Raw genomic sequence first — 1,033,998 nt, 5'->3', positions numbered from 1 at the left:
GGGTCACTATTAACCAGTAAAATGGGCAAGTCAAAAAAATTTTTAATGTTTTATTTATATATTCATGAGAGTCAGAGAGAGAAAGAGAGGCAGAGGGAGAAGCAGGCTCCCCATCTAGCAGAGAACCTGATGCAGGACTCGATCCCAGGACTCTGGGATCATGACCTGAGCCGAAGGCAGACGCCTAACCATCTGAGCCACCCATGTGCCCCAGCAAGCCAAATTTTAAGAGCAAGCCAAAGGGAGGAAAGAACAGAGAGAAATAAAAGGACCATAGGCAAGAGAAGAGAGAAGGAGGAGGGACATCCTTTCCTTTGCCTGCGTCTCAAGGGGAAAGATCTTTTTATCTGTTAAGAAATACAAAAAAAAAAAATTCAAAAGTATGTGAAATCCTCTAACTAAATTGTGAAATTGAAGCCATAGTTTTATTTTTATTATATTAGTGTAAAAACAGTAATATTTTGTTAAGACAGAAAACAAAACCTGCATCTAAGCAATCTGTGCAACCCCCCCCACCCATCATGTTTGTTCTGCAGCAGCTTTGGATGAGGTGGAGGCTGGGAGGTCACACGTTTTGATAACGAAGGCAAGTTCACTACCTCTCCCTCAGGCAGGGAAGCATTCGTGCAGGAAGTGAACTTTCAAAGACTTTCAAAAACAAATTCAATAAAGGAAGTGAGAGAGGGGGGTATACATGCAACTTTCAAGGAATAGGTGATTTTTCAGAAATTCCAAGGAGGGGATGAAATGGTGGTTCTAAGGAAGGGAATCACAGCTAACGTTTTAATGTTTACTCAGGCAAGGTGACTCCAGCGTCCAAGCTCTTTAGCCCATGCTGGTAAGCACTTGGAAGTGGAGGAGGTTAGACCATCCGATCTAAATATGGCAGGCTGGAGAATAAAAGGTGAGGGGAAAGGAACTCTGGGTGCTTTTTTAAATGATCTGCGGAAGATAGGAGGCTCTTGAGCCTGAAGCTTAAGGCCAAGTCTAAAGAAATGAGTGAAGGGGGTCAAAGGGTAAAACAACAACAACTACAACAAAACAAAAATCTGTTGAATGAAAGAATATATTGGCTGAACTGAAATCTACCTGAATCATCTCATAAAGCAAGAATAAAAAATTGACTTTACACATTCAACTTTCATTCAATAAATATTATTTAGTATTTTAATCTAGCATTTTTATCATAATGTATACATACAGCTCTTGAATGAATAAACATAAAGTTAAGCATATTGAGACAAAATGGTAACTCTCATTCTACATTTTTTTTTGTTGAAAGCAAGTTCAGCTCTGATGCTCAGCGATTGAAGTATCATAATTTTTTTCAAATTACCTTCTCTAAGGGGAACCCTCCTACACTGTTGGTGGGAATGCAAGCTGGTGCAGCCACTCTGGAAAATTGTATGGAGGTTCCTCAAAAAGTTGAAAATAGAGCTACCCTACGACCCAGCAATTGCACTTCTGGGTATTTACCCCAAAGATACAAATGTAGCGATCCAAAGGGACACATGCACCCCAGTGTTTATAGCAGCAATGTCCACAATAGCCAAACTATGGAAAGAGCCTCGATGTCCATCAACAGATGAATGGATAAAGTATATATATATATATATATATATATATATATATATATATACACACACACACCACATCATCTATACTCATCTTGCGGCCACCCGAGACAAGCTTGAAAGTAGGTTCCTTCCCTTATTAAATCTGCTACCTACAAATCGGGAGTGGTTGGCCTCTTTGCTTTTCCCTGCCCTCCATATATAACGGGCCAGTTTGTGAACTAACACTACCATAGCTGGAATTTTAACAGAATCTCTCTGAAGTATTGTCAGGTTAAGCAGACAATAATAGTAAGGATATAGGAGTTTTGAAAAAAATAATTAACAGGCTTGATCTACCAGATGTACATTCAAAAATAAATAAATAAATAAAGCAAATTTATTCCCTAAACCCAGATTGAGAGAACAGCTCTCTTTAGTTACCTATCTGGTTAGGACAACCCTCATCTCCTCATCACATTTCACAGGCATGTCCAGTAGTCCTCAACTTACAATACAGTATCTGAGTTATGTATGGTTGGCACAGTTGTGCACTCTACATGATACCTGCTCCCCCCACCCCAACTACCTTTCATACACCAAATTCCATTCTGGGCCATCATCTGCTGAGAGATGACACTAACTACTGAGTGACTGGAGCGCTATCAACTGCTTACCAAAAGGTCAGGCTTTGGGGGGAAGCCTGAGTTGTGCTGGGGGCTTATGGCCCCAATGCCCACTACCCTATACCAAATGACAGTGTTCTGAACCTCTGCCTGCCCACAGACGGCATCTTGAAGGAGGCTAGGGAGTCATGTTCCAGTGCCCAGAACCTACTCTACCCAGCGGGTGGTGAGGTAGTTCTGACAGTCAGCCTCTGTCCAGTATGACATCTTCAACTCCGGTCCCCTCTTCTGTTCCGACTACACAGCCTAGCATGACCCTGGGAGCCAGGTTTAATCTCCCTAGATGCCCAGGACAAGGGGTAGCCCGACACCAGCAATGTCCCTATCTCCCGGCTTGGCATTGCTGGGTGGGGGTGGGGGGGTGGGGAGGCTCTAACTCCCACTTGCTTCCCAGGCTGGGCTCAGGCTTAAAGAAGCCAGGGCTTACTGAAACCCTAATGAGGAATTTTGTAATCATTTCTTTGTTGTAGTAATGAGAGCCATTTATAACATTTACAGTTTTCCTTTCCTTATACATTTGCCTTTTGAACACATTTCCAGGAACTCATTAGTTAACAATATAAGGGACTGTCTTAGCCAATACATTACTCCAAGGATATAGATTTCTCTTCTCACACCACAACCTCCTGTTCTGCCCCTCCCTGTCTTGCTTCCTTTTTTTTTCTTAATTTCTTTATGACCTTTAATCCCTAGAACCCGTTCCTATTTTCTCAGTCCATTATCTCCATTCTGACTTCCCTTAGCTCCCAACCCAGTGGAGGTAGTTGTGTGTGTGTGTATGTGTGTGTGTGTGTGTTGTGTTTTTTTTTTAAGATTTTATTTATTTATTTGAGAGAGAGAGAGAATGAGAGATAGAAAGCACGAGAGGGAAGAGGGTCAGAGGGAGAAGCAGACTCCCTGCTGAGCAGGGAGCCCGATGTGGGACTCGATCCCGGGACTCCAGGATCATGACCTGAGCCGAAGGCAGTCGCTTAACCAACTGAGCCACCCAGGCGCCCTGTGTGTTGTGTTTTTAACATTTTTTTAGTGCACGTTTCCTTACCAGCAGCAGACTCTCCATTCCCTAGACCTCCCTCCATTCCCCGACATCCGGAGTCTCTCCCCATCTACTTTCATTGCTACTTTCCCAAATTGTTACATGTTACTAGAACATCAGAAGAGTACGTGGATTGGATCCATGGTGAATTCATATGATCTGAGAAGAGCACCTCTCCCTTCTTAGCATCTTTTCATCCTCTTCCCAGCATGCCCTTTTCCAGCATGCTCTTCCTCGGTCCTAAACCTTTTCCATCCAAGACCTTTGTTGATGCCCCTCCTCACTGTCCACAGACACGATTGCCTTCAAGTAGAAAAGTACTCCCTCCACCCCCAGAGCTTCCACAGATATTCTTGCATCTTTCCATTCTTTATCTTTCTTCTTTCTGAGAAACAATTCCTCCCTGCAAAAGCTAATCCCTGTGCCTGAAACCTCAAACCCTCAACTTCTCCAAGATTGGATTCTATCAGTTGTCACCTTTTACTTGTGTTTTCAAAGTCCTCCACTTTGTTGGCTCTTGGGTCTCTGTCTTCAAGCTGAGGCCTTGATTAGCCTTTAAATAATAATTATTAATATTAATATAAAATTTCCCACCAGCTCTGCTATTCCCTTTAACCATTGACTTGTCTCTATGTTCCCTTAGCATCAAACTTTATGAATGAGTGTCCATTCTCATTCCCTCAGATTCTGGCCCTTACCCTTTGTGGAACGCCTTAGAACAGCACACCACCACCTATACCCCAGAGTCTGGGCTTCCCAACCATTCTACTTTGCCTCCTTCCTTAGAAATCAATAATCAGATCCACTTGGCTCAGTCTTAGCATTATTCATTTCTCTGAACCATTTACCAGGTTGACCTGTCCTTCCTCCTTCACACTTTCTTCCCAAAAGCTTTTTTTTCCCCTAAGAAATTTAGAGGATTTTTTTTTTATTGGCTATATGACAACACTTGATGTTACCCTTATTTAGAGGTATTGGTTCCTTTGGTAGTCCATCAGGTTGAACACTTTAAAAAAGCCAGACTCCTGGGCATTCCATGCCATAGATCAATATTCTAAAATGATGTAGATTTTATATGCTTTTTTTATTTTTTAAGATTTTATTTATTCATTTGAGACAGAGAGATACAGAGAGAGAGAGCGCATGAGCAGGGGAGAGGCAGAGGGAGAAGCAGGCTCCCTGCTGAGCCAGGAGCCAGACGTGGGGCTTGATCCCAGGACCCCGGGACTGTGACCTGAGCCGAAAGCAGACGCTTAACCGACTGAGCCACCCAGACGCCCCTATATGCTTTTTTTTTTTAAGATTTTATTTATTTGACAGAGAGAGAGAGAGAACAAGCGAGCAGAAACACAAGCAGGGGGAGAGGGAGAGGGAGAAGCAGGCTTCCCGCTGAGCAGGGAGACCTAACGCAGGGCTCGATCCCATGACCCTGGGACCATGACCTGAACCGAAGGCAGACGCTTAACGACTGAGCCACCCAGGCGCCCCTTATATGCTCTTTCAATATTCTCTATCTACAGACTTTCTGGGGAGAGGAAGGAGGAGTTGTAAATAGGCCCAAGGAAATAGCTAACAGCTGTAAGTGAGGCAAAGCAATTATCAAGAAGCTGAAGGAAATCCTACATGAAATGATCTGTCTGTCCAAAGCTATTAGCTCCATACTGAGGAAAAGATGCCAACCCTGGAAGAAAACAATTCCTCACTTAGCTTCTGTGATTCTGAATGTCCTGGTTCTCCAAACACTTCTTTATCTCCATCCTTTTCCCTCGTCCTGAATGTAGGTAGTCCTCCAATGTTCTAGCTTTGAATCTTTTTCTTTTTCTGTAATCTCTTACTCTCCTTTCTGCTTGTGTTCTGAATAAGCTTATTATAAACCACTTGTAGGCACACAAATTCCAAATCTCTAGCCCTGAACGATCCTGAGTCATCTTCCCCTCAGATCCCACCTGTCCTAACTCAGCATTCCAACCTGAACTTAGTATTATGTCACTATAACTAGTTTCATATTTCAATTTTTGTAATAACAGCACTGCCAATTTCCTAGACAACCAGATTTGAAACCTCAGTGCAGTTTTTGCTTCTTCCCTGTTCCTTCTCTCTCATTTCATACTTCTTAAGTTCTATCAAAAGTGCACTTAGAATAAACTTGGCGTATATAGCCTCATGATACCTATCTTTGTCTTGAAGTACAGTATGCGACAATTGTAAGAGAAAAATCTGTAAGAAGAAATTTATTTATTTATTTTAAAGATTTTTATTTATTTGACAGAGAGAGAGAGAGAGCACAAGTAGGCAGAGTGGCGCAGAGGGAAAGGGAAAAGCAGGCTCTCTGCTGAGCAGGGAGCCCGACGTGAGGCTCGATCCCAGGACCCTGGGACCATGACCTGAGCCGAAGGCAGCCACCTAACTGATTGAGCCACCCAGGTGCCCCTGTAAGAAGAAATTTAAATAGTATTATTCAGATACTTTAAGTTAATATCAATGATATTCACTCTGCAAAAATATTATTTATGGCAAGTACAAGATGTAAAACTCAACTTCTACCTTTAAAATTTAATTTCAATGGTGTAAAATTACATGCAGTTGAATTATTTTTACTTACTAGAAAAAATTAGTAATAGTTTAAAGCTACATATCAGTCATTTTACAAGGTAACTTAATTTCTTTATGTGTTAAGGACTGAATTACGTTCACTCAAAATTCCTATGTTGAAGCCTTAACCCCCAAAGTGACTGTATTTGAAAATAGGGCCTTTAAAGAGGTAAAGGAAAATGAAGTCTTAAGTGTGGAGCTCTAATCCAATCGGACAGGTATCTTAATAAGAAAAGGAAGAGACGCCAGAGATGCACGTACACAGAAAAAAGGCCATGTGAGGACACAGGGAGAAGGTACTATCTGCAAGCCAGGAAGAAATCCTCACCAGAGACCAGCCTTGATCTTGGATTTCCAGCCTCCAGAACAGTGAGAAAATAAATTTCTGAAGGATCATAGGGGAAGGGAGGGAAAAAGAAAACAAGACGAAATCAGAGAGGGAGACAAACCATTAAGAGACTCTTAATCTCAGGAACCAAACTGAGGGTTGCTGGAGGAGAGGGGATGGGGGATGGGTAACTGCGTGATGGCCATTAAGGAGGGCACGTGATGTAATGTGCCCTGGGCGTTATATAAGACTGATGAATCACTGAACTCTACCTCTGAAACCAGTAATACACTATATGTTAATTAATTGAATTTAAATTTAAAAAATAGTAAGTAAATAAATAAATTTCTGTTGTTTAAGCCACCCAATCTGTGAATTTTTTGTTATGGCAGCTCTGGCAGACGAATACATTATGAAAATTTTAAATACACAAAGAAGAAAAAATAGTAAAATGATCTCCCCCCCCAAAAAAAATCATTGCTAAAACTTAATAATTACCAAGATTTGGCCATATGCATATCACATATATTTTTTCTTTTCTTTCTTTTGCTGACGTATTTAAAGCAAACCCAGACGTCAGCTTACTTCATCCTTTCTTACTTCACGATGCACCTCTTACACAATATCAATACCATTGTCACACTGACATAATCAATGATAACTTGGAATTGTATAAAACCCAGGTCACATTCAAACCCTCAGATGTCTCAACAATGTGTTTTCACAACTGTTTCTTGTATTGTTTTGTTTCGTTTTAATCAAGATCTACACAAGTTCCACCCACTACATTTGATTATCATGTCTCCCCAGTTCTAGTTAATCTTTTTATTTTCCATGTCATTGATTTGTGGAAGAAACCAGGTCTATAATGTCTGAATGGTCCACATTCTGCGTTTGGATGTTTACTTCCCTCCTAGTGGTACTGGTTCCTCTATCCCCATATTTCCTGCAAACATATGCCAATTTTTTTTTTACACTTCGTATTTTTTTTCTATCTTATGGGTCATTCACAAAAAGACATGTGTTTCAGAGATGCCTTTTTTTCTGAATGCATTTCTGTTGGTTTTTAATGTTTCATTCAGTAGGCACCAATTGTGGTAAGTTAGTCATGTTCTAGTTTTCTTCTCCAAGATTAGAATGATGATATATGTAGGATTTGAAGATATATCAACAGGAGTTAAATAAAAGAAAATTATTTTAGAAGAAATTCCAGAAACAGTTATCACTGTTTTATAGAGCTATGTTCATTGATTCAGTATGCTCTACTATAAGAATATTCTCTCTTCAAAAATTTACCTATTTTAAAGGAAATAAAATTTTCCCATATATCAGTTATCTTTCTTGATTATGAGGGCTACATTTTTAAATGTATAGAAGCAATTATTTTTAAATTACTGGAGGGATTCAGCTTATATGTGTGCAGACATGCTATTTTTAGTAGTATAGATGGGGAATCTTGTGTTTCATAGATTAAAAACCAGAGCTCAGTGAGTTTCAGTGTCCTTCCCAAGTAAATATAGATATTACAGTTAAGTATTTTATCATGTATGTATAACTTTTTAATAAGTATATGGGTTTTAAATATTTTCTCTAGACTTGATAATTCTTCAATGTTATGGAAATTTTATAAAAGATACACTGGCACAAAATTATAATTACTCACATTTTTGGGTACCTACAAATGTGCCAGGTATTAGTTTATGCTCATTATGTGTAATAAAACATTTTGACTTCACAACAACCCTGTAAGTAGGTTTTAGAATTATTCCTGTTTAATGGATGAGGAATCAGTCACAAACCAATGAGGTTTCTTTCCAAGTTTTTTCTCATAGCCAGTAAGTGGCAGAGACAGGATTTGAATCTAGGCAGCTTAACCCCCTGATCCTTAGAGACCTGATCCTGAGCCTTAGATCCTTACCCTCCATGCTGTGCAAAGCCTGTATTAAAGTGGTCTAAGCAGGAAGGAGGAGGAAGTCACTAATTAGTTCTCCGCGTATACAGGCCAGTGCCCAATTTCCTCGTGGCTCCGGGGGACTTCTCCAGTTTCAGAGGGGCTTCAGGGAATCCCCATCCAAATAAAGCGGTGTGGGATATATCTGAGCACACTCTTGAAGAGCAGCGGAAAGCCCCAGCCATGGAGAGACTTGAAAGAGTCCAGCAATTTCCCTCCCTGTCTCTTCTGACAGAACTAGTAGTCGGAGTTAGCTTACAGAGACTGCAGCAGGTCAAGAAAGAAGTGGATGTCAGTGCCTTTGGGAGAATGCTGAGCTAGTCTTTGTAAGGCCATGTTGCCTCGATCCATCATGTCTTCCAAGAACATGCAGGAGGAGGAAGTTCACATTTTGAAGATCAGTTCTGAGCCAACTGACTTAGGTGAAAAGTTGCTTGTCATACATGCCTTTTTATCCTTCATGCTGAGTACCTCACTTGAGATCTTCAAAAACTTCTGTAAAGAAAATCTTTCTAGCATAAAAAGACATTGTATTAAAAATGCAGTTGATATGGGAAGGTTCTGTTTTGTTTTGTTGCAAACCTCCCTCTGTATATCTGAAACTTAAGTGTTCTAAAGTTTATATTTTTACTCCCCCCACCACGTTTTATGTTTTTGATGTCACAGTTTATATCTTTTTATCTTGTGTACCCCTTCCCTTAGCAAATTAATATAGTTATTTTTACCACATTCATCTTTTAACCTACATACTAGCTTTATAAGTGATCTATTAGCCCATTACGACATTAGATTATTCTGAATTTTACTGTATATTCACCTCTACCAGTGAGATTTATACTTTCGTATGTTTTCCTGTTACTAATTAGTGCCCTTTCATTTTGGCTTAAAGAAGTCCTTTTAACATTTCTTGTAAAGCCAGTCTAGTGGTGAGGAACTCCTTTAGCTTTTGCCTGTATGGAAAACCCTTTGTCTCTCCTTCAATTCCGAATGATAATTTTGCTTGGTAGCGTATTCTTGGTTGGCAGTTTCTTTTTTAGGCACTTTGAATATATCATGCTACTCTCTTCTGGCCTGCTATGTTTCTGCTGAAAAAATCCGCTGGTAGTCTTATGGGGTTCCCTTGTACTTAACGAGTTCTTTTTCTCCTGCTGCTAAGAGTCTTTCCTTGTCTTTAAGTTTTGACACTTTAATTATAGTGTGTCTTGGTGTGGGTTCTTCGGGTTCATCTTATTTGGCACTTGCTGGATCTGGATGTCTGTTTCCTTCCCCAGGCTAGGGAAGTTTTCAGCCATTATTTCATCAAAGAAGTTTTCAGCCCCTTCCTCTCTCTCCTCTCTGGAACCTGGTAAGGCTAATGTTGTTCTGCTTGATGTCATCCTTTAAGCCTCATAGGCTGTCCTCACTCTTTTTTTGTTCGTTTTGCCTTTTGCTGCTCTGATTGGGTGAATTCTACTGTCCTGTGTTAAGTTTACATCGAGTGTGCTGTTGAACTCCTCTGGTGTATTTTTCAGCTCTGTGATTTCTCTTTGGTACTTTCTTATATTTTTTATCTCTGTTGAAATTCTGACTTTCTTCATCCATCCTTCTTCTAAGCTCAGGGTACATACTGATGACCAGTTTGAACTCTTTGCTTTTCTCCCCTGAGAGAGAGAGAGAGAGAGATTGGGGGAGCGGGGGCAGAGAGAGAGAATCTTAAGCAGGCTCCACGTCCAGTGCAGAGCCTGACACAAGGCTCATCTCATGACCCTGAGATCATGACCTGAGCCAAAATCAAGAGTCCGATGCTGCTCTCAGCCTTAGCTCCATCTTCTTGGAAACCTCTGTGCCATGAGAACCAAGTGGAGAAAGAAGCGAATGTGCAGGCTAAAGTGTAAAAGAAGAAAGATGAGGCAGAGGTCCGAGTAAACTGCTAGCTTGTGCACCCATGGAGCCACGGGAGCAGAAATAAGGAAAGCCAGAGGCCAGGGATGCTGGTACCAATTATTGGACTGCATGCCTACTTTCTAGAACTTAATTCAGTGGAACTAGACCACCCACTGCCATCTGATCACAATGACCACCTTTGAGAGACCTGCCATGTTCATACCAAAACAGTCCCTTTTGGTCCTTTGCCCTGGACCTGTGGCTTTGAGGACTAATTCTGTTTTCATTTGTGGCTGAATGTAACACGTGTACAATAAATGATCTCTTCTGCTGTTTTAGCTGAAATAAAAAAAAAGGAGTCTGATGCTTAGCCAACTGAGCCCTCCAGGCACCCCTTGAACTCTTTATCGGGTAAATCACTTACCTCCATTTCATAAGGTATTTTTCTGGAGTTTTATCTTGTCCTTTCATCTGGAACGTATTCCTCCCTTTATTCATTTTCCTTGGCTCCTTTTGTTGGTTACTATGCATTAGATAAAACAGCCACTTTTCCCAGTCTTGAAGGAGTGGCCTCGTGTAGGAGATAAACCTTATTGTTCAACCCTGTCCTCGCTCTTGGCTATCTCTCTTTGTGATTGTCCCAGCAGCCTACTTTATTTTTAGTAGCTCCCAGTATTTGAGGGTGCACCAAGACCTGTTAGTGTCCCAAAGGTGAAGAGCTCAGTCAGCATCGATTCAGGCTCCTTAGAATCCAGACCTTCTGCCAGCAGCTTTTAACATATGCAAATATGCCTCTTCCCAGGGAAGACTGGGGCAGGAGGGTTTCTGTCGGCTCCCTTTGTACTGAGCCCAGGGGGTAATAGCCAGGTGAGAACTGCTTCTTTCTTTGCGGCTATCCTGTTGAACCCATGAACATAAACCTCACTTGCACCAGAGCCAGGCTATCAAGGGATGTGTCCTCTGGGTGGTAGACCCAAACTCTGGGGCATCAGATGTGCACACAGACTCTTCTCTTGGAGATACTGATCACCTGGAGCATAGCAGAGAGATAGCATAATGACAGCATCGCAGGCCTCCCTGGTCCTTGGATTGGATTGTGATCAGCCCTGGATGTGTGTCTAATCCTTCCCTCAGGCCACAGCCATGAAGGCAAGTTAACAGACCTCTTTTGCAAGAAAGACTAGGGGTGTGTTTTAATCTGCTGTCTCATTGCTGTGCTCTGGGTAGAGGGTAGCTGGTTGAGAAATATTTCTCCTTTTTTTTTAAAGATTTTATTTATTTATTTGACAGAGAGAGACACAGCGAGAGAAGGAACACAGGCATGGGGAGAGGGAGAGGGAAAAGCAGGCTTCCTGCTGAGCAGAGAGCCCGACATGGGGCTAGATCCCAGGACCCTGGAATCACGACCTGAGCCGAAGGCAGACGCTTAACGGTGGAGCCACCCAGGTGCCGCAAGTAACAGTCCACAAAATCCACAAGCATAAGCCCTGCTGGCCACCAGGGCCATGAGATTAAGAAGTGTCCCCAAGCCCAGCCCTGGAAGATACTAGCAACCAAGAGTGAAGCAGAGGGAGAGCACAAAGATGGTACCACTGGCCTTCATCCCCAGGGAGCACCTCAGTAGGTTTCTTGGTGCGTGCCAACCCAGAAGCCTGCCCCTCATGCTGAAGTTCCAAGACAAGCAAATAGGTATCTTTCACAGAAAGACCTGGGGTGTGTTTCAGTTTGCTGTTCTCTGCACTACGCTCTGTGGGTGGGGGCCAGCCAAGAACTATCTGTCCATTTGTTACAGTTCCACAGGACCCCCAAATGCATGCCCCACTGGCCACCAGAGCCAGGCAATAAAGGGCAATCTCTGAGATGGAAGCCACAGAAACCAGGGCACCAGACACATGTAGAAGCTCTACTCTGGGAGATACCAGTGCTCAGAAGAAGCAAGGCAGAAGGAAAGCTCAAAGCTAGCACCAGCCCTCTGAGGTCTCTGGAGAGCATTGAGTCGGGGCTCTTAGATGTGTGTTTAATTGGAAGCCTGCCCTTCAGGCCACAGCTATGAAGATAAGCTAATAGGCCTCTATCACAGCAAGACTGGGTGCCTCAGTTTGTGGTTGCCTCTCTGCTGTGCCCTGGGGGTGATAGCTGTTTAAGAACTCTTTCTCAGTTTTTCTAGTCCTGTGGGATCCATGACAATAAGCCCCGCAGTCATGAGAGCCTAGCAATCTAGAGGTGTCCCCTGGACTGCAGCAACAAAAATCAGGGCACCAAACAAATGTATAAACTGGAGCGAGGCCAAGGGAGAGAGTAAAGATGGCACCCACTGGCTTCTATCTTTGGAGAGTGTATCCGTAGGCCCCTAGATGTGCACTAAATTACATGCCTGCCCCTCAGGCAGACACCTTAAGATAAGCAAATAAGTCTCTTTCACAGAAAGTTTGGATGCTTTTCAGTCAGCTGCCTCTGTGCTGGGCCTCAGGTTGGGATGTCTGTGAGAGCCCATTAAGGACTGCTTTTCAGCTCACTACAGTCTTGTGGATCTTGTGGATGCAAGCCCTGTTGGCTTTCAAAGCTAGATATTTGGGGCACTTGGCCCTCAGGTGCAGGTCTTAAAAGTTGGGGTGCCAGATGTAGGGTCAAACCCTACACTCCTCAGGGAGAAGCCTGGGTTGTGAGTTCCTCCTGATTGTGTGTTGACACACCAGGGGGTGAAGTTTGTGGTAAGATTGTGTCTCAGCCTCTCCTTCCCACTTCAGTGTGGGTTTTTTCTTGTTTACCCAATCTGTAGGCATTGCTCAGTTACTTTTTGTTTTGTTTTGTTTTTTTTCCAGGGGAAATTTTTCCATATGTAGCTATAGATTCAGTGTGCCCATGGGAGGAGGTAAGTTCAAAATCCTCCTACATTGCCATCTTGAAATGGACCTGCTCTTCTTTTATTATTTTGATCTCTATTTCTTTCTCAGAGTATTTTCTCTGTCTTCATCCTCCAATGATAGATGATGACAGAACTCTGTCCTCCATTTTGTACCCTGCCCCTTCTATTTCCTTTACCCCTTTTCTCTCTACCCAGTCCTTTATTCATATTGATTCCAGGCTCATCTTCAAACAGAGTAACTTTGAACAAGTAAATCTCTGCTCAGAAATCCCCATTACCTCACTACTCATAATATGGAGCCCAGACTCCTTTGTTTGGGATTTGGGGGGTCTTTCACAGTCTAGCCTCCAACTAGTGAAAACCTTCCTCTCTTGACTTTCCCTGAATGACTCATTCTGGCCAGGGGCATCTTTCCTCATAAAGTACACATTTTTACCTCCAATTTTTTTCTTGCCAACTATTATGTTCCTTCTAGAACAACCTCTCTCTTCTTACTTTTTGTTTACCTGAGTCAGAACCTTACTGAAGTGCCAAGTCCAAGACCCACTTCTTTCAGAAGAGGGTCTCTGATTACATGATACAACCCAATTGCAGAGACATAAAAATGTGGTAAGATGTACATTTTAAAAATAAATAAAATACAGGGACTCCTGGGTGGCTCAGTCGTTAAGTGTCTGCCTTTGGCTCGGGTCATGATCCCAGGGTCCTGGGATGGAGCCCAGCATCGGGCTCCCTGCTCAGCGAGGAGCCTGCTTCTCCCTCTCCCTCTGCTGCTCCCCCCACCGCCCCCGGCTTGTGCTCTCTCTCTCTCTCTCTCTCTCTGACAAATAAATAAGAAAATCTTTAAAAAATAAATAAAATACAATATGTAGCATGTAGTCGGCTAACTATTTAACAGCCTTAGTGTAAGCATCAGTAGAGGATAACCGTGGTTTATTTTTGTTCAGCGTCCATTCAATCTTCTCCCGATAACTGTCCCCCTATTGCTCTCAATGGGTCCACCCCTTTGCCTGCTGTGAGATCAGGTACCTCTGGAAGCAGTGAATCCACATACAATCCAGGGATGGAACACCTGACCAAGGCTAAATTAGTCCATGTACTAATACCCCTGACCAGAATGATTGGTTTAGGGAAAATCGGGGATTTGAACTCGAAATCCTGGAGGTACTGGCAGCCGTCAGGAAATGGAGGCAGCACCAAGGAATCAGAAATAAGAAATTAAGAGAGAAAGAGAGAAACAAAGTTCTGATCACATGTTTCACGTGTTCGAGTCTTGGATCATAAAGCACCAAGACAGCAGCACCCAGACTGGTCATGACATGAGTCCCTATGTTCTCTTTTTGCCTCAGATGGTGGATCTCAACACCTTCTTTTGCAATTAAAATAATCCTGACTTAGAAAAGAAGACAAATCCTTAGCTATAAAGACACATTTAACAAATATTTACTGCATGCCTATCATATACCAGCACTGTGCTAAAAGTAAGTAAAATGTCTCCATTTAAGCTCCTTTTAGGTAGGAAGGGAAAAGCCTCCACCAATCTTGCCCAGGTCAGTGTGGCATTCTCCTTGGATTCTTTAGTACACCCTGAACAGAATAAATACAATTTCACGTGAGTGGCTTCATCAGGAAGAATTGCTATAAGTATACCATATAACAGATAAAATTTGGACTTTATTAACCACATATTTGTGGTAAACTCTATCCTTTTGAAAACCATAATCTCTCATTACAAAAAATTAAGACATGACACCATTTTAAAATAGAGATTTAACATTATCTCTTAAAACCAGCAGGCTGTTTCAAGGAAGCTGTTACTAAAGATACTCACATAGAAATTAGAGAGTAGTTGGAATTAAATCCTTTTTAGGTTTATGTGCCATGCACTACTGATATTCAAGGTTCAGTTACTTGGTGGAAATGTGGAAGAGAAAATATTCAGTGGATTAGGCTGAGGAACAAAGAGAAGGTGTACATTCAAGTGTACAGCACTTGGTGCCCAGATAAATGTCCTATTCATTTCAACGCTTAACATGGCAGAGAGAAGCCAACTGATGTTGGTTATTAACATGCTGGGCATATAAAGTTACATTTTAGCATTCCCACAACTAGTCTGACACCAAAAATGTCAGCAATTTAGAGATAGAAGAAAGTATACAGCTTAAAGCTCATAAAATCAATATTATCACATGCATACTTAAAAAAATAAGGTGGTTATTATTAATACTGATTGGAATTTTAAAACTCAAAGCCTAAGTGAAAACAGAGCTTCTGCAGAGATCTACACATATATTATTATTCGAAACTTAAAAATGGACGTGCACACACAGTGAGAGTCAATTTTTACCTTGGTAATTGACTAGGGCCTTGTGTTTGAGGCAATAGTAGGCTTTTATATAAATTAAAAATGATACATTAGTATTGAAAGAGACCTTAAAGTTCTTTAAAGTTACCTAGATGTAGAGCAAACTCCTCATTTAGAGAGGAAGGGTAAATTGAATACCTACGAATATAACTTTCATGAAGGCACAAGGCAGCCCTAATTTTGCAAAGAACAAGTTTGGGGCAACAGGCTTTGAATAGCAAAAAAAACTTTCTGTAAGGTGAAATCTACACCTAGGTAACTATACCTCTATCTATCTATCTATCTATCCGAAAAATAATTCTTCCAGAAATACAGAACCATTACCTCCAAACACTGACATTCCAAAAGGTGGCTGTTGGGAGAAACACTGGCCTCTCACTGCTCACACGATACTTTAGCAAAGCCATGCCCTTTGGATGGCTCTCTGGTAACAGCTTCTAGACAGTTGCATCCACTTTCCCGCTAGGAAATATTTCCAGGAGTCCTGGCCTGGGTAGCGTTATAGTCTGTTTCTCATTATTGCATTAGCAATGAGCAAATTTACTGGCTTAATTAGTGAATATGCTCTCATTCAAAAAATACTTTTGCTAAATAAATTCATCACCCTTAAATTTTTTTCAGAGATTTGACATAGAAGCATGAAAAACCAGCTCCAATATAATTAGCACATTAAACATACGCAAGTGCTCCTAATACAAATGAATAACCCCTCTTATCTTCTGTACAGACCCATAAAAGTATATAAATATTATTAAACATTCTATTTTCCATTAATAGTGCTTATTTTATAAAAATAAATGTTTGTTATCAAACTATGGACTCCTTCACAGAAATATGTCTTATTTACTATCTTAAAAGAATTGTGCCTCTATGACACAAACTTCAGAGCGTGTGAAATTTAATTAGCACCACTTGTTTTCATATGCGAATTCTAAAGAAGTTCTAGGGCTGAGAGAAAAGGTTAAAGATGTATTGGCTTCACTACACTAATTATCTGTTAATTATCTTATCACAGAACTGCAAGAATCAAGAGATGTAAATAGGACAGGAGATAGAACAAAAGCCAGAGAGAACGCTGAAGGCAGAGAGAAAAAAATGAATGTCAAATCAGCTTACAACCTCGAGTGTAAATATATTAACTTTTCATAATTTAGATTCTAATAATTACAGGTCCATTTAAATTAACTGGAAGACAAGGCACCTATTTAGTTTGTGCTACCCCATTATATTCATCAATCCCAAAGCAGGTCCTCACTGAGGTATATTTATCTCAGATTTCATTTTCCATAAATCAATATCTATTTTCTACTACATATTGGAGATATTTTATTTTTAGCAAAATACGCTTTCCCCAAGAAATTAAGCAAGAACTCCCATGTAATTCTATAAAAATGGATATTGTGAACTTGCTTATTCAATCAAAAATGTATTTTGAGATTTACTTTGCTTAAGACTTTCATTTTATATGTAATTGTCCAGTTATTTGGGTATTTGATATTTTTCACATATGTCAAGTGGTAGGAACAAGTGTGCATTTCTTTGAAAGATGTTGAGGCTGGGGGGATAACCCTATCTTGCTTATCATACTTGATAAGACTAAAATCATTTGGGTGAGGTTTTTAACACATCACAACACATCAGGGTTCTGTTTTGAGCCTTAAGGGTGGCAAGATACGTAATAAATCTGTGTTTAAGTCCATCTCAACTTTACCCAATCCCCATTGCTTTTTGTGTATTTGTTCATTCACTCACTCATCGTTCAACAAAGAAATTTATCAAGTGCCTACAGTTCTAGAACCTGGAGATCCATGGGTGCACTATGTTTTCCTTGTTAATTGTGACCTTATTTTTATCATCTTTTCATCTGTTCAGTGTCTAGGACTGTGCTTCATATGGTCTGATGATAAACCCTACTAGTGTTGATGGTCAACAAATATTAAAGCATCTATAGTGTGCTGGATGCTAAGCTACATGGTGGACAATATCAGCTAAAATCATTGTCCAACGTTAATACCTTATCGCTCAAAGTTCGAGTTAACCTAGTAGGAAGACAAAAGTTATAAGAGAAGGTCAAATCCTAAATTTCGTAGGAAATATACACTATTCTTTTTAACTCATTTTAGAAAAATTTCTTCCATGGCTTATATTCTTTTTTTCTTTTTTCAAGATGGGATGGAGTAGGTAAGGGTAAAAGAAGGGCTCTTGGCATAGGGAATATATTCAATAGCATTGTAATCCCTTTGGTGACAGATGGTAACTAGATGCATCGTGGGGATGGTGGAGATCGGGGATCCCTTTGTAATGTGTAAAACTATCGAATCACCGTGATGTACACCTGAAACTAGTAAGATATTGTATGCCAATTATACTTTCATAAAAAATTTTGAGATATATTTTATTTTTTACTTTTTTAAAGATTTTATTTATTCATTAGAGAGCATGCATGTGAGTGGGGGAGGGGCAGAGGGAGAGGGAGAGAGGGAATCTCAAGCAGACTCCCCGCTGAGATTGGAGCCCATCGCTGGGCTCTCACCAGCCTGAGATCATGACCTGAGGCGAAACCAAGTGTTGGTCGCTTAACCAACTGAGCCACCAGGTGCCCTGAATAGATATATGTCTCTTATATTTCATGATTAAAGTTCAAACAAACAAACAAAAAAGCAATTCTCTTTCAAGAGGTTGGGATGCCAAAAACCTGTATGTCGGAGTGGGGGCTAGATAGCAAATGAAAATAGTGGGAGGGAAAGGGGGTGCATGAAGGAAGGAAGAGGGAGAAGCTGAGGTGGGCACAGATGACAACTATGGAGTGGGAACTCTCATAGAGACTGACGTGCTCAAGAGTCTGTCACTCCTGATTCTAACCAATTGGTTGCTTCTTCCCCACAGACTGTGAGATCCACAAAGGCTGTGACCCTCTTTGCCTTGGTGCAGGTTCAATAAACATTCATTAAATGAATGGCTAATAGTAAAGGTTCTGAACATGAGAACTCCACACTTACATAATACCTTTCAAAACACATGATACACATTTGTGTCCCGACTAGGACACCCTGCCCACACCTGAGGGGACATATGTGAGGATGTTCCACTGTTTGAATCAGTCTAAGCCCTTAATTAGGGAACAGATATATAAATTGTGGTATATTCCCATCATGTAGCATTAAAAAAAAAACTACATATCTGTATCTCTCAATCAGGATAGATCTCAAAAATATAATGTGTGTAAAAAGCATTGAATTATATGTACAATATAAGACTATATATATGCACACACACAGCAAATATACAGACACAACTTTATCAAGACGTAATTCACATATCATACAATTCACTCATTTAAAGTGTACGATTCAGGGGCCCCTGGGTGGTGCAGTTGGTTGGGTGTCTGACGTTTGGTTTCAGCTGGGGTCGTGATTTTAGGGTCGTGGGATCGAGCCCTGCACTGGGTTCTGAGCTCAGTGAGGCGTCTGCTCAAGTTTCTCTTTCCCTCTGCCCCTCCCTGCACTTGCTCTCTCTCCCCCTCTCTCTAAAATAAATAAATAAACCTTAAAGAAAATGTACAACTCAATGGTTTTGATGTTAAATTTTAAAATTATAGTAAAATACCTATAACATAAAATTTGCCATTTTAATAATTTTTAAGTGCACAATTCACTGGCATTAACTATATTCACAGTATTGTGTAGTCATTACCACTATGTTTTCCAAAACTGTTTCATTACGTGAAACAAAAATTCTGTAACTATTAAACAATAACTCACCCTTGTGCCTCCCCACAACCTCTGGTAATCACTAATCAACTTTCAGTCTGTGAATTTACCTATTCTAGATACCTCAAATAAATGGAATCATACAATATTTGTCTTTTTGTGTCTTGCTTATTTCATATAGTATAATGTCTTCAAGATTCATCTATGTTGTAGCATGTACCAGAACTTCATTACTTTTTATGGTTGAATGATATTCCGTCGTATATACTACAAACCATATTTTGTCTATTCATTCGTCTGTTGATGGACACTTAGATTGTTTTTACCTTTTGGCTGTTCTGATAATGATGCATCAAAATTGGTCTACAAATATCTGTTTGAGTCCTTGCTTTCGGTTCTTTTGGGTATATACCTAGAAATGGCATTGCTGGATCATATGTAATTATGTCTGGCTTTTTGAGGAATTGCCAAATCTTTTCATTGGTATATTTTTATTTTTTTTATTTTTTTTTATTTTTTTAAGATTTTATTTATTTATTTGACAGAGACACAGCGAGAGAAGGCACACAAGCAGGGGGAGTGGGAGAGGGAGAAGCAGGCCTCCCGAGGGCAGGGAGCCCGATGCGGGGCTCGATCCCAGGACTTTGGGACCATGACCTGAGCCGAAGGCAGACGCTTAACCATCTGAGCCACCCAGGCGCCCCTCATTGGTATATTTTTAAAAAAAAAACACTAAACACTTTGATAGCTGTTGGATGATAGACAATAGAGAGAGATATATGTTTGGTCTAATGCATATACTGGAAGAACACTCATAGAAGTTACTGTTTTGGTGGCAGGGATGGGATGCACATATGGGAAGAGGAAAAACTAGGCAAGGAGTGGTCAAGGGAGACAGTCTTATCTGTAATGCTTTTTATTTTTTAGAAGGGCTACGTATACATACATTATTTGTAGAATTATCTTAAAAATAGTTGAGAAAAGAACATTTGATACAATATAAACAGTTGTTAATCTGAGGTAGAAGGAATATCCATGTTATTCTTTGTACCTTTCTTATTTTTTTAATTAGCAAAAGACAATTTTTTTCTAAAAAGTACCTATCACCTGATCCTCATATCAAAATTGATGAAGGAGATAGGACTGTGATATTATCCTCATTGCAAAGGCAGAATTCTGAAATGGACAGTGGTGGACCAGAACCAGAGACTCGGGCTCTGGGCTGCTAGTTGGAGGGTTCGGTGAGGAGATGGAGGCTGAGGAGGTGGGCACCCTAAACTCTTTGATGCTGTGTACCACAACCCCTAAATATACCTTCTCAATGTTTCCCCCTTCTCAATGGTATGATGATATTTCTGTTTCAAAAGCCATCACTTTTGTGGGGAGACGTGAAGGAAGAAAGGATAAGGTTCAGTAAAGCAGGAGGCTAGCATGATAAGAGGGGAGGCTGGGGGACAAAGTCACAACTCACAATGGTGGCTAGGAAATGAGGGAAGTGGAGAAAAGGAGGGATTCTGAGGTCATGCAGATCAAAGAGACAGGGGTTCAAAGGGCCATTTGTAGCCGACCATTTGTGCTGTGTGAGAGATGACATGGATTCTTCTGTGTCCTGGCGTCTGGCCCGCACCCCTCACCCCTTCCCAGTTTTCACTACTTCTGTGCTAAGTGATTGAGCGGGCAGGTATGTGTGATGTGCGTACTGCAGGTTAGGAAAATGAAATGATGGGGAGCCTGAAGGGAATGTGGGATGTGAGATAAAAAGCCAGTTAAGAACAAATTATCATCTCTCTGAAATACAACTAACTGTCAGCTGCCAGGTCATTCACTACTGATCCCTTGTCAGTATACATCTTCTAGAACAAATAAAATGAGTGAACAAAAATGTCCAAATTCCTCAATAACATTGCTTTTTTTATGCCCTTGCCCTGGGAAAAAACCTTAATAGCTTTGTCACTAATTCGTACAGTTTAAGTCTCCTCTTTTTCTGACATCTTCAAGTTGCTAGTTTCAGATGAAAAGAATTGGAGCTGAGAACAAGGAACGCTTCACTCACAAAGGTGAGGGAATTACAGTCTAAGAAGGAAAGCAAAGTTATCTGCGGGGATGAGCTCCACCTACACATTGCCACCAGATTTATTTTCCTCAAGCCCAGGGTTGAATACATTTACTCCATTCAAATTTCTTTCCTTGCCAAAAGCAGTAGCCCCCAAAAGTATTTCTCAAAATCATCTTGGTAAGTGTTTCTTGAGGAAAGAAACTCCAAGATCACATAAGTTTAGGAAGGGATGAGTTAAATGCAGAATTTTAAAAAACTAAAAACTAGGGGCGCCTGGGTGCCTCAGTCGTTAAGCGTCTGCCTTCAGCTCAGGTCATGATCCCGGGGTCCTGGGATCGAGCCCCACATCGGGCTCCCTCCTCCGCAGGAAGCCTGCTTCTCCCTCTCCCACTCCCCCTGCTTGTGCTCTCTCCCTGTCAAATAAATAAATACATAAATAAATACATAAATAAACAACTAAACTAAAAACTAAGTGTGAACCTCCAAACTGTGGGGGTATTTCTGAAACTTATTTGACCAAGATAGTCCCTTCTCTTTATCCCCCACTCCCTAACCCCAATCTGTAACTTTTCGTGGAATTAGAATTCTGAGAAACACAGTTTTGGAAACTTTGACCCACCCTCTAAAGCCTGGATGCTGGAAATCAGATCTGAGTGTAAGTTCCTACCTTAACACTTAACTAGCTGAGTGATCGTAGGCAAACAATTTTAAGTTTTCCTACGTCTGTTTGCTTGTGGGTATAATGGGATAATAACCTTCCCAGGGTTGGTGTGAAGACTGATTGAGATAACTTATGAAAGTGTTTGGCACGTAGTGAGTACTCAGTAAACGGTAGCTGTTACCTCATTGTTACTCTAGGATTTGAACCTTAACTTGCTTTTCCAGCCTTATGAAAAAAGCAGGAGCCTGAGGGTGGGGAATCTTATAACCCACCAGACGTTAATGAAAGTAATGGAAAGGTTTTAAATGGAAACGAGTGGTTTGAATTCTGCCCACCTTGCTGTGACAGCTGGTATTATCTCCAGAGGCTCATCCTGCTTTGCCATTGTCTTAACCCGTATACATCCTACTTATCACTCAAGGCCCTCCTTATCACTCAAGACTTGAGATCTGAACAAGGTCCTCATTCACTCCCTCACTGGCAGTTTGCAATAATCTCTTCTTGTACACTTTATAAAGGCTTTTCTTCCTATATCTTTCGCTAGCACTTACCACTTGCAACTACGATCGTTATTTATGTGCTGCTGTATTTATTTCCCTAAGTGGCATCCTTTAAAGGGCAGGGTCCACATCTCGTCCCATGTTTGTAAGCATAATACAGGGATTTGTAGCATTCGCTACGTATTTATCAAATGAAAAATATGCTATCACTTTATAGTTCAGAGTGGCTTTCTAATGACAAAACCAGTGTAAATGAATATAGAGTTGATTTTCTCCAATTAGCAGAAATCTGCAAGTATGGACCTCTTTCCAAAAGTAATTTCTATCAGAGCATCATCTGCTGCCCTCCTGTGTTTGATACGAATATTATTTTATACCAGAACAAAAAAAGAATAACTGGCTCAATTAAATTTATTTCGACTGCATTTTGTTTACTTTCAGATCCTCGAATCAATTTTTCCCATACAAATTAGTTGTTTTCCTTGAAGTGATGTCCCCTTTCCTTCATTTCTTGGGAAAATGCCTACCAAATACTCCAGTCTAAATAGCCACAGTTTAAGTTTTTTCAAGCAAAAATGATGGGGAAGGAATTTCAGGGAATCTGTGAACTTAACACTATTTTCATAATAAGAAGATTTGCCATTTTTAGCTGTTTTAGCATTTGTACAGATGATACAAAAGCAACAGAGTAAACGAGCACTTAGCATGAATCAAGGTAGTGGCACCAAACTACTAGTGGTCTTTGTATTTTCCACTGGCAGGCACTCTCAATAAAAACAAACAAAACCAAAAAGTTAACTCAGTTTCACTTAAAAATGTCCTTTATGCAGTAAAAAGTAGTAATTTTATGAAATCTTAGCCCTTGACGGCACGTTTTTAAATATTTTGTGTGACAAAATTGGTAGTATGCATAAAGCATTTCTGCTGCTGCCAAAGTTTTGGTTTTAAGGAAAAGCACTTATTATTTGAGTTGCAAACTGGCTTTTTTTTTTTTTTCTCAAGGAACACCATTTGTACTTGAACAATTGACAAACTATAGTTACTCAGAATTGGGTATTTGGCAGACATTTTCTTGAAAATGAACCAAGAAGGCCTGTCACTTCGAGGAAAACAAAACAGTATTTGCTACCAGTGATCAAATTGAATCTATCAAGCAAAACTTAAAATTGTGGAACACTCATACAATCACTGTGAGTTTTTCAGCTTCCCAATACTGTAAGACTTCCCTGATGAGATCAGTGGTGATATTAGTAAGTGTGATTTTTTGATATGTATAATGAGATGTGTCAAGACTGGAAGGCCTCTATTACTCAGGGAGCCAATACTTTCCAAATGAGGGAGACATGTTACAAAATCATGTCTGGGAAAAAGATTCTTTCCAAGTTCCAGATAGATGAATGAATTCTAATGTAACAGAATGAAAGTTCATTGATCAGAGTCCTGATCTGATCTGTTATAACTAAGTTTTAAGAAATTACCACTTGTTGGAATTTTGGTAGAGAATTAAAGATTATCCACAATTATTTGAAAAGGCTGTTAGAATATTCCTCCCTTACCACCTATTTTTGTGAAGAGGATTTTTCAAACTTCAACCAAAACTTCATATCACAATAGTTCAAGTATAGAAGCAGATAGAAGAGTCCAGCTGTTTTCTATTAAACCTGACATTGAAGACATCCGCAAAACTTAAAAACAAACAAACCCCAAAACATTCTTCTCACTAAATTGCTTTTGGAAAAAGTTATTTTTCATAAAGTTTTTTTGCTAATATGTGATGGTTTTGTTATTGTTATCTTTACACGATTTACTAAATACTTTAAAATTTCGTTTTAATTTCTAGTTTGATGAATATCAACAGCTATCACCCTCATAAACAGACTCTGTGCGGTCTTCAAGAATTTTTAAGAATGTAATGAAGTCCCAAGGCTAAAATATCTGAGAGTTACTGATCTAATATATGTCAGATCACATTACTGAATAAAACCGTTACTTCCAATGGTTCCCTATTTCCCTCAGGATAAGTCACAAGTTCTCGCACTGGCCTACCAGGCTCTACTCTTATCTGTTCCTCCGCCATTACCTATCCCTCTACTCTGACCCTTGCTCAGTCTCTCCGGCCACATTTGCCTTTCTGGTGTTTCTCCAATAAGCCAGACACAATTCCAGTATTAGCACCATTGTCCTGGCAGTTCCCTCTGCCTGGAAAACAATTCCCCCAGTTTTCCCCCAAGGCTATTTCCTTCCCTTCCTTAAAGTCTTTGCTCAAGTGTAATCATCTCAATAGTCTAACAGAAGCATCTTGTACCGCAAACGTACTGCTACTCCCATCCTGCACAACACCTTCTACTACTTGCTTGTTCATGCCTACAATGTGTGCGGCCTCCCCCGCCCCCAAGTATAACATAAGCTCCAAAAGCGCGGCAAAAATGCCCGCCAGATAGAACTCAACAAATATTTGTTGAATGTTGAATGAATGAAAGAACTCGTTTGTCATTTTTCAGGGATGTGTCCAGAGTCCCAAGATTTAAGAGAGGATGCAACTTACATAGAGAGGAGTGGACAATGCTAGCCAAGATTTTTTGAATGGAAGAAAACGAAGGAGGGATACAGTGATCACAAACCTCAATAGAAGGCGTTATGGGCCTGAAAAAATGTCTTGGGAGAGTGTGCAAGGCGGATCTAAGTGTCTGGCAATGAACGCTGGCCTTGTGCTTAACTCGCCCACCTCCCGCCTCTTCCGTCTATGAACCCAAAATCCCAGAGCCTTCCCTGGACTCCCTCCACCCGAACACAAGTAGTCCACACCAAAGAGACTGAAAAATTTCTAAACTTTATGGAAAAAGCAACGACGACAATCAACTAGCCAAAAAGGAGCTTCCAAATCCCGTCTCATTCCGGTGCCTCCGCCCCTCTCTTGTTGGCTTTAGGACGTCTCCACCGTCTCAGTTCTCGGGGGTCCTGATGGTCTCCCAACGCTGTGTTCCGAAGGGTCCACAGGAAGGCAGGTCAGGCGGGACGCCCCCAGGTAAGCACTTCTGTACAAGGAAGGCACGAGAAACGGGGGCAATGGAGAATCGGTCCACTTGGGGAAGGAACACGCGGGAATGACGGCAAACGGGGGGAACTCAGAAGAGGCTCCCGCACAGCAGTGACAGCACCGGGGTCTCAGTTCTCCTCCGGCTTGTCGGCTGGCGGTCCGCAAGGCTGCAGCATCTTCTCCATCAAGTTGAAGCGGACTCGGGCTTTGCTCTCATTCTCCGCAATGGCGAAGTAGTTGAGAAGGTCGAAGTGGCCCATGTAGGAGCAGTAAGAGTCGCGGTGCTGGTTGACCAGCCACTCCCACTTGGTGGTGTCGGCGTGGCCCGTGCCGATGTACTTGGACTGCAGGTGCTCCAGCTGGCTGTGGATGGTGTAGCGGTCAGTCATCTCGCCGCTTTCTCTTTGCTCCCAGGTCAGAGGCCACAGAGAAGGAGCTGCCCTAGGTTTTCACGCGGGAGAGAGGCCCACGGTACGGAACCTCCGGGCCGCTCAGTCGCAGGCGAATGACGCCACAGCCACGAAGCTGCCTGGACTCGCGGTCCTAGGGCTCAGAGGCGGAAGCGGAAGTGTATTCTGTCACGGAATTGGAGTTGCCTAGGCGACGCTACAAGTCGGCCTCCCTCCATAGAGAGCCCCTCCCCCCTCGTAGAGCGTTGCATTATGGTTCACTTAGTGGTTTTTTTTCTAACCGGGAGCTTTGCATGCCGGGATCTGTGGTCTCCGAGGGTTCGTGCACGCCCGCCCACTTTTGGGACCCGTCGTCGCCGTTTAAGAGCCCGCCGGCTGCCTAATGGAGCGTGGTGTCGGGGAGACTGGGAGCGTCCTTGGGAGGTTGAAAGCTGAGAAGAAATGGGAAGCTCATGTAGGACAGGGCTACAGGCAACCGTGAAAGTGAACTCGGTATAATTTTGATTTCGGAGCGAATGTGACAGCCTGGATGGATCACCCTGAAAATCAGTAGACGCAAGGTCTGGTCCCAACTATGGGTCTTATAAGCTGTGGAAAGTGAACGTTATTTCAACGCTCGCAGGGCCGCCGTTTCCTGCCTGCTGACTCAAGTACTGTACTAGTTCTGACACGTTCCGGCTCCCACACCAAGCCCCTCCTTCCTCTCCGGCTTCTTCATTTGATAGCCTCCCTCCAAGTCCTCGCCCCACCCTACACACCCCAGCCTGTATTTCTCAACATTCCGTGCAGCTCGCCTCTCCAGTTCTTTGTACTAGATGTTCCCTGCGCTTGGAATGCTTTTGTTCCCTTGGCAAACAGCTTCTCTCTTTAAGTCAGCTCAAAAGCATCTCCTTGAAATCGGCTTTGGCCACACCAGACAGATGTAAATTCTCTTCCTTTTTTGCTTCTTGTACATCTCTTCATTATTATCGCTTTATACCCTACTTTTTGGTTTAAGAACTTCCTCGTGTGAATTCAAACTACTTGAGAAAAGTAATTTGTACTTTTTTGATACTGTCTTTTATCATATGCTTCTTTTATGATATCTTTTTATGATATCCTCATGGCCCAGCAGAGTTTGTATTCTCAAAAAACATTTGATGAATGGGTGAACAACTGTCTGGCAGCCAAATAGAAGGAACTCTTTACTGGGAGAAAGATAACTTTAAAATAGTTTTATTCTGACACAAAGTTGCAGTTATGTACAGATGAATAAGTCTAGAGATCTAATGTACAGCATGATGACTAAAGTTAATATTGTGTTGAGTATTAGAAATTTGCCAACAGAGCAGATTTCAGGTGCTCTGACCACACACACACACAAAGGTAACTGTGAGGAGAGGGATGTGTTAATTAGCTTGACTGTTAGTAATCATCTCATTATGTACATATATCAAATCATGTTGCACACCTAAAACAATTTTTATTTTTTAAAAAAAGATTGAAAGGAAAGAAAATGACCCCCCAAAAATATTCCTTATGGGATCAAATGCCTGTACCAAAAACAAAACAAAAGTCTTATTCTTTGGTTTAAACCATGTTATAACAAACATTTCATCCCTAAAATGTAGAGACTATTATAAGACCTACCTGTGGATTCACCATCCAGATATATCAAAGCTTGCAATTTTGCCATTGTTGTTTCCAACTTTGTTATGTTGGTTTTGGTTTTGGTTTTCAAAGGAATAAAACTATACAAATAAAGTTGAAGTTCTCTGTGTTCCCTTCCCTAATCTATTTACTTCAGGAAACCAGCTTGAATTTAGAGTTAATCATACCTGAGTCTGGTTGGGTTTTTTTGTTTTTGTTTTTGTTTTTGTTTTTGATTGCTGAAAGTTTGTGTATCCAAGGGGTTATTGTTACGCATGTTTTGAAGCTTTACATAAATGACAGCCTGTGGGGGCGACTGGGTGGCTCAGTCGTGAAGTGTTCAGCGGGGAGCCTGCTTCCCATCTCTCTCTGCCGCTCCCCCTGCTTGTGCTCCCCACCCCCCACCCCTCCCCGTGTCAAATAAATAAACCTTTAAAAAAAACAGAAATGACACCCTGTATTTTCCCTAATCAGAGTCCATGTTGATATATGTAGTTTTAGTTCATTTTTCCTGTTGTGTAGTATGCTGTTGAATTAATATACCATAATACGTCCATTATCTCAATAATGGACATTTAATTTCACATCTTTGCCATAAGAAACAATGCTGCAATAAATACTCTTGCATATATATATTCTTATACACATGAAGGAGTTTCTTTAGGGCATAGATATAGGTAAAAACTTGTTGAGACATAGGAATGACTATCTTCAAGTTTTGCTAGTTGTTGCCAAATTGCTCTCCAAACTGGTTATACCAATTGGTTTTCCCAGCAAGAGAATTGAGAATTCTTTTTGATCCACATCCTTCCCAAAACTGTGTTCTCAGACATTTAAAATTTTTTTCTAATTCAATGGGTGGAATAGAACTTCACTGTGTCTTTAATTTGCGATCCCTGCTTACTAGGGAGACTGGGCATGTTTTTAATTTTTATTTATTTATTTTTAAAAGATTTTATTGAGTTATTTGAGAGAGAGAGAGAGAGAGAGAGCATGGGGGTGGGGTGGCAGAGGGAAAGCAGACTCTCACCAAGCAAGTAGCCCGACATGGGGCTTGATCCAGGACCCTGGGATCATGACTTGAGCTGAAGGCAGCTGCTTAACTGACTGAGCCACCCAGGCACCTCTGGGCATGTTTTTTATGAGTTTATTGGTCCATTATATTTCTGATTGGTGAATTGCATATTCATATTCTTTGACAATTTTTTAAATTGGGATGCTTGTCTTTTTCTTACTAATTTTTTAGGAGATCTTTATATATTCAGAATACCCGGCTTGCTAGTTATATGCAATGAAAGTACTTTTTTTCCAGTTTGTGATACATCTTTACACTTTCTCTATGGTATCGTGTACAGAAGTTAAATTTAAAGTAGTGAGATGTATCAGCCTTCCTTTATGGTTGGTGCTTCTTGCAACTGGATTAAAAAAGTGAAATCAAGCATAACTCTTTTTTTACCCTAGGGCCATAAAAAAGTTTCCTTTACTTTGTTCTAAAAGTTTTATAATTTTGACTTTTTATATTTAGAAATTTAATCTACTTGGAAGTTTTTGTTTTGATTTGTTTGGCTTTAAGGATCTAATTTTCAAACATTTTCCTATTTGGCTGACTAGTCCCCGGTGATAAGGATAATTCATTAAATAGTACAACCTTTCCCTACTCATCTTTAATCCTTTTGTTGTATATGCATAGATCTGTTTCTGGGTATTCTGTTCCATTAGTCTCTTTGTCTATACATGCATCGGTAACACAAGATGTTAATTATTATTTTAAAAAATTTGTTAAGATGTTAATTATTATACCTTTATAATAAGTCTTGATATCTGACAGGGTGAAAGCCCATACAATTTCCTTCTTTTGGAAATATCTTTACAATTCTTTTTTTTTTTTAAGATTCTATTTATTTATTTGACAGAGAGAGAGCACAAGCAGGAGGAGCAGGAGAGGGAGAAGCAGGCTCCCTGCTGATGATGAGGGCTTGACCCCAGGACCCTGGGATCATGACCTGAGCTGAAGGCAGATGCTTAACCAACTGAGCCACCCAGGCGTCCCAACAATTCTTGATCCTTTGCCCTTCCACATGAATTTAGAGTTGTCAGTAAAATCCTCATGGAAGTTGTGATTACATAGTCAAAGCCAGGGAAACTAATAATTCCATATCATTAAGAATTATTCTAAGGATATGAGAGAATTCCTCAAATTCAAAGGCCTTTAGAACTAGATGGAAAATACATTTACATGTAGTAATTAAGAGCTAAGGTGTATTAGTTTGCTGGGGCTGCCCAAACAGAGTACCACAGACTGGGTGCCTTAAACAATAGAAATTTATTCCCTCATAGTTCTGGAGGCCAGAAGTCCAGGATCGAAGTGATGGCAGAGTTGGTTTCATTCTGAGGCTTCTCTCCTTGATTTGCTGATGGCCATCTTCCCTCTGTGTCCCTCTGTATGCCTGTGTCCTAATCTCCTCTTCTTATAAAAAGTCAATCATATTGTATTAAGGTCCATTCATATGACCTCATTTTACCTAAAGGGCCTCCATTCAAATGCAACCACATTGAGTTACTGGGAGTTAAGACCTCATCATGAATTTTGGGGGGACACAATTTAGTGGTAATGGTTTTATACAGTAATGAGGAATATATAAGAAAACTTGTGTCTTTTTACATATTTGTAAATTTAATTAGATTTGTGAACACAGTTTAAGTACATGAAAACTTTATTTGTAAGTCAGACAATTGCAATACTTAGAAGGAAAATGCAACATATTACATTAATAAGTGTGGTTTAAAATGTTTTTAGAGTAAAAATTTGGAGTGGAACTAAATTTTATCCAAAGTCCTCTTAAGAGTGATTGTGAAATTTTGCTAGACTTATGAATAGTTTAGAATTTTTAACTGAACTTACAAGCTTACGGAAAAAAGGAAAAGAAAAAAATATATTTTAGACAGAAAATTATATTTTGTCTTGTCTATTTTTTAAGTCTGGAAATGCAAGGTAACATTTTCTTTTTTCATTATTCTTGTTCTTGTGCTGATGGCTTCAAATTTTTTAAAAGTCATTTCATATTTTGTTGTTGTTCTTTCTTTTTTTTTTTTTTAAGTAGGTTCTATGCGCGGCGTGAAGCCCAACGTAGGGCTTGAATTCATGACACTGAGATCAAGAACGGAGCTGAGATCAAGAGCAGGATGCTCAGCTGACTGAACCACCCAGGCGCCCCAAAAGTCATTTAATAATCTGATAGTCAAGGTGTCATTCAAAAACAAAAGAAGCGTACAGAGGAATGCAGTTTCTAACACCTGTCCATTTCCCACCCCACCCCCAGTAGGTAACCGTGGTTATATGTATCTTGTGCATCCTTCCGGAGACTTTTTTAGTGGATGTGTATAGGCAAACACAAATAGATATGACATTTTACTCCTTTTAAAATGAATCTTTTATTTTCCTTGACATATCATGGAGATCATCCCAGAGGAGTACATGAAGAGCTTTCTCATTCTCTTTTTTTCAGTCTTGTTTAATAGTTGTATAATATTTCATTGTGTGGATGTATCGTACTCGAAGTAACCACCCTCTTATTGTCAAATGTCTTCTGTATCCAGAAATTGTATTTACATCTTATTATTATTGCAGAAAAATATGAACTTCAAATGGACATAAACTAAAGTCACATTTCCTTTGGTGGAAGATTATTTCAGGTATCATTTTTTGTCTGTAAGCAAGTTTTAAAATGTAGTGATTTTCAACATGTGCAAGTGTTGATACCATGTTTCACACTAGGGGACGCCAAAACAGTATTTAACGCCAACACATAGCCTGGTGGTTGAGAACATTTTATAGGGAGGCACCTGGAGTTTCTCAACCACAGTAAGCAGGAACGGTCCATGTGGCGGAGCTGCTGAAGACAAAACTTCAGTCTGCTGTATTTTTAAAGGCACGAAAACTCTGATAATTTAGGAGGAAAGCAAGTAGTCCTTCTCTTCTTTTCATGCAAATTTTACTTTGGGGTTTTATATTTAGTTGGATTAAAGAGTGATGTGGAATTTAGGTGATATAGAATTTAGGTGATATAGAATTTAGGGAAATTTTAAAAAGAGGTTTGCTAGACATGAGCTTATGCTCCTGTGATTAAAAATGTCTTTAGCTTCAGCTTTTCTTTCCTGGATATCCTGGGTTTCATATATCTGAGCAGATCTAGAACTCTATTTTTGAAGAGTTTTGCCTCTAATTGGGCATATGTTTTGAAAGAATAAAGAGTTCTGTATCAATTTTATAATTGCTCCTGGGGAAAATATGATTGCCGCGGACATGCATTCTATAACTCTTCATTTGAAATTTAATAGGCTGTCCCTCTCTGATCTTTAGTGATTACATTAAAACACAGGCTGGTGTAATTTTTGAACAAAAATTTCTCTGGAGAAGTTTCACAAAGGAACTTTGAAGTATTGTATACATTTTCTATTCATTGCAGTGATATGAAATCCTGCAGCACTAAGATTAATGATTGACATATCACAGGTATTATATTAATATTTACTGAATAAATTAATGAATGAATGTTTATGACAATGTCTTGCGTGACAGCAAAGGATTGAAAACAACTTTACTGCCAACAAGAAAGGAATAATTACATAAATTATGGTGTAATCTGGATACATATGACATATCTCACTTAAATGTAAGTTCTTTTGAAATATGTAACTTTTTTCTCCATTATATTAGCATAATGGTTTACCCATTGCTGGCACTCCATAAATACTTGTTGAATTAGAATACTGTTCTCATGCTGGATTAGTCAGGGAGATACTCAAAATCTCACAGCATCCCCCAGGAGTTGGGACTAGCCACCACAAAGTTGCCACCATTCTTAACCCTAAGCTTAAGAGATGTAAATTGGAGGGGAACAATTTTTTCAATGGAGTTAAAGGGAGAAAAAAAGACCTATGATAAGGCTTTACAAAATTGTGACTATACTAAATTTTAACTATTATAGAGTTGCTTCAATGAGTTATCCAAAAGGACCATGAGGAACAATTTTTCATTAGCTGAGCCAGGTGCTTGAACATCAGTAATCAGAAATTAGAGGATGGAATCTAAGAACAAGAAGTGAAATGGATAGGACTGACTTTCTATGCAACATTTCAAGTACCCAATTAAACATGGTTCATTACAGTCTACCTAGAGTAAAAGTTGCAGGTGAAACTGGAAGAAAGGAGCTGAGTTTAGACTTTCCTTTGATTTGAATTGGAGCAAGTGTAAGATTTGTCCAGTTCCTAGGGAAGATTTAATGCCTCTTGGTTTTATTGTTTTGTTTTGTTTTAAGTAGGCTCCATGCCCAATGTGGGCCTTGAACTCACAACCCTGAGATGAAGAGTCTCATGCTCTACTGACTGAGCCAGCCAGGCAACCCAATGCCTCTTGGTTTTAAATCAACACAGGGAAATTGTTTCATTTTGATTTTTTAGAATAGGTATGTGTACAAAAGAGAACTGATGACATCCTTTTCAAAGTATGATTTCTTTCACTTTCCACAAGTTGCACTTAACTTCCATGTATCAAACAGACCATGTTTCAAAATCTCTGTGTGAATTTTTGTGATTTTCTTCATTTGTAGTGTATCTCCTTCATATGTCACCTACGAGTGTTTCCTTAGAAATCCCAAAGGGGGCGCCTGGGTGGCTCAGTTGGTTAAGCAACTGCCTTCGCCTCCGGTCATGATCCTGGAGTCCCGGGATCGAGTCCCGCATCGGGCTCCCTGCTCAGCGGGGAGTCTGCTTCTCCCTCTGACCCTCTTCCCTCTCATGCTCTCTATCTCTCTTTCTCTCTCTCTCAAATAAATAAATAAAATCTTAAAAAAAAAAAAAAAAAGAAATCCCAAAGGATCTGTGCTAATATGGCCCAAAAAGAAAATGACATAAAAGGGCACCTGGGTGGCTCAGTCGGTTAAGCATCTGCCTTCAGCTCAGGTCATGATCCCAAGGTCCTGGGATCAAGCCCCACATCGAGCCCTGCATCAGGCTCCCTGCTCAGTGGGGAGCCTGCTTCTCCCTCTCCCTCTGCCTGCAGCTCCCCCTGCTTGTGCGCTTTCTCTCTCTCTCTGTCAAATAAATAAATAAAATCTTAAAAAAAATAAATAAGAAAATGACATAAAAGCAAGCCTCAAATTTTTAATGCTGTTAATTTGGCTATAGTAGCTTAAAGCCAAAAAGGAATCTGGGGGTGGGACAGATTAACACATGCAGCCATGGCAAAGGACCAGTGGTACGATTTGCCCACCCATTTTTTCTCACTTTTTCTTCAATTTACATAAACCACTCTGCAAATGCAGTTTCAAGTCTCTCCTCTTCCAAGTAGTTATTTGCCTCTAAGTCTCTCTTGTCTTACATCCTTTAAATTTTACCATTACAGCCACCAAGAACTGCTCTAATCATACATTTCAGTAAGTTAAATGCTTTAGTTGTTTGAGGAACTGATTTGTTCTTTAGAGATATAAAAATATTTCCAAAGTCCCTTCTTTGGAGCCCTCAAGATAGCTAAATGCTGCTGGCATACTTTTTTTTTTAAGATTTTTTTTTTATTTTTAAGTAATCTCCACACCCAACATGGGGCTCAAAACCACAACCCTGAGATCAAGAGTCACATGCTCCACTGACTGACTGAGCCAGCCAAGCACCCCTGGCATACCTTTTCATTTCTATGTTTCTGTCCCTTGATTTGCTAGGATAATCTTTGTATTTGGCTTAATGGCTTTACTTAAAAAGGTCAGAAAAGCACCTGCAGTTCTGTCCCAGTTTTAGTGCAGTTCTGCCCTGAGACCAAGAAAAGAGTGGGCCTTGCCTTGGGCCCCCTCACTGCAGAGGGTCTTGGTTGGCTTTCCCCTAGCTACACCCTCCCAACAACAGAAAAGTCCGTGGGTCAAGGAAACATACTCATCCATGCTCCCACTCCCCCAATCCCTGACTCAAGCACACACAGACTAAGCTTTGAAACACAAATTCCAAGTACAAATGGCCCCAAGCTCACTTCCAGGACCTGTGCAGGCTTCTTCCCTGAGTCTGTCCTCCCCAAGGCTGACCTTGCTGCTGATGTGCATACCTCTTGCTGCAGTGTGCCCAAGGAATGGCTGTCTATTCGCTGGGATGTTTACTTTGTGAACTCAGAGAGGCAGGTTGAGAAATCCCATCTGAAGAGTTTGGGCTTGGAGGCCATGTAACTTAGAGATGATTTTTAGGACTTGGGAGCAACTTGTAGATTATCCTGTACTTAAACTTCCTCCAGGTCCCCATCCAGTCTCAAATTCCTTGCTGGCAAGTAATCTTACCATCATAAATGGTATACTTAGTAACAATGACTTGTTCCAGGGGGTAACCTCAGCTCTCCTGAAATGAAGCTTCTTATCACCTTCAATGTTAAAGCTGCTTCATTTAGAAGGTGAGGGACTTTTCAATCAGAGGAAGATTTTAATACAAGGATGATAAATTAAATCATATTATTAGAATTAATATGTTAGATTGAGGAATAGCCTGTTTATGTAGTTAAAATGTAATACTTAAAGAACTTTGGCATTTTAGACTGACAGATTAATGCTGTGATTCTATTTATTTAAAATGTGTAATTGACTTATAATTTCAAATTAAAAAAAGAATGTCACCAAGTTTGTAAGTGGTATTCTAATATTTAAGAGAAATGGCTTTACCAAATATATAAGTTAAATTTCGATTTATAAGAGCCTTTGAGATGCTTTGGAATATTTTTCTTACTAGGAGATGTGCTTGCTTGGTCAGACATTTGAAATGCTTAAAAGTAAATTGAACATATGAAACCCATTAATGCAGTTAAGGGAAGTTGATGGATACAAAGTCAATATAAAAAAGTAACATTGTTTCTATATTTCAGTAAGAAGAAAATAAAATGGTCCCTGCACAAATGGATACTTGATATATGACAGAGGTATATTTCAGGGAGGTGGGAGAAAAGATAGTATTTCTAATAATAGTATCATATGCTTTCACTCATATATGGAATTAAGGAATAGGGCAGAGGATCATAGGAGCAGGAAGGGAAAACTGAACGGGAAGAAATCAGAGAGGGAGACAAACCATGAGAAACTCTTGACTTTGGGAAAGAAACTGAGGGTTGTGGAAAGGGAGGTATGTGGGGGGGGATGGGGTAACTGGGTGATGGGCATTAAAGAGGGCATGTGATGGGTGTTATATGCAACTAATGAATCATTGAACTTTACATCAAAAACTAACGATGTGTTATATGTTGGCTAATTGAATTTAAATTAAAAATGAGAAAAAAACAGTGATAGTACAACTGTGCACCATGTAAGGAAAAAAAATGAAATTGGACTCCTAATTTACACTATACACAACAGTCAATTCCAAGTGCATATGAGATCTAATACAGTGCCAATTATAAAGTTATTCAGTGATTAATATAGAAGAATATCTTCATGACTTTGGGGTAGAGAAGGATTTCTTAAATGAGACACAAAACGCACTAACCATAAAAGTTAGGATTAGGAGGGCTGAGGGAGTTGCCTTCAGCAGAAGGCAACATATTCAAGGCCTAGAAAGAGTGGCTGGCTAGCTCCAGGGTCATGAAGCCTCCAGGAGGAGAATCGAGCAATTATTTGGTAAGTCCAGAGGACGCTCTTCCTTCAAACAGACCCAACAGAAAATTATCTAATATTTTTGGACCAATTGAAGAACCTCAGGACATACCTAAAAGGACAAAACCTCCTGGAAGGAGAAGTTGTATTTTTGACAAATCAGTGGTGTCTGAACCCATCTGGTGGGAAGACCAGTGATGTTTCTGTGTCCTCAATCACTGTCATTTCACCCTTGGCACACCAAACAAATCCAAGGATCATGTTTTCTTATGTGAAGGAGAAGACGCCCAAAGAAAAAATTCAATTTTGATAGAAACATTCTGTTATTTTTATAAAGTGGAATTGACTATAACAGTTGAATTAAACTTAGCAATCATGTACTCAAAAAAAGAGTCAAGATTAGTGCATTTAATTACATAAAAATGAAACATTTTTGTTCTAAAAATACCGTTAAAAGAATAAAAATACAAGCCATAGACTGAGAGAAGACATCCACAGTCTATGTAACCAAACACCACCACCACCAACAACAACAACAAACTTGTTTCCAAATATACAAAGAACTCTTTAAATTTGATTATTTAAAACAGGCAAAATCTAATAGAAAAACAGATAAATGACCTGATTATGCATTGCACAACAGAGATTATCCAAATGGCTAGTAAACTTTGAAAAGTTGAATAAACAGAGAAAGGTTGATTAAGCCAATGAGATGTCACTGCACACCTACCATATTAGCAAACTTTTAAGTTTTAGAATGCCAAGTATTGGTGAGTAATTCTAACTTTTGGTGGTGATGTAGTACAACCACTTTAGAAAAGCAGTTTGGGATTATCAAAATTGAAGATATTTTATACCCTATGTCCAAGCAGTTCCCCTCCTGGATATATTCCTGAGAGAAGTGGTTCTCAAAGTAGAGTCCTTGGATCAGCAGTATTAGCGTCATCTAGGAACACTTAGAAATGAAAATTCTTGGGCCCTACCCCAGGCCTACTGAACCTACTGATCTACTGGGGATGGGGTCCAGCCATCAATGTTTTAACAAGACCTCTAGATGAGTCTGATGCATTGTGTACATGTATATATAGCAATATGTCAACAAGAGAGTTCATAGCAGCATTATTCATAATAGATCCCTAAAAGGAAACAGACTAAATGTCCACTGTTAGTAGAAAGGTAAGTTCATTTTTAATTTGGGAACAAAGGAAGTATCTTTATATACTAAGAGTCAGAAACAAATGGGAGAGCAAAGGCAGGAGTTAAAGGAGAAAATAATTTGATGGAATAAGTTAAAAATCAGATTAAATCTAATTGGGGAGGTTATTTGAGGTGAAAAAGAAAAGTCTGAGAGACTAGAGAAGGAATGCAGAATTTTACTGAGGGTGGGAGAACAGGAGGAATTGAAGAAGTTTTTTCATCCATGAGAGCATTTATTTTATTTGTTAGGAATCAGGGTCCTCTGCAGAGGGGAGGGGATGGGCTGGGTGGCATGAGGAGAGTTATGAAGGTTTGAAATATCTTAGGAGCAGACTGGGGTAAGATGTGGAGCAGCCCAGTTCTAACTGCACATTTGGAACCTGTTACAGTGGGCCTAGGAATGATAAAATTGCACAGAACTGCCTTATCGTTTCTGTTATCTCTCTGACACATTCTTCATCCAATCTCTGTGAACTAGTCATTTCAAGTAATTGCTTCTGTTGAAGAAGCAAACCACATCTCAAATACTTTTTTTTTTTTTTTTTTTTAGAGGGACAGGGTTTGGGGAGGGGCAGAGGGAGAGAGAGAATCTCAAGCAGGCTCCACATCTAGCATGGAGTCTGATGCAGGGCTTGATCTCACGACACTGAGATCATAACCTGAGCCCGAGTCAAGAGTTGGATGCTTAACTGACTGAGCCACCCAGATGCCCCTCAAACACTCTTAATACAGTATTCTGTAACAGCTGCTCAATAAAAAAAATTAAATCAGTGATGGAGGGTTAGAGAATGGTGGTGGATAGCATACCAGAGTGAGTGTGACTTAGTGAAAGAGGAAAGTTTTTGGAGATGAACAAATTATATGTATATATATATATATTAAATTATATTATATATTAAATTATATTATATATTTTATAATTATGTAAATTTATATTTATAGTATATATTATATACATTTATAATTAAATATATAATTATAATTTAGAATTATAATTTAGAATATGAATTTATATTTATACTATATATTATATAAATTTATATTTTATAATTATATAAAATATGTAATTATATAATTTATATAAATATAAATTTATATTTATAATTATATATTTAATATACAAATATTAAATATATTAAATAAATATTTATATTTATATATTTAAAATAATAGTGACTCTGCAACTTAATAGCTGTTCTGATCCTAGGAAATGTGCAGTTCTCAAGACAAGTCCCCTAGAAGCACAGCCTGACATGGGGATTCTTGGCTAAGTGATTTGTTGAGGGAGTAGTCTCAGAAGAAGGGAAGGAAAAGGCAAGTTAAGGCAGGAAGAATAAGTTCAGCTTCTCCTGATCCCACAGGAGGTGATGGAGCTCAGATTGCCCACAGAGCTCATCTCACCTTAAAGCAGGAGTGTCCACAGTCAGTATCTCCAAGTCACTCAGTTATTGGAACGGGCTATCCGCCCTAGGGGAGATAAGTTCCCAGGCAAGGGGACTTGTGCTTAGCCAAGGTCAATTCTCTAGAAAAGGAGGCAGTTGTGGGCCTTTAGAACTCAAAATTCCCAGCATCCTGGGAGTTAGTGCATTGACCTGGTTAAGGATATAGGACAAAAAACAGCATCCACTACAATTCACCCCTTGTATCCACTTAGCTCAAATTCCTTCTTACCAGGTTTTTGGTTGATCACAGTTTCTGGGAAAAACTAACAGGAGAAAGATTAGTGGACCAAATGTAGCTTCTCGCTGTTGCAGTTGGTCTCAAGTTTGTAACTGATATTTATCATCTCCCTTCATCACCACACACTCCAGATTCCCCTCCCCTCCAGTTATCACCTAGGTTGGTCCAGGTGGCTTTCCGGTTAGGCTGAGGCAGACTCTCATCTCATTCAGGTTACCTCTAGGTTACCCTACTATTATTGGGCTGTGGGTGCTGAACTTCTGGGTATAAGATAACCAAGGGACACTCTAGTAGATGATGTGTCAAATATATCATCTTCTTGTGATGATAAGGATCAAGCAACCCTAACAATATGGTAACTCCTTTCTTTGATGGCTCATTTATAACAGCCATAGCTTTAAGTTTAGTTGTTTTCTTACTATGTTCTTTGGTGGAAACATCCCCTTCTGAGAACCAGGACTTTTAGAACCACAGAGCCTAAAATTGTGAGAATAAGAAACATAATTTCTTCAAAGAGTCACAGGAAGTAATGGTGGGACCATTCTGACTTTTATTTGTTGGATCCCGTTGGACCCATGTAATCTACTGAATGAGGACACAGCCATATAGTGGCTGATGGCTTAAGATATACTCTGCATCCTGAAGGATAGTGCCCTGTCCTTTGCAAGGTATCACCAGGCTTGTGCTTTGGCTGTCCCTTCAGGATGCTATTGCACTATTCTTTCAGGCTGACAGTTTCTGGATGGGGCATATAGATGATGTGAAATCGTATGCTTATTGCCATACTTCCTTTACTACAAAGAAGGTCCCTTGGTCCAAAGATGATGTTAGGTGTGACCCTATGCCAGGATATCATATGCTTTATGAACCTTCACATAGTGGTGATAGCTGAGGCGTAACAGGCATGAAAGGCCAATCCATATCTGGAGTAAGTGTCAATCCCATTCAAAATAAAAAGGCAAGGGGGGACCTGTAATATGTCATCCATTTAGAGAACCAAAAGGAAGTTCTATGGAAATTCCAGATGGCCTGGATCCCTTTGGGCCCTCATGGCAAAGAATTAATAGAGAATTAATATAGCATTGGGGCAAGACCATGAATGTATACTATTATCCACCCTATATGATGGCAAACTCTTTCTAATTCTCATTCTGATAGATATAAGATAAATAGATGTAGACATCCCTGCAAACCATACAGCAGAGGCTGTGGTGATCTGTTAGAGTAAATATACTACATCTAATATAGCAGATGCAGATGAGGCAACTACTTGGATAAGTTTGTAGTAACTCAATGTCATGCTCTCTGATTCACCCGTTAAGCCAGAATGGTGGATTAAATGGGGGATATTGTGAGACCCATCACCCCTACATCCTAAACTCTGCCATTGCTCTCCTGAGATTTAAGTTGTTTTTGATTTATAGTCTTGGCTGAGAGTTGAGGGTGTATTTGCAGGGACTTCTACTTGCCTTTCTTACTACAACAACTCTTATTCTACAAATCAAGGAACTAACATGAAGATTCTGTAAAGGTTCCCAACTCTATAATTTATAGTTAGTCTTACCCCACAATTCTCAAACCACAGAAATAGTGCACTAGCTGGTGCAGCTCTTTCCCTTCATAGCCTATCAAATTCACTACAAGTGAAAGTGTTAGCAATCTCATCTCTATGGCATGCCAGGGGCTACCAGTACTTTACCTACTAGAGGTGACCGCCAGCTGACCAGTGAATGAATCAACTCCAGAACCACATCCAAGAATCCACTTCTTAGGATTACTTTCAGTTACCTTAGGTTGAAAGTCCAAGTAGCAGAACTTGAGGAAAAACAAAAAGTATATTTGTTGTTGTTGTTGTTCATAGTAGTTTCCCTTTTAAAAATAAAGATTTAATTAATTAATTTATTTGAGAGAGAGAGAGAGCAGGCTTGCACGTGTGCATGCATGAGGAAGGGTAGGGGCAGAGGGGGAGGGAGAGGGACAAGCAGCCTTCGCACTAAGTAGGAATCTGACCTCACCACCCTGAGATCATGACCTGAGCAGAAACCAAGAGTCAGACACTTAACCTACTGAGCCACCCAGGTGCCCCAGCAGTGTTCTTGTTTAATTTATTATTATTATTAATTTTTTAAATTCTAGTAAGGTTAACATACAGTATTATATTAATTTCGGGTATACAATATAGTGACTCAACAATTCATCACCAAGTGCTTATCACAAAAAGTGCACTCTTAGTCCCCTTCACCTGTCTCACTCATCCCCCCACCCACTTCCCCTCTGGTCACCAGTAATTTGTTCTCTATATTTAAGAGTGTGGTTTTTTGTTTGTTTCTTTTTTTTTCCTCTTTCTTTTATTTCTTAAATTCCACATGTGAGCAAAATCATATGGTATTTGTCTTTCACTGACTGACTTATTCCGCTTAGCATTATATCCATGTTGTTGCAAATGGCAAGATTTCATTCTTTTTATGGCTAAGTAATATTCCATTGTATATATATATATACCACTCTTCTTCATTCATCTATTGACAGACACTTGGGTTGCTTTCATTGTTTGGTTATTGTAAATAATGCTGCAATAAACATAAAGGTGCATATATCTTTTCAAATTAGTGTTTTCATATTCTTTGGGTATTCCCTAGTGGTGGAATTACTGGATCACTTGATACTTCTATTTTTAACTTTTTGAGGAAATTCCATACTATTTTCCAAAGTGGCTGCACCAATTTGCATTTCCCCCAACAGTGTACAAGAGTCTTTCTCCACATCCTTGCCAATGCTTCTTATTTTTTTGATTTTAGCCATTCTGACAGGTGTGAAGTGTTATCCATACATTGTGGTTTTAATTCAAATTTCCCTGATGATTCGTGATATTGGGCATCTTTTCATGTTTCTGTTGGCCATTTATATATCTTCTTCAGAGAGATGTCTGTTCATGTTTTCTGCACATTTTAATTGGATTATTTATTTTTTGGGTGTTGGGTTGTATAAGTTCTTTATATATTATGGATATTAACCAGAATATTCTAGATATTAACCCTTAGTGGATATATCATTTATAAATATCTTCTCCCATTCAATAAGTTATTTTTTGTTCTGTTGATTATTTTCCTCACTTTGCAGAAGCTTTTAATTTTGATATAGTCCCAGTTGTTTATTTTTGCTTTTGTTTCCCTTGCCTCAGGTGACATATCTAGAAAACTGTGGCTACAGCAGATGCCAGAGAAATTACTGCCTGTGTTCTTTTCTAGGATTTTTATGGTTTCAGGTCTCACATTTAGGTCTTTAATCCATTTTGAGTTTATTTTTGTGCATGGTGTAAGCAAGTGGTCCAGTTTCATTCTTTTGCATGTGACTATCCAGTTTTCCCAGCACCATTTGTTGAAGAGACTGTCTTTTTCCCATTGGATATTCTTTCCTGCTTTCTCAAAGATTAATTGACCCATATAATTGTGGGTTTATTTCTCGGTTCTCTATTCTGTTCTATTGATCTATGTGTCTATTTTTGTGCAAGTACCATATTGTTTTGATTACTACAGTTTTGTAATATATCTTGAAATCTGGGATTGTGATACCTCCAGCTTTGCTTTTCTTTTTCAAGATTGCCCTGGCTTATTGGGGTCTTTTGTGGTTCATACAAATTTTAGGATTATTTGATCTACTTCCATGAAAAATGCTGATGGTATTTTGATAGGGATTACATTAAATGTGTAGATTGCTTTGGGTACAATGGACTTTTTAACAATATTCATTCTCCCAATCCATGAGCACAGACTATCTTTCCGTTTGTTTGCATTATCTTCAATTTCTTTCATCAGTGTTTTATAGTTTTCAGAGTACAGGTCTTTTTACCTCTTTGGTTAAATTTATTCCTAGGTATTTTATTATTTTTGTTGCAATTGTAAATGGGATTGTTTTCTTAATTTCTCTTTCTGCTACATCATTATTAGTGTATAGAAATCCAGAAAACTGCTGTATGTTGATTTTGTATCCTATGACTTTACTAAATTCATTTATCAGTTCTAGTAGTTTCTTTGTGAAGTCTTTAGAATTTTCTATATATAGTGTCATGTCATCTGCAAAAAGTGAGAGTTTTACTTCTTGCTTACCAATCTGGATGCTTTTTTTTTTTTTTTCCTGATTGCTGTGGCTAAGACTTCCAATACTATGTCGAATAAAAGTGAGAGTGGACATACTTGCTTGTTCCTGATCTTAGAGGGAAAGCTCACAATTTTTCCTTATTGAATATGATGTCTACTGTTGGTTTTTAATAAAAGGGCTTAGTTATGTTTATATACATTCCCTCTAAACCTACATTGTTGAGGGTTTTTTATCATGAATAGATGTTGTACTTTGTCAAATCTTTTTCTGCATTTATTGAAATGATCATATAGTTTTATCTTTTCTCTTGTCAGTGTATTATGTTGATTGATTTGTGAATATTAAACCAACCTTGCCTCCCAAGAATAATCCCACTTGATTGTAGTGAATGACTTTTTTTAATGTATTGTTTGTTTTGCTAATATTTTGTTGAGGATATTAGCATCTATGTTCATCAGAGATATTGGCCTGTAGTTCTCTCTCTCTCTCTCTCTCTCTTTTTGTAATGTTTTTATCTGGTTTTGATATCAGGATAATGCTGGCCTCATACAATGAATTTGGAAGATTTCCTTCCTCTTCTATTTTTGCATAGTTTGAAAAGAATAGGTATTAGTTCTTCTTTAAGTGTATGGTGGAATTCATCTGTGAGGCCATCTGGTCTTGGACTTTTGTTCTTTGGGAGGTTTTTGATTACTGAATTCAATTTCATTGTTGGTAATTGCCCTGCTCAAATTTTCTATTTCTTCCGGATTCCATTTTGGGAGGTTATATGTTTCTAGGAATTTATCCATTTCTTCCAGGTTGTCCAATTTGTTGGTATATAATTTTTCATAATATTCTCTTATAATCCTTTGTATTTCTCTGGTATTGGTTGTTATGTCTCCTCTTTCATTTCTGATTTTGATTATCTGAGTCATCTCTCCACAAAAAGAGTATTTTACTAAAAACTCTAACATGTTGGAAATGAGGAACATAGCTCAGAAACTCATCTAAACAAGTCTTGCCCATGAATGAGGGTGGGGAGTGAGACAATTCCTTCCCACTTCACAGCAGAACATCAACAGCTTTGTCATCTCGAGGGCTTCACTGTCTCCACTGTGGTAGAGACAGCTATGCTGGGAAGACCTGTCAGTAGATAGCACTGTGATTCTGCAGGATGGTGGCAGCAAGTAACGTGTGCAGACATTCATGAGTATATGTGTGAACCCTCTGGGAACTCTCAAGCATTCTCTAGAATCGCCTACTCTATCAGGCTGATAGAGCCTAGGGAAGCTTGGTTACAGCTCTGGCATTACTAGAACACTCAGCCAAGTACAAACACCTAGCAGATTCTCAATCCATTTTCCACTCATCCCTCCCCAATTCAGTGCCTTGACCCTGCTGCCTTTCTGTCACCAAGGAGGCAACCCTGAATACACGTTTTGAGTATATTGTCAGTTTGAGGAATATATATATATTTTATATACATATATATATGTATATATATGTCAGTTTGAGGAACCTTTGCTTCCGGACACACCCTTGCATTCAATGACAGTATCTGTGAAAATCTGTTACTTTTTTATTAAATTCCAAAATGGCAACTATTTTTTCAAAGTGGGTGGAGGAATCAATAACCTAGAAAATATAGTATTCAAAACTAGCTTTTGCGAAAAGATACTGTTTTGTTTTTCTTGTTGTTATGCTTTGTTTTGTACCTTAATGATTCCATGAGTCACTGCCTGAATGATTTGTCTTTTCTTTTGTTTTCCTTGCCCTAGAAAGTTAACTGACTTTCCATGTATTAAAAAAACCCTCAAAATTGGATAAAGGTTAGAAGTAAAAATATTAACCTTATAGTTTATTTTCATTCTGTCCATACACTTTCCTAAGCCTTCTTCTAGCTCAGGATTCAGCTGGAGTGATATGTCATCCTGAGCTCTGATTGGTGTCCCAACTCCTCCCATACAAGTAGGATTAATACGAAGTGCATGAAATAGTTTTAATCAGATCAGAAACAAGAACTATGGACACAAAAAGAGGTCAGAGAGGGTACAGAAGAGGGATAGACAGAGGGACAAATAATATAAAATTACAAAAAGGTTAATATGAAATCCTATTTTTCAGGAAGAGGTGTCCTTATAAGGCCAATATGGGGTTCATTTTCATATAATTTATTAATTTTAATTGGGAGTTTATTGTTTATTTCAAATTCTATAGCTATATTTTCCTGTCTGAATCTAATACACAGAGAACTAATTGAGAAATTGGCCAACATGGACAAAAGATTAATATTAAATAGGTCTATGGTCATATTTAACAGGCAATTCAATGTTGAAATTATTTTCACTTCCACCTGCTGTCACAAGACAATTAGCAGCAATCAAACTATAATTTTATTTTTTTATTATTTCTGAATAGGCCTGAGAGTTAAAATAGAAAGTAAAGTAACACAAGTGACAAACTGAATGACCTAGCAAGTGTTTGACTGAGATAAGTTACAACACTTCTGCTAAAAATTGAAAAACCATCACTTCCTTGTTAGAGCTGAAAATAGCTCTTACAAGTTGTTCTTTCTGATGCAAATCCATATTAAGCTTTGTATATTAACACAAATCACTCAAAACAATTCCACATAAAGTACATATAGACTTAGAATTATGTAGTAAATAATACTAGATTGTTGATAAAGCATTTAATGTAGTTTAAATGAGTATTTTATCCAAAGAGAGCTGACTTGAGATTTTTCTCTTTCCTTCTATAAATTTAGTGGTTACATACTAATTCCATTTAATAAATATGTATTGTGCAGCTGTTAGGTAAAAATTCAGAGACTAGGTGCTCCCAGGACTGCAAAGATGAGTAATATGTAGTGAATACTATGTAATTCACAATATAATCATGGTTATGAATATGTAAATTTATAACTTATTATAATGGAAGGCAGCATAAATACAGTGGCCGTTCTGAGAATGGGTAAGTTATTTTTCACAGAAGTGATGAAAAATGAGCTTATAAAAGTAATATCATTTGAGATAGAGTTGGAATTCTGTGCAGTGTTTCAAAGGCTGGTGATGGGCTTTTAGGGAGCTCATTCTGGTGGAGGGTCTGTCATGATCAAAGTTATGGAGAAGTGAAAGCTCATGGTATATTCAGGGAATGGCCAGTTGAGGGGATAAAGAAGGGTAGGAAAGAAGAGGGAGATCAAATTGAAATGGTATTATGGAGGATATTAATATCATATTAAGTAAAAGGGTTTAGACTTAATCTACAAATAGTAGGGACCCAATGAAGATTATGGGACAAGAGAGTAATGTAATTAAACCTGTGCTTTGAATTCATGACTAAGGACAGCGACCTAGGAGACTTTGCAAGTGCAGGCAGTAGACTAGTTAGGTGAATATAATAAAGGTGGAAGAGGAGGTCACATTTGGAAGAGCCTTGTAATGTTAGGTACTCATGACAAGGACAGTTTTTTGTCTTCCAATAATCTTTTTCCCCATCTTCCTTTGAATAAAGATTAATCCTTGCCTCTCTTGCAGTTAGATGGGTCCATGTGTCTAAGGTCTGGCCAATGGATGAGGAGGAAACCATGCAATTTCTGTGGAATTATATCAAAGGAAGAGGTTTCCTCTTTATCTTTTCTCCTTTCTGACGGTTAGATTATAGTGCTATAGACTAAATGCTTGTGTCCTCCCAAATCCCTATGTTAAACCCTAATTCTTTTTTTTTTTTCCTTTGAGAGAGAGAAAGCATACAAGCATGCAAGTGGGAGAAGGGCAGAGGGAGAAGGAGTAGGAGAATCCCAAGCAGGCTCACCACTGACTGCAGAGCCCAACACGGGGGCTCCATCCTGCCACCTGAGATCACAACTAGAGTGGAAATCAAAAGTCAGACTCTTAACCCACTGAGCCATCCAGGAGCCCCTTAATTCTTCATTTTGATGAAATATTTTGTTTATGTCTTTGCCTGTTTTATAACTAGATTGTTTACCATTGAGTTTTGAGAGTGCTTTATATATTGTAGATATAAAGCCTTTGTCAGATCTGTGGCTTGCAAATCCTGCATTCTCTTTACAAGGTCTTTCACAACACAGAAGTTTTTAATTTTGGTAGATTATTAATTTCTTCTTTTACGGATCATGCTTTTGGTTCTTGTCTACAAACTCCTTGCCTAGCCCTGTCCCAAAGAATTAAAAAAACAAAAACAAAAACAAAGAGGGCACATCAACCTGTTTGAAGTTAGTGATGCAGAGAAAGATCTTAAAAGGAGCTAAGAGGGGCACCTGGGTGGCTCAGTTGTTTTGCGTCTGCCTTCGGCTCAGGTCATGATCCCAGGGTCCTGGGATTGAGCCCCGCATCGGGCTCCCTGCTCAGCGGGGAGCCTGCTTCTCCCTCTCCCACTCCCCCTGCTTGTGTTCCTGCTCTCACTATCTCTCTCTCTGTCAAATAAATAAATGAAATCTTAAAAAAAAACAAAAATAAAAGGAGCTAAGAAAAAAAGACACGTTAAATACAGTCTTCATAATGCTGGAAGAGAAGGTACAAAAGGAATGATTAATATTTTAATTTCATATATCTATTTATCTGTCTATCCATTCTCTCTCTCTCTCTCTCTCTCACACACACACACACCCCCCCCCCCACACACACACGGAAGTGTCGTTACACAGCTGGATAAGCAAACTCTGTAAGGCTCATATCTGAGCTTAAAGACCAGAGCACAGGTGGACAGGAAAGCAAGATGCATGTAAATTGGGGAAGAGCAAGAACAAGCTGGAGCTTACAAAGACAGACTGAAATCCTTATCAGTTCTCATTGCCCCAAATCTTGATGGTATGAGTGTCCTGCAGAACCTGAGGCCCCTCAGGATGGAACTAATCACACACACACACACACACACACACACACACACACACAAACACACACACACACACATCTGGCCTAGGAGTCAGACAAGGTAAAGGAGGATCCTGGGGGAGACGGAATAGTCAGAAGCCTGGCTGCAGCCTTGCACCAATGAGGTCATCCAGCAGATAAACAACCATATGCATGAGCTAAAAAAATTTCCCCCAAATCTCAGACTCTATCCTATGGCCCTCCCTACACAGAAACATATAGGCAGGGGAATTCTGGGAAGTATAATTTAGCCTCGCTACCACATGTGATGTTTTGGTTTATTCTAGAACAATTTTAATAAAGTGAACATAAAGATACCTGAAAAACATTTGGAAAAAAGAGTGCGTTTGTTTGGTAGATTGAGATCTAGTTTGTTGTGGGATCCATACCCCAGAAAGTTCATAAACTTTGCTTAATGGAGAATATATCTGGCTTGGCTCCAACAAAAAACAAGTTTTTTTTAGGTGAGATTTTGATGAGATTCTGCCAAATTTATCTAAATGAAGAGAACCAAGAAGGAAAACTGAGGTCTCTAGAACAGCACTGGCAGGAAGACTTTCCTTCCCCATAGCTCCAGTAGGCTGAACTCCACTGGAGCTGTGGTGGTCAGGAGCAGGGACAGCCAGAACCTCAGCATCACCTAGAGAAGAACAAAAGAAATAGGGGTGCCTGGATGTCTCAGTCCATTTAAGTCTCTGACTCTTGATCTCAGGTTTGTGAGATGGAGCCCCATGTCTGGCTATGCGCTCAGCTCGAAATCTGCTTGAGATTCTCTCTCTCCCTCTTCCTCTGCCCCTCCTCCTGCTCACATGTGCTCCCTCTCTGTCCCTCTCTAAAATAAATAAATAAAAATTTAAAAACACCCCCCCAAAAAATACCCTAACTCCATCTCATCTTTTGGGTCTCCTGCTAAAGCCTCCTAGGACTCAGAGCAGCATATAGAATGGCTCAAAATGGGTCTGGGACGCACACAGAGAAGAGGTAGCTCAGTGAATGATATCTAATTCAGCCAAACTTCCTAACATTTACCAAAGAGCCTGGAATAGTTATGATGATAAATAATATGGTGTAGGGTTTACATTTTTTGTGAAACTTGTTCTTTCCCACTGGTGTTGAAACATATTCATCATCATCTTTACGAATGCCATTAATTTTCATTTTTCCTCAAATGGAACAGTGCCCTATAAATTATTTTCATAGCAAAGAGTGACTCAACTCTCAATAAAAGTGATTTATGGCAATCTGCCATGTTCTCACTCTGTGACTCATAAATTTTCTGCATGTAGTCAAACTTCTTTAAGTGTTCTGAGTCACAATAACTCATGGTCAGGCACTGAAGTGCAATTCAACTATTTGAAAGGTGAACACAAATAATGGGTTGGTATGTCATCCAAGTAATAACGTAAGAAAGCGAGCAGCTCAACAAAGTCAAAGCACTCAATGAACTTAGTTCAAAAAGTTGGTGGATTTAAACTCATAAAGTCAATGCCATAACAAAATACTCCTCTAGTGCACTCTCACTTTAAGTATAAGTTTAAAAAGTCAAGCATAAATCTCTGGCTATTTCTTTGAAGTTCATTCAGGGCTCACCCTCCCTCCCGCCCTCCTTTCTTTCCTCCTCTCTAATTTCAAGCACTTCCAGGTACACCATCTTATTTACCCCTGAATAGAGGTATTATCCCCATAATGCAGATGATGAAACTGAAACCCAGGAAGTTTAAGTAACTTGCTCACTCTATCCAGCCAGGAAAGCTAACACCCCACAAATTAAAAGCAAGTAACTTGCTTCCAAACACTCCAACTTTAATAAAATACTTTATAATATTTTTAAAAGGCCATTTATCTGCTTGCTGACTCTGTAACCTATACTTTCTGTGACCTGTCATCCTAAAAATCAGTTTTTGACTTCACTCTTATGAAGGCCCTACCTTGTGAGGAGAAAGTGTTAGTACAGCCTTATAGAAAAAAGCCTTTTAAAAATTTTAAAATTTCTTTGCAAACTTATCAGGTCTACAGTAGTTAAAAATGAATACACAAACAAAACCAACTCAAGTGGTAGTAGTGACCTTTGAAAGCCACTCTTTAGGTCAAGAGACAATAAGTTGACTATAAAAAGAGAAGTCATCAAATGCATCAGAAACACAAATAGCCAGTTCAAAATCAGCTCAAAAAAGAAACGCTGCCAAAAGCTTGTGTTTGTTTATTTAATCTTCTTCAACAAGCATTGGAGAACACAGGGTAGTGTGGAGGGTTTTCTCAGACATGTATTTTCAGGGAAGTCTACTCTTACCTGCCACTTTTCTTCCATTCATAATGATAATATTAATAGCATTTATTGAATTCTTACTTATGTGTCAAGAACCCTCAGATCTTTATAGAGTAAACTCACTAATCCTCATGTAGACCCTGTGACATAGGTGCCCTATTTATCTTGACTTTCAGATAACAAAGCAAGCAGAGGGAGGTGAAGTAAATTGGCCCAGATCACCCAGCCACTATGGATAGAGCCAGGCTCTGAGCCCAGATGGTCTTAATCTCTGCATTGTATTGCCCTCCAGCCTAGGCCTTCATCAGGTCCCTTAGATGCATTCCTGTTCACCTGAAATCTCCTTCCAGAGCAGGAGCCATCTGTACCAGTAGAGCGCACAGTACTATGATTGCTCAAAAAAGTTTATTGTAATTGATAGATTGAATGAAGGAAGGAGGAATGAAAGAATGAGTATACAAATGTGTTCTGAGTAGTTGCAAAAAGAAGAGACTATTTTAGAATAGGTAGGGTTGGAAGAAAAGGTTCCATCAAGAAGCCTTGAACAATGGTAGAATTTCAGTAGGCAGAGATAAAGAAAAGGGAATTTCAGGTGGAAAAATTATATAAATTTGGAGACATTGGAAAGCCTAGAGATACATTCAGAGAACAGCAAGTTGCACCAATTGGCAGAGGCTTGGGCTACATGAATGAAGGCAATGCAAGGAGAGGTCTGATCCGGTTAACTTGAGGTTAGTTTGCTGAACTTTTTTTTACCTTAATATTTTTTTTAAAAGATTTTATTTATTTATTTGAGAGAGAGAGTTAGCAAGTGAGAGCACAAGTGGAGGGCAGGGACAGGGTGAGGGAGAAGCAGACTCCCCGCTGAGCAGGGAGCCCAATATGGGGCTCGATTTCAGGACCCTGGGATCATGATCTGAGCTGAAGGCAGATGCTTAACCGACTGAGCCACCCAGGTGCCCCTCATCCTAACAGTTCTTATTTAAAGTCATATATAAGATTACTTTATTCCTGCATCTTCTCAATTGTTTCTTCTTATATTTGCCCTTTTCCTTTCTTACTTGGTGAGATTTGGCTTTATATTCAAGGATCTTTTCATGGCTGTTGTCCTCTGGTAGTCTAGTGATAACCACCTTGCTAAGGTGAATGGCCACACGGACAGTTGTGCCATTTGCCTTCTCTCGCTGTACTCGCTCAATGTAGATGACAGATTTCTTCCTGTAAACCTGGACGACTTTGCCAATTTGCTGATCTTTATAGTGTTCTTGCACAACCTGTACATCATCATCCTCTTGGATGGGCATGGATCAAACATTGTACTTCTGTCTCAGCTCTCTGGAAATAGGGGAAGACATAATCTTCCTGTGAATGTGGGAAGGTGCATTGAAATGCCTTCTATGGTTCTTGCTCTGGTCAAAAGTCACAAAGGGATTGAACTTCATTTTGGCTGCTGGTGCTTCAGCAAAAGGAAAGAAGTGCTGAATGTTTTAAATAGCAGCCTGAAGGAATTACTACTTAAGGAACTGGACATCTCTGGAGGAGTATGAAAGAAGATGTAAGAGGATGAAAATCTTGGGACTGTGCTTTCAGGAAACTGAGCAGTAATTGTCAGAAATTCAAAGCAGGGGCTGCTGCCCTCTAATGAATGAATACCTGGATGAGTCTTAAGAAAGTCGGTGAATCCCTGAAAGACACACAGAATTTTGTCTGTATTTGTGTATGTACACATTTCTATTGAGACTGTCTACAATCTCTCAATGATTTTCAAAAATTGTGATACCCTGCCCCAAACAGGACTGCCCTAAGGCAAGCATCCAAATTGATGCCACCATTCCATAGATCTAAATATCTTAAGATTATAAATGAAGTTAAACTGTTAAATAAAATCTGTTCTTTATCCTATCTTGGCAAATATAACCTCACACTATATAGTATAGTAATGATATTCAAATTTTACTTTGAATTTACTCTTATCAAAAATGTAAATTAATGTAAATGTTCAAACCCTCAAAATATTAAACAATATATTATTAGAAATTATCTATTAAAACTAAAAAGCAATTAAAATAAGAATTAGATACTACTACACACCTATTAGAATGACTAAAATCCAAAACAACAACAACACCAAATACTGGTGAGGATGTGGAGAAACAGAAGCTCTCATTTACTGATGGTGGGAATGTAAAATGGTACAGCCACTTTGGAAGACAGTTGGACAGTTTCTAAAAAACTAAACATACTGTTATCATATGATCTGGCAATCCTGCCTTTCAGTTGGTGAGTGGATAAACAAACTGAGCATATCCAAACAATGGTATATTATTCAACAACAAAAAAGAAATGAGCTATCAACCCACAAAAAGACACAGAGGAAGTTTAAATGCACCTTATCTAGTGGAAGAAGCCATTCTAAAAAAAAAAAATACTGTACAATTCCAACTATATGACATTTTGGAAAAGGCAAGACTGTAGAGACAATAAAAAGATTAGTGGGTTACCAGGGGTAGGGGAGGCAGGATGAATAGGTGGAACACAGGAATTTTTTTTTAAGCAGTGAAACTATTTAGCATGATACATGTGGATACATTTGTCAAAACCCAATTCAAGAAAAATCACACACACACACACACACACACACACACACACACATGCACGCACACACACTCCAGAGAATGTACAATACAAAGAGCGACTCCTAATACAAACCATGGACTTTAGTTAATAATGTATCAACAGTGGCTCATCAATTGTAACAAATGTATCCCACTAATGAAAAAGGAAGTTTGGAGGGGGTTGGTACTCTGTAGTTTCTACTCAGTATTTCTTGTAAACTAAAACTGCCCTACAAACTAAAGTTTATTAATTAAAAATTAAAAGGAAAAATACAAATTATAATGAATATAAAAACTTGAGAATTGTTTAAATACACCAGAATTGTATTAATTTATTAATTTGTGCATTTGGAAGCTGATATTGATACATAAACCTAAGATTATTTCTTCCTGATTAATTGATCTCTTTACCTTATGAAATTACTTCCTTTATCACTACTATTTCTGCTCTGAAATGTATATTTTTTAAAAGATTATATTTATTTATTTAATTGACAAAGAGAGAGAGACAACAAGAGAGGGAACACAAGCGGGGTGGGGGGAGTGGGAAAGGGAGAAGCAGGCTTCCCACCGAGCAGGGATCCTGATGTGGGGCTCGATCCCAGGACCCCAGAATCATGACCTGAGCCAAAGGCAGTTGTTTAACCAACTGAGCCACCCAGGCGTCCCTCTGCAATGTATTTTGTCTGACATTAATGGAACCACTCTTGCTTTCTTTTGATTTGTGCTAGCATGCTGTATCTTTTTTCCATTCTTTGCTTTTACTCTGTTTCTCTTGACATTTAATAAGTGATTTTCTTGTAGGCAGCATATTGTGCTTTGATTTTTATCCAATCTGACCATCTCTGCCTTTTAATTGGAGTGATTAGACCGCTTACATTTAATGTGATTATTATGTATTAGATTGAAATCTAATCTTGCTATTTGTTTTCTATTTTTTCCATCTTTGTTCTCTTTTCCCTCTTTCTGCTTTCTTTTGGATCAATTGAGCATTTTAATGATTCCATTTTTTTCTCTTTTGCGGGCATGTTAGTTATTTTGTCATTTTAGTTGCTTTAGGTTTATAGTATCCTTCATTCACGTATCTCAGTTTACTTTTGAGGGGTATTATACCACTTTACAAATAGTTTAAGAACCAGTTTTAAGGTTCTATTATTGTCATACATTATTATTAACATATTTTATAAATCCCACAGTACATTTTTATTATTTTTGTTTAAACAGTTAATTATCTTTTAAAGATATTTAATAATAAGAAAAAAATCTTATATATTTATTTATGTAGTTACCATTTCTGGTATTCTCCATTTTTCTGTTTGTAGATTTCCATATTTCCATTTAGCATCATTTTCTTTTTGCCTGAAAGGTTTCCTTTTACATATCTTATAATCTGCTGATAATAAATTCTTCCAGTTTTTATATGTCTGAGAAAATCTTTATTTCACCTTCATTTGTGAAAGATACATTCACTGGATATACAATGATAGGTTGACAGGTTTTTCCCTTAATATTTTTTCTTTTAGTCTTCCATTGTTTCCTCGTATATTATCTCTGGTGTGAAATTTATTATTATACTAATCTTTTTTATCTTTTTTCCTCTCTACATAATGTGTTTTTTCCTCTGGCTGCTTTTAAGATATTCTCTTTATCATTGGTTTTGAGTAATTTAGTTATGTTATGCTTTGGTATACTTCATGTTTCTTGTGCTTGAGTTCACTGAGCTTCTTGGATCTGTGGGTTTATAGGTTACATCAAATCTGGAAAAGTTTTGGACATTATTTCTTCAAATATTTTTTCCATCTCTCTTTTCCTTTAGGGGACTCCAATTTTGTGTGTGTGTGTGTGTATAGAGTTTTCCTACTCTTAAAGAGTAGGAAGAGTAGATTATGTCTTATACCTTGTTGGGTGCTAGGTATTTTTGAATTCCCATAAGTGTTCTTGAACTTTGTTAAATTACTTGGAAACAGTTTGATCCTACTGAGAAAAAAATTTTCTGACCACTCCTTCCAGTAAATTATGAGGTTTTTCAGTCTGGTTTGTGAAAATAGGCACCATTTCTGGCCTTGTGTAAGCAGCAGTTACTGCTTCCTCCAATCCTTTTACCTGGTTTTGCCCCCAGCCCCAGGTAGTTTTCTGATATGCATTAACTGATAAATCCTCTGCTGAATACTCCAGGGGGATCTTGTGCAAATCTGCTGGGATCTCTCTATACTCAACTCTCTCTCCCCAGTCCTCTATCCTGTGAACTTTAGTCAGCTTGGTCTCCCTGGACATTCAGATTCATCTCCTCAACTCAGGAAATCTGCTTGGCTTCTTCTCTGTACCATGTGCTGGAAACTCTTTCAAAGCAGCAAACTGGGACAAGCAGGGCTTACCTTGTATGTTTTCCACATCTTGGGGATCACAGTCCTTCATTATTTAATGTTTAATATCTTGGAAATTGGTGTTTATATATTTTGTTTCTACTTGTTATTCAGTTGGGAGGGTAAATCTGGTCCCTGTTACTCCATCATGTTTGGAAGCAGAAGTCAATGTATAAGTATTAACTAAATAGTCTACTATTTAGTAGATTTAGTAATTTAGTAATTTAGTAATTAATTTAGTAATTTAGTATTAGCAGTATCTAGGCTCATTTTCTTCAGTCGGGGGCAGAAAAATGACTGTTAATAATCAGGACTTACAGTGCAATTCCACGAGTTGCTGGATTTATTATAAACTTTTAGAATTAGGAAGATATACAAAAATTATCTGGTCTAAAAGGATATAATGCCTGGGAATAGTCTAGGGTAGAAAGCATTAGAATGAAGGATTATACTGACCATGACCTAATAAATATTTCAGCTTAGGGATTAACTATTCTAGAGACTTTTGTACAGACCCAACATTTGCCATAATAAAAAGTTTAAAAAATTATCCAATCCAAAGAAAAAAAAACAAAAAAAAATTATCCAATCCAACTATTTGATTTTACAGTTAGGAAAACCTATGTGGCTGTGTTGGGGCTAGCATAATGATGATAATGATGATGATGATGATGATGATTACTACACTCAGCAAAGTACTTTCTTATTTCATCCTGCACAAAACAAAGAAATAAAAGAAGCAATGAGTGTTTGCAGAAAGGAGAGTAGGTCTGATTTATTGTGATGGAAATTTGTGGTTGTTCCAAATAAAGCTGAAAAGTGATGATGATGATGATGATTATAACAGCTTACTACTTTCTAGGCACTATTATAAGTAGTTTGCATGAGTTATCTCATTAAATTCTCATAATTTCCATATATAAGATAGTCTGCAATTCATATTTTTTCACATTTTGACATTTCTGAAGTCAGGATGGATCTTTTGACTGTTGGTATAGTACAGTTACTGTCAATCTGGATAGTGTAGTATTTTCAGAGAGAGGGTGTACCTTTGTTTCAGCCAGTAGTCTGGTGGCATAATTAAACTAGTCCACTGTAAACTATCTGAGGCCTTTTGCCCCACACAGGTAATATGAATTCAGACTTCAAATTTCCATGACTATCAACTGCATACAATTCTCAGGGGAGATTTAACTCCCCTACATCTAGTGTCAAATTGAGATACCAGTAGGACCTGGATTAAGATAAGATGGTGGGGCTGCAATGAAGAGTTGTTGAAGGATAAAAATTGGTATGACTAGAAGCAGATTTTAAAAGCAACTTCTATCAACATATTTTTTTCCACTATACCTGACTAGCATCTTAGTTCTCTATGGCAGTAGCAACAGTAAAATAGGCCATATTAAACAGGACTATCTTGAAAATTTTATTTCCAATTCCAAATGGAGCTTTATATTGTGTTTGCCCTAAATTTATTTATTCTTCTCTTCCAGATGACTATAAATGCAAAGTAGAGCTTATTTTGACACTTTCAACAATGGACAGATCATCCACACAGAAAATCAATACGGAAACATGGACTTATACTATGTTTTAGAACAGACAAACTTAACAGACGTTTAGAGAATATTCCATCCAACAGTAGCAGAATGCACATCTTCTCAAATGCACATGGAATGTTCTCCAGGATACATCATTTGTTAGGCCACAAAACATCTCTTAATAAATTTAAAAATATTGAAATCATATTAAGTACCTTTTTCAGCCATAATGCTATAAAACTAGAAATCAGTTACAAGAAAACTAGAAAATTCACAAATATGTGGAGAGCAAACAACATGCTACTGAACAACCAATATGTTAAAGAAGAAATCAAAAGAGAATTAAAAATTTCTCGAGACGAATATGGAACCACAACCTACCAAAACTAATGGGATGGAGCAAAAGCAGTTCTAAGAGGGAAGTCCATAGCAATAAATGTCTAATGATAATGAAAAAAAAAACCTGTTTAAATAAACAACTTTACACCACAAAGAAATAGGAAAAGAAGAACAAACTAAGCTTAAAGTTAGCATAAGGAGGAAAATAACAAAGACGAGAGTGGAAATAAAGGAAGTCAAGATTATAAAGACAATTGAAAAGATCAATTAAAGTAATAGGAGATTTTTTTGGAAAAGGTAAGCAAAATTGATAAACCTTTATCTAAACTTACCAAGAAGAAAAGAAAGAAGACTCAAATAAATAAAGTTAGAAACAAAGGAGGAGATGTTACAACTGATACCACAGAAATACAAAGGATCATGAGAGACTAAAACAAATAATTATATGCCAGCAAATTGGACCACCTAGAAGAAATGGAAAATTCCTAGAAACATACAACCTACCAAGACTAAATCATGAAGAAATACAAAATCTGAACAGACCCCTTACAAATAAAGTAATTAAATCAGTAATAAAAACCCTCCCAACAAACAAAAGTCTAGGGCCAAATGGCTTCACTGGTGAATTCTACTAAATATTTTAAGAATCAGTACCTGGGGTGCCTGGGTGGCTCATTCAGTTAAGTGCCTGACTTCAGCTCAGGTCATGATCCCAGGGTCCTGGGATTGAGCCCCGCATTGGGCTCCCTGCTGAGCAGGGAGCCTGCTTCTCCCTCTCCCGCTCTTCCTGCCTGTGCTCTCTCCCTCTGTGTCAAATAAATAAATAAAATCTTAAAAAAAAAAAAAGAATGAGTACCAATCCTCAAACTCTTCCAAAAAAATAGAAGCGGACAGAACACTTTTGAACTCATTTTACAAGGTCAGCATTACACTGATACCAAATCCAATCAAGGACAACTACAAGAAAACAAAATTACAGGCCAATATCCCTGATGAACATAGATGCAAAAATCCTCAACAAAATATTAGCAAACTAAATTCAACAATATATTAAAAAGATTGTATACCACGATCAAGTGGGATTTATTTCAGGGATGCAAGAATGGTTCGACATCCGCAGATCAATCAATGCAATACACCACATTAACAAAGTGAAGGCTAAAAATCTCGCAATCATCTCAATAGATGCAGAAAAAGCATCTGACAAGGTTCAACATAGATTCATGATAAAGTCTTGTAATAAACCAGATATGGAGTGAACATACTTTAACATAATAAAGGCTACATATGACAAGCCCACAGCTGTCATCATGCTCAATGGTGAAAAGCTGAAAGCTTTTCTTCTAAGATCAGGAACAAGACAAAGATGCCTACTCTTGTCACTTTTATTTAACTTAGTATTAGAAGTTCTAGCCAGAGCAGTTAGGCAGGAAAAAGAAATAAAAGCCATCCAAATCAAAAAGGAAGACGTAAAAATTTCTCTATTTGCAGATTACACTAACAGATAGAAAACTCTAAAAACTACCCCCAAAATTTTTAGAATAAAAAAATTCAGTAAAGTTGAAGGATACAAAATCAATACACAAAAATCAGTTGTGTTTCTATACCATGACAATGAACTATCAGTAAGAGAAAATAAGTAACCAATCTATTTACAATTGCATAAAAATGAATAATACACAAAGAATAAATTTAACTGAGGAGGAGAAAGATCTATACACTGAGAACTATAAGACTTTGATGAAAGAAATTGATGAAGACAAAAATAAATGGAAAAATTCTGTGTTCATGGATTAGAAAAATTAATATTATTAAAATATCCATATTACCCAAAGCAGTTTTATAAGGATTCAGTACAATTCCTATCAAAATTCCAATGGCATTTTTTCAAAGAAATAGTATGGTATTGGCATAAATACAGACACATAAATCAATGGAACATAATAAAGAGCCCAGAAATAAATCCATGCATATGTGGTCAATTAGTTTTCCATAAAGAAGCCAATAATATACAATGGAGAAAAGATAGTCTCTTCAATAAATGGTGTTGGGAAAACTGGACAGTCAAATACAAAAGAATGAAATTAGACCTCTGTCTTACACCATACACAAAAATCAACTCAAAATGGATGAAATACTTGAATGTAAAACATAAAACCACAAAATTCCTGGAAGAAAACATAGGGGGTAAGGTCCTTGACATCAATTTTGGCAGTGATTTTTTTTGGGGGGGGTTTGACACCAAAAGCAAAGATAATAAAAACAAAATAAACAAGTGAACCTACATCAAATAAAAAGCTTTTGCATAGGAAACTATCAACAAAAAGAAAAGACAACATACCAAATGGGAGAACATATTTACAAACCATGTATCTTATAAGGGGTTACTGTCCAAGACATATGAAGAACTCATACAACTCAATAGCAAAAACAAAAACAAAACAAAACATTTTAAAAATGGGCAGAGGAACTGAACAGACATTTCTCCAAAGAAGACATACAAATGGCCAACAGGTATATGAAAAAGTGCTCAACATCACTAATCATCAGGGAAATGTAAATCAAAAGAACAATGAGATATCACCTTCCACCTGTTAGAGTGGCTGTCATCAAAAAGACAAGAGATAACAAGCTGGAAAGGATATGAAAAAAAGGGACACCCTGTGCATCATTGGTGGGAATGTAAATTGGTGCAGCACGTATGGAAAACAGTATGAAAACTCCTCCAAAAATTATGGGGCGCCTGGGTGGCTCAGCCAGTTAAGCATCTGCCTTCGGCTCAGGTCATGATCCCAGGGTCCTGGGATCAAGACCCGAGTGGCTCCCTGCTCAGCAGGGAGCCTGCTTCTCCCTCTCCCTCTGCTGCTCCCCCTGCTTGTGCTTTCTCTCTCTCTCTCAAGTAAATAAATTCTTAAAAAAAAGAAAGAAAATTCCTCAAAAAATTAAAAATGGAACTACCATATGATCTAGCAATCCCAGTTCTGGGAATAAATCCAAAGGAAATGAAAATAGGATAGTGAAGAGATATCTGCACTCCCATGGTGCCTTGCAGCATTATTCACAATAGCCAAGATACAGAAACAACCAAAGTGCCCATCAATGGATGAACGGATAAAGTAGATGTGGTATATATATACAATGGGATATTATTCAGTCATGAGAAAGAAGGAAATCTTGCCATTGGTGACAACATGGATGGACCTCATGGGCATTATGCTAAGTTAAACCAGCCAGACAGAAAAAGGCAAATACTGCGTGGTATCACTTACATGTGGAAACTTAAAAACAACAACAACAACAAAAAAGTCAAACTCATGGAAACAGAGAGTAGAAAAGTGGTTTTCAAGGGCTAGGGGTCGAGAGAAATAGGGAAGGTTGGTAAAAGGGTACAAACTTTCAGTTATGAGATGAATGAGGTTTGAGGATTTAATGTAAAACACGGTGACTATAATTCATAACACTATAAGTTTATATAATTGAAATTTACTAAGAGAATAGAACTTTTTGTTTCATCAAAACAACATAAATCAATGCTGTTTATTTTAATATTATAATTTTATACTTTTAATATGTAGATTTTTTCAAATTTTTTAAAGTTTTTTATTTTAATTCCAGTATAGTTAACATACAATGCCATATTAATTTCAGGTGTACTATAACATAGTGATTCAACACTTCTGTACATTACTCAGTGCTCATCACAGTAAGTGCACCCTTCATCCCCATCACCTATTTCACCCATCCCCCCACCCACTCCCATCTGGTAACCATCAGTTTGTTCTCTATAGTCAAGAGTCTAGGAGTACCTGGGGGGTTCAGTCGGTTAAATGTCTGACTCTTGATCTCAGCTCCAGTCTTGATCTCAGGGTCCTGAGTTAAAGTCCTGTGTTGAGCTCCACACTGGGGGTGGAGTCTCCTTAAAAAAAAAAAAGTTAAAGCATCTGTATCTTGGTTTGTCACCTCTTTTTTTTTCCTTTGTTCGTTTGTTTCTTAAATTCCACATATGACGTTTGAATTTTATAGTTTTCTAATAAGTCTGTAACCATAAGGAATTTATACCATGTTTATGTAAGTAACATTGTATTTATATTATATTCAAGTAATTTGTCAACACTGAGTGTCATATATTTTTTTCCTTGAAGAGGGGTCTACTCACTACTTAAGTTGGAGACAAGATGTCCTAGGACCCTGAAAAAAATAAGGCATGAATAGATTATATACTGCACCCACATTTGCATTGTAATCAATCATGAATTCCAGTTTGCCTGGGGGCATTTGTTTTGTAAATGTTTCTTTGTGACTAGGGATGTAGAATTGTGGCAAAATTTCCTGTTTCATAATTGACTATGCCTATCACCACCTTGTAGAAAATAGGGTTTAAAGAAATCAGCTAGAGTGGCCTGCTTTCAACACTGAGACTTAGTGATGCAAGTCCACGTCAGCTCCTACCAAAGATTCCTATTCACGCTCTGGGCCCATATGTAAGGTAAGGAGCTGCAGACTGAGAGGAACATCTATCAGCTTCCCCAAGATCTCATCAACAAGATCATCATCCCAAGAGCAGGCACCTGCAAGAAGACTGTCCCCTGAATCTGTGAGTTTACTGCTGAGACTTCAATCTGTTTTCACTGTGTCACTTTTAGTAAGCTCATCTTTAAAACGTATTCATCATTTGAAACCCGTTTGTCTTTTGTGGTGCCAATATTGTACTTTTACATTTTCCTTAGGGTCATGGAAGGATGCTGGCCATGGTCCATGCACTCACAGAAATTATGAACCATTTCTAAGGAAGGACTCAGTCCTTTTGAAGATTGTGTTAAAGGGAAAAGTAAGACAAAGTCATGGAGCTGCAAGAAGAGGATGAAATGGATAAAGAAAAAGAGAAGAAAATCATGTCTCAGCCCCAAAGTAAGGCTTTGTGGTGTAGAAATACATAGTTTCTAAATGAGTGGCACGAATTCATCTAAATGAACAAAATATGGATTATAAAAATGTTTAGTCTGTGAAAATTATGCTTGTTGAGAACAAATTTAATTATTCCAATTCAAAGCCAATATTTAAAGGCTCATGATGAAACCATTACTTTATTATTAAAAGGCTTGGCTTTTTTGTTAGATTCTATTTATGCTTTTCTGTTTCACTTTTATCAGTTCCGCAGGACAGGGCAATGGTGCAAAAAGGGGTTTACAAGAAGTGAGTATTGAGAAAGTCTCATCTTAAAATAGTTTTGCAACTTGTTATGCAAAATCACAGACGCAGAAAAATCATTAAGAGCCGTTAAGCAGATCAATTATACTATCTCTAGACCTGATATTTTTTAGCTCATTCTCTTTCACAGAGAGTGTTCTATTTGTATGCATAGAACAGCTGTACATGCTCACCTTCAAGCCTCTTGCAAGTACGCCAATATATCAGAGGGAAGTTTTCACTTAATTGCAATTTGGGTTAAAATAAAAATACAGCCATGTCACTTCAGGAATTGTAGGCAGGAATAAGATTTAACTAATACCAAAACAGTACATTTTCATCACTGATTTTCTACTCCTTGTGTACCATGTACAGAAAAATAAGCTTACTGCACAATAAGAAATTTGTTTTTCTATGAGTTATTGTTGCATTCTTTTCTTTCTTTCTTTTTAGTTTTTTCTAAGCTTTTTAGTTTTTTCTTAGCTTTTTCTAAGCTTATTTAGATTTAGACATCATTCTTTGAGTGTAGGTAACAGGATAAGAGAAATCATTTGCTTCAGATAGTCCTTATTTTTTGGTTCTTCTGTGATCTTTAATTCTGTTCTTGGATTCTTAATTGGTGGTTAAGAACATGGACTTTCGTGTTGGATACGAGGATTTGAATCTAGGATCCTTTGCTTGCTGGTGTTGGGACAGTGGACAGGAGATTTTAAGGCTCATTTCCTCCTCTGTCAAATGGGGTTGAGTTGTACATGCCTTATAAATTTGTAATGAGAATTAAACAATATACAAAAGTGTTAGCATAGTGGTTGCCACATTGTAACTGAGCAATAAGTATCAGTTATCTTTATTTTATTTTTTAAAAATATTTTATTTATTTATTTGTCAGAGAGAGAGAGCATAAGCAGGGGGAGTGGCAGGCAGAGGGAGAAGCAGGCTCCCCACGGAGCAAGGAGCCCGATGCGGGACTCGATCCCAGGACCCTGGGATCATGACCTGAGCCGAAGGCAGACGCTTAACTGACCCAGCCACCCAGGTATCCCCAGTTCTCTTTAATATAGGTATTAGCATTATGGGGCTTATGTATTTTTAAATGAGCTGATGTCTGCTAATAATTGTACATTTAAATATTGAGCTTCAAAGGGTGTCTTAGTCCATGTAGGCTATATGCTATAGCAAAATTACTCTAGACTTTATGGCTTTTAAATAGCAGAAGTTTATTTGTCATAGTTCTGGAGGCTGGGAAGTCCTAAGATCAAGGTGCCAACAGATTTGGTGTCTGGTGAGACCCTAATTCCTGGTTCGTAGACGGCCATCTACTTGCTGTGTTCTCACATGATGAAGGGGCAAGAGAGCTCTCTGGGGCCTCTTTTATAAGAACATGAATTCCATTCATGATCTTATCACCTTCCAAGGCCCCACCTCCTAATATCATTGGGGATTAGGTTACAACATAGGAATTTTTGGCAGACACAAACATTCAGTGTGTAGGGAAAGGTTAGGAACTGTGTTCTCTGGTAAACTGTGTATACTGAGTCATGATGGTTTGTTTGCAGTACTGAGGTACAGATTTTCTCACATTTAGAAGTAATTTAAAGCTTATTAGATATTAAGATATTTAATATCTTAAACATAACCTAAGATGTTTAATATCTTAAACATAAACCTATTCTTTATATATTTCCATAAATAATATTTTATGTAGAGAAGCTATATGCAAGAAGATTTGCCTATGAATTAGAATATTTTTCTAGTCTGAGTGTACTGGAGAAAAATTTATATTATATGACATACAACATGGTTTCTTCATAAAGCTAACCAGTAGATTGAAATAAGGAGATGCTAATATTATCATTTTTGTTAAGGACTGTAGGTATAAAATTTTCAGAGCAGGGATTTAGACAGTACGGTATAGCTGATTAAGGATGGCTGTTCAAGGTCCCAACATGAAACAGATGGTACATTCAAATTAGAATAATTCGATGAAGGTTTATAAATAAAGGTAATATTATAAAGGTATAGGCAGAATGGAAACTATAGGGACTCCCAGGAGGTGATACTCCAGGCCTGAGAGCCATGAGCAGGGACAGGTAATCAGAACCAGGAAGGAGAGGGAATCATACAGAACAGACCATCTTAGAGGAACAGTGACCTTCTGTTGAGGAACACAGATAGTCCTCTGCTTGGAATAAATTCCCTGACCTCATTCTGCTCTCCTGCTAGATCTCCCTATTGGCTAAGCCCAACAGGATTGCCTGTTGCAATCATCCATTAAGATCAACCATCCAGGGTAGACAGCAGAATGGAGGGAGGTAGAAAGTAAATCTGAAGGGGCAAACAGAAGGTGTCCTCACACATGCTGACATTATTAAAACCTAGAATTTGTTTCTTCTTGTTATTATATTCATTGGTGGCCAGTGTTTATAAAAGAGTTGAAGCTTTATAAACATGTACTAGACAAGATCCTTACAGGAATTAAGTTTTAAGCTATTTTTTGAACAATGAGAGAAAAGAACATGGCTTAAAATCCATGTTTTGTTAAAAAAAAAAAACAGTGCTAGATCCATATTCCTAAATCTCATTACACCTGGGTGCCACCCTGTAAAATGTTATCTCAGTGCCCTGAGCTCCCAAGTTCTGCTCAGTGCTTACTTTTGTCATTCATTCACTCATCATTCAACAAATATTTATTGAGAGTCTCCAATATCCTAGGTATCATGTTAGGCTTTGGGTATAAAGTAGTAAGTAGAAACATAATTTCCAATCTGAATCTAAAAATATTTTTTTGAAACCAATGGTTTAGTAAAGAACTGTTTTGAGTGATATAGAGAAAGGCTTACCTAGTTTAGCAAATCTGTGTTCATAAAGGTAATCATCGAGAGCAATAGAACCATATAATCACTGAAAGTCCAAATCTAATATATAAACATAAAAATTTGAGACTTTGTGTGGCAGCCATTTATGTACTAAGGGCCATAGACTTTTTAGGTAGCATATTTCCTCCCTCCTAAAAGAAAGAACTTTATCTTAAATTTTAAGCTGTCCAACTCTGGAAAAGCTTATCCAAATATGATTTGTGAGACAAAGCACAGGGCCCTCGCAGGATCTAGAAAGCACTGCCCAATATAGTAACCAAAGAACTGGTAATGTTCGCAGTGATGTTCTAGTCTGCACACTCCGATGTAGTGGACACTAATAACCACTGGTTATGATGGCTCTTGTGCACTGAAAATGTCACTGAGCTGAACAACTAATTTAAAATTTTGCTTAATCTTAATTAATTTAAATTTAAATAGCTACCTGTGGCTACAATAGTGGACAGTGCGAATCTAGAACAAGATGTGCAAGATGGGGCTTGCTAATTCATTTAATCTCATTTCCCTTTTCAACAGGGTTAACAACAGCTGTTCGTTCACTCATACTACATCATGTGCCTAGCAGCATGTCAGGTAGAGAGCAAATCAGAGCTAGGTTATAAGAAGTAACAAGTGTTGGGCGCCTGGGTGGCTCAGTTGGTTGGGCGGCTGCCTTCGGCTCGGGTCATGGTCCTGGAGTCCCGGGATCGAGTCTCGCATCGGGCTCCCTGCTCAGCAGGGAGTCTGCTTCTCCCTCTGACCCTCTTCCCTCTCGTGCTCTCTGGCTCTCATTCTCTCTCTCTCAAATAAATAAATAAAATCTTAAAAAAAAAAGAAGTAACAAGTGTTGGCAAGGAGGTGGAGACATCAGAACTCTTGTGCGTTGCTAGTATAAATGTAAAACGGTGCAGCTTCTGTGAAAAATGTGTGATGATACCACAAAAAAATTACACAGAGAATTACCATATGATCCAGCAATTCCACTTCTGGGTATACACACCAGAAAAATGAAAGCAATGACTGAAAAAGAAATATTATTCAGCCTTTAAAAGGAAAAAGATTCGGACACACATGCTATAACATAGATAAACCTTGAAGCCATTATGCCGAGTGAAACAAGCCAGTTACAAAAGGATACACATTGTTCCATCCTACTTATATGGGGCGCCTGGGTGGCTCAGCCGTTAAGTGTCTGCCTTCGGCTCAGGTCATGATCCCAGGGTCCTGGGATCAAGCCCCGCATCAGGCTCCCTGCTCGGCGGGAAGCCTGCTTCTCCCTCTCCCACTCCCCCTGCTTGTGTTCCCTCTCGCTGTGTCTCTCTCTGTCAAATAAATAAAATATGTCAAATAAATAAAAATAAATAAAAAAATATACGAATGTCTAGAATAGTCAAATTCACAGAGACAGAACATAGAGTGGTGGCTGCCAGGGGCTGGGGAGTGGGGGATTGGAGAATTAAGTGTTTAACGGGTACAGAGTTGTCAGTTGGGGATAGATAAAAAATTCTAGAAATGGATGGTGAGGATTGCATAACAATGTGAATGTACTTATGGAGCTGAACTTTACATTTTAAAATTGTGACAATGGTAAGTTTTATGTCATAAATATTGTATCACACACAAAAAAGACAGGTTAAACTAATATGTCCTCAAGGAGTTTGCAAACTAGCATGGCAAAGAGAAATGATGGTTGGTGGTTACTACACGGTGTGGGGATAAAAAATGACTATTTACTGAGGGTGATGGAGGAGTTATATGTGAGAGGGGTGGCTGGGGTAGATGACCCTCCAATCCTGGGATTCAGTGGGTTTATGAGCCCTTCAAATTTGGGATGGCAGTAGGATACAAGATGGTGTATACAGAGGACAAGACTTCATTTCATGTAGCAGATATCCCCCTCTCCAAATGCTTGTCCTGCTTTAGCTGGGTTTATCCTAAAGTCCTCATCCATACTCATGGTTCAGAAAACCCAGACTGGAGGTGAGGGCCAACCTCTCCAGAAAAAATGTATAAAACATAGGAGACCAACCTGGGAGCCTAGAAGGGGGTGGGCACATCAATTGCAGAAAGCCCACGTCAGTCTAGACTTTGTCATTTTCAACATCTTCAGCCCTTCATCATCTAAGTCTCAAAGATCCCACTCTCTGATAACCAACTTGCATTTTTCCAACTGAATCTCTCTAATCCCCCACTGCACAATTCCTTGACATCCTGGAGCCTCCAATCCATTAACCTAACACCTTTTCACTTTCCTCAGCACCATCATTTATGTCCTCTTTTCTCTCCTTCCTTGGTTTAAGTGCCATGGTCCTTCCTTATAATCATTCCCTTGCATAGATGCTCCATGCTCTTGTCCCTCGCTCCTCCAACATATTCAGCTGGCAACTCCAAACTCTGGTTGTATCTGGACTTCTGCCTAGCATTATTTCTACCCAAATAGGCAAATGAGGCTGGTGAGAATACACAACTATACCAACTGGCCTCCCTTTATATCTTGGTCCCTGACTTCAAACAAACCCTTAGTGTTATCCAGCACTCTGACTATATTTTCAGAGTCTATTTACTCTCTCACTGTCCCTGGATGATATTTCATACTTTCTATCCTCTTCTCAAACTTCCTTTCTTTCCACTGATAACCTTGTTTCTTCACCGATAAAACATTCTGCCTCCACATTTACCAGCATCTGTGCCCATAAGTTCTGCCTCCCCTCCAGCTATCAGAAAAGAATTCTATTTTCTCTATCTTCTCCATTTAACCCCAACATTCCTTCTGTGCTTTGGATCCCACCCCTGCTCATCTACTTAAGAACATTGCTACAGCAATGATCTTCACTCTTCTGCATCCTCACTTTTTCCTTCTCTTTTGGCTCATGGCCATGAGCATACAAACAGGCATATCTTCTAATTAAAAATAAAAACCTCTCTCTTGACCATATATTTCTTCCAGCTATTGCCCCATTTTTCTGTCTCCATTTATTCTTTTTTCGTTCTCTCTGGGCCCAATCCAGACGGGTTTGATCACTGCACACCACCAAAATTCTTCTTATCAAGTGTGCCATTGACCTCCAGGTGGCCAAGCCCATTGCTGTTTTCAGTTCTAATTTTACCCACTTTAGCAGCATTTGATAGAGTTAATTCTTGAAACATTGTTTTAATTTGGCTTCTGGAACACCACTGTTTGTTAGTCTAACTCCTATATCACTGATTATACCTTCTCATTCTCCCTTTTTGATTCTTCATCTTCCTGATCTCTGACCTTTGGAGTGCCCCAGGACTCAGACTTCACTAAATTCTATCTGCATATCACCTATATGCTAAGGACTCCCAATTAATAGCATTATCCCAGACTCATCTATCTAAATGTCTTCTTGACAACTCAAAACTTAAAGTGTCCAAAATCGAACTCTTAATCCCCAGCAACCCTTCCCTCCCCTCCCCCAGGCCCACAACTTGCTTCTCAAGCAGTCTTGCCTGCTTAGCATAAGGAACCTCTTTTCTTTTAATTGCTCCAAGTAAAAACCTTGACTCATCCTGATTCCTTTTACTCTGTCATGTCCTACATCCAATTAATCAGCCAGTCCTGTCAGCTTCTCCTTGGGAATATATCCAGAACCTGCCCACTTCTTACCAGCTCTACTGCTAGGGTTTTGAATCAGTGAGGGTTGTCAGAGAAACAGAACCATGTATATATGAATGAAACATATGTATTATGGAGGCTGAGAATTTCTATGATCTGTAGTCGGCAAGATAGAGACCCAGGAAAATTGGTGGTATAATTCCTGTTTAAGTCCAAAGGCCTGAGAAGCAGGAGAGTAAATGGTGTAACTTTCAGTTTGAGGCCAAGTCTGAAGGCAGGAAAAAATTGATGTCCCAGTTCAAAGATAGGCCCAGAGAGGACAAATTCTCCCTTTTCCGGGGAGAATTGTTCTATTCAGGCCTTCAACAGATTGGATGAGGCCCACCCATACTGGGGAGGGCAATTTACTTTACTCATTCTATAGATTCAATCAATAATGGTGTAGAGGAGATAAATCTCCCCTGCAGAAGAATTTGTAAAATTGGCCTTCTTCCATCCTCTCCCCTAATTTGTCAACACAACAGAAAAAAAAAAAAGCCATATCAGGTCACTCCTCTACTAAAAATTCTTCGATGTCTTCCTTTCTCAATCAGGGTAAAATATTAAGACTATCATGACCACCTAGGCCCTACATACTCTGTTGTCCACCCCTAGCTCCACCACCCATTGCCTTTCCCCCCACTCATTCTGTTCCACCCACACTGATACTATTCTTAGAAGCCAAGCATGCGCCTGCCTCAGGGCCTTTACATCTGCAGATCTCTCTGCTGGAAATGGTCATAACCCAAATATCCACATTGCTTCCTCCCTCAAACTGTTTTCTTATCTTAGAGGCCTTTGAAATAAACCCCCCTTTTTTGTTTTTAGTTAATTATAACACCCCTCATCTCTCTTATTTTACTTAACTTTTAAAATAAACTTCATTTTTTAGAACAGTTTTAATTTACAGAAAAATTGCAAGGATAGTATAGAGGGTTCTCATAAACATTCCCATTTTCCCCTATTACTACCATCTCACAATTAGTATGGTACATCATCATAACTAATGAACCAATCTTGATACTATACTGCTAATGAAAGTCCATACTTTATTCAGAATTTCTTAGTTTTTAAAAAAGATTTATTTATTTATTTGAGAGAGAGCAAGAGCACGAGAATGGGGGGAAGGGGTATAGGGAGAGGGAGAATCTCAAGCAGACTCCCCACTGAGTGGGGAGCCCTCTAACTTTCGATCTCACAACGCTGATATCATGATCTGAAAGGAAATCAAGAGGCTGACTCTTAACCGAATCAGCCACCAAGGTAACCCCTCCTTAGTTTTTACCTAATGGCCTTTTTCTGTTGCAGGATCCCATTCAGGATACCACAAACATTTAAGTGTAATGTTTCCTTAGGCTCCTCTAGGCTGTGGCAGTTTTTCAGACTTTCCTTGTTTTTGATGACATTGACAGGGTATTTTGTAGGATGTCCCTCTGTTGGAATTTGTCTGATGTTTTTCTTTCTTTCTTTCTTTTTCTTTTTTTAAAGATTTTATTTATTTGACAGAGAGAGACACAGTGAGAGAGGGAACACAAGCAGGGGGAGAGGGGGAGGGAGAAGCAGGCTTCCTGCGGAGCAGGGAGCAGGATGCGGGTCTCGATCCCAGGACCCTGGGATCACGACCTGAGCCGAAGGCAGACGCTTAACGACTGAGCCACCCAGGCGCCCCTTTTTTTACTTTGATTGCAGTCTACTACCACTATTTATTTTGTTGCTCAAATTGTTCTAGCTTCAGCCATTGGGAACTCTTTCAGTTGGCTTCTGCATTTCTCTGAAAAGTCCCCATCAATGAGGGATTTTGTTTTTGTTTTTGTTTTGAGCATTTCCTAACTTTTGAGCCTCAATCTTATTTTTCAAGATACTTACCACCATTTCGCATAATATACCCTTTATCCGTTTATCTTTCCGCACTGGAATGCCAGGTCTTCGAGGGCAGGGTCTTGGAGCTATTTTTAACCAGGGTAGTATCCTCAGTCCTTGAGTGGACGCTCAGTTGGTCCTGAATGAATGAATGTACCCGGCTGGGGCTCAGGGCTACTTGAGAGGGGTGAGTCGGAGGGGGCTCTGGCAGGACGGTGCTCAGCCTCCCTGCCCGCCTCCTGGCGTGTCCCATCGGGTGCAGGGCCGGCCCCAGCCTCTCGCACTCACACCCACACTCAGAACCGGCTGCACGGGTCCGGCCGGCAAATGTCACCAGCGCCAGGGGGATTCCCGGGGAAAGTCCGGGGCCTCCGGCCGCCCTCCCCGCGGGGGGGTCGGGGAGCGAGCGAGGGGCCTCGGGCAGCACGCGGAGAGCGCCTCTGGGCGCCCAGGAGAGGGGAGGCGGCTGGAGTGGACCCGCAGGGCCCGCCCGCTCTCGGGGCGCACGGACTCCGGGCGGGGCGGGGACGGGGACCGGCGCGCGCGCGGCCGGCGCAGTCGTCTCGGGGCGGGGCCTGCTCCCCCAGCTGTGGGCGCTGCCGACACCAGGGGCTGGGCCGGCGGCGTCCAGATGCGGCGGCGGCGGCGCGGAGCTCGGGCCGCTGAGGAAGAGCCCAGTCCGGGCCGCGGGAGGCGCCGGGAGCCTCGCCGCCAGGAGTCGCGCGACAGGTTTCCTTCCTTCTCACGACTCCCAGCGTGGGACGGGCGCCCGCGCAGGACAGGGCTTCCCGGTTCGCGCGCTCGGTCCTGTTCCTGGTTCGTTTTTTCCCTTTGTACCTCTTTGTCTCTCCCTAAGTGGCCCAGGAGCGAGGATGCGCCCCGCTAGGCTGTGCGCGGAGAGCCGCGGGGGGCGCCAGGGTGGCCTCGCTGGCTGGGCTTCGAGGGATGTCTCTGGGGGGATCCCGGGTCTGGCCGCGGTGCTCACGCCGCCGCCTCGCGCCTCAGCGAACTCGGCCCTGGGTTTCTCATGTACAGCGGAGTGACTTTTTTTCTCTCTCAGTGGGCAAGGGACTACGCATTTAGGGCTGCACTGAAATTACCTCGGGTACCTGTTGATAGGATTCCCTTACAAAGTATGCACCTAAGACTACTTTGGTCTTAAGTCGAGAGGCTGAAGTTCTTTTGAATTACCGGGGACATTACTTCGGTGTGATCGCCTGTTCACTTCCTATTTTATTTTTATTAATTAATTAATTTATTTATCAACTTATTTATGAGAGAGTGGGCGGGGGGGGGGGCGGAGAGAGAGAGAGAATCTCAAGCAGGCTCCACGCTCAGCGCAGAGCCCGACAGGGACCTTGATCTCAGGACACTGAGATTATGACTTGAGCCGAAATCAAGAGTGTGCCGCTTAACCAACTGAGCCACCCAGGTGCTGTTCACTCCCTATTTTAGGTTGCACTTTCTCAAAAACACCAGAATGGGTACTTCTTGACTTGAACTTGACAATATGATTCAGGAGCCAGGAAATACGGAGAAATTGATATTGCCTTGAGATAGTTCCTTCCAAGCCCACATAAAAAAACTATTTTAGAAATAGTGGTAAGGTGACTGCCAGAGCCACACAGCCCTGAGAGGGAATTCTAGACTCCTCTGACAATAGCTGAGATGTGTATTACTTCCTGTGGTTCTCATGCACTTGTTGAAGCCGTTTCTCAGCAAAGGGAGGAGTTGTTATTTCCACACGGGTATCCAAAAATGACTCACAGGGCTGCTCTTTTAATTGTGAGACTTTGTTAATGAACTTTTGAAAAGTGAGGTTCACTCTGGGTGTGTGTAAAGTAAGACTAAGATATAAAGTGCGTGCACTGCTAAACTGGGGCTGGTGGTATAGGAAGTAACAGTTCAAGTTTTGAGTTTCCTAAAACACCTGATGGTACAGCCTACCAGCTAGGGTCACTAGGCTGATGTAAGAGAACCATTCAAATCATGTGCTTTGCTGCAGAGGCCCAAGAGAAAATTAAGTTCATTGTTCAATAACCAAGTGTTATTACTTTCACTGGTATGGTATGGTAGAAATATGTCATTTTACATAGTGATTGAATGTCACTCTCTGAATCCAAATATTTTGGACAGTTTGTCTTTAGTAAATTAGTGCGATATGAAAATATTTGAAGACGGTGGATACCTGTTGGAGGTGAGATATTAACATATTTAAGCTGATAGGTCCCATTGCAGCTGGGTAGTGGCTCTTGGGAAAGGACTGTGCACTGTCTCAACACACAGTAGAGAAGGGGACAGCATCTCTGTTGGAGCTGAGTTGAGCTGAGGTCAACCCAGCAAACAGTTATCAGGCACCTTCTCTGTGCCAGGCTTTTCACAGAGCTCTGGTTATACAATCGTAAATAAGACAGGATGCTGCTGAAAGGGGCCATAAACACTAGTGTGGAAGGTTGGAAAATCCAATGAAGGAGATGGGCACTATGACAAATCTGTGTCCACAGTAAAGCTTCTGTCTTGATATATTTCTACAGATCTGGGATTTTGAATGAACTGTGTCATCATTGCTGGAAGAATGAGGAAAGTTTTGAGTTTGATCACCTACTTGTCTTTGTAGATAGCCTGTTGTGCTTATTCAGTAAGCATTTCATTCAATGAGTGATTTAACAATGTATTAATTAGAAAGGAATGATTCTTAAAGTGTTTGAATTAACCATATTTCATATTATTTATAACCATGTAAAAAGAAACTCAGCCTGTTATTACCCCTAGACAATTGCAGGCACTTAGAGTTACTTACCTTTTAAAAACAGAGTGGCCAGTTAATGGCCTATAACTTTATGACACCATATTGAAACAACTTTCTGATCATTGTTTTTTTATAGTTCAAATTAATCTTTTCCAACACATCATGGCTGTACAAGTCAAAATGACTAAATCTACTGCGTCACAGTTTATTGTTGAGATTGAAGTCTGCTGAGGTACTTTTTTTTTTTTAAGATTTTATTTATTTATTTGAGAGAGAGAGAATGAGAGCCAGAGAGCATGAGAGGGAAGAGGGTCAGAGGGAGAAGCAGACTCCCTGCCAAGCAGGGAACCCGATGTGGGACTCGATCCCAGGACTCCAGGATCATGACCTGAGCCGAAGGCAGTCGCTTAACCAACTGAGCCACCCAGGCGCCCTGCTGAGGTACTTTTGGACTTGATGCCAAAATATATTCAATTTCTACAATTCCATAAGGTATTCCAACTAGTGGGGGAAACAATGCTAAACTTGAGACAACTCAATCTCAATTTCCATATTTCATTTCTCCCTCAAGGGCCTCAAAGTTACTTAGTTACTTTTTCTATGAGAAAGAAAGGATTGAGTGTGTTCTTCATCATTGTACTCCCTGACCTTGGTACAGGCATTACTCATGGCAGGTGTTAGGAAGCATTTATTGATTAAATAAGGAGCCTCAGTCTAAGAGGAGGAGCTGTCGGGCAGATGGAGAGATAGTTGACCCAGCGGAAGGATCAGCACTGTACTGTCAGGGAACTCCAGCCTGGTTAGTATGGGCACAGGGTGAGGGCTGGGGAGACAGATTGGGCAAAGTCCCATGTGCCATGTTGGACCTGTGACTTTATCCTATAGAAGACTTCAGCAGGTGAATGATATTGTCAGATATGTGTTTTGGAAAGACAATTTAGAATCAAGATGGAGAATAGATTGGATGAGCACAACACCGGCCTTAGGGAGACACACAGGAGATTACTGTAATATCTGAGAAGAGAAATTGGAGAAAGCTTGAGTCAGGCAGTGATAGTGAGGAGTGGAAAAGAGGGAAGGAGCTGACATGTCTAATAGGCAGAACTTGGCCACATCTTTAGGGGTGGGCAGTGAGGGAGAGGAAGGAGTTTAGGATGACTCCTACATTCCTAGTTAATGACTAGGATGGGAACCTAAGTAGAAGAATAGGTTTGTGCTAAAGGACCATGAGGCCCTTATACAGTGCTTGGCACATAATCAGTGCTCATTAAAATTTTTGAATGAATAATAATAGCTAAAATGTATAGAGTGCTTATTAGTGCCAGGCACAATTCTAGGCTCATTATGTAACTTCAGTCTTTTACTTTTCATTGCATCCCTGTGAGTTAGGTACTACAATTGACTGCTTTTGACAGGTGAAGTAAGTGTAATGTTAATAACTGATAGAGCTAGCAATTGATCCCATGCACTTGGTTTCAGAGCTTACATTCTGAACCACATTGCTTTGATACGGTATCTCTAAGAATGAATGAATAAATGAATGAATGAATGAGTGAGTGAATGAGTAAGTGAATGAATGAATGAATGAAGTCTCAGACACTGTGGTATACTCAAATTGGAGTCATTGTCTTTTTTTTAACTTTTTTTTTAAAGATTTTATTTATTTGACAGAGAGAGATAGCGAGAGCAGGAACACAAGCAGGGGGAGTGGGAGAGGGAGAAGCAGGCTTCCCGCGGAGCAGGGAGCCTGATGTGGGGCTCGATCCCAGACCCTGAGATCATGACCCGAGCCAAAGGCAGACGCTTAACGACTGAGCCACCCAGGCGCCCCTGGAGTCATTGTCTTGATGCCAACAATTCTTTCTTGTCCAGGGATGGCCCAATATATAAGATGGGCCCTCAGTGGCCCTATTGTGCTGCATGGCATCACCTCCCCTACCTTCACCCCTAAATATATTTGGTTGATCTAGGAATAAGCCTAAGATAACTTCCCTTATCTTTACTCCCCCCCACCCTGAATTATTTAATCAGTTGCTCCTCACAGGCTGGGGAAAGCAGCTTTTTCTGCCCAAGGGTCCTGTCTCCATGCTTTAATAAAACCACCATTTTGAACTAAAAAACAAAAAACAAAACAAACAAATAAACAAACAAACCCAGAAGGAATAAGCCTAGAATAATCAGAAAAATTCTCCTGGGAATTTGAAACACTTTTATGGAGACACACTCTGGCTGTGAGTTTCCAGAACTTTAACAAATGTGTCTTTAGAGCTGCCTTGATTACCACTCTCCCCAAACGCTGAATGTTCACTGCTTTGCATTTCTTAGATGTAGTCAATGATCTGTTGCAGAAATCTGTAGTATCCCTCTTGTGGGGAAACAGAGAGTTTGGCCAGGGGATATTAATCTACAGAGCAGGGTCCAATGGTAGAGGAATTGCTAACAAATTCAAGCAGGCGCATAACTCTAAATCTTACACTGCCGGTTTGTGATCTACCTTCTGGGGCCTGTTTTATTCTGGTTTTACCCCGAAGCAGGTCTTGCCTCTAACTTCCAGAATCTTACTAAGTGAAGCTGGCCTGCAGTGTCCCCTGTCCTCTTGATTATAACTAGGCAAAATGACTCAGATTTCTAGGGGTTGGGACCTATTTTTCTATTTTTAGTATCCAGGTAGATTCCTTTGATCCCAATAAAGGTATTTTTGACAAACAAGCCCAGCTCCCCACTTCCCCCTGAAATCTGGCCTCAGCTCTTCACTGTTCTCATTATTTCATGAGTTAGATTAAGATTTTGATATTTGTTCAGCAAGCAGGGTCTAATTATCTTTTTCTCAAAAACCTCTACTTTGAACTATTTAAGGATTATAAATACTGAATTAATGTTCTACCTAAACTGAATCAGCAAACTCATCTTAAGTTTGAAGTTTTAAAATATTTTCTCCATGCATGAAGGAAATGTTTCATTCAGGAGCTCTTCAGGCTTAACAGGAAAACAAGGTATTTATAGCTTCCCACTATATGGGAAGACACTATATGGGGAGACATATCTTCCCACTATATGGGAGACACGAAGCCTTCCTTCTGGAATGATCCAGCCCAAATGATCACCCCTTGTTCTGAATTCCTGTATGCCTATCTGTAATTCATTCAGTACTCAAATAATAAGAAAGGGAAGGATTTTGGTTAATATTTCATGTGGGTTTGTCTTGCCTCTTCTTTTTAACTGTGGTTTCTCTGAGAGCAGAGAATCACTGAAGTTGGGGACTTTCATAAGTCTTTCAGCTTCCTTCCAGTTATAATCATTCTGTGACTTTTGCTGATAATAAAGCCATCTGTCAGATTAAGTTGTTCATTAGCCACTCCTTCTGAGTCTGTGAATACCAGACATTATTTATACATCTCATTTAAGTTCTTGGTAAGGCTCAGTAATTTGGTAATTTTTAATATAAAGCATAGTTTTAGAATTGATAACTTCCACTTATTCTTCTTGAACTAAGTCAGTGTTTTCAACTTAATTTGTGTATTGTTTTTTTCTTTTCTTTTCTTTTTAGTGGATACAGTGTCAAGGTAATCCAGAAAATACTTAGTTGCCTGGAAAAGTATTCCTCATTTTATATACTTGTTTCTCTGTTCAAAGATGTAAGAGATATTCCATTACTCATTGCATAACTTATTGGGTAAAAATGTGAATTCTGACTTTACAGAGGAGTGGAAATTGCTCTGTTGCTGTCTTCGTATGGAAACAGAGTGAACAAATATTGTTCTGTCTTCTCTTTCAGTTTCAGGATTACGGTAGTGCACATCTGACCTCCTGGTTTTATTTCTAATTTTTTTTATTTTGTGCCTAGCTGTATTGATCAGTAACACAAACACAAGGCTATTTGTGTTACTAATAGCATCCAGTGTGTAAGCTGAATGGTATCATATTGGTAGATATCCTACATTCTCCTTCCTTCTTCCTTGATTACTGCACGGTAAACCAGGATATAGAGATGTTAGCTGATAGTATGATGTAGCTCTTCATTAGTTACAAAGTACTCTCATATATGTTTTCTCTTTTAATTCTCATAAAAACCTGGCAAAACAGAAATGGTAAGTATTATTGTTGTCTGTATTCGAACTCTATACTTGAGGAAGGACACACTTGGAGAAATTAAGTGACCACCGGATTACCCAAGAAGTCAGGTACAGAGGCCCACTACACTGTGCTGTCAGTGCTTGACTGAAAAAGGCAAGTTCAGCAACTTCGGTCACATTCCCTGCAAATGGACTGTGAGGTTTGCATACAGGAGGTTTATCGGAAGATGCTGTGGGAACAGCACTTGTCAGGGAGAGAGAGCCTCAGGATTATGCAGAGGGAGAAACTGAACTTCAGTGCATGTACAATGGGGGCCTCAATGACAGGAAACTTTGGAGCAGGAATGGCCCTTCAGAATTGTTCCGCAAGCAGGGGAGCTAGCCATCTGCATTCCCTGCATTGACGAGTCACTGGATATGGGCTACAGCCAGGCATGAGGTGCAGTCGTGGACTAAGCAGCTTCCTTCAGTCAAAGGCAATTCCTGGAGCTCTGAGCCTTCAGTAGCCAACATTTCTGGCAATTGGGGGAATGAGGGCCTTGGTCCTGAAGGGGATCAGAATATCACATCATCCACAACCATTGTATGGCAGAAAGCACTCTCCTCTGCTGCAGCCTTGTTTGTGTCTTTCTGATCCAGACTGTTGCCCTGCTGAGTGGAGCCCAGAAAGTTGGCATTTTTTCCAAGGCCCTTAAGGATTTAGAATAGCTGACCAGATAGCAAGAAGACAAAGGAGGCTTAATCCTAGGAAGATGAGGAGCAGACGGGGAACCCAGTGAGGAAAGGCTGGGATGAGTGGCGTGTAGGTGCCTCATAGAACACTAACTTCTGATCCCACCGCTAACAAAAAGCCCTTGGCTGTCCAGACCCAGAACGAATGTGTAATGCATACTGGCCTTTGCTGTGATTCTGGGCTTAACATTGTTGAATGGCAAACAATTTTGTGATATTAGCCTACATGTTCTCTCTCTTCTCCCTTCTTCCGTCTCTCATCTTTCTACACCTTTGAAAAGCCCCAGACCAGTCCAGTGACTCTCAATATGTAGCCTGTAGATTATAATCATCAGAATAACGTGGGATCTTTAAAAATAACCCCCAAACCAAACAACAACAACAAAGAAAACAGAAAGTCCAGGCCCACATTTGATATCTATTGAAACAGAATCTTTAAGAGTGGAGCCTATGAACGGATATTTTCAAAAAATTTTCTACAGATGACTTTTATACATACTGTAGTTTGAGAACCACTTACCTAAGTTGTTATGCTTTTGATGGTGACCAAGCCTAGTGGGATTCTTCAAATAAGAAGCTATGAAAACTGTGGAACAACAGAGGAACACACGAGCCTTAATCCCAGCAGGTTTGATTGAGCAACATTTACCGCTTGTCTTTCATAGCATATCTCTGGTGTGGCCATGAGAGACTGTCCCAAATTCATTGGCTGGTTTTGCCCCAGATTGCTGGAAAGAGAGAGGGATCAGTCTGACTTGGCCTTTTACTAGCTGGGTGAGAGAGGCCAAATTCCTCGAATAGTCATAGGGGACAAGTCAGTGAATTTATAGGAATCAGTAAACTTTCTGGGAGAATAAGAAGGTTCTAAGAAATTTTATCTCAGATGAAGCTTTGAGGGGCTATCTTATACCTTTAAATGACCATCCAATAGGATGAGAGAGAGAACTATGACAAGAAAATATATTATCTTATTCATTGAAATAAGGAATAATTACTGTTCTTCAAAGGGAAAGGCACTTTTAAACCTACCAATTCTGAGTCTGGTCATTGCAGGAAGTATTAGTCACCTAAAGAAGAGTCTGATAAACTCCTAAGACATTTTGATGCTGTATGCTGGGTGCTCTGGGGTACATGGCAAACACAACAGGTACAGCGCCTGTGGAAGTTATGGGTAAGCAGAGAGGATGGGGAGTCAAACAGTTAACAATAGCATATAGTGAATACAGGAAAGAGGAAGTGCCAGAAAGTGTGAGGTCATAGAGCCAGTCATCCAGCTTAGTCTAAGGTTAGAGTGTTTCCCATTCTCCTGAAACGTATAAAAATAGAAGCTACAAAGCTGGCTTTGGTTCTAAGACAAAGGGCCGCTTTGTAACAAAGGAAAATCTTTTGGTCTATCTAGTTTAAAACTGACCAATCCTTCGTGTGTGTGTGTGTGTGTGTGTGTGTGTGTGTGTGTGTGTGTGTGTGTGTGTGTGTGTTTGTGTCTGTCCGGTATGTAAGCACACACTTTGGCAAAAAGAGGTCAAGAACATGACTCTTTCATTTAATGAGGGAAATAGCAAGGAGCAGAGAAGGAAGTCTTTTGCATCTCATTCGATGTGCCATTGCTTGAAGTTAATTAATGTTTTAACATGTAATATATAGTAAAAGAAAATACATGTAAAGCTCTGAAAATCATGGGCTTATATCCCAATTTTTTAAAAGTTAATTTTAACTCATTGAACGCTGGGCTAGATCACCAGACAGCTGAATTCTCCTCAAGCCGAGCCAGGCCCACACAAAAGCAACCATGTCTAAGGGACCTGCGGTTGGCATTGATCTTGGCACCACCTACTCTTGCGTGGGTGTCTTCCAACACGGGAAAGTGGAAATAATTGCCAATGATCAGGGAAACCAAACCACTCCAAGTTATGTCGCCTTCACTGACACCGAACGATTGATCGATGATGCTGCAAAGAATCAAGTTGCGATGAACCCCACCAACACAGTTTTTGATGCCAAACGCCTGATTGGACGTAGATTTGATGATGCTGTTGTCCAATCTGATATGAAGCATTGGCCTTTTATGGTGGTGAATGATGCTGGTAGGCCTAAGGTCCAAGTAGAATACAAGGGAGAGACAAAAAGTTTCTAGCCAGAGGAGATGTCCTCTATGGTTTTGACAAAGATGAAGGAAATTGCAGAGGCCTACCTTGGGAAGACTGTTACCAATACAGTTGACACGGTACCTGCATACTTCAATGACTCTCAGTGTCAGGCTACCAAAGATGCTGGAACTATTGCTGGTTTCAGTGTACTTCGAATCATCAACGAGCCAACTGCTGCTGCTATTGCTTATGGCTTAGACAAGAAGGTTGGTGCTGAAAGGAATGTGCTGATCTTTGACTTAGGAGGTGGCACTTTTGATGTGTCAATCCTTACTATTGAAGATGGGATCTTTGAGGTCAAATCCACAGCTGGAGACACCCACTTAGGTGGAGAAGACTTTGACAACAGGATGGTCAACCATTTTATTGCAGAGTTCAAGCGCAAACATAAGAAGGACATCAGTGAAAACAAGAGGGCAGTTCGTCGTCTCCGTACTGCTTGTGAACGTGCTAAGTGCACACTTTCTTCCAGCACGCAGGCCAGTATTGAGATTGATTCTCTAAATGAAGGAATTGACTTCTATACCTCTATTACTCGTGCCTGGTTTGAAGAATTAAATGATCTGTTCCGTGGCACCCTGGACCCTGTAGAGAAATCCCTTCGGGATGCCAAACTAGACAAGTCTCAAATCCACGATATTGTCCTGGTGGGTGGTTCTACCTGTATCCCCAAGATTCAGAAACTTCTACAAGATTTCTTCAACGGGAAAGAACTGAATAAGAGCATCAACCCTGATGAGGCTGTTGCTTACGGTGCAGCTGTCCAGGCAGCCATCCTTTCTGGAGACAAATCTGAAAATGTTCAAGATTTGCTGCTGTTGGATGTCACTCCACTTTCTCTTGGCATTGAAACTGCTGGAGGAGTCATGACTGTTCTTATCAAGCGTTAATACTACCATTCCTACCAAACAGACACAGACCTTCACTACCTACTCTGACAACCAGCCTGGTGTGCTCATTCAGGTGTATGAAGGGGAGCGTGCCATGACCAAGGATAACAACCTATTTGGCAAGTTCGAACTCACAGGCATCCCTCCTGCCCCTCGTGGCGTTCCTCAGATTGAAGTCACTTTTGATATTGATGCTAACGGTATCCTCAACGTCTCTGCTGTGGATAAGAGCGCAGGGAAAGAGAACAAGATCCCCATCACTAATGACAAGGGCCGCTTGAGCAAGGAAGACATTGAGCGCATGGTCCAGGAACCTGAGAAGTACAAAGCTGAAGATGAGAAACGGCGGGACAAGGTGTCTTCCAAGAATTCACTTGAGTCTTATGCATTCAACATGAAAGCAACTGTTGAAGATGAAAAACTTCAGGGCAAGATCAACGATGAGGACAAACAGAAGATTCTTGACAAGTGCAATGAAATCATCAATTGGCTTGGTAACCAGACTGCAGAGAAGGAAGAATTTGAACACCAGCAGAAAGAGCTGGAGAAAGTCTGCAATCCTATCATTACCAAACTGTACCAGAGTGCAGGGGGCATGCCAGGAGGAATGCCTGGAGGCTTCCCTGGTGGTGGAGCTCCTCCCTCTGGTGGTGCCTCCTCTGGACCCACCATCGAAGAGGTTGATTAAGCCAACCTGAGAATAGGTCTAGCATTGTTCCACACAAAATATTCGAAGGACCCAAATTTGTAGCAAATTCCATGGCAGTTTTAATGTTGAGCTGCTATAGTAAATAAACTGGGCATTCTTGATATTTGAATATGAAATACGTGCACAGGGAAAGGAAATGAACATTGCACTTTGTAAGCACTGTATTGTTAAGTGGAAAATGCAATGTCTTAAATAAAACTGTATTTAATTGGCACAAAAAAAGTTAATTTTAAGAATCTGATGACTCTGGCCTTGGAAGGTACTTGACAGCTTTGCCTCCAGGCTCTGTTACAGATCAAGTTTGAAGCACATTTTCTCAGAGGTCAGTGTCTGTTCTCGCTCCTCATCTGCCCGCTTCACATTCTTGGCCCTGGTGAGAGAGGATTCAGCAATGGTGCTGAAGTTTGGAGCCTCCGCCTGTCCTGGCAGCCCACGCTGGGCCCTTGTTCTCCTTTTCTGGTCAGTTTTTGCTTTTTTAGTATTTCTGTATCAGCTTCTTTTTCCCCATAAATTATAAACTTCGTCAAGGGCAGGGATTGTGATCTCTGGATTTTTAAATCTTTGAATCTGCAGCAGCTCTTCTGTTATACTTTATTACATTAAATAAATAACCTAAAATATAGTATCTGAATTAAGAGGTGCTCCCTGGGTTGAGAAAGTAATTAAATTAGTTCTCCATTGAGGATATATTTCTTGTTTAACCTGCTATCACAAAGCAAATATGCCAAGTGCTAATATGTGCATATTTATCCTGTGAATGTCTACTTTAATTACTAAAAATACCATCCACTTGGCTGAGTGTAGGGAAGGGAGGATTAAGTCATCATGGAGCAGCACTTATTAGGTGTAGATGGAGGTATGGGTCTCGCTTAAGTCACCTTAGACATATGTTCACACCATAACATTGGAATAACATTGATACTAAAAATTAGAATTAAAAACCATAGTGCAGGGGCGCCTGGGTGGCTCAGTTGGTTAAGCATCTGCCTTCGGCCAGGTCATGATCCCAGGGTCCTGGGATCGAGTTCTGCATCAGTCTCTGCTCAGTGAGGAGTCTGCTTCTCCCCCTCCTTCTGCCCCTCCTGCTTGCTCTCTCTCAAATAAATAAATAAATAAAATCTTAAAAAAAAAACATAGTGCAAGTGAAAACATAACTCAGGCTTAAAGTGTGACTTTCAGTGAACAGACATGTGATGTCCTATTATGACCATTTACTGTGTTTTCTTAGATCTTTCTTCCCATGCTTTGGCATGTTCCTTGCTTTATTTCAAGTATGAGTCAATTTACGCTCTAATTTTTTGGTCTTGCTTTTACTGTAAATACTGTGTATATTGAGTACATGAATGGTTAGGAAATCATTCTCGACATTTTTTCTTCTACTTTCTCTTTTGTGTAGTTCAAACTTGACTTATTACTGAAGTACAGGTTATGAGTTAGGCCACTGTGAATCTGGTTGGATACTTCGTTAATTGTAAATTAGTTCAACTTTGATATTTTCATTAAGAATTGGAATTTTTTAATAAAAGTCTATGTTGGTAAAATGAAATATTTTCTCCTTTTGAAAACTCTTTAGAAGATGGAGTTTGTTCCCTAAAGAATCAAAATGCTGGTAGTGTCAACTCATCTGAAAGAGGAAAATCCCAGTTAGTCAGTATATTTTTGTTGTTTAATTGGAAAATTTGTCAAGTTATTAATTGCCTTCTGTTGAAACTTAGAGTGCTAGGGACACTTTCTCCTTTCTGTTGACATCTACATACCTATACTCACCACTGATAACACCATGAACACAGAATAAGGATTTTTTAAAATTTATTGAAGCATAGTATATAAATATTGTATTAGTTTTAGGTGTACAGCATAGTGATTTGACATTTATATACATTACAAAATGCTCACCACAATAAATATAGTTACCATCTGCTACCATGCAACATTATTACAATATTATTGGCTGTATTCCCTATGCTATACTTTACATTCCTGGTGACTTATATATTTTATAACTAGAAGTTTGTGCTTCTTAATCACTTTCACCTACTTCTTCCATCCAATCACCTCCCATGCCTCTGGCACCACCAATTTGCTCTCTGTACTTATGAGTCTGTTTCTGTTTTGTTTTTTCATTTGTTTTGAAATCATGTGATATTTGTCTTTGTCTGACTTATTTCACTTAGCTTACTTAGTACCCTCTGTGTCCATCCATGTACACAAAATATGTTTTTATTTTGTATTCTTTCCATCTAGTCCTAGTAACTAAAGCATAGACAAATCTTATATTCTGATTTCCTCACTCATTTTTGGCTAAGATAATAAGTCTAAACTAATGTATTATTTTTAATTTGTATTTATTTGCTAAATAGTAGATGATAATTTCATATTTTTATTAAGAATATTTTGGTCTCCTGTGAAATTCCTTTCTACATAGTTTGCTCAATAATTTATTGTCATGTTATTTTTTTACCAGTTGGGATTGTCTCTGCACATAACATTGAGTACCTACACAATGTTTATTATGTTTTGTGCAAATATTTTCTTCCAGTCTCTTGCTTTAATCCTTAATATTTGTTATTCTTTTTTTTTTGCATTTCTTGCATAGCCTCACATCTTACAGAAAGTTATTTTCCCAGAATACTGATGTTCAACTTTACTTTCTATTAGCATTTCTGTTACTGATTCTGCATTTTTAATTCTTTGATGTCCCTGAGGCATAAAAGGATTAGAGAGGAATAAATTCTTGCTACTCAATTATACCAGCCTAGTTGCTTAATATTCTTTTCCTTCACTATTACTTTTTGATGGTATGCCTTTTCACATACTAACATTTTATGTATAATTGATCTATTCCTCAATGTTGTGTTCATGTCCATTAATCTAATTTTTATGTTTGCAAAATTATTATGCTTTTAATTATTGTCTTATGACAAGTGGTAATATCTGCTAGGGCGCTCCCCATTTCACAAGTGCTATTTTCTTTTCAATTTATAAAAAAACTTAATCACTTATTATTTGAGTTTTATTTAAGGATCATTTTCTTTTTTAGAATTTTTTTTTTAACCCTGGCAGGAATTTTGGATTTAGTTCAGTCAAAAAAATTAACTTGGGGGAGAATTCCAGATTCCATTTATAAATGCATCTAAGTGTTCATTTTTCTGAAGTGGAATCTGTAAAGAGACGGTTATCTGAGAAAGAGAGAGAGAAAGAAGTAAGCAGGCAAGTTGGAGAGCTTCTGGTTACCCCTCAGCCAAAATTTACAGCATTGCCCTTTTAGCTAGTGTTTTTCATTTCCGAAAGCCTATTTTGTTCTTTTTTCCTGCTTGCTTCTCTCTCTCTCCTTCTCTCTCTCTCTCTCCCTTCCTTGCTTTCCTTTCTCTAGTTTTTAATATTATCAGACATTCATACATAATTAAAGATTCAACTAGTTCTATAAAACTAATGAACAATGAAAGTCTAATGAAAAAGGTTCAGGGGCGCCTGGGTGGCTCAGTTAGTTAAGCGTCTGCCTTTGGGCTCAGGTCATGATCTCAGGGTCCTGGGATCCAGCCCCGCATGGGGCTCCCTGCTCCGTGTAGAGTCTGCTTCTCCCTCTCCCTCTGCCTCTGCTCCCACTGCTTGTACTTTCTCTCTGTCAAATAAATAAATAAAATCTTAAAAAGAAAAAAGGTCTCTTTCTATTTCATCTCCCTCTCCCCCAAGGCACATATGTTTACTCTACTTTTTCTTTATTGTGTTTACTCTGTTTACTGATTCTTTTGGTATTTATATTTATATCTCTAAATAACATGCTTCTATTACTCTTTCTTGGTTTTTCCATTTTGGGTATTATTTGTTGATTTCCCTGTACAGAAGATGATGATTTAGCTCATTTTAGCCCTCACTGCCAGAGATATGCACCTCTCCTGTTCCTTCATCCCATCTTCCCAATACAGCAGAATCCTAGTTTGAGTTAGATCAGTATTTAATAATTATATGATTATGATTATGAGCGTGCCAATCACAGGAGATCCATGTTTTATATCCGGGTTACTCTCCTATAACCACATAATCTTTTTACTCTCCTGGAGGTTAATTGTCTGGGTTTGTTGCTGTTGTTGTTGTTAGTTTAGTTTTATTTATACTTACAACCTATTCAATCCCAAATTGTCTAAATCTCCTCCCAAGAAATTTTGACCCATCAGTAATTCTGAGTTTCATCTTTCTGAAGAAATCTCTCGTGTCTCCTACTCACCTAATCTAGACAGATGGTCTTTCCAGTCAAGTGCCCCGCTCTCATCTTAGAGCTTCCCTTTGCCATCATCCTGGGTTGCTCTCTGCCTCTCTCCTCTGTTGGATTTCAGGTTAAGATTCTATAGTCTGTGTCTTTTTTGCTTCACTTCCTTGTTTTGTTGGAATGCATTCCCCAGTCTCTTCCCAAGAAAGAACATAGGAATTTTTTTTGAGACTTTGTCTATCCGAACATGTTTTTATTCTACTTCATATTTGGTTGATGGTTGGCTGAGTTGGCTGAATTCTGGGTTGAAAATACATTTTCCTCAAAAGTTTAAAGGTATTGTGCCATTATTTTTTAGTTTTCAGTATTGCCATTTAGAAGTCCAAAGCGTATTGACTCTTGATGCTTTGTAGGTGATCTGTTTCTTTATTCACCCCACCACCACCATATGATGTGTTCTCTCTGAAATTCTTGTTATTCAGAATTTGAATTTAAAGTACTGGACCTCCAAATTCCTCATCATGTCTTTATTATTATTATTTTTAAAGATTTTATTAATTTAGGGGACCTGGGTGGCTCAGATGGCTCAGGACCTAAGTGTCTGCCTTTGACTCAGGTCATGATCTCAGGGTCCTGGGATCGAGTCTTGCATTGGGCTCCCTGTTCAGTGGGGAGTCTGCTTCTCCCTCTCCCACTCCCCCTGCTTGTGTTCCCTCTCTCGCTGTCTCTCTCTCTCTCTGTCAAATAAATAAATAAAATCTTAAAAAAATAATTGTTTAAAAAATAAAAATAAAATATCTGCTAGGTTAGTTATCTCTCATCCACTTGCTTCACAGCTTCCAGAATTTTATTGTTGCTATCTTCTCTCTGCTCTTTCTCCCTGTCAGCTTATGCCTTTGTGAAAGTTCTTTTAGTAGGATTTTGGAAGGGAGCAGAAATACTGTTTAATTTACCATTTTATCCAGAATATAGAGGTCATCTTTAAAAATACAAATGTGTTTTCTAGAATAAGTGGTAAATTAAGCTACAAGCACATAAGAACAGATATACTCATCAAAATAGCTATTACTGCCTTAAAAAGTAGAGACTGAACATAGGACTGGGATGTTTAAGTGGACAAGTTTGGATTTGCCTGAGGAGTAGGGAGGGGTGAGGGTCATCTCTGCTTGGAGGGCATGTCTAGAAGGAGGGCAGGATAAAATGGCCATAGTGGAGTTTCTTTAGGCTAAGATAGACTGAGGGCAGTAAGTAAAAAGCAAATAACTCAACTATTATCTACAAATTTTCTGTTGATGTTCATGGAAACTGTGTATGTTTACCATCAGGAGTAAAACCGTTAAGTATGCATTTGTTGAGAATTCACTCACTGTGTGTCAGGCACCTTGCTGAGCACCCCTTGAGGTTGGTAGTGTTATTCCAATTTGTTCAGAGCAAATTGGGAGTTCAATGCAGGTTTATTAGACTTTGCTTCCTCTTTTAAATACTAAACTATTATATCTTTGTGTCATAGTTGACAACAGTTGTTGAAACTAAGAAACTTTTTGTCATTGCACAGAAAACCGAAGAGGTAGCTCCCTCATTATCTTCATAGTTCTGTCTTTAAGTGTGTCGAAAATCAGGAAGTTACATAAGTCGGTTTTGGTTTCAGCTCTGTCTGTACTTTAAGTATATCAGAAGCCTATTTGACATTTCTAAATTTGCATTTTTTTCTTTAAAAGTGCTTTCTGTAAGCTTTTTTTTTTTTCTGTTGTTGCTTATCTAAAAAAATACTTTGAAGAGACCGAGACCACATCTGTTTTGCTCATTGAGCTAACCTTATCCTCTTTTTTTTTTAAGGTTTTATTTATTTATTTGAGAGAGAGAATGCGAGGGGAGAGAGAGAGAGAGAGAGAGAGAGAGAGCATGAGAGGGGAGAGGGTCAGAGGGAGAAGCAGACTCCCTGCCGAGCAGGGAGCCCGATGCGGGACTCGATCCCGGGACTCCAGGATCATGACCTGAGCCGAAGGCAGTTGCTTAACCAACTGAGCCACCCAGGCGCCCTAACCTTATCCTCTTATATTGCCTGGCACATGGTAGGTACTCACCAAATACCTGTTGAATAAACACATAAAAGTCTCTCTCATAGTAGCCCAGGCAAACACATGCATCCTGAAAGATATGCACAGGAACAGCAATCCCATAGCTTATTTTATGAATGTTACTTAAAATCTAGTTAACAGGGTGCTCAACTTGGTTTATAAAAATAAAATAAACCTAACATGCCATCATTTCTATGCTGTTATAAATATTTTAGCTAATAAAATTGAGATATTTAATATAATGCTAAAATCTAATAAATACTCAACAGAAAGTTATGGTGCTTAAAATTATATGCATTTTATGGTTGTTGGAATTAATCTACAGGGATATTGACAGTCTGTGCATGGGGGAATAGATAAAATTATTCTTTAGCTAGAGAATTTTCTGCAATTTTGGACAGATAGGAATTTTTTTAAAGATTTTATTTGTTTATTTGAGAGAGAGTGGGTGAGAGAGAAAGAGAGAGAGAACAAACAAAGGGAGTGGCAGGGAGAGGGAGAAGGAGAAGCAGACTCCCTGCTGAACAGGGAGCCCGATGTGGGACTCAATCCCAGGACCCTGAGATCATGACCTGAGCTGAAGGCAGATGCTTAACCAACTGAGCCACCCAGGCACCTGACAGATAGGAATTATCTATTGATTCCAATTATGAATGTTACCAATACCTCTGTAAAGATGCAACTTCCCTTTTATCCAAAATAGAAGCTCCCACGTAAGGGAAATTGTAAATTCTATTAATATTAAAACGTCTGTTAAGATTACTTCTCAGCACCTAAAGGTGTTGATTCTACATAGCACTAAACAGCACAACTGCTACGTGGAACGGTTTTTATTGGGGTAAATGTGTAAGAAGTTTGGTCAGCTCCTGCTTTCTAGTTTGTTACTTTTGTTTTGCAAGGAGCTGTTGTTTGTCTTCTTCGACAGGGATAATGTGAGATATTCACTTTGAAATAAAAGTTTTCATTTTAAAGGAGTTTGTTCCCTTGGCCCTCCTTCATACAGTAAATGAAAAACTTCAACTCCTACTTTGCTGTGGTTCTGAGTGAATATAGGGCATTAATATTCTGTCCCCTGAGTAGTTTAATAATATAAAAACTGGTAATAGAATAGTTGTGTGGTGTTGGAGGATCATTTTAGATCACATGGTCTGTACATGTTTCTTAAGGGGTAGTACTTGTAGTATTTTGAATAAACTACCTAGAGAAGTAAACTGATGATGGATGGCAATGGTACAACATAATAATTCCTAATACCATGTTTGTAAAATACTTTCAGATATATAGAGTGCTTTTACGAGCATTACTTACATCATTTAATGATCTCCTCCACCCCTACCTTCCCCCCAAAAGACCCTTATAAGATAGGTAGTGTCATTACCATTTTACAGGTGAGGAACCTGCCACTCCAAGTCATGAGAAGTTTTGCTCGACTTTATACAGCTGGAGATGGAAGTGAGGATAAGTCCTCTGATGGCTAGATGAGCACCCTCTCTCCTACACCACATTTCCTTTCAGGACTCATGTCAGCTAGCTGAGGGACAAGACTTCTTCCCTCCATGGTCCTGTATCCAACTGGAAAGCAAAACAAAGCCTACCACTACTAACAACAAAACTTTACTTACTACTGGGGTGGGGAATAGGGCTTACTTTTTGTGAGACATGTATGAGGGAGATGTTCAGTGGATGTTTACTGAATTAAAATTATTAATCTTCTCCCCAAAGAAAACCTGGTCACTGACTTTATAAACACTGAATCTTGAAGATAGCAGTCCTCAGACTGACAGAGCCCCTTAAGACTCTTCTACCGTCTCTGGGATGTGTGGATTTGGGATCACCATTTTGAGATTCTTAAACATGAAAGCAAAAAAGAAGGATTCTATTCCTTTTTAGAATTTCCTTCCCCTTTCCAGGTTGTTTTCATTGTTCCTGATTTCACCTGCACAAAAATGTTGGTGGTAGAAAATACAGAGGGATGTGCCCTACAGGCCTGCTTCCCTGAGGGATGCCTCTGGCAGGAAGAAACCCCAGAGAACTCCTATGGTTTACTGTGGAACCATTCCGTATTTCCCAGTGTCAGGATCAGTTCTGAATGTTGTCTCTTAAGTATTCACAACCTTGTAAGATAGAAAAGAGTCTGGATTGGTTGTTTTATGTATAGTTATTATATATAGTAGTATTAGATGATGTGACATTTTTACTTTCCAAGTGAAACAATTCTGTTTTTTTGTTTTTTGGGTTTTTTTCCCCTTTTCTTTAAAAAAGAGCATGTGTTGGGACACCTGGTGGCTCAGTCAGTTAAGCATCTGCCTTCTGCTCAGGTCATGATCCCAGGGTCCTGGGAGGGAGTCCTGCATCAGGCTCCTTGCTCAGCGGAGAGCCTGCTTCTCCCTCTCCCACTCCCCCTGCTGTGTTCTCTCTCTCTCTGACAAATAAATAAAATCTTTTAAAAAAATAAAAATAAAGAAGAGCATGTGTTGCTTTTGTACTCAGAAAAGATTTATAATAAGGGCATTAAAACAAAAATTATTTAAACCCAAATATGAGGGTTCACTTATGACTATAGGTGAGATGGGTAATAAACTGTTGGTAATATATTAGCAAATGCACTATTTATACTAATATTTATACAATTATAGTTGCTGAATATTCTTTGCCTTTTTAAGTGAATTAAAAATCACGAAGAGACAATAACAGCATATAAGAGAGCTTACTCTGCCAGGCACTCTTCAAAGACCTGTACGTGGATTATCTCATTTCATTCTGTCCACAGTCCCATGCAGAAGGTATTTATACTTGGGGAAGATAAGGTAGAGAGAAGAAATGTGGCGTAAGCAGAGGTTTGAAAAGCACTCATCTATTAAGCATTGCCCTGTCTTACTGCTGGGAACCCTGAAAGCAAAGCAGTCTGGGCTAGACCCAGTGGTGGCAGAGCTGGCTCAACACTTAGCCACTCTCTTAACATTTCCCTGAGCATATGAGCGAAATAAGTCAATCAGAGAAAGACATGTATCATATGACCTCACTGATAGGAGGAATTCTTAATCTCAGGAAACAAACTGAGGGTTGCTGGAGTTGGGGGGGTGGGAGGGCTGGGGTGGCTGGGTGATAGACATTGGGGAGGGTATGTGCTATGGTGAGCGCTGTGAATTGTGTGAGACTGTTGAATCACAGATCTGTATCTCTGAAGCAAATAATACATTATATGTTAAAAAAAAAAAAAGGAAGAAGAAGAAGATAGCAGGAGGGGAAGAATGAAGGGGGGGGAATCGGAGGGGGAGACGAACCGTGAGAGATTATAGACTCTGAGAAACGAACTGAGGGTTCTAGAGGGGAGGGGGTGGGGGGATGGGTTAGCCCAGTGATGGGTATTAAAAGGGCATGTTCTGCATGGAGCACTGGGTGTTATATGCAAACAATGAATCATGGAACACTGCATCAAAAACTAATGATGTAATGTATGGTGATTAACATAACATAATAAAAAAAAAACCACATTTCCCTGAGCATATGCGGAATCCTAAGGAGAGTATTCAACTGTGAAAAGAAGTACCCTGATTGCCTTTAACGATCTGAGAGTTTAATAGGGCCATAATCAATTTCTGATGTTTCTTCGAAACCTAGTTCACATCCCTCTAATTTTTATTTTTTTTAGTATGATAGCAAGAAACGTCTCTGGTCATCTGGAACATGACAGTGGACATGTTTAGAGGTTGCATTTTTGTCTACCCAGTGTTCTTTATTTTGGCAATCTGAACGACAGACTTATGATACACTTGAAACCGTCTACCTCCATTTCAAAACTGGCTCTTCAAGTTCTCAGAACCTCTTATCAGACTGAAACCCAACCAAGGTTAAAAGTGCTGTGTCTTTGTGCTGTCCTACCCCCACCGCTCAAGCACTCTTACTTAGCACGCTGCATTACTAAACAGTTTCTGGTCTTTCTTGTGGATGTTGCTTGTGTGTGAGATAATCTTTTTTTAGCATCGTTTTTTTTTTTCTCTCTCTTTACTATGATTATGACCACGATCTTCAAAAGGAAAGGAAGGCTGTCCTCAGACATGTTAAGAAACACATACTCCTTTTTTGTGTATTATTAATGTTTGCATACAATATGAACAGAATATTGTAAATGTACACTGCATTAAAATCCAAGTATGCAAGTGAACCATGATCAAGTAGGTGACATATAGCATCATGACAGTCATTTGGTACATGCTGCTTATGTTTGTGTTTTTATTTTTTTACTTCCCTCCCAAAATCAGTTTTATTACTTTATTTTTTAAAAATTTAAATTCAATTAATTAACATATAATGTATTATTTGTTTCAGGGGTACAGGTCTGTGATTCATCAGTCTTATATAACACCCAGTGCTCATTACATCATGTGCCCTCCTTAATGCCCATCGCCCAGTTACCCCATCCCCCCACCCCCCACCCCCTCCAGCAACCCTCAGTTTGTTTCCTAAGATTAAGAGTCTCTTATAGTTTGTCTCCCTCTCTGGTTTCATCTTGTTTCATTTTTTCCTTTCTTCTGCCTTGTTTCTTAAATTCCACATATCAGTGAGATCATGTGATAATTGTCTTTCTCTGATTGACTTATTTTGCTTGGCATAATACCCACTAGTTCCATCCACATTGTTGCAAATGGCAAGATTTCATTTTTTTGATGGCTGCGTAATATTCCTGTGTGTGTGTGTGTGTGTGTGTGTGTGTGTGTGTGTGTGTGTGTGTACCACATCTTCTTCATCCATTCATTTGTCGAAGGACATCTGGGCTCTTTCCATAGTTTGGCTATTGTGGACATTGCTGTTATAAACATTGGGGTGCCAGTGTCCCTTTGGATCACTACATTTATATCTTTGGGGTAAATACCCAGTTGTGCAATTGCTGGGTCGTAGGGTGGCTTTATTTGCAACTTCTTTGGGAACCTCCATACTGTTTTCCAGAGTGGCTGCACCAGCTTGCATTCCCACCAACAGTGTAGGAGGGTTCCCCTTTCTCCACATCCTTGCCAACATCTGTTGTTTCCTGACTTGTTAATTTTAGCCATTCTGGCTGGTGTGAGATGGTATCTCATTGTGGTTTTGATTTGTATTTCCCTGATGCCGAGTGTGATGTTGAGTACTTTCTCATGTGTCAGTTGTCTTTTGGTTTTGTTGACATGCAAAAACTTTTTATCTTGATGAAGTCCCAATACTTCATTTTTGCCCTTGCATACCTCGCCTTTGGAGACATGTCTAGCAAGAAGTTGCTTCGGTCAAAGTCGAAGAGGTTACTGCCTGTGTTCTCCTCAAGGATTCTGATGGATTCCTGTCTCACATTTAGGTCTTTCATCCATTTTGAGTTTATCTTTGTGTGTGATGTAAGGAAATGGTTCAGTTTCATTCTTCTGCATGTGGCTGTCCAATTTTCCCAACATCATTTGTTGAAGAGACTGTCTTTTTGCCATTGGACATTTTTTCCTGCTTTGTTGAAGATTAGTTGACCATAGAGTTGAGGGTCCATTTCTGGGCTCTCCATTCTGTTCCATTGATCTGTGTGTCTGTTTTTGTGCCAGTACCATACTGTCTTGATGATTACAGCTTTGTAATAGAGCTTGAGGTCTAGAATTATGATGCCACCAGCTTTGGTTTTCTTTTTCAACATTCCCCTGGCTAATGGGGTCTTATCATTTGTTCCAGTTCTGTGAAAAACGTTGATGGTATTTTGATAGGGATTTCTATGTTTGTGTTTTTAAATCACAAATGAAAAACTTACATTCTAAATGCCTGAGCATTTACTTTAAAAATTATGATTTATCCATGATTCATGTCATTTTCTTAGTTCCTCTTTAAAGAAGGATACTTACCATGGGGTATAGAGAAACCTAAAGAGGGAAATGTCAATCAGCTTTGTCAGGATAACAAACGACTCCCCAAATCATACTGTTATTCCTCACAGTTATGAGGATTAAATGAGGTAATTCATATAAATCTTCTACAACAGTATGTGGTGGAGAGTAAGTACTGGGTGTTTCTTGTCCTTGGCTCAGCTGAACTCAGTCATCCAGCTGCAGTGGTGGGTGACCGGGGCTGCCGCTGTCTCCATGTGGTCCTCATCCTCCAGGAGGCTAGCCTGAGCCTCCACGTAGTGGTTTCAGTGTTCCCAGCAATAAGAGAGGGTAAGCCCCAGTGTGCTGTGCTCTTCCAGGCATCCACTTGCATCATGATTTCTATTGTCTTCTTGGTCAAAGCAAGTCTCCTGGCCAAGCCCAGATTCAGAGGGTGGAGAAATTGACACAACTTCTTGCTCATAGGTACAGCTGAGAATTTGTGGCCCTTTTTGTGCAATTAAATATAGTCTGCCTCCAGCAAAGTGTATTCACATTTCTCTCATGTTCCCCCTCATCTTGGGATTCTCGGGAGTCTCATTATGGCATCAGCTTCTAGGTCCAGAGGCTCATCCATGACCTGCATCACTTCTGGATACTTCTGGGACTTCTCAGACCCAGCTCTTTGCATGTGGATCCTCTTGATCTTGAGACTATGAAAAACAACAACAAAAAAACCCAGTTATCTCCCCATACACACCCAACATAAAATGATGAAACAGGGAAAGAATAAACAAAAGACATAATCCATTAAAGTAAAAACACATTCACAGGATACAAATAACCATCACAGTTCCATGGCAATTGTATCCAGGTCCATGTTGCTGGTACCCCTGCTCCTGGGCCAGGGGGTGATTGATTAGGACCCAGTTCTGTGTCTCAGGACTGGTTCACGGGTACCTATTTCTCCACTGCTCCTGGCTCCACCTTCTGAAACATTCCTCTTTTCCTGTAAGAAATGGCTTATTTCTGCTTCTAAATAGCTTTGTTAGCCTACTTCCTGCTCATAGGAAAGCAGGCATCCTGAGGCCTCTTTTCCTCTGAATTTTGTCTTGCCTTTGTGCTTATCAGGAAAACTCTCCGTAAAACCTTGTGGATTTCCTAAGAATCCCAGAGAGTCCCCGCCCCTAAAACTCAAGTCCACACTTTTTTTCAAGACGAATCTCTCTCTACTTTGGGCCGAGTGTCACGCTGCCGTGAAATCACACGTTTAGGCGTCTCAGAGTCCCTTTTGCCCTGCTGAGAAGGTCTACGAGGCATCCCATTAAATTTTACCAAGGTCTTTATTCTGAGGCCATTTTTTCCTATACAAATCTTTTCTTCCAATTGAAGAGACTGAAGGTAAACGGTTTTATTTTCCAATCTCGTGAATTCTGGCTCTTCTCTCTTTTCTCTACATAATGCTTATTAAGTAAATCATTCAGGTTTTAGCACCCCTCTCTCTTGCAGAACCTTATATGCAGCTAGAAGCACTCAATGAACACTCTCAGCCTTCAGCCTGGAGACCTCTGCAGCTGGATCCAGCCTTCACTGTGTGTGTTTTCAGTCTTCTGTGCTGCCAAAGACACTGTCTGGCTGCTACTTAATATGGGTTGCCTTTCCCCCTACGGCTGCATAGTTTCCTCATCCCTCTTTCCATCAACACTCACATTTTGCATGCCATTTTCCCAGTTTTTGCTATAAATGGAAATATCTATTCCATAAGAGTTTTCCCCCTTACTAATAGCCATCTCTTTACCATTATTTGTAGGGTACTTAAACATAATGAGCTTCTCTTTCCTCATCTTTAGAATTAAGGCATGGGTGCAAGATAATCACTAGTCTTCCTGCTTCTCTGAATTTACTTGACATAATTATTGGGTTGATTGAAAAGGGAATGCAATAAATAACTTCCCCTTACCCATCTGATTTCCATACCCATTGAAATAGAAGGATAAAACAGTCAGAGGCCGAAGTGTTACCTTTGTTACCAATAAAGACAAGGTTGGAGGAAGTGGCTTCATTGATGGGGAACTGTGCTTTATGTCACTGAACCTAAAGTTAGATGGACGTGCCCTCCCCATCAGCTGACCTCTCCACTCCCACCCATGAGCACAGCGGGGGAAAGCACGGGTTCTCGGTGGTAAGCCGTCTTTCAAAAGGAAGAGGGAAGAAGAGGCTGGGCTATCCTGGGCAATTTCTCCTTCCACATTCACCAGTCAGATAAGCAACTCTGTGCCCTTTGGCAGGAGGAAGTGGCGAGAGATGTCTACAGGGAGGGAAATGTCAGAGTGGTGACAAATGTTTCTTCTTAGCAATACTTATACCACATACCCTCAACTCTTCACACAGCTTCCACGCAAGATTGAGTGGACAGAACATGAATGTAGGATCTGGAGAGATGTGGGCTTAAATCCCAGCCTACTCACTTCCTCAGAGACTGGCTCATATTGGACACTCAGTTTGTCACTGACATTAGCTTTTCCTTCCTTGCTTTACTTAGTACATTTGATTCCAGAGGGTTGTTGACCCACAGGTAGTTTACCATGATTCAATGCTTGGCTTTTATCTAATTTCCTACTAACTTCTGCTACAACCTGTAAAAGGGAATGAGAAGAATATCCGTAGCTGGGAATAACTGAGGTAAGGTTTGACATTTTAACCCCGAGGCAAGAGAAACGTTTGAAAACAAAGTATATCCCCATACTGTTCAGAGATGTTAATAATGAAAATCTGAGTCAGCAATAAATTGTATCCAAAGTCTTCTCTTTAAGGAAGGAAATACATCAGTGCATTTTAGAAGAAAATTTTCAACAAAAATGAGTGAACCCCTTTCCTCTTTGAAGGGAGAAAATTCAGTTAGGTAAAGGTCACTTACATGGAAAAACCCGCAGTGATGATGTTGGATAACTAAGATTTTTCTGCACTCATGTAAAAATTGTCAGCTAGAAATAATAATTTGTTTCCTTGAAGAATTGAAGAGAAGTAAGCAGCCAACAGGATCAGAATCAGTGGCTCACAGGACTTTGTCTCAGAGAAAAAGGAACAGGAAAGAAATATCTACAGATTCTGTGGGATGGTCCTTAACTGGTATTATGAGTTGGGAAAGAAATGGTCATTTACGATTCTTGAAAACTCTACTGATTTCCCCTTTTTAAGAAAGTACCCTGTGGAGGGCGCCGGGTGGCTCAGTTGGTTAAGCAACTGCCTTCGGCTCAGGTCATGATCCCGGAGTCCTGGGATCGAGTCCCACATCGGGCTCCCCCTTCTCTGTGGGGAGCCTGCTTCTCCCTCTGCCTCTGCCTGCCACTCCCCCTGCTTGTGCTCACTCTGTCTCTCTCTCTCTATGTCAAATAAATAAATAAAATCTTAAAAAAAAAGAAAGTACCCTGTGGAATACTTATAAAATATGAAAGTTTAATCAAAGACATACTGGACTGAACATTTTTATTCCCCATGATGTTTTTTTCCTCCAAAGATTTCTTCTATATTTCTCAGTCACAGGTTTGTTTCACATTCCAGGGCCAAAGCCAAATCAGATGTAGAATACAGCAACTGGTTTTTTTTGTAAATCCTCATACAGATAAGAGTGGAAAAACTTGTACAGATGATTCGAACCTTGACCCTGGAAGTCTATTGTCTTTACTCTCTCCCTTACCAAGTTCATTCATTAGCCTTTCCTCTGTTATCACTTCCACACTCCTGACTGTAAAATTTCTATTCCCAAGTATCAGTGCTTGGTTATTTCAATAGTTGAGTCAATCCTAAATACAGTGAATCTTTGTTATAAGAGAATTATCTATGAACATTATTTCTGTGGACTTTTGGCAAGTTGTGATGAGTTATTTCTGTCTGATAGAGTAACAGAGGCTCTAATAATGAAAGCATTGCAGTGTTGGGGAAACTCTGATGTGAGGAAATTATTTGAGAAAGAAGGTAATTGCTCTAATGGTGCCATGGTTTTCATGTGTTCTTTCATATCTGGGTTATTAGATGCTAATAATTGTTGCAGATATAAAACCTCGATTGGGGAAGGGTATGGTGTGAATGCTTGGGTCCTTCAAAATTCACATGTTGAAATCCTAACCCCCAACAGGTCTTTGGAAGGCAATTAAGTCATGAGGTGGGGGCCTCATGAATGGGAGTAGTGCCTTACAAAAGAGGCCCCAGAAAGCTTGCTTGTTCCTACTGCATTGTGAGGACACAGGGAGCAGGCCACCACCAGACGCAGAACCCAACCATGCTGGCATCCTGATCTCAGACTTCTGGCCTCCGGAGCTATGAGAAATAAATTTGTTGTTTATTTATTTATTTTTTAAAAGATTTTATTTACTTATTTGTGAGAGAGAATGAGAGACAGAGAGCATGAGAGGGAGGAGGGTCAGAAGGAGAAACAGACTCCCTGTTGAGCAGGGGGCCCGATGCGGGACTCGATCCCGGGACTCCAGGTTCATGACCTGAGCCGAAGGCAGTCGCTTAACCAGCTGAGCCACCCAGGCGCCCAGATTTCTGTTGTTTATAAGCCACCCTGCTTGTGGTATGTTATAGCAACTCAAATGCACTCAGACAGGGAATTGTTCCCTAGAAGATTAAAGAATTCTTCCTTTTTTTTCTTTTTTCTTTTCAAATTTTGACTTAAATTCTAGGTAGTTAGTATACAGTGCAATATTGGTTTCAGGAGTAGAACTCAGCAATTCATTGCTTACATACAACACCCAGGGCTCATCGCAACATGTGCCCTCCTTAACACCTCCCTCCATCAGCCCTCAGTTTGTTCTCTATCTTTAAGAGTCTCTTATGGTTTGTTTCCCTCTCTCTTTTTTCTTCTTCTCCCCTCTCATGTGTTCATCTGTTTTGTTTCTTAAATTCCACATGAGTGAAATCATATGGTATTTGTCTTTCTCTGACTTATTTTGCTTAGCACATGATATACTCTAGTTCCATCCACATCATTGCAAATGGCAAGATTTTATTCTTTTTGATGTCTGAGTAATATTCCATTATATATACATATGACACATATACCTGTGTATGGAATATATATATTATATATATGGAATATAATGGAATATTATATGTATTAATATATGTTTAATATATAAAAATATATCAAGGAAGATTAAAGATTTCAAAGCCTTTATCAAGGAGTCTCTGGAAAAAGAAGCTAATGTAGCTTTGTGGTTTATAGATGGGCTCTCAAGTCAGTTTTTCTGGATTCAGGCCTCAGCTCCACATTGATTTAGAGTGTGACTTTAGGCAAGTTACTTAACTCATTAGGCCTCAAGTTTCCTCTCCTGTAAAACAGGGATGACAGTAGGGCCTCATAGAGACCACACAGTCCTTAGCACTGTGTTGGACACTCTACAAATACTGATACAGCTGATAAATGTCAGCTATAGAGCAGAATGTATGGACTTTGATTTACAGTGCGTATCTGTAGAATGCATCTGAAAGCATATTGCTGTAAGTAAAATCCCTCCTGCCCACTGGTGATCTACTGGCCATGCATACTGGACTGCCTTCTCTTCAAACGTTGGCTGAGAAGTCTGATTGAGGGAACTGAAAAGTGAAAGTTTCAGGAAGCAGCAAATGAATAGAGTGATTAAAAAGTGGAGACTACCTGCTTTTTTAGATTAGATTCCCCAGAAATGCTTTGGAAAAACTCCTGGCTTTGTTTTAATGAAGAGGGGAAGTAAGAAACATGTATTATTATTTCTTCTAGCCTCAGATTTTATAATTAGAATCCATTTCGGATAATACTCCTCAGACTCTCAAGTTATGCTTTGAGTGAACCACAAAAAATTAAACAATTAAATGTGTTCTTGCCAGTGCACTTTGGATCCAACACAACTTCTGTTTTTTTTTTTTTTTTTAATTAACCTTTAGAGCAGTAAGAAGATAAGTCTTTTTAGAGACTCTTTCTATTTTAGCCTATAATTTTCAGAAGTTCAAAGAAGGATTTTTACCTCTTAGATGTGTCATTTTTTTAAATCAAGAAATAGAGCAGAATGCCAGGTTTTACTCGTTTGAGTAAAATTATTATTTGTGGACCTGAATCATCCTGTTTGGGAAAGTACATTTGTTGCCCGCTAAGCGTTGTGTTCCTGTGTTGTGTCCTGGAGGGTAACTGCTAACTTACCATGACATAGGATCCATGGGACTTCCTGGCCCCACCCATTGGGCAGGAAGGTCAAGAAGGGAGCACACAGGGCAACCACACGGGGCTGTGCAGACTGCCCAGTACAAGGGTGACTTGCCACAAAGATGAGAGAGACTGGAAATCCATCCTGTGCCGTTTGCCAGATGCTTTGCCCTGGTTCAGGGCTGTATCACTCAGAGAAAGGGGCACCCTTCTAGCATTCATGAGGATGTCATAGGGTCCTACACAAGGGCTCATTAAAATGCCATATGGACCAGTGGTGGACTTAGACATAAAGACACATTCTGATTTGTAATCGTCATTTTTTGTTTGCAAGACTTAAAATATTGCTATAAAATCAGGACCTAGGAGATATAGATTATACGTCCTGAAAATCAGAACATGGACCCTTCATAATTGAAGTAAGGGAATCATTACTCAAAAGTCCTTATTTGGAACTATCTATCATGGGGCAGGATCTTTTTAGTTTCATTAATAGCTGATAACTTTATACAAAGCCTATGCACACGTGTGTGTGTGTGTCTCTCTCTCTAAATGTGTTTTTTTAGTTCCCATTGAAACAAGAATCTGGAACTTCCTGAACTCAAGAAGAATAAAGTCTCTAAAAACATTTCTTTGTCATAAATACAGAAAGGAAAGTCCTTCTGTGTTTTTGGATTTGTTCCCCTTCTGTAATCTACAAGTTGATTTTTGTAATAAACCTCACATGATTGGCACATTGCCTTGCATTGAACTGTGTATCCCCAAGTCTGAAGTTTCTCACTACTTGTAAAAATACTTTAACATATTGCTGTGAAACAAGGAAAGGTTTTGTTTTCTGGGAATAGGCAAAATTTGCTTAATGTATGCATTGCTTAATGTATAATAATATAGAGATTATATAAAGAACTCCTTTTAAGTTAATTCCCTCTTTAAAGACCTTATCTCCAATTGCATTCTGAGGTGCTGGGGTTAGGGCTTCAATATATGAATTTGGCTGGGTGATATAATTTAGCCCGTAACAACGTATGAACAGTTTTGTTCTTGTTCTCCTTAGAGTAAGTAGGCAAAACATTTCTGTTGTATGATCAGAGATGTGACCTTGTGTTCTGTTTACAACTGGTTCCCTTAGAAGCAAGTAGGAACTTTCATAGTTGTTCTTTGTAGCATCCAGTATATGGGTTATTTGTGTATTATAACCCCCACTCATTGACCTTCTGAGGTATGTCCAAACCTGCCTTCTGAATCTTTCTTTTCCTGTCTTTCTGAATCTTTCCCTATCAAGTTTGTTTATCACCCAACCATGAAGACTATTATAAGTGGTCCAGAACTGCATTATGCTTATGAATCAGAAGCTGTCATGATCATTATCTATGGAATGGGTCACAAAGTTCAAGTGTGCCCTGGAATCACCTGAAGGTCATCTTAGAAGTACTGAGTCAGAAACTCTAGGGGCCCAAGCATCTGTAGTGTTTGCAGCTCTCCAGAAGATTCTGTTGCCTCCTAAAGTATGAGAACCTCTGAGCTACCATCACTTCTCTGTTCCTATATGTTTTTTGTACATAAAATGTAATTGCCCAATGAAAGAAGGATTACACAATTTCCCCTTTCTTCCCTGTGGGACCTTGTTTTCAGGACACATGATATGCATGCCTGAAAAGGAAATTAAAAGACAGAAGCAGATTTCTGGTAGTTGGTCATGAAATTTTGGTTGAATTCTTCATCTCCACATGACTCAAAGCAGGATTTATTTTAGCAACTTTATAAATACAATTTACCAAAATGTATTACATTATTCTTTATCATAGTGAGACAGGCTGGTCAATAGAATTGTTTAGTTTTTGGGGGCACCTGGGTGGCTCAGTTGTTAAGCATCTGCCTTCGGCTCAGGTCATGATCCCAGGGTCCTGGGATCGAGCCCCACATCAGGCTCCCTGCTCTGCATGCAGCCTGCTTCTCCCTCTCCCACTCCCCCTGCTTGTGTTCCCTCTCTCGCTGTGTCTCTCTCTGTCAAATAAATAAGATCTTTAAAAAAAAAAAGAATTGTTTAATTTTTCTTTCTCATTTATCATAGTTTCCTTTTTAAGATCTCACAGTTCAGAATCAAGCTACTGGATGTGTAGGTTAATTTGATGTTCTTTCAGTGCCTGCATCTATATTTTGGTATAACTACAGCAAGGAATACAACCTTTTGGGCCACATTCTTAGAAATAGCAGCTTCATGATTGACTTTTTTTTCCTCTTTTTTTTAATTTATATTTTATTTTTAAATTTGCCCCCCAACTTTTTATTCAAATTCCAGTCAGTTAACATACAGTGTAATGTGAGTTTCAGATGTAGAATTTATTGATTCATCACTTACATACAACACCCACTGCTCATCACAAGTGTCCTCCTTAATATCCATCACCAATTTAACCCACCCCACTGCCCACCTCCCCTCCAGCAACTCTCACTTTGTTCTCTATAGTTAAGGGTCTATTTCCTGGGAGCACCTGGGTGGCTCAGTTGGTTGAGTGTCTGACTCTTGATTCTGGCTCAGGTCATGATCTCAGGGTCCTGGGATTGAGCCCTGCATGGAGTCCTGCATTGGGCTTCCTGCTCAGTGGGGAGTCTGCTTCTCCTTTTCCCTTTCCCTCTGCCCCTCTCCCCTGCCTGCAATGCTCTATCTCTCTCTAAAATAAATAAAATCTTTAAAAATAGTTCTTTATGTATTTTGGATACTAACCCTTTATCAGATATGTCATTTGCAAATATCTTCTCACATTGCATAGGTTGCCTTTTAGTTTTGTTGGTTGTTTCCTTCTCTGTGCAGAAACATTTTTATTTTGATCAAGTCCCAATAGTTCATTTTTGCTTTTGTTTCCCTTGCCTCAGGAGACATATCAAAGTAGAAGTTGCTATGCCTGATGTTAGAGAGAGTTACTGCCTGTGTTCTCCTCCAGGATTTTGATGGTTTCCTCTCTTTGGTTGACTTTCTAAGATTTTTTATTTTTATTTTTATTTATTCATGAGAGACAGAGAGAGAGAGAGGCAGAGGGAGAAGCAGGCTCCCAAGGAGCAGGGAGCCCAATGTGGGGCTCGATCTCAGGACCCTGGGATCATGACCTGAGCTGAAGGCAGATGCTTAACCATCTGAGCCACCCAGGCCCCCTTTGGTTGACTTTCTGTTGTAGTTTTCCTAATGCTTGCTCCCTGGCAACCAGAAGACCTCTGGATCAGTGGGACCGACTCAGTCTGGGGTGGGTTGGGCCAGGCAAGGTAAAGGCCACCATCTCCTCTACACCTCCATAGAGAATCTTTAATTCCCACACTGTTCCTTTCGCTCTCCTTACCTGGTTACGGACTTCAGCCTTCAAATGAGCTTAGGCCTTCACTTGATTTAGGGTCCATGCCTTTATGGCTTTTAGGTCTTAAGAAGGAATGATTATCTCTGAACATCTTCTTCCAAGGCCATTATCTGTATGATTGAAGTGTTTTTCTGCTCATAATATGAATGAGATGATTCCCCCAAATAGCTTTTTTGTGGCTTTAGGAGAACAATACAGAGCATGGGACGCGTCTAAGACCAGTGGAAGACCAACAAACAGGTTCCTAATATTGTGGTGTGTGGTGTTTTACCTTAACCACCCATTCATTACCTTCCATTGTAGTGCCTCCTAAGTCTTGGCCAAGAAGCAAGGATGGCACCTATTCTTACCTGGTTCATCAAATATAACCATTCTCTCTACCATCTACCTGTTGCATGGTAGAATATATTGGATACTAACTTAGGCAGATAGATACAGCTCAACTCCATACCAGCTAACTGTAATGTACTTTGTCCAGGTCACATAAGGTGTTAACTGATTGCAATGCGTATGTCTTAAAGAAGGACCTTAAGAAATTAGTCCTTTAAGCAAATAATCTTTACAGTTTTGTGGGATTTTATTTAATTATAAAATCTACCTGGGCATCATATTCCAAAAAATTTTTGGAAAATACAGAAAAGCACAAGGAAGTAATTAAAATCATTTATAATTCCACAATTCAAAGAAACCAACTATTAACATTTTGATGCATATTGTTCAAGTCCTTGTTGCAGGATGTATGTGTGGTAGCGCTACACATCCTCTTCTCTTTACCTAGTTTTTCTACGTAAGATGTTTTTTTATACTTTACTACCATTAGATAGCCTTCTAAACTGCAATGATTTAGCAGCCAATACCTCATTTTTGCACATTTAAAGTATTTCTGAATTTCCGTAAAAACAGCATGATGATAGAAATATTTACAGCAATGGGCTTCACACACTGTTGCATAAATTTTTAGAATAAATGTACATGGGGCAAAACAAATACACATTTTAAAAGCTTTTGATACATATTGCTAACCTCCCCCCACAAAGATTCTATCAATTTGCTCTCCTACCAGCATTTTTTCAGAGTTCCCAGAATCCTCACCAATTTTTAAACATTATTATTATTATTATTATTTTAAATCCTGGCAACTTGGTGGGGGAAGAAAATCGCACTGCTTAAATTTGCACTTCCTTGTTTAGTAGTGAAGTCCTTCATGACTCCCTTCTATATGTTTACTGAAGAAGTTAATGTAGTGGTTAAGTAGGGCTGCTCTAGGGCCCAAGTGTTCACTTCCTGGCAACCGTGGGTAAGTTCCTTAATCTCCCTATGCTCGGGTACCAGCTCTGATAATGACAATACTTACTTCATGGAATCTGTGTGAAGATTAAAGAGGGTATCACATGACAAGTGCCTAGAAAGCACTTGGTATTACAGTAAGCACCTGATACATATCAGCTACTCCTATGTTCTCTAGCATTTAGATTTCTTCATATATGAGTTGCCTTTTCATTGTCTTTGTTTGGGCAAGTGGTTTTGTTTATTTTGTTTTGGCAGGAGGTTTTAGTATATTAAGTATGTTAACCCATTACATGCATATATTGCAATTTCCCCCAATTTGTGGTTTGCCTTTAAGTTTTGTTCAAAGTGAGGAAATTTGGGGGTATCAGGAGACTCAGACTAGGGGATGGTGTAGTTTTGGTTCAGCCTGGGTCTTTTTTCTGCCTCTCAGTCCTGCCTCTAGAAGAGTCACTTCCTTATCATTGGGAAGGTCTGGTATTGATTCTTGTCACCAGATAGCAAAAATGGCATTTTAAGCAGGGTATTAAAAATCATCACCTTGGAATAAAACTTCTGCTTAATTTATGTAAATAATGATCATAGCAGATGAGAGGCCATGGTTAATATTTCACCATTTCCCATTTATCACTAAATCCAACTTGTCAGCATTCTTTGGTGAAATAAAATTAATTACTTCAACTTGAGAGAAGCTTTTAATTTGAGATCAAGATCCCTCATAGATTGAGTGTCCATTAAGTGCTACTACATTTTCCTTCTTTGCTGCAAATTATACAGTAGGAAGAGAATCTTTGTAGCCACAAAATCTTGTGCACAAGGGAACATGTTCATTATTTTGACATTTATACATGCTACTAAAAATGAACGTTTTTCACTTCCCTGGAAAAAATGTGGACGCAGAGAACATTATTTTACCTTGCTATGTAGCAATGAATTAGAACCACCCTTATGAAAACATGGAAATTCTGCTTGAGCTGCCAACTTGTTTCAAAAAGTCATGAGATTGCAGATCTCATGCAGATATTGCATATATTGCAGGTAACACTTGGAGGTGTACACAGATGCACAATTCCAATATAAAAGTAGCATCCATGTTCATCTGTGTGTGTCTGTTCCAGATCCAGTTTATACTCCTCCCTGATTTGCTCAGTCTCAACTACCCTCTAGTTCTTTGCTGTCCGATCAGTGAAGAACCAAGAACCCAGCTGTTTGCTCTGTCACCTCATCCCCTAACACTACCATCTGTCTCACCCTCCCCCGAGGACCAGACCTTGGCAAGGCCTCTGTAATGTGTGCTGTGATGGTAGCCACATCAGCTCCACTGTGTGGGGGTGACCCAATGCATCCACAGAGGCTTAGGTGCCGTCATGCCTGGTTTCACAGCAGCACCCAGTCATGGGCATAGGACTTGGTTTCCCCAGTGGCTGCCCTGAGGATGTGGATAACACAACCTGGAAGAGTAGAGGAATTTTAATGTCCACTGGCTGAATATTGACCAAGAAGAGACAGGAGACAGGAAGGAACCAATAAATAAATGACTCCCTCTTTCTCCTTTTCATGGACTGTTCCAGGTGCCACGACTCCATGTAGTGTTTCTGGAGACTTCTAGTTGACTAAGCAACTGGCTGTGTTGTTTTGTGAAGCTGTAGCCAGCTGGGTATTTGTCTCTGTTCTTTCCCACCTCACTTCCCTTCTCCCCCTCACCCTGGGGGCCCTGGGATTGTATCACGAGCAATATGTTGGCACATAAAATTTGCTTCAGACTGCTTTCTTGGGAACCTGGGGTAAGGCAGCATCTGAGAGCTTTCATATACATTTAAATGAATATTTTATATTTAGGTACTGTGTTTAGCATTCAGATGTGAATAAAATACCAGCATGTGCATAACAACAATAACAACAACAAAAGTACAAATATTGCTAATATGTGATGGTTAAATGGGGTAAATGAGAGTGTGCTTTATTACTGCTACTAGGGTTATGTATGGTTGAAATTTTCCACATAAAAAATTTTTCAAATAGTTTTGTTAAAGATGCTTACCACTAGGGACCTTGGGAAAAACTGAACATCTTTTGTTTCTGACATTTCATCTGGTTATGCTATGTGATTGCCGCCTAGAAGGGTATCTTCTTTCTGCCCACCTCTCCTACTTATTTTAAAATCACATTAAACACTTTCTTATCTCTTTCACTTTTAATATCTTCCAACAAAATATATTTTCAGATGTCACCCCCCCCAAACAGGCACTCAAACTGAAGTCTGTATCAGTGATAATGAACAGAGGAGCAAGGAAATTTCAATGTCCAAATTATATACTTCCTCATTAGATTTTTGTCTTTATTTTGTTGTTTTACTTCAAGCATGTTTTACTTTTAAAACATTTTTAAGAGAACACATTTTAAACCATGATTTATATGGTAACTGTTTTGAGAACTGATAGGTTGCTTAGGACCAGGCATGCTCAGCAGTTGCTGAAATAGACAAAAAACAGCACTTAGAGCTGGCCCTACAGCCCTGGAAGTACATTGATTGTCCTTATTTAAAAATCTCTATCCTTCCAAATATTTTTTTCTTTTTCCTTTTTCTGTGCCTGTTTTGATTTGCAACTATTGGAAAACATAAAGCAAGAAAAAGTGATTGGTTCCTAATGCAATCTGAAATTTTATTTTATTTTTTTAAATTTTATTTTATTATGTTATGTTAGTCACCATACATTACATCTTTAGTTTTTGATGTAGTGATCCACGATTCATTGTCTTCGTATAACACCCAGTGCTCTATGTAGTGCGTGCCCTCCTTAGTACCCATCACCGGGCTAACCCATCCCCCCCAACCCCCTTCCCTCTAAAACCCTCAGTTTGTCTCTCAGAGTCCACAGTCTCTCATGGTTCATCTCTCCCTCTGATCCCCCCCCCCCTCATTTTTCCCTTCCTTCTCCTAATGTCCTCCATACTATTCCTTATGTTCCAATAAGTGAAACCATATGATAATTGACTTTCTCTGCTTGACTTACTTCACTTAGCATAATCTCCTCCAGTCCCATCCATGTTGATGTAAAAGTTGGATATTCATCCTTTCTGATGGCTGAGTAATATATTCCATTGTATATAAGGACCCCATCTTCTTTATCCATTCATCTGTTGAAGGGCATCTCGGCTCTTCCCACAGTTTGGCTGTTGCGGACATTGCTGCTATGAACACTGGGGCGCATATGGCCCTTCTTTTCACTACATTTGTGTCTTTGGGGTAAATACCCAGGAGCGCAATTGCTGGGACATAGGGTAGTTCTATTTTTAACTTTTTGAGGCAAACTGAAATTTTAAATTGCTGATTGAGTTCCGAGCTGCAGAGGCCTTATGGGCTATGACGTAGGGCTGTGTTCACGCCTCTCGGTCACGTTAGTCCTTTCCTTGTGAGCCAAATGTCCTAGAATATTTGGCTCCTTTAGTGTATTTGTTGCCTACACCCGGGAATAAAGAATTGGGAGCGCTGTGCAGAAGTTTCTTGATTTTGGGCGTCAGTGTTCTCAATGCAAGTATTTGACTCGCTGCAGGAGTTTAACCCCAGTCTGTACTTGCAGGCAAGATGAAGGACCGGCTAGCCGAACTTGTGGAGTTAACCAAGAACTATGACCAGCAGTTCCCAGACGGGGACGATGACTTGGACTCGCCCCACGAGGACATAGTGTTCGAGACGGACCACATCCTGGAGTCCTTGTACAGAGACATCCAGGACCTTCAGAATGAAAACCAGCAGCTGATGACCGACGTGAAGCGGCTGGGAAAGCAGAACGCCCGCTTCCTCACGTCCATGCGGCGCCTCAGCAGCATCAAGCGCGACACCAACTCGATTGCCAAGGACATCAAGGCCCGGGGAGAGAACATCCACCGCAAGCTGCGGGCCATGAAGGCGCTGAGCGAGGAGGCGGAGGCCCGGCACGGCCCCAACTCGGCGGTGGCGCGCATCTGGCAGGCGCAGTTCAGCGCGCTCACCCGCACCTTCCAGAGCGCCATGCACCAGTACAACCAGGCCGAGATGAAGCAGCGCCACAACTGCAAGATCCGCATCCAGCGCCAGCTGGAGATCATGGGCAAGGACGTGTCGGGCGAGCAGATCGAGGACATGTTCGAGCAGGGCAAGTGGGACGTGTTCTCTGAGAACTTGCTAGCCGACGTGAAGGGCGCGCGGGCGGCCCTCAACGAGATCGAGAGCCGCCACCGCGAGCTGCTGCGGCTGGAGAGCCGCATCCGCGACGTGCACGAGCTCTTCCTGCAGATGGCGGTGCTGCTGGAGGAGCAGGCAGACCCGCTGAACGTCATCGAGCTCAATGTGAAGAGGACCCTCGACTACACCGGCCAGGCCAAGGCGCAGGTGCGCAAGGCGGTGCAGTACAAGAAGAACCCCTGCCGGACCCTCTGCGGCTGCTGCTGCCCCTGCCTCAACTAGCAGGTCGGCCCCGGCCGCGAAACACCCCGGGGAAGATCTGGGGGGCCGCGGCACAGGGGTGAGTTTCCCCAAGTCCTAGGGGCTTCTTAGAGAAAGAAGAATTTTCAGGTGCGAGAATTCCCACCCCGCTTGTGTTTGGGAAGGGGGTCTCATGCCAACCCGTCCTTCTCCGGTAAGGACAGATAGCCAGGGCGGTTGTGGGAGGGCATTATATGGCACGTGGCACCCTTTCCCTCTTAACCGAAGCCCAACAAAGAACTGACGTTGTGGCTGACTGTGCCGTAAATGTCCAGGGCATGCTTCCTAACGAATCTTTAGGCGGAAGTCGGTTCTGCACTGGCTGATAGTATGAACTCATTATCAAAACTTAAATTCCTTTACCTTATCCTGAAAGCCCCTTGGTTCTGCTCAATTTCACATGACATGGATCTTGAGAAAAACTGTACATCTTTCATCTCTGAGTCTTATCTGCCTTATCCGGTGTGATCCCTGCCTAGAAGTACACCTTCTTTCTGCCCACTTCCCCTACTTATTAAAATCACGCTTAACACTCATTATTTCCTCATCTCTTTCGCTTTTAGTACCTGCCATCAGAATATCTGTTGGATTTTTTCCGAATATTTTTAAGCACTGAGTTTTGAACACGTACTCAAATTGAAGTATGTTATCAGTCATATTTTATATATTTTTCATAAATAATTTAAAATTTATCTTTTTACTTGGTAATATAAATGCACATAAATACGTAAATATAAAGTACTAATATTAAGACATGTACATGATGACCAATTGGTTTAACTTGACTTTTGTAAATATGGTCTATAAATATCAAGAGCAACACTCTTACTGGTCACTGGTGTTGGTTTGCTTGTTTTGAGTTTATCTCACTCCCATGTCCATAGTCACAATTCTGTTTTGAACCACTCTGTGTCGGTTGTGGTGGTAGAGACAGATGTCAAAGGCGAAAATCCATACAGAACTGGAGATAATAAAATAACATTCTTGGAAATACTACTTTTGTTTTACTGTGGACCATTCTTTTCATGTACTGAAATGGAGTAATTTAAAATAAAATTTAGCTTAATAAACATTACACTATAACATCCCCTTTGTGTATTTTTATCTTGGCCATTTAAATCTTAGTTTGCTTTTTCAATTATTATTCTTAAAAATTCTTCTACTAGCTGCATGAGGCTGCAACATCTGGATGGAACTCTTGACTAGAAGGAAAAAGGATGAAACAGAATTCCCTTGTGGGTGTCCTGCTTTCTCTCCTGAGTTACTTCTAATAGTTTAGCAAATCATGTTTTAGAGATTTGGTTTTGTTTGCAAACTTTGTAATGCCCTCATCCACGTTTACCATACTTCCTGTCTTTCTTCTGAGTCAACTCTTAACTTTTTTTACTCGTTATTACTAAATGAACAAGTTTACTCAGCAGTCAAAATTCTCAGGTCTTTCAGACAGATTTTAAAAAGGAGTAGAATGAAGAGCATGTGAACTCTTTGGAACTCACCAACGAACCTCCTTATGCCCATGAAAAAATCCAGCCCTGTACCTAATTTTAATTTCATGGTTAAATATGAGAATTCTGGAAACCAAGTTCCACTGGGCTCCTCTCAGATTTCTCCCGATTTCTTTCTCAGTTAACCCCACCGATATGTTTCACTTTTGACCGAATTACCTTTCCCTAAAAACAAAACAAAACAAAAACAAACAAAAAATGTCTTCACATAGCTCCATTGCTATGTCTTCCATTGTAGAGAAGTGAAACTGTGAATATAGACCACCAGCTAGTTTCCCTGAGAGAGAATGGTTCATGAATTCGACTTCTTTTAAACCCATAAATCATTTTCTTTGCCTAGAACCAGCCATAAAAGTAAATGAGTTTGCAGGCTCTGTGTATTCTTTAATTCCCCACATTTCACATTAGAGAATTAAGTAAAAACTGCACTTTCATTTACTAAGTGATTAGTGAACTGTTGCCTATGACAAGGTAAGAATTTTTCTTCCTGCTTTTTAGTAACTTTCTGAGTGTTCACATAGTAGTTAAGAGCACTGATTCATTACCTCACTCTCTTGGTTTAAATCCTAACTCTGCCCCATACTAAACATATGATTTGGGCACATTACTTAACCTGTTTGTGCCTCAGTTTCCTTATCTGTAAAATGGACATCATAAGGCCTACTTCATTGAGCTGTTGTAAGAAGTAAAAGCTATCTATGTTCATTATTGTTATTATATAGCTTTCTGGTAGACTGAGAAAGCTGTTACTAATTTAGTAAATTAATAGTTATTAACTTCCGAGGAAAAAGAAATGTTTATTTTTCTGTTGATAGTCTTTAATAAAATGGAATAAAGAAACCAAGACCTATCTTCTTTGAATATTAGGGCTTTTTTTTTCCTACCACACACACACCAAAAAAACCCATTTTTACAATGGCATTTCTATTCCTAATTATATCCAAACATGTTCTGGAAGAGTATTAGATTTTCCGCTCAGAATGAACAGTTAAGCAGGAAGCAGGTGTTCTGTTCAATTTGGCAAGTATATTCCCCTGATCTTCCCAAGCTTTGAGTCAGAAAATCCCAGAAAGTGTTCAGTTGTGGAGTCCAGGTCACAACAGACTAAAGAGAACAGTTGGCTTTTCCTACATCCTGCCCTGTTTCCCTGAAGCCCTTCCTGGCTCTGAGTGCCGTGCCAAACAATGTGTGAGATGCTGGCGTTTTCCTCTGGAAAGGCTACTCCGGTGCCCCCAAGAGGTGTGATAGAGGTTGGTTTTACCCAACACCACGATGCTCTCTTGGCAAACTCTGAAAGTTGACCTTGGGCAAGAAGAGGAAAACTTTGTGGCAAAGCTACTAATTTCATACACTAACATCATTTAATGTACAAAATGAAAGACCCAATCACAAAGAACAATAGATCCTTCAGGGGCAGAAGGTGGAAATCTATTCCTAAAGCTATTTTCATATATGCAGTGACTCCTTCTAACTAGCCAAACACCAAACCTTACAGTCACAGCCACAGATTATAGGCGGTGACTCCAGAAAGATCAGAAATAAGAGAGATGCTCACCAACAACGCGTCAGTATCCAGGACAACATGAGTTCAAATTTTTTAAAAGCAGATCAATGATTCAAAAGGGTTTGAACTCTGACATCATGGGACTGAGTTTATGGCCTTTCAAGATAATGACTTTGAAAGAAAACAGCGTTCTTCTTGTGCTTCCTATTGATTTAAAAATAGTCCCAATGCTTTATAGTTGAATGTCATATGCACGTATTTTTCAGGCTCTACAATGTAAAATTCCTATCTTGACAGGAACCTGTGGAAGATTGTGTACAGCTTAAAAATAGTAAAATAGGGTAACTGTCATCTTGGATGTTATGTATAAATCCCACCATTCTATCTTCCATCATCAGACAAGTTTCCACTCCTCTCTTCGAAATATGCACGGTATTTCTAATGCAGCATGCAGTTCACTCATTTGTAATCTGGACAATAGCTTGAAACATCCATTGCCGTCAAAGTAACAGTTGAGATGACTTGCTTTTGATAGCAAGAATTGAAAATCCTTGCAGTTAATAAAATGGGGCTATTAGAAGCAGAAAATGAATAGGATCTAGAATGCAACCTCACCACCATATAAATATTGGGCATCTTTATTACCATGTGCTATAAAGGAAAGATGAGATGGCCTTATACACTGGAAACTTCTGTTGTGAAGATTATATATATATTGGTAAGAAAGAAGGCTTTCTGACCTGAAGGTCTAGGTGAGACTACATAGGATGCTTTTAAACCAGTGATATCCTAAAAACTGAGGAGTGAGAACTCCCCAACGCTATCATTTTCTAATTCTTTTTTTTTTTTTTTTTAAGTAGGCTCCATGCTGAGTGTGGATGCAGGGCTTGAACTCGACCATGAGATCGAGACCTGAGCCGAGATCAAAAGTCAGACACTTAACCGACTGAGCCACCCAGGTGCCCCTCTAATTCTTGATATTTAGTTTGAAAGTATTTTTGTACCCCTTTTTAATTGTAAGCATCTTTAAGCTACTCTTGAACCTCTCCCATTTTTTCCTGATCTGTATCTCTACATTTGCAAGGTATTATAGGCTATTCTCTGGACATACCCTTCTCTCTGTAGCCAGGTATCCCATAATATTCTGTAGTGGATACAAATAACAGAGCATGAAAATTATATATATATATATATATATATATATATATATATATATATGTATATCTCCTTATCTCTCTGTTTTCAGGTGGGCCCAGCTATGTGCACATGCTTAGGTTTGCTATCCCAAACAGAAAAGCCCTCAGAGCCATTTAACAGGAACATACATGTAATGCATGTGTTTCTAAATTTCTGTGTCAGGATCTTTGCCCTGCCCCATCAGTGTGCTCTCCAGTTATGTGCCCCCTTTCCCTGATACCTCCTGCACATCCTGTATTCACACTTGGGGATTGCTCTGAGCCACCATAAATCTATTATGGAACAAGGTAGGGAAAGAAGAAGGAATGAGGAAGTACCCACATCTATCACAACTCACTGGCTGAGGCTGAGTAGTACTTGTTTTCCAAGTGTTCTTGGAGACAGATGGTGCCTCATAGCTGCTCTACACTCATCCCCCCTGTTTCCTTGTTTTGTTTACTGTGGATTTGACACCTCGCCTAACTCTTCACTATTCACGTATTCCTGATGGTCTAGTTTCTTTTTTTTTTTTAATGAGTGTTTGTTCTTTTTTTTTTTTAAGATTTTTTATTTATTTGACAGAGAGAGATAGCGAGAGCAGGAACACAAGCAGGGGGAGTGGGAGAGGGAGAAGCAGGCTTCCCGCGGAGCAGGGAGCCCGATGTGGGACTCGATCCCAGGACCCTGGGATCATGACCTGAGCCGAAGGCAGACGCTTAACGACTGAGCCACCCAGGCGCCCTGATGGTCTAGTTTCTGTTCAACGGCTTGCCCTGACTCTGCAACCTGACTGCTATCCGTCTGCAAGTCTTCCTGGCTGTTTTTTGTCCCCCTGACCTTCCTCTTACGTACACTGCTGGCGCTACCCTGAATCTGACCCCACTTCGCTCAAAAGTCATCCCATCCCACAACAGATAGACGTAATAATACCCATTGGTAGAACACCTTTCAGTTTACAGGGTGCTTTGATCTCAATTTTTTTTCATGATAATCCTGTGAAGTAATATTACCATGTCATTTTTTCAAGGAGGGGGGAACTGAGAATGCAGTCCTCTAATACTTGGCAAAATTATGTATTTGTGAGTGTCTATTTCTTACGCTCGTATTACTAAGCTGCTCTCTGCATGTTCACGTCAACATCAGTCTAGAAGCATAAACTGCATGACGAGAATACGCATTTTCCTTGACTGATCTCTATAACATTAGTAAAACCAGCTCTTCCCTTGGCCTTCTGGCTCTGCATTTCTTTCTCCTACCTTTGGCTCCCCGTTCTTAGTCTCCTTTACAGGTGACTCCTTCCCAGCTTTCACTGCGGAGCCTGCATCCATGGCCAACTTCCCTGAGCTATTTCTTTCACTCTGAGGGTTTCAAATACCACCTTTCTAAGCACTAGTCGTTTCCAGATCTGTACCTCCAGCCCTGACTTTCCAGCTGAGACCTGAGTCTGTACGTCCAACCACCTAGCAAACATTTACAATTAGACATCCCACCGGAGCTGCTGCTGTTTTTTTTTTTTTTTTTAAGATTTTATTTATTTATTTGACAGAGAGAGACACAGGGAGAGAGGGAACACAAGCAGGGGGAGTGGGAGAGGGAGAAACAGGCTTCCCGCGGAGCAGGGGGCCCGATGCGATGTGGGGCTCGATCCCAGGACCCCGGGATCATGACCTGAGCCGAAGACAGTGACCCAACGACTAAGCCCCCCAGGCCCCCCACCAGAGTTTCTAATGCTGATGCTGCGTCCGGACCCTGCCATCTCCCCCACTCCCAGCTCCTCCTGTTCTTCATATCCTGCAGGCGTCATCAATCACTTTCTACCCCACTGAGCAAACCAGTGCCCTTGCTGCAGGCTCCTCTCTCCCACTTTGCCTCCCCGGAAATTCACGCACTTCTCTTCACACACAGCCCTTTGCCCAGGTCAGACAGTTGTCTCCTCCTGCCTCGGTCACTTCAGCAGCTTCTAACTGGTCTCTGGCTTCTCGTCTTGCCTTTTTAATTCAATCTCTATATTACAGCCATAGTACTTTTTCTTTGTTTTCTTTTTTTTTTTTTTTTTGGTTATTACTCTACTATGTTGGAATTTTTTTAATTGTGGTAAAGTGTATATATAACCTAAAATTTACCATTTTAGCCATTTTAAAGTATGCGGTTCAGTGGTGCAAAGTACACTTATGTTGTTGTGCCCTTAATCTCCAGAACCTTCTCATCTTGCAAAACCGAAATTCTGTACCCGTTAAACAACACCTCCCCATCCCCCCCTCCCCTCAGCCCCTGGCAACGACGGGTTTACTTTCTGTCCCTGAGTTTTGACTACTCCATGCACCTCATGTAGGTGGAATCATACAGTATTTGTCTTTCTGTGACTGGATGATTTCACTTAGCCTAACGTCCTCAAGGTTAATCCATGCTGTAGCCTGTCTCAGAATTTCTCTCCTTTTTATGGCTGAATAAGACTCCAGTGTGTATGTCGGCCCCCTTGGGTTTCGTCGTTCATCGGTTCATGTCCTCGGTCTGCTTGGAGCTCTGATGGTGGGCCCTTACTGTTGGGATAAGGATGCAGGCTGCTGGGACGCCTGGGTGGCTCAGTCGGTTAAGCGTCTGCCTTTGGCTCAGGTCGTGATCCCAGGGTCCTGGGATCGAGAACCACATTGGGCTCCCTGCTGAGCAAGGAGCCGGCTTCTCCCTCTGCCTGCCTCTGTCTCTCTCTCTCTCTCTCTGATAAATAAATAAAATCTTTAAAAAAAAAAAAAAGGATGCAGGCCGCACCTGCTTCTGCAGCCTCCGCTGCCCCTGTTCGTGACCCCAGTCCCTTCCCCAGCTCTGGTCACACGGTCCCGTGCGCTCTTTCTCTGCCTGGGTCGCGGCCCAGCATTTCTCCCCGGTGTTAGTCCGGTGGCTCTGAGAAGCCGACTCCAGGAGGGGATTCAACATGCCAAACTTTTATTCGGGGAAACGTGTTAGAGAGACGCTGAGAGAACATCACAGCTCCCTTAGTGTCCCTGCCGCGCTCAGTCACGGAGGGCGGAGAGGGCCTCGGTGGAGACGGATGGATCCCAGCGCCCACCCGCCAGCGCGCTGGGGCAGCCAGTGAGGTGAGTTCTTCTCGCCAACGCGGCCCTTCTCGTCGCCAAGCAACCTGTGCTTCCTCTGCGGGGCTGCTTTTTGATTTTTAAGGGCAGACAATATCATCTTATGTGGTTTTTTTTTTTTTAAGATTTTATTTATTAGAGAGAGAGAGAGCGGGCACATGAGAGGGGGAGGGTCAGAGGGAGAAGCAGATTTCCTGCTGAGCAGGGACCCCGATGCGGGACTGGATCCCCAGACTCCAGGACCACGACCTGAGCCAAAGGCAGTCGCCCAACCAACTGAGCCACCCAGGCGTCCTTATGTGGTTTTTGATCTTAGCATTTTGCATAGTATCTCTGGCTTCATAGTACTCAAATGTTTGTGGTCTGAATGCAGAAATAGAAATATTCAGAATTTCCTTTCTGTTATGAACGACTTTGTGTATACCTTTAAAAAATGTGTTGGGGCGCCTGAGTGGCTCAGTCCGTTGAGCAGCGGACTCTTGGTTTCCGCTCAGGTCATGATCTCAGGGTGCTGGGATGGAGCCCTGAGTCAGGCTCCACACTCAGCAGGGAGTCTGCCTGAGGATTTTCTCTCTCCCTCTCCTTCTACCCCTCCCCCTGCTCACACTCGCACGCTCTCTCTCTCTAAAATAAATAAATAAATCTTTTTAAAAAATTAGGTTAAAAATGTGTTTATTTTATAGCATAAAGCCCAATATCTAGTCCCTGCCCAGTGGAGGGTCTGTGTGGGGTGCTGGGCCCACGGGGGTGGGAGGCAGTGTCCTGGGAGTAGGGGTAGGACTTGGTGAGGGGCGGGAGGTGGATTTGGAAAAAACTGCATGGGAGGAAGGCACTCATCCAAGAGAATGGTCAATCTGAAAGGGCTGTGCAGAGAGAGAATGAAGGTCTGAGTCACGAGGGAAGCCTGCAGAACTGGGGGGCAAGCCATGGCCGGGAAGGAATGTTTCCAGGCAGGGCCTTATTAAAGGTACAGACTCTGGTTGGATGCAAAGAAACTTGTAAAACGATGTTCTAATCTGGAAGGACTTACTTTCTTTTTATTCTTTCAGCCATATAAAACAAAGATTATTTTTTAAATTGGGGGACACAATGTATTGGCTTGAGTTTCCGCTATACACATTCCTCTCTACTGTGGCTGGGTAATTCACGCAAAATACCTTGTTCTTTGCTCCTGGGCAGAAAAGGCTGTTTTAGGCTGATGGCTTTGGACGTCAGTCCTGAACTGTCCTCAGTCACTGAGGTCTCTGAATAGATGAGGATGCCCTGCCATGCCTCAGCCCATTCTCCTAAGTCTTTCGGGAGACCTATACATACAGACTCCTTAGAGATCTATATAATGCTTATTCAGTACAAAAATGTTCAGCTGCACGTGTACTCTGAGAAAAATAACTGCAAGACCCCTCCTTTCCTTGCAGGAGCTGAAGACCAAGGAGACACTGCAATACCCTAAACTGCCCTTCCTTTTATCTGGCGCTCAGCTGGGCTGCAAGGCTGCAGTGGGCCTGGCAGATCTACTGTTGCGGGGCCTGAGGTGCCTTCCAGCTAAGAGCAGCTGGTGTTTCAGCTCTTTCAAACCACAGCTTAGGACCAAATCACGACAGGAATCTCCAAGGGTAGAGAGGATATACAAGGAATGTCACCCCTCGATAAAAAGAAATGATTTAGCCTCCATGTGACACAGATAGGAATTTCACTTGCAGTGAGGAATGTTTAACTAGTTCATTCTTTTGTCCTGCCCTGTGGTTTACCCTGGTCTAATGCACCCTTAAAAGGGCAGAGATGAGGTAACACGGTTTCTCTTCATAATCTCCATCCCTATTTTGTAATCCAAGAAACCTGTCAAACAAGAAATGTTCCTAAGTGGCAAGATGTTAAAACATGCACTTCCCCAGGAGAAAGTAAAACTGTCTGGGAAAGGGAAGAAAGTGCCTGCTCTTTTCACGTTGTAACTCATCCCTAGGGGAGCTTCTTGTGTTTGGCACCCCGCATTGGCCATTATCAATATTTGAAGTAACTCTGCCACAAGTTCTCATTTCCAAAAAGCTTCATTAGCAAAAGTTGCGCTCTTCATGCCGCTAAGAGTCTCAGTGCTACGTGGAAAATGGACCTGCAGAAGAACACACTGGAGGATGTGCACACGGTGATGAGCAGCCCTTTCCTTCTTGATAAGAGACAAGAGGCTTATAGGAAATATTTTTGGAAGGAATAATCTAGTAGCAGGAATGAACTTTAGATTTAAAATAAAAAGAAAGGGAGAAAGGATGACTTCTTCCTAAGATAAAAGGTGGGTCAGAAAGCAAGAGAACCCCAGGCATCCAGAAGTGCAGAGTGGAATTGGGGAGTGTGTCAAAAGTGGACCAGAAATTAGAAAGGGAAGCTGAAAATACACAAAGTAGATTTTCCTGTGACCTAACCCAATTAATTTCCATCAATGTACTAACAAAGAGAAATTGTGCGCCAAGCACTAGAGGTTGGTAAGCTTTCTTTTTTTTCTCCGTAGGCCTTGTGAGCACAGCTTGGTAAAACTGTGTATTGTATTCTCTAAAAAATTTGTTTGGGCTTAAATTCAATGTGGTAAGTGGAATGAAAAATTTGGAAATTTCTCCTAACACCTAAAGGTCTTTGTAGATTTATGATAATCCAACGCCTTTATATTCATTTGCATATTAATTTCTCTTCCTGTTACTTTTTTAAAAAAAATGAAAAATGTCTTCCTGTTCTTACAGTTTGATGGAATATAATTGCCAACCGTCTCTTCATCCTACTATTGCATTGTTCTTTAACAAAAAATAAAACCGAGCGAGAAGGATACTATTAAAGCCATTTAGTTTAGTATTTCTTTGCTTGGTCTGCTTTTTTACTCAGAAAAAAATTTAAAATACATATTTCCATTTTCGAAATTTTCACAGTCTTAAAAACAAAGTTGGACTTGCACTTTCTCCCTCAAATGGAAACTCGTAATTCAAGGTACCTCACACAGCAACTGAACAACTCAATTACCTCCTTAAACCATACTGCAAAAACAAAAGGAAAAATTCATGCATTTAGATTTCTATTACCAACTCCTTTGACTTACTCGACAGGAGAAAGAAGCAATAATTGGCCAAAGGCCACACCCCCTGTGTGGGCTGGTTGACGGGATTTGCCTTCTCCACGGCAGCACCTGCACACCACCCAGCCTTAATAAACCATAGCATGTGCTTAAGGCCACTAAGAAAAAGGGGGAGGAGGGTAATTGGTGCTCCCCAGTGCTCAGCAGCACAAAAACACAGTTGCCTCATATCTGTTTCAGGATATTGGGTCAAATGGGTTAGCCCACACGCTGACATGAGAAATGGCCCAGACTTCTGCCCTTGACTCTCTCTTCTCTGTACACTCTTTGTGGGCAGTCTCATCCGTCCCCAGGCTTTGCTCTCTCGTGGTGGTAATTTCTAAGCCTCTGTGGAGAGAAGACTGACCACCGATGGCTCCAGCAGCTCCCTTCGGTGTGCCTAACGGTCTCAGCTTCACCGAGGGCCCCCAGCGCTGTCAGCGTAAGTAGGCAACCTCCCTGACACCCAAGCTAGACTCTTTTCCATCTGCTTGCGACACTGCTCTTATTCTCACCTTTGAAAAGCACTGTTTTGAGCAGTAGGGCTCAGCTCAAAATGTATCCATCCAGCTGGATATATAGTATAGTAGTATAGTATAGCAAAGTATAGCATGGGTTGATGCAAGAGGACACGGGCATCAGGGTGGGGCCGCCCCTCTGCCTGCAATTCCCGCCTGCCCTGGGTGACGCTGTGGCATTTGTCTAAGCCATTCACTCAATAATCTTTATCTTTTGCCTGGATCTGTCCCCTGAGCTCCAGATTTTAATACCCTATTGTCTGCTTGCCCTCCCTTCTCGAATGCCCCATGGGTTCCTGAGACTCAGCATTTTGTCCTTCCTCTATGGACCTCCTTCACTTAATGGAATCATTACCTTCCCAGATCTAGAGGCAAAACATCAGAATCACCTTCACTGTCCACAGCCTAATGAAATGAAATTTAAATTGTTGCTGATATTAAAAAAAGAGAGGGGGCGCCTGGGTGGCTCAGTTGTTAAGCGTCTGCCTTCAGCTCAGGTCATGATTCCAGGCCCTGGAATCGAGTCTCGCATCGGGCTCCCTGCTCCGCGGGAAGCCTGCTTCTCCCTCTCCCACTCCCCCTGCTTGTGTTCCCTCTCTCGCTGTGTCTCTCTCTGTCAAATGAATAAATTAAAATCTTTTAAAAAATAATTAAAAAATAAAAAGAGAGAGAGAGATTAATATTTGTGGACTATTTTGTGGTTAGCATAATCCGAAACGCATACCAGGTACTTGAGGTGCGGTGTGAAGGCTGCTACAGTTTCCTGTCTGGACTTTCTTAATTGACCCAGCATGAAAGTGTTTCATGGATCAGGAATTGTATTTTGATTTACATTTAAATTGATATAATCCTTCATGTTAATGTAGTTGATCATTCAATAAATGTCTATGGGCACCTGGGTGGCTCAGTTGGTTAAGCATCTGACTCTTGGTTTCGGCTCAGGTTGCGATCTCATGGGTCCAGAGATCAAGCCCCAGTGGGACTCCCTGCTCAGTGGGGGGCCTGCCTGAGATTCTCTCCCTCCCCCCCTCCCCCAGACTCACTCTCATGCTCTCTCTCGCTTTCAAATAAATAAATAAATCTTTAAAAAAACGAATGAATACCAGGTGCCAGATCTGGTACTAATTCATTTGGGTTTAAACTTTCACACATATTTCTTTTACATAGGTAAGCTACCCAGGACAGCTTCTGGTATCCCTGCATCATGTTTAATGGCTCCTTTTCTCATTTTCACAAGTTTGTGTTTGGATGGCAAATTATATGGTCACCCAACATATATCTGATATATATAATCTGGATGTCCCCTTGTTTGACATTTTCTAAGCTGACCCTGCCCTTTAATATCTAATCAGTTTAGGGGTGCTTGGGGGGCTCAGTGAGTTAAGCATCTGACTTTGGCTCAGGTCATAATCTCAGGATCCTGGGATGGAGCCCGCTGTCCAGGTCCCAACTCAGTGGAGAGTCTGCCTGTTTCCCTCCCTGTCTCTCTCCTCTCCCCTCCCATTCCCCCTGCTTTTGTGCCTACGGGCGCTCTCTCTCAAATAAATAAATAAAATATTTTTTAAAAATTAAAATGAAATCCAACAAGTTTAGTCTGGGCCCCCATTCTGAGTGGCTGCAGAAAGACCCTGCCTTTTGTTAGATTGTCCCTCTCCCTGGTGTGAAGCACGTGGAGACTGATGTTGTGGTCTTTCTTTCCTCACTGCCTCTTCCCGAGGCCATATTTCTTACTAGCCAAAAACGCAAAGTAAAATAAATATCCCTAAGGACAAATGAAAAGTTTAAAGTAAAATATCACAAGGAAGGGAGAAAATTAAGAGAAACTAAAATGTAGAAATTAAAATATAAGGGTTAAACTACAAATGTAGTGAAAACAAGCTGTCACAAGATCCAATGATCCCATTTAATTATAAGATAAAAATTAAAAGCTACCACACGTAAAATAAAATAAAAACACGAATACAGATTTAAAAAATCCTCAACTATACTGGGAATAAGCAAAAATTCAAAAGGATAAAAAAGCAAGAATATTTTTAATGGAAATAAAAAGGCGATGTAAGGGAAACAAGATAGAGGCCGAACACTCGAAGAATGAAGAACTGCAACAGGAATGGGGGAAATTAGATAAAATGAATGAAGTGAGATAACACATGTAAAATGCTTCTCACAGTGAAGTGACGTTGCCACAGCGCTCCATAAAACAAAATTTGTCTCTAATAAAACTGGAAAACAAAAGATGAGGTGGGAAAGAGGGGAGCAGGGAGTAAAGAGCCCCACTGGAAGCAAGCCAAGTGTCCCTGGCAAAATGCCCACCGAGACTTCTCAGTACTTGGCTCCCCGAGAGCTGGGGGATAGAAGGCAGAGGCATTACAAGCTCCCTTCCCCTGCGCTTTGTCCCATGTCCCATGTCCCCTCACATGTCTTTGTGGTATCTATGACCCACAGCTGTCTGAAAGAGCCTCACCACAAACAATTTTGGGAGAGAGTCAGCGTTGGTTAACTTCACACATGCTCAGCCACCAGCTCTGTTCTTTGAAATCCAGAAGAATGGCATGCTCAGGTATCTAAAAGTGTCTGGCAAAAAAAAAAGGGGGGGGCGTGAGGGGCTCCTGGGTGGCTCCGTCAGTTAAGCGTCAGCCTTGGGCTCAGGTCATGATCCCAGAGTCCTAGGATCGAGTCCCACATGGGGCTCCCTGCTCAGCAGGGAGTCTGCTTCTCTCTCTCCCCCTTCACCCCACTCGTGCTCTCTCAAGTAAATAAATAAAATCTTTAAAAAATAAAATAAAAAATAAAAGTGTCTGGCAAGTATTTGGTAATCCCCAATGTAAGCACACAGATGGCTTTTCATTCTCACCTTCAGATGAAAAAATATATCCTAGTGTTGATGGTGTTTAGTGATAATATGATCACTAATTTAAATAATGAAAATCTATGCTATATTTCTTCATAATATAATAGAGATAAAGAATGGGTTTTAAAGTAACCTGGATGTTGAAGCATTTAACTGATGTTGAAACAAAAGGGTGTTAGAATAATGTTGTAGTAATCAAAACAGTACGGTAATGGCACAAAAATAGACACATAGATGCATGGAACAGAATAGAGAGCCCAGAAATAAACCCCTGCCTATATGGTCAGTTAATCTATGGCAAAGGAGGCAAGAGTATGCAATGGGGAAAAGACAGTCTCTTCAACAAATGGTGCTGGGAAAACTGGACAGCAACATGCAAAAGAATGAAACTGGACCACTTTCTTACACCATACATGACAATAAACTCAAAACGGGTTAGAGAATTTATAAAACTCCTAGAAGAAAACACAGGCAATCATTTCTCTGACATCAGCACTAGAAACATTTTTTTAGATATGTCTTCTCAGGCAAGGGAAACAGAAGCAAAATTAAACTGTGTGACTATACCAAAATTAAAAGCTTTTGCACAGTGACAAGGCAATCTACTGAATGGGAGAAGATATTTGTAAATGATATAGTCAATAAGGGGTTATATCCAAAATATATAAAGAACTTCTACAACTCAACACCAAAAAAACTCAAATAATCGATGAGAAATGGGCAGAAGACCTGAACAGACATTTTTCCAAAGAAGACCTACAGATGGCCAACAGACAAATGAAAAGTTGTGCAACATCACTCATAATCAGGGAAATGCAAGTCCAAAGCACAAGGAGATATCACTTCACACCTGTCAGAATGACTAAAATCTAAAAGATAAGAAACGACATTTTACTGAGGATGTGGAGAAAAAGGAATCCGTGTGTGCTGTTAGTGGGAATGCAAACTGGTGCAGTCACTGTGGAAAACAGGATGGAGTTTCCTCAAAAAATTAAAAATAGAACTGCCCTATGATCCAGTAATTTCACTACTGGGTAGTCACCCAAAGAATAGGAAAACACTAATTTGAAGTTATATACACAGCCCTATGTTTATTGCAGCATGACTTACAATGGCCAAGATACAAGAGCAATCCATAGATGACTGGCTACAGATGTGGTATATAGACACAACGGAATATCACTCAGCCATTAAAGAGAATGACATCTTGCCACTTGTAACAACATGGATGGATCTAGAGGGTATAATGCTAAGTGAAATAAGTCAGACAGAGAAAGACAAACACCATATGATTTCACTCATATGTGGAATTTAAGAAACAAACAAATGAACAAAGAAATTAAAAAAGGGACAAACAAAAAAACAGACTCCTAAGTATGGAGAACAAACTGGTGGTTGCCAGAGGGGAGGGGGGTGGGGGATGAGTGGCATAGGTGAAGGAGATCAACAGTACACTTACCTTGAGCACTGAGTAATGTACAGAATTGTTGAATCATTATACTGTATACCTGAAACTAATATCACTGCATGTTAATTATACTTCAATAGAAAATAAAATAAAAAAAGATAAAAGAAAATAAAGAAAAGGAAAAAAATGGGTTTAAAAGTAACCTGGACTTTGAAGCATTCAAGTGATGTTGAAATAAAAGGGTGTTAGAATGATGCTAGGAAGTGAAAGATTTCTGGTAAAGTGAAAGTAAAGATTCTTTTCAGGACAAGGCACACCTTAGGAGGAGGCAGTTTCAGGGTTCCACACAATAATTGATATGCCTCTTTAAATACAAGAAGACAACACGTATACCCTCAGGAGATAGACAGGCTTACCTAAGAGAAAGAGGTAAGTGTTAAGAAATCAAGCCAAAGGTAGGGAATCAATGGAGGAAGAGACTTTGCAGGAATCCTGTAGAGCCCTTCATGCATGCCACACATACTGTAGAAGCCCTTGGGAATGCTTTGGGTCAGGAATGCTTTGGCAGAAACCCTACTGTGATAACTGAGACTCTAAAACCTGGGTCTGCCTCAGATCACCCAACTCAAGTGTGCATTCAAGAAGGTGGGGTGGGGCTCGAGAATTTGCATTTCCAACAAATTCCGAGGTGTTCTGGACACTCTGAGAGCCACTGGCTTCTATTTAAAGACATGTTCCTTTTCTTGCGTAAGAAGCAGATTGGAGGTGTGTGGTTTCTGGTTGGCTGTGGCTCACTAAGGTCTTTAAGGGCAAGGTCTCTCTCTAATGTACCCTTCTGATACCTTTGGGCATTAGCTGATTATCCCTAGGCTTGTCCCCTCATGGTCACAGGATGGTTAACACAGTTCCAATAATTTCACCTTCACATCATCTCATTGAAGGCAAGGAGAAAAAAGGAATAGTACAAACTTTTCATTCCCTAGGCTTTGTTTTTTTATCCAGAAAGAACATCTTTTTCAGAACCCCCAACCAACTTTCCTTATCTCTCATTGGCCAGAACTGGATCACTTATTCCTGCCCAAACTCATTACTGGCATAATGGATGACGTGATAATCACTGCCTTAGACCAATAATAATTTGTCCCCTGGGACAGGGAGAGGTATCTACCTTGCCTGAAATCAAAACAGGAATGGCTGTTCAAAAAGTAACAAACATTGGGGCACCTGGGTGGCCCAGTGGGTTGAATGTCAGATTCTTGATTTCGGCTCATGTCATGATCTCAGGGTCGTGGGATCACTAGCATCAGTCTCGGAGTTCAGCAAGGAGTCTGCTTGAGATTCTCTCTCCTTCCTCCTCTGTCCCTCCCCACCCACCTCCCTTTCTCTGAAATAAATAATAAATAAAATCTTTTAAAAAAAAGTAACAAATATTGACTATCACCTCAACAGGAGCCTACCTCCGGCCAACCACCCAGCTAGATATTTTGCATACATTAACTCACTGAATTCTCACATTTCTTTGAAGTAGACATTATTATTCTCATTTTACAGGTGAGGAAACTGAGACTTGAGGAAGTTAAGTATTTTGCTCACACAGCTAGGAAAAATTTGGAATTTGAACTAGGTCTATGATTCCACAGTCTAAACAGTACCCTTACATTACGATCTCCTGCTGCCTCTTGTTTTAGCTATCGCTCAGAGAAATCGTTGCTGTCATAAATGACGGCCCTTGATTATGGACAAAAAGGCTGCTTTATATTCTGCTTACTATACAGGATATATGTGTGCTACATCTCACAAGATTTGATACAAAAATTTAAATCTATGAGCACTTAAACAGAACATCCCGTCACCAAGAATAATATATTCTTAATGATATGACATAGCTTAATTTTTATTATGATAAACAAGATCTGGCAGAGTGAGAATGATGCTTCTAAAAGTGTAATTTGGAACTTCCCGAGTTTTGTACACTCATATTTTCAGGAAAGTCTAACTTATACTTACTCATTTCACTTTACAATTAGATGTGCGGTGGGAAGGGAGGATTTATGTGGAGTCTTGGAGAATTAGGCGGATAAAAGCAGCATGGGACATCGACAGATGAACGGATAAAGAAGCTGTGGTTCATACATACAATGGAATATTACTCAGCCATCAGAAAGGATGAATATTTACCATTTACATCGACATGGATGGAACTGGAGGGGATTATGCTGAGTGAAATAAGTCAGTCAGAAATTGATTCATGAGATTATTCATTCATATGCGGAACATAAGAAAACAGCGCAGAGGATCATAGGGGAAGGGAGGGAAACTGAATGGGAAGAAATCAGAGAGACAACCATGAGAGACTCTTAATCTTAGGAAACAAACTGAGGGTTCGTGGAGGGGAAGTGGGTGGGGGGATGGGGTAACTGGGTGATGGACATTAGGGAGGGCATATGATGTGATGAGCCCTGGGTGTTATACGCAACTGATGAATTACAGAACACTACATCTGAAACTAATGATGTACTATGTGTTGGCTAGTTGAATTTAAATTTAAAAAAATGAGAAAAAAAAAGGCAGCATAGGAAAGGCAGAGGAGAGACAGAAAATGGCTTAGTATCTTCAAGGGACAAGCGGTTCCCAACTTGTATGACTGGGATTTCAGGGGTTGTGGAAAGGGGTTACTCATGCTACTTTAACTTTTAATGTGAATCTGTTTTAGGAAAGATATTTTCATTCTGAAAAAATAAAGAGAGAGAGAGAGAAGTCAGTGTAGAAGCCACACATCAGAGGATTCTGGGGGAAAAACTGAAAGTAAATGGGTAATCCATTCAAGAGTTGGAGAGCAAATGGGAAAAGGAACGTTGGATGTTTGCAAAGGGGTCAGCAAGATTATTCTTTTAAAATCTATATGTGAAAACAAAATATATGCTCATGAATATATCATCCAAGCTAGAAAAACTAGTTGGTATGTGTACTAGTCATCTATAGCTGCATAAAAATAGCATAAAACTTAGCAGCTTAAAATAATAAATATTATCTTACATAGTTTCTGAGGGTCAGGAAATCAGAGCTTGGCTGTGATTCCGGTTCAGGGTCTCTTATAAGGTTGTAGTCAAGATGTTGGCCAGGGCTACAGTTATCAGAAGGTTCCACTGGGCAGGAGGATCCATTACCAAGTTTGCTCATCCGGGACCTCAGTTCCTTGCTGGGTGCTCTTCACCACATGGGCCTCTCAAAGGGCTGCTCATGAAATGACCGTTGGTTTCTGCCAGAGGGAAAGATCCAAGGGAGAGAAACCAAGACATTAGCAGCACTGATAACCTAGTCTCTGAGGTTGTGTATCACCTCTTCTGTTTTATTCTATTCGTTAGCAGTGAGTCGTTGGATTCAGCCCACATTGCAAGGGAAGCTCCATCTCTTAAAGGGAGGACTGTCAAAGCATTCGTGAACACATTTTTAAATCACCAAAAAAGTGCAGAAAGACTATCACGGCTTAAATAAACACACACACAGTGAAAAATACTTTAAATAGAGTAAAACATTTGCCCATAAGAAGTATGTCAAATGCAATTTCCTGAACGTGAAGCCATTTCAGTATTGCGAAATTTGTCTTAATATTGTCACTTGCTTCCTAATATTGTCAGTTATAACAAATGTCACTGCATAGTGCTTTTCACATTTTGTTCCAACACTCAAGTGGACATTTGTCATGCCTTGCAGTTGCCAGCACCTTTTGAACACCCTTCTGATGTTTGGGGAATGCCTGCTTCCTAAGGTAGAAAAGCCAGGACTTTGCTTCCTAACCCCCCTGTGGCTAGGACCTCGGGATACAACTTGTGATCCTCCACCCAGAGAGTCCCAGGAAGGATGTCAGTTTGGAAAAGGGCAGCATGGCCTAGGATCTGGTTGCCAATAAGGAGGAGGGGAAGAACTCCAGTGATGGACTCACACTTGGACTCTTCATCTCAGGATGCTGCTTTCCCTTGTTGGCTTTCATATCAGAGAGCCTGTTTCTATAGAACATTCTGCTCCCTGACTGAGGAACTCCAGTACACTATCCCAGTTTATCTGTCTCAGAGTTTTCATTAACTGTTGTTTCATTAAAAACAAAACAAAACAAAACCAAAACAAAACTTAGTGGCACAAAAAAATATATATATAATATTTTTATTCTGCCCATAGAGTCTGTGAGTTAGAAATTGGAAAAGGATACTGTAGCTTGTCCCTGTTCCATGATCTGGGGACTTAGCTGGAAAGATTCAACAGCTGGGTCACTTGATGGCGATGTGCTAGATTCAACTGAAGGCTCATTCACTTATATTTGCAGCAATTAATATTGACTGTTGGTTGGGGCTGTTGGCTGGCAAAAGTACATGTGGCTAGTTGGGCTTTGTCACGGTTTGGTGGCTGGGTTCCCAGAGCAAGAATCCCAAGAGAACAAGGGGAATGACCTCAGAAGACACAGAGCGCCCCTCTGCCACAGACCCAAGGCTTCCCAGTTTCAGGGAGGAAGAACACACACTCTATGTTTTGACGGTATGGGTGTCAAAATCACAGTGGAAGAAGATGAAGTCACACGTGGGGTGGGAGATATTGTTGTGGTCCTCTTCGGAAAAATATAGTCAGCCACGCAGCAGACCGAAATTTTGTCTTCTGCAATAGCTCAGTTACCTGCATCTCTGACTAGACTAACCTGTGTTCCTTCCCATCCTTGAACAGCGGCCGAAGAAATTTAATACATCTCAAGGCCACCGAAGAGGAACTTGGGTACCCTATGGTGTGGCAGTGTTGTTCAGAACTGGTTTATACCAGAGGCTTTTTGGAGGCTAAGGCTGGGGTTAAATAAAACTATCATTCAGATAGTATATTGCCATGTTCCAGAAGATCATGGAGGATTTGATGGCTGGATGGTGGGGAAGGTCTGTAATGGCCTTGAGGTGCAGGCAGCATGTCTAGGAGGCATCTTCTTATATTTGGGTGAGTTTGTAACTGGGCTTCTAAACCTGAACATGGTGATATAAACACTTGCTATACAGGCTTGTTAAAAAAAAAAATCAGATTAGATAATATACGTAAAGAGCTTAGAGCAACGATCGCCACAGAGTGATACTTAGTACGTTCTTTTATTATTACCATTTTAAGTACTCTGAAAGCCCAATTTTATGAAATCTGATGCTTCTTGACGATTTGCTGCGGTAAAATGGAGATGGCAGTAGGAGGACGTGATCCTGTGTCATCACCCCATGGATGTCTCTAGACCCCCCGCAAAATCTAAGTGCCCCTTCTTTTCTCGGCAGAGCCGGCCAGGTCTAACGCTCTGGTCGGCGTGCTCGGGTGGGCCAGGCCTCGCGCTCAGTAGAGGGGATATGGCTGAGGCTGGGAGGCAGACGCACGCCACTGGTACCTCACAGTGTTAGGTGGCCAAGTGAGTAGGGGCAATTCCACCGGCTGCTGCCCCGAAGAGGGGCCGTCCATGTTCTTAGCTGGAACTCCGAGGCTGAGTGACAGCCTCCCCAGATCAGGGCAATATTTCCCCGGGTCACAGAAGTTCGAGGAGGGAGCCCGGCAGTGGGTTTCTTACCACGTGACCCAGCGGGGGAAGAGCCAGTAGGTGAGGTCCCACAGACTAAGGTGAAATTGTGCAGTCTCCCGGATGATACAAGTTCTTGGTCAAAGGCAGCCGCCTACGCTGTAGGAACCAGGGCGTGACCGCCAGATTGCGCTCAGGCCCCAGGCTCCCCGACTGCGGAACACCTGAGCCCTGGCTCTGTGGTAGGTTCGAGGTCCTGGGTGGCGGGGAACGCAGTGGCAGTCCTGGGAAAGGAGGTGACAGGACAAACGGAATCTCCTGTGCACAGAACGGAGGGAGAGCATTGCAGAACAATGAAGAGAACCTAAACTTCCAAGTGCACGACTGGGTCGTGGGAACAAGGCCCTCACTGCCCCTGAGGCCGTGCAGCAAGCAGGTGTGGTGCCCGCAGCCAGCAGGGAGGGCCACTTGTGCCACGCTCCCTGCATGTGGCGTGGCGCAGTACAGACACGAATTTCTACATACTTCCTTCCTGTGTGAGTTGTGAGGAAGAAAAGCGGTGCCGCTGCCCCCGCCACTCGTTCCTTGAAGTTTATTCTATTTAGAATAAATCCAACCAAACCCCACCCTCTGGGCTCCGTCCCGGCACCCCCATTCCGGCGCGCCTCCAAAACGTGCCACTAGGAATCCCGAAGTTTACGAGTGTGTTTGTTTCCCGCGCCCGCGCCCCTCGAAACCGAAAGCACAACGGGCTGCGCCGGAGTCCCGCCCGGAGCGAGCAGCCGAGCGCCGCCGCCACCAGCGCGCCGAACTCGGCTGCAGTTGCCTTCGCGGCCGCGGCGGGCCGGGGGCAACAGTGAGCTGCGGCGGCGGCGGCGGCGGCGGGAAACGGAGGCTCTGGCGGGGAGGTCGCTCCAGCTCGGAATGGGAAAACCGGGAAAGCGGCAGCGAAGGATCCTCAGAAATTCTTGAGGGAGGGTGCGAGGACGATGGAATACAGCTTGTAGGAAGAGTGAAAAGCAGACCGTTCGCCTGAACCAGGATGGCCGAGTGGTTAAGGCGTTGGACTTAAGATCCAATGGACAATGTCCGCGTGGGTTCGAACCCCACTCCTGGTAGATGTCTGCTTTTTGCTTTTTCTTTTACTTAAACATTTTATTTATTTGTTAAACAAATTTCACCGAGCACACCATGCCTTGGGCCCAAGAATTCCGTCTTCTGGCTGGGAGAGACGCACCCTTCCCCACTCCTCCCAACACACACGTCGCGCGGCCTCGCTTCCTGCCGGCGGGAGACGACGCGGCGAGCGAGTTGGGCGAGGGCCGGCGGGCCGGGGGCTGGCTGGCGGGCGGGCGTGGGGCCGGCGGGCCGGGGGGCTAGCTGGCGGGCGGGCCGGGGGTGGGGGGGAGCGGGCGGGCGTCCGGCGGGCGTAGGGCTGGCGGGCCGGCCGGCGGGGGGGCGCGGGCGGGCGTCCGGCGGGCGGGGAGGCGGGGGGCGCGGGCGGGCGTCCGGCGGGCGTCTCCCCGGCCGGGGCTGCGCGGCGTCAGCGGCTCGCTGGGCCGAGCCGGGGTGGGGACTCGGCGGCGCAGCCGGGCTCGGGTTCCCGGCTGCAGAGCGAGAGCCGGCCGGGCGGGGGCGGGCGCCTCTGCTGTGAAAGCTTAGTTAGAAAGCTGCCCCTGCAGAAAAGTCAGAGGTAAATCTCTACCATTTTCCTTTTAACAAAATTGTGTGCACGCAGTTCTTCCATTAGCTCCTTGAAGGCGGAGATAGTATGCATCACAGCTCTAAAATCTTAGGACTCTAACTTGCATTCGGCTTAGAATTTTAAAATACTAACGGCATGGTCTACTTTGTTTTTTAATACTTTTGAAATATGAAAGTAATCTAAAACCTAGAGGAAAAAGTTGCAACTACAGTGCAAAGAACACTTAAAAAATCATTTGACAATAAGATACCGACGAGATGCTCCAATACAACCATTAAAATCAGGAAATTAACATTGATAATTTACTACAGCTAGTGCCCAAACCGCATTCAATCACCGATTGTCGTTTGTAGTAAAAAGCTCCTGTTCAGAATAACGTATTGCATTTCCTGTCACATCTCCTTAGGCTTCTTCAATCTGTAACAATTCCTCGGTGTTTCTGACTTTCATGATCAGGACACTCGTGAAGACGACAGGCCAATCATTTTGTAGAATGTCCCTTTGTCAGTTTGGATTTGTCTGATTAGATTCAGGTTGTGTTTCTGTAGCAAGAGAATCACAGAAGTTATCACATTGCATCCTCTAGGTGGAGTGATTTTGATGTGTCCTGTTAACTGAACTTAATTCGCTTGATTAAGCTTTTGCCGGGCTTCACCACTATAAATTCACTCTTTTTCCCTTTGTGATTAATACATATTTTGGGGGGAAGTGCTTTGAACCTATATAAATATCCTATTACTCATCAAACTTTCCATTTTATTCAGGTATTTATGGAATCATAAGTAATCTAAGTATGCACTTATGGTATCCTATTTGAATAAATGGTTACAATCCATTCAATATTTGTTTGATGCTCCTGGTGTCCCAGATTTGGCCAGTGGGAATCCATTTAAGCTGACTTTTGACATGTCTTCGTCATTCTTTAGCACTTCCTTACTTCCTAGTCCAAAATATTCCAGGCTTACCTTGTATTTTCTATAACCCAGCCCTAGAATCAGCCATTTTCAAAAGATCCTTGGTTCTCTTTAGCAGAGAATGGTAATTAGAAACCAAGACCTCAGTCTAGATGTGCCCATTCTTTTGATGTGTTACTGATCCTAGGCCATCTGAGTGAACAGAATTAGGGACTGTGTATGTATGTGTGGTGTGTGTGTGTGTGTGCACGCACATATTTATATTTATCTACTCTCTACTTATATTTATATCCAGGAGTTTATACCAACACCTCCAATTCTGATGCACCATGGTAGATTTTGTTTTAGTTTTTCTATCCATATTTGTAATTCCCTAAGCTTGCCAATGTAAAATTTACCTTGCTTGAGCCTATCTAATGGCTTTAGAATTGAATTGTTCAAGAAGGGAAGGAAAGAGGAAAAGAAAGAGTGTCTAAGTAGTTTGGAAATGAGCATCCTGCCAGCATCTGAGAACCGGCAATGAGCCAGTCACTGTTAGACACTTGGGATGTGCAGATAAAAAACCCAGCATCTGTCTCACAGAGCTCAGTTAGTGAGGGATAGATTTTAATGAGCCACATTTATAACGACAAAATATGAATTATGTCCAAGATGCTAAAGGAGCAGTGTGGGAAGCCCTCTTTCCCAGAGTGTCAGCTTTAGTTGGGAATGAAAGGAAGAGAAGTAGGGCTCTGGGAGGGAGGGAGAGAGGGACAGGTGGGGTAAGCCATCTTGAAACCATGCTAAGTATGGTCTCTGAAGTCCACTACAGAATTCAAAACAAGAAGCAACCTGGTTAGTGTTGCATGTGGAAGTTTCCCTATCGACATTGAAACTCTTGGTCTGTCTGTATAGGTTTGGAAGAGGGGGGCATATTGAATTGGAAGGAAATATTTTTGAGTGAAGATTACTTAATTCAGTCCATAGCCAATTCAGCTGAGCTCAGTGTCCCTCTCCCTTTCTCCTTAAAGGCCAAGCAAGAGAAAAAAAAACCATATTGATTTGAAGCCTTTCCAGCCTGAGCATAGGGGCTTGTACAAATTTAAGTGTTCGTCTTACTATGTTCAAGTGCAATATGGAACAGTACTACCAAGAATAGGGAAAGAGTAGTATGGAGTTTTACTTTGTTTCTTTGAAACTATATTGTAAGTCAAGCTTCTAGTTTGTATTAACCAGTTACTGTGCATTAGCAGAGATGGTAAAAGACTCATGAGTATTCTTCTTAAGATTGTTGAAATTCTGCCACATTACTCTGAGATGCCACAAAGAGGGATGAAATGATGTCTGAAGACTGCTGGTCTAGAAACAAGAGAATCTATTAGATAGATCCTAGGGCACTGAATCACAAGTTTTCTATTGATTAGTATGTAGGGCCAACTTAACCACAATCTTCACACACTAATTTAGGTGGAATCTTTTACTTTACTATTTCCTTCTCTGCATAATGTTTTATCACTGGTTTTCTCTGATTAGCAGGATTCTCTAACTGAATTTTGATTTACCGCAGCAAACACGAAGAATACAATTCAATTTATAAACGTTCAAATCACATGGTGACTCAGTAGAAAGAACCCAGGCTTTCGGGTAAGACAGATTTTCCAATTTTCTCAGGCTACTAGTCTGCCTTTTCCCATTTGCAAATAGGAAAATAATACTTACCCCACTGAGTGTTTGTAAAGCTAAATGAACTATAATAATGCCTTCTTAATGATAATAATAAAAACAAGCATTATTAATATTATTAATTTATATCGTTTGCATAATAATGTCTTCTCACAGAAGTAGGTGTTTCATACCTCTCAGTTCTCTTCCCTTTTCTGGAGCCATTCTGTGTGGGAAGTACAGAAGAACCACACTGTGCAAGTGGGGAGAATTCTTACCTTGCATGTAAAGACCACTTTGCAATTTTTCAAAAACACTTTTACATTCACGATCTCCCTGGACAGACAAGTTCATACAAGACTCATTGTACATAGGTGGTGGATAGAATTATACACCCCCATCTTCTTCTATACATGTAAAACGTTTTCTTTCATTCAAAATTATATACAGAGAGCTAGAGAACATCAATAGTTCTTAAAAATTGAAATCCTGTCCTAAAATGTAGCAGCATCTTTACTTTCCCATGAAAAGTAGGCCTGTTATATTAGACTCTTTGTTTTTAAAAATTCGTAAAAGATTTTGAATTTAAATTTGAATCATTTGTGGGTATACCACCGCTAAGTTTATAATTATTTTAACAATAAGAAATTAAGTCACTACTTAATTTGAATTACAAATTATGAGTATGGGTTTGTAAGCATTCTCTATGTGGGTTTGAACAAGTTGTAAGTTATTCAAAAGTGTTTGATTCTTTTCTGTTGAGCTTCCTTACATAGAACTTGTTGTGGGTGCCTGGGTGGCTCAGATGGTTAAGTGTCTGCCTTCGGCCCAGGTCATGATCCCAGAGTCCTGGGATCGAGTCCCGCATCGGGCTCCCTGCTCTTTGGGAGCCTGCTTCTCCCTCTGCCTCTCTCTCTCTCTCTCTCTCTCTCTGTCTCTCATGAATAAATAAATAAAAATCTTTAAAAAAAAAACTCGTTGGAAGGCTGTTGCCGATACATTTAAACAGTGACACCTAACTGGTTAATTGGAGGCAAATTTATGTGTTAAATTCTGCTTAATACGGACTATAAATCCTGATAAATTGTTGTTCCACAGTAACTGTGTTTAGGAGCACATTAAGGCTATTGTCTTATCCAGCCAGTATTTTGACTTTCTTTTTTCTGTTTCAATCATTGATGATAAATCTGCCGTTGAAAAAAATTCCCAAATCATTGACCCAATTTGCATGAGCCATTATTTTAATTGTATGCACAGGGGCTTTATCTCATCCTATCCATCATCTTTGTTTCAGTGTATTTTTTTCAAACTCAGAAACTATGAGATTGAAGATGAATAGATATTTAGGCTAGCCCTGACTTTAAAACACAGAAGCCATGCTCAATTTGGGGAATCCTGAACAAGAAGCTTTCTTTGTCCTCAGTACCAAGTTGGAATTTGGAGATCTTAATTAACCCCCTTGTGTTACATCTTGCTTTTAAGTAACCATTGCAGCTAATTAATGAACAACTTGAATGCACGTCACACATTTGCCAATTGTTCAAATGAGATAAATGATAATACCTCCAGCTTTCATGAGTTTGTTCAGGTACAAAAATGCCATGGAGGAGCCAGGGAACATAATTCCAGGTTCCCTGCATCCACACCACCGCTGGAGAGAAGGCCATGATGAACTACTTGATTTCATTTTCATGTAGATAGATTCTGATGTCTCTGAACCACTTACCAGAATATCCGGGAGAGAGGGAGTGATTGTGCTGGGAACTTACCGGGAAACTGTGCCTAGCAGAGTGTCTCCAGCACATATGCGTTGTAAAAATGCCTGTGGAACGAATGAACGGCCTTGAAACCCACTGAGTAGACTTCGTAGTTCATCAATTTATTGTACACATATTAATTCTCATTTAGGATGTGTGTTTTAAAATGTACCCCAGATTTGTTTTAATCAAGTATGGTAAGATACACGGACACAGAAATGATGATATAAAGGAATAACATTCTTATATCCACACATCCTTAGAACGGGCGTCCTGGCGTGCTGTGGAGGGGCGCACAGGGAAGCACCAGGGCGAGTCAAGAAGCAGAGGAAGCGAGGGGAAAGGAGGGAAAAACCTTCATTGTGGTTTTCACGGGAAGGAATGGGTGAGGCAGGGTAAGTGGGCTTAGGATTTGGGAGTTTGAATAATGTCAGCAGGCTCTGGGGTGTAGGGACTGTTCTGAGGTATCTGGCATCTCTAGAAATGAGCTAACCCTGATCAGCAAGGGCCCAGATGCCAGAAATGTCAGAAATACAGAAAATAGGAACATATAGTTAATTTAGTATGGGTTCAGACATTCTTACACTTCTTTTTTCTTCTCTTTCTCCTTCTTCTTTTGTAGCTAGGGTGGGCCTTCTCTGATTAGAAGAATCAGGATCCAGAAGCCCAAGGAGGCAAACACGTAAGTGGTTTTTCAATCATTTCCATTTGGGTAGGCCATGCATGGTACTTGTGCAATTCATATCTCAAATTCATCTTTGGGGTTAGATTGTCTTCTCAGCCATTTCAGTCATGGTTATAGGATAGTGATGCTCACAAGTGACTGAAAAGGGTAATTTTTTTAAAATTGCATTGAAAAGATGGATCATTAAAAAGTGTTGAGTATTTGTCTCAATTCTACAATCTCCTTTGTACATAAACGCAGAAGTATGTATATTTGTGAAATACACTGCATAGGTCCGAAGAGGCAGCGCAGAACTGTGGCTAGAAGTCAGTGAGCCCAAATTTTAGTCCCAGCTCCAACTCTGATTAGCACTGTGACTTTGGACTGGTTATTCAGCTTCACCAAGTCTTTGTTTTCTCATCTGTAAAATGGGGGTGTTAATAGAAGTACCTATCAAATGATTTCTCGTGAGAGTGAAATGTGCTGTTGACAAAATGCTTAGAAATTGCCTGGCATTTGGATGATCAATAGATTAAACTACGGCTATACTTCAGTGATTTTTATAAAGTGTACCAATAGATTGACTATAAGACCAATTTTGCTACAAAGGTAAAAGTTGTTCATGGAATTGATTCTGCTGTTGGATATACATTGTATTTGCTATAGCAGTTGCAGTAAAATGAGACCATTAGCAAAAGATACAATTTTTTAAAAGATTTTATTTATTTATTTGAGAGAGAGAGAGAGAGAGAGAGCATGAGCAGGGGGGAGGGGCAGAGGGAGAGGGAGAAACAGACTCTCCGCTGAGCAGGGAGCCGAGGTGGGGCTCGAACCCAGGACCCTGCAGATGCTTAACCAACTGAGCCATCCAGGTGCCCCCCCCAATTTTTTTTTTTTTTTTTGAGAGAGACAGTATGGGCACGTGTATGCAGTGGGGTGGGGCAGAGTGAGAGGGAGGGAGAGAATTCTAAGCAGGCTCTATTCCCAGCCCCGAGCCTGACTCAGGGCTCAATCTCACGAACCTGAGATCATGACCTGAGCCGAAATCGAGAGTCAGATGCTTAATCAACTGCACCACCCAGGCACCACAAAAGACACTATTTTTAAAAGACATGACATTTGGGAGAGGGGCATAGATTGCATTTTTCTGATTTGTTCACTAAACTTTTTTCCATTTAAAAATGGAAATGCCTAACTTTCCATCTACAATCTTTTCTTAAATAAAACGGGTAATTCCTTGAAAAATTTTTATGTTAAAAAAATAGCACAGAGTTCTAAACTCTAACTTTTCAAACTCATGATAAGTGAGCGTATTGTTTTCCTCTGGGTGTCACACCCACTGGGTTAGTCACAAACAGCTATATTAAGGATGTTGTTCACATTTTTTAAACATTAGCATTCTGGCCCACCCAGTTCTGCTCTGATTTTAAATGCAACCTGACTTAATTTTTTTAATTTCACATAAAGAAAAATAAAAGACCCCTATGACCTGGAAGATGTTTAGAATAATACGTAATGCCATGCTTTTAAGTGTGGCAAAGTGCTTCCTAGAGTGTAGACTGGCCTTAGAGTCTGTGATGATGCAAAAGGACCCTTTTACTATGACTCAGTGCAATGTCTAATTCTATTAGTGCACTACAAAGAACAACATATAGAAGGATACATAGAACCAAAATGAAATTTTAAAGTGGCTTAGTGAGTTGAAATGACCTCAGTAATATACTAATTGAATCAATTAGCCAATTTCTTTAATGCTGATTTTGGTCTCCCGTGAGGATTCCTCAGACCAAAGGAAGGTGAGGATGAACTTGGATAATTCTGGGTGGAGAAGCCCCTTGGGTAGATCTGGAGTGAAGAGGATGTTTTCCACTGGATTTCTCTATTTTGCTTCTACATCTCTGCACCATAAGCCAGTCTGATGCCTGCTTAGAAAACACACAGCTTCTGCTGCCTTTTGCCCATGTTTTCAAAATGTCTAGGGAAGTCTTGTAGAGAAACACCAGCATGGAAAGGTGGGCGACCTCTAGTTCCAACTGGACAGTTCATTCATTATTTTTTAAGTGACTAGAATGGGCAATGCCATGCTGGTTGCTCAGATATGGCAATGAATAAGAAAGACAAGGTCTTGTCCTCATAGATCTTACATTTAGGGAATAGAGGCACTAAACAACTACTCATAATGTTAATTCTTTCCCGTTCCTAGTTTTCTCCTAGACGTGGGGGCATAGTTTGGCGCAGGAGAGGAGAGGCGGAGGCCTTTCACAGAACAGAGAGAATGTGAATGGACAGTAGCTGTCTGCCCATCACCAGGAGAGACCCTCATTCAGCCCAAAGAGAGAGAGAGAGAGAGAGGGCGAAAGGGAGGGAAAAGAAGAGGGGAGGAAGAAAAAAAGAGAGAAAGAGAGGGACAGACAGACAACAGACAGACAGAACCCCAAGGCCTCACCAAATTCCCGGAGCAAGCTGTTCTGCAATCAGCTCCACCCTTGTATTTCCAAGTTAAGACCGTGAATGCCTCCTTGGTGCGTGGCTTCTCATTTGGAGCTAAAAGAGGCCTGTCCTGAATAACATAGCTTTTAAGTATTGGCATAAAGTTGAGTATCTTCTTGAATAGCAAAGGAGTTTAAAAAAAAAAATAAACCTGTAATATTTCAGAAGGAGAACAAGTGATGGCTTCATGAGATTTAATCATGGGCTTGTTGACTGTTATGGTTGGAAGGGATTTACTTAGACAAAGCTTCCAATAAAGGAGAAATAACCCACTGACCACTCCTGGCAGAGGTGAACCAATCTCTAAACTAGTGGTCATCAATAGTGCTAACACTGGCCTTGGGGAGCATTCTGGAGGAAGGTGGGGGCATTTGGGGCTTGACATAATAATTTGGAGGGAGGTTACTGCCGTGAGGGAGGGATCTGGGATGCTGGGCATGCTGCAGTGTCTGGGAGTCCCACATAATCAAGAATGATCCTTCATCCTACAAGAGTTTGGACTGTGCAGCAGAACATTCCTGTAGGTTAAAAGCCTGTTTGACTGCGCTTTTTCAAAATGTCTAGGGAAGTCTTGTAGAGAAACACCAGCACTGAAAGGTGGGCGACCTCTAGTTCCAAATGAACAATTTCCATGCGCTTTCCATGTTAAACACAACCTAACTGCGCTTTCCATGTTAAACACAAGATATTTTTGCAAGCTTTCAAAATGCAGTGAATTTTCCAAGTACCCAACTACCATGTAAATCAAGGAAACATTGTACTTCATTTTATTTAGAATTTCATCAAGAGCTAGTTTCCATGTTAGAAAACACATCACTCACAGCAGCAGGACGAGTTGAGTATTTGGTATTTGATTCACTAGTTCAACACACGTGCCTACATTTGTTGCTATTGTATTCCTGATGATTTGATGGGTTCTGTCTTCTGTGGTATGGCCATGCCCTAGCACCTATATATTGAGATATCCTAGAGAACCAGATGTCTTTGACTTCTTCACTCATCAAGCTGGGCCTTTCATCCAACTCTGGCTCATTTGTTCTTTTGCTGACATAGGCACAGCCTGCCTGCTCGTGCCTCTTCTTGAAACGTCTGCTTCCCACATTCTCCTGAGGCCAAGTAGGCAGGATTACATCACCCCAACCTCCTTGCCTCAGTTGACTAGCCAGGGGTGGGTACCTGACTCAACTGGGCCAATTATGTTCTCTCTCAACCATTTGCAAGGATACATAAGGTCATTTTCTGCTGTGTGCACAGAGAAGCAAGACCATCTGATGTGCAGAGAGAGAGATGGAGGAAGCCGATGCAGAGAAAAGCAGAGGTGAGTGACCATGTAGCCAAAGAGAGAAATAGACACCAGTGAGCAGCTGCTTTGGTCCTCAGAGCATTTCCTAATGCAAGTTTCTGACTTCGGGAAGCCTGGCTGACTACTCTACTGCTTATACTTGTCGTCGAATGGTGCCTGAAACGAAAGGTCGCCTTTGACTTGGCCAGATGGGTGCGGCAACTCTTCAAGACCTGAGAGTCAGGTAGAATGAGTCTTAAGCTACTCTCAGGTTGCATTTCTCCTCTAACACTTTGCTAGTTCATGTGTCTCAGTTGAACTTATGTAAGTGATTTTTAAAAACTTTTATTTGAAATTATTTAAAACTTTCTGAAAAGCTGTAGAAACAATACACCCTTTACTTGGATTCCCTAATTGTTACCATTTTACCTCATTTGTTTCATCCTTTTCCCATTCTCACTATCTCTAATTCGCTAAATAATTTGAGAGTAAGTTATGGTTATGACACCCATTACTCCTACACATTTCCCAAAACACAAGGATACTCTCCTATATTACTACAGTATAATAATCAAAATTAGGATGCTGATATCAATATAATATTAGCACCCAATACACAAATCCCGTTCAAATTTTGTTGATTTCCCCAATGGCATTCTTAATAAACACTTTTTCCTTTTTGGTTCATGTCTCTAGTCTAGGCTTTTCAATCTGGAATAGTTCCTCCTTCCTTTTTTCACCTTTGTGACAGTGACTGATCAGTTATTTTGATAGAATTTCCCTCAATTTATATTTGTCTTCCATTTCCTCATGATTAGATCCCAGTTGTTAACTTTTGACAGGAATGCCATGTATGTGATGCCATGTTCCTCTTAGTACATCATATCAGGAGGCACATGACGTCAATTTGTCCTATTTCTGGTGATACTGACTTTTAAACTTAAATGAAATGGACAGGTTTCTCCACTGTGAAGTTAATTACTAAGTATTGTGTACTTCCACCCACCAGTATTAACTTCCATTGATGATTTTTAATCTGAATCAATTATCACTATGATTTTTACCAAATGGTGATTTTTTTCTATGTCCATCATTCCATCTACACTTCTTACTTAGCATTCTACTATAACGTAGACTTTCCTCCCCCACATATTCATTCAAAATACTCAATATAAGCTCATGGATTCTTTTTTTTATTCAACTGGTTATAACCCATACAGTCATTAAGATTTGGCTGTTCAAATTTTCCCAGCTTTGGCCAATGGAACCCCTTTCAAGCAGGTCATCTTGTCTCCCTGACTCTCTCCAAACATACCAGCCAAGAGAGTCCTGTGTACTTCCTCTGGTCATGCTGACCTGACACCATCCCCAACCCTGTACCATACCCATATGCCAGGTAGCTATGAATCTAAATGCTGAACTCCACACAGCTTTTAATAGCCTTTATTTCAGCTACTCTTTTAGGTTATTGAGATCATTTTTGAATTTTGATTCTGTCATCTGTGCATTCGCTGTTCCTCCTGCTCTTAAGCTACCCAGGCTTTTAATACATTTTTATTCACATTGTTGAGAAAATCTTGAATACAACAGGGGCCAAGACTTTTCTACTATCAGAGACACTTTTTCCAGGTGGAATTGATACATTAATACATACTTTTGTATGTTGTTGTTCAACCAGCTCCAAACTTAGATTTAATGACTATCCAGTTTGCAGTTATGCACTGTGACCACAAGCATGTCTTGAAATTTTTCTCTAATAGTGTGCCAAAATTAAAATGCATTCTGTCTACTCATAGTGTAGTGACCTTATAAAAAATAAAATTGTTAGTTTGACCTAAGATACAGTAAATGAACCCATGCTGACTTTTACTGCTCATTGCCTTCTTATCAGAGGGGCTAAGTAACTTGCTCAAAGTATAGCTAAGTGAAGACCTGGAATTTGAACCCAGGCTGGTATATCTATCTCTAAAGCTTTGCTTCTTTCACAATGCCTCTGTCACTTTACATGGGGATGGAGAAGGACCTCCTCTTTCTCTTTTTACATTTTTTTAAAGATTTTATTATTTATTCATAGGACAGAGAGAGAGGCAGAGGGAAAAGCAGGCTCCCCACTGAGCAGGGAGCCCGATGCGGCACTTGATCCCAGGACGCTGGGATCATGACCTGAGCCAAAGGCAGAAGCTTAACCATCTGAGCCACACAGGTGCCCCATCTCTTTTTATATTTTGTGTTACTTTAAGGAGACATTGTCGGAGTGCAAGTCTTGGCACTTAGGTGTGCTGAAGGGCAAGTCAAAGTTTACCCTGGAGGAGCTCAGGAGTTACCATTACCTCAGTTCTCTGGGAGTAGACAGGCAGCCATTCTTCACAGTTTCTTGAGTCCTTCCCAAAATGTCCTACTGCATTGCCCATTTGATGTGTAGATTGAAACCTAACTTAGAAAAGCAGATAGTGAGTCTCTTTGACTAAGAGCAAAGCGTTTCTAAAACACAATTATGAAATGAAATTATTTGTACATGTGAAATATTTACCCAACATTATTTTATCTCTCAGAACACCAGTATTTCAAGAATTATGCAGCTGTTTAGTTCAGGGAAAGTTAAAAATTTTGTTGTTGTTGTTGCCTTCTTTTTTAAGCCCTTTAATCTAAGGCTCACTACAGCTTGGAAATGCCACAAAAGCCAGGAAAGCTATCCCCACTCAATGAAGGTGGCTTTGCCAGACAAAGAAAGAAGAGGAAACAAACAGAAATCTCCTTAAGTACTAGGAATGGCCCCTTGAGGCTGTTTTGCTGGATTTGGTGAATGTTGTGTGCAAAGATCACAGTCTTGTGGTTGTGGTCGTGTTGAAGGGATAAGAACCCAGGAAGAAGAAAGATTCTGAACAAAGGAAGATTGAAGTTCACTAGCAGGGAGAAGAGTCCCCACAGAGGAGTCTGTAAATTCAAGAGAAGTGGTGGGAGTCCTCATTTCAATGCTTAGAGATGAACTGCACAAAATAACAGAGGCACTTGTGTGGGGAGCAATCCCAAGCTGGTGGCTGCTCAGACAAGTCCACCCGCCAGGATTTGGCCACTTACGGCTCTACAGCTTTATAAGCTTCTGGGATAAGGGCTCCCTGCTTCCCACCTCTCAGGAAAATGGCCCGTGGGCCCCAAAGCCCACCTATCCTGTGATGCACCTGACGCTGAGTGAGCCTGCGGGCCCTTGAAAAGAACCCTGCAAGTGCACTGATTTTTTTCCATACAAATATCTCTTTTTCTCTACAGGATCTTCATGAAGAAGTAGCATTTCCATCACCTGTTGTCATCAAACAAATCGAGATATTTTCTCCTGGTTTCATTCATTGTTTGAACACAATATTGTTGAGACTTCTGGTGGCCCACCTTCCCCCATCTATTCTCCACTTCAACCAAAGTAGTTGAAGCACAATGTTTGGCAGGGACACATTGCTGCCTGGAATAAAGACCACATTGGACAACTTTTCTCTTAGCTGCAGGCAGCAGAGTGTGTAAGATTTGGCCAGTGACATAGGTAGAAGTGCTACTGGAAAACTTCCAAGAAAACATCCTTAAAGGACTGTGTGAGCATGCCCTTTGTCTGCTCCTGAGAACATGGATATGATGACTGGTCACGCTGGGCCACGGGGAAGGAGACCACAGCCTGGGGTTGGGAGAAAAGAAAGCTAAAAGGAGCTTTTACTTGAGGTCTTATCTTAGTAAAACCACCATCACAGTTCAGGACTACTGAAATTCAGATGTCCATGAAGACTGGAATAAACTGTTATTTGGGGAATCCAAATTTCTTTTATCTGCAGCTACTCGTCCTACTTGATAGTAGCACAAATCAGTATAAATATTAATATTAGTATAAGCAATACTAGAAAGAAGTCACTGACCATGCTCTATACTGACACTTCAGCTTTTTCTTTTCTTTTAAGATTTCATTCATTTATTTCACAGAGAGAGAGAGAGAGAGAGGGTGCACACAAGCAGGGAGAGCGGCAGCAGAGGGAGAAAAAGAAGCAGACTCCCCGCTGAGCAGGGAGCCCGATGTGAGACTCAATCCCAGGACTCCGGGATCATGACCTGAGCCAAAGGCAGATGCTTAACCGACTGAGCCACCCAGGTGCCCTAGCTTTTTCTTTTTATCACATGTCCTTTCAGTCTTGCCCTGAAATACTGACATATAATTTAAGGGAATTGTCAAATTTCCAACCTGCCTACCTGAATATTAACATAGAAAAAAATGGTCACATGATTAATTTTTTTTTTTTAAGCGAAATTGCAGCCAATGATACCAACATTAAGATGTCAGGCAAAGCAGACAGCTGACTCTACATACTTCTTTTTTTTCTTTTTAAGTTTAGGACACTAAAGGAGCAACAGAGTTTCTGAAACTGAAGGCTCTGGTCCCGTGTATGTGTTCCTTCTCTCTGAATCCCTCCATTCTCTGTCTCTCCAGAGATTAAAACTTAGGAGAGAGATGGGTGGCTCAGTTGGTTGACCATCTGGCTCTCGGTTTTGGCTCAGGTCACGATCTCATGGGTCGTGACATCAAGACCCACACTGGGCTCTGCATTCAACTCAGAGTCTGCTTGGGATTCTTTCTATCTTCCTCTCCACCGCCCGCCCCGTCTTCCACTCCCCCCGGGCTCACGTGTGTGTGTGTGTGTGTGTGTGTGCGCGCGTGCGCGCGCACGCTCGCTCTCTCTCTCTCTCTCAAATAAACCTAAAAAAAAAAAAAAAACTCAGGAGAGAGATAGACTAGAGATATAAGATGGGAATCATCAATCTAAAGGTGACAATGAAAGCAAGGGAATGAAAAAAAATCACACAGGAGTAAGGAGATGAGTAAGAAGAGAGTCCCTGATGGATTTCTGCAGAAAGTTCACATTTAAGTAACGCATAGAGAAAGAGATCTTCCTAATGAAGACTGTGAGGGAGTGGTTAGAGACGCTGAAGAAAAACAAAACATTATCAATGTCTTCTATTGATCAACTGATAAACAGCATCAACTTTCTGTGATCTGGAAAATAAGACATGAATTGATAGATGGTCACTTGGATCTAGCAAGTAGGAGGCCATCAGTGATGACCAACACACGAGCGGTTTCAGGTGGCAGGAATGGGGCCTGGGGAGAGGTTCAGGCAAAAGGTGGGGCAGGGCAAGATTCTGTGCATAGATATATCTAAGACTATTTCCAGCACACAAACTATTGGGCTGCTCTTTGTTTGCATTCAATGGCAAAGTCAGTTAAAAAGTCAGTTGTTTGACTGAGTGGGCCTTCCAAGTCCTTTGAAGCAAATTAATATTTGTGTGCAAACCTAGTCTATGGTAAAAGAAAGAGAAAACTGGAAAGCAGCCTTTCTTGGAGGCTAAAAATCTCCTTTATGGCACCACAGTCCTGCCAAAGTGCCTCTCAGGGGCATCTGGAAACGGAATGGAAGCCACCACTTGCTTGAATAGTCACATTAGCCTTGAAAGGCATTAGACATCTCAGCAAATGCTCTACTGCTTCCAGAATTAAGCACTTACCACACGGAGGGAGGCTGAAAAGTTAGAAAGAAGAAACCCGGGCAAAGAGCCTGAGAAACTGACCTGCCTTTTGAGAGCTAGAATTAGGATGGAAATTTGGAACTTGGAAGACTTTCTGGTTTTTCCCACTGTTTCTATTTTCTGTAATTATTTCCTTTTCGTAAAAGCTTGCTATTTTGTAAAGTTCTCTGATATGTAAAGACAGTTTCTTATTATCTCTGTTTCTCAGTGCTTTGTGTTATCGTGTGCTAAATATATTTCACCATTTCATTTACTTCGGGCTGAAGTACTGACACCATTATGTGACTTCTCCACATCCAACTCCGAGCTGCACATTTCAAAGATAAATCACTGTAATTATTTATCCTCTTCAGCAGCAGGAGGTGTAAAAGCCAAGCTAATATGCACCTTTAGCCCATTTGAATGAGTCTTTGAAAACAAATTGCTCAGAACTCTTAACTTTGACTCTGTATTTCTAGAACCCCTAATAGTATGAGATAATTGAGGTTTGTGGAATGAGTTGGGAAATTTTACTTATTTTTCAAAGACTCCCAACCATAGCTTCATATTTATTAGGATTCTTATTGAGTCCTACAGGGTCAGTCTTCAGGGTTGGTCAGTCCTCACCAACAACCTCAGAAAGAACCTGAAAACTAGAGGTTTGGAATTCAGAGTGAACACTTTCGAAGCTAGGGCTTGAGAAGTTTCTTTTTGGTTGCTTTGGTTTATTTTTAGAAGGCAATTCTTGTCTCCCTAGCACTTTTCTTAGGTAACTTAAAATGCAATCATTATCACAAATTCGAATTTCTTTCTCTTCCTGATGGCAGAAAATGAAGTTTGCTAAAATTTATTTCCTATTCCACTCTGAGGTGGAAAGAGAAGTTTTCTGAAAAATTCTTTCCTTAAGTGGGTGGACAAAAAATTGCCCATATTGTAACTTGACCTGACTTTGAAAGGGTTATATGCATAAAGGCAATCACTATTTTTATTCGGGAAATGTACCATCAGGGCCTTCATGTCAAATGCAACCTCTTACCGCAACAGAGTTGCCAAGTTCTACTAATTTATTTTATTTTATTTTTTTTCCCTGCTGGACAAATTTCTTGGTTCATTGTTAGAAAGTTCCTGCCAGGTTCTTGGGAAAAACTTTGGCTGGTCAGAAGTGGTTCACGGCTTCCTTCTCTCTACCTCTGCCTTTTTTATTTTAAATACTTTCAAAATGCAATCTCTTAATCACATGCTATACAAGGAAATCTTGATGGAAAATACTAGGGTTTAAAATTTCTCACATAAGCAAATTTTTTTAGATGATGGAAGTTAATCAAAGCAGAAGCCAAGAATATAATTTGCGGAATTCCAATTTGTTGAAGGCTAGTTTTCCAAAAGCTGATTTATAGAATATTCCAATAAATCACATTTATGTGAATATTGTAAATTTTTAAAAATATTCAATTTCTCAAAATTTAGCATGTTCTATGGGAATCCATCATACTTTTTCTTAATATACAGGATCATTTTAGGTAAAATCTGATTCATTTTAGATGGTTTTAAACTTGAAATAAAAATTTAAAGCTGATAGAGATGTGACAATATTCCTGTTAAAGCTAACAAATATGTCTGAAATACCAATAAATCTGCTAAGTTGTTTGTTCAGTAAATTTGCCTGATGCTAATTTAATGTGTGGTGACTAGATTAAGACATGTCTACCCTGTATAGTACAGTATGTACCCTGCATATATTCAGGGCATTATTCACATGAACTATGTTGTGAATGGGTCCACTCACAGTTGTGCAGCACAGAGACCCTAGACCTAAGATAGATCATAACCCTAACCCTAACCCTAGCCCCAACCAAGTAGCAAGTTGGGAGCTCCATTAACCAGACCAACAATTCTAATCTAATTTGGAGGAACACACATATCCTAGAAGTTCAAATTAAGAGGATAAAGTGAGACCAGAAGCATAGCTTGTAGGATAAGTTAGAATTATCTGGAGGAGATTTTAAAAATTCTTATATCCAAGTTGTGCCCCAGACCAATTAGTTCTTGGTAGGATCCAAGCATGAACTTTTTTTTTAAAGATTTTATTTATTAAAAAAAAAAAAAAAGATTTTATTTATTTATTTATTTATTTATTTATTTATTTGAGAGCAAGAAAGAGTGTGCGTGCATGAGCAGGGGGAGGGGGGAGGGGGAGAGGGAGAATCTCAAGCAGACTCGCAGGGCTGGATCTCACAACCATGAGATCATGACCTGAGCCGAAATCAAGAGAGTTGAACCCTTAACTGACTGAGCCACCCAGGTATGAACTTTTTTTTTTTTATTAACATATAATGTATTATTTGTTTCAGGGGTACAGGTCTATGATTCATCAGTCTTACACAATTCACAGTGCTCACCATAGTACATACCCTCCCCAAGTTCCATCACCCAGTCACCCCATCCCTCCCACCCCCACTCCAGCAACCCTGTTTGTTTCCTGAGATTAAGAGTCTCTTTTGGTTTATCTCCCTCTCTAGTTTCATCTTGTTTAATTTTTCCCTCCCTTCCCCTATGATCCTCTGTCTTGTTTCTCAAATTCCTCATATTAGTGAGATCATATGATACTTGTCTTTCTCTGATTGATTTATTTCGCTTAGCACCATCCATGTCATTGCGAATAGCAAGATTTCATTTTTTATGGCTGCATAATATTCCATTGTATATATATAACCACATCTTCTTTATCCATTCATCTGTTGATGGAAATCTAGGCTCTTTCCATAGTTTGGCTATTGTGGACACTGCTGCTATAAACATTGGAGTGCATGTGTCCCTTCGGATCACTACATTTGTATCTTTGGGGTAAATATCCAGTAGTGCAGTTGCTGGATCATAGGGTAGCTCTATTTTCAACTTTTTGAGGAACCTCCATACTGGTTTCCAGAGTGGCTGCACCAGCTTGCATTCCCACCAACAGTGTAGGAGGGTTCCCCTTTCTCCACATCCTCCCCAACATCTGCGTTTCCTGACTTGTTAATTCTAGCCATTCTGACTGGTGTGAGGTGGTATCTCATTGAGGTTTTGATTTGTATTTCCCTGATGCCGAGTGATGTTGAGCACTTTTTCATGTGTCTGTTGGCCATTTGGATGTCTTCTTTGCAGAAATGTCTGTTCATGTCTTCTGCCCATTTCTTGATAGGCATGAACATTTTTAAAAGCTTCCTGAGTGATTGTAATATGCAAATGTTATATAATAAATAATTGGATTGGCATTTGTCCCTGGTCCTTAGGGAGGAGAGAAACTCCAATTTCTTGGAATTCCTCCAGTGATAAGAGTGTCTTTGTTTTTCCATAGTGAGCCCTTGGACCACACCTGAATTTATGCTAAGTAGATGACTCAAATCGGGGGCTGGTCATGCCTGAAAGACCAACCATTGGATTAAAAGTCTTGAGCCATAGTGATATTAGCATAAACTTTCAACTTCCAAGGAGGTGAGAAAGGCTAGAGATTGAGTTCAATCATGTAGCCAATGATTCCATCAATTATGCCTACATAATGAAACTTCAATAAAAACTCTGGGCACTGTGGCTTGGTGAACACATAGATATGCTAGGAGGGTGATGGGTCCTGATTCCATGGGGAGAAGGCATGGAAACTCTTTATGTGAGACCTCCAGACCTCACTCTATGTGACTCTTCATTTGACTGGTCCTGATTTGTATCATTTACAAAAAAACTGACAATCAGATGTGTAGCACTTTCCTGAGTTCTGTAAGTCATTCTAGAATATTATCAAACCTGAAAGAGTAGTACAACCTCCAAATTTGCAACTAGTTGATCGGAGATTGGAAGTGCAGGTGGCCTGGGGACCCTGAACTTGCAGCTGGTACCTGAAGTGAGGGCAGTCTTAAACCTGTGGAGTCTGATGCTAACTGTAGGTGATTCACATCAGAATTGAAGAGTGGCATTATAAAGATTTTATTTTATTAGTCAGAGAGAGAGAGGCAGGCAGAGGGAGAAGCAGGCTTCCCCACTGAGCAAGGAATCCAATGATGTGAGGCTTGATCCCAGGACCCTGGGATCATGACTTGAGCCAAAGGCAGATGCTTAACAGACTGAGCCACCCAGGCGTCCCCAAATAGTAGTACTATAGCAACAAAGTTGAGAACCACTCTTCTAGGAAAAGATGCTTCAGAGCATTAAGAGAGTGCCAAAATCAAATTGTCCATCCAGGTCAAGGCAGGGACATTATCAGGGTCCAATTAGCATGGGGTAGTGTGGAAGGAGTATGAGGGCAGGCAGGAATGAGATAGAGGTGCTTGGCCTCAAAGTTCCATCTGGGAATAAGAGTAGAAATTATAAACCAGGACATAAGGTCAGTCATGAAAAGTACCTATATGTTGTGGGACACTAGAGCTCAGTGCTCAAACAGATAAGCTCCATTGTCCCCAGAGGCAGGCACATTGTCCCCCAGAGGCTTTGACACACAGCCACAGACTCTTGGTGGTGGAGCATCACCCCCAGCAAAAGTCGTTGGATGGAAGCTCTCTATTTCACCAGGGCTGGTTTCATGAGTAAGGTGGGGTTGAAATGGCTAGTCCTGGAATTATGGTCATTATGGCTGGATGGATCTGGAGTCAGTAAATATAAGATTTAAATAATCTAAATTCTTCCCATAAGTGGCTTCTTAAAAAAAATATGCTGAACATACAATAATTTGAATATATCTTGTGTCTTGCATTTCTTGATATGGAAAGCTGAATGAGAAGCTCTTGTCAAGGGTGGGATGTCACCAAGCAAGGTCAGGTGACTGGCTGACTTCCAAGAAGCGGCATTCATCCTCAAGAATCTGCCACAGTCTGGAGTCTTTCTCAGCTTTCCAGGTGCATCATTTTCATCTTGCTACCACTCTAAAGTTGATTCTTCTTGGACAAGCTGATTCACACTGAAGTAAGCCTCGCGTGTCTGAAGTGTATAACCCAAATGTGTGTGAATTCATAATACATCAGTAGGAATGGGCTTTCTCTATACAAAGAACTGCTTGGGAAAAAAAAAAATGTGGGGTGAGCATGCAGTTAGAACAAGACGAATCTGTTGTACCACACTTAGAACGTCTGATGCTCTGAAGCCCTGTGAGACAGATGGCAGCCATCTCCACCGTGGGGTGGGCACACCCACTCTCTGACTAGACTTCCGCCTCCCTGCGTGGCATCAGTCAGACCCTGCAAAGCTTGCCTCTGCAACTGTCCCTTTGTTTTGCTTTCTTTATTGATCAATGCTTTCTGCTGATTGATTCATCTTTTCTTTAGATGTGTTATTAACTGTAATTGGGTCACTGCCAAATCTCGCAGGCCCGATAGCCATTTTGTCTCTTTATCAAGGTGACTTTACATGGTTCTCTGCTGGCCCATCATGGAGTGATTTGACTCTCAGAGTACAATTTTCCAAATTTTCTCCTGATTTAAAAACACATTTTTAACTGAAAATATATAAAAATATAAACATCCTTCATAATTCTACCACCTCATTGGAACATAATTATATTCTCTTTACTTACAAAGTTTTTTTCTGGGTTTCTGTGAGTATTCTGTTTTATTTATTTATTTGTTTATTTATTTAATCTACTAAGAGATAATTTGCATATAAAATCCACCTCTTTTAAGTGTAGAATTCATTGATCGTTTTTAAATACATGGAGTTGTATAGTGATCATCACAATCCAAGTTCAGAACATTTCTGTCAGTTCAAATTGATTTGCAATCTCCATTCCTTGCTCCAGTTCCAACAACCACTAATCTATATTCTGAATCTACAGATTTGCCTTTCTGGACATTTCATAGAAATGGAATCATGTGATCTTTTGTTACTTAGCATAATGGTTACTTAGTTCTTCGATGTTGCAGCATGTATTTGCAATCTGTTCCTTTTTACTGCATAATAGACTTCCATTGTGTGGATATGCCACATTTTATTTATCCATTCACTGCTTGATGGAAGTTTGAATGGTTTCCACTTTTCGGTTATCATGGATGATGATGCTTTGAGCATTTATGTGCAAGTCTTTGTATGGACATATGTCTTCATTTCTCTTGGGTAGATACCTAGAAGTGAAATTGCTGCACTATATGGTAAATTTATGTTTAGCATTTTAAAAGACTGTCAAATTCTTTTCTAAAGTGGTCGTGCCATTTTGACTTACCACCAGCAAAGCATAAAGTTTCCAGCTTCTTCACATCATTGCCAACACTTGGTATTATCTGATTTTTTGAATATAGCCATTTTAAGTAGGTATGAAGCAGTATCTCACTGTGGTATTGATTTGCATTTTCCTAATAACTAATGATATTACATGTCTTTTCATGTGCTTATTAGCCACTTGTATATCTTCTTTGGTGAAATGTTCATCAAGCCTTTTGTCTCTTTTTTTAAGTCCAGTTGTTTGTCTTATTATTGATTTGAAAGTGTTCTTCATATATTCTAGATACTAGTCCTTTATCAGATACATGATTTGCAAACATTCTCTTTCTATAACTTATCCTTTCATTTCTTAATGGTGTCTTTTGAAGTACAAAAGGTTTTAATTTTGATGCAGTCAAATTTAGCATCCTTTTACAACTTGCTCTATGATCTATTTTGAATTACTTTTGTGTGTATGATGTGAGAGGTTAAGGATCTAAATTCATCTTTCTGCATGTGCGTATCTAATTATTCCAGCACTATTTGCTGAAAACACAATTCACATTGAATTTTCCTTACCCTTTTCCAAAAATCAATTGACCATAAATATTTCTAGACTCTAAATTCTGTTCCATCAATTTATATGTTTTTTTATATCAGTACCACAGTGTCTTGATTACTGTGGTTCTATACTGAGTTTTGAAATTAGAAAATTTGTTCTTCTTCTTGGCAATTCTACTCTGCTTTTTGAGTTATAGTCACCACTTGGTATGGTTTTTCTCTTACCTCTCTTGCTGTTGTTCCCACACCTGGTTGCTGTCAGGGTATCTGATACTAGAACACTCTCCTTCTTCTCTGCCTCCTCCTCCTTCTTTTTCTTCTTGTTCTTTTCACCACTTCCTTTAATTGTATGCTTTGGTCTGGAAATGAAAGAACACTGTCTTATATTGATGCCATGCTTTCTATTTCTCCCACCATGCATGGGTCCCCAGCACAGAGAGGACTGGGAAATCATAGCCCCTGGTATAGTTTCAGAATGGAGTACACTCTCTCACTCACTCCTATATTGACACATGAAGCTTATAATAAAAGGAGGCAATTGTCCAACTGTATTCACTAGTTTTACTTTACCCAGGGAACTGAGTTCATATCTGGACACACAATATGAGTTTTTCCAGTAAATACAATTTGTTTCCCCTCTGAGACATCAACTTTTTCCTCACCTAAGGCCATGCACTTCCAGTCAAGTCTTTATTTCTTAATCCTCCTGAGCAGCATATTGCACTCTTTTGGTAACAGTGGTGAGTTCAGAAGAAAGCATGTGACACATTCAGAGCTATTAACATACAACGAAACTTTTTCTGGATTTCTGAAAGATTCCCATTCGGCCTACTAGACTTGAGATTGCAGAAAGGTAAGGCTGTATTTTTTTTTTAACCATGTTGCTCTTCTGAGGGAAAAGCCTCCCTGGATTTCTTTCTTAGAGAAATGGAGCTGGGAAATGAGAGAGAGAGTGAATCCTGATTCTGGCCATGTTCTGTGAGCCCCTGTTCCAAACCATGCCTTGAATGAAACTTACTCTGGAGTTTTTTAATTATGTGAGCCAATAAGGTTTCCTTTTTGCCAAAGCTAACTGGGTTTTGTTTTTGTTTTTTGCTACATGCAACCAAAATACTTTTTACTGATTCAGTTTAAGAGAGACACTGATAATTTAGAATAAACCCAGAGAAGAATTGCCAGGGGAGGTGAGTGTGACCAGAACTGTGTCAAAGGGGAAGAAAGGGAAGAGTTTGACTTGAAGAAAGAAGGTCTGGTGTGTATGTGTCGCAGGAGAAGAAGGATGTTAACGGTATGGGGGAGGAAACTAAAGAAAGAGAAATATCTCCAAATATTTAATTAGAATTATTGATAAGAAGGTCCTGGGAAACATATTTCAACTCAAACTGTTAAAATTTTAACAACTTAATGTGTCTATAAATGGAATGAATTACACTGACAATGTTTGCTATGTCCAGAAGGGTTTTAAATGATTTACCAGAGATCTTGTAGAGTGAATTCAAGTAACCCAATGGATGGTGTTTTTTTAGAACTTAGTCATTTGAGTATCATCTTTATAATTTTTGCCATATGAGAAAGGTACAACTTGTACCATCTTTTGTTCAGGAATTTCCTTACATCAACTCCTTATTCTTGTCTAAATAAGTTTATTTTAGAATGAAACTTGAATTCACTTCAATAAATTAAAAAAAAAAGAATCAGTGGCCAAAAATAAATATAATAAAACAAAACAGTGTTATTAAATCCTAACTAGAATTTGCCTGGCCAAAGCTCTGTGTCTGTGATCTGGGCTCTCTTTGTGAAAAGGAAAATTAATAGTTGAAGATATGATAACACCAAACTGATCATTTATCTTTCTCTAGTCAGAAGGATTAAACAAGAATTGAATAGGAAAGTTTTTTTCTCACTAAGCAATTCAGTGTTTTTAATGGCATGCCTGTGTGCCACCTAAAATCATCTATCTATTCATACATTTGGAAAGCCTCCAGCCTGGGTGTAATTCACACAAGAGCTTCCCAGTCTTTTCACAACTTGTCACACACAGAGAACAATATTATGTGGCACACTGGGGTAAACTAAGTCAGCTGCTCACCACCTGAGACGACTAGCCCAGGGGAGCTGACTCTGGCCCAGGCAGCACACCACCCCCACCGTTGGGGTGGAGGAGATGAATATATTGACACACAAGTAACTCTTTTTTGTTTTAATTTTTTATTGTTATGTTAATCACCATACATTATATCATTAGTTTTTGATGTAGTGTTCCATGATTCATTGTTTGTGGATAACACCCAGTGTTCCATGCAGAGCGTGCCCTCTTTAATACCCATCACCAGGCTAACGCATCCCCCCACCCCCCTCCCTTCTAGAACCCTCAGTTTGTTTTTCAGAGTCCATCGTCTCTCATGGTTCATCTCCCGCTCCGTATTCCCCCCCTTCATTCTTCTTCTTTTTTTTCTTAACATATATTACATTATTTGTTTCAGAGATACAGATCTGTGATTCAACAGTCCTACACAATTCACAGTGCTCACCATAGCACATACCCTCCCCAATGTCTATCACCCAGCCACCCCCCACCCCCCCAACCCCCACTCCAGCAACCCTCAGTTTGTTTCCCTGAGATTAAGAATTCCTCATATCAGTGAGGTCATATGATACATGTCTTTCTCTGATTGACTTATTTCGCTCAGCATAACACCCTCCAGTTCCATCCACATCGTTGCAAATGGCAAGATCTCATTTCTTTTGATGGCTGCATAATATTCCATTGTATATATATATATACCACCTCTTCTTTATCCATTCATCTGTCAATGGACATCTTGGCTCCTTCCACAGTTTGGCTATTGTGGACATTGCTGCTATAAACATTGGGGTACGTACCCCCTTCGGATCACTGCATTTGTATCTTTGGGGTAAACATCCAGTAGTGCAATTGCTGGATCACAGGGTAGCTCTATTTTCAACTTTTTGAGGAACGTCCATACTGTTTTCCAGAGTGGCTGCACCAGCTTGTATTCCCACCAACAGTGTAGGAGGGTTCCCCTTTCTCTGCATCCTCCTCAACATCTGTCATTTCCTGACTTGTTAATTTTAGCCATTCTAACTGGTGTGAGGTGGTATCTCATTGAGGTTTTGATTTGGATTTCCCTGATGCTGAGCAATGTTGAGCACTTTTTCTTGTGTCTGTTGGCCATTTGGATGTCTTCTTTGGAAAAATATCTGTTCATGTCTTCTGCCCATTTCTTGATTGGATTATTTGTTCTTTGGGTGTTGAGTTTGATAAGTTCTTTATAGATTTTGGATACTAGACCTTTATCTGATATGTCATTTGCAAATATCTTCTCCCATTCTGTCAGTTGTCTTTTGGTTTTGTTGACCGTTTCTTTTGCTGTGCAAAAGCTTTTTATCTTGATGAAGTCCCAATAGTTCATCTTTGCCCTTGCTTCCCTTGCCTTTGGCGATGTTTCTAGGAAGAAGTTGCTGCGGCTGAGGTCGAAGAGGTTGCTGCCTGTGTTCTCCTTTAGGATTTTGAAGGACTCCTATCTCACAATGAGGTCTTTCAACCATTTGGAGTCTATTTTTGTGTGTGGTGTAAGGAAATGGTCCAGTTTCATTCTTCTGCTTGTGGCTGTCCAATTTTCCCAACACCATTTGTTGAAGAGACTGTCTTTTTTCCATTGGACATTCTTTCCTGCTTTGTCGAAGATTAGTTGACCATAGAGTTGAGGGTCCATTTCTGGGCTCTCTATTCTGTTCCATTGATCTATGTGTCTGTTTTTGTGCCCGTACCATACTGTCTTGATGATGACAGCTTTGTAATAGAGCTGGAAGTCCGGAATTGTGATGCCGCCAGCTTTGCTTTTCTTTTTCAACATTTCTCTGGCTATTCGGGGTCTTTTCTGGTTCCATACAAATTTTAGGATTATTTGTTCCATTTCTTTGAAAAAAGTGGATGGTACTTTGATGGAGATTGCACTGAATGTGTAGATTGCTCTAGGTAACATTGACATCTTCAAAATATTTGTTCTTCCAATCCATGAGCATGGATGTTTTTCCATTTCTTTGTGTCTTCCTCAATTTCTTTCATGAGTATTCTAGAGTTTTCTGCATACAGATCCTTTGCCTCTTTGGTTAGATTTATTCCTAGGTATCTTATGGTTTTGGGTGCAATTGTAAATGGGATCGACTCCTTAATTTCTCTTTCTTCTGTCTTGTTGGTGTATCAGAATGCCACTGATTTCTGTGTATTGATTTTATAACCTACCACTTTACTGAATTCCTGTATGAATTCTAGCAGTTTTGGGGTGGAGTCTTTTGGGTTTTCCACATAAAGTATCATATCATCTGCAAAGAGTGAGAGTTTGACTTCTTCTTTGCTGATTTGGATGCCTTTTATTTCTTTTTGTTGTCTGATTGCTGTGGCTAGGACTTCTAATACTATGTTGAATAGCAGTGGTGATAGTGGACATCCCTGCCGCGTTCCTGACCTTAGGGGGAAAGCTCTCAGTTTTTCCCCATTGAGAATGATATTCACTGTAGGTTTTTCATAGATGGCTTTTATGATATTGAGGTATGTACCCTCTATCCCTATACTCTGAAGAGTTTTGATCAAGAAAGGATGCTGTACTTTGTCAAATGCTTTTTCTGTATCTATTGAGAGGATCATATGATTCTTGTTCTTTCTTTTGTTAATGTATTGTATCTCATTGATTGATTTGCAGATGTACCAACCTTGCAGCCCAGGGATAAATCCCACTTGGTCATGGTGAATAATCCTTTTAATGTACTGTTGGATCCTATTGGCTAGTATTTTGGTGAGAATTTTTGCACCCATGTTCATCGAGGATATTGGTCTGTAATTCTCCTTTTTGATGGGATCTTTGTCTGGTTTTGGAATCAAGGTAATGGTGGCCTCATAAAAAGAGTTTGGAAGTTTTCCTTCCATTTCTATTTTTTGGAACAGTTTCAGAAGAATAGGTATTAATTCTTCTTTAAATGTCTGATAGAATTCCCCTGGGAAGCCATCTGGCCCTGGGCTTTTTTTTGGGGTGGGGGGAGATTTTTGATGACTGCTTCAATTTCCTTAGTTGTTATAGGTCTGTTCAGGTTTTCTATTTCTTCCTGGTTCAGTTTTGGTAGTTGATACATCTCTAGGAATGCATCCATTTCTTCCAGGTTATCTAATTTGCTGGCATAGAGTTGCTCATAATATGTTCTTATAATTGTTTGTATTTCTTTGGTGTTGGTTGTGATCTCTCCTCTTTCATTCATGATTTTGTTGATTTGGGTCATTTCTCTTTTCTTTTTGATAAGTCTGGCCAGGGGTTTATCAATCTTGTTAATTCTTTCAAAGAACCAGCTCCTAGTTTCGTTGATCTGTTCTACTGTTCTTTTGGTTTCTATTTCATTGATTTCTGCTCTGATCTTTATTATTTATCTTCTCCTGCTGAGTTTAGGCTTTATTTGCTGTTTTTACTCTAGCTCCTTTAGGTGGACACACAAGTAACTCTTGTAGTTAGCATTCTATTAAGAGTTCTTGCCAGGACGCCTGGCTGGCTCAGTCATTAACAGTCTGCCTTTGGGTCGGGTCATGATCCCAGGGTCCTGTGATCGAGCCCCGCATTGGGCTCCCTGCTCCATGGGAAGCCTGCTTTTCCCTCTCCCACTCCACCTGCTTGTGTTCCCTCTCTCGCTGTGTCTCTCTCTGTCAAATAAATAAATAAATAATCTTAAAAAATAGAGTTCTTGCCAGGAGTCTGTAATTCTATACTATTTACTCTTTAAATTTCTGGAATCCAAAAATTCAGCTTGAAGTAGTCACTTTTTATTTGTATGTCTGAGAGCTGACAGGCTGGGTAAAGATCATCTCTACACCTTCTGGAAAATTCTCTCGTCGGATATTTGGCATCTCCCTTTGTGCATATAACAGAGGAGCAACACTGAAATCAAGTTCTGTGTTTCAGTGGGAAAACATATCCCCCTAGCTCCCTGACCACTAAATGAAACCACAGCCAACATCTCTTCTTGGATTTATACTACCCTTTTCTCCAACTGGTACGTTGGAAAGTCTGACTCAGTAAAAATGTGGTGTGTGTGTGTGTGTGTGTGTGTGTTTAAAGAAACCTCCACAATCCTTCTAGTCTTACGTGTATAAATGCACTTTAGTGCTGACAACAATCAGTTCATTCTACACCAAATAGACAATCAGGTAAGAGGAAATCATCTTTAAGAGCATAGCTTTTGGCTGGGGCTACCTTATTTGGAAGAATTTGAAATGTTGTTACGGCTTGCCAGGCTCTGTGGCTGGAGAACATCTGATACCAGTTTAAGATTCCATGGTTCATTAAAGGATTTTGGTCTGTTCCCTACTCTTTTAGTATTTCCTTAAAACAGACTTTAGGATTTTTCTAATGGACAGATTATTATCTCTGAGTTTATTTCTGTTTTTCCCTGCATTGTCTTTTTTCCTAATTGTGGGGATTTACTGTCACTGGTGGTTTCCTTTTGAGTTCTTTGAGTCCGGGTGGGAGATCATTTTTGGCTTCAGACTGGAATGTCCCAGAATAACTGCTGTTTAACAGGCTACTTGTGTGTTGCAATTTTAAGGAACTCCCATGGTTGAGGCTGAGACTATCTATAGGCACCAAATAGAGTGGGAATATTTATATTTCTGATTTCTGTTCTAAGACTCCCATCACTTCAAAGTACATTTAGCCCAACTCTTTACTCAGACCTGGAAGAAGCAAAGCAGTGTGTGGACATCAGAGAATATACTATAGACTGAGTGTTGGTGTCACCCAAAATTCATGTGTTGAGACTGGTTCTGGGTAGTTTTGCTGTAAGCATCTTTGCCACAAATGTTTTTGCTACATAACTAATTGGTTGTCAGGTAATTTTGCCATAAAAGACAAATCACGAACAATAAAAGAGAGCTATTCATTAAAAAGGATGTAACAAAACATGAAAAATGAATGACAAAATTTAAAAGACTGTATTGCAGAATGCAAAACATTGGAATGTATCCGAAATATATAGCATAGGTTCATGGCAATATTGCCCAGATAGCTGGTTTTTATTTTGTGAATTGTACCTAAGTATTTGTCTTCAAAATCTTTAATAAAAAAAAAACCCCAAAACCAAAAACAAAATCTTTCATCGTAGCATTATACATTTTTTTTGCTTGTTGACACGTCTCCCTGTTTAGCATCATTGCTTTATCTTTTTTCACTAAAATTTCTTCCTTCATTAAGAGAGGTATCTAGTTTCTAAATACTAGGATGCATGTTTGTAGATGTGCTTTGTATTGAGCTTGTGAAAGCCTTTCACATTGTTCTTTGTTTTTGGCATATTGTTCCATCTCCATTTATAGATGTTCCAAAATTCCATGGGGAATGGGGATTAAAACTCTCTGCCACTGTATAGACCATTATGAAGGCTAAGGTTTATATAATATATATCTACAATATAAAAATGGATCTCTGCATTAATGGAAAAATGAAACCAAACTATCAACAAGTTTTTTTTTTAATCATTTACAGCAAAATTGCTGCATGGCCAATTAGTTGTGCAGTGAACATGCTTGCAGCAGCTGTTTACAACAAGGATACTTACAGCCGAAATACCTGACAAAGTTTCAACTTCAAGCCCAGATGTGATGGTATTTGGAAGTAGAGGTTTGGGGAGGTAAGTAGGTCATGAATGGGACTCATACCCTTACTGAAAAAAAAAGGTCCAGAGGGCTCCCTTTCCCCTTCTGCTACGTGAAGACACAGCGAGAAGACAACTGTCTGTGAACCAGATAGCGAATCTGCCGGCACCTTGATCTTGGCCTTTGCAGACTCCAAAACTGCAAGAAATAAGTGCATGTGGTTTAAGTCACCCCGGCTATGGTATTTTTGTTATAGCAGCCCAAACACATTAAGACTAAATGTAATAGTGGGGCACCTGGGTGGCTCAGTCATTTAAGCATCTGCCTTCTGCTCAGGTCCTGATCTCAGGGTCCTGTGACTGAGTCCCTCATCCGGCTCCCTGCTCGGTGGGGAGCCTGCTTCTCCCTCTCCCCCCTGCTGTGCTCTCTCGCTGTTTCTGTCTCTCCCTCAAATAAATAAATAAATAAAATCTTAAAAAAAAAAAGACTAAATGTTATAGTAAGAGGCAGGATTTTAATTCTAAGTGCTTTTCAATTATCCTGGGACCTTGTTAAAAGACAGATTCTGAATCAGTAGGTCTGTGGTGGGGACCAAGCCGTTGCCTTTCTGACAAAGTCCTGGATGCTGCTGCTGCGGCTGGTGTAGGCACCATATTTTAAGAACCCTTGGTCTGAACTATTTCCCAAATTTGCCACCAGAGGTGGCTGTTAGATATACCGGACACTGAATCTTTCTCTTAATATTGATTAGCAGGGCGCCTGTGTGGCTCAGTTGGTTAAGTGTCCAATTCTTGATCTCAGCTGGGGTCTTGATCTCATGGTCTTAATCTCAGGGTCGTGAGTTCAAGTCCTGCATTGGGGCTTAAAATATATCTATATCTATATAGATATATCTCTATATCCATATATATAACTTAAAAGATAGATAGATGATAGACTGATTGATCCAGAGGTCCTGCATTGGGATCTTTAGCCTGCCCCTTTCAAGAGCCCCTTCATGCTCTGGTTCCAGACTACCTCTTCACCTGATATAGTAGGACTCTTCTACTGCTCCGTTCATTCATTTTCCTCTCACCCTTTCAATCTGTCTCTTTCTCTCCCCTCCCTCCTTTCTTCCCACATATATTTGCTGAGCATCTCCTTGGGATATAGATCTGAATAAGACAGAGAGACTCTGCCTTTACAGACAATAGATAAGTAAACAGATAAGTAAATAGGAGAATTACAGTTTGTGACACAAGCTAAAAAGGAAATAAATATGGTGATATGATGCAAAGGGGTAAAGCCGAGGTAGGAAACAATTTAAGCCAAGGTTGTGAAGGGTGTTCTCTAAGGAAGATAGTTAATCTAAAATTCATATCCGACCCTCCAATCTAAGCCATACTACTTGCTGAATGTGCCTGTGTTTTGGGGACACATTGCCTGTGTTCATGCTGTTTCTTTCACCACGAATGCCTTCTCACCAATTCCATCTACCAATTAAAAACCAACGTAAATGCCACCACCTTCATCCAGGTTCCCCAGCCATATGTGAGATCTCACCCCTCTGAGCTCCCGAAGCACCTGCTATACTTCTGATCTTGTCTTGATTTTTCTGCCTTAAATTGTAGTTGTTTTGTAATAATAATCGCTGCATTTTGTGAAAGCACACTATTAATTTACATACATTATCTAAATTATTCAACAACATTGGGAGCTGATCTTATTATCTCCATGTCATAAATAAAGAAACTGTAACTTCGGAGAGTCTAGGTAACTTGCCCAAAGTCTCACAACAAATGAGTGACAGAGCTGAGATTCAAATATGCCCTCCCAGTTGATCTGTCCTATCTCCTGTAGCAAATCTTAAGCAACACAGAAGTGACTACTTTGTCTTTATATCCTTCAATTAAACAAACAAAAAAATCAAGTTGCAGAAGAGCTGTAACATTTGTGAAACACAAAGAGAAAAAAGAAGAGAACAGAATTCCCCTCCCAAATTATATTAGTTTGCTAGGCTGCTGTAACAGAGTACCACATACTGAATGGCTTGAACAATGGAAATTTATTGTCTCACAGCTCTGGAGGGTAGAAGTCTGAGATGAAGAGGTCAATAGGAACATACTGCCTCTGAGGGTGCCTGGGAAGTATTTGATCCAGGTCTTTCTCCTAGCTTACAGTAGTTCCTTGGCTTATGGAAGCATAGCTCCAACTAATGTGCACATGGTGTTCTCCCCATGTGTGAATCTCTGTGCCTGAATTTCCCCTTGTTATTAGGATACCAGTCATATGGAATTAGGGGCCCATCCTACTGACCTTGATTTAACTTAACTAATTACATGTGCAACAATCCCAGTTTCAAATAAGGTCAGATTTTTAGGTAGGGGGCTTAAGACTTCAATATACGAACTTTTAGGGGACACAGTTCAACCCACAATGCAATTCTACCACGTACCCTCCATCACAATGCTGATCCCTTAGCCAGACACCCTGACATGGTTGTTATAGTTGTCCTTTCTTAAAACCAACATTACAGAGGGGTCACATGATCAATTTAGACAAGTTTTATTGCACTCACATGGAACCTGGTTTTAGCTTTGGTCTTCGAAAGATTCTGTCAATCTGACATCAGTATTAGCTTTTCACATAAGCAAAAAGGTCATCTACTTAGTACCAAAAGCTTGGTCTACTTGAAGCTACTCTTACCTGTGATTCCTTCTGCCTCTCACGAAAGGGCTGAGTCAATTTCTGTATATAACATTACAATACCTACAAGTTATGTTTGATGGTGCTTAAAAATGCTTAAATTTTATTCAAAATGGCTTTAGCTTAGTGAGTTTTCACTAAGTTTCAGCGGTAAAAGGAAATGAAATATTAATATCAAGAACTATTCCCATCAAGAAAGAAGTTGGGCTGGTAATTTAGGAAGCCCTCATGGGAAATGATCTCTACACAGTACATCATAATGCAAAATAGGTGAGAATGTTGCAAAGTCAAAAATTAAATGTAAAGTTCAACCAAGCACAAATTGCAGGGGCATGTAAATGTGGAGAATATTGAAGAGGCCAAGTGTAGCATTTTGCTTAAGGGACTGCAGAATTCCTGAGGACAGGGACTCTCTCCTCTGACTCAGCTTTGCTCCCCATCGGTGCCTAGCCCAGGGCATTACACAGAATCACTTTAATACGTTTAAGTTGAATGAAGTGTTTTTTTGTTTTTTTTCAAAGTATCTTATCCCCTCTTAATAGAGATAGGAAGCATTCACACTTACACTGTAGAAGTTAAATAAAGATGGGTAGTGTTTCTATATGCCAGGAACTGTTTTAAGTACAAGCAGGGAATGAGGTTGGCTCTATATCTCCACCCTAAAGCTAAGGGAACAGAGAGATGAAATAGCTCACACAACTAGGAAATGGTAGCCATGGGAATTCACACATAGGCTGTTTACATTGAAAGCCACATTTGTACATTGTACAATATGTCCATTAAACACCACTGGTGAGTAGCCAGACAGCTTTTTTTTTTCCTCAAAGAATTCTTCAATTGAGATGTTTACTGTCAGCTAATCAGTGTGTTACTCCTGTTGAATTTAACAAATTCAGTGTGGTGACTAAGCATTCCATCTTTGATAGTTCTCTAGACCTAAGTTTAAGCCCTGGCTTTGGTATAGCTTGGCTATGTAACCCCTGTGTTACAAACTTTTCCAAGACTCCATTTCATCATCTGGAAAATAAGGCCAATGATTCCTACCTCATAAAGTTGTGATTACATGTTTAAAGCATTAGACACAGTGCTTGATACGTAATAAAAACTCAAATGATATCTAAAATGTATACCTATTTTATAAGTAGTATTTCATTTGTATGGATATACACAATTTGATTATTCACTGTTAATACATATTTGGATTGTTACTAGCTTTTAAACTATTACAAATAAAAGCTACTATGAACATTCTTTTTTTTTTTAAAGATTTTATTTATTTATTTGACAGAGAAAGACACAGCAAGAGAGGGAGCACAAGCAGGTGGAGTGGGAGAGGGAGAAGCAGGCCTCCCGCCGAGCAGGGAGCCCGATGCGGGGCCCGATCCCAGGGACCCCGGGACCATGACCCGAGCCGAAGGCAGACGCTTAATGACTGAGCACCCAGGCACCCCTACTATGAACATTCTTATATAAGTCTGCCAAAGGAGTTTAAGAACTTTCCAAAGGAGTTGTACCATTTGATATTCCCACTAGCCATGTATGAGAATTCCAGTCCCTACACATTCTTGTCAGTGCTTGGTATGGTCAGTTTTATTTATGTATTTATAGAATTTGTTTTACTGTAGTAAAAAATCATAGAATTTACCATCACTATTTTTGAGACACAGATATATATATATATATAGAGAGAGAGCATGAGCAGGGGAAGAGGCAGAGGGAGAAGCAGGCTTCCCGCTGAGCCAGGAGCCCGATGTGGGGCTGGATCCCAGGACGCTGGGATCATGATCTGAGCCAAAGGCAGACGCTTAACCATCTGAGCCACCCAGGCATCCCACCATCACTATTTTTAAGCGTACAGTTCAGTAGTGTTAAGTATATTTGCTCTGTTGTGAAATATTGTACATAATGTTGCCGTGAAACATCCCCAGAAACTTTTTTCATTTTGCAGAACTGAAACGCTGTACCGATTGAACAACCCCCCACCCCCCCTCACCTTGCCCCTGCCAACCAGCATTCTACTTTCTGTCTCTTTGAATCTGACTACTTTAGATACCTCATATAAGGGAAATCATACAGTATTTGTCCTTTTGTGACTGGATAATTTCAGTTAGCATGATGTCCTCAAGATTCATCCATGTTATAACACGTGATAAGATTTGTTTCCTTTTTAAGGTGGTATAGTATTCCTTTGTATGTATAGACCCCATTTTGTTTATCCATTCGTCTGCCAATGACATTTGTGTTTCTTCCACCTCTAGTTATTGTGAATAGTACCACTATGAACATGGAGGTACAGACATCTCCTAGACCATGCTTTTATTTCTTTGGGATATATATCCAGAAGTGGGATTGCTAAATCATATGGCAGTTCTACTTAAATTAAAATAATATGACTAATTAAATTAGTAATTAATTTAAGGTAATTAATTAAATGAGCAATTAAAGTAGTATTGGGGGGCCCCTGGGTGGCTCTGTTGGTTAAGCATCTGCCTTTGGCTCAGGTCATGATCCTGGGGTCCTGGGATTGAGCCCCACATCGGGCTCCCTGCTCAGCGGAAGCCGGCTTCTCCCTCTGCCCCTCCCCCTGCTTGCACTCTCTCCCTAAAAGAAAATAAAATAAAGTAAAATAAAATAAAATTGTATGAGGAACTGCCATACTATTTTCCAAGGTGGTTGCACCATTTAAAAATCCCACCAACAATGCTCCGACTTTTCCACATCCCTGTCAACACTTGTTTTTCCCTTTCCTTTCCTTTCCTTTCCTTTCCTTTCCTTTCCTTTCCTTTCCCTTTCCCTTTCCCTTTCCCTTTCCCTTCCCTTCCCTTCTTTCTCTTTCTTTCTTTCTTTCTCTTTCTTTCTTTCTTTCTTTCTTTCTTTCTTTCTTTCTTTCTTTCTTTCTTTTTCTTTCTTTCTTTCTTTCTTTCTTCTTTTCTTTCTTTCTTTCTTTCTTTCTTTCTTCCTTCCTTCCTTCCTTCCTTCCTTCCTTCCTTCCTTCCTTCTTTCTTTCTTTCTTTCTTTCTTTCTTTCTTTCTTTCCTTCCTTCCTTCCTTCCTTCCTTCTTTCTTTCTTTCTTTCTTTCTTTCTTTCTTTCTTTCTTTCTTTCTCTTTCTTTCTTCTTTCTTTCTTTCTCTTTTCTTTCTTTCTTTCTTTCTTTCTTTCTTTTCTTTTCTTTCTTTCTTTCTTTCTCTTTTCTTTCTTTCCTTCCTTCCTTCCTTCCTTCCTTCCTTCCTTCCTTCCTTCCTTCTTCTTTCTTTCTTTTTTTTCTTTCTTTTTTCTTTCTTTCTTTCTTTCTTTCTTTCTTTCCTTCCTCCTTCCTTCCTTCCTTCTTTCTTTCTTTCTTTCTTTCTTTTTTTCTTTCTTTCTTTTTTTTTCTTTCTTTCTTTTTCTTTCTTCTTTTTTTTTCTTTCTTTCTTTCTTTCTTTTCCTTTCTTTCTCTTTTCTCTTTCTTTCTTTCTTTTCTTTCTTTCTTTTTTCTTTCTTTCTTTCTTTCTTTCTTTCTTTTTTCTTTTCTTTCTTTCTTTCTCTTTCTTCTTTCCTTCCTTCCTTCCTTCCTCCCTCCCTTCCTTCCTTCCTTCTTTTCTTCTTTCTTTCTTTCTTTCTTTCTTTCTTTCTTTCTTTCTTTCTTTCTTTCTTTCTTTCCTTCCTTCCTTCCTTCCTTCCTTCCTTCCTTCCTTCTTTCTTTCTTTCTTTCTTCTTTCTTTCTTTCTTTCTCTTTCTTTTTCTTTCTTTCTTTCTTTCTCTTTCTTTTTCTTTCTTTCTTTCTTTCTTTCTTTCTTTCTTTCTTTCTTTCTTTCTTTCTTTCTTTCTTTCTTTCTTTCTTTCTTTCTTTCTCTTTCTCTTTCTTCTTATAGTAGCCATCCTAATGAGTATGTGATATCTCATTGTAGTTTTGATTTGCATTTCTCTGATGATTAGTGATACTAAGCATTTTTTTCATGTTTATTGGCCATAAGTTGAACCATCCAAGAATAAATTCTACTTTGTGGTGGTGTATAATCCTTTTAATGTGCTATTGAATTCAGTTTGCTAGTATTTTGTTGAGGAGTTTTGCATCAGTATTCCTTGGGGATATTGGTCTGGAGTTTTTTTGTAGTGTGTTTATCTGGCTTTGGTATCAGCATAATACTCATAGAAGGAATTTGGATGTGTTCCCTCTTCAATGCTTTACAAGAGTTTGAGAGGGATTGTAGTTAATGCTTCCTTAAATATTTGGTAGAATTTTCCAGTGACACTATCTGGTCTTGGGCTTTTCTTTTTTAGGAGGTATATATATTTTAATCCTTGTCCTTAGAAACTAGAGAGACTATACATGATTTGGAAATGAGACTACCAAATAATAGCCAAAGAAGAATAATCAATCCATTCTCTGCCTTCTCTTTTGTCTGGTCACCCAGAAGTGTATTACCTGTTATAATGACCATTGCCTGTAACTTGGAATTATTTTTATCTGTGCATTCACCTGAACCTACTTTCCCTTGCACATCAATTAAAGACCCCTTTTCACCTACTGGTACTCCAAGTCTCTGAGGCCTGGCTATAATATTGATATTCTGTGCCATGTTGTCTTTTGACTGACATTGCCCATTTGGTATACCCCACTTTCCTCTCTGATCGCCACATCTCATTTCTGGTAGAGAAAATATTGTTGCTGGATTTTTTTCCTTCCACCTGTATCATGACAGAGCCCTGACCAACTTTCCCAAGTAACTGCACACAATTTAGAGATCTTTTGAGAACCAAACAGCTAGCTATTTGAGACTCATGTCTTGCAAACTGATGAATACCTGTAATTCGGGTCTTTAAAACATGGCTTCTGCATTTTCTTACAATCTAATCTTCAGTCTTTTCCTGATGCTCTAGCCCAGACATCTATGAGCCGGGGGAATCTGTTGGGAGGTTTTTGTTTACTGATGCAATCTTCTTAGGAGTTATGGTCTGTTCAGATTTTCTTTTTCTATTGATTCAGTCTCCGTAGGTTGTCTGCTTCTAGGAATTTTTCCATATCTTTTAAGTTATCCAATTTGTTGGTATGTAATTGTTCATAGCAGTCTCTTCTAATCCTTTTTATTTCCATAGCATTGGTAGAAATGTCCCCTCTTTCATTTCTGATTTTAGTTATTTGAGTTTTTTTCTCCTTTTTGCTTAGTGAATCTAAGGGTTTCTCAATTTTTTTGATCTTTTCAAAAAGCAACTCTTAGCTTTGTTGATTTTTTTCTATTCTCAATTTCACTAATCTCTGCTTTAATCCTTGTTATATCCTTAAGATAATAAATTTATGTTATTTTTAAATCACAATTAAATATTTTTTCATTAAAAAAAGAAAGGAAGATGGGGCACCTGGCTGGCTCAGTCAGTAGAACATGCAACTCTTAATCTCAGGGTCATGAGTTCAAGCCCCGCATAGAGCTTACTTAAAAATAAAGAAAGAAAGAAGAAAGTAAGCAAGCATATCAGTTTGCTTGGGGTAAGGAATGGGAGGAGGAATTATCAAGGGTCATGAGGAAACTTTTGAAGCTAATGGATTTATTTGATTGTGGTGATGGTTTCACAAATATAAATATATGTCAAAACTCATCATATTGTACACTTTACATATATGCTGTTTATTGTATGTCATTATACCTCAATAAAGCTGCCAAATTACAGATTTTCTAAAAACAAATCATATTTAAATTTTTAGATATACATTACTACAAGTGATTTTTTCCTAAGTGTAGTCTATTCAAAATTCCTTAACTAAAAAGTCAATATGAGTATATTTGTCTCCTTTACATTTTCATAGCTCTCCAATTTTGATTCTGATCTGCTGTTACAATTCTGAGTCCATTTGTCTCAGTTTTCTTCAGAAGAGGTAGTACCTCCAAGGATTGAAGTTCAACAGAGATACACTTGCAACCATTTTTCAATTAGGCTTTCATCATGATGTCTTCCGATAGCTATTCATCCCATCAAAAGAGGTTGTATCAATGAGATGATATTGTTTTCTTAATTTTTTAAAGCATATAGCATTTATGACATTATTGCAGACATTTCATATATTTAACTTAGAAGGTTTTTTTATTTTTAAAAAATATTTTATTTATTTACTTAGAGAAAGAGTGAGAGAGCATAAGCAGGGGTAAGGGCAGAGGGAGAGGAGAAGCAGGAAGCCCACTGAGCGGGAACCTGCCATTGGGGCTTAATCCCAGGACCCTGGGATCATGATCTGAGCCAAAGGCAGATGCTTAACCGACTGAGCCACCCAGGTGCCCCAGAAGTTTATTTTTCTTTTTTTTTTTTTTAAAAGATTTTATTTATTTATTGAGAGAGAGAGAATGGTAGAGAGAAACCATGAGAGGGAAGAAGGTCAGAGGGAGAAGCAGACTCCCCGCTGAGCAGGGAGCCTGATGCGGGACTCGATCCTGGGGACTCCAGGATCATGACCTGAGCCGAAGGCAGTCCCTTAACCAACTGAGCCACCCAGGCACCCCAGAAGTTTATTTTTCAAGAGCTTTATTTATCAACAACAAAACCAGCAATGATGTTATATTACCCCAGATGGCTTTAAGATGCTAACTGTGTTGAAGAATTTATACAGTTTAAACCGCAAATATGACTACTTTTACACTATTGCCTTTAAATAAATCTGAAGCCCCTCTTTGTTAAAAACATAAAACACTAGTATGTGCTATATAATAAATGATTTTATTTTTTTAATAGTATTTTAAATACTATTTATTTATTTATTTTTTTTAAAGTAGGCTCTACGCCCATGATGGAGCCCAATGCGGAAACCCAAACTCATGACCATGAGATCAAGACCTGAGCTGAGGTCGAGTCAGTTGCTCAATCAGCTGAGCCACTCAAGCAGCCCGAGATGAAACATGTTTTAAGGTAGCCAGACCTAGGTGCAACTGGGCATTTTTTTCTTTGATTCTTAATGATGACCAACGTAATCACACCAGGTTCAATGCAGTCGAAAGATTTCTTCTCCGCTTTTGTCTTCAAAACTAGAAATTTGCCCTCTTCGTCTAATTAATTCCATTATATACTCCACATACAGCAACTTCAACTCCACATAGTGGCTTCATCTGCAATTTAAATCTTACTAGTTCCAATCACCCTTGTGGAAGGCTGTGGCTTCTATGTAATTTATTCAGCATTTTGTTCAAAAGATATTTATTGAGCGTCAAACTATGTGCCAGGGCTCTCTACCAGAGACACACACAGTAGCAAAAAGAAAAAACATGGTCACTCTCATGGAATTTATAGTCTAATTGGAAGACAGATATCGAACAAGCAATTATAAGATTGATGAGTGTTACAATAAACGAAGTACAGGATGTTTGCTATGAGAACATTTCTTTTTTTCCTCTGGGCTTCAGGAGGAAAAACCACCAGGTTAAAAAAAAAATGATGGTGTGCCCTCCAGCCCCCTGCTCCTGGCAATCCAAAGGAATGATTCCACATAGGGAGTATCTGTATCAAGAACTAGAAACAAGCCCCTGTAAGTATTTTTTTTCCTTCCTTTTTAGGAATGTAGAAGCATCCTTCTTAGCAATTGGCATGTTTCCAGCTTAGCTGCTGACGGCATGAGACTAGGTATCTATAACAATTCTTTTGGTTTTCTCTTGGCGACTCCAGTTGTTCCCGTTTTCTTAGCTATCCCTGCCTGGGAGATACAGAGAAACAGCCCTCAAAAAGAGATTGCGTTCCTATGTTTTGAAACAATGGCTGAGGCAGTGGTTTGACAGCATCTGCAAATCGGTTTCAGGAGAGCCTTGAAGAGATTTTTCTTTTTCCCTTAGGTCTTAGATTTCTTGAAATACCTGGGAGTTCTCAGAGAAAAGCCTCTGCGGATTTTTAAGGCCCCATTTACAAGTCAATGGTATTTTTGCTATGAAAACCATTTGGTGGATCTATGCGCACAGTTAAGCTTGTCTGGGAGGAAGTAAATGAGCAACTTGGGTCTTCTGCAGGATCCGTGGGTTCAGCCTCACCTCCAGTGTCAGCAGCAGCCAAAACAGCAGAAAAAAAGAGGGTTGCATCTGGTTAAGAATACAAAAGAGAGAGAAGGCTAACCTAGGATTATTTTTCAAACCAGGGCTAAGCCAATAGAAGATAAATGACATGTTTACATGTAGAGTCCTATAGAATTTAGGCTAGGCCAAGAATGCAAGCCTGCTCAAGTGAGTTCCCTTTTCTCCATGATCTGTCACCCTAGCTCACGGAGGAGGGGACAGGAGCTCTGGGGCTCCCCGGCCACAGCAGGTCTTGCCGCCTCCCTCAGCTTCCTAACAGCCCTGGTATGCAGGAGGAGGGGGTGCAGGTCTGTGAGACTAGTTCAGCATTTCTCATGAGTCTCTACTTCTTTTGGCTGGCGAGGATGAAAAATTGTCCCTGGCAATGGACCAGGGATGATCAGGCAGCCCCTCTGTGTGAATGTTAACACCTTGGGTAGAAAGAGCCCTGAGCTTTGGGAAAATCATGCAACCTCTCTGGGTCTCATTTTTTCCTCATTTTAAAAGGGGCTAGGTTAGAAGGCTGCGCAGCTGAATTGTGTGGGATACTTGTTAAAAGTGGGTATTTCTGGCCCACCCCTGCAGATTCTGATTAGTGGTCGGATGTGGGGGTAGGAGGTGAGAGTGGGGGGAGGGGTGGGAGGATGGGTTGTGGTCTGTTTTTGAGAAGCTCTGTGGCCGATTCTGCTGGTGACCAGTATGGTTCTGGTCTAAAATCCCTCAGGGATGGTTTGGGGAAACCACAAAGTTAATATTCCACAAGGAATTCACAAGGGATGGTTTTGGGAAACTAGGGAATACACCTAATATTGTACTAGGTAAAGTCTCACAATCTATGGTGAAAAGAATGTATTTGTTGCTCTTCCTCCCATCTCCCAAAGAGGAATCTGGGTTGATCCCAAGGTTATAGATATAACAATAATAACAATAATAGAAAATTTACTACACACCAGCCACTGTTCTAAACATTTCATATGTCTCCATAAAATTCTCTCAACAACACTGTGAGGTAGAGTATTACTATTATCCCCATTTTACAGGTGAAGAAAGCAAGGCATAGAAAAGTCAAGTAACATACATGTGGTAACACAGCAAAGTGTCCTGGCTGGATTCAGGCTGGCTCAGGGGAACTTTCTGTTTGGAGAAACTCAAGTAGTGTCCCTTTTCCTTTGGGTGGCAGTGGCGTTTTTGTGGAAAAAGCCCAGGGTTTGGCATAAAACACTTAGCCAAATTCTGGTGCAACTACTTACCAGCTGTGTGATCTTGGGTGACCTTACTCAGCCTTGCTAAGTGTCTTAGTCAGCTCAGCCTGCGGTAACAAAATACCATAGACTGGCTGACTTGAACAACAAACATCTATTTTTCACAGATCTGGAGACTGGGAAGTCCCTGATCAAGGTGCCAGCCAGTTTCATTCCTGGGGAGAGGCCTCTTCGTGGTTTGCAGAAAGCCATCTCCTCGTTGCACCCTCACCCTGCGGGGGTGGGGGGGAGTCCCAGTCTCCGCTCTTCTTAGAATGGCCCTGATTCCACCATGGGGGCTTCATCTTTATGGCTTCTTTTAAATCTAATTAATGTTCGAAGGTTCTACCTTCAAATTCCATCACATTGGGAGTTAGAGTTTCAACATAGGAATTTTGGGAGGGACATAAACATTCAGTCCATAGCACTAAGCTTCAATTTCTTTATCTGCAAAATATATATCACACCTATTTGTAAGGTTTAACAATGAAATAAGATTTTTATAAGGCCTTAGCTCAGTCTCATAATAAAAACAAAGTATTCAAACTTTTCCTGACTATGTATCATGTACTGTTTGAAGAAAATCTAAAGAATAATAACGATTTATGGAATGCCATTCTTTCAGAACTATGCTAAATGCCTTTATGCATTGTATTCACTGGATCCTTCATAACACCCTGCAAGTATCATTAGTAAGTATTGCTATCACTATTTTATAGATAGGAAAACTGAGAGGCTAAATATTTTCCTGAAGTCACAGTTGGTGACTAGCAGAACTGGGAATGAAAACACATTGTGTGCTCTGAGTTCTAGGATATTAGCCTCTTCTGTTTTTTATGAGAATATATGAAACTCATTATTTAAAATGGTCATGAAATAAATATTAAATGAATATTTTTTACCTAAGAGTTCTTGAGGTTGCAAGAAATGTTTACCATGAGCCTCACAAGGAGAGAATTCAACTCTTTCATCTTAACAATGACTTTATTTGCTGACTAAAAATAAGAATACATGGGGAGGGGGACTTGGGAAGATATTAGTCAAAGGGGCGTACGCTTTCAGTTACCCAAGACTACGAGGTCCTAGAGATTCACTGCACAGCATAGTGCATATAATTAACACACTGTATTGTATACTTAAAAAACTGGTTAAGAGAGTAGATCTTATATTAAAGTTTTTTTTTTTTAAAAAAAGAGGGAGGGTGGGAACTTTCATGGGGGATGGTTATTGCATTGTTTATAGTGACAGTTTCTTTTTTAAAAAGTTTTTATTTATTTATTTGGCAGAGAGAGAGTACAAGCAGGGGGAGTGGCAGGCAGAGGGAGAGGGAGAAGCAGGCTCCCCGCTGAGCAGGGGGGAGCCCGATGCGGGACTAGATCATGGACCCCCGAGATCCTGACCTGAGTCAAAGGGCAGTTGCTTAGCCAACTGAGCCACCCAGGTGCCCTACAGTGACAGTTTCATGGTGTATGCTTATCTTCAAACTCACCAAGGTGTAAACATTAAATATGTACAGCTTTTTTTGTATGTCAGTCATACCTCAAAAATATATATATATAAAGACACATGATCGTACAATGGGACAAAATGGCCAAAAAGGAATACAGTAGCCCTGATCTCTGTTTTGCCTCTCCTCCTCCCACCTCCACTCTTGACATCTATTACCAAAGGCCAACTTCAAGGGAGAGAAATATAGCTCTGAAATCACTGAGCCTGAGGGAAACGTTCTTTTCTAGAATTCTTTAGTGTGTGAGCTGTCACCCAGCCCCTAGTTTTCTGTTTCTGACTCATCAAGGGGTGTAGAAACATTTATACTCTCTCCTTTGGAAGAATTCTTCTGTGACCTTTTCCACCTCCAGCCCAGCCTGCAGGCTGAACATGTTGGTTAAAGACAGAAAAAACTCAATTTTTAGAGAAACCGATAAACAAACTGGGATTGAGTTTCCTTTTTAGGAAAATCTTCTAGATTAAAAAAAATCAGTATTACTTTTAATATTGAAAAAATGAGTTGGTTATGAAATTCTTGGGAAAAAGTATCATCGTAGTATTGAAATTTTTTGAAGAAACTGCAGTATATCACAAAACCACACAACTGGTATTAGAAACAAAGGCACTGACAGAACAACCTCTTTTCCAACATAACCGGAAAAATGATTATAACCACCAAATCTCTGTCAAGTCCAGGGAAATGCCAGAGTAACCACACTATTCATCTCACCAACCGCAGATAGTTAATCAATCACAAAGACAGAAAAATGAACAGTGAGGACTTCTAGAATTTAAAGAAGTTAACCCTGGGAATCTTGGCACCGTTGATGCAATGGCCCCTCAAGTTAATATTGAACAAACCATAACCATTAGCCGAAGAAAGATAAGCAAAATATGTGGGGTTCTGGTGCAGCTGGATTGAGCCACTTGTGGGACTAGGTCTCACAGAAGGTTCTAGTAGGAGTGGCCTGGTAATAAATAACATTTTGTGATAATTAAACAAGGATTGTTATAAGAATTGTGGCCAAGAAATAAGCCAAAATTTATTCATGTTTTTGTGTTTTAATTTTGTTGCTGACCTTATCTTTCCAACTTGTAATTTTGATATGGTCCAACTTTCCTCATCTACTTAGTTTCAATTTTATTTAATCATTATAGAAATAAGCTTAAGTCCCTAGAGAAATCTGTAAGCCACTCGATAGTTAAATACTTATTAAGACAATGACAGCAAGAAAATTCTCTTTTCTCCTCCTCTCTCTTTTTTAAACAAAGATTGGTGGAGAATCGGGTGATCTCAGGCCTAAAGTATTTGGCTTTCCCCTTTGTTCAGGACTCTGGTAAAGCAGGGGTGGCCTGGTGATCTACAATTAAGATGACAATCTACCCCCCCCTTCCGCCCCCGTCTTTTGCCCCAAGCTTTGCATGTATAAATTAAGCCTTTGGGGTTTTACAAGATGCTAGTACTTTTAAAGACTGTTGATATTATTGTCATTTGATTAACAGATTTGTAGTGATTGTAATTAACGTCAGCCAAAAGATGAACTAGAGATTTTTGCGAATTTGAACAAAATCTACTAGTATTACTTTTAAAAACAAAAAACAAATGAAATAACTCCGCTTCCATAATTATTTCAAAGGACAACCATCAAAACGGTAGTCTTCCCCAAAGAGTGGGGAAATCTTTTAAATATGTATTTTAAAGGATTTTGCAACTGCAAAACAGACAAAAGTCCCTCCACTTAAAATTTGAAGCTAATAACTGCTCAGAAATCTTGCTAAGCCTAATGAATGAGACCCGTTTCCTCAAGCTGTCCCTGATAACGTTGTAGTTGAGGGAAGAAAAAAGCTCCTTTTCCTACCGCTCTGCCATGGGAAGAGCTGGAGCTAGAGGCTTGCTAAGAGACCACACCTAAGGGAGGGGTTTATCCCTGCCCGGTGAGCCTGGGTCCAGTAAGCCCCGCTAAGACAGGATGCAGGTTGAGTACAAGTCTGGCTGGAATTCCCCAAAAAAGAGGCACAGCCAGGGTGGGGCAGAAGCACAGTCCTCCAGATCCACAGCTGCTATCAGTTTCCCAAACTGTTTTTAGAATCCTCAGGGCTGGGGAGTGGAATAGGTCGTGCTCACTCCAGATGGTTTGGTTTGCAAATCTGGGAAGAGAGCCAGATAGACCATTTTCTTCCATAATTCTGGAGATGATGTGTGCTCTCCAGAGATGTAAAGTCATAGACTTATAGAACTGGGGCCTTTGGAGATTATGTAGTGAATCCATCTACTCATTTTACAGACCAGGCGATGAAGGCATTAAAAGTTAAGAACTTTGGGCCGGTGGGTGGCTCAGTCAGTTAAGCATCTGACTTGGGCTCAGGTCATGATCCCGGGGTTCTGGGATCCAGCCCCTCGTAGGGCTCCCCTGCTGAGCGGGGAGTCTGCTTCTCCCTCTCTCTCTCTCTTCCTCCCTCCCTCATGCTCTGTCTTTCAATAAATAAATAAATAAATAGATAGATCTTTAAAAAAAAAAAGTTAACTTGCCCGAGGTCATTACATAGTTGGTCTCTGGTAGAGCTAAGAGTTGAACCCAGTGTTTTCTTCCAAATCATTCATATTTGATAAACTAAGTAGATAGTACATTAAAAGTTTAGATATAATTTGAAGATAAATAAAACATGAACTTCGATATATATAATATATATATAAATTTCATGTCATGTATATTTTATTACAATTAAAATTATGTATATTATATATATAAAACGTATAAAGTGGACAGTTCAGTGGTATTAAGTACATTCACATTTTTACAATGCCCTCTTTTCTACATGGAAATGGAAGAACTTAACCAAAAATATTTTCCCTTAATAGTTAACTACTAAATGGACACATACTGTGTGACCAATACCATGGTAGGATCAGACAGACTCTAGACCCTCAAAGAGCTTTTAATTTGTTCAGGCAACAAGATACAGAAATAAAGAGGCTATAACTAACCATAAAAAAGCAGTATATGATATGTTTTAAATGAGTGTACTGACAACAAAATGTTAAGACTCCAAAGGACGCAATCATTATGGGATGAGTACTTAGGAAAAGCTTCCAAGAGAAGATGGGCTTGAGCCACATTAATAAAAGGGAAGGAGAAGCCATGAGAGGACATTCCAGAAGAAAGAACAGAGTGACCAAAGGCATGGGGGTGCTCTACAAAGGACTTTTTGACAAAACGTGGATTAAGAAGTCTGAGAATACCGAGAGTAGTTTGCTACTAAACAGAAATGACCAATTTTTTCCCATAGGCAATGCGAGCTCTTTAAGATTTTTGAACATCATGATCACCATGCTAACAAGTTGCTGTGATGGGAAACTGCAGGGATGGATTGAAGGAGGAAGAGCTGGATGAGTGAGTCCAGTTAGGAGTCCATGACGGAAGTTTGGGTACAGAGAAGAGACGGGGTAATCGGTTAGGGAATGCGTAATGCAAATGGGTGAAATAATGCAAAGGAAGAGTCAATAGAGTTTACTAATCCATACTGAGAATGGGGAGGAGAGGCAAGAATACTAGGTTCGAGCTAGGATTAAGCTACAGAGACCAGAATTGTACCAATTGAATGGACTGAGTAAGTCAAGAGAGGGAGAGAATACTAAAGAGAAGCTCCATTCTGGATATGCTGAAATAGAAATGGTAGAAAGACATCGAAGTAGAAAAGAGAAAGTACCCAGAGAAATGTATAAAGTTGCACAACTGCGAGGTATTATTGAAAAGATTTTTTTAAAGCAATTCTCTTAGTTTTTACCTGCATCTTTGGGAACAAAGTGTTGATCTCAACCTAACCAATTGAAATGGGAAGATTAAGCTGATCACAATGTATGATATAATCTTCATATGGATGTATGAAGATTGTAACTCAAAGGCAAATATCAGGTTCACTTCATAATAATGGAGAAAGAATTGGAGACATAAAAGCCTTTTAATATTGTATATAGTTGAGAATAACCCTATGGAAAATTGAAAATATATCCAGCAACTTCAATTCTGGTTTACATTAAACTGCTGGTTCAAGTATTCCAACATGGTATTATTGTTATGAAATAAGTTTAGAAAAAAGAGAAAACATTGTGTAAAATGGTTTTGTACTAACGGTACAGAGCAAATAAAGGGGGATCAGAGCAAATAAAGCTTTATTGTTTATGAAGTCATTTAATTTGGCATCATTCTGACCTAGAAATTTTGATTCCCAGCAAAGGGAACTTTGTTACTTATAGAGAAAACATAAATCTGTGTTTTCCTCCTTTCTTTTTCCTGCAGGGAGGATTTATTCAGTAGGCACAGTGCTTAGGGTCAATGATATTTTTAGAGAGCCCATGAAATTTTATTGAATTTTGCCTAAGAAGAAAAAAACCTTGAAGTATTTTAAGTTATACCAAATAATTTAAATATTGATATTATAGTGGGAGGGGCCCACAAAGTCAAAAGTGCCTAGGGCCCATGAAAGTCATAATATATCCTGCCTCCTGTACTTAGATCTGGGTCTCTGGTACTAACCATAAACCACTGCTCTTTGTACTATTTTGCATGAACTTAGAAATTCTGTGAGCTTGTTATTTTTATGAAAGTGAAATGTGCACATAATTTTAAGAATCAGCTAGTTCTACAAAGTTTGCAAAGACAAATAGTCTCCAACCCTTTTTCTCCATATCTCTTTTCCCAGAGGCATCTTCCTTGATCTTTTAAAGATACTTCTTCTTAGGCATCTGCCTTTGGCTCGGGTCATGATCCTGGGGTCCTGGGATCGAGCCCCGTGTGGGGCTCCCTGCTTGGGGAGCCCGCTTCTCTCTCTCTTCCTCTGCCTCTCCCCTGGCTTGTGCTCTCTCTCTTTCTCAAATAAATAAATAAAATCTTAAAAAAAAATAAAGACACTTCTTTTGTTGATGGACACTTAGGTCAATAGACAAATGGATAGGGAAAATGTGGCATATATATATATATATATATATATATATGATGGGATATTACACAGTCACAAAAAGTATGAGATTGTGCCATATGAGACGTTTGGGTGGACCTAGAGGGTATTTTGCTAAGTGAAATAAGTCAGACTGAGAAAAGCAAATTCCATATGATTCCACTCATAAGTGGAATCTAAATAAATAAACAAAAAGCAGAATTAGACAATACAGATGACAAACTGATAGTTGCCAGAAGGGAAGGGGGAGGTTGGGCAAGATTGATGAAGGGGAGTGGGAGATCCAGGCTTCCAGTTATGGAATGAATAAGTTACAGGAATAAAAGTCACAGCATTGGGGCGGGGTGGGGGGCTGGGGGAAGCACTACTTCTGTTATTACCTGCATAGCTCTAAGTACCAAGCTTGTGATATTACTTCGTGTTTTTTTTCAGCTTTAGATATTACCTATTGACTTCCTGTCATGAAGATGAGGATTTAGATATCTTGTCTCTTTTACTCTTACCAAACCCAGTCATAAACACTTTTCAGCTGTTCATCCTGCAGATTGAGATTCATTGTAATTTTGATTGACTCAATGTTCAGGGTTACATTTTTATGACTCTGTAGGCTACTCTGTGTTGAGTCATATAGAAAACTGTGATTACTTCTTCTTTACTGCTCAACTTGTAGTTTTCTCTCAGTTAAGAATTGTCTTGTTTTCTCATTTGCCTAGTTTTCTATGTACACACTTACTTCTATGCACACATGTCTACCAGATGTTGAAATATCTTCTTGATACATTAATGTGTGTTGGGTATTATATCGATTTTATTTTTTTTTAAATCTCTTCTGAAGCATGTGGGCCTGTATAAGTCCAGATGTGTTGCCCTCATGCTTGGTGCATCATCCTGGGTATATGATAATTCCTTTGCATTTTTTCCTGTTTTGGATCTTTTATCCTGTAAAGCATGGCTTCCTTTTTCTTGGTTTACTTCCTTGTTTTGGTTGCACATATTCTTTGGAAACTCTCTTAGAAGAGGGGTGTGTGTGTGTGTGTGTATGTGTGTGAAGTGGAGGTAGTTTTTCACTGAAAAATCTTCACCCTCACACTTAGTTGAGAAGTTATTAGATATCTAATATTAGTTAGATTTAATTTCCCTTCAGAATTTTGAGTGCATTGCTCTATTTTCTTCTAACTTCCTGTGTTGCTGTTGAGAACTGCAGAATTATTTGGATTCCTGTTACTTTGTATGTGAACTTTTCCCCTTCACCTTTCTGAAAACCTACAGCATCTTCTCATTGACCCCTATGTTCTAAAATATCTCTGATGTGTCTTGGTGTGGGTCTGTTTTCATTGCTGGACACTGGGTAAGCCCTTTCACAGTGAAAATGCATATCCTGAAATTTTCAGAAATCTTAAAGTATTTCATTGAGAAAATAATTGTTTTCCCTAGTCTCTCTTTGAGGGACTTCTCTTGGACTGGGGTCTTTTAATTTGCTTATACTTTCCCTCCAATTTTTCATGATTTTTTCTTTTTGTTTTCTTTCTGCAAGATTTATTCTACTTTATCTTCTGGTCTATTGAGTTTTCATTTCTACAACCATGTTTACATTTTTTGTTGTTGCTGTTCTCTGTGTCTTTATTTTTTGGAGCTTCCTATTATTTTATTAATTGAAAACCTTCTATTATCTTCTGTAGACACTAAATTTTTTTTCCTTGCCAGCCTAGTCATTGTTTCTTTCAAATTGCCTTTTTCTGTTTATGTATTTTATGCCAACATTTATGTGAGGGTTTATATCCTCAGATGTCTGACAATTCTTTTTTTTTTTTTTTTTTAGGAAGGAAGAGAGAGATGGGGGAAGAGGGAGAGAGAGAATCCCAAGCAGGCTCCACACCCAGCGTGGAGCCTGACGTGGGGCTTGATCTCACCACCGTAAGATCATGACCTGAGCCGTAATCAGGAGTTGGATGCTTAACCAACTGAATCCCCCGGGTGCCCCAGATGCCTGATAATTCTTAATTGTGCAAGCATGATTAAGGGTGTTCAAATAAAAAGCTGTGATGTAGGTAATGGGGCAGCTGTTTGTCTTAGAGCCTCTATTGTCTATCTTTAAATGTTTCTTCTTAGGCTGTTCAGAATGTGCTTCTAGTCTCCTATGTGGAGGGTAAATGCCTGTCTGCCATTATTCTGGGAGTGAGACTGGGAGGGGAGGCTGGGGATGTCAGCTTTGAATATGCGTACTCAATCCCCCTGGTTCTGGGCACAGTTCCCCTGCCCTTGACTTGGTTTCCCAGTACAGAGATTCCTTGGTTTCTCTGAAAGTTGCTCAACTGTATAAGGAAGGCCAATGACTTGAGAGACCTAACTACTACTTCTTACAACCAATCCTTTTTATCTTCTCCCGGTCACCCACCTCTCCCAGGGACTGCTGCTTAGAGTGAAGCCTTTTCAGGCCTGCAAGTCAGTTTCCACTTGACCACCTATGTACATCCTTCAAAAGTGTTGCTGTCATTGCCATCTTCAACTTGTGGTCTTATGTCTTAAAATAAGCCTCTTTGGTGTAGTTTCAGTGGTATTTTGGAAGAAGCAATATTAGATGATGTTTTCAATCTCCATCTTTATCTGAAAGTCACTGCAATTGACTTCTTGACTATATAGAGTTTGAAGTATTTAGCTTTTATACAAACACAGTGACTTATGGGGGTTTTGATGTTTCTGATACTTTATAAAAATGTATGATCATACCAACTGGTCTTTTTTTTAAGATTTTATTTATTTATTTGAGAGAGCATAAGCACAAGCCCAAGGTGGGGGAGCTATGGGCAGAGGGAGAAGCAGACTCCCCACTGAGCAGGGAGCCTGATGTGGGATGTGGGACTCGATTCCAGGATCCTGGGATCATGACCTGAGCCAAAGGCAGATGCTGAACCACCTGAGCCTCCCAGGCACCCCATACCAACCAGTCTTAACACGGCTATTGTGTTAGCCTAACGCTATGCAAACTTCAGTAATGTTCCAACTCTATTCAGGGAAAAATAAAACCTATGGGCTTCAAGTGCTGAGTTACAGTAATTGTAATATTACTTAAATGTGTACAAATGTAAGTATAGATTATTTATGCTTATAGCTCTTGTGTATTTATATAAGCAAAAGCAAAAAACTAACTTAATAGAAGAAAATCACATATTTAATTCAAATTAACAATATAAATTTAATGTGACTGATGTTATTTTAATGCAACTAAATTGCTACTCTAAATATAAACATGGTACTTACTGCTTTGTCACAGGTTCTTTTAAGTCCACCGTCCATGTGCTACCACGTGTTGCAGGAGGAACAAATTACCCATCTCTCTGAATTTGAAATAAGTACAGGGAAACCTTTTTTTAATTTTTTTTTAATTTTTATTTTTTTAGGGAAACCTTTTTTTTTTTTAGATAGCAAGATTTGTTGTCATATGGGCATCATTTAGCAAGAATGTATCCTCAACCTATTAAGCCTGCATCTGTTCTTTTCATATTAATCTAACAAATAAAGTAGCACTTTATAACGTCAAGACAATCATAAATGCAAACAAGAATTTGGCCCTTATTTTAATTTAGAAGTATCCTCTGAGGAAAGCTCTGGCTGCACACTTGAGTTGAGTGATGACCCCGTAGGGCCTCAGATTTCTGGGACACCTCCTGGGCAGAGGGGACTGCTAAGGAGAACTACAGAAATGGAAAACTCCATCCCAGGGCTCCATCCCAGGGCTCCATCCCAAGGCTCCGTCCCAGGGCTCCATCCCAAGGCTCCGTCCCAGGGCTCCATCCCAAGGCTCCGTCCCAGGGCTCCGTCCCAGGGCTTGGGCTCATGATCTGAGCCGAAGGTAGACGCTCAACCGACTGAGCCACCCAGGCGCCCCTTTTCCTTCCTTTTCTTCTTTCTACATGAATGAAGATGCATGTTGGAAGAAGGGTACATTTGACCTGGTGACATGGTTTCATTCTAGTGGCAGGCAGCCACTAGTTTGAGATCTGGGGTGATTGTAACGATGCCAAAAAGCAGTTTGCCCTAGCTTTGTAAAACAAAACAGTTGCATTTGTTAAAACAATCAATACTTAAAATTTTCTGCATAATACCAATAAACTGCCCAAATATTTTACCCTGATACTGTGATTGGATTTTTGGGCTCTTCCTTGGGGCCACGTGGCCAGAAAGGCCCAATAATCACTACGGAGGCACTGACCAGTGCATCTGGGGCCCCTGCTAGCTCTCCGGGGAAAGGAGGTCACTGCCCTCCAGGCACGCGTTACATAGGATGGTGAAACTATGTGGCAATATGTCTTTTAAAAGCAGGGTAAGAACCCAAAAGAATTTGGTATCCACTTGAAAACAGTAAGAGTGTTTTCTAAATGCAAAGAATGGAGGGCTGGTTGGTTAATTTCATCACTTGATTAGGCTCGGGTTTAAGTCCTGCTGGCCATCTCTCCACAATACAGAGGGGCCACTGCCCAGAGGGAGGAGTCCAGGAAAGGGGGCTGTGGAGACAGTCCGGCCTGTGAAGCTGGTCCCTTTCAAATCAGCCAGCTGGATAATGGAATGTTTGGCTTCCAGAAGAGCATCAGGAACACTGACCTCACCTAATCAAGCCTTCCTGTCTGCAGAGTTGTACTGGAGCATAAAAAGCACACCCCAGTCTGGATTCTCAATGCTAGAGGGCTGCATCTATTTGTAAGTGAACCTGAGGGTGCATCCTGGAGCCTGAAGCCTGGCCCTGGGTAGACAGCAGGCAGACTTGGCTAAGGGTTGGGGCTCTTGCCAAACAGGTTGTGATTTAGGACACATTTCAGCTCCAATATGGGGCACAATCTAGGCAGATGAAATATATGCAAATGGCCTGGAAATCTCCATGGTGATCCCCACCTTACCAGGCTGAGGCAGGGGATGAATTTGGGTTAGCATGTCTAGCATTGTCTCTAGGGAATTGGGGGTGGGTGGGGATATCAAGCAGGACTTCAACAAAAAGAAATGTTCCTCCTGAAACTAAGCACCACACATACAAAACCTGTGTTCTTTCTTATCCTCAAGCCTTCAACTGGACCTCCTCTTTTCCTAGTTACTTTTTACATTAGACCGGGCTTGGGCAGTTGCAAGTGATAGAATTCCAACACAAGCTAACATTCATAAAAGGGTTTATAAAGAGGGAGCTGCCCCTGTGCCTGGAAACCAGGGGCCCTCGCATCCTCAAGACTTTCTCTGTATTTTTTTAGCTCCTCATAAGATGATTTCATTTTCTCCTTTTGCGGGTACAGAACTCCAGCTAGTAGCAGGGGCAGGAAAGGGGCATGGAGGGATTGTGGGATAGTCTCAATTTTATGTTACTCCAGTTATTAATTCCAAAGAGAAAAAAGAGAATTTTCCCTTCCAGTGTTATTCTGGAAATTCCTCTGGAAGGAGATATGTGGGTATAGATCTCCCTTTGTCCCTCTTGGATCAATCACTATGCCTGGGGTTGAGGCCAATGGTTGGCTGTTCTTGAGTCATGATCCTACCCCAAGGCTAGGTGGAGAGGTGATTGACAGCCCCATAAAATTTGATTGGAGCAGGGGAGGAGCAATTACCCAAAGGAAGGGGTCATGTTCCTTTACAAAGAAGGGAAAGATGCTGGGGAGAGGCGAGAGGACAGATGTCCTTTAGGATTCCTATTCATCTGTTAAGGCTTGACTCAGGTGTCTCTCTCCTTCCCCTGTTGGGTTACATGTCCCTCTTCTGTGTCATGTTACATCTTAACGTACTGGTGTATCCACAATAACTTATAATTGTGTAGTTATGTGTTGGTCTCTCTCACTAGACAGCAGCTTTTTGAAGACAACCACCGTGGCTTATTTCTATTGGCACACCCAACCCTTCAGCAGACAATGGGAGTTCCAGAAACGTTTTCAATAAAAAAATAAATGAAGATGATCACAAAATGGCAGCAAATCATCTTGAGTTAAAAAAAGGAGGAAGGAATATAATAGTAAAAAAAAAAAAAAACACCAGATACTGTGATAAATGCTTCATATCAAGTAATTCATTTGATTCTCAAAACATTTGAGGGAGGTATTCTTTCCATTTCAGACAGGAAGCTAAAGGTTAAGTAAGTTCCACAAGTTCATACAGCTAATAACTGTCAATTTAATAATTAGCACTCAGACAACTTAAATCCAGCCTCATTTACTTTCAGCAACTCTGTCTTCTGTTCTCCTCCCGTTCCTTCTGCAGGTTAACAATGAACTTATATAACCTAGGGATGCTCTCTTTACTTCTTAGTGATTTGGACATTTTCCCCCAGTAGATTTTTATTTTACCTAAATGCACTCCCTAGCCTGTTCTGCATCTTTGTCATTTGTTTCTTTAGCCACACAGAGGGTTGAAGGAGAAACTGTAAAATCCCTTCTAGTACCAACATCACAAAACTATACAAAGTAAATGAAACCAACTAAAAGTAACAAGTCTGACAACCCCAACATAGGGTGCTCTTTACTCAGTAGGCTTTTGGTTCTCAGGGGCAGCACACTGTGAAGGGGTGGGTCTAGGTGTACCCCTCCACTCTCCCCTCAACTCTTCCTTCTCTTTTGGGGACTCTTATTCTCTCATTTTGTTCTATCAGTTGTTCTTTTCTCCTCAACTGCTTAGTCTTTTTATTTTGTCCATAGCTTCTTTGGACCCTGCATTTCAACTCCCCTATCTTCAGCACCCTCCCTGCTCTCCTGGTAGCCAACTTCTCTTGCAGAGCATTTGGTCAGGACTGGCCAGGCTCTGTACCATAGGGTAGGCTGAATTGCCCAGAATGCTCCTGAGGTGTTAATGACCCTTGGCAACCTCAAGGGTGATCCACAACTAAACAAAACACTTGCATTCAAATAGATAAGGCTAATTATGGGCATTTTGAAATTATGATCGATCCAGTGGGCAATGTTTTTCTTGTAGGGCAATTTCTCAACTCCCCCAATCATCCAAAGTGGCCTATTTGAGGCCAGCTCCTTAGGGAACAGTGGCTCTAAGTGAGATTCCCCAACTATCCTGATCTAACTTCAAGAATTGTTTGTTAAAACTGCAGCTTCCTGGGCCTCACCAGACCTAGCAAATCAGAATTTCTGGGAGTTAGTAGGTAATTTGAATTTAAAATATTCTCCTTGGTGATTCTTAAGTTCACTCAATTGTGAGAAACTGCCTTCATTCTAATTATTCTCTAAAAGTTTAGTGCATTACTATTAGTTTCCTTAATTGTATCACAAAGAATTTTATTTTATTTATATGTTTTCAACTTGCACAATAAATACTAGATATTTGACTGAAGAATTCAGCAATAATATTTAGCAAATATTCTGTTATCTATTATATATGTCACTTTCTTGACCTGGAAAAGATAAGAAAAGATGAATTCCCTAAAACTTTGTCCCTTCCTTGAATGCTTCCATGTGGGGCTTTATTCATAGTCAACACCAAGGGTGAAGCTGAAGGAGTGCCTTGTTTTTTATACATTATGTATTTCTCTCTATGTTTCTATTGTTTAAAGAGAAATTACATTTATATACTCTTACTGTATATACTATATTCATTATATACAAAGTTAATAAAGTTTTCTTTTCGGCTTGTACATTAGGATGCAGTTCCCTACATATGAACAGTATCTATGTAGAATCATGTCTCTCTATTATACATACATACATATGCATATATTTCTACATCGGAATCTATATATAGTATATATATATAGTGTAAACACTACTCATCATATTTTCTCCTATGTCAAGGGCTTTGTCCCAGTGACATCAGTTCAGTTTTCTTGAATTTTTACTGTTCTGTGGTGACTGTGGAGCAATTCAGAATCTGAGTTAATGGTAGACCCTGGGCCACCTTCCTATCACTTTCTCTAAATGCTCTGCATTGCCCTTTGGGGTGGGGAGACAAAACCCACTGAGTACTGTCATTACAAGCCAACGTCCCTGGTGCATGGACCCCAGCTGGACTGTTGGTTGCAGGTGCACTAACTGCTATCCTCCCTCTGATAGTCTGTTTCCACTTTCCCCACAACTTGATTCCGAGGCTGGGAAGGAAGAGCAGCACACTGTCTGCCCTAAGGAAAAGAAGCCTTCTGTGGTTACAACCTTCCGTTAAATGTGTTTTCTTCCCTTGCAAAGGGAACAGAGAGTAGGACCAGCTTAGGACCTCCTGGTCATTCCAGCAACAGGAAGTTCTTTGTTTGGTCTCTGCCCCTGGCCTACAGAGAACATCAGTCTCTGCAGGCGGGGAGAAGGACTAGAAACAGGGCACAGGTTCCAGGTAATGCACCATCAGCCACTGAAGCTGGGGGTGTGGGTGGAGTCACTCCGTGTACAGATGGCAACTGTATTCTCATGACTCTTTCCTTATGACCTTTGGGGAAGCTTAACTAAACATCCCCTCAGAGTTTCAAAAACTCAGGAATTCTAGGTCCCCAAGCAACTGTGTTTTTCAAAAACTTTGAATTAAATAAAGTAACATTTGTCCAGCACTTTGCAATTTACAAAGTGCTTTTCACTTACATCCTTTCAAGCAAAGAAATCCTTAAATGCTTCAGTGTGGTTTTATTTTAAAGGAGGAATCTGAGTTTCCATCAACTCAACCAGGAGGATACAGTGCATGATGAACAGCTTAGGGGTCTAGGATTACCAGTTAAACTTCAGTCTCCCTGGATACAGAGACTCAAATAGCACTTGATCTGTCCTTTTTTTTAATGGCACTTATCACTGATCTTGCCTATCCTTAATTGTTTACAGGCCTTATCTCACTTGCTAGATTTGACATTCTTTAAGGCAAGATCTGTATCCGATTTTTCTTTGCATCATTCACAGGGCCCAGGGAACTGGCAGGCCATAAATTGGCATTTGCTAAATGAATGAACCAATGAAAGTGAATGAATAAACTATGTCCATTTCAAGTTAATCATCCGGATGTATTGTGGGGTCATATGAAGAAAGTTCCCCAAAGGAAGGAAGCTAAGGTAGAGACTTTATAAAGAACACTATCTTTTGGACCTCCGACCCCTCTAACAGCATTTAGGGACTGGGGAAACGTTCATTTTAACTAGTAAAAAACTAGAGAATTCTTTCTGGAAAAAAAAAAGGCACTTAAATCCCCTAGTGGTTTATCTTTGCTAAATCGTAAATTAACTTTCAAATATTAAACCAGCAATAAGCCAGAGCTGTGTTCACTTATCAGTCATCCTTTCTCTTTTCACGAACTAGGAACTCAGGTTGCTGTCCGCCTCACCCCCAAGTGTGGTGATCCTGTGAAAGAATCATAGGAACACATGAGGAATGAAATATGTTATTCTCCATGTCTGTATGTGTGTATATTGGAAAAACAGAAAAATATGGCCAGCATAGGCACTGTTTGTAGACATGACCGAATATAAAACGAAATGTCAAGTTTTTAATACTTAAAAGCGACACTAAGAAAGCTAAAATAAATACACCCTTGGAACGAGGACCTACAAATCAGCAACGTCAGCAAACGGAGGTGGGGTGAATGGAGGGGCAAATGGAGATTTACCTCTCCAACAAAATCACCCGAACTACCCGGGTTGCCTGGGGTGGGGGCGTGACTCACATTTTCGGGTAATCTGAATAAAGGGGATGGTGTTTGTGCGAGGCATCCATTCTCGCTCCGGGCGCGCCGCACGCACCGGGAACCGCGCGGGGCGCGCAGCCCCAGGCCAGCCGAGCGCCCGGCCAGCCGCTGCCGGAGGGGAGGGCGCGCAGGCCGGGCGCTGATTGACGGGGCGTGCGGTCAGGTGACCCGGGGCGCCACGTTCCCGGAGCCCAGCCCGCTGCGGCCGCCTGGGCCCGGCCCGGGCCGAACCGGAGCCGAGAGGGGCTGCTCTCCCGAAACAAAGTTGCCGGGCTTGCGGCGGCGGGGCCGAGAGCCGAGCAGGAGCGGGAGCGCCGGGGGCGGCACCGGCCCGGGGAGCGGTCCCGCTCGGCCGCCTCCTCCTGGAGAGAGCGAGTCCCGGGGTGCCCGGACGCGAGCCCGTGTCCCCGGGGGCGGCAGGGCGCCCCCGCTCGGTCCCGCGCCCCCTCCCTCTTCAGCCTCCTGCGCCGCTCTCCAACAAAGGGGCAGGCCGGCGGCGGCGGCGGCGGCGGCCGGGGGGGGGGGGGGGGGCGGGGGGGGCGGGTGCGGCGGCGGCGGCGGCGGCGGCGGCGGAGGAGGAGCCGCCGGAGCGAGCGGCTCGCTCGCAAAGTTGTGGAGTCGCCTTTCCTCCCAGGAGGGGAGCAGGCAGCCGCAGCCGGCCGCGGGCTTTCTCCCGCCGAGGGCCGAGGAGGAGCCTCTGGCTTCCAAAGCCGATTGGGGCACCACGGCGAGCGGTGCCTCCTTTCTTTTGGGTCCCTTCTGCAGACGGAAAACTCTAGTGTTTGGCAAACTTGGTTGCCTGCGCGCCCGTTCCAGGTTTGCACTTGGACTGTTTTGTTTTTGTTTTTGGCGGAACTACCGGGGCAGGAAGATTGCACAAGTCGGGGGCGTTGTTTCAACCGGGTGTCAAAAAAAAATTTTTTTTTTCTTTCGGATTTGTCTGGTTCTTCACAATTCCTTTTTAAAACACGTCGCCCCACAGAACTCACGCTCGCACACTCCCCCGCGATTGCTACGACCCAAACACGCCCGGAGGAGCCCTCGGCCCGCGGGTCCCGGGAGCAGGTAAGCCTGTGCAGTGTCTCAGCCTCGGGCAGTGGGATATGACCGCAGCCCCGGGGCAGTGGGGCGTGGGCTGCGGGGAGGATGGACTTTCTGAGGCTCCTACCCTGCGCCCCGGTCTCCTTCTCAAGTCTGAGTCTAAGATGTCACCAACTTTCGCGTGCACTTTCCTCGGAACTTGAGCTCAGCTCCCCTCGGCGGGAGAGAGAGTGCCAGAAACGTGGAGAGCGCTCGGACCCGGAGGTCCTCCCAATCTGTCTAGGAGCGAACGACCCCAGCTCCTCCGACCCCCGGTGCTGTGCAGCCTGGCTCCCCCAGCCCTCCTTCCGCGCTGGGTGAGAGGGTCGCGTGCCTCGAGCTGTGATCTCCAAGAGGGGACGTGGCTTCCTACGAGGGCCTGTGCCGCACACCCCGGCCCCGGGAAGGCGGGGCCCGAGGTGTCCGCCAGGAGAGGGTGGGAAGAGGGTGGCGGTGTGGTGGACGGGCAGGGGAGCGGCTCGCAGCCGTCGGCCTGGCAGGAAACGTGTTCACCCTCCACGCCGTTGCTGCTCCGGGGAGAGGACAGGGGAGGCCAGTTGGTGCTTAGTCCCCACGGAAGCCTCTTCTACTTTCCTGGACTCTTGGCATCACTTGCTGCATCAGGTAAGGTAATTCGTGTCCCCTTTTGGCCCCGGGTCCGAGGCTCTGGTTGCCCAAGGCCACTTATAAAACCAACAAAGCACGAATTTTGGGCTGTGCAACTTTTAGAAAGCACGCTGTTACAGGAGAATTTTTCCCCCCCCAGCCCCAGATAACGAAAGGGACTGTTCCAGGGTTGGTTCAAGGGAAGAAAACGTGCCCGACCTCCAAGACCCTGGGGACCCGCATTTTGTTTTACATTGAACTGCAGAGCCCCAGGTCTAACTTGGGGCGATCGGCTCCGCTTTCTGGGCTGTCCCGGGGCCAGTCTCCTCTTTCCCAGCCTCCAAGTCACCTGGGTCCTCAGGGCCTCGCGGGTCAGTTCTCCATGCCCCGTTTGGGAGGGTCAGTGCACCGGTTGCTGCGGCTGGAACGCACCGACTTTGCGGAATCTTCGATTCCCCGGGACTGGGCTGAGGCCGGGTCTCGGGGCCTCTGGGACCCGCGGCAGCAGCCGCATCCACTCATTTGTAACTCGGGCGGGCCTAGGGAAGTGCGCTTGGCCCCTCCCGGCTGTTGCTGGTGGGCGTGGGGGCCTCGGCCTGCGGGGAGGGCTGCGGGCCAGGCGAGGGCTGGAGGAATGCGAAGCTCGTGGGTGCTTCAGCTTCCCGAGTACCGGCGGCCAGGGCCACGGTTTACGCGGAGTCATTCCCTGCCCCCTCTACCCGAGTTCATGGGACCGATGAGGCACCTCTTTAACTCTCCTTCGGGTGTTTACCTAAAATTTATTGCCCCTGTAAACAGTATTAATCGCCGTAGTACTAACCTTCCCTTGGAGCGTTTCCGAGAGTGAATGGCAGTTCTTGGCACTGGGCGGTTTCTTGTACTCTGTTTCAAGCAGAGCGGCAAATTCTTGGCCCCTTTCGCTTCCCTTTCCACTATCTTCAGCATTCCTAGGTTTTGGTTTCTGGTTTAAATGCATGGATAGTTTCTGCCCAAGGACCTATACCGCATTTCCATCATAATTACACGTTGTGGAACGTATTTGTATTCTTACATTATCTAATTGCCAAATTGTTTTAAAATTGAGACACTGGCTTCACCTTTAAGGCCACCCCCCTACCCTTTCACCCCCAAGTTTATTGCCACACACTGATGGCTTCTGCTCCATATGACAGCCAGACGCGTTCTGAAGAAAGAGTTGCTGAATGCGGAGTTGAGTATCAATTTCAGTGAGAAGGATCTGGCTACACTTTGCAAAACATAATTCTGAGGGAACAGAGATCTGGAGCAGTGGTAACAATAAATGACAATTGTACAGGGCTTAAAGCTTCTAAGGCAATAATATCCCATTCATTTATTCTCAGTTTCTCACCCAGCTTTGTGTGGAAGATGGCCTCTCTTACGTGTCTATAGATGTGCCAGTGGAAGGTCCACACATTGTGAAGAAACCTTGATTCTGTCTCCTGACAACCAGTTATAAATAGCTGCAGCATTTAGTGATTTAGAAGGACGTATCTTTTTCCGTGTGCTACTCAACCTGGGGTCCCCTGACCATTCCTGGCAACAGGTGACAGTCAGTGGCTCTCACCGTTCAAATGGCGTTGTGTAGTTCTCACTCCTTCGCATTCTTTCCTTGTCCTCTGATCCTCTTTCTGCTTTTATAGCATATACGGGATTTTGATGATCAGAAAGAGAAAATTTGAGAAATTATCTTACAGTGGCAAAATATATGATAAATATTCATGTGCAAATGAAGTCAAGTCCCGTGTAAACAGTTTACTTTTCTTTTTTATGGAGTGGGGAAGGTCTTTGGCATGTGTTGAAGTGAAGACCCTTAGCTAAGACTAGTTATGAAGGAGTCAGAATATCTCTTAAAGGGAATAGTTAGTTGCTTTCCAGTAAAGAGAAGTTTTGTTGGACAAACCTGATTTTCCATAATAAAATTTTATATGCATTCTTCTGGACAAAGCTTTACGTTCTTGAATGTATTAAAATGCACTTAAGAACAGCAAATCTTTTATAGGTATGTACCCCCAAAAAGGAACTTAATCACATAATAATCCCTAAAGTCTTAACAGTAGTAGAGCAATATAAAAATGAAAATAAGTGTTTTATACTCAAAATTTAGCAGACTGATGATCTAATTCAAATGGTCCTCTCTATAAGAGAGGAAATTTTTCCTAAATCTTTAGTAGTCCACTGCTTTTCTTCTGCCTCAAACTGTTAAATACTTAAAACAATTTTTTCTAAGGTAAATTTGACCTCTTTATTATTAGAACTCACCCTTTTTCTGACTAGTCAGGAAAAAATATAATTATTTTTGACATATATTTATATCATAAAATAATATGGTATTTCTTTGAATGTTACATATAATTAAACATAATATATAAAATACTATTACATAAGTATGCCAAATGAAGCATTTATAAAATAATACCACATGGTGTGTCCTTGAATTAAATGATTGAGTTGCCTAATCCTAGCTAGCAGTAAACTCTTGTTCTGTTATATGTTGTAATATATGAATTAATGCCCATTATTTGCAGGTTAATATTTGGATGTGTTGACTGTTATATTCCCAATTAAATGATTAATTTATTTAATTGGCATTTGGGGTCCACTTAAGGGACTGTTAGGATACAGCCAAGTTGCTGAACTTAAGATTGAATTCTGATTCTGTTTGGGTTGTAGGGGCAATATATTCCAGGAAGTATTAGGGGCAATGCAGAACTCTCATTATTGACATCCTTAAAGAAAAGGTGGTTTGCCGGGTAGAATCCTCAATTCTTTAAACTCTGAAGACGATTCTAAATAATTACTATAAGATTAAAATTTATTTTATTGCTGGGGCGCCTGGGTGACTCAGTCGGTTAAGCGACGACTCTTGGTTTCTGCTCAGGTCATGATCTCAGGGTTGTGAGATTGAGCCCATCTGGAGCCCCATGTGGGGCTTCTGAGATCAGTGCCGAGCCTGCTTGAGATTCTTTCTTCCTCCCTCTCCTTGCCCCTCTCCTCTCCCTGCTTGGGTGCCCTCTCTTTCTCTTTCTCAATAAATAAATAAATAAATAAAATCTTTAAAACTATTTCATTGAGTGGTAGTTATACTCAGCAGAATTCATATGATGCACCTTCTAGAATAAAATCTGTGTCAAGGGGTATAATGTGTAACTGTCCGGATTTTTATTGAATCCAGACTATTTTTTTTTTTTGAATCCAGACTATTTTTTGAGATTAGACCTATATATCCAACTGTCTTCCTTTGTTATCTGCCCTTATATAACTCAGAGGCACCTCAGACTTAGCAAGTCCAAACCACATTCATGATTTCTTCCGCCAGTGGCTTATCTGCCAGTGTTCCCCAGCTCAGTGAATGACTCACCCTCCCATAGTTGCCCAGACCAAAACTGGACAGTCATTTTGCATCTTAGTATTCTGAACAACTCATATCCAGTCAGTTCCCAAATGCTATTGACCTTCTGTATTTGATACTTAAATATCCCACATATCTACCCGTTTCTTTCCATGTGCCCTTGTTTAGACCACAGTCATTTCCTGCCCGTAATATTATACTAGAAAGAAGAGTAAACACCCATAAGCTTTCTCTGCATTCCCCACTTAACATTTCCAACAGTTGCTTGCTTGCTTTCTCTCTCCCCCTCTCTCCCTGTATGTAGGTATATAGGTAGAGAGATACCTGTACCTAGATAGGCAGGCATATGCTGTCCTGTTTGAATTGAAGTTATTATCACACTTCGTTGGTATAAATATTTCATCAGGTGTTTCCTATAATCAAAGATAGTCACTTGCATAATGACAAAACCATGAACCAATACTAAAGAACTGATAGAATAATATTACTGATAGAATAATATTGTCTGACATATAGCCCCAATTCACATTTTTCATATTATCCCCAAAACATTTATTTTTTAAATTCTAAATTCAGTCAAGGATTATACTTGGTTGTCATGTTTCTTTAGTCTTCTTTAACCCAAAAAGCTTCCCCTCCCTCAGGTGTTTTTGTTTTTCACGATGTTGATAATTTTGAGCAGTCCAGATCGTTTATTTTGAAGACTATCCACAGTCTAGATTTGTCTGTTCATGATAAGCTTCGTGAGGATACTCTATAGATGATGTGGTATATTTCCCATTGTATCACATGATGCCCCATTATTGGTCATACGAAGTCTGATCTCTTGGTTAACGTTAAGAATTATTTTCCCCAAAATTCTGTTATGAAAAAATTTCAAATATACAGAGGAATTGAAAGAAATTTTTATTCAACACCCTTGTTGAACCTAGGCCCATGGCGTAGGTTCTTGAATGAACAATTGCTATATTCTGCCATAGTCTCCATGGCTCCTCAACTCATCCCGACAAACCAGAACCATCTTTTCAGAAGGCAAATCTGATCTTGTTACTTCCCAGCTTAAAACCATCTATTGGATCCCCCTTCCTCTTTAGAGAAAGATCAAGAGCCTTGACCTGTCGCCGGTCCTGTCTACCCACTTCACCTAGTTCGCCAGATTTCTCTCTTCTTGGCTGTTTTCTCTCCAGAGACACTGGCTCAGCCTCTTGAATGCTCCATGATTCTTCCTGTCACTTCACATGGAAGGCTCTTACCTTTTTCTCTTCCCACCTCTTTTTTTTTTTTTGCTAATTAAATTTTTTTCATCATTGAAGGCTTGGCTCAAATGTCACTTCTTCAAGAAAACCGTCTCTAATTGCCCCGGGCAGGTCAGATTCCTCTGCTGTATGCTCATATTACTCTATGCCTCTTTATTTGTACATTTGTAACATATCAGTATTACAATGAAATAATTCATTATATAATTAACAGCTTAATGTCTATAAACTTTGTAATGGCAGAGTCTGGGTCTCTTTTCCAGTCATATCTCCATTGCCCAGATCAGTGCCTTATACATAGAAAGTGCTGAATAGTATTTGCTGAATTTGCTAGTATATATAACTATATGATTATATATATATTAAATAAAAAATGTATGTATACATTTTTTTCCATTCCTTTTCTCTTTAGATATTGATGTTGAGCTGGACCGTGATAGAAAACTGGAAGTCTTAAGAAGCGGATTTAATACAGTCTTTGGATTAAATTGAAACTCAGCAAAGATGGCTAAGTATGGAGAACACGAGGCCAGGCCTGATGATGGGCAGAATGAGTTCAGTGACATCATCAAGTCCAGATCTGGTAGGTAATGGAAGCTTAAGAAGATGATGCATTATTATGTATAAACTACTTAGAAGACATAGGTTTTTTGGCTTGTTTTTGCACTGTTCTTGTCAGACAAACTTTTGAGAAGCACAGTTCTGACAAATGACTATTATATCGTAAAAGGTAATGTACTGTCTCTGAGTATCCAGTCTTACTTGCCAATCCATTATGGTCTTATCATATGTTGATGGGCACTGGTTGGTGAAACTCCTACCTGTGGTTGAATGCTTTGCCTTGATGAGACTACCTCTTTCCACACAGACACACAGCTGAGCAGTTTTTTCTTGTTGGTCTATTTTATGAAGTTGAAGGGATCACGTGTTTAAAATATGAAGTAGCAGTTTCTGGCCAGGTGTGTCTTCCTGAGTTTGCTTCCATTACTGTATATCCTCACCCCTGTCCTTTATGGGGGCCAGGGTTGGGTCAACAGGTACCCTACTTTGCTTTCCTTTTTGGAACTTATTATGAGTGTTCTGAAGGTACAGTTTTCACGTGGGTCCCCCTAAGACAGATTGATGGTTTTCATATGAACATTTGCATTGGGGACCTCAGGATACCCCTCCTTCCCTCAGTCTTTTATATAACTGAGTGCTTTTTGACTCTGGCTGTACAAATGAGTCAACTGGGGAGTTTTTAAAAAATGCAGATGCACTGACTCCACTCCAGACCTGTTGAGTAATTTCTGTATTTTTTAAAACTTCAAATATGATTTTGAGACAGGCTCTAAGGGGAGATTTATTTTTATTTTTATTTTTATTAACATGCAGTATATTATTTGTTTCAGGGGTACAGATCTGTGATTCATAGGTCTTAACACAATTCACAGTGCTCACCATAGCACACACCCTCCCCGATGTCCATCACCCAGCCACCCCATCCCTCCAACCCCCTCCCCTCCAGCAATGCTCAGTTTGTTTCCTGAGATTAAGAGTCTGTTATGGTTTGTCTCCCTCTCTGGTTTCCTCCTGTTTCATTTTTCCGTCTAAGGGGAGATATTTTTGAGCAGGCAAGGCCTTTCTGAGCTTTGGAAATTACACAGAACTCCTCCCTGGGTGTGAACACTATACTTAAGTAGCTCTGAGAGTTACTTTGAGGTATAAAATTACATCCAGTGTCACTTTAAAAATGAAAAAGGAACCCTGTTTTTGCTGTGTGAACCAGCTATTTCTTAATTATTTGAAATTGCAAAAACATGTACTGAAAATAAGCTGTAAATTAATAGAGATACACATTTAAGATACACCTTTCCCTCCATGATACTGGTATCAGTTGATTGGTAAAGATTTTGATTATTACAGTCTTGGCTCTAAATATGTAGCTACTATTGTGTAACTTTAGGGAGCTTTTGGGGGTACAGCTTAATATCCTGTGTTAAAATTCACTCTCAGGATGTTTTTATTCCTCTAAATTTCTTTTTGTTTAAGTGTTTTAGTAGTATAAAGGGCGATGTGGATATAAGGGATCATTAATATCTTCTTTAGAGCACAGAATATATATCCAGAAATATGTAACAAAGAAGAAAATAAAAGACACAACTTAACATATCCATGCTTGTCATGTTCTATAAATTGTGAGGTGGTATATTCTTAGATAGTTTTCTGAGTCAATGTCCATTACAGTAAGACCTTTGGTATTTATAACTATGTATTTTAGCCGTGTCCATAAAGAAGTCATTATATAAGTTTAAAAATATTGGGTATATATGATGAGTACATATAACTTCGAAACTCTCCTTTAAATTAAATATTATCATTTAAAAAGACTGACAATTCTCATACATTATTGGGGGACAGTTGGGCAGAAATTATCACATGTTTTTACCATATGCAAACCAATTGGCTCAATAACTCTATTTTTAGAGTTTTCCCATAGGGAATAAACAGACATGTACAAGCAAGAAGTTGATCCCAGCATTTTTATAATAGAAAAAAACTGGAAACACCATAAAAACCCAGTATTGAGGATTGGTTAAGTCATAATTTCTCAAGGTTTTTGTGAAGGAGCACAAGTTCTGATGTATAATTCAAAAAAGGATGTCATGGACCAATAACTTTAGGAAATAAGTGTTTAACCTATTCTGTTCCTTTAGTGTAGGACCTCTGAACAGATCATAGAGAATCTCAGTGGAGCTAATTAAATTAGGGTATATTCATAAAGTAGAAGGTTGTACATTCACAAAAATGTTATGGATGTGTATAGAAGTACATTCTTGTTATTGTTAAGTAAAATATATGTGCAATATTAAGTCCTAAATGTGGAAAATATTTTTTTCAAGAAGATTTAGCAGAGCATACACTAAAATATTAATAGTGCTCATCTTGGCATTGTGGCATTATTATTTTTCTCTTTTTTGCTTATATGTATTTTCTAAAGTTCTTTAATGAGCCTATATTACTTAGTTCTTATAATTTTAAAGACTCTTAAATTGCTTAGAGAGTTCTAATGCCAAAGCTATGACTGTTACTTTGGAGGCATCTATTTCAAAACACATTGAAAAGCTAGCTGTTGCATAGCTGAGATACGACTCCCATTCTTTTGGCTGGATTATGTTGCAAAAGCCAGTAGATAAATTTGGATTTGAATGGGCCTATTAGTCCCAATCTCGCTTTCTGGAAGGCACTTTCTTGATTATTTTATGGTGAATACTAGTAGACAGTGGTCAGGTCTTATAGTACTCTAAAATTTACATATTGAATAGGGAGTTTTAGTTCATATCATGTCAAAGGCATCATCTACGTATAAAGATCCTCCTTGGATGTGTTCTATGCTGAATTTGTTGCCTTTTCAGTTTTTTTTTAAAGGAATCTTTTCCTATAAGAAAATTTTAATTCTAATCTGTTCCTCAATGTTTCTTCCTTTTGGAGGACTGGATGGGGGGAGAGGGGTAGAGATTGGGTGGGGAAAAAAACTAATGTTGAGAGTATATGGATAAACTTAATCTCTTGGTTTATGAAGATTCTTTTCTTTCCTCCCCAAACTTGAGTTTGGACAGTCTAAAAGCCTGGCATAATAGAAATTTTGTGCATTTAAGTTATTAGGATTGTTTGTATTGCTCTTATCCAGTATTTGTTTTATGCTCTGTGTGAGGTTTAAAATTTTTTTCAAGTCATTTACACCATCTGAACAGATATATGAAATCATCAGGGGTAGGTGATGAAGTAGTGTGGATGTAAAAACTGTACATTTCTTTATGGTTGTAGTACACTTGTCTTGGATTTGAGTGAGTTTTAGAAAAGAACTTGAAAGGATATGACCTTTAATGGTTCAGGATTGGGTAAAAGTAGACCTTTCTGTCCCTGACTGAAAGACACATAAGTCAAGTTTATTGTCAATGACTGCATCTTTGACAGCCTGAATTAGTGAGCTTCAGAAGGCTTAACAAGTTAGTAATGATTTTGAGAGAGTAGGCCAAAAATTAGAGGTGTTTTGTTTTGTTTTGTTTTCTGTTTTTGTGTGTGAAATATATTGCCAATGGGGTCTGTGGTGTGTAAGCTTCTGCTTGGGCTTTTTAAGCATGGAATAATAAAATGGTTTGAGATGCGTATAAAGTCAAAGAATATCCTTGTTGCTATTTCATTCCTACAATAGCTAACATACTTTTAAAGCCAGTAATGGAGAATACATCATCCTTTTCTGTTCTCAGTGCTGTTGTGGTAATTTTTTTTTTTTTTTTTTGGTACAGAGCCTTCCTAACTAGGGTCAACCTCAGGGCTAAAGGCAGGGTGTCAACTAGCTACCTGTGAGGATTTTGGCCATTTGGGGATTCGAATCAATAGACTCTGAGATGGGAAAGGGCCATTTGTTGAATAAATGAGGTGAGCCACACACTGTTGTATGATTCAGTATCCTCTTTAAAAGGTCTTGGCATTAAGCCTGAGTGTAACAATTTTATCATTTCTTCTTTCGCCTTTTCTCTTCTTGCCTAATCCTGGTGTCTAATGGTTGATGGAACCTCAGAGGCCATATAACCTGACCATCCCTGTGGCATGTCTGTACCCAGTCCCTGCTTGGACACGTCCAATGGTGGGATCACTCTGGTGATGGTGATGATGATGATAATTCTGGCAGTTTACATTTGTTGTACATAGACTGTGTGCAGATACGGTGTTATGAGTTTAATCCTAACAACCATGATTTTACAGATGATCAACATGAGTCACATAGAAGTAATTTGCCACACTGGCCTGCCTTCTATTTCTCCAAAGGCCCAGGGCCTTTGCACATCCTCCTTTCCTTGTCTTTGCCTGTTAGGCTCCTTCTTGTCATTGAGATCTAGGCTTAAATGTCATCACTGAGAGGTCTTCCCTGCTGACTTTAGGAGATAGATCTCCCAGTCATTCCTGACTGTATCACTATATTTAAGTTCCCTAACGTTCTTATTGCTATCTGGCATTTTTCTTGGTGTGTTTGTGTGTGTGTGTGTGTGTGTGTGTGTGTGTGTTAATTTCCTTCCAACTAGAATTTAATTCCACAAGAGCAGGAACCAGTACATCCCTGGCATCACCCCCAGGGCCTAGCTCCTAGTAGGTGAGCAATGAATGCTTATTCAGTAAGAAAGGCTACAGAGCTAGAAAGTGCCAGAGCTGGGATTAGAGCTCAGGTGCTCTGACTCCAGAAACTCTAAATTTGACCTCCACATATTGCCGAGTCTCCCAATTTATAAGGTAGTTTATTCCATTGCCGCTGGATGATTCTGCGTTTGTGCCTGAATCTATTGCTTATACATTTTGCCCAGTATTAATTCGGCTTACACAGCCCTCTGCCTCTTCCCTTATATCCACCAGGGTTGGGACCCTGGGCTATGAGGTAGAGCTTCTCTGGGCCTCCTGGAGTCCTAGCCCTGCCAAGGGACGGCCAGTTGTGGGAGATACAGCCTTCTCCCAGACTTGTCCTGGCCTTCCTTGGCTCCAGTCTCTGTCACTTTCTCTAAGAGTTAGCAAAGGGGGAAATACCAGAGGACAGGCAGTCTTCTGGATGGAAGGCAGAGAAACTGATGATTTGTTTCTGACATGAATTCCCTTTTCTTTTTTCCTCCGACTGCTGCTCGAGGCTTTTCACTGGCTGGTGAAATAACGTAGTAGATTTCAAATGCACTGTGATTTGGCACAGTTTAAGCCCTGGTCTGATGCCCAGATGGATATCTCTGGGATTGAAAGAGTTGGTAGCGGTGGGGGACGGGGGAGGGAAGAAAAGAGAGGCCAGTGAAATAAAAATAAAATGAATTATTTAATATGGATTATTATACCTGGTTACATTTATAGCACGTCTCCTGAAAACATGCTGTGTTTGCAATTAAAGTGAACTTGCTTAACAAGATTCAGTTTTATAAAAATTATGAGGAAGATCACCTTATTTGTTTATCTTTCAGGGGCCTTTCTTTAGGAAGGACACTGGTTATGTTGCATTGAGGGAGTCCTTGATCTACTTTCCCTTTCATTTAAAGAAATACCTGTGAGGGGATTTTTCTAAACAGCCTAAAGGACTGTGAAAAATTGTTCTCCCCGCCCCCCTCCCCAAAGCTTTACTTGGCTGGAATACCTCTGCTTTGGAGGGAGCTCTTTGAGCAGGTTTGTTTTTTTCCATGAGCCCTGGGGATTTGTGGGGAGGGATGGTAACCCTGATAGAAATTCAACTCTGACAGAGGAGAGCAGCTATTCTTGTAATGCGTGTAAAAATATTCTCCATGTTGTCGCCTCATTATGCTGAAGTAGTGCAATCGTAGAAAAATTTTCTGTATTAATGCGATTCTCATGACCTGTTACTGTGCTTGTGGAAGCTTTGTAGGTGATCCATTCCCAATCAGGAGACATGAATTGCTGAGAATGTTCTAAGCAATGGAAGTACATTAATTATATGGACAGAGTGGAAAACTCAATTTTATTGAACCTTGCTTGAGGCCAGAAGTTTGAACTAGATGCTGATATGATGATTTTCTGGGAACAAGGGAACATGTGAGATCATTGCAGCAGTTGTAAATATTAGTTAAAATTTAATTGTGAAAGGATATTCAGGTGGTTTCAGATGTATTGGCCAGATTGTTTGTCCCTTAAGCTGTGTGTGGAGGCAGAGGTATTTACTATATTACTATTTTTATATTTTTGTGTGCCTCAATTGTTTAATAATAAATATACTCAAGTCAGTATTTGAAATGTGAGTCATTGTGAGTTTTTAATATATATTTACTCTTGAAATGATGGCTTGTGGACTGAGAAATCTAAGCCAGATCTAGCTCTTTCACTTTTGCTTCCTCTGCCCTTGGATTTGCACATGTCAACTATAGGAGGCCTTGCACTGGGGCCTTTGAACAACCACCCACCTAAGGTTGGTTGGTTGGTTTATTTATTTATTGATTGATTTGTTTTTAAAGATTATTTATTTGAGAGAGAGAGGCACAGTGAGACAGAGAACACAAGCAGGGGGTGGGGCAGAGGGAGAGGGAGAAGCAGGCCCCCCGTCGAGCAGGGAGCCCAATGTGGGCGATGTGGGGCTCAATCCCAGGACCCTGGGATCCTGACCTGAGCCAAAGGCAGACGCTTAACGACTGAGCCACCCAGGCGCCCTGCACCTAAGGTTTATTTAAATCCTGTGGGTCTTCTCTATCAGAAGCTTGTACTCCTGGCCTGGTTCAAATGAGGAGAATTTTTTTTTGAGTGCTCATGTGGCAGCTAAGATTAAGGTTTGGGGTGGACCAGTCTCACATTGGTTTTGAGAACTCAGTTTCTTAAAAAAAAAAAAAAAAAAAAAAAATCAGTTCTATCACAGCTGTTGAGCTCAAAGTGTAAAGTAGTAGAATAATATTTCATAGGTGAATATTTTCAAATGAATTTTTCTTTTGATGGGGAGGCTGGCTGGTTATTATGATTTCTGTCCAGTTCAATAATTTTAGCATTTAATTATGTAACAAAATTTTTTTTTCAAGGAGCAGAAAAAGCACATAATAATACTCTTACATAGCAAAGAAGCCCAATTAAAAATTGACTTTTTATCTCTAAAGTGGTACAACTTTGAAATAAATACATCTGCTGTAGTTTGAAAAGTATTATCCGTTTAGATATTCTTTTTTAATTCCACCGTTTTAATATTTGAGAATTTCATTTCATCTGGGGGATGGGGATAGCATTTTGAGTTGATACTCATGGATTGGTTCTCTTGCTCTTTATAGGCTACGTGTGAGTCATGTTATTTAACATTAATTCAGTAATTACCTAGATGTATATGTATGCTTTTATTTTGAAAGTTGGGTTTTGGGCTCCTCGCATGTGGTACTGTTAACTCAGGCTGCACATCAGAACTACCCTTCTGGATTCAGATTCAGTTGTGTGGGGTGGGGTCTGGGCATCTGGAGTTTTAACAAGCCACACTGCTTTATGGAGAAAGAAGGCCAGTTTAAAAGACTGTTAGAACTAAAGTGAAAATGGTCTGTGCATTTCAGAGGAGTGAGGAGAGCTGTAGTCAAACGTTGAAGATTATTTCAAATAATCTTATATATTAGATTAAATATATTTAATTATTTAATTAAATTTATTTAATTTTATTTAATTAAATAAAAACACTTCCCTTTAAACATTATAAAAAGTAATGGATTCTTGGTATTGGGCATTTTTTCTTTTGCTTTGTCTTTTGAAGAGTTTGGGTTACGTTGAGCAAAGGAAAAAACCATGGGGGTCAGGAGAGTGGTGAAATTTGGTGCATTTCTTATTGTGGCCCCTTAAACCAGAAGATCATAGCAAAATATGCAGCAGCAAAGTATTTCTTCATTGAACTCGTTGGTCTTCAACTCAGTGTACTTAACCTCTTCCTGCTGTAAGTTTAATGTCATATCCTGAAGTCTTACATGAAGTCCTTGCTCAATTCCTTGTAAAAACCTATTGTGTATATTTTCTAAGAAATTGTTTCTAAGAGGTATGTTTTTGACTCGTGGTGGGGAAAAAATTCTCATGTGCAGTCCTGTATGCTAGCTTTTCTTTTTCTTTTTTCTTTTTAGTTAAGTTATAATTTATTCATACAGTGGAATAATTTGAGGTAAAAAATCACAAGTTTTTTTCTGTATCAATATGGGGTGATTTCTAAGATGGGATACAAAGTATGAAACAACTTTTTGCTAGTTTTATTCTTTAAGGTTAGAGACAATATTACATATGTATTTCCCTCCCTGTTTTTGTAATTTTAAATAGGTGACATCTAGTACTTATATTTAATATAACTAAACTTCCTTTTGATACAAAGTAATTTGCCTATCATTTTTTTAAAATACACTCATTTTAAAAGGATAATTGTTTATCATGTCAAAGATGGATTAGGAGTTAAGTGACTTTTGGACCACTCTAGCAAGTTCCTTGAGGATCTGTAAATACACCCCAGAGGTCGTGAGATGTCCTTGCATTTATTTAATTAGACCAAGCCAAACACCAGACTCCCACTCCTAGAGTCCTTGAGTTCTTTGCAGTAGTGTCTTTGAGCTCTAATCTTTAACCTCTTTGAAGATATAGGAAGGGATTTTCATTTCTTCATTAATTAAACAAGCTTTGGGGTGGATAAAAATATGTAATTGCTCTTTTTTTTCTAAAGATACTTATTTATTGGACAGAGAGAGAGAGAAAGCACAAGCAGGGGGAGCGGCAGGCAGAGGGAGAGGGAGAAACAGGCTCCAAGTGAAGCAGGACCCTGGGATCATGACTTGAGCCGAAAGCAGACGCTTCACCAACTGAGCCACCCAGGCGCCCCTGTAATTGCTCTTACACATGTCATGGTGTAGAATTTGAGGCAGGTACGAGATTTACTTGTCCTGCTGCCCCCCAAGGCAAGCCTCATATGTAAGTTTCCTTGCTGATCAAACCTGCCACCTACCAACCTGGAGTGGTCTGCTCTTTTTTTGGGCTCTCCGTGTCTTTTGTACATGGGGGGCCGGTTTCAAATTTTACCTGGGGAACTCTTGAGGTTGTAAACCAACATATGCCTTTATCAGATAATATGATTTACAGTATATTGTCTTTAAACATTTTTTAAGTATTGCAAGTATTGACTCAGAGCTGGGAGAATGAATCTGAGTCTTACTTTGTGTTGAAGGCTCCTGGCCTTATTCAAAAGCCACCTTCGTGGTGGGGTGGGGGGGCTCTTAAATAAGTATGTTCTAGTTTACTCTGTGACCCTATGTAGTTCCCTCATAGGTGTTTAGAAAATGTCATACTGCAAAATGTAAAGGTACTTATTTTTTGTGTTTTTTCATGTGGCATCAGTAGCCAGTTCTATAACATATCAGATCCTCACTCATATATTAGATCCCATTTTAATACCACGTGAGCAGAAAAAAATCAGAGTGACTTGAATTCTTTTAACTTATATGTGCTTTTTCAAGAGACATGACCTGTTACAGGTTAGAAGAGGGTTAATATTTGGGGAATGCACACACATGCTTGCTCTCTTTCTCAGACTGGCTTTATTGAACATTTGGTGTGTAGGACAGGTCTTATTCTGGGGACCTGCATGGAGGCAGATTGCTCGGACAGGGGGACTCACTTGCACGCATGTTTAAATGAAACATTTAGAGATGTCTGCCACTATCTTATCTTCCTAGCAGCCCTGCCTTTCTCCCTGCCACCACAGTAGCCTCTGAAGGAGTCAAATGGCACTGTGTGAGGACCGCCCATGGCCCTTTTCTTGCCTTTGCCATGTGGCTTGCTTTGTTTTCTGTGCTTATTTGTTTTTCCCCTCCCAACCCGCCCCCCCCCCAGCTTTGAGACCTTCATTCTTCAAACAGCGTAAGTGCCACAAAGCATTCTACTTTCGATCACCAAGCCAGAATCAATCTCTCCCTCTCGTTCAGTCTTTATTTCGATTTTTGGCTCTTCTTGCTTGTGTATGGTCCGTGCTTCCCCAATTTGATTTTCCGATGCCAGCCTTTAGCTTAGTCTCCACATGCAGTAAATGCTCAGTAAATGCTTATTGTGTGCTTTAATGTTTTTTTTACACTTGATCTTAGCCAAAAGGCCGAGAAGCGATTTTAATTTTTTTTTTAAATCAGACTTGTTTATATACATACCTCAGTCAATCAGCAGATGTCTGTTTTTCAGTCATTATTGCTAGATGATGGGCTCAGAGGTGAGCAAGACATGTCTGTTCTTAACATGCTCTCAGGCTAGTTGGGAGGAGAGGAATAAATAGACATCTTGCACAAAAAAACAGTGTAATGCACACAAGGCATAGGAACATGGAAGGAATGAAGGCAAGCTCTTGCGTTGGTGGGAATGAAGGTATGGCTGGTAACAGCACCTTAACAGGAGGGAATCTGAGGTGTGCCTTGGAGGATCCTTAGGAGGTACACATATGGACAGTGAGGGAAGGACATGCTGGATTGATGGAAAAGAGCAATGTATTTTAAGTCTGTGGTAGGTGAGTGTGGCTGGGGCATTGTGGATGGTGGGAGAGTTGAGGCCAGATTTTGAAAGCTCTTTTGAAGCAAGTTAAAGGGTTTGGTCATTTCACTGTAGGGAGCCACTACAGGATTTTAAGTGGTGAGCTTAGTACTATTTTTCAGAAAGATAATTTGGTGGGCAGTGTGAAAGGTAAATTTAGAAGGGACCAGAGTTGGAGGGAGGCAGGGGAGCAGGTAAGGGTTGTGAAAATAATTGAGGTTAGAAATTATGGGAGCTTGAACCAAAGTGGTAGAGGTAGAGATGGAGTAGGAGAAGGGATCTGGAAGATGGTTAGCAGTTAGTAAAAACATGTGTAAAGGTGCAGTGTAAACCTTACCTTCATGGGGTTTGTTTTATATTTTTCAATCAGCTGGACAGTTTTTTTTTCAAATCATGTTTAATTCAGGTTCTCAGCACTTTTAATTATTAGCTTTTCCTCCAGAATGAATTTTCTTAATTTGCTTAATATCTACAGTTTATTTAATTAATTATTATTATTTTTTTTTAGAGTGGGAGAAGGGGAGGTGGGGCAGAAGGAGAGGGAGAGGGAAAATCTTAAGCAGGCGCCACACCCAGTGCAGAGCCTGATGCGGGGCTCGATCTTATGACCCTGAGATCATGACCTGAGCTGAAATCAAGTCAGATGCTTAACCTGCTGAGCCATCCAGGCGCCCCTCCTACATTTTTAAAGGTAGCTTTACTCATCAGTTACATCGACTACTGCTGTTTTTCTGAAGTATTGTCTCTTGGTCAGTTTGTTTCAGTAACTTTGAATTGAATTGTTTCAGTAGTATTTGTACTTTTTTCTATAAGTATATTCTGAAAGAAATGTGCTTCAGGAAAAAAAGATGAATTAAAATGAGAAGAAAGTTTATTCATGTTTATTTAGTATAATATAAAAGTTCTTTGAAGTGGTAGCAAAAGAAAGGTAGTATTAATCTCATCTTAGAGTGCAGATAATGGTCTTAGACAGCTAAAAGAAAATCTGTGTGCGAAATGACCCTGGAAAACTATTTCAGAGGAACTTTGATTGACGAATAGAATGTTTCATGTGACTCTGTGAAGATAATGTCATCCTGTATTACTAATTTCAGCTCCAACAGATAGGCTAGAGTAAATGTAAATTAAAAATAAATTAAGAACAGATGTTGAGAAATACCTTTCATTTAGGGAATAAATAGTGGAAAGGTCATTGAAGTTCAGTCAATAAAGCTGGGATGCTTAGAACTCATAATTATTCAAGTAGCAGATCCTTTTCTTAATATGATGCTTTGCTGTGGAGGTTCGGGTACTAGGAGAAAGAAAAAGGCTGTTATTGTCATACTGTTTTTCTTTTGAGTTCCATTTTCGAAATTCTTATATTCGGTAGGCTGATTTTAAATTCTGGTATGTAAGCCAGTATCTCAGAATGGTGGTTCTCTTGACCTTTAAGACAAAATAAAAGGTCTCATTTGAAAAGTATGCATTGTTGGGTTGGGCATTGGTGGGGTGTAAGGTTTTGACTTGGCCAGTTTAACTGTCTCTCTCGGTTGTGAATCTAGCGTTCTTTAAGATTCAGCTCTAGCTTATGTTCTGGAGATGGTTAGGGAAGGACCTGTCTGACTCTTTCTGTATCTGTATTTATCTATCTACTTTATTTAGTTTATCTGTAAAAGACATTTTGTTTTATTTTAATTTTAATTGTTACTATTATTTCTTTATTTTAAAGACTTTATTTTTAAGTAATCTCTGCCCCCAACCTGGGGCTCAAACTCAACAACCCCGAGATCAAGAGTCGTATTGCTCTACCAACTGAGCCAGCCAAGCACCCCTGTAAAAGACATTTTGAATGGCATTTTGTTACCTTGCTCATACTGTGTGTCAAGCACTTGGATTGGCACAGTGTGATCAAGACATAGTTGCAGCTGTCAATTGCTTTTCACCCAAAGAGGGCGGGTCTCATCAAATTTGCTGTTCAGGAGAATAGATGCCTTGGGTTGGCATGGTGGGTGGGGCCAGGCTGGGAGCCTGGAGAGTTGCTGTGTGACCATCACAGTTGAATGAATGGTAAGCAGTATTGTTGGCCTGAACTAAGGAGTGGTGGTTGGGATGGAGGAGAGGGATGAGATGGAAAGCTGTAGGCGGGAGACTGACTTAATGGGACATAGTGGTGTAGGAGTAGTCTGCCATCTGGCTTCAACACTTGGCAGGTAAAGCTTTTCTGTTAAGGTTTTGGTGTGAGGGAGGTGGGTAAGGGAATATATTTCAATATATATTTAATATATAGGATATGGATGGAGATATATATCTCCCTGGAGAGTGGTGTGGGCTGGGATCACATCCTTGAAAATTGGCAGCTGGATTCTTGACTATCTTCCTCCATAGTCCGTTGAGCTCTTTTAAATATATTCTTAAACTTTCTCAAAATTTCATCAAGAACTGGTTTATTTCTCCTTGTATTTTCTGAGATTTTTGACTGACCCTAGAATGAGCCTCTGGAGAAAGAATTTAAGAGAGGGTAGATTATGGCAGTGGAAGATAAGAAATTAAGTAGTTTTTGATTTTTATTATTTTTAGCAGATATCAGTCCTTGACGCCTTGGGAGCTGACTGCGTATTTATCTCCCAGGGTCATAAGAAGCCTACTTGCTGATGTTATTCCAGCTAACCAGGTTGGCTTGGGGAGGGGGAGGGAGGGGTTAGGAAATGCTTGCACTGTATGCAGATTTTTTTACAAATGTGCCTCTGTACATTTTCTGGGTAAAAGTGTCCATGGTTTTCATTATACAATTAAAGGAGGCCTATGACCTACCAAAAAGTTGAGTCTTATAGGGTTGTGTCTCTCATGGGGTTTCAGTGTTTTCTGATGGAAATGAAATGGGCAGTCGATACTCTGGCATGAGTAGTCCCACAATAACTATTGACACAACTCAGATTCTGGACGTTATGTTATAGCCCCTGTTGTCCCAGAGCCATTCAAGCAAAGCTAGAATTAGGATGAGTAGACACAAAGTTTGAAGGGCAAAATTTCTGATAATGTTTGACCCAGTTTTGCATATAATGAATTTTTATTTGTTGATGAATCTTTCCCTTTTGTTGCTAAAAGTGGCAAATAATCAGACATAAATTACTAATTAACAGTCTGGTTCAGATTTTTTTTTTAATTAATGGAACTTGTGCTTCATCAAGCTCAGATGGAGTATCACAATGCTTTATTTTTTCTAACATCAAAGGTGATTTCTTTTTCAAAAATGTTGTTATATTTGTCCCTTGAAAACAGGCCAGTCTCTCCCATACTCATGGAGTAGGAGTAGTAGTTCTCACTGGAGGACTCTACTGCCTGATTGCTCCTCACTTTACATTCGGACCAGACCCCCTGTCCCCAGCTGAAATCTTATATCATCAAATTGCATCACCAACTAAAGCTTGTTGCTGAGATGCCACTCTGTCCCCCCATCGTTCCCTCTTATTTCTTGGTGAATTTAACTCCTGGTTCACTCTCACTGTCTCTAAAAGTTATTCTTGTACTTTGATTTCAATGGAAGCATAGATGATCCTTCCAAAACTCTGTCTCTCAATTTTTGAACTTCTCTTTCTAGTGATCCTGTCTTCCACTGCGTTGGTAATATCTTGGCAAAACTATGTCATCATTTATGCCTGTGGCCCCTCCATAATCTGAATTTTAAGTGTCACACTTGCTGCCCATCATGTCTTATACTTCTGGCTCACTCCCTCATATCACAGCTCTAGCAGTCTCTGATCCAGTGGGGTCTGTAATCCGTTGCACCTGCCACCATTATGGTGTTGCCCATCCCTTCAGATACCCTCTTTGCTCTTTACTGAGCTTCCATGGTCAATCACAAGCACTTCTTTGCTTTCCTTGTCTTTCTTGCTTCATCACAGCTGTGTCAGACTCCACCCTTGGTTCGGTTTGACTCTTCACCTACTCTGTACCAGCCCCCATGCAGAGGAAGGAGGCTGGAGAAAAACACAACCCTAATGCCTTCAGTGAAATTCATGATCACACGTGAGACCTTAAGGCTGCTTGGCAATTACTCTTCCACTGTTCTACATGATTATTTCACACGTCTTCTCTTTCTGAAACATCCACCCCTTCCTCCCCATCCTGATGCTTAGCTGAGGAACTTTGCCTATTCTTGTCCTAAGAAAATGGAAGTAAACTGAAGAGGAATCCCCAGTCTGCCTCCAACCCGTAACTTCCCAAGGCCACCCCAACCATACCTCCTCTTGCTTGCTCAAAGACATCTCTCTCTCCTCTGCATCCCTACCCTTTCCCTCTCTAGTGGATCCTTCCCATTAGCATGCAGGGTATTATTTGCCCTCTCCTAACAAAACTGTACTGTTGATCCCACCTCTCTCTCCAGCTACCACATTTCTCTCTTGTCCTTTAGGAAAGAGTTCCTCAAGAATTTTATATGCCCACGGTTGCAATTCCTCTCCATTCATTCTCTCTTAAAACCACTTTAAACAGGCATAGCCGCTACCATTCAACTAAAAGTACCCTGAGAGTGTAGCTACAGACTTGCCTATCACTAAATATAGGGGTCAGTTCTCAGTTTTTATTTTATTCATCTCTCGGTAGCATTGACCCAGTTGATCATTCCATCCTCCATGAAGCACTTTCTGCACTTGGCTTCTAGGATATCTCACACTCTCATGGTTTCCCTCTCATTCTCCTTTTGCTGATTCTTCTTCCTAGTATTGGAGGGCGTAGTCCTTGGACCTCCTCTTTGCCCCACTCACTCCCTTTGTCATCTTCCATCTCCTGGTTTGACATACCATCTGACACTGGACTCATATTTCTAGCTCTGGCCCAGCGCTGTCCCGCCAAACTGCATGCTTCTATTTCCTGTCATCCATGTGTTTGTTAAAATCTGAACTCCTGATCTCCCCCTGAGGCAAAGCTGATCCCACGCTCTTGCCTATCCCTCTTAAAAGGCAATCTGATTCTTCCAGTTGTTCAGGGTGAACATTTTGGAGGCATCCTTGTAGTCTTTTCTTTATCTTAGAACCACATCCAGTCTGTCAGCAAATCCTGTTTATGCAGAATCCGGTCACATTGTACCATCTTCACAGTTCCTGCTGTGGTGTAGGCCACCATCATTCTTGCCTGAATTTCTGCAGTGGCCTCCTTACTGGTCTCCCTGTTTCCCCCTTTGTCCCACTGAGGCTGGTCTCAGCCAGCAGCAGAGTGAGCCTTTTTAAAATGGAAATAGATCGTATCACCCGGGGTTCACAGTTCTGTAGTGACCTCCCCATTTTACTCACAATAGAAGCTGAAGACCTTACAGTGATCCACAGGGTCCTGAGTGATCCTGCCTGACCTCGCCTCCCCTTACCCTTTTGCTCATTGTCCACAGCCAGTGGTCTCCCAGTTCAGGGCCTTTGCCCTGGTGGCCCCTGGGGGCCTGGAGTGCTCGTCCCTCTGGTGACTGTATGGGTGATCCCCTCCTCTCCATGACCTACCTGACCTGAGTGAAACCTGCGAAGCTCCCCTCTTCAGCACTCTGCATCGCTTTCCCTGGCTTTATTATGTTCCATAGCACTTATCACCCACTAGCACACCTGACAACTTACTTGTTGGCCTGCTAATGTCTGTCTCTTTCCGCTAGAATGTGAACTCCAGAGGGCAGGGTTGTCTGGGTTCAATCACTAGTATCTAGAAAAGTACCTGGCACATAGTTTATGCTCAATTAAATATATGTTGAGTGACTAACAGTGTTTTTTTTTTATCGCTTTTAACAACTGTGTAATCCCTGAGACAAATATCATTTTGATCTTTATTGTTTCTTTATTGTACTGATTGATTACCTCCACGCTAGCCTGTGACTGGCTAAATGTTTCCTAAATGCTGACTGGCAGACCACTTGGTGTTTTCTTCAATAGTCACACGTGAAATGAGAAGGCTAAGGCCAATGTAAAGTAGATGTATGTCACTGCGGGGTTGTCAACTGCACTTTCATTTCCAGGTTTGTTCATTATTCTGAGAATATGATAATTTAGTTGGCATGAGAATGCCCATTTAATGAACCAATGGTGACCAGTTTTCTATGAGATGAATCCTGGCAGTAGGAAGCTTTCTTTAGGTTAAGCATTCCAAAAGGGCCCAGGAATAGGGTTCCTGAAAGTGAGGATGCTAATATTTCTCTTTGTTAGATGATTTGCATCTTCCCTCCCTCCCTTTCTTCTCCCTCCACTCCCCCTTCCCTTCTTCTCTCCCTCCCTTCCTCCCTCCCTTTTATTTCTTACTTTCTTTTGTCTCAGAAATCCTTCTGGAAACAAATTTTAGATGGAGGCTCATTTTAGGAATGTGACAATACATTGCTATTCTCTTTAATGCAGGGCGGACAAGTAGGGCATAGCTTTTTATAAAGCAGGGTTTGGGGAATGGAAGTGGCAGGTAGCTCATCCCAGAACCCACAGAGGGTTCTTCATGGGTTTTGGAACATAATTTACAATCAGTGCTTTAATTGAGGGGCACTTGGTTGGCTCAGGGGTGGAGCGTGGGACTCTTGATCTTGGGCCTGTGAGTTTGAACCTCACATTGGTTATAGAGATTACTTAAAAATAAAATCACTGTTTTAGTTGATAAATTCTAGAAAACTTCCATGCTCTATTAAAAACAAAGATCTTACCTTAGTCTCAGAGGAATTAGGTTCTAGTTTTGGTTCTGCAAATAACTAGCTTTATGACCTTGAATAAATCACTCAGTCTGCGCAATTGATTGATTTGTTTGTAAAGTTAGGAGTGTGGACTAGATGACCTCACACTGATCACTTTATAAGCTCCAGAGAACGAAATTGCTAATGCTTAATTGTTGAAGTGGCGCTAGCGAAGGGTTGTGTTCTATTATCTTCTTCCTCATTGCTGTAATTTCAGTTTTGTGTGTACTGATCTTGTGACCTTCCCAAATATTGAATATACTTGGATTCTTACAGGCAATATTTGGTTTTGGGGATTATAGAAGGGATTGATTATATGATAGCATTTGGGATAAGCATGTTGTCTCTAAATTGGGTTAGGTATCAAGTATAGCATGATGTTATTATTTTACATAAGATTTAAAAGACAGTGTAAGAAAATCCTACAGTATTTAAAAATTTTATTAGTGCTCTCTTGTAGCTTGTAATACAGCTCTGAACAGTGGTTCAGAGTTGTATTAGATGATGTGGTTTTGAATCTGAGCATGGTACATTTTGGCTCTGTGAACTTGGGCAAATTGCTTAGCTGCTCTGTGCCTCAGTTTCCTTATCAATAAATTGAGGATAGTAATAGTACCTACTTTCTTGTATTGTAAAAATTAAAGAAATTAATATATGTAAAGCACTTGGGTACATAGCAGCACTCAATAAATATTAGCTATTACCAAAATAATACAAATGCTTTGTATAATTGTGAGTGTATTTTTTTCAGTCTTTTAAAATGGCATGTAACAATAGTTTTAATCATATCACACAAGCAAAAATTGTGTTTTTCTTTCCTAAGTAGATCCGGAATTTTACTTATTATTATTGTTATTGTTATTGTTATTTTTAAGTAAGCTCTATGCCCAGTATGGGGCTTGAACTCATGACCCTGAGATCAAGAGTCACACGCTGTACTGACTGAGCCAGCCAGGCGCCCCCAGAATTTTGCTTTTTAAATTTTTCTTTTTTGTATTTATTAAGAAGACCTCTAGGATAGACTGAGCATTTATTTTCAGGTCATTTTATACACTTTTAGATGCCATGGTTAATTTTCATACAGAACTCATTTATTTTTTCTTGTGTGTTTACCGTATATTTGATACATTTTTCCGGTAGGATTTTTGAAAAAATAACTATCCATGTAAAATTTCTCCTCCCTTTACCCATTTCTTTTCTTCCCCCTTCTTTAAAGGCTTGGTATTGTACTCTTTTGTCTGGGATCACTGTAGTTGACTCACGGCTGGCCTAAGCATACCTCCCGCGAATCTAATTTACAACCAGTTTATTAAAAGCATTTGCAAATCTGTTAGTGAGAGGCTACACTCCTGTACCAGAGAAACCTCAAAATTCAATGGCTCAAATAAGATCAAGGTTTGTTTCTCTCTCACCTTACAGTTCAGAGTTGGTGGGTGGCTTTGGTGGCTCTGGTCTGTAGGGCCTCTCAGGGATCCCGGTCCCTTCTTTTTTGTGATTGGCTATTCCACAGGATTGTCTCATCTTCTTGGTTGTGGCTGGCCCTTCAATACTATGTCCAAGTTCTAGTCCAAAGAAGAGGGAAGAGAGGGGCACCTGGGTGGCTCAGTCGTTAAGCGTCCGCCTTCGGCTCAGGTCATGGTTCCAGGGTCCTGGGATCGAGCTCCCTGCTCAGCGGGAAGCCTGCTTCTCCCTCTCCCACTCCCCCTGCTTGTGTTCCCTCTCTCGCTGTCAAATAAATAAATAAAAATTAAAAAAAAAAAGAGGGAAGAGATGAAGGAAAAAAAGCAATTTCCTTTGTAAAGGATGTGACCTAGCGGTTGCGTGTGCGATTCCCTTGCCATCCCACCGGCTGTAGCCAGGTCACGTGGCCTCATTTTGCTGCCGTGGAGCTCGAGAATGGGTTTTGTGGTGAGGCGGGCCTGTGCTGAGCTCAAACCTCGGGGGAGAGGGGCGAGGGCTGGATTTCTGATACCAAAAAGAAGGGGTGAATGGATAATGCGAAGTATACTTTTACAACAACTTGGTGAGCCCGGTTTGAATTTAGAATTCTCCAAGTCCTCGGAGTTCTGTGCCAGATCTGTGCCAGAACACGGTGGCAGGTAGAGCTGGCTTGGACTCTCTCCTTCGTGTTCCCAGAGGAAGGCTTTGCACACACGCCGGTGGCCACCCTGGCCAAACATCTGTGGTCTCTCTCCTATCCCACTTGGAAACGGTATGAGAAGTGAGCGCCTTGGGAAGTGAGCTCAGGGCTGCTTTGGGCAGGATAACAGGAGCCTGGGTCCCTAGAGTATGTTTTGAAAGAGGTTGTATGGGCTCTCAGTGCACGTGTTCATCCGCGTGGCCCTGTGATCTCTCTATCCCATTGGGAGGGGTGGGGCTGGAAGGGGGCCACCATAAGAGCCTTCGAAAAGGCAGGGTTGCAGGCAGAGCCCCTGTGGTTTAGGTCTTAGGGTGGTACTCTAAAGAGAAGCAGTGATTTGATTTGCTTCTTAGTTTTCCACTTTCCCCGTGCTACTGCTTCATTAATACTCGTATTTATTGTTTAGAGTGTACGCGCTATATGTTTAATTTACTACGAGTGGAATATTTTTGGAATGAATGGAGTGTCGTTTTAATGGATGGTAAGGATGGATAAGGGCACGGTGAGGGAGGCTGGAGAATATTCACTTATTTAGCGTAGTGTTTTCAACAGCTTAAAAAAAACAACCCTTTGAGTGGCCCTTGTGATTCCATGGCAGTTTGCCCAGACTCAAGGGAGCCGGTGTTGGGAATGAAAACTAGATTCACTTTGAAAATCTAGAAAAAAAGTGACTAAACAAGTTACAAGAATGTGCTTGATGGCCTGCGTCCTCTGAGAGCAAGCGAAGTATTATGGCAGGCTGGGTTTCCATGTTCCCCGTCTGCTCAGCCTTCAGCTCTTTCCTCCTCCAAGCCCTGTGCCTGGCCAGCCAAGACCGGGGTCCTGATTTCACCTGTCCAGGGCAGAGCCACTGTTTCCCTCAGACAGCCCGACAGCTTGTCCAGGGAAAGGTTGCAGTCAAGCCTATCAATCAGACTGCTCTGGGGTAGAGTCAGCAGACCACCAGGTGGTCCTTCAGTTGAGGGATGGGTTATGTACACTCTCCACCTCTTATCCCAACGCTTGGAATCAGGTGTGTTTCAGGATTATTGGTTTCTTAAAGTTTCACGTAGATTATGGTACATATATCACATGTTTTGCAGCATCTCTGGGGGAGTTTGGGACAGTACCCTATAATTAAATATATCGATATTTCTGCCCCAAAGCGTATGAATATTCATACTAACTGGGACACAAACAAGGTTATAAATAGCTTCAGGTCAGTTCAGGTCATGTTTTGCTGCCAAATGGGTTATGACAAAACCGTTGGTTTCCAGAACTTTTTGGCGACTGGCGTCGCGAATCAGGGATTGTGCACCTGGGATGGGGACTGTTTTCTCAATGTTTACTCTGTGCCAGATGCTCTCGTATTGGATTTTGTAAGTGCTCACAACAGACCTAGGAGGAAGATATTTTATTATCCCTTCTTTTTTTTCTCCCTAACTCCCTTCCTTCCGTCCTTGGAAACTGAGGTTTAGTGAGGTCAGGTGACTTGCTTGAGATCAAGAGGAGGCGGCCAGGACCCCAGGCCTGGACACTTACCTACTATAAAAAGTTTCTAATTTGCTTGTTTGAAACCTTGGAATACAAACTGGCTTGTAGAATCCTATTTCACATTTCATGGTAGCTGAAAGACAATACGACACTAAAAGTGCCATTGGAAGTAATGACCCCTTACAACATTGTTTCTTGACAAAATGCCTGTTAAGTTCACCCAGCAGGGGCAGGAAGCGGGATCCAGAGACTTGCCCTTGTCTGTAGATGATCCCCTTTCCTGCAGAGGTCCTCCTCCAGTCCTGGCAAGGGCACTGTTCCAGGACCGATGGGAGTGTGGGCCGGACATGGGCACAGTACGGGGTGGAGAGGAGAAGGTTTGGGTTTTTGGCGTGATAGAAGAGGTCGGGGATGGGGAAACTGGCTGAGGTTCTGACACTACTAGGTCAGGGTCCCATTCCACACTCATGTTCCCGTTCTCATAGCAGTCACCATGGATGTTCCAGAAGCAGGCATCAGAGAGGGGGTGAGTTTAGCCTATCTGTTAGGTAGGGCTGCTGCGTGGCTAGATTTTGTGGGTGGCAGTTTGAATGTGGCTGCTTGGCATTAGTAGGGATCTGCCGTGTTAGAATCCTTGCACCTGTTCTATGATGATCCTGTGGAATGAGTAGCTGTGACTGCCATTGGTGGATGAGAACACTGTGCCACACTCACACTCGTTTAAGCTGCTTAAACTCATCTCAGGAGTTCGTGCCTCATGGCTCCTTGTTGTCCTGGTCAGGACAGTTGCCTGCACACGCCCTCTTCTGAAACGGAGGAGACAGCTGAAGGATTTCAGGGTCTGTCTCCCCCAAGTACTTCATCCTTTGCTGCTACTCTTGTTTCAATATTGTATTAAAAACACGTAGACTGCTACTGATTCTTATTTGGCTGTAAGTGGGACTAGTTGGCACTTACTGGCCTCTTAGCTCTCATTCGTGTAGTTTGTGTTACAATGGGCTCCTTGGTGTGCCATTTGGGTTGGGAGATGCAGTTATGTGAAAAGAAAACCTCAGAAATTAGAAGGTCTGGGTAAGTATATTAGTATACCAATCCCTTTGTTAGCGGTACCTTCATTGACATGACCCTCGTTTAAAATTCAACGTGATTTGTTAAACTTTTACTTCATGTAATGTATAGGTCTAGGAGTCTTAGCCAAAGTCAGTGATTTTTATGGGAAGTATCTGGATATACATTAACCTTTTGAAATTGTAACCGGTTAGTTACACCATAAAAACTAGCAATGTGTGAACCAATTGGTTGCTTGCTAGATCCAGAGCACAGGAGGAAAATTAATTTTATATTGAGAAAGTAGTTCCTAAAAGTGTGGAAGGAGCCCGAGAGCTAAGCTTATGTGCTGGGACTTTTCAAACACATGATTTCATTTCCTCCCTACAGTAATTCTATGGGGGCGATGTAATTTTTCTGTTTCATAGATGAGGATACATTTGAGTTATTAGTCAAGTCTTACAAGTTTTTGGCAGTATTTAAAAGATTACACTCCATCTTATTCCAGAATCCTACAGAAAGTCATATCAGGAGTAGAATTTGAAAAAAAAAAATCAACAAAAATGCAGAGAGGGGAAGAATGAGTTGGTTAGTTAGATAAGGCCAAGAGGTATTGGTTCACAGAAGCTTGGCTTGCTTCAATATAAGGTGCCCTGTCCCACTGTGAAACTTTGGATGCAGATTTGTCTCAGAGTGTTGTATTAGGCAATGCAGAGAGGAAAATGGTTGTTATAAGATTGACGTTATCCACAAATGTTTATTTTTTACTTTTTTAAATAATTTTTTAAAAATAGGCTTCACGTTCAACCTGGGGCTTGAACTCACATCCCTAAGATCAAGAGTTGCGTGCTCTATTGACTGAGCCAGCCAGGTGCCCCTATCCATAAATGTTTAACAAGACGTTTACTAATGTGAAACAGTTTTTTTCCCCCTGGCCTTGAGGCCCCAAAAGACCCTTTTTTTTCTGGAACCTCATAATGGGACAGTGAATGATAGGGAGAAGCTATCTCTCCAGCTCTATGTGATGTCTACACTAACAGACTGTTGATGGGTGGCATCCTTTATTGTATAAGCCAGGTACAAATTTATAAAATAATTTTTGAAAATAGAGATGGGAGGAAATTCTCCAGTGATCTGCCTTAAATCAGCAACAACTTTAAACGATCCCGGTATCTCAGTCAGTTATCAAACTGTTGTAATATGAGGATAATACCTACTTTTATCTTTCTTTTCATAAATTAATTTAAAAATGTGATCCTCAAACTTTCCTGTCAAGAAATTCTTTGCTATTTGATCATGTCTCATGGAACTTTCCCCTAGTTGTGTATATATTTCTACTCTCACGGCATGTAATTCTTAATAGAAGCTTTCTTTCTGGGTTTTGTTCTTTCCTTCTTTCCTTTCCTGGAAATAGCTTCCAGATGGGATTATTATTTTTTTTGACAAACCTCAAGTCCTTATGCTTTACCGTTGTCTGACCCATTATCTCTTTTCTGGGTTTCATTTTTGGCTTAGATACTCTGCTTTCAGTATTTTTTTAATACTCTGTAATATATACAGGAAATACTTGGCACGGGTTATGAGGCTGCACAATAATCTGTTAATGATACAATGCTCTGGACTTCTCTGTCGCTCCCAGTTTATTAAGGAAAAAAAATCTTCCTTCACTGTATTCCTTCTTTCTTACTCCTAGATGTTTATTTAGAAGATAGCATGAAATGTGGTATTACTTTATTTCATTTCTTTTAATGTCTTCTGAAAAAAGTAGAAAACAAGTTTGTTTAAAATTCGTTTGAATTAAAATAAATTTTTATGATATTTAATTAGGCTTTTTAAAATGAATCTTCCATATTTTTCTGAATTAGGCCACGCACATTCCAGCCTTTCAACATCATGGCCCAAGGTGGCGTGTCGGTTGACCAGGCTTTCCCCTGGGGATTGGTGTTTTGGGACATGTCTGAGTGCAGCTCAGTGTTTCTGTCCTTGCATGTTCTCTTTTGTCAGAGACCTTGACCCTGAAGCACTGGTTGCTAAAATGCTTAAAATTATTTGTTTTATGAGACGTTTACTTGGACTAGGGATTTAGAGTATTGCTCCCCAAGAGTTATTTGGTTTACTAAAATCCTTGTGCCTCTTATTTCGTCTTCATCCTTTCTGTCAATAATTGAGTCTAATAGGTTTTCCTGTAGAACTTCGTAGACCGTAACATTTATTTGAGACATTGTATCTATCTTCAGTTTTTGGAGCCAAGTTACTTAAAGTAAATTTTTAAAAATGATAAACTCTGTGGGCCAAGTAGAAGAAACCTAATGGTTCTGCTGCCTTTGAATGTTATCTGTAGGGTTGCTGTGACGGTTCAGTGAAATAAGGGTGTTTGGCTGCTACAGTTAGAGGCTCTTTTGTCCTTGTCATTTTTACTGTTTATTTCCCACCTCCATTCTTGTCCTCCCTCCCCTTTGCCTCATTTGCTCTTGACTTTCTGCAGGCTGTTGAGGGAGATAGCCGCCACTACAGGGCTGGGCCGAAGTTACCAGGGCTGGCTGAATGGACTTTGACCCGTGTTTCCAACCTCTCATTGGTTGGCCCTTGCCTGATGCTCAGGCACACACAGTTTGACCTTCTGGTCGGATTTCATAGGGTTGGGAGTCAGGGGGCAGCGGGAGATTGAGGAAGGATATAAACCTAGGGAGGGGCATTCTGGAGCAAGGGACAGTTTCTCATAGGAAGGATTATACAGAGGTACAAACATTAATCAAAACAAATTGATGTAAAAACATTAATCAGATAAATTAGTGCCACTTGCTCTGTTTTCCACCCTTTCCTTTCAGTCATGGTGTGAAACATTAGAATCCAGGCCGATGATGGATTCGCATAAGCCTCATTTAATACTGGGAACATTCACCTGAGTCAGCTGTTTAAACTCTGTTAAGTACTTTTTCAACTCCGAGATTCTACTTGTGCTTTATGTACCAGATTCTCTAATGGCCTCTACCTGCTAGTGGGGATGGAGTGGGGGAAGGTACTGGTTGATATCACTCAGGTGAGCTTATTGTTCCTTAGTGGCCATATGGGCACAGATGTTTGGAATCAGCTGATAATTTTAAACAATCTCTAACTCATCCTGTTAAATACATTTGCACATGTTTAGTGTTTGCTTAGCTCTAACCTAAAACACTACATGAAGTAATTTGGTGTATAAGAAGCATTATAGTAACAAGAAGAGTAGCTTGGGTGGTTTTTGCATGCTTACTATGCTCATCACAATTTAACTGTTTTAATATCATTCATACGCACATCCCACACCTTCCCCACACACCCATATATGTGTATATATGTTTGTCCACACTTATATGTATATATACATATAGACATACACACATTAATTAATTAATTTTTAAAGACTTTATTTATTTGACACAGAGAGAGAGCGCGCGCGCACAAGTAGGGGGAGTGGCAGGCAGAGGGAGCAGGAGAAGCAGACTCCCTACTGAGCAGGAAGCTTGACGTGGGGCTCGATCCCAGGACCCTGGGATCATGACCTGAGCCGAAGGTAGAGGCTTAACCCGCTGAGCCACCCCAGCGCCCCCACATGAATTCATTTAATTCTCCTAATGAAAGTGGCACTTCTATTATCATCAGTCAGGAAACCAAGGCACAGGGTGGCTAAGGAACTTACCCAGCCTAGCACAGGTAGTGAGTGCCAGAGGGAGAACTTAAATCTGCATCACTGTGCCACACTCTTCACTACTACCCTATAGTGCTTCTCAGTGCTTAGTCTTTAACTCCAAGCAAATACTAATTATAGCTACTAAGTTATTTTGTTATGAGAAAATCTAAAAAGCTATATAGTTTTAAAAATGGAACCTGGTTGGGGTGCCTGGGTGGCTCAGTTGTTAAGCATATGCCTTTGGCTCACGTCATGATCCCAGGGTCCTGGGATTGAGCCCCACATCGGGCTCCCTGCTCTGTGGGAGGCCTGCTTCTCCATCTCCCACTCCCCCTGCTTGTGTTCCCTCTCTCGCTGTGTCTCTCTCTCTGTCAAATAAATAAAATGTTAAAAAAAAAAAAAATGGAACCTAGTTTCTGTTGCTTAGCATGTATGGGCCTTTGTTTGGGGTTTGGCTGTTTCTGTTTGTTAAGTAAAGCCTTTAGTTGTTCGGATGTTTGCGTGGCAAACAGTGTTTGTGACTCCCTACAGTGTGTCCTATGTTAGTGAGCTCCTGTTGAGTGTGTCCACTGATTTACCATCTCTCTTCTGGGCACCTTTATCAGCTGATTCCCAAAAGTTTGTGAGTGGCTTTTCACAGTGGCCCTGCAGGTGACTCTGGGCCAGGAATTTATTTCAACCACCCAACTCACCCTTGTGACTTATCATCTAGGGCTTCTGTCTTTCCTTATCAGTTATTGGGGTTTAAAGAAACTGACTTAGAAATGTTTTCCACCCAGGGGCCTGTTAAACGAGACTGATACTTTGGTGGGCAGAGTGTTGAAGAAAAAGTAACAGGATTTCATGGACCATTTCATGTCACTGCCATTGAACAGTGTTTGACATGTAGGGACTGGGTATGTGTATCAAGAATTAGCAAATAGAACACTTTAGGCTTCAGTCATAGGAAAATGGGCAGGGAGGATTTGATTTTGACTTTTTTAGAAGGAGCATTCTGTTTACATGTAGAGAGCGGCAGTGTTTCAGTTGGCCTGGGGATTCAAGGCCTGATTCCCCGATTTAAGTAACAAAGACATTTTTAGTTACGAAGGACACTTGGCAATTCTTAAATTTGGTGATTGGATTGATTTTACTTCCTTCCCTAGGCTATTAAATTATCACGACCACGAGGTAAATTATGGATTAAATGCTATAAATATTGTTTGTAAATATTTTAACATCATTCATCTCTATTCCTCTTATCAAGACTAATTGATTATTATAATTGACAAAATTATTATCATTTGAATGAGAGCAGAACAATCCTCCCGCTCAAATTAATGACATGATGGGAAAGAGCAGGGAAATAAATTTTTCAGATACTCTGTTTTGAATGTTAGAGACTTAAATATTCTTGGATCGGAAACCATGGAGCACAACATTAATATTTATTTGACTTTAATGTTTGAAGTCACTTAATAGTATTTACCTTTATTTTTTTACTTTAAAGAAAATGAAGGAAGACATTAGGCATTTCTTGCTTTCTTTTATTTTTGTGATACATTAAAGATATATCACAATGTGGGCAAAATAAGAGTTTCCAGGACTTTCAGTGACTTCATCAAACAGGCTGTATGTGAGCTTCTAAACCAAGTAATTTTTTTTAAAAAAAGATTTATTTATTTATTGGGGGAGGAGGGGCAGAGGGAGATGGAGAGAGAGAATCTTAAGCAGACTCCATGCTGAGCATGCCCGATGTAGGGCTTGATTCCAGGACCCTGAGATCATGACCTGAGCAGAAACCAAGAGTCGGACGCTTAACCGACTGAACCACCGAGGTGCTGCTTGCCCAAGTAATTTGGGCAAAAGTTTGCAGTTTTATGAATTCGCTGGCAGACTTTGTCTTTCTTTGCCTGAGAAGTTTCCACCCTCCTTGGGTCCCCATAGTCAATTTCACTGGGTTTTGTGGGAAATATTGGCATCTAGCTATGAAGTTCTTTCTGGTTCAAAAGAAGGTTTTGAAAAATTATTTCTGTATTTCATGATGTTACTATTAAAAACATGCACATTCCCTTTCAGCCCAGATGGGAATTACTTTCTGTGTTCTTAAAACTTACAGGCTGTCCTCTCTATTGGTCACAAGGTACTGAGCAATACATCTATATTTTGTCTTTCATTATTAATATACTTGATACAGTTATAGAGTTTTTTTAGTAAATATAGGTGAACTTTAGGTTTCTGTGTTTATTTTAACATATACTTTCAGAGATAAAAATTATTTGATTTTTTAATGAAGTTTTAATGCAATTTAGTATTTTCAGTATGTAAAGTAAATTGAGGTCCCCGAATAGCAGCTGTTATTTGGCTGGATTGAATGACTGAACTTACAGTAAAATTTCACATTTAAAGATAAAGGAAAGAAATGTAATTTGATGCTATATCTATAAAATTTTGCTATATATGAAATGACTGTATCATATTATAAATATTAAATTCAAATTCCAAATTGGACCTAATCATGCAAAGAATAATTAACCGACAGTTACATCTGATGTTATGAATATTATTCTACAAAGTCTGGTTTTGACAGTAAGATATTCAGCAAGATTGTCTTTTGGAATTTGAGGCTGTAAGAATCCAGTCTTGCCTGCATGCTACCGCCATGTGAAACCAGTGCTTGGCTTATGGTCATGAGACCATTTTAGGACTCTCCGTAAGAATAAATGGAAGAGAGCAGAACTTGTAGTTAAAAGTGGAAGAGTGGATATGTGTTTATCACTGCTTGCTGCCATAATATTACAGCAAAAAGACCAAGAAAAGGAATAAACCAATACAGCCAAAGGGAAGTGGAGACAAAGTGGCTTTGGATGGGCAAGGCATCACGTGTTGGAAATGATGGCAGAGTGGTAAGTACTAAGGGGTCCAGGGCAGAGGGTGGTGACAAGAGGCCTCCTGTTGCACCCCTCAGACTTTGTAAGCCTCCTGCTTTGGAGTCATGAGTACTGCCTGAGGTTGGAGCAGGGGAAAGTGGGAGATGTTTGGGTCTAAAAACTAGGAGTTTGGTTGAGATCTGTAAACAGTGGGCCTTGACTCCCAGATCTTTCCTCTTCTTCCCTACCTGCACAGGAGAATATGGTTTTATATATTCTCTGGAGAAACTGAACTGTGTCTTGGGATCCCTGTCCCAGAGAGAATGGTGAGGTTCTGGTTGGACACCAAGGAGGTGAAGAGACACCAAGACTGGGAAACCCCAGGATTGCTGAAGCTATACCAGCCCCAAATCAGAGGGTGCTTTTATTGGGAAGATAGTATAGTTATAGCATGGAATTTGATGACTTACTTTGAGTCCATCAGTTCACAGGCGACACCCAAGCACATAGAACCTGGGCATTTGACTGCCTCATTTTGAAATATGAGGGGCTGCCAGGAGTCAGATGTTTGAGGGGAACTTCCATTATTAAAGCCAAACCCAACCAATGGGAAAAAGAAACTTAGGGGAAAAGGAGGAAAATGATATATAATATAATAAATATCCTCAGAGAGGTGGGAAAATAATTACATCTTTGAAACAAGAACAGAATGCTGTAAAAATCAGATTCAGAGAGTAAGAAAGGAGTCTTGGAAACTATGATATCAGAAATAAAAAACTGGATAGAGAACTGGAAGAGTAGATGTAACAGAGGTAAATGCTTAATTACCATAACAAAAATTTTGTAAATAATGTCTGACTTACAATCAGAAAATAGCAGTGTAAGTGCTCTATTTAGAAATGCACAAATGTCAGAACAAATAGGTAATAGATTGAAAGAAAGACTGAGGCAGGACTGCTGGATTTTGTTTTAATCCTATTTGATTAAAAAAGAAGGCAAACTGTGTATTTATTGCTTTAATAAATATTGAGAAACATGTAATGAGATATTTACTTGGGAGATCATTTTGTTGAAAAATTTTATTGACAGTATAGAAAATTCTGCACTATATTACTTTTTTGGCAGTCACATAAGCCTCTGTGAGTAATATGGTCCCTTAAATCTCTTCAGTAGTTGTCTTTTCTCAGTACCGGTTTCTAGCTGCAGTTAGGCATGGTTATTGTAACATTTTGTATACCTTCCTCATGCCTGGCTGGACAAACTTTGTATCTTTAACAATCATTTATTGTGCATGTGAATTGTAAATGTCCCAATTATTTTGAGACAAGCTTCTCCACACATTATAGCCACGTATTTTCTGTTTTGCTGGTGATTATGGGAGTATTTTGTTAGACATTTCACACACTGTGGTTGTAATGAAATACAAATGTAGGGAACTAAACATTTGAGCACTAAGAGCAAGCAGACCTTCAAGCTAAAATGGTCTCTTTCCAGCATTTCCTGACTTATAAACTTGTGTGTGTGTGTGTGTGTGTGTGTGTGTGTGTGTGTGTGTGTGAGATAAGTGGCTTTCTTCTGCTCTTATCTCTCACTTATAACCATGCATGGCTGTTGTGGCAACATAGACCTTCACAGAATTTTAGAGCTGGAAGATGTTTTAAAGGACCATTTTCTCCACTTCTGTTGCCTGGTAATTGAGGAAACTGAGTCAAGGAGGAAGGAAATGACTTTCTCAAGATTAAATAGCAGTCCCAAACTCAGTATGCCCCTGCTGCTCTGGGCTACCCGGGACCTTAAGGGAACTTTTTGCTCACTTTCCTTCAAATCTCATTTGGTTGTCGATGGTTTTCTTGTGGATGCGCACCTGACAGGAAATGCTTTCACACATTTTCAAGAAATGTTCTGGTGGGAATGGTGGGGGGTGTGAACTTCTAGAAGGATTTTAGGTTTCTATTTACTGTGTGAAGTTGAGGGGGTTTTGCTAATATGCTGAGAGAGATGTGACTCCTATCAGAGAAAGACATGTATCATATGACCTCACTGATATGAGGAATTCTTAATCTCAGGAAACAAACTGAGGGTTGCTGGAATCGTGGGGGGTGGGAGGGATGGGGTGGCTGGGTGATAGACACTGGGGAGGGTATGTGCTATGGTGAGCGCTGTGAATTGTGCAAGACTGTTGAATCACAGATCTGTACCTCTGAAACAAATAGTGTAATCAATGTTAAGATAAAGAAAAAGAAGAAGAAGATAGCAGGAGGGGAAGAATGAAGGGGGGTAAATCGGAGGGGGAGAGGAACCATGAGAGACAATGGACTCTGAAAAACAAACTGAGGGTTCTAGAGGGGAGGGGGTGGGGGGATGGGTTAGCCTGGTGACGGGTATTAAGGAGGGCACGTTCTGCGTGGAGCACTGGGTGTTATGCACAAACAATGAATCATGGAACACTACATCCAAAACTAATGATGTAATGTGTGGTGATTAACATAACAATGAAAAAATTAATAAAAAACAGAGATGTGACTCCTGCTGGTGGATTAAAGCAGGCCGACCTTGGGCGCCAAGTCCTTAGTGTCTGCTTAAATAGGGAGGGGGGGAGGGGGAGGGGCAGGGGAAGCGGGAGGAAGAAGAGAGCAAGGTTGTGAGGACCTTTTCTATCCTGTTGTTTTCCTTTTGGTGGGAAAGGGTGAGAATGTTACTGAACGCAACTGGAGCTGCTGAACTGAACTGGCCCCACACTGTCTTAATTTGTGTGAGAGAAAAGCTGCGGTGTTTACTTCTTCAGAGCAATTCTCATCATGCAGCTGAGGCCTGCTGGCTGCCATGGAGGTTCTGCAAAATTTGATTTTTGTACCTTCTCTGAACTTTTTTCTGCTGACCCAGCCCCTGAGTGCTATTCACTGGCCTTCTAACTCCATCCAGGCCTGGCCTCTCTTTTCTCACTAGAGCTCCTTTTTTTTTACTGGGGTTGTGGATATTAATGGTTGGCTGATTAAAGCAACTCACAGTAAGGTGTTAATGATTACTCTGTTACTCCTCCTGGTGGGGTATGTGCATATATTCACAGGGCTGTTACAGAAATAAGATGGGGCGAATCCTCAGTTGATAGGTTCTAACTGTGGAGACACCTGGTAGAAAGGAGTGTAATATATTTTGTAACCTTGTCTGCCTCTGTATCCTCATTTTACAAATCCCAGGTGCTCATTGACTGAATGATGTGTCTTTCTGGAAAAAAGTTAGAAGTTTCATCATTATCAAGGATATGTCAAAAAAGTGCTCAATGTCATTAAAGACATAGAAACAACCTAAGTTTCTATCAATAGATGAATAGATAAAGAAGATGTGGTGTACACACACACACACACACACACACACAGAGGAATATTATTTAGCCATAGAAAAGAAGGAAATCCTGCAAAAATTTGTAACAACGTGGATGAAACTTGAGAGTGTAGTAAGTCAGACAAAGATACCAGACAGATCAAATACTATATGATCTCACTTATATGTGGAATCTAAAAAACAAAACAAAACAAATAAAACAAGCCCAAACTCATAGATACCGAGAACAGATTGGTGGTTGCTAGAGGTAGAGAGCAGGGCGGGGGGGGGAGCGGTGTGGTGGTGGAGGTGGTCAAAAGTACAGACTTCCAATTGTAAGATAAATAAGTCTTGAGGATTAATATATAACATGGTGACTGTAGTTAACAATACAGTATTGCATATTTGAAAGTTACCAAGAGAGTACATCTTAAAAGTTCTCATCACAAGAATAAAAGTTCTAACTGTGTATTGGTGGATGTTAACTAAACCTCTTGTTGTGGTGATCATTTTGCAATACATACATATATTGGGATCGTAATGTTGTACACCCACAACTGATACAATGTTATATATCAATTACATCTCAAAACAAGAAAGAGAGTATATTAAGGATATCTAATAGTTGAACTGTGTAGTAACTATTAAACTTGTAAATGTCCCTTGAGTATTTTTTTTTAGTTTTTTTAATAGTTTTTTTTTACTGAAACTAATGAAATAAATATTTCTATTTATTATAAAAAATAACTTCTTTAATAATTCTGTTTATTTTGAATTGTCTTTCAGAAATGTTTTATTGCTTTTTCCCCTGAGTAAAAATATGTTCAACCCATTGAAAACCGAATATAAGCATTTTTTGGTACATCAAATATTTATATCTCATGATAATGATATAGATTAGGGTTTTTATTCCTTTTTTTAAAGATTTTATTTATTTATTTGAGAGAGAGAGAGAGAGAGAGAGCACATGAGAGGGGGGAGGGTCAGAGGGAGAAGCAGACTCCCCGCTGAGCAGGGAGCCCGATGCGGGACTCGATCCCGGGACTCCAGGACCATGACCTGAGCTGAAGGCAGACGCTTAACCACCTGAGCCACCCAGGTGCCCTAGAGTTTTTATTCCTTATCCTCATCACCCCCCACTCTTTTTTTGACCCCCACTGGCTCCTTTAGCAGTGTGGTGCACCAGACAAATGTTTTTAAATGCATAAAATAAAGTACATGGCATTATAAAGGAAAACTGATTATATTGAAATTCACTTACAAAATAGTTAAAAAGCGTGTGACAGAGTAATCTTTGTTTTTTGTGAATACATTCAATGTCATGATCCAGCAGTTGGTCCATAACTGTTCTGAGGGGATGATGAGCCAAATGATTTTTCAGCTGTAATGTGAAGTGAAAATGGCTATGATTTTTGCTGGTAATACAGCCAAAGTTACCACCAGTAGTGTGTTTTCTGATTTACGTTTGTAATGAAAGGATGCAAATTTTTGTTAGGGGTTAATGAAATAGTTACTTTTTCTTCCTGTCCAAGTTCATGGACCCCCTTGCCTTGTAATAACCCCTACAGAAGCTGATGGCTTAAGAAACAGCATTTATATCTGTAGAGCTTTGGCAGTGACAGCAATGTGCCATGAAGAATATTTTTACAGACAACAATTTGAAATGGAAATAACTTTTTTTAAAAAATATTTTATTTTAGAGAGAGAGAGAGAGTGAGCACAAGTGGGAGGGGCCAGAGGGAGAGGGAGAAAGAATCTTGAGCAGATTCTGTGTGAGCAAGGAGCTCAACGTGGGGTTTGATCTCACAACCCTGAGATCATGACCTGAGTTGAAGCCAAGAGTTGGGTGTTTAACTGACTGTACCACCGAGGTGCCCCTGAAATGGAAATAACTCTTTATTGAGTTCTCCATATACCAGGCACTGTACTGGGCATGGTCAACAAAATTGACAAACACAACAGTTTTGGTGTCCATCTTCTCTGATGTGTTGACTAGTAGAAGAAACAGATATCAGGGTGCCTGGGTGGCTCAGTCGGTTAAGCCTGCTTCTCCCTCTCCTGCTCTCCCTGCTTGTACGCTCTTTCTCTCTCTCTCTCTCTGTCAAATAAATAAAATCTTAAAAAAAAAAAAAAGAAACAGATATCAAACACCAGAATGTACAAATAGTTAGATGTTTATTTGCTAGGGGATCAATGTCCTAAAGTGCTGTAATCGTGTATGGGGAAGGGGCCTGAAATGGGTGCTCGTGGTGAGGGAAGCCATATTTAAGTTGACGCTTGAGTGTTGACCGAGGGCAGAGCTTGGCCCACAGGAAACCTGAATGAGGACAGTGACTGGGAATGAAGTGAGCAGAGGCTACACCTTGAGGTTGGCAAGTTATGCAGTTTGCATTTCATTCAGTAGTATTTTTAATCCTGGTTGAAGAGCATAGTTTACCCTTGAGCTTGATGGCATAAATATATTATTTAAGTATATTAATGAGGGCTAGACACTTAAGAACATTTTTTATTGTGTAATTCCTAAGCATTTTCACTCACCCAAGTTTTCATTTGGAACAAATTCAAGGACAACCTAAGGAGAATGGAGGAAGTGCTTGGCTCCTCTGCATTCTGAGCAATTTGAACAGCGATGTTTGTAGAAATGCATACCTTACTAGGCTGTTCATAGGCAGATAAGTGCTGTCACACCTCTGGATTTTAAGGCCACAGGCTCCACAGCCTGGCGGAGGCTCAGATGGAGTAGACCAGGATTGGGCTGTGCACAGAGGCAGGAATGTAACCATTCTGGTCTGGGCAGTCGGGGAGGGACTCCTCTCGCCAAGGTTCCCATACTGTTTGGCTCTGCTTTTCAATTTGACTCCATCAAAGCACACTCTCCAGTGGATGGGTACACACATCTTTGTGACTTCAGAAAACATGCATGGTTGGCTTACGAATCTTAACCACCTTTGAAGGACATGCTGAGTCAACGAGAAATGGAAGTGACATCTGATTCTACACATGGAGACGACAAAGGGTCACAGGCAGGTAATGAACCCTTGCTTAGAATGTTATGGTTGCTTAGATTTTTGTCCAGTGGTTGTAGACAGGAAACCCGGGCATGACTCAGTGAACCAAGAATTAGTGTGAAAATTCCTGAGCAACAGATTCTAAATTATTTTGTCCTCTGGGTGATCTTGGAATTAAAGTTTTTTTTTTTTTCTCTGAATATTATGGAAGAAGTTAGTTACATGTAAAGAATCTTACAATGTCCGTCATTAACAGCATTTTGGAAATATGATGTGCTCGCCTTACAAGCGTTGTGGATCTTCATGGATAGGGCCGCTTCTGGCCTCACAGCCTCATGCGGGTCCTGGCGCTTGAAGCGTGCTTGTGAATGTGAATAAATTGGTGCCTAGCGTCTAATGATACTCTGTGAAAATTATTCCATCACTTTCCTGTGATGCAAGATTTGCCCAAAAGTGTTTGTTGTATGACAGTCATGGGGGGATAGAAATCATCCTGCCCACAACACTATACATGGGTTAGCGAACTGTATCCATGGTGCGACTCCAAATTTCCAGCACTGGGTAATGAATTAGCGTTGGTGGTGCTCCTGCATTCCTTTAATTTGTCCATTCCTCTTTTGGTTTCTTCATTCACTCACTTAAGTTCATATCTGCTGGTGCCAAGTTCTATATAGACCGCTGGGGAACAAAGACAAATAAGGCAAGATCCCTGCTTATGGGTCCTTGAGCACAGTGATTCAGCACAGTGTGGTAAGAGGTATAATAATGTCACACGTGAGGTGCTGTGGGACCACGGGTGAGGGGGGATTAACTTCTGGCATCTTTGCTCTAACTTGGAAGGTCTGGGAATGTTTTCCAGAGGAAGGACCTGTGAGGTGGCAGAGGGGAGTGTGGAAGAGAAAGTATTCCTGGCCAAAGGAAAGTGTGTGTAATGGCAAAGGCATGTCGGGTGGATCATGTGGGGAGATGCCATTTCCATATTTATAATGTGCCTTCTCTCTCACTGCCCATGGCCCCATCCATGGCCAGCTTGCAGCTCTGGGTACAGCCTCTTTACAGGCTCTTTCCTCTGCCTGGAGTACCTGTCCTCCGGCTCTTGGCGAGCTTCTTCTACTCTTTCTGGGATTGGGCACTGGATTAAATTGCCTCTTCCTAGATGCTGTCCTGACTGCCCGTCTGAAGTATATCTCAGCCTGTCATCTCCTACCACTTGTCCTGTTGCTTGTTTCAGCCCTCTAGTCACAATGTCTATGGCTTTGTTGACGTTGTTGTTGATAGGTCCCCCAGACCAGGATCTCCGCCAGGGCAGGGACCAAGATTTTGTTGTTCACCACTGTGTCTGTAGTGCCTTGCACTGCGCCTGGCCTGCAAATGAATGAATGCATGAATCAAATCCAGTTTATCCCTTGAATTTGAAGTAATTCTTAATTAGGCATTTAGGATCTCAGTTAAGAATTTTATTCACGACCTTTAAAAGGTAAAAGAAAGTAGAGTTATTTTGGATCTTGGAAGGAACAAGTTGAAAAATCTAAGCATTCTTTAAATTGAATATATACTGATAAGAGGCATTCTACTCTGATTACTTAGCTTATAAATAAAAGGGAAATTCATTAATTTAAAGAAAATTGGATGAAGAGGGCATTAAATGGACTTTTTTTTTTTTAAAGATTTCATTTATTTAAGAGAGAGAGAGCACACACATGAGCAGGGGGGAGGGGCAGAGGGAGAGGGAGAGAGAGAATCCCAAGCAGACTCTGTACTGAGCCCAGAGCCTGACGGAGGGCTGGATCCCGGGACCCTGAGATCAGGACCTGAGCAGAAGGCAGACGCTTAACCGATGGAGCCACTCAGGCGCCCCTGAATGGACTATTCTTTATGGTAATTTTATAAAATTATTTATTACACTATATTTTTATTTGTACTTCTCAGTTCTCAGACATCTGATAATTGGAGATGATTTAACTTATCTGTGCTCTAAAACTTTATTTTTAGATGATTTAACTTATCTGTGCTCTGAAACTTTATTTTCATAATTAATATCATTATTTAAGCCCTTTATCTTATATAAATCAGTGCTGTTCTCACACTGATGGTCTACTTTTTATTTAATACAGTATCTATGCAGCAGACATTCTCCATCCATGGGCTCAGTCTTATGTCATTTTTCTCTACTCCTTCTCTCAGTTTTTATAATTCATAAAATGTCTTTATCTCTACCACATCTCATCCATACTCCTATTTATCTCATACACATCACATTTAGCACATTTTCCAGAACATATAACCCATGGGTTGTTTTTATCTTGTTGGATAAGCAAGTGCCACAGCCTCCCTTCTGTGGCACTTGGTGTTGCATCACAGATTACACAACAAAATTTATTTTGTATATTTTATAGTAATGGCAGGTGGAAAATGCTGTGTGACATGGTATGTTGAAAGAAAGCAAAATCTAAAGGTCGAATTGCTCCAATGCTTATGACTCTCTTCCCTGTTTGGTCTCCTCTGAATGAGAATCCCTTGTGTGTAGGTCTGTTAATGCCGACAGGTGGCTGGCAGGCATATTGGCTTCAGCCAGGGGATGGATGGTTGGCAACCCCTGATCTGTTCACTAGTGAGAGCTCTTGTTCTTGGCCCCCGATTCTGACCTTCCGTTCTTTTTGAGGAAATGGGAAAAAACACATTTGCATATTACTCCGAAGGTAAGATTTTGTTTATCTTTATTTGTGAAGACAACTTTTTGTTTACCTGCTTGTTTGTTCCATTCATTCATTTGCTAAGTATATATTGCCCACCTACTATATACCAGGTGCTATGCTGGTCACTAGGCATGAAAACAATGTCTTAGTATGATCAATGTTTAAATTATTTTGGAGGAAACTGTGGGAGAGGACGATGTGAAAGAAGTCATGTGTCAACGGAGACATATTTTGTGGTCTGTGTGGTAATTTTTTTTTTTTTTACAAAATTGCTACTGGAGAGAAAATGATGATGGTTTGCACTTCTGACATCATTGCTAATGTTGGGTTTCTGGGCTTGGGCTCTTTGTGCTGCGGAGGCAAAAGGCGTTTTGAGGGGCTTAATTTCACTGGAACGCGGCACCTGTTGCTGGCTATTCTTGCGTATGAAATCCAGAACCTAGAGTCACTTGCTTTCATTTCCTTTTCCTCCCCGCTCCTTCTGGTGTGGAGGGGGTCCGGGTAGTAGCTCATGCGAAGAGTCACCACCTTCTTCCTTCAGGGTATGATTTTAATGCCCTCGAGAGCGGAAGTATCAGGTCTTTTTGTCCTTCTGTGGCTGAAAGACTCCCATATGAGCAGGCAGCAAGATTCTGAGGCTAGTGTTTGTGCCAGAGTTTGGGACTGGGGTGGGGCTAGACCAGCTTTCACAGCTGTTGCTGCCACCTGATACTTGGAACCTTCCTGCTGTTGAGGAACAGCATTTCCTCTTGGTTTCATATGATTCTTGGCTGTGTATCTGAGGAAGAGAGGAAGTACTGCATAGTATCATTTACTTTCCGGAAACTAACTTGGAAATCTCTGGGCTCCATGTTGGTTGAGGCACTGCCCTTGACCACCAGTGAGCTGCTTTCGAAGGCTCATGACTGCTGGAAGGGAGAGCTGTGGGGCTGCGAGCTGATTCTGAGGATAAGAACGTCCAAAGTGATTTTGTGTTTCCTCTGGTGTCATGAAGCTCCGTTACTTTATCTTCCAAGTGAGAGATGTACCAAATATTGGTACAGCTGAACTTGTAGGAATTTTGCAGGTGTCACTGAAAATAAATGTGAAGAAACCCCGAGATTCAGAGGTCTCTGAAGCTGGTGGGTTTTTACTGAGCAGTTACATCCTCATGTTCCAGTGGGGACATCAGGGCTTCCAGCACTCTCCTGAGTTGGCAACCTCCAGGAAGATATTTTAGTCCAACCTTCCCAATTTAAAACCAAGTTTGTTATATTTGCTCTATTTATACTCTTGTAGATAGACAGATTTACTCATGGACCTTCTCCAAGGGGAACCATTTTATGGAAAGTAGAGCTTCGTGTGGAACGGTACATAAATGATCCCAAGCTTCAAAGTTGGGCGTGGCCTGCTCACCACCAGAGCCTGCCCTGGGATAAGAGGGCCTGATTCTTGCTTTTGCCTTATTTGTGGATCACTGTTTTCTTTTTTGTACCTTCTGGAATTGTTTCCAAGTTCCACCCTCCCATCTTCCTCCCTGTTCTTTGTGACTTCTGAGAATACTTTAACAATAGGCTGCTTGTGCATTTCTTGCCTTCTGTGGCGGTCACTCCCACCTTGTTTGCTCAGCCTCAGCTCTCTCCTTTCGCTTTTTACGGGCTCCAGCCTGTCTCGGTGCTTCAGCCTGATCCCTGCATGATAGCAAGTGCCACAGTCTCCCTTCTGTGGCACTTGGTGTTGCGTCACTCTGCCTGGCCTGGGAACGGGTTCTCAGTGCACTGCATGGAACAGAGTAGGCACTTAGGGAACCCAGCTTTGGGCCCTGGGACCTTGTTGCTAAGTCCCATGGCTCATACATTCTTGAGTGATAACTAGTACTTGCTTTTCCTATTCCTTACTTGGTTACCTCTTGGAAAATCTGTCATCTCAGAAATCCTGGAGCTGATTGAAAATACGCCTGGTCAGTGCCTTGCATTGGTTCTGCCTCATTATTACCTGGATCCTTCCTACACAGTCTCCCCATGCTTAGCCCTAAGTTGTCAGAAGTAGATGATTACACCCCATTCCCAAGTTGAGAGGTAGGACCCATGGGAGTTTGGGTGGGTGTGCTCATAATTAGACAGGACTATCTTTGTGTGGTATAAGCTGCAGGCGGAATATACAGATGACTCATACATGTTAATACCCATATCCCCAGACTGGCCAACATCCTCAGATTTGCATAAAGGGCATGAGAGCTCCAAACAGAAGACATTGGATTGAGATTGTCACTGCAAGTGACTGAGGGGCAAAGTGTTATGAGTCCCACGTCTGAATCCGTAGGCTGGTGTGCCCGATGGGTGTGACTTAGGTCACCTTTCCCACTAAATGTTTTTATTGCTAACAGTAAAGAATAATCTCCCTGCTTCTCTTCTTCATACCTTCTCCTGAAGCTTGATGGTTCTAGAACCCTCTGAAACTGGAGAAGTTTTCTTCACAATGCCAGCAGATGCACTTCAAGCAGAATCACTTGCTGACCTTGCCCTACAGACCAGCAGGTTGCCTCTACTTTTTTTTTTTTTAGGTTGCCTCTACTTTTAAAAATGATTCCACCTTTATATTTCTGAATGTGTCCTTCTCGCCTGGCCACAGCTCTCTACTTCTCTGTGGAGCCCCTTTCTGCAGTTTTGGGGTCTGCCCTAGCTCTGCAGTGTTTCATTTTGCCCCTGTGATGGACCTTGCCCGCTCCCTTCTCTGTCAGGTGGGCCTGGATGTGAGAGCCAGCCTGGGCTCTTCTCGCTGTCCTGCTCCGCTGTTAACTTCTGCTCTGATGATGTCTTCCACAGCAGCTCCTCTCTCTTCTCTCACTAAGCGTTCATTTATTAAGTCCTTGCCATGTGCCAGTCACTGTGCTAATGGATGGCAGCATTTCTTTTTCACCTGATTTGTAAAAACAACATGCAAAACGTTCAGAAAAATCACTTCCATTTTCTTCTTTTTACCATAGTGTTTTTAAACGTTCCTCTTTCGTTTTAAAGCATTTGTGTTGTTTTATTCATCTCTTTTGATGTCTCCTTAAATAACTATTCCTGCACCCTGCAGAACCCTGGCAGTGTCCTTCCTTTCTTCTGCTAGAATGGCCGTCCCAGGGACGTCTGCCTTCAGTAGCCAGTACTGCAGGGCTCCTTCCGCTGGCCTGGCCGACTGGAGGCTGGCTTCTCCAAAGCCGTGGCGTCACTCAGCAGCCATGTAGTGTTGGCCTCTTCTAACACAGATGGCTGTCAGCTCCTGGGCCTCACCTCTGTTGATTCCAGGCCATGGCCGTTCTGTTTGGAAGTAGCATTGCTGGTGAGAAACTCTGCTATACCTGTGTGTGTGTGTGTGTGTGTGTGTGTGTGCGTGTGCATGCGCGTGCACACGCACACACACACACAGGAGGACACACACAGGAGGCCTGCCCTGGGAGGGGACCCCAGGTTCCTGCTCAGAGCCCTCCTCACCTGTCTGGGTGTAGGGAGTGGATGTATGCACCTACCACCTCTGTCTACCCATCTCATTAAGGGATTTGGTTGTACTCCTTCCTTACCTCTGAATCTCACTACTTCTGTGCAGTTTTCCTGAGATAATTGTAAGAACGTTTGTAATTTAATCCTGAAATAAAACTTCTAGGAATTTTTCTTTTAATTCATCATTCCAAGTAGGTATCTTTCACTGTTTGCCTGCTAGGAAGTAAAACTGATCATACTTAAAAAAATATGATTTCTTTCCTCCTTCTCTGGCATGTTCTTAAAGTCTGCATCTGAGGTCAACCTCTGCGTGATTGGGGATAAATTCTAAGCTCTTCAATGGTGGGTATTTTGGCTTAACTCTCTCTAATGTAATATTGTTGATTATAATGTCATTCCATTCCATTAATATACTAATATGGAAACAAAGGCATGTTTCAGATTTTATTTATATCTTCGTGCTTTGGAAAAACAATCTCATGAGAAATCACTCAACCGATTAAATACCATCCTCAATGTTACTTTTTTGGTTTTGCTTGTTTTTAGAAAAGTTTTCCTGGCTTTTCCTCTTTGTAATTGTTTTAACCAGATCAACAGTAGGGTTGTAACTATTTTTAGATATGTTATTAAAATCATGTGAAAAATCCTTTTCATGTCAACATGTGGGGTTTTGTTAGGAATCTTTAATGTGATCAAGAACTAAGGGAGAATTTCCTAGCTAGAAAAAAAAAATGAGTTAAAATATCCTGATACACTCTTTGATTATTAGAGAAGTTGTATTCTAACCAGTTATTACTCTGATGAAAATATGAAAGGGATTGAATTCGACTGTTAGAATCTTGAGGTACAGAGACTATACCTTTTCTGTAATGCTGTGTAGATGGTCTGGACCATCAGGGGAGTTGGCTCAGATTGTGGAGACCTGTATAAACTTCATGAAGATGATGAGATTCCAACCCCCTCCTTTTTTTTGGCATGGGAAATCTTTGAGGATTATGAGACTGGGGAGTTGTAGATATTTTAGAAAGATCATTCTGGGGGATCTGTGGAAAGGTGGATTGGCGTGGAGAGAGCCTGGAGGCAGAGGGGACACTGCAGGTGGCTTCGTCGGGAGACGGAGTGAGAGAGGATGTGGTTGAGGTAGGCGGGAGATGGACAAGACCATGGATTTCATAGGCAGTTCCACCATCCCTCATCTGCAGTGACAGTGGTTTAAAAGAACTCTGAACACCAAAAGGTACTTTCTTTGTACTTAGTTTGACAGTAAACCTGAGCTTGAACTGAATTCATTTGTTGGTGAAATCTGACTTGAATTGCTAGGATGCTTTTAAAAAAAAGCTCTACTTATCTCACTTACCATTCACGACACACACATATTTGTTGCAGAACTATTAATGCGTTTGCTTAGGGGAAATTGCTCTGGATCTTGCTGTTTGTTTTTTTTATTTTTTTTTAAAGATTTTATTTATTTATTTGACAGAGAGAGACACAGAGAGGGAACACAAGCAGGGGGAGTGGGAGGGGGAGAAGCAGGCTTCCCACGGAGCAGGGAGCCCGATGCGCGGCTCCATCCCAGGACCCTGGGATCATGACCTGAGCCGAAGGCAGAAGCTTAACCACTGAGCCACCCTGGTGCCCCTGTTTTCTTTTGTTTTAATTTAACATATGCCCTCTGTGCTCTATTAACTTTGCTCAAGTGGGGAAAGTTCTAATTCGGCAAAACAACTGGTTCAAGGGTTTTGGAAAGGGATTGTGAAGCTCTATTTTGACCTATGTTTACACGGTAAAGTTGATAAGACTGACAGAGTAAATATGAAGAGACTTGTGGAGGAAAAGAACATTCCTAGCCTAAAAGACTCCATGATTAACAATGACACCTCCTCATTAGCATGAGAAGAAACAGAACTTTTGGAGGGAATCAGAAATGTTCATGAGGTACTGCATTGCATGATTTATTGAAAAGGACATATCCTGGATTTTTGAAGTGTTGCTTGTGTGCAGGGTCTTGGACTGAATCACAAATCCCTAGGAAAAGACGACAAGTGGAGAAATTTGGACATGCCCCGAGGAGTAATTTATAGTGTTGCATCAGTGCTAATTGTCTGGTTTGACAGTCATACTCTGGTTATGTAATATGGTAACATTTGGGGATGCTAGGTGAGGGGAATATGAGAACTCTGGGTACTATTTTTACACCTTTTTTTGGTGAATCTGAAATTATTTCAAGTTCTAAAAATAGGAGAAAATAAATTGCTTGTCCTACCAGGACATGGCATCCTCATCCATGCTGCTTTTAAGTAGAGAACATTTATTAGCTGGAGCATAGTTTTCTTGGAGATTCAAAGTCTGTAACAGCAAGTCCAGTAAAATTTTCTTTTTAAAGATTTTATTTATGTATTTGACAGAGAGAGACACAGCGAGAGAGGGCACACAAGCAGGGGGAGTGGGAGAGGGAGAAGCAGGCTTCCCGCCGAGCAGGGAGCCCGATGCGGGGCTCGATCCCAGGACCCTGGGATCACGACCTGAGCCGAAGGCAGACGCTTAACGACTGAGCCACCCAGGCGCCCTTCCAGTAAAATTTCAAAGTCACATCACCCCTCCCTCTCCAATTATTTTTAAAGCTGACCTTGTTTTTATCATAAGAAGATTAATTTAGCATTTTGTGATCTGAGAAAAATGTTTGATTCCAGCCTAAGTGTGCGTAGAAGAATTACAAAGTGAAGCCAGTATTGTCTAGAGAGTTTGCAGGAAGGGCCTTAATTAACTCCAGCATTTCGCTTGCACTTGGCCTCCCTGGTGGTGGAGGGTGTGGTTTGTCTCCAGTTTTTGTCTGCTGCCGTGCAAGGTTACATGTAGGTTCATTAGTTAGGACCAACAGTTACAACGAGATGTTCAAAGCCAAGATGGTTTGTGGATAACAGAAAGGATGAAGAAAATGCGTGCGTTCCACAGCAAGGTCGGCTCGCTGGTGCCTGACCGGTGCCTGACGCTGCTGAAGCTCCTGGGCTTGTGCCTCCCCAGTGGAGCGAGCTTAGTGTCTCCCAGGGGCTATCTGACTTCTATACCACCGCCTGTAGTTTCAGCTGATTCACTCTGTGATTCTCTCTCCAGTCCAATGCTGTCTTTCCTTTTTGATGAAACAGTGGACCTAGGCTGACAGCCAGTTGCTGTTGCGCTATAATAGAGCTAGTGGTATGTACCAAATTTGATTATTGCTGTCAACACCAGATTGAATAAGAAAGTGCATCCCCTAGACAGATACTTGCAGCATAAATGGTCTCTTGATTTCCCAAGAACTAGAAATGAGGTCAAAGTGTAATCTAGCAGAAGGGGTCTGTGGATGGAGTGGGTTCTGACATTACAAAACAATTTTAAAAAGTGCCCTCCTATTAGATCTTTTTAGAAGAACTTTCAGATACCTTTGATAAGCTGATGGTTGCTTCTGATCTTCTTCACCATGAAGTTTTTATAGCAACTCTGATAAAACCTTTGTGCTTGTGTTTGATCAGTGGTTTGCTTTTCCTGCATAGAATCTACTTTAGAAGTCGTACTGGTTGACACAGACCATATTTGCTCCTGAGCTATGATGACATTTCCACTTAGCTTAATATGAATGTTTTAGAAATTTCCCACAGTGGAAAGTTCTATTTGACATAGGAAAGTTCAGCGGCCAGTTTCATAGTTAGCTGTATGCCAAGAAATAACTAAAACAATGGATTACATAGTGCAGCCTTGGGACATGGAAAATTTCTTAGGAGAGGGATGAATCATATTATTAATACATGTAAGGCTTGAGGTCTTATATTGGAAAATAAAGAAAAAATTATTTTTTAAAGCTTATGGCATTTTTGTATTTTCTTTGTCATATTTTATGTAGGCTTTATTCTGTTTATTTTTCTTTTTTTAGGGGTCAAGAGAATGAAAATCCTAAAATCGGATGTATTAGGAAAGAGATAATTCATATCATTGTACATGAATTTGTTCAAATACCATAAAGTCTGAAGAAAACTATAATTCCTCTGAATTAGATTAGATAATCCCTTTGCTTTAGAAAAAAACTGATAATCTCTTTGAATTTAAAATTAGATAATTCTTTGAATTAGATTGGATAATCCCTTTGAATTAGAATAATTACTATCCTCCCTATATCACATTTCTTTTTTACTTGAAGTATGGATGACACACAATGTTACATTAGTTTCAGGTGCAGAACATAGTGATTAGACAATTGTGTATGTTACACCGTGCTTACTGTTGGTAAGTATAGTTACCATCAGTCACCATACAAAGTTATTACACTGTTATTGACTGTATTCCCTGTGCTGTACTTTTCATTCCTGTGACTTATTTATTTTATATCTGGAAGTTTATACTTCTTAATCCCCTTGACCTGTTTTGCCCACAACCCCACCCACTCCCCTCTGGCAGTCACACGTTTGTTCTCTATTTATGAGTCTGTTTGTTTGTTTGGTTGGTTTCTTAGACTCCAAGTATGAATGAAATCATATGGAATTTATCCTTCTCTGGTTTATTTCATTTAGCATAATACCTTGTAGGTCCATCTGTGTTGTTGTGGATAACAGATTTCATTCTTTTTTATGACTGAGTAATATTCCATTGTGTGTGTGTGTGTGTGTGTGTGTGTGTGTGTGTGTGTGTGTATGCATGCCACAGCTTCTTTATCCATTCAATTATCGAGGGACGCTTAGATTGCTTCATATTTGGCTATTGTAAATAATGCTGTGATAAACTTAGGGGTGCATATATCTTCTCAACCAATATCACATTTTTAAGAGGTAAGGGGAAAATACTGCTGGTATCTAGATCCTGACTTGTTCCTCTTGGCTACCTTCAAAATTTGTGAGATTCTCAATCTTAAGTCACATGTGGTCTAAAATTTCTTCCTATAAATAATTATGGCTGTTCAGAGGCTGCTTTAGTTGAGCCTATTTTATTTTTTTTAGATTTTATTTATTTTATTTTAGAGAGAGAGAGAGTGCGTGAGTTGGGGGGGGTCAGAGGAAGAGGGAGAGAGAGACTCACCAGCAGACTCCCTGCTGAGCGAGGAGCCCCACATGGGGCTCGATCTCACGACCCTGAGATCATGACCTGAGCCAAAACCAAGAGTTGGACGCTTAACCAACTGAGCTACCCAGGCACTCCTAAACCTATTCGTATTTAAGAGGAAGACATATATAGAAAGACAGAAGGAAAGGAATGATTTGTAAATGATTGAAATATCATATTTACATTGAGAATTTCATCTTCTGAGTTTTCTTAAGGAGCCCTTTGGGGAAGGTCTAGCTGCTTTAATAGCCTCTTACTGGAGATATGATTCAAAGGTCAGTACTTATTTAGCTGGCATGAACCTATACAGCTATATCAGTTGAAATTTTTTCATACCTGTTGGAAAATAGCCACTGTTAAAGCCAGACACCTTTAAGGTCTTGTTTCAGCACCCTAGCCAGTATCCATTTTGATTAAGTGGTCCCCATGCCTTACTGGTTGTTCCGTATTTTGAGTATTGAGTCCTGCCTACAGGAATGGAGACATTTTTGGGCCACTGATAAAATTAGGCTTTGATAAAACCACCAGGGAAATGCATATCAAACCACAATGAGATGTCAGTTCATACCGACTGGATGGCTGTAATTAAAAAGGCAGCTAATAATAAGTGTTGGTGAATATGTGGGTAAATTGGAACTTTTATACACTGCTGGTGGGAATGTAAGGTGGTGCTGTCACTTTGGAAAACTGTCTGATGGTTCTTCCAAAGGTTAACCATGGAGTTACTGTATGACCCAGCAGTCATATAGAGAAATGGAAACACGTCAACATAAAAACTTGTTCATGAATGCTTATAGCAGCATTATTTGTATTTGCCAAAGGTTAAATACAACGCACATGTCCATCAGCTGATGAGTGAATAAATAAAATGTGGGGTGTTTATACAATGGGCTATTATTCAACCATAAAGAGAAGTGAAGTACTGATACATGCTACAACATGGATGAACTTTGAAAACATTATACTAAGTTAAAGAAGCCTGTCACAAAAGACCACATATGCTATGATTCTATTTATATGAAATGTTCAGAAAAGGCAAGCCTATAGCGACCTACAAGTAGATTTTCATGGTTGTCTAGGGCTGGCCGGTGGGGAGAAAACAGAGAGAGATTGTGTTTTGGAGTGATGAAAGTGTCCTGAAATTGATTGTAGTAATGGATGCATATAACTCTGTGAATATACTAATAATCCTTGAATTCTACACTTTAAAATGGGTTAATTACATACTGTGTGAATTATATGTGAATAAAGCTCTTACAAAAAAAGAATTGGGGACGCCTGGGTGGCTCAGTTGGTTAAGCGTCTGCCTTTGGCTCAGGTCATGATCTCAGGGTCCTGGGATCAGACCCGCGTCATGCTCCCTGCTCAGTGGGGAGTCTACTTCTCCTTCTGGCTGCCCCGCTTGTGCTCTCTCTCTCTCAAATAAATAAACAAAATCTTTGTAAAAAAATAAAAAAGAATTGGGCTTTGACCATGTGACATAATTGATGGCACTGTGCTTTTGGCTGCTTGCTCCTCGCAACAATCCGAGGAAACAGGTGGGGCCGCTGCTCCCATTTTACAAATTTGGAGATTGTATTAGAAAGTATTTTGCCGGAGTCCTACAGCTTCTAATCTAGGAAACACACAGAGATAAGGAGGAGGAGAGTGGGGCAAGTCTTGGCAAATTCTCTCAATCATACCTTAGCCAGTAGCAGGGACAGAGATGGCTTTTACCTTAAGCCCCTGTGTATCCTGGCATGGGTACATATTCTATGAAATATGAAAATTTTTGCTTATAACTGAAAAGTTTCTATTTCAAAGCAGGAGAGAAAAAAGAATAGAAAAAGAAGAGGGAGTGGCATTATGGGGACTGATTTTCCTTGCTTGTTGTGCATGGGTAACGTGAAGAGCAAGAGAGGACCTCACATACACAGAATCACAGAGCCTGGAAAATATGAGTCAAAAGTTTTACTTCTTATTTTATAACTCTGTGTGGTGAAGCTTATTTTTTTCCATAATAGTAACATGTAAGGAATTAAGCAGAATTGTGAATTTCATTTCTCCAAGGTATATATGCATATTAAAGTAAAATAACAAGTCCAATTTATTCTTTGAAGTATAGTTAATATGTACCCAAACTCTTCAGCCCAGTTGTGCACCCGGGGCCCAAATGCCTCTATTTATATACATAGTGGGTTGGGAGGTGGGTGGAGGTGTCCTTTACCAGCCAACACTGTCAAAACAGGAAGCAAAGTTATAATCTCTTTGTAGTAGATTAGAAACATTCAAAAGCCCTGAGTTGTGACAATTAAAGAGAAAAAAAAAAAACAACACAAAAACACAACAACGACAATAGTGAAAATGACCTAAGGAGTTTTCACTGACTGCTAAATGTAACTAACTGTCTGGTGTGTAGAGGAGGCTGGGTTAGCTTTAGTCAGATCCTCTCATGGGAAAAATAAACGCCACCCCAAAACAGGACATCCCAGTGTGCAGTTCGCAGGCTGCTTTTGTGTTCCACTTCCTCTGCATCTTTTTCCTCGTCATTTAAGCCACTGTAGGTGATGAGCGGCCCAGCAGCTACCCCATTTCGTTGGAAAAAGTGCAGACTTGACTTGCCAGGGCGAGGAGCTCTCCAGGCCTGCAAGCACTTATCAGGTAAGTGTGTCAACTTGCATGACTCCCACCCTGGGAGGTTTTGAAAAGGGGACGACAGCAAAGACAGGGCTCTCTTAGTCATTTACTGAACCTGATTTGTTAACAGAACCGCCGAAGGCAGGGCCTGGCTGGTGAGGGGAACATACCAGTTTGTGCTTCCTGACGCCACATCTGTCTAGACTCCACAAAGAGTAGAGACCAACGCTGTCTGCTTCATCCTTCTCTTCAGAATGTGACAGTTTGCCAGTCATTGGCTTCTTTGGAAGAAGCACTCAAGGGTCCATAAATCCGTTGTCACAAATGTGCTTCAGTTTATCTCCCTGTATTTTCAAAGTAGCTTATTTTGTGGTTTGACTATTTATTGTCATATAAAGTTTCCTCTTTGCCAGTGGACAGTGAGACAGAGCTCATCCCATGGTGTACCTGATTTATTGTACTGGCTAAAAAGATGTTTTACCTTTTTTAAAATATATAGTGTAGAGGGGCACCTGGGTGGCTCAGATGGTTAAGCGTCTGCCTTCGACCCAGGTAGTGGTCCCAGGGTCCTGGGATCAAGTCCCGCATCGGTCTCCCTGCTCGGCGGGGAGCCTACTTCTCCCTCTGCCTCTGCCTCTCTCTCTCTCTGACTCTCATGAATAAATAAATAAAACATTTAAAAAATATATATAGTGTAGAACTGATAGGGGTGAAGAGGACATTTGTACTTTGGGGGGGCTGGAAATGAAGGGGTTTTCGTATTAGTACCATGCTGTCGAGGAGGAACAGAGATGCAGAACTTCACAGTGGATGTGGTCATGTACGTTTCTCACCGGGGTTTATTTCCAGGGTGATATAGATTTTCTGATCAGGTCAGATGTACGTATCTTGTTTAATGTATATATTTGTGTACTGGTCGTAGAAGCTTTTTAAGGGAAAAAAAAAACAACAACCCAAGTGATGGGTATTGTTTGACCTTACATTCATGCTTGAATGTTGTCTCTGTGGGAAAACTTTCAGGCTGGTTAGAACTTTTGCAGTATGTGTTTCTTCCCTTTGGAATTACTCTTTACCTCTTACTGTTTTCCTTCCTAACTCCATGTGAATGAGGTGGTCAGTGCTGGTAGGCACGTTCTCTGTGGAGCACATTTAAACTAAAATAGTTGGAGCAGTCCCTATTTCCTTAGTCAGTTTGGTTTCTTGGTCAAGTGTAATAGGAGATCAGTGGGCTATAACTCACTTCTTTGGCTATTACTTTTCTCTCTTATTTAAAGAACAGTATGCTCTCAACTGAAAATTAAAATACAGTTCAGGGACCAGAATTAAAATCCCATGCATTGGGACGCCTGGGTGGCTCAGTCAGTTAAGCAGCTGCCTTCGGCTCAGGTCATGATCCCAGGGTCCTGGGATCGAGCCCCACATCGGGCTCCTTGCTCAGCGGGGAGGCTGCTTCTCCGCTGTCTGCCGTTCCCCCTGCTTGTGCTTGCCATCTCTCTCTCTCTTTTGTTCTCTCTGTGTCAAATAAATAAATAAAAAAATTAAAAAAAATCCCATGCATATGAAAGTATTGTGGCATCATGGCTTTTCAAAGATCTCTGGACTCTGATTTAATCTTCTTTCTCTGGCTTTTATAGTCTCCACAGTCCGCTTGTGTTTGTGTTACTATCTTGCTACAAAGAGCCTCAAGTGACTATGGTGGTGAAATCAAAAGACAGGAGAAAAATACAAACAAATCTTTAATAAGTAAGCACATTTTAAAATGAGTAGACTGTAGCTTTAAATATGAATTCTGGTCCATTTAGATAGCATTCTCTCCTGCCCTCTGACCAGCCCAAAGGCTTTAGGGGAATTGAAAGCATTAGAAAAAAAAAAAAATTCAGGACATGTTCTTTTAATAAAAATAGCAAACCAAATGTGTACTTGATTTCAAATTCCACAAACCCTAGACTCTCTTCTCATTGGTTTTTGGTAAACTGAATATTTTTTGTATTTGCTGGGTAGATCTCTAGTGATCTTGTAAGAAATAAAGATACAAAAAAATACATTTTTAATGGATGTTATATTTCATTGCAACACATGGCCTTTTTTGGTTTTCAGAGCAGTCTCCATAATAGATTAAACTTTGTGATGAATCTTTTTTTTTTTTTTTTTGGATGAATCTTTTAGTTACAAACCTCAAGTAGGTAGAAAGAATGAAACCACAAGTGTTTTGCATTAAACTTTTGACAATAAAGAGTTGATATGCAAATGACCATTGCAGAATTTAAAGGAAATAATAAAAAACAAGGTATAAAATGGAGTGAATTTTAGATACATATTAGCTCAAAATAAGCCATTCAGTGTTATTTTTGAAATTGCTGATCCTTTGCTCTATGGTGTGATCTGGAATGGGGAACCCAGTGTATTTGCCTCCCAGCCACCCACTGAGCTACAACAGGGAAAACTGAGTAAGTTGAAATCTGAATCTCTATATCTGTCTATCTATCTGTCTATCTATCTACCCGTCTATCCATCCATCTATGTATTTATTATATCTTTCTTTGATATGGAATATTCTTATTTTATAATATTAACCCAAAGCTTTTATGACCTAATTCCTTTCCTTTCCTTAATCTTGATGTCTGTGTACAAATGATCAAATGTTAAAAATAATCTAATTGAGGGAGACCAAAGTTAAAAAACAGTCTTGAAAATGTGAAAAAAAATTATTTGGTGCCATTCTAGGACTTGTAGGCATCTACTAATGCACAGACGATTTATGTCTAGAAATTGCCCTGCTCAGGAAGCCACTTCTGGGAGGCCCAGCTTATCTTACCATCCTTCCTGCTTGCTTGGTGGCTGACAGGACTCTATGTCAGCCATTTCCTTTTGAGATGGGTTGGTTAAAATATCCTCAACCTTGGCTCCATGTTAGAATCACCAGTTTTGAAGCCCCACAGCCGGAGACTCTGATTTAAGCAGATGGAGGCCCTGACTTTGTAGCTTTTCAAAAACTCTCTGAGTGATTCTACTGTAGATTCAAGGTGGAGAAGCACAAGGGAATGTTATTTGTTCCCTAGGAGACTGAGAGCTCCCTGAGGAGGGCAAGAAGGAAACTTTGTCACCATTGTACCCCGCACCCAACTGTGTGCCTGGCATACAGGAAAGGCTTAGTATCTGCTTGTGGAAATGAATGAATCAATTCCTCTGAGCAACAGGAAGGCTGGAAGAGGGTTGGATCTCTTCGTTTCCAGTTGGTGATGATGTAGAAGAGTATGTTGTATTAGACTGTGGCTTCTCTGAATATCAGCTGTCATCTGGGAAGAAGCTCCTGGAAGAGATCAGAGGAGGACCGGCTAACCTTGGGGCACATTGAGCAGCCTTCTCAAGAGACAAGCCTCCCAGGTGGCAGTGTCTTCATGAAGCAAGGCAGGTTGAGAACTTTGGAATAAGAATTTCGTCAGGGACTGAGGTGTCTGTGTGAACGTGGAGGTGGGGCTGGTGGGGGGGGGGGCGCTATCAGGAGGTTCTCTGGAAGGACCTGTGTAAAGATTAGTTTGAAAGGAAGGAGTGTGCTGATCTTTGCCAGATATTAAGGGCTTGACCTGCCAGCTGACTGCATCAAAGTGTAGGGAAGTTTGTCTGGGAAAATTTCTCAGGGCTTGTGAGTTTTTAGCTGATCTTAATGTTTGTAAAGAAAATGCATTGGTGGTTAGGAAGACCAGGTGGAATATAATTTGCGGAGGTGAGAGAGAAAATTGTTAAATTGGGAGAAGAAGGGTGGACAGAGTGACTTGTTTGAAACAAAAGAATTTGGGGGCAAAATGAGATGTCTGACTAATATGGTACTGAACAAACCACTCAAGGTATGGACCTGGGTCTCCGTTCCCCCTATGATTGACTGTGTAAGTCACTGAACCTCAGAGCTAGGTCTCCAAACCATTCAGATTCCCCAGGGGGCATTTTAAAGCACCTTGCAAACTATAGTAACATTCAAGGTAAATAAAAAGAATAAGTTCTATAAAAATTATCAAAATCTAGTCAGTTGATAATAGGCTTTGCCTAGTACCCAGAGTCTAGGAATAGGAAAACAAATATTATGTTCATTATGGTGCTTAAAATATATTTAGGCTGAAGCTGTTCACCCTGCCATCATTTTCGTTGTGTTTTCCCTTGGCCTAACTTGAAAGGCATGCTCATGACATGGGTCCTGGATCTGTTTCATGTTACATTTTGGTTCTTTGACCCTTATTTTGAGGGCATCAGGTGCTTCCTATCCTAACCTTTTGCAAATCCCAGATTTGATTGGAGGGCCAGCGAAAAGACTGGTAGGAGCAAGGACTGTTAGGAGCACTAGATAGGATCTGGGTGCAGTGACTTGCTCGATCCTGCCCCAATATTTTGATTTGAACAGTTCAGTGAACTGGCAACTCAAGTAGTTTATTTCCCGGTGAACTAGAACTTTCATTGTTTTGCGGAGGAAGATGAGTCATAGCCTAGTTTTACCATTGTGTCAAAGTGAAATTTTAGTCTAGGACTAAAGGAACACAGGTCAAACTTTCTGTCTGAAGCAGAAGATTGAAATTTGGATTGTGAGCTGGGCAAAAGTAAGTGTGGGCTCCCTCTGAGGGTGGCTGTCAAGTTAGAGAGGTATTTTACTGTAAGACATTTTCAATCCCAAATGTAATTTTTAATAATGTATTTAAGCACCTTAAAAAAAAAACAACCTTAAGCAATCAGCTTCTTTCTAGAAAAAATTCAGTGTAGAATAAACATTACACAGAGTAGAAAATTGTCATTCCTTCTCCCCCTCCATAGCCATTGTTAATAGTTTTGTTTGTCCTGCCACACCTTTTCCTATGAATATACAAATGTGCAGCTTTATAGCTAAGTTCCCACAGCAGCGTGGTTTTTCATTTTGAATCAAAGTCAGAACCATCCAGCATTAGTAGCATCCCATTAAAAAAAATTGTTAGAAATAATGAAATGTGTACATATATCTTAGTTCATTTGGGTAATTGCTGGGGGCAGATAAGTGTATACTGTTAAGTTGCTGTCCAAGAAGTGTAGAGAGATGAAAAGTACCATATAAATGTTTGAATTTGCATTTGTTTTTTTTTGAGGGAGTGGGAGAGCATGCATGTGCCCATGAGTGAGAGTGGGGGGGAGGGGCAGAGGGAGAGAGAGAATCTTAAGCAGGCCTCATGCTCAGCATGGAGCCCCATGTGGGGCTCGATTTCATGACCTGAGCTGAAATCAAGAGTCTGATGCTCAACCGACTGAGCAACCCAGGTGCCCGAAGGTTGCATCCCTTTTTTTGTTGTAATTGAACTTCCCTGCATTTGTTTAATGGCTCTTTGGACAAATTCTTCAATGAATTGCCTTTTCCTGCATTGCATCCACCCATCCACCCTTCTTTTCCTGTTTTTTGGATTTGACTTTTTTTAAACTACTACTGATTCTGAAGGAAATTCTTACAAAATGGCAGATTTTGAATGACTTACTTAAATTTCTTTTGAGTTTGAAGATGGTTAACTTCCAACTTAAAAGACAGAAGTGATTTCTGGTTCTCTGGGATAGAAGTTTGAGTCTTTGGATTTAAATTCTTTCTCTTTCTCTTCTCTAGTGTGATAGCTGTCAGCATCATCCCAGACTGTGCTGCGACTGGTGATTCTTAGGTGCCCTCACGATTTTATTACATTTTCTTATACCAATACATTACTTTCCTAGGGATGGTAAATCCCAGGGGTATCTATAGAATGCTCATTTTTCCATGTAATTTGTGGAGCATGATACACTTTGTGGGAAGAGGCTGTGGAGTTGGACTTACAGTTGAATCCCAGCCATCCTGCATCCTGGGTCTGTTTCCTCACTTGCAAAATGGTGATAATGGGACTGTTGTGAGTCTTTAAAGGTATATCTGTGTAAAATCCCTTGCACATTACTTGGCAACTTGCAGGAAGGATTATAGTAAATGGTGGATGTTTTTGTTAGTAGGGCCTTTCAAGTTAATCCAGGAAAAATGAATACAGCTTACATAAAGATAGGACATGAGTTTAAATGAGGTCCCGTATGCATCATCATACCGAAAATTGACCAGTGTCCTCATCCTTCGATCTGGATCTGTTAGTGATTTTTCACATCATAGCATCAAGGAAGGCAGTAATCCTATGCTGGACTCACTTAACCGCAGATCCAGTACGTGGCAAGAAATATAGAAATACATGACAACAAATGGCCTGCAGTTGCTTGGAGAATATCTTTGTGGCAAGGTGCCCGAAATGTGTTGCTGGTTTCAAAGTTCACTTTCATTTGTTCAGAAAGGTTTTGATTGTTTGCAAGCAAGCAAGGCAAGCAAAGGAAAAGGGCACATAGCCTCCCATATGATTCTGTGCTGCATGACCTATTTGCCTTTTGGTACCTTGTATGAAAAAGCTTTATTTAGTCTGTGGAGAGGACTATTTCTCCAAATAGAGGAGAACTGTCATAGTGGTCTGGAAACATGATAGATTTCAGTTTAATGCCGTTGATCCAGATACTGTGAGAGGCTGGAATGCACAGAGGCTGTAAGATAGGCATCTTGTACAAATTCTTCCAGGTCACTTGCATATCATCAGTGAAAATGCCTCCTCAGATAGCAATCCTCGCCCTCTGAGAGGTAGCTCCTCCTGTCACACCAACCCTGACCCTTTTCTCCTGGCCCAAGCCCCTAGCTAGGAACCTGCTGCCAGAGTGAGTCTCCTGGCTTTGACCTGGCCTGTTTTCTTGTTCTGTTCCTGAATTCTGTGCCTTTAGCTTCGCTTTACCGCTTACACAGTAACTCCTTCTCTGGTGTTAGTAGCTCCTGGATTGTGTTTGACAGAAGAAATTCATTTCCCCAGCAGATTCACTTTCTAAAACTCTAGATAGCTCCAACCCACCCATGCAATCTGGTATCTGGCATTGCTCTGAGAACTGTTTAGTTTTTAATAAATATTTAATGGCTAACTCTGAATAACTAGTGTTACAGCAGGAAAAGAAAGGAAAAGCATAGTTTGTGTGTATGTGATTTATGGGACATTTGGGAATAGAGGAGAAAGACATCATGAAATGAAAATACTTATATATTTGATCTCTGCCCATGCAAATTCTTTAAAACAATTGTTCTGTTCTATCTTTGCTCATATGAATTTAAAAAATCATGGTGGATTTCATAGTGATGGATTTTAAACTGGGAGGTTCTGGGTATTTTGCAAGTAGGTTGAGAAAACAGTTCTCAAGCCCCACTGGATCCTTCTTATCTACCCACCTCCTTCCTACTTATTTCTTAGGCTGTTACAAGGAGAATCTTATGTTTTGTGATGAGAAGTTACTTTGTGGCTAAATGAACTGTGCACTATTAAAAAAAAAAGTCTTTGAGATTGTGTTCTGTGTATTCACTGAATTTGTTGCTGGGCCACATGCTGCAAAATTTCTCAGAGTAATAAAATCTAAATAAAAATAAATGGTGTTGAAGGTATATCTACCTCTTGGTTACTGAAATAAAGAATTGGCATTTACTTCCCATAACTTGGAAGTCTTCAGTAAATAATATGTGCCTGGTGTTTCATGATGAACAGTTCTTACTGTAGTGGGTTTGTATTAGGAAGAGTGTCAGTATTGATTTCTCTGTAATTTTCTAAAATTTCCCATCTGCTTATAGTCTTCAATCAAGTAGTGCTTACTTTTCTGTCAACCTCAGGTGAGCCACACATCTAAGAACTAGAAGTGAGAAAAAGAAGGAGCCCAAAATAAAAGATTTAAAGAACATTTATAGAGATCTGCTGTTTTCTGGGTCCTGTTGTAATTGCTGGGGTGTTTTAAGTGGTTTTAAACTTGATGATTCTCCTCACTGGTAGCCCAGGACCACTGCATATACTCCGCATACTGCACAGAGGTGACAGTTGACATTTCTTTCTTGGAGCGTGCAGTGCAGGGACATCTGTGAAGCACATCAGACCCTCTTTTAGTGACTGTTTTCTCAATTCACACTTAGGTATTCAGTTTCTAGATCTAGGGCAGTAAATCAGAAGATCCAGCAGCAGGCTGGAGTGCTGCTAAATATCAACAGAATGACAATAATGAGATGTGCTGATTATACAGAAGATCAAAAAAAAAAAAAAAAACTGCGCAAAATAGCCTCAAAGCCAAGCAACCTGGGTCAATATGGCAATAGATTTTGCAACCTCTAATAGGGCTGAAAGTGAAAAACCATTAACACGTGAAAAAGCTTTTCCCGTGAAATGGCTACACAGTTGAGGGGAGACAGTATGGTTTTCTGGGCTGCAGCAACCGTTTGGGCTCTAGAATACTGTTTGCGTGTTTTGTCAGACCCCACTGAATTAAGACAAAGCCCCTTTCTCCAGCCGTGGAGTAGCCCGAGTTAGGCTCATGTGCATTGCTGCTTTCTAGCTGCTGGGGTTGGGACTTTGTGGCCAGTGTTCGGTGACTTTCAGAAGCACTGTACATGTTCTTGGTTCTGTGCCATCCCTGCTCTAGGGCAGGGTGTGACCTCAAGGTTTATTCTGCTCTTAAGTGGTCAACAATTCACTTCTTTTCCAGGAATTCTTTCCTGACCTTCAGGTATGGGTTGGGTGCCCCACTCCTCTGCTCCCACAGCTTCCCTCCTGGGATCAGATTCAGTGATTCCTAGATGTGTTCATCTGTCACAGCAGTTACCACAGGTTTTATAGACCAGCGTTTTTGAAAGCATGGTCTGTCTTGGTAGGGTGTGGCCTGGAAACCTGCATTTTCATCTCTTGAAGTGGTCACTGTGCATGCTCGAGAACCTCAACTTTAGACTATGACCTTGAAGACAGGCCTTCTGCTTCTTTGTCTTTGAATCCTCAGGCCTGCCTCAGCTCTTGGCACATTTTTGTTGCTCAGATATTTCTTTTGTTGTTGTTGTTCAATGGATGAGATAGGATTCCATTCAGAAATGTATGGAAAGCAGGTGTGCATGTGGAATCCAGCACAGTCAGAGCCACGCAAATGATTCTTGACCACTTTTCTTTATTGTTTTATAAATAAACAGAATGGGAAACCGAAGATGTAATAGGGATGGACCAGAACTAGCTTCTCTTATTTTCTTGCCCAAGAAATACCCTGTATGTGATTATTTTTATTTTTACCTTGTTTGAAATAAACTTTTATTTTAGGGTAGTTTTACATTTATAGAGATGTAAAAGCAGAAAGTATGCAGAGTTCCCATACGTCCCTCACCCAGTTTCTTCTTTCTTCCCTGATTGACATCTTATGTCACTATGTTACATTCACTCTGTCACAATTAATGGGCCAATACTGATCCATTATTATCATTAACTCATTAGTCATTTCATTAATCAAAGGGCTCCATAAGAGTTACTGTTAAAAGTTTGTAGAGTAAGAGATGAAATAATGTTTATAACACAGGTACCAAGTCTTTCTTGAGGTTAGGGTTTTGCATTTGAATTTTTTTTTAAGATTTTATTTATTTGGAAGAGAAAGAGCGGGAGAGTGAGCAGGCATGAGCAACGGGGCGGGGTAGAGGGAGAGGGAGAAGCAGACCCCGTGTTGAGCAGGGACCCCGCTGCGGGGCTTGATCCCAGGACCCTGGCGTCATGACCTGAGCCAAAGGCAGATCGACTGAGTCACCCAGGCACCCCGTGTTTGAATTATTACCTGCAATCCCAGTTGCAGGTATATTCACAAAGCAAGAGGTACAATTTCTGTGATTATGAAACAGATTTTTCAGGTGTCGGTCTTCTGGGGTCTAGAAGAGGTGGAAGTTATTTTCAAAAGCTAACATTTGTTTAATATATCTGAAGTACTCCATAATAATAAGAAATATTTATTGACACCTCAGGTTTTGTTAAATAGGATATTTGTTTTATCTATTTATAGTATATTCAGGCAGAGTTACTATTTGAAATATTTAATGACGGCCCAAGCCTATCAGATAGATGTCAATTAATAAGAAGGGGCAATGGCTGGTAAATATGTCTAATGTCTAAAATGCCCTAAAATGTCTCTTTACATTGCCACGTGTCTCGCAACATCACTCCCAGTCGAAAGCCCCTGATAGCATTTAGAGCCACCTGTTACTGCTCTCGTAAGTGCTATGGAAATATTTGCTGTCATTATGATTGTTGTTAATATCTTCCTTCATTTCAGTTATTTATTTCTGATACGTTTAAAAACATACAGCTAAGACACATCAGGATTCTCTTCTCCAGTAAAATCGCCACATGTATTACGAATAAGGCTCTACTTTTTTTTTTTTTTAAAGATTTTATTTATTTATTTGAGAGAGAGAGAATGAGAGATAGAGAGCACGAGAGGTAAGAGGGTCGGAGGGAGAAGCAGACTCCCCGCCGAGCAGGGAGCCCGATGCGGGACTCAATCCCGGGACTCCAGGATCATGACCTGAGCCGAAGGCAGTCGCTGAACCAGCTGAGCCACCCAGGCGCCCAAGGCTCTACTTTTGATAAGATTTACTCACAGTTTGTCAGAGCACATACACAGGGACTCTTCCAGAGAGGACGTTTTCCATTTTTCTCATCTGCTGCCTTCCTTCCCGACATCTCAGCGCCCTGAAACCGGAGCCTGGGAGGACAGCCCGTAGGTGTGGAATTGGAGACCAGATGTTCCTCTGGGCCTCCTCCCACCGCCCTGTAGCCTGCTTTGAGTTGATTAATGGCTCAGCCAGGGAAGGAGCCTGTTACTTTGGCTTATGACAAATGCCCCTCATTGCCTTATGATGATATGTTATTAGTATCCTGATCCCTCTTTATTTGTTCAGTTAATCTGCGCTTCCAGGATCTCAGCAGATCACAGCATTTTGTTTTCAGTGACTTCATTTCATAATATATGCTCTGGGTAGGCTAGACTAGAGACATTTAAGCCCATCAATTTAATATTTACAAATATTTTATAGTTAACCTTCCTATCCGTTCCTCTTCGGCATTCTTGGAAACAGATGCCTAAGCTGTTTACTCAGACAGTCCTGCTACTTATATGAGGTATCCATTTTCCTATTGACAGGCTCTAGGCTTATTTTTTTAACCCCGAATCCATAAGAACTGAATATCCAGTGGGACATGGGGATCAACTGAAATCTCCCCATGTTAGGATCATTGATCACATGGCTTCTGGCGGAAACTCTGACAACCTTCTTGTTTTTTTCCCTTTGAATCCTCTCAGCAGTTTTGACAAACATTTATTTGTTAATAATACCCATTGATTATTATAAAAAATAATTAAAAAAATCTAAATATGAGATAAAAGATCGGTTAAATCATTATTAGGTGTGCCCGCACAATTAGTAAATATACCTCAGGGGGTAGGTTTTACAACCATGTATCAGCTATAATCAGTCCGTTGCTGATGGAGTGGAGGAAGCTAGGTAGAGGCTGTCTTTCCCTCACCCCCACCTTGTCCCCAAGCACACTTGGGGCTTTAGAGTCAGACTGCCTTGAATTTCAATCCAGGGACTTCCATTTACTAACCCTGTGAGCCCTGGATAAGTTGCTTCATTTTTTTTTTTTTTAAAGATTTTATTTATTTACTCGACAGAGAGAGACACAGCGAGAGAGGGCACACAAGCAGGGGGAGCGGGAGAGGGAGAAGCAGGCTTCCCGCCCAGCAGGGAGCCCGATGCGGGGCTTGATCCCAGGACCCTGGGATCGTGACCTGAGCCGAAGGCAGACACTTAACGACTGAGCCAACCAGGCGCCCCAAGTTGCTTCATTTTAAGTGTTTTTGACATCTGCTGGAAAATGGGGATCATAAAAACATTTACCTCCTATGGATGTTGTGGGATTAGATTACATAGTAATCCTATGTAGGAGGCATTCAATACATTGTTGCTAATAATGGCAACAACAATAATGTTACTACTACTAATACTGCTACAATTATTAATACATTAAAAATAGTCTAAATAACTGTATATAATAGAGTTGCTAAAATGAATCAGATTTAGCTGGATTAAAGTTTGATTCTTTTTGTCCATTCTCTTTAGGTGATAGTAAGCCATGCAATAACTGAAAGAAAGAGTGGTAGATATAAAATCTAGGTTATTGATTCTTAACTTGAACATACAGTCGTATTATAACTTCAGAATTTAAAGCACTGACATTTGTTGCTATTCTGTGGAAATTCTTCTTTCTAATTTCTTGATAGTAACTGTCTTCTTAGCTTGTTAACTGTTGTGTTGTTAAAATAAGGTATTCCTGGGGTGCCTGGCTGGCTAATCAATAGAGCATGCAGCTCTTGATCTCAGGGTCATAAGATCGAGCTCCGTGTCGTGTGTAGAGATTACTTAAAAATAAATCTTAAGGGGTGCCTGGGTGGCTCAGTCGTTAAGCGTCTGCCTTCAGCTCGGGTCATGATCCCAGGGTCCTGGGATCGAGCCCCGCATCGAGCTCCCTGCTCAGCGGGGAGCCTGCTTCTCCCTCTCCCTCTGCCCCTGCTTGTGTTCCTGCTCCCGCTATGTGTCTGTCAAATAAATAAACAAAATCTTAAAAATAAATAAATAAAAAAATAAATCTTAAAATAAAATAAAATAAGGTATTCCTTATTTCATAAAAAATCATTCTTTAAAGAAAATTTCAAATTTCTTATCTCCAGTGTGAATGTTTTTTCTTTTAAAAATCAGAGTAGTATCAAAGAATGTTAGAAAAAAGGAAAAAAATTCATTCCTATTTCTACCACGTTAACACAGTAGTAACTTTAATGTTTTATCTTCCCATTTAGTCTCTATATTCATACCTTAAAATAATTGTAATTATATCATACTCCTAATTTCTTATTCCGGTATTTTAGTTTTATATTATATCATAGGTATTTTTCAGCTTCTCTTAGGTCGTTCTATAATTTAACTCTCTCCCTGTTTTTTGGTATTTAGTTTATTCCTAGTTTTTCAACATTATGGATAATGATGAGTGAAAATGATCTTTATTGATCTGTAACGTGGAGGTAATAAAAATATCATAAGGTTGTCATAAGGATTACAAAAGTGACTAGATACAGAACAGGGTTTCTCAGACACAGACCTCTTACCATTTTGGGCAGATAAATCTTTGCTTTGGGAGCTCTCCTGTACAGTGTAGATGTTCCACAGCTTCCCTGGCCTCTATCCACCAGTTTTGATAAACAAAAATGTCTCCAAACATTGTCAAGTGTCTCCTAGGGGGCAAAACCATTCCCAGTTGAGAATTCCCAATATAAAACACTTAGAACAGCCTGGCATGACTCTAGTGAGTGCTGCGTAAATACTTGCCATTACTATAATTGTTGTTGGTATCATTCTTTGTTTGGGTTGCTTATTTCTGATAAGTTCCTAGAAATAGAATTTCTGGGACGAGGGTTTCTGACATTGATTACTAAATGCTTTCTAGAAGGACTGTGTTAACTGTTAAGTTTAATGCCGTCACTTGTATATAAATATGTCAGTAACTTTGAGATCCAGCCAGTATTCAGTTGTGAATTCCACATATTGTTTTATGTTCAATTTCTGTAATTAACTAGTCAAGAGGAGCATTCCTGTTTCTTCACTTGTATTGCCCCATCTGAAGGTTCTGGTAGAGGTTTTTGTTGATTTGTTGATTTCCCTCGTCTCCCCCGGCCATTTTTGAGTTGCTTTACCATCTGCCACTTGAGATTGAAAAGTCATACCCTCAAAAACCAAGTCTGTGTTAAATTTCTTTGCTTGACCTTTAATGGCATCCAAGTTGAACGTTGTGAGGTCCTTTCAGATTATTGTGTTTTACCCAAACAGTCCTTTGTGATTTCAGGTTAAGACAGGGTAATTGACAGTGTCCCATAATAATAGAACTTTCAGGGTTCAAAATTAAGGTGGCATCCTCTTTTTTGAAGGATAATTTTGTGGAGGAGAGCTCAACCTTTGTATTCTGTGATGTGTCCTCTAACTAATGTGGTTGCCTCTGGTTAACCCTTTTGGAAATAATCCTAATCCTTGCTGTGGGTGGTCCCACCCATACCCCTGGCTTTTAGCACTTCAGTGCCTGGGGCCTTCCAGCTGCCGTCCCTGGCATTTCTTTGCCTGAGGGCATTCTCTGGCTGGAAAAGCTCACACCCAGAGTTGGCATTCCGGAAGTGCCTGACTGCTCTCAACTGCCAACAGCCAGTGACTGCTATAGTATAAATCCCTTGCTGTCTTGCATCTCAGTGAGCTGCCTTTGAGATGAGCATTTTACCCTGAGGTTCTCTGAGTTCCCAGTTGGATTATGATTCAGTGGTAATTTGCTTGAAAATGACCTTTTATTAGTTACTTTTCCTTTCCTGTCTCACTTCTTCATTCCCCACCCAGTGTTTTTTGGGATCACCTCCAAAATAAACTGCAGTTGACCTTGAACAATACAGGTTTGACCTGCATGGATCCACTTCTATGGAGATTTTTTCCCCAGTACATACAGTACAATATTATAAATGTATCTTCTCTTCCTTATGATTTTCTTAACATTTTCTTTTTGCTAGCTTATTCTGTTGTAAGAATACAGTATATAATACATACACAAAGGATGTGTTGGTGAGGCTTCCAGTCAACAGTAGGCTATTCGTTAAGTTTTTTGGGTATCAAAAGTTATATGCGGATTTTCGACTGTGCAGGGGGTTGGCATCCTGAGCACTCAAGTTCAAGTTGTTCAAGGGTCAGTTGTACTTATACATATGAATCCTTGTCTCAGTTTCTGCTTCTGGGGAGAATCTAAGATGTTAGCCAACTTTTCCTTTGATCTTGACCCTTTTGTTTGACCTTGACGGAAGAAGAGCAAAAATCAGTCCAGGAGAATAGAAATCTTTGGAAGACCTGGCTTTATAGAAAGTAGATGAGTTTAGTTTCACTGACTCAAGAGACAACTTGGACAAGTAAATAGTCTAGTTATGCTCCTGCCCAGGGAGTTTCAAGAGAGAGTGGCTGGGTGGCATGATGGGATTAAAGCCACAGCAGGACGGCTTTTAGTGTCCCTACCTAATGTGACTTTCCGTGCACTTCCTTCGCACCCTGGACTGACTCGGGCTCGCTGAGTGTCAGAAAGCCTGGTTTTTCAGCTTGTGGCTTTCTCCACATAGGGACTGACTAATGTTAGGAAGAAAAAAAGAATCCTCATCTGTTGCTTTCCTAATTTTGTCCTTGGTTTTGAGATTTTATTAAGGCTTTGGGAAATTTTTTGGCTTGCACCTCTGCTAGTTTGGCAGGCAGGGCATTATTTCAATTGCAGGCTTAGTCCAGAGGGCTGTTTGAGTGAAAATCACTTAGGAGTTGAGGGATGACCTGATGGGTCTATTTCGAGATGCTAAAAGGGGCTTTGCAAGACCATTAAGAGTAGCCTCTTTAAAATTAGAGGCATAGTGGGGCACCTGGGTAGCTCAGTCTGTTGAGCCTTGGACTTTCGATTTTGGCTCAGGTCGTGATCTCAGGGTCCTGAAATCAAGCTGTGGATCTGGCTCCACACTCAGCGGGGTGTCTGCTGGAGATTCTCTCTTTCTCTCTGCTCTTCCTGCTCGCTTGAGCACTCTCTCTCTCTCAAATAAATAAATAAATCTTTAAAATTAGAGACACAGGTTGGTTGATTTCAGGGATTTCTGTCATTATGCTGCTACTTCCTTTCTCAAATTGAAAGAATAGAAACAAAGACCAAATTAATAGCAGTACTAATAGGAAACAAAGAAAATTAGTAAAATAAATAAAATTGTAATTATCTGTTTTGTTAATTTAAAAAAATCAAATCATTCAAGCTGATTTCTAAAAAGTCAAATTTGGCTAGAATATAAGAACTGAATTTTATGTGGGTGGAGTCAGAATGCCGAGGTCCTATGTGGGTATCCCATGCTAAGGCAGAAATTTCTCTCAGGCACTTCCTGAAAGAGCCCTCCCAAGGAGGGTAATTGATCAGCCTGTTACATGGGCACCTGTCTCCCTGACCCATTCCACACCCTCCTCTTGCCTGTGCCATTATCCAGCTGCTTTCCTTTGGTGCCTGCTCTTCAGACTGCAAACCTCCAGGAGCACTTGTCTTAAAGTCACATAGCTGTTTTGTTTCCTTGCCAGCAAAATATTGAATGTAGTTTCTAAAAAAGCCAGGGTCATCACGTGGTTTCCAATGACTTTAGCTGCAGGTGAATGTGACCCAGAGTGAACCGAAGTGAATGTTGGGCAGCATAAGTTTCACATTTTCTGTGTGAAAGTTCTTCCTTTGTTGTTTGTGATTAATAACTGAGTAGGATATAAAGCCAAGTGATTTCATTGTTGAACACAGACTTGAAGGTCATGAGAAACTGCCTGTTCAAATTAAACTTTGCCAAGATATGGTCAAAAGGTCAGCATTAACACCTGGATAGTTTTTGAAACAAGGCAGAGAAAAACAAAACAACGAAACACCATTCTTTATTCAGTGTAAAAATTGATGTCAAGTAGATCAAATGATGTGTCAGATCCTTACAATAGATGACCTAGACCCTGAGTTTACACAGGGAGAAACACTTTAAAACAAAGGTGTGCTGAGGACCTAGTGTGTGGACCAAGTTGTTCAGAATGAGTTTGTTGTGCTAAGAAATGTGGCAAAGAGTTAGTTGTAGGTATGACTACTTTGTTAATAACTTGATTTTTAAGTTTTGTATCGTATTGTTTTGCTATTTGAAATAGGGTTTTGAATCAGGTTTCTTGGTACTTGGCACTTTGAATTTTATTGTTTTCAGTATTTCATTTAAGAGTCACGCATAATAACTGATGAAAATACAGCGGGACTTAAATTTAAAAATAGTGAGTCTCCTGCACATAACACATAGCCTCTTCAATAGCTATCTTTTATGCTTATTTTCTTTTCTGTGTATTCTCTAGGCTTTTGTATTTAGAAGTTACGAAAAGATTTTCTTCTAGTCTGTCATCTTTACTTTCCCCATTTGGAGAAGGAACTGCCCCAGTTCTTAGTTACATGTTTGTATACATATGTCCATTTGTATGATGAATTGCCACAAGACCTAGCAGCTATAACTTTTAAACCTAAGGATGGGTTAATTTTGAACATGACACACTGAGAGCCTGGCTTTCTCAGGACTGGTGTGATGTAGATGTAGAGGGACGGATGGGCTGCTTGGGTCCTGTTCCTTCCTATGTTATTACTTGCTTGTTCTCCAGCTGGGTCTTCATTCTCTTCTCCTGGGACCGCTTCTAGGCCCTAAGTCAACTGGTAGGAATTTGTGTGGCAGGAATAACAGCAGATGGGCGGAGATACAAACTCCTCACTTTGTTCCCCTTAGAATTTTTCCCTGCTGAAAGCAAACAAACCAAACCAAACAAAATCCTCTAAAACATTATAATTTAATCAGAATTGAGTGATCCCTGTTGAAGAAGTTTTCTTACATGGTTAACTCTTAATTTCTTCTGAATGATTAGGATTTTTCTCTTTTTCCCAAGGATACATCAAGTTATTTCTTTGGTAATTCAGTGAATGTTTATTGTATATTTATGATGTGTAAGGAACTATGTGAGAGAGGCCAGGGGTTCAGACAGTTTCTTCCTTCAGGGAATTAAGAATCTCATGAGGTGGGGTGCCTGGCTGGCTCAGTTGGTAGAGCTAGCATGCGACTCTTAATCTCAGGGTCATGAGTTCAAGCCCCACGTTGGGCATGGAGCCTACTTTAAAAAAAAAAAAAAAAGAATCTCACGAGAAGGGGAGATCCACATGGGCATATATATGTGTGTATATATATATATATATGTATATATATATATATATATAATTAACTCCCTCCCCCAATATTTTGTTATAATTAAGGAACAAAATAAGTGAATTCAAAAGGTGGGGGTGGGGTAGATATAGGGCTGGGGAGGAAACTCTAAAGCCTTCGTGAAAGAGGATGCCATTTGGTATGGAAACTGGTTGGAGTTCTGGGACCAGAGGAAAATGTTCCAGAAAGAGGGTGCGGATCGGTAGGGGAAGGCTGTAGGGAGGCATGCGGAATGCCATGCTAAGTAGGTTACTTGACCCTGTAACATACAGATGTACCTGACTAGAGGCAGTGGATGACGTTTGGCAGGTTTTGTGTGTGCAGAGTTTCATGATCACAAGAAGTTAACCTTTCAAAGGGGGTTAGGATGCATCTAGGAGGGTGGATGGTACGGGAGGTTGTTGTAATACACTGAGGGGACGATGCTGAGGAGCTGGACATTGAGGTTGGTAGCTTGGGAATATCTTGGCTCTGTTGAAGAATTAAATTGAATTATGTCAAAGCTCTCTTTATGGTTTTAATACTTAAGATTCTGCTGCCAGAAGCTGAGCTCACTCTCCTCTTGGGTGTAAGTATGACTGAAAGAACGTGTGTGTGAAAGATTCTTTCCTCTCGTATTTACAGTATCAGTTTCTCGTTTAGGAGCTCAGGTGATACCTGCAGAAAGTGCTTCTGATGGTGACCTGCTTCCGTCTGCTGTCCCTTTTGTGCTTTTCCTAAGTTATTTTTCCTTGGAACATAAAAGGAGGTGCTTAGGTCACATTTCATTTTTTGGGGTCAGTTTGTGTGGGATTGCCCCTCTTCAGTTGTGTTTGTAGGTGCTGATTTGTGTATTGTGCCCAGTTAGGGCTAAAGGCTTGGATGGTTACAGTTGTGCTCTTACTTCTCTGTGTTTCTGCTTCTGATTTTATATTTCAGTTTGTGGTTCCCAGGCAGAAATGAATGACTGAGAAATGTTGCAGATGAGTGGGTGTGTTTGTTTCCTGTTGCTGCTGTAGCAAACCAGCATGAATTTGATGGCTTCGAACATGAATTTATTATCTTACAGTTCTGGAGGTTAGAAGTCAGGCACAGGTTTCACTTTACTAAAATCAAGGTATTGGCAGGGCTGCATTCCTCCTGGAGACTCTAGGGGAGAATCAATTTCCTAGTAGCCTGGGAATATCTTGGCTCTGAAGAGGCTGCCCCCATTCCTTGGCTCCTGGCCTACCCCGTCTTTAAAACCAGCAGTGGTGGGCCAAGTCTTTCTCACATTGTGGTGGACAAATCTTAATTTTCATTTTTTTTTAAAAAGAACCTCCACACAAATAATTTTGCACGGTGGTTAATTCCTCAGTCATTCCTGCTTGTTCAAAATAAATTTCATCACATTTGGGGGGGGGGGCAGCTGATTTATAATTAATTTAAAAAAGTAGTTAGAAGCTTTTCTTTTTCATGTATATGTGTGTACGTATTATATCAGGATATATATGTGTGTCCAATGATGGGGAAAAGGGAAGGAATGAGCCAAGTGCAGGCATTGGATTGAAATTCTGGAAAGGGTCATAAAGAGGAGAGGTAACTTTGCTGTGACAAAAACATGTAAACCACTCATGATTCGCCACTTTTCACACTCTATTCTGAAGCCCTATACTTCAGTTAATGTGATTTAATGGTTTTCTCTCAGTGTTATTTGGCAGGATGTTATTAAGGAAAGACATCCAACATGGTGTTGAAGTCTGTTTGGGAACAAAACAAATGAGTAGCCAAATTAAAAGTGAAATTTAAAGAGTTTTATTTTATGAAAACTGAAGGAGGTCAGAGGCTAGTTAACAGGGAGTTTCTTTGTACATTTATGGATTCAGTGATAGTTTGGCCTTTGGAATTTCTTTTAGGTAAGCCAAATATTATTAAGGCAGATTCTAGCTTTAACGTTCATTGCATTCTACTGCTGACGTAAGAACCCGGGTAGCATAATTATCACAAGAATATAAAAATTGATGTATTATAGTTGTACAATTCATGTTCATTTACTTGGAACTAGGGAGTATACCTATGGGAGATGTCACTTCCATGAAATCTCTTCCTGCATTTTTAGGAAGGAGTCATACATGAGTCAAGGATTTCTTAAGAAAACACTTTTTAAGACAATAATAAATAAGTCACTTAGACCCACCACTTCTTCCTTGTTAATTTTATAGATAGGATTTTTTCTGCTCCTCCCCAGTCATCATTATATAGACAATGCAATTGCCATTGAATAATATTTAGAATTTTTAGAATGATAATATTTAGAAAATTTTTAGAAAATATGCATTTCTGAAATACTCAGATTACCATTAGAATTAAAGTAGGGTTTTTTTTTGTCGTGGACAAATAGGTCAGTTTAATAACCTATGAGCTTAGGCATTGCCTAAATCTTTCATTTTCTTCTGATGAATTTGATTAGCTTTTATTTTTCACGGAGACAATTGAGTTGCATGAGAGCCAAGAGAAAAAGTCTAGGAATGTTAAGCCCCTATATAAGGGGAAATTTGCCTTTCTTTTATTGCTGATAATCCTTACTGATCTAAGGATTGACGTCCTATACGTTTGTCACTGCTCTTCCTTTTCATGTCCCCTAAAGGGCCATCAGACAAGCCGTTGGGACATGCACAGTTAAGATGGCCTAATGCTGGACATTTGTTCCATCAGTTTCTTCAATCTGCTGCATGTAGAATGACATTAATTAAAGGAACAATGAGTCTAGCATGTCGAAGATGCCTAATAAAAATTTTTTAAAGAAATGAATCAAATAACTTGCTTGTATATGTGGTTAAAGTTAGTTTTTATAGGGTAGATTATTTCTCTTTCTTTTTGCTTTAGGAAAGGTGTTTGTATTGTGTCTAAAAGGAAAGAGAAACATATCTTTAACATTTAGAACTATAAATCTTAAGCTTAAAAATAAGATTAGTCCAGTGTTATGCTAAGAACTACAGAAGAAGACCGAAGAGAGATCTAGTGCCTATTCTTTCATGATTTGAAAAGGTGTCTCAATACTGTGTTTGGCTTAAGGGGTTTTATTTTGTTAGGTGATCCTTTAATTTCTGTCTTGACCTTTCATATAATGAGACCATATAATCTTTTAAGATAATGATCTTGAAGTTTTTTTGCGTCAGAGAGTAACTTAAAAATTGATAGAAACTATGGAATTTCTGCCCCCCACTCAAAAATAACATATGCAAACACATAATTCTTCTTAGAAGTTAAAGAAGTTTGTAAAGTCACTAAAACTTACCCAGATATGTAGCAAAATATAAACTTTTGTTCATTTATTCAGTTTATTCTTATTTGTCCATTCATTTCCATAGCTTTATAGGTTTATAGGATTATCTGAGAAGGCTACCTTTGTTCTTTTTTAAGCAAAATATTATGTACTTATGTTTAAAAAGCCAGACATTTCATTGCATAAAAATTATGCCCTGCTCCCAGGGGGGATAATCCCCATCATTAGATGATTAAAAAAAATGTTTTTTTGTTTGTGTGCATATTTAGTGTATGTATTATAATATGTTTCATATTGCCTATTTTTAATAAATACAAGATCATATTATTTATGTTTTGCAGGGTTTCTTTTTTTTTGCGCTAGGTATGCATATTCAATCTTTTTCCATGCCAGTATTGGTAGATTTAGCATATTCTTTTAAATTACTATTTCACCCTTTAATTAGCATGGACATAAGTCTACAGACATACTAAAATTATTTATAGAATAATTTTTATAGTTAACATGGTTGGTGGCAGAAATAGGAAAATAAGGAGGACTGGTTGGAATGACATGTCAGTTGCTAAAACTACCCTTTGTTCATCTTTTCACAGAGTAGTTGTGTACGGTAAGGCTGGGGGAGGCATATATTTTGAACAGGGGGTTGTTGGCCAAGAAATAGGCCTCCACCTAACAGAACACCCACTGTGATGATTTACAATGTTTGAATCTCAGCAAAAATACCACTTGTATTCTGAATTCTTTTGTTTCAACTACATAACTCAATAGAAAGAAAGTTTCCTACAATTGAAAAGAATAGACACTGTTTAGAGGCCAAATTTTGCCTTTTAAGGCTGAATGTGCTTTATTTTAAGCTGCTCTTTCTTCTCAAGAAGACTGATATAAACAAGAGAAGGGCCCTCTGGTATTTCTGTGCAAAGCATCAGTAATACTGTTTCTTTCTTTCCTTTTTTTGGGGGGGAGGAGAGAGCGAGCAAGAGTGTGCATGAGTGAGTGGAGGAGGGGATGGGGGATGGGGGAAGGAGAAAGAATCCTAAGCAGCTCGTGCCCAGCATGGAAACCAACACAGGGCTCGATCTCAGGACCCCGACCGAGATCATGACCTGAGCTGAAATCAAGAGTCAGATGCTTAACTGACTGAGCCACCCAGGTGCCCCAATACTGTTTCTTTTTAAATTAACTGTTTTACTCCTGTTTATCCACTTAGTGCTCATTATGTAGACCCTGAGGAGCTCTGTAGTTCTGACAGTATATCCTAGGGCTGAGTGGAGGCAGCTTGTCTGGGTTGGAATCTCTGCTTCAACTCTTACTAGTTATGAAACCTCACACAAGTTTATGAACTTTGTCTCCTCATCTGTGAAATGGAGGATACTCACAGCACTATCTCGTGGTTGTTGGGAGGGTAAGGCAAGTGAAGAAACACCCCAGGTACAGGGGAAAATTTTGCAAATCATATACAATAGTTCTCCCTTATCCACGGTTTCTCTTTCTGAGGTTTTAGTCACCTGCGGTCACGCATGGTCCAGAAGCAGATGATCCTCCTGCCGATTCATGGTCAGAAGGTCAATAATAGCCTAACTGTGTGTTGACAGTGCCTACGGCATTCCCCTCACTTGATCTCATCCCACAGACATTTTATCATCTCTTATCATTACAAGAAGGGTGAGTGTAGTACAAGAAGGTATTTTGAGAGAGAGAGAGACCACATTCACATAACTTTTGTTATAGTGTATATTTAGAGTTGTTCTATTTTATTATTGGTTTTTGTAAATCTCTTACTGTGCCTAATTTATAAATTAAACTTTATCATGGATTTGTACGTATAGGAAAGAACATATTATATACAGAGTTCAGTACTATCTATGGTTTCAGGCATCCATTAGGGGTCTTGGGATGTATCACCCACAGATAAAGGGAGAGTACTATATCTGAGAACGTTCTAATGTCCAGAACATATAAAGAATTCTTACAACTCAACAATAAAATGACTAGTAGACTAATTGAAAAAAAGGGCAAAGATTTGAATAGACATTTCTCCAAAGATACACAAATGGCCAGGAGACCTGTAAAAAGATGTTCAAGATCATTAGTCTTCAGGGAAAGGCAAAAAAATCACGGTGAGATTTTACTTTCATACCCACTGGGATGGATATAATAAAAAATACGGAAAAGAAGTATTGAAGAGGATGCGGAGAAATTGGAACTCTCTTATGCTGCTGGTGTAAATGTACAATTAGGTGTAGTAGCTTTGGGAAACAGTTTAGCAGTTCCTCAAAAAATTAAGCGTTGACTTGTCATCTAACCTGGAACTCCCCTCTAAGTTATATTCCCGAGAGAATTGAAAACTATGTCCATATTAGAGCTTGTACGTGGACGTTCATAGCATCCTTATTCATAACAGGCAAAAAGTAGAAACATCCAAAATGCCCCTCAGCTGATGAATAGATCAACAAAATGTGGTCTCTCCACACAATGGAACATTATTCAGCTATAAATAAAATGCAGCATTGATACGAGTTACAACATGCTTGGACTTTGAAAACATAATGCTAAGTGAAAGAAGCTTGGCACGGAAGGCCACATACCATATGATTCTATTTATATGAAATGTCTAGAAGAGGAAGATCCATGGAAGGTCGAGTTGTGGTTGCCTCGGATTGGGGGTGGGGTGGGGATGGGGAATGACTGCTCATGGGTACAGGGTTTTTGGGATAATGAAAATGTTCTGGAATTAGATAGTGCTGAGATTGTGCAACTCTGTGAATATTACTAAAAACCACTGAATTGTACTCTTTTAAGTGGGTGGATTTTACGGTATGTGAATTATATCTCAATTGACAAAAAGTAAGATAGTGCATGGGAAGGGGTACCATTCCTTCATAGTGGGGACTCTGCATATGGTAGCTACTCCTGCTATCATTGTATCATCATCATTATTATGAAAAGATAATTGCTTGTACTGTGGTTATATTATTTCTAGTTCTTTTCTTCAAATTACACAAATACTAGCAATTTAGTGCTTGCAAAACGTTTGTAAAGATCTGCGTTTGTGAACAGGTTTTGTGACGGAGAGCCTTTGAGTTACTGTGGGTATATGTGTTTTTCCCATTTGCTTGCACTGCATCTTCTTGGTATGAAACATGGTACTTCTTGACAGGTCATACAGCATTTATAGATTTTTTTTTCTTTTTATTCTCTTTTATTTGGTTTATCTGATTGGATACATTCAACTCCTGTGAGGGAGAGAAAGCAAAGAAACACGGAATAGGATAATCTAGAGGAATTCCTCAGTCTTGGTGAAATTTTCCTTTCAATGTTTTCTCATATAGTTAAACAAGGGGTTTTTCTTCTTCTGGGAAATAGCTACATGGCGTGAGATTTACGGTAGTACAATGTTAACATAATCACACGAGGACGATTTTTGAAAATCTTTTATATAAAATACATGTAAAAATTGACTCTTTCTTTAGTCTGAAATAACATTTGGGCTGTGTTTGCTGAATATGTCGACCATATCCTAAACACTACGATCCTTTAAGAACTATTAATAGATGAAATTTGGGTGCATTTAAATAGTTTTAAGGATTAAATGGTATTTATACAAGTGTATAAACTTTTATAGCATGTTAGAATATTTGATTATGGCTAGGGAAATGAACATTATCTGCCTATTATAGGATCTAAAATTGATCCGAGCTTTAACTTTCATTTCTGGATTTACTCCTTCAAGCTTAAAGGGTATTCTGATTTCATTATTATCAATACCAGGACAAGAAGGTCTTTCGGTTTCATTGTAACTGAGTATCATGGTGGCCTCCCCCCCCCCACCCCCGAGCCCTGCTCTTTGTATGGATGTTAGACTTGTCTTTGGTTATTATATATGTCTACCCCAGTCAGCCTTTGCCTGGCTACCAGTTTGCAACTTTGACCTTTGATAAAGCTACACTGATTCTTTCCTAATGGGGACCCACCTGATTGTCCTGCCAGTTGGATGCTTTGGTCTTGCTTGCTGTTTGGAGTATGTCCCTTGATGGCTTTACATGTTGGTATCCTTATTTTCTAGCTCTTGTCTGAGTGCTGCCCAGGGGCACTCTCTTCTGTTCTAGTGCATAGGCTGGTCTCCAACAATTGCCACATTTTGCATGGCAGTTTTAAGGCATGCTTCCCCCGCCCCAAAGAGTAGCAATCTTTTAATGAGTTGTGTGCTTATCATGAGTATTAATACTAAAATGTTATATGTGAATAAATTATATATAGTTATTGTTTTGATACCCAGTGTCATTCTGATTTGAATTTTTCTAGAATAATTATTATGTCTTAAACATTTATATCATTTATTTTCTTCTTGTTACTGAGAAGAAAATAGTTTAATCAGTCTGGTGATTTGTACATTAAAGAATTATATATGCAATTGCCATAGATGTCTGTGGTTAAATTCTTTTATTAAAATTTCACTTTTAGTGAAGTGAAAAATGTACCACCATAAAAATGGTCTAGCTTTATTACTTGATTTACAAAGTGAATAAGCATAGTTAATGATATTGTACTGTGAGCTACAGAAAGAAGAATATGTGTCTTTTATTTGTCACAGCAATAGTTTTTCAGACTCATTGACTATTATATCTTTTACTCTACCAAGTGATGTTTGTCTCTGTGCAAGTGTATGATATACCTGTGTTTATATGTATAATTGAGTTTATCATCTTCTATCACTATGTATTCACATGAATCTATCAAATTAAAATATGTGCCGTTTATCAAAGTTTGGCACAATTAGGTGTCTATACGTAAACCTGTAAGATGTTGGAATTTAGTTTTGGTGTGTGTGAATGTGAGTGGGAAGACTGATACGTGATTTCTATTTCTTTCCTCCCTCAGTGCCATGCACAGTTTCTTTTTTGGTTAGTTGTTGCCAGCACAACTGTGGGGCTGCTCCGTGTGTGTGGCTTCGCCTCGTAACCCACACTGTCTGCTCCCAGACCCACTCCATGTCTGGTTGCAAGTCAGCGTAGTGTTTCCTGGAATTGTGACTGGGCGTTGCTGCTCTACCCTATGCTTTCGCTTGCCCCTATTAGTGTTTCTTGGTTCTCCCATCAGTGCGTCTCTGATTTCTTTGTCCACAAATAGTCTTATGCCGAGTCATGATCCTCCTTTTACAAATCAACCAAGCTCTGGCAAGGGAAATGATTATTCATCAAAACTCTAAAACACCAGGATGAAATGTTCCTATTTAGATGAATCAGGGGTCAATTTAGTTTGCTAATGAGCTTCAGAATTGCTCTGCCTGTGGGGACTATTTTTATACTAGTTTTTCTTCTTTTTAATGTTCCTTCCTAGAAGTCAAATTTTCATTCTTTGTCAATAATAAAAGGATCTTCAAGCACATGAAATGAGGAAGCAAGAAAGAAAATCTGTGAGTCATCTTGATGATCATGGTTTTAAAATTTTGTAGAAGGATGAAAAGGCCATAGATATAACGTAATTTTTTTTTAATTGAAGTGGAAAAGTTAGAGGTCTAGATTGAATTATGGTCAATACATAGTTTGTGTAGGCCCAATGAACAAATTAAATAAACTCATCCAATGATTTTTTTTTTTTAATTGACAACCTGTTTTGGGAGCTGCATATAGTCTGACAAGCAAAGGAGACATTTCTTGCCCTCATGGACTTATACAGATCAATATGTAATCAAATTGAAATAAGTATTGGGGAGCAAAAGAAAAGAAAACAGCATGCTTTGAGACTGTGAAAGTCTTGAAGTCTCTTCTGAAGAAAAGATGTTTAAAATTAGACCTGAGATAGCCATAGGAATTAAGCAGGTTGAAAATGGGTGAAAAGTACTGTAGGCAGGCATAGCAGCATTAGCAAATATCCTGGGGCAGGAAGGGCTGGGTACACACACAAAGGACTGTGTGGCTGGAGCTCTTGAGAGGAAGGGAAAGTGTTGCAAGATAGGGCTTGGCTTGGGTAGGGCAGGGTTAGATGAGTCAGAGCTTTCTAAACCATGTTAATTTAATTGTTCTAGAGTTCATTGTCAAGCTGGCTATAATTTAGAAAGTGTATTAGAAAGGAACAGGAGTAGGAATGTTAGGTTTTTGGCTTTAGGTTAGTGGATTCCAAGCAAGAGATGACAGTACCTCCGGTGGGAGGCTGGCTGGGAGATGAAGAGTTGTGGCTGGATTCAAGGCGTCCTGAGGAATTGGAGCCGACAGGGTTGGTGATGGACTGTGGTATCAGGTAGGTTGTGGAATGCCAAGGATTGGTTTTAGGGTTCTAGCATGAACAAGTGGGTGGATGAAGGTGCTGGGTACTGAACTAAGAAAGATTGGAGACAGAATTGATTTGAGAAAAAGCCAGCAATTCAGTTTTAAATGTGTTAGGTTTGAAATGAGTCCATGAGCTATCTCAGTGGAGAAGTCAGATAGATGCTTGGATACATGCTGTTTTTATCTCTGACTGTGGCATAGCAAATTACTCTGAAACTTAGCAGCAAATTTACATTCATAATCTACTGCTATATAACAAATAACCCCAGTCCTTAGTAGCTTCAAACAGCAAATATTTATTATTTCATACAATTTCCTGGGTCAGACATTTGGGAGTGGCTTTGCTAGGTGATTCTGGCCCAGGGTCTCTCAGGAGGTTGTAATCAAGGTATTGGCCAGGGCTGCAATCATCTGAAGGCTTGACTGAGGCTGGAGGATCTGATTCCAAGATGGGTTATGCACATGGCTTTTGGCAGAAGGTCTCAGCAGTTCCTTGCTGGCGTTGGTGGGAGGCCATAGTTCCTCACCATGTGGACCTCTCCATAGGGCTGCTTGAGTATCTTCAGGACATGGCAGCTGGCTTCTCCTAGAGCGAGTGATATGAGAGAGTGCAAGGAAGAAACAGCAAAGCCTGTGACATAGTCTCAGAAGACCTACATCATTAACCTCTGCCGTATTCTACTTGTGAGAAGTGAGTTACCAAATCTAGCTCACATTAAAGGGGAGGGGAATTACACTCTACCTCTTGAATGGAGGACTAACAAGTAATTTGTAAACATATTTTGAAACCAGTACACATAATTTTGTCATTTAGTAGAGAGGTTTGGGTTGGCGATACAACACTGGGGCTTCTGCACATAGATGGTATTTGGAACTATGAGAGTGGATTAGAAACTACTCGCTAAGAGTGAATAAATTGAGATGTGGCCCAGGACTGATCTGCTAGGAAATCTGACCTTTAGAAGGACCTGCTATGGAGGAGTAGAGGAGAAAAAGGAAATTAAATCTGGAAAGACAATATGAGATTTTTGAGAGGCGGGGAACGGTCTGCTGTGTGGAAGGCTACTGAGATGTCTGTTTGACTTCATTTTTAAGAATTTGTTCTTTGAATGAATGAATGAGTAAATAAATGAGTCATGCATATGTACAAAATTTTAACTCTAAATATGTTTGTTATAGAAATGCTTATAAACTTAAAAACAGGAAACATCATCAAGAATGTACAATAACAGGGTGGTAGTGGGAAATAAATATCGAATGTCCAGTCAATAAAATACCTATGGAGCTTTGAAAGGGACAATGTAAAACAGTGTGTCATAAGAAAAAGACAAAAATGTCTAGGAGGACGGACACAAACATGTTAATAGTGATTGCCTCTGGGTGGAGGGAGATGGGTGATTTAACTTTCCTTCCTTTTGCTTATCTGAACCTTCCTTAATAAATGTGGATTGCTCTTGTAACAAAATGTTTTCAGATATCCTCCCAAGGCAAAGCAAAATAATTAAAATAATACTTATACTACTGGCACTTAAAACTTGATTGAGGAAAATTGTGGCACCAAACTCTGGCAGCCAAGGCAAGGTGATAAAATGTGTGGATGAAGTAGCTCCATTATTTAGGGCAAAGAAGGACTCTAATTGATTTGGACACCTGGCTCATTCCTGGTCCGCAAAGTGAGAGGATGTGATATACATTGCCCTCTAAAGCAATTTCACATAAACTACAGAGATGTTCTTAAATTGTTGTGAAAGCAGAGAGCATACTTTTATTTATTTTTTTTAATTTTTAAAATTTCTTTTTAAAGATTTTATTTTTAAGTAAGCTCTACACCCAATGTGGGGCTCGAACTCACAACCCCGAGATCAAGAATTGTGTGCTCTACCGACTGAGTCAGCCAGGTGACCCCAGCACAGAGCATGCTTTTAAATGTAGGTTCCCTGAAGGCAGTTCTGTAGGCAGAAGGCAGATTCCTGTATGGGGCTTAGGGATACAAGCTTTCTAATGATTTGATATAACAAAGTGGTGAAGTTTGTAGTCTCTTGAGAATACAGTAGTTAACATTCGCTTAGACCAGACTTTCCCCGTCTCTGCGTGACACGCACCCTCCTGGCTCAGTAAGCCTGGTTGGGGTCAAGGAATCTGTGTTCTGGGGAAATTCTCTAGGGGAGTCTGATGTTTAGCTATGTCTGGGAATGTCTGCAGTTCATTCAGATGAGGATGACAGTCACTTTTTATTGAGCATTTCCCTGAGCCCCTTGCTACCTACTTTGATCATATTATCATTTTTTCTTCCTGCAGTCATTTGAGTGTTGCATTTTTCTCCCCCTTTTACATAGGAGGAAAATCAGAGAGACTGAACAAGGTATTTAAGGCAAAAAGATATCAAAAAAGCAGTTCAGTGGAGTGGTTGGGAGTGCAAGCTCTACCTTGTGAGGTTGTTGGGATTTGCATTGCACACGGAATGTCTGGTCTGTGTCTGGCTTACAGCAAGCATTTATTAAATGTTAGTTTTATAATGAAAACATATTTGTGGGGTGGGGCTCTGACAACATCCTCAATATACTATCTCCCTATTCTAATCATCTTTTAGTGTTACCTTGTATATGGGGGCTGTTACATTTCAGTCTGGCCAATGTCCCTTTTACAGAGGTAGACTATAGGACTCCGTCTTCTAGACCAGAAATATTCCTGAATTTCTTTCTTCAGACTTATCCCAGCGGTGCCAGATTGAATTAGGATCGAGTGGAACTGTAAGGAAGAGAAACCCTACTACTCTGGGTTGTAAGAAATAACTCCCTTTTCTTCGGAAACTTTCCATCTGTAGAGAGGCAGTCCAAGGCTGGTTAGCTGCTCAGGGAAATGGGCTGCTCCTGTCTTCTTGGAGAAAGGTGGAAGGCCAAGGGTAAAATGTTTATGGCAGCTGCATGTGTTAAATTTTCTCAGGGAGTTCCTAGCTCACCTGGAAGTTCCATCCAACACTCTTTTGCTCACCATTGGCCAAAAATGGGCTGTATGGTTGTTCCTAGTCGCAAGGGGAGGTGATTATTGTAACTGGCCACCTTGCCTCAAGGGAAGAAAAAAGGAGATTCGATTTATAAGCAAGAAGAGGGGAGAGGTGATTGAGAAGGTAACCATCAGTATCTACCACAGGAGTTTGAACAGGCGTTTCCCTCTTGAGTTAGAGGTCTAGAGGCGTGGTCATTGTGAAAACGGTTTTGATTCTAGAATTTAGAATATCTCCATTTATATCTTAAAAGAATCATCTGTTGAACTATGAGTTTTAAAAGATGAAATTGGAACCAAGTGAAATTTCCTCATTCCTCTTTTTGGAGAATGTAAGAGGTGAGGCATACTAAATATCTCTTCTGTGAAAGGTTGCAATGGGAGTGAAAAATGTTTATTGCACATGCTTTTTTCCCCCCATTTTTTTATGGTGAAATACGTAAAACAAAATGTAACATTGTAACCATTTTTAAGTGAACAGTTCAGTGGTGTTCCCTACATTTACCACCATCCATCTCCATAACTCTTTTCATCTTGCAGAATGGAAACTCTGTACCTGTTAAACAGTAACTCCCAATTCCCCTCGCCTGCCAGCCACCATTTTACTTTCTCTCTCTATAAATTTAGCTACTGTAGGTAAATGGAATCATACAGTATTTCACTTTTTGTGACCAGCTTATTTCACTTAGTAAAATGTTCTTTTTTTTTTTTTAAGATTTTATTTATTTGATAGAGAGAGACACAGCGAGAGAGGGAACACAAGCGGCGGGAGTGGGAGAGGGAGAAGCAGGCTTCCCGCAGAGCAGGGAGCCAGATGCGGGCTCGATCCCAGGACCCTGGGATCACAGTAAAAGGTTCTTAAGGTGCATATATGTTTTCTTCCTTTTTAAAGGCTGAATAGTATTCCAGTGTGTGTGTGTGTGTGTGTGTGTGTGTGTGTGTGTGCGCGCGCGTGTGCGCGTGTGTACGTACACACCACATTTTGTTTATCCATTCATTCATCCATGGGCACTTGGATTGCTTTCATTGTTCAGCTATTGTGAATAATGCTACTATGAATATGGGTGCCTAGATGTTTCTTCAAGATCCTGCTTTCAATTCTTTTGGGTATATTATTGCACATGCTTGTACCTCAGACTCAGTCAGGTTTGCTCTTCCTGAGTGAAATGCTAAAGCTTTGAATAAAAATCATCCAAATCTTTTTGTTTGATTCACTCTCTTGCTAATAACTTCAAGAAAAATTTGTCATCATGAATTAGACTTTCTATAGTCTGGGATAATGGAAGGGAGACAGTCATTGTAGGGCTCTCACCCGAGTCGAAGGCAGACGCCCAACCACTGAGCCACCCAGGCGTCCCATCTTCCTTTCTAATCTAACCTTGAGATCCACTGGCTGTTGGCTTGTTGCACTATAAAAGGACCTAGTTTTTAAAGTGTCATTAGGAAGGAAACAGAGAAGAAAACAGAGTATTATCCTTCCTTTGCAAAGCTGTGTTGACTGTGCACCTGGGTGACTCTCTGAGTTTCTGGTCTCCTAATTAAGAAATGATTTAACAGTGAGAGGAGTCTAGTGAAGGAAACTTAGAGTGAATCTATTTGGTGTTTCCATAAAACTGACTGAAATGATTAGGACTCTTGAGTCTAAAATGATGAAAATAGAGAGGAGATATAATAACTGGGTATAAAGTCATTTATTTCAGAAGAGCAAACATGAACTTGTTCTTCTAATCTTCAATTGAATTAATTAAATTAATATCCAACTAAGTTAAATTAATCTAGACTTTCTGATGCTTAAGAGAGGCACATTTTAGACAAAGAAAAGAAAGAGCTGTTTTACACAGAAGGTGTTCCCCCAGTTTGCTGTAACCAGAGATGGTATAGTCTGAAGTTAATGAATTTTCAAAAAAGGCAAATAAATGTTAGACCTACAGTAGAGTATTAAATATAGTGCTGATTTGAGGCAGGATCTTAATTTTCTTTTATTCTTTTTTTTTTTAAAGATTTTATTTATTTATTTGAGAGAGAGAATGAGAGACAGCATGAGAGGGAGGAGGGTCAGAGGGAGAAGCAGACTCCCTGCTGAGCAGGGAGCCCGATGTGGGACTCGATCCCAGAACTCCAGGATCATGACCTGAGCCGAAGGCAGTTGCTTAACCAACTGAGCCACCCAGGCGCCCAGGATCTTAATTTTCAACAGTAACTTAGAGGATGAATGATCATAAAGGATAACATTAGCATGCTGGGGAAGTGGCTTGAATATCAGGTTTCTTGCATTTTTTTGTTCATACTGTGGATTTTATCTCTCGTCCAACTCTACCTGAATAAGCTTTTCTTTTTTTCTTTTTTTAAAGATTTTATTTACTTATTTGACAGAGACACAGCAAGAGAGGGAACACAAGCAGGGGGAGTGGGAGAGGGAGAAGCAGGCTTCCCGCCCAGCGGGGAGCCCGATGCGGGGCTCGATCCCAGGACCCCGGGACCATGACCCGAGCCGAAGGCAGACGCCCAATGACTGAGCCACTCAGGCGCCCCTGAATAAGCTTTTCAATAAAAGAAGTATTAATGGCTCATGTGAACTTTTTACATAGTTATTAGCTATGTAAATGAAAAATGAGGGAGTATGCATTTTCCAATCTGAAACTATTTAAATTATTTTACTCATTAACTTTCAGTTTATATGCTTTGAAGCAAAGAGTGCTGTGCTTCATGGGCTGATTTCTTAACCGTGAGGCCCATGGGAAGAAATCTTTGCCCCTGAAGTTTTAAGGGGAAACATAGTGTTCCTTTCTGGCATGCTCTTCCTGCTTACTGTAAATATTTTTCTTGGATAAAGGATTGCATTTTAATGCACTTGCAATTTTGAAAATATAATTATTAAAATGACTCCTCCCCCTTTTTAAATATGTCACATTTGGTTTTGACTTGCCATGGCTTAATATTAGAAGACTCTAAAATAGAGAAAAATTCAAAAAGGACTTCTGAAATACTCTATTTTCTATTTTAAAAATTATATATATGTATAGGCTCTGAGAAAGTCTAGGTGGGTCCGTGTAATCTGTCAGTAACATTTTGGTTTACATTAATCTTCTATTTTTGTCTTCCCATCTTTATAGCTGATCAGTACCCGGATAATTTTACCTTGAAATACTTGGATTTATTGCAAAAGGTGTATTTTAAATGATGCAGCTCCCTTTTCAGCAATGTTTCCATAGTGCATAGACTAGAAGATGGGAAGAGATGAACCTCCAGAAGCACAGCTACTTTACATCTACCCGATTATCTCTTCAGACTGAAGTGGTAAACTCAGTGGAAAGACAGATGGAAGGAAAAGCAATGTAACCTGGAGAGTTTCATTTTTAGAAATGGGTAACCTTCACTGCACCTAGTGTAGGAGCTTGGGGCTTGGTCTCTAAGGGAGCTCTTCTTGTGTGTTGAGTGTTGGCATCTACAATCTCTCCCTCCCTCCCGCCTTCCCAGATCCTTCCTGTCTGCATGTAATTACAGACGGGCCATGTCGCCCGTATTCTCACCATCCCCCACCAAGGCAGGCAGGCAGACAGACAGACCTTCTCTCAGCCCAGTTTATTTTTATAACTGCCACATTCTCTTCCCTTCCTACTTGTTTACATTAACGTGGAAAACAACATACCTTTTGCAGAACGGGTGTTTTAAAGAAAAAAATGGTACAAAGTATTATTTGTTATAGAATTTTGAAAACATAGCTCATAAAAATAGAATATAAGAATCTCTCAGGATTTTAGAGATAGATGGTGCTAATATTTTGCTCTTGTCTTTCTAGTTCTATATGCACACAATGTATAAGTGAAACACTGTATACTCTTTAATGATCTGCTTTTTTATTCCTTAGCATATTGTGAAAATCCGGGTGCCTGGGTGGCTCAGTTGGTTAAGCGACTGCCTTCGGCTCAGGTCATGATCCTGGAGTCCTGGGCTCAAGTCCCACATCGGGCTTCCTGCTCGGTGGGGAGTCGGCTTCTCCCTGTGACCCTCTTCCCTCTTGTGCTCTCTATCTCTCATTCTCTCTCACTCAAATAAATAAATAAAATCTTTAAAAAAATATTGTGAAAATTCTTCCATATCTTCACATATTATTTCTTAATATCATTTTTTGGTAAGATTTTATTTTTAAGTAATTTCTACACCCAGCGTGGAGCTCGAACTCACAACCTCGAGATCCACTGACTGAGACAGCCAGGCACCCTCTTAAATATCATTTTTTTAATGGTTGTATTTATGCATGAAAATATACTTTTAAATAATCCCTATGGATGGATATTTAGATTGTTTGCCGGCTTTTTTTTTTTTCCAATTATGAAGAGTACTTCGAAGAAGTACATTCTTTTAAATGTATCTAAATATGTGTGAGTCTAATTATTTCCTTAAGATAAATTTCCAAAATTTGTGGGTCAATGGTCGTATAATCCTAAATATGTTAGTACAGAAGTTGTTGTATTGCTCCAGGAAACTTGTAATAATATACATACATGTCTCCCAGCCCAAAGCCAGCTTCCTTGCTCCCTTTACAACATTGGATGCCAGCTGATTCTGGGTGGTTAAATTCACCATCTTTCTCCAGGGACTTTTTCCCCAGCTCCTCTGTTGCTTTAACTTTGTTAAGTATGCCTTTCTTCTGAAAACTTCAGCTCCTGGGATATCTCCTGTAGGTGAAGACATTCTCTTTACTGCCCTAGTCTTGCCTTGTCACAGGCTTGCTTGACATTTTCACCGGAATATCCTGCTAACCCCTGATTCATTAGATGCAGAGAACGTCCTTTCTTTCCTAAGTGGTTTCTCTTCCTGTGCTTCTATTTTTCTTTTTCTTCTTTTTTTTTAAATGGAGAGGCACTGCCATCCTTTTTGCATTACCTGAAAGCCTGGGACTTTTTTTGACTTCTCTTCTTCTTCATTGCCCTTCTAGTAGTTCAGTAGTCAAGTGATGGTAACCTCACCTGGACGACTCAATGCCTCTTTGCATCCATCTCTTCCTTTCTAATTTTTTTTTTTTTAAGATTTTATTTATTTGACAGAGAGAGACATAGCAAGAAAGGGAACACAAGCAGGGGGAGTGGTGGAGGGAGAAGCAGGCCTCCCGCTGAGCAGGGAGCCCAGTGCGGGGCTCGATCCCAGGACCCTGGGATCATGACCCGAGCCGAAGGCAGTTACCCAACCACTGAGCCACCCAGGCGTCCCATCTTCCTTTCTAATTTCATTGCTATCTCACTACTTCTGACTTTCAGATGTCCATCATGGGTGACTGTAATAAGGGTTGCATTGGCTTCCTTTCTTCTAGCCTCCCTCTCTATGAATCCATTTTTCATATGAAACTCACTAGAGCACACTTCTGATCCTGTTACTCCTTGGCTCAGAAAGTCAGTGGCCCACATTGCTTGTTCTTTTGAATTTAGCTTGATTTTAAAAGTCCTCCACAATCTAGCTGCAGTCCATTTAAAAAATTCAGTGATACTGCAGCTGTGATAAAAAATCATCCAGCCAGAGAAACAACTCATAGTTTTGTTTCTGTATCTGTTCTTTATGCCTTGAGGACTTTGCATGTTCTCTCTTCCACAAATGCCCTAATGGTGTCTACATGCCTCAAATAAATCAATTCAAATGCAGCTTATTCCTTGCAGCCTCTTTTGATTCCCTCCTCACCCCCATCAAAAAGAAATATTTTTCCTCCGCATTTATGAATGTATCTGTACCTAAGATATTAATTATAATTGTCCGTCACTTATTTATGTACTTGTCTTATCCTCTCCCCACCCCCCACCTTCCCTCTATGATACCTTCTTGAAAGCATCATCTGAATCTCTTTTGGGACCAGCATAGTAGATATTCAGTAAAATACTATCTGGTGGTCAGTAAATGCCACTTTCTATTTCCTTTTTTTCCCACAAAGTTTATGAACAACTAATTTTCGTTAAAAGAGTAGGAAATATAAAACTTTAAGTGGTGACTATAACAAAGAGCAGAAATATTTCCAATTCTTAGTAGGTCTCTTTAGTGGACAAGAAGTCTTATAAAACAACTGATGCTAATTTGTTCATGCACAGCTGTTAATTTTTGCGTTATTTTTGCTCAGTCCTGTTAGCTCCCAATGCTTAAAAGTAGGTTATAAGGGCTATCGATTGCCTCACTGGGAAGACTGCAATGAAGGCAAGCTTCTCAAACCTGCCATGCACGTTGGCATTCATTAAACCATCATTATGAGCAAGCAGGCTCAAAAACAGTTCGTATAGCCTGTTTCATAAGCTTGGTAAGCTGCAGCTCTCTGTCCTGAAGGACATGAGGGTTTTAGTTGGAGTAAATGGAGCAGTATTCCAGAGCTGTGCAATGTAGTGGGATGGCTACCATGTACCTGAACCATGGCCAGTCTGAGTTGGGATGTGCTATAAAAGTAAAACACACCCCATATTTCAAAAAGGGCAGTAAGAAAAAGATGTAAAATATCAATAGTTTAAAAAATAGAGTATATGTCAAAATGATAATTTTTATATGTATATGGGGTAAAGAACACATATTACTAAAATTAATTTTACCTCCTTTTTTTAACATGGCTACTCATAAAAATTTAAAGTTTTTATATTATATAGCCTGCCTTGTTCTATAGAACAATGCTGTTTTAGAGGGAGGATTTAGTTAGACTTACCGTCAGTATCAGGCAATGAGGATCGTCCCAGCTGAGGCTGAACACAGGGTCAGAAGGGATTGAGCCTCCTAGATATGCCCAGTTTTTATTCTTTTTAGTCAGTGGTGGGACCTGTCTGTAAAATATTTTGGCCAATATTCAACATTTATTGAATAACACTAAACTCACCAGTGGGAGAGTGTTCCTAACCTTCTAATTATGCCAATTACCAAGCGCAGTAAAAGCACATTTCTCATGTTCATTAAATTAATTGGCAAAGTCTCTGGTGTTAATGGTGACAAGGATAACATACCCTGGTAGAGGCCACCTCTAGGGTTTAGCCTTTCTAATTAAATTACAACTTACCTTGTCTGGAGTTGTTATCCTAGGTTGGGATAACACAAGCTTGGGACGTGGTTTGTGTCCTGGAGTCTGTGTGTTCCCCTGTGGTCAGCCTGTGCAGTGGTGAAGCAACCTGCCTCTCCTTTCTCATCTTTCCTCTCGGGATTCCCCTCCTCCACTTTACAAAAGAAAGACACACCACTCACCCTCTCCAGATCTTTCTGTGCTTCACTACTGCATTATTGCAAACAAGGGAGCAATATTAGAATGCAAAGTAAAGAACATTCCCTTAAAAATTATTAAAATGGTTAGTGCTTTACTGCATCCAGGGGCCAGGCTTTGTGCCTGTCATGCATCCATCCATCCATCCATCCATCCATCCCTCTCAGAATGAGAATTCTGATGGGAGTTGTGGCCTGGTTACCCTGGAGACACATATGAATGCGGTTTATAAATAGAAAACTAAAGTCAGACTTCCCGCATCAGAAAATAAGTCTGATTAGCTGATTAGTTTGACAATGAGGACTAGTTTTGCCAATTAGGTAGTAGAGACATTTTCTAATAATTGAATGAGCTAAATTTGTGGCTCCTTAACAATGTGCTGGAAATTATATCTTTTTAACTATTTAGATTTACCATAGATATTGTCAACTTAAAAATGTGCATGGGAATCCTTTAGAGGTTCATGAACACAAATGTTTTGAAGCCTCTGACTTTAACACAAACATAGCATCACATTTCTGTGTTGAAAATGTATATTATAGGGGCGCCTGGGTGGCTCAGTCGTTTAAGCATCTGCCTTTGGCTCAGGTCATGATCCTAGGGTCCTGGGATTGAGGCCCGCATTGGGTTCCTTGCTCAGTGGGGAGCCTGCTTCTCCCTCTGCCTGTTGCTCTCCCTGCTTGTGCTCGCTTTCTCTCTTTTTCTCTCAAATAAATAAATAAAATCTTTAAAAAAAGGAAAATGTATATTATAGACATCATACAGGAAGTTTTAAGTGGAGAATGAAAAGGTGCAGAAAGACACTCCAGAAAAGAAATGGTACAGAGACTCAAAGGGTGTTGGGATTGCTTGAGGGTTAACACACCCGTGCAGCCTGGTGATCTGTATGGCCGAGAATTCCAAAATGGTGACCTAAGCCAAGACAGGTCCAGGGAGGGGTTTTGGAAAAGAATATTCAGAGAGGCAGGATGGAGGGAAGTTTGGATGTTTAAAAAAAGCAAGATGGGTGGAAGAAGGCGGCGAGTAATAAAAATTAAGAGGAGAGAAGGCGGGGAAGAGTCTCAGCCCTAAGGATTCTTCGAATGATGGGTCGTAGTCAAGGAGGCTGGTAGCTCTAGACATTTTGGGATGTTCATTCTGGCCTCTAAGGTTGTATAGACTTTTGCAAGTCGAATCTTGAGGAGCTGAAGATAGTTTTTCTTTGATTCTCGAATTCCTTGGGGTCACATTGCTCTTTGGGGCTACCCGGAGACTCTCCTGAGTGTCTGAATTGAAAGGCAGCACTTAAGCTTGCATGAATTGTGGTCTGGGTCTTCATCTGTCTCAGGGTGCTTACATGGGTCCTGACACACACAGAATTAAATGGAAATAGTTCCAAGGAGGGAAGCCAAACAGTACTGCCACACCTTTTAATTCAGTGGAGTTGTTGGCTTCAGAATGTTATCACTGGCATCTAGTGATGCTCATTCACTCATTATTAATTGCTCGCTGCTTCTCAGTATATATTTTTATCTGACTGTGATGACCCAAAGTTGTAATTATAGAAGACATGTGGTCTACAGTTAAAGTTTTTCTCCATCAGTTCTATGGAAAATAAAAGCATTCCTACATAGGAGTGAGAGGAAATATTTGGATACTGAAAGTAATGTTTTCTTTTTCTTTGGATATTTTTTCCAAGATTTTTTGTCTTACAAATACTATTTATTGGACATTTTTGTTTTATTACATGGACTTATTTGGAATCTAAAAGGAATCCAGATAGATTCCTCATAAAATGGGGAAAATAATTAAATAATTAAAATTAGAAAATTACTATGTGAATATTTAGCAGTCTTGGAAGGACATGTTTTTTCTCCTATTTTAGAAAGTAGAACTTGTCATGAGAAAGTTTGAAGTCAGATCACTGGAATGTTTTTTCCATTCAAAAACAATTTTCCCCATTCTCATAAAAACTCATTTGCATGAATTTTTATACATCTGGAGATGTATGTTTATGAAGATTTCTGTAGACAGTTTGTGGAACATAATAGATCTTTAATAGGAATAAAGTGAGAGAATTTCGCAGATATTTTCTTTTTAGAGTCTAGCTTTTTTATCACTAAAATCACTAAAAAAATTAGTTTTCTATTGACTTTCCATCACAGTGACTCATCATCATTATGACTCATTCAGTTCTTCCTAAATAACCTCTCCTTGTACTGTGACATTTCAAGTGATTTTTTTTTTTAAGGATTTTTTATTTATTTATTTGAGAGAGAGAGGGAGGGAGAGAGCACGAGCAGGGTGAGGGATGGAGGGAGAGGGAGAAGCAGACTCTTTGCTGAGCAGGGAGCCCGATACGAGACTCAATCCCGGGACCCTGACATGACCTGTGCCGAAGGCAGACGCTTAACCAACTGAGCCACCCAGACTCCTTTCAAGTGATTTTAATAAAACTCCTTCACTCCTGGGACAGAAATCCAAAGTGAAGTGTTTGTATGTAAAGTTTACAGTTTCTGCCCCATAAATTGAGTGCTTGTTCTTTTGCATTTGCAACATATATAATACAGTTTATATCTAAGATATGAAGAGTTTTTCCAAAAGATATTTCCAGAGAAAAGCTTTCAAACAATTCTGGATGCCTACAAATCTTACAATCTTTAGCAGCTCTAGAAAGTTAAAGTTGGAAAACGTTCCCTCCTGTATTTAAAAAACTTGAATTCATCAGCTAGAGAATAGATAAGAGGTGAATAAACTCTAAAATTAGAAGATGGTCAGGAATTATTGGTTATATCTAATTTTGGAAATAATTCTTCAGGGAATAGATTGTTTTGCAATATTTTGTAGATTAAATGCAAAAGAGCTATCTCTGAACCCCAGTGACTTTGGAGTAGCATGCTGTTGCACTTGGGCTAGTTTCCTTTTGGCTAAGATCAAGTGTAGAAAGTCTTCAGGATATCTCAGATTTTGGTGGTTTTTGCATTTTCAAAATGCAGTCTTATGGTCAACATCATTAGTCATTAGAGAAATGCAAATTCGAACCATGACATACCACTGAACACCTACTAGGATGGCTATAATTAAAAAAGGAAAATAAATGTTTGTGAGGATATGGAGATTGAAATCTGTGTGCATTGCTGATGGGGTGTAAGATGGTGCAGTCACTATGGAAAACAGTTTCCATGGAAGGCAGTTTCTCAAAATCTAAACGTAGGATGACCACGTGACCCAGCCATTCCACTGCTAGGTAAATATCCAAGGGAACTGAAAGCAGGGACTTGAACAGGTACTCGCATGCCAGTTTTCTTTGTGGCTGTATTCACAATAGCCAAGAGGTAGAAATGATCCAAGTGTCTATCAACAGACGAATGGAGGAATAAAATGTGGCATATAGGTGTGTCTGGGTGGCTCAGTTGGTTTAGTGTCCAGCTCTTGTTTTTGGCTCAGGTCATGATCTCCATGATCTCAGGGTCGTGAGATCGAGCCCTGTGTCAGGCTCTGTGCTCAGCGTGGAGTCTGCCTGTCCCTCTCCCTCTCTCCTCCCCCCACTCGCTCTTGCTCTCTGTCTCTCTGTAAAATAAATAAATAAATAAAATCTTTAAAAAAAAAAGTGGCATATACATACAATGAAACATTCAGCCATAAAAAGGAAATTCTGACACATGCTACAACATGGATAATCCTAGAAAACATGATGTTAAGTGAAATAAGCCAGATGCAAAAGGAAGCTATTGTATGCTTCCACTTACATGAAATATCTAGAAGAGGCAAATAAATATAGATAGAAAGTAGATTAGGGGTTACTAGTGCCTGAGAGGAGGGGGGAATGGGAGAATTATCACACTTTATTTATAGTTTTTTAAGTTGGCTCCACTCCCAGTGGTGGGGCTTGAACACACAACCCCGAGATCAAGAGTCACCTGCTCTACTGACTGAGCCAGCCAGGTGCCCCTGTGAATGGGAGAATTATTGCTTAATGATTATAAAATTTCTATTTGGGCAGATGAGAAAAGTTTTGGACATGGTGGTGATGGTCGCACAACCTTGTAAATGTAATTAATACCACTGGATTGCACACTTTAATATGGTTAAAGTGGCAAACTTTATGTTCTCTGTATTTCACCATAATTAAAAAAATTAGTAATGTAATATACCAAAAAAACATTGAATTGTAGACTTTACATGGATGAATTTTATGGTATGTGAATTGTATCTGAATCAAGATGATAAAAAGCTTTGCAAGCAGGGAAAGAGTACTAGATAAAGAGATGGGCATTCTTATTTAATTTCTGGCACCACCTAACTTCATCTTCTGGGGTAAGCTCCCGACGTGTCTAGTTTCAGAATGGGGTTTGATCTCTAATTTTAGGCACTTTCCTGCTCTTAGACACACTGATTCTGTGAGACTAAGGTGGGTAGTTTGGGTGGGTTAGGTTGGTTCTCTGCTGAAACAAACATTTTTCTCCAATGGTAAAAATGACAGAAATCCTAAATACAGTGCAGGTGGGGCTGTAGATTTTTTGGAATCCAAGGGCTGCAGAATTGCCATTAATTTGGGAGGGGAGTGAATGGATCATGCTAGAAGAACTTGTGTTTATGTAAAGAAGTTGCTTTTCAAAGAATCCATATTTTCTTTTCTTTCTTTTTTTTTTTTTTTTTAAAGATTTTATTTATTTATTTGACAGAGAGCGAGCACAAGTAGGCAGAGCGGCAGGCAGAGAGAGAGGGAGAAACAGGCTCCCCGCTGAGCAAAGAGCCCGATGCGGGGCTCGATCCCAGGACCCTGGGATCATGACCTGAGCCGAAGGCAGACGCTTAACGACTGAGCCACCCAGGCGCCCCCAAGAATCCATATTTTCTTAAAAAACATTTTTGAGCATGTATTTCTAACTCTGTACTCATCTTTTTATGGGTGTAGACATTTTTCAAGATTGAAAGTCCTGAAGTTTGGAGTATTTTAGAGTTATTCTTTGAACCTTATTGTATGTTAAAACCCTCTGTTTTCTCATAGATACGCAATTATGTTTTAATTAAATATGCTGTTTTTTGTAGATATTGAGTTTGAGCCTGAAATGAAGAGGGTATTATTCTGTTTTCTCTTACTCTGTCTAGAATGCCGTTCTTCACACGAACCAGACTCCGTCTGTCCTGCAAGATATATTTTAAGTGCCTTTTTTCCCCACGAAACTCTGACCTTGTGCTTGGCATACATTGAACGCAGGTTCAGGAGTCAGTGGGACCTGGTTCTGTTTGTTACTCTTGTCCCTTGCGCAGTGGGTGACACTGAGCAATTCACTCAGCTTTTGTCTCTGGATCTCAGGCTTCTTCTTTGGAAAGTAAAGTTGTTTTCCTCTTGTCACTTCACCCACCTTCACATCTCCTAAAGAGACCATCGAATTGTTGTTTGCTTTTTATAGAGTGAGGTCTGAAAGTCTGTTTCAAATGCAGTTTTTGGCTTTAATAACTTAGATGCAATAAACATATGAAGCTAACATTTGAAGTGTTAGTTATCTAAACTCCACATATACTTAGGTAGTTTTGACAATTTTGACAAAAACACATTTTAAAGTTTTTTTTTTCAGGCCCTCTGAGGATGTCAGATTTTGAAACAAATTCGGAGTTTACACACTCTCATTGAGAGCCGTCTGTCTCCTCTTGTCTCTGTATCTTTGACTACATATTTGCAACATTTGGCAGATTATTACATAAATATTTACATATTTCCATGTGCCATTTTAATTCATGTTGTTTCAGTAAATGAATTGCTGGTGTTCAGAGGCCAAGCAAGTGGGTAGCAGACATCAAGAGAGGAGAATGATCTCACTAAGCCTTGGTGGTAGGTTTCTTTGGGCTTGATTAAATACGGTAGCCAGAAAAAGAAGAAGTGGGAGTATGGTCTGAAATGCTTTCATTCCTTCTGAAATAATCTCTTTTGCTAATGAGGAACTGGCTTTCTAGGGTGAGTTGCATTTCATGAGAGGCTTTAATAAAGCCAGTCCAAGTTTTAAATCATCCAACAAGACATTTCTCTTTTGGTTTAAAGTGTAGGAACTTCTTTTCTGAATAACTGCATTCTATGGAACTCAGGTTATTGCCAGCCAATTGGATACTCTTCAATTGCTTTGAAAGATGTATGGGCGGATAGCGCTTTCTCTCTCATAGTAGTCCGGTTTTAATGGCGGCATGCGTGTTCCTAGGACTTGGGTGTTTCCATAAGGGAAACAAGTCTGATTTCTCTGCCACATTTCCAGTTTAGGATTTAAATTGGGATTTGTTGCTACATTCTGCTGAAAGAATTTTTGATATGCATTTGAGCTGGTGAAGTGAAAAAAATTGCAAGCCAGTTTCCTGGAAGATTTATCAGGCAGTTTTGTTGATGTTTCTTGCTTCACTTCTCTCACCCATCACAGAAATAAAATTCCAGGCGAGACAGCAGCAAAGGCCCTTGGATCTGTGTGAGCATGTCAAAAGCATTTTAAGAGGAGCAAAATATTTAGAGGAAGAATTTGGAAAATCAGCCTTAAGGGATTTAACACATTTTTCTTCTCCTAATTCAGTCCCGTGTTTGTCCCCCTAATGGAGAAAGGTCATTAATGGATAAGATTTGCTAAGCCCCAAAAGGCTTTCAGAAACTAAAGGGTTTTTCTAAAATCCAAATATAAAGAAAATGCTTGTTTGGAAACTGGAATGAATACATTTAGAGTGTAAATTATACTAACTTATTTATATAAAATAATCCAGTTATATGTAAGATGGTGTTGTCTACACATTTTTATTTTGGAGAAATTAAATGACAGATTGGCTTGATAATGGAGAGCTGAATGACTTTGAGACTTTTGAAGTTCTGTATAAATTTCTAGGAAGGGCAAAATGATTGATTTGAATTCCGACTGGACATTTTTTAGTCGCCTTGCTTATCGCTTTGCCAGCATATTTTCACCTCCCAGAAACAGGACCTGGGCCAGTGTTATTACCTTAATTGTGGTGCAGAGGGCAGTTTTCTACTAGTAAGCGTTCCAAATTTGTTACATTTTAATCTCATAATTGAAAAGCTACAGGCTAATTCCAGTTCTTTTACTGAATTCCTCTCTGGTAGAAATAAGAGGGTGTGTGTGTGTGTGTGTGTGTGTGTGTGTGTGTGTGTGTGTGTGTGATAGAAAAGGGAAATGTGAACTAATGCCTCATTGAAATATGAACTCTTCCCCCCTTTTTTAAAATTTTATTTTATTATGTTAATCACCATATATTACATCATTAGTTTTTGATGTAGTGTTCCATGATTCATTGTTTGCCTATGACACCCAGTGCTCCATTCAATACGTGCCCTCTTTGATACCCATCACCAGGCTGACCCATCCCCCCACCCCCTCCCCTCCAGAACTCCCCTCACCTTTTTTAACTGTATCAGGAAAATGAATACAGAGGAGTGTTTATAAATTTGGGAGTATTTTTGAAAAGTTTGGATGCTGGACAGTTTATCTCTGCAACCTCATACTTTATTTCATATTGTTTACTTAGACTCATTCAAACTTTGATTTGACCCAAAGATCAAAGACTATTACAGAAACATTCACTTACTAATTTTTATAAACATCTCTGTGTGGCAGGAATCTATTTTTAGAATTTGATTTCCTTCTTTGTGTGATAAGTTGAAAAACCTTAGTTATCATTTGGTAAGGTGCACATACTCATTTCTTTGCCTAGTGTATATCTGGAGAGGAACCTATGGAGTATTAAATATTTTAACATGTTTTTGAAAATAAGGTTAAATGCTCAGAAAAGAGGATAAGGCAAAACCAAAATTTATTAATATTAATCCCTAAGAATATTCCCCATTTTCATGGTGATAAAATCTTCAAATTGTATGAATGTTATGAAATTAGGAAAGTTTAATATTTATAACCTTTATATGTATTTTTGTTCATAGCAATATGGAATAATATGTATGGTAAAATGTACAAAAGTAAATCCTTTCTAAGGTTAATGGGACAAATAATTAGCTTTTCTAAGCGCTCTGAACACTGATATTTAATATTATATTTATTTTGGTGGGGCTGGTATAGTGCTCTCTGCAGGTTGATGTATGTGGCTGACTTCTATTCTGTGTATCATCTCAGCTCTGTCCCTCTTGGGCGTGATTGCAAGGTGGGGACATTCAGAGTGTGTAAGAAAGTCCTCTTGGTTAATAAATGGCTTATATGTGGCATTGATCGATGGTAGAAAGCCTGAAATCAGGTCTGATGCTGACTGCATTGTCCTTCCTGGAAGGCAGGCTACCTCCCTCTCAGTGCAATTAACATCAAGAAGGTTCTTAGACAGCAGTTTTGTTTTTCATCCACTTGCCCCCTTTGTGTCTCTGAGTCAGTCTCCAATTACCTTTATGGATGTGTAAAAGTGCACTCCTTTCTGGAGCTTCAGCTGTCTATTTATTTCAGGAATGACCTTTTAATCACAAACTCTCCTACCAGAAGGGAGTAAGGACCAAAGATATCACAAACTTGGTGAAGTGGTGGGTGAACTGATTCTGCTGTTAGAGATGCATGAGATCTATGTTGAAGGCAGCCCTTTGAAACTAATGCACGGAGAGCAGAGCACACTGGGGCCTCTCTGTTATTATTTTGCTGTTATGATGTGGGAGGCAGCCTGGCAGTGTGGATGGTTCTGGGCAGGCAGCGTATTCATACACACAGACAGAACCGCAGCTTTCTGCACAGTTCCAAATCCTCCTGAGGCAGCTTTGGGAACCAGTTAGAGATTGTTAATGTGCTGTTCTGTAGGTGTTAAGCCAACAGTGACTCTTGTTGGTTGTAATAGAGAACTGGGGAACAGTTGAAAAGGGTATCATTAGAAATAACAGAGAGGGTACAATGGGTATTTATCTTTCATGTTTACATGTATACTGTAGTAATAATTGTAGCAATAACAGTAACAAAGAGCTCAAAGCCAGCTCTTTGCCAAGTGGTTTCTGCTCATAGTCACTAATCCTCAAAATGCCCTTGCAAGCTGGGTGTTATTTATCTCTCTTTTACAGGTGAGAACCCGAGGTGAGGAGGCATTGTAATGATTTACCCGAGGTCACACACTAAGTGGATTGGGGTGCGGTCTATTTTGTTCTAAAGCCCTTTGTTCTTTTTGATATATCACATGGTTTCCCTGTGCTTAACTAAATCATTCTGCCCATCTTCAAGACGTTCAAGATGCTGTAGTTTTTAAAGTCAATTTTTATTGGCTTGGGCTTGGAACATGAATTTGTAATCAAAACCAAAGTTGATCATTTTTTTTTTTAAAAAAACGACTCTGATTGTAAAATACTGTATTTATAGATCAAGATCATTAAAACCCTGTCCTATCGGTTTTACTACAAGAAAACAGGTTGTGGAATAACCTTATGCTAGTTTTTGTTCTGGAGGGTGAAGGACTTGTACAGAAAAGGAGGAAGATCATGAGTTTCTTAGTGTTTTTGTGGATAACTTCGATTTTTGTTTTGGACATGATAACGTCTTTATCATGCTGAAATTTTACTTAAACAAAATGCAACAGAAAGTATTATGTGTAATAGTGTGAGTGAGGTGCTGATTCTGTCCTACACACAGGATTGAATGGTTGGCAGCAATATGCTGAGGCTCAGGACGGGAGGGCCAGCTCCCTAGGGAAGGTGCCCCAGCTTCCTGTGCAAGCAGACTCCCTCAGCCTTCCTGTTCTTAGCTGTGGATCTTTGTGTCTCAGGAACTACTAGGAGGACTACTATTTTAAACTCTCCATGATGGGGATAATTATATATAGAACCCTTCCCAAAGGTACAGAGTTTCATACATTTCCCTTCTTCCTTTTCCCTCCCACAGATGAACACAATGACGTGCAGAAGAAAACCTTTACCAAATGGATTAACGCTCGATTTTCAAAGGTAATGGAGACTTTCAAACAGTTTATGGTCATTCAAATGCCTCTTTCTGATTGACGGAGTTTGTTTGGAAGTGCAATGAAATTTCCCATGACATGTGACCTAATAGAAATCTTCTGAGTATGCAGATACATTTATACTTTTTAAAAAATTCTCTTCTCAAATACATTTAAACGGAAATCCTGATACAAAGAGTTCATGATGTGAACACCTTCATGGTATAAACAGCTTTTTATTTTTACCTGGCATTCTCCAGATATAGGGCAATAGTTTGCTGCTTTTGACTCTGTGAATCCTGGGTACATTTAGGAAAGGAATATATCACTGGGCAAATTTTGTGCTCACTTAGCTAGACAGATGATGATTTCCCTTTGCCTGGTTAAAATCAGATTGTTATTCAGGCAGCCTTTCTACCCCATGCAGAAACGTTTAAGGATTTTCCTGCCTGTGGATGTGGATGTCTGCACTGTGGTTCTTTTTTTGAGCACTTTCTCACTTCTTTCCCCAAGAATATACTCTTTCTCAGCATTTATAACCACTTGGAACATAATCAGTGTTTTGAGCGATATTCCTTTTAGGGGCAGGGCAAACCAACAAAGGAATTGGCAGTGCTATTTTCAAACTTGTTCTTATGTAATTATCCATTGGTTATTGACATTGGAATTTGGTCCTTTAAGTTTGAAGTGGGAGGGAAATTTGCAGGACTCCACACCAGAAAGAGGAGAAATAAAAGTTTCTTGGAGAAACATCATCATAGTCTTTTAAATAGTATGAAAGCTACTTTAATTAAGAGGTTTTTTTTTTTTTCCAGAATTTTCTATTTGAGAAGGTTGCAAGGGTCAAGAAAATAAACATTGGTATTTTCTTTGAGGCAACGTGAGAATGTTTTAGGATTACTTTGTGTAGCAGCAGTTTAAAAATTGCTTCACATCTCAGTGTTTACAGATGATAATTTGATTGCAGTGTTTTCTTAGGTTTTGCACGTTTTTGTTGAGGGATGTTTTATCTTGCCTCTGAGAATGTAAGGAATGTGAAAACGAACTTTGACAGGGTCAAGAATATAAAAGTGCTTGCATAATTGGTGGTTTTATGTGTAGGATTTATTCCAGAGCAGACATAGGTATTTTGGGGGAAATTTTAATTTGTTTTATTTTAGCGGCACAGGTAACATCTGGGTGCTTTGGATTTGACATGATTCGAAACTTTTGAAATATTCGTCTGCCTGTGACCATACTCTGGGCAGCATTGTTACAGCAACTGAGAGAGTTTGATAGGAGATGTTTTATTCCAGTGGTTTTATGAGTGCTCAGATGTGTAAGATTATCCATCTGGTTGTTATGGAGGATGATACGGTCATTTCTAGGTAGAGCAAGTAAAGCAGACCTACTTTTTAGCAGCTCAATGTAGTCATTAGGGAAGAATTACCTTAGAACTGATTTTAAAGATCATTTGAAAGCATCATAGTCTTGTAGCCCTACGTTTGGGGGACATTTGAAACTGGGTGAATGACTTTTACCCCTATTTACGAGAATGGAGAAAACTAGTGCAATAGGGCATGGAAAGGTGGAGAGTAGGCGAATAGAGGTGATAACTGAGAAAGAATAATTGAAAATGAAATTGTAAACTTTATCAGTGTTGCCATGAATTTGGCTCAGGTGAGATAGTAGCTTGATGGTATATGACAGATGGTTGAGCTGGAGCGTCACCGTCACCCAGTAGGTGTGCTTCATCTCCAGGTCCAGAGCTGTTACTGATGGATGCAAGGCTGGCACCCTTTGCTGAGCTTTAAAAACATCCTCACTGCAGCTACTGTCCCTTAACTTCTCCATTGGATGGTCCTTAGTGTCTCCTGGATCGTTTGGGTCATGTACCTGAATTCTCTAAAGAAATAGCTCAGTATCGGGGCACTGGGTGGCTCAGTCAGTTAAGTGTCTGACTCTTGGTTTCCGCTCAGGGCATGATCCCAGGGTTGTGAAATGGAGCCCCATGTTGGGCTTCACGCTCAGCGGGGAGTCTGCTTGGGATTCTCTCCCTTTTCCTCTGCCCTCTCCCCTCACTCTCATTCTTTCTCTCTCTCAAATAAGTAAATAAATAAATAGCTCAGTGTTTATCGCTGATGGTTAACATCTTTAAAAAGACCTCCTATAACACAAAGTCCAGTACTACCGGGATAGTTTACTTAATGAACTTGATATTTAAATTTGTACATTTTATAATGTATATATTATTCTGTAATATTCAGTGAGGGTTTTAAGTCCCATGTAAATTATTTGCCCCATGTAAATTATTTTGTAAATTATTACGAAGACAGTGAAAAGACCAGGTAATATTATCATTTTTAACATTTTTAATATTTTAACAGTTCCAGTTATGTAAACTGACATGGAACTAAAAGCTTATTTTGTTTGGAGAAAAAGTATCAGACGTAGAGCTGACCCTGGAAACATTTCCTTTCAGATGACTTTGAGTCAGAAATCAAAGTAGAGGGAAAATTTTGATGGTTCTAGAACAGACTTATCAAAGAAATTATGAATATTTGGATATAAAGAGATGGAGAGTTCATGGCAGTGACATTGCTTCATCCACATTTTTTCATTCCTCTGGCTGTCTGAAATCCATAAATCAGATTGCTTCCACACTGCTGGTCAGGAAAGAGAATAACATTTCTACGCTGGGAGATTTCCATAGACTCCCATACAGCTTAATTCCACTCTGCTGGGAAAAGGTAGTTTTTGGGCTTGGTGTCACTAGGTAATCCAGAGGCTAGCACAAGAAAAAAAAAATCCTGGTGAAAAGAATGAATTTGATTTCATTTATTTTTTTATCCATGTCTTTTGGTATATTGTGGTAGAGTTTAAAATAGAATTATTGATTGAGTCTGCTGCTTCCCTGCAGTGTGGGTCCCTCCCTAGGGCAGTTGGGCCCTTGTCCTGAAAAATGCAAATAGATAACTGATGGATGGTATCTTCCACCGTTTAGAAATTTATTTTGAATTCCATCCCTGGACATTTTCTTTGTGGTCCCCTCCCCAGCCCATTGTTTTTTTTTTTTGTTGTTGTTTGTTTTTTTAACGGTGTTTTCTTTTTTTATTTTTAATTTAATTTTATTTTTTATTTATTAGAGAGAGAGAGCATGAGAGGGAGGAGGGTCAGAGGGAGAAGCAGACTCCCTGCCTAGCAGGGAGCCGGATGTGGGACTTGATTCCGGAACTCCAGGATCATGACCTGAGCTGAAGGCAGTTGCTTAACCAACTGAGCCACCCAAGCGCCCCCTCCCCCGCCCATTGTAATCAAACACCAAATCTTATTGATTCCACTACCTATATATATTCAAAATGTCTACTTTTCCCCCTCTTTTCTGACACCTCCTTTTGCCAAGTCACTATCATCTGAGTTAGGAAAAATGTGAAAGACTTTAAGACAGGCAGAAAGATTAGTGAGAGTCCTGTCAGCTCAGACATCTGCATTACTGGCCTTCCTTTACCTGTGAGCTACTCTACAACTCTGAGAGTTGTAGAAAACAGATAATAATGCAAATGATTCTTATCCATAAAAATGCAAAGTAGGTGGAATGCAGTTGATTATTATCCCTTGGATAGACCTATTTTTGCATCTATTGTAAATTTGTTTCTGCTTTCCTTTATTGTATATAAACATGTGGTCTTTTGAATTCTCCTTTGAACTGGTCATAACACCTTACTGGTTCTCTTGTCAATTAATGAGTTAAAGTCTTTGACACGTGTTGATATTACATGTGTATGAGTCATGATTTTACTGTTTTTGGGAAAATTATCCCTGAACATGTGGACCACTGTAATAATCTACCAACTGGTTCTGCCATGCCATGCTTTGCCTATCCAGTTCCTTCCTTCTGCTTTCTACAGAATAGCGGGAGTGGTCTTACAGTCTCAATACCCTTTTCTCTTCAGTTAAATCTTTCAATGGCTGCCCACTGTTTTACTTGGCTTTTAAGGCCCTCAATTGTTGCCCTCTCCAGTCTACTTCTGATTACATTTTACTTTACTCTCCTTCCCTCTTGATGCTCTAGCTATTACGATGAGCCGTCTCATGGCTTCTACCCTTCTACATCTTTTCCTGGCCAACCCGTTCTCCTATTTCTTTCCTGAGCTGAAATGTCATTTCAAGGATACATTTTCTGAGCTCCTAGACGAGGGCAGATATGCTCTCTACTCGTAAAGCTTTATCCACTGATGCACTGATCAGAATTGTACTTTAAATAGTTGCATCTGAAAATATTTGTCTCTCCTCTCCTAATCAGTGGATGCTCCATGGTGCAAGGATTGTTTATTTTGGTCACTGGCACCACTTCTGGCATTTAGGAGGCCCCCAGTGAGCCTTGATAGGCTTGATAGATTAGTCAATGACAGTGACAGAAACATATTTAAATGCCCGATACTTTATATCCGTAAACCAGTTGGTAGTGGTTATATTGGAAAGAGGTAGGAGGGAGTATAGAATTGAGTGCAAAGTGGCATAAATGGTGTTGTTTCATGGATATGAATACATTTTGCTGCATTTACTCACAAAAATCGACAAACAATTCCAGCTGTGCAGTTTCCCTAATTACCTGTTTTTTGAAGTTGCACTGGAAAGATTGTTAAATCACCATTTGGGTTTAATACCTAAGATTCACATGCTTGCTGCATAGGATTCTTCAAATAGAATCCTGCTACTAAATTTGGGTGATGAAAAGTGAGTTTTAAAAGTTAAAATCGGCTCAATTCATTCCTTGATAAGGGATTTGGTAAAGAGCTTGAGAATATTGAATAGTATGGATCTAAAACCATCTTTTTGATTTTTCACTTTATAAAGAAATATGATAGCTAAGGCAGCATTCACTATAAATACATATTCTTCTTGCTGCAAATCCATGTTAATATGTTACAGAGATATGCTTTAGAGTTTGGGAATCCTGAGAAGTCATCCAGTGTAGAACAGCTTATGGTTGTTGGATTTTAAAAAGTTACGAAGAGCTCAGAAGAAAATGATTCTCTAAAGGAGCTAAGAGTTAGGAAATTTAACACTTATTCCTGGATGTGCTGCTCATTTATTTATGACCTTAGGCAAATTATTAGCCAATTTTTTCCAGGTCACTTGGTTTTTATTCCTTTAGCTATAAAACACACTTGATCGTAATTACTTGCCTTATATTGCTAAGAAATATTGAGGCATTATTATGAAAGATTATAGGAGATTATAATTACTTAGGAACGCTAAATTAGGACCCTCTCAGGTAACCCTAACTTGTGGTACCCCGGTCTGTGCTACACATATATTTTAAAACAGAAATGAAAAAAAAAAAAAAAGCATTGGCTCATTAAACCTACTTTATTCCATTGTCTGGTGGGTAAAGCTTGAGTGTTTTGTTCCTCTCATCCTTCAGAGCCTCTGGTTTGTTAGTAGGCTGGTCTCCCGAGGGAGGCAGTGATGGCCTCATTGCTCCACTGTTGGGAACTTTCTTCTGACTCCCAGCCTGCATTTTGTTTGGCTGATTTTCAGAGCTGCTCATCTGGCAGAGCTGAGACATACAAATTGCAGAAGCTCTTTTATCAGTTTGGTGAGGTGATTCTCAAAAGAGGTTTAACAAATAAAGGTTAGACAGAGAATGTGCAGACTTCAAAATGCTGAACTTTAGTTTGTGCAGATTTCTGCCTTTTCCTTTTTGAAGACAAAGATGAGCCAAGTTTTCATATAAGTCACTAAATTCCAAACTTGAAGTTTAAATTGATGGAGCATAAAAGGAAAATCTGTGAAGCATTTTTTTTAAAAGTAGATTTCAATGTGGAGAGCTATTCAAATGGGTTCCTTTTGGAGGCAGTGGGACATTGCTTTTAGTGTCCCATTGTTTTGTCCTCTTCTCATGTTGGAAGTTGATGGTCACAAAAATGAGAGTGGGAAAAGATGTGTAGGAAGCTTGGTAGAAGATGGGCCCAAGAGCCCTGTGCTCACTGATTCTTTGTAGCAATCTTGCTGGCTTTCCTTGCAAGGTGTTTAAGGACCTCCTTAGGCATTTTGTTGCACTCATTTTGCTGTCACTCTTCTCAGTCAAAAGCAATGTTGCTTTCATGCTTTCCCTGTGGGGTGGAATCATAAAGTTGATATTGGCCGTCATAGGTCTTCATTCCATTGGTGAAGCTGTAAGTTTATAGTTGTGATGAACCTCATTTTATCAGCTTGCTTAATCTTGACTAGAGATACTATTCTTTGTTTTAACCTATTATTTATTGTACGCAGTAATACACTCACAAAAAGAAGAAATCCAAAGAAAATATTCTGCTTCTACTACTTTTCTTCTACTACCAAGAGAAAAAGCATAACATTTTTGTTATAAAAAACTTAAAACATATATTTATATATAAACATAATTAACCAAAATGGCATTGTTCATGGTGCTCACTGATACACTTGTTGACTTCTAAGAAAATCTAAGAAAATCTAAGAAGAATTACAAGAGCCAAAAGGATTCTGAGATTGGATATTCATAAATGAAAGATTCTGGCTTTAAAAATGTTAAAAGAAATATTAAGTTATATTGCTTATTTCTTTTTGGAGTTTTAAAGTAACCAACCCCTTGCCAAAAACGATCAAAAACGGAAAACAATAAAAAAAAAAAGAGAGAGATGCTAAAGCTTACAATATGTTATCAGAATCTGGGGACATCAGATTAATCTCAGATGAATCTGAGAAGAATGCAAATACGTTATGGTATATATGCTATATAGTATATGTGTTTATGCGGTCTACATGTGTGCACGCACACACACAGTAAACAGTGGAGATAGTAACTGAATTGCATTGGCTGCCTCAAATCCCGTTTTGAAAATAGAGCATAAATAACAGAATAGCTGAACAGTGTCAAAGGGCTCATATGTTATTTGTTTGTAAGATACCTTATCAGATATGTTAGTGGTGAAAGCATTTAAAAATTAAAAATTATACCCAGTTGTAACTTGATTATTTATAATGAGATTAGGTAAATCATAGGACAGAGTCTGCCTGTGTACTGTATCTGTTACTTGGTACAAATTTGGCAGAACGATGCTAGCTCATGAGTTCCTCGTAATGTGCTCAGCATGCTGTGTTGGTTTTGTTTACATCTAGGTTCGAGGGCCTTGAAGGCAAGGCCTGCATTTGTCAGCTGCAGGGGGTCCGTGTCAGCCTAGCAACTCCAGAAAGAAGGCACTGATCAGTCTTCCAAATGGAAAATCCAAGTCCTAATTTTTCTCTGGTTGGTTGGTTGTTGCTATAAAGAATTAGCACTCGGCTCTTTTAAGAACTCCAAACTAGACTTCCTAAATTTTACTTTCTTATTCAATCTTCTGCAGATTTTTTTTTTTCTATTACCACTACTACTGTTGCTGAAAAACTTGGCCTCTATGATGGAAATAACTGTGATTTGGGAGTATCAAAGAAGGAGAATAAGACAGTGTCAGATGAGAGGCAGGGTGGGGACCTGATCACAGAGGATCTTTTACTTGGAGTTTGGATTGTCTTTGCCTATAATGGGAGTCCTTTGCCTATAATTAGAGTTATTCTGGCTCTTAGGCAGAAGCAAAGGGATCAATTAGCCTGGCCCTGGAGGCATGATGAACTGGAGTGGGAGCCATGATGACAAGGAGAGGTGGTTACCTTTGGAATGTGTTTGGAGGTAGAAATGGGAGGTGGGGAGTGAGTGGGGAAAAAAAGGATCTGAAATGACCGACTTCTTTGTGTTTTGTCTGAGCCAGTAATGACTGCTGGTGTTCTGTATTGAATCATGTTCTTTAGTCGTTAGATGGTGTGGTATCTGTGTGTATGTGTCCTTTCCACAGAATTTATCAGTTCCTCAGAGGACTCACTGTTGACTAAACGTAAATTTCACCTGCAGTTATGCCCTGTGCAGAGATTGCTAATCAGTTGCCTGATGATCTGCTATGCCTGTGGACGCAATTTGTTTATCTGCACGATGTTTTCAGGAAACTACAAATATCTGGAGATTACACAGATAAATTCAAATTTCCAGGTTCTTTTGCAAAACCAGTAGTCCTGCCCCAGTGACCTGGGATTCCTACATGGCTGTCAGTGGGCGGGAAATGAGTACTGTCGCCCGCAGCCTTTGGGCTGATTTCTCCGGGGGTGACGGAGCCCATCATGTTGGCTTCATGCGGTTGTACTGTCACATGTCCCCACCAGTCTTTGCAGCTGCTGCCCTCCTGTAGACCCTGGCATCTCCTCATGCATTGTGATGACAGTTTGCTTGTATCTTCTGACACTTTTAAATCCAGAAGCTTCCGTGTCCCAGCTGCTCGTTTTATACTGGTCCCTCTTGTCACAATTGTGGGGTTAAAGCTGGTGTCAGGAGAGTGCACAGAAGTACGGGGCGGGGGGAAGGGTTGGAGGAGGGGGTCGCCAGAGCTGGTCACCTGCAGCAACTGTCGTCTGGACTCATATCATGTTGCCTTTTGAGTTTTTTAAGGTTAAATGTGACCCACGGCTTATCTACGTTCCAAGTTCAAGACTGGTCATTTGTATTATTTTGTGTTTATTGGAAAACCATGAGAACCCTCTCTTGTGAATGAGGAGGGTAGCCTGATGTTGGCATTTCTGCAGGGCCAAGCACAAAGGGGGTATTCACCATATATTTGTCTGATTGAATTATTAAACTGTATTTTCTCTGTCAGAGAAGGCTCTGCAAATATGTCTTTGCAAAGAATTAAACATCTAAATAAGAGGTTGACTGTCAGGATGAATCAGTTTTTAATTGTATTCAGTGATGACTTCTGACATTTCCAAACAGTTTCCCAGGGTGGACCCCATGTTGAGAGCCTGTGATATGAAAGCACAGATAATGTGTTACAGCTGTGTGCTCGGGAAAAAATCGTCTTCATTTTGAGTTCATTTCAATGTGATATATATTTTGTTGCTTTCTTTGGGAAATCATTAAATAGAACTCCCTCTATTCTGCCCCCTCCCATTAAGTATTTCCTTGCTTATATGTCACAGTCCTGTCCCCTTGTAATTTGAGTGGAAACTTAGCACAGACTTTGAGAACACTGATTTAGAACCAGATTCTATAGTATTAGATCCTGGTTCTGCCTCTCACTTGTCGTATCACCCCTGTCTCGTTTCCCTACTTTAAAAAATTATTATTATCAGGAAATAACTAATACATCTAAATCTCTATAAATCTCTTAGAACATTTCTGAGTGGTTGCTATTACTCTAAGAACATTTCATGTTTCCACTGCCTGTTTTTGTATGGCCTGCAAGCCAGGAATGGTTTTGACATTTTTAGGTGGTTGCAAAAAAAAAAAAAAAAAAAAACCGGAAGAATATTTCATGACACATGGATATTATATGAGATTCAAATTTCAGAGTCCACAAATAACGTTTTATTGGAACATAGTCATCATTACGATTGGCTCATTTGTTTCTGTATTGTCTGGGCTGCTTTCATATTACAGTAGGATTGAGTACTTTGGGTAGAGACCACCTGGCCAGCAGTGCCTAAAGTAGATACTCTCTGGATCTTTCCAACAGAAATTTTCTGACCTCTGCTTGTAGGGCACAGAGCACTGAATCACCATATGTACAGGTGTGTTACTCTCTTGGGTGGTAAGTGGAACTTGCCCTTTGGCATAGTCTGGTCTTTTCTATCTGTATATGGGACATTCCTAAGTTGTATTTGTCAGGAATACGTACTTTTGTAGTGACTGGCCATGTGTGTGGTGAGTGTGGGTGTGTGTTCCCTGTGTAAGCTTTGAACGACAGTTTTGGATTTGTATGAGCCCAGGTACTTTCCTTTACTTTGTCCACTGAGGAGATTCACAGGCTGTATTTCCCCCTTTGACCATCCTGCAGGTGTAATCCTTGCGAGGAGTCTCAATGGGAATATATACTGATAAACACCGTCACTGGCGTGGGGTGGGAGATTGTTGGAGAAAGGGGCACAGCACAAAACATGTTTTTTCCTGATTGCCATCAATATTCATCTGAGATTTGGAGACAGAATAAAGAAATTGTGTTGCTGTTACTGTAGGGTTTTGTTTGTTTTACGTTTTTAAAGAAAAGAAGGGCATTGGTTATACCGTATGAATGACTTCTAGAAAGACAGGACTGTGTCTGGGTCATGTTTGTTTCAACAGAATGCTCCACAGGGAGCTTTTCTCAAGGTTTGTTGCTCAATATACCAATGAACTAGACAAGTGAGAGAGGGAAAGAGTGTCTCATCTAGAAAAACTGATGCTACTCCTAATGTCTCCTACTTTGCCATGGACCAGCAGTGGAGTTTAGGGAAGAATCTAGTGAGTTTGCTGTTGAATTATGGCTTGTCTCATGGTGCAGACCTACAGCACAGTGCTCTAGTCTTACCATGTTCATGGCTTTGGAAGGGGATGTATCCCTACGGGTCATCCTATTGGTGAATTTGGGACTGAGAAGATATTTATCTATGAATTGACACTAACATGTACTCAGGTTCAGAATCTGCTTTTACATTCTTGCCTGGGATGAAGAAGTGCTTCTTTGTTTTATTCGTTCTTCCAGATATTGTTGAAATTTTATGGCCCTTTTATGACAGTGGAAACACTAAGTTATGCTCCTCCTATGAATGATAGTATCAATGATTTATTGAACATCTGTCATCTTTTTTAACAGATGAGCAAATAGATATAGAAGGGCCAAGTAACTTGCTAAGAGTTATATGGCCAGTGAAAGGCTTTTTTGTTAGTGAAATCACTGATGGGCATTCATAATTGTCATATGGGCTAATATTTATATTTACCTTATTTTATATTGTGCTGGTTTATGTTATTTTATTTATTTTTGAAAATGGATAGTGGATTTGAGAAGACATTATTAGCTGTACTTGTTATCAGTAATTTTTTAATTAAATAATTAATTTTTTATACTTTATTTTTTTATTAATATATAATGTGTTATTTGTTTCAGGGGTATAGGTCTATGATTCATCAGTCTTACACAATTCACAGCGCTCACTATAGCACATACCCTCACCAATGTCCGTCACCCAGCCACCCCTCCTTCCCACCCCCCCCCACCACTCCAGCAACCCTCAGTTTGTTTCCTGAGATTAAGAGTCTCTTATGGTTTGTCTCCCTCTCTGGTTTCGTCTTGTTTCATTTTTCCCTCCCTTCCCCTAGGATCCTCTGCCTTGTTTTTCAAATTCCACATACCAGTGAGCCACTCTGGAAAACAGTATGGAGGTTCCTCAAAAAGTTGAAAATAGAGCTACTCTATGACCCAGCAATTGCTGGGTATTTACCCCAAAGATACAAATGTAGGGATCCGAAGGGGTACCTGCACCCCAATGTTTATAGCAGCAATGTCCACAATAGCCAAACTATGGAAAGAGCTCAGATGTCCATCAACAGATGAATGATAAAGATATAGTATGTGTGTGTGCACACACACCACCACCACAATGGAATATTATGCAGCCATCAAAAATGAAATCTTGCCATTTGCAGTGATGTGGATGGAACTAGAGGGTATTATGCTAAGCGAAATAAGTCATTCAGAGAAAGACAATTATCATATGTTATCAGTAATTTTAAAGATCCTTTCTATGTCTAGGTATCCCTCTTTGTTATTTATTTATTTAATTTATTGTTTAAAAAAGATTTTATTTATTTGAGAGAGAGAGTGAGAGAGAACGAGAGCACGAGGGGGTTGGGGGTTAGGGTCAGAGGGAGAGGGAGGAGCAGACTCTCCCGCTGAGCAGGGAGCCTAGTGCAGGGCTCCATCCCAGGACCCTGGGATCATGACCTGAGCTGAAGGCAGATGCTTAACCCACTGGGCCACCCAGGTGTCCCTCGATATCCCATGAGCTTTACCTATATTCCTGTCCCATGAGCTTTACCTATATTCCTGTCCCTTCATGCTCAGAGCAGAGTTACTCGTCTTTCCCTGAAAAGGAATCTGGTTATTTGGTGGCTAGTTCTCTGAAGTGTACTTTGGTGGGCTTAGAGAGGAGGAAGGTTAGAGGTAGCAGATGATGAGGGCCACTCTTCCCTTTGCTTTTACAGGTGACTGGTAGGAAGTCTTTAACATGCAAGGAGCTCCCCCTTGCTGTGCCTCCCGGAGTATCCCCTCTGGACCCTTTGGCCACATCTCCCACATCATGCAAATCAGTTTGTTATTGTGATTGATGGAGATACTCCATGTGTCCCTGACACCAGCACTGCTCACCAGAATGGCAGCTGGGACAAGAAAAACTGCTTTGTTTCAGACACAAATAAGTCATAGCTTATTATTATTATTATTATTATTATTATTATTATTATTATTTACTGATTCTGTGGTGAAAACTTTACCATATTTCCCCTCATTTGGAGTATGTGAACTATCCAAAAGCCATGCTAGTCTTCATTAGTTGACAATACTTTACATTTAATTAAAAATGTAAATATCAGGAGAGGAGGAAAAATGGAAAATGCTGAGTTTTAGGAAACTTCAGAATGGCTTCCTTCCCCCTCCATTTCAAGCTCAGAGTAAAATTGTGCTTCATATGACTTTATGTATGATTTCTTTAAAGATTTATCTATTTATTTTGAGAGAGAGAGAGTTCACGCACATGTGTGTGAGCTGGTGGGGGGTGGTGGGCAGAGGGAGAGTGAGAGAATTTTCTCTCAAGCAGACGCCCCTGAACGCAGAGCCTGATGGCAGGCTCCATCTCATGATCTCACGACCCTGAGATCATGACCTGAGCCAAGAGTCGAACACAACCAACTGAGCCACCCAGGTGCCCCTGTTTATGTTTTTTAAAGCAAAAAGTGAAAAAGATAAAATAGTTATTCAATTATAAAATATCTTTATTATTGACAGAACTAGGACTGTTAATCTCTGTGGAGATTTCAGATTAAAGGGGAATAATTTGATACAACATAATGATGTCACACTTATTACATTGTGCTTTATAGTTGTCTAGACATTTTCACATAATATTATTTATTGGATTTTTAGCCTGTGATGCAGAGGAAGGGTTAAGAGGTTGATTTAAGTTTACCAGTTTGTTAATGGTCAAACTGGAATTAAAACTGAGGCTTCCTGATTTTCTGTGTAGTAATCTTCCTATTGCATACAGCCATCAGATCATACAGGATCTGCCTGTCGGTGGGTGGGATTTTCTGGCGTCAGACACAAGGGTATGGTTGGTTGGTGGAAGTTGGAGCTATTTATCAATTAGGGATGCAAGTTTAGGAATTCTATAAGCTTTGCCATTCGAAATACTGGATTGGTACCTTACTTAGACACAGAGCCCAAGTGTCATAATTGTTTAGAAATTATAGCTAGAAGTATAGGTGCACACCAGAGAGCTGAAATTGTGGACAAAATGACCTGTTCCTGTATTTTTCAGCACATCTCTTTATCATTCCTTCTCAGGGATATATACCATAGGCAAGGCATATGGACATTACCCATAGCTTTATTTACGCCCTTTGTAAGAAATAATGCAATTTATATAAGAAATAATGCAGTTTATATTGTTCAGCTTAAAGCATTTGTTATGGATTTCAGAGTTCTCTGTAATTATGTTTCTTTCCATACAAGGCAAAGCTGAATAGTCTGCTGCCCATCTAGACTTTTAATTGGAAAAAAAATGAAACCATTCATTTATTTGCCACATATGTATGGAATTTCTGCTGCTAAAGAAACTGATAATTTACTTTTTCTTTCATAGAGTGGAAAACCACCCATCAATGATATGTTCACAGACCTCAAAGATGGGAGGAAGCTCCTGGATCTTCTGGAAGGCCTCACAGGAACATCACTGGTGAGAGGAGTCATCTTTGAGAACCAGACTAACAGAGTGTCTCTCATCATTATTGACTTGAAGACCCTCTGGGGGTACTTACAATGTCAAGGCCCAAATAGGAACATTAAAAAAAAAAAGTGTTTCAATGAATCTTTGATACAGCATTATTGAGGCTTTGTTGAGGGTTCTATTTTTATTAGAGATAAGATTATATATTATATTTATTACTCTCAGGGAGCCCAGGAGAGAATTACAAAAGAAGAATGGCTATGGAAAGAGGGCATAATGTTTTGAATAGTAGAAAACACATTTTTGGGGGGCGCCTGGGTGGCTCAGTCGTTAAGCATCTGCCTTCGGCTCAGGTCATGGTCCCGGGGTCCTGGGACCGAGCCCCGCATCGGGCTCCCTGCTTGGCAGGAAGCCTGCTTCTCCCTCTCCCACTCCCCCTGCTTGTGTTCCCTCTCTTGCTGTCTCTCTCTGTCAAATAAATAAAATCTTTAGAAAAAAAAAGAAAACACATTTTTTGTTTTTTAGAAGATGTTAGTTGTAGAAAACACATTTAAATGTTATTTAATAAATATCTTAAAGAGTTGTTAAAAGCGATGGCATTTAATTTTACTCAGTTTTTCAGTATTATCTTTGTTTCTTCATCAAACCCAACTCTATTACTTTACATGTTATACTCACACAGAAATGACTCTGCTAATGAAGAGGATGCATTTTGTGGGTACAAACTTTAACACTAGAGGTAGAATTACTATGAAAGGGATAGGGAAATGCGCTCCTGAAGATGAATTCCTTTCTTGCCAAAACGTGAGGTGTTGTACTCTGCCTTTTCCCTTCCAGATGGTGGGTAAGGTACCTATTGGAGAGGCTGATCCCTCTCTCAGATTAAGACTCCCTGGTCAGTGAGGCAGAAAGAAGCCTCCCAGATCACCTTGCCCCAGATGGCTATTCCTGCCTTCCCAGTGGGCCCTTGTAATGCTACCTGGAACCTGGGATACTGCCTCTGAATCCTCCCAGCTCTGTGCACACTGGTGCAGTGTGAAGGTGACATGACTTCTCAGTCTTCCTGTGTTCAGCCCCGTTTAGATAAAAGAAACTTTGTCCCAGAAGCATTGGTTACCAAACAGACCTGCACATTGGAATCACCAGGGAAATTTTTTAGAAATTCGAAACCCCTGCTACACCCCAGAATCATTAAGTCATAATCTGTGGGGGTAGGATCAGACAGGCTTTGTATTTTTTGAATGCTAGTGTTCAGGCAAATAAGGGACCTCCTATCTCAAGATGTTCATGGGGTAATTTGCATTCTGTCACCACTAACTTCCGTGGTGGCCTGAGAAGCCAGCCCGAGCTCCTGGCAGAGAGAGGTTCTGCATGCTGAGCTTCTCTGTATACCTCAGTATCATTGGCAATGTGGAGAGTCTGTCTCATTCAATGTCATGTTTTGTTTTCTAGCCAAAGGAACGTGGCTCCACAAGGGTCCATGCTTTAAATAATGTCAACAGAGTGCTGCAGGTTTTACATCAGAACAATGTAAGTTTGCAGTGTGACTTTTGGGGTTTTTTGGTGCCATCAGGATTATTTATTGTCAGACCAGCCACCTGCTCTGTGCGTTGTCATCAGCTGATTTTTGGAAACATTTTTCTCATAACAAGTATTGAACCTTTTCTGTGAGTGAGGGAATAGTCATGCTTTTTCTGATTACTTTATTGATCTATTGTATAAATAATACATTTTTGAGATTTAGGTATAGCTGATTCTGAAATTTCTTATCATTCACATATATTGCTGTCCAAAGGTGCTAAAACAAAAGTCTTGGCTTCTGTGGCAAAATTGTCATAAGAGAGTTTTTTTGTTTGTTTTTGTTTTTTTCTTAATAGGTGGATTTAGTGAATATAGGAGGAACTGACATTGTAGATGGAAATCACAAACTGACTTTGGGATTACTTTGGAGCATCATTTTGCACTGGCAGGTGGGGAAATTTTCAATCACTTCTTAATAGAAATTGAAAATGTATCATTTGTGTGTTAGTTCCTTAGGGCTGCCATCACAAGTACCACAACCTGTGTGGCTTCAACGAGAGAAATCTATTTTCTCAGAGTTCTGGAGGCTAGAAATCTGAGATCAATGTGTTAGCAAGGTTGGTTTCTTTTGAGGCCTCTCTGCTTGGCTTGTGGATCACGGCCTTCTTCCTGTATCCTCATGGTATTCCCTCTATGTGTGTGTCTTTGTCCTGATCTCCTCTTCTAGTCTTAATGGGTTAGGGCCCACCCATATGATCTCATTTTACCTTCATTAGAGATCCTATTTCCAAATACATTCACATTAGCCGGTAGTGGCGGTTAGGACTTCAAGAATTTTGGGGGGACACAATTCAACTCATAGTAATTTGGAATGAAAGAGTCTGACAAACAGCTGTATTCTCCTGGCATAGGAAAAAAAGGTATCTTTTAAAAAATATTAAATTTAAAAAGTTGACATAATTTCAGATTTATAGAAAAAGTTGGAAAAACAGCTTAAAGAATTCCTGGATACCTTTCACTCAGGTCACCCAAATGCTGACAGTTATTATCTGTATTTCTCTGTTTTCTCTCTCTGTTTCTCTTTGCCTAAATAATTCAGTGTGTATTTTGTAAAAACAAACCTTTTTCCTAAAAGCAAGGAATTCTCTTATATAACTAGAATATAATGTTAATATCATAATATACATGTACAATATATAATATAGTGCTAGTGCTAATATTGTTAAACATATGGTAATTATACACTAAAATAATATACAATTATTAAAATCAAGAAGATAATATAAAAATAATACAGTTATGTAATCTATACATCTTATGGAGATTTTGTCAATTGCCCCAGTAATAGCCTTTATAAAAGAAAAAGAAAATACAAAATCATGCATTACATTTATTTGTCACATCTCTTTAGTCCTCTTTAATCTGGAATAGTTTTTTGAGTCCTTCTTTGTATTTCATGATATTAACCTTTTTGAAAAATACTGGACAGTTACTTTGTAGAATGTCCCTCCATGTGGGTTTGGCTGGTATTTTCTCATGATTAGATTCAGGTTATTCATTTTTTGCCACAGGGGCACAGAAGTGACGTTGAGTTCTTAGTATACCATATCAGGAAGCACGTGCTTTCCGTTAGGTTTTTTTCTGGCAGTATAAACTTTTATTGTTTGGGTTAAGGTGTCTCCCCTGCAATGTGACTGCCCTTTGTTATTAAAGAGTAGCTTGTGGGGCTATACTTTGAGACTGTAAATATTCAGCTACTTATTAAACTATTTTTCCATCAGTTTTAAGATCCATTCATAGTTCTTACCTGATCAGTTATTGTGATGCTTGGCAAATAGTGATTTTCCAATTTCATTGTTCCTTCTACATTTATTTGTTGTCTTTCTAATTGTAAGGAAGAGCTTTCCCTTGTCTTTTGTTTATCTATCTACCTATTCATCCATCCATTCATTTATATATCACTGTTCACTCATGGATTTTTACTTATTTGATAGGTCAGTAATCTTTCACTGTCACAATTTATTTTGCGAGCAAGCCCCCTTAAGTTGGCTCTTGTGTCCTTTTCATATGTCCACATCATTCTTTGAACACTTCCCTTATATGTACTACTTTAGAATAATATAAAATAATAGTTCTATATTATAATTGTTATTACCATCATGAAATGTACTTCATTCTTTGATTTTGTGGTTAGTCAAAAGTTCTTCCTTTCTTGTTTTTGTAGAAAATAAAAATTGTATTCCTCTTATAAAAAGGTGTTTGCTAAGTGTATAGTATTAAAATATTACTTTGTGGATATGAAAGCAATGTTCACTGTCACCAAACCTAATATAAATATTGCTAAGATGTAGAAAATACCATAATGCAGAAAGGTGAGGTAAAAAATTACTTCTAAATCCTAGTACTGTAAAATGATTACTGTTAAAAGCATATTTATCTTTCCAGTGTTTAAGGGAAAATTTTGAGATAAAATGAGTACCAATTACCTGATCCATGATGGTTAATTAATGTAATATTCCTTATTCAAGGACTTGATTCTAGCAACTATTTTAAGTTATAGGCAGCATGGTTTTTTTGAACAGGTAAAAGACGTCATGAAAGATGTCATGTCAGACCTGCAACAGACAAATAGTGAGAAGATCCTACTGAGCTGGGTGCGCCAGTCTACTAGGCCGTACAGCCAGGTCAATGTCCTCAACTTCACCACCAGCTGGACAGATGGACTTGCCTTTAATGCCGTGCTCCACCAACACAAGTGAGATATGACCCTGCTTAGATGTGGGCCTTACAGATTTGTATCTCTTCTCTCTCTCTCCCTGACTATCCCCACTAAAGCCCCTTCCCCCTACCACCACTCTCCTCTCTGCACATGCTTAAGCATTAAGAAACATCAGTCTTCATTTCCGTAGGACTCAAATGCCATGGTGCAATGTCCTTGGTTTCTTCTACATATTTATAAGTTTGAAAAATGTAAAATAATTCACATAGTTCAGTTCCACTCATTCAGCACTAACCAGTAATATATACGATGAATTGTGTTAAGTTTTCATTCTCCTACTGAAAGGAAACCTCTGTAAATTCAATGCAATCTCAATTAAATAAAGACAATGGATTTTTTTCATAAAATGTGTAATTATATAAAAGACTAAAGGCCCAAGGAGAGCCAGTACACTCCTGAAGAAGAACTAGGTTGAAGTACCTCCCAAACAGAAGTAAAATTAGTTATGAAGCTATATTTATTAAGACTATATATATAGTACTATAAATAAATACGTGAATATAATAATGGTCTGAAAAATGTGAAATTGCAAAGATTTGACTGTTTTGACATATAAGAATGGCAGTTTCATATAGTTCAGCCTAACAGAATAAAGAACTCAGAAATAGCTCCATCCTGGTATACACCTGAGCTGATGTTGCAGATGAGCAGATGAATGGATAGTATGGGACAACTGGTTACCCACATGTGAATAAGTAAATTGGATCTTTACCTCACCATACCCAAAAGTAACTCCAGGGCACCTGGGTGGTTCAGTCGTTAAGCGTCTGCCTTCAGCTCAAGTCGTGATCCCGGGGGTCCTGGGATCGAGCCTCACATTGGGCTCTGTGCTTCGCGCTCTGCAGGGAAGCCTGCTTCTCCCTCTCCTACTCCCCCTGCTTGTGTTCCCTCTCTCGCTGTGTCCTCTCTGTCAGTGAGTGAATAAAATCTTAAAAAAAAAAAAAATAACTCCAGATGCGTCAAGGATTTAAATGTGAAAGGCAAAATTTTATTGTATGTTTTATTGCTATTGTAAATGATTTGTTGTTTCAAATTCTATTTTCTATATGTTTTTTGCTGATATGTAAAAAATGCAATTGACTTTTCTACATCTTAGATCTGGAAACTTGTTAAATTTTTACAAATTTTACAAAAATGTTTCTGCAATTGCGTGTTTCTGTAGGGTGTTTTTTTTTTTTTTTTGACTATCCATGAATCATAATAGTTTCTTCTCTCCTCTTTTCTTCTCTTCCCCCCTCATTTGTGCCTTGTCCTTCAACAATATTGATTTGAATAAGTGATAGTGAGCAGAATGTTTTGTTCTACATAATGAAGGGAGTAGTTTCAGTATTTTACCACAAGATTGGTATCTGCTGTAGCTCTTTTCATATACTTTTTATCTAGTTGAAGAACTCCCACACCCAAGTGTCTTTCACTTCTTTATCAGTTTAAAGAGGATTGGGCTCTCTTCCTAGCTGGTTTAGAGATGTTATCAAAGAACTTGAATTTTGGCCAAAGCTTTCTCCCAATGATTGCTTAATCGATTTAGCAAGTATGTGTGGACTGCCTTCTACATGCTAGGTATAGGGTGTATAGCGGAGAACAAAACAAGCAAAAATCCTGGTCCTTTCAAATAGAAGGCGGAAGACAATTTAAAAAATGATAATGTAGGTCATATAGCATTTAGAAATGGTAAACATGCTGAAGGAAAATATATCAGGCAAGAGGGGAGGAGGGACCTAGCATTTGGGAAGTCAGTGGGTGCAGTGGCATGAATAGGAGGAGTAATAGGAGACGAAGTCAGAGGAGGAACTGGGTATGGAAGTGGGGCAGGCAAAGCCCAGAAATTAAGTGGGTCTAAGATGCAAGAACAGATAGAGTACAAAGAAAATGATCAACTTTTGGGTAAGTCAGAGCAACAATAATGTCCAATTTGCTGGATTAAAAGAAAATTGAGATAGAAAGGAAATACTAGACAATAGTAGTATGGAGGGAGATGATTGATGAAAAGTTCTCTCAGGGTTTTGTTGCAGTAGTATCCCATGAGCAGATCAAAGCTGGATTTTCTATTCTGCTAATCTTGGTCTTTCAGTTGGAGAATTTAGCCCATTAACATTGATTGTGATAATTGATGTATTTAGGTTCCTTTTTACCTCTTGTTATAAGCTTCTCATTTCTTTTAACTTTTCTGTATCTTTTTTCTTTGTTGTCTTATATGGATAGGTTCTTCCCTTTTTTTCCTTTACTATTTGGGAAATAACTATATACCATTTCTAATCTTTTCGTGGTTACTTCACAGATTTTAATAGGCATATTTAACCAACACGAAACTTAGAATGTCTTATCTATTGTTTTCATATTATGAATTACTTTAAAATATATATTTGACAAGCCTTTGGGATATAAAAGATAAAAATTTCTTCATTTTCAAGTAAAATAATTTAAAACTGGAATGTGTTAAATTGTAGCAGTGACTACTTTTGTCCATATATTTCATTTTCATTCAGTTTTATTCGCATTGTAATTTCAGACCTGATCTCTTCAGCTGGGATAGAGTTGTCAAAATGTCCCCAATTGAGAGACTTGAACATGCCTTTGGCAAAGCTCAAACTTATTTGGGAATTGAAAAGCTGTTAGATCCTGAAGGTATGGTTCAGTGTTTAATTTCAACCTTGATTTTGCTATACAATTTTGAATACTTGAAAAATAGTTTTTTTTTTTCCTTTTTAGAAAGAGTTAGAATCGTGGATTGTTTTTTCTTTTGAAGTATGGTGCAAGCCATTTCATTGCAGACTAGTTATTAGTACTATTGTACTTAATTTGTAGGATACTTTGGGGGGAAATTTAATTACATCATTGGAGGTTAGTTACTTGATACTCCCACAAGATTTAAAGGTTTAGGAAAATATAATTATTAGAGAAACAATTTAATATTTGGCTTATTTAATTAAAATGCATTTTTATGTGGTCTTCTTGCATATAATGTGAAAACTTTAGTTACAGATATTGCAGAGTTGAATTCTGAACTTATTTTCATATTATAAATAAAGTATGTGTCTCTTAAATGGTAGCTTATCTGAACATTTTGGGGAAGCTTTTAGGGAAGATTTTTAAGAAATAGGTTACTGAACAAAAAAAATAATCTTCTTTGCTTTTGTCTCATCTCTCATTATACGAACTAGAAATTTACTGAGCTCTGGTATTACAAATATTATATACTAGTATTGTTTATGGGTACTAACGGTAGTTATTTTATAGCTAATATTGAGCAGTTCACATATTTTGGACATCTAATTTAAGCTGCTTCTTATTTTCTTCCACTTTTAGATGTTGCTGTTCAGCTTCCTGACAAGAAATCCATAATTATGTATTTAACATCTCTGTTTGAGGTGCTTCCTCAGCAAGTCACTCTAGATGCCATCCGTGAAGTAGAGACACTCCCAAGGAAATATAAGAAAGAATGTGAAGAAGGAGAGATTAGTTTACAGGTACAGGTCAACTTTTATTAAAAAGTTTGACTTGCCATATTTGTTTTCTCTTATGTACTAGATTAAAACACTTTCAGAGGATTCTTTTCTTGACTGAGAACATCTTGGGTTCTCAGCTTACATAGGCATAAGAGGTTCAGTTTATCAGTTAGCACGCTCTCATACGTCACCTGCATGTAATGGAAAACCGTAGCTCAACTGATTTTATTGAGAAGGAACATACATTATTTCACACAATAAGGCTGGAGTTAGAGTCCAGGGCTGTGAGCATGCTGCTGCATGATAGGCTTAAGAACCTACATTTTCCCATCGTCTGTTCATTTTATCTTTGTTGTCATGTGCTGAAGATGGTTTTCCCATATCAGCCTAGTTTGTTCTAAGTACTAATCTTTGTTTCTTTTTTTTTTGCTACTGAAAAAAAGTTTTTAATCATATTCTCACAAGGGCTATCAAAATATAAGCTTTATTTCCCCTTTCATTTAGGAGAAGTAATTGACAATAGGCTATTAGGTGAGTTTTTCATTTAAGGGCTTCTAGTGATTTTATTTTATTTTATTTTATTTTATTTTTTTTATTTATTTTTTTAAAGATTTTATTTATTTATTAGAGAGCGAGAGAGAGAGAAACAGCATGAGAGGGAAGAGGGTGAGAGGGAGAAGCAGGCTCCCCGCCGAGCCGGGAGCCCGATGTGGGACTCGATCCCAGGACTCCGGGATCATGACCTGAGCCGAAGGCAGTCGCTTAATCAACTGAGCCACCTAGGCACCCGCTTCCAGTGATTTTATTCACCAGGCTATAAATGTATATTTTGAGGGAGATATTTTTTCTTCCTGAATTATCCTATCTTGAATCAATCCGTATTTTCTTATTCTGCTTTAGTCTAACCAGTTCTCTTAATTCATAAAATGAGAGAATCTTAACAGTTAGAGGAGACCTTTTCCAGAAGTCATTTGGTCCAACATGTTAGCCAACTCAGCAACCAAGGGATATACATGGATTTCAAAATGATAAGAAATACATTTTAGAGAGGCAGAAAGCATGGGCTTGGAAGTTCAAAGTTCATTCCTGTTACTATTTGTTTTGAGTTGCTTACTTACCTTTTCAACCACAGTTTTAGCGGAAAAATCTGGATAAAACCACCCACTTAAAAAAGCACCCACAGTGATCTTGATAGACATTCAATATGCAGCAGCTGTCAGCACTGTAACTTTTCCTTCTAAATTTGTTTTGGCATTGCCATTTATCTTCTTTCAAGAAGTTCCTTTTTAAAAAAAATGTTAGTTAATTCTCATATAATGACAATGGTCTTGAGTTGGCATAACACTTGTTTTTCATTCTCCAGGGCTAAGAGAACTTACTTATTATTTCAGATTTTCTTTGGGTAATAGGTACCAGTCCTTTGATATTCTCCATTTCAAAAAATAGCATGATTTACAGAAAAAGAAAATAACTTATTGAAGGAAAGAGGGCAAGAGATGGGACAGATTCTGAACCCAGGGCTCTTTAGTACTTTTGAAAATCAAGTGATATTTAGGAAAAGCCCTAATGTTTTATGACTGACTGAAAAGAATGCTGAGAAGCATTTGTTTCGAGTAGCATAGCTATCCTTCATTAACGATTCCCTGCTAATTGGCTCAGATTCTCTTCTGAGGTTGCCTTTTGGTTTTAAAGTCATTTCTGTATTGGATCGGGTTCCTTTTGTTAAAAGATGGTATATTTTCCTTCGTACAGTTAAAGCCATTCTTTAAAAGGAAGGAAATTTCATTTGCCTTTCATGATGTGTAGATAAAATAATCATTTCTGCTTAGTGCTCAGGATTACATGATAAGAATTAGAGAAGCCATTTGCTGTTTGCTTAAGAGCAAGTGTATTAACATTAACCTCTTCCTTTTCATGCTTTCATTAGTGCCATAGAGGCTGAATTAAGTTAACTGAAGAAATAAAAGGTGGTCAAGTTTTAATCATCTATTCTTTGACAGAGTTTGCCACTCTCTACTTTCCAGGGAACACTGATAGCCAGCCTTCCTCTCTGGTTCTTCCTATAAACATATGCTGTAGAGTATTAGGTAGTCAGCAACTAATTCTTGAATTTCTCTGTAAATCAAACTTTCAGTTGAAAGTCTCCTCTTGTGTTTCAATTACTACCTTCTGAACATTTGCAGCTAAATAATGTCTTCCATTTCACCCCTCATGGATCGTAGGGCCCATCTAAGTGACTTTGGCTGTCACTAACTGTCCTTGTGCTCAGATATCCTCATTGTAGTCTAGAGGTTTGGTACTAAATGATATCCAGGGTTATTTTGTCTCCACAGTTTCAGGAGTTTAGGTCCAGAACTTACCTCATTTTCCCTTCTCTGTCTTTGGCACCATCTGTGTCTTAATTATCCAGTGTTTCATCTGCATGCTCCCTGATTCGTTTTTTTAACTCCTGCATATGGTTTACTGGGTCTGTTTGATTCTTCCGCCAAAATGTTTTTGGTGTGTGTTTTCTTTCTGTTCCAGCCTTCATGCTAATTAAAGGCCTCATCTTCTCTTTTAATTTACAAGGCCCAGACTACCTCTGCAGTTCATTTCAGGCCGCTGCACTGTAGTCATGGTGGACATTGTCTTCTTCCCCAAGACTTTGTTCATGTACCTTCCTGTCTATGAAATGCTCCTCCACCTACTATTTGTATGGCAAGCCTTCCTGTCTTTTCTGTTTTAATGGGACTTTTTCAGAGAAGTCTTCCCTGAAATCCACATATACACAATACACACACACATGCCTGCACACACTGTTTCTTGCTGTCACAGTATTTTTGTAAACTGTGTTAAGAATTTTAAATTGTGTGTTGTCCTGGCACCATTATTATAAAAAATGTTTTAGTTTGTTGGTTAATTACACGGACACTCCAAAGATGATGTAGAAAAGTGAATTTGTCAATGGAAAGCTTATTGGCAACATTGACCAAAAGCCTTTTGAGGTGAGTAGTGAGGACCAAAACCAAACTGGAGTGAAAGGGAATATTATTGAACTATAGATGCTAAATACGTAAGCATTTCATATATTGTTCTCTATACATTTTTGTATGTTTGAAACATGTATGAATTGTGGATGAGGGGTAATAAAGTGGAGACAGGCTGCACACAAATTTTAAAGAAGTTTTGTTCCGAACAGGAGCCCATGAGTGAGAGAGATAGTTGATTTGGTTATAAGATTTTAAAGTATATGAGACAATACTCCATTGCTTAGAAAGAACTTGAGATAATAATATTGTACAGGTCCTTAAAAAAAGGCCAGCAAGTAAACTCGAGGGCAGTTGCCTCAAAAAATACCATCGGTATACCAGCCTGGATGTGTGGCTGTGTTTCAGTGTCTAAAATGCAATGCAAAATGCAATTTAGTAAAACTGGGAGTCAAAGCAGAGTTCCAATCTCTATCTATTTTTCTTTAAATTATATACATCCTTCAAGGCCCACCGTTACATTTACATAAATGTAAATGTAAAACTTTCCTGTTTTAGCCCTTAGTGAACTCAGATAGCATCCCTTGTTGGATCCATGGAATTTATAACTTTGCTAATAGCCATTTTATTTTCAGAAGTGATTCATGTGGGTTATTTATCTCTCTCCAACTATATTAGAATTTGCATGAGTACAGAATCCATGAGTGCATTCCACTTTTGGACTCTTTGCCTTCCTAGCACACTTAATAAATGCCACCTGCCTAGTTCATGGCATTGCGCCATGCCCAGCTCCTGAGAAGTGGATGAATGCCTAAGCCATGGTGGAACCTTAAGGTTCTTGATACAGCGTGTCTTTGTTGAGCACTGTCTTGTTTTCACGATGCTCGTGGGTGTTTTCTTGGGTTTGTTTTTCTAGAGCTCAGTGCTGGAGGAGGAGCATGAGAGCCCCGGAGCGGAAACCCCCAGCAATGTCCCCGAGGTCGACATGGATCTGGACAGCTACCAGATAGCACTGGAGGAAGTGCTAACCTGGTTGCTTTCTGCCGAGGACACTTTCCAGGAGCAGGAGGACATTGCCGATGATGTGGAAGAAGTCAAAGACCAGTTTGCTACCCATGAAGTAAGTAATGTGTAGCTGATGAGCAGGCGACATCCACCGTGGTGTCATGGTGCCCTAATCAGGGACTCTGCCCCGATGTGTGTTGTTTATTCACTTCTCCACAGAAAGGTCATGGCATATTTTAGGACTTGTGATATTTAAATAGGACTTTGTTATAAAATTGGTGTGGGTCATTAACTGTGCAGTGGAATTAGATAGCAGATTTTGATCTTATCATGACTTGTATATTCTGTGGAGCCACTGACAAAAATTAATGGGTAGTACTGCTTGTTTCTGAAGTTATGGTTATATTGTTATAATTAAAACACAGCATGGCTAATCAATACACCAGATCTTTAGGTTTTGAGTACTCCCTAGAAAGTGACTCTTTTCATTTATTGGATAATTAAGCAAATGTTATATCTGGTGTTCCTGTATAATTTTAAATAATGCAAATTTCCTCTTGTTTTGAGAATATATATATTTCGTAGTGTAATGATTTGATTATATGGAGATTTCCTTTGATTAAATATTTTTTTTTTGGTGTGTTGGTATATTAATTGACAGGTTTTATTTGCTATTTTGATTTGAAAATAATAGAAATGGTAATATTCCTTAAGCAGTTCCTCTTGGGTGAGCATGGTGTTTTATTTACTCTATTTTCTCATAATTCCATGTTCACAATCAGTAGCGTAATCAGCATTTATTTAAAAATAGCTGTTACTATCAGATATAACATTGCCCTCTTTGATCTGTTCCCCTTTTTACTTAGGCCAGCTGCTTAGTTCCTATATTCAGCGCTTAAGCAATTGGATCAAAGTCTACTTTATTTATACTCTACATGGCTACTTTTTTCTGCAGCACTGATATTAGGCATTAACAATTTAATTAAGATTTTTTTTTCTTCAATGAGCAGCTCACAAATCAAAATGATGTACCTTTCTAGGCTTTTATGATGGAGCTGACAGCACACCAGAGCAGTGTGGGGAGTGTCCTGCAGGCAGGAAACCAGCTGATAACACAAGGAACTCTGTCAGATGAAGAGGAGTTTGAGATTCAGGAACAAATGACCCTGCTAAATGCTAGATGGGAGGCACTTAGGGTGGATAGTATGGACAGACAGTCCCGGTGAGTGGAAGCAAAGAAATTAACCCTTTATTCCATCGACTGTATTGCCCAGTTAGGCTCAGTTAAAGCCTGCGTGTCTGTGAAGACAAGATAATTTCAGAACTTGCCTTGTAAAATTTGCACTTTTCTTTTTGTAATGTTGTTGGAATTTTGTGTGATCTTCGTTTCCTCTTTGATATGTTAACCGAATGAGAAGGTAAATGTTGGAATACAGAAATTAACAGAAAAGGAGAAGACATTTCATATGGACAGTTATCTCTTCACAGTATTAAAATCGGCTAACCATGAACTCTATCTGAAGACAGGACTATGTAGTATTTATCTAGAATTCCATCTTGTAACTTTTTTTTTAGAGCAGTTTCCCCTCCCCCTCCCCAGGGTTCATTTAATTTCATGTATTGTGTATTAAGGAGCAAGCTGCATTCCATTGCAATTTCCACCTATTTAATAAGCAGGAATTCCGGATTGAAGAAACAATGATTTGGATATGAATAGAGGGGGCTGTGATTTGCATCCTTTGACTCCATTTAATTGACTCCATTTAGGAAGAAAGCAAAAGTTTTTTTTTGTTTTTTTTTGCTTGTTTCTATATTTAAAGACTGAATGGTACTTTGAATGGTTAGACAAGACTGCATTCCCTTGCCCCATTTCTTTGGTGCCTGGAGCATGGGTTTGCCTTTGCAAAGGGAAAAAGCAGTGGGGTTGATGTGAGTTTGTCCCCGACAGGCTGCATGATGTGTTGATGGAACTGCAAAAGAGACAGTTGGAGCAGCTCTCCACCTGGTTAACGCTCACAGAGGAACGCATCCAAAAGATGGAAACTCGCCCCCTGGATGACGATTTAAAATCCCTACAAAAGCTGCTAGAAGATCATAAAGTAAATCTGGCTCATATTTCTTGTATATCTTATCAAATATGAAAAGGCAGCACTTCAGCTTTCTCAGGGGCTGATAGCTTCTGTCATTCGCGCAGAGAGGGGACACTTCTTCAGTGTTCTCTTTTCTTCGGTGTCTGATAGGGTAGAGTTCCTGGGGGTGTGGCTTTTCTAAGCCCTGGATGACAGTGCAGGTGAAATTTTACATAAGTACGTGTAGTTTTCTTATGAAAGTACTTAGTGTTCATAAGGCTCTCCTGGGTTTTTGTTTTGGACCCATAAGTGGCTAAGGACCCTAGTGTATTGGCATTAACACAGGGTATGGGGAAAGAGGCAAACCCTCAGATTTATCTGTACCTAATCTTTACCGAAAGCTGTTTCCTCTGTGATAGAGGAGAGTATCAGGCACTAGACGAGGAATTGAAATTTGGTAGACAATATAATTTGGCCACAAATTACAAGATAACTTTTCATAGTCAAGGAAAGGAAGAGTAAAATAGCCTCTCTGCAAATTGTTTGAAGAATTTTATTTTTCAGTGGAATATCTAGATAACTGATAAATAAAATCTTAGGGATACATTAAACACAGCTCAAGAGGCATTTAACAACACTGTTGGTAGCATTTAAATAAATTATCTATGTACAAAAATCTTATGGCCTGTCATGCTCTTCCCATGGAAGAGGGGAGAATGGAAGGTATCCGTATATCCTGCATTGCTTGCCTGGGCAGCGAATCTGAATGGCTTCTGACTTCCAAATACCATCCTACTTACCTCTCACCTTACGTTATGCTTCACTAAAATGATCTGACTCTGTGTATTTTTTTTGTCTTACAAAGTCTATGTTCTTATCTTAATTTCTATTATATTCACTCAAGCCATCTATTCCACTTTTTTTTTTTTGGCCAGCACTTGTAAATAAGGGTGATGATATTTTCAACCTGCTTTGGTTCATAATGAAATGTAAAAATGTATAAGGGGCTTGTTTCATTAGTAGAACACTTAGGGTAATGTTGGGACATTTAAACACGATGCCTCATTAAGTGTCCTTAATTACTATTGACAGTGAGTGGATTTTAAATAGGTAAATGTGAATAGAGTAGACATAATGGTGTTATCTTCATTTTTTCCCTAGTGTTTGCAAAATGATCTTGAGGCTGAACAGGTGAAGGTAAATTCACTGACGCACATGGTGGTGATTGTTGATGAAAACAGTGGTGAGAGCACCACTGCTCTTCTCGAAGATCAGTTACAGGTATGGACCCTGGAGATGGGCTACTTGCAAGGACCCTGTGGTCTGAAACCCTGATTTGGCACCCCTGTTGTTCAGGTCCTGTCTCACTGTTCATTTAGAGGAGTACTCTAATCTTTAGTTTGGACTTCGTAGTTGGGGTCCCCCAGCTTGTGGGTTTACAGGAATACCTTGGTATCTTTCCTTTCCTGCTGCCCTGGGGGTGGAGGGTAGATGGGCAGGGCTGCTTGTGGTCCCCAGCTTCCTTGTGCAAAATGGAAACAGCTTGAGGACTTTGTTAAAATATAGATAATTGGACTCCACATAAACTTGAATCCCTGGGAGTGGGGCCAGTGGATCTGCACTTATGTGCATATTGAAGTTTGAGAATTTCAGCTATGTAGGGTTAAATATCCCTGCTTCTTTGGTAGATCAGTGGGTGAATTTCAACAACAGTTTTGGGAACCCCAACAAATAGCTGCTTTTTGCACAAAGGCTATAGTGTATCTTTACAAGTCCTTAATAAGAGATTTATTGGTATTTTATTTGAAGAGTATTTGGATTACTGGAATGATGTCACCAAATGATTTTGAGTCACTTTTAGACTATAATCTTATCATTTGAAATTCTTTTTCTTTTATAACATTTAAAGTTGGCCAGTGGTTCTGAGACTTTTTGTGGAGTAATACTTAGTTATTACAGTAACCTGAGAGGTAGGCATTCATGTCTTGTCTATTTAACAGTGAGGGGACTGAGATTCGGAAAGGTCATGTAATGCCACTGAGAGTTAAGTAGGCAATGAATTTTCATGCCAAGACTGGAGTCCGGTCTTTTGGCTCTATCTTCTCTACCCTTCACATTCTACAAAGCTTACTCTGGTATTAAATATTGAAATCGTATAATATGAATTAAATAATTCCTTGCACATGTTAGTAATGTGGAAATTAAATGTAACATTGTTAATCATTTATAAAATGGTAATAAAATAATTTGTTGGGAAATTCATCATGAATAATGATTTTTAAACAACCACATTTATTCATTTAGCATTGCTAATACGCCTAAGATTCTGTTCCTGATTTTTGTGTAATATAAACAGAACAAATCAATTAACCTTTTTTTTAATCTTACAGAAACTCAAAACAGTTTTTATAAGGTTAAATTTTTTTTTCATAATTTTAGTATTCCATATGAAAATTTTGTTGGCATGTAAAAGGTGGCTAATTGATGCAATGAATTTTTTGAAAAGATAATTATAGCCTGAAAAATTTGAAGCACAAAAAGTAGATATGTGTGCTGTGTTCTGAAGATCTGTGTAAAAATGTCAAATTGTCATATAAAAACCACTGATAGGGAAAGAGCAGGAATTTCCAAATTCAGAAGTTAAAGATCAGAGTTCTAGCTGTACCACTTTCTAGCTATGTAATATGAAACAGTTAAATTCTGTGGAAATTAGTTTTTCTCATCTATAAATTTATAGGATTCATCTGTATTATTTTAAAGCAATTTTTATTAAAAATATTTTTCATAAATTGCTACTCTGTAGTGAAGAGCAATGGATATCATGAATTTCTTTAAGGATCATTATAGCTATCTTTTAAGCTTCTGTTGACAAAGGATGGTTTTTTCCTTTATTAGAAACTTGGTGAACGCTGGACAGCAGTGTGCCGTTGGACTGAAGAACGTTGGAATAGGCTACAAGAAATCAATATATTGTGGCAGGAATTATTGGAAGAACAGGTATGAAACTGTTATCCATAATGGGCAAGACAGATGGTGAAAAGTAACCTATTTTTAATGTTGGCATTATGATAAACTTGTCTTGTTTACTTTCCTTTGAAAGAAATATACACAGTGTTTATTATTTTCAAAATCAGATTTCTATGCATTTTTTTTTTTAAAGATTTTATTTATTTATTTGAGAGAGAATGAGAGCTAGCACGAGAGGGAAGAGGGTCAGAGGGAGAAGCAGACTCCCTGCCGAGCAGGGAGCCCGATGCGGGACTCGATCCCAGGACTCCAGGATCATGACCTGAGCCGAAGGCAGTCGCTTAACCAACTGAGCCACCCAGGCGCCCAGATTTCTATGCATTTCATAACTAACTGATCAAGTAGCTTATTCATAGAAATTGCGTTATATGGCTTCATTGTAGTAACACTTAATTTGATGTGTTCCTTATTTAGAATGTTAGTATTTAGACATTCTACTTTCATGATTGTTTTTTTATTGTATTTGTGTTGGGTTTTGTGTTTAAACTTGTATCAACATAGTAGTGCCTAGTAAATAATGCATAAATTAATCCCCTCAATGCTTTGCGAATTTTAAATCACAATTTTTCTTGATTTTTAACCAGAATAACTGCTGAAATTAACAAGAAAATATTATTTAGCAACACCATTAATTTAATACTGGATCAGTACTTATTTTTTCCAATAAGCGTTACTATGGCAAATGAACTTTTGGCACAAAGCTGTGCCAAAGTTTTCAGTCAGAAGGGTGGCCCTTTGCCTACCCTCCATCCTTCCAGAAGAGCAACCATCAAAACAATACAAAGAAGCAAAACTTTTCTCCCAAAGTGTCAGACATTTGTGGTTTTAGAAAATAAGCAGATACTTTATTCTCACCTTTCGGTGTCCATTTAGATTCTTTTAAATGTATTTCGTTTCCATCCACAAAAAGCGACTATATTCTTTTCAAGGGATAAAAACAAGCGTATGATGTTTTGTGGTTTACTGAATATGGTGGCAGAGAGAGCATCTTAAAAAGTAGGTTGCAAAATTTGTCCCAGTAGAAATTCTTAATCACTACCTCCTGCCCCAGTCTTTGGCCAGAATTTTCTTATTAAGAATCCTTTGATGGATCTTATTCTGACTTCTGAAATAGTTACATTTCACTTTATAAATGTTTATATTTACTTGCACCCTTGTATTCAGGCCAAAGAGTCACAGAGAATAACTTTTACTTCAGTAATGACAGTAGGAGACATTGATTGCTAGAGAAAACCATTGTGTTACTCTTCTACAAAAATAATTTAAAATTCGGAAATACTTTTAATTTGGTAATTAAAAATATTTTAAAAATAGGGACTCACTAGTATTTTGGCCATTTGTATTACTTTCGATTTAAAACTAACCTTTGAGTGGATTTCTGCTAGTGTTAGGGATGGAAGAATCTTGTTAAGATGTAGAATTGGAACCGGTGTTGGTACTTAATATACAGATAATTTGCTTTTGCATGGAACGAGACTAAATAAACTGAATCTGAATGAAAAAATCTTTCAAGAGTCTTTCACTTGGTTGCGGAGGCTTTACGATAGTTAGAAATGGGCTCTGAGAATTAGTCCAAACTTATGCAGGATAGGCCAAGTGTAAGTGTGGCATGCAGGATATTCCATAAAGGACTCCAACCTCCCTTTCCAACTTTAATTTTCCCTCCGTCCTTCCATGTACCCAGGTTCAAACCCTGAATTCCCAGTTTGTAGCCCGTTCCTAGACTGTCAATACCACGAGAGCAGCGCTGGTTTTTTTTTCACTGTTCTGTTCCCAGTGCACAGTACATTGTAACTTACTCATGGTTTTTGTTGTTTTATTTTCGTGTTTTTGAAAGAGTGAATGTATTTGGTTTGTTTTCTAGCCTCTCTGTTTAAGGTGTGGTATCTGCTATGGAATATCCTTTTACCAGTTTTTTCATTTCTGAGTTCTCCTCTTCCTCAAGGAACGTGAAGTCATCTGTAAACTACCTCTCCCTCCCCCACTGTTCTAAAACTGGAAGTCGTCTCTTCTTTGGAATTGCCATGACATTTAATGTGTGTGTGTGTGTGTATTTAATTTCCAAATTAAAATATGGTGCAGACACCATTATATAATATTTTCTATTACATAAATATGTATTTTTATATATTATAAATATAAAATAAGCTATTATATATATATCTTTTGTGGTGTCTGCCCTTTCTTTTATCATAGTTACTTATGTGCATATTTACCACCTTTACTATATTGAGGACAGGATCCCTGTTTGCTATTTAATTTCCTAATGTTACCTTTTTTTCTTTGGCCGGGGGGGAATATAGAGGCAAGGAATAATTGTTAAATAAACTGAAAAATAAAACAGATGGAGAAAGAATTGATCCTACTGCTAACACAGAACCAAGATTTTCTTCTCCAACTATACAGAAGACCTTCTGCAACAGATACTATTTTGGGAAGAATTATCCAAATGCAGCCATGTGGTTTTCCACCCCTCTTTCAAGTTTATTTTTCTACATCACTAAACATCTTCTGCATGTTGGCTCATGAGGTTTAAATATTTTTATGTTGGCCTCGGACTATCCTTAAACTTTCCCTTCTAGTCACAATTGCTGTTGAACCTGGAGCATTAGTGTGGCTTTCCTGAATGATGCTGTGGAAAAACCACTGGTTTGGGGGGTGGGTCTTTGATCTGATTCTCTCATTAACTAACCAAGTAATCTTGGACATATAATGCCTTATCTCTCTCTCCTCCCTAAAATGAGGGGCTGGGACAGGACAATTCCCAAGTTTCCCCCTGCCTCTAGAGAGTTATAATGTGATTCTTTTGGAGATTTGGATAGTTGTTGGATTTAGCCTTTTAGATCCACCTACCTTCCTGGGAATTAGGTTTAATTACCCAGGTGTGGGGCTAATATCAGGTTGATCTTTTGCAAATCTGAGAAGGATAATATCTTAAAGAAAGATGTATTTCTAGGCCATTCATGACTCGAGTTTTAGTGTTTGAAGCCCTTCCTACCCTAGGTAAGAGTGAAGCTTCAACTAGCATAAAAGTTAGAGATTTGGGAACTTGATTGTATTGAATTACCAAATGATTCTCCAAATATATTTCTCATTTTTGTTATTACTTGTAGTGCTTGTTGAAAGCTTGGCTAACTGAAAAAGAAGAGGCTTTAAATAAAGTCCAGACGAGCAACTTCAAAGACCAAAAGGAACTAAGTGTCAGCATTCGACGGCTGGCTGTAAGTGGTGTCAGTGTCAACATCTGTCTTGTAAGCCTGTGATATTTTAGTGTTTTATATCATTGGCTAGTGCAGTTTAGTGAATACAGATTATGTCTCATTACCCAACACTAGAATGCCGCCATCTAATGATCTAGAACCAGGGATCTTTATGTTTTAGCATTAGTGACCTGCATAGCAAGTAAACTTCACTATAAAATGTATGTTTACATTTCCTGACTGGGGAGCAGGAATATAGAGTCCTTTTAAGAGGGAGTCATCTAATAAATATTTGAAATACTAGATCTTGAAGGAAGACATGGAAATGAAACGTCAAGCATTGGATCAGCTAAGTGAGATTGGCCAGGATGTGGGTCAATTACTTGATAATCCCAAGGCATCTAAGAAGATCAACAGTGACTCAGAGGAACTAACTCAGAGATGGGATTCTTTGGTTCAGAGACTAGAAGATTCCTCCAACCAGGTACCTTTTGCTTTGGATTGTATGTTATGCCATGAAGTAGAAATTAAATGTTCAGGTTAGTTTTAGTTTTTATGAAATAAAAGAATAGTAGGTAAACTGCAAACTAAAAAGTAGGTTCCTTACACCTGGCTTACTATAAAATTGAGAAATTGACATGTAAAAAATCTTTACTTCTCTGAAGTAAATTTTAATAGATCTTCAAAAACCTTACTAATATCCAGGGGAGCCTGGGTGGCTCATTCGTTAAGTGTCTGCCTTCGGCTTAGGCCATGATCCCAGGGTCCTGGGATCGAGCCCCACATCGGGCTCCCTGCTCAGCAGGAAGCCTGCTTCTCCCTCTCCCACTCCCCCTGCTTGTGTTCCCTCTCTTGCTGTGTCTCTCTCTGTCAAATAATAAATTACAAAAAAAAAATCTTGAAAGAAAAAAAACAACTTACTAATATCCAGTAATTTAGCTCTTAGTAAACTGATAATGCTTAGACATGAATCCATTAAGTCATCTTTAAATCTTAAATAATCTTATTAATTTGAAAATATATATTAGTGATTTGACTGAAAATACAACTTTGGTTTGTACATGGATGTTTGCAGCAGTATTATTTATAATAGCGCAAAAGTGGAACAGCCCAAATGTCCCATCAATATTTGGATGGATAAACAAAGGTGGTATATCCATACAATGCAATATTATTTGGGGGCTAAAAACATGAAGTACTGACACATGCTACGATGTGAATGAACCTTGAAAATATGCTAGGGACGCCTGGGTGATTCAGTCGGTTAAGCGTCTGCCTTCAGCTCAGGTCGTGATCCCAGGGTCCTGGGATCAGAGTCCCGCATCGGGCTCCCTGCTCAGCGGGGAGCCTGCTTCTCCCTCTGCCTGCCACTTCCCCTGCTTGTGCTCTCTCTCTCTCTCTCTCTCTCTCTCTCTCTCTCTCTGGCAAATAAATAAATAAATGAAATCTTTAAAAAAAGAAAAAGAAAATATTATGCTAGCCACAAGAAGCCAGTCCCAAGATTAAATGCACTGTAAGTCTATCTATGTGAAATACCCCAAAGAGGCAAATTCGTAGAGATAATAAAGGAGATCAGTAGTCACCAGGGGCTGGGGCGAGAGGTGGACGGGGAGCGGTGGGCTACTAATGTGTATGGAGTTTCTTTTGGGGAAATAATAAAACTATTGTGCAGTGAGAAAGTGGGGGTGCTTGCACAACTCTAAATATACTGGGAAGCACTGAACTGTGTATTGTCGAAGGGGGAATGGGATGGCATGTGAATTATATCTCAATAAAGTAGTGAGAAAACATTAAAACATGTGGCTGATTTATACTTCAGGTGACGCAGGCTGTGGCAAAGCTGGGGATGTCCCAGATTCCTCAGAAGGCTCTTTTGGAGACTGTTCGTGTAAGAGAACAAGTAACCACAAAAAGGTCTAAGCAAGAACTACCTCCTCCTCCCCCAAAGAAGAGACAGATTCCTGTGGATACTGAAGCTAAGAAAAAGTGAGAACAGTTAGAGAAATTTTCGAAACACAGTACCGTGCATCACGTGTTTCGTACTCATCACTAATCATATGCCAATTGAGATGTCGTTATTGTTGTGGAAATTCAGTTGCTGAGCCCCTCACTGCCCCTGACTTTTCTGAGTGTTCTTCCCCACAGTGGCTAAGCATCTGAATGTCCCAGGTGATTTTATGTATCCTGTGTTCAATCTGGAAAACTGTGTGCCAGAACCCTTCCTTCTTCCTTTCCATTGTCTACCTTGGGAGGACAGGGCGGTCCCTGATTCCTTGTTTATTCTTTCTTTCACTGTGAGAACCCTGGTAGTTTTGCGTTAGGTACATCTCCTTATTCTTTGTGCTTCTCTTCCCTCCTCTTGCCATCCCAAAGTACTAAATGCAGGGAAGTCATTCCTTTGTAGTCTCCTTCTTCCTCTCAGTCTTTTTTCACATTTTCTTTCTTCCTTTGTTAATTCTTTTGTCAGATTCATGAACACATTCTTTATGTTTGGCTTAAAGATCCATCTTTGACATAAAATGTCTTTTTTTTTTTTTTTTTTTTTTTTGGTCTTATTGATTCGGAGGAAACTCGGGCCCTTTAGAAAAGGACTAATCACAGCTGCATAAATTGAGCATTTGCTAACGACAGTTACTCTGTGGAGCTGGGCTGTGTGACAACCCGGTAATGCACCTCACCCGTGCTAGAGCAGCCGAGCCGTAAATCAGCCCTTCTGTTCTCTCCCTTTTATGGGAGAATCCCAGTGCTTGGATAAATGGGCAATTATTTTGGGCCTGAATAAAAATGATACGATTTCCCCAATGTAGCTTTTGTTAGATGAAGCAGGATTCCAATTTTACCGGATGATTTTCATTTTGATAATAAGGCTGTGTTTCTGCCTCCCAGCAGCATCTCCCTGCCGGGCCAGAGTACCTCCAAGGTGCAGGCGGTAGCTGTGGACCCTTTGCCTGTGGAACCAAGCAGCACAGGAAGAAGATGCTGCTGATGTTAATGTTGCCTAAATCTTTTCTCTCCTGAGTGTTTATGTTCTGCCCGGGAGATCTGGCTGTGTGTCTCTCCGGTGCTGACTTGGTGCATTTGGCAGCAGAGAACACTGTAAAAGACGAAGGGTGCAGAACAATAAAAACCTTAAACATGAGCATGTTGTAGAGAGTGCACTCTGCTGCCGGAAATAGAATCCTGTACCGAAGGTGACCTAAATAATGAGGTCATTGATTCTCTCACATGACGAGAAGTCTGGAGACAGGGCATTTTTGATGGGATGGTGGGGCTCAGCATCCTGCCACCCTGCCTCTCTGAGTATGTTGCCTTTCACCATTGTGCTTGCCCTCTCGTGGTCCCAAGATCCTGTTGTAGCACTGGGCAGAACATCCTTGTATAACCTGATATATATATATATATATCAGGAAGGGCAGTTTTCCCTTGTCTTTTTTTTTTTTTTTTCTTAAATCAGGGAGAAAGACCTTGCCTAGAAGACATTGGTTAACTTCCTCCATGGTCTCACTGGCCAGGATTCAGTCACTTGCCCCACCCTGGGTGCATGGGAGGTTGAGACTCTCTGGCCTTTTTGGTCTCTGTAATTGTGTTCTGGGGGAGTTGGACAGCAGAGAGAAATGTGAGGAGGGGAGTGTGTGTTGGTTGGGCCACCAGCTGTGAGTACCATAGTCTTCCAGTCCATGATTTGATTGATGCAGAAATTCCTTTAGTTAATTCCTGGACAAATAGAAGCTTGTGTATGTCCAGTTCATTATGATAGAAGGCAGTGAGATCTCATTATTCGAAAGGTTATTTTTATGGGCAGCTGAAGTCCGCCCCCTTCACGTCCACCCTTGTGTACTAGTTCTGCTTTCCGGGGTGATAATAGAGTTGCACCAGCCTTCTGCAGTTTGGTGCCTCGTCAGTATGGGAGGGGGTTTCATATTCCCATTTCTGTGGGCCTGCAGTGTGGAGTCTCCTTAACCATTCCGAGTGTGACATGCCTTCCAGACCCTTTAATACCTTCAGTCTGCTGTAGAAACCACTATTAGCTTGTCTTAAAATGGGCTGTCCGAGCAGATGTGAGCTCAGTACAGTTTATAATATATGCTTCAGAAAAGGTAGTTTATTTCCCTTCTCTTCTCTTGGTGCTGCTGGTGGCTGTTTTTACCAGCACAGGGTATAGAGGGACAATTCTTTCCTATGATGGAGATCTCTGTTAACGTGACCTGAGACCATTGCTGCTGTATAAAAACCAAATATTCGTAGTTCACCAGAAACACTTAAGCTGTTTCCCAAAAAGAAACAGACAACCTGTGCTTACCTTAAAGTTCCTAAAAATCCCCAGGAGTTGTGTCAAGACTCTGGGTAGAGTCCTGGTGAGGAAGACCCATCGAACTCTATCATCTAGAGCTATGTGGCCTGGGGCAGTTATTTAAAACCTCCCGGGTGCCTGGGGAGCTCAGTCGGTTAAGCATCTGCCTTTGGCTCAGGTCATGATCCCGGGGTCCTGGGATCGAGCCCTGCATCGGGCTCCCTGCTCAGCAGGGAGTCAGCTTCTCCCTCTCTCTCTGCCTCCTGCTCTGCCTGCTTGTGCTCTCTCTCTCTCTCTCACTCTCTCACTCTCTGTCAAATGGATGAAATCTTAAAAATAAACAAATAAATAAATAAATAACCTTCCCCCCCTCCCCGAGCTCCATTTCTCCAGCATTAAAAGGGGTAATAATAGTCTAGGCCTCTCAGGGCTGTTGTGACTATTACTTGAGTTAATAGCACATGCAGAACTTTTAGCCAAAGGCCAGGTACATGGCCGACAATCGGTGAGTGTGCCCCTCTTGCCCCGCTCACGGTGGTTTCCACAGGCCTTCTCAGGTTTGTCCATTCTCTTTCTTCCCATCGTCACGTCTCTGCTCTGGCTGCCGGGACCACCACAGCTCCTCTCCTCTGGCCTTGCCTCTCTTTATTCTTCCTGCGCAGCGAACACTAGAAGATGAACACAGTCATGCCAGGCCTATGCTTTCAAGCCTTCCCTGGCTCTCTGTTGCCCTTTGGTTGTGCCCAGACTCCTTAATCTGTCCTGCAGGGCCTTCCAGGAATGGGCTGGTGTGGCTCTCTGCCACGTTGGCAGTGGTCCTATCCCCTGCCTAGTACTCACTATTCTAGCCACGCCTAGCCGCTTGCTGTTTGCAGTGTGGTCCTCCTTCTCTCTGCTCTCTCTTTGCAAGGAAAACTCCTGGGCATAATACCACTGTTGTGCTCCAGGAAGCCATCCCTCCCTGACAGAATTAGGAGCCATTACCGTGAATTCCTGGGGCATTAGTACCTGGCGAGTTCTCTTGTGATTTGCCTGTTACTTTCCATTGCCCCTACTAGACTGGAAGCTCCACGAGGGCTGGGATCGTGTCTGAGTTACCTTCATATCAAGAGCCCAGTCCGGTGCCTGGCATACACTGGACTCAATAATTATGTTAAATTAAAGGAGGCATTGACTTTAAGAATATCTGTCCCTGCTTTTTCCTGTTATTTTCTAATCAAATCTTTTTCATTATCTACAGGAGTTTATAAAAATACAAATGATTTCTTACAAAGTTTAAAAATCATTCAGTTATTTAAAAAATTATTTATTAATGTGACAATATTATTCCTCTTTTCAAACTTTTAATTGTAAATGTGTAATTTCATTTTGTGTGCTTACTCTATGTCTATGATGCCTGTTTTTTTGAGGCATACTGAGAACACGTGCCTGGTGGGTGTTTTGATGGCTCTGTATCTTGAGCCAAGTGAAACAATAGAAGAATAGGAATGACAAACAGTAACATCTGAATCTTAAATCAGGTTTGATGCTGTAAGTGCAGAGCTGTTGAACTACATTTTGAAATCAAAGACTGCCATTCAGGCCGCAGAGATAAAAGGGTATAAGAAGATGCAAGAGACTTCAGAAATGAAAAAGAAGTTGAAGGTAAAACATAAAACAAAAATATCCTTGTGAATAAAATATTTCATCGGGTTTGATTTGCTGTTGTGATGGGATCCAAAGGCTTCCTGTAAAATAAATATAGCCATAAGGTAGCTTTTAGAATATTGTAGTAAATTTTGAATCAGTCAAGCTGGCTGGCAATCAGGTCCCTGTGTGGGGGGAGGAATGTTTTTGCCCCTTTTCCCCTAAGATGTGCAGGAAGGAATGCTTCTAAGGTGATTCAATTATTAGTATTATTTTTTTACCTTGATTAGATCTACTTTAATCTAGTCCCTAATCATTTATGACTTTGTGTATGCTGAAGATATTTTGCACTCTGAATACAACAAATGATTTCACATCTCAAAATCCCTTCAATATATCTTCTTTAGAGAAGAGACACATTTTAAAAAAAGAAATACTGTGAAAACGTGTGGGATCTTAGCTCTGCTACTTTGCACCTGATGTGTGTTACTGTAAATTGTGACAGGAGATTGTAGTGACTTAGGTCTTTGGCGTTCATTTAGTGTGTGTACCTCCTTTCACGAAGTGTTTGGACACCTAGAGCAAGTGTGTAGTCCCGTCTTTGTTGGTGACAGAGTTTGTGAAGAGTTGGGAGCACATTTCCAAAACGAGATGTGTGTAAATATCAGGGATATAAGCCAGAAAGTGGTAGTCCCTTGGGGGTTGAGAGGAGGCCAGGATTGCGGTTGTCTCTGTATTCACTAGTGAAGTCCAGAGGGTGAGGTAGCACCACACTGGGACCAGAAGGCGCTTGCTTGGAGCCGGGGGCCAGGATTGCGGTTGTCTCTGTATTCACTGGTGAAGTCCAGAGGGTGAGGTAGCACCACACTGGGACCAGAAGGCGCTTGCTTGGAGCCGGGTGGGAAGACCCAGCAGGCAGGGGTGCCCCTGAGCAGAGGCATGGAGGTGGACACGTGGGTTGTGATAGTGTTTTTTTTTTTTTTGTTTTGTTTTGTTTTGTTCTGTGCAGTCCTAGGGGTGTGTGTAAGAGTAGTGGAGAGTTAAGGTTTGAGAGGCGGCTTGGAGTCAAACCCTGGTTGACTTACGTTTGGATGAGAAGTTCGGACTGACTCCTGTCTTGTCGCTGCGTTGTAACTGCTCTTATTTAGAGGTCACCATTGACTGTTGGTTTCCACATCCCAAGGATGGATTTGTTTCCCCATTAAACCTGCTGCCTCTGCAGCATTTGCCACCGTTTACCCTTCCCTTCTTCTTACATTCTCACAGCCCTTGGCTTCTGTGGCCAATGATTCTTCTGAAATATAAATCTGATCAGGTGGCTCCAGTGGTTGCAGCTAATGAACAGCTTCCCACTGCAGTGGGGACAAAACTGGCGTGTCCCTGACATGCGCCTGGAGCTACAGCCCTCCTGAGTCCTGCTCTTTGCTCACTGCCCTGCCTTCAGCACACGTGCTGTTTTCCATGCTCAGAGTGGCCCTTAGTAAGCCTTTGTGCTGTGTGCCTGAAAAGGCATCTACTCCAGTAAAGCAAGCCTCTTTTAGCCTCATTAGGAAGAGTTAAGTGGTTCATCTTTGGCCTTCCACGTTGCTTTGACCATACCCCTGTGAAAGCTCTTATTGCATGTATGTCAGTATTTGTTTCTATGCCTGCCTGCGAGTGCTTACAAGTGAGGATAATTTCCCATCGAACCCTCTATTTTTAGCACTCAGCGGAGTTCTTGGCTGATGGAAGGAGGGAATGATGGCTGTGGAAAGGGGGACGTGGGAGGTTGTTAGCTTAGAAGCCCCATTATCTGAGTCCTCTGCACAAGGAGTTGGGAGAACCAGAAAGAGGGGCCGTGTTGCATCCTTTGGTAGGCTTCTTACAACGCTGAAAAACCAATAGATGGTATTAATGAGCATTTAACAGCCGGATTCTCAAAGGCAGAGAATTTGGAAGTTACAGTGATCTTTATGGAACAAGTCCCAGAAAATATTAATAAGTTAAATTCCATCCTATGATCTAGAAACAATTTTTTTTTTTTTTTTTTTTTGGTGCAAAATGGTGGTTTATTAAAGCATGGGTCCTGTCCCATGTTGGGGCAAGTAAGGAAAAGGGTTTCAAAAGAACTTTCATATGCTAAAGAGGGCTGACGTACAAGATACCAGAGCCATTGTCAAGCTTGTTTCTCCCTGAGCAAGGTATTAACATTGAAACAGTTGGGAGATTCCTGGAAGAATGTCACACACGTCCCACCCAGAGGGGGGCAGTGGGGTGGGGTGGGAGAGGTTGTGCATATTATGCTTTGTCTTCAGCTAGCCCCTTCTGCTCCCTCATCATTTCCTCCCTGAGCAATTTTGACCCTTAAATCTAAGGTTGTTGAAGGCAGAAGTTCTCATTTTCTGTAACGTCCTCTCGCTGAATAGGGGCGTAGAGATGTCCCTACCTAGGGGAGTTACAAAGGGGAGGCAGCTGAATCTGAGGCTGACAGGAAGTCAGGAAGTATCTCTGTGGGTAGTAAGAATCATCTGTTGATGTGAAGTCATAGGGACGGAGTCTCGCACTAAGTGGAGAGAGACTGTAGATGTGGGCAGATTTCTCTTCTCGAGGCCCCCAATATAACCTGGGGTTCCCGCACCTGGTGGGGAAATCTGGAGTGGGTGGTGTTAAGTCCAGCGGGTGCTCTTCTGGATGGGGTTTTGGAATATAGGTGAAATTCGGTGGGATGAGGTCCGGAGCTGATGACCAAGAATTCTTGAAACATCTTTGGTGCAGAAGGATGGTTTATTCTGATCTAGAAACAATTTTACTCCTAGAAATTGTTACTATAAAATTTGAAGGGATAAAAATAAGGACTGTGTTTATAACTGTGAGGCACGATTGGCAGTTCCCATGTTTTCCTTTAATATTTATAAGTTCACTTATTTTGTTGTTTTAGACAAGTAGGGACAGATGCCAAAAGGGTTGGAAAAATGTAAAATGAAGAAAAGTTAACCATCACTTTAATATCTAATTTTTCTTGCAAATTGGGGAAAGGGCAGCTTACTTGTGTTTTAGTGAAGGACTACCTTGTTCCAATTGATGACACACCTGGGTAGAATCCCTCTTTCAATCTGTCATCACCACATAAAGTAGCAACAGATCAATTTGTATAGAACAGGTAATAATTCTTCTCTAGTTTGGTGACTTTTTGCATTGATAGTTAAACAAAAACAAGTGGTGTTTCTTTGAATCTCTTATTATTTCTTTATCTTTGACTGTAAAATAGTCACATTAAAGTTGTGCAGATCAAAGTAGGACAGTTTATTGGATGGTGCTTATATGTACCGAAGTTAGAAGTGGGATTCTTCTCTGCGTTTTCTGGTTGAAATAATATGGTTGCCTAGAAGTTTTGATTGTCCTATTATGGGCACTCTTTGAGTAGCTAATTTTATCAGTGGGAGTGAGTGGGAGAAATTTCAAATACTGACTGTTCATGCGTACACACACACGTGTGTGTGTGTATGTCTTCATGATTATGTTTAACCCTTTCTTACTAGTTCTGGAAAAATTTTGTCTTCCTTGTCTTTGAGAAATAGCGACGTTGAGAATATCAAACTTTAGAGACGTAAATATTAAAATTAAGAGCCACTCTTCAAACATAAGGAACAAAATGCTTTGGTTTGGGTCCCAAAGCATATTGTCATAGTTTAAAATTATGTATGAATTATGCTTGTGGTTGAAGTTTGCATTAGATCCTAAACTTAATATAATATCAATAAATAATAATAAGGCTCAGGTATTTCTATTTTTCTTGTTAATTAATTTTTGTCCAGTGACCTCTGTCATAGGATATTCAGTTCACTTGACTTCAACAGTTGTTTTTATTGTGTGGCATAGACACTGACATTATGTATGTAAATAGATATCCTGGATCTAAAAACACTCATTTTAAATGTATCCTCTTGATAGGAACTCATAATTGTACATTTTTTTCTTATAAAAGTAATCAAAGTTTTTTTTTAAACTCACCAAAATTTTATATTGTTTGTTTAAATTTGCCTTTTGAATTTAATCAGCTCTGGAATTCTGTAGGGCAGCTTGGAATTGCATAGTTTTGTCTTGTAGCATTTCTCTTATGTCAAGTTTGATTATAACACCAAAAGTGATTGTGGGAGGGACACAAAACATGAAACTTACAATAGCGTGAACATTACATTCACTGAGAAGAAATGTCGTATTTTTGCAGTATTCTTATATTGGAATTTTTATTTCCAGGGATTTGAAAAAGAACAGACAGAAAGAAGCCCCAGACTAGATGAATTAAACCAAACCGGACAAATCCTTTTGGAGCAAATGGGGAAAGGTGAGACCCTTGATTTTTTTTTTTTAAATGTTTTTTAGATGGTAGCATTGAATAATATTTACAGTTTGACAAATTATATATTTATTTTAACACTGTAACCTTTTTTCCTTTTTTTTTGTTTTGCTAAAAAAGTGGTTTTCAAAATTTTTTTTAGGTAGCAGAATCTTTTTTCAAATGAAATCCTATGCTGAAGCTGGGTTTATAAAACAGATAAAAGGGAAGTTGTTCTGCTTTTATAGAGTCAGACAATCTAAAACTCTGATAGGTTAGCAGGGCTGGTGAAATCCACTGCTGTGGAAGATTTTAAAATCTCCTTCTTCAGGGTTATATATTGGGAATTTGTTTTGGAGAGCAGTGGCAACAGAAAATTTTACTTTGGCGATATTTGGGAAATGAAGTTGTGTTAAGGTAAATTCATTAAGGTTATTTGATTTTTGATCACTTTCAAATTAATATGTTAATTTACTACAGGTATCTTTTTATAGTTAAATTTGATAAGGTGTTACTTGTATTTGAAATTTTTACCTGTATTAAGGACTTTTTTTTCTTTGCCATTAACCCTCAGTGATTCAGGGGAGTGGAAAGATGAATATTTTTGCTATCAATTTTGCATATTTTACTTTCTTTGGTCTAGCTCTGAAAGACCTTTCTTGTAAGTCCTATTCGTTATTCCAGTGCTTTGGAGGTCTGCTGCAATATTCTTTGACATAAGCCATACACGCCCAAGGCAGAATTAGGAATATTAGTTTGACAACAATCTTCAGTGTAGTTGTTTTCAATCTTTTTATTTTTTACTTTTTATTCTGGAAAATATAAATATATACAACGCAAACAGAATAGTGTAATGAAACTCCTTGTAGCAATGACCCAGCTTCAGTAATTAATGATATTCTGTCATTCTTGAATTATCTATACCTCTCCTCATTCCTCACCCCCTTGTTATTATTATTGTTGTTTATAGTTTTTTAAAAAGTAAAATTTACAGGGCACCTGGGTGGCTCAGTCGGTTAATGTCCGACTCTTGATTTCAGCTCAGGTCATAACCTCAGGATTGAGCCCCGCATTGGGCTCCTGGCTCAGCAGGGAGTCTGCTTGTCACTCTCCCTCTGCTCCCTGCGCCTGCCACTCACACTCTCTCTCTCTCTCTCAAATGAATAATTAAATCTTTAAAATAAAAAGCAAAGGTACTTACATTAAAATACATGAAACTCAAGTGAGCTGTTTTGACAAGCCTATATCCACATAACAGTATATAGAGAAATTCCATCTTTCCAGAAAGTTCCCTGGTGTCCCTTATAGTTCAGTCATCCGCCCCCTAAAATCACATTTTTAAAAATAGATTATTTTTGCCTCTGCATTTAGGAAAATACGTAAGTTAATTATATACACACTATGGACACACACACACACATTTATACACCATATATGTGTGTGACCAATATATGTCCATTTATTTGGAAACTATACAGATATACCACTGTCAATCCATAGATGTTAGTACAGCTTAATTTCTTTCTTTCTTTTTTTTTTTTTTAAAGATTTTATTTATTCATTTGAGAGAGAGAATGAAATAGAGCATGAGAGGGGGGAGGGTCCAAGGGAGAAGCAGACCCACCGCTGAGCAGGAAGCCCGATGCGGGACTCGATTCCGGGACTCCAGGACCATGACCTGAGCCAAAGGCAGCCACCCAAGCAACTGAGCCACCCAGGTGCCCCAATTTCTTGCTTTTTAAGAAAAAATATAAATAGAGCGGGTATTTATTAAAAAATGGTATTTTTATTCAAAATCCTCCTGGCTCAGTGTCTTAGTTACCCTGGGTGTGGGTACCCCACTTGGAAATTACTCTTTCAAAAATTTACTTAAAGAGATCTAGAGATAACAGAGAGACCGTAATTTCCCTTGAGATGCTGATCTTTCAATAATTACAATAAATTGTGCGTTGAATTTATGTCAGTTACAATCAGAGATTCTTAACTTGCACATCAGTTTTTTGCAGTTTGGGAACCAGGCTTTGTCTCGTGTGAATGTGGGGTACTTTCATGAGTCTTGGTACTGAATTTGACTTCGTTTCTGCATCTGCTCTCAGGCAGTATGGCAGGATTTAGGTGCTAAGCCTAGTGGGGAAAACTACCTAGGGGAGAAGTTGGTGAAAGGTGCTATGTTACAGTGAGAATAGCAGCAAAATGGGAAATAGGAGACCTTGTGGTCTCCTACCCTTTTCTAGTTTTGTGTCCCTGGGTGAGTCATGTAACCCATTTGTGTCTTTGCTTCCTCACCCAGAAAGTGAGGCATTCACCAGCGGGGTACAGCTTTTGTTGCGTGCCTTCTTACTGTGAATAGGCATCTACTAAAATATATACTCTGGAAACTGAATTCATGTGAAAGTGCTACTTGTAAAATATCAAGTGCAATATTGGGGAATATATTTGTAAAGGAATGAGTTTTGTGACAATGTAGACTTGTTTAATTTCATGGGAAACCCTTTATATTTTGCATTATCATGTTTTTTGGAGCATTGGTAGACTGGAAGTGCATTCATTGCAGGATCCTAATTTTATATATCTATTTTTTAAAGATTATTTATTTTAGAGAGAGAGAAGGGGGAGGGAGAAGCAGAAGGAGAGGGAGAGAGAGAATCCTGAAGCAGACTGCTTGCTGGGTGTGCAGCCTGACACAGGGACTTGATCCCAGGACCCCGAGACCATGACCTGAGCTGAAATCAAGAGCTCGCTGCTTAACCCACTGAGCCACCCAGGCACACCCTAATTTTATTTATTTTAAATGACACATTTAGGATGGGATGGGAATCTGGGCAATGGGGGCATTGATTTGAATAGGATATTTATATTCTGAGTTTAATTTCTTGCTTTTTGAGGAGTGTCTGTTTCATGTTAGAGAATAAAAGCGATTTTTAAAAATCTTCCCCACTGTCTTCCCATTTCATCCATTATTCTAATTTTATAGTATTGTGTATTACTTCTCTCCATGTGGTTTTAGTGCTGTTAATCGTACTGCTCTTATAAACTAGAAATGTTGTTCAACAGAAATGAAAGCACAATTGGGTGCTTTTTGTGCCCCCCCCCCCCCCCCCATTTTCCCTGAAACAAATCCTGGAACACCGATAATTAATATAGAGGAAGTTTTTTACAAAGTGTTATTTGGCAAGAGATGTTCCAATAATCGTGTCACTGATTTCCTCAAACTAGTTCCATCAAAAGCCCCACCAAGGTGAAGTTTGATGAGGCTTTTCTGTCTAGTGCATTTGAGTTATATTTTGTGGTATCTTGTAAAGCATAAAAAGGTTTTAAACAATGAAATTATCTGTTTCATTTAACTTTCATGGCTATTATATTTGGTTTTCTTGGTTCAGCCTATCTTTTTCCTAGAGGTTGTGAACTAATAAAATAGAATAGTTGGGCATTTAGGACACCTAGGTGGCTCAGTTGTTAAGCATCTGTCTTTGGCTCAGGTCATGAACCCAGGGTCCTGGGATCAAGCCCCGTATTGGGCTCCCTGCTTGGTGGGAAGCCTGCTTCTCCCTCTCCCACTCCCCTTGCTTGTGTTCCTTCTATCGCTGTGTCTCTGTCAAGTAAATAAATAAAATCTTAAAAAAAAAAAAGAATAGTTGGGCACTTGGATAATACAGCTTTATGAATTGATGTTTATTATGACTAGCCTATGGAATTTCATAGCGGTCCTATGTTTTGTAAATTTTCCTTCATTCCAATAGTGATAGACTGAAAGTGTAAAGTCAAGTGAGAGTAAGTGGCAGGAATATGTTATATTTTGCTCCTTTTAGATAATCAATAAGATGATGGTCTATTGATTTGGGCTTTTGATTGGTCATTTAAGAGTTGGATATTCTATGGAAGTAGAAAATTTATTACTCAGGATCTCCGGGAGCAAAACAATTATTTTAGAAGACAGTTATTTTAGGGACACCTGGGTGGTTCAGTCAGTTAAGCATCTGCCTTCGGCTTGGGTCGTGATCCTGGGGTCCTGGGATTGAGTGCCGCGTTGGGCTCCTTCCTCAGCAAGAAGCCTGCTTCTCCCTCTGCCTGCCGCTCCTTCTGATTGTGCACACACTCTCTCTCTGACAAGTAAATAAAATCTTAAAAAAAATAAAAAAAACAATTATTTTAAAAGACAATATAGTTTTCCTTGCTTGATACGCAAATTTTGCTTTAATTATTACTTGATATCTGTCTAACTTAAAATATCTCAAGCTTAGAGGAAGGGAGATTTAAATTTTGGGAATTGGTTTGAAGGGGCAAAAGGAATGAATTGTACTATATTGTCAGTGAATAACTGCCTCTTACCTGCTTTCTAGATAAGTAGTGATAATTTTCCATCTCAAAATTTTACCAGCTTAATCTTCTTTCTTGTTTAGCATAAATTGCCTGACATGAAAGTGAAGTGGCTGATGTTATTCCTTTGCTCCCTTAGAATAGAAATGACCTGGCAGACACAGAGCCTAGATCACCATTGCTCAGATGGTTTGTCAGGAAATGGTGATTTGTTTTGTTTATGACCCTATTAATAGAGACAAATGAACTTGGACTTTGGTGTGGATGATTTGCCTGGGTCTCATATTCTATTATCTGTGTGATGATGGCCAACTAACTTCAGCAACTGACATGGGTGATATATTCAAATCATGTCATGTCCTGTTTGCATTTCTAATTTTCAATGGATACAGTGTGTTGTAGTATTTTTAAAATTGCATTGTCTGTGGATCCTAAGTGACCTTTTGTTTTACATGCCATTTTATTCCTTAGAGCTCTCATTACCCTGAATTTTGATTGCATATATTTACAAAGCATCATTGTTTTTTTCCCTCCTACTCAAATAATAAATATGTTAAGCCCATTCTTTCAACATGCCTGATCTCCTAAGGAGATAAAGATTCCTTTGTAGATTTCCCATGCTTTTTCAGGGTCATTTTCAATGATATGATGTATTTCATATTAAGGGAAGGACTGTGATAAAACTTATTACTACCTATAACTATTATTTCTACAAACATTCTTTACCTCTCAAATATATGAGGGAAAATGATAAGATTTCGGTAATAAACATAAGGCCATTTTATTTCTCTGATGTGTTTCTAAAGTTGATGTTTTGGTATTTGCTCGTCCATGTGTGGCATGCCCTGCAGGCTTGCTGATGCCTCTTGGGCCTGGCTGCTGGCTGGATGCTCCTCCACTCACCAGGTTGCCCCCCTGCACTAGTTCTTGCCCTTCATTCTGCAATTCCTATGACACTGTGGTTGGGGCACCAAAGACTCTTTGGAGCTACCTCCTCCATTGTTTAGCCAGCTGTCTTTTTTGTGATGACAGAGGGTTTACCTTCTCATGTAGGAACTTCAGACAGGTGCACATCGTTCACTATATTTCCCTGGTTCTGTCTAGAAGCCGGCGGAGAGGTGGATGCACATACTCTCTACAAAAGCCCATGACTGCAGCGCCACTGATCTGGCTTTTGGAATAACAGTGCTACTCCTGAACTGCCATTTCAAGCTCCCGCTTTCCCACTTTGGTCAGGGAGTGAAACATAGTTACTCTTAAGGGCATCATTATAATTTTGTTGTTATATTAGAAGGGACTTAAGGGAGCGGTCACTGTATGTGACATCGCCTCATTATTTTGAATAGGTTAGAATGTTTATAACAAATTCAACATAAGAAGCGTCTGCTTATTTTTTATGTCTGCATAGAGGGTATTCCTACGGAAGAAATAAAAAATGTTCTGGAGAAGGTGTTCTCAGAATGGAAGGATGTATCTCAGCGTCTGGAAGATCTGGCAAGAAAGATTCAGCTACAGGAAGACATAAATGCTTACTTTAAGCAGCTTGATGATCTCGAAAAGACCATAAAGGCAAAAGAGGAGTGGGTGAAACACACTCCCTTTTCAGAATCTCCCCAGCAGCCCTTGCCAAGTGTGAAGGACTCCTGTCAGGTAAAGAGAGAACCATCCAGAGCATGGGAGCATTCTATGCCCCATCCTGTATTTAAAGAAGATGCTACTTGTATCATGAACTTTAGGTTAATGCTGCTCTGCTGAACTTCAGTCAGTTCTGTGACCCTTATTTTCTCTTCCGTAGTGGGAATTGGCAGATCTCCTGAGCCTCCACCCCAGAATTGAAAGGGCACATGCTGGTTGCTCAGCCCTGAGGTCTCGTCCTTCTGCTCCAGATTTTGTCCGGCAGGCCTTTGAGAGCCTTCTGGGCCGCTACCAAGCTGTGCGACAGGACTTAGAGCATCATCAGCAACAGCTGGAGAATGGTAAACCCATTCTCTTGGTTTTCTTAGTAGATGACTCTATTTTTTTAAATTTTATTTTATTATGTTATGTTAGTCACCATACAATACATTAGTAGTTTTGATGTGGTGATCCATAATTCATTGTTTTTGTATAACCCCCAGTGCTCCATGCAGTACATGCCCTCCTTAATACCCATCACCGGGCTCCACCCCCCTCCCCTCCAAAACCCTCAGTTTGTTTCTCGGAGTCCATAGTCTCTCATGGTTCGTCTCTCCCTCCAATTCCCCCCGCTTCATTTTTCCCTTCCTTCTCCTAATGTCCTCCATGCTGTTCCTTCTGTTCCACAAATAAGTGAAACCATATGATAATTGACTTTCTCTGCCTGACTTATTTCACTTAGCATAATCTCCTCCAGTCCCACCCATGTTGATGCAAAATTTGGGTATTCATCCTTTCTGATGGCTGAGTAATATTTCCATTGTATATATGGACCACATCTTCTTTATCCATTCGTCTGTTGAAGGGCATCTTGGCTCTTTCCACAGTTTGGCTGTTGTGGACATTGTGACTCTATTGTCTTCTCTCTTAGTTTGCTGTAATTTAAAAAATTATCCCCAGTATTTAGACAAAGAGCACACTGGCTTGTTTTGCACCAGCACATTCTGTTTTCGTCTGTGCCCTGCTACTTAATGTTCGGGGTCTTAAAATATATTGAGTATTTCCTGGATTCACACTTGTTTGGAAAAGTGCAAACAGCTTTCACCTGCTCTAAAACCATGTTACTAGGATATAATGACTTTTAAGGAGTTTTTTGAAGGGTGCAGTCCCCGCCTTTTATTGAAGGAGGCCAGCTAATATCCTTATTAGCAGGGCTAAAAAGAATGATCACTTACTTCTGTTTGCTCAAAGTGGTTTTAGCAATACCATCTCCTCTTTGAAAAGAAATCATGTTTCTCTTTCAAAGTCTGAAATTATTTATTTGTTTGTTTATTTGTTTATAAGAGGGGGAGGGGCTGAAGGAGACAAAGAGAGAGAATCTTTTTTTTTTTTTTTTTAAAGATTTTACTTATTTATTTGACAGAGATAGAGACAGTGAGAGAAGGAACAGAAGCAGGGGGAGTGGGAGAGGGAGAAGCAGGTTTCCTGCCGAGCAGGAGGCCTGATGCGGGGCTCGATCCCAGGACCCTGGGATCATGACCTGAGCCAAAGGCAGACGCTTAACGACTGAGCCACCCAGGCGCCCCTGAGAGAGAGAATCTTAAGCAGTTTCTACCCTGGGCTCAATGCGGGTCTCGATCTCACAACCCTGAGATCATGACCTGAGCCAAAATCAAGAGTCGGATGCCTAACTGACTGAGCCGCCCAGAGGCCCCTCAAAGTCTAAAAAATTTTAAAGAGTTTTTACTTTTGGAATAAACCTAATTTTGGCAAGTTAACTGTTAAATGTTTTGAGAGCTTATTTCTCATCTGTTCCCTTTTTTCTCCTTGGCTATTGTGTAAGTCAGGAATTGTGTTATGTAATGTTATGGGTAATGAATGTTAAAAAGCTGTATGTTGAACCATATCCTTCCTTGTAGCAAATGTAGATTTTGTAATGACCTGTAGGAATCTGTATGTGTACACGGCAAGCAAATATGTCATGTTGTCTTTCTTCTGGAAAGGCATTTGGACACCATGCTTTTTTGTTCACTGAATTCAGTTCACCTAGAATGTAAAATAAATGAGAGTATTGCTTTTTAAATTTACTCTTATAAAACATGCCTTCATTATTAATCCTTGTCAAAAATAAAAGCATATTTTGTAACAGTAAATTGAAAAAGCAGTACACTGAAACATCTGTTTAACATTACATAATACAACACAGTTCCTGACCTGAAAGTGAAAAAAAGTTCTAAATCTATTTTTTTTTTTATTTTTAATTGTGGTAAAATATACGTGACATAAAATTGATCATTTTAACCATTTTATTTATTTATTTTTTAAAGTTTTATTTATTCAAGTAATCTCTGCACCCAGCATGAGGCTCAAACTCATGACTCCTAGATCAGGAGTCGCATGCTCCTCCACCTGAGCCAGCCAGGCACCCCATATTTTAACCATTCGAAAGTGTAGAGTTCAGTAGTGTTAAATATATTCACATTGTTGGGCAACCATTCTCCAGAACTTTTTCATCTTGTGAAATTGAAACTCTGTAGCCATTAAACAACAGCTCTTCATTTCCTCCTCCCTCCAGCCCTTGGCAACCACAGTCTTGCTTTCTGTATGCATGCCTTTGACTATTCCAGATATCTCATATAAGTGGAATCATGCAGCATTTGTTTTCTGTGACTGACTTATTTCACTTAGTATAACATCCTCGAAGTTCATCAGTGTAGGTAACACGTGTCAGGATTTCCTTCCTTTTTAAGGCTGAATAATATTCTATTGTATGTATTATACCACATTTTATTTCTCCATTCCTTTGTCACAGGGCATTGGGTGGTTGTGACTGCTAGCTTAACTTCTGCTTCTAGTTGGTTTCACATCTTTGTACTCCAAATGAGTTTATTTCCTTTTCACTCAAGTGTTGCTTGTCTGTGATTTTTACCTTGGTGACTGAAATAGACATCATTCCAGCTACCTTTTGCAGTCAGGGCCTCTGAGAGGACCTGTAGTAGCCCAGCTGTGGTGTTCCATGTAACACCCAGCACTCTGTAGACGGCTGTCTGTCTACCCCCTTGAGCTCAGAGGAAGACTGGTTGAGGGGATCCTGGTTTTCGATTAGTCCTTGCGTAGCTACTGGGGAAAAGGAGATGAGATGAAACAAAAGAAACATTGTAGTACCATCTTTAGAGAGACATTTCATCATGATGAAATGAAGAAAAAATCATAGTGAGTTAGTTAATATTTCAAACATCAACATCCGTAGGAATGAAGTCACTGACTCTCAGAAATGCCAATGGAATGATTTATCTTAGTAGCTAACAGAGACCCATTTAAATTTTAATTATGGAGTTTAACTTATTAGGTATTAGGATTCACTTATTTAGAGATTTATGGTATGTATATAATAATATTAGGTTCCTAACACTATTTTCTAAAAGTAGGTATTTTTAAATAAACAGAACTGAAGAGCCAACCTGGACATGCATATTTGGAAACATTGAAAACACTGAAAGAAACACTGAATGATTCAGAAAGTAAGGCCCAGACCTCTTTGAATGCCTTGAATGATCTCGCAAAGGTGGCGAAGGCCCTGCAGGAAAGAAAGGTAATACATATTGTAGGTCTTAGAAGTCTAGGGTCATTTTGAATATCCCCATCACTTATTTTGAAATATTTTTTCAGCTATTTAAAAAAACATTAGTCATTTTTGGTCAAAATTGGTTAAAAGTTCTTTATAATTTGAAGGTTAGTGACTATAATGTAGTACCTCAGCTAAAAGAAGAGATACTCATTGAATATTACTAATAGAATAAAAGCATATTTTCTCCTTCAATTGTAATTAGTCTAGAATTCTCAGCCTGTTCATAATCTGCTAAAATATCTTTAATAAAAAGACTATCACTGGAATTGATGTGTTCTTTTTTTCTGTGTTGAATAAAAATGCTTCTCTGGTCATTTAGGATATATGACTCTGCATTATTTCATCAGATAAAACAGATCAACCATTGAGCACTGCACACTTGGTCCTCACTGAGTGTATTGTTTTACTGGATTTTAGTGTGGAGAATATATTATTTCTGGCCCACACACAATTCATGAAGGGAAAGCTTTAACTTTTTTTGGTTATGCTTATTTTTTTTTATGATTTTTGTGCAATTCTTTTTTAATTGTATACCTTTTAAAAAGTGACTTTAGGCTGTTTATAGCCCATATTATTACATCTGTACAAATTATTGTGCATATTTTTAATCTTTAAAAATTTTTTCCAGGCCCTTGATGAAATTCTTGAGAATCAAAAACCTACATTATATAAACTTGCAGAAGAAACAAAGGCTTTGGAGAAAAATGTTTCTCCAGATGTAGAAAAAGTGTATAAGCAAGAATTTGATGATGTTCAGGGAAAGTGGAACAAACTGAAGGTCAAGGTTTCCAAAGATCTACATTTGCTTGAAGAAATTACCTCCAAACTCAAAGCTTTTGAGGTAAATCCAGAGGCTAATGGTGTTTAAATTTATCAGAGAGCAAAATGGTAATTTATCAAGTAAGACTCTACTATCTATTATTTGGATATTTGCATTTTTTTCATTTCCCATATTTATTATGTAGGTAAGTTGGGATTTCCAACTTGCTTTTGATGTGCTGGAGAACACATTTATTTGCTTTTGCTTTGCAGAAGGGCTTCTTTGTAAGAGGTGAACTGGATCTTGAAGATAAGAGAAAATTCCTTAAAACTGGTCAAAGTAACGTTTCAGGGATGAGGAGCCTGCATGATATTCAGACTGGTGATTAGATTACAGGGGAACTTTGTTAGAGTGGTAAAATTGCCCAGGTAGTGGCAGACAGCTGAGTCCTTGAAGCTGGTTTTTGTAGACTTCAGAGATTTGGAGGTAAAAATCTGAAGCAGACCATTGATAAACAGTGTCATATTGGAAAGCGGGTAATTTGAGGGATATGAAAATCAGAAGTAGGCTCCTTTGCTACATCTGAAAATGTCCACAGATGAAGCAGAGATAAAGTTCCAGAGGAAAGGACAAATGTTAGGACATGAGGAGAAAGTGGTAAAAGTCAATGTCAGATAAGACAGGATTTTAACATTTTATCTGTGAGGAAGATGGAGAAGTGGTCTTCAACAAATCATCTGGTTTTCTACTAGAAAAGGTCTGGGTGAAGAATGAATCAGTCATACTCTCCTCCCTTTGTTCCTGATGTCTCCTTACTTTGGTCTTGTGTTGTGTTGTGTTTTCCCACTGTTGTATCTCACGTTGGACTTCTGGTATCATGCCTGGCAGAGAGAAAGCAGTCAAGAAATATTTTTCAATGAATGAAATGAAATTAGTAATAGGAGATTTAAATTTGGATATATATATATATATATATATATATATATCCAGCGTTAATTAATATAAATATATATATATATGTATTTGGATTTAGATTCCAAATCTATATATATAGGAGACTATATATATACATATATATATGTATATATATGTATATATATATATTTTTCATATATATGTGAGAATTTGTGTAAAGGATGTTGTTAAAAAAGTGAAAAGATTGAAAATGAAGACAAAATTTAAAAAGATGCTGTTTTAAAAATCAAAACCAGGGAACATGAGGTAAAAGAGGGGCGGGTAGACTATCCAGATCAGTGTAAAGATATCCAGAAAGATGAGATGAGTGTGGTGACCACTGACCATGGAGGGAAGCTCTGCCCGAGTGGACAGCTCCAGTGAATGGCCAGGAGAATAAAGATGGTGAGGTTTCTATGAGAGAGAGAGAGAGAGTGTGTGTGTGTGTGTGGTGGTAATGGAAGGAACTTGTTTTTCCTAAGTGCAAACTGCAGTTCTATACCAAAACTGAGATCTCCTTAGAATAGAGCATTAATTTAGAAGAGGGGTGTGTTATATGTAGCTTAGTATTTTCGAATCATTAAACTTTGTGAGTGGATCCAGTTCCCCTTATATGGCTTCCGTTGTAGTTCTTTAAACTTTAAAACCAGAATTACCTTGGGGCGCCTGGGTGGCTCAGTCATTAAGTGTCTGCCTTCGGCTCAGGTCATGATCCCAGGGTCCTGGGATCGAGCCCCACATCGGGCTCCCTGCTTGGCGGGGAGCCTGCTTCTCCCTCTCTCACTCCCTCTGCTTGTGTGCCCTCTCTCGTTGTGTCTTTCTCTGTCAGATAAATAAATAAAATCTTTAAAAAACAAAACAAAGCAAAATTACCCTTATCCGTGATTGTAAAATTTGTGGTTATGGTCCAAGCATTGTGTTATCTGTGGTTCTCAACCAGGGGTGATTTTGTCCCCCCCCACATTTGTCAGTGTTTGGAGACATCTTTTGGTTGTCACAACTGTGGGGGGAAGGGGGTGTGCTATTTGTTTCTAGTGGGTAGAGGCCAAGGTTACAGCTAATGCATAAGACATCCCCCACAACCAAAGAATTTTCTGGCCCTAAATGTCAATAGTGTGAAGGTTGAGTAATGATGGATTAAATATTTCTCATCTTTTCAAAAGAGCATTGCTTTGTTTTCAAATTTAAATAATTTTCTTTTGACTTTCAGAAGTGTATTTTGGGGTTAGCTAAATGTGTGCCAATATTTTAATATGGAATTTAAAGAGAATAAATAGTGTTCCAAAACACAAAAGAGAGTCCTGTGTTTATAGTAATCCAGCCTTAGGCTTTAGTGAGTTGTTACTAATGTTGCAAATCTAGGCACTTAGAGGGCCAGTTGGAATGTGTGCCAAATTCATTCCATAATAAATATCCCAGATATTTAGATCTTTTTTTTATCACAGTAGCAGATTTGTAATGTCCAGCTGTTCTTTATTTTTTGTGTTTAACTACAGGATTGTTGACATTATGTGTATTCCTTAACTGTACAACTTCTTTACTGAAATATGTATTTTTTCTAAAGAAAACTTTTACTCCTTTATTTGCTTTGCTTTGAAGGCATTGCTTGTTACTTAACTACTTACAATTCACTTAGGAAACCTTAGTTTTATACCCAAAGCTAATTACAAGTAAATATTCATTTGTAGGTTGTTATTGCTTCCCTCTTTTCAGTGACCCACTGTACAGTTTTTTAGCCATTTAAGTTCTATTTGTCTTTAAGGCATGAGGCACAGGTTTTTGATTCAGTGCTAGTTTAAGATGATGCTTCTTAGGAAAAAAATGGTGGGCTTGTTTATTTTTTAAAATGCACTTTTAATTATATAAGTAATACATAAAGAGTGCTCATTGCGAAGAAACTGAGTAATAGAGAAGTATTAGAGTGAACATTTAGAATTCCCTTTCCCCCTCAATACCATTCCCTTTTCTGAAGGCAGCTAATATTTTATTTTTAAAGATTTTATTTATTTATTTGACAGAGAGAGAGATCACAAGTAGGCAGACAGTCAGGCAGAGGGAGAGGGAGAAGCAAGCTCCCTGCTGAGCACGGAGCCCAATGCAGGGCTCTATCCCAGGATGCTGGGATCATGACCTGAGCTGAAGGCAGACACTTAACCGACTGAGCCACCCAGGCACCTCTGAAGGCAGCTAATATTAACAATGCATCCCAAGAGGACACACAAAAAATGGAAAGACATTCCATGCTCGTATATTGGAAGAATAAACATTGTCAAAATGTCTATATTGCCCAAAACAATCTACACATTTAATGTAGTCCCTATCAGAATACCAACAGCAGTTTTCTCCTAAGTAGAAGAAACAATTCTGAAACTTGTATGGAATCACAAAAGACCCTGAATAGCCAAAGCAATCTTGAAAAAGAAAAGCAAAGCTGAGGCCTCAGAATTCTGGACTTCAAATTATATTACAAAGCTGTAGTAATCAAAACTTGTTTTAATGACCTTGCATACCTTTTCCATGATCCAGCAGCAGGTGTTGCCCATCCTAGACACATACAAATCAGTGCTTTTGAGCAGCGATGGTCAGTGTAGAATTTTGGCCCTTCCAAACAAAATATTTTTGTACTGGCACAAAAACAGACACATAGATCAATGGCAGAGAATAGAAAACACAGAAATAAACTCACAGTCGTAGGGTCGATTAATCTTTGACAAAGCAGGAAAGACTATCCAATGGGAAAAAGACAGTCTCTTCAACAAATAGTGTTGGGAAAACTGGACAGCAACATGCAAAAGAAAGAAACTGGACCACTTTCTTATACCATACACAAAAATAAATTCAAAATGGATTAAAGAGTTAAATGTGAGGCCTGAAACCTTAAAAATCCCAGACGAGAACAGGCAGTAACCTCTTTGCCATCAGCCGTAGCAACTTCTTTCTAGATATGTCTGTAGGGAAACAAAAGCAACAATAAATTATTGGGACCACATCAAAATAAAAAGCTTTTTTTGCACAGTGAAGGAAACAATCAACAAAACTAAAAGGCAACCCATGGAATGGGAAAAGATATTTGCAAATGACATATCTGATGAAGGGTTAGTATACAAAATACATAAAGAACTTATAAAACGCAACACCCCAAAAATGAATAATCCCATTAGAAATGGGCAGAAGACATGAACAGACATTCTCCAAAGAAGACATGCAGATGGCCAAAAGACATGTGAAAAGATGCTCAACATCACTTACCATCAGGGAAATGCAAATCAAAACTACAATGAGATATCACCGCACACCTGTTCGAATGGTTAAACTCCATGACAGGAAACAACAGGTATTGGAGAGGATGTAGAGAAAAAGGAACACTTGTGCCCTATTGGTGGGAATGCAAACTGGTGCAGCCACTGTGGAACACACGATGGAGGTTCCTCAAAAAGTTAAAAATAGAACTACTCCATGATCCAGCAATTGCATTATTGGGTGTTTAACCAAAGAATACAAAAATACTAATTCAAAGAGATACATGCACCCTTATGTTTATAGCAGCATTATTTATAATAGATAAGATATGGAAGCAGCCCAAGTGTCCCATCGACGGATAAATGGATAGAGATGTGATGTACACACACACAGCCATAAGAAGAATGAAATTTGCCATTTGCAATGACATGGATGGAGCTAGGGAGTATAATGCTAAGCAAAATAAGTCAGAGAAAGACGAATACCATATGATTTCACTCATATGTGGAATTTAAGAAAAAAACTGAGCAAAGGGAAAAAGAGAGAGGCAAACCAATTATAGAGCACAAACTGATGGCTACCACAGGGGCAGGGGGTGGGGGGGATTGGGATTAAAGAGTGCACTTGTGATGAGCATTGGGTGATGTATAGATTTTTGAATCACTAGGAAGAAAAAGCGTCCTTGCTGGAGGTTAACATATTCCAAGTGAAAAAGAAAAGCTCATGAATGTTACTCATTCTAATCATTTTTTTGTTCACCCTAATTGAAACAAGTGATGTTGGAGCTCCATGAGGGACATTTAAATAGTACACAATGCATGAGCTTGGAGTGTGAATCCCACTACCAAAAATAATGATGGTGCCTTTCATTGGTACAGCACATTTAAACTTCAAAAGCATTTCATAGCTATGTGCTTACTTTTTTCCTACCACCCTACGGTATTTGTAAAATACCATAACCATACTTGTTATTTGTTTGTGTGCAAATTTTAATTTTCTGTTACTTGTTGGCAAATAGTGTTTTTTTTTTCACCTGCCTACATTTCCTTTGTCTGCATGGCTGGTTTCTCTGTACAGGTAGCAAGTTTAGCCTGCGTATTCTTATTCAGTGTCATGCTCATATACGTTCTTAAATTCTTTTTTTATCCATTCCATGCCAAAGTAATGACCTCGGTTCCTGTACTTAAGAATTAAAATGTTAATTGGTACTTTAAAAACCACTTCACAGTAAATCCTCCCACTTCTTTCGGGCAGCAAAACATTTAAAAATACATGAACATTCATTTTTTCATTATTGATTTTACTTGGTTTTCTTATGAATTATGGGGATTACATATTATAAGCTTCTAGGAGGCTGGTTATATATCTCTTATCACCAGTAATGTTATCTTTGCATTCAGGGGCTACAGGTATTTTGTATTGTTTATTGTTTCTTTTCCCCTCTTCAAAACCTTCTGCAGTGTGGTATAACTGCAGAATTGTGAAACCATTCCCGAGGCGCACACAAAACTCTGTCTTATATTTATCACTGCTCCTGCATCTTCAGACACTCCTGCAACCTCCCTCTGCTGTGTTCAGACTCCCAGAGAGTCCCTTGCCCTGGCGATCCCATTGGCCTTTAAAGCTGGCTCCCGCTTCCAATCTCTTCCCTCCCAAATTCCTCTTCCCCAGTGGTGCCAGAGTTCTACTTCTGGAAAGGATCAGGTTGTCTTTACCATGGTGATACAGAGGGCACTCACAATCGTCTCCTAGCTTCTGCCCCTTCCTTGCCCCGAAGCCCCTCCTGCACCCCCCCACCCCCCGCCCCAAGCAGACCCTCCTTCGTGAACTGAGTCTGGTGAGGAAACAGTGTAGTAGATCCTGAAGACCACATTGGACAATTGCCTTTCTCCGGAAATGCCACTTACTTGCTAGGAATTCACACCTTCCTCGTCTGAGTTCATCCTTTAAGAAGAAGCTTGTTCTGCAAGCAGCGCTCAGTCTTGCTCACCACCATGCCCACAGCTAATTATTCCCTCCTCTGGATTCTACTATGCACTGTTTACACCTTCACAAACCCTCATCTCAGGCCAGCTTTTATTAAGGCTAGACCTGTGTCTCTCCTCCTCAAGGACTGAGCTTGTTGATGACAGGAGCCCTGTGTGGGAAACAGCAAGTAAATGGATGGGAATGTCATTGCTTTGTAGGTGACTACAGGCATCTTACCCAGTCACATTTCTCTACTGAGGTTGGAGCTATACAGTCTAAATGCCTGCTCATCATAAATGGAAGGACTCTGTATAGTCACACCCCTTCCTTCAATTGCTGATCAGTCGATGTGCTCTGACCCAGAGTTTGGAAGGGGATATGCCGGAGCTCTGAGACATGCAGAACCGAGCTTTGAAGTGACTCTGGAAAGAATTTCACAGTAAAAACACTGTGGTAAATACCTAGTTAAGAGTAATCTGCAACATGGCTGATTTAACTCTTTCTAGGTAACATATGATTGATGATCTCATAAGGTTTTTTTTCTTTCCTTTCTCATTTTGAATGCATTTTACTTTACTAAAGGTGCATTCTAAACCTTAGATTTAAGAAGTCTTCTTAGTTTTAGATAATAAATGTTGTAGGAATGTCCTTGCTGGTCTTCCCTATTAAATGAAGGAACACTTTTTAAAGAGTGCATTTGAGGTTCACAAATATTATAAAACCATACAAAATAGAAACCCCATTGCCTTAAATTACTGTTTTAATTCTGGTTTCATCCTTTTTCTTGCCTGTGCCTTGGATTAGAAATTGCTTAAAAAGCTGTGGACATTCCACCAGATGGGGAAGGGACAAAATAAAATGCCAAGAATTTAGCTGTCAACAAAATCTTGGGAGGTAGTTGTGTACTTTGGAATCTTACTGTCTTAAATCCAGAGTTACCAAGCTTCATATTTCCCCCACCCCTAGCTCAGGGGCCAGGCTGGGAGACGGGGTGTGTTAGGGTTAGAGGACTTGTTTCAATGACCTTGCATTCCTTTTCCATGATCCGGCAGCAGGTGTTGCCCAAATCAGTGCTTTTGAGCACTGATGGTCAATGTAGAATTTTGGCTCTTCCAAACTGGAATATTTGATACTTTGGTTTTCAAAATACCATATTAGTCACTTTATATTTGTTTCAGAATTTGTGAGTATAAGTGAGAATGAGACATGGTTGCCCACCCGAGGTTAGTACTTACAATTTATTTTGTGCATGTGAATTAATGATAGATATTTATTGTAGAAGTTTACAAGTATTTTTAAATGTTTTATATTGCTTCAAAAGAGCTGAGGTCCCCTAAAGAAGAGAGAACATTAGAAATTACCCAATCCTAATATATATATAATATTCAGAACATATATTATATATAGTAATATATGTAACGTACATGTGTGTATTTATTCTGCAAGTGGATGGAAGTGGAGAAAAAATTAAATACTCATTGTACATTAGAAAATCATGAGATAAAAAATCATGAGTGATTTTTTTTTTTAATGGGCAGAGAAATACTTTTCATATGAGCTCTTGTACTTCGGAATTTCTTTCTTGTGTGTTTGACTTAATGATCAGAATTTGGGTATTTTTCTTTTAAGGCACAGGAAACACCTGCCACAGGTGGATTGAGACGGTGTTTTCTTTCTGGGGAAAGAGGAGGTATTGGAGGGCGGAGCAGAGCTCTCTGTCTCCCACACTTGCCTGCACACAAACGGAGGCCAGTATTGGTCTTACTAACATCTTAACCCTTCCCATACGGTGTAGCCATGGGGGGAGTAGGGGAATGCCGTGAGAATCTGCTGCCACCAGGCATTTCTAAAGTTTGGGCCTTCCCTCATTTACTGGGCTTCCTTCTGCTGAGCTGACTTCAGAAGATACAGTAGCTCTTTCAGTTCCTTTTGAACACCAATAGCATAGGACAAGGATTAATCCTGGCAACAGTTAAAAGCATTAAGCTGACTCATGACAGCATGTACCCTCCCTGGCTGCTCATTTCTGAACTTGGAAGTGGTACCTCTTTATGGGTTAATCTTGGTCCTAAAGCACTTGGTTTTGTAGATCTTAGTAATAGTAGCTAGCATTTACTGCATGCCTGCTCTGTAACCAGGCCTTGTCCAAGCATTACCTCTGTTTTTCAGAACAACCAGGTGAGCTAGTTGTTATTATTCCTGTTTTACAGATGATCTGCTGAGGCTCAAAGAAAAGAAATTAGTTTCTCAGGACCTTGTGGCTGATGAGGTGCTGACCTTGGTATTCACACTTTTTGTCTTTCTTTTCATGGGTCACACTGCTTCTCTTAGAATTCAGTGTGGCCAGGATTACGTGAAGGATTCTTAGTAGTGAAAACAGATTGTCAGATTCCCACCTGTTCCTTTTGTTACTGTTGGGATGATCAGCTAGTTTTCATGGCTTGTGTGTGTCTATTGCTTTCTTCTTCTTTTTTTCCGTTTCTCTTGTTGAAGTGTAAGAGAGAGAGGAACAGGTGTGTGAATCGTGTGTGCTCACACAGGTCTGTGTGTATCTGGGAGAGGGAGGAAGGAAGGCGGTTGATTTCTCACATGCCAATGACAGATTGCTGAGGCTGCTTGCTTCAGTCAAGGCTGGTTGTGATGAAAACCTCCATGCAGTGTAATGCTTCCCTCTAAATTTCAATAATCCTTGGCCCAGAAGACCATCCGTCTTTTAATTCAAAAATTGGAGGTAATGAATTGCCCAGTTATACAGCTGTAATGGTGTTTTGAATTCTTAAAAAGTTTAGAATGGAGATTAACAGTGCAGGAAGTGGCAAGTCAAATGGGCAGTCAAAAAAAGTCCCCCCTGATTTCTAGAGATAGATGCATTTGTACTTTTTGCACTTTTATCTTTCTGCACCCCACCTCCCCCTGCCCTGGGCATGTCTTACCACGTAGATCTTAGGTCACGGAGCAAATACAGAAGAGATATGTCACCAATTAAAATAATACATAGGAGGAAGAGTGCATGAGCTTGTGAGAATAGTGACAGACAGGCTAAAGAACAGAGGGAAAGGACGCTTGAGGGAAGCTCACAACGTGACTGAAAGGGTTTTTGAAGCTGTGTTTGGAAGCATGTGCAGGGTGCCCAGGGTCAATAAGAGAGGCTGAAAGGCCAAACAAGTGCTTTTTGCTCCCCATTTTCATCAGAGAAGGGCCTTGTAAATTGGACAGTGTCAGATGGTCATTATGGAGGGAGCATTCGTGCCTCAATTAGGAGTTAGATAGGAAAACTACCCCAGATCCTACAATGCCTACATCTACATCCCAAGTAATGTGGGCATTTTACTCTTGGTCTCAAGACCACATTATGCATCTTGTGAGAAATTACCAGAAAAATAGAGTTGGGTGAATGTCCTAATTTGGGGGAAACATTATTTTCTAGAAGTTAAAGACCTGAAGTAAGCTTGATGTTCCTGGCAGAGCTATAGATAAATGACAAACCAGAGATCTTGTATGCGTTTAGGAAAGAATGTGGTGGTCGCTAGGAATCATCATAGACACCACTAAGAAGCCTTGCCAAGACTTGTTTCCTTTAACTACTGCTTTCCTTTATTTATTTTTTGGAGGAGGGATATTAGATTGTTAGATGTACAGATTCATAATCTTCCATTTCATATATGCTCATTTGCTTCAAATAATGGCTCCCAAACTCATATTTGGCAACTCTTGACTTCATCGGTAAAGTATTTGAGAAATCTCTTCCAACCTTATAAGAAGGAGGTGGTAAGCTAGTTAGGTGCTAGTGTTAACGTAGATTCCCATATTTTGAAAACTAAGCTAAAACTGTGTTGATTAATGAATGGCATAAGTCCTCATGGGGAAATGCTCAGGAAGGCACTGTCATTGGTCCTGTTTTTCACCAGAAAAAAAACTGAAAACCCAACAGCAAAAAAATTCCTATAGAGAAAGGACATCGCACTGTCAGATATGCAGAGAAGAGAAAGCCAGGAGAAATAGCTGGTACAAAAGTGGGGAAACTAAAAATTCAAATCATTTTGTTGGCTTCTCATTATTACATTGGTAACTACTATTGTTAGCATAACAAGGGAAGATTTAATATTTATAAATATGAAGTCTTGAATTTATTCCAGAGGTCACTAAAGCAATATGAAGTAAGGGAAATGTAATTTTGAGGTAGTTGCGGGCATTTTGGAATTCTGGCTCACCATAAATACTGTTGTGACTAATATATCTATAAACAAACAAATGGAAGAAAGAAACAAAAAACAACCTACAATAAGAAGAATAAAACTTAAATGATTTTAGATGGCATTTTATGAATGTAAGAGCCATATGTGAAATGGTGGGTTCTATCGTTACCATTCATTCCAGCATTATAAGGAGAATAGTTAGTTCTGGGTGGCATGTTATAAGGACATCAAAAAAAAAAATTGGCATACTTTCCTGAGAATGTTGATGGGTGTGGTGAGTGCCATACCTGGATCTCATGTCCTAGAGACATCCCAGAAGGAATTTGGAATGCTTAGCCACTAGGAGACTAAGGGAGGACACAGTGGCTGCTTTTAAATCTTGAGCAGGATTGTAAATGTACCTCCATTCTTAGGGTTGAACGAGAAGCAAAGAATCGACAGGATATAAGGGAACAAATTCAGCTCCATATCAGGGAAACTAACAAGTGAAACTGACCAGTGACTTCAGAATGGGAGGCCTGGGGAAGAAATGACCATTACTTTGCTCTGATACTGGAGATCAAGTTGGACCTACCTCATTGTATTAACGGCCCAGTTCCAATGTTACTGTCTCTCCTTCTCTCTGCAAAATGTTTTCTTTCTCAGTTGTTTTTGACCTGCAGCACCATACACAGTAAGGATTGCAGTGGGTGCCTAGTGCCTAGTAAATATTGGGTAAAAGGATGAAGCTGAGCAGCGGACTGTCCTGGGTTCTTAGGTAACAAGGTGTTGGACAGCGGAACTAAGAACAATCTATTGTATCCCCTCCTGTATGCCATTAATTTATTCCTGCTTTGAGTAGCTAACTTTTGGAGAAAATTTGTTCTAAATTACACGAGAACAAAAGTTTTTTTTTTTTTTTAGCTGATTACATCTAGCAAAGCATTTTTCCTATAATTTGAATTTTTAATCATTGATATTGCTCACGTTTAAGCAAAGTAGCTTGGTTACTGGAGAGTGTTTTGAAATTTTTAGAATGATCACCAAAACTGTCATCTCTTGAGGGTTTTAGTCAATCATCAAGAAAATCATGATTTTCAGATTCGGAAGATTTAACAAAAAGAAACAGAATAAATGAAAAGGATGCTATCAAAGTTGTGAAAGGTTGCCTTTCTTCCAGTAGCGATAGATCTTGAGATGCACTAGGTTGAGTGTCACTGAGTAATTTCCTCCTCTGTTATTGTGTTTGATTTAGGCGGATTCGAAAGTCATTGAGAAGTGGATGGATGGTGTGAAAGACTTCTTAATGAAAGAGCAGGTGGTCCAAGGAGACGCGGAAGGGCTACAAAGTCAGCTGGACCAGTGCTCTGTGAGTTCTGCTGACTTAGGGCCTCTGCTGTAATAAATAACATTTCCTTCTGCTTCTTTGTTATTTGCTGTTATTAAAATTGCACGAATATGACATGACAATAAACCGAGATAAAATATCTTTCACCATAAACCTTTTTTTTTTTTTTTTTTTTTTTTTTACTTTATCGTCATTAAAAGAATGGTTATTCATATTTTCATTTTTGGCCAGGGTTACAGAATTTTGCATAGAGAGAACAAGAGCAATTTTTATTAATTAGGAGCTTTGCTATTTTATGTTCTAGTGATAATTTTAGGGTCATAATTACCAATTGTATATTGCTTTTATTATGCCACATGGTGAGGTTTAAAGAAAAACATACCTAACAAGTGAAATTTGCCAGTAAGACTGCGTGCAGTTTTTATTCGGTGAAATCATTAGGCTTTTCTAAATTAATTGAGAGTACTATTCCCTGCCGAGAGTCAAATATTTCCAATCTAATTTGGCAGATGGCTATATGAAGCACCCAGGTGAAATGAATTTCTCAAGGCACAATATTTCTTAAGTAGTTAAAAGTCCTGACTCCCAAGCAGTCTGTTTTTATAATATTTTCAGGGATGCAAGCAGAGACAAATTATAATTGTGGCACCCACTTATATAGGAATGAACTCAACATGCGTTTGTTTCTGTGTTCAGGCCTTTGTTAATGAAATAGAAACAGTGGAATCATCTCTGAAAGACATGAAAGAAATAGAGGCTAATCTTCGAAGCTGTCCAGTTGCTGGAATCAAAACCTGGATGCAGACAAAACTCGTGGACTACCAAACCCAATTGGAGAAACTTAGCAAGGAGGTAAGTTTTTCAGCTTTGCTGTCTGTGACTTTTAAGAGGCAGACCGTTCCTTTTTTTCAGTGTCTGAATTGATTTTATAGCCCATCCAGTCTGAAAAACAGTGGTCTAGAATAACTATAGCATGGGTAGCAGGTTGGGGCAAAAAAATGGATTTTTCTTTTAATGAAGGGAGGGTACTAACTGTCCAGTTTGGCTCCTTGGTGGGAATGAGCTTGGTGTGTTCAACAAAGAACTAGAAAGGTAGTGTAGCTGGAATAGAATGAAGAGAGGAGTTAGCGGGTGGGTAAGATCTGAAGTCAGAATGTAGGTGAGATGAATTGTATATGGCCTTTGAAACAAAATTTGAAAATTTTATTTCAAGGATGACTCCACACAGAGAGCAGAGGGTTTTGAGCAAAGAAGTGACATTACCATGTGGGTACTTGGCTGTGGGAAAGCCAGAATGAAAAACAGAGATTATTTAAGAGGTTATTGCTGTCTTGGCCCTTCAGACTAGAGAGATAGTGGTGGAGGTCGTGAGGACTGTTAGGTTTGGACTATATTTTGAAAATAGAGATAGGAGTCTAGTAATGGATTGGACGTGTAATCTCAAAAAGGGAATGGTCAAGGACAACTGAGGGTTTGGGCAGAGCTTCCACTTTGTGTGAATTGTGGTGCTATTTGCTGAAATGGTGGAGACTCAAGAAACAAGAAGGTTTTGTGAGAGCAGGTGAAACAATGATTTCCATTCTGGAAGGGTTAAGTGTGAGCTTATGAGGCATGCAGATGGAGCTCTTCAGCACTTACTGCCGGAAAGAGGAAAGGGTGAGTCCAAAGATGCTGCGAGGTTAGGGTCAGCTGGCGGAGAAACATGCCAGGAGGCTGTGAGGCCCGAGGGCCAGATGGAGAAAGCTTTCCACGGTGCCCCGTCCTGAGGATTGCTGAGGCCAAGGAGAACTGAAAGTCAGGCTTTAGATCTGACAAATGGAGGCTTTAAATGACCTTGAGGAAAGAGTCTGGTGGCATGGCAGGGAAGAGAGTCACGTTGGAGAAGGTTGAGGAGAGAATGGGAAGTGAGCAGTTGGGACAACAAGTATAACCAACTTTGAGGAATTTCTCTATTTAAAGGGGCAGAGAAATGGGGTGGGTGCGGAGGCCTGGGGTTCCAAAGAGGTGTTTTTGTAATTTTTAGAAATAAAAGATGTTACAGGATATTTCCATGCCAAAAAGACAGACCTCACTAAGAGGGAGAAAATAATGAGGCGGAAGAGTTTGAGAGAAAACAGTTCCTGGAGTGAAGTCTGTCATATGTGAGAGGGTTGGGGTCCACTCTCTCCGTGAAAGAATTGTTGTTGGATAGTTTCTCCATGGTGATTGAAGGAAGGCAACTCAGGGTACAGTAGGACTGCAGTGTAACTGCTCTCTTCTGATTGCTTTTGCTTCGCCAATGAGGTTACACAAAGCTGATGTGAGTGAGGAAGGGTGAAAAATGGGAGGAGAAGGTGTGAAATATAGGACTGTTCCGCAGACAGCCCTTACGTGGTACACATCTCTTCATGCAAGGTTTTTGGTTAATGTTTATGTAGGAAAAACTGATATTTGCGTCCTTGGAATATTTTGTATTGTTTTCCCGTAAATTCTGTATTTTGAATATGTTCAAACTTAAAGGAAGTTTGAAATAAAGGTAGAGGAGTAGCCACATACCCATTCCTTAATTTGCCAGTTGTAATGTTCTACCACATTTGCTTTCTCTCTCTCCTTCACTCTCCACACACACTTTTTTTCCCTAAAAATGTACCTTTTTAATGTTAATCACCATACATTACATCATTAGTTCTTGATGTAGTGTTCCATGATTCATTGTTTGTGCATAACACCCAGTGCTCCACGCAGAACGTGCCCTCCTTAATACCCATCACCAGGCTGACCCATTCCCCCACCCCCCTCCCCTCTAGAACCCTCAGTTTGTTTTTCAGAGTCCACAGTCTCTCATGGTTCGTCTCCCCCTCCGATTTCTCCCCGTTCATTCTTCCCCTCCTCCTATCTTCTTCTTCTTTTTTTTTTTTAAAACATATAATGTATTATTTGCTTCAGAGGTACAGATCTGTGATTCAACAGTCTTGCATACTTCACAGCACTCACCATAGCACACACCCTCCCCAATGTCTATCACCCAGCCACCCCATCCCTCCCACCCCCCACCACTCCAACAACCCTCAGTTTGTTTCCTGAGATTAAGAATTCCTCATAAAAATGTACTTTTGACGGGGATTTGAAACTATCATGACACTTCATCCCTAAACACTTTAGCATGGATATTAAATACTAAATACTTCTGTCATAAATAAAGACAGTGTTCTACAAAACCACAATACCATTGCCACACTTAAGAAAATAAGTTTTTAATATCGTCTATTCTGGCCAAATTCAGATTTCTCTAAGTGTGCTATAATCTGATGGTTTGTGCTTGAATCTGTTGAGATTTGGGAGAAAGTAAATACGGAAAATGGTTTGGAAGTGCCAGCAAGGAGCAAAGAAAGTGATAGATAGATACAGACAGACATAGTTATTTAGGTCTATGTATCTGTCTACATATATACATACATATAGATATGACAACATAGAAATAATTATGAATTATCATCGATTCATCGTATGAGAGTAAACATATGGGAAGTTTTTAAGTGTCCTTATCAAGGAGGCAACCATGTGTTGTGTGAATCATTATCTAAAGCCATTCCAGACTCTTGTGTTTCACTGAGTAGTATAAAGGTTGAAGAAGTTTTGGACAAATATAACGTTGCCAAATTTCTATTTTGCTAAGGAAGGATGGACATTTAAAGTCAATCAACAAATAAAAACAATCTATTTCATCTGTTATAGCCACGGTATCATGAAACGAGGAACATTTTAATGCCAAAAAATAGAAAGTATATAATCTCAGGATAATTAATTATAGTTTTGAGCTTTTTTTTTTAAGTTCATTACAGTGTTTTTATTTCTCTCTGGATCTATGAGAATTATATAATTGACTAGTGTCCAGAAACTAGTAAGGAGAGTTTTCTGGAAGCAGAACCCAAGGAATCTGTATTTATATATATATATATATATATCTGTATTTTTTTTAAAAACAGCCACCCCACTTAAAGTGCTGATCAGCAGGACTTGGGCACCAGGGCTGCATAGACTGCTTGCTCCTGGGGCACCATGCGGGGCAGGGAAATCAGAGCTCCTGTTTGGCCCCCTTCTATGTTTATGTCTGTGATCCTCTTTGGAGAGTGGGTACAGGAAAGCCTCTAAGGAGTCTCTCTTGCTCTCAAGAGAGCCGTCCTATTCCTGCGCTGGCTTCTGGTCACGATCAGCTTTGCAGCCAAGCAAGCCCCTGGCGCCATGACCACTACTCTGAGTGGGAGGAAGTGAGCGCTGGGTGATCTCAGTGGGATGCTATCTACGGAAGTCCGTTTGTGGTCGAACATATTTTTGTGTCAAGTATTTGATTATCTGAAATATTTAACTAAGTTATTGAATGAGATTCAGATAAAACCTATTTTCTGATGTAACTTTTTTGTGTCTGTGTGCAGGATACAAGTATAGGAGATTATCAAAACCAGAATTTTGTACAGCAGTGCTTTATGGGAGAAAATGGACATTCTGGTTGCTTCCAGGGTTTTTTTTTTTTTCCATAATAAACAGTGCTGCAGTAAATTTCCTTAAAGTACATGTTTTTATGGTTGTAGGCTAGATTCCTTCATTTGGGGTTACTCTGTCAAAAGTTTTGCATTTTTAGAATTATAATAGGTATTTCCATATTGGATTAATATCCAAAATGTGGTGTAGCACCCCAGTTATAGTGATTGTTTTCGTTGTTGCTTGTATTCCTCAACATCAGCACAAGATGTATGAAGGACTTTATCTGAATGTTAAAACAAGACTCTTTGTGGAAGGTTCTCACTCTGTGCTTAGATATTAGAAACTAGAACCTGACATTTAGTGTTTTAGCAGTTGTTTATCTGGGTGAATGGCTTTTCCTTTCCAGATTGCTATTCAAAAAAATAGGTTGTCTGAAAGTCAGGAAAAAGCAGTGAACCTGAAGAAAGATTTGTCAGAGATGCAGGAATGGATGACCCAGGCAGAAGAAGAGTACCTGGAGAGGGATTTTGAGTACAAGTCACCGGAAGAACTAGAGAGTGCAGTAGAAGAAATGAAGGTGAGTCTGGGGCCAGTGTCCAATAGGCTTTATAGTTCCCCTTCTCCCTTAAATATGAATGAATGAATGAATGAATGGGCGAATGAATCTATCTATTTATCTATCTATCTATCTATCAATCATCTGTAAAGCATGATATGTACATATAATCTTGCATAGTTGGATTTCAAATTGGAAAAAAAATATGGAAGGATAGCTGCTATGATTTTAGTAGAAAAAGGAAGCCGAGACTCCACGTGTTCCATTTGGCCCAGGAGTTGAGTCCATGAAGGCCCCTAAGACTGTCTCTTCCATTAGAACCTCAGGGAGCCCTAGAGAATGACTCAAAAATTTAGTTTTATCAATTATGTTCACAGTGTTGTGCAACCATCAACACTATCCATTTCCAGAAGTTTTAAAGAAGAATTGTCTTTTGTCAGGAACAAGGGCGACTTCCCAATTCGGTTGCGATTTATCTTCATTTTATCAAAGGTGTTCTTCCAGTGAATTCATGGGAAACACATGCATAACAAAATTTTGTTAGAGCAGGTAAGAGTTGCAGTAGGAACATTGTCAAGGGATTTAATATCATTTGGGTCCACAGGATATATTTCCTGTAAACTTATATTCCTGTGTCAATAGTCTTGAATGCTTTCTTTTTTTTGTATAGTAAAAGAATTGGGCATCATTCCCAAATTTTTATTTATTTATTTATTTATTTATTTATTTATTTATTTGAGACAGAGAGAATGAGAGAGAGAGAGAGAGAGCACATGAGAGGGGGGAGGGTCAGAGGGAGAAGCAGACTCTCCGCCGAGCAGGGAGCCCGATGCAGGACTCGATCCAGGGAGTCCTGGATCATGACCTGAGCTGAAGGCAGTCGCTCAACCAACTGAGCCACCCAGGCGCCCTCATTCCCAAATTTCTAACATTGCTTCAAGTGTCCTTCAGTGTTCACACCGAAGGAAATAGTGTCTTAAAGGCTATTTAAAAAAAAAAATAAGATTAAGCCACACATTAACTGTTTTATGCCAAATTTAACTTGCCTAAAAGTATAACTAAAGCAAAAATCTCTGTATATCTGTTTAAAAAGGGATTACATTTCATCAATGCATTATTGAATGTGAATCAAAGTAAATACAGTAAGGGACTCTTACTGTACTTGTATGTGGTGTTTTCACTGAAGCATCTTTTTTAGTGTAGGTTTTTTGAGAACTTTTAAAATATTCAGTATAAGGTATTTTAAAGGTGGCCTGCCATGTTAAGAACCATCTTATTTAATTTATTCTCTTCCTTTATATTATTGGCATTGTAGTTTTGTGGTTTCTTAAAATCAGTAGGGATGAGAGCTTAGAGAAATAAGTTTAAAACCCTTGATTGGGCAACATTCTATTTGTTTTTATTCTTCCAGACAACCGTTATGATTTTAAAAACCACTGTACTTAATTACTTTAACAACCGAGAGAAATTTAAAACCATTAAGCAGTAGAGGAAGCTAAAAGGGAAAGTGAAAAGCTGTCTTGGGTTGATTTTTCTAAAAATGAGTCTTCATCCCCAGCATGGAGGGAAAGTCAGGAAAGAAGCTCTTTCTAGGTTAGACTTCTTAGTATAACTTCATCAACTTCGAAATGCTATTAATTATCAGAAGCATAGATACACCTGTGTTCCAGGAGAAAAAAAGGTATGTTTAAATTATTTTTAAATGATACCTCTACTCTGGTGAAAATTTATTTATTACAGTTTAATATGCTCGGACTTACAGTGTTTAATTAAAATGCCTCACTTAGATTCTTATCATGGGCCCAGACTTTGAAAATACTCCACGTCAGTAACTGAGGGTGACTTTAGGTGTTCACGTTGCTTGTTATGAAACGTCTGTGTTACGGTTAGTGTTCGTTCTTAGTTCAAAAGTACTCTCTGTGGTGATTCCCTAAATAAACGTTCCAAGTAGGTAGTTAGAATCATGTCAGCATTTTAATTTTGGTTTAGTTATCTTTTTGAAAAAGAAATAAATTGGTTACTGAGAACGGGAGACAGTTTTCAAGTTCATCCTTTCTTGGACTAGAGGGCGAAAGAGGACGTGTTGCAGAAGGAGGTGAGAGTGAAGATTCTCAAGGACAACATCATGTTACTGGCTGCAAAGGCGCCCTCTGGTGGCCAGGAATTGACATCTGAGCTGAATGTTGTGCTGGAGAATTACCAACTTCTGTGTAACCGAATTCGAGGAAAATGCCACACGCTAGAGGTATGTTATTTTATCAGTGACATATTTCTGAGATCAAACTGTGTAAAGTACCGGCCATTTCCATATCTTGGAAAAAGCTCGAATTTTCTTTTCCAGTATGCGATCATAAAGGAAGAGTCGTTCTTGGATAACAAGTTGGTAGAATGAAACTGGGATTAAAAAAATAGGAAACCCGAAATCTGCCTTCAATTAGTAGCAGGTTCTTGGGAAAGCGGTTTCATATTTTCAGAATTTTTTTATATGTGAAATCAAGGTTTTCATGTTTCAGGTGATCTGTAGGGTCTGTTCCAATTCTAAAATTCTAGAACAATGTAATGTGAGCCTCTCCTTTGCTTTGTTTTGCCTGGTTAGTACACAGAGGTGAATTGAGGTTTTTTATTATGACTGGTGTCTGAAGTTAGAGTCACCTGATAGAAAGAAGAACTTGCAGTGTGCTGGTGTTTTGCTGGACCATTTCCGCCCCCCGGCCATTGGTTGAAGATGTAGATGATGCTATGAGTTGTTGTTATTGTTGTTGTTGTTGTTTTTAAATGTTTTTGCTTGTTTGTTTTGACATTAGTGTGACTTTTGTTGCATCTTACTGAAAAGATTCAAGAAGAATTTCAATTTATAAACAATTTAATTTAAATTCAGTTCAACCTAAATTAAATGATTGTATTGTGGTAAATCCTAAAATGGCAAACAATCACAGCTGTAATATTTAAATTCATTCAGTACTTGGTTTGTTCTGAATCTATTTTGTGCTAAGATAAATATGTATAGTTCAAACTGGTTAATAAGAAAGCTGTAGGTCAAACAAAACTTCATTCGTTAAAGTTAACATACAGTTGATCTTTGAACAATGTGGTAGGGGGGTGGTTAGGAGCACTGACCACACCTAATGTCACCCAGCTGAAAATCTGTTTATAACTTTTGACTTTCCCAAAACTTAACTACTAACAGCCTACTGTTGACCAGAAGCCTTATTGATGATCTCAACGGTCAATTAACACATACTTTGCATGTTATATGTATCATGTACTGTATTCTTATAATAATGTAAGTTAGGTGTTAAGAAAATCATAAGGAAAAGAAAACATGTTTATATTATTGTGTTGTAAAAAAAATCCATGTATAAGTGGATCCACGCAGTTCAAACCTGTATTGTTGAACGGTCAACTGTGTTGTCTAATATAAAATACCCGAGGTTACTCAATTGAGAATTTAAAATTTAGTAAACATAATATATAATATTATGTATGCCTAATCTTGAATCCTAGTGAATGATCTTGGACTTGAACTTTACTGTAGTTTTCTCCATGTTTTTGTTTTCCTATTTATTTATAGTCAAAATAGCAACTCATAATATGTTAAAAGAATGAACAAAGTCCCCAAGTTATACTAACCTAACAGAAGACCACCACGTATTCTGTGTCATTTCTTCAAGTTGTGTTTATGACCCAGAGGTGGCAATTTGAGGATGAGGAATGAAGTATGCATGTTGAAAATTTGGAATTGCTTTGAGAATTACTTTGGAATTAATTTGAGAGAATTACTTTGAGAGAAGAGAAGGAAAAATGCCAGAAAAAAAAATGATAAGAGAGAAAAGATGAGGCCTTGATATCTTTAAAGGGGGAAATGAAAAGATGAAAAAAGAAGTTTAAAAAACTGAAATGCTCTGAAATTATGTCCAAGATGACTAAGGAATCTTAGGCAGAAATAGCCCAAATTCCTAAATTAGAGTAAGAATGTTTTTCTTTGGCAGGATCCAACTTTATTACCTTGATTGTTTCTAGATCCCTTAATTTTTTTTAAGTCATGAAATATTTCAAATTTATGGAAAAGTACAGATCATAACACCTATATAACCAGTGTATAACCATATACATATATATTCTTCAGATATAACTTAACATTTTGCCTTATTTTTCCAGATCTTGTTTTTAAAATAAAACAAATTAGCATTACAGGCTATGTTTCCTCCTTTCCCAGCCCCTACCATCTCTCTCAGCCCCTCTCTTGAAGTAGTCATTATCCTGGAGTTGCTATATATTTTTCCCATCCCTGTTTTTATATGTTTAATATATACACTTATGTTTCAGTTATCAGTTGCTATGTAACAAACCTCACCAAAGCATAGCGGCTTGCAAAAACAGCCATTTATTATTTCTCATGATGCCGTGGGCTGATCTGGCCCAGCGCAGTTGCTCTTCTGCTCCATGTGGTGTAGGGAGAGCGCACTCAGGGGGCTGCATTCCTGTGGGAGCTCAGCAAGGGGCACTCGCGATGGCCTCTCCTCTGCCGGTCTTTCTCCACGTGGTTCTCTGCAGCAGGGTGGCTGGCTTTTAGAAGGGAGGAAGCAGAAGTTGCCAGTCCCCTTAGAGGCCAGGCCAGCAATTTGGTAGAGCATCACCTCTGTTAGCATTCTTTTGTTCTAAGCAGGTTGCGAGGCCAGCCCACATCCTGGGGGAGGAGAAAACAAATTTGCCACCTAACGGGAGTAGTGGCAAAAAATGTGTGGTTATTATCAGTCCACCATAGTTCACTCTCTGGCCGTAAATTCGTTCCATTGTTCCCTCATGCAAAATGCACTCAGGCTCTCCCAGGGACTCCCAAAGTCATATCCAGTACAGCATCAAGCTTGAAATCCAGTGTCTTGTGATGTGCGCATCAGGTCCAGATATAATGGGGCTCATTGGAGCAGTTTCTTCAGGTGCAGGTGTGTGGGAGCAGTGCCTCTAGATCTGGTGACCTGGACACAAAAAAGACAGGTTATCTGCACCCCCCATACCCAACATCCATGGTGAGATGGGCAGAGGGATGCCTCAGTGGACACTTCCATTCGAAAAAGTTGGCAGAATGGAAGGTAAATAACAGTCACTGGGAATGGTGACTCTGAAATCCAATAATAGTAGTTCTGGTATCGGGCCAGGGACGTGGTGTAGTCAGTGTTCTACTCCAGAGGTGAGACTCTTGCTTGATTAGGAACCGGTTTGTTTCTTGGGAATGACTCTCTGGGAGTCATCCTTTTTTTTTGCCCCCATCAGAGATAAGGTTCTGCTGGCCACCGAGTCGATCTCGGTCTGCTCTCTGTAGAAATCTGGGGGACTGGATACCTCTTTTCTCTTTTAGTCTTAGCCAGGGGTTGGCAGATTATAGCCTAAGGAGTAACTCTGGCTTGTGGCCTGTGTCTGTATGGCTCATGAGCTAAAAATGGTTTGTCTGTTTTTAAAAGAGTGGTTCAAAAAGCAAAACACACACAATAAACAAAAAAGAATCTGTGACAGAGACTGAATGTGGCCTATGAAACCTAAAAGACTGTCTGGCGTTTTATAGAAAAATTTGCTGCCCTCTGACCTGCTAAACACACCTCCTGTGGAGTGCTGGGATGTGCCTTCTCTAGGTCAATAGATCTGAAAGAGGGTCACCCCAGGAGGCTCCCTGCTGGACTCTTTCTCCTAAATTTATCAATCAAATAGGCTCATCCTATATGGGAAGGGGTAGTTTCTCCCATAACTTTGCTCCTGGAAAGTGGAGTATAAACTTATCCCTCTCCACCCAAAACTCCCATAGGAATGGGGAATAAGTGATTGGGACTAATCCAGTGAGAGTATAGTATAACTCCATTTGGTTGAATGTGACTCTCTTCATATATAGACACATTCATAGGAATTTAGGAAAAAATTGAAAGAGTATACAGCAAATTGTTAGATTAGTGAGCTCTGAGTTAGAAGAGGGTAGACCCCAGGGAATTCTAATTTTCTATATGATTTTGTTAAAAAGTGTTGCAGTTATGAGTACTTTTTACCCTCCTGTTTAAAAAAAAAACAACTAATAATATTCCCCTCCTGGTTTCTTCTACTAATTATATAGTTTTATTTTTGGCATTTAAATAAATCTTTGGAATTTTTTTTTTTAGTGCACAGAGGGAGACAACTCATTCCTCTTTACCCCCCGACCGCCCCCCCCCGCCCTGCACCAACTGGTCTCATATGATTTGTTGAAGAATTTTATTTTTTCACTTATTGCAATTCCAACTTCATCAGTTTCTAAATTTTCAAATATACTCATATCTAAATGAAATTGTTATTATTGGTTAGAGAGAATGTGTTGTACTGGAGCTACATTACCTCTTAAATGACTTCTTTTATAATAGAGCTTTTTTCTTGCTCACGTTAGGAAGTATGGTCTTGCTGGATCGAACTGCTTCACTATTTGGATCTTGAGACCTGCTGGCTGAGCACTTTGGAGGAGCGGATGAAGAGTACCGAGGCCCTGCCCGAGAAGGCAGACGCTGTCAATGAAGCCCTGGAGGTGGGCAGTTCTTTCTGTGGCAGCGAGGCCAAATGCGTACTCCAAGGAGGAACATGGTGCTTTCTGTTGACAAATGCATTTGCTTTCTTGGTGGTTTTCAGTATAACTTCCATGGCCTGCCGTATTTATACAGTCCTGTGTGTTTAGATTATTGGTGACCCACGAACTCAGCCTCATGGGGTGGGTTAGCTGTTTGATAATTAGCACATTTTGGGCATGAGTACTTTTAGCAAAGCACCCTAGTGATTTTCCAGCTTATTTTTACCTTTCACCGGATAAAACTCTGCCTTCTGTTATTAGGGCAATTGCTCTCTTGTTTCTTCATAAAGTTATTTTTGCTCATTAGACAGTGGCAACTGCTGAGTTTACAGTAGCTCTTGCTCTGTCATCATCCCCCATGTGAAGAGCTGGGGACGGGTTAGAGTGGTTAGTATTTGAGGCTTGGATCCTGCCCTAGGAGCTTGTCCCCAGGCCTAGGCTTGAGCTCCACGAGGCCAAGAAACGTACCTGCTTTTTCATCATTCCCAAGTTACCAGCACAGGGTGTGGCACGCGATAACTTAAAAACTCTTTCTTCAATGGATTAAAATGTGAAGAGAGTAGATTTGCTTCAAATAAAAGAGGAGGAAGAGGGTCCCTTTGCTTTTAAAATGGAAGGGACACAGGATGGTAACTGAGTGGATGACCGGACTGAAGGTCCGGAATGAGTCCAAGGCGGGACCTGAAGCCCAAGAGCCGGATGCTCTGCTGGAGGAAAGATACCGCTTCTCAAGTAAGATCCCAGGGTGAGAGGTTGAGAGAAGAAGAAAAAGTATGAAAGGCTTCCTTTAAAAACATATCTTCCTAATATAAGAATTAAAACATGTGCCTTCCAGAAATATGGAAAATGGAGAGAAGTAAAAAGCAAGATAAGCACTTTTAAACATTTTGGTGTATTTCTTCCTAATTATTATTATTAAAAATTTTCTATCCACACTGGAAGGCAGTACATTATAGTACTGGATAAAAAAAGCCTTTAGAGTCTTAAAGTTGGAATTGTAGCTCTACTTTTTACTGTGTGTTTTTGTGTTTAACCTCTGTGAGCTTCAGTTTTCCCATCTGTAATATGGGAATAGTATTTAGCCCATCCAGCTAATTAGATTTATATATATTTATGTATATTTATGTGTATATAAAACAGTGCCTAGCATTCTGTGTATGTTGTAGAAAAATGAGTACCTATTTTTAGTAATATGGTCAATAACCATTGGAGATAATTTTGCTTGTATAGTCTTGTTTTCTGCTTTTAAAATTTTCATCATTCTGTGAACGTTTCCCTACGTAATTAATAATTACTGAAATTATTTTTATGAAAGTCTAGTAACATGTATCATCATTCATACTGAGTTTTCAATTTTAGGTATTTATTAATACCATGATGGATATTTTTGTAAATTAATCATCTACCTCATTTCTGGTCCTGTTCTTTAGGTAGATTTCTAGAGAATGGAATTACTTGTTTAAAAAAGTGGACATTTTTAGGATCCTTGATGTATTTTGCCTCAGTCAATGCATATTTTTTCTCCTCTCCCTGTCTAGTCTCTGGAATCTGTTTTGCGACATCCAGCAGATAATCGCACCCAGATTCGAGAACTTGGCCAGACTCTGATTGATGGAGGGATTCTTGATGATATAATCAGTGAAAAACTGGAGGCTTTTAATAGTCGATACGAAGACCTGAGTCACCTGGTAAGAATTGGGGAACCCAGGTGTTGATAGGTATCACGGTATAGAGCTGACTGCAAGAACTTTTACCAGGTGGAAGAGTTGGTAACCAACATGAATAGGGGTGGGGAGGACATGGAAATCCTAGGTGGCAAAGAGTAGACCTAACACTTAGAAGACAAGCAGAACTTTGATGAATAAAAAATCTACCCTTGAGATTGTTTCTACTTAGGAACTATTCAGTTTCCTTTAAGGATATTTTAGCTATATATAAGAATAGGAACTCAGATTATCCTAGTAAATATTAGGACCAACTGAATTTGGCATAAGTTGCTGTTATAAAATGTCATAATCTCTAGATACCTATTCAGAGCGCATCAAATATGCATGTTCATATCAGTAAGTAGAGAAAGGAGATTATCCTTTATAGGAGGGTTGGGTGGATGTTACATACTTTTTAAACACATTAAATAATAATGATTGGTGTTTAGGTTGTGAAGAGCATCAAATTTACCCCAAAAGTGCAGCAGATGGTGGTTCAACATGTACGTAACTCCGTAGAACTTGAGACTTTGGGGAAAAAGAAAAGAGATTTATATGTTCACGCTACTGATAGACATTCTTGTTATATTTTATATCGTTATTGGTAGGCTTACTGCGGGTTCCTGTAAATGTCCTAAATGTGTAATAGATGACATTTTTATTGTCTCTAATATGTTATGTGGGAAAACTTTTTTTTAAATGAGGTATAATTGAAATATAACATTATATTACTTTCAGGTGTATGATGTAATGATTTGATATTTGTATACGTTGTGAAATGATCACCGCAGTAGGTTTAGCTAACATCCCTCACCATGCATCGTCACAATTTTTTTTTCTAGTGATGAGGACTTTTAAGATCTACTCTCTTCGTACTGTCAATCTATTCTCATCTCTGTGTGCTTGTTTTTTCTGTTTGTTTTAGATACCACGTATAAGTGAGATCATATGCTATTTCCTTTTCTCTGACTCATTTCCCTTAGCATAACACCCTCAAGGGCATTTTTATATTTTGTCATTGTATATAGAAAGAAGTAAAAATTAGTCACTGTAAGATAAATAAGACACTAGAAGAGTCTTTTCACTGTTATCCTTGCTAATTATTATTTATTTGTAATGTAGGCCAAAGTTTTGAGCTAGTGCTTTTAAAGTCTGTTTCCCTCTTGGTGACCAGAACATGTGGGTTTTCTTATATTCAGCTCTTTATATTGGTGCTGTGCAACTGATTCAATTTTTCCCCTGTGTAGGCAGAGAGCAAGCAGATTGCTTTGGAAAAGCAACTTCAGGTCCTACGGGAAACTGACCACATGCTTCAAGTCTTGCAGGAGAGCTTGGGGGAGCTGGACAAGCAGCTTACAACGTACTTGACTGATAGGATAGATGCCTTTCAAGTTCCACAGGAAGCTCAGGTACTGCCATGGAGTGGAGGGCTTTCAAGTCATAAAAAGAGCATATGTAATCACTTCCTCCCCCTCAAGACAACCAGCCCCTCTTGCCATTCCAAACTGAGTCAGTGAGGAAGGTTGACCTTACTTATGGGGCTGCATATGGGTTTTTGGAGTTCTTTTGGTCTCTCTGTGAGACCCTGGCAAATGATCACCATTTTAAAATTATAGTTATGAAGTTGGGAAAATTCCTTTTTTTATAAATAAGTGGTGAACACTAGAAATGATGAACGCCAAGATCTTAGTTTGTGTGTCCCACATGGGAGTCCTGCAACACAGGTGGGCTGTATTATTGTCAAACTTATTAAAGCTTGTACAGTGGTCAACATGTTCTTATGTACTGTGTGACTATCTGGAACTTTTAACAGAAAAGACGCTCTCCCCTTTCTGATCTCTTTGTTGCAGAAAATCCAAGCAGAGATCTCAGCCCACGAGCTGACTCTGGAGGAGTTGAGAAGAAACACACGCTCCCAGCCTCCAACTTCCCCCGAAGGCAGGAATGCCAGAGGAGGAAGTCAGATGGACTTGCTACAGGTGAAGAGGGAGAGCAGCTCCATTTCACTCTTTGATGTGCTGGGTGTAAAAAAAATGAGGAAGAGCCAATGACTTGGATGTCTTTGGTCTTCTTTATGCTATAAACAGTGGGATGGGAATGATGCATTGCGTCCCGGGCAGAGCAGCAGAAACAAATTGTTACATGGGTGGAAAATACTGAATCTGATTTTATAGTTGAATTAAGAAGAGAGAGCAAGCTAGATTTAGAAGTTATCTTTGTATAGATTTTTCCATTAATGCAGAGCCTCTGTCCTTTCTGGTGTGGTCTGGCGCACTGGGCAGGCTGAGAACGTGGGACGCAGCGCCACCGAGTCCTTTAACGGTGGATGCAAGATTGACGACTCTGAACTTGCCATGAAGGGCATTTTGAGTTTTAGGTTCTTGAACTATATTTTTCAAACAGGTGAGAAATTCTGTGAAGTTTTAATTCCAGGAAGACCCGCTTAGCCTTTTCTTGTGTCTTAGACTGATACTCTGTCAAGTAATTCATGACACTGCGTTGTGCAGTGCACTCAGGTGATTGCTTAGGAACAAGGCCTGTGTTCCTTTAAGGAATGTTCTTATGGCTGCTTCATCTTGCAGCTTTTTAGCAGTGTGTGTTATATTACTATCATCTGCTGAGAGAGATTATCATTCTGATGTGAATTGCTTATTTTGTTCATTTCTGGAAACAGAGGAAGCTTCGAGAAGTGTCCACAAAGTTCCAACTTTTCCAGAAGCCTGCCAACTTTGAGCAGCGCATGCTTGATTGCAAGCGTGTGTTGGATTGCGTTAAAGCAGAACTTCATGTTCTGGACGTGAAGGATGTGGATCCTGATGTCATACAGAGCCATCTGGACAAGTGTATGGTGAGGCCATTGGGTGGATAATGTGTCTAGTGGGTTTTCCAGCAGCTTAATATGGCTTCATCTGGTGCTTCCATACATGGCTTATTTAATAATTACCGGTTTAGAGTGAGCTAAGAAGAGAGCTCAGTGGTGAAAAACAGGTTAAAATAAGAAGTGTGGTAACCTTCAAGGAAATTAGAAGAGATAAGAGAGACAGGTGGGAGAGAGTAAAATCAATTACTACAATGTAACGAGATAAGGAAGCTGGAATAGACGTGCATATTACATGATTTAAAAAACAAGGGAAACATCTTAATCACAGTATGAAGTTAGGGAAGATTTTGACAGAATGTGACTAATAAGCTAAGTTTTAAAGGATAAATTTGAGTCAGCTAGAAGAACCATATTGAGAATAGATGTCAGGAATATTACAGTGTAAAAGAAAATCATTCTTAAGGAAAGTAAAGCTTTGAATTTCAACTTAAAAAGTTTAAGCCTAAAATATGAAAGAAGAAATTATACTTAGAATTGATGTCAGGAATATTATTGCATAAAAAAATCATTCTCTAGGAAAGTAAAATTTTAAATTCAAGTTTAAACCTAAGATGTGAAAGAAGATATTATTTATAAGGCCTTATTACTATTTGAGTCTCGAACATTATAATTCAGTTGAGTAGAAATTTAAAGATAATGTGGCTAAGTATACACAATCTTAGAATTAGTCTTCTCCTTGAGAGGAGTCACGAAGAAACTTAAGATGACGCTTGTTAAGACAAAAGTCTGGGGAGAGTTCTTTGTGCTTTTCCAAAATTGCAGTCTCGTTGTTTGTTACACACTGAAGGTTTGTGTACTCGAAAACTGGAATGGGTGGGAGAATGAACAAATGGTAAATTTGTGGGTGTGTGAGTATGTGTGTATGTGTGAGTGTGTATGTCTGCATTTGTGGGCATATGTGCATGTCTGTGTGTGAGTGTAAGTATTTATTGATTTAATGAGACACAGAAATCAGCAGAGCACTGTCCTTGGCCTTGTGTAACTTAGTCCAGTGGTCTGTTATTATGTGACAATGCCACAGGAGATGTTTCAGGTCAAGATCAGGATGGACGGAAACAAGAGAACTTACCCAGATAAAAGCTTTTTAGTTTCAAGGTAACTAGGGTGAAGACAGCTCTGAATTTGACCTACATAACTCCAGTTTCTTATAGTTACATACATCTTGATATATTGAGTATATATCTTTTCATCATATAAATAATACATGCTCATTGTGGTAGACTTGGTACTTCAGAGAATTCTAAGAAAAAAAAAAGTGAATGTTAATACTCCCAAATTTCAACAGCCAGAGATATAGCCAGTGTTGGCTTTTTTTCTAGTAATAGCATGTATGGTTTTAAAAAATGTTATTTAAAAAATGATAGACATTCAGTTTTTAGTCTTAATATTTTTCCATTTTATGTAGGAAAAATGTTTTTATTACTAAGTACGTTCATAAACCTTGAAAATACATGTTTGAGGGTTTTTAAACAAGTATAGTTTATTTTCTTATCTGATTTTAAAAAGATAATACAACCTTGATGTCATTTCACTCATCCTTTGAACCAAATCTGAGGAAGATAAAGCCCTTTGATCTCCATAGTTACTTTGTAGCTGTCAGTCTGTATAAGCCGGCTTCTGAAATGATTCCAATTAGCAATTTTTCACCACAGTGTGTAAAATATGCCTTGCTTTCTTTTAAAGAAACTCTATAAAACTTTGAGTGAAGTCAAGCTGGAAGTAGAGACTGTAATCAAAACAGGAAGGCACATTGTCCAGAAGCAACAAACCGACAACCCCAGGGGGATGGATGAGCAGCTGACTTCTCTGAAGATTCTCTACAATGACCTGGGTGCCCAGGTAAGGGCAACTCCACTGCTCGCCTGCATCTCTCTCATTTATGTATTTTAAATTTTTGCTCCTGGAAGGATGCATGTTTGAATTTTAGGGCACTAATAATAATGTCTTCAATTATTCCAGTATTTTTTATTATATTTCTTTACATCTGTATATTAATATCACAGTGATGAATAAGTGTAGAGAAATTCACTTTTAATATTTAATTCAGACTCATTTTTATATGTTCAATGGCTAGTCAATTTTCAGAAGTTATTCTAAGGAAACTCTACCAGTAAGAGCCCCTGTATAAACTCAAGTTACTGGTCCTTGGATTTCTAAATTGAATAGTCTACTGAGAAATGTTAAAACATTGGGACTCTAATAAATGGTAAGTGACAGGAAGTTCACATTAATAATCTAGCACGATCTAAAATCCTTTTAAGAAACATCTATAATTTGGGCATCTGAGCAAATCTGCCGGGGAATTTTTGGCCATTTATGGTGAGTGACTATATTCAGAAGGTTGAATGTCTTCTCTTATGAGAACTCTGCCCTGAAACCAGGAAAGCAAAGCAAAACAATAACAACAACAAAAGTGTTTAAGTGAAACCTTCTTGGCAATATTGGAAAGCTGTGTTAGATAATATTTTAGATCCTTCTTGGGTTTTTAAATATTACCTAAGTTTCTACATAGACCCAGAGAAAACCAGCTGAAATTTTGTTATCATTTTTGGATCAGTAAGAATGAGCAGTGCATACATTTCCTGGACAATTTTGACCTGCTCACTAAAGCAAGAGAAAATTGCTAATCTGATATATTTTGTATCATTTTGATACATTGCACATCTGGAACACACAGTGTAGAGCTTCTTCTTGGTATTATTATACAGCTGAAGTTATTTCTCAAATATTACTGTATTTATTTATCAACTGGACATTTTTTGGATGGGAATGGTGTTGCCAGTTTTAATGTCAACTCTCCAGTTGTGACTATGGTTTTAGTGTTAAGTCATTTTCTCATTCAACACAATTGAGACTGTACCGTGTGACGGGAATCACATAGGCAGTAGAGGTGGTGCACAAAAAGTTATCTTTGTCTAATAGAACTGAGGATAATGAGGGAAGAAAACATTAATCAGGTAGTCATACAAAGTAATGTCACATTAACAGTCTGAAGTGTTATGAAGGAATGTATGTGGTGCTGTAAGAATGGGGGATTTGGCCCAGACTGGGGTTACAAAAACTTCCTTGAAATAAGTGGTACGTAAACTGAGATCTGAAGGATGAGTAGGAATAGCCTGGGTGAAAGCAGTGGAGGAGACTTTGAGGTTGCTGGGACAGCACGTGCAAAGGCTCTGTGGCAGGGGGCAGCATGGTACATTTGTGTGGCTAATGCAGCAAGTGTGGGGAACGTGGTGTTGGAGAAAGGGATGAGACCAGAGCATACTAGTGTCTTAGGTTTGTGATAAGGATTTTAATCTTAAGAGCAATAAGCAGTAATTGCAGGACTTTAGCAGGGAGATAACAGGCTCATGTATTTGCTTTTTCAAAGATCACTCATTGCAGTTGAATTGGAAAAGGCAGCAATGGCCGTGAAGAGAGCAGTTAGGAAGTCATTGTTGCATTCTTAGTGAGAAATGATGGTGGCATTAATGAGCGGGGGCAGTGGAGATGGCATGAGCAGATGGACTTAGACACATTTAAGAAGTGAGGTGAGTAGGAGTTGATGATGGATTAGGATGTGGGAGTACAGGAGATGGGGAGATTAAGGATGACCCCTGCGTTTCTGGCTTGGTTACATGGAAGATCATGGTACCGTCATTGGGAGGGGGCACTGGAAGGAAAGGCGGAAACATGGCAAAGTCATAAGTGTGTATTGGGCATGTTCACATGTCAAGTGCCTTTGTGAGAGTGAATTGAATATATCAGGTACTCAGAAAGTTATTCAAGTCTGGAGACTATATCTGGGCTGAAGCTAGGAATTTTATGAGTCATCTGCATAGAGATGGTAATTAAAGTTTTCGGTGATGATGAGACTGTCTAGGGAGAAGATATAATGAGAAAAGAAAAGCCTATACAAGCCACAAAATAAAAAATAAATGAGTGGGACTACATCAAACTAAAGAGCTCCTGCACAGCAAAAGAAACCATCAGCAAAATGGAAAGACAACCTACAGAATGGGAAAAAAATATTTGCAAATCATATATATGATAACGAGTTAATATCAAAAATATATAAAGAATCCATACAACTCAATAGCAAAAAACCAAATAATCCAAGTAAAAATGGGCAGAGGACCTGAATAGACATTGTACCAAGGCAGTTATATGAATGGTCAATAGGTACCTGAGAAGGTACTCAAGCATCACTAATCATTGAAGAAATGCAAATCAAAACCACAATGAGATACTACCTCACACCTCTTAGATGGGTAGTATCAATAGAAAGAGATAATGCTGGTGAGGATGTGGAGAAAAAGATGTGCACTGTTGGTAGGATTGTAAATGGGTGCAACTGCTGTGGAAGACAGTGTGGAGGTTCCTCAAAAAATTAAAAACAGAGCTACGGTATGGTCCAGTAATTCACTTCTGGGTATATATCTGATGGAAACAAAAATACGACATTGAAGAGATATCTGCATTCTCATGTTCATAGTAGCTCTGTTTAGAGTTGCCAAGGCATGGAAACAACCTAAGTGTCCATTAATGGAAGAATGGATATGGAAGATACGGGGTGTGTGTGTGTGTGTGTGTGTGTGTGTGTGTGTGTGTGTGTGTGTGTGTGTGTGTGTGTGTGTATAATATATGGTTTATCTCACTTAGCACAATGCCCTCATTGTGCTAAGTGAGATAAATCAGAGAAAGACAAATAATGTATGATCTCACTTTTATTTGAAATCTATAGAACAACGACAATAAAACTCACAGAAAAAGAGATCAGATTTGTGGCTACCAGAGGTGGGGAACTGGTGGGTCTGGGAATTGGATGAAGGTGATCAAAAGGAACAAACTTGCAGTCCCACAAGGTACATAAGCCCTAGGAATATAGTGTACAACAAGCTGACTATGCTCACACCACTGTATATGTACATAGGGAAGTTGTGAAAAGGGTAAATCCTATGAGTTCTCATCACAAGGAAAAAAAAACGTTCTCTGTTTTTTTTTTTTTTGGATCTGTATGAAATGATGGATGTTTAAAGTTATAGTGGTAATCATTTTGTAATATATGTGAGTAAAGTCATTGTGCTATACACCTTAAACTTATACAGTGCTATATCTCAATAAAACTGGAAAAAATAAATTAAAAATAATTTTTAAGTAAATTAAAAAAAAAAAAGGGCCTGAACCAAGTCTTGAGGAATTAGATCATTTAGTAAGAAATTTGAGGAAGATGTGTTTGCAAAAGAAGCCAAAGTATATCTGTACCACATTTTATTTATCTGTTCATCAGTGGACATTTAAGTTGTTTCCACATCTTGGCTATTGTGTATAATGCTGCCATGAACATGGGCAGGCAGATATATTTTCTAAACACTGATTTCATTTCCTGTGGATATATACACCAAAGTGGGATTACTGAATCATATGGTAGTTTTATTTTTAATGTTTTGAGGAACCACCATACTGTTTTCCATAACTGTATACGTGAAATCTGCTAAGAGAATAGATGTTAAGTGTTTTCACTACCAAAAAAAAAAAAAAAGGTAACTATGGGAGATGATGAATGCATTGATTAGAAGTGTTAGCACACCAGGAGAGTGCTGGGGCTGGGAAGCCAGGGGAAAAGGGCATTTTGAGAATGGGTGGAGGCACTGGTTTTGAATTATTGAGCATTAAAAATGATGTCCACTTAAAGATGTCCATTTAGATCTGTTGCCTTTGGAGTCATTATTGAGCTGAGTCAGCAAAGACAATTTCTGTGGAGTGATAAGGGCAGAAGGCAGGTTGGGAGGAGGTAAGAAATGTGGGGAAGGTAAGAAAATGCTTTAGAGGATTGGTAAGGGAGAGATAGGAGTGAGGAATGTTTTAGGGTAGATGGAGCCAAAGAAGGCTAATTTTTTTTTTTTTTTAAATATAAGAGACTTGAGTATGTATATACTCAAGGGGCAGAGGGAGAGGGAGAAGCAGACGGGAGAAGCAGACTCCCCACTGAGCAGGGAGCCCCATGCAGGGCTCGATCCCACGACCCTGAGATCATGACCTGAGCTGAAGGCAGACGCTTAACTGACTCAGCCACCCAGGCGCCCCAAGACCTGAGTATATTTCATAGCTGATGGGGACGTTCCTATTAAGAGGGAATGATTGAATATCTAAGAGGGAGAAAGGAGAAATGATTAGGTAAAATCTCTCCAAGTTGATACTCCCGAATTCAGAATGCACTACATCTCAAAATGTATTGGTTAGACTGAGAAGAGTGAAATTGTTTTAAGTTGAACTGTAAAGTGTTTTCTTCCTGGTATATACAAATCTTTGGTAGCATTAAGTTTTAGGATGATTGTGTAACTTCCTGGGCATGTCAAGATCAGATGAGGTCCTCTGAATACCTAATATCTTTTAATATAATTTGTGTATTTGTCTCCTGAAGTCTGCATTGAGGGGCTATTAATTTAAAGTCATGAATTCTAATTAAACTCTGTAGAGAAAAATATTTCACTTTTAAGAAGGAATTTAATAATAATCCTTGAGGTACGAAAGAATAAAATTGAATCGAGGGGACCAGAAAAAAAGAAATGTAATTCCACATTACTTATTAAGAAAATTCAGTCTTTTTATCATCTAAGAAAATTTTATCCCATACATGACTTATCACGACTTATCACTCTGTTACTTAGGTAATGCGAATTATCTCTACCTATGTGCACATAAAAAGAAGAACACATGTTTATTTATATATTGTGTTGTGATACGTTTAAAAATGCTATCTCAGCTTTAGATTATGAATGATAGTTTTGGTTGAGCAGACCATCATGTAATATAAAGTATCAGACCAGGCTCAATCCAGTGGCCATGTTCCACTGATTGTAGCCCTGGCCCCTTTAAGCTTCATGGCCCTGACCTGCAAAGTAGGGAGGGTAGTGCCTCCTCACAGGGGCTGCTGAGGGTCTTACTGCACAGCACGTGTAAGATTCTTCAGCGTGATATGGGAGCTATGTTAAGAGCCTGGTAAATGTTAGTTCAGTTCATTTTGCTTTCTGTCAACCACAGAAACAAAATAAAACTGAAGGTTTATGTTGCATAGCCATTTATTATATTTTAAGTTAAGTAGTTAATTGCAAAATATAATTATGAAAATCATACTATTTCCCCCTCAAATTTCTAGAGTATAAGGTATATATGTGTGTTTTTTAAACAGAATTCTTTCTTGAGAGGATTGTAAGGCATCTTCTGTTCAAAATGATAAAAGATATTTACTGATTCCTTAACTTTGTTACAAAACCTGGGCCAAGCCCTCTGTGTATGTCTTTCTCATTTGATACATAACGACCTTTTGAGGGCTATGCCTCTACCCAGGTCACTTAGAAAGTAATTGGGAAGAGCTGAAATGAAAACCCAGGGTTGCCTGACACTTAACCTCTATAGTGTATTGTCCCCTTGTGGAAATACAAGAATAGAGTGATTCCAGGTGAGAGAGATAAAGGTTATATATGTCTTGGGGGTTAAGTCTGAATAGTTTGGATCTTTAGTTATTATTTGGATTCATTCTTTTCATGTTCTTTTCCCTCTTCCTTTCCCTTTCTTTCTCCCTTCTCTCCCTCCCCCTCTCTCTTTTTCCCTCTCCTCCCTCCCTCTCTCTGCCTCCCTCCCTCTCTCTTTCTCCTTTTTAGGTGACAGAGGGAAAACAGGACCTGGAAAGAGCATCACAGTTGGCTCGGAAAATGAAGAAAGAGACTGCTTCTCTCTCTGAATGGCTTTCTGTTACCGAAGCTGAATTGGTACAGAAATCCACATCCGAAGGCTTGCTTGGGGACTTGGATATAGAAATCTCCTGGGCTAAAGTATGTTGTAGTTTGGGTTACCTGCCAATATTATGCCAGGGTCTCCTGTGGCATTTTGTTCAGGATGTCATTTATCTCCATTTCATGTTAAATATAGCCTTTTCTTTTTTCCATTCTTTTTTTGACTTCTCTGTCTTAAGAAAAAAGAAAAGACTATTTTGAAAGACAATAATTTTAGGAAGATATTTTTATCTTGATTCCAAAAGCATTAAACTCACATGGATCATCAGTAGGGCCTATGAAGGCAATGTGCCTATGTGGTACTTAAAAACATTCTAATCATTACCTTCACAATTGGTGATATTTTTTGAGTATTCGTTTTTCACAAAGTATTGTGCTGAATTGAATTTATTTATTAACTCTTCTGTAATAACTTTTAAACCAATAACTGAATTTTCTATTGCAGACGAACTGATGTAAAGAGCATAGGAACAGAATTTAAAAAAAAAAATCAATGAAAGATCCAAGAGTTTTCTGTAACTCTGTAGTTATTTTGACATCAGAGATTAGAGAATAGATTTGCCGATTCTCTTTTGAGGTGGACAAAGAATTGAATGGAACAGAAAGTACTTTTTTTTTTTTTATTGAAGGCATTCTCTTTTCCTAAATTTACTTCCTAAGAAAGAAGCACGTATACTAGAGATAAGTCCTGAATATAAATGATCAATACTGTGATGGAAATGTATATAGAGCCACAGATATCAGCGTTGACATCTACAGGTGTTTGCTTGTGGGATGTGGAGAGCAGGTGCTATGAGGTCATGGATGATGCAACCATTTCTTAATTTGAACATTTTGTAGAGGTAACAGTTGAAAGAGAGTCAAGATATGAGGCATTACAATAGCTCATGAAAAGTATAATTATGCCATGGGCTGTGTGATGTGACAAGGATCTGGAGAAAGAGATGGAGGAAAGATAGGAGGAATATTGGAATTTGTCAGTGAATGCAAAGCAAAGACATCAAACTTTCTTTTTGTTAAATTTAAGTTTTTCAAGGAAATATTATCTTCTTTGTATAATACATTTTGAAAGCCATTATTTTCTTATTAATAACTTAAGTCATATAAGCTAACTGAATGACATTTGCACAGTGTAATGAAAAAAGGCAAAAGCAAAAATCATTTATACTCAAAGAATACACCATTTTCATTTGCTTTCATAGGCACATATAAACATGCACAGAAACATTTAAAAGTAATTATATTGTGTCTAATATTTCTTAACATTGTTTTAAAAAACTTTTGTCTTTAATATTTTTCTTTACCTACGAGGGTTTTGTATCACACACTGGAGAGGCATAGTATTTTATTAGGTATTTTTTATCATGCCATTCCTCTATTCATGTCCATTTAAATTATTACCAATTTCTACTATTGTAAAAAATGCTGTGATGAATATACTTGAAGCTAAATCATAACATATATTCATGATTATTTCTTAAGGATAAATTCTTAGCCTTAAAAATATTGGTCAAGGGATATACCCATTTAAAATTCTTTTTTTTTTTTTTTAAAGATTTTATTTATTCACTTGAGACACAGAGATACAGAGAGGAGAGAGGGAGCGTGAGTAGGGAGAGAGGCAGAGAGAGAGAGGAAGAAGCAGGCTCCCCGCTGAGCCAGGAGCCTGATGTAGGGCTCGGTCCCAGGACCCTGGGATCATGATCTGAGCTGAAGGCAGACGCTCAACCATCTGAGCCACCCAGGCCCCCATTTATAATTCTTATACACATTATGAAATTGCCCTTTGGAAATGTTGGACCCACCAACTGTGAGTGAGAATTCCTACTTGCTCGATGGCAGGCAAATATCATGTTTTGGTTATTTAATTGCAACATTTTCCAAAGTTTAGAAGCCATTTGTAGCTCTTTTTAAAAAATTGCCTTTTGGGGGTGCCTGGGTACCTGTCGGTTAAGCATCTGACTCTTGATCTCAGCTCAGGTCTTGATCTCAGGGTTGTGAGTTCAAGCCCACATTGGGCGAGCCTCCTTAAGAAAAAATTGCCTTTTTGTATTTCTGACCATTTTTGGTCTTTTAATTTAGAGCTCTTTACTGACCACAATAATAAATGCTTAGTGTGTTGTGTGTTGCATTTTTCTTTTCTTTTTTGTTTTTTTTTTGCCTCTGCAGTTTCCTTTCTGTTTTATGTTTTTTTAAACCACTGTATTATATATTTTTTAAAGAATAAAATTCATCTTTTTCTTCACCGTATCTGTCTGTAGTGCTTAGAAACTCCAACATTACACTCTACTCCAAGGTTATATAATTCTTTACTTATATTTTTTTCTAGTTCTTTTATAGTTTCATCTTTTACCTTGAATGTTTTAATCCTTCTGGACCAAATAGTTAACCATTTATCATCCTTTTCTCTCTGATTTGACATGCTAAATTCATATATTCTTTTTGCCTGTTGCTTTTGTCCGTTTTCCGCTTCACTGATCTGACCCTCTGAATTGTTCTTCAACTGTTTAACTATGTGGCTTCATGATATATTTCAACATGTAGTTAATGGATTCCCTGTCTTAATGTTTCTGGGGTTTTTTTGTACTCCTATAAACTTAAGAAATATTAGTCTGAAATTATTTTAAAAATTCTGTTAGAAATTTTGGTTTGAATTGCCATAAATTTATAGATTTGTTTTGAGGAGAAACAATATCTTTGTTATAAGTCTTCTTAGTAAGTGGTATGTTTCATTTTCCCCAATGTTTTTTACATTACTACATAATACTTTGGGTTTTTTCTTCAAAACCATTATATATGTATGCAAAGATGTTTATTCCTACATACTTATTTTTATAGGTGTATAAAGAGTATGTTTTTTCTCTATTTTTACTAATTATAGCTTGTACATAGGTGATACTGATTTTCACATATTTAATTTTTAATCATCTGTCTACTCACATCAATTCAATTAGTTGATTCTCATTATTTTTTAAGGTAAAGGCTTTTAAAACAATGGTAAGATTGTCTCTTCTGGTGCTATTCATTTTAAAATTCCCATTTAATCTTATTTCAGGTTTGAAATAATGAAGATGGTAAATACAAATCACGAATTCACAGCACATTCTCTTCACTAGAGTAAATCAAGTGAAACATCAGTATCTAACATAATCACCCACTTTTTCAATGTTGTTTTCAGATTTAAGAAACATTCATATTTCACAACATTTTAATGTATTTGCACTTAAAAATTATGTAAAAATTTTTCAGTGTAAAAATTTAAATAGCATTTTCATTCCTGAACTTTAACAGCATTTTTATTCAGTAGCTTGAATATTATTTTCAGCGTAGTCATTTTATTTACAACACAGTCTATTAGCATAGATAGTTGTGTGTACTTTTTGCATTTAATTACTTGTACTTAATTATTTCGTATAGTTCTTAAAGACTATTCTAGTCAATCAGTACAATCCCTGTGAAGGTAGGTAGAAAGTCTTAACTGCACAGAGCTTGGCCATGGTTTTTTTTTTTTTTTTTCCCTCCCTTCTGGAGAAGAACATTTAAAAGAAACATTTTAGTGCCTTTATAAATATACCAGTATTTGATGTGGCCAAGTGAATGTTTAAACCTTGACTCATCTGGGAATTTGCAATTTTTATGCCTTCCAAAATATAACTTAATGATGTGAAATTAAATATAAATGAGCTCCTTGAAATGATTTGTTTAAATGTTGGCTAAAAAAGGTACAAAGCAGTGGGGTAGATATGCTCATGTTACTTTTTGATTTTAGAACTTTGTAGTTTTAATTTTGGAATCCAGCATTTTCGCTGTATTTCTCTGCCTGGTCAAACCTTATGAATGTGCAAATCAAGTTATCATTATACCACCCAGAGTATTATCTTTGCATACGGCAACTATTATGACTACAGCTTAGATGTGCTAGTTCTCCTATGATTTAGCTAAGATGAAATATTTTTTATAATGCTGATCCAACAGATTATATATTAAGTCACCTAGTACAGGGTATTATCCTTCCAAATAAATGTAGTACATCAGTAGTTTCCTGTAGTAGTTCAGGACATAAATTCATTATAAAGTTTTGAAAATTGTGACTTCTGGGATAGTTCTGCTTTGCCAGGTTATACTTACTGAAAATAAAGTTGATTCTTTATGTCTTAAAGCTATGATGAAGATACTTGGTGTTTGTGGGTAATAAGTAGCATTTGTACTACATTAAAATTAATGGAATGATTACCTTTTCACAACTGAATTTGTTACTTTTTTGTATTTGCATAATTCAATGTTCTAATTTTTATGAGGACGTTAAGAACTCTCAACATGTTAATCAGATGTGGAGTTTTGGAAACCTTTGACATACTGTGAATTATCTATGGGAGTCATGGGCTACTATGCATATGTTGAAGAAAAGTTTTTAAAAAATTAAAGTTGTATAAACTAGGTGTTACCTGCAAGTGCTGAATCACGAAATTCTACCCCTGAAACTAATACTACACTATGTGTTAACTAACTTGAATTTAAATAAAATCCTGAAACAAAAACAAAAACCTTTTATAATGTTCTCCAAAATCAAGTGGATCTTGGTATTTTTCTTTTCTAGAATATTCTGAAAGATCTGGAAAAGAGAAAAGCTGATTTAAATACCATCACTGAGAGTAGTGCTGCCCTGAAGAACTTGATCGAGGGCAGTGAGTCTGTTTTAGAGGAGAGGCTCTGTGTGCTTAACGCCGGGTGGAGCCGAGTCCGTACGTGGACAGAGGACTGGTGCAATACATTAATGGTATGTTTTGGGGAAAATTTAACGATGAAGTCTTTTCTCCTTTAATTATTTAAAAGCCAATACAGCTCTGATTAGAATCTTAAATCCTGTTTTCTCTCTGTCACAGTAATGTTTTGCTTCAAGTGAATTAATTTCATTAGACTACGTGTTATTTCTTTCCTTTGAAAAGATAATAACTAGAAAGAGTTAAAAATGTCTCTATTAAGTAGTAAACCATTTGTGACATACATAGAAATATGTACTTTAATATCTTAGTAAACGTATCTCATTTGTTATATTGCAATGATTTGATATTGTATTTAATTTTTATGCGATCATAAACCATGTATATAATGTTTATAATGTTCTAATAATGGCATACTAACATCTGATGGCCTAAGGAAAAATTTTGAGTACTGGGGGGTGACATTGGTGAAGTCACTTAAATACTCTCTAAATCTCAGTTTTCTCATATGTAAAATGGACAGTATTATAATTTCTACCTCATACAGTTTTGTGATTATTATATGACATAAAACATGGATATTTGACTATATAACGATACTTAAAATAACCAGTGTTAGATATCATGATGATGTTTATGGTAATTATTAAAGGTTGTATGTTATCAGCCTTTGGTTATGTCACTGTTAATTATTTCATGGAAATAGTTACCATTTAAATTTCACAGTGGTTTTCTGTTCCTCTTATACTAACAATGAATATATGGCAACCTCCCTCTCTCTTCCCATAGGGGGTGTTTCATTTATAAATTATAATTTTGTTTTGACATATCTAAGATAGGACTTTTTTCAAATTCATAGAATTACTGGGTAATAAACAGAGACAGAGAAAAATAAATTATTGTGTGGTTGAGTATTTACTGAAATCAGAATGTGTAGGGCATTGAAGCTCATGGGCTTATATCTTGATCTGTCAGCTTTTTATCTAGAGTTCATTTGCAACTTATTACCTGCAAAACTTGGGTAAACTACTTAAATATTGCTACATTTTAATTTCCCTATATATAAAATCAGAATAAAAGAACATATCTCACAGAGTTGTTAAATGTTAAATAAAGAATATGAAACTCTTAGCTTGTAGAATATGTTCATTAAATATTTTATATATTCATTTTTATTGAAACTAACTTTATTCCACATTCTCACAGCTTACTTCTATATTCTTCAGTCTGTACCTTCCAAATTCTCCTTTCAAATAATACCTTTATAGTCCTATTAGAACATTTTTAAGGGATGCCTGGGTGGCTCAGTCAGTTAAGCGGCTGCCTTCGGCCCGGGTCATGATCCCAGGGTCCTGGGATCGAGTCCCACCATCGGGCTCCTTGCTCAGCAGGGAGCCTGCTTCTCCCTCTCTCTCCTTCTGCTTGTGCTCTCTCTGTCAAATAAATAAAATCTTTAAAAAAAAAGATTTTATTTATTTATTTGAGAGAGAAAGAAGGAGAGAGCATGAATGAGGAAGAGGGGCAGAGGGAAAGTGAGAGGCACACTTCCCACTGAGGAGGGAGCTGGACATGGGGCTCCATCCAGGAACCCTGTGATCATGACCTGAGCCAACTGCAGATGCTTAACTGACTGAGCACCCAGGCGTCCCTAGAACATTTAACATTAAATAAGTCTGGTGGTCATCAGTTCTTCTTTCTTAGAATCAAGATCACTTTCCAAACTTTTCTCATTTTCTTTTTTTAACTATTCTCCCATATTGTGGACTAATAATTTTTTCTTGTATTTTAAATACTTCTAAGGTTTTTTTCTAGTTTATCCTATAAAATATAGTTCTTAAAAGTTGTTAATTTCATCCAAAGGCTTCCCTACTCTTTTTGATCAAGTCCTAAATTCTTGCCTTCGTCTCAGCTGTTTTGCTTTGTTTTAAGTGGCTTTACTGTTTTCTTCTGGTTTTCACATTTATTCTCTCAATCACATTTTCTTTCCTGCTTCAGGAAATGTTAGTGAGGTCTGTACCAGCTGTACGGGCCTGCCAGTCAGTCTTAGTCCACTGAGCAGGCAGAATCTTATTCAACCCATATTTTAATCGTTCTTAAAGAATATGATCAAGGGGGATAAATGAAATTACTTACAAGAATGAAGAATAAGGGAGACAAACAAAATGAAATTGAAAAAGAAAGTTTCACCTTTTATCCTTCTTCCAACTTTTTCCTGTATTGAGGTCTAAATCAAATAAGTTTAAAAAGTATGTAACCATAGCTCTGCATTTTTAGGAATGAGATTTAATCACTGGGAAAGAGCTTCACAGAAAGATGGAAACCTATCTTGAAATTCAGCATACTTTTGGCTTTTCAGAGGTCTTTTAAATGTCATCTTAAGATTATTGTCTTAAATATTGCATGTGATTGCATCAGCATTCGTTAATTCCTTTCTAGAATCATCAGAACCAGTTGGAGATATTTGATGGAAATGTTGCTCACATAAGTACCTGGCTTTATCAAGCTGAAGCTCTATTGGATGAGATTGAAAAAAAACCAGCAAGTAAACGGGAAGAAATTGTGAAGGTACCAAGCACAGAGCATCAGTAACACTTCTGGGAGTGGAAGGTTTTGGTGTGGTCTTTTCTCTAGTGCTCCAAGTTACTTGTGCATTCATTCTTTCCTTGCAGCAGATTCATTAGTTTTTATTTTGGTGGGAGAAACTGAGGTCTCCTATGAGTCCTATGTGAACAGCTCTTCATTAAGTTGATTATTCTAAAATCTTTCCCAGGGACCCAAGAAATTCATTTAAACTATCTTTAATTCTGAGTTAGCATCATACCCATCTTTGGTTTTGATTTTTCCCATATGATAATTTTGTGTTTTCTTGCAATTAGCGTTTGATATCTGAGCTAGATGATGCCAACCTCCAAGTTGAAAATGTCCGTGATCAAGCCATTGTTTTGATGAATGCACGTGGAGGCTCAAGCAGGGAACTTGTAGAACCAAAATTAGCTGAACTGAATAGAAACTTTGAAAAGGTGTCTCAACATATCAGAAGTGCCAAGGTCAGTAATTATACTTTAATATAAAACTACTTTTCGTGTGGGCATGTATCTCAGTGATAGGTGATTATATGGTAAATACATCAAAGAATTTTGAATTAAAATGATTTTAATCACTTTTTCTTTGAATGGAGCATCAGTTCTTATTTATTTGTGATTTTACATGTGAAGGAGAGACAACTGGAAATTAGTATTGAAGAAAATAAACCATTTGAGAAAAGCTTTCAAAGTCTCAGTCAGAAGTTAAAATTGGCTATAAAATAATAAGACTCCCCTCTGCCCCTCCACAACGTGCTTACTCTCTCTCTCTCTCTCTCTCTCTCTCAAATAAATAAATAAATAAAAGGTGGGTGAGCCTGGGGGGCTCAGTTGGTTAAGTGACTGTTGGTTTCTGCTCAAGTCATGATGTCAGGGTTGTGATATTGAGGCCCACTTCGGGCTTTGTGCCCAGCACAGGCTGCTTAAGTCTCTCTCTCCCTATTCCCTTTCTGCCCCCCCATAAATAAATAAATAAATCTTTAAAAAAAAATTAAGACTCATTTCCAAGCTAGGCATGAATATTTAAACCCATTACTGTGTGGTCATACTTTATAAATTTGTGTGCACTACATGCTTGTGAACTGGTTTTTTGTTTTATTGCATCAAAAATTACAAGAAGTTTCACAATTTAGAACTAATGCAGAAAAGCTACTGTCTGCTGTTTTAAGTTTGAAAAAGGGCTTTATAAATTTAAATAAGAGGATAATAAGTAAGAGTTTTCCTTTAAAAAGTTTTTATGCTTCTGTATTATAATTTTTCTCTCTGTATGTATCTTACTAATTCTCTTTCTTATTTCCCTTGTTTCCTGAGGCGGCGGGGAGGAAGCATTTTATGGTAGTGTTCTCAAGGCCTGGAGTGTGGCGAGTGCTCAGTAAATGTTAAATTGAAAAGATGAGAACATTTTGATGGTTTGCTAGGCAAAAAACAAAATAGCATAGCTGACTTTGGGGGTCATTCAAACCAGGTGTTCATTCTGACAGAGGATTATGAGGTTTTCAGGATCCCAGCTGGGCCCATGGGTTGGCATTTTTGAGTATTTGGTTAATGCTACCTCTTGAGAGCGGTGTGTGTGGAAATTATCTAAGAGGAAGGATCCTCTTTTTTTGTAAGAAGTAAACATTGTCTAGTCTGCTTTAATTTGAAATATCTGACATAATAGGCCAAACTATCTTTCATAGCTCATGAGTATATTTAGGTTATTCACAACTTAAGGAAAACAAACAAATAACTTGCTTTAACTTTTGTTTTCCTTAATTTGACCCCACTTCCCTACTTTCTGACCTAAGCTCATTTGTACTTTTCAAAAGGTATATAGGTATATAGGAGCGTTTTCCTGGTTTAAAAGAGTAAGGCATGAGACATAGGGGTGGAGTGAGAGGAAGTACAAAGAAGCAAAATTACTGTTGTCTTCTGTTAATATTTTAGCATACATGTCTACTCTTACTCATATCTATGTGATATGAAAATATCAAAATTTTTATATTGTTTTATATGTCCTCCTTTGACATGGTTTTCAACAGCTACGGGGTGTTCCATTATATGATCTGTTATACTTTTGTAAGTCAGTTTTCCACTTTTAGTGTCCTTTTGTAAATACTGAATTGTCAGGATCCTTTTATGCATGTCTTTTTGCTCATTTGTTAATATGCCCTTTCGGGTCAATTCTTAGAATTTCTTGAAATTGTTCTGAGAGTTGTGCATATAAATACCATCAAATAGATTTTTCCAAAGAGTTCTACAAAAGTTTGTGCCAATTTCTACTTCCATGATCAGTGTGAAAGTGCTCGTTTCCCCATGCTCAGCCAACACCTCGTTATTTCCTTTCATGTTAGTTTTATTAAAGTTGTTACATTGAGTTGAGTCATATAAATATAAAGTCTTTCTATAGTGATAGTGTCTGAAAATACTGCATTGAGAAATATGTACTTTTTCAGAGTTTGGGTATCAAAATCCAAAGGGGATTCTATGGGGGAAGGTTACCTGGGAGACATTCTGTGGGCCAGACCTGTACTCGGTGGTGGCCTTTCTTCCTTCCGTGGCCGCGGCACAGAAAGATCTTGGCACTATTTCTTGCTGTGCTCATATGCAATCTCAGAATCCTCCCACTGCTCTCCAGGGAGCCACAGTTACTTGCACACTTGCTCACATCTCTGGCTGGAGTTTGGAGAAAATGGGTAACTCAGAGAAGCCCAAATAGATAAAATCATTGCTCTATGAATGAATGAAATTAAAGTCAACTCAAATAAATACTAGCCCTTCTCTTGACCCCCCGTCCCTCTGATTAACGATGGCAGGTCTGATTAAGAATGTATCTTTTCAAAGAACACTTTTCCTTCTGCAGTTGCTAATTGGCCAAGAACCATTAGCTTACCAATGTCTGGTCGCCACCGAAGCATTTGAAGCTGATGTACTTTTCTCTGACCTGGAAAAATTAGAAAGTGACATAGAAAATATGTTAAAAGTTGTGGAAAAACACTTGGAATTCAGTGATGAAGATGAAAAGGTCGGTTCAAGGAGATTTTCAAAACCATGGTGTTCTTACTTTTCTGTTCTGTTAATTATATTTTTACATCAATCATGTTTACCTGAAGAATCTGCCAAGTCATGCCAAAGAATAGACCCATATGTGATTTTCTGCTGAGTGTCATTGTAAGATTTGCCATGTGATTTACATAGTGCTTAAAAAAATAGGCACACTTTTTTGACTAAAGGTAGTGTTGTTTCAGTGTTCTCTAATTTCTTCTAAATTAACATTCTTTATGAGATATTTTAACTTCAAATGTGAAATATTTAAAAAAACATGAATTTTTGTTGCTTATCATTTAACTGAACAGATCTTGACTGATCTCATACTTCGTAGGTAGTTCTCCTACTTGGGAACTGATAAGTAAGTGATGCTATGCATTTTTCTTTTGAGTAAATTGTTTTTCCTATTAAACATTCAGATGGATGAGGAGAGAGCCCAAATTGAGGAAGTTCTACAAAGAGGAGAACAAATGTTACATCAACCCACGGAGGATAATAAAAAAGAAAAGATCCGTTTGCAGTTACTACTTTTGCGCACAAGATACAATAAAACTAAGGTATCCTCTTGGGAGAGACTCTCTTTTCCTTAAATAACTTATTTAGCTCATGCCATTCAGATATTTGATGTTGCATTCCTGGATACCTTAAAAAACAGGTGGAATAGTATCTCTTTCTCCTTTCTAGTATGCATTACTACATAACATTTATATTTTTAGATGGAACAGGACTCAAAGGAAATAGAAACAAAATCTTATTATTGGGATCTCTTTTGGACTTCTAATAAGAAATTAAAAGGCATCTATCTCTTTTAGAAGTGATTTCCTCCTTCAGTTCTGTATTTTATATGTGGAGGTCTTCATCAGCTCAAAAAAATTTTAGTTAACAAATAACTAAATTTGTGAATTGATAAACTATGATTTGTATTCTAGAAAAAGATTCACTATCAGCTCCCTTTTCAGTGGCCATCATTCCGACTGCACTGTAAGTGTGCTGGTTTTCTCTAAAAGTCTGTTCTTAGGTAATCCTTCTAAGGACCATTTTTAGTTGATGATGTTGAATCTAGTGGAAGATTCTACTCTCCCAGCTTGCTGCCTGTTAGATGTCTCTCTCTGTATGTATACTGCAGCCTTGTAACATGTCCCAAGCTAAACTTGTCCTCTCCCTTCCCCTTCCAAACCATGTTTCCTAATTTATTCCCTATCTTAGTTTATTTCCTTAAAAACTACCTATTCTCAAAGTAGAAACCTCAAAATCTTCTCAATCATTTCTTATTCCTTACACCACATCAAATAGGTATTAAAACTGTCTCTTCTGAATGAAGTATGATGCATCTGAACCTAAAGTTAAGACACAGCTGCTTTATGACCCTGGGGAAATGATTGAATTCTTAGTCCACTATCCTTTCCGTAATTCAGACTCTTAGGATTTTCTCCTGTTAGTCACTACAGTGTGTCCCAAGCTGGGTTTTTTTATGTCTAGTTTTTCTTAACTCTAGCTCATCCTCCATATTGTCCTCAGAATTATTTCCCCCAAAGTTATGGCTGGTCAGGACATTCCTTTACCAAGAAACTATTCAGGAAAATATTGCAAAACGCAGAAAAAGCTTTAAGTGCAAGGTTCATCACTATACTATACACTAAGGCTTCTATCTGGCCTCCATCTACCTCTTTGATTCACTGGCACTTACCAGGAATATAGCTGTGCTGGTTTTCTGTACATTTTCCCAAACACACTGGTGCCTTTGCACCTTTGGGATCTTGCTAATTTTAATCTTACTCCTTGGTGTGGGTTTTATCTCCTTATTTTACCTGAAACATGTGTTATTTTTTAAGGCTTGGCTCCATTTTTATTCCTAACATGTTTTCAGATGATATGATAGTTCTTGGCTTCATTGTTACTTTTTAAAAATTTTATTATGTTAATCACTGTACATTACATCATTAGTTTTTTTTTTTTTTTTTGAGAGAGAGAATGAGAGATAGAGAGCACGAGAGGGAAGAGGGTCAGAGGGAGAAGCAGACTCCCTGCCGAGCAGGGAGCCCGATGCGGGACTCGATCCCGGGACTCCAGGATCATGACCTGAGCTGAAGGCAGTCGCTTAACCAACTGAGCCACCCAGGCGCCCCACATCATTAGTTTTTGATGTAGTGTTCCATGATTAATTGTTTGCGTATAACACCCAGTGCTCCATGCAGAACGTGCCCTCTTTAATACCCATCACCAGACTAACCCATCCCCCCACCCCCCTCCCCTCTAGAACCCTCAGTTTGTTTCTCAGCATCCATAGTCTCTCATGGTTCGTCTCACCCTCCGATTTCCCCCCCTTCATTTTTCCCTTCATACTAGTTTCTTCTTCTTCTTCTTTTTTTTTTTAAGATACAGTGTATTAATTTGTTTCAAAGGTACAGGTCTGTGATTCAGCAGTCTTACACAATTCACAGCACTCACCATAGTATGTGCTATGTCCCCAATGTCTTTCACCCAGCCACCCCATCCCTCCCATCCCCCACCACTCCAGCAACACAGTTTGTTTCCTGAGATTAAGAATTCCTCATATCAGTGAGATCATATGATATATGTCTTTCTCTGATTGACTTATTTCGCTCAGCATAATACCCTCCAGTTCCATCCACGTTGTTGCAAATGGCAAGATTTCATTCCTTTTGATGGCTGTATAATATTCCTGTGTGTGTGTGTGTGTGTGTGTGTGTGTGTGTGTGTGTGTGTGTGTGTGTGTATCACATATTCTTTATCCATTCATCTGTCAATGGACATCTTGGCTCTTTCCATAGTTTGGCTATTGTGGACATTGCTGCTATAAACATCGGGGTGCACGTACCCCCTTCGGATCACTGCATTTGTATCTATGGGGTAAATACCCAGTAGTGCAATTGGTGGGTCGTAGGGTAACTCTATTTTCAACTTTTTGAGGAACCTCCATACTGTTACCCAGAGGGGTTGCACCAGCTTGCATTCCCACCAACAGTGTAGGAGGGTTCCCCTTTCTCCGCATCCCTGCCAACATCTGTCCTTTCCTGACTTGTTAATTTTAGCCATTCTGACTGGTGTGAGGTGATATCTCACTGAGGTTTTGATTTGGATTTCCCTGATGCCAAGCGATGTTGAGCACTTTTTAATGTGTCTGTTGGCCATTTGGATGTCTTCTTTGGAAAAATGTCTGTTCATGTCTTCTGCCCATTTCTTGATTGGATCATTTGTTTTTTGGGTGTTGAGTTTGATAAGTTCTCTATAGATTTTGGATTCTAGCCCTTTATCTGATATGTCATTTGCAAATATCTTCTCCCATTCTGTCGGTTGTCTTTTGGTTTTGTTGACCGTTTCTTTTGCTGTGCAAAAGCTTTTCATCTTGACGAAGTCCCAATAGTTCATTTTTGCCCTTGCTTCCCTTACCTTTGGCGATGTTTCTAGGAAGAAGTTGCTGCGGCTGAGGTTGAAGAGGTTGCTGCCTGTGTTCTCCTTTAGGATTTTGATGGACTCCTGTCTCACATTGAGGTCTTTCAACAATTTTTAGTCTATTTTTGTGTGTGGTGTAAGGAAATGGTCCAGTTTCATTCTTCTGCATGTGGCTGTCCAATTTTCCCAACATCATTTGTTGAAGAGACTGTCTTTTTGCCATTGGACATTTTTTCCTGCTTTGTTGAAGATTAGTTGACCATAGAGTTGAGGATCCATTTCTGGGCTGTCTATTCCGCTCCATTGATCTATGTGTCTGTTTTTGTGCCAGTACCATACTGTCTTGATGATGACAGCTTTGTAACAGAGCTTGAAGTCCAGAATTGTGATGCCACCAGCTTTGCTTTTCTATTTCAACATTCCTCTGGCTATTCGGGGTCTTTTCTGGTTCCATACAAATTTTAGGATTATTTGTTCCATTTCTTTGAAAAAAGTGGATGGTATTTTGATGGGGATTGTATTAAATGTGTAGATTGCTCTAGGTAGCATTGACATCTTCACAGTGTTTGTTCTTCCAATCCATGAGCATGGAATGTTTTTCCATTTCTTTGTGTCTCCCTCAATTTCTTTCATGAGTATTCTAGAGTTTTCTGAGTACAGATCCTTTGCCTCTTTGGTTAAATTTATTCCTAGGTATCTTATGGTTTTGGGTGCAATTGTAAATGGGATCGACTCCTTAATTTCTCTCTCTTCTGTCTTGTTGTTGGTGTATAGGAATGCCACTGATTTCTGTGCATTGATTTCATATCCTGCCACTTTACTGAATTCCTGTATGAGTTCTAGCAGTTTTGGGGTGGAGTCTTTTGGTTTTTCCACATAAAGTATCATATCATCTGCAAAGAGTGAGAGTTTGACTTCTTCTTTGCCAGTTTGGATGCCTTTGATTTCTTTTTGTTGTCTGATTGCTGTGGCTAGGACTATGTTGAATAGCAGTGGTGATAGTGGACATCCCTGCCGCGTTCCTGACCTTAGGGGGAAAGCTCTCAGTTTTTCCCCAATGAGAAGAATATTCACTGTGGGTTTTTCATAGATGGCTTTTAGGATATTGAGGTATGTACCCTGCATCCCTATACTCTGAAGAGTTTTGATCAAGAAAGGATGCTGTACTTGTCAAATGCTTTTTCTGCATCTATTGAGAGGATCATATGGTTCTTGTTCTTTCTTTTATTAATGTATTGTATCACATTGATTGATTTGCAGATGTTGACCCAACCTTGTAGTCCAGGGTTAAATCCCACTTGGTCGTGGTGAATAATCCTTTTTAATGTACTGTTGGATCCTATTGGCTAGTATTTTGCTGAGAATTTTTGCACCCATGTTCATCGAGGATATTGGTCTGTGATTCTCCTTTTTGATGGGGTCTTTGTCTGGTTTTGGGATCAAGATAGTGGTGGCCTCATAAAACGAGTTTGGAAGTTTTCCTTCCATTTCTATGTTTTGGAACAGTTTCAGAAGAATAGGTATTAATTCTTCTTTAAATGTTTGGTAGAATCCCCCTGGAAAGCCATCTGGCCTTTGGCTTTTGTTTGTTGGGAGATTTTTGATGACTGCTTGAATTTCCTTAATGGTTATAGGTCTGTTCAGGTTTTCTATTTCTTCCTGGTTCAGTTTTGGTAGTTGATACATCTCTAGGAATGCACCCATTTCTTCCAGATTATCTAATTTGCTGGCATATAGTTGCTCATAATATGTTCTTATAATTGTTTGTATTTCTTTGGTTTTGGTTGTGATCTCTCCTCTTTCATTCATGATTTTATTTATTTGGGTCATTTCTCTTTTCTTTTTGATAAGTCTGGCCAGGGGTTTATCAGTCTTATTAATTCTTTCAAAGAACCAGCTCCTAGTTTCGTTGATCTGTTCTACTGTTCTTTTGGTTTCTATTTCATTGATTTCCACTCTGATCTTTATTATTTCTCTTCTCCTGCCTGGTTTAGGCTTTATTTGCTGTTCTTTCTCTAGCTACTTTAGGTGTAGGGTTAGGTTATGTATTTGAGACCTTTCTTGTTTCTTGAGAAAGGCTTGTATTGCTATATACTTTCCTCTTAGGACTGCCTTTGCTGCATCCCAAAGATTTTGAACAGTTGTGTTTTCATTTTCATTGGTTTCCATGAATTTGTTTAATTCTTTAATTTCTTAGTTGACCCATTCATTCTTTAGTAGGATGCTCTTTAGCCTCCATGTATTTGAGTTCTTTCCAACTTTCCTCTTTGATTCAGTTCTGGTTTCAAAGCATTGTGGTCCAAAAATATGCAGGGAATGATCCCAATCTTTTGGTACCGGTTGAGACCTGATTTGTGACCTAGGATGGGATCTATTCTGGAGAATGTTCCATGGGCACTAGAGAAGAATGTGTATTCTTTTTTTTTTTTTTTAAAGATTTTTATTTATTTATTTGAGAGAGAGAGAATGAGAGATAGAGAGCATGAGAGGGAAGAGGGTCAGAGGGAGAAGCAGACTCCCTGCTGAGCAGGGAGCCCGATGTGGGACTCGATCCCGGGACTCCAGGATCATGACCTGAGCCGAAGGCAGTTGCTTAACCAACTGAGCCACCCAGGCGCCGGAGAAGAATGTGTATTCTGTTGCTGTGGGATGGAATGTCCTGAATATATCCGTGAAGTTCCTTTGGTCCAGTGTGTCATTTAAAGTCTTTATTTCCTTGTTGATGTTTTGCTTAGATCTGTCTATTTCAGTGAGGGGGGTGTTAACGTCCCCCACTATCATTGTATTGTTGTTAATGTGTTTCTTTGCTTTTGTTATTAATTGGCTTATATAATTGGCTGCTCCCAAGTTAGGGGCATAGATATTTACAATTGTTAGATCTTCTTGATGGATAGATCCTTTAAGTAGGATATAGTGTCCTTCCTCATCTCTTATTACAGTCTTTGGTTTAAAATCTAATTTGTCTGATATAAGGATTGCCACCCCAGCTTTCTTTTGGTGTCCATTAGCAAGGTAAATGGTTTTCCACCTCCTCACTTTCAATCTGGAGGTATCTTTGGGTCTAAAATGAGTCTCTTGCAGACAGCATATCGATGGGTCTTGTTTTTTAATCCAATCTGATAGCCTGTGTCTTTTGATTGGGGCATTTAGCCCATTTACATTCAGGGTAACTATTGAAAGATGTGAATTTAGTGCCTTTTATTGCCTGTAAGGTGACTGTTACTCTATATTGTCTGTGTTCCTTTCTGGTCTATGTTACTTTTAGGCTCTCTCTTTGCTTAGAGGACCCCTTTCAATATTACTTGTAGTGCTGGTTTCGTGTTTGCAAATTCCTTCAGTTTTTGTCTGTCCTAGAAGCTTTTAATCTATCCTTCTATTTTCAATGATAGCCTAGCTGGATATAGTATTCTTGGCTGCATATTTTTCTTGTTTAGTGCTCTGAAGATATCATGCCAGTCCTTTCTGGCCTGCCAGGTCTCTGTGGATAGGTCTGTTGCCAGTCTAATATTTCTGCCATTTTAGGTTACATATCTCTTCTCCTGAGCTGCTTTCAGGATTTTCTCTTTGTCTCTGAGACTCGTAAGTTTTACTATTAGATGTCGGGATGTTGACCTATTTTTATTGATTTTGAGGGGGGTTCTCTGTGCCTCCTGGATTTTGATGCCTGTTTCCTTCCCCAAATTAGGGAAGTTCTCTGCTATAATTTGCTCCAATATACCTTCTGCCCCTCTCTTTCTTCTTTTTCTTGGATCCCAATTCTTCTAATATTGTTTCATCCTATGGTATCACTTATCTCTCGAATTCTGCCCTTGTGATCCAGTAGTTATCTCTTTTTCTCAGCTTCTTTATTTTCCATCATTTGGTCTTCTATATCACTAATTCTCTCTTCTGCCTCATTTGTCCTAGCAGTTAGAGCCTCCAGTTTTGATTGCACCAACATTAAAAGCCTTTTTGATTTCGACTTGGTTAGATTTTAGTTCTTTTATTTCTCCAGAAAGGGTTTCTCTAATATCTTCCATGCTTTTTTCAAGCCCAGCTAGTATCTTTAAAATTGTCATTCTGAACTCTAGTTCTGACATCTTACTAATGTCCGTATTGATTAGGTCCCTAGCGGTCAGTACTTCCTCTTGTTCTTTTTTTTGAGGTGATTTTTTCCATCTTGTCATTTTGTCCAGAGGAGAATAGATGAATGAGAGAACAAAATGCTAACAGGGTAACAACCACCCCAGAAAAATATTCACTAACGAAATCAGAAGAGACCTGAAACCAGGGGAAAAGAAAGGGAAAGAAAGAAAAAAGAAAGAAAAAAAAAAAACGAAGAAGAAAAAGATAAAAAAAAAAAGAATATGATCAAATATGATCAGGCTGGTGCATAGATCAGTGCCACACAGTAGATTTTGGGCATATTTTGGTCTGTTAGAAGAAAGTGCCTCCCAAAATTTTAAAGAAAGTAAAACTTATATATGTACAAAAATAAGGGTAAATATGAGAAGGGATGGAATATGACTGTAAGGATGAAAATTATAAAAGATTTTATAAAAGGAATTGATAAGAAGTTGGTTGAAAAAAGAAAGAAGAGGAATTAAAAAAAAAGGGGGGAGAGAATGTGATCAGGTAGGAGACTAGAACAAAGCCATACACTAGAGGTTTAGGGTATATTTTGGTCTGTTAGAAGAAACTGTATTCCAAAATTTTAAAGAGAGAACTATACAGACACACACACACACCAAAAATAAGGTTAAGGTTAACTACTCTGAAGGGATAGAATATGACTCTAAAAATGAAAAATGAGGATTTTTTTTAAAAAAGGGATTGATAAGATGTTGGTTGAAAAGGGAAGAAGAAAAATTCAAAAAAACGAAAAAAAGAAAAGTAAAAAAATTTACTTTGAAAGACTAAAGAATCACGGGGAAAAAAGCCATGAGTTCTCTGTGCTGTATTCCCCTACTGCTGGCGTTCTGCCGTTCTCATTGATCGGTAAACTTGGTCTTGGCGGGCTGTGGTTGCTGATCTTCTGGGGGAGGGGCCTGTTGCCATGGTTCCCAAATGTCTTTGCTGGAGGCAGAATTGCCCTGCCCTTGTCAGTCCGGGCTAAGTAATCTGCTCAGGTTTGCTCTTGGGAGCTTTTGTTCCCTGCAAGCTTTCGGTACAGCTGTGGAGGATGAGAGTGAAAATGGCGGCCTCCCAATTTCCACCCCAGAGGAGCTGAGAACTCGGGGCCCCGCTCCTCAGTGCGCCCCCAGAGAAAAGCAGTCAATCACTCCCGTTTCCCTGGTCTCCGGCCACACTCCGTGCTCACCCGGCCTGTGACCGAGCGTTTCTATCTCTGGCATTCGACTCCCTTTGAAGTCTCCAAACCCAGCAGATCCCTGCGGTGCGCTCCCGGGCTGCTCCCCCAGGGGTGAGGAAGGGGAGTCTCCCCAGCTCTGCCGCTTGTTGGGTCCCTGCTGGAGGAGCAGTGGTCCGACTGTGCCTCGGATCACAGTTTATGGCAACCCCGAGCTGAGAGCCCGCGCCTCGGCTCCGTCTCTGCAGCCGGCTTCCCTGCTCCAATACCTGGGAGCTCTGCCACACTCAGGCACCCCCGGTCTTTCTGTGACCCCCAGGGTCCTGAGACCACACTGTTCCAGTGAGGGTTCCACCCCACTCCCTCAGCGGAGCCGACTTTTATCTAAAAGTTCCGATTTTGTGCTCTGCTGCTCTATCACTTGCCAGAAGCGGCCGATGGAGGCCCCCTCCCCCGCCGTCTATCCTCCTGAATATTGCCTTGGCTTCACTTCTCTGCATGTCCTACCTTCCAGAAAGTGGTCACTTTTCTGTTCAGAGAGTTGCTGCTATTCTTTTCTTCGATCTCCTGTTGAGTTCCTAGGTGTTCAGAATGGTTTGATCCCTATTCAGCTGAATTCCTGGGACCAGACGAAATCCAGGTCTCCTACTCCTCCGTCATCTTGCTCCTCCCTCTCATTGTTACTTTTTAAAGTATCTTACTTTCCTAGAACTTTATCTTTGGGTCCCAAATCATAACTGGTCCAAAATGGATATAATTTTTGGACTTTTAACAAATACATAAATTTGTTTTTTAAGAGTATTAACATACACTACAACAGGCACATTTCATTTTGGATTCACTAGCATTAATTAGTGTAATTGTTTTAAAATGCTTGAAAAGGTTTTGTCGTTATTTCATTAGCCCATATGCTTCTTCAGACTTTCAGTTTTTAAAACTGTTTCTTATCTGTGACGTTAGAATCTCTTGGGGAACTTAAAAAAAAAAATCTTACCCCCAAACCAGTTAAATCAAAATCTCTTAGGTTGGGCTTATCTGTGAACTCTCTTTAAACAAACAAACAAAGAAACTTCCTAAGTAATTCTAATGTTCAATCAGAATTGAGAACCACCAGTTTATAGGATTCCTTTTCTTACATGAAATGTGTGTTAAATGACCTTTTCTCATTTGTTTATGAGGGTATGTATTACTATTTTTTAAATACGTGTGAGCGCTTTATAAAATAAAGATATTAGTCTCCTGTCATATTTGCAATAAAAGTATTATCTTGTTGATTTTCATCTTCTAATTATTTTATCTTTAACATACAGCCATTTAAAATATTTGTTTAGCCCTACATGACTATGTTTTTTCATGGTTTTTTTTTTTTTTCCAGCCTACTTGGGCTCTGAAAAGTCCTTATTTTCCACAGAGATGATGAATATTCAGTTCTATTTAGTTCTGGTTTTTCCCTATGGTTTGATAAAAACAAAACTTAGGAACTTTTTATAATGTGTTCATATAAAATTAACTTTTTAATCTATTTATCTGGAATTTAGGTGTGTATGACATGAGCACATCATGTAACACTGTTGAATGTTAGCATTAGCTTGCAGTAAATTTACGTTTCTGTGTCCTAGCAGAATTCTTTAAAAATAAAATTACCTAGAAGTAAAGTCTGGGTCAAACCTCGAGGACTTTTTTTTTTTCCTTCTCCTAGGACATTTTGATTGATCACTCTCTTGGGATAAAATCTATTTTTGGAAAACAAAAAGCACATGTTTAAATTTTGAACTGCCTTGCTGCTTTTGCAAGAGTATGAAGGCTCAGGAAATCCTAGGTTATCTTTCTAGTCTGAACAGAAAATGGTAGTCTTTAATGAATGTGATTTTTTTTTTTAACTTGGAACTTCCTATTTTCAATACCTACAGACTTTCCTAGTCTTTTATATTTGTTTAAAAAATATAATTTGCTTTCTTGGACATATGGGTAAATATCTAGAAATGCTTTCTGACTAAAATTTGCATGGCATCAGGATAATAAAATTAATATTAATATCAAGTACAAATAATCCTTTGGATAAAATCAGGAAATCTTTGGCTTGCTTCTATCCTGCTATCCAGGACTGTCCAGCAATTGGTGAACTCATTTTATCACATTCCAGGAGGCAAATAAATGCAAACCTCTAGATTCAACACTATGTTGTTGACTCCCTGGTTTTAGTCTTGATTCTTGGTTTCATTTAGGAATTGTAACCATAACCACTTTCCTGAAAGTGGTTATGTACCTCATTGAACATGTATTTATGATCATTTTCACTGTCATCTTTGAATTTGCAAATGAGTATCCTTTTTTTGAAGTTTAATAGAGAAAAATAGTGAAAGCATCAGGGAAGCTACTTTAATTTATGAGAAGATGCACTTTGCTATTTGGAAGTTGTCGATGGCACTTAATAAACGGCAGCCATTTGGAGTCAAGGACGTGAACGTGAACTGCAAGACTGGTAGCTAATCCCAGAGAACACTTTTTTGTTGAGAAAGCTCTGATTAGAGAATATATTGATAAGTAGTCCACCTGGCTTAGGATCTGTCTGAATTGATTGATTTATAAAGGAGTCATGTTCTGTAATATTGTTTGCAGAGGTGAAGATTATATACTGCACTACCTGGATATTATTTTAATCAAAACCACTGTTGCATTTCTTAGGTTACGAATACTTGTTTCACTTATTTATGTTCTCAACAGTGAGGTCCAGAAGTGTTTAATCTAATTGTGACATTTTACAAAATGGGTAAAATGATAATGGTATTAAAACGTTTTATTTCATATGGAACTTTATGATTTGAGGCATATTCTCATTTCCCCAACAGCTCAGGAAAGTAGTTGTTACATTTTCTTGTTTGCTAAATGAGTTTAGGTGGCACACGTTGTAAAGAAAAACCTGTCAAGCTGTCACTTATTTATACTGTTTAACCACAGGCTACAGAAGAAAATCAGTATAGAAATTGTGAAGGGTTTCTTCAGCAATACAGGGCAAAAATATAAAAAAAAACAACAAACACAACTCAGTTTTTTTGATTTGGATTCATGGTATTGAATTGCTCCACAAAATACTATTGTGTTTTTTTTTTTTTTTCTATTTGCTACTACTCATTGTAGGGATATTTTAAGAGATGTGTCTTATTATTATTGTTTTTACAGGCGGTCCCTAATCAGCAGACAACAGGTCAGCTTGCTCCTGGAACTCGGTCGCCACCTCTCCCCACAGATTATCTAGTTGAGATTAACAAAGTTTTACTTTCCGTGGATGATGTTGAATTATCACTTAATGCTCCTGAGCTAAGCACTGTTGTCTATGAAGACTTCTCTTTTCAGGAAGACTCTCTGAAGGTAGATCTCCAGGAACGATTCAAAGCCACAGTTAATGCAGAAGTAAAGCAAGGAATCTGTCCTTGTGCCTTTGTAGATGGTCTATAATAAACCTTCCCCATTTCACCAAGGAAATAGTATCAAATTTTTAATTTTTTAAGAGTAGGCATGGATTTTTAAATATGCACAGTTATTAATTCTTGGAAACATCAAAAACTTCTTTAATCAAACCATGCATGATCCTTATTTCTTTCTTAAAAACTTGATTGTCAGTGTGATGTAAAATATTAGCATTTATGTTGTCATCTATAACGAGTTAAGATTGGTCAGTGTTTGGGGTATGGAATAGCATGTTGCTTAAACACTAATAGAGATCTGGAAGTTTTTAGTTATTCATAAGACTATTAAATACCATCAAGGCTTTTTCATATAATTTGATTGCACTTAAGTATAAAATTGCGATAAACTTGCTATAGATTTTATATGTTTGCCAGCTCGTTTCTGTCGTTTAAATTAGCGTTATTACATATTTGAAAATATAAATCATTCCAGCTTCAAACACTTCATTACCTTTACAGAATACTAGTGAGGCTTTTTGTATATTCTGTACAAATACTGCTTTGAACACCTGTGAGGATTTTCTTTTCTGCCATTAGGATGTTAGATAGCATTTCTCACACTTCGGCCAATACAGGGTATTATTTTTTTTTAAGTTTTCAGTTTTGATGAGCAACAATTATTATGTCTCATTATATTTAAGATAAATGTTATGCAAGATAAAATTTTGGTCTTCTGTGATTTCATTCTTCTTATCTCTTTGCTGGATTGTGTTAATGTGTGACAATACATTTGTAGAATATCAAAGATCAACTGGACAAACTCGGGGAGCAGATTGCAGTCATTCATGAAAAACAACCAGATGTTATCCTCGAAGCTTCTGGACCTGAAGCCATTCAAATCCGGGATACACTAACTCAGTTGAACGCAAAATGGGACAGAATTAATAGAATGTACAATGATCGTAAAGGGTATGTGTAAATTAAATTAATACTTTTCTTAAAAAGGCCTGTAAGTTCATGGGCCACAACAAAGGTCATACGTACACTAAGATTAATGAGAATAAATTTCACGTCCTTGTTCTAGGCCTTGTTTAATAAATTGTGATGAGTGTGGTTCCTTCAAGAAAGAGGAATTGCATCACATATAGATGATCTTTTGCAACATAATATCCTCAAGTGAGGAACAGGGATAGCTGTAGATAATTTGAATCCATGTATAACCCCCCCCCAGCTATTTTTTATAATTTTCTGTTTAATGTTTTTGAGCCTTCTTCTTTCTCAATTTTGACCAGACATATTAATAAGTAGAAATAAAAACTGCTAAGATTTTTGCCAGTAGCTGTGTATGTGGTAGAAAGGCAAGTAAGGTGTGAAATAGCCCAATATAAAGTACTGTGTAAGAGGAAAGTTACCAGAAAAATGTACTGGAAACATTAATGGACATACACACAAAAACTAAGCATCATGTTCTTTATCTTTGTTTTAGCTGACATTTCAAGTGAGTATACAGTCCTCGAACAGATCACTTTTAGTGGCCTTTGGGTGTATTCCTTTGTATGGATTTTTAAAATCATCTCTTTACATTTAGAGAATATTTTTTACATACGTCTTTATGCATAGTTATGCCTAGTTAGACTTGATTATTAGATGATGACTAATTTGTTAAAACATAATTTTTTTAAACGATTTTATTTATTTGAGAGAGTTGAGCGAGAGAGAGAGTATGAGCAGGGGGAGGGGCAGAGGGAGAGGAAGAAGCGGACTTCCCAGCTGAGCAGGGAGCCCAACACGGAACTGGATCCCAGGACCTTGGGATCATGACCTGAGCCAAGGGCAGATGCCTAACCGACTGAGCCACCCAGGCTCCCCTGTGTTGTTTTTTAGATTCCACATATAAGTGAAATCATAATAGTGTTTGTCTTTTATCTGCCTGACTTATTTCACTTAACGTAATACCCTCTAGGTGCATCTATGTTGTTGCAAATGGCAAGATCTCATTCTTTTTTGTGGCTAATACTCTATTGTGTATATATACTACATCTTCTTTATTTATTTATTGATGGTCATATAGGTTGTTTCCATATCTTGGCTATTATAAATCGTGCTGCAACAAAACATAGGGGTACATATATCTTTTTAAATTAGTGTTTTCTTTTCATTTGGGTAAATATCCAGTAGTATTTCTGGATCATATAGTATTTCTGTCTTTAAATTTTGTGGAACCTCCATACTGTTTTCCATAGTAACTGCCCAATTTACATACCCACCAACAATGCATGAGGGTTCACTTCTCTCCACATTCTTTCCAATGCTTATTTCTTGTCTTTTTGATACTAGGCATTCTGACTGGTATGAGATGATATTTCATGTGGTTTTGATTTGCGTTTCCCTGATGATTAGTGATGTTGAACAACTTTTCATGTGTCTGTTGGCCATCTGGATGTCTTCTTTGCAAGAATGTCTATTCAGGTCCTCTTCATTTTAATGGGATTATTTGTTGTTTTGGATTGTGTTGTCTAAGTTCTTTATATATTTTGGGGAACAACCCCTTATTGGATAAATCATTTGCAGATATTTTCTCCCATTCAGTAGTTTGCTTTTTTGTTTAGCTGATCGTTTTCTTCACTGTGCAAAAGCTTTTTATTTTGGTGTGGTTCCAGTTGTCTATTTTAGGTTTTTTTTTTTTGCCTTGCCTGAGGAGACATATTCATAAATATGAATATTTGTAGATACTTATTGCCTTTGTCCGAGAGATTACTGCCTATGTTACTTTTGGGTAGTTTTAAGGTTTCAGGTCTCACATTTAAGTCTTGATTATATATTTGCTTTTACCAGGGGAAAAAATTTTTTTTTTCATTATTTTCTTAGTTTTCTAGTTGTGGTCTTTTCTTTCCACTTGAAGAATGGTGATGAACTCCTTTAACTTTTGTTTATCTGGGAAACTCTGTCTCTCCTTCAACTCTGAATGACCTTGCCAGGTAGAGTATTAATTGTAGGTTTCTTCCTTTCAGCACTTAGAATATATCATGCCACTCTCTTCTCATTTGCAGAGTTTCTGTCTAAAAATCAGCTGATATCCTTGTGGGATTTCCCTTTTATGTAACAGTTTGTTTTTTCCTGTTGCTTTTAAGATTCCCCCTTTATCTTTAGTTTTTCCCATTTTAATTATGGTGTGTTGTGGTGTGGACTTCCGTGGGTTCATCTTGTGTGGTATTCTTTGTGCTTCCTGGACCTGGATGTCTGTTTCCTTCCCAATATTCGGGATGTTTTCAGCTATTATTTCTTCAAATAATTTTCTGCCTCCTCTTTATCTTCTCTTTTTGGGATCCCTATAATGTGAATGTTATTACACTTGATGATGTTTTAGAGTCCTCCTAATCTATTCTCATTTTTATTATTGTTTTCTTTTTGCTGTTCAGTTTGGTTGCTTTCCATTGTCCTGGGTTCCAGATTGCTGATCCATTCTTCTGCATCCTCTAATTTGTTGATTCCTTCCAGTATATTTTTCATTTCAGTTATTGTATTCATTAACTCTGACTGGTTATTTTTTATATTTTCTGTCTCTTTATTGAAGTTCTTACTGATTTCAAATATTCTCCTCTCAAGTTTGGTGAATATATTTATGACCATTTGCTCTCTTTATCAGGTCTATTGCTTATCTCAGTTTTGTTTAGCTTTTTTCCCCCACCTACGATTTTTGTCTTGTTCTTTCATATGGGACATATTCCTGTTTCCTTATTTTGTCTGACTCTCTGTGTTTGGTTCTGTGTGTTAGGTAGGTCAGTTATATTTCTTGGTCTCAAAAGTAGTGGATATGTGATGTCCTGTAATGCAGTCCTACACTACTGCATGTGCCCTCCTGTTGTGGCTGAGCCATGATTACTATGCATGCTGGTGGGTCAGGCTGGCCCTTCGCTCAGCTGGCTACAGTGACCTGCTTTGCCTGCTGTGGGCACACTGGGCAGGGTTTGCTCCCCTGGCTGTTGAAAGATCTGGCTGCAGCCACCTTGGGCTTGTTGTTGGATGGGGCCAGCACTTAGTTTGGCTGTCTACAGTTAGCTGCTGCAACAGCTGCAGGTACAGGGAAGGGCAGGGCTTGCTCTCTGCACAGCCAGCTGAGAGGCCCAGCTGCAGGAAGTGTGGGCACTTTGATATGTGGGGTTGTCTCCTCTACTCCCCAGGTCAGGAGTCACTTTGGAGGGATGCCTGCCCAGGCGAGTTGGTTGGGTGGGGAGGGTCTGCAGGGGAATGCCAGGATGGGGCATGTGGTGCTAGCAAGGTAGATAGATGGAGAGTTTCAGAATTGGCTCCCAGAAGCATCTGGCTGTCTGTGCTGGACAAGGACCAAAAAAATGGCATCTGCCAGCACTTTTGTCCCTGGGGGAATTTTCTGCAGATCCCTGCCCCTCTGTTAGTTTTGTGCTTTTCTTGTTTGTTACTGTAGAGTTGGTGTGTGGCAGCTTTCTTCTGCACTCTGTGTGATGTGTGTGTGTGGTATAGAATTGGTTTTTTTTGACCTTTGTAGTATATCAACACATCAATTGTGTATAATGATAACTTTTTCTTCTTTTTAAAAATCTTCCTATTTGTATATATTCATTTGGCTAATGTGGTAGAACTTCAAGAACGTTGTTGATTAGTCATGCTGATGGCAGAGTTCTGCCATTTTCTTGATAATAAAAATGTTATCTCCTAAAAAGGTAACATGGGAATTTTCAGAAATTTAAGCACCAACTATATTTAACTATATTTTCTTATTTTAGAAAAGTCTCATCTGTCATAACTTTCATTATTTTGTTTCCTTTGTTAACTTGATTACATTTGCTAGAACGTTGTCTCTTTTATTTTATCCCAGCACATGGATGCATTATGTTCTTACTCTTAATTTTTGTTTTTCTCTCCCAACTTTGGTAACCTATCCTAAACCCTTATTTTTTCTCCATCCATGTTTTTCCACCTTTCACAAGTAGTAAGTGAGAACTTTTTTGTATTCTCTTTTTTCATAAAACATCAAGGTAGTGGCAAATGTCCTGCACTTTCATGGTTTCAGTTATCAGTTATAATCACATGAGGGTGAACACCAAGTCCATTTGTCTATACCAGGTCCCTGTGCCAATTGGCGTATAAAACTTTTCAAACTTTTTCAGGAGTAGAATTTAGTGATTCTTCACTTACATACAACATCCAGTGCTCATCACACCAAGTGTCCTCCTTAATGCCCATCACCCATTTAGACTGTCCCCACACCTCCCTTCCAGCAACCCTCTGTTCTCTATAGTTACAAGTCTATTTTATGGTTTGCCTCTCTTTTTTTTTTTCCTTTCCCCTATGTTCATCTCTTTTGTTTCTCAAATTCCACATATAAGTGAAATTATATAGTATTTGTCTTTCTCTTAATGACTTATTACACTATATGATGACTAATTGTAATTTAAATAAAAACTTGAAACAAACAAAAAAAGAGGTAAAACTAATCTATGGGGGAAAAAAACTTTTCAAACTTTGTTGGCCTATAGTACAAGTAAGATAAATACCATGAAAATATAACAGATAAGCTTTCTTTGAGAACTCCCTTATGCCTACTTTACACTGGTGCATGGTGTTAGTTTTCATATTTTTTCAAATAAGTAATTTTACAACCATCTTAGATAAATAATGGAGCCCTCTTTTCCTGGATGAATTTCTTCCCTTTCTTTGAGCCAGTTATTTCTTCCTTCTCATCTTGGATCCTTGGATCCTTATGTATCTTTTCTTCTAAGAATGCCTTTTCAGGTATTCATCGTCTGTATTTCTATTGGTGGCTTTACTGCTATGCGGACAAAGTTCAGACCTCTCATCCTGAACTTGGAAGCTTTTTAACAGTGTTCTCCAGATGGCCTTATTTCTTATACTTTGTACCTATCGCTCAAAAAAAACTTTATTTCATTCATTTCACACAATCTTGATTAAAATTTTCTTTGTTTTCTTTACCTTCCCAGTTTCTGATTCTTATTTAGAATTCCATCTACTACAAGGAATAGTTTTCCTTCTTAATTTCATCATTCTTTTTCTATTATTTAAAAAGTTTCCAAAATTCAGTTTTAAGACTTTACCCATCCACCTATCTCTGTATACTTGTCTATCCATCTGTCCATGCACCATTTGTTTGACCAATATTTATTGAGTGCTGACTAATTCAAGGCACATGCAACTACGTGTAAGTAGTTATAAAGGATTATAAGACAGGTGTACTAAGTAGATATAGTCTCTGTCTCAGGGTCCAAATGTATATAGTAGAAAAGTATAGACGGGGACTTATTACAGAGTGCATAGTGCTCTGTTGGGGACAATACAGGAGACCATGCTAGACACCTTGAAGGATTTGGGAAGTCTTCTTGGAGGTTACCCAGGTGAAGGAATAGAGGGAATACAACATTGCATAAAGTCATAGATAAGAGAGAGAGAGTGCAGGGCAGTTGAGGAAATAGAAATAGTCCAGCAGAGTTAGAACTCATAGCAGAGAGATGAAACCAGAAAGATCTGAAGGGACTATATCAGAAGGACCTTGTGTATCAAGTTAAGTACTGTTGACTTCAAGTTGTTCAAGTACCTTGAACAACATGGGGATAGGAGCACTGACGTCTCCTCCACAATGTAGTTGAAAATTTGTGTATAACTTTTGGCTCCCCAAAAACTTAACTACTAACGTTTACTGCTGACTAGAGCCTAACTGATAACATAGCTTATTAACACATATTTTGTATGTTATATGTATGATATACTGTATTCATACAGTAAAATAAGCTAGAGAAAAGAAAATGTTATTAAGAAAATCATAAGGAAGAGGAAATATAGTCACAGTATTTATCAGAAAAATCCATGCATAAATTTAGGGAGACTTTACAGGATTTTAACAAAGGAATGACAGTTTGCTGATTGTAGAACACATTGGTAGAGGACAAGACTAAGAGCAAGGACGACCCATCTATGCTGGTCGCATAACCATAACTTGACTAGGATAGTGGCTGTGGAAGTGGAGACTAAGGGAAAATTTGAGAATTAAATAGTTGAGTCAATAAAATGTGGTGATTCATGGGATGTTGGAGTAGGGAAGAGGGAAGAGTAAAAACTGAGCCCCAAGTCTTTGGCTTGAGGACCTAGGTAGGTGGTGGTACCATTGCCAGAGACAGGTACTTGGATAGTGAGATGAGTTTGTGCAGAAGATGGCAAGGCCAGTTGAAATATTAGAGATAGCAAACTCATATGTTTATAGTAGGCTGGGACTTTGAGTCTGATTCTCTGGAAGTCCACAGCCCTTCGCCATACTGTGCTGCCTCCCATATGAGCTAGCAGGGTTAGAGAGGAAGTGATGGCTTTGTGAGTCCTACCTGAACATGCATCTCCCCCGCCCCCTTTTTTACTCTTTCCTATTTAATCCATAGCTATGCTGCTTAGATTTATTTGAAATTTATGTTCTGTTACAATGATACTAATCTTTACTAAATGTAATGTTCGTATTCTCGAGGTCTTCAGATCTTTTAGGCAGCCTTTTTAGCGACATTTTCTATTGCAACACCTGAAGAGTTAGAATTTATGTTTCTTATTTAGTTATTGCATAGTTTCATGAAAGGTAATGAAGATTGCCTCTGTATCTTCTCTTAGTATTTTGTTTGAAGTGCTCTTACTTTTGTCATGCCCAGTAGAATGTTATTGTCATGTTGGGGGACTAGGGCTTCAACATATGAATTTTGGGGGACACAATGCAGTCCATAACACAGAGATAATGGAGTGCAAGGAAATTTTGAAGTATTTTGGCCTTTGGGTTTTGTTCTAGCTGGGAATGAAGTGTTCTGGAAGTAAAACACCCTTTCTTCCCCCGCCCTAAGAAAATAGGGTAATTAATCATATTTTACTTAGTTACCATGTTAAGTGTTTAAAGTTGGGTAGGTTAACGTGGCTGCGGCTAACCAATCTTGATTTTCCAAGCTGGAGCAGGCTGTCTTTTCAGGTAAAAAGCTGCCTAGTGTGTTTGTGTATGTGTGCACGCATGTTAAGATAGAGAGGGGCAGGATTGCTCTTGGTATGATGCCTGTTTCTTTAAGAGGAATCATGAACTGTAATCTATGAAAACTGGTCTTACAGAGCAGTGAGCTGTGAATTCACTTGTTTCGGGGCTTTCAGTTTAAATGAGATTTGAATTTGCTTTTTAGAAAAATTGCTTCTAGACGGTCCTGGGTATTTTGGAAACCTATTTTGTTTCTTGTCCTCTAGTCATTTTGATAGGGCTATGGAAGAATGGAGACAGTTCCATTGTGACCTTAATGACCTCACACAGTGGATAACAGAGGCTGAAGAGTTACTGGCTGAAACCTTGGCTCCTGATGGTGGCCTGGACTTGGAGAAAGCTGGGATGCACCAGCAGGTAAGTGCTTTCTGTTAGAGGATAGGGTGCCGCTCAAAGGGTGGCATACTTCTTTAGTATGTGGCATTGAAGACTGATTTTGAAAGTAAGGGCTAAATATGTTAACTTTTCAGGAGTACATGGATAACCTGTAATTTTTGTTCCACTTCTACTTTCCAAGTTCAGAAGTTTAAGAAACACTGGTATTTACATTTTTAAACCAGGACTTAGACTTTATCAAGGACAGAAAGATATTTGTATACCTCACCTGTTTTCTGTACTTAAACACTAGGTGTCTTATTTTTCTTTGTATAATTGATAATTCTCATATAAGTAAATTATTCTTGAGCTGTGTCAGGGCCACTGCTCATGTGAGTCTAATATAGTCTTGGGGAAATACAACACAATAGCTAAATCAGTTCTGTTGATATTGGGTCATTAAAAATAATGGTCAAAAAGCAAGCAAAATTTCAATTTACCATTATTAAAAATATTTTTATTAAATCTTTAAAATATACTTTATGTAGAAAGCTGATGAGGAGTTAGAAAATGCTTATATTTTTTCATGAACATGTTAATTTTCATGAATTTTATTTTTAGAGTTATAGGTAAGTGCTTAAATTTGACTTTAAAATATCCCTTTTTAGTTTGTTGCTTAAAAATGTACAGACTCACGAAGCAGTGTCTCAATAAATTACACACAGGTTTACTTACATATGGTGGGACATAGGGGTATGTGGGTGGTCTGTACATATATATGTTTTTAAAGAAATGCTTTCAAGCACATGTTTGGAAGAAGAGAAACAATCTACTCAAACATAATCGATGCTTAGGCTTCAGCATAAAGAGCTGTTATTTATGTTATTAGGCTGTTCTCTTCCGGCATATTTTGCCTGATGGCATTCATCTGAATGGGTTAGATTTCAAAATAGATTTCAGTTAGTGTGTTCATTGAGATGTAGGTAAAGTGTTTAAAATGTCTTTTTCATGAACATAAAATGTTCTTCCAGGACTGTGTTTCTCTAACACTTAAACTGCCACCATAGTACCTTTGTGGATCCGTTGCATAGTTTAGTTTAGTAATGGAGTTCATTTTGAGATGTACTCTGTTACAGGAACTTGAAGAGGGCATCAGCAGCCACCAGCCCAGTTTTGCAGCCCTAAACAGAACCGGGGATGGGATTGTACAGAAACTCTCCCCCATGGATGGAAGCTTCTTGAAAGACAAGCTGGCAGATTTAAACCAGCGCTGGAGTGCAATCTTTGCAGAAGTGAAGGACCGGCGGCCAAGGTGATTTAGCTGTGATAACGAGGGCACAGGGTAAAGAGATTTTGGCAGAGCCTTTTAAGATGCAATTAGATGAGTTCAAAAATCTTCGATTGTCTGATAGGGGTTGTACTGACATTTAAGACCTCCACTGTGATGTTCTATATTTTTAGAACGTTGTCTCTTACTGTATTTTTAGGCTATCTGTAAAGTCTCACTTTTCTACTCACATGTCCTACAATGTGAAAGATATCTTTATTCCTCTCATTTCTGACATTTTATTATGATATAGTGACTGTGTGGCAGGAACTTGAAGTAGGTGGGGAACAGTCTGGACTTGCAGTCTGAAGATCTGTGCTCAGGGTCAGAATTCTCACTCACTCATTTCCTGACTGGGTCTTGGAGTCTTCCTCTGAAATCCCTCTTACTTGGTTGTTCTTAATGTCAAAGGGTGTGTTACATCCATATATGCCAGTGCTTTGTAAATAATACAATTCCTCATCTATGTAATATAATAAATACAATGAATTATTGTTTGCTTTTTTTTATGTCAGGTTCTGTTAAAATGCCCAGATTTTATTAGGTGTCTTCTGGTTGCAAAAGTGTTTGATTACCAGTGAATATAATACTCAGCATTACAAATTATTTTATATATTACCTTAAAATTATTTGAAGTTATTTTTGAGACAGTCAAGATTTGATGGTTGATTTCTACTTTGCATAACACATTTTACTTCATTAACAATCTTCTTTTTAGGTTAATGGTAGTTTGGGTTGAAAAGTCTCCCATTTTTTTTCCTGCTAATTTTAACTCTGTAGATGCTAGATTGATATAGTGATAAGCTATTGTTTTGTTATAAAGACCAAATTAATATTTTATCAAGTCCAGTTTTACAATGTAAAATATAACAAAATATGGAACTATGAATATTTGGCCTATGGTGGCTTTTTATAAAAATCACATCATCTGTTGTTTTGTGTGTTTTTCTAAGAGGCAAATAATGGTTTGTACATTTGGGTTGAGAGATTGCCTGTGACTAGAGACCGTGTTTGGCGCCTGGCACACATTGTTTCATTTTATCCTCTCAACTGCTCTAGGAGGGCTTAGACCCATTGTACAGCTTTTGAAACAGGCTCAGAGGGCAGAGTTTAAGTAGCTTGTCCAAGTCTCACAGAAAGTTAGTGACGGCACGAACTTAGGCTCTCAAACACTGTGCTTGAACAAATTCGGCAAGACCACAGAGCTCTCCGGCCAAGTTTCCTCCTCTGTGAATAAGAACTGTGATATCCTCTCAGAGGTGTTATGAGGATTAAATGAGACAATGTTGGTAAAAAGGAGACTCCCCGACTGTTCATAGTAAACACTCAAAATATCTAGTTCTTCCAATAGCAAGCTAAACTAAAACTTTTTCTCTAAGCATGCTATTGCTGAATTTTGCCAATGATTGATTGATTTGATCAATATTTATTGAGTTTTGTGTTTAGCCTTGGGGGTGTAAATATGACTTAGGAACTCAGAGACTAAGGTGAAGAAAATGTTTAAAGGGACGAAGGATACTGTGTGATTAAAGGGCACATCATTAGGAAGATACAGTGTCATCACAAAGGCAGGGATGATGGGATGGAATTTAGGCATCCCAGGGGAGGGATCCTGAAGCTGAGTTTTGAAGCGCTTGTAACAATTTCCCATAAGTTCATCCTAGGGAGGGCCTTCTAGGGAAAAGAGTAGAACAGGCAAATGTGGGAGGCATGAAGTAGCATGGCCAGGTGAGAGATCTGCAAAGTTACATGGCAAGGAGGGTTCAGGGGACCAGGGGTGCGATTGGAAGCCGAGGTCCCGTAGCGTTTTATGTGCCATGCTAATGAGTTTGCATGGAGAGCCTTTATAGCTTGGAAATCATCTAACTCTCAGGTCTTCTTAAGGAAAACGATGTGCCTGCTGGCATGGTATTAGCAATAATAGCAGAAATTCTCCTGAAGATTTTCAAATGGATCTCTGTGGAATGTGGTTGTTATTGCTCCCGGAACTAATAAGGTGAAGCTAATACATATTTTACTCATCTTGGGGATGAGATAAGAATAGTGAATCTCTTCTTCAACATCTTATATTTTAACTAAAGCAATATTTATTTTCATAAATTTATGTTTAACTTCATTTCAGGTTGTAACTTATCTTAAATTGGGGCCACCTTGCAATTTTAAGAGCTTGTATGTGTACTCTTAATCAGAGTCGTTGAGGAATATAGCACACAGTTTAATTTGTTTTTATATTGAGTGCCTGTAGTTAAATATTTGCACAGTTCATCAACTTATGCCGTTATTCCTTAATGAGCAATTGTTATCTCCTGTTTGAACATAAATTTATAACTTGTTTTTACTCTTAGTGATAACATTTAAAATGTGGATTATATTTAGCTAGTTTGAGGATGAAAACTTTGTGTGACTCAAATATGTCTCTTAAAATTACTTTGATGTTAGTTTCTTTCATAGATATATTTTCAAAATATTGTTAGTCATGATTATGCAACATTGGAAATATAAATTCCAACTCTTTTTTAAATACAAGTTTTCTAATAGTATTTGGGTGCTTACAAAGTTGTTACCTAAGTTAATGAATCTTTGACATAGAGGGTAAATTACCTGTCTTAGTATTGTCAATCTTTAACAATTAGTACCATTGCTTGATTGATTGAGTTTAATCTTGAAGCAGTGTTCTCTTCTGATGGATACTTAAAAATGTAAACTTGTGATTTTGTAGTGATTTTCATTCATTTTTAACATCAAAATACTCTCCTTCAAGTATTACTGTGTTAAATACACAAATACTTCTTTAGCATTGGATTATAGTTATATATTGTATCATATGTTAGGTTTTTTGTGATTAAAAAGTCATAGCCATAAAAAATGTAAATTTTTATTCAGGATGACACAATGCAATTCATTAAAAAATTGCATTCAATTTTTAAGCTAGCAGCTAATAACCACAACTATAAAAATAATGATACCACCACCACACTGTAAATAGCTCTCAAACCCTCTCTGAAAAATACATAATCTTATTCACCATGAGTTCTAGTCATATTCTCATCTTCTGACAGATGGTTTATATACTTATGAATGTTATTCTTACAACATTTAAAAGATCTAATTAAGGCAGTTCCTTTTTTATATTCATATGACTATTTGTTTCCTTATATCCTTTAAAACTTTTGTTTTTTTCTAGATCTCTTTTTATAACTTGGTGCTATATTCAAATACAATACTTATTTTAACGAGCTAACCAAATTTTCATTTTTTTCTTAGTGTTTCCTAATACTTGTAAAAATTTTCCATTCTCAGTGTCTTGCCTTGTTCTTACTCTTTCTTTCCTATGAATAAAGTAGAGTAATAGTTGCTACCTAATGTGAATAATATGTCATATAATGATGACTTTTTATCGCCATCCACTACTCAAAGAGAATTACGTGTTTTTCCTTATTTTTTGAGGCAAAGACATTTTTCTTTCTTTTTTTAACTTCCATTATGTTGTACCATGGTGTCTAGCTTTAAAAAAATCTGTTGTATTAAATTTCTGCAGAATTTTTCTTGATGAGAGAAGATATATATAGTTTCAATATTTTTGAATTTAATGAAGGTAGAATTTTTATTCTCATATTATCAAAAAATCTTTGGTATTGCAGAATGTATACATTAGTATTAACACTCATTTAAAAATAGATATTAAAGTTATTAGGAATTTTTGTTTGTGTGGTGTATGGTGTATGTAGTCGGGATATCCAAAGCAAATATGTAATGTTCTGCCTAATTGGATAATTTCTGTAAATGTTTTTCAATAATATATTCTTTTAGGCTTAAAGGAGAAAGTAAGCAGGTGATGGAATATAGGAAAAGACTAGATGACATCATCTGTTGGTTAACAAAGGCCGAGAATGCTTTGCAAAAGAGATCAACCACTGAGCTGGAAGAAAACCTGCAAGAATTAACAGTAAGTGGTTTATTTGTCTCTGTATTTGCCAATGCTTTTTGGTGCATGAACATTTACACTAAAAATAAGATATTGCATGACTGAAGAAGAAAAGGGGAAGAAACTTTATACCCTGTGGTAAATGTGGTGAACTTTCAAGAGGAAGTTTTTTTTAAGAGCAGCTATAATTTTGTTCTTGCAGAGGTAAGGTTTCACTCATAGAAAAGTGGTAAATCATGTGGTCTCAAGTATTAGACCGAAGATTTTTAGGCTATTTTAAACAGACTTCATCATTTTAGAATATAGTAGTACTGTGACATATAGTTCTTTGCTTTTAGATTTAGAAGATAATTACTGATTACTAGGTATAAAATTGAGTTTTACAAGAAAACTCTGACTTGAGAGTCACTCACCTCAGCTTACTTCAGGCTTAGCATCATGCTTTTACTAATCAAATTTCCTTTGTTGATCCACAACCAACAAGAATTGTCTATAGTTGTATATGTATACAATATGTAAAAATACATAACGATGAGTATATGTAAATATATCCAAATATCCATACATTTTTTATATCTATAAATTTTATATTTTTGTATCAAGAATTAAAACACTTGTTGCAGAACAATAAGATTAATGTACTCATATTTTTACTAAAAAAAAGGAATTGTGTGTGAGTGTCGATACACACATGTGCATGCATCAAAGTATGCCTAAAAGGATACCCGCTAATTTGATAAAAGATTTTAAAGAGTACGATTAAGGCATTTTGGGAAAGAAATGTTTAATAATGATGAAAAAAAATGTGGCAAACAATTACTAAGTTTTCTTTTCAAAGGTGACAAATACTTAACAAACTTCTTCCTGTTTTGTCTAAAAATTTCAGTAGTTTTCTTGGAACATCCCATTTTGTAAACAATTTGGGGGCACTCACAAAGAGTGGGATGGTACATTAGGATAGGTAGGTAGAGATGAGGTAGAGATGGACGCCTAACGTGTTCCTGTTGTTTCTTTCTTTTGCCTTTGATTAGAATAGACATTATTTTCATTATCTAAGAACAATATGTTTAAGTATCAATGTAAATATGATATAATATGACCGTGTTAAGAGATGGGGGTCAGGGGAGGGACCGGAGCACAAGTTCAAACAAATATGCACGGCAAGTGTGTGTTCATTCCCATATCAGTTACAGTTTGTTAACATAAGTTCAGGCTTCTTATATGTTTATTTTCCAAGAAAAGTTAAAAATATTAGAAGTCCACATTCATAAGAATATTTCCCAGAAAGATTTCTGATACAGTTCTTGAACTTTTCCCAGTATGACAACTTTCTAACTGCAACTCTATTCTGACTCTTTTAGGACTTAACCCAGGAGATGGACGTACAAGCTGAAAAACTCAAATGGTTGAATAGAAATGAATTGGAAATGCTTTCAGATAAAAGTCTGAGTTTACATGAAAGAGAAAAAATTTCAGAAAGCTTAAGAACTGTAAATTCGACATGGAATAAGGTGTGCATTATTAATTACTGTGATGACTTTCTCATGGTTATTGATTTTGTTGTCAAAGGAGTGAGATCGTATAACTTTTGTTTTCAAGTATACCCAAATTTGGGCACATTTTATTAATGCTTACTAATGTTTGTAATTATTTTTTTTTTCATCTGTCATGGACAGAAACCTATATCCTCAGAATACTTTTTATTTTACATGGGATATTTTGTCTGGGGATCTATATGTTATATGCTACATTAAATAATGAATATATATTAGAATTGGCCAATACAATACCATATAAAATCATAAAATTGTAAATTAAGAGCACTAAAATAATGCTCTGATGTTGCACGTGACTTCTCACATATGTAGGTTTATTTTAATAATTTTATTCATTTATTTTTATTTATTTTTAATGATTTATTCATTTCTTCATATGTTTACTACGTTCCAGGTGGAATGTAATAGCATATGCTACAAATATGACTAAGATGAGGTCCTTTCCCTCGTGTCATTACTTTTTTTTTTTTTTTTGCAGTTAAAACAATTAAAAGCAGATAAAATCACAGATTTCTATTTCTTTTGCCCTGGAACATACCATATCAGAATGTGAGGTCTGTCTGAGACAATGTATATGTCTCTGTCCCTGGATAGATCCCTTATCAGTCATTTTTTCCCTTCTTGATCCCCTTGAAATGATAGCCATCGTCCTATATCTAATGAGGCAGATGCTTTATTGATCTAGACTCTCTAACTGAGAATTACTGCCTTGATGAGTCACTGTTACTGATGACTCACACATGTATATCTCAGGCCTTGACCTCTCTCCATACTCTAGACTTACCTGTACAATGGCCTGTTCAGCATGTCCACTTGGCTATGTAATAGGTGTCCCAAACATACAAAATCGAGCTCCTGGTCTCCACTTCCTCCCTGTGCTTCACTGTACTTCTCCCACCTCAGTTGCTGGTAATTGGTCATTATTGTTCGGTCAGAACCTTTGGAGTCAATCTTAGGTGAATTATATCTCAATTTAAAAAAACTCCAAAGCTTGGAGTCATCACCAGCTTCTCCTTCAAAATACATCTGTTTGATGGATGGTTTGATGGATGGCTAGATGGTTAGATACATGATAAAGTGAATATAGCAAAATTCTAACAATTGTCGATGTTGGGTGGCACATTGGGTATTCTCTGTACATTTTTTTCAGCTTGTTTTTAGGTTTGTAGAATTTCCCAGGTTTGACTGCTTTTCATGAACCCCATTGCCGCTAACTTGTTTTTAAGCCATCATCATCTGTTGTCTTGATTTCTGCCATGGCCTCCTCACTGATGTCCCTGCTTCCTCCTTTGCCCTTTGTGAAAGCAGCCAAAGTATTTGTTAAAACATAATTCAGATCAAGTAACTCCTCTGAGCAAAGCCCGCTAATGGTTTTCCATCTCACTCGGAGGAAAGGCTGAATTCCTTAATGTGACTTACTAGGCCCCTGATGTTCTGGCTTCCTGTTTTCTCCCCAACTTCATCTTCTCTTCTCTCTCCCTTACACTCCTGGTCTGGACATGTTGGCCCTGTGTCAGACGTGCCAGACTCAGTTTGTGTATATCCAATCAGACCACACATCTTTTCTTAACCCAAAGGATGTCAGTAGACATTGTGTAGAGTAGGGCACCCTGGTTAATTTGGGAGCGCTGTGTTAGACAAAGCCGAGACTTCCTTTATCATAGCATTTCATGTAGATTTAACTCCACCTAGGTGAATTATAAGTGTCCAATATCAAACAGTGCTTATTGTGCAGAGAATTTTGATAAATGCACTTTGGGAAATACTAACCTGGGGTATTTCATTCATGCATGCATTTATTCATCAGTAGTTTTGGACTGGACTCTTGCTTTCATTTTGAGAACTAAGAATCCAGCAAAGAGTATGACACTGCTTCTAACCCAAAGAGTTTATTGTGGGCGAGACAAGTAACCAAGCAATTGTAAGGTAGAGGTATCCACAGGGACACAAAGGTAGAGCACTTACCTGGCTTTGGGAGGTAATCATGGAAGATTTTGTGGAGGACATCGTATCCATGTGAATTTATAAAGAATGAATAAGTATGGATCAGATGAAGAATGGGGGAAAGGGCATTGCAGGGAGAAGCAGCAACAAGTGAAAGGGTCTAGAGGAGACAGAGAATGAGCACGGTGCATTTGGGTTCTGGAAATAGCTCAATGTGAAGTGGAAGGACGAGAGATGCTTGCAGAGACCAGATCCTAGCGGCCTCCCCATGCATCATAAGTAATTTGAGCTCCATCTTGAGAACAGTTCACCACCTTGAGAGTAGCGGGCAGCTACTGATGGGTTTTAAGCAGAAGAAAGTTACATTTTGAAAGATCACTATAGCTGCACAGTAGAGATGGATGGAGCGATCCTAAAGATGGAGAGCCTTAGGACGTCAAGATATCAAGGAACTCCTCTGAGCAAAGGCTACTATCCAGGACAGGAAAACTGATCTGAGAAGATCAATGAGAGTCATTAGACAACCTTGTGAAGGGAGTGTCAGGGAAACAGATGATGAATTCAGATTTGGACATGTCTGAATATCCAGTTGACAGAATGAGCTGGACTAAAGATATATTTTTTGGAGTCTTCAGCCTCTTAAGGCTCCATATGATAAATGAAACCATTAGGAATGAGGACCCAGGGAGAGAAGCCAGGGCCAAGGGTAAGAAGACCAAAAAAAACCTCCCGTGTAGGATGTCAGTATTTGATGGATTGGCAGAGGAGAATGAGCTGGTGAAGGATGCTTAGAAGATCAACCAGAGAGGGAGGCATTAAGTCAGGATTGCAGAATATTCACAGTGTCCCGGGGAGAGGGAGGGACAGCATTCAGTGTTTCAAAGGGGCTAGGACAGCTAAGGACTGGCTGCACTCTTCACCATAGTGTCAGTGGAGGGGGGGCTCTGGGAAGACTGCAGTGGATATGAAGGTGGAGACAGAAGCTCAGGCGTTGAGGGGGAAGAAAAGCAGCAGAACTATCACTTAGAATAACACTTCCTCTTTCAAAAATATAATCGTCTTTATTTATATAGTATTCTTCTCTTTGTTTGGCCTGATGCTGTAGATATGCAGAGAAGTGCCTAGCACATTGAAGGAACGCATCCAGGAACCTTGTTCTGTGTCTCAGACAAGAATTGCTGGTAAGATACAGTTTACTTCTTCACAAAAAATGTTTATAAGCAGAACAAAATTTTATGATGATAAGTATAACGTCAGAAAAGCTTATTTAAAAACAATGCAATTGTGATTTATTATTCTACTTTTCAATATTTTGAAAAGAATGTTTTTTTTTTTTTTTTTTTTTTTTAACACAAAACGTATTTCACTGCCTAGTGTGTGCAAAGCATTCCTTCTTTGGTAGTTAAGACTTCTCACCTTTCCTGGGCCTAGAGTGGGATCTGGGCCTCCTCCGCGGAGGCCCCTGAAGGCAAGGGGAACGCAAGGTGGGTGAATGGAGGGATAGTCTTCTGGGGACATGCAGTTTTTCAGGACATCAGCTGTAACCTGCTATGTTAACGTGTTCTGGAGTTGTGTTAATTAGACACTGATCATGACTGAAAACAAAAAGTTTGGGTGGATATCCTGGGAACCAGGTGAGAGGTGGGGATTTAGAATTCTCCACCCCAGGGAAGGTCTTTACCGACAAATGCTGATCACTAAGATTTGAAGAAAGAAGCATTTTCTCACTCTTTCATTTCCTTCTCTCCTTGTCTGGAGTAGAGGGCAGGCTACTGCCCAGTAGCCACTGTGGTCACTGCTCATCACTGCCTTGCAGGCTCTGGAAACCCCCTTGCCCTGCTCCCCCTCTGTTGAGTCACCAGGCAAACCCCCAAGTGTGATGAACCCTAACTTTCCACTTCCCCTGTGCCAGCTCTGGGGCTGCTGCTGATTCCCCCCCTTCCTTCTGCCTCTCCTTCCCCTCCACCGGTCATCCTTCCCTCCCCCTCCCTCCCCCTCCCCCTTTTCCTTGTCCCTCCCCTGCCTCCTGTTTCTTCTGAGGATTATGAAAAAGTGATGAGTGACAGGGTTTTTTAAAAACTTTTCTGAGATTGCAAGCTTGGTGAGAGCCAAGTTTGTAATTTGTCTTACTTATATTTCCCCGTACCTTGCCCCCCAAATACCTGGGGCCCGATAGGTCTGTTGATTATATTCAAAACACTTGAATTCACATTTGTGTACTGCGGCTTTGCAAACACAAGCTCAACTCTATACCTACAGGGAACAGACTTGATACATTTTATGAAAGAGCAATAGGTTATCTTACCTTTTGAAGCATCATTATGACAAAGGAACAGAGAACATTTTAATACACATTTAGAAGTATAGCGACACTACGCCTTCAGTGGGTGGGTAGTTCATTCTTAGTAAAATACTCGTCCCTGGGACAGGTATGAGACCTAAAACTTATTTCAGTGTGTCCCTCTCCTCCTACACAGTGTTCTAATTCAATTTCTTCTTTTTTATATATTAAAAAAAATAACCATTTTAAAGTGAACAGTCCAGTGGCATTTAGTACATTCGCTTTATTGTGCAATTACCACCTCTGTCGAGGTCCACAGAATTTCCATCACTCCAAAGTAAAACCTCTTACTCATTCAGCAGTGTCTCTCCATTCCGCTCTATCCCCACGCTGTGCCGACCACCGGTCTGTGCTCTGTCTCCATGGGTCACCTATTTTGGGTATTTCTCGAACAGTGTTTCTTTCACTTGGCATATTGTTTTTGAGGTTTATCCAGGTCAGCTTCTTGCTGACCCTCCTCAAATGCGTGCTCAGCACTGAGAGGCAATCCTACTGTACTTTTCTCTGAGTGCCCCTTGCTACCCATCTCTCAACTAATGACCTCTTCTCATTTTTAAAAGACAAAGTACCTTTTGTCCAACAAGGTCTTCTTTTTCCCATTAGAGAATCCCTATAAGTAGGTTTACCTACTACATCTGTCCTCACACACTGTGCATACTTCCTTCCTATCCCATGGAAGATTTATCTCTCTTTCTTTCCAAGATCATCTCCTCCACTTGGACTTTGGCTCACATCTTCTCTTGGCTTTTTACTTCCTCTCTCTCTCCTCTCTACTGGATCCTTCTCACTAGCATACATTTTGATGCCGGCAGCTCTGGTCTGTGCATTTTCACTGGTGTGTCGTGCTCCACCACACAGATCCACCGCAGTCCTCAGGACTGTCTCTTCTAATGTGCTCACCAGTCCCATGGCTTTAGCCACTTTTTAATTTTAGAGGGTTCAGCCAGTTCTTAGGCCAGTACACTTGAAGTCACCTTGACTCTTCTCCGGATTTCACATCTAATCCGTCGGCAAGTTGTCAGTCCTGTGTCTCATCCCAGCTACTTCCATGGTCTTGAACGCCCTCATCTTTCATCTGTGTTACTGGAATAGTCTCCTGTATTCTCACTGTCCTGATTCTGTTCTCGCCTTTCCACTCTTCCATAATCTATTCTGGTAGCAGCTAAGTCACGCTTTATAAACATACGTTTTATTGTGTCCCTCCTGGCTCACCACAATCTTGTGTTCTCTTTCATCATCCATACTGAGTGCTGAAGTCTTACTGTGGTCCAGAAGACTCTGTATGATCTGCCTGCTGTCCATCCCTCTAATCTCATTTCTTACCATGTTTCCCTTTGTTTATTCTGCTTCAGACACACTGGTCTACTTGCTATTTCTAACATGCTGAGAATGTTTCCATTTATGGCCTCTGTGCTTGCTGTTTCTTCTTTCTTTCTTCTTCAGATGTCTTTTTTTCAGGTATCTGCATGTTTTACACACTCCCTTCATTCAGTTCTCTCCTCAAATGTCACCTCAGCTAGGCCTTTCCTGACCCTGCCCACCATATCTCCAATACATCCTGTCTCTCTTCATCTTCTTATATTGGTTTTACCTCATATCCTCTGTCCACCTACCCCACCGGAATGCAGGCTCCGTGATGGCAGGCTCTTTGTCATGCCCACTCCCATCCTGCAGCATCTAGAACAGTGCCGTGCACACGGTACGCCCCTACTAGGTATTTGATGGTTTGAAACAATGAATGAATATTGAGGTTGTTTTGAGTGTTTTGAAACTATAAAGTGACAGTGAAGATGGGGCAGAGTGGTATGTGAGGTATTCTCTAGGGTATATAGTGGTAGAATTGCTGGGTCAGAGAATATGGAGAACTTCTACTTGACTAGATCCTGTCTAGACAGCCTGTTGCAGTTCACCCTTCCACCAGCCGTGTGAGGGTTCTCATTGTTCATCGTGTTATCAGCGCTTCAACTTTGTGTTCTCAGGACCCTTTACACTTAAAAAATTATTGCGGACCCTCAAAGAGCTTTCACTGTGTGAGTTATGTTTATAAATATTTACCTAATCAAAAAATAAAACAGAAATTTGAAGAATTATTTATTAATTTGTTTAAAGTAGCAATAACGAATCCATTTATTATATGTTAATAAAAATAATATATTTTTATAAATATAGTTAGAAACTAGTTTTTCTAAGACAAAAACAAATTAAATTAGAAAAGTGGCATTGCTTTACATTTCTGAAAATCTTTTAGTTTCTGGCAAATTAGAAGACACCTGGATTCTCATATCCACTTCTGCATTTTGGTCTGTTACTATATCACATGCCATTATAGCCTTGAGTAAAAAAACCACTCAAAACCACAATGAGATACCACCTCACACTAGTCAGAATGGCTAAAATTAAACGACAGATGTTGGTGGGGATGCGGAGAAAGGGGAACCCTCTTACACTGTTGGTGGGAACACAAGCTGGTGCAGCCACTCTGGAAAACAGTATGGGGGTTCCTCAAAAACTTGAAAATAGAGCCACCCTATGACCCAGCAATTGAATTACTAGGTATCTACCCCAAAGATACAAGTATAGTGATCCGGAGGGGCACCTGCATCCCAGTGTTTATAGCAGCAATGTCCACAAGAGCCAAACTATGGAAAGAGCCCAGATGTCCACCAATAGATGAATGGGTAAAGAAGATTTGGTGTATATATATATATATATATATACAGTGGAATACTACTACTCAGCCATCAAAAAAAAAAATGAAATCTTGCCATTTACAATGATGTGGATGGAACTAGAGGGTATTATACTAAGCTAAATAAGTCAATCGGATGGGGTGCCTGGGTGGCTCAGTCGTTAGGTGTCTGCCTTTGGCTTGGGTCATGATCCCGGGGTCCTGGGATCGAGCCCCGCATCGGGCTCCCTGCTCCGCGGGAAGCCTGCTTCTCCCTCTCCCACTCCCCCTGCTTGGGTTCCTGCTCTCGCTCTCTCTCTCTGTCAAATAAATAAATAAAATCTTTTTTAACAAAAAGAAATAAGTCAATCAGAAAGAAAATTATCATATGATCTCACTCATATGTGGAATTTAAGAAACAAAATAGAGGATTGTAGGGGGAGGGAGGGAAAAATAAAACAAGATGAAATCAGGAAGACAAACCATAAGAGACTCAATCACAGGAAACAAACTGAGTGTTGCCGGAGGGGAAGGGGGAAGGGGATAGGGGTAACCAGGAGATGGACATTAAGGTGGGCATGTGATGTAATGAGCACTGGGTATTCTATAAGACTGATGAATCACCAAACTCTACCTCTGAAACTAATAAAACACTATATGTTAATTAATTGGATTTAAATTAAAAAAAGATTAAAAAACACTCTACACTTGGGAAAGAATGAATGTGAAAAGGCAAATCACTTATTATGATAATCATAATTTGGTCATCCACAGCCCTTGGAAGGGTTTCTGGGTACCTGTGACCTATAGAGAGAGATAAGGCATTTCATTTCAATTTGCTTTCCCCAGACGCCTGTGTGACTGAGCCTTTTCTCATGTTTCTTTCTTGCTTGCTTCCTCTTTCGTGGATTGTCTGTCAGTATTTTTGGAGTTTAAAAAATTATTTTGGTTACAGATTCCTTGTTTAGAGTGTGCATTGCAAATACCTCTCAGTCCATGGCTTCTAACATCTTGATTAATGGTACTGTTTTCAGAATTCTTAAATATTAATGGTCTATTAATAGCTTCCCCTTTTTGTGTGTTTTTAGGCATTTTTAGTACTCTGAAGTCATAAAGATTCTGTTTTTATGTTTTCAACTAACAGTTTAACAATTTTGGTTTTCATATTCAGGTCCTTAATCCACCAATAATTAATTTTCCCAGGGTACATGTGAGGTCAAATTCTGTCCCTTCTCCTTGCTCCAGCCACGGGTGTCCACTCTTACCAGTATCATTTATTGGCCAGTAAATTCCTCCTCATTGATCTTTAATGCAGTCTGCCAAGGTCAGGTTTCTCTGCCATCCATGCACTATGGCTCTTCTCTTCCAGTGGTCTCTTTGAATGTCTGGGTCCATAAAACACTGAGTTAACCATTCATTATTAGCTAAGTGATACAACTAAATATCAAGTAGGGCTTAACCCTCCACCTGCTTTGACTGTTTGTGGTCCTTTTCTATATTGATTTGAAAGTCATATTTTGAATATATGATTTTGTCAAGTTACACCCAGAATTGCTGGGATTTTTGTTAGAATTGGGCTTAATTTACAGGTTGACTACATTTTTTAGAAAATTTTTTAATGTACCATATGCTAAAGTGGATTCCAGATGTATCTAATAATTAATTCAATTCTCTCTTATATCAAACCTAAAGAAAAAAAAAGCCAACCTCCCTTTCTTAAAAACAAAGCAAGACAAAGACAGACAAACGAAAAATAGAAAAAGATATTTATCAAATCTTTGGAAAAGACAAGAGTCCAACTTTCTAGGAAAACAATCCCCCAAGACAAATGAATGGGTTTGATCACCGCAGGTTTGTTAGCATCTATATATTAAAAAGAAACAAAAATTAAATCCTAAAGTAGAAACATTGTTTTCAACAATATGGCAAAAGTTCATCTGTCTTGTAAAAAGAGTTCATCCCAACTGATAAGGAAGCAGATAAAGAACACAGTTATAAATTATACCATATTTGGTTAATAAACAGAGAAAATACTTGTGTTCATTGACAATTAAAAAAAACAAGAAATGAAGACAGTGGTGAGGATGTGTTTATCCACTGAAATAGAATAGTGTTGGTGTGGATGTAGGAAGTTCATCAGTTCCATACCTGCTGTTGGAAGTCCAGATTTCCAACTTTTAAGGAAAACAGTTTGTCAATAAGTATTAGCTACATTAACCTTTTTCATTTTCTGATCCAGGAATTCTCCTTTGGGAAATTTACACTAAGGTGGTAATCAAAAAATTGCAAAATATGCTACATAAGAAGATAATCCTTGCACATTCCTTTTCGAAGTAACCATTTAAGTGTCCAGCTGTAGGATAAGGGTTAACTGAAAGTTAGTGAATATATGCATAGACTATAACATAAGTATTCACAATGATTTTGTAGCTGGGACCCAGAGGTGCAGGAACCCCTGGCTCCCGGGGTCCCAAACAGGCTGAGTTTGGCCACTGGCTGCTGACAAAATCCAAAGGCAGAGAAACCAGTGGTGGTGAAAGAAGAAAGGGATTTATTTCAGTGAAACCAACATCAGGAAGACAGAGGACTAGTGTCTCAAAGACTGTCCCCAAAGTGCTGAAAAATCCTTCCAGATTGATATAAGGAAAATGCGGGACAAAGGTCAGTGTGTACCTGCGGGTGGGCAGTGAAGGTCAAGTCAAACATCTCCCTGGAGTCAAGCAAGCAGGGACTTGCTGATTCAGGGCAGTCCTATTGCTTGAGGGGGTAGTTTAGCTTCCCATCAGGGGATGCTTTGCCCTCTGGGTCTTTTGCGTAAGTTTAGAGATACACTTGAAAGAAGAACTTAATCAGTTAGAAAGTTTGAGGTCAAAATGGAGGTAGTGGAAGGGGCTCTTTCAATTTTATTAAGAATGACTTACACTCGTATTATCAAGATAATTGGAAAGGAATAGAAAATTAGACTAAATTGACTTTATAATTAAGGCAAACATCTTGACAAAATAAAATCGTGGTCCTAATTTTCCTATGGTTGATTTATTTTTTATTTTCTCCCATTTTTTAATTTTCTTTTCTCTTAGTGTCAGTGACTCCTGAATTTTTGTGGCCCCAGAATGTTGTGGGACGATTTAATTGGCTTTATGACTACCACAGACATACAGATACAACAGGAAATGCCATTGTCATTTTAGTATGAAAAAAATCAAAGCTTCCTACAATTTTTTTTTACTTAAATGAAATTTTATGTAAATACACACACATACACACATCACCACTAGGCCACCACCATCAGAATCAGATGCTGTATTCATACTTTGCCGGTTTTAAATTTCAGCTCATCCTGGTGTCCAAAAGGTGGTGCTAGTATCATCTGCGTCAGACATTCCTGCTCAGTCTCCTCGTACTGCGGAAATTTCAGTTCCTGCTGATCTGGATAAAACGATCACAGAGCTAGCTGACTGGCTGGTCCTGATCGACCAGATGTTGAAGTCCAACATTGTCACTGTCGGGGATATAGAAGAGATCAATAAGACAGTTTCCCGAATGAAAGTAAGTACATCATGTAAAGCCTTGTCAGGGAAATACCACAACACAGAAACAGACAAGATCTGTTTGGATCTCCTTTGTTTGTCCTAAACTCTGGGAGAATGAGCTTTAAAAAACTCTTTATCTGTCAAACCTCCATGCTATGTTTGGCTGGCTCCAAAGAGTAAAGCTTGTCTTGCCTTTCTAGTGTTAGTGAGATGAGGTTTACCAATGTGAAGTTAGAGACTCAGTGTATTTTAAAATCTAAATCTGATACCCACGAAGTGAGGCACATCAATACAGAAGTAAATTCGTGTGAGATTTAATGCCTCCTGTGATGTAAGATATTTTCCTGAAGCACCTTTTCAACTATTTCATAACAAGGCTTATTTAATTGCTGGCTTTAGAAGTGGGAATCTCCTGATGAGAATTTTGTCACTATACATATACCATCTATTTTTTTAAAAAGATTTTATTTATTTATTTGTCAGAGAGAGTGCACAAGCAGGGGGAGCGGCAGGCAGAGGGAGAAGCAGGCTCCCCGCTGAGCAAGGAGCTCGATGCGAGACTCGATCCCAGGATCCTGGGATCATGACTCGAGCCAAAGGCAGACACTTAACCCACTGAGCCACCCAGGTGTCCCCATGTACCATCTAATATAGATGTTCAGTATTCATTGTGTGCTAGGTTCTAGGCTATGTGTTGCATAGGGATACTGAAAAAAACAGATGGGATAGAAATTGGGAATACACCATAAAATAATAACAGTAGTTATTACTAACTTTTATTAGGTGCTTAATGTGTGCTGGGTAGTTTTCTAAGTATTTTAAATGTATCATCTCATTCACTTTTTTAACAGTCTTTTGAGGTGGTATTGGTTTTATCCCCAGATTACAAATATGCCCACAGTGAGGCCAAAGCACCTAATGCACATAGGTAGACAAGTTGCTGCAGCAAGGCAGAATCTAAGAGAAGCCGTGGGATAGGTCCAAGCCACCTGTTAGGGAGCCAGGGGGGAGGAAGGAGCTTAGTTCACAGTGGTGGAAGGCAGACTATGTGGGATTTTGACCTCTGGAGATGAAGTAAATGACATTCCTGATATAGGGAACAGGGTGAATAAAGACATGGGGCAGGGGAGCGTGAAGGATGTTGGGTCAATTTTATGCAATAAAGAAGTGTTGTGGGAAGTAAGATAGCAAACACAGGTTCAAGTTCACTTTGGGAAGGAGCTCGTTGACCGTGTTTTAAGCATAGGCCCATTGGGCTTTTACTCTGTAAGCAGGTGACAAGCATCTTTTCCCCCTTTTCTTTTCCTTTTTTAATGGCTGCAGACTGATGATAACAATGCTCTGCACTGATGAGAAGACTGGGATGCTTTTTAGTGCTTAGGATAAATTGGAGGCAAGAGATGCTTAAAGCAAGCAAAAGAGCCCTTTCTGAGTAGCTAACATGATGCTATTGCAATTAGTGGAAATAAAGAATAGAAGAAATGGGCTGTGGATGAGGTTTGAGTGATTTAATTTCAGATGTGTTGTGTTGAGAGGTTCTTGGGCCATTTAGAAGGAAATAATCAGCCTTCATTGAAATGTCTCTCTGGGATTCAGAATTAGAAGTTGTAAATAATCCATCTAGAAATAATATTTGACACTTTAGGGCTAATTGAAATCTGCAAAATTAGTGAATTTATGAAGAGGAAAAGCTGGGAGAGAATCTTTGCCATCCTGTTTGTACTTATTGGAAATTGTGTTTTCTAATCGTTACAGCTGTTTATTAGTTCTATGCTTAAAACACACTATATTCCTGATTTTTAAAACTTTTTGCCCCTATTTATTAGCACTTTGACAGAGTCTCTAGAGCAGCATTTTTCATGTTTGAGATTATTTAGTTTTATTCCAATACCATCTTTTGAATGTTTCACCCCCATCCCTGTAGATGACATTAGTTTGTATTTATATCTCATGTAGGGCAGACACGCAAGGTATTACCAGAACTCATTGCTAAGGTTTTCAGACCATTTTCTCATAGGGATTTTCTTCATTGAATCTCCTCAGACTTGATATAGCCAAGCTGTAAGTTTTCTATTATTTCTTTTCATGAAAACAAAAACACAGAAAGTCAAGTGCCTTGCCAGGTAACCCAGATGAAAAGTGGCAGAGCTGAGATTTGAACCCAGGGCCTTTGACTTCAAACCTTGCTCTTTTCTCCTGTATTGCTGATGCCTCACTGTCCTGTATAAGAGGAAAACAATTCTGATGTCAGCACACCAGTTTTGCTCTGTTAGTAGTACCCTTCGGGTAAGGCTTATTAACTTATATTAATAATCATTTTTTTCTTAACAGATCACAAAGGCTGACTTGGAACAACGCCATCCTCAACTTGATTACGTTTTTACATTGGCACAGAACTTGAAAAATAAAGCTTCCAGTTCAGATGTGAGGACAGCAATCACAGAAAAATGTATGTTTAAAAAAACTTATATATCATCCTCTTTCTCTGAAAATGGTAACACACACACATTTTCACAGATTATTCAACCAGAAATTAATATTATCTGATATTTGATACTCTTAAACTACAGTTTTCCTTTGATTTTTATTTTTTGTGGACCATGTTACTATTCCTATATGAATTCCTTAAAGTGTTAACATTATTACTTTTAACTAATTACTGGTACATTGGATTTTTTTCTTTTAAGTTAAGATTTCTTTTTATTTTTAGTTTTTTAAAAAAATTTTATGTATGTATGTATGTATGTATGGGAGACAGAGAGAGTGCATGCATGTGAGTAAGGGGAGGGGCAGAGGGAGAGGGAGGGAGAGAATCCCAAGCAGACTCCGACCTGAGCTTGGACACCAACGTGGGACTTGATCCTGTGACCCTGAGATCACGACCTGAGCCAAAACCAAGAGTGGGACACTTAACTGATTGAGCCACACAGGCGCTCCCAGTTAGGATTTCTCTTAAAGGAATCAAAAAACGAAAGTTAGAGAAAACATTGGAATGCAAACCCATGCTTCCATTATAATTAATTAATAAAACCAGATCTTGCTATGTCTTTTAACTTCTCTTCTCTAAATTCATTCCAAAAAGAATTTATTGAGCAACACACTTGTACCTATGGGCCTGGTACTAATTTGGGAATAATTAAGTTAAAAGCAAAATAAAACAAGACAAAAAATAAATGTACACAACAACCACAGCGAAGATCCCTGTTTCATTTTGCTTTCTGACTTAAAATCATCTGTTAAATCTGTATGGCATATAAAACAAAGTCTGAATTCTCAAAAATGTCATATAGGGATAGTCACAGCCTGCTTTCATCATCCCCTCTCCCATTCAGCCTCCACCCGTCTGTAGCTAGTCTATATTTTAGATATTCTTTAAAATGTCCTGGCAGTTCCTAGTTATCTGCATTATTTTTCCCTCCTGGCCTTTTCTCCCCGGTAAAATTCTACTCAGCAGCTAAAATGTCACCCCCTTTGTGAAGTCTTTCTCACCCTCTACTGGTCCCTGGTGAACTGTATCTTCTATCTTTAGTTCCTGCTGTGGCCTTTCCCCCCATGGTATCAGTGTAGATCTCACAATTATTTTGATTTTCTCTCCCATAGATGGTGAATATTCACCTTTCTGGCCCTGGGGCCTCCCACAGTGTCCAGTACAAATTAAGTACTTAATAAATATTTGCGGCAGACTATAAACTGGAAGGTATTTTATTATCTTGTCTAATAGTTCTGAAGGGAAGAAAGTCAAAACTATGGTTTGATTTTAATATCAATGTGACAACAGCAATGTTATTGGAAGAGATGAGTTAAAAGAGAACTTTTAGTGTCTTACAATGTTGGTTTACTTTTTACTACATAAGCCATTTTCCTTCTTTCTCCCTCTTTTTTTTAAAAAAAGATTTATTAATTTATTTGAGAGAGAGAAGAGAGAGAGCATGAGCGGGGAGAGGGAGAGGGAGAGAAAATCTCCAGCAGACTCCCTGCTAAGCACTGAGCATGGAGTCTGACATGGGGCCCCGATCCCATGACCCCAAGATCATGACCTGAGTGGAAATAAACCAAGAGTCGGTTGCTCAACCAACTGCACCACCCAGGTGCCCCATTCCTTTATTTATTTAATTTATTTATTTGATGGAGAGAGAAAGCACAAGTAGGCAGAGCGGCAAGCAGAGGGACAAGGAGAAGCGGGCGCCCCACTGAGCAGAGAGCCCAATGTGGAACTTGATCCTCAGGACCCGGCTGAAGGCAAACGCTTAACTGACTGAGCCACCCAGGTGCCCCATCCCTCTCTTTTTTTTTTTTTTTAATTGATGGATTCCTTGTGCCTGTTACCCAACTCTGGAGTGATTCCATTTCCTGTTACATGGCAGAAGAGTTCTCTTCTTTAGCGACACTAAACTATTTACAAAGTCCTCTCCATTTTGCTTTTTCTACCATCTTATTTTTTTTTTTTTTACCACCTCCTATTTGTCCAACTTTCTTTTAAGGTTTTTGATAAGACTTTTCTTTCTTCTTCTGAATATCTTCCCTTTCCAATTTAACTTCCTCTCTTTGTTTTCTCTCCTTTTTTTATTTGCATAGAGGCTGCATAATCTTTGTCATTATTCATCATATGAAAAAAATATTCTCAGCAGGAGTGTACTGCCTATAATAACCTGCTTTTAGCACTTATTCACAAAGAATAGACACCTTGCTTATTTTTAATGATAAGCCTGTGATATGTGCTCTCACTTGATGTCTTTCATTTTATTTGTTCAATATTAAAGGATTCTATTAGTAATAGCATTGGTCATAAGTACTTTAACTTTTTAACTGGCAAATAGAACATTATGACAAATTCATTCTTTAAGTGAAAAACTTAGGCAATCTATTTAAACTGTTGAACAAGGCAGCTTAAAACAGATAATTTCAATGAACAATTTTTAAAAATTATTACATATAATTTTCAGTGTTCTGAACAGTCTTAAATTGATCACTCTTATGGCTTGCTGTAACCCTTTGTTATCCCAAGAATTTTACCAATAGGTCCCAATAGGACTCAGCTGCAATGTTGTTTTATAGTTCAGTTCTTGTTGGCCTGGTATTTAACTATTGCTCTACAGTCTGTGTGACATCCAAAGCATCTTCTAGAAGTTTATTTTTAATTTCCTACCTACTTATTATCAGTGGGTTGTTGAAGTCATTCAAAGCTATTGTTGACTAGTGCTTCAGCTCAAGATCTTGAACTACTCATGAAGTAATTAGTCAAAAGTTTAAGTTTCTTTAGATCTCTCTTTCTTTAGCTCCATGTTAAGAATGAGAAGAGGACAGAAGGTAGGGAAGAAAGAGGGAGGAGAGCAGACAGAAGAGAGAGAAAGAAAAATAGAAAGAAACAATAAAAAGGAAAGAGGAAAAGAACTAATGTGGATTTTTTTATGGTAAAGAGCTACTGGGTACATAGAACTTGAATCGAATTTGCTTTTAGTGTTTCTCTTGAACGTATAAAAATACTTTCTTTTAGACAGGTTTCATGCTGCAGTAAAACAAATATGAAAAGTATTCTTAGATTATTTCCTTGTAAAATCTTGACAACCTTAGAGTATCTCCTTTGAGGATGACAAGAGACTGCATCTGTGTCTTAAAGTTCTGTCGTAAAGTATTGTTACACTCTGCCTTCATCAAACCAGGGTCTGTGAATATACGTTAGATAGGAATTTATTTTCTTTAGAATTTTTGGTTTATCCATGGTAGATATTTTTATTGTGAGATATTTCAGGGCATTTAAAATAGAATTTAATTCAAGATTCTTCTTCAAGAATAGTTTCGGAAACGTATCAGTTGTATAGTGTAGCAGACATGTATTAAATTCCCTTAAAATGTATATACCGACTTGCCTTCTTTTTCTTTCCTATTTATAACCTTACTTATGAGAAATTTGGTATCAGGTATTTTTCCCCTTTCCTGAAAGTTCGTTTCTGGGATTATTTTTATATGCCTCCTCCAGTGGAAAAGGTCAAGAACCAGTGGGACAGCACTCAGCATGGTGTCGAGTTAAGACAGCAGCAGCTGGAGGATATGATTATCGACAGTCTTCAGTGGGATGACCACAGGGAGGAAACCGAGGAACTTATGAGAAAATATGAGGCTCGACTCTATATTCTCCAACAAGCCCGAAGGGATCCACTTATCAAGCAGATTTCTGATAATCAAGTAAGACTTCAGATTTGTGTTTTTTTGGCATTATCAGTTTGTTGGATGTACTTTTTTGTTCTGTTGTTAACTGTAATCTTTAGGACCCTTGTCATGATGTTTTCACAAGTGCTTAGAATATACATTGAAATTTACATAAAGAATTTGACCAGGAAGGTTTTTGAAAAAATTTGGGAGGTGTAACAAGTAGAAATATACCGGTATACCAGATGTATCGCTTACTGACTTTTGCAAATGGAACACAACCATGAACCAGCATCTAGAAAGAGAATATTTTCAGGATCTTGGGAACCCTCCTTTTGCTCTCTTCCATGTCTACGCTGAAGGTTATTTTTATTTATAAAATTTTCTGAGATTTTCATTTGAGGCTAGTGTACTGAACAAATCAGGTAATAAGTTTAGTTTCTTTTAATAGTTTTATAACCAAACTGTTTTATCTATATTGTTAGACTAAGTAACTTTTTTTTGATCGATTTGAATATAAGTTGATGATACTGAACGTTAATGGTATTTTTTAAGTGCTATTTTAAATTCTCTCTATAATTACAGAAAATATTTTTGAATTAGAGGTTATAGTTTTTAGGTTATATTTTGGCATAACATTTATTTACTCTTCAAAGAGCCTAAGATGAAAGTGTACATTTGTGAAGAATATATGGGAAACAATCTAAAACATGAGAGCATGTTTTTATAATTCATACCATGTACCATGTAGATGTTCCATGGTTACAATTTAAAAATCAAGTGGCCAGGTGTCCTGATTTTGTGGATCATTTTCTGTGTTTATGACATCTGCTGATTATTTTCACCAAATGACTCAAATATAATAATCAGCAAAACCCTAGGAAACTTAACTAGAGGAATAAAATTAAAAGTGAGATCAATGCTTCAGTCATTGGGTATTCAGAATATAGCTTTCTAAACAAGAGTGTGGCTCTTTTCTGCTCAGACTCTAGGATGTATTTTTTTTTTTTTTTTTTTTTTTGCCAGTTCCTATGGAAAGCATTATAGGAACATTCATTTGTCATTTAGATTTCATGGGGAGTATCTTGATCCAGGGGCTCTGAGAGGTGGAAAACCACTGCCTGTGGACACACTCAGCATCCGTTTAGTTATTTAAGCAACTCTTAGTAAATCTTGCTTGGCTGCTTGATCCACCCAAGCAGTTAATTTTGTCGGCAGACACAGTGACCCAGGGGCACAGAAGACTTCCATATTGTTGGCCATTTTCATTTTTGCCAGCATGTAGAGAGGAATTCTATAGTAAGTTCATTCCTGTATGATGCGTGTTGCTAGAAGGATCAGATATATAGCAGAACAAATAAAAAACATAAATAGTTTGAGGAAGTAAAATATCTCCTAAAGGAAAGAGAATATCATCTTTTAATATCATCTGCTCTGTACCTGTTCATTCGTTAGACATTTGCCTTTTTACTTCCAGAATTACTTTTATTTAAGCTTATGTTCAAGTGTTTGTCCCATAATTTGCTTTTTTCTTTTGATATTTGTGTCTAAAACATGTTAAAACCTATGGGGAGACCCAGTGTTTAGGTAGTACTAGTTACTGAGTGACCGAATCTAATAATGACACCTGCAATTACACCTTAGATATTGCTTCAAGAACTGGGTCCTGGTGATGGTATTGTAATGGCGTTCGATAACGTTCTGCAGAAACTGCTGGAGGACTATGGTAGTGATGATACCAGGAATGTGAAAGAAACCACCGAGTACTTAAAAACATCATGGATCAACCTCAAACAAAGGTAACATGAAGGGCCTGGCAGGTAAATGCATGTAAAGGAGAGAATTTGATTGCTTTGGCTTTCTCATGGAAACATGCCAAATATGTGACTACTAGAAGTACATCTTATTATTATTACTTTTTATTTTTGTACGGTGCTGGGTTAGTATTATCACACTTAATACAGAAGGTATATTTATACATTATCTACTTGAATTTCTGCAATGGAGTTTTTCCTTGAATGAGTCTAAACCTTGCCAAAGATCATTTTATGTGTTCTGATTTTCTGTGCCTCCCAGCATTACGTAGTATACATCCTGTAGTACTCTGGGGGTAAGGACTGGTTAGGTATTTACAGATGCATTAAGGTAATATTATCCCTAATTATAATTAAAATAGTGTGGGACGCCTGGGTGGCTCAGTCGGTTAAGCGTCTGCCTTCGGCTTAGGTCATGATCTCAGGGTCCTCTGCTCAGTGGGGATCCTGCTTCTCCCTCTGCCTTCCACTCCCCCTGCTTGTGCTCTCTCTCTGTCAAGTAAATATTTAAAATCTTTAAAAAAATAAAAAACATAATTAAAATAGTGTGCTATTTGGCCAGGTCATCCTTAGTTGAAGCTGAGAACACATGGATCCAATGCCAGACTTCTGAAATATACTATGTATATTTAGGGCTTCAACTAATTTGTTTTCTTTCCATTACTCTGTCTAGTCAGTATATTTGGAACAGTCTAAAATAGCATATGGGTTTATAAGAGAGATTTTTCTGTCACTTGAACACCTAGGGTCTGAGGAACTATAAACAGTGGTTAGCATCTCTTCAAGATAGCGTATTTATATTCATCATTGGGAAAAAGTGTTTCTTCTTGCACAGTCCTGGGAATGCCTGTGTCTAATGAAATTATGGTTTCACACACATCTTTATATATTCAGATATAGCCACCTGAAAGCTAATTTGTATCCAAACACATTTATTTTGTGGTGAATAAAATGGATAATACTAGAACACTTGATGATGCATGTTACTGGTAATAAAGTTTGGCCAAGCATTTAATAACAGTTTGACATGGAGGTGTTTTATACCTTTTTAGAATGTCATTTTTAGTTAGGCCTGTAAAGTTGATTTTAGATTTTTGGGAAACTCAAAGACAAGAATTATGAGGCAGTATATGAGTGTGAATATATATATATGTTGCTAAATATACCTAGGATTCTGGAGGAAATAAGGCTGGGGTAGCAAATACAACACTTCAAAGTTGTTAAAGCGGAAGATAGCTGTAATACTGCTCTTTCTAGCATTTAGTGCAACTGTTTTCTTCTGTTGTAGAAGCTTACTTGGATATAGTAAGGATCCCCAACTGAGGCTGGGAAGAGGATGGATTAAAAAAGGCTTTATTTAGGGGTGCCTGGGTGGCTCAGTTGGTTGGGCGACTGCCTTCGGCTCAGGTCATGATCCCGGAGTCCTGGGATCGAGCCCCGCATCGGGCTCCCTGCTCGGCGGGAAGCCTGCTTCTCCCTCTCCCATGCCCCCTGCTTGTGTTCCCTTTCTCGCTGTCTCTCTCTGGCAATTAAATAAATAAATAAAATATTAAAAAAAAAAAAGACTTTAAAGTATAAACTTCCTGTTATAGGATAATGGATCCTAGGGTTGTAACGCACAGCATGGTGACTATAGTTAACAAGATTGTATTGTGTATTTGAATGTTACCAAGTAGATCTTAAAAGTTCTCATCACAAGAGAAAAAAATGTGTAGCCATGTGTGGTGATAGATGTTATTGTGTTACTCATTCTGCATATATACTTACATCCAGTCATTATGTTCTACACCTAAAACTAGTACAATATTATGTGTTAATTATATCTCAGTTAAGACATACAGCTTTAATACTAAGATAGTCCTTAAGTATACTTGATCTGCGTGTTTCCAAAAATCCATATGTAAGAATTATAACTTTGTTTTTGTTGTAAACAGTACCAGAAAAATTGATCACTTAGGAATGTGAAGCCTGCTTTATTTAGCACCTCCAATTCTTTTTTTTTTCTTTTACTTTGTAAATATTTTAAGACAGCCTACAGCAGTAGTTAGGTTAGATGGTAGAGGCAATTAAAAATGAATTATATTCCAAGGTGATCTTTCATTTATCGGAGCTAAGACAAGCACACTGTTCCAATTTTATGGTAGTTACAAGTCATTGTGCTTATTCTATTTTCTTTCTGCATTTTTTTGGGGAATACATCAACATTAAAATTTAGACATATTGCTATCTGTAAAGCAGGGAAAACACAACAAAACTGTAGCTCACAGGATCCTTTTCATGAGTGACAGCTGGGGTTTCTATGTATTGCGAGGATTTTCTCTTTTAAACACAGTGATATTTACAATTTTTAACTGTTTTAATTGGAGACATTTCTAGAATATACAAATCTTTCCTTGCCTTAAACAGAACATATGCACTTATAAGAACCATTTTTTAAAAAAAATTCTTGGCATTATTGTTATGAAGATAGAATTAAGGAACTTTAAGAGCTATATACAATCTTACGGTGCATTTAAGCCAGTGTTTCTCAACATTTTTACATCATCAACCCCCAAAGAGCCTTGTTAGATCCCCACTCCCCTGAAATTTTCATACCATGGGTATATTGTGTATCTGATTCCATACTTTATAGTTGTGCTTTATAGATAAAAAGTGTAGATTTTTCCACTCCCCGCCCCAACCGTGCCTCACCAAAGAACCACTTCTCACCTCCCTTGAGAATGCGTGGTCTAATGTAATGCTCTCGGGCTCAGAGAAGGTGAATGACATGTTCAAAGTCACATAGCATAGCTGAAATGATATTTTTCTATCCTAAGTTATGATAATGTTCTTCCTGCTCTGAGTTCTGAAGAATTGGTAGTAAATTTATTTAGGCTGCTATGCTTTGTGAGATTTTCTGCTTTATTTTTAGTGTATGAATTTTATTGGGTGTCTTGCCATTGTCAGGTTCTGTGCTAATGCCTTCACATGCATTATTTTATTTAATCCTCAAATCATAATAGACAGGCGTTTTCATCAACGCTACCTCAGTGAATAAACTGAAGCAGAGGAAAGTTAAGGAGGACCCGAGATCACACAGCTCTAAGCGCAGAGCTGAGACTGATATCCAAACTTTTCCGACTGTGCAGTCAGGCTCTTACATTCTTTAAAAAATATTTTGTTTTCCTCCTTTGTTATCAGAATGTCAGCGATTGCTGGTGACTGCTTTGTGGACCCGCCTCTCAGATCTGTCTGTGATTCCACTTACTGTTTTATCTGTCGGGTTTAGAAACCCGATCTGATTAAAGATATGGGGGCCTCTACTATGAATAATGTAACACTCTTCAGTATGTGTCCATTGTGCCCTCTGTAGCGGTCACAGAGAGGCCTTATATGAGGGCTCTCTTATCTTCCAGCCGTATTCTGTATATGTGTCATTGTCAGCCAAATTCGCGGGGGCGGGGGTGCGGTGAAGGATTATTATACTTGCTTATGGAATACTGTCATTGCGGCATAATGTGTGAAGTTTAATATCAGCTTTCAAAGGAAATGTTTTGTATGAATTGCAATTGGCCTAAGTAAGTTGGCCATTCACAGTTACAGGGCCTCATTCCCTTATCTCCGATGCCAAAATCCAATACGCTCTGATAACAGAAAGCTTTGAATTGATGTGAGGCTGTTTATTATAGTCTTTATTTATTCTGGTTAGTATAAATAGCCTTGTTCCTAGCTGTAGAAATATTAATGTGTTTGCTGCCTCAGACCCTACTTGTGTGTAATATGTCATACAGATACATTCGTAATAATAATTTTTTATTGTACAGAAAATTCTTAATTCTGAAACACAACTAGCTCCCAGTATGTTGGATTCTGCAAACAGAAGGCCCGTCTCTAATATTTTTTTTTAAAGATTTTATTTATTTATTTGAGAGAGAGAGAGAGTGAGCATGAGTCGGGGGGAGGGGCAGAAGGAGAAGCACACTCCCCGCTGAGCGAGGAACCCGATGTGGGGCTCGATCCCAGGACCCTGGGATCATGACCTGAGCCAAAGGCAGATGCCTAACTGGCTGAGCCACCCAGGTGCCCCCCATCTCTAACATTTTTAACTAACTGATATACATTGACCACTGCTCTTTTCATCTGTGAAATGTTTTCCCCCTGTGTCTCTTAATGCCAATTAACAAAAGTTTTAGTGTAAATTGAGATGTATTGGAAGTTGAAAAGTGCTCATAGTAACATTTGAGGTGTGAATGCCTGATTTGGATCTGAAATGTTGTTTAGCCCCAGAGTGCCTATGTATATGTGTGTGTATGTGTATATGTATGTGTATGTGTATATGTATATGTATATGTATGTGCATGTGTATGTGTATGTGCATGTGTATATGTATATGCATGTGCATGTGTATGTATATATGTATGTGTATGTGTGTATGTACATGCATGTATATGTGTATATGTATGTGCATGTGTATGTGTGTATGTGTGTGTATATGTAGGTGTATGTGCTTGTATGTGTGTATGTGCATGTGTATGTGCATGTGTATATGTGTATGTGCATGTGTATGTGTGTATATGTGTGTATGTGCATGTGCATGTGTATATGTACATGTATACTCGCATACATGCATGCACATATACACACCTAGTTAACTATGTTGAAGTATTGTAAAGCAAATGAGACAATATAGTTTTGTGCTATAAGGAATATCTTATACATTATTAATCACTGTGTGGTGGGAAGATGAAAGGTTCTCTGCAACGAGTCTGCTCTCTTTCTGATCCATGGGTATGCTGTCAGTGGGGCTGGTGGTGGGGCTGACACAGATTTGAATAGGATCACAGGTAACATCAGAATCCTGGTGAGTGGGGCAGAGAGCTTCCTGGAGGAACCTTAGTTTTGCTGGGCAGTGATGATGGCCTGTTTGTGGTTTATAATAATAAATGTTTAGCAATGCTTATCTACTCAGAGGCAAGTAGAAAGAATGCAGATGGAAGATCGGGAGCAGGGAAGAGGAAGGTGTTTGTAAAGGAACCAGAGATGGCTCCCAGTCCATAATCGTGTCTGAGATCTCCCTTCTGCTGGGCTTTGCAGTCCCTCCTGGTGGCTTGGCAGGCAGATCTTGAGTTGACTTTAAGACACTACTTACTTTTGAAGTAGTGAGCAACCATTATAACTGTTATGCAGTGACCATGGGCCTGGAGGTCAGTATATGAATGTAATGGACAAATGTCTCGTGCTTTGAAAGAGTAGGGTTTTGCCTGGAAGGTGGGAGAATAGTGGCCTGAAAGTACCAGTGAAAAGCAAGGAAGAGGGCACTTACTCCAACGACTCACCCTGGGGCTTGTAGGATCTGTGAGGAAACAGAAAAAAAACTTCATTCAAAATTTTCCAGGGGAATTGATGGTCCTAAGGAAACCATTTTCACTTAAGATAAGATGAAGGAGTTGATCTGTGGTCTGCTGATCATAGAATAGATTTCTGGACATAACAGAAGAAGGGTTTGGGGATGAATTGGGGCAGATTGGGGAAGGTGCAGAGTAGTATTGGCGTTACAGTCCAATATTGGTTGGCCGATGAAGACCAGATATTTCATAGTGATTTAGCTAAAAGAGAAATAGGATATGGTGATGTAGATTCTGTCATGGATATAGCTCTTAAATATTTGCTGGTGGAGGTGGCAGTCCTAGGGAGAGCTACTCCTTTGGGTTATACAAGGTGGAGGGTAGGCATCATGGAGTGGGTGTGGGGCCAGTGGGGGCTCCTTTCTTGAGCTTCCCAATTGGTGTAGCATTAGCAGCTTATAACAGTCTCCTTAAATCCCATGGAGTGAATATTTAAGTGCTTGATGAGATGACCCAATCTCTGGGTCACCAAAAGACCATAGATTGTAGGGTATATTTGCAGGTACTAATTCTTATCAAATCAACTGCATTTCCCCAAAGGGTGCTTTAATACATTTTTTTTAGCTCATTGTTATTTTATTTACAAAAGAACAAAACTACCTTGTGAAAATATCCATTGAAAAGCTTAAAGAACTGTTTCATTATAAGTTTTCTACATGCCACTCAAACTTCTGATGCCACTCTTTTCCTCCCAAAAGAGATAAATATATTTAGATCTCATGTAACTGTAAAGGTCACCTTTTAAGTATACCAAAATTTAGCAACACATATCCGTGGGTTTCTGAAGGTATTCTTTTGCATTAAAATAGAAAAAAATAGGGGCATCTGGGTGGCTCAGTCAGTTCAACGGCTGCCTTCAGCTCAGGTCATGATCCCAGGGTCTTGGGATCGAGTCCGCCTCCAGCTCCCTGCTCAACGGGGAGCCTGCTTCTCCCTCTCCATCTCTTGCACTCTCTCTGCCTCTCTCTCAAATAAATAAAGTCTTAAAAAAAAGGACATATCTAGTTGCGTTCACTCTTTTGACCGATTATAGTAAGCACATGCACACTGGATCAATATAGTATATCTTGTAGCTTAAAATATCAAGTATTATATAACGTCTTTAAAATACCATTAAAAAAGTCAGTTATGTGGGTGGCCATGTTTTGTTATGCTACAAAATAACTAAGCTATTTTGTAGAATATCAGTTGATTTTATAGCAGAAATCTCTTTAAAAGCTGAGAGTTTACATTTAAAAAATCCCAGTTCCCTTTAAGATAAACTATTATAAATCTGTCCCCCATGGATTCCTCGAATCTTTTATGAGAAGCTATTTATATTTTCAGTGTGCACCATTTCTTGTCCCAAAGAACTCTGTAGTCTGTTATTTCTGTTTGAAGTAAAAATTGTTGTTTCTGCTAAAGTTACCCTTCTGAACTTCAAATATTATCTTCTAGGCTTTCCATGTATCCTTATTCTTTATGATTTATAGGTTAAAAAAGATTTTTAAAAAAAAAATCTTCTCTGCCTTTGTCTAGTAGCCACAATTCCCTAAACTTGAAATCCTTCCCCTGTATCCTCAGAACCTCCTCTGGCTCTTCTGATCCTGAGATGTAGCAACCTGAACTGCCAGATATATAAACTCTTCCCTGAGAATTGTAGACAAATGTGAGTTCGGGGCTGGATGTTATCTTAGGAACTTGCACACGAATACTTCTAACCTTCTTGCTGCCTGCACTGCACTCATCTCTCCCCATCAGTAACATTTCGTTTACATGCAGTGATTCTTGATGAGCTGGATTTGAAACTAGGGATGGGGGTGAGAATGGAGGATCTCTTCGAGCAGGTTTTATAATGTCAGTGATGGATTTTGTGGTTTTAAAAGGATCCCTGGAGACTCTGAAATGGGTCCTTTACTCATCTAGTCCAAGCAACTTATTTGAAGGATGGAAAAAAATTTGGAAATTTGAAGTGGTTTATCCCAAGCCATATAACCAGTCAATGGCAGAGGTGGTAGAATTAGGTCGTTTTCTTCTGAGAGCAGAAAAATGTGCAAATGGTATTAAAGTTAATTTATTAGCCTGTGCGATAAAGTGTGCATACACATTCCTGAACCTCTCATTTTAGCAATTATTTTTGACCTCATGGTAGTATGATAAATCATGTGAATCCCTTGAAAATGGATAAAAATTCTTGTAGTGTCCAGTATACCATACTCTAGCATTGGATCTAGTTGGTTTTTTTTTTTTTTTAAGATTTTATTTATTCATTTGAGACACAGAGAAACAGAGAGAGAGTATGAGCAGGGGGAGAGGGAAAAGAAGGCTCCCCACTGAGCCAGAAGCACCATGTGGTGCTTGATCCCAGGACCCTGGGATCATGACCTGAGCCGAAGGCAGACACTTAACCATCTGAGCCACCCAGGTGCCCCGCATTGGATCTAGTTTTAAAAAGACTAACATGGGTGGTATGTTACCTTTGAGCTATATTCTATTTGAAATTGCTTATGAAATTATAGTAAAAAAATCAGACTATAAATTAATATACACTATGATTATAAGGTTTTAAAATGTATATTTATTGGTGCGTCTGGGTGGCTCAGTTGTTAAGCGTCTGCCTTCGGCTCAGGTCATGATCCCAGGGTCCTGGGATCGAGCCCCGCATCGGGCTCCCCGCTCCACGGGAAGCCTGCTTCTCCCTCTCCCACTCCCCCTGCTTGTGTTCCCTCTCTCGCTGTGTCTCTCTCTCTGTCAAATAAATAAATAAAATCTTTAAAAAAAATAAAACAAAATATATTTATTATAATAATATGAAGACAATTTGGACTGCTGTAAATAGAGTTTAGCTTCTAGTATGTTCATTATTTTTAATAATTGATTACATTGGTGATAAAAAAAATCTGACACGCAGATATATGTGAACTTGAAAAAATTCTCCAGGACCTTCATTATTAAACTGCACATTTGCATGCTGTAGGCAAAATTAATTTCCCAATATTTCACTCCATTCATGTACAAGATTAGGGAAAATATTATTTATTGAGTGTTTATTATATCTTGATACATTTATGGGTATATACCTCATTTTGTCCTTAAAATATTGCAGGAAGGAAGATGTTCTTCCTATTTTTGTATTAGTTTATTCAGTACATACTTGAGTTGCTACTGTGTGTAGGCCCTGGGGGTACCAAGTGCACTGATGATTCAGAAACTTCAAACAGACAACAAAATAGTCACTTTCACTCACTATTGGAGATGTGATGTGGTGGCAGAATATCTTCCAAAGGTGGGACTATCGTGGATCATCTGAGTGGGCCTGGTTATTCCATGCACCTTTCAAAGTGAAGACGAAAGGAGTCAGGAGCCAAGGAATACGGGTGACCTTCAGCCAGAAGCTGGAAATGACAAGGAGAAAGAACTCTCTCTAGGGCCTCCACAAAGGAACACAGCCCTGCTGACAACTTGATTTCAGTCCAGTGAGCCCTGTTTTGGAAACTTGACAGAACTGTGAGATGATAAATTTAGGTTGCTCTAAGCCACTGAGTTTGTGGTGATTTGTGACAGCAGCATGGCACACTAATAGGGTAAAGGACATCATGCCATGGGTGGAGTGAGTTGCCATAGAAGGTGTCTGCACCAAGTTCTGGAGGGAAGGTAGAAATTAATTAGGTCGGACGGGGAAGGTTAGTGGGAATGGGCAGGGAGGAGGAAGGATATTTAAGGTAAAAGAAGTAAAAAGTAGGAAAAAATAAAACAAGACGAAATCAGAGAGGGAGACAAACCATAAAAGATTCTTAATTATAGAAAACAAACTGAGGGTTGCTGGAGGGAAGAGAGGTGGGGGCTCGGGGGTAACTGGGTGATGGACATTAAGGAGGGCACGTGATGTCATGAGCACTGGGTGTTATATAAGACTGATGAGTCACTGACCTCTACCTCTGAAACTGATAATTCATTATATGTTAATTAATTGAATTTAAATTAAAAAATAAAACTCTGAACTGAGGGTTAATAATTGATTCATTTTTATAGGTAAATAACCTCATAGGACTCTCAGACATTGCATCCTTTTGCTTCTAGTCTGGGCATTCTTAAGGTTTAATAGAGCTAATCTATAATGATCTACTTTTACATTAGCTGTTTGCCACACAGCCTATTTTATACATATGACTACTCTTAAAAATAAATGATACTGATTCCGTAGAATTCAAGTGTTTGACTTTACCCAATTATATAGTCATTAATTTTATGTGAGTGTGAAGAGCTGCCTATTCATGGTTGATTAATTGCATGTGTGTACTCATTTAAGTTTTTTGCATTTAGGTACCTTTTTGGCACACTTTTTTTTTTTTTGGTTTTTCTTAATACTTTTTTTCTGTTGATATTTTAAAAATTGAAAACATGGGTGGGGTTAGGTGGAAGATAAAACACCAGTCACCACACTAACAGCCCAAATTCTAGTGGGTAACTTCTAAATTTTAGAAAATAAAAGAAATATATACATATGATTTAAAAAATTAGAAGTACTTAAAGGTTTATTACAAAATATAGCAGTTCTCTCACTACTCACTCCCTAGGGGCAACTCCTTTTTCTCCTTTTGGCTTCTCCTTATGTCATTTATACATTTCCATGTTCTACATAAAATGAGTGTACTATTATCTTCCAAAACATCAGTATTAGACCCTGTCTATTGATATACTGTTCTGGTAAACATATAGGGTATAGCTTTCTCATGCTACCATTTTCTTACCTTCCTCATCATTGAATTTTTTTTCACTTTTTTTTGTTATGGTAAAATACACGTAACATAAAATTTACAGTCTTAACGATTTTTAAGTATACAATTCAATGGTAGTAAATATTCATGCTGTTGTGCAACCATCACCACCATCCATCCCCATAGCTCTTTTCACCTTGCAAATGAAAACTCTGTACTCATTAGACAATAATGCCCTATTCTTTCTTTCCCTTACCCCTGGCGACCACGATTCTACTCTCTGTCTTTATGAATTTGACTACTCTAAGTACCTCATATAAGTGGAATCATACAGTATTTGTCTTTGTGACTAGCTTATTTCACTTAGTATAATGTGCTCCAGGTTCATCCATTTTGTAGCAGATGTCAGGATTTCTTTCCTTTTTAAGGCTGAATAATATTACATTGTAGGTGTATATTACCTTTTGCTTATCCATACATTTGTTGATGAACACTTGGTTGCTTCCACATTTTACCTATTGTGAATAATGCTGCTGTGAACATGGGTGCACAAATATCTTTTCAAGACCCCATTTTCAATTTTTTGGGTGTATGCCCAAAAGTGGAATTGCTAGATCGTATGTTAATTCTATTTTTAATTTTTTGAGGAATCACTAGACTGTTTTCCACAGTGGCTATACCATCTCATTGCTGAATTTTTAGATAAACAGATATTCAGTGTTGACATTGTTAATGTATGTTTAAGCATCATTAACAGCCAAGCACTGAAGTTTATTATAATTTTGCTTCCTCTCTGTTTTTTTCACCTGAAATTCGTAATTGCCTTGCGTTTATGTGTTTCAGTTTCTTTGCACCTGTTACTAATTCTTCCCACATTTTCCAAAGGTCTGACAGTGTAATTTCCCACAAAGCAATCACAATAAGTGGTCTATCACTTCTAATATTTTTTTCTTAGAGACATTTCTTCTGTAGACATACTTTCTAGGCCTGGTGCACAGCCATAATCCTAGGGATATTCTGTACTTTCCTCCGAGTTTTGAATCCCTATTTCCTGGATTTTATGTGTTTTTTGTTTGTTTGTTTTTTTGTGTGTTTTTCTTTTATCTTTTGGGTTATTTCCTTATTTTGTCAGAGTGTATCCTTCATTAGTTTTGTCAAGTTAAAATAAGAAAACATAGCAGTTGGAATGGTGATGACAGCCCTCACCTGGCCCAATTCATCACTGTCTCTTCTGAGATCTCTTTCACCATTAGCACGAGGGCCTGTTTGCTTCTCCCTCTCTTGGATCTCTTGTTTTTGTGCTTCTCCTATCTTTTTTTTTTTTTCCTTGATTTACAAACTGGTTTTTGTGGAGGCCATCTCTCAGTAGCTTCTTGAAAACTGGTGTTTGGCAGGTAAGTTTAAATACATTATAAATAGACTGTCATTATTCTATAAATACTTATTATAAAACTGTAATAAGGACTCTGAGAAATATGGAGATATATAAGACTGCTTCTGCCCATAGTGAGTCTACAGAACAGAAGAACAGAAAACAAACCCGTGTAATACCATCAAAGTAAAATTTAAGCGTGAAATAAGATCACAATCCAAGGGCTTTTCCAGGATACATGTGATTAATTTCTGTATAGAGAGGAGTAATGACCTTTTATGAACTCAGAGCAAGGAAATCTAATTGCTCTGGGATGTTCTAAAAAAGGTAGGCCTTAACCCTAAGGATCAGGAGGATTTTGGTAAGTGGAGGTGGTCAGGAGGATATTTTTATGTGTATATGAAGTTTTGGGATGGGCACAGCCTTAAGAATATCCTAGAGAAAAAGGAACATAACCATGTTGACCTGAACAGAGTATTGGAGAGAACTGGGGGATAAGCTAGAAAAGCGAATTAATGATAGATTACAGAGGACATTGAGTTTCAGGAAAAGCAATTTGGGTTTATTCTGTAGCTAGCTAAACACTCTTGGAGTTTTTTTTAGTAGATAAATGCTCAGATGAGGTTGATGACTTTCTAGAATGGCTTAAGAATAGAAACAGCTTTTATGTCTGACTTTTTTCACTTAGCAGAATGCATTTGAGATTCCATCCCTGTTGTTGCATCTATCAGTTGTTTATTGTTGAGTAGTGTTCCATTGTATGCATATACTACAGTTTATCTGTTTTCCACTTGATGACATTTGGGTTATTACCTGTTTGGGGCCATTGTGAATAAAGTTTTGCATATGGGTTTCGTGTAAGTGTATGTTTTCATTTCTTTTGAGCACTTAGGAGTAGGATTGCTGGATTGTTCTGAGTACACGGTAAACTTTATTAAAAAAGTCTGCCAAAGTGTTTTTTAATGGCGGTACCATTTTACACTCGCACTTGCAATGTATGAGAGTTGCAGTTACTCTGCATTCTCACCTGCACTTGGTATAGTCATTTTCTTAAAGTGATTCCAATCTGTAGTGATATCTCATTGTGGTTTGAATTTACATTTCTCTGATGATTAATGATGCTGAGTATCTTTTCATGTGCTTATTTGCCACCCATATATCTTCTATGATGATCTCTGTTTAAATTTTTTACCTATTTATTTAAAGAATTTGTTTATTGTTGTGTGAAGAAGGTAACATGTTCATTATAAAATCAAAGAATACAGAAAAAGTACAAACAGGAAAGTAAATCACCTTAAATCCCAGCACCTAGAAATAACTTTTAACATTCCTGACATTTATCCTTTTATCTGTATATACACAGTCCTGTATATAGGACAGGTAGATGGATGCGTGATGTATGGGTAGATGAGTGGATGAAATAGAAAATATATATAAATGAGATATTACACATGCTGACTTTTTATTGTGATATAGTTCATATACCATGAAATTAACCCTATTAAAGTGTACAACTCAGAGTTTAGTATATTCACCATGTTGTGCAACCATCACAATACTCTTAATTTCAGAACATTGTATCATCCCGAAAAGAAACCAAATACCCAAGTAGCAGTCCCCATTGCCTTCCGCTCCAGTCCTGGGCAACAACTAATCTCTTTTCTCTCTGTGTTGATTTGCCTCTTTTGGACATTTCATATAAATATGAATAGAATCACACAATATGTGGCCTTTTGTGTCTGGCTTCTCTCACTCAGCATGTTTCCAAGGTTCATACACGTTACAACAAGTAGTAGTACTTTGTTACTTTTTATGGTTGAATAATTCAAGTACGGGTATACTACATTTTATCTATCCATTGCTTTATCGATGGACATTTGGGTTGATTGTAGTGTTTGGCTATAATAAATAATGATGCTATCTGAAAACTTGTACACAAGTTTTTGTGTAGATACATGTTTTCAGTTCCCTTGGGTTTAAACACCTAGGGTGTAATTGTTAGTATCCATTTTTAATTTTTTTTTTTTTTTTTGAGAGAGAAAGAGAGAGAGAGAGTGGCACAGGGAGGGGCAGAGGTAGAGAGAGAGAATCTTAACAGGCTCCATGCCCAGCACGGAGCCCTATGCAAGGCTCGATCTCACGACACTGAGATCGTGACCTGAGCTGAAACTGAGTCAGACGCTTAACCGACTGATCCACCCAGGTGCATCTAAAATGATTTGTTTTCTTCTTATGAAGCTTTGAGGTATATAAAGTTTTAAAGATTGAATTTACAGATATGTGTTTCTCTTAAATCATGCAACTCCATATTTCTGTGTATTAATTTTGATGTAGATTTAATGAAGGGTTTCTAAAAGCTTGATTTTCCAATGTTTTTCAAATATAATATTATTAAATCAGCTTAAAGAACCAATTTGTATTGATCTCAGTTGTTTTAAAATAGGTAAAGTAAGCCCTTTAAATTATTTTCATTTTATCTTAAGTATTTCTTCTGATTTTACTGCTTCCTAGAATTCATTTAGTCACTCATTGCATGAATATTTATTGATATTTCCTCTGAGTGTCAGGCATTATACTAAGGTATTGAAATAAAACATTGGGGGATAACTTAATATACAATTAGGAGTTGCAAAATGGAGTCATAATTATTTTATGATATGAATGTGATTTTGTTACTATTTAGATGTCTCTCCCCCTCTCCCTCTTCTCACTATTCACATTACTCCTCCCATGAAGGATTATTCAAGACACACATATAAATAAATGTCCCACTTACCTTAGGTCCTTAAATAAATAAAGGTTCCTCGGAGGCTGTCTGTTAATTTGTTTGTTAGGGCATGCGTGATGTGGGCTGTCCCACCATAAGTCATAGAGACGTGCCTATCATGTTGTTCCTTGCAGCATTGCTGACAGACAGAGTGCCTTGGAAGTGGAGTTGAGGACCGTGCAGGCCTCTCGCCGGGATCTGGAGAATTTCCTAAAGTGGATACAAGAAGCGGAAACCACAGTTAATGTGCTTGCGGACGCCTCTCAGCGGGAGAATGTGCTTCAGGACACGGTGCTGGCCAGGGAGCTCACACGGCAGCTGCAGGCAAGTGTGCAGGGACCTGCACCCAGCAATTTTATTTCCGCTGTGCTCTTTTGATCCAGCGACATGCAAATTTATTACCGTTAAAGGGTGAGATTGTTACCTCATTCGGTTATGAGATCCATGCTCTCCCCTGTGAATCATTGGTTTCGGGAAAGACGATCTCTAAAATACTTTACTTAGTAAGAGAGAAAAAACACCTTTTTTTAATGGAAGTAATACTTGTTTATTTAGACTTACAGGCTCATAGCTGTTCCGTTTTTGTCATTTTAAGCCCTACACACTTAGCCTTATTGAATCCTAAATTATAAGGGCATTTCCTTTTAATATGAAGTTGCTTCTTTCTCCATTTATTTTAACATAATATAAAAGCTGCAAAGGCTCTGTGGCTTAATTTACAACTAAGAGCATTAGGCTTGGATATATTACTTTTATGTCTCTAGCTTGATAGCTATGACTGCAGATGCAGTCTGAGGTTCAAATTCTCCTCCTCCACGAAATGCGCTAACACAAGATCTTTCCTTTACAAAAATGTATGAGGAATCTCACGTAGCATGACTGTACCCTTTCTCTGCCCCCAAGTACAACTGCTTCAGTGCCCTTGAAGTTACCATCTTTGTGTAGAATGACCTAGTCTTGCCAATCGCAGACCTTCTCCTTTAAACCGATTTTAATGGTGCAGTTCCCTTGTCTACCACAGTTTCACATCTGCTTACTTCTCTCTGCCATGTCATTCGCACATCATTTTGACTGTTATTATTTCTGATATGCCTGTGAACTCATGACCCAATGTCATCTGAGGCATGTCTTCTCCTGTCCCAGCTGATCACATGACTCCTCAAGGGCAGAGAATATGTTACTCCATACTGTTGCCGACGCGGTGCCATGTGCACATTCTAGGTAAACACTGACTGCTAACCCTGGACCCTAACTTCACCTTTATGAAATTCAGTGTGATGACCTTTTTGAATCCTTTCTTAGAATTCTCTTCCCTTGAAACTCAGAATGTTCACAAATATGTGGATCTGGATAGAGGGTACAGTAGCTTTCTTAGAACTATTCCTATTCTTAGGAATTATCTCTAAGTTTGAAATTGTTTTCACTAAAAAGTATCAACATTTTTTTTAAAGGACCTTTTGGGAATAGACTTATTTGTAACTTGTTCCCATGCATATGGACTATTAGGGTGTTTTATGGTGGAGTCGTCGAGATTAACGAAAATCTGTGTTTTCCTACATTACTTCTTATTTCTTGTTCATTGCATAATACATTTGTGACTTGGTGATGAAGGTGACCCAGCAGGTATTGAGGTTAAATATGTTCTTTTGTCTCACCATCTAGAATCTCAGGAGGCCACTGTCCATGTTATTTGAAGAAATATTTAGCTATCGTCTCATTTTCGGGAGGTTAGAGAGGGCTCTAAGTGTGGGCCAATGCTAGAATGTATTGTTTTTTATGATTTGGACAACTGGAAGCCTGATCTATAAATGCTCACAGATGCTTACTTTACCTAATGGTGTAAAAAGAAGATACCCAGGCTGTGCATTTGAGGAGGCAACAGTTTTTAGACAATGAGCAAAGGAGGCTTGAAATGAACCTTGATGATGAGCATCAGCAAAATGCAGACCTGTCTGCATTTAATAATGTCTTCTGGCACATTTTATCTTGGGATATATTCTTACCATAGCCAGAATTCTTCTCGATAGTTAGTGAATACCCAAACGGTAGAAATAAATGTAAATGAAGATGTTTAAATTCCTTCTAAATAAAAATAACTAAGCACAAGATTGCTTGTCTTATGGCAACCAGCACCAAGAAAGAAAGGTTACTGACTAAAATAATAAAGCACATTATGACATGTATAGTAAATGCCTCTCAAAAATAGTTGCCGAAATTTAATGTTGTGCCTCATAAGAAGTATAAAAGAGGGCATTTATTAAGAGCCTATTTCAGTCTCTTTGTTTGTCTAAAGATAAACACATGTATTTGCTTTTGTTTAGGATATTTCCTGTTATGATAATTTGCATGATTTTTCACTGCCTTGCTCCTTTTAAAAATGATCTTAATTTTAAAACATTCTCTCCATTTTATTTAAAAAAAATCCTATGTCTTTATTTTTGGCACCTTATAGGTAGATGCATTTAAGACCCTTAGTACCTTTTGCTGAGTATTTCCGAGACAAGAGAATTTAAATTATCCCATGACTTTTTGTATTAATGACGCCTCCATTTGTGTGAATGAACAGGTAGTTAAAATAAATGGAATGTTTGGGAATGGAAACATGTTTGTTGAAGAAAATGAATGTACAAACAAGAGTGTCTGAAATTATAAAATAAATTTTCTGGTGATGTGATGGTAGGGGGGTGGGGGTAGGGGTGGGCAGTTTATGGGTGCACTGAAAAAGATGGAATAAGGACCTCAGTCTGTGTGCACTTGGTGCACATTCACTGGCGGTACTTGCTTCATGTCTTAGGACAACTGGATGCAGAGCCATAGGAATATTTCATGAAGATGAACAAGTCTGTTCTGTTTTCAGTTTAAGGTGAATTTGAGTAAGTTTTTGATAAAGGATAGTTTGGAAGCACCATGGAAGATGAAGATTAATTTCTGGGAGTATGCTATGATACATGCCATTTCTGTTAAGGATGGATGATCATTTGGATTTATGTATTTATGTTTTACTGCTTGGCTGCAAGGCAGTTAGGCTTTCCTCCTCAGCAGAGTTGGCAAGAGAAAACCCAATCCTTTGGAGAGAGAAGCTCCTGAATTTCTGAGTGGTCCAGATCATCGAGGGTCTTACTTGACTTGCTAAGTATTTTATATTTTAAGCTGGTGGCAGTAGGGAGAAGTCATTAAAGAATAGTGAGCAAGAGAGGATGCAGTGGGATTTGTATTTTATTAGGAATCTAGCCGATAGCATTGTGAGGAGTGGATTTGAACTGGGCAAAACTGCCAGTAGGGCATGCAGTCTGCTAAGATAGTCTTGCAGCCATCTGCAGAGGGGATAATGACCAGAAATGAGGCCGTCCCAGGGGGGAATAGACCTACTGACTTGATAGTATGGGTAGACAAGGGAAGAGGAGAGACTAAGAAGATTGCCAGGCGGGATTAGAGGCCACGATTGGAAATACAGGGAAAGAAAAACTCAGGGAGATGGTGCCAGTTAGTGTGGAGTGTGAAGGAATGATCAATTTCCTTTTGACTATGTTGAAATAAGGCATTTGGGTAACATCCAGGAGGAGATGCCTTACTATGCCTTTGTCACTGTGGATCTGTATTTATATAAGGGAATTTGACTCAACTGCAGAAATTTTTTTTTTCTTTGAAGGAAAGCCTAGTATTGGCCTCCCTCTAAGTTTATTGGTTCAAATGCATTGATTCTGAATTTTCTTGTCTACATTCTAGGATATTATTATCATTTTAATTGTATTTCAAAGTATAAGCTTTACAGTTTAGCAGGAACCAATTAACTGAGATGATCTGATTCTTTCCTGGACAAAAGCCTGCTGCCCTCCTGCCTTTTGGGGGTGGTTTTACGATAGGTGGCTATTTTTGCTCTCGCGCAAGATGTGTTTGGGGATTGTTATATTTTTATCTCCTGTGTTCTGTTTCAGCCTAATTTTCCTCCTCTCATTCCATAGGTGCAGGTTTTGATTGTTTAGATTGTGGCTGATCTTGCCCGATACCCACGTCCAGAGCCAGCATGGGGTTTGGTGGGTCATACCTCTGTTGTGTACGCTTCACCTGCTGGTTCAGGGACAGGAATTACAACTTCATATAGTTTTTTGATAACAGCTTTATTGACATATAATTCACATTCCACACAAGCCATCCACTTTAAGGTATACAATTTAGTTGTTTTTAGTGTGTGTGTATTCACAGAGTTGTGCAGCAGCCACCACAATCAAAGAGAACATTTTCATCCTCCCCCGCAAAGAACCCACATATTGCTTTGCTATCAGTCCCCCTTTACCAGCTCCCCAAACCCCTACACCTAAATAATCACAAAGCTGTTTGTTTCTATATTTTTGCCTGTGAACTTAGTATTTTTGGTTACATCACTGACTGCCTCTTCAGGTTTTGGCTTTGTGTAGATGTTTTGACATTGTTAGCCTATCCAGAGGGAGGCAGTATAGGTTCTCAGTATAGACCTGCAGGGGAAAAAAATATACAAGGAGAAGCAGCAAAATATACACAAACACTGCTTGATAAACACAACTGTATGAGACCCAGTGTAGGACTTTCAATCACACTAACATGAGGGACTGGGAAGGCGGACAAAGTAAAAGAAGAGAAACAAATACTTTCAGGACTGCATTTCTTTTAAAGAATCATGACAACAGTAGAGAATAGCAGCCTTACCTGGGTCATTAGTTTGAGCAGGACACTGATAATGAGAAACGTCTGGCTTCTATTTCTGGCTGTGCCCTTTGACCCAGTCATTTAATCATTCTGGGTTATTTTGCTCATTTCCTAAGAGTACTTTACCCCAAATGATACTTGTAATAGTATCCAAGCCACAGTAGAAGACACACCTCACATATGCACATACCTAAAAAAACCCCAAATTCTGTCCTGGGTTTTTATATCGTATAATCATGTTTTATGTTTCTTATAAAATTAAAACAGCATTATGGCAAATAAGATGAGATCACGAAGATGCTGTCTTCAGGGGAAATGTGGTAATTTGGAATGTTAGTAGTCAGTTACAGACTTTTTTTTTTTTTTTTTGTATTTTATTAAGCTCACTGTTTAGTTAGAGAAGTCCTAACCTAACATTAGATATGTGATTTCTCATGGCTTTTCTCCTAGGCAGGCGTCTGAGAGCCCACGGACGACCCTGCTTTTAGGGTATCCTAGGTAAAGCCACATACCCCCTGCAGGTATTTCTTGTTCCGTTTTGTTTTAGATGATCTTGTTCCGAGACCTGTCTGGAGGTGATTTATTAGCACTTAATGTAGGGGCTGATCTCATTAAAGTCAGGTACCCTTCTGCTCTTCTCAAGATTTATAACAATGTTCACTCATCCCACAGAGCACAGCAAGAGAGCTACATTTAGTGGGGAAGCGAACGCATCTCTCTTTAGAGCGAGTGAATGAATACCACTCCATCTCTTAATATAAACTAGCCTCGAGGCAGGCACCGTGGTGATGTGTTGAATCTCGGTTCTCAGGGGATGTCTGCTATGTATCTGCAGCTTTAATGTTTCACTTAATATCCTTTTTGGCTACGGAGCGTACTCCTCTCAACCCCAGGCTGCCTTTGGCTCAACAACTTGCTCATTGTCTGCCGGTGCGGCGCTGAGCAAGTACCGGCTGTGAGCCTCTGCTGGGGGGGCTTTCTTTGTGGCGTTTTTCTGTGTTTTTTTTTTTTTTTAAATTGAGAAGAAGTTGAAGGAATACCAGCCTCCTTTTGCCTAGCCCCTAAACCCCTGTATCTTTCAAATGCATTCCTGGAAACGAGCATGCTCAGAGAACTGGCAAATCATTGTCCAGTGACCGGGAGGAAATGATCATTGCTCTTCATTTATAATGCAAATTCTGAGGTGTCTCCAGAAGTGTGGTAAACTTAAAATGATGGCTGTGGTGAGAACGTCTCTGCAGAAAGTTGTGGTTTTGTTACATCGTTTACAAAGGATGGCAGTTTCTTCTCCTCGGTATCAGAAGCTCTGTAAGGTAACTGAGTGATTGAAATGAGGATCTCGGGTGTCTGACAATTCTCCTGTTTCTCAGGCTCTAAAAACTAACCTTTCAGGGTTCTTACCAAGGAAAGATTCCTTTTCTTAGTGACCGATTATAAAAGCTGTGAAAGTGAATTGCTTCGTTAAATTTTGTTTGAGCATCTGAAACAAGTATTGTTGTAGTGCATCTTTTATTTTGCATTTGACAAAATCTTATCTTCTGAGAAGGGCTGATAAACTGGAGAAAATACGGCAAAACTACATTCATTAAGACCTGTTACCTCGGTGGTACTTTGTAATGTCTTAATATTGAATTACCAGATATATTAATCGTGTAAATTTCAGTGAATTTAAAAGAAGAGTTTAAAATAATTCAGTAGATTACTTAATAACTGTCTATCCCTTTCTAGTTAATTGTGTTCCCATTAAAAAATTAAAGCACATTTTCGAAACTACTGGACTGAATCTCATCATAAACTATCCCCTATATTCTTGAATCCTCATATATTATAGCTAAACTTGAAGAACTTAATTTTATTTGAACAGGTGGATTAAGTGCACTTTCAGGAGGCAACTTGTTTGACACTTGCAAATTTCAAATACTACGTCATCCTAAACATAAACCATTGAATGGGCTCTTGTGTTTTAAAGAAAAGTTGTATTTTTGATCATAGTTTTGTCTGATATGCCTTGTTCATACTGTCTCGTTACTTTGTCAAAAATTGGAGCAATTTGGTAGAAAAGGAAGGAAGGAATTGTAATAGGATTGTGAAAGCAATTTATACAGCACCGCAGTACCACATTCTGCCTTCATCATGCACTTAGTACCATTCTCAAGAATGCATCTTGTTGCCCTGTTAGCTGCCCAAACTCATTTGTAATTGGAACGACTGTCTCTAGGACAATATGGCTTTTCCGATGATGGAAAATATGACATGTCCAAGCATCTAAACCGCATGTTATGTGGCAGTGCATTAGAAAGGGAAAGCAGTATTCTATTAACTTTATCATATATTTTTATTTTTTACAGCTTGGTCAATTAACTGTATTTCTGTCTAGAAACTTTTTTTGAAAAGTTTTAGGAGACAGATTGGTAGCGGGGCGTTCTTTGCAGAAATACTTATAAGGGTTTCATTTGCATGAGAATTTAATTAAAACTTAATACAACTAAAAATCCATAAATTAATTATTTCAGTGTGTTGTGTTTTGGTTCGCTTCAGACAATATGTTTATTCTGGTATAAACATTTTATGTATTTCAGGAACAGGCAGCTTTGATAACAGAGTAAAAGCTCACTAAGGCGTGTTATTTTACCTCTTTAACTACAAGTGTGAATATATAAAGCATTTTTTTATTAGCTGGGTTATTTTTCTGATCCATTTATATGCATACTTTCACAAAATCAGGTCTTTTTCTCAAGTCATGTGACCAAAGTATTAAGTTAGTCTGAGGTAGGAAACAGTAGAAGTTCAAATACTAGAGGAAGTTATTTAGTTTCATAATTATACCCCAAATAAGCACACGTTCAACTACTAAAGTCATTGGATAAAGTAATTGCCATCAGAAGTACTCTTTGGATAGATTTCTTGAGACTTAAAATTTCCTAAATAAACTTAAAATTTAAATGTTTAGAATAAATGTACTTTTGGTTTTAAAAAATTAAAAGTTGTATTATTTGCCCAGTTGAAATGTCGCCTTCTTCATTTCTTTCCTCAGATGGAAAATTAACAACTGCCCAGATAATCAAATGAGAATTATGCAATTCCACTACTTGCCAGCAGGTGTCAATATAAGGCAGTTATATATGAGATTTTGGCTGAGGAATTGGAAGTCTAGAATAGGAAGTGGCAAAATTACTATGAAATAAATCAGCTAGTAAGAGATATTATTTATTTGCTTGGTTATATTTTGAAAATTGATCTTAGTTACTGAGCTGTGTTAACTTATATGGTATAAATAAAAGTTTTAGTTGCAGAACTAAATATTAACGGTTGCTATCCCAAATACTGGCATAGGTAGGTATCTATCTATAGAAAGTGAAAATACATAATTGTATTATAATTATCAGTAGTCTTTGTGTACTATTTAAACGTTTAAACAAGTTTGGTGTATATTTGCCTTAAGATACCATAAATTCTTTTCCCCTTAAATTGTGAATGTTATAATGACTGTCTCTCCCTATACCTCCTACATTCTCTAAATTTGGTTTCTTAGAAAGGAAGTGCTGTTAAGTTTCAGTGTTTCTTCATAAAAATATAGAAGTCTCTTGTAAATACATTTACAGATCAAAGTGAATGAGAAAAAAATGTTGCATAAACTAAGGGAGATGTGACTATTTTAAATTCATATTGGCATTTTGAAATCCAGTGTCTGTTAATATTCTTACCCTCTTTTCTTCTTCTTCAGGATCTCTCTTTTTTACATAATTATGTGGAAATTTAGTCTTTTATCAGACTTTCCTCTGTGATACCTTGTCTTTGCTTCTTTTCATACTTCTCTTGAGTGTCAGAAAATAGATCATGTGTTACACATTTGTCAATCTATGTTGAAAATTCTCATTTTGTGTGTTTCCTCTATGCTTTGAAGGGGGGGTAGATAGAACTTGGAATTCGTGGCTCTCAGAGTTAAAATATGCTTTTCCTCCTCTCCACCTATTCACACATTCACTTGTATTTTTGCCTTTAAAAATATTTCTTCCTTATACATGCCATAAAATTTGGGTAGGAAACTGAAACAGAAGTAATGCTTACTTCGAGATACAATTAGCAGCAACGAAATTGCCCTGATGACCTAAAATCACCTCATGCTGGATGCTAATTTTGGTTCCTTTAAAATATTAATGATTATAAAAAACAACTTTTCTTCTAACAGAGCACAGCAAAAACAACTGAATGTAAGTGATTTAAAATATAAAATTAATTTGTTTTCATTGTTATGTGATTATTTGAGGATATTTTATCATTAAATCTTTGTATAAAGCTGAATTTATGTTGAGTCAGAAAGGAGTTTTATAAGTCCTGTTTTTTTCCTTAGTGTCCATTTTCATAAAATATTTATTAATTGAGGACATGGTAAAAGCAGCTTTTTTTGTAAAGCAGATTGAGATATGAACCTTATAGCAAAATAAGAAAAAAATATATAATTAGTGTTATAAATTGGAATCCTCAAGACTTAATAAGCATTTAAAAAATTTTGATTTAAGTAATGTAACTTCTGTTTGCCTGCATATGTATATAAATCACTTTAACTTTTGTGGCTTTAATCATCTGCAAACTTTTTTGATCCCGTAGTCCTATCAGCAAAAATATTTTAAACTTATATATACACACAAACATATAGTCATTTTAAAATTATACACATATGCTATGGGCAAGTCACATATTAAATATTAGAAGAGCATAATTTTGTTCTTACTTTCCACTTTTCTTACACCTCAGTTAGTTGTCCTTTACTCTCTGTGTCAAACTCACGCCATTTTGGTGACCACTGATTTAGTGAAACTGTGGCTGTTCCCGGCCTTGGCTTATGGGGCACTCAGGCTTTCACGATGGTGCTGTTCGTGAAGTCATCCCTGAAAAACCACGTCTTCTGTGCTGTCAGAGTGGTTGTCGATGAGTACTCTGAAAAATAGAGACCGGAAGATCTTGAGATCTTGCCTCGCAAATCTGGACTGGCCAGCGATGACTATAGAAGCCTTGCTGTGTGTGTGTGTGTGTGTGTGTGTGTGTGTGTGTGTGTGTGTGTGTGTGTGTGTGTGTGTGTGTGTGTGTGTGTGTGTGTGTGTGTGTGTGTGTGTGTGTGTGTGTGTGTGTGTGTGTGTTTGCGCATGTAGACAACATAGAGCTATGTGGAAGGGTATGCTGTCATGGGCCAAGGATGTATGACCACAAAGGTACAGAGTATCTGAACAGAGTTTCAGATTCATTGACAAAGTAAATCCACACACCATTTTTCACCTACACGTGTGGGTCCCCTTTATGTAGAGATAGTTGAGGTTGAGTATGTGTTTTTAAGAAGGTGTGGAATGGAATGGTGTATTTTCAAATGACTTACACCCCACATAGTTAAATTTTATGTTTTTTATTCCCAAACATTTCCCCACCTTTTTTTTTTTTCTTCAGGTGGAAAACTACTATCCATGAGTAATCAAATCTTCACATGTTTTAGGGTGATGATGCTTTACTTTGTTGTGATCTGAATGTTGAAATGTAGGTATTGTAAGGTCAGCTCTCAGTCTCCATAATCAAATCATACACAGGATCGTCTGAACCGTAGAAGGTCGGAGTCATGGTCTCTAGCCGAGATGTAGAACTCCGGTTGATTGTATGAGCATTGGCTCTTCTTGGTTTTATGAGAAATTCTCGGTTTGGTTACTTCAGAAAATTTTTGAAGGCTGAGGTTTAATGGAGAAAAATGCCATACATGGAAGGATTTGCGTGCATTTAATCAGTCGTCATTGATGCATTAGGCATGTTGCCTCACAGCTGTATGGACCCTGGGCAGACTACTTCCCTTACTCTCTGTCCCTGTGCCGTTTCAGGGGGCTGAGATGATAGATGAAGCAAGGTGGGTCAATGGAGACAGGAATTAGATCTCTGTGTGTCATCAGATATTTTCCCGTGGCTTCTGAAAGCAGCAGCATGATTTTAGATGATTCTCTGATCTCCATGTTGCCATAGCTCCCCAAGTCAAGGTGTATATCAAAATCATTTTAAAAAACCAGTTATCTAACTAACATTTTATTAATCAGAAAACTCATGCCATTAATGACTTTTAGCTAGACGTAGTATAATTAGATATGATGGAATGCTTTGTCAATTAACTAAAAAGTAATTAAAACCATTCTACAGGATTGCATTTTAAATAGTTCCTTAATAGCCAAGATACCATTATTTGCATAAGTCTAGATCTGTGATCTACAAATCAGGGACAAAGTCAATCTGACAGAGTTGGAGTAGCATTATGGATATGGATAAAAGTTCTCCTTTGTTTTTAGAGTAGCATTTGATAATTGTGACTAAAATGTTGATATCTGTGTTTACCTAGGGGTAAAGTTTATTAAATTTCAAGGGGGAAATTTCCAGGGTGAATGTACTGCTGGATTTTAAATGTACAGACATGACCCACTCCTTCTTACTAGGGACTGTGAGCACTGCCAGCTTCTCTTGGGATATTTGATGGTTTATTTTTAGCTCTCTAAAATAAGCAATTAGTAGAACTCTTACCATAGAGATAAAAGAATATAGAAAATTTCATGCTATGGTAGCTTTCTCAGTTTCACCAAGTTTATTCATTTCTGGGCAAGGTAAATGAGTCCAAATAATTGAAATTGGAAAGCATATGAAGTGCATCAGATGGTTTCTTTTCATTTTTCTTCTTTGAGTTTGTTCAGTTCTGTGGAATTATAGAAGATTAATTTATAACAAAGCTCACTTATAAAAGCAGACAGAGCCTTGTAATGCTTAATAAATAACAGGCTGATATGAGAATATGGCTTGATAAAGCTTAAGCAAGAATTTTGGAAAAACATCAAATGGAAGATGGCATTGTACTGTTTTTACAACAGACTATTTTGCTTTAAGAAAATTGAAAGAAAAATGGTCAAATACAGCTATAAAATAACTGCAGGTTTTCATGACTAAAAAAAGTCTTGTTACTACTGATATAATTTCCTTTCATTTTTAGAGTGTTCTAGAATTTACAGAGTGTTTTCTCATATTTCATCATTAATATATATGGTGTTAATTAATAATTATATTATTATTTATCCTTAAGAGATAGGTAGGAAAGAAATCATCATTTTTCCCAAAAACAAATGGAGAAATGGGATTGGTACACTGACAAGTTAGAGAGCATGTCAGTAATTGCTTCGCTAGGGGCACCGGGGTGGCTCAGTTGGTTAAGTATCTGACTTGGGCTCAGGTCATGATCTCAGGGTCCTGGGATCCAGTCCTGTATTGTTGGGCTCCACGCTCAGTGGAGAGTCTGTTTCTCCCTCTCCCTCTGCCCCTCCCCCTGCTTGTGCTCTCTCTCTCTCTCTCTCAAATAAATAAAATCTTTAAAAAAAATAATTAGTGTGAGGCACAATCTGAACTAAATATAGGTTTTCTCAATCTAGTGTCTCCTTACACTTAATTTCAGAGAGTTTTAGGGATTATACTGGGCTAAAATGAACCATGCACTCTAGAAGGTATAGAAAGAGAAATCACATTAAGTAGTAGATACTGTTTTATTCTACATTATTTTCCTATGCATTTCATTTTCTAAAGAAATTTAGCCTACAGTTTCCTTTAAGACATGAGGAGATGTTGGAAATTCTCTGATTCAACTATTTCATTTTACAGATGAGGAGACAGATCATCTATAAGGGATATTTATCACTGCTAGTTTTGTAGGATGGAGATGTACTTGTTTTCTCCTAGAAGTTTAAGCCTAATGAAATATGTTTTTTTTTCAAAGATTTTCTTTGGGTTGCCTGGGTGGCTCAGTCGTTAAGTGTCTGCCATCAGCTCAGGTCATGATCCCGGGGTCCTGGGATCGAGCCCCACATCAGGCTCCCTGCTCAGCAGGAAGCCTGCTTCTCCCTCTCCCACTCCCCCTGCTTGTGTTCCTGCTCTCGCTATCTCTCTCTCTGTCAAATAAATAAATAAAATCTTTTTTTTTTTAAAAGATTTATTTGACACAGAGAGAGAGATAGCGAGAGCAGGAACACAAGCAGGGGGAGTGGGAGAGGAAGAAGCAGGGGAAAAGCAGGCTTCCCACTGAGCAGGAGCCCGATGTGAGGCTCCATCCCAGGACCCTAGGATGGTGACCTGAGCCGAAGGCAGATGCTTAACGACTGAGCCACCCAGGTGCCGCGAAATACGTTCTTTTCAAAACTACTTTGATATTTGAATTCTGGCTGTATAATTTTAAGAGAACAAAGATTTTGTTCTAGACATTGGATATCTTTTAATGGGCTTATTTTGCAGTTTTATAAAAAATGATGGATTGGTTCATTTTATTGCAAATTAATATAGTTGGTTCTGGGTTTTGATTCATAATTTAGTTTGGTTTGAGTCTCATTACACAAGTATTGAATTATGAATTCACTGCAACTAATTCTCTACGCTCAAATGTAGTTTTTTATCATTATATTTAAAAGTGCATAATAACTTCTTAAAGAATAAATTGAAAATAGTCAGCTAATTTTCTAGACTGGGTCTTTTCTAATAAGAAATTTGTGGGGTTTTTTTGTCATTGTTTTTTGTTGTTTTTTTTGTTTGTTTTGTTTTTTTCAGTTCAACTCAAAGATCATGTATTGAATGGCTGTCATTTGCCAAGGTACATGGTAAGCAGCATATATGCATAAAGTACAGCATTACATTTTCCATGTAAAATAAAGAAGTTCAGGTAACTTGTTCTGAAGACTCAGCTTGAAGTAGTGCAAGAACAAGTTTCCATCGACCACTGAGCTTGTGACAGAAACTCTTGTAGGATGAGTATTCCTCAATTTATGGGGGCTCCTCTAGATTATCGATTAGTTTCCCAGATGGCACTTGAAAATCTAGATAAACCACAGTGAAATTGATGTAATCTTAATTTACATCAAACATCACATTTGGAAGCAGTCCTATTCCATTGCCAGAAACTGAACAGAGCAAAGAAGTTATCTTTACTCTGACTGACACTGGAGGAAAAACAAGCATGTTTGCTTAGAAGAGAATGGAAAGAAACTGCCGAGCCTCTTAATGTATTCTCATCATTTTTAAGAATTACGGGTTTTTATGCCATCAGTTTTGAATCTAAGTTCACTCTCAAAACATTTGAATTACTGTTCTTGGTACAGGTATACTATTAACTATAGTCTTTTATGGAAAACCCTTGATACTGGGCTCAAAAATGATATAAAATGAGTTTAGTTTTACTTTTTTTTCAGGGCATACTTTGCAAGAGTTTAAAGACATAAAGGAAGAGAAAACTTTTTTTGCTTGAAAACGTTATCTGACACCATATGTGCTCCAGGTTCAGCATTTTAAAAGGCCAAGGTGTGTGTGCACCTACCCAGTGTGAGCTGCCAGGGGACCGTCTTTCCTCAAGCTGGGGTGGTTGCAATATGGACGCAAGGGAAGTGTTTGTGATTAGGGCTTTTTTTTTTCTTTTAAATAAACTTTCTTTTTAACTTTATATATCATGAATGTTTTTCCATGTCATTAAACATTTCTTATGTTGTGATTTTTTTTAGTAGTGTTAAATATAATTCTATTGAATGGCTATAGGATAATTTACTTAAGCGATCAACTATGGTTAGATAACTAGGTTATTACCAGTGTTCTCATGATAAATAATTCTGTGATGGACATCCTTATACATCACTGAGTACATCCTGATTATTTCCAGGATGTGCTTTTAGAATAGAATAACTGGACCAAATTAACATTTGATGGTTTCAGTTTATATATTGCCAGATTTCCCTCATGTGAGGTGTTATATGTCCATTGGCAGCTTGAATGCCTAATTTCCTGCACCCTCCCAGAAAACAGGTGATATCAATGAAAAAGTATTTTATGAAATTGTTAGATGAAAAACGTAGCCATGTTGTAGAATGGAAACCAAAATCTAGCGAGGTTAACTGATTTACCTAAGGGTGGGAACGACTAATCTATTCCAGGACTGTCTCAATTCCAGATATGGGCTGGGAGCCCAAATACTGTAATGTCTAAAATGGGATGTGACAAATACCATATAATAAAGCTAACTATTTTTTGAACACAGAAGAAAAAAAGTAAACTCTGATTTGAAAATGTCAGGGAAGTGTTTAGAGAAAAGGTAGTACCTCATAGGGCTCTTGAGGAGTGGGTCAAGTTTAACAGAGTAGAGAATTCTGAGAATAGACAAGTGAATGAGCAAACACACAGGGCACAAAAGTGTGTTCATTATAGTTAGAAGACATGGGGTACTTGTTTATCAGAAATGGCTATGAAATTCACTCATTAACATTTTTATCTCCATGAAAAAATTATCCTTTTGGTGGCCAGCTCTGTATGCCAGATTGACTTTTGATTGTTTCCAAAATTGAGTCCAGTTTTAAAGGAAAAATATTTGTGAATATTGGCGATATTCAGACATGAAGGGCATTTCCAAAAGGGAATTATAAAATGAAAAATTGCACAATAACATGTCTTTGAAATAAGAACATAGTACTTCCAAGTGTCTCCTTTAAATGGAACAACCTTCCTTTGGACATGAGTCATTTTGGTATGAGAGTGACAAAAACAGTTATACTTTTAATTCTAACTCAGTTGATGAGAGAATGACACAATATATCAAGCAAAAATGAAAGATAATTCAGAGTGGAAGTCAGTCTATCCACTGTTAAATTATAGATTTATAGAACTTTAAAGTTATGAAGATTGAAACTATTTGACCAGTTTCCTCATTATTATATATGAGGAAACAAAGCCTTAACATTTATGTGGAGCTTTGCTCTTAATGTGCTTTGCTATATTATTTTACATTTCCCAAGATCACACAGCCAAGTGATTCTTGGCTACATATTTAAGTTTCCAGGAGATTACTCTAGTGTCCATTACATTTTATGTGTGCTTATTTTAATAGAATGTGTATTTAACTTTGCCTAGTATTTATTATTTGATGTTTATTTCTGTGTTTCTCCTTCTGAATTGTCAGTTTCTTGAATTTGGGGCCATATCTTATTTTAGAAGTATTTGCAAATGTTGAATAAATAACCCAAGTTTCTTTTTTTTCCTGAGATTTACAATGTTTTTTAATATAGTAGAAATGCTGTATTTGGACTTCATATTTTTCTTTTTAAAGAGTTTTATTGAAATATAATTCAAATACAATACAATTCACTCTTTTAAAGTGTACAGTTCAGTGTTTCATTTTTTTAAAGCATGTTTTTAGGTTGTGCAAATGTTACCACAATTAAATTTTAGAACATACCCCCTCCCCAAAGGATCCATGAGCAGTCTCTCCCCATTTTCTCCCACTCCACTGTCTTAGCCCTAGGCAACCACTGATCTATTTTCTGGGTTTTTTTCTTGTTTTTAACATGAGATTGGGAATAAGAGTTTGAAACCTCAAGTGTTAGGTGAAAGGGCTGGAAAAATAATTGTAATTTACCGTGATACATTTACTACTTTATCTTACAGAATTTGATAGTTTTTTTTAAAGATTTTATTTATTTATTTGAGAGAGAGAATGAGAGATAGAGAACATGAGAGGGAAGAGGGTCAGAGGGAGAAGCAGACTCCCCGCTAAGCAGGGAGCCCGATGTAGGACTCAATCCCAGGACTCCAGGATCATGACCTGAGCCGAAGGCAGTCACTTAACCAACTGAGCCACCCAGGCACCCCGAGAATTTGATAGTTTTTGAGTTTTAATTATCAATAAAAGGATAGCTTTTGCTTAAATGATTTGTAAACCTTATAGCACCATAAAATATGGTATTTATTTTTCATACTATTTTTTTAGAGTACCATAAAAGTGAAGTATATTGGGGAAAATGTTGAATTTGGAATCCGAAGCCCTAGGTTTGATGACCCTGCTTGCTGTTTGATCTTTTGTAATATTCAAGTAGTATATCAATCCTCAGTTTCCTCATATAGACAGTGGGAATAATATGCATTCTGGTTATTTTAGAAAGATATTATAGGACTGCTAAGTTAATGTTTATGAATTTGCTACAAGGGCTAGAGTATTACTAAAATTAAAATACTAAATTTTCTGTAATTTCTTTTTCTGTAAACCAACCAAGCAACAAAAACAATGACAATATTTACTCACAGGGCTTTTACCTTGGTCCCCTGCTGGAATAATTTTTGAAATACTGAAGGAACATACTTGTCTACTTCTTAAAGCTTCTACTTGTCTCAACTCAGGCAGCAGAATGTTGAATACCAGCCACCTCATATCTTTTTCATTTTTCTTCTTTCCTACGGCACCAAACCAGCTTCCATATTAAGGTACATTCTCTGCCAGCAAAATCATACTATTTCCAAACAACTTAGATTCACACTGAGGCTACATGAAAGGGACCATGTCTTCAGAGAAGGACTAATAGGCCCCAAGGCAGCAGTGTCTAGTCAAAAGAAAGATTCTGAAATTTTTATGTAATCCAAAATTAGGGCAGTCATAATTTTTATAACCTATACATTATTTGTCTCAGATGCTGGTGGGCACATATAAAACTTGGGAAGGCTTAAGGAAGGTCTTTTTTGAATTTCAATAATAATTAAATATTCTGGTAATTCTCAGATGATTTGTATAACCTGTATTTTGAGAGTGAGGTTTTGATAGGTACTGAATAACCTGAATTAATGACTGATGACTGAGTGCTGTTTTGCATTAATTCTTGAAGCAAATCCTAGATTGTTTCATTACATAGCCTGTCATTATGGAAGATCCTTACATAGTGTGGTGGTAAAGAAAGGGAAACATTTGCTCTTTTTGAAGTAGTTGTGTCTAATGGAAGTCTAATGACCTATTATGCTTATTTCTAAAAGCTGAGCAGTGAAGCTTGAGAGGAAGCTAGTGAAAGATTCAAGAAATGATAATGTAAACCAAAATCTTAGGAAGTCTCATGTGGTTGAGAATCAGTGATTTATGATAATTAAATAATTCAGTAATTTACTTGTGCCAAATGTCCATCCTTACTTGAAAAGCTGGAGTGATTTCTTGAAAGGTACGCATACCACAGAGAGCTGGGGTAGAGGGCTGCTTCTGGCTAGGTGTCTTGTACCTTTTAGGTGTCTTACAGTTTCTCTGAATTTAGTATGCTGATTGAACAAGGCGGTGAGCCTAGTGTTCTTGCGGGTACTGAAATCATAGAATTAATAACCAGTGATGACTTTGGATATTTTCAAGCTCATTTTCTTCATTTTTTAAAGATGAGAAGACAGAGGCTTAGAGGGGTTAATTGATCTGTCATAGGACATATTAATGGTGAGTGGCAATGGTAGAATTGCTTTGACAAGGATATATTCTCTTTTTGGATTTCATGGGACTATATGATTAAAAATGTATTTTATAGGTTTCTGAGATAGATTATTGACACCAAATGAATCAAATAGTTGGTACAAATGATTTACTTGGAGATGGGTCCTGAAAATAAATGAATAAAACATACCTGTTTAAATCAACACATATGGTAACCTCTTATGGTTGTTAAAGTTGGTTGTCAGTATAGCAGTGCTTACATTGCTGTCTTTCAACTATTCTGTATCCTTGAATATTTTCATGATAAAGTGTTTCAAAAGTAGCAGCAACTCTACAATGATAAAGGTTGGAGAAATTACTTGAAGCTCCGCAAACTTAACTATGGAGACTCATGAAAAAAATTCAGTTTCCCTCTATGTATGTTCCTCACATTTTCAAAACTTATGGCTAGGACAAATGCAAAATAGTTTAAAAGTGTCTTGACTTGCCCATAGTAACTATTTACAGAGTCTGTAGCTTTTCATTCTTTTAGCTTATTTAAATTTGAACAAGTCATTTTAAAATTCTCATTTTTCCTTTACAAAAGCTGCACATGCCTATTACAAGTTTGTGACTTCCCAAAGCATGAAATATGTAGTATTGATACCCTTGTTGCGTATTGTTTACTCATTCTTGTGGAGATTAGAAAGAAAATTGTCTTTGTGAAAGCATTCAGTGTTGATTAGAAAGAAAATTGTCTTTGTGAAAGCATTCAGTGTTTGAAATTTAATCTAATCGGAAAGTTTGGTTTGTACCCCTTCTTAACAAGACTTTCCAAGTCCTGTTTGGAACTGATAACTTTTGTCCAGGTAGGCTTGTGGGTGCTTGACATAACATCTTCATCTTTCATGTTTATCGAGGTTAGTAGAAATTTATCAAGACACAATTCTTAAACCCCTTAACCCTGGGACTATCCTTACTTCTATTTAGGAGGGACACATCAACTTTGCCAAAGGAACAATCTACTCATAATACTTACTACAAAAGCCATTCATATTGGCATCTTTTTGTTTTGCTTTTCTCATCTCTTCTGAGTCACTACTTTAAAGCTGCTGCTTTGTAATAATTTCACTTAATCACATATGGTACGGCTCTTTCAGGACTCATGCTGTTATTTTTAAGCTTTCTGTCTCTTATACCTTTCTATATATATGTATATATACAGAACACTTTCATATGGCCAAATAAACCAAAATTTCTCATCTGGTGAAAGAATGATAGAAACCATACTATTTGAAACCTGGAGTTGTTCCTTATTTACTAAAAATTGTATGGAATGCATTTGATGCTGTTTTTTTCCAAGAATGAATTGGAATGACATATTTGGATTGAATTGGAATGAGACCATAAATAACTGAAGGAGTGGTTGGGAGATTTCAAAATGTATTTATTTATTTATGATGTAATTTGTGCTCCTGATTAATTGCTCTTGATTAACCTCCCTGCTCTTTAAATTAAATCAAAATTAGCAAATATTTATTGCAGTCTCGGAGAAACCTCATTTAAGGCCTAAAGCACCATGGAGAGCAGTAGAATGTTTCCTTTAATAAAAGCCAGAATGTGAAGACTAGGAACCCATCTCCCCATTTCTTGATATATCCCTGTTTAGGACAAGTGCATTTTCAGGAAATGGGGTGGTTGATTAGGCTGGAAGAAAGTGAGGAAGGGTACTCATTTAAATAGTTCTCCATGATATCATTTTACATTGAAGAAAATCTTTTGGGAGGATAAACAAAGAATTAAAGTACTTGTAAAGCAGTGTGGGGCAGCGGAAGTGCCCTGCAGAAGGACTGAGAGATTCACTTTCTGGACATGCTTTTTACTGTATTAAATGAAATAGGTACATCACTGACCTTTGCCAAGCTTTGCGGCTTCATCTTAAAGTTAGTATAAAAAAATGTTTTTTAGAAAAATCTGTGAATTAATACTGTGAAGGAAATCTAATGACAGCTCTTAAATATGCATATATGGTAAATCACTTTTAATTTTGTTTGGAAAATTAAAGCAGATTTCATTAGTTTTAAAAATAGCATTTACAGTTTTATTCCTGGATATATTAAAAAGGAAGTGTTCCTTTTGTAAAATTCAGAAGAGGAAGAAAAAAATAAAACTTCTGCAACTCAGAAGGGAATATTATTAACGCCTTTTCCTATTTTATGTCACTCTTCCTTTCTTTGTGTATAGATATTTGTATGAAGCATATTCATACAAATTTGGAATCATGTTTTATATCATACTTTTTGCCTTTAAGGATATTGGTGTTTTACTCCTCATAACAGTATTCTGTACACATTTTTATATTTCTTTATTTTAAAAATCATGATTTTTTTTAATGGCAGCGTTAGGTATCCCATTGTATTTTGTGAACTGGACAAATAACTTTTTTTTCTAATTTTGACCTTATAATGCTGCGATGGATTCTTTTTGTCTAAATCTTTGACTGTAATTGATTGTTATTTTTTTGTTAGGATGAGTTCCTGTAAGTGGCTCTGCTGGATCAAATGTTATATACTGCCAGGTGGCTTTCCAGAACGGCTGTTCCAAAGTACTTTAATAGTGTATGAGAATATTGGCCCTGCCATACTCTTGCTAGTCTTGAATTTTATAATTTTAAAATATTTGTCAATTTGATAGCTTTATACTGAGTCACTGACTACTTATAAGAATTTTTTTTCTTACTGGCCCTTTGTCTATGACAAAATTTTAATTTCCTTTGAACTAGTATACATCTGTTTGATGTTTCAGCACCTGATCAACATCTATTTGATGTTAGGGAATTCAAATTACTTGGGAAGCAATTCTATCATTGAAGTTATGAAGCAGTTTCCAAAGTATTTGAGAGCAAAATTGCAAGTCTGAGTCCCTACAGTAAAAAATTTTTGATATCTTTTGAGAAAAAAATCAGACATTACAATGATTTATAAAAAATGTCAATTCACAGGTTTGTTAGTTCCCAGAATGAAAATAGAAGCTACAAGGATAGTCTCAGCATTATTTGAATAATTAAAATTTCTGGAGAATTCACTTTTACATTTTCAATTAATTCTGAAAAGGTCTAGTCCACTTGTGACACAGCAGTAGTATCTCAATATTCATATTCTCATTCAAATTTAAGTAAATAAAATATATTTGAATTAAATGATTCCAGAATATGAATTACATCTACTTCTGCAAAAAAACAAAATCACTCAAGTCTGCAAGTATTTTATCTGAGCCTAGCCTCTTGTAATGTTTATGGAAGAACCCACTCATCACAGTCAACCTTGCCTCCCCTTAGCTCTGTTGCTGTTGAGCAAAATTCTACCGCCATGAAAAAGTCTTTCCAAGTTCCCCGTGAGCACAGGATTTCTCTTTGACACTGGCTTGACGTTACCTTTTGGTTCTCAGACCTGACTGTATTGCCTTTATTCCAACTCATAGGACTTACTCAAGTCATCATTTATTTCTGACAGTTATATTCAAATCAGCAAAGTACAAACTTTGTAACAAAAATGGATTTTCCATACATCAAAATTCTATAGCACATTTGTCAAAGGTTTGCTGTATGTGGAAAATCACAGCCTTGGTATCCAATAGTGGCATGTAATACATAATCAGAAATATTTGATGAAATAAATTAGGCTAGAATATCTGTTTGCCAGGCAGGGCATTGATAATAGAACTTCCCTTGCAGTTTCTTTTTTTTTTTTTTTTTAATTTTATTGTTATGTTAATCACCATACATTATGTCATTAGTTTTTGATGTAGTGTTCCATGATTCATTGTTTGTGCATAACACCCAGTGCTCCACGCAGAACATGCCCTCCTTAATACCCATCACCAGGCTGACCCATCCCCCCACCCCCCTCCCCTCTAGAACCCTCAGTTTGTTTTTCAGGGTCCATCATCTCTCATGGTTCATCTCCCCCTCCGATTTACCCCCCTTCATTCTTCCCCCTCTGCTATCTTCTTTTTTTTTTCTTAACATATATTGCATTATTTGTTTCAGAGGTACAGATCTGTGATTCAACAGTTTTGCACAATTCACAGCGCTCACCATAGCACATACCCTCCCCAATGTCTATCACCCAGCCACCCCATCCCTCCCACCCCCCACCACTCCAGCAACCCTCAGTTTGTTTCTTGAGATTAAGAATTCCTCATATCAGTGAGGTCATATGATACATGTGCAAAGAGAGAGCCTAAAAGCAGCATAGAACAGAAAGGAACACAGACAATATACAGTCCCTTGCAGTTTCATTGTTAAACTCTGATCTGTTCAGATTGGTTCCCACTCTTCTTTTATTACCACTGAATAACTTTTGCCTTATCATCAGTTTGGCAAGAGGTAACCTGTCAATTACTTGTAGAAAATTACTTAGAAATGAATCAATATTCTATTTATCATAGCACCTCTACTTTAAAAGGCTACAGTCCCATATTTCTTGTACCAAACTCCCCCATTCTTTCACTGTAGTGTGGACCCCAGGTTTTGCCTTCCATCTTTTATATCTAATTCCTAAACTTCGTACTAAGAATGAAGTAAGAAATCTTCAATTTCAGATTTCATTAATACAGATGCAGGTTAAGGTAAGTTTCCTAATATTGAGGATATTTAGACATTAAGCAGAAGAAATTAGTTTGAAGGTTTTAGACAACTTTTATTCTCATTTTGGGCCTCCTTTTTTTCTTCTTTGTAAATGTTTACCTTTGTGAGTTGCTAAAAAGAATAATTTTCAAGTTATATTCCTGTTTTAGTAGTATTTAAGTTCACCCTGCAATGCTTCTTTCTTGGAAAGCTAACAGGGAATACATTTTGAGATTTTTTTTCTTCATGCCTTAACATTATAATTGAGCGTATTTGATTGTTTGAGTCTAATAGAAATAAATTCTGATTGTACCTTCTCAACCTGAAATGTGGCAATGATCAGAGACCATAGATGAACTTAGTTTCATTCAGTATTATTTATAAAACAGTGTTCAACATTGGGAAATAAAATAACTGATCTCTTTGCTATTTTGGTGTGATGACATCATCCTACACAAAACACACTTCAAATCATATGCCGTTTATGCATGCACAGATGTAACTGCTAATACAAACCAAAAAAGAGGGAGAGACAGAGCAAGAGTGAGCTAGATGGTGTCTAGGGCATATAATAATTAGCATTTTTAGTAACAACATCTGTTGCTGGGAGTATTGTAGGAGAAAGCAGTCATTAAAATTAGCTAATGCTCAGTTTAAGTGCCACACAGTGTACTGAAATTTTCAATATTTTTACTAGTTTTGTATTTTCTCATTCCAATAAATTTGTGTTTTTGAGTTTGTTTGAATGCCTTGTATTATATTAAAAATATTCTTCAGATCCCTCCAAATTGATTGGGGGCTAAAGCCTGTATTTTCAGTGGGTCGAAGTAGCATTGTTCCAAATTGTTACAGACATTTATTATCCAACTCCTTGGAATAGATTTCTGAGTTTGGTCCTACTTGATTTAGGTCCTCTCTCTGAGTTAGAAATTCCCCTCCAACCTGCAACACACATTTTCCTCAAATCTTATTCTCTAACAGTTCTTGAGGTTTCATTCTGGAATTCTTATTTGAGGTATAAGTGTCAACATGAACTTTTAAAATTTAGTGAAGCTTTAGTCAGTTGGATGAGTTTGACAGGTAACCTATTGACTCCCGGCCTGTGATTCCTCACTTGTACAGGGTGTGTTGCCCTCAAGCCATGGATGAACCCCTCTGAGGAGGAGGAAAATGAGGGGCTTCTGCTCCACCATGTGGTGACCTTGATCTTTTTGTATAGTCTTTGTTTTCCACCTGTTTGCTAGTTTGGTAGTATGTCAAAGTGAAAAAGGAAGAATAGTCTGTTTTCTCTTCAAATATAAAACTCGCTAGTGAATCAACATTTGAGTCATATACTAAGATATGAAACAAATTTAGAGTCTACAGAATTGTTCATGAAAATAAACACAGAGTCAGAAATTATGTTTCTGGAAATACTTTGATGAGCTGAAATATTTCCCACTTTTGTTAGTCCAAACTGGGTATCTGTCAAACCTTGTCTGGGGGATATTAAAATGGGTACTGTGAAAGTTGTTTCTGTGGTCCAATTTGGAAAATTCTGCAAATCATGTCCTCCTTTGGTGCCTCATGATGCACATTATATATTCAAGGCTATAAAAACCCCTGCAGTAAAGAAACATACTGAACTTGCTCATCCCAATGGTTTTCAAACATTTTTTTTCCTGAGCCAGTTTTTGTTATGGAAACCAGTTTAAGAAATGCTGATCCAGTCATCCCAAAGTTTAACTTGCTATTTATGTTTGTCAAAAGTTGTAGAAAGAGCCTCTAGGTGAAGGCTAGTTGTCTGACTTGTAACAGGCTTTTTGGCTCTTTGTGATTTGACAACATCTTCATGGCAGAATTGACTCCGAGGCTTTATGAGTACCCTTAGAGATGGACACAGATGATATCAGAATTCACAAAAAACTACTGTATAAAGCACAATGAATTTATTCATTTGTTTTGGAGGATGTCTTCCCCAAAGACTGGGATGCCCACAAACTTAAATAAATATAACTTAGAAGGTCAGAGACAAGTTGGGAGAATTATTGGCAAGATTTAGGCCGGCTAAGGACAGACGACAAAGTCACTGTAAGTTGACCTTATTCACGGTTGGGACTTTCCTAGTTTTAACTCTGAAGTCCCCTCATCCTGAGATACCCAACAGTTCCAGACAAACCAGATGGTTGGTAACTTCACTGCCCAAAGCACACCTGCAGTGGCTTCTTGTGTTGCCTACATTTCGTTTTTCTCTCCCCTCACAATTTGTGATGGTTAATGTTATGTGTCAACGTGGCCAGGCCATAGTACCCAGATATTTGGTCAAACATTATTCTAGATGTTTCTGTGAAGGTATTTTTTTTTTTAGGTGAGATGAACATTTAAATTAGTAGACTTTTTTTTTCTTCCAAATTTTTATTTAAATTCCAGTTAACATAGAGTGTAATACTGGTTTCAGGAGTGGAGTTTAGGGCTTCATCTTACACATAACACCCAGTGCTCATTATAACAAGTGCCCTCCATCATACCAAAAAGAAATAAAAAGCATCCAAATCAGCAAGGAAGAAGTCAGACTTTCACTATTTGCAGATGACATGATAATCAGTAGACTTTTAGTAAAGCAGATTATTCTCCATAAGATCGGTGGGCCTCATCCAATCAGTTGAAGGCCTTAACAAGAGAAAGACTGACCTTCCTAGACAGAATTCTGCCAGCAGATTACCCTCAGACTTGAACTGCAACTCTTCCCTGCGTCTCCAGCCTGAGAGCCTACCCTACAGATTTTGGACTTGCCAAGTCTCTACAGTCATATGAGCTAGTTACTTAAAATAAATCTCTCTCTCCTCCTTTCCCTACCCCTCTGTCTCTCTTTCTCCTCTCTCTCTCTCTCTCTCTCTCTCTCCACACACACACACACACACACACACACACATTTTGTTGGTTTTGTTTTTCTGGAGAACCAATACAGATGTCAAGGACTGGTTACCAGATTTTATTCTGCTCCGTGTTTTTCTGTGTTGGCCACCATTTTTTTCTCAGACCTTTGTTCTTTTAGACACATTAGTAAACTTGATTAAACTACTCACTTCCACTAGACCCAAGGGACAGGAATTCACTTTCTTCTTATTATGATTCAAATGTAATTAATTTTACTTTTGAGGGCAGTTTTCCTGGGAGGTATCTCTTTTGTCACTACTATGAACCAGTTTTTTAATACTGAAAGTCCACAACAGTGCAGCAAAGCAAATTTTACCTACAGAGAAGGATTTGTGATACTTAATTGTTACCAGTCATGACACCCAATAACATTATAGACTCTAGCTCTGGGATATATCTCACAAGGTCAAAGTCTTACAAAAAAAGAGGACAGTAAATATTAAAAGTCTGTCTTGCTTTCTTGAACAATGTTCAGGGAGAATGATTCTGTGGCTCTGTTTGGTAGCCCCTCTGATGTTTTATTTTTGCTCTCATTTTTTCTTTGTCAGAATCCAAGCGATCTTGTAGTTAAACTCATTATTTTTATTTCTTATTAAAGACCTCTCTTTTTTGTAAGTAGTAAGCCCAGATATCCAACACATTACCGTTCTGAAGGACATGAAGCTTAAAAAGGCCATCACATTGCATGCCAAAGCCAGCACTCAAAGTTAGCAGGGTCTGGGTAGGATTCTAAATCTTGCTCAGTCCCAGTGAGACTGAATTGAGCAAAGATTTAAGTAAATTCCTAAACTCTTTTATGAAAATAAAGTGTGGAATTACAGGATAGAGGAAACTCATTCATTTTTTGTTGATTTCAATTGAAGGGGGTCCACAGAACACAGTGTAATAGAGAAGTTTTGAGAAAACACTTAACTTTTTCTGTTTGAGCCTTATTGGGAGAACGTGAACGCAGTGCTGCCCTTCTCACTGGAGTCCCGTCTTTTCCCTTTTCTCTCACCCATCCCAGGAGACAAACATCATTGTATTTTCAAAAGTCAAATTTTGGATTTTCTTCTCCTCTGGGGAAGATAGACGGGCAGGCAGACAGACAGATGGACAGGTAGGCACACACATGTGTGAACATTTTCAAGGGAGAAAGAAGAGTTTGATAATGATTTTGCTATTGGAGCAGCTTTAGTAATGACTCTTGGGAGGGACTTTGTGTTTTATAACAACACAGCAGGGCAGTTAGGCTGGATTATTTGCAAGGAATGAGATAAACACGGTTTTGAAAAGTGAATATTAGTCAACAGCCCTAATCTGTGAGAGTGTCTCAGCATTGATCCCCACCAGGAAGGCAGATGCATCCTTTTCGTTCATTTATTTATTCATCCATTTCCAGATTCATCCATAGTACCTGGAGTACCTGCTGTGGGACAGGCACTATTCTAGAGCTGAGGATACAGCAATGGGCAAATCCAACCAAAAGACCTGCCTTCTTGGTGTTCACACTCTAGCTGGGGAGTTGGGGCAAGGGCTGTGATGGGGAGAGAGCCCCGTTCTTGAGTCGTTGGACAGACTCTTCATACTTGCAAGTTCATGAGCAGTCAGTTCTGGTTACCCTCAGTTGTGTTTGGAAGAATAACAACAGCTGCTGTGGGAGATATCTTTGCCCTTCATAGAAGCTAGAGCCACATTGGTTTCCCATGTATTGTGAATATTAATATTGGCCAACTGTTTTATAAAGGATATGGGTTTGCAGAGAATTTTCACCAAAGTATCATTGGAACTTTAAAAAAAGAAATCTTATGAGAGCTCATTTAAGCTATAAGTGCAATCATAAAATAACTGTCCAGAAATGGCCCTTTCATTGTCTAAATGGTACCAAGAGTGACTTCCATCTGCTTTGTATACTCTCCTTTTCCCTGGTGGACAATAAATGGATTGAAAGTTCTCTATGGAAAGCACTAAATTTAAGCTAAAAAAAATGACAGAGTAACTCTGTTAATGGCATTTAAAAAGGTTTAATGATCAAATGAGGAAAACAACATGTATTTTCCACAGTTAAGTCCATAAGCTGTTTTTTCATCCAGATTTTGTAAACTCGTGATTTGATGGTGTGCTTGAGCTTGTGGATTACTTATGAGCTTGGGGTTCTAGAAGGAGTATTAGAGGCAGAAACCTGAGAAAGAAACTTACAAAAAAGTGTGGTAAGATTTAATCATACTTTGTAAAATAAAATATATACATACATACCATTAAAATATACATGTAAATATGCATACAAATGTATTTTTTTAACTTTTTTATTATGTTAATCACCATACATTACATCATTAGTTTTTGATGTAGTGTTCCATGATTCATTGTTTGTGCATAACACCCAATGCTCCACGCAGAATGTGCCCTCTTTAATACCCATCACCAGGCTAACCCATCCCCCACGCCCCTCCCCTCTAGAAACCTGTTTCTCAGAGTCCATAGTCTCTCATGGTTCGTCTCCCCCTCCAATTTCTCCCCCTTCATTTTTTCCCTTCCTACTATCTTTTTTTTTTTTTTTAACATACAATATATTACTTGTTTCAGAGGTACAGGTCTGTGATCCATCAGTCTTACACAATTCACATATGTATTTTTTAAAACACTATTTTCTTTATTCTGACTATTGCTACTAAAAGTACTCATCAGATTGTCACTAATTTCTCCCTCTCTCCCACAACCTGAATACAGTAGGAGGAATGGATTCTCTTGTTAGGAACCAGCATCTTTTTCTATTTTTCTGAATTTTCAATAATGTCTTAGCACTAGAAGTACTCTTAGTAGTGTGCTTTGCCCACTATTATTGTTTTTTAAAATTTTATTTTTAAGTAATCTCCACACCCAACATGGGTCTCAAACTCACAACCCCAAATCAAGAGTCACGTGCTCTATGGACTAAGCCAGCCAGGCATCCTGCCCATTATTGATTTTTATTTTATTTATTTTATTTTTATTTTTTTAAAGATTTTATTTATTTATTTGACAGAGAGAGACACAGCGAGAGAGGGAACACAAGCAGGGGGCGTGGGAGAGGGAGAAGCAGGCTTCCTCCTGAGCAGGGAGCCCGATGAGGGGCTCGATCCCAGGACCCCGGGATCATGACCTGAGCCGAAGACAGATGCTCAATGACTGAGCCACCCAGGTGCCCCCATTATTGATTTTTAAATGACATATATTGTATATGTTTTTATTATTATATAAAGTAATCCCCCCTTATCCATGGTTTTGCTTTCTGGGGGTTCACTCACTTGCAGTCAACTGAGACAGATGATCTTTCTGAGACAGCATCAGAAGATCAATAGGAGCCTAATGCTACGTCACAGTGCCTGTGTCATTCACCTCACTTCATGTTATCCGTAGTGTTTTGTCATCTCTCATCATCACAAAAAGAGTGAGTACGGTACAGTAAGAGATTTTTGAGAGACAGAGGCCACATTCACATAACTTTGATTATAGTATATTATTACAATTGTTCTATTTTATTTACTAGTTATTGCTGTTAATCTCTTATTGTGCCTAATTTTTAAATTAAACTTCATCATGGGTATGTATGTATTAAAAAAAAACAGCGTGTATGTGTACAGTTTGGTATTTACAGCGATTTCAAGCATCTTTGTCTTGGAACGTATTCTCCACAGACAAGGGGGGACTACTGTAGTATATGATATAATGCCAGTATGTAATGCTTTCTCCTGCTTCCAACATATGCTGTTTTCAAACGTGTTGAATTGAGATTCTTGGTGGTAAACAAGAGCATAAATTCAAATGTTATCTTAAAACAGAATAGTAAAGCTTGGAGAAAAGATCCAGCAGATTCTAGGAAGAGCAAACAAAGGAGAAAAATGAGTGAAAATGTACAAAAGTTTCTCAGGATGCTCCCTGAAGATGGGCTGCTGAGACGGTTTTCAGTAAGTTTTGAACCTAATCATTAAGTCAGATATGTCATTTTAGTCTCAGCTAGTCTTCCAAAATAAGTAGAAATTCTAAATAATTACATTATTTTCTCAGATATGTAATATGGATTACATGCCGGTTACATATTCCTCATGCCAAATAAATGAATGAATGAATGAAGCAATGAGCAAATGAATAAAAGGAGCCTAGTTGTCAGCTTCCTTTGGTCTGTGGTGCTCCCATCACTAGCAGATCAGTCAGGATGAATCCTACCAATTAACTCGTAAATGAAACAGTTGAAAGTGCTTCTGTACAGCAGTGTGAAACGTGAAAAAGGATAAATACATACTTTGGGCTATGGAATCTGCACAAGGTTGGAAAAAGAAACTTTTCCTAAGTTTGTTCCCCTCCCGGGGAAGTAATTTCCATGATAATTATAGGAGTTTAGAAGCAATTCGTCCATTAAACAAATATAACTTCTGGCTTTCAAAATATGAATCTTTAAGAAACCTGAACATTCTAAACACATTCCAAATTAGAGCGCTTTATTTCCTTTTATCAGAGGCTTTGCCTTGGGTGGTTTAAATAACAGACCCTTCTTTCCTGGTGTTTATGTAGAAGGGTGTAAAATATTTGATAGAGAAAATACAGAAAAAAAATACTAAGTTGTTATAAAATATTATTACAAATCAATTGTAAGTGTTTTAGTATGTGAAAAAACTTGTAATTGCTAAGAAATAAGTTGTTCAAGGATTGTCCCAAACTGGAAGATCTGTAGTTTCAGTGAGGCGTCAGAATACATATCTTACAAAATTGCACACTTCTCAGTGGAGCACTTCCAGGAGTCCTTTTCTTTACTATTTGGCCATAAAATATATTAATTCAGTTTTTCAAATGTATGGAGCTAATCTTTTAATTAAGAGCCTTGCTAAGTATTACTCCTTCTGACTAGGTAGAATGTTCTCATTAGGAGTCATATGTCTCATTCCTTTGGTTGCCAACTCAAATACTACTTCTTTTCTCCAAGCTTTATTATCTAAGATAACATTTGAATTTATGCTCACCCCAACTGCTTCCCCCTGTCGACACGTAGCCTCGCAGTGTCTTTGTGCTCACCCTGTGCCCATTCCCACCCTGTCATTGTCATCCTGGTTAGTTTCCTTGAATTGTGTTGACTCAAACTAAAACCCTCTGAATAGTTCTTGATTGCTCATTTTTTCCACCTACCTTATGCTCCATCCCTATTCACACCATGTCAGCAGGTGCATTGGCCTCTGCCCCCGAAGTGTATTCTCCATGAGACCGTTTCTCCTGATCTTCTTTGTTAATCAGTCAACACCATACCATTTTAACTGGACAAATGTACCAATTGAGTGTTCTTATTGCTTCAATAATTATGTCCCTTAGAGTCTACTCAGCAGCCCCAGTGATCTTTTAGAAACATAATCAAGTCATGTCTGTTCTCTGCTGAGAATACACTAAAGGCTTCCGATCACACTTAGAGTAAAATTCAAACCCTTTAAGCTGTCCTACCAGGTCCTGCATAATCGGCTTCCATTTGTCTGTCCCACCTTATTATTTTTTTATAAAAAAAAAATCATTCTTGTTCCCCTGGCCCACCACATTTGAGCCACACTGACCCCTTTCCTCTTTCTTGTACAGGTCAAACTCATTCCCACCACAGAACCTTTGTACCGCTGTCCCCTTATCCTGAAACAGTTTTTACTGTGATCTCCATGTAGTAATTCCTTACTAGTAGTTGCATGGGGCCCTAAGGATGTATGCCATTTTATTCTGTTTAATTCAGTTAGCTTGAACTAGATCAGCAGAGGGCCATACAGCACATTATGGTGAAATTTTGAGCCACTTGAGAAATTATTGACTCACCACTTAAATAATTCTCATAGTTAACTATAATTAACATTGTTATTTAAGAACTACTTCATAAAGCAGGGTTTAGGGCTAGAATTTGAAGACAATTTATTGGATATCTTCAAATAATAAAAGTGAGTCACACAGATGAGAGAAATAACTGTTGAAATGTTTTTTTTGGAGTAAGCCACAAGCCATAGTAATTTGCAGCAGCAAGCATTGTAATACTAATCGCAATTGTGAATCACTTATGTTTGTTTCTTATTTAATCATGGTTCAGTGGTTGCTTTGGAAGTTTGTGTTTTCTCTGACAAGTTTTTCTTTGGTAGCCTTTTAATTTAATTTAATTTAATTTTTTTATTTTAAAAATTGAGGTGAAATTCACCTTACATAAATTAACCAAATTGAGCATCTCTGATGGATGTTAAATTTTGATTCTCATCTATATTACCACATTTATTTAATATCCCTTAAAAAGACCCAGAGTGTCTCATCCAGTGTTTGAAAAGAATTTTTTCATCTCCCCAAATCATATGCCCACTGGCTCATTGGACAAGCTCTCTGAAATTGACGCCAGGTCTGCTCTTGTAAATTGCAAGCCTGCATTTCTTGTGCCAGGTTCTGCTCCAGGCGCAGGTGGGCTTCGGCGCAGCCAACCCACCACGGCACTCTACCACCTGGTGAAGAAATCCGTTAGGAATATGAGAAGACTCTTTGTGGCTTTTATCGATTATTCTTTTGCCTTTGAATGTGCGAACAGAAATCCACTATCGAATAAAGTTCCATGAATTCAATTCAGACCCTGCATTATTGATTTTCAAGCAGAACCAGGGCCATAATACTGTTGCACTGTTGGTTATATTCAGGATCAATTGGAATGTCTCTTGAGAAATCAGAGGGCAATTTTCATTGGGATTAGATAGGAATGTGTTTTGTCTTCCATCTGTCCACAAGTTTTAAGTTCTTAATGATTTAATTCCATTTTTGGATGAATTAGATCCATTCTATCCCTACTCTGGTGAATAGAAAGGGAAACATTCTCTCGTATGCAGATGACATGTTTAGTAACACAAACTAAGGATATTTAAAATCACCCACTGATCCAGCTATTCAGTACTGTCATCAATTATTTTAAAACCATCATTGTGACTTCACTTGATATTCCTTGTATTGGAAGTAGTATAATTGGAAGTCTGAAAAAGCAAGTCATCTCAATTTGGTACCCAGGTTTGCATTTGAGACCTAATTCCTCTTACTAGCATTGGTAAGGTATTCTTAAAGCTGGACCTACCGAGGTTATGTTTATGAAGGCTGAGGCTGTGAGTGTTGGATTATATCTGCTTTGAACATCTAGTCTAAAGTCATGTGGCCATGCATTGTGGATGAACTGTAGGAATTTGATCACCCTTGGATTTGTGTGAAAGGGAACTCAGCTGCCATATTTTTCAGGGCATCTCAGGAGAGTTGAGTTGGACTTCTCTAGGAATTCATTCTTTTTATTCAGCTCCTCATACATGTCCATTAGCCCTGCTTTACATGGTCAGGTTGTTGAAGCATAACCACTTTGCATTTCATAAGCTACTCAGAGTTACTGTTCTACTGGGGAGTATACTTGCAGGGGAGCATAATCTCAAATTTATTGCCACCCACTCAGGACCATTCAGAGCTTGCTTAAGAATTTAGGGAGAATTGTTGGACCTAAGCGGTCCAACCATTCTTCCAGATGACCAAAATCTATCCCCAGATTTAGCGGACCTTTGGGTAGTCTTTGACTGAAAAGTGTTGGTTCTCTAAAAGCTTGCTTTGATTTAAATTGCACCTGGGTGTTTTAAAAAGAGAATACACATGAGTGTTAACACACTTGCATTGTAATTCAGAAGATGTATTTTTTTTTGCAAACTAAATTAAAAGGTTATAGCGACCATTTAGAGAAACCATCTGTCACTATTTTAAAGTCGTAATTAGGATAATAATTTTTAATGTCATTGTTAGACGTTGGAAAAGAAAAGCATTAGGATGTCAATTGGAGGTTCTCCCCCTTCTCTGTAAGGCTAATAGTTCAAAATTTGGGGATCTATTTGACTGAAAATTTTTCTTTCAATTTTTTAATTATATTTTTTTATTGTTGATACTGCTGGCATAATGTCTTCTTGCATGTGATATCCCTTGCCAAATATTTCTTCAATTATATGAATACTCTGTGACAGCCAGTCTTCAATTTGAAATTTGAATTTATATTTCTGTGTATTAATTAGGTAAATACAAAACACAGGAAATTACTAACTACACTTTAGTTACAGACTAAAAAATTTTAGAATTGATATCAAAATCCATTATGCTTCAAATAATTTTACTAGTCAATAGTTAACCGTGAAATAAAAAAAAACCACAAAAATGCCATTTCAGTTTTCTTTATTTGTTCAGTTATTCATTCCTTTGACAAATATTTATTTTTGTGCCTATTATGTACCTGGTACTATGAAAATCTTTGCTCACTTCTTTTCCTCTGTTATAATTATTTAATGTTTGAATATTAAAATATGTTATGTTTATGTGCTCTATTAGTTAGAACTAAGTATGATGCTGTATCACCAAACACAACAATAATAACAGCCCCCAAAAAGTCAGGATGCACCAAATTATGTTTGATTTATACTCAGAGATTTAATATGATATATTTAGATGCAATATTTAATAAGGCGTGTATTCCATCAGAATTTATATTCTTTCAAGAAGAATCATTTTTGAGTTGAAAATTAAATTGATCATGCACAACTCTTGATAAAATTAAACTATTTCATCTTTAAAAATTGAACTGTTTGATTTTGACACTTAGCAAATAGTCCATTATATTAGATATAATTGCTTTGTGATCTTAAGAAGTTTAAAATCATAAATGACTTTCTCGAGGTCTTAGTAGCGTATTAGAAACTTGCTATCTGTATGATTAAATAAACACAACAAATTCATATCAAATTGGTCCACCATACACATTTTATTTTTGTGCCCATAGACTGGTCAACTTTCAGGTTATTATTTTTTTAATCAATAAGTAGAAGTATAACCACAATTTTTTATTCAGTAGTAGAGTACAACTGCTTTTTAAGCCATTAGGATTATTAGGCGTTTAAGCAATGCTTTCTACTTTAAATGATGCAGTTATCACTTGAGAACTCTGCCTCTCAATTTGGTCAGTCTAAAAATGCAACCCATTATAGGATGAAGTAGAATAACTACTTAATGAGGCAGAATACAACTTTATAAGCTCTTAAACCAAAAAATGGGTGAAGTCCAGTTTACCTTTAAAACTGTTTGGTGTCTGTGTGGAAAAAAAGTGTTCATGTGCCTCATAAAATTTCTCAAGAAGTATGCAATGATGAATACATTTCTTGTTCTACATGATTTCTTTCGGAAGAGTTCTTTTAATTTTTGTAAAGTTGCCCTGAAATTTGGTTGAGATTGTCAAAATGTAGCCAAAATGCAAAGTATCTCACTTCTACTACTTGTTGCATAGAATCTGGAGAAGACAAAGTTAGATTGACTCTAAAGGGAAGAAGAGAATGTAGTAAATGATTTCTTGAGATCTCTCCCAGTCCTGAGAATGTGATTTTGTGAATTGAATTCATGTTTATATTACAATTGAGTTAGAAGTAAGGAAGCGTTTGAAAACCTTGTGGCTGATTAAAATACTACACCACCCAGAAAGACCATTCAGTGTCCTAAAACAAAGGTCTTTAAACCTGGGCTAGCTTACCACATGTCTTGTATAAGTGTGGACTTCCCTTGAGCCAGAGTTCTATGCCAGATATCCTGTGTGCCTATATGAACGCATCTATCTGCCTTTCTTCCTCCCTCCCTCTCCCTCCCGTCTTTCCTTCCTTCCCTCCCTCCCTCCCTCCCTCTTTTCTTTTCTTTCTTTTCTTTTCCTTTCCTTTCCCTTTTTCTTTCTTTCTCTTTCTTTCTTTCTTTCTTTCTTTCTTTCTTTCTTTCTTTCTTTCTTTCTTTCTTTCTTTCTTTCTCTTTTAAGAACGCAAAAGGAGTGTAGTATATTGAATTCCTCTTATATCATTGGTTTACTTTAGTTTCCTTCTGCTTATATTGAACTGGCTTATTTTGGGTTAGCTTGTGAATTTAATGAGATCATAACACATTGTGATGGCCATGATTGCAGAATGGAAAATGTCACTACTACGTGCCAGTTCATGTAAATCATTTTTAAGTACCCACCTGTGCTCTGAACTCTCCATTTGAATTTTATTGGCTAATATGTTTTTGCTCCAATTTCGGTTCCTTTAACTCACACTTTGGTAAGTTAATCTGGGAGCATGTGCTGTTGCCCTTTCAGCTTCTGTTCTGGTTCTAATAAAGGCACCCTCTGCTTGATGGATAGACATATAGGCCTTTCTTATTTTAAAAATCAGTTTGAAAAAGCATAGTTTCTAAAGGGCAAGAAGAACCATTAACACTTTAAAACATATTATTTGGGTGGTGTTCAATTTCTGCTGTCATATCCTGAAATGTAGTGAATGAGAAATTGCATCCAAAACAATGCCTTTTTTTTTTTTTAGACTACGTTTTTCCATCTTTTGTGCATGTCTGTTTCTGTATTTCATGGAAGTCTGCCTTCTCTGATAGAGGCTTGGTGAGCTGGGGACTAGACAGCTCTGGAGATTAACCTTTCTGCTTTAGATTGACTACCTTTTTTCCTTTTAGTGCTGCTGCCCTGTTGATGACATTACCATGAGAATGGGGAGGGAATAAGGGATTAGTGTCGAGAAGAATGCCAATTTGGAGGTCTGAAAAGGATACAAGGGAAGAACGAAAAGGAGAGGAGTGGAAAAATCTAACTGGAGGCAGGTGAATTTGAGTCTGGGATCGTCTTCTTTTTGTCCAGAATATACTGAGGTTGGGCAGATGTGAGGAGATGCGTGAATAGCGAGAGCAGCCCTGGTACTGCATAATTAGGGTTGAAGCTTCAGTGCTCGGGGCAAAGCATGGCTCTAGGGGCCTCCTGAGGTTGAACTGCGTTACCTTGGGCAAATTAGTTAACCTCTCTCGGCCTTGGTTTCTTCATCCATAAAATGGGGAGACTGACAATCTTGCTTACTTCTTGGGGTTGTTGTGAGGATTAACTGAGCAACTATAGGTAAAGTGCTTAGAAAATGCTTATTTTAAGTAAATAAAAAAAAATCTTTAAAAAAAAGTGGGGGGGGGGGCTCCTGGGTGTCTCAGTCCTTAAAACGTGTCTGCCTTTGGCTCAGGTCATGATCCCAGGGTCCTGGGATCGAGCCTCGCATCGGGCTCCCTGCTCAGGGGGAAGCCTGCTTCTCCCTCTCCCGCTCCCCCCGCTTGTGTTCTCTCTCTCGCTGGGTCTCCCTATGTCAAATAAATAAATTAAAAAAAAATCTTGAAAATGCTTATTTATTTGTAGTATTCATTGTTAATAACTATTAGGAGTGGGAATAGCAATGTGGATGAGTTAAAAAACATGAATTGTGAGTCATTTTAGAGAAAAACAGTTATTTCATTGCTAATGTGAACAGACCATAGTGGATCTCCAAAGAAACCTTGCACTTTTCTGATTTTGTGCCTCTCCCTTTGTCTAGAATGTCTTCCTCCTAGAAACTTTTGCTGATCCTCCAAGGGCCCATCTCAAATGCCATCTTCCCAGTGGATTCTTTCTGATAGCTCCTAGTTTGCACCCTACCTAGGGTTCCCATGGCACTTAGTTAATATCTTTAATGACATTTATGTCGTTAAAAGTAGATCATCTTTTCAACACTTGGGTGTCTTTCCTTGCTGACAAATGTAGACTCTGATAATTTTAATAATCAGCCTGTGTCATCTGTGTATATGAAACAGGTAGATGTTGTTGACATTTGATTAGGAAAGGCACAGGATACTTCTTGTGTTCAGGTAGGATTCTCTTACTACGTGGATCACTACCATGCCTTTGACCCTGTGTAGGAGATCCCATCTTGAGAGTGTCGTAAACACCTGCCTCAGGTCCTAGCAAATGCTCATAGGAACTGGCAAGCTGATCTGGATGGTTATGGAAGAGAAATGTTTATTTTATATCCTTCTTCCTCCTCTCCATGCTCTTTCTCTACCTCCTCCTTTTTTAGGGTATAGTTAGTTTATTTAAAGCTACTGTTTAATTTTGCTCATCCATTTAGAAATTTACTTAACCTGAGCATAAATAGATTTTCATTCTATTCCTGAAGTCTTTTATCACATTTTCATGAAATTTTAAGTAATAACCAGTTGAATATTTTGTTATAAACTGCTTATGTATACTTGTAATAATTCCTTTCCCATCTGTTATTGAGTCAGTGTTTTATCTTATAGCAGATGGTGTCCTATAAGAAAAAAATAGTGTCATTATGACACTGAATTTAAGAATAATAGCCATATACAAATCTGTGGAATTGGCTGATAAGAAATATGTACTGGTTTGTTATTCTTAAATGGCTTAATAATATATGTTTTGTTTTGATATCTTTACAAGCATATTAGAAATCATCTGTATTGTAATGTTGTATCATCTAATCCAAGGGGAAATAATGCATGGACATTTATAGGCTTTTATTTATAAATGAATCATTTAGATATGTTTCCTCTCAAAGAGGAAATTTAGCTCTAGAAAACAGGAAAGAATTGTAGAAACTCCCATGTGCTTTGGAAAGTGACTCGCTCTCATACTGGACCAGTGATTGTTGCAGATTATATCCATTTCACTCTGAATCACCTCTGTTTAAAAATTAGGTAACACTAATTAATATGAGAAGGAGAGTATTAGCAACTCCATAGATAATAGTAATGTAACGATGGTGCTGGTAACTGTCCTTGGCTTGGAATGCCAAATATGAGAGATGCTGTAAAGAAATACCAAAGTGGTGCTTTCAATTAATCAGGTTTCTTCCAGAAAACTATAAAGGAATCTTCCATATAAACTTATTTTCTTGCCGGCTGTATTTTATCACCCAAAATAGTGGCTGTGTTGAGTAGAGAACTGGGCGCACGGGTGTGGGTCTTGATTTTTGCAACTTTCCTAGCTGTGTGAGTTGGGTCAAGTAATTTATGTTCTCTGAAACTCAGTTTCTTCATCTATAGGATGAGAAGGTTTTAAATAATTGGCACTACATTTTATCAACATGGAAAATATCAATAGAAATATTAGTAACATCTGTAAAGTTTGAGCCTATAAAGTCAAATATTATTTCAACAATTATTTCAATAATTTAAGGAACTCAGATATAAAATGCACCTTCGAAAATCTCAACAGTGTTGTATTTGTAAATGACGGTGATAGTAAGGCTTAGAATGGAAGGCTATTTTGCAAATAGCATTAAATGATTCTAATTACCTGTGACTCTGTTTCATTCATAGATGGAGATAGATCCCCTTTAGGACACTGGGGAGGGTTTCCTTTAATTTCATTATGGCACACAGAATTTAGTGAAGAAAAGGGATAGCCCCCTTTGAGGTAGTTACTAATAAGTCAGCTGTTTGAAATTCTTGGTGTAAAAGGTCCTAGGGCCTTGCCAGCTATACAAACAGGAAATGTAATTGCTTTCAATATTCCCAACTCTGCCTTTGTTTTGTGAGTGCTTTACAGACTTCAAGGTGTTTTTGAAAAAAATAGAATTTATTCCCTTATTCAACAACAGGTTAGATGGCACACATCTTGGGGAAATTATCCTGCATTGGTAGGGGAAAGAAAGATGTAAAGATGAAAGATATATGATGCCTTTACACTTGATCTTAGCCAAAAGGCCGAGAAGCAAAAAACTCTGGAATTTTGGAGCACAGATAAAACTGTCTCACTGAGGCAATGAAAGAAAACAAGTAGAATGAAGTTATTATTGAAAGAGAAGTACAGAGTCTTAAAGGAATTCAGACCCGGAAGACATTGCTTCTAGTTGTGAAAACTGGCATACTGGTGAATGTTTTTGAGGATGAGAATGGTGGGAAGGGGGAAAGGGCATTGGGGTCAGAGGCGGACGTTTTGAGTAGTGGCTTAGGAATGGGATGAAGCCGGTGTTGCTGAGGAGTACCTATTAAAAGGAGCATGGTGGGAAAATTGGAATGGAAAACTGCATAGTGGGAAAATAAGAGAGAGGTAGAATTAAGTCAGATGATAGATTTCTTGGATTTCTTGCCAAAGAATTTGACCTTGGTTATTTCTAAATTTAAAGAAGTTATTCAAGTTTTTTGAGCAAGGGAATACATCACTGTGCTTTAGAAAGATGAATCTGGCCACAGTGTATAACATAGTCAGAAAGGTAATAGGCAGAAACAAGGGGGAGAACCCGTACGACACCATTATTAATAATTCAAACAAGAGTCAATAAAAAACTAAAGAGTGGAAATGTCAATGAAAATCAACAAGCAGGGGCGCCTGGGGGGTCAGTCATTAAGTCAGGTCATGGAGCCCCGCATCGGGCTCCCTGCTCCGCGGGAAGCCTGCTTCTCCCTCACCCACTCCCCCTGCTTGTGTTCCCTCTCTCACTGTGTCTCTCTGTGTCAAATAAATAAATAAAATCTTAAAAAAAAAAAAGAAAGAAAATCAACAGGCAGTAGTCGATTTGGGTGGTTAGAATTAGTAGAAAATAGTCAGTGGTACCCGGTTACCAGGGCCGTATGAAACGGAGAGACGGAAGAGGGCAGGGACGGCTGGGAGGACCATTACCGGAAGGAGGGAAGTGAGGCGAAGGTTGGTTGCGGCTGGGCAGAGCGAGTAGCGGGAAGGGATGAGGATTCATGTTCTGAATTCATTGAGGTTTTAACATACATGTCAGCGGTCTAGCCGGAGATGTCCAGCAGGCAGCCGGCAATATAGAATAAGCTAGTAGAAGAAGTCAGACCTTCAAGACAGCATTGGAATAAATAGCCCTGGGAACTTAGATTAAAAGTCAGTTCTTGATGAGGCAGTGAGTATAGCTATGTTTTTGGCAGTGAAAGTAAACCAAATACCATGAGTAGGTTGAGGGAGTGAGGGGGCTGAAGGATTTCTTTTTAAGAAAGTAAGATAGCCAAACGTGTTCTCACCCTGAAGGAAAAGAGCCAGGACAGAGGACAAGATGAAAGATATGAGAGACGAAAATAATGCTTCTGAAATTCCGTTTCAGTCACCATAGCGTTGGTTAAAATTGAAATTCAGACGCTCAGGTGGCTACCAAAAGTGAATTACTGGATTGGTGATAAAGGCCTAATGAAAGTATTAGGATTTGTACCATTAGACCATAGACATGGAAGAATTGATGAGATGCTCCTGGGAAGAAGCCAAAGGATATAACTGAGCTTGAGCAAATAAACAAACTGAGTTTTAAATACAGAGCAGGCACAGTAAACTTCCATAATTCTGGGTCAACAGTGAGTTCATTAAAACTGGGTAGATTTCTTACAAAAACTACTCTTCCACGTTCATCAGGTATTTCTGGTATCCATGCAGGATACCTGACCTATGTGAAGCTATGTAATTATATAATTTTGAGTTATGTTTTTGTGGTTTATACTTTCCATGGAGAAATTTGATAGGATTATTTATTGGTGAGGTGTTTCTTTGTATAATTGATTCCTTAGTCTACCTGTGACTTAGCCCCCTTGTTAGTTTTCAGAATTGAAAGCTTGAACTTGGTTAAGAAAGCATTTATTTACTTCTGGTTTGTAAACAATACCTGATGTAATGTCACTACCATGAAATTCCCTTGGATTTTTCAAGGGAGGTGGTTGAAAAGCTTGAGGATTTGGGTAAAGAAAGTTGTATGCTTTGTTCAGTGAATAGCTGCCAAATTTATGAGGAAGTGCAATCAGAAAATGTTTATAAATTGATTTCATCTAAATGTGTTCCCTAGTGACCTTTAATCTTCTGTTACTTGCTAGAATCAACCCTATGCAGCATGAACAAAGCCTAAATGCACAGCCCAGCTAAGGGTCTCCCTCTGGATCACCTGAATATACTCCATCTCCATTCTAGGTGTGCATATATGACAAGAATGATTGAGCAGCCTTGAATGGTGCATCATGATTTTGAAACCATAAACAAAATTGGAGATTTTATAACGCCAAGTCCTAAAACTGAAATGGGAAAAAAAAAATCCATTTCTGGCTGAAAACTTTCTGTTGACACTGGTCCGAGTAAACAGTGTTCTTCTCCGACAGTATTTCTGTAGCTGTATCACAGATATTACGGCCTAACGGTGGCCAGGAAATAGTTCGTTTTCATTGCCTCAGGCTTAAAATAAAAAACCAAAACCAAATATGGAACTTCGAAAGTTACTCTTTAAAATATAAGTTAAGGGTTGGGTGTTTATTTAAAGAATTAATTTACATTTTTAAACTAATTTTACATTTTTACATTTTTAAAAACTAGTCTCCCTATGATCGCTCATCTTTTCAATTTGTGTTCCATGGTACTACAAAAATTATTTCACTAAATCTGAGACACCCTGCTTACAGCATCAGTAATAAATGTCCATTATTCTTAGCATGGCTTTCAGAAACATGTACAGATTTCCTGTCCACAAGGGACCTCTCCAACATCCTCTAAGACTGGATCTCCCTCTCAGTTAAGGACCGGGCTCTGGAAGTATCCAGCACAGTGTCCCCACCTCAGACATGTCTTCTGCACTTTTTGCATTTCTTCTCCACCCTCAGGAACAAACTTAAGGACTGTATTTTATGAGAAGTTTGGTTTCCATTAGTTCAAAATAATTTCTCTTGGACAATTGGTAGTTTTGGCAACCATGGGCTTGTACATGGCGGCAGCCACCTGGAAGGGAGCAGATGTGCCCTGGGGCTACTGCTCCCCAAGATCCTGTCGTGTTGTTCCCAACACCGAGGTGGTCTCCTGTGTACCATCAAGTGTGTGCTGTTGTTTTTCTTCTACACAGATCACTCTGCGCATATGGTACCTGCATTTCAATCTGCAGTCTCTGGTCTGTTGCTTATGTCTGAGTAGATCATCAAGGAACAAGGTTTGATTGACACAAATGAAACACTTCACGGGCTCCAGTGGCATGTGGTGGGGAAGAAGTGGGGTGGGGTAGACTAGGGTGGGGTCAATGTTGGCTTGTTGCCAGAAGAAGGGCTGTTGGGTGTGGACGTGTGTTGTTCAAGAGCATCATGTCTGAGTGGTGTCATTCTCCCTGTGGAGACCAGAGATTTGTACTAAGAGCTGGTACAATAATTTGTCAGTTTGCCCTCTGTTTCTTCACATGGTTTCAAATAAAAGCCACATTTTGAATAATATTGTTAACTTTTATCTTTCTGTCTTTGGATTTGCTCTATTTGGTTAGTTTGACTGTAAACATGACCTTTTTATTGTTGTAAAATACATTATCATATAAAATGTACCATTTTAACCATTTTTAAGTGTGCAGTTCAGTGGCATGAAATACAGTCACAACGTTGTGCAACTATCACCACTAGCGATTTCCAGAATTTCTGTATCCTCTCAAACTGAAACTCTTACCCATTAATCAATAATTCTTCATTTCTACCCCCACCTCAGCCCCTGGTAACCAACATTCTACTTTTATCTCTATGAAATTGACTACTCTAGACACCTCATATGAGTGGAATTAGGCAATATTGGTTCTTTATCTCACTTAGCATAATATATTCAAGAGTTCATCCATGTTATATCATGTATCAGAATTTAATTCCTTTTTTTAACATCAAACATGGAATATATTTATATTTATTTTACATGTAAGCACTAGAGGAATAAGCCTATTTTGAACCATTAGAGGTTTTATATATATATATATATATATGTATTTGTAAAATTATATGCTTATATAATTTTATTTTTTTAAAGATTTTATTTATTTGAGAGAGAGAGCATGAGAGGTGCGAAGGGGCAGAGGGAGAGGGGGAAGCAGACTCCCCACTGAGCAAGGAGCCTGATGTGGGGCTCAATCCCAGGACCCTGGAATCATGACCTGAGCCTAAGGCAGATGCTTAACTGACTGACCCACCCAGGCACCCTGCTTATATAATTTTAATAACAGGTATGCTATAAATTAATTGCTTTTGGTACCATATTGGCTGATTTTTTCTCTTTTTTTAAAATTGTGCATAGTACACATAAAATACAATTTACCATCTTAACCATTTTTAAATATATAGTTTAATGGTATTAAATACACTTACATTGTTGTGCAAGCATCACCCCCATCTATCTCCAGACTTCTTTTCATCTTGCACAACTGAAACTGTACCTATTTCATAGGAGCCCTCCACTCGCCCTTTCCCCCAGACCCTGGCAATCACCATTCTATTCTCTGTCTCTATAATTTTGAGTACTCTAGGTACTGCATATAAGTGGAGTCATACAGTATTTGTATTTTTGTGACTGGCTTATTTTGCTTAGGGTGTCCTCAAGATTCATCCATGTTGGGGCACTTGGGTGGCTCAGTTGGTTAAGTGTCTGCCTTCAGCTCAGGTCATGATCCCAAGGTCCTGGGATTGAGTCCCGCATCGGGCTTCTTGTTCAGCGGGGAAGCCTGTTTCTCCCTCTGCCTGCCACTCCCCCTGCTTGTGCGCTGTCTCTCTCTCTCTCTCTGACAAATGAATAGATAAATAAAATCTTTTAAAAAAAAGATTCATCCGTGTTATGCCATGCATCAGAATTTCCTTCCTTTTTAGGGTAAATAATAATTCCATTGTATGTCTGTAATACATTTTGCTTATTTATCTGTTGATGGATACTTGGCTTGTTTCTACCTTTTGGCTGTTATGACTAATGCTCTATGAACTTGGATGTACAATAAGTCCCTGCTTTCAATTCTTTTGGGTATTTATATAGACATGACTTTTTAATCAGATATGTTATTCATCTCCCAAAGCTCTTGTCCCAATATATATTTCTTGTGAAATCTGTATGCATTCTGTCATTATTTGTACTACTGGGAGGAGGTTGATAGCAGCCCTTGTCTTTGAAATGTGTATAGAACTCCAGTGCTAGAAACGTCCATCTGAAATCATTGGTTCCTATCCCATAAGAATTCCACCAGAGCTCTGATCTTTAAAAGCTGTGCTGAGCTGTTTCAATCATGTTTCTTTAGAACTTCCAACATTTTAAGCTTTTCTTTGAGTTTTTCTCTGGTAGACTTGCTTTAGGTAAAGCTCCTTCATTTATCCATTGCTGTTTGAACTGCATTTTCTGGCTTACTAACTCATTATCCAAATTGAGTCATCTAAATAGAGGACCTAGAAATGGCCAGTTGGTTTTATTTTGTTTGGTGTGTTGAGATGGAGGATTCTTACTCTGTAATGAATCTGAGTTCCTACCCTTAGTGCTCTGAGATGTTATAGATTGGCTGAGTCACAACCTTCACCTGTTTGGGATACACCATCCATCATTGTAGAGGAGCACAGCCTGCCTGGGAAATGGGAGGATCTGGGAGCAGGACTGGTTCAACTAATCAGGACGCTAAGCTGGCTGGACGTTCTGCCTGTAATACATCATGAATCTTTGAACTGTAAGGCTCTCTACCTGTTAAATTTGATTGATTACCATGCATATGGAAAACTGGTTGTTACATTTGTAGCTCTCTTTTTGAAGTTTTCTTTTTGCCGAGCATAGGCACCAGCAGTACTTCCTCCTATTTTGGGAGCTCTTTCCCTTTAACTATGAGATGCCAGTCCTCATTGCTTATCTTTAATTTTAATGTGATGTGTGGGCCAAGTTGTTCCATATTTACTTATTTATTTCTCTTACTTACTTTTCAAAAGGTGTTACATGTGTTTAGTTAAAAAAACGTGGAAAGGATGCGCAATGAAACATTTTCTCCCATGAAACAGCCACTGATGCTAGTTTTTTGTGTGTTCTGGAGATACTTGCTGTATTGCTTTTTTTTTTTTTTTGTCAAGTACAGCATATGTACAGAATGGTGTGAAAGGATACATGGAAAGTACAAAGAATCATAATAAAAACAAGCACTCAGGAAAAAGTTATCGCTGGTCCTTTGAAGCAGTCTGTGTGTGTCTCCCTGGTGGACCTCCGTTCTTTAAGAAGTATCCACTGTTCTGACTGCTGTGATAACCTTCTCTGTATCCAGCAAGGATGCAGAGACACTGAATTATAACCGTTCTTAAAGGATACATGGAAAGTACAAAGAATCATAATGAAAACAAGCACTCAGGAAAAAGTTATCGCTGGTCCTTTGAAGCAGTCTGTGTGTGTCTCCCTGGTGGACCTCCGTTCTTTAAGAAATATCCACTGTTCTGACTGCTGTGATAACCTTCTCTGTATCCAGCAAGGATGCAGAGACACTGAATTATAACCGTTCTTGTTATAGACAGTATCTAAATATAGAGACACAGTCTTTTTAGCACTGATGAATTGTTCATTGTATTTTTTAACCACACTGCAGATGCTTCCATGTGATCACAGAGCTGTTCCTCCTCTGAGCTGAGACTTTGCTTCTCCCTTAGCCAGGACATGATTTGGATATTTGAAAGGCACTTCCACTTATAAGAACACTTCAAAATTTAATACATTCATGTTATTTTGGGCATGTTGCACACCTGCTAATGCAGAATGGTGATTCGGAAAATGGAAGACAATTAAAAAATTTTAGAGCATTCAAAAATGGTGTTCTGATTGGAAATAGCTGCATTTATATATTATGGGAAGGATTAACATTCAAAAGGAGAGCTCAGCCTTGTTAATTTTCATGATTTGCAGGGTGCTTGATACATAGCAGGTTATTACTAAATGTTTATTGAATAGTACCGAATTGAACTCTCTGTCATATTCATACTTAAGTCATTCTGCACACCGCTCATATTCTGTGCTCTGGGTGGGGGGGTGGCTTGAAGATTTGGCTTGAGTTCAGTGTTTATCAACCTGACTATATGTCCTGTGCCCCAGTTGTCACCCCTCTTTGTCCCTCACTCACAGTAAGTATCCTAAGAAGACTTCAGGTCTCATTTGGTCTGTGTGAGGCCAGAAAGAAGAAAAGAAGATTTATTTATTATCATTTGATTATTTTGGTTTTGGTTTTTCTCTCTTCATTTTCGTCCCTGTAGTTGTCCCCTGATGTCCCCCAACCATGGTTGAAATGAGGCAGGGGCTGTCAGATCAGCTGCAGGGGAGACTCTGCTCAGTCCTTGTCTGTTGCTGAACTCATGTAACTAGCACTGCCTCCTTGGATGAGGATGGAGCCCAAATTTTTGAGACTGCTTTACCAGAAGCAAAAACAAGTGTGTGTGTGTGTGTGTGTGTGTGTGTGTGTGTGTGTGTGTATGTGTTTAAGATGTCCTGGGACTATTCCTGAGTGACATCCTGTCTGGAATTCACTCACTTTACCTGGCAAACTCCAGCTATGCTGATGCTTGGTTATCGTACCATAAACTTGTCTTCCAGATGTTGGAGCAAAGAAAGGAAGCTTGTAAAGAAATTTCATTTTACAGAACTTGTAAAATATTCATGGTTTGTCATTCCTTAAATTCCAAAAACAACTGGGTAATTTGTGGGGACGAATAATGAAGGAAAAAAAGACTTCTGTGATGGAAAGGTAGAGCAGGTGGAGCTGAGAGGTTGGCATATGTTGGCATATGTATTGGAAAACCATGGTAATTTAGCAGGTAATCAAAGACATTGAGAGCAGTGATTCTCATGATTTCAAAGGAGTGTAGAGTATTTTCTTTCATTTCCTCTACTGTGGATCGGTTCTCTTCCAGTTTCCCCTTCCCACTTCTTGTTTGTGAGGGCTTTGGGCTCTATCTTATTTCCTTGTATATATAAAAAATCTTTTTTTTTTTAAATTTTAAATGATATTCCAGTTGGCATTGGGAAGATAACAATGTCTTCTATTTCACTGTGGCATACTATTGCTCTGAAAAGAAAGAAAAAAAGAGGAAAAGAATTTAGAAGAAATAGAAGCTAAATTTCCATGGTGAAGTGATCCTAAACTTTCCTGAGTAATCCTAGAGGACCGACATTCAGATGTTAAGGAAAGAGTCAGACTCTTAGGCTTCTGAAGGACCTGAGGAGGCCCCAGGATACATCAAAATGTAACAAAATTTATTAGAACATGCATCTCCATAAGCTGTCTGAGTTCTCTGGGGATCCTCCAGCCTTTAGAGTATCTTGAGAGACAGAGCTGTAGTGAGAAAACAATTTCCTCTTAACTTGGTCCTGTCTGAAAACAGCTTAAATCTTAGCTGTTTAAGAGCTAGGAAGTAATAGAAACTTGCAGGCAGATTAAGCTACAGTTTTTATCTTAACTACCTTTTCCCTCGGAAATTCCAGAAATACGAGGAATGAGGTAATGACAAACATGGTCCCTTGTCCTCAGACCTTTAAGCGGTCTTTCTTAACAGCAGAGATATGCAGTTTTGGTAAAATGTTGTTTTACAACATTTACAACATGAACCACAGAAACCCACTTCTCTTACGGCTGCAAATACTTAGTCTTGCATATTTATTTTCACTCTTCCATGACAGACACCTGTGATTAATTTTCACAAGTGAGGTTCTGTAAGAATATGCATCATTTTATATTCTAAACATTCACCTTTTTAAGGTTGTTAAGCAATTAATACATAGTAAAAATTAGTACTTTGCCAGCACTTCACTGTGACTTTGCAGTGAGGCATTTAACAGAATAAATTGGAAGTGTGTATTTATTATAGTTCCTTTACCTTTCAGTCATTGTGTTTTTTTTTCTAGGTCCACGTTTGCATTTTATTTTATTTTTTAAATTTTATTATGTTATGTTAGTCACCACACAATGCATCATTAGTTTTTGATGTAGTGATCCATGATCCATTGTTTTCGTATAACACCCAGTGCTCCATGCAGTACGTGCCCTCCTTAATACCCATCACAGAAGATATGAAAAGACACTTCTCTGAAGAAGACATACAAATGGCTAACAGACACATGAAAAAATGTTCATCATCATTCGCCATTAGGGAAATTCAAATCAAAACCACATTGAGATACCACCTTACACCAGTTAGAATGGCAAAATGGACAGGGAAAGGAACAACAAATATTGGAGAGGTTGTGGAGAAAGGGCAACCCTCTTACACTGTTGGTGAGACGCAAGTTGGTACAGCCACTTTGGAAAACGGTGTGGAGGTTCCTCAAAAATTTAAAAATAGAGCTACCCTATGACCCAGCAATTGCAGTCAGTGTGTTTCTTAAGGAGTAAAGAAACTTGAGACATAACCTGCTGCTGCTTCATTTTGGTCACAAAAATATTTTTTCCTCAGAAGTGTGGCATCGAATTGTCTATTGTTTTGTAATGAGAACATTATCTCAGAGAACACGCAATTTCTTTCAGGTAGTCACCAGAGTGGTCATCAAAAGGAAAAGCAGTATCATTTAACATGCCGTACTATATAAATATTGTTTTGAGTTCTGTTTGAGGAATTGACTGGATATTTTCAGTGATCTATCTGTTAGGATAGTTTTCTTTCTTTCTCTTCCCTTCAGTGGGATACATTCTTTCAAAATGATCTTATTTTATTCATTGAGAGAAATAACAAAATCTTATTTTGTGGTTTCTTGGAAAAGATTTCATCAAAACGTGACTGTCTCATAATCTCAAGGGTTGTCAGTGGAATGTCTACTGATAAGGTAGAGGTTCTGGGGTTAGATGAGCTATGATAGGCATTCTCTCTGCTCAACCTGGCAGCTAGATCAGGTTGCCCAAGGGAATTCCCACTGTCCAGCCAGGCAAACTATTGCACGGTTTTCCAGGCTGGTGGGTAGAGCACAAGGAGGGCAAATACCAGCATGAGATCTGTTGATGTGTAGTCTTTCCAATGGCTGAGAACTCAGGAACTTGGAGCCCGTAAATAGGGTAAATAAGGTAGTGAACTGGGGTTTAGAAAAACCTCTAACAGCTAAGATTCCGAGAAATATCTTGGATTGTGGAATTTGGGCATAGAAGCTCTGTTACCAGCTGGGAGCACTTCAGATGCCTGTCACTTTGGAACTGGCCTTTGGGGGAGTCTGTTGGTCATCCTTAGTTAGGGTTGCCATGTGGGTGACTATTGGAAGACTTTACACTAATTCCCCCACAGATGCATGGCTGAGATGGTTTAGATTCTCTCTGCCCCTGGAAGTGTTGGCTCAGAAATAGGGTTTGTGAAGTTGAGATCCACAGAGATACTGGAGAAGGGTCTTGACCCATTAATATGTTACTTATTTATTTTTAGTTTTTAGTTTTAAAATTATTTTTTGAAAGTTCTTCTATTGAGGTATCATTGACATATAACATTATATTAGTTATTATCTCATAACAATGAGGTATTTGTATATATTGCAAAGTGATTGCCACAATAAATCTAGTTAACAGCCATCACCCTACATAGTTAACAATTTTTTTTTCCTGTGATGAGAACTTTTTAATTCTCTTAGCAAATTTCAAATATGCAATACAGTATTATTAACTCTAGTTGCCATGCTGTACATTGGCATGACTTACTTATTTTATAACTGGAAGTTTGTACCTTTTGACTCCCTTGACCCGTCTCACCCACTCCAAACCTCCTGCCTCTGGAAACCACCAGTCTGTTCTCTGTATCTATGAGTTCAGTTTTTTTGTTTATTTTTTGGATTTTGAAGGTTTTTTGTTTTAGATTCTGCATATAAATACGATTATACAGTTTCTGTCTTTCTCTCTCTGACTTATTTAATTTAATATAGTACCCTCAAAGTCCATCCATGTTGTAAATGGCAAGATGTCATTTCTTCTTTACAGCTGCATAATATTACATTGTGCATCTATACCATGTTTTCTTTTTTTTTAATTTTTATTTTAAGATCTATTTTTTTTAAAGATTTTATTTATTTATTTGACAGAGAGAGACATAGTGAGAGAGGGAACATAAGCAAGGGGAGTGGGGGAGGGAGAAGCAGGCTTCATGCCGAGCAGGAAGCCGGATGTGGGGCTTGATCCCAGGACCCTGGAATCATGACCTGAGCTGAAGGCAGATGCTTAATGACTGAGCCACCCAGGCGCCCCTAAGATCTATTTTTTTAAGGATTTTATTTATTTATTTAGAAAGCACACGTGTGTGACTGGGAGAGGGGCAGAGGGAGGGGAGAAAGAATCTCAAGCTGGCTCTGCGCTAAACGTGGAGCCTGATGCAGGGCTTGGTTTCATGACCATGAGATCATGACCTGAGCCAAAATCAAGAGTCGGACGCTTAACCGGCTGAACCACCCAGGCACCCCTACCATGTTTTCTTTATTCATTCATCCATCAATGGCACTTGGGCTGTTTCTTTTTTTTTTTTTAATGCTATTTCTATATTTGGGTATCATCACTAATGCTGCAGTAAACACATGTATCTTTTTGATATAGTATTTTCATTTTCTCTGGATAAATAGCCAGGCATGGAATTGCTGGATCATATGGTATTTCTATTATTAAGTTTTTGAGGAACCTCCTTAACTGTTTTCCACAGTGGCTGTGCCAATTTACATTCCCACTAACGTAACACAAAGGTACGTAAGAGTTACCTTTTCTCTGTATCCTCTTCAACACTTATTTCTTGTCTTTTTGATAATAGCCATTCTAACAGGCGTGAGTTGATGTTTCACTGTGGTTTTGCTTTGCATTTCCCTGGTGATTCATGATGTTGGCCATCTCTATTTCTTTAGAGAAAGTCTATTCAGATCCTCTGCCCCATTTATAAAAATGATTGTTCATTTTTTCCCCTATTGAGGTGTATGAGTTCTTTATATGTTTTGGATATTAACCTTTTATTAGATTTATGACTTGCAAATATTTTCTCCTGTTCAATAGGTTGCCTTTCATTTCGTTGATGGTGTGCTGTGCAAGAGCTTTTTTGTTTGATGTAGTTTCATTTGTTTATTTGTGCTTTTGTTGCCTTTGCTTGGGATGTCAACTCCAAAAAAAAAAAAATCACTGCCAAGACCACTGTCAAGGAGATTACTGCATGTTTTCTTCTAGGCATTTTATGGTTTCAGGTCTTACATTCAAGTCTTTAATCTGTTTTGAGTTAATTTTTGTGTATGGTGTGAGATAGTCGTCCTATTTCATTCTTTTGCATCTGCCTGTCCAATTTTTCCCCACACTGTTGAAGAGACTGTTCTTTTGCCATTGTATATTCCTAGCTTCTTGGTCATAAATTAATTGACCATGTGTGTATGGGTTTATTTCTGGCTCTCTTTTCTGCTCCATTGATCTGTGTGACTTTTTTTAATGCTAGTACCACACTGTTTGATTACTTAACTTTGTAATGCAGTTTGAAATCGGGGAGCATGATGACTCCAGCTTTGTTCTTTCCCAAAAGTGCTTTCACAATTTGGGATCCTCTGTAATTCCGTGCAAAGTTTAGAATTGCTTGTTAAAGATTCTGTGAAAAGTGCCATTAGAATTTTGATAGGGATTGTAATGAATCTGTAGATTGCTTTGGGTAGTATTGGGTTTTTTTGAAGAGTTTCATTGAGATGTAATTCACATACCATGGAACTTACCCTTCTAAATTATACAATTTAGTGGTATTAAGTATATTCATACAGTTGTATAACCATTACCAGAGTCTATTTTTAGAAGATTTTTATTACCTCCAAAAGAAACCTCTTACCCCCTTGGCAGGATATCCTAACCCTCACATTTCCCCAGACCTGTCAACCTCAAGTCTCCTTTCTATTTCGGTAGATTTGCCATTCTGGGTATTTCATATGAATGGAATCATATAATTTGCAGTCCTTTGCAACTAGCTTTTTTCACTTAGTGTCATATTTTTAAAATTTGGCTATGCTATAGGTTGTATTAGTATTTCTTTTCTTTTTATTGCTGAATAATAGTCCATTGTATGGCTGTACCACCTTTTAGTTATCTGTTCATCAGTTGATGGACATTTGGATTATTTCCACTTTGGGGCTATTGTGAATAGTGCTTCTGTGAACACTTGTGCACAAGTTTTTGTGCGCATATGTGTTTTCATTTCTCTTGAATATTCTACCTAGCAGTAGAATTGCTGGGCCTGTTAATGTGTTTTAAGTGTTTCGTATGTATTTGGGAACTGTGTAAAATGGTTTGTGAATACAATCAGTAGTGTAAACACTGTAGTTATTTGTGGTTTCCATTAAAAAGCTTTTTATATATATTTTATATAATATATTTATATATTTATGTTTAATATATGTTTATATGTTTTATATATATTTTATGTATATATGTGTGTGTGTGTGTGTGTGCACGTTGGTGCAATAATGTTTTCTGAATTGAGAGACCTTCAGTATTATTAGCCAGCCCATTTTATCTTTTTAAATTATTAAAGTATTTAACCCTAGTTCTCAATTTCTTGGCTTATAACCTTTTAGACAGTTATCGTTACTTTTTTTATGGGAATAGGATGATTTTTGACACCACATGCAGGTGTTTGATTATAATTTATCTGTATAAACATAAATAATACATACAACATGTTGGGGAAGTGTAGGTACTATCTCATTCTCTTGAAAAGCCTCATCAGGAAAGGTTCAGGGCAGCATCATGGAAGCCCAGGATGACAGGCACAAGAGGGAACGGGAGTCGGACGTGGACAGCGACACCAACTCTGAATCAGGCTTGGACTCAGACAGGACAACAGAACTGACAACAGCTAGGGACAGACTTTAGGGGCGTGAGATGCCTCACCATTGGGAAGACGAACAAATTCTGTACAACATAAAACAAGAGTATAAACGCATGCAGAAGAGAAGACATTTAGAAACTAGTTTCCAACAGACAGATCTTCTGAGGCACAATCACACGCATTTCTCCTCATTGGACCAGCTTCACCAGGGACTTCCTCTGCAACATCCTCACCATTAAAAAAAGAACAGCCCTTATTCACCCCACGGCAGGTTGGGATGATCTGTGAACGTTTGTTGAAAGAACGTGAAGAGAAAGTTCGAGAATAGTATGAAGAAATATTGAACACAAAACTTGCAGAACAATATGATGCATTTGTGAAGTTTACGCATGGTCAAATAATGCGACGATGTGGAGAACAGCCTGCTAGCTATGTTTCATGAATCACGTTTTCTGCATTTGTGGGCTGCCTTGTTCCTTGTTGAGTTGTTGCGAGAGGTCCTAATTATGACATGCAGCAATGCCAATACCCCCCTGTGAATACAGGTTATTTCAAGCTTTCGTCAGTGGCAACCACTCTTCGGCAGCAACTGGTTTTGGAAATTTCCCTGATGTCAGTACCATCTGGATGTGGACCTTTGCTACCTGTATTAATGCCAGTGGCCTCATTTGCTGTATCATTACAATTGGGCTTCTTATGTTAATATGTTTGAAAAGGATTAAAGCTGGTATTCTAAGAACATGCCCTTCACTGGTTGTGTAAATAAAACTGTAGAATTGACACACACAAAAAACAAAAACATAAATAATATGTTACCGGTTATAAATAAATGGCTTCTCTTCCATCGAAATGCAAACTCTCATGATTTGATTTGCAAGTTTATTATGTTTATAAGGAGATTAATCATTTTTGACTGGATTCTCCAAGAATGTTTTCCTTTCATGATAAAGATAATAAAGGAGATGGACTTCAGCAGAAATAACCTTTTCCCCATATTTCCAGACATTTTTATGGTCATCTTTAGAGTTTACTCCAGTGCCATAATTGGAGATTATAATGGTTTGCAGTATAGAATTTTATATATTTGGATTTTCATTTGCTTCTTGTGAGTCATTCTGCAAATAACTCTTCTTTTTCCTTTTTCTTTATTCATTCTCTCACACACACACACATTCCCTTTTATTCTCTCTCTCACTGGTTTTGTGAAAGAACATAATTGGATTTCTACTTTGAGCTAGTTTTAAATTTGATTCCAAACTCCAATAGACTGAGTTTTTGGATGGTAACTATTTTGTGACGATATGGTGGAAGTCATGCTTCTTTATTTTTATTATATTATCATGTTCAGAATCTAAAGCAGTTATTTGGCCCTTAGGTTGTACTGGTATCCACTATCTTCTCTACTATTTTGCATTTATTTATAATAGATTTTTTAAAATTATAGAATACTGCATGTTTCTTGTGAGAAAAACATGAGTATAGTAGTATATAAATATATAAAATGAAATATCTCCCACAGTGTGATTCTCTACCTTCCAAGTACAACTCAGAATATCCAGTTTCCTATATAGCCTTCCTGAAAATTTTCATATATATGCAAGCACTTATATTCACATATATTTTTTTAAAAGAAATGGTGTTATTCTGTACATTACATATGTTTCCACATCCTGCTTCCCTCCCCCCCCCCCCCACCTAGTAATTGACATAGGATAGTAATATAACTAATTTCTGCTTTTCTGCTTGCTTTGGTAGCCAGGGAGCTCTGCACTCATTTACAATTGCCAGGAGCATGGTACTCAAAAACTTGCCTACTATAACCCCAGTTTTCTGGTTGAATTTGCTTCCTCTGTTTAAAAAAATTCTTTTGTTTTATTAGGCCTTCTTTATGTTAGCCATTTAAACCATTTTAGTGCATAGGAGAATTGAATAGTTACGATTAATATGAGAGATATATTTGACCTTATATGCCAGATATTGTTACATGCTACTCTGTATAATTTTAGTACTTTGGAAGCTGTAATTATCAAGGTGATATTTAAGAAATTGCTTTTTAAACATAATAGTTGGTACTGAAGTACTCCAAAGGGTTACTGTAGTTCACAAATTCGGGAAAGCTTTTTATCTTAGGAGAACACTATGAAAAAAAAAAAAACACTAATGATTTTCCGTTTGAAACATTTAAACAACTTTGAAGTACAGGGTAATTTTTTTTAAAGGCAGTGACCATTTCATCTTTAAGATAAGCTCTTGTGCATCTGTCATCATCCTTGTTGATGTAATTACACTGTTTTTATTCTTTGGCACTGTATTTAAATAGAAAATATATTTCATGGTTTTTGTTGTTGTTTTTGGTCTCTCAGTCTGCAGTATTTTATTTTGAATGTCATATATATTGATCTTATTACCCTTGGGACTGCTTATCTCTGAACACTAGGTGCTTCCCTTAAACATGGATTCACAGATGGTAAATCACTAGAATTTTTGTTCAACAGTGAAAGAAGTCACTTAGCACAGGCCTATCGTTGTTTACCATTTAGTAGCACAGTATCCATTTGCTTACAAGGAGATTAGGTCTAGGATATATCTGTTCGGAAAATTAGATTAAAATTGGTTTTCAGTTCATCAGAGTTACTAATTAGTGCCCTCGATTACCAGTGGAATTTAAAAATTAATTTTGGAAGATGTGTGTGTTGTTTGTTTTCTTTTTTGGAAGGATAGAATGCCCATGAGTTAAATTACGGCTCTTGATTGAGATCCTTTCAGAGAGCAATGAGGTGAATTGGCTAATCTGTCATTATCAAATAACTTCAGTGCTAAGATTCCAGTATTTAACTAAAAGAGCTAGAACTAGAATTACTGTTCTTAACATTCTTGCAGTTGTTGGTGGTTAACTCAGCCAACTTTATTTTTTAGTGTTTTCTCAGTGGGTCAGGATAAGCTTTCTATACCATTCATTAAGTCATCATTTGTTTCACAAACTTGTTGAAACAGTTTCTACTCACATTGTCTTGACATCAGTCACTTCCCATTTGCCCTCAATATACTGCAGTCTAGCTTTTGCTTTAGCCACAAGTTGCAGTTGCCAAGATCATTGATGACTTTACTGCTTTACCTCTTCCCAGGTTTCACCTGATTTTATCTTTCCTTTAAAAAAAAAGATTTATTTATGTATTTTAGAGAGAGAGAGAGAGAGAGAGCACAAGCAGGAGGTGCAGGGGAAGAGGGAGAGAGAATCCCAAGCAGACTCCGTGCTGAGCGTGGAGCCTGATGCGGGGCTCAATCTCATGACCCCAAGATCACGACCTGAGCCAAAACCAAGAGTCAGAAGTTCAACCAGCTGCACCACCTGGGCACCCCCTGATGTTATCTTTCTGTACCATTTTACATTGACAATACTTTCCTTCATGTGTTCTCATCTTTTGGTGTATCATGTACTCTTTTTTAAAAAAATATTTATTTACTTGAGAGAGAGCGAGCACAGAGAGAGAGGGAGAAGCAGACTTCCTGCTGAGCAGGGAGCCTGATGTAAGTCTGACCCCAGGACCCTGAGATCATGACCTGAGCCGAAGGCAGATGCTTAACCAACTGAGCCACCCAAGCACCCCTCATGGACTCTTAATTTTATTGCTGCAGTTGGCTATTCCTTCCCTTTATTCTTTGTTGGCTTTCTTTCCTTTGTTCAGTTCTTAAGTAGTTTTCCAGAGTCCTGTCCTCAAACCTCTTTTGTTTTCACTTGATGCATTCTTCCCTGGCTTCTGTGACTTCAGTATTTATGCTTGTGACTCTCAAGTCCAGTTGGTGATTTCACAGACCCATTGCAATTCAAATCCATTTCTCTTACTGTATTACCTTGTTTGGTTAATCTTGCCCAGTTACCCAAGCCAGAAATGTAGGTACCATTCTTAAATACTTTCCATCACTCCCCATATCCAGTCAATCAGATAGTAAGTCCTATTGATTCTTAATTATTTTTTCTTATCTTACTGCTTTTACTGTCAGTATTTCTTGAATCATGAAGCATGTAAACAGGCATTGTATTAGGGTTGTTTGTAGGATGCTGCTGTGGGAGCTTCTATGTGGAAGGGGAGGGGGGATACGTAATCAAGTTTTGAGATGCCAAAGCGGACTTTCCAGAGGTGATCATCTGCAGAGTTTCAAAGAATGTGTTGCCATTATCCTGGTCAGAGGGGCATAGCCATTATCAGCAGGAGGAGAGAGGGGCTATTTTCAGGGAAGGCTCTAGCATGTGCCTAGGCAGGCAACATTAAGATAAAACTGTACAATCTAGCATGGGGGAAAATGGCTTGGTGGAAGAAAGTATTTTACAGTAAAAAAACAAAACAAAACAGAGAGAAAACTGAGGGAGTCATGATAATTACATTTAAATAGAGGAAATATTGTCTTTTAAAACTGTGAATTTTTTCCTATAATATAAGCAGAAGAGGGAAAATAAGATATATGGAAGCCCCTTTTTTTCCCTGCTTTAATATAAGAAAGTAATTTTGGAAACTGATACATTGAAAAGCAGTTCTCCATTGTGTCAATGTTCACACAAAAATTGGAAAATACTTATTGATTATATTATAGATGAAATCATTATATTGATTATTGTAATAATCATATGAACAATAAAATAATGATATTGAATCATTAGCTTAACTGAAATATTATACAAAGGTGGACTCTAGAGGGACCTCTAAAGTCTACTCCAAACATGGTATGTTGAGAGTATCTTTTACTATAATACTAAAGAAACTCAGAAAGTTTATGGTTTATTAAGCATGAAAATATTTGCAAGAATATACTACCAAATAGACAAAATTTAAACTCTCTTTTACATCTCTTTTCTCAACAGGTACCATGAGTAAAATTTATAAATTTTTTCTCTACTAAGATTATTAGCTTATAATTTCTTGAGAAATTGCCAGAAAAAAAAAATGCCTCATTTAGTTTTTATATCCCTTAAAGGGCATCTTGCAACATACAGATTTGAGTCAGGGAGATATATAATCATGAGTACAGTTTATATTTGTTTGTTTGAAGCTCTGGTCTTATGAAAATTGCTGTATAAATACTTCTTTTAACAACTGTTGTTATTAGGGGTTTGTATGAAAGTCTGCCAACATGGTCCCAATATTTATATCATAGATCAAAATGTTTTGAAAAGAGCTGCTTCTCAACTGTGATCTTTGTTTTGAAATTCAAAATGTACTGGTGTTATTTTCATTTAATGCAGTCGAAATAGTTTCTATTGCCAGGTTTTTTTCCCTCTTTATTTAAAGACTAGAAGTTCTTGGACAAAGAATATCTATTTCAGACTAATAAGTAAATAAAATGAAATAAGAGAACTTTTTTTTTTTCTGGAACTGAGGAAGAAATAAAAGCTCTACCCTTAAATATTAGCATATTAGTGACCCTAACCCACTCTCACCAATGATAATAACCCATTATTGAAATTCTTCCTTGACCCTAAGATAATTATAGGTTCCGAATACCATGCTTAAAATATTAAGTGATATAACAAAATGCTAATTTTAGAGTGTTTGTCTTATGCTTTTAATCAATTCATTTGAGCACAACTCACTTATTAAAGAAAAAATACTGAAGATTTGAATATTATTTCCATGAATAAGGCAATTAATTTGTGATTGGTTGATTTGATGCTTTAGGTTCACAGAAATCTTACTGCTCAAGAATCTTGACACAGGCAATGCAGGTGTTTACATGAATATAAAATTAGCAACTATACTTAGCTATAATTAAAATCTAGCATGGTATGTAAAACCTGTTTGTCTTTGACTGGAACTTATTCCGAGTTAATGAGATCTCAAACAAAGCACAGAGTGTATGTCCCTTTTTGAAAAGACGGTGTTTTCTTCATTACTATGTGTGGGTTAGCTAATTTTGACACAGTTACAAAGCTGCAAAAGCGTGGTCTGAAGTTTTCCATATTATGGCTAATTTTTCTTTAAATTTGTACTACTTGTACAAATACCCTGTAGTCTGAGCCAGGAAATTTTACAGGTGTAGATTTAATATGTAGTGTTGTCCGTACAGGTTGTACATATTGTATAAAAGCTTCAGTTTCTTTTTTATTTGCCCTAGTCATATTTAGATCCTTTTTCCAGTCATTTCTCTGTAACTTCCTGCTAATATGACATCCTTTTCATTGTTATAAACTTCTCTTTTGGGGGCAATCTTTTGTTTTTCTAACCCTAATCCCAAGAGGCAAAATTTGTCTAGTTTGAGGGATTGGAGAGTGATGTTTCTTAAATTCTGAGATTTCTGTTTGCTTTCCTCCCGTACAGACAAGCTGCGCTGCTTATGGCTCAGTTCCAAGTGTTTTATGCACTAGTGACTGAAGGTCAGTTTAGAGATAAAATGTCACAGATCTACCCACCTCCTCCTCCATCTTCTCAAAGAACTCTGTAACTTCCTATTCTCTTCCTAACTGGAAATGCTTTCTTTGTTTTGGAAAAAACAAAACAAACAAAAAAAACAGTGATATATTCTGCCCAGCCCAGGAAGAAAGAGATGTTTTTCCAACAGGGCACTTGTTTTGATCCTGATTATTATGATTTTATTATATGGGTTTCCCTCAAGAGATTATACTTATGTAGATTATGTGTAATGTATTATGGGATATGCTTCTTTAATAGATGCTCTATAACCAGGAAAATTTGACCCTGAGCCTGATTTAATACATTTAATTTTCCCAGTGGAGTCTGTCAGAACCCACAGCACTCTGTTTTATGCCCCCTTTCATTCAACATAATCATATAGCTTTAGGGAAAATAGTAGCAGATTGTCCTGGGAAAATTTATCGATGCCTGGAGCAGAAGTATGAGGCAAAGTTAAAGGTTCGGTGTCATCAAGGGCTCTTGTCTCCATCAGAGAAGGATGGGGTCTGGAACGTAACGTACATGAGTGATCACCAGTTTGGAGTTAGAGCAGATTTCATGGAAGAAGCAGAGCTAAGGATTTAAAGGTGGAAGTTTAAATTTTGATTTATCGGAGGGGATTAGAAGATAATGTATTTTAAGGGAACCACAAATACCTAAAGTCTAGGTTAAGGTTCAAAATAATTGCATGTTGGTGAAATAGGAAAGGAGTTTAACTTTGTTTAGTGAGAGAGTAGGTTGGATTGGATAGTTTTTATGGAAATAAGCAGGTTTTTGTTTATTTTGTGAATAGTTGGGTTTTGTTAAAAATTTGTGTTAATTTTGCTGAAGTGGTTCTGTGTCTGGATCAAAAATATCATTGTATACTTCTGTACACATGCACTCATGCTTTCTAAATTATGTTTTGCATGTATAGTTGAGTCTGTGGTATCTATGGCTTGCCATATTTATTGTTTTGTTAATTATTTTCATCATCTTCCTAAAAAGGGCAAGATCCCTGGGGAAGTTTTCTTCATAATACTGTGTTACCTATGACTTTGCATTTGCAAAGGAGGGATATATGTAAATAAAAATATGGCTGCACAGTTGCTGAAAGAAATCAATTCATGCAAAACCCTGTGGAACTATGTACAAAACTCTGTAGTTATCGAGTAAGTATTCCTAATCTTCATCCTTGTCAAATGACAAAACTAAAACAATTTACTAAGGTGTTTGATGTCCTTTATTGAAGGGAACACAACCCATGGGCTGGGGGAGTACAGTGCCTTACAAGGCTGGAGCACTGTTCCTGGGGGATTTGGGGAAAGAGTGAGTTTTATAGAGCCTTAGAAAAGGCAAGGTGGAAATAGGGCATGCTTGGCTGAGGGGTGGGGAGATTTCCTTATGAGGCTAGAAGATCTTATTTTCTAGGGTAAGGTGAGCTAGCTAAAGCTGAGTTGGAGGATGGTGGCTGGTGTATGCTGGGTGTCCTTGACAGGGGGGCATTTCTGTAAATACAGGCTGATTTTGGCTTAGATTTGTGACGTGGCCTGGACCACAAGGGCAGCCTCCCCATTTGGTGGGTCCCAAATTACCTTTATCATCCTTTTATGCCATTTTATTTTATTATTATTATTTTTTTAAAGATCTTATTTATTCATTCGAGACACAGAGATACAGAGAGAAAGAGAGAGGGAGAGCACGAGCAGGGGGAGAGGCAGAGGGAGAAGCAGGCTCCCCGCTGAGCCAGGAGCCAGGATGTGGGGCTCGATCCCAGGACCCTCGGATCATGACCGGAGCCGAAGGCAGATGCTTAACCATCTGAGTCACCCAGGCGCCCCCTTTTTATGCCGTTTTAAATGAACTCTAAAATTAGTACTGAAAAACTTTGACTAGTTGAAATGGCTGATATTTGTATGTCACTTTGGATCCAAAGAGCCAAAATAGAGAGTTTCATGTCACTTTGGATCCAAAGAGCCAAAATAGAGGTACAATCATTTTCTAATGGAATTAGGCTTTAGGTATAAAATAACAGGGTATTCAAAATTAATGCTCTCTCATCTCAGTGACTGAGAATTTAAGAAAATATTTTATAACACATGATATTAGTTTTACAAACTGTTAATATCCTAATAATAATCTAAGGAACTTTAGAAATGAAGAGAAAATTACGATAGCTAGGTCTATGTTTAATTATGTATTAGTAATACATTTATTTTTAGAGGCTTAAATTATATTCTTTTGATAGCAGTTTTTTTAGTTTTATTTTTTTCATAGTGCTTTATTAAAAAAAAACCCTATCATTTCATAATTCTTAGTTTATCAGAGAAACTAACTTTATCTAAATTTCAGTATATAGTGCTAATGAATTTAAATCTTGTTGGCAAAGAATTAGCTAAAGGCCTGGAAATTTGTCCGTGCCAGTTATTAAATTGAATTCTTCTCAGGTAATTTTTTTTTCTTAAGAATACTGTAGTTTGAAGAATTATTTCTGTCCTAATTACTATGCATAATTTTGTTTTTTTAATGTAATAAAATTATAGTCTAACTTTTTAAAAACAGTCATAGAACTTAGATCCTGTTTAGTTGTAAAGTATTTTGTTTTGAAGATGTATTTAAATTTAATGGCTCCAGAGACAACTTCTGTATTCCTTCTTGGGCTTTGCTCCTAGTTAAATGTAAGAAGAAGAGGGGAAACCCAAGAATTTAAAAAATGATGGAAATATGATCCACATAGTAGAATGGTGCTTGCAGCATGAAAGGTAGTTGATACAAGTCAACAAGGTAATTCAAGCTTAGCTCTTTGATTAAAAACGGTAGATAGAATCTTCGGGGTTAGAGGAAATACGTTAAGAATCTCAAAAAAAAAAAAAAAAAAAAATGAAATGAGCCAGAGAAAGCAGTCTTCATGTTGGTGATCAAGAAATCGGCAGAACGGAGGGCTGTGGTGGCTTAACATTAGCAGGAGAAAAAGGTTTGGGGAGACATGCAGAGAACTGTGTTGGTGATGTAGTGTTTAGAGCTACTCAGGGCGTGGTTCTGACTGGCAGAAAGTGCGAGGTGCCCAGGTGGCACTGACTGCTAGTGAGGGGAAGGAAGAGGAAGCATATCTTTAAAAAAATTTATGTCAAAATGGTGTTCGGTGGTCCATCGCATTGAATCAACACACCTCTACTGAAAACTTATTATTTAGCACACGCTGTGGTGGCACATTTCTTTTCTTCTTTGAACTTGAAAACCTTTTCTTGTTGAACTTTCCTATGGGTCACTGAACAGGTTCTGTTTTACCTGATTAAATAAATGGTAACAAGACTTAGGTTGACTTCTTCTATTTTAATGGACTTACTTAATCGTTCAGTTTGTCAGACTTCCACCCCTTCCACAAGATTAAGGGAATTAGTGGTTACAGTGTCATGTAATTCTATTCGGTTTGAAAAGTTATTGAGGCATATATTTCCCTGCCTTTTTAACCTTTGTTTATTTGTTAGAAACATTATCCCTTAGGTATATGATGAATCAACATTTCTTTTGCCTGAAGTCCAGTAAAATCAAAGCCTTATTTAATTTAAAATGTTATAAATCATATTCATGTTAATGTTTTTTCCTTAACATTTAATTGGAGATTTTTTTTTTCTCAATTAGCTCACCAAAATGTTACAAGGTTCCTCTGAGGGTGTCTGCTATTTGAACAGAGAGGCACTAATTAGAATAATAGAACAACATGATTGTCATTCCTGCATTTTTTATGGGTTGTTTTAAAAAGGGAATTTTTTAAGGAAGCTGTACCAAAAATGTATAATATTAGTAAATATTAGACCCTTACTTTCCTTAAGGCATTTTTTCACCTCATTATTCAGACACTCCTTTATTCTCTATCATAATACCAATCAAGAAATGGAATGTTTTCCCAAGTTAAGAAAACCTCTCATGCATAGAAATTCAAACGGCTAAAGCAAATATATCAGGGGATGGCTTTTAATTTGACAAAAGATCTACATTACAAAATAATTTCCTGAAGATTACTTTAAATATACAGCTCCCTTACAGTGCTGAGCATCAAATCAAAGAATGTTCTAAATTTTAAACATGTTCTTTTATGGGCACACCTGTTCCTAATATTCCTATGTAAATGGTAACTATTTACATGTGTGTCCCAATGTGGTGGGTAAATGAAAACTGGCTTGTGAATTACTCATGTTTGGTAATGTTGGAGAAAGATCAAGATGGTTAGGTCTGCTCTTACTATAGACTCTTTGTCCAGCCAGCCTCTCATCCTCTTTCCATTCCAGGCCCAGAGGAAAGGATGGGAGAGGAAGCAAAAATTCATTATAAGAAGCTCATTCCATAGGAAAAAGGAAGCACTGTGGGATTGACACTAATTTTTCTTTCTCCTATTCTAGTTCTTGATACCTTTAGAATTGAGATGATCTATTATTTGTCACTCAAGCAAACTGACATGTTTAATTGGATCCTTAAAGCCCGTAGGTTTTATGGCAGTCATTTCTGTGAACTGTGAATCTGCTCACACTTGTTCTTCATGAAATCAGGGAATGGTTTTCCAGGCATTTCATGGATAGCAGAATGTGAGCTCCTTCAAAGTAATATTTTTATGGCACCTAGTGCTTGAACCATATAATAGATGCCCAAATAAAAATGGCATATGTTGCAATTGTTAGACTTTCTGAGAGACTTTATTGTTTAAATACCTGTTAAGAATGTAATCTTGTTTATGGTAATATTAATACGACGTATTATTAAAATACTTTATATGTAAATAAATGGATTAAAGACAGATTAGACTCTTGCCCAAGGTTAATGGGTTGACTCAAAACTTCCCACATTATCATTGACTCATCTTCTCTGTCACTGGCTCTTCCACTGTCTCTTCAGTAATAGAATATTTAAAAACTACAGTCTCTCATTCATTCCTGTTACCGTGAAGATATTCCTGTCATTCATTATTTTTTAGTTACAGTACACTTGTGAGCAGTGCAAGCTGATGATCCATTCCTCATTTGGGTGGAAAATTAACCAAGACCAGAAGGGAGAGACCTCGGGGGAAATAGATACAACTTTGAGATAAACTCTGTTTTGTTTCAATGTTAAAATTTAACTTTTAATACCTTTGCAATATTTACTCAACTGTCAGTGAAAAGATAAATCTTCTACCTCATTTCACAAGAGGGCAGCACTTTCTTTCAAAATTTAAAGTATGACTCTTAAAAAAATACAGTCAAGTTAACTTTTTGTCAAGAAGTTAAGCTTGAGTGGTTTGCAGGAGAAGGACCAGAACCTCTCTTTGAAGAAATTTATGAGTAAGAAAAGTACAAAATCTTTAGAGTAACTTGGGATCCTTTCAGCAAATGGAAATATCAGAATAACCCCTAGAATTTTTCTATTTGAAAATTGAATGAGATTAACTACTTGGGTAACTTTGTAAATATATGTGTCTGCCAAGATCATGGTTTTCTTTTCAATTGTAAATCACATTAAGGATGTAAAATTTTAATAAATTCTAATTGTATTCCTATTAATTAACAACTGTTGGACAATGATTGTATGCTTAGCATTCTATTGGTTATTTGGGGGACCTATAAATTCAGCTTTTTTCCCCTTTCTCTCAAAGAGCTTACTCCCTATTGGGGTTGGAGGGAAGATAAATTGACAAAACGCCCTGTAAATAAAGCAAGGCAGGATATGAGAAAGGTAGGGGATAGCAGTGCAGCATGATAGAGAGGAGTGCAATGAATTGGAAGTTGTTGAATTAAAGCTATAGCACAAGGCTTTGAGCAGAGCAGGGAAAGTGAATTGGACCTTGTTGACTGGATGAAATTTCCATGGCTAGAAAAAAGGGAGGCTATTGTTTAAGAGAAGAGAATCCTATCAATGGAGAAAAAGTAGAGTGTGTCTTGGAGAAAGTTAGAAAGGCATATCCTTGAGAATATTGTGAAGAAATCATGCCTGGCATGTATAGTGAGGCCACTAGCCATATGTGACTGTTTACATTAAAATTAAAATTAATTAAAATTAAACAATTAAAATTTAGTTCCTCAGGGGTACCTGAGTGGCTCAGTCTTTTAAGCGTCTGCCTTCAACTTGGGTCATGATCTCAGGGTCCTGGGATTGAGCCCCACTTTGGGCTCCCTGCTCAGTGGGGACCCTGCTTCTTCTCCCTCTACTTCACCCCTCTGCTTGTGCTCTCTCTCACTCTCTCTGTCAAATACATAAATAAAATCTTTTAAAAAAAATTTAGTTCCTCAGTCACACTAGCTACATTTCAGGTATTCAATAGCCATCCTACTCTGTTGGGCATCAAAGATAGAGAACATTTCCATCATCACAGAAAGTTCTATTAGATGCTACCTTACAGTTTAGATATTTTTGGGTTGGGATATGGAGAACATTAAAGAAAGGTAGAGAGCTGATATGGTAGTATCAAAAACTTTTGGATTTTAAAACTGTAAGCATGGAATGAACTTTTTATTTGTTGTTGCATGCTTTCTATGGACCAAACACAGTTTGCCAGATATAAGGTTATTGTATACATGTTCTAAAAAAGTCATTGTTAATTTACATTTGAAATTAGCTATTATTGTACTAGTTTTATAGATGAAACAATAGAGGGGGAGATAAAAGACGTGGCTTTTTGATTAAAGTAGTTTTTGAAGAGAATTTAGTTTGGTTTGTCATGCTAATTGGAAACAGAAGAGAATTTGAGGAGAGAGAGCTTCAAGAAGGATGGCTTGAATCAATTCTGTTAGGAGGTGAGTGACAAAACTGTAACAAGAGGGTATGAAACAATATTAAGACATTTTGATATTTAAATAGTTGGTCATTGAAGAGTATTCGTGATTCCAAGTTGTGTGAAGTCTAAACATTTTATGAGCTTATGTAAAGATTGTATGTATAAAATTGATTCATACAGATACATTCAGTAATCCAATGATTATTTTTTGGTTGTCTACTGTGTGTCAGGGACTGTTGTAACCTCTGGGGGTACATCAGTGAACAAAATGGGAAGAACATTGCTATTTCAGGAACCACTTCACTAATGTGATGGATATTTTATATTGCTTTTTAATATTTTTAGTAATTAGCGATCAGTGATGAACTTTTTTATAATTTATATATATTTGTTTTTAAAATTGTGTTTCTAATAATAGCCAGTGTTAACACTTTACGAGTTATGAACATTTTGGTGAAAATATACAGGAATATTAAGAACATACACATGCTTCTCAAAATAATCTATTGTAATAATAATATTTTTCAGAGTTTTTATTAATTTAGGGGGAATATATGAATACACTCCTGGTAATGCATAGAATTTTATTAAAGTCTCAATTGGGCTATAATTAAAATTATCCAACTATCAATGAATTTTTGTTGAAACTAATGACCAATCAACTATATAGTGCTGGTGAATGTCTTTCTTGATAAGAGTATTTGAGTGTTTGCTGAAGTGTGAGAGGTTCATTTTACAAAGAAAAATCAAAGTCTAGACAAGGGTTCAAGTGTCTTTTTCTGGGTCAGGCAGCTAGATAAGTATTATTACAGATCAAATCACAACCCAGGTCTCTTGACTCTAAGAGTGTTATTGTTTCTTATTTATCCCATGAAAGATATATTATATTAGGGCTGGGATGTAATAATATAAATAAGTAACCTAGTTCATATGTAACATTATTACTTTCTCACATTATTAAGATGGTTCTATATTGCTTTTCAGACTATTATAGTAGTAGTAGGATCTGATTCATAATTTCTAGTGAGAAAGTTATGTTCTAATGATATAAGTTCTTGTCATTCTGAGCCATAATCATTTCTGTAAGAATATGTAGTGTTGACTGAAAGGTAGTTGAGAGGCATTTAAAAAAGAATGCCACAGCTGAACAGAGCAACCAATGGCTCTGGGTGTGGGAACAGAGATGGCTGGGATGAGTCAAAGAATATTGAAACTCCTCGAAATATCTTGTGCAACGTTTAGATTGCATTTAAGTTTGCTAATTTATTTCATATTTTCCAGTGTTTTGCAGTCTTTGTAGCATCCTTAATAACATGCATCATGTTTTGAATCTACTAACCAAAGGTAGACTTTAAACTTCTCAGTGTATACTTGGTTTTTGCACATTACCAACAGTCATTCTAGTGATCAATGAATCTAGTGATCAAGATGGGTGTTACAAGTCTGGTAAAAGAGGAATTATAATTGAAAAATGAGATCAATTTTATTATATGGCTCTCATTAATTATAAAGGTATTTCTGAAGTGATATTTTAAAAATATTTGTGCAGTAGCAACATCACTTGGATATTTTTTCAGCTTCCCAAGCTTACGATTTTTATGCCAGTACTTGTCCTATAAGCATAAATACTAGTTCAGTGTGGTGCTTTTAAAGGCTGTATTACATTGTAATAATCCCATATTTTTATTTTAAAATTAAAACACCTGGCAGATCAAATTCTGGATTTATTTGCTTATTTAAATTTAATTAACTAACATATAGTGTATTATTAGTTTCAGAGGTTGAGTTCAGTGATTCATCAGGTTCATATAACACCCAGTGCTCATTACATCACGTGCAAATTCTGGATTTAAATTGTGCTTTGAATTCCTTGGTTTGGCAAAGTTAAAGTAGAGCTAGAGGTTATTACCCCCCCCGCCCCCCGTTAGTAGATATAGTCCTAAAGAAGACTGTGGCTGACCTCAGGGTCTGATGGCTGTCTCAGCCGTAGCGATACATCTCCTTTTGGTAGAGCAACTTTCACAACACGTGACGCATACTTCTCCAGACATGAGAAGCAGGGCTGCCTTCCTCCTGTTTTATCTCTAGCTACTGTAACTTAGATCCATGAACAAAATTGCTAATTGTATTGTACCATCTCTGTAGTCAGTAGTAAACCCTGGCACTCACTCGGCCAGCCCCCTAGGTTGGATCACAATGTAGCTCAACTTGAAAGATTAAATGATGCTTCAGTTGCCTTGAGCAAACCAGGCTAGATATATATATATTTTTTAAAGATTTTATTTATTTATCTGACAGAGAGAGACACAGCAAGAGAGGGAACACAAGCAGGGGGAGTGGGAGAGGGAGAAGCAGGCTTCCCACGGAGCAGGGAGCCCGATGCGGGGCTTGATCCCAAGACCCTGGGATCATGACCTGAGCCGAAGGCAGACGCCCAATGACTGAGCCACCCAGGCACCCCAAGGCTAGATATTCTTTTGTGGGTATATGTCAATTGATTTTATAAACATTCCCAAAAATTATATATCATAGGATATCAAGTATGAGATAACAAAGATACCAGTTTCCTTGGAAAGAGAATAGTTTGAATTGTATACTGCCTATTTTAGACACACAGTTATTATTTAAGTAAGCTGGAGTTACTAGTTATTGAGTAACTTACAAGAACAAAAAGGCTTTGTCTCCCCTTTAGAAAAGTTTACCATTGACCAGCCCACTGCCGTTGAAGGCGTATTTCTGTTGAGGGCTGATTTGGTAGAATGTCAGACCATCTGGCCCCTAAAAACTTCTGAAACTTTCAGAAGCAAAAATGATTGTGGTGGCATTTACCTTCAAATCTAATTATGCCACCATTAAAACAAATAGATATCTACCCAGAAAGATAAATGTGTTTTAGTTGGGAATTTCCCATCTATTTATTGATTTACTTTTGTGTGGAAAAAGTATCTTGTGCTTGTAGTAAAATTTTCATGCACTGTAAAATACTGAAAGTGTCCTATTCAAGACACTCAGATCTCCAGTCCCTCTCTCGGAGGTGACTGTCAGTGCTATCTTCTTAACACATCTTTCCAGAGGTATTATCTGTATCTCATGCAATGTACTTTTGCATAACTGTATCAACCCCCCCTTTTTACCTATCCTATATACATACATGTATAGTAGGGATTATTTCTTATGAGCACATAGAAACCATCCCCCTCTTTTCCATAGTGGCACAGCATTCTGTTGTGGGAAATCTGCCATAATTTATTTACATAGTTGTCTGTTGATGGACATTTAGATTGTTTTCAGCTTTTTGCTATATCAGGTAGGACTTACTGAGCATCCTTGTACCTATGTGTACATATTTGCAAATTAGATTCCTAGGGATAGCATTTCTGACTCACAGGTTATAGACATTTTAATGTTTGATGAATATTGCTAAATTATCCCCCACCCCTCATTTGGCAGATTTTTAAAAGTCAGTTCTGCTGCTTCTAATAATCTCCAGGAAATGTAATGGCTCAACTTAAATCTATCAAACATAGGAATTCTTCATTCTGTGATCAGCCTATTGATTTTATTATGAGCTGCATAATACATTGTCCAGGCTCACTGTCTATCCAGTACTTTATCAAAAACTTTTGGGAAATAAACAAAGACATAATGTAGAACTCATTGCTCAGAGTAAACATATGAAGGAAGTGAGATAAAAGTGCAGAAAGTAAATATAACTAAAGATACTCAGGGAATAAAAAAGGATGATGATAGACTGTGTCTTTTGGAGGAGCCATATTTGTAAGTCTAAATGGCTCAAATGGTGAATGTATTGACAGGTTATTGGTGAAACTAGTGAAGGTGAATCATGATGAGGGAGTCAAAGAAAGTTTGCGGTGTGATTTGGCAGAGAATTCCAAAATGGACACTAAGCAGGGAGATGGTAGGATCGTGGCGCAGAGCAGTGTTGAAGCAGGAACTATGCCTTGAATGGATTGTCCTGCAGGCATCAGAAAAGCCCCTCTGCTTAGGATGATACACAGAAGCATAGCTGGTCTCACTGGGTCAGTTTGAGCTTTCTCTGGGTTCACTCAATGTCCAGTTCCTTCAATACATATCCGCATTACAGGGACAACGCCCTCCTGGGGATAGTATCAGTTTTTTACTTGTGAGTAAAAACAGCACCTACAATTTTGATTTATCTTGACATGTTCACTGTTATTAAAATTTGTTTTTTAATTTTGGCTTTAATTTTCTAAATCTGGATAGCTGAAGAAAATTAGAAGAGCCTTTACAAAACCTTTAGAAAACCTGTAAGAATTTTCTCCAAAGCCTTCTGTGATTTAGTTGCATATCCGACAGACGTGTGCTGTCAATAGACATCTGGAATTATGAGGCTTGGCTGCCTGGGATGGTTTCACTCTTGTCTGATGCTGCCTATTTTTTAGGAAGGATATGGTTTTGAAACATTAACTTGTCTTGGCATTATTTTTGTCACCTCATCAAGTGCTCTCTGAATCATTAAATATTTAGAAGGTTGTTGAAGGCTGACCCCTGCACCTGGTTGGCGAATTCAGAAGCAGATCAACTGGCATTTCTCTTCCTCAACCCTTACCCCACCCATCCACTCCCCTTAAAAAGAAAAAGCCCTTTGTACCTTTTAAAATGTCTTGTAGAATCTTCTGACTGCAGGTCATGGAAATAAAAAAAGTATTGAATCTTTTTTCCTATGATGTGTAATTTTTATTTCGCAAACTGCCACCTGTATAATTATCAGAACAGATGACATTATTGAAGAGATGAACGTTAAAAATAATTCGTGTACAAAGTATATTGCCTGAACTTTCTGGGATAAAAGGAGAGTTCCGCCTTTCATCAGGGGGCTTGGGCCTCCATTTTAGATTGAACCTTCTGCCCTTTAGGGCTGTATATTACTTTAAATGGCTACCAGCTGACAGACTTGGTTGCTGGCTGATGTTAACTAGAGGGCTGTAATGTATCGAGAGTGGACTTCTCTTAATAGAACTACAGCAGCAACAGACAAGGAATTGAAATCTCAGATCATGATTTGGGTCTTGAAGCTATTTTATTTTTGAATTATAAACCCTGAGTTAAAAGGGTTAGGAAAAGGAGAATTGTGTTTGTTCTTTTCAAAGGCATTATAATCTGGATCTTTCCTTAAGTCCAAATGGGTTCTAACAAGTACATTTTTTGCCCCATGCCTCAAGCTCTTGATTTTGAATGAAGTCATGGTGTACTGATTTATTTGTAATCACCTATTGACCTCCATATGCTTCACTTTAGAGGTTCCCAAGAAGCTTTCTTTCCCCTTTTCTTTTCTTTTTATTCTTTATATTGACCAATGTAAAAAGAAACCCATTAGGTTTTGCATAGAAAACATACTTTAGATATCTTCACAGTTTTTAAAAATCTGAACTCTGTGTTTAGACTACTCTATGGGTAAGACATAAATTGCCTTTCAGCAAAGCATTTAGACTGCTCTTTTTGCTTATATTTGACTGAACCCTAGAGAATGTCTTGTTGCCTTGATAAAATTGCTAAATAAGTCATCTTTTAATAAATTAAATGAAATATAGTTTTTAGACATAAAAAGTTTTTAATTAGCCTAGCCTTTGAAAGTTTATGCCAAAACCATATATACATTTAGCTCTTTTCATTTTGGCAATGGAATGTGGTTTTCATTAAGTAATTTAGATTTAGATTTTATTGATTTCATCATTGAGTTTTCCCGTGCTGCTCTCGTGGAATTGCGTGTCCATGTTTGAGACATGGCTTATTTAGCTGGAGAATCCTAGCATATTCAGTATTGATCTGTTATAGAGATTAGCAGTATTGTGTTTTTTTCCACCTCTTGAGGATTAATGCACAATTTATTTGCATGCTAGTTTAGACTGGAAAAATGTCAACTACTTCAAATTTCATCATCTAATTTATTAAGTCTCTCTGGTGATGTACTGCTTACACTGGAGGCCTCTATTTCTTGTGTTAATGATTGCAGGATTATAAGAGATAATGTATCAAAGAGGTGCTTGGTAAAAATAGAAATGGCTGTGGAGATGTAAGGTGTATTACCAAGATGATATTTTGTATACAGAGTTTAAACTGAGAAAGTGTTTTTATTTACAGATATCAAACACATAACAGTAAAATGTGCTTTACAGTTATACAAGCAATTAAGTTTTATATTTTACAAGTCTCATTTCTAATGTATCACAGTTATCAAAAAGCACAGTACTTCTGAGTGATATATAAAGTTTAGCTATTTGAATTTTATAGAATATTTTTGGATTTTTACATAAACAATTTGTCTTTCAAACTTTACATTTTTAATGTCAATTACATGTCAGTAAAATAATATTTTAGTTGCTTTACAGTGCTTTAGTGAGAGTATAGTTACCCTGTTATTAAAATTAGGTGAGAATTAACTTTTTTTTCTTTTGAATGGTTCCGTATGGATCCACTGAGTATTTTTTCCCCTTTTCCTCCTAAAGAGGGTGTATTCATAGCTGTTTGTCAGTATCTTAGTTTTTGATATTTTACAACTCTAATTTGGGAGATTTATTTAAGTCTTTGAGCAGAGGATGTCTGTTCTGAGAATGGGTACAGGCATTTGCAGGGACGGTCAGAGAAGCTAGTGCTTGGTACAGAGACTAACTTCTGGACACTCCACTTTAGAATTACAGGTAAGAACATACTCTTCCCCTCTTTCTTTATCCTGTCTTTGTCTCTTCCAGGGCATAGGTACCTATCATGCTTTGGGGAAGATTCCCTGATATGCAGGATGATGCTCCTTTTCCCCGATAAAATTAGCCTTGTCTAAAGATAGAGGATATTGGGGTTCTAATAATAACCTATCATTCTTGCTCTGGTATAAGAACCTTTTAAATATAAGACTGTACTTTAGAGAAAGACTATGCTATTCTCTGTTGTTCCACAGAGTTTTTATTTAATTCATTCTTCTGATTTGTGCATGGGGGATTGCATGTTTGCACGTGTCTCTGATCACAATCATCCAGCACCCTGGGTGGTAGTTGGAAGTTTGCCCAGCTGAGAAAGATTGTTCTTTTTCCCTCTCTCCTTTATTTATTTATTTTTTGTGGCGGTGGTGCTGCTGGTGGTGGTAGTGGTTCCTTTTGTCTTGTATTTATGTAAAAAGTTTATTTGTTGCTGCTGAAAGATCTCAACATGTGGCCCCAGAGCCCTCACAGGTCTGGGTCAGCCTGGTCAGTTTCTGTATAAGTTTCTCTGCTCCATTTCTGATGATTGGTCTTCATGCTGATGTCAATGCTTTTTTGATACAAACTGCGCAGATTAATTTTCCTTATACAGCTCTGAATAATCATTATTTTATCATACTTGTTTCTGAAATTAATCGTGCATGTGTATAAATCTGAATTGGGCACTTTGAGGTGAAATATATTCCACTAGAAATCTCATAAAACCATTTTTCCCCCAGAGACATGTTGGTTTTATGAATAAATGATGAAAATATTTTAAAAGCTTGTTAAATTTTGTATAGATCCGCATATGTAAAACACATGCTATTAAAATACTGATATGAAAATAAGTTGGGAATGAAATGGAAAGAAAAGTGGTTTGCAAAACCAAAAAATAATAACCATATTGTATATTGTTCCGTGGTAGGTTTTTCTGTTCTGTTGTTAATGGAATCTCTTTCTCCATATGATCCAGTGCTGACAATTTTGATATTTAAGTAACTCAAATAGCCTTTTAGAAGATACATATTCTAATTTCAGGGTTTCTTTTTTTCCTTTGCTCTCTGCCCTGATGCAAAAAGTAAACTTAGTTGTATTAAGATTAACGTCATTCCATGTGTGATCATGTCACCTTTAAGAGCATTATATATTTATGATGAATTTCTGCACACCATGAGAGAAATATATTTCATATGGTCATATCTGTCAGACTTTTATTGGTATACTAAATAGCTATGTAATGCAAAAAGCAAAACCACATTTTTGCCTTGGAATGATGTCCATAATATCAGTGCTGAGAATATATCATTTGGATTGAACTTTGTCCTTTAAAGCAAATTTACTTAAAACTTCATAGAAGTGTTTTTGTGAATGGCAGGAAAAATTTAACATCAAAATTCAACATTGAAAGTAACTGGTTATTACTCACATTTTGGGTATTTTCACTTAAATTTTATTTCAGAAATAAGCAAATTCTCCACATGGAAACAGTCTGAGTGACTTTTAGTAGTATCAGTGAGATAAACTTTCCCTTAAAGTATTTTCCCCATCACTTCACTGTTAAAACCTTTTTAGAAATAATACAGCTGATCACACATATTTTGTTTGGTGTTTTGTGTTGTTTTGTACACCCACCCCCTTTTATTTTCATGGGTGGGCTCCAGAGTGGAATATGGATCCCATGATCTGTTCGGGGACCGAGACAATTGGAGAGATACCACACTGCAGTTTGGGGAAGGGAGGCCTCCAGGAAGTGGGAGTGAGCTTCACTTCAAACTGTGTGAAGGGTGGTGGAAGGGAGGATGCTGATTAAAATAATAAACAACCGCTGGAAAGAGAAGTGGATTACCACACTACTGTCAGATCAGTGAGGGGAACGGCGGAGCCGCCCCCCCCCAGCTGCCCTCCCCTGCCGCACACTCCACAGAGGGGGCCGGTAGATCTGCTGCGGGAACTTTTCTCTGGACAGATAGAACAACTTTTCAAACAACTTAGTTCTCTTGCACTGACAGCATCCCTTAGGCATAGCCTGACCTAGGGGAATGGACTGCAACTAGCTTGGTGGTTGCCATAGGAACGCAGGCTGCGGTGTCTGGGAGGGTGCAAGCCGGTGGCCTCTTGTCCGGTGTTTGGGTGTTTCTTCAGACAAGAGTACACTCCTTGCTGTTCGAACTCTTCATAAGTCATGCTCTTTGAAAACTGGCTCTTTACCCAGGATTTTTTTTTTCCTTTTTCTTTTTCTTTTTCTTTTTCTTTCTGAAACCAGTCTGAATGGAGGAAGTAGGTAATACTTGGCCTTTTTTTTTTTTTTTTTTTTTTTTTGCCTTCTCTCATGCAAGTTTCCAGGATATAGCTTCTTTTTGCTGTGTGTAATTGAGACCAAACTCTAAGCTTGGGGCCCAGGAGAGAACAGTTGTGGGCTGCAGGTCATTAGTGAGGTGAGCAGAAGGGAATCCTGGGCTTCCCAGAGAAAAAGAAGACCATGCCAGCCTCGTGGAACAGCGCTACCAGAAATTATAGAAGCAGGTCTATTCCTTGCGAACTCCGAAGTCCATGAAAAGACGGACCCACGGTGGGGTGGCTAAAATGTCCCAGCGCAAGCTTCTGCTGCTCATGGACCATAGCTCAAAGGCAAGGCTTGTAAAGGATTTTACAAAGGATTTTAAAGTATAGCCAGAAAAGATACGGATTTTAGAAGTTAGAAGCTGTTGTCTGAAGGAAGTTCACCGGAAAGATGTAGGCTTCAAGGGCTACTGGACGATGATTGGTTTGAACTGCAGCTTACGGGAATTGCTGACAAAATTTGAAAAGGTATGCAGAAAGTGGACTTCATGAATGTGCTATTTTTTTCTTCCTTGTCTGTTTTTTTATAACTATGCATTTACATGGCAGATACTCTATTGAATCTTGGATTATTTAATGTCTAAGGCGTATTTGATTTGATATCCTCTTTTACTTTTTTTTCAACTAAAGAGCAAATTAGCAATTCTTTCCTTTGGTCAGGAGGGCTTCTCATGATGCCTGTCAGTTTTAGAATTCTACATCAGAAGAGATCCTTTGTACTCAAGTCGACTGGTAATTTAATTGAAAGTTATTTTGGAAAGGAAAAAAAAAAAAAACCCAGCAACAACACTGGGTTTTCATGCCAAAGTCTGACTTCATCAGGCATGGGTTCTGTTTTCCATACCCCTCAGGTTCCTCTCCCTGCAGTTGGCCAACCACTGCCTTTCCCAGCCTGCTTTCTGAAGATTCAGTTCTGAGCTGGGAGAAGATGCCTCCCAGTGACAAGGGCACTTCTGATCTTAAACGTTTTCTTTTTATTTCTGAGTGTCTGTTTTATACGTGGAGTGCTTGCATGCACTGTGGAGCTTTAATGCTTGGATCATTAATTTTGCACTTAGTTCTTTTTTTCCGTAGGAAAGTTCTTGGCACACTCTAGGATTGAGCCCAGGCAGCCAAAGCTACCTTACATTTATAGTTAAACAAAACAGAAAACCTCAACGTGCTGCTCCTGGGCTTCTGCCCTTCCTTAGCCTTTGGATGCCAAGCACTTATCTTCATTCAACTTCCAGTATGTAAAGAAAAAGAAAGAAGTGAAGTAATTTCACTATGTGCATAAATCAATTATTTATCAGTTGTTAAAGATGTGCTCAGTGGCTTTCACAGTGAATACCCCATGGTTCGTTACAAGTACAAATATAAGCAAGACTGTATTGAGTCATTAAAGAATAATGGACTTTTTCTTACGAAAACTACAATTGCCAGAGGAAAAAGGCATAAAACCATGTCATTTGAAAAATTTAGAAGCTTTTCCAAAACAATTGCAGTCATTGCTTCCCTCCTGGTGATTTAGAAACAGTGTGGTGGGAAGAGTATGGAGAAAGAAGAATGTAGCTTCTCCTCGCTGGAGGCTCCCCCCCACCCCCCATCTCTCCTACACCCCAACTGTAGTAGTAAGGATTGTAACACAGGACTGTACTTTGACCTCTCGCTTTAATATGTTGTTAAGCACCTAAATTCCTGAGAATAGGGATGGTTCCCAAATGCTCACCATTTAAAAGGGGCAGAGGAGGGAGAGAATATCTTTTTTATGGCAGCTGGGAACAGCAGGTGACAAACTTTATGACCATAAAGAGGTCTGTTAGCTTGGTTTGTATAGATTTGTCTGTTTCTTCCTAAAAAGGTATAGGGCATATGTTGCATGAATAATTCATTACTTAGACCCCCTGAGAGGCAGTAATTGTGGGCAATAGCTGGACTTTTGTATTGTAATTGCTGCTATTAGTCTAAAAGCCTAGGTCAGATACCAGAGGTCAGTAACCTGCCTCAGTCTTCTGGCCATTTTATTGGCAAAGTTACAGGTTCTGGTCATATTAGTATATTTCCTCTTTTAACTCCCAAATCTTACTGTCTGCCTGTTTCTTATTTTAGTAGTTGAGTTGACAGTAAAAGAAGTCTGCTGGCTTATTCCTATCAAAGGCTTGATTTGGGATTTTTTTTTTTTTTTGAGACAAAGGCAAACTCAAAGAAACAGTCTTGCTACCACTCACAGTCCAAAGTTCTCCGTGTATTTTTACTTTTGTGTTAGACACCTTTATAAAAATCTATGTGAGAGTTAATCTCTTTGCCATATTTCATTTGTAGAAAGTTGTCGCACATGAATATATTTTTCTCCAAGTCGACTATTTAAAAAAAATCCTTTGTGTATTTTCACAAAAGCTGTCTCATATAGCTTTTGCTACATTGATTCATTGCCAGGAAAACTGGTGTTATGGAAAGGTACCACTACCTCACACCTCTCAAATACAACTGCCTAACTTCCTCCAGCTCAGAAAGCAATAATACCATTTTTAGGGAAGCACCAGGGCCTACTGCTGTAATGCAAAAGCCACATGATACCTTCAGAAGCTGAATAACAATCTTTCCATAGATCTTTTACTCTCAATTCCCTTAGACCTGTCTTTTCCTCAGTACTAGTGATCTGCTTCTTGAGAAAATACTGACCGTAGTGATTTAACACTTGTCATGCCAGTGGTTGAAATTCTGCCGTCTGAGGTTTAGCCAAAAGGTAATTTTGCTGTGCTCCTGAAGCCATTTCAGGCTTTAAGAACACGAGGGTCCACAGTTGGGATGTGATGGGTCTTCCAATGATGGTTAATCTGAAAAATGGTAGACTGCTCAGTAATTGAAATATCCAAATGACTGCAGATCTTCACATAACTTCAAGACAGCCCTTTATTTGTGAGAGCAATTGAAAGGGGGTGTTATGGTTGACATTTTTGCATTTTAGAGAAACCCAGTGGTCTTGTGATTTATATTGAGTATCTGTTCATACATGAATGTTTGACACATGATTGCAATCTGTAATTTGGTTATCAAGTCTCAAAATGGGTGATGCCAGGATTGGTTTTCCAGCAAAGGCAGGAAGGACAAATTACCCTTGGTACTCATTCCTAATCTCTTAGAACCAGAAAAGACAGTGCTGAGCATCCCCGGGAATCCAGAAGGCAGGAGGCGTTCTCTACTGTTCCCTCAAAGTGACATCTCAGCAGGGATCAGGAAATCCCAGCTGACAGAAACCATGGGGACCCCAGAGTGGTCCTAAAGAGGAGGTTGAGACTGGAACTTCTTATCGACAGAGGATGACCTTGTGGCAAGATATGCCTGCCAGCAAGCAGGCACTTTTCATCTAGCCCAGGGAGGAGGGGGGAGATGCTGACCATGTGCGCAGCTTGATTACTCAGGCCAGACTCACAGTTGACTTGGCACAGAAAGTTGGTCCACCAGATCACCTCTCTGAAATCCTGCCTATGAGTTGGTTTTAGTGCCCCCCCTGATTTTAGTCAGTTAATTTTCTCCTTGAAAGTACTTCACAAAGGAATTATCTGATGGCTTCAGTGCCCAATTGTACTGTTATACTTGAGCCATTTGCATTGTATACTGTCTATTCGATTTACTTAGGAGTCACAGAAGATAGAGTAATGGACAGTTGTAGCTCAGTGACATTTTGAGTGACTGTTGTGTTTTATTAATTTATGCGGTTCTACTGCCAGGTGATTAATGATGATAATTTTCTAATGGGGTGTGTGTGTGTGCATGCAGATGTCTTTGAGTAGTTACTACTCTCTTGGTGAATCCTTTGGGGAAGATGACTTCCCATAGTGACAAAGAGAAGGCACGCAATGATTAATTTCCTTTATAGCATTTACCCCTTTAGGATGAGTACTTTTAAAAATTATAATTTGAAGCTGTATTTTACTGCTAAATTTGCAATGTTTAATTTTAAAACAAATGTGTACATTAAGACACAGTAAACTTCCAATTCCAAGGTCTATTCATTTGTTCAACAGTTAGCAAATATTTATGAAGTGCATAGTATGTATGTACCAGGCACTGGGCTGAGTGCAGGGATGGAGTGGGGGCATAGGGTAGACATACCCTCATTGAGCTTGCGGCCTAACGGGAGGATACAGACCTTAAACAGGGAAAATGTTTTACTACAACTGTGTGATTGAGCAAATGTAGAGGGAACTACGAGAGTAACAGGTAGCCCTAATCTTAAATCCAGGTGCAGAGAAGTCTTTCCTGCAGAAATGACATTTAAACTGGGACTTAAAAGATGGGTTTGAGGTTAATGTAGGGGCATGTGGATGGGGGGAGGAAATTGAGAGCTTGCTTGGTGATAGGATAGATCAAGAGGTGATCTGGTGGACCCTGGAGTTGGGTGCTCCAGGGTTATAGTTTTAAACACTTAACATGCCATATTTTTCGGTTTTTAAACCTGTTCAGTTTTGATTATACTATCTTATTTGGAGAGTTAAGGTAGGGCAGTAATTTGGCCACATGAAACATTTAATAACTGCCCCTAAGGAGCTTGTGTTCATGTCGATCAAACCTGCGCACTCCAGGAGGGAGGCCACTGTATTTCAATTCAAGGATCTTAATATGTTTCAGTAACAACTGGTATAGAATCAAGGACTTGGAACATTTTTTTTGGTTATGAAAGATATTTTGATTAAAAGCAGTGTTTGCTGTGTTGGAATTTAAACTGTAGTTTGTTTATTGATTCTTTATCATTGCAAGTTGGCTTGTTCAAATTATCTTGGAAGGGCAGTTAATTGTGAGCTTCTTCCACCTAGTAATTTAACTTTTTTCTACTCTGTTGTCTAACATATTTATAATCATAGATAATGGGAAAAGAACATTACTGGCATTGATTTCTTACTTTATAAATGCTGCTATAGACCAGGTAATACTACTTTCTATTGTCTGTCAAATGTGATTCCATAATTATTGAGTGATTAAAATCTATGAGATTAGTTGAGTGAAAATGTAGTTTATAAATAATTAATTGAATAATGTATTGAAATTAATAAATTAATCATAATAATTAGTTGAATAATTAATTACAATTACTCACTATCCCAGAAGCTTCACAAAAGCTTCAAAGCATATTTACATATCATATGATGAACTTTGATGATGTTATTTGGTTGTATTATTTTTAGGTAATATCTGACTTCTTAAAGTTATGATTCCTCACTTTCAAAACACAAATCTCTGGCAACAGTCCCACTGAGCTCCTGTTAATCAATCCTGAACTGTCTCTGAATTCCAGTCTTGTTTTTGAAAGGAACAGCGGATTTCTTTTCCCCTAATGGTTAACTTTGTTGATTTAGCCCGAGCCTTGGGATATGGTAGGGAAGTCGTTGCTGACCTCACTTTTTCACCTTCAGGAAAGGGGTTAGGACTCCTTCAGAGAAAACATTACTGTGGCCATGTAGGGTTAGGTAAATATGCCATGCAAAAATAAACCAAAATTATGTCAACAAGGTCCGAAGAGGATGAATCTATTCTAGCATTAATTCAGTTGTTGAAGAATTTCTAGGGGTACTATATTCTTAATCTCTGTTTCCTAGCAGAGGGCTCAAGCAGTTCTATTTATCATAATCCAAAGAAACATTTTTGCTCACATAGTTATAGTCACTACTTGATTATAGAACATTATAAAGAAGTAAAATATATGTGACATACATTGTAAAGTGTTGGCATATACTATCTCTATGGGTTAGATAATTAGAGAAATGTCCAGTTAAGGGCAAAATTGGTATGAAAATATCAGTTATCAAATAAGCAACTAAATAAATATTTTCCTTTATTTATGAGGTTAATTTTGACCTGGGTAGTAGATGTTGTGCACAAGTGAATCTCTGTGAGCTTCATAGCCATCTTCTGGAAGGCTGCGCTGACAGTGTACGTCTTAATGCTTTTGGTGTTTTCCTCTATCATCCTCCTATCCTAACCCCTGGCTTCTCCTAACCTTCTACATTCTGCTTATATTGTTAGAAGGTATGTTTCAACTGAATCCTTAGATATCCCTTTGTCTATTTTTAAATGTTAGTTCAACTGCTTGAATACTTTGCTTTGGCCTCTCTGTGCACATGACCGGCTCATGTTAAATGCTTGGGAGAGCATTGCTTTGTGCTTCTGCATGGATTACATTCCCATAACTAATCATCAGTAACGATTTTGTGCTGCTTAATGTTCAGAATGGCTTGCAGGTGACAGAGGTAAGCATTAGTAGGGCAAGTCCCTCAGCTATGTGGTGAAAGTAAACCCACCTTCATGGAATTTCAATTTATTTTAGCATTTGGTGCTACATCAGGGTCATGATCTAACAGCTTCCTGTGCTGGCATTTTGATTTTAAAACCAGTGCATCATTGTACAATCATCTATGAAGGAACATAATTCATTAACTGCATGTAATTCTAAATTTCCAGTGAAAGATTAGGCAGGGCTTTGCAGTGCAAGCATCTAAGTAATTTTAGGTTCCCATATTAAATTTTTTTAAATGAAGAGATTAAGCAAAATGATTACTACACTTCCTTCCAATTGTGTGATTGTCTGATTTTCCTTGGTATTGTATTGGCTAATATGCCGATCAAAATGAACTAGATACTTTCATTCACGCATTTATACATTTATCTATCTACCTATCTCTGTTTTATGCTAAGCTCATTCTGTGTAGCAGAGACCATGAAGAATACAGAATAAATATTAAGATGATTTTTCTGACTTTAGGAGCTTTTAATATATTTGGCCCAGTAAATATGCCATCAAATGTTACATAAAACAAAATAATGTATGCTGATTTCGTTGATCACTTTCTGGTTGTTGATTTTTTTTTCCTAATTTTTGTGGAGGCTCATGTGTGGAAGGGTTTTTCACATACCAAAATTTACATTCCAGTATGAATATATGATGACTGGTAGTCCTCTTAACCAAGACTTGATAGAAATACCTACAATCATTGACTGGCCAGTGATGCAGCTCTGTTCTACTCCATTTGTCTTTGTGGCTGGGTTGGGAAAGGCCTCACTTGACTGGGTATCAGGAGCCAAATTTGCTTTATGTTCTTGGTATACAGATTTACTGATGTAAATGTTGTAGAATACTTTTGTGAAACCTGAAATAAAAACTATTTGTGGATGTTAGTACACTTCTATCTTCCTACTTCTCTTGACTATGAAACGAAGCAAATATGTCAGGCTACTTCAGGAAGTAGTGGTTTGAAGTTCCCTTGTGATTTTGAGTGTGGTTCATTGATAGTGTTTAGGAACCTATACAGGAAATTTGAGTCCAGATTCATGTAGGCAGTAAAGAGCAAAGAGATGCCTTGCTCAATGTGCTGTTGAGCTGCTGCTTCTTCTTCTTTTTTTTTTTTTTGAAGATTTTATTTATTTATTTATTTATTTATTTATTTATTTATTTATTATTGTGTTCAGTTAGGCAACATATAGTACATCATTAGTTTCTGAGGTAGTGTTCAACGGTTCATTAGTTGCGTATAACATGCAGTGCTCATCACATCATGTGCCCTCCTTAATGCCCATCACCCAGTTACCCCATCGCCCCATCCTCCTCCCTTCTGCAACCCTCGGTTTGTTTCCTGGGGTTCCAAGTTTCTCATGGCTTGTCTCCCTCTCTGATTTTTTCCCATTCAGTTTTCCCTCCCTTCCCCTGTGGTCCTCCACACTATTCCTTATGTTCGATATATAAATGAAATCATATGATAATTGTCTTTCTCTGATTGACTTATTTCACTTAGCATAATCCCCTCCAGTTCCATCCATGTAGATGCACACGGTAGGTATTCATCCTTTCTGATGGTTGAGTAATATTCTATTGTATATATGAACCACATCTTCTTTATCCATTCGTCTGTTGAAGGACATCTCGGCTCCTTCCACAGTTTGCTATTGTGGACATTGCTGCTATGAACATTGGGGTGTACGTGCCCTTTCTTTTCACTACATCTGTATCTGTGGGTTAAATAACCTAATAGTACAATTGCTGGGTTGTAGGGTAGCTCTATTTTTAACGTCTTGAGGAAGCTCCATATTGTTTTCCGGAGTGGCTGTACCAGCTTGCACTTATTTATTTGAGAGCATGCACATGCAAGAGAGAGAGAAAGAGAGAGCTTGCGAATGAGGGGGGGGGGCAGAGGGAGAGGGAGAAGCAGACTCCCCACTGAGCAGGGAGCCAGATGCAGGGCTTGATCCCAGGACCCTGAGATCATGACCTGAGCCGAAGGCAGATGCTTAACCAACTGAGCCACCCAGGTGCCCCTGTTGAGCTTCTTGAGAAAGATTTCTATCATGCATATGTATAGCATGAGCTTAAAACTATTGATCTTTAAATCTATCTCTTTAGAAGTCTTGAAATGCATTTCAGGACACGAGAATACAATAGTTACATCCTAAAGAATAAGGACTAGGTTCAGGAGATGACACCAAAGGACCTTTCAACAGAACTTTGCTTACCTTTTTCTTTCTCACCAAGAATTTCTATTTAAAGCATCCCAAACTGAAATTATATTGAGATTGCCATTTTATGCACATAATGTTGTCCAGCCTGAGCACCTTGAATCAGGACCTGGCTCTGTCCCTTGCTCCCCTGTTGGTGTCAGCTCTGCCATCTGTGGAATCGAGGGGCTAGTGAAATGCACAAGAGTCAACAAACTGAGAGTTTTGTTTGGTGGTGAACACCAATTCTGGATGTACCTAGATCACACTTTGCAGGTGGACCTGATTTGGCTTTGTCCTTAGCGTCAGATACTAATAGGTTTGCAAATTTGGAGCATAAATTTTGCAGAAGCTGTCCATCAAACTCTGTTCATCTTACCCCTCCTCAGATCTGACCCTATTCGTGTCATGTTAGACATCACAAATCTTCTCAGAAATTAGAATACAGCACTTCTGCCCTTTAACCTCTTGGAAATGACACCTTCCTACCATGCTTATTGTATAGTGAGGTGCAAAAAGCCTTTCTTTCCATGTGTCCTTCTGGTTAGTCTAGGCCAGTAGATACAGGAAGAACAATCTTTTAGATCTCAGCCTGTAAGCATTGGTTCTTGATGGATTGCTAATCAGGAATGATTTCTAAATTAATGAAAGCATTCCGAGTATTTAAAAAATTTCTATTTACTTTTTCATCATGCTCATTTGGAATTGGGAAACTTAAGACGAGTGGGGCTTATAAAGGAAAACTGAAGATGAGAAAGGTAATAAAATTATGGTGTTTAAGAGTTTATTCTCCTTTTACTAATTTAGATTCATTACCTGAAATAATTTTTTAATTTCTGTCATAAGTTACCTTAATATTCATTAACAGCTAATGTCATAGAGACTAACTGCACACCTTCATGGCCCTCTTAGGTGCTTACTCTTCTGTTTGTAAGTTCACACTCATTTATTGGATGATAGTGATTGTCACACTAGAGTTAGCTACAACTAGCTTGCTTTCATTTTATTCGGGAAGAAAAGACGATTGCCAAATTGATACAGATAATTGTGTTGATAACCTTGTAATGGAGAGTATTAAAAAATTGATAAAGACCCTCTGTATTTTAATCTTAAATTTGTTATGTTTATCTAATTACAAAAAGAAACCCTGTTTTTGTAGAATCTTGGAAACTCAGAGAAGTGTATAGAAGAAAACCAAAATCACCTTTAATTTTCTTGTACAGAGATTATACTATTTTGATATTTCTTACAGTTTTTTGATGTAGGTATATACGGTGATATACAAAAACATATGCTAATTTGAACACCTACCTTAAAAATTAAATTAACATCATAATATAGTTTTGTATCCTTCATTTTTAAACCTAATATTATATACCATTAATGTATTATGATGGTTTCCACTGTTTTACTTTAAAAACAATTGATGTGATAAATGTGTATACATAAATCTTCTCAGGATAGGTAATTTCAACAGTTTTAAGGCTTTTGATACAGATTGCCAAAATGCTTCTTCAAAGTCCGAACCAGTTTTTATTTAATTTATAACAATTCTTATTTTACTTTATACTCAAATTTACTTCAGAAAAAAAATTTTCTATTTAACAGGAGAAATATTATTTTGTCATTGGTTTTTATTTCTTAATGAAGATAAACATTTTTATGAAAATGTTCTTTTAAAATTTTAGGAATAAATTTTATTAGATTGGAAGGACAAACTCTTAAGTTTGTCCAAAGGTAAAAAAAAAAAAGTAAAATTAAGTGATATCTCTATAAAACATCATAGTTTGAGGGCAGTTTTGCCCAGGTACAAAGAGGAGAAAGAGTCTGGGTATTAAGCAGCGTTCAGTGATTTTGCAAGAATAATTATATAATTTCAAGAATTTCTCATGAATCTGAAATACCCACAGCTAACCAACTGATACATGAAATTTAGATTTTACTACGTTCTGTTTTCAAGAACTGGGGAATCAATATATTGAAGATTTGAACACTATTATTTTCAACATCAGAACATTGTGGAAATGCTTGAATTTGTTATCATTTAAGGCGAATTTAACTATTTTGCTTAAAAAACCCCTCATCTGTGGACTATAAAAAAATAAAGTCCTATATAGCAACCCCAGGGTAGTGTTGACACTAATACCTAACATTTGCATTGTCTCTGCTCTTTTCTCTTTAGGATATCCAGGCAGAAATTGATGCACATAATGACATATTTAAAAGCATTGATGGAAACAGGCAGAAGATGGTAAAAGCTTTGGGAAATTCTGAAGAGGCTACTATGCTTCAGCATCGCCTGGATGATATGAACCAAAGATGGAATGACTTAAAAGCCAAATCTGCCAGCATCAGGTCAGAATAGTCAATATCAAAATAAAAATGATGGGGGAGGGAGATTTTTATGGTTTTTGCGTATCAGAAAGAGAATGCGTAGCCTTACCATCATGCTACTTTCTCAGAAGTAGTTTAAGATTTAAATGCAGGGACGCCTGGCTGGCTCAGTCGATAGAACATACAGCTCTTGATCTCGGGGTTGTGAGTTTGAGCCCCACATTGGGTGTACAGATTACTTAAAAATAAAATCTTAAAAAAAAGTTTTAAATGCAAAAACTTTTTTTTTTTAAGTTACAGTTTTAGCTCCATTTTTATGAAGGGCCTGCTGCCAGCTGTTCTTGACTATTCCCAAATTTGCACTTCATATTTTAAATCTAATACTAAGAAAAGTAATGTTACCAATACCTGCTAATTATTGAGTGTTTTCTTTGACCAAGTACTATGTTAGCCTCTTTACAAACATTACTTAGTATTCAAAATATCCTGGTGGGTGAATAGTAACATCCTTCCTTACATGAGGAAATAGAGGCTTACTGAAAATAAGGAACTTGCCAAGTTTTTCAGCTAACAAGTGCCAAGCCAGGATTTGAACCTAGATTTTTCTGACTCTTGGCAGTGAATATTTTGCTTCATCATGCTATTTGTATGTCCAATTGGAAAATGTATTTATAGAAATTAAATATTGCTCATGGACACTGAAATGGGAAACTGATGATTAATGTCTGCTTTTGGAGAGTGTAAAATTAAAACAGGATGAATTTGAGGACCAGAATGCTGACTAGGAAAGGACCCTGAAAAACTATTGAGGGTGACAATTATTAATGCTATTGGGAGTCTAGAATTACATTTAATAGATGGTGAACAGTACCCAACTGGATATGAGTTTACAGGAAACTGACTGAGAATGTGCTACTGAGCAAAGATCCAAAAGAGGAATGTTGGTAGAAAGACCTGGATATTGGGGTGCCTGGGTGGCTCAGTCTGTTGAGCGTCCAGCTCTTGATTTCAGCTCAGGTCATGATCTCAGGGTTGTGAGATTGAGCCCCACATTGGGCTCCATGCTCGGCTCAGAGTCTGCTTGTCCCTCTCCCTCCTCCTGCTTGCTCTCTCTCTCTCAAATAATTAAATAAAATCTTAAAAAAAAAAAAAAAAGAAGAAGACCTGGATCTTACATCTGGGTCAGTGTGTTTTAAGATTCAGAAACTGTATGATGTATTGAAAAGTATACAACCTTAAACAAAATGATTTTAAGTTTGATTCTTTGACTTTGCTGTTTACTTACTGATCTTAGACAAGACACTTAGTCTCTCTGAGCTTTATTTTTCTCATTCACACAATCAAGATATAAATATTTAATCCACATGATTGCTGGGAAGATTGAATGGGATAATCTGGTAGTTCCTTAACCTATGTAAAGGCTATCTAATGTAGCATCTAGTTTATTTTTTCTTATGTAAAGGGGCTCAGTGGATCTGCTTCATCTGGCGTCTGGATTTCATGGAACCAGTTCCTAGAGAGTAGAAATCTGTAGTGATTATTTGTTGTGAATAAACTTTTAAGAAAATTTTTCTTTCTAAAGAGATGTCCTCAAAGGTTTTTATTCTTCTGGGTCTCATAGAGAGAGATTTATACTTCTTTTTGCCCTTAAGGAAGGGGGTAATTGAGCATGACCATGGCAGCCTCTGAGTAAAGATCCTCTTGGAGATCATGACAGCATCAGCCAACTACCTTTTAAGATAAGAGAGGACAATTTGGGGGGCACCTGGGTAGCTCAGTCGTTAAGCGTCTGCCTTCGGCTCAGGTCATGATCCCAGGGTCCTGAGATCGAGCCCCGTATCAGGCTCCCTGTTCGGTGGGAAGCCTGATTCTCCCTTTCCCACTCCTCCTGCTTGTGTTCCTGCTCTCGCTATCTCTCTGTCAAATAAATAAACAAAATCTTTTTAAAAAAAGGTAAAAAAAAAGAGAGGACAATTTGGGAGTATTGTATAGTGAGAGAATATACTTATGCTTATTTAAGATTCAAATTTCAACTGGCCATATCCCATTGGGTTACAACTTTCTGTTCCCCATAAATAAAAATAAATAAAATGATTTAAAATGTTAATTCGGTGAAAAACATTCACTGAGGTTCTAGCAAAACCAACATCTAGTCTAACAAATGAAAAGCCATAGTGCTGGTCCTGGTGAAAATAGGGCACGTGGTGCTGGCATTTGGGGAGTTTGGAGGATGCGCTCTTTAGGAAGGAAAGTTTATTGAAGGCTCACGTCATAAAGAGAACATTCCAAATGGAAAGCTACAGACAGAAAAATCTTTGGTCTTCCACAGATGCTATTCCTAAGTCTGCCAAGTCACATTTTATTTTCTAACCTGAAAAGAAAGAGCTCATAAAGTACTGTTGCAATATTATCTAATAAATAAATTAATGTTATTTTTAGAAGATGGGAGAGTAAATTTTTGCTAGTGGACTTCTGCATCAAGATAGATCATACATTCCAGTAAAGTGTGTTATTTTTATTTTTTAAATTTAAAAATTTTTTTAAATTTAAGTTCTAGTTAGTTGACATGCAGTTCAATATTGGTTCAGGAGTAGAGTTCAGTGGTTCATTATTTACATATAACACCCAGTGCTCATCATCACAAGTGCCCTCCTTAATACCCATCACCCGTCTAGCCCATCCCCCACCTCCCTCCCTCCATCAACCCCCAGTTTGTTCTCTATAGTTAAGAGTCTCTCATGATTTGTTTCCCTCTCTCTCTCTCCCCCCCCCCCCCGCCGAATGTTCATCGTTTAGTAAAGTGTCTTATTAATGTGATAATGAATTAAAAAAATATTTAGCCTCATTACCCACCTCTGGAGATTCAGGCATTTATTCAAGCAGTTAATAAGAACAAACTTCTGTGTTTAAGGCATTGCAAATAATAAACGAGGTATGGTTCCTGTCCTAGCGGGCTCACAGGTCTATCCAGTTCAAGGTGGGTTCAATGAAGGCAGTGCTTACTTTCTCTTTGGATGATCATCAAAGGCTTCATAAGAGAGGCAGTTACTAAGCTGAGCCTCAAAAGGGTGTACAGTTATTCTCCAGATGGATTGCGTCAGCCCTGCAGAAGGACATGTTGGCAGGAGGCTTGACATAACACTGTTTTCATGGAACAGTGAAGAAGTTCATTCAGTCTGGCTGAATTGGTGTGGAGGGGAAAAGATTGTGGCTAGAAAAAAGGTAGAGTGGTAAGGCACACTCGTGGAACAGCTGTGTGCACCACGCTCATTCCTCTGTAATAGAATTTGAATTCTATTTGAATAGAATTTTAGGTGACATAATTAGATGTGAGCTTTGGAAAGATCCCTCCCACATGCCCGTGGAAGATGCTTTATCAGATAGTGCAATTCTGAAGACAGGGATTGCTGCTAACAGACCTCTTCAGTATCCGGGAAAGGGAAGAGACACTGAATAGGTACTCGGTTCATGTTGCGGTACTATTGAGATATTCAGAAACAAACTGCCAGTAGCCATTGGATGGACATCTCTTCAAAGGAGAGCTGTCGGCCAAATAAAGAAATGGCAAGATGGGGAGTACGCAGATGGAGGTGGCAGGCAAGGCATTGTGAGTAGGCAAGAGGGTGAAAAATGAGGACACAGCAAAGAATCCCAGGAAGCCCTAATATATAAGGAATAGGTGAAGGAAAGGAAAGCCAGCAAAGGCACCCGGGAAGTGGGTGGCCCTGAGGAGAGGAGACCCTAGAGTGTTGTCAAGAGCGGAGGGAGGAGGGGTTTTGAAGGGAGGGGGTGTGGCTAGTGGTGCGGGCAGCTGAGGGAGTGGAGTAAGATCAGGGCTACAGAGGCCAGGCGCAATGGAAAGGGCTCTGGTGACTCTTTGCTGGGACAGTGTTTTGTTTGAGGTGAAAATGTGATCTCAGAGGACTGCAGAGTCAGAACGGGAAGTGGAGAAGTAGAAACAGAACTAGTCTACACAGTCTCATTTTCTCAAGTAATTCCGCTGTGAAGGGAAGGGGTGAGAGAGAAGGCATCGCTGTAACTATGCTATGTTACACGTAACAGCGTTACAAATGTGTAGGAACTGGAGACCGAGGTCTCTGCCCATATTGACTTGTCTGTGCTTTCATATAGATCAGATATGCTTCACTAAAGAAGTAAATGACATATTCTTCATTTTTAACTTCAAAAAATGGGCAAAACAAATTCTATTAACATTCATTATTACTTGGGTATTTATAAAAGATGTATATTTCTTTATACAAATATATATAAATTTGAAACTGTATGTGGCGATAGGTGTTAACTAGACATCTTGTGGTAATCATTTGGTAATATATACCTCTACTGTATCCATGTGTTGTATACCTGAAGGTAATAGAATGTTAGATGTTAATTATATCTTAATTAGAAGAAAGATAAAACAGTTTCTTAAAAAAGATAAAACAGTTTATTATACTCAGTAACAGGCCCTCGTATAGGAAGCATCCCTCAAAGAGAAGCGGTACCGGATAGTGTTTAGTAGTGTTGATCTTGTGGAACTAAACCACCTCAGTTCAAACACTGGCTTTGACACTTCGCAGCTGTGTCACTCTGGGCAGGTTACTTAGCCAATATGTGTCTCCTCATACGTGAAATAGAGGTAATAAGAGTAACTTCCTTATAGGGTCGTCCTGAATATTTCATTTAATTAGCCTGTGTAAAGTGCCTAAAACAGTGGTACACAGTAAGCACTCACTAATTGTTAACTATTATTATTATTTTTTCATGGATCACCATTCTGTTTGGCACTAATTAGTTCAAAAGACATAGAAATTCTTCCTACCTCATTTTTTGTCTTCGTCATTAATGTTGGGAATTTCTGAGAAGGTCCCCAGCAAATGGTGTCCATCTGTCCTGGCTGGAGTCTGAGCAAATATGAAATAAAAGTATGTCCAAGAGAGAACAACAGCGTCGTGTTGATTACTGGCAGAGGCCAGGTTAGAGGAGGTGGCTTAGAGTGAGGGCCCAATGGGCCCTGTTAACTGAACCCCAGAAGGAGGCAGTGTTACCAGCCGTCACCAGAGAAGGTGGCCGCCCAGGTGAGGAGCCCTACGTGGAAGAGTGGGGAGGAACTCAGTCTGTGCAGGCCTCTTTCAAGAGGCAAGGGTGGGCTGAGCGAAGCATCCAGTTAGTCCCCAAATTGACGAGTCAGGTTCTTCACTCCACCTCTTCAGGGACTGAGAGAGGGGAGGGTCAGAGAAGAGGTCAGGAGTGTGCTCAGTGAGAGGGGGTTGGGCGGGGAAGTGTTCTCATTAACAAATATGGACTCCCAGCCACCTGCCTCCCTTAGTCCTTGCTGAAAACGATACCTGGCGAGCACATTGTCACTTTCTGTCCCTTTATTCTTTCCTCCCGTTCCTTTAAAGCACAGTCGGTCCTTACTGGTCTTCTCTTATGCCCGAATTCTGTTGTATCTTTAATATTTCTGTAACTCTCCTTCCACTTTTCTGTATACTTGAAAGTTGGCTTTCCCCTTAGTGGCCCACTTCACTTAAAGCTCTCTTTGATAGAGTGTAGCTTTCCCATTTTCCTCACCTGGCAGCTGGTGGGAATATTTTGGGTATTAAATAGCTGCTACAGACACCAAACAACCGGAACACCAGCCATCCACTTCAGTATGGAGCTGCAGACCAGTGGCTGCAGGAGCCCGGCCACACGGGGATAGGGAAGAAGTTGACAGCCTCCTTGCTGTATCTTAGGCATTGCTGCTCCATCTCAACAGCTTCTACGAAGTAAATACATCTGTTATTCTACCCTCTACCATCTTCCTCCTGCTTCCTCCTGCTCTATAAGACACTCTTCTGCTTTACTCATTGATTTGAGCATCTGGCTTCCCTTTTATTCTTCATCTCTTCCTTATCTGTCATCCTTGGTGTCAGTATCCATATTGATAATTTTTTATATTTTGACTTCCAAGTTTATTTTTACGTTGTCTCTAAGAGCCTTTCTCCCTGTTCTGTTTCTAAGTCCCACAGACCTGGCCATACCTGGGACTCAGTTAACCATCCTGTGTTCTCTTCGCATCCCTGAGATGATCAGTCTCCAGGAGACCAAGGGCAGACTGTTCTCCAGAGCACACATTTTATTTTCCTACATTCCACCTGGCCATGTGCATCTGAATGCCACTGGTTTTGTCATGTTAGTGAGAGAGGATCCCTATGTTGCCTCAAATCAGAATTCCTTGCAACATCATTGGTAAATCAGTTTTCCTTCACACTAAAGTTATGGCCCTAATGAAGAGGGTATCTTTCATTGGCTTATTATATACCAGGATCATCTCTATGTTATTACCTAACTTTGTATTTTTATCTTATATATATGATTCATCTACTATATTTCAAGTAGATTGTTTAGTACTCATTTCGGTAGCACATATGCCAACTAGATTGTTTAAAAATGCATGTCCTTTAATGTTTCCAACTGTGGAACTCTTTTAATTTTTTTCCTTCCTTCAAACCTGCCTCCCTTTCTCCTAATATTTTTCAGACTCCATGCACCCCTTCTACTTCATTTGGAATCCATCATAAGCCATTTCAATAATGTGAATTTTCTCTCCCCCTGGAATTTCTTGTCTCCTCCTTTTAAATCCCTGACACTCTGATGATCACACTCTCTCTCCCCCATTCTTTTTTTTTTTTTTAAGATTTTATTTATTTGAGAGAGAGAGGGAGAGAGAGCGAGCACAGGTTGCTGGCAGAGGGAGAGGGAGAGGGATAAGCAGATTCGAGCACAATGCAGGGCTCAATCCCGGGACTCCGGGATCATGACCCAAGCCCAAGGCAGACGCTTAACCTACTGAGCCACCCAGGTGCCCCTCTCTCCCCCATTCTTGATTCTAGGCTTCCTAGTGTTGTACGAGAAAGTGAAAAATGATGACAGTTCTTTTATAATTTGACCCTTTCTACTTAACAATTGGTATTGTGATTCTGAATGATTTTCTTTTTTAAAAAAATTATTTATATTTTAAGATTTTATTTATTTATTTAACAGAGAGAGAGATCACAAGCAGGGGGAGCGGCGGGCAGAGGGAGAGGGAGAAGCAGGCTCCCCGCTGAGCAAGGATTCCCCCCGCGGGACTCGATCCCAGGACTCTGGGATCATGACCTGAGCCGAAGTCAGACGCTTAACCGACTGAGCCACCCAGGCGCCCCTTCTGAATGATTTTCTATCATATTCACCACTATCTCTGTTTTGTAAAGATTTTGCTTCCTTGTTAGCTCCCCAAAACTCTCCCTTTGCCGTGGCCTTCCTTTATTCTTTTCTGAGAATGAGGCCTTTGATATATGTCCCTTCTGTGCATTCCGAATTTCAAATTGTGCTAAAGTCAATGTTGTTATGGCAGGAAGCATTTGCTCTAATTTATCATCGTTTTTAAAGAGAGAATGTCGCCAAAGATTATAATAACAGCTAATATTTATTGAATATTCATGTGCCAGACCTATAGTAAGTGCCTTACAAGCATTACCTCCTTGGACTGTGGTGTGGTCATTAGAGCCATGTAATAATCTGTCGCTCAACACCTTGGGTTAATATCTTAAATATTATTTTGCAGTTTTTTTGGATAACTTTGATTAGACTTTTAAATACTGAAGTCCAGTGTGTGAAATATTCTTTGCAATCTAAAAGCAATACATACAAGTATATATTTCACTTAGATTGATAGAAGAGACAATAGTAATGATTTGAAACGTCAGCTAGGAAACAGGCTCTTAGGAAATTTGACAATATTTTTTACTCCCTGGAAAAAATGTGAATTGGAAATAAATTCAGTAATGTGAATGACACGGCCTAAGTTTTTATGTTAGATTTATTTAATTTAGAATTACGTTAATTAAATATCCACTTATCAGCTTAATGATGTTTAATAGAGATTCTTATGAACATATGGTTTCAAAGGCCAGTGAAATTGTAAAATCTAATGAAAACAGAGTTCATAAATAAAATTATATCTTTCCTTTCTTTTATGAGCCTCTTAAAAATTCAGGGCACCCTTTTAAGAGCTCTTAGAGAAGATTAACCTTTAACATCATGATTACATCTGTTATCACATTCTACAATGTCACTGATACCACTTTTAGCCTTAGCCAGTTGATTTTGCTAACCATCTTGTAAAACTACTAACATTTCCTTTTCTCAAGTCAAATAGAGGAAGATTCTGTCCCTCTCTTTTTTCTTTTCCCCTCTCTGGTTCAGCCACTTTCTGAGACGGTGGAAATGTTCTGTCTCTGTAGCATTTGGTGTGGTAGCCACGAGCCACATGTGGTATTTGGAGTGCTTGAAATGTGGCTAGTTAACTGATGATGTGAATTTCGAATTTTATTTAATTAACTTCAACTTTGATGGAAATAGCTACATGTCATTGGTGGCTACCATATTGGAAGCACAGCTTTGGTGTTTTTTTCAGCACATACTGAATTCCTTTTTCTCCTAGTCATCTTTACTCCCTTTCTGGGAGCAGGAATATCTCCTCTTACTGTAACTGGTTATGCTTGCACTAATAAAGGTATTTTCTTTCATTATAATTTGATTTATAATCTATGGGTTTTACCATAAACTAAAAATCAATTTCATTTGTGATAAAGATGCCACATTGGACATTTAATTCTGTGCATTCCTTACACGACAGGGGATAGTATGCGTTTGCTCCCTTAATTTGGGTCATTGTATTCTTTGATGGACCTACTTTGCAAATGGCTCTTCACTTGTCTTAAATATGTCTGCATAGTTTCTATCTGCCATCTTAAATGCTGCCCATAATGAAAGCGGTGGAGTGGAAAGAGGTTAGACTGCAGTTTGGATCCCAAATTCTCTCCTTAAGCAAGTTTTTTTCTTCTCCAAGCTGTGGTTCCCTCAGAGAACTGTTGTTAGGTTTCTTATATCAGAGCATATTTGGTTAACCTTGATCCCAGGACTTTTCATTTCTGAAACCTTGTAGTGCCTGATAATCAGTGCGAGTGCTCCATAGATGTTTGTAATGAGTAAGTGGAAAGCTATATTTTATTTTTATAAATGCCCCTGCTGACTCACACTGTTTGCTCTCTTTTTCATATCTGCACATTGGGAGAAGGAATAGAAACTTCTTTGAAGAAATATTGAAAAGTAAAGGCTTTGTGATTTATTTATTTATTTGAGAGAGAGCTAGAGAGAGAGAGCATGAGAGGCACAGGGGGCAGAAGGAGAGGGAGAAAGAGAATCTCAAGCAGACTGTGCGCTCAGCTTGACGTGGGGCTTGATCTCATGACCCTGAGACCATGACCTGAGCTGAAATCAAGAGTGAGACACAACCTGCTGAGCCACCCAGGTGCCCCAGGCTTTTGCACTTTAAAATAGATATTAATTTACAGTTTCCTCCCTATTATATTTGAATGATGGGGTACCATTTTTTATGGATCCTTCTAAGAAATTTTTGCATTATATAGTTTTAAAAATAGTTGGTCACTTAAAAATGTTTAGAGACTTGTAAAATAAATGATTCAGTGTAACGAGAGCTAACTTGTGTAAAGCATGTTCTGCAGTAGACATCATCCTAGGTTGATACATTCAGTGAAAGTATCTCTAGTTTTGCACATGTCAAGTACCCAAAGAATAAACTGAAACAGGTGAGAATTAGGATAATAAGCCAGTTATCCAGAATGTGAGTGCCCGCAGATATGAGTTAGATAAAGGAATGTTTTAAGATTCTGAAAATATGATTGATGACTGATTGGTCATCTGTAGTTGTGAGGAAGGGGAAGCTTTAAAAATGTTTAGAGTAAAATTGAGAAAGTACAAGTACACCAAAAACAAGTTTAAGGTTTCTACTTGCAAAGCATTCAACCCAGTGCCCAAGAAAAGGCTTTCATCTTGAAAGATGAAAGAATTAAATTGAAACTAGAACACTGAAGGCTACTATGGAAGCATGCATTTATTTGGGCATATGGTAGTAATCCACTGAACACATAGTTATAATCTACTGGAGAATAACCTGAACAGATTTTCCAGGCAAAAATTCTGCCAGATCAGCATGCTTTTTATGATGGAAAAAGGAAGATGCAGAGAAGTACGTATACGAGTGTTATCTTGTTTATTTCAAAGTCATTTTAGTATCTTTCTATAAAATACATTGCCTTCATCTTTATGAAAAGTCCTGCAGATGCTGAACGGGATAGATTTCAATGATCAATTTCATTATTTTATGCAGTCAAAAGAGTTAATTACATTGGGGAAAAAACATTTGCATGCTCTTCAATACGATGAGTCTGTGTAACCAGATTTCAAAGGAATGCAACATCTGATTTAGTTATTGATTAAAGAGTTAAACTACAGACATTGAAGAAGCAGGGTGAAATAATCTAAAATAAGAGGTCAGGGTATGTGCTTAAGTGTTTTACACACAGAGACGCTCAAGCACGTCTTGATTGACTAAAGCCCTCTGATGTCTAGCTGTCATTTTTTTTTTTTTTTTTGCATTTTAAAAATACTAGAAAGAGACTCTTAATCTCAGGAAACAAACTGAGGGTTGCTGGACTGGAGGGGTGGGGTGGCTGGGTGATGGACATTGGGGAGGGTATGTGTTGTGGTGAGCACTGTGAATTGTATAAGACTGATGAATAACAGACCTGTACCCCTGAAACAAATAATACATTATATGTTAATAAAAAGAAAAAAATACTAGAAAGAAATTGCAACACCTCAGTCAAATATATTTGTGGCAAAATGATTTGTAACTGGCAGAGATTTCAGTTAATATAATTGAAATTATTTAGGTCTTCTCTATGACAAGTAAAATTACTGTTTATCGGGGATAGGTAATTACATATTTGGCCTAAAATTAATCAATATGAATATAGAAAAGCTGGCACTCATGCAGAATCAGGATCTCATTAAAGCAGAATTTTGTAAAGTGAGGTCAACCATACCACCTATAGAATGAATAGAAAAGATTATAAATGCAAGAGAACAAACTTTTTAATCATACAATTCTCAAAGAATTATAAAATACCTCAAACTTCTTTCTGTATTTACAAATAGTTTTTTTATTATTTCATATCTAGGTCTTTTGAATAAGATACGTCCTTTTAGAGTTTGAATAGTTTGTTTTATATTAGCCAGCTGACAGTGGAACTATAAATAGATTGCAGGTTAACTGGCCTTTTGTATATGACTGAATGCTGGTTTGTGGTATTTCAGAGATAAGCAGAACTCCATTTTTTTTTCTTTTAGCCAAGAATATTGGCTGATAGACCATGGTCATTATTTTATGAACTAGAGATGAACTAGAGATCAGATCATTCTTCTGAAAACATTATGAATTTTTAAACAAAGACAGGATATTGTTGAATGTGTGTTGCTGGAGTACCATCTAATGTGATCAATGGGAAAATACTTGTTTGAATTAACTATAGCAGAGCTATCAGCTTTAGGAACAGAGGCTCAAGTAGATCAGATGTCCAAAAAGGAAATTACTGATAAGGCTGAGAGACAGTAGAGGCTGTCCCTGGTTGATTGGTCTCCTATTACTCAGGGAAGGAGCAGTTTTGTGGAAGAGGTGTTCATAATGCCAATGTCAAGGTGAAAGCTAACTGAGAGGATGTGAAGCCTGATCAACAGAGGTTTCTTGTACCTGAAGTTGCCCCAGATGAGTCATCTTTTGCCATCATGTCTTTTTTTTTTTTTTTTTTTTTTTATTCATGAGAGTCAGAGAGAGAGAGAGAGAGAAGCAGTGGCAGAGGGAGAAGCAGGCTCCCTGCCTAGCAGGGAGCCCGATGCGGGGCTCGATCCCAGGACCCCAGGATCATGACCTGAGCCGAAGGCAGAGGCTTAACCATCTGAGCCACCCAGGCGCCCTGCCATCATGTCTTTAGTCTTTGGAAGCTGGTGTGTAACAAGGCTTAGGTCTGTTTCCATCAGCCCTGTACCTCTCAGTCTGAAAGGTCAAGGTAATTCCATTTCACACAGTTGAGTGCTCAAGTCCACATTAACCATCTGCCCGCTGGGGTGGTGCAGGGTTGAGTAAACGCTGACTCCTAAAGTCCCTGGAGTTATTTCTGACTGGATGCCCCTTTTCAAATTCAGCCCATGAAGTGTGGGCTTGAGACTGGGTAAGTGGGCTTTCTTCAGCGCCCCAAATTTGTGCTTTTATTAGCATTTCTATTCTCAAGGGCTTTTATTCTTATTGGAATCTTAATCACGTAAAAATATTTCCAAAACATGGTTTCCTGAGTATAAAGTTCATAATTTAAGAATCTGAAGGTACTTTTCTGTACTAAAAACAGAAATTGTTATTGAACCAAAGACCTCACCTTTAAACCAGAGTATGAAGTACTGTAATTGATGATTTTTGCCCAGTTGTTTTCTATTCACAGTGGACATTTGTCACTGGACACCAGTCAGCCTTAAGCCAAATAGTGTTCTATCCAGGCAATGGCTTATTGTTTCCCAACTTTCTGAGGCAAATGCTGGTGATGTTCTGCTTTCAGTAATTTATTGAGTTTTAAGGGAAATTAAGACAGTAATTTCCTTTCCTAAAAAATTAGCTCTTTTAGAAAGAAAAATAACATGGGCCTATTGTACATAGTACATAAATATGTAAAAATTAAGTGTTTACTGTGTTTTCAGTAGTAACCCCATCTAATATGTATCTTTGCAAACATGTTATATGCATATAGTTACTTTCTTTTCTTCTCTCTATCCCTCTCTTCATATATATGGGTGAAAGGAGAAGAAAGTTATATTTGAGTGTGTGTATATATTATACATAAGCTACTGAAACTTGCTTTTATAATTTTACATTATATCATGGTCATTCTTCTCAAAAGACTCATATTTATGCCTTTGTGGCGTGTAGTTATCTGTTTTAAATTTTGATAGATATTACCAACATATCTGCATATTTCATCTTTTTCAAAATAACTTTCTTACAGGATTTTTTTTTTTTAACAAGAAGTCAGCCTCTTTCTGGGATGTGAACATTAGCTGGTCATACAAGATTATGAGTCTAAGGGAAGATATATAATTTTTGAACACAATTCAAACTTCTAAATGTGGTCAATACTGTCTCTCACCAGGGCCCATTTGGAGGCCAGTGCTGAGAAGTGGAACAGGTTGCTGACGTCCTTAGAAGAACTGATCAAATGGCTGAATGTTAAAGATGAAGAGCTTCAAAAGCAAATGCCCATTGGAGGGGATGTCCCAGCCTTACAGCTCCAGTATGATCACTGTAAAGTAAGTTGGCTGCATATGGTGGGGACCTTTTTTAATTTTTTTATTTTCAATTAGCCAACATAGAGTACATAATTAGTTTTTGATGTAGTGTTCAGGGATTCATCAGTTGCGTATAACACCCAGTGCTCATCACCACACGTGCCCTCCTTAATATCCATCGCTTGGTTACTCCATCCCCCTACTCCCCTCCCTTCTGTAACCCTGTTTGTTTGATTCATTTTGATTTTGGCAAAGTATATACTCAAAATGCTAGATAAATATTTGAGTTGAAGCAATCAACACAGTATTTCACCCTCACCCCCCATTTCTTTTATTTATTTATTTATAGATTTAATTTATTTGAGAGAGGGAGTGCGAGCAGGGGGAAGGGCTGAGGGAGAGGGAGAGAATCCTCAAGCAGACTCCCCGATGAGCTCGGAGCCCGATACAGGGCTCAATCCAGTGACCCCACGATCATGACCTGAGCTGAAACCAAGAGTTGGACGCTTAACCTACTGAGCCACCCAGGTGACCTCCTACCCCCCATTTCTAATTATGAGTATTTAGACACTTAATTTAAGTTGCATGTATTACTTCCATTTGTTTCAAATTAATTTTTCTTCATATTTAATTAATCTTTTTCAAACATTACAGATCTCTAAAGCATCATATTGCTTTTAGCATATCATAACATTTATCTAACTTTCTAATAGATTTTAAAATATTAATATATTCTGTTGGGGAAATATTTTTACTACAAGTGAGTTCTTAAATTGAGAAGGCATAGAGTTATAAAGAATTGCAAATTATCATGTTTATCATGTTTATAATAAATGGAAGTGAAAAAAATAAGGACCTGTAGAAGTACGAATATACAATAAAGTCTTAAAGCAAATGAGGGCCATAGTATTTAGATCATTTTATATGTTTTATTTTTCTGAACTTAGACTTTTTTTAGTTACATTTTTATTCTGCTCAAATTTCTGTCTCTCTGCAAATTTGTACTTTTGTACTTTTACTCTGAGAAGCAGATATGCTGAAATGTTATCAACTGACATGTCAATTCTTAGAACTTTGTATTATTTAAATTCTTTGCCTTATTAACTCTCCATTTGTTTATTTGGTACTCCTTCATGCCCATTTTCTCATGTACTACACATGGGCTTGTTTTGTTATATATATATAGTTTTTACTCTTCAAATGCAATGCAAGTTCTCATTCTAAATCTGTACGTTTAAATGTGATGTTAGAATTCTATTCCCTTTGGAAAAGCCACAACACTAACACATGCATCTTCTAAAGGAAGAAAGGAAGATGTCATCTAGGTAATAAGTTTGCTTCAAAATGATAAGACCTTGAAATTTATTTTACTTTGGGTCCTTGTGACTAGGTTAATCAAATTACCATTTGGGTAAATTCTCCCCTTCTACTTGAAAAGAGACTGTGATAGAGTTCCAAGGTAAGAGAAAAGAAGACACTGTTGGAATATAACATGCAAAAAAATAATCATAACAACAACAACAACAAACAATGACAGAAGATTTTAAATCACTGATTTAGGAAAATCATGTTTCTCCTTAATTACTCATATACCTTTTTTGTGGATTCAGGTGATGAAATAGAATAATACAAAGCTCTTCTAATGGAAGTGCTCTGTTAAGGAATAAAATCTGCTTGTGACCATGTTCTGCTAGTTTTGGTTAAAACCTCGTTCTTGAGGCATGAAATGATTTTCCTCTTCCGGCCTTAGCAAGTAAAGTACACATCAGTGTTTCCAGTAAGTGCTGCCTGTGTTCTTTCTAAGCCCTCCTCAGAACAAGCCTCTTTTAGGCTGTGGTTCACTTAGAAAGTGTATGATAAGGATGGGGACAAATTCTATATGGTTCTATGCTGATGGGAATGATCTTATCAAGTCGGAAAAGTCAGTGATGCAGGAGAGAGATTACCAGGTAGGGGATGGGATAGGATCCAGGACACAAGTGCAGCAGTTGGTCTCAGGTAGGAGGGCAAAGAGTTCATCCAGTCTAACAAAAAGGTAGCTTTGCAGATTTGTGTGTAGGAACATCTAGATGTCCTCTTTTGATTGCCTCTCTTTTCTCAGTGAAATAAGGAGCAAGGTCATCAACTGAATACGAGAAGAAGGGAGACAATGTGGAGGTTTGGGGAGAGAGGAGGCAAAAAATATAGTCCAGAAGTGGGTGAGTTAAACTAGGAATGTACAAGAAGACCACGGGGCATTATGAAGGGCCCCCGTGAGGTCAGTGCTCATGAATTTAAAGTGAGAACAGCCAATGTGAATGTTTTTCTTCGCCCATGGTTGAGTTGCCTCACTGAAGGTGAGGAGTGAGTTGGAAAGTTGAATTGAACCAAGCACATGTGATGGAGGAAGAGAGGCGAAAAGGGGGTTACAGAAATGCAAGGGAGCTATGGTAATGATCGCATGTGGAGTCGAGGCTGTGGGGGAGGGAGATCTGAGGATATCAGGGAGATGAGGGACAGTAAAGTGATGTTAGAAGTCAGTGAATGGGACACGGCAGTGGGGCTGAGAAATCATTCAAGTTAGGGACCTGGGGAGGGGAACAGACTGTAAAGAAAGCTGGTTATAGTCAGAGAAGGGGTGCTAGAAGGGACATTTATTGTTAATGACCATCTCCGGTGTCTTTTTGCGGGAGTGAGTTGCACAGGTAGGGTGGAGGACCTGGTCCATAGGGAGGAGTAGATAAGGAGCTGAGAGGCAGAGTTGGCTGCAGGATCGTCTGTGGGGACAGTAAAATCACCATGACCTGATACCAGAATGATGATTATGAGAAGGAAGGGCGATGGTGGGATAGGTTGGGATTGGTGTAGTTTGGAAAAATGGTGTTTTCACATCTTTTGAGTCTTACACCCCTGGTTGGGGGTGGGGGAGAGGAATAGTGTAAATTGGATATAGTTTAGCACTGCTTTCTAAATTTCACAGTGCCTGCTACTGGATTTTTCTTGGGTTACTATTACGTCTTTATCACAGTTGCCATCACTTAGCACGTTGTGCATAATCCAGACTACTGTTGAGGGATGTTCTTTATCAGTAAGTAGGACTTACCAGGAGTTTCCATTTAATGGTCTGTACTTCTCTGAGTTTTATATTAGAAAGTTTCTACGAATAGCACTGATTGAGTGTCTAAGGATGGCGCCAGGTGGCTTCTCCTCTCGTTGTTATACCCTCACTGGAAATGATCCTTTGTGACGTTTCATGTGGATCGTAGGTTCTGGAATATGATACTTTATTGTGATCTGTCATAGTCTGCCTTCCAATTTATCAGTGATCCAAAACTACAGGCTTTCTTACTATCATCTATTACCAGTGTTTTGACACGAGCTTCATTTTTAACTCTGAGAACTGAGCAGCGTCTTATGCCAGAAATAAATTATGGAAGAGATTTCTGAGTAAAGTTTGTGGAGGTGTCTATTGGTTTGCGAGGGCCACCATAACAAAACACCATAGATTGAGTGACATAAAAGAAATTAATCTTCTCACAATTCTGGAGCCTAGAAGTCTGAGATCAGCGTGTCTGCAGGGTTGATTTTTTTCTGAGGCCTCTCTCCTTGTCTTCAGATGGCCTTCCCTCTGTGAGTATGTGTCTTTTAAAACTGCTCAAAATACCCTCTTTTTATAAGGACAGCAGTCATATTGGATTAGGGCCCACCCTAATGACCTCATTTTAACTTAACTGTTTCTTTAAAGACCTTATTTCTAAATGCAGTCACATTCTGTCAAAAGTAACCTTCTTTCCCACCTGTCAACTATAATGTTTCTAATCACTATAAATTATTACAGTGAGGGCAAATCCCTATGCATTGGGGGATGCACTATTAGGGCAATATTTAAAGACATGACAGCTACCTGTAGTTATTTACCTTTCTTACTAAACTTTGCCAGCCATAATCATTGAATAGTCTAACTGTGGTTGAATCTCAGCCTTGCCAATGTTCTAACTTAAATATAATTCTGTGAATTATCTGTAATATTTTCTTAAATTTAAAATCCCTTTGGGTGTTGGGTATACATGTGGTTATTCTATTTCAGGATAGCTTTTTCTTCCCTACGTCCTTGGAGAATGTCTTTCCCCCCTGCCTTCAGATTCTTTTTATCAGGAAAAAAAAAATCTTTATTTAGAATTAAAATTATCAATGATTAAAACTGAAAGAGGCCCAAGAAATAGTTTAGTCCAGTCCCCTTACTGATAGTGGAAGAAAATGAGAGCCATGGTGTGTTTTGATGAAATCTGACTTTTCATCCCTCCTTTCCTTTCTCACTTCCAACAAATCTTTATCATTTGCCCATGTGTCTGGCAGTTTCTAGGACACCAGAGAGACACGGATACACAGAACAGACACAGTCCCTGTTTCTTCCCTGTGTTATTAGAAATCATTTCCAACAGGAATTGTGCACTGCACATTGCTGTCCCAAGTCTCTAGTTGTCTACCCAACTATCCATTTCTCTAACCTCCAACTTCAGTCCCTTGGTGATAACTCAAGCCTGCCAACAGTTCTTGTACACTTTTATTTCTGATCTTTTCTCTTTAAGAGATTCTATAACTCTTTTCAATTATAACATGATGTAGCTTTGAATAGAACAAAATAATCTTTAAACTTTTTTCACAGGTATGTTTAGCAATAAATTTAGGTGTCTTTTCTAACTTCTTGCTATTTTTGGTCTTTAATTGTCATAATAAAGTTTAAGAGATCTCTTCAGTTTTAAAGAACTCTTGCTTTATAGCTTAAAAGTACATAGTTAGAATCAACCAAAATCAACCCTTAAATGGCTTGATACTAATATTAGGCAAGTTTTTTTTGTTTCTTAAAATTTCCCCTTAGAAAGAGTGGGACCTTGTATTTGATTTCTAACTTACCCTCTCTTCTTGCAGATAGCTGTCCGAATTACTTTATTTTGAACAACGCAGTACTGTGTCAAACTAATGGGATCTAATCTCTTGATACTAAATTAGAATGTCTAGCGATTCCCAGATGGAATTTTTTTTTAAACAAGACAAGAAATTTAACACTGATTTGTTTACTATTCTAGGAGATAAGATCTCATAAATGCAAGTCTTGAATGTCATGTACACAAGTCTTTTAAAGATCAGCTTAAAAAGCAATACCACATGACTTTCTGTTGTGGTCAAGACAAATACACATTCACAAGATGCATTAAAAACCACCTGTGCTGATGTCACACAAATTAGCACTTAAGTTTTACATTAAAGTTTCCCGTGACATTATATACAAAGTAAAAAACAAAGCTAAGTCTCAAAACCTTAGGTGGATGTGGGGTTACCGTGCACTAGAAAACCACTACGTGACTTAAAAGCTGTTTCCAGGGATGTCAAACTGATGTCAAAGAGTTATGTGAAGAATTTGAATAAGGTAATTCTAAGTAGACATCTGACTAACCTCTCTTCTCAGCACTTTATGAAGTTAAGTGGAATTTTTTTTTTTTGGCTCTTGCCCTCTGGATAGTGGCATATCAGCCTCTATTCTGAGGCACCTTCTGTTGGGACTGTCTATAAAAGTTAGTGAACTAGAACCTGGGTTTAGGTAGACATGGTTTCAGTGCTCCCCTCCTCCACTCACTAGCTCTGTGATCGAGGAGGCTCTGGAGCATATTGTCCAATCTCTTCAGTCCTGTGTCTGATCATCAGTATACATAAAGCACTTAGCAGAGTACATTTAAAGTAAGTGCGCAATAAGCAATGACTGTTGGAGTCCTTCTTTAGACTAGGACCTATATTTTCTAATGTATTTTTCCTTTAGTTGTGCTGTGTCCAAATTTTTAATTTTTCCTCAGATTCCTGACATTTGGGCAACTGCAAGTTTTGACGTCAGAACTTACATTTACTATTTTTGCCTATTGGTGGCTTCAGAGATAATTTAGACTACTCAGGAAATGGGATGAAGTCATTGAAACAACATTTTTTGAGAATTTATATGGGATAAGATAAGAGTCTAGAGACTGCAAAATGACTTATTTCTTGTTCTTAATAGAAGAAAACAGCTTGTCATGGAAAGGCCAAGCTCAAAAGACACGTCCATATGCACTGCTTTAGTTAACTTATCAGAGGTTTATAGGCAAATGATAAATGTTTAACCATGAATCTAATTACCTTTAAATGCAATATTTGAATGTTACCATAATGTATAAGTAAAGAAACAAAATTAATATATATAATTTTACATTTGAATTTGCATTCATGTGACCTTTTCCTGGGTCCAGTCTGCTTTCACGGTCACAGATGGCGATGGTTAGAGACTCTGGTATCTCAGATTTATTTGTACAGGCACCTCGGATACTTGGAGGTTGGTTTATGGGAACTCACATACTCTCAAAGTCTTATGGTTCCTACCTATATTTCTATATTCTAGACCTTGATATGTGTGCATCAGTGACTTAATGACACTTTCTCATAACCATTCTTCAATAATGGCAGTGCTAGTCACCTCACCACCCACCCACACTATTCACTGAATGCCTTGTGGTTGAAAACAATGTTTCTTGTGGTTGAAAACAATGTTAAATATACAAAGGGCAATAAGGCACAGCCTCTCCACTTCAATGACACGTTTTAATAATTTCTGTTCATAAAAGCTCTGTGCTTGTGGCTATATCCAGATGGAATATTACATATTTAAATGTTTAGGGGATGGCTCTGAGACTTTTAGTTAGAATGGTACTGTAAGGTCATGCTTCAGATCACCTTGTCTGCTTAAAACACCTAGTAATTATAGATAAAATGTAACTCCCCCCTCCCCCCGGAAACCAAACATAGCAAATTTGGGCTCCAGAACATGACAGACAGTCCACAGACCAGAAACAAAGCAGAAAAGCAAAGTGGTTAGTAGGGTTGATGGTGCTGGGGAAAGGTCCCCAGTCCTGGATGCTGAGCAAGCAGAAAGCCCCATAGCAGTCTCTGCTTAAGATCTCTCTCTCTCACACGTTGAAATGAGTGGCTCACAGATTGGCATTCTTTTCTTCTGTCCAAAAAAAAAAAAAAAAAAAGTCCCAGGAACTGATACTATATAACATCAATGTATTTTGGACCCTTAATTAAATGTTTATACTTTGGATAAGTTGGATATTTTAATCAGTGACTCAGAACATTGATAAGTTTTCAGTAACAATAATAATAAATACTTTGTTCAGTGCTTTAACAGCACATACATATAGGATACTTATTAAATAATAATAAAAATTAATAATATGTCAAAGGGCTATGACAGTAAAGTGTTTGGCCCTGGGCCTGGCACACAGTAAGGAGTGGTCCATATCTCCTCCTGTAACTGCGAGTCTGTCTTGACAGTTTTGATCATTTTTGTTTTGTTTAAAACTGAGTTGTTTTAATTAAATAAAGGTATATTAATACCTGTTATTTACCATCTAATACTGCCCCGCAGAAGTAGTCCCCCATCACTATCTAGGATTAACTTAAAATTAGACAGAGTCATCTTCCAGTCTTTACAAGTATCAGTTTGTAAACAACACAATTGTATTAGTTTTTTCTCATGTGGGTACATATTTAATATCCTCAAATATCAAAATAAATTACTACTTTAAAACATATGGTGTTTTTTTAAAAAAATACAGTGTTTTTAATGATTTTTAGAATAAATGGATATAGTTGAATTTTCCCATCTAGTGACCTAAATTTTTCATATAATTTTTATTTTTTTATTTTTATTTTATTTTTTTTAAAAATTTTATTTATTTATTTGACAGACACAGCGAGAGAGGAAATACAAGCAGGGGGAGTGGGAGAGGGAGAAGCAGGCTTCCCGCTGAGCAGGGAGCCTGATGTGGGGCTCGATCCCAGGATCCTGGGATCATGACCTGAGCCGAAGGCAGACGCTTAACGACTGAGCCACCCAGGCACCCCTTTTGTATCATTTTTAATGGTTTATAGAAAGTGAGGTCACTTGTATGCAGCTTCACTTTCAAGAATGTGAGATTATCATTCAATCAACAGTTACTTAGAAAGTACCTACAATGCAGTCATTCATTTGTAATGTTAGGGATTTATTTCAAGTCACATGCTTTAACACTGGATTACATTGCAGATGCAGTTTTTGCTATTCACTCTGCGCTTCATTTTCTACACAATGTAAATTCTCACTTAATGTGGGGGTAGTTGTCAGCTCTGACACCCTTTCTTTAATAGATTACATGTTTGATTTTAGCAAAGAAAATCACCAAAAATAATTGAAAGTGTATGATTCTGGTGTAATTTTTTATAGGTTTAGATCCATTTCCTCAGGGCCCCTCTATCCTTTACTTAATTCCTCTATTCAAACCTCATTATATCAGGGTCAGGACATTTGAATCTGAAACTGACTTGCTGAAATACACTTGCAAACTTGCTTACTAAAGTAACAAATTCAAACCTTGTCTTTAAATCAGCAACATGCCACCATGAAATTGAGGCTGTGGTTTGTGGGTGGGGGGGGGGGATTGTTCTCCCTACTAAAGTAATCTGAGACTCTTACCTGCAAGTCTGTAACTTCAAGGTCTTGCTGTGTGATGAAGTTACCAAATATGGGATATTGGCCTTTTTCTAAAATTGATTAAATTATTTTCCAAGTTCCCCCTCCAGCCTTTAGTGCCTCCTCTGACTTCATTCTTATTAAATGCATAATCTACTCTAAGGACTATGAGTAAAGCTGCTATTTGTATTCCTTCCCAAAGCAGCAGTTCTAGAAGTGAGGCTATACCTACTGGCCACACTCCATTTAGTTGTCTGCAGCTGATTTATCTCCTATGTCTGACAGGTGTCATTGGGACTTTACCCCAAAGGGCCGTGGACTATCCACGTTTAGAGGGAATGGCAAGGCAGCCTGATAGCTGGCACTATCTGGTGGTGAAATTGAGAGTGGACCACAAATGCAGCAAGAAGGAGAGGTTTGGGAGACCAAGCAGTTACAGTCCACCCCCTGAATATAACAGCCCATTTCCAATGAACTGCCTCTGGACATATTTAGCTGAGTTTCATTTATTTGCCAGTTTACGTATTCATTCAACAAACCTCTACGTTGCTACTGATATTTGCTACGTACTTTGCTAGGCACTGGGCATGTATCACTTCAGAAGACTAATTTTGCTGTCTCGGATTTCATCATCTGGCAGCAGAGACAGGCTTGAAAAAAGTAACTACATTGGATACTAAAGGCAAGGTAATTGTGAGCATGAGCCCACGGCCAGGGAGGCACAGATGAATCATGGTTCTCTGTACTTGGGAAGACCGGGTAAGGCTTCACAGAGCAAGTAGCCTTTGAGCTAAAAAGAGATTTCGGAATAAGAATTCTCTAAAGAGTGTTGCCAAAACTCCTGGAGGGAAACTCCTCCAAATTCGTCATGGCATGACTGGAATATGCAATAGAGTAAGAGGGTGGGTGTTGCTTACCTCCCTTTTCATTTTTACTTGAGAGAGGAAAAAAAATACAAGTTCAGCACCTTATGCAGTGCCTGGTAATGGTAGATATTGAATATATTTGCCAAATGAAGGAATACATTTATGTGTGCATATATTTTGAAAATTGTAGGGAAGAATACTTTTATTACTGTGAGAAGCTGGAGGATTCCTATCTTAGTTTTAGCATTCATACTTAGTATTCTGACTCAGGCATCATTTTTTATGTCAATGGGGTGGAACCAAAATGAATTTGTATATTAAATGTTCATTTAGGGACGTTACCCAAAACTTTTAAAGCTCTATGAAGGAGATTTTTTTTTTATTTTGTCTGCATACTAATGAAAAGTAAGCCTGTTTTCTTTTCCTTTTCTCATGTAGTTTTATTAGTGCTATCAAATTTAATGACACTTCTGCCCTTTTTTGCTGTCATACTATAATGACTTCAGATCCATATATGCTGATTTAGCTTTGAAAGCAAGTCGGGGAAAAAAGTAAATTACATTCTAACAGATTCTCCTTATGTTTGTATCGTTTATTTTTTCTGCTTGTATTCTCCAATACGTAGTGAAGTGTTTTTTTGAAACCAGAAGCTAAGAAAGCCTGCTGTACCAGCAGTACTTCTATTCGTTATAGTTGGGATGCCTTGCATTGAGGGTCAGCTTCGTGGGTGTGTGTCCCATGCAATTACAGTCACATAAGGCTCCACTCTTAGATGGGCCCTGCACTTAAAACTTAACGCAAGCATTCTCTTTCTCAAGGAAGCCATCCCGAGCCTCCACTTGCACTTAGATGCCCTCACTGTAACTTCTTTTGTCCCTGTGCATTCGTGTCAGCTGAGATGTGACCAGGGGTCCATTCTCAGTCCTTTTCTTGTCACCTCACTAACTATTGCTCTGTTCGGTCTCTTTACTTGATTTCTAGGACACCACTCTGTGCTGGTTTTCTTCTTACCTCCCTGGTAGCTCCTTCTCAACCTCCTCTGCTGGCCCCTCCTTCTTTCCTCAGCCTCCTAGAATTGGGATGCACCAGGGGCCAGGCTATGCCAACTTCTCTGTACCTATTCCTTCCTGAACTCATTGTTTCCTGGCGTCACGTGCCATCTATATGCCAAATTTGTATCTCTTTACGTGGCATCTCTACTTGGGTATCTAATACACACCTCAAACTTAGTAAGTCCAAACTGAATTCCTGAACTTGCTGCTCAAAATCATTCTACCTGATCTCCCCCCATTTCAATGGAAAGAATTCTGTTGTTGCTTAGATAAAAAATAATAATCACCTTCAATCTTGTCTTTCTTTCATATTCCCTCTGTTAGAAAATCTCGTTGGTTCTGTGTTGAAAATATAGAATCAGAATCTGGTTATGTCTTACCATCTATTAGGAGCTACAGTTATCGATCTCTGTTACTCTTAATACAGTGGCCAGAGTGTTCCTATTCCAATGAATCAAAATTCTGTAGCATTTTCCTGTTTAATTCAGAATAAAAGCCACTGTTCTCAGAATGGTCTACAAGACCCTCCGTGGTGTGACCTACCTCCCACTCACACCTTGCTCACCTCATTCCTACTATTTTCTCTCGTAAAGTCTGGTATCAGCCACACTGGCCCCTAGCTGTGCCTTCAGTTGCAGCACTATGTTGTCTTCTGTACCTAGAATGCTCTTAACTTGGTATCCACATGATTTATTCCACTGTTTTCAAATGTTTGTTCTATGGTATCTCCCCAGTGAAGCCTACCCAGACTTCTCTACACCAGTCGAACCCCCTTCCCAGTGCCCCTAATCTCTGTTACCCTGTTCTACTTTTTTCTTTTTCCATAATATTTATCATCCTCTATAATTACTTACTTATTTTCTGTTGTCTCTTGGTCTATGCCTGACACTTTAGATAATCAATTTTTGTTGAATGTTAAAAGAATGAAATATACCCAAAGATAACCCAAAGAGGTATGATTGTTCCTTTTTTTTCTCTTTATCTCTCTTTAATCCCTTTTTACTTATTCATGTTCAAAAGAATATTCCCTTTTGAAGATATTTCTACTTTGAATAGATGAATCTTTAATAAAGATTAGCTGACAGAAATATAAGTAATAGTATTTCCTGAAGAGCTAAAAATAATTTCAATTATATGACATACTTGAAGTTGTAAGAATATTAATCAACACCATTATACTTTACATTTTAATATTATAGCCAGTTAAGAGGTTACCTTCTTTCTTTTTTAATATTACCTAAATTATTCAAATCAGGAGTTGGAAAGATTTTTGTATAAGGGGGAAAGCATTGACATATCTCTAATTGTTGAGATAGCTTTTAAAATGTAGCTTATTGGGGCACCTGGGTGGCTCAGTCATTAAGCGGCTGCCTTTGGCTCAGGTCATGATCCCAGGGTCCTGGGATCGAGCCCCGCATCAGGCTCCCTGCTCCGCGGGAAGCCTGCTTCTCCCTCTCCCACTCCCCCTGCTTGTGTTCCCTCTCTCGCTGTGTCTCTCTCTGTCAAATAAATAAAATCTTTAAAAATAAATAAATAAAATGTAGCTTATTTGCCCTTATATACTGAATATTGCTGGGTTCTCTCTTGTGTAGAGATTTGACACCTTGAAAGCTAGATGGGTTAAGATTCCTCACAGACAGGCAGTACCTTAAACACAGGGAATGCCTCATTCAGTAACTGTTGTCGTGTGTTACACGTTTAGAATAAATTTAGCTTCAGAGAGGTCATGAGGTAAAACATAATGGGAAAGTTTCATGGTTGTTGTATATATAAAAACTATGCTTCTGAAATATATTTGTAATTATTAATAATGCCATTCATTAAAAGTAGTAATTTGTGCTTGCTTCGGCAGTACCTGTACTAAAATTGGAATGATACACGGAAGATTGGCCGGGCCTCTATGCAAGGATGACATGTAAATTCATGAAACATTCCGTATTTTTTCAAAAAATTAAAGATAGAATTACCATATGATCCAGTAATTCTACTTCTGGGTAATTATGTGAAGACATTGAAAACATCAGTTTGAAGACATATATTCATGCCTGTGTTTATTCACAATAGCCAAGATATGGAAACAACCTAAGTGTCCATTAGTAGATGAAGAAGATGTGGTATATGTATACGATAGAATATCACTCATCCATAAAAAATGAGTTAAATCTTGCTATTTGTGACAACATGAATGGACCTAGAGGGTATTATGCTAAGCGAGATAAGTCAGAGAGCGAAAGACAATACTATATGATCTCACACATGGAGTCTAAGAAACAAATGAATAAACAAACAGAAACAGACTCATAGGTACAGCAAAACTGTTGATTACCAGAGTGGGGAGGGGGTGGTGGGTGGGTGAAATAGGTGAAGGGGACTAAGAGCTATAAACTCAGAGTTATAAAATTAGTAAATCATGAGTTTATGATGTACAGAATAAGGGATATAGTCAATAATACGGTAATAGCTTTGTATGATGACAAAAGGTAACTAGAATTATTGTGGGGATCATTTTGTAATGTACAAAAACATCAAATCACTATGATGTATACCTGATACTAATGGGATATTGTATACCAGTTGTATTTCAATAAAAAAGCAAAAATAAATAAAAGTAATAATTTGTTCAATGATAAATGAGCTAGATTCCATTTAATATTCCTTTTTTAAAAGTATAATTTTATTTATTTTTTAATTTTATTTATTTTTTTTTAATTTTTTAAATTTTATTATGTTATGTTAGTCACCATACAATACATCATTAGTTTTTGATGTGGTGATCCACGATTCATTTTTTTTTTTATATAATACCCAGTGCTCCATGCAGTATGTGCCCTCCTTAATACCCATCACCAGGATAACCCCTCCCCCCTCCCCCCTCCCCTCTAAAACCATGTTTGTTTCTCAGAGTCCATAGTCTCTCATGGTTCATCTCTCCCTCTGAGGGAGAAAAGTATAATTTTAAATTATGAAAATAATATCATTACAGATTGTATAAAATAAAGAACAAAAAATTGGCCTTAAGTTTACCACTGTAACAGCCATTTTCATTTTGCGTGAGTATGTTCTTTTTGCGTATTTATCTTTCACACAGTCCTAATAGGGTACATAGTTTTCATCCTGTCTTTTTTACTTAGATATATGTCATGTCTTTTTCTTCGTGTTGCTATGTAGTCATTATCATAGTAATTTTCCAAGGTTACATAAGGGGTCCCTAGTGTAGCCATACCATAGTGAGCCTAAATATTTTCCAGGTGTTAGACATTTAAATTGCTTTCAAATTTTTTAAATCATAAATAACTTTATAATGAAAACTTTTGTGTTTGTAGCTTTTTTCTGGATCATTTTCCTAGGGTATATTCTCAAAGGTGAAATTCTTGTTTCACACAATATGAACATAGTAATGACTCTTGATATATTGCCAACCTACTTTCCCAAGTGATTGAACCAATTTTCCGCCTCTAGCAATGTATGAAAGTGAAGTTTCACTGCACCCTTTCCTGTGATTTCTCATTTTCCCCCCTCTTTCCTTGAACCTTGTATTGTTAGCATTAAAATGCTGGTATCCCATGGCAGGATGGGAATTTAGAGAGCAGTTCTGGGATGTCAGATGTCTGATTCTGTTTTTCTCTCAAAGAGAAGGGAGAGAACTGGTTGAATGTGCTTGATTTGGTTGTACATCAAAGGATTGGGAAAAAGATATACATTGTTGGACTGATCAGTTGAAGAAATTTGGTATTTATATCAAATTAGTGTATGTGATGTAATCTTGCCAACCATTTTTGCCATCACAGAGCTTTACTTTGCTGTTTTAGTCTGGAACAAATTGGTTCACAAAAAGACCTTACATTTATATGTTTTCTAAAATCTAAAGTGACATAAGAATCTCGCAACCCAGTTTTATACTTTCCAAACATTTTCACTTAATTTTGGAGGATCACATGATTCCATTTTTCTTAGAATTAAATAATTTATCCCTTAAGAGAGTTACATTCAGTTGTTCTTGCTAATGGAGGGTTGGATACTGGTATTGGTCATCCAAAGCTATAGATAAAGCAGCTAGAACTTTCCTCCATAAGTAATGGTGAATAGAGGCTGAGGAAAGAATTCTGTCTTGGAAAAGAGGTGAGAATGTTGGTAAGACTTTAGGTTAGCATCATTTTAATAGTAACTAGTTTACTAGTCTACTAACTTCACAGGTGAGACAGTGAATGGGCTGCTCCCATTTCTCGGGAGTTCTCCTTCCTTGACTCTGTATTACACAGGACATGAGGAAGGAACACTTGGCATATTCTAGGAACAGAAATAAAGACTTTGAGACTAGAAATTAGGGTATTTAGTAGTTGAAGTTGGAGAGCAGGGAAGATCCAGATCTTGATAGGAAGTTTAGAATTGGTTCCAAGTGCAACAGGGAGCTCTTGGAGGGCTTGAAGCAAGAGAGCCAAAGGATCTGCTTTATTTATAATTTTAATATTGTGGTCTAGAAAATTTTAGGAAAAGTGCATCTCAGAGAACTTTGGCACTTGATATACAGACAATTTGGATGATGCTTTAGAGTAAAGAGAGGAGACAGTTGTTACTTAAAGAAGAGGGGCTGACACTGAAATTTAGTTCACACCCACGTGTGTGCTTTTTTTCTCTTCTTGTCTCCCCTTGGTCTCAGGGCAGTGTGGCAAGCTGCTATTTAGGACAGATGGGGATGTCAGAGATTCCTCTCCTCCCTCCAGGTTTTCTCAGGCCTTGTTTTCACATCAGGTGATTTGCAGGGTCCTGCCCATGTCAGTGCTCCAGGAGTAACTGATCATACTGCTCTTTGCTTGGCAGCAACTCAGCCCCTGCAGTGAGCCAATGCCATGTTCATGATGAAAATGAACAGCCGATTGACTTGAGAGACTTTCAGACTTAACCCATCCCAGTCATTTCTTTATGCAGACCATCCCTGACTTGATGGTAGACTTACAGTTTTTCAACTTTATGATGGTGCAAAAGCCATAGGAATTCAGTAGGAACTGTACTTCGAATTTTGAACTTGGATCTTTTCCTGGGCTAGCATTATGCAGGATGTCCCCTCTCGTGATGCTGGGCAGGGGCAGCCAGTTCCCAGACCACCACACACTCATGAGGGTCAGTGACTGATCCTATTGACAACCATTCTGTCTCCATGCGATCATTCTGCTTTTCACTTTCAGTACAGCGTTTAATAAATTACATGCACTGTCCAACTTTATTCTAAAATAGGCTTTGTGTTAGATGATTTTGCCCAGTTGTCAGCTAATGTAAGTGTTCTGAGCACATTTAAGGTAGGCTTAGCTAACCTATGATGTTTGGTAGGTTAGGTGTGTTCAGTGCATTTTTGACTTACAGTATTTTCAGCTCACAGTGGGGTTTATGGGGTCGTAACCCCATAGTAAGTGAAGGAAGATCTATACCTTCTTACCCTTAGTCCCCTGTCCTTCCCAGTGATAGCAGGTGGGGAGAAGTGTTCCTAGACATTGCAGGAGGATCATTGAGAGTCTCTCTTTAGGCATTTAAAATTGAATAAGGAGCAATTTACTCTGCTGCCTGACACTCATACCAGTAAGCTGCCAAACAGTACCCTGAGTCTGAAAGGGGGCAGAGAAGTGACAGGAAAGGTGGGCTCTGCAAGTGGGGTTTGGGGCTTGGAGAAATTCTGTTGAGCATGAAAACACTGAGATTTTTGCTAGTTAAGTTCTGATATTTGAATCAGTTTTTCACTAACCTGATATTCCAGAGCTTCCTTTAGTTTAAATGAGATGCAGAAGCTGCTTAACGGAAAACAATGAGAGACTAGATTACTTTACCTGCTTATTCTGTTTCCTTGAATTGCTTTTCCCTTAATTACCTTTACTCTAATTCCAGTTTCTTTTTCAACACAAGGTTGCTTGTGCCCCCTCCACCTCCCTCCACCTTCTCTGTATTTCCTCAGTGTCCTGTTTGTTCTTCTCTCGAAGATTGGTGGCACTTAACACATTGTGACCAGCATTCTCTTCCCTTTAGACTGTAAGTTCCCTGAGGATTGGGATCGTGGCTTATTCATTACCATCTCCTCTTGTGCTTGGCATATTTCCTTCGGATTATATGAATTTACTATGTTTTAAATTTTTTATTTTGGTGGAAATCTTTGTTGGAAAATTCTGTAATATACCCTCACGCCACCTTAGGATGAGAGAGACGTTGAACATTTTCTTATGGCCATGGGACAATCATTTTGCTTTCCATTTATTATTCTTGACTTCTGAGGTATCCGAGACCATATTTCCTGATATTAAAAACTTCAGAGCATGCAACGTTTAAAATAAAGTTTCAATTTTAGTTTTTGAAATTATTTTGTTTCTCCCTCCTTGTTACAACTGATCCGGTCTACTGCTTATAGGGTGAGGCTTGATTTCACATGTGCTTGCCGCGGCGGGGGGGGGGGGGGGGAGGGGGGGCGGAGAGTGAGGTCTTTGAACTGTCTGTTAGAATGGAAAATGCATAAGCTTTGCAGTAAGGTTGTCACACAGAGCCTTCTTAGGTCAACGGCCAGGCCTTGAGTCAGTAAGGTAGCTAGATGTCTGCTGTATAAAGAAGTATGTGGTTACTTTCAACCACAAAGACTTCCTTCCTTCTAACTTTCACAATTCGAAACATTTTTACAGAAGCAGTCACCCTCATCCTTTTTGTTTACCCAGCTCTGACAGTGCCAGCCTGCTAAGCCAGGCAAGCACTCCCCTCAGGACTTTTGTATTTGCCATTCTCCCAGCCTGGATTGCTCTTTCGCCAGATATTCTTATGGTTGGCTTCCTCACTTCCTTCAGCTCTTTCTTCAGACATCACCGTCTTTGAGATGCCTTCCGTGACTACTTATATAAAATAGTACCAATCCCCATGCCTCCCCCAGCCTTTCCTTTCCCCTTTATCCTGTGTGGTAGGTTGTTATAATAATGAATCATGATTCTCTGTATCTCAGCCCCTATGTGGAGGATCATTGCTCTTCCCCTCACCCAGAAATACACTGTATTTGTCCATTCTTTTGAATCTGTGCTGGGCCTTGTGACTTGCTTTAAATAATAGAATGTGGCAGAAGTGCAAATTCTAGAGTGGTACTGACGTGGTGACTCTCAGCTATATGTGACCACTTGTATTTAAATTAAATTAATTACAACTAGATAAAATTTAAAATCCAGTTCTTTAGTTCAATTAGTCATATTTCAAGTACCAAATGTTGCAAGCCACCTGTTCCTACCATATTAGACAACATGGTTTTAGAGCATTTTTATCTGTGCAGGAAGTTCTGTTGGACAGAGCTGTTCTAGAGTCTATGTCTTAAGAAATCTTGCAGCTTTCACTCTACTCTTTGGGAACACTAACTACCAGGCTTCAAAGAAGCCCAGTCTAGCCTACAGGGCATTTAGAGTCTATAGAGAGGGAAACTGTGGTATTCCAGCCAGTAGCTCACAATATTTTCTAGACACGTGAATGAACCCATCTTGGACTTGCAATCCCAGTTAAATGACAGGTGGAGTGATCTCTGGTGGCAGAGGAGATGGGTAACTGGCCGATCCAAAAAATCTTGAATAGTAAGTTGTCATTGTTTTAAGCCAATACGTTTCAGATGGATTTGATACACAATAGTAATAACAGATTCACCCTTCAATCTAATGACTCCAGTAGTTTTGGGAAACTATGCTCTATGCAGTTACCTCATGGGTTAGGATGTGTAAAAAAAAGGGAAGATGGAGTGAGCCCATACCACACCTCTCAGTGAAATCTGTTACTTGTTTATCTAGGGAGAAAAACAAGATTTTTGCTATTAATTCAACAATAATCAACAATAAAGTAAAAGGCTTAGTATTGACTAGCTGATAATTAGTTAATAGGAAGGAGTGCCTGGCTAGCTCAGTGGGTGGAGCATATGACTCTTGATCTCGGTGTTATAAATTTAAGCCCCATGTTGGGTGTAGTTATTACTTAAAAATAAAATCTTCTAAAAAATACTTCTGTAATTAGATGATAGGAGAAAGCTAACTCTGCCTCAAAAAATTAATTTCCTTTTTTTAAATTTTATATTATGTTATGTGAGTCACCATACAGTACATCATTAGTTTTTGATGTAGTGTTCCATGATTCATTGTTTTCTTTTTAAGGATTTTATTTATTTATTTGATAGAGACAGACACAGCGAGAGAGGGAACACAAGCAGGGGGAGTGGAAGAGGGAGAAGCAGGCTTCCCGCAGAGCAGGGAGCCCGATGCAGGGCTCGATCCCAGGACCCTGGGACCATGACCTGAGCCCAAGGCAGACGCTTAAAGACCAAGCCACCCAGGCACCCCTCATTGTTTTCGTATAACACCCAGTGCTCCATGCAATACATGCTGTCAATAATTTGCAAAGAATATAGTTCAAATAACCCAGAGCTAACTGGAATCCAATAATTTAGGATATCCAATTTAGGGTAATCACGTGTGGGAGACTTTGTTATATTTTGCTCCTCCCTATTTTGGTATCCTACCTAGTATTTAATCTGAAAGCATTCCTTCTTTTATTCCTTATTCCCTAAGCATTTATTGAGTACTTTCTATATATGTCTAAGCAAACACTGAAGAGAATTTCGAATGATTAAGATGTGAGCCTTTATCCTAGAAAAACTGACAATATAATGGAGGGGACAGATGCACAATCACAGTATATTAGGATGAGCTATGCTAGAGAAATAGGAAGTGCTCTGGAAACTGAGGGGGTATATACTGAACATACAGAATGAGCTACTCCTTTGCGGATGGGTGGGGTTAGAAGTTAGACATAATCAGATTACCTTGGGAACTTTTTTGGGAGAACAAACAGAATTATTATTTTATTTTAATACTAACTTTATTGAGATATTATTCACACAGCATAAAATTCAAGTGAATAGTTCAGTAGCCGTTAGTATATTCACAGACGTGTACAGCCATCATCACTATCTAGATTTAGAACATTATCCCAAAAAGAAAACCCACACCCATGAGCTGTCACTCCCCCATTTTTCCCCCAACCATCCAGCCCTAAGCAACCACTGTTCTACCATGTGTCTCTATACCCTTATCCCTTTGGGCATTTCATATTAATGGGCTTCTGTGTCTGGCTTCTTTCACTTAGCATAACATTTTCAAAGTTCCTCCATGTTGTAGCATGGATCATAGTATTTCATTCAGTTTTACTGCTGAATAAGACTTTCATTTTATGGATATACAACATTTTGTTTATCTGTTCACCAGTTGATGTTTGGGTTGTGTCCATATTTTGGCGATTAATGAATAATATTGATATGAACATTCATATATAAGTTTTTATGTAGACATATACTTGCAGTTCTCTTGGGTATGTACCTACAAGTGGAATTGCTGGGTTATGTGGTAACTCTATGTTTAACGTTTTAAGAAACTGCCGAATTGTTTTTCAGAGTGGCTGCACCATTTTATCATTCCACCAGCAGTATAAAAGTTTCCAACTTTTTCACATCGTTGCCAATACTTGTTATTGCCTGAGAACAGAATTGTTTTGAATGAAAATATAAAGTCATTAAAATAGAAAAATTCCTATTAGATTATGTTATACTCACTTTAGGCAGCCCATGTATAAGTCATGTGATATTAGAACCTAAAGCTGGATGCCACTTTGTAGCTCTGTATACAAAACAACTCTGTTAGGGTCTAATTATCTTATCATTAATGTTCACCAGGTGGTTAGGAAATGCTGGTTTTCTTTTATGTCTAATGAGAGGTAAAGGGTGGTGAAATGATTATGTGTATAATACTGTTGAAAGTTAAACCCCATTTCTGACATGCAGTTAAATGTAATTGAAATAGGACAAATTGAATAATAAAATTAAATTTGCAAAATATCATATGAACAGGTATTATTAAATGTATGCTCTTCTCTAGAATATTTGGTGGTGGTGAGTTGGCATTAGGGCTTGAGCCCCACCTGCCCACACTCTCCTCTTCTGCTTCCCTCTCTTGGCATATTGAAGGAGTTCATCAGACATTCCCCTGCCAACGCCCTATGCAGAGAGATTGTTTTAAAAAGTGCTGAGGTTTCATGTGGTTAGGAAGGAAAATAGATTCTCCAGTCCTGTGGGGCATTCTCAGACTCAGATTTGTTTTTCATGAATCTGGGAGACCTGACAATGGTACTGTAAAAAAAACAGGAGTGTGAATTGGACAGTCATAGCCCCCTACTATCTTGTCCAGCTCTTCAGTGGCTTCCCAGTGCCCATCATTGGTTGTGTCATGCTCTGTTAGGACATCATACAGTGGTTTTTGTGACCTGATATCTGCTCGGCTCTTCACTAAACGTTTATAGTTCCCTAAGTGCGCACACGGTCATACTCCCTTATTCTTCTGCTAGTTCTTAGTTTCCTCTTTTGGAAATACTCTTCTCTCTCTACAAGACTCCATTTAGACACCACCTCCATGAGGAAGCATTTCCGAGCCCCCTAGCTCTACCAGGTCCCAAAGCGCTGACGTTGGGTGCCTCGTTTACCACAGTGAAAAGCAAAAAGCAAACAAACAAAAAACCCCAGGAAATGTCCTTGGCCTTGTGGAGCTTATCTTTTATCTGAGGGAAACAGATGAAAAAAAAAAAAAAAGATGAGAAACAATAACCATAATAACTAAATACCTACTTTGCCTAGTGGAAGGTGATGGGAAATGTAGCGGATGCGAGAGGTGGAATTCTACATTAAATAGTATGGGTGGGTGGGCCTCATTGAGAAGGCCTCTTGGGAGGAGGAATATGCCATGTGGATATCTGGGGAAAGAAGCCTTCCAGGCAGAGTAAACAGCCAGCCAGTGAAATCTCCCATCACAAGAGCATTTGGGTTAAATTGGTAAAATTCCAGCCATCAAGGAAGTTGACTGGCGAGTGTTCCCAAGTGTCCTTTCTGTAGACAAATATATATTTCCATTTGGATGTTTGAAGTTCTAAAAATAGTTTGTTTTTTTAAGATTTTATTTAGTTATTTGACAGAGAGAGACACAGCTAGAGAGGGAACACCAGCAGGGGGAGTGGGAGAGGGAGAAGCAGGCTTCCCGCTGAGCAGGGAGCCCAATGCGGGGCTGGATCCCAGGACCCTGGGATCATGACCTGAGCCGAAGGCAGACGCTTAATGGCTGAGCCACCCAGGCACCCTGTCTAAAAATAGTTTTAACAAAAATCTCTCCAATGCTATTTCTGTTCCCCAGCCCCCTAGCCAATGCACATTTTGCGGACTCATAATAATCCAGAACTCCCAGTTGGGCACTACTGTACACCTAAATCATATGGATCCTGTTATTTTCTTTCTCCACCATGAGATCGGGATTCACCCTCTGTGAAATATATGCCCCGTAATCATTGTGTGTTTCCAGAGGACCAGTACTGCTTCTGTGCTCCCTTCTCTAAGTCACATTCCTTTATTCTCTATCTTCTCTCAGTTTTTAATTTCCTTCCCCATCATCACCTAGATGGTGTTTCCACCAGGCTTCCCTTTTGTAAATACTGCCCGTGAATCCTCATCCTATTTGATCAACCAGAAGGAGGAGGTGTTCTTCGGATTCCTTCACTTTTCTTTTAGCAGCTTGCGTTAAATAGGTTCATGTCTGGGACTTCACTTTCAAAAAGAAGAAATCTAGCGCAGCCCTTGCACATTATTTTAAGAATCTTTACCTCTCCCACATTTACTGGTTAGATTTGGGTTTGGGAGGAATAAATACTCTGGGTCACTAAAATTTTTATAAATCTGCTATATTACCCAGTTTTTCACTGCTGGCTTTTAAGCAACATGCTCTTTCGTATCATTATTTTATATTTTATATTTCCAGGTGCTTTGGGAAGTAAATACTAGGAGTATTTTCATCAATCTAGAGCTTCTTGCTGTAACAACACAATAATCTAAATTTAAAGAATAGGCTCAAGACCTGGAAATGTGTGTATATATTTCTGGATTAAAATGTATTTCCCTGTTTCTCTTATGTCTCTTTCTGTTTCCACGTATCAGAAACTTTAAATGTCAGAAGATCATCTTATTTGTCTTGAATGTCACACCTTGGGACTTCTTCACAAGCCACATTTCTCAATAGAGATGGTGAAGGTTTTGTCACATAGTCATTTGATGCTCACAGGTGCTAACTGATGTGGGGATTTACTGATTTGTGCTTGCTTCACAATCTGGTTATGTAGATGCTATAAATTTATCCATGGATTTTAGAGAATGGTGCTTTTTTGCTATTGTTCACTTTATCCTTTTAAATTTTTTGTCAAGATAATAATTGTAAATAGTCAAATTGTACTTACAGTGCTTATTGCAAAAACCAACGTTCTGTTCTGTCATTCATCTCCTCTCACCCTTCCCCACTAGCAATGTTCTCTTTTAAACTCATTACCGGTGGGGTACCTAGGTAGCTCAGTTGGTTGAGCATCTCACTTGATTTTGGCTCAGGTCATGATTTCAGGGTCCTGGGATGGAGCCCCGTGGCCTCGTGTTCAGCAGAGAGTCTGCTGGAGATTCTCTCTCTCCCTCTGCACCTCCCCTGACCTGCTCACTCACACTCTCTGTCTCTCTAAAATAAATAAATAAAATCTTTACAAAAAAATAGAACAAATTCATTACTGGTGTTTTTCTGGTGTTTAGCTCTGGTTTTCACATCAGATGATGATTCTGGTGTTTCTAGATTTTTTTTTCTTTTATTTACCGGGGATGAGGATTTAGCCCTGTCATCCCAACATAGTTATGCCAAATGCTATTTGAAAAAAATAGTTGTGTTCAGAAACAAAAATTGTGTTGATTCTAAAATAGTACTAGAATACAATATTTTAGAAAACAATAACCAGAGTTTTCATAATGCATTATCAGGTAACTGTACCTCAGCAAAATATTAGAGCCAGGAGGTGTTTATGTGTATAATTTTAAGAGGATAACAGTAATATTAGCAACAATTTTGGTTTCACTCCAGCATTCAAATAGCACATGAGAAAATCTTCATTTCCTCTTACCTTGCAATAGTCAGTGAGTGAGCTTTGTTTTTAAACTCTAGTCAGAGTCTTAATCACCAAACATTTTATGGGAGCAGAGGTGAAAATTTAACCCTACTTAAAAGAACAAAAGTACTAAAGGCAGACTGTTCTGAGAATCATAAATTTGCATGAAAAACCTCACAAGGGAAAAATCGTAATTGCCTCAGCATGAGAGATGGAACGTATTTGAAGATAATTGGAGACTGTCTTTTATGTGTTCTCTTTGGTTTAGTTTTGATTTCATGTACTTTAATTTGTATCCATCTCTTAGTTTTTTTCCTTAATATATTCTAAAGAATGTAAAACACTTCTGAGGATCTCATTACTACTTGTGAAATTGCCTGCTTCTGTACTATTGGATGTAATTTTTTTTGTCAGTCTCATAAGAAAAAGGTATCTTTGAACAGGCTATTCTATTTTAGTAATCTGACAGGAGTGATAACCCTAAAAGTACAGTTTGTGTAAGCTCAAATATACTATAACAATTTCCCTTAGGTGAATATTGTAAAGATTTTTGTTCTGCATCTTTAAGTCCTATCATCTTTTTGCTTTTATTCATGTTTCATCATTCATATGTGTAAAGTTTATATTTTCACTTCTGACTTTGCTTAAATGGTTATTAGTCATTCCCTAGACAACTATGGTCCATAGTCTAATTGAAGATGTTTCATCACTTGGTGAACACAGGAGTTTACAAATTCAACTTTTGCTTCTCTTTGCAAAGGCCCTGAGACGAGAGTTAAAGGAAAAGGAGTATTCTGTTCTAAATGCCATAGACCAAGCTCGAGTTTTCCTGGCTGATCAGCCAATTGAGGCCCCTGAAGAACCAAGAAGAAATCTACAATCAAAAACAGGTGAGATTGGTTTCTTTCGTACGTCATAAGAACACATGTGAGAGGAACAGAATACCAAAATCAAGTAGGAAATTTCCTTACGGTATTTTAGGATCTAATATTAAAATTTTTCTTTGGAGTGTTAGTTTAATCGAATATGTCATTATTTAATAAATATCTAGGTTTTTACATTAAAAATGAGATGACTGTATACATCAATATCCTTGTTTTAAAGGAAATTAACTGCAGACAAATAGATTTAGTAAAAGGCATACTGTAACTAAAAGTAATTTCTTTGAGAAAGAAAAATTTGTATTTCTTATATTCAAACAAATTACATGATAAATGATTGCAACCAAAGGAGTGGTTTTTAAAATACAATATACATAAGTATATAAATAATCAAAGTTTTTTTAAGCTTCTGTTTTTTTCAGATTGCTTTTTAAAATAAGGCACTAAAGTAAAACACCTTTCTTTTACAAGCAGACAACAGAATTTATTTAATTGAAAATTAACCTATTCGTGTACTATTTATGTACTTTGGCTGAAAAGAAACAGAAACTACCTTCTTAGCAAATAGCAGTAAATCACACAGTAAATTTAAGAGATGAATTTGGGACCAACATAGATCTTTATTATGATTTTTCACTGTTGGCAATAAAGGCATTCTGATGCATTTTTAAAAACAAACATGCCATTCCAAATATTTTCTCATCATTCACTTCACATAGCGAAGGCAGACCTGAAAGACTGCCTCATGCTGTGTCCAGCAGCATAATTCATGAGCATTTATTACTTGTAAGGAAAGTACAGTTGAAAAATGCTTTCTTTGTAGCTGAAACTGAAGCAGACATTTGGACAAGTAGCCATTTTCCTTCTCAGCCTTTGTCAGAGTAGCCTTACTTCAATCTGAATAAATTTCCTGTCAAGATCATGATCTTAACCCTCTAAGCCTAGCTTTATATGTGTGTCTGTGTACATACACAACACACACACAGCATATTTATTATCTTTTCTAGCATTCATGTTTATTTTCTGCTGGTAGCATCATCGTCTTTCCAGTCAGCCTACTGGCGACTTAAGTCATCAGTGGGCTTCTACCTTTCAACAAACCTCACAGTCTGCAAATCCCTCGTAATTGATTTTCTTGGCTTTGAAGTAGTCTTCCTTCTGAGGATTCTGTTATATGTGTATTATACACACACACACACATTCTTGCACACAGCGTACACACACACACACACGCAGTAGGTGCTTACTGCACAGTGGCTGAATGAATGCGTGCATGAGCTGAGCACCTGTGGGGATGCTTGGGCAGCGAGCGGGTTCAGGGAGGAGGGAAGACCACACTAGGAGAGGATCATCACAGCAGCAGGGAGGAGCAAAGTGGCTGTGTGCCCAGGCAGGAGGCGGGAATGAGGGGCTGGTACGTGCTGTCTGGCTCAGATTGCAGAGGACCGGGAGAGTCAGAACATTTCCGCTCAGTACACCGAGAAAGAGTGCACTGTGACAGTTGTTGTTGTTAAGCTCGGAAGAAAAGTAAGTTCACTTGTCTCACCTGACACAATTTAAAGTCCACCTTAAATCTGCGTTCCTTGGCTTCTTGCTTCCCCAGTACTTTCCAGAGAACAGAGGCAACATTTTTATAATAAGCTACTTCATCACAGTGAAAAAGTATTATTATATCATCAAAGCTTCACTTGGCTATAAATTTTCTTCTTGGTGGCTAGTCAGTTTAAGGGGTATGATAATATTGCTTTTTTGCATTCTTATTTTGCTGTTACATTTGGTATGTTTCTAAGCCCCATTTCAAATACTATTTTGGGGGGCAAGAAAAAAAGTCATCAATTTAACTTTATGATTTTCTTGGTTTTTGTTTTTTTATGATTAGCAATTTTTATACTTTCCTCCTTTCCTGATACTGCTTTCTGCAGTACTGGCTGATTTTACCTGCTGTTAAAGGTAAATGAAAGAAAATTATCCATAATAGCTTTTATACTTTTGTTGTTTACCATGAATTATGTAGAGCTGCTATCAGAAATAGAGAGCATTTGAACATTAGTTGTCTTGTGTGATGCTACGTGAAGTACTCACTGTTGGAGGGGAGAGGGCAGGGAGAACTGACATAATGATTTTTTTATTCATTTTAATAAGCAGTTATTTATTGAGTGTGCTGTGTACTGTGCATAGGGGCACAGCAAAATGGATCCATCTCTTTACTTTTAAGTAACTATTTCAGAAAGTACTTCTCTGCATGACTTTCTAAATGACTTTTTTCTTCCAGCTCTTTTTTTCTCATTTTTTTCTATTATCAATTATCTTACAGTGGTGTGTGTGTGTGTGTGTGTGTGTGTGTGTGTGTGTGTGTGTGTGTGTGTGTGTGGCAACCTGTGGCGTTTTGCTTTATTGCTGAGTATTACAGGTATGAATTGCTCTCAGGAATCTGTTGACAAATGCTATTAAAAAGAAGCAAATTAATTTTTTCGACCCAGTGATAAGTTGCTGACAAAGAAATCTCATCAGGTATGCTCTGCTAGATATTTCCCCTTTTCTCCAGTTTTACTGAGATATAATTGACATATAACATTGTAGAAGTATAAGGTATACAACATAATGATTTGATGTATGTATAGATTGCAAACCGATTACCACAATAAGTCTAGTTAATATCCATCACCACACACAGTTACAAATTATATTTCCTTGTGATGAGAACTTTTAAGATCTAGTCCCTTACCATCTTTCAAGTATGTATATTTTGAATATTTGAAAATCACTACTAATATTACTGCCTTACTTTAAGCCCTTGCTATTTTTTGTTAGGACTATTGTTAGTCTTTCTTAATTGGTATCTCTGCCTCGACATAGACACTACAGTGATAAATCTGAAACTCAGAACTGGCATTTGCTTCCCTGGTTTAAAAACCACTGGTAGCCCCTGGAAGGGCATGCGAGCTCCTTCCCCTGGCACACAAGGCTGCACAGGATTTGGCCTCAGTTTTCCTGGGTGGCAGCATCTCATCTCTCTCTCTGCCCCAAACTGATGTCCATTTGACACCCAACTGCTAGTGATGTTCTGCAGGTAATGGTCTTCCTTACCTTTAGCCTGTTGCCCCCTATCCTGGTTTTTCCTGCCTGTGGGTCTGTCTTGCCTGGTTTCCAACTCCTTCCTTGTTTGCCCACCCAGTCCCTGCTCATCCTGTCCCTGTCAGTGAGGGCTCACTGTCTTCCCGGCTGCCTTCCTCTCTCAGCTCTCCTCCATGCTTCCCCATCATCTCTCCGACTGTGTTCCCGAGATCTGTGTCCGGAGCTCAGCCCTTCCCTTCCTTAGTGACCTTTCTCACTTATTCAGAAGCTGAAAGAGTGTGTAAAATGATCTGAGCAGCCAAATAGATATTATACGGCAAATACAGTGAAGATCCTACTCTTACTCCTGGAAAAGCCACTCTCTCAGAGGTATTAACTCTTACCTTAGACACTGTTGTAACTAGTTTAACTTGTGTCCCAGTGAATGGTGGGTATGTGGCAAAATGGAAATGACAGGGCAGGGAGAAGGGTGACAGTGAGCAATGGCTGCTGACTGTCTGACAGCAAGGAGGAGAAAGAAATTCTAGAGAGGATATATGAGACTTCTAAAATAAAACAAAACAGAGTAGTCTTTGAGGCCTTTTACAATAAAAGGAAAACCTGAAGCTATGAATTATGGTTTATTTTTGAAGACAATATAAATCAGTTAAGAGAAGGCATAGGAATTTGTACTACGTTTTAGTATATTTCCTTTTAAAATGGCAACCATAAAAATCTAGGGCTCAGTACGTAAAGTGTTAGCTGGAACGCTAACTCCTCAGAATAACCCATTCCACCTATAAATGGTTCTTAAGTCAATATAATTTTTAATTGAACTGAAATCATCTGAATAATTATAGATACTTTACAGAGTTCACAACTTTGTCAGTAGCCCCCTTATCTGGATGGAGCCACATGGAACTGTTTAATTTGATTTAATCTGCATCATGTCACTATATTAATTTTCTTTTTAGCACAATTGAATTGTTTTTCATTTGATTTTAATCACCTGGTTTATATCTATGAAGAGGTAGAATGATAAAGGAGTAAATCTTTCATCATCCTTTGTATTGTTCTTTGTACTTCTAAAACCACTCTCATATTCTCCTAACTATCCCAATGAGTCAGGCAGATAAAACAGTATGCCTTTTTCTTTCTCTCCATCCCTCCCTCCATCCCTCCCCACCCTCCTTCCTCCCTTCCTCCCCTCCCTCCCCACCCTCCTTCCTCCCCTCCCTCCCTCCTTCCTTCCTTCCTTCCTTCCTTCCTTCCTTCCTTCCTTCCTTCCTTCCTTCCTTCCTTCCTTCCTCCCTCAGTAAAAACACAAAACGCCAACAAAATACCACGATGCTGAACAAGGTCACCAGCTAATGTAGCATAGATCCAGGAACAGAGCTCGAAACTTCTATGTTGGTGACCTTTCCTAACCCGAAGTGTTTTGGCTGGCTTTCACCACATCTCTTCCTTTTCATCTCCTCTCCCTGCTTATTGGCCACTGACTTGGCTCCTTCTCCACTTTTAGTGTCTAGAGCCTCTTAACCCTGCACAGCTGTTTCTTGGCTTCTTCTTTATTCTCCCAGCTTCCCCTTACCCCTTACTATTCTCAGTCACGGCTTTCAGTTCCTTTTGAAAACCACATGGCTACAGAGGGAAGGTGGATGTACAGAACATCTGTGGACTCAGCCACAGTCAGCCTTAGCCCTCTTCGGCCCCCAAACCTCTTGCGATAATCAGGGAGTACAGGAGGAGCCTTCTCACGTATTTGTCACCTACAGTTCAGGTTAAAGGTCGGATTTGCAGAGGGGAGTTAGAGCTTTTGCTTTGACGTCCCTCTCTCCACACCGCATAGAGATGCCGGCACACATGCACACACACATATATATTTTATGATTTGAGGTTACGGTATCAATTGCTAAATAAAACTGCTAACACTTTTATAGGCTAGTTCACCTTTAAAAGTGTTTAGAAAGCTGTACAATTTATTGTATATGTAGGTGTAGAAAAGCTCTTTTCTTCTTCTCAGCTTTTCATTTTTAAGATAAAAAAGATTTCATTATTTTATTCATCAATTTCCCCATGAGTCTTCCTTTTTTTTTTAAAGATTTTCTTTATTTATTTGACAGAGAGAGACACAGCAAGAGAAGGAACACAAGCAGGGGGAGTGGGAGAGGGAGAAGCAGGCCTCCCGCTGTAAAAACCGTTCCCGTTAAGGCATTACTATTGCTACAACTATTATTTTATTCTAGGCTGTCTGAACATTATTTCATTTTCAGCCTGGTATACTTGATTAGTTGATTTTGTTTCATTTAAAGGATAGTCCTGGAAAAAAAGACATCTGTTAGTTTATCATATTCTTTCTCTACTTTGTGTATATGTGTGTGCGTGTGTGTGTGTACTTTATTTTATTATGTATGCCTATACTTGTGATTAATAGTTAATCATTTTTCTCAGATACAAAAGTATCTGATATTTTTTTCTCTTTGATCTTCGACAGCTGCCTATTTATATTTACTTGTAGTTAATATTTTAACTCAGGGTATACTGTTTTCTTTTAATTATTAAATGTTTCATAATATTTTAGAAAGCCAGTTATTAGGAGTATTTTTCTCCTATGTGAAATCTTATATATGATGTAACAAAGAAGTAATAAATGACGTTTTTCAGTCCACTATGTCAGTCCATTTTATTCCAATATTAGCAAACTTGTGCAAATAAAATTTCATGATCATTAAATGAGTGAAAATGTGAAATTATCATATAGTTAAGTAGAACTTACTTTTATACTGATTGTTAGTACAACTTAAGTTTACAGAAGGTGGCAGTAATTATTTCCTTGCATCTCATAAAATGAGACCAAATTACACATTATAGCCTAAGTAATTAGGCTAGTAAAACTGATGGGTGTTTTTTCCCAGGGCATTTTTATTTTCCTAATAACAGCTTTATTCATTAGAACCCTAGTCATAGTAAATGGGCAGACACCTGACTTCCATAAGCACAGGCACAAGGGGAAATGTATTAGCCCCCATAGCCAAATTACAGTAAGGGCATGGTCACAACTGGCCACAGGGACTGGAATGCCACCCGGAAGCCTTTTCTCTCTGTTCTCCTTTCTGTCTCTCTCTACAAGTTTTGATTTTCTTGGCTGTTCTATCACCATTTACCTCATGACCCCCTACCAGGGAGAGACAGCCCTTCTCTAGCTCCAGCACATTACACGAGAGGGCTCTGATGGACTCAGCTTGAGTAACGTGGAGCTCAGGGTCTACTGGGATTTGCATGCCCATGCTATAAACATCATGTGAGATGGAGGAAGAGTCGATGCCCAGGGAGGAAGGGAGAGAAATGTTAGTAGACATAGATATTCATAAGGCAACCTTGATCAGGCGTTTACAGTGTGCCAGGCACCTCACATGCCTTGTTTCCTTTAATCCTCGTAACAACTCACTGAGGTGTGAATACTGTTACCGCCCATCTGACAGATGAGGAAACCAAGGCTTTGAGAGGTGTGGAAGCACACTGTCACTCGTGACAGAGCCGAGGCGCCATGTTGGGCTTAGTCACTAAACTTCACGCTCTTTACCATCATGGTGTACCCTCTTCATTACCCCAGTAATCCTAAGTGCTTCCAGCTTGTTAGTAAAGTAATTTTCTGCATTCTTCTACTTTAAAGAAATTTCATACAATAATTAAATACATTTTATAACTCTTTACTTTTCCCTTTACCGTTGCTTTTTCTGTACTGAAATATCAAGCTGCTTAATAGGATGGCATCCCAGTTCACTGATTTTCCTAGCATCGAGGGAGAAGGTGGTTAGGCAATATTAGACTTTGTCTTTTTAATTTTCATATAAAAACTTGAAGGATAAATAATAGCTTTCAGGCCTATAGACCAAGACAATAATTTAATTAGCTTCTCAAGTCCAAATTAGATTAGTAATGTTGTAATGCATGAAAAAGCACAGAAAAATATAATGTTGCTTTCTTTTTCAGTATTCTTAACTACAGAGCAGCAATGGGATCCTTCCCCAATTAAAGTTCTATAATATATGTATGGATGTAATGACTCTAGTCTTCAGCTTTCCTAAAATATGTGAGTTGGCTGACTAAGCCCACCGATGGGGGAAAAATTTCAAAAACTTTTTTGCATGATAATGAATGCCATAGTAATGAAATCCAATTTAAATAAACAAGTCAACATTCTTGATGAGGAATTATATGATAACAAAGGTTAGTTTGATGGGCACAACATTTTAAATTAATTGTTCGCCATCTGCTGCGTTCTCTAATCACTACTGCAACCATCCATAAATTACATTTGCCTCATAAAGAAGATGACAGTATTTTCCATGTATGCATTCTATTGTAATCGACATTTGGGGTGTTACTTTTTTAAACATAAAGAATAGGAAGATACTAAACTCTTATAATGGGGTGGAATACTTATCTTGTTTTTGTTGTTCCTCTCTTTGAAAGCTGGAATCTTCAAGGGTGAGTGAGAGGTTTTGCCATTTTTTAAAACGTTTCATGCTAGCAAAGGCATAAAATCTTCTCTTTAGTTAAACTCCTCACTTATTATGGTAGTACATAAACATAAGATGTACCTAACTGCTTTTATAAGAATGGCTAAGTATTCTAGAGACTGAGGATACAAGAGTGAACAAAACGTATCCTTCCCCTCCTGGAGTTTACATTCCCAGCTTCCCTTCTTTCTTCCCAGTACCATCCCCCACCCCTCAGGGACCCTTCCACTACTGTCCAGCACTCATTAATGACTTGAATAAATTATAAAACGGCCATTAGTATGAGGAAATTCAGGGAATATTCGGTTACACAAAATTGAAAGCTGGATCTCAGGTTACTTAGCCGGGTCTGTTCCGGGGCATCTCTGATGTTCCTGCTCCTTTCCTTGGAGGTTAATTTTCTTAATGATCTGGCCTTACTTCTCCCTCACCTCAGTGCTGAGTTTATTTACTTGGGCCCACTTTATAGGAAATATAAAGCTTAAAAGTGTCCAGACTTTGGTTCTACCTCCATTAACTTCTGATCAAAAGTACCATTTATCTCCCTCCACTCTGCATTCCTAGTTTCCTCTCCATTTTCCTTCCCTGTCTTAAGACCTTGCATGTAGGTTTTTGTGGAAGATCCTCCCTAAAGGTCTTAACTTTGGAGTTCTTGCTTTTCTCTAAATGTATCTGTTCACCATTTTTTTTCTTAAGGATTTGAGAAGTCTCTTGGCAGCATGGATGGATTCATACCATCTTTATGATATCCTTCTGAAAGATTTAGGCTACATATTAGCAGGTTAATTTAGTCTGGGTAACCTCTTAATATTGTCACTCTTATAATGTATTAGATGAATATAATTAGAAATATTACAGTAATCAGCTGATAGCCCTTGATGATATACTCGTAATCTAGTTCATAATGATTGTTATCATCATACAAAATAGGAAATGGGTGGAGTCCTCTTAAACACTGATCATCAGAGAGGTTAAGTTAATCTTAATCATGTAATCAGAAAACGTGGAGAGAATATATTTCCCATTATTTTAGCAGAATCATCTTTTGGTTATGAAGAAAAGAGAGAGAAATGGAGGGCAGGTAAAGAGAGGGAAAGTAAGAGCAAGTCAAAAGTCTAGAGATATGGGGATGCTTTGTTTTTTTCCTGTGAATTTTTGTTGGCTAATCTATTGGTTTGCTTATGTAAAAATCCCTAGAGATGTCTAAACCTCCCAGACTTAGTAATAAAATCATAAAAGGAGTCATAAAAGAAATTAACCTTTGTTGAAGCGCTCCAGTATGCCAGGCATGTGCCAGTAGCTTTATAGTTATTAACTGAAGTTCAAAGAGATAAGGAATAGATTTATGATTACATAACTTGTTAGTGTTGGAACTGGCATATGATCACCTAATCTTTCCTTGCACTAGATTGTCCAGGAGTGAAAATGCTACTCCGGAAGGTTTTGTTTTGTTGTTGTTTTTTTTTTCTTTTCTATATTTGCTTGTCTTGATACTTCCTTTTCATCACTTGGTGAAATACAAGATTATAGATACATGTAAAAAAAAAAAGCAAACAGCATAAGTAAGATATTTGGAATTACCATACTTGAAATAACTTTTAAGGTTTATCCCTCTCTTTCACAATAAAAACCTTTTTATAATCACTTTATATGGGTGTAGGGAGGAGGAAGGAAAAATAGGTGGAAAGATTTCCACTTGAAGTTATAAAGTTGAGTATTATTGGTAAGGAGTTACGCTAAAAGTCCCATTGAGTCCAACTTGGTTCACTAATTATATATTGAGGACATACTGGTCTCTAGATTGGGTATTGCCGAACCAAGATGGAAAGAAAGAAAACATGAATGACATAAGGTTTTAGAACCTATGAATAGAAAGTCACAATGGAGATTATAAACGTCAGTTTCATATTGAGAAAGAAGATACAATAAATATGGAAGATCTTTATTTAAAGCAACTGGGCTGATTCTAATAGAGTTCTATATTCATAGGAGAAACATATACTTCAATTTTTTATTGTAAAATGTTTTTGTATAAGCACACATAAGGAGATTGTTTTCCTTTCTACTGTTAAGATTTCTTTGAGATGTATGGTGGCTTTGGCTTTCTTATAGAATTGAATTTTAGAGGTAAAAAGAAGTATAAAATGCTTTCTCAGCATGAAAAAATAGAGTTCCCACTTGATAAAAGTGAGATGAGCAGGTCATTTAGCTCTCCTAGGAGCAAAGGGCATGACGGAGTCAGGGCTGGCCAACCCTAGTCTCTGCTCTTGGTCCAGCTTTGTTTTCCACCTGCATTCCAGGGAACTATGGGGCAGTCTTTCTCTCCATGGTGTAGAAGGTAGGGAGGTATAAACGCCACCACTTAATTTGCATAGGGTTGAAGAATAAAGGTAATTGGACAAGAGAGAAAAATTCAGGATTGATCACTGCTTTCTACTTTCTTTTGTCTTCCTTTTCTCCTCTCTTCTTTCTAAAAGGTAGTTATTAATTCTGCCCTAAAAGATAGTTATCTGCTGTAACACAATAAAGAAATCACTATTTTAAGTTACATAAATATGAAATTAATATCAAAATATTTATAATACAAAGTAATCTGTTATATATTATGTATAAATATATAATATAAATATAGAAAGTAAATATAATTGCACCCTCAGTGTTTGGTCAGTTAAATAGGAAGTCCTGAGGACGATGGAGAAACAGAGTGCTGCCTCAGAAAAATCCACACACACACACACACATTCTACAGGGAATAGGAAAGCGACAGAAAAAGCTCTTTGGGTCTGAAAATTGTCAGTAAATTTATTTGGTTTTATCCTACTGTTTCCTCGCTCTCTCAGATTAGCCTCTATTACTGCCTTTTCAAATGCAAATTAGATTACTCTCCTATCTCTGAGCTTCATTTGCTCCGGGGCCTTCCGTATTTAGTGGCCCTGCTGTTGCGCGGGAATGACACGACGCACACAACTCACCAGAGTGGAAGTACTCCAGCTTCAGCAGCAGGGACCAGAGAAATCAGTTTGTAAGCCAAGAAGCTGGCGGTGCTCCGTCCTGGCAACATGTTACAGTCATCTGGGGAGCTCTTAAAATATATCCACACTGCCCTTCATTATTGACCAACTAAATCTGAATCTCTTTAATATCTGGGGGTAGGGCCTCTGGGGATCAGTATTTACACACCAACTGGCAAACAGACTCTCAGAGGGGTTTCTAATATGTCCCCTGAATTCTGAACCACTGGGTCCAAAAGATTTTCCACTCCTGCATGAGGGTCTTAAAATTTATGGCAGAACATCGCTTCAGAAATTTTGAAGGAAACTTTGTCCTTTGATTTTCAAGTAACTAGAGGATTTTTAAAATGTAATTATATCGCTTTATTGTTTTTTCTTTTATGCCTTTTTTTTTGGCTGTATTTTAATTTGTTTTTCTATTTTCTTACCCCACATTGTCATAATATGGTATTTTATAGGTTGCTGCTTATTACCTGTTTCACAAACTTTCTGGAAAGTTTTTGTTTGGTTTTGCACTTCTCTCTGTTCCTGATTTAAAGTATGCATTAAACTCAGATCGGTACTGGAATAGGAGGCACTTTTCTTCTGACTCCGTGATCAGTTAATATGTATCCTTTCTGGCAAACAGATGGGGAATTGAACATAGAGCTTTTCTTCTGAGGATCTGCTTGAGTAGGGATTATATAATAAATACCATAAAAGGACTGCTCCGTCAAAAGATTTTACATTAAGTGAAGACAAAAATGTCCCAGCCATGTCAGGTGTTTTGTCACCGGACAAAAAGACACTGTGTGTCTCCCTGCCACGTTACTCAATGAGTGACCGAGGAACAGTTTTTACTTTATCCAGGGAAAAAAAACATCATAATTAAGTTGTCTGTTCAGAAATGAGTACTGTATCTTTTTCTTTTACAAAAGCCAGGGAAACACGAGTACTTAAAATAGATCTTTGAAAAAGCCCAAGCAACTTACTAACAAACACAGGTGCTGCCATCATAAAAATTACCACTCCCTTTCTCATGGGGCTATTAAGAATGATTTTTTTTTTTTTTCGGGCGCCTGGATGGTTCAGTTGTTTAAGTGACTGCCTTTGGCTCAGGTCATGATCCTGGAGTCCCTGGATTGAGTCCTGCATCGGGCTCCCTGCTCGGCGGGGAGACTGCTTCTCCCTCTGACCCTCCCCCCTCTCATGCGCTCTCTCATTCTCTCTCTCTCAAATAAATAAATAAAACATCTTAAAAAAATGATTTTTTTCATCTCACATAAATAGCATTTATTTTATATACTTTATATTATTTATATATAAGAATTTATATAAATAAGGCATATAAAAAATAAAGCATCTTCGGTTTATATAAAATATATTACCTACAAGTGTTCTCTGTATTTCTCACTTTCTAGTTAAGGATTTAAATAAGGTTTGCCTAATGATGTAGCTTTCCTCCAGTACGGTTGTCCTGGACTGTATCCCAGCTGAAGCATTCCTAGAGGCTGGGTGTTTACTTCACTTGTTCTCCTTATTTCTCCCTTACTGGTGGGTTCAGTCTATCTACCTATCATGACACAGAATCTCCCTGTAATCAGTTCAGTTGCCAAGGGATTATTCAGGACTCTCTGTAGCCTTTAGCACTTGAGCAGTGCGACACTGAGTTCTGTGGCTGCTAAACTCTTCAAGGTCCATTTGGTTCCCAGACATTTATTATAGCTGTTTTCAAGTCTAAATATTGATATCTAGAATTTTCTGGAAATTTAGTTAGATAAAAATATGTGTTCTGTCCCCTTCAACTTGACTGTTAAATAATACTAAAGAAAGACAGACAGGGGGACGAATTTATGTTGAAGATGAAAGTACGGTTTAGGAGAGCTCGCTTTAATTTAGTTCATCTGACCGTGAAGTTCATTTTACCAGGAAGTTCAGTGAACTTCAGTTCATTTTTACCAACGATTTGAAATATTTTGAAGTGAAGTGGAGTTGCTGATGTGATTGATACTAAAAGATGGGATGTTATCACAAAGAAGAGTAAGTATTTCTGTCTTAAATTCATCTACAGCTTACCTTGATTGTATGTTTCTGACTGGCCTCTGTTTTCAGTGAACCAGTGGGATAACCATCAAAGCAGCAAGATAGGAAAGGGGGCCTCCTTGGGCAATGAGGGAACGGAGGCCCAGCAGTGTTTAGCTGGAGACCTGTCTAACCGGCTTTATGTTCATCAAATTCCTCTGCCCTTGTTGTGTCAGCTTCTCATCTCTGTGTTTCTGACAGTTGGGTTTGAACTTGACTTTCATTTCTGTCTGTATCTTTTGCTTGTCTCCTGGACTCTTACTCTTTCTTCCTGACCCTGCAGGACCTTCATGATGCCTACCCTTTCCTGTCTGAAAGTCTAACTTTCTTTCAGATATTCTGGAAGCTGTTTTGCTGTATGAAATATTTTGGATGATCCTTGAAATCTTGCTGTCTTCCTGTTGAAATGTTTGTGGACATGCTACACATCTGGGCTACAGAAAGTGCCCTGTATTAAAGATGAACTGCCAGACAGACTCAGCAGTGATGAAGTATCTAAGATTATTTGTCTTCAGTTATTATTTTAAGGAACATGATCAATTAATCTTATTTTCTCAGAGTCTTTCCTTGTAACTGAAAGCTATTTCTCTCCTAATTATACTTCCCATTTTGATTGAGGACAATGAAATGAAAGACTGTCTTTGGATTTTATAGAACTGAATTTATATTAAAGGAAAACTTTTATTTTTTGAGGGATTGTGTTACATTTCAAGGTTTGTAAATATATTAAAATTCAAAAGTTGCCAAAAACCACAGGACCACTTACTACTGAGTAACTATGTTCTTCTCCTGAGAAGTAGCAGGGAATTAATTGGTGATGGGTGAGGAAAGTATAAAGAAATTTTTTCTTCCCCTGGCTCGTGTAAACTGTGTATCCATGAACCTGGTAGCAAACCCTTCAAAAGGTAATATTCTCACTTGGCTATTGATCAGCCTTCCAAATATTCTTTTTTTTTTTTTAATCACAGAATTGACTCCTGAGGAGAGAGCCCAAAAGATTGCCAAGGCCATGCGCAAACAGTCCTCTGAAGTCAAAGAGAAGTGGGAAAGTCTAAATGCGGTCACTAGCAATTGGCAAAAGCAAGTGGACAAGGCACTGGAGAAGCTCAGAGACCTGCAGGGCACCATGGATGACCTGGACGTTGATATGAAGGAGGCAGAGGCTGTGCGCAATGGCTGGAAGCCTGTGGGAGACTTACTCATCGATTCCCTGCAGGACCACATCGAAAAAACCATGGTCAGCCTCACTGCCTCGGATAAAGGATTTTAAGAAATGTTTTATTGTTGAATCTGACACAAAGAAAGCCACATAGAAAAACCATTATAAGGCATTTTATGAAGCCAACCCCATTACAACTTGACCGAAATCAGGATAGAGAGATTTTTCCAGTCATGACAGATGTTGTCCATATGCCCTTCATCATCAGAACCCCCTCCCCACCAAAATAACAGCGAATGAGACTTTCACATTTACTTTTATTTTTCTTTATCCTTTTTTTTTTTTTACCCAACTCTGTGTCCCTAAACACTTTACTACTTTAAAAAGTCCTTTTTAATCTCTAGGTTTCCCCTCTATCCCTTTTATGTTTTCTTTACAATGTATTTGTTTAAGAAACTGAATTGTTTGTTTTATAGTATTTCTTACAGCCTGGGTTTTGCAGAATGGCCTCCACATCATGCAGTTGGGCAGGTTCCTCTCTACTCTATTATTTCATGTAAATTGGTAGCTGGATTTAGAGATTTAATCAAAAACATACTGTTTTACTGGGGACTCTTATGTTCAAATTTTCTCTCACTGTCTGAGTAGATTATGGAAGGATTAGTTTAGCTATAAATTTTGTTTGTGGTCAGGAATTGCCCAAAATTAAGAATGATAGATCTGTGGTCTAGAGCCCCTTTGGACCCTACACTCTAGAACATATCCAGAAAAAATTTAATAGAATTTAGGCAATAAGAGACACAGTAGTCGGGTTTGTGGTAGCATAGCAAACTATGTATTAGGTAGTCATGAGTCAAATCAAAGAATAAACCAATGAAACATCAGAAGGTGTTAGACTGACAATATCAATATCATGAATATGATTTTTATTGCAAAAAACATATCTTTTGTGCACAGACATTGGATGACATTTTCCCTTTGTTTATGCATGTGGCTGAGAAGGAAGGAGAAAGGGTCTAGGAAATGAAATGAATATGCAGGCAAATTATATAAGTAAATATGTGTGTATGTAGATACAGGAATAATAATGGCTAGCATTTATTGAGGCTTACTGTGTGCCAAGAAATGTTTGTAGCCGGTTTACATGGATACCTCTTTTAATCCTCACACCAACCCAATGAGATAGGTATTATTATGCCCATGTTACAAATGGTGAAAATGCAGATATTGCTCAAGCCCACACAGCTGGTAAGTGGTAGAGTTTTCATGGTTTCTTTCTTGCTCTTCTCTGTCATTGTAGAGACCTCACTCATACTAATGTAATTAAGCACAACTTTTATCAGCTATTAGAATTTAGAACTTTAAAAGTTACGTACTAAATTTTAAACTTAAAGAAATTTCACTACTAAAAGAGTGTTGGTGTCTGCCACCTTTCATTATAAATATACATAAATATGCAGAACTCTGTGAATTAAGTAGGTTTCTTCCTACAGCTCTGGCATCCTGAAAACCATTTCCATGGATGACTCTGAGTTTCAAATAATGAACTGAAAATAAAGCCTTTTAGTAGAGATTCTTTGGAAGTTACACACTTCTTGCAATTTTTTTTTTAAGGTTTTATTTATTTATTTGTCAGAGAGAGAGAGAGAGAGAGAGCACAAGCAGGGGAAGCGGCAGGCAGAGGGAGAAGCAGGCTCCCCAGTGAGCAAGGAGCCTGATGTGGGACTCGATCCCAGGACCCTGGGATCACGACCCGACCCGAAGGCAGACGCTCAACCGACTGAGCCACCAAGGCATCCCTACTTCTTGCAATTTAAAAGATGGTTTTTAAATACTAGAAATCTTTAATTCAGTGGTTTATAAGCAGTATATTTTTTTGGACTACAAGAATGCCTCTTGGTTGGAGCAAGAATTTACCCATTTGAATTTGAAAGTATCAGTTTTTAATGCAGGATGATTAGTGTTGAAGGAAAAATGCAAAATTGTATATGGGCTTGTTAAAGACCTAAAAGTTTGGGAGTTGTTATTCCCATCTGATTAACGAAATTTCCCACCTCTGCATCCAAATCCTTTTGTTCAAATCTCTACTAAAATGGAAAGTCAGGAAAAACACAATTAATATTTAAGAGAAAGGAATAAACTGTGGATTAAAATATTTTCACATCTTATTAAGAAAAAAGAAAATAAAAACCCACATCTCATTAAACCAAATAAAATGGATTCAAAGTCTGGGGTGTTTCACAGGTCCTCTAAAGTATAGCCAAATCCCATTGAAGCTGTTGGCAGATGAAAGTAAGTGGTGATTATTGCTAAATATTATTAAATATGTCAAAGCAACTGGAAAACAAAGTCTTTGAGGGCCAATCAAATAAGTTTAATGCCCTAAAATTATCCTTAATCATTCTTCTTTGCAGAATACACACCTTCCAACAGGAGAAGGCTTTTTTTTTTTTCCCACATCTGCCAGCAGGCTGCCCGTCAGCACCTTTAATGTTAGCAGATGTTCCTGTTTCTATACCAAGAAGACCACATACATTTTTATTCTCCATAGGAAAGTGCAGCCAAACATGATAAATTGATTCTTTATACTAGAACACACAGCAGATTGGAAACCATTTTAAAACTTGCTTTACTTCAAGCTCCTTAATTTGGAAGCTCTTAAAAAGCAAAAGATAAACTTTCTTATTAGAAAGATTCCTCAGTGCCATAAAACACCCACAAAAACAAAACCCAATGACCTTGTTGGTCAAAGGTCTTTTAATACTTTCACCTGTGGCTTATAAGAGAAAAACATTGTTTTTACAGAAGAAAAATTAAAACTCCTTGATGTTCTATGAGAGTTTTAAAATCTGTCTTGAAGTTATAATCTAAGTTTGAAAAACTTTTCCCATCTTTTAAAATAAAGCTGTTATTATTTAAAATTATAGAAACCTAAGAATACTTTCTAGCGTTTCATTTTTTATTTTTTTTTAAGATTTTATTTATTTATTTGAGAGGGAGAGAATGAGAGATAGGGAGCATGAGAGGGAAGAGGGTCAGAGGGAGAAGCAGACTCCCCGCCGAGCAGGGAGCCCGATGCTGGACTCGATCCCGAGACTCCAGGATCATGACCCGAGCCGAAGGCAGTCGCTTAACCAACTGAGCCACCCAGGCGCCCTAGCGTTTCATTTTTTAATCTTTGATACCTACAAAACACAAAGACATTGATTTTAGAAGCTGACTGAAATTCTTGAGTCCTCCCAAGTCATCTCGGAGAGAATAGTAATGTGTAATGTTAAAATACAGTTGAGGAAACCAGGAAGGATTTGCGTTCTGTCTTTATTCTTAAACTGAATCTGAAGGAACTCAGGTCTCTTCCAAGTCCAGACTGAAAAATTCCCTTCCCCCACCCTACTTCTCTCTGTCGCATGCTTCCATGTTAGTGGTTTCATTCTTTAGACTTAGAACGCCTGTTCTCATGTAACTCCTTCAGTGTACGAGGCACGATAGAACATACAGAAAACATTGTCCCTGCTCTTGAGGAGCTTACATTCTAAAGGAAAAAAAATACACCTCTCTCAAAATGGTATTTTTGTTTGGTGTTTTCTGCAAGGTATTGAGGAAATAGTCCGGGGGTGAGCTTTGGGTATAACTTAGCCCCATCATTATTTAAAGAGGGGAAGAGGAAGGATTTTAAAAGGCAGGCAATGACAGACCATTCAGGTTGGGTAGGGCTTACAAGGAGATAAACACAATCTCATCAACTAAGGGGAGATTTGCTGCAGTAAATAGGATGCGGGAAATAGTTTGTGGAATGCAAGCAGAGGAAGCAAGGTATCCTTAGACATTGAGTGGAGCCAGAAAGAGCATGTGGCCTTTTTTCCAAGTACATAAAAAGAGGCTTTCTTTTTATGAGCATAGTGAGGAAGCCAAGTTAATCCTGCAGTGTTCCAGTGAAAGTTCATGGTCTTCACAGCACTCTGATACATGATATTTCATTAACTAAACTTGATATGGTGAAAAGGGAGAAGAAAGGAGGCTAGTAGACATATTCCTGTCTCTTAAGGGGTGGGATGGTAGAAACGAGATAACTTGAGGGCTAGTGCTAACTGTGTTCACAGCACCTAATACATATCAGTTCAGTTTGGTACATGATTTACTCTGAGTCTGTGACATACTAAGGAAATAACAATATACTGTTCTTAGTATCTCAATTCTGTTCCCAATTGTATATTGGCTTAATCTTGCCTCAGATATCATTTTCATGGGCCTTCATCAATAGAAGTGAATTCTCCCCTCTTGTCTGGCAAACTTTGTGAAATACTGGAGAGTGTCTGTTCTCAAGAAGCTTCTATTCTTCTTGAGGGGCATCAAGAATATGGATGTAGTAAGAGCTCTGATAAGAATGATACTTAAAATACATAACAACTCGCTTGTATGGCACCAAACAATCACAACGGCCCTCACTATAAAACCCCACTTGTGTGGCTGAAGGTGTGCTGGCTGAAAGTTCTGACTGGATTCAAGAAGGCAGAGAGAATGCTGGGAGCACGTAGGGGAGCCTCTAGCCAAGAATGCTGAAGGAAGGGCCTCAGGGAAATCTGCCCTGAAGTAGGATGCATAGGGCACCTGAGTTGACTCTTTTGGAACATCAGTGGGATCTAGGCAAAGACTTTGTTGGAAAAAGAACATGAACATAGAGTCAGGGGGAATTATGTGGTGAAGGGAGAAAGCTTAGTGTTTTCATTATTCTGTTTGCTCTTATGGGACATATTATTGTCACTGGCCCCAAATATCTTTTATTTGTTTTTCTCTTTCCCTCTTCACATACATCCTCCACCCCCACCTGTACCATCTCTCTGTTCTGTGCCCCGAGGTGGCATCTGTCACTAAGCCTCACTTACCTCTTTTCTTACAGACACTAGTCTTTCTGCCCCTCCTCTAACCACATGATCATAATGATTTTGAAAGGATCAAAACTTACCTCTAGAGTATATAATAGTATTAGGTTGGGGCGCCTGGGTGGCCCAGTCGTTAGGCGTCTGCCTTCGGCTCAGGTCATGGTCCCAGGGTCCTGGGATGGAGCCCCGCATCGGGCTCCCTGCTCCGTGGGAGGCCTGCTTCTCCCTCTCCCACTCCCCTTGCTAGTGTTCCTGCTCTTGCTGTGTCTCTCTCTGTCAAATAAATAAAATCTTATAATAGTTAATCGGTTTTATGGTTAGGAAAGTTGTTCTTACTGGCCACTTTCTCACTTAATTTTAAATGGTAATGTGTTCAAATCAAATCGTTGCATACGATGAAAAAATAGTAATGTAGCCATAGAAAAAAAAGAAGGAAAATATGAAAGAAAATGAAAAATAGAAACAAGACTAGAAATTAGTAAAGTGGATAATAAGGGCAAACATTTTCCAGATGAAATTACATAAAATGGTAGATTTGCAGGAAATATATAATCATTTCAGTGAGTTTGCATTATGATTTTTCTCTTCGTGCAGCTATTTAGATTCTCCAGGTTACAAAGGATGACTCTGTGGCTGGTGGTCCCCATTGCTAAAGACCTGAGCTGAGGTGTCATTGAGTGCACAACTGTTGTCAGTGGCCTCTCAGCTGGTCTTGCCATTTTCTTTGAAGAAAGGTTCAAAATACTACCTTCTGTTATATTCTTTTCCAAAGTCATTGTTTTTGTTTTTATTCTTCCAGGCATTTAGAGAAGAAATTGCACCAATCAACTTAAAAGTTAAAACAGTGAATGATTTATCCAGTCAGCTGTCTCCACTTGACCTGCATCCATCTCTGAAGATGTCTCGCCAGCTAGATGATCTTAATATGCGATGGAAACTTCTGCAGGTATTAGTTTATCCCTCTTCATGATCAGCTTTACACAGTTGGTCCTTAAACCCTGCCTGATTATTCTACCGCACACCATCATTTCCTCCTTCTTTACTAGTTGTAGTTGGTAATGGATTTGTAGCATGTAATATCACCAAGTATTTGTCTTTCCATATCTTGAACACAGAGGCCTCATTTATTTATGAATAGAGGCTTTAATGTAATTTTATGATGTACTATTCATATGATATTTGTAGAAAACTGCAAAGGGTCAGATAAATCATAGTAATTGAGACCTATGATAGGTCACAGAAACATTTTCCCATAATGGCTCATGAAGAAGTCATTTTTCTTACTTTAATCATGTATTTATTTTTTTTCCTTTTGCAAAGTTAAGAAATCTCCATCCTTCTTCCATTGTTTGCTATTTAGGTATCATGTTCATTCTTTCCAGCTAGCACATTTATACTATTGTGGTGTTTTTACCTTTAGCTCTTAGGTCTGAGTTGTTTTAGTGACTCTAGATAATACTTGCTCGTCCCAGATTTAATAGAGCCAAACCAGAAGAACCCTTTTGAGTATTACTAGGTATCAGCATTTACAAGTCACCATACTTGCCAGTCAGTAGTTTTAGGTTTAGTCTTTGCAGAGCTTTGTCATGTTCAATGGCCAGTTCCCCGGAGTCGTAATAATCATTTTTTCCCTGAAAACTAGCAGGATAATTTAAGTGGAATATTAAAAAAATAATTCTTACACATTTCTCTCTATATTTTGGGCCTAAAATGCTGTATTTAATGAGATAAATGTGCGATTGGAGGTGGTACACAAAAGCATTTTATTTTAAAGCTATAATATTTTATAGCATACTAGGTTTCCTGAATTAACTCAGACATCGAATACCCAGTGGCTCATATGTTCTTCATGAATATGAAGATTTAAGAAATGAGTGCATAATATTAAACAGTCTTTTCTGTGTTTGAAAAGAGTGTTAATAATCTGGGATTAGTAAAGCAGGATCTGTTAAACTCATACGTGCTTTTCTAGTGAGTGGAACACAGAAGTGTTTGACTTTCTCTTTTTTTCTTTCTGCTCCATTTCCCTAATTCATTGCCTTCACATAGGTATTCCTACGTGGTCCATCCTGATCACCTTCTGCTTGTGTTATCGCTATCTCCAAAGATTAGAAGTCAGGGAATGCATTATGCTTGGAAGAGGATATGTATTCTCTTATGCTTATCTCTGAGCATTGTAGCTGCTAGAGCGCAGATGTTAGTTGCTGGTTGAATAAGACCGGAAGGAATCTCTGGTGACAGCAGTGTCACTCCGTTTCAGGACTAGCATCTTCTCTTCTCCTGAACATAGAGTGTGGCATTTGAGTGCTTTTTTGGCTTTAATGAACAAAGGACTTGCTAATGCAATTTAAATAGCTAAGCAGGAGAAACTAGAGCTGTCCAGCGAGCCAGAGATACACACATTTCTTTTAAAGGCAGCTGAAAATAAGATGGACAATCTATGCGGAACAGCTGACTCGAGCTGCAGAGACCAGGACCAGGAAAAAGAAAATGGAAGTGTCAGTAGGCTGTGTGCGGTCGTTCTGATTTGCATTTAGTTTCTTGGTGGACCAATTCTGCATTTTTATAATGTAGAGAGCTAACAGGGGAAGTTTGAGGACCAATTCAGAGAGTATGCTAATTGGCTGCTATACACTTGAATACCCTCAAGTCGAGATGATTGGACACAAACGTGGAGGCAAATAAGAGATTCCATACTCCTATATCTTTGTGCTCTCCATCCATCTACCTCTATCTATTGATCCATTGTCTAATTCGATCTCTCTGTCATCTACCTGTCTTTCTGTCTGTCCAGCTGTCTACCATCACCTATCTGTTTTTTTCCCTGGGAGTATTTTAGACTTCATCTTCATTCGCTTCCTGTGGCACTTTTTACCACCTTCCTTACCTTACAGAAGGGAGATGAGTAGCCACTGGCCACAGCTCGAATTTAGATGCTTTCGAGCTTTACTACTTTGAAGGCAATGTAGAGTAACAGGAAAGCAATAGCTGCTGGTACCAGATTAGCTGCATCTGGATACTAGTACTGTCATGTACTAACTTTCTGTCCTTGGACACCTCTTTGTGTCCCAATTTCTTCTGTAAAGTGGTGATAATAGTAAATAATACTTACCCAATATGGTTATTGTGAGGGTTAAAAGAGTTAATTTGTATAAACTGCTTAGAGGAGTGCCTGGCACTGTTTGCTGTCAGTTGGTACCAGAAGAAGTCTATTTTAATCGCAGTACTTTGATCCCAGAGATAGAGAAGGAGTCTATACAAGCAATCATATCTTGGGCAGTAGCATCATTTAGTAAACAGGGTTGCTGGAGGGTGGGGGATGGGGTAACTGGGTGATGGGCATTAAGGAGAGCATGTGATGTGAGGAGCACTAGGTGTTATACACAGCTGATAAATTATTGAACTCTACATCTGAAACTAATGATGTACTATATGTTGGATAATTGAATTTAAATAGAAAAATACTTAAATCAAGTATGTTATTAAAGTATTGTTTTCAAATCAAATTATTTCTTGCATGTCTATGTGCAGGTTTCTGTGGATGATCGCCTTAAACAGCTTCAGGAAGCCCATAGAGATTTTGGGCCATCCTCTCAGCATTTTCTTTCTAGTAAGTACTAATAAACTTGACTGTTCTCATTAATTGAACAAATGAGCATATTCTTTCACTTTCCCTCAAGGAGCCATATTCTTTGCTACAAATATATTTACTTATATTAGGTAAATGTACAAAAAGCAATATTAATATTAATTACAATATTGTTTATTGGTTATTAGTTGTAATAATCTGGTCACAATTGATAAGTCTCCGAACTGGAGCAAAACTGAATTTCTCTTTAGCTATGGTTTTTCAATGGACCGTCAGCTATAATAATTAGTGTAGCCTCATATCATCATTGCTGTATGATAAACAAAGGTTATGAACTTTTTCACAATAAAAAAATCATTTTTACATTTTAAGATTTCTAATTAGCTTTTCTTCTTAAAAAGTGTTTATTAATTTAAAATGTACCTGTATCTTTAGCAGTAAAAAAGAAATAACTCCCCACGGATCCGAGATTTTTGTTTATTAGGTTCACTGTGATCATACTTAGCTTTTCTTTTGGTCAAGTATTGCAGATGTAGGCAAACCACATATGTAGATTTTTATGTAGTATTCTCCAACTGAAATTTTTAATTTTACGAACTGTTCATGAGATCTTATATAAGTAATTTGAACTCCTACTTTATTGTTCACTGCTGGGGAAACTAAAGAATGTAGGATTCAGAGTCATCCAAATTAAGATTAAAATATTAAGTCTGCCAGAACTGTAGATTCCTGAAAGTTAATTTCTTTATCTTAAAATTACTATAATAATACTTAGTTTTTCTGATCGCCTTGAAAAATTAAGTGAGAAAGCATAGTGAGTTTCAGAGCACCTAGCACAGTTCTTGGCACTGATGCTTTCACTAACCATTAATTTCTTTCCTTTTATTTGTCCTGGCAAACATATGCCAGAAAACAGTTTGTTTACTTCAATATAAATGAAGTTTAAAACTTAAGGCACATCTTATTTCCCAATTATGATAACTTCTTTGTATCTATAATAATAGAGAAAACTGAAGTAAGACCATGTCTTCCAACTAAATTGATACATTTGTATTTTCTCTTAATCTTTTGTCATGGTTGATAATCTGCTTTACCTCAATTCAGGGTCAGGCTTTTCTGCTTTCACAGTTTCAAGAATCTGAATTAGTCATTTCCTGCCCCTCCTGCCCTCCAGTGCTCATGCTCTCCCCCCCCCTCCCCCTTCCTCCCCTCTCCCCACGCACACCTGAGCCCTTAGATAGCCTATCTTTGAGTGACTGTAGTCCTTCCTGGAATATACTGGGTGCGAGGAGGCATTTCTAAGGTTGGGATGCCATCAGTGTTGGTAAAGTAAATAAGTTTGCAGTCTCCTCATTAGGTGTGAACTACTTCAGATTTCTTAAACTTAATTTAAGCTATGTGCTAAGGCAAAATTAAAGAGGAATTTAACAAATAATTGTGACTCTATTTATGAAACCCTACCCTTTCTCCTAGCAACCATTTTTTCATGATAAAAATCCAACTCATGTTCTTTAGGAAAGGAAACATGGGTAAAATTCACATGCACTTTGTGAAACTCAAGCATGTGGCCTTTTATTGTCTGGCCCTGATTGTCCAAGGTCAGAGTTTTTCAAATCAAAACAATTGTTAACATGAATGGAGAAGTGTAAACAAAATCCCAATTAATAAATTGAATAATTGTTATCTCTTTCTGCTTGGAATCGTTGGCTTTATAATATTTCTTGGACTTCAGCCATGGTTATAAAAGGAGTCTATTTAGTTAGAACACAAAATAAACTGACCTATTGGCCTGGTGCCAACACTGAAATGAGGTTGGCTTTAATGAGAAATTTATTATACCTACTTCCACATTTTCATCGCCCTTTTATATTTTCATGGACATAGTTGCAGAAGGGAGTGCTCACATGTTATAAAGAGAAGAAGAATTGTTGAACAGAAAAATTGCTGAACTAGGGGTTGGAAATCTTGAGATCATGTCTGAGCTCGGCCATTTCTTTATGGGACAAGTTATTTCACTTCTGAGTATCTAGTTCCTTATGTATCAGATAGGGCTCTAATATTGATTTGTTGGCTTCCTTATAAATAGATATATTTGAAAAGGCTTTTTGCAAAGTTTAGAGTGCTACATTTTTGTAAGATATTAATATGACATGAAATTCAGAAAAAAAGCATTTATGACAACTGGCTCTATGAGAGCCTAGTGATAATTGCAAAGATGTGTTTTAATTGCTTATTAGTTTATTTAGCAAAATTCGTTAGTAGCTCTAGCTTTACATGTTTAACTCTTCTTAAATAAGTCTTCAACTAATTATATAGGAATAATCTATTTTTATAAATAAGGAATAACTGGAATTGTAAGAAATCAGTACCTCAACAAAAATAAATACCTAAAACAAAACATAAAATCTCAGTCATAGTGATATTTGATGTAAAAGTAGGAAACTGTATTTTCTGTGCATTTCAGATGAAAGTATTTGGGATTCTTCTATCCACATAATTACCTTGTGTTTTTTTTTTTTTTTTTTTTAACAACCCTTTGCCTGTGTTTATCTTAATCTTTCCTTTTTAAGATTAATACAAATGAGTTTGTTTAAATGCCATCTGTCCTAGATAGTTATTCCTGTGAAGCAAAGTAAAGCACGTTATTAATGATCTGGAAAATTCAGTCTTGCGAAATCTAGCTTATAATCTGGATATGCCAGGTAAAATTAATTTTGGTTTTAGCTTAATCAAAAAATATATAGAATCCATTTTCCAGATAGCACTAAGTTTTAAATTGTAGTGGTTATAGACAATAAAACTTGATTTTGAAAAGTATTTTTAGCAACAGGTTCAATTAGTTAGAATTGGCATTTGAAATTGAACGTGTGTTGTTTCTTTCCTTGCTTCAAATGAATCTTTAAAAAGCCACTCTTTGTTTAGCCTAGCAGATTTCATAATTATAGGAATCCAGCTCAAAACCCAGAGTAGTTCTCATTGAATTGGTTATAAAATGTGTTTGATTGTTTTGCATTAGGGCATAAGGGTTTTGGGTGAGCAGTGTTTCCAATAACCTCCCTTTGTTTCTTCAGCTTCAGTCCAGCTGCCATGGCAAAGATCCATTTCACATAATAAAGTGCCCTATTACATCAAGTAAGTTGATTTTAATTCTCCTTTATGATACCAAAAAAACAAAGTTATGTTGATAACTTAAGAGGCTTTCCCTTGTAACTCTAGAAAATAGAATTCAATCCCACTGTCTGAAGAAAACTATATATATATTTAGTATTTAAAAGAAGTTAGTTTAAAAATCAGAGTAATATTTGTAGTTTATTAGGTTAAGGCTATAGGTATGTTTACCATATATTTTTTTAAACAGATATTAAAATATTTTGGGAAACTGACAAAATTTCTAAGTATGTCAGATTCTTGGGGCACCCAGCTGGCTCAGTCGGTGGAGCTTGAGATTCTCAGGGTTGTAAATTCAAGCCCCACATTGAGTGTAGATACTTAAAAATAAAATCTTTAAATAAATATGTCAAACTCTTGACATGATGCTGTTTCTCATACTGTACTGATTCTAAACCATTTTTATTTCTCCCAGAAAATCCATTTAAAACGTGCTGTACTCTTCTCATTCTAATCCACCAAAAACAAGCAGTGTTTTTATCATTCAAAAGTTCAGTATCTTCAGGGTTTTTTGACTTATGGAAATTATCTGCAATATTAGTTAAGGTTTATGTCACCCTTCCTTTTTTATTGTCAACTTGACAGTTTCTCCTTCTTACATACTAAGTTTCTCCTTACTATGTAACCTTTTATACATTTTGTATAATTTACACAAGGTCTGAGTAGGATTCAATCCTTGAGGCTTAGGCTAAGTATTGTCCTAAAACAGAATGATACAACCCTTTGAGGTGTAAATTAGCAAAGCTGTTGATTTACAATGTATTAAAATGATGACAGTCCTAGCTGACTCTGTTTTATGTGTATGGTGAACAGCATCATAATTACTGGGAAAATAATCACTATTATTAGGAGTCAACTCTGTCTCAGATTAGCCAGCTGACCTCAGGCAAGTTGGGTAAAGATCTCTGGGCCAACTTTCCTTTGTATCTTTCCTAAATGGCAAGTGGATCTCCAAAATCCATGCTGACACTAATAGTCTACTCTTCCAATATCCCTCTTCCTGAAAAATTTGTATAGGAAGTCAGTGTTTGTGAAATAGTATTTCCTTTTGAAGGTTTTATTGTAGTCTGAGCTGTATCACCATACCATATATGAAATATAATAATAGTATATGTTATATTGCCTTAATGGAATTTACTACTTCTTTCACTATAGAGTTTATAGTGTACTGGGTTGTGATAAACTTAAGGATAAGGTAGGGCGCCTGGGTGGCTCAGTTGGTTAAGTGACTGCCTTCGGCTCAGGTCATGATCCTGGAGTCCCGGGATCGAGTCCCACATCGGGCTCCCTGCTCAATGGGGAGTCTGCTTCTCCCTCTGATCCTCCCTCCTCTCATGCTCTCTATCTCATTCTCTCTCTCAAATAAGTAAATAAAATCTTAAAAAAAAAAAAACTTAAGGATAAGGTAGCAAAGCAATTGGCTGGTGTCAAATTTAGGCAATCACGAATGGAATGAAGCCAGAGGCTGGGTAAATTGACATGTCTCTGTTGAGAGAAGGTGTAATCATCTGATCCAAATTTAAACCATTTTTAAAATGTTTATATTTTCATTACGATAAGAGTTAATAATAATAATAGCAGCAGGTGAAGAAGGGGGCGTGAGTCAGGGAATGCTCACAGCCTCTAGAAACTGGAAAAGGCAAGCCAATGGGATTCTCTTTTAGAACCTCCAAGGAGGACCACAGACCTGCAAACCTCAGTTTTAGCTTAGGGAGACATTTATTTTGGAGTCATTTGTTACAGCAGCAATAGAAAACTAATATATGTATTATACAAAATCAAGAAGTCCATGAAATTATTTTAAATTAAATTGTTTTACTCAACTGACAAAGAATCTTTAGTATCTGATTTTTTTTGAAGTATTGATTGGATCCAGCAAGGCAGATTTTTGTCTTTACTGGATAAAGAACATATTAATTCTCTTGTTTGATTATGTTGTACAGAGGTTATCTATTTGATTTGTCATTTTAAAAATCTATCTTGAATTTTAGCACTGCTATTAAAAGGGAATTTCTGTATGTCCAGGTTGGTTATATATGACTAAAACTGACATTGTCAGAGTTTCACTGATTCAGAATTTTTATAATTTTGGTAGGCTCTCACAGGATTATAGTCTTGTTCAGACTATGAGTTCTGATGGGTCAGACCAGTGCAGCAAAAGCTCGTTTCTCTAATTTCTCATTGGCCAGAGCTCCATGTCCATGACCAGCACTTTAAAATATGTATAATACAATGATGGCCAGTATGTTTAATGTGACCTGTAGGATTATAGCATCCTAAAATATCTTTCAACATCATTAGTGAAAGTTTGAATTTCCTTGAATGTTTATATAGTTTTACTGTTAAATGTCTTTTAGGGCTTTGAAATATTTAGAGATCTCTCCAGGTATATAGGATGAATTCTCTTATTTTTAGAAAACTTCTTAGCCCGATTCTTTCATTTCCTGCTCTGTTGTGTAACTTAACAGTTTATTTCTTCATAATAAAGTACATCAATCTTTGGAGGTAGGGTTAATATGAGCCAGTATATTTCCGGATGAAGGAATGTTATGAAAACAAAATTTAATTCCCAAGTAAATTAATAAGCAAGTAAATAATGAGTGAAAGGGCTTTTAATATACACTCCCCTTCGCGTGGCTGCACAAGTAAGTAGAGGAAGAACGTTAAAAACAAATTTAGCATGATTGTCATGCAGCTAGAGTTTCCTGGAGCATATTAGGATGTATTAATTTAGCCAAAAAGAAAATAAGAGGCAGGTAGAAATGTAATTATTTTCAATGTGGAAGTATACAATTTTGTATACTCTAATGACAGAATATAGTGAGAAAGTTGAAAGGAGAATGGGAAGAACAAATTGTCTTTATTTCATATTTTAATTTTATCAATTAGCTAAAACATACTTTGATGGCTCCCCAATGCATTTCTTTCTCTGTAGGTGTTTTTTCATTAATATTTTGAGGTGTACCGCAGTGGTGCCAGACTCATTTGTTACTGTAAAATGATAGAATATAGATCTGAACTGTAAGGGTCTGTGTAGTATAAAGTCCTCTATGTTAATATCTCAAGTTGAAATGCATATCTTTAAATTATATTTGCTTCTTCTAAGGTAGGCTTTCCCAATCTGATCTGGTTTTTTTTTTTTCTTTTCTAGTATAATCCAGTGATGGCTCATTGTTCTATCAGTTTAAGGAAACCTGCAATGGTTCCTGTTGCCTTTATAATATTCAGAAATCTACCATAAAAGCCAGATTTCTTTCTCTGTGAATTTTTAGTCCTGTGTTTGTGTTTTGCACACGTTTTTCATTTCCTCAGCTGAAAGTTAATATCCAGAGCGTTTCAGGCATAAAGGGAACAATGAGTAAAAGCTTTGGGTTGAACTTTCCTGATATGTCACATTAATCATATAAAACTCATTGCTTGTTATTTTGATCCAGAAATAATAATAGTAAATAGTCATAGCGGGCGATAATAATGATCATTGAAATGAATTATATTTTTTGACTATTCATTTGCCAGCCACTGTGCTAATCCTGTAATTATCTCTTAATTCTTACTGAACTGTCAGAACTGTCATTACCCCATTTACAGGCAAGGCTTAGATAACAAGTACACACATGGTTGTCGAGTCACACGACCAGTGCAAGGAAGAGCTAGTGTTCAAACCCGGGGACTGACTCCAGCTCTGCGCCTTCTTGACCGCTAAGCCTCCAGTTCTCTGCATTGAGTGAAGGAGATAATAGAAGTTTTAGTCACATGGAAAAGTTGGGTAGGATGAAGATATATTTAGGAAGGAGCAGTCAGGTGGAGAAGAGTTGAGCAAACATCCTTTTTTTTCATGCTATGGACCGGTTGCCATTTATGATGCACCTGCTATGGGCCAGCAACTGAGAGCAGAGCTAATTTTCGTAGGCTCGTTTCTGTAGGGTAATATATGCTTTATATGTTTAAGGGAATGTCACACTGTGGTGCGGTAGTGGACAAAGGTGCTTTTCGATAGGTAGAAAAATGTAGTTCTCCACAGTCCTGCCAGTCGGATCTTGACAGGAATTCAAAGGTAGGGGAGCAAACTGTATCCTTCTGCTACCTTTCCTCAGCTCCATGGTCAGAGATTTCTGTCATTGGGTAGATTTCTGTCCGTGATTAGGATGCTCAACAGAGCTGGCTCCTAAGTCCCATAGGGCTTTTAGCATAGATGGTTCTATACATGTCCGGTCTGTTAGTAAGTCAGACTCTTTCATAGAATTTAGTAAGGTGAAGTTAGGAAATGTGGTTTTCCTTTCTCGCTCTACGATGTCATCTCTGAAGCTAGAGCGCGTGACTTTTCAGTAAGCCTTAGCAGAAAAGATGCTACAGCGTTCATGACCGGGCTGTACCCTCACGTCTTAACAGGTTTTTTTTTTTTTTTTTAAGATTTTATTTATTTATTTGACAGAGAGATAGAGAGAGAGCACAAATAGGCAGAGCAGCAGGCAGAGGGGGAGGGAGAAGCAGGCTCTCCGCTGAGCAGGGAGCCCGACGCGGGGCTCGATCCCAGGACCCCGGGATCACAACCTGAGCCGAAGGTAGCCACCCAACAACGCAGGTGCCCCACGTCTTAACAGTTTTTCCACTCAAAGCTGAGGTGCAAGCCTAAATTCTTGATAGAATCCTAATTGTGCTCACACACATGCAGCTTTAATATGAGCATTTTAGTGATGTCTTCTTAAAAGATAATATATATCACATTCTCAAAAACTGACATTTCTCAATCTTACAGCGTACTCCTCAGAATAAATTATCTTTACCTACAGATACCACTTCCATGCATTCTCTGCCTTATTCTCATTCCCCTTGACGACTAAGCCTAAATCAAAATTTTCCTCAATTTATTACATCTCCTTTATATTTTCCTTTTCTATTCTCATGTCCATTAAGGATAATTCAGCTTTCTTGCCTCCCAAGGGCAGTCTCTGCTGCCCTAATCCATCAGCTGCTGGGGAAAAAAACAAAGTTTATGGTTGTAAATGAAATCTTGGGGAGCAAGTAGCTGTTCTTTATAGCAGTCATGGGTTTATTTGCATAAACTGTATTTCCTTGTCTCATTATATATGTACAGTCTAAAGGAGAGAATTAATGCTTATTTCTTTAGAGGAATCGTGGGCCCGTTTCGATGATGTAGGTGAAGTATTTCTTCCTTGAGTAAGAGCAGAGAGGAGTGACAGCAAAGGGATATCCAAATATTCAGCCCAACAAGAAAGTCAGGGCTGGCCAAGGTGTATTATAACAAAACAAAGAAAAAATTAACATAAAGCATTTTATGTTTAAAGATTGGAGGAAACTCACCCCAAAACAAAATAAACCCATAACAAAGATGTAACTAACAATGAAATACAGGCTCTCTCTTGAAAGGCCTCCTACAGCTGTCTTCATCTCTCTCTTCCTCCTTAATCAAGATGTGAGATGACATCCTTTTGGTGCCAGATTTTCAGTGGAGGAGTCTTGAGACACACTTTGAGTCTCTTTCCAAGAGTAGAGCTTGTGTTTTGGTTTTAATGATAAAGAAATAAATGAAATAGAAGCCTAAGAGAATGTACTGGAGAGGATATTTTTCTAAGAAACAGTCTGTGACTTTATCTGTGTTGAAAATAAATATTTAAAACTCATTGGACCAACTCTGCTGATGAGGACGGAAGAACGAAGTTGTTTTATGAAAGAATGTAAGCATCTTGGGATCCCTATACCTCCTGCTCTTGGAGGCAGCTTCGGACAAGTGAGCACACCTTGGCTGATGAGAACACTAACAGCAGGCTGCCTGCCCTGCAGCAGCCTTGTATTGGCAAACTGTAACCAGACAACTTCCAGTGAATTTACCAGTGCCCTGACTTATTGAGATAATTCAGGTGGAATTGACATTGTCTGAGAAAGACACTGACTAGTGCAGGACTTAAAAAGATACTGTTTTCCTGCCATTTGTCTATACATTGCTGGGGCCAGTGTTATTATTACCATGAAGTGGGAATTTGGGCTTGGTATCTTACAGATTACTCAGTTCCATTGTATTATAGGGGCACCATCAGCCTTACTGTACAGTCTGACCTTTAGGGTCAAATTTGCAATTAATAAAGGTCTGCTATACAGTGCAGCAGGTCACTGTGGGGCCACTAATAAGGAAAAAGAGATATTCGTACTTTGATTTGTAAAGATTAAATTTTTAAAGTAGCCATTGAAACTAGCAAAAGTACAAAAGTAATAATGGTCAAATAAATTGTGAAAGAAGTAGAATATCTTTTTATATATGGATTATAAAGTAAAATGATACAGTGTTAGAGTCAATACAACAGTATAGAAAAAAATTGATTTCTCCTTTAAAGATTACATATGAAAGAGAGTAGTAAAATTTTTTAAAAAATCTAAATAATATAAATTCAGCTTTAAAAAACAAACTAGAAGGATACAATGATAAACTCAGCACTGGTGGGAAATAATCCTGGAGTTGACACCCCAGGTAGGGGTATAGAGGACTCCCCAGGAGCCAACTCAACAACAGATGACCTGCAGGAATGTTGATTAATGTCCATTACTGGTCTGATCCTCCCTAGTGTGACAACTTAGAGGGACACGGGGGTAGAGTTTGGGTCAGAGATGAGGCTCCTTCAGAGTTCTGGGCCCAAGCAGAGATACTACCAAGGTAGGGCTCCCTTGGGTTTACTGTGTGCATGTTCATTCTTCCAGACAATCTTCCAGTGCCCTCAAAACAAGTATCAGCCCAAGCTCCCTGCACACCCAGGCACATCCATTTTGTTCTTGAATTCTACTACTTTACTTTAAAAACAAATACAAGCAAACCTGTCGTATTGTTTTGTAACAAATTGTTCTATCAACCATGCCTGGAATATTGACATTTGTATTTAGGGTTGCAGAAGCATTTTCTCTACAGAGCCCTTTTCATGCTTGTGTCTTTTAACCTACTCCTAAGCATGAAATTATTTCAAGCGCATTTTATAGTTGAATCCAATAGATTTGGAGTTATCCATTGTTGACAGTTTAGTCTTCCTGCCTTGTGTCTTCATTTTCATGACAAGCTAGTGGCATTTTCTTTTTCTTTTTTTTAAAGTAGGCTCCATGTCCAATATGGGGCTTGAAATCATGACCATAAGATCAAGAGTTGCATGCTCCACTGACTGAGCCAGCCAGGCGCTCCAAACTAGTGACATTTCTTAAGGAAGACTATGCTTTTACGATATCTATTATCAAGTAGAATCCTGTATCTTATTTGGAATTTAAACAGGGAGGTTTTTTTTCCTGAAATGTTGACATTCATAATTTCTTAAGTTTTCCCTTAGATTTATTCTTTTTTTTTTTTTTCTGGATCACATGGTAGCTTTATTTTCTTTTTTTTAAATAATTTTTTATTGTTATGTTAATCACCATACATTACATTATTAGTTTTTGATGTAGTGTTCCATGATTCATTGTTTGTGCATAACACCTAGTGCTCCACGCAGAATGTGCCCTCTTTAATACCCATCACCAGGCTAACCCATCCCCCCACCCCCCTTCCCTCTAGAACCCTCAGTTTGTTTTTCAGAGTCCATTGTCTCTAATTGCTCGTCTCCCCCTCCGACTTACTCCCCTTCATTCTTCCCCTCCTGCTATCTTCTTCTTTTTCTTTTTTTAACATATATTGCATTATTTGTTTCAGGAGTACAGATCCGTGATTCATCAGTCTTGTACAATTCACAGTGCTCACCATAGCACATACCCTCCCCAATGTCTATCACCCAGCCACCCCATCCCTCCCACCCCCCACCACTCCAGCAACCCTCAGTTTGTTTCCTGAGATTAAGAATTCCTCATATCAGTGAGGTCATATGATACATGTCTTTCTCTGATTGACTTATTTCACTCAGCATAACACCCTCCAGTTCCATCCACGTCGTTGCAAATGGCAAGATCTCATTCCTTTTGATGACTGCATAATATTCCATTGTGTATATATACCACATCTTCTTTATCCATTCATCTGTCGATGGACATCTTGGCTCTTTCCACAGTTTGGCTATTGTGGACATTGCTGCTATAAACATTGGGGTGCACATACCCATTCGGATCCCTACATTTGTATCTTTGGGGTAAATACCCAGTAGTGCAATTGCTGGGTCATATGGTAGCTCTATTTTCAACTGTTTGAGGACCCTCCATACTGTTTTCCAGAGTGGCTGCACCAGCTTGCATTCCCACCAACAGTGTAGGAGGGTTCCCCTTTCTCCGCATCCCCGCCAACATCTGTAGTTTCCCGACTTGTTAATTTTAGCCATTCTGACGGGTGTGAGGTGGTATCTCATTAAGGTTTTGATTTGGATTTCCCTGATACCGAGCGATGTTGAGCACTTTCTCATGTGTCTGTTGGCCATTTGGATGTCTTCCTTGGAAAAATGTCTGTTCATGTCTTCTGCCCTTTCTTGATTGGATTATTTGTTCTTTGGGTGTTGAGTTTGATAAGTTCTTTATAGATTTTGGATACTAGCCCTTTATCTGATATGTCATTTGCAAATATTTTCTCCCATTCTGTTGGTCGTCTTTTGGTTTTGTGGACTGTTTCTTTTGCTGTGCAAAAGCTTTTGATCTTGATGAAATCCCAATAGTTCATTTTTGCCCTGGCTTCCCTTGCCTTTGGCGATGTTTCTAGGATGTTTCTAGGATGATTTCCCTTGCCTTAGGCGATGTTGCTGTGGCTGAGGTCGAAGAGGTTGCTGCCTGTGTTCTCCTTTAGGATCTTGATGGACTCCTGTCTCACGTTTAGGTCTTTCAACCATTTGGAGTCTATTTTTGTGTGTGGCGTAAGGAAATGGTCCACTTTCATTCTTCTGCATGTGGCTGTCCAATTTTGCCAACACCATTTGTTGAAGAGACTGTCTTTTTTCCATTGGACCTTCTTTCCTGCTTTGTCAAAGATGAGTTGACCATAGAGTTGAGCATCCATTTCTGGGCTCTCGATTCTGTTCCATTGATCTATGTGTCTGTTTTTGTGCCAGTACCATACTGTCTTGATGATGACAGCTTTGTAATAGAGCTGGAAGTCTGGAATTGTGGTGCTGCCAGCTTTGCTTTTCTTTTTCAATATTCCTCTGGCTATTCGGGGTCTCTTCTGGTTCCATACAAATTTTAGGATTATTTGTTCCATTTCTTTGAAAAAGGTGGATGGTATTTTGATGGGGATTGCATTGAATGTGTAGATTGCTCTAGGTAGTACTGACATCTTCACAATGTTTGTTCTTCCAATCCATGAGCATGGAACGTTTTTCCATTTCTTTCTGTCTTCTTCAATTTCTTTCCTGAGTATTTTATAGTTTTCTGAGTACAGATCCTTTGCCTCTTTGGTTAAATTTATTCCTAGGTATCTTATGGTTTTGGGTGCAATTGTAAATGGGATCGACTCCTTGATTTCTCTCTCTTCTGTCTTGTTGTTGGCGTATAGGAATGCCACTGATTTCTGTGCATTCATTTTATATCCTGCTACTTTACTGAATTCCTGTATGAGTTCTAGCAGTTTTGGGGTGGAGACTTTTGGGTTTTCCACATACAGTATCATATCATCTGCAAAGAGTGAGAGTTTGACTTCCTCTTTGCCGATTTGGATGCCTTTGATTTCTTTTTGTTGTCTGATTGCTGTGGCTAGGACTTCTAATACTATGTTGAATAGCAGTGGTGAGAGTGGACATCCCTGCCGCGTTCCTGACCTTAGGGGAAAAGCTCTCAGCTTTTCCCCATTGAGAATGATATTCGCTGTAGGTTTTTCATAGATGGCTCTTATGATACTGAGGTATGTACCCTCTATCCCTATACTCTGAAGAGTTTTGATCAAGAAAGGATGCTGTACTTTGTCAAATGCTTTTTCTGCATCTATTGAGAGGATCATATGATTCTTGTTCTTTCTTTTGTTAATGTATTGTATCACATTGATTGATTTGTGGATGTTGAACCAGCCTTGCAGCCCAGGGATAAATCCCACTTGGTCATGGTGAATAATTCTTTTATTTTTTTTTTTATTTTTTAATTTTTTTTAATTTTTTTATTGTTATGTTAATCACCATATATTACATCATTAGTTTTTGGTGCAGTGTTCCATGATTCATTGTTTGTTCATAACACCCAGTGCTCCATGCAGAACGTGCCCTCCTCAATACCCATCACCAGGTGAATAATTCTTTTAATGTACTGTTGGATCCTATGGGCTAGTATTTTGGTGAGAATTTTTGCATCCATGTTCATCAAGGATATTGGTCTGTAATTCTCCGTTTTGATGGGATCTTTGTCTGGTTTTGGGATCAAGGTAATGCTGGCCTCATAAAATGAGTTTGGAAGTTTTCCTTCCATTTCTATTTTTTGGAACAGTTTCAGGAGAATAGGTATTAATTCTTCTTTAAATGTCTGATAGAATTCCCCTGGGAAGCCATCTGGCCCTGGGCTTTTTTTTGTTGGGAGATTTTTGATGACTGCTTCAATTTCCTCAGTGGTTATAGGTCTGTTCAGGTTTTCGGGTTCTTCCTGGTTCAGTTTTGGTAGTTGATACATCTCTACGAATGCACCCATTTCTTCCAGGTTATCTAATTTGCTGGCATAGAGTTGCTCATAATATGTTCTTATAATTGTTTGTATTTCTTTGGTGTTGGTTGTGATCTCTCCTCTTTCGTTCATGATTTTGTTGATTTGGGTCATTTCTCTTTTCTTTTTGATAAGTCTGGCCAGGGGTTTATCAATCTTGTTAAATCTTTCAAAGAACCAGCTCCTAGTTTCGTTGATCTGTTCTACTGTTCTTTTGGTTTCTATTTCATTGATTTCTGCTCTGATCTTTATTATTTCTCTTCTCCTGCTGGGTTTAGGCTTTCTTTGCTGTTCTTTCTCCAGCTCCTTTAGGTATATGTAGGGTTAGGTTGTGTATTTGAGACCTTTCTTGTTTCTTGAGAAAGGCTTCTATTGCTATATACTTTCCTCTCAGGACTGCCTTTGCTCTATCCCAAAGATTTTTGAACAGTTGTGTTTTCATTTTCATTGGTTTCCATGAATTTTTTTAATTCTTCTTTAATTTCCTGGTTGACCCATTCATTCTTTAGTAGGATGCTCTTTCGCCTCAATGTATTTGAGTTCTTTCTGACTTTCCTCTTGTGATTGAGTTCTAGTTTCAAAGCATTGTGGTCTGAAAATATGCAGGGAATAATCCCAGTCTTTTGGTACCGGTTGAGACCTGATTTGTGACCTAGGATGTGATCAATTCTGGAGAATGTTCCATGGGCACTAGAGAAGAATGTGTATTCTGTTGCTTTGGGATGGAATGTTCTGAATATGTCTCTGAAGTCCATTTGGTCCAGTGTTTCATTTAAAGTCTTGATTTCCTTGTTGATCTTTTGCTTAGATGATCTGTCCATTTCAGTCAGGGGGGTGTTAAAGTCCCCCACTATTATTGTATTGCTGTCAATGTGTTTCTTTGCTTTTGTTATTAATTGCCTTATATAATTGGCTGCTCCCACGTTAGGGGCATAGATATTTACAATTGTTAGATCTTCTTGTTGGATAGACCCTTTAAGTAGGATATAGTGTCCTTCCTCATCTCTTATTACACTCTTTGTTTTAAAATCTAATTTGTCTGATATAAGGATTGCCAACCCAGCTTTCTTTTGGTGTCCATTAGCATGGTAAATGGTTTTCCACGCCCTCACTTTCAATTTGGGGGTGTCTTTGGGTCTAAAATGAGTCTCTTGCAGACAGCATATCGATGCATCTTGTTTTTTAATCCAATCTGATAGCCTGTGTCTTTTGATTGGGGCATTTAGCCCGTTTACATTCAGGGTAACTCTTGAAAGATATGAATTTAGTGCCATTGTATTGCCTGTAAGGTGACTGTTACTGTATATTGTCTGTGTTCCTTTCTGATCTATGGTGCTTTTAGGCTCTCTCTTTGCTTAGAGGACCCCTTTCAATATTTCTTGGAGGGCTGGTTTCGTGTTTGCAAATTCCTTTAGTTTTTGTTTGTCCTGGAAGCTTTTTATCTCTCCTTCAATTTTCAATGAGAGCCTAGCTGGATATAGTATTCTTGGCTGCATATTTTTCTTGTTTAGTGCTCTGAAGATCTCATGCCAGTCCTTTCTGGCCTGCCAGGTCTCTGTGGATAAGTCTGTTGCCAATCTAATATTTCTACCATTGTAGGTTACATATCTCTTCTCCCGAGCTGCTTTCAGGATTTTCTCTTTGTCTCTGAGACTCGTAAGTTTTACTATTAGATGTCGGGGTGTTGACCTATTTTTATTGATTTTGAGGGGGGTTCTCTGTGCCTCCTGGATTTTGATGCCTGTTTCCTTCCTCACATTAGGGAAGTTCTCTGCTATAATTTGCTCCAATATACCTTCTGCCCCTCTCTCTCTTCTTCTTCTGGGATCCCAATTATTCTAATGTTGTTTCATCTTATCGTATCGTTTATCTCTCGAATTCTCCCCTCGTGATCCTGTAGTTGTTTATCTCCCTTTTCTCAGCCTCTTTATTTTCCATCATTTGGTCTTCTATATCGCTGATTCTCTCTTCTGCCTCATTTATCCTAGCAGTTAGTGCCCCCATTTTTGATTGCACCTCATTAATAGCCTTTTTGATTTCGACTAGGTTAGATTTTAGTTCTTTTATTTCTCCAGAAAGCGTTTCTCTAATAACTTCCACACTTTTTTCAGGCCCAGCTCGTATCTTTAAAGTTATGATTCTGAACTCTAGGTCCGACATCGCACTAATGCCAGTATTGAGTAGGTCCCTGGCAGACAGTACTACCTCTTGTTCTTTTTGCTGAGGTGATTTTTTTCGTCTTGTCATTTTGTCCAGAGGAGAACAGATGAATGAGAGAACAGAATGCTAACAGGTTAACAATGTCTCCAGCAAATATACTCTATACAAATCAGAAAAGACCTGAAACCAGGGGACAAGAAAGGGAAAGAAAGAAGAGGAAAAAAAAAAGGAAAAAGAAAAAGATAAAAACAAACAAAAACAGAACAAAACAAAAAAAAAACAGAATATGATCAAATATGATCAGGCTAGTGCATAGATCAGTGCCACACACTAGCTTTTGGGCATAGTTTGGTCTGTTAGAAGAAAGTGCCTGCTAAAATTTTAAAGGAAGAAAGACTTATATATGTACAAAATAAGGGTTCATACAATGAAGGGATGGCAGATGACTGTAAAGATGAAAATTATAAAAGATTTTATAAAAGGAATTGATAAGATAAGAAGTTGTTTTTGAAAAGAAAGAAGATTTAAAAAGAAAAAGAAAAAAGAAAAAAAGAAAAAAAGAGGGAGAGAATGTGATCAGGCTGGAGACTAGAACAAAGCCATACACTAGTGATTTAGGGTATATTTTGATCTGTTAGAAGAAACTGTATCTCAAAATTTTAAAGAGAGAACAACTTATATATATATGCCAAAAATAAGGGTAACTACTATGAAGGGATAAAATATGACTCTAAAAATGAAAAATAAAAATTTTTTTTAAAAAAGGTATTGATAAGATGTTGTTTGAAAAAGGGAAAAAGAAAAATTAAAAAAAAGTTAAAAAAATTAACTTTGAAAAACTAATGAATTATGGTAAAAAAGCCATGAATTCTATGTGCAGTATTCCCCTAGCGCTGGAGTTCTCCCGTTCTCCTTGATCGGTAAACTTGGTCTTGGCTTGCGGGCTGTTCATGCTGATCTTCTGGGGGAGGGGCCTGTTGCCGTGGTTCCCAAATGTCTTTGCCGGAGGCGGAATTGCCCCGCCCTTGTGAGTCCGGGCTAAGCAAGCTGCTCGGGTTTGCTCTCAGGACCTTTTGTTCCCTCCAAGCTCTCAGTACAGCTTTGGAGGACCAGGGTGAAAATGGTGGCCTCCCAATCTCCGCCAGGAGGAGCTGAGAACTCGAGGCCCCGCTCCTCAGCGTGCCCCCAGAGAAAAGCAGTCACTCCCGTCTCCCCGGTCTCCAGCCGCACTCCGTGCTCACCCGGCCTGTGATCGAGCGTTTCTATGTCTGGCACCCGACCCCGTGTGGAGTCTCCAAACCCAGCAGATCCCTGCGGTGCGCTTCTGCGTCGCTCCTCCCGGGGGAGGAAGGCGGAGTCTCCCCAGCTCTGCCGCTTGTTGGGTCCCTGCTGGAGGAGCAGTGGCCCGACTGGGCCGCGGATCACAGTTTATGGCAACCCCGAGCGGAGAGCCCGCGCCTCGGCTCCGTCTCTGCAGCCGGCTTCCCCGCTCTGATACCTGGGAGCTCTGCCGCACTCAGGCACCCCCGGTCTTTCTGTGACCCCGAGGGTCCTGAGACCACACTGTCCCGCGAGGGTTCCACCCCCCGCTTAGCCACTGGAGCGACGTCCCTCAGCGGAGCCGACTTCTAAAAGTTCCGATTTTGTGCTCCGCGGCTCTATCACTTCCCAGAAGCGGCTGACGGAGGCCTCCTCCCCCGCCGTCTATCCTCCCAAATATCACCTCGGATTCACTTCTCTGCACGTCCTACCTTCCAGAAAGTGGTCGCTTTTCTGTTCAGAGTGTTGTTACTATTCTTATCTTCGATCTCCTGTTGAGTTTGTAGGTGTTCAGAATGGTTTGATCCCTATTCAGCTGAATTCCTGAGGCCAGACGAAATCGGGGTCTCCTACTCCTCCGCCATCTTGCCTAGATTTATTCTTATATTTCCCAAAAACTGTAACCTTGGCGTTCCTGCCTTTAAAAGCCTAGAAGATGGCAGAAAGTGTTTGCAAGGGTTCAAGAAGTTCTGTGTAACCTGAACACATATTTTTCGTCCCCTGGAATAAACAGCTTCCTCATCTTCTGCCAAGTCTGTCCCCCACCGGCCCCTCAATAAGTCATGCACACAACACACGTGCGTGCACACACACACAACAACAGTAAGAATCTGCATACTGGCAGGAGTACTCCTTATTCTTCATGTATTCTGGTCTCAAGTGAAATAAAGATTGGGGAGGATTATAAATTCCAAGATGAGAATGTCACTTTTTAGATCCCTAAGAAGATACTACTCAGATAAATAACATTGCCTCGGATTGCCAGAATTTGTTTTCACTCTTTATGCTTTAATCAGCTGAATACAAATTGATTATTTGGAAGTTCCTTGATTCCTATATTCCTATATAAACTTTCATAAGCATATGTAAAGAAGGTATTAGCAGAGTCTGCAAAAGCCAGGGTCCACGTCATTCTGGAGATTCTCTCTTTTACATATAGCATCTCTTAGCTTCTATTGTGCTTTGTGACTTATGGAGTTGATTTTCTCTCCCTTATTTCTCCCCACCCTGAGGAGTGGTCTGGGGCATTGAAGACAGAAAAGCAGCCACTCCATCAGACAACGTGCAGTTCACTCATAATTTTGATAGGGACAGTGGGTAGAGGAGTGAAGTTGGAAATGAAATATATGTGGGTTCAATCATGAATGGGACATGAGTTTGTGCACTCCTCGTTTGAGAGTTTTGTCTGTGAAGAAGAGAAAAAGGTAATAGAGAGCAGGAAATGTAGATTCAAGGTAGGGATGAGAGAGATTGTGTGTGTAAGGATGGCAGATCCTTCAACATTTATATTCTGAGAATGGTCTTATTGAGAAGGGGGTTAATAATGCAGCACAAGAGATTTTAAAGAAATCTTTGGGGAAGAATTGGCCTTTGATAGGAGGAGGAATTCCTCAGAAAGGAGGAGAGAAGAAGACAATCTGACAGGTAGAAGGTAATTTATTGATTTGGTGGTGGGAAGATGAAGGAATTCTAATCTGGTGGTTTCTAGTTTTTTTCAATGAAGTGTGAGATCAAGTGAAATGATATAAGGCAGGGAGGGAACTTACTTAGGTTTGGGAGAGAGAAGGCAGTAATAAATTGTCTTAGGGTCTGGGAAGCAAGTTTATTAGGGAATGTTGTGTGGTTGCCAGCAGTTGGACATTTGAGGTTTGAAGTTAAATATTTAAAGTAAAATTAGTCTGTGTGTTGAGTGATTTTCTCCAGCTGTATTCATGCACAGCTGCTCAGGTCCAGAGAAGGCAAGTAATTGAGCTGATCCATGCTTGGGTTTTGCCAGGAGTGAGCGAGAAGCAAGACAGATGAGATTGTTTGTAATGATTATAATGATGGGCCATGGACTCAGATTTAGACAGATTCATCAGAAAAATGTTAGAATCTCAGTCATGCAAGTATACTTACATATTAAGAACACAGGCTTAAAATCAGACCATCTGGGTTCAAATTCCATTTCTACTACTTACTAACTCTGAGACTTGGAGCAAGTTATCTAAGTGCCCCCCCCCCCCGCCCTAGTTCCTTCATCTGTAAAATGGGGATACTGTTGGCACCCAACTCACTGAGTTTTTATGCAGATTGAGTTTACACAAGGAAAGTTTGGGAAGAACACCTGGTACAGAGTGGACACTCAAATAGTAGGCTATTACTGTAATTAATTTTAGGCATCCTGACCTGTGTCATCTCTCACTATGCACAGCAAAGAAGAAATATTTCTCTTTCTGTGATTGTCTTACCCCTGAACAATATGGGTCGTTCTTTTTCTCTCACTTGTATTTTTAATTAACTGACTCACCTTTAATTTTTTTCTCTTATATGCCCTTAAAATTGCAGTTGAAATGAAGCGACACATGGCAAAACTCACAAAGTCCAGTTTCAAGCATAAAATTGAGTAAATAAGTAACAAGTAAATGTGTTTGACTAAGTGTCAGTTTTGGTGTGAGCAGGTTGCCTTCTTGCCATCTTTTAAGGTTTTATGGGAAAAAATGATGCCACTCTAATGAGGACAGATGGGTTTAAAAAGTTTCTTCCCCAGAGCAGTCTATTGCCCAGAAATCAGTATCTTTTCAATCTATCAAAATTACTTGTACTTTGCTGTTGGTTCTTTTTCTCATATATTGAACCATGTTGTTCTACCACATTTTTGTGTTCTATTCATTGTTGTACAATCTTACTTGTGTTTTACTTTCTGTGGCTCATCAGAATAAATTATGAATAATAATAAGTAGAAACGTGTATCGCTTATTAACCTCCTTGGTTCAATATTTCATCAAAGTCCGTAAAATACAGAGAGTACATGTTATCTCAGCCAGGACACTTAAGAGTATAGGGGGTGCTCTTTTAATAAGTATATGGGATAGCAGGTAGAAACTAGAACTGCCTAGGGCGTTAAAGGGTGATTAAAAAAAAAAAAACAGTTAATGGAGATTTCATGCACAGCACAGTGATTACCCACAATAGTAAGTACTATGTTTTAAACTTCAAAGTTGCTAGGAGACTGGATTTTAAATATTTTCACCACAAAACAGAAATGGTAATTATGTGATGGGATAGAGGGGTTAGCTAACACAACCGTGGTAATCCTACTGCAATGTATAAATGTATCAAACCAACATGTTGAACACCTTAAACTTACACAGTGTTACATCTCAATTAAAAAATAAAAATTTAAAAATAAATCAAAAATTAGGTAAAATCTTGAGTCTCATACAATATAAAAAGAGCATGTGTCAAATATTTCATTTAACTCACTAATCACAGAATGGGTTAGAAGTTATAAGAGGTTCCCAGGAGAATACTAAGAATTTCATCTTCACAGTCAAATAAGGGATGCTAAAATGAAGTTTACCACTCAGTGTAAAGCTGATTCATTGGTCACTGTCCACAGGACAGTAATCATTTGCATCCCAATGGACACAGTTTGCATTTCTATGGATAAGAAACATTTGCATTGCTATCAGTTTTTTCAATTTCCGGAGTTTAAAATAGCTCAGAGACCCACTGACTTTTTTGCCCGCATGAAAGGCCTTCTCAGTTTTTCCCTTCACAAGCAGACCGAGCACAGCTCAGCACCCTACTTACACATCACATGCTCTCACTATTGCTTTCTTTGTATGATTTTGGACTTACCTGTTGATTGCTGCTTTGTTAGATTTTTTTACAGTTTATCAAGCTGTACAGTTTGAGGTTCTACTCCTCTTTCAGATATGAGGTTGGACAGAACCTAAGCTGTTGTTATTTGTGGGGTGGGTGGGGGGAGCAGAGAATGCTACTTTCAATTCTGTTTTGGTTGCCTGGTCTGGGAGGACTTGGAAGCATTTTGGCTGGACGAGCTGAGCAATCTGCAGCTGTTCAAATACTTAGAGCCTTTGGGTTGATTGTGGATTTTCCTTTAAAATCCTCCCCCCGCCCCCCTCAAAAAAAAGAGAAGGAGAGAGAGAAAGAAAAAAAGAAAACCCAACAGCCAACTGCATCTATTACCTTTTTTTTTTTTTAACTGTTGTTTGGTAAGCTGCAGTTATACTTCTGTAACCAGAGGCTGTGTTTATTTTCAGCGTTGGCAGTTCTGCCTAATGAATCAACTGGTATTGAATTCACAAAGGGAGATGCCGTTTCCCTCCCTCCATCTGTTTGCCAAATGTGTGTGTTCCCTCAGCTCCTAGTAGTTGTTTCACTCAGAAGAGCCATCAGCAAGTGGGTCTTCTCATTGAATTCTCAGCCACTGCCATGCTGCCATGTGGGATTTGCCCCTCGTGGTTCCATAGGACTTGTTTGCCAAAGCTCCACACTTGTGATTCTAGAGAGAGAAAGAGTACTTACATTGGTTGTTTAAGTATAAAGTTTGGCTCTGCATTACTCAGCTTTAGTTTGGTTCTTGAGCTTTGATTTGGGCCTTCATGATGGGATGTCTGCCTCTGGACAGTAGTGTTGCCATGGGGATTTAAATTACTCCAGAGAGACAGGGGTTGTGGGAATACTGGTCGGCTGTCTAGCACTGGGAGCTCCTGATGGATTTTTTTGAATTACCCTCTATTTCCAGCAAATCCTTCTTTAATTCTTACTGATGGTAGGGAGGAAGTTGTTTTATTAACAAAATCTGGAGGAGTCTTTATTTTTTTGTTTTTGCTTTGTTTTTTACTTCATGCATGAGAAGCTTTTTAGGTCATTTACTTCTCACATATGAACGTGCATATCAATCCCATGGGATTTTGTTTAAGCTGAAGATTCCAGTTCAATAGAAAGAGTAGAAGTCAGAGATTCAGCATTTCTATCAAGCTGTGGGCCACACTATGAACAGTAAGAATTTTAGGTCAGACAGCTTCAGTACTTTCTCTGTGGTCTTTGGAGCAACTTGGAGGGGGAAATGGTAGAATGGTTTGGTTGGTGTTCAGCAGCCGAATACAAAGTGGAAACATTTTTACCTCTGCATTGGTGTCAAGAACCAGGTACGGGAGTTAGACAACTTTCCAGCTTCCCCTGGGATAGACCTTCACATTTTAGGCATGTTAATTTATGTGAGATTTTTTTTGGAATTTCCGGAACATTTTACATACCCAATTTCATATCTAAACTTCAAATATTTTTGAAAGCAAATTATGAGTTCTTGGTGGGGTTCTGTTATATATATGCATATGTAACAGTGATTATGTTCTTTTCTCAGTGACAGGTCCCAATTTTTTATATATTACCTAGATTAAAAAAATAATCTCTCTTAAATTTGATGGCATGAATATTTTAATACCACTCTCTCGTGTACTGTGCCATTTCACTTAGTTTACTAAACAGTTTTGTAAGAACTGAGTGTTATCTAAGAAGTCTTTTGAGTACTGTTAAACGTTATTACTCTATTCTGACCTAGAAAAGGGATAGTAAACTATTTTTAAATATAAGGACACTGACCCATTGAAGTTAGGAGCTGTTCACTTCACACGCAGACACAAAGAAGGAACCTAATTTAAGCAGTAAGTGGATTTGTTCTACCTGCATCTTATTTCCGAAAGCCTTCGAATTCTGTGACTTAGTTTTGGAATTTACAGAAAAAGAGAAAATGTAAAACTTGCTTCTTAAGTGAAGAATAAGCATCATGAGAAAAACTGTTGAATGTCAGTCAAAAAGTACTGGTTAACTGAGGGAGGCTGATTGCTGAGAGGAGCATGAAGTCGCATTGGCAAGAGATTCATGCAGAAGGGGGGTAGAGAATCCAGATACACAAGAAGAGGGTGTTGTGGAGGAAAAACAACTTTTCCTCCACCCTTTTGGGGGGGGTGGTAGAGAATCCAGATACACAAGAAGGGGGTGTTGGGGAGGAAAAGCAACTTTTCCTCCACCCTTTTAGGTTTAGTTTCTGGAGGTCTATGAATTATGCTGACAAAAGACAGATTAGCAAGAGAAGAGCATTTGCTTATGCATGCAATGCACATACTGTGATGAGTAACTCAAAGGAATGGTTAGAATTGGGGGCATATGTACCTAGCTTAGCAGGGGAAAGAAGTTGGGGAGAAAAGGCTCCTTTGTGAAGACCCAATAGGTTTCTTTAGGAAAGATAAATGGGCTTTTTAGGAGAATAAACACGAGATAAGAAAGTTTGTGATAATGTTTGTTGATGCAGGTGCAAGTAGTTTTGCTGTCTTCTTCCTAGCCATGAAACTCCCCCAGAGAGAGGATTTATGGTAGCCTTGTTTCCCAGAAGTTGCTGCGTTTAGTCAGATAAAGGAAACTCTGAAAAGACCTCTTTCTACATCTGTTCAATCTCAGATGTCTTTAGCTTGAAATAATCTTTATATCAATTCTAGGGCTCTGAGCGAGCCCCCACAGGGGAGAAGGACTAATTTACACCAAGGAAGGAGAGACTGGAGGTTAAAGAGGAGGGAGCCTCACTTGACTGTGAGGTGAAGATGTTATTCAGAGTTAAACTCTTCATTTCTCAGTTCTTTGGAAATTTCATTAGGACTTCTAAAGTTTAGCAACTCTTCACAGCACTTCTGCTCTCGGAGGATTTATTCTGAATGAGGATCTATATCTGCCTAACACAAGTAGAGTTATTCTGGAAACTACATTGATTTGGCTGCATCAAGCCTGAGGCCCCAGGGTCACACTTCATATCTGGGTTTTAATTTGTAGTTGTAAATCTTTTCGAAAGAGGTAAAACAACATTTTTTACTTATATTTTCACAACATAATTGCTCAAATAAAAATTTATTATTGTTGTTTCAAATGTCCAAATAATAACTGGACATCGGTTTCAGAATGATCCGTCATGGGGATCATTTTGCATGTATTTTTAAAAACTTAGAATAAACATTCTATTTGCATACATTCTATGTGACCTATATTATTTTGTATGTTCTTTAATTTAAATATACTACCCTTTTTCCCCCCAGCCACCAAACACAGACAACCTGTTGGGATCATCCTAAAATGACTGAACTCTTTCAAACCCTTGGTGAGTGCTCTTTTATTTAATTAACCTAAACGACTGATAGCTGTATATTCTTAATCGGAAACTAAGCACCCGTTTTTCCGACATGGCATGGTATGTTTAAAAGATTGTGTCACTGACATAGAAAAAGCAGTTGAATTTCTGAGGGCAATGCAGGAAACAGTTTTTACCTTTCTTTTTGAGAGAACACGTGGTTTGAAATCGCATGAAGTTGATTTTAAAAGGAGGAATGCAAGCTCCCTCATATTGAGTCATCTTAAACTTCAGCTTTGCCTGAAAACAAAAACAATGACAGCGCAGCAACCTCGACTTCATTGCTTTAAATTTCCTGTTAGCTCACATTTTGTTCAGTTTATCTTACGAAATTGGCTTGCCTAATTTCATTTTGTCGTATGTTCATTTTCATGAAGTAGTCATGAAAAGCTAAAATCATTTTAATATAAAAATGTAAGAAAACACAGGAGGCGAGAATTCTAATCTTGTAGATTTCTGGTAGAATATGACTTTGAACTGATGACCTAGCCTGCTTCCTTTAGGTTGGTCCAGTGGTTTTGAAAGAGTTTTCTCTTTGGGTAGCTCAGGCACTGCTGGAGGGGAGAGAAGCACCCGAAGGTTCTCACACCCACTCCCACTTTGGCAGGGAGGGAGCACCCCTCTTGATCTCTTTAAATGTCAGGCATCTGTTGAGCTTTCATTTGGATGGGTGAGGGCGGCTAACGAAAGCTGAACAAATGAGAGAAAAGCCAGGGCTTTCTTTCGTTTGTAAAGTGAAGGTACAAACTTGATGATTTCTGAGTTTGCTTCCAGTTCAACAGTCTCTAATACAGACAATTCTGTCTTCAGGACACAGAGACAGAAATTACGGTATCTTTTTTTGAACTTGATACCAAATCTTTTTTAGTACCAAACTTTGATACCAAAGTGTTTTGTTTTTTTAGCTGAAATATAATTGGCATATAAGATTATATTAGTTACAGGTGTACAATATAATGGTTCAATATTTGAATGTATTATGAAGCTGTCCATCAGAGTGTCTACCTAACCATCTATCACCTCATGTCATTATAACATTTTTTATTCTTGTGATAACTTTTAAGATCGACTCTTTTAGCAACTTGCAAATATACAGTATTATTAACTACATTTAACCTCTTGTTTCTAAAGATCTGAATATAGATTATGGGATAATTTTAAGCATATCCATAAAAGAGCAGAAGAAGCAAATAGATCAGGTTGGAAGAAGTAAGACTAGCTTTAGGAGTAGTGACAGGAACAGCCTCGTTGACAGAAAACTGATTGTCCTTGAGGAAGATTTCCCGGGAGGAGAGTCCCTCCTGGCAGCAGAGAAGGAAGGGCCCTGCACCTACAGTGTGATGGATTTATTAAGCCTTCAGAAGTTAACAGGCCATGTTTCCTTTTCCTCATTCCCCTCCTTTTCCTATTGGATAATGCTCTCTTGAAAGCTGTGTAGCACTGCTTTGGAATGTATCTCACTATGGTGCTAATGAACATTTAATTACTCTCTTAAATAAGTGCTGTGGATTTTGAGAGAAGACTTTTTAGTGAGAACGGACATAATACTTTTCCATCATCTGAAGTAAACAAATACGTTCTTGCCATTCAACAGAAGTTAAGTAATAAGCCTGCCTTTGAATGTGTTCCTTTTCCATTTCAGCTGACCTGAATAATGTACGTTTCTCTGCCTACCGCACGGCCATCAAAATCCGAAGACTACAAAAAGCACTGTGTTGTGAGTTATTCTACCGAAGTTAATCACTCTGTTCTTTGGATTGCCTTTTTTTTTTTTTTTTTTTTTTGAGACAGAGATAAATGAAGAGGGTGATGTGTTTGTAGTTAATCTCATTTGCAGTGTATCTCACTCAAGTAATTGGCTGTGTTTCTATAAATACTCTATTATTTGCCCCATCAGCATGCATGCAGTAGTAAAACAAATGAACATATGCCGTTCTCAGTTGGAGACCAAAATTAGCCAAAATACAGGAGTAACATAAAAAGCTTTTGCAAAAATTATGCTGCCACCCAATTTAAAGGGATTAAATCAGGAAATCAAAGTAGTAGATCATTGCCTTCTTAGTACTTTGTATTCACTTGGAGGTATAGGATTCCAAACAGTATGATTCAATGCAATCATATAATAAAGAAATACTAAAAAATAATATTCCTGATCCAAATTTGAACTGGCACCTAGAAAATTAGCTAAGAGGCTCTGGATTTATTTAAATATATTTTGAGATGTTTGGTCTTATCAACATGAACTTTTCCTGCAGAGTTTGTTCTGGGTAATGTTCTGTGATAAGCATTTTACCAAAGAGGTATTCCTCCCCACCCTCCCGACACACATGCCCAAACAACCTAACTTTAAACAGAAATATGAATACTTGTAATAATATAGATTTAATCTCTCTGAATTCTCTTTGTGCCATAGTTTTACTGATTGAGTCTATTCAAAGAACATGTAGGCCTTGTCAGATAGTTAATATGGAAACTGACATCCGCCCATATTTTTACAGCCTGGTAATTTGAGTAATTCCAAGTGTTCTTGTTGCTACCTTTTGTTAACAGTTGTTACATGTCTAGGCAGTTCAGTGAAGCTTTGAATATTACTCTTCAAAAAATCATATATTAAGGTTAAAAATCTGCTCTTTAAAGGTCAGTAGAAATTAGAATTACATTTTGAACTGGTTACATGAGGAGAGGTGAGGGAAGAGAAGTAGAAATCATTCAGAAAAAACCCACAGCCATGGAAAGCTTTAAGATAGGAAGAACTTACTTAAGTTATGTGTGGAAGGGAGGTCTTCAGGGCTAAAAAACACCTCCAGATTTACGGATGAAAGAAAAAAAATTAGATGATTTTGATGCACATAATCTGCAGATAACTTCCAGATAACTGGAAGCAACTGGTGCAGAATTACCAGTACAAACCAGTAAAGCCAACACAGCCTGGCCAGTGATCTGTACGTTGAGCCAGAAGGGAACAGGAAGTGAATTAGGAGCATACAAAAGGGATGTTCAGTGAGCTCAGTGAGTCCGTGGTGACAGCAGTTTTGAAAGAGGCTCAGCTGCATGTCCAGTATCCAGCTGACAGATCTGGAAGGTCTTCTCAGGCCTGATGAGCTATAAAATGAGGACAAATGACTCAGCCACAAAATCTCCATTGACCAACGACTGCTTTTTTGTCATGATGAACGTGGTTCGAGTTTTCAGTAGTACTTCTGGCCGGATAAACATATCAACACATTTGATATTTTCCTCTGCTGGTTCTTTTGAGTTCTCAAGAAAAAATCTCCCTCCTTCAGCTCATTCCTTCAAACCTGAGAGGAGCAGAAGAGGAAGGCCTCCCCCTTCCAAGCTACATGACATGTAGAAATGCATACTAAGAAAAGCGCTGAGTTGCGTTGGATTGTAAATATTCGAGGTGATGTGTTTGGAGCCACCTGGCCCTCACTTTTCCCGCTGCCCCTGCCCCCACTGCTCGTCAGCCCGGGGCCTCTGCACCACTTGTCAGCTCACCTGTTCATGATTAATCTCTTCCTCCTCCCATCTTCTCTGTTTACTTGAAATGCCCTGACCCTTCCTCCGCAAAGGTCTATAACCCTTTATCCCTCCCAGACACTGTTAAAAATTTACTTCTTTTGGAAACGTTTACAAGCTAATCCCACCTGCCTCCAATTTTTCCAGAACTTTATGATTGCCTGTAACGACTGTTTCTCACCTAGGCGCCATATGCTTGCCTTTGTGTGATAGGTAATATCAGGAGGAGTGCACTGCGGACAGCTCAGGTCAGGGGTGGTCTCATTTTGTGCAAACCCCCACCCAGCATGAGGTCCTCATGTAGAGGGTGTGCTGTCACTGCTTTGTCACTGTTCATTCATTTACTGGACTCCATGATTGTGCAGGAGATAAGACCACGTAAAGAGACTTGGTTCCCACACTCCAGGAACCTACACTCAGAGATAGCAGGTTATGCCTGGACACACGCTTTCAGCAGATTCCTCTTGCCCTCAGAATGGAATGGTCTTTGCCATGAAGAACAAGGCAAGCTTCCTTGAGTAGGAAGCACATAAGCCAGGCCTTAGCAGTCGCATAGGATTTAGGTACATGGCTATAAATCAGGGGTAAGGGGGAAGGGACTTCTGTACATAAGCATCAGAGGTGTGGTTGGCATTCAGGGAACGTAGTGGAGTCTGAATGGAGTGGGTTATGAACTATCCAGTATTCAGAAATGTCCTTAAAATCAGTTTAGATCCACTTGGAAGGTCATTTTTTTCCCATGAAACCTTTTCTCATTCGTTTAGTTTTTTTGTTCCTCAAGCTCTCAAAATGTTGCATTTAATGTTTGCATTTGTTTTTTATGGAGTGGGGTGCTATAGCACATTTTCTCTTTTGTGGGAGTTAGGAGATAGGCCCAGATGCAGATGTATGCTTTAGACGGTATCTAAGGCGGAAGGGAGGACCACGTGAACAGGGACAAGTACATGGTTCAGGTAAAAGATCATGGGGACTAAGCTGGCGGGTGTCGGTCATGGGGGGGCGAAGACGGTATGGATTGGTGAGGAGGAAAAAGAACTGATAACTGCGGCGATTTGCTAGTTGATAACCGGCAGAGGGTGAAAGAAGGACAGTGTTAGTACATTTCAGGATTTGCAGACTCGTAGTCCATAGAAGGTGGTAACACCATTACTGGATTGCAACATAATAAGACCTTTATTTGGGACATATTAAGGTAGAGGTCCCTGAAACAGAATAGGAGAGTTCTGTTTGGGAAAAGAACAGCAGGAATGTGGGTCGGGTGTTCAGGCAGGAGATGGGGATGAGAAAACAGAATCGGGAGCCATCCAGTGAGAAGGGATTACTGAAGTATTGACAGTGAGTGAGGGTATCAGGATTACAGAGGGAAGGCGCAATGATGCAAGACCTTGAGCGCCATCTGTATTTCTGAGGTGTCTGGAGAAGAGGAGGTAGGAGAGGTGTTAAGAAGGAATGGTCAAGGGGCGCCTGGGTGGTTCACTTGGTTAAGCATCTGCTTCGGCTCAGGTCATGATCCCAGAGTCCTGGGATCGAGCCCCACATCAGGCTCCTTGCTCAGCAGAGAGCCTGCTTCTCCCTCTCCCTCTGCTGCTCCCCCCTGCTTGTGCTCTCTCTCTCTTTCAAATAAATAAATAAATAAAATCTTAAAAAAAAAAAAAAAAAGAAGGAATGGTTAAACAGTTCAAGAACCTAAGAGTTACAGAAGCCCAAGGTCAGGTGCTAAACTGTGTGGTTTTGCAGAACAGGAGAGTGATGATCCATTTCCATTCGATCCCCTGTGCCTCATATGTGGGATTAAAAAAAAAGCCTGAAAGTTGGTTAGAAAATGGTTCTGCTGTTTGTTTCATTTGCCACATGACCGAGCTGTCATTTGTCTCCCTTTGAAAAGAGAAAATCATAATTTTGTGTGATTTAAATGTAGTCTGTTTTTTAAAGGAACCTAAATGTGACACATTGCAGGAAGGATGGATGCCTGGCTTAGGCACTAAGGCGAAGTGTCAAAGTAAATCACTAAAAATTGAAGACGTGATCATCTGTGGGATGTGCAAATTACTGTAACAGCTACAGAGTGTATCACAAAGGAGGCTGTTCTAGAAGAAATGCAAGGGCAGCACGATCCAAGAAATGGTCTTTCTGGAATTTGGTCTATTGTCACTTTATGCCACATGTGGATACAATAGCAGTGCTGAGTTGCTGACATAATTAGCGTTGGAATTCAGAAAACTTAGAGCATTTTGGCAGTATTTGAATATGTTTCTTTGTGTCTGTGTGGAATTATAGTTCTGTTGCCACCATCATGAAGCACTTCTTTTTGTCAAGCACTGTGAAGGATGAGTTTGAATTTTCCTCCTGCCCTCTGGAAGTTTATAATTGAAAATAACGTACAGTGCCAAGAAGTAGGGTACAAGTGATATGGAAGATTCCAGATGGTTCTTAATTTTTTTTCTTTTTTTTTTTTTTTTTCTTTTTTTTTTTTAAATTTTTTATTGTTATGTTAATCACCATATATTACATCATTAGTTTTTGGTGCAGTGTTCCATGATTCATTCTTTGTTCATAACACCCAGTGCTCCATGCAGAACGTGCCCTCCTCAATACCCATCACCAGGCTAACCCATCCCCCTACCCCCCTCCCCTCTAGAACCCTCAGTTTGTTTTTCAGAGTCCATCATCTCTCATGGTTCGTCTCCCCCTCTGACATACTCCCCTTTTCTTCCTCTCCTGTTATCTTCTTCTTTTTCTTTTTTCTTAAAATATGTTGCATTATTTGTTTCAGAAGTACAGATCTGTGATTCAACAGTCTTGCACCATTCACAGCGCTCACCGTAGCACATACCCTCCCCAATGTCTATCACCCAGCCACCCCATCCCTCCCACCCCCAACCACTCCAGCAACCCTCAGTTTCTTTCCTGAGATTAAGAATTCCTCATATCAGTGAGGTCATGCTCTGGTTTCTCTTCAGATCGCATAAATCTTTCGCCTTTTACTTAATTTTTTTTCTGATACCATCTCTAACTCATGTGAAGCTTACACAAGTTATTTTTGCAATTAGCTAAAATTTTACCAATGATGTATTTGATATCGGAAGGAAAGAGATTGACCTATTATCCAGACTTGTGTTTTATTTTTGTCTCTTTCTATCTCTTTTTTAAATGAAGTCTTCCGTGTTGAGTTGTTTTAGAAATAATTTTATTCTGTATAATTTTAAAGCAGTTCTTTTCCATTATAGGTAACTTGAAAAAAAATTATTCTATGGTATTTAAGCAGCAAGAGTGGACACATTTCATAAATGTCTTTAAAAATTTAAAATTAGTGGTTATTCAGTGGTTAAAAATAGATAAATACAAAGGAAGCTATTCGTTCATTTTATTTAACTGTCAAAATATGTCATTATATTTTCTGAGGGGATAGTTTTGCATCAGACAAGGAGGAAATAGTTGGCTATATTAAAATTAAAAGTTCCCCTGACCTTATTTCTTTTAAATTTAAAAAGTTAAATATGGTGGGGCACCTGGGTGGCTCAGTTGGTTGAGCATCTGGCTCTTGATTTTGGCTCAGGGCATGATCTCAGGGTCCTGGGATTGAGCCCCACATTAGGCTCTGTGCTCACTGGGGAGTCTGCTTGAGGATTCTCTCTCTCCCTCTTCCTCTGCCTCTCTCTTTCTAAAATAAAAAAATAAATAAATCTTTTTTTTTTTTAAAGTTAAATAGGGAGATAGGGAAAACATTTTATAAAGCAGGAATTTCAATGAGCAGACCTTAAATTCATGTAGGTTCTGTAATTTTCCAAACCCCTATCTTTTAGATTTAGAAGAGTCATTTCTACACTGTTTCCCTGTTCTCAGTTAGCTAAATAATGACTCAAAGTTGATTGAAAAGAAAGATTATGTAAGTTTTGTTCTTTTTTGTCTAAACCTTTCCTCCTGGGCCATGAGGATCTCCCCTAGCACAACACGTGCTTACCCCTGAGAGCCAAGTGTCTGCCTCAGCATGACCAGTGCTGCCCACGTGTAAGCCACACACCATCCATAGTGCTGTTGTCATTTCTGAGAGCCCCCTAGACTTCCTTGAATTCTTGTCTTTTCCCAAGCAGTTCTATCTTCCTGGAATTCTTTCCTTGCTTTACATGGTCTCTTGTATCTTATATTCTTTAAGGCCCATTTCAAACCCCACCTGCCCAGGGAGCCTTTTTTAGGCTCCTTCTACTCCCCTATGGTAATAGCTGTCCTAGAAATCTATGTATTCTCATTGCTTTTTCACTCCTTTAGTAAAGTTATCAGTACGCTCACTCTCCCTCTCTGACTGGCCATCTTTGAGAGCGGGGGCTCCAGCTTATCCTTCTGTGCCCATCTTGCTCTAGCCCTGGCCAGTCCCACTGTAGATGTCCTGCACATGAAGCATAAAAGTGGGAGCAAATACACAAAGGCCCATGGATGTGGCCTGTACTGTGGACCTCTACAAATCCCATGTAGCTAAAATGGCCTCTATGCCAAAGCATCATGGGAAGCAAACCAGGTTAGGGCCAGATTTGGAGGGCATTCTAGATCAGGTTTGTTCAGCAGACAGTAAAAAGCTACTTTTTTTTGGCAGAACCCATTTTTTTAACTGCACATTTTCAGTGAATTTTGTATGTCATAATGTATGTACATGTTGAGAAACAGAATGATTGGTTTGGCCGTGGTATAAAGGATGCCTGGGAGGGGGTGAGCAGGCTGTTCTCAGGAGTTAGGAGAAGAGCAGTGCCATATTTTAGATGTTTTGCTATGTGGACTAGATTTATTTATGCCTTCCTATGTTTAAAAGTAGAAAAAGCCTGAAGAGAGGAAAGCCAGAAAAGGAAAGTAGGAAGAATTGATATTCCAAAGAGCAAAAAATGGGATCAGATTGAAAAGTAACAGAGTTTAGATGCAAAAGCATGAGAATAAGAGATTACAGATAAAGAGTTTAGAAATGTAAGAATGGAAATCCTATTTATTTCTTTAAAAATTGAAATTGGCTAGAAAGGATAGATTCTTAAGTTGGAGAATCAAGCTAAATACTTAAGATGGGAAATGTTTTTGTTTCAGTGTTGTTATGTAATGTAATGATTGTGCATATTCCTTTCTCTCACCTGATTAGTGGATCTCCTAGAGTTGAATACAACAAATGAAGTTTTCAAGCAGCACAAACTGAACCAAAATGATCAGCTGCTTAGTGTTCCAGATGTCATCAACTGTCTGACAACAACCTATGATGGCCTTGAACAAATGCATAAGGATCTGGTCAACGTTCCACTCTGTGTGGATATGTGTCTCAACTGGTTGCTCAATGTATATGACACGTAAGTTTGCATTGTTTCTCCTTAAAATATAATCATTGAATGAAATATATTGGTAATGCAAAATGTCTAAATTTTGAAATGAGTTTTTTAAGAAGTACTTTCAAAGTACTTTTCCTAATGGAAATATTTATGTTAATTGTTGAAAAGAATGACTTTCCAAAATTTGAACTCTTAACCAACAATATAACAAAAAAGAATGTCCACCTATTATCTCAAGATTTTGCTTCAATTTATAAATACTGTCAGATTCGTAGTGTCACATTGGCTAGGGGAAGCCTAATATAAATAAGTCCTATATCCTCCTCTCTTCTTTTGAAAGACAAAAATTTATATTTGTTGTTATGAGTTACAGTAATTGGCTCATAATAATCCACTTTGCAATTTTTGTATGACAACTTAAGAGCCATTTGAATGGCAATTAAAGGGATTTAATTTGTCTTTTGGTATTAGCTTTATTTATTGTAATGGTGGTTATGTGTATATGTGGTGTTTTAAATAGTTTATGCTATAGGACACTCTAATATCTGTAATTTAATTAGATGCTCACTGTTACATGAAGAGCACTCTCAACTTCCAGCATAACTCATTCGCCATTAATTTGGCTGTTTTGAATGTGATAGTGCATTTGTGAAATAATCAATTCTAGAAAGACGTGCTGTGGGCTGACATTTCCAAAACATTAGGAATGATTCATTCTTCTGGTAGGGGGTTAAAGTATGCAAAGATGAAATAAGAAAATGAGAACTGTTGATTTTTCTCTCAGAACCTAAAAGTTATTTTCCATTAATTAGCTGCATGAAAATTTGTGTTTGTCATCCGTTTATTTGATTTAGAGAGCAAGAAGATAGATGATAGTGTATAAATGTACATGTGTTTAGCAGTGGATGGATTCCATATAAGAAGTAAATGGTGACAACAATAGCTTTAGGGATGATTTAATTAAAATTTTGTTTCTTTTGATTAGAAAAGTTTGTTATCTTTCAATATTCACAAATATCACAACGAAGTTTTTTTTTTTTTTAAATAATTAAATAGCCATCGTGTACTTGAGGACTCTTAAGAAACTCACTGAAGAACAGATAGGTAGCATGAATCTCAGTTATAATAATGAATGTGGGATTTATGATATCCCTGTCTGGTATCTTTTAATACATTTCATTTTATCCTTTTTTATCCTTCTAGGGTAAAATATGACAGTTAGCATTAATTCACTATTTAGTTGATCTTCAATTTTTTAAACCTCCAAAAGAGACATTTTCTATATAGTAAATTCACCAAAATAGATGGTCAGTTGGGTATTTTAACTACAAAGCCTGTAACTTAGTTTGAGGACCCAAAAAGAATGCTAAATTCATAGACTACTTAGTTGAGAACTTCGTTAAGCACCACAGGGGTATGACAGAGATGCATATTTTGAGTAATAATTTCAGGAAGAACTGGAGAGGTGTTAAATCACCCTCCTCTAGTTCTAACACACTACATTAGTTTGCTAGGACTGCCATAATAGAGTACCACAAACTAGGTAGCTTAAATAAAAGACATTTATTTTCTTACAGTTCTGGGGACTAGAAGTCTAAGATCAATGTGCCAGCAGGGTTGGTTTCTTCTGAAGCCTCTCTCCTTGGCTTATAGATGGCTGTCTTCTCTCTGTGTCTTCATATGGTCTTTTTTCTATGTGTGTTTGTGCCCTAATCTTACAAAAACATCAGTCATATTGGATTGGGGCCCACCCTATGACCTCATTTTAAGTTAAATTACCTCTCTAAAGACCCAGTCTTCAAACACAGTCACATTCTGAGGTACTAAGTGGTTAGAGCTGCAACACATGAATTTTAGGAGGATCTAACTCATAACATGTAACACCTACATGTGCTGTTTTCACTGGACAGCAGAAGGAAATAGTGCCACTTAGTTGTGAAGGAAGCAGAATGTGAAATGTTGTGATTCATATTCTAGGGAATCAAATGTTGGCATATTTCCACTTTCCATCATCAAATGTGAACACATGAGAAATGCTATACTAAGGTACTGTTTCTTATTTAGAAAAACAGTTTCTTGAAATTTTCCATTTTAAAGGGAAAAAGGCTTTTAGGATTTATTTCCCTTCCATGGCAAAGAAATACAGTGAAGACCGTGCTGGGTCAGAATGGTGTATGCATTCAGTCTGGTTTTCTGTCTTGGAGAGGAATATCATGAATTAACCTAAGGAAAAAAAACACAGTTAAGCATACAATGGCAGTCTCAGATGGCCAGAGTTCGTTGCCCAAATTTCTCCTAACAACTGTAATTTATCAGTTTATGTAAACAAGAGTTATCAACTCAATTTTTAGGTTACTAGTTTTCTTTGAGAATCTGATGGAACTGTGATCTACATGATCCAATGCACTAGAACGTGTTGGACCCTAAGAAGTCTCTGAACCTTGGAAATGGTACCATGATCTAACTTTTCCATTCATTTAGCTATTTTGATATTCACTCATTAACCATATGTTTTTGACCGCCTTACTTTGTGTAGTATGATACAGCCAGAGCAGATATTTTCAGCTCTTGAAGTATATTCAAGCAGCTCTTGAATTAATGAGTGATGCACACACAGGAGATCATAGAATTCTAGAAGGAGAAGGACTTTGAGGACATTCCATCTTCCATTCTGCCCTCTTCATTTTACTCTGCCCTCTTTGTTTTACCAATTAAGAAATTGACCCAGTGAGATAAGAGACTTTATCCATAGCCACCTATTGCATATAAGTGGTAGATAGGGAATTAATACTCAGGTTTTTTTGATAATCACTTGTTTATTTCTGCCATATAGCTATATCTAAAAAAAAAGTACTTTTTAAGTTATAGTAAGTTTACTACTTATTTTCAAGTTTTAACATGTATCCAACTCCTAATATTCTGCATTTTTACCAAAAAAAAAAAACAAAACAAACCTATTTTCTTCTCTTGTGAATGATGAGAATCCAAATTTTTGGTTCTGGTTGCTTTGTACCTTGGCAGCCACTCAACTTTTGGCATCTCAATTTCTCATCTGAAGAATTGAGATAAAAATACCTGCTCTGCTTACCATACATAAGATATTTGTGAAGGGCAAATGAACTAATGTATGTAGAAAGGACTTTCTAAACTATAAAGATGAAATTTATTCCATTTATGAGTTCACAGCCTTACTCAGTCTTCATCTTCCCAGGTTAAAAAGTCTTAACTTCACTCTCTTCCTTCCAAATTTAATAGAAATAAAAAATGTTTAAATCACGATTTAAAGCAATAGTCTGGAACGCTTGGTTTAAATATTTTTGTCCCTACAGAAAATATTAACCTCATTTGCTGCAGTGTTAAGGCATTTTTCCACTGTGCCAAGATGGATATAATTTTATAAGGTACATATCTTTCCAGTTAAAGTAATTTCAGGAGTTACGTATGAAGACAATCCGGGGAACCAAATACTTAAATATTGGGTTATGTCACTCATTAATAAATTTCTTTGCCTCCCTCTTCTTTTTCAAATCCAGATATCTTATTTAACATCAAAGTCCTATCATCTGCTCGCAGATGATATAACTTGGACAGTTTTATCAACTGTTTGCCTTAGTACAAGCCTTTCCTCCACCCGAATGCATCTTGTCTCTGGTGTTCACACTGCTGCTTCTGTCCCCTTGCCCAGGATTTTCCCATGATAACCTACTTTCTCCTAGGGACAGTCCAGCCCTGTCATGCCTTCGGTATCTGATTTGAGTCCTCTCTTCTCTGTCAGACGTTATGAGACTAATAACTACTCAGACTAATTGCCAGTCAGAAATAACGAGTCAGCCAGAACTTTCTTGTACTTGACTTATTTCCATGTGTACATGTTGCTCTCCTGTTTTCTTGTGTTTCCCATTGTTTCCTTGTCTCTCTTCTCTAGCTGTATGTGACCTTATCGTGGGTGGGAACTGTGTCTTGTACTTTTTTGCTGATCCTCATGGTACACAGAACAATGCTGAGATCACAGGAAACCTTAGTAACTGTTAATGGTGTGATGAATGGATGATTGACATTTTCAGTAGCCTTCCTGATGACGTTCCTCTTTTGCGTTGTCATACAAGAGGTCATCCTCTAATACGTATCATTTTGATCTCTTTTCCCTTAAAGGATTCCTTTGTCCTTAGCCACATCCATCTACTAGTCTATTCACCAGCCTTTTGTTATCTTCTGCAGGTCTATTGTCTGATTATCCAGAGAATAAAATTTCCTAATTTTTAGAGGGAAGAAAACAGACTTAGTGTATTTTGGGGTGATAATTAGGAAACACCTAAAAAATGTGAACTAGAAACACAATTTGCAACATGGCTCAGCTTAAGGTTAATTTGAAAGTATTTCTATAATGGCAAGAAACGGGAATGAGTACATTAACTTAGATTTCTGCTTATAATGGCTATATCTGTTTGAAAATTTAAGTATTAGTTATTCCATAGGTCACTTCTGAATGTTGTACACATGCATATGAAGGGTTTAGTAAATTTATTGGATATGATTTAATATAGATTATGAACTCCAGGCTATTGAAGGACTGTTTTGAAAATACATTTCACTGATCTCTCAGCACGTTTTTCTTTTTTACTTACACTATGTCATGGCATATATACAGAAACTTACCTGAGTATTTACAATTTGAGAATAGAAGGTATCAATTAGTATTAATAGTAGGAATATCAATAAGAACAAGATTAAAATAAGTTTGACAAAAAGACCACCTAAAATTAAAATTACATGATACAAATATTTATGTTTTTTAGATAGCATGAATGACTAAATTTTATGCAATGATTAAGTTACATAGACATTTGTTATAAGTATTGAGTGTATCGTACCTTGTGTATTGAAAACATAGCTTGAGAAAAGTTAATGTTAAAAACCTAAACTGAAAGCAGATCCTGAATATGAAATAATAAAGATAGCAATAAAGACTTTTTTTTCTGGATTGTGTGTGATTCCATAGCAAGGATCATGTTACCAATTTTTGTAGTTTCTGCATCCCAGTCCCCATCCCAGGCTCTAGTACATTGGGACATTTGGTAGACAACTCAGAAATTCTTTGATAAATGACAAGAATAAAGACAACTCTATGCTTGCAAAGATAAAAATTTTCTTCTAGTCAACCTATGGTTTCTCATTGGCATAGTACCAAGCTATTTCCTTGTGTTGATTAATTAACACATTTTGTATTTAATTATAATTTAAGACTTCCCCAACTAGAGATTTCATACCTGTCTATGTAAGATCACTGACTATTATAATTACAGTAGTAATTTTAAAAAACTGAATTGACAGAGACCAAAATCAATGAAGACAACAAGTTTTTAAGTATCTTAACAAGTTATTAGCCCTTGTATAGTTAATTTTCTAGGTTTTGTACATTTGTTTTTAGATACATCATTATACTTTTCTTGCTATATTAAGCAACATGCATATTATATATACCTTTAGCTATCTATTTTAATCTTGCATTTGTAATTATTAATAGATTTCAATTCATACTATTTCTAAAAATATCTTTTCAGCTTTATAATTATCATTTTCATTTTACTTTTACTCATTCTTCCTAGTTCCTATGTTCCATGTAAGTGACTTCAGGCTATATATTCTTCCAGACTGGGCCACAAACATACTGTTAAAACGTGTCATGAAATTATGGTATGGATTTAAAATTATTAAAAGTGAATAGAAAAATTGCATCTCTAAGATGCAATCATTTTCTAATAGTTTACCCTGAAGAAAATAGATATTCAGAAATAATTAGTGTCCTGTATACAGCTTTAAATGCATCTTAACACATTGAGATTCTTACAATTACAGGGGTCGAACTGGAAAAATAAGAGTACAGAGTCTGAAGATTGGATTGATGTCTCTCTCCAAAGGTCTCTTAGAAGAAAAATACAGATGTATGTAAGACCTTTCCTGTGCAATAGTGTTTTTAGTAATAATAATGATAATAACAATTGATTGGAGGCTTAATTTATATGATTTGCTTGTAATAACAGTTTCCATTCTTTTTACCCCTTACTACACATGTCCCAGGCTAGACAAAGGGTATCAGTGAGAAGTGACGTAGATTTGTGTGAAATGAGGTGAGGTGCCTTGATGGAGTGAGAACCAACTGCACAGTATTTCTCATCTAAGTCGTAGAATAATCACCTCAGAACGTAGGCAGCATGACTTTTGTTTTTCAGCTGAAAAAAAATTAATTCTGAGATGGATTAAAAATCTAGTCCGTGGCTGCAGACACAATAAATTATGGGGGTAGAATTAGATCTTAGATTGTTCGGACTCTAAAGCCCGAGTTTCTATCTCTCTATACTTCCAATGATTGAAAAAAAAAATTAAGATGGTCTAGAACTATTACAGACATTGGCAAATAATTATATTTTATCATGTAAGAAAATAAAAAAAATTTGTTTTTATTCACCAAATAAATCCGTGGTATCCTTTTAGCTGTCAGTTAATGAGGGGCAGGCATCTTGGCATTTTGAAAGGGATGGGCTTGGGAGCCAAGGACACCTGCCTTCAAATCTCAGCATCGCTACTTAGTGGCTGAGTGACTTTGGGCCTGTTACCTGATCCCACTGAGTACCACTAGCTAAGAGGCGATATTACTCCCATTTCACATTTCAGAAAGCTGAAATGTAATGGATCTCCTTCAACTGAAGAATGAAGCTAATAGTTCCTGCTTTGAAAGCAATTAGAGATAATATGGGGAAAATACCTAGAAATAACAGCTGTTGAATAAATGGTAGCACTTGCTGGTGTGGCTCCAAACTCTGTAAAGTTTTTCTGATTTAATTTTGTCCATAAAGTGCAGGTGACTTGCGATGATTCTTTACAGAATCTATTCATATATTCTGGGGGTAAGGGTAGGGATATTTCATGAAAGTTGAGATACCAAAACACAAGAGGATGTTTGATCACAGGTCCTATAAACTTAGTTAAGTTTTGTATCTTCTGTGACCATACATACCTTTTTTTAAAACTTCTGTTTTCTGGAATGTCTGTGAGGTGATTTGCCTGTGAGTTTCAGGACTAGATCGTGGTGGTTTGTTTTTCTTAAGCCGTTTGACAAGGATGTCAGTGAAAAGAGATGTGGGATTTGTATGAAACAAAAAGCTGATTGTGGTAAGATCAGGAGGTGAGGTGCCTTGATGGAGTCAGAACCTAGTAAACCATGCAGAAAAAAAAAAAAAAAAAAGCTTTGCAGAGGCTTTTGTTGGGTGGCCCTTTATTTATCCAAAATTTAAATCATCCTCAGCATTGTAATTGTCGAAAGATCATAATTTTCAAAACTAATAATTGGGGTTTTCATGTGCTCCTGGAAGAATTTAGAGTTCCTTAGAAGTAACAGTTAGGTCATGGTGCTCATCTTACTCTGTAACAAATACAAATTCAAACTCAAGGTTTATCATGAATCTTAAAATGTAAGCATGATCTGCTTTCCTAGACCAATGATGCTTCCTCCCTTTCTTTGCAAGTTGATTATCAGAGAGTAACCTGAGACCAAAAGAGTTACAACACGATGACTGTAGTTATAGAGCAAAAACCAGATTCTACACAATATAGTATATAAAGATTTCTTTGTACACATACGTTCAAGCATATTTCTGAAATACATCATGTTTCAGATGAGGAGTGTATTTCAGCATACCGATACTCATGCACTCATCATACAATGGACACACTTTCAACAAATGCCAGCAAATTTAATCCTCCATATTATTTCACATTAAATTTTCAGATTATGGCAGGGAAAGCAGAGGCCCTGCAATGAAAATTTCTGATATTTATCTTAATCCGTGAAGTATGCTATTTTAGTACTTAATCAAATAAGACATCTCTTGGGTTGAAATCTTTAAGTCTTTCCTGTGAGTACTGAGACTCTGGAGATGTTCTGGGGTTTTTGTTTTGTTTCTTATTTTGAGGTCCTTAGCAACTCTGATTTTCGTTTTGATTTCCCCAGTGATATCAGAACACTTCCTCATTATTATTTCCTTTGTTAGATTAATACTGAAGATAATTTGCTTTCCAAACTCAGCGGCAGAGGTGCCATTCTGGGTCAGTTGGTATCCATCTGCACATTGATTTTGCAATGGCTAATGTCCGTGTCTTCACCCTGATGACATCTCCTTCTCTCTTCGTGCTTTCTTGAGAGTATCCCTTGATTAGGTTCTAATAACAGCTGGACCTTCTTGCTTATAGCTGAGTGGCTTTCTTCCTCATCAAAAACACACTTACAAAGATCCTTCAGAATGGCCTTTTGCATCTCTTCTGTGCCAGTTTATTGGAACTTGAGTTTTAGGTTGTGACCTGGCCGCACATCCTTGATAGTCCTTCTCGTTTCTGACTATAATATGAAAATGTGAACTTTTATCAGAATTCAGAAGTATGTCAAGATGTTAAGGAATCTTTTCTTTTATGTTTTGTGTGTAGTTTTACCTTAACTGTGGCATAGTAGTATAGTTGTTTTCCTCAAAAGAGGAAAGTGTGGCATGATTGATGTCACTGGAATGTGTACTTGCCTGTGTAGAGCATTATTACCTAGGAGGTCTCTTCCTGGGAATGGGTTTAAAATGAGCATCCTAAGAGTCTTGGATAAATATTTTGTGGCTTTGATAGTCTTATTTTTAACAAAGGGAAGGGGGGTAGGGAATGAGCAAAATGAGCGAAGAGGAGTGGGAGATACAGGTTTCCAGTTGTGGAATGAATAAATCACAGTAATACAAGGTACTACCGGTACAGGGATATATAGTCAGAGGTATTGCAACAGCTTGGTATGGGGACAGAGGGCAGCTGCACTTGGGGTGAGCCCAGCATAACGTACAGAGATGCTGAATCACTATGTTGTACACCTGCAACTAATGTAACATTGTGTCAACTGTACTCAAATTTTTTAAAAAGGAAGAAAAAAAAGAAAAACAAATGGAACTCCAACCCAATCTAAGTGAACAAATGATAATGAAAATTAAATTTATCTAACTTGGATTTGCTTCTTCTATGTGTGCTTATAGTTAAAGTTACATTTCATTATAATTACTATTTCAGTATCGCTGGGCTTGGTTCAGTTGTTTGAAAATTCACTGTTGGCAAGTGTTAGATTTAGCATTATTTCCCTTAAAAAAAAAAACCCAAAATGATACACTTTGCTCCGATATCCATTTACCAGATATCGTTTGAAAATGGTTTTTAGGATCAAATAAATACTTACTCCCCTTTTTTCTGTTCTTGTAAAACTTCACATGAAAAGCATTGAGAATTTGTGTGTGTGTGTTTTTTTAATTCTTAGAACTTGGAAATTTCTTTCCAAAAAGTATTCACTTCTATGAGAAAGTGGATTGTTTTGACATGAAATTTCTCCCTCCATAACTAATGTGATTCATGTCCATATGATTTTTTTTTTTAATCTACATCATTCAATTGACAAAACCAAGGATATGGTTTACATAAAAGAACAGTCTCAACCGATAGAAGTTAACCTCTGGGCTCTCCTCCTCGTAGATCTCTTTAAGGAAGTGGCGGGGCCCACAGAAATGTGTGACCAGAGGCAGCTTGGCCTGTTACTTCACGATGCCATCCAGATCCCTCGGCAGCTGGGGGAAGTAGCGGCTTTCGGGGGCAGTAATATTGAACCCAGTGTTCGCAGCTGCTTCCAACAGGTAAACACAAAGGATCACTGGTACGTACAATGTATCAGGAATGGTGTTGAGGATGTTCCGAGAATTCAGACGGGGAACCAAATGGTAGAAGACATTGGGTACCGTCCTGGTACATTTGTGTTTTATTTCTTCAAGCACATTTGATTCAAGGAACAGCAACTTCCTCAAGGAGATTTACTACTTATCAATGGATAAAACCCCACCTCATTAAAATGTGCTCTTAGATTGCTGTGGTTTGGCCCTGACTTTGCCCCTTTCCCACTCATTCCCTTGCTGTCTGCTTTCCAGGTGCAGTTTTCCTTCCTTCATTCTTGCCCTAGCACCTTCGGGCATGTGCCCTCTGTTTAGAATAGTCTTTCTTACCCTTCACTTACAAACTCTATTCTCATTGCTGATCCTTATTCTTTCTTTTGCTCTTTGCTTGAATCTCACATTCTCTGAAAATCCTTCTCTGGACCCTTCAGGTGAGGTTCTGTGCTCCTACTGTCCATCTTCACCTGAATCTCCTCTGTCTCCCATTGATGCTTATGAAAGTGTAACTACATATTGAGTTACATAATTGATTGATTAGTGTTTTTTCTTCCATACAAACCCCAAAATTCTTTTTAATGCTTGCTGTATATAGAAGCGTTCTAGAAATGTTACTACTGGTGTTATATGTATGCATAAAGGAAAGGGCTACAGATATTTTGCCAAAGCATATCCAGTGATTTATTATTGCTGAGAAAAAAAAAGCTCACACCATCTCTTTAAGGAGAATTGATGTTATGGGTTATTAGATTTTATAATGGCCCTTTTACTTATTTTGCAAATACAAAAAAATACCAAATGAACATTCTAAACACGATTCTCCCATGTGTTGGTTCATAGGGTGACCTTGACAAACGTGGGAGAAGGATGTTGTTACAAATTTGACTTTGCACATATGAAAATTAGTCAGTATTACATTCTAAAGAGAGACTAAGACATTTAATGCAATTAATCATAATCAATTTGGAAATGCTGCCGAGTATATTCATGGTAATATAGTCCCAGTGTAATGTTGTAACAGGTGGAGCAGGACACAGAGATACAGTTTTTATTTAGCATCTATAATGACCTTCAAGTTTGGGAAGTTACCAGTGAGTCTTTACTTTCTCAAATTTTTACTGTCTTAGATGAATGAGTTTTATAGGATTAAAATATTTATGTGAAAATAGTACCTAGAATTGTGCGGTTTGGGGTTTTTGTTTGTTTGTTTGTTTTAAATCTGAGCCTATTAAGGTCTTGGGATTTTTTTCTTCTTCCTATATGATAATTTCTGCTTTTTCTAATTTTAGATTCTAGAATTTTCTCTCCATGAAGAACCTTAAATATTTTATGGTTTAACTCACCTGGAAAGAGTTCTATAACTTACCTCTCACTTCATATAGATTTTCAGAAGATTATACAGCAACACCTGCTGCAGTTTAAATGAAGAGGTTTTCTTCACTTTGAATATATGTGTTTCTTTACCAGAATAACAACAAGCCAGAGATAAGCGTGAAAGAGTTTATAGACTGGATGCGTCTGGAACCACAGTCCCTGGTCTGGCTGCCCGTTTTACATCGAGTGGCAGCAGCTGAGACTGCAAAGCATCAGGCTAAATGCAACATCTGTAAAGAATGTCCAATTGTTGGATTCAGGTGAGATGATCTGTTGCCCGTGGTAGCAGGAGACTGTTTTCGTTTCTTTTGTTGCAATTTCAGCATTCATCCCTTCCTACTGATTCCCACTGGGGGGTTGTATCCTCAATAAATGGGATGCTTAGCATATTCCATCTCTCTGAAAATGGCATTCCTTCTTATAGCTACTACATGAAGCTTATTTTATTATTATTATTATTGTTATTTATACCACTCTGCTCCAGAACCAGAGATTTTTCTGAATTTCTATTTACATAGATCCCAGAAATGTTCATGCATGATAATTGCATGACTCATTATACTTACATGGCCCCGATGGAATTTGGTGATGTTGCAAGGCCTTTGGGTCAAACTTAGTAGTCAGAAAGCGACATTTAAATACTGAGAAGTAACCAGATCACTTTGTGTTACTTCTGCCCAAGTTGTTGTGAAGTTGATTAACCTGCTGTTCACCCTCACTGGAGGAAGCTTTGTCAGGGAATTTTGAGATTCATTTCTTATTGATGGTGTAATTGATTTTTAAAAATTTGATGTGTCAAGCTAATAAACATGACTCTCCTCGGCCATTTGCATTCACTTTCACACATTACAGAAAATCTTCTGACGTGGATATTTGTCTTCACATAATGTTGAAACCGATTGGAAACATGCTTTAGAGACTTGAATTCCAAAAAATTTGCTTTTTTTTTTTTTTCACTTGGGAGGTGGGTTCATTAATTTCCCTTGTGAAATCCAAGATTCTCTTGGCTCTAATTTGGAGCTAGGATGCTAAGAAAATTGCACATTTAGTGGCCAATCTACCTTTTATTTCCATGGTGCTTTGGATGAATGGCATTCCTTACCACCAATGAGTGATTTGGACTAAATAATAGGCATGCAAGCTAATGAATTTTCTTTTCTTCTCTCTAGGTATAGAAGCCTAAAGCATTTTAACTATGATGTCTGCCAGAGTTGCTTTTTTTCGGGTCGAACAGCAAAAGGTCACAAATTACATTACCCAATGGTGGAATATTGTATACCTGTGAGTACTGAGCCACTTCTTGTTTGTTTGTTTGTCGGGGGGAAGAGAGGAAGAGGGAGAGAGAGAATCTTAAGGAGGCTCCATGCCCAGTGAGGAGCCCGACTCGGGCTCGATCCCACGACCCTGAGAGCATGACCTCAGCCAAAATCAAGAGTTGTATGCTTAACCAACTGAGCCAACCAGGCACCCCTCTTGTTTTTTTTTAAATGTCATATTGCTTTTGAAATAACTAACGTCAAAATTACTCAATATATTTAGACTTAAATTTCTATGGAAAAAAATCACTTTTAAGATTGCTTAACTATTTTGTGTTTTTTGTTTTCTTATAAACAAATACATCTATGTTGAATTCATTAACATAGAATAATTCCACTTTTTTGAGAAAATTTATTACATTTTATTTACATCTGTGTTTTGATTTTAAACTTAACTTTCTTGGTAGCAAGCTCTTTTTAAGAGCTCACACTGGCCTGCATTGAAAATGATACTATGTGATGGAAACCATGTCTCTTTTAGACACATTTAAAATACGTTTTCATAATTACATATTTTTATATTAGCAAAAAAAGTAGAAAACAGAGGAAGTGAAAAATTCATAAATCTAGCTCCTGAATCAAATCAAATCTCTGATTTTGTTAAGATTAGATTTATTTTTATATTTATGTTATTTTGATCCTGCTTTAATCACTGAACATATGGTAGAGTAAATGCTTTCCCCTTGTAATTTTCCTAGTTACAGAATATTTAATTGAGTGAATTACTAAAATTTATCTAACCACTCCCTCAAATTTATTTGGACACAAGTTTATTTTCAATTTTCTGATACTATGAACAGCACTCATATAAATATCTTTGTGAAAATAGGTCTTTCTCTATATTGCATAAATTATATTTCCATAATATAAAATACTGGAAATAAATGACATGGGTTGATGAATACGAGTATTTTTATGGCCAAAATTCTTCATGTCAATTTATTTCCAAAAGATGTTTATACCTCTTTACATTATTATCACATTTTGTTAATATCCTGATTTCATTACAGCCTTGCTAGCGTTGGACACTGATTCTTATTGTTTCTTTGAGTTAAAGCTATTTTTTCTGAAGTTATCTTCATTTGCTGTCAAGAGCTATTTTTTAGCTTCCTTCCAAATAGTGAACCAAAATTTATTCATAGAGCTGTACATTTTCTTTAGGTTTAGGGAATTGAGTTACTTTTTGGATTATAAATTGACAGAAAAACAGCAATGCTTATAAAATACACACATATAAATCTCACAGTCTTGGGTATCTTATCTCAAATAGGTACCCCGTAATTGGAGAGGAAATCTCTAGAAAATGCTGCAGGATTATAATAGATGAAATACCCATAATGCATAATAACTTTAACTAGGATAAAGATCCTCCAAGAAAATTTATGAAACACCATTTATTACTATGATCAACATATTTATTCACTCAACAAATAAACATTGAGTACTTACCTTGTGTCAGACACTGCTCTCACTCTAATTCATCAGTGTACTACCAGTATAGACAAGATTACTGTCTCTCCTGCTACTTTCCATTTAGGAGTAGGGAATGTGTGACGAGGAACAAGGAAACAAATATATGAGATCATTACAGATTATAGTAAGCGCCTTTAAAGAAATAAATGGATAATGAGATGAAAGATTAGAGGAGGCACTTTAGATAAAGAAATCAGGGAAGGTCGGCCAGAGAAGTTAACATTTGAGTTGAGATTGAAGGATGAGAAAGAAGCAGGTGTGTGAAGAACTAGTAGAAACACATTTCAGAGAAGAAACAGTAGACACAGAAGTCTGGAGATGGGAAAGAGGTTGGCATGGATGGAACACAGAAGAAAAATGGAGCATGTTCCACAAGGAGCGGGTGGTGGGTAGCACCGGCTATGTCATTTGAAATGCCCAGAGTATCGTGAAGAGGTGGAACCCCTTGTTCAAAATGTCTTATAACTTTTAAGATGGCAACAGCGGAGCATTAACCCAAACTTAGGGAGCTTGTGTGTGTGGGATCCCTGCAACTGCACAGGTCACACATCCAGGCAGATGGGAAAGAAAGAGGTGGGAATGACAGGGGAACAGAAAGCAACGGGTGAATTTCTCCATCCACCAAAGGGAGAATGGTAGGAGATGAGATGAAAGGGAAAGGCGGTATCAGATTGTACAGAACCCTGCTGGTCATTATAAGAAATTGGGGAGAAGGGCGCCTGGGTGGCTCAGCTGGTTAAGCGACTGCCTTCGGCTCAGGTCATGATCCTGGAGTCCCGGGATCGAGTCCCACGTCGGGCTCCCTGCTCAGCGGGGGGTCTGCTTCTCCCTCGGACCCTCTTCCCTCTCGTGCTCTCTGTCTCTCATTCTCCCTCTCTCAAATAAATAAATAAAATCTTTAAAAAAAAAGAAATTGGGGAGAAGCATAGTATTAATATTTGCATGATTAGAAGTAGGCATTTAGGAAACTGATTATAAAGACCTAATGTCAAAAAATGGGAAAAATCACAAAGTAAATATACATTGAAGATGTATAAAAATGATGACATGTTTAAAGATGTATAAAGTAAGTAAAGATGTATAAAATTACTATTTTTCTAAGTCTTAAATATAATTCCTAATGATTTTGCAAAATACCCACACAATTTGAAATCTGCATCTCTTCAACAATAGTCATTGGGCATTTGGAAATGCCGCGAATCACTGATACACTGATGCATTTCACTGATACATAAAAACTCATTTTAAAATGAAATCTGTAGGTTACCCAAAGCTCTTCTTGTTACATAGATTTTTGCAAAGTCATTGTTGTCCTGTCTGAGATCATGGCTTCTCCTGCATTGTAAAGGATGGCTTCCTTTTTGTAGGTGTGCTTTGGGAGGTCCTTTGCCTCTTTCTGGAGTTTATGTAGTGATCTTAATCAGCAACCTACTCAAGATCATCTTATGGCAGGTTATTTTCTGCATTTGACCCCACAGCTTTTGATAAAGTAACTAACTAGAAATATATGTAAATTGAATTTTTGAACGGTATACTCTTGAATTGAATAGTAATGAATTAATAATTAATGGTTCTCTAATTTTCTTTCTTTTCATCAACATTCTTTGGATTTTTGCTCTCCTCTTTTAAGTAAGCTCTTTTTTTTATATTTCATCTGTCTTTTACCCAACATTCCCTAAACTCATTTGATGTCTGTCTTAGAAAAGGAACTCAAATCTGAGTTTTTCAATGCAATGATATTAAGCACCGCTTGCATGCAAATAGGTGAAACCTTTCCATGCAGATCTTGACGTTTGCATTTCTCATAGAGCATCTCCATTCGTGGTGGGGATGGTGCTCTAGTTATATTACTGACTTCATTTCTTTCCCCTTCAACTTCCTTCTTTCTGAATCTGAATGTTTTACTGTTAAAGGTTTTCTGAAGTCTTATTTTAAACCCTCAAAGCTCCAGAAATATTTCTTCAAACACATCAGCTGGCTGTGACAATGTTTGTCTTCAGATGTAAGCCGACTAATGGTGTGTGAATTCTCTATCATAATTTATGAAGGCATTTTATGAAACTGATAGTAAAACATCTATATACAGAAGTGAAGTAGAATTCTTGTTTCTCTCGAAAATGACTTTTTTAAACTCGTATTTTCTTCCACCATTCTCTAACCCCACTTTGTACATTTGAGGAGTTTAAGGACAGTGACTAGGCTCAGTAAGAGTTCATCTAAAACAGCGACATGATGTAGGTTCTGTTTCATCCCTGTCACCACTCTCTCCATCCCTCCAAATCCCACCCCTTCACAAAAACAGCTCAACTCTCACTGTGTGTGTAAAATCTCCCCAACGTGCTCTGGCTTCCCCTCCTAGGATGCCTCACCCTGTGGGCTCTACCAGCAGTTTCTGTTTCACCAGTTAGTACTTGACTGTGTATTATCTTGTATTGTTTTCCATGTGTTTTTATCCCCTCCACTCTCTTTTTAACTCCTTTTTTCTTTTCTTTTTTTTTTTTATTTTATTCCTTTATTTGAGAGAGAGAGCATGAGAGAGAAAGCACATGAGAGGAGGGAGGGTCAGAGGGAGAAGCAGACTCCCCGCCGAGCAGGGACCCCGATGCGGGACTCGATCCAGGGACTCCAGGATCATGACCTGAGCCGAAGGCAGTCGCTCAACCAACTGAGCCACCCAGGCGCCCTTAACTCCTTTTTTCTTACTACGCTTAAAGCTGGCTCACAAAATGACATTATAAATACTAATGATAGAATATTAAAGCTGGAAAGATCTGAGAAGTCATCTAATTCATTCTCATTTTAAAGAGAAAACTAAGTCTTAGAAAAGGTGATTTGTTCAAAGTTGGTGGCCTGGATTTAGTGATTTTACTGTCTTAGGGAAATATACATAATTTGGCACATTAGCAAACTGTGTCCTGTATGCTTGCTGGAGTGTTATGTTTGTTGGGTATCCAGTTACATAGGCATTTTACTGGGGACTGAAGATAGAGTGAAAATACAGTGAAGGAAAGTAAAGGCCTCTATGTGGAGAAATTTAGGACTATGTATTTTTTTTTAAATGACTAAGTTTGTGGATCAAGATAATAGTCAAAATTTTTTATTGTTACCTGTGACCTACATGTTTGAATTCAGGGGTTATTATTTATTTAAAAAATAGTGACATTTTATATTAAAGATGTGCAGATTTTCAGTTTCTTTTTTATTGGAATAAGAGTCTGTGGTCGTGTAATTTCACAATGAAAGTGATCCTAATTTTATCTTTTAAGAAATTACCTATATTCGCTGTTGCAAATAACCAAAATTTAATTCACATTAGACACATTTTTGTATGTTAGGACATAGAAAAAAGATAGCCCCCTTTTTAAAAATTCAGTTAGTCAACATATAATACATCATTAGTTTCAGATGTAGTGTTCAATAATTCATCAGTTGTGTAAAAGCTAGCCCTTTAAACTAGAGAGAGAGGATGATGAGTTTCATGTATGATTTATAAGAATTTATGCAATTGCTGCCAGTGAGCGAGAGCTAGATAGGATTAAATATTCAGGAGTATGGAAAACGTTTGGAATTGCTACTGGGGGCAAGCATGAGTCAATAAGAGATGAGTAAATTGATTGCTACCTTGCAATAGGAGTGCAGCTGAGGTTAATTGGCAAGGATTTGCACTCACTGACTCCATCATTGCTCACTTTGGAATTAAAGGATGGTAGATAGAGTTGAAGGCCAAGGGAGTGAATGATACAAGGGTGTTAATGATCCTGGGATTGCTTTGGGCTGTCCCCATACTGAAGAAATCCCAAAAGGGGTTGAAGGGCTGTGGGGGAAAGAAGAGGTTTGTTCGTATTAAAGAAGTAGGAGCAAGGGTAACATTTTTTTTTCCAAGTTAGAAATTTGGAACCAAATAATGTTTTGAGTAGTGATGAGGTCTGAGGTTTGGACATACCCCAGTATGTAGCTAATGTGGAACATAAAAGGTTTTGAGATGAGGTGGCATTTAGAAGACCATCAGTATGTCTCTGGAAGGTGACAGGTGGTAGCTGGGTCTGGCCACCCATGGTCAAAGGGGAGTGGGCGGGCACATTAGTTTTAGTTGGTGAGAAGGCTGAGGCTAAGGGCAAAATGCTGTAAACCTCCTTTATTCTTGGCCTTTGTGGGAGAGAGATTATACAGTCCATCATGGAAAGGGTGGTAGGGGAGATGTTTTATCCCAGGAGCATCAAGATTCACTGAAAGAGAGGGGTTGAGGTTGCAGATATGAACAAGATGTAGTGGAGTGTGTTTATACATCAAAGAACACAGAGTCCACGATGTTGGGGAAAGGAAGTAACGAATCAGAGGCTGTGTGCATCTGGGGAGGGACAGTGGTCCAGGAGAGAAGAGGAGAAATGGGGAGGGAATAGGGTACTTGCTTGTTGGCAAATACAGGCACAAGGAACCAAAGTGTGAGCCAGAATAAGAAGGTGATTTGAGAGATGTGTTAGCTCAGGGGGAAGAGATGGGATGTTTGCAAAATTGTATTGCTAGAAAAGTCTGCAATGTCAGCTATTCCGAGCATTCAAATTGAGGGAGTGGAATCATTACCAAATTCTCTGGTTATGTGCAAGGTTCGGATAGGACTAGTTTGCCCTGATAGTTTCATTGAGATTTTGGTAAGAAGAGCGGAGGACAGGAAAAACATACCTCTATGGGAAACAGCTTATTACTTTAATAACACTTAAAACACATTTGTATTGTACTTTTTAAGCAAGTGCATGTTACTTTTAAAGCAACATTTTCAAGCATATTCTTGCCAATATCGATTAAATATATGGGGGAATAAACCAAAGTTTTGTACTTTCAGTATTTCTAGACACTGTAGAAAAATCAATTTTCTACTAAGAAAAAAAAAGAAAAAAGTTTTATTTTTTTATTTGTTAATCACCATACATTACATAATTAGTCTTCGATGTAGTATTCCATGATTCATCGTTTGCGTATGACATCCAGTGCTCCATTCAGTACGTGCCCTCTTTAATACCCATCACCAGGCTAACCCATCCCCCCGCCCCCCTCCCCTCTAGAACCCTCAGTTTGTTTCTCAGAGTCCATAGTCTCTCATGGTTTGTCTCCCACTCCAATTTCCCCCCCTTCATTTTTCCCTTCCTGCTATCTTCTTCTTCTTCTTTTTTTAACATATAATGTATTATTTGTTTCAGAGGTACAAGTCTGTGATTCAACAGTCTTGCACAATTCACAGCGCTCACCATAGCACATACCCTCCCCAATGTCTATCACCCAGCCACCCCATCCCTCCCACTCCCACTACTCCAGCAACCCTCAGTTTGTTTCCTGAGATTAAGAACTCCTCATATCAGTGAGATCGTATGATACATGTCTTTCTCTGATTGACTTATTTCACTCAGCATAATACCCTCCAGTTCCATCCACGTCATTGCAAATGGCAAGATTTCATTCCTTTTGGTGGCTGCATAATATTCCATTGTATATATATATACCACATCTTCTTTATCCATTCATCTGTCAATGGACATCTTGGCTCTTTCCATAGTTTGGCTATTGTGGACATTGCTGCTATAAACATTGGGGTGCACATACCCCTTTGAATCACTATATTTGTATCTTTGGGGTAAATACCCAATAGTGCAATTGCTGGGTCATATGGTAGCTCTATTTTCAACTTTTTGAGGAACCTCCATACTGTTTTCCAGAGTGGCTGCACCAGCTCGCATTCCCACCAACATTGTAGGAGGGTTATCAAAAAGAAAAGAGAAATGACCCAAATAAAGAAAATCATGAATGAAATAGGAGAGATCACAACCAACACCAAAGAAATACAAACAATTATAAGAACATATTATGAGCAACTCTATGCCAGCAAATTAGATAATCTGGAAGAAATGGATGCATTTGTAGAGATGTATCAACTACCAAAACTGAACCAGGAAGAAATAGAAAACCTGAACAGACCTATAACCACTAAGTAAATTGAAGCAGTAATCAAAAATCTCCCAACAAACAAAAGCCCAGGGCCAGATGCCTTCCCAGGGGAATTCTACCAAACATTTAAAGAAGAATTAATACCTATTCTTCTGAAACTGTTCCAAAAAATAGAAATGGAAGGAAAACTTCCAAACTCGTTTTATGAGGCCACCATTACCTTGATCCCCAAACCAGACAAAGACCCCATCAAAAAGGAGAATTACAGACCAGTATCCTTGATGAACATGGATGCAAAAATTCTCACCAAAATACTAGCCAGTAGGATCCAACAGTACATTAAAAAGATTATTCACCACGATGAAGTAGGATTTATCCCTGGGCTGCAAAAAGCTTTATTTTTAAAGTGAAATCACATCTTTTCTTTGCAAACTATATGTTGTTAGCAAGACTATGAAAATCAAATATCAGAAAACGCTATTTCATTCTTTGGAAAGTTCTACATCGCGTTAGTGTCATCGGTTTTTGGCAGTCTTGCTTCATCAGATGAGACTTGGGACATTTGCCAGCAGGCTCAATGTGCAGCATCATCGCTCCTTCTCTGACCTCAGCATCCTGAAGTGGCTTTGCAGTTCTTGCTCACCTTACCCTGTGTTCCCAGTAAGTGCAGTGCATTTAGAGTGTGTCATTAGCTCTTAAGTTGAGGTTTGGACAGCATCCATTTTCCTTTGGATACCTTATTACCCTACTTATTCTTGACCCCTTGGTGATTCTGTTAATGCTAATTTTTTAGTTTCATGTTTTTCCATTAGAACTTGAAAAGCTCCAAGCTTGTCTTACTGATTTCCTCCTATTCATGGAGTTCAGTGTATCTGAATTTCAACTTTTTGAGATCAATGAAACTTAAATCAATCTTGAGAAGTTGTTTTTGCAATTATAAAAAAAATATTGGAACGTCTTTAAGATAAGTCCTGTGATCATGATGGACTCCTTAGAAGTATGCATATACCATTTGAGATTATTGACTTCTATGTTTAAGAAATAAATCTTGCTAATGATGATGCTTTTCAACAGTGATTTTTGCACTTGTGCATAATATCCAAATGGTAGTGTTTAATTATTCTGCCAATGTGCCAAATGGCTGTGTTGTTTCTTATATAACCTTGGTTTTCCTCTTTGTACTTCCTTTTTTTTTTTTTTTTTACTGCGTCTAAAATTTATTCATTTTTGTAGTTAATGGTTAAAGCTCTAACAATAGCATTTGTTAAAGAATTAGATGATATTGCCATCCCAAGTTATGAGCTAACCAAAGGAATTTGGGGGAGATTTTAGCTAAATATGGTTTTGCTTATTTATATGCAGTTGTTTGGTGTTTTGCTTAAATTGCTAAGTATTTAGAAGTTGGATGTTTTGGCCTCTAGCTTATTTGACATCATTGTTAATAGTCCTTTTTATGTTTTGCCTTGTGGATCTTTCATGTTAATAGGAGGAGTTTTTTGAGCTGAAGTAGTAAAGCAATTTATTCAAGGATCTACTTGACTACAATACTGTGAGGGTTAGCATATCTAAATTCTAGATTCTTTTGTACCTTAGCCTTGTTGCTCCTTGTAATTCACATTAATAAGAAGGAAAAGACTCTCAGTCATATATCCATGTTTTTGAAGTTCAATAATACATAGGTGTCAGCATTTACAATAAGAATATATAGTTTAAAACATGAACAGGGATATGTAGAATAATACATATGGATTTATATGTAGATATACAAACACAAGTAAAACAAATGGATTAATTCTAAATTTGCTCTATATGATGTCTATATTTGTCCTCAGTCAAGGAATAAAATGAAGGAAAATTTAAAATACTACCAACTTTGGTTGGCAAAATAGAACTCGAGTGAAAAATCATCTGATGCCAATTTACACAGGCGTTTTTAAGGTTTTGGTAGAGAGTTACATGCACAGACTTACCCAGGAAAGCTTTTGTAATTCAGCAACATGTTTTTATATTTCATGCATTCATTTTTGTTAGTTGGTGGGGTGCAAGTTGAGAACTAATTACTTGTTATTACCCAAATAAGTTTTCATCATTATCTCTGTGCTACTTAATAGCAGCATAGTGGAGGGAAGTATAATTTTGAGTATTCACATGCCCACTTGTCTGTGTAGGTTTAGTTTTAAAATGTTTTTCACAGTGACTCACCTTCATTAGCTTTCCAAAAATGACAATTTGAAAGACAGTCTTCATTTGGATATGTGAGTTCTTACGTACTTGTTAAAAATCAAGCCAGAAGGATTTGGGGGAGATGGTGGTAGAGTTTTTCAATATCTTTTGTCTTTGTCATTTTCTTCCCATTTCTAAATTAGTTACATAAAAAGAGAGCAACTAGACAAAAAGCCAACTCTCTGGGCAACATTTACAATAAAACTAGGTAATAAGATATCCCCCAAAATAAATCTGGGTGCTGACAAGCCACCCCTAGCCATAATACCTGCATGAAGATATCATTAAGATAAAAGAAAAGGAAGCAAGGTGCCTGAGAAATGGAGAACCCCAAAACAGCAGGTGTTCAGTGGAGAGCTCAAAGGGCTGGTTTGGGAGCAGAGCTGTGAACCTGGGAGGGGCCCAGAGGGGAAGGTCTGAAGGTGCTGGGGTGCTCTGGGCTTCTGGAGTCTTTAGACCTGACCCCCCCCTCCCCCCGCCAGGGCTTCCCTCCAGGAAAAGAGCCTCAGGCTACATAAACTGCTAGGAATGACACCAACATAGCAGGTCAAAGCAACAGAGATGAAAGAAAGAAATGGTCCAGTCCAAAGTAGGGCAAGGGAATAGGACCAGGAAATCCCCAAAGTCAAGTGCCCTATTTTTGAATACCCAGCAAAAGCAATGGAAGAAGGAACCCTGTGAAGTTAGAGAAGATTTCCTGAACCTGCATGAAGCTTTCCTGAATTAGTAAAATTAATTTCACAACAATGACAAAATTGAGCAGCAGAAAGTATCAAGATCAAATCTCATATAAAGCAATTATAAGGAAATGATATGAGCCAAATAATATAAGTATAGTAAAGCATACCAGAAATATGTGCTCCTTGAACAGGTCAAAACTGTAACCTACTATTTTAAAATAAGCATAAGAAAATGATCCAACACATGAAAGAAACCATAAATCAGAACTGGAAAATCTTGGAAAGGGTGAGGTGACAGAACTCAGGAAAGAATTAGAAATAAAAGGAAAACTCATTTCAAAAGTTAAGACTAATTAATTTTAGTCTTAATAAACAGAACAGTTAAATATCTTGAGAGAAATAGAAGGTGAATAAGATACAAACTTTAAAAGTCAAAAAGAAATGAAGAAAGCAATATAAAAGATCCAAGAGAAAATGACAAATATTGAAGATAGGGGAAAAATTGAAAGTATGAATAATAGAAATGCAGAATAGGAAACCCTGAGTAAGACAGAACAAACACTAAAAATAAAAATCCAAGAAAAACCTTCCTTCCCACCAAAAAAGAAAAGGTGAAACTGTATTCTGAGAGTATATCACATGCCTGAGAACATTGACTCAGAGTGACCAATACTATAATATGTTCTGATAAAATTACTGGACTTCAAAGTCAAAGAAAAAAAATCTTCCAGTCATTTAAACAAAATGAACAACGTGACTTAAAAGGAAAGAAAATTAAATAATCAGCAGCAAAGCTTTATGCCAAATAACTATTGGTATTATGATCTGAGGATGAAATTGAAAGAATCACTCTTTACTACACAAATTATCCAACATTTTAAGTTATCCATGTATTTCTTGAAAGACTAGGTTTTTATTTATTGCTGTAAGAAAAGAAAGAAGGAGAACAATGGAAGGACATTTTTAAGAAACTCAGGGGAAAAAAGCATGTGAGCCAAGGATTTTATATTGAGAAAAACCAGCCTTCTAGTATCTAGTAAAGACACAGGAAAATTATCACCAATATACAAAAACTCAGGTAATATTGGTCCTATGAGTACTTCTTGAAGATTTACTAGAGACCAAGCTTCAGAAAAACAAAATAACTGAAGAAATAGCATCCTAAGGACAGGTAGAGACCATTAAATATACTGTTACCTGTAGAATTTAAACGAAGTGGGGTTAACTGGAAGGGGTGCCTACTGGCCAAAGATAGGACAATTTGATCTTCAATAATGATAATAATTGCAATGGACCAAAAACCCATCAAATATGTTAAAAATCTACAAGTTCATAATGATACATGAAAATAATTTTAAAAAATTGGTCATCTTTGGAGAATGATAGGAATGTATTACTGGGGAAATTGGTCCATAAAAGGGAAAAATCAAACATGTAATCCTGCCTTTCCTGAATGAACTGTATGACTGAGTGGCCAAAGAGTGGACAAGGGGCCATGCCTTCATATAATTATTTCAACTAATAAGTGAAAATGGATGATAGAATTAGAATGCCACCATTTTGAAACCCCCATTGAGTGGATATAGGCATTTAGCATGAAATCTGCTAGGCTCACAAAATAATGATAACCAGACATCATGTGCCTACCGAACACTACTGATGGTCTTGCCAGATCATCCCTGAAGCTGATGCATTCTCTGGATTCAGCTGCCAGTTTGCAGGCTATCCAGAGGACTGAAGAACTTGCTGAACTGCACCAAAAATATGCAATCAGCAAAGTTTAGCTAGGTCAAATTGCCTGTGTTTTCCAACAGATAAACTGTAAGGAAATGGCAAGTATGGAGGAGAAATCTGTAGATTAAAAGTGAGTTAAAATATATCAGATTTTTTGAAATGAGCAACTAAAGTATCTAGGGATAGACTTCGGGGTGAAAAAATATTTTTTACACACAAGGTAGTTGTTGCTCATAAAAATGAAGATAATGGTTATTATGGAAAGAAAGGGATGGAACAAGGCACGTGGAAGGGACTTCTGGAATGTCTGGCAAAGTTCATTTTCCTGACTGGATGGTACTTGCCTTACATATTCACTTACATATTCACTGAGCCATGCATTTGTTGTGTATCATTTTGTATATCTGTGTTTTGTTTTACAAGAAAAAGAATTTAAAAATCAGTCCAGTCACAAACATTTTAAGAGTGGGTATCCCTAGGTGGTCAAAGAGCAGACAATTTTAATTTTTTTCTTTTTTCTCTTTCATGTGTAATTTTTTTCTAATTCTACTTATACAAAACGTGTCTTGGACATACAATTTAAAAGTCATAAAATGACATTTCAATATGAATTGGTAAAAATCAGCCACAGGGTAGCTTAATGTAATAATAGGTATTTTAGTCGACGGCTATGGGTTCTTTCTCTTACAAAACTTAGAACTGTTGCATTTTTCTAGGAGAAGGGATATAGTGCTGGTATAGTGAAAAAAAAAAAAAAAACAACCCAGGTTTGCAAGAGCAGCTTTCTCCTTATTGACTTGTAGGTCTGAAAGCTTTAGTGTCAGCTTCCGGAGGGGTCAAAAAAGTAATGCTAATCTTACCACCCTTGATGGTAAAAAGAGAATGAAGGAAAGCTATTTATAAGGTGCAGAGTTCTATGCCCTTATGTTCCCCTTCCCTCATATAATGAGATCTACAAAATCTTTTGTTCCCTTCTTTCTTTTCTTAACAGCAATAAATAAAAACCTAGTCTTTCAAGAAATACATGGATCACTTAAAATGTTGGATAATTTGTGTAGTAATGAGTGATTCTTTCCATTTCATTCTCAGCTCATAATATCAATCGTTATTTGCTTTAAAAAGAAAGAGAACAAAGTATTATACCTAGCTTGAAGATAGAGTTGTATGTGATTATATTCATTACGCTAGGTGGGTGGTCCTCTTGTTTGCTTTTTACCAAACTATTGCTCTAGTGCTTTGAAATAGAGAGATATTAGGCACTGTCATAGGTAGCAAATTAGACCAAATATGTAAAAATACCTTTTAACTTTTTTTGGTGAGAATATAGGTGTAATTCATTTTCTTGGCTCTCTTTCAACTAAAGAATTACATTTTGCTAACCTGAATATAACACCTGGTTTTTGTGGGTTGAATTACTTTCCACCTTTTCTTTTAATATTACATAAAGTTTATAGCATTGGTGAATTCAGTGCATTTAGATTGTAAGTGTTGGTGGAGGTTTTTTTTCCCCCTTGATATGAAAATTCCTGAGGAAATGAAAATATGCTATTTCTGCATGAGACTGCGCTTTTTTTCAAATATTAAATTTGAGCATCATCACAATTAACTTCAGCCCCTGCTATAACTTTTTGGGAAGTAGGTAGGTACTTTTTATTTGTTTTTTGTATTTTGTTTCGTGGGAGATGGGGTTTTTGGTTGTTGGTTGGTTGGTTTTGCTTTGTTCTTCCATGTCTGGAATGTCTTTAGCTAAAGAATGTTTGATGTGGAATTGGACGTGTACTTTAGAATGATGTGTCATTTTTTTTCCCCAAGCAAAAGTTCATGTTGAAACCTAAATATGGATAAGCTAGAAGAACATTATGCTAAGTGAAAGAAGCCAGTCACAAAAGACCACATATTGTATGATTCCATTTATAAGAAATGTCCAGAATAGGCAAATCCAAGAAACAGAAAGTAGATTATAGTGGTTGCCAGGAGCTGAGGGGAGGCGACGGGGTTAGGGTGGAGGCGGGAGTGCTCGTGAGTGGGTACAAGGTTTCTTTTTTGAGGTGATGGTTGCCCAACCCTGTGAATATAGAAAAAGCACTGTGTTGTATACTGCCCTGGCAGAGGTGGACTAGTAAGTGTCCTGGTACCTTGCCCCCCTGGCCTTCTGCCCCACCCACGCCACTCAGGGCCACCCGAATTGAAAGCCTGGATATGGCTCGAAAACCACTGGGCTAAATGGTAAAACGTTTTTATTGCCAGAGGAAGGTGGACCAAGTAATGGAGGCCAGTACTTCCGTATCTCTCTGTATATTAACAAGGTGTTAAGAGCAGACAGAAAAATAAATTGAGTCATAAATGCTTATCTTTGCATTGGGGTCTTCTTTTTTATATTTCTGTCATGGAAAGCTTCTTCCCTTCTTTTCTTCTTTATCAAAACATTTCAGGGAGAACGTATCTATAAATGTAATGAGCCGCAGTTGTGAAACCCATTGCCAGAGGTCCAAATGTCCTTTATAAGGTGATAGGTCCTTTTGGCTTTATTCTCAGTCCCAGGCGTCCCTTCTCTAAGACTTTCCTTCTTTACTTCCAAATGTTATTCTGCTTATTTCTCCTGTTCTATCTGGTTAGGTCTTAGTACCCCCAAACCATTGTCTCTCTTAGCAACACTTTTCCTCTATGGAGTGCCTTGGATTCTTTTTCTTTTCATTAATAGCTTATTTTCTATAAAATTCTTCTTTATCTTTGGAAGGATCTGTACCTAAATACAGACATTATGTAGTTTATTCTGTGTTATTCAGGAAAAGATTAGACACTGTGGGTCTGATGGCAAAGGCCTAGTGCCAATGTGGGTGGTCCTTGCGATACTTTTTTTTTTTTAGTAAAATTAAAATTGATGAACTTACATTATAAATAGCTTGGGCTTATTCCTCTCTGCTCTGCAAGCCTAGAGAATCAAAAGTTCTCTTAATTGTGTACTAGAAGCAGACACATTTAGGTAGAATGAGAGCAGATGGAAAGCAACAAAACCACATAAGGGCTGACTCAGAATTTAGTTGTTTTAAAAAATAGTTATATTTTTTAAGCTTCTGTTTGCAAAACAAGTTTGTGTGAGTCCTGGGCATGCTTGTCATGGAGGAAAAGATGGACTGGGGAGGGTGCAAGGAGAGGGGGGCAGGCAGCAAGTGAGCAGCGTATTTAGTACTGGGTTTGTTATTATAGAAAAGTTCTCCGTTTTGTAAAGCGAGAGGAGTGAGGTCTGTCCAGGTTTGGGTTGAATAGCCAACTAGGAGTCAGACGAACAAGGTTTTAATTCACTTCTCTGCAGGTAATGTGAATATTTTAAATGCCTCTTCACAAGGACTGAAGTTGGTGTCTGTATAACATATTGTAAATAAAAACTAGAATTGTCACATGACAACCAGGACTCATCATTAAATAATATCCAGCATATATTGAAGTCTGGAAAAGGAGAAAGCAATAAATAAGAGAGAAGGAACAGGGCCACAATATTGTAAGGAATACTGTCAGTTTGTCTTTCCCAACCATACAAACATATAATTATTTGACATGGACTAAATTTGTAATGCGATATAAAATGTTACTCTTTCCTTGACCATTTCAAGATGATTAGTTAATAATCATTTAGGGTGAGGTGACCTGAAATCTGTCCCCACCCCGTCCGCTCCTCCTATCCCATGAACTGTTCCCAAAGCCTCAGCTTCTTACTTTAATATATGCTGGCTTGTGTGAAGTCAGTAGGAGGTATATAGCTCACCCTCATTTATTCACTTTAGTTAAAACCATATTATATCCAAAATGCTTCATCATCACTAAACACACTTAATAGCACATCACAGCTCTTTTATTAATAGGAATCAACCAATAACATTGCCAAAACTAATTTTACTTTTTGGCCCAATTTTTTAAATATTGGGGAAATGAGCTAGTTATGAAAATTAAAAAATTACGAACTGATTGCTGGATATTATTTAATGACGAGTCCTGGTTGTCGTGTGATTTCATGACATGCTGTGTTGTTCCAGAAATACATAAAGCTACCGAAATTGTTGTTATTTATATCTGCTCGAATTTTATTATAGCTAGATATCTCCTTCCATTTTAATGGAAGAAGTATAATTTTTTTCAACTTCCTAGACAACATCTGGGGAAGACGTACGAGACTTCACAAAGGTGCTGAAGAATAAGTTCAGATCAAAGAAATACTTTGCCAAACATCCTCGGCTTGGCTACCTGCCTGTCCAGACAGTTCTTGAAGGTGACAACTTAGAAACGTAAGTTTAATTTTAATATTGAAACGTCTGTGTACCCTTTTCTCTGATGTTGTCTCTTATTATGTTAATGATACAAGAGAAATTATCTGATACCAGAAAGAATTTGTGTTTTGGTAAAATGTTTCATTTTTTTTAAATTTTTACTTTTTTTTATTTAAATTCAGTTAGCCAAAGTATAGTACATCATTGGTTTTGATATAATGACCAATGAGTCATCAGGTCAGTGCAGTGTAACACCTGGTGCTCAGCACATCACGTGCAAAATGTTTCATTTTAAAAGAGGTAAATAACCTTGGAATCAGTCTTCACAACATGAGTTTTTGCTGTTTGATTTGACAATGCCACAGCTAAAATTTTAGGTAAAGTGTTCCTCCACTTTTAAAATATGTATTACTGTGTGTTCAACCTTTGCCTTGGTCATCTCTTTTCCTCTTAAAAATCCTTAAAGCGAATTGTGTTATGCACTGTTTCATGATTTTATTCATTTTCCATTTTTCCTCCTGTGGGGAGGGTTTGCTATTTCACGTCGTATGTTTTACACTTATTTTACATGTTTTTACTGTAAATTTATTAATAATATTGACTATCTTGCTTCATATATACCTGTGCTAAAATCTCATCAAAATCTTGATGAAATATTTTAATTTCTTTTCTCTTAAGCATGAAGGCAGCAAAACGAGATAGCTTTATAGGTACATAAAATAGACAAAATTTCTTAAAAGTGTGTAATTTGAGTTTATAAACATAAATGAAACAAAGTCTCAAAATAGCAAAATTACTATGGCATTATAAAGAAAAGAAAAATAACAACTTTTAACCTGAAGTGAAAAGGAAAAGAATTCTAAAGCAAGCCAGAAGAAATGCAAGAAGTTTAAATTATTGAACAATGATATATCAAGATCAAAGTAGATCTGATTTTAAATGTTTGAATCACTTTTTAAAATTGCAGCATAAATGCACCTGCTGAGGCAATTTTCTTGTGCTCAAATCCTGGGAAAAATTAACTTTTATTGCTAATCATTAGCAAAGTGCCTAGTCATAAAAATGGTGATGTTTTAGTTACAGAAAGATGCCCTCTCAAATGACTCTAGCAAAGAAGCTCAGAGGTGTGAAGTGTGAAGTTTTCTACATTCTCCTGTAAAGAAAATTGTAGTGAGAAGTATAAGAAGTGTGTTGAGTACAGTTTTTGTGAAATCCGTCTTTCTTTCTTTAACCTTCAAAACTCTTAGTTCATTTTATTGTGTGTATGAGAGATTCACAGAGAGTAGTCATAGTCTGGTATTAGGACAATCTACGACTCAAAGATGTCAGAATGGAAGGATAGACTATTTAGCTTGGATTTTTTTTTTTCCATATAAAGCTTTGTATTGTATTTTCCATATAAAGCTTTGTATATGTATTTTCCATATAAAGCTTTTTTTCCATATAAAGCTTTATATTCCATATAAAGCAAAGCTTTCCATTGGCTTTGCTGAGTTTATGTACAAATGTATGTTGTTGTTTTTTGTTGATTTGTGGAACTTCTAAGAAGTAGAAGAAAGACCACAGTCGAAGCACAGTAGATATTTGATCCCTCAATATATAATGTTATGGGTGCACAACTGTGTATATTGATAGATCCCAAAATACCACACATTTAAAGCATACAGAAAAATTCTAACTTTCTGATAACTTTGCTCGATATCAAACTGTATACAGTGAAAATATTATGCCTCCCAGTTATTTTTTCCACAGTCCATTTTAGAATAAATTTTTTTGGAGCAATTTCAGTTTAAAGAGAGCTATTCAAATACTTAAAATCCATAAGGAAAAGTAGATTTTTGGTTGTCTCTTTGTTTTGTGGATATATTTTTGTCTTTTTCTTCAAAAGGTTATATGATTTTACATTCTTATTTGTTTTACTATCTAATATATAGTTTAACTGGGCTGAACACCCCATGATAAATGCATAATTTTACTTCCCTTGGTATCAGATCTAATTAACCTTTGGAGTAGCTGCCTGAAGCATAGAAGGATCACATAGTGCTTTTGTTTACAGGACAATTTGATAGGCTTGAACTAGTGATGTGCCTTTCACTCTTAGGATAAACCACTGGCATTTTGTGTCCCATTTCAAATATCTACATCCTTCATATGAATCATGCATCTAGATCGATCTTTTATACTCCTTTTATGCATTTTTGATAATTTGCCTTTTCATGTCAAAATAATCATTGACATCAATCATTCTATTCTGAGTGACTTAAAGACACTCAGATGAAAAAGAACAGAAAAGCATACCAAATAATTTTGTGCTATGATTTTTGGCTGTGATTCTGAAAATGCTTCATTTCATCTATCATCAATTTGCCTGCATTTTCAGGGAGAGGTAAATAAGAGAAAGAAAGGAAGGAGTATAAGATTAAATCAGATGTCACAAGATGCTTTTTGAAAAAGATTTATGAGATACTGGATAGAGTGGGCAGGTTTTCTTCTTTTTTTAATTTTAGAACGCATTCTTAAAGTCAGTATAGTTCATTTTTCTGCTGAGCCCTTTCTAGTACAGGGCCACTTAATCTTCTGGTGTAACAATTTATGTGAGTGGGTAGTAAAGTTTGATTTCGTTTGTTCTCCTGTTTGTGAGAAAACATTGGAGAAAAACCAGTCAAGTGGTAAATGTGTTGAAGTTATTTATGAAGCTGATTAGAATTGTCTTTTGCATCTTTCTCTTTCATTCCTGCAAAATGTAATGTCTTATCCCCTATCCAGTAATTATACATGCATACATAGAGGGGATTTGGGAGAAAAACGAGTTATTACTAAAAGGAGGTAAACAAACCCATGCTTAGGTTTTTTTAATTAATTTCGTAACTATATGTGCAAGAGTTTTCAAAAAATAAATCAAAATAAATGAGAACTTGATTAAAGAGTTACCATTGCTGTGGTGAGCAATGGTAACTCTTCAGTCCATTTGCTTCAGAGTAGGTGGGTGCTCCCAGTGTGCTGTGAATTGTGTAAGACTAATGAATCACAGACCTGTACCCCTGAAACAAATAATACATTATATGTTAATTTAAAAAAAGAAAATAAACCTAAGAAACAAGCTAAAAATAGTGGTAAAAGTCATTTGAGAATTGTGAGAGATTATTATTGGCTAAAAGGTAGGTTGGTTTCCCTAAAGATCAAAGAAGTAAAATAGACACTTCTGCCTGGTATTGGTTAAAGTGGAATAGATGAGTTTCATGGTCTTTCGAGTTCTTACTGGAGCAAGAACCAACTCATGCACTGGGAGGAAGTGAGGAAGTAAGTCTCAGCTAAACTGAGACCTGGAAGATTCATAGAGCCAGACGTGCAGGCTTTGGTGTGGGAGGAGGAGAGGGAGAGTTTCTAGGCGAGGGAAGTATTTTCAAAAGCCCAGAGACAAGATCATTTGGGAAACTGGGGTGGGAAGCTGGGAATAGTGGCAAGAAATGAGAGTGGGGAGAGAAGCAGGACCCACATAAGGAAGGGCCTTGTAAGTCGTGCCAAGGTGTTTGGATTTTATCCTGAAAACAGTAGGGAACCATTGAAGGTTTATTTGTGAGAGCGCACTGGGGCCCCACCTACTGTGGGCCAAATGGATTGAAGAAGGCAAAAGACTGGAAGCCTAAGGCATTGAAAGAATCATTAAGTTCTTCAAGGAAAGTCTGGATTATATTTTATATAATATTAAGTATATTTAATAGAGCCTAATTCACGGCATATTAGTGTGTGATTAACCAACAAAACACCCCATTCAGCCCCTGCTCTGGAAAGCAGGGATAGGCTACATTATTAACTATGTCTGATTTTGAACCCTCTTTAACTGTAGACTCTAACTATGCAGTGGGATATTGCCTTGTTTTTATCTCCCAGAATTAAATGAGAAAATTTATCACGTAACCTTTTTTTCTACAAATCAAAATACTTTGAAGTCAATGAGGCCTAAAGTTTGATTTTTTTAATCTTACTTATTTTCTTAGAATTCTATGTTCTCAATATATAAAACACTTTCGAGAACTTCGGTTCAGCTTTCTACCTCTGCCATTCTTATCTTAGTTCAGTGAATCACTTTTGTGCTAACTGAATTAACTTCGCAAGAACCAGTCATGCAGTTTCACAAAGCTTTTCTGAGTTCAATTAAAATCAAAAGTACATATTTTTCTTGTGCTTAAAGTTTGCCACAGGTGTTGTAGTACACTTGAATTTTAGAAATACTCTCTGAGTAGCTACTATTTTTTTTGGAAAGTTTATAGCAAATCATTCACTTGACATTTAACATCCATATCTCAGAGTTAAGGAAAAGTAATGATGTAAAAGATGATTGAATAATACCGTGTTGTTTCATTATTGTTGTAACTAGCTTATATGTGGATGTTTAAGTCTATTTACAAATATTCTGACAAACACAGACTGGATTAATGCCTATTTTTGAAAGTAGGTCCATATAGTCTTAGTTTTTCAGCCCAATAAGATGCCCTTCATCTCCTTTTAATCTTTGCTCTTCAGACATTAACTTGTGCTTCCCAGTAGCAGCTAATGAGATCATTAACGTTTTCTTAAGTTTCTGTGTATAATAGAAATAGCAGAATCAAGCAGATTTAGAATAATTTAAACTTTCCTTCTTTGTTTCAATCAACATGAGCTTGTGTGGGAGACTGTTTAATCAAATAAAGAACTAATTTTCTTTAGACTTTTAAATTCCCACATTCATCAGCACCTCACCCCACTCTCCTCAAAAAAAAAAAAAATAGTGTTTTTCATTATGTTCAGTTGTTTTCGAAGGCTATTTCATGGAGACGTGGGGATTTCTAGGCAGTTTTTGAGGTTGGAGAGTCCCCAGGGCTGGAAGTGGTACTGAAGGGTCAAACTCCAGATTCAGGCAAGAACACATTTCCTTATCATTTTCATAGATTGAACTTCCAGAAAAAATTTTGTTTGAAGAAAGTGTATCATCATCTAGTTGCTTTCAGCTTTATTGATAATGTGAAATTTGGGGCTGGGTGTAGGGGAGAGGATTTAGGTGTAGCATCTTCTTTCAGCGTCTCTGGGAGGTTGAGATACTTTGTGCGTACTCGGGTTTGAATTTTTACATTTAAAACTGGACAAGGAATCAGAGAAATCTTGTTTTATTGCAACTCTGCCATCAATATATAATGCAGTCTTTGGAATTTCTGACCAAGTTTCTTCTCCAGGAAAAACAAGAATCTGATTGCATCATCTCTCAGTATATCGTGGAGCATTATCTTTTCTATTATTCCATGTTTTTGAGCTATTGTAGAGCATTTTGTTTCTTTTTTTTTCAATGAGACTATTTAAAGATGCGTTTGCTCTCCTGTAACAAATGTCCTGTAATATCTGTGAAAAGCCCCTGCAGGCACTTGAATGCGCAGCTTCTTCTCTAGAATAAACAGGGACTTCTGCTACTTTTGATTTCCCCGTGGTGCACCTCAGGGCAACCAAACGTGCGAGTGGAAGACAGCTGAGAAAGTCTTCTCCCCCCGCCTCCCACTGCCTTTGTCTGCAGTCGCTCTCAAGTGCTAGTTCTGTGACTTCTGTTTCCCTCTCCCCCTCCGCAGTCCTGTCACTCTCATCAGCATGTGGCCGGAGCACTATGAGTGAGTATTCACAGCTCCATCTGCAGGAGCCGGTACTCTGATCCGTGTCATTAGCATGGGGGTAATTACGAAACTCTTGAACTAAAAGAATAGTCTGCCTCCTGGGTAACAATCCTCATGGTTTGTTTGCATGGCAAATTCACTGTTTAACTAAGCTAACATTCCTAATAGTGACGTCTGTCGATATTCGGGCATAAAATTGTTTCTTTGCTTTTTCTTTTATAGCCCCTCACAGTCTCCTCAGCTGTTTCATGATGACACCCATTCCAGAATAGAACAGTATGCCACACGGTAAGAGACTTTGATAGGAGCCCTCTGCTGCGTTGCCACCCAGAATGTATCTATTTCTGTATGAATCCTATATCATTGACATGCCTTGATTTAAGAGATGTTTTGCAAGAGTTGTGACTCCATTATATTTGGAATCTGGGTTCTCATCTTTCCATGTTGTGATTTGCACTTTATCAAAGACTTGCTATGCATTCTATGAAGAGTGAATCTCCATGGGATGTGACTATTGAGCTCGTGAGAATCCAAACACTAGACAAGCAGGATTTAGATAATATAACCCATTTCAGTGAATGAGTGTAGGAACTGAAAGTGTTCTCAGGAGTTGGTGCACATATGAATTACAATATGTAATTAAGTTTATGCTAATGCTTTATTATAGAGGTTTATTTTAGAGTCCTTAAACAATGTAGAATACAGGGTGGTCTTGCTGGCATGCACAAACTTTCAGAAAAGAAGTGTATATAGGAAGTGTCTGTGGAGTTAGCAACTAGCTGTTCCTAAAATGGTTAGTTCAAACATCACATAAATAGTAACATTTGAACTGCGTCTTGGCCAGATAGAATTTCTGGGAAAAGGTAGGCTTAGACTAGTGGAAAAACATACTTACAAGCATTGAGCTGGGAAAGAACATGGCTTGTTTAAAGGAGTGAGGAGTGAAGGAATAGAAGCTGAAGTCTAATAATGAAGCCCCACTTGCTAAGGAGTTGGGTTATGCCTTAGGTAAAGGGGGTCATGGTGAGTCTTTAGACATGAGAGGAGCATAATCAGATTTGTGAGAATGGAGACCAGTTGTAGGCCTAGGAGATCAGTTAGGAGCCTAGGTGAATTAGGAGTCTATATAGCATGGTAAAAGATGAAGGCGACAAGCCTTAAGGCAGTGGTGATAGAGAGGTAACTCAACATTAGATGTTGTTTTAAGTTCCCGATCTTATTAGAAGATTTAGACCTTTTCATATTTTGTCAGAATTATGACAGTGTGAGAACAACAGAGAATGTACCTCAGTTGACCATGCCCAATGGGGCCACCTTATGGAACCTCTTTATTTTCGTTTTTCAGGCTGGCCCAGATGGAAAGGACTAATGGATCTTTCCTCACTGATAGCAGCTCCACCACAGGAAGTGTGTAAGTAAATCATGAAATTAGCACTGCCGGGGAAGGCCAGGTCTTTGCATCATGGCTGTCGGAAATAATCTTCATTGATTGTGGCTCTGAATTTTGATCCCAATCAAAATTGATGTGTGATTACAAAAATGTCTAGATAGATTTTATGCTTGTTTATTTAGTTTCGTATAAGTTAATGAAAAAGTCCTGTATTTGTCAACTAATTTGCCTCAGGAAGATCAGATTGTTCTATTTATAAATACAGGTATAGATACTTATTCCATTTGTCAGGTATTTCTTGTTGATTTAACAAAGGTATTTCCACAGAATACATGCCCTTCTGTAAAATCCTCTTCCTTCTGCTGGCTCACTTTTCTCCATAATCCCTGCCATTTAACAACTATGACCCACACAAGCTTGGACATATACTCCCCACTCTTCACTGAAAACTGTTATTTCCTCTGCCAATATTTTATTATATTAGCAACAAGGAAAAGTCTCATTGACTTTAGAAAAATACTTAAAAAAAAACTTTCTAGGCAAATATTTTATCTCTGATTATCCTACTATTGTGTGTCATCTTGCTTTGGAACTTTTCCCTTTTTTTCTCCCCCCTCCTTGGAATTAACATTTTTGATTTTGCATGATGTCTAAAAGATTTCAGTAGTGTCAAGTTTACTTGACGTAGGTAGGTTCACTGTTGTTTGCATCTGGTGGGAAGCTGTCAGTCAGCCAGGAAACAGAACGTAGTTACAGAACGTAGTACTCGGCTCTTTTGTACTAAAAAAGACCACGAAGAGAGCCAAGTTGCAGTAGCTTAAGCACTCTAAATGACAAACATTTTAAAGAACTTAAATTTGGTTTTAATTATTTTGGCTTTAATTATTATTTTTCATTTCATCTAATTCCTTGGCTATTGTCAACCTTGTGGAAATTATGTTGATTCAGAGAATACTCGAGATTTCTAACTGCTTTATATAAAATATATGCTAGTAGCTAAATATGAAACAAGCATTATAAATATGTTGTTATCTTGGCTTGGGAATCGTTTCACATTCATAGTACATGAATAATAATGTATAAATCACTACTGTATTCTTGTAAAGTATTAACATGCTAATGTTTGAAATTTAAAAACCTCCTGACATTTTTATTTATAAGCTTAATGATAGTAAACCAGTTTTTAAAATACTGACAGGGAACTATTCTACATTAGAGTGCTTAAGCTACAGGAAGTTTGTAAGCTATTTGGTAAACAGAGCCATTATAGAAATTAATTTGTATATACTTACAATTAACTAAATTAGATTCAAATGAAAACAAAAGGCATACTCAAACCCCATCATGCCCTCATTACTCTACTTCATTTTACTATTATCTGTGTTCTTGGGGTAATTTATTTTATTGTATTTGTCAGATGGTGTACAACTCTGTATCTTTTCCAAACTCTACATTCAGTAAAGTCATTAGCTTGAAATTGGCCTTGATGAAAGTATTTAAACCATAGAAATTGCAAAAGCTACAATTCAGGGCCCTTTTATTCCTTTATTTATTTATTTATTTTGGAAAGCTCATTGAATGTTTATCAACATGCCACTGCCACACACCCAGTACCGTAAAAGTCCACAGATGTAAATACTGTCCCCAGGAATCCTACCAGCTAGAGGAAAGATCCATTGATAAGTGTTTTTAGAGGAAGAACATGGGTAGGCACTTTTTTTTTTAAAGATATATTTCTTATTTTGCCGGGGGCGGGGGGAGAGAATGCAAACGGGGGAAGGACAGAGGGAGAGAGAATCTCAACCAGACACCCCGCTGAGCTGGGAAGGACAGAGGGAGAGAGAATCTCAAGCAGACACCCCGCTGAGCTCAGAGCCCAACACTCAGGACCCTGAGATCATGACCTGAGCCAAAACCAAGAGTCAGATGCTCAACCCACTGAGCCAATGTAGGTGCCCCTGGTGGGCATTACTGATAGACAAATGAATGACCCCTCAAAGAACTTCACATCCTAATCCCTGAGAGCTGTGCATGTGTCACTTTATATATCAAAAGGGACTTTGCACATGGGATTAAGTTAAGAATCTTGAGATGGGGAGATTATCCTAGATTATTTAGGTGGACCCCGTGTAATCCCATGAATCTTTATAAGGGGGGGGGGGGAGTCAGTTAGAGAAAGATACAGCCATGGAAGCAGAGGTCAGGTACAGAGAGATTTGCAGATGCTATGCTGCTGGCTTTAAAAATAGAGGGATGCAGGTGGCCTCTGGGTCCTGGAAAAGGCAAGAAACAAATTCTCCCTTAAACGTAATATTCAATTAAATTAATAGCATATGAATGTGTTTATCGGCCACTAAAGAGAAATCATTTTCCAGTCACTGGTGCATTCATATTTTCTTAGGGACTATGTTAATAAGTCTTATTTTGATAAAGCCAGTCCTGGAAGTCCTTTGCTCTTTCACAGTTTGCAATACTGAGTATTCTGGGGTTCTTTTCCTGTGACATGGCAGTGATTCTGCCATTCAGGTGAGGTTGCAAACAAGGACTCTGAGTCCCTGAAGCCCTGTGCTGGATCGGGAATCCACTGGTTTGACTTGGAGTGGTCACCTTTTCTCACTTCAGTGTGTAATATTTACTTATCTAAGCATTTCCACTTTAGTTGATACTATTGAATTGACAAAGTGAGTAAGTATTATACATACTACAATAAATACCTTTCCTCCCGGTGGAAAGAGCCTTACAGTGAGGATGCTTCTTACCTCCTTTGGGCTGATGGTGCTCCTCAGAATTTGTGATGGAAGGGTTAGGAACCAAGCCCCACTATTTATTTCTCTGACTGTCCTTCTGTGTTTCTCCATCTAATAATTTAGCATCTTGGATCACAAGATACAGGAAGAAATCGTCACTGCTCTTAATAGGATGCTGTGCTGTTCCTTCTTTGCTTTCAGCTTACTTGTTACCTACAGGACCTTACTGTAGCAGCAGGATGTATGCAACATACTCCAACCCTGGCCTTTCCCCGGAAATTTCCTAAAGCCCCGGCATTGACAGGGTCATAACACAATCCTGAGATAATCGAGGACAGTTTTCAGTCCATTTAACAGTATCGCCAGCTTTGGAGCGAGGGTTCGGGGGCTTCCCAAGGAAGCCTTGGCTCTTCTGCTTCACTCTTAGGTCTATCATGAGGCAACCAGCATCAAAATATTAGCAATTTGTATTGTTGTTGGGAAAAATTGAAAGCTAACTCGGTGTGCCTTAAGCCAAAAAAAAAAAAAAAAAAAAAAAGTAATAGCAAACTTCTACAATACATTTTAGAATTTTTCTCATTCCTGAATTCTCAACCTTTCCTACAGGCCCTTTTGCGTGGAGGTTTTGTGATCCCAATAGGTCATAAAAATATCATTAGGTTTCTCTTGAATAACAACAGGGATGATACAAAAACAACCACCATCTCTCCGTCTGTGAATAGCGTACTGGGAGCTGGGCACCGCTCTAAGCAGTTTGCCCATCTTTGCTTCTTTAATCCTGGTAGGACCCCTTGAGATGCTACTCTTGTTTCTGTGACCACCGTTTAACAGATGAGTAATTTGAGGCCCTGAGAGGTTAAGGAGCTTACCCAGGGTCTCACCCTCCAGAAGTCGTGGGATTCAGACCCAGTCAACCAGGGAAGCCTTCCCACATGGGAGCACTGCAGTGGGGGTGAGGATGCGCGGGGTCAGCGCACCTGCAGTCCTCCTTGAGGTCATCCCTTTCCTTGTCCCAGGCCTGCCCGTTCTCCATCCACACCTCGGCTTCACAGTCCAGACCTAATTAGAGGATTTTGTAATTCAGTACGTCCAAGACTGATCTACTAAATGTGGTTTGGGATGATCTCAGCCATAGGTGATGAAAGAAATCCTTATACTTTAGGGTGTGAATTTTGAGATTTGAACTTGTGATTTTAAATTACCCAAGGTCCTTTCAGTCATTTGTATCTTCAAAAGCAGCCATCCTACCCTGCAGTTTGAGCATTTCTCTGCCCCTCAAATTGGTCTATGGACCCAAGTGCCTGGCCCCCAGCAGCGTTCATCCTCTGTGAAGCTGGTTAATTCATTGTTGCATTCCCATGCATCACGGGCGGCTGCCTCCCCAACCTAGACATGAATCAGTCTCATAGCTACTCCCCCACATAGACCCAATTCCCAGTGCTCCCTTTCCTTCTGAAAGTCTGCCTCTAGACAATTTAAAAAGGCATGAATTTTGAGGATATTAATATTCTTCAAAGGAGGAATTGAACATCCATGACTCAAACTGAAACAGGACCCAGGATAGTCCTGGGGAATCTCAGTAGCAGGAACTCAAGGACAGATCCTTAGACCACTACCATTAGGATGTCTCCCTCCATCTGCTACCTGCCCTTGAGGGACACTGTCTTATGTGGAAAGATCAAACTTGGTTCTGGTTTGCACTGGCATCGCTGTTTGGAACAGAATAATCCTTGAGAGGAGGGAAATTATTGTTATTTTTATTTTTATTTATGTCGTGCCTACTTGCAAAAGGTCATTGAATGACTCACAGTTCTTTCGTCATCAAATATGTATTAATTTTGTAATCTAGTGTTTACTCTGTGCGACTTAAAGATAGTATAATTATATTCCATTTAATGGTATCTCAGTGGTGCCGACTTATATTTTTGCAACTTTTCTATTTTAGCACTATTGACATTTAAAGGCCCTCATCTGGTACCTCATGTACTATCTGTCTTTAAAGGGTATGCTCTTGTTTTTTACTGCATATAATTAAGAACTTGAGTTTATTTATTTTTATATTTAATTTTTAGGCCTAATAATCTGTGAGAAATAACGCTAAAATCGTATGTTATACATAAATGATTTTTTTTAGAAGTTGCCTTAAATCCCTTTCAGATACCTCAGTGAAAGAATGTAATGATAGTGGTGATGATGGTGATTATAATAATAAGTTAAACCCTATCAACTCCCTAGAAGAAATGAAGCTATATCAAATGTTTACAACAAAATATATCTCAGATCTAATTTTGACTTGTTTGTGTATATATTTATTTCACTGTGGCTAGTCCCCAAATCTTGAAAACAGAAATTTAGTTGGTGCTAATATTGAGCACTGAGTATATTCCCCAAGTCAGACGCTTGCTGGCATGAATGTTCTCAGGGCCTCAGTGGTCTGATGGTACCTTGTGACAGGGGAGGAGCTCCGGGCTAGGATCCATGATCGTCATAGACCCACCAGATAGCTTACGGGACTCAAGTTTTGCTTTGGCTCTTCCTGTCCTTATTATATATATATATATTTTTTCAACTTTTACTCCTTAATTTCCTTTTAGGTGAATTGTTCATAGGAATCATATGATTTTTTTTTTAACCAAAGTGAAAATCAGTTTACCTCTCATTTATTGCAGTACCTGAGATTAACATCTACTTTTGTTCTATTTTGCATTATCCTTGCTTGTTCTTTCTTTCTTCTGCTTTATGGACAAAGTGGTTTGCTGGACATTTGCTTAGTCTGGCTGGTCACAGGAATGGCTGGGTTAGGACCCTAGACATTGCTTCTTAGCCTTTTGACATTAGATATTATAGAGAGCAGGAGGCTAAACCTTTTGCTTCTTTTGTAAGAGTTACTGTTTTGTTTTGATTTCCGGTTGATTGCTTGTGATGCTTTATCCTTAAAATAGAGAAATTTCATGGGGTGTTCTCTTTTGTTATTATTATTATTTTATTTATTTATTTATTTTTTGGATACTCAGTCCTTTTAGTTTCTATACATTTTTTTCAGCCCGAGAAATATTTACAGAATGTTGCATTATACCCTTACTTGGCTATTTTTTTATGTTATGCCCCCTGTATCTTTATGCTTTATATTTTTCCTCTCCATATTTTAGATCTCTACTTTTTATCCTCTCTTACTATGACTTCTCTCTGCACCTGAACTGGATAAAGTGCCTCCAAACACTGGCAGTGATGAGGATCACTGACTTAGAGTCTTGCCATCCTTAACAGCTAATTGGTGTTCCCAGTGTGTTGATGCGTTAGCCTGATAGCCAGCTTCTGCCCTTTCATGATAGGTAGGGTTAGCGGGACACCTGGGTGGCTCAGTCGGGTATGCACCGACTCTGGATCTCAGCTCAGGTCTTGATCTAAGGGTCGTGAGTTCAAGTCCCACATTGGGCTCCACACTGGGCAGAGAGCCTATAAATGAATGAACGAATGAATTGGGTTTAGGGTATTGGCCACATATTTCCCATCAGGAACACGCCCGCCCCTCACACGCACACCCTTTCTGTCCGATTTAGCTACCTGGGCAGCCCAGGGGCGTTTAAACGTGCCTCCCTGCAGTGCTGTGATGCCTGTTCCATCCCCTTATCATCACCCTTCCACGGTTAGGAGCAAGCATGCAATTCTTCTAGAGGCTTCTTGATTTATTTTTCAGTGACACTGCGTTTTCTCAGGAAAGGTAATCAAAGGGTGATGCTGTAGCTTCTTTCAGTCTTGACCCCCATCCATGGCCCTTATTTCCCATTGCTCACGGTGTGAAGGTCCTACTCCTCCCCCCACTGAAGTTGGTAGGAGGGGGAAGGTGAGGTTCGATACCGATGTTTATATTGTGATCCTAACCACAACGCATGACTTTTATTTTTCTAAATGTCTGTCCACACACACTCTCTCCATATATACTTTTAGAGAGAGGGAGAGGTTACCAATAAAGGAAGCAAAAGAAATGGATCAGCAGTTCATCTGAACCCTGGCTTTGGCAGGCATAACACTCGTTTTGCTCCTTTGCTGCATCGTATCCTTCTGATCTCAAGGCTCAGGACACACCTTTACTATGAGTTCACTAACTCTCAGACACAATTTCAAGTCCCCTTTTCATCACAGTAAACTGTGATCCCACAGGGTTGCATTTTCAGATTGGACTCCGAGGAATCAAAGGTCTTACCTCACGTATCGGGTGTTGCTTGTAGCTGCCGGGCGCCAGTCCGAGGTCCCAGATGGCCACCACCGCTCCCCAGACTCTCTGGACCACAGTTGGGTGTGCCCTGACCCTGTGCACAGACGAGGGCTCTAGGGGACACCTGCAGTCACATCACTGCCGGATGAGCTAGTACAGTTATGCCATAGCTCCGTTTTATACCCTCAGAGCTGCTTACATGTTGTTTTTCTGAAGCGCTATCCTGTAAACGCCCATAGATCCCAGGATTTGTTTTACCAAATCCTATGAAAGCAGACCAGGTCCGATCTGCTGAAGTCTTCATTCCACAGCTAGAGCCTCCAGCTGGCTTGAGCCGGGGTCTGTCCCTTGCCCGATTGATTACAGGGAGGTCTGACTGGATCTCCCTATACAGGAAGAGAAGGGCTCCCAGGCATGCTGCTGAGCACTTCCTTCTCAAGAATGTACCAATTCTGTCTCTCTCATTATGCTTCTGTTTCTGTCAATCGTTAGATTCGACCACGCGATTGATATATGTCTAATCCATCCGACGAGTAGTTAGAAAAGTAGGAGAGTCTAAGTTAAGTACCTATAGTTTCTTGTTTTAGTGCAAAATGATTGATCCTAGTGAGGACATGCTGATACTATCAAGTAAAATATCTGCAGGTATTTTATAAATATCTACAGTTAGAATTTTTGCTATGTTATTTAAATGAAAGAATATAAGGATTATATTCTTCCCTTCCGTGGGTTACAGAGCATTACAAAATGGCTTTCAACCAAATGCTAAAGCCAGTGAAATCAACTTAGGCCTTAGTCCCTGTGGGCTGCTATAACACAGTACAACAGGCCAGGCAGCTTCGAAACAACATTTATTTATCACAGTTTTGGAGGCTGGGAAGTTCAAGATCAAGGTCCTAGCAGATTTGGGGTCTGGTTAGAGCCATCTTCCTCGTTCATAGATGGCTCTCTTCTTACTCTGTCTTCATGTGGCAGGGAGAGGAAGCCAGCCCTCTGGACTCTCTGTTCTAAGGGCACTCGTCCTATTCATGAAGCTCCACCCCCATGACCTTAATCACCCCCTAACGACCCCACCTCCAAGTGCCATCACACTGGGAGTTAGGCTTCCACATATGAATTTGGGAGGTCTACAGTCTAGTTTATTTTTAATTAAGTCTTTCAATCTACTCATTTGGTATTCAATTGCTGATTTTGCCTAAAGTATCTTTTCTATTAACTCTAAGTGGTGGACCTTCTTCAATACCTCTGCTGAGTAGAATCTCTCCTGAGGTTTGTGATACAGACAGGTTAGTCGAAGGCAAAGCATGAAGTGTTGGTATGTGTAGCACACATACCTTTTAGATAAATATCTTCCTGGAGCTTTATTCTTTTATTTATTTTTTTTAAAGATTTTATTTATTTGACAGAGAAAGAGAGAACACAAGCAGGGGGAGCAGCAGGCAGAGGGAGAAACAGGCCCCCTGCTGAGCAAGGGGGCCCGATGCAGGACTCCATCCCAGGACCCTGGGATCATGACCTGAGCTGAAGGCAGACGCTTAACCAGCTGAGCCACCCAGGCGTCCCCTTCCTAGAAGTTTTAAAGGGACGTTAGAGGAACACTGAGCTTTAAGGCAGACATGGCCCAGCCGCCATCCGCATCCTCATTGTTTCTACTTCCCTTACAACCGGAGACATCAACCGCCAGATGTGCGCCTCAGTGTGTCTGTTTTGTCTCCCTAGGGAGGACGAGCATGCCCTCATCCAGCAGTACTGTCAGACGCTTGGAGGGGAGTCCCCAGTCAGCCAGCCCCAGAGTCCAGCTCAGATCCTGAAGTCAGTAGAACGGGAAGAACGTGGGGAACTGGAACGGATCATTGCCGACCTGGAGGAAGAACAAAGGTGCGCCTGACCTGGGAGAGGAAGCCATGTGCCCCTGGGCAAACTTCTGAAGGGAAATTCTTGGATAATACTTTCAAGATGATCCCTAGCCATTCTCTTTTCCGAAGTGTTTTCTAAGAAATCCAGATGGGGTCAAAGTTTTCGAGGAGGTTAACAAGCCGGGGCACTGGCTGCAGATCACACACGTGAGGGTTCGCAGGTGATGTCTGTCAGAACACCTGCTTAAAGCTATAATGTTGTTCGTGCTTACTCGTCTCACTGTTAATACGTGTTTTTACCTAAGAAGAAAGAAGGAGCCCGAGTTAAATCTGGAGCTCGTGGGCAGTTTCAGAGACAAGACGATGCACGCAGTGGTGATTCCGGTTTTTCCTTTTCTGCATTAGAAGCCTGCAGGTGGAATATGAGCAGCTGAAGGAGCAGCACCTGAGAAGGGGTCTCCCCGTCGGGTCACCTCCAGACTCTGTTGTGTCTCCTCACCACACATCTGAGGACTCGGAACTTATAGCAGAAGCAAAACTTCTCAGGCAGCACAAAGGTCGGCTGGAGGCTAGGATGCAGATCTTAGAAGATCACAATAAGCAGCTGGAATCTCAACTCCACCGCCTTCGCCAGCTGCTGGAGCAGGTAGAGTGTGTGAAACTTGGGGTGGTGCCCGCACCCCCTTCCAGCCTGTCTGTCTCCCCGGGGCGCCGGGTGGAGGGGGGCGGTGGCGGGGTCCAGCGTCAGCAGAGAGGCTCACTGGCGCCTCTCACCTCCATGCTTAATTTAGACTCTTCTAATGGAAGCATCCCATCCCCCACTGGCTCCCAGAGTGTGTTTGCTCCACTTAAGGTGGAATTTCCCATACTTCTGTAACACGGAAATCTCTCTCAGCTCTGAATACTTTAAGGGAAAAGACCCTGTAACATACGTCTGCGTAAATTACATGTGGGACCGCTGTAGAGATGCAAGGGAAGGAAGCCACTGGCGCTCTGTATGCTAAAGCCTTTCTTCCAGGGAGCTATTTTCGTGAAATTCAGTAACAGATGTTTATTAAGGTGCAGCTATCATTTCCTAACATCAGGCCAGGTCTATGGCAATTGCTTGCACACTTTCTTGACAATAAGAAATACAACTTACATTATGATGAATGCATACCTGTGTGATGAATACAATATATATATATTATATATATATATATTGTATTCATATATATATATGAATACAATTATATATATATAATTGCCATTATAAAGATCTCTTATTTTCTATTTTTTTAACTTCCTTCCTTCTTTCCTCCCTCCCTCCCTCCCTCCCTCCCTCCCTCCCTCTCTCCCTCCCTCCCTCCCTCTCTCCCTCCCTCTCCCTCCCTCCCTCCCTCCCTCCCTCTCTCCCTCCCTCCCCCTCCCTCCCTCCCTCCCTCCCTTCCTTCCTGTGTATCTCTTTCTGTGTACCTCCCTCCCATTTTTCCTCTCTTTCTCTTTTCTTTCTTTGTGCTGGTCAGCACCTACCAAATCAATTTTATAGCTCATCAGTGGATAATAGCCCACAATTTTGAAAAAATACTCTTCTCTGGGATATGAAAGAAGCATCAGACACAATTTTTGCCTTCTTCTTGCTTGCAGTCTTATTAGGGGCCAAAACAAGATAGTACAATATACAACAAGATAGTATTGCACATAAAGACAGTACTATAGAGGACTAAGTACTTGATTACATCCAGCAGTTAAAGAATAGGAGTCGTATCACAGAATTAGTCAGAAAGATGCCTTGGTAGCAGGTGCATATTGGGTAGAATCCCTACAGATGGGGCTAGACTCTCTCTTTCTTGAAGAATCCCTGGCATCAACATTCATGTCATCTTTTGCCTTTTTCTCTGGCCTGTGCTGTGTGGGGCCCCAGGCAGTGAATAGGCAATGCCTTTCTCCAGAAATGATTTCTCCAACCAAAGGCAGAAGCAACTTTTTCTCCAGTGATCTTCTCAAATGTCAGAAAACCATCTTGTCACAGTTGCTGTCAGTATCTTTTAACTTGTCAGAATCATTCAAAACAGTGTGATTTCTGCCTTACCTACACAGCAGGCCACAGATCTCGCCTTTCGGCCATAAACTTTTCTGTGTGTCTGTCACTGTCAGGATTTGCGTCAGACTGTTTTAGGGAATGCTTACTTTGGGTCTCCAAATTGTGCATCATTAGAAAACATAGTGCCCCTAGAGTGCCCCAAAGCCTGGCTTTCCCTAAGCCTTCTTGTTTGAGTCTTCTCCGGTGCCACATTGTAAGCACTGTGAATTTGAAGTTTCTCCATGGTGTCTGTGTAAGGGATGAGTTTTCTCTTGAAATCTCTGATTTAAAATATGAAGTGTTATTATTAACCTAGAGCAGCAACAGAATCTTTGCAGAAGGAAGCCGTGCTCGAAACCTTTATTTGCCATAGCCCGTTGGAGAGCTAACGGCTCTTCTGCTTCCCTTATTCTCCTCCCCTCCCCTGACTCTCTCCATCCCAGTAGACAGAGCTGCCTAATGGCTCATGTGCCTTCATAATTGCACAGTAATGCTTTTAGAGATAGCTGATATCTAAATGACTCGGTATATCCCAGACTGTGGACCTCTATCTCTTCTTAATGATTTAGCATGAATGCCAGAAGTAGATGGAAAATTCACCTGACAGTAACAACTGGCAAACCACCAGACTTCAACTAATATAAATTTAATGGAAAACCCAGCATAAAAAACATCGTAATTTCTGCATTCCCTATAAAATGGATCACATTGTCTAATTTGAGCACATACTTGTCAATGTGTCAGGCACCATTTCCAAGCTTTGTGCAGAGTAGATTTACAAAGTATTTGCTGTGTGTCAGATTCTGTTCTAATCTCAGTGGAAATACTAACTGATCAACCTCCTCACAAATTCCTTTGACACAGGCATTCTTTTTACCACACCCAGTTTATAAATAAAGAATCCAAGGCATAGAAGGTTATAAAATTTGCTCAGAATTAGGTAGGTTCTGAGTGGTGGAATTTGAATTCAAGTATGTGAATCCAAAGTTGTGTCCTTACCTCTCCAGTGTTACCTGTAAATATTGATTTAAATAAAGAAATGAGCTGATTTTGAAATTGGGTAAATTTATTGTATGAGAAGCCGTGCTCCTTTTTTAAAGATGAGTGAAACCTTTTTTAAATTCACTTGGTTGAGAATCACAGAGAGAAAAATTGAGGGATGAAGCTGACACTGGTAAGTAAATCTCACATTATAACCAACCGAGCTCTTCAAGGAGCCCAAAATGAAGGGGATGGACCATCAGTACTCAGGGGAAGTACCGGTGAGCCTACCAAACTGATGAAAACAGGTATTGTCTGTGGCCAAAGAACTCAGTGTGATTTAATTAAACATGGAGGTCAGAAACAAAAATGTTTCCCTTAGCAGTTGTTTGAGTCCTTCCTCTGCTTTAACCTCTGTTAATTTAACCTCTGAATGTGATTGCAGCCGGAATCTGATTCCCGAATCAACGGCGTCTCCCCCTGGGCTTCACCTCAGCAGTCTGCCCTGAGCTACTCACTGGATCCTGACCCTGGCCCTCAGTTCCACCAAGCAGGTTGGTGTTCCCAAAGAGCTGGCTAACTCTCCCGCTCTGCTCTGAACTTCGCCATTTGTTTGTCTGTCTTTTTTTTTTTTTAATTTTTAAAAAATATTTTATTTATTTATTTGACAGAGCTCAAGCAGGGAGAGCGGCAGGCAGAGGGAGAGGCAGAAGCAGACTCCCCACTGAGCAGGGAGCCCGATGTGGGGCTTGATCCCAGGACCCTGAGATCATGACCCCAGCCGAAGGCAGCTGCTTGACCCACTGAGCCACCCAGGCGCCCCTGTCTTTCATTTTAAATAGTGTTCTTACTCACCGGGGCCTTAGAGCATAAAGAAAGGAGTTTCATATTCTCTTTATGCTTAGCTGCGTTACAAAGACATTTTAACAACACCCAAAAAGCAAACATTTTAGAGTAATCATCTATAATGTATTTGCTTATATAATGTGTAGTAGTGGATTGAATTTTGGCAAAAGATGAAAAAAGTGCTCTTTCTTTTTGGGATGAGCAACAATTTATTTTTTGCTTTGCCCACAGAATGATTCTTTTGTTTGTGTGTTTTTTTTTTAAAGATTTTATTTATTTATTTGAGAGATAGAGAGCACGAGAGGGAAGAGGGTCAGAGGGAGAAGCAGACTCCCTGCTGAGCAGGGAGCCCGATGCGGGACTCGATCCCGGGACTCCAGGATCACGACCTGAGCCAAAGGCAGTCGCTTAACCAGCTGAGCCACCCAGGCGCCCTGATTCTTTTGTTTTAAATATATTTTCTGTCTCTAAAATTTGTATTTGTGCATATTCAGAATATAATCCTAAAGTATATTATACCAAACATGGTTTTCTCTGCCCAGGTCTGGGAACTGATTATTCTGCTTTTTCCATGCTAGTCCCTATAAACATTGCCACCCATCTGAGGCCAAGGTCTCACCCAGCCTGTTGTTGGTGACAGAGGGGCCTGTCACTGCTGTTAGGAAGGGCTCTGTCAACCAGCATTCAGGAATGACATCTTGTTATTGATGAAATTTAAGTTCTAAAATGCTACTGAGGACCACATATTTTAACCAAATTAATTTGTTTATAAGATATCTTTTGCTACATTAGCCAGAAGAAAACCAAAAATATTAGTGTTATTTCATTGTTTTAAGTAAGTGAATTATTTTGCTATTTATTGGTTGTAGAATAAAAACCATCAAAGTAAAAAGTACCTTCTAAAACACCTCTAGATTTGTGGCAGCATAAGCTAGCCCACGCCAGACTCTCCAAGAAGAAAGAAGGAAGGAAAAAGAAACTGAGAGGTTTTTTTTATGTGAAAAACACCTAGAATGCAAAATAATGGAATTCTGTCTAATACATTAAAATAATATAACCGCATTACTTATTTTTCACTCATAGATGTTCCCCTGGCACATGGAATCTTCCAATAGAAACATCTAAATACATTTTATTGATAAGAAATTATATTAGCAACAAATTGATACAAACATGGTTTTGGTATTATTCCCTAAAATTGTTGTTTTCAAGGAGAATGATTTTCACGTTGATGTTTAGAGGCCAGGATTAGTATTTTCTCCCGATGTTGGGTTTTGGTGGAAGGCCGGACCGTCCTTTCAAAACCGTCTGTTGTTCTTTTTCTCTGCTGTCACAGCAGCGGAGGACCTGCTGTCTCCCCCACACGACACTGGCACGGACCTCACGGAGTTTATGGAGCAGATCACCAGTACTTTTCCATCTTGCTGCCGTGAGTATGAAGGATCCCCACACCACCACGACGCTGTTCCCTTCCAGGTCTTTTATCTTGCTTTGGGGCCCTTTGTCTTCTTTGGTGAGAGAGCAAAAACCAATAGGAGAAACAGGATTGAATATTATTTAGAAATAAATCAAACATTCTACATGTCGACAAAGCGAATGAAGCTCGACCGAGATACCATCACGTCCCTGGGGGGCAGTGAGAGTCCTGCTCCTTGAGAGGTTTCATTGTGCCTGATGGATGGTAATGTGAAGGCAAATGAGACAAGCCCCTTTGTAAGAAGCTTCCTGTCCAGGGCAAACTCTAGTAAGAAATGTGTTATTACTTCAAAAAAGAGCTTTTAGCAGCACACCAAACAAAGCATGAAAATAACCTTTTCTGATGTAATTCCCTATCTTTTTTTTTTTTGAAGATTTTATTTTTAAGTCATCTCTACACCCAAGGTGGGGCCCGAACCCACAACCCCGAGATCAGGAGTCGCAGGTTCCAGACTAAGCCAGCCAGGCACCCCCACCCCACTCTCTTGGCTTCAGACATTGTTCGCTGATGTCATCAGATTCAGTTCCGGAAGGGGATTACTTTCAGATTTGTTTTTCTCTTTTATTTTCTTTCTTCTGGTTTCTTTCCTCATGGAATCAAACAGTCACTGCATAAAGGCCAAATAACTGAAGGCGTCACAGATTATGACCCTGTGACTTTTCCATATGAACTACCAAGAGCCAGAAAATAATCAAATGAAAGCAGTCCAAATCCCAGAGGAAATTACATAATGTTACTTATTGATTTTTTTTCCCCAAGCTTTTTGACTTCAGCCTCCTGTCACCTCACAGTGAGCTCTCACCAGAATCACTTGTGCTATTTCAAACAGAAGCTGTTTACTTGCATGCATGCATACTACTTGATGCTGCAGTTTATTTTAAATAATCTTTTAAAGAACTAGGAATATATTATTTATAATTTTTAGGGTGGTTTCCTCTCAAATTGATTTTTAAATCTAGGCAGCCACTAAATTAAGATTTTAGTATGTACATATGCTACTGTATGTATTATGTATGGTGGTACATATATGAAACAGCTTCTCATATCACCCTTTTCCATCCTGTCCTCAGCAAATACCATCCAAAGTTATGAAAAAAGGCATTACCAGGAAGGTAGTTAAATAAGATATATTGACTTCATTTAAAAATATGCTTCAACTAATACAACTCTACAGTTTATAAAAATGCCATCATTAGCAGGAAGTGGAAATAGCTATTTGAAATATAGTCTTCCCTGAATTTTCAGAAGTATTTGCCTAAAGGACATAGTACAGTTTCCACAAGCACATAAATATATTTATATTTGGGAATGTGTCGTTTTCCATTCATTATCTGTGATTATCCTTCTCCAAGTTTCCTGAACTGTATTTACTATATGTCAGTCCCCACACGCACTCCCCAAAAAACACGTGCCCACATGTGCAAATGTGTGTGCCCACATATGCATGCACATACACACACTTTTTTGGCCCCTAGAGTCTCACAAAGGCTAAAGAGGGTCAGTTGAAGCCCGTATGCTATCAGATCATTGCATCTATTCTAGGCTCTCTAATAGCCACAGTAGATGAGCAGGTTACATCTTTGATACTAAGATTGGGTTTTCTAGAGATTTTTTGTTTGTTTGTTTGTTTTTTGTTTTCTAGAGATTTTGATTCTGAGTCGTATGTTGCTTAATGGCTAGATAAGAACTCATCATAGTCACCATAAAAACCTAGAATTTCAAGATTATATTTCTAAATGGAATTACTTTTTAGTTCAGCTTGAATCCAAATACATTAATAATTAGTTAAGAACAAATTCTATAAATCAAAGCCTGTTTAGAAGTTTGCATTTAAATGTCATGATGGACATGTTCAATTTGAAAGTCAGTTGGCAGTGAGAGTTAGGATAGGAAGTATGTTTAATTTAATGCTCTACAGTGACTACAGATGTGTAGTTTCCATATTAACATTTTTATATTAAAAATTCATGGTGTATCTTTTTTTTAAAGTTTGACATAAAGCAGTGACTCTTAAATCTTTTCCATACTGTATTCTCATATCTAGATATTATAAAAGACTAATCTGTCTTATTTTAGAAGAGAATATAATTAAACACAAATAATAATCATAAGAATAAGGCAAAAATGAGTGAAAAAAAGAGATGAGTATTTTCATCTCATTTTATGGCCTCCCTTAAAGATAAATATAAAATTCCTGTTGGCTGGAATCTCATTAACGATTAACAGATATCATTGCTCCCTGAGAAGAGTGTATACTTTCAGTGGGACGTACACGACAGGTTAAGCTCCCACTTTGTCTGGTGCCCTCACCACCCATGCCCTTTTGGGTTGTGAAGGTGGGTTGTGGAGCCCTAAGGTTCCTTCATGGGACACTGGCCCCATGTTCTCCTAGTCTTAAGTTTGTACATTCACAAATATTTAACATTAATTATAATTTTCCGTGCATGAGCATTACTAGTCATGTGTTATTTTGAAGAGTTCAAGTGTTCCCATGTAAGAAATGATGATGACCGGTGTCTTTTAGAGTCCTCTGAATTTTACATCTTATTATTTTTGATTTCTGAAGTTCTGCTATTTGGCTCTAGTCTGCTCTTGCTCATATTTATATTCTATATTTTGCTTTGATAATATAAAAATCTCCAAGGTAAGAACAGTTTTCCCTAGAAATAAAGGGTGAATTTACTTATTTATAAAATTGATACATATTTTTTAAATTGCATCTAAAGTAATTAAACCTTTTAAAAATTGATGCAGAATAGAAATAGCACCTGACTTAGACTTTGTGCCCAATACATGCTTCTGAATTGAATGAATGAATGATTACATTTTCTAACCAGGAAGACTTAATTGGTAAAGTTTCCCTAGGTAGTACATAGAAGGTTTATAGGATTCATTTGCTTTGTTGCCCCTTTTAAGTTGCTCAGCTAGCAAATCTTTTAATAAACCTTTGCATTCCCAAAGCTTCCTGACCACCTTTAGAGGATTTTTCTAAGCAAATCGGATTGGCCCTCTCCCAATGCCAAACCAATCCCTTGAGCCCCTGTTACTAATGAGAACTTTAAAACTGCTTGTCACCAGCATTCAGTGAATTGATCTGCATGTTAATCTTGACTTTTGATCCTTTGTGGATTAAAAATTAGCATGGTCACAAGTGAATTTACACTCCCGGCAATCCTGGAATTAAAACGAAACTGTATTCATAAATCCTAATTGCATGAATTGCCTACTTAAGCATGGCCTTTTTTTTTTCTGAGTCTGTATACTGTAGCACATAACACTTTAGAATTTCTGTCTCAAATTAATATCCCAGTTGTTCCTGATCACATCCTTGAATTATGACCTTTTGAAGTCTTCTTTTAATTATTTACATTAAGTTTCAGAGCCGAGAGGAAGGCATTTTCATCTTTTCTCGACAAGGCGTTAATGAAGGGAATTTCACTGTGGTGCCCATTAACTAATGTACATAACTAAAATTTTCACCGCCTGCTCTAACATTTCTTTTTATGTAAATTCCTCTCAGTTTTTTCATTTATGTCATCCAAATATACAGTATCCTAGGACTGAATATTTTTGGCTGACAGACCGTTAAAGGCTTTTAAAATTATTTTTTATCTACAGGCATATTTTCACTGTGAATTGCCCATGTTTATTAAACTTGAGTGACATTCATCACAAACTCAAAACCTACTAAAATGCAAGGATTTCCTGGTTTCTTTTAAATAGATGTGTGCGGTTTGTTCAGGGGAGTACTCATAGCCTTTTATCTGATAAAAAGCTGTCGGGTTAGGGGCGCCTGGGTGGCTCAGTTGGTTAAGTGTCCAACTCCTTCCTGAGCTCAGCTCAGGTCCCGATCTCACGGTCATGAGTCCAAGCCCCGCGTTGGGCTCCACACTGGGTGTGGAGTCTACTTAAAATAAAATTAAATAGATAAATAGCTCTAGGGTTAATGATGCTGATTTGGAGCAACATGGATTTGATTTCTGGTTGGGGCTGGCTGTTTGTTATGCAGAAGAGAATTGTAGGTGTCTGTGGTGTACTTGATTCTAAGGCAGCGGAGCGCTCCCTCCGTGTAGCTCAGTGGGAAGGACATCCACTCTTGTGTTTTCCTGCTGTAACTTGTGTATCCGGTAGGACTAGGCTGAATTTTAGCCTCATTCTTCCCCCAGGTATGGGGGGGGGGGCGGCCTCACACTTTCCCTCCAGGCATCATAAAGTTGCCCTTCTTGTTTACTCTGTTTTTCTCACAAAGCACCCACTGCGTGGTCATGGAGCTCTCATTTCTTTCCCCTCAGCACAAAAAAATGAGAGATGGAAGGTATGCAACATGGTAGATGATTAGGGACAATTCTTATTTGACCCAGAACAGATGTTACCATCCTGGCAGGGGCAGAACATCCCCCGACCCAGCTGCCTATGCCCGCCCTCACAATGCCCACCCGATCAATTCTGCTGGCCATGCTTTCTGTAACCAGGAAGGAATGGACTGCTCAGCTGCAAAGGCGAATCTGTCACCATAGTCCACCTTCTCCAGCTGGGCCCCTCCAAGGCACAGCGATTAGCCTAAGTGCCCACGAGACGACCAAGGGTGAGGCCAGCGCTTTGTTGGAGGCAAACACGTTGCCACCAGTTTCCTAGGCCTTTGGGGCCAGGGTGAGCCAGGATGGGCAGAAACTGAAGACGCATGCCTCTTCATTTCCTTCGTCATCTGTTAGTCAGAATTTGTGCTGTTCAGCAAACTATGCAGAACTTGCTCTGTTCGGAGACATAAACCAAATATATGGCATGATTTCAATAGGAAATTTTGAGATTTTTTTTTCAAAACGAATTATTCACTGATGCTTTGGTGTGTACTTATTTGAGAGAGCCAGCATATGTTTTGCATATTTTGGTAGAACTTTTATATCTTAAAGGACATAGAATATGAGAAACTAGGGAAAAGAAACTAGTCTTTGTTAAAGCATCTAGCCAAAAAAAAAAAAAAGAGAGAGAGAGAGAGAGAGAAAGAAAAAGAAAGAAAAACCAAAGCCTGTTTCTTATTTTCTTATTAGCACCCATTTAACAGTTGGGAGCTGGGCACCCCCCCAGTTTAGAGCGGGGGTCAGCAAGGCAACCAGAGGGCCTTCAATGATTTCTTTTTTTTTTCTCTTTCAGCCAATCTCCCCAGCAGGCCACAGGTAAGAGTTAATGGGGTTGACTGGCTCAGAGATTGTTGATCACAACCTAGAGTAAGCAGATGAGCTGTTTTTGATTTTAGTGCTAGACGTTATTCCCCATGTAAATTAGCAGACTGGCTTGACATTTAAATGTTAGTTAATTCTGTCAGTCTGGGGAGGGGGATCCCCTCTGAAGCCAGTTCTTCCAGAAGCCCCAAAATACCAACCGCCTGACCCTTTGTGTTCCAACAGCTTTTCACTGGCCCCATGTGCACTGTGCAAAGTCACTCTGGATAGATCTGGCTGACCCCTGTTCTCCCAGATTTGTACTTAGGGCAGCTAGCACAAAACATTGACTTAAAAATAGTGACTGCAGCAGTACCCAAAGTGTTTTTGTTACTTTGCGGGGGTGGATGTGTTGATTTTTCTTTTAGACCTTCACTGAGGAGGGGAGGGGAGGAATTTACTGAGAAAGGTCGGCAGCTATACCTTTATACTTGGCAGTGTTTTCCTTATCAGGTGCACTCAGTGCTAAGGAGCCACGAGACCACAGACCATCTTTGGAGAACATTTTCTTTCCTGAACTTGTTTATGAATCTTTAACCTTCTGATGTTGTCATTGTCTTAATGGCAAGAGGGTCTCGGGTCTTCATGAGAAGCACAGACAAGTGGTCTTTAGAACCCGGAGGGAAGGAAAGGAAATCTCAAGTCAATCAGCAGATGTGAGGTGTGAGCTCATGAGATGTGAGGTGAGAGCTCAGTGAGGAACAGTCTTCTGACTGCTTCTGTTGTCTCAGTGAATCGGAAGCCAGAGCTTCAGCAGAGGTTGAGGACAGGAGGAGGTATCCTAGGTGTGAGGAGAGAGTGGACGATGTGCCCTAGCTGCTTGGAGGTCAGGAGATCATGGGCAGGGAGGTAGTATGATGGCGAGGCAGCATTCGGCATGACTTCTGGTGCCTGCCTATGAACTTAATGTGAGGCCATCTGCAAGGCTGTGTGTTATCTCCTGGCCACATTCAAGTTCATAAGCATAAGCACCAGAGTCAGCTGAGTGTGGCATTTAACCAGAGTTGAAGTCATGGTTTGGCTGAGAGGGTGCAACAATTCAAGGGAAGAGGCAGATAACGCTGCCTCTGCTGATAATGATTGAACCAGGCATCTAAGCTTGGAGGAAAAGAAGTGATGACATTTTAGGTGCTGGAGACAGAAAAAATGGCGGGAGGAGCAATGGATTGTGGTAGCAACGGGTGGATGGAGTTGGGGTCCAAATGGAAGTGAGTGGTAAAGTATGGGTAGTTGTCAGAAGGAAGGATGATTGTAAATTGAAGTGTTGGAGGGGTTGAGGTATAGGTGATGGTCCATTGGAAGTGTGCGTGGCTGACAAGGGTGGAGGACAGGTTCACTGGAGGAGAGGAGCTCGAGGAACTGAGAGGCCAGAGTTTTGGAAGAATCATCTATGTGGGTATTGAAATGACTAAGATTTAAACATAGTTTTAGCTTGATGACAGTGAACCATTCTTCAAAAGTAAGGGAAGATGACCCAAGGGGTCAGAAGATGACTGTATAGTGGGTGGTATAGTCTGATGGCATGAGATTCAAAGTTGAATGGGGAGAGAGAGAAAAAGGCCTGAAAAAACATAGTGTGGACCTAGAAAGCAGTTATCCAAAATATATGAAGGGTATAGGAGATAAACAGTTATATGTGTGAGAAGGCTGTGGAGGAAGCTGGCTTCAAGGGAGATCCAGGTATTGATTAGAGCAAGCAACTGGAGGATGCAGAGAAGAACTGAAGGACATAGACTTCGATGATGATGGATCCAGCTGTTTGACATTCTCTTTAAAAGACTGATGCCACTCCCCTGAGTGTGGCCCAGATTTATATCTTCTCTGGCCTATGTACAATGGCCCTGGTTTCCAGCCTGGGCAAGAGAAAAGTCTTCCAAACAGAGAGGTCTGTTGGCTGCAGTGATAAAAAGCAAACTAGATGCCTTCAGCATAAAAGAGAAAGACCTTATCCTGGGGAGCAAAAGTCACAGGTCAGTAGAGGGTCCCCTTCAAACACAGCAAAATGGGATTTGACTTGTTCTGAAAGAAGCACTTTTATTTCTCAGAAGGGTTGACAGGTCCCTCCTACCTGGAATGTTCTATGTAAATGTTGTTCTGACAGGACTGTTTCCCTTCCTGCAGGCAATGTGAAGTATCCATCAAGCCAACTGACATTTCCTGACTTCCAGTATTGCCCTTTTCAGCAAATGCCAATTCCAAATTCCATTTAATTAGAAGCTCCATGGCTCCTTGAAACATGCTGTTGAGTGCTGACTGTGTGTTCTACTGAAGGAGTAAACACTGACTATCCAAAGAGAAAAGGATATTTTGTTTTTATAATAATCATATATTATTGTTTATTGTCTTCTTCTTCCCTTTCTATGCAACTGTAAATTAATGAACAGAGTGGTATTTGGAAACAGTAATACATTTGTCACTGATTTGTATACTGTATACAGCATTGGGAAAGTGGGTGGGGGCTTTCTAATATGATACCGTCTTTTTAATAACCATGACAAAAATTGCATAAGAATTAGAAAACAATGTTACATTTTTACATTCCTTCATATTAACCTTGTACTATAACTTCATTTATTTTTTTCCACTCTTTTACCATTATGTTTTGGTTATTTATAATTCATCAGCCCCATGACCAAATAGATTTCCTTGTATTGGTTTCCATGATTTGGCCAAATTATTAAGTTCATGTATTTCAATCAAATATTTATGTACATGAATTGGGCTACATCTCTGTGTATACCGCTTAACTTTATTTGACGTCATGCACTTCAGTTCTTTAGTGGCCACTCGGATAAGCACAGTAAAAGTCCTGCGGGGCCTACCTGACATTCCCATTAGGATTTCTTTCCTGCATTTTATTTCCCTGCTCTACGTAAGTAGGTCTTGATTTCTTTATTTTGTGTCCCAATCTATATGATAGAGGAGACTCAAAGCAGGATTATAATCATCTCAAAGATCATTTCACCAAAGGTTACCCATTTAAGTCTAGTTTCATTTTGACATAGAAACAAAACGTGGGATAGTCTTTCCTTAGTTGCAAAGTCTTGATTTTCATCATTAAATACACAGCAGACCTTTACTTAATTGTGCTACCAGGACACATCTTTGTCTTTAATTCCCTTGAAGAGAATTTTATTTTTGTTTATGTATACGCAAGCCACTTGTAATTCTTGAAATTACCAGTCGTTTTCTTTCTGACAGCAGACACAAATTTAATGCATGTTTCATGTTACCTTTTGGGTGAAGGATTACATTTTTTATTACTTTTCATTTGATCAATATATTCGGAAAGGATGTTTATCAAAAGCCTATGTCACTGCTTCCAGAGAGGAATGAAATTAATACTTAGGTGGTGGTACCCCTGCCTGTACCTTTGAGTACATTCAGTTAGATGTTTGGTTCAGCTTCTGATTTAACATTCAATTGATTCAGTTGAAACATGTTATGTAATCACCAAATGTAGAGAAAACCAAAAAAAAGTGAAAATAATGTGTTTTGATTCAAGCATACGTGCATTTAAAACATCAGGACATTTTAACTTTGGGTTCTCTTGACCTGGGATTTGGCCAGAAGGAGGCTTAAAGTTAGAAATTGCTATTCTTTTAGAATAGTTTGGGTGGGTTGGGGGGCAAGGGTGTCTATTTGCAGCATAGATATTTTGAGAAGAAAATTGTTTTATATAAGAGGAAAGCCATGACCACCTTTCTACCTCAGATCCATCTTCATCCATTGTGTTGGAAATAGCTTTATGCCGCTACAGTCTGCAAAATCTAGAGCTTTTATCGGGCCACATCAAACCCAAGAAAAGCACCTATTTAAAGAAAAAAAAAAAAAAACTTTCCCTGAACTCTGAACTACAAGTTGTAGATTTGGTGTCTTCCTTGTTCTTACTTTGAAAAAAATATGTATTCATTTTTTTCTGCTTGTAATTGTATGCAACAAGTCTCTCTGCTATTAAGGAAAAGCTACAGAAAACACTACATTGTAACCTTCTAAGTAATACTAAATAAAAAAGAAATATATCACAGTAACAACAAGGGGAAATAAGTATGTAGTTCTTTTGAAATATGTGGTAAAGAACTAATCATAGACTATCATCTAATCTGGTTACATGTTGCATTTTTCATCCTGAATAAAAGTAATTTTAACACAAGATGACTGATATTCTTCAGCTGTGTTCATTGATGGACTCTGAGCTTTGAGTGTACATATATGAAAATAAAATATAAAAAGAGCCTCTATACTGATAAATCTGCACATTTTCCTCTGCTTCCTCTCATACCCACTAATACATCCTTCCTCTTGTTCTCATTGTCTCATTCTTTCTCTGTGTCCCTCTCTTCTCTCTTATTTATATAATTCTCAATTTCCTTTACAAATAGAAAGCTCATAGATAGGGAAAAAATAATGTTGGATGTTAAGAACATGTACGTGAAGCCCTACTGGGCTTCTGTTTTAGTAACTTAGGTGCTGTTGGTATTTACTTGATTACTCTTCCAAATCCACTTTTAGCCTCATGCCCTTAAATAATGTGCTTTTTACATGTGCACTGAATTTTAACCATCCTGGTAGTGGGTTTAATCCCTTCCTGAAGCCATCCCATGGGAAATAGTGCTGAGAATTGTATTACTTGATTCTGAAAGTAAAAGCTCTCTATGAAATAGAAAAATCCCCAAACATGTAATTTGTTAAAATAAAATGAATATATTCTAATGAATATACATTTCAAACATCTTGTCTACCCCAAAGTAATATTCACATTAAATATTCCTAAGGAAACAATTGTTGAGTTCCAGTGATCTATTGAGTAGGTACTTAAAAATGGAAATGAGAACAGAAGAAAACGTTTTGTTTTTACACTAAACTTCAGCTTGTTACCTCTATCATTGAAATTAAGTGAACATTTTTTTAAAAGGGTTTATTTATTTGAGAGACAGCACATGAGCCCCGGGGTGCAGGGGGCGGGGGGAGGCAGAGAATGTCAAGCAGACTCCCCCCCCCCCCCCGCCCCGAGCAGGAAGCCTGAAGCAGGGCTTGATCTCATGACCCTGAGATCATGACCTAAGCCGAAACCAAGAATTGGATGCTCAACTGACTGAGCCACCCAGTTGCCCCTATATGTACATTTTTAAAAGAATGTAGTTTGCTCTTGGATTTCTCCCCACCCACCCACTCGCCTATTCAACTGTTTCAGTCAACTTTTTCAGAGGCCTTTCTGAATTCATTAGTTGAAAATTTAATGTAAATACAGTAAGACACCACTAACTCCACACCACTCAGCACTGTAGGTGGGATCTAAAAACCTCATTGCCATACAAAATCAGCTAGTGTTTTGGTGAGGTTCAGTAAGTGATAGGAGTGAGCCCTTGAAGGAGGCCAGGAGCCAGTCTCAATCAGGCTATGTCCACTTCCTGGGGTAGGAGTTTTCTGTTGGCACGAGAATCGGTATGGCAATGAGAAAACCTCAGTGAGAAGCATATCCTTAGCTCATGGGATGTGAGGTTCGGCTGATCTCGGCAGGACTCCTCTGCTCACAGCTGGACTTGCCTGGATGTCTCAGGTTGACTGGCTGTTGAGGGGCATGGGGTGGCCAGACTGGATGGTTGCAGCAACCTGGCTGGGTTCTTTCACTCACTAGGGAGCTAACTGGGTATGTTCTCCTACACTGGCCCACGCTGGGGGTGCGAATGGAGGGCTTTGCTGAGAACTGGCACACCACCACTGCTACTAAATCCTGTTGTCAAAGCAGATGGCAAGGCTAGGTATTGAGACTTGATCCCACCTCTTTTATGAGAGCAACTGCAAAGTCACTGTAGGGTGTGGTGTAGAGAGGGGCCATCAGGTTTCACGGTATGAACTTCGAGGGGGGGGGTAAAGCAGGGCACTGAGGCCAAAACACCAAAGTGTCCATTTCCTTGGGCATTATGTCCACTGTCTCAATGGAATGGGAAAGGGGTGGACTTTTACAAGGCATTCTTTGAAAACAAAGGTCAAGATCACTCCCTCCTCCCCGGGCTACCAATCCAATTTCATAAAGAGACACAAGTAGGAAAACTTGGCATGTCTCTGGCCAAAACTATGAGTGGGAGGAGACCTCAGGACTGATAGTAAACTTAGATAAAAAATAAAGCACAAAACTGACGAAAAATGGAATAGAAGGGATATTCTTTTAAACTGCTCAGGTTTGTTCAAACTGAATTATTAATTTTTAGTTGGAAGGACACACAATACATAGGAGGTTCTTCGCTTTGACCAAATGAGTAGACACATGTGATACTGTGTCCCTGCCAAGCATTTGTTTAGAAACATGCAATTTATTTGCACTTTCTATAAAGTTAGCCAACCTGGCACTAATCTCTCATTTTGAAGGCATTCCAACTGGTGACATAGTTTCATATTTTAGAATATTTGCAGGTATGCTCTGCTCAGATAGTCTTTTACAGACAGCTTATTTTTTTGGTACTCTTTGGAGTTTTGTATGTGGGTAATTAGAAAAAATTGACAGTTTGCCCTCAGCCTAGCTCTGTCCTCTTCCAGAAGCACAAATGTTGAATTTGTAACTAAATGAGATGAGTTCCCAGGCTGCCATGGGATGTAATTACAATTAGTTCCTGATACTACTTTTTTTAGCCCACTTTTCAAAAGTACTAAAATAGTGATTTTTAAATTTTTACTTCAAATCAATTATTTTTTTAATTTGCATAAAATAAGATGACATTATAAAACTGTTGGAAAGAATTGAATCGTTCTAGTGTAAATCTGACCCAAGCGAGCCCATCAAAATCTAGAACAGTCTGATTATCATACCCTGGGAATCTCGTGAGCCCTGTTTACTGCTTGGCAAATTGTGGACAGCAAGCGGGGATGTCTAGGGGTCCTCTTTCGAAAGCTCCCCCTATCTCACATGATCCTCCTGTGTCCCATTCCTCCTCGCTCCCACCCCCACCAAGCAGTTTTTCTTGTCAATGATGCCTAAAATAAGGTGCTGCTTAGTGTAAAACAAAAAGCAGGCTGGATACTATCTCCCCAAAATGTCAATGATGAGTTAATAAAATGAAAAAGGTAAAGAGGAATCTTAGGATTAACCATGGATCAAAATTTTGCCTTGGCTTGAGATTTAGTGGCTCTAACCGCATTGAACACAAAATCTCCATGTGCCTGGGATGTGTGAGGAGGGGCTGCTCAAGTTGGCAAAGACAGAATGAGGGAATAAATCCCTGCACTGGGGAGTTCCTAATCTCGTGGTAAACCCCATATATAAGCAAGTCGTTACAATAATAGTAACGGGAGCTGGAAGGAGGATTACATGTAGTGCACTCTGGACCCCACAGGATGTGTATCCAAATATAGAGACAGCTCAAGGAAAAACATATGAAATTCACCACCACCTATAGAGAAGCATATCTCAGGAACTTCACTGGGATGTTTCAGTGTACTTATTAGTGATGTTAGAGTCCTAAGAAGACATCGCAATGAACACTAAAAATGCACTGGATGTAGCAGCATTTCCCCAGTAAAAGGATTCCCTGGTTAAATAATTTGGGAACGCTGCATGCTCTAATGCTCTTTAAATCTTCACAGTGCACATGAACATATTAAAAGCTTTTAGAAATCTTGAAGTAAAGAATCCCGCCTAACTGTGCATCACTCCGCATTTCTAAAGCATTTCACAACAGAACCCTTTCGCTGCTTACCTATTCACATCCTGCAGTGTACACTTGGATGCTGAATTAATGTTGTAAGTTTTAATCTTGCAACTACATATGGGTGGTGAGCCCATGAAATCTAGAGAAATGATAAGTGAATAATAAAACAATTAGTATTAATTCAAGAAAGTAACCTCGTGCGACAACCAACATATTCCTATCATTACAGGGATATGCTAAACATGGGTAAGAATCAAGACAGTTTGCCCTCAGCTTAGCTCTATCCTGGGCTCAGAAAACCTATTTCTGGAGGAAAATGATTTCAATTTCTAAAATCCATGTCTTCCTAGACGAGCCGTGCACATACGAAACCAGGCATGAATTACAAAAAACAACAGGATCTACCCATGGCTGGGGTATCCAAATACTGCTTCCTGAGATGCCATTTTTTGTTTATTTATTTACTTAATTTATAATGGGAATTTCTGGGGCACCTGGGTGGCTCAGTCAGTTAAACATCTGTCTTCGGCTCAGGTCACAACCCCAGGGTCCTGGAATCGAGTCCCACCTCAGGCACCCTGCTCAGCTGGGGTGGGGGGAGGGAGTCTGCTTTTCCCTGTCCCTCTGACCCTCCCCCCCGGCTCATGCGCTCCTGTGCAAGCACACACACACACAATCTCTCTCTCTCTCAAATGAATAAATAAAAAATCTTTTTTAAAATAATAACGGGAATTTCTGGTTTCTGCCAAAACTGACCAAAATGTTATCTAATCACAATGTGGTTGTCATGTAATAAGTAGAGTTATAAATACCATTTATTTTCTCTCCTCCAATAGATCCTTTCTTTTGAGGTCTGGATCTTTTGCATGCAGGTAAAAACTCTCATTCCCCCCCACCCAGATCTATTTGTAAGGTTTTGTGTATGTATATATATATACAATACAACAAAACAATGTTCTAGTTTGTCACAACCTATTTGAATTATTTCCCAACTCTGTTCCCTTAGTATATTGAGCAAACAGTACTCTAAATTGTCACAACCTGTTTGAGTTATTTTTTTTTAAAAAAAGACTTTATTTCTTTATTTGAGAGAGAGAGAGAGAAAGCATGAGTGAGCACAAGCAGGGGGAGTGGGAGAGGGAGAAGCAGGCTTCCCGCCGAGCAGGGAGCCCGACGCGGGGCTCGATCCCAGGACCCTGAGATCATGACCTGAGTCAAAGGCAGACGCTTAACTGACTGAGCCACCCAGGTGCCCCTATTTTATTTTTTTAAAGATTCCACTCATTTATCTGAGAGAGAGGGAAAGAGGGAGAGTGAGCATGAGAGAGAGAGAGAGCAAGCACCAGAGGGGGGAGAGGAAGACGGAAAGGAAGAAGCAGGCTCCCCACTGAGCAGGGAGCCCGAGGCGGGACTGATCCCAAGACCCTGAGATCATGACCTGAGCCAAAGGCAGACAAACAACGGAGTGAGCCACCGAGCCCCACCCCCAAAACATTTGAATTATTCTTTAAATCCATTTAGTGTATTAAGTAAACATGTACTGATTATTAATTTCATTTCCCACATTTTCCTGATAACAAGAAGAGGAGTCCTAAGTAGTAGTTATTAGAAATGTGAACTGTGAATGTGAACAGATCCTTTTGAGGTTAGGTATCGAGCATATCAAGGGCTCCCGGGTTTTTTCTCCCATGGATAAATTGTTTAAGTGGAGTTCCTGAATCAGAACAGTTTAGGGTCAAACCCATGAACAGAGGGACTAGAGTATATGCCGCTTCAACTGGCCTACCCTCAAAGACTAATGAGTTACCTAGGTGAGTCTTAATCCGTTTTTGAAAGGATAAACACAGCTGGATGATAGAGCATTAAAATGTGGTCCTTATGTCACCTTCTTCGGAATCATTGGGAGTCTGATTAGGCCCTTCCCAGACCTACTGAATGAAGCTCTCCAGACCACGTTCAGGAATCTGTTACATAGGCCTGCTGGTTCCCCAAATAACCTGTTGATAAGACCAAGTCGAGGGTTTTTTTTGTTTGTCTTGGTAAAGTAGTAAGGGAGAATACTATTTGACAGAATTTTTGTAGTGTCTCCGAGGGGAAAGAGCTTGGTTAGGATTGCAGAACGGGGATAATATAATAGTTTAGGATTGGTAGGCATAGCAAGGTGAACATTCTGAGGCAAGGGTTTTTGGGGGTTTTTTTCCCCTAATTTTAATGTAATTTATTTATTTTTTTAAATTTTATTTTATTATGTTATGTTAGTCACCATTCATTACATCATTAGTTTTTGATGTAGTGTTCCATGATTCATTGTTTGCATATAACACCCAGTGCTCCATTCAATACGTGCCCTCTTTAATACCCATCACCAGGCTAACCCATCCCCCCACCCCGTCCCCACTAGAACCCTCGGTTTGTTTCTCAGAGTCCATAGTCTCTCATGGTTCATCTCCCACTCTGATTCCCCCCCTTCATTTTTCCCTTCCTACTATCTTCTTCTTTTTTTATTTTTTAACATATAATGTATTATTTGTTTTGGAGGTACAGGTCTGTGATTCAACAGTGTTGCATAATTCACCGCACTCACCATAGCACACACCCTCCCCAATGTCTATCACCCAGCCACCCCATCCCTCCCACCCCTCACCACTCCAGCACCCCTCAGTTTGTTTCCTGAGATTAAGAATTCCTCATATCAGTGTGGTCATATGATACATGTCTTTCTCTGATTGACATATTTCACTCAGCTTAACACCCTCCAGTTCCATCCACGTCGTTGCAAATGGCAAGATCTCATTCCTTTTGATGGCTGCATAATATTCCATTGTATATATATATATATATACCACATCTTCTTTATCCATTCATCTGTCAATGGACATCTTGGCTCTTTCCATAGTTTGGCTATTGTGGACATTGCTGCTATAAACATTGGGGTGCACGTACCCCTTCGGATCCCTACATTTGTATCTTTGGGGTAAATACCCAGTAGTGCAATTGCTGGGTCTCATGGTAGCTCTATTTTCAACTGTTTGAGGAACCTCCATACTGTTTTCCAGAGTGGCTGCACCAGCTTGCATTCCCACCAACAGTGTAGGAGGGTTCCCCTTTCTCCACATCCCCGCCAACATCTGTCGTTTCCTGACTTCTTAATTTTAGCCATTCTGACGGGTGTGAGGTGGTATCTCATTGTGGTTTTTATTTGTTTGATTTGGATTTCCCTGATGCTGAGTGGTGTTGAGTACTTTTTCATTTGTCTGCTGGCCATTTGGATGTCTTCTTTGGAAAAATGTCTGTTCATGTCTTCTGCCCATTTCTTGATTAGATTATTTGTTCTTTGGGTGTTGAGTTTGATAAGTTCTTTATAGATTGTGGATACTAGCTGAAGCAAGGGTTTTGAAGAATGTGGGGGAATACAGTTGTTTGATGTTGTCTGCTGAAGAACTGAATAGTTTGATGTTCACATAACTAGGTTTTTCAGGAAGTTTCTGGAACAAACAATGAAGTTATAGTAAAATCATAATGATGAAGACAGAGGAATACTAAAACTATGTTAGTGAAGACAATGGAATTCTAAACTCATGACATTGTAGACAAAGTTGAGTGGGCATAGATATACTTGGCTTTCAGCTTCTTTCAGCCTGAGCTGAAAAATAGATCATTGATATCTGGGAACATGATCAAGCCACAACTTCGCCACAATTTGAGGTTTCAGAATCAAGTGTCATGTTTCTCAGGTGGTCATTTCAACTGCCATTGTCAGTTTTCCTGTTCTTTTTGCCGAATGATCATTTGTTAGATCATTAGATGGGACCACAGCTACATAAAATATGCAAAACAGTATGCAAAAAAGATGTGAACATTGCAACTCAGACAAGGCTTACAATCAGAGTTTGCATTCTGCTTTTCAGCCAGGAGCCATGAGTACCCACACTAAACTCAGAGAATAGATACTATCACCCATTTGATGAGCCGGCAGAAATAGATATGGCGTTACTAGCAAAAACCTTTAAATTTGTAATTTCTTCATTTGTATCCTGGATTCTGTTAGTAATATTTTAGATACCAAAAAGGTCTGCAGAGCTGTAATCACAACCTCCTTTCTCTAAAATAACACCTGTTCCCTTTAGAGGTCGATGTTACATGGCAGCTCTATTCCGAACCATCTGTTATTTTCCCTGTTTCAGTCTTAAGATCTATCCCATCAACAAACAAAACTAAGTCTTGATTTTCTAAAGTAGTTGCTAGCATATCTATTCAAGGGCCTAGACAGTTCGCAAACAGACGTTAGACAGTCATAAGTGCCTCCTTCTTAAAGATAATGGCAGAAGAGGAGCAGGAGTCAAAGCATTATAATGATGTATAGGAATATGTGAGGGGAAAAAAGAATAGGCTTTTGTAGGAGGTAAGCCTACTTGCAGAGAGACGTTTATTTTCAGTGAGCAACAAAGAATTTGCCTGAAGAGGGACTCCAGTTGAAAGGAAATGCTAAAAAAGGAGTTGACAGAGCCTCCACTAGTTTAGCTGCTGTAACTAATGCCCTTAGCAAGGTGAACAGACTTTTGCCACCAGGTCAAGTCAGAAACTAGTACGCTGTTGGGCTCTGATGATTCACAAAAAGCTGAGTCAGAACACCCACGCCTTGTTCAAATCTCTCATATTATATATAATTAGACAAACAATTAGGTAGGCTCAGAGTGGGAGGTTTTTGAAGAGTTAATTGTAACTCAGCAAAGGAGTGTTTATGTTTAGAGTCCCGAAGGGGTGGGTTACCCAGCGTTTGGTTGAGTCGTACAATGATGTGGAGATTCAGAACAGCTAGGAACTGCAGTAGCCAGTGAGATTCTAGAATCCTCTTCATCATCTCTCAGTTCCTGCCCTGAGAAAGTCCGGCAAGGCCAAGCCTGTTGAGAGAAAGAAATTTACCTCCTCGGGGTAAATCTTGTTCTAGGTGATGCACTTGACTTTGGCAAAATTGTTAGGCTCTCTTTGGAAATATGCTGCTTCTGAGCTAAAACGGTAAGCAGAAGAATGGCATCAGTCTGAGAGCTCACGCCATCTCAAGAACACAAAAGTGGTCATTCACATATTGGATAAGAATTGAATCACAAGGAAATTTAGGTACTAGAGCTGGTGGTTGAAGACCTTGTGAAAAGTAGGAGGGAGCTTTCATAGTATTTTAGGCCAGAGCAGTCAGGTATAGTGTGGATTTTTCTAGAAAGCAAAAAATTATTGATTATTTTGACCTGAAGGGACACCAAAACAAGCAGAACACAGATAAACTAGTGTACAATGGAAGCCTCAGGAGCCACTAAAAGAAAATAGTATTTGAGTTTGGTAACTACAGGGAGGCAGGGAGTAACTATCCTCATGGCCTGGACAAATATATATTCCATTCCCTGGGTTATTAACAGTGATGATACCAGTGTTAAAGGGAATGCTACAAAGCATTATGAGTCCTTCATTAGACCTTTGGTTATTGGTTCTAGTCCATCTTTAACTCTGGTTAAGAAGCTATCATGCGAGTTTGAGTTGACATTTAGACAAGGCAGTCTTAACCCTGATTGGCCCAGCCCCAGGAACTCGATCTATATGAGTAGACTATTTGTCTGCAAGAAGTCCAGTGTCTCCTTCAGAACCACAATGTGGGCTTGATTTAGATACACAGACATTGGTAAGTCACTCTCAAAATTAAACTATGCCATTAGGATGAATAGGGGACCCTCAGGTATTTCAAGAAAAGAACTATTAGCATATTTAGTCTGGCTATTCAATTTGCACACTAAACTACTCTTTATGAAGTTAGCAGGTGTGTATGTTCATTAAGGAGGAAAACATGTTCCTTGGTTAGAGACCCCAGGGCGACAGTTATGGACTGGGACACAGGGAGTGTCTGAGGATTATTAGAGACACCCACCACCTGAGTATTCTAATAGTTCTGTGTTCTGTTTTAATATAGTCTTATAGTTCACTCCAAAGGCAAGGTTGTATAACTGGTAGGATTTCAGGTGGATATTGCCGCACCTGTATCAATAAAAAGTTTGCAAGGTTTCCCGTTATTATTTAAAGAAATTTCTCCTGCTAAGTTTGAAACTAGCACAGCTCCCCCTCAAAGCACCTTCACTGATTATTCACTACATTTCATTCCTATAGATTCTTGGCCAACACAATTCTTTTTCCAATGCAATTTTGTTTATAGTGACATTTTGTTTATGTTTCATGTCTTCACAAAAGATGGCCTTTTCCCACATAGACTGGTTGGGGTGGGATCATCTAGCTAATTTTTGTTTTTGCTTTTGTTTTCTGTAAACCCATGTATTTGTCCTGGGACTTATTCTGGTTTTGTTCTAAGCTTTATTCAAAATATTCAACAAAGTATGGAAGGCCTGGTAATGGAGCTATTAACCATTCTAGTTTTTGCTCTCATATTAAATTCCCTCTTTCTCGCTTAAGACTATTAACAAAACGCGAGAAGAAAGCTGGGATCACATCTGCCTCAAGAGCTACTTCTAAATTTTGCCTAAAAGTAGTAAACAGCCTGTTCTCGAAGTACAAGGTGGACACATCCTTGCTTTGCCTACGAGCCTGTACCCTAGCCCAATCTATTCTCATCAGGAAATCTTGGGGACAGCCACCAGAAGACTGTGCCCAGCCTTTCCATCTTTTCTAAACCTCTTTAGATCCCTACATAATTAGGACTCTTTTCGGTTGCTCTTGAGATCGTCCCACCCTGCCCTATTCTCCTAATTTTCTGCACCAAGTTCCCACTAATGCATTAACTAATGGGTATAAATCTGGAAGCCTTGGATTATTGGTTTCTAAAGCTCTCCTGCATTCCTCTGCAAATTTCCTTCCATCTTATAGAGGTTTGGAAACTATTTGACAATGGCTCTAAGCCCAGAGTGAGACCTGGGCTTAAAACCAAGTGTAAGAGGTTTTTCCTGCTCCGCGTGTGCTTTCATTTTAAGAGTTCATTGAGCTTTGGGGGTTTCCGACCAGCCAGGCAGCAAGGGGAGAGTGCCAGAGGGAGAGATCTGATGGAGGAGAGTGAAAGTGTGTCATATGGTAGAAAAGGAAGTACACGATAAACGCGATTAAGTTCGTCTTGTGATCTGAGGAAATCCAAGAGAGAGATAACTTTACGTTTTTCACATTCTCTTTTGCTTTGGTTGAAAATCTTAAGGAAACAATTTTGGATCTGATTTTTTTTTTTTGACATTTCCTTATACCAAGTTTGCAGATGGTGGATGTTTCCACTGTTGTTCCCTTTTTGTTTCTAAGGTGTCTCTCTAATGAACAATTTTGATTCTACCAAGAGTTCCCCCAAAGTGACTACTCTAACTCTAAATTATCCTTGGTGAATTAATGTAATTTAGAAAGTGAAGCTCATGACTTGGAGCTGGAGTGTAAAAATGTGAGGACTGGACACCCAGCCAGAGGGTGTGCAGATGTAATGTGTGGAGGGAGACAAACCTGTGGGAGTCTGGGAACAGTCAATCAGTCACAGGGGTGTTTGGGTACCTCATGGCTCAAGCCCCTCAGCCTGATGGCCAGGCCATCTCTGATTAATCACAGAAGACAGAAAAGCTTGAAAAGATCTTTCCCAGAACCGGACTCCCATAGACAAAGCAAATCAAGACTGAGGAAAGTTCTCCTAGGTGTGGGAAGTGACCAAGACAGTGTCCAAAGGGTAAGTTCAAATAAGAAAACTTCTGAACTTCTCAGTTTCAAAGGCCAGTTTGATAAAGGGATTTATTGGGACCTCTTTTCTATAAATTTTCTCTTATAAATGTACAAGCAAGGTGACAAAGACAGAAATAAGGTGTTTTACTAAAGCAGTTTGCACCAAGAATAAAACTTTTTTTTTTCAAATCTAAGCAGATAAGAAAGCATTCCTTAAGTGAGTTCCATTGATCTATGTGTCTGTTTTTGTGCCAGTACCATACTGTCTTGATGATGACAGCTTTGTAATACAGCTGGAAGTCCGGAATTGTGATGCCGCCAGCTTTGCTTTTCTTTTTCAATATTCCTCTGGCTATTCGGGGTCTTTTCTGGTTCCATACAAATTTTAGGATTATTTGTTCCATTTCTTTGAAAAAAGTGGATGGTATTTTGATGGGGATTGCATTGCATGTGTAGATTGCTCTAGGTAGCATTGACATCTTCACAATGTTTGTTCTTCCAATCCATGAGCATGGAACATTTTTCCATTTCTTTGTGTCTTCCTCAATTGCTTTCATGAGTATTTTATTGCTTTCATGAGTATTTTATAGTTTTCTGAGTACAAATCCTTTGCCTCTTTGGTTAGATTTATTCCTAGGTATCTTATGGTTTGGGGTGCAATTGTAAATGGGATCAACTCCTTAATTTCTCATTCTTCTGTCTTGTTGTTGGTGTATAGGAATGCCCCTGATTTCTGTGCATTGATTTCATATCCTGCCACTTTACTGAATTCCTGTATGAGTTCTAGCAGTTTTGGGGTGGAGTCTTTTGGGTTTTCCACATAAAGTATCATATCATCTGCAAAGAGTGAGAGTTTGACTTCTTTCTTGCCAATTTGGATGCCTTTGATTTCTTTTTGTTGTCTGATTGCTGTGGCTAGGCCTATGTTGAATAGCAGTGGTGATAGTGGACATCCCTGCCGTGTTCCTGACCTTAGGGGGATAGCTCTCAGTTTTTCCCCATTGAGAATGATATTCACTGTGGGTTTTTCATAGATGGCTTTTATGATATTGAGGTATGTACCCTCTATGCCTATGCTCTGAAGAATTTTGATCAAGAAAGAATGCTGTACTTTGTCAAATGCTTTTTCTGCAACTTTGAGAGGATCATATGGTTCTTGTTCTTTCTTTTATTAATGTATTGTATCACATTGATTGATTTGCGGATGTTGAACCAACCTTGCAGTCTAGGGATAAATCCCACTTGGTCGTGGTGAATAATCCTTTTAATGTACTGCTGGATCCTATTGGCTAGTATTTTGGTGAGAATTTTTGCATCCATGTTCATCAAGGATATTGGTCTGTAATTCTCCTTTTTGGTGGGGTCTTTGTCTGGTTTTGGGATCAAGGTAATGGTGGCCTCATAAAATGAGTTTGGAAGTTTTCCTTCCATTTCTATTTTTTGGAACAGTTTCAGAAAGATAGGTATTAATTCTTTAAATGTTTGATAGAATTCCCCTGGGAAGCCATCTGGCCCTGGGCTTTTTTTTGGGGGGGGGGAGATTTTTGATGACTGCTTCAATTTCCTTAGTGGTTATAAGTCTGTTCGAGTTTTCTATTTCTTCCTGGTCCAGTTTTGGTAGTTGATACATCTCTACGAATGCATCCGTTTCTTCCAGGTTATCTAATTTGCTGGCATATAGTTGCTCATAATATGTTCTTATAATTGTTTGTATTTCTTTGGTGTTGGTTGTGATCTTTCCTCTTTCATTCATGATTTTGCTTATTTGGGTCATTTCTCTTTTCTTTTTGATAAGTCTGGCCAGGGTTTATCAATCTTGTTACATCTTTCAAAGAACCAGCTCCTAGTTTCGTTGATCTGTTCTACTGTTCTTTTGGTTTCTATTTCATTGATTTCTGCTCTGATCTTTATTATTTCTCTTCTCCTGCTGGGTTTAGACTTTATTTGCTGTTCTTTCTCCAGCTCCTTTAGGTATATGTAGGGTTAGGTTGTGTATTTGAGACCTTTCTTGTTTCTTGAGAAATGCTTATATTGCTATATACTTTGGAAGAGAATAGAGAGCCCAGAAATGGACCCTCAACTCTATGGTCAACTCATCTTTGACAAAGCAGGAAAGAATGTCCAATGGAAAAAAGACAGTGTTGTTGTTCTCAACAAATGGTGTTGGGAAAATTGGACAGCCACATGCAGAAGAATGAAACTGGACCATTCCCTTACACCACACACAAAAATAGACTCAAAATGGTTGAAAGACCTCAATGTGAGACAGGACTCCATCAAAATCCTAAAGGAGAACACAGGCAGCAAACTCTTCGACCTCAGCCGCAGCAACTTCTTCCTAGAAACATCGCCAAAGGCAAGGGAAGCAAGGGCAAAAATGAACTATTGGGACTTCATCAAGATCAAAAGCTTTTGCACAGCAAAAGACACAGTCAACAAAACCCAAAAGACAACTGACAGAATGGGAGAAGATATTTGAAAATGGACATATCAGATAAAGGGCTAGTATCCAAAATCTATAAAGAACTTCTTTAACTCAACACCCAAAGAACAAATGATCTAATCAAGAAATGGGCAGAAGACATGAACAGACTTTTTTCCAAAGAAGACATCCAAATGGCCAGCAGACACATGAGAAAGTGCTCAACATCGCTCAGCATCAGGGTGATCTAAATCAAAATCTCAATGAGATATCACCTCACACCAGTCAGAATGGCTAAAATTAACAAGTCAGGAAATGACAGATGTCGGCCAGGGTGTGGAGAAAGGGGAACCCTCCTACACTGTTGGTGGGAATGCAAGCTGGTGCAGCCACTCTGCAAAACAGTATGGAGATGCCTCAAACAGTTGAAAATAGAGCTAACATATGATCCAGCAATTGCACTACTGGGTATTTACCCCAAAGATACAAATGTAGGGATCCGAAGGGGTACATGCACCCCAATGTTTATAGCAGCAATGTCCACAATAGCCAAACTGTGGAAAGAGCCAAGATGTCCATCGACAGATGAATGGATAAAGAAGAGGTGGTATATATATACAATGGAATATTATGCAGCCATCAAAAGGAATGAGATCTTGCCATTTGCAATGACATGGATGGAACTGGAGGGTGTTATGCTGAGCGAAATAAGTCAAACAGAGAAAGACATGTATCATATGACCTCACTGATATGAGGAATTCTTAATCTCGAGAAACAAACTGAGGGTTGCTGGAGTGGTAGGGGGTGGGAGGGATGGGGTGGCTGGGTGATAGACATTGGGGAGGGTATGTGCCATGGTGAGCACTGTGAATTGTGTAGGACTGTTGGATCACGGATCTGTACCTCTGAAACAAATAATACGTTATATGTTAAAAAAAATAATAAGAAGAAGATAGCAGGAGGGGAAGAACGGAGGGGGGGAATCGGAGGGGGAGATGAACCATGAGAGACTATGGACTCTGAGAAACAAACTGAGGGTTCTAGAGGGGAAGGGTTGGGAGGATGGGTTAGCCTGGTGATGGGTATTAAAGAGGGCACGCACTACATAGAGCACTGGGTGTTATACGCAAACAATGAATCATGGAACACTACATCATAAATAAATAAATAAATAAATAAACAAACAAACAAAGTGAGTTTCTTTGTCCTGGAAGTTAAATCAGCACTTTGGAAGCTCACCACCAGAGTTTTTGATTGAGTAGGTGTGGGGGTGGGGGTGGGGTAGGGTTAAGACTGTATTTCTAACAAGTTCTCCTAGGAGGAGGTCAAGGACAATCAGAGTTGCAATGTCCTAGTCAAGAGCCTTGGGCTGCAACAATGAGGAAGTTTAAGTAGAATCTTGATGGGAACTCCAAGATTGGCAAATTCTGGCTCCCTAAAACAAACAAATAAACCACTAAAATAATCTATTGACAATACAAAGCTGAGTTTGTTTTTATTTGTTTTGAGAGCACTGCTGCCAAAGTTCTAGATAATAATGTATATGAAGTTCTAGAGTCTGGTTTATAGTGGATCTTTCTGTGCAGGTGTTTGATTAGGCCTGAATAAATATCATGATATAATAGTTTAGGATTTGTGGACAGAGCAAAGCAAAGATTTTAAGTCAAGGGCTTTAAAGAACTGTGAGGAGTCAACAGATGTCTGATGCTATCTAGCGAAGAGTTGAATGCTTTGATATTCATTTAAATGGTGTTTGGGAAAGCTTCTGGAGTAAGCAAATGGGGTTTTTGCAACATTTATCTTCCTGGGCAAGAGATTCTTGGAATAGTAAAACCATGTTGACAAAGAACTATAGTGGCATGCTGAAGTTCTATTAGTGAGGGGAGCCTAATAGCAAAATTACATAAGCAGTAAGTGTGCATGTATAGGTCTTGGAGATACATTTTTACACTTCATTTCAGTTATACCCCAAATTGACTGCATATGCAACTTTCATATTATTGATAAAAATAGACCACAAACTTAGCAATATTGGTATTAAAATCAATCACTGAGCATGTAATGAATAGAGGAGAAATAACACATCTTCACTACACCTTCATCTTCTATATCATAAAAGTATTTATTCAAAGTTACATTGTGATTTTTATATCTTGAACTTGAGGAATCCTCATGATAAGGGCTGAGAAACAGACCAGGGAATTTATTTTGCCAGGGGTGGGGCATGAGATAAGGAGCAGAGGCGATTGTCCGATTTTACCAACTCAAACTAAAAACACAATGCATACATTTGTTTGACTTACTTTTGGATAGGAAGAATTTGGGTGAGGAGAAGGTGGGAACAGTGGCTTACTATATTTAAGAGAAATCCCAGTAATCTTTAATCAAATGAGAAAATGGTTGTCAAATTTATGAGGGAAAAAAGAGCTATTATTGATAAAGTGGAATATTAGATGATCCTTCTAAGCAATATAATCGGTATGTTTTGAGTTACTTTCTTTCAGATGGCACTACTCCAAGTGTTGTCCCTGGACGGTCAGCATCAGCATCACCAGGGAACTTATTAGAACTACAGATTCTTGGGCCACATCTCAGACCTACTGACTCACAACTCTGGGGTTGGGTCCAGCAATCTTGCTGGTTCTGATACAGGTTCAAGTTTGAGAGCTCCTCATGTATGGGCAGAATCAAATTGCACTGAAACAGATCACCGTGTTTCTTCCGGATTTTTTAGGCCCCAAAGATTACAGGCACTGAAGAAACCAATCAGAAAGTCAACCAAGGCCGGGAGAGTTTCTGTTATAGTAACAAATTATAGTTTATACATGTTTTTGGAGATCTCTGAGGTCCCATAGAGTTAGAAAACAATTGTTATAATGTTTTATGAAGGTAAAATTATGACTCTTATAACATGAAAAATATAAAATGAACACATTTCAAAATTTTTATATAACTCATTAAATCGAAAGAACTAGAAGTTGAACCCATGCAATGGAATATTTCAGACTGAAGCAAAAACAACAAGGTTAAGACTAGGGAGCTGCAATTGAGCAATGTGTGAGTCCACAAACTTTGTGAAGGAGGAAGTATAGATAGGAAAAAGTAGATATCCAATGCATTTAAGGAACTTATAGATCAAGAAAAGACATGAAAATTGATGCAGAGATCATTAGAAACTTTAAGAGTATCTTTTAGTAGAGGGTATATGCAGATTACAGGGGACTAATTGAAGAAGGGGGTCATGGGAAATGATCTGTATTAACTCATTTAAGACATGTAAATGTAAAAGGGAAGGAAAATGTTATACAAACCATGGAGTAGCAATGGAGACACAGAAAGTTCCTTTAAGATGGGGCATCTAATTCAGAGATTTCTGGTCTGCAAGGGCAAAATGCCAAGATAAAGGAGAAGAAGATAAACCCAGAGCAAGTGAGACTGCATCTAGAATATTCTCTTTCAATCAATCTCCATAATATCCATGAAGAGACTGGAATTTAAGAAAGTTCTTTATCTGCTTACTTTGCAGTTAACAAACGAGGAAGCCTCTCTGAAACTTCACTTGGGGGACCCGGATCTTCTTTCTGATAGAGGGTTGACTTATATTCATTCTATTAGTAACTGTCTGTCTAAATGTCTCTCTGTCTCTCTCTCTTTCACTCTCTCTCTCACACACACACAATACACACACATTCAAAGGCAAAGGAGAGTTTGATTTAATTCTTTCATTGACAAAAATAACTCCACATAGAAGTTACAATGCTCATTTACTATAAGCATCCCAAAGTGACCCCCATTTACCATTAAATCTTGTGGCAAACAGTAGGAAAAGATGATTGATTTCTAATGCCGAGAAAGTAATTTTCTCTTAAAAATAGAAGTTTTCCTGCTACCAACAAAGAGCACTCTGCAATCTTTGAAAGACGGGGGTCTTTCCTACTTAGCCACCTTTAAAATTTGGTAAGTCCCTGAGCAGTACAGGACTTCCATATATGACCATTTCTTGGTCCAAGATCACCCCTTTCTTTGTGATTAACAAGAACTAGGTGTTTTCTTCAGGGAATCATGGGATAATTCCTTTGACAACATAATTTCTGAAAAAGTTAAGAAAGAACATGTGCTGTTACTATTGAATTCTGGCAAATACCTTTAATTATGGCAGCTGTGTAATAAGCACAGAACCTCATGGCTTCATGCTTTCATACGTGACTTCCCCAAGGTAAAAGGGGGTCACTAAGTCTGTGGGCCTTGAGAAGATACAATCACCTCTAAGCATCTCAACCCATCCTTCCCTGACACTTCACTCAAAATTAAAAGAGCAAACCCTGCCTTTATTGTCTACATTGTCAGACACTCATGCTAGATTCCTGACACACACAGCTCTTGTCCTCATAAAACCCCGCAGAGTGGGGTAATTTGGTCCCAGTTTACAGATGAGAGAACCTGTTCCTCATGGCTGCTTCTCCCGTGAGGTAACAGGAGGGTCTGGGCCTTGAGCCTAGACATGCCTCACTCCAAAGTTGTGTTCTTACATCAGAAATCAGCCTCTCAAAAGAGCAAGGCTGCCACAGATAACATCAGTTAGGCCAAAACTCCAAGGAGGCAAGAACACCATGATGTAAGGTTTGGTAATGACAACCATTTTTCGCAAAACTCCAAGTTTTTCTTCATGTTTATTATAAGATGGTGGCTCAGATAAGACAGGTTGGGTGTTTCAAGCATTTTCTCCAACTCCCTCACATTGGAGACATTTTGGGCATGGAGACCCTTTTTTCCTTTTTTTGACAAGTGTGGAAGGCTGAGTTAATCATAGCCTCTGGTTCATGTCACACTATTGTCCGGCTTGGGGTCAGATCCCTCTCCTATTTCTATCTGTCTGATTTTTCCCTTCTATCACCATTATTCACTCCCCCTCCCCTCCCCCTACCACCTAGGCAAACATTTTAATGTGTCTGATGCTATCTTCTTATTCTCCATGTCCTTGAAAATGCTTGTTGTGATTTCTATGCAAGTGTGTGGATGTTGAGCCTCACTGTGAGGCATAAATCCTGCCCTGAGAACATCATTTAGCCAAGAATGTGGACTCCATCCCAGCTCCACCCCTCACCAGCCAAAGCCATTTCCAAGACTAGTTATCCTGTGTGAGCCTGTTCCTCCATCTCGAAGTAAGGATAAGGCTACCTACCTTGCCTCTTTCTCACGGTTGGAAGAACCAAATGAGATAATGATTCTAAAGACATTTTTAAGCTCTAAAATATGTTAAAGCTATAAAGCATTTAAAGCTGTAAAACTCATATATATGGTTTTATCTCAGAAATCATCTGTCCAATGAAAGGTGGTAGCTGTTTTGACAGGGTCACTTATTGAAGTTGTCCCATTTAGGTGACTTTGATTCCAAGCTGTTAATGGGCTGAAATGTGTTCCCCCCAAAATACGTTACGTTGAAGACCTAACTCACAATGTGACTATATTTAGAGATGGGGCCTATAAGGAAAGGTTAAACCAAGGCATAAGGGTGAAGCCTTAATCTGATAGTACTGGTGCCTTTATAAGAGGAAGAGACACCAAAGATCTCTCTCTCTCTCTCTCTCTCTCCTGATGCATGCACAAAAAGGCCACATGAAGACAGAGTGGATAGGCAGCCATCTTTAGAAGCTAGGAAGAAAGGTCTTACCAGAGACCAACCCTGATAGCACTGTTATCTCAGACTTCTGACCTCCAGAACTGCGTGAAAAGTAATTTCTGTGGTTTAAGTCACCCTGTCTGTGGTATTTTGCCCTGTCAGTCTGAGCAGACTAACACAGAGGCACTTCTCAGCAATGTGTGGTTTGGATGCAAAGACAGCACATTTAAAGGTATATTCCCTAACTCTCGGATGTGTCTCAGACCCTGGAATGACAACATATTCTCTCAATATGAAGTTAATTTGCATTTTACTTAACATAATATTTGATATATGGTACTTTTTTAGGGGGTTCTGGGTACAGTATACTTTATCGATGGGATATGACAGGTAAGGCTCCTCAAGCCCCTCTCCTTGTTCAGGGTGTCTGGGATGGAAACTGGAGGTTGGGAGATTCTCAGTGTGTTGGGGGATGAGTTGGGGCAAGGACTCTCCAGCAGCTGAGGGTCTCTCTCTTCCTCTTGCTCTCGCTGGGGTTGGTGGTCCAGGGGGCTTCTACTCCTTCGAGGCCATATGCACCATAAAGTCTACCACCCAGCTGCTGTAGCCAAATTCATTGTCATACCAGGAAATGAGCTTGGCAAAGTAGTCACTGAGAGATGACAATCAAAAGATGGCACTTTTGAAAGGGAGCCACAAAATCAGCCAGCTCTGCTTTAAGTGACAGCAGAGTGGTGAAGCACCCATCAGGGAGGTGACCCCTAAGACCCAGTCACCCAACAGTGGTTCCTCCAAGGTTGTGTCCCAACAGAGTAACACAAAATTCTAGAAAATCCATTTGTTGCTTTCTTACACCTAGCCTAGAACAGGCAAACATAAGATCTGAGAAAAGTCCGGCTAGGTAACAGATAACTAACTTTAATCAACTAACTTCTCCCCACTCCTCACCCTGCTTTGGTGCCTCATTTTTCAATCTTTTCTTTAGCAGTAGGAAACACAAATGGCATTTGTGGGATGGTCAATATAATTGACAAACATATGACACGAGAATTCCCCTTTAGAAGAGAACTGTTTCTGTGTTTGGAAAAATACCCTGGCAGAGCTTGGGGATAACTAGTGACATTTCATGGTCTTTTGGAAGACACACAACTGTTCTGTGGAAGATGAAAGGAGACATGTGTTTATTATTCTGGAACAGGGGTTGGGTGGGACGAGACAGAAGAATGCCCCTGGGGTCAAAGGGAGAGGGTTTGTTGAAGGTTGCCTGTTGTGGGATGGGACCCTTCCCTGAATCGCTTTACCTCCAGTAGTTAATATCCTCATTCATGGTGTGATGTGAATGCATCTATCATGGACTCAGGTGAAGGTGAGGCTTTTGCCCTGGCAGTGACATAGGTAACTCACCTGGATACAAGGTAGAGACAGAAGGCAGCCTCAACATCAAGAATTGGGAGCAATCGTGTGTGGGCTCTAGGTTCTGACAAGCCTTAAAATTAAGTATGTCAGCTAAATTGACCTACAAAAACCAAGATAGACATTCAAACCACATGAATGAAAGAGAGCCAAGTTGTCCCAAATTTCTTAAGCATCTGAGTGGAGTTTGGAGGAAAGTGCCTACCAAAATATCTTCACTGGAACCTACCCCCCTCCTCTCATGCTCAGCCTCATGCTTCCTCCTGGCTGGCTTTCCCAGGAAGCTTGAGACCAGAGCTACCAAGTGAAGAACAAGAGTCAGGTCCGGTTGCAGGACCAACCATCAATTGGCCGGTCAACATACTTCGGAAGCTCTGGCTGGCTCTTAGGTGCTGAGCTAGTGCACCCACCATTGTGTCCCATGGCTACAGCAAGCATGGAGTCCAGTAACTTTTGCGGACACACAGGGAGCAGGAGCAGGCTGGCCATAGGTGTGAGTAGGAGACAGCGCATCATTTTCCTGGATATTTCTACCCTCCTTCATTTCTTTACTAGCAGCAATTTTCTGAGGCTTGTGCTCAGTGTCTTCCTCTGTGGAGCATTTTAAATGGTTGCATCATTTTAAACTTTGGAAAAATAGAACTAGAAAGCCCCGAGGTGTGTAGGACTGGCAGTTTTGCACTGAGCTACCAACCAGGAGAAGATGCACCTCTCTGACTCCTAACAGGTAAGGGGCCAGTTTCACTTGTTGTGCCTTCTCTTGGTGGATAGCTTTCAATCCCTAAAAAGAGGAGAGAGTGGCAAACGGTGTCTCTTTTCGGATGCCTCTCCTTGGCCTCTGAGGCCCTCTCTGCAAGCAAATGAGTGGTTCTGACCTCTTTCTTTCTAATGGTAATTACAGCCCCTGTTAATTTTCCAGAAAAAGGTAGATGTGGAAAAAAAAGTGAAAACTTGATGGAGCAAAACATGAGGTTGAATAAAAATATCACTTCCCCTCCCCTGCTCCACATTTTTATTCACTGTAGTGAACACATTCCATTGTGTTCATTGTGACAGGCACAGATATCAAGCAATTCAGGTTCATTGCCGTAGAAATGTTATGATTCAGTTTCAGTAGACAAGAGGCACTCAGGGAGTCTTCTTGTCTTGTACTCTCTCATACATTCTCATCTCCACTCTTTACTAAATAGTCTTAATCAGAAATTAGAATTTACGTTACAGGGAAAAGAGTGTTCTTTCTCAGCCTCTAGGGCCATCACCTGGAACATCCTTATCACAGTGTCCACTCCACGGCAAGATGGAGGGGTTACAGGAGACAGAATGCTTCCCTGGAGGAGAATTGACACATTCCGTCTTTATCTCTCCTGCCGGCGCAGGCACTGAAGACACAGGTAGAAACCCCTGGATAGGTTAATGTGGAGCTAGCCAGGAAGAGACTGGCTCCTTTCTAAGGACGTTGTGGGTTATTTGGAAAGCCCCAGTTTCATGGTAAATGTGTCACCAGGCTCTCAAACATCTCATGATGGCAAAAAAAGAGTGGGGAATAAGACTGGAGGCTGTTTGTGACTCACACCTATGACCAGCCTACTCCTGCTGGTTGGTGTTCACAGGTCCAGTGTTCAAGGTGGAGGAAGGGGGAGAGGCACCAAAGCATTGGGTGAGGGGGACTTGGAAAAAGAGAAGACAGAGATGGGAGGAAGGCCACCAATGGCCTGCTTGCCCTTGAGCCCTGCTCATTGAAGCTTTGGAATGCATCTCTTCTTCCCTGCCACCTGAGATGGGTAGGACAGAGATTTCCTGGCTATGTCGAAGCCCATTTTTGCCAGGAGGTAAACATTTCACAAGGGGAAAAATACAGCATTGCAAATATAATATGGATGAAACAACATTAAGTGTTCAGAAATTGGAAAATGATAGAAACACAGCTCTCTTCTTATACTACTTTCATATATGACTAATTACCAGTTTAACCAGATACGGATGATATGAGACAGCACCAGGAGTCTCATTGTGTGATTGATGGTGACAGTTTTTGGAAATGTTCATTCCGGTTGGCCAACAGCAAATACCCATTGTTTTCCTAAAACTCATGGAGTTCAAGGTCAGCCTGCTGTGCTCAGAGGAATCCTTGGTAGAAATCCCTGCTTGTTAGCTGATACAGAAGACAGATTTTCAAATGAAGAGACATCTGGTTGAACGTTGCTCATCTGCTTTGATAACTATTCACAGAAACAGCACTGCCCAGCGTGTGAAGCTAATACCTGCTTGACTTGAACTGTGGGGGTCCTCAGAATCTGACGTTTTTAATGAAGTTCAGCATCCTGGCCAGTCAGAGAATAAGCCAATGGCTTTTCAACAAGGATGGGAATCCAGCAAACCTGTCAGTGGGTATTGTTAAAAATCATGAGTTTAAAATAGCCCATGTGGTTCCGAGCTAAGGGCCCAACTCCACTTTGGAAGAATCAGGGAGGCTGAGCATGCAGGGAATGGTGTGGACCGTAAGAACAGTGGAGCCCTTGGAGCTAAGCCTGGGCTCTCACGTACCAAATGTGCATGAATTTCCTAAATATTGCAGGAAAGGATCCCAGGAAGGATTTTTTTTTCTAGTGGTGCAACAAATCCTTTCCTTTCCTGTTGTGGGCTGAACCGTATCCCCTAAAATTCAATTCATATGTTGAAACTCAAATTCCAAGGACCTCAGAATGGGACTGTATTTGGAGACTGGATTTTTAAAGAGGTGAGCAAGTTAAAATGATGCTGTTAGGGTAGTGTGATTGGTATCCTTATGGGAAGAGGAAATTCGGGCACATAAAGAGACACCAGGGGTGTGCACACAGAGAGAAGGCCATGTGAGAGCACAGGGAGGAAGGCAGCCATCTGCAAGCCAAGGAGAGAGGCCTCAGAAGGAACCCAACCTGCAGACACCTTGATCTTGGACTTCCAGCCTCCAGAACTGTAAGACAGTACATTTGGGATGTTTAAGCCACCCAGTGTGTGATGTTTTCCTATGGCAGCCCTAGCGAACCAAGACATTCTCTTTATCCGGACCTTTGTTTCCTTTGCCTTCTCCATTCTGGCTTTGGCTCTTCCATATGAAAACTCAATTTAAAGAAAAACATTGCAAATTCATTTGCACAAAGAGGCCTGGAAATGTCCCCTATCTCGGGGCTGTCATATCTCTTGGATTTAGCATAATCCCTACCGGGAGGCCCGATGGAAGATCTAAGTGGATGACTGGGCACCAGGGGGGATATGGGTGGACAGGGGTCCTCTCTGAGTGGTCCCTGGACATCAACCCTCTGATTCTGGTACTTGCCCTGAAGCCTCAGGCCAAAGGTCAAGATATGGACCAGAAACTGACTTTTGTTTCCTGCTGCAATGGGAACCAGGCCTGGATATGAAATATCAGAGCCCCTGTTTAAAATCTTCCCCTATCAAAAATAAAATAAAATAAAATAAAAATCTTCCCCTTTGATAGGAAAACTCCAATGGCTCTCCAAATTTCTCCATCATCTTCATTGTAAGAAATCTTCAACTGAAAAGAAGAGGAAATTAAAAACTCCAAGTACAGGTTCTACATGGTAATAGGAACTCAACTCAAACATGTTTAAAAGAACACTTCTTATCTTGACTAATGGCAAGGCCAGGAGTTGGATTGACTTTAGGCTGGTTTAATGGCTCAGGTCTGTCACCAACGACCCTATTTGTCCTCTCTTTCTCTGCTTTCCTCAGTGTCCACTTCTTTCTCAGACATGTCAGCAACCAGAAGCAAAGGAGACTACAGCTTCCTACAGCTTTTTCTTGGGGTCAAGAACACTCCTCAGGAGCTTCCTGGAGGATTTCTCTCGATATCTCGAGTTTCTGCAAATACCGAAGGCCGCAGGTGGGAACAAATGTCCAACAGTGACCCTGCATTGCACTCGAAGTGATTATCAGATTGGAGAGGCAAGCACAGCAGTGCCTGCATAGGAGAACGGGCATTGGTTTAGGCCATCTGATGGTCCGGAGCTTACTGACAGCCACCTCCATCAACAGGGCTGCAATGAGATCAATGGCACGAGGAGAGACTGGACTAAGCACACAGGACAACGGGGCCTGGAGTCGCAAGGCAGCTCCAGACCAATCTCCTAACTTATTTTACCCCTGTGACTGTGCTACTCTTTTGCCTCTGTTTATCTTTTATATTTTATTTTCATGTCTTTCTCTATCCACCCACTGGCCATTTGCTCTTATTACCCTATCCAAATTCCTTCCAGAGACAGTCTGTGTGGTCTGCCTGGAAGCACCTTTTGTTCTTGACCCTATACTGGACCAGGCTGGTGTATGACCGGGTTGCCCTGAAGTAGGGGTCTACCTCTGGTCCCGTCAGTGACTGCCTCTTCCCCTTCAGCAGGGATCTGGAGACAGCGGGAATGTTGGCATATTCGATGTGGTTATCAACCTCTGTCTTACAAACTCCAAGAGCAAATCTGTATTTAAATTTTCTTAAATATGGTAACACCAAAAGAGAAAAGTATGTTATGGTCCAAATCAAAGTTAAATAAAAGCCTAATGTCATTATCTTCTTAAGGAATGTGGCATATTTTCTTCAGTGTATAAGAAGGGAGAAACAGAAAAGGTCAGGGACAATTATTTATGTTTATATTTTACTTGTTAGACCTAAATTAGAGTTTTGGGTACTGCAACATTAAGCCAGATTGGGGTATTTAATGATATTAAACAAGTCCCCAAGTCCTTTATTTTCACTGTTATCTAAGTGCTCTTCTTTCAAATGCCATCATGGAGCAGAGAAGAAGGGAATAATGATGCAGGAATTAAAAAGTCCTGATCCACATGTTGTTGCTGTAAAATACTCAACCACCACCCAGGTGTGCTTATATTCTGTCCAGAGCCAAGACTATGAGAGGCAACTTCCTTCTCTCTCTCTCTTAGTCTCTCTCTCTCCCTCTCACCCTCCCTCCTGGAAACATCCAAAGAGAAAAGAGGAACTAGGGACATCACTCCATCATAATTTCTACATCTGTCATTTCTAAGATATTTGCTAAGGCTCTGCTACTGTGCTGAGCTACCAAAGTAGCCACTTTGGCAAGATCTCATGACTGGACAGAATAAATACAAGATGAAGGAAATGCCTGCAGAGAAATCTGTATAGATGAGAACGGGGCAAAAGGAGAAAAATGGTCTCTGGGAACTCAAGAGCTGGTGTACGGGGGAGGTAGCAGTGGGAAATTTTCAAAGGGGAGAATTTTATTAAACTCAGCACATTTCATTGTTTTATGACTTTCTCTGATTGTTTCATGTCTCCTCTCCTGGCCGGCTTATTAACAGAGATAGGCCTTACATACAAACACTGTGTAATAGTAATACTCTGAGAACATAACAGGCAATCAAGGAATCCTTGTCAAGTTTGCCAACCAAGGAATGGCCATGAACTGCCATAATCCAAATGATAAGGATGATTACTATAATAATCAGTTCAATCATGATTATTAAAAGTGATCGTTGTGGCAAAAGGCTAAGGCTTAATTTGATGTTAAGGTATCAGTCCAAAAAGGATTATAATGAAGGTTGGATAGGACTGAAGCTGAGTGGCTAAAGGAGAGTTAAAGGTGTGGGTCCGTGTGTGTGAACTCAAATGGACAGTTAATAGAAATTAAAGATAAAGTGAAACACAATAGGAAAATGACAAGTCATATCATGATGTCTCTGGAGTTGAAGCAGAAATGAAACAGGACCAATAAAGTGGGACCTGGTATGGTCTGATAAAAGCACACTCTGTTGAGACCACTTATGCTAGGGAGAGTCTGAAGCAAAAGAGATTAGAAATAAGAGACACCATGATAACACATGAAAATCATTTGCAACTGTGCCTTCTATATAGGAAGAACTTAGTAAATGTCAATATTATCAGTATTGCACAAAATTATATCTCAGTAATTGCTAAATTTTCAGACTTTAAATTTTTCCTGAACATATACCTATGTGCTTAGGTAGCTATTTCTTTTCCTGTTGGCTACTGCATGAATCCATGTAATACTGGAATAGACAGATGTGTGATTTTCTTCTATGCCTGAAAACAGGCCTGTCAAAGCAGTTGTGGATGCCCAGAGAAGTCTTGATTAACAAAAGGCTTTCTTTTTTTCTATGTTAATGCTGTGAAAGTCTTGTACGTACTAATTTCTGTTTTTCAGCGGGTAGAGAAAAACTACACCTGACTGAAATATTAAAGTAATCTTGCCATTTTTCAGTAATTTTCACTTTGCTATGTTGACCATCAAGTGCTTTCTTGTCCCTGCTAGTCTAGTAGAGGTTTTACTTTTTAACACTTGCATGCTCACCTATGAATACATTACATATATAGAAAAACTGGCATGAACTTGGATTCACATTAAAAAAAAACAAGAAAATGAAATTTCCTCAGGGCATCACATCAAAACAGAGTCAAGTTGCCATTTGCTTTTCCCTGATTATGGCTGGCCACTCTGAATGACTTATGGTACCTATTAACTACCTGTGTTTCTTTCTCTCTTGCTTTTCCTATATAGAAATGAAAGAAATTTATTTGGAAATTAAAATGCTGTATCTGTTCATAATTTTTTTCCTTTGTCTTTTTCTTTCCCATTTCCCATATAAATAGTATTATTTTAAGAAAATTCTGAAGAAACTTATAAAATATTTTTAAAAACATGAGAGTAATGGAGGTTCAAATCTTAGCTAACCAAGTAATCTTTATCTGGACATCCACTTTAAGATTGAGCACAGAGTGACATATAGTTTCCTTTTAATTCCTCCACTGAAATAATAGTTAAGAGTTTTAAGCCCAGAGAAAATGCAAAGAATGGAAAAGAAGCTAACAGTCGATTAAAATTTCAGTACATACATGGTGTCTTAGTCACAGTGCTTCAGAAAAACAGAACCAATAGGATATATATGTACATATTAAAATATTTATTTTAAGGAATTGGCTCATGTAATTGTGGGGTCTGACAAGTTTGAAATCTGTAGGAAAAACCAGAAGGTTAGAAATTAGGCAGGAGCTGATGCTGTTGTTTTGAGGCAGAATTTCTTCTTTGGGAAACCTCAGTTTTTCTTTTAAGGCTTTCAACTGGTTGGGTGAAGTCCACCCACATTCTAAAGGGTAATCTCATTTTTTTAAAGTCAACTGATTGCAAATGTTAGCCACACCTACAAAATACCTTCTCAGTATGCTGAGACCAGTGTTTGATTAAACTGGGCCTGGTAGCCTAGCCAAGTTGACCAATAAAACTAACCACATATGGGGACTGATGAAATAGGAAAAAGAGATTTGTAAACAGAAATGACTGCAGACCAGAGGAGCTGATCATTCTCCCTCCACCTAAGACACACACACACATACACACACACAAACACATTTGCTCTTATTCCTAAGCACAAAACGCTTAGAAGACAGATCCTAAATGATCTCCAATGATCCCCACCTTCGAGTGTTCACATCTCTGTAGGATCCCTTCCCCTGAGTATGGCAGGACCTATATCTTGTTTCTAACTTCTTGACTATAGCAAAGTTTGCAGGATGTCTCTGCTTTGGTTGTGTTACATCATGTAAGTTTCCGTTTCCTAAGGCTTATGCTACAGCTTCTTCTTGTGGGTTTGATGAAGTAAGCAACCATGTTGAGGAAACCCATATAGAAAGAAATTAATTAGAGGTGACCTCTTTTTTTTTCAGAGGTGACCTCTTGATGAAGGTGACCTCTAAATTAATTCTTCCAACAACCTAAGTGTTCTTAGAAGCAAATTCTTCCCCAGTTGAACCACTACATAAAAATTGTCTTTATTCATAGATGGTATGATCTTTTATAAAGAAAATATGAAATCTCCAAAAAAAGCTACTAGAAATAAAGAGTAAGTTAAGCAAGGTTGCAGTATATAAGATCAATTTACAGAAATCAACTGTAATTCTAAACGAATAAGAACCATTGAAAATTGAAATTTAAAAAACAACACCATTCAACATTGCACAACAAATATAAAATGCTTAGGGATCAAATTAACAGAGGTTGTACAAGATCTGTGCATGGAAAACTTTAGAACTTCACTGAGAGAAATTAAGGAAGCTCTAAACAGATTAAGAGATATACCATGATTATGAATCAGAAGATGCATTTTTCAGATGTCCATTGTCCTTAAATTAATCTGTATTTTCAAAGTAACTTTAATCAAGATCAGTACAGATTTTCTGTAGAATTGATAAGTGCATCCTAAAATTAATGTGAAAATCAATGCAAGATATCTAGAATAGTCAAAGTAACTTTGAAAAGAAAAATAGTTAAAGGACTTATTTTTTACTCCAAATCTTATAAATTTATAATAATGAAGACAGTGTGATATTGCATAATGATAGATCAACAGATTGAGGAACTGGATAGAATCCAGAAATAGAGTCATACATATGTGGTCAATTGAAAATTCAATAGGTTGGGGCGCCTGGGTGGCTCAGTCGTTAGGCGTCTGCCTTCGGCTCGGGTCGTGGTCCCGGGGTCCTGGGATCGAGCTCCGCATCGGGCTCCCTGCTCAGAGGGAGGCCTGCTTCTCCCTCTCCCACTCCCCCTGCTTGTGTTCCCTCTCTCGCTGTGTCCCTCTCTGTCAAATAAATAAAATCTTTAAAAAAAAAAAAGAAAATTCAATAGGTTTTTCAGCAACTGGTATGGGACAATTGGATATGTATATTGAAAAAAAATGAATCCTAAGCTATACGAAAAAATGAACACATAATGAACTACAGCTGTGAATGTAAAACCTCTAGAAGAAAGCTTACAGGAAGTATTTGTGACATTGAGTTAGGCAATATATTTTTAGGCATGACAACAATAATACAATCCATAAAAGAAAATATTAATAATTTCACTTTTATCAAGATCAGGACTTTTTGCTCTTATGAACTCACTGTTAAGAGGATAAAAAGACTAGCCACAGAATGGAACAAACTATTTGCAAAACACGTATCTGATAAATGACTTGTGTGTAGACTATATAGAGAACCTTAAGAATGTGGTAGCAAGAAAAAACAAACCAAAAGTCCAATAAAAGTGGGCAAAAGATTTGAAACAGCACTTCACCAAAAAAACACAAACAAACAAAAAAAGGTGTATGTGTAGAGAGAAAGTCCATGAGAAGATACTCAACACCATTAATCAAGGACAATGCAAATTGAAACCACAATGAGATACCATTACAAAGTTATCAAATGACTAAAATTAAAGACTATACCAAGTGTCCCTATAGATATGGAGCAGCTGAAACTCTTATACACTGTTGGGAATATAAACTGATACAACCATTTTGAAAAACAGCTTGGCAGGCTTTTTTAGCATATTAAATATACACTTACCATATCACCCAGCCATTTCAATCCTAATATTTATCCAAGAGAAATGAAAGCATATATAGCCACACAAAAATCTGTACAATAATTTTAGCAGCTTTATTTGTAATAGTCCCATATAAGTTTCCTAGGACTGCCACAACAAATTATTACAAACTTGGTTTAAACAACAGAAATGCATTGTCTCATGGTTCTGGAAGCCAGACCCCTGAAATCAAGGTGTCAACAGGGCCATACTTGCTCATAAGGCTCTGGGGGAGGATCCTTTCTTGCCTCTTCTGGGTTCTGTGGTTCCTGGAATTCCTTGGCTTGGGGCTGCTTAACTTGGTTCTCTGCTTCTGTCTTCACATGACTTCTTCCCTGTACTTCTCTATGTCTTAAATCTCTCTTCTCCCTTCTTATAAGGACATCAGTCAGTGGATTTAGGATTTACCCTCAATCAAGGATTACATCCCCAAATCCTTAGTTTAATTACATCTGCAAAGACCCTATTTCCAAATAAGGTCACATTCACATGTACTGGGGATGAGGACCTGGGCATATCTTTTTGGGTGACATAATTTACTCCACTACAGCCCTAAACTAGAAACAACCCAAACTTCCAATAATACGGAATACGTAAACAAATCACAGGACATTTTTACAATGGGATACCACTTCGTAATAAAAAGGAATGAACTATTGGTCATACCATAATATGGATGAATTTCAAAAATAATTATGTGAGTGAAAGAAATCAGACAGAAGAGGAGGCATACTGTATGATTCAACTTTTTTAAAAATTTAGAAACTTGAAACTAATTTATAGTAACAGAAACCTGATTATTTGTTGCCTATGGAGTGGGAAAGGAGGAGGCAGGGGTTACAAAGTGACATGAGGAAACCTTTATGGAGGAAAAGCATATGTTCATTATCTTGATTGTCATGACGATTTTGCAGCATATATTTGTGCCAGAACGTATCAGATTAGGTGGGTGGTTAATATTTGATCTGCCCTGAATGCTTTGGTCGCTTAAGTTCCCCTTTCTCCACTCCATGTGATTCTGATAAGGCTGACAATCAAAGGAATGCCCAACTCCTCTACCCGGTAAGGCTAAACAGAGACCCTTGTGGAGACCGATTTGGATGCTGGAACAAAGTGATCCCAGGTATGGACCATGAGTGCCTGGAGCAGTTGCAACTTGGAAGGTCACTTCTGCTACATGGGGAGAGAGTCTTGGTTTAAATTAAGTCTGCAGGAGAAAGCAGGAAAGGGAACATAAACTCTGATGAAATTGTTTGAACCCCTAGATCCAACCATTCCTGAAGCCAGTAATAATCTTGGACTTCCCAAATAAATGAGCCAAAGATACTCTTTCAGACTTAAGATAGTCTGAGTTTCTATTGCCACAACTGAAAAGATGAATGACTCACAAAATGCTGAATCCAGATTTGTCACTCCAGAGCCTAAGCTCAAAACAATGGTGCTACCCCACCTTGGTGAGTATCTTAGTGTGCAAGAATCAATCCAGTGGAAATGTTGCCTTGGAAGGTAATAAACAATTAAATGAAGTACAATCCAGATATACAGGGAATGACAGTAGTGTTTTCTCTATAATACAGGAAGATAGAGACAGCAAATAATTTAGAAATAATTCAGAAATCTGCTAGAAGAATGAGGTTGTATTGTCTTTTGAAGACAACAGAAGAGCATAGGGCAGAATTGTTCAGAGTGGGTACTGTCAGGCTAACAATTTCTTTTTCAGAATAAAATGCCTGCCGGATAGATGAATGGTGAGTTTTGCTGTAACAGAACACTGGGCTCCAGACAGCCCAGCCTCAGTGTTTGACCTTGGGAGAACTGCATCTTCCCTTGGGCCCTCAATTTCCTCATCTGTAAAATGAAGTCATCTTAACATTTAAATATTTTAGTCCCATAATTTCATTTTATCTTTTAAATAGGAAGGGGGATATTTGGCTGATGGGTTGGAGGGGTGGGTTCTAGAAAGCCTTCTTTGGAGGGACCTTGCCAAGGTCCCTGAGGGCTAAATCTTCCTCTGGAGCAGGGTCCCTCAGGCTCGGCACTATTGGCATTTTGGGCTGGATAATTGTGTCGTGGGGCTGTCCTGAGTGTTGTAGGATGCTTAGTAGCATCTCTGGTCCCTACCAATTTGATGCTACTAGTAACCCACTCCCCTGAGTTGTGACAACCAAAAATGTCTCCAGACATAGACAAATGTCCCCTAGGGTCCAAGTCACCCCCAGTTGAGAAGCTTTTGAGGTTTGAGAACCATTTGAGTGGATCGCTCAATCTGGGGCTGCTTTCAGGAAGGTAATGAGGCAGGTGGTACCAGTACCTTGGTAAACAGGATCTGAATGGATCTCGAGGACTTAGAGGGACTGGACAGAGGCAAAGAGGCTGGTGCTCAGCCAGGTCCAGTAGAAACAGGTGCACTTCTGTAGAATGGCAAAACAGCCTGGAGGGTGCGACTGTAGGTAAGAGCATTTGGATTTCAGGGGAGAAAAGACACAAGAGCATAAAACCAATGGCAAAAGGGCCAGTTGTGACTTGGGGTGTGGAAGAAGTAATTTTTAATAAAAAATTATGGAAAAAAAATCTGGAAAAAAAGCACTCTCCTTTGAACCAAACTAGCTGCACTTGGTCATGAGGCTGTGTTGCACAGGCCTTTGCCTAGAGAACTGGGGGAGGTGATTAAAGAATCATCATGGAGTACTTGTGAGGAAAGGACGGTGGGCCTGTGGAAGGGTGGCTGCCATTGCCTCATGTGGACAGGCTGCAAAGTCCAGCCCAGAGAAGCCAGGGTCCACCAGCTCTGTAGGTTTCTGGTATACCCCCTCTCCACTCCACCGCCTCAGGGGGAAAGGCATTCTTTTCTTTCCATTTCTTCTTCTTATTTGTACTTTGTAAACTCTCTTTGATCTACTAAAACTTTGTTCCCTTCTCCTGATCATTTTGCTCACCTTAAAGAGCTGAATTACTGCTGTCATTGAGTCTATTTAGAGACTGAAATTAGACCCTCTGTGTTTAATTTGCTCCACCTCTTTGTTTGGAGTCCTGCCTTTTGCTTGTTGAATGTCATGGGCAATTTAGTTAAAGGATACTAGGCAGGTTGAGTAGGAACTATATCTTTGATTGAATTCATGTGAAGATTACAAAAGAAGCAAAGGAAACAGTTGTTGAATCTCTTCCCTCTCTCCCTCCTTCTCTCGCGCTCTCTTTTTGAAAAGACATTATGAATCTTTATCTCAACAAAGAGAATCAATAAAGGGTGGGAAATAAATAAGGACCAAATATAAAATATGTCAGGACTGTGGGAAATTAAGACGCATAGAGTAGTTTGTCTCTGAGGGGCAAAGGCTGTGGTAAATCAACAAAGAAACAGCACAGGATCAGGAGTTGCAGGTGTGGCTATTGGTGTTGGGAGGTAGAAGGTGGCTGCAAATTTATTCACCCAAAATGGAAACTTCAGGGAAACTATAATTTTTATTCTCCTGCCTTACTGATCATTTTTAGAGCCCCCACCCACTAGATAGCAGGAGACATAGGATGTGTGTATGTGTGAGGGGAAAGAACTGCTTAGTCCAATCCAATAATCTTACTATGATAAATATAGCATGTTTTTCTGATTAATCATTCAGGCTCAGTGTAGAAAATCCAAATGGTACATAAAACTAAGAAGAAAGTAAAAATCACTTGAAATTTGGTCACCCCTGAACATGTTGGTGACCATCCTTTAGCTGATTCCATAATTAAAGCCGTCCTTCTGGGTTGAATGCTAGGTCTTTCAGATCTCCTCCCCTTCCTTCCCTTTCCCAGCATGGCCCCTGGGTGTGTGAAGAGGCTTCCCGTGACTTCCTGCCAGCAGAGGGAAGGGGTCCTTATGTTCGATGTCTCTGGTCTCCATAGCACTGTTTGTTGCTCGCAGTCTCTCCTGCCATTCATAGTCTGAAGTTGGAGGCTGCTGTAAGACTTTGTGGCTTACAAGGAAGATTGCACCTTCCTTGGCTTGGTTAGGGCTCTTGGTTTAATGGCTCTTCCCTCAGCTCCTGCTGAGACTATACGCCTTCTGAGCTTCTGTTTGGCTCCCTTGTTCCTACCAAGACCGGTCTATGGCAGGCCAAGTCATGGTCAACTGAGCTATTTTCCCAGTCCACTTGAGGGCGGCAAGATGAGTAAGTTCTGGGGATCAAATGTAGTATAGTGACTACAGTTAATAATACTGTACTGTATACTTCAAATTCGTTGAGAGTAGATCTTAAGTGTTCTCACCCCCCAAAAAAGAGGTGACAGATGTATTCATTTCCTGAAGGATATGCATATCAGATCATTACACGTGGTATGCTTCAAATAGATGCAATTTTATTTGTCAATTATATCCCAGTAAGGGTGAGGGTGGGGAGGATTTCTGCTACCTGTCCATAAAGTGAAGGCAGCCTCCAGATGATCTGTCCAGAATCGAAAGGTGAACCAGTGCAAAATCGCGTGGGCCCACATCATTCCCCTCGGTTTATCTGTACCACCTTCCACTCTCTTGGCCAAAGCCTGGCCTGGTTCAGTTTCACCACTGTCCCTGTGCTGTCCTTCAGTAGAGAAATGATGAGACTCTCCCCCATCTCAGGCCGACTCCCCTCTCCATGCTCCTCCTTGCCCAGCAGCTGTTCTGGGGGGTGAGATGAGAAGACAGATGAGCTGGCTTACTGATAAGGGGACTATGATGCCTGTTACAAGGCACAACCAGAGATAGGATGTTCTTGAATCTGAGGATTGGCCCACTGGAGAGAGAACAAGAGGAAAGGGATTTTGCTTCTCAGACGATCTGGCTTTTGCAGTATTTTTTTAAAATTTTTTATTGTTATGTTAATCACCATATATTACATCATTTGTTTTGGTGTAGTGTTCCATGATTCATTGTTTGTGCATAACACCCAGTGCTCCATGCAGAATGTGCCCTCCTCAATACCCATCACCAGGCTACCCCATCCCCCTACCCTCCTCCCCTCTAGAAACCTCAGTTTGTTTTTCAGAGTCCATCATCTCTCCCGGTTCGTCTCCCCCTTTTGCAGTATTTTTGAAGATTGTAAGATTTCTCCCTTTCCGGAATTTTAAAAATTGGATGTCTCAGATCTATTAAACCTGTCCCCCTTCCTCCCAGACAAGGAAAGATGCTCCTAATTTGTCTCGAAGACCCCATATCATTAGATACATTGCTGTTTCTCACATTATACATGCCTGAATACTTTGCACCTAACCCAGAGCTTGGCACATGGTTGGCTCTTTACAAACATCTGTTGAAGGGAAGAATGAAAGAAGAAATGATAGATAAATGCTGTTCTACAGAGCTAGACTGCGGTCTCTTTTATTTGAAGACTGAGGAACAGAGATGTTGTCCCTCCAAGGTCGCGGGTGAGTCTGTGTCCGTGTACACATTCCCATGGCTAGACAGCAAGATATTAAAATCTGTCAACGTTTTCATGCTGAACACCTAGCCGGCTGCTCTGCTCGGCACTGACATCTGTAAACAGGTCATTTGTATTCTTCTGTCACCTGCATTCCTCTGAAGGAACATCCCTCAGGTTCACAGAAATTAGTTATCCTTCAGGCTGGACAGATGATGGGTAGGTGGCTTTTTCACGAGCCGCACTTGGTTTGGAAAATGTCAGATGCCGTCAGTGTTCCACCTATGCTGTTGGTGCACATGATTAGAGAGCCCGGGGCACACTCAGAGCAGGAGCACAGGAAGCAGACGTTTCTCCCCTAAGGGAGCTGTCTCAAGTGACCCAGGACTGCCCTCGCACTGGAACCATCTGGGACGTCCCTTCCTCTCCCCACCTTCCTCCCAGAGAACCTTGAGAGAGTTGCAACCTTGGAGAAAGGAGGCTGCCAGCCTCTTATCTCCACGGTTCCTGGCGGGGTCTTTCTCTGCCTAATTGTTCCATTTACTCTTCCCGCCCTCTTTTAAAAGCCTGGCATTCAAAGCAGGAATAATTCTGTTCTAGGTTGTGTTGCAAGGGAGCGACAAGAAATCTACCCGTGTCTGAATGCCAAAATCTCCTTTATTCCTCTGTTTCAATAAAAGCCTCATTTTCATTTAATTACATCTTTAAAGGACTCATATTCAAAACCATTCATATTTTGAGGTACTAGGGGGTATCAACATACAGATTTGTGTGTGTGTGTGTGTGTGTGTGTGTGTGTGTGTGTGTGTGTAATACAATTCAGCCCATAAGAAACACCTAAGGTTTTTTTCCGAATATTCTTTTGTGAGAGGCACTGTGATAGGCACTTATGCTTTTGTTTGAGCCTCACCATGATCCTGAGTGATAGTATTAGTTGTCTACCGGGTCAGATCCTGTAAGCCAGTGCAATGCATCCAGAGATTACCCACACGGTTGTCTATGGAAATTTCCTGGCAATCAACCTCCATTGTAAGCTATACCTCGTACTTCATCCCTCCAGAACTGCAGCCCCATCTTTCACCCAGGATTTCAGGCTCAACACATCCAACCCTCCTACAAGCTTTGTGGCCTGGAGCCTGCAGGTTCCAGCTCCCTCTCTACTGAGCCCAGTCCAGTAAGAGTTGCTTTGCAGAGGAGAAAATGAAATGAAAGAGATCCAGTGACTTCCCCAAGGTCCAGCATGTGACAGAGCCATGATTCTGACCTCTGGGTTAAGTCCAACCCTGCCTTCTTCACCCTTGTAGCCCTCAACCAATGATTTGAATCAGCTGGAACCAGTAACACCTCCGCTTAGAACCCTCAAGACTCTCATCATGTCTTTAAAACATATATTCTAAATAAGTAGGCTCATCAGCCCTATGTCTGTTGAATCAACTAATTTCTCAATTGGAGGTAAAATAATTTCTTCTTTCTCTGGTGACAAAAGTTCCTCACCCTCTTTAAGAAGAAGAACAGGGGAGGAATCGATTTTCATCCTGATACAGTTATAATTCTATTTGCCAGTGGGGTGCTCTAAGCAACTTGGGGCTCAGTCACTGAAGTTTCCAGGACTAGGTGAAGGTCAAAGCCTGTTGTCAGCAGTATCTCTTATTTCCATAGGTGACTCAGAGATTTCTCTTCCTGAATTCTTATAGCCCTCATTTTTTACTTATAATGCTCAAGAAAGATACTCTGAATATGTCTGAATGAAAGTATGATTTAGGGCCTTGTGCATGCTTGTTCACAGCCCAAACTGATTCTCGGAGGTGTTTTTTTTTTTTTTTTTCCATGATGATTTAGAAATTTCTCTTGGATCTGACTTTGATCTCTGTTCTTGGGGATTTCTTGACAGTCCCTCCTAATTGATGAGGTAGTTGGGAATCAGGGGCTGTAAGGCTTTATGACAAGGAAAGCCTCCCTCCCTCCTGCTTCTGTTTGTCTGCCAGGAAAAAATGTGCCCTGGGTTCCCTAAAATGACAAAAACATCATGGAAAAAATATTCTGCCCCTCCAGTTTTATTAAGTACTCACTCATTCTTGGAAGCCTGTGTATATTTTGTTCAATTCATCCCCAACTATTTCCTGTTATTGGTGCTTTTCTGAAATGAACTTTGGTATTTTTAAAAATTTCATTTCCCAATTGTTTTTTGATAGTACTTAGAAATACAATATCTATCCTGTATGCGAGGGCCTTGCTAAATTCACTTAATAGTTTTTTGGTCTTGTGGTTTCTTTATGGCTTTTAACTCACATGATTATGTATCTGTAAAAAGAGTTTTATTTCTTTCTTTTCAGTCTATATGCTTTTTATTTCTTTTTCTTACCATATTGCTCTGACTAGGCTCTTCAGAACTATGTTGAATTAGAAATGATGAAGGTAGAAGCCTCACTTCATTCTTGACTTTAGGTGAAAAGAGTTCAGGCTTTTTCTAGGTATAAAGCCAACTGCATGGGGCGCCTGGGTGGCTCAGTCGTTAAGCGTCGGCCTTCGGCTCAGGTCATGATCCCAGGATCCTGGGATCGAGCCCTGCATCGGGCTCCCTGCTCTGCGGGAAGCCTGCTTCTCCCTCTCCCACGCCCCCTGCTTGCGTTCCCTCTCTTGCTGTGTCTCTCTCTGTCAAATAAATAAATAAAATCTTTAAAAAAAATAAAACCAACTGCAGAGTTTCATGCTTGCACATGAGCACATGCGCGCGCACACACACACACACACACACACACACACACACAGTATCAGGTTGTACAGGTTTCCTATTACTAGTTTACTGAGAGTTTTTATAATATGAATTATCTTAGTTTTTATTTGATGAAATTTTTTTTTCTTTTTCCAGTTGGGGAAAATCAAATTTGCTTGTTTCTACTGAGACAAATTCACATAACATAAAATTAACCATATTAGGGTGTCCAATTCAGTAGCATTTAGCATATTCACAATGTTATCCAACCATCACTTCTACTGAGTCTCAAAATATTTTCACTATGCCCAAAGGAGACCCTGTACCCATTAAGCAGTGTTTCCTCATTTCCTCTTACCCCAGCCCCTGGCAACACTAAAAATATGGACTTACCTATTTTGGATATTTCATATAAATACAATATGTGATCTTTAAGGTCTGACTCTCACTTTGTATAATGTTTTTGAGTCTGATCCATGTTGTGGAATATCACAGTACTATACTCTTTTTTATACCTGAATGATATTCCATTATATGGTCACCCCGTAATCTGTTTATTCATTCATCCATTGATGGGCATTCAGGTTGTTTCCATCTCTTGGCTGTAATAAACAATCTGCTATGAACGTTCATGTATATTTGTTTGAGTCCCTGTTTTCAATTCTTTTGAGTATATACCAAGGAGTGAGTTATTGGGTCATACACTACTACTATGTTTAACTTTTTGATGAACCACCAAACTGTTTTCTACAGTGGCTACACCATTTTACATTTCCACTAAGAATGTTATGAGGGTTCCAATTTTTCCATATCCTTGCCAACACTTGTTATTTTTCTTCTTAAAAAAATTATTATTATAGCTGTCATAGTGGGTGTGAAGTGGTATCTCATTGTGTTTTTTTAAAGATTTTATTTATTTATTTGAAAGAGAGAGAGAAAGAGAGAGAGAGAACAAATATGAGTGGGGGTGGGAGGTAGAGGGAGAGGGAGAACCAGACTCCCTGCTGAGCAGGGATTCCCATCTCGGGGCTCAATCCCAGGACCAGGTGATCATGACCTGAGCTGAAGGCAGGTGCTTAACCAACGGAACCACCCAGGTGCGCCTCATTGTGTTTTTTTATTTGCATTTCTCTAATGGCTAAAAAAGGCCATTGACATTTTGATAGGGATTGGATTGAATCTGTAGATCACTTTGGGTAGTATTCCTATCTTAATATTTAAGTATTTCAATCCAGGAAGACAAGATGTCTTTCCATTTATTTACGTATTCCTTAATTTCTTTCAACAATGTTTTATAGTTTTGCAGAAGTCCAGTACAATCTTGAAAAGAAGTGGTGAGAGGGAGCATCTTTGTCTTATTTCTGATCTTAGGAGGCAAGCTTTCAGTCTTTCACCATTTGGTGTGATATTAGCTATCAGTTTTCATAGATGTTCTTTATCATTTGAGGAAATTCCCTTCTATTATCAGTTTGTTTAGTGTTTTAATCAAATGCTTTTTGTCAAAATTTTTTTTTTGTGCATCAACCTCAGTTGACGTGTTTTCCCCTTTCATTCTATTAATATAGTGTATTACATTGATTAATTTTTGTATGTTGAATTACTCTTGCATTCCTAGGGTAAATCCTGCATGATTCACCTTCACATTGAAGGGTATTTTTGCTGGATATAAAATTCTAGATTGGTAGTGCTTTCTTTCAGAAATTGAAAAATATACTGTTATTTTCAAGCTTGCTTTTTTTTTCCTGACATAAAATCTTCATTCATTCTTTCTTCTCTGGTTGCTTTACAATGTCTCTTTATCACTGGCTTTAGTGGGGTTACTCGGATGTGCCTGGATATGGTTTGTCTTTGTTTCTTCTGCTTTTAGTTTGTTAATTTTCTTGCATTGGCATATTGATAATTTCCATTACATTTGGGAATTTTTTGTCCATTATTTAATCAAATGTTTCTCTGTGTCCATTCCTTCCCTCTGAAGCTTCAGTTACAGTTTATCAGACTAGAATACTGTTTCAGAGTTCATTAAAGAGCTGGTCTTTTTAAAATTATTTTAAGTCTTTTTTCTCTCTGTGCTTCAGTTTGCAGAGTATCTATTGCTGTTGTCAAGTCATTAAGTTTTTTTTTCTAAAGCACTGATTCTTCTCAAAGCAGCAAGACTACTATGATATTCTTTGTTTTCCCTTTCCTGAGCTTTCAGTAGAGAAAGTGTTTCCAAGCAGAAATCCAGAGCAATTGTAATGCTTACCTTGTTTGATTCCCTTTTTCAGGGATCACAGTTCTATGCTGTTTGTTGTCTAGTGACTGAAGGTAACTCATATACTTTTTCCAGTTTTTAAGTTGTTGTGGGGGAAGACTTTGACATTAGTTTCTCCATTATATCCAGAGGCCGAATTTGCTTATTACTTTTCTTCATCTAGTGCCCAAATGATAGTTTGACTTCATCTCTTTAACTGATTACTTTAATATACATGTCTCCAAATGGTTACTTGACTCTAAAATTGATTGATAAATCAGAAGATCTGTCACCATGACTCCAGATATTTAAAGCAGAAAGTAGATATTGTTTTGACTAAACAACTGCTTTGTACAAATCCAAAAATCCAATAACCTGTGTGAGGGTCTAAGTCTTGAAAAGGCAGGATAGGATGAATGTCTCTTACTCTTAGATTAGACAACACATTTGCCTTCCATCCCACCTGTCTACAAAGGAGCAGGTGTTGGCCCCAAGTATTCTAAGAAATATCACCATCACCAACAGGAAACCGTCAGTGGTCATCATAATATTGCTCCTACTCATATTTCATATATCTCTTTGTGGAGCACCATGTGTAACTTGATTTAGCGCCTCAAGTGCAGAATAAAAGAACTACAATTTCAAAGGGATTGGAAAGACAGTTTCAGCAAAAATATATTAGCTCATCCATCATATATCATATGCCTAGGATGTGTTAGGTCCCTTGTATGTAATACTGCTAGTCCTCATAAACATGCTAAAAGGAAGAGAGTCTAATTATCATTTTACTGAATCAGGAACTAATATACAGTGAGACAAAGTACTTCCCAAGTCTCAGGCTATGTGACAGACAGAGCTAGAATTTAAATTTTTATCCGATGTACTCAGAAGCCTTGTTCTTTCTACTACATCATATTGACACCAGCAGATTTTGGAAAAGAAGCAAAACCACAGGCTCTTATTTATCTCTTACTCTGCTTTCTCTGGAGGGATGATCATCATGTTTCTCTCAGCAACAATTCCCTACTGGACAGATACTTGGTTCTATTGCTAAAGCACTGATGGGATTCTCACATACAGGGATTCTCACACTTAGCACAGTTTCCTTTATACCTCCAGAGACTTCATCCTGTTCAGATCCCAAATACTCCTCTAAGGCCTCTATTCTCTTTATCAATGACGATATGAAAAAACACAGAGATTCATTATAGTAAAACACTAGAGATTCCAGCTCCGGCATGGATAGTCTATGTATTAGTCACATGGTTAGATTCAAATTTTAATACTGAGGTCAATAATTACACTCACTAAAATTATATTTAACATCCAAAATGTGACTTTTGTTAATATAAAAATTAAATAAACCTCTATATAAACCTACATCCATGTAGCTATTCTAAGGGCTAATAAGATCTTGTTATTTCCCTTTGCCTATTACTTGAAATATGATGTGGAAACAGTAAGGTATAGTTTGAAAATATTTTCAATAGTCTTGGATTGAAAGAAAGCATTCCAGGTACAGAAAACAAATTGTGTCTGTCTGAAAATCATTTGCAGTATGAGATTTGGAGCCCCTATTCAAAAAAATACACTTTTCTTCCTATTTTTCCAATTGACAGTAATATTAGCTTCTGGCTTTTGTCAATGGTTCATTTTCAGTTATCTTACAAGTATGCCTGAAAGCAAGGAGATACTATTTTCTTTCCTATAAAAAAGGCACAGTGAGTTATTTCTAGCAGCATCTGAATAGTAAGGTTGCTTCACTTTCATAAGTTATCAGAGATTTTCTGGGACTAACAGTTTTATTTTGGCCAGAAACAGTGAACTAAATTTTAAAATTACAAACACTAATACTTCTTTTTTTTTAAGATTGATTGATTGATTGATTGATTTATCTATTTATTTATTTGAGAGAGAGAGAGATCAAGCGAGTGCCTGGGGGAGGGGCAGAGGGAGAGAGATAGAGAGAGAGTCCTCAAGCAGACTCCCTGCTGAGCATGGAACCCAACTTGGGGTTAGATCCCAGGACCCTGAGATCATGACCCGAGCCGAAATCAAGAGTCGGCTGCTTAACTAACTGAGCTACCCTAAACACTAATACTTCTAATAAATTTAAAGATGAACTATGAACACACAAGTAATAATGTTTCCTTTGCAATTCCTTTTATAATTCCTTATATAATTTGTAATGTATATTTAAGAAAATGAAAGTTCAAACAATTTCATTCCCTAATATGTTCAAAGATACATTGTCAGCCTCACAGTAGGAGATTCTCATGAAAGTTTATTGAGGATTCTTCATACAGATATATATATACATACACACACATGCACATATATGTGTGTGTATATACACAAATATATTTTAGAATATATATATATTTTTTTAATTAAAAAAATTGGAATAGTAAAAACAATAAAAGTACCCATATTCCTGCCATGTTGAATTAATAATGGTTAGCATATGCTTATATTTCTTTCCTTAAAAAAAAAACAGCAAAGGAGCATTGCAGATATAGTTAAGGTCTTTTTAATGGCTCTTCTCCATTGTCACCCCACCCCTTATATACCACACAACCGTCTGCTACTATTATATATATCCAAATGTAATATATATCTGTTCACATTTGTTTTATTTTGTATAAATGGCATAATATGGTATGTATTGATATTTATTCTGATTTTTTTACTTAACGTGGTATTTTGAGATTTGTTCTTGTAGATATGTTACACATCCATTTCATTCTATTTAATGTCTCTATAGTTCTCCATTGTAAAGAGTTTCAGTGCCATTTATTTATCCATTCCCATATTGGTGCTTATCACTATAAAAATTATTAATACTATTAGTTTATGCAGTTAATCCTTATGTAGGTTGATCCCCATTTGCCTGAGATTTTGCTCATAATTCCTTTACTAGTATGTAATAAAATAGGAAATGAACACAATCTGTGACCAGCAATCCTACTTTTGGTATGTAATCTGGAGAAATTCTTTGTACACAAGGAGAGCTACAGGGTATGTTGCTTAGAATAGACTGTATTAGGCTTGCTCCTGGGTCCACTTTTTTTTCCTTGAAGCATTAAAGTAAATTCATTTAGAGCATGTTTATCTAGATGGCTTTTTGTTCACCTTCACTGTTTGCTGGTCTGTATAAGATCTTAAACACACAGTTATTTTCTCTCAATGATCTGAAGATATTATTCAATTCTTTTCTGCTTTCAGTTATAGACATTGATATATCTATATTTAGTCTAATTCATTCAATTCATTCTATGTTAACAAACAAGATTCTCTTTTTTTAAAAAAAGTTTTTGATATTCCATATATTCATTCTGCTATTTGTAGATTTCTTTTTCTTTATCTTGCTTTGGATTAACAAATCCAAAGCTTCCTTGCTCTGATGATTCATATCTTTTACCAATTCTGGAAAATTATCAGGTCTTCCCAATCTCTCTAATCTCCCTTTCTGAAACAGTGTTTATTTATTTATTTTTAAAGATTTTATTTATTTATTTGACAGAGAGAGACACAGCGAGAGAGGGAACACAAGCAGGGGGAGTGGGAGAGGGAGAAGCAGGCTTCCCATGGAGCAGGGAGCCCAATGCGAGGCTCAATCCCAGGACCCTGGGACCATGACCTGAGCCGAAGGCAGACGCTTAACAACTGAGCCACCCAGGTGCCCCTGAAACGGTGTTTAAATGGAAGAGATGTATGTCGCATCTTCTCATTCTATTTTTTCTGTCTCTTTACTTCTGCACATTTTCTAACTGTTCAGTTCTTTTGATGGATTTGGGTTAATTTTTGAGCTCATTCTTCTATCTTATTAATGATCTCTTTAGCAGTGCCTAATTACTATTTAGCTTATCAACTAAGATTTTAAATTATAAGTCCACTTAAATTCCTCTATAAATATTTAATCATTTTAATTTTTGAAATTATATTTGACAATTCTATTATTTAAATTTTTAGGGCATTAAGTTTGTTTTTGATTGTGCCTGCTGGCTTCTGCCTGTAAAGAATTCCTTCCTTGTGTGTGAGCTCATGTTTGGTGGGGCATGATTTGTGGGGCCCTGTGTATCTTGAAGAAGGTAATTTCCTCCAGAGAATTTGACCTTCCCTATATAGGGATGATCACCATCTTGGGACAATTTTCATGTTGATTTCTCACCCTATTTCTCTAGGGGTTCTTAAATAACACAGATAATGTAAATTCAAATTTGAAATTTGTGTGAACAGAGGCCTGGGCTCTCTCTTTTTTTACCTAGATGCTAGTCTGGGGCAGATAAAAGAGCTAATGGATGATGTGTTCCTAATCCATCCTTTCTGGAGGGTAGAGCCCATCAAGACTCCTGGCTTTACGAGGTCATTAGTTCTAACTCCTTGCCTCATATGAGCTCCAGGCCTCAGATCTTTTCCCTGTGTGTCTGTTAGAGCCCAAATCCCTTGATAATTGGGAAAGGTACCTCCACTTTGTACACACAGCCTCGGCTTCTGCTTGCTCCTTGCTTGTATGTCTCCTCTCTGTTTTGGCCCTTGGGAATTTATAGTTTGAGAGATATTTGTTATATTTTCTAGAATTTCTAGTGTTTTTTAAAGAAGAGAGTATTTCCAATTACTGGTAGCACACTGCTTTGTCAGAAACTGATGTGTCTATTGGGTTTTCTAGATAGATAATCATATTTTCTGTATCAGATAACCATTTTATTTCTTCCTTTCAAGAATATGTATTTTTTGTCTCATGGTTTAATCTTCCAGGACTTTCAGTCTTGAACTTAATGGGAATTTTACCATTCAGAATGATGATGGCTATAGATTTTTGGTAGATCTATTTAATCAAGCAAAGAAAGTTCTAATCCCAATTTCTTAAGAGTTTTAAAAAGATCATAATGCATATGTTAAATAATTATTTTTTATTCGTTAATACCTGGATTTTGAGAATCACACTGATAGCTTTACTAAAGTTGAACTATATTTTTATTTCTGGGATGAATCCAAATGATTATGATATAATTTTCACCCTAACTTTTTATTTTGAAAAATTTTAAACCTGTAGGAAAGTTTAAAAAGATAGTTCGGTGAGCAACCATATATCTTTCATCCATATTTGTTAACTTTTGGCCATATATGATATGTCTGTCTCTCTTTGTGTGCAAACATACACACACACAAATGACAAGAAGCAGAATATGTCATCTCAAAATATGTTACTTTGGCATATGGATTATTTTGAACTAAAGGTATTTGAGAAGAAGCAGATACAAGAAGAGCTCTCTCCTCTCCCTCTGTTTGCCTGAAGTCCGGCATAAATTTATAAAGGTGTCTCTTCTCCCCTATCAGGAAGGACAGAGGTTAATCACTGGAGACAACTCTAAGCCCTTATCAGCCCAGACACAGCACCAGAGGAATCTACATAAACCTTGTTAAAATTACTTCTTTTCTACTGCTAATTTTCCCATATATTTGCTTTCCCACAGTTTGCCCTGCTAGAAGCTCAAAGTGCTTTTCCTTCATCTTGCCACTTCTCTAAAAACTTACTGTTCTTCTGTTAAGATGCTATCTAAGTCCAAGTTCAAACCACACCCTTTGGGTTATTCATTGCTGAGTGCTCCCATATCTATGTGCAGTGCACATGTTAATAAACTTCTGTTTGCTTTTCTCTTGTTAATCTGTCTTTTGTTGGTCTAATTTACAGGGCCCTTACCAGAGAACACAAGATAGGGAGAAGAAAAAGATTTATTTTTTTCTTCTGCAAACACACATAGTATATTTCAAGGAACTATTTTAAGGTAGATTCTAAATACTTTTGCACAAATCTCCAAGAGAAAGGACATTCTCTGACATATGCAAAGCTATCATCATACTCAAGAAATGCTATAATACTTGATAAGCCATTATTAATAAAGGACATTAAAGACATTCCCTGATTTATATTTCAAGATTCACATATAAATATGGATGAAGCATTGTTGCTATGGCAAGCTCACAACTGGCTACAGAACAGAATAAAATGCAAAAACAAAAAATTTATGTTTTGATAGATCGACATGACCCTTCAGTAGGAACAAAGTGCAGATATCACCTTGGCTTTGGAAAGATGTAGGTCATTGCTGACTTTAAGAGGGGCCGCTCTAGGAGAGTGGTGAATACGAAAACCTTTATTGGAGTGGATGGAAAAAAGAAAATGATGGAAGGAGTTGGAAACGGTGCAGCCAGACGTCCTTTGGAGAAATTTCACCATGAGGAGAAGCAGAGAAATAAATAGAGGCTGGAGGGGGACATGAAGTCATGGAGGATTTCTTTTTTTAACTGGGTGATATTAAAGTGTGCTTATATGTCAGTTGGAATAATCCATCAGGGAAGAATAGGTTAACAACAGAGGGAAAAGGCAGTTAATTGGACAGTGACATCCTTGAGAAGGAGGCTACGCAGCTAGTGGAGGAATAGGTAGCTGGAGGAGGGCTATTTCTCTTGTAATAGTGAAGCAATCAAAGAATGAGTCAAGCACTGGGAGGTTTGTGAGGGAACGGACTCATGCTAGGCCAGAAGTTGGCCAAGTTTCTCTGTAAGGGCAAGGGAGTAAATACTCTAGACTTTCTGGCTGAGCTGTCTCTGTGCTTCCGCGGCCTCATGAAATCAATCACAGACACAACGTAAGCCAATGAGCATGGCTGCGCTCCCGGGAACGGACTATTTTTTTTTATTAAAGATTTTATTTATTTATTTATTTGACCAAGAGAGACAGAGCGAGAGAGGGAACTCAAGCAGGGGGAGTGGGAGAGGGAGAAGCAGGCTTCCTGCGGAGCAGGGAGCCAGATGCGTGGTTTGATTTCAGGACCCTGAGAACATGATCTGAGCCGGAGGCAGCCGCTTAACCGACTGAGCCACCCAGCCGCCCCCCAGGAAAGGACTTTATGGACACTGAAATTTGACTTTTCATGTCATAAAATAATTTTCCTTTCCCTTTTTCCCCCAGTCATTTTATAACGTAAAACACATTTTTAGTTCAGAGGTTGTAGAGAAAGGAAGCTGGGGACCAGATTTGAGCAGCAGGCTACAGTTTGCAGACGTCTGTTCTGCACTGACTGTAACTATTTTTCTATTAGGTATGAACCAGGGCCGTCATCATCTGAGAGCATGGAGGACACGGGGATGGGGTGATAAATTTCAGCGGTGTTAAAGAAAACCAGAGCCACACAGTGGTTCAAGGGGTAAAAACAGATTTTAATCAGGAACTATTACAGGAAGGGAAGAGAGATTTCTGTATAGAGTTGGGACTCAATTTCAAATCAACAACAACTGGGATCGATAAGCCAAGAAGCAGGCTCGGGGTGGGGTGGGGGGGTCGGTGGATAGAAACCACTGAGGAGACATCAAGGCGGGTGGGGGGGGGTTCTCATAGATTGGACGGAACAAGATTCGTGCAGAAGGCCCGCTAGTGGGATCTTGTATCACTGGGAGGATGATGGGGGTTGAGGAATTTGATCAGATATTGATCAAAAAACTCTCAAAGATGAGAGATTCTCACTAAACTGACTAAGTAGCATTGTTTGCTAAAACCAGGCCAAGCAGGCCTATTTGAGAAAAGGGGTTGGAGGAGGAGCCTGACTAAAGTTAGATCAGAAGAGAAGCTTTGTCAGGGGAGAAGAGAAGATGTAACATAATCATTTTGAAGTGAGATAAACTTTATTAAGGGTACATAGTAGCAGTATTTTGCCAAATTCATTGTCCAGTTGAGATTTGTGGTAAAAAAAAATAAAAAGAAAAAAAAGAAAAAGAAAATGGAGGTGAGTTCATTGAAACCAGCTGTGTGAATTTCTCCGGGCTCATCCAAGGTGACTGGGTGCAGGTGAGGAGTAAGCCGCTACTCAGAAGCCACCAGAACTGGGTGTTGCTGATGGAGGTTCAAAGGGAGAGGGGCGCAAAGATATTAGCAGTGTTGGCTCCACACTGAACCCCAAATAGCTACAGGGAGAAGTGAGGACATTAGCGTTGTATAATTTAGTGAGAACGTGGCATTACTGGAGGTCTCTGCAAGGTCAGCACATTACAGGAGCGGGGTTACCAGGGTGCCCTGAAATATGAAGTTGAGAGTCAGAAAGAGAAGTTAGGAGATGATACGGTAGAAATGGTGCCGTCTTTCTTGTTCATGAGGTGTGGCCATGAGTTGCATGGCCATGGTGGGGCTGAGAGAAGACTTGGAGCTAACGACATCAAGAGCCTAAGGAGCGTGGACAGTGTTTGTGGAAATCACAGGCCGTGCCAGCAGGAATGGTGGACAGTGAGGCCGGTATGCAGGTCCCCAAAGTCACCGGTGAGTAAGGCGGAAGGAGTAAGGGGCCATAGTTGAAGGAAATAGCAGTGGTCAGGAGTTTTGAAGTTGGCCTATATGGAATTCAGGTGAGCAGGTGGAATATTTTTTTTGTTTTCTTTGTTTCACAGAAGAAGAAAGGAATTCTGGCCCAGCAACATCTAGGCAGGTATTTATTGTTCTCGGTTGAATGTTTCCATGAATTAAATATTCTAACTCAAACACTTCTCTCTTGGTCCAGTTTAGAACTTTTATACTGTCTTCTTGTTGATTATGTTTCCTTTAGGGTCACTATTCTTTTTAACTGTGTCATACAAAGGAGTGTTCTTGTTATACTTCCAAATAGCTCCCCAACAGTACTTAAGAGCTCCCTGTTCTTCATAATATTCAAACTAAAACTAAAAATGTAGCACATAGAACACAGTTTAGCTGCATATCTGCATATTTTTGGTAAAATGTGTGAATTTGCCTTTGACTTGCTTCACAAGAATCAATAAGCCATTGCAAATGCAAAACAGAAGAGGGAAGAAACAATTTTCTCTCTGGGCTGAAGCCACATTGCTTCTTCTAGTAGGAGACTAAAAATCTCCTTAAAGAAGCTCTGTGTATCACACAGTCCCAAATCACAATACAACAGTTGGGTTATACAACATTCACTGGTAAGTTTGGAAAGAGCCAGTGTTTCCTAGCACCTGTAGGGGGCACTAAACACAGGCTAGTTAATATTGGCCCTACCCAAGGAGATAACTGGTCAGTTGTGAAGAATCTATTATCTATCCGATAAGAGCTTGAGAGCAAATCATTAACACAAGGATCAGATTTTTTATGATCAAGAGAAAGAAGATTGCTTATGGAAAAAATGAAATAAACATTTTTAAAAGAAAATGATAAATTAGCATAATTAACTTAAAAGAAACAGAAAACCTGCATAGACTAATAACCATTAGAGAAATAAAATTCTAATAAAAATTATTCCCTTACCTACTCACCCACCCAAAACATATACCAGGCCAAGTGTAGAGGCAAAGTTTCTGTAAGTTTTCAAAGAGTAGTTAAACTGTATCTTATAAAAATGTACCTAAAAATATAAAAAAAAGCTAAAGCTATCTGACTCATTTTTATTACCTTGATATAAAAACTGGAAAAAAACAGTACAAGAACATAAAATTGTAGGCCAGGAAATTCAATCTAACAGTGTATTACAAATAATCATCGTAACCAAGTTGGTCCACTGCAGAATGAAATGGTAGTTCAGAATTAGAATATCTGTCAATATAATGCTCCACATTACCTGGAGATTAATAAAGAACCACCTGCAGAAAAAAAGCATCTGATAAAGTTCAACATCAACTAATGATAAATCTGGTGGCAATAAAAACTCTTAGCAAGCCAAGAGCAAAATGGAATTGCCTTAGCCTGGTAAAGGATATAAAATATCAAAAGTAAATAGGATGTTTAATGGTCAACTATTTGTTGTATTTCCATTATGTATTCCACATTACATAATGTATTTCTATTAAATTCAAGAATAAGACCATGCCTGCTATACCTACTCTTCTTTACCCAGCAAGTGTAGGTCCTGGTCCTTTTAATAAGAAAAAGAAATAAAAGGAAAGATATGACGATCAGAAAGCCAATAGTAAAACTGAAACTGTCATTGCTTGAACACCTTAGTATCTCTTAAGAAACAAATGAAAAGAGTAAGTGGGCAAACTCTTTGAGCTAAGAAAGAGCTCAACCATATACAAAGTTCGGTAATGTTTTCTTACACCACCCATAACAAATGAAAGAATGTAATAGAAAAAGTAACACCAGTTTTAAAACTATAAAAAATATGGAAGTTCTTTTCTAGAGCTAGTCCAAAGTATGGCTTGGCTGAGGGTTTAAAAAGATGAACGTCACTTCAGGGGACACGTGCAAGCAGAAGAGAGCTGAGTCAAGCACTGTAATATTTTCAATGACGTATTCTCCTGTTAGTCTGTGCTCTAGACTCCTGCTTTTAGTCCAATAATTCTCACCAATGGATGATTGCCCTTCATAGGCATCTGCTTGTTACTCTGCTAAAGACTGAGCTCCTGGAAAGTCTGACTATGTCTCGTTCAGCTCTGTATCTTTAGTGCCTGACAGTGTTTGGCGCCTAGGGGAGGGCATAGCACGGCTTTCTTTAACGGTTGGCACGTGGAAGAGAAGATTTTTTTGTGTACATATTTTTATACGTTTTCTATGTACCTGGTCACCTGATGCAATAGATTGGAAGTGTTTTTGTGTGGTGCCGCACATATGCGGAGGGTTGATATTATAACTTGCATATCACATAGTGATACTGTATCTTAAAAATTAGATCTCTTATAGCACTTGGTCAAAATAGACTGGTCTGCAGAAGCTTTAAGGCAAGGACACTGAATTTGTGTGTGATAAGGGGGAAGGCTGAGTAGGGCGGTACTTCAAAATAAGGTCAAATCCAGAGGCTGCTGAAAATACACCCTTTCGAGGATTCTTTTTTTTCTTTTTTTATTATGTTAATCACCATACATTACATAATTAGTCTTCGATGTAGTGTTCCATGATTCATTGTTTGCGTATAACACCCAGTGCTCCATGCAGAACATGCCCTCTTTAATACCCATCACCAGGCTAACCCATCCCCCCACCCTCCTCCCCTCTAGAACCCTCAGTTTGTTTTTCAGAGTCCATAGTCTCTCATGGTTCGACTCCCCCTCCGATTTCCCCCCTTCATTCTTCCCCTCCTGGTATTATCTTCTTCTTCTTCTTCTTCCTCCTCCTCCTCCTCCTCCTCCTCCTCCTCCTTCTTCTTCTTCTTCTTCTTCTCCTCCTCCTCCTCCTCCTCCTTCTTTCTTCTTTCTTCTTTCTTCTTCTTTTCTTCTTCTTCTTCTTCTTCTTCTTCTTCTTCTTCTTCTTCTTCTTCTTCTTCTTCTTCTTCTCCTTCTTCTTCTCCTTCTTCTTCTTTCTTTTTCTTCTTTCTTCTTCTTCTTCTTCTTCTTCTTCTTCTTCTTCTTCTTCTTCTTCTTCTTCTTTTCTTCTTTTCTTCTTTTCTTCTTTCTTCTTCTAACATATAATGTATTATTTGTTTCAGAGGTACAGGTCTGTGATTCAACAGTCTTGCACAATTCACAGCGCTCACCATAGCACATACCCTCCCCAATGTCTATCACCCAGCCACCCCATCCCTCCCACCCCCCACCACTCCAGTTTGTTTCCTGAGATTAAGAATATCTCGTATCAGTGAGATCATATGATACATGTCTTTCTCTGATTGACTTATTTCGCTCACCCTTTCGAGGATTCTGTGGAGGCCCCTAACACTTGATTGTGAATTGCATATTTAGTCATTCATTTGGAGACTTTACCACTCAGGCTTTTGTTTTGAAGTAATCAAGGCAGGATTGAGTTTCCTATTCCTGCTTTCTCCATTAAATGATCTCTTCTAGTGGCTTCTGATAGATTACCTTTTACAGACTGACTCAATCTCAGGGAGGGACGTAGGGCAGTTTCTATCCCTGCCTGCCCTGACCTATCCCTGCAGCACCTGTGGCTTTGCTGGTATCCTAAGTGCTTGGCTTGTTTTATGATTCTGTTTCTGTCCTGATAGAATAACAATACCTTATATCTTTGCTTTGTTTTATAGTTTATAATTTTCTGGGTTTTTTTTCCCCAGATGAAAAAAAATTTCCTGTCTTCAAATAAAATCTTACGTAGAAGCTTAAAATAAACAAGCACATTAAATGACCATGCTCTGGTTAGCAAGGGTGTGTGGCAGAAGGTGGGAAGAAAGGTGTGTCTCCAAGTCTAAAGGGCTCCTAGCACTTGGGGGATCAAACAGCAAAGTCAGTGACATGATTATTACCTCAATCCTTCAAACCAGATTGGGCAGGTATTTTTCATTTGAATTTTCCAGGTAGTTGAATTTAGACAAACACTCAAGCTCTTGCATCTAGTAAGTAACAGAGCCGGGGCTCTGGTCAAAAGGAGCCTGGTACTTTTTTCACAAAACATGGTGGGCAATTACAACCTGGGCAAAAATGTGAAATGAATAACCCTACACAGGTTTTAGTTAAAGTTATCATACACAAAAACATTTTTCTTCAACTTAAAGTTGATCCAACTGATTAAATAAATTACGATACATCCTTTCAATGGACAGTTTTGCAGTCATTAAAAAGAATAAGGCACTCTATGTGTACTAATACAAAATGATTTCATTGTTAAATGGAAACAAGACAGAAGTGTCTTACAAATAGTGTCCTATTATTTATGTAAAATGTATACAAGTATGTATATGTATATGTCTAGGTATAATGGAAGAATATACCAGAAATTGTTGACACTAGTCCTTCCAGGAGAGGGACAGGCTAACTGGGGATTAAGGGTGGAGGGAGAATTACTTTTGGCCTTTTGGCCTTATATCATGGTACATTTGGAATTTGGAATTTGTATCACCTGCATTTAATCACAATTAGGAAGTAATTATTTTATATGCATACTTGGTCTATGACAATACATTTTTATTAAGGGCTACTTTCTGACGCTCAACCATATCAGGTTCCCCGTGATATGTTCTCGTGTCCCTCTATACTGTGTCTTTAAATTATTCATCAACTGGTCATTATTCAGCTATTTTGTGATTAATTGATTAATATCAATCTCTTTCACAAAACTTAGCTCCAGAAGGTCAGGATCCTATTTTTGCTCTTAACAGGAAAAATTGTCTAAGACTTGAAAATGGGTAAAAGAGGTTACCGGATGTCCTTTACTTTTCTAGCGGACCCTCCAAACATGAACTGACTCTCTAAGGGTCTGCATCTTTGATTATTTTTCTACCAACTAAGCTGTTTCAGAGCTCTATATGTGTAGAAGTTACAGAAAACTGATAGCTATGCAAATTATTCTTGTCCATAGGAATGCAAAAAATTGTGTGATAGCTTATGCCTTATTGAACAGGCAATACCCCAAACATTACATTTTATTGCCTTATAGGATATTGACCAGTTATACATCTATTCAATTAATTACAGAATGCTTGTGAATATATATATCTATGTATATAGATATATATATTCTTCTTTGAACCAGTTTTTAATATTTTAGCACTTCTTACTAAGTCAGAAACTGTGAAGGATCTGAGCTGTTCTCTTACTTGCAGAAATATCAGACTCTGAATAGGATGTCACACCTTTGTTATTCACAGCAATAGCAGTGTGGTGCTGGGTCCTCATGCCCAATACCTTAGTGGGTAATGTGATGGGAGCCAGAGGGTTCACTGGGGCCCATAGGAGGTGGTACCACGGGATAGAAACTCCAAAATTATTATTCTCAGGGCTTATATAGGAGCTGGAGTACCTACCACTCTTCCTCCTAGAGTAAGAGAGGGAGATTATTTTTTACTGAGAATGTAAACATATCCTTTTGTGGAGGAAAGGAAGATCTCTCCCCTGGAAAGTGCATTTGGTGCTGGGAGAGATAAGAATGATTTTCTTCATCTGAATGGGAGCAGATATCTCTACTGTAAAGGAGGCAATCAACTTCATGTGGAATATCCTTAAAATGTGAAGAGTAAATGGTGCTGGAAGAAAAAAGGAGAGACTCCCCATCATTGTAGTATGGCAATTTCAGTGTTCAGGAGGCCCGCACTGTTCAGGAATATGGAGTAATATAGGACAGATTGCTTGTCAACAGTTACATCATTAATAAGTGGAATAAAATCTTTGACGTGTATTCACTTCATAATTATACAAAAGTCAGATTTTTAGTTCTGGAAATTATTCTTGAGAAATCCCAGTGTCTTTCATAGTATCCCAAAATAAAAGAGGTTCGATAAATATTTATTTAATAAATAAATAATAAATAGGTAAAACTGTAAAAATTTAATTTGTTCTATTTTCCAAAAGTGATTATGGAACTTTAATGATTTAAACAGTATTGTAGAAAATGCCTATCTTCCCTTCCCTTTTCCATTTTCTTTACTGTTAGTACTTGTGAAGTAAGCATTGGTAATTGAGCTGACTCTATTCTAAAAACAAGTTTATCTCACTTTGTACATTATGTTCTGCATTCCTTCATTTCTTTTCCAGAGATTAGCCCTTAGCCATAACACATCTTGTACCAGGTAGCAGTAAGAAGGGCTTTATGATCATGTGTGATGCTTTGAGAAGGAGAAGGGGTCTTTATAAATAGGCAAGTTCCAAATTCCCTTGATTTCAGTTTATATTGATTAGGACTCTTTTGCTTGCAAATAACAGAAAATCAATTCAAACTACTCTAAGCAAAAAAGAAAATTTATTGGAGGGATAATGGACTATGTCATTGAATTTGAGGGAATAAAACTAAAGTTTTAAAGCAGTGCTTCAGGGAACCCTGAGAGCCCTTTTCCCATCTCTCATTTCTGCCTCTCTCTCTTCGGACATCTGTTTCTCCTCTCTCGAGCCACTTTCTTATTAGCTGCATGGCCTGGTAGAAAATGGCTGGTGCCTCCAGCTTCTAAGTAACAGTTACTTATTGTAGACTGGTGACCCACTAGGAGACAGATCTCTTGCTCGCTCCAGCTAAGGAATTGCTTTCCAATTCCCAGGGAAGGGACTGATTGCCCAGCTGGGTCAGGTACCCAATCAATGAGACCAGAGGGTGTGGGGATGGGATGACACACTATACAAATGTGTTAACATCTGGGATGACCTTGTGGATAGCAGGGAAGGAGGTAATTTCTAGGAAAGTAGAGTTAGGCAGAAAACTCAGTAAATGCTCACTAGAGTGACTTTTCAAAACAATTTGTGAAAAAGGAGAACATCAACCCAGCAAACAGGGAAAGCATAAGAGAGGGCAAAGTCACAGTCTGGTAATTAAGAAAAAGAACAGAGAATGTAAAGTTGTGGGAAAACAGAGTAAATGAGACTCAGAGGGAGAATGGAGAATCCAGTAAGGTGATAATGGTGCTTACATTTTCCTAGAGGTGTTTGGAAACCTAATGAACAAAGTTGTGAAAGTGTTTTGTCATCTCTCGTGTACCGTTCAATAGAATTTTCTGCAGTGGTGGAAATGTTCTTTACCTGCACCACCCAGTTCAGCAGTCCATTAGCCACTTGTGGCTATTGAATTCTTGGATGTAACTAATGTGACTGAGCAGCTGAATTTTCCGTTTTATTTAATTTTAATTAAATTTAAATAGCCACATGTGGCTACTATATTGGATAGTGCAGCTTCACACTGAGGAACTGAATCTACAGACAATGGTCCTACCACAAATAAAAATAAAACTTTTACCCAAAACCTACAGCAAATCACCAAGGAAACCAACCCCCTTGTCTACAATAACCAGCCCAGGAGGCCAGCCGGCTATATGTGACTTGTAGGAAGCTAGGCCATGATATATAATAACAACCAGGAAGCCAATCAATCACCACTGTAACATTCAGCCTCAAAAGTTCAGGCCTTGATTAATAACAGATAGCTTCACTAATTTTTTCCTCTGCTTCCAACTTGGGACTAACCAAAAAAAGCCAAATATGTATCCCTAACCAATCACGTAGAATGCTCTACTTCCAGTTATAGCCACCTACAGCTTCCTCATGCCAACAACCTCCAATCAGGGAACACCTGAAGCCATCCTTTTTTTCCACTAAAAAGCTTTCCCACTCCTCTGTCTGCCTTTGAATTTCTACCAAAATGCACGTGATGGTGGTTGACTTCCTTGCCATAGCAACTGAGTAAATAGCCTTCGTGTGTTCTCATTAGTGTGGTCTTTGTTTATTTCCACATAGCATTGATTTGATGTGTTTTTATGCTTCCACAGGAAAGGTGGAGAGTTAGAGATGACCATGCCTTTAATTGGCTTGGTCTGTGGTCCTTAGTGCTGTACTCTCATGGTATCCTAATGTGAAACCACTGTTTCATAGGATTTATATTTTTAAAAAAATGATAAGAGCCCCAATCATCCTTAATATGGGGACATGCATTCAATTATCTGAGTATATTTATTATATGTGTCTGTTCATAAGTGTATAGCTTAGGTTGGCCAGAGTTAACACACAAAAATAGAGGGTTCCTGGGGTGCCTCGGTGGCTCAATCCGTTAAACGTCCGACTCTTGATTTCCACCCAGCTTCATGATCTCAGGGTTGTTAGATCAAGCCCTGGGTCAGGCTCCGTACTGGGTCTGGAGCCTGCTTAAGATTCTCTCACTCCCTCTTCCTCTGCCTCTCCCCTCTCTTTCTCTCTCTCTCCCTCTCTAAAAAATAAAAACATTAAAAAAATAGGATTCCCAGTTAAATCTGAATTTCAGATAAACGAATTAATTTTCCATTCAAGTATATTACATGCAATATTTGTCCTATTCTAACCATTCATTGTTTACCTGAAATTAAAAATTAAGTTGGCATCCTATCTTTTATCTCGAAGCCTTAGTATACATGGTCTTCTCAATGTGTGACTGTCTCTTACACAGCCTCTCACTGGCCAGGTTTGATATAGGGCAGAAACTTCAGGAGGAAGGATAGGCAGAACCAGAAGTGTTTCTAGTTATCCAACTTTGTCATGTGCGCCTTTCCTTGGGTGGAAGGAAGGAGTTAGAGGATGATAAGACAGGAGAGCAGAGCAGATGGCTGGGGAGGTTTGCATTTGCTCAGCTGGGGCATGGGTACCAGAGTGGATGGAATCCCTAGGAGAGCAGCCCTGTGTCACCCATGGCATCTGTGCTTAGTGGTTCAATGTTGTGCAGGATTCCAAGGGAGATTCTATAGCCTCTGTAATCCTTCCAGGGACCCAGACATACCGTTCATCTCACTGAATTTAGACAGGTTTCTGTGTCTGCCTTGTCTCCTGATCTTGGCTCAGCAAACCTACAGAGCTCACTCATTCTTAACAATTTGAATGAGAACTTACCGTGTGCCAGACATTGTCCTAGTTGCTAGAAATTTTGCTGAGACTGAGACAGAAAAGATCCCTGCCATTATGGATCTTATATTCTACTCCAGGAGAAAGACAAATGAGCAACAAATAAATGACTGTACTGTTAGTAATAAGTGATATGAATAAAAATTAAACAGGGTAAGTAGAAAGAGAGTGGGCAGAGTCAAGAGCCAATTCTTCCCCCAAATCATCAAAATAGACTGCTGATAAAGCAAAGCTAAGTAATCACCTCTGTGATTTCAGTGCTGAAAGGGAGAGCACTACCTTGACAATGTAAAAAGTGCCTCCAATGTGGAGGAAGGAGGTGGGATCATGAGGAGTTTTGGGGGTCTGGTTTAAAGGCAGGTTTTTCAATGTCAGGCCTGATTGGGATTGGTAGACACAGAGAAGCTTGGGTTTGGAAGAGAGTTTTGAAGAGGAAACTGTGTTTGATGAGCCCAGCTGAGCAATCTATTGCCCTGAGAAGGAATTTATTTGAATGAATTTTAGAGTTGCTTAGATAAACGGATACTGGGAATTTCCTAAAATAAGCAATAACACTATCTACAAATTATTTTTTCTGGGTAAGAGTTTCCTAAGATATGAAATCCTAACAAACAAACAAACAAAAGATATGAAATCCTGTTCCTGCAAATAGCTATGTGGTTGAGATAATTTGAGGGCTAGGCCCTATTTCAGTTTGGGTGGTAAAGGAAAGCCTCTCAAGTTGATGACATCGGAGTAGAGTCCTGAATGATATGAAGGGTGAGCCATGAGCAGTGCTGGAAAAGGGCATTCCAGGCAGGAGAAAGATAAAGGGCCAAGTCTCTGGAATGGGAATGATTTTGAGTGTTCAACAACCAGCAAGAGAACCAGGGTGGCTGGGAGCCTAGTGAGCAAGAGAGAAATTACTTTGGAGATATGGTCAGGATCCAACTTGTTGAGGACCTTCTCAACCCCAGGAAGGGGTTTGGATTGAACTCTAAGTGATATGGAAAGTCATTAATGACTTTCAATTCAAAAGAGGAGTGATCTGATTTACAGGGTTAAAGAACTCCTTGGGCAGGGAGATCAGTTTTGGCAGGGAGACTATTGCAGTTGTCCAGGTGAAAGATCAGGTGGCTTGGTCTTTGGTTGTAGCTCTGGAGGTGAGGAGAAGTCACTGATGCAGAGATCTATTTTAAGGTAGATGGGTTAGGTGTGTCATGTGAAGAAAAAAGAGGAACCAAGCATAACTCCTAGTATTTTGGCCTGAACAACTAGGTGAAAAGTTATGCTATGTGTTATAGACTGAATTGTGTTCCCCCCAAATTTATATGTTGAATTACTAACTCCTGATGTAACTGTATTTGGAGATAGTGCCTTTTGGATAGTTATTGAGTATAAAAGAGTTCATAAATGTAGGTCCCCAATCTGATAGGACTAGTGTTCCCTGAAGGTCCCTTTCTCTTTGTGCTCATACAGAGAATAGGCCAGGTGAGGACACAGAAAGAAGGTAGCCATCTGTAAGCCAAAAAGAGACCTCTCACCAGGACCAACTCTGATGGCACTTTGTTCTTAGCTTCTGGCCTCCAGAACAGTGAGATTATAAACTTCTGTTGTTTAAACCATCTAGTCTGTGGTATTCTGTTATGGCAGCCCTAGCAGGCTAATAAACTATGTCATGGTATACAGAACACTATGGAAGGAATATTTACTGGGATGGAAGGGTGGGCTAAAAATCAAGAGTTCTTGTGGAGATGTGGTTGGTTATATGAGTCTTAAAATCAAGGTGAACAATGTTGAGATATAGCAGTGGGAGTCAGTTGTGTGCCTCAGAGGTTTTGATTTGTCTTTTCTTCCTTAAACATCTGACTCCATCATCACCATCAGCTTCCTGTCCTGCCTTCTCCAATACTTTTTGCTTTTATGCCATTTCTCATCTTCTTACTGAAAACTACTTTGTGAAAAGGATTAGCTGTGGTGGGGTATAAGAAAATCTCTGGACTGGGTGTTAAATATGCTGCATTAGGGGACTTCTCTAACCCTTACCATTTCTAGCTAAGAAGTCTTGGGCAACCAATGCTCTTACCTCACTAGGCATCAAGCTCCTTTCCAGAATAAGAATAAGGATATTTGCCTTACAGGGTTACTGGGTAAAATAACAACAATGTGGGAGAAAAATTAATGTGAAAGCATTTTACAAAGTGAAAATTTCAATAAAAATGCATGGGTTCATTAGTATTCAATTACATTTTCTTGTGGTGAGTTAGTTTCCTTGGGGTGATTGCCCATAAACTGTAGATTACAAATATTTGACCCATGAAAAATATGTCTGGAATTAATGGTGCAAGAGAACTTCTGTCTGCTCTCCTTCCTTAAATCTCTCCATATAAATAAGTGACTAAAATCTATTTACAACTGACACCAGTTTAACCCTCAGTTCTCTTTGGAATGGATCTATTTCTGTATACAAACTAGACTGCCTTGTTCTAGAAGATATAATACAGACTGTAACATGGAATTATAGAATCACAGAATTTTAAAGTAAAATAATCCTTAGATATATTTCCAAGGATGGCAAATTGCAACTGAAATCACTACTCCCCTATCCTTTGACCATGGAAAACATTGCTGATTCATTGGAGTATACTTCCCCACCAAACCGTTACATAGCTTCAAATCCTTGTCTTTGTAGCACTCCCATAACTGTTGCTGTTCAGTTTTAGCGGGCAAAATTTGTTTCCCATCTGTGATTAGAGTTAAAGCCCCTCATTATTCAGATGGAAAAACTGAGACCCTGAAATTTAGTCTAACAGTGCTTAATGTTTTCAGTGGGTGCTGAAATTATCCAAGCACATAGTTGATTCCAGTACTATTCCTGTGTGAAATAAATGTGCTTGTTATGAATGTGAGTGCCATCTCCCCAATATCCCCCCACAACCATACAGATGATTGTTCATTTGAAGTATTCCTTTTGGATTGAAGATATCCCTAGAGAAGCTGGAGATGGCATTCGTTCAACAAATCTTTCTTGACCAACATTGGCAGTATTAAAGCACTGCTTTCTGAGAGATATGACTCTTGTCTTTTGCCTAATTATTTATTAAGTGAGTAAAATAAAAGTAAAGGCAGGAATTATTAGATTCTTGTAATTTGTTGTTTATTTACTATATTATAACCAAGCTCTTCCATTCTTAAATCTCTTTTAACTTCCGAAAAAAGCAGACAGAGAGGTTTCTTCTCCTTTGATCTTCTTAAGGACAGTGATACATTAAGGGAGGCTATCTTTTCTCAGGCTGCCAAAATAAGACACTAATAACACTGTGATCTCTCTAAACATATCCTTCCTGCATTATCTTCCCTTGACAAGCATAATTACTTGAGTATCCACAGGGGCCACTTAATGAAACTTTCCATGTTTGTGGTCACTTTTGTTTCATTTAATAGCTCTCTGCATGAGCAGCATATGAAAATAGTTGCCTCCTTCCACAAGGAAAGGAGAATGCCAATTCATTTCTAAGAATGGATGAAACTGAAGGTACCTAAATTAGAAAACTCACTTTCCTTTTGGGTTCAGCAAGCCCCAAATATACAAGCCCCCATGTTACAGTATATTTTGCTACTTAACCTTACCTATGAATTTGCAAGCCTTTCATCAAGATGTCAAATGGGACTCTTCCTATCTCAGTGTTAATTGATGCCAAAGACAGTAACTGCTAGGTGCCTCCTTCAAACGTGAATTGTAAGTCAAACCACCATGGTTGAATTCACTCTTAAGCCACACTGAAGTTCTAAAACTTGTTCAGTTATTGAGCATAAAGAGAATTGGAGAGGATTTCTTTGGAGAAATTCACCCCTTTGAGTCTGCCCTACCAAAAGAGAGAAGCATCTGTGTACAGGGAGCAGTGCTTCCTAATCCCAATCTAGTGAGAGGAACTCCAATGAGATCACATTGAGAGCTTGGTATGGAATCTCTGCAGGTGTAGGACACAGATACATGAGGCTTGGTTCATGTTTGTGAAAGCTAACGTGGCTGGGGGTATGGAAGCAGTCTGTGTCTAGAAAAGCATTGCCTGCCTTCCAGCTGCAGATCAGAGTGCATGAGTACTAGGGACCAAATGTGGGACCCACACAGGTAATGTCAGCCTGAGGTAATTTTTATAAAGGCTTTGAAAGGACTTCCAATAATGGTAGTAAGAAAAAACTGGTGAATCCTCTCATACAAGTTGGACAAAATTCTGAAAAGAAAGAAAGAAAGAAAGAAAAGAAAGAAAGAAAGAAAAGAAAAGAAAAAAGAAAAGAAAAGAAAAGAAAAGAGAAAAGAAAAGAAAGAAAAGAAAGAAAGAAAGAGAAAGAAAGAGTTCAGGGCTTTGGACCACAGAACCCAAATTGTGTAGACCAGAATTTGAGAAGCATATATGTATGTATTCTTAAAAAAACTGGAGTACTCTGGATAAGAATAGCGGAAGTCTATGGCCTTTTTGCTTGGGCTACTTTCATTCTCTTTCACACCCTTGGACAGTTGACAAGAAATGTTATTTTACCAGCTAGGAGCTGGTCAAAAAACCTAGCAGTTTTATTGTCAGATGGAGCATAATAAATTTGGGGAGGGTGGCAAAAATCAATAGCCATGTCAGGTAAAAGTGAAACATTTGGTAAAAAATAAATAGAGAAAAACTGTACATTTATTTGCCCAAGTTTGTGGTCCTGGTTAAAGTGAGCAGTGGACTAGCTGAGGAAGTCTTGGAAAAGAGACATCTATTGGAGGATTGAAAAGCTCTCTACATGTCCTTTGTTTACTAGGAAACTATTTATCCCAGCTTTATTGCTATAGAAAGTATAAATCAAGAGACCTGAGAACTTGCTGCAACTTGGAATGTACTTGCCAATCCGTATACAGATCAATAGGCAGAAGGCCTCAACCCAAATTACTGGGTGATCACAAAGCTATGCAGCCACAATGATGACCCATAAGAATCCAGGCTAAACTACAACAACAAGAATGAGAAAATGGAACCAAATCATCAGTAGGTGCACATTGTGGGTAGACAAGCATTGTAGTTTATATCCAGGCAAATGAAAGTAAATCTCAGAAAAATAAAACAGAATCCATGGTTGTATAATAGGTTATCTAAATTGTCCTGTTTTTAATCCAAAATTATAAGACATGCACAGAAATAGGAAAATGTGACATATACTCAAGGAAAACAAACAAACAAACAAACAAACCAAAATACAATAGAAACTGACCCTTAGGAGGCCCAGACGTGGGCTTTAATAGACAAAGATTTCAAAACAACTATTATAAATATGCTCAGAGAACTAGAGAAAAATACTATGACAATGACTCAGCAAAAAACCTAGCAACTTGAAAAAGAACCAAATAAAATTCTAGAATTAAAAATTCCAAAAACTGAAATGAAGAATTCACAAGGTGGGCTCAAGAGCAGATTCGAGATGGCAAAAGAAATAATTAGTAAACTTGACATTGGATAAATCTGGAGAACAGAAAGAAAAAAGATGGAAGAAAAATGAACAGAGTCTCAGAGTCTGATGGGATAATGTCAGTGTACCAATATACGTGTGATGGGTCTCCCAGAAGAAAAGGAAAGCGAAAACAGTATTTGAAGAAATAATGGCTGAAAACTTTCCCAATTTGATGAAAACAGTAATTTACAAATCCAAAGAGCTCAACAGACGTCAGGTAAGATAATCACAAAAAACCCACTTCTAGACCATCATGGTGCAACTGATGGATGACAAAAATGAAGAGAAAATACTGAAACCCGCAAGAAAAAAGTGACTCATTACATATAGGGAAATATCAGTACAATGAATGGTTGACTTCTCATCCAAAACAATGGAGTCCAGAAGGCAGGAGAATGATATACTCAAAATTTTGAAAGAGAAAAATAACTGCCCACTAAGAATTTTTTATCTAATGAAACTCTCTTTCAAAAGTGAAAGAAAGCTATTCCCAGATAAAACCTCAGGGAATTTGTTGTTGACAGACATGTCATTATAGAAATACTAAAGGAACTCCTTCAGGCCAAAAGGAAATCACATCAGACAGTGACTTGAATTCATAGGAGGAAATGAAATAAATATGTGAGCATATATAAGACTGTGTGTGTATTTATATATATATGTGTGTGTGTGTGTGTATATGTATGTATGTGTATATATATGTGTGTATGTGTATATATATTCATGAGAATATATATATAAATATATGTGAATATATGTTGTATATTCATGAGAATATATATACACCTATATATGAAAAAAAAAATATTCTCCTGTCTTTTACAAAGATGTTGGCCTGCCAGTCAGGGGCTGAGCACTGAAAAGGCAGGACAGAAACTCAGGGGGAATCAGAAGTAGCTAGTTGGAGGACACGACTGTGCATGATGATAATTGCAGTCAGAGGGGCCCAGAAGGGGGATTTGTGAAGAAGGCACAAAAGTGCCCTTGAGAAAAGAATAAGCTTTAAATACTCACCAGATTTAGAGAGCAGGAAGCCAACTTTAAACAGGAATAGTCAAATTAGAAATTTCCAATCCCCCTTACTCTTCCTTCCACCTGGCTCTGCTTACATTCTGGCAAGGGTTGAAAAAGCAGTCAGTGGGGAGAAAGAGAGAAGCAGCCAACCACACCCCTTCCCAAGGGGTAGGCCTCCCACCTATAACTAGCTCTCTCTCAAGATGAGGAGGGAGACAAACCTCGTCTTTAATGGGGACTGATCTAGAATTGGACAGTTTTGATTACTGGCTTGTCTGTGAATGAAAGGATCTGTAGAACTGTTCACTACCTGAGAGAGGCCAGAAGAGTTGTGAGCCTGCTCATCTTGCACTTACCGCACAGGTTGAAAGAGTAAGTGGTTTGGATTTTCCTGATACCAAGTGATGTTGAACACTTTTTCATGTGTCTGTTGGCCATTTGGATGTCTTCTTTGGAAAAATGTCTGTTCATGTCTTCTGCCCATTTCTTGATTGGATTATTTGTTCTTTGGGTGTTGAGTTTGATAAGTTCTTTATAGATTGTCGATACTAGACCTTTATCTGATATGTCGTTTGCAAGTATCTTCTCCCATTCTGTTGGTTGTCTTTTGGTTTTGTTGACTGTTTCCTTTGCTGTGCAAAAGCTTTTTATCTTGATGAAGTCCCAAGAGTTCATTTTTGCCATTGCTTCCTTTGCCTTTGGCAATATATCTAGGAAGAAGTTGCTGCAGCTGAGGTTGAAGAGGTTGCTTCCTGTGTTCTCCTTTAGGTTTTGATGGACTCCTGTCTCACACTGAGGTCTTTCAACCATTTTGAGTCTATTTTTGTGTGTGGTGTAAGGAAATGGTCCAGTTTCATTCTTCTGCATGTGGCTGTCCAATTTTCCCAACACCATTTGTGGAAGAGACTGTGTTTTTTTCCGTTGGACATTCTTTCCTGCTTTGTCGAAGATTGGTTGACCATAGAGTTGAGGGCCCATTTCTGGGCTCTCTATTCTGTTCCATTGATCTATGTGTCTGTTTTTGTGCCATATTGTCTTGATGATTACAGCTTTGTAGCAGAGCTTGAAGTCCGGAATTATGATACCGCCAGCTTTGCTTTTCTTTTTCAACATTCCTCTGGCTATTTGGGGTCTTTTCTGGTTCCATACAAATTTTAGGATTATTTGTTCCATTTCTTTGAAAAAAGTGGATGTTATTTTGATAGGGATTGCATTAAATGTGTAGATCGCTCTAGGTAGCATTGACATGTTCACAATATTTGTTCTTCCAATCCATGAGCATGGAACATTTTTCCATTTCTTTGTGTCTTCCTCAATTGCTTTCATGAGTATTTTAGAGTTTTCTGAGTACAGATCCTTTGTCTCTTTGGTTAGATTTATTTCTAGGTATCTTATGGTTTTGGATGCAACTGTAAGTGGGATCAACTCCTTGATTTCTCATTCTTCTGTCTTGTTGTTGGTGTATAGGAATGCCCCTGATTTCTGTGCATTGATTTCATATCCTGCCACTTTACTGAATTCTTGTATGAGTTCTAGCAGTTTTGGGGTGGAGTCTTTTGGGTTTTCCACATAAAGTATCATATCATCTGCAAAGAGTGAGAGTTTGACTTTTTCCTTGCCGATTTGGATGCCTTTGATTTCTTTTTGTTGTCTGATTGCTGTGGCTAGGACTTCTAATACTACGTTGAATAGCAGTGGTGAGAGTGGACATCCCTGCTGTGTTCCTGACCTTAGGGGGAAAGCTCTCAGTTTTTCCCCATTGAGAATGATATTCACTGTGGGTTTTTCATAGATGGCTTTTATGATATTGAGGTATGTACCCTCTATCCCTATACTCTGAAGTGTTTTGATCAAGAAAAGATGCTATACTTTGTCATATGCTTTTTCTGCATCTATTGAGAGGATCATATGATTCTTGTCCTTTCTTTTATTAATGTATTGTATCACACTGATTGATTTGTGGATGTTGAACCAACCTTGTAGCCCAGGGATAAATCCCACTTGGTCATGGTGAATAATCTTTTTAATGTACTGTTGGATCCTGTTGGCTAATATTTTGGTGAGAATTTTTGCATCCATGTTCATCAGGGATATTGGCCTGTAATTCTCCTTTTTGATGGGGTCTTTGTCTGGTTTTGGGATCAAGGTAATGGTGGCCTCATAAAATGAGTTTGGGATGCAACAGATGTTAAGACAAAAGAAAAATAAGAAGATAGCAGGAGGGGAAGAATGAAGGGGAGTAAGTCAGAGGGGGAGACGAAACATGAGAGACGATAGACTCTGAAAAACAAACTGAGGGTTCTAGAGGGGAAGGGGGTGGGGGGATGTGTTAGCCTGGTGATGGGTATTGAAGAGGGCACATTCTGCGTGGAGCATGGGTGTTATGCACAAACAATGAATCATGGAACACTACATCAAAAACTAATGATGTAATGTATGGTGATTAACATAACAATAAAAAATAAAATAAATAAAAAATAAAATGAGTTTGGAAATCCAAACCAAAACCTCAATGAGATACCACCTCACACCAGTCAGAATGGCTAAAATTAACAAGTCAGGAAATGACAGATGTTGGCGGGGATGTGGAGAAAGGGGAACCCTCCTACACTGTTGGTGGGAATGAAAGCTGTTGCAGCCACTCTGGGAAACAGTATGGAGGTTCCTCAAAAAGTTGAAAATAGAGCTACCCTATGACCTAGCAATTGCACTACTGGATATTTACCCCAATGATACAAATGTAGTGATCCAAAGGGGTACATGCACCCTGATGTTTATAGGAGCAATGTCCACAATAGCCAAACTATGGAAAGAGCCAAGATGTCCATCGACGGATGAATGGATAAAGAAGATGTGGTGTATATATATATATATATATATATATATATATATATATATATATATTCAATGGAATATTATGCAGCCATCAAAAGGAATGAAATCTTGCCATTTGCAATGATGTGGATGGAACTGGAGAGTATTATGCTGAGCAAAATAAGTCAATCAGAGAAAGACATGTATCATATGACCTCACTGTTATGAGGAACTCTTAATCTCAGGAAACAAACTGAGGGTTGCTGGAGTGGTGGGGAGTGGGAGGGATGGACATTGGGGAGGGTATGTGCTATGGTGAGCGCTGTGAATTGTGTAAGACTGTTGAGTCACAGACCTGTACCTCTGAAACAAATAATACATTATATGTTAAAAAAAAAGAAAAGAAGGGCGCCTGGGTGGCTCAGTTGGTTAAGTGACTGCCTTTGGCTCAGGTCATGATCCTGGAGTCCCCGGATCGAGTCCCGCATCAGCGTCCCTGCTCAGCGGGGAGTCTGCTTCTCCCTCTGACCCTCTTCCCTCTCGTGCTCTCTATCTCTCATTCTCTCTCTCTCTCAAATAAATAAATAAAATCTTAAAATAAAAGAAGATAGTAGGAAGGGAAAAATGAAGGGGTGGAATCGGAGGGGGAGACGAACCATGAGAGACTATGGACTCTTAGAAACAAACTGAGGGTTCTAGAGGGGAGGGGGTTGGGGGGATGGGTTAGCCTGGTGATGGGTATTAAAGAGGGCATGTATTGAATGGAGCACTGGGTGTTATATGCAAACAATGAATCATGGAACACTACATCAAAAACTAATGATGTAATGTATGGTGATTAACATCACATAATAAAAAAATGCAAAAAACCCCCACTAAACTGAGCATAATCAGGTAATGAAAATGAACAATGAAAAAAAAAAAAGGAAGAGTAAGTGGAAGCCAAAGGTAATATTCCTTTTATAAATTTATCCCATCCTTCCTTTGTATTACATATATATGGTATCTTTGCTTGTTCTTTGCCATCATTGAGATTTCTAGTCCCTCAATTCATTTTTTATTCCCTGTTCATTCTTCTTGTGATTTAACATTCTCATCTATTCAAAGCAGTTCTCAGAAATGGTTACCTCAACCAAACTCTTCCCTATGTGTTTAATGATCACATCTGTTTTTCCAGCACACAAATCTTGAATCAATCTAATCTTTAGAGAAAATCCCACACCTGAGTTCTTAGCATCAGGATTACTTACTGGTGTCGTCTCAGATGGGCCATTTACACAACTCATCAAGACTTTTGTCTGCCTCTGGTCAGTTTCCTTTCCCATTCACCTCACGGTTATCACAGCTTTTAACCACACTGTTCAAGCTCCTTATTCTACACTGGCCCTTTCTTCTTTTAGCTAGTGAAGCTGCTATCTACCTTCCAAAGATAATTGAAGTTGAAGTGGGACAAAAAGAGGAAAAACTTTATGCTCACTCACATCTTCACTTCTTGCTCACTAGCCTTAGGGAGAGAAGCTTCTATTTACAGCTGATCTTGAGCTCATTCATCCTCTCTCATCTCTTCTATATTTACCCCTCTTCTGTATTTTTAAACTTATCCTCTTCACTGGATTCTCAGCATCTTATGAACATGCTAAAGGTGTTCTCACTTTAAAATTAACCTCTCTGTCAGACCTTTGTATTCCCTCAACATAAAGCCCTGTATCAGGGCACCCATTTACCACCAAGCATATTGAAAAGGGGTCTCTATTTTCTGTCTAAACTTTTTTAGAACCGTTAACTCTGCTCCTAGAAATAGATATTTACACCTTGTATTTGACAAATAAAATACTATTTTCTCCTTAGCTCTGTGAGATTTGGTACTGTTGATGGCCTCTCCTCCTGTAGACGCTCTCCTTCCTTGAGGACATTTTGGGACCCCACTGTCCCCTGGTTATCTTTCTTTCTCCCTGATGTTTCATTCCCTTAGCCCATCCCTTTATTTCTGAGAATTCTGTTCTCAGAGTTTTATTCTTTTACTCTGTATTTTCTCCCTAAATGATGGCATCTGATCTCAAAGTTTTAACTGTGGACTTACATAACCTGGGTCCCTGGACCAGAGCACTGTGTATTCAAGAGCTTGGACTTCTTTGTTTAGATCTCCATCCTCCCAGCACTAGGATGTGTCTGACAGTCATCTTATCTCGTCCCAGTGCATGCTTCTTGCCTATCTTGGTGAATGGCACCACCTAGCATTTTACTATTCAAACCATTCGTGCAAGACGAATTCTCACCTATGTAATTTACTTCTTTTCTGTCTATTCATATTCAGTTGATTCTCAAATCATGTAGATTTTACCACCTTGGCATTTAGCCTATAGTTCTTAACCTCTTCTGTAAAAGTCTCAGTCTAGATCCTCAAAAGCTCTAATGGGCAATTACTACACTCCATTTCTACAACTCTGCCAGGCTAAATGTTTTAAAATGCACTGTCTTTCATCTTCATGGCTTTCAAGTTAAAGCCTAAATTTCTTAATGGGTTTATAAGGTCTTTCGCGCTCTAGTCTCTGCCTCTCTCTCTCACACATTGTTCCCTACCTCCCTGGACACAATCCTTGCTCCTTACCTTCCCAACACAGGGGAGCTTTTCTTATGTTCACTCGACTATCTGTTCTTACTCAAGTCCGCTGTGTATTTCATGCCTCTGTCCCTTTTTGTCCACTATCCCCTTTGTGCTCCTATGCCTTTCCCTACTTGCCCCTTACCCTTCAAGTCTTTGAACTTTCTCTTCTTTAGTAGAACAGTTTCCTTCCTTATTTCTGTTTTCACGCTCTTCTATAAAGATACTATTGTGTCACTTGGGATTAAGTTGGGGTTTCTGTAAGCTTCTTGGGGGCAGAGCCCCATTTTGTACATTAGTGTATACACAACACAGAGCATAGTGCCTGGTACATGGTAGGCACTTATCAATATTTCTTCAATATAATTGAATAATAGCAATAAGTTGCTCTGTGTCTAGATAGCACACTTCTTCCTTTTACCAGTAATATTCTTTCAGGCTCTGTGTGGGGGCAGGACTGACAGCCCATACTTAACTAGGTCCAATTTCATCACTTTTAGCCAAGCAGCAGGTGGACTCCTACAACTTTCTTCGGATCACTGTACTGAGACCCTTCAGTGAACACTCAGGCAGCCAGTTCAAGTGGAAATGGTCACACCCCATTATTGTTTCTCCTATTTATTTATCTGTTTTCAAAATAAATAACCAAGAATTTTGAAATATGCACTCTACAATCCCAGTCAATATTTTAATGTTTGGCACAGTGAAGGTCATCTAAGCTTCTTAAACTAACTGGAAAACATAACCTAGTGTTGTGTCTTCTTTTCTTCTTCTTCTTCTTCTTCTTCTTCTTCTTCTTCTTCTTCTTTTTTTTTTTTTCAGAAAAACAGAGGCATGTGAGGTTCAGTGACTTGCCAAAGGAGGTTTCTAAGTTTTTGGTGAATTAGAAAGAAATGCTTGCTTCTCTTATATATAGGCCTGGACCCCTTCCCATGTCCTTTTTAAATAAACCAGAATACAAAATTGAGGCATTATAGAAATATTCTTCTCAAATTGCTAGTTTTTTAGACTTAATTTTTTTTAACTCATTCACTCTCTTTTCACCCAGTCCATCAAATGATATTGGTTGACCACTCTTTGCATTAAACATGGTGCTACAGTTGACTTACAACTGCCTAGAGCTGATCTTAAATCTCACCCTGCCCCCTAGAAGCTGTGGGATCTTGGACCAATTGGTAAAGCCCCATAAGTCCCATTTTCTCAGCAAGTAGAATGGGTTTGGAGGAATTATAAAAAGCACAATTGACTCTGACCCTAAAGATTTGTTCATTAACTGGATGACTGTGCATAGTAATCCTGAGAATATCAATGCCACAGCATAAAGAAATCGTTACAGTTCCATGTGAGGTAGTTAGGGTATAGAGAAGGAAACTAGTCATAGTGGTGGGCAAGGCCTCATGGCAGGGTCAGCTGGAACCCAGAAGATGTGAAGTTGTGGGTAGAAGCCATTAATTTCATTTTGTAAACTTGAAGTGTCTTCTTGGCTCAGTGATGGTAGAAGAAATTGCCCTCTTTGAATCTCTTCCCATCCTCACTTGTTTTCCTCTATTGCCTCTCTCTGTGGAGGCTGTCCTCCTTTAGCCCAGGTCTTTTATATGGTGTTCATTTTTTACAGACTATTAGCCTGTCATGCAAGCTTATTTTCTACCTGGTCCTTCTTTAGACCTTGGAAAGCTCTTTGGTCTGGTTGATAAAGCCATGGCTCAAAGCTCCAGAATTCTAGAGATCTAATTCTGGAACAGAATATCCATGGTAAACTCAGAGAAAGAAGCCATTTGTTATCGCCATATTTTGTTTTACTGACTTTGTAGATTTGACATAAGTATAACCTAAAGAATGGATGCCAGATACTCTGCTGAAGTATTGATAATTCAAGACAGTTTATGTATCGAATACATATTAATAAAACAATCTTTTGAAGGTAAAGTCCCTTCCATTGATTTCTTTCTTTTTTTGTTTGTCCCACCATACCTTTGAAAACTGTCAAGAGACACACATTCTATAGCTACAACACAAATAATGATGAAGGAAGGCTGCTTAGCCAAACATCTGAGCTTCCCTGGCATGCTCTCTTCTGTACCTGACCCTGACATCTATCCCAAATATCAAGGGGCAAGTCATACTCCATTTATAAAGCAAATGTTTCCCTTTGTTTGAGGTACAGTCAGGATATACCAAAGCCCTGAGCTATTTCGTCTTAAGTAGCAGGGAAAACCAGGCAAGTGGAAGGGGTGGCCCAAGCACTAATCTGTCAGTCCAGGCAGAAGTGAGTTAAGAAAAAATATCACAAAAGGAGTTGATGACACTCTTCCTTACACTGTAGAGCTGCCTGTTGGGAGGTGTGGATTTCTGAGCAAGCAAAGAAAGGTTTTTTTTTTAACTGCTACTGTCTTCTAGCATTAAAAATAAACAGACTAGAATCTTGAGATAATCCTTGGGAGAAAGAGTAATAAAACTGTCAATCTTGATGCCAAGTAATTGTTTTGCCTTCTGGATTATGGCCATGAAAAATTTGTGAGATCCTAGTTGGTGATGATTTTTGGGAGTGTCTCTTCAGCTGCCTAAAAACTCCTCATGGACTTGATTCATTGACCTTAGAGTTGGACAAGGGGGTTTAAAAATACTTTTGGAGATTATTTTGTAAAAAGCTTTAATGATGGCCAATTATAACATGATAATTTTAGGAAAATGGTTTGGAATAATGTATCATAGGATTCAGGAATATGGAAATAAGCAGAAATCATGAACTTTAGGGAAAGAATGGTGAAGGGATGATTTTCTTAGAAGTAAATAGTGCAGAATGGGACAAAAATCTTCCATAACTCAAGGATAAGTTGATCTGATAGGGCCAAGGACAAGCAAAAAAAGGAAATAATTGATTAACATAGTTACTGCTGAGCTTTGGGACGTTCTTCAAGTACATTCACTCCTTTGGTCCAATGCCATTGCAGATACAAAGGACACAGTGCTATGTCTGTGAATCATTCATGAAGTGATGTTAAAATGTTCTCTTTAATTAGTGATGACAGCCAGCTGGACAGTTTAAGGGCCTCGGTGGACCGGAGAGTGTTCTGTGACCTAGCACATGGGAGTAAGTCCTCCCACCTCATCAGAGCTTCAGTGGGTGTAAACTCTATGTCTGAGCTAGTTGAAAAAAGCAAAAACAAAACAAAAAAAACAACCATAAAGCAAAAAATGGCCTTTTGACTTTAAGAAGAGACTTTTTCAAAGTGGGCATAATTGGAGCAATGCATTTTCTGGGAGAATGAGACAGAAAGGAAATTGACTCCATGGAAAGCAAAGGCCTTTTTAAATTAAAAAGAAAGAAATGAGAAACGGTGTGCCTGACTCGCCCAGGGAGCCAGAGAATGCACTTTTCTAGGGAGTAGAGTAGGTACTATGTTTTGCACATCCTGTATTTTTTCCACGATGCCAGCCCCCACACAGAGGATCTCTAGGCCCAAATTGATGGTCCCTGCATCGTGCCAGTTAGAAATGGCATGGCCTCTTTGGAAGACAATTTAGCAGTCTCTTACAAAGCTTACCATAGTATCTAGTGTTTATGAGCCTAAGTATCTACCCAAATGGACTGAAAATTCACATCCACACAAACCCACGCATGAATATTTATAGCAGCTTTATTCATAATGGCCAAACTTAGAGGCAACCAAGATGTTCTTCAGTAGGTGAATGGATAAACAAATTTTGATACATCTGCACAATGGGATATTATGCAGCAATAAAAATAGAGCTATCAAGCCATGAAAAGACATGGAGGACACTTAGGAGCATATTGCTAAGTGAAAGAAACCTGTCTGTAAATGCTACATACTGTAAGATTCCATCTATGACGTTCTGGAAAAGACAAAATGATAGAGACAGTAAAAAGATCAGTGGCTGCTAGAATTCAAGGAGGGGGTGCTGTGAATAAGTGGAGAACAAGGGATTTTTATAGCGGTAAATCTATTCTGCATTTTACTGTAAGTCATTTGCCAAAACCCATAGAACTGCACAACACAGTGGATCTCAATGTAATTGATGGACTTTACTTAATAGTAATATAAGAATATTTGTTCATCCATAGTAACTAATGCAAGATGTTAATAATAGAGAAACGTGGTTGGGGGACAGGGGACCTAAGGGCACTCTCTGTATATTTTACTCAATTTTTCTATAAACCTTTAATTACTCTAAAAAAATAAAATCTATTAAAAAAAACTTTGGTAACCTACTGGATTTAGGAGTAGAGATGAGAGAGGGCACTGGGGGTCAATGGAAGGAAGAGAATATCACCTCCTTCCTCAAACAGTGTATTAGCGTCCAGCATGATCCCAAGCATACTCTCTAATTAATGTTAGAACAAACACCAGCCTCTGAGGCTGGAAGAAATCAGTACTCCCAGATTGGGATATGAACCGAAGATCCGTTGCATTTCTTGGCCCAAATATTGAAGCAGAGGAATACAGTCTCTTTGATGAGGTATTAGTGCCTGATTTTTGACAGAAAGTTATTTGCAAGATGGGCTATGACCTGAGTTATAGAACAGATCATTAAAACTTCCAAAGAGGATTGTTATTATATCCACAGTGCTGGTCAATGTCAGTGAAGGGCAAGTAAGATTTCTGTTCTAGTGAGAAACAACTGTGCCAGCCTATGGCTCTGTGTGCTGCCAGGGCTTCATGCGTTTAGAAATGGTTTTCCTAAGACTGAGGATGAGTTGCCCTGTGATAAGCACGGACGTTTGCCCAATCTATCCTTGCAGGCTGGCGCTGAGCCTGCATTTTATGCCCAGACAGGAGACTTGTTTGTTCTTTCTAAGCACTGAGGACAAACCTCAGAGCACAGAACAATCTTTTCAAATATTAAAATCTGGTCATTTAATTCTCCTGCTTAAAACCTTCAAAGCTTTCCAGTGCTCTTAAAGTAATGTTCAATATTTTAAAAGACCTCTAAGGTCATACAGTGTCTGGCTTGTATCTACCAGCTTTGTTTTCTGCCACCACACTTTGCTCACAGTTGCGCCAGGCACAGTGACCTTCTCAATGTTCCTTGACTTGTACAAGCTGCTCATCCTTTCTGGAGATTCTTTCCCTGGTACACCTCTCCCTCTATACTTCTGTGACCAATTTCCTCTCTTTTTTCAGGTTTTAGATTAAATGTTACTTTAAAAGGAAATTCCTTGCCTGATGTCTCCGAAGGTAGGGGGCCTGGGATTTTATTATTGTACCTTGTACATTTTTATAACCATCATCATGGTTGTAATTATTCAGCTATTTTCTTCTTTATTGGACTACAGACTCTCTGAGGTTACGAGTTGTCTCTGTCCCAGACACTGCTCTAACTTCTATTGCTTGCTTAGCGTCTGGCAAAATTAGGTGGCTAAGAAATACTTTCTGATGACTGATTTGTAACCATCAGTTTAGTCATTTTAGTCTCATGCTGAGATTGTTGTATAATGAAACTGCATTGCTGGAAGATTCTTTAAGGCAAAATATTTTAAGCTTAACAAAGGGGATTTTTTTTAATGTAAAAAGGCAACAGCAGAACTCTAGAAGAAATAAAATTGCAAGGAAAATTCGGTCCTCATCCTTCAGAGAGTAAACCAATCACCATTTCAGGGTAAGTTGAAAGATATTTTCCTCTTGCCTTATCCATCAAAGTATTATAGTTGGCAGACTTCTTTATGAATTCACTTTTCTTCCTCTTGAATGATCTTGGATGTGGCCTGGTACATTTCTCAGCGACACTACAAAGGCTGAGGATCAGAATATTCCAAAAACAGAGCTGTGTCCACAACTTAGTGTGAAAGGTGAATATCCAAAGGGTACCACTTTCTCAAAGTAGGTTTGGCCTACTACTCCTGAAATCTGAAGGATGCTTGTGGCAAGGTTAATTTATTTAGGTTCATATGTAGTGCATTGGTGACTAATCCCTTGAGTTCTGAGGAGGAGAGCTTCTATTCTTAAATTCAGTAAAGGCAGTACTATTCCAACTCCTGAAGAAGATCTCAGAGATGTTCTATCATCTCACTGCTCAGAGATTCAAGGAGGTTCCTCTTCATGAAGGAGAGAACTTTCTTACTATTGTAGAATTCAGGATCTTTTTTTTTTTTTAAGATTTTATTTATTCATTTGAGAGAGAGAGAGGGAGAGCATGATCAGGGGGAGAGGGCAGAGGGAGAGGGAGAAGCAGACTCCCTGCTGAGCAGGGAGCCAGACAGGGGCTCAATCCCAGGACCCAGGAATCATGTCCTGAGCCAAAGGCAGACCCTTAGCCATCTGAGCCACCCAGGTACCCTAAATTCAGGATCTTGACAATTTGTGATTAGCTCTTCTGAGACTTAAGTGTGAATGAAGAGACTTGATGTAGATTATGGAATTTGATATGCTTAAATATACAATATATTAGTGTTTATTAATCTATTAACAAGTAGAGATCTTTCTAATATGAACCTGTATGTTCTCCTTATTTTGTAAATTCAGTGCCATGAAAATAATCCATTTTTCCTTGAACATTGGGGAATTTCCCAAAGTTTCCAAGCTATGAATATTAGTTTTTATTTTCTAGAATTATGATTACAAATACAGAAACTGTGAAAGATTGGAATAAATGTTTACAGACCCAAAGACATAATCTGAAAATTTTATTTCTTGGAATTTTAATTACTAATATGACTTTATTTTCTCTTAACTTATTCCTTCCCACTAAAATTAAATTCCAAGAAAATTCTGAGTAAGTTGTCTAATTTGAAGACTTCCATTTTTGGGAATACTTGTCATAAATTTAAGAGATATAATAATTAATCTTTATGTCTCCTACAGTATTCTGCAGAGATGACATTTGTTTGGTCTAAACTTAGGGGAGAAAAACCCTCAAACGCTTGATGTCCAGGAATCAAACGTTTTTACAGAGTTTGAGAGGAAAGTTGTAAATAGATTTGTGTGTGTTTGTGTGTGTGATTCTTTCATCCAAACAACTCCTATGGAGGAATAACTTTTATTAATGCTTTACTTTGATTGACGCCTACACCAATGTAGGAATTGTACTTCTAGAAAGATAAAACTGTCCTATTGTAACCAATAACTAGAGCATTGCAAGTAGAAGGCAAGTTGCACGAATAAAGGTGGAAAAAGAGAAGGGAGACTAAGATGGTTTTCCCTATTTCCTAACTAGGAAAGAAAGATTTGCTTGTAGGTGACATGTGCAAAAATGATGACCTAGGCAAAACACTAGCATTTCATAAATAAGGAAGCTAACATTGTGGGCCTACTATGTGCCTGATATTACATACACCTGTATTTCATTCAGTCTTTATGTAGACTGGCGAAGTAAATGCTATTATCTACATTTTACAGAAGTTAAAGTTATTGCCATAGTATATGTGGTCAGTAGTGAACATGTCTCTTTGACTCTAAATTTGATGATCTTCTTATTTTACTAATCATATATCACATAAAAATAATGAGATTTTTGAGCATCTTCAAGAATGAAACACCTAAGGAAAATGCCTGACTAGATCTTGGTTTCCAGTGAAGGAAAAATATAATCCCTTCCTGAGAATTGATAATCACAAGCCTGCCCACAGGTGGGTTTAAAAACCTCAAGCCAAAAGTTTTATTTAAAGTAGTCTCAGATTTGACCCCCAGGCTAAATAAGTAAGTAAATAAGTAAAAGTAAAAATAAAAATCACAAAATATACAAGGAAGCAAGGCACCATGAGCAAGAATAAGAACAACCAGAATTAGATCTGCAAAACTTCAGGTATTGAAATTATCAGGCTGAGAATATAAAATAAGTATATTTAGTATGATTTGAGATTCAAAAGATACTCATCAAAATCTGTGCAAAGATCAAGACACTATAAAAATGGCAAAAAATTCTGTCAAAGAAACAATGGGAATTTCTAGGAACAAAAACATTATAATTAAAATTAAAGAACTGCTAGATCTAAACAGAGATTTAGAAACAGCTAGAGAAAGAATCAAGAAAATTAAAAATGGTTCTGAAGAAGTTTTCTGTAATTCAACTCAGAAAGAAAAAAAAACGTAGTTAATCAATTTGGAACATAGAGTGATAACTTCTAATATATATCTAATACCAGAGGAGATAGTATAGAAAAATGGGGAGAAAAAGAAATATTTGAAGAGATGATAGCTGAGAGTTAAAAAATATTGTTAAAAGACATTAAGCCTCAAATCCATAATTACCAGCAAGGCCAATAAAAAAACCACATCATAGTGGAGAGTAAGGTGACAAAGAATAGATCTGAGATGTGTGGAGAGAAAAGATTGGTCACCTCAATAGAAAGGCAGTTGGACAGAGGGTTAGGGCTCAATGACAATAAAAAAAATGAAAAATGACTGTCATATTATCTTCAATATGCTGAGAAAAATAAACACCCTGAACTTAGAATTCCAAGAATTGGAACTCTAAACTGAAAGAAACTACTTTTCAATAACAGGAGCACAATACATTTTCAATCAAATTAAAAATTGCGTTTATCACACTCAACACTTGTGAAGGGAAATTTTAAAGAATGTGCTTTAGGTAGAAAGGAAATAAACCCAGATGGGAGGTCTGAAATCTCGACATGAATGGCAAGGGAAAAAACTGGTAAATATGGGGTGAATCTAACAAACTCTACCTTCATAAAATAACCTCCAATTTGTGGTGTTATAAAACAAGATGAAACCAAAATATTGGACGAAACTAAAATATAAATCAGGAGGGGATGACTAGAGTTACAACATTCAAAGAGCCATGTAATTTTTAGGAAATGGGAAAAGCTTGACTTTAAATGTAGTAAGAATGCATGTTACGAGACCAGGGATAGAGAGTATATAATTTGCATACTTATAGAGAAGAAAAAGAAGAGTGAGAAAATGAAAACAGCAATTACTTTAAAAGTCATTTATAATTTATATACATTTATAAAGTAATTTATAGAGTAAATTTATAAAATAATTTATAATCCCTCAATTATAAGGCTAGTGCAATGGTTTTCAACCAGGGGTGATTGGACAATGTCTGGAGACATTTTTGATTGTCACGTGTGGGGGGTGGGGACACGATGGGTATCTAGCAAGCAGAGGCCAGGGTTGCCACAGGACAGGCCCATATAACAAGAATTATCCAGCCCAAAATATCAATAGTGCTGAGGTTCAGAAATTCTGGAATAGGGAACGATTAGAAGTAAAAGAATTAAAGAAGATGTCCAAATATATCAGTCATGATTGGTCTGTTATGGTCTCATATAACTCCAGAATCTCAGTGGCTTAAAACAAAAACATGTTATTTGTCACTCGTGCCTATTGCCAGTCACCTGGGGCTCTGCTCCATGTCTCCTGCCTTCAAAGCCTGGGATGACCAACAGCCATTCCCTTGAACTGGGTTAATCATAGTAAGAGCAGGATGGTCGAACACCAGCAATTTTATATTCCTGCTTGCAAGTGAGGTACTTTGTTTCCATCTACAGATCACTTGTTGGAACTTGTCCCGTAACTCAACAAACCACAAAGTGTCCAGAAAGTGCAGTCCTAATCTGTGCCCCAAAGGAAGGAGAAGGGAAGCATTTGGCAAACCAGAGGAATGACTACCACATCAGGCAAATATGACCCAAAGAAGGATACCATAGCCGGATTAGCACCAAATAAAACAACTTTAAGACAAAAACATTCCTAGAGATAAAGAGTCCCTTCACAATGATAAAATAATTCAACAATTCTAAATTTGCGTTCACCCAATAACACAGCCTCAAGAGAAACAGAGCAAAATTTGGCAGTCTGCAAAAAGAAGGAGAAGAAGAATCCGTGAATCATGAAAACGACATTTTCAGGCTCTGCTGCAAAAATAGTTCAGGTACAAATCTACCCAGGTTTTGCCCCAGACCTCTTTAGGGACCACACTGGTCATTCTAATTTGAATGAGCTTTCTCCTTCTCTCAGGAGACATGCCCATCTCCTTATAATTGAAAGTTAAAATGTAAGATCATTTTACTCCTCTGCTCAAAACACTCCAGTGACTTCCTATATCACTCGAGTAAAAGGAAATGTCTTTACAATGACCTTTAGACCCCCTCACAATCTGACTTTCCTCCCACTTACCTTTCTGAGCTAATCTAATACTCTGTTCCTAGCTCACAACGCTCTAATCATACTGACCCATACTGTTCCTTAAAAACACTGGTTACACAGTGTTATGGACTGAATTATGTCCCCTCCCCTTTTCCTAAATTATTATGTTGAAATCCTAACCCCCAGTACCTCAGAATGTGACTGTATATGGAGACACAATCTTTGAAAAGCTGATTGATTTAAACTGAGTCCATGAGAGTAGGCCCCGATCCAATTGGACTGGTGTCTTTGTAAGAAAAGAATATTAGGATACAGAGAGACACCAGAGGCAGGCATGCACAAAGGGACAGCCACATGAAGAAGGAGTAGGAAGGTGGCAATATGCGTGCCAAGGAGAGAGACCTCAGAAGAAACCAACTGATTATGTGGATATCTTGATCTTGGCCATCTAGGCTCCAGAACTGTGAGAAAGAAAGTTTCTTTTGTTTAACTACCCAGCCTGTGGTATTTTTTTATGGCAGCCTTAGCAAGTAAATATACATAATCACCCCAGGGCCTTTGAACGTGTTCTCTCTGCCCAGAACACTCTTTCCACAAATAAACACATGTCTCATTTTTTACTAACTTCAGGTATGCCTTTATACAAATATCTACTCAGCAAGGCCTTCCCTGGTACCCTATAGAGAAGTGAAACCTGCCCCTCCCAACACTTGCTATACCCCTTCCCTGCTTTATTCTCTGCACAGTATTTCTCATCACTTACCTCTAGTATATCTTACCCTTTTTGTTGTTCTCTGTGTCCTGGTACTAGAATGTGAGTTCCACCGGGTAAGATCTTTGTCTATTTCATTTCCTCCTTTATTCTCAGAGCCAGAAGAGTGTTTATCATAAGGTAGGCATGCAATGAACATTTATCAAATAAATTTTAATGAATTACTCTCAGTAATCCAAATATTAAGGGTTTAAATGACTCATTTTTAAAGGAGAGGTCAGGCATCCCCTACAGAGTAAAGCAAGTTCACTGGCAAGGGGATCCAAGGCCTGCCGAGGCAGGTGAGCTCACGACAGGGTGAACACAGGGCTCATCGTAATTGTCACCCAGGAATTTCACCCAGAAAGCAAAGCAAACATGCTCTTTGCAGAACTTCTCTGGGATTTCAACATTTAGTCAATAATTCTGAAAGTTAGGAGAAGAATGGTTTTTCTTTATCCAGGGTGGCATTAGCAGATATAAAATTTTCTCTTTTAATGAGCAGTTTCTTCTACTTCCATTTTTTTAAGAAAGTAGAACTTCAGAGAGTAGATATTTAATAATAGTCTGCACCATAAAGGAGAATAGTACTCCTGCTTGTGTGTGTATATGAATAGTTGGACTCATTTAAATTTTGAAGTACTGAAATATTTTGGGGCACCTGACTGGCTCAGTCGGTGGAGCATGTGACTCTTGATCTCAAGTTTGTGAGTTTGAGCTCCACGTTGGGTGTAGAAATTACTTAAAATCTTAAAAAAGAGTTTTACTGAAACATTTTAATGTGAATACAGCAGGCTTTCGGGTTTTTTTGCCCTCTTGGCTCTCCTAATTTTTTATTGCACGCTATAATAATAAACAGATTTGTCATCCTGGGAGAGTCTCCACTGATTTGAGTTTAAAGATATACTTCCTTTCATTCTGCACCCATGCATGACACAGGAACTCAGTTGTGCGTAAAACATGTTACTTTCAACAAATAAGCAAAATCAAAATATTTTCAGATGACTTGGCTTTTGCCAGTAAGGTGAAACGTGGCCAGGAGTGGTTTGAACATATTTCATCTCATGGGTATAGTTATGGATCTTGATTTTGGAGTTGTTTAGAGTTGGTTTGAATCCCACGTGACCACTTCCAAATTACTCTGGTCAAACCATGTAACCTCTTTTCTGTATTTGTGGAATTTATAATTCAGAAATGTAGAAATGAGGATCATAACACTTACCTCATCTAATTCACATAAGGTTAGATGAGATAATGCACATAAAGTATTTAGACACCTAGTACGTGTGTAATAAATGTTAACTATCATTAATGTCATTATCTCATGCCTTGACTTTTATGCTTGTTTCCTCTGTGTTTCTCTAAGTTTTCACACTGGCAGGAAGGTTTCTTTAAAAATATAACAACACATAAACCATCCATTATCTTAAAATGCACCTCCCCTGTAGAAGGCTCTACATTAGGAAAAGTCATATCTTGTGAATCAGGCCACCTTTTCCCTTCCTCATGAGAACTCCACAGTCAGACTGTAGGGGAATTAAATTGGGAACATGAAGAATTCTTATTACTACAGAGACAAAGCAAGTTTCTCTCCGGCAGCTTTGAATACAATAGAACGCAAACAAGGGATTACCAAATAAAACTGTTGTTTTCTAAAATGTGTCTATTTGTTCTTTTATTAGGTTAGGTGTGCAGAATTCCAAGGCCAGAAAAATAAATTAGGGACAAAACAGTTCTTTGGTAACTTACTTGCCTTAATTTGATAGTTGCAGGCTCAGGAGTCATGGGCAGGGCAGTACCTCTCTTCGATATAGAAAAAGGGCCGCTGCTTGGGAAGTCAGGCTGTAAAGGGTCCTGCTTTGGCCTTCCTTTGGCTAAGCCCCTCCCCAACAAATGAGGAGTTTAGAGGACCAAGTGTCTGCCCCCTTTGTAGACTCCACATGAAGTACTTAGGACCCCCAAATTCCCTGCTTCAACACCCCAAGTCTGTCTTCCTTAAGCAGACCATTGACAATATGCACATGACTGTGTCCCAGGCATGGCCAAGGAGCAATGGTTTGGGGAGTGGGGGGGTTGGGGTGGGAGATATAAATGCAGCTGCATGTGTGGATTGGGGTGCCTACATGTGTGTATACAAGGCTCCTCATCATGCAGGATAGAGCCTAGGGGGAGAAACGAAGAGGAAACTGTCTGTAGCTTAAGGGGCCTGGGGGCGGAGGGGCTGCCATATTCAGGAACTCTAAGGCACGCAATAATTTTAATTTAAATCTAGCCTCCCACTTCTTTGAAAGGTAGGTTATCAAACATATTTCATTTAGCTCTTTGTTTACTTGATTTATATAAATTTTGTTCTATGGTATTATGCTATGTTATGTGACGTGGAACTCCATTTACACTCTTGCTCTGGATCTCGCAAATGTCAGATGTAGGCGGCAGCAAAGGACATATTATAGAGAGCCATAGATTATAGAATGTCAGAGCTGGCAATTGTCAAGATCGATATAGTGCAATCATTTCATTTTACTAGAAGCAAAATTAGATTGTGTAGGGATTGACAAAAATTTATAGCTTTATAGATTCTTTGATGAAAGATGACACAGGTGCCATGATTCAGTAGATATGTTGGTTAAAAATGGCTTCAACCATGTTAATTACTGTCTTTGAAATTTATCAGAAGATATTGATATTTTATGGTATATTTTGTGCACTAAAAAAAGTGTTTGGGGGCACCTGGGTGACTCAGTTGGCTAAAAATCAGACTCTTGAGGGCATGGAGCCTGCTTAAGATTCTCTCTCTCCCTCTTCCTCTGTCCCTGCCCTCCCCTCCCATGCTCTCTCTTTAAAAAAAAAAAAAAAAAGTTTGGTTAACTTTTCCTGATGGGTGGTGGTTGGAGGTATACTGGTGAATTAGAGTTCAAACCTCATGCCTCTTCAGGTAGCCCCTGCCCATTTCTGGAAAGTTATGGTCTAAGCCCTTAAATGAGAAGCAGACCCAGGTAGATCCTTAAATCTAGGTGACGATACTCTGTTCCACCTGATGCCCTCATCCTGGCCACTACCGAACATACCAGGAGCAGATGCCCAGCTCAAGGGAGCTCACTTGACTTGCCAAACACCTAGTAAATGACTGATAGGGCTATTTTGCCTGACAAGGCCAAGTGACTAGTTATACTCTCAGGGAATTTGAATGTAAAATAGAGAGGAAACTGAGGGTAGGTATGGAAGCAGAAGTTAAGTGTCACACAGAGAGAAAGCAGCATGGGGACATCATGAGTAAGCAGAAACTGAAAGGGTAAAAGCAATGAGGTCAAGGAAAGGGTCCACAGACACGGAATCAAAGAGAAAAGCTGAGTCATATTAGTGGTGAAGACTGGGTGAAAACAGATTTGTGGCTCAGGTGGCATTGGGTGGGGGGGGTGGGGGCAGCAAAACAACATGGTCATTAGCACCACTCAAGTTCTCAATGACTTACCAGTTCAAGATATTCCAAACTTCCTGAGGCCTGCCTGACTGAAACTGATTTTTTTCTCCCAAGAATTCTTGCCATTTAGTTTCTCCTGGAGCCTAGAAACTTAACACTCTTCATTAATAACATTTATTGATCCCTCATTTTTCACCAGAACTGTTTTATGAGTTTTTCAAGGATTTTCCCTTTAACCTCAGAACAATTATTTGAAGTAAGCACTTTCAATAACCCCACTTAAAAATAAGAAAACCAAGGCCAGAAAGATTAAATCAGTTGCCCAAGGTCACATAGTGTTCATATAGGGAATAGAACTTGGAAGTCAAATGTAGGTAGTATGATTTAGAGCCCAAGCTCAAATCAACCATACAATACCACCTCTGTACGTTTGAGATTTGTTTTCTGTCTTCCCTGTGTTTATTATTATTTTACTGCTCACCCCCTGCATGCCATATTCTCGAATAGGTTTATATTCCTTGCAACCCACAGTTCCTAAGTAATCCAATTCTCGGCAACAAGAGACCTGCCGTTTCAATCACTAGGCAATTAATTTTAGCTTTCTTTTCATGGGCATATAGTCAGAGGTTTTTGTGCTGATTCTACTGTGCACACAGCAGGCCAACTCCTTGGAAATTAATGTTCTCTTTGACCCGCTCCTAGGAAGAGTGATCCTCTAAACAGCACATCTTGTCCTAAACTCAGCTAAATTGTAGTGTCTCCTCCCCTAGACTGAGAAATCCCGAGAGCACTAATTGTTCTTTTATTTTTTGTCTCTGGTAGGTCTCACAATGTCTGGGACAACGATGCTCCAAAACAGGTCAGTAAATGAACATAGTACCTTCTTATTTATACTCTGGACTTCAGATGTTCACTCACACTCTGTTCTAGCCTACTTTGGGAACAAGCCAATTTGGTCAATAGAGAATATATACCTAAACCAAGGTGGCTTTCAACTCAGAATGGTAATTTGTAGGCATTTAAGAAAATTACTTTGGTATTAGAGACAGAAGGCCAGACCAATAATTCTGTATTAGGATAGATGTAACTGAGTTAATAGTACACAATTAAAAAATAAGACCTTATTTGTATAGCACTTTATAGAGTGAAAAGCATTTACATTTAAGTGGTCTCATTTCATGCTCACGGCATACATTTGAAGATTTATTATCCTGGTCTTGAAGTCTGCGCCTGTGCTAAACCATGCGGGCAGCCATATGGGTCAGTGGGGTCTTCTCTGCCGCTGCAGTTCTGTGGGACTCTCCACTCTGGGCTCCTGGGTGGCACTGCCCAGGAAATCCCAGGATTGCGGTGGGATGGGGTAAGGATGGAGGAGTTTTTCCTCAGCTCCATCTATGATCAAACCTCTGAGAATGAAGGGTAGGTGATGGTTTGTCCCCTGGGTGTCACCCTACTTCTTGTCTCCAATCTGCCAATCTCCTCCAACCCATCACACACCCTACTGGGATGGACACTGAAGAAGTATTTTTCTAAAGGATCAAATTTCAGAGGAAATGGTATCTCTCTCTAAGGAGAATGAACCATGGAAAACTTTCTCTGTCCTGATCTCATTCATCTCTGCCCTTCTCCTTTCTATGCTGCCTTTTCCTTCAATCCCTTTTCTCTGGTCCTCCATACCTTTCCTTGATAATGTCCACTACTCTCCATGGAGAGATGCTCCCACCACCATTTCTACCTTCCTAAACCTTAGTCCAATTATTAATTCAAGAGGTTCTTGTCTGCTCATTCATTATTCAGAAGGGAGATTATGGGCCATAGTGCTGCAAGTGGTAATGGTCAGAGGATCTCCAAATCCACTGTAGTCTCCCCACCAGAGATAGAGCCAGGCCAATCTCCTCACAAGTTTACCTGGGATGCTGGCTCACACCGCCATGGCCAAAACACTTCTCTGCGATAGTACATTCAAATTTCATTTGCAGGAAGAACAGTCATCCTACCCCCAATAAACTCAGGCATTGTTGTTAGGGCCTTGGAGTCTTTTCTGGGCTTGAATCAGGTTACCAGAACCTCTACTAGGTACAAATGTGTTTCTTTTTGCTGTCAAAGAAGGATAAACCACTTCTGATTAATATTTAAAAATTTCAAATCCTCTCTTCCTCCACACCAAACTTAGTTCCCCTTTCCCAGGGGAGTGGGGTTAATTGATTCTAGCACAGTATAAGAAAATGGAACCTTAGAGAAATTAAGTGAATTACCAAGCTATGGCAGATGCACGCCCTGCAATGTCTCATTCATAAATATTAATTGTATACTTTGCAAGAGATTTACTGGCAGATCTGAGGAAACTTCTGATGGTAAATTATTGAATCTATTTGTTGGTCTCATTTTCCATATTTCCTTCATTTCCTTCCAGCTCCCTCTTTAAAAAAAAAAAAAAAGCAGTGTTAAATATATTCAAAAGCTCTTGATTTAGAATGATCCAAGATGTAAAGTTTTGTCTCTTACATGGACAAAGTCGAAATTTCTGAAGACAAGAAGGAAAAGGTTAAATATTCCTTATGTCATAACTTCTTTACAGATCCCCCGGAGTTAATGTTCATAGCATCTATATTCTGCTTGATTATGCCCTTCCCCAACCCTGTGCCTTACACAGAGTAGGAACTCAAGAGAGTCCCTTAGAATTCCACGTATGATTTTATTGAGAATGTTTAAGTAAAATCATCCCAGAAGTCTGATCCTTGCCAATAATATTCATGCCAGGTCAATTCCCCACCAACAAATTCTGCTCTGCTGTTGAGATTTTGAGTTAATGTGTTTACCAAAATAGAAGGATCTGAAAAATATTTTTTCCTTTTATTTTTATTTTTGAGGAGTACCATTATTTGCAGAAAAATAGCTTTGGCTCATTATTTTCTAAGCAGTGACTTGCTTAGGGAGATGAGTACTTTTCCCCCTTCCTCACTCAGCTTTTCTGGTCAAGCCTAATGACTGAGGAGTTTAAAAAACAAAACAAAACAAAACCAACCATCTCTTCCTCATTTTGCCTCCCTCTAAAAATCTCATTTCACCTTTGTGTGGTCTTCTCTCCCTACCATATTTTGCTTTCTCTCTCTGTCTTTGTCTTTCTTTTTCTCTCCCTCTTTCTCTTTCTGTCTCTCCTATATATAATACACACCTGCAGGAAGTGGAATTTCCTTTGGCAAATGAATATTACATATGTTTTAACAACTGCTTGATGTGCCAGGAATTGGTCTTTTCACTTCTGCCAGCAGCCTAAACATCCCAGGGACATATTTCCAGATTTTCAAGGAAAGAAGCCCTGTTTTCAACCTAAGGGTAAAGAGCCCCTCCCGCCTTTTCTTCCAGATTGGTGGGTATTCCACAGGGTGGGTGTGACCCATGGTCTTTCCAGTAGCCATGAAAGAATGTGACGAGCATTCAAAGGCATTACTTTCAAGTCAGGGAATTGTAGATGAAGGTGTGCCACACAGCAAGAATGCAGGCTCTGAGTAAATACCTGGATAGGATGGACCATGGAAGGCAAATAAATCCACCAAGACCTTAATAGAATGAGGCTTGATTATCACTGTAATGTCAATGGAGTCTTTTCACTCCTTATCCTTCCCTGCTTCTGCCACTGCTCCCCTCCCCACAAATACCAGGGACAGCACAGTGAATTGGAGGGCCAGTGAATGGGGAAGCCGAGCAAACGGGAACCAGACAGAGCCTCTTCCTGCTGGTCTATGGGTTTTTGAGCCTGAGTCAGGATCATGTCAGAGGACCCAGAAAAACTTCATGTCAGCTGAGAGATTGGAACTTGTTACAAGATAGGACTAGCTTTTTTTACATCTAAAGATGATACGTTTATTATTTCCTGAAAACCATCAGAGATGCTATGAAATCTGTCCAAGAAATTGCCCAGAGAGAATGAAGAAAAGGCATACATGAGAAAGAATAAGGATTCCTTTTTTTTTCATCTTCATACACAACTTTGCCCAACTTATTCAGTAAATTAATTTATGTTCCATGAATAAATTTTTGGCAGAAACTTTATATCAATTTATTTTACTTCAGTTGAGAAGCCCACATCACCAGACCCCCTTCAGCTTATTAACCTTAAATAAACAAAAGAAATTCTGAATGACTTGGGTGAGAAGGAATTGTTGCTGATTTAAATAATGAAGATTTAAATATCCTCTACAAGCTTTTCTAGCATTTGCTCAAGATGCTTATAAGCTCCTTTTGGTTAGGCAGTACTTCAAATAAAAATGCTCTCTGACACAGGAAATACAGCTTGGAGCAATCCAGATAATGGCTCATAGCCTTGGTCCTTGCTAGAATCTTACTTTACATAACACAACACATTGTTGGAAATTATGAAGTTCAGTATCTTCCTTTGAATAGGAATGCAGGAGAACTATTTATTTCAAGTATTATCTTAGATAATGTGTAATGTTCTCTTAAGCTAGCTAACTTTGGACTGGCCATGTGCCTGAGTGTAGTTAATACACATAGGCTTAGAGGAAATTTTACTGTGGTGAATTGAATAATTTCTTGAAGATGGATATTCCATTTCTTCCAGTTATATAATAATTTTGATATTTACTCTTTGGGGACTGTTCTGAGATAGTCTAAGCTCTTAACCTATAGTGTGCCAAAATGTAGACTAGGCCGCTGTGCAGTAAATTAAGCCCCCAAGCAATGAAACGTTAGGGTTTCTGTGAAAGCAATGGAAATGTCATGAAACAGAGAATGTGCACACATTGAGAATGTCAGACCCACCCCATGTGATTGCCAAGAATTAGATGCATTTTTTTTCTCCAGAAGAGATTAGACTGATAATCTCCAAATACAGGAAAAAATGTGTATGTGAAGGGTAATTGGTTCCTTCTTTCTTCTCGTATCCCCTATGGCTGAAGAATATCCATAGAATTAAGTAGAAAATATAACATCTAAGATTTAGATTAGACAAAATAAGAAAAACTTTAAATAACGATTGCTAAGAGAGAGTGTGGAGTCCCTTGGACCAGTTCTATAGCAAAGGCAGTACCCTCGTTTCGATGTTGAGATATATGTCACTGAGGGCAAGTGACTGAGTTCTAGGGGTTCATCCAATGCCCTGAGCTGCATTCCCCATGTTCCTGTATTTCACAAGTATTTCAGTTTGGGGTGAAGAGAGGTCTGTGAAGTGCTGGCCTCCTCCTATGTTGCCTTCCACTTGTGGGTTTCCAGAGCATCAAAAAAAGATTTCACTTTAAATTTAATCTAGAACCTAGGCTTAAATGTTTTCAAACTCAACTGCTTTTCCTAAAAAAAAATTCAACTGTTTAAAAATCATCAAACATTTTACTCCTTTCCATGTGGGAACAAGGCGCCTATTTGCAAAAAGCTTGGGAATAAGCATACCCTTGCAGAGATTCTCCTGGAACCCACCCTTTTGGAAGTTGTGAATGCCCACGTCATTAAGTTGGATATTCCTATTAAGTTGTTTGGTTGGTGGGTAAAAATCTAACACTTTGTCACTCAAACAATCATAATGAAATCTAATCTGTGCTCCCAGTTGAGTGACTCAATGAAATCATGCATGACCAGCTTATTATCTTGAGAAATACAAAGCAGAAAAATGCAAGTTTCTATCATTGTTGTGCAGGCAAACACCTTAGGAAAAATAATGATGACAGATCCAATGAATCTGTGAAAGAAAGTTATAGTTTCAATATTAGCCTACATATTTATATAATCTATTGGTGTAAAATCATAATAAACATACTCGTGAAAATACCATTTATTTTGAAAGTTTCTTATTATAATCTTCTTAGAATTATCCAACCATTTAATGCATTATTTAATATCTATTAAAAAGAAAAATATTTCGCCTTAGAAGACAAATTATAGAATTACTTTCTTCCAAAATATTTTCTGTAATCAAAGACAAAGTTTTTCTTCCTTTGGATTTCCATTTCTTCCCACCAATTCATGCTATTAACAATTTCCTTCTTATATTTTTATTGTTACCTTGAAAGAATTTATAGGCCATAACTATGTCCCTCTGAGTCTTCTCCTTTCAACTAAGTTTAGCTTTCCTTATAGGCTCTTTTTTTAAAAAAAATTTTTTTATTGTTATGTTAATCACCATATATTACATCATTAGTTTTTGATGTAGTGTTCCATGATTCATTGTTTGTGCATAACACCCAGTGCTCCATGCAGAATGTGCCCTCTTTAATACCCATCACCAGGCTAACCCATTCCCCTCCCCTCCTCCCCTCCAGAACCCTCAGTTTGTTTTTCAGAGTCCATCGTCTCTCATGGTTTGTCTCCTTATAGGTTCTTAATATGTCATCCTGTCTAATGGTCGAGTCATTCAAGGTTGTCTTTCTTTGCATCTCCTTGGGGTTGTTATTATACATGTTGGCCAAGTTGTTGGGAGCTGAAGTGCACATGAGGTCCTTTTTGCAATCAGTCCCAACCCGAGTCTCCTCTTACACCTCAGATTAGATGGAATCTACTAGCTTCTGTGCTGCCTCATAGTGGGGCAAGGGCAGAAAGGGCCTCTTGTATCACTGAGTTTGGCTTAATGAGGCAGGACCCATTGAGGAAGAGATCCAATGCTTTCTCTCCCATGGCATCCTGCAGGGAACCTTCTCCTAATGTATCACCAACAACCAAGCAGAAAGTCAGGTGCTGAGGAGCTGGTTCTTCCCAGAGCTTTAGTTTGATCCTAAATCCAGGGCTTCTTCCTTAGGTAAATCAAGGGCTCTGGTCTGTTTGTTATTACGGCAGCCTCATTGTATCATAGCCATGCTGTGAATGAGGCAAATATGCCATCACAAATATTTGAAAAAGTAAAGATGAATACCTTGGGAATTATGGAATCCCCTACATGTGGCATTTGAAAATAGATCCAAATTCTCTAAGCTCTGTCTGGACTCTTCTATAAAGAAATGGTAGAAATAATCACAGCACCAGTGGTGTGCTAGTGAGTGTTTAACAACAGACTCTCAGAAAAAAGTTCATGCACTTATATATGTACATAAGTGTATTATAAATTTTACTGATATAAAGGATGTGTATTACACAATTAATAAACAATAATAAAATATACTATACCCTTTATTATAAATTCCATATAGCTGATTGATTCTCACAGATTGATGTGGTTGAATTTTGCTAAACTCTATTCGTATGTGGTCAACCCATGGTTGTAATTGATGAATGAGTATAGTTCTAAGATGAGTGATAGTTAATATTTTTATTTACTTTAATGAGTAAGACTAAAGTGAAAGTGAAACAGTGAAGATGTGTCAGAACTTCATTAATGTGTCAATGATGTCACAACTTTTTGCTTCAAATCTGGGAGAATAATCTTTAATTTTTTGGGCTACTCACATTGTAATGGTGATTGACACTTACAAGTTTAATCTGCATTAACATTTTCTCTGTTACTCCTCATGACTAGACAATCAAAAAAGGAATAAATCAGGCTCTCATTGGTAGCCACCATGATCAGTTTAAAGCTACCAACATATTACTGATTGCAGAGCTGAAGAGATACACAGCAGCACATTTTCATATATTCTTCCTACCATAAAAATAGGATACGTGGTAATAACCTCAAAGGCATATATAATAGAAAATGTAGTACAATACTCAGGATGTAATGAGTTTGGGGTATTTGTTATGTTTCTTTTTAATATGATTCATTTAATATGTAAGTTTGCATGATGTAATTTTTAATAATGGCTTTATTTAACAACTGGCTCACAAAATCTCTGAAAAATTATTAGTCAGCTCTTGTGAGCCAGCACAAGTGGGCTCCAGAATACCATGGATCACACCTCAGATGTATTAAAACATTATAAGGATGGGAAATTAGAGCTGGAATGGATCTTATCCATTGTTCCTGGTAAGTGTGGACTCTGATGTGTCATGGTTTGTAGAGGAGACTGTCAGCACAGTGAGTTCTGGTCTGGTTCCCAGATTCCTGGTGTTATGAATCACAGAGAAAGCATCTCTAGTACAAGTTGGCCCTTTTCATGGGGAAGCTTGGCAGGGGAGTGGCAGCTCTTGATAAAGGCCAGGCCAACTTCTGTGTCTGTTTGCCATACTCCATGTTTTGTACATGTGTGTGGGGGAAGGTGCGGCAGAGAAAAAGGCACATGTTGGGAAGTCGTATCCTACCACTCAGGACTCTAAACCCTAAGGCAATCTGGAGCTTTGGGAATGTCTGGGTTCCTCCAGGATAAAGATTTTCTCTATATATTCAGAAGCAATCAGAGAGAGTAAGCATGGAAATGGTAAAAATTTAGGAGAGAAATGAAGTTTCAATATTGTGATTATGCAGAATGGGAGAGGGAAAAGTTAAAATCATCAACTCCAGCTGGGACTAGAATCATAATAGCTCAGAACAGTTAACATTTAATGTTTCACTGCATATTTATAATATGCTAAGTACTTCACATGCATAATTTCACTTAAACTTCACCACGACCATATAAAATAGATATTATTTTTCTTGCCATTTTTCAGATAGGGAAATTGGTTGAGGTAGTTGCACAAAATAATACCAATAGAAATGGGCAGACCTGGACTTGATAGAAATCACAAACCTTTGAATGATGAATATATGCAGTTGTATGATTTTCTCCATCAGCTGCCCATATATTGGGACCAAGAAGACTAGGGTTGGGTTTAAATAGGGTTGGGTTTTACTGGTTAGATTGGATAAAAAAACAAAACAAGGGAGAGGTGGGTAGAGAATTGTTTCTCAGTCCTCTGGAATTCTTATCTATGACCAGGATGAAAAAGGGGATCAACTTAACTATTTCTACCACCATTAAAACCCAGGGTCAAATACCACCAAGAATAACAAAGTGTTATGAGTAACCAAAAGAGTGTCAAATTCCAGGGTCCTGACACCAGGAATGAAGACTGTAATAATAGTTCCCTCACTTTAAGCTTCTGGAGCCACTTAACTATGTCTTCATCGAATGTTATTTTTACCCAAAAACTAGCCTGAGAGAAATAGAGGAAAATGACTGCTGGCTGTCAGACTGAAGATAGGGGTTAATTAAGAAGTGGTGGTGGTATCTGTCCCTGGATGTGGAGTAATGTCTTAGCAGGCTGGTCTACAACTGTCTGAAGCTCTGCTGGTAGTGGGAGTAGATAAGACAAAGTGGGAAAATGGTCTGTTTTATAATGGCCCATGGTGGGTCCTGCATGGGTCTGTTCCACTGTTGTCCTGAGTTGGTGCTTTGGATTCAGGATGGTCTTGACTCCTTGTACTATCAGCCCCACTTACCACCTTCAAGGTGGCAAAACTACTGGCAACAACTTTCTTTCTGTTACACAAGTCATCTCTCAACTCATTTAATGTTTAAAGATAAAGCTTATTATAGCTGTTACCATGGTGGTTTTAATGGCTAGACCCAAAAGCAAGTCTGAGGATGAGGATGAAAGAAAAGGGACATGCTTCCTAATATCATCCATGACAGTTTTAAAATATGACCTTAAAATACCAAGGTGGGGGTCTATGTCGTTTCTCTAACTACAGTTATAGTCCAGGTCAGAAAGGGCTGTGCAACTCCTACCTGGCCTTCTTGGAGATCTCCAGGACACTCCTACTCAGAACCCAGTCTCCATGCTGTGAGATGCTCAAGCCTCATGGAGAATGACAGGTAGATGCTCTGTTCATCAGTTTTAGTGGAACCAAGTCATCTCAGCAGGTAGATGCTCTGTTCATCAGTTTTAGTGGAACCAAGTCATCTCAGCTTGCCAGACAAATGAGTGAAGAAGCCATCTTATAAATGGCTCCCCTCCTTCCAGATACGCCTTGTTCCAGACACATAAGTCTTTCTGGCTAAGTCCCCCAGACATTAAGGGGCAGAGAAAAGCTGTCCCAACTGTGCCCTTTCCCAATTCTTGACCCATCGAATCTGGCATGTGAAAAACCATCCTCATGATGTTGTGCGATTTCAGAGGCAAGAGTTGCCTGGGTTCTTGGCTCCTGGAACAGTGGAGGTTCTGCGAGTCAGAGTCTCCTCATCAACTTCCGAGAAAACTGGCAGTGGCCTAACATTTCAAGTTAAAGCTAATAGAAGAAACACAACCAAGGATTAAGGACAGTTATTATAATCCATATAATAATGATACTAGACATCTATTTTCACTGCAGTGCTGATTTGGGGCTATTTCTGTATCTTCTTATTCTATTGCACTTCAGTCTTTCAGTATTTTGGGTACATAGTGTTTGGAGGTTATTTCCATATCTTCTTATTCTATTTACACTTGAGTCTTTGCATGTTTAGGGTGCACAGTGGCAGCAAGCATTCAGAGCAGTATTATGTGCCCAATGGCAACATGAAGCACAGGCAATGATCATACTGTAGCCCAAGTCAAATATGGAGTCAAATGGCTCACGTCTCTGGTTGCTCCCGAGAGGCCACCAGGAATGCAGTTGGTGAGATGCTGGCTCCAGTTCCTAGGGGTCAGACCCAGGCAAGCTGTGGTTGAACATTGTTCTGGGGGTAGGGGATGTCTATTTTCATACTTCCAAGATGATATAACCAAAGTAAGCCCCATATTGAAAAAAATGTGCAAAGGATGCCCAGTTTCTACAATTGTATCAATGTCAAAATTGTCTTTTTACATATAGCTTCCTGTTGATATTTTACTGAATGGCTTCTGGATTAAATTTCACTTTTTTAAAAACAGAAAAACTGAGAAAATTGGCACTGATTTGGGTATTGTTATATGCAAATTGGATTAATCTTTGGGTTAATAGGTCTACTTATTCAATCCAACAATTGGTCATTTCCCTCAATCTTTGGTAGCTTATTTCCTAAAAATCATTCAGCAGTATTTATTGAATGAAATTGTTTTTATGTAACATTGTTATGATCTAGTGCAGATATATTATTAATAATATAAATAAATATTAAATAATGTGCAAATTAAACATTTGCATTATCTGCAATCAAAAACATTTCCAGGAATTATAATTCCTTTGCCATCCAGAGTTCTTCCTACAGTTACAGAAATCAGATTTCTGGGCAGTATATTAACTTAAAGAAAAGGAAATAGTGCATATTCTGGGAAAACCCTTATTAACTGTAACTTTCTTCTGAAAACAAAGATGGACTGGTGAAGTAGGCACGAATCTTGGTTTTCCCTCTGTTTAGAGCTCTACAGGCTGAGTGAGGGAGAAAATGTGCCCCCCTACCCTTATAAGGGATCACCACATATCCCAGTTTGCTCTAGAAGCACTCCAACTTTATATCTGCTCTCCTGATATAATTATTATTAGAACCCCTTTTCACTCTCAAAAGTGTTCTGGTTTGGATGATAAATTATATGGTCACTCTATTCACAAGTCTAAGAGAAAATTTCAAGCTACCTACCCACACAAACACACTTGGTCCATACTCCCTTTATGCACATGAATTGCTGGCCATAGCACAGAACCCTGTGTCGAATTTCTTCCAACATGTGTAAAACTGAATCCATTAAATCTATATTCCCCTTGGTTTTTCACTATAAAACCAAATTACCTGCAATCAAAGCTCAGTTTGTTTCATTTGTATGAATCAAACACCTGTAACTTTTCTGCAACAACATTTGGGATTGGTTTAAATTTTGCAAACATTTGTAATTATAAGGCTTAATTTAAATACAGTACTTACTCGGGGGGGTGGGGAGCAAGATGGCGGAGGTGTAGGAGAACTGGATTTCGTCTGGTCCCAGGAATTCAGCTGGATAGGGATCAAACCATTCTGAACACCTACGAACTCAACAGGAGATCAAAGAGAAGAATAGCAACAACTCTCTGAATGGAAAAGGGACCACTTTGAGGAGGGTCTTTTCTGATTTGTTTAGTGTATATTTTCTGGGGATATTGTTACCCTGTTAGCATTTTGTTCTCTCATTCATCTATTGTCATCAAAATGACAAGACAGAAAAAAATCACCACAACAAAAAGAACAAGAGGAAGTACCGACTGCCAGGGACCGAATCAATACAGACATTAGTACGATGTCGGAACTAGAGTTCAGAATGATGATTTTAAAGATACTAGCTGGGTTTGAACAAAGCATGGAAGTTATTAGAGAAACCCTTTCTGGAGAAATAAAAGAACTAAAATCTAACCAAGTCGAAATCAAAAAGGCTATTAATGAGGTGCAATAAAAAATGGAGGCTCTTACTGCTAGGATAAATGAGGCAGAAGACAGAATTAGTGATACAGAAGACCAAATGATGGAAAATAAAGAAGCTGAGAAAAAAGATAAACAACTACTGGATCGCGAGGACAGAATTCAAGAGATAAGTGATACCATAAGATGAAACAATATTAGAATAATTGGATCCAGAGGTAGAAGTGAGAGAGGGGCAGAAGGTATATTGGAGCAAATTATAGCAGAGAACTTCCCTAATGTGGGGAAGGAAACAGGCATCAAAATCCAGGAGGCACAGAGAACTCCTCTCAAAATCAATAAAAATAGGTCAACACCCCGACATCTAATAGTAAAACTTACGAGTCTCAGAGACAAAGAGAAAATCCTGAAAGCAGCTCGGGAGAAGAGATATGTAACTTACAATGGTAGAAACATTAGATTGGCAACAGACCTATCCACAGAGATCTGGCAGGCCAGAAAGGACTGGCATGATATCTTCAGAGCACTAAATGAGAAAAATATGCAGCCAAGAATACTATATCCAGCTAGGCTGTCATTGAAAATAGAAGGAGAGATAAAAATCTTCCAGGACAAACAAAAACTAAAGGAATTTGCAAACACGAAACCAGCCCTCCAAGAAATATTGAAAGGGGTCCTCTAAGCAAAGAGAGAGCCTAAAAGTAACATAGACCAGAAAGGAACACAGACAATATGCAGTAACAGTCACCTTACAGGCAATACAATGGCACTAAATTCATATCTTTCAATAGTTACCCTGAATGTAAATGGGCTAAATGCCCCAATCAGAAGACACAGTCTGCTCTAGCTGGCATCTTGCATCCCCGCGTGTGTGCACCTAATTTCAGCGGGTCCGCCTGAGAGGCCCCCTAAGTGCCAACCCTATTCCGCCATGAGGTCCCATTTCTGCTCCAACAAGATGAAAGAAACTATCATGAACCAGGAGAAACTCGCCAAACTGCAAGCACAAGTGCGCATTCTTTCTTGCCGAAAGAAGAAGGTGGTTCATAGAACGGCTACAGCAGATGATAAAATCTTCAGTTCTCCTGAAAGAAGTTAGGGGTAAACAATATCTCTGGTATTGAAGAAGGGAATATGTTCACAAACCAAGGAACAGTGATCCATTTTAACAACCCCGAAGTTCAGGCATCACTGGCAGTGAACACTTTCACCATTCCAGGCCATGCTGAGACAAAGCAGCTGACAGAAATGCTACCCAGTATCTTAAAACAACTTGGTGCAGACAGTCTGACTAGTTTAAGAAGACTGGCTGAAGCTCTGCCCAAACAATCTGTGGATGGAAAAGTACCACTTGCTACTGGAGAGGATGATGATGATGAAGTTCCAGATCTTGTGGAGAATTTTGATGAAGCTTCCAAGAATGCAGCAAACTGAATTGAGTCAACTTCTGAAGAACATAAAACTTGAAGAAGTTACTGGCAGCTGCTATTTTATATTATGACTGCTTTTTAAAATTTTGTTCATGGATCTGATAAAATCTAGATCTCTAATATTTTTAAGCCCAAGCCCCTTGGACACTGCAGCTCTTTTCAGTTTTTGCTTATACACAATTCATTCTTGGCAGCTAATTAAGCTGAAGAAGCCTGGGAATAAACTTTGAAACAAGGTTAATAAAGTTCTTTGCCTAGGGAAAAAAAAAAAGACACAGGTTATCAGATTGGATAAAAAAAACAAGACCCATCAATATGCTGTCTGCAAGAGACTCCTTTTAGACCCAAAGACACCCCCAGATTGAAAGTCCATGATAATGGACACCAAAAGAAAGCTGGGGTGGCAATCCTTATATCAGGCAAATTAGATTTTAAACCAAAGATGGTAATAAGAGGCAAGGAAAGAACTATATCATACTTAAAGGGTCTATCCAACAAGAAGATCTAACAGTTGTAAATATCTATGCCCCTAACATGGGAGCAGACAATTATATAAGGCAATTAATAACAAAAGCAAAGAAACACATTGACAACAATACAATAATAGTGGGGGACTTTAACACCCCCCTCACTGAAATGGACAGATCATCTACACAAAAGATCAACAAGGAAATCAAGACTTTAAATGACACACTGGACCAAATGGACTTCACAGATATATTCAGAACATTCCATCCCAAGGCAACAGAATACACATTCTTCTCTAGTGCCCATGGAACATTCTCCAGAATAGATCCCATCCTAGGTCACAAATCAGGTCTCAACTGGTACCGAAAGTCTGGAATCATTCCCTGCATATTTTCAGACCACAATGCTTTGAAACTAGAACTCAGTCACAAGAGGAAAGTCGGAAAGAACTCAAATACATGGAGGTTAAAGAGCATCCTACTAAAGAATGAATGGGTCAACCAGGAAATTAAAGAAGAATTAAAAAAATTCATGGAAACCAATGAAAATGAAAACACAACTGTTCAAAATCTTTGGGATAGAGCAAAGGCAGTCCTGAGAGGAAACTATATAGCAATACAAGCCTTTCTCAAGAAACAAGAAAGGTCTCAAATACACAACCTAACCCTACACCTAAAGGAGCTGGAGAGAGAGCAGCAAACAAAACCTAAACCCACCAGCAGGAGAAGAGAAATAATAAAGATCAGAGCAGAAATCAATGAAATAGAAACCAAAAGAACAGTAGAAGAGATCAACGAAACTAGGAGCTGGTTCTTTGAAAGAATGAACAAGATTGATAACCCCCTGGCCAGACTTATCAAAAAGAAAAGAGAAATGACCCAAATAAGCAAAATCATGAATGAAAGAGGAGAGATCACAACAAACACCAAAGAAATACAATTATAAGAACATATTATGAACAACTATATGCCAGCAAATTAGATAATCTGGAAGAAATGGATGCATTCGTAGAGATGTATCAACTACCAAAACTGAACCAGGAAGAAATAGAAAACCTGAACAGACCTATAACCACTAAGAAACTTGAAGCAGTGATCAAAAATCTCCCCCCCAAAAAAAGCCAGGGCCAGATGGCTTCTCAGGGGAATTCTACCAAACATTTAAAGAAGAATTAATACCTATCTTTCTGAAACTGTTCCAAAAAATAGAAATGGAAGGAAAACTTCCAAACTCATTTTATGAGGCCACCATTACCTTGATCCCCAAGCCAGACAAGACCCCATCAAAAAGAAGAATGACAGACCAATATCCTTGATGAACATGGATGCAAAAATTCTCACCAAAATACTAGCCAATAGGATCCAACAGTACATTAAAAGGATTATTCACCATGACCAAGTGCGATTTATCCCTAGACTGCAAGGTTGGTTCAACGTCCGCAAATCAATCAGTGTGATACAATACATTAATAAAAGAAAGACAAGAACTATATGATCCTCTCAATAGATGCAGAAAAAGCATTTGACAAAGTACAGCATCCTTTCTTGATCAAAACTCTTCATAGTATAGGGATAGAGGGTACATACCTCAATATCCTAAAAGCCATCAATGAAAAACCCACAATGAATATCATTCTCAGTTGGGAAAAACTGAGAGCTTTCCCCCTAAGGTCAGGAACACGGCAGGGATGTCCACTATCACCACTGCTATTCAACGTAGTATTAGAAGTCCTAGCCACAGCAATCAGACAACAAAAAGAAATCAAAGGCATCCGAATCGGCAAGGAAGAAGTCAAACACTCACTCTTGCAGATGATATGATACTTTATGTGGAAAACCCAAAAGACTCCACCCCAAAACTGCTAGAACTCATACAAGAATTCAGTAAAGTGGCAAGATATGAAATCAATGCACAGAAATCAGGGGCATTCCTATACACCAACAACAAGACAGAAGAACGAGAAATCAAGGAGTTGATCCCATTTACAATTGCATCCAAAACCATAAGATACCTAGAAATAAATCTAACCAAAGAGACAAAGGATCTGTACTCAGAAAACTATAAAATACTCATGAAAGCAATTGAGGAAGACACAAAGAAATGGAAAAACGTTCCATGCTCATGGATTGGAAGAACAAATATTGTGAAGATGTCAGTGCTACCTCGAGCAATCTACCCATTTAATGCAATCCCTATCAAAATACCATCCACTTTTTTCAAAGAAATGGAACAAATAATCCTAAAATTTGTATGGAACCAGAAAAGACCCCGAATAGCCAGAGGAATGTTGAAAAAGAAAAGCAAAGCTGGCGGCATCACAATTCCGGTCTTCAAGCTCTGCTACAAAGCTGTAATCATCAAGACAATATGGCACAAAAACAGACACATGGATCAGTGGAACAGAATAGAGAGCCCAGAAATGGACCCTCAACTCTATGGTCAACCAATCTTCAACAAAGCAGGAAAGAATGTCCAATGGCAAAAAGACAGTCTCTTCCACAAATGGTGTTGGGAAAATTGGACAGCCACATGCAGAAGAATGAAACTGGACCATTTCCTTACATCACACACAAAAATAGACTCAAAATGGTTGAAAGACCTCAATGTGAGACAGGGTCCATCAAAATCCTAGGGGAGAGAACACAGGCAGCAACCTCTTTGACCTCAGCCGCAGCAACTTCTTCCTAGAAACGTCACGAAAGGCAAGGGAAGCAATGGCAAAAATGAACTCTTGGGATTTCATCAAGATAAAAAGCTTTTGCACAGCAAAAGAAACAGTCCACAAAACCAAAAGACAACCAACAGAATGGGAGAAGATATTTGCAAATGACATATCAGATAAAGGGCTAGTATCCAAACTCTATAAAGAACTTCTTAAACTCAACACCCAAAGAACAAATGATCCAATCAAGAAATGGGCAGAAGACATGAACAGACATTTTTCCAAAGAAGACATCCAAATGGCCAACAGACACATGAAAAGCTGCTCATCATCACTTGGCATCAGGGAAATCCAAATCAAAACCTCAGTGAGATATCACCTCACACCAGTCAGAATGGCTAACGTTAACAAGTCAGGAAATGACAGATGTTGGCGGGGATGTGGAGAAAGGGGAACCCTCCTACACTGTTGGTGGGAATGCAAGCTGGTGAAACCACTCTGGAAAACAGTATGGAGGTTCCTCAAAAAGTTGAAAATAGAGCTACCATACGACCCAGCAATTGCACTACTGGGTATTTACTCCAAAGATACAAATGTACGGATCCGAAGGGGTACGTGCACCCCGATGTTTATAGCAGCAATGTCCACAATAGCCAAACTGTGGAAAGAGCCAAGATGTCCATCGACAGATGAATGGATAAAGAAGAGGTGGTATATATATACAACGGAATATTATGCAGCCATCAAAAGGAATGAGCTCTTGCCATTTGCAGTGACGTGGATGGAACTGGAGGGTGTTATGCTGAGCGAAATAAGTCAATCAGAGAAAGACATGTATCATATGACCTCACTGATATGAGGAATTCTTAATCTTAGGAAACAAACTGAGTGTTGCTGGAGTGGTGGGTTGGGAGGGATGGGGTGGCTGGGTGATAGACATTGTGGAGGATATGCGCTATGGTGAGCGCTGTGAATTTTGCAAGACCGTTGAATTACAGATCTGTACCTCTGAAACAAATAATACATTATATGTTAAAAAAAGAAAAGAAGAAGAAGAAGATAGCAGGAGGGGAAGAATGAAGGGGGGGAAATCAGAGGGGGAGATGAACCATGAGAGGCGATGGACTTTGAAAAACAAACTGAGGGTTCTAGAGGGGTGGGCGTTGGGAAGATGGGTTAACCTGGTGATGGGTATTAAAGAATGCATGGAGCACTGGGTGTTATATGAAAATAATGAATCACGGAACATTACATCAAAAACTAATGATGTAATGTATGGTGTTTAACATAACATAATAAAAAAAATACAATACCGGGGCACCTAGATGGTTCAGTTGTTAAGTCTGCCTTCGGCTCAGGTCATGATCCCAGGGTCCTGGGATCGAGCCCCGCATCGGGCTCCCTGCTCGGCGGGAAGCCTGCGTCTCCCTCTCCCTCTCCCACTCCCCCTGCTTGTGATCCCTCTCTCGCTGTGTCTCTCTGTCAAACGAATAAATAAAATGTTTAAAAGAAAAATACAGTACTTGCTCTAAGGTGGGCTAAGTGCTATTTTCCAGAAGAATTCCTTAGTTTCAACTAGATTGAAAGGCCAGATACAGTGTAGAGGCAAGAACGTCAGACTTGGTGTCTGGAGCTCTATGCTTAAGTCCATACTCTGCCCTCTGTATGAAGAGGGACAATGCATGACAGTTTTCCCAAGATTGTCCCGATTTACACATACTCTTCAATGTAGCTATTAAGAGTACCCCTTTTCATTCTCAACAGTGTCCTGTTTTGGAAAGTAAAGGATATGGTCACCCTTCTTACAAGCCATGTAGGATCAGGCAAATAACTAACCCTTTTGTGTCTTCATCTCTTATTTGCCTAAAAATACCCATTCCTGAACATTATTTTGAGGAGTGAATAAGAGTGCAAATATGAAAAAGTATTTAACAACCCAATATACTAAGCAAGTGTAACATATTAGATGAGTTTGCTATTTTTCAGGCTTCTGCCTGGGGTAAGCAAGATCAAGGATTTGTAGACTTTCCATGGCAGGGCCTGATTCTTGGCTCAGGGCAGTTGTTGCCTTTTCTCTCAGGGCCCCAGCCAGCCCAGTGAGAGGGTCAGTTCCCCTTCTGTTTCACCCTGTCCGAGCTCTCCACTACATCCTGTGTACACCACATGCACTCCTGCTTCCTAACCCTTCTGCATACTCTCCCCATTTTCTGGAATATCTTCTCTTTGCCACCCTTACTGTTCACCTTCTTAGCTAAAGTCCAATCTCAAATCATGTCATTTGAAAGAAGATTTCTGTTAGTGTGTTTAGGGGTTTGCGGATGCTATCTAAGATTCTGGCCACTTAAGTTTAGGTACAAAAACAATAAGTAGGAAATGAAATATAGTTTTATCAGTTATGGAAAGCAATGATGCTACAATGCAGCGCTCTGACCAATGGCTGGATTAGCTCTAGGCTGGGGTGGGGAATTCTATTTCCTTTTCCAGATCTAAATCTTGAAATTCATATGCTTAGGTGCGCCAACGCAGGAAGAGAAAGAGGAAAAGGGAGAGAGGAAAGAAGAGAGAGAGAGGGCTGGCCTATGGAGCTGACTCGGAGCCCACTGATTAGAAGACCTCAAGTCTTCTCACACTTGAAATTGTGAAAGGATGACAAATTCTTTCATCCCAAACTAATTACACCCTTCTTTAACACCATTTTTACTTAAAGGCAACACTGCATAGTTTAATGAATTGTTCTCTGATTGTTTCTTGATGGTCATTTTTTAAACAGTGATGATATTATCAGCTCTTGGATATCACTGATTGGTTCTTCACTTCTTCAGTATCTTTGAGAGAGTCTAAGATAAACTGGACTCCTACTAGATAATTGTTATTGGTTGAAGGATTGAGTTGCAGGCTTAAATAGCCAAAGTTTGGGGGGAGAAACTTGACCTTTTCCAATTTGATAAGATCACATGGTGGGACTGTCCCCTAATGCTGAAAATATCTCTGTCACTATATTGCTATAAAAGCCCCCCAGTGCTACAAAGAGGGAGAGGTGCTGAGATTGTATCAGCAAACACTTCACCAACTCCTTCGTGCTCCTGAAAACATCAGAACAGAGGAAGCATGGAGAACCATCCAGAAAACCTATGGAAAAGACCAACTGCTGGTCAACAAACTCATCTCCCCTTTGTCTGTACCTGTAGCTACATTTTATTTCCCAGCCTCCTTTGCAGGTTGGTGTGTCTATGTGATTGGGTTCTGGCCAATGGAATTCTGGCAGATGTGTTGTAGGCCACTTCCTGGCCCACACACGGTCTACCACACTGACCTCCTATCCTCTTGCCCTTCTGCCGGGCCAGAAGGAAGAAGACCCACAGGGAAACACAAGTCCTGGACTGGAAGGCTTGCATTGGGAGCTGGTCCTTAAATTGGTGCTTGCAGGAGAGCTACCCAAAATGGAACACTGGCATTGGTTGTAAAGAGGAATAAACTTGTATTATCTTGAGTTGCTGAAATTTGAGGTTTGCCTGTTACTATTACTAGTGCGTATTAGTGTGTTAGTGCCTTCTTGATCTTATCAGAAAAATCAAGGATTTCTTTCCCTCACAAATTATGTCACTAATGCCAGTTACTAAAAGAATCTATTGGCTGTAAAATATACCTTGATTTCAGAGAGATTAAAAGGTTAAAAATCCCCTTTTAAATGGATGAAATAGGATAATTCAATGTTCCTGCATGGAATTTTTCATAGCCTTTGTGTGAGTCCCATAGCGGGTGCCTTGAAGAATGGAAAAACTACTCTTCCTGATGATCAAAACATAAAGTCTTAGAGGACTTACAGTTAATCTCCTTTATTCCCTCTCATGTCCCACACCCAGACCATCGCGTGGTACACTGTAGGAACTCAGTGAAATTTGTTGAATGAGAGACCAATGTCCACATTTTAGAAACCAAATGGTAATTTATCAATTTGGGATAAGAAATCTAACTTGAGGGGCGCCTGGGTGGCTCAGGCATTAAGCGCCTGCCTTCAGCTCAGGTCATGATCACAGGGTCCTGGGATCGAGCCCCATGTCCGGCTCCCTGCTCCGTGGGAAGCCTGCTTCTTCCTCTCCCACTCCCCCTGCTTGTGTTCCCTCTCTCGCTGTGTCTCTCTCTGTCAAATAAATAAATAAAATCTTTAAAAAAAAAGAGAGAGAGAGAAATCTAACTTGAGCATGCTGCCTGTAGCATTCAGGTCTGTGTGAGGAGGAATTCTCCATCTGCAGTTAAGCCTCATGGGAAAGTGAATGACAGTGAGGAGCATGGATTCAAAATCCAGAGATATCGGGTGTTTAATGGCATTATGGTGTGATGCATGTTAGCAGGGCTTCTGAAGCATGCGGGAGGAGAGTATGTGGAGGCAGACAGCTTACCTTTTTATACAGACTCCTGAAGAGCTGCCTCAAGACTGCAATGTATTTATGTGAATTGTAGTCTTCAGTGTTAAAAAAATCTATAAAGCTGTTTGTCCTATTTTGTTCTAAATAATTTCAAGGGGATGCTTTGTTTCTGATGATTGTGTTTAGGTCTCTGTGAGGATGTCTCTGTCACTGGAAGAGGAATGCACACCATATAGGAGCTTGTCCTACTCTGACGTGCATTGAGTTGGCTCTTTATGGCAGGGCAGTAAGCAGGGACCGTGTCTTGCCCGTTGCTGTATCCCCAGTGCCCAGTGCAGCACCTGGCACTGAGCTGGTGCTCAATGCATATTTTATGAATAAGTTGTAACTATTAGTTAAAATGGCTGAAAGGATGACTCAAAGCTGAAAACCATATTAACTCCTATCTGGAATTGGAAATATTAGCCCCATTTTTTGAATTGTTCTATGAGCCAGGCATTTTAGATATATCATCTTGTCTAATATAAAAGGAAAGCACTAGCATTATTTCTAAAATAGAAAGAATCTGAGACTCAGAAGGACAAGCCATTTGCACAAAGTCCCAGATTGACAGAGCTCAGGTGTGAGCTGAGGTTTGATCTCTGATTAAGCCATTCTTGCCCACTATGCCTGAGAAATGGTGTGCTTTGAACAATGGAATAGCACCATTGCTCCAACATGACGTAGCTCCAACTGTGTACGCTCCTACCTTCTTGGTGGAGGCGCCTGACCTGAAACCAGCAGGTCCACCCAGAAGTGAATAATGCTATTTTTTTGAGAAAAATGGTTCTCATTTGAGCCATACCCTTTCAGGTAACAGCCTGAGGCATCTGTGGTACCAGGTAAGAGTGAGCGCGGAGTGGTTGACCACATGCCATCTATTATTTCAGCTGCTCAGGATCTGCAGCGAATTCCAGTTGCCAGTTTCTGCAGCATAGTATTATAGGCTGAGTGACCAAAACATTTGCAAGGACATGGACTCCTTAGAGGTGCTAAAGGTAGGTCTCCCTGGGAAATGAAAAGATTGCAATGTCATCATCTTTTAAGTTATAATGAAACATTCCTAGCTTTCCTTTTAATCTGAATGAAAAATCAATGCAATTTTACCCTGTGGCAGAATAGAACTGAGACTTATATTTCAAAATAAACATCTCTGACATCCTGTTTTATGCACAGTTTATTTTGATTCAGACAGTTACAATTTGTTTTTCCTCCAGGAAGTACGGGTGGCGGTGTACATGTTACCCCCTCTCTTCCTTCCCTGAGTCCTCACCGTTCTTAGGCTGATTCATAGCATCATACTAGGCACAGATTGAAAGGATTTTACATGTGCTGGAATAGTTCGAGATAGTTCATGTTTCAGATTGGTCAGCAAACATATCACCTCTTTTTTTCTTCAGTGCTAGGTACTCAGCTCAGTGAGATCATTCTCAGGGAACTGATTATTTGCCAGGCATCAGTTTCTATAATAGCAGTTGATAGTGAGTGATCTTTGTAGAAGTCATGAATGCAATGTTCTCTGTTCTCTGAGTGCTGGTTGGAAACTAGGAGAATTTTGTAAACGTGGTGATTCTATCTAGAAATTTTCATGTAGGTACAAGACCAATTAGGGTCTCTGGTTGCTTGCAGCAGGGGGCCCTGAAGAAACCCCAAGTGTGAGGCAGAGTACTCTTCTTTTTCAGTGAAATGCTTCTACCCTGGTTTTGGCCTAAACGATGAAGAATAGAAGATGTTCTATGGAATTTAAAACCAGTCACTTTCTATACTGTTTCTGAAAAGGAGAACATGAATAAATATCTTTAGGTGACATGGACTGTCTTTGAAATTATTGCCAATGAAAATAATGCTCTTAATATTTTCTTGAGCTAGTGTCATACCTCTGTCTATAATGACACAGGTTTGTTACTAACCTCTCTGATTATTGCAGTGGCATTCAGAAACAGTATCTTGCGTGAAATATTGAGGTAATAATGCGCATGGACTTGCAACCACAATCTCAATCTGAGCATGCAAGCTGTGTTATATTTCTTTATTATCAAATAAAGTCTACCTGAGCCCCTGTCTTGTCAGGTTGGTGAGAAGCTGGTCGTTGTTGGTGACTAGGAAATTTCCAGTTTATTCCAGAACAATGGCAGGTGAAAAGACAAAAGTAACAACAACAATAAACCCTAACTTCAAGGTGGCCCCTTAGTTTCCTGTAAGAATGCAATACCCCAAGCCTTTAAGAGCCTTAAAAGTCAATGTCCATGTGGCTTCCGTGCCTCATTTTGACAAGGGAAATTTTTCGATGCCAAGGATCTGAATCCTCATCACACATACCTATTAGTCCTTCTTCTTGAAGTGCTCACTGCGCAAGACATGCTTTTTTTGCTTTTAGACCCTGATGTTTTCATGTTGACAGGAGGTGGGTTTACTATAAAGCTAGTTAAAACTGGCTTCAAGGGTCCCTTTCAATGACCTTGGAGGGGCCCTGACAATGTGTTCCTATGATCACATGTTTTGTAAAATTTTCAAATGCAAAATATTTTAACCATCAACAGTGAAGACCACTGTCTCCATTCTGACTTCTCCCTATGTTAGGTGTCTTTGAGGTTTACTGGCATTTTGGAAGTCACACTACATGGAGTCAAGGAAACGTTTAGTTTGCTTAGATCATGTTCAATGCCTTACATATATGATTGTGTTATTGCTGGCTGTAGGTATAGCATAGGAATGGCTTCCAGGGATCCACCTACATATGACTCTTTCAGCACTGTAAAACAATGGTGTGGGACTGGAGGTTGGTCGTGATATATAAATGTATCCTAAGGCCCTGGAAATATGTGGGTATTGGAGGAAAAAATAAGGTTTGAAATGTTCAGAGCCAGAAGCTAGTCTATGGGGAATTCGCTCAGTCATCGGGTGTTTATTATTGAAGCAATTCCTGTTGATGCCTAATGAAGACATTCTCTGAAAGTAAACACTTGATGCATTATATAATTATAAATGTAACATATTTTTCTTTTTAAAGTGAAAATAATGAAAAACATTATCAGAATTTTTGCATTTGTAGAGCAGAAACCTATAGCAGAATTTTAAATACTAAGTCCTTCTCTGTGTGAAATCACATGTTTTATGCATCCCAACATATTAGCTCACATCTTGGCATAGCTGAGGCATACTGTCGTGAAGTAAGATGAAGGTTCCAGATGACTTGGCATACAAAATTACCACCAACACAGCAAAAATCCTCAAGAAAGAAGTGGTGTAGAATCCTACATGGATTCATTGATACGTTACTAATACTAATTATATATTACTATATTAACGCTCTAATATTAAACATATTAGTTTTATCAGTGTACTTCTTAATGTTTTACTCTATGTAATTGCATATATAATAGAAATATTATATGACTATATAGCTCACTATAACATGACAGCAGACTAAAAATAAATTTTTTATATGCCTTGTTTTCAGATTAAGATAATGTCATACATTGTTATCCAGAATTATTAATTATATATAAATCAGATACTATGCAAAGAGAGTATTCTAGTGGAAGCCAAAAATGTAACAGAGACAATCAGGCAAAGGACAATATGGTACAGGGGTGCCTGGGTGGCGCAGTCAGTTAGGCGTCCAACTCTTGGTTTTGGTTCATGACATGATCTCAGGGTCGTGAGATCAACCCCTGTATGGGGCTCTGTGCTGAGTGTGGAGTCTGCTGAAGTTTCTCTCTCCCTCTCCTTCTGCCCCTCCCCGCCTCACATGCATGCTCTCTCTCTCACTCTCTCTGAAATAAATAAATCTTTTTAAAAAAGACAATCTGGTACAAAAAGACAAAATTTGGCATATCAAACCTCTCTTACTGAAACCAAAACTAAAAATCTATATGGTCATCAGAGCACACAGAGATTTCAACAACAACTTTATTGGGAAAATTCATTGACTTTGATAAATTCCATGCTTGTCCTTGTAAATTGACTTTAGCACTGTTTAATTAAAAAAAGCAGATTTCCCCCCGCAAAAGCATGATGCTAGTTATATTTACAGGGAATTAAATAGAACGTACAACAGACAGTAGAAATATTTTTCAAGTACATATGAATAACAACAGTAAAAACAAAAAGCACAATGTTTAAACTGCTATTAGATCACAGGTAGTGAGAACAAGATAAGATGTTGTATATACTGTATAATTTATAAAGTATTTCAATAAGTCAGATGTAACTTCCTGAAAGCCAGGAGGACTCTCCAGACAAGGAGGTACTTGAATGAGAGATCAATCAAATACAAATGTATGAGATGAATACCTTGAAGAGCAGAGAAGAAAGAACAGTCAGTTTTATTGGTAATATTTTGTATTATTTTTAAGCATTTTTAAGTGAATGGGATTTGCCCTTCAGAGGGTACAATGAAAAATGGTGTTCTTTAAATAATGATAATTACTGAAACCATGGGAATTTTTGAACAAATCATTGTATTTATTCACTTTTGTATGAGCACACTGAAAAATGCAAAAGTAGATGTGACTCAATTATTGCAAATCATTTATCAGAATTAAATCATGGGAAAATGTGTAAAAATGAAATAATAGCTAAGTAAACAAGATATCAAGTATTACTACTTTATTGTTGAGTCTACACTAAATGTGATTGGTTGGCCCTTATTATATGCTACTGTTCTCACTGAAACCTTATGAATAACTCTTAATTCTTTTGCCAGCCAAAAATTCTGTGTGAGAGGAAGTGATAAGCAGAGATAATGAATATGACCTTGGATTGCTTGATAATCCAATTAGTGAAGAGGAGTGACTCATACAAATACATTGGAAAAAGATTTAAATTTCTTGCTGTTTTGACATAAAATAGTGACTTCAGTCACCATATTGTAAATGCATAGTGTGACCCTACAGTGAAGACATAGATATGACAAATGGATCAGTGGGCATCATCATTGAAAGAGTATTTAAAATTGGTCACCACAAAAGCAAAACAAAACAAAACAAAACAAAGCAAAACAACCTTGAAATGACCTGAAATCTTCTAGCTTATATACAAACTACAGACTTGATAGAGGTTTCCTAAATTTGACAACTCTAAAGATTTACATGATATTACCAAAAGGAGTTGTAGAGCTGAAAGAAATTTTTCTGAACTTAAATAAAGATCATAATATTGTAAAATTTAGTGGACCATACTAGAAGAAATACTGAATGATTTACCTTTTCTATAGAAAATACACAAATGTCATATGAAAAAAATCACTGAGGCATACGCAGCTGAAAAGTGTAAGCAAAAGCAGAATCACATAGGTGTGTGGGACAGTTCTTTTAAGAAAAGTAGTTTTACAAGTAAAGCTACTATATTTATGGATTTGTAAGGTTTTCTGTTTTTAAATGCTTTGAAAATTTGTGATCTGTTGTGATTTCTTCTCCTAAATTTATTTTGAAATCTAATTTTGTATTCATAATTTTTTATTTTTTTAAGATTTATTTATTTGAAAGAGAGAGAGAGAGAACGAGCGGGAGGGGCAGAGGGAGAGGAGAGAGACTCCTCAAGCAGACCCCTCACTGAGCATGGAGCCCGAATGGGGCTCGATCTCACGACCATGAGATCCTGACCTGCTCTGAAACCAAGAGTCAGAGGTTCTACCCCCTGAGCCACCCAGACGCCCCCATAATTTTTTTTTATTTTATTTTTAGATTTTTTTATTTATTTGAGAGAGAGAGAGAAAGCAGGAGCAGGGGGAGTGGGAGAGGGAGAAGCAGACTCCCCACCAAGCAGGGAACCTGATGTGGGGCTTGATCCCAGGACCCCAGGATCATGACCTGAGCTGAAGGCAGACGCTTAACTGACTGAGCTACGCAGGTGCCCCAATTTTTTATTTTTTAAAGGAGACTCATTCAAGCATATAAGCTTCACCCCCATGAAACCCCTGGTCTGTCCTTCTCATTTTAGCCTCCATTCCAGTGTGAAGGTTTCTTCTTTCTCCCTCTTTGGACCACTCTCCCTTCTTGCCTGGAACAAGTTGTGCTTTTCACTTTAGCTGGGAAGATCAGAAAGTGACTTCTGCTTTAGGGGCAATCCCTTATTTTTCCCCAGCAGCGCTGGAGCCCAACAGAGAGGGGCAGTGTCATGGAGGGTGGGGGATACAGAGACCAAAACCAAAACTCTACCTCTGGGTAGCATACTGCCATGTTCAAATTGCTAATACGTGTGCCTGCCTCTTGCTATGCCCCCTTGCTATGCCAGCCCCCCATCTCCTGTTCATTCTCCACTACAAAAGCAAAAAATTAAAGCAATAAATGAAGGCCTCACTTGATCATATAACTCTCACTGATTTATTTATTGGGTACCTGCTCTGCCTGAACAATTCTGTGTTGTCCACTGGTGTTGTTTTCAAAGATTTGGAGCTTTAAAGGACCATGTGTGGAGGTTGGAGGTGAGGTGGTCAGGTGGCCACTCAGCAGCTCAGAAGAGCTATGTCATTTTCTAATTGATACGCTGGACTTTAGGGTAAGATTTTCTGAAAGAACATGTCTGTGTTTAAAAGGGTTTCGAATATCATTAGTCTCTATGCAATTTTTAAACTCATGATTTGTAAGGCTCCTCAAGATCCAGCCCAAGCTCATTGACTGCTTGTCCATGATATGCCTTCTCTATGCCAACCACAGAGAACCACTTCTCTTTTTCTCAAATATGCTAAGTGCTCACGACCTCCACACCCTGCACACACTCTTCGCACCTATATCCAGGAGCACCTTTCTTCCCTGTCCCAGAGACAAACTTCTTATCCTCTCCCTTCCAGCTTAAAAGCCCTATCTGCTCAGTGGTGGCTCTTTTGACCCTGTTCTCGTTTCTTCCTGCCCTCTGGCAAGCCCAGACAATCATTTATTTATTGATTCAATTTCATCACGGGACTTCAACATTGCCTTGTAATTATTTGTCCTGTTTGCTCATTATGAGTTTTCCTACAGCATTTATCTTGTTTATCTTGAATCTTTGAGACCTAGCTCAGGACCTGGTAACATACATAGCAGGTGCTTGGAAAAAAAATTACTCAGTGAATGAAGAAGAGATTTTTTTTAAAATAAGGTAAGCTAAACAGTGTTTGTCAAGACAAAGGAATACTTCCCCAAAAAACCATTTCTTGAGGTACAAACCTCTAGTCTGTGTTTGTACTAAACAAATGAAATGACAGATATGTCTTACCTTCATTCTACTCTGTAATCCCTCTTCCCTTCCCTGACTGACACAGCCTTAGGCTCTCCACATGATGTTTCCTTCTTGTCAGTTCGAGGAATATATAAATCAGTGGTTTCTTTCCTATCAGTTGCTTCCTCCCTTTGAAACAGGAGAGTACAGAGCATGTGTTTGTCCATTTCTTTTAACTACTTTTTTTCCAATGCTTATTCCGCTGTGGAAAATCTAATGTCCCTGTTTTTCAGGCATCTAAGGAAGATCCTTTTCCTCTTTTTTTGTTATATTTCTGTGACAATATCCTCAAGCCATGGCATGGCATAGGAATTATGTGAACATTACATTTTTATCAAGAAAAGGGAAGGTTGCTTTAAAAATACATGAATGCAGCAAATATTTATTGAGCACAGGCTCTTCTATGTAATGGGGTCATAGAGGTGACCAGGACAGACAGCGTCCCTAACATCATGGAGCTTGTTGTCTAGCTGGGGAGACCAGATAAAAGAAATACTCAGAACAAGTAACTATACTAATTCCTAGTAATTATGATTGAGATAAATGCATGAATGCCCATGCTACGCTGCTTTAGAAGGGCCGGTGTCCATCCCGGTGGATGGGCCTCTGGTGTGAGATCTGAAGCTGAGCAGCCGTGTGATGTGGGGAAGATGGGTCGAGGAGGGGGGCTTTAAGGACAGAAGCAGCAGCATGCCCAGAGATCCTCCGCTCAGAGGAGCCTGCAAAGATTGAGGAAGAGAGAAAAAGTCTGTGAGACAGGAACAGAGGAGGCGAGAGAGTGACAGGATATGAAGTTCATTAACAGAGTAAAATAACAAAGCAGCATGGTCAGCCTTGAAGCTCTGCTGCTGTCCAGAGGTTCGTTTTTCACACTGACTTTCTTAACTCAGCTTTCTTGATTTTTCTGCTGTTTAATTATGAATAAAATGCGATATTTTCTCCTTTTGTCCTCCCAAATGTAGTGCGTTTCAGCCAAATTATGGGTAACTTAGGCATCTGTGGACATGTGTGGAACTCCCACCATCTTTTATGTGTTTGCCTCTGGGAAACAAAGCCTCCTGAAATTCAAACAGCCTACTTCCTGTGTTCTTCTGGAGCACCCCATTTCTAAGTTGGGAAGTGGCTGCCTACACAGGGGTCTTGTCTGTGATGACTGCTGAAGAGTCAACATTAAACTCATTCTGAATAGCAAGTGATAAAGCTCTTCTATCTGCCAGAGAAATTGTGGTTTTCATAATTTTATTGCTGAAGAAATAGTTGTCATGGCAATGATTTACATAACTTTGAACAGCTATTAGTTAAGTACTGTTAATGGCGTGCTTTCAATGCACCAAGAAAGTACTGTATAATGAGGAGTTTGCTCAGTGCTTTGTCAGAGTTGGTGTATTTCCTGGTTTTGCTGACATAATTGATCAAATTTTTAGAGCCTCAGGTGATTTCTATACATGTTTATTTTAATCCCTCAAGATGTTCCATTATGTCAGGAATTGTCCCTTTGCTTCTTTGTGCTTTAACCTGATGCTCAATTCATTCAGTGAGCTTATGTGGGTTTACAGAATGCATTTGTGAGATCCTAATCTTAGCAACTCTAAAATAATTTAATTGAATTAAAAAAATATTTTCAAGTGCCTACTGTGAACAGGGCATAATGCTAGGCTCTGCAGAGGATAGAATGGATTCTGAGGCATGTGCCTAAAAAATGCAGAAGGAAATTTGGAAATAAATGTTGCTTGATGTTATGATTAATGTCAGAACATTATGAAATAAATATAAATGTTACTTGATGTTATGATTATATAGAGTAGCATTGCTATGAGTTAGAATTTGCAGCTCATGCCACTGAGACTGGGGGTGGTGTGTGAGCACTGGAAGTCACTGCTGAATTTTCTGTACTCCTCTCTGGTTTATTTTCTTATGGTTCTTGTAAAAGGGAGGCATCATAATGAAGTCATTAAGAGTGGAATCTGGGACTCCTTCATTTAAGCACGTTTCCTATCTTCACTGAGTCAGTTTCCTCTCTGTAAAATGGGGTTATAGAACTATTTTCTTTAGAGATTCATCTTGAGGAGTAGATGAGTTAGTATGCACAAAGTATATAGATGAGTGACAGCTAATGCTGAGCAATTAGTAATAATAATAACAACAGTATGATGATGGTGATGATGATGATGGGTGAAGGATGGTGATCCATTTAGGTACATGTGGCACATCTTGGTTTCCTGATTTAGTCCAACTTTGGGTCTTTCTAATCAGTAAATTGTCTGGCTCAAAAAGATGGACACATCCATCCATCCAGTAATCATTGATTCAATAAACATAAATTGGGAGTCACTAGTTAGATGCTAGAGATATAGTGATGAAATAGACATAGTTGGAGTAGGGGGACCAATCAGTGGTTGTAGCCAGTTTGGATTTCATGGAGGAATAGCATTGCAAATACAAATTTGGAAATTGGCACTGGGTTGCCAACATTTTACTTTGCCGAGTCAGGATGATTTCATTTTGTATCACCACATTTTAACCCCACAGCAGTAGGAAGAACATAATATCACAGTAGATGAGTCTATAAAATTAAATAGATTTAGCATCGAGGAGAAAGGGCCCAAAATAGGTGCTCGATAATTATTTGTTGAATGAACTTGCCATTTCCTTGTTTTCCTCAGGCCTGTGCAGACCAGTGAATCTTTGTTTGCAGACCAGTATTTAGGAATATGGGAGAAAGTGGGCTTCTGTTCTTGCATTTAGGTTAGACTCTGCAGACACATTTTACTTCATACATCTCCAAGGAGAAAACTAGATGCAGAGGTGTAAGGTTATCCGTTTAACAGAAGATAGTCAATGATGTTTAAATAAAAGGGGTTACCAAGGGGAAGGCTTGGAGTGTTCTTTGATAAATTATGGGAATGGATTTTAGTTCATAAATCAAAAATTTGTATGAGTTTTTTGTGAATTTCATATGCTTTGTGGTTGAAGGTTATATTCCTGAGAATTTAAGCAGAAACGTCATGGTTAACAGTTAAATATCTTAGGGAACACAGTCCTGCCGCTCAGTAGAGATAATGAGACAGGACCCACAGACATATAACTTGAGGGGCCTTTTATTCACTGGGATCATCTTTTATCATTGCCCTTTGTTCACTGTGATCCTGTTTTTGAGGAACGTTACTATTTTCTCCCCTTCTATCCTTTATCTTTCCAGCACACAACTATAATAGACTTGTGTCAGCAGGATGTTTCTTCCTAAGGCTTATCAGATACCACAAGGTGCAACATTTTCTCTTAATTTTCAGTAAGGTGGAACAATTTTTTTTCTTAACAGTTTTATATGCACAGGAACCACTGATCCAACATTAGCTATAATCCAACTGATTTCGTAAGATTGAAAGTAACAACATTTCTTTTCATAAGGACATAACATATGTATCTAATAGAAAGGTGACTTTGTGCTTTTTAAAGCTTTTTAAAGTGCCACAAGTTGAAGGACAGCAAATTAGTGTGGGAACAGCACATTGAAAGGGTGTACCTCTCTGCCTTGTGATTGTCCCTGTAAATGTGGATTCTCTGGGGCTGTGAGAGGCTAACTGATGAGTGGGGTTTTTTTCTAAAGACGTCAAATTGCAGACTGCAGGAATGAAGAGTCACATTTCCTGAAGATCAGAGAGTCTTCTGAAGGCCTGTCTCAAGTGGGCTGTGACAGATATGGGATGATGGACGATACTGCCAGAAGTCCACCTCAGATTCCTTGGGGTATAGAAATCAAATTATCTCCAGGAAATGGCATTATGATCATTAAAATTTCCTATTTTGATTTCTTCAACTTCCTATAATGAAAGTAAGTTATTTTTATAATCTCTGAAAAAGAACTTTATGTTTTTTTAAATAAAAGGTCAAGTATTATATGTCAAACACCTAAAGTTCTTAAAGAGTAGTTCACATTGTTATTCAAAACCTATTTACTCTTGTTCTAATGTGTTTGGTTATTTGTGTTATTAGCTTGTATCAGTGGAAAAGGTGTAAACAGCACAAGATAAAGAACTTGCAGTTGGAAAAGCAAAAGGCACCAATTATAATTTCAGAAAAAAATAGATCCTGACAGCAGGAAAAGTGGTAAAATATTCTAAATCTAAACATAAAAGAACTTTTTTTTAAACATAAAAAAATTCCAATCCATTCCGCTGAGTATAGGGGCATAAACTTCGTGTTCCTTGATTCTTTCCCCCAACAAAAGTAACGTTATATTGTATGCCTTTTAATTAAGAAGACAGAGATATATGTGTTGTGCATAATTTTTTTCTTTTAAACATGTTAAAAAAGAAATCTATTATATAGGTCATTATGTGCGTCTTACTTACCTTATTTGAGCCTCGGTTTCCTCATCTTTAAAATAGGGTATATTAGTCAGTGTTCTTCAGAGATATAGAACTAATGGAATATATAAAAATGATTTTCATATTACTTATTTATATTATTGATAATGATTGGTTTATTAGAAATAATGAAAATGATGGTTTGTTTATATTATTATATTTATTATATATAATGTTTATCATAAGGGATTGGCTCACATGATTATGGAGACTGAGAAATCTCATGATCTGCAACGTACCAGCTGGAGTCCCAGGGAGCCAATGATGTAGTTAGAAAGCCTGAGAGAGTCAATGTTGTAGATTCCAGCCCAAATCTCAAGGGCTGAGAACCAGGCGCACCATGGGCAGAAGGTTAATGTCCTAGCTCAACTAATCAGGTAAAGAGCAAATTTAACCTTCCTCTGCCTTTTTTTTCTATTCAGGCTCTCAGCAGATTGGATGATGTCCACCCTCTCTGGGGAGGATCATCTACTTTAAATGCTAATCTCTCCTAGAAACACTATCATAGTCACTCCCAAAACCATGTTTAATCAGAAATCAAAGCATCTCATGGCTCAGTCATGTTGATGTATAATATTAACCACCATATTAATATATGATGCTAACTATAGCTGCCAGTCAGGGTCCAACTAGAATATAGAAACTACACAGGAATTATTAAAGAAGTTTAGTATAAAAAATTGTAAACTATAAGAGAGGATTACTATAATGAGGGATTGGTTAGTAGGAAGGAAGAAAACTCTAAAGAATATAAAAATAGTCAAAGCAAGGACTTTATCCCTAGGGCTGAAATAGAGTGTCCAGGAAAAGGATTCTTCAGAAATGAGATCCAGACCTCATTGGAGAGGGCATGGCCATGGCTCGGTGAATAACACCATGCTTGTAGCTCTTGCTCAAACTCCATTGAGGTGCCAGTAGAATTTTTTTGAAGCTGCCTTGGGGAGTGGGTAAGGAGTGTTGTGTTAGGAGAAGTTTCTGGGTAAGTATCCAGAACACAGGAGTCTCTCTAACCTTGTTCTCTAGTTAACACTCCATCTTCTGCCAGGTATCCCTGACTCCAACTGCACTCTGGTATGAAACAGGTCAAGTCTCTGGGAAGAGTGTAATAAATTTTGAGTCCCTTGAGGAAAAAAAATGGTTTTGAGTCAGAAATAAGGAGAAAGTGAGGAAGGTAATATACATACACTGAAAATGTTGAGACCTTTCTCCAGAAGGATTTAAGGCTCATTTTCAGCAATATGCTGAAAATATAATTAGCTTGGTGGTTTTTCAGCTACATCCCAAAGGAAATATTAATTTGATTTATTCAGGTTGCAATAAACATAAAAAAATCATTTCTAGCTTAAAAAAAAAGAATTCATTGGAAAGATACTAGGGAAGCTCAGAAAATTAAAGGAAGGGTTAAACGGCCTTTGGTTTTTAGAAGAGAAGGTCCTAGAACAGCACTGGAGTCTCAGAAGCAGAAATTAATACCCTTTCTATCTTTACCTCTTGCCATGACCTCAACTCAGCTCTAGTGAATGTCAGTCCCCAGGCCTCACCATTAGGTATAGGAGACAGCCTCTGACTGATCCAGCTTGGGCAATATTGAGCCCTTGCCCGAAACCCAGGGCATGGGTCACAGGGTGTGGTCATGACCAACAGACATTTGAACTGAGTATCAGGGTCAGAACCAGAAATACTGGCATCCTGTTGAGCTAGGTAGCCAATGGAGAGAAAGCTGCATGAAGGAGAAATTTTACTTGTAACCTGTTCTTGCTAATAAAAATGTGAGGAGCTATCTGGAAGCAGCCAGCCCTGTCCTCTCAATTGATAGCTGGTCCTCATTTAGGAATGTTCAATTTGTGACTGGTAGGACTTCCATTTTCATCAGATAAAGCCTGGCAATAATGAACATCTTCCTGATAACTCTTGTCACTCCTTTCCAAGGAGGTGAAAATGGTAATTAATGCAAAAGCTGTGTTTATTGGTTCATGAAATTGTGTACAGTCCTTTGATACTGTGTCTTCTTGATAGTGAAAGTTTGGGAGGGGGCAGGAAGCATACTGCACATTAAAGATGCAATTTATTTTACAAGATATTACAACAAAGGCAACCTCATGTATATGAAAATCTTGGGCTTTTGTTTGCTTTGCCAAAGTAGAGACAACAGAGCAAGAAGCAGGTGTTCTTCCCATTCTCCCTCCTCCCAGAGTCTCAACATACTCCTGTACATTGTTTACCTCCTTAAGAAAGCAACCACAGGGTTGGAATGACATTCTGTTTTGCTTAAGGACACAGCTCAGAGTTCTGTCCCTAAAATGCCTCTTACTCTTGAGTTCTTAGTCGGAGGCCAGGGCGAGCAGTTTTATCTGATAAATTCCCAAAGTGCTCAAGGAGGTATTGAGGCATGGAGGGGTAGAAAGACCCTTTCTGCAGCAGAAGAAAGTAAGAAACTGTGTTTAACTAATAAGGATTCTAGGACTGCTAGCCTCATAGCTGGAAGCCTTAAGTATGCTCTGCATTTCATTATTTTAAGTTGTGAGTTTCAGTTGCAACCAAATCTGGACTGGGTGGGGTTTTGTAATCAAATATTAATCATGATGGACGTGAAAGAAATGCTGGAGGGAGGCTCCAAGGAATTTTACACACACACACACGCACGCACGCACACGCACGCACACACACACATGAGGAGGAGGTTGTGTGACCATAGAGACAGAGACTGGAGGTAGTAATGCAGCCATGAGCCAAGGAAAGCCACCAGAAGCTGGAAGACGAGTATAGACAAGAGTTGGAGACTTTGAACAGAAATAATAGGAAAGATGCTCAAAATTTGGGAACTTTCTGGATTGGAAAATCAAGTGATTTTGGACTCTAAACACTGAGTATTGAGAAGGAAAAGAAGTTTGAACAAAAACTCAGAATTTTTTTTTTGTAAAGCAGAAACCTTTTTCTTGCAACAAAGCACTTATTAAGAACATTTCCTCCCCACCAAAATCTATTTTTTAGGTGACTTCAAAGAAGCTACCATCAAACTGAAAGAGACACATAGTGGCAAGAAGGACATGAAATTAAGCAGTATTGGATAATATGTCACAGGTTCTTGGTGCATGGAGCTGAATAGAAACAAGTAGATCAGAAGCCCAGTAAGTTGCTGAGGGGATTGTATTGTCAAAGTCATCACAAGCCTGGACTAAAAAAGCCTGTGATTATAAATCAGCCTGAAGACTACTAATTTACACCAGTAGGATATGGGCTACCGAAACTGTGTAGCCCCCAAAGGAACACTTCCCAATGCCCAGTTCAAAGGTGAGCATAGAGTATAAAAGATAGAAACTCCCAGAGAACAGAACCAGGGGTTACAGAGAGCTATCGGCAAGAAAGTTTCTCAGAAAAAGCAGAAGCAGAGTCAAAGTGCAGAACTTTGTCCACTGCTAATGCACAGGGTCTTTATTATTTCTTCCTGGAAGGATTTCTTTTTGCTGTGGAATCTCCCATTCTTCCCTGTACACAAGGAAATTTTAATTGAACTATGGGTCACTGGTGCACAAGGAGACACACCTATCCCTGAAGGAGAACACCATATGCCACCCGGGGACCCTGGACTTTGTCCCAGACACAGTGCCGGGATGGCGCTTTGGCTTGACTAACTTGGGGAGGCAGTGCGTGTTTTATCGGTGGGGAGAGGGCGTACCAGACAGACTGTGCAGAGGTGGCTTACTGTCCATAAACATCTATGCTTCACCTTCTATCATACTGCTGAGAAATGGTGTCTTGTCAAGGGTCACTGATACCAGCCTTGCTTGTTTCAGGTGAGGTTATATGATCAGTACTCACCAAAAAACTGTGAAAGAAAGTGATGTGTATCATTTCTGGTTTAAGAAGTGGGCATGCCTTCTCTTTCCACCCTTTCCCCTTCTGTCTGGATGCAGTGAACTCTGAGACCTTCGGGAATGGCAGAGCCATGGGATGGCAGGATGAGGGTCCCTGAAGATGAGGTGAAAACATTCACCAACTAGGGACATGTGCATTGGGTTGTTACATGAGAGAGAAGAAACAACCTCTGTGTTAAGTTGTAGGATTTATTTATTATAGCATTTGGTGTCATACTAAGGCATACCTCGTATACATATATAGGACACACACCGACATACACATACTACATTCTAGTCACAGCCACCCAGACACAGATAAATCATACTCACTTTCTTATACTCCGTTGGAAGGCTGTCTGACTTCAATGCTTGTGCCAGGCAGCACAAGTGCCAGAAGGTCCCCAGATTTATGACCTCTTGGGACCACTGAGGACATATTTACACTTAAGAGACCAATTCTTGATTAGCAAGGACTACCATTGCAGTTTGGGACTTATCCAAAATCCGTTGCTCCCTTGAGTCTTACCTCTCTTAAAAGGGCAGGAAGCCTTTTGCTAAACATGGAGATGGGTATATGAAGTGGTGGGGAATCAAAGCAGCTAGAACTGGAATGGACTTCTGATAATTACATAGATGGAGAAGTGATGGGTATATGAAGTGGTGGGGAATCAAAGCAGCTAGAACTGGAATGGACTTCTGATAATTACATAGATGGAGAAGTGATGCAGTTTTCAGGAGATGACTTGCTGGTGGTAGAACAAAGTTTAGGGGCAATATCTGCTAATTCTTTGCTCAGTGGTCTTTCTACCTGACTGGTTTTCTTCCCAATTTCAGAGGGCACCTAGATCACACACTGGGGACAAATCAGTAGCTCTAATAAAAGGCTTATTCCTAGAGGAAATTAAAACCATTGACAATAAAGTTCAAAATTACTTTTAAGCTCCAATCATCTTGCTCTACATAGCTTCATAAATGATTAAATAGAAGGTGGTTATGGCCAAGAATCAGCACTGATTCTTCACTCATTATGGGATTTACTGTTTTCTAAAAAAAAAAGTATTTTCCAATTTGCATCCTTAATATTTTATTTTTTAACCTCATTTTTTTTTTAATTTCAAAAAAGTATTTAAGTATATCTTCTGCTCCTTGCTTCTTAAATTCTGAGTGGATAGCCTTGCCATATTAACAAGGATTCTGGGGACCATCAACATGAGCTGTTAAATGGTGACTTTTGTCCAGACCTGCCTGTACTGCTGCCCTTTCTAATCCAACTTCAGGAGACTAGAACTTCTGCTTCCTGCCTAACACTGAAACTTTCACCCGACTCCTGGTGCCATTCTGTCTAGTGCTTCCTGAAGTTTGTACCACCGACTACTAATTCTCTGTATCCTATGTTTAAAGTCTCATCTTAGCCTGTATATGCTTATTCCTCTTTAAAAACAATCCCCAAGTTAAATCTTTCAACCTTGAACCCCCTTGCAGCTAATACTTTATCTCCTTCCTTCCCCTGGCTATCTATCATCAACTACTTGAGTTTCCCTATTCACTCTCTCTACCTCATATCTCCTTTGCTCCATACCTCATTGCACTATGGATGTTCCTCCAAAAGTCACCAGTAATTTCCTAATTACAAAACATTAGAATCATTTTATTCCTACCTCCTTTGACTTCTTTGTAGTATTCAGTGTTGGTTATCACTCCCTTTTTTTCCTTGACCCTGTTGGTTCTCCTTCTAGCTAACTGCACCTTCTCCATCTCCTTTAACAAAACATCTTGTTTCCCTTGGGATTTAGTGCTAAACCAGAGATTCAAATAGCGTCTTGCTCTTGAGATTATTGTGTGAGTGAAGTGATATAATTTATATAAAAGTTATGACAACCACTTGGGACAGAGTAAGTGCTTGGAAAAAAATGTAGTCACTACTAATGAGTTCAATTTTAGATTGGTTGATTTGAAATGCTTGTGACAGCTAGAAATAGACAGCTAGAAATAAGGAACTGGATATCAGGAGTGAGAGCTGGGGTTGTGGATCTGGAATCGACAGTACACGCATGAGAGCTGAAGATATGGGAGACCATGAGTTCACCCAGGTGGTGCATATCCATCAGGATAGGCTAAGTTAGGCTGAGGTAGCATCCCCAAAACAGTGACTTTCAGCAACAAAAGATTAGTTCCCACTCATATTATGTGTCTATGGTGGGTCTGCAGGAGTTCTGCTCATTGCTGTCATTCAAGAACTCAGACTGCCTGAAGAGCAGCAGACTCAAATGTGGAAAAGAGGGAAAAGAGCTCTAGAGGTCTGAATAAGCAAGGAAATGCTCTGGTCTACAAGTGATCCAAATTTCTTTCGCTCACAATTTATTGGGTAAAACATCATGAGGTGCACTCATCCATAAACATGGGCAGGAAGTGCAATTCTATCGGAGACTGGGGAGGTGGAAAGCTAGAAATATTTGGTGAGTGTACCAATCACTACCAGAATATGTCTAGAATGAAAAGCAGAGAGAATATTTAGGAAAATATGCTGTATTGCCTTTCCTTACCTTCTACATTTTCCTTCCCCACCCCAGTGCCTACATTGTTTTTCAAATCTCACTTTTCTAGATACTCAAACCTGATACTTCTTTTTTAAAAAAAGATTTATTTGTTTTAGAGAGAGAGAGGGAGGGAAATAGAGGGAAAGGGTGAGAGAGAATTTGTTTTAAAGAGAGAGGGAGGGAGATAGAGGGAGAGGGTGAGAGAGCATCTCCAGCAGACTTCTCACTGAGCACAGAGCCTGACTTGAGGCTCAATTCCAGGACTCCGAGATCATGACCTGAACTAAAATCAGGAGTCGGAAGCTTAACCGACTGAGCCACCCAGGCGCCCTCAAGCCTGATACTTCTAAATATCTGTGACTCTTTAATCTTGTGCACTCTTTCCCTCTAATTTGAATATAAAATTCTATCAATTCAGTTAGCAACATATTTGTTGAATCCATTCCCCACCCCACCCCCATCAGCTCTGGGATTCTCATTAGAGGCTCCAAACTGCTTTCAGTCAGAATGACCTTATAAAACACCAATTTTGTCATCCCACATGGTTTTAAAAATACATTTTTTTCTCATAAAATAATTATCAGGATAGGATAAAGATGGAGTGATGGTGGTTGGGTACTGGAGTTTTTATTTATTAAAATACAGACTGGGGATAGAAAAATTATAGAAAACAGAAAAAGTATAGAGGAACAAAAGTGCATGTCTCCCTGTCGTATTTGATATGATCTACTGCTCCTTTTTGAAACTATTCATGTGGTGCTCTCACCCTCTCTAGTTTTCGTCTCCCTGCTTCTCTGCCCTTTACCAGCTCTTTCCTCCTCTGCGGGATGCTTAAATACTGGTAATCCTTGGGGCCCTATTTTGGTTCAAGTCTCCTCTTCTCTTACCCTGTATCTTCTTTCTAGTGATCTCATCCATCTCGTGCCATCAGTCCCCCCACCACACCCAGCACCAAACTTTTTCTTAATGTTCTCTTAGAAGGTAAAACATAGTGTGTTCAAAAGTTAGCTCCTTTCTTCCCCCCACCAGTATTCCTTTGCCTGGTTCTTTACAAGTTGTACAAGCCAGACATGTGAGAACCATCCTAAGTTTCCTGTCTTCTCCACTCTCTCTACACAATTAGAACAAGCACTCTTGCTTCTAAGCTAACTCCCTGGAGCCTTCTTACCCTCTTCTCCATCTCCACTGCCACGGCCTCAATTCAGGCACTCATCATTTCTTGCCCCGGGGAACTGCAACAGAGACTCTTCGTGCATCTGCCTCTACCTCCCTGCCTTTCCCCCAACCCTCAACGCACCAGTATATCCTGCCTCTGCTGCAGAAGTAGACCGATTCTTCTAAAACCTGAAGCAGATCAGGATACTCTTTTATTTCTTCCCCAGCTCTCTATTGACTTCAGGATAAAATCCTAGGTCCTTAGCATGGCACAGAAGGTTTCCATGACCTGGTTCTTCCTTGCTTCTCAGTTTTGCTTGCAGTCTTTCCTCCTCCAAATTCCTCAGGAGCACCTTGTTATGCAGAAATGGCAGTATTTGGTCTTTTAAGGCACGACACTGTTTACTTCTCTGTAAAGATCATGCACGGTGCCTTCTGCCTGTCATGCTCTTCTCTTACTCTTCCTCTCTCCACACACCTGTTTCCTTATGAGATCAAGTATATTCTATTCATCATTTAAGATGCCACTTGGGAGTGAATTATTTCCAAAAGTTTTCCTACCACTCCTGAAACCTCCCTCTCTGTTCTAGGTCCATTCTCTGGTTTCCATAACATTCGGTATTCACCTTTAACCTGGCAAATGGTTATTAAACTGTAGGGGAATTTTGTATTAACCACTTTGTACTCCCCTTGAGGGAAAATACTTTATGTGTATCCCTAACACCTAGAATAGTACCTGGCACAAACATGGCATTCAGAAATACTTGTGGAATAAATGACCATGTTCAGTGCTCCGATGGTACTTTGTCCAACAGTTTTCTCACTGCCTTGTAATTATTTCATTTATATATCTTTCTCTACTAGATTATGAAATATCCCCAATATTTATGCAATTCTAGACTCAAAGTAAGTACTATAGAAATGTTACCTGATGTTGTCCAATTTGAAATTCTTTTGTATTTCAAAATACTGTTCAATATAAGGCTTTATTTTAGAGTTTAATAAAAGCAGGGTATATGAACTGTTATTATTTTAATGGTGACTATAAGATACAGAAATGAGGAAAACCTGATGCTAATTTCATTTAGACTTTATTTCTCTTCTGTAGTTATTTTAATTCTCTTAGTTTTTCAAGGTTGTTCCCAACAAACATAAGACATTGTACCAATGCCTTTCTAAGGGAACTGGAAAGAATAAAAGTAAGAACAGAAAAAAAAAATGAGCAAAGAATAAAGGAAGGGGAAGAAGGGGAAGGAAAAGAAAAAGACAGGAAAGTTTACTTATCCAGAGTTCTGATATTTATTTTAAAATAAGGAAAAATTTTAAAAAGTATTAATTAGTCAAGTTCCATTTCATGAAACAGACTTTAAGTTATCTTTACATATATTTAAAATCAAAGATAAATATTTATACATTCTTTAAAGATTTTATTTATTTATTTTAGAGAGAAAGAGAGAGAGAGAGGGTGAACATGAGCAGAGGAGGAGCAGAGGGAGAGGAAGAAAGAAAATCTTACTCAGACTCTCCGTTGAGCATGGAGCCCAACTTAGGGCTCAATCCCACAACCCTGAGATCATGACCTGAGCCGAAACAAGAGTCAGATGCTTAAATGACTGAGCCACCCAGGTGCCCGTAAATATTCATACATTTTTAAAGAATAAATTAACAAATGTACTAAATTTAACACCATGTTTAACTTGTAGGTTTAACATTTATTAGAAGATATGAATGTTTTATTCCCTCTGATATTTGGTTTAATTTCACCTTTTGTTATATACTACAGTGAGAAGATGCTGGTGTAGAAGAAGCACTAGCATTTCTAGCACATCTTAAATGCATATAGGCAATATTTGAGAATAACAAATAATTTCTGATGTGTTTTTCCTTATCTATCCCATTTTTGTATTTTTACAAACTCTTTAAATTTACTGGTAAAACTATCTCATCAGTTTTGAATTACTTTCTTGGGGGGAAATGATTAAGGAAAAAAATCTCTGTTAGGGGAAATGTTCTCAGTAACTTGAGTTAATCAAAGTACAAATAAAAGAGGATTAAATTCTATGAGGCTGCTACACTTCTATGTTTTCCACCTCTTCAATCAAGACAAGGGGCTTGTTTTTAAGAGGCTTATAATCTAATTAGGGAGACAGAGCATATACATAAAAACATGAATAGCACTATAGGGAACCCAAAGGAGTAGTCCAGACAGTAAATGTTTCCAATTTGAGAATCGGACAAGTGCCTGAAAGCTGGGGTGGCTGGACTTGAATTGATCTTCACAGAAATGAGGGGATCTTTAACAAGGGGTGGGAGGAAGTGGGGAATGACTTTTAATGCATACAGAGTTTATTTTGGGGATAATGAAAATGTTCTAAAATCGAATGTGCCAACAGTTTCGCATCCCTGTGAAAATACAAAAAAATCATTGAATAATACATTTCAAATTAGTGAATTGTATAATACCGAAGTATATCTCAATAAAGCTGCTATATTTTTAAAAATCAGCCATGGTATTGGCACCAGTTACAGAAATAGGGCCTTCAGGAGTTATGGATATTATCTCCCCCCACCCTTTCCCTTTCTCTACCTTCTTGTAAAGGGTGGCTGGTGATGCTTAACTTCACAATCTAGTTCATAAGTCACTACACAGACCAGTGAGAAGCCATATCCAAAATAGATGTGGATGGCTGCATATTACCTGGAGTTCCTGAATTATTGAGACAATATAATGACTGATGCGCTGTGTCTCCTTTCTTTGAGGAGAGCATGAGAACGACTGTCTACAAAAAATAGTTGCAACACCTTAGGTAAAAGCTTGATAGTGCTATACGAGAGTAGAATATGATGGAAGTCCAGAACGGATGCGGAATTATCCATCTTTGGCCTGTTTTGCTCTCAGATCCATTCCTTTCTCTTTTCTGACTGGCTCTGTATAACCCACCCTGTGGCTGTGGGTGACTTCTGTGGAGGGCATTTTCCAGGTTATAATGGCTACTGGTTTCTGGATTGGTTTGGCCAGTAGGAGGCACTAGCTGGTTGGAGGACAGGAAGAAGTGAGCCTCAAGGGTATTTCTCACTCCGTCCTGCTGCTTTGAATAGCATCTCTGGCAACAGCTCCATTTTCTCTGTTGCTATAGCTTGGCTGCAGCTTTGCTCCAGTGACCTTAAATCTTGAGCTTTCTATCAAAACCTCTTCTCTTCATTCTTCTAGCTGAGATTAGCTAGTGTTAATCTATGTGTTGCCTCACCATGCCTTGTTCAGCTTCTCAGCTCTCCCACCACCTGTGTAACGAATTCCCTGCCCTAAGTTCCCTCTGTTTAAGGCATTTTGACTGTTTTCTGGTTTTCTGTTTGGAACCTTAAACAGTAGGGACTTAAAATGTTTGTTGAATGAATACATTTAGTAGATGGGGAACTGGAAAAATTCTGGGGCTGCTACAAACAAAGGAACGTAAGAGGTGGAAACATTTGGGTGGAGATGAGTTTGATTTTAGACATTTGAATTTGGGAATATAAGGTGGTAATGAATCATTAGCTGAAGTAGGGAAGAGTGTTGGGACTGGGAAGCCAAAACTTGAGATCTGTTTCCATAGAAATAAGTACTGAAGTAGAAGCAATAGCAATAGAAAACATGAACAAAGGGGAATGTGTAGAAGATGAAGAACAATAAAAGATCATGGAGAAAAACTTGGGGACCCACAGAGACAGACTACGAGGGAACCAATAAAGGATGAGAAAAGTTAGCCGTAAAGGTGGGGAAGGTATCTGCTTAGTACTGAGGGCGATGTCATGGAAACCAGGTAAAACAGAGAGGGAAAAATTAGTTAAATGCTAAGTAATACAGGGTAGTCATGGAAAAGAAAGACTGAAAACAATTACTGAGTTTGGTGCTTAGGAGGTCATTGATGATCTTGAAAGTGTGGTTTTATTAGTAGCGTGATGGCTGATTACCCATTGCCAAATGGGTAAGTAGGTGAAGAAAAATTGAGGTTAAAAGTATACAGAGATAATGTGATTACAGAAATTCAGAAATGAAAGACAGAGCTAGGGTAACAGCTAGAATGGTAAGCTAGGCAGCTTGTTGTTCTCTCTCTCTCTCTCTCTCTCTCTTTCTTTCAAGGAAAAGTAAAATCTAAAAACATTTGTAGATGAAGGGAAAAATACCAATGGTTATTACACGAATGAAAATGAAGAATCCACAGAGGATAAATGATGGAATAAAATGCTGGGGGAAAGAGCAAAAAGATCACTCAGGACACAGGGGAATAAACACACTGGGGGAAATGTGAACTGCTTATTTTGAAGTAGAAAGTCACAGATACTCACAGGCAGAGTGGAGATTGGGGAAGTTAAGGAGCTTGCAGTAGATAGCCTGGTGAGAGCGTGGGGTCCGAGAGAGTGTTTGAGGACAGAGAGCAAGAAATCCTGAGGGGTGTCAGCAGAGAAAGTGATTGGCGGGCCAAGTTAAGGAAATGATGGTGGACCTACTCTTGTAGGTTGGAGAACTAGGATGTGGTGGGAGAGTCAATAGCACTTGGTAACCATGTGAAAGAGACCACCTAGAAAGCGCTAAGTGAAGGCTGCACCAAGTTTATTGCCGCTGATAAAATTGTTTCTGTGAGGTGTGGTAGGTAAAAGATAATGAGATTGCTGGATGGCATCTTTAGTTTGAATTGAAAATATCTAATATGCAGTTAGAAATTTTGGACTAAATCTCAGAGAAGCAGATGTAAATTTGAAGTCAATGGGAAAGAGTTGATAGCAAAGCCAAAAAAGTGAGTAAGAGCTCTCAGGTATACAGTGTAGAACAAAAAAGTTAGAATGCCAAGGACTGAATGCATCACCATATCTGAGGATAAGAGAGGAAATGGAGCCAGAAGAATATGCAGCTATGAAAAATTAAGAAACTTTCTCAAGTGGAAAGTAGCAGTGCTTCTCTCTAAGTTAAATTCCCCTAACTCAAATGTTTCACAAGTAGAGCTACTGGTTTTGTCCATATCCTGCACATTTGCATCCCTAATAGACATCTTGCAGAGCACTTTGAATGGTCTTAATGTTTTTCCACATTTACAAAGATGAGCCCATTCACAGAGAAGCACACTTAAGTGAAAGAGAAATTTCTGTAAATAGGCAAAATCATGGGCTACAAAGCCCACTGAAAATTCCCAGGGATGTATATGTAAAAGCTGAATTGACACATGTGAATGGTTGAGAGTGAGAACATGGAGCTGTCATAGTTGAGCCGTCGAATTCTTTCCCAAAAATTAAAAAGAGGACTTTTCTGTTCCAAGTCCTTTGACATAGATTACTGCACTGCCATGTTCTCTCCGGAACTTACTGTGGCCAAAGACTACACTAAGGTGATTTTGTCTTTTGTAAGACATTGGACACATTGATGGGCCACAATGTTATTTTATTCATTCAGGGTAAGCTGTTTACAACATTAAAAAGCTCTAGTTCCTCAGAGTTGACATACTTTTGAAGCTGGAGGTGGCAGCCTGGTAATAGTCATCACCCATCCCCAGTGGAGTCAGGCCAAATTACTTAGACCAGGGGCCAATAGGGGCCTGGAGGCAGAAATACGGTTATATCAATACCAGGCAAACATAACCAACTTAAATTTACTTTAGGATACTTTCTTTAGTTGTTAAAAGAAACTTCTACATTAAAAACCAATCAAACTTTCTGCTTTGAGGCAAAATTTCTGATCCAAAGACCTAGAAGCATCTAAATATTTCTGTGCCGGACATCTAGCAATTCCTTTAAACTTACAGGTTGTGCCCTGGTTTCAAAACGAAATCTTACCCACATAAGATGATTCTAACTATTTGATAGGATTCAGATCTGCCCTCTCCTCTCCATTTGACTGCTCTGTGCAGCTCAAACAACCATCTTCTCTGGCTTGCTTATGACCCTTACTTCTTAACCCTCTCCTTACCTTTTGTCTCATTCACGCAAACTTGTTTTCTCATATTGCGATCAGCATAGACATTTAGAACGCAAATTGTTAATGCTATTCATTTATTCATTCATGAAGATTGACTAAACACCAACTATTTGTCAGACACTGTCTTTGATGCCAGAAATAGAATAGTGATAGAAAAGAGTCCAATACAAGCAAGTATTCACACTGAAGAACATACGAATATATAACAAAAGAAACTGACCCACACAGCAATGTCAGGAAAGTGGAGCCTGATGATGGAGGAGGGGTGAGGAGCAAGGTGGGGGAAAGGGAGGTTAATCCAGTCAGAGGGAACAGTATGTGCAGCAGGGGTGGGGGTGGGAGGACGTGGTATGTTTGAATTGCTGAGAGAAGCCCAGAGAGCAGGATGACAGGAGTTGGGAAAGGTAGCAAAGGCAAATACGCAGCTTCTTATGGGCCTTTTAGGGTCTTTGGTTCTCATCACAAGAGTATGATTAAGTAATAGCTTTTAAACATGGTCAAGGCGGGATTAGATTTACATTTTAAACAGATCTAGCTTTGATGTGACTATCAGATGGGAGGAGAATCAGTGCATTTGGGGAGTCTGGACAGTCCTTTACCACTATAGACCAGGTGAGAGATAATAGCAACTCAGACCAAGGTGGTGACAGTGGAAGAGAAGAAACTTGATGCACTACAGAGACATTTTTGTAGTGATGTGGAGGCAGGATGAATACGGGGATTAAGGCGATTTAATGTCAAGGATGTGCTTATGTTTCTGGCTTATGAAGCATCACTGATGATGGTGACACTCACTGGAATATGGAACACCAGATAAGAGCTAGTTTTGGAGGGAAACTAGATGTATTGAGTTTCAATACATTGAGTTTAAAGTGACTTTGAGATTTCTAAGTTTAAGTGTTTAATGGCTTCCCGTTGCCCAAAGAGTTAAATTAAATCTCCTTGAAACAGATATTTCAAATCTTTGTGACCTTATCCCAGACCCATCTTGGGTCACACTCATATGTGCTCTGTATTTCAACCATTTTGAACTAGCAGAAAGATCCTGAATGCCCCAAAGTGTTTCACATCTTGATAGCTTTGCAAATACCATTATTTTTGTTGGACAGATTTTTTTCTCTACTCCCTTCTAGAATACTCAGTTAACGCTCCTTCAAGACTCAGCTTAAACATCATCTCCTTTGGAAAGAGTTTTTTTTGTTTGTTTGTTCCTAATGTTATATATGTGTGTGTATGTCTGTGTGTGAGTATGTCTATATGTACACACACATACGTATGTATATATATATGTATTGTGTATGTATATAATTTTTATGGTTATCAATTTATTAATCTCAACCACTAGATTATGAACTTCTTGATGTCAGGAACTATATTTTGCTCATTTCTATAAACACATTTCTCTAAAATGCAGCAGTCAACAAATGAATTCAATGATGAAATCAATGAAAAACTGAATTCTGAATTCTTTTCCTTCTTTCCAGGAAAATATTTTTAAAAATAGACTGTTTTTGGTTAACATAACCAGAGACCACTGATAAGACTGAAAAAACCAGAGCTCTGTCTTTCTTCTTTGCCTCTTTTTTTTTTTTTTCATTGAGCAATTATTTCTTGAGGACCTACTTAGTGGCTCATCAGCAAAAAGACACACTGGAAACAAAAGTAAATGCAAGATGTCAGTCATCAAATGCCTGTTTCATGAAGGGCACAGTAGAAGGGTGGGGTTACAATGACAAATTGCCAGCCCTTGAGGGTCCTGGTCTGATGTAGGAGATTGGACAAGGAGTCTGACCTTGAAGTGGGTCTGGCTGTGAGTAGAGATGGATCAGGAGTTCTTTGGGCAACTTGGGGGTGGTTGTGTTGTGCACCATGGATGGTAAAGAATGAGGCTGCAAAGCAAGAATTTCTGCTGAGACTTTGAAAAGTCTAAGTGACAAATTTGGTACATCTATATAAGACTTTAAACACCACACAGAGTCTAGATTTGAGCTGATAATGAAGACCTCTTACAGTTTTGAGCAGAAGACATATTGAGGACATATATTTTGATACCACACAATCACTGTGCAGCTGATAATGCACTATAATTATTATGATAAAATTATTATGATAATTTTGAGGGTAAAGTACCATTATTCCTGTTTTACATAAGAGATTAAGAAGCTTGCAGGTGATGCAGCTCAATAGTGACAAAGCTAAGACTTGAACCCATAGAACTCCTTTCCTTATGAAAGATTTCTATTAATAATACTGAACCAAAGAATACATCAATCTCTCTTTCCCTGCCTGATCAAAAGTGAAACTTCAATTGAAAGCCATGTCTTTCCTAAGATTCACAGAATATCATTTTAACGTGACCATAAACTATAAGTCAAAACCAGTATGAAAAATCTGAATTTTTAAAATGTTCCCCCCCCATTATAGAAATGACAGAGGTCCACTAGCAAAAATCTAGAAAGAGTGCAAAAAATATAGAACGTAAATATAATCTCACCACCAAAAGAAACCCACTTTTCGTATTTTATTTGTAAAGCTTTTCTGTCCTTTTTCTGTGTTATCACCTATATTCTGCCAGCTTTTCTAATGGAGGAAAGCATCTAGATGTGCAAAAGGCCAGCATTCCAAGCCACATTCTGATAAGTGATCAGAGTGATTCTGTGTTCAAAAATACATGAAAGTTTTCTAGTTCTTTCTAGGGCCTGCACCTCCTGCTTCCTCTCCAGAAAAGGTTAGAGGATGAGACAGAGCCAAGCTCACCTTGGGTCGGCTGGCTCTTCTTTCTCTCCCTTTGCAGAAATAAAAAAACTTGGTAGCTTTAAGAGTCAGGTTTGGGGGAGTTAGTAAAGTACCACATTTGGTCCTCAAGGCCTGAGCATTGTGCTCAACATAGTTTTTAGACAGGCAGCCTTGCTATGGGGGATATTATTCAACTACTGGGAGTTATTAGCTCAACTGCTGGAATGGATGAGTCATACTCTGAGTCAGATTTATTTTCTTATAGATACCTCTCTAAAGAAGTATATGGGGAGGACAGATGATTGTTAAGCAAGTACACAGGCATTTCTAGCTTCCCAGGACATGAATGAATTTGAAATTCCACATCTGAGTTTTAACACCATGCATCTTGTAAGATTAAGGGAAAAAACGGTAGCAAAAGTATATACAGACCCGACATGTTCATCCAGCCAACTGGGATACTACAATACAGTCTGAGGGATTATAATATATATACACACAACAACACATATACAATTTATGCATAAATATGTACACATATCCACATGTAGGCACACACTCGCATCATCAAAAAAGTAAGTTCCAGACCTACGATATTTGTCAGAATTATTTCTGTTTATTTTATGGCAACTTTGAAAACCCCAAATACATTTGCTTTACTCTTGTTTGATTCTACAAAATGACCGTATTTCTAATCAGTTGGTATAGTTTAATTCTAATATGGCAGAGTAGCTTGTTAATTATTAGACATCTTTTCCCCTAAGTATTCATTCATTCTCTTATTACTCACTTGGTTACTTGGCTGAGGAGAAATGTCACAATAATTGGCTGTGGATTTCTCAGCTTAATTTTTAAGGCAAAATGAACACTGTCAATGTTTTCCTCGCCTTCTCTGTGTCTGTGTCTCATCCCGCCATCTGCTCATGCCTAGGTATAGCAGTTTGCATATCCTTTATTCATGGCCCCAAATCCCTGTTTGCTCTCCTACTCTGTGAATTACAGTGAATTGTGTGGAAATCTAGAAGGAAGACAACATGACAAAATACCAAAAGTACCAAATCACTTCAGCCTCTCCTGTTCAGAGCCCAGTGGTTGCCATCTTTAAATACATTGCTTGTATGTCTCATTTCCCCAAAGCCCTCATTCAAGAGGCTGTTGAAGATTTGGAAGGGACCCGTTGTATTACAAAATACCATTCTAGGGAAATGTCAGGCTGTTCAAAGGAATCAAAAAGACCTTCTCAGGTTTCTTTTATCCAGAGGATCTGAGAGGGCTACTTTCTGTGAAGTGTGGGTCAAGCAAATGAGTCTTCAAAAAAATGTCTTGTTCGACAGTGATGCAGCATAGTCTGACCATGGCTCAGAAGCGTGTATTCTGCCAGGGAGCCATTGAACAAAAAAGAGACCAGTGGTCCATTTGTAATTTTCTTAGCTGAAATTATCTGCTATCACTATTAGGTTTCCTCCTTTATTATTCATTTTTGTCTTTGTCCTAGTTTCCCTAGAAATAGTAATTTAAAAATCAACCAGAGTTATGTTATCTTTATGGTCATCCAAACTTTCACTCTGAAATATAGATGACTTTTTTTAAAAAAAAGATTTTATTTATTTATTTGAGAAAGGGAGAGAAATAGAGAGAGCATGAGCAGGGTTGGGGGGGGGAGGGGAAGGGAGAAACAGGCTCCCCGCTGAGCAGGGAGCCCTATGCAGGACTCCATCCCAGGACTCTGGGATCATGACCTGAGCTGAAGGCAGATGGTTAACTGACTGAGCCACCCAGGCGCCCCTAAAATGTAGGTGACTTTTATTCAAATCATTGGTCCTTCTTTAAAATATCGTATATTCTTGGACGCCTGGGTGGCTCAGATGGTTAAGCGTCTGCCTTCAGCTCAGATCATGATCCCAGAGTCCTGGGATTGAGTCCCGCATCAGGCTCCCTGCTCCTTGGGAGCCTGCTTCTCCCTCTGCCCCTCCCTCTCTCTCTCTATCTCTCATGAATAAACAAATAAAATCTTTAAAAAAAATTAAAAAAAATAAAATATCATATATTCTTACTTATAGAGAACCCAGCTTATAACATGAATGCAATTATAATCCTATACTACAGATTGTTGATGTCCATTAATCACCTTAAATATTTTTCTAATTAAAGAAAAGAATATACCCATGAACTTTATCAACTCAGATTTTTAAGCATATTGTTAGATATTGAATAATTTAATAATCATGTTTTAGCTATTTGAGCTATGTGTCCCAAATCAATGACAGATAAAAGTTACATCATTAAAAACAAAGTAAAACAAATACTCTGGATACAGAGATTACATCAACCAAGTGAAAGATATTTGTAGATCTGTAGCATTTTTTTATTTGTAGTGTTTTTCCTAGATTCCCTCTTGAGGACAAGACTTTTATTTATAAAAATAAATTATTTTAATTATCTCACAAATGATGATTTTTGAGCATCTATTATATAGTAGGTTGGTGAATAAGACAGACATGGTCTTTACCCTCTTTTAACATAGAATCCATCAAGGTAGATGGTAATACATTTGATGACTAATTTGACAAGAAGCACAAGATAATGTAGGAAACATATTAAAGGTAATATTCTACTTTTTACTTCTAATATTGTAGAATAACAAGAAGACAGTTTCTTGAGTTTGGAAGTTTCCTTCATTGATAAAAGTCCCTTGCAACATAGTTTTATGATTTTAATGTGGAAAATAGAAATAACACCCCACTCAGGCTCATCTGGCTTTGTTGTTTTGCTATAAGCCTTTGCTCCTAGCTTTCTCATGGTTGGCTCTATTGCCTTCTTCAAGAATAGTCCCCATTCCAGCCTTTCTCTGAGGATATTTCTTTTCTCTATCCTGCTTATTTTCATCATAGCACTTGATACTATTAGTAACCACTTGATATCTTTTATTGCCTGTTCTTTATTCCCAAATGACAGGACCCATATCTTTTTTATTTACCTATGTATTATCCAGCAACTATTATTATGTCAACATATAGTTTGCTCTGAATAAAAATTTGATGAATGAATGGATAAGCAAAACTCATAAGACAATGAGACAAAGTTGAGTTTCTGGTTGTTCCAGAGAATATAAATGATACTCTTATCCACTTGATTACTGTTTATTAAACTATGGTCAATGAAGTTTTAATAATTGTTTTTTAAAGGGTGCTATGGTTGCATAAGTTTGGTAATCATTGACTTAAATAAACTTAATCTGATTCCCTCACTGCTGGATTTCTCAGAACACATATATATTTTACATATAATTTCTAGTAATGTGCACACAGGCACACACGCACACACCCTCCATGGGGTATAGTTTGGAAAATGCTTACTTTGTTAGCAGGTGGGACATGTTAAGTGAAAACCAAATTTTGCAGTCTCATTCAACAATTAGCAAGAGTTAGCATAGCTGGGTCTGATTCAAGGATGGCCTCAGGAAAGCACTGAGACATGATCTGATCAAATGTGTTGTGCCTCCAGCCTTTTGGACTTCTGTGTAAAGAGACTTCCTAATCACAGCAAAGACTTCTGCACCCTGTGAAGTAATTGAAAAATGATTAATCAACTTCCTACCCTGCTTCTTTTTTGCTGAGCTGTTGCCTGTGTTCTTCAAGGTTCATCCTGCTGAGATTATCTGTCCTGGAAAATCCTTATATCACACTTGCTACTTTTTCTTAAAAGTAGTTTGTTGGTCTTACCCCTGCCCTCCAGGAATCCTGTATCAATACACTTCATAGCAAGAAATATTTTAAGATCAAGAGAAGCGGATGTCTGTCATCTGGACAATTCATGCTCAGAGTCCTTGTCCCTCTCCGGTAGGTGTTCTTACTTTCCAGACCAAAACATAAGATCCTCTGAAGTGACAAGGAGACAGACCTCTGGTGAGGGTCTATCTGGCCTTCTCCTTTTGCAGATGGTCCAACAGGTAACTTATAAAGAGGAAGGAAGGAGGACTCCTTTGTGCCTTTGCCTCAATGTGGCCACCACCCAGTAATTCTCCCCTCTCCTGGTGAAATAGCTCTCCTGGGGTAACCTTAGAGGTTCTACATCTTCCCAGAACTATGCTCATTTGGAACAGGGGAGTTGGTGAGTGGCAGGGAGCCTTCCAGACACTAGCCACTTCCATTCAGCCTGTGCCATGCTATTCTCATCTGCCAAGGCCTAAGGATGGTATCCCCACCCACCTTTCTAGAGTACCCTGGATTCATGTATTACTTGTAACTAAAATTTAATTTGACAATAACAGTGTGTTTCCAAATTTGCTCCTATCTTGATTTTAGCCTATGCAATTGTATTCCAACCCTGGCCTGTGGAAATGAATTTATCTAGCATGGTGAGAAGTGTCACCTGTCCCAAGAGGGTTACATTATGGGTCACTGCTTCCCCCTTTCTTGGAAGTGTCCCTTATCTGCTAGGAATTGCTGGTGATGCAATCTACCTTGAAGACATTAACATTCTCTTGAGAGAATTTTTGCTCAGAGTGGCCAATACTTGAGCCTTAAACAAGAGACCATTGCATCCTTCTGACTTGGAGTAAACTCTTTGTTTCTTTATCTTTAAATGGAACACAAAACTATTGGAGACATGAATAATAGTTTCTTCAAAGTGTTTTAGCACCATAAAGAGCTGGGATATTTTCTTCTTAAAACAAAGTTATTGTGTGAATGTAATAAAATATGTAATGTGCCTTGCACATTGCCTGACACATATTAGATATTCAGTCAAACTTAATTATTTTTTCTTTCATAAATGCAATACAAAGAAAATGTAAAAACATTTTTATGCTTGCGTTCAGTATCCAGTTTTTCTCTACCAGAACCCTAATGCTCCTGGGTCAGAATTCTAGCTGTTAGGTATAAATTAAATTCTTCTGCAAGTTATGCTGATGATGGGGAAGAAGTTGGGGGTATCTCTTCTGAACCCTACATTTTTAAATCAGTGAACAAAACTGGAAGAGCCAACAGCACAGACTGAGTATTCATATCTCTGTATCTCACTGACATGCAGCTGAGTTAATATTTTCAGCATTCCCAACCCTTCCATCTTGGTGGCCCATAATCTCTTCTGTCTGCGAGGGAGGCAGATAGTGTTTTTGATCCTGATTACCAGGATTAATATTGAAAAACCTCTTCAGGCTGGTGTCCTAGAGAAACTGGAAAAGTTCCCTTTCTATAGATGAAGTGACTTAAACTGTGAGGCTGGAACAAAGGACTCATCTCTTCGATAATCATCTCACCTTCTTTTCACTCGGAGTCCAGTTAAATAAATGACTCCCTGATCTTTTGTCAATTGTCAGCAGATCTGGCTTTCACTTTTAATCAGCTTGCACATCATGTGGACTTTAAATTCTCTTTTTGCCCTTTCCTTTGTCCATAAATATGATGAGAGCAGGAGTCAAAAAAAGTTGATTTAAGAATAAGATAAATATGCAGATTTCTCTAAGCATTCTTCATATTCCTTCTAAGCCACCTTTTCTCTTTTCTCTGAAAAAATAATTAGGCTGCTGGTTTAACTTATCAGGATCACCAAATGACTTCTGAATGCTACAGGAGCCTTCCATTCAGAAAGATGATTTTAAAGACTTTTTTTCCCCTCATTTTCACTTCTATTTCTATCTTTAAAGCACAGAGTTTCCATTCAAACAACAAGAACATGCTCTTTAATTGGAAATTGGTTAGGGGAAAAATAGGTCCTTGAAAACAGGAATGTATTGTCTCTCTTTGAAAGACTTCAGAGTCCGTCCTCCTCATCAGTGGCTATAATCCCATAATGAGTGTTTCTGTTCTACTCAGAATGGGTGAGATCTGATCCTTTTTCTCAAGAAAAAGTCCCTCAAAAAGACTCAAGGAGGAATGCAAGGCAAGGGGACACTGGAAGGGTAGACAGAAATGTAACAAGAGAAGAAATAAAGATACAGTAGCATCACACACACTAATCAGCAGTGTTAGTTTCTTTAAAGTTTATTTTATTATGTTATGTTAGTTACCATACAATACATCATTAGGTTTTGATGTAGTGATCCACAATTCATTGTTTTCGTATAACACCCAGTGCTTCATGCAGTACGTGCCCTCCTTAATACCCATCACCAGGCTAACCCATCCGCTCTAAAACCCTTGGTTTCTCAGAGTCCATATTCTCTCATGGTTCATCTCTCCCCCTGATTTCCCCTCTTCATTTTTCTCTTCCTTCTCCTAATGTCCTCCACGCTATTCTTTATGTTCCACAAATAAGTGAAACCACATGATAATTGACTTTTTCTGCTTAACTGATTTCACTTAGCATAATCTCCTCCAGTCTCATCCATGTTGATGTAAAAGTTGGGTATTCATCCTTTCTGATGGCTGAGAAATATTCCATTGTATATATGGACCACATCTTCTTTATCCATTCATCTGTTGAAGGGCATCTTGGCTCTTTCCACAGTTTGGCTATTGCGGACATTGCTGCTATGAACTTTGGGGTGCATATGGCCTTTCTTTTCACTACATCTGTGTCTTTGGGGTAAACACCGAGTAGTGCAATTGCTGGGTCATAGGGTTAATCTACACTTGTATAGAGACTCGGCTTCAGGCATAACCTGCAAGGCAGGCAGCAGTGCCCTTGGGAGGGGAGACTCTGGAAGTTGCAATCTTTTCTGCAGCAGTACAAATGTCCAGCCTAACACCTGGGATAAGTTTACCTATCATCTTTTCTTTACCTTCAACTCAGATGCAAATGTAAGCTTTCGATTAATGTGAGTCAGGACCAAAAGCAAAATGACAACGGAGAGTTAAAAATAGCTTGTAAGCCTTTTATTTTTTAGCAGTATGACCTACCAGAATTCTACTCCCCTCTCCCAAATGTTGCTAGGCAAAATTTAACAAGACACTTGGATTGCATGGCTGAGTTTGAAAGCTAGAAAATGAAAATCCCCATAAGAGGAAGGTGAAAATCAAATCACTGAGCTCTCTCAGGGGCATTTGCTGGATTTTGTGGCCAGATTTTAATTACCCTTTGGGGTGGGAAACAAAGACTTGCACTCCATAGATGGGGAACCAATGAACTTTTCCATGTACAACCAGTATCCTCACATTTGGTGAAAGGATGAGCAAAGAAAAAAAAAATACTTACCAGCAAGGATAGACTATGAGAAAAACTACCTATGTTAGCTTTGGTTGTGGTGGAATAAAAAGAAGTCCTCTTTAAGAGTTTGTAACCCTAGGCCTGGCCCCGTTTCTTTCAGTGTTTTGAAGAGATAGTGTTCACCTGTTGAGAACACTGGAGGTGATCATGCATATTAGCATAGTCTCCAGGGAACACTGAACTGAAGCAAATGCAAATCCTCTCAGTAGGGCCATGCTCTCTACACAGGCCATGAGCCAGTGTCATTGGAAGTAACAAAAAGGAAACTTACGTCCCCCAAGAACATCAAATGGAACATCAAGATCCATCTTACTTTCTTTAAAGGTGTAATACAAATAGTTCTAAGAAGAAAAGATGAAATAGATCTATGATCAATTAATAAGGTTAGAACAAAGCAGGCAGGTTGAGAAAAGAACCAAAATACAGTTTCTGAAAATGAAAAATATATTGTAATGAATCATTTCATAGATAAGATAAAGAATAGATTAGACAGAATAAAGAGAAAATTTATGAACTAAAAGCTAGACATAATGAAATTCATTAGAATACAGCAAAAAGAGGTAAAAATAGAAACCTGAAAGGGACGTTAAAAGATGGAGAAGAGATTGAGAAGCTCTCACATACATTTAACCAGTACCCAGGAAAACAAAATAGAAAAAATGAGAGGCAACATTCAAAGAGGAAATGAGGGAGAATTTCCAGAATTGAAAAGAGATATGAATCTACAAAATACAGTTGGAGCCTTGAACAATGACTGGGTAGGGGTGCTGACACCTTGCGTAGTTGAAATCCACATATAACCCTTGACTCTCTAAAAACCCTACTACCAATAGCCTACTGTTGCCTGGAAGCCTTACCAATAATATTAACAGTCAGTTGACACAAATTTTATATGTTATATGTATTCTACACTGTATTCTTACAATAAAGTAAGCTAGAAAAATGAAAATGTTGTTAAAAAACCATAATGAAGAGAAAATACATTTACAGTATTGTGCTGTACTGATTGAAAAGAAGAATCTACATAAACATGGACCTGCACAGCTCAAACTCATGTTATTCAAGGGTCAGCTGTAAAATTAGTCCTAAGCAGGATACATTCCTTTTAAAGAAATCCTCACATAAACACATTTTAGTGAAACTGTAATAACAAAATAATAAAAAAAAACAAAACTCTGTAACCAAGATTATGAACTGTACTTTCATAACCAGATCATAGTTCATAGCATTTTTGCTTCTGAATTAATGATGTCTGAAAATTTTCTGCCCAAACATCCTACTGAGAGTTGAGGAAATATCAGACAATTAAATTTAATTCAATAATTAAATCCATTAGGTAATCATATCTTACTGGGTAAAGAAATGATCAAGAAATTAAGAAATTGAACCTCTAGAGTTTATTTCCAGTTGACTAGAAAAGTATCCAAAAGCTCAGGAGTAAAAACTGCATCTGTTCTGCTGAATGTTCTATGCCTACCATGTAGCCCAGTTCCTGGCATGAAGTGAGTACTCCAGTAAGTATTGATTGAATACCATGATGTGAATGAGTGACCACTGCAAGTCAACTAAACTAAATGGCACATGCGAAGCTAGTCAGAAAAATGTAAATCAAAATTAATTCCATTTTCCTCTCTACATTCTAGAGGACTGGAGAAAATAAATAAACCAGAATGTATGAAAATACTCATGACCCTTTAAATGAAACCTTACATGAATTGAACTGTGGTGGTTATTATAGTCTTAAATTTTATGATCTGAATTTTTTCTTCACCCAATTGTATTAAATAACAGCATAAGTAGAGAAAACCCAGTCTTACCATACTTGTCAGCTAGAATCACTCATTGGCAAATCTTCTGTGTGTCTGGGATTAAATGGATAATGCAGTGTGTATAATGTAAAAGAAAATTAAATACAATGGCTGTCTACCTCTGATAAAAAATATCCTTAACATTTGCTGATCTCTTCATTTTTTGGGTAAGAGGATGAGCTCTGGATTAGCATAAAACAAAGTAAATTGAAGACGAATTTGTGCCAGAAAATTCAGTCTGCATTTTTCAGCCAGGGATGAATGGATGAATATTGTAATCCTACTTGAAATCTAATTAATCTCAAAAGGAAAGCCCTCGGGGCCAAAGAGCACCTCTTTAACTTTTTATACATAGTACCTGGTGTAGTGGGCAACGTGTGTAGGTCTGATCCATTCTCTGTGTTGCAGTGATGGTGGTGAATAAGAGCCCATCCAAAGATATGAAGCAGCCACACCCCAACGTCGATTTTGAAGCGGCAAATATTGCTACAGGGCAGAAGTTCATCATTTCAAAATCTTAAAGTGAAGAAGTTTCTTAATAAATACTAAGGATCATTAGTAATTCGCTGCAGCATAAATATATTGGAAAGTGACATCTTTAGACCATAAACTGATTTGGGTTAAAATAAAAAAAAGATGCTGGTGATAATTTGAATGCATGAAATCATTCCCACAGGCCTAGGCCGCAGCAAAAGGAGGAGGAAATGGGTGACAAAAGTATCTCAATGCAGGATGTCAAAAGAAGTAGATTGCCCAAATCAAAACAAACACTAAAAGTGGCTCTTTGGGCCAGTTACCCAGAGCCTAACAAGTAGGGGAAAGGATACAAAGATAAGTAAGCTCTCAATTACTAATTTTTTTAAAAAGTGAGTTTATTATAAAGATATTGGGGAGACAGGAAATTGGAACAAACACTAGGAAGTTACTTGTTTGGTGGATGGTATCTGAACTGGCCTGGGATCCTCTCCGGGCCACTTCTCTACTGGGGGATCATCAATGGCAAATACTAAGAAATAATAACTTTCCTTCTGTTTTTTAATTCATTGTTACAAAGATAGGGATTTTTCCTTTCCCCCAATAAATATAACAAACAGAATCTACATACTTTTCACAACCTCTCTTCACTGTCCTATTGTAATGACTGAAGACAAATTAAGTTTTTAATTATTAGCAATCTGGCTCGCATTTCGTAGCAAAGTCTACTCGCTAATTGAGATGAAATGTGTTTTGTCATCAACAAATTGAAACAATATTTTATATGCATGCTGCAATATTTGCTTCTCTCTTTTCATAGCCTCGTATGAAAACATCATTAGTTTAGCACCATTTGGTCATCATACCCTCTCTTGAGTTTCTGAGCAATTCCAAAGGAATCAGATATTCTGATACAATGCATAAATATGTTTAGCTTCACTTATTAATTTTGGAAATTAAATGGTTATGCTTATTAATTTGATCTTTCACCACTCTCTAAACTTTTAAAATGGAACTGAAAGAAAATGACATTACATGAATCCACATTGGGAAAATGTGGATAATGCCAGTGTTCTTTTTTGGTGGGGGAGCGATTCTTCAAGGGCAAACCAAATTGTTTCTATTCTATATGCATAGGTTGGAGAGAAGCAGCTTATCAAAAAGACAGGAAATAAAAGAGCAGGGTAACTATTATAGAACTTCAATTTAGAGTTTTTGAATTCTTTGTGCTCAGCCTATTGCTCATGGTAGTGCGTCTGAAAGTCACAAAAGTCAATTTGAGAGGGTTTTAGAAGACACACAGCATGAAGGCCCAATCTGCTGCTTTAATGCCTAACTCCTCCAGCCTGGCAAGGAAGTTCATCAACATCTATTTTTTTGGATTTACATGTATTTCAGGTTGGGGTGCCTTCTTTAAAAAAACAAGGATATGACTGGATAATTGGCCTCAGCATCACCTCTTGACCACAGTATTTTCTCTTCAAATTAACGAGTCTAGGAAAAAAACAGCAGTGGAATGTCCTAGGTTTTATCTTAGGACTCACATATGCTGACGCAGCATGACAGAGGGACGTGCCAGGAAACATGAGAAAAAAGCCAGTGGTAAAAAAGTTTCAGATAAATTGCGAACTCTTTCTTACTCTCCTTACCTAATCTTTTGTGGCAAAATCCATAGTATTGAAAATCAGGCATTTTTGTTTCTGGCACTTCCTGCAAAAAGGAGTTCATTGGCCTTACCTGGGGGAAGGATTATGCCAACAGGCAGTAGCCAGCAGTGACCTGAACAATTTAATCTTCCACACTGTCATCTTGTGTCCCCGCCCTTTGTCTTAAGAGTCATCGCGTGCCTTAAAGAAATGGGACTGCCATCTTCTGGTGGGCTTCAGTGTAATTAGGTGAATGTCACTACTAATATCGTCATTTTCTTTGCTCTCCAGATGATTGTATTACTGTTTGTATCATTGAAATATGCTTGTCTTAGGTCTTAGGAATAAGAATTCAGATCTGGTCAGCAAAATGGAGAACCAACTGTGTACCAATAGTTTTGCCATTTTTTTCCTTTAATGTTCGTAACAACCCATCTGTGCTGTAGGTATTGCAGTGGAATAAAATTACTTGATGATTCATTTGTAGAATCAGCACATCAAGCGAATACTGCATGTAGTCACAACTATATAAGGAAAATCATTTGAATTGCTCATGAAGTGTAATAAACATGATTTTTTGTGTATACAATCATACACAGTAATATGTATATCACCAGTACACAATGTATGCAGTATCATTATATATATAATAGAGTGCACAGATATAAATTATAACTTTATGGTATTTTTTAATTATGTAAAAGGGAGCCATATGGTTGAAAATCCAAAGTTAAATGTGATATAATATCTTTACTTTACAAATGAGATAATTAAAACTCAGATAATATATGCTCTGAGTCATATACTATAAGAAGCAAAATTCAACTGTATGCTAATATTTTCTGAATCTAAACCTGAGGCCAATTGCTGTCTTGTTATAAGACCTTAAGCCTTACAGAAATACCAAATGCACTGGCGTGCAATATTTTTCAATAAGATAAAATTTATCTGACTCCTGTTTTTCAGCACTGATATTTGTTGACTAGATTAGTGATTCCAAAATATTTCTTCCTTGTATCTGCTCTCTCTATTTGAACAGATACCATGTCTCAGTTCATTTCTTTTCTCTTTTGTCCAGGGAGAATTTAAAGAACATATAATTTCAATTGGGAAAAAACTTTTTTGTTCTCACACTGATTATCCATATTTATACACTATCTTGTTCAAGAAAGGATTTTAGTTGTCCAGTATACAACATGAAGACAGTCTACTGCTCAAGGAAAATCTGTGAAAGTAGGCATTAACAGTATGCAATGAATTTAATATAACATGGTCTATTGCTATGGACCAAAGAACACTAGTAACACACCTGTGTCAAACAAAGTTAAGCTTATAAATGTTATTATTCATACATACCAAGGTAACTGTAGAGCGTTTCCCAAAAAAAGTGAGTTAGGGAAAGCTACTTGTAGGCTGGAGTTGATTACAGGCTGAGCATCTCAAGAACTGGTCAGAATTTGCAAATAAGGGAGTTTTTCAAAGAGTCAGAAGCTTTATGAATCCAGGCAAAGTTAGATCAGTTCATCTGTGGCTTATCTTGGACATATGGGTCTGAATAAGGTGGGAATGAGTTTAGATCATTTGCTTACATGTCATGATTTGGTATAGTTTAATCTGTTTTGTTAAGTGAGAGGACAGTTTTGCAAGTTGTTTTTTCTATTTCAGTTTTCAGTATCAAAATAATTTCATTGTTGGCAGCCTTGATTCTGTAGAGATAAAATATGAGATTCCTCTCTCTTACCCTCTAATAGCTGTTTTTCCCATTCATCCTTCAGATATTTATAAATGATCAGACATGTGGCAAACATTGTGCTTTTGCTACATGGAGCTTATAATCTAGCTAGACAATGATTTAATTACATGATTAGAACAACTTTATTTTCATTATGTTTTTTAAGGTTTTATTTTTATTTTTTTAAGACTTTATTTGTCAGAGAGAGAGAGAGAGAGAGCACAAGCGGGGGGGGGGGGTGGGAGAGGGAGAAGCTGGCTCCCTGTGGAGGAGGGAACCTGACATGGGGCTCTATCCCAGGACCCTAGGATCACGACCTGAGCTGAAGGCAGATGCTTAACTGACTGAGCCACCCAGGCATCCCTACAGTTTTATTTTTAAGTAGTCTCTACACCCAACCTGGGGCTTGAACTCACAACCCTGAGATCAAGAGTCATGTGCTCTACCAACTGAGCCAGCCAAGCATCCCACAACTAGAGCAACTTTAATTTGACTTTTCCCAGTCTGCATTTTAAAGAAATTCTATTTTTTTAAAGGAAAGCTTCTAATTTTTAACTGAATTACTCTCTGCAGTGGACTAAATGTTTGTATCCCCTCCAAAATTCAGATGCAGAAATCTTAACCTTCAATGTGATGCTGTTAGGAGGTGGGGCCTTTGGAAAGTAATTAGAACATGAGGGTAGAACCCTCATTAGTGGAATTAGTGCCTTTATAAAAGGGACCCCAGAGAGCTTTTTCAATTTCTTTCCACCACGGGAGAATACAACATGCAGAAGGTAATCTGCAATCTGAAAGAAGACTCTTACCAGAACTGGGCCATGATGACAGGCCAATCTTGAACTTCTAGCCTCCAAAACTTACAAGAAATAAATTTCTGTTTTCCATATGCCACCCAGGCTACAGTACTTTGTTATAGTAGCCCAAACCAAGATGACTCCTAACTCATGTGGGAAAATGTTTGGTTTTTACCTAAGTGACAGAGAATGTTGACTTGCTCCTAGCAATAGAGGTATTATTTTTTAGGTGAGCACATGGCTGTCCTAAATTACAACTTGATTTCTCTAATTTTATAATTAAGTGTAGCCACTCAATGAAGTTATGGCAGTGGGGTGTAAATGAGAATGGGGTTTCCATTCCAGGAATTGTGTTCAACTCAAAGGGAAAGTGTATGGCCTCTTTAAAACTTTTCCCCTTCTGATGGCTGAAACGATGTAATGGCTGAAGGTTGACCAGCCATCTTGAGCCATGAGGTAGGATCTTTACAATAATAATGACAGAGGGCCAAAATAGAAGAAACCAGAGTCCCTAAGGATGATTGAGTCCCATGAACCACTAACCTCCAGAGTTCATTTACTTGAGCAAGAAATAAATATTTATCTTCTTTCTACTCCATTTCTACTTTAAGGCTTCTGTCACTACAGAAATCTATTCTGCTCAGAAGGAAAATAAGCAAGAATTGAAATTATTATATATGACAAACTCCCCCATCTGCCTGAGATGGACAATGGTTGTAATATTAAATATTTTAAACTTTAGAAATTTTCAATCATGAGACTGTGCAAAGCTTCTTATGAGGTACTTCTTACATTTCAGGAAATTTTGCAGATGTGAGATTGCTTGATCCCTAGGCAAACTTGTAAAGGAAACAGGAAAAGTATTAATGACCTCATTTTAGCATTAAGGGAACTGTGACTCAAAGGAATTGTCACATGCCTAGGCTTACCAAGTAGAGTAGTGACACATCCGGGGTTAAATTCCAGGCCATCCCTGGTCCAGGGATTTTACTACCACAGTTCTTAAGTGGCAACTCATGCTTTCTCTTGCAATCAAGATCATGAAAGATTAATTAGAACTCCATGTGTTTGTGGGAGCAACTTAAGTTTGAATCTCAATCACAACTGAAATCTTTTGGGAGACTCCTAAACGGGAAGGGTCATATCCGGGAGCTCTGGATCCTAACTCTGACTCTGTTCTAACTTGACTTCTTGTCTGTTAAATAAAAGAGGTAGAAAAAAAATTATCTCTAAGGAATTCATTCTTTCTAGGGTTTCATTCAGCACTGATACCTTTTGGACTGATAACAAGAGTCTAACTAACATTCACCTGTGTGCTTCCTATTTTTGGAGAAATTATAAAGAATCCAGAGAATGTTTATTGGTTTAAAAAAAGAAAATGTTTTCATTAAGTATTTGGGGTTACTCTATTGTGGGAATCTTTAACTAAGAATAAATATCACCAAAGCTTTGTATGAATTGGGAATAACTTCCATTTCTATTGGTTTCCATGGCAGTAGGGTTGCCATACTTAGCAATTAAAAATACAGGAAGCCCATTTATGTCTTAATTTCAAGGAAGCAATGAATATGTCCCTTGCAATATTTGGGAAATACTAAGAGTTATTTGTTGTTTATCCGAAATTCTAATTTAACTTTGTATCTTATATTTTATCTGAGAATCCTATGTGCCACATACTGGAGACTGGCTTATTCACTACCCAGTTCAATCTCTTTTCAGGTACATTCCTGTACCATGGAAGCTGTAAAGCATTTTGCATGTGATTTAGGTGCCATCAATCTGATGCACTTATCCAAGACTTAAATTCAGAACTGGCGGGCGGAGGAGTAGGAGACCTGGACTTCGTCTGGTCTCAGGAATTCAGCTGAATAGGGATCAAACCATTCTGAACACCTACGAACTCAACAGGAGATCGAAGAGGAGAGTAACAACAACTCTCTGAACAGAAAAGCGACCACTTTCTGGAAGGTAGGACGTGTGGAGAAGTGAATCTGAGGCGATATTCGGGAGGATAGACGGCGAGGGAGGGGGCCTCCGTTGGCCGCTTCTGGCAAGTGATAGAGCCGCGGAGCACAAAATTGGAACTTTTAGAAGCCGGCTCCGCGGAGGGACGTTGCTCCAGTGGCTAAGCGGGGGGTGGAAACCTCACGGGACAGTGTGGTCTCAGGACCCTGGGGGTCACAGAAAGACCGGGGGAGCCTGAGTGCGGCAGAGCTCCCAGGTATCGGAGCGGGGAAGCCGGCTGCAGAGACGGAGCCAAGGCGCGGGCTCTCAGCTCGGGGTGGCCATCAACTGTGATCCGCGACCCAGTCCGGCCACTGCTCCTCCAGCAGGGACCCAACAAGCGGCAGAGCCGGGGAGACTCCCCTTCCTCCCCCAGGAGGAGCGGCGCAGGAGCACACCGCAGGGATCTGCTGGGTTTGGAGACTCCACACAGGGTCGGGTGCCAGAGATAGAAACGCTCAGTCACAGGCCGGGTGAGCACGGAGTGCAGCCGGAGCCCGGGGAGATGGGAGTGACTGACTGCTTTTCTCTGGGGGTGCACTGAGGAGCAGAGCCCCGAGTTCTTGCCTCCTCTGGGGTGGAGATTGGGAGGCCGCCATGTTCACTGTCCTCCTCCAAAGCCATAGCGAAAGCTTGGAGGGAACAAAAGCTCCTGAGAGCAAACCCGAGCAGCTTGCTTAGCTGGGACCGACAAGGGCGGGACAATTCAGCCTCTGGCTAAGACATTTGGGAACCACGGCAACAGGCCCCTCCCCCAGAAGATCAGCGCGAACAGCCAGCAAGCCAAGACCAAGTTTACCAATCAAGGAGAAGGGGAGAACTCCAGCGCTAGGGGAATATTGCACATAGAATTCATGGCTTTTTTTTACCATGATTCATTAGTTTTTCAAAGTTAATTTTTTAACTGTTTTTTTTAATTTCTCTTTTTCCCTTTTTCAACCAACATCTTATCAATCCCTTTTTTAAAAAAAACATTGTTTTTCATTTTTAGAGTCATATTTTATCCTATCATAGTAGTTACCCTTATTTTTGGCATATATATATAAGTTCTCTCTTTAAAATTTTGAGATACAGTTTCTTCTAACAGATCAAAATACACCCTAAATCACTAATGTATGGCTTTGTTCTAGTCTCCTGCCTGATCACATTCTCTCCCTTTTTTTTTTAAATCTTCTTCTTTCTTTTTTCAAACTTCTTATCGTGTCAATTCCTTTTATAAACTCTTTTATAATTTTCATCTTTACAGTCATCTTCCATCCCTTCATTGTATCAACCCTTATTTTGTACATATATAAGTCTTTCTTCCTTTAAAATTTTAGGAGGCACTTTTTTCTAACAGACCAAAATACGCCCAAAATCTAGTCTGTGGCACTGATCTATGCACTAGCCTGATCACATTTGATCATATTCGGTTTTTTTTGTATTGTTCTGTTTTTGTTTTTAATCTTTTTCTTTTTTATTTTTTTTTCTTTCTTTCTTTTCTCTTTCTTTTTTCTTTCTTTCCCTTTCTTTCCCCCTGGTTTGAGGTCTTTTCTGCTTTGTATAGAGTATATTTGCTGGGGACGTTCTTAACCTGTTGGCATTTTGTTCTCTCATTCATCTATTCTCCTCTGGACAAAATGGCAAGATGAAAAAAATCACCTCAGCAAAAAGAACAAGAGATAGTACTGTCAGCCAGGGACCTACTCAATACGGACATTAGTGTGATGTCGGACCTAGAGTTCAGAATCATGACTTTAAAGATACTAGCTGGGCTTGAAAAAAGCATGGAAGTTATTAAAGAAACCCTTTCTGGAGAAATAAAAGAACTAAAATCTAACCAAGTCGAAATCAAAAAGGCTATTAATGAGGTGCAATCAAAAATGGGGGCACTAACTGCTAGGATAAATGAGGCAGAAGAGAGAATCAGCAATATAGAAGACCAAATGATGGAAAATAAAGAGGCTGAGAAAAAGAAAGAGAAACAACTACAGGATCACGAGGGCAGAATTCAAGAGATAAGTGATACGATAAGACTAAACAACATTAGAATAATTGGGATCCCAGAAGAAGAAAGAGAGAGAGGGGCAGAAGGCATATTGGAGCAAATAATAGCAGAGAACTTCCCTAATGTGAGGAAGGAAACAGGCATCAAAATCCAGGAGGCACAGAGAACCCCTCTCAAAATCAATAAAAATAGGTCAACACCCCGACATCTAATAGTAAAACTTACGAGTCTCAGAGACAAAGAGAAAATCCTGAAAGCAGCTCGGGAGAAGAGATATGTAACCTACATGGTAGAAACATTAGATTGGCAACAGACCTATCCACAGAGACCTGGCAGGCCAGAAAGGACTGGCATGAGATCTTCAGAGCACTAAACGAGAAAAATATGCAGCCAAGAATACTATATCCAGCTAGGCTCTCATTGAAAATTGAAGGAGAGATAAAAAGCTTCCAGGACAAACAAAAACTAAAGGAATTTGCAAACACGAAACCAGCCCTCCAAGAAATATTGAAAGGGGTCCTCTAAGCAAAGAGAGAGACTAAAAGCAGCACAGATCAGAAAGGAACAGAGACAATATACAGTCACAATCACCTTACAGGGAATACAATGGTACTAAATTCATATCTTTCAATAGTTACCCTGAATGTAAATGGGCTAAATGCCCCAATCAAAAGACCCAGGCTATCAGATTGGATTAAAAAACAAGACCCATCAATATGCTGTCTGCAAGAGACTCATTTTAGTCCCAAAGACACCCCCAGATTGAAAGTGAGGGGGTGAAAAACCATTTACCATGCTAATGGACACCAAAAGAAAGCTGGGGTGGCAATGCTTATATCAGACAAATTAGATTTTAAACCAAAGACTGTAATAAGAGATGAGGAAGGACACTATATCCTACTTAAAGGTTCTATCCAACAAGAAGATCTAACAATTGTAAATATCTATGCCCCGAACATGGGAGCAGCCAATTATATAAGGCAATTAATAACAAAAGTGAAGAAACACATTGACAGCAATACAATAATAGTGGGGGACTTTAACACCCCCCTGACTGAAATGGACAGATCATCTAAGCAAAAGATCAACAAGGAAATCAAGACTTTAAATGACACACTGGACCAAATGGACTTCACAGACATATTCAGAACATTCCATCCCAAAGCAACGGAATACACATTCTTCTCTAGTGCCCATGGAACATTCTCCAGAATTGATCACATCCTAGGTCACAAATCAGGTCTCAACCGGTACCAAAAGATTGGGATTATTCCCCACATATTTTCAGACCACAATGCTTTGAAACTAGAACTCAATCACAAGAGGAAAGTCGGAAAGAACTCAAATACATGGAGGCTAAAGAGCATCCTACTAAGGAATGAATGGATCAACCAGGAAATTAAACAAGAATTAAAAAAATTCATGGAAACAAATGAAAATGAAAACACAACTGTTCAAAATCTTTGGGATAGAGCAAAGGCAGTCCTGAGAGGAAAGTATATAGCAATACAAGCCTTTCTCAAGAAACAAGAAAGGTCTCAAATACACAACCTAACCCTACACCTAAAGGAGCTGGAGAAAGAACAGCAAAGAAAGCCTAAACCCAGCAGGAGAAGAGAAATAATAAAGATCAGAGCAGAAATCAATGAAATAGAAACCAAAAGAACAGTAGAACAGATCAACGAAACTAGGAGCTGGTTCTTTGAAAGAATGAACAAGATTGATAAACTCCTGGCCAGACTTATCAAAAAGAAAAGAGAAATGACCCAAATCAACAAAATCATGAACGAAAGAGGAGAGATCACAACCAACACCAAAGAAGTACAAACAATTATAAGAACATATTATGAACAACTCTATGTCAGCAAATTAGATAACCTGGAAGAAATGGGTGCATTCCTAGAGATGTATCAACTACCAAAATTGAACCAGGAAGAAATAGAAAACCTGAACAGACCTATAACCACTAAGGAAATTGAAGCAGTCATCAAAAATCTCCCAACAAACAAAAGCCCAGGGCCAGATGGCTTCCCAGGGGAATTCTATCAGACATTTAAAGAAGAATTAATACCTATTCTCCTGAAACTGTTCCAAAAAATAGAAATAGAAGGGAAACTTCCAAACTCATTTTATGAGGCCACCATTACCTTGATCCCCAAACCAGACAAAGACCCCATCAAAAAGGAGAACTACAGACCAATATCCTTGATAAACATGGATGCAAAAATTCTCACCAAAATACTAGCCAATAGGATCCAACAGAACATTAAAAGGATTATTCACCATGACCAAGTGGGATTTATCCCTGGGCTGCAAGCCTGGTTCAACATCCGCAAATCACTCAACGTGATACAATACATTAACAAAAGAAAGAACAAGAATCATATGATCCTCTCAATAGATGCAGAAAAAGCATTTGACAAAGTACAGCATCCTTTCTTGATCAAAACTCTTCAGAGTATAGGGATAGACGGTACATACCTCAATATCATAAAAGCCATCTATGAAAAACCTACAGCGAATATCATTCTCAATGGGGAAAAGTTGAGAGCTTTTCCCCTAAGGTCAGGAACGCGGCAGGGATGTCCACTCTCACCACTGCTATTCAACATAGTATTAGAAGTCCTAGCCACAGCAATCAGACAACAAAGAGAAATCAAAGGCATCCAAATTGGCAAAGAGGAAATCAAACTCTCACTCTTTGTAGATGATATGATACTGTATGTGGAAAACCCAAAAGACTCCACCCCAAAACTGCTAGAACTCATACAGGAATTCAGTAAAGTAGCAGGATATAAAATCAATGCACAGAAATCAGTGGCATTCCTATACACCAACAACAAGACAGAAGAGAGACAAATCAAGGAGTCGATCCCATTTACAATTGCACCCAAAACCATAAGATACCTAGGAATAAATTTAACCAAAGAGGCAAAGGATCTGTACTCAGAAAACTCTAAAATACTCATGAAAGAAATTGAAGAAGACACAAAGAAATGGAAAAACGTTCCATGCTCATGGATTGGAAGAACAAACATTGTGAAGAGGTCAATGCTACCTAGAGCAATCTACACATTCAATGCAATCCCCATCAAAATGCCATCCACTTTTTTCAAAGAAATGGAACAAATAATCCTAAAATTTGTATGGAACCAGAAGAGACCCCGAATAGCCAGAGGAATATTGAAAAAGAAAAGCAAAGCTGGCGGCATCACAATTCCGGACTTCCAGCTCTATTACAAAGCTGTCATCATCAAGACAGTATGGTACTGGCACAAAAACAGACACATAGATCAATGGAACAGAATCGAGAGCCCAGAAATGGACCCTCAACTCTATGGTCAACTCATCTTTGACAAAGCAGGAAAGAATGTCCAATGGAAAAAAGACAGTCTCTTCAACAAATGGTGTTGGGAAAATTGGACAGCCACATGCAGAAAAATGAAACTGGACCATTTCCTTACACCACACACAAAAATAGACTCCAAATGGTTGAAAGACCTAAACGTGAGACTGGAGTCCTTCAAGGTCCTAAAGGAGAACACAGGCAGCAACCTCTTCGACCTCAGCCACAGCAACTTCTTCCTAGAAACATCGCCAAAAGCAAGGGAAGCCAGGGCAAAAATGAACTATTGGGATTTCATCAAGATAAAAAGCTTTTGCACAGCAAAAGAAACAGTCCACAAAACCAAAAGACAACCGACAGAATGGGAGAAAATATTTGCAAATGACATATCAGATAAAGGGCTAGTATCCAAAATCTATAAAGAACTTATCAAACTCAATACCCAAAGAACAAATAATCCAATCAAGAAATGGGCAGAAGACATGAACAGACATTTTTCCAAAGAAGACATCCAAATGGCCAACAGACACATGAAAAAGTGCTCAACATCGCTCGGCATCAGGGAAATCCAAATCAAAACCTCCATGAGATACCACCTCACACCAGTCAGAATGGCTAAAATTAACAAGTCAGGGAACGACAGATGTTGGCGGGGATGCAGAGAAAGGGGAACCCTCCTACACTGTTGGTGGGAATGCAAGCTGGTGCAGCCACTCTGGAAAACAGTATGGAGGTTCCTCAAACAGTTGAAAATAGAGCTACCATACGATCCAGCAATTGCACTACTGGGTATTTACCCCAAAGATACAAATGTAGGGATCCGAAGGGGTACGTGCACCCCGATGTTTATAGCAGCAATGTCCACAATAGCCAAACTGTGGAAAGAGCCAAGATGTCCATCGACAGATGAATGGATAAAGAAGAGTTGGTATGTATACACAATGGAATATTATGCAGCCATCAAAAGGAATGAGATCTTGCGATTTGCAACGTCGTGGATGGAACTGGAGGGTGTTATGCTGAGTGAAATAAGTCAATCAGAGAAAGACATGTATCATATGACCTCACTGATATGAGGAATTCTTAATCTCAGGAAACAAACTGAGTGTTGCTGAGTGGTTGGGGATGGGAGGGATGGGGTGGCTGGGTGATAGACATTGGGTAGTGTATGTGCTACGGTGAGCGCTGTGAATTGTGCAAGACTGTTGAATCACAGATCTGTACTTCTGAAACAAATAGTGGAGGATATGTTAGGAAAAAAGAAAAAGAAGAAGATAGCAGGAGGGGAAGAATGAAGGGGAGTAATTCGGAGGGGGAGATGAACCATGAGAGAGGATGGACTCTGAGTAACAAACTGAGGGTTCTAGAGGGGAGGGGGGTGGGGGGATGGGTTAGCCTGGGGATGGGTATTAAGGAGGGCACGTTCTGCGTGGAGCACTGGGTGTTATGCACAAACAATGAATCATGGAACACTACATCAAGAACTAATGATGTAATGTATGGTGATTAACATAACAATAAAAAATTTTTTAAAAAATTCAGAACTGGCTTACACAGTAAGAGAAAGAAGGCATGAAGCTCCATCTCACTAGGGCAGATCATACAAAGGCAATGTTCTCCTAGAGTTAACAGATGTGAGCAGAGCTTTCCAGTTTTGCAAGCAGCTTGTTGTTTATGGCAGGAAAAGCAACCCAGTTCTATGCTATGGCCTTGAGAATTATCTCTGGAAACTCAACCTAGTCTATTTCTCTAACCATTGCCTTGATCCTATAATAAACACCATTCGGCTTAATTTGGTTGGAATGGTTTCTCTTCTTTGTAACTGGACCATGACTGATAAGTTCCTAAATTATTTTAAGTGGTAAAGAGAAGTGGGGGAATGAAAAGTTCTCCTCCATTTTTAAGCTTATAAACAACACAATAAAAACGAACATTTATTAAAGGAACAAAAGCCTCCATCTCACCATCCTAAATAATCCTATATTTCAATTCGTAAAAAAAAAAATCATTTTTGTGTTTCTTCCAGTTCTAGTTCATATGCAGACCTTGTTTCTCATATTGCAATCACAATGCAGGTATAACTTTACATTCTACTTTCCTGCCTTAACATTATGCCATAAATACTTTCTGTGTTGTTACATAGTTTACATAATTATTTTAATGGCTATATAACAGTTCTAGTTGATGTATCATATTAATTTAATTATTCTCTTATTTTTGGATGTAAAGGGTTTTTTTTTAACATTATAAATGATTCTTTAATTAATGAGAGGTTTTTTTTTTTTTTCTTCTTCTTCTGAATTATTTCCTTAAGATATATTCCCAGCAGTGGAATAACTGGGTCAAAGGCTGTGAACATTCCGTAACTCTTCAAATGTTTTTCCGCAAGGGATGTGACAATTTTCACTGGGTGGCAAATTTTATTGATGACTGAATTAAGGAACGTCAGTGAAAGCTAAACATCATTCAGAGTGTATGTGGCGCAGCTCTACACAACCCACACAAAGAAAGGGAAAATGCATGGAGCATGTGGCCAGAGAGTACGAAACCAGCAAAAAATCACATGAGAAAGCTTTGTTTTTAATAAAACATTATATTCTCTGATTCCTTAAATGAAGTATATCTTACTTCCTTTAAAATTTAATAAACATGTCTTTGCATGAGGACCCAGAAGTAGCTTCTCCAGCCTTCTATCTTGTGTTCTCATTTTCCCAAACTTTCCCTCTTATTCAGATGGAGCAGACTGTCAAGAATTTGTTTCTTTTATTAATGCAAATTAATACCAAGTGTTTATTATCTGGCTTCAGATTTGGCTCAGAAATATTGCTGTTGAATCCACCTGAATGTACAGTTGGCTTCTTGTGAGGAGAAGGGGACAGGAACTTTCCTGACTAATTTTAAACTAGATTGTTCTTTACATTTTCTTCCAAAGATTTTCAAATGTGGAGTTTTTTTTTCCAGTCACTAAATTTAATCTAGACTCATGAATGTCACATCTTCCTATTTTCCCACCAAAATTACCCCCAGTATGGCTTTTCAGGTGTTCAACTCTAATGAACTGAATGTCGTTTTGGGGAGAGGATGCTTAATGTGGAAGATCCTGGGTGATTCCCATTGGAAGATAGTAATTTTCATCTCATTTGGAGCCATTAAAATAGAAAGTGTTTTCGAGTGTCAGATCTCCTTTAGATATGATGCTATCTTGGTGGGAAAGTTTGGACAAAACTGACTACTTAATGATCATGATGGTAGCTAACTAACTTTTCTGAGAGATGACCAACTTTTGTCATGGAGGTCTGACTGCCCAAGGCAGGGAAACAGCAAGCTTTTTTTTTTTTTTCTGACAGCTCAGGTAGGAAATATTTCAGCTTCACAGGCAATGCATTTTCCGTCCCAACTCTTTAATTCTGCCCTTGTAGTGTGAAAACAGCTACAGAGAACATGTAAATGAATGTGTGATTGTTCTAATAAATGCATATTTACAAAATCCAGCTGCAGGCCCCTTTGGCCAGCTGGCCATACTTTGCTGACCCCTGACTTCAGGACTCTGGCTTGAGATGTCCTGCAGTAATAATCCAACTTCATTTCAGAAATCTCTTAGCAGTAATAGGATTATCAACTTCACAAGGAAAGAAAGAATTTAATAAGAAGACGAAAACTTGGCTTTAAATAAACTCAAATAATGTCTTAAAAAAATGGAGGTTATACATTTATGAGATGATCCAGAAACTGTAAGAAAGGATAACTAGGAATTAACTTGGGAGAGCTATCTAGAATTTGAAAGGGTTTTGGAAAATGGATTCCCTCAAAAAAGTCCAACCAAGGGGAGCCTGGGTGGCTCAGTCGTTAAGTGTCTGCCTTCGGCTCAGGTCATGATCCCAGGGTGCTGGGATTGAGCCCCGCATTGGGCTCCCTGCTCGGCAGGAAGCCTGCTTCTCCCTCCCCCACTCCCCCTGCTTGTGTTCCCTCTCTTGCTGTGTCTCTCTCTGTCAAATAGATAAATTAAACTTAAAAAAAAAAAAAAGTCCAACCAAAACTTAGGACAGGGGTTGAAGTAGCTGACCACCCTCAGGAGCAATACCTCTGCCCAGGCCATCATCTTGTTATAATATTCCCTCTTTCAGGTCCTGAGTCAATTTAAGGACAGGGTTATTGATCCTTGGACAATGCTTTTCACTGCCTAGAGTTGACCGACATCCTTGGGGTTCCCGAGACAGACTGCCAATACTATGTTGCTCCCACTCCGATGTGGAACCCCTGGGGGCCTATGTTAAAGGTTGAGTCTCTGGAGTGAGGAGGAATGGGCGAAGGTATGAATCATTTCTGCCAATCAATGGGAGAGACAGCAAAAGCTAGAAGTGCTACGTAGGCTGTTAATATGTTGCTGATATAAATGAACACTAATTTTTCACTTTTTTACTTCAAGTTTAGTCAATAGGCTCTCTTTAGTGATATGTGCTTATTATTTATTCTGAGTTGGAGCCTGCTCAGCTATCTTACTTGCAGTAAATATAATGCACATACTAAGAGCTGACTGTTGAGTGTATGTGGAGGTCCATGTGGTCCTGAACATGATTCTGCCAGAAACTACTCTTTTAAGTGGGGGATATGATTATTCACATGTTACAAGTGAGGAAACAGCCACCAAGGGTTTAGAGAGCTGCCCTGAGTCATACCCTTAATGTGGGCCATTACACATCCAATTATCTGGACCGTAACACTCTTAAACATGACACTATACTACCTCCTTTTGGTTAGATAGGGAACAGACGCTTTTCTTCTTTTCTTTTTTTCTCCTATTACTTCAAGTAAGCAAGTGGGCAAAAGTGAAAAATAGAACACTTAAGTTTATGTCAGAGAGGTCTTATATCCTAACATAAAAACGACTCATGAGAAACCTGAGAAGTAAGACCTTTCTGCACATACAGAAATGCTAGTCTGCCTGCATTTCTGCTGCCTGTTCACTAAAGAAGGTTCATGCCCCTTCACAGGTGAAAGCAAGTGTCCCTCCAGCGGGTAGAACCCTGGAGAGGTATAAAACAAGATGGATCCCACAGAGGACAAGGATTCTCCTTGTCTTTCCCGCAGGAGCAATAGTGTACATATTTCTTCTCAATCTGAGCAAAATCTTTTGGCTTCTCTTCCTACTATGGGACTTTCCGATAGCTGTTTTTCTTACTCCTTAGTATGGTCTTGATTCTTCACTCCCTAAGTCAGATTCCCTTGCTGTCAGTCTCTGGTTCCTGGATGGCTTGGTCACCATTAGAGAGGTTAACTTTTCTTTAAGTTGGAGGGACGTCTCCAAATTTCAAAAGCTGACGTGAACATGGAATAAACGGAGGAATAGCTGAGTGAAGAGGCGAGGCTGTCCCATTCCTCTGTGTTTCATGGAAAATCACCCTCCCTGCAGTCCTGGTTCCCAGGCTCTGGAATTGCACGAGTGACCAAAATATTGAAGACATTCAGATACCATGACAACTTGGCCAAGTTTTAAATTTTATCCTGTAATGATACTAAAGAAACCCAAAGCAAATAATCACCGCTATAATCTCTATCATTTCATAATACAAACAACAATTTTAGTAGCAGAAGTTGGCCATAATCTGAGAAAAAAGAATGGTGCTTTAAAGTGCATTCATCTTGTTTTAGAAAAAACTCACCACATGATCCTAATATTTTTCACTTTGCCTCTGACAGCTTATAACTTAATTCTGAGCTGGCTCCAGTCCAAGGGCTGGTGTTTAGGAAGTGCTGGTGTAATGGAAAGAATCTTGTTTTGGATCTGGCTACAAATTCTGGCTTCTACACTTGACCTTGAGCAAGACAAACGATGAATCTGAGGCTCTTCTTATGAAGAGGGTTGGGAGGCCTCCAGGAGGTAGTGCTTAACAGGCACTAGGTGAGCACCGGGTGAGAGCCTGTTCTTGATTCATGTCTGCTCTGTCTTCCTTTCCTCCGTAATGCATCATAACCATTGAATGACAAGAAACAAAACAACCTTCCATGAAGCTATTGTTAATGGTTTTGTTAATGGTGTTTTTACTGATATAAAGCATATCAGTTATTTGAAGTGTCGCCTTTCTATAAATTCGTAAGTACTAATTAATAAAAATGATTTGGGTGATTCCTAAATTATGCCCTTAGAAACAGTTGGCAAATAAACCCAGAGTAAATCAAACAAACACAAACAGGTGGGGAAATCTGAGTCATTTCTCAGACCTGGGGCTAACACACCTCTGTTAATGTGAAGGCTACATAGGTGTATCATTTGACAAGGGCTCTCACTCCTTGACCAAACTTAAGTCAAGCTCCCATGAGTCCTCTTCTTGACTAGGTCTTGTCCTTGGCCTGCCAATCCAGTTCAGCAAGAGTCCTGCCAAGTCAGTTTAGCAGGATTTCCTCCACACTGGATACCAAACCAAATTCCTCTTAATTATTTTCCACTCACTCCCTTACCCTGCCCATTGGCTATAACTCCCCATCTGCCCCAGGTTGTATTCAGATTTGCATTTAATCTCTCTCCCCTGTTGCAATAGTCTTGAACCCTATTGTAGTAATCTTGAATAAAGTCTTCCTTTCCTATTTAACTCCATCCAGTGCAATTTTTCTTTGACATATCGCAAACCCACACCATGTTGGAAAGAGATCTACACAGGAGGATGTGGAAGCCACATAAGGAATTCATGAACAGTCTCAGGAACAGTCAGCTCCAAGCTTTATAAATTAAAAAAAAAATACATTTCAGGGGTTATAACCAGATGGAATTGTTCAAGTTTGATTATTTTGGAGAAAATAGAAGTCAATTTCCATCCCTTGGGGATAAACTACTAATTTGGGAAGGTGTTGGGTGAAAGAAGAGTCATTCCTTTTTCATTCACGAAATGGTTGTTAAATGTTTTCCATTACCATAATTATTTTTCTAGTGTCTGGAAAACTAGCAAGGAAGTCTTCACCGATGACAGGTTTGTTATAGATAAAAGTGCCAGAGGTTTTTGTCCAGCGAGTGTCAGCACTGATGCTGCTACTAGTAATTAGTACTCCTCACCAACCATTTTCCTTCCTGCTGCCTCACGTTGGCTTCTTAATTACAAAAAAGAAAGGAATCTTGAGGGAAGGGGGAGAAAAAGTAGTTCAGAAAGTTTACTTTTCTCTATAGAGCTGCTCAAGAGATGATTTGCACTGTCCCTTTTTGTCCTAAAGTTCTTTTTTTTTTCCTGCAATGGTTTATAAGCCATTTCATAAAATGGCCCACCACCGAGTGCTTACCACTTCCATCCTCTTGTGTCATTCTGTGGCCTATATGGCTAACCTGACAGGGTTGTGCAGGCATGAGAGCGTTTTGAGTATGTGGCAATCAGCTCATTGGAGCATGCTTGTGTGAGCACGGGCTTTCTGGATGCTCATTACACGGCTCACCGCCTCTGACTTTGGCCTCTCTGTCCTGCTTACAGTGCCATCTTTCTAGTGGTAGTGGATAAGAAAGACCAGGAAGAAGACTCCTCCAAAAATGCTTGCAACTGTAGCTAACACCAAAGTCTGAGAACTGGCAAGTTGAGGTGAATCAGAGGCATGAAACACGGAAATATTTAAATGGCATTTCAGAGACTTGTGGTGGGCTTATTTCTGCAGTGGGCAGCATGGTGCCTCCATTTGACAAAACTGAACTCAGATGAACAAAGGAGCCTGGACTGCAGTTCTGAGGTCTGAACAATAAGCTTCTTTCTTGGCCCCATCTCCTCTTAATGTCAAGGACTGAGTGTGCATTTTTTTTGAGAGCGAGAGAAAGAGAGAATGGGGGGTGGTATGTGTCGGGGGGGAGGGCGGGGAAGCAGAGGAAGAAAATCCCAAACAAGCTCCAAACCCAGCAAGGAGCCCAATGTGGGGCTCGATCTCACCACCCTGAGATCTGACCTAAGCCAAAATCAAGAGTCAGATGCTTAACTGACAGAACCACCCAGGTGCCCCTACACTTTTATTATAGAGCAAAATCCAGTCAATTGTTTTCTATATAAATGCCTTGATATTTACCAAAACACATCATTCATGTTAACGGAAGAACTTATTCTTAATGCCAGTGGAGGGAGGGGGATGTCTTAATATGGTTTGAGTGGGATTCTAGTGTTGGTTCTGTGCCTACGTGTGAGGATGGCCAGGTACTGAAACAGTTGTATTCGTGTAGTAGTTTGCTAAGGCTGCCACAACAAAGTACCACAAACTGAGTGGCTTCAAACAACATGGCTGTTTCTTATTCTTATTCTTTCACGCTTCTGGAGAGGACAGGTCCAAAATCAAGGTGTTGGCAGAACCACGTTCTCTCCTGGCTTCTGGGGGCTGCCAGCCTTCTTGGCCTTCCTTGGCTTGTAGCTGCTTAACTCCCATGTATGTTTCCAACCTCAGGCGGTCATACAGCAGCCTTCTCTCTGTATGTCTGTGTAAAACCAAGGTGCTCTCATTTCTGCACATGTCTGTCTCTGAATCTCTTCTCATCTTCTTATAAGGACAATAGTTATATTGAATTAAGGGCCCACCTTACTCCAGTATGACCTCACCATAACTTATATCTTAATTGCATCCTCAAAGACTCTATTTCCAAATACGTTCATACTCACAAATACTACAGGTTAGGACCTCAACAGATCTTTTGGGGGGATATAATTCAATCCACAATAGGAAGTGTATCTCCTTTTTAAACACTATTTCATATATGGATATACATGGTTCATACAATTATTCTTCTAGTACTATTCAGGTTGTCTCTAAATTTTCACTAGTACAAATAAAGCTTTGATTTTATCTTTCAGCCCTTTGTTTAATATTTGTTCATTTGTTGTTTGTTCGTCTCTCCCATTAGAATATAAGTGCCCATGATGTTAAAGACCATATTTATCTTTTTTATTATACTCATCCTAGTGCAGAGCACAATGAGAAGCACATGGCCAATGAATGAAAATATCCTTGTCCACTCATATAAGTATTGTTAGCAGGAAAAACTTCTGGAGGTAAATTTAAAAATTTAAAAGCTATTGCCAAGTTGCTCTCAAAATCAGCTGTACCAATTTACCTTCTTACTGATCTTACCCATTGCCACATGTACTCATCCACACTGTTTATTATCAACAAAGTTTTCCCCAACCTGTTGGGTGAAAAATGGCTATTTATTATCATTAAATGATTTTATTTTATATCTATCTTATGAAGCTACTAGATTCAAAGCTTCTTTTTTTTTTAGATTTTATTTATTTGAGAGAGAAAGAGGGAGAGAGAGAGAGAGAAAGGGAGTGAGAACAAGAGCAGGGGGAGGGGCAGAAGGCGAGAGAGAGAGAAGCAGACTCCCTGCTGAGCAGGAAGCCTGACATGGGCCAGATCCCAGGACCCTGGAATCGTGACCTGAGCCAAAGGCAGATGCTTAACCAACTGAGCCACCCAGGCACCCTTGATTCTAAGCTTCTTACAACCAGGATCTGGCCATAGGTATCTTTTGCAACCCTGATTTAGGGCATAGTAAGTACACAATAAATAGCTATTGAATCGACCTACTATCCATTTTTGAATTTTTATTTAATTTTCTTCTCAGGCCTATATTAGTTTCCTAGGGCTGCTGTAATAAATTACCACAAACTGGGTAGCTTAACACAACAGAAATTTATATTCTCATAGCTCTGGAGATTGAAGGTCTGAAATCAAGGTGTTGGCAAGGCCACATTCTCAGGGGGCTCCAGAGGACAGCACTTCCTTTTATTTTCCTAGCTTCTGGTGCTTGTTGGTAATCCTTGTTATTCCTTGGCTTATGTCATGGCAGTCCCTGCCTCTGTCTTTATGTGGCCTTCTCATGTGCCAGATTTCCTCTTCTTAGAAGAATGCCAGTCATTGGATTAAGGCCCCCCCTTATCCAGTATGACATGTTAACTTGATTATATCTGCAAAGAACCTATTTCCAACTAAGGTCATATTCAAAAGCCCTGGGTAGACATGAATTTTGGGGGTTACCGTTTAACCCAGCATAAAGAATCCTTTACCTAAGCAGGGTAGCAGACTCTGCCACCGCAAAATATGCCACCTTGTCATGAGAATTATTTTGAGCTGAATGTAATTGAGAAGAAACAGATGTGAGGAAAGATCCCTGCCCCCCCCCACACCGTCCATTTGCCCAAATAAATTTTGCAGAAATTAAATGTGTCTCTCTTCTTCTCTGTACCGGGAAAAGCAAAAGTTAATTACCGGAAAAAATTTTAGACCCTATCAGGTTGGAAACAGCAGAAAACTATATAACAAACTTTACTAACTAGTCTTCATCTACTGTTGGTTTCCTCCCATATATTTACTTTCCCATAGTTTGCCACCATTGGAAGCCAAAAACTACTTTCCTTTGTCTTGTCATTTCTCCACAGATTTATTATTCTTTGTTGAAGTTGTTCTGTAAGCTGGAGTTTTAAGCCATCACTTTGAGTTACTCAGTTTTCCCCGGGTGTCTCCCAGGTGTAGATGATGTATATATGTCAATAAACTTACTTTTTTTTCGCTTGTTAATCTCTTTTTATTTCCAGAGCCTCCTCGAAGAACTCAGAAAAGTTGAGGGAAAATTTTTTCCTCTCCCACTCCACATGTCTTTTAAGACTTCTGTAGTTATCTTTATAGCTGCAACACCTTGAGATAGCTCTTGGTTATGCCAGGTATTAAAACTTCCTTGGTTTTCCTTTGGCTCTTAGTGAAACCTAAAATCTCTTATTGCCCTTGCTTAACACTTGTTTCAAAGTGCTCCCGAGCTTCTCAGTTTTTTGCCCAAGAGAAATAAATGGCTTTTTGCTCCACACAGCTCAGCTAAAAACAGGCGACAAATTGCAACAATCTCAAGATCCTGCCATGCTAGTGTGAATCCCTCAAGACTGTCCTTTTTCAATTAGTATGAATAATTTGCCTCCTCTATTTCCTCTTTCTTCGATCCTTGCCCTTTGAAGCCTGGAACCGGTTTAAATGCTAATTTGAAATTAACATACAATTTATTTCTTTGCTAACCTCTCCTGGCTAACTTCCAACTTCTTAACTTGGCCTCTAACAAATACCTTAAGCATTGATTTAATTCCTTTTTAAAGGGCCCATAACTGTTTTTCTTCAGCTAATGTTGAAAACTTTTAAAATTCTCTGTCTCTTGTGTGTATATGTTGGAGGTTGTACATGTGTGTAGGTGTAAGTGCAAAGCTTAGGAATTGGACTAAAGTCTTGTGACATCCTGTCTACCTCCAGTACCTACAAAAGCAATAGAGTTTCATCTGGAAGTAAACGGTCACTTTTCTCTATCACTAAATTTTACAAGTTTCTGACAGTGCTCACTCTTCAGGGGTAAATTGTTGAAAAGACACTTGAGCAGGTGGTCTCAAGAGACACCACCTTCAAGACCATCCCTTTTTCCTTGAAGGGTAATTTTTTTTTGCCAGTCATTGTGATTCTTTTCATTTTCACATGGGGCCAAGTAGCTTCACTCTAATTGACTTTTTTTTATTGCTGCACACCATATTGATGTTTTCTGTAGCTGTTTCCGTATGAGCCACAGCTAAGCAATGCCACTGGAAGACATGCTTCCTAAGACCTTGTAGAGAGACTTTCCTGCATTTCTTCTTACATGGACACCTCTCTTAGCTAACCACACCTGGTCAGGGTTCATTTTCATTTGGGCCTTTTATTTCCCTCCTTTCTTCTTCTCAAATATTTATTGAGCTTCTATTCTCTCCCAGATTAGGGATAGAACCCAGTGAGAAAAATTAAAACAAGACATAGGATTTTTCCCTGAGAGACTACATTTATAAAAACAGGCAGTGGAAAGACCATATATGGTAATAGACTCTGACCCACAACCTCTACAGCAACTGGCCTGGAAAGTCAAACCACTGCTTCTGCAGCAATCAGTCAAGAATGGTCAGGACTTTGTCTATGAATTATAGCTTCCCTACTTTTCTGTCTTTGCTTCTAACTCAGGACCAACAAGAGAAAGTCAATTATACTCCCCGAACCAATCACATAAAACATGTTGCTTTAATTTTTTAATTTTTATTTTTTTTAAGATTTTATTATTTATTTATTTGCCAAAGAAAGATAGAGCGAGAGCACAAGCAGGGGGAGTGGCAGGCAAAGGGAGAAGAAGGCTCCCCACCAAGCAAGGAGCCCAATGTCAGACTCCATCCCAAGACCTCGGTATCATGACCTGAGCTGAAGGCAGACTCCTAATGACTGAACCACCCGGGCATCCCAAGACACGTTGCTTTTAGTTAGCCTACCTCCTGCTTCCTCATGTCAACAAACCTCCAATCAGAGCATACTTGGAGCTTTCCTTTTCTGCATTATAAAATTTTCTGCTCCCTTCCTGTCTTTGAGTCTCTGCCAAGCACAAGTGATGATGACCAACTCCTTTGCTATAGTAAGCTCTGAATAAGCAGCCTATTTGTTCTCATTTGGTTGGTCTTTGTTTATAAACACAGTTTTCCTGGAGGTTCCACTAAGATCCACTTTGCACTGCCCAACAATTGCTCAACCAGGTTTGATCTTATGGAGGCCCCTGTACTTTGCTGCTGGAGGTTTACTGAATGCATGTCACCGTGGTTAAGTCAGCATAGGTCTGAACTTGGTCTTTCTACATTCAGTTCCTTGGCAATTTATTCCCACTTTGGTGTCTGGTTTTTTTTTTTTTTATTGGTTCCCCCTTTTTTGGCATCCTTTGTGGAATCAGACCATTCCTTTTTATCCCTTTTTGCTCTCTTTTGTGATTCCATTTTGTGTTATGTATCTAAAAGCATTGTTTGTGATCAGAATGAGAATCACTAAATAGAATGTAGGCATAGACCCTATAAGCCTATTGTTCAAAAGCCAGCTTCACCGACTGGTGAGTTTAGGTTTTTACACCATGCCAGCATCCATTTGGAAAAACATTGTTGTGTGTCAACAATACAACCAGGTAAGGTACTCCTTCAATCTTTAATTTTTGATCTGAGTACTTGACTTGAGAGTTTGAGGGTTTTCTTCCTGTTGGGGGTGTGGACTCTCAGGTCTGTGTTTAGAGACAGCCAAACAACAGTTGAGGCTCAAGGCATGAAGTGCACATTCATAATTTTTGAGTGATGATCGCTAGCTCTCATGAGCTTGTCTAAATCTAAATGATCTCTTTTTCTTAGAAAAATTCCTGCTTTTTATGCATGTTCTCTTAATTCTTGTGCTTATATCCCTAATGACATAACTGCACTGAGGATGATTTGACCTTCACTGGCCACCTTGGGAACATTTGACTGGAACACAATTGTTCATTTGAGAGATGCCTTAGAAAGAAAGGGAGTAGCATTTCTCAGGCCCAGTGGGCAACAGTGTTTGCTTGGTGACAGAGGCATCCAACCAAAATCCTCATCAATAATTGCTTAACAACAAGGTTCTTTGGCCAACACTAATGAGCAATTTGACAAACTCATGTAATGAAAGATTAGACTCATTTCCCAAGTAAATTCTCCCCATCTTTGTCCTCCAGTTGCCTCTCTATGTCTAACTCTTCCTTTTCTCTTTTACCTTTCTGATCTCTCCTTCTTTGCCTGTTGACTCTTCCCTTCTTTTCCTCTTGTCCAGCTCACCTACCTTGTTCCACTGATTCTCTTAAGAATCCAAATGCCAGTTTCCTATAAACATCCATCCCTCCCTGAGTCAGGTATATAGGCCATTGTAAAATTTAAACCTTGGGATCAAACTAAATCAAGAGTTATAACTGAGGTTTTCCCTAAACCCAGACAAGACCAGCAAATATTCATAGAATAATTTAAAATTCTTTGAGGGCATAAGATCCAGGACTACTTGATTTATGGTAAGTTGTACACATGTGGTTGGAAACTCAGATGCTAAAATCTGGATGGCAAAAGGTGTTTGGACTAATGTAAAGGGAACGATACTATCCTTCTTCCACAATAAGTTTGAGAATAAACCCCCCTGTCCCCATAGTCTCCTGAAAGCCAAAATATTTCCAATAAGAATCAATTGAAAATCCGTTGCACAACCATGTGAATGCAGTTAATATTACTGAAATGTACAAGCAATGATTGAGATGGTTAAGCTTTTTCTTTTTTAAGATTTATTTATTTATTTTAGAAAGAGAGAGAAAGTGCAGGCAGGGGGAGGGACAGAGGGAGAGGGAGAGAAAGAATCTCAAGCAGACTCCCCTCTGAGTGAGGAGCTCGACACAGGGCTGGATCTCACGACCCTGAGATCATGACCTGAGCGGAAATCAAGAGTTGGACACTTAACCAACTGAGCCACCCAGACACCCCAAGATGGTTAAGTTTTACATCATGTGTTTTTTACCACAATTAAAAAATTATTTTTTTTAATTTGAAAATGTGATTATTAACTATAATTTAATCATATAAATGGAAAAGAGATGAAATCATGGGAGATTTTTTTGGAAAGATTAGAGAATACCTTCCAAAAATATTTGGGAATTTAAGAAGGGGGCAGCTCTTTCATCTCATTTTGACAATGGAGTTCAACATGAAATTGGAGATCTAATTCAAAAACAGAAATTGGAATGGGAAATAGTCCCTTTACCTGAATTATACCTGACAACATTTTCAAAGGGCTTTAGAACAAAAATGAAAACTCCAAATAATCTTAAGGCTGTATAGATCAAAGAGGTGGCCTACTTCCCTAATTACTGACAATATGTATATATGTCAGTAGTATATGGGAACATATGTATATAAACAAAATGTAAACAAAATGACACTGGATAATGTATGTATGTAAACAAAATGTGTATATGTATATATGTACATGGAAACACATGTAAACAAAATATGTATGTATTTGTATGTAAACAAAAATGACACTGGAAAAGAAGGCAGTTCCATCTTACAAAATGAAAACAAAAACAAAAACAAAACAAGGTATAGAAACACCCTTTAATTTAGATGACTGAGGGATACTTCAATGAAGGAAAAAGAGCAAATATCCTGCCTAACCTATAAACACTCAAGGTGAACTAAATATAAATATGCATGGCCAAAACCTCATCAATTACTGGTAGATACAGGTATTTCTCTTTCTACATTAAACACTTACCTGTTCACTCAACCTCCTCCTAAGAGTAAATATACCATTCAGATGGTAGGTATTTCAAATAATCACAGATGTTTCCTATCTCCCAGTCTTTAACTGTAGCCCTTGGGCCCTTGACTGAAAAACATTCTTCCCTGACCTGTGATAGCACTCCTGCAAACTTTTTTTTAAAAGATTTATTTATTTATTTTATAGAGATAGAAAGAGCTACAGCACGAGCAAGGGGGCAAGGGCAGAAGGAGAGGGAGAGAGAGAATCCTCAAGCAGACTCTCTGCTGAGCATGGAGCCCAACTCAGGGCTTAATCTCACGACCCTGAGATCATGACCTGAGCTGAAATCAAGAGTTGGACACTTAACTGACTGAGCCACCCAGGTGCCCCACCTCTGCAAACCTCACTCTATGAACTAAAATTTCAGCTGATATATATAAAAAGTAAAAGGAGCAGAACCTATTAAAGTTCACGCAGTTCCTCATTTATCCAAACTTCCCTAATATGTCTTAAAGCCGGAAGCAAAAGAAGGGATCAAATTTGTACATGAAAGCTTTACACCTACAGGACTTGTCATACTACATACCAGCCTACATACATACTACATACATACATCCTGTCCTGCCAAAAAGCCAAACAGATGAAGATATCAATTTGGTCAGACCTCAAGGCCATCAATAAAACTGTCATCTTTTACTTCCTGGTCATACCTAAATTGAATGCCATCCTGTCATCAATTCTACCTGAAGCTACTTGCCTTACTGTATCGCAGCTTTGCTCAACCTTTTGCAGTGTGCATTTACACTAGAACTGTCAGTACCATTTTGCCTTTACCGGAAGAGGGCAACAATATACTTGATCAGTCATATCCCATGGTTGTTCCTCAAATCAATACTTAAATTTCCCTTGTGATTCAGTTCTGATAAAATATGTGGATGATCTCCTACTTAGTTCTCTGGAACAAGGAAGCCTGTAGAAAGGGTTCAATTTACTTTCTCTCAGGCTTAGCAGATAAAGAACATAAAATTTCAAGACAAATTATAATTTTTCTGAAGTACACTTCATTATTTAAGGTGTGATCTATATAATGAGAGAAAAAGCACTCTACTTACAGACTAAAGACAACCTAAACTTATCTAAGGTTCTTCAAAAAATAACTACTGAGAGAATTTCTACATTTTGCTGGATATCGTAGATAATGGGTGCTAAATTTCACTGAAATTAAAACAGCTCTTTAGGAATTGACTAAGTCTGCCATAAGAAACTCTCTTCAGGGAGCTCAAACATGAATGGGCCTTCTGCAACCTGAGGAGGGCTATTTAACAGCTGTACTTAGGCATCACTAACTGCAAAAAGCCCTTTTGTCTCTTTGTGCATGAGCAATCTTGACAAGCTTTTGGAGTTGCAACTCAACTTCATGGCAATTACCAAAAACCCATTGCTTACCATAACCTCACTCTTGACGTGATAGCTGCTGCTGTAAAAATTGTCAGTGATTCTGCTGGTTGAGCTCCCTACTTGACCTCATGATTCCTCATGCAGTACAGACGTCAGTGCTGGCTGAGAACATGCAGTACTTTTCAGCCAGCCAGTTAACCTCTTATGAAATTCTTTTGTTCTCTCCCTCTCACATTACTATTCTCCATTGTAACACCCTGAATCCCACCACTCTCTTCCTACCAGAAGAAGGGGAGACTCATGATTGTCTTAACTCAGTTAGCAAACAATCTGTACCCTGATCAGATTTATGGAAACTCCCATTGAGAACTCTGACCTAATTATTGATGGGTCATACCTCAAAACTGAAACTGAAAATTATCAAACAGAATGCCATATGCTATCCCTAATTTAAATTCTCCTTTAAACTATAGTCCTCTACCATAGTTATATATTGTTCTCTACCATGAGTAAAATCAGCCAAGATGAAGAGCTTACACCACTTACTAGACCTTGTCAACTAACCGAAGACCGGAGAGTAAACATATGTACAGGTAGCACATATGCTTTTGGAGTAGTACATGACTTTGGGATGCTTTGAAAACAAAAGGAGTCTCTCACTTTGGCAAGAACCTCCATCAAAAATGTAACAAGTTGAGGAAATTTTAGATGCACTACCACTTCCCAGAGAGGTGGCTATTATAAAGGATGCAGCCTCTGAAAAAAGACAAAATATTGAAGAAAAAAGATATGTTCTAGCATATCATTATGTCAAACAAGCAGCCATAACAAAGATTATGATCCTATCTAATCTCTGAAGAGATTAATCTCTGAAGGGATTCAAAGAGGCCATTATAAAATATCAATATGTGACCCCTATTTTGTAAGGGAAAAATGAGAAAAATCTGGTTGCCCTCTTCACTCAGATAGTCTTTGGTGCTCCTAAAATGGCCTGAAACCATTCATCAAGTACAAACTGATTACTATCCTAAATCAGCGCTGGTGGAGAAATTCAAAAAAGATTGCCGAGGTCATTTCTGGGTCCTATGTCACCTGTCAACAACATAATTCTGGAAGAATTATAAAGGTAACAGATGGCCAAAAACCAAAGCCTCATGGGCCATTTGAATACCCTCAAATGCATTTTATCCAGTTTTGAGCTCCATGGGATTTGAATTTGTTTTAGTTGCTGCATATCTATTTTCAGGATGGGTTGAAGCATTTTCTTGCTATAAAACTACAGGCCTGTGTTAAAAAGCTGCTTGATTTTGTTTTCACCCTGTTACATGTCAACTTTTATGTCAGCAACAAAGGTAAACACTATATGGGAAACAATATAAAAGAATTCTGTAAAGTGTTACCCCTTTCCCAAAAGTTATACTGTCCTCACCACCTTTAATCTTCTGGAAAGTTGAAAGAATCACAGGCTTCTTTAAATTAAAATTAGAAGAATCTTCAGAAACCTCTGCGCTCCCTTGGCCAAAGGTATTCTCACTAGTTCTTCATGATCCACTCCCTCAGGGACACATTGATAACTGGAAGACTCATGCATTTAGTGATTCCACCTTCAACTCTAAATTCCTCCTTGCTGCATGTAGATAGGACAAAATACCGCAAGGGACTCATGTGCTATACACATTCCCTTTTGCCAACATCTTCCCAAGTAGCCTCTTTATGGTCTTCAACCAGGGGGTTTCATATATTAGAAGACATCAAAGAAAACCTGCTCTTGAACCTCCCTGGGAGTAGCCTTATCAGAAAGTGTTAACAGCAAATACAGCACTGAAACTCCAGGTTGTCAATCTTTGGGTTCACATGTTGCAAAGAGTGATTCAGAATTCCACACAATTGGAAAAATTACAAGGGTAGGACAAGAATAGAGGACCTTGAAGTCAGAATTCTCAGAAATTCTTTCCAACAGCTTATCTTCAGAAGCAGACTCTAGCCCAAAAAGTTTGGAACAAGCAGATGACCTCAGATAGTGGGGCCCAAGACATTGGATCAAAATGCCTAATTTTACTTTGTTTTTGATGTGCTTATATATCTTCATTCTTTCTCTAGTTTTCTAAAAGTCACTGGTTTTTGTGACCCTTTTTTTCTCTTCCTTCCTAATAATAGTTCTATAGAATACTCTAATGCCATTTTTAAATTATCCCAAATTCTATCCACTCCCCTCAGTTTTACTGACTGATATATATGTCATCTATCACCAGAGCCCTATGATCAAAACCTCTGGGCAATTCTGGTCTCATCAAGTGAGACCATAGGGAATTACAGCTGGTCACATTTCCATTTGCACCTACATGAATAGATGACCTTAAAAATTTTCAACCTGTGACATTGCTAGTGTCCTTCTCTTCCGGAAAAAGAACCAAGTATTATAATCTCTTGATCAGATCCTAGCTAATTCTAAATTTTAATTCAGCAACTTTTGAGGGGGAATGGGCCAAATACTTGTCATCTGAAAAAGACTAATAGAGATTCAAATGTATAACCCAGCTGATGTAATGCCTTGGTTCCAATGTTGTGTCATAAATGACTCCTTTTTCCCTGGATCTCCATGTGTCCCTACATGATACTACTTCCTTTGTGACCAAGACACTAATCCTGTTTGTAGCATACCAACACTTCATTTACCTTAGGGATAGTACTCTGAGACCTCTCTATACACAGAGAATTATATAAATCACTAAGCCTGAAGACAAGTATTTTAATTATAATTTTATAAAAATGAAATTCTATATCATTAATAATTTTATAAATCAGATGTGAGTTCCTAAATGAGGGCACCCATAATTATTCACTCTACCTAGAAGAATTACTGTTTATACAAACAGAACAGTATTCACAATGATGGAAATCAGACAAACAGAAAAGACTATAAGAAACTTATTCTATGAGAAGTTATTAACAATACTAACTCTGCCTTAGATGGAAAACAGATCAGTTTCAAATAGCTGGCATGTGTAGTGATGGATGTTTGTATTGCTATTTGTTGTTGGCTAGTTCTTGAGGCATCTGTGACATTGCTTATAATTTTTGCTGTACTTGGATCAATGAAATGGGTACAAGGAAGGTGGAACAGGGGGTGCCTGGGTGGCTTAGTCAGTTAAGCATCTGACTCTTGATTTCAGCTTAGGTCACGATCTGAGGGTTGTGAGATTGAGCCCCGAGTTGGGCTCTGCACTCAGCAGGGAGTCTGCTGGAGATTCTCTCTCTCTCTCTCTCTCTCTCTCTCTCTCTATTTCTCTTCCTCTGTCCCTCCCCCCACTCACATGCTTGCTCTCTTTCTCTAAATAAACAAACAAACAAACACACAAATAAATTCTTAAAAAGAAAAGGAAGGTAGAACAGAATTAAGGAAAATTCCTAAGGAAAAATCTACTTGTCTCTCTAAGGCTGATCTTTACAGAATATAGGATTTATTCTTTTGACCTTGGTTAAGCAGCTGGAATTCCTGGTTCTGAATCATCTTTCAGAGATAATTCGTTATTCTCGTTTTTGTGATAGTGGTTATAATACTGGTTTGTTGTATTTTATCCTCTCCTGAATGCTTCTGCACATCCAACTCAGATGATTGTCATGACGTTATAACAAAAAAAGGTCAAGAAGATTTGTGATACTGTTGATTATGGGGACAATGAAACAATCCCTATGCAGTGAAGATCTTGATATCTACCTTCTACTGAATTGGTCAACTTTCTTCAAGAGAGATAATGATAAAACAGGAGACTGAGAGACTGATGTAAAAACTGACAATGATCAGTCTACGTATGATAATAGAATTTTGACCTACAATTTCTGCAGCAATTGGTCCAGAATGGCCAGAACACGGTAAATGACTTATCAGTTTCCTAATTTTTTTCCTTCTGCTTCCAACTCAAGACCAACCAGAAAGCCAAATATACTCCACAAACCAATCACATAAGATGCACCATTTCTATTTAGCTCCCCTCTTGCTTCCTTATGCCAGATTTTAATCAGAGCATATCTGAAGCTTTCCATTTTTGACATTATGAAGCTTTCCCACTTCCCTTGCCTGCATGTGAGTTTCTAAGTGATGGTTGCTGACTCCCTTGTTATAGAAGCGCTAAATAAATAATCTTTGCTTGTTTTCATTCGTTTGTCTTTATTTCCATAGCTCCTCAAGGAACTCACATCCTAATGGGAAGAGACAGTGTTAAATGTATAACTATCATACACTAATAAAAAACAAAGCAATAGAATTATAAACCAAAAGGTATAGAGGAGACAGCAAAAAGAAAGTAATAAATGTTTCCTTTTTTGATTGGCTTATTTTATTGTATCACTCTTCTTCACTTTTGGTGAAGAATGATAGAGTAGCCTGAGGATTCTGGTGAATTCCTCAGGAGACTTATGTTAGGTTGTAGCTGAGAAAGCCAAGAACTGTGGATGGCATCCAGTCATCATTAGATAGAGTTGCTCCCTCTGTACCCTAGTCACTGATACTGCTCAGCTTACATCTACAAAGCAGTAAAGGACACTACGGCCACCAAGATGTCTATGGCAACATGATGCTGAAATAGTTTGTAGGATAGTCCTTAACAGGGTGTGGCTGATAATAGAGCATGGTCTGTGACTGGAGGCTGAGCTGGGGGAGTTGGGATATTGTAGTTATGATTCTAGTTAAGAGAATCATTGATGGGGCTACAACAAAAGGGGAACCTTCTGAGGGAGAGGATTTTCTGCAGACTTTTCCTAGGTCCAGTGCAGTGGTGAACACATGATCTTTCTATAATAGGAAGGTTTTTGTGATGGTTGGATGGTGTGAAAAAAAATTCTGGCTACCTCAGAAGAGAATGACGGATTTTGGCTTGTCATTCCTCCTGGAAATTGAAGCTTTCTGGAATAAGTGCATCCATCAGTCCGTGCAAAGCAAATGGCCTTCTCTTGCCATATGGGCCTTCTGATAGTTATTGCTCCTCATCTCTAGGTGCCAAGAACAAACTGAGTGTAAAAACTGGGAGTCTAAAAATTTCAGTGGCTGGGGAGTTTTACCAAATGTTTTGGCTGCCATACAAAAAAAGGCATGATGGTTTGATAATCTTCTTGGTGGGAAGGGGGAGGCAGAAGGAGCCCAGATAGTAGAATTTTACTAGTAGAATATTACTAGTAGTAGAAATTTAACACCATCATCACCAACATTAGCATAGGGTTTGTTTTTGTAAAGATGTCTGATAATTTCAAGAGAATATGGCCTAATGCATCTGTCTTCACGTTTTGAGTATGTCTCCCACTGGGCCTGAGCAGTCAGTTCTTGGGCTGGACATACTCTAGTAGGGACAAAGTTGGCTCAATAATGCCATGGTTGCTACTGAAGCTGCTTGTTCTCCTTTTCCATGGTCAACTAAACCCCTTTTATATGGCATACTATTTTTCTTTAGATATAATTGTATTTTCATTCTGATCATAGTTAAAATTTGTGGACCTAGGTACAAGTCTTTCTTTTGACGATGAATTTGCTTAATTCTTTCCTAATCCTTTAAGCATTGATTTTTTTTCTTTTAGCTCTCAGAGAAGATATTTATTTTATTTCAGAGTTTGAAGAGATGCCTCCCTCTAGCCCATGCGAAATGTCAAGAATTTTTACTTTAAAAATAATCCCTTTCCTTATTCACTGATTGACCTGTTTCTTGAGTGCCAATTCTTATAATTATTCCTTGGTGTAAAAGATCAGAGCTGTAATGAAAAGCTTAAAAAATTCACTCACATATTACAGAGGGTAAGTTTGATGCTATACTCTCATTATTGAATCTCTCATCTTATTTATCATATAAAAATCCTCAGTGGGAAAGTGGAAAGCACTCTTGACTTCAAATCATATCATGCATTTTTTTTATCACTTGATAATTATACGAACATCAATTTTTTTATATTTGTGAAAACATCCATATCAAGTGGGTAATAGTTTTGCTAATAAAGGAATTAGTTTAAATTCTCTGAGCCTCAGATTTTTTTAAATCTATAAATTAAAGATAATTATATCTAACCTGACAACCTCAGAGATGTTGTGCGGAAAAATATAATTTTTCAAAATACTTCATGAATAGTAAAGTGTCCCAAAGTCATATTGTTTTATTAAAAAATGGTAATAATAATCATAACAACTCTTAGAATATTTCATTTTTGTGTAGGGCACATGTTTTATGGTTCTGCTCAGAATCCTTCCCCAGGCTAGAACAGTTATTTCCAGCTTCTGGAAAGGCTGACAGAAGATGACCCTCAGCTGTCAGACTTGGGAATTGTCTCAATTGAGATCACACCTTACTCAAGGTCATACCTCTTTGCAGGGGCAGCCCACATCCAATGACTAATTAATACAGTGATATAAAGAGTTGACCAGGTTGCCTCAACCTGGAACAACTCAAAAGGGCCATCCAAACTGTAGATCTCCCCTTGAGGTCAGCTAATGCTTTCATTGGGATTGCATCACAGCTCAACCTCTCCTTGAGTAAATCCTGTTTCCTTCTGTTCCCTTGATCAGGTGTTGAAACTGCGACCCTTTTGTAATGAACAACCTGCATTCTAATCTTCATGTCAAAATATATTTTCCAGACATATCAAAGTGTAAGTTTGGGTGCCAGATCCAAGACAGCAAATGCTAAGATGGAATTTTGAAGCTAGATCACTTACCACCCAGTTGGAATGTGGAACCGTTGGTACATGGAATACAGGTAGACCTTGGCATTAGCAGGGCAATTATTTAAATGTTCACTGGGATGATATGGCTATGAAAGAGAATTGTGCCATTAGTTGGTGTCATGTATCAGGCATTTGAGAAATAGTCATTGTAAGGACGGTATAATTGGGTAGCTATTGATAAGATTGCACTCCGAAAAAAGATAATGGAAAGCTGAGAGTGATTAACTGGCAATAAGGTAAGTGTGAAAGCCAGGGGACTACTTGGTAATGTGTAAAGAGGCTCTCATTTTCTTCCGTGGAAATGCAGAGAAAGCGGGAGGCTGATTCCAGAATTTAGTCAAAAAGTGATTGTGATTCAAAAAGGGTAAACTCCAAATGAAGGCTGGTCTGACATACGAAGGTGAGAGCCCTGGTTGGAAGAGAATGGGACTCAGAATATGGAATGGAAACATCTGAGTTGAATGTGACTTTCAATCTTGCATCCCCAGGTTCCTCTGAGCCTATAGAAGTGAGAAGCTAGCCTTCCCTCCTTGTTTGAAGGACATTCAGAGGCCTCTCTCTTGCAAGACAGTATATGGCCCTCAGAGCCTACCCCTCTCAGCCACTAAGACAGTAACTAAAGTCAAAGTTGGGGACATACAAGGCCTTCTAGGTGTGGAAAGGGACTATATTCCCCGGAGTAACTATAGGGTCTAGACAATACAGACTGATAGGAGCTGGAAGAGTACATGTGGGACTGTTCTAAGGGTGATAGACCAAGAGGTGGCAGAACATAAATTTGGATTAGGAGCACTTATGATTGATGAGAGCACTCTCCCGGGATACATAACTTAACACCCAGCAAGCACTCAGGAGACGCTATGAATGTTCTGCCAAGATGGCTCCTGGAAGCATGCAAAAAGCTATGGCCCCCACCAAATGAGGTAGAAATGCCAGAATTGTCCTAGCCAACAGTGAAAGAAAGAATTAAAGTTCACAAAGGTGGGCTCATTAGCAAGGATATACAATGTAATTCTGGAAATTCTACTAGATGACTATATATCATGTGAGGGCCTGAATCATATGCCACTTGCCATAGCAATAAAGAATGCACTGATGAGAATGGAGGCACCATCACTGAGAAAGCCATGGCTGACAATAGGCAGACCTAGGCTCTATAATTGCACTGGGAATCATAGAATCCTAAAAAAAATTGAAGCCAGATAGCCATGCTTAACAATCTTAAGTCAGGTGGATCCTGTTATCATAATTAAGAGTGAAGTTGGAGTGACCACCAAGTGTGTCTAACTCACAGAGAGTTACCAAGATGATTAAGAGAAAGTAGCATATCTAGGGGCAAAATAGATGGGCAGTGAGCAAGTGTTCTTGAATTTGTACAAAGGAAATCAGTTTGGATTGTCAGGAGGTGGAGAGTAGCTAATTCAATAAAATGTGATAATTTCTTAACTGGTTTCTGGACTTGAGACAGTTTTCAGATCCAGAACTCATTGATTGAAAGAAAGGCTGGGTCCCCAGGAGGACAGGCCATGCAACACTGGCCAAATGTACCTAGTAATAAATTCCCCAGTACACCCCCAAAAGCACCTAATGCCCATCTGTGAAAGTAATTGTATACTGAGGAAAGGGAGTGCCTAACATTTTGAGACCTGCTGAACAAAGATCTGCATTGATTCCTGGAGACCGGAAACATAATCATGCCTCCTTCTCTTTTAGAGTGGGGCCATTATGGGGAGCTAGTCCAGCTTATACTGGGTCCCATGGGTCCTTGGAACAACCTGTTGTTCCTTTTCTTGTTGCCCAAATGTATAATTGGAATAGACACACTTGGTAATTGGCACAACCCCCTATCATACCCAACCACCTTCCTGCCCAAGGACCATATTGGATCTTGGCCTATAAGGTAAAAACTACTGTTGTAGGGATAGCCTAGTGAAAGCCCCTAAAACTTTCCCCTAACCTCCATATTTTATTAAACTAATGAGTATGACAAAAAAAATATCTTGGGTAAATGGCAGAAACTAGTTCCGTTCTTAAAGCCCTAAAGAATTAAGTTGTGTTAATCCCACCATATCTCCATTTAATTTATCAATCTGGACCTTACAAATACTAGATGAGTCCTAGAGGATGACAATGGATCACAGCAAACTCAACCAAGTAATAGGTCAGTTGCAGCCACTCTGCTTGAAGTGGTATATTTGCCAAAATGTATTAATCTAGCTTCAAGTACATGGTATTTGGCCATTGATCAGATGTATTATTTTTCATTTCTATCCAAAAAGAGGAAGTGAAACTGTATTCATTTGACTGGATGGTAGTGTTTACCATTTTGTTCCAGCATTCTGTCAACTCTTCTTTCAGCTGTCATAATATAGACTAGCAGAACATCTTGTAGAACATTATGCTGGCCAAATGTATTGATAATATCATACTAAACAGAATGAATAAGCAAGAAATGGCTCATAGGTTGGAGAACTTTGTAAAGACTCATGTACTCTAGATAATGGAGAATAAAGCCAACAGACATTCAGAGACTCTTTGTATCCTCCACAACGTACACCTCCTCCAAATTAAATGTCAGATTATTTATTTTGCAATTTCTCCCATAAAGAAGAAAACCCAAAGTCTTTGTAAATATTTCAAGTTCTTTTTTTTAAGATTTATTTATCTATTTATTTATTTGAGAGAGAGAGAGCCAGCACAGCAGGGGAGGGTCAGAGGGAGAAGCAGACTCCCTGCTGAGCAGGGAGCCCAATGTGGGACTCGATCCCGGGACTCCAGGATCATGACCTGAGCCAAAGGCAGTCGCTTAACCACCTGAGCCACCCAGGCGCCCCTTTCAAGTTCTTATTACAGCATTTTCCACATCTGGAAACACAGCTCTGACCTATATACTGGGTAATGCAAAAGGCCGCCAACTTTGAGGTAGGCCCAGGGCAAGAAAGAGTCCCAAAGAAAATCAAGGGTTTAGTGTGAATGCTCTGCCACTTGAGCTATATGACCTAGCAGGCCCTGTGGTATGAGATATCAGTGGTAAAGAAATATACCAAGTGGAGTTTATGATAAGTCCCAAATAGGGGAAACCACAGTGTGTGTTCACAGAACTTTGGGGCAAGAATATGCCATTTGAAGCAGAGAATTATACGTCTTTTGAAAAAGAGATCCTGGTATATCACCAGGCCCCAGTAGAGACAGAATATCTGACCATGGGTCACCAAGTACTCATCTGGACAGAACTGTCCATTATAAGCTGAATTTCATCAGACCCACTGTTTCATAAGGTAGAGCACATCTAACAACTAACCTAGATGATAGAATGGAAAATGTTCATCTGGATCAATCATAAACAGGACCAAAGACACAAGAAATCTGGATGAGCATGTAGGCCAGATACCCACTTTCTCTACCTATATTGACCCAGCAGCTCTCACTAAGTCTGCATCTATGGCACCATGGGCCATCCTTTATACCGGCGGACAGAGGAGGAAAATGTCCAAGTATGGTTTGTAGGAGGTTCAGCTGAAAATAGACAGTGGTTAGACTATAGTACCAAACAGTATAGAACATACTATTCAGACATGTTTTTGAAAGAGGGTGGTGAGAAAAAGTCCTTTCAATGGTAGAGTTTCGGGTAGTATATCTGGTCTCCTACTTTGTGGCTTAATGTATGAAACATATACAAACACATGAGCAGTGGTGAATGGCTTGGTTGTCTTGTTTGGGCCCTGGAAGGTAAAAGATTAGGAAACCTAGGGACAAGGAATCTGGAGTAGAGGCACATGAAGGGACATATGGTATGAACACAAAGTATGAAGATCTTTGTGTTGCATATTAATACCCACCAAAGTGTATCTACCATGGAGAGGCACTGGACGACCAAATAGATAGTTGAAATCAGCCAACTTTTGTCCTTGTTCATTCCATTGCTACACAGAGATGCATGAATTGAGTAGCCATGATTACAGGGATGCAAGTTCTACACAGGCCCAAGAGCACTTAAGAAGTGCTGACAACTGCCAGTAGCAGACTAAAGCCGAGCTACAAATACAGCACTGTCCCTTGGGAAGACCAGTATCAACTTGGTGGCAGTCTGACTACACTGGAACCCTTCTATCATGGCAAGAGCTGTGATTCATTTTTACAGGAATAGACACATATTCCAGATAGGGGTGGTTAACCTTTCTGCCTGCAGGGCTTTGACCAGCACCACTATTAGGGGGCTTATAGTGCTGTTTGATTCCCAAGCAAGTATCCCCCTGTATCAGACCAACAGACACACATTACAGCAATGGCAGAACAGGTAGGGGCCTATGACCATAGAATTCACTGTTCATAATGCATACTACATTACCCAGGATTTGCCAGCCTGATAGAATAGAGCAGAAGTCTGTTGAGGGCCCAGCTAAAGACATAGTTCAAAAATAATACTTTACAAGGATGGGGTTTCATCCTCTAGGACAAAATACCTTGAATCAAAGACCTTTTGATGGTGCTATGTCCCTAATAGATGAAATATATAGTTCAGGGACCAAGTGTGGAGGAAAAAGGAGTGACCCCACTAGCCATCACTCCCATTGATCCATTTGGGAAATTTGTGCATCCTACCCTGTCAGTTTAGAGATTATTGTTTTCAAAAGGGAAGCATTTCCATCAAAGGACATAGCAAAAGTCCCATTGAACCATAAGCTAAACCTGTCATCTCAGCATTTGGGGCTCCTTGTGTCAAAGAATAGTAGGTAAGAAGATGAATTTCCATTTTGGTGGAGATAGTGATGCTGATCAGGAGGAAGAGGTAGTGCTGCTCTTACATATGGAAACATGAAGGAATACATCTTGCACCTGAGTGATTCACTTGGGTACTTCTTGGTACTCCTTTGCCCTACATTGACTGTAAATAGAGAAGTACAGTAACCAAAATTAGACAAAGCATAGTGATATGATCTCAGGAATAAGAGTCTGAGTCACATCATTAAGCAAATTATGGAGACCAGAGGGAGTACTGGTTGAGGCTGAGAGGAATCTAGACTTGGTAATAGAGGAGGGATAAAAAGACCATCTGTTGCAACATTGAGACCAACCCTAGCAGAGGAGGCTCTGGTTCTTCTCACTAGACTTCCTCTTCCAAGTTTCCCCAGGAAGAGAGAACTCCAAGAACCTATAGGAAGAAATGGATTCAAATGGTGCAAGAGTAGCCTGTGGTGAATGGTGTGATGTGCTGCCCCACTGCCTTTAAGGAATGAAGGACTCAGTGTCCTGCTCTTGGGAAGGTTGAGAGATGCCCCCAGCTGTCAGCCCTGTTTGAGAGTTGCTTCAGCTGAAGGAAATTGGCTCACCCAGGGTCACACCTTTTTCCGAGGGCAGCCTGTATTCAGTGACTGACAGCATGGGGGCATATGGCCCCACTTGGATCAACTGTGGACTGGTGCCATGAGCTGACTGAGGCTGCTGGTAGCCTTGCATCAGGTTCCATTTCTCTCTCTGCACAAACTGCTTTCTGTCCTCCATTGGTGTTGCTTCCACTTTCCTGTGGAAGACTGGCCTAGTCTAACATTTTTGTTAGGGGTAGCAACACATACTGCCGAGGAAAGAAAATCTAGACTGAGGGTGGGGGCCTGAAATTACTGGGGCCATATTTTTTTCTCCTGTGAAGGTAGTTTGGACCTTGAAAAACTGGGACAATTAAGCTATATGGAGCCAAGAGGGTAGGTTGTGTAGAGTGTGCATTTGGTTGGAGTGGGAGGTAAGGTTAGTGGAGAAAGGAGGGGAAAATGCACCATACGTGAGGAGAGGCTGAGAGAGAGAGACAGAGAAATGGAGAGAGAGAGAGTTTGAGAGAGTCCCTGATCTGCCTACTTTCATTTCCTGGCTCTAGTTAATTAAAGCACAGTGTACCTCCCTGACATTCCTCTGAATCAGAGACCTACTTCTCCTGAATCTCCATTATATACAAACAAACCAACTGCTCTAAGTTAGCTTGAGGTGATTACTTTTTGCAACCAAGAGTCTTCACTAGAACAATTATATAGTATCATTAGCTTTCCAAACTGTTTTTATATGTATTTTTGAATTAATGTAAAGATCAAGAATCTGAGCAAATGTTTTAGATGCACAGAAAGGAAATGAATTGAAATTTGTATTAGTCAGTCAGTGAGCCATCGAGAACGTTCCAAAACTGTATGAACTCTTGGCCTACAAGTGAAATAGAGCTAGGACAGAATTATCACTCACGTTGTTTTTCTTGCATTCAAATGTCTTTAGAGCAAGGAGAATTCCATGAGAATGGAAAAGCTGCTTCATTCTTCCCACTGAGACATTTTACAAAGAGGCAGGTTTGGGAATGAGGGCTAGAAAGAACAAGAGTGAAATCATACTAATATTATTTAATAAGCATAAATTTATAATTAGAATTCCAATGAGTTTGTCACTTCTAATTTAATCATCATAGAGAAGAATATCAGTGAGATTTGAGGAATGATATTGTACCATTATCAAAATAAAATGGGAAGTTATTGTAGATATGCCACCATGTAAGAGTCTGTTTTTGTGGACAGGGTGCAATAGCATTGTGCCTGAATTCAGGATGCCTGGAAATGGCCAGGCAGGTAGTCATGACAGGAAGAAGGGAGTTTATTGACAAACCAGTGGTTTTCACAGTGAGGACCCCAGACCAGCAGCAGTATCATCCACTGGGAATGTGTTGGAAATGCCTCCCAGCCCATCCCTACCCTGAGAGATGCCCTAAACCCTAACCTCCTGAAAATAGTATCCTGTGAACCCCATTGACTTTGATGTCTGCTGCTAGGGTTATTTGGTTTTCTTCTTCCAGGCTGATGTGGTTTTGTGTGAAGAACTACTCTTTGCCTCAGGTTTTAGGAATAGAGATTGTAAGAGTTCAGTGCCCATGGATTCCAGGCCACCTTGTTGCCTCAGCTGCAGGTAGTTTATAGTTTATGGGGTCAGCTGAGGTTTACAATGATCAGATGGTAGAAGATGGGAAACCAGGAAAGAAGAAGTGGAGCAAGAAGCGTGAGTTAGAATCGTACTTAGCACTCTTCCTTCTAGTGTAGCCATGTACCCCTTTGAAACATAGTACATTTTACTTGATGATGATGGTAAAAGACCCTTCTAGGCCAAATACTTTAATTACATAATCACATAGTCTTTTAACTAAGTTTGTTTTCTAAACACTTTCCTATTAGAAACTAACTGGAATATATGCCTAGTACATGGAGCCTACGTATATCTTTCTGACTTACTGAGTTGTCTGAATCCATTTTCTCCTACTCTCTAGACCAGCTATATTCAGCCTGGATCAAAATCAAAATCACCAGACTGAACTTAAACTCTAAAAGGAAGTAACAGGGCACAGAAAGTGTGTATTTCTTTTCCCATCTTCTTTAAGACTTCATGAATATTGTTGAGTTTTCTGAAAATTCCTCTATCCAGAGCGATGTCTACTTATTACTCATTTATTAGATGGTCTACAGTTGTGTGAGAAAACTTGGCTTTAAAATGCTAGCATCTATTATTATAAAGTAAGTAGTAAAACCATTATGTTTTCATTGAGTCTCAAAGTACTAGTACACTAATAGTAGGATAGCATGTTAATGAATCACCAAATTTATTGAACTTCTAAACAATAAAAACCTGTCACTATAACCTCATATTACCAGAGTTACTTAGCATCATCTGAGAAGGGAAAAATGGCTAATGGATTACAATTAAATATACACTTTACACTTTATCCCACTGTCTTTTTATTTTTCCTCTTGTGTTTATTATACCAAGTGAGTGAGGAAGTGTAACACTCAATTCCTAAAATTTGATTAGAATTTGGGTCTCTGGGTGGATGCATAGAACTTGCCACCAAGAGTACAAGCTGGTTTGACTGGGGAAATGAGTAAGAAGTGAGCCTCAAAGTCTCTGTCATCATCATAATCAGTGTATTTCATCCAGCTCCATCTTGTTCAGGTATCCAAGCAGAAAGCAGCAAATTCCTACCTGGTCCTTGCAACTTTTCACGATCACCTGGCCCTGTGTTATCCCCTGCTTTCTCTTGCATGCACCGCTTACTTGACACTGATCAGCTACTGCCCAGCATATCGTAACTATTTTGTTCTGACAGCTGGCTTGCAAGCCCCCAGAGCCCGGGGACACTCTTTTCTAATCTACAGATGTCAGAGCCATAGATTCTTGTATAGAATGTTGGGAAAAATCTAGACTAGCTTCCTACTCACTTGGGTCAATATTTATTGTTTTTAATGTACTATGCCACTAGCTCTCCTCAAAGATTTTCTCATAGCAAGAACAACAAAATGTTTCCCCAAGAATCTCATGCAATTCAGCAATATTCTAGAGAATGTTGTTCTCTAAGGCATGCTTGAAAAGAAAGCTGTAAAGGGAGAAAAGAATATTACAAAATTAAGCAGAAGTAAATCGTGCCACATCAGAAAAGCCTGCATACATAAGTAAAGAAAGCCAGATGGTTTTCTTCATTAGAAAGATACGGAATCTGAAACCAACATGCAGAAAGAATTTTGGTTGTCAGCTCTTCTTCAATTCTAAACTTCACCTTAAAGTACGAGTTAAACTGATCCTTCAAAAAAATTCTTCTAAGGGCTTTATAAGGATTTTGAGTTTGTTTGGGGGGATTAAGCTGGTATTTTCCTTATATATATTATACTTTCCTGGCTTTGGATTAGTCCATGCTCTCTCCTTTTAAACAATGTTTCTTTTAGCTTATGTAAATCTGGATATTAAATCTTCGTGTTTTACTTTCTGCATTTTTGGGGGGTCCAAAAGGTCTGAGTTCCATGTTTCTCTGTCTCTGATGCTTTTCTGGGATCACTACCTGTTTTTTCTTTTCCTATTTATTGTGTGTACTCTTGTTCTTGGTGCCTTAAGATATTATGTTATTGACTTCATTGCTTAGTGTCAATAAAAAACATAATTATAATTAAAACCCTGTCATGGAGGTTGAACAGCATGTTTTTATTATAAAGTGAGATTTGGTGCTAAAGTAAAACAGTTCTATCAAGACCTTATCTACATTGGTTATGTAATAACTCAGATTTGCAGTGTATGAAATACGACAAATATTTGTAACTCTTAAGAATTCCAATGATGTCAAGTATATAGGAACTATCCATAATTTGGAAATAGACTTTATCTAAATATATTCTCTAGTATCTGTGATGTGCATCCATTTGCAATCCTATCACTCTATATATTGTGATACTGTATGTAATACTTAAATCTGATAACTCACATTTAGGGTGATATCCCTCCATTCGCTAGGAGAATGTCACCTCCTCATCTCAAAGACACATTTGTACCGAGGTAAGTGACTGAGGCTTTTAAATGCGTCAGAGCTAGTAATTACTCAGGTGTCCATTACAGAAAACTTAAAGGTGTAAATATCTCCAGAAGCAATGTGGTTGCATAGGTGTTAGTAATTAAATGTCCATGGGCCCCTAGGGAATCAGTGTATGGGCTTTAGAGAGCCTAGAAACCCTCTGAAGTATTGGGTATTTGTGCATTTGTTCATTTTTTTTTTCGAGATAGGTCAGGCATTCTATCAAATTCATAACAAGGTTAAGAACCATGATCCTAAAGGGAGGCAGCATAGGTAAACTGCATGGAGACTTCAGTGTAAAAACCTGTGTTTCATTCATTGATGTAAGAGTGTTAGACAATAATGAATCCCAGGAAGCTGGGTGATAGTGACATCTACCTTCCAGACAATTCCATACTTTAAAATTTCCCATTGAAACTTACCAGCACCCAGATGTGGTATTCTTTTTTCAATTCATTCATTCATTCATTCATTCTATATGGAAAAGGCTGTGATTTATTGCAAAGCATAATTATATGATAAATTTCAAGGAAGGTCAAATAATTTTCGAAACCAAAATTTAAAATTTAATGGCTTAGGCCAAAGATTCAGTTACTTTTTGGAGATCTCAGAAGTATTAGAGATGGAAGAATGGTTTTCTTTTCCTTTTTCCTCCTTTTTTTTACTCTTTGTGATGTTTCCCACTTTTTGACTTATTTTTTTTTTCTTTTTTCTTTTCTTTCTTCTGATATTTTTGTTTCTTTTGTTTGGAAGTGTCTTCTTCAGTAGAACTGGATGAATGAGACCTTTTCCTTTTCCTTTTTTTTTTCAATTGACTCATCAGTGTCCAGAACCTCAATCAAGAGTGGCCTAGAGGGGAAGGAAAAAAAAAAAAAACTACCATCCCCTCCAAGCCATGCAAACCAGTTCAGAAAGAATGCGCTGGACTTAGAAAAGGTTTCTGGCAAACGCTTGCTGGCAATTTTGTTATCCCTGGTGTTAAGAAGTTCATTGGAAAATTCCCTACATGTGTTCAGGATGGTTTGAAAAATTAAAGAATCCAATCTCCAGGAGAGGGATGCAGTGGAAGTTATTTTTGGATATTAATTGGTTTTACATTTGATAGGAAATAAAGGCTCAGTGAAACCCTCCTGACTGTCTTTTGGTGCTCTGGGTTTTCCAGCTCAGTGAAATAAGAAAGAGTCAGAGCGCCATCTTACCTAGAGAAGGGAAAAAAATATCTACTTTTATAGGCTTTGGAACACTGAGATTTTTAAGACTGAAGTGCTCTGATGTGATCTGTGCTGTGTTTTCTTCCCCCAACCCAACCCTCCCATCGCTTCTCCTTCTTCGTGCCTACACAAAATGAGAGAGCTCCTGAAAAGAACCCTGAATTTACCCCCAAAAATTAAAAGATAGTTACTCAAAGAAGCTACCCAATCCAAACTCCTATCACATGTGAATTTATTCTAAAACATCTTAAGACATGACTTGCTTAAACACTACCAAATAGACTGAAATGTAGGCTCTACTGAGGGCTTTTGAGGCTTGGAGGATGGTTCTTAGGGATCTCTGTGCAGGGGAATAGTGATGGAAAACGCCCCAGGCTGGGTAGATGAATATAGGTTGGTACACTTCTTGTTGGCCAATGTCCTCCAGATGTCCACGAAGCAGAGCTACCTCCTTGTGCATCTTCCTCGACTGAATTCACACTAGTCTTCAAAGGGGGTTTAAATTGCCCTTTCACTGATTCCTTCATAAGTGCCCAGAACCAGAACAGAGAGTATTTGGAAATAAATGCTGGTAAAACATAGGGGCTTCCTTGGTAAACCTTCCTTCAGAAAGTGACTCAGATAAACGTTCCTTCCTTCCGTAATGCTAGACAATCTCTATCCTGTTCTAACCCTTCCCGTGCAACTTTCTTCAACCCTCTGCTACTCAGTGTTTCCACACTCTCCCTCCGGACACACCAAACTGATCAGAGACTTTGCATAGTCCCCTGTGCCTGTTCAGTCCAGTCCTTGGGTATCTTGACTGGATGTCAGTGAGCTGCATCTGCTCAAACAAGTCCTGTCTTCTAATGGCTGAAGGGGGCGCTCTGATCCCAGGTAAGATGGGGTGGAACTGATGGGAGGTTCTTCAACTCTTGTTCTACCTCTGTCCAATAACACATCTGTGGTCTTATTTTCTCCTGAAGTTTTTGACACAAATGGTATGATGATCTTGAGAATTAATTTTTTTTCAATAATTGACCAGGTCTTCTTTACGTAAGAACTGTGTACTCCTCCTTTTAACAAATGTTAGTCACGCTTCTTATGAAATAAAAAACCCCGGCTTTTTAATGTATAAAAGTACATATTCTCCTTTTTTTAGGCATCCCTCCACCTCTTATCTCTCAATGAAGTCATATATTAATTGACAATGCTTCTATAGTTCAGATAAATGGCACCTTGTTCTCAAATTTCTTTCTAATCCTCAAGCTTTTCCCTTTTATCCAGAGAAAGGGGTTTTGGTGCTTCCTATCAAATTAGAGATTATGAGACACATACTCTTTAGATATGATGGTCAAGGATTATGTCAAAGACGTGATGTATTGGGGTTTTAAATATCCTTGCCTTTGAAATCTTGGTCTTCAGTTTCCACTTAACTTTTCTAAGGGGGATTTATGGTTCAGAAATTGAAAATTAGGACCAGGTCTTGAATTATATTCAGAGCTAGAAGGGAATCTGTCATGACAGTTAGTGTGATCCAGTCATTAGCCAGACCTGTCTTCATGGTGCATATTCCCTGAAGGTAGAATTTAATCAACTTCACTGGATCTACACAATACCTAGAAATATATTTATATGAACAGGTGAGTGCTCCCAGACCCCTTTTAAATTGATAAAAAACCTACCTTATTTTACAGTCTCCAGAGGTGTATGTAATGATGGTGATTTATAAAGTTAGAGGAAAAGACAGACTAATAGGAAGTAATCGGTACTAATTCCACAGAGTACTTGGGGAAGGTTGACAAAGGGTCTGGCCATGCAGTCAGTGAGTAAAAAAAATACAGCACTGAGTATGTATGTTATAAAATAGACGATCTTTGTCATTGTATATAAAGCCCACAGAGCCTTTGCATAATTTGATTTCATTTTTGGTGAATGTTTTAAAATGCACATTTTAAAAAATAATGCAGGTAATTTTACATTTTTTTTCAGTTTTCTCAACTTGCTCTGTACAATGACTATGTATGATTATTGTGTTGTGAATGAGTCACTGTGTCAAAGTAAAAGCATTTCTGATATTAAAATTTCATTCTTGTTTCCTAAGAAATCTAATCAAAGTGATAGTAACATATCCTCACAAAGGATAGTCTATGAAACGATGGAGTACATTATTCACATGCCACAATATAATAATCAGAAGACCATTACACTTCATAGAATCCTATGCCCAGTGACAATACCTGTGATAATTGCAGCCATGAGCACTGGGGGAGGAAGGTGTATGAATCATTGAACAGACACTATTGTCATTAATAATAAACGCTGGGAATAAGGTGTTAAGGTATTCATCATGACTGACTATTCAGACTGCAGATTTATTTTCCAAGTTTGAATTGATGACCACATAAAATCAGAAACAACACCCACAGAAATAACAAAATGTAAGTTAATATATTACAGAAGCCTTGAAAACCAGTCCTTACTAATTATTGTAATGCATAGATATTTACACTTAGTGGTTAACTGCTGAAATAATTAGGAAATCTCCCTTTGGGGCTGCTTTTGATTAGGAGTGGGAGGTAGAAAAAGGGGTCATATATATTTCCCCTCTTATTTCCTACCCAAATCCTAAACTACCTTTGAGGCATATTTGATGACTTTCTTTTCCAGGATACTTTCTTTGGCTCCTAGACCTGCTGTTCTCTCAATTCCCAAATTGTTTATCATTTGGACCATGCCTTTTGTCACTTAGCCACATACAACCTGACACTGATGGACTTCTCCATAAAGATTATAAGTTTATTGAGGTCAGAGGCTGTGCATTATGTTAGTTGTTATTTTCCAGGACACGTGGCATTGTATACATGGCAGGCACTCAATAAAAATTTGCTGAATTATATGCAAATAATATCATTTTTGACCTTGTGAGGCATTCTCAGAAATCATTTAATTCAAGTCCCAGTTTTGTAGATGAGGAAAATGAAGCCAACAGAAGTTAAGTTCTTGATCAAGGTCATATGACTAATGTATAATTTAAAAATAATCCAAGCGCTTTATTTGCTCAGGATCTAGATGTCTCATTTATATTCTTACTTACCCTGTTTGTTTTCCTAACAGACTTCGCTTTTCACCAACAATGCAAAATTGCACCTCATCCCCTCTACTGCTGGGGTAAGTGAGAATTTTCATCATGACTGACTATTCAGACTGCAGATTTATTTTCAGAGTTTGAATTGATGACCACATAAAATCAGAAACAACACCCACAGAAATAACTTGTAGTTATTTCTTGTAGATTCAATGTAGATTGTAATTCTCTTTTACAGCTCTGATGCTGTGATTAATATGCACAAACACATTTGCTAATGCTTGTAAACTTTTTTAACTTGATGGTTTTAGGCTTCATCATCAAACCTCTATCCTTGGTCCCAAACAGAATTATTGCAACTGTCTGGTCACATAAAGCTCTGTTTTTGCCCCAGTTTTGTTACCACAATCAGACCTGTATTGTGGTTTGATGAATAGATGTTTGTCTCCCATACTATTCTGGGGTTGTTTGAGGATGAGAGAATCATATAATAATCACCTTGACTTCTCCATATCACTAGGCCTGTGCTTTGAGTACAGTAAGAACTTCAAAAGTGCTGAAAAATGGTTTTCCAGTCTAATATGATTTAATGATAATTACAAGAATCTGTTCTGGAGAAATCAGACACTTTGCATGAAAATGCTAACCAAATCATATTGCTTATTATCTTAAAGGAACAATTATAATATATTACATGTCAACACAAACCAGCCAATTTCCTAAAATGCGATTAAAACCCAGTAAAATATCTAGTTAGAAGTAACTACCAGGTTAGGAAATAAAAAAAAGCTTAACCAATTCATATTATAATAGTGATGTATTGGGACAGATGAACTTGTGGAACTTGAGTTGAACTTGTGGAATCACTACATTGTACACCCGAAACTAGCATTGTGTGTCCACTATACTCAGCAAAACAACCAAAAAAGCTTAACCATCTCTTCCTGATCACTGAACGCTTAGTAAGGCTGTTCATAATGTTTTGCATGCAGTAACATGTACAGTTTTAGCTGCATGTCATAAATATTATGTCTGTGATAGGGCATAGAAATGGATACACAGCAATAAATACAGTTGTTAGGGAAAACAAAGACAAGTTTACAATAAAAGCTTCATTTCTTGTAATGAACTGGTCATACGCAGCTTGAAGAAAAGTTGGGAATGGAATTGGGAAGAAGGGTTGAAGCCATTGTTTGTTAAGGGTTACAGAAGGAAGTGGTGTGAGGCATTGGGGTGACTAGGTGACAAAGGGCAATTTTAGGCAAATATCAGACTCAGAGGCACTGGTAAAGAGGCACTACCTTTCTGAGGCTGCTCCAAAGACTCCTGAACGGGAGACTGAGATCAATCTTCAGGTAGCTCACTGAGGCTTTAGGATGCAAAAAACACTTTAAAATAAGCAGCCAACTTTGCTTATTTAAAAGAAGAAAAGTTTTTAACCAGGAATCTTTTCTTATCACCACCCCATTCTAGCATGTTTGTCTTCTCATCTGCATGACTCCTTGCGCCACAGTCCCCTCTTAGGATCTACTCTCTCAGCATCAGCAACAGCAGGGACACTCCCATGCCCTTTAAATTCCATGAGATGCTGTTTCTTGAATGTCATTTAAGACTTCTACCTGCACATCCTGTTGTTAATAATGTTGCACTGAGTTTTAATGACCCAAGGATAATTTTTTTCCTTTATCAGTAATGTTAGGAAAATACTGTATTTAAAAAGATATGTGTTTTATGAAGTTTGCATATTGAAATCTAAGAAATGACTAATACAGGATGGAGTCTATGGAAATAGATATGATACAGTCTCAGCTTGCTTTGTTCCTCTTCACAGGGCATATCATTCTTCCAAGGGAATAAAATGCTCAAGTCCTTAAAAATATTCATTGGGTGCCTAGAATGTTTATAGCATTGTCAAGAGCATTGTGGAGGAAACACAGACAGTTCAGATAAGGATCCTGAGATAAGGTCTGTTCAGAGTCAGCTGCACAAACTGGTGGGAAGGGATTATATCCACATCCAAGATGCAGGAGTCCAGAGGAGTGGGGTTCTGTGTCACAGAGGGAATAGTAGCATCTGGAAGGAATTGGTGTCATCTTCAGGGTAAAGGTGGAAACTGAGTATGAGTATGAACAAGCCGGCACTCTTATTTAAAAGTAAATTTATTCTTTATAATGAGAGGTATTCCCATGGGAGTTGGGGAAAGGGTGATTCTATTTGGGAGTTGGATGTTCAGTAGTAGAGAATGGCCTTGCATTGAGGTGATTCTTTGAGAACCTTCGCATAGTAGGGATAATGCTTTGGGGCTTTGATGTAGAGGAAATCCTAAGACCCTGTTGTTATAAAGCTTTCTGTTTTCAGTTCCTTGAAAGAGGGGAGATAGGAAATGGGGCCATGGAGCACTAATTTGGGGACTTAAATTCTTGCAAGGTACTCTGTCTTAAGGCAACATGGACTGTGTAAGTAGAGATTTTAGGGTATAGGAACTAAACAAAACTATAGCTACCACCTGCTATCTGAGTGAATATCTGTTGTCTGCTGCCTAGCATTCACTGCCCCCTCTGAAATTTCTTTCGGTTGCCACCCCTCATTCTCAGCCATCAAGGGTGTGGTTTTGACCTCATTGCTGTCTGCAGCAATGAGTCCTGACTGTCTTGAATCTATCAGTGTGTCTCTTTCCTTCAGTTGATTAACTGGATCAATGATAGTCATGTCATACCAGTGGACAGAATTCAATGTGAGATGTTGCTGGGGAGGGCACTAAGGAGAAATGTCTACAAGAAAGAAAGAAGTTTCTTCTCTTTCTCTCTTCTTTGGACAGTGTAAGGAAGTAAGGTCCAGAACTGACACTGTGACTTTTGACTTTTATTGTTGCTATTTGTTTCTGTTTATTCTGTTTTGATTTGCTTTTGGCTTTGGCTTCCACAAGAATAAAACTTAGAGCCCTTGGAGGATGGAGTGGATGTCTCAGGGTGGGTCAGGGGTGGACTGGGGTAAAACAGATGCTGGCAGAGTATAGAGATGGAGAAACCAGACTCTTGGCGACAGTGTCAGGGCTACTAGATCAAGCTTAACCCTAAAGCTGGCCCCTATAGGGATGAAGAATGTTCCTGACACTGTCCTATTATAGATCTTTTAGGTATTGTTTTGGCATGATTCTGTGTATGTGTAAGTACATGTGTGTATTGAATGTGGGGGTGGGCATAGCAAGGGCCAACCAACTTGGTAATAAGACTGTTATAAAAATGAGCATGGAATGGCTCAGAATAGAGTGAGGCCAAGTCGTCTTATAGCAATGAAATGACCTGCTGTCAGTGTCAATACACCTAAAATTATCTTGGAAAATGCTAGTGAAGTAACTGAAAGATTCTAAATTAATGATAGTTCAAAACCACCTGAATCAAGAGAAATGCACAAAAATCAATACTTCTCTATACCAGCAACAACTGGTAAGCAAACATAGTGGAAAAAAAATTCTATTTACAATAGCACCCCAAACCCATTAACTAATTATGAGCCAATTAAAAAGGTCCCATATGAAGAAAATTACAAAAGCTTAAGAAAGATATAAAAGAACATTGGGGTACCTTTTAGCTAGATGGAAGGAGTCATAATTGTAAAGGTATAAATTCTTAATATTGTAACACTATTACAATTTATATTTGAATGACTTTTTAAAAGTTAAATGATTCTAAAGTTTTTAGGAAGAATTTATTTGTGAGAATAGCTGGTTTAAGAATTGTTATTTTTGTCTAAATATCAGAGAGCGTTTCTTCTTGCCAGGCCCCACATTAATTCAGTCTTTTTATAGAGAAACAAGTGAAAGTGTCACAACTTTGAGATAGACATCAGTTTGAAGGGTTTCTCAACAAAGTTATTTGATTTTCTCCCCAATATAATATTAAGTTAAAATAAAGTGTCACCTGAATTGATTTCTCAGCCCTCTGTTGATGGTAACCTTTTCTAGCAACCCTATTAAATGTTCTAGAGGAACTGGGGATTTACTCCCCCATCTTATGTGGGACTGTGGTTACAGCCTCCCACCCCTTCAAAGGCCAAACAGCCATTTAGTGATATCATCAGTTACAACTTTTCTTTCCCTTTTGAGGCACTGGAGGTACATTTCCTCAGTCTTCCAAGCAAGAATATGAAGTTGCACAGACTCAAAAATTCTTATGACAAGATGCAGCCTGAGAACAGATTACACTCTCCCTCTCTTTCTCTTATTAAGATGTGTATAAGTCATCTCGTGAGAACAGAATGACGGCCTAAGCCTGGCTACACTCTGCTCCCTGAGTGACAAAGGGTCACAGCAAAGAAATACTTTCACATTCATGTTCACATTTCATATTCATTCAGCAGACGTTTACAGCATTGGTTATCAAAGAAGTGCAAATTAAGTCAAGGAGATAACTGGTTTTAGTCAATCCTTTTTGATAAAGATAGGATAGTAAAGCCACTGATGGGTAATGAAAGAAGTACAGGTATGTATTGGCAGTAAGCATGCATATTGGGGCAAATTTTCTGGTGAGCAACCCAGCAATACACATTAAGGTATTTTAAAATGTTCATCATGTCTCACCCAGTAATTTCCCTTCTTCTTTTTTTTAAAGATTTTATTTATTCATTTGAAAGAGAGTGTGCACATCCGTAAGAGAGAGCACAGATGGTGGGGAGGGGCAGAGGGAGAGGGAGAAGAAGACTCCTCGATGAGCAGGGAATACAGCTCTCGACATGGGACTCCATCCCAGGACCCATGAGATCATGACCTGAGCTGAAGGCAAGACACCTAACCAACTGAGCCACCCAGGTGTCCCAGTGATTTCACTTCTAATAATGTCTTCCATGGAATAAGATATGCACCTGAAGATTGAAAAGGGCTTATTTTCCTCATTTTAAAGTAGAAAAATCTGGAAAAAGAGACATTAAACATTTAACAAGGAATAAATGAAGAAAAGGCCATGAGGAAATGACATGAGCCCTTAAAAATTAAAACATATTTTTCCCACACATCATTTATAATTTTTAAATTGAGCTATAATACATATGAAGTGCACCAATCTTGATTCCAAAATTCAATAACTTTTATATACATCCATAACCACCACCCTGACTGAGAGTATATTTGTGGTAGGTCAGAGGACTCCTCGGATTGCCTCCTATTCAGTGTCACACCCCAAAGGTCGCTGCCATTTTTGTTCCATTGATTACAATTTGCCTGTTCTCTAACTTATGTAAAGAGAATTGCACATTACACTCTTTTGTGCCTGCTTTCTAAGGTGTGGAATGTAATTACAGTGCATTCGTTTTCACTAATGCATAATGTTTCATTTTATGAATATATCAAAATCTGTTAATCCAACCTATTGAGGGATATTTGAGTTGTTTCCAGTTTGGAGTTAGTGTAAATGAAGTTGCATCTTTTTTTTTTTTCCAAATCATATTTTTGAACATAAAAAAATGTTAAACTAAAGTGCTAATTTAAAAAACCTGGAAATACACATCTGATGAAGTATCAGTTTGAAAAATTCAGCTATGCAGAAAAAGACATTAGAAAGAAATACAGGAGAAAATTGACTGTGGTTATATTCCAATGGTAGTACTACAGATAAGATTGTACATGAAAAGTATATTAAAATGGGACTCTATTTCAGTTATGAGAAGAGGACAACAAAATATGAGTAAAGGTGGATTCAGGCTATTGATACCCTGCATTTTGGCTATTAAAGTATTGAAGATGAAGTGCCTTAGAAGGCTGCAGATAAGCAAGAGAATTTGATCGGGGAGAGGAATCTCCAGCTGTGGCAGAAGAGTGATTTTTCTCCAGACCTCAGGATAGAAGATTAATAAATAATACTTGAAAGGCCTCATGCATGTCACAGTTGTCCAATGTCAGACAGAAGTTGAAGCAATCTAAAGCTGTGGTCCAAGATGACAGAGTAGGGGTGGGGTGGGGATAAAGTTGCCCTGAGAGTTGGGTCTATGAATACCGATCGTGGATCAAGGATTCTTCTGTGTCTTGCTTAGTGGGCTACCCTGAGGACATTGGTGGTGACTTATATCCTCTGCTAGAAGAGTATTTGGAGAACCTCACTGGAAGAGGAGACTGCTGGATTCTCAAGGGGTATGGGAGGAAAACTATGTGGCCAGCTCAAGGAAAACATCCTTGCCTGTATTATAAAAAGCACAGTCCAAGGATTCTAGCGAGGTCTCCAAAGAACCCATGAAGAGTACCACTGAGGAAAAAGGTCAGCTTTCCTCACCCACCAGGCCTGAAAGAAACCATCACCAACTGCATTGGGATCACTCAGGGCAGGCTTTTCCAGACTCTTCTCCTACCTTCTACCTCTCTGATTTTAGAGGCACCAGACAATTCAGGTAGCCAGTGAAGGGAGGGGATGTGAGGGCTGGAAGCAAAAGAGAGAAGTCACCCATCTTTTACCATCACAACTCTAGGCAGAGGAGGGGAGCTTTATATATATTTATATATTTAAAATATTTATATTTATATATTTTTATTATGTTAATCACCATATATTACATCATTAGTTTTTGATGTGGTATTCTAAAATAATTATATATTTTAAAAAATATTTATATATTTAAAAAGCTTAGGATTTTCATTATTATGCAGACCTATGCACTTAAATTACTACCATGAGGTGATTATTGTGACTAACAGTGAAAAGGACCCATTTTTATTATTTAAGAATGATAATAACTATCATAAAAATCTGCCTTAAATTTCACCAGAAGAGTGAGGAGGAAGCAGCCACAGAGATTAACCTTAAATAGGCAGTAAGGAGAAAAATAAAGTTACATTCAGACTGTATTTTGGAGATTCCTGTTGCCACTTATGTATGTTTTCCAAATTTTATGCAATGGCATTAGTTAATTTTTGAATAAAAATGGGTTAAAAATAATTCTTAGCAAAAGAGACTGAAATACACAGCACGGACACACAGAAACAAAGAGTCAGAGGATTAACCAAACAGTGGCAATGTCCTCGACAGCAGCATTTGTCATGTCTTATGGCTACCTAACTTCCAATGTTTGAGAAACTTCTTATATTATGAGTCCCATCTTCCCAAGGTATAAACAGGGAATTCACTTTTCCAGCCTTTCTTGTAGTTAGGGTACAGAGGACATCAGCTTCGCCAATCAAACGCATCCACATGAAACCTTGCATTAGAAGAATGTAACTCGAGGAAGCAAGTGCTGAGCAGATTCCAATTTTTCTGGCATGAAAGGCAGTGGAATTGTTTTGTTTTCTCTGGAATCAGTGGGTGAGTCTCTTGTGCTCAGCATCAGCAGTGTGGGCAGCAGTGTCTGTGCCCAGCAAGGGCAGAAGCAGGACATCATCCTCTCCCATGGTGTGATTGGTATTGCCCTTGGCTTGTAGTCTCCAAACCTCTGACCCTTTGAAGATTCAATAAACTAACTGATGCCCTTTAATAAATAATTCAACTACTTATGCTAGCTAGGGTAGCTTCTTTTATTTTCATCTAGAGGAGGGGATGCCTTGGACAGAGCATCCTTCACTCTCCTCCCCATGGAAATGTATGCATTGAATACCAAAGCCTGATGCCATTGAAACACTTAACTAACTCCCTTGCTCATGAGACAAGTTTCATGATTGTCATTTGTGTCTACTGGGAGAAAATGCACTGAATATGCTGATGTGTTCTAGGCATTAAAACAGTTAGGTTTCTCATTTTTAATTCACAAATTATAATTCTGGTTTGTGCACAAGTCTTTTGTGAGCTTGCTTTATTATGAATTAGTCATAAGAGATGGATTTAGTCTCTGTATGCTGACAAAATCAAATTGCTAAATTTAAAAGCTAGGATTACAAACTGGGTCTTGTTATATTTTTTCTTTGAATCAGTTGACCTCTTGTAAAGACAGAGCCATGCACATTTCTTGGTGACACTTTGATATTGCCATGAGATTTTCCTTTCAATATTTACAGTTATTTATATAAGCTCAAGAAGAATTACTTTTGTGACCCTTTTTGGTCATGTTGAATATATCAATAAAATATGCTTTTTAAAAGGATAGAACAGTTCACCTTTAACAGCATTTTCTACATAATGCTTTAAAGTTTCAATCTGATCCCAAGTAGCTGCTCCCTCTTTATGAGCCCATCCAACCTAAATGAAAAACAAAAGAATAAGACTCTTATTGGAGTTAAATTCAGGTTTACAGCTTTCCATGTAAAGTGGGAAAGAGGAGCAATTAAAATAACAAGTCAATTTGGATATGGAATCAATAATCTCTCTCAGATAATAGGAAAGATCTTCATTTTGCAGAATTCTTTTTATAGGAATGATTCCCCTTTAATATTTAAACAATCTTATCAAGTGTTGTGAGATTCTTTATACTTGAGCTACAATCTCTCCTCTGGTCAATATATCACAATTTCTTTCATATTCTTTCGAGTAATTGAATCAACATAAAATATTGACTTGGTGACCAAGTAAATAAGGAGCTTGTTGAGAGAGAGTGATTCAGATTTGATGACTGTGATTTAGTCTCAAAAAGTTCTTCTGTGAGAAGCATAAAGTAAAAGAGTTCAAGGATACTTCAGGGAATTAACAGTACCCTTGAAAATGGTTTTAGAAGGAGTAGAAAGTGCCTGACCTAGATAAAGCACAAAAGTTATGTAGGAAGCATTAAAAGTGACTTTAGCTATCAGAAAGTAGATGGTTCTTTTATGAAAAGTTGTCCTGTAGAAATCATTAAAATCAGGATACTTCAGTTAATTGGTCTTAATTTAAATTTGATGGAGCAAAATCAGTTGATGGAATAATTTTGGAACAGATGAATAGATAGATATTTTTTTGAACGTATCAGAGAAGCAGTGGAATAACTAAAACTCTCTTTCATTCCTGGTGAGAGTGAAGAACATAGCAATCACATTTGGAAAACAATTTGGCAGCGTCTACTTTAATAGATGCCTAATCTCTGACCCAGCAATTCTACTCCTAGGTATATATCCAAGAGAATGAATGCATGCACCCACAAAAATACATGTGCAGCAATGTTCATAGCAGCTTTATTCATAATAACCCAACTGGCAATAATGACCAAAATATCTATCAATAAGAATGGATAAATAAATTGTGCAATATTCATAGAACACTACATAGGGAGAAAAAAAATCAAAAAGAAAGTCCAGATACAGATGATGGCATAGATTAATTTCATAAATATAATGTAAGAGTGAAAGAAGCCAGAAACAAAGGAGTACAAATCATATGATTATATTTTTATGAAGTTCAAAAACAAGCAGAACGAAGCTACAGATTTAGAAGTGAGAATAGTGAGTACCTCTAAGTGAGATATTGACTGGGAAGGGACACACGGCAAATTTCTGGGGTTCTGAGAATATTCTCAATCTTGACAAGATGGTGACTGCAGAGATGTATATACATGAAAAGTTCATTGAGCTGTATACTTGTAATGAGTGTGCTTTAGTGTATGTACTAAATACACTTTAGTGTATGTAGGTATGTATATACCTCAATAAAGCAATTTTTCAAAACATAATAAAGTTAGTATTCAGAGGAGAAAATCATACTTTATTACATCTTTCTTTTTTTCCTCACTTCTCAACCACTTTCAGCTTAGCAAACAAATAATTGTATTATCAGACATTATTAAATAGCACCAAAGGTTAATTGGTTCTCTAACTACAGCTCAGCTGCTGGATTGTTGCTAGTCTTACTTGGGAAAATCTTTTGCAACCACTATATTTTCCATCCCTTCAAACTGGTAGCATCAAAGCCTTTCATATAATATCATCCATCTCTTCCTGAGTGGCATTTATCATACTCAAAAACGACAGGCACCCTTTTCCAAAAGATGTTTTTCTCATTAGTTTGACTACCTATCAACATGACTTTATCAAAGCTTCACTCAGGTGAAAATCAGTGGCTTGTCCATTCAACCATATTCTTGTATCTACACAAAACTGCTGTGCATTGAACTGGCATAACTTAAAATTTTTTCCAGTTGCAATAAAAAACCAAGCTATATATTTGCTTTAAAAAAAATCAAAACAAAAACCAAATAAAAACAAAGGGGAAAAAGAAAGGATTCCAAACTAAATAAAAGAAACAGTAGCATGTAGCACCTGGAAAACTAAAGGGTAGGAGTAAAGTTTTGCTAAAAAGCCTAGGGATTAAATAAAAGCCTACAAAATAGATGTTAATCTCTCTACCCCATCCTTTTTTTCTCCACCTTGTCCCCAAAGTGCTGGCAACCAGATTTATGACTTTCAGCTGTTCCTGACCAGCCAAGGAGAAAAAACCAATAGATGTCATTTGGGTAGCCACTTCCTTCCCCAAATCCTGATTCTCTCGTAATTACCTTGCAGAAAAGCAGTTATGAAACTTGCCCCGTTCTCAAAGACGAATGAACAACCCAGTGTACTGGAGATTTCAGGAAAGATTTCAACATGAAAGAAACTAAAATAAAAAGAAACAGGGAGAAAAAGAAAGAAACAGGAAACTAATGTTATTTAAAAACCTATAAATAATATTCTTCGGAGAAGATGTTTTCATAATTGGGAAGAGGACACCATCAAAAAGTAATGGAGATAAGAAGGAGATCTTAGAAAATAAAAAAATACTATGGTAGAAATTTCATAAAGATCTATAGAAGAGTGGAATGCAAAAGTTAGTCAATTCTTCCAGAAAGTAGGGCTAAAATATGAAGAGATGGAAAGTAGGAGAAAGAACAAGTTAGAGGAGCGTTCAAGAAGGCATAATATCTGATTAGTAGAAATTTTAAAAATAAGTAATAGATAAAATGGTGGTGGTGGTGGTTGGGGATGGTTGCCAAAGAGAATACAGAATATGATTTCATGTTAAAAGGGCCCACTATGTGTCCAGCACAACAAATAAGAAAGGTCTTCCATCACACGCAATTTCTGAACACAGCTGAGGAGAAGAGGGGAATAATAGGTTCCACAAAAAGATTGTGAATCAGATTGACACTGAACTTTTCAATAATATATTGGAAGCTAGAAGATAATGGAACATTGACATTAAGAACACCAAGGGAAAATTCTTTCTGACTTGGAATTTTATATCCAGATAACCTTGTATAAATGTATAAAAAACTCATTTTCATATAGGCAAGATCTCAGAAACTTTTACCTCTCACAAAGTCTTTTTGGTTAAGCTAATGAAATAATTACTCGATAAATAAATCAACAAAGAAGACATATTATCCATAAAACAGAGGATTCAACAAAGGAGAGAGGATACAGTCTAAAGATTAATGGAAGTCCCTCTGTAGACAACAGAATACCAGGGAGAGAAAAATTGGCACACGTTGGATCAGAAGAACCAAAGCTCTAGAAATAATCTCAGAAAGGGGAACAATGGATTTGTTATATTCCCTGATGTGAATGACTACACCAAATGGTGATTTTCCCAGTTCTGTTGAAAATTTGGGAAGGAATTAGTGATAGGAAGCAGAAATTAAGAAAAAAAGGGAGAGAGAAGGTATAATCATTAACTTAACTAACTTCTAGAAAAATTAAATTATGTAAAAGAAAAATGACATTATCATTGTATAATGTGTGGCTCAGCATGGAAATCACTGACATGGCAATAATATGCAACAAAGCAAACACTGAATATCGAGAAGACAGAGGAAGCATGTGCAGATTGGAATGAGCACTGTGGCAGATTGTATTCTTCCAAGATGGCCCTATCAGTGCTTCCCATCCAAATGCTCTGCTATTATGTGATCTTGCCAAACTTCCATCCAGAGATGGAGTCTAATCCCCGCTCTGGCCTTATGACCCAGTTGTTACCAACAGAATGCAGTCAAAGGGATGCTAGATGATTCCAGAAACTAGGTCAGAAAAGGACATATAACTTACATCTGGTTTTCTTGGCAGTCCTGCTTTTAGAGCCTTCACCTGCTGTGTAAGAAGTCCACTGACTCTGAGACTGCACTGCTGGAGAGATCATGTAGAGAGATAGAGACCACGAAGAGGCCCCCAAGCCTTAGCTGCAGCAGCCTCTAGCCATGTATACCATTGCAGCAAAAATCAGATATGTGAATGTGTAAGATGACTCCTTCAAGATGACTCCAGCCTCAGGTGCCATCTGACTACAGCCACATGAAGGACCCTGGGACAGCTGGATGAGCCCACCTGAGCCTCACAGAACCAAAGAGCTGTGAGGAGTGATTACAACTGATGGGAGTTTTAAGATTGTATGTTTGGGGGTAGATTTTTATAAAGAAATAGGTGAGCCAAACAAGTGCTAAATCCTTATTTTTCATAGTTGGAAGTCAAAGAAGAGAGTATAAACAGAAGTATAAACATCTGGTTTAGAAACATGGTTGTAAATATAAGAACAACCCAAAGAGATAAAAGTAGTTGCTTTTAGAGAATAAAATATAAAGTGTAAGCCCTCTTGCGGCCATCGCTGAAGCAGCACCGGCCAAAATGAAGTTTAATCCCTTTGTGACTTCTGACCGGAGCAAGAACCAAAAACAGCATTTCAAAGCACCTTCCCACGTCCACAGGAAGACTGTGTCTTCCCCTCTCTCCAAAGAGCTGAGACAGAAGTACAACGTTCGATCCATGCCCATCCGAAAGGATGATGAAGTGCAGGTTGTGCGAGGACATTACAAAGGTCAGCAGATTGGCAAAGTCGTCCAGGTTCACAGGAAGAAGTACATCATCCACATCGAACGAGTGCAGCTAGAGAAGGCAAACAGCACAACCGTCCATGTGGGCATTCACCCTAGCAAGGTGGTTATCACCAGACTAAAACTGGGCAAAGACCGCAAAAAGATCCTTGAACGTAAAGCCAAATCTCACCAAGTAGGAAAGGAAAAGGGCAAATATAAGGAAGAAACAATTGAGAAGATGCCAGGAGTAAAATAATCTTATCTGTGACTTGAAATAAAAACTGTTAAAAATGAAAAAATATATAAAGGGTAAGAACAGGCGAGACAGGGGACCACTGTTAGTTGTCTTATGACATTTCACTTAAAAAAAAAAAAAGACTTATTTATTTATTTATTTATTTATTTATTTATTTATTTATTTATTTATTGGAGAGAGAGAGAGAGAGAGAGAGAGAGGGAGAGAGAGAGAGAGCATGAGCAGGGGGGAGGGGCAGAGGCAGAGGTAGAAGCAGGCTCCCCACTCAGCTGAGCAGGGAGCCCAATGTGGGGCTCAATCCCTGATCCCCGATTCCCAGACTCTGGGATCATGATCTGAGCAGAAGGCAGATGCTTAACCAACTGAGCTGCCCATGCCCCCCATGATATTTCACTTTTAAAGCTAAATGTGTGTAACTGTTTGACAAAAATAAAAATTAAATTAAAAATCAGCAAGAAAAAGGGGGATATCTGCCCTGCCCAGCAAGCATACCATGAGTACAAGATTTGCTTGAGGACGTGAGACGTGAGCATGAACACGCTTTGAAAACTCCCAACACTATTCATGTGCTTCATTTTACCTAGTATTCTTTTCTAATTTCCCATTCTGCCTTCAAGCTTATTATTCAACAAAAGTTTGAAAAGAATTCAGTTTAAATGTATGATGAAAATATGGGTTCTAGTACCAGTTTTGTACAAGCTCTTAACCAACTTAAGCCTCAGTTTCCTTCTTAATAAGGGTGTGGGCGGGCATGGATATGACATTGAAGACATGAAGTCACTTCCAAAATGTTACAAAATGTAGGATCTCTTGAACTCTACTCTAAAGCTCATCATTACTAGTTTCTAAGATGATCGGTTTTAAACGGTCTAGGACAGGAGTTGTCACTTCTTGTTCTCAGAAGCCATTTATACTTTTTAAATCAGTGAGCGCCCCAAATAGTTTTTTTTAATGTGAATGACATATTTTGATATTCACTTTATTAGAAATTAAAGACAAAAAATTAAAATAAACTTATTTGAAAATAACAATAAACCTATTACATGTTAACATATTTTCTTATGAAAAATCAGTTTTCCTAAATAAAACAAGGAGCAGAGTGGCATTGGCTTACATTTTTGCAAATTACTTTAATGCCTGGCTTAATGGATGGGAGTTATAACATCATATCTGCCTTTGCATTCAATCACTGCAGTATCACTCATTAGGTAACCTCTGGAAAACTCCACTGTACACTTGCCTACAGAATGAGAGTGAAAAGGGCAATTAATATTTTGATATTATTATAAAAATAGTTTAACCTCATACATCCCATGGAAAGGCTTTGAGGACCTCTGGTGTAAGACATTAAAATGCACTGACTTTGAAGAACTTCAAAGATGTAACCTCTAAAGAGTCAATCAATCTTTAGAAAGTTAGCAGATAACAAATAGATTAGAGATGAGCCATTTTTCATTGTTTAAAAAACATGGTTATGAACAGGGTGTATGAAGGGACTCAGAGAAGCGGCATAATGCAATGGATAAGAGCGCTGCCTCTGGAATTAGACTGCACGGTTCAGACCCTGGCTCTGCTCTTTATCAGCTGTGACAACTTGGGCAAGTTACTGAGTCTCTCTGTGCCTCCCGGGTTATTATCCAGTTAAGTAAGTCAATATCTCTAGACACTTAGAATATTGCCTGGCACATTAATTAGTACTACCATATGTTCATGAAATAATAGAAGCTGCTTCCAGGGGAGAAAGGTGAAACTCAGTTCATCATGTGAACGCTGATCATAAGGCAGGGTGTCTGTGTCTGTCCAGGCTTCACCACTCATGGGTCACATGACCATGGGCAACTATTCTACCACCTGACCCCTAGTTTCACTGAGCATGCATCCTCTGCAAGACTGTTGTGGGTCTCAACTGATAAGATATTTGTGAAAACATTTGGAAAAAGTTCAGTGTTGAGCTGCTCTGCGTTGGTGAAGGGTTATTCTGATTCACACTCTCACCTGTGGGATGATCGGCCTTCAGGAACTGTTACAATTTTTGATAACCGTCTGTCCTTCTGGCTTTCCTTTGCCTTTGGGTATCAGCAATGCAACTACTGAAACATTCCTCTCTCTGCCTCTTGGCATTTTGATTTCTGTTTTCTGTAGTGTTCCTTTCCAAAGTAACCTCATTAGGTGGTTTTGGGATATATGATTTAGTTTTCACATCATGTAACATTTGCTGAGTTTATCAATCCCCCGGGGCCTCCACAGGACAGTAGGGAGGAGAGAGACAAACACTCTTAGAAATATTATTACTGTAATTATCCACTGTGAAAGAGATGGTTTTGTTTTCGATTCAAAGCATTGCCGGGAGGAGGGAAGAAGGAGAGCCTCGCCAGGAAAGCTGTGTGGCCAGTGAGCACTTGGGCTCAGACGGCAGGCTGACTAGAAGGATGAGAAGCCACACAAAGTCTGGCCCCGTTCCATCAAGCTTAGATCTGAGGGAGATGAAGTAGGTCCAGCAACTCAATCTCCTAGAGCCAACATCAGCCTCTCAAGCAGGCCTAGTGATTGATCAGTCCCCTTGAGCTGCAGCTAGGAGTTTGGATTCTTAATTTAATAATTCTGTAGCCTATAAAATACAGTCAAAAACCGTTCACAGAACAAGGTCTTGACAGTCTCCCTTTGTCCCGCCCCTGTCATGGAGCTGTGACAGTTTTCGGAATCTGCTGTGCTGCTCCTCTGCATTTTTGCCTTTGCACGGGCTGGTGCCTATGTGATACCTCTGTTTTGAGGCTTGGTACACTTATTTTTCCCTCAAGATTCAGGTCAGTCGCTAACTCCTCTGGGACTCCCTAAGAAAGCTTAGGCGGTTCGTTTTGGTCTACTTCCATCTAGCTCTAACTTACAGCATCTAGACTTACTTAAAGCCTCTAGGGCATTTACTCATGCATATTGGCTTGACACATCTATTTCTACACTGGATGTTGAGTTTTTTTGTAGGTAAGAGGTCTTGCCTGGGTACACACATTTCTGTAGCCTTAGGATCTTTCACAGTTCTTACTGGAATATCAGTAAATGTCTGTGGAATGTATACATGAGTAATGCCAGGATTGCAACACATTTGGAGTTCTACCGTGGGGCAAAAATGCTGACCACCTGTGGGAAGCTTCCTTCCTTGGATCCTGGACATCATGCTCTTGAGGCTGATAGTGAGAAGACAGACAGAGTGAGTGGTGTCAATGAGGGGACTGTGTAGATGAGGGTAAAATTCAGCTTCTTGAAAGACTGGTTGTATGTGGATGAGGGCAGGAGCTAGTGGGATGGGAGCATGGTGAGCCAGAGAACACTGCAGTTCAAGGCTCTATCCCTCCAGCACTGCTCAGGTGATAGAAACAGGTAGATTTCAGTCTGAATTCAAGAGGTAGGATGGTGCAGAGGTTGGAATTTGGGCTTTGGGCATTGTGCAGACCTGGCTGGGTTCACATCTTGTTCCCACCACTAAATGGAAGCTTGATTTTGAATGAGTAATAGAATACCAATCTCTATTTTCTTGTTTAGTTCTGTCTGAAAACAGGACTACATATTCTTAAAGCACTGAGTAGTTTTATAAATTAAAGGTGATTAATTTTGTAGAATTGGGTTTCAAATTTCAGCTCAGGCCCTTACTGAAGTTGTAGGGTAGCCTCCGGGTTTTTTTTCTCTTAAAATGGGCATAAAGATAGTACTTGGAGTGTTGTAAGCATTAAATGAGAGAATACATGTAAAATGCTTTCATAATACCTGGCATAAGCGTTTAGTAAATGTAAGCCAATATTTTTATTAGGTAATATATGGAGTATCCAGAACATAACAAGCACTCCTCACATGTTAGCCTCCTTCTCTTTCAGTAAGGTGGAGAGGGACAATTACACTGGCTTGGTCCTATTCCAGTGGTCATTTATTTTTATAACGGTCAGATGAAAAAGTTGTATGAAAACGTGAGCTCCTTCCTTCCTCCCTCCCTTCCTTCCTTCCTTCCTTCCTTCCTTCCTTCCTTCCTTCCTTCCTTCCTTCCTTCCTTCCTTCCTCCCTCCCTCCCTCCCTCCCTTCCTTCCTTCCTTCCTTCCTTCCTTCCTTCCTTCCTTCCTTCTTTCCTTCCTTCCTGATTAGAGCATTTGAAACAACATCTGTTGGGCTTCACACAATGCAGGTAACAGGTGCCTGTAGTGTTAAATTTCCTGTGCAGTCTGGGGATAAAGAAGCAAAGGTTAATGGCCATTTCCTTTATGTTCAGTGACCATGCATTTCTTCCCCAAAAACACATGAAAGCATTGCACTGAAGAGGGTCAGCTTCAGAAACTCTCATTCCCGCTAACCTGTGACTCAGGATAAATCACAAACTCACCTCCACACTGCTGTCTGGGAGGACACACATGGGAGCCAACAAAATACATTTTGACCAAAAATAGAATTATAAGTATTTCATCTATACTGAAGAAGTACGAGGCAGGAATGGTAGGGCCCTGGAGGAGAAAGGGAAGGAGAGGAGACAGTATTACCAGCCTGGCTGGAGTTTCCACCCCATTTCCAAAGGGCGCTGAAATGCAGGCTCCCGAGCCATGGCTGGGAGAGCCTCCTGTGATGTTTGGGGCTCAGGTGGATTCTCGGCCTTATCTAAATCTAAAAGAACTCTTTTCTCCTCCAGCCTGTGGGAAGCCAGAAAAGACCTCTCCTCTACAGGGAAGGTGGGTGGCCTGGTTCAGGGGATTAGCAGGTGCAGTACAGCAGCATCAGCTTCCGTGGTGTTGATCCAGGCAAGATAGTAAGGAATATCTCAGGGCTGCCTATCAGTTGCTCAGTGGCTTATGAGAACAGAGTGTGGGTAGCACTGTGTTCTTTTGGACAAAATTTTTTATAAGCCTCCAGAAAAGCCTACCTTCAGTTCTTGACTATGCTATAGTTTCATATGTGTTTACTCCTAATTCCTGAAAACATTGACAAGGGAGATTTGCCCAGATGTAAACTATTACAGCTATAGTAAGATCTATATTCAGAAACAATTTATATTTTAATTTTATCTATTTATCTTTTTTGCATGTGTGCATGCAAGTAGGGGGTGGACAAAGGGAGAGAGAGAATCTTAAGCAGGCTCTATACCCATTGCGGAGCCCCACATGGGGCTTGATCTCACCACCCTGAGGTCATGACCTGAGCTGATATCAAGAGTCAGACACTTAACTGACTGAGTCACACAGGTGCCACAAAAATAATTTATATTTTAGATAGGTATCTTAGTCCATTCAAACTGCTCTATAGCAAAAATACCACAGCCTGGGGAGCTTAAATAACAAATCTTTATTTCTCACAGTTCTGGAGGCTGGCAAGTCCAAGATCAAGGCTCCAGCAGATTTGAACTTTGCCCTTAAAAGGATTTCAGCCTTTGGGGGACCTGGGTGGCTCAGTCAGTTAAGTGTCTGCCTTCAGCTCAGCTCATGATCCCAGGGGTCCTGGGATTGAGCCCCATATCAGGCTCTCTGCTCAGTGAGGAGCCTGCTTCTCCCTCTCCCTTACCACTCCCCATTTGTGCTCTCTCTCTCTCTGTCAAATAAATAAATAAAATCTTTAAAAAAAAGCATTTCAGCCCTTTAAAGGGCACTAATCCCATTCCTGAGGCCTCCACCCTCATGACAATATCACCTCCCAAAACTCCCACCTCCTAATACCGTCCCATGAGGGGTTGGGATTTCAACATGAATAGGGGGCTGGGTACAAACATTCGGTTCATAATGGATAGCTTTATCCAAATTATCAGAAATGGGGCAATTATAAATGTTAGGATAGTTTCTGATGCTGATAAACAAGATTAGTGGCACTGGCCTTTACTCAGATGGAAATAGTTGTGTGGTTTTTCTGACTCAACCAGTCTGCCTGCCACCCAAGCCATGGATGTTGTTATCTGTTGATTGTACTGATCATAGCAGGTATAGACCTCTGTGTTGGGGCAGAGTCATAGGTCTTTGTGCAGATAAATCTGCACTTCTGCTAAAAGGGTATGCGCTCATACTTCAGGGGTTAAATACTTATAACTAGAGGAAACAGAATAGCATACCATGTTGTCTCATCCAATGAGCAGGAGCTCTTCAGTGAGACCTGTCTTATGTGCAGAGTGACTTTAAGATTTCAGAATAAGTCTCCTTACCTAAGATCTTTTTGAAATCATGGATTTTAAGATGTAGAATTTACTTTAACAATTTTATGTTTGACATGGGTTTTAGAATCAGTTCTAACACTGTACTTGTGTGCAGTTTTTCACCTCTCTACATTTAATTTTCTCAATGTGGAAGTTGGGTGGAATCAGGATTGTACTGGATAATTAATCAATTTCCTTTCTGCTCTAAAACTTTTTGAAAAAGATTCTTTGGTTATAAACAGATTCATACCAAAGAGAATTTATCCCTAAATAATTCATAAACACCAATAAATAGTGATCCACTCATTGGATCCCAGTATATGTTCCAAAACTATTTTTTTATGTCGGAGAAGAGAGAATGTTTTGTCAGATGTTTCTGAATCAGAGTCACAGCCGCAATAGGAAATAGCTGGTACACTCAAATTGACACATTTAAGAGAATTTAAGGGAAAAAAACTATTTATGTAGGTATCAATGGGATTAACTACACTAATAAATTATAGCAAATACCCCAAATAAACAACAGTAAGAACTATCCCTTCCTCTAGGCCTGAAGAGGTAAAGAGAACAGAGTGGTTACCAGGACCCAGAGAGAGAGACATAGAACATTAGGATAAGAAAGATGCCATGATCTTAAGTAGGAAGGATACAGTTCTTGCCAACCTGTGGCACTACAGGAAGGGAGCCAGGGAATAACTCACTCTCTTTCTTCCCTCTGATCTCCTGTCTGTGTCTCCTGTTGATCAAATCAAATCCAAAACCTGAGAAGAGGGGGCCCCTGGATTTATTAGTTAGAATGTATATATATTGGGGAGGGGAGAGAAGGAGGTAGAGAGGAAAAGAAAAAGAGGGGAAAAGGAGAGAGAAATGTATTTTAAAGAATTGTTCACTGCAATTGATTCACTGCAATCAATCTCTTGATTGTAGAGGCTGGCAAGTCCAAATCTACTGAGTAGCCTGGCAGGCCTAAGACCAGGGAAGAGTTGATATTTCAGTCTTGAGTCTGAAGGCAGTCTGAAGGCAGAGCTCCTTCCTTCCCAGAGGACTTCAGTCTTTGCTCATAGGCCTTCAACTGATTGCATGAGGCCCACCAACATTAGAGGATAATCTGCTTTACTCAAAGTCAGCCAAACTAAATGTTAATCACCTCTAAAGAAATCTTAAAAATAAAAAATAAAAATAAATTTAAAAATCTTCACAGCAACATCTAGACTGGCATGTGAACAAACAATGGGCCAATCCAAGTAGATACATACAATTAACCATCATAGAACCCATACCGGTCAGCCTCTCAATACAGAGGATTGAGAAAGGTGGAGAGAGGATCTGGGGGAGGGGAACACAAACAGAGAATATTTGGCAACCCAGGTATATAGAAATGCCTACCAGGCTTCCTGAGAGTAGGAGGTAGAAGCATTTTGTACATTGCTTGGTTCCTAGTGCCTAGCACAATACCTGGCACATACTGTAGTACATTCCCCAAGAGTGTTGGCTGAAATGACTTGAATGTTATAAAAGCAAGTTCCGAGAAACAAGTGTTTAGTGAGGTGGCCCTAGGGAGTAGCAATATCTCAAGAGCAATTTGCAAGAAAAAGGTAAATACCACCACAGTTTTCTATCATCTTTTGAGTATAGAACAAAGCACCACATCAAATCAATCAGATGTAATGATATCTTCTAAGGTTCAAGACCAGATGACATTTCCAAGCTTCACTCTATGCCTTGTTAATAGAATAAATTTAGTCATTGAACTGGATGATCACCTATGCTGGCAAAGACTTTAAATTGCTCCCTTTTTAACCATGCAATTATATAAAGGATTGGTTATATTGTTGGGCTATGATGGACGTCATTTATCAGGTAAATAATCTCAAAAACAATCTAGCCTTAATGGTCCTCACCTGTAAGGAATGTGACACCAGATTTACTCCCAGCAAAGAAATGGGCTGGGAATCAGAATGCATCTTATGTGTTTCAGGACAGTGAAGATAGAATGCAAATGAATAAAGTTGAAAAGACCTGTAAGTAAAGTGCACCTTGGCTTATATGACACATTATTTTTGAAGTCACTGAAATGGTTGTTCAAAAGCTACTGAAATATTACCCTTTGAGAAATCAGTTTTTGGCCAGTTCATTTTCGTCTTCTGAAAACCAGGAGCAGGGCAGCTATAAAGGGAGAAAGGAATGGTGAAGGTCATGGAGATGCTGAATGACACCTCCAAGGCCATTGTGTCACCAAGGAGTGTAGCAGCTATTGATCAAAATGCCAGTTTGGCTTTGTGTTTCAGTTGGTTCTGAGAAGAATCTTTCTCTTCTTTCTGTTGCTTTCCTGGTTTGCTCTCATAATGAGCAGATCTCTGAAATGGAAAATTAGTCATTGAGCATCAGAGAACAAAATTAAAGGAAATATGTAAATACGTCATACAGGCATGTGAGGCACAGTAGTGCTGCTTCCTATGATATTATAAAAAGAAAATGTCTTACAGGGACAGCTTGAGGCAAAAGTATGAAGTGGCTGAAAGTTGTCACTGGAACACATGCTTTCTGCACCTGTTTCTGTCCCTTGTCTAAAGTCTTTACCATTCCCCCAGCACGTGTGCACACCCGCATACGCATGCACGCGCACACACACATCTCCTGCAGCTATCCTGGGTCTTATTCCTACAGAGCCTGATTTAGCTATTTCTCAACTAAGTTGGAGCCACTGGATTTAACTCTGTGTCCCCAGAGCTTAGCACACCACCTGGAATAGTGAAGATGCCCAATAAATCTTTTAGGAGTGAATGAAGCTTCAGTAAGACATTAGATGAAAGTGGCTCAGCCACTTCTGGGGTTGGGAGTGTTTACAATTTACTAAGGGATTCTTAAATCTAGAACCTCGAATGACAGAATTTCTAGCAATGTGATAAGCAGCAGCCACAGACATGAGAAGTTAGTCTTGCCTAGCAGTGATGATGTCATGCCCTTTTCTGATTGTAAACAGAGGTGATTCCTGGCATTTCTCAGAGTTCTGGGTTCTGTCTCCATCAGGAGCATGGAGTCAGAGAAGGCTTCCAGAGTTGGCAGCCATCCCTCCTCTTCTCCCATGTAAATGGGGTGCCTCTTTTTCCAGTCCTCTGAGGGAAGCATGGGCTAGGATGGTCTAGACGCCCATTGTCAATATCACCCTGTGTGTTCAGCCACCTCTCTTCTCCAGAGTAATCTGTTCTACCAAGTTAATTCAAATTCCATAATGTCAGGCCTATGTCTCTGTTTTCCACCAGAACCTAGTAAAATATTCTACAGATAAAAGTTGTTAAATAAATACTTTTTTTCCTTCATGGATTTCAACTTGCTGGTAAGAACTATAAACCCTTGAACCTCTGGTTTCCCTAAGGAAGTTACTTTTGAATTTTCCAATATCTTCTTTTTTTCTGGTTTAATATTACATATCTAAATTCTTGCTCAGAATACTCTCTAGTGACTTTTCCTTCCAAGGGTCAGTTTATCCCAACCCATGGCTAAGAATAGGTCCCAGCATGCCAAAATACTGACCATCCTTCCAGCCCGAGACCATTCACAGAGGGCTCTGAGTAGCTCAGGGCTCTGGCCCAGCTGCCTCTGGGCAGGAGCAGTGTCTCTGTTCAACCTAACTTGCTGTTCAAAAGTTATCATTTTCCTTGTGCACCATGATGTGGGGAGAAAGAGTTGAAAGCATTGTTCTATTGCAGAGGTCAGCAAACTTTTTCTGTAAAGGGCTGGTGGGTAAATAATTAGGCTTTGGGGGCCATATGGTCTTTGTCTCAACTAAGCTCTACAATGCAGTATGAGAGCAGTCACAGACAATACTGAACAAATGCGTGTGACTGTGTTCCAACAAAACTGTTTAAAAGATAGGTTGCAGGATGGTGATTTGGCCTGAGCGTCATGTTTGCCCACCTCTAGTGCACGGGATGAACTTTACTCTCCTTGCTGCAGGTGATGTCCCATGGTGCTCCCCTGTCAACCATTCCAGCTCCACCTCTTTTACTGGCTCAAATGTCCCACATCCTGGGAAGCGGTCCCCCTCGTCTCCAAGCAGAGTTACATGGCCTGTGTCTCCTCCCACAGCCACGTATTCACACACCTTCCCACTTTGATGTAATAACATGTTGTAAGGTCAGTCTTCTCCATCAGACTATAAAATCTTTTATGGTAGAGAATGTATCACAGTTCTATCTATACCCATTAGATACAGGATAGTATTTGTCACATAGTTGGTTCTCCATACTTCTTGCATGAAGAAGGAAAGAAGGAAGGAAGGAGGGAAGGAAGGATTCTCTCGGGTTGAACATTTTTATATATAAAGTTTCATTGCCTCCAGAGGGGGTCAGGGGTAAGTGTTGGTGATAAACAAAGATGAGTGAGGGCAGGAAAGAGAAGGGGTAGATAGATTTAAGGAGGAAGTAGGGCTAAAGGAGTAGGAAGTTGTCTGAATTCTACAAAGTTCACTGGCTGCCATTGAGCCTGCATTATGTCTGAATTATTTGGTATTATCTCCAGATAAACCAGCATCATAAAAATATATGCCTTAAGCAGTGAGATAAAAGGTTATTGTGGCAAAAAGCAATTCAGCAATGCATTTGCAGTAACTCTGGGGCTCTAGAATGTATGACAAGCAAATGAACCAGAAGTAAGTGAATCAGAAACCATAATAAGGAACAATGGCAATCTACAATTTAGTTCATAATATACCTCAATTATAAAGTACATCTAGAAACTTTATGAATTAATTTCTTTTTCTTCCTCTTTCTTATGAATTGTCTCCAGGTTTCCCCTGTGGTATAAATACTCATATAATGGCATTTTCAGTGTAATTTCATTTCATCCCAGGCAAGACCTAGAGTAGAAATTTCCCTAGACTAAAAAAATAAACAGTGCAAAGTTTCATGAACTAGTCTGAAGTGTCTCTCTCTGAGTCATGTTTCTCTAACTGCTAGGGCTTCACCCCTAAATATGTTAGTGATGGGTAATATATAGTGAAATATAAGAAATAAAATTCGGAAAATGCCACAAATTAAAATAATATTCCTATATACATGCCATAATTTGTAAATTTTAAATAACTTCTATATACATCATTCTAACTTGTCCTTAAGATCTGAATGTTATAGGAACCTAGACTATAGGTACAAAGGCTTCCAATCTTTTGATTTTTCAATATTGCCTTATATGGTCTACTTTGAGACACTGAAGAGACAGGCAAAGCCAAAGTTTGGTATTTCCCACCAAACACCAGTCTCCTCCCAGCATGTAATACTGTCATGTGCCTGGCAAAAATAAGTTTATTTTTTCTACTGATTTTTTTAGCATATACTAAATGTTCTATGCACAGAGCTGTGACTTAATAACAAATAAGTTGTAATAGGTACAAAGTTTTGCCTGATAGCAAGTTGTTTTTGAAATTCCTTTCCCAGGCTAGTATCACGGAACTTTTTCAGTTCTTCCGAAGTGGTCAAACCTTCACCATCCAGAAGGTAAAGTCAACAAGTTAGAAGAGGCCAATTCATATCAAGAGGACAGCATAAGGATAAGATAAAATATGTGTGCTCATCCTTGCGCAGAAGTTACAATGTATTGAGAAAAGGCTGTTCAGTTGAGGTCCATAGGGATAAGGCTATTCTCCTTTGTAGAGTGTTTATGGCCTCTCTTAAGGGAATGGTCATTCCTGATGTCCATTACCAGGGAAGAAGGAAGTTCTCAGATTAAAAAATGAAAACTATGAAGGTAGGTCTTAGGTAGAGGGGAGAGAACACTATCTTTGTCTCTCTGAGTCTTGTTCTCTTTGTTATAAACAGAAGAGTATAAATGTTGTCTAGCTCTATGTTCTCAGGAGACTTGGAGGATGTGATGGTAGAGATGTAGAGATGTACCTATGTAGAGATGGACCCAGAGGAGGATGAGTTATTTACCGTGAGCCTCAGAGAGCAACTGGTATCTGTTAAGTAGATGTATCTACAACCATATTTCTCTAGAAATGGTTTTTTTTTCTTCCTTTTTTTATGGCTTAGGGAAAGTCTTACCCAAATGTTTCAGCCTTGCATCAGCTATCCCACTAGGTACACAAGGTCAGATCTGGAGCTTCTACTAGGTACTTGAAGAAGTGGCAGGGTTCTCTGAGACTAGAGTGGAAACACCAGAAGGAAATAAGGAGAGCTTTCTGAGGCTAAGTGGGGCTTAGGATACAGTTGGGACTCCATAGTTCATTGGCCACCATCCATGTAAAGATCTTCTTCAGGTTCTAACCTTCATTCATTATAAAAAGGGCCATGGGTGCTTGGGCCAGGTAGGGACCTTCCAAAATCATACAGTCCATTCCCCAGGGTCTAGATAAGATTGAAGCAAATGCAGTGTCAAACCTACAAAGCAGTGAAACAACATATTGGCTTATAACACTGCTTTGAATCATTTCAACTTATGGTAATAATGCTCTGATAACATTAAGCATGTAATTTGAAAACACACAAGATAATAGTTTAAATTATACTTTTAATGAGATTAGTTTCTCAGCTTTTAATGAGATTAGTTTTTCCTTCTTAGCTTGACTTGATTCTTCTATTTATTGCTCCTCACAACATACCAGAGGACAATATTTTTTTTTAAGTCCTAAGTATATACTATGGTGATGGAAATAAGCTGAATTAGTACACAAAAACTTTTCCCTCGTTGTCCTAAACCAGTTAACCTAGGACATTTTGATCATTGCCAAAAGGGGAAAATATTTTTGGCTTTCATTCATGCTTAACTATACCTTGTCATACCCACAATAAAACTTTTCCTCTCATGTTTCTCAAAAATTAGGAGACCAGTTAAATTATTCATCACAAGGTAGCGTACACATTAAGATCAGCTTTTGCGAAAATGTTTTTTTTTTTTTTTTCTGCTGTCAGTTATGCCACTAGGATATATTGGATTTATGCTGAGGCAACATTCCGGGGCATTTGAGTAATAAATCTTGCCCAAGTTCTCTGAGAAAGCATATTTCACTGGCCAAGGGAAATGCTCCTTTTATTTAACCAGCAACATAAAGAAAGCAAATGTTTTCAGTATCAGCATTTCCCTTGGCCTAATATATGTTTTAACATTCTATAAGCTTAAATGATTTTAATGGCCATATGTTCAGGAAACAAACACATAAACAAGATGTAGAGGAATTTTTCCTTCAGTGTTTTCCTTTCTAATGCCTATTTGGGGAGAAAAAAAATCTTAATTTTTGTATCTTGAAGAAAACATTCAAATCCCTGAAGTTATCCCTGGAGCACATCAAGGGATATGTATTAGTAATTATTAGGATCTAATAGCTAGCATTTACTTAATGTTTACTATGTGAAACAATTTTTAAAAAATGTTTTGAATGTTTAGAAATGTTTTGAATCCTCATAACAAAGGCTCTGTAGTCTAGATTCTTTTATTGTATTAATCTTCGTTTTACAGCTGAAGACATGGAGGTGCAAAGAGGCTACATAACTTACTTGAGGGGCACCTGCATGGCTCAATCGGTTGAGTGACAGACTCTTGGTTTCCGCTCAGGTCATGATCTCAGAGTCATGAGATAGAGCCTCCCCGCCCCCTTCCCCCATTGGGCTCCACTCTCAATGGGGCAACTGCTTGAGATTCTCTCTCTCCTGCCCCTCCCCCTGTGTGCGCTCTCTCTCTCTCAAATAAATAAATAAATCTTTAAAAAACATAACTTCCTCAAGGCACCACCACCATTAAGCGGCAGACAGAGTGTTCAACTTGGAGTTGCTCCAGAACCTGTGCTCTTAGCCACCAGGCTACCTCGCACCCTATCATCTATTGTCTGCCTCGTGCCAGATGTCTGACATGCAATATTGCTAATACCAGCCACAGTGGGAAAGTAGGTATTTTGACCTTTCATTTTCTAGATGAGACACAAGAGGCTCACCACACCCAAAGAACTTGCCATGGCTCCCATGGCTCATGAGCAGTAGCTCTGGGATGTGAACTGTGATCTTCTGATGTTACAAGCTTCCTTCTAAGACCACATATTTTTGCTCAGTTGAGTTGCAATGAAGATGTTTAAAGTTTTCACTGTGCACTCTTAAGATCTACTTTGGGAGAGAATAACCTAAGAGTTAATTCTAGAGCTTCCAAAGGAACTTTCCAAGGGAATTTATATATTCACAGAGGAAATTACATTAAAGGTTAGGTTCCCAGGATAATGGTGACTGGGGCTTATAACTCAGAGGCAAGCTATGAGTTGGGGATCAGGCTAGACTGGTTTTCTAAGGAGGTCCCCTGGGAATTTAAAAGTGGGTGGTGAAGTGTTAGAAAAAAAGAAAAAGATGAGGGGCACCTGGGTAGCTCAGTCATTAAACGTCTGCCTTCGGCTCAGGTCACGATCCCAGGGTCCTGGGATTGAACCCCATATCGGGCTCCCTGCTCAGTGGGAAGCCTGCTTCTCCCTCTCCCACTCCCCCTGCTTGTGTTCCCTCTCTCGCTGTGTCTCTCTCTGTCAAATAAATAAATAAATAAAATCTTTAAAAAAAAAAAAGAAAAAGATGAGGCAACACAAAAGACACTTGTGTATAGTACCTAGAATCTGGATTTGGGGTCTTTGGAAGCCCAATAATGCTTTTATAAAATCAGCTGAAAATGGGCCAAAAGCCACAAAGCCAACTAGATAAAATGTTTCCAAGTAGATTCAACCATTTTTGGGTTAGGCTTTAAGATGGTGAGTTATAAAGCCTTCTAGTGTATCTCAACATATTCATTTACACCTGCCATTTAAATAAAGTGCAACTTCAAAATAAAGAAATACCCTGCAATAATCTTTTCTTTTCTAGAACATCCAAAAAAGAACTTTTAAACTACCTTAGGGAACACAGTGACTGTACAAGTGAAAACCAAGGGTTGTTTTAAAAAACAGACGGTTTCACTTATTTGTGGAACATAAGGAATAGCAAGGAGGACATTAGGAGAAGGAAGGGGAAAATGAAGGGGGGGGTGGAGTTCAGAGGGAGAGATGAACCATGAGACACTATGGACTCTGAGAAACAAACAGGGTTTTAGAGGGGAGGGGGGGTTAGGGGGGAGGGGTTAGCCCGGTGATGGGTGTTAAGGAGGGCACATACTGCATGGAGCACTGGGTGTTATATGAAAACAATGGATCACGGATCACCACATCAAAAACTAATGATGTATTGTATGGTGACTACCATAACATAATAAAATTTAAAAAAATAAAATAAAATAAAAAACTGTTGGTTACTCTATTCAGGGGTTCATTGTTTAGTTATTTTAAAAGTGTCCATCTATAAACGGTTTTAAGGTGCAAATATGAGAGATTAATAAGACAATTAGTTAAGAGATTTGAAAGACCTTGTAGGAACACTAAGAACAGCAGGATAAGACCACAATTAGTTAACTGACATGAAAAATAGCTGAAACCTCCTGTCCCAGCAGGGACCTCATTTTGTGATGACAGTACCCTCTGGTGGCAGAGAGGGGGTGGGGCTGAAATTGACCTGGCACGATGGTAACAAGCCACCTCAGTAGAAGCAACCTCTGTATTTTCAACAGACTCACTTCTGGTTCTGAAGAGCGGTGGACATTCACCAAACGGCAGGGTGGGGTCAGCCTTAGGCAAACGGTGGAGTAGGTAAACTTAATTTTTCTACCGTCTTCTTTTTTTTCATATTTCTTCCTGTCTCTCGAGGCAGATCCTCCCAGAACTTGTCCTTTCCCTTACAGAGTGAGCTGTCTAAAAGGCCCTGCACTCTGAGTCCGCGGGGAATTAAGTGTCATTCACCCCTGGAACATGTTTAAAAGCAGGACTCGAGGTGGAGGTGGGTGTGATGAGGAGTGGAGATGTCCTCACACAGGCCCTGGTGCAGTACTTTTTGTGCAGTTGGTCAGAATCCATTAGGGCACGTGTATCGTTTTGTGAAGTTTTTACTTTAATTATACGTTGTGCGTGCGCGTGTGCGTGTGCGCGTGCACGCGCTAAGAGGCAATGAGAACTACATTTCAAACCGTAAGTCATGGTAAAGAACATTTGCACTCCAGCGGCAGTGTGGTTAATAATCTAGATTTGTGAGCCAGAATGTAATAGTTCAAACCTCAGCTATACAACTAAGTAGTTTTGTGACTTCAGGCAAGTTTTTAACCCACTTGTGACTTAATTTCCTAATAGCAAATGGGTATAATAACAGGGCCTTTCTCACAGGGTTGTTGTGCCATTAAAATAAGTTAACAAAAGCAAAGTGATGTAGGAAACAAAGGCAGAAGAAGAATTATTAAATTTCCTTACTACCTACAGCCCACTGACAAGTCCTTGAAACAGGCAGAGTGACATTCCTCTAGGGACTCAACTGCCCCAATGTTAATACTTTGCTAAGGACAAAGGATAATCCTAGCCCGACCTCCCCCCTCCCCCCAGTATCCTGTAAGTCTACTTTAACATATAAAAATTCCTTTAGAAATTTCCTTTATCTCTAAACCCCCCAAGATACATGTTGGCAATCACCCCACCCCCCAGCATATGGTCCACCGATATACATCTGAAGGGTCTTATGACTAAGGTTTTATTAGACTGTAATAAGTGACTTTTTCCCAACAATAGCTAGCCCCCCTCAAGGTCCTGGAAACCTTGCTTCCAAATTCCTTAGAGACTTCTGCTATCCCTAACCCCCTCCCAACTTGAAAGGATATGATGGGCCCCTCCTCATGACCCCAGTGCAGCTCCTTCTGCCCACGGGGCCTGTCCCCGGGCTTTAATAAAACCACCTTTTCGCACCAAAGATGTCTCAAGAATTCTTTCTAGGCCACCAGCTCTGAACCTTAATGTCTTCCCTACATCACAAAGCACTCGAAAAGTGCCCAGCATAAAATAAGTGCTCAATCAGTGATATTGGCTATTCTAATTGTTGTTATTCCAGTTATTACTGTCACTTGGGTAGGGTGGCTGCCTTATTGCCACTGCCCTTGTTGGAGAGACCGAGAAAGAGTGTGTCCTGAGAGCTGCATCACTCCTAATGTCCACAAAGCGACTGGGTTTCCCCAGGGCCCCTCCCGAGGATGGCTGGGCTGTAGCCGATGGGTGCCTGATTGCACCTGCTTGCTTTCCTAAGCCAGTTACCTTTAGTTTGACTTGTGTCTGGAGTGAGGACAGGGATTTTCTCACCCATGCATACATATGCATTGTGTTCACAGAGTCCTCCTAGATATCTGGAGCTGTTCTACGTGCTGATGATAGAGCAGTGAGCAAAATGGCTGAGGTTCCAGCCCTCACAAATTTTACAGTGGGAGAAAGACAATAAACAAGTCTATGTTTAATATGATAGATAGGGTAAGTGCTGTAACACAATGAGGCAGGGTAAGAAGGATAGAGTTTGAAATGGTGGCGGGGGATATTGGAATTACGCTATTTTAGTTGGGATGGGCAATGAAGGCCTCTCTGATGGGTAATGCATGCAGCTATCTGAGAGAAGGGCTTACCTGGCAGAGGTAGCTTAGGCTCTAATGTGGGAGGGTATTCAGTGTGTTCCAGGAACATCAGAGAGGCTGGTATGGCTAAAGTGCAGTGGGTATGAGACAGAGAGTAATGGAGTCAAGGTCAGAAGGATCAGAAGAAGTGAAATTATGGAGAGCCTTAGAGGTCATGATAAGGACTTTGGATTTTATTCTGAGTGAGATGGTAAGTCATTGGTGCATTTTGATTGGAGAAGTGATTATTTTAAGAAAGATCACTCTAGTCGTTGTGAGAAGAATACAGTGGAGCACGGGTGGAAACAGGGAGACTAGGTAGGGGGCAGAAATCCAGGGGATGATAGTGATTAGAAATATGGGATAGTTCTCAAAGTAGGGAGAAGTGGTAGGATCCTGGACATCCACTGAAGAAAGAGCTAATGAAATTTGCTGATGGATTGCATCTGGATTGTGAGCGAAAGATAGGGGTCAGTTAACTCTCCCTCTCTTAAGTATTGCAAACTTAAATGTTGTTCTGCCAGCCAGGCTTCTTGGTCACAAGTGACAGAAACCCAATTCAAACCAGCTTTTTTTTTTAAGAGTGAAAACTGCAAAAAGCAGGGGTAATGCTGTCCGCAGGACACTCTTTTTCTCAGTCTGTCCCATATATTCTCTCTGCAGTCAGCTTCTTTCTCTCAGAATATCTTCATGCAATGAGATTTGGACATTTATGAGCCAAGATCCTTAACCACTTGTACTTGGAGAAGAAAGAAGTCACTTGGTCCTGGGTTTGTCAAGAGCATCCTTGAAGGAAAGTCTTTCTGTTACCACAAAAGTATTGATCCAAACATGCAAGTGAGTTTCTGCCCACCACCCTCAATCAAGAGCTATCTGCAGTGCCCCGAGGGTGGTCACCTCTCCCCAGTCCCACTTCAGGGCCCAAATAAGAACATAGACCAATTCGGAAGCTACGGACCTTCTGCCTGACACTGTGAATTTGGGAGGAATTTCAGCTATTTGTATAAACCAAGAATCAAAAGGTTGGGTCCAGTAGGCACCAGCACTGGGGAGGATATGGCAGGGAATGAGTAAGGCCTGATGACTTAGAGCAACCCCACTGAGACTGGTAGGGCCTTTTTTTTGTTTTCAAAATCCTTTCTCAGTTTAATAGCTACCCATGATAGTCCCTGAAAATGAGAAAGGCAGAAAGGAGCCACCACCTTCTCTTCACTCTTCTTCTCTCTCCTCCCCTCCCCCAACCATTTAGAGTGAAAGATTCAGTCATCAGTCACCGCTAAAAGCTATTAGGTGGCAGCTTCAGGTATGGATTCCTCAGTCTTCTCAGTGCTGCTCCCAACTGTATAGAAAACCATATTCAGTCAATCACTGATATGTTCCCTAAAAGAAAATGCTGATGATTCTGTGGCTTTTCTAAAGAGACTTACCAGATTGTGCAGGTGCTGTCTGACAATAAAACAAAAGAAACCCAAAACACAAAGCAAAGAAAAATACATCAGACAACTCTCAGGCTGAAAAATGCAAATTGCTGCACCAAAGTATTATGGTAGACTATTATAAAATATTTTGGACCAAAACATCAGCAGCATATCTGATGAGAAAGCAGCCTACCCAAGGAGTGAAAGAGTGTAAAAACAAACAAACAAACAAACAAACAACAAACAAACCAACCCAGAACAAACTTGAATGGGAGTGTAGGGAGAGGGTGTTTGGTCCTTCTCTGATCTGGGTAGGCTCCCCACTACCCATTTAGAGCTTGGCACACATGGCATCTCCTTCAGAAGTCAAGGGCAGTGATCTGATGAGGCGAGACAAGTTAGTCATGCAAACCAAATTTCTCATGATGGGAGTTCGTGAAAGTTACTATTCAATTCGGCTCCAGACACCGTCTGAACTGTCAGTAATGATAGACACAGCTTTCTAAGCCTTGTTTTCCTGATGTCTAGACACAATATATGTATTTTTTATATACCATGTGCAGTTAATCTCCATTACAAATGGCTGTACAGTCCACAGATTCTTATAATGAAGCCCCTATACTTGTTGATGTGAATGATTTTTCTTAAGCCATTTTATTATATATCAGTTCAGCATTTATTTCTTTATTCACTCACACATTCACTCCCACCTTCTCACCTTCCATAATTTCTCTAAATATGTCCTGAGTGCCTATTCTGTACAAGGCTCCAGGTTTGGAGTGAATGGGGTATGAACATCTCGAATGGGGTGAATTCTGTGGCCAAGGCTATTGATGTGGTAAATCACCAAAATTAAGCCTTTGCCTTGAGATTAAGTTTTAAACAAAATAGAGACTATTTTGTTAAGGAAGTCAGCCACTCAGCCCACCCCTGGTGTCTTGGTTTTTTTAGTAGTTCTCATTTCCTCTCCAATAATGAGGACAATTAACTTGGGTTAGAGATTTATCCAGGGCAAGCAATTCTAAATAGACTTTAGTCTCTATATTCTTTCACTGGATGCTGACAAAGTCTGCCATTCAGACGTAGATGGCTTCTGATGCAGGTTTTAGAATTTCAAATTTATTTCTTTGAATGAGGTGATAATTGTTCTTGAGGATTCACTTTGGAAAAGCAAATAATGACTTCACTTATATCTTGCCTTTTGTGCTTTCCCAAGACTTTCAAACTGATTTCCTAATTTCATTGCTTATCCTTATAAGTCAAAAATACCATCTATGATTTGGAAGCTCTTTAATAAAAAGAAGGGGCATAGGGAGGTAGAAGGGGCATAGTGTTTTGATCTTAGACATTATGACTGAAGAAGTAGGGAAGAAAACTTAAATGATGATATTCTATGGCTTTCTCTTAATTAGTGCCCATGACCTGACTTCCTGAGTCTTCAATAAGACCAGTATTCTGTTATTCTGACATCTATGTTGACTTTGAAGAAGGCACATATTTTTTTTTGGCTTATTTGATTTAGATACGAGCCCCCGAAACATTGTGTTTTATTCTTCCCACAGTGGAGCTGGCAAATGAGTAGGAGTTCAGATGGCATCTTTGGTTATGATTCTATCTACCTAGATCCAAACAGTAGGCACTTAGATCTTACCTAGATAATTTCAGAAGGTTTAAAACAAATCCACAAACTTCACATTTAAGATAAAAGATTATTTCCTTTGTCTTAAAAAGAAGTAAGTTGTCTTGAAATGCTCTCATTATTTTAACCCAGAAAGAATATACATTGCTGACTGCTTCATCAAAATAATGGTTGTCATTAGGATTGTCACTTATTTCACATTTGGAGCATGAACAGGAACTGCAAAGTAACACAAAACCATTGACTTTTTTTATTGTGGTGATAGCTTCATGTTATGACTGGCCCCATTTGCCCCTGCTGCAATCATACCATGGGACAGGGCAGAATTTGTCTCTCTGATATATAGGCTCCCTTGATGTTTTTAAGTAACCTATCAACTGTGGCCTTATTAGATATGCACACAGCTTTTGCTGCACACTCAGTTCCACTTACAAATCCTCTGCCATTGCTCCTCTTCCTCCAGTAACAATTCATCTTGACCTCCTGTATAAACGCTGTTGTGTAGCCCTGCTCCAGCTGTTAACTTGAAGGAAAAGTGGTGTCTCCTGAAAAGCCCTGGAATCTAAAAAAAGAAGTGAAAGTTAGAGCTAGCATAGAGGAGGATCCATTTTCCAAGTCAGGCAAGTGAAATGCCTTCTGAACAGGACAACTCAATTCAAGTTCAGAGCCTAGATAGGACTGCCTATCTTTTTACATCAGGTGGACGTTTGGGAACCAGAGACCTGTATTAGCTTATCTTTTTTTTTTTTTTTTTTTTTTTTTGAGAGAGAGCAAAAGAGGGGGTGGGGAGCAGGGAAGGGCCAGAGAGAGAGAGAGAGAGAGAGAGAGAATCCCAAGCAGGTTCCCCACCCAGGACGGAGCCCAACATGGTGCTCCATCTCACAACTTTGAGATCATGACCTGAGCTGAAGTCAAGAGTCCGGCACTTAGCCGACTGAGCCATCCGGGTGCGCTTGTTTTATCTTTAACAACTTAGGTGAGGTCTGAGCTACCTGGGCAGTGGGCCCTCCTCTAACAGGATGATTGACATTTCTCTTTTCAAGTGAACATACCAACATGTACAGATTGCTTTGAAGGACGTTGGGGAAAATCCTCTTTGTCTCAGAGCTATAGGATTTCAGATACACTTCAAGATTCATACCAAAGTCACAGTATCTAAACCCTATGTGGAATATCTGTCAGCAGTTGGCAACGACATATATTATGATGCCAGGCGTAGCTGTATTCCCTCTGGTAATTCTCTACTGTCATCTGTAAACGTGTCAGTCTTCCAAGGTTAAATGGCATTGTATTTCTGAGACGCAATGAGGGATATCTGTTGGAGATTCCTTTGGATCTGGTGTGTATCTTTTCTTTAGTGTCATATAAGGTGACAAATCCACAAAAGACTTCAAAACAGAGTTGTAACTAAAAGAAATGCTTATTTGAGATATATGGTTATAATATGTACTTTAGGTAGATTCATGTGTGACACATATAATGTTTTCCTGGGGAAAATATTTAACATAATTTTTTTCTTGTATTCAGGAAATCAGATGAAGTGGTTTGGGCTGCAGTGAGGCCTGAGATAAAACTCGGTAAAAAAAAAAAAACTAATATAATCGTGTGTGAATATCTAAATAAATTTGCTGATGACAAATTTAGCTTCTCAGTAAAAATAATTAGGGTTTTTTTGTCTTTGCTCTTTCATTCTATTCCCAAATTTTTGAGCTATCTTTCTATATCTATTTTTAAAAGATTTTCCTCTGATGGTCTATTTTGAAAAATGTCAAACCTACAGAAAATTTGCAAGAATAGTACAATCAACACCCATATGTCGTTTACTCTGATTCACTAATTGTTAGCATTTTGTCACATTCATTTTCTCTCTCACTCTCTGATTATTTGATGATCCATTTTAATGTCAGTTGCAGATAATCATGAACTTTCAGTCCTCTATATTTTAACAAGTATCCTCTAAGAACAAGGACTTCCTCCTATAAAACTACAGAACAGGGGCACCTGGTGGCTCAGGTGGTTAAGCATCTGCCTTAGGTTCAGGTCATGATCCCCAGGCCCCCTGCTCAGTAGGGAGTCAGCCTCTGCCACTCCCCCTGCTTGTGCTCTCTCTCTCTCTCTCTCTGTCAAATAAATAAATAAAATATTAAAAACAAAAACAAAAAACAAAACAAAACAAAAAACTACACAATTATCAACTTGGTAAATTTAATGTTGATGTTATATTATTATATAGTTTGTAGCCCATATTAACAATTCCACATTCATCTCAATAACATCCTTCACCTGTTTTTTTAATCTAAGATGCAATTAATACATAACACTTAGTTGTCATGTTCAATATACCATTTAGGGCAAGAAGAAAACCACACTCTTTGAAACATTTCTATCCAATAGGACTTTTTTTTTTAATCTACAAAGGAACCACCATTTTTCCATATCAAGAATGGTTGCTGGGTTTCCTTGCTCACCACATGTGCAGAGCCTGATGCTGTGCTGTTTGCTCTGTCTAGACTTTTCTGATAGCTCTCCATCTCAACTTAATTGATGCTGGCATTAAAAAAAAAAAGTTCATATTTTGAATTTTATTCTCATGGGACTATTCTTTCTCCTGAGATAAAAAGGTAATGCATAAATATAGGTCAGTCATTGGCAAATCTGTCCTGTAGACCAGATAGTAAATATTTTAGGTTTTGTGGGCTTAAAATGGTCTCTATCTCAGCTATTCAATGCTGCCACTGTACCTTGAAAGTACCACAGATGATATGTAAACAAATAGGCCTGGTTGTTTTGCAATAAAACTATATTTACAAAAACTGACACCGACCAGGATTTGTTCCTGGTATTTTGCTGACCCTTCACCTAGGCTAACATGATAACAGGTGATAATAGTTAAGGAAATAGTATTCTGGGGTAGCTTAATTTTATGTTAGCTGTAGCATTCTGGAAACAATCCTTTTATAGATGAAAAAAAATTCTTCTGGTCCTTGGAGAATATGAAGCCTGATCTCAAGAGACCCATAAACACCACATCAAGAAATTATTAAGTCTTACTCCCTGAAAGCATTTTTTACTTGTGGATTATCCTTGCAAAAAAGAAACAGTCTTTACAATGATAGAGTGTTCAAAGATTTTTATGCAAATAAAAGAACAAACAAAATTAGAAAATTCTGCTGGAAACTTCAGACCCACAGTTTTTTAGGTTTTTATTTAAATTCTAGCTAGTTAACATACAGTGTAATACTAGTTTCAGATGTGCAGTATAGTGATTCAACACTTCATACATCACCTGGCGCTTGTCACAAGTGCACTCCTTAACTTCCATCACCCATTTCACCCTACCCTCCATCCCCCTCCTCTCTGATAACCAGCAGTTTGTTCTCTAGAGTTAAGAGTCCTCAGACCCACATTTTATAACCATCTTGACCTCCTGGATGAACTTTTAGGGACTGTAACTCATTGTTGGGAAGTAAGCTTTACTGAAGGGAGAAGGGGTGGTTAGTGAAACTCTCATGCCCTCAAAATATAGCCTTATACTCTGTCCATACTGGGTGACCTGCCTGGCTGCTCTCCCTCCACTTGTTCAAATACACGTTGGCATAAACTATGCAAATCCTGAACTGCCAGGTGATCAGGCCTAGAGCCTTCTGGTGCTTTCAGAAACCAAATGCCAATTTGCTTCCCTCATCCTTCTGTTCCAAACTTCTTGAGTTTGGAACTAAACAGGAAAACAATATGAAATCATTCTTTAAAATCATTTTTTAAAAGTGAATTTTAAGGGATGCTTGGGTGGCTCAATCAGTTAAGCATCAGCCTCTTGATCACAGATCAGGTCTTGATCTCAGGGTTGTGAGTTCAAGCCCCAAGTTGTGTTCCACATTGGGCATGGAGCCTACTCAAAAATAAAAAAAGGGATGAAATTTAACCTTTATATAGAAAAACATGCACTATCTTAAATTTACATCAGTGAATTTTTATTAAATAAATACAATAAAACAATAAATAAAGCATCACAGACTGCTACCAGCCTCCCTCATCATCTGCCCCAATAATCCCCTCCCCAGCAAAGGAAACCACTACTGTTGACTTTTATTCCATGCGTTAGTTTTGCCTGTTTTGGAATGTTATAATAAGAATTATATACTGCATACTTTTTGGTGTCTTGTTTTGCTTGATGTTATGTTGGTAAGATTTAAGCATTGCTTGTATGGCGGTAATTTATTCATTCTCATTGCTGTAGAATATTCCATTTTCTGAACATTTAACACTTTATCTATTTTGCTTTGATGGAAATGAAGTTGTTTCTAGATATTGGCCAATACAAATAATGCTGCTATGAACCTGCTCGTTCATGTCTCTTTGGTCTTTTGGAGTTCATAGTACAAGTAGAGTTGCTGAGTCATAGGTTATATATACAAATTCAGCTTTTAATATATAGTGACAGTTTCCCAAAGTAATTACACCAATATTCATCCCTACCAGCTGTGTGAGAAATCTAGGAGGTCTTTTGAAATTAAGTTATCTATTTATTCTTTTTGATCTGTAGGAGTTCTTTTATATTTCAGATACAAAGCCTTTTTAGGGTATACATATTACAAATACTTTCTCCCATTCTATGACTTGCCATTTCATTCTCTTAATTATGTCTTTTTAAAATTTGTATATTTTATTTATTTTTTAAATTTAAAGTCAATTAATTAACACAAAATGTATTATTAATTTCAGAGGTACAGGTCAATGATTCATCAGTCTTGTATAATACCCAGTGCTCATTACATCACGTGCCCTCCTTAATGTCCATCACCCAGTTAGCCCATCCCCTCCAGCAACCCTCACCTTTTTTCCTATGATTAAGAATCTCTTATGGTTTGTCTCCCTCTCCTGATTTTATCTTGTTTTATTTTTTCCTCTCTTCGCCCAGGATCCTCTGTTTTGTTTCTTAAATTCCACATATGAGTGAGATCATATGATAATTGTCTTTCTCTGATTGACTTATTTTACTTAACATAATACCCTCTAGGTCCATCCATGTTGTTGCAAATGACAACTTTTTTTTTTGATGGCTGAGTAATATTCTTCTTTATCCATTCATCTGTTGATGGACATCTGGACTCTTTCCATAGTTTGGCTATTGTGGACATTGCTGTCACAAATGTTGGGGTGCAGGTGCCCCTTTGGATCGCTGCATTTGTATCTTTGGGGTAGATACCTAGTAATTCAATTGCTGGGTCATAGGGTGGCTCTATTTTCAACTTTTTGAGGAACCTCCATACTGTTTTCCAGAGTAGCTATACCAGGTTGCATTCCCACCAACAGTGTAAGAAGTTTCCCCTTTCTCTGCATCCTTGCCAACATCTGTCATTTCCTGACTTGTTAATTTTAGCCATTCTGACTGCTGTGAGGTGGTATCTCATTGAGGTTTTGATTTATATTTCCCTTTCCTTGATGCTGAGTGATGTTCAACATTTTTTCATGTGTCTGTTGGCCGTTTGTATGTCTTCTTTGGAGAAATGTCTGTTTATGTCTTCTGCCCATTTCTTGATTGGATTATTCTTTGGGTGTTGAGTTTGATAAGTTCTTTATAGATTTTGGATACTAGCCCTTTATCTGATATTTCATTTGCAAATATCTTCTCCCATTCTGTCAGTCATCTTTTGGTTTTGTTGAATGTTTGCTGTACAAAAGCTTTTTATCTTAATGAAGTCCCAATAATTCATTTTTGCCTTTGTTTCCCTTGCCTTTGGAGATGTGTCCAGCAAGAAGTTGCTGTGGCCAAGGTCACAGAGGTTGCTGCCTGTGTTCTCCTCTAGGATTTTGATGGATTCCTGTCTCACATTTAGATCTTTCATCCACTTTGAGTCTATTTTTGTGTATGGTGTAAGGAAATGGTCCAGTTTCATTCTTCTGTATGTGGCTGTCCAATTTTCCCAACACCATTTGTTAAAGAGACTGTCTTTTTTCCATTGGACATTCTTTCCTGCTTTGGCAAAGATTAGTTGGCCACAGAGTTGAAGGTCCCTTTCTGGGCTCTCTATTCTGTTCTATTGTTCTATGTGTCTGTTTTTGTGCCAGTACCATACTGTCCTGATGATTACAGCTTTGTAATAGAGCCTGAAGTCCAGGATTGGTGATGCCACCAGCTTTGGTTTTCTTTTTCAACATTCCTTTGGCTATTTGAGGTCTTTTTCCATACAAATTTTTGGATTATTTGTTCCAACTCTGTAAAAAGGTTGTTGGTATTTTGATAGGGATTACACTGAATGCATAGATTGCCCTAGATGGCACAGACATTTGAACAATATTTGTTCTTCCAATCCATGAACATGGAACGTTTTCCATTCCTTTGTGTCTTCATCAGTTTCTTTCATAAGTGTTCTGTAGTTTTTAGAATACAGATCCTTTACCTCTTTGGTTAGGTTTATTCCTAGGTATCTTATGCATTTGTAAATGGGATCAACTCCTTAATTTCTTTTTCTTCTGATCATTCTTAGTGTATAGAAATGCAACTGATTTCTGTGCATTGATTTTATATCCTGCCACTTTGGTGAATTCCTATATGAGTTCTAGGAATTTTGGGGTGGAGTCTTTTGGATTTCCCACATAGGGTATCATGTCATCTGCAAAGAGTGAGAGTTTGACTTCTTTGCTGATTTGGATGCCTTTTATTTCTTTTTGTTGTCTGATTGCTGAGGCTAGGACTTCTGGTACTATATTGAACAGCAGCTGTGATAGTGGACGTCCCTGCCATGTTCCTGACGTTAGGTCAAAAGCCCTCAGTTTTTCCCCATTAAGAATGATTTCACTGTGGGCTTTTCATATATGGCTTTTATGATACTGAGGTATGTTCCCCTGTCCCTACACTGTGAAGAGTTTTAATCAAGAAAGAATGCTGTATTTTGTCAAATGCTTTTTATGCATCTATTGAGAGGATCATTTGGTTCTTGTCCTTTCTTTTATTTATGTAGTGTATCACATTGATTGATTTGCAAATGTTGAACCCTCTTGCAGCCCAGGAATAAATCCCACTTGGTTGTGGTGAATAACATTTTTAACGTACTGTTGGATCCTATTGGCTAGTATTTTGGTGAGAAATTTTGCATCCATGTTCACTGGGGATATTGGTCTGTAATTGTCCTTTTTGGTGGGGTCTTTGTCTGGTTTTGGGATCAAGGTAGTGCTGGCCTCATAGGATGGGTTTGGAAGTTTTCCTTCCATTTCGACTTTTTGAAACAGCTTCAGAAGAATAGATATTCATTCTTCTTTAAAAATTTGGTAGAATTCCCCTGGGAAGCCATCTGGCCCTGGACTCTTGTTTGTTGGGAGATTTTTTTTTTTTCAAAGTGTTGGGAGATTTTTTTTGATTACTGTTTCAATTTCCTTGCTGGTTATGGATCTGTTCAGGTTTTCTATTTCTTCCTGGTTCAGTTTTGGTAGTTTATACATCTCTAGGAATGCATCCCTTTCTTTCAGATTGCCTAATTTGTTGGCATATAGTTGCTCATAATATGTTCTTATAATTGTTTGTACTTCTTTGGTGTTGGTTGTGATCTCTCATCTTTCATTCGTGATTTTATTTATTTGGGTCCTTTATCTTTTTGATAAGTCTGGCCAGCATTTATCACTCTTATTAATTCTTTTAAAGAACCAGCTCCTACTTTTGTTGATTTGTTCTGCTGTTCTTTTGGTTTCTATTTCATTGATTTCTGCTCTAATCTTTATTAATTCTCTTCTTCTACTGTGTTTAGGCTTTATTTGCTGTTCTTTCTCCAGCTCCTTTAGATGTAAGGTTAGGTTGTGTATTTGAGACCTTTCTTATTTATTGAGAAAGACTTGTATTGCTATATACTTCCCTCTTAGGACCACCTTTGCTGCATCCCAAAGGTTTTGAAACGTTGTGTTTTCATGTTCATTTGTTTCCATGAATTTTTAAAAATTCTTCTTTAATTTTCTGGTTGACCCATTCATTCTTTAGTAGGATGCTCTTTAGCCACCATGTATTTGAGTTCTTTCCACATTTCATCTTGTGCTTGAGTTCCAGTTTCAAAGCACTGTGGTCCAAAAATATGCAGGGAGTGTTCCCAATCTTTTGGTACTGGTTGAGACCTGCTTTGTGACCCAGTATGTGATCCATTCTGGAGAATGTTCAATGTATACTTGAGAAGAATGTGTATTCTGTTGCTTTAAGATGGAATGCTCTGTATATATCTGTGAAGTCCATCTGGTCCAGAGTGTCATTCAAAGCCCTTGTTTCCTTGTTGATCTTCTGCTTAGATGATCTGTCCATTGCAGTAAGTGGGGTGTTAATGTCCCCTACTATTATTGTATTATTATTGATGTGTTTCTTTAATTTTGTTATTAATTGGTTTATATAATTGGCTGCTCCCATGTTAGGGTCATAAATATTTATAATTATTAGATCTTCTTGTTGGATAGACCCTTTAATTATGATATAGTGTCCTTCCTCATCTCTTATTATAGTCTTTGATTTAAACTCTAATTTGTCTGATATAAGGATTGCCACCCCAGCTTTCTTTTGATATCCATTATCATGATAAATGGTTATCCACCCCCTCACCTTAAATCTGGAGGTGTCTTTGGGTCTAAAATGAGCTACTTGCAGACAGAGTATTGATGGATCTTGTTTTTTTATCCAATCTGATACCTTGTGTCTTTTGATTGGGGCATTTAGCCCATTTACATGCAGGGTAACTATTGAAAGATATGAATTTAGTGCCATTGTATTACCTGTAAAGTCATTATTCCTCTATATTGTCTCTGTTCTTTTCTCATCTATGTTACTTTTGGGCTCTTTCTTTTCTTAAAGGATTCCTTTTAATATTTTTTGTAGGGCTGGTTTAGTGATCACAAATTCTTTTAGTTTCTGTTTATCCTGGAAGATTTTTATCTCTCATATTTTGAATTACATCCTAGCTGGATAAAGTATTCTTGGCTGCAGATTTTTCTCATATAGCACCCTGAATATATCATGCCAGCCCTTTCTGGCCTGCCGGGTCTCTGTGGATAGGTGTGCTGCCAGGCTTAAGTTTCTATCACTGTAGGTTACAGACCTCTTGTCCTGAGCTGCTTTCAGGATTTTCTCTTTGTCTCTGAGATTTGCAAGTTTCACTATTATATGTCGGGGTGTTGACCTATTTTTACTGATTTTGAGGGGGGTTTGATGTGCCTCCTGGACTTGAATGCCTGTTTCCTTTCTCAGATTAGGGAAATTATCCACTATAATTTGCTCCAATATACCTTCTGCCCCCAACCCTCTCTCTCTTTCTTCTTCTTCTGGGATTCCAATTATTCTAATATTGTTTTGCTTTATGGTATCACTTATCTCTCGAATTCTCCCCCTGTGATCCAATAGTTGTTTATCTCTCTTTTTTTCCTCACCTTCTTTATTCTCCATCATTTTGTCTTCTATATCAGTAATTCTCTCTTCTGCCTCATTTATCCTCGCAGTTAGAGCCTCCATTTTTTATTGCATCTTATTAATAGCCTTTTTTATTTCAACTTGATTAGATTTTAGTTCTTTTATTTCTCCCAAAAGGATTCTCTACTGTCTTCTATGCTTTTTTCAAGTCCAGCTAGTATCTTTATAATCATTTTCTAAACTAATTCCAACATCTTACTTATATCCATACTGATTAGGTCAGTACCACCTCTTGTTCTCTTTTTTTGAAGTGAATTTTTCTGTCTTGTCATTCTTGCAGAAAGTGGTTACTTTTCTATTTGTAGAGTTGCAGCTATGCTTTTCTTAGATCTCTGGTTGAGTTCGCAGGTGTTCAGAATGATTTGATAGCTATCTAGTTGAATTCCTGGGACCAGAGGAAACTGAGGTCTCTTACTCCTCCACCATTTTGGACTTCTTCTAATTATGTTTTCTGATGAACAGATGAACTTGATTTCAATAACATTAAATTTATCAACTTTTCTTTAGAGTTAGTGTTTACTGTGCTCTAAGAAAACTTTGCTTATCTCAAAGAAGATATTCTTCTGTCTTTTTTTAGAAATTTTATTGCTTTACCTTTTACGTTTTATTCTTCAAACCACTGGAAAATGATATTTTTGTGTAGTATGAAGTAGAGATCAAGATTCTCATTTTACAGTTGCCTTTTACTGTCAGTGTTCTTATAAATTACCATATGTAGTTCTCTATTCAGTTAAATTCTATTAATTTGTCTATGTGATAATTTGCTACAGATGCTATCTGGGCCTGGAACTTTTTGTTGTTGTTGGAGGTTTTTAGATTAAGGATTTCATGTGTATATGACATATATAGAGATATATAGATAGATTTCTTGTGTCAGTTTTGATATTTATGTTTTTCAAGAAACTTTATCTAAATTTCAAATGTACTGCCATACATTAATACCATAATCTCATATTTTTGATGTACATAAGATTTTTAATTATGTACTACTTTTGTTACCAGTATTTATAATTTGTTCCTATCTCTCATTTTTTCCTTAACCTATTTTACCAGGGTTTACTCATTTTATTATTCTTTTCAAGGACCAACTCTGGGTTAAGGGGTTAATTTTTTTCTATTATATACTTGTTTTTCTTCCAGTTAATTCTATTTTTATGTGTATCATTTTCTTCTACTTTCTTCATATTTAATTTGCCATTCTTTTTGTAACTGCTTAAGGTGGACATTTACATAATTTTCAGATTTTCCTCTTTTCTAATTTATGCATTTAAGTATATAAATTTTCCTCTAAGTATAGCTTTAGCTGCATCATATAATGATGTTATGTCATATTTTTTATTATTATTCAATTGTATTGTCTAATACCCATTTTTGCCCCCTGTAGCTCAAAATTCGGCAAATACCTTGAGGAAAAATGTGACGTAGAATATCATATTCATGTCTTTGAGGTTATCTTTTCTTGGGGATCATGACCTCTCAAGTCTTGAATGCTTTATTAACCCCTGAACTTACAGCTGCCAAAAGCTTCATGGTGCCAAAACCACCAGTTTCTGCTCAGTTTGACTGTAGCACTAATCATGAACCAGCATATATCTAGGAAGGAAAAATATTGGAGAATATCAGGTAACTCAACATGCCTTCCTTCTTTCCAGGATCTTTTACCCTCATATCCTGACTGCCTTCGTTGCTGTCCCATTTTTTTTCAAACAACTATTTCTTAAAAGTTTTATTCAGTCTTTTTAGGTCTCCTCAGTGGGAAAGCTGGTCTGAATCAGATCCTCTGTCATAACAGAAGCACAGATTGCCTCAGCAAATAACTTTGGAGCTGGGGAAAACCTTGGAGATTAAGGTTTCAGTACTGATCAAATTTTATTACCTAGGTTTTATTACCTAGTGACAGAAGCAGCACTAGAATTTGTAATTCTTGATTTCAAGATTTACCTTATAAAGTACAAAGAGCATGGGGTTGTGGCTCTGCGGTCACTGATATGCACACATGGCAGCTGGACTTCTCATTCCTCTCCACAGCCTCGGATTTAGGAACAATGATTTTCTAATCCTGTAAGATCTCCTAAATACCCCAACTATGTGAATTATAATTTTGAATACAAGAAAAAAATAGACCTTTCAACTGGTTTCCCAAACCATCAACCTCTGTTGACAGTTGATACCGTATGACATGTGGTTCCTGTGTTTACCATGTACTAGGACTAAGACTGCAGGTACAAAGATGAAAAACACAAGTTTTTCCTCAAAACACTCAGTGGGAAAGAGAGAGGCAAACAAACAATAAGAAAATGGTTTTCATGTGGAGGTGCCTGTGTCCCTCAGTCGGTTAAGTGTTGGGTCATGATCTCAGGGTCCTCAGATTGAGTCCTGAGTCTGGCTCCTCAGGGGGAGTCTGCTTCTCCCACTCTGTGTGGCCCTCCCCACACCTGTGCTGTCCCCCCCCATAAATAAAAGAAAAGAAAACAAAATAATTTTCGTGTGGTTTAGATGAAGTGCAATGGGAACACTGCTAAGGAGCAGAGGATTGCCTGGGTAGTCAGGAAAGCCTTCATGAAGGAATGCTGAAATAACTTTCTAGGCCCAAGATGGAGCTGCTCCTACCTGGAATGCCACATCAGCAAACAGAAACTCAGATAACTTTGATATCCCTGAAGATATCTGCTCTGCTTGGCCAGAAACACACTATAGCCAGTCAGCCAGTCCCCAAATGCCAAACCAACTTGGGTTCTATACTCACCTCCTGTTCCTTATTCATTTTCTATTTTTCTCTTCCTTATTCCTTATTTTGGAAGTAAGTTAAGCACATGTTGAGTCTCCTGGTGAGGCTCAGTCCTGATATTTTAGTAACCATGTGAAGTCCTTCCCACTCCCTCCATTTCATCTTTTCTTCTGAACCCTATAATATTTTTTTGTATTCCCGGGAAAAAACAATGGATAGCCAGTGAATAAATAACTCTACCCCATCTGTTATGAAGAAATAATTGCAAATATTCTTCTGGTGGTTTCCTCACTACACACCTTCATGTATCACTCATTGGCCCTCAACATGTGGCCACTCCACCCTATTTCCAAGGTTTATCTAGTTAGAGTAAAATGTTAACAGTATAACAGTAAGCCCAGTTTCTTGTGAGCCTAGAGAGCTTTGGGGCTACACAAATGAAGTTTCTGTGCCTACAGTTAGAGAAGTACCCCAGTGCCATGTTGAAAAGGCCACTATGGCCCTCACTTGATCCACACAGCAGCCTTCTTCAACCTGACCTACCCCATAACTGGCAAGGCAGAAAACAATCTAAACTCTTTTATAGCATAACTGTCTTTAGAATCTCTAGCCATATATCCACATCTGTACAGCTCTAGATCTAGCTGTATAACTACTCTATCTGCCTTGCTACCTAACTTTCATCTTCCCTAAAATGTGTACATTAAAATTGAGGGAAATCTTAGGTGCACAATCAAGACTGCAAGTTATCTTGGAGAATGCCTTCTTTCTAAAGAAGGGGCCCAGAATCACCCATAGTCAAAGGAGTATGGAGAGAATATTCATTTAGTAGTGTTGGGGAAGCTGGGAGAGGTGTGAAGTAATCAAAAAGCAATGCCTCTGACCTATCATAAGTATTTCTTCCATTGTATGAAGCCCATGAACGACAGAGTGGAGGTAGAGGGGGCTCTTCCTCTCCCACTGGAAGCCTTCGGGAGTGAGGCAGGGACCAAGAACGTGCATGAAGGGACCCTGTGAGTAAGCCCAGTTGTGGGTGGTGCGGTGCATTAGCTGCAGTCATCCTGCAGGAGGCCAGAAGGCGGACTGAATGAGGTCTGTGTGAGAGGAAGAGAGCCTGAGCCCTGGGGAACAGGAAGGACAGCTGGCCGCGGGACGCCCGGCCATATTGACAGGGACTTCCCAGAACACCGAGGACTCACTGTTTTGTAGGTGGACACTTTCCGGGGACTAGATGTGTGGATTTGCTCACTCACACGCCTTTTACTCTGCTGTGATTTGCTCTGACAGTTGGAGAAAGGGGTCCGGAAGCAGAACAGGAATATTTCCCTTGAATATTTGATTTCCTTAAATATAAAATTGTTTCTATATTGCTTGATGTAGTCTATTTTAAGGAACAGCAAATGTATTGAATGGAGTTCCTGCCTCTATATTTGAAAACAACATAATCATTATTGTGTGGATCAGAGGATTCTGTGTGCTGCCAAGGTGCAGAGGACTTTGTAGAGCTCCACTTGACTCCTGAAAAATCTGCATTCCTGTACAAAAGCCCTAGCACAGCACCCTATGGAGATTGCATAATAACAACCGATCCCCCACATTTTACAGGTGAGGAGATAAGGCTTAGGGAGGTTAAGCAGCCTGTCCTGGGTCTCACTTTGGAGAAAAGACAAATTCTGTTCTGCTTGATTCCAAACCTCAGGCTCGAAACCACGGTGCTCAAAAATTGTTCAATAAATGTAGCATAAAGGAAACATGCTTCCAATGTTGCTATTATAGAAATGCAGGGGTACTGTAAGGCAGGAATAGCCACACAGGCTTGTCTTCAGCATCTTTCCTTGTTCCCATTTCCATGGGGCCAGCAGGTAAGTACAGAACAGAGGAATGGAATCTATTTGAAAGCTGCCAATAAAACTGTCTATCTTCTATTACTGCTTATATTTAATGCAAAGAGGATCATTAATTAAAAACAATCCTCTTTATCTATGGGGCTGCTTGCAATTTACAAAATATTTTCATAGGCTTTATCTCTTCTTTCATTTGATTATGTTTCTTTTCTTTTTTTCTTTTAAATTTTATTTTATTATGTTATGTTAATCACCGTACATTACATCATTAGTTTTTGATGTAGTCTTCCATGATTCATTGTTTGCGTATAACGCCCAGTGCTTCCATTTGATACGTGCCCTCTTTAATACCTTTATGTGGAAAACCCAAAAGACTCCACCCCAAAACTGTTAGAACTCATACAGGAATTCAGTAAAGTGGCAGGATATAAAATCAATGCACAGATATCAGTTGCATTTCTACCCACCAACAACAAGACAGAAGAAAGAGAAATTAAGGAGTCAATCTCATTTACAATTGCACCCAAAACCATAAGATACCTAGGAATAAATCTAACCAAAGAGGCAAAGGATCTGTACTCAGAAAAGTATAAAATACTCATGAAAGAAATTGAGGAAGACACAGAGAAATGGAAAAAGGTTCCATGCCCATGGGTTGGAAGAACAAATATTGTGAAGATGTCAATGCTACCTAGAGCAATCTACACATTTAGTGATTATGTTTCAATGTTACGGAATTTATCAGTTCAGCCCTATCTCTGCATGATTTCAGATGTTGAGTAAAAAGTTTAGGGAGGGAGGAGCTGTGAAAATTGGTCATTCAGCCATGGCCAGATGTTTTGCTTCCTGGAGACACAGCATCCATATGATTGATTGATTTTTCCTATTCTGTCAGGATGTTTTGTTATAAGCCTCAAACTAACCTTTAAAAAAAGAAAAAAAAACTGAAAATATATTCAATATTTTTTATCTGGCTGGTTTCCCAGATATTTCAAGTATATTTTATTTACTAGCATCAGAAGTTAAAGTAGGCCATTGTGTTGTGCAATTTCACTCAATCACTTCTTTTTTTCATCTGTCCCTACCTGCCTTTTGAAAAACTCATTTTTCATCTATCCCTACCTGCCTTTTGAAAAACCCATCTTTCAAGACTCACACCAATATAAATAAACACACCCCAGCATCAAACTATATAAACTAATGTTTGGGTTAGTGACATTATATATGATTTATTAACAAATATTCATACACAGAAATCATGAGCTCTGAAGTATTAAAACTTAGGTCTCTAACTAACATCCTAACTGATTAATCAGAATAAAATTAATTTTACAACTAGGTCATGAAGTATATATTGATTGTATTTGGTTATCAGAATTTCAACTTAAGTGGCTGGAAATTATACGAAGGACAGAGAGTCTCCTTGAATTTCAACCAGATAACTCTTAACCCTTTGTTCCCACCAATTGCAGCTTCTCCAAAATTAGTTGTTTCTCTCATATCTTAGAAGGCCATTCACGAAAGTCAAAGCTCCTTATTTGCAATGCATCAAAGCACCCTTGGAACTAAGTGTTAGAGAAACGTGCATATTTGTTAAAATGTTATGCTTTCTTTGTTATTGTCCTTACTTTGTGGTTAACATAAAGGCTAGGACACCCTACATGTATCCTTTTTTTTTTCCTTCTAATTCCCAAGAGCCTTAAGCTAAGTATTGCCTTTGTTTCCAACAACTGCTATCCTTGACACTGACCTTAGACCAAGTTCCTTAAGTATCTTTTACTCTTCTTTGCTTAGTGTGTATTCTTCATATTATAAAGCATGTGGTTAGAAAATTTCTAACAGATTCCAGTGTCTTATGAACAACTCCTTGTCCCAATTAATTCCTGATACATATAAAGGCCCTAAATTTGTACAGCAATTGCAAAATCCTTGATGAATCATCTTGCCATTTTTGAACAGAGGATCTATTCGTCCTGGGTGTTGCCCTTACAGGTGTGGTCATGGCTGCCATGATGGGCTCCAATAGAGTCACTAGGAGTCGATCACACTGCATCCTCTGCAGCTATCCTCACGGAGCTCTTGGAGACAAGGCCCCTACCTCAGCAGAGTGGCATCTAATGCTCTTGCAGTAAGAGCCTGGTTTAAGAAACACTCATATCAGAAAGATGACCAAAATGTTCATTATTCAGCCACTTCAATGTACCCTAAAATTTACCTCGAGGTGTGCCAAATGTTGGCCCACATCATATCATCTTTGGAGCTGCAGTGCTCTTGTAGGTGAGTTTAGCCATTCACTGTATCTGAATTGCAACCCCAGAGCTAGTGTCCTTTCTTCCCAGGTATGGTGAAGTTGAATGTTCCATCCCAAAGATTTCCCACCCTCATTGTTTGGAGGTTGATATGCAGTCTTGCTTGCTGCTCCCCCCTGCCCCCCAGTGTCCACATATCAGGCACTAAAAGACCATTGATATAATTACCTAAGACTTCCAGAGAGCACAAAGCGTATCTCAATTTGCGCTGAAAGCAAAACAATCTCTCAAGGGCACACGACTAGCAAATCTTATACTCAGTATTCCCAAGAACACTGGGGAGGAGAGACCTCTTAAGTTTAATCTATTCAAGAGGAGATAGAGAGGTTTAATTTAGGCTGCAAGGCCCTGTCCTAGAAGTCTTCTTGATAATTCCTATTTTCTGAAGAGCTGGTCGGCTATTGCGACAAATAAGTAAAAGAGCCTCCTTGAAGTATGGAAATTCCTAGTCTGGGAAACAGGAAGACAAATTTCTTTTTCTGGGTTTTGTTTCTTTTCTCTCCAGATATTGCATAATCACAATTAGTCAAACTGTAGCTTCAAGTTATTTTAATGTTTAAGACCAAGACTTTTGCTTGTCTGCAAGAAAATTACATTTTGAATGGAAAAACAAGAAAATATACAATAGATGGCAGAAATTGTATACCAATGCAGGGATCTTGGAAATAACCCACAAGCAAATAATTGTTCTATGAGATGCTCTGGAAGATGTCAGAGTTTTTTTTTAATTGAAAGTTAAGAGCTCTCCTATTAACAAAGATTACAAAGCAAACACTTACTATGCCAACAACTCAAAAATTCAGAAGTCTGAATTGACATAATGTCATTGCCAGGGGAAGGGAGTTCCTAATTTTAAAGAAATTCACTGCAAGCCTGAGTTTACTAGTTATTTCATTAGTCAATTAAAGAAAACTAGCAATTAGAAAGTGATTATAAAATCAATGTAAAAGATCGCAAGATAGGGAACAGAAGGGAAAAATGGGGCAATTTTTACATTTATATGGCTACTCATAAAGTACGTGCTACAATCAGTAGAATGTTAAATATATTTTTTTCTTTTGCTTATTGCAGAAGCTCAGTTTTAAAAAACCTGCCACTTTTGTTTTATTTTTTTATAGATTTTCACATGCTAGTGTTAAGTGAAATCCATCTCTTTTTAATTGTTTACAGACTTTATCATTTCAGCCTCATTAATTCTATGTTATAGCACCAACAGTTTTTATAATATCAAATATATACCCAGAAATGAGCACACAAAAGCAAGCCAGCAGAAATGGGGCAATTTGGGGGTTATTGTCTATCTCGTCTTTGATGCAGGTGAATATTTTTTTCTGACTTTTTTTCCAGGATATCCCTAATTGTTTTTACCCTATATAATCTTGCCTTTAGCAACTTTTTTATACCCACTATCTATTGCTATATTAGGAGGGAAATGATAGGTAGTGGAGTCAGACAACGTGGTTTCATACTCCAGCTCTGGCACTGAGAGTCAGTTTAGATAAATCATGTAATGCTCAGAGGCCCAGCATCCTCATCTGCAAGAGTGGTTAAGAAAGTCCGGTGGGTACAATGTGGAACTGAGTTGATGTTCTTGATGCATCTAGCTTAGTGGCTCACACACTGGCACCCAATAAATGGTAGATTGTGTAGAACAAGTAGAAACAGATTGTTTCCCCAGATTTTACTTTTTTTTTTCTTTCTAACTAGTCTCTTCTTGGCCTGGTCTCTCTTTTTAAATGAATGCTATTATTCAGGAGGGCACACATACTTTTCAAATTAATGAAAATGCTATTACATTACCTGGAGTTGTCAGCCACCTCTTCTCAAATTCTTTGTCTCCAGCTCTCTCTATCCCTCTACCCACGTTCTTCATTTGGACAAAGAACAAGCATATATTCTTACATGAATCACCCAATACTAAATTGTGTAAACATAATCTGTGTGAGTGCATGAAAATGTTTTTCTTAAGGCCTTAACTGTTTTAAAAATAGCTATTATTACCCTCAATAATTCCTTGATTATGATAGGGTCTTTTAACAGTGAGGTAATAGATGTAAAATACTCAGGAGACCATGACACAAGATAGAAACTCAGGTGAAATTTGTTTAAGGTCCCTTCTCATCTTTCCACCTTTACTCTACCATAGTAGAGTAAATGTTATTACTCTATAACATATTTTCTGGCTTATACCTCCTCCAACAGATTGCAAGTTATTCTAAGTCACAGTCTTTGCATTTAAAGAACACAGCACACAGTCTAACTCATGACAGACCTTCCATACCGATTTGTTGAATGAATAGAATGGTTTGTCAATATTTTAGTATTTCTTTACTAATTTTACTAATAAAAAATTTACGATAAGTGGAATATAATTTTACAATAAATAAAATAACTTCTGCCTCTCATCAGATTTTTTAAAATCTGAGATTGGGAACATTTGGCTGTTTAAATTCAACTGATGAATCCCACTCATATAAAAAGGTGAAATGAGGCATTCATTCTAGGCCTAAAATGATTCAAATAAATAAAGTAAAGAAGTGGTCATCTGGCAATGCTCAGCCTGAAAGACAGCTCATTTATTGTCATTTTAGTCAAGATCAAAGCCCTAGGACCAAAGACTCCCTGTATTCCTTCTGCAGAGGTCCTGCTCATGGAAAAGAACATGTTTTTAAGCCACTTTCTGTGATGCAAGGGGGTGAAGACAGGGGAGTTGGTAGTTCCCAACTGAACTAGTCTAGAGAACTCAGGTAGAAAATTAGGTTAGAGAATCCTCAGTGACCTGAAGTAAACGAGGCAGAGTTAGGAGACCTAACCCCTTGGCAAGGAAGCAGAGCCTCTGCCTTCTCACCCAGGTCCATGAACTTCAACAGGTAGAGTTTCTGTTTAGGAAATCACATCTTGACAGAATGCATCAAATGTTATAACACTGAAGTCAATTAGCTGGTTGTAGTGGCCACTGCCAAATAAATTAACAAACAGGTTGCTGTGGTGCTCCCTTCCCTACTTATAATGCCATGTAACATATTAAAGCACATTTAAATAAAGCTTATTTCAGATAAGTTAAAGTACTGTACAAAGAAACTATTCCTGTAATAACTGGAAGATGGCCAATTGTAACTATGCTTTACAGACTTGTTTCTTTGCCTTCAATTCATTTTGTTCAACAACAATTCCTGATGAACCAGTTTCATAACCACTTCCTGACAGTGGGGGGATCACTCTCTGTGAAGAAAACAACATTTTCTTTCCTTCTGATTTTATTTATTGCAAATACAATATTGTTGCAAAAGAAAAAAATGCTATCCAAGTTACATTGGTGTTAAGTCTGTATTTGGGTTTTTAAAAGTTGTGACGTGCATTTTGTGGGTGACCTGAAGAACCAACTGTTGAGGCGTAGAGGGAAAGTAATTAGTCATTTCAATGGAAGAAGAAGTAAGTTGAGAAATGACTCAGAGGACATACCTTCCTTCTCTTTCTTTGTGAAAAATGTTGCATTAAAATTGTTGGCAAGAAAGTTTATCAAATATAAAACTGAACTTTTAAATGTTCAGGTAGGAATGAAGTAACGTGATTTTTATGAATGTTTGTGCCAGGAAAGGCAGTGTATTCTACCCACAAACATTTATTAAGTATCTGCCGTGTGCTAAGCCTTTAGTCCCTGTGAACACATAACATTGAGGGAAGTATGTAAACAAATATTGACATGAACTACAATATTGGCTATGAAAGAGGTTCATCCAAGATGCAATAAAATCACAGAGAAATTAACACTTAGGTTCACCCAAAGGAATCAGAAAAGATGTCACTGGATTTTTTGACTCAGTGTTTCTTTTTTCCTTTGACATCCTAACAAACAGCTTAGATTGACCTGAACTCATATTTTTTCCGTCACCACCAAAACCAGCATCCCACATCCCACCCCACTCCACCCTCCCTACACACAACATCTGGACCAGTTCTGTGCAAGGCATTTGGGTAAATATCTCCCCATGTCTTTTCTTTCCCTTGCGCTCACCAATCCTTAACTGCAGGGTGACAAGATACCTAACTCTTTGATTCACTTTTGAGTCTAAAGGGAAGGGTCTCAAAGGTAATTAAGCCCTGCTTTTAGTGAAGGCCATGGGCCAGAGACAGTCAATAAGTCCTTCCAGTTCATCTGTGGCCTAGCCCAGACTCTAGCCATTTGAAATCAAACCATTTTATCCATTCATTCAAGAGATATTTATTGAGCTCTGCCAGGGCTAGGCTCTATTCTAGGAGCTGAGGATAAAGTGGTAAAAGTAACAGATATTTTCCACCTTCATAGGAAATTGAGGTGGGGAGGAGGTGAATTTATGTGCTGAATCAAATGGAAATTCACTGGCAGAATCGGGCTTAGCCCCTCAGATCACTTAACTCCCAGGAGTCATGGAGGTATTTTTCTACTGTTTTGCTACTTGAATGAGGAGGATTCTGAAAGTGTGCGTGTGTGTGTGTGTGTGTGTGTGTGTGTGTGAGAGAGAGAGAGAGAGAGAGGGAAAGAGAGTACAAGTGTACGTGGTATATGTCAAGCTTATTGGATTCTGCTATTCATCACTTAGCCCATTGCTTACCATGATCTTATATATGACATAGTCCCTGTCCTCAATAATTTTATTCTCTAGTAGGTAAATTTTAGATAGTGCCTTAAGCCTAGTACATCCCCAATAAATATTTATAGAATGAATGAGTGAACATATGACAAGTAAAATGCCTGGTGAACAATTTACTGGGAATATGTTAATCATGCAGAAACATACAGTAAAACAAATGATTCACAAATGGAAAATAACCCCAAATGAGGATGCTGTGAGAAAGCCAACCCTCTGATGTGAAAATGTTCTATTTCCAAAACAGGTTCCCTTCTCATTTTTTCACCCAGGGTCAATTATTGAATTGGTTTGGCCTACACTGATATTGTTCTCAGGCCCATTTTCAAATTTAGCTAGATTTTCTGAAAGGCTGCCAGTGGTCCTTACACCAAGCCAATGCACTGTCACTCCAAATGCCTGGACTGTCACACACCAGGTGACACAATCACTTCAGCTACTTACCAGTCGGTGTGAAGTACTCTCTGCCATCAAGGCTGATGCAGACAGTGGCTGAAATGGTCAGGACACACACATGTGGTCAGCCCAAGTTCGCATCTATTTTCCCTCTCAACCTGCCTCCGAGAGCTCCTTTGTTATTAATAATTACCCATTATTATAACTTGAGAGATTTCATGTGTGTCAAAGAATCAATTCCCTTTGCTGAAACGAGCACAGTTTTTTCAAGTTCTAATATCCCCTTGGTGGCATTTTTCCTCCCTTTGCCATAGTTCTGTGGCTAGCTTATTTCTGTGGTTGTCTTTCATTTCTCTGAGGCCTGATTTCCTGGTAAGGAAGCGAGCTTTAGCTCTGACATCCACAGAGTATATTCAAGCCACAGTGAAAATTGTATCTAATTTATTCTCTGAAATGTGGAAAACAATACTAGGCAAGAAGCTAGAAATCAAACAGTAATAAGGCTTGAGGAACAATTCTGCCATGGCTGTCAGAATGTTGATAAAAGATAGTCTCTCTTCATTTAATCAGCCATTTCAAAGCTGGGAGAATGAGAAAGACAAGGAACTGGTACTTTGCTTCCCAGTGACTGAAAGGAAACTCCAGGAAAGAGACAGATTGAGCTTCCAGTGCTGAGGGTGTAAGTACCTGTGTCACTTGTGATCAATCTCATGCTTGAGTCTGAAGGACTGGCGTCCACCATCCCACACCCTCCTGGAGAGCAGCACATTGATCTAACACCCAGTGGCCCCCCCCGGAGGTAGAGGAGGGATGCTCTTGAAATAATTTCCTATGATGGGGAGCTCCTGGAATAGGGTGTGATGCACATTGACTCTTTTGGTAAAACAACTTTGCACTAAAGGATCTTTATGAATCTGAAAAATGTCTATTTGTGCAGGAATCAGTAGTAACTTTATATTTTTATTTATTTAATATGTTTTATTTTATATGTTTATTTTATTTATTTTATACTTAATTATAGTTATAATTCAATAAATATATATTTGTTAATACGTTTTATATTAAAACATAAGAAGTACTTTGTGGAGGGTGGGTTATGTTACACGGGGTTTTCCAGAGGCAAAGCCAGAGACAGGATTTGGGTATAGACATTTCTTTGCCAGGGAAATCCTAGGAAGAAATGACAAAAGCATGGGGAAAGAAAACAAGGATGGGAAGGAAGCCAACACACATACCATATGTAATGAGCAGAGACTATATGGGCACCTAGGGCTCTGTTCCTCAGGAGGCCTCTAAGCTACTTTGTAAAAACCATGGTTCAGAGTTCTCCTTTCCAAAAGGAGAGGAAGCTGAGGAGCCCATCCACCAACATCTACTCCATCACTTGTTGAGGTCTACTGCCAAAGAGGCATTAGCACCAAGGAACTTGGGGCCTGAGTTTTAACCAAACTGAGCACTCCTGTAGCCAGACAAAACCCTTGAGGAGAAAGGTAGAAGTTGGCAGCAAGAAGCTGTGGGTGTACTTGGGAGCAGTGAGTGTTGGGGAGAGAGGGGCAGAGCATCCACAGCACCTGCTACAATGTGCTGATCACCTCTTGTGTGGGGCGAATCATTTTCAGAAGGACACTAACTGTACAGCACAGGACACGAAGGATGAGAATTTGGTCAAAGGATTCTGGGAACTGAGAAATTGCTTCTCCTCTTGTCCTCTGTCTACCCCAGGGATTTTTAAATGCACTTTCCAAAAAGAAAGGAAAGCCTTTGAGAATTGCATGTAAATGAGAGAAACACAAAAGCATTCTCCTCATATTTTTGGCAGACAACCTCCAGTTCTGTTGCTTTCTGCAACCAAACTTCTCCTCAGCTCATAAAAAAAATTTTATTGTTTTCTTTCCTTTTAGTTTATGAAGTGTTCTCACCTATTAACTCCTTTGATCTTGAGGACGCAGTCTGTTCTCATCCACATTTTCACAAGAAGAATCTAAAAGTACATAGTTATTAAATGAATTGCTTAACGGAGCCAGGGATAGATCCTATGTCTCAATACATATTTATTGGGCATCTATATTCCAGAAGCCATGCTCAGTTTTAGGGATATGGAGATTGATGAGACACAGCCCTCTTCCTTGACGTAGTCATCAACCCCTCCTCTTGCTGATTCTATTAGATCCTTCATCTAACTCACCTCTTATTGTCTGACTCATCTTCTCATGACCTTGCCACCAGCTTCTTTTCCCAATCTTGCACTTTAAGTTCAGCAAAGGGGAAAGAAAAAAAATTCCCTAAAACATATCACACTCAGGCTTTTGTCTTTTACACATGCTGTTGCCTCTTACTGAAAATCCCTTGTCTTGTTTGTCTACCTTGAAACCTCATTTCAATCTTGCCTCCTGTTGAAATAACTTTCTAGTCCCAAGATGGAGACACTCCTGCCCCAGTACCCTGTCAGCAAACCGAAATTTAAGTAATTTTGGTGTCCCTGTAGCTGCTCTGCTTGACAAGAAACACACTATGTCCAGTCAGCCAATCCCAAACACCATACCAGCTCTGGGCTCTGTATTTGCTTCCTTGTTCTTTAATCATTTTCTGTTTTTCTCTTCCTTGTTCCTTGAGTCCTGCCACCCACCCCATTTTGTGATTCTCTGGAACTTTGGGAGTGGAGACTGCCTGCTTCATGAAGTGTTAATAAAGTTAATTTGTATCACCTAAATTGTCTTTTTTTAACCGTTTTTAACAGACGTTAACTACTGCAGGACTAGAAAATTGCACTCTGAAAAGCATGGTGTTTTACGTTTTGGAGGTTTTTTCTTTTTTTTTTTGGTAAATTTGATTTAGGTATGGGCCCTTTATTTTTAAATTAAAATTCCTATGGGAGGAATTTTTATCTCAAGTGTGCTAAGGGAAACAAGAAGATAGAATATTGATTTGTTGACTTGCGGACCATTTTATTGATTGGTCAATTGATCATTTTATATATTGTTGGGCTCCACAACTTTAAAAAGGAACAGCAAAGTCTAGTTGAAAACAGAAGTAATCACTACCGAGCTACTGGGCTGTGGGATTGCAGAGGACCGCATGTGTTCCCAGAGTGAGATTTCATTCCACTTGGCCAGGCTTCAGATGCCCCAAATTCCACTGAAAATACAGGCAGGTGTCCTTGTAGGGGTGATATGTCAGCTTCATCAGTCTATACCTGGTGTGAATTCACAAAAGGTCTTTGAAAAATTTCTAGGGCACAACTTTGGAGTACTTGGACCCATCAACCTACTCTTTACTAGCCTATTTGCCCTGACAGCAGGCTGAAGGAGTCCAGTCACCTGGCGTTGAATCCCTGGTGCAGCACAGAGAGTCCACATTCTGTGGCCTCCTCTTTCCTCTCGTTCTCACCCACAGGAACCTCTCTTAGGATGGCCCCCTCAGGTTTATCCTTCTGTGGACATTAGTCTCAGTTGATGAGACACCCTTTCCTCCCCTGAGCCTCTTTTATACTTTTTCAATTTTCTAATTTGAAAAGAGAGGAGAATTAATTAGAAGCAGAATTTTAAGGGGGGATGATGGGCTTTCCTGAGGCCCACTTTAATGGTGGAAGGGCAAATATCGGTGAGAGACCCCCTTTGGAGGGATCTTGCCTCCCATCCAGAGATTTATTACCTGCAGCTCTTCTCTATTCTAACTTTATTTATTTATTTATGTATCTATTTTCTACTCTAAAAGCCTTTTTGTTTGTTTGAGAACTTCGAAACAAGATGTTTTTCCCCTCACAGAATTCCATTTTATTATAATTCAGAATTATTTATTTTATTTTTTTAAAGATTTATTTATTTGAGGGAGAGTGAGAGAGATCGAGTGTGTGAGCTGGGGGAGGAGCAGAGGGAGAGAGAGAGAGAATCCTCAAGCAGACCCACCACTGAATGTGGACCCCGACACGTGGCTCCATCTCACCACACTGAGATCATGACCTGAGCTGAAATCAAGAGTCAGCCGCGTAGCTGACTGAGCCACCCAGGTGCCCCAAGAAGTATTTTAGATAAAAACGATTCCCTTGATCTTTATGCTTTCATTAAAATTCAGCAAAGAGTTGGCCATGGCTGGTGTGAAAATGATTCTGAGAGTCATTATTTTTCCTCTTGGAGAACATAGAACAGGAACACAACTCCAGATGAAACCCAGAACTACAAAATAAGTTAAAGGGCTACCAAAACAAGTGGAAATTGAACAGAGGAAGTGCAGGGAGGGAAACAGAGAGGGCTCCAAACTCAGGAAGCACTGGCTCCTTACACCTCTCTGAGGGGAAGAATGCAGACCAAATCCTAGGCCCTGGACAGTAGGAACAGGTAGGAGTTCCCCTGCTGACAAACGATGTCTGTTAGAAGCTGAAGTCCTGCCGCAGGGGGGAGGGGAGAGACTTTATATCAGCCCTCAAAGTTGACTTTGAACAGTGTTCCAGCAAGACTGCCATTTGGTGTAGGGCCCACTTCTACGTAAATTTCCTGCTGCTCACCACCCTCCCCTCACCCCATTTAATCACATAGTTCCTTATTATTTCTTATGCAGAGGTTCCCTGCACCTCTCTTTTTCCACAACATTTCATTTCCTTCCAGAAGGCTGCCCGTTGGTTTTGATGTTACCTGTTGTTGCTCAACTTAATCTAAGTTGACTTTTAATTTTTGCTTGACTACAACAGTTTCTGATGTTGTTAAAAATGATTAAAGAAGACAATTTAGGTGATACAAACTTTATTTAACACTTCATAAAGCAGGCAGTCTCCACTCCCAAAGGTCCAGAGAATCACAAAATGGGGCAGGAGGTAGGACGCTTTCTTAGGATAAAGAATAAGGAACAAGGAAGAGAAAAACAGAAAATGATTAAAGAACAAGGAAGCAAGTATAGAGCCCAGAGCTGGCATGGTGTTTGGGATTGGCTGACTGGACATAGTGTGTTTCTTGTCAAGCAGAGCAGCTACAGGGACACCAAAATTACTTAAATTTTGGTTTGCTGACAGGGTACTGGGGCAGGAGTGTCTCCATCTTGGGACTAGAAAGTTATTTCAACAGCTTTAAAAATCAGTCTTAAATTTCAACCAAAAGCCGACCAATTTTTAAAGACAATTCACCAAACTGAAAGATCAGTTTGTTGAATGACAATTCTTTGAATAGACAAAAATACAAAATAAAAGGTTCATATAAAATCTTTTTTCTTTTTTTATTATTTTTCTTTTTTTTAAGTTTATTTTATTTTATTTGTCAGAGAGAGAGGGAGAGAGAGCACAAGCAGAGGGAGAAGCAGGCTCTCCACCGAGCAAGGAGCCCGATGCGGGACTTGATCCCAGGACCTTGGGATCATGATCTGAGCTGAAGGCAGACACTTAACCGACTGAACCGCCCAGGCATCCCTAAAATCTTTTTTTTTTTTTTAAGATTTTATTTTTAAGTAATCTCTACATCCAACATGGGGCTTGAATTCACAATCCCAAGACCAATCATTGCATGCTCCACTGACTGAGCCAGTCAGTTGTCCCAAGGTTTATTATAAAATCTTTTAGAAGAAAAAAAATTTTCTTGAATCTATACAATGATGAGAATATATTCCTTTTATGAATATTGTAATAACATTCTTTTTTAATATATTCAATGAAAATATTGCATTGAATACATTCTATTTAACTAAATGTTAAGGAATGTTTAATTTGATAAAAGGTAAGGATAACAGCTTTCTTATGAGTATATTCTTTACAAAATTTGTATATATAATTTTTTAAGAATTTATTTCAGCTTTATTGAGATATAGTTGACAAAAAATTGTAAGATATTTAAAGTATACATCATAGTGATTTGACATACATTGTGCATACATTGTAAAAGGATTTTCACCATCTACTTAATTGACATATTGATATATGCATCACCTCAGGTATTTACCTTTTTATTTATTTTTTTTAGTGAGATCACTTAAGTTCTACTCTCTTAGCAAATTTCAATTATATAACACAGTGTTATCAACTATAGTTATCATGCTGTATATCAGATCCTCAGGCCTTATTTATCTTATAGCTGAAAGTTTGTACTCTTTTACCAACCCTATTTCCCCCACCCCAGCCTCTGGCAACCACTTCCCTACTCTCATGGAATGAGTTTGGCTTTTTTTTTCCTTCCTTTTTAGATTCCACATATAAGTGACACCATGCAGTATTTATCTTACACACACATCACACGCACACACACACATCTTCTTTATCTGTTCATCTGTGGTTGGACACTTAGGTTGTTCACATATATTGGCTATTGTGAATAATGCTGCAATGAACATGGAAGTGCAGATATGTCTTCCATATCTGTTTTTCATTTCCTTTGGACATATAAGCAGAAATGGGATTGTTGGATCATATGGTGGTTCTAATTTTAATTTTTTTGTGGACTCTCCAAACTGTTTTCCCCTGTATATTTGAATATATTAAATACATTATTCTTATGAATACATCCTGAGTTTCAGCATTTCACTTTGAAATTTTAAAATTTTAACCTGTTCTTTTTTGCCAATCCTTTGAAGTCACTTCCGTCTTAGAAACATTTTGGCGTTTTTAGGTTTAGGTTTTGCTGTGTGAATAATACTAAATTTAACACATTAACAAAGATAATTATTTTAACTATGTACAAAGTTTATAACAATTAGTGTAGAATTAGGCATGGAATATTTATAACAGTTTTCGTGGATTTGGCGTTTTTACTCTATATTGAGGTATAACAAGGACACAGCAAAATGCATGAATGTTAAGGATATACAGCTCTGTGAATTTTAATATACGCATATGCCTGTGTAACCAGGTCAAGATATAGAACATATCCAGCATCCAGAAAATCCTCTCCCTGCAACCCTTTTCCAGTTCATGACCCTCCATAGCTATTATGACATTGCCATAGATTAGTTTTGTCTTTTCACACAGGTTTTAAAAGAATGTGCAAAAAAACAAAGCAAAACAAAAAAACAACCAAACAAACAAACAATGTGCAGTTTGCATCTGTTCCTACTCCCTACTGCCTCAGTGGCTGGAGGCCCGGCAAAGTAAAGGAACCTCCTGCTAGAGGAAGAGAAATCGAGGCTGCCAGTCCCAGGAAGGGCAGAGACCAAGGGCAGAGGAAGACACTGAGACAGGGAGTATGTGAAGGAGCCTTGCTTCCCACAACCCTCAGAGACCCTGCCAATCCAGCTGCTATTAAGTATTAGAGGCATTATAAACAATTTTTTTTAAATCCATTTTTGGTCAATATGTAAAAAATCAATCATTTGATGAATTCATCTTTCAGTGTGTCATCTCTCGGTGAGTTAGTCACTGGCTGCAGATTCCAGCTGAAAACCCTCAGGCCACTGTCGCCTCTCCTTTTAACAGACAAACTATGATACCGATTAAAGGTCAGTTTTGGAACTGGAAGGAAGGAATGGGTGAAATGCACAGGCTTGGAGAACTGCATGTCACTAAGTCCTTAGCTGAGCCGTTTCATCCACCTTGAGGCAATGGTAGCAGAAACAGACTCAGAGGGCTCATGGAGAGAGGAAACTACCAAATCCTGACCCATGAAGGACTTGGCCTGCCCTCACAGCTCTCCCAACACAGTGAAGTGAGGGTGGCCTTGAGTAACTCTAACTAAAAAGTCATAGCTTGACATCAGATCCCAGTTGTCACAATGATCCTGCTTATGGTCTCAAACTCGGCAGACTTGACCCACCTGATCATAGATCTTGTTTTGTGTGTCAGTGGGGGGGAGCCAAGGAGAGGAGAAAACAAAGGTCAACCCAGAGTTTTCACGCTTGATCAGCTGGGTTCAAAGGAGTGTCATTTCCTAATTGGGAAAAGTAAAGATTTGTGGGAAAAGTAAGGACTTCAATTTTCATGAGGTTACGTTTGATTTTCTTACAAGATGGGCAAATGGATATGGCAGGTAGGCAGTTGGTTTTATAAACCTGGAAGTGAGAGTAGAGAGATAAATTTAGGAATTTGGCATATAGATGGTATTTAAAGTCACAGGAAAAGCCGTGTTTTTAGAACTGTGGATCAGAATTCATTATTGTATTACATCAGTTTAGTGGGTTGTGACAAATATTTTTTACAAAATGAAATAGAATAGGATATAGTGTAGTGAAAGAGAAAATATCAGAAAGAATCAGATAGATTCCTAAACTATTATTTTGTGAAATTGTTAATTTCAATATATGTATCATATAAACTATGTAACACATACATATACATATATATCTGACATACATGTCATTAAAGAGAGAGTGAAGAGGACCCAAAACTAAGTTCTTGGTGACAACAGCACTTAGAAGTTTTGCAAATGACAAACTAGGAAATAACACTGAGATGGAATAGTTGGTGTTGGTATAAGGAAAACTGGAAATAGAGAGATCGTAGAATTCAAGAGACCATGTTTCAAGTTGTAGAGAATGAGCAGCTATGTCTAGTACTGCCAGGAGGTGGGAGAGATGAGGGCAGAACTCCTTCTATAAGATTTGGGTTCCTGGAGAGTGTTGGTGACCTTGGCAAAAGTCTTTGAGTGGATAGTGGGAAAGAAGCCAGATGGGTATGGGTTGATAGGAGACTGGGAGGTAAGAAAGTACACACAGAATGTATATGCAATTCTTTAACAGGTTTGACTATGCAGGGGCTGAAACTGAAGGGGGCAAAAGGCTGCAAGATAGTTTCATTTTAAATAAAATAATAATGTAAATAAAATTATTTCTATACATGAGAGAATGTAGAATATACTTGCATCTCTCCTCCGTTAAGCCTAGCCTTGTTGTTGGTTTCTTGGCTTAGACCAAAGAGGGCAACATAGATGGACTAGGAGTGGCTGTCAGAAGCACAGTGTTAAGAAGCTATGTTCAGTGGCACATTGCTATCCTTGACTTAGATGGACATGTTGGGAGACAGGTAAATGAAAAATGATTTTAAAGGAAGATGACAGTGTTTGGTGGTTAGATTTTTTTTTAACATTTTATTTATTCACTTTATTTTAGAGAGAGAGCATGCTCACGCAAGCAGGGGGAGCAGTGGGGGGAGAAAGAATGAATCTTAAGCAGACTCGGCGCTGAGTGTGAAACCTGATGTGGGGCTCAATCTCACAACTCTGAGATCATGACCAGACACTTAACCAGCTGAGCCACCCAGAGACCCCTCAGTGGTTAGATTTTGCTCAGTTGAGTTAAAAAACCCAGAACAATCTCATTAATTGAGGAAAAATATGTTGAATAACTATGAAACAAAACAGAAGATGGTATTACACTATCAAAGAACTTATAATAAAGATGGGGAAGTAAGGCATACACACAAAACTAAATACTAGTATATAATTGCATGCCTAAGTAGTAGAGAAAGTAAATGCTACAAAATAGGGTAATTAAAATGTGATGCAGGAGTCGAGAAAAGGCTCAGAGGGCAGTGTTTTTGCACTGTGAATCTCAACCCATTAAGGCATTGTATTCACTTGCTAGGGCTGCCATAACAAAGAACAGCAGGTGGGTGGCTGAAACAACAGAAATTTATTTCCTCACAGTTCTGGAGGCTAGAAGTCTAAGATCAAGGTGTTAACAAGTTGCTTTTTTCTGAAGACTCTCTTTGGTTTATAGGCAGTCATCTTCTTTCAGTACCATCACATGATCTTCTCTCTGTGTATCTGTGTTCTAATGTCCTCTTCTTATAGGAACAGCAGTCATATTGGACTAGGGTCCACCCCCATGACCTCATTTAACCTCAATTACCTCATTAAAAACAGTCACATTTTGTGGTACTAAGGGTTAGGACTTCAACATGTGAATTTTGGGTGGGCACAATTCTTCCCATAACAGGCATCATTATGAAATCAATTTAGTGATTTAAAACTGGACTTATAAAAGAAATAAAAGAAAGTACAATAGTAAAAAATATCAATGTGTATCATATAGAAACATGTTAAATAATTTCTTTTTATAGGTTATACTAAAAACAGTAGTTTAAAAGTCACTATCATTGAGGTCGCTGGAATACAGTAATATGTGAAAAATGGAAGGACAGAGGGAAGATTATAGATTAATGGAATAAACAGGAGATAAGAGGATACCAAACATGACATTTTCTTGGGAGACTAATGAGGCTCATCTGCTTGGAAGTGAACTCTTCAGCCAGGCCATAATTAGACCTTAAAGTTGGATTATTCTGTGGTCTTGATGCCCAAGCTGAGAACATGGATTTTCATCCTATTGGCAAAAGATGATCTTAAGCAGTAATGAATTTGATAATTTATAAAGGTACTCTGGCAGGTGAATTATAAAGCGGAAAGTCTAGAAGCAAGAAGATTGTCTGGAGACTGGTGGGTTTCTCTGGCATAGATTGAAGAAGGCCTAGACAAGCTGGTGACAATGGAAATAGAAAAAGAGACATAGCTATCAGATATATATCAGAAAAAAAAATCGGTAGGACTTGTTAACTGAATAAATATAGGAGACAAAAGAAGACAGCTTGTGTAGGTAGGAGGGGAAGTAAATAGAACTGTGTTGTCCAATACAGTAGCCAGTAGCCACATACAGATGTTTTCATTTAATTTAATTATTTAATTAAAATTAAATAAAAAATCAGCTGTTCAGTAACACTAGGCACATTTCAAGTGCTCAATAGTCATGATGTGGTTGATGATTATAGTATTGGATAGTACAAACATGAAACATCTATTATCCAACAAGTTTTACTGAACAGTGCTTTAAAGAGAGCTTCCTCGTGGAGAACTTTCCTTTGAGATGCTAACTAGGCATCCACGCCTTTTATGCTCAGAGGCATTTTCAGCTATAACTTTGATAAAATTAGTTTATGGTCATTAGAAAAGACCATCTGTTCTCAAATCATTTACTCATTGGCTTATTATATTCCTACTATTATTCCTATCATTATTCTTGGGCTTAAGCCCTTTACGGATCTAATTAAATCTCAACACTCTAAAAGAGGCATGAGTAATCCATCAAACAGGTGCTTTAAAAATTATTATTTTTTTAATGTGTAGGAGGTAAGGGAAAAATGAGGTCCTGTTCAGAGTTAGAACCAACTTTTAAGCATCTGTGAGAAGTTGAACAAGTTAATAAAATATGAAACATAGTTTAAAAAATTATTTCCAAGTTAATTAGCTATTCTATGGAAAGAAAATGAAACCCAGAAAGTCAACACCTTGGAGAAAAAACAAGTGTTTTCAAGCCTGATGTTCTGGTCAAGGGCAGATTTAGAATAGAAGGAAATGTTTGCATACATTCACTAATTTCATCCTGTGAGATAGTTACTAATTCTTTCTATTTTATAGCAGGAGGAAAGGGTATATGGAGAAGTTCACTAACTTGCTCAAGGTCATTTAGCTAGTCAGTGATAGGTCCAGGATATGCACTCAGTTGTTTGGCCAATTCCAGTGTTCTCATATGATTTAGCCAGCTCTGCACGGGAACACAAGCATCTCTGGTTGCTTGCTCATTAAGTGATGGGCTGGACCAAGTAATTGAATTTTTATTGAGAATCTAGTATGGCCTAAGGGTATCCTCCTTTTACCTGGCTTGAAGGTGGATGATATCCCAAAGTTTGGGATATTATCACCACTTGGAAAAACTGGTAGCATTCAAACATTTCACTCTATTATACCAACTTAGTTCTGTCTAATATCCACCATAGAACAGCTATCTGAATGAGTTCATTATTATCACCTACCATACTATATTTTATCAGTAGGATTTTCTCCACCTTTACTGGCTGACCAAACACCCCAAACTTAATCCACTAAACACAACCCCAAATATAGACAAATCACATCGTTGGGCACTCAGTCTCCTTTGTAGCATATAAAAATATTACCATACTGTACAGTGTCACAGGGGATGTGAATAAAGTGGGAACTAATGAAATGACTTGTATGCCAACTTTTTGGATTGGGGGTGGTTTCAGGCAACATGATTTAGGATTCTTGAGTTAGATTGCTGCCAGAAAAATATTGGGTTGTATTTTATAGGGGCATACACTTCAGCTCATATGTAGATGATGTCATCCTATGTGAGATTTCTCTAATTATTAATACATATATTCTCCCCACTTGCAGGCATTAATGGTGTGGTAGTAAAAATCCTGCCAACATTTCATTCAGGCCATGAGTAACTTGCTTTTCCAGATGTATTGTACATGACAATATGTTGGGAATTAATTTTTCTTGTAGGTTTTAGCAGTAAGAAGGCTGGATTTTATTCCCTGGAGGTTGGTAACTGGAATGTGTTGGGGGATATGTGGCCTGCCTCTGAAAAAAAATTAGATGAAGCAAGGAGGTGAAAACAATTTTAAATTCTTTCCACAGTCTCTGCAAGTGCATAACAGTATTAATAGGTCGCTAACTTTTGCATAACAAAAGGGAGACTATAAATTTACATGCATAATTCCTTAATGTTATATATTTTATCAATATTTTATATTAAATATTAATTATATTTATGATGTGTCATATTAATATTTTGTATTTTGTATAGAAAGTATTAATATATAACATTTCCATATGTTATATACGGATATTATATTTTTCATATCATGTTTTCCCACTGTATCTTTGACATAGACTCCCAGGAATGGGATTGCTAGGTCCATGGGAAATTAATTTACATGTAATTTGGTTATATTTTGTCAAATTTTGCTCCACGTGGGTTATACAATTTTGCATTTCCAATGAAAAATGCATTACTTCTGAAAAATGCATTACAGTACTTGTTTCCTCACAGTTTTATCAAAAGAGACTATGGATTTTGCCAACCTCATAGGTAGAATGTGGTTTCTTAGTTAAAATTTGTATCTCTATTATTGTGAGTGAGGCTGATCATTGTTTTCTGTGTTTAAAGGTCAGTTGAATTAATTTTCCCAGGGCCTGCCTATTCACATTTTTTGCTTATTTTTTTGTGTTGCTGGTTTTTTTTTTTTAATTCTCAATTTTTAGAAGTCCTTCATATACTAAGGATATTGGCTCTTTACTCTAAGTTGCCAAAAATGTTATACACGTGTCACCTGTCTTTAGATTTTGCTTATGGTGTTTCTTGTCATTCAAAAGTTTTCATGGTTATATTGTCAGATTTATTAATATTTCAAGTTGCTCCTGGATTTTGAATTACCAGCGTTGCTTAGCAGTACTCATTTCATTTTTAATTTTAGATCTCTGATTCCTTTCACTTTGGCAACATGAATTCAAAATCAATATATCAAAAAAATAATTTTTCTTCCCCTTCTCTCTAGACTCACTTTCTTCTCTTGACTTCCTTATTGCTACTAGTGACTCCCCTTGATCTCCTTGTCATTTGAGCCTCAAATCTCCAAGTCATTTTTGATTACTTGCCTACCCTTCTTACCTCTGAATAGATTTCTTAAAATTCTGTTTGTGATTTTCCTACCTGGTAGGAGAGAATTTCACAGAATATTGTTAAGATTATAGAAAAATTCATAAAATTTAGACTGCCTTAGGAGCAAATATTGAGTCTATTTTGGTTTAAAAGTATAGTAAATCAAATGTAATATTTGTTAATATTATTATATTATATATTACTGATCAGTAATACTTAATTGGAAGGATATATTTATTTTCTTAAGTCTGATAAATTAATTGTACTAATAATTAATAGACCCCCAATTCTCTGAATAGGTCTCAGAAAAAAATTAATGAGAAGTAACGTTTTTTTGACAGCTTAGGTGAGATGACCACTCCTGACCATGCCTGCTTCTGATAAATATTAACTTAGGGTTGGGGCAACTGAGTGGCTTATCTTGTTTGGTCTAAGATCAAACATCCCTGAGAAAAATTGTCCAACAGTTACCAAATCACAGTTTAGTAGGAGTTGTCAGCATCAAATCTGTTTACAGTTACATCCAATTTGTAAAAAAACACCACAAGAGCAAAATGTCTTGGACCAAGAGTATGTGAATAAGGGCTTGATGATTGTTGTCACTTCTGTGTTTTTCTTTTTTGCCTGTAACACCCAATAAACAGGCTTATTTTATTTTTGAAACTGTTTGATGTTTTAAGATTCTGTGTGGGAAGTCTGTGGTCATTCACATAAGCTATTGTTTAATTTCTAAAAGGAATCCAGATGTCCAATGTCATTTGGTAACTGATTTTTAAGGCAAAATAAAGCTTGTGGAGAGCAGATATTGGAATGTTGTTAGTGGTTTGTGTAAATGACAAAATTTGTGGTCAACAAGACCAGAAGTTCACTTTCATGACTATTTAGTGTAGTACACACAGCTCTAGGGTTACTGATGCATCCAAAAATTATGAGCAAATCTACAAGTAGGTAATCAAAAGAGTGTCAAAATTTTTTGTGTGTGTTAAAAGAGCAACAGCATTTTTAAATTTTAGTTTGTCACCTTTATATTTGAGTGAAAGCTTTTAATAATTGTCAGCAATTGGGCAAAGTAAGGTTAGCTTTAAAGAATGAAAAGGATAGTTCTGACAAGAAACAGCAATCTTCTTAATCCATGATATTTAGAAATGGATTTAGAAAATGTTAAAGTTAAAATTTTGTAGTTCAAACTGGTCATTGATTCAGAAAAGTTTGAAACTAAAAGATAACTTATCTGGTTGATTTCACAAATAATGATCAAAAGTAAAATGTCCAAAGGTATAAGGATATAATGTAAACCAAAGTATATAAACACACTATTGATAGTTACTTGTCTATTCAGCATTGCCTGACTTTCAATTTCTGTCCCTAATTCCACTCAGATCATTTTGTGCCAGTCAGTACAGCAATTTGTCATGATTTCTGGTTGACAAACAAGTGATGTGCATGGAATCAGGTTTGGTCCAGGTCTTACACTATGACTGATGAAGAATTAGTGACACAGCTTCCCCCAATTATCTAAACTAAATATTGCACTTCTAGACACATTTTAGGTAAGTTGGCTATATTTCACTTTGTGTGATATCCTTTATCAAGCATCAGTTAATACACACTATCCAATACAAATAAAACGAGAGTAGGGACATTCATAAATTGTATTATTCCAAATTGCATAACAGAGCTTGTGAAATTTCCCTATGAAATAAAAACAGAGTCTAAAAATAAATCTAAGTCTTTTTTGTTCCCTAGGGATTTCTATTTCTGTCAATATAGTAAAATAAATAACTTGAATGACCTCATGACTAAAACAAGTAAAATTCTGGATAAAACAGAGTTTGGAAATCTTTAAACACTGATCATAAGGAAACAATATGCAGAGGCAAAACCAAAGTAAAACAGGAATGCTGGAGGGCAAGCAAGTATTGATGTTGGCTTTTATTCTGAAATTATCTGCATTGAGACTTTGAGCTTTCCATCCGAAGGCTGTGCATGCAAAGAGGATGGGTACAAGGACTCAGAACTATGTCAGGTGGAGAACCTAACAAGACTTACTAATAGAGATGAAACCCTAGAGAATTACATTCTTCACAATCTTAGTACAAGAAAGAAAGCTCAGTGTGAAGAAGGAGAGGCAAGAAAACTGTCTTTACCTTGATGTGAGGTAGAGGAAAAAATAATCTCATCTGAGAATTTGTAACTAAATCTAGCCCTCATAAAGATGTGTGATTTTGATTTATTCTATGTATATGATTGGAAAAACCTCAAGAAGCAAGTTTAAAGTGGCTCGTGTTTGGAAGTGACCCCCAGCTAATGACACAAGCAAATATAAATTACCTCTGGAAAAAGTTAATACCCAGTCTTCAAAATATTCTCACAGAAAGAATTCCAAGGAAATTATCAGCCCACAGTCAAAAATTATAGAGCAGAAAAGGTTCCGTGAGAATAGGTAAGAAAATAGACACTAGAACACAACCACAAGGACTTCTGTCTGGTATTATCATAAATTGAGTGTAAAATTACTATGGAATATATCTAAATAAATTGGATATAAGCTTAAAAATGGGAGCAGACAGCACTATGAAAACCTAACAAATTGGAAGAATCAAATAGAACTTCTAGAAACTAAAAATATACAAAATAAATTTAAAATCCTATGGATGCATTAAACAGATGAGACATAGCTGAAGATAAACTGAGTAAACTGGAAGATAGACCTGAAGAATTCAGGATACGGATCTAAAAAGACAAGGTAAAGTAAACGATGAAAGGCAAATTAACTCCTATGCTTATAAAGGAAAGGGGTGATAGTTAAGATATATATGTGTGTGTGTGTGTGTGTGTGTGTGTGTGTGTGTGTGTGTGTGTGTGTGTGTATTGCAATATATTGCAAACAGGAAAAAATCCACACATAGACACATAATCATAAAGTAGCTGAATATAAAAGAAAAACATATCTTCAAAGAAGACAGAAAAAAATAGACCACCTACAAAAGAACAGAAATTGCACTAATTTCTAACTTCTCAAAATCATCAATGGAGGGGCACCTGGGTGGCTCAGTCGTTAAGTGTCTGCCTTCAGCTCAGGTCATGATCCCAGGGTCCTGGGATAGAGCCCCACATCGGGCTCCCTGCTCAGCGGGAGGCCTGCTTCTCCCTCTCCCACTCCCCCTGCTTGTGTTCCCTCCCTTGCTGTCTCTCTCTCTCTGTCAAAATAAATAAATAAATTATTTTTAAAAATCATCAATGGATGCCAGAAGACAGCAGAATAATATCTCAAGCATGCTAAGAAAAAAATCACTGCTGACTTAATATTTATTCCCAGGAAAATTATCTTTCACTAATGAGGATAAAATAAAGGCATTTAGAGCCAAACAAAGACTGATTAATCTATCACCCAAAGTTCAGGAAATTCTAAAGGATTCCTTCAAGAAGAGGGTAAATGTCTCTCTAGGTAGAGTTTAACATGAGTGTATAAAAGGTGAATAAATATATTGATGAGCATGAAAGGTGAATAAATATATTGTTAAGTCAAAACAAATATGAAATGTATATAATAGTTGTGATAATAATGATTACAATAAGGATTAATTTGTAGGCATAATAAAGGCTAGAACTAAAATATGGAAACATAATAACATTTAAGTGGAAACGAGAGCAACGTCAGTTAAAATATTCAAATTTGTTTAGATCATTTGAGAGGTGGATATGGATATTGATAAAGTTTCAACCTTTTTAAGTATACATGTTAAAAGAGCCAGGGTCTAAATACAATGTGGAACCTTAACTGGATACTGGAACAACAATATAAAAAGGGTTTTAGTAAAATCTGAAGTTTATTTAACAGTAATGTACCCATGTTGATTTCTTAGCTTGACAAAAGTACTATGATAATGTAAAATGTTAACAATAGGAGAAATTGGGTGAGGGTTATATGGGAACTTTCTGTAATACCTCTTCAGTTTCTTTGTAAATCTAAAATTATCCCAAAATAAAAACTTTATTTTAAAAATTACCTAGGATAACTACAAACAGTAGCAAACAGTACAACACAGCCAAACAAATAGAGGGGAGAAATGGTTTGAAAAAAAGAAAAACATCTCAACTGATCCAGAGGAAGACATAAAAAGAATGTAACACACACACACACACACACACACACACACACACACAGATACATACACTTGTATGCATGCATGCATGTGCACTTGCACACACACACAGAGATACATATACTTGTATGCATGCATGTGCACTTGCACACACACACTCACACAGAGATACATATACTTGTATGCATGCACGCATGTGCACTTGCACACACACAGATACATATACTCGTATGCATGCATGCATGTGCACTTGCACACACACACAGATACATATACTTGTATGCATGCACATGTGTGCACTTGCACGCACACACAGAGATACATATACTTGTATGCATGCATGCATGTGCACTAGCACACACACACACTCACACACAGAAAAGAAAAAAATTAATTAGTACCACAAGTCAGAATCAGCCATTAGCTACAGAGAAGTTTAAGGTTATGCATCTACACTGGTTTCCATAGCAACAGGATTTTTCCCCCTGAGTTTAGGCCCCAAATGTCAATTTGATGCTTTCACCCTAAATTTTAAAATCATATCTTAGCTAATGCTAATTCCATTTATAACTTTTCAGAATTCTAACAGGCATAAATAACTCAAGACCTCACTGTAGTGAAAGAAAAAAAAAAGATTATTTCTTCAGTCAATTTTGGAAGATGTAGCTAAATATATATGTAAAAAAATAGCTGGCGGACATTTCTTTTTGTTTTATGTATTTTTAAAAAAATTTAAACCTGCTTTATTTTTCCTCAGGATAATAACAGGACATTTGAATAAAAAATTATGGTAGAGAAGAAATGTGTCTGAAACAGTGTAATAATGGAGACATTCCTTGTGTGTTAGTACTTTACCACTTGATGACAATAGGTTCAGTCACATGCTTTCCTGAGTTGGGTAATTTCTAGTGAAATCCCAGTTCTAGTTCTGTGCTGTGTCAGGGACCCCTAAAAATATAAGTGTTCAAATAGTTCTCCTTAGTTTAAAAATCATACCTTATATTATTTTAAAACTATCCAATTTTGGCCCTAAACTTTGCAGATAACTATTTTTTCAAAGCTAGCAGGGAATCTGACTGTCATTTATACCTGATATTCAAAACTTTTCAAAGATTCTCTTCTCCACTCCACAAGATGATGGCAGGATCCTTTCTATCTCCTCTCTTGAGTCTCAGAGATAAGTAATTATAGTCCTTAGAAGCTATACAGAAGTCACACACCATCCTTAGTTGTATAAATACCAAGCTACCAAGGATGGAGCTATGGACAGTGTATAGCTCTCCATAGGAATTTCTGTAAACAATCAAAAATGCTGGAACAGTGAGGCCTGGAGTCTTGCACACAGCAAGTAGATAATGGCGCCATTCAAAGGGATTGTCACTTCTCTCTGGTCCTTTTCATTAGTCACTGCTACTCTTCTGTGTTGCCAGTTCCATTTTTCCTCCAGGCAAACGTCCTGTAAGGCATAAGAAAAGAGGGAGGGAGACTAATTAGTGTGTCAAGAAGAACTAGTAGGTATGGTGAGAAATTCAGAATCTCATTTTCCTTTTCCCCCCTTAGAATTGATTTTGCTGTCACCATTTAAAAAATAACAAATGGATGTGCTTCTATTATTTGATGGAGATAAAGTACTTTCTTCCTCTCTACATATAATTTGCTGCAAATTCTATTAACCACATATATATTTCAGAACCAAAATTATTAAAAATTCTGCATAAGTCTTAAATAGTTTAATTATTTAAGGCTATGAAATGGATTGATTCTTATTTGTTTATACATGTCATTAGGATAAATCCAGACAGAAGTAAGGTAAAAGACATATAATCAGATTAGAGTGCTTGCCAGAAAAGTAATGATTTTTTAAAAGCTGTGCATTAGGGGGAAAACTCTGCAATCTGCTATTAAAAGCATTCTATTTATATCATTTATTTGGCTGCAGATTGAATGCAAGATAAGGCTTTGTTGTTATTTGTTTTTAATCCACCTCTAGACTCTTGTCCTGATAGAAAGTCTTGTTTATGGTGTGGTCTGTGATTGTTGACAGAAAGTTTTCACAGATGAACTCTTATTAATGCCTTTCTTTTTTTCTTACTGAGGAAAGGGGTGGGCAGGCACCCCTTCTTTCTGCAAACTGCTTTTATTTAACACTAAGAAGCTGGTGTGATTTGATTCTTCTCTCGTTTTCTTTTTTTGACCGATGCTCGCATCCTTCCCAATTGGGAGTTTGTGATACGGAAAAATTAGACTCTTGCCAGGTCCTCATTAACCTGAAGTGTTAGGTATCGATTAGGTAAATGTTAACCCTACACTTGAGTTTCATTACTTTGTAAGCTTTGCTGGTTTCTGCTCTTTTCCCTTATCCTGTTTCCCAAGTGATCAATTTCTGTCATAGGCCCGTTTATTTCCAATGGGATTGTTTTCCTATATAGATTGATTTATTTCCCCCCCTCTTCTCCCTTTGGAATGGTCTTTTGATGTTATTTTACTTTATTATTTATATTTATTTATTTGCTTCATTAATTTGCTAGCAAAAAGTTCAGTCTTCCTCTTTTCCCCCCTGCTTTCTTGTAGAAAGTTATTTTAATGGTGATACCCTGTGCTTGGTTAACAGCAAACTTGCATGATAGGTGAAAGAAAGTGTTCTATTCTCTCTGTGGAGAAAGTAGTCTCTTTTACCTTCCTTCCCTCCTCCCTCCCTCTCTCTCTCTCTCCTTCTCTCCCTCTATTTTTTTCTTTTTCTTTTTCCTTGACTACTATCTGCTTCAGGAAAGCATATTTCTGTTCTTAGAAATGGAGCCAGAGAAGGTACCAGAAGACATTGAGTTAGGAATCAGGGTCCAATCGCCATTCCCACAAATTTTAAAAAGATCAAACAGGACAAAGGAAAATTAGACAGGAGTCCTTTAAGAAATGGGTATCATTTTCTCTAAGCCCCTTCAAGGTCAGGTTTTCATGGTCATCTGTGGAAGGCTGGACCAACACCAAATCTTGTTGTTTTGATAGAGCTTTCAACAACTGGATTAAAAACTAATTGACTTTTATCAATTGAAAATAATTGTTTGACTTCTCCAAAGGGAAAAGTGGAGGGGAATGCTCAGGAGTTAGAATGGAAGACCACCGGGGAAAGTGAGGAATGAGGGCCGACTGAGGAGGATAATCCAGGAGGCTGAGTCCTGGTGGGAAAGCTAAGGGGCTGCCCCTTGCTTCAGTCTCCTCTGTGCCTCACCCTGGCCCTGTGACTTTGGGCACATTCCCTACTCGTTCTGACTTCCAGCTTCTTCATTTGTACATGGGAAGATAATATGTACCTCCCAGGGTTTTGTGAGGATTAAAAGGGATAATTAATGTTCAATGTGGACAGTGCCTCCCTGAGTGCAGGGAATTTGTCTTCTGGACCTTTCTATGCCCCAGAGTCTAATATGGGGCTGGCACATAGTAGGTGCTCAGTAAACATCTGGTCAAAATAGGAGCCTACAAGAGCAGTATGTTAAAGAAGCAGGTCAGGAAGATAAGCAGGAAAACAAAGGAGGAAACACGGAAAGAACAAAAAAAGGTGAAGCGTAGATAGTTGACCAGGACCTTCAGGTTAAAGCTGTGAACTCTCCAGGAGCCACCCATCCCCCTACTCATCCTGTCTCCTACAGAAGGACTCTTCTGCTCTTTTTTAAAAGTCCATTAAGGTCTAAATCACAAACACAGGAGGAAAGTATACAGTGTCAGTAAGTACACTGGGATAGTCTTTTTTTTAAATGAGTTGGTAAACCAAACCCCACTTCCCTACCCTGTCAAACACCAATGGTAATTGGTTCAAATATTCATGTCCTAACCTACATGGCTATGAAAACTACAAGTTCAGTGTCACTACTCACCCTGATCACATGAGGCAACCACCAAAATTGTCCTCTGTGTCATTGTTTTATTTATGTGGGCTAGCAAGCACTGAGAAGTGGTGGTGAGTTTTTTCTTGTTTTCTCAGTGATTTTTATTAATCTGCATTTGACACCTTGAGACACATTCATGGGTTGTAGATGGTCAGTTCAGAAAGGTCATCTAATGTCAGCTCTGCCCATGGTGTATTGCAAATGAATCCTGACTACAGTGCCCTGGCATTTTGGTGCTTTATTTACCATAAGTTTTGAATCATTCTTTCATATTTCACCCTACAAAATTCATCTTGTCTTGATAGATCTGGTCGGGGGAGATCACTCTCCTCTGTTTACATCAAGATCAAGAACTTGAAGTTACCAAGGAATTTTTTATGTAGGTCTACTTTTGATGTTTCTTAGTGTCTCAACACTCAAAATAATAAAAACCATATATGCTAATGAAGAGAAGGCAATAGTATAAGCAGGGATGAACATTTCACAAATCATCAATATCAGAGTCGTCACCGAATTAAAATACAACTAAACAAAACAATAAAGCCTCAAAATAAAATTAATCTACATTTTAAAAAACCTGATGTTTTAAACTAAATGAAAGACCTGAGCATCTGTTGGGAAGAGGATAGTTAAAGGAGAAATAGAACATTTACCTCCAGCCCAGAGGCACTTGCCTTCTCTATTGTGGGGCTGTCAGCCCGGCAGGTCCTCAGTCATCCCCGAGCATTGGATGGTCAGGGTCTGTAACCTCTGGGCTCTGAGAAGGGATGGCTGCTACCCTGTTTCTGCATCATTCTTGTAGACAGACCCAGGGGAGGAGTTCTTCCATGTCAGGTTGAAGCATAGGAGTGATTAAGTGATCTACTTTGCAGCTCTCCTTCCCATAGCACAGATAATGTCTGTGTTCAATCTATCAATTTCAAGCCCTTTGTACATATTAAATTCTCAAAAGATTTTCAATGTATGAAAATTTCTTTGAATGAGTAATGAAATTTGATCTTTCAGAATGGACTTTCAACACAAGAAGAGTGTTAATGAGGAAGGTGTAAGATACTAGATTCGGTTATCAATGAAGTTTAATTGAAAAACTACTATGTTCCAGCACTGTCCTGGGCATTTTCAAACAGAGCAGGGAATATGGTAGCTACAGAAGCTTGACACATAGCTCTGTATCCTGGTTATTGCCAAGGTAATGGTGCGAGTGTAAGTCCTACAGTAAATTATGTTGACATAGCACCTCAGATGGTAGAATCTTTCTTACTTGTTTTACTATCTTGTGCATTTTCTAGCCTCCTGGAAATGTCAAAGCGAAGTTCCATTTTGGGGAATAATTCACTTACTCTATTAGAGTGATAAGTGGTAGGACTTTGCTAAAGCAGAGAGAGCACACAGGGCCACCGAAAATAAAACGTTCTTGGATTCTATCATTACTCATACACTTGTGACACTGTTTCCTCTGTGTTATAAAATGGCCTTTTCTCAAGCTGTTATGAGGGCTGAAAGGTCATATAGCCTTTGGTTTATTATTCAGAGCTCTCGGGGAAGGGGTTAGTATTTTTTTAACAGCATTTCCCCCCACTACATTAGATACATGTCAGATTGGAAAAATCAGACTATGATGGACTAAGGTGCCTCCTTTACCTCTGATAAGCAACAAATTTTTCCATATTAAAAATATGAAAAACTTGGATGGAACATTTACTCTGAAGGACACTGTGTTCTCAAATATTTCCCTATTTGTCTTTAAAACAGCCCTGAGAGATAAAATAATGGAGCAAATATTACTGTTCCCTTTATACAGATGTGGCAACTGAGGCTCAGAAAGATTAGGTATCTTGCTCAAGATCATTTGTGGGCTTATTTGTTGGCTCAATAAATATTTGTTAGTCATAGAGTAATTGGCAGAGCTGAAAATACAACTTGATTTTCTAGCTCTGTTTTCCCACTAAGTTAGGTTTCTACTACCTTTTAAAAAGCCAGATTCAAAATTTTATTTTATAAATGCATGATTGCATAAGATCTCAAACACAAAAAAAATGTCTAAAAATGGAAGGGAATTGTGCTTGATTCAGAACTTATCGTCCCAGACATTGACAACCTAAGCCAAGTAGGAGGTGTCTTCTTCCTTTGGAAAGCCATTGCAGTAAATTTTTGAAATGATACCTATCATCCATCACATGTAGAAATTGACAATGAAATGGTAATATATAAATATATAAAAGCTACCTCGGAAAACATTTATTTTGTTCTTCCCATTATACTAGGCCTTTATCTCATAAGTCTCAGATTTTTTTCACAGCAGCTTTGAAGATGTCGCCTCATTTCTTGTGATATTTAGTTGGGCCAACCTCAACATTGGTTTAACAGCAAAACGGAACTTTTTCATGGAGGAAGACCATCCTTGGAAAGAAGGATCTGGGTCAATGAGTGTAGGTAGGGTGTACATAGTACCTGGAATGGCGGTACACCAAACTGAGATCCTTCCCTTTTCATCTCCCATACGAGAACCTGCTCATCACATCTGTTCATTTTTCCTTACTTTCGTCAGTTAACACAAGGGACCAGTAACAAAAGAACACCAGTACGTGTTTTTGAAGAACACTCCTGTTAAGGACAGTGTTTGAAAATGTTGCTTGCCTTAAGGTTTCTATCGCTTTAGCTTTAGAACGAACACTGTCTTAGTAACTACCCTCTGCCAAGCAAGCACCTTCATTGACACTACCACCCTGTGTGGGCTGAGGAAAAGCCAACAATGGGACCTGGGCAAGAAGAAGGAGACAAAGCAGAATTCAAACACAAGAGACTTTAAGCCCTCAGTAAACATTTGTCATCTTTTCCGATAAGTGGAAACTAATATTTGTATTAAATATCGATCTTAAAATACATCTTAAATAGCACATTATTCTTACAAGTTCTCATCACAAGAAAAAAAAATATAACTATGTCTGGTGTCAGATGTTAACTAGACTTCTTGTGGTGACCATTTTGCAATATACCCAGATATTGAATCATTACGTTGTACACCCGATACTAATACAATGATATACGTCAATTATATCTCCACAAAAATTTTTTAAAAGAATAATGTTAGTATTCTAATATTATTCCCTTTTTACTGATATTCTCATTCACCCAGCAGGTGAATTGGAGAGGAGAACCTCCTTGTAGTTCTCAGCGACACTTTGCTCCACTCTCCTTTGTCCCTTTCACGACCATGGGAGCTCCCTCAGGGCAGGGACTGTGTCTTTAATAGCGTCACCTCCCCTCCCAGCGTACAGAGTCTGCACACAGTGGTAAGTCAGTAAGAGCCATCATCTGTCTGATGGGTGATACAATTTTGTGCATTAGTGCAATGGTGATTTTCCTTCTCTGTGTAGTGTGGCTGAGCAATCCCATCTGCTATCTGCACTGCTTGCTGTAATCATGGCAGTAGCCTGTGGCTAGAGGGCCAGTTTTTGTTCAGAAAGCCATCTTCCAGTCTCTCAGATACATGTGGCTTTCAACAGAATAGAGGCTTGAAAATCAAAAGATGAAATTTCATATCCAAGAAAACAAGACAGCAACTGCTCTGGTAAGCAGACATGGTAATCTAGCTAAGTTTAGTCTTTATGATGAATCATCTACAGACTATTACTTGCTCTGGGTCATTAGCTGTTTTATTTTTAGAAAATCTGAATTTCAGTTCAATCCATTTGGTGGTACATAATCAGAGTGGATTTAGTCCAAAGTAGGTAATTATAGGTCAGCTGGAGGTGATTATCTCCATCGATGAGCCTGCCCGGGGGTAAGAGGCTCTATGTAAGGCTTTGAAAGCAACATTTTCTTCCTCAGCAGCAATTTAATATAAATGAGGCTCTTTAAGGGCTTTACTTACATCATCGTAACTTGGTTTGTTGTCTTTCTGCCCGGGGCGGGAGGCAGGGGAGGTTCTAGAAAGTTCTAAAGAAAGACTGGCAGTACACTTTTCTTTATAGCCATTAAAAGGAGAAAGCAAATGTAACCATCTTAAATGGGTTAAGTTTGCTGGGCTGCTTTGTGTCTTTAATGGGAGGGAGAATGTTTGGTGTGTCAGTGAGAATATTTCATCCCCCAGCAGGTGCTTTGCCCTGGGCACCAGATGCTTTTCTACTGCTGAGCCGTCAGCGTCTCTCTCAACTGGTCGACTCTTCATCGAGTCTCTGCTTCCTCCACATCCCACCTCACTGACATGATTAAGTCCAAGAGGTCCTAATAAATGTGTCATCAACATTACAGGCATTAGATCTTCTACTTGTCACTATCTGCGTAGGGATCTTAGTAGGGAAAAGAAGAAATGTCTATCATTTAGACTCTGCTGGAAAGAAGCCTAAATTCCTCCAGTCGTGGTTGTATGTTATTTCAGAAAATGTTTTTTAGATACCCTTTTGATGACCACGTAAGCCCATCGGCTTCCTTCACTCATCCCTGACAGCAGACATTTCTGGCTTCATATAACCTGGAAGTGCACCTCTCATGACTCTTCTGTCTTTCACTCTTGAATCCAAATTGCAACAAGTGCTGTATGTTTGTGCCATGAAAACATGATCTGGTGAGAGGAAATTAATTTGTTAAGTTAGAAGAATACGGGCCAGCTAATGGAGTAGTGATTCATTGAGTAATCGTGGCATGTTTAATCTTCATAAGGCTTGTTTCTTCATTTAGGTAGTGGGAGAATATGTACTCCACAGGTTTATAGAAATCATCAGATGTGGTTTATGAAGCAATGAATATTCCAGAGTTAATAATTGTTAGCCTACTACCAATTTATGCATCCATATGGTCTAATTTTGTCATACTTATTGGTGGCAGAATTCAATATTTTATATTAGTATGTGTCTGGGGTCTGTGAATACTATCTATGTGATCATTTCTAAACTAGCAGCATGACAGGTACAGATAGAAACATGCCATGTGAGCATGGAGTGGATGAACTAATAACTGAGAAAAAGAAAACTTGATTAAAAAAAAATCCACAGAGTTCTAGAATCATAAAGCTGGAAAAGACTTTAAAGTTGATGTAATACATTCTTATTTATGGGAAAGTAATGTCCATAGATATTATGGGACCTGCTCGAAGTCTCCCCAGCTAGGTAGTCACAGACCTGGTTTAGCCCCAAATCTGACCTGACCCCTGAGGCACCCCTTTGCCCATTCTGCAAAGTCATTATAACATGATCTGCTTAAACTCTGCATGTAAGCACATTAGGTAGATACAAAATGTTACCAATTGGAAGAGAGAGATAACCTAGAACCCAAGGTATATTTGCCACATGAACAAAATATTACAGAAGGATTGTATAGTGCCCATGATTTTTCATTCTGCTCCTACCTCCAGCCTAACTAAAGGGATTGGTTTAGCTTATGTTGCTTCTCTGACCTCTTCCTCTTTCTGGGGTCATCTCAGATATATTTGTGATTCTTAAGATGGCAGGGAATACTGGAATCTCTGTTTTCCATCTGGTGGGAAATATATTGTGACATCCAGAATCAGAATTCTAATATTGTCTCTAAATACCTTAAATTCTGGTTGTTATAATACACTTATATTTGACTTGATAAACGATGGACAGTCAGTAAGGTGAGGCCCAGAAAAACTTCTAGAATGAAGTCCAATAGTTGACATATTTAGTGGTGAGAGTGGAGATCCTGCTGAAACCAAATCAATTCTCCTTTAAAGATACAGAACATTTTGGGGCACCTGGGTGGCTCAGTCGTTAAGCGTCTGCCTTCGGCTCAGGTCGTGATCCCAGGGTCCTGGGATCGAGCCCCGCATCGGGCTCCCTGCTTGGCAGGAGGCCTGCCTCTCCCTCTCCCACTCCCCCTGCTTGTGTTCCCTCTCTCTCTGTGTCGCTCTCTGTCGAATAAATAAATAAAATCTTTAAAAAAAAGATACAGAACATTTTGCAAGATTCAAACCAATCCCCAAAACTTATTTTAGGGGGAAAACGGCTGTTGGCCAATAACTTGACCAGATAACAATCTTATCAGGCCTCAATTTCCTCTGTAAAACAGGGATAATAACTATTCCCAGTGCTAAAGGGAGGATGCAATGAGGTCACGAATTTAATGTATTAGCTCAGTGCCTGGCAGACAGCAAGTACTACCGAAAAAGGAAACCTTTTTTTTTTTTCTCGAAATCAAACAGAACTTGAAGAAAGAAAGAAAAAATCTCATTTTGTAATAAAAAGAAAGAAGGGTGATATTTGCAGGTGGCACTGGATAGGGTGCAGACATGAATTTGTGCTATGTTCACTACTTTGATCAAAGGACACAGAGAGTGAGTCAGGCTCCAGGTCAGCTTACTGGTCCATCTCTAACTTTGTAGGATGTTAGCTTTAGATACCTGAGCTATTCCAAACAGAAGGCAAGCTACCCATTTTAGATCAAGTTTTATAGGTGAATATTAAGAATATTTTGGGTTCATTAAACTTTCATTTAAATTAGTTTAAGTACTTCCTAAAGCGATATTGAAATTCGGGGAACACTGCCTGATTCCAAATGTCCCTAACTTCAGTCCCTGGAGTAGCTGGAGTTCTCATTTCTGAATTATCACTAACTGATTTCTGGAATTGTCTGGCTCAGTGTAGCACTGGCATTAGATAATGGCACAAAGAAAAAGTATAGAAAATCTATAAAAAGACTCCATTTCACTTATTAGCCTTATGGTCTACAGATTAGATATAGTACTATGTAAAAAACCTAACTGATGAGAATGGATAGTTAAGAAAAAGCAAACTATAGATCATGCAAACGTATTATCTATCAAATTTTAATAAACTGCTTTTTCAAATTTTATTCATATCTGTTTTATCTGACTCAGTTTAAATTGGTAGACATCATTATTTTAAAACAAAACAAAATAACCAGAATTTTTAATTTATGAATCTGAATTCATAGTTTTTGAAAATAATTTGGAAATGGAAATGTATTTTAATTAAGCAAACTTTAGTAAGAGTTATAGATGAGATACTTCCAAAGATGACTGAATTCTTTTAAGATTATTCTAATTTGAGAGGAAAGAAGAGTGATAACTTTGAACTAACTTTTCAAACAGCCTGAAAAATATAAGGAAATTGATTTATTTCTTTTGTCTCCTGCTGTCCCATGGATCATCTTTCTCTTGTCCAAGATCTCACAATGATGAAAAATACTCATTCAGGCTTTAAACAGTTTCCCTTCAGTTTCTGCTCTATTAATAAACCCTTGCATTATTCTGTTGGCTACACATCTTATTCAGTATTTTATTTCTATATTCAGACTTTAAAGCATAATAAATCATTCATCTATTTATCCAATAAGCATTTATCTAGTGCTTACTGTTTCCTAGGTTATGAAAATATGAGCTTGAGTAAGATCCACCTCTGTACTCAAGGAGCTCATTAACCTTTATCAACCCTCCCTGTCCAGGCCATTCCAGGGACAATTACCCAGCAGATTCAGAGTATCCTAGTTAGTCACAGATTCAAGCTGTTAATTTTCTTTTGTCTTCATCACTATGACCTTTAACTCTGGCTGGTGACATTTTTTATTGCTTTCTTTGTACTTTTTTGACTGAAAACTAACTACTGAATTAACCAGATATTTTCTCCACAAAGTTGAGACATCACTTTTCAAGGGTATGATAGGCAGTTTTTCTCCAGAAATAAGGCTCTAAAATCCTAATTTTTTCCCTTTTTCTGCTAATTCTTTGTATAACCTCATCAATTTCTTCCACTGCAAAATTCTATTAATAAGTCTGCTAAGAGCTGTTTGATGATTTGCCAAAATTCAGATCAGCCATAGAACTTTGAGCTTTTGAAAGTAGCACAAGTAAGTCTATCACAGTAGGGTGACTTTTGTCTCCTTCCAAATTGTCTGATACAAAAACTCCACTTTGCAAAAATCTAATCGATCACCAATTCCTTAGTAAATAATAGACAAAAAGATCTCAATAGCTGATCTCCTCCTTTTTAAAAAAAAATTTTATTTATTTATTTGAGAGGGAGAGAGAGAAGCAGACTCCCTGAGGAGCAGGGAGCCCGATGCGGGCCTCGATCCCAGGACTCTGGGATCATGACCTGAGCCGAAGGCAAACGCTTAACCAACTGAGCCACCCAGGTGCCCTGACCTCCTTTTTACAGTAAGGGATATCTCTGATTTTTATATGCATTTCCTATAGCAAATTGCCTATTCCCATTGTCATATACAGGAATATGCTCCCAGAAGGAAAGACAAAGTATGACAGGTGTGGTCTCCCCCACCACATGATACATAATCTATTAACAATCATTCTATTTTCCCTGTTTTCAAAATAAACAATTTAAATAGTTTGCCTTTTTCCATGTACAAGCTTGTTCATGTAATTCCCCTATCATGCCTCTTCAATACTTAGTCAAATGGCTAAACTATTGAAACTTGCAAACTCATTTGAGTATGGGGCATATGTTTATGTGGAGGACACAATATCCCCATCCTCAGGGGTCCTCACTGACTCTGACTTTGAACATTTAAACAGTCATACTGGTTATGTCATTGCTTCAGTTATTTGCTAGGCCACACTAATTACATTACAGCCACTGGAGGCATGATTTAATCAGTTCACCCACAGCAAATGCTCTAGAAAGAGTGTAACAACTTCTTCAAAAAGACTAGACTTCTAGAATCAGATCATCTAGCCCAACCTTCTACAAGAATCCCTTTTAAGGAAACTGTGAAGGATGGTCATCCAGCCACCACTTGATTATGTCAAGAATTGGGTGACTCACTACTAGTTTGTGGGGCATTCCAGTCCAATGGTGGTTAGTACAAAGTCCCTTCACAAAATTCCTGGTGATGGCCCTTGAAAAAAAAAGGGCAAATATAGATTTTTCTCTCAGAACAATTTTTTAAATTTTTTATTGTTATGTTAATCACCATATATTACATCATTAGTTTTGGATTCTCAGAACTTATTTCTTAAATATTTGAAGAGAGAACTGTTTCTTAAATATTTGAAGACAATATGAGTTGGAATCAAGTTCCTGACCTATTGTCTCCATTTAGATTTTTCCGATATTTGGGAACTAGCTATTCAGAAATGTTGGCGAAGAAGGCTTCAAGACCTTGGAGGTTTCCAATCCAGTTTATAACCAGCTAAGGGCAATGTGGAAGGCAAGAGTGTGGCAGACCTGACTGGTCATTGTGAAAGCAGGTAGCTGGGCAAGGGTAGAGAAATGTAAAAAGTCTAGTAGAAGAGAAGGTCTAGGAAGCAAAGGATTTACACAGCAGAAAGCCAGAACATCCTGACAGTGGTTACTCCTATAGCTTCCTGAATATATGTGCTTGAAACTTGCTAAGTGTGGAATGAAGAAGTGCTGTACGAGAGAAGGTAGTGGTAAACTATGTTGGGGAAATCCTGGATTAAATAAGATGAGACGGGTTTCTTTATTGCAGGACCCATCAGTCTTCAATATCCTGAAGTAGATTGTCATCCTCCAATGGAGGGGTAAAATACAGTGTTTTGGAACATCATGAAGCCTGAAATCCTGTTTTTTGTAAGCAGCTTGGGTCTATCAACTCATCCTCAGTTTGGATGGTCAGCTTCTCTGGGTTAAAGAGTTCTTAGTAATTTCTCAAGTAATTAAAATAATCTCAAATTGAAAGGAGACAGTAAGTCTATGTTAACTCATGGGAACTATGAATTCATATTACCAGCAATAGTTATTAAAGTCTGCTGTACATCAGAATCACCAAAGGAGATGGTCAATAAAATATTTGGGCCCTATCTTAGAATCAGAATTTCCAGTATGAGACCTAGAATCTGCATGTTTAATAAGTTTTCAGGTGTCTTCTATTCAGCCATTCTGCATGGACATCAAGTCTACAAGACCCCTGGTGGGTCATTCGACCTCTCTTTAAATACAGTGAGCAATGGAGCAGGGTGAGGAGCTGGAGCTTTGTAGTAGACCTCAGTCTCACATTGCTTGTTACCTGCCCTGTGGCCTTGGACAAACTTTTTAACTTTCCTAAACTTTGACTTCTTCATCTACTTAATAAAATCTTCCTCCTAGTGTTTTTCTGAGGATAAAAACAAATTTTTTAAGTAAAATACATATCATGGCTCATACTTTTAGTTCTTACACAATACTTGGGAGCTATCATTATGTTCTTAAGTATGTTGGAATTAATTAAATATAGCTGAAGAGGATAAACTGTTCAACATAACTTTAAAGAGTTTTTAGTCAAAAGCACGTGGACTTCCTAAAAGCCAGGTACCTTCTCCCTCCTTTTACAAAGAACCACACCTGCTGCTCAAAATAGAAGGCAATCGAATGTTCCAATTGACTTGAGGCTTTGTTTCCCTTTCTTTAGAGGTTAGGCTTTGACTCCGACAATGGCATAGGTTCCAAACAGTTTGAGAAACTTCTGTATATTATGGGATATGTCATTTAACAAAAGCTAAAAAGTGTAGTTATGAATGTGTTTCAAGGATCCCACTGAAAGAGTCTCTTTGCCAGATGCTGACTAGAGTTTTATGATTCTGTTAATGTCAGAGTTCACTTGATTATTTCCGTGGTACAAATGGTGGGCGCTCACCAGCTCTTGAGGCAGTAAATCCCATTTCTGGGAAGCATCAGCTGAGAGAATATTCTCTCTTACAGTAGGAAGCTTAGCTAGCCTGAGCTCTGGAAGTTTCCTCCCACCAGAGCAGAGACAAACTTCTCTCTGAATTGGTGGGCAGTTTTCTCTAAGGTGTATCTTTTTTTTTTTTTTTAAAGAGGGCATATCCTTCCAAGTTTCTGCTTTATGCACAAGTGTCTTTTCCAACTCCCTGCTCCTTCCTCTCTGGGATCCAAGATCTTAAATTCCATCCTTATCGCAGTGTTAAAGCCATTGGTCATTAGGGCCAATTTCTGGGTCTAATAACAGCCTTCTTTCTCATCCCATCTTAATCCCCTCTGAGTTCACATCCTTTTCTCCTTCATTTCTGTCCCATGGAGATTTTCCTTTCCACCTGTTGGTCTTTTTGCTATCTTCTGCTGTCACTCAAAAGGTCTTATTCCTTTTCCACACAACAGTCATTTGTATATTTGCAGATAATTATGTCATTCTGTTTCCTTTCCATGGATGTAACATTCACAATTGCTCAGTATAAATGGACTATGGTCTGTGTTCTTTAAATGCTCTTTACTCTTTCAATTTACCTTAAAGTTGCAGGCCCAAAGTAATGCCTCAGGTGCGTTTCAACCTATGTAAATAGACTACACTATCCCCTCTTTTGCTCTAAATGCTATTCTTCTGTTAATTAGCAATCTATGATTGTACTGGTACACTTTGACAATCCTGGAATGTGCTGACACAGATTAAATTTGGTCAAAGAAAGCTCTTCTATGTGCTGCTGTAATCCTGGATAGAACTGAAGTTTAATTCTGTTGACCAGTTTCAGTCAATTAGATGAGATTGAAGATATATGTTAATTGCAATGGTTTTTGGAGGACTCAGTGATCTCTGTTATCTATCTGAGGTATTTTGGTTGGGCTAAGGAGAAACAAAAATTTTCACAAGTGAAATCTGTGAAATTAATTCAGACGCCATAATTTACCAAGTATAAAAAGGCAACACTTTACTAAAATGTATTCAACGTGTGACCGATTTGGCTTTTTTACCTTTTTAAAAAATTTTTTACTTAAATTCAGTTTACTTAACATATAGTGTATTATTAGTTTCAGGGGTAGAATTTAGTGATTCATCAGTTGCATATAACACCCAGGGCTCATAACATCAAGTGCCCTCCTTAAAGTTCATCACCCAATTACCCCATCCCCCACTCACCTCCACTCCAGCAACCCTCAGTTTGGGTTTTCTACTTCTATTTGCTCAATTTATAGATATTTTTTTCTTACAAAGGTCAGTGTTTTGTATTTTCTATTTTAATTCTTTTTAATTTTTTCTTTGTCATTGGCCTTGTGGCCGTATCTTTAATTTAACATACAAAATATTCAATCTAGTTTTTTTTCCCCTGCCATTTTTTCCCCCTGCCAATGAAAATTTAACTCTACAAAACACTTGGAGATAAATTTGGTTTAATTCAGCAGGTTGTTTCCATTTTTAAAAGAATAGGCGGTGCACTTACTGCCATCTGGTGGAACATTTTAGAGGAAAGAGAAATAGCAACTAGATTAGTTAAAACATTACAAACACCTAAGCAGGTAAAATTACTTCATTGACTGAGTTTACCTGTTTAACTGGAGCCATGTAAAACTAATTCAGGCCCACATGAAGCCTAAATTAATTGAAACCAAAGAAAAAGATGGTATTCAATTTTATCTCTTCTTCTAGCTGTTAATTTACTGTCCCAACTGTGTAGCAATATTTCTGACTATAATTCCACGTTGGTTGCTTAAACATGGAGATGAAAATCAGAAAAATTTAAACTAAAAGATTTCTATCTTAAATTTTCTCAAGTTTGACTCTATCAATGTTTGATTTCCTTAGTGGATTAGCCTCATTTGGGTTTTTTCTTTTTTGTTACTCATCTGAGTTTTACAGGTTGTTCTATTTAACATCCTAACAAATCAAAATCAGGTAAATTTCACATTGGTGTTTCCTCGCATGTATTCCCTTTCTTCCCAAGGATTCTTTATGATTCATCTCCTTTGTTCATGAATAAATAATGAAAGGACTAGTCCCATCTTCTTGCTAAACATCTCAGGCAAGCAACTGTACCTTTCATCTTCAGATTACATATCTATATAATGACAGGGATTGTCTTGTTTATATTAAATGGTCTCTTACAATTCTGAAACTCCATGAAGTCATGAACAAATCATTTAAATTGGTTTGACCAGTTAGATCCAATAGAAGTGTTAGCATTTTCCTGAGGGCAGTAAAAGCTGGTAGAATTGCCCTGCCTTCAACACAAGACCGAAAGCAGCCTTCCCTTAAATCATACCACATAAGTAGCTGCCTGGTTTATTATTTTAAATGTTTATTACATTTATTATTTCTTTTATATATCAACATAATGAGTCTGTGTTAGGTTTGGGGACTTCATCATAAGCAAATTAGCAAGCAACATTAGGGGGAGACAGATAACTCTACAAATGATTATAATATACCTCAGTGGTTCATCAACTTGAATACCCATAAAAATCAACAATAATGTCAAATTGTTAAACTTGAAGGTTCCTGGGCCCTACTCCTGGAGATTCTAACTGAAGAGGTTTGGGGTAAAACCACAAACCTGTAGAGTTCAAAAGTCCTTCAGGTGGTCCTGATCCGAGTGGAAGGACACAGTAGAAGAAAAGTTGATGCGGCGGATGGATGTTACAAGAAAGGTAAGCACATAGTTAGATATAAGGGATGGAAGGAGTGTTTAACTTAATCAGAAGGATTCAAGGAGGTTTTTTAGGAGTAGAGAAGGAAAAGACTGAATCCAGGAAGAGGTTTTGAATTCCAAGCAAAGGAATGAGAATTCCAGGTAGGAGAACTTGGCACTTTGAAGGGATAGCAAGTAGTTCAGTATTTCTGAAAGGCACAATTTGGGGATGAAATTGACCACATATTCAGATATAAAGCAGGTGGCAAATTTCAGAGAATTAGTCTAATTTGGACAATGCTTTCTAATCACAGTGTGATTCATTTAGAAACCAGTAAGTTATTTTACAACTGCTTATGTCTGGAAATGTAAAACCCAGATGTTTAAATAATACATAGGTCAAAGAAGAAATCATAAGAAAAATAAAAAATGACAAAACTGAACTTTCACGAAACACATTGGAACTAGAGGGAAATAGCTAAAAGAGCATTTAGAGGAAAAATTAGAGCCATGTGATATTCATTAAAAGAGCAGAAAGGTAGGGCGCCTGGGTGGCTCAGTCGGTTGAGCATCCAACTCTTGGTTTGGGCTCAGGTCACAATCTCAGGGTTATGAGATCAAGCCTCACGTCAGGCTCTGTGCTGGGTGTGGAGCCTGCTTAAATTCTCTCTCTCCCTCTCCTTCAGCCCCTCTCCCCACTCTCTCTCAAATAAATAAATCTTTAAGAAAAAAATCAGAGAGATTAAAAATTAAAGTGGAAGGAAGGAAATAATTCAACTATAAGCTACTGAAAGCAGAATCCAAACACAGCAGAATAGGAATATTGTATCAGTTTACAGTGCTTTTAGAAATTAAAAAATAATCCATGTACATGTGTGTCTATTTTTGACTTATGATTTAAACATGTGAGTTATTAATTTGGTCTTTGAATTGAATCTATGAATTGTGCACATGTAGGTTTTAAACTTCCAGACATATGAAGTTTAAAAAGTAAGGTTTGTAGTAGTTATTGATTTCTACATCCAGGCCAAGGTTGGTTACCCATGGTAATTCACCATAATATAATTCCAGCTGTATCCAAGAATATATATATATATTTGAAATGTATTTTCATGGAATCAGTCACCAGACAAATGAGCACATTATTAAGCCATAGATCTTAGTGTGATGAATGAGATGACTCCTTAGAGTTTTCCCACCTGGTGATCAGAAAGAGAATGTATTGCTGTCAGGGTTATGGACAAAGATCCAATCCTATATGTATGTATCACATAAATATCCTTCTTCATTGTATGTCAGTAGGGTAAAGAAAAAACCTATTTCCGAAGTAGTTGATATTCACAAATAAATGAATGAAAGTATTATTTTTGGCATAAATCTTCAACCTCAGGTGATCAGCACAATACCATTATTTCTAGTAGCAATTATAAAAACAAAAAAAGTTCTAATAATTAATGGTTGAGATAGAAAGAGATTGCCCAACCAAAAGTATTTCTGAATACCTAGTGTGATGCTATTGTAGTAGCGCTTATCTTTCTTTAAATTTTGCCTCTGACTCAGTGACACATGAAGAAAAATATCTGCAGCAATTTATGATTCATAAACATGTTGTACTAGGTTAGAATTATAATGAAAAAGTATTGATAATCCTAGATACATTCATCTGCCCCTCCCCTTTTGTTTATTTTTTATTTTTATTTTTTTGAAAATGCAATGTTTTGGTTTTTTATTGCTATGTAACAAATGACCACAAACTCAATGACTTAAGACAACACACTGTCTCACAGTTTCCAATTTCTAGATAACTCTATCCTTTTGCCCCTCCCCTTTTACTGCCTGCTTTAGGAATCTTGCTGGCATCTCAGGTTTTGGGAATTTTGGAGGATCTTTGAAAAGGCAGAAAGCCTTAAAAAGCTGGCTTAAGAGCTTGGGTGGCTCAGTCGGTTAGCCATCTGCCTTGGGCTCGGGTCATGATCCCAGGGTCCTGGGATGGAGCCCCGCATTGGGTTCCCTGCTCAGCCCGGAGCCTGCTTCTCCCTCTGCCTGCCTGCCTGCTTGTGATCTCTCTCTCTCTCTCTCTGTCAAATAAATAAAATCTTTAAAAAAAAGAAAAAGATCTTACAGAAGATGACTATGCAAAACATGAATTAATATAGTAGGTCTGATATTGCTATTCTTAGAAAGGTCTACTTGCAAGGTTGAATCTTGACTGGTGTTTGGTAACTTGGCTGGTAAATAGTTCTCTAGACTTATAGAGAACTTTCTCTAAGTGAAAACAGTGCCTCACTATACTTAAAACTATTTGTACAAACAATATGATTTATGCTGAATGCCTGCTTTCCTCACAGGAATTTGGAATTTTGGTGCATGGTAAACAGAGAGTGCCTATGTTACCAGACTACAATAAAAACTCTGGGCACTGAGTCTCTAACAAGCTTCCCTAGTAGACAAGATGTTGTCATGATTCAAAGCTGGGGGGCGGGGGGGACAAAGAGTATCCTTTGTGACTCTAGTGGTGGAAGTTTACATCTGGTTTCATCTGGATGGGGCCTGTCTGCATTTTCCCTTTGCTGATTTTTCTTGATTTTTTAAAAAATTTTTTATTTAAATTCAATTTCATTAACATACTGTATTATTAGCTTCAGAGATAGAATACAGGGCTTCATCAGTTGCATACAACATCCAGTGCTCATTACATCACGTGCCCTCTTTAATGCCCATCACCCAGTTTCCCCATCCCCCCACCTACCTCCCCTCCAGCAACCCTCAGTTTGTTCCCTATAGTTAAGAGTCTCTTATGGTTTGTTTCCCTCTCTGTTTTCTTCTTAATTTATTTTTCCTTCACTTCCCCTATGTTCATCTGTTTCTTTTTCTTAAATTCCATGTGAGTGAAATCATATGGTATTTGTCGTTCTCTGACAGACTTATTTCGCTTGGCATAATACCCTTGAGTTCTATCCACATTGTTGCAAATGGCAAGATTTCATTCTTTTTGATGGCTGAGTAATATTCCATTGTGTGTGTGTGTGTCTGTGTGTGTGTGTGTGTGTGTGTGTGTGTATCACATCTTACATCTTCTTTATCCATTCATCAGTTGATGAATATCTGGGCTCTTTCCATAGTTTGGCAATTGTGGACATTGCTGCTATAAACATTGGGGTGCAGGTGCCCCTTTGAATCACTGTACTTGTATCCTTTGGATAAATACCTAGTAGTGCAATTGCTGTGTCTTAGGGTAACTCTATTTTTAACTTTTTGAGGAACCTCCATAATGTTTTCCAGAGTGCCTCTACCAGTTTGCATTCCCACCATAGTGTAGGAGGGTTCCCCTTTCTCTGCATCCTCTTCAGCATCTGTTGTTTACTGAGTTGTTAATTTTAGCCATTCTGACCAGTATGAGGTGGTATTCCACTGTGGTTTTGAGTTGTATTTCCCTGATGCCGAGTGATGCTGAGCATTTTTTCACATGTCTGTTGGCCATCTGGATGTCTTCTTTGGAGAAATGTCTGTTCATGTCTTCTGCCCATTTCTTGACCATTTTCTGTTTTGTTTTTTGGGGCTATGAGTTTGATAAGTTCTTTATAGATTCTGGATACTGGCCATTTATCTGATAAGACATTTGCAAATATCTTCTCCCATTACATATGTTGTCTTTTAGTTTCCTTTGCTGGTTTTTCTATGTATCCTCTGCTATAGAAAGTCACAGACACAAGTAGGACTATACAGTGAGTCCTATTCGTCCTCCTAGTAAATCATCAAATCTGAGGGTAGTCTTAAAGACGCCCAAGGCAGTGACACATAGGAATAAATGTTCAGGAAAGATTGAACTGCCATGTAATGTTCCCTATTCATGCTGCTTGAAAGACGAATAGTACAAAGGAAAAAAAATGCATATATTTGATCAAGTTGAGGTTTATCTATATTAATAAACATCCTGTACAAAGGAAAAAAAGGCATACATTTGATCAAGTTGTGGTTTATCTATATTAATAAACATCCTTTGAAAGTATAAAAGTGTCTTCTAAAATTGCCAAGGGGTTATCAGTTACATACTACATGAGCATTAATACTAACACCCAATGCCACTGTAACACTTATACTAGACATAGTCCTAAATTCTTCACATGGATTATGTTATTCAGTCCTTGCATTGCCTTTTGACAGCACCTGTAATTATTTCTACTTTACAAATGCAGATTGAGGCTCAGAGTGATTAAGTAACTTGTCCTGGCCACACCTCTGTGAGTAGCAGAGTCAGGATGTCAACATAGGGAGTCTGACTCCAAAGACCATCCTCTTAACCACCAATCTTTTTTTAAAAAAAATATTTTATTTATTTATTTGAGAGAGAGTGAGCACAAGCAGGGGGAGTGGCATAGAGAGAAGGAGAAGCAGACTCCCCGCTGAGCAGGGAGCCCAATGCGGGGCTGGATCCCAGGACTCCAGGATCATGACCTGAGCCAAAGGCATATGCTTAACCGACTGAGCCACCCAGGTGCCCCTTAACCACCAATCTTTATTGCCATCTTGAATTTGGACTGGATTTTTTTTTTCTAATCCCCACAGAAAGAAGGGTAATTTTGATTGGAGAAAAGAGAGATGGGTAATTTTGGAATATGGAACACTCAATTCCTGGCATGTTTTAGGTTGCAACTCCACTCCATTCCATCATACTGTATCGCCAGATGTATATATATATAACCCCCCCACACACACACACACACACTGCAGTGATGACATAAGAGAAGGATATTGAAGTCTGTTGGCCCAGAGGCCTCAAAGGATTTGGAAATGTCAGAGAGATAAAAAAAATAAATTAGGAAAGTAACAAAGGTAAACATTAACCTATATTTTAAAAATATGCCTAGAACCCAGTGGTCTCACTGAAGGGAAAAGAAAAAGCTCAGAGTTTGGAAATCCAAGGAAGCTGGAATGCAAAGGGGTCCTCTCAAGTGTTTGGTAGAATTCTGACGTAGATTTGCATGTAAGAGACTACAGGAGTCAAAGGGGAAAAAATCATAGGAAGGAGCAGGCAGAACAATTCCCAGGGCTCACACTGGTGAGGGACAGTCAGTGTTTCCAAAAGCCAGAATGGAAAAATATCTTCATACACACAGCACTGGGTAGATTTCTTAGGGAGTTATTGTCTCAGTAGTGGTCCAGATTAGCCCCCAAATTACCCCAAGCAGAAAAAGCATGAAGAAACCACAAAATACATCATGATAAAATTGCTTAAATCAGTGCTGAAGAGAAAAATGTTAAAATCAGCCAGGCAGGGAGAAAAAACAAACAAACAGACATGTGAAGTATAGAAGAATGCCAGCAGACCTGTCATCAAAATCCACTCAAGCCAGAAGAAAATAGTGGAACATCTTCAAAGTACTGAAAGGGAAAAGAAAATTAACCTAGGGTTCTATATCCAGCCAACATATATTTTTAAAGTAATATAAAAATAAAGACATTTTTAGACATAAAAAAGCAAAGAGAATTTATTGCTATCAGACCTCCACTGCAAAAAAATGTTAAAGTAAATCTTTCAGGAGAAAGGAAAATATTACCAGAAACTTGATCTACACACAGGAATGAAAAGCATTTGAAGGAGTAAACATATATTTTGAAGAAATTTAAAAGATAATAGACTTTTAGAAATAAAAATAACTATATTTTGGAGTCTATAACACATGTAAAGGTAAAATCATGACAAAATAGCACAAAAGCCAGAAGCAGAAGAATGGAAATACATTGTTGTAAAGTTCTTATACTGTATATGAACTTGTATAATATTATTTGAATGTAGAAGTTAAAGATGTGTATTGCAAACTTTAGAGCTACCATTAAAAAAAAAAAAGAGGTTTAGTTAATAAGCCAACAATGGAGATGAAGTGGAATAGGGAAAAACACTCAGTTAATCCCAAAATGGCAGGAAAAGAGAAACAAAGATTAGGTAGAAGAAATAGAAATGAATAGCTAGAGGGTAACTTTAAGCCCTAGCCTATCAATTGCATTAAAAGTTAATACTATAATTAAAAGGCAGAGATTGTCATGTTGATACAGAACAAGACCCAATTATATGCTATCTAAAAAAATCCAGCTTAACTATAATGGAACAGGTAACTTAATGGTAAAATGATGGAAAATTATGTACCATAAAATACTAATCAAAAGAAAGCTAGAGTGGTGATATTAATATCAAACAAAGTAGATTTTGAAACAACATTGCTAGAGATCAAGAAGTTCCTTTCATACTAATAAAGATATTAAATTATCAAGGAAAATCAATCTTAAATGTATACACACTTAATAACTAGCTTCAAAGTGCATGAAACAAAAACAAATAGAAAAGACAAGAAAGACAAATCCACAATTGTATTTAGATATACTAACACCTTACATTCAATAATTAATGGAAGTAGAAGACAGAAAATCAGTGAGACTAGTCTTGAATGACACTATCAACTTATTCAATAGAATTGACATTTATAGAACACTTCACCCAAAACAATAGAATGCACATTCTTTTCAAGTGCACATGAAATATTTTCCAAGATAGACCATTTTCTAGAACATAAAACAAGTCTCAAGAAATTTAAAATAATTGGAATCTTAAAAAGTATGTTCTTTGACCACAACAAGATTAAATGAAAAAAAAAAACCCACCAACATCAGAAACATACCTAGAAAATCACCAGATATTTGAAAATTAAATAACACATTCCTAAATAAAACATGGGTCAAGAAAAAGTTTACATGGAGAAAATAGAACATATTTTGAACTAATTGAAAATGAAAACACCACATCATGAAAGTTATGAGATGCAGCTAAAATAGTGGTTAAATGAAAATTCATAGCAATAAATGCTTACATTTGTAAGACTTCAAAATCATCGATATAAATTTCTACCTTAAGAAACCATAAAAACATAGATGCAAAAAAATTCTTTACAAATGTTTAGCAAACCAAATTCAGCAATATATAAAAAAGAGGATTAATCACCACCAAGTGGGATTTAGCCCAGCAACACAAGATTGTTTCAACATTTGAAAATCAACTGTTGTGATTCAGCATGTTAACAGACTAAAAAATGGAAACCACATGAGCATCTCAATAGATGCAGAAAAATCATTTGACAAATTCAACACCCATTCAGAAAAAAGTCTCTTAGCACATCAGGAAAGGAATGAAGTTTCTTTAACCTGACAAAAGTCATCTAACAAAAAAACCTAAAGCTAACATCATACTTCAGGGTGAAAATTAGAATGTTTCCCCCCATAAGTTAGAGGAGGAGGCCAAAATGTCCCCTTTTACAATTTCTATTCAACATTGTATTATAGGTCCTAGCCAGTGTGATTAAAGAAGAAAAGAAAAAAATATATAGATTGTAAAGAAAGAATCAATGCTTTTATTTACAAACAACATGGTCACTTATAAAGAAAATTCTATATCTACAAAGTATTAAAAAAGAGATCTAATTGATTTCTAACAAAAGTGCCAATTGATTTTCAACAAAGTTGGCAAGGTAATTCAAAGGGGAAAAAGATCTTTTCAACAAATCATGTGGAAACAATCAGAAAGCTTTATATATGAAATAAAAGTGAGAGAAAGAGAGAGAGATTAAACTTTGGCCCTTGGTTCTTAACCCATACCATCTATAAAAATTAACACAAGGGGCACCTTGGTGGCTCAGTCGGTTAAGCGTCTGCCTTCGGCTCAGGTCATGATCCCAGGACCCTGGGATCGAGCCCCGAGTTGGGCTCCCTGCTGGGTGGGGAGGCTGTTTCTCCCTCTCCCTCTGCTGCTCCCCCTGATTGTACTCTTTCTCTCTATCAAATAAATAAATAAAATCTTAAAAAAAAGAAAAAAATTAACACAAAATTGATCATAGACCTAAGTTAGAAAGCTAAACCTGTAGCACATCTAGAAGAAAACATAGGGGAAACATCTTCATGACCTTCGGTTGAGCAAAGAATAATCACTCTTTATGCTGCTGATAAAATGCCTGTTCTATCATGAAATGACTCCACAAAGATGAAGCAATGTTAATTTTCACCTTTACTCTTCAAAGGATAAATAAGGTTATCATTCAGGAGAAAAAGAAGTAATTTCAATGTCCATAACAGAAAACTCAATTTATTGTGGCTTATCCAATTAGAGGTCTCTAGTTGTTTTTTGTTTTTGTTTGTCTCCTAAAATGGGAAGCACATGAAGTAGGAAGTTCAAGACTGGTAAATTAATTCCATGATGCAACTATAGACCCTGGCATTTTCTATTTTTTCACTCAGCTTGCAATTAGATTCCTCATGCATGTCTTCTCAGGGTAAAAAAATGGCTTCTACATTTCTTGTATCACATCAGTGTTCCAAGCAGGAAGAATATTAAGAGCAAGGAGCCAAAGGTGTTTGTCCACCTGCTTTTAAAGAGCTTTCTGAGAAGCCACACTTAGTAACTTTTGCTTGCATTTCATTAGCTGGAAGAATGTTATTGGCCATGCCTACCTGAAAGGAAGGCTGAGAATCAATCAATCTTTCTTTTTCTTTTTTTCTTTCTTTCTTTCTATCTTTCTTTCTTTTCTTTTTTTTCTTTCTTTTCTTTTTCCTTCCTTCCTTCTTTCTTTCTTTCTTTCTTTCTTTCTTTCTTTCTTTCTTTCTTTCTTTCTTTCTTTCTTTCTTTCTTTCTTTCTTTTTCTTTCTTTCTTTCTTTCTTTCTTTCTTTCTTTCTTTCTTTCTTTCTTTCTTTCTCTTTTCTTTTTTTTCTTTCTTTCTCCTCCCTCTCTCTCTCCCTTCCTCCTTCCTTCCTTCCTTCCTTCCTTCCTTCCTTCCTTCCTTCCTTCCTTTTTTAATCAGGAGACATGAATGTCACAGGAACAATTGAGATTCTGATGGTGAGGAATAAAGGAAAATGGATATCTAATGGTAACAAAGTGTCAGCTACAGGCTCTCTTCCCTGCAGTCAACGGAGGGCTTTTGTTCACTGGTTGTCTCATACTGAAGATATTATATCTGCATACAAAATTGTAACCTAATTAGATTTTGGATCTTTATAAACCTAGAGAATAATCCAACCATATCTACACTAACCTCTGCTTTTCTTTGTAAACCTTGAAGAAAAAGTGAAAGAATGATCTCCTGAGGTGTGGAGGTGACTTAGGTCTCTCTCTATCAAGCATAAATATTGTATTTTGGGATGCCTGGGTGGTGAGTCAGTTAAGTGTCTGACTCTTGGTTTTGGCTCAGGTCATGATCTCAGGGTTGTGAGACTGATCCCCACGTCGGGCTCCACAGTCTGTGTGGAATCTTCTTTAGACTGTCTCTCTCTCCCTTTGCCTTTCCCTCCTCTCAAATAAATAAATAAATCTTTTAAAAAAAAAAGATTGTATTTCTTCGGGTTCTTCTAATCTTGACATAAAACATTAAGGAAAAGGATTTTCTTTTTTTCCAAGAAACACATGGATTCGATTACTTAACCTAAGCCTTTTAAGTATATATCTGAATTGTGCCTACCTGAAATGCTAATTCATCAAAAAACTGCACAAAACACCAGTTATTTAATATTACTCTTTTTTTTTTTTTACAAGTATATGGGTACTTGATAAATGGCATCCTGGGATGTTCATCAATGAGGAATTTTAATCTGACATGATTGCTTACTTTGTCTCAAAAAATAATTTGTCAGTTAATGAATTGTGAAATAAATCACTTACTTTAAGAAGAATGATAAACATTTTCAAAAGCAACTGTGAATTTTGAGAAAAAATAGATACAGAATACAGAAGCATTGCTGCAAATGAATGAAGTGATGATAAAAGGACCTAGAAAATCTGAATCTTGTTCTTTATTCCCCTACTCTGATTTTCTAAGACTTGCAGAAATTTATTTTGACTCTCATAATGTGAAAAACATCCAGATGTAAAATGAAAAAGGTTTTGATATCTTTTAGACATAGCTTTCATCTATTTGCACTTCAATTTTCTTGACACTAAGAAAAGCAATGCCTGTTTCTTACCCACTGTGAAGAGATTTTCTTTTAAAGTTTGAATTCTTTAGCCAAATTGATTCCATTGCATGAACAATACATAATTTCACCATGAGGAAAAGTATTTTATTGCCATCATTTTGGACCCCTTCTTCTTCTGTTCAAACACAAAGCAAGTTCCCAACTGAAACAAGCTTGGAGCGGTTGTAATTAATAGAAGCTTAACTTGGAATAGATGAAAAGAAAAGTAAAGGAAAATAAAATTACTACTTATTGAGTATGCTAGGAGCCAGAAAACCTGACCTAGTTCTGTCATTAGTTAGGTTTGAGATGTTGGACAAACACAAATCCATGTCTGGGCCTCACATTTCTGTTACAACATGAGGATGTAATTCAACTGATACCTAAATTTAAAAATTTAGGATAAGTTCATTTTCCAGTTACTGTTTTCTCAAAGAGAAATGTGGATAAGATACTGAGCCAAAATAACTTCCTTTGTGGTTTGTTATATTTATAAAAATGATCCATATTCTTCGGGAGAATCTCACTGGGTCTCTCAAAGCAAGGCATCACTTGGGTTTGCACTCAGCCATAGCTGAGCTGTTCAGCTTGAGCTGTTGAGCTGAGCCTTGACTGACACATCTCACCCAAGTCCCAGAAAAACTACATAAACTCTTATGAAGCTTATGTATGGACCAGGCTTGAATAATTGACCCACTAGAGCCAATAGTTTTGCCAGTTGACTGGACAGTTATTGTATTTGGCATTTTCTTAGCATATACTTTTTTTTTGCTAGGCACTGGGATTTTTTATATATTATCTCATGTCTGCAGAACAAAACCTCAAAAGTGGGCATTAGTAGTCCTATTAGAGGAAACCAATTCTCATAGAGGTTTAATAATTGCAATGGCCAACTACTCATGAAAATCCAGAGATGAGATTCAAACCAGTTCTGCTAGACTTCAAAGCCCATGCATGTTCTTTATTTCACACATTTAAGGCTCAGTCAGTTCCTAAATTTGGAGGGGTTTTAGGTCTCCTATAGGTCACTTCCCAGGCATCACTGCCTTTGGCTAAATTGGAATTCCCCGGCATTTCCAAAGTGGTATGAAACTTGTGGAGAGTCCCTGGAAAGTATAATAAAATACACAAGAGTAGAAAGTTGTCTAGGAAAACCACAGAGCTCCCTTAAATGAGAATACTAGACAAAGGATTATGGATGGGCTAACATTTGAGTTGGGCTTGAAGGAAAAGGAAGGTTGACAGATGGAGTAAGTGGAGGCAGATGGGAACACTGGATATGTTGCAGGAGACACTGAGACATTCCTACCCATAGAAGCATAGAGGGGAGTTGTAGTTGAGTTGGTCAATAATATTCAAGGAAGGGAAGGCAAAGCAAGACTTAATGTGTGCCAGTTATGTCCCAAGCCTTCTGCTACATTCTTCATAGTTAACATTTCAAGGCCCTTTCAATAGGGATGGAGGGTGTCAAGACAAAGAGTGTGTGTTTGAATTATTTGACAATGACAATCCAGGGAAGTCTTCTGAACAGAATATAACCAGATTAGTGCCAGGCTTTAGAGAGATTAATTACTCTGTCAGTCCTCTGCCAAATATATTAATCATATAGGAGAAAAGTTGAAAGGAGAAGAGTTAAAGGTAAGTGGGACACTAATCCATGGACACAAATACCTTGGATATATAAATGCTTTCCTCTGCCCCACCTCCCAAGCAATGATTTGCATTTTTTTTTCATTTCTTAGGGCCATTCATTACTTTTTAATTTATGACAATGATTTTCTAAGCACTTATTTATGTACTATAGTCTATTCTAAGTGCCTCATATACATTTTTTCAATGTATATGAAGGCAGATAGTTAGTCTTATTTGATAGAAATGGAAACAGATTTAGACAGATTAAGGCACATGCCCAAGACCACACAGCTGGTAAGTGCTGGTGCTGGCATTTGTACTTAGCTGTGAATCCAGAGATTTTGTTCTTAACCACTGTGCTACTAAAGAACAGGCCAAGGAAAGAAATGTCTTGCCATTTTGAGAAAAACTTTGTTTCTTTTCAGTGAAGTTGAGGAAAATTGACTTTTGAGGCCTGGATAGTAAGTAAGCTAACAGAATGTTAAGAGCATTCCTGATATTAGTCAGACAGTTAGAGATAACTCTTTGGGTAGAGAGCCAATAAAGCAGGCCCACTTAGAAGGAAGAAAACTTCAAAGTTCTATTTTAAAGGAGATCCAGTGAGAAGCAACTTTGAAAATAGGAAGTAGGGCCACATGTATTTGTGAAGCACATCAAATACCCATTGTGCTTCCAAAATCAAGATCCAGCTGAAAGAGCTAAGGAGAATTACGGAGGAGTCTCTGTGTGAGCAGGTAGGTGGTACTGCAACGTGATAAGATAAGGGGAGAATGTGTTGGAAGGAATGACTCATTCTACTCCCTGCTGCTGCTATTCTGAGCTTAAAGATAAGGTTTAATCATTGAACTCAATTTGCTGTTAAGGTGACTTGTTGAGAGCTGAAGATAATTGCAACTGGATCTCAAGTCTCTGTTAAATAGTCTCTTAAGTGACAGTATCCACAGTGTCATGGATCCATGTGGAGTACAAAGTGTAGTTCCAATACCTGTAGTTCCAATACCTGTGAAAGATCTGAGGGTTGTTTCAGGTGGCTTTACAGAGTATCAGCGTTTTGGTAAATTCACCATTGGTACAATTGCTGGATCTAGCAAGTTTATCTTTAGGAGAAATTGCAATGGAATCTATTCATGCTACCCAATTGTACAGGATGCTGATTTATAAACCAGAATTCAGTTATTAATTTTAAAACCTCAAATCCTTTTTAGAGTAATTCAGAATGTAAATAATGGGAGGCTGGGAGACAATGTGGAGAGAACAGATGGTCTAGATTTAGACAAAGCTGTTTCTGAGAACCTAGTTTAGCTAGATGACCTGGAGCTGCATCTTAACAGCTCTGAGTTGCAGTTCCCTTTGGGAAATGGAGGTGATGTTATGGAATAAGACTAGTTTGACTCTGGAATACTCAGCTCAAACACAAGGGACATGATAGGGAGAAGCACTGCAGGCTAACCCCAGCAATCATGGATTGGTGATCCAATACTCAGGGTCCCAAGAGAAGCAGATGTCAGGTGTGGGTTAGGCTAGGGGTATTATAAAAAGTCTCAGTCTGGTGGTTGGACTATAGCAGTATCAGTAGATCCTTTCCATTTTAGGAAACGCTGCACTATAGTATGCTTCAACCCAAAGTACAGAATTGTCAAGACATTAAGTCAGGGCTTTGATCAGATGGTGTTGAGTTCAATGTCTGGCCCAAGTGATAGAAGAGGAATGGCAACATAAGGCAGGCTACCCAGGGCAATTTCAGATGGAATTCTGCACACTGAGCCATTAGTTGTTATTTTGTTGTTGTTGTTGTGTTGTTATTATTACTGGAGGACAGTCCCTGGTGCATTTGATCTAAACCCTAACATTTGATTCCAATTCCTTCTGTGTGATTAAAGCAAGGTTGTTACCTTTCCTGCCATCTGTATGGCTAACCTTGGGCAACTGTCAAAGATCAAGTCAGGGAGGCAAGGCAGAGTTTATTAGCATCAGAGTAAAAGACATTGGATAGTAATGAGGCTCCCCGAGGGGAGTTTTTGGAAAGTGCCCCGAACTCATGAGGAGCATCTCTTCCTAGTGCCAGTAAGGTATCAGCTGGGGCCACCTGTATTTTGCCATCTAAATAGCATTGGCACTGCACCCTCCCCCAATTTCTCAACCTATGGAAGCCCTATGCCAAGATTTCTCTGAATTTTTTTTCTACTTTCAAGGAGATACTTTTTCTTTTTTCTTTCCATCTCTTCCTTTCCTTCTTTTTCTTCTACTTCAGGAATTTCGGTTATACACCACAGTGGCCATGATATGAAATCCAGTCCATTCTTCAAGTTTAAGATATACCTACCACCCATTCCCCCCCACCACACACACATACATTCTCAAAGTGATCATGACCTTGGTAGAGTTCATGAGTAATTTTTAGAAATGAGTAAGAGGAGAGGTTCACATAATAGCATTGGGAAAAATAAGTATAATGGATAATTATCCCATCCTTGAAGATTTCATTACTCCTCTCTTCCTCCTCCTTTCTCATTCCTCTTTATTCATCTTTCCCATTTCCTTTTGGGTACAAACCCCACAAATTACTCTTTTCTCAGGCAAAAGAACCTTCTTCCACATCAATTATAATATCCTTTGTTGATGTTGATGCCCTCTGCTAAGTTCTCATCTTTCTTAAGGGAACATAAGGGAGTTTTTTGAGGATCATTTTCTCCCTAAGAGAAATTCTTATTTGACCAGCAAATACAGTGAAACAAATTTGATCTTAAGTACTGGTGACTGGTGCTCAAATGATTCAGAATTTTTCTTAAATGATGCTAAGTAAACACTTAGCACCTTTTTTTTAAAAAGCCAATTCCCTTCTTTTTTTTTTTTATCATTTTAGCACAAGGCTTTACTAGTCTAGTGTTATCTAGTGACAGTCAAGTTTCAAATACTCAAGTTTAGCTTTCCTTGTATTTATTGCATTTTAGATGAGAATTGGAGCATACAGATTTTACAAGACACTGTGTTCTCATCAGCAATACTTTTTGATGAAATATCTATTGGAAGATTTTTTTTTTTCCTAGAAAGAATTCCACAGGAGACCAGCATCTGTTTTATCTTGTTCTTTGTTTGGTTCAGTTTCTGAAAATGACTTTTTTAACCTTCTCCCTTGCTTCTGAGGATGGCGCTTATATAAAATTGATGATTCCCTGTGCTCTGGCCATTGCTTCCAAGAAATATTGTGACAGTAACTTTTGTCAGTTGTTGCTGCCAGTATAAATGAAGGCACAATTGACAGGGATTCAAACATGTTGCTTCTGAATGTGTTGTGCAGAAAAAGGTGATTAGTTTAATCCAAATTTTTGCTCTGATTCTGCCAAAAATAATCTGTCTCTGTATAACAGGAAAGTTTACCTTTGATATATACCTCATCATCATGGTGGCCAGCAGTATTTTTAGAATAAAAGTTACCTTATTTGACAATATTACAACAAAATATTCCAAGTATTGAAAACTAGGGGTGGGGGGAAGGTAAGGAATACGTAAAAGAGCCTGTAGGCTAGAATAAAAGAAAAGTATAATATATTGTACATCAATGTTTAAGCATAAAACTGACTTTTTGTAGAAGTTTCTTCTGGCACTTGCCTCAAAGTTTTTTTTGGTGATTTAAAATATCGTATATATTTGCACGTAGTTTTACATTAGTACTGCCTGGAGTTGGGACAGTAGGGTGGAAAAAGTTGATGCAACATCACAAAAGGAAAGATAATATAAAACTAAAAACTGCTCAAGCATGTCCCAATAATTTGCTGTCAGTGAACCAGGGCAAAAACAAACCTTTCTTGTCATCATTGTAGTTTGAAAGGCACATTCACTGACCAAAAACTTCATGGGTCTGTTTTTTCTAAGATTCCAGCACACTAAACAGAAGAAACAATTAATTGTTTGGTGGTCCATAATTCCATTGGCAGATTAACATGCTTAATCATGCATACTTTTCCCACTTGAATTCCTAAAACAGTAAAGAAATATCAGGGGTAATAAAATAGCTTCAAAATACAGGGCATAATTTAAACAATAATTTCCATATATAAAGTAGATCCCTGCCATTCGTACTAATGATGGGGCCCCAGCTGTGCTGCATTATAAGCTATTCTCCAGGGGAGAAATGAGCAAAACAGGACCAGACTGTGGGCTGGAGTAGTATGGGGAAAACCTGACTAAGACAGCAAGGCTGCTTGCTTCTTTCTTCCCTCTTGGGAAGAGACCAGGAGACGAAATCAATGAGTATGTGGCAACCTGGAAGTCCTCCCCTGGGCATCTCGGCTCTAGGAGGTAAATATTGCCCCCAACCCTTTGGGGCAGAGTTCTCAGGGTCAAGTGGAGGTTGTCAAGTTCTTAGTAAGGAAGCTCGGTGTGAGCTGGTACCAAGAAGTTTGGGAATAGTTCTGACAGAAATGGGCAAGAAGAAGAAAGACCCAAGGACCTCAGCTCCCCCAAGCCAGCCAGCTGAACCCTCAGGGCTGGCCTCTAAACCTGCAGAGAGCTAGTGAGCCACAGAAAACCAAGGATCTTAGTAGAAAGACCATTGAGACTGGTTCTTAATTTGGTTCTTATATGAAATTGGGTAGTTGGAGAGGTCTAGCCTGACACCCATAGAAAATGACAGACCTCCTAATATAACAAGGACCTGCATTTCAGTGGCTCAGAGCCTGAGTGTCAGGTATTAGTACAGATATCTAGGTCCAGATTGTAGCAACCAGAGACCTACAGTTTTGATAGCTTAGGGAATGATTGGACTATATTGCAAATTAAATTATATACCTCCTCCTAAAAATTAAATGTTGCAAAAGTTAGCCCAGGTTACAATATCTTCTTTATATGGGCTTTTTGTTCTTACTACTTTTTTGATCCTAAAAAAGAATAAAGAATACTTTCTTTCTTTCCCTAGCATCTTTAGGTTGGATTCTTTAACACTTGGGTATGCAGCTTGTCAAGTAGGAAAGAATTTGTTATTGCACCCAATACATCCTGCTTTATCAGCCTGAGATACCAAAGAAGATCATATTCTTTTTCATATTCAAAGTAGATGATGCTGAACCCCTATCCACATGTTGCAAGAGTATCTCTTTTCTCTGTCTGAGATCTCTCTCTTGTAATAACTGCAACAACTTCAGGGATACTTTTTAAGCCCAAGTTAGTCCAGAGAGTCTTGATTAATGTTCTACTTTTCACTATATTGCTGCCATATCAGATTCATGAGAACTCAGCATCCTAATAGCTACCTTGTCTACTGAAGGGCAATCTGCCTTGAACAGAGCAGATGCCTCAACACTGGGCTGGTAACCCAGTAAAATGGTGCAATCTTAGTCTCTCTTGAGGTGCATTCTCTGCTGAGGTACTTCATACAGAGGAATGAGGTATAACATATACTTGTACTAGTTTCCTGGGGCTGCTGTAACAAATGACCACGAACCCGGTTGGTTAGAATAAAATAGATTTACTGTCTCAGAGTTGTGAAGGCTAGAAATCTGAAATCAAGTTATTGGCAGGGCCACGTTCTCTGGAGCCTCTAGAGGATCATTTTTTGCCTCTTCCTAGCCTCTGGTATTGTTGACAATCATTGGTATTCCTTGGGCTTGTAAACATACCCAATCTCTGCCTTCATCATCACCTGTGTGTCTGTGTTCAAACTTGCCTTATCTTATAGGAACATTAGTCTTTGGATTAGGGTCTATTCCAATCCGGTATGAATTCACCTTACCTTGATTATCAGCAACTTGATTATTTAACTTTCCTCCTGATCTGCACCTAGCTCTAATGTTCTGTCCTCTGACTTTTGCCATGACTTCAGCTTCACAAAAAAAGAACTTCATTGACCTTATGTCCTCATCTTCCAGACAGACAGTCCAATTCAAACATATATATATATATATATATATATATTTTGGCATGGCATATTCTTTCTATCTGTTATGCAGCCTGACATACTCTTCTATGGATACTGAATTCGCCTCCTAAGTTGAACTCTAGCCTAGCTATATGCTTATTAGAACAATGTCTACATTCTAAAAGAGTTGAGAAGTTAAACATACTGAAAAAATCTTATCCCAGTTGAACTGAGGAATTAATTAATTTTTTTAATCATTTAATCTAGTAGTATCCAATATAATTTTCTGTGAAGATGGAAAAATTTTATTCCTATACGGGTCAATTCAATAGCCGCTACTCACATATGATTATTGAGTACTTGAAATGCAGCTGATGTGGCTTAAGAACTGAATTTCTAATTTTATTTAATTTTAATTAATTTTCATTTAAATTTAAATAGCAACATGTAATTAGTGGTTACTGGATTAGACAGCACAGATCTACTCCATTCCTTTAATATAAAAGAATATGTGGCAGAACAACAGTTAAATCTTCAGGAGCAAATAATCAAATTTAACTCATTTGTTATGATAAGAGCTTTATAGGACCTTAAGGGTAAAAGAAAGAAAAGGTGATGAACTAGATATGGCAGTCTAACCGAATAATTCCAGGGCAAAATGAGTGAGGTGCATCATCATTTATGTGTTGTTGGAGATTGATATCTTCATCTTTCTAGCTCCAAGCATACTTCAAGAGCAATGGAAAATCTGACAAAGGTAAAAATGTTTGAAGCATATTCAGTCACGTTTTCTAGAAGCCAGATGAGACCCTGGAGAAGCCAAGGACCTAGCCTTTCCTGATGAGTATCTCAGCCATTTGATAAAACTGCTTGACTCACATTTGAAGTTACTGCACCAGTGAGAGATAGATTAAGGTATTATATTCACATTTTCAAATTGTCTCTTTTAATTTCTCTGATTCCAATTTAGTGTTTTCTTTAGATAAATTGCTTCATTAGCATTCATGTGCAAAATGTTATTCAGACTTTAAAAATAGAAGATGTCAAAGTTGAGGTAATATATCTGATTGGGAGATTATCTTGCTCCTGAACTAGAAATCCAAAGAAAGCAAAGAAAGAGAGAGCAGTTAAGCAGAGACAGGTTATTGATCTAGGGAGTGTGTCCATCATAAGGCCTGAGAGAAATATCTTCTTGTGCCCCACAAAGATGAGTTACCTTATGAAGAACTTTAATCAGTTTGATTCAACTTTAAGATGTCAGGGCTTCTGAGTTCCATATATTTCCATGGTTATCAAGAAATCCTGGCAGAGAAAAGCTTTAATTAAATGTAGCTGAATCTGGAATTCGTATAGTTTACCTTCTGATCTCATGGGATAGCTCTAGAGAAAATGTAGGTATACTGAGCAAACAGGGAAAAGGAAATGGATGAGTTGAGAAATAATTTTTTAAATAATTTTTAAAAATATTTATTTATTATTTTAGAGAGAGTGAGAGCAAGAGAAAGAGAAGGGGGAGGGGTAGGAGAAAGGGAGAGAATCTCCAACAGACTCCCCACTGAGCACAGAACCCGCTGTGGGACTCCATCTCACAACTTGAGATCATGATCTGAGCTGAAACCAAGAGTTTGTCACTTAACTGACTGAGCCACCCAGGCAGCCAGAGAAGTAATTTAATAACATAAAGAACTCTAATAGCTAAATGCAAATGAAAATAAACTTATATAGGCACAAAATCCTCGGTCTTTTTCTTTCTGAATTCCACCCCAAAGACCAGGTAGTCTCCAGCTTATATGAATTTCAATGTCCATATATAATTTTATTTTATTATGTTAATCACCATACATTACATCATTAGTTTTTGATGTAGTGTTCCAAGATTCATTGTTTGCATATAACACCCAGTGCTCCTCCATTCAATACGTGCCCTCTTAATACCTATCACCAGGCTAACCCATCCCCCCACCCCCCTCCCCTCTAGAACCCTCAATTTGTTTCTCAGAGTCCATAGTCTCTCATGGTTCATCTCCCTCTCCGATTCCCCCCCCTTCATTTTTCCCTTCCTACTATCTTCTATTTTTTTTAACATATAATATATTATTTGTTTCAGAGGTACAGGTCTGTGATTCATCAGTCTTACGCAATTCACAGCGCTCACCATGGCACATACTCTCCCCAATGTCTATCACCCAACCGCCCCATCCCTCCCACCCCACACCTTTAATGGCTTTCTATTTGTTCCCTAAACAATTTTTTATAATATTTATAAATAAGTAAATACTTATAAATAAAACTTGTAAATAAAATCCTCACTTTCATTAGATGGGAATCAGCTCCTCTGAAGTTTTGTTAAAGGAAAATAGTCTGTGTGTCTATGCAGCTAAGGAGACAAAGCCTCTCTGTCTCTCCCTCTCTCCCTCCTTCCTTCTTTCATTCTTTCTTTTTATCATATTGCTTTCTGGATGTGGGTGAAAATTATGAGGATCAACTGAGGAAATATACTATTTTAATATTTTGTCTTTCAAAATATCAGTGAAATCTTCAGGGTCCAAGCCAAGCCTGAATAGGGGTGTTGCCTGATTTCCATGGTGAGGTGAATCAACTGGTTATGAAACCCTCCTCTCCTCTGTTACCCATCCCTCATACTCATTTCCCTAAGACAAGAATGCTTTTCTTTTCATTGTGATTCTCCTTTTAATTATCTTATTAAGTCCTTTATTTTGCATAAAGATGAGGAGATGTTTTACTGTTCTTATCACTGTCACTTGCCAGGGAACTGATTTATCATATGTGACACTGGAAAAAATAAAACACTAATTTATATTCATGAAGTCCTCATTTGTGCTTTCTAAACAGATATAATACAATCTGTCTAACCTCTCCAGGTTGTTGTAGAGCCCTGTCATTTTATGACATTTTCTGTCCAGTATAAAAAGAAGAAAAAATAGTACATGAAAGGTAAAAATATTACAAATAAAATTGAATTGAATATTTTTTAGACAAATGAAAGTTAGAAGGGATTACTAAGTGATATTTTAGTTCCTAAACTTAATTTTATAATATGTCAGAAGATGACATAGGAAACTTTGACTTGAAGTTTGAGCATTATCATAACATTTCTCTCATGTGCAAAGAGATATCTATATTGACAAGCAAACCAAAACCAAAAGACACTCATCAGTAATAACTAGCACTTTCAACTACAGAAACCTATTGTTTAAGAACCTCACCTGTAAACTTACAACACACCAAATCTTTTTTTAGATAGCCTGTAAGTTTTTATCATAGAGCATATCTCAACCAACCAAACAAAAAAATAAATGATATTTATCATTTTTTCTATTAATGCTATCATATTCAAGATTCCCAGGGAAGGCAGATAGGATCAAAAAGTTTTAAGTCTCAGTTTAAAGATCACTTTCTTAGAACAAGTTCCCCCAAGTTCCCAGTCTTGACTAAGTTTCCCTGGTATGTATGTGTGTAGCCCTATGTCCCCCATAGAACTTTGTACAGTTGCAATGTAGGCAGTACTTTTGCAAACATTTTTCTCATGGCTGTCATTATTAGACCAAACTCCATGATGGATCCACCGCATTGATTCTACACACCCGAGCCTGAACACAAGACCTCCCTGATATCTATACTGTACCTGCTCGAAAACACATGTTGAATTAATGAGTTATGATTCTCACAATCACCTCTAATGTATTTAATGCATTTAACCTTTGCATAAAGACAGAGGGATGGCTTCTTCTGAAGGGAATTGGCTTTTGGAGTAAACCTACTAGGCTGGCCCAGTGTATCACAACATTGGATTCTGTCAAGGGTCTAGGGATGCATTCCTTTATATTTGCAATTATGTCCTTGAAATAGAAACAGTGAGTAATGTGTGGCTATGTATTTATTTATGTGATGAGGCCACAATTAGCTTTACTCTGTTACTAAGATAATTCTTCCAACAGAAGTTCAAAGCTAAGGAAAATAAAATGCTGTTGAACAGGGAGATGAGAACATCCTGGTCAACCAGGAGCTGAGCAGGCATAGGAAGCTTCAGAGTTGGAATCCTATACCAAACAATTTCCTGTCTCAGCAGGGCAGAACCAAATAAATGGAAATAGGGTAAAAAGCTTTTGTGAAGGGTGATCTGGAATACAGCTGGTTGGTGAAGATGCCAACCAAAAGGCTGGTGATGAGTCTGGTCTTTTGGAGTGTTGAATGTTGGCACTCTTGAAGTACCACTAAAAAGCCCCAATGATCAGGAAAATCTGAATTTATTATTCACAAAGTCAAGGAGAAGGGAGGGAGAAATCAGAATATTTTTGAGGCTTTAGAGTCTGATTTAAGGGTTAAGATTGGGTAAGATTCATGATCATGAATAATGCTGCAATGAATATAGGAGCACAGATATTCAAGGTATAGAAACAATTATCTACCAATAGAAAAATGGATCAAGAAAATGTGGTATATTTATAGAATGGAATATTAGTTAGCCTTAAAAAAGTAAGAAATCCTGCCACTTGTGACAATGTGGATGGACTTTGAGGGTATCATGCAAAGTGAAATAAGCCAGGCAGAGTCAACTCCCATGGGCTGTGGAGGGTGGTGAGGGAAATAGGGAGAGGTTTCTAAAATGCTATAAACTTTCAGTTCTAGGATGAATAAGGTCTGAGGACCTAATGTAGAACATGATGACTATAGTTGGTAACACTGCACTGTATATGGAAATTTGTTAGGAGAGTAGAACTTAAATGTTCTCACCAAAGAAAGAAAAAGGGTAAATATGTGAAGTGATGGATGTGTTAATTAACTAGATGGTAGAAATCCTTTTACAATGTATATGTGTTTCAAATCATCACATTGTACACTTTTTTTATTACATTGTTAGTCACCATACAGTACTTCATTAGTTCCTGATACAGTAGTGCTCCATGATTCATCATTTGTGCACAACACCTAGGGCTCCTTGCAGTATGTGCCCTCTTAATACTCATTGCCAGACTAACCCATCCCCCACCCCCTCCCCTCTAGAACCCTGTTTGTTTTTCAGAGTCCATAGTCTCTCATGGTTCATCTCCCCCTCTGATTCCGCCCCCCCTCATTTTTCCCTTCCTTCTCCTAATGTCCTCCATGCTGTTCCTTACGTTCCACAAATAAGTGAACTCATATGTTAATTGACTTTCTCTGCTTGACTTATTTCACTTAGCATAATCCACTCCAGCTCCATCCATGTCGATGCAAATGGTGGGTATTCATCCTTTCTGATGCCTGAGTAATATTCCACTGTATATATGGACCACATCTTCTTTATCCATTTGTCTGTTGAAGGGCATCTCGGTTCTTTCCATAGTTTGACTATTGTGGACATTGCTGCTATGAACATTGGGGTGCATGTACTCCTTCTTTTCACTACATCTGTATATTTGGGGTAAATATCCAGTAGTGCAATTGCCGGGTCATAGGGTAGCTCTATTTTTAACTTTTTGAGGAACCTCCACACTGTTTTCCAAAGTGGCTGTACAAACTTGCATTCCCACCAACAGTGTAAGAGGGTTCCCCTTTCTCTACATCCTCTCGAACATTTGTTGTTTCCTGCCTTGTTCGTACACTTTAATCATCCACAGTTTAATTTGTCAATTATCCCTCGATAAAACTGAAAAAAAAACAACACATAAAATTGGTGGGTACAGCAAGGGAAGGGTTTTATGGTGAGGTTTCCAAGAATCTTGAAGAGTAAACTGTCACTTGATGCTCTCTATTGAAAAGCTGGACAGTCTGGTATTAAGTGAAATAGGATTTTGGAGAAATTTCCAGAATGAACAGTGAAGTTATCTGCAACTTTTATCTTCATGGGCAGGAGTTTCCTGGAATAGGAAAGTCCTGTGGATGAAGACAGTGGAGTAGTTAGGTCCTATTAAAAGTGGACAGTGATCTGCATGTGTGCAGAATGGTTTCAGGTCTCTAGCCTCTTCTTTCTCTATGACATTCTTCTGTTTCAGGAAAAGGAGACCCATTGGAGGAGCCCTGGGGAAGTAATGGTCACCTTACTTTAGAACTGTAAACATCTGCAGTGGGAAAGGGCTGTGTCTTTCAACCTTACCTCCTCTATCATGAGCAAGACTTATTCCTTAACCTCTACTTCAGAGTGGCTATTAGGGTTCATGAATTTAAGCCTCCTCCCTCTCAGATTTCTAATGAAATAAATACAAAGTGATAAACAGGTACTAGAGCAGAGGAGAGGGGAAAGAGCAGATGTTACATTTACTTGTTTAATGCATGTGCTTTGAGACTTTCAGAAATATTTGGTGGGGAAAATTACTTGTAGTGGGAACAGATAACATAAATTTATAAAGTGAGTTATTAAGGCATATGCATAATACAATAATCATATAAGCAGTATAATACTTCTGAAAGGTATGTGGGGAAATGCTATGAAGTGGGCCAGCTATAATTTGTTTTGTCTTATTATATGCTTGGTTAAAAATGGCCGTTCTCATAATCAGATGAATACTAGATGAAGTGAGTGTTGTGATTCAATTTTAAAACATGAAAAATGTTTTTAATAAAATACTTATTTAATTTTTTGGAAAAAAAATATTGCAACTTGGCAAAAGGCATTAAAATGCTAAGCAGAATTCTGGAAAGAAAGCCAGCATGTCAAGGACCCTCCATGTAATGGGAGGCTAGCAAATCTTCCTGACCTGACTGAGGAGACAAGAAAAACACATTGAAATTCTTACAGTTACAAGACTCTACATGGACTCACACTTCAGCCAACAAGGTTCAGGTGATAGCAATGGCATCATCCTTATTTTAAGTAGCATAAAGGGAACTGGACTGGCTTGGGTATGCACATTGTACCTCGCTTCTCTTGGCCCTAACAGGACTCCTCTTCTTCCCCACATGCTTCCCTCTAAGGTGATGGTATCAAGCCCATGTAAAGGCAAAAGTCACAAACTCCAACACCCACAGAGAACAGGAACTCAACAGAAGATGAAGTGGGCCACAGTAAGATTAAGGTGAGTGTAAGAAATGGTGGTTATTGGTGAGCTAAGAGCACGGCTACTCAGATCTAGTTGATTGTTACTGTATAGGAATATTTTTGCTCAATGGTCCAAATGTTTCAATGTTTCGAGAAATGCTAGCAATTCAGATTTTTGTATGCTAGTTTTCTATTTATAAAGCATATTTTAATGGCCGAAAAAATTCCATACATCTGCAGGTTGAACTTTGTGGGCCTCATCTTGTTTAAATAGCTGAATTCTAAAGACATAATAGCCAATATACAATTGACTTTGTCCCTGGCTCCTCTCAGATGTCAGAAAGCAGGCCATTGCATCCTCTTTTGCCTAAAGCAGGATCTGAATTTCCATGGTTAGGGACACATTATTCTTTTAGAACAGGGGACCCTTCATTCCTTATTAAACATTAAAGTATCTCTGGTTATTAACTTATTGAGGTGATACAATAAATCTAATCTACTAGAAGCTTCTGCTGAAACTGATGGGAAAAGAGTAAAGCTCTGGGGAAGTGGTACCACTGTGTTAAAAAAATCACTTCTTCAAAATGCAGATGCTCTAGCTGCCACCCTGGAGATGTGAGGTCTCTAGAATTGGAGGAGAGGCCAAACCGCCTGCTCAGCGAGCACTCCCTGGGTGATTCTCACGTAGGTAGTTTTCTGGAAATAAACAAACAAAAACAAAAACCTGGACAGCAGTTCTCAAACTTTAGTGAGCACTGAAGTCACCTGGAGGGCTTGTCCTAGCCCAAACTGCCAGTACCCATGCCCAGAGCTTCTGGTTCAGGAGGTCTGGGGTGGGCCTGGGAATTTGCATTCCTAGCCTAGTTCTGGGTGATGCCGCTACTGCTGCTGGTCTGGGGACCACACGACATGCTGGCAGGTTGTCTGAGGTGAGCATGGTTAAGCGCATGCAAGGGCTGCGAGTAAGGACTGAAGAGACTGGAATAACTTCATCTGCTTCATCGTGGTGCCTTGGATGTGGTGCTGGAGCTCGAACCCAACTGCATTGCAGACTTTGCAGCTGGTTCATTCACTCGTCAAATATTTAGTGACACTTGGCATGTGCCAGATACCATACTAGGCATAGGTCCATAAATTAATTATCTTATTAAGTCACTAATCAATTAATTCAACACATATCTATTGAGCATCCACCATTACCCAGGCCATGGGCTCTTTGCTGATAGGAGTCAAATCTCAGCTTTCAGTGAATCAGGAGCCCAGAATCTCTTGGCTTCTCTGCTGTCATTCATACTCAGAAGACAGCTTGAAGAAAATACTGGTTCTTTCTGGGTAAGCAAAATGGAGTACAATAGAGCTAGTTTGTTGTGTTATCCTGTGGAAATGATGTTCTGCACAGATCCCTGAAGCTCAGAAGGGGGAGGCACTTCTGTCTGAACCGAGCTGACAGCTGTGGTCCAGCCAGCCCAGCAGGGACAGTGGGCACTTTCCCATTAGAAGCAACCGGGCATCCCACAGTCACCCTGTGCTTGGCAGCAGGACCCCAGACACATTTCTTCTAGAAATGGTGCCTTGCCAGTGAAGACAAAATGCAGATGAGACAGTCTGTCAAAACCTGCCCCATTGCAGCCCTCCTATATTACTTCCTAGAAAATGCCTGGAATGCCCCACAGGAGGCCTGCCCTTTCTCTGTCTGTAGCCCATGGATTATAGAGGGCTACGGGGGTCAGAGGCACATATATTTCTAAAGTTACAGAGGCTGCCCCATACTTTACCTGATGACAAATAATTGTTGGTTTTTTGGGGTTTTTTGTTTTTTGTTTTTTGTTTTTAAGAAAGGATCAGAGGAGAACTGAGAACCTTCTGGTGGCTCTGCATTGCTACTTTGGATTCAGACCTCTTTTTACAAATATGGTACAACGATACTGAAGACAAAAAGGGACTCTTGATTCAGTCTGATTTTTTTCCCCTTCTTGGTTTCCTGAGTCTATCCATTTTTACCAAGTCTAAAAAAGTGAATTCTTATCCAGGCAGTGAATATTGACAGTTTTTCATATGTTTAAATGGATTAGTTCCTTTGTCTTCAAAATATAGATCGTTTCCTTGAGATATCCTTGAAATTAATATTATACCAATTTTTTAAATCACAGTTGTTTAGCTTGCAGTACTTGCACTGAAAGCTCTTTGAGAATTGGAACTGGCTAGTTCAGGACTGTATCTCTCCAGGAGAGAGATAGACTTGCCTAGAGTGGACACCCAATGTATATTCACTGAATATATGCATGATAGAGTGAAAAATGAATGAGCATTAGAGAATATTGAAGAAGCAGGCTCAAGGGAGTGTGGTGGTGTCTTTAAGATTTTCTTGCTACAGAAGTAGGTGAGAACCTGTCTCTTGCCTTCTAGCATGGGGTTCACCACACTACCTCTGGTCAGAACCCTGCTGACTTTTACTGAAAAGTATGGATGCTGGTTCTTGGTTACTAAATTTGAGATTTGAAGACTCCAAGGAGAAGTGAGCTATCTTTAGAATAGTAAATATTTAATATAGGTTGAAATTAAAAATCATTTCTTTGGAAGGTGGTTGTTTTTCCTTCTTGGGGGCTAATGTAAGTGGAAAATTTGATAGAAAATTTAATTTATATTGGGGTATCTGGGTGGCTCAGTCAGTTAAGTGTCTGCCTTCAGCTCAATCATGATCTCAGGATCCTGGGATTGAGCCCCGCATCGGGCTCTCTGCTCGGCAGGAAGCCTGCTTCTCCCTCTCCCTCTCCCTCTGTGCATTGTCTCTCGCTCACTTGCTCGCTCTCCCTCAAAGAAATAAATAAATCTTTTTTAAAAAGGAAAATTTAATTTATAATTCTAGACTCAGGTAAAGAGTCCCATAAAAACTCCAAATCCCATTAGAGCAGTTTCAGGGAAACATGTACACCTTTTACTACAGATATTTTAACTGACTTGATAAATTGAGTTTACCAGTAGGTGGTAAAAATCTCTGTTAGATGGAAGGAAGAATATTTAATTTCCATATCTGCTCAGGAAACTATTTAAACTTAGAATGTTTATCTTTATGCCTGGATAATAAGGATGATTTGACACTAGTGAATATAAAAATTTAAGTAGTTCTAAGAGTTCTCTGTGTTTATCTCCTATGTGCTCTGTCTCAGTTAACAGACTACTCATGTCTCAAGCTCCTGTGGCCTCATCTAGTTCTACCAATTATGTCTCTGAAATAGCTCCCAAGCCTGTATCTCTTTTCCATCTCCTTTGGCCAGATTTCCATGCCCATCACCTCCCTTCTCTTTCTGCTTCACAGTGCTGTCAACTATTATTTTGAAACACAAGACAGATGATGCCATTTCCTAAAACCCGATGATAGCTGTCCACCATGCTGTGACGTCCTAACTCTATGGCCAAGCGTTCAGAGCCCCTACAGCTTTGCTCCGGCTATTGTTTCCAGTCTCCTCTTTCACCATGTCCCTCCACACAAACTGTTCCGGCCATGCTCAGCTCCTCCCCGACCCTCTTCAGGCAATAAACGAGGAAGACCACAGAGTGCAGGTGTGAAGAGTAGGTAGGAGCTCTGGAGGCACATTACCTGGGTTCAGGAGTCAACTCTGCCACCAACTTGGTGACCCTGAGTCCGTTCCATTGCTTCTCTGTGAAACAAGTAATGAGAGAGAACCTCCCTTGTAGGGTTACGAGCTCCACAAGAGAGGACTGGAGAAATGTGCCTCGAACAGAGCATATCAGTCTTCACTGTCATCTTTCACGCTGCTGCTCAGGATCCCCTGCTGGTGCCGTCAGGGTCACACTCACCCTGCAATCAACAGTATACATACCACTTTGGAAACAACAAGGGGAATCAATGATTTTTGTGGATTCCTGCAGCACTTTAGTTGCCTCGAGTGGTGCTGAGGTGTTTAGCTGTCTTCATATACCCGCTCCAGATGATGAAATCCTTGAGAGCAGGAGCACTGTGTGATCCTCTCTTTCCATCTGCTGTACCAGCACCATGCTTAGCACCTGGAAAATGTACGTTAAACATTTGGTGATTATCTGTGAGACATTCAAAGCACTTATGTTTAAATACACACATCCAGGAAAATAATCTGATTTGAAACTCCTACTACTCATTTACCCTACATAAAAGTTAATTTCACTCATTCAGCGGATACTTACAGAGTACCTACTCTTGCCCCCACTGTTGTAGGCACCAGGGATAAAGCAGTTAATAAAATAGGTCAATTTCCTGCCCTCAAGGAGCTTCTTAAAATAAAAGATGGATGGAAGTGGATGAAAATAGTGAATTAAAAAGATTTAAGGTGATAAACGTTATGGGTAAAAGAAAAGCAGGGGTGGAAGATCATTGCTTTATGTAGGGGTGGTCCACATAGACCTCACTGAGAGGTGACATTTGAGCAAAGACCTGAGGAAAGAGCTTTCTAGGCAGAGGAATAGCCAGCTCCAAGACTGTGAGGTAAAGCTTGCCTGGAGCGGTTTAAGATGAGCAATGAGACCTGTGTGGCTGGAACGGTGTGACCCCAGTAATGAATGGTAGGAGTGACTCAGAGGTAACGGGAGCTGGAGCTTGTAGCAGCTGTGGGGTTTGTGCTGTTTGAGAGTATGACTCTCCCCATCCTCACCCTGTCACAGGCTACCCTCACCATCTGTCTCTTCTCCATCAAAGAACACTGTGGGGCCCAGTTCATAGTCTGCCTCTCCTTCCCACCTTTTGAACCTTAGTTCCAGATATTTTCAATACCTATGTAGACAAAGCATCCAGTGATGCAGCCTACAGTGCCAGGTCGCCTGGCCTCAGGTAAACTTTACCTCTTCTCCAGTCAGCCACTCTCAACTTGGACCATGACATCACTTGGAAACTGCCTCATGAGACATTCTTATTTAATACCTTTCCAGGCCCATCTTCATGGGAGCTGTCTGTGGAACCTTCTAGACCTCCAGGCTGCTGATGCTGCCATCTCTCTCATTCTACCTATTCCTTTGGAGTGTCTTTCTGGCATGTTCAGGCCAGACCCAAACTTAATCATCTGAGTTCTTTTTATGCTTCTATTATCAATTTATTACAACTTAATCCTTCTGCTGCTCTGTCCTTCAAAATTCCAATCCTATGTTAAATGCTGAAAATCTAGCTCCTTCAATCTTAATGGCAGAATTCCTCAGTGTTGCTAGAAAACAGAAAAGCACACCTAATCATGCCTTGATACCACTCCAAATTTGTGGTCCTACAACGTAAGTGCACCCATTAAACCTGCCTATGGATCTTTTATTTCTCATTTTTTCATTCTTGTTTTCCTTCCCTTTCATGCCATTCTAAATGGCTGAAGATGGCCTTTAATCAAAACAGGAAGGCTACCCTGCTTGACATAATTATCTTAATTTTTAAAAAGTTCACTTATTTTCAAGTAGTCAATACATGTACAAAATGAAAATTCAAAAGGTTAAAAAAAAGGTATGTAGTTAAAAGTAAGTTTTCTATAAAAGTATCCCTTTAATACCCAGTTCCCCTTTCAGAAGACAATCAGGTTTGGAATTTCTTATATATCTGTCTAGAGACACACTATAAAATACAAATAAAAACATTTGTATGTGTGCCTACAAACTCCAGTTGTAAGCATATGAGTATGTGTGTTTGTGTGTATACACACATGTGGAAGGACATTATAGACACTACCTTGCCTCTTCTCCCTTCACACTATAATTTGGAGATTCTTCCACATCAGGGCATGTGGATCTGTCTCATTATTTTAATGGCTGTATGATATTCCTTTGTCTGCTCGTATCACCCTTTGTTTGATCACTGTCATGCTGATGAATATTCAGGATGTTTTGACATTTTGCTATTAGAGAGTTCTGCCATGAGAAACTTTCTATATGCGTCATTTCTCACAAGTACTAGTTGTAATAGTCATAGAATATTCCTAGAAGTGGAATTGCTGACTAAGTACATGGACATTTTAAATTTTGAAAAACATCTTAAATGTAGATAAATGATACCAAAACACCCTCCACAAGAGTTGTACCAATTTACATTTCTGCCAGTAATCACATTTGAGCATGCCTGTTTCTCCACTAAGTGAAAATGGCATTTCGCTGGAGTTTTAATTTGCATTTCTCTGATTGTGAGTAAGGTTGACCAACTTTCCATATGTTTATGAGGCATTTGTATTTCTTTTTCTAGGAGCAATCTGTTCATATTGGAGTCTATTTTGGACTCTGCTTAATTGTCAGATTTTTAGAGTTAGACTTTTCTAGTTAATATTTCTTCCTATTATATTCCTGGGATGAACAGTGTTATAGCCTCTGTCATCCTGCTGCTTATGTACCAAACAGCCCCACCTGAATATTTTCCCTAAACTTTCCCCTAGTGAAGATTTATGTATTGCAGTGGTGAGCTGGGGGACTGGAGTGAGGTGGTGGTATCGTCCCAGGACAGTCAGGCAGACTTAATTGGATCCTCAATTCTACAGTCCGTGAAAGTCCAAAATTATCCCCCCACCCCAATTTCTCGTGATATTCAGGAGCAGGGGAGACCCTACACTCTCAGGATCTCACTCTCTGCCTTCTGTATCTCTGTGTGATATCTGTGTTTCCAGTCTTCACTTTATCCCCATTCTCTCAGTAAAGGTAGTAAAATCACTCACACCCTTTACTGTTTCTCTCAAGCAATTCCACAGCAGGATTTCTTGCATTTGGTTGAATTTATCAATGGTGTGTAGTCATGAGAAAGGTCACTCTTCCTTTTTCTTTACATCTACCTCTCCTGTTTCATCTCCTTTTCTTTGGTGAACTCTTTCCCGACTTTCTTCTCAAGAATTAAATACATTCCTTCCTTTTATAAGTGTATGTATATATACATATATATGTGTGTGTATGTATAAGCAATCACCTTTTGGTGAACATATTTGTGCATTCTGTGATCTCACCTTTTATACAAAATCGCACACTCAAATATTTCTTATGAACTATGCAGTACTTCCACCAAGAGAAATTCTGCTGCACCAGTTTCTTCTGTAAGTATATATCCGGAAATCTCTGTAATTCTGATATGTATCTCACCTACTAATGCTAGGCATAAGGGATGGACTTAAATGCAATGATGTTCGGTTGAATGCCACATGATGCTAGGAGTTTGTAAGACAGAATTTACAAGGCTCTTCCAATGAAATGTATTTTGAGTCAAGTGCAAAGGACTCTGTGATAAGAAAGAGGAAAGTGCCTATATCTTCCTTATATGAATTTGTTTGGAATGGTCATTTATGGGAATGCATGCCCAAGTTCTGATGGTGTTAGACTCATGACATCAATATAAGATTCTTGCTGGCAGATGAACCCTTGGATTCTATTAAACTTTCTTTAAAGGTCCATGTATTTTGGAAAAGGAGTCTAGGACACCTTTGGACTGTTATTCCCTAATATGTTTATGAGCCATTTATTTGATGACCTTTCTACCTTCTTTAGAAAATTGAAGTCATTGGACATGTTTATTATTCAACCACTGTGTCTGTTAACAAATTTATCTACAACTATTCATTCTTCCCATGTTTCCAACAGTCCTAGTAGATTAGGTGCTCCTTTTTCTTCCCAAGGTCAACCCATTCCTCTGTACCCTTAACTCTAGCCATAGCAAACTCCTTTTGACACTTTACTACTCCAGTTATTCCTCCTCATTTCCTTTCCACTGGTTTCTATACATTAAACCAAAAACCTGCTCAGATCTAGGTAATCTCTTCCTTACCAAAAAGAAAAACCACAATCTCCTCTAAAACTTTTGACTTTGAGTCCCATCTAGGAATTCACCCATCTTTTTTCTCTACTTCTTATCAAAATTTTAGAAAGTAACTCCATCTAATGTTCTCACTTCTTTCCCTCCCATTCACTCAGCTAATAGTTGTAGCTTGACTTCTGTCCCCACCAATCTACTGATGTCACCAAGTCACCAATGATGACACAATTTCCAAATAAAACAGTATTTTCCTAAATTTCATCTAATTGGGTCACTCATCCACACTTGTTGCTGTTGACCCATCCTTAATTCCTGAAAAAATCTCTTTCATTATGCCTTCCATAGAACCATTGGTTCTCTGAAAACTTCCAATATCAATCCTGACCTGTACGGGTTTAGTGTGATCTTCTTTGTCCCATCCCTAACATGTCCAGGTCCCAAAGACTCCATCACTGCCCCTGCTCATGTAAACTTCCTGCTGCTTCTACCCTTCCAAAATTCCAATTCTGCATTCTGTGTGCAAACTTCTCTCTTTCCCGCCCGCTCCCCATGAGATATCTCACCAAACTTCTTGGTTTCACCTACAGCTATGATGCTAAAGACCCTTAAATCTTTGTCCAGCTCAAATCTCTCTACCAACTCTCAAATTTTACAGAGAGTTATTCTTAACTTCTTTCTGTACCTCATCTTCATTGCAAATCAATCTTAATATTTCACAAATCTTTCCTTTTCACTGCATCTCTGCCATCAGTATCCCAGCTAAGGCTCTTTCTCACTTGCCTGTCGTGTTTCAGCAGTCTCCCACAAGCCTTTCTGCCTCTCCAACCCTGGCTTTCTTAGTTGGTCAGTATATGCTAGGGACATGTTTCTGTAATGGAGGTGTGACATTTATCCATCCTTACTCTTGCTGTCTCTCCGTCTCATGTCTTATCCCTCCTTTCCTCGAAGTGCAGCTCCTCTTTCATGTCACGATGCTTCTTGTCCCAGGTCTTTGCTCTGACTCTCCTCTATCAGAGGTTTTCTCATTCATCATTTCCCAATTATCAAACCACCCAGTAAATGTCCAGTGTTACTTGTTTTTTAAGGTTTAGATCAGGTGTCACCATCTCCAAGATATTTTCTCCAATACATTCTTTTTGCCCAGGTCTAGTTTAGGGGATCCATTCCTGAGACCCTGAACCTACCCCTTATTATTGTAACACATTTTATTAAGGGTCGTCTATTTACACAACTGTCTTTCCCACTAGTTTTGAGTACTTGAGGGCAGATGCTTCTTTTACCTACTTAGGTATTTCAAATGACTAGGTCAGAGCTTGGCCCCTAATTTGTGCTTAATAGTGTTATTGAATAAATGTATGAAGGAATAGTTTAGATTAGAACATGGAATGGATATCTCAAAGTCATACTGAATACTAGACCAGTATAATCTTTTCTCTTCTTTTAGTTATTATTTTAGAATGGGGATAATGGTAGTAATCACCTTATATGATTTTTTGTTGAAGATTAAATGAGATAATAGTATGTAAAGCACTTGGCATACTGCCTGACATAGTAATTGCTCACTAATATTACAATGTAATATCGACAATCTGCTCTATTATTTCTAGTGATACTGTTGGAGCTAAGCATCATTAGGAAAACAATATATGAAGTCTATTCTTTTCACTTACCACTATTATTAGCCTTAACAGTGAGGAAATTGGCCTTCAGGTGGCTCATTTTCTTAATAAGTAAGCTCCAGGATCATGCTGGCTTTATTACTATTTTTTTACATTTTATTTTATTATGTTATGTTAATCACCATACATTACTTCATTAGTTTTTGATGTAGTGTTTCATGATTCATTGTTTGCATATAACACCCAGTGCTCCATTCAATACGTGTCCTCTTTAATATCTATCACCAGGCTAACCCATCCCCCCACCCCCCTCCCCTCTAGAACCCTCAGTTTGTTTCTCAGAGTCCATGGCTTTATTACTATTTTTTAATTACAAAGCCGTTTGCCTTATTTTCCCAATTAAAAAACAGAGAATGGAAGGAACATGTAAAAATTTCTTGTAGCCCCACCATCCATATACAACCACTGTTGATGTGTATATTTTTCTCCTTAGAGCCCTTTTTCTAGGCACACATTGTTAGGAGCTGTTAGTGATGGTGGCGCCCCTGATGTTAAATGTGCTCCTATTTAATGCAAGGACAACAGGCACTGAGAAAGTACAGATTTAAAAATCTGCAAGGAAAGGAGACAAGTTTAATCTGACTCCAGAGCTGAATGACAGCCCCAAACAAAGACACTTGTGAGGTATCAAATCACAGTGAGACCCTCTCTTGGTATCAGATCCTACAGTGGACACAGAAATAAACATTTTTGTTTGTTTGTTTCAAAACTCCAAGACCTAGGGTTGGTGATGTCTGTAAATAACAATGGTAGCTCAACTCCTTGCTCAGCTAATAAGGATTTCAGCAACATCTAACTTCCAAAATATTTTAATTGTATTGTGATTTCTCAGCATGTTACAGTTACTGTTTTATCAACAGTCATATGTTGTCACCCTCTGGGAGTGAACACCTGTCACTCTTAAATAGACTTGTCACAAATTTATCACTTATTTAACAACAAATATTAAGCAATAGCAGTGGACGTTATTTCAGTTTATTGAGTCATGCTAAGACTAAGATTGAGAAAAAAAAGAGTGATTCATTCATTACTTCTTTAATTAGTTCAACAGTTATCTATTGCTTGACTTTTATATTCCAAGCATAGTCCTTGGCCTGTGGTTAAACTGGCATGAACAAAACTGGCATGGTTCAGTGTCTTCAAGGTACATCAGCATAGCCAGGAAACCGATAGTAAAGAAGGAAACAATCAAATAAGTACAAAAATTAGTATTATGATAAGTGCACTGAAGAAGGAACATGCATCGCTGAAACAAAATAATAGGGTTGGAGAGGGTGGGAAAACCACCCTCCGGTAGTTAGGGGAAGACCTTGCTGAAGTGGTAATATCTCAGCTGAGACCTACTGCAATATAAGGGCCAGCCAGGCAGCAAGTTGGGAGAAGAAACTTCTGGCCTGGTGGCTAGAAGCAACTTGCTTCCTGGGGTGACCAAAAGGAGACCAGTGTGGCTGGAGTGTGGAGGTGAGCAAAGGGGTGAGAGGCCCAGATGAGGCTGGACGCACCAGACCTGACACAGGACCTTATAGGCCATGTGAAAGCATTTGAGTGTAACCAGACTCTAACCTCCCAGGATATTATGAGAGCCTAACTGACCTGGGGAAGAGAAATACCCAACTGCAGCCCATACTAGCCATCCTGTCCTATCTATGGAGATAGAAAAAAAAAAGGAGAAACACTTGTGAAATTCATAGTCCAGAGGCATAGTCTCACTAAGAGACTGAGACCCAATCACAGGACTGTAGAATGCCTCCCTTCCCTCCACTCATCACCACCACCTTACTAACAACCTTTTACAGCAGTTCCTTTCACCCAGTACATCATGCCTGGCTATCAAGAAAGAATTGCAATGCATACCAAAAGGCAAGAAAATAAAGCCAAAAAGAAAAATTGAAGACAGAGAGCAAGCATTCGAACTAGATGGGCAGGGATATTGGGATTACCAGACCAGGAATTTGAAACAACTATGATTAAGATGCCAAGGGCTCTAATGGATAAAGTAGATGGCATGCAAGAATAGATAGATGGGTAATGTAAGAGCTGAAAAAAAGAAAGACATTTATTCACTAGTTCTTCAATTATTTCAACAATTATCTATTAGAAATCCTAAGAAGGAACCAAAAAGGAATGCTAGAAGTAAAGTTTGAGTGTCTCTAGTCCTGCTACTTCCAAGCTTATGCCTTCCCGACCAGATGCTCTGCTCTAGAGGATTGCCGCCATCATTAGCTGTCCAACACAACTGTGCATAATGTTACCTTCATGCCTTGGTGCGCACTGTGTTCCTCCTGCCTGGAATGGAAATAGTATCAGCTTGAATTAGAATGTCTGCTCAGAGACCTACAAGCAATAGAATCATGGGCAGATTTTGAAACCCTGATGCTCTTCATATCTTGTAAAATTACGAAAAGGTGTATCTCACATTTCAATTGGAGAGATAATGAAATACTATATATGAAATCCCCTCGCATGGGGCCTGATGAGAAACAGCTACTCAATAAATGATAGTTTCCCTGTATCTCTCCACCTATTGAACTTCTTATCCATTCATTCCATTGCCCTTTCATATGACTTGGTTCTTACCACCTATTTTCTCTTATCCAATAATTCACTGTGGATTCATGTCTCTCTCTCTCTCTCTCTCTCTCTCTCTCTCTCTCTCTCTGTGTGTGTGTGTGTGTGTGTGTGTGTGTGTGTGTGTGTGTGTGTGTGTGTCTTCTCCCAAACCTCATAGTCACGAGTAGCCTTGGACACAGAGGTGATGCCCAGTAAGTCTGTTGTGTTTGTGTAATTACAACCTAGTGAAGCAAAGGAAGTCTTGACTTGGCAAAGCCACAGAGGTTGCAGCGAACAAAAAGGAAAATGAAAATGGATTTCATGGCTGCAGAGAAGTTAAAGAAACCTGCACAGGGAACTTTGGGTGAAGAAGAGACAATGGTGTTAGATTGGGAAGAAAGGTCCTTCATATAATGATGGACACTCTAGAGATACCTGTGGTAATGCCTATAATCCCAAACTGCAGTGAATTCATTGGTGAATTAAAACAAGCTGATTACTTGGACTCCCCATTAATTAATTGATTAATTCAATAAACATTTATTTAAGGTTTACTGTTGACAATGTTATGTATTAGAGTAGATGGTGATATTTGCTGGAGTAAGTACCTTAATTTTGGACAGATTGAATATTACGTCTTTTGATCCAGCTGTAATTGTGAGTTGAGGCATAGGTATCTTACGGGTGTTTTTCTATGTCAATATTGTGAGATTTAAATTAACATAGGTTACCTAAATATGTTTGGGGTTTTTGTCCTATACATTAAATTAGCCAGTGAGATTTTCAATTGCTAAACATGAGGAGATATATGCTTTTTTAGACAGAAGAAAAATAATGTTTTCAAAACTTTTTCTCTGAGAATTATTTTCATATGTACATTCACTAAAAGCCTTAAGGAATTCTGATAGGCAAGCAAATATACAATCTATAAAATACAAATAATTTGTTACAAGTCTCCATGTTGAAAAGAGATCAGCAGCTTTTATGGGCCATATTATAGTTGTTATTTCAAAATTCTATTTTTTAAGATAATTTTTAAGATATGTCTGTCTTTCACTTCCCAAATAGTTGTTTTATCTTTATGTTGAACTTTCCTTTAATTTTTTGAAGGCAAGCACTTTAAAAGCAGAGTAATTTATAAAGTCAAATAATCCCTTGAATATTTTTATGTTCCACTGTTTGGTTCCTTTAGCCCCCAGTCTCCCAAAGTAATATTTCTTTTTTCCTTTCAATAAGCAAATTTCTCAGATGTATAATAATTTGATTTAGAGATGCTGCATTAATAAGTTTATCCCTCTAACTAGAAGAAAGACCTTTATTATATTAGGGTATTTCTCCAAGGTATTTAAATTTATCTTCAACCCTGTGGTCCAAGTTCCAAGAGATACCTGTAATTAGATGTAATTACATGTCATATGAATCAAATGGGGGCACATCAGGTTTCAATTCTGCTACAATCCACCTTGCACCTTTTCCACGTTATCATCTTCCCACCTCCCTCTTCAGAGCCTCCCTTATGATCCCCACCAAGAAAATGTCTCTAAATTATATCCTATTTCGAAAACTGTCTGGGAGCCAGCTCCCCCGAGAGCCTGAAATCAAGTGTGATAACAGGGGCACAACACTGTTACAATGTCCACTTTTCCTTGAGGAACCTATCTTTAATTTCTGACTTTAAATCACTCTTTAAACTCCCCTCAAAAAGGGTAGCTGTGATTGACCTGGCTGTCTAGGTCTGAAGGGGCGTCTTCTGCTTTTGTGTTTGCTCTATAGCTCAGTCCCCACGATACAAGGTTTCTGTGCTTTCTTTTTTCTGGCAGTTCCTTGGAGTGTAACAGCCAAATGACAGTCTGGTCTCTCATGGATGTCACAGGTGCAGTTCCTGGCCTCCTTTCCCAAGATTTGCTTAAAAATAAAAGGCTTAGACTCTGGCTCAGGCGAACTCTGGGAGGAGTATGAGGTCTGGGCAGATGTGAGGAGGTGAATGTCTACTGGAGATTTATTTCGATTCTTCACTCAGGGACCTGGGATTCTTCAGAGGCCTCCTCCTAAGGGATTGGGTGTGGGCAAGGGTCCTAGAAAATCTGACTATCATCTTCCTCCTCCTCCTTCCTTTTTTAACAAATTTCCTTTTTGTTTCCCAGCATGCAGTGTTCTCCTTGCAGATTGCTTTAAGCTGCTTAAATGAACCACTTAATATAAATAGCAGTTTGTTTGTTAACCTAGTTAGTATCAAACTTACAATCCCCCCCCCCCCAATTCACTAAGTTTTCCTCAGCTTTACTGAGCAGACCCAATTTGCTGGTTTCCTAGTATCACACTGAAACATGGGCAGATATGCTGTTGCCATGGAAACAAGGTAATTGCTCAGAGGATTCATCCTGCACGGGTAATATTGAACTAACTGCTATACAGTTTCTCATTTATTACAAAACATTTACAAGGAAAATGTGATGTGTTTCCCAATGTTAAAATGTTTGCCTTTTTTCAAGAAGCTAAGTAAAAATTTCTTATTAGAATAAATGCTAAATGGGATGGAAACTCTTCAATGAAAAGTGAGTTTACAATATGCAGAGGTAACTGATGACACAAAACAATTGGTGGGCCTTGGCCTTGACTGGGTGCAGGATGTGAACAGGCCTCTCTGGGCCTCAGGTGAGTTTCTGCAGTGATTGTCACCAGGCTTGTCCTGCACAATAATATGTGTCTGGAGTGTACATTCTCTTGTGCAGTTGGGACATCATTTCATATTCCCTCCTCTTCTACTGTGCCCATCATGACCTGATCAACTTTTTCTGCCCTACCTTTCTTTTCCTTTGTCTAATTTCCCATTTTCTCACCCATACTAAGTTCCTCTAGAAAGGAAAGCATTTTGGGGGAGCCTGGGTAGCTCAGTGGGTTAAGTGTCCGACTCTTGATTTCGGCTCAGGTCATGATCTCAGGGTTGTGGAATTGAGCCCTGCGTGGGGCTCCTTACTCAGTGGAGAGTCTGCTTCAGATTCTCTATCCCTCTGCCCCTCTGCCCCCCCCCCACTCTCTCTCTTTCTCTCTCTCAAATTAATAAATAAATCTTTAGGGAAAAAAGGAAAGCATTTTTTTCCTCTCCCTGTCCATGGACAGAATAGATTTTACCATATATTTTAATTCTATTCTTAGAACACCACCTTGCATGTGATAGGATCTCAGCAAATTGTCTCTGAAAATGCCTTTGGACAGAGCATTCATTCTTCTTTGGTTCCAGTGTTAGACATAAAACCAACCAACTAGATCAGTGTTTCCCAGTTTCTTGTCCTTAGCTCACAAGCGGCTTCACAGAGAACATGGGTAGGACTGCTCTGCTTTTCTAGTTCTAGTGCAATCCCACCCCGATCTCTAGCTTAAGAAAGCTCCTTATATACTTTCTCAATGCACACCTGCTCACACAGCCCTGCCTACTCCTAGTTTGACATTGACACTCATGGTATTAGAGCCAGAAGACCTCCAAATTCGCTTTCTGTTCCGATGCTCCACAGTTCGGTGACACTGTTGTCCAGTCACCTTAAGGAAATCTGCTCTGACCAGGTTTGCTTAGCGTATCTTTTAGGAACTCCCAGATAGCCCAGGCACACTTTTATTGTTGCCCTCACCATGTTTAGTTGATGTTAGCTCTACCTATCTATCTCTCCCCGGTAGACTTGAACTCCTTGAGGATGCGTCTGTTACTTATTCAGAGTTGTTTGCATATGGCCTGCACAAAGGGTAACAATGGATCTTCAATCAATATTTGCTGAACCCAACAGTTGGTTGGTTATTTGTGTTGATGTACTTATGTCGTCCAGATTGTTGCTCTACCTGCATATTAAAAGTAGATCCCAAGTAGGGAGCTTTTGCAAACCTTTGCTAACATGGCTGTCACATCTCCTAAAATGTATTCAAGTTCAACTAGCACCAAGAAGGGTTCAGAGGCTGGTTAGGGGGTAAATGAAAATGACTAAGCGTGAGGAACACATTTGAGGAACACCTTTAGGAATTTGTTTGTATTCTTTTCTGTATAACATCCTCCCCATACCAAGTTTGATTGGCTTGCTTAAGTCGTGTCGTATTAACATTCATGCTTTACAATGCTTAACCAATTGTTTATTCATAACATTGTTAATTGGATGGCTACTTTGTTGCTTGCTTTTAAAGGCCACAGGATGGAGACAAATCATGACACCTCCATTTCCCCCAGAAGAATTACAGAATCGGATTTCAGTTTCACAAAAATAAATAAAAATAAAATATATGCCCTTATATGAAATGTCAACTAAAATTAGTAGTAATCTATTTCCCTTGGAGTGCGAGCTGGACCCAAACAATCAATTAGCAGTAAGCTTGTCAGAATGTACAGGACACGGTTTGGTAGGTGCTTTATCATAATTTTATTTGCCCAAGGCATTTGAATAAATGCGGTGAAATGTTGCCTCGAGTCCCTGAATCTTTGATAGATAATTTCTGGACCTCCTGCTGAAATAGTGTTGGCTAATCTTCTGCAGTAAATTCTCTCCGTGATTGTCACAGCCTGTAGTAATAGATGACTTTTTCTCCTATACATTACTATGCCTGAGTGCAGAGAGATGACACGCAGGCTGTGTGTATGTCTGTGAAAATGCAGCTGTGTGTGCATTGTTTTTTTTTATGAAGAGAAATAGCTTTCTCCAGAGATTCTGCTGAAAATCCTATTCCTTCTCCCAAATAGCAGGCACTCAATAAATATTCATTGAGTCACACTCCATTTTGTGTTATATATTGGTATTGCCCACATCTGTAGGATTGGAGAGCGGAGTGGAAGGGTGATTAAGCTAGGAAGAAAAATCTGGTATGATGTCACACCAACATAGTCATTGGTAGATGTCCAAATTGGCAATTAGACACACAAGGCACAAATAAGCTTGAAGGCTACATTTCCTTAGCTTTATAGAAGGATACAGGCAGGTGCTTAACAAATACAGCATCGTGTCCGGCGGGCCCAGCAGCTACTCGAGTACACAGGACCTTTTTCCTGCTCCCCCTCTCGGAGCATATGCAACTGTGGCAGGCAGGAGCCAAGTCTCCCTCCTATCTTCTATGCTGTTCTCGCCACATAGGTCCAAGTCCTGCCAGCTTTCAGCTCCACAGCCCAAGGGTGGTTCTACAGATCAGGTGTAAATACAACAAAGCTGGTACGATATTCCATTTTTATCTTAACGCTGCAGTTTTCAAGGAAGCAGTGCAGTGAGAAGACACTCTGTCCTGCAGCAACCCAAGCCTGAGGAAAAACCTTGACACAGGTATTAATTTCCATATCACTTGAATTGCAAAAGAGACACAAGAAGTGATTTTTAAAAAGAGAATTCTACTACCCACTGACTTTCATTGCCCAGTTGCAAAGGTCCCCATGGGGGAAAATCACTCTGTTAGAGTGAAATGAAAATTTCAACCATTAAGGGCTTAAGATGCTGATCAATCCCACAGAAAAATAATTGTGCATCTAACTGAACAGACATTGGCTGCTTGAATTAAAACCCTTGGAGTTTCTTCTTTGCAGTGCTTTTCAACTCTTTCCTTGATTCTGGGCACTTGAATATCTCTCCCAGTCAGAGAGATCTCTCCCCTGCGTAGCAACCCACTAGACTCTAAATTTCTCTCTTTCATAACTTTTCACTTATTCTCACCTAAAAGAGAATCTAAAAGACATGTCTGTAGGCACCAATTACAATTGGGTTAATCCCTTTAGTGCAGACTTTATTCAAAAATGGTATTCTAGTCTACTGATTACATAAGTTCAAAATTCCTAGTTTAATTTTACCCAAGCTGGGTGTGATTTGAAGTTTGTTATTTCTCTGAAAGGATGATATTCTATGTATGCAGTAACAACTAATTCAAGTCTTAATTTTTTTAAAGATTTTATTTATTTATTTGAGAGAGAGAGAGAGAGGGAGAGAGAGCATGAGAGGGGAGAGGGTCAGAGGGAGAAGCAGGCTCCCCACTGAGCAGGGAGCCCAATGCAGGACTGGATCCTGGGACTCCGGGATCATGACCTGAGCCGAAGGCAGTCACTTAACCAACTGAGCAACCCAGGTGCCCCTCAAATCTTAATTTTTAAAGAAAGTCATAATATCCAGTTCACAATTTTTCCAGAACTAAGAATTCTATGCCATTCGTATCCTCATAATGAGAACAAATGCTGATTCCAAAAGCAAATCTAAATCACACTTTGCTTCCACAAAGGACTCAGTTGTGTGTCATATCTTCATATGCAGACATCTCCTTTGGGAGTGAAACAGAAGGTCATTTCCACTTGACTTCTCATTTCCCTTGTTGTCTGTTACTCTAATGGAGAATAATTTAAACACCTTTGTTTATGAAGAAATCACTATTAGAAAATGTACACATCAAGCATAGTTCCTAAGAAATATGGGAACAAATGTAATTCCCATACATGTCAAGGTTTGGGGCACAAAGAAGAATAGATAAAAATGATTGAAATTGTCTAAAAATGTATCATTTCAGCATCATGCTTGAATTTATATTGTTCACATTTATATATATATTTTTTTTAAAAGATTATTTATTTATTTATTTGACAGAGAGATAGAGAGCACAAGTAGGCAGAGCGGCAGGCAGAGGGAGAGGGAGAAGCTCCCTGCTCCCTCACTGAGCAGGGAGCCCGATGCGGGGCTCGATCCCAGGACCCTGGGATCATGAGCTGAGCTGAAGGCAGACGATTAACCAACAGAGCCACCCAGGCGCCCCACATTTATATATATTTTATATGTAGAAGTCCTCAGAAGCTTCTGTAATTGAGATGATTACCTTTTAGTGGAAAGCTTAATTTAGGTACATCACTGACATAGGTCAAATTATTCGAAATAGGGAACTCAAGGAAAAATCACTAAAATATTTTGGATAGTAGAAACATGAAATTGTAAGGATTAATTTATGTGATGTTACTAAAAATTTTTATAGTACAAAATTTAGCATGATGTCCCCCAAACCCTTGGCTAAAAAATTCTGAGAAATATGGATTATCATAATTAGTCTGTCTGCTTTTCCTGTAGATATGCAAAGTGCCATTTGTGGTTTCTCTTTATTAATGCTTAATTCCCTATACTTCCATTTTTTAAACTTTAATAATAATATTCCTATCATTTCTTCAGTTTTCTCCATTTAGGGACTTTATGTAATTCATACATAATTTGTATCAACACCGGTGTCCCACATTCTCCATTTAAATAAAGTTTTGCTTTTAAAGCATGATTCAGTACATTGAGACTGACATCTTTTTTGTTTATTTTTTAATAAATTGATTATTTCATTCAGCACATATAACCAAATTAAAAAGTCTTAAATTCACCAAACTTGTTGTGAGGGGGAAAAGAACAATGCATGTTTGAGTTTATAGGAGGATAAAGATTAGTAAGAGAATGTTTTCAAACAGGACCATCTAATCAAATTCTTGCTAACCACCCCCCCAACACACACACACACACACACACACTCCTAATTACTTCAGTGGGTCTTTATTTCAATTGGAGAAAGATGGATTTTTCTTCCAGGTAGATCCTACCTGCTGTGCTCCAAGACAATTCAGTAACACATATGATACCACAAGATGTGCTTTCTGCTTTGAAACCCTGCCAACAATATCAGAAAATCAGTGAGAAAGTTCCCAATTAAGTCCCATTTTGGTTGATCTATAAAAGAGGAATCCATGCTAGTTATTATACCCCCATTTTTGACAGAGGAGATGGGGGGAAGTGAAAAATGTACATCACAGAAACACTGACTTCAACCATACATTGCAAATTCATAAATATTTCTCCCTTAATCTGAAAATTACGATTTAGTTCATATCTCCTAAACTGACCTTTATCACTTGATAGGCTCTGACCCAGCAAGCTCTAAAGAGGATAGATAGAATTTTAAAGCGCCAGATTCGATTGCAGCTAATTTGTTAATACATATGGCCTCAATCCACAAGATGAGTTATGTGAGCACACAGCAATTTCCAGGAGAACATTCATGAGAAGGTGAGATTTGGAGTAGGAAATGATAGCTTTGAAAAAAAATCACAGATAAAATTTTAAAATAAGTTTTAGTGACTCTAAAGTAATATTGTGGTTATTTTGCATAATACATAAAATTTGGAAACACGCAACACATCCATTTAACCCACACACTCATAAATATTTATCACCTTTTGAGATCACTTTACTATGGCACACTAAGTTTCAAGACACCAATAACCATGGTCTGATATCACTTTTTAAATTAGAACAGTAAAAGAAAATAAAATTATTTGTTTCTATCCAATACACTCTTTAATTTGGTTTGTATGGTGTCAAGGACAATTGTTGTTGTTGTTGAATATGTATGGGGTTTGTACATCTTTAGCCAAGCTCTTAAAGTATTAAGAGCTACCTCTGAGAGGCTGAAATAATAATAGAGTATGATAATACATATATTAAATACAAGTAGTGTTGATATATACATTTTTAATGAAACCATTGGAGATCCCCTTCTGGTAGCATATATTTTAGGCTCCTAGGAGTTAAATGATGTTTCTCTAGTGATGGAAGTATATGGTTCTAAAATACAACATGGAAAATGTAGGAAATGCCTCATCCTTGCTATGAGGCATTGTTTTATAATAATATTTACATGTCTCTGGATAATTTACTATGTAATTTCACACTTGGTCAAGGTCTAATGGAGGTAACCTTATTGATTTCAAAGTCATTATGTTCTTAGTGAAAATAGAAAACTAGAGGTCATTGACTTTGTCCCTGAGTCAGTACAGACTAAGACTCATATCAAGATTATGGCATTATCCACTATAAAGTAAAGAATAAACCAAATATCAGCTTCATGTTATGCAGACATGTTACCAAAGACTAAGAAAAGCTCATCTTAAAAATACATCTCTAACAAATGCCAGACCAGAAACAAAAATGATAATTTAAAGGATAAGATATTACATTTTTCCCTCAAGACCAATATCTAAAATGTGTTTCAATTGATCATTAAGTGAGCAGTGGATATTCATCTCTAAGACTACTTTGCATGGAGATAAATTTTATGTATGAACAGTTTTTATTTAAGTCCATATATGTTCTAAATTGCACGAAGAAAATGTCTACTGTTTTCCCTATTTTGTTGTTCTTGGGAAAGGCACTATTACTGTCATCAACACTGCAATTGCTCTCATGATTTTACAATACACATTTTATTTTCTGGTTCTCTGTAGACCACAGTTTTGGGAATGGCAGATCCATACAAGATACAGGAAAGATCCATTTTCATCACAGGTGCATAATTATTATATGGATTCCTCTTTGTCTTGATCTGACTACCAGACCTGATACTCATGTATATCCAATAACAAATAGTTTATTTCAGTCTAATTTTGCTGAAAAGTTTAGAAAGATTATCACCGGATCCAGAAGAAGAGCTGACCAATATGTTCTTGCTGGCACTGAGCCTGACCTTGCTGGGACAGGAGGTTGAGACACAGAGCAGACTGAACCTGCATATTCCCCAGCCATGGGTAGGCCTGGCCATCCTACACTGCTCACGGTGGGACCTTCAGTGCAACTTCAGTCTCTCTATCCAGTGAATACTCTTCTGTCTGCTGGCTGAATGTTTACGTTGCACTGAATTTCCATGAGAGATGTGTTTAGAATGGTATTTCATACCTGAAATACTTCTACATTTAGAAGCTTTGAATATTCGACCTGAGAGCTAAGAGAACATTTACTCCCATCCATCACTTAACAGATGAAGGCACTGAAATTCAAAAGATTAAGTGGCATTTCTGAAGCCATGTAGAATTTTGGTGACAGTGTCTGGATATTCTCACTGATGGTTCAGAGCTCTTGGATTTCCACTTTCAGATAATTCTTCCTTAAAAATCTCCTAGTATAAAATCTATGGTAAAAGTCCGTATCTTTCCATCTAGGCTGTTTTTTTTTTTAAGTTTTAGCCATGGAGAGTTTTATATTTTATTTATGTAAATTACCCAGTGAAAGGTACAATATAGAGTTGAGAAGGAACTCAAGAAAATGAATGCATCTGACGTTTCAGAACTTGAGTATTAATAATCAATTATGTGCAACAAAAGAAAACACCTATTAATATTTCCAAGAGGTTGTGAATTCAAAGAAAGCAGGAACCATGTCTAATGAAACCCCCTGTTGCTGGTGCCTAGCAACTTATCTATCACATGGTAGATACTCAATATATTTTTTTAATGACTAAAGAAAACATTTTGGTGGTGAAGAATCAGAAAACCAAAAGCATGCTCTTAATGTGCATTTAAATTAGTTCTGTGACATAAAATTGCAATGACAGACCCCAAGGAGTTCACATACCTTAGGGACATGTCATCAAAGAAAAGCTCAGGAAGGTGATAAAGCTGGCAAATGGATCAAGAAAAGGTTTTTTTTCTCATTTAGGAAAATCAGGGGGGCCTGTAAGTGAACTTGTTCCACAAATGTGCTGAGAACAGAAATGAGCCCAGAGGACTGGGAAAAGAAGCAGAGGTGCCACAAATGTGCTGAGAATAGAAATGAGCCCAGAGGACTGGGAAAAGAAGCAGAGGTGCCAAAGTAGGAAGAGACGTGTTTAAAGCAAAGGGTAGAGAGAACTGGAAACTTATGAAGAGGACATATGATGATGGGGACACTTGCCTAGATTTACTGAAGTCTGGAAATGACACTGTGGTTTTGTTTTGCTTCCAAAGCTGACAAGTATAAGGAGCAAAATAATGGACTCTTGGGAGAGAGTCAGGACCAGCAGGGGTAATAAACCCTTCTTCCCAAGGGACTTTGTTGTGCTCAATTTTTATTTCAACTTCATTTCCTATTGAGCAAGTCAGCAAAATAGTTCTTCTTTCAACCACTTTTATAGAAATATGTATTCTACTGGAAAATGGAACTAGACCCAAAGTTACATAAAAAGTAATGAGGTCAAAAGTGAAAGACAGAAACATTTTTTTAAAGAGATCTCATGTTAGGAATGAGATTAAATATACATTTGAAACGGAAGCAAGGTAAAAATATTAATTTAGAAATTAAAGCTATATTGGGGCATCTGGGTGGCTGAGTCGGTTAAGCGTCTGCCTTCGGGGTTAGGTCATGATCCCCGGACCCTGGGATCAAGCCCTACATCAGGCTCCCTGCTCAGTGGGAAGTCTGCTTCTCCCTCCCCCTCTGCCTGCCATTTCCCCTGCTTGTGCTCTCTCTCTCACTCTCTCTGTCAAATAAAATAAAATCTTTTTAAAAAAGAAATTAAAGCTCTATTATTAAGGTAAGTTATAGTACCAAGTAGGGGGATGGTACATAACAACATATAGAAATAGGTTAGTGTTCCTAAAGAATGAAGATTGAAACAAGAAGTGTTAGGAACTATTAGGTTCTCATTCTTGAGGAGTCCTGTGTAGCTTTAGGATAAAGATTGTCAATCCCTTTACCTGCTGCAAGACTTAGTGTTAATGAGGGGAAAAATGAATGAAAGCAAGTGAAATGATTTGTGTCAGAAACCCAGATAAGCATGACATAAGATTTTGGAGGTTTTGGGGGGGACTATGTCTTGGCAAGCTCACCTCTGAGGCTCCGATCTCACGTAGACCTCTCCAATAAAGTCTCTTATGCAGTCAACGGTTGAAGTGAGATTAAGGTTTTCTTACTTAGTGCATGCTGCTAAAATGGCTGCCAGCCATTAGAGGAAACCTACATTTTGCCTCAATTTTCTTTACCCAGGTTGGTGCTGAGGTGCCAAATTTCCTGAAGAAACAAAGTCTGAGGGAAATATACTAACACTATCTGTGGTCTCTGAAACCAAAGTTTTCAATATATTTGGGTGCTGCACGTCAAACAAGCTAAGCGGTTGAGATCTTCATGAAATGTAACCTCATGCAATGCTCCAGAAGTTTTTGAGACTGACCCTGAGATAAAATGCTAAAAATATGTTGGGACTAAATTAAAAGGAAGGTCAGGACACAGCCATGTCTGAATGGGAGATATAAAGCACAGTGAACACAAATTGATAATGCTGAGGAGAGAGATCATTTATTGCTCTTCCATTTTTCTTTTAGGGAACAAGCAATAAAATTAAAATGAATGAGCCAATTTTAGACCTAATTTTCATACAGCATCATTGCTCCTGAAGGTTCACCAAAGATAGATATAAAAGAGAAAAATAAAGAGAAAACCAACTTATTTCATCCTCAACCCATCTCCTTGAAGAAAGACTCAATATTTTGCCTGAGGGACACTTTTTAAAATACAAATTCTGAACTACAAATTTTGAAACACGCATTTTATTTTTATGTGCATATGTTCTTAACATAAATTAATGCAGAGTTCAATAGCCATATTCACACATGAAAACACACACGCGTGCATTCACACACCCAAAAATATGCACTCTATTCTTCCTCTCTGTCTCCGTGTTTGTCTCTCTCTGTCTATCCATCATCTATCATCTATCTGTCATCTATCTATCTATCTATCTATCTATCATCTATCCATTTATCTATCTTTATTTATTGATTGATAAGTCATTTAAAATATGGTTTGGTTCTGCGCTGGATAATTTTTTTTCTCCTCCTGCTTGTACCTTTTTCTCATTGACATATATGTCAATATTTAATTTTTTCCTTGGAGATAAAAATTATTGTTTGATAGAAATTATTAATAGATCCTCTGTGATTCTCTCTTTGGAAGTTCAAACTGTCCAGAGCAGTGAAAGGTCTGAAATTTTACCCTACTTGCAAACTAAAAAGGTAGCCTGTCATAATCTTATGGACACTAGCAGAAGACATGGGACTCTTGTATCAGAGACAAAGGACTTTATTACTCATGGCACAGCAGGCTTTATAGACTTCAGGTTCACACTGATTTCCTTTGCTCCTAGTCCCAAGGTGGGGAATTGTCTTTAGGATTGAATACACATGCAGAGCAGCCCATGTGGATGCTACACACACGTGGTTCTGGGTCCCAGGTGATGAACCTGAGCTGAGGAAACACGGTCTTTTAAAGAAGCTGCCAACAGACAACGCTCAACCTTTGCCCCACAGCAGACATTTTCTTTATGCCCTGGAGAGCAAAAATGGTCTGCCCTCTGCCCCAAAGAGAGACACTGTATTTTCCAAAGTTGTTTGCTTTACAAGGATCCTTGAAAAGATAGTCCAGAAGGAACGGCTGTCCGTGCCTTTCAGCAGAAATATGAGAGACCCATTGAGAATTGTCTCCCAATACAGACTTGCTCCTCTAGTTCTCTGCAAATATGCTCCAATTGTTCATATTATTAACAGCCCAAGAGATAAATACTTATCACTTTGCCTGTCAGTTTCCACAAAGTTCTCTTGTCAGTTAATAACTCTATTTTTCTTTCTCCCCCCCCCCCCCACCCCCCGCCTCCTCCCCTTCCTTCTTCTTTTAAAATCAGTCCTGGTTGATGGTTGAGCGTCTGCCTTCGGCTCAGGTCATCGTTCCAGGGTCCTGGGATTGAGTCCCACATTGGGCTCCCTGCTCCTTGGGAGCCTGCTTCTCCCTCTGCCCCTCTCTCTCTCTCTCTCTGTCTTTCATGAATAAATAAATAAAATCTTAAAATAAAATAAAATAAAATAAAATCACTCCTGGTACAGAGGCTTCAATCTCTTGCTTCTTTGTTCTGTCCTTAACACCCTGAACAGTTTTTCCAACACGTGCCACATTTGTACAATCTGTTTTTTCTTTCTTACTACCTTTCCTCTTTCTTAGTCCTGTGTTACTTGGCAGAACATTCCAACTCCATTTTTTATTTGTTGCCAATGCCTACTACAACTGATGAGCCAAATTGTCTGTGCTTTTCAGATCTCAGGAGGTGGGAATGCTAGCAGCATCTGATTGCTTTATCCTTGGGTTTTTTTTTTTTTTTACATAATATGCGGTGTTCTCCCTTACTCTTTCAAGATTCTTCTGAGTATATACATTCCTTTATCTTATGTCCGTTTTACCCTGACAAAGGTCATACTCAGAATGCAAAAAAGTAATGCTGCAAGTACCTCTGTGAATTACATGGGTTCATATCCAGTGTTCGGCCTGGATTACTAAATCTAAGAAGGAAGAGGGTTTTTAAAATTTATTTCTTTAATTTTTATGCTACAGGAAGGTAATGAAAATGATAATAAACATACCATAACTTTTGCAGTCAGGGGAGTTTGAGCCCCTTCAAAAATAAACTCCTCAGAAGACTTAGACTTACTCCAGTTTTTCTGCATTTGCTCAAAATATTTCCGGAATTGTCTTTAGGATTGAATACACATTTTTTGGACTATCTTCTGCAGTAGTCAATCTTTATCCTTTAATACTGAATTTCATTTTTGGCAATAGCTAAAAGCTATTTAGAGCCCAATAAAAAAAAAGTAGATAGACAAATTGGGTTAAAAAAATGTGAATGTGTGCAAGGAAACAGATATCTTTATGTTGATAAATTGGCCTTGAACACAATTCCACCAAAGGAGTTCCAAATGTTCCAGGTTTCCAGTACTTTGGGAGAAATTAAAAATAGCTCTTCTTTCCAAAAAGATCGAGAGTTTCTTCACTAAAAGTATAAATGATGAAGAATTTTTCAACTGTATTCTTTTCTTTTTGTGTTATTTCTTTAACAGGAAACATGTTTAAGCTAAAGAGATTATATCAAAGTGGAGGGATTTTTGTCAGTGGGTGTCATCTGGGTATTGCCAGAGCCAATGAAGTCACTTGCAGAGTTGCCTACATTACTGTTAAAATGACTGTTAATTTCCCTAATTTTTATATATTTCCCATCCTTCTTTGCTTTGCCCTGTTTTTGAAAGATAGTGTGTTCAATCAGAAATAATAAACACTCAAGAGTAAATCTTATAATTCACATGATACTGAGTTAAATTTTAGCAAGTGACTTAACCATTCAGCCAAAATTTACTCAAATATAAAAATGGAATAGTAATATTTGATTTACAGGACAGTTTTTAGATTAATGAGATGGCATATATGAAGGTGAATGGCACAACTGAAAGGAAATCAATGCTCAATAATTCTCTTCCCACCCACCTTGGTCACCATTGAACATTTTACATATCAATTCAACACTTCTTCTAGAATACAGAAATAGGTTGAAACCTCTAAGTTCATGATGGTTGAGCTGCCAGCTTCGAATTTATTCTCAAAATGCCTACCTTGGGGCAAAGAGACAAGACAGGGAAAGAGCCTATTCCTGCTAGCACCTTTTCTGTGCAGAATATGGATGGGTGATTATAATGTGATGAGAATAAAAACTAACCCCCCAAACAACCGGGCTGGGCTTCAATCCTGTGATGTTGGGCACAGGATTTAAAAACAATTTCCCCCCCTCGGTAACCCCTTCAGTGGAGGAAACATCAGGAAAAACAGAAGGCCCCTCTTCAGTGGGGCAGTGGGAAGTAATGAGAGCAGTGGAGCAGAAGAATAAAGGAATTCTCTTTCCACATATGCACTTTCTTGCTTCTCCCCTGGGTGGCACATGGGGACACCACACCTCAGGGGAGTGGGGCCCTTTAGCTCAGTAAGAGTTGGGGGTCTGGTGGGTGTGGAGCGGGAGACAGTGGATGAAGCACTGGGGAAAAGAGAGTTTTGAAGTGTTGAAGATTCTATTTTCAGACTGTTGAAAATATTCAAAGATTTTGTGGGGCCTGAGCATTGCATAAATGTGACCCTTTTGGCTAGAGTTTTGCCTGAGTCCAATCTTCCAGGAATCTAAGAGAGATCACTGGAAGGATCTGGGTCCAGCAGAGGTGAGGAAAGTGGCATCCAAAATTCCCAGATGTGGCCCTTCCTTGGTGATTCTCAGCTTCTACTTTTGAACTTCTAGAGTTATTTCAGCTGTTAGGGTGGTTGGGCTGCGGGAGCTGGGGATAGGGGAGCTTAAATGTTAGTTTAAATATGTGTTCACCATTGAATCTTGAAGGTGTGGGGAAGGAAATGATAAATGGGGTGCTGTTTTGGCTTGTCTTGGCCACCGTTGTTCTGTCCATGCTTCCGTATGCTGAGATTGTCAGCAATACAGTTCCAGTCCCGCAGGACAAACCATGAAGCTCTCAGCAAGAGGGAAAAAGGAGTGCATGCAAAATTGGAATTGGGGGGCGAAGAAAAGCTGAGGCTCAAGGAGGGGCCATGGCAACCTGTATTTAATTCCCACTATAAAAATTGTCTTTTTCAATAAGGCTTGAATCCTTGGACGTTCAATTCTTTCAAAAAAGTCAAGAATGAAACCTCTGCTCATTAAAATCATAAATAACCTTTTTCACCAGGAGAAGTGAGCACATGTCTGAGAAAAAAATCCTAATACTTTTCGACTGATAAGGTTCCTGGTAGCAGATGAACAGTCAAAACAGAAACATATAACTGCAACTCAGTTAAAAAAAAAAAAAAAAGAAAAGAAAAGGTCAGGTGGATGCTACAGGGAACTTACCTCCTAAAAAGATTTAAGGTAACAAACAAAGAGGAGAAATAAGCAGGAGACCCTGGAGTGAATTTGAAAAATTAGACCCTAATTATCATTACCCTATATATTTATAATTGTAAACATAGGTAGACCTTTCAAGAGAAAAATGCATGTTGGTTCCTTTGCCTGCAATCCCTGGACTATAATGAGCAAAGTACCCAACTGGCTAGTGCATGTGGACCCCTGTCTTCAGGGCAGAGAAACGTGATTCCTAGCTCTGACTGCAGGGGCACATCCAATTCTTGAGCCCCATGATTTTCCATTTGCGACCTCCAGGTGGTCTCTTGGTCTGGCTTTGTGCCCAAACCTGCAGCATTGCACACCCTGGTTGTGCAAGTGCTGCTGGTTTATACTGTCTGTGTTTGTGATGAAGGATCACCCGGGTGGGAGCGCTGGGAGGAATTCTTAATATTTTATTCCTGCAGCCCCCACTGGCTGTAAATCATATTTGCGGGTCTTAGCTTTCTCTGTGGCCCACCTGGCTGATAGTGCACAGGGCTGTGGGGGCAAGTAACTGTTCTGCATGCAATTTTTGAAACTCGGCACATTTTAGGAGTTTTCTTCCACCTTCACCGTTTTTTTAAGGTAGCATTTTAAGGTGACTAGGATGCTAGTGAATAGCTGTCAACGTGCATTACTTAACAACATGGAAAATCAATAGCCCGTTTCAGAGACTGTTTAATTACACAGGACTTTCTCGACGGCTGCTCACAGTTCCGGTACAGATTTTTTTTTATTTTCCATAAAGCTCAGCAAAACCAATAATACTTTAGTGCCTTTTAAAATGTTTATCAATGAAATTCCAATGGCTGTCCAAACCTTCAAAAATGTTGGAGATTCTTTTTGAATTAGAGATTCAATTTGTCCTATTATTGAATGCAACTACCAGAGACATAGTCATGTGTGATGTACCCCATCCACCAAGATGCACAGGCAAGACCCTAAGGGGCATAGCTCCCCATAGCCCATCACAAACCAGTCCGTGAACTCTGGATCCCTATCAGTCATTTATCTGCCCTGGGTTCTCCATATGTACATGAAGGGAGAGAGAAAGAGAGATGGAGAGAGGGAGAGAGAGAGGGAGAACAGGACAGAAAGAGGGAAAGAGAGAGACTGAGATGTATTTTAAGGAATTGGCTCACATGATAGTGGAGGCTGACAAGTCCAAAATCCACAGGGTAAATCAGCAGGCTGGAAACTCAGGCAGAATTTCTATAATAGTCTCAAGGCAGAATTCCGCCTTCTCTGAGAAACCTCACATATTTGCTCTTGAGGCCTTCAACTGCATGAGGCTCACCCACATTTTGAAGATTAATCACTTCACTTAAAGTCAAATGATTACAGATGTTAACCACAATCACAAATCCCTCAGACCAAACAACCAGGCACCATAGCCCAGCCAAGTTGACACATAGAATTAACCAGTACAATATGCAAACACCCTCAAGGCCCTCCACTCATCTTTACCTTTGCTGCTACTATTTGTATTTAAGCTGCCGGCTTCCCTCACCTGGACAAATGCAACAGCCTTCTAACTTCTCTGTATGGGGCGGTTAACACCAGCTTACACTATAGCACAAAGCAATCCCCAATCTCAAGAGCTTACATTGGTAAGGGTTTCTGCTCATACTTTATTGACCAAAGAAAGTGATAAGGTCAAGACTGATTCCAAGGGGAAGGGAGGTATATTCTTTTACAGGGAGAACCGAAGAATATTTAAAAGCAAAAACGTATTTACCACCATCTCCCTTCAATCTACTACTCTCCACACAGTAATCAGTGGTGACTTTAAAATAAAACTGGATTATCTCTGTCCTCTGCTTAAGAAAATGGTCACTGTTCTGTTGTCAGGGTTCTTCAGGGACACAGAACTAATAGGATGTGTGTGTCTGTAAAAGAGATTTATTATAAGAAATTGGCTCATCTGATTATGGAGGCTGGCAGGTCCCAGGATCTGCAGGGTGAGTCAGCACATCGGAGACTCAGGAGAGCTGCAGGTGTAGTGCCTGCCCAAATGCAGGTGGGCCTGAAACCTGGAAAGAGCTGATGTTTCTGTTCAAGCCTGAAGGCAGGAAAAAAGCCAATGTCCCAGTTTGAAGGCAGTCAATCAGGAAGAATTATCTCTGACCTTGGGGTCTATGCAGGCCTTCAGCTGATTGGATGAGACCTACCCACATTAAGGAGGGCAATCTGCTTACTCACAGTACTGATTTAAATGTTAATCTCATCCAAAACACCCTCACAGAAATACTCAGAATAAGGTTTAACCAAATATCTGGGCACTCGATGAACCATTCAAACTGACACATACAATTGGCCATCATAAACGAATTCTCAGATTCCCAGCATGCCTAAAATGAAATCCAAACTCAGGGCACCTGGGGAGCTCAGTCGGATAAGCAGCTGACACTTGATTTTGGCTCAGGTCATGATCTTGGGGTCCTGGGATCGAGCCCCGCTTTAGGCTCTGCACTCAGTGGGGAGTCTGCTTGAGGATTCTCTCTTTCCCCCTGCTCTCCCTCTGCTCATGCACATGCTCTCTCTCTCAAATAAATAGATAAATTTTTAAAAATAAATCCAAACTCCTTTCCATGACCTCCAAGGTCCCACATGTCCTGGTCCTTTTCACTCTCCAGCCTCATGTTAGACCAAATTCCCACTTGTTCATTCTATTCTAATCACAGTGCCATCTGCCCATTGCTGAAACATGTCAATCTCTTTGCTGCTGTATTATTTTTATGTTTGCTGATCTTTCAAGCCAGGGTCACTCTTCTCCCAGCACCTGCACATTTCACATGGTACAACTGGATATTTCCCACTTTTCTGGTCTCAGTCAAGCCTCTGCCTTGGAGATGATGCCTCCCTTGATAATTCCATTTAAAGTACACTTCTAACCCAGTATTTCTATTAAGGCATCTTGTTTATTTATTTTTTATTTTTATTTTTTTAAGTAGGCTCCATACCCAAGGTGGGGCTTGAACTCATGACCCTGATCAAGAATTGCATGTTCTACCAACTGAGCCAGTCAGGTATCCCAGCACCTGTTTATTTTTTCATAGTCATTTTTCTTTACCTAAAATTATTTTAATTTTTTTATCTCTCTTTTACTAGATTCAAGTGGCATGAGAATTATAATCATGTCTGTTTTCCTCATGATTGCACACCCAACCATAACAGTTCATGCTGCATTGTAGGCATTCCATAAATATATACTAAATAAATGAATAATTGAATGGGCCATGGGAACACAGAAATGACTAAGGCTAATTCGTTGGTCCTAAGTATGATTGTAACTCAGTCAAAATGGAAGACCAGTTTAAAGAGAAAATAATTAAATACCTTTAAAGTTCTCCACAAAGACACTTTTAAAAATACTGAGTTAGTGCCCGGAGTTTTTGAGCTTTGCTTATTTCTTCTTCAGTGATAATTCAGGGAGGTTGGATGAAAATCCTGTGATAACCCCAAAGTTTCTTTAATTCTGACTAATGATTTTATGAGACTAATAGAAAGACTGACTTCACTTTGGTAGAGGGACTTACATTCTGGATTTCATATTTAATGATTTATTTTGTATTGTACTATATCGGGTTAGAAATATCACAAAACTCGTGGACTCTTCTGAGTTATATTCATCCAACAAACTGTTGTCAAACACAAATTTTGTTTTCTAAGCCCAGTTTCCCTTGTCAAAATAACAATGACAAATAATATCTCCCTTCCAAAGTGCTTGGCACAGATCTTGGCCCATTGAAAATCTCAATGATCTATATCTGTTCTCCGTGTCTGTGAGGTAAGGTGGGAAGTGTTGGCAAGTCAGCTCAGAGTCAAGGAAACCTTGCCTACAAAGCCTGGGAGGTTCCAGTCACAGGACAGACGTAAGTCAAGGATATTGGGTCACACAGTTTCAGGACCAAGACTTAAGAATCCATGAGAACTAGTGAGAGCAAAACAGTAGAGACATTTGAAAGGTATTCGGTTAGAGTTTGAAATATGAAAACAGGGACTGAGGAATAGGCAGAAAAGGCCAGAGATAAGTTAGAGAGCTGAGGCTCAGGGCATAGCAGAATCTACAAGTCTAGTTTTATAGTGAATAAAACTTAAGTCTTATCTGATTAGAATGAGCTGGTCCAAGCTAAGTAGCACCAGTGATGGGAATGGGGCTTCTGAGCAAGGAGACAGGAAGGTTATAGAGTTACGCAGTAGATCCTAGACTTTATTATATCCTCTGTGAATTAAAATAAGAGGTCACTATTTAGGTAATAATGCCTTCACTTTACTGTACTTATATGATACCCTTTTATCCAAACAATACTTATCTACATAGGTTGTACTTCTTACAGCCATTTAATAGATGTGAAAGCTGAGGGTAAAAATGATTTAAATCATTGAATTCACCCAGGAAGTTGGAGTGGGAGCATTACAAAGTCCTTTTGATGTCCAGCCTAGAATTTTACCATTTCTAGTAGAGACCTAGAATCAGTAAATATTGAAAGTGTATAATACATTCTCACCAGCTTCCCTTGCCTACAAGGATGTCTGTCTGTGTTGATTGGGTGCCTGCTGTACCTCAGGGAGTTTGGTGAGAGAAGACCAGACATGATTCTGGACTGGACACAAAACGTATTTTCCTCAGTAAAATGCAACCAGGTACCTTTCCCCTTAACTTGTGAATCTGAGCTCTCCTGGCTGTTCATATTTCATTTTCATTCCCACCAGTGACTTGATTCTCCTTCCCTTTTAAGATAGATTTTGTAATTGTCTTCACGTGGCATGATGTTACTCCTTATGCACAGATGGAGTAGGTAGCTACCAACCAACTACACTTTGAAAAACTAGATGATCTGATTCTCCTACACCTGTCATCTCCACTACCAGCCTGGATGCCAAGGTAAGATGCTGCTGAGACCTTTGTGCAGCTACAATTGTCACCGGGAAAGGAAATGCAGGAAATGCAATGAACCATCATTAGTCATTAAGATGATCTCAAATCACTTCAGCAGCTTAAGGAAATCACAGTAATGGCTTTCTGTGCACACACACATTTTATATACTAAAAATAAGCATTTCCTTCTTTAAGAGTAGCTATGAAAGAGGAAGTTTCTTTGGGGAAAAAAAGTATTCTAAAAACTTTCTATTGTGGCTCTCAACTTGGACAAGAATTAGAAATACTAGAATAATTTGGGAAGATTTTAAAATCCTTTTCCCTAGGCTGTACCCAAATAATATGTCTGAATCCCTGTAAGTGGAATGGTAGATCCAGTAATTTTTAAAAAGATCCTCAAGTAATTCCATTGTGAAGCCATGGTCAAAAATCACTGCTCTAGATGTCTTCCAGAATAAATAAAATAATGCTCTTAAGCATTTTTTAAGAAAATGTTTTTCCTCAAATGGAATTTAAAGATTGTTTTAATTATTTAAAAGGTAGTGGACCAATTAATCATTGGTCCAAAATACATGGAGTCTGGGGAGGGGAAGACAAATGTGGCCATTTGTATGTGGCCACAATGGTTTTCTTTAATGAACTTGGTAAACTGCGAGAAGAGAAAGGAGACCCAAAGGACAACAATTAATTTTAGTGGTGTTGATAAGAAGAAGGTTTGAGAAATAAGATCGTGTATTGAATATTACTGAATATGACTAAGAAGGAAAACTGATAAGGGCATGTCAAATTTTATTGTAGTTCTTCCCAGGTTTTTTTTTTTTTTTCCTTTTTATTAAGGTACAATATACCTTACTGGAAAATTCCCAATTTTAACATCCAGTTCTGCAAGTTTCAACAAACACAGACAGTATGCAACTACCTTATAGAACAATTTTATTACCCCCCCCAAATAACCCCCAGCCAATTTTAGCCAACACTTCCCCCATCCTCAGATCCTGGCAATCAGTGATCTGGTTTCTATGCTTCTCATTTTTCCTTTCCTGAATGTCGTATAAATGGATTCATACAGGTTCATTGTATTCTTAATAGGAATATGCTGCTACGAAGTAATTAGTGTGGGTATGTTGTGCAATAAGCTCTGAAGTGATTGAGTATACCTGTCTGAAAGAGGAACCACAAAGCACTTGGCACCATCGGTGTACATGGGGACCAGGAGGATCTGAACTGCTCAGGACGGCAGAATTTACTGATTTAAACCAAATCTGGTGATCAAAATGTTGAAACCAACTTAAAGAAACACCAGTCACATAATGAAACCCAAGAAAATAAAACACGAGACACAGAAGGGATATATATTTTTTAATTAATAAAAAATAAATGATTATCTTTTTACAAAAGCAAGAGTAGTAGAAAAGTCAGAAACAAAGGTAAGCAAATAGAAGGAAAAACCCACAACCAACTGCAGAAAAATCATGGTATTTTTCTAGACTTTAAAAATATTTCACACAGAGATATCACACACATTCCTCTAAATACATATAGAAATATATTTTTTTACAAAACTGGGATGTTTTACACGCTGTTAAATAAAAGATCTTTCTCTCAAACCTTTTTTACTGAATTATGAATAGCTTCTTCGTGCCAGTAGCACAGGGTAGGGGTTAAAAGCAGAGTCATTTGGAACGTGGACTCATGAATCAGACAGACCTAGCTATTTTCTTCGATCTTCCACTTACTATATATGTGACCTTAGGTGAAATACTGAACTTCTCCAAGCTCTATTTTTCTCATTTTCAAAAGAGAGACAATTATATCTAATTTGTATATTTGATGTGAGAGTTAAAATAAAATGAGATAATGCATGAAAAGCACTTAGTAGTATAGTGCCTGGAAAAAAAAAAAATGGCTCAGTTATTCTACCAAGTTAATGAACAAGAAAAACTCAGGATGTAATTAAAATAAATGTTTTGGTTTTGTCTCCCATTGCCACTTCATAAAATGTGTTCATCACCAGTCTGGAGCTGAAATTTCGCACAGTCCTCCCAGCTTTTCTTTTCATTTTTAGGTAACTGAGTCCTAAGTCACTTCAAGAAGCAATGTATTCTCATTCAGAAATTGGGTTGCAGAGCGCCTGGGTGGCTCAGTTGGTTAAGCATCCGATTCTTGATTTCAACTCAGGTCATGATCTCAAGGTTGTGGGTTGGAGCCCCAAGTCGGGCTGCGTGCTCAGCAGGGAGTTTGCTTGAGATTGTCTCTCTCCCTCTCCCTCTGCCCCTCCCCCTGCTCGTGATCTCTCTCTCTCTCTCAAATAAATAAATAAATCTTTTTAAAAAAAAGGAAATTAGGTTGGTACTCTCAGATCATAAACACAATTCTTAGCTTGGGGTTCTCCCCAGCCCTTGCTACAGGAAGGCAGCAATGGAAGACTTTGTTATGATAATAACTTTTCTTATTTTTCTACTTTGCTCTTGACCTCCTTGCCCTAGCCTGCCACCCACTTTCTGACACTTGGAGTCAAGGAGAGAGGAGCTGTAAGTACACCAGAAAAGGATTGCTTGAACTTGTTCCAGACAGACTTGGATTTTTGGGGCCAGTGGACAGCTGATGCTCTTGGGGGCATTTTGTCGGGGGGTCGTAGAACACCCTCTGGACGCTCTGTCCTGCAGCTCTCTCGACCAGGGGAATATTCTGGTGTGTACTCTGCAGCTCCAGGAATCTGGCTTTTACTTCCAGGTTCTGTCCGCTTTTATTCCTCTGCCCCTTTTGCAGTCATTTTGAATAGACCAATAATGGCGCTCCATTGACATCTGAAAGCCTTTCTCTCCTTCTGTTCCACGGGAACCCTTGAGAATCCCTTGCCCCAGTACACTGGTCTTGCAGGAGCACCCTCTAACTCCATGACCAAAGGTGTTAGGAATGAAGAAATGAAGTCAGTGTTATAACAGCAATGAGAAAATTAATTTCAATGTGTTGTCTTCATAGCCCAAACTGGGAATGAGGTGGGATTTGCAGCAAAGCTCATCTGATTCCAAATATCTTTCCATCATATTTTCCGCATAGTCAGTGTTCAATAAGAATTTTCTGAATCTGCATCTATAACCAGGTAGAGAAGTGACTATCAGGAGCCCTGACAAAATAAGGAGGACCTCTAAAATGAAGTAGCAAATGATTTTTCTCAAATATTTGAGAGAACCATTTACTGTTCTGCCAAACTATAACTGCAGTCATTTCTTTTGAGTATTAACTCAGATGATCCATAATAATTCTTCCCTATTTTTTTTCCTCTCAAACACTGCGCGCTCATTAGCTATCACAGAGTAAATACTCTCACTAAATGAATCACCAGTATTGCACCCCAGCCACCTGACTCCTGATAATAAAGCACCACCTAACTTGAGAACAGTCCAGCTAAATACAATACAGCCTGTACTAATGCCACAGCTTTGGCTCTGATTTAATTTTTTACTACCCAGTCAATGTACCATGTTAGCCACTACTCATTTTATTGATAGCATTTTAATTCCGCACCTGTCTCCACTCCTGACTTGGTATTTGACGAAAATAGCTGGACAGTGAAGGGAATGGTTTCAAGGTTTTGTTTTTCCTTTTTCTCACTCAAGCATTCTCACTAGGGAAGGTATCTGAGAGAAATTTTTTAAAGTGGGTGGAGACTTTTATTTGTCTTCAAGTTCCATTATTCTGCCCACACGGAGCCGGGCTCACATCCTGTGTCCCAGCACCTCTGGCGGCTAAGAGACCCACAACCTGGTTGCAAAGTTACCCAAGGCAGGTAACATTCTGACCCAGGAGCAGCAAATAGAAGGTCAAAAGAAACATGGTGTATTCAGCACTCTTTTGACATGCTGGAAGCTTTGTTTCATGACCCTAGGTAACAAACATTCAAAAGCTATGTGTCCTCAGGCAAGTAGAACTGTAAATGACTAGTTTTATTGATAAGCCTGGCCTAGGAAAACTTAATTATTCTTTCTCATCTATCCTTTCAAAGTGTTAATCTTCAAAGATGGGTGTAGCCGGTAAAAATTTTTGATGAATGTTTCAGCAAAAACTTTTTAAATGCTTTCCCATGATAGATTTAATTAAATATAATGAATATATAAAATGTGCATACCTTTTCTAAATGTAATGTTTTGTTTCATTTTGGTGAAACTCATTAGGATTCTTTTGGTTGCAAGCAGTAGAAACACAGGTAGAACCAGTTGAAACAAAAAGAGAAAGGAGGGGTGCCTGGGTGGCTCAGTTGGTTAAGCGACTGCCTTTGGCTCAGGTCATGATCCTGGAGTCCTGGGATCGAGTCCCACATCGGGCTCCCTGCTTAGCAGGGAGTCTGTTTCTCCCTCTGACTCTCACTCCTCTCATTCTCTCTCTCTGTCATTCTCTCTCTCTCTCAAAAATGAATTTTAAAAAATTTTAAAAAAAAAGAGAAAGGATACCAGAAGGGTATCCCAAAGCATCTATGGATACCAAAATGTATTATGTAACCAGAAGGCATAAAGTCCAGTGGGCTCCAGAAACGGGCTACAAGATTGGAGTTCTTATGAAAAGCTTGGGATCCTCCTCTGTGTCTTCTGTCTGGCTTTTCCCCATGAAGGTACATTTTTCCTTCCTTGTGCTGCCCCCAAGTCCACAGAGCACAGCATAACTTTCAAAAAGTGTTCACATTTTATATGTTGTAACTGAAGCACCCAGGGAGAGTCCCCATGCCCACGTTCCCAAGGCAGGGATCGTTTGGTTCAGTCTAAGTCATGTACCGTCCCGGGAATAAACTGTGGCTGGGCTGACTGGGTCATGCTGCAAAATAATCACTCCAGTTTCAGATCAATGGATTGGAAGGTTTCAGTCAGTTTCCAAAAAAATTTGAGGTATTTTCCTTGAAAAGTTTTGTGGTATTGGGAAAACCAAAATGTTGGCGTCTTGTACCTGGGAATTTTCACATAGTGAATGCTAAGTTGCTGAAGTTTGAAGCAGAATTATGAAGATAATTGAATGAATTGATGGGAGAATTAAATACATATAACATTGCCACCAAATTAAAATACTACTACTTGTGTTTATTTGGGAAACAGTGAACATAACAAAGTTATGTAACAAGAGTTAAATGTTGACTCCGGAAATTTTTTCCCTAAACTGAAATCTGACTCCACTATTAACTAGCAGTGGGACTGCTCTGGGTCCAAGTTTCCTTATCTGTGTAATGGGGTTATTAACATTATCCATTTTGATGGATTATTATGAGATTAAAGTGAATTAATATACACGTAAAGTGCTTTTAACAGTGCCTCGCCCATAGGAACACTCAAAAATGTTCATTGCTCTTGCTTTTTTCTTTCTGATGTTCAACATGAGAAATCAGTTCCACTTTTTCCTCACCCTACTAAGTAACTGTGGAATAATACAAGACACAATTTTTGCTGCATCAATGTGGACTCAGCTCTTTATGTGGCTAATAAAGGCTTTAGTTGCTTTTAGTGAGATCTTAGATCACTCAAAGTCATTAAACTCTTTAATAAAGCAAACAGCAAAGAATTGGGCAATAGCAAACAGTCAGAAGAGGTATTGAATTCTATTTTAACTTTATGACTTCAATTTAATCTATATGACTTTGGGGATTTCTCTCTCATCCATCATCTAAGAAGACAGATGCAGGTAAAAACCATTGCATTTCAATATTAGTCATTTTATGCACACATAAAATCAAGAGGCCTGTAGGTTAGGGAATAATAATGTGCCATTGTTTTCAGCTTCATAAATATGCATATCTGCACATAAGTCTTCAAGTTTTTATAGGCTCATGAATAAATCCTTGGACATGAATTTGGCACATGTTTTTTATTTAGTGTTTATATGTTTGTCCATCTGTTGTCTAATCACTGGATCATAGCAGAGCATCCATGCAGCTAAAAGACCTATTTCTACTCCCAAAACTATTTTAACAAAACAATGGGCCCATTTTCAGATGCTTTATTTAATAATGGAAGGGCACTGTGAGGTAAGTTACATACAAAAAGCAAATTCCACCCCTTGTTCTTCTACCACTTTCTCTTACACACACACACACACACACACACACACACAGAGAGAGAGAGAGAGAGAGAGAGAGAAGGCCCATGCTGCTTTAGATATTACTTGAAATTGAAGCCAGCAGCCACATAGCAGGTTGGAATGGTTAATAAGTTTAGCTGTGTCTACAAAACTCACAGAGTTACACAACAGTGCTGAACTCATTCTGACAATTCCAGGACTCATATTTTTTTAAAAGAATATTAACAAGACAGACTTTGATCAGAGAAGGACAAATGTGCTGTTAAGGGATCTGAAAATTGTATATTTGAGAAATAATGGAAAGAACCAGAAGCGCCTTAAGCTCTTGTCATTCAATGTAGCTCAGCAGTAAAACCTCCTCATGGCTTTGCAGATAAAAATTAAACAGACATTTGTTTTACAAGGCATCATACTAGGTACTGGGTATTGTGAGTAAAGATGACAGATTTGACTTTGGACATGAAGAATTGGAAAGGTCGTCAGTATATTCATATACTCCAGGCAGGAAAGTGGTTATTCTGGCCCGAGTCTGGATAGAAAAAATCAGGGCTAAATGTGACTGAATGTGGATGTCATTTAGGTAGAAATTATGATTAATGTAATAGCCACAGTGAGATGAGAAAGGACCTAGGAACAGAATTTGGGGTACTGAGGTGCCTATATTCAAAGGGAGTTAAATCTCCATGTCCGCTCACCCTCCCTTATTGTCCTAACTTAGCTGCCACTTGGTGACTGGTCATTTTCAGTTGAGGGCGAGAGTAGACATGGCATCCTTCTTCAATGGACAGCTTTTGTGCACATGTGTATATAGACATGTGTATTTGTGTGTCTGTGTATGTACAAGAAGGTAGGGAAACAATAATTTCTCAAAGAAATAGAAGTTACAATAAGAACCAAAAGAGTAAAGTGTAATCATTGACTCCAAGGGTGGAGGAAATTTTGAAATCAGAGTGATCAGCAATGTCAGTGTGGAAAGGAAGATAAGAATGTAAAAAAAGCAATAGATTTGGATAATTAGTTTATTGAAGTCATTCTAAAAAACAAGATATAGTGGAGTATTAGGTAAAGATCTTGTTTTT

General features: G+C 38.8%; 4 protein-coding genes, 3 long non-coding RNA genes, 2 other non-coding genes and 3 pseudogenes across 25 annotated transcripts; 9 read left to right on the top strand and 3 right to left on the bottom strand.

Annotated features, from left to right (window-relative positions):
• Positions 1-24,978: 24,978 nt before the first annotated feature.
• Positions 24,979-25,726, bottom strand: SF3B5 (splicing factor 3b subunit 5). The gene has a single exon (XM_035728556.1). The coding sequence runs from the start codon at positions 25,591-25,593 to the stop codon at positions 25,333-25,335; it is 261 nt and encodes an 86-aa protein (XP_035584449.1). The 5' UTR covers positions 25,594-25,726; the 3' UTR covers positions 24,979-25,332.
• A 25,252-nt stretch (positions 25,727-50,978) lies between these two features.
• LOC113927347 lies at positions 50,979-51,415 on the bottom strand (annotated as a pseudogene).
• A 9,825-nt stretch (positions 51,416-61,240) lies between these two features.
• On the top strand, positions 61,241-111,324 carry STX11 (syntaxin 11). 2 transcript variants are annotated; one of them, XM_027602851.2, is made up of 3 exons: positions 61,241-61,425; positions 61,559-61,739; positions 108,141-111,324. In XM_027602851.2, the coding sequence occupies exons 2-3, from the start codon at positions 61,673-61,675 to the stop codon at positions 109,004-109,006; spliced, it is 933 nt and encodes a 310-aa protein (XP_027458652.2). In that variant the 5' UTR covers positions 61,241-61,425; positions 61,559-61,672; the 3' UTR covers positions 109,007-111,324. The 2 variants fall into 2 exon arrangements, with proteins under 2 accessions (XP_027458652.2, XP_027458653.2); XM_027602852.2 differs by lacking the exons at positions 61,241-61,425; positions 61,559-61,739 and adding an exon at positions 70,764-71,165.
• LOC113927170 lies at positions 79,624-81,912 on the top strand (annotated as a pseudogene). Its single transcript, XR_003521525.2, has one exon. The product of XR_003521525.2 is annotated as a heat shock cognate 71 kDa protein-like (transcript).
• Positions 111,325-130,726: 19,402 nt separating the features above from the next.
• On the top strand, positions 130,727-130,808 carry TRNAL-UAA. Its single transcript has one exon. It is a non-coding gene; the product is annotated as a tRNA-Leu (tRNA).
• Positions 130,809-131,267: 459 nt separating this feature from the next.
• LOC113926230 lies at positions 131,268-152,745 on the bottom strand. 2 transcript variants are annotated; one of them, XR_003521241.2, is made up of 4 exons: positions 152,624-152,745; positions 142,474-142,573; positions 135,720-135,772; positions 131,849-131,937 (listed from the first exon to the last, which is right to left on the bottom strand). It is a non-coding gene; the product is annotated as an uncharacterized LOC113926230 (long non-coding RNA). The 2 variants fall into 2 exon arrangements; XR_003521240.2 differs by lacking the exon at positions 135,720-135,772 and having other exon boundaries at positions 131,268-131,937.
• LOC113926228 lies at positions 131,933-142,277 on the top strand. Of its 2 annotated transcripts, none has more exons than XR_003521238.1 (4): positions 131,933-133,932; positions 136,330-136,389; positions 140,083-140,179; positions 142,218-142,277. It is a non-coding gene; the product is annotated as an uncharacterized LOC113926228 (long non-coding RNA). The 2 variants fall into 2 exon arrangements; XR_003521237.1 differs by having other exon boundaries at positions 140,116-140,179; positions 142,218-142,275.
• Positions 150,422-181,455, top strand: LOC113926229. Its single transcript, XR_003521239.1, has 3 exons — positions 150,422-150,610; positions 159,940-160,084; positions 180,239-181,455. It is a non-coding gene; the product is annotated as an uncharacterized LOC113926229 (long non-coding RNA).
• Positions 181,456-188,612: 7,157 nt separating this feature from the next.
• Positions 188,613-689,138, top strand: UTRN (utrophin). Of its 13 annotated transcripts, none has more exons than XM_027601862.2 (75): positions 188,613-189,105; positions 194,765-194,935; positions 290,655-290,716; positions 304,414-304,506; positions 305,950-306,027; positions 306,375-306,467; positions 308,601-308,773; positions 311,307-311,422; positions 312,104-312,264; positions 316,126-316,329; positions 317,255-317,436; positions 318,163-318,313; positions 319,445-319,564; positions 321,179-321,280; positions 324,424-324,531; positions 324,815-324,994; positions 326,330-326,496; positions 330,322-330,445; positions 334,664-334,751; positions 340,468-340,709; positions 340,855-341,035; positions 344,120-344,265; positions 344,930-345,142; positions 356,654-356,767; positions 357,443-357,598; positions 361,614-361,784; positions 363,829-364,008; positions 368,167-368,301; positions 369,879-370,028; positions 371,294-371,455; positions 371,897-372,025; positions 372,721-372,894; positions 374,611-374,766; positions 380,571-380,741; positions 385,300-385,479; positions 387,860-387,988; positions 388,300-388,470; positions 390,848-391,009; positions 391,452-391,589; positions 402,914-403,102; positions 403,937-404,109; positions 411,391-411,541; positions 412,636-412,811; positions 416,637-416,772; positions 418,113-418,262; positions 421,357-421,432; positions 428,595-428,809; positions 431,125-431,242; positions 434,771-434,976; positions 436,585-436,739; positions 451,109-451,298; positions 536,633-536,805; positions 549,870-550,026; positions 574,192-574,321; positions 587,930-588,198; positions 593,800-593,946; positions 596,532-596,610; positions 599,661-599,721; positions 620,916-620,977; positions 622,650-622,724; positions 629,643-629,844; positions 635,680-635,765; positions 639,367-639,524; positions 641,022-641,188; positions 642,098-642,209; positions 658,435-658,571; positions 664,148-664,186; positions 664,412-664,477; positions 665,535-665,600; positions 674,262-674,420; positions 674,804-675,044; positions 677,887-677,995; positions 679,624-679,716; positions 684,916-684,938; positions 687,105-689,138. In XM_027601862.2, exons 2-75 carry the CDS (start codon positions 194,857-194,859, stop codon positions 687,111-687,113), a joined length of 10,296 nt encoding a protein of 3,431 aa, XP_027457663.2. In that variant the 5' UTR covers positions 188,613-189,105; positions 194,765-194,856; the 3' UTR covers positions 687,114-689,138. The 13 variants fall into 13 exon arrangements, with proteins under 13 accessions (XP_027457663.2, XP_027457667.2, XP_027457664.2 ...); XM_027601863.2 differs by lacking the exon at positions 188,613-189,105 and adding an exon at positions 189,576-189,744; XM_027601866.2 differs by lacking the exon at positions 290,655-290,716.
• LOC113928136 lies at positions 562,275-562,381 on the top strand. The gene has a single exon (XR_003521817.2). It is a non-coding gene; the product is annotated as a U6 spliceosomal RNA (small nuclear RNA).
• A 96,790-nt stretch (positions 689,139-785,928) lies between the features above and the next one.
• On the top strand, positions 785,929-786,404 carry LOC113927673 (annotated as a pseudogene).
• Positions 786,405-891,943: 105,539 nt separating this feature from the next.
• On the top strand, positions 891,944-892,387 carry LOC113927842 (60S ribosomal protein L26-like). Its single transcript, XM_027604022.1, has one exon. It carries the CDS (start codon positions 891,944-891,946, stop codon positions 892,385-892,387), a length of 444 nt encoding a protein of 147 aa, XP_027459823.1.
• Positions 892,388-1,033,998: the final 141,611 nt, after the last annotated feature.

This window comes from Zalophus californianus, chromosome 7 (assembly GCF_009762305.2).
Source record: "Zalophus californianus isolate mZalCal1 chromosome 7, mZalCal1.pri.v2, whole genome shotgun sequence".
In the NCBI taxonomy this organism is placed as follows: domain Eukaryota; kingdom Metazoa; phylum Chordata; class Mammalia; order Carnivora; family Otariidae; genus Zalophus; species Zalophus californianus.
This window is presented reverse-complemented; position numbering and strand designations above follow the sequence as displayed.

What these genes read in the sequence shown, in the direction of transcription:
- SF3B5 (XM_035728556.1), bottom strand. Translation starts at nt 25,593, where the DNA reads ATGACTGACCGCTACACCATCCACAGCCAGCTGGAGCACCTGCAGTCC.
- STX11 (XM_027602851.2), top strand. Translation starts at nt 61,673, where the DNA reads ATGGAGCTGCAAGAAGAGGATGAAATGGATAAAGAAAAAGAGAAGAAA. An exon ending in AATCATGTCTCAGCCCCAAA is followed by an intron (nt 61,740 to 108,140) that starts GTAAGGCTTTGT and finishes CTGTACTTGCAG; the next exon opens with GCAAGATGAAGGACCGGCTA.
- UTRN (XM_027601860.2), top strand. Translation starts at nt 243,311, where the DNA reads ATGAGCGGCCCAGCAGCTACCCCATTTCGTTGGAAAAAGTGCAGACTT. An exon ending in ATGTACAATGATCGTAAAGG is followed by an intron (nt 404,110 to 411,390) that starts GTATGTGTAAAT and finishes CTTGTCCTCTAG; the next exon opens with TCATTTTGATAGGGCTATGG. An exon ending in TGGTGGAATATTGTATACCT is followed by an intron (nt 642,210 to 658,434) that starts GTGAGTACTGAG and finishes TCAACTTCCTAG; the next exon opens with ACAACATCTGGGGAAGACGT.
- LOC113927842 (XM_027604022.1), top strand. Translation starts at nt 891,944, where the DNA reads ATGAAGTTTAATCCCTTTGTGACTTCTGACCGGAGCAAGAACCAAAAA.